The 1,153,433-nt window shown below is 39.2% G+C and overlaps 7 protein-coding genes and 2 long non-coding RNA genes across 26 annotated transcripts; 6 read left to right on the plus strand and 3 right to left on the minus strand.

Annotated features, from left to right (window-relative positions):
- Positions 1-2,767: 2,767 nt before the first annotated feature.
- On the minus strand, positions 2,768-60,797 carry LOC143693575 (uncharacterized). 2 transcript variants are annotated; one of them, XR_013181399.1, is made up of 6 exons: positions 60,627-60,797; positions 58,591-58,671; positions 55,298-55,391; positions 40,586-40,803; positions 7,561-8,302; positions 2,768-7,120 (listed from the first exon to the last, which is right to left on the minus strand). It is a non-coding gene; the product is annotated as an uncharacterized LOC143693575 (long non-coding RNA). The 2 variants fall into 2 exon arrangements; XR_013181400.1 differs by lacking the exons at positions 40,586-40,803; positions 55,298-55,391; positions 58,591-58,671; positions 60,627-60,797 and adding exons at positions 14,270-14,373; positions 15,408-15,544.
- A 6,371-nt stretch (positions 60,798-67,168) lies between these two features.
- Positions 67,169-173,691, plus strand: STXBP5 (syntaxin binding protein 5). 8 transcript variants are annotated; one of them, XM_077175529.1, is made up of 29 exons: positions 67,169-67,284; positions 67,812-68,194; positions 70,011-70,108; positions 95,622-95,703; positions 96,491-96,591; positions 108,153-108,287; positions 109,422-109,485; positions 111,373-111,456; positions 120,331-120,454; positions 121,496-121,574; positions 127,576-127,730; positions 128,755-128,827; positions 130,747-130,894; positions 131,127-131,194; positions 132,343-132,383; positions 133,252-133,472; positions 134,960-135,138; positions 136,919-137,044; positions 137,541-137,692; positions 144,958-145,023; positions 148,251-148,310; positions 148,411-148,458; positions 155,249-155,299; positions 159,373-159,612; positions 161,019-161,382; positions 163,841-164,006; positions 164,770-164,881; positions 167,026-167,246; positions 167,943-173,691. In XM_077175529.1, exons 2-29 carry the CDS (start codon positions 68,042-68,044, stop codon positions 167,982-167,984), a joined length of 3,453 nt encoding a protein of 1,150 aa, XP_077031644.1. In that variant the 5' UTR covers positions 67,169-67,284; positions 67,812-68,041; the 3' UTR covers positions 167,985-173,691. The 8 variants fall into 8 exon arrangements, with proteins under 8 accessions (XP_077031644.1, XP_077031645.1, XP_077031643.1 ...); XM_077175530.1 differs by lacking the exon at positions 67,169-67,284 and adding an exon at positions 67,347-67,465; XM_077175528.1 differs by lacking the exon at positions 67,169-67,284 and adding an exon at positions 67,414-67,584.
- Positions 173,692-206,510: 32,819 nt separating this feature from the next.
- Positions 206,511-742,081, plus strand: LOC129118551 (SAM and SH3 domain-containing protein 1). Of its 7 annotated transcripts, none has more exons than XM_077175534.1 (20): positions 206,511-206,966; positions 643,641-643,769; positions 680,313-680,363; positions 680,485-680,534; positions 691,828-691,868; positions 693,204-693,290; positions 694,589-694,701; positions 696,293-696,394; positions 710,495-710,627; positions 714,693-715,528; positions 719,102-719,173; positions 721,485-721,628; positions 723,665-723,800; positions 724,658-724,827; positions 725,927-726,136; positions 726,840-726,990; positions 729,506-729,619; positions 735,230-736,368; positions 736,904-737,035; positions 737,861-742,081. In XM_077175534.1, the coding sequence occupies exons 1-20, from the start codon at positions 206,511-206,513 to the stop codon at positions 738,119-738,121; spliced, it is 4,527 nt and encodes a 1,508-aa protein (XP_077031649.1). In that variant the 3' UTR covers positions 738,122-742,081. The 7 variants fall into 7 exon arrangements, with proteins under 7 accessions (XP_077031649.1, XP_077031653.1, XP_077031650.1 ...); XM_077175538.1 differs by having other exon boundaries at positions 714,693-715,039; XM_077175535.1 differs by having other exon boundaries at positions 693,213-693,290.
- A 39,571-nt stretch (positions 742,082-781,652) lies between these two features.
- UST (uronyl 2-sulfotransferase) lies at positions 781,653-935,400 on the plus strand. The gene is made up of 8 exons (XM_054629704.2): positions 781,653-782,334; positions 837,395-837,438; positions 853,837-853,992; positions 861,223-861,302; positions 877,264-877,417; positions 902,133-902,230; positions 904,347-904,504; positions 932,277-935,400. The coding sequence occupies exons 1-8, from the start codon at positions 782,067-782,069 to the stop codon at positions 932,558-932,560; spliced, it is 1,242 nt and encodes a 413-aa protein (XP_054485679.2). The 5' UTR covers positions 781,653-782,066; the 3' UTR covers positions 932,561-935,400.
- Positions 935,401-1,000,229: 64,829 nt separating this feature from the next.
- TAB2 (TGF-beta activated kinase 1 (MAP3K7) binding protein 2) lies at positions 1,000,230-1,060,989 on the plus strand. 3 transcript variants are annotated; one of them, XM_054629275.2, is made up of 7 exons: positions 1,000,230-1,000,362; positions 1,040,882-1,041,071; positions 1,046,321-1,047,833; positions 1,054,520-1,054,680; positions 1,055,309-1,055,402; positions 1,056,653-1,056,733; positions 1,058,945-1,060,989. In XM_054629275.2, exons 2-7 carry the CDS (start codon positions 1,040,970-1,040,972, stop codon positions 1,059,088-1,059,090), a joined length of 2,097 nt encoding a protein of 698 aa, XP_054485250.1. In that variant the 5' UTR covers positions 1,000,230-1,000,362; positions 1,040,882-1,040,969; the 3' UTR covers positions 1,059,091-1,060,989. The 3 variants fall into 3 exon arrangements, with proteins under 3 accessions (XP_054485250.1, XP_077031655.1, XP_054485249.1); XM_077175540.1 differs by lacking the exon at positions 1,000,230-1,000,362 and adding an exon at positions 1,000,395-1,000,519; XM_054629274.2 differs by lacking the exon at positions 1,000,230-1,000,362 and adding an exon at positions 1,044,194-1,044,483 and having other exon boundaries at positions 1,040,915-1,041,071.
- A 7,467-nt stretch (positions 1,060,990-1,068,456) lies between these two features.
- Positions 1,068,457-1,080,794, plus strand: LOC143693576 (uncharacterized). 2 transcript variants are annotated; one of them, XR_013181401.1, is made up of 3 exons: positions 1,068,457-1,069,037; positions 1,069,136-1,069,301; positions 1,079,314-1,080,794. It is a non-coding gene; the product is annotated as an uncharacterized LOC143693576 (long non-coding RNA). The 2 variants fall into 2 exon arrangements; XR_013181402.1 differs by lacking the exon at positions 1,079,314-1,080,794 and adding an exon at positions 1,074,015-1,074,125.
- On the minus strand, positions 1,075,757-1,084,714 carry ZC3H12D (zinc finger CCCH-type containing 12D). The gene is made up of 5 exons (XM_054630107.2): positions 1,083,934-1,084,714; positions 1,079,402-1,079,541; positions 1,078,169-1,078,403; positions 1,077,435-1,077,541; positions 1,075,757-1,076,787 (listed from the first exon to the last, which is right to left on the minus strand). Exons 1-5 carry the CDS (start codon positions 1,084,302-1,084,304, stop codon positions 1,075,775-1,075,777), a joined length of 1,866 nt encoding a protein of 621 aa, XP_054486082.2. The 5' UTR covers positions 1,084,305-1,084,714; the 3' UTR covers positions 1,075,757-1,075,774.
- Positions 1,084,715-1,094,764: 10,050 nt separating this feature from the next.
- On the minus strand, positions 1,094,765-1,113,217 carry PPIL4 (peptidylprolyl isomerase like 4). Its single transcript, XM_054630252.2, has 13 exons — positions 1,113,096-1,113,217; positions 1,112,545-1,112,612; positions 1,112,394-1,112,458; positions 1,110,490-1,110,607; positions 1,108,729-1,108,871; positions 1,108,277-1,108,373; positions 1,106,708-1,106,824; positions 1,105,667-1,105,791; positions 1,103,492-1,103,558; positions 1,102,540-1,102,651; positions 1,100,916-1,101,012; positions 1,100,131-1,100,269; positions 1,094,765-1,095,040 (listed from the first exon to the last, which is right to left on the minus strand). Exons 1-13 carry the CDS (start codon positions 1,113,163-1,113,165, stop codon positions 1,094,819-1,094,821), a joined length of 1,440 nt encoding a protein of 479 aa, XP_054486227.2. The 5' UTR covers positions 1,113,166-1,113,217; the 3' UTR covers positions 1,094,765-1,094,818.
- A 23,989-nt stretch (positions 1,113,218-1,137,206) lies between these two features.
- Positions 1,137,207-1,139,389, plus strand: MAP1LC3C (microtubule associated protein 1 light chain 3 gamma). Its single transcript, XM_054630298.2, has 4 exons — positions 1,137,207-1,137,428; positions 1,137,516-1,137,571; positions 1,137,691-1,137,797; positions 1,138,719-1,139,389. Exons 1-4 carry the CDS (start codon positions 1,137,371-1,137,373, stop codon positions 1,138,927-1,138,929), a joined length of 432 nt encoding a protein of 143 aa, XP_054486273.1. The 5' UTR covers positions 1,137,207-1,137,370; the 3' UTR covers positions 1,138,930-1,139,389.
- Positions 1,139,390-1,153,433: the final 14,044 nt, after the last annotated feature.

Below are 1,153,433 nucleotides of genomic sequence, written 5' to 3' on the forward strand. Positions count from 1 at the left end.
GTGCGCCTACTAGCATGCATATTATTTTCATTAATCAGTGGTGACAGTCATTTTGTTTTCATGGTTTTTGGCAATCCATTTGCTCTTTTCTGAGAGACTCAGTACCTAAGGAGTTTGCTGGAAAACAGAATTTTGTGAGAAGATGCTGGAAAAACACATTCTTTCAACCAGCTAAATGCTGTCACTGACAGTTACTCTCACATTATAAGCAAACCATGTGTGAAAACTCAACATGAGCCTACCCTATCCTCCTGTTTTGCCTGGTGAAGGCACAAAGAGGTATATTGCACATATTTCAAGCTTTATTTCTTAGCTCTCTAAGCATTTTTATGTCCTTTGATAGTAATGAAAAAGAAAAAAAAGAAACCTATTATCTAACCTATTGCCACTTCTAAGATAAGGCTCATTTCTTGCTAAGGAGACATCCCTGACTGGATGGCTGCATCATTTGGCTCTTGGTCTAAATAAGCATACATATGTCTGATATGTCAGGGGTAGTTTTCTTCCTGATGAAAACCAGCTGTTTGACAGTATTGCCTTAACATCTCCTCTTGATAATGTTAAAGACAGAAAAAATGGGATCTGTTCAATCCAGATGTAGCCATCCAAAAGTTATTCCAGATCATCCACCTAGGTTCTTACTATAAAACATTCAGGCACTGCTTAAGAGTAATTTGCTCAGCCTTTTTTTCTTCCCAACAACTAAGGAGATATGTACATGGCAAGATCAGATATCTAACTTTAACGTGGCTAACTATAAATGAGGTGATTCTTCTTTAGAGTGAACAGCTAAGTTCATTCTTAAAGCAGTAGATTTAGTAGTAGCTGGCACGTAGCCTTTCCTTCAACTTCCTACCCAGCTGGGATAGCTGAAAAGTCATATAGGGTTAAAGGACTATATATAGCAAAAGGACTCACCTTTGGTTTTCCAAGACCATTTGAAATCAAAGTCTTGAATCGGGGGCTTAAACTGAAAAAAACCTTGGATCACCTCTCTTCCAAGGGGAAGCTGGCACTCTGGTGGGGTGTTTCCAATAGCTTCAGCATTGAGCTGTACATAGGAAATGCTTCAGACTAAAGTTTGTATCTTAAATCTTTGCCATGTTCTGAAGCACATAAATCTTCATTTGATATAGCCCTCCAGGCCTTACTTGAACCACTTGGCAAGGTGATCTGGAGTACCAAATCAGTTCCCATAGCTGGGAGCCTAAAAGACTCATGAGGCATAATGTTTTTTCATTTAAAAGATGCATCCCTGAGAGAGTCCTACCAGTATGAACTAACCTCTGCCAGGCAGGTATTATTCATCCATTTTTTTATGACAAATAATTATTAACAGGCTTTAGGGCAAAAAAATTGAGTTATTGCTTTGAGATTTTGTAAGTTTAAATGTGCTCTTGCTACCCAGTGAATTCACATCTGTATGCTGCAGGGCCATGTTTGAAAGTCAGGATTGAGAGTATTAAGTTAACTGAGATCCAGTGTAGGTTTTGTGTATCCCAAGGCTAGAGACAGCAACTCCAATCTGATATCTGAATTAACTGGTAATTAGGACACTCAATGCTACTGGATGGAGTGAATATGTATGTGTTGATATGATGAGAAAGGGATTCTCAGTATCATTCTCCCCTTTCTTTCTCTGTAACTTTGAACAACTGCAGCTTTCTTTTTTTTTTTTTAAGGGGTGGGGTCAAATCTACTTGTCTATATGTTTTCTGCAGAATGTGCTGAGGATGGCTGCTAGGTCTGGTCCACTATGGCCAAGAAGCATTTAAATTGAGGAGACTGTCAAATTTGGGGACTTAAATAAGTTTGCTGAGCCTGTGAGATAAAGAACTTTCTATGGTGTTAAAAAGCAGGAGAACTCCAGGGAACTTATCAGTGAGAATGAAAAAAAATAATTTTAATTTCTCAAAGATCTAAAAAAAGAATTTGAGGAGCACCATCAGGACTCTAGGAGTCTAGAAGTGACTAGTCATTTATCATGGACTTGCTCCTTTAGCTCCCTAACACCATCTAAGAATTAGGAGAATAAATTCTTAAAGTGGTGAGTTTTAGATTCTGCAGCAGTGGAGAATCCCATAAGCACTCAAGAAATAAATAAAATAAAAGAAGTCTCAAGCCCTCACTTTACTCACTCTCAGAACTGTTTTATCATATTAGGCATATAATTTATTACAGTTTTGAATGACTGTTCTGCTATAAGGGTAGAATTTAGTTTCTAAATCCAAAGCGGTTTTGGCATCACACACATATTGAGGCCTTCTTGCACTTAGGAAGAGGAGCAATAAAAGTGGCATGAGACAGCATAACAAAAAGAATAAAGCAACCAATTTCTTATTATTTGTCTCTTAAACTAATATTTGTTCAGATTCATTCCACGTTCTACCTGTAATATACTTACAAAGTTTAAGACAGAGGAATACAACTATATTACATTTTATAGCATCCTGAAAGGAGTGGGCAATCTATTCCCTTTTCTTGCTGTAAATATATTTATCTCATTCTGTTCCACCATGCCACAGGAACTGTTGTTTCATTGAGGTCATATGTTTCAGTCTCTCTCCCTTTTTATTTTGCAACTTTGTGCCAGATGTCAGCGGTTACTGCCAGAGACAGACTCAGTTTTCTCAACAGTCTTTCTTTGAATCTTCCTTGTCCAAAAATGTATCTATTATCATGGTTCAGAGACAAAATCTGTGACCTTCTTAACGGTTTTTCAGGTATCCTTCAATGTTTTAAAATCACACGAGAGTCTTCTAGAAGATGAAATTGCAAACAGCTTTATTTGGAAAGTATACAATACAGTCATATACGTAAAAGTGTACAAAACCCACTGCATCTGTAGAGTAGTCCACAGTCTTAATACCTGGTTGGCTTATTGATGGCCAAAACTCCACCCAATAAAACATTCCTTTTGCACCTGTGGCTTTCCTTGTGCAGTCTGCTAGGCTCAGGCAGGCTGGCTGGTTGTTCTCCTTATACAAGGACTCTTTACCTGAGTGCTCTCACACCCTCCAGTCCAACACAGCCCTAGTGCCCTGAGTCTGCTCAGCCTTCCACAACCACCTTGGTCTTGTTGAATATGGTCAGCCTTGCTTAATTTCTCTGTTCTTGCCAAGACTATCAATACAAGGAAACTGAACAAAAACCACCTTCTGAAACCTCTTGTCTTCCAGAGACAGCCCAGTTAATAAGTGGAATTTTTCTACAACAGAACCTACGTTTATCCAACTTTTAATTTAAAAAGCGCTGTTGCTGTAAAGTAATTCAAATGAGCATTTCTCACCAGCTATAAAACAGTAAGGTTTTTTAATGAGTTCATGGCAAGTGCTCTGGGCACATAGATAATGACTGCATCTCGCTGGATAGCTGCCCTTAGCCTCTGCCATCTTAATTCCTTCTGTCCTTAATGATTTTCCCTCATGTTCCCAGCCCAGACACAAAGAGAAAAATTCCAAATCCACTAGTATGTTCAGATGCAAGTACCACAGTACCTACTGTGATTCTGTCCTTCCTCCTTGTAGGCAGGACCAAATTCACCTTTGATGTGATTTTATCACTGTCAATGGAGTTCCATGAGAAATGATTTTCAGGTAATTCCCAGTGGACAGCTCAGCAGGAGCTGCTTACATTGATTAAGCTGCTGATTCCCAAAGATGTCTCCGTTACTTTTTAGGAGAAAAGCTGGAAAGAGGAGTTTTGATTTTTCAGTATGATGTTTCCAGAAAGTATTTCCCCTCTGAGTAGAAAATAAAATAGCTTTAAAATGTAGAAAAAGTGACATAAACTGTATGCAATCTCTTTTTATTGGGTTGCCATTACTGTTGAGAAGCTGTAAAAGACTGGGGATGTGATTGAGTTGATAATGTTATTGAGCTTCTCTCACAAGGGTATACCCATCAATAACTTCTGTTACTATATTTTTATGTCCTCCAAAAATAGCTGCTTGCTTGCCTTATGTCTTTTTTTCCCTCAGAAACAGTTCCCTGTAAAGAATAATTAATTTTAGTTTATACATTGCAGAACTCCTTGAAGTTTCTCTGGATAGGTTTAGAAGTTATCATAAGTTGCTCTCTCTCCATTTTCTTTTCCCATAGTCATCTGTTGCATTGTGTATGGGAAAGGAGAAAACTCTGTGCTGGTGTGGAACTCAGTAAGGGAATCTGGGATTGACCCATGAGCCAAGAATTAGCACAATTAGCTGTGCAGGAACAGCCTAGTCCCACCTGGTGATTTCAGGACTTTTACCAGGTCTGTGGAGGAGATTTAGGACCCTTTTGGCTCATTCTGGCAAAGAGAAAGAGATCACCATCAAACTCGTAACACATATGAGAACAAGCAGGTAGGCACAGAGAAAACAAAATATGGCTTCATCTCATTTCAAGCAGCAACACCAGCTCCCATCAGGAATGTTCTCTGGAGATTGATATCTGCTAGCATTTAATGAGCCAAGTACAATGTGGGCCATTAAGTCCTCCCAGCTGCTTATCAGTTCCCCAGGAAATGTCCTACACCTCACTCCTAATTGTTCAATTACACCCCCATTGCTGGGCTCTGCAGCCTTGCTGTGACATCACATTTCTAGCAGCTGTGTCTGGCAGCCACTAACTAAAAGGCTGCATCCCAGTTTGAAAGCCAGGGAGAGAGAAGGACAAGGGGGCTGGTTGATGATCAGCTGTGGTCAGTCCTGCATGCCCTGGCTTTCCATCAGAGTGGAGCATACTGACAGATTCAAGTGGAGAGGAAAGAAAGCAGCAGTCGTGTTGGCCTCTTGGATTAGCTGGGGACAGTGATCAAGCCCATGGAAATTAGGATCCTCCTCCAAGCATCTGCCCTGCAGAACGTGACAGCTTGGCTCCCATGCGGAGATACTCAGGAACCTGAGTAGCTGCATTGCACAGGCAAATCTGATTTCTCCTTTTGTTTTTTAAAGCCTCGTCTTTCAAACTTCCTATGAATAGGATGTAGAATCTGCAGAGTGAATCTGCTAGCAAAAGGGTTGCATTGTGAAACCTTTTTCATAAGGTTTAATCACTAGGTCACTGTAATGTCAAGATACGATGCATCTATATTATGTGTACGTAGCAACTCATTTATTATTTAAATGCACAGTAAAGCAAAGTGATAAAACTTGAGATGAACTGTTTTCATGGCAGAAAATTGAAATGAAATGCCTCATTTTTCAAATGGGAGAAGTCCAAATGAATCAACTCTGTCATTCTTTCCTTGAAATGTGTCAATTTTAATAGAACTGTCTCTTTGGTGGAAACATTATTCTGTCAGAAATTTTCCAACCAGTCATATACCCCGCAGCAACTGGTAAAAATGGCAGCACTGGCTTTGAAGGCTGTCCCAGTAGCCCAGGGCAGTCTGGCCAGTGAGCCAGCCAGGAACCTCCTTTGCCTGTGAGGAGCTGCTGCTGCTGATTCCATGTGAGGGTGTGGGCAGATCCTCCTGCCATCCACAGTGGTGGGGCTGGCTCTCACTGCACAGCTGCTGGCAGAGCCCTCAGTTTCCCTCCTTTGCCACCTTGCAGCTAAGAAATGCATCATTTCTTGCAGTGTCTCATACCAAAATGCAAATATTCCTCTTTCAGTCAGAATGGCAAACCATGACATCTCAAGGATTCACATCCTACCCAACAGGTGAAAAAAGTGGCAGCTAGATAGGCACATTCTGTCTCTTGGAATATTTTATCTGAGTTTTATGTGAAGGTGACTTTGCAATATTCTCTTAATTCGGTGTATTAAGTAGAGTGAGTCAGCATTAAATAAATTAATATTTAAATGCCTGGGGGGAAATTGCTGAAGTTTTGAGGAGTCACAAGCACATGGAACACTGAAAATTAAGAGTTTGCAAAGTAGATGGCTCTTTGTTAGCTTTTAAGGGACACTCTTAAAAAATCCTAATAATGCCATGACATTTAAACTAAGCTTCATCCACTGAGAGCTACATATGCAAGCACAGCAAATAAATCAAAATCTCTAAGCGTCACTTGTTTTCATGGATAACTTTGGATGTCCATGCAGACTCCTAAAGTATCTGGAACTATCTAGCTCAGGGAATCAGTCTGGAAAGTTTTATCCTGGTTACTGATTGTGAATCGAGGTACAGTACTGTATCTATTAAATTCTCATTAGGTAAGCAGTTGTGTTAGCTAGGTTTAGTCAGAGAAACTGTCTGTTGTACAGGATCTACTTTTTAAATTTAAAAACTAAATAAAGGTTTTTTTCCTCAATGTAGATTTGAGGTTGTATGTTCAGCTGGAGTTGCGACTTGCAAGCTCTAGAAACAACATAGTAAGTGTGTGAAATTAAAAATAAATTTATTTAATTTAAAAGCGTCATGTTAAGAGCAACATCTGTAGAGTGGATGTCAGACAGTCTCAAAACAGACTTTTGATCTTCTTTTCTCATTCATTGCAAAGTGAGAGGCTGTTGCTACAGCAGAATGCAAATCAAGAAGGCAGTCTTATTTCTCTCTACCAAACCTTGTAGACCTCAAAGTCCACACATACTCCTAATCGTGTGCTCAGCTCATAAAAAGTAATCCTTAAGAATTCAGGAAGTTAGTTAAAAGGTATGAAGAGCAGTGGTGCTGGGTGAGAGCCCTGGACTGTTTGCAGGCACAGGTTATGACCCTTGTGGAGCAGTGTCAGGGCTGTGCTCTCCCTTCCAGGTCTTTGTGGTGCTGGCAATGCAGTCAGTGCCTGCACAGATCCTGCCAGGGAGAGGGGCAACTGGGTTGCACTCGGGCAGCTTTTTCTTTACACATCTCCAAGGCCTAACAGCTCTGCCTTCCCATTAGGAAATGCTGTTTCTGGTAGATCTGTCTGATCTTTCTGTCCAGGGTTTGCCCTTTCTCTGCCTGCCTTTGCCCCTGAGGCCAAGCTGAACTCACCGCCTAGAAGGAAGGAGTGGAGCTCAGAGCAAGCCTCACTGCTGAGGCATTACCCTGTAGATCTCCATGTTCTGCATTATGTTCATTATTATTGTTAGCATTTATTTATTGTAGTTATCTCAAAGAGGGTTTACATGAACTGCAGATGCATCTTCAACAGGAGTAGCCAGGAAATATCCATTGCCTTTTGAATGTCAGGTGCTTAGTAATCTGCTCTCTAGAAAAAAAAAATAAAGTCAGAGCTACAATGTCTCCTTCAGCAGTGATTCCAGGAAAGCTTTCTCCTGCATACCTGTCCTTCAACATTCTTTCCTGTGAAAGACAACAAGGAGCTTCTGTCATCCTTGGACTTGTAATGCATAAATTGTCCTCTGCTGCTATACTTTGCAAGCTCCAGCAGCAAGGTTCCCCAACCGTAATCCAAAACAACTCCCCATAAGTGCTAATGAGGGTCATGTAGATAAACCTTTACTTTCTGCATGATAAACTTACCCTGAAGGACAATTTCCAAGACTTTAAAACATCAGTGAAATGGGGAAGGGGGAATATTAAGACTCCCATCTAATGTCAGTGCCTTCTGGCCAGTTTCGTTACTTCCATTTTTTTCCTTGCCACTGATCCTTAAATAGAATTTATAGTAGTCCATTTTACACTCACCTTTTCATAGGGTCACAGAAGTATCCATGCAGAATGAGTACTCTCATTCAGCCACAGAACATAAATGCTCTGGGAAAAAGAGCTCCAGGTAAGAAAAAAAAAAAAAAAAAGAGGATAAAATCTCCTGGAAAAAATCAAGCTTCTCTTATCTGCTGTACAAAGCACCCCAAAGGGACTGAGTAAGTTTTCAGCTTTGCATACATTGTGGGGGCAGCTTTGTGGTCGCATCCAATGTCATCCTTCACAGAAAGAATCCAAAGTTTGTGGAGAAGTTACACTTGCCACTGAGCTGGCAGAGTATAATCTGCCATTTAGTTATAAAGATCACATCCTTTCATGCCATGAGAAATAATATGCAGTCCCAGGAGTGCCATACATAAAGTGAGGCAGCAAAACACACACACTGTCCCAGTATGATATTTGACAAAACTGCAGAAACAATAATTATACTTCACTCTGTTATTGTGACTCCTTCAAGTGCCAGTTCACTGGTGGTGTGATATCAAAGAAGCATGTTATCTCATTGGATTGGGTTTATATGTCAGAGGAGTGAGGTACCATTGTTGATGCACCACTTCAGTGAACTCTTCTTTCTCAGGTCAGAGGTCTGTTTTCTATCGTGAGGTTCTCTGAGTGCCAATACTGGTCCAGTATGGTCCTGTGTGAAATTCAGCTGTGCTGGGCTTGCCCTGGCTGCATGCCAGGCATCAGCCAAAGCCATTATAGTGCTCTCCCTCCTCAGCTGAAAGAAAAAATAGAACAACATTCATGGGTCAAAATAAGGACAGGAGAGATCACTCACCAGTTACCATCACAGGCAAGCAGACTTGACTTAGGGAAAAAAATTAATTTATTACCAATTAAATTAGAGTAGCATAATGAAAAATAACATCAAATCTTAAAAACACCTTTCTCCCACCCCTCCCTCTTCCCAGACTCAAATTCACTCCCAATTCTCTCTACCTTCCTCCACTGCAGCACAGGGAAATGGGATTTATAGTCACTTCATAACACATTGTTTCTGCTGCTCTTTTCCCCTCATGAGGAAGACTCCTTACACTCTTCCCCATTCCAGTATGAAGTCACTTCCATGGGATACAGGGATCCAGTCTTCCATGAACTTTTCCAACATGAGTGCTTACCATAGGCTGCAGTTCTTTGTGAACTGCTCCAGAGTGGGTCTCCTGCAGGGTCACAAGTCCTGTCAGAAATCCTGCTCCAGTGCAGACTCCTCTCTCCATGGTGCTGCAGGTCCTGCCAGGGGCCTGCTCCAATACAGGCTTCCAAGGAGCCACAGCCTCCTTTGGGAATCCTCCTGCTCTGGCATGGGGTACTCCAAGGACTTCAGGTGTGTCTCTGTTTCACTGCAGACCTGCACGGGCTGCAGGGTGACAGCTGCATGGCCATGGTCTGCCCAACAGGCTGCAGGGCAATCTCAGCTTTGGTGCTGGAGCACCTCCTGCTGCAGCACCTCCTTCTGCACTGACTTTAGTGCCTGCACAGCTGTTCCTCTCACGGTCCCTCACCCCTCTCTTCTCCAGCTGCACTTGCTTTTCATAGTACCTCCTTTCTCCTTAAATAAATTATCCCAGCAGTGCTGCCACCATGGGCTCAGCCTTGGCCAGTGGCAGGTCTAAACCAGCTGGCATTGACTTCTCTGGACACAGAGGAAGCTTCTGGCAGCTTCTCACAGAAGTCACTCCTATAACCCCCATTTGCCCAAACCTTTCCACACAAACCAAATACACCAGCCTGTTACCATCTAACCTGATGAGCCAGGGAAACTTTGCTGACAGGACGCAGTGCCCTGAATGTACTTTCTGTGAAGAGATTATGTAGTGTCCACAGTACCTTCTGCAAAGAAAAACTTATACAGACCAGCAAAGAAACACAGAAATGAAGAGCTTCTCACTGATTTCACTGGGTTTTTAAGGATTCAGAACATTAATTGTTTCATTCAAATTGTCTGAGGGGTTTCAAAATGTTCAGAACTTCAGCCTTCAAAATGAAAGTTAACACAGTAATTACCCAAGGGACCTAGCACTATGGAATTATCTTACTCAATAGAACAGTAGCTCTTATGTGATCTCTGTTAACTTTTGTCATTGTTGTCTTTCTGAGAAACGGAGTTTAGTGTGACACTAGCCATGTTACCTACTAATCACCACAATATAACTATATTGTGAGTGTCAATGGGCAGAAAATTTAAAAATTTACCATCTCCTTTTGAAGAATTATGTAAAAGTAGTTATGTAAACTGGTCTGGATTTTAAGAAATAAAATACAGGGTTTTGTCTTTCCTCCCTTATCTCCTCCATATCCTTTGGTCAGTCTTGGGACTAGAATTAGAAATGTCAGTACAACATCAAAAAGATATTAGGCACTCAGGTCCTGTTTCAGCTGGAGCTGAGCACTGAAGTATGGGGAGACCCTTTGGAAATCACAGTTTTACTACAAGGGAGCCTAAAATATTCTCCAATGAAGAAAATAGGGGATACACTTTAAAAGATGCCCACTGCACTTTAGGTAAGGTTACTAAAGTGAAGCACCCAGTCTCCTCAAAGGAAAAGTACATGAAACCATGCAAACATTTGTTCTTGGGAAATTTCAGCTCTTTTCTATTTTTTTGATAGCTCAAGTACCTGTAGATCTGAAACAGCCACATTCTTTAGGACTTTAAGTGAGGGAACTGGAGCTTTTTGGAATTTTTTCTCACTTCTTGCACAATCAGCAGAGGGTTGCAAAGCAAAAGGTTGACATATGGGTCACTTCTGCTGATACACTTGCTAGATCACAAGCAGCTGCCAGTTTGTTTCAAGGACATAGAAATTGCTGGCTTACAGTAAGAGAGCTGCACACAACTTAATCAGGAACTCCTCTGCAGAAATATTTACCTGTTTGAAAGTGGTCCTTTTTATTAACTAGAGAATATACTGAAGAAAAAAATGTTTTTTATGTATTTTAGAATAATTTATTAGCTAATTGTAAGATATTTTTATAATTTTTTTTCGTAACATGATAGTTGGATGAAAAACAAAACGCATAGAAAATCCATGGACATAATTCCAAATAACTAAACTTCCTATAAAACCCATAAGATACTTCTCAGACTTCTGAAATTTCTCCTGAAAAATATCAGACTTCCTTCAGTACCTGCTTAGATGGAAGAATTAGTGTGGCATTTGAAGACCTTTATGGCAGCAGTATCCATGTAAGTTTTGCAGTTTCTCTTTGTTTTGTGTTTGCACTGATCATATGTACAGAAGAGAGTTTGTTTATGATCCTAAAAGAAATAGCTACTATTTATATGTAATTCTTCCTGAATGAGTCTTCTCTATTGGCATTTTTTTCTGCCTAAAAAGCTCTAATTTAGGATTCTCATTTGTAAAACCAATGCAATAATGGGAAAGCTATCATCAGAACTATACCATGATTCACAGCTAAGAGTTACACTTCAGCTGATGGTCATTATTACTGCAGAGGACACAAATTACTTTCAACTTGAGCTTAGGCTTGCTGGACTGACAGAACTCAGTTAAAGAGAAATCTCTGAGAGGTGGAGTTAAAACCTTTAATAATATCTGTAAAAAATTAACTTTCCTGAAAATAAAAAACTTAAGAAATGAAAAAAAATTCTGAGTGGAATTCTTGCCTCTGAAAAACAAAATTATTAATGATGGGCTGGTCTTTTTCTGCTGCTTATTCCTCGCATACACCTCAGTCTGTAACACTGCAGTCATTTGCTGTGGTGGTGATGGCACCATGGAGAGCAATGACATCAGCTGACAAATTAGGCATGGAAGAGGCTAACTGAAGCAATATTCTTGTTTATATCACTTTGATTCACTTGCAGCCCTGAAACTAGGCAAATAGGTAGTTAGTGTAATGTCCTCTTGCTTACCTTGGCTACCTTAAATTACTCCCTAATTCATCATGTCATAATGTTGGCTTGAATGTCCAAATCTCCTTATGGAAGTCTTGTCAACACAGGCACAAAACAGACCTCCAAATCTTTGCACAACAAGAGTATTTTTTTGTTTTGCAGAAACCATTCCATCTTCTTTGCCCATTTCCTCTTTACAATCATTCTCTCCTTGATCCCAAAGCTATGGCAGAGATTAAGTTTTCTCCTTATTTCCTCTATAATCTTTCAAAAAATTTGCTACCTCTCCTCTCAACCCTCACAGATAAATTTCTTATTCCCATGCTATGTCCAGAAGGCTACTGTGACAATCCTTTTCCTGGCTTGTCAGTCCTGTCTTGAGGAAGGCAGAGGGCTTGCATTTACTGGTAGAATGAGCTATCCATCTAAAAAGAAATTTTAGCAACATTACTTGTCACTTCAGCTATAATCCACAACAAACCATTTATCTTTCTTTGCTGTGAAATACCTGCCTAGACTATCCTTTCTCCTTTTGACTGCTTCCTCACCTCTGCCAGCAATATCAGCTCTCCTCTCATGTAAGAGGAAGCCTCCAAAAATTCCCCTCCATCAAAACAATCTCTAGTCCTAGTAAAGACAAAAAACATGTCCTTGTTAAAATTCAGGCAGCAGACAAGCTGGGATTGCTCCATTTCAGGCTAAGTGGTATTGAGTCATCCTTATCTCCCTGTTCCCCCTCCTCACTCAGCGCATTTTGGTTACCAACACGACCCTTAGGTTTGAATTGCTCTATGAGGTAGGTAGGTAGGTAGGTAGGTAGGTAGGTAGGTAGGTAGGTACTCTGCCTTGTAGGATCAGACCCACAAGCTGGATTAGTTTCTGACAGCTGCCTCAATGCAATAATAGAAATGACACATTACTACTTAAGTTGTGGAAAGTGAGACCTGCACTTATGGGCTTTTCAGTCTAATAGGCTCCTTCAACAGCCACCATAATTTACATTAAAATAGGTGATCCAGAACAAATTCCAGTTTTACATTAAAACATCTAGCAAACACAGACATGAGGGCTCAGCCCTATTGGAGACAGTCATAGGAAAGCTGTTGATGAAGCAATGTTTTATGGTGTTCAGCATGTTCAGCATTACACAGTGTGAGGAATCTTGGAGTTTGGGAGCTTCATGGATACTCTTGAGACAGCAGCTCTGAAGTAAGGAGTTTTTCTAGTTAGAAAGGCAAAGAGAGACTTAAATTAACAAACTTTACATGGGAGATGGTTGCTGTTCAAAAAACCTCCTTCCTAAATGAAAAGGCAGTCTTTTACCCATAGCCTGGTGCAGCCTGTAAGACCAGATAGGAAATCATCAGTCCCTCCCCAAAACAGGTTCCCCAAAACTGAGCTGGGGTTGAGGAACTGTCCATGGAGGTTTTATGTCAGCAGCACTGCTTGCCCCTGAGCACACAAATAAGCCAAGGCTGAGGTCCTCCAGGAAACCCATTTTCATCTCCCTGTTGTTTAAGAAGAAACAGGTCCATGTGAGGAGCTGTATTTAGTGTCTGAGATGCTGCACTTTGTGATGTGGGCACTACTTGTCCTGGCTGACACTGCTGATGAATGCTGGTGCATTCCTTTTGAGCAGAGGCAGACTGGTATAAGACACTCAAGATTTCTGAACTTGCTGCTTTTCACATCCCATGAATTGATAGGTGTAGAAATCTATTTTTAAAATAAGCTTTTTATGCAAATGTGTAAACTCAGAACCAGGTGAAACCTTGCCATTCAAAAGCCATTTTGAAAGTAGAAAGTATATGCATAACTATATAAGAAGTGTTTGCCATTAAAGAAAGACCTCATAAGAAATGAGGTCTATAATGTGAGCTTATAAACTCAATATACTACCAGCAGTTGTACGTTATTTGTCCTGGATGTATTGGGGTTTTGAGTAGTGTGAAAAAACACCATATTTATGTTCTTCTGATCCACTGTTATAATCTCACACATACCCCTTGCAAGTCATATAAAACAACACAACCATTTGTCTCCACAGGTTGATGTGTGTTATCCTCATCTTGCCACCTGCTACGTAATGTTCTCCCTAAAAGTTTGCTGATCCAGCTGGACCTTCATCTCCCAATCAACATCCCCTCTCAACCAACTTTACAGCCACCTTGCTAGCAATCTAGTTCAGACACAGTCTGGGTCCTTGCTCCTCTGCTACACATTCATCTCTGCATGCATCAGTTCAGATTTTCCATTCCTCCGCTTCAGTGGAATTCAGTTATGTTTAATTGAGTTACCCCTGACATCCTCCAGTGACAGAGAAGAGACCTGGCCAATCATCTTTGTTTTGTCAGCTCTAATTCTCAGTTACAGTTTTATAACAACTCTCATGTCCAATTCACTGCCTGTTTCAGGGCAGGGCTGGACAAAGCTCAGTTTGAATGGCAACAAGTACGCAAATGGCTGATTAGACCAGTCCCTGGAGTCTCTGGCAGAGCACCAGCCCCCATCGAGCTGGAAGCTGTTCCAGCACCCAAGACTCTGCACTGAAGGGCATCCTGTTAAAATAGACAAGAAGAATGGCTGCAGGGAAAGTGGTAGCATAACGAGAATGTGGAACTGAGGAAATGCTGATTTACCAGACTGATATAGAATAAAAAGGAACATCTACCATTAAGGTTTGACTCTGTGCCTCTTCTCATTACAGTACTCCTCTTTCCATTCACAAGGTCATTTTTAAAACTTATTTCTTCTCCATTCTTTCTTTTTCTTTCTTTTTTTTTTTTTTTTTCAGCTCAACAGGGTTAGAGATGGCCAGCTCATTACCCAGTGCAAGGCTTACTGTCCTGTTGAAGTCAGCAAGGGCACGCCAGTACACACACCTCCATCATGTTTGAGCCTGATGGCTTATATTTCCAGGAAATGAAGGGCTGTAGAAAGAGTGAGGATTTATCAAGATTTTATGGACACTTAAGATAGCATTTGTTGAGTTCCTGTTTTCTGAGAACATTGTAAGTGCTGTCAGAGAAACAGCATGGGAAAAACATAGGCAGACAATTTTTGCCTCTTAAAATTTCAGAACAAAATTATGCAACTAACATAGGAAATATGAATTTATATACACATTAACTCTGAGAAATTAAGATGGCTGATACATTTTTTGAAGACATTATTAATTCTTTGTCACATAACTCAGTAAGTCAGAAAACCTTCTTCTTCCTATGTGCATTTTTAAAGATTACCCTAACTTCTTGCTTCTTAATGCAAGTATAAGAAGTATATATTTTATTTTACTGCGTTACCATTATTCATTGTGTTTTATTGGTTTGCTGTCTTTATTCTATTGGGAATTTATAGTTCAAGCTTTAAGCATGTTATGCTTTTTGAAAGGGAAGAATTAGCTGCCTACTATTCTACAATAAACAGATGTAAAATATAGGCAGCAATAAAAGCACAGTGGTCTTTTAATAGGCAGCTGGATGTGATATCAGGAGCAGAGGTTCAAGCTAAATAAATTTGATTTTTTAAGTAACAGAAGAAAAATAATCCTTCAAAAAGTAAGACCTAAATTTGATAAAATATATGTCTAAACATACATCTTTACAAGCATACCAAGCATTGTAAAGCAGAGTGACTGTATCAAAATTTCTTAAGCCTGCATTTCCCTGGCATGCTCTGAAAGCATGGCAAAAAACAAAGTTGATGGAACACATTACTGAAAATGTCAAATTCCAATTTTCTTACATTTGTGTTATTTTGTTCTAGGGAATGCTGTGATCTCTTTCACTCCCCTGCTGCTGCTGTTTATGCATATACGTAATGCTATTCCTCTGAACAGTCTCATCAAATTTTCTAAAATTGATCATAATTTTAGAGTTAAAAGGGGACATGAGAGTTTGCAGGATTTACAGCCTACTTTACTCCTCCAGTCCTAAACTACAGCTTTAAACTTTCTGTACTTTACCTTAAGCAGTGTTCTTCCAATCCCTTGCAAGATCTTGAAGCTTTGCAAGACTAGAAAAAAAAAAAGAATTTGCAGGTTTGGGGCTATATTTTCTTAAGCAATTTGGAGCCTTTATTTTATTTAGAATAAAGCATAATCAAAGCTGAAAATTATCTTTCTCATCTAAATTTGCCTCTATGGACCTCTAGACCTCAATATTCCTTGACAAGTTTTAGTTAAATTACAATGCTTTCTGCTGCTTCACTTATGAAATATTTGAAGAAACAAAACTTGTCTGGTGAAAAATTTGATTGAGATGCTGATATACTTAGTAAATCAATGCTTCCGAAAACTTGTACTTTTTATTGTGTTTTACATCTTTATGTCTACAAAAATCATGTCATGTTGGTAAATGCTGCCCAAGAAGTCTCCCTGCCCAGACCCCTGTTTGTTTTCATTTGGTGTTTTGGTTTGCTTTGATTTTTATGTTTGCTTTTTTTGGGTTTTGTTTATGTCTTCCATTTATGCTTAAGAGGAAATACTGCATATTCCATGTAAAAAAATACTTTATGCAGAACACTCTATATTAAGTATTTTGATTCATTATTTGATCTCTGAAGAGATGGATCTTCTGAGATTGACAAAAACACTCCCCCCTTTTTAAATTGATAGTGTAACTGAACCTCACTTAGTTTTTCTTTAAAAAAATAAGTAAACAGGGAGAATCACAAAATCTATCATCTCATCAGAGTTTTCTAATTTCACAAGAATGAAACTGGCATGATTTCCAAAAGACATCTGCTTTTCTTTAATCAAAACTTTTTCTGATCCCTTTCCTGTATCTGCACAGTCACCAGAATTTGTAATCCATTGACCCATGCATTTGCACAAACAGAAAAATTCAAGGTACACTTTTGTTATAAATCTGGGCTCAAAATTGAATATAACTTGATAACTTTAATGACCTAATGCAGGAACTTCAATAAATATGATAGTATAGATGTACTCTAGATATTTTGAATCCCTAATAATTGAGTGATTATGTATTTTAGACTGGATGCTGGTAATTATATTACTATATTTTTAAAAATAGGTAATAGATTTATTTATATTTTCACATCTATCAATAGAATTACCAGCGTGCAGTTAAGGTGCATGCTGATATGACATATTCCTAGTTTGGGCAGAGGTACAGATTAATGTTTATTCATAGGAGGGCAGCTATTTAATATAAAACTCCAACAATGAAAAAATACTTGATGGTAAAATAATTAATGAGGCAGCACTGGTGTGAAGATCTGTTTAATGTCAGCTATAATGCATCAAAGCAGTTATATCTGTGCATAGCTAACAATCCCTGGACCACTACTTCCTAGGAATTGTGTTCCTTGAAGAATGGATTGTCTATTCTTTGCCTTCAGCTTGCATTACATTGACACAACTTGCATTACAGAAAGTAAAATTAGCTCTAGCAAGTAACAGAGACACATGTTAATCTAATAGATCATGATATAATATTGCCACTTCTTATTAATTTTTTTAGTATGGCTAAAACCCTGTTCCTGTGTTCTAGACCTTTGAAGAGCATGTGACCTTCATCTTTGCCTATCCTCGAAATTTTCACACATATTTGAGCTAAAAAAAAAAAATTAAATTTGCATTGCATTTCTAAGTAAATGCATTTCTCATCCTCCTTAAAGTGGGGCCCTTATTTCATATGTCAGCTATTGCAACTTCCTTCTCTATTTCTTTGAGAAATGCAGTCTCAGCCTTGCTCCCATCCAACCCACACTGACCACTGAGATTTCCCCGTGCTCACCATCCCTGGCCTTGTATTCCCTATCCAATCAAACCATGCTGCTTTATTTCCTTCTGTGAGAGTGCTGATACCCATCCTGGTCATATGCACTTATTCTCATTCCTTATGAAAATGCCAGCCTACACTTCTCTTGTTAACCTTCAAACACGGAGGCTTTGTGTTTCTGGCATGCTTCATACTCTGAAAGAAAGGTCCATGATTAGTCACAAGGCTACCTCATTATTTTTTCCCCCTATCTTCCCTATAATTTTCCTTTGCTCTGATGCCTATAGACTTTGGACAACAGTCTGTTTAGAACATACTTTGGTCAATAAATACTATTTCTTGAGTCTTTATTAGCCTTTTCACTCAGCCTAAGCTTTTACAGAGGGAGAGGATGTCTTGTGGTCCCTACTGTGCCAAGCACAATGGGTCTTTGTCCATGAATTAGGCATCTAAATGGTATAATCTTCTGAATAGTAACTTTAGTTCACTACCTGTGAAACAGACCTATAAACAGGATTCTAGAAGCTTGAATTAGGAAGAAATGTGTTCTAGGTAATTTTCATGTTAAAGCCTCAAGGAAGCAGCATGACTGACTTTTGTACTAGGATTGCCCATTGTACTTCTCTATTTTATATGCCCAAGGAAACCTTTCACATCAGACTTCAGTTTTTCTTGTTCTGTAAAAACTGCTGACTGCTTCAGGCTAAGATTAGAAAAACTATGTAGAAGAAAATGATGCAAAAAATATTATAGAAAGTTTGTTTAATCCTATCAGTTGATCACTGTTTTATATGCTGAAGCACAAATGTTCAAAAACACTCATTTTCTCAAACAAAAACAATTATTGTGTGCATGACTATAATTCTGGGTATTTTAGAGGGAGGGATATGTAAAAAAAAACCAAAACAAAAAACCCCAGAAACATCTTTTTCATGCATTTCTTTATTTTCTCCGGTTTCCTCTCACTAGGAAAAAGCAACTAACAGAAATACTCACTGACTTTGGAACAGAGATTAGGAAATAAGAAGGACATTAATTACCATCAAAGAAACAGGTGTAATGGCAAAAAACAGTAGTATTAAGCTGAAAAAGCCCAGTAAGTTAAAGATAAAATGCATTCATTACATTAAGAGTTGTTGCTAGTTTGTGCAGCAAAGGAAAAAAGTACCCAAGGCAATGATTCCTTAGTCACTCTCGCAAAAATGAAGATTTTACCTTTCTTTTCTGTAAGTGAATGGAATGCTACAGGGAGGAGCATGATGGAAAAGCCTTAGAGTATAGCAATAAAAAGAAATGGCTGTACGAATGAACTCTGTGGCACTAGAAGGCAAATACAGCAATTACTAAGTCTAAGGGATGACAAATACAAAATGTCAGCATATGTGCAGACATTCTTGAAAGAAAAGGTCATGAAAAATGACAAATAAAAGACACGTGTTTGCTGTGAAAAGATATTCTAAGTCAAAGCTAAAAACCTTTATTTAAAGACACTTCCACAAGAAGAGAATGTTATCCATAATATCTAGAATATATGTCCTAATCCACTCACTGTAGTATCAGTTAATAGAAGCTATGGACTTATAAAATATTAGGTGTAAACTTACATCATTTTGAAAAACACTCAAGCATGAAGAAACATCTTTGTATAGAATAAAGATTTTATTTAAATGAAAACAAATACTTTAAAAAGAAAGAAATCTATTAGGCCATTTTCCTTTACTATACCTCCAGAAGTGCTGAGAGCTCTTGAACTTTTTCATGCCAATAATCTTCCACTCTTTGATTTTGTTTTTGGCTTTCCAAACATTAAATTACTTCTCTTGTTTGACTAACACATGTGTACCCTAGCCCCATATGATGAAATTGGAAGCGTTACACCGCTGAGATAAGACCAGCTAAGGGAATTCCTGAGCTAAAGATCTTATTTTTGACTGTATCATAAAATCTGATAACCCTCTGTGGAGAAGTGATAATAAAACTTCTTCATCCTGCATTAAATTAATGTGGCCAGTGTTATTTGGTTTTCAGGTACTTGTGATAGCAGCATATTTTCCTTTTGAGATTCCTGGCAGTGTAAGGTGGCATTCAGATGTCTGGTATCAAAAGTCTCTGGGCTGTCTCTCTGCTTACTTACCACACCAAGCTCTGGCACTGAACTCACCTCAGCAAAATGCTGTGGCCTTGCTCAGGGAAATACAAGACTTCAGACATGCTGTTTCTTGCATTTTTCGTAACAATGACAATCTAAAAAAAAAAAGTCTAAGAGCTCTCATTTAAACAAACACTACCCAAACAGAGATTATCCAAACTCCAAAGTCATTGTTGATAGAAAAAGATAAATTCCCTTATTTTGAAGGTATATGCTTTTCTTATTAATATGTTAATTCAGGGTCATTCCTGAACCCTACTAGGAACAGGTCCCTGGATCTTCTGAGGGTATCTTGCAAATACAGAGGGAAAGAATGCACCAAGGATGACTGGGGCCACTGAATGTCAGCAACTTGTTCTAATTCATGTACACCAATGTACATCTAGACATCCTCATTACCCAGTGGCAAAACTTTCACCCTTGGAATCACTGAGGAGCTGTCCTCACCTTCCACCAGCACTAGGAGGTGTTGAACACCTGACTGAAAGACACCATGTGAGCAAGGAGGAAATCATTGTGTAATCAAGGTGTTCCTTAAAAATAAAGTGTCCTAATCAAATAGTTCCTGACTAAATATTTAAAGACAATCTGTTATTAAGAGAAACATTCATTCAATTTGTTGTTCTACTCTGCTGTCTTGGGAGAGAACTTAATAATCAAACAACCAAATGCTGTTCCATTAAGAAAAATGCATGTTTATACTCAACAAACTTGATTTGATAATTTAATGTTAATGTTGTACCTTATTGACAGTTTAGTTAATGCCTCTTGCATCTTCTCTGCAGTTGTTTGACAACATTGCCTTATGACTTCCCTGAGCTGTCAAACGCGCTGAATCTAGATCTTCACATGAGTGCGCATGAATGGTTCAGTAGCTTCTGTGCACAGCACAGCCAGAATGATGAAACACAGAAACAGAGTTAGAGGCACAGATAACCAAACTCAATTACTCCACATAGTTTTCACTCTGTTGACTCTGGTAATTTTAATTGTTTTCAATCACAAACAAGACAAAGGTCAACATGAACGTGAATCATACTGTGTCATGTGGTTCTTGCAGACTTACAAACAGGTTTGTCAGCATTTCTGGCAAAGAGCAGCTGCAGGGTGATACCAAATGTTTTATGTCTAAAGCTCATTAGTTGTTCCTTTGCTTTACAAAAATAGAAATCTGTGCATGCTTGGAAACAGGAAGCTCTGAACTTAAACTGTACATCATGCTCAGCTATCTTCTCTTGAAATGTCTCCTCAGGTAAGGCCACTAGCATACTTATAGTGATCCATTTAAATTACAGGATGAGGAAGTAGGTTAGTTACAAAGAAAATGGATCTATTCCCCATAGCAAGAATCAGTCTGCCTGGTGGTTTACTTGTAAATAAAATGTAGCAATAAAGAATGAAGAAGACACACAGATGTATATAGGTTAGGAACAAAGATTTCTTATGCTTTCTATACCATTGCCCTAATTTTCAAAGCACTCTTCCACTTCTAACTACAATGAAGATTTCATTTTCATAAATCCAATTTCCAAGAAATAATCAAATGAGTGAATGAGATAGAAAAAAGAGAGATCAGATATGCTGTCTAAAATTAAATTCCTGTTAGGACCTGCTTAGAAGGATAATCCCTCTCTTTCTTTAACTTTCTGTGTTTGCTGATTTCAGAAATAATTGTTTTAGTTGTTGACACATACAAGGGCTTGTCACACCTAACAATTTATAACCACTAGATTTTTTTCCCTTTGGCATTGTTTGTACCCAATGTAGTCAGAATGACTAAAAGCTAATGTATGCTCTTCTAAAAGTTTTATTTGGGTTACAAATATATCTTAGGCCTGGTTTGCTCAAAATCTGTATGAACAAATAGATCAACGACACAGGATCCTAAATGATGAAACACCAGAAACTCTGCCAAGATGCCAAGGGAGTGTTCACTTTCTGGCTTGCTCAGGATAGAAGCAGGATGATCTGGAGGCAGGGCAATGCAATAATTAAATGGGCATTGCCCAGCAGGAATGGACGCAGCCAAGCTGGCCACTGTATGTCCTTCTAAGCTCCTGAAAAAAATTGCAAATAAAAAGATTGGCCAACTCTAAGCCGGTGATGACCCACTTCTGACTAGCAGACAGGAAAGAGAATTCTTTCTTGGAGCCACATGGACTTTCAGAGCTGGAGAAATGGGGGAAGATTGTGCCTTTCCCCCTGCCACTGCCAAAACATCAAGAATAATGATAATGTACATCAGGGCCTAGATTTTGCCAAGATACCTTCTCATCAGTGATGTGATGAAAATCAGAAAATCACAGAACACAGAAACTCACATGCAAAATTTAAAGAATAACAATTCCTGTGTCAATCTTTGTGGACACCAGGAGGAAATATCAGGAGGTATTAATTTGCCTGTGCAGACTTTAGCAATGATTGATTTGACACCACCTCAGTGCTGCAGTGAAAAGTCTCCTCAGGGTGTGGGTAGGAAGTGAGTGCAATATACACTGCTATATTTTCAGTGTGTGATATCTGAGCAGTGCCCATCACCTCTGCCTCAGACCCTCATCAGCTTTAATGCAATTACTCTCTAGTGCTGCTGTGAGGACATGTAATGTTGCTGCTCTTATTATTAGTGCAGAAAGTGATGTATTAGAAGGCTAAGATCTACATATTAAGATACTTAATTCAAATTAACTCCACTGGAAACAAACCCAATCAGTAGGATACAGGTATCTTTATAGATTCAAAGATTTTGTTAAAACAGTTTATCTATGGGTACCAAAGGGGCTAATGGGATCAGAACTGAACCTTATTGCATGCCCTATTTACAGATCTAGTCTGGTTGGTTATTTCCTGTATCTGAGCATTTAATCTCCTTGTAAGGAAATCTGTATTTAATGTCAGAAGTAGAGATGAAGTTATTTACTGACTGTAAAGCCAGTACACCACCTAGCCTGAGAGAATTTATACAAAGGTATTATTAACCTAGGTATGTAACTGCATCTTTTTTATTAGTTTCTGGCATTTGTGTCCTAGCATTTGCTTGTGTTACTTTACCTCTCTCCATTTCAAAACCTATGAACGGAAATGAAACCAACCTTGTGTTTGAATGAATATTTAGTGCAGAAATGTAGTTCAGTAACACAGAGAAACCTTTTTTTCCTTTGACATATGCAAAGCCTGCTGTTAATCTTCTGTTCTTCATGATACAAGGAACTCCATGAAGGTTTCATTGACTGCTGAGAAAAATTGTTCTTCCAGGTGAATGGGAACACTTCACAGAAAACTGTAGTAGATTTTGGCTACAACAGTTTTGTTTCACCATCTGGGTTACCTCTGATGTCATTGATATTCTTAGTTTTGCTTTCAGTGCTGCTCATGAGACCATTCAGAGAGAATTATTTTACTATTACTAGAATTGCTTTTGATTTGGACTGCTCATGACTTTGTCCAAATTCCTTAAAATCGACCAGTAGTGTTCAATGAATATTTACTGGCAAGAATTTGGAATGACAATTTCCCTTTTGTTCATTGTGTGTTGTCCTGGGCACACCTGGTTGCTTTCTTCTGCTTTGGCTAACATCATAATGTGTACTTTATTGTAGGAGCAATTGGCTACTAGGACAACATCAGCCTTCAGTGTAATGAAGGGCTATTTTTATATTGGAGGGCAACACCATTTTCTTTTCTCATCCATAAATTCTCAGATTAATTCAGTCTGCATCATGCAGCTCCAGATTACTCCATAGTGCAGTCCTGAGGCCTTAGCCAGATGACTGAAAAGATAGAAGCCATCTGTAAAATCTGTATCTCTGTGCAAACTTCCTTAAGACTGGAGCCATTCAGATCTGAAGCTTTGATTTGCATGACACACTTCTCAGTGTTGACATTTGGCTGTGTCAAAAAACACAAGTTAAGCCAGCCCAGATCTTTCCTCTCCACCTGTTTGTACAAAGCTGCCAAGCAGAAAAATTAAATGCTTATATTATTAAATAAGGAAGCCTGTTAAAACTCCTGGGCTGTTGAATCCTGCAGTTAGTTTTTATTTAATTGGTTCTATAAAAATGGTTACTAGAATCTCTTATCAAAACTGGGTCTCTCTTCAAGGATATTGAGAAAACACTACCAAATTTGGCTTCTCTTTTGGAATACAGAATCACAGAACAGCAGAGGCTGAAGACATGGCTGGAGCTCATCTAGTCCTGTCACTGCAACTCTGTGGTGGGGTCATGTCTAATGCAGATAAGGGTTTCCCTAACAGGGGTATCACTTGGACCAAAAGCTTGGAGACTGGGATTGGGTACCACCAGTGCACAGCCCTTGAAGACCAGCTCAGAGCCCACGATGTCCTGCTATGTCTGGGGTAGGCTTTGCCTCCACTGCTTGTCCAATTGCAGGCCATTACATCAATTTTAAAGCACCAAAAAGAACAGCACACAGGAGCATAATGGGATAGCAGCTGGAAATATAAGGAAGGAGAAGGAGGGTAGGAGGGTGGTGATTCTGGCTTTGAATAGAGGAAATCAATTACAGTCAGCAGATGGGGAAACATCTCTGTCCATCTCTGGCAGCTTGGAGTGACACTGACCTCCCCTTCCCCCTGCCCTATTACATCAGGGAAAACAAATCCAACAGTTGATGGTTAAGCAGGCAACAGGAGTGATCAAACACCTCCCAGGATGTGCCAAACAGTAGGCACAGCTGTATGTGCATGGCTAGACTGCTTCCTCTGCAGAGAAAATCAAATGGTACTTGTTCAGTTCTGACTGGGCTTGTACTTCACATCTCACTTTCAACTCTTTTTGATCTTCAATCTATTGACTGTATTTCCCTCCAAAATAATGAGGGAACCTGCTGAGAGCCACAAAACACACAGGAGCTGGGGGAGAGAATAGAACAGCCCCAGGCTCACTGTAATGGCAGTTTAATGGGACCTCAAGGGACAGGTACTTTAAGTGGTTGGGGGACCCCTTAGACTGTAAGCCAACTGTTGTAGCCAAAATCTACTACTACTATTTCTTATTTCCCTTGGAGAAACTGCACTATATAACATTAAGAGAATTAGAGACTTACTGCTATGCTTCCTCAGTCATTATTTCACAGATGTTCATGCACCAAGCATCAAATCATGCTGCAAATCATGAGCTTTGAGATAGAGAAGCAGAATTTGGCACAGTTTGTCATTTGAAAAACCCTTTCCTGAAATTCATAAAGCAAATCCTTGCTACTGCTTTCTAAGAGGGGGTTCTTTTCCTTCAGACCCAGGCCTGGTCTATTTTTTTAAATACTGCTTCTGTTAAATCATCCCTATTCAAACACCTTTTTTCCCTCCTTGGAGGTTAAGCTACACAGAGCCTGTAACACATTACAGTTTGTCTCAGAAATGTTAAACTCAGTGTTTCAGTTCTCAAGATTAGGTGGCACGAGGCCAGCGTAAATTCATTCCTGCAGTGGATTCCTCTTTGGTTTAAAAAGTAACAAATCCTGCTAAAAAAAATATCACAAGGAGCAGTGTAACATTTGGAAGCAGGAGAGCCTGTGAAGAGGCAGCACTGCCCTCTGTATGACATTCATATACCACAGTGGAAATATGTTATATGCTGAAATTTTCTTTGAGGGATTAGACAGAAAAAGAAATGGGTGGAGAAATTGGAAGGAATTAGATTACATTTTTGTGATAAAAAGATAATCTTGGAAATAATAGTTCTCTCAGTGACTGAAAGGGGGAATACACGGGGACAAGGGTGGGAAGAAAGCTCTTGCAGGAACACATCTCAGGAATCTGGGAGCATTTTGCATGACAGCCTAAGTGGGATGAAAATATTTCTTAGATCTGAAATAAAAAACTTTGCCCAGAAAAGAAACCAGCTGTTTCTGGTATTCCCCCATCCTACTCCTCACTGGCACTGGTATCCTGAAAGCTGTCTAGTCCTGCCCTTTTCTATCAGGCATGCAAATCCTGGGGCCAAGCAGAATCTGGGTCTTACTTTTCCACTACAAGAACTTGACAGATATTTTGTTCTTCTCTTTCCATCCACTTTCTAGATATAATTTCAGAGCTATTTATCTATTCAGGATTAGCTCTCTGTCTTCTGTCTGTAAATCAACATTGGTCTCCATCTTCTTATTCTTTTAATTAATGCTTGTCTACTGAGCAGTATATTCAGAGAAGTTTTACAAAAGACTGCAGCTGCATGGCAAATGAAGCTGGGGGGCAGTGGTGGGAAAGATTGGAAGCAAACTGGGGGACGTGCCTTCTTTATTCCTTTATTACATTTTATATGTCTCCGCTATAAAAGAGCATTGAACACAATCTTAGAGAAACTGAAAGAGTCAGAAAAAGACAGATACCATCCCTCACTATCTGAATGGCCAGAGCATACATAGGAGAATACATGTTATTTTCCCAGGCCAGCTTAGCTACAGGCTGCTTCCAGCAGTCCTTTTTCCTTCTGGATGCACAGCTTTGATGTTGTCCGCAAGGAGCGCCTGGAGAAAAAGTCGCTTATGCCAGTTTAGAAGAGGAGGGAAATAATAGAATAGGAAGGAGGGAAGAGAACCTAGGCTCATCTGCACTCTGCAGCTGACTCAGTCTCTGCTCTCAGCTCACTGGTTCCTGATTTCCTGACCCTTATAAGACTTTCCTTCATTTTGGTTGTCACCTCACCCCTCCAGCAGTTGCCTTTACATTCCTAGCTGCCATCCACAGCCTCAGCATCCCACATGACTCTGTTGCCTGCATATCTTGCAAACCAGTATACTCCTCCTGGGTGGCCCCTACATTCCTACTTTTACCCTAAATCCCAAACACCATTGGTGTACCCTAGTCCCCACCCCAGAGACTGCTGACAGCCCCAGCTGATGCCCCATCCTCGGTCTGGTGACAATGAGTGCTGAATATTGGTGAAAAATCCAAGTTACATTACACAGTCTGACGCTGGATGTTGAAATACCTGAGAAAGGCTAAGTCTCAGCTTAATAAATTCCATTTTGAGGAGAACTGTGCTTGTGAAACATGAACTCTGAGTGGGTCTCACCAGCAAAACATCTTTCACTGGGCTGTGTCTCAGAAGGCCTGGCCAGCAAACTACAAAATCTCACTTTTAGGTAAAAAGTATTACTGCTGAGGATCAGTAATAATGCTGATCTATTAAGTTAATTTGGCCCAGGCTGAGATGTGGAGAAGCAGTGCATGGAGAAGTAGGACTTTTCTTCTGGCAGATGATGGGGGGAAACTCAGAGGGCAGAAAAGTGACTTTAGGCTGATTCCCAGGGTCTTGGGGCATCCCACCAGAATCTCAGGAGGTTGTTTGCTAATTGGCATAACAAGACTGAAGATGATTTACAGAAACTGAGCTCATGTCACAATCAGAGGTGTAGTAAAGCACAATCGGCATCTGTCAGCAGGATACAGCACTCCTGGGTATCAGCCTGTATTTTAGTACTGTCCCACAGAACTTATTCAACCAGAAATGAAAAATAAAGGCCACAATTACAGGAAGGATGCAGTAAATCTGAAGACCACTCAGCTCACTGGTGAGCTGGACATGTGGGCTCAGCATTCTGATATGGTCATCTAAATTCTGGGAGGAGTAAAAGGGGAATATTAAGCAGCACAGCTGACACTATGATTTCACTGTATTCCTCATTTGCACAGGCACTGCTAGAATGCCTAGTCCAAATTTGCTGCTACTGATCAAACACTACACAGATTAATTGGAGAGATCAGAGCAATGAGCAACATGCAGAAGCAGCTCCTGGAGACAAAGAGTGAAAGAACTCAATGTATTTAGCTTACAGAGATAAACAGTGACTTGGTGACAGCCTGTAAGTACAAGAATAAAGAACAGAAATGTGGTAATAAGGTCTCTGAAGTCTAGCAGACAAACGAATAACAAAGTCCTGAGCGGGTGATGAATCCAGATAAGTTCATGAACCTTCAGAAACAAAGTGGAAATTTTAGTACAAAAGCTAATTAACAGTTTAACAAAGTTTTGCATTTTGCAATGGATCCTCTATCACTGGAAAAAGTTTAGTCATTGTCAGACACTCTTCTAATAATGGCTTCAGTGCAAGCAGGAATTAATTCAGCCCCAGCTTCTGTTACAGATGAGGTCATGAAGGGACGTTGATCAATGTTAACATCAGGATTAATGAACATACATTCATCCCACAGTCTCTGGGGTGTACAATTTTAACATCTTTAAAGACCACGATTTTCACTGATTCTACCCTAAAACACCCTGACAACTCAGGGGGATGTTCTCTAGAGGAGCTTGAGCCATATTATCAGGTGATTTTAGGAAGGATAAAACATTACTCAGAGACCAAATTTTCCTCAAAACCTCCGGAGGAGAAAAGATGGTGAGAGCTATTTAAGGCTCCTCTGCTACCACATGTCACACGTTGTGACGCACTCTGTCAATGTGGTTACACAACACCGCCACCTCCTCAGACACAGCCGCCTTTCCATGGAGGGCCTCTGCCCCCCCTGCCACTCCCTGGCCCCCCACTATGCCAAAAGCAAAGGAATAAAACTCTGCTGATAACTGTCAAACACACCAATTGTGAAGCAATGATGCATTCTTCTCTTCCTACAGACTTTTTGCCTCTCTTTGGCACATAAAACCCATGCTGTGACCAAAACACAATTGCTATTTTATTTGTATTAATTATTTACTGACATTTGATTTGGAGTTCTGTACAAGAACTAGAGGATGCTGGCGTTGCATATGAGAGAATCTATCCAGCAGTCGTTCCACCTCCTGGCACTGGAGCATGAAGCTGTAGAGAGAAGGGAGATAAGCTGCACATCCAGTTTTGCATACAGCCCTTCTGCAGCCTCGCACTCGTGAGCAGCTCAGGTGAATCACTGAGTCTGTTCATGCAGTAGCAAAGCTGGAGGGCCCTGAAATGCTGTGTTGCAGCAGTATTTTGGCCAACATGAAAAACCATGAAAAATTAAATTATGACTATGATAGCTAGCAGAAACTAGATAGAAAAACATGCAAGTAATTTAACAGGATTATTTTGGCTGTTTTTGACTGAATGAAGAACACTAAGCTTAAAATATGTACTGCTGTGGTTATGATTTAATTTTTAAATGTTCCCAGGCTTTAGAGATAAGCATGTGTTTACGTAATAAGCTATTGGCATGAATATGAATGTATGTATGTATGTGTGTATATATATAGCTATATATAGATATAGATAGATATAGATATAGATATAGATGCAACAAACAAGGCTACATAAGGGTACCAGGAATCTCAAGTGATGGTTGCCCAATGCTTTCCAGAATAAGACTGTGCCTTGAAGCATTTATGGTTGTGTCACTTTTTTTTCCTTTAAACTGTAATATTACAGTGTGGGTGTCTGATTTTGAATGAATTTCTAGTGTGAGGGAAAAATAAAGATCAACTATTTATCACCTAGAGACTAAAGGAAAATATTATGTTCTACCATTTTTAAAATACACATTCAAGCATTTACTTAAGCAACTCAGATAAACTTGTGGTTCTTTGATGAGGGAGCGAACTCCAGAGGAAAGAAGCTGTCCCTTGGGTAAACTCTGCCTAAATAGAAATTAAAAGTCTTTCAAAATCTGTGTATTCAATGCACAATGAGGATTCCAGCTAAACACCCCCACCATTCTGTCACACTGAGAATAAACTGACTTAGAACTCTCAGGATGTGCCTGAACCATGGGAATAAAGGACTCATGGGAATACGAGGAGCTGAAAGCAGCTGTCTCTGCTTTCATGTCCAGCCACTATAAGGACAAACAACATGACCTGACCCATGTGCATATGAAGGGAGATCAAATGAACATTAAATCCAAGTTTATAGGTGACTGGATCAAAGGCATCCTGAATTTAGGATGACTTTAACTTTGGCGACTAAGTTAAAGTTTCGTAAGTGACATTAGTGGTAATGCTGAATTTGCAAAATTACCATTCTCTGGAGGAAGAAAAAACCACTGAATTTGGAAAGTTTATTTGTAACAGAATATCAAAGACTCTTTAAAATATCTTATCTTTAATTTTTTACCAAATTTTTAATCTTCTCTCTGCACCAACCACAGGGAGAGGAAAACTCTACAATTATTTTGATAATTGAAACCCAAGAATGTTATCCAAGGCAAGCTGTGTTTTCTTTCTAAAACAGCTTCACATAAAAATATCTCTTCCTTCTCCTTTACAAAATATGAGTACAGCAAGCTTTTCCAGAAACAAAGATCAAATGTGGTACTCAGATCTGTGCCCTCTGGGATTAGTCATGTTTTCAGAAGCTGCTAAGCATTTTCCACCGTTCTAAGCTGGCAGGAACCCAAAGCACACAGGAACCTGCAGTAATTTCCCAGTTCAAAACTGCCCAGGGCTGCTTCTGTTGGGGTGTCTGAGAGCAGCACATTGATACTTTGCTTCAAATACAATTCTCTAATCTCTTAATTTTGCAGAATCACAGAATGGTTGAGACCGAAATGGACTTCTGAACTTTTCACGTGGTACAACCCCCCTCCTGCTCAAGCAGTATCACTTGGAGCCATATGCCCAGGATCATGTCCATGGCTTTTTGGTGTCTCTAGCAAGGGAGACTTCACAACCTCATTGCTGACTGTGGCAGCACTCAGGCCCCCTCTCAGTGAAAATGTGTTTCCTGAGGGAACCGCCTGTATTTCAGTTCATGTTCACTGTCCCTAGTACTGTCACTGATGAAAAGCCCCTGGCTCCTCTTTGCATCCTTCCTTCAGGTGTTTATGTCCTCTGGTAATAACTTTCCAGTCCTTCTCTTCTTTGGGCTAAACAGTCCCAGAACTCTCAGCTTTTCCTCATATGTGAGATCATTGAGTGTCTTTATCATCTACATGGCTTTATATTGGACTTCCTCCAGTATGCCCATGTCTGTCTTGTACTGAAGAGCCCAGAACTGGAAAAAGTGCTCCAGGTGTGGCCTCACCAGTGCTGAGTAGATGGGAAGTTTATTATTGCCACTTGCAATAATTTGTCGAATCAAGGATACTCTTAGACTTCAGTCCTACAAGGGTGCATTGCTTGTTCACATTCAACCTGGTGTTCACCGGAATTCCTGGGCCATATTCTTTTAAGCTGCTTTCCAGCTGGTTGTCTTCCAGCATGGGGTGGTTCTTCCCCAGGTACAGGACTTTGCATCTGAATTTAATCTGTTGGCTCACTTCCCCAGCCCGTCAAGGCTCCTCTGGATGGTGGGACAACCTGCTGGCATATCAACCACTATGCCCAGTTTTGTGTCATTGACAAACTTTCTGAGGGCAAGCTGTCCCACTATCTAGGTCACTGATGAAGAAATTAAACATGATTGAGCTTGGTATTGACCCCTGGGATACATCAATAGTTAGAATTTGCACTTTCCTCTAAGGCTGGTCAATCAGTCAGTTTTCAGCTCACTGTTGTTCATCCAGCCCACACATCAGCAGTTGTCTGTGAGGATCTTGTAGGACACAGGGTTAAATGCCTTACTGACATCCAGGTATACAATATCCACTGCTTTTCCCTCATCCACCAGGCCAGCCACTTCTTCATAGAAGCTTATCATTTTGGTCAAGCACTTCTATCCTTAATATACCCAGAAATGCTTTCCAAAGTTAGCTGCTCCATTGTCTGCCAAGAGACTGAGGTGAGGTTGACTGGCCTATAGTTCCTTGGTTTCTCCTTCTCTCCCTTTTTGAAGATAGGGATGAAATTTTCTTTCCTCCAGTTTTCAGAAACTTCTCCTGGTCACTATATCTCATTATAGATTATTGCCTTGCAATAAACTCTGGCAGCCCACTCACTGTTCATGAGTGCATCCTATCAGAGCCCATGGATTTATGCATATGCAGCTTGCTTAAAAACATTCCCTGAACCGATCCTTTTCCACCAAGGGCACAACTTTCTTCCACCAGCCTTTCTCCCTGGTCTGTGGGACCTGGGATTCCTGAAGGCCAGTCTTGCTAGCAATGACTAAAGCAAGGAAAGCATTTAGTATTTCAGCCTTGTCCTACACCCTGCATAAACAGGTCCCCCATCTCATTCAGTAAGGGGCCCACATTTTCTCCAGTCTTCCTTTTGTTGCCTGCTTATAGAAACCCTTCTGGCTGCCTTTCACATCCCTGGCCAGTTTTAATTCCATTTCACTTTCTTAACTTCATCATAAATAACCTTACAGAATGGTGGAAACAAAATACTGACTTTTTGGCATTCTGGTATGATTCTCAGTAGCACCATGGCCTGGCAAGAGACTGCATGAAAGCAATTCTAAATATGAATACTCCATTCTCACAAAAGAAATGTGAGCTTTTAATAGAAAAGGTCATATGCATCCATATTTCACAGCATTATTTGAAAATTTTCTATAGGGAAATGAATTTTCTAGCATTTTAAAGAATTTCAGACAATAGGTATCTCTTTAACTTTTAGCAACACATCCTATTTAATTTTGGAAAAAATAGTCTCTCCAATAATCTCTACATGGTGAAGTGGAGGTAATGAATGGCCATACAAACCAACTCAGCAAGTGGGTTTTTTTCCCTGGTTGTTTTTTGTTTTGCAGGAGAAAGCAAATGAAGCTCCAAGGATATGCAGTGAGCACTGTGTCGTTCACACCATTTTGGCCATGGTTAGCACACAGAGGGTGAGGAGGCCCGGGCGGGTCGGATTTGCTGATTCACAAATGAATTACGTTGAGGTTTGTTTTGGCATCAATGCTATTTGCAAAACCAGTCCAATAGTTTAATATTTATTGGTGGCTAAAAACACCCTTTACATATTATCGGCAAAAAAATGGAAAACTGAGCCAAATACTTAAGGTAGGTTTGGTTTTGGAGAGCCAAGTCATTTGCCACTTAAAAATTCTACAACTTTGTCTGCTGGAGGCTGTACATCAGTCTGCAGACTGAAGTATTCATAGATACATGTGTTTGACATAGGAGATATGGTCTGACAAACTTTGAAAACTATTCAGTTGGGTAAACAGGTCCAGCTCAGCTGAAAAAGAGTCAAATCAACCATCTCTAATACTGCTTGCCTTCCCAGAACAATTTCTTTCTTTATTCTTCTCTAAAATAGTGATTTTATTGATTTGAGGATTTATTCAGCCAGCCCTGTACATGTTATTAGACTGAGCAAGCAGGCTGGGATCTCTGGAACTCTGGAAACAATAAAAAGAAAGGTTTAGTTGAAAAAGGGAAAGAAATAAAGTGGGAGATTCTTGAAGAGCATATATCAGTGACACACCCCTAGTAACATTTATCTTTTCTCAGTACATTTTCTTATGCTTTAGGTCCTCAAGTCACTTGAAGGAATTACAGTAGGGAAGGGAAAGAGGTGGGGTGTGTCTTTCTGTGATTATATTAACCTTAAAGGGTACACCTCCCTGATTTGATCCTCTTTTCAACATTTTTGCTTGATGAAAGTCCATGGAAGTTCACTTCTGCAGTAAAGCCAGCTGCACTCAGGGCAGAAAAATTACTGTGGGGATAAATTTGAACCCAAGGAGAATTGCCTAAGAATTCTAAGGGCAACCTACAGTTTCCAAGAATTGCTATTTATGTTGCCTAGGAATTTAACAGCTGGGAATGCAAAGATCCTGATTGTCATAGTATGGCATAAGCTAAAATAAATGAAGTGTCCAACCAATTAAGAAGCAATTGAGAAGCAATGTTTAAATTTTCTGTGGTTAGAAGCACAAGACAGCAAGGGGAACTCCTCTATTTTTAAGTCGTTCCTAAATGTTTGGTGCAGTCCTTCTGCCGATTACAGCAGATAGAAGCATGCACTTCCATCCTGTCAGAGTAAGATGTGAGTTGTCCATCTAGTTTAGCACCACTGGGATCTAGGGGGGTCATGGTCACCCTTTCATGCCATGGCCAGAAATGAAGGGAAAGGACTCATAACTGTGTTTGTCACTGAGGGTCAGGGAAGACTGCCCTCTTACACTGTTTCTTCACAATGATAAGTAAAAGGAGGGAGAAAGCAAAAGTTGGTGTCAGTGTGAGGGCAAGCAGAAGGGTCAAGAGGACTGCTAAATGCACGAACACATCCTGGCTGATGTGGGAAAAGGCAGCCTTCAAACCTTCCCTTAGGGTCAAAGGTAGAAAATTACTGCAAATAGCCAAAGCCTAACTTATCCAAGAATCACAGTCTGTCCTCCTTTTTGGGAATTTGACATATCCACAGTGTCAGGCACTGCAAACTATGAGAATGCTTCGTGGATCTCTGCAGATATTACACAAATGTACAAAACCCCATATTAATCAACCTGGCAGTGCAGGCACACACACACAAAATAAAAAAAATACACTTAAAAGCAAACATAATCTAGAAAAGCTCACCAGATTTAAAAATAAAAGTGGCTACACAAACTCACTCAGTGGAAAGGTCTCATTATGTTCACATAAGATTTGCACTACATAAAAGTCCTAAGATTATGTAACTTGAGAAAAAGACAAGGGTTAAATTCCCTTATTGCTGAGTGTTGCTTTTTTTTATTTTATTTTTTTAGTAGTTTAAATTTTCCTTAAGTTTTCAAGGTGTACTGAGAGCACAGTTAAACTACTCGAGTGTAGCCATTTTTATTAGCTGGTGATCCCACACACTTGGATAAGCAAGAGGGCAGAAAGCCCTGTTCTAGAAGGCATCCCACATGGACACAGCTCCTGCTGCAAATTGCCCCATGAAGGAGCTTTTCCCTCCATTAACTCTAAGGAAAGCTGAGAAACACAGGCTGGCTGTTCAGGTGAGTGGTTTTTAAAATTGTGGGTATGGAGAAGAATGCAAATGCTAAGAGAATATGGGAGAAGAATAGAGTTTTCTTCAGAAGGAAGAGTAAATGGGAGAATTTTTTCTTTTTTTTTTCCCCACTCTCCTACAAGCTGATGAGCAAAATAGGAAATCTCCCTAACAGCAGTGATACCACAGAGTATAATCTTGACTTTAACTAAAGGACTGTCCACTTTAAAGGAGTGCTTGAATAATTAAGAACATATTTTGGGATTTGCTGAGTCATGACCTGTGTTAATCATAAACTGTGAAACCATCAGAGGGTCATATTTGGAAATGAGATCTTGATAGGGCTTAGCTCTTCCTTGCCTTATTTTTTTCTACAGCATTGTTTGATGCACCTGTTTAATACCATGAGGTGCATTACATCTGCTTAGGTGCCGACAGTGGGTTATGATTCTCAAGCTCTCCAGATTCAGCAGTTTTCTCACTCAGCATGCAAGTCTCTCCTGCTTTTCATCAAACATGTCTAAGCTACAACTCTTAAGATTTCACTCTTAAGTAATGAGGACAAGGGCTTTATCAGGGTACTCAAAAATGGTATTTGTTCTGTGGTGTTAATTCTCTAACTTGTTTGGGAGCTGGGTTTTTTCCCAACCCAGAAAAAAAATTATTTACTTAAAACCTGAAGCACAGCTGGGTAGAGCTCTTCCTTCAAATTACAGTAACCCTCAGAGAATTTATGTAAATCTTTGGAATTAAATTTTGAAAATCCTACTCTGGAGAATCCATGTTGTTCTCATAGAACACACAATTATATTAAAAAAAAATTAGAAACATCACCAAATCACTTCTAAAACAACATAAATCAATCCACAATAAACGGGACAAGTTTATTCCTTTCTAAAGGCCAAAATTTTGGCTTTTGCAAATGGCTATGACATACAAGTTTTCAGAATGTATCAGTTTATCCTAGCCAGCCAACTGTTTTCAAAATTTGAATGTCCTGAGCCATACATTTAATTTTAATGTATTTTGAATAAATATTTAATTACCAGGTTTCAAGACCCAGCTTAGAGGATTGCTGGAAAATCTGCAAAAAGGAGTTGCCAATTGTCAGGCTAGGTTGGTCAACATTAAATTAATGTAATGTTTCATGGCACATTAAGCAAAGCATGCATAAAACCGATGGAGCAGGTTTTGTTTTATGTAGGACCAAGGAAATCTGTTCTGGAAATAATGCCATTCAGGAAGTACAAATATCTTCACCATTCATCTGCAGACAGTGAATCACTTTCAAAGGTCATAAGCCTTCTTATAAGGTGTGAGTGTTCTCCTCAGCCTCATTTTTCTCATTATTTCTGTTCTTCTCTTACCTATACCTAGATTTTGTATTTCTAAGAGGATCTCCTTGTGGTTCCTTTTACCTTTCAGTGATCTATATTCCTAGAGAACTATACTACCTTCTTCCTTTTCTCAGTGTTAGTACATTATGTATGTACAAATGGAGATGAGGCTTTTATTCTGCCAAAGAATAACTACTATTCCTAGACACAACTAATTAATCAATTGGTTTGATCTATTGGTTATGATTATTGGTATCATATTTAATCAAATATAAGCTGATTACTTGCAAGTCCCAGTTTTATTCCTTTTCATTATTAGCTTGCCATTCCAATCTAATACTTTATGGGGAAAACAATTTATTTCTGATTGGCCACATTTCTGCTGGGACCACCTGGAACATGTGAACAGAAAAAGCGTGCTCCTAGAGAAAGGAAGCTTTGTAAAGTTCTCAGTTCTCTGTAGTCTGCTTTAAGAGACCAAATCTTTATTTAATCGGCACCTTTATCACTCTTCCCAGAGGCAAATTATCCAAGCTGCCTTTTGAGAACCCTTTTTACAAGTGTCAAAGGTCATCTCTACCAAACTCATAACTTCACCTGAGGTTTGCAGGATTGTAAAATCATTAGTGACCCTTCCTAAGTGCAATGCTCCTTCTGAGTTCTGTGGCTTCTGAGTTCATGAAGCAATTAGTCAATTAAAAGATATTATGGTTGATGAGTTGTATTAATTAAAATCTCTGTCATTAGGTCTCATCATTTTAGGGGAAATTTTTTTCTCTGACTTTCCTCTGCTGAAAAGTGAATGTTTTATAAAATGTGATAAAATTCCCCTTGGTCTTTCAAGAGTGGACTCAGAGTAGGAAAAATTATTTACACTCATTAAATTTTTCAAGGGCTTCTTTTCCAGGCAATCAAAAAAACCAACCTCAAAGAAACACAAAATCCCCTAATCAAAAACAAGTCAGTCCTTACAGATGACTGTTTTAACTTATTTTAAAAATGCTAAACTTCTAATTGGAGCATATCTCTTCTCTAAAACAAAAAAAAAAGAAGGAAATAGTTGAGAGACATTAGATATGTGATGGCATGATGAAAACAATGCATACCAATGGTGAAGATCCATGCCAAGAGATCTGGAACTCTGCTCAATAACACACTTTTCATCTGTGTGTGGTGTATGTTATTGTCCTGGTTCAGAGCAAATTTGGGAGAGGATCCCCAAAGGGGCTCCTGCAGGAAAAGAGATTCAGTCGGCCCCTCTCCCCAGCCAGTCCGGGAGAAACTACCTCCTTGGAGAAAAGTGGAAAAAAACTGTGTTTTAAACAATAAAACCTAAACAATATTATAGAACAAAACCCCTTGCTGCTCCAAAAGAGATGACAAACTGAGAAAGTCCCCTCCCCGGGTTACAGCTCAGCTCGCTCAGTCTCTGATCAGTCCCTCCAGCGCTGGAAATGCCGCAGCCCAGGCCCAGCCCGGTGGGCCACAGGTGTGAGCTGCCAGTGCTCTGCTGGGTGTTCAGGCCAGAGCAGGTTTGAACAGGTCCAAAGAAAAGAAATAAAATCCCACAGTCCAGGGAACTTCTCTGCCTCAGCTAGCTAAAGCTAACTAAAAGCAAAGGAGAGCTCCGTCCCGCTGTCTGTCCATCCACAGATAACACAGTCAGGAGCAGGAATGTGTAGGAGGAGTGCAGTGTCTGAAAACAAACTGCTGCTTCTTCTCTCCCCCCTTCACTCTCTGGAACAAGGCTTAAAGGTGCAAAACTTATTATTCAGCATAAACAGAACGAGACGACTGGGGATAAAAACATCATACAGTCAACCCAGGACAGTTATATACACACAAACTTGAATCCTTGCCACATTTGACTGAAAAGCACAACCAATTAATCATAATTTGTAAACTCATTCCAAAGCCTCTCTTCAGCAGTGTCAGATCCATTTTACAACAACAAGCAGTGGCACAAGCCAGCCATAGTAATGCAGTAAGAAAAACTACTCAGATTTAGGTGTTCTCTCATCAGAAAGGTTTTTATATGAAGCTGCTTATGCCTTGGCAAAATCTTGGAGAGTGTAAGTAGTGTCCTGTTACATATAGTTTCTAAATCATATTCCATAATTTGTGGTTAGGGGTCACCAGACCACGCAAGCAGGAGTAATCATTTCACTGGTAATCTCCCAATTATCTGATCCCAAATTTTGATGGGACTAGCAGGTTTACATTAAGCTTCATTTTAATTATAGTTTCAACTGTCTGTATGTGGAGATGGATGGATAAGAGGGATGGAGAAATGGCTGGCTTGCCATGCCTGATCTAAGTTCTAGGCATAGCATATTCAAATGAGGGAATGCCACTTGTGCCAGCTGGTATACGGAATACATAATAATAATATTTAATATAGAATAATAATGATTTTAGGTTTGTTTTTGAGGGAAATACCAATTTCTGTTGTTTCTGCTTAAAAGCAGGCAGTCCTAGTAAAGCCTAGAGAGTCTTGTGGAGCTCTCTGATCTCCATTGTTTTTGGGCTCTGCATTTGGTAACTGACAAAGCCCTCCCTCCTGATCTTGCCCAGTAACTTGCAGGTCACCTTGGCATACAGGTCCCTCAGCTATCCCCAGGTGCATTATTGCTTGTAGCTACCCAGCAATAATGCACCCAGCCTTTATTCACAGTGAGAATCCCACAGAGATAGAGACATAAAGCATAAAGGCTCCCATGAGAATCAGGGCCATACAGAGGCACATATTTTTAAAGAGAGACTTAGACCTAGTAGTGGTTCAATATCTATAAGGGCTTGGAGGTTGTTGTTTGTTTGTTTGTTTGTTTGTTTAAATTGTGTAGGGAAGTTTGTGGTTTCCTCTCTTGTATGTCACTGCAGTAAACATGAACTGCATCATGTTGTTATGACAAAAGTTTACCTGGAGAATCTCCCATTTCCAAAATGAACCAATTAAAGATAAGCTGAATATATTGCAGTAGTCTTCCTGTTTGTATAGTATTTTGGCTAATGTCAGAGAGTAATAAAGCCTGAAATAAAAAGGAGCAAATTAAAAATTCACAAAGCAGCTGTGTGTTTCTAAAGTAGAGGGTGGGATTTTGGAATTTCAATGAATGCTTGCATCCAGTTGTGATTTGGGACCTGATTTCATTTCATAACTGTAAATCTAATGATGTTAATGACCCTCCAGCCATAGTTCTTTAAGTGATGGCCACATTCTGTATGTGATTTGGAATATTAATCTTCAAGGATTTTATATGCAATATGGGGTATTTAAAAGAACAGTATTCACAATCCTCTCATATAAGGGCTTTTTATGGTTATATAGAACTGCCATCTGAAACAGAAAGCTCAAAAAATCATAGCTCTTTATTGTATCTGCGTGCTGTGAAGTTGCGGAATCTATAACCTTTTGATTTTCTTAAGAATGCATGGTAAGGAATGGTATGTACCTTTTAAGGCTAAGGTGATTACAATAGACGTGAAAGGGTAATTTTCAAAGCTGGTGTAATTATGAACATTAGGAAGCTGGAGTAAGCAGCCCAAAATATTGAAATGAGAATGCAATACTTTACAGATTGTCCTGAGATGACCAACACACAAGCGGAGCCATTATGTTTTATCCTCTCTCATTTAACATTTAAATTAAAAATTATGACCTTGATTTTCTTCTCTTTTTTGTTTCTTCTTGCACTTGTAGATGAGAGTTGGAAGGTGTTCTTGAGTGAGAGCTACAGTGCTGAACATTAAGTATCTAAAAATATTGTTGAAGAAGTAAAGGTCTTTCAGACAAATTATTAATAGTCTATTTTGGTTAAAATGAAGAAAGTGATCTCACATCTGTCACAAAAAAAATTCATTACTGAAGTAAGAGGTGCCATGATTCAGAGAGACAAAATAACTCTATTATTATTAGACAGTCATTTATATTTAAAAGTAAATAAGATATAAATAGCAGCGACAGTACATGGCTCAGTTGTGTCTGCAAAGAAGGCAATTATGTTGCAACAAGTGAATACATTATTATGGAAAGAAATATCCTGAAATTAAGAATATATCTGTAAAAAACCAGAAATTTTCAGAAGTTCAATCATAAGACTTCTTTTGCTCCAGTATATTTCCAACAAAGCATTATTAATCAACGGAAATCTTCATGAATTTAAACCAAAATAAATGGTAAAACATACTCAAAATTAAATGGAAAATTATATAAAAGGTATACTAACAACATCCTGTAATTAGACCCATTCCAGCTGCAGTATTTTTTTTGTTGTTTTTCCCCATGAAATGCAGGAAAAGGAGTTACTTTCCATAGTTTTACAGAGGCCAGAAGCTAGGGGGAAAAGTAACGTAATGTGTAATGAACATAATGAACCAAATTTTTAAAGCTTTTAAGGTAAGGCCTCTTAGCAGCCTTATCTAGCTGAATATGTCCCTGATCATTGGACTAGAAGTCCTGTAAAAGCTCCTTCAAACCCAGACTATTCCATGATTGAACCCTATGATACATGGAAATTCATGGGAATCCTGTTTTTTCCTGTTAATCAGTCTCTGGATGTTTTTCAAATAGTTGCAAGTTTTAAGGTTTAGTTCAGAGAGCTATTACTAAGTTTAATGTTCTTTTATTGTGAATAACATCACTTATCTCCTGCCAAACTCTCCATAGCAATCTGTTGGCATTTTGTTATATCCTTCTCCATGCAAAACCTTGTTCATTTATTTTATCTGAGTGCAACCTAACTTCAATACACATCATGCTAAAGAAAGTTAACTCCTCCAAAAGTTATTATTTCTCTTAAATATGCTATTTTTTGTGTTCTTCCATCTGCTTCCCATATTTGTGTCCTATATACATCTAAGCCATTTTGCATACTGCTAGCCATGTCTAAACCTTGGTTATACAAACTAGTGACTTCAAGTTACAGCAATAGAACATGCTTGAAACATTGTTTTCACATCAACACTACTTTGGACTCATTAAAATTTCAGGTAGTAAAACAATTCTGTTACCCAGTTCATATAGCATGATCAAAATTTTCATAGCTTTTTCTCTGTTTTCCTGACCAACTCCACCTTCTTTTGAATATTTTATTTTTTTAAAGTATGATATAATCTACATCTGATTTTCATCTGATTTTAGAAGCACATGCTTGGTCATTACTTGTATTTACCTGAGTCTGGAGTAGTTGTACTGGATGATGCTCATTGCCTACTCTGGTGGCTTTTATGCCTTGGTTGTCAGAGGGAAACTGTGTGTAACACACCTCAGGTCTGCTCCTGTACCACTGGGTTCCTAAACAGTACCCAGCATTACTGAGCAATTCCACTCAGTACACCTTTGGCAAACAGAAGGAATTGATTGTAGGTAACAATATTACTTCCATGATTCCTGAAAAAAAAACCAAAAACCTAAAATAAAAAAATCAAAATCAAATCACTTTCTTTTTTTTTTAAAGTTTAAGAATTATTGCACACTTGGATTTGGTTTATTTCAATGAACATTCTCAGCAAAGGGCAAATAATTTTTGTTGAGAGTTATTTTCCATTTTGCAAAGTTTTGGGGGGTTTTCTTGTCAGCTGTATCTGAAAATGCACAGAAATACTTCCCCAGCCCTTGGCTCTCAGGCATATTAACCATGAAGCATCACAGCATGCCATGTTAGTGAAGAAAAATTTGCTTTGACCAAGTGCAGGGTTCTGTATCTAACAATCTGTAACTCAAGCAAATTGAAGCCATTTTTCACTCAATTTCAGCATCTAACATCTCTACATGACAGATGTTCAAAATAACACCAGTGCCTTTTTTTTTTTTTTTTTAATGAGAAATACCCCATTTGGGAAAATGTCAATTTTCCCATGCTCACATTCTGAAGTAAATTTCTGATCAAACATATTAAACATTCCTTTTGGGTGGAAACCAAGCAAGTAATATTCCACTCAAAAGCTGATTTTTTTGTTTTTCTGAGTTTGGGAATAATTGAATAAAAAGGAAAATCATCCTGTTCCCTCAATCAAAGATTTAGTTGGCAGTATGATCAAATAACAAGCTAGCATGATAAAGTGAGATTAGCCGAGGTATGTGCTCATTAAAAAAAAGAGGTAGAATTAAATGTAAGGTATTATCAAAGTATAATTGTAACACAATGTTATAAGTTGCTAAATCTCTTGTCAGGGAGTGTTACCCATCCTGCAGACATCTGCACAAAACATTCCAAAAGTTGCACTACCTGCCTATTCAACACTTCTCTGCAAACACTGTGAAATTCATAAAAGCACAGCAATTCTCCTTTAGTTCCTGTGGAAAGTTTAGCAAGGCAAAATTAACTTGATAAGTACCCAGAACTATTTTATTTTCAAACATGCATTTGTGTTTGAAATTCCCTTTTGGGGGTTAAAGAGGAGGTGAAAGTTCAGAAGTGATAGCTGAAAAATGTACTGACTCCAGTGGTGCTAATTAGTTACTTTTGTGCTGATCTATCCTTTGGCAAACTCACAAATCACCTGAAACAAAGCCTATATCAAAGACTAATAATTTTAAAAATAATTCAAATTAGAAGAATTCTACATGAACTTCCATCCAGAGAGCACAAATGTACTTCTCATCATGTAGGATGTACATACATACACAGATGCCCTTAGCAGACCACACTTACAATGAAGTGTTATGAACTTTATGGCAAAGTAAAGCTGGTGTTCAAGATTTTAAGGAAACAGACTCCAATGTTAGACACAAAAAGAAAACCACACTAAATATCCCAGACACAACTACCCCCAGTCTTAGCAGATAAGACTTTCCTGCTTTCAGATGGTGGTAAAGGATTCTGAATATTTCTAGTCCCACTCATACTACACTGCCAGGTAGCAGAGACTGTATCATGCCTGAATGGTGACTAATGGAGTATTTCTGCTGCAAAATCAGATTAGGTTAGGGTTGGTACATTGTGAGCTTGCTGAATTTAGCTTTTTGTGGCGTCAGAACCTATGACTGGCTTCACCAGCCTCACTTTGAGTACTTCCCCACTGACTGTGCAGATTCATGTGTAGAAGAACTTTGTTTGAATCAGTTAAGGCTGAGTGAGTATGACATCCATGCAGAGAAAACTCTTGAAAGCAAGAAAATGTCAGGTTATGGAACTCCTCTTAAAGGCACCTCAGTGCCCACACAACACATTTCCACTGACATGAGTAGACTTCACACTTCCCCACAAAACTTCCTTCTACCTCCCAAATATAAGGGATCCCATCCAGCTCATTAATTTCTCACTATAGAACCCCCACACTGTAAGCCTGGCTCACCACTGAGTATTTCATAAAGTTAGTAAGGTCAATATGATGTGAATGTGTGAGATTTTGAAATAAAGAGGAAATGGGGGTGTTCACATTTTATTTATGCTTCAAATTTGTAGCTCAGAGTGGTCCAACTGACAACAATTTTTTTAGTTGATTTTTTTTTTTTTGATAGAAGAACATGCAGGATCTATTTCTAATTCTATATTTCAGACTACCAGCTTGGAGTAAATGTTCTGCATTAATGCAACAGGTGATACAGCAGAACAGTTGGTCCAAAGTTTAAATGAGATTGAGTAGTAACTGAGGAATTATTAGGCTATGATGGATAAACACTATGGGTGATTTTTAAAAAGGATAAAGATACTACTTTGTTTCTGCTGAGTTACTTTTGACATTATCTGCTGCCTAATGAGAAAAAAACATTTAGTGTCATTTGATAAGGAAGCCAATTCCTGTCATTCATACACTATTTTGTAGTATTACTACTTAATGGTGCTACCTGATATCTGAACATGAAGCAATACTTTATAAAAGCACCTGGTCACGTATATTCTGCCTAGAGTAGGTAGCTCACATGAATTTTGAACAAAAATGGGAAATAAAGTAAGCAGTAATGAAATTTTAATCACAGTTGCCTAAATATTTCTGTCATTTTGTAGGCAAACTGGTTCTTTAGACTCATATTAGCACAGCTATTTAGGATCTTCTGCATACAGAGAGTCACCAGGGATAACTACAGATTTAAAAAACCACTCAAAGAGACAATTTTGCAAACATTCTCACTTCAATAGCTTTGAAATTCTGATTGCTTCCTTTTTTGAATTGTGGTGACATTCTTAGTTGATAAAGGTGGAAGGGTCAAAGCTGAAGTCCTTGTTAGGACTGTCTTTTAAAGGAACTTCTAATTTATTTTTTTAAATTTTTAGTTGCTTGTTTGCTTTACCACTAACAGTTTGGGGAGTAGTTTCTATATTATGTATCTAATTTCAACATCAGTTGCTATTTGTTAGAGTTCAGGTATTCTGGGCCAATCCATAGCAAGCCAAGTAAGCCAGAATTGTTGTGAAAGCATCATCCAAAAAGTGTCTATAGCAGTTCATGTGGCTTCAGTAATCCTTAGTAGTAGGAAAGTTTTGAATTCCTGATAAAATGAGAGTTTTTCCTTTTCCTACAGTGATTGGAGCCATGCAAATGCTACTCAAAATTGAGTTTTCTTATCAGACTTAATGTGATCTTTATAAGTCTATGGAAGCAATAGCTAAGCAAATTAACATTGTCTGGTATTAAATCTTTCTTCTTCCGATGAAGTCCTATGCACCATCCCTGCTGCTATTGACATAGTTTTTTAAAGTTTGACAAATATGTTGAGTCAAGCCTGTTTGTTCACCACAGGTACAACTGGCACAATTATAAGGAGTGCCTGTTTAAACAAGTATACCACACCCTCCATATCAAGGGTAAAGCCCAGCTCCATTGGGGTTAATCCTTCTAATAGTTCAATGATAATGCTCTTTGTTCTAAAGTGCTTAGACTTTCTGTTTTGCTCAGTCAATGTATTGGTGTCACAGTAGCTGAAATATTCACTGGACTATGCCATCATCATATAGGCACTCATTAATATCAATTTAAACTTCTTTTTGTGTCACATTTAATTGTCATTTGTCTCATCTCTGAAATTCCCACCTAGATAAAACTCCTCCTGTAACTGCTGAGACTTCGGTTAAAATAAGTGTACCAAAAAAAGACAGACAATCACTATTACCACAAAATTAGTTTCTAGAAATCCATAGTTGATTTTTGATAGTACTAGTGCAGTGTTAGAGTGTGCTTAAATCTTAAAATTCTACTGGTGGTGTTTACCGATGGTTCTTGCGCACTGTCTGTGATCTTTATAGTCTCAACTGTAAAGAGAAGGTGAAATAGATGTCATTATTTGGAGGGTGCCAGAGAGATACAAAGATATCAGGGGAGTTGTACCTTTTAGCATTTGTGTATCTGGTGTATTTTGCTTACCCTGTTTGCACACAGAAATGAGCATCCACACAAATGCTTTGTTCCCTTATCTGCAATCTAGCAGTGACTTTCTTTCCCTTTTATGGAAATCTACTGTTTTATCATGATTCTCATGGTGTCTGGTGTTTCTTTGAAATTTAGTCATCTGGTATTGCCAAATAATATGTGCAACTTTTCTTATTTTAACAAACAAAGATATACCTGGTCCTTGCATTTGAAAAAAAAAAAAAAGACAAAACCAAAAACCTAACCAACCACCCACTTCTCTAAGAATGTCAAAAGCATACTTCAAGGTTCGAAACATGGACTTTGAATACAAGGAATCAAATTTATCCTCATCCATTTACAAGGATGTAGGGAAAGCTGATGTGTTAGAACTCTGGTTTTCAGAGCACTAAAGCACATGATTTAGCATTAGGCACAAGCAACACATACACTTGAGTGCTTCAGTTTAGGCCCATGATTTTTGGTTTGATCAATCAACATAAGTGTATTCATTCTGTGAATGGACGCTTACTCTAAAATACAAAGAAAATTAGTGAAGCAAATAATTCCTACAGTATCCCACTTTGCTACTCACTTGTAAGAGAGCTAGTTCAGAGGGTTAGTATGTGTGTTTGAAAAAAGCTGGAGTAACTAGCACACTGAACAGCTGTTTCTGACAACAGGGAAGCCACTTAGGCAATTTATATTTGCAATATTGTTTACATGTGGGAATAATACTCCAGAGCACAGTATGTGAGCTATGGCAAGCAAACATACACCCAATTTGTAAACCTTTAATATGCTTGTTTTACCATAAAAATAGATTTGTAATTAGTTCCCAGGGGTTCTGGTACAATAAGATGAAGTCTAATTTCATACAAGATGAACAGAAGATTGTTGCTTCAGCTGAGACTTGGACAAGCATGCCAAGACCAATAAAATGAATGGGAGTCTTCCTACGTGTTTGAATGGCTTTACATCAGAATAAATAGCATGAAACTGAGAGTGACTGACAAGCCTGACACAGATATAGAGCTGTATCACCAGACCAGAGGATTTTTTTGTCCTGTCCTCAGTATCTGAGGTTGCTGTGTTCACATAAGCCTACATTTTTTACCAGCTAAACAAGACAGAATGATTAACTGTTCTGAGAGAGAGAGAAGCAAAGAAAGAAGTCCTAAAACATAAGAAAGTTTTAGATCAAGAAAAACATTATGATATAAAATGTCCTTTGATTCAGTCTTACTGGATCTAGACTAAAGATCCAGTTTCGTAAAAATTTATTCATGACATAATGAATTACAGTCATCCCCACGACTGCTAATATAAACAAAATACCAAAAAAAAGCAGGCTTGCAAAATTAGTTCCAAATCACAACACAATATGGTGAGGCTCTGCACACATAAATTACATTTAAATATTTAAAGCAATTTTACCAACTCAAAACTCAGTGAAAACCAGAAACTTCAGTCTTCATGAGCATATTTGGTATAAGAAAATGAAATGTCTATGTGGAAGAGCTTGAAGCTTTTTCTGCCATAGGCATTAAGACAGTTACAGTTTTGGGGTTTTTTTAAATGTTTAATTTAGATGATCAGCGCAGATGTTTCAGAGCTAAATTGTCTTTTTTTGTTGGCAGTATAGGCATGCTCTCATTACATCCTTCTCCCTCTCATCAACAGCTTTAGAGATTCAGATGCAATTTTGAGAAACTTGAAGAAAAGCATGAAGTTTGGTTTTTGTTTTTTTTTCATATTCATAATGAACTCCTAGAAGATCCTGCATGCCCAAGGTCTCTTCAGCAAATTCCCTTGGGAAAATATTCCAATGTGTCCTTGTATGTATAGATAACATATTCAAAATATATGAGATATATATTTAAAAATATCTGATTCCTATTTCTGTGATATCTGATACAAAATCTTTCATGACCTTTTCTACCCCCAAAAAATACAATATAGGTTTTCTCTAAATCTATATGATGTTTTATCATTGTTACATATAGATAATATATTATATATATAATATATATGTTTTTTTTATATATACATGTTATAAAGTAAATTAGTTATTTTCAGTTTTTCTGCGCAAATTTATTATCAGTTCTGTAATGAATCCCTCTCTTCCTACTGCTTTCTTTTTAATGAATTATTTTTGTGTATATTACTGCTCCTTAATCTGGCTTTTGAATTTATGGCCTGGATGTAAGATCTTGAGCTAACAAGTCCTGTTTGTCACTTTACCTCCTCTGGTAATGGACCCCTCCTATAGAGGGGACATAGAGGGACAAGGATTTCCCAAAAGTGACCAGAACATTTTTACAGCAAGGTCTCTAGCCCTATCATGTCTCTGTAGTTGGTGGTGTTTAATTTCAGAATGGATGGGTTCTTTCTTGTTATTTGGTTGGTGAGAAGAGAATATCTTGTACTAGTTTAATCAAGAAAGATTATTATATAACATCTGTCAGATTGACTTGTACCATATGGGCCCTAGGCCATCTTCTGTAAGAGAACTTACAGAGACATCTCAAAATGTCTGTGAAAATAGAACATATTTTTAGAATTGTAGAATACCTCCTACACTGCCAAATGAACCTGTCAAAAGCGCATCTTGATTTCTTCAGCTCTAACAACTCATGCTTGTTTGCAGTAATGATATTTATTGACCAAAAGTGGGTGGTAGGGTTTTTTGTATCTGCTTTTGCAGATGTGAAATTAACAGTATGGAAGGATTTTTAGGTTTTTTTGGAATTTTTTTGGTGGGGGGGAGTTTTTCTAAAAGTTCTGATCTCTATTTTAATTTTACACGTGAGGAGGAAAGCTAAAAGAGACCAAGTAATGAGTAGAAAAGAGGAAAACAAAAAGTGACAAAATAAATGAGAAGCATTTACATGATCCTGTGTTGTCAGGATCCAAACACAAAGATTAGACATACTTGACCCTATTCCTGGTCCAGATTTTCAGTGACAGTAAGAAGTAAAATTTTGAAATAGTAATGCTCAGTTCTGGGGTGGCAAAATGCCATCTTGGCATGGAGCTACTAGAGCTGGTTTGAGAAGAGTAAGGGAAATAGGCAGTAGGAGTGCAATTCACCTATCAGGATTAAAGGCTCTTCAAGGGGGCAGAGGAGATTGGAAGAAGAGGATTTGAGAAATATGAGAGAGCATCTAATGGCTCAGTATGTGGATTTTGGAGTCTGTATGTTTTGTTTACCTGGCTAGCGGTCTTTGAAGGACAATGCACTCCTAGGCTACTTACCATGGTAGGCATGGAATCTCCTATTGCTGAACAGGAAGGTGTTCTATCTAGCTCCTAAGAAAGTAATCAAGCAGTTGGTTGCTATAATCATGGCTGTTGGGATATGGAAGATAATTAATCAGCCCCAGCATAATTAAGAACAAACATAAATGAGGTTATAAAGAAAAGGAAAGTGAAAGTCCATAAATTGTTCTAAAAATGGGCACTGTCATAAGACTAGCAGTAACTAGTGGGTCTTTCATTAAGTGATGTGTAGATGGAAGACCATTTTGTCTGGATGTATGTACTCACACCTTTCTGTTGAGAGCATCAGTGTAAGGTGGGAAAGCATCATTCACACCTTGTAAAAGAATCACCCTATCAGTGGTCCACAAAAAATGTGTCTTGTCCTACTCCTGCAGTCACCTGGCTATTATCAGATATCTATCAATTCTGGCAACCTACACTCACTGAGGACTGGATTTTTAAAGGCAGTAAGGGCAAGACTGTAGATGCTTAGCAGCACCATGCATGTACTGTATAAAGAGCCACTGCTCAGTCATTAGTTACTCTCCCAGATTCCTGGAGGGGAGCTACAGCACACAAGGAGGGGAGTGCACGAGTGTCTGAGCTCTGCCAAATGAGCTGGTATGACAATATGGTGTAGCACATGTGCCAGCACGTTGGTTTAGCCTCAGGAAGCAGCCTGCCTGTGAAAGGAAGCCAATGGACATGAACTAAGCTTTACATCTCAGCAAGCCCAATGAGTTTGGGATGACACTGTGCTGATATGACTACAGTGTGGACCACGCTCCGTTTTGCACTATGGATCTTTTTTTTTCCATCCACTGGCATCAGCTTCCACCTAACATTCCAGCTGCTCAGAGCCTGAGTTCAAGGCACAGCTCTGAAGGTGCTAAAGGATTTTAAGTTAGTAGAGAGAGCATCTAGTAGCATTTTTCAGGGCATAGGTGGTACCTGTGGTAAGTCACATACCCTTTTATTTTGGCACAAAATCTCATTCTGAGGCCTTACACTAAGCACAAGCATGGCAGCTCTCCAGTGTCATGTAGTTCTGAGTAGGAATATGGAAAATTCCATTAATTAGCAGATGTACCAACACTTGCTCCAAGAATGCATGTCTTGATAGATGGATGTCGAAGGGCAGGCGGAGGGAAGGAAGACTGTAATCCTGATAAGTGCAACTGGGAGTTGTTTAGGATTATGATGTTTACTGCCTCTTTGCTTACTGTACCTCTCCATGTAGCTGCCCAAGTAATCCAGTCTGTCTAAGGCAAAGTCAGCTTCAGGGACTAGAAATCCTTGCATTGTGTTTCATCAGTTCTTACCCAAGAACCAGTAACTAACAGTTGAGCAACTTTTTGAATTGTGTCTTAATGTGACAGACCATGTTTGTTTGAGAGATGTGCCCTCAAACATTGGCCTTCAATCACTGGCCCTTAGCACCAAAACGCAGTGAGGGAGAAACATTCTCAATTCAGGCAGCACTCTCCCTTGAAAGGCTGCAATAAAAGCCTGAAGGGTGGTGCAATAAAAACCTGAAGGGTGGTCCCTGCAACTTCCAGGAAAAGTCTTTCCCCACCTGTGGGAATGCTTACTGCCATCTTCTAGAGCAAACATTGAGGAGCCATGTGATTAAGTGCTTGCCATCAGGAAGTAAATTTAGGCATGAGTTTATGCAGCTGAGGCAACCAGAACACTCTGCCCAGAAGAAGCAGCAGCAGACCATTGACTCAGTGAAAATAATGGAGAGTTAGTTTTGGATGCTGCTGCATCAAAGCTGTAATTGCCTGAAAGCAAAGGTTCACTTAGTCTGTGCTAAATACATGTTTGGCTGCAAACAGCTCTGCCATGACCTCTAAATTACTGAGTGAGCTGATAATATATTAAGATGCTTTTAGAAGTGGTCCTGGTGCAGCTGCCAGAGGGTAGAAGGACAGCATGGCTCCCATCAAAACATGGCTGAGAGGCACAGCTAGAACAGCACATCTCTGTGAGATGCCACATGGAAGGCAAGAGGAATTCAGCTGCTGGTCACAGGTTTCTAAGGGCTCAGAGACACCACCCAAACTTACCCCAGCACAACAACTTACACTGCTATAACTGTTCCCACATTTGATCTTCATGCACGTACTGTTTGGTTAAAATTCTCGTCAACTTTTTTCTTTGGGGCTAAGGGTCTTCACCTTTGTTTGCCACTGCTCTGTCTTTGATGTATAACCTACCCTCTGTGAGAAAATGAGATTTATGAGTTCTCTGTGTGTCCCAGCTTTCAGGAAATGTACATAATATAGACTTTTAGATTAGAGATCAATAGGGAAGTAATAGATCAATTAATATGTAATACATGGCTCCTGACTTGGCAAATTAAGCAAGTAATCCATCCTGTGCACAGCATGGACCATGCTACTTGCTAAAATCTATCAAAAATCAGGCACCTTAGTGGAAAGGTGTTGTGCCACCCAAACAAGCAATCCTCTATAAAATCACCTGAAAATCTGATCCCTGCTTCCTGTCACTCAAAGAACATGTGTGGTAGTGCAAGCAGTGGTTTCAAAGGTGTGTTTTGTAAAAGCACTTAAGATACCCACAACTGGCATAATTGGTTTCATGTAGGCAAGAGCTCTACATGCCTGAGCTTCCACTGTAGATGTTCTTGGCCATTACCCATTGCAACAGGAGATTGCAGATACTGCTGATGGAAGTGTGCTGTCAGTACGGAGCATTTCAGAGGGCCTAATGTCAATTTTGCATTGATCTTCAGAGAAAGGAAAGAGATTGGTAGGAGATTACAGTGCTCATATGAAGCAGCATCACAATGCTAGCATGTGACATGTGCCCAGGATAACATATGCTGCTTCTTAGCAGAGATCTGTAGCTTGGATACAATGCCATGCTGTTATGGCCATGTGTTTGCCAGAGAACTTGGAGTACAGGCAAAAGTCATTCAAATACATCTATACCTGCCACGTAGCCAAACAGGCAAAAATGCATCTGAAGTGACTTTATAAATTTTTGTTGCAGATATATGGAATTTGGTGTGTCTGCATGGTTTCATTAAAGAGAAAGACAGCATTGTCTTTGAACATAGTAGAAAGAAAGTATTGCTGGCTACGCCAACTCTGAAAGCCTAATAGCAGCTTTTGAAGGCTGTTTCTGCCTTTGAGGTAGCATTCCAAAAGACCGGTTATTGCCTGATAGGCAATTAAAAGGTTTTGATTTATTTTCACGAGGAAGATTTGAATACAAATATAAATATTGCCAAAGCGGATTGCATAAATGGCAGACAGCTTATATAACTCTGGATATGTGTCATAGGCAAGCATTTATAGAAATTCAGCAAGTTGCCTTCATTAAGTACAGATTAATTCTCGCTGATCTCCAGCTTCATCTGCTTCAGATCCAACTGAAAATGAGTCTGCAAAAATCTGTATTTTCTCATGTCAGTTTGAAAGCTTCTGAACTATTGATCAAACAAATTTGGAAGATCTTAAAACACGCAGCAAAGGGAAAACAATCACGTGTATTTCTTGAGCATGAATTGGCAGGAGGGAAAGGTCATTCCATTGACAGGCTGCAAACAAAGGGCACTTCTTTTTCTGGCAGCTGGAAACAAAAGTCATCATTCCCTCAGAAGTGTAATGTTTGTGAGCTCAAAAATGCATTGCAACAGCAGGAAAAAGTCAAAAAAATTGTTCAGCCTGTCCAGGACACAGATGTACCCTGTGCCTATTGTCCCCACTTTTTCTGCTTCAACATCTCCCACAAGAATGGGGAGGCACTTGCTAAGTAAAATTAAGAGAGGAAAAACACCAAACTGAGCAGCCAAATATGTTTAATCTGTTGGCTACCAGTATGTAACTTCCTTGGTAACCAACACTTAGGATAAGAATAGGAGGCTACTAACAAAATGTGGGCATTCTGAAATAATGGTATTTGCAAAACAGACATAGCTTTGAGAAATGGAGGTCATAGCTCCATATTACAGCTATTGTTTTTCTAAAGCCCTGATGAATGCCAACACTCCATCCTTAGTATTTTGACTATTTCCTTACAGACATGTGTGCAAAAAAAAAAATTATGACCTTTTAAAATTTGCTCTAGACAAACAATTTATTAGTTTTATAGTGATAATGGGTTTGGTGTCTAAAATGTGTCTATCAAAAGCATACAATGCTGAATGATGTCTTAGGGAATTTTATTAGGCTTGGCAGTGGCCTGTGGTAAGATTGTGTCTATATTTACTGAGATCATCTTGTCTATTATGTTGCATAAATTAAAAAAATATTTGCTATGCAGTAGCATTAAAAATAATTATTGTCAAAGATTGGCTTTTGCTACTTTAGAGGTAAATATAGGCATATTTGTATTCTTTTTCCTAAGTGGAACAGACACTGAAACTTCTTGTTTTTCAACAGCCTAATATTAACACTTGCTAGGGTCAGATTTTGGTATCTCTATTATCTATCGTGGGGCACTACTTCAGCTGTGTTCTCTGCTTTTAGTCAGCTACATCACAGCAACCTTTGTAAAATATACATTTTATTTCTTAGCTTTGTCACAGCTCCAAAAAGACAATAAAAAAATGAGCCAGGTTTTACATTGTCAATAATCAAAACACTTATTCCATTTTCCTTATGTACTGTGTGATTAAAACAGCGCAATTAGAGGCAAACCAACTATTTCTGTTCTGCTTAGGGTGCCAAGGGGGTGGTCCATTATCATGACATGTGAGACAGCAAAACACCAGTCTTGGTTTTCACTTTCCAAAGCAGTATTTGCTTTGGTGCCAATTAGGAAAGTCTTTTTTATCTATAAATCTGGCAAATTTTAGTTAAAACAAAAAAAGCACAGATGGTCAATAGACATACAATTCTAATTTTCAGAACAGAATCAACAAATTTGAGAACAAGCCTTGCAAATGCAATATTTTTGTAAAAAGTCATTTATTGCATGAATATCAAGAGGCACCAGTTTTCTAAAGTTCACATTATCTTTTTAAAAAGTGCATACTCCTAATATTTTATGTAAGGAAAGGAAGTTTTCTTAAGCAAAAATGTTTCTTTTTTATATTATTCTCTACTGTAGATACGTAAAGTGCAATTTCCAGTGCAGAGACTGCAACTACCACACCAGTCTTTTGGTATATTTAGGAAAGTAAAACACAGATTTGGGAGGCTGTTCACCCCTCAAAATTTACTCCTTTCCTTACCAGCTGCAAGAGCAAACTGAGGAACTCTAAAGACTAATGAGAAAGTTGCCTGTAAATTTGGTAGTACCCATAAGACTTCTGAGATTCTTTAACTGGGCAGGATATTAAAGACTCAGTCCGAGTTAAAGTTAATACATCATTTGTCACATAGAGAGTTTCTATTAAAAATTTCAGACCTACATCATTATGCACCATCTCACCATCATTAAGTATGTTCTTCATGGCTGACTAAAGTTAGCAAAGACACACTAATAACCAGAGAGCTATTACTGCTGAGAATTGTTAATGCCTCCTTTCATACAGACAATGCTTGAGCATGCAATAGTTATTTCTTCCTCTCAGCTCTCTTTGGGTACCAACAGGTTCACAAATCATTGTCCTGCCTGGTCCCTGTGCCCTGCAGAGAGGTGTCTCAAATGGTGTTAGAAGGCTAAGTATAGACACCTGTTGAGACTTCACTTTATTTTATCTTAATCAGATTCTACAGACTAACAGAATGTTAGGCTCGGTGGAAGGTCTTCTCACAGTAAGTCATTGTCCTGATTTTTTGGGTCTTCACACCATTGACTGTAATGCATGTCTGGCTTATACAGGTGTATTTCAGGGGTTTCACTTTGATAGGGGATTCCAGATGGCTAGAGAATTGATTTGTTCTTTGAACTCTCCCCAGGAGAACTGCCTGTACTCTCTTTTGACCCTTCTCATTTGATGTGTTACACAAAAAACTCAAGAGGATTCCTACTTTCATAGTGAGTTTAAGCTCTTCAATGCTTTTTCTTTAAACACAAATTCTCACTTTTTCATTCCTTTGCCAAATCTGAGAGCAAGGGATGGTTCAGTCCAAAAGAGAAGTTTGTGGTAGAAAAGAATTTGAGGAAAATTTTTTTTTGGCCCCGTCTTTTGATAGCACCATAACCTAAACACTGAGTTTTACTTGCAGAGTGAGTTGCTTTTAAGATGTTCATTCTGAGTGTGACTGAAGCCCTGGGCAACCTAGAAAAACTCCAAGGCAATTGATTAGTGACAATTGTAGACTTCAGTCAACACACCTATCAAAAAACAAGTTTTCTCTGTCTGATTAGGGATTTTATAGTTTGTGCCACTCTAGTATCTGAAAAATGATGGAGTAACTCTTGCTTTATATCTGTGCTTAATTCAGTCATACCTAGTGGCAGGAATTTCTTATCCTACCATTGGGAAGTACAGCCCTTCAAGGCCTGAATCTCATACCTCCAGGGCTATAATGATGCCCTGATTTTTCAGATTAGCATTTGATTTATTCTTTTCCTTCTTATTTTGATTACTAATCCCCACAATAAAAACATTGACCCAAAATAAATGTATATATAAAATACTATATACATTATATACCTACATACACGTATATGTATGTGTACATATATATATATATATAACAAAGTGTTTGTTTGCTTTGACACAAATAGTTCAAGAGTAAATTTCTTTGCAATGCATTGTGATAATTTGAAAACTTGTGAGCAAAATAACCACTACCGTGCTCACTCACAAATCTCAACACTGGGAAAAACTCACATATGCTGTTAAAATTATGGATCTGAATGGTCATGCTAAGTCTATAATTCAGTAAAGGATATTTAAAGAACCTTATGTATGTTCAGTGGTCTGTAAACAGTTTTTAGATTTAAAAGTGCACATCCTTCATAACTCCCTTCAATCCTGAAACAGTGCAAATATTTCACAGAAGCAGACATTTCTTTGTACACGCTAAAAAATTTCTCCTAAAGAAACCCAGGCGTAAGTGCTGCTTGAATTTCAAGTGTCTTCCAGGATTCTTGTCTAAATATTCCGAAGTTTTTAAAGGTCAGATACAATGTTTGCACAATATATATAATTTTAACATGGGTTCTCAAACACATATAAACAGTACAAGGAATTTTTCTAATTTATATTACTTAGAAAGTGATGAATTGTCCCATTCACATTGTTTAGAGGATGGGAAATACTTGTTCCAAAATATGAAGGGAAATATCATAAATCAGGGAATAGCTAACAATAAAGAAATCTTGATACTTTTAAGTATTGTAAACAAAAAGAAACTCAGCCATAAGTAAAAAAGCTAGGACAAAATAAATAAATGTTGCCTTACTTGGGAGCAGAACAGCAGTTTACCAGTGGAATTAAATCTGTGATCCACTTAATCTTGTTTCTGGCATCAGACAGTATTGGGTACAAGAAAAGACCTTCAAAAGGAAGAAATGCAACTCATCTCTCAGTACAAGAAATTCCTTCCCAACCCCAGCAAAATTCTGATTAATTTGATCATGAGTGTCTATATGCAATATTTTTCAAAGTTGTCACCTAATTATCAGTGGATGTGCTTATTACTCATCCAAATATCTTAAAAAATCTTTCACAGCTCTTGGCTGATCAATTTTTTTTTCCATTAAATTACACCGCTTCATTTGGTATAGTATAAGAGATGTAGCCTGTTGTCGACTTTTATTTTGTTAGCTCTTAATTCAGTATTTTCCATTTTTTTAATTTTTCCATTTTTATGCCAAGTATAGCCACATCCCCTTCTCATAATCCCTTTTAACCTTCTCTTGTCATTATTATTTGTATATAACTAATGTCTCCTTGATTCATCTCTTTCCTCAGTGATGTAGACTTACTCTCCAATACCTTACAATTCTCCTAAACAAGTCAGACTCTCCTTACATATTTTCATTTCACAATAGTCTTTAGAATTATAAAGTTCACTCTCAGTCCAATATGCATTAATATTTTCTAGAAATTTAGAAATTTAGACTGCTATTACCAAGCATAGCTTCTCCCTGAGCTTTCTACAGGCATGATGATAGTAATTTAAAACATGAAAATAGATACTCATATTTTTATTTGAAATTTTCCCACCATAAATATTAATTTACAAGCATTTTATTTTACCATATGGCTGTTATTAGTTTTGTGAAGTCTTCTGACTAGTTCTCTTGCCTAGATGCCACAAGCTGTCTTTTCAAGATCATTAATAAATATATGTAAATGCACATATTAAACATATGTTGAAATATTTTGCTAACATTATTGTTTTGAAGTTGCTCCTTATATCTGAGGGTTTTTTTTACTTTCATTTTTTGCCTTTTACACAAGTCTACTTAATTACTTTTTTTACATAGTAGCTGATCAGTTGGACATCAATAGTGACTAAATAGAATACACCAAGTTTTCCTTTATCTTTGGCAGTCTACATTTCACTAAATTATTCCAGACAGTAAATCTGGGGAGGATTATTCACTTTATTTGTAGAAGGGTTTTTCTCTGTTAAAGATAAATTCTTCACCCTGAGGCTACTCTCAGCGTAAGGTCAAGAAAGCAAATATTCTTCAGAGTAGCTTCAGACATGTTAAATAGTTCTTATGAGTACAAAGATACTTCAGAAAGAAAGAGTGCTCTTCTTGTCTTTCAAAACAATCTCCTGTGATGTTTAAGTTTTCCATGTGTAAGGTATATCAATTCAGATCCATTATTTTAATTTCTGTTAGGTTTTGGGGGTTTTGGTTGGGTTCTTTTGGTTTTTGTGTTTTTGTTGTTGTGGGGATTTTTTTGTGTGTGATTTGGTTTGGGTTTGTTTTTTTTTTGGTTTTTTTTTTTTGGTTTTTTTTGGTTTTTTGGGTTTTTTTGGTTTTTTTTTTTTTCTTGTTGTTGTTGTTGTTGGGTTTTTTTGGGGGGGGTTTGGTTTGGGGTTTTTTTTTTTTTTTTTTTTTGCCACTGCTTGTGGTCTGTGTTGGGAAGGAAAACAAATTGATACACTATGAGAAAAGTGATAATTATATGTAATACAAGACACAATTCCTCCATTTTTTTCTCCATTTAAAAGCCTATCTTAGGTCAAGGACTTCTAAAGTAGAGCAATAAAATGAAGAGTTGAGGGGTATAAGTGTTGAATAAAAGAAGACTAAGTGAAAAATGCATTAAAATTCAGGGCCATGGAGGGTTACACAGTCCTTTGCATAGTTCTCACCCATGGAATACTGTGCAGCTGAGGTCAGCTGAAATACTCACAATTCTACATTCAGACAGGAAAAAGCTGGAAGAGGAGACCTCCACCAAAGGATCTTCAATTTTGGGATGTGTTTCTCTGTTAATCCACTGGAGCTGGAAGTCACTAACCTCCAGATCACACTATTTTTTACCCACTTGCATACTTTGTATTATCCAAGAGAAATATCCATCTTGTTCTGACTGAAGAGAGTGGGGTATCTAAACTCTTTTTAAAGTTGTATGTTTATTACACAGACACTACACAATGCTTATAATTACTTCAGAAACTAAATTTTAGGTCCTGGTAGATTAGGATCATTTTCAAAATGTATGCAAAGCAAAGCAGAATCTTGCTTTCTCCTATTTAAGCTCTTCTTTTAATTTGTTTAATTTTGATATTTTGCAGCATGAAAATACATGAGCATATTTTGTTCCTATTAAATTTTAGAATGTTTTACTTCTAGTGGATATGAATTTCACTGCTTGAACTCTCCTATGGGTTTTGGGCAGCAAGAGTTCTATGGGGAAAATCTGTTTAAACAACACTGCTATTTATGTATTTACTTACTCTATGTACATTCACAGAAGAAAAAATTCTCTCTGCTTTCACCTTAATGAAAGCTTTTCCTTTATTGTTTACACAAAGTCCTATTTCTTCAGTAAATTAAATTTACAGTTTTCATGAAATATGTATTGTCACAAATATTATCATTTTCTGCTGAAGTACAAGGCATATTTCTTTGATCATACCTTCTCTTGTACAAAAATACAGCAGCAGATATGTGCAACTGACTCTCCACCTCAAAGAAAACTACCAAAGGGAAGAATTATACTGCTCACATAATTCTCTGCAGAGACTGAGAGAAAACAAGCTGCATATGACATATGAGAGTTACAGTGCTGAATGCAGAACTCGATAGCAGTAATAAGAACCTAGATCACCCAGATCACAACAGGGAGATAAACTTCTTATTCCACTTAATCATTTACTTAGCTCAAAGATACCATGCTTTCAAAAGGTGTGAGGAACAAAGCATTACTCCTCAGCATTATGTGAACAATCTCATATTGGCAATGTTTGTTAATGCTTGTATTAAGGCAATGTTTGTTAATGCTTGTATGTTCCATTTCAGCACAGCTGAAGTTACTTTATGATATAACCCTAATATGCATTTTTTTTTTCTGGGAGGACACCTTTTCAATACATCTGTCAACACCTGAAAGCTCCAAAGTCACAGGCATTAAGAATCCATCTGTTAGATACATACTTCACTAAATTTGCACTTAAACAGGAATAATTCTTTGAAAACACTGTTCAGTGGCCTAAGTTCTTGATTCTAAAAAACTGTGTTTACTGTGGGATCAGCAAGACAGAAAAAAGTATTTCAAAGCACTTACTGAAAGATAGAGCAGCCTCTCTTCTATGTGGTAGCTCTAAGGGATTATTGAAATTCGGTGTGTCCAGGAGTGTCTCCAAACCTGAATGGCATATCCAGGAGGAAGACAGAAGACACAAATATATCAGCTGATATATGGAGAATATATCAGCAAAATATAAATATAGAGCAAGAAAATACCTCACCAGCACTTGATATAATGGTTATTTATGGGATACACCTTTATCTTCAAAAAATTTGCTTTTGCTGAACTACTAGACAAAAATATTCATGACCTAGAAAAATATTTCCATGGGACATAAGACTGCTTGCTCTTCAGATATGAATTGCTCCTCTAGATGGAGGCATAAAAATGCCAGAGCCCTGGGGGCACTCCCAGCTCTGACTGTCCCTGGCAGCCCCCAGGGCTTCCCGTGACACAGGACTCATGTCAGCACCTGGAGTCATCAACCCCTGCCCCAGAAAGGCTGCAGCAAGACCATTCTGCAGCTTGCCATGGCCCAGCCCAGCCTTGACACATGCCCATGGAGGTTCCTCATAGTGCCCAGTTTTGGGGCTGCCCTGGGGCCTCATGGCTGCCTGCTCCTGGCTGGTGGGTGTGTCACATCCTGGTTTCCAGGCTGTGCCAATGGACTCCCATAAGCAGCCACTGATGACCCACAATCCCACCAGCCCTCACACCGTGTCCTTACTACGTGTTAAACCTTCTTTACAATAAACCTTCATGGCCCAGAGTTAGTGCAGTTCAGTATTTAGTATCACAGAAGAACATTGGGCTGGAAGGGAATTCAAAGATCATGTAGTTCCAACCACTCTGTCATGGACAAGACACCTTCCACTAGACCAGGTTGCTCAAAGCCCTGACCATCTTGGCCTTGGATACTTGCAGGGATGGGAAAAAGAGAGGGATATTAGTTAGGATAGAGTGTTTTTCAAAAGTTTAGCTGCCATTTTTGCCTTAAAATCTTCAGAATGTAAGTAAGGGTCACTCAGGCTCCACCAGGAGAAGGTGTCCTGAGGAGAATGACTGAGGGAGTGGGGCTGGCTGTGGAGAGGGAAAACAGATCTCCACTCCCTAGCTGGGAGGCAGAGCTGTGGGTAACCTCAGGCTGTGCCAGCAGCCTCTGTGACTCCTCCAGACACACCTCAACATTGTTCCAGGGAAGTTACTTGCTCTCCATGTAAGGGGAGAGATGCAAATCTAATGCAAATTAAACGGCTCCCAGTGCAGATTGTAATTTAGGCACAGCTGCAACGCAGCAGTACAGGCTGTACCACAGACTTGCACAGCTAAACCAGTACCACTCGCCTTGTGTGTGTAGATCTCAACTTCCAGTTGCTAAAATTAAGGCAATCTCTTTTTTCCCATTAACCTGTCAGTCTTGCCTAAGGAGGGGGGGCCTCTGTACCAAGTTTTTCTCCCACTGTGACTCAGGAAACATCTTCTCAAACTGAGCATCTACATGGAAATGGACTATAAAATAAAGGTATAATTCATAAATGTTGGTTATTCCTAATTGACGCTGGAACCAGTCTGACTGGAGTGCTACAGCAGCAGGGATGCTGACTCACAGGGAGATTTGAAGGAGCAGATATTAATGACTTCTCACACACCTTGCCTGAAGTAAAGCTGAAAACTGTGATAATACATCAAATTGCTCGACCCAATCTCAGCAATAGGTCTGAATTTTGGTCACGACAATGCCATGCACTATGGAGCTTGCTGAGCTGATCTAGTTAAAGCTTACAATTTCCTGTAGATTCAATCACCTACTTCATGTCAAAGTTCAATTGCCTCAATTAGGACTTCAAAAAGTCTTAGACTTTCTAAGTCACCAGTTGGATCTAAAGCCAACTCAAGAAGCTCACTGATTGGTAGTGTCCTGGGACAGATCCCAAAAAAAAATTAAAGAATGGGAGAAAAGAGAATTGTCAGGATGACTGACTTTAATAAATTGGAATCCATCCTGCATACTCTAGGCTTCTCCTACCCATTCGCCTTGTTACCTGTTTACTTTCTCTGAAACAATTATTTACCTTGTTAGTTTCAGATTACTATGTTGTTCTTAAATTGGAGCGCACCAGCATTTTCTTTGAAATATCTCAGCTGTCTTTGCATTTCACCTCCTGTCTCACCAGGTGGTGAGGGAGCGAGAGGGAAGGGGGGAGATGCAGGAAGAGGCAGATGAAGTTAAGGGCATGCTAGAATGCATGTTAGAATGCTCATACTTTTATGGTAAACGTTTTAATTGTCATGATATCTGAAATTTTCTCACAGGATGGAACTAATAATAAAATTTAAATATGTATGTGTTCTTATACTGAAGAAGGGTTTGCATTCACAAAAAAATGGTAACAGGGATAAAAATAACTGTATTGAAAAAATGAAAGCCTAAAATTAAATGAAGCATTGATGCATTTTGGATCTTCCAGCTTCAGCATCTTTAAAGGGATTGTCCACTTGCTTGCGTGCTTAGCTTTGCGGTTTATGTAATTCACCACTTTTAATTTAAAGCAAGAAGAGAAAATACAAGTGAAATAGGAGCCATTTTTAACAAAGGACTAATGTTTCTGTAGTCTGAGTACTTGTCTAATTTGTTAAACTACCGTACAACAGACCTTCCAATTAATGCATTGTAATTACAATGACAGTAAAAAAAAAAAAAGTTTTTTTTTCTTGTGTTTGACAATCACTTTAAATGATTTGCTGATGAAGGATCCTGTCTGAAATGCTATACTTCAAACAAAGTACTGCATATAAACAGATCACTGTATTTGAAAGACATTGCACCACTATAATTCTGTTTTCAGAATGGATAAATTTGTTTTGTCCATCATATTTTAGCTTTAATTCATTTAGTACAAAATGAACCTTCCTCACTTGGCAGACACTCATACTTCACCTTAATTTGGCTACTTTATAAAGCTTTTGTTGATTTCACTTCTAATACTTTGCTTTCTTTTAATGGAGAACGATTGTAATTCATATTTACTTCATACAGGACATAAAGTAGCACTGTAATAAGAAGCATTTGTAATATACTTGACTGAAAACTATAAAATGTGTATGATAAATCCATAAGAAACAATATTCATTATTCAGTAAAATATTGGCCCATATTTTTCCAGATGGATAATAGCCTTAAGCTATTAAAAACCTGCTCTGACTAGCATTGTATGTCTGACATTTTAATACTGACTGAGGCCTGCTATTAATGTAAAACCTAGAAAATAGAAATGCAGCATATGGAATGTGAAATTGTAATTTTATTTTGTAAAAAAGCAAAAAAAAACCCAGAGGTTAAACAATCCCCATCTTGGGAGGCATGCAAAAATTAGACATGACTGTAAGCAACATGCTCTGACATTGAGGTTGCATCCAATTTATGACTTGAGTAGACCAGTTGACCAGATGATCATCAGAGATCCCTTCTTGCCTCAGTTATTCTGTGCTTACATGACTCTGCATTAATATGTCTCAAATATCCATAAGAATAGATGGAATTACAGAAGCAATATGATAGAAGGCAAGTAAGGATGCAATTTATGTACTGGTAATGACCATGTCACTCTGTCAGTGGAGTAAACCATGTCTTCTCGTGATGTAGCCTAATCTTGTAGGTACTGTTAAGAAGGTGCATGGATTGAATTGAAGGAAATATCAGGTTAATTACATGTTGAAGTGATTACATAAATCATGTAAAATTTGAAATTCCTTAGAATCATTGTTTGTAATTTTGCTTTGGCATCTAAAGACCTACACAGAAAGCAAACCTAAATGTTGAATATATGTATTACCTGCTCCTCCTGTAAATCTTGACCATCTACTGACAGTGCCTGAGTAATGATTTTCCTAAAAACATAGAGACTGAAACCCCTTCAGTTTGAGAAAAATATTATGAAATCAACTCATACACAAAAAAATATCCACAAAAACTATAATTATTAAGGAATGGAATAAACTGACAAAGGGTCAGATTCCAAGTGTGATTAGATGTGAATTTTATGAGCCTAAGTACAACACTGCACTTCAATAATAAGTAGCAGAGATATTTTCATTAGATGCAGTAAATTTTAATGCACAGTTTAGTAGCTGACACTGCCTTAGTCTGGTCCGTCATGACAGTGGTGGGAAGAGGTGCAAAGAAGCAGATGGGTGAGGAGGTGAGGAGAATGCTGTACAACCTCATTCTCATGTTTCCACTGTGCAGTGCTGCTGTCATTCCTCTCTTTTGCCTTATGTACTCTCCCCTCCTTGTGCATCACAGCTCTTCACCTCTTCTCACTGGTAGTGACCAGCAGTCTGAGACCCACAGTGCACAATTGGCAACAATTCCTTGAACTCTTCCAGGACATCCATGCCTTTCTTCTTCCATGCTACAGCTCTGCACAACAGCTACATGGGCCCTTGTATATTATTTGCTATGCTGGTTCTTAGATCACTGCTGCAGAGCCCTGCCAATTCAGATTTCAACAACCAATGTAAGCACCTGTCATTCTGTTTGCTGACCCAAGCTGAATGTGCAGGAATGTTGGTGCAGACTCTGCAGCAGCAGGTCTGTCTCTGCCATGTATGTCCCTACGGCCTGATGGCATCCTTATATAAGTGCTAGTCATGCTGCTCCATAGGTCTTTTATTATGGATGCCCCACAACCTGTGTGCCTGCCAAAGACCACATAGGCTTCCAGATGCAGAAACTCATCGCATCAGTGTAGGCATGGTCCATCAGGATGTTTCTGAAATGGGTGAATTTACAAACACTGGACAGTTCACCTCCAGCTGTGGTTCTGGCGAGCACTAGTATAGCTTTTTGTTTCCTGGAGCTGACCAGCTAATTGACACATGCTCTTAGTTTCTGTCTTGTTTATGGCTTATTCAAACCAAGCTGCAGAAAAATAAAAAAACTCACCTGCAGCTGGGAGTCTTCCTTAGGATTCATCACCAGTGCAGATTATTGTGGGGAAAAAAATCACAGATGTTTGTTTGGCAACAGCTCTAAGTCTAGAAAGCTTGAGCAGTTTCCCAGCAGGCAGGAAAGATTCCAAAACTTACTTGGAGCTGTGGTTACACTGCCCTGTCCAATACATTTGAGTAGAACAACCTGAATAAGATTAGTCCAGAAATGTTTCCAAGTTTCTTTCTATTTAAGGCGAGGAAATGTTTGGCTAGGGCTCAGTCGATCCTGACTGCAGTGACTAAGCACCTTAAGAAGTTCTCAGGAAAGCTAAGTGTGCTTCTTAGACTTCAAAGTCTGGATTGACTGACTTTCAAAAGCTTTAGTGCTGTTAGAGGCCAAGCAGGGATCTTGAGGTCACTTCTGATGATCCATTTCTCATATATGCTGAGTATTACCAAAAAAATTGCAGGGTGTGCAAATCCCCTGCAGCCTTCTCTGGACAAAAACCAGTAACACTTTTGGGGCTTATGTACAAATTGATGACTAACACCATATATGGACCTTTCACTTCATTACCTACCCATTGCTCTTGATTGTTAGAATACAATCTATACAATTCTATACAATTCTAGAATTGTATAGAATTGTATAGATTGTATTCTAATTCTAATTCTAATTCTAGAATAGAATACAATCTATACAATCTATACAATTCTAACAAATGTTAGAATACACTATAATTGGGTGGGCTTTTACTCATTCTGGCTCATGTGGGACTACAATCACTCCTTTCTTCTTCAAGGTAACACTGGCGATATATCACCCCACAAAAACCACCAACCCAACCCCTCAAAAACCAACTAAGAAGGCTCATAAGCACAGTGATGACTGGACCCTACAGTCATCTGTGAAGTTATTGTGAGTACCTTGAGGCAAAAGACTCAACAAATCTGACCTACACTAACTAATGGTCTGTGGGCACTGACAGGTAGAACACTTCATGCCCCATTGTCTCAGATACCTATTAGGAACAGTGGCTGTTTATGTGGTATCTGTAGAATATCAGTCAAGAAATGAGCAAGTGGCTCCCTCCCTCATTTTCTAGCAGCCTTAGATAACAAGATCAGTAAGAAATGACAGGCAAAGAAAACGTAAGCCTTGTGGATTCATTTGATGGCAGGGATTTCCACAGCACTGCTGGGGCTTAAGAAACTTGTGAACATTTAACACTGGCTCTGTCCCAGCTGGACTCTGTCATAGTTGAGTGCAACAATGTTGCACACTAGTTGGGCCTGACTGCTTCTTGTCCAGCTGTGCAAGATACTGGGCTTTGGACTGGGGTATAAAACCAGCGAGTGATTTCTGACATTGGAGGCTGGAAGGTCTGAGTGGGCAGCATGAAGGAAGTTAAGCAGAATGGTCTTGTTTGTAAAACAGGATGTGGTTATTGTGTAAGTGCTGGAGGGCCCAAAGAAGCTCTCAAATACAGCAGCTAAATTCTGAGAGATAAAGAGGATATTTACTGAACTATAATTTTAAAAGGCCTTTTACTGTTCCAACTGATGTCCCATTGAAAACAACAAATTTTTTCACTAATTTGCTGGCGAAAATTTTTGGAAGCATTTTTACAGGAGGAGCTGAAGTCCCAGAGAACACTGATTCCTTGAATGGCATTAACCTGAAAGCATGAGGGAGAGGAACTAGTGTTGGTCCAGCCAAGTGTATATTGTATCACTTGTCTCAATGTTTTCATGTATCGATACAAGTTGCAATAATGAAGTGCTCCTCTTAGGCAGTAATGTAAACTGAAAATCAAATCTAATCTTTCCTCTAAAAATGTACAGTCCAAATAAAGAATGCATTCATAGACCAAATATACAGAAAGTAAGAAAAAGAGACTGCAGTATGCACAAAGTGAGCTTTTAATGTCCTTTAATTTGTCACCCAGTTTTGAGGGGGTTGTTGCTGTGATTAATATTCCTATAAAAAAATCAGGTTAGTTGTACTATCAAAGTTGTATCTAGGAGTGTTTGCAGAGCCTGGCCTAGAACATACTGAACAGAAGGTCTCAAAGGGACTATAACTTACATTCTTAAAGTTATACGTGTACCTGTCTTTACCTGTAACAGCTTATATTTGCCATTCAAACATGGCCAAGTTCCACCAGTTTCCTTCCCAGTTCAGTGTGTTATAATATGTGAATAGATGGGAAAATAGACATTACTTCTGTAACTTATACACAGTTAGCTAAAATATGTTCCAGATAATTATCATATAATTATCATATTCATCTCTTAAAATTAAGTTGATTTTCACATCAGATATTTACTGAACCTCATTTAAGTTTACTTCTTTCTTTTTCCTAGGACTTTTGTCATCTTTGGAAGCATTCTTTCACATTTTACCAAGATGATTCCAGGAAATGTCCAACATTTCTGTCCTAGTAATGCAAGGATGCAAGGAACAGTTCTGTAAGTTCACTTTGCAAGAATATGTGAACTGTCTTGGTTTCTTTCAAATGCTTGTATATCATACACCTGCTGGCAATACAGCTGTAAATTAACAAGAACTTACAGGTCTAAGAAGAGTTTGTGGGATTTTTTACTTCTGAGGTTATGAAGATGGCTGCATGGTAGCAATTCCACTGCATTCGGATTATGCTCATCCCTCAGTGCACTACAGCACTGGACACTGGGCTAACACAGAGTGCCTGGCCATCAGGCTGGAAACACCCCCTGAAAGGACCATTTTCCAGCCTGCAGAGCCTTCTACTGCTAAGGCATTCATGCTGAGGCTAGGAAATGTGAGCCAGCGTCCTGATTCACATCTCTACAAGTTTTCCCTCCAAAAGGGATTGATCAATTAATTTTAGCTGAAAAGAAGTTCAATAATGAGTCACAAATAATTATGACCTTCATGAATAAAGAAACATAACTAAGACGGAATAATATCTACTGCCTGACCACTGACTATCCCAAACTGCAAGCTCGCAGTAAAAGAAAAATAAAAGCAAATACAGAATACTCTACAACAGGGGCTATCAGAACGAAACGTTTGGCTCTGTACCACCTGTTTAAATTGGTTTTGCAGCCGTAAAAATGAATGGAAGCACCTTCGTAACCCCGGCGCCCGCCTTGCGATGGCAGAGCTGGCCGTGACTCCGCCGGGCGGTGTTGGGCGGCCCGGCCGCAGCATTTGTCCAGCGGCACAGCGAGCGCTCCGAGCCGGGCCCGCAGAGCCAGCAGGGCTCTCGGGGTGAGCGGTACGGGGGGATCGCGCCCCTCCTCCGGGCTCGCCCGCAGCCCCGCCGCCGCTCCGCGCTGTCCCGGCTCCGGCGGCCGCCTCTGCCCAGCACGGCCCCGCCGCGGGACCCGCCGGCACGGCTCCGGCTCCGGCTCCGCACCAGCCCCGCCGCCCGGGACGGGGCGCAGCCGCGGGGGATCTCCCGCGGGAAGCCACGCGCGGGGCCCGGCTCCGCCGCAGCCGTCGAGCGCCTCCAGCGCCGCGCCGGCGGCAGGGACGGCGCTGTCAGCGCTGCCCGCGGCAGCCTCTGGCCGCCACCACCTGTTACCTGCCGCCGCCTCCGCCCTGCCGGAGCACAGCGCTCGGCCCGGCCGCCCCACCGCGCTCCGCACGCCGCCCCGGCCCCCGCACGGCGCGGGGGGAGCGGCTCCGCCACATCCGGGCGCCGCCGCTCGCAGCGCGCATGAGCGGCCGCCCCGCCGCTACCGGGCCGGGCGCCGCGGTACCGCCGCCGCTGCTCCTCCTCCCCGGGGCGCTGCGCTCCGCGTTGTCAGGCAAGGGGGAGCGACCGAGAGGCGGGCGAGGCTCCCTCCGCGGCAGGAGGAGGAGGAGGAGGAGGAGGAGGATGGTTGTGGGGGCGGGCGGCGGCAGGCGCTGGCAGCAGCCGGGAGAAGCCCCGCTGGTGACTGGCTGGCGGCACACGCAGCTCTGAGGAGGAGGAGGAGGAGGCGGAGGGTGCTGAGCCGAGCCGAGCCGAGCCGCGGGGGGAGAGGCTGCGGCGGCGGGAGGGCACCGGCACACGCGCGCACACGCGCGCACGCACGCGGACGGGTGACAGCGGCGGCCGCCGCGATGTGAGGGGGCCGTGCGGGGGGCGCGGAGGCTCCGCGGGGCGGAGAGGCGAGGCGAGGCAGCCCGCACAGCACCGGCGGCGGGAGGGGCGGCCGGGGCGGGGCCGGCTGGGCCCGGGGCGAGCCGCGTTCCCCGGCGGGCAGGGCGCGGGGCGGCCGCGGGCGGCGAGCGTGGGACCGGCGGTGGCGGCGCTCGGTGGGCTGACCGACTCCTGTTTGCTTGGCTCCAGTCTCCGTCTCCGAGCCCGCGGGCCCCGATGAGAAGCGCCCCTGCGCTGCCGGACTGACGCCTCGCCGCCCTCCCCGCGGACGAGGAGGAGCGCGGCGCCCCCGGCCGCGGGCCGCCCCTGCACCGCCCTCCACGGCGGGGGCTCGTCTGCCGCCTGCGGGGCGGGCGGCGCGGCCGTGACAGCGCGGCGGCGGCGAGGCCGGGGCAGCGGGAGCGCCGCCGCCGAGGACCATGAGGAAATTTAACATCAGGAAGGTGCTGGACGGCCTGACGGCGGTCTCTGCCGTCGCCTCGGCGTCGTCCGCCGCGCAGCAGCAGCAGGCGGGGAACCGAGAGACCGAAATCCAGGAGACGCTCCAGTCCGAGCACTTCCAGCTCTGCAAGGTGAATGAATGCTGCAGCCCCGAGCCGGCGGGCGGCCGGGGAAGGGGGCGCGCCGCCGCGATGGGCGCTGCGGGCTTTGCTCCTCCGTGCCGACCTCGCCGAGCCTGCCCGCCGCTCCTGTTTACTTGTTTGGATTGATTATTTCGGGGGCGAAGACGGGAAGAAAGCGGTGGGTGTAGCTGAACAGGTCTTGCTGGATTTCTTTAGTCATCTTTCTTGGAGAGTTTCGGGGTTTGTCGTCGTCTAGGCTCTTTCATGCGAGTAATCCTGACAGTGTTCACTAGGGCTTCGTAGAAAGAGTTGGATGGATGGGGGAAGGATTGATACTTAGCTGTGGTGCAGATCTGATTATCGCGGCGTTTGAGTGGAAGCCTCTGCTAATGGGCCCGAAGGACAGGCTATCTGTCCCTCTGCATTATTTGGAAATCATTTATCCTGTTCCTTTTTGCCTGAAAAAGGCTTTCGATGTTTGTGGTCGTGGTGGTTTCACTGCAGTGTGTTGCCAAGTTGGTGATGCTGCTATTGCAAATCCTATCTAGAAATGAAGTTCCCGTTTATTTATTTGCTTGTGTGTGATAGGATAACTGCAGTTTGTGTCTGCACGGTTCAGAAAATGATGCAGCGAATTAACCACCAGCTGTATCAAGAGGAATAAAAGCTGATTAGAATATCAATAGTCATTTTTATCTTTGCAGTGCACTCATGGCCTAACTTGACATGGATGAGCTTGTTTGTGGACTCTCCTCGGTTTTTTGTGTATTGCAGGCATTTCTGCTGCTTTCAGGAGTTGGTCATGAAGAATGTGGAGAAGAGCAGAGCTGTTGCCAGTTAGACTTTATTCAGTTGTGAAATACAGAAAGTTGTGGGATATGCCTGCAACTTCAGTGAAGTACAAGGAGTACATCAGAAGCTTGCTGTGCATTTATGAGGTCATGAAACACCTCTGCTTTAAACTAAAGCCTTAGAAATAGAAAAGCTGGCATTTGTATGGCTTAGGATGTGTACGTTTAGAGTGGAAGTAAGAGTAGGTGACACTTGCATTATGTTTTCAGTTCTGATTAATTGCAGCCTGAGAACTTTTAATGGAGTTATTGCTTGGTCAATTACCAACTTAGTCTCGGCTTACCAAAAAAACTAAATGTGCCAATAGCTCCATATTAACAAAGAATCCCATGGCTGAGGGGGTTTGACTTTGTTCAATGAAGTATTTTTTTGTTTGGTCAATTCTGGGGCTGCTTCCTCTATTTGAGGGAAGTAGAGGATGAGAGATTGATTCTGTCAAGCTCAAGTTGCTATTTTTTTTCCTTTACTGAGCTGAGAGAGGTTGCACTGTCATGTTGGGTCTGTTGGATTGAAATTGAAGTGATTCTCAGAAAAGCAAGTCTAGTAGTTTATAATAGTTCTGAGGAAAAGTCTGGCTTTGTTGTCAAACTTGCTAGGAACATCTCAGATTTTAATAGTTTAATGTCTTTGTTAGAGCTGAAAATAAGATTACTCAGGGAATGAGGTCGATGAGAAAATGAAATGCTGAGTTGATACAGTCTTTATACAGAAGAAATGTAAGATTCAAATTAAGTTTCAGAAAGTCTGACTGTCTCTTGATGCTCAAAGATGAATGAGTAATTATGACTATAAAATCTTTTGTGGCTGGTTCATGTAAGGCAGGTGATTTTCTCAGTCTGTGATTAAATTGCTTTGTAGTTCCTTTTTGAATTGTGATTAACATTGAATCCTCTTCTCTAACATATAGTCTTGATTCTGTTTGTTTTTGGTATCCTGCTTGGCCCATTGTTACTGCACTGCTCTGACTTGTTAGACTGTACGCCACGGTTTCCCCTACCAACCTTCAGCCTTGGCATTTGATCCGGTTCAGAAAATACTGGCCATTGGGACTCAGACTGGAGCACTAAGGCTGTATCCTTTTGGGTTCTGAAGTGGATTTAATGCACCTCACACAGGTGATGTCTTGATTCAGCTGCTGGAGCCATTCAGAAGTCTGGTGGGAACCAGGTATGCAGGAGGGGAGTAAAACAGCAAGCTCTCTTTGCTGTTGGTGGGTGGCTCAGTTGTTCTGGTTGTTCTTTGTGTCAGTTTAAGTTGTGTAAATCATGTGAGGTACGGCTGCTCAGTTGCCATTATCTCAAGGTAATAGATAAATTTTGTAGAGGGTTACTAATGTGCTGACAATTTACAGCAGCTGACTGCAAACCTAAAGAGAGACGTGGGCTGAGCTCTGTTTTGTTGTTCTGCTCTATCGTCTGGGGTTGAAACCTTCTGTGCTGCTTGGTGAGGTGGTGTTTATTTGGTTGGGGTTTTTTTTTGTAGGGTTTTTGGTTGGGCTTTTTTGGGGTGGTGGGCTTAAGATAAACTTTGTAATACTCTAGTGACCTGCTACTACTTCTGTGTTGCCAAATGAGGGATTCAAGTGGGGGCAGTAAAAGGTACAGGGATTGTATCTTGCTAAAAGCTTCCAAGTGACAGGGAGAAGTGGAATGAATTTGTGAAGTAAAGCACTAGTAACCCTGCTTCTTTTTGTTCACTAAAAAGTGAACTACCCATATGTTTATAGCCATATGGTACCACAGCCATATGCTACTATCCAAGCCATGTAACAACATATGTGTTTAAACTTTTATTTTTAAAAGAAGGTGTCCTGTAGAGTCTTTAATCCACACTGCTGTTGTCAGAACCTTTACTTGTTAGCATAAGAGAATGAATTGAATTCTTTGTTGTCCTGAAATTGACTGAATTGTAAACATTATGGGGAAGGCTTAGGCCATCTTGCTAGAGAAATTGACTTAATCCTCTTTAAATTGTAGGTAAATCTAATAATTTCCTTTGGTGTTTATATTAGTCTCCAAGTAGCCTTTCTGTTTCTCTCTGGTATATCACTACCCTGTCTATAAGGTTAATTGCCATAAGAGGGTTGACTTTTAAAAGTTGAAAAACCACATTTCTATTATGAACTCTACAGATTTCTTAACTCAAGAGCATGAGGAATAGGGGTAATAATGCAATGTTCTCAATGCCATATTTGAAACTACACTTAATTTGATAAATTTTCTTTTTTAAGAGGTTATAAAGTTGACTTAAATGAAGAGTGAACTCTGTGTGGGTGGTGTTAATTACTCTCATATTGGTAGAAGAGATGAGAAAGCAAAAAGAGACATTGAAGTTAGAACTTGGTTTGGAGGCAAAGAAGACATCACAATGTACCTGTTTAGAGCTTACTCACCTGTAATTTTGGGCAACATGATGTTGCAGTTTGGGTAATGATGACTCAACAAAACCTGTTTCTGGGCACTCATCCATGGCTACACACACCTATGAATTCTTGGAGTAGGAATTGCTTTCTAAATAATTGAGAGAGGTATTGCAAGACTGTTTGGGAAGAAAGCATTACTGTGAGAAAATTACAGAAAATGTGTTTTCTAAAGGAAGGGAAGAAGTTTCATGCAGAGGCTGAAATGTTAGTGCTCCTCTAACTTGATGAAGATGAATATGATTCTTAGTACTTTGATACAGCCCTTGATTCTTGGAGGAGCTGGTTAAAAGCCCTCAGCTGACAGAGTAGCCCTGTAACCAGACAGCAGTGCAGGATTTGCATCTCCTGTGATTACCTCCTCATTGTGATGGAGGAATGCAGGCAGAAGGAATAGACTCAGACATATTCCCAATGTAAAAACAGCCTCTTGCTTTCTGCTGGTTTGAGAAGAATGGGTCAGAGTGATGCTTGCAAGAAGTGCTTATTTCATTCTATTGCTCAAAGATAAGAGCCAACCCTCAGGATGCTTTGCTGCTAAGGTTTTTATGAATAATAAATTATGTGCAAGGGTTCATTAAAGTGGGATCCACTTACTCTTTAAAGCTGCAAAAGTGTGTTGTATTGGATTACTGCAAAAGTGTTTTTAATTGAAATGAAGTGTGGACTAGAAAGACTGAGTGTCAGTAAAGTATTATTCATTGAAAAATCATAAAAGTGCAATGGAAGTCAATCCTAATTTTCTTCTGTGTTCATGTTGTGGGAGAATAGAAGTAAAGGAATGATAATGTTTCTTTCATTGCCTACTAGCAAATGGGAGGTGGGTATTAGTGTTTTCCTTGTGTCTTCAAGTACAGGTACATCTTTTTACGCTTTCCTTTACAAGTAATCTGAGGAATGGGGAAACAAGTTTAGGGTTTTTTTGGGAAAGGGTATTAAAAGCAAAATATTCTTAAATCAAGGAGCAAGAACCTGTTTGAGATTTCATTAATATGTGAGGAAAATAATGTCACAGTCCTGATTTGTCTTTGGACTATTTATCAGACTCTTTACAGAGGTTCTCTGTATTTTATCAGTCTTCAAATTGGGTATATTAAATTCTGAACCAGTATTGTTCAGAACAGGTTAATGTGAGGAGTTTTCTAAATCACACTCTTATCTTATTCTTCTTTATGAGGCCTCTGTAACCACTACTGGAAGAACAGAGTGACTTCTTATACCCAAGTACTAAATGTTTGCAGTACTGTTAAAATTATTTGTAAAAATAGAACTGAAGCTTTTTCTGAAAAGCCAAAATCTGTGGTTACAAGTATATTGCCAGTTAAATGACGTTGTCTTTCTTTATCTTAATGGATAAATATACTGAACATCAACACTGTATTGAATTCTATAAATCCACAAATTGTAAAAATGAAAGTGCCTAAATTTTGAGAGTCATGTTGCACTAATGGCATTAGAAGTAGAGTTGCTACTCTGTTAATATTTTTTGCCTCTAGGCTGGATGGGTGTAGTTGGTAACATAGTATGCCAGAGGGGCAACTTTGCCATTCTATGCCCATAAGCGGCAGTTGGTTGTAGATCCTGCAGTTTTAAGTCCATAAAAATACTAGGAAGAGACTGCTTTTAGTGTAAAACTTTAACCTTATGAGTCATGAAAGTTAGTTTGGGATTATTCACTGGTTTAACTTGAGCAGTATATCCCTTGCATTCATTTAAAAAAACTTGATTAGTTACTAAGAAACATTTCTAACTCTTATTTAGCTAGGAGATTTAAAACAAAGATGTTTGGAGGCAGACAGATCCTTAATTAGAGAAGTATTTCCCCACCCCAAAAAGAACAGTTTTAGCTATTAATAACAAAAGTTCTGTTCTGTTCTCACCTATGAACAGCAGCTTGGTTTACTGTGTATAAGGAAAAGTTACAAAGTGAGTAGCTTAGTAGAGCAGAAACCTTGAGCAGCCTGATGTGACCCTCTTCCTGGCACTAGGATCCGTAAAAACAGTTAAGCTGTTGGATTCTGTTTTCTCTGTTGCAAGGGAAATTGAGGGATGAGGTAGACACATGGGCAGAAGCACTGTGCTGAGTGACAAATGATTCCTCACAAGTAGTGGCACTCACCTGGACATGCTGGTCCAGTTGTTCCTCTGAGTTTGTGCTGTGGCTGGAGGATACTTGTTCCAGCTGTTTGAGAGGTGTGAGTCTTGGCTGGTGGCCTGCTTCCTGTGTGGCAATTCTGCCTGAGGCTCCCTCTCCTCTGTGCTGGATTTTTGTGGATGTGATCCCCACAGGGAACACTTGTGCTCACTATTGATTTCAACTGGTCAGTGTAAGCTGCTGGTGGCCTCTTTTGTCACTGCAGGTCAGCATCTTTGGTTTTCTCCATACTTGGAGGGGTTTAGCTGCTGTTACCAGGGTGGCTTTCACCTCTTGATCCCCTGTCACAACATGTGAGATATCAAGTAGTTAAAAATTCATCTGTGCTTTGCTTCTTTTCTGTGCACATCTGAACCATTACAGTAGGACATGCAATCCTTGGTCTTAAGAAAGTTTTGTGCATAATTGGCTGTGCTTTGTTTTCCCAGCAGGTATCAAAACCTTCTAATGAGCTAGAGTTCAGTTTATCTACTCAAGGTTTAACTTGGCATAATCAGTTAGACTTTACCCTATGACGTCCTGACAGTGCTCAGCACCACAGGAGCACACAGCCCTGCTCCTGTGCTCTTCATTGCTTTTGCTCTTCTATTTAGAGGGCCCTCTAGAAGTCTAATGTGATCTGAACAGGGGGGTGTGTAAACTCTGAAGAGGCTAGAGAAAGATGTAATGAGCTTTTTCAGGATTTTTTTTTGCCTTGAAGATGGTGCTTCCTCAAAAATTTTAAGTCCAGGGCCCTGTACAATTAATAATAATAGTCAGCTGAGCTTTTTTATTTGCTTTTATAAGGTAGAGTAATCTTCAAAGCTAAAGCAGAAATATTGAAGGAATTCTCCTGGTCCCTGCTGTTAAACTGCTCCATCTTAAACAAGTTTCTTCATTTTTCTGCACATTAATTTTTCTATAGCAAAACTAGGACAGTATATCAAATTAGATGTTTTGTGATAATCTCCCAACATAAATACAATATCTGCTGGTGTTTTGTGCCTTAAAAATATGCATTTGTAGCATGAAGTTCAGCCTCTCTTGATAGAGAGAGTTCTAGAAAGGAAGATGATTTTCACTAGAAATAATTGAAAATTAAGGGAATACCTGTAAGAGTAAGTGTTGTACCTTCCACACAGACCAAATTGTGCTTCTGACTCTTTATGCCCAAGCAGAATAGGTTATTTAATTAAAATTTGGCTTTTTTTTTTCCTTTTGCAAACCAAGTTCACAGGAAGGAGAAAAATTAGATTGTTCATCATTCCATCATTAAAAACCTGAAGATTCCAATTGTCCTGAATGTCAGTATCTGTTAATTTCCCCACAGTCTTTTCAGCACTAAAAGATGACTTATGCAAGCAAATGGCTGAAGTTTTTATGTGTTTGGGGTGTATAAAGCTTGTTTTCTATGATTTGCATTCTCCAGCCCTTTTGAGAACTCACTTTTTTTTTTTTTTAATCAAAATGGCTCAAAACCCTGGGTATGTGGTTCTATGCAGTCAGTTCCTGATTAAGTGCTTGTTGCAGCATCTGGATAGCTTTGCTGTAGATATATACTACTAAATTCAAGCAATTTGGTGAATTCTCTGAAGCTCTAACAAAATAGCATTTCCAAGTTGTGATGTGATTATAGCCATTAAAATTATTTCTCCTTTGGATCATTCAGACTTTTCAAGGCAGTCTGGCTGATTATGTTCCTTATGGAAATATCAGTGTGAGATATTTGTATGTTGGGGTTTTTGTTTTTGGGTATTTTTTACTGAAGTAGTTCTGTACTTGCTCTTCTCTGTAGTAGCTCTACACTGGCAGTAGGACAGTGGCTGGAGTTGTTTAGAGTATGCAAAGATTTCAGTTTTTGAAACAGAGCATCCAACTGATGTTGGCACATCTTCAAGTGAACCAGATGAAGCTGGGTGATCCTTTCTGACCTAAATTACTCTGTAATTCTGTTGATTCTGTGAACACACCAAATTTGAACTGAACTACTCTTTTGTGATGGTCAGGGTCTTTTGGCATTTGTACACTGAAGAAAATGGTCTCAGCCCTTGTCACTGGTGTTCTGGACTTTGAATAAATATGCCTGTTTTGGGAAGAGTACTTTGTAAAGCTATTAAAAATATTGCAGTAGTGTCATGTCAGAGACACACTGATTATTTATTATTACAAAAATGTTTATTGTCTACCTTGCCACTCAGTTCACACAGAGTAGTTCAAACAAGAAAACTACTTTGCTCAAACCATATGTTAATCTTGTCACATTTCTGTTTCTTTTAACACTACTGCATTTCTTGTCATATCATCCAGCACTTTGTTCAAATGGCTATTGTTATCTTAGTGAAAAATTCCCATCCTCTTAATGAAGAAAAACAGCTACTCTTGGGTATTCTGAAATGAAATAGGGCCAAAATGGCATGGTGAGGCATGTATCACCTGAAAGTGCATGGAATTAAAACAACTGGGTCCTACACAGAGAAAGCTTTGCCTGAATTCTTTATAATAAACAGGATGATGTTGTTTTTAAATCTGTGGTTTTACTTGTTGGGAAACTTAGTGTGCTGGTTTTGGCTGCAGTAAAGTTAGTTTTCTTCACAGTAGCTGGTATGAGGCTGTGTTTTGGATTTCTGCTGTAAACAGTTGTGATAATGTGGGGATGTTTTCCTTATTGCTGAGCAGGGTTTTTACAGAGCCAAGGCCTTTTCTGCCTCTCACCCCACCCTACCAATGAGCAGCCTGGGCGTGCACAAGTAGCTGGGAGGGGACCCAGCTCAGGACAGCTGACCCAAGGGATATTCTATGCCATATGGTGTCAATCTCAGGATATAAAGCTGGAAGAAAAAGGGGGAAAGGGTGTTAGAAGTGGTGGCATTAGTCTTCCCAAGTCAGTGTTACACATGAGGGAGCCCTGCTTTCCTGGAGGCAGCTCCAGCCCACCCACAAGAAACAGTGAATGAATTCCTTGTTTTGCCTTGCTTGCGTGCAGGGTGGGTTTTGCTTTGTCCATTAAACATTCTTTATCTCAAACTGTGAATTTTCTCTCTTTTTCAATTTTTCTTCCCCATCTCACCAGAGGCAGTGAGCAAGTGTCTGTGTGGAGCCTAGTTGCTAGATGGGGTTAAACTGCAACAATCCTTTATGACACTCAATGTGCAGCTCAAAGGATTTGAGATAATGACAAATTTGACTGCAATGTGCTAGATTGAATGTATAGCTGTAATTGCTGATTAGCTATTAATTGGCAGGTGCTTGTCAGGAGCCTTGCTTGCCTGACTGTACATGAGAGTCCAGGGTTCATTAGTGGCTGGTTTTTGCTCTCCCTGCTGCTGTGCTGCTTTATCAGCTGGCTGTGCTGTGCCTGGGAGCGCTGTGATAACAGCGGCAGCAGCGATGTGCCGGGCTGGCAGTGCCCAGGGACTCGCTGTGTGTCTGTCCTGCTGGCCTGGGCTGGCTGGGACTGTGCTGGGAACTGCACTCCAAGGGACCCATGGATGGCTCCACGTGGGAGGAGCTGGATCTGTGTCAGTCAGGACAACCTGGAAGTGGCTGTGGCAATGCAGCAGCCTGAAGGGATGGAGGCCCAGGGATAAGGCTGTGCTGCAGCAGGTGGATACTGACACATCAGTGCCTGTGGATAAGTCCATGCTGGAGCACCTGAAAGTGTTTGGCCATGGATAATCCCACATGAGAGCAGGTACTCCCCTGGAAGGACTGCAGCCATGGGTAAAGCCATGACAGAGCAGGTTTATTCCTGAAGGGACTGTCAGTAAGGCCATGCTGTAGCAACTGTGGCTGTGGGGAAGCAGCAGGTCTTTCACTGGGAGCATTATTACATATACTTTGATTCTACTAATGCAACTTCTAGTAGTAATTCCTTTTGCTCAAGAATACTTGAAGTATAACTGTATTAAAACTCATAAATCTTAAAAAATTTATGATGAAAACTTCCCTCTAGGTATTTTTCTGACAGAGCAGAAACTTAATGGATATAGCCTTGGAGCTTCAAACTTGCTGGGTCATGGTGAACATGGGGAAAGAAATATTTGGACATCAAGCAAAGTTTGTAAGGCTGCAGGTTACTGTAGCATTAGCATAGTTTGTTTCCTTGTATCACTTTGCTATTTGTGAAACACTGAGGTGGTATATGGATTGTGTGACCTGGTGAGGTTAGGCTAAACTAAAGAGGAAATTGGATGTCTGGAGCCAGGCTTAGGCTTTCAGACTTGTGATACACTGCTCAATTCACTTAGATCTTAATTTGGCATTTTACTAGATCTGTTCTTTCTTGATCACTGTGCAATGGCTTCTAGAACTGAAGTAGCATTATTGCTGCAGGAGATGACAGGAGCACTTTTAGTCAAGTCACATCTGGAAGAGTAGAAGCAGCTTAAGATTTGAGATGTGATAAAGAAAGCATGAAGGCACAAATCAAGGTTGCAAACCCTTGCTAACGAAACTTTGTTTGACAGAAATTTTGCAACTGCATTAGACTTCTAATTGTCCAGGTCCTTTTGTTGTACAAAGGTTTCAAAAGGCAAAGTGTTCTTACACAATAAATTTAAGGTGACTAAGTTGGCTTATCTATGTAGAAACTCAGTGAGAAAAAGAATAAAACCTGCAAATTATTACATTCAATATGAAGATAAACAGAACTGCAGGACATGGATTTTTGGGAACAGTTCACTTTGCCCTTGATCTTAGCTATCTGGTAGTGGTTTTACATTTTGAAAAATATTGGAGTACCTAACAGTTTTGAGAGAGTTAATACTGTGGTAGATCTTTAATCTGTTGGGTCTTCCCTCTTCCTCTTCCTGTTCTCAATGTGCCTATCTTAAACTGCACCATCAAACTTATCATTGTTTCTTTTTTGAAAAATTGTGGTCCTTGATCCTGCAAAGTTCATCTCGTTAAGTAGACAAGACTCTGCTTTCCCAGAGATGCAGTTCTCTAACATGTAGTAATTTGTAATTTGTAGCCAGCCTGAGGAATAGGCCTGTGTTACTTTTGAGGCAAAACTGCATTGCTTACCCACTGCCTGTGTGCTCTCTGCCAGCAGCTTTTGGAGTTCCCTTGTTTTGCTGACCCGTAAGTTTCAGTTGTGGTATTGTAATTGGTACTTAATGCCAGTCAAGTGTAGCCTCTTAGAATTCCTGATAACTCAGTGACCCCATTCATGTCAATGCTTCTATCATAGGCACTTGGTAATTTTACAGCTTACGTGTTTATCAAAGGAAGCACTCTAAGTTACCACCACTGTTGACTTTCAGTGCAAATACAGGTGAAGATCTAAAGACATAATTTAAATCTCCGTATCACTGAATTTAGACACATTAAAATAATGAAGGTCTTGGAAACAGCTGAAACAGAAATATTTCAGAAGAGAGGACTGGTAGAGTGGTATAATGCCTTATTTAGTAAATTTCTAAAATATGTAGCAGCTCTCTCAGCCTCTGGGGACTCATACAGAATCCTGATTCCTTGTGATTTTTACAATGCCTTTATGAATTTACTTTTTCTGTGGCTGTTGAGTTCAACTCTGTTGAGTTCTGGAACAATGATGTTCAGTTTAAGACTGAGGCAAACAAGAACCATTTTGTCTTCCACTTAAAAATCTCTCCTTTTAAGAAATTCTAAAACTGGCTTTGTGTCAAGGTCTGCACAACTGGATGACATCCTTGGTCTTTGTACTACTTATTTTAACTTATTCACTTTATATTACTTTTTTGCAATGATTCAGTGTATTTTGAATCCCTAAGCTTTGCTTAAACAAAAAATGTAGTTATTGATGGTGCTTGTATTGAGGCAACTCTATCAATTGCTGAATTGAGATTGATTTTTAATACTGTATTAGTAAAAATTTTTTTTGAGTATCAGGAGTAGGTCATGCATAGTCTTCCATCCATAGTCTTAGTATTATTAATCCTAAGATTAAGTAGTTCTAATCTTACAGATTTTTACTTGAGAGTTTTGAGATTTTTTTATTTTTTATTTTTCAGTTACCTAATGCATCCCCCCCTGCTCAAACAGACCCTGCTAGATTACATGAATCAGGATTGTGTCCAGATGGCTTCTTCAAAACATAAACCCAGAAGTTTTTGTAATAATAATGATGCAGATTTTGTAATACTTGAAAAAGGGCAGTCCAAATTGTTGCAGTTTTCCAAATCAATTATTTGATTGCTGTTGTACAGAGAGAAGTTTACAGCTTGATAGTAGTAATTAAAGGTTACTATATTTGCCAGTTTTGCTAAATGTCTAGAATTTTGTTTTATAAACAACTTAAAAAGATAGTAACAAAACCTGATTTATATTTAGGAAACCTGAAGCTTAATTTTCTTTTAGGATTGACATAATAATAGTTCACCGTAAGTCTTTAGCCTGTCCTTGTCAAACCACACAGTGCTCTTTCAAGCAGTGCTGGTGGAGAGTGGAGGCTAGGTTCTCCACCAAGAAGGCAATAGATCAAACTCGCCCTTTTCTGAGCTGTCTCTCATGGATTCTCCGAGAATTAATTGTTATTTCCTGCTTTATATTCTCATGTAAACTCCACAGGAGTTTAACTTTGGAACTTTGTAAGCCAGGGAATTAAAGAGAGGATGCGGATTCAAATGAAGCAATATGTTTGTACTTCTGCTTAGTGAGCTATTATTTTATTTTGTGTGATTCATATTATTTAAGTAGGGGTTTGTATTTTTTAGCCTCTTGAAGCTGCTGTTTGGCTTGTACTCTGTATGTGTACAAGTAACCTTATTAGATTTTTGGTTCACATAATAATGATAAATGTAGCTCTTCAAGAGTAGCCAACTAAAGAGGTAATCCAGCTGGTGTCCAATGTTTTTGATAACAGTTTCTACTACAGGCCCTCCCTCTTTCCCAGCTAGTAACAATGATTCCTAGTCAGTAGCAGCAGATGGACCTATTTGCATTTTCCAACTTGCTCATTAGGGAAAAAGATGGAATACTAATTTTTTTTGTGATCACTTAATGTTCAATTAATAGTTTTAGCATGCCTTAGTTTTTTAGCATATGCTCTATCCAGTCATACTACCTTGTTAAACAGAGCAGATGTTCGTCTTCACAGTTGAAAAACATTCTTAACTGGACTTTGTAATGTTGATGCTAGAGGTACAGTTACTAAGCTTTAGTGATGTTTATTAATATGGAGAATGGGCTGCAAAACAATAACTTGCCTGGTGTTCCCTTTTATATATGTTCCAAATCTGTGTAGTAAACTGATGCAGTAAGATTACCTCCACAGCCACCCCTAAATGTCAGATAAAAAGGAAAATCACAAAAAACCCCCAAACTGGCATGGTGTATATCCCCTCATTCTTTAAAATAATAAGGTGGAAAATATAGCCTTTTTGAAAATCCTGGTGAGTTACTAACATGGATGGAGAGAGATCAGGTAGCCTACATGTCAAAAGCAATGTTAGTAATTGCTTGTTAGTAATGTCCCCATGTTTTCATAAGGGCTGTTTGTCAAAGGAAATAGAGTTCAAGTAGCCACTGACAAAGAATGCTACCATTTTCTTAAACTTTTGTGCTTCTCTATCTTTAAAAAAAACCTAAACAGAGGTATAGGTCCACATTTTTTTTTTCAATTACCCTCAATATATATGGCTGCCTAGGATATGACAGCTATACCTGTTTTCTTACAGACTTGGTCCATGGAAGTATTGTGAATATAGTCTCAGTTATGGTAATAGTCAAAGGGTAAGTAAAAAAAAAAAAAAAGGGGGGGGGGAATTTTGATTTATACATATTTTAGAGGAGAAGCAGCTGGAGTTAACTTGTACAATCCTATTCCTTACCTGAGTAGCAAAGGACAAAAACGACATTTGAACTCTGGCAGTTTAAAAGATTTTTTTTTTCCATATGAATGCTCTGCCAATAATTTCCAGATCAAATAAATGGTGTACTGGATTTAAGAAAAAAAAAAAAAAGGTAAGGAGGAAGTGGCATTTTTGCTACTTATTGACTTATTGCAAACTTTATTGGCTTTTGATGATCTGTTCCTTATGTTGGCAATTCTCAGTGAGAGAAGGAGCACATCAAATAATGCTGACAGTGAAGTTTGATTTCAAAATATTTAGAAACTGCAATTTTATATCATAGCATATGACCAGAAGCACGTCTTAATTTCAACTCAGTACTTCATATTGTTATCATTTTTTGGACGCAACACACTTGCTTAGCTTTTCTGGTTTGTTAGTAAGGAAACGCCTTTGCTACAGAAGCTAAAAATTGAGATGCCTGAACAGTTGATGAAAATGTATCTATGCTATGTTAAAAAGTAAAAAGCCAAGACTGTTGAAGTGGTGTAGTGGTGAGTTTATGAAGGAAGCTGTTGTGCAGACGGGAGCGTGATGATCACACTGCCATCTGAGGATGTTCTCTGCCTTAGCTCTTTTTTGTCTGCAGCGGAAGTTACTGTTGCAATGCGAATACAGCGCTGGGCAAGTTCAGGAAAACAATGCCCTTGAGTAAGTTTTAAAGGAGAAATGCTACTCTGTGCCGTTTCTAAGCGGTCACAGTGTGCAACCAGAGTAATTGTAACCAATTTCACAAAGAAGATACTGCTAATGCTTGCTATTTTCATGTACCGAGTAATGGACTGGCATTTCTAGAAGTGTAATCTCACTTGCTGTAGAAAGACTCATACAAAGAGACTATTCTTGCAAAATATTTCTGAAAACATATTTCATGTCAAACTTGAATTATGCAGGCTTTGAGTGCAATTCAGGTAAAGTATTTAAAAGCATAGTTTGAAAGCTTTTCCCACACAGTTCATTCTACAAAAATACCACCCTAAAAGTTTCAGGATACCAGAGAATTCACTACCTGTCCTTTATTTGCTGTAGTACAGACAATAACTGTAAATTATACAACTGTAGTTAATTTGGAGAAGTTCATGTATGATGAAATTAAACTCAGTTGTGCATACTTGTTAGCGTTGTCTTAGTGTTTTAATGGACAATATGTAAAGATGATCAGTGTAAGTGAATTCTGTATGAATGATACTGAACTGCTATAAATATGTAATTTTCAGCTCCTAACAAGAACTTTTAAACATATTTAGTAGTCTGAAGTATCTTAGCTCAGTGCTGCTCACAGCTATTATTTGTATTAGATCTCTGGCTGTCTTTTTTTTTAATAACTACTAATAAATGCCATTCAGTGTACTAATTTTCTTGATGTTTGACTGGAATACTGGAATGTATCAGTCTGTCACAGTGGTTTTTAGTAAAATAGGTTTAATCCTGGATTTTTTCAACAGGCCTCTTATTAATATTTTTTCCTTCACTTTTATTCAAGGAGATTATATTGTTTCTTTTATAGTTGCTGTTTTTTCTTATTAGAAATTTTTGGGTAATAGAAATAATTTCTACTTTTCCTTTAAAATCTTATCTTTAAATTTTTCAGCATCTCTATGTGACTGGTTTCTTTTTGTCAGAAAAGAATTCTTAAAAAATACTTATCTTAGTTTTTCAAGTGTTCTTTATAGTATAGTGCTTTTTCTGGTAGAATTAATTGTAGCCCTTGTCCATGAATAGTTTCTAGGAATGTAACTATCCTACATCTCTGGTGATCTGGGGTGAATGATTTAACTCTTTCCTCTTCTCTGCTTTGAGAGGATTGAGTTTGTGCATGGATGTGGTTTGTGAGGAGGGGTGAGGCTTGATGGTATTGAAATGCTTTTATCCTGACTCTGAAGTCTTGTACCTGACAGTGAATTTGAAGACTACTAATTCTCTGCAGGCCCACCAAGTTTAGAGTGTTGGTTGAGCAGACAGAGTGTGTGTGTCTGAAAAATGAGTAGTATTCAGACTTTGGGTTGCAGTGCCTAATGTATCCATTGGGAACTTTTACAGTCCTTTGTTGCAAAAGAAGTAGAGATGCTTTGCAGGTGAAACACTTTAAGATTTGTAACGCTTCAAAGAACTAAAGTAAATCTCCATGCAGTTAGCTAGAAAAGGTTCCTTAGCTTTTTCTCTAAATACATATGTGACTTGAATTTTTTTTTTTCTGGTGGAGTTCTTTATCATCAGGAAGTCTAATGCTCTTTTGATTTTTTTGTTTTTAATTTTTTTTTTAATTCACACAGAGCTATTGGACACTGTAAATATACTATGGGATTATTTGTTCCTGTTTCATTGCCAATCTGCTATGCTGACATTTAAAAGAAGAAGTAAACTTTAAACAGTACCTTGTAAAGGTATTATTTATTCTCTTCAAACTTTTCTAGTGAAATCTTGGAAACAGTAGTTTTCTCTCATGTTTTTTGGTTTTTTTTTGTTTTTTTTTTTTTCCTAGTGAATGTTTGAGGAGCACCACAGGTGACTTGTCTGACATGTACTAGCTCAGATGTTCCAGTTTACAGTTTCAGTTTACAGTTTCTAGGATGTTGTAGCTGGCTGACAACTACATGTTTTCCTCTCTGATTTTTGATGGAAGTTATTATAGAAGTGAACTCCCAAAATGAATTAATTTAATTTTTTCTATTGCTGAGTAGAAAAAGCTATCTGACACTCAAAACACTGAACACTGAACTACATTGCATAAATGGAGGTTCTGACTCAAAGCTGGTCTGAATTGATGGGGCTACAATGCCACATTAATTTTAATGATCTGGATTTGGTGCTTAGAAACTATCTTGAGGTTGGATGAAGAGTCCTGTTCCAGGCAGTGCTTTTCTTTTGTCTGAGCCCTTGGATATTTTCATGTTATGGCATTTCTGAAGTGCCCTTTTTCACAGCTGGAAACTTCCATAGAAAAGGTAGGAAACTCTGTCTGTTTGACATCTGTAACTACAGGCTATACATTAAAACCTCAGTAAAGCTCTGGACTGTGGTGATAGTCTGCCTCAAAGAGAAAGTGATTTTCTTTTTCATTTTAAATTTTCTGTATGGGGTAGTACTGTCACTAGTGGTGATCATCAAGGTTACTTTTTTGGAATATGTATAATTGGTATGTTTTATATTTTAAATGAACAGCAGCCATTTCACTTTCTTGTAAGTGATTCTTGTGCAAATATGTTGCTGAAGATTCCAGTGAGACCCAAATTACTTGAAAAAAGAGTTGAAACTTAGTTTTGTACTTTAACAACAGTCACTTTGTAAGCAATAATTTTGAGGAATCTGGCTGTATTCTTCTTCTAGCACATCTCTGTGCAGACTTGCTCTTTACATTGCCATCTCTTTACCATGGTAAAAAAAAAGTGAGAGGAACATTGGAAATGTGAATGTGTTCTCTTGGCATTTGGTGAGCAGGGTGGTAGTGAAGGAGATGGAAGTGCTTTGTGGAAAAGCTGTACTGTTTCTGCAGCTTTTCCTTTACTATGCAGGAAGTGTACATAAATGCTCAAGTTTCTTTACAAACCCAAATCCCTGAACCTTTCCTTTCTCCTTTTCAATCAGAGATCTACCTATAAATCTTCAGTGTTTGTATTTTTATTAAGACTGTCTTATGATGCAGAAATATTGCTAGATATTTCTGTTAAGGTGCAGGATTGTGGAAAAAACTTAAAAGTTCTGAGGAGCATCAGTAGCCCCTCTGTGTCTTTGAGGGGCTTGAAGCAACAATATGGCACTTCTTTAAGTTCCTTTGGAACTGGAATGGTTTCAGTTATGTGAAGTGAATTGCAATATATGGACATCTATAATTTTGGATACTCTTATCTAGAGGAAAGACATTTTCACTGTGAAACTTGCTGCTGTATGACTCAATCTTGTAGTACTATTACATGTCTGTTGTAACTCTTGAAGTGCTTCCTGTGACTGAACAGAGCCTGTATTTTAGGACATTGAGGTAATGCTTTGGATGGGATATGGGCCTAATCTGGCTTTTCCCCCCTCTTTCCATCTTCTTTTCTCCACTCTTTTCAGCTTCATATTTTCATGAAATTAAGTATTATCTGAAGATTTCTTTTCCTTCAGTCAAAGTTGATTGAAATAACTCTTCAGACTCAGATTATTTGTTTGTTCTACTAGTAAACCAATCATTCTTGTAATAGCAGGGCAGATAAGCACTGCCTGAAGTATCAGACATCACTTGGAATCTGACAAGCACTGGAGTAAAGTGAATAAGAGATGGGGAGATTCTCTAAAGTCTCAGAAAAAAAATCACTGAGGCTACAGTTGCAAGGTAATACCTTCCTCCATCTTGTAGTTAAAGCACCTACTAGGAAAAACTGCAAGAAAGATGTACAGGAGAAGTACCTTGGACTGTGCTTAATCTGTTGATAATCTGTTTTTCTGTTTTCCATCTTGTTGTAGTCTTAAACTGGGCCTTGGGTTCTTGGAAATCCCATAACGCTGTTTGAATTATCCACTTCCCAGCACTAAGAAAAACCCTTGGGTTTCTGAAACTCACAGCTTGTGCAAAACAGTAGCTCTGTATTTGTACTCCTGTGGGAACTCCTGAGCACTGCCCAGTGGTGCATTTCTTGGGGCTAAGAAAAGGACCCATCTGAAGTCCTCAAGTACACTGAGAAAGAGGCAAACTACAGGATCTAATTTGGCACCTGCAACAAATTTTATGAGTTAAGATGGAATGGGTAGGGTTATCTTTAGGGCTGCACTTTACAACTTAATCATATGGAAGACACATGTTGTAATGCCAATTTTTGAAATCTGCCAATTTAAGTTTTGTTAGTGACCAGTTATCTTTTTGACACCTAAAAGAATCAGGCTCAATAATGCAAAACATTTACAATTGACCTTGAGCTAGTGCATTAAATTTTAAAAATAAATTACCATCATGGATTTGAGGAGATGTGAATTAAGGTTGCATAAGCAACTTCTAGAGACAATGTCAACCTTTTAATATTATTTGTCAAATTGGATTTCTGGTAAATACAAACCATAAAAATATTAGTTTTTGCAACACTGGTATGCAGCCATTTTTGTGGTGTGGAGCTCTGTATAATAAAGGAAATGTCTCATCAAAATAGCTAAGTAAAATTACAACTATTTCCACAAAACAATGATTTATTTTAATGTTTTGGCATGTATTTTTCCATGTTCTATGAAACACATGAAAAAATGCAAGGCACTCTAATGAGGGAGCATTGTTTTTTGCATATTTAAAATAAGAGTTTGAGCTCCATGGTACCCCTTGTTTATGCAAGGACGTAGTTTCCTCTCTTGATTTTTGTGGAATAGTGCCATCTACTGAATTTTTGGAATTGTACCTTGGTTTTCATTTGTGGTGGTAATTTTGAGCAAACCTATAAAATGGTCACTACTGTTTTGATAGCAGTGAAATAGCAAGTTTCTCAGTCCTTTGGTGATATTCAAAACTAAAAATTGTGCTGAAGTGGAACCTGAGGAGGCTTAAGCTAAGATAAAGTGAAAAGCACTGTCTTAGAATTACAAAATACTTAAAGTAGCAGTTAAAGGATGGCTGTGATTGCTCACACTTGAGGCTGATTTTAACAATTTTTTGGTGTCATTTTGAATGAGACTGCTTAAGAAGTCTCTACTGCTTTGAGCAGACGAGGGAAATTTTGTCCCAAAACCCATTTATTTCATTACATTTGAATTACTAGGATTTAGAGACTGCTAGCTGCAATACTTAAAAAGCAATAGCAGCTTTTTTGTGAAGCTGTGCCTGTGAACATCATGTGGGGTATTTGGGAGGTCTTTCAGCGTGTCTGTCCCCAGACTCATAGCTGAAAGACTGCTATGAGTCTGGGAACAGATTGTCATATCAATTTGGTACAGACAGAAGAGGTAAACTTGTATCTGCCACCTGGATTTGGGATCTTGGTTTCTCCAACTTGCCTATGCCATGGGAAGTGTTGGTATTTCTAATCCTTGACCTGCTTAGTGCTTCAACAAATGACTTTGCTGGTAACTACTTCAAAAAGCTGTGTTAGCAGAAACATGGTATACCTGTGTCACTGTATTGATAAAACTTCCAGTGATTAAACTTTCTTCAGAAGCATGTTTGGAAGAAATTTTTTCCATCATTAATACAATGCAAAGTGGTGTGGGAAGTAGAAGGGTAGATTAAACCTCATCCCCAAGTTGAGTGTTAAAGGACTGTGTCCAAAGGAAGGAGCTGATATCAGTACTGAGAGAGAAACTACAGCAAAGTCTGGGGGAGAAATTGATAGATGTGACCAACTTCTAATTTGAGATCTTCTTTAAGACCTCTTCCTATGCCTAGGTCCCCTGCTTTTTCTGCTGCCTTTATCAAAGCAAGTGAGTAAAAGCAGCTGCATGAAGAGTGATAACAGTACCTGTGGTCTGATTCTAAATGACCCTTAATGGTGTAAAGGGTTAATGAGGTACAGGTAAAATTGGCTCAGGAGACTACACTCACTGCTATGAAGTTTGTGGGGAGGGGATTAGAGAATGGGCTTGTGTGTGAACAAAGTTGAGATGGAATAACTGGTGATTGTGGTTGGTCTTCTGTCCCTTCTATCCAGTGATTGGTGATTTAGAAATAACTGAAGAGACTTTGCCTGTCAGACAAGAGTTAAGGGAGCTATTCAAGATCATGCTGTATGAATGAAGAGATTTCTGGACCTAGCAAAATGCTTTACAGTCAGAAATAGGTGATGACAGACAATAGTTGATTGGGCAAGGTTTGGCTATGTTCTTTGAGAATGTTAAATTGTCCTTTTATTAGATAATGTCCAAGGTTATTTATGTTTTCATAAGCTAAATTAAATAAGTATGTAATTCACTTAGCATCTAGTTCTAGAACATTACACTTGTTAATGCTGCTCTTGGCAATGTTTGTACAAAATATCTGGACTCTGACAAGAGACATCATTCTTATTCCAAATATACCTCAGTTCTAGGAGCATAGAATGCCCCTGCCTTTATTCTTGGCCAAGAAGCTATGCATGTGAAGAGGAAAATCCTGGTTAATTATTAATATTGGGATATAATATGTAATAACATGTTGAAATTCGACTTGAAACTAAACTGGATTAAATGGGTAACAGGTGAGCAGGTCTTGGAAGCATGCAATGGAAAAAAAATGTTTTATCTCTGAATTTTGATGAAGTTCTTCAAAGATATGTCATTATTTCCATTATTATGCTTACATATGCAACCTTTGGAAAAACTTTACTGAATTAGCAGTTACCACCCATTTCACTGTAGTTGTGTAGTTGTAGAAACCAGTATTTTTAAGTGTCTCCTACCCTTGTGTTCTGCTGTTCTCCTTCTCTTCCATCCCACCCAGAAAAAATACTGGATTAGTCATCTTAGTGTCGTTAGTGCTGAAATAGAGGTCTTACACTAAAGGAGTACAACCTGTGTCAGAAAGCAAAGTGAGTAAAATCAAGGAAAGCCTGTAGCCTTTTTAGTTTTTTTCTTTTTTTGGTCTAAATTGATGTTTTTACCTCTTCATTTAATAGCATACTTTGCCATCTGTGAATTGTGCATATAGAAACTTATCATTAAAACCAATCTTGTTTCTTGTTTAATTTTAAATCATGTTTTTTTGGAGCTTTTTAATCCTGTTTGCATTTGTACTGCTCGATTACATCTTGTTCCAATGAAGGATTGCCTCTCACTGGCAGCTCTGAGAAAACTCTACCAAATACAGCCTTTACAGAAAATTTGCTGGCACTTTTTATAGCTGCTTGGGAAATGTATTTGTGCACATTTATGTAAACAACTTTGACGTTTAAGAAGTGCTTTGACCCCTGTCTGTTGTTGTTAAGAAAGCGGACTGTAGCTACTGCTCCCTATCTATTCCTTATCATTTTACATGGAAACTAGTTCAGGCATTGTTTATTTTTAAAATAAAAACCTCATGCAAATTGAGGCAAAAAAGGGTGGGTTTGTGCTTTAAAATTGTTACAACTACCTTTATACAAAAACCACTTAATAAACTTTAGCTGAGATCTATAGACTTCGGTATTTTTCAAAACAGAGCTCCTTTCTACTCTGTCAGTATGAGATTGTTTTCTTTGCAAGCTAACATGGAATCATTCAGCTTCTGGTGTTTGAAGGAGCTGAGCATTGTTCTATAAACAAAGTGAATACTTAAGGAAGATGATCTGTACTTATGTAGGAATGAACATTATTGGTAGCTGATTTGGAAATTGAGAACTTCAACTTCCAGCCAGTTGTTTAGTCACCACTTCACTGGAAGTTCTAAAGCTGCAATAGCAAACAGCAGTAGTAGTTTGCTATACCCTGTTAAACTACTATGATATTTGTAAGTGGATCTAACATCCATTTTTTAAATGTTGTACCTGTTATTGCCCTCACAATAGGACAAATTATATGTTATCTTGTTCGGTAGTACATGGATCTGAAAGGTCAAAGTGTATTTTCTAGACAGTATTTGACTGTAGTACTTTCTGACTTTTTGAATAAATCTCTCTTGCTAAATAACTGTGTTTTGACAGATTGTTCTTTGAGATGGCTGTAGATTATGTATGTGAAAGTAATAGAGTAATAGTAATCATTAGATTTGATGAGATACAGCAGTGTATTTTTATTTCTTAAAATTATTCAGAGTCTGATTAAGTGGAAAACTGCTACACATACATTACTGTAGTAAAATAAGCAGGTATATCATGCACTCCTAGAGTGCTATACGTAAGAATACATTGAGTAATCTGCTGATTTTAGTGTTTTGTATACAATTCAAATCAGTGGTTTGTGTCTTTCTCTAGCCAATGATCTTTTTTGTCAAAATTTTCAAATGTTTAAGTACTGGTACGTGTTACAGCTATAGTTTTGAGAAGTATCTAGGAATGAATATTAAAAGCAGCAATTTTTTCAGATTTGTCTTAATACTCGTGAGCTATTGTTAACAGTAGCAAATCTGATAACTGGTCTGTCTTTTCTGTATTATCAAGACTTTTTATCACAGTGTAATAAGTAAAGATGCCAATATCTGTGTGGTGATAGTTTGGAAAATAATTTAGAATTATAAATGTGTGTGTATACCTCAGGATAACCAGCTTCCTGAGCTGAAAGGCAGGGACAGGAAGCAGAATAGACCCCCTGTAATCCAGGATGAAGTAGCTAGTGACCTGCTGAGCCTTTTAGGCACTCATAAGTCTATGGGACTGGAAGCTGGTGGAAGAGCTCACACAGCTGCTCTCTGTCATTTATCATCAGTCCTGGCTACCCAGGAAGGTCAACTGGAGGTTGGCCAATGTGGCATCCCTCCACAAGAAGGGCCAGAAGAAGGATCTGGGGATCTACAGGCCTGTTAGCCTGACCTAGCTGTCCAGGAAGGTTCTGGAACAGGTTATCTTGAGTGTGATCACGTGGCACTTACAGGAGAGCCAAGGGGTCAGGCCCAGCCAGTCGGGTCAGGCAACTGGGTGACATGCATGAGGGGCAAGCTGTGGAAGTGTCTGCCTGGGCTTTAATAAAGCCTTTGACTGTTTCCCACAGCATTCTTCTGGAGAAACTGGCTGCCCATGGGTTGGACAGGTGTACTCTTTGTTGGGTTAAAAACTACCTGGATGGCCAGACTAGAGGGTGATGGTGAGTGGTGTCATATCCAGTTGGTGTTCAGTCACAAGTGCTCAGGGCTCAGTGTTGGGGCCAGCTCTGTTTAATACCTTTATTAATGATCTGGATGAGGGGATTGAGTGCACTCTCAGTAAGTTCACAGATGACACTAAGTTACACGAGAATGCTGATCTGGTGGAGGGTGGGAAGGCTCTGCAGCGGGATCTGGACAGGCTGGATTGATGTACTGAGGCCTGTGCTATGAGGTTCAACCAGACCAAGTGCCAGGGCTTGCACTACAATCACAACAGCCCCATGCAACACTGAAGGCTTGGGGAAAAGTGACTGGAAAGCTGTCCAGTGGAAAAGGACCTGGGGGTGCTTTTTGGCAGCCAACTGAACATCAGCCAGTGTGTGCCCAGGTGGCCAGGAAGGCCAATGTCACCCTGGCCTGTATCAGCAGCAGTGTGGCCAGCAGGGCCAGGGCAGGGATTGTCCCCCTGTACCAGCACTGATGAAGTCACCCCTCAAGTGCTGGGCCCCTCACTGCAAGAAGGGAATTGAGGTGCTGGAGCGTGTCCAGAGAAGGACTTGTCCCCAGGTGCTATGAGGAGCACCTGAGGGAGCTAGGAGTGTTTAGCCTGGAGAAAAGGAGGCCCAGGGACCTAGGATACCCTGCCATTGTCTACAACTGCCTGGAAGGAGGCTGTAGCCAGGTGGGGGTCAGCCTCTTCTCCCAGGCAACTGATGACAGGACAAGAGAATATAGCCTCAAGATGTGCCAGGAGAGGTTTAGTTTTGATACCAGGAAAAATTCTCTCATGGAAAAGGTTAAACATTGGAATGGGCTTCCCAGGGATGTGATGGAGTCACCATCCCTGGAGGATGGTTCAGGAAAAGACTGGACATGGCACTTAGTTCTATACTGTAGTTGATAGGGTGGTGATTGGTCAAAGGTTGGACTTGATTAACTTAGAGGTCTTTTTAAATCTAAATTCTGTGATTTTTTGGTGACTGCGTTATGCTAAGGGTTGAATTGATAGCTACCGATTTTGGACTGTCTTGTATGTCAGAGGGATCAACCACAGGTGAAGAAGTTGTCCCTAGTAGTCCATGGGTCTACTTAGAGTAACTAAAGAATTAAAAAAAACCAAACCAATTGGTCTTCTCTGACTTTCATAAGCATTCTGGAATTAATTTTTACTTTAAAATGTGATTTCTATGGGCAGATGTGCACTGAGTTGCTACTATGTAGCTAAGCTATAAATAATAGTAATAACTTTAAAAAAGGGTATTTTGAGGAGAAAACTTGCATATCGCTAAAAGAAATGCTTGAAGTGTAAGCTTAGGTCTGAAGCTTGTTTGAAAAAATACCTTTAGGAAATGTTGCTTTTTCTCATATGTTAAAGTGAATTTAGTCTTCTGTGATATTAAATTAAGGTCATGCTGTGATTTCCTTGTGTATTACCTGCACTTCTAGCAGTTATGAAAATGAGCACTAATGCTAGGACATGAGCATGTTCTCTTTTTCTTGTCTCAGGCGCAGCTGTTGTCTCTTGTTTTCTCAAAACATACGCAGTGAAGACACTGAAATGCTAGTGTTTTCTAGGGTTAATTTCCAAATGGTAGTGGGGAACATGGAGGCAATATTACAGTTCAGAAGCTATTAATTTATCCAATTCCTTAATATTTTGAATTGGGGATGAAGCAGAAATAGTAGAATGAACTGCTCTGAATTGAAGAAGCAGGGATGGGTCTTTGATTAGAAAACTGCTCAGAGCAGAGTATTTCCTCTAGAGCTACCCAAGGTCTTTGACAGAGAGTTTTTCCTGTCTACAAAATTAAAATGCTTTGCTCATCTTGTCATCATTCATTATAATATTTGCCTGTTTTGGGAACAACGATGTAGTAGCTGATCACTGCTTAGTACAGTGAGCTCTCTTGCCTAAAGCACACATACACAAGTGCAGCGGATTTGGGCAAACTGCATTCCCTGGGCTGCTGCCTGTTTTGTGTGGTTGAGAAATGCTTCATGTACTGAAGCAGGCATATATTATCCTTCTGCAGTCAGCCTTTGTGACGTGCTTTTTCAATTCAGCATACCCTGCAAAACGGGGAGGCTTTGCATTGCTTTAGAAAAGAAGATTAATGCTGGTTAGGAGGATGATATTAATTTGAGATGAGAAGAATAATTTTAGCTACTAGGTGAAAAAGTGAAGATGACATAATCCTTGAGTAAAGGAACTAAATAAGACTAGCTGCAAGGACTATTTTTTTTTTAATGATGGCAAGCACTATAGAAGAGGCCAAACTATTTTCACATCTGGATGTGAGGTTTCCACTAATTTGTCGAAGAGAGTTTTGCTCTGAATATTTAAAATTTGTGTAATCTTACTCGCAGTGCTGAATATTTACTGATTCCTGGAAAATGTGGAAGAATTTTTTGTTTAAGGAAACACTGAAATATTCTTAATATTGAAATTTTTACTGACTAGTTATAACAGTGCTTCCAGAAATATTAGCGTCAGAAGTGCTTGCAGAAAGCATCTGAGGAATAGAAATTGAAGGAAGAAGTAACTTGAGCAGTCTATGGACTTATGTTTTTCTGGGTCATATTCCTCTTATTTTGAAGCAAGGTAGCTGTAGAGTCTTAATTCCAAATAAACTCCGGGTTTACAAACAAGGTTTGCATTAATTATGTTGGAAAATGTTGTTCCAGAGAGGGGCTTGGAAAATCTTTTATTAGAAAGCTACCTGTGTCAGTGAAGATAAACAAGTTTTAAAATTCAATTCCTGTAAGCATTTGAATTTCACATTTGAAAATAGTTTTTGTCTACTTGTGCAAATAATTATTAATTCAGATTAATGCAGATGCATGAGCAAGGCCAAAGGCAATCAGCTCTGAAACTTATCTTATTTCTTGTGGGTTTTTTCAGTCTGGCAATTTGTGCAGTCAATCCATAGTTAATGTAAAAGCAACGACTTTACATTTAAAGTATTGTGAGTTTGTGTAGGAAGGCCTTGTTTATGGGGACAACCCCCCTCCACTCTTTTTGTTTTTTAAGCCATAAACTGTGACTAGAATACAGACAGCTTCTTTGTAAAAAAACTTATGTTTGTAAAATGTAAAATAAAACCAAAAAACCAGGTGAGGCTCGCTGACTCTTTAAGTCCTTCCATGGCAGAACAAAATTAAATTACTAATTCGGTTTGGGGAAGAAAGCTGGTATTAAGTTTGGTGGATTATTCAACATCTGTCTAGTGTGTATCTCACCACTTAGCTGGATGTTATGCAGATTTATTAGTCAAGAAGAATGTGGTTCAAGTTTAAAAGTTAAAATGTGTGTTAAAGCAGACTTCTCCCTGCTGTTGTACTTTTTTACTTTACCAACTTAGAGGCTGAGCAGGAGATGTGTTTGAGGTTTGATTTGCATGCAGCCTAATGGTCTTGTCAGCCTTTCAACTGTCTGTAGTTGTGTGAATGCACATGTTTTTTAAGAATGCACATATTATCCACTTGGGTTTTGTTCAGCAATTTCTCAGTAAATGGAAAGCTTGCAAAATGGGTGAGAATTATACTGTTTTATTAATTTTTAGCATATACTGAGAGAAAAAATTGTACCTATAGTACCTGTTTTCCATAAAGCTTCGGAATAATTTCTTTTCTTCTGAATGCTAAAGTGTTTCTTTAAAACAAGAAGTGTTCAGCACTGACAAATTATAGTCAGAAACCCTGGGCATACAATGACGGTGAAATACTGACCAGTTTGCTTAATTCCTCTCTCATTTCTGCACGATCTCCTAGACATTGGAGAACTTAATTTTGTATCAGAAGCAGGTGCATAACTACATTTAAAATACAGCCTGTTTGCAACTAAAAAATTAGCAAAGTATGGAGAAGTGAAAGAATCTGTTTTGCTGCAGCCTCCAGCAATATTTGTTATGGAACGATAGGACTGATTTATGTGTGAGGGTGAAAATGAGCAAGCTTTTTCTATCTCATGGCTGGTGTGAATCCAGGAAGTCTTGATACAGCGATCCTGAAAATTTACATTATACATAATGTCCCATTGACTCCTCCATATTTTGACTACTGATCTCATCTCTGTCACAGCAGATTTTTTTTAACATGCCTTGCATTTTTCAGGTCTTTTCATCCTTAAGTAATGTTTAAATGGAGAGAAAGATTCTTTGGCATTTGAAAAATGTAATAATTTGTTTATGATGCTTATTTAGATTAACTTCCTTTCATTCTAGTCCTGATAGTTAACATTGTTAAAATAACTGCTTCATCATTCTTCAAGTTCTTCGTGATGAATAATCCCTTAAATCTCTGTAAGTTAAGCAGTTATATATAATTTTTTATATTTCAAGGTAGGCCTTTTGAATTTTTTGTGTTACTTTGTTGCATTTATAAATGACTGTTTTGGTAACTATTCAGCTCTGTGTGGTTAGATATGTTGAGTGCACTAGCTAGAAGCAGGATGTTAGCCTGTGTGAATGTGGTATTAGTGAAAGTGAAAATGTTGGTTATGCTGTGTGTTTTGTTTGTTACATGCAACAATTATTCCTTAATGGTACTAATTCCAGCTTTGGTCGGCCAGGAGTTGAATGCTACTGTCAACATGACAGTGGAGCTGCAGTAATCCAACTTCAGTTCCTGATTAATGAGGTTAGTAAAATGATTTATATGTAATTCAGAGAAGAAATGGAGCACATTTTCTTTAATTTTTCATTAGGCAAGCATTACAATTAGCTGATGAAAGTGGTGTAGCACAAATAACAAACTGCAATAACAATTATAAATAAATTAAGTTTTTTATTTTTGGAAAATGCTTGACTAACTCCTGAAAATATCTTTGTCACCAGAGTACTCTTTTGGTATAAGCAAGAACTAGGATATCTTTTCATGTCCTTGAACGTTTCAAGTTATCTCTGGAAGTGGTGAAGTACTTTTTACACAGTACTACCAGTTTCAGTAGGTAGCTAATTTTATTTTGATCAAGTTACTGTCTTAGACACGAACTGAATAATGTTGCCTCAGTTTCAGATGTGCTTCTAGGGATGTAGCAGCTGAGATTTGACAGCAGTGCTGTACTTGAGCTGGGGACAGGTTTTTAGAGGGATCTCGCTATCTTTGTCAGCACACAGATATTAGCAGTTCATTGCCTGATTTCTCTGCAGAGATGGGCATGAGGAAACTGATGAGCACACACTGGAAAAAGCTTCCCCATCACCTCTCAGTATAGCACTGAACCAAATATGAGTGAGCTGAACATGTGATCACATCACTTATCTCATTCCTACTACTTAGAACTTAGTTGTGCTATGGTACTGATGCACATGCTTATATTTTTTTTTTCATCCTGGTAATAAATATGTAATGTATTTCCACTGTGATGCTACACTGTTCCTAGGGCTTTGAAAACAGGATGACTAAAATGTTTTTGTTCTCCTAGGGAGCTCTTGTGAGTGCCTTGGCTGATGACACCTTACACCTGTGGAACTTGCGCCAGAAGAGGCCGGCTATACTTCATTCCCTCAAATTTAACCGGGAACGGTAGGGACTGGTTATTATTGCAGTGCCCTTAGCACACCACCTGCTTTTGTAAGATCAGATCTTATTGATGCAGTCCAAGCCATAACTTGGTACATAATTGTAACTGCACTTACACTGGGTTTGAGTTTCAATCTGTTGGGCCCCAAAGTAGTTGTGAATAAGACACACTAGTGACCTAAACAGAGATGCCTTTTCTATCACTTTGTGTTGCATTGTTGAACATCAATTTTCATATCTTTAAAAGGTGGAGGAGCAGAGTAATTTGAATGTATGTCTTCAGAGGAACTTTGGAACAAGAGAAAGTGTGTGCACCAAAAAGACAACAGGAAAATTGGTCAATTTTTTTACCTGGAATTTTTTCTCCCTTGATGGCAAAGCAAGATTCTGCAGTGTTAGAGCTCTTGTTTGTATCAGAGTATCTGAAAACCACTTGTATTTTGACTAAAAATTTTTATACTCAAGTAATAGAATTCCAAGCAAGCTAGAGAGACATTTAAGATTAAATTTCTAAAAGTCAGTTGAGTAAATTTCTGAAAAACATGTCCTTTGTTTTAAAAACAACTACTCCTTCCCTTCTAAGAGGTGTTCCTTCTCTTCTAGTATATGAAAAGTCTCAGCTGGAATGCTGTGTTTGCTTTGCAACAGTATGCATTAGAGATGGGCTGCTTGGGGAGCTCAGAGGATACTAACAAGAACCAGAATAATCTGTCCCTTGTATTTCTTTTGAATACGGCAGGAGGTCATATATTTTAAGTAATAGATAGCAATAGAAAAAGTTAAATACTTATCTAATACATTCTAATGTAGTGTCATGCCAAGTGCTAAACAAACTGTTGGGTGGATGAAATGGTACCCTTGTAGTTTTAAAGAGTAGGTTATGAACAAATTCATCAGGAACAACATAAATGCAGATTACTGGGGTTTCTTTGTGTAGAGGATTAAGTGATTCTAATTCCCTTTTGAAATTGTTTCTGTGATCTCTGTGCTAAAAGTCCGACCAGAGCCTGTAGGAATAGGACAAGGGGTAATGAGTTTAAAGTGAAAGAGGGTAGGTTTAGATGGGATATTGAAAGAAATTCTTCATTGTGAGTGTGATGAGACACTGTAAGTGCTTGCCCAGAAAAGTAGTGGGTGCCTTATCCCTGGAAGTGATCTAGAAGAGATTGGATGGGGCTTTGCTCAACTATCTACTGAAAGATGTCCCTGGCCACAGGAGGTGAGTTGGACTAGGTGATCTTTAATAACCCCTTCAGCCCCAGACAATTCTGTGATTCTGAACTGTTGTACAGAAAACAGGAAGCTTTGTTGACTGGGGCAAATTCTCTGCCCCAAAGGAGTGGCAGTGTTCCTTTATGCAGTATAGAAAGCAAATGGAAGGAAATGAAATTTATAACCGCTAATTTAATGAGGATTGTCCAAATGTAAGAGATACAGTAATGTGTCCAAACTGAATTTTCTACTTCTCCCTTCCCTTTTTTAGTGACTTTTCTCTTACTTGTAGTGTCTACTTAAGTGTCAGTGTAAAATTAGGATTTGCATCCTGAAACCACACTTAAAAATGGGCTTCTAACTAATGCTCTAAACAGATATCTGATTCTGATTGTGTGAAAATCTGTTGTCGGCTGGTTTAGAGTTTTAGATGTGGTGTATCTTTGGTTAAGCAAAGTGAAAGTTTTAAACTATCCTTTTTTCTGTGAATGTAATGATGTCAGTAGCAAGATCCATCACAGAGAGTTAAGTGGGGCTAGAAAGGAGTCTTGGTCACTGATGTTGCTTTAGTGGCTGACTTAGTTACTAATCCTGTCTTGCCAAGGTAGGTAATGAGAGCACCACAGTTACCATGAGTGGTGTAAGCATAGCTTGAGACAAGGGCTTATTCTTCTAGCAATTTTAATTTTAAAACATCTATTATAATAACATATGAAGTTAGCCAGAACACTTAAGATTGCCAGATCTGTACCTTGTCATAGCCACTTAGGTCATGTTAAATGTTTTCAAATATTCTGTTTTCTTTTGACTACTTCATTAAACACAAATTTATAAAATAACATATAATTTCATTATCAGGTAAATATTTTGACTGGAACTTGAAATGCAAAAAATTCATTGTTGAATAATTGTAAATAGGGGCCTTTATAACACTTAGTTCTTTGTAATTCATTATACCTAATAGTTTCAATATGCTGTATGAATCTGAAGTAAATGGGCTTTTCTTTGGTCAGTTTTATGCTATATACAACTAAGTTTATTAAGAAGAGTGTTCATGATGTAAATTAATGATGCACAGTCCGTTCTGTCAGGCCTTTCTGGAAATGTGTCAGGGGGCTTTGGAGGTCTTTCGTGGTTTTAATCCCACCCTATAGTCCATGTCCACTTCCTGCCACTCATTCCTACATTGTACTGTGAAAGGAAAAGTGCCTCTCTATCTCCACTTGACCCCCCCTTCTCCAGCCAAACCTTGCTCTTTCTCATGATGTGTTAATACCAATAGTCCTTGGATTTACCAGCAATTCTTGTCTGTTAGTAATAACAGTCCTTGGCTGGCTCCACAGCCATCCAGTTATCTGTGTTTGAGACGTACACATTAGTCCCTTATCTTCTGGGAATCAAGAGCTCAAAGGAATCTCACTGTGGACTGCTGTTTATAGAGTTGTTAGACAATGGGCTTTAATACACATTAGCCTCTTATAATCAGGAGCTCAAAAATGTCTCACTTTGGACCACTATTTATAGGGTAGCAAGAGAGTGGGCTTCAGTTCTGGTAATTTTCCATTTTGGCCAATTTGAGTTGGTAACTTTCTTTGACTGTTCAACAACAAAAATATTATTCCACTTGTGTTGTTATTAAAAAAAAAATAAAATTCCAAGGTTGTTTGTTTAAAGCAGATGTTCATTAGACACCTGTTAGTTCCTGGGAACAGACAGGGTTTCTGATAAGCTCAAGGGGAATTTAGTCCAAGTGCAGTTCATCAAGGCCAGGGCTTAATGAACATTTCTCAGATCAGAGAAATTAGTGTCCTGGGTGGCAGAGGCATGCAGCACCACAACACATATCACAACTAAAGTCAGTTCCTCTCAGCTTCTACATTCTCAAGTCATGAAGCTGTTATAAACTTAATTAATAAAAATTTTTATAGTACTTCATGTTGTGGGATTAAGATCTATTCATAAGGATAACTAACTTCTCAAACAGGACTTATTTGAAGTATTTTGTACACTACAAGACAGGCTTATAACTGTCTTCTCTAATAATACTTTGTCAGTTTGTGAGATTAGATATCTTGAAACTCATATGATGGAAGCAATGATTGTGGTGGCATCAGTATTTGCTCTAGGACTCTGTTAAGGCAAAGGTTTAAAATTATTTAACTGATTTGGTTTATCTGGAAGTGTGTTGAAATTGCAGAAAAGCAGTATTTGTGTCCTATGTAACAGGAGTTGAACTTTGTCACAGGCAAATTTTTATTCAGATTTTGTTTCTAAATAACTATTTGATATGTAAGGTTTAGATTTGATCTAAGAAGTTGTCTTTAGCATAGAAAGCTAACTGTAGCAGTTATGAAAGGATTTTCTTCGTCTTGAAAACTATTCTTTAACTGTATTTAAAAAAAATAATTAAAAAATCAAGTGATAAGGCTATGACTTCATTAACTAATTCTGTAATCTTCTGGCACAGCCTTTTAACAGCTCTGCCTAATTCCTTTCTTTTAGTCATGTGGAAGAACTACTGCCCAATGTCTAACAACACAATTTCTAGATTTCATATTTGTTTATCCTGTTGGTAATTGAATTTTGTTGCCTCATTTAAGATGTTTTAAACATCTTAAGATGCAAACCCAAGAACTAGCTTGTTTATAAATGCTTCTGTTGTGTGTTAGATGTTTTGTAAACTTACCTGAAAATATGAGTTTTAAATCTGTAAAGTATTTCAGAATGCAGTCTCCAGTATATGACAGGAAAGTGATGTGAATTATTGCTTTTCTACTCATGAATTTTAAGAACAGGGAGTGGTGAAAGAGCTGATTCTTTTTAATATAATTCTCTGTCATTACAGGCTCTGTTCTGATGCGTGGAAAATGTCTTTGGGTGGCTTACATCAATCTTAGATTTGAGCAAAACGTTTTTTTAAAAACAGTGGCCAAGAGGCCTGAAATATGCTGCTTTCTCTTGAATCATTAAATTAGTAAAGAATCTGTAGATAAACAACTGACCATTAATGGGTTCATAGCTCCTGACTGCCTTTTGTTAACAGTGATGGTTAGTAATTTGAAGCAAGTCTTCTGAAGCAGGAATTGGTGAGGTTTTACATGTCTAACAAATCTGTTAGCTGAAGTTACTGACAAATCACAAAAGCTCAGTGCAAAACAAGCTAGTTCAAGTTTTTTAGCCTTTTCTTTGCTGCATTTGTGGAGGTTTTGCAGCTGCTTTATGTTCTAGTTACCAAACAAGGGTTAGGAGATAGTAGACCAATGTCATGCTTGGCCACTGTTCCTTGACTGTGGGAAGCAGTGTGTAGGGGCCAGGACAAAAATGCATAATGATATGGAACAATTGTTTGTGTGACTTGTCATGCAAAAGTGTCTAAATACTACCTCTTTTCAGAATGCATAATTCAGTGTGTGAACTCAGTATCTCAGGTTTTGTACATCTCTAAAATGACTTCAGTTGATCGCTATCTATTTCCTTTGCCATCTACATATCTATTTATAAATATCCTAAACACAAGATTGTTGTGTGTTAACAAGTAATGCAAGATTCATGTCAAACTCGCTTTAACTCAGTAGTAAATATAAATGTTTCACTAGGCTAGCTCTGAAATAAACGTAGTTAAAAGATCTTATTAGAGTAAATATTGAAAGCATGTTGTGAGATACATACATACATTCATACATAATTGATCTGGCTTCATGCCTGCCATGCAGAAACTGTTAAACTTGATGCTGATCTGAGGTGCGAAAAGTCAAACATGCATCACTAACCAGCCAGGGACTTTGACAGATCCTGTTTGAGAGGGTGGAGTGACAGACTAACTTGATTGAAAAAAGAAAAAGTAGCATGGGATGGCAAATTTGAGGCCCCTTTGCCAGCCCCTTTGCCAAAGCAAACCAGCTTTGTATGCATGTATGAAAAATTTGTTCATTTTCTGAGACTTACATCCTTCCTGAGTTGACAAAAGAAAGTTTGTCTTTATGGTAAGTCACAAAGCAAGAATGGCATAAAAATAGAACTGAGTGTTTTGTGCCAGTGCTCTGCATATCGATCTCTGAATGCCTTGATAGCAGTTTAATTTTTAATATGTCAACTTCTGTGCTGTGGGATTTAAATAGTTTTCCTCAACATGAAACTGCATAATTCAGAGTTACAAAATTGTGCTTAAAATATCTTTGGCTTTGTATCCTGCTGTAAACAGCAGCTTTTTAGCATTGTGTTTGGAACACTGTCTATAGAGAGTGGAAAATCCCACTTGTATTTACTAATTAGCAGTAAGATTTTAAACTTCTGTTGGCACATATGTTACCTTGTTAGATACTATAACTTTGTACTCAGCCTGTGCCTTAGCAGACTTGGTAGTTTTCGTTCACCCTGAATTTATAAACTGACCAATTCTGCCACTTTGTGGATAACAGAAGGACATACAGGTTGTCTTGCCTGTGAGAGCAGGTGGTGATAGACATTGTTTATGGGGTTTTAGTTTATTTTTCACACATAGCTAAATTTTTGGGGTGGGGTTTGTTTTCTTTTTTCACACTTTTTTAAAGTGTCTTTCTTCAGAGTGAGACGCAGCGATCATCTGGTCTCCTTGCCTTGATGGTGTCATGTAAAGCCTTTTAGCTAGTGAGTTCAAAATTTTAACTCAGCGGTGATTCACTAGGGCATGTAATTAGAAGGAATTTGATTTTGTTTCAAGAAACTAGCAGAAGGAAATTAACATATTGGCTGTCTGGATTTGTTATATATATGAATGTTTCTTTCACAAAGATCAAATTGCTTTGAAAAATGTTTCCTTGAGGCCATGCATGCATGCAGAGTTCCACGTGTCAGTGTGGTTGATGGAGCTGCAGTTGCGTCAGCTGCCTTCTTTTGCCTTTGGCACTGAGGCGGAACCAAAATGCCGAGTCCTGTCACTCAGAAATTTCAAATTTCAGAGAAATGGTTTTTAAATTGCCTCAGTTGCCCTCTTAGCTATACCTTTCACACTGACTTTCACAGTGATATGAGGCATATAATGGCCAACTGCCACGTTCTTGGGCAGAATTTGACCTCTAGTCTTTAAGTTCTGCCTAAATGACAGGCTTCTCCATCAGCAATAGGAATCTTTTTTCTGCCTCGTGTGGTAGGGCTACATCTCTGACACGGCCATTTTTTTTCTGCAGTTTGAGTTTGTGATTCCCTACGTGTCTTTTTAGGCAAATGATTTGAAAACTAAGAGAATTATTCAGTATTGAAAGAACTTACGCAAAACACTAAAAAAATTGGAAACTTTCTTGCCACTGATGAAATACCCTGCACTATATATTTGTGAACTCCTCTTGGTGTGTCTGACATGCCAATGGTCTGTTACTTTTTGTGTCGTCCCAAGACAGTTGAGTATCTTGCTCTGACACATGCTTACTCCATTTTGACACCCCTGATGTCCACCACAACTCAGATACTGAACACAGATGCTTCTCCACTGCCTTAAGAGACAGCAATTCAAGTCAGTGGATTTGGGGAAGCAACATTTGGAGTGCTGTTGGGGGATATAAATGGAAATGAAGTACCTGCTTCAGTTCCTACCACATTGGCCCACGTGGTTTTTTTGGTGGGACATTTTGGGATGCATTGAAGAGCAACTTCTTTGGGATGCATCTTCCTCTGCTTATGCCTGCTGGTCTTTGAGGCCTTTTTTGTATGGGTAGATGTTCTAAGCTTAGTGAAGTTATCAGATGTGGAAAAAGACCCTTTTGCAACAGTCAGGTGGTATCAAAACTACTGCTTGCTTCCATCAGAATGTCATTTGGACACTGGCTTTTGACTTTCAAAGCCCATGGAGGACTTTGACAAGAGTCCATGGATTTGGAGTCTACACTAACATCAGAATTAAACTTCTCAGCTTCTGAATTTTACGTGGTGCTATCTCATACACGAAAGGTTGAGGATAAAAGTGTGCAGAATACAGCTTTGATAGCTTAATCTTTTGCTTTTATTTTACCTATACAGTAATGATCTGAGCAGCTGTGTGCTTATAGTTACTGCAGACCTATAATGATAGGCCAAGGCACTAGAAATATTTTAGTGACTTAACAATAAAACCTGTTATCAGTGTTTGTCATTCTTCAAAGTATTTGTCACTGTGCTTTGTTAAAGCAGTGAAAAATTCTGATGTATAATGCTTCATAATGCAGTAGACTAGGAAAAGGTAAAGATTAATTTAGAAGGATTTCTGCTGTCATAATAATACAGTCAAGTTACCAGCCTGCCATTTTTCCTTAGTATTTCCTCTTGAAAAACTAATTCTTTGAATAATGTAATAATATAGTAAGTTGTTTTCTTTAATATTTCTGTAATTTAATTCCTGTAGGGAACATTATCACTTGCTGAATTAATTGTTTTGATATATATGTTGTGAAACAGCAGCAATTAAGATTTTTTTAAATATCTTTGACAGATTATTAGAAAAGATACATAGTCTGCAGTTAAGAAAGGGAATCCTTTCAGCAGGTTAAAAAACACTTATTGAAGAATTTCCCATCATTTCTAAGACTTTCCCATAAGCAATATCCTAAATTACTTTTAATTAGTGTAAGAACAGTAAATATTTTATCATTGTTTTTCCCTGTGGGTGTGTTACTTGCTTTTCTGTACATAATTTTGTTTTCTTGAACTATTGGTTCAACTTTTACAAATTCATTTTGCAAGAAAGAAAAATCTTGGGTTTGTATTTTTTTTTTGAGCAGTGGGGAGGGAGCAGCTTTGCAAATATGTGTGTGGTGAGGATGAAGATTTTGTGCTTATGGTAAATTACAGCTACAGGAGAATTTAGAGCTACCCTGACTGCTTTGGGGTTGTATAACAGTGCCTCATTTTAGTGGTGATGTTAGTTTATACTAAAATCTTGCTGTAGATTTCACATTGAAAAGATAAATCTCCTTAAAGCATATTTTTTCTATAAAGGGATCTTTCTCTTTGTGAAGATATGGGGAAGTGAAATATTTGAAATGACATGCTGTGCCCTGTACTGTTTTATGCTAAAACTTTGGTCTGTTTCACAAAATGTACTACACTTACTGAGGGAGCTGAAATTGCCTTGGAGACAACATGAGGAATCTGTTGTGCCATGAAAGAGCTGCCTGCAAAAGCCTGCTTTCTGTGACTGCTGGCTCCAACAATCCCAGGCTGTCGCTTTAGATCTACAGAACTGGACGGTTTTAAATCATAGATGCTTCTATTTTAGTATTTTTGGGCAGAATGGCTTGCTACAGGAGAAAGGTATGGCAGTCTGCTTTTGACTGCTGCATTGTTTTCGGGCAGTTGGAGTTTGTGCACAAGAAAGACAAGTACGAAATTTTTTCATCTGTAGTCTTTTTGATGTATTCTCAACAATTGATTGCTTTTATAAATGTATCCATTCACAAATGGTAGGGAGAGAGGGGGAAGACTGCTCGAGTTGTAGAAATGGCTAGAGGATTACATGGCCAATTCTGCTTCTCTTGATCTTAAAATACATTATGGATGAATTATATTCTAATCTGGTGGCAAAAAGATAGATTTCTGAAAGAAAAAATCTTCATTTTTCAGAACAAAAAAATGCTGTCTGTGGCCAAGTGTCAAATAAGCAGGTATTGCATCACTACCAAGAAGACTCTAACCTTTTGTTTCCATCCTCCAAAAGGAGTTTGAATCCCTTCAATCATCAGTCCAATTCTCAGCAGAACTAACAAGGCTGCTCAGGCCATTCAGATGGTCCTAGCTTCACTGATTTTTAGTTTTTAAGAGGGCTGTAACACTTCCAAAGTTTTTTAAAGTATACACAGCTTAAGGCGAAGCCTTAATTAGTGAGGCGGGAAGCTCAGTGCATGAACTTTGATGTTGGAAATATTATTCTGTAAATTTTTAAAATAAATGCAGTTATCTGAAATGAGTCATTAGGTCAAAATATAGTGGAGTTTCTGAAAGTTGGAAGACATACATTTTTTCTATTAAGAAAATAAAATAGTAATTTTTTTTTATTTGCAAATGAGTAACATTTACTACATTCAGGGAGAAATGTTGGTTCTTAGAGCAGGATCAGCGTGCCATTCCTTTTGGATTTAACAAGTTTTTCTGTGAAATAAAAGATCTAGGAATATTTCTTAGTTTATAGAAAAATCACACAAGTCTGTAGAAGAATGGTGAAATACTTTGATGAATAAGGTTAAGAACTCTGTTATGTGCCTATTCTTTCAATTTTGAAGTCTTTTCAACCTCCTGCCTTTGAGAGTTTGTAAATATTTTGTGAAGCTATTTGTTCTCTTCATTTGCTATTAGCATTGAATCAGTTCATTGTTTGCTGACTCTGGACAAAATTAATCTCAGTTGCACAAAAGAGACAGTAAATTGAAAATCCCTGCATATTCAAGTGTATCAAGAATATTGAGGAGCTACTTTAAATGTTGCCCTTGGGCTATAACAGTCAAAAGTGAAGGCCAAACTTTTTTTTTTGCCCACTTCAAATGATGTGAAATAGATTGGTTTTCATAACGAAAGCGTTGGACAATTGTAATTAACAATATTAACTTGGTAATCAAGGCAAGCCTACAACCCTGCTACTGATTATCTTTTCTGGCTGCTAGGCCATGGTTTTGGATCCAACTGATGTGGTTGCCAGCTACTTCTGGCATGTGGAGTGCTGGCACAAAAAGCTGCTGTAGTGTTCCAGAGTGCTGAAAGTTTATGTTTATCTTATCATTCTGCCTGCCTAGGAAGAATCTGTACCAATGTATGTGATTTGGCTTCCATCAAAATCCTTTTTTTTAAAGGATGTTGGGGAAACACAAGTTTTCAACCTGTGGTGGTTGCAGATTAGTGTTCTTTGTTAAATGTGTTACAACATCTGCAAGTTGAGTTGGAAGGGCATTTTAAATCATGTATGTAGTATTTCTTTTTCTGTCAAACATCAGTGAAAACTTTAATGCAGTCTTTTATTTTGGCATAAATGTTCAAGGACAAGAAATTGAGTTGGAAAGCAGATAGATTAGTATTTGCTTGAGCAAAGTCCATTTCCTAATTAGGGAGAAATAAGTAAAAAAGACCCACGATCCAGGGGTATCTAAATCTGAATCCAGGTAGTATCACTACAGAAGTTTTTACTTTTGAAACCTGCAGTGCAAATTAACATCTCTTCAGCCACAGCAATTTCTGTCTTTGCTGCTGTTAGATTTTCCTTTCAGCTGAAGTTGGTGTGCGTATGCAGCATCTAATGCAAAGGATCTAAAGCTGTTCTTTGCATAAATACTTAACAGGCTTGTGAAGTGATGCATGGATTTGGCAATAAGCAACCCAATTGGGAGAAAACAAGAACATAAAAAATTGTGAAGCTAAGGATTAGAGCCGACAGAACAAATTCTTGTTGAATAATTGTTTTACCTTATCACTAAAACATTTCTGAAAGCCCAAGTTTGATAGCTAAGTAATTTGGCAGTTTCTTTCAATGTCAGACCCTGTCAGATTAAAATGGTTTAGAGGTTCCAGAAAGTTTCTAGACTCCAATTTCAAGTTAGCATTCTGTCAGTTTGTTCAGACATTATTTCCTTATCTTGAAGAAATAGTCAACAGTAATCAGGACCCAAGGGTGCAGAAATAATCAGGTTTTCAAATGCTAGTGTTTGGGCTGGAGCTACAGTGAAAGAGGAGTCCTCTGCTGGTACCTACAGTTGGTAGCTGTTGAGTCTTGTGCAGGTACACCTTTCTAGCAGAAGAAAAGACTAAAAGGCGGAAAATTAAAATATGATTGAAGTAAAGCTGCAGCCTGAAATTTAAACTACTTTTAAAATTACTTTTATAATGGTTAAGGATTATTCTAAGGTTTGCTTTTTTGGCATTAATTTAGATGACATGTGAACTTACTTTTCTTGAGTTATATCTTTTGTCTGTCTCCTTACTTGAAATCAGCCTTATCTGCATGTGAAGACTTCTGAAATCCTTTGTTCTTTAAAACTTGAAAGTAGATAGATTCCAAAGGGAGATTTAGAGACCATAGGAGTATTGTATTTTAAGTTTGACATGACAGCAATCAAATACCTTCAATAATTTTAAAGGTGACTGTAATTTTTTTTTTTTTTTTTTTTTTTTTTTTTTTTTTTTTTATGGTTTATGAGTTTTAGAATAGCTTGCTTTCTATTTTTTGTTCAGCCTAAGGTTCTACTTTTTCTGTTCATCTCTTACTTTGGTCATTTACTGGCTTTTCTACTTTACCTCAAACTTGTCTTATATATTGCTGTTTGCCTGTTGCCTTATTTTTACCTTTTGGTAGCACAGACTTTGCAATGTAGGATATCAAAAAGACATTTCTTTAATTCCTTTTTTGTGGCTTTCTCTTTCAGGATAACATTTTGTCACCTGCCTTTCCAAAGCAAATGGCTATATGTGGGCACTGAAAGAGGAAACATTCACATTGTCAATGTGGAATCATTTACTCTCTCAGGCTATGTCATCATGTGGAATAAAGCCATTGAACTGTGAGTTTAACCAATTTTTGTCTGTGGAGGGGAGGGAACAGTGATGTCCCAGCTGTTGTTATTTGCAGGAATGTCATTTGCAGGAATGTCATTGTTATCTAGAGAGGCCTCCATATTCATCTTACTGCACTACATACACTATCAAAGTACGTAGTCATGTAGATATTTTTATTTTTAAGAATGTGAGGTGCTAATGTTAATATATGTTTCTACAATTTAGCAGTATTTTATCATAGCTCCAGGGATAGACATGGAAATAGACAAAATAGACAGTATAGAAATAGATTTAAAAATCACCATGTGTTGGGATAAAGCAGAAGAAAAAAATAATATACATTAAAATATGGTGTGGCTGGTACTTGGTGTTGCTTCTGCAGTTGGGGATTAAAGACCTAAGTGTAAAGATAATGCATTTTTTAATAGGGCTGATATATTCTGAATTGGAAGTGACTTTCTGAAATGCAAATTTAATTAGGTCTATTCCAAGACCAAAATACATTTTATAGCTATTGTCACTGCATCTCCTTTTTTCAGTGTTAAAATTGTATGTACAAATATAGTGGGGGAAAGATGTAGTTGTGTGCTGCTCTTTCTTGTGCTGGTGTTTTGTTCCCAGTACATCTTTTTTCCAAAATACATGAAGTCTGTCACTTGCCAAAGGGTGTTGAAGCAAACACAGCTCTGTATTAGTCCATCTTCTTCAATAGCAGGAAGTCCACATAAAGTGTTAATTCTGTGTTATTGTAACAATGGCCATCTTGGGCAGTTTATAAATAATGGCAAAACCTGTATTCCAGTATAAAAGTAAACATTTGATCTTACAGTGTCAATTCTGTAACAACAGATATTAAGATAAAATGTTTAAAGTTAATGTGGTTTTTTGTTTGTTTTTTTTTAATGTTGTTGTTGTTGATAGGCAATAAATTAGTCTTTCCTTAAGACAGAAACTAAATGTCTACAAACAGACACAGTATTTATGGGCTTGAAGATAAAAGTGAAAGTAACTCCATTTTGAAATGTCACAACTTGCTTATGTGGAGTCTGTATCTGCAGAATCTTTATAACTTCAAATCATTTTGAGATGCCATTTAGGGCAGGGGACAATTCTTTTTAATGGAAATATTTCTTTTTTAGGTCATCCAAATCTCACCCAGGACCTGTTGTCCACATTAGTGACAATCCAATGGATGAAGGAAAGGTAAGATATTTTAAAGACTCTTTAATACACTATTTTCACAGCAAGACTTTTTTAAAGTATAGATACCACTGCTATTTAAGGAAGTATTAAGTATATGAAACAACAAAGGTTTTAGGCCTTTGTTATAAGTAACATAAAGTTACTTCATTGAAAGTAACATAAAACCAAGTACAGACATGAGTGTAGGACAAGTGAGTGGAATGAATCATCTTGTCATTTGAAAACAGAGATGAAAATGATTAGCTGTAAAACTTTTGGAAATAAAAGCAAAGACTTCTACTTATGGTGATAAAAATTAAGATGTTACAAAAAAAAACAATCAATCATAACCAGAATGCTTAAAGTGTGGTAGAAATTAATTCTACTTTATCATGCTCTTATGTGTTATTTCACAACTTTAATATGCTTATTTATATAGCATATTTTTATAGAATACCATGTACTTTGTCTTTAGATTAACTAATCTGAGGGTTTTGTGGAATTTGGCATCTAACTCATATTAGGCCATTTATTATGATCACTTGATGCTGTTTGCTGATGAAACTGGCCTACAGAAAAGCAAGATATTTCAGAAAAATAAACCAAAATATGTGAGAAAGATCTATGTATTAGACTTGTATTTTCATTCTTATGAGATAGTATTGACATAATCATCTGTTGATCTTAAAAAGAAGTTTTACAGTGCATGTTCTTGAAGCCCTTGCAAGACAGGAGTCCTTGTCCTGTGACAAACAATTTTGCTTACTAGTGCTCTCCATAGGCTGGAGGAATATTTTTTGTCTGTGTTGTGTTTTTCATGTCACTAGTAGATTAAATTGGAGAGAGGGAATGATCCCACTGTCTTAGGAGTGGTTTGAAAGCTTTAGCTAGTTATCAGCTTGTACCCTAAACACCTGAGGTTTCAGTCCAGCAGAGAATTTAATGAGTAGAGTTTTTTTCATTAGTATGATGCTCACTGCAGTAAGTGCATAACTAATGGGTTTCTCTGTAGAATTAGGTTTAAATCACATTCCAGGCTTATGGACTCTAGCATATGAATGCAATGAAGCTGTTTTAATTTCAGGAAATACAAGTGATCAATTAATTTTGATGTATTCCACCCCACATCCAATTATTGTCAATTAAAGTTTAAAAATTACTGGTTTTATTCATCAGGCTATAAATAAGTGTTTTGAGATCTTAACCTTATGCTTTTCTTATTTCTCGTAAGGAAAACATTACTAAAAAAGCCCCGTGTAGTTGCAAAAATTTGAGTCTTCACTCCCTGCAGTAAAGATTTAAACTTGCTCCTTGCAAAAAGATTATTTGGGAAATTATCTAGTTTTGTTTATTTAGCTTTTTTCCTATGAACAAATAATGTTTTTGAGGTTCCTTCAGCCAGTTATTTCAATTGTGGTTAACTTCTGGAGAAACCTCATAGTACATAGTTTCTTTATAGACAATGAATTCTTACTGAGAACTTCAGGGGCAGTGTTGTATTCTTCCAGCAAATTTAAGCAGAATGAATTCCAGTGAGGGAAATGCACAATGAAGTTCTCCTTTTCAACACCCCTTATTTTCACTCAGAGTGGAATACGCATAGCAAGGGTTAATATAGATCTTTCTGCAACTCAAAGTGATTTCCAAGGAAACTTCAGAAGGATACTTTGATTTTTTTCTAATTTTGCATGAATGTCCATTATATTTTCTGGAACTTGAGGCCAATAAGTACAAAGTAAACCTTTCTAATGTTGAGGCCTTTGCCTCTTTAATTTTTGTTTTTATAACGACTTGCTGTTACTATATGTACTATTATGCTGCATGTCTTTTTGGACAAGAACCTCAGGCATTGCAAATGATATCATTTTGATTTTCCTTATTAAAAATTAATGTATTTTCTTATTGCAGCTTCTGATTGGCTTTGAATCTGGGACGGTGGTTTTATGGGACCTGAAGTCAAAGAAGGCAGATTACAGATATACACATGATGAGGTAACATTTTTCATCTGCATTACTTACTCTGAGGATATAATTCACTACTCAAATAGTGACTTCGATTATTTTTTAATCTCCTGCTTCTGTCACCAGTGGATCAATAAGTAGGTCTCTTTGAAATTGCAAGTACTGGAAATTTTCTCTAAAAGAGCAGTAGGGCTTGGATGATAAACTTCAGACCAAATAACTTCACTGAGTTTAAGTTTGTAAAGTAATGAATGGTGGCATGGATTGGATTTCTTCACTAAGCTTTTAGGTCTTATTTCTGTTAATCGTGTGACTTTCACCTGTGTTAAGAGCTTAAGCTGAAAGAAGATGGTTTATCAATTTCTGTAATTTGGAATCTCTCACATATTCTGGGAACTGCAAGAGAAAAGGGCAGGGGAAAAAGCACTAAATAAATAGTCTCACTACAACATTTCTCTAACCACCTTTTCTCTGTAGAATAAGATCACGATCAATTCTCTTTGAAATAAGACTGGGGGAGGTTTAAAAAAACAATGGTATTAGGTGCCATTCATTTCTTTAAAACTTGATTCTTGAGAGAACAGACTTTTTGAACAACTGAGATTAAGAAAAATGAGTCAGCATAATATACAAGTTGATGTATTTAATTTAAAATAATATAAAATTGGTCTTGATTGCATTTTGTTAACTGTAAAATGGCTTTGTTATTGTTCAATACCAGCTTTAGGGTTTTTGCTGGGGGAGGGGGATGGGGTTGTTGGGTTATTTTGGTGGCAGTTCTGGCTCAGTACTTGTACTTCTGTGTATTCTACCAATTAAGAGTTTGCTTGGAGGAGGAGGCTCTGAAGTAATCTAAGCCTTAGATCATCAGAAATGTCCATATAAGCCCCAGAATGTGTTATGGAAAGAGCAATCTTTCTCCCTTCTATTTTCATTACATGAGCCTAATTAATTCCTTTACCTTTTTTTTTAATAAATTTACTCGTGTCTTTATCATCTTTTTCTTCCTAGACCTTTTACTTGTTGTGCTCTTCTCTAACTTTTTTAACCATTCTATTTTATCTTTGTTTTGTAAAACAGAAACACAGCAGCATAGTATATATGAAGATGTGGGCACACTGGATTTATCATGTGGAATAATTGTCTTTGGTCTTGCTTTCTTTTTCTCTTGGTCTTGATATTGGATTAGCCTTTTGATGCTGCAAGCATAAAGCAGATGCTTCCTTGAAACAACCAACTATAAAACCAGAGACTCGTCCTTCAGGTGTTACTTGTCAGGTCAAAGTCCTGACATTTAGGCATTGTTTTTTGTTGACATAGTTGGACAGTAAAAATTGAAGTTTTTTGGCAATTTTTCACTGAAATCCTGATTTCTGCTTTGAGTGTGGTTTGGTACTGTCAGCAGACTTTACCATCTTAATGTTGTTGTTCTAATTTTCCAAGTTGCTTATGAATAAACTGAGCAGATGAGAATCCTGAGGGTCTCTACCATTTAACTTCATCCATGAACTAAGCAATTAGCGCCAGCCTGTCTTTACTCCAGATTGCTTTACTTCCTTAACCAGTTATTTATTTGTTCAAAGCTATCTAATCTGTTTAGTTTTAGCTTCCTTTGAGATACGTTGTTCAAGGACTTTGAAAATTTTGTAGACAGCTTAAGTGGTGTTTCCATGAACCTCATGCCTGCTACCATTCTTGGAGGTTTGTTTGACTATAATTACCTCTCATGTTCAAAGGTATTTAGCATGTTGACTACTTCTATCCTGGTGTATTATACTCATCCATATGTCAATTAACTCTGTTCTTTATTAAAATTTTGTTGCAGTTTCTAGAAACTTACCTAAGGTAGACACCATGCTTCTTATTCTGCCTTTTTTTTTTTTTCTTGGTGGTCCATTTATTTAAAAATTAATATTTGTCTCAGTACTTTTTGGAACCAATTCTGACCCGAGAGGCTGCAGAGATCAATGAATAGTTCAGGTGTTAAATCTTTGAATTTCTTTAGGATTTAGAAGTGAATGCATTTAGATCTTCAGTTTTAGGGTTTTTTTCAGAAGAAGTAATGAAATATCTCAGATCAGACCCAGTAAAGAAATGTGCTTATCATAACTTGGGAATGGTTAGCAGGGGAAGAGAAAAAAGTGACAATCTGGTAATGTAGTGGTTTCCTTGCTCATGGGAGTGCACACACAGGAGACTCAGAATGGAGCAGTGGAGCAGTGCCCTGTGTCAAGAGATCTCCTTTGTCTCTGGTTACTGTGACACAGAGCAAAGTTCTTTGCCATTTTGTTTCCTGCTACCAAACTGTGTGAATTTGGACATTTCTGTGCAGAGAATCTTTCTGGCTAGCTTCTTGTTGACTTCCTGGTTTCATGGTGTTGTTGGAGAACTTCTTTCATACACTGACTGTAAGGGCTGTGTTCCATCATGAACATGTGTGCCAACCTACCCTCAAGGGACAGGGAGCATCTAATGTCACAACATGCTTCACCTCTTCTCTCAGTGAGGGTAATGCATGTGACATTCTGCCTCGTAGCAGGAGCAGGATATGAAGCCTCAGGATTTATGCGCTTGGTTCTCTGCTTGTTCTTGATGAGGGCTCTTCTGAGTGAGGAGTTGACAACCAGTAAGAAGAGAGCTACTTAGTCCAATCTTGTCACATTTGCCATCTTAGTGAGTGGCTAGGCTTCCTCAGGCATCATGAGCAGGGTGGCCAGGACATTGATAGCATAAAGAACATTTGCTAGAAAATTTGCCATTGCATTGGTTTCCTCCTCTCTCGTCGCTTTGTAGTTGATGTTATTCTTAAAGCATGTAACTTGAAGGTCTTTCACCATCATTTGATGCAACTTTCTTAACTCAAAACTTCAGATGTGTGCTGGGACCCAAATGTCATCCTTTCTTCCTTAGCAGAGGAAGATCATAATGAGGGTCAAAATCTCAGCATGTCCAGAGGTCTGTGGAAAGATACCTGTTATTTCCTGAGGGAAGATGTTGAATCCAATTATATGGGTTTGTAGCTTCCTGCTTGGTTTCATTTCAAATGGCCTGACCTTTAGGAGGCTTTCTTGAAGCAAATTTCCATGTTGTGGTAGGGCAGTCTCATTTGTTGCCTGAAAGCCAGGTTAATGGAACACTGTGCACACTTTCTTCCTCTCTGAACACGTGCACCTTCCCAGCACCCTGGGCCAATAGCTGTAGCACAAGGACACTAGGACACTCACCCCAAGGACAGGAGCAGTTGGGTGACATTAACCATGGCTGAGGGAAGCAGCTCTAGGTCATGGTTAGGGTTACTGCTGATTGCTGGCATGTTCTTCCCTCCAGAGCATTCTACTTACAGGAAAATTCAGAGAATTTAGCTATAATTTGTACTTTATCTTTCTATATTATGAATTAAATCTTGAACTTAAAGTAATGTATATTTTTTATTTTAACAACAATACTTTGAATATTTAAAATTACTTAGAATAATGCACAAGTGTAACATTCTTTTTCAGAGAATTTGGAGGAAATTATTTGTACATAGTGGAACTGTAGGTGAATGAACTTTTGTTTAGGAAATTTCTTGGAAACCTTTTACTCAAAACATCCCTTTTGTTTTGGGCAGGTTCAATGAAACAGTAAGTCTAAATTCCTTTTGCACCGTTCTTAAGCCTTTTATATGCAGACATTGGGGATTTAAGGAAAGTAAGCTGTGCATTTCTTTGTGAAATGCAGTTTATATTGCAGTCATTTCCCAACCTGTATGTTCATGAAAGAAATTAAACAAATTTCTCAAGTATTTTTCCTAAAAAAAAAACCCAAATCCCTCAACTGTAACTTCTGAAAACTAAAGCTTGTTTTATAATCAAGTCTGTTCTTCAAATAATATTTTGTTTGTTCTGATGTCAAGTAAGCTTTGACAGCATTAACTATAATGCATTATAGATTACTATTTTTAGACTCAGTGTTCTGGTACATGGTTGAGTGTAAGAGATTATTTTAGAGCATTAAAAACATGTCAAAGTAGCTTGTGAAATTAAGAGGACAGGAGAAAGAGAAACAACCCCAGTATGTGACTTGCCAGAAACCAAAGTGTGTCAATGTATTTCATTTCATTGAAACAATCTTCATGTTGTATTGTCATTTAAGTCTCATTAGCTACATTTTGTTTGTTTTCTTCCTTTCACAGAATTTTTTTCCCTTCCTTAGGTTTTTGACAAGAGAGTTAGCATAGGTACTCCCAAGTTTTAAAATACTTTCTTTGTATATTTTGGTGAACTGGTAGAAAAGGAGTCAGTATCATCATCCATTCATGTTTAAACAAAAACACTGTCCATATTCTTGGAAATTAAAGGACTGTCATAATAAGGCTGTGATATCTGGATAAGATATGGTAAATAACCAGGCTGGTTTGCAGAATAACGAATCATGGACTTTGCCAGTCATGCACAGTGTATTTCAAGCTCAATTAATGTCACAAGAGTAAAGGATCATTGAGAAATCCAAGGAATTATGAAAGGACTTATCAATGTCTCTAGTGCATTTCATATTTGCGTAGTCTAAATTCGGTGTTAGAAAACTGAATTTAAAAAATTCTCTTGAAAACAGGGTAAACTGCTTAAATTAAGAACTTTTGTGTTTATACATCATTGAAATCCTCTATGCACTGTTCTGGTTTTGGCTGCAATAGGTTTAATTTTCTTTCTAGTACCTACCAAAGAGTTCTGTGTTTAGATTCACCATGAATAACTTCAGTAATACACTGATGTTTTAGTTGTGCTGAGTCCTTCTTTTTATTGAAATTATTATACTGTTCTTACCTCAACCCATGAGTTGTACCATTTTTTTTGATTCTACGGCGCATCCCACTGGTGAGTGAGCAGCATTGTGGGGCTTGGTTGCTGCCTGGGGTTAAATCATGACAGATGAGAAGAGTGGTCTCAAAATGTTCCAAAATTATATGCATGTGGCTAAAGTATGTATGAATTTAAAAGAATGGGATTATTTGTATCAGTATTTAATGAATTGAAACAGCTGAATTCCCCGGTGGAAAAATACCATAAAAGCTTTGATCTTTATTGATGAACTTGTCTCTTAAATTGCAAGGTTGCATTTAAATTATTCATTTTTGTACTTCCTAAAAGTACCAAGAACTAATAGTTATTTCCAGGGATATTTACAAGCTATTGCAGAAGAAAATAAATTTCGCAAAATGTTTTTAAGTATGCAATAATCTCTTGAAAAGCTAGTGATATACGTAAGGTATTTCTGTAGGAGTCTTGCATATAAATGCTTTTAATTTTGTTCCTCAGACTTTTTTTGGTTTATTTGTGATTGCGAAGTCTCTTTCAGTTAAATGCTGCAGTTGCTGCAAAAATGTTTCTGTCTTAAAATCAGGTATACTCACCTTCTTTGCAGGCAGCATAGCAGTAATTTTTCCATGTGGGATCATCTTTCTGGAACAGATGGTGAATTGATTTTGTGTTTGAGAACAGCCTGTCTCTACATAAAACTCAGGGATAGATTCTATGATTTCTAATAAAGTTTAGGCATATGTAGGACAGCAAAGTCAATTGTGTTGTTAGTCAAAAAAGTAAGATTCAATTTCCCACTTGCCCAGAAAATACATAACTGTCTCAGAAGTTTTGAGACAAACTTCCCTAGAGTCCAGAACAGGTACCTTAAATTTGAAGTAAAGTGAAGGGGTAGTAGGAATATTTCTAATAGGAAACCTTCAGTGGTAATTAATTAAATATAAAGTTTTATCTAGACAAAGTTGGTTATTTTTTCCTTAGAGTTCTTTCTGTTTGAGTTTCTGTAAAGGTTCCCTGAATTTCGTTCATGTTTGTAAATGGAAGGACTTGGTTTACCTGTGCAGACAACACCAATTATGGATACAAATGCCTTAAATATAGCAACAATCATCTGTGATACTTGGGTATGATCTTGTTATAAGGGGTTACTTTCTGGTCCCATGTGACCAGAAATTATTTGTGACACAATTAAATCTGCACCAGCTGATATAAGCATACTGCTGCATTATGGTACCAAAAAGAAAACAGTAAGTTTTAATCATTATGAGAATTAAGATTAAAACAGAATGTTTTATTCTGCATCAGTAAGTTTTGTGTAAAATATTAGAATAAAAATGTACTACTCCTAGTGGCTCTTTAGTGTCTTAGAAGATTCGTTTTGCAGACTCAGTGGATTCTGCTTCATTTTTCTATTTTATGCATTCCTCCAGATTCCAGCACTAATATTAACTCTGGAAAATATTAAAACTTCTTTGCTCTTGTGTATAGAGATGGTTTGTCAGATATCAGTTTTGTTTTGGTGATTGAGATTCTTGCTAGTCAACAGCTAGTGCTATCAGCTAACTAGTACTACTTAAGGTTATTGCGCTCTTTTCATTATAACTCTCTTGTCACTAGGCCAGCTTGTTGTGTACCTTGAGATAGTGCTGGAGCTACTTATGAAGTTGGTTTTTATTTTTTAGGCTTACAAGAATTTGTGAATTGTGTGATAGCAAACTTTTGCTCTATGCAAAAGTTTATCATACCCAGCCCACAGAGTTGTTAGTTGGATTATTTTAAAAAACATAAAGCATATATTTCAGTTACATTTTAAAAAATATTTAGCTGCATTACTAAATATAACAAGTGACTCTAAAACTAAAACAACTAAAACTAGGCAGTAAATAACCATAAAGCCAAAAGGCTCCTTGTTCTCTTTCAGAGGTTTTTTTTAACCTCCATGTTCCTTGCAGAAAGTGAGAGCAGTCATCTTCTCCTTTGTGCTCAGATCTTTTTATCTTCTTAAGCATTAATGCTGTTTCAAGAGTAACAAGTTGTTGCATTTCCTGTCTCTTGACATCTTTTTCAAGGAAGGAAAGAAGTGATCATTTCTCAGATTTATTCTTGCTTCCTTTTGTGAAACTTGCTCTCTTACTGTAGAAATAGTTCTTAAGATCTATTTCTACATAAATGTGGATCAAACTGTTTCATTTACACTATGGGCTGCCTACTGTTGTCAAGGTTAGACTTCATATGGAAGATAATGTAAAATGTACTGATTATATTGTATTGCTAAGCCTGCTGTAGACATTTATTTTGTCAGTGATGAGCTTTTTTAAATGCAGCCTTCTCTTTACTGAGTCTGCATGCTCAAAATTTTTGACCCCTTGCTTTATTTGGTATAATGTTGGTAAATAAAAACTCAATATTTATGCAAGATTTCTTTTACAATACCAGTTTTTGCTATATAAAAATTTATTTGACAGGCAGAATGAGCAAGAGTATTTCACTTTGATAGTAGGAGACATCATGTGAGGCATGTAGGTTTGTTTCTGAGCTACATGTGTAGATGGGATACTGGTACACAAAATCTGTCTTAAAAAAATTGATGGTGATTCCACAATACATAGGGAACAATATTAAATTTCACAAAGAAATGCTAAACTTAATATGTAGTTTACATATATCCAGATGTTATATTAATTTATATTGGGGAAATTTTTACTGGAGACTCTAGACTCACGTAGCATAGCCATTTTTCTCTGTCATTTAAGCTCTGGATTCTCCCATTCAGTTTGCTGGAAACTGTCTTGTCTCTCTGTATAACTTCATGAAATATGAAGACCTGATCTGTGTATAATCAGTTTGAGCAAAGCTCGCTTGGATCTGTCCTGAGATGTGCTCTTCACCCAGTAATTGCTGCTTAAGCTGTCATTGCTGGTTACAGTTCTCTACTGCTCACACACCCAGGTTTCCTCACAGAGGAAATCCCAAGGTCCCTGCAGAGCTGGGTGAATGTAAGCCCTTCTTACAGACAGAATCACTGCTGAAGGTGTCCACTGAGGGTAAAGTCCATCAGTTTTCACTTATTCAGCACCTGTTTTTCTAGTTTACCTAGAGTAATGTCTTCATAATAAAATCTAGATTTTCAGTAATACCAAAGTTCAGTATTTCTTGCAGTTAACAGTTCCTTTTGCACCCTCTGGATAGTAGAGAAATACTTTAGGGTTTCATTATTTACATGCTTTTATGCTATAACTAAAACTCCTTTGAATATCACTTAATGGTTCCATCATGTTTCCATATACTAACAGAGGTGCTGGATGCAGAAATGGCACTAATCCTTTCTTGCTAGTCAATATTTTTGCCTTATTTGTATTCTTTGCATCATTGTTTACTTTCCTCTTGCCTGAAGGCAGCAACTAGATTTCATTTATTTAGCTGTTTTCTGTAGCTTTTATGTGGCATGGTGTAATTGTTCCATTCCTAATTTTAGGAATCTAGAGATAATTTTGTATTTGTGGAAAGATTTACTAGTAGATTCTTGTGCTTTCCTGCACCTCAAAGCTGCCATTGCAATATTAGAGCATCCAGGCTAATACTTTGCTTTCATCACCATCATTTCAAAAAAGTCTTGTTACTTCAATTTGTGTTTTATGGAAGTTTTGACCTAATGCTTGCCACTTGTGCACATTCACATAAACATCTCAAAACAATATGTAATACTTGAACTTAATAATCTCATCCCATATTTTTTGTCTTGACAATATGTTTTTCCCAATACTGAAAAATTATGGTTAGCAAAGCTTAAATAAATGCTTGAAGTTATTGTCTTCATGTTACCCTTCATGGAAGAATACTTCAGTACTATGTTGAGGAGAGTGGGTTCCCCCTAAACAGAGAAGACAGTATTTTTGATGGGTAAAGTGTGTCTGAAAGTACTACTTATGTACAAAAAAAAAACTTGGAAAACTTGACGTAGATAAATTAAGACATAATAGGATAGGTGTTATTTAATTAGTAATTTTTCTAATTGGCGTTTTCTGTTTAATGTCATTGAGGAAGGTACAAGAATAAAATGATAATAAGATACACAACTTATGTTGTTCTGCTTTCTCTTGCATAGGCTATCCACTCTGTGGCTTGGCATCATGAAGGCAAACAATTCATTTGTAGTCACTCAGATGGTACCTTGACCATATGGAATGTAAAATCTCCTACCAAACCATTCCAGACAATCACTCCACATGGTAAGGTGAAAAATGGATACTGACTGCACTTGACAGCTCTTAAAACACAGATAATTGTTTTTAATAGAAGTGTGTTTTGCAAAAAACAAGTATTAAAAGTGTGCTTGCAATACAGTAAAAATCTTTCTCAGTCATGCCAGTTTCTCATAGATTTCACTTAAAAAAGAAAAATCTTTATGAAATAAGAATCCGAATCAGTACAGCTTTCTCTAATTCTCTAAACTTAAAGCTTGTCTGTGACACAATGGCCCTGATCTCAGAGTTAACTAATGCATATTTTGCAGGACTTGCTTTTTGCTTGTATCAGAATCCCATAGATTGTTTAAAATACATATAAGCAAGTACCTGTTTTATGTATAAATGTGTAGATTACCACATAAATTTTCGGGAGGGTTTGTAACAGAACAAGAATAGCATCTGGTAAGATGTTCCCACTTCTGAGAGGTCTTGCATTAATGTTAATCTAGGAAATTATCATTGCATGTTGTTCATCTGTGAAATATACTGCTGCTCTTCTAGTAAGTTGTACACAAATGCCAGGCTTACATGGTGTGCATGTCTCTATTTCACGTCTTTGCAACTTATTTACTTAAGATTTTTAAGTGTGGATGTATCAGTGAGGATAATTACACAGTTATGAGAGAGCGGGCTTTTCATGCTCAATTGAAGTCTTAGCCCTTAAGGATAATACTTAGGATAAACCTCACTTTACTTGTAAACTGACCAATTTTAATTGCAAAAGGGTAGGCACAACATAAATTTTAAATCTCCTACTTTAGGGGGGAGGATTATATGCTTGAAAACAAATTTTCTACAGCACTCAGGTTTAGAGTTGCTCTTTTGCCTAAACCTTCAAAGTTGGTGTGTTGAGAGCTTTAAGAAATGTTTAATTATATTATTCCAAGGTGTACTCTATTACTGTCAAAGTTGTTGAATGTATGTTGTGTGAATTTTATACTTCTCAAGCTGCACATTGAATTTCATTACTTGCCATAATGTTACGGAACTGCAAGATTAACACAGGAAAATAATTTACTTTAGGAAAGCAGCTGAAGGATGGAAAGAAGCCAGAACCCTGCAAACCTATCCTAAAGGTGGAATATAAAACAACTAGATCTGGGTAAGAATTGTTTTGTATGCAAAATGAGCATATGTAACAGTGCAACACTCTGGAAATGGACTTTGTTTCCCTGTTGTTGGGGTGCATATTCTGATGGTACAGCTTTGTTTTAGCTTTAATAAGTCAGATATTGATGAATAAAATACAGACATTTGTGTGAATGAATTACTGTATACAAACCAACGATGCTGCTAATGTATTATCTACACTCTTCTTTCATGCTACTAAAACTTGTTTGTGTTTTTGCTCAGTTTTTTGAGAGTTCTGAAGAGAAAAAGGCTGATGAAGCAAATAAGACACCAAAACACAGACATGATAAATTGAACTTTGGCAAATAGTATCCCACATTGAATATTCTTAATTTTGAATACATCCTCTGCCCTAAAATGTTATTAACAGAAGTTTTTCTAGTACAGTGCAGTAATTTATGCTGTGAAATATGCATATTGAGAATGTAAAAAAGCAGAAATTGCAACAAGAAGCTCAGATGCAATTATAGGATCTATAAAGTAGCATGTTTTGTTACCCAGACTGCAGCTAGGGTGGATGGATTTCCTGAACTGTGTGGAATTTCTTTTATTTGTGGTTTTAAAGTGTTTGAGTAAAAAGTGCAATATAATGATAAAATATTCATGGAAGCCTGTTCAGCTATTTGCAGAAGCTGATTTTTTGTTTGTTTGTTTTCTTTTATGTTTGGGGGGGGTTGTGTACCATTTTTATTTGCTTTTCAGGCATTCAGATCTGTAGAAGATGGTTTATTAAATGATACAATGCAGTATTGTGTTTATATACTCATAATATCACTGGCTTTAGGTGTTATTATTTTCTGCTAAAAATGAGGTAAATAGAAACTTAAAACTGTGGCTGGCTCCCAGTTTTATAAAAATCTATCCTCATCTGGAAAGCCATATTTTACTTGCAAAAGTCTACATCTATCTGTGTAATCCTTTCTCAACTGAAATATCAACATCTGATTTAAAGAGAGATAATCAAAAATTCTCAGCTTCAGCAAGTTACAATTTCTGCAATCAAAAGCCTTCTTTTATTCTGAATAGTCATTCTGAAAGAGACAATTAGTTTGGAGCTTTTTCTGTGACATAGTATTACAATGTGAAAACTACTTGACTTTTCACATAGTATAAGGAGGAGTTTATTCTAGTATAATTTCTAATAATCCTTGATGGGGAAGTTTGGAGAATAATCCTAGTTTGGGGAAGCTACTTTTTCCTGGTTTGGCTTTTTTTTTTTCTGTTGCACCTCTCACTTTCTGGTGTTTATCCAAACTGAATGTTTTGATACATTTGAATTTACTCTTCTCTCTAATCTATCTTTTTTTTTTTCTTCAGTGTACTAATAAACCTACAATTATTGATAACCCTACCTGAACTTTAAGTAAGAGAGGGGGACAAAAACAAACTGCAACAAGCAAAACCGCACTAGTGTGCACTGTGGTAGAGAAGCAGTGCACTGGAAATCTGCTTTCATTTACTGCTATGTGTACTTCAGTTTGTACTCAATTTTCAGTTTCAGTTGTAATCTTACAAGAATTTTAAGGCAAGACAGAACTACCTTTCAATACCTAAATTTTTGATAGATTTTTCTATTTATCATTTGGAATTGTTTAATATGAGCAAGATTTTAATTTTTATCTAAAGTGCTGTCATTTCTTATTCATGATTTAATTTCTGTAGCACAAAGGAGAATCGTTTCTGGACAGGACAAAACTTTTCAGGCTACTGAAACAATGTAAGAAACATATCAAATAAACTTTTTTCTGTGGCAGTTCATGATAGCTGTTCTTAAAAAACAAATTATATAAAAAACCAGAAGGAATCAGAACAAAGCAAAAAAGCTTACATTTAAGAGATACTATTTATTGCTTATTTTAGTTTTATTTCAAATCTTTATTAGGAAAAAATGTTCACTATTTCCATGCTCTATTTTGAACATCTTTCTATCACCCCTTTTTTGTTTCTCCCTTATCTATCCAGAGTGCTCAAAGATCTACGTCTGTTTCAGTATTTCCTCCAGTGGAAAACATTTCATTTATATGATCTGAAGTGGGTTTTTTACTGCTTCTAATTCTAGTAAGCTGTTTTTGGGAAAAGTGGTTCAGAACCACGCAAAAGGAAGGACCATAATCTATGGTACCCTATATTAAGGGCTAGAGGCACTATTCTTTTTACTGTTGCAGCTCTTTTTAATTCCTTCTCACTTTTTTTTCCCTGCATTTCATTTTTCATATTGTAAAACTGGGGTCAGGACAAAAGAAGGACATGAGGCTTTTCCTGGGTTCTGTTGGCTACCTATTTACTTGCTAACTTTGTGGGATTTTCTGTTGCTTTTTGTTTGGTTGGTTTGGTTTTTAAGTTTTTGCAAATAGTGCCAAAAGTGAAGTGTCCAGAGCCAAAGTAACTTACCCTACAACAAGAGTATGTCTGTAGCTTTATTTCTGGGAGAAAGGTTACTATTGATGAATAAGGGGTGAAAAAAGGTACATTCTTCATATATTCCTTGTGCAAAGTGACATCATTTTGCAATCTCAGAGCATAATGTCACTGTACTGCAGCCACTCATCATCTAAAATACTTCATCCTTTTCAGAAGCACTGAATTTCAAAGGCAGCTTACCTTTTGAGCTTTCTGGTTCCCGTATTGCTTTTAGATGTACTTTTTCTTCTAGAGGCACTCTCAAGCTTCCTTTTGCAATTCCCTCCCCCTCCAGATTCAGTCCTTCCTGAGACCACTTTCCACGTGTGCAGGCTCAGAGCCTGGTATTTACTCTGGTTGATGTTAGCATTACAGTAAAATACTCTAGTTGATATTAGCATTATGGTAAAATTGCCAGTGTCCAATAGAAATTAGAGCTCCAAAGTCTCCATATAAAACATAATTCAGAAGGGTTTTGTCTTGGTAGCTGATGCAGCTCTCCTTGACTGACTGAGTCATCTTAGTGAGATGATTGTGTGTAATTGGGATCCTGAGGTTACATTAGTGATGGTGCCTCCCACCAAGTAAAAGTTGATAATCTGTTCATTTAGTTTGAATGAGTGCTATTTTCTTGTGTCACCTTATTAGTTTAAAACCACACTTCCCAAAATAAATTCTTCACTACTACTTCAGGACTTCAAGTATTAAGGTAAACTAACTCTTGAAGTCTTTTCCATCTTCATACTAGGATTAACTTCTCCATAGATTTACTCAGGGTTTGAAAAGAAAGCCAGATGGTACCAATGACCTGATTTCTCTGTTTACCATTCTCTCACACATCTGGATTGTCAGAAGCTGGCTCACATTTGATAGTTTACTTCTAAAATTGAACAGAAACACCTTCCTGGGTTGTGAGCCACTCAACTCTCAATTGTACTATGTATTCATACATTGCAAGACCTAATCCTGTGTTTCTGAAATTTTTTTGTTAATGACCTGTTGCCCCCTTTTATAGTCAATTTCTTATAGTATTCTCCAAGTGATTTTACATATTTCACTGATGAGGAAATTCATGTAAGGGGATTACTTGCAAACCTGTTGAAGCTGAACTGTTTCAAAGAATCTCTGCATGAGCAGCTGCTATAAATTGCTATTAAAAATGCTATAAAGCAATTCTCTAAGATCTGAATCCTGAGTTTTTTAAAATGTCTTCCATTGTTTCAGGTAGGTAAACTGTAATTCCCAAAGCTGAATCAGTCTCATCTATTATACAAAGTACAAATCTTCTACATTTTTATTTTAAATTATGTATTTCTAATTGATGTGCACTAATCTTTTAATTTGTAACACAGCTGAAGGGCAACACTTTATTTAGAAAATGCACAGTTTGTGGTAAATCCATGGTTTCATGAAAATATGAAGAATTCATACAAGAACTTTTAGTGGTCTTTCTGGCAGACTCAAGTCAGGTTTAATCTTTGATTCATTTGTGAAAAATCTGTGTGACAGATCAGTGTGCTCTATTCTTAGCTCTTCCATTCCTTGCATCTAAAGGATACTGTCTCTGGCAAGCCTGCCCAAAGCAGTTTGATTACCTTGAGAAATAAAACCTGGAGAAGCTGACATACAATTGTCACTGTGATGTATGAAAATTAAAAATTGAAATTTGTTATTTTGTTAATGTCCTTTTTGTTAATGTCCTTTTTTAATGTAACTTTTTGTTAATAAAGTTGATTCCAGTGAATCTGCAAATATGATAATTGCTACAAATTGTCCTGGCAGCATTATTGTTTCAAAAAAAAAAATTCAAAAAATTGTTTCAAACCTGATGATTTCTATGGACAAAAAAAATACTGCAGTAAATAATTCCAACACAATGAGACCTCAGTATTTTTCTATTCACTGACATCCTGAAAAATACCAGACTAAGTTCAAGTGTATAATTTTCTTGAAATTTCTTCAAGGACCCGACAACAAGAGATTGTGTGAAGTTTCAATATGAAAAACTGAGATTAAATAAATACTCAGAGAAAACTTAATCCTCTTCTAGAGTACACTCTGGGCTGCTGTTGGAGGCAGGATATTGAACTTGATGGACCCATGGTCTGATTTATGGGCATTTCTTTGAGGTCTCTTCCTCAGCCATCAGTGCTCCTTGATCCTATCAAATCTTGGGTCATAGGTCTTTCTGGAAGATCAAGCAGATTGTGAAATACTTGTAGAAGCTGGAGGCCTATCTCAGTCTGCTTTGCCTTCAGTGCTACAAACACAAAGTAGATCTCAGCCAAGTCTTAAACTCACGAACTGCAGCGTAAACCAAACCTTAATATACAGCTTTCAAGAATTCTGACATATCTAGTCTCATTTTGTGTTTCAAATGCCAGCTGTGGAAAGCCATTTAGACAGTATGAAAAAGATAGTATTATAGGAAAGGATTTAAAAAAAAAAAAAAAGGTTTCCTCTCTTTCTCTCTTTTTACAATATATCAGGGTGGGGGTTTTTTTTCTGTATAAATTTTCTCCAGATACTGATATACTAGCTATTTCCAAGGAAGATGCAAATGAAGGGTAGAACTTCATTGAAAGTGAGCATAAAAGTAGATCAGAGGCAACTGATAGATATGCAAAGTGCCTATTTTTCCTTCAGAAATATAATGTGAAATTTCAGGCAATAGTCAGTAATGAGTAACATTTATGTAAGCTGCATACTTACAGTCAGTCTACTATCTCAAAAGGATTATGTCCTATTTCAAACATAAGCAGTATTAAAATGAGTGATTCTTGACAATCAGGAAATAAGAAAATACCTGGTAAAATGAACATATTTACTTCATCTTGTTTTTCAATAAATGAAATAGTAAACTGTAAATTATGTGCATATTGGAAATATTTGGATGTATTTAAACATATGTTTCAGCAAAGGCTTTTCAAAAAAGTTTCAAGGGAAGCTTCTAAACTCTTCACAAGACTAGAAGAAATACCTCTGCTTTGCTGTACTTGGCTATTTGATTTTGCAGTAAGAATAAAGAATGACAAAGTAGTTTCTTCAATTTTGTGCATGGTGGTAGGGGGAAAACAGATAAAACATGTAGAGTAAATGTGTGAAGTTACTTAACAGATGTTATGTCTTTAAAGCTTACCCAGCAGTTGGTTGCATCTCCAAGACAGTCATATTACTGTACAGCAAGTAAATGGGACTGTTTCTTCCTGATTTTGCTGGGGTGTTTTATGTTATGGAAAAATGGTACTGTTGGCAAATCTGAATCTTCAGCTCAGTAGAAAGGAAACAACTTTAAATTAGCACAATTTAAAAAATCTCATCTTGCCAAGGAGTTATAAAGATTGGTTAAGTCAACAAAATGTTTGGAGGAGATGTCTGACTTAAACAAGAGTTAGAGTAAGATTTGAAATACATACCCAAGCTGTATATTTCATGAGAGCTGGTTTGCATTATTTTACTCCATCTCTGCTTAATGATATTTCATTGAATTTTATCATAAAGTTGCAAAACCTGCCCAGTCTCTTTTAGTGTGTTATCCTGACTTGATCCTCAATGCTTCTGCTTTATTCCAGGGAGCCTTTTATCATTCTCTCAGGAGGCTTGTCATATGACACTGTAGGAAGAAGACCCTGTTTAACAGTCATGCATGGGAAAAGTACTGCTGTGCTAGAAATGGATTATTCTATTGTTGATTTTCTAACCCTGTGTGAAACTCCATATCCTAATGGTAGGTTCTGTAAAGATTTTTCTCTGTACCTTGACTTCTTATCGTTGGAGTTTTATCCCATCAGAATATTCTTTACTATTATCTTTCTGTTTTATCTCTGCGGATCAGACTGCAGCAGCAACATCTGTTATTCCTATTGTCTGAAATGTGTTTTACTTGCCAAAACATGAATAGAATAGTTCATTATAAAGCCAATTTTGTGTCTAGAAAAAAGCCAATTACTCATAGCATGTTTTTTTTTTTCTTTTTAATCCCAAAAGCATGTGCAGACCAAAAGCATTACAACTTTAAGCTGTGGTTAGTGGAGCAGATGTGTGCATCTCTGGATATTTGGGCACATAAGGCCTTCCCAGTCAGTGCTAAACTATGAGGAGCATTTTTGTATTATTTTAAACTTTTAGTGGCTTTATTATTCCCATATTTAGATGGATTTCAAACTAACCTGTAATCTCACTTTTACAGCAGGGGATTTCTTATCATAGTTTAGGTAGTTATTTCAGATGAATAGTATTATATTGCTGATGATTCCAATGGTTTTAGCTGTCAGCTTCCATCAGAGTATATTAAACTGCTTAGCTTGGAATTTGAGATATGGCTGAAAGAGGGCAATTTAAACTTTGAAAACTTTTTCAGGTTTCTTATTTTACTGTCAAGTCAGCTGTCTTTTGAGCCATTTTGTAAGCAAGTAAAACTCCACTGAATATGAGGAAAAGCAGTCCAGGGGTGGGAAGATGTTACTCAGAAATTGGCTCTTTCACTCATATAACCTGCTTATAGAATTTACTTTGCATGCTCCTTTTTCTGTTATTTGAGCTGTTGAGAATATTGAATAAAAGAACATGAGTTTTCCAAACTTAACTTGGATGATTGAAGAGTCTGCATGTATAAAATATCTTCAAAAACTATATTAATCTAAGTGACTTTGTAATCTCAGCTGCCAGAGTGGAAGCCCTGATTCCATTCTTGAGGCTGTACTTGCATGGTCTCCATTTACCAATAGGTAACCTTTTGTTGTTGTTTTCAGACTTTCAGGAACCATATGCTGTAGTTGTTCTCCTAGAAAAAGACTTAGTACTGATTGACCTTGCACAAAATGGGTAAGAATCTTCTTAATCTTTTAAGTATTTTTAATCATTGGCTCCAGTGATCAACCTACTGTTCTACTTTGTAGCTTTTTAGTCTAACCTAATACCTCAGAAGATTGAAGAAGTTTGAAGTTTTGGAGATCTTGAAGTTTTGAGGAAAGCAGCAGGGAGAACTGATCAGATAACCCAAGTAATTTTGGCTGTTGTCACCACTTAAATATTTGCTGATCTTATTGCCAAATAAATTGCTACCTGTATTGCTTAAAGTAACTCCATACTGATGCAATAATACCATATATATAAAATTTGAATGATAACATCTACTCTCTGGTTTACATCTGTGGTAAGAAATTGCTTAAAAGGAGTATTCTATTGCAGTATTCACTAATAATATCTGCCTAAAACATTATGAGTCTCTTGTTGCTTTGTCCATGGAGTAGTCCATAGGCTGTTATTAGTGGTGATTAAAAATTCTAAACACTACAAAATTTTTTTATGAAGGGTATAGAAATTTGTGTAGACAATAACAACTAACTGTTAAGGGATCAGGAGCAGAGGAGCTAGGTAAGACCTTGGTACTGTTCCTGATTAAAAATCTCCAATGGTCAATGGAGAAAAATTCTTGTGAAGAACATCCTTCTAAGGCAAAACAAAAACCTGTAAATATTTGTCCTCAAAGTCAAAGGTGACACCTTAGATAATGAAGACTCTATGGAATTTGTAAGATCAAGTTTTGTCCTGATATCTCTGCAGCTATTTAGCAATTTCATTTAGGTTTTCCAAATGTTACGTGGCCATATGCTGTATCCAAAACTTGATTCTGATTTACCAATAGCGTGAAGTGTCAACATTCATATTTAGTTTGAAGTGCCTAAAATTTGAAGTTATGTTAAAGCTTATTCTATTTCATACTAAAAGATCTTCAGCAGTTTATGTTTTTACAATGGTCTTTGTTATGATTGACTTGAAAACTATTAGGTTTTTGACACCTGAAAAAGAAATAAAATTAGTACCAAAAAAATCTAGAGGCTTCCTTTTACCTTGTGTTCTCTCAGGGATTTGTCATATTTTGTTAAAGTTAAGCCTCTTCTGCATGAAATTTTTAAAATATATTTGTAGCTTTCCATATAGCCCTGCATAAAGTTCCTGATGCAGAGGATGTTTTCATCTGTTGTTGTTAATTTTTCCTTTAGATGGGTAGAGAAGCTGTGTCTTTTCACCTCCACCAAAAAAGGGGAGATAAAAAAGGGAAAACAACATATAGCATGCATTTCTCTGGAGATAAATGTTCTTTGAACACAGATACATTTACCTCTGTTAGTTTGATTGACCTTTTTCCTCATTAAGCCTCTGTCACTTTTCAGATGGAGGTAGTGGTGTGTATATGTTCTTCTAATTGGTAATCGAGTGTTCCTATTTGTAATTTTCAGGAAGTGATCTTGGAGTTGCAAGTGGATTAAACAAAATTTGTCCATGCAAAATGCTGGACAACTTTCTGTATTAGTACAGTGTGCTAATACCAAGTGAGATGGGAGTCTTCCTTCTTCTATGCTAAAAGAATAGACTGAAGAGTTAGAAATACATTCATAGCTCCATGTTACTACAACTGAGACTTAGCAGATTAATTTTTTCCACAGGCCACTAAATTAGTAAGCTTTTGAAAATATAAAATGACAGGGAATAGCAATGTTCTAGAAAAACTCTAAAAACTGTACAAACTTTAGATTCCATCTGGAGAACTACACTATCTTTATAGTATACTAGGTGAGCAGTAAAGCTGTCTAGTGTATTTGTTCATGATCTAATTTGATATGCATTTATTTTTCTCTATACTAAAAGAATGGCAGCTTAATCCTTAATATTTTACTTGTGTTCTGTGCTTAAAAAAAGTTTTCCCTAGATTAACAGTTAGCCTCTTTCTTCTTTTAAAGGTATCCTATATTTGAGAATCCCTATCCTTTGACTATACATGAGTCTCCGGTTACCTGTTGTGAATATTTTGCTGATTGTCCTGTGGATCTCATACCTGCACTCTATTCAGTTGGTGCTCGACAGAAACGTCAAGGTTACAGTAAGAAGGTACAACATCTACTACACATGTTTCTATTTTAAAATACTGACAGCCAGAAGCTCTGAATAACAGGAGTGGCCATACTAAGACCAAAGCTACACCTGACTCAGCCTGCCTTTGACAGTGACTAATAGCAGGGGAGGATATGTGTGGCTAATGTCTGGGGAGGATCTGCAGTAATTTGCCTTAACTTTGCACTGTATGATATTTTCTTCCTCAGTGTATTTGTTAATCTTCCAGGAATGGCCTATCAGTGGAGGCAACTGGGGTGTGATCACTCAGAGCTATTCAGAGATCATTATTACAGGGTAAGTGATACCATAGTCTACTAATAACTTTCTTAGCTCATTAAGTAGAAGTGGGAATGTTTTGTTTCTCTTGTAAAATATTGTTTCGTATGAGTGGTTTGAGTGATTCATGAAACTATGATCACCAGACATGTCCTTGGCATAATCTCCTTGATGTGTTACTGAGAAAGTAAAGCAGAATGTAAGGGAAGGTAATAACAGAATAATAGCAAGTGTTTCACAGGCAGCACAATAATAATAATAATAATAATAATAATAATAATAATAATAATAATAATAATAATAATAATAATAATAATAGTTATTTGGTATTATTATTATTTCATTTATTTATTTATTGTGATTACAGGGCTTACTATCAAAGTAACTTGGATCAAAATTACCTTTTAGTCTTTGATTTTTGGAAAATAGCTGAGTACTGTTTTAAAGCATGGTAGGTCCATTAAGTAGTTATTGAGCTCAGTTCTCAAAGAGAAGCCAATTTTTTATCTCAAAAAGGACAAGCAAATACTTAAATCTGATCATTTTGAGACTGATCTTTCTGTAGTTCCTTACTACTGTAAGGACAGTTCCTTACTGTAAGGAACATAAGTGAAAGTTAATTTATAACTGTGCAATGTATCACTGAAAGTGAGAGGACTACTAAAGTGGTTTTAGAACAGCTCATTAGCCCTAATCAGGATTACTGTCACCTACTGATCACTGTACTACACATTGCAGAGACTTTGAGACAGTCATGAAAAAATATAGTCATCTGATTCTCAAACTCAAGGCTAAATAAACAAGTTAGGTGACTCATTAACAGTGGGATACTGTATATTTAGGCATCTTCTTTACAAGTGTTGCAACTAATATAGGGCATCTTTCAAAAAACAGTGCATGGTAAGGTATGCCTCAGTATTTAAGATGGTAAATGAATAAGTTACAGTGGGATCATCAGGAAATTTCCTTTCAAATGTTTTTCTAGTCTCTTCTGTCCAAAGTAATTGGAGCACATGTTGGTAAAATATCAGCTTTTAATAAATTGTGAAAATAAAGTGTCACTAAACAGACTAATAACAATAGAATGTTAATGGTGTACTTTCCCATAGATGTCGAGCACTCCAACTAATCATTTCATCATCTCATTTTTTTTTTATATTTCATAGGCATGCTGATGGATCAATTAAATTTTGGGATGCATCAGCAAGTAAGTGTTTTCAGTAGAGATTTTTCCTGTGCAGTTTGAGATTTTTCCTCTTCAGTTAAAGGGCCAATTACTTCTGATATTCTACACAGCTCACAGTGAAAAATGCAGCAAGAATTCAAAGTAGAAATGGCACAAAGTTTGATGTTTGAATTGCTCTAGTTGGATCTAAGCTTACTCTTGGTAGTTAAAGGCTGTTTAAAGCAATCTTGGAATCATCATCAGTTGTCTTTAAAAACGTGTGGAAAACTGGTGAGCTTCCAAAAGGCGTGTGTGGTTGTGGGAGGGAGCAGATGCAATGTATATGTTTAAAAGCTGGGAGGAGGACTGTTTGAGTGTTAGAGATCTTTAATTTCGGTTTGGAGTGGGAGTGGAACCTGGGAGAGAGGAGGGGGTAAGCCAAACCTGCTTGATTGTGTACTTAAAAATTCTATTCAGCATAGATCTGTCAAAAGGAGATTCTGTTAAAGATAATGGTTTCTTTCTGAAACAGATAAATAAACCTATTAAGGGAGAAATTGCAAGTATCCTCTTTACTGATTCAAAAACTTTAGAGTCTTTCTAATAGGACAGTCTTACAGATGAACTAGGGAAATGTGATTCAGGTAAAACCAGTGGAATACGGAAGAGGAGAAAGGATGCTATAATTTAGGTTTTCCTAATGTTGTGATTAGTATTTATAGCAGTAATTTGGGCCATTAATTAGACAATATGCTGGTGAAGTTTGAAATCAGCATGTAGACAGTTGCCAAAAAATCTAACACAGAATTAAAATTCCAGTTGAGAAGGATACAATTCAAGAATTAGCTGTATCAATATACTAGCTATATATTTAGATCAAAACTGATTTTTCTCTTTTGCTTTGTTCTAGTAACGCTGCAAGTACTCTATAAGCTAAAAACAGCCAAAGTATTTGAAAAATCACGGAATAAAGATGAGAGGCCAAACACAGATATAGTAGATGAAGATCCATACGCTATTCAGATCATCTCATGGTGTCCAGAAAGTAGAATGCTGTGCATAGCTGGAGTTTCTGCACATGTCATTATTTACAGGTTCAGCAAGCAGGAAGTGACGACAGAAGTCATTCCGGTAAAGAGTTATGACCATTTTTTAACTTGGTAGGATTTAGCTATAATAAGACTGTTCTAGCAATTTCTTTTTTTTTGTTTTTGTCTTTAATTATATTAGTGAAATGGACAAAAGTAATTGACTCAAAACAGAGATGTGGGTTTTTGGAGAGAAAGTAATTAATTATGAAATTCAACAAAAGTAAATATTGCACACAGAGATGGTTTTCAGTGACATTTTGAGGCTTTGCAGCCAATATTCATTCTTTGGTCTGTCTATGAAAACAAATAGTGGATCAAAACTTGTCTGTATCAAAGGTATAATGATAACAGAAGTGAATGAGCTATGGAGTTGAAGAATTTCGAAGATTTTAGGGAGTTGATCCCTTGAGTCTTCATAATTACCATCTGTCCTGTTAAAACTTCTGCAGTATGCAGAGCTAGAAGAATAAAAATGTGCCAAACAAGCCCTGAAATCCGTTAAGAACTTTGCTGAGTCACTGTTTTATTCTGTATAAGATACAATGAATCTATTACAAGAGTTAAGAAGTTTCTTGTTAAATCAGAAACACACACATGCAAATTTATGTATTTGAATGTATGAACAAAAACTTAACATTTAATTATAAAGTGTTGTCTGTTCTAAGTGTTAATTACAATGTAGTTGGTTTTTTTTGTCTCACCTCCTTCCTCTAACACACACATCCTCCCCCCGCTATTCTACTTGCTTGTAAGTCGTAGTTTAAGGACCTGAGGTGTGGGGCTTTTTTTGTGTGTTTTTATATACAAATACATTCCCTTCTTAGGGAATAGTTTTTTTTCTAAGTTTTTATCAATCAGCCCAAATCGAGTTAATCTAGAGTACTCTTCGACATTTTAAAAAATACTATATAGTTCTATAGTTTATGAGTTGAGTTCTATTTTGCAGATGATAAAACAGTTGAAAACTTCCTTTACACTGCACTGCAGTTAATTCTGATGTTGTTACAGATGCTGGAGAAGGAAATCTAAAGTCACGATGAATTTACAGTTCTTTAAAATGTATGATCCAGTTCAACACATCAAACACTGAACTAAGTCACTATGTGTACAGTATTACATCAGTAAAAATTTAGCAGTCTGTGTGCCTTGAGCTCTGTTTACCATTCCTGAAGTACATAAACCAAGTCATCTTCATAACTAAATATGTAGTCAGCAGAATGATAATTAAATGGGTTCAGTATTTAATTTCTTTTGCTATTAAGAAGCAAACTTTTAAAAACTGGGAAATACATCAGACATTCAAGTTCTAGCAATCTTCAGATATTCAGTCTGTAATAGTATGACTCTGTATTTCTGAATACTACGTGTCTTTGTTACACTGTCTATTAGATGGTTATCTTTCAAAAGATGGAAAAGTTCTGGATGTCAGTTTTATCACTACTACCTTCAGTTGCACTTCATTTATTTCATTTTCAGTGTTTTGAAAGGCAGTACTTTACAGATATTTTTCTTTCCTTTAATTAACAGATGCTGGAAGTACGTCTCCTATATGAAATAAATGATGTTGAAACTCCAGACGGTGACCAGGTGCCACCTGTACCAACTCCAGGCACAGGTTCCAATCCCCAATCCATTGTTCCCCAGTCTCATCCATCTACTAGTAGCAGTTCATCTGATGGACTTCGTGATAATGTCCCATGTTTAAAGTAAGTTTATGCTGTTACAACTTTCAAATGAGTCTGAAACATTGCAAGAATATGTCAGAGTATGTGTACTGTGATATCGTTATAGATATGTCATTGCTGGTGAAAATATTTTATTTTGTAAAGCAGAGTTTTCCAAGTATCTATAATTTGAGCTCTGCTTTAAGAAATAAATATTGCAATCTCAATTTTTTTTTACTTTTTAGGCTGACTTAAGAAAAAAGTCCATATCTTTTGGTTTACCTGATTTTAGGAAAATTTGGCATAGATGTTAGTATGACTATAGATGATCATGCCTTAGAGCAAACAGTTTTTAATAGCAGCAGTTCAGTCACTTGGATATCTTATTGTCCTTGAAATGAATAGGAAAGCTGATGTTTTGTGGCTCTCCTTAATTTTAGACCAAGTATGTCTGAATATGTTTCTTCTGTTAGTTTTGCAGAGCCTTAAGCTTTAGAAGCAAATCAGAAGTGAAAATTCTTACAGATAGCTAGCTAAGTGCTAACTCTTCAGGCTTATAAATATATTTATTTTTTGAAAGTCTTGCAAGGGAACAACTTTGTGTTTTGGAAACAGAATTAATTAAATGTTCCTTTTTCATGGATCTTCACTTTGCATGATGCCTAATAGTGCTCTCACTGTAGGTCTTTGACAAGTTTTTTGATCTTTTTAAATTGTGAATTTTTTCTGCAAGCTTCTTTGTGTGAGCTTTTACCCCTTTAGAGAAAATAGATTTTTAAAAGTCTTTTTTTACTCTCCTACAAGAGTGCCTTGTGTGACTTATAAGCCATGACTTTCTAACAGAATGTAAGAAATATGTAATGTATATCTAGAGATATAAATTAAGTATATACTTTCTTTTCAAAAGTTTAAGATCCCAACTTGGATTTTAATTTTTTTGAGTGTATCCATCCAGAAAACAGTTCTGATAGAGTTGATTTATTTGGGTAAGAGTTTTCAAATTGTATTGATTGTACTGAGTTGGAGAGGTGTATTTCTGAAGGAAACTCACCTAAGCAGAAAAATTGGAAAATTCTAAACTTATGTAAAATATTTTCAAATAATTTTTCAAATACCAATTTCAAATATCCATTAGTGAGAATAAATGAGTAAAATAAGTGGAATTGAGGAGACAAGAGCTTGTTCTACATAATGTTTTTCATGTAAAAAAATGCAAGATCCAATCTTTTCTGTGTAAATTTGTCAGCATGCAAACAAAACCTTTACAGGAGTTTCAATTCCCCTAGTCCCAGGTTGATTGCATACAATTGGTCTACCATTACAATAATTTTCTTGTTTTCATTTTGGTTTTGCCATATCGTAAGCTTTTATTTGCATTTATCTCAATACATTGTGCTTCTGTTTCCCTTTCTTTGTGCTTATTCCACATACACCTCTCACCCCCTTCTGTTCTCTAAATCAGAGTTCTTTTGGAAACTCTGGAAAAATGTGTCACACCTTCTTTTTTAGACACTGACTGAGTACCTTTATCTCTTAAAGGAAATACAGCATAATAGAACTATTATGCCTTGTTCTGAGGTTGGAAAAAATTAAAAATATATGATCATTGTTCAATTAATTTTCAGTTAGGTAGTGAATCAAAAGAAACGAATTCCTAGTTTCACTGTGGGTTTTTCTTCTGGTTGCTTTTGTTTGCTTTTGATAATACTTTTTACCATTTTCCAACATTTTAAAGTCCAGCATGGTGTAGAATTTAATGAACTCTGATCCCATAAGGAAAAAATTGAGACACTGGGGACGCCATGTTTTGTTTACTTTGCAGAGTCAAAAATTCTCCTCTCAAGCAGTCTCCAGGCTACCAAATCGAGCTCGTTATTCAGCTGGTGTGGGTGAGTGGAGAACCTCCTCAACAGATAACCAGCTTAGCCATCAACTCAGCATATGGCCTGTAAGTATATTCTACACAGTTCTTTCATTATTCCATCACTATTTAATGGATAGTTTGAAACTATCCATTAAAATTGAGTCTCTGTGTGTGTTCACATGAGCTGCACAGCAACATACAGGTAATCAGTTTCTTGTGCTTCTGAGAGAATTCCTTTTGGGTCATGGCACATACTGATGATGCTAACAGCAGAGGCAAATCAGCATCATTCTTCCTCACCTGGCACTGTACAGCCAAGAGTAAGTGTCACTTAAGGCTCTGTGTCAGAGCCTTAGGTTGGCAAGGACACTGACAGTGATCTGTTCTACTTGGCACCATGTTTTCACAAGAGAACAATTAATAAATACTGCAGTCTACAATAAAAATTTATAAATAAGTGCAATCTAGGATAATTCCTAAAAACTAGGAAGCGTTAAATGCTGAACTGCAAAAAATATCTGGGTGAAACATTACCAACATTTAATTAGCATTGTATTTCCTTTAACTTCTCTTTTTCCAGAGTAGTTTTTGGAAACTGTAATGGTATTGCCATGGTTGATTACCTCCAGAAGACAGTGCTCTTGAATCTAGGCACTATTGAACTGTATGGCTCCAATGATCCCTACCGCAGGGAGCCACGATCTCCCCGAAAAACTCGGCAACCATCTGGAGGTGGGTAACCCAAAACATATTGTAAGCTCAGAAGAAAGGCACAGTTGGTTATCTAGTCTTTGTTTGTATTCAAAGAATGCACGCTTTCTTCGCTGTGGTTTTCTTTCTTCTTGATCTGTTGCTAATGTCACTGTTGCAGCTTTGTTCTTTCATCTTTCCTTAAAAATTGTTGCTTAGTGAAATCTACTGATGCTTCATACCATTACTTATTTTTCAGGGTTGTGGGTATTTTAAGAAAAAATATAAATTTACAATGGATTTATGCAGTTTACAAGAATTTACACAGCATTAGGAAGTCTCCTGATGTTTCTGATAAAGCTAGTACCCATATTACATGTTTGTATAAATCCATTAATGTTTGCAGATAGCCTGAGTGTTTGCTGGGATCTTTTGGCTCCTATTTTAAAATTTGACTAGAAATGTCCCTGATGAGCTAAATCATGTTATGTTGTTAATACTGTTGTTATGCTTGAGAGGAAACCTTTGATTGAAATGACCAAAATAAACTTCTACACACAAACTGATAAAATAAATCTCTTTGAAATAGAAAAAAAGGACTTTGATTTCAAAATATGCTGAAGAATGTTCCTTTTCAGGTAAAATGGAAAGTGACTTTTCAATCAAAATGCAAAGCTTTTTGAAACCAAAAGGAAAATTTAGTATTTTAGAATTTTCTTCTCCCTGACGTGTCATGGATACTCCTAAGTTATTTCAGAAAACACAAGACATAATAATAAGATGTTCAAAAAAACCCTTCCTCATGATTGATTGTTAATTTCTTTAAGAGATCCAGAGTAAAGTCCTTGTAAGTTCTTCAGGTAATATTTTATTCAAATTGATGTTCTAGGAGGTATTTTAGTAAATGAATGGTTTGAAAAAGATCCAGTTAACACCAGTCAGCTTATTTCAACTGAGCAATTGGATGTAAAAATCATTCATACAAAGCAGAGCATACACAGTCAGTATTCTGTCAGATATAATATTTTCTTGTGTGATATAAACTGTGAGAGAAAGAAATAGCTTTACTGTTTGACTGTGTTAATTTGTCCTGGGAGTAAAGGGCTTAAATTCTGCCTCATGCATATAGATTATAAACTGCCTTTTGGAGCTTTAAACTTCACTTGCTTTTGTTTTCCTAACTGTTGTTATTTTGATCCAATAAATTGGATTCACATAACTCTGTGTTTCAACTGTGTCTCTAAGATGTTCATGATGAAAGCCCTTTTTGCTCATTAATATAGCTGTTATATGAAGTCATATTTTTTCATCTTAACTTCTGATACTAACAATCTGCATGGCAATGGCATTTTAATAACCTGATTGTAGGAGTTACTTAGCTGGCTTTTCTGTCTCAAATGTACTGTTAGTGTCTCCGTCTTTCCTTTTCTCATTGCTTCATGAAGGTATGCTGACTGTGGCTTCTTGCATGTGCGGCCTTTCTAACTTATATTCAGAGTCTGTGAAAAAGCTTCGCACCTCTTATATAAGTAAGTCATCTCATGGCATTCAAATATTTTTTGAACATCTGAACTTGATTTTTTTTGTTTGGTTCACTCACCATAATTATTTTCTTTAGTTCTTTTTAACTTTTACGTATAGAAACTGATTTCAACGCATCCTGCATCCATTGTATTGCTCATTTGTGATATCTTTAAAAGAAATTTAAAGGAATAAAGCAACCATAATAGTCTCTGTATTTTGGGTTTTTAAATAAATAAATCTCAAAATCAAAAGGAGATCCTATCTTAGAGTTTGCTGATGTATATAGAGCTAAGATCTTACTCAAAAATTTAGTGTTATTTTACTAGAAACTTTCCTTGCATGGTTCCCTTTCTGGCAGAAAAAGCTTCAGAAGTCCAGAGTTAGAGTATTAGTAGCAATGATAAGAATAAACATTGTGATTACAGAGAGATTCTTCTTCTAAAAGTGAAAAGTTACTTCTACAAAAATGTTTATAGGGATTAAGAGGTGTTTGTGAACAGCCCTGCTCAGTTTCCAAGCAGTTTTGAAGTTCAGGTGTCTGTGTGAGGAAGGTAAGCGATCAGAACCATGAATTACCCAAGAGAGTCTGACTTAGGACATCATTCACAGCATCCAAGGATCTGGAGAATGTAAAGCTTATTTTTTAAAAGCATAGAATTGTGCCTTTTCTTAGGATGCCAGTTTTCTCCAGCCCCCAGGCAGAGGTAGGTAATCTCAGCCCTTTTTTTAATGAAGTAGAGCAGATTAGGCTACTGTAAAAATGGAGTTAAAAAAGTAAAACAACAAACAAACAAAACTGCAAAAGAAAATTGAAATTATGGTCCAAGTCTTAGTTCTGCCATTTCTTTTCTTCCAACCAGAAAAAAGAAATACATCTCAGAGGATAGTCTCAATTGCCAAATACTGCTTTCTCTATAGTCTTTCCTCTTCTACTGCTGTGGCAGAAAGGGAGCTAGGCATAAAAGAAATGCCTCCACCTTAAGATGATACAGAACTGAAAACCAGGATCTGGCACTGATTGATTATTGTTTTGAAAAAAAGAACAAGATGGGTAGAAATCCCAAAACTAGTTAATATTGTAAAGCTGTATTTACATGGACTATTTTATTTTGGAATAAGTTTAAACAAGTTTTGTACCTGAGAGTTAATTTCATAACCATGTAATTCTCTTTCTGTTTACCATTCTGACAGTATCTCAGTTAATTGGAGCTACAGTGGTTTAAAAACTGAAAATAATTTCTTTAGTTATCATTTAACATTTTTCATTATTTGTAGTTCTTTCAGTGTATGTGTTGCCCAGACTTCAATAATTGCTTCAACAATTTTCCACAAATAATGAATCTGTTACATCTAAGTACTACCCTCTGATTTATTTATAGGATTGGAACTATATGAGATAGTGAATGTCCAAGAAAGTGAGAATGCAAAATCTGACTATTTGCATTTAGTGTTTTCAAAAATGCAAGGAGCTTATGCTTCCTTGTTTTTTACTTTGAAAGATGTGCCTTCATTGAATCTCTATCTTGGAAACATTTCTATTTTAATACTTCAAAATTATTTTTATCTATGAATAAGATATTTTCAATGGCTATACAACTAATAATCTTCAAGGACTGCTAGTACTTGATATTTAAATCTTCCTAGAAAAAGTATTTTTTAGTACTTTCATATTAATGTCATTGGTTTAGAAAATTCCTATTCTTTGAGACAACAACAGGTATTTAAGGAAAAAAAATCATACCAGTTTACATATGCATTCAGACAGCCTGTAACAGAGCATGATATTGCTATTGTACATTCAACCAAGCCCAGAAATGACAGGAAGGATTGATCCTTCCTCATAAAAACCCGGATATTTTGTATGTTTCAGCATAAAATGTCAATTCAATAGATTATCAGTATCTGCCAACATACTTAAAATTTAGTAAATGGTATGTCCTTAATCAAACAATGAAAAATTTACAAAGGCGTCTTTTAAAAAATTTTATAGAGTAAGAGTTGCATATCTTCTAAAATATGAATGGAAATGCGAGATTTTTTCCCTTCTCTTGTGTTGCAAGAATATGATGTATTTCTCTGTCATCTTATTTTTTCTACTCAGAAAAGAAATTCAGATTCCCGTCTTAAAGCAGCATCTATTTAGAGACAAGGCTCTCTACACTAGCTAGACTGTAAAATGTCATTTCAGGCTAGCTCTACAGACACAAGCTCCCAGTTGGGATCGTGTTTTGGAATTTATCAGTGATTCGTACCAGGTATACTACTCACATGTTTTGGGTGGCAATTTATAGTTTGTGAAGCATGCAGTATATGTGTTTTGTTAAGGCCTGCCAGACAGTGTCATCAGTTGCTTGTCAAGGTTAAAAACAAAATCAAAGTTTGCCTTCAGAGTCTTAAGAGTGAGGGGGGAGGGTATAGAAAATCAGCTTTGGCCATGTGCCCAAAGACATGAAATGTGTAAGTAAAAGTTTATAATGTGATGAAAACTATACATCATGGAGCTTATACTGTTAGGTGGCCTTTGCTTGATGTACTCTTTGCTAAATAAGAGAGGAGTCATTAAATCAATCATTGAATAAGGTCATAATTTCATGATGAAACACCAAAACTTATATAGCTGTTATTTTTTCCTGCGTAGTTCTATAAGTTCACAGAGAACATGAATCATAACTCTTTTTTTGCAAATTACTGTTGGTGAGAGTTACAAGATTTTATGTGACTCTTTGTTTAGTGCAATTTAGTACAACTCCTTAAAAGTTAGGATTTCTTAGTTCTACCAGAGGCAGATTAGGTTTCTGACAAAAATGAAACAGGTCTTACATGCATGTGACTTTTTAAAATTTTTATTTTATATCAAAAAGTTTTTTGGCAATAATCTATGAGTGATTCAAAAAGTGGGGTGGAGAAAACTGGAAGAAAATACATGCCTGGAACTCTTCTTGAGTTGCTTGGTCATGTTCTTTTTCCATCCTCCCTCATGAAATATTTGAATTTTTAACTTAAATGTTGTGAGACCAATATCAGCTGTGGCTTACATCAGCCAAGGCCAAAACTGTATCAGAAAGTTTTATTGTTGAGCTTGGGGGGTTTTTTGGACCCCGTTTTTCAGGTTGTTTTTAATTCTAACTTTTGCATCATATCAAGTTAGTTTTAGTTGTAATTTTTAATTGCACTGTTTTCAGTCAAGTTGTAGGTTCTTCTGAGATATGTCTGCTTAAAACCGGTGCAAAAAACTGACTAATTCTCATGAAGCTTTATATATGAGTTAATTTCAGCTGTAATTCTGTGGAGTTTTTAATGCAGCATGGTAATGATGTCTTCAATGACATTATTTAATTTTTGGTAATTTGGAGAGTTTCCAATTTCTTGCTTCTGGAGTTTGCGTAGGTAAACTAAAAGCTTATTAGAAGGTCACTTGTACATATATCGGTATTATAAAAAGATACAGTTTGTATTTCTGAAACAGAAACTCTTGGATCAATTTTCTTTTGTAATTCTTAGCAATTTGCATGGATACTATAAACCTGAAACCAGTGAATTTTTCCAGGAGTGCTGCCTTGCTCCCAGTGCTTCTGTCAGGATACCTGGGGTTTCGAGATGAATAGCAAGAGATTATCTTGCAGGTTTCCTCAGCTTGGTCATAGGCAGACCCTCCTAGTTCACAAACTCAGATCATTCTTGTTATATTCTGTTTGGTTTAATTACCAATACAATCATAGCTAAAATGACTTTTCATCTATTCCTGTTCCTTTTCTCTCCTAAGTAATAGCAGTAATGGCTATGAACAGATATCCAAGATTTACATGCCATAATGATTACCACAATGCACACTTATTCTTATTATTAATTAAGATGTATATTAATCAAATTATAGCCTTGAGAGTTCCTACAAAGAATTCAAGTGTGCAGGTATCTTCATTCTTGGCTAAAGACTATTGCTGTCAATTAATGAATTTTCATAGAAAAACTTGTACAAGAAGTTAAACTCTTCCTTTGAAGGTAAAGAGTTAATCTTTTTTGGAAAGTAGGAAATTGTGTTCCTGAACTGCATGTATGAATTTGTTTGGTTTGGCTCCTGAGGGTGCAATTACTTCTAAGAGCACAATATGGACTTATCCTCCCAGCACAGCTATCATCTAAAACTTATTTTGCTTGTGGTGAAAGCAACTTCAGGATTTTTCAAAAATCTTTTTACACAATCCTGTCCAGTTCAAAACATTTAGTCTCCCGTGCCTGTTTAAAACTCTGGTGTAATGTTCTGATTATCCCATAGTGTTCATTGATTTACTGACAGATGACTAAATAAATTGCTCTTTCTTTCTCCTGTGTAGTGGAAATAGATAGCTTCCACGTGGAATTTCATTTGACATTTTAGAATTTAAATTGGTTCCAGGACTGTTAAATGTAGGATTAACAAAGCCTTAAGGTCATTTGACAATTCTAGTCATTGAGTTTTGGAGTTTAAGCTATACATGCTCTTAGTAATCTTAAAAAAGACTATTTTGGATAAATGGAACTGTTAATGTAACTAACATACATTCAATGTGTTCCATATTGATATTTCATTTCAGGAGAACCTTTTTCCCTTTAAACTATTAACTTCTGATTAAGTGTTTGGAAATTTTAAAACTTTGATGGAGTAGAGCTTTTGTATTTTTGTTTGTTAACAGATATGTACAGATGCGTTTGTGAATATGTAGTGTGCAGTTGTATAGACAGGCTTTCCACATGATTCCTTTCTTGCCTTAGCCATTACCATTAACACTCAGACTTTCTGAGCATTGGAATATTTGTGTGCATGCAAAACTCTGTAATTTTAGCAAATATTTCTTAGCTATTACTATTCAGTATTACATGCTTGTTTGCCTTAGTATCACATAATGAAATTTCTGTAGGAGAGTTTCTTGATATAAACCTGAAGATGCATTACTAACTTTAAGATACCAACAAAATGCACTTCTCTTAATTTTGGGCAGTCTTGACAGCAATTTCTTGTCAAAAAAAAAATAGCAAATTTCTTGTATACTTTTAATTTATGCAATGGAATAATATTTAGGACCATTTTGAGGCAGCTTCCATCTTTTGCATCTGATTGTGTATGACTAGGTTTTATTTCCTTCAGTGGAATGAAAGGAATTAGCTTTCAGATGTTAACATACTGCAGTTATTCAAATTGATCAGATTTGATGCTGTAAGAAATTTAATGAAATTCTTCCATGCAAGGGAGAACACCTATCAACACCCTAACACCTGAGTTCTTTAAGTGACACCAATAAGGAGTTTTTCTGGAAAATTAACTTGGCAATACAAATTGGCAAATACAAGGCATATCAGTGTAACAGTGGAAAATTAGTTTGAAAAAGGCACTGTAATTTCACACATCATGTTTGCAATCTTCAGGACCCTCTTTTATATGATTTTCTTTTGCAATTACATTTTTAATATGATGCATATTTTAATATGATGGATTTTTTTCAAAACAAATTATGTTTATTCTTAATATATTCCTGTAACATGTAAATAATTAACTCTTCTGATAAGTCTGTCTAGCTGAAAATATAATGGTTTTCACTAAAATTTATTGAGAGAGTATATTTTGCAAAGAAAACTTTAGTAAGAAGAAGTGACTCTACAGTTACTGTGGGTAATGTCAAAAAGAGTAGTAACAGAAATTCTATCACAGCTGGCTTGTTTGTCTCTAATAAGAAATGAAGTTCCTGACTGCGGTGGAAGTAAAAATAAAATGGGAGCTGTATTTATAATACACTGGTTTTGTGTTTCAGCAGGTCTTTGTGATATAAATGAAGGTACGGTGGTGCCAGAAGACCGCTGCAAGTCACCCACGTCAGGTAATCATAATTTTCCCTGATCTTCAGCTTCTTATTTTCCCAGAAGATGGCGTTCATTAAGTTAACACTTACTAGTTAAGTAATTATATAAAGCCTGTTGTCCTCTCATAAACTTTTGGAACTGTCATAAATTTTGCCATCTTGCACAACTGCATTTTTAAAACAAAGCTGACTTAAGAGATGCAATAGGAGTGTGTTATAAAGATGATTGAAGAGAGAATAAGCTGAAATATTTATGCCTCAGGGAACATACTGCACAATGGAATTTTGAAGCATTGACAAGAGATGCACAAATTCCTGTAATAATTCATATGGTTGTGTTTCGTATTCCTCAAAAGTGGTAGAGATTATTTCTGAGCAAGTTTACTTCTGCTTCCTCATAAGTGGCAAATTACTATTTTTCTGTGGAATCAGAGGTCTTCAGAAGCCAGCAGGCTAAGAAAATAAGATTTCCCTACCTAATACTCCTCCTCCTGCACCTTTTTTGTTTTTTTATTTTCCAGTTGCCACTGCTGTATGTGAATATTTTAAATGAAACCTTCAAGATTTATTATTTTTATATTGGCTAGTTGAGGCTATAACCATGTAAATACTTAATAATGCATGTCAATGTATAGAGTGAATAGTTTTTGTAGTACCTAAAAATTGTCACTTGTCTATTTATTGCTCTGAGAACTTTTAAAAACATCATTTTGTTTCATTCAAAACTACTCAAGGTTAAAGGACTCAACTGCAGATTTAAATGAAGTGCATAAAGTAGTATGTAGTGTAAAATGCTAATTAAGATGGGAGTCTATAGGTTCCTTTTCTATTGTAGCCTGTATCTTTCAAAGCCAAATTGAAAACATAACAAACCAAAACATTGTGTTTGTAGCAGTAGTAGAATTTTTAACATGAATTTTAATTTCTGATTTGACAATTGTCTTTTGATGTTCATTATAAATTCTGCCAAACACTCCTCTAGATCAATCAATGTCATTTTCATTTTTACTAGCTTTCTTAGAGTAAATTTGATTTATTTATAATTAAAGCAAAACCTAGCTGTGAGTTTTAGTTAAAAGTCTTGCCTGAAGATGTCATTTCATGACAAATCTGTGTTGCTAAGTATTGGCATGCTGAAGTCATCAACTTGAGTATAGTTTATAATGAAAGCTTTTTTTTGTGGTGTTGAGAATAAAGAGACACTGAGACCAATGCCTGTAAACAATTTGTTATGCATTGCATAACAAATAAATCTATAAATCTATAAATCTAGGTTCTGGAGTATTGCTATAAAATGTCTGCAATGAGCAGCTAATGGATCATAACCTTTAAAGTGTATCCTTTTTTCCCCTGCTCCAGAATCACCCAAATGTTAGCCCAAACAACTCCTAACTTATACCACTTAAAACACTGTGTTGCTTAAATAAGAGGATTCTTTCGTTATTGGGTGTTGGAGTAAAACTAATTTCAGCACTTCTGCAACCGTGCAAGGAAGACAACTGCGAAGATGAAAATTAAGGTTTATGGAAAACTCCTAAATTTAACAATTGGTTTCCCCTACCTCCCTCCTGCTTCTTTGAGCTGAGTGTGAGCTGAAGAAGGTTAAAAAAATAATGTCTAAAGTACCAAAAATAGTGAATGGACAAAAGATAGAGGGGGAATGTGGTTCTTGCATTCTCCTGTAAAATAGAAACTTCTAGTAGCAAGGTTGGACTATGCCTTGCTTCCCTTGATTCTGTCCTCTGCTCTCAGTGAATTAGATTAAGCTTATGGTAGACTTGTCAACTTTTCCTTTGAAAAAAGTCTTGGATGCACCACCCTGGGACAGAAATAATTTGTTGATGTTTGGGAAGAGAGAAGAACTGTAATTCCTTAGGTTTGGTTTGAGTTTCTGGGCAAAAACTCAAGACTGAAAACAAGCTTGAAAGTGGCATTTAGCTTTCAGAGGTAAGAGAAGACCTCTTTGAGAAATTTGCTGCAGAGTATTGGCAAGCTTGAGAAGGATGGAGACTAAATTTAAGGAAACTTTTTGCAGTCTAGAGGTTTTCTAGTTAAGAGTAAAATACAGAAACACAAAATGTTTGCGTGCTACTTGCTCTAAAATTTGAGGATGAGATTGGCAATTGAATGCCTTATTGGCATTTATTGCTACAATGTGATCTGTAAAAGAGACCAGTCACTGTTTGGACTGAAGTCTCAAATCCACCTTTCCATGTCCAAGTGAAGTGGAAGGTAACTTCCATTAGGATTCCTCTAGTGGGTGGTTATATAGATGAGAGGACTGCAAAAGGGACTGCCTGCCTATGCAAGTCAGGAGAGTATCCTACAGATTCAGTAACACAAACTACAGAAATACTGTGAAAATGCAGGAGGAATAATCTTACCTCCTGCTTTTTCTATAGATGTCAAGCAGCAATAGGCTTAGACTCTGGGAACATTTATCTGACCTAAAAGATTGTACAGCATTTAAACTGTCAAGTTTTTGTCTTCAAAAGTGCTAAAATGCTTGTGTTCTATTCTCTTTTCACACTTCACCAATATAAAATCCAATTAAATTTTAAAATTTTTAGACAAATTGTTTTAATTTCCTGGAAATCTTTTAATTTCATGACAATGGTAAGCGTGAAGTTGTGGTCTGTTGCTAAGATCAATTTTTCAGCGTTGGGATACAGAAAAATCCAGTTGGCACTACTGGCCTAGAGTTGTCTGCAGAGTAGTTCAAGAACTGTGGTCCAAAAGTAATTTACTGCACTGGGAAAAAAAAAAAACAAAACCAAACAGATTTATAGAACTTGTTTTTATTGTTACAGCTGTGTTTTGTGAATCATAACTTAGGCTAATCTCTGTGTCTGGAGAAATGATTAGTAGAGCCATTTCATTATTTAGTATAAACATTTGTTCAATGAGGACATTATTTCTAGAAATAAAGTCAATGTGCAGCGTTGTACCTTGCATTGTAATTTCTGTGGCTATTTCCAATATGCCAGAATTGTGTCATGCCAAAGTAATTAGTACTTTATAATATCTAATACAGCTGCAGAGAATACCAATATCAGTATTTGATATTTTCTTTGTATCTTTGTTAAACTCAGATATTGAATATAATTTTGTATATTAAATGTATACATATATTGTATAATATATGTATATCTTAAGTGTATTAATATACATTGATTTTTGTGTCAAACTATATCCCCTTCATTCATGTCAAATGTATATCCATTTCATTCTGTCTCCACTTGTAGGTTCTGGTTCACCAAACAATTCTGATGATGAACAAAAAATGAATAATTTTATAGAAAAGGGTACAGTATTTTTCTTTTCTTTTCTTTAGTCTTATTTTTTAGTTCACTTTTTTATACACTTAGATTGATTTTTTTTTTTTAATTATAATATTATTTACAGTGAGGACCAAAAGCAGAAAGTTTTCCAAGATGGTAACCAATGACATAGGTAGGAACTAGAAAAAAATCTGCTCTTTCTAATTCAGTGCCTTACTCTATGCAGCACTAACCCAGCAGCAAAAAAAAAAAAAAAGGGCAAAATAACAGCCAAATTTCAATGCATTCTGTTATTAATTTTTTCATTCTTTGCGCTACTTGGTTATTCTGTGGGCTGCTTCTGTACTAAATACACTGGGCACAATAATCTAAAAAAATCAAGGATATTGTTGATTTAAATTCTCTGATTTTGCAGTTGCACTTCTCTTTTTCTGGATGGGTGAAATTCTAATGCATAGTAAGAGTTCAGTCTATACAAGTCACAACGTGTTTCCACCTTTGCGAAGATGCGCTGGTTTTGGAAACGTATGGCTGATGCCATTTCTTTTTGATATGTTGTATTCATAGCCATATGGTCAGATTTTTATATGGCTGTGGTCAGGAAAGAGGTACTATCATGGTTTCATTTATTCATTTGGAAGAGAACTGGCTTGTATATATGTAAGTATTCCCCACTGCTGTTCCAGAACTCTCTACTTTTCTGCATCCAACAGTGACACAATACCCTACCAGCTCTAGACTTGTGTCTTAATTTGGCAACAAAATTGCCTTGGGATATATTGTATGCAGGTAGATTGAACCCTTTCATGGCTGGGATGGAAATAACTCTGCTTCTGACAACTGGCTCATTAAATAAATGAAAGCAAGAGGCTGTATGATATGGCTTTGGGAAAGGGACTCTTCTTCCTTAACTGGGATATGGTTACTTTGATTGCAGAATCATTTTGCTAATGTTCATTTTGTTTTCATTTAGCAAATTAGTATATCATTGTAGGATAATTTCATTTTTTCTCTTCAGTCAGTTTAGGTTGAAATTATAAAGTAAAACTAGTTGCTAAGCTACTATTTCACAGGTTGTGTGGAAGCATAGCTTGAGACCAAGGAGGAAGAGATTTCTTTTCCTGAAGTCTCCCTTTTGTTTTTCTGTTTGGCAATTTAAATTTTATCCTAAAATATTAATCTCTTCCATCATAATTCAGTATTTGAGGCAAAGAATCATTCAGAATTCAGGGAGACAAAGAATCATTCAGAATTCAGGAGTATGGCAAATTAATCCTTGAAATCTGAGGTACAGAATGAGAAAGTACTGTACAAAAGGCATATTTTTGCCCTGTGTTGAGATCTTCTTGCAATGACATCAGAAGTGGCAGGGAAAATTAATTTTGGGGCCGCAAAAGTCTGAATATCAGTCAAGAAAGTAAATGGCTGTCAATAATACATTGTGTGAATTCATCTGTAATTAAGAAAGAAATTAGTGTCTTTTACATGAGCATTAATATGTTCCCCTAAAGGAATTTCAGAGTAACTAGAAACTAATGTTCAGGTTGAGAAAACCATGAGAAAAACAAGACCTAATCTTGTGTGTGTTATATCAATGTCCTTTGAGGTAATGTTTCCCTTTTGTCTCTTTTGAACATAAGACACACTGTCTTGTGCAAAACATACAGAAAATTTGACTGACTGTGACCTCTTTTTATTTTTTCCACTTATTTTCAAAGAGTTATGTTAGAGCATTAATAAAGTATGCTAATGAGGATTCTGTAGAGCCATTCACATCTGTTTCAGCTGGAAGCCTTTCAACTGAAAGTATTTGAAATGTTTTTCACAGCTAAAAAAAGAAAAACATTTATTTATAAGCAATGCATTCTTCAGGGTGTAAGTTATACTATGATTTGTGTAATTTGAAGAGTTTATTGGAAGCCCAAAGATAATTATTTATTTTGCATTTTCATAGTTTTGAGTGGTTTGCTGTGCACTAATGCGGTTGTTTTGCTACCATGTTTTCTATATCTGGCATGCTTATTCTAGCTCTTTCTGAACTTACTTCTAAGCTCTTTCATGTAAATAAAACACCTTTCCTGTGTTAATAGTTGCATGGTTTTGCTTTTCATTGTTTTAAACTGAATTGACAACCAAATGTGCATGGACAATGAGTTTTGTAAAGTATGTCACTCTCATCAACATCACTGTGTTGTATGAAACAAATTGTTTGCCATCAACTGTATTCTCGGGGATGAATTAGATGTATTTGATGTATGTGGCGTGGTCATAGCTCTCTGCACAGGCACACAGAGCAGTCAGTTCAAGGTCTTTCCATTCCTTGTCAATGTGTAAAATACAACCTGCTAAATGTGGTGCAAAACAGAATTAAAATAATTTCCATTGGTAACTTCAGTTGCTGTTAATATCATGCCTGTGTTTGCCCAATGGGAACAAGAAACAAAGGAATGCTGCTAGCAAAGTGTGAAGAAATTTCATTTCAGTGGTAGGGCTGCAAGGTGGTAACATCACACACGCAGTTATAAATATGAAGCCATTGTTAATTTATTATTTATTGCAACTGATGTAAAGCATCATCATTTCTACAGATTTCTGTAAAACAATATGCAAATGCTTCATGCACCAACATTTTGATCAGTTGGTCTGGTTTGTTGTCTTCTTCTAAATACACAACTGTGAATGCTCTGTGTTAAGGAATGGATAGTAAGTCAAGTTAAAGACCTGTTGTGAATGTGTTGCTTTTGGGTCATGTTTCCCTTTTATTTGCATCAAAGATGAACATTGAAAAAATCATAGTTAATTGTTTCCGTGGAGATATTGAGATACTTGATTTAACTAAACATTTCTAGAAATTTTAGAAAGTACTGTGGCCATTACTGAATCCAGCCCATTCGCTTACAAATGTCACATATTTGAAGGAATAAACAATATGCTGTGAAGTAATATGAAGGAATATACTAAATGTAAATGAATTTACAGAAAGAATAATTGGTAGGAAGTACTTATTTTCTAAGGCTATGACATTTTTATAGAAAGACATTGGGATCCAACTTCAGTGGAAGCAAAACCTTCAGCTTTTTTACTCATAATTTGGTTAATTAAGTATTTGTCATGAAGATACACAGTTTATTAAATATTATAGCTACAAATTGTATTGGAAGTTAAGACATAACAACCATTTCTGGAAAAATCTTTAGTAAAGGTGCCTGCAAAATATGGTAGATTTTAAAACCTTTAAACTGTACTAGTAGCCTGTGTCAAATAATTCTTAGGAAAATTGGTCTTATTTATTTCCTGCACTTTACAAATTTAAAAATAATTGCAAAAAGTATTAGTAGACGGACTTAAGCAGAGTAGATTTAGTTCCAAACTTTTGTAATCCCTGCTGTTAATACTGACAGAGGTTTCTCACATTTCTTACATTCTAAGCATATACCTAAATTTTTCAAAAATTGCTGTAATAATTAACAGTTACAGCTGTTTTCATTGAATCAAATTTTAGGATGTTCATAAGTTCTTATTTGCCCTAATGTCAAAGACCAATTCTTTCAATGTGTTTTTAATACTTTGATCTAATTTTTGATGTATCCAAGCACATTTTCATACAGTTTCTTATAAAATGCTTTTATTGTTCTCATGTGAATTTTAGAGATTTCAACATTAGTTAATTGGTAATGTAAATATTTCATTTTGTATAATTGTCAAATATAGAATAATTAGGGAGCTTTGGTGTCTCTAACAAATTCTAAGCTGTTTCGTTATTTCTCATGAAATGTTATATGAAATAGGCTTCATAAGTTTTTCTATTAGTTGTTAAAGCTCCAAGACACATGTCTCTTTTATAATCTTTAGAATTTTATTTTAAAATAAGAGGAATGGAGGAGAAGTCACTGTATAGCTTTCAAACTGATGTGCTATACATTTAAAACATCAGCTCAGGATAACCCACTGCAAATGAAATGTGACTTGCTTCTAAGCCACAGCTTGCTAGTGAGAAGCCTTCTCAGGCTTCATGTTTTCTTCATTGAATTGAAGGTTGTTCCTGCTATACTGACACATAATATCTTATGGAAAGGCAGTCTTTCATATTTTAACACCTACCTTCCCAAGCCTGACCTCTGAGAAATCTCCAAGAATCCCTGGGTTTGGACAGTTCTCTAATATGATATCTAGTTATATATATTGAGAGAATGTGTGTGTGCACCTGTGTATTAATCTGGGTTTTCTAATATAGAGAAATATTAAATGTAGGACTAAACCCAGGCAAAACAGTCACTGTTGCCTTGAGCAGCAATGTGCCAGGAGGAGCACAACTGCTCCCAGGTCTCTATCTGGGCTGTAAATGCTGCAGCAACAAGGGAGATACTGAACTCTGATATGACAGCTACTACTTGAAGTCAGCCACGTGCAGCAGGAGCAGTCAGCATCACTTCTGCCCCGTTTTACAGCTGAAGTGAAAAGCCTGACATTGAATGCTGTCTCTGTAGATCTCCATCCTGTATCTTCCATTTTTCTGATTTATATCTTTTGCTTTGTACAAGGTATCTAGCATGTTGCTGGTTTTCATCTGAGGCATAAAAAACCTGAATTTATCAAAAATTGTAAAACTTAAGCCAATGTGAATGCAAGCAGGGGTTTTTTTTAATACTGAATAATGTTAGTCAAAAAGGGCTTAGCTGGTGAAATATTCCTATTTTCTTACTGCATGTCTAGGCAGTTTTTAGTCTAAACACAAGATGGCACCATTGCTGTTGAAATAGGTTCTTATTTCTCATTTACATTTAAATTATTGAGGTTTCTGACACATTAACATATGTTTTGAAATGTTGGGGGTTTTTTGCATAGCACAGTAATTCACAATTTCCAGTAATTATATCCTTTTTAACAAATCTTGTATCCTCTTGTCCTATTAATGAGGCATAGTTCAGTGTATGTTGAAAATTGTCTGACAAATTTGTTTGATCTTACCAGCCTAGTTCACACAGCTGGCCTTTCACTAAGGAACAAAAAGCTAAAACTGGATCAGCTCTCAGAATCCAACACATTTGTCTATACTTGCTATTAAATGTTATATTATCTTTAACTCTGGATTTTTTTTTTTTTGTCAATTTTCTCCCAGTTGTTAAGATTGTGCCAAATGTTTCTATTTGAAAAGCCAAGAGTGACTGTACTGGTCTTCAATTAGTTAAATAGGTTATTTACACATGGTGAAAGCTGTTAAAAACCAAAAATAGCTCCAGTTATTTTGTGTGTACATACTTGAGGCTTTGTTCAGTACCTCAGCTCTTATTATTTAAATGTCCAACAGAGAAAACAAGTGTTATGAGGAATGCCCATCTTGAAATTCACTATTCCAGATGAGATTTCATGATCTCTCCAGAAGCTGATTTAAGTTCAAGCTGACAGCAAAAAGACGGGTTCCTCATCACTACTGCTGTTGTGTACCCTAGTTTTCTGTTCCTGTCTCTGAGCTCTGATCTGAAATAGGAGTTGATCTTGTTTGGAAGCAACCCTTGGCAGAAACCTCATTTAGATGAGTTTTGACCTCACCATTAGGTTAGGTTAGGTATTTGCCAGTGCTAAAGCAAGGATGAGGGTACAAAACACGTAGTCAAGCTGCCCTTTTCAGTTTCAGCCTGCACTAAAATAGGTGATTAGCATTTCTGCCTGAGAGTAAGTAATTTCAATTTAATTCAAGCATACTTTTAACATTGACACATAAAGGAAATTAAAAGATTATTTCTGGAGTCTTGTTCTCAAATTTTTATGATGTATGACAGGAATAAAACTGTTCAACTACTCAGATAACTAGAATTTGCAATATTGATGAGCATAATTGATGATACAGTGAAGTATTTCACTTTTGGAGGAATGGAACTAACTTTAAGTCACATGCTGTTCTTCAGGGTATGAAGAAATTGGAGTGATTTCTGTTAAAGTGATAATTAGAATGAGGTAACTCCGATTTTAACAGAGAAAAGCAGCAGAATTCAGGCTGCTTTGAGAGGTATCCTTTACAAGGTACTCCTAGAATTATGAGGCTAAACTCAGTATCTACTTTAGGAAAAGAAGTATTACCCATGCAAGATCATAAAAATGATACATCAAAGCAGAAGCACGTGGCTGAGAAATAAATTTAGAGTGTAGTCCTGGTCTAGCAGATAAACTATATCAAAATAATTCCTTCTCCAGTAATTAATGAAAGTAAGATGAAAGTGGTATGTATGTGTACTAGTTTATTTGTGATGGTTTTTGTAGCAGCATTTGCTTGTATTGTACTGCAGTTTAAATGGACTGCAAGATTTCCAATCCTTTAAAAAATAATTTCTAAGTCAGGGATGATTTGAAGTGCTGTTTTTCACTTGAGCAGTATTATCAAAATCTTTCTGGTTTTTTGAATGTGTTGCAAGTGTTTGTACACTGCTGATTTTATGATTATTCTCTGAAATGTCTTCATTGTTCTCAGGCTGGATTTTTCTCTCAGGTGATTAGCTTTTTACACATGTGCATTAATTGTAGTGTAATTTCAAGTTCTTTTTTTTTTTTCTATTTTAAATGTCTCAGGTTTGATCAGAAAGTAGGGCATAAGAAAGGGGATGGGATCTTAACTCTTTGTAAGAATCACTGCACATCCTTGCAATTCTGACCTCTCACCTGAGGATTGAAAACTTGAGGTTGAGCCAAAGCCAAGTTTATCCAATCCATTAAGTCTTGCCTGAAGCCTGAAGAGAAATCAAGCTCAGCAAAGTCATATGATGCTGTATTTAGGAATTTTGCTGTCTTCCATGATTTAGTTTGTACCACTCACTTGAGGAAGTGAGGCTCTGCTTTAGTGGAAATCCTTTAAAGTACCTCAATGAATGTAATAAATAATTATGTATTAAATATTGCAAAAGAAGCAAATAAGGACCAGCAAAATTATGTTTATTCTTTTTAAAAAAAAGATATACTTCACTTTTCAGCAAAGATGTCCAGGAAGCTAAGTTTGCCAACTGAGTTAAAGCCTGATTTAGGTAAGTTTATATAGTTGATTTTATTTTTACTAAATCTGAATGTGAGTATGTTAAAGTAAGAGGCCTGAATTATGTAAGCTATCATGACTTTATGTTGCGTTTATCTGAAGTGTAGAAATAAAATTTTAATTCCACTCTCTTTGGGGACTCTCAGGCAGAAAATGTCATTGCTGTCATCATAAGGTAAGCCTGCAATTCCTGTATATGGCTTATCACACTTTCATCATAATTTTTAGGTATCTGTCACTCACTTTATCAGTAGTGCTGTGATAGCAAAACCATGAATAAGCAGACAGCATTAGGAAAACTGCTGCTTCCTGTTTAGAACCATCTGATACACTCTAAATTGAAAAATTAAATATTTTAACTGGATATATTGAGGCACTCTCAACAAATACTTGGGCATAGTTTTATAAATGTTAATTGTCTTGTGACCACTCTCTCTAAAGTAAAGCAATATACAGCTGTTTGGATGGATGACCAGTCTGAGAATTTATTTTTCTTGAAAATGCACCGTAACTTTTTTAATAAGGATCAGTTCATTTATGAGATCTGTGGTATTAAAGGTCATTGTGCTGCCTGAAACAATGTACAAATGAGTTGGTTGGAGTTTTTTTAAATACTTTGACTGCCAGCTGTTAGATCAGATCCAGCTCCTCTGACTTGTTCTGTAAAGATGGTGGGGACAACTGTAGACCTACAGTAATAAATGCAGCTGCCTTCTGCCTGCCACAGCTTGCTCCTCTCTCTGCAGAAGAATTGCCACCACCAGCCCAGCAGAAGACAGCCAGGATCAGATGGGAGCTGTAGCACTGTGTGTGTGTTTGCCAGGTGCTGCTGCTGTCAACAAGGGGAAAAGTCTGTGGCACTAGGATATTCTCAAACTGAGCTGGACCACCCTGATTTACAGTTACAGCTTGCCCCTCTCAGAGAAATGTTAAGTTGGAAGCAATTCTCAGGGATTCTTTATCGAAGGATTGGCAAGGATCCTCTGGCAGGGATACAGCTATTTTGACAATTTAACCTGATCTATTCATGAGCCTCCAATAAAAAAGCTTTTTAGAAATATATCAGACAAAGTTTCAATGTTGTGTAGTCTAATTAGACAGATTTCCTGTTATTTAATTCAACTTCCTTGCTTCCATATTAACTTTTTCTTGTTCTTTGCACAATAAACAGGGATAATACATACTCCTTATCTTTGCTAGTCATTTTTTATGCTGTTGAAATCTGTCATCATATCTCTAATTTCATTTTTACAGAATTTTTTTCTTTGCAGAATTCAGTTCCTCCTTTAGGTTATGTTATCTAAACCTGAGGTGGCTTCTGTTGTCCTCATCTTTCTAAGCTCAGTGTCTGGAACTAGAGCAATTTGACTGTGGCCATGTTGGCGCAGAAGAGCTGAAGAATTTGACGACTCTTTTCAATATGTTTCAGTTGTTCCATGTTCACTAATGGTTTAGGAATAATTTTGGTATAGGGTGAATTTCATACTTGGCAAACTGGAACACATTTATACTTAAGTATCAACCAATTGTAATTCTGTTGTTTTACTCACATTTCTTTGATGGCAATAATTACTTGGAAGTGTTACTTTTTCCTAATGAAGACTGGTGAAAAGTGAATGCTGAATTTTTTTCAGCACTTTCCAATCTTGAAAGAGTTACAGTGTTTTCTACATCACTTAATATTTGCTGTTCCTTCTACTGAAATAATGGAAGAGCTTTTTGTCACATCATTTCTGATAAACCCATTAAATGGTTTGTACCTTCTGAATTGCAATAGCCTTTGGCTGGTTTTGACTTTGCATGTATGTGAATATCTGTGCTTAGAAACCTCATTTTGTTCTGTGTAAAATTATTCTAGGTTTTCAGGTCTGTAAATCACTTTCTTAAGCAGTTACATTTAATTTTGCTTCTATCTTTTCTTGTAGTGATATAGTTTTTTGCATAGTGTTCTTCAGTGTTGGCTTGCTTATATTTTTGTCACTTATGTGTCCATATCTATGGGCTGTAGGAGACAACTGAAATGCCTTTCTCCTAAATTCATTATCCTTATCATTGTCTCTCGTTTCTTTCCATGGCTTCTTGAAACCTACTCTTTCATGATCTTGTTCTTTCAAATTAATTTTCTGTCTTTGGATCTTTAACCAGCTCCTCTTCCTGTCTGAACAAATAAAATCTAAACTATGTGTTTCTGTATTTATTCTCCGCTTTCTAAAACAGAACTTATCTTGATCATACCCTTGTCTGCATTGTACCATTGCTTTTCAATGTTCTAATCCAGTGATTAAGATGCTACTGCCATAGGTGCTATTCCTTGCTTTGCTTCCTCAAAAGAACCTCATCTTTCCATCCTTCTGGTGGTGTGTAGTTATTCATCACACTGCTGTTCTTTCCTCTTCATCTAAATCTAATCCATTTCCAAACTTCTTCCTTGACTTCAGGATAAGTAGGATGACTTAAAGCAGTTAAACTTTTAACCCTCTGTTCTCTCTTCCGAATGGATTATCCACTCTCAAAAATGCCCATGTGTCTGACAAGTTAATTTTCCTTGGTTTTCTCCTGTCCATTCCAATGCTTCTGGAATTTGTACACATGTTCTTCAAATCAAATAGCTAGAGCACACAAATGCACATATAAATCTATGCTTATTGCAGTTACTGTATGATTGATTATATTCAGACTGATTAATCCATATTAAAATTGAAAAAACCCATTAAATTAGTAAATACTCAAGCCTGAAAAAAACACGCATCATAAGAGGTGGTGGTCATTAGAAGACTTATAAAAACAAATTATTGTTTTCATTGTTTTACACTGGTTTAATGTGAAAACTTAGTATGTCAATATCTGATTGAGTTAGTTCCTATAATCCATGTTTTATATTTGACAGCTAAAATTCAACAGGACAATGGTTTTTTTCTATCCTTGTTGGAATGAGGAAATTCCTCAGAAGATTCACTGTGCTAAGTGGATGTGTGTATTTAGTCAGTTGAAATCTAGTATGTATGTTTTCCAAATGCATGTTAGATATTCTTTGTAGAAAATTTTTCAATAATTTAATGAAACTAACATAGTAGTAGTTCCAAATAGTACATGGTTGAATGTTGTTCTTTAGCTCTTAATCCTGCTTTAAAATGTCAATTGCATCTATACCCTACTCAAAAGATTTTTTGAGTTACTTTTTTAAAAGCATAATATAAATTGCATCCAACTTTTGCTGGTGAGGGCTGTCTTGTGTTAAAACTTTGCAATTATGAAATAAGAAAGTACAGCATTAATATGTGAATGCATAGATAAATTCAGTGTCTGCTGATGTATCAGGTATTGCCACACCTACAGATAGCATACAGCAAGAGTGGAGCAGCAATTTACTTTTGTTAACATTAGAATTCACTTGTTGCTAAACGGTGAGCAAGACATCCAGAAGGGCTTTAGTGCTATTACTGGCACTATGCTACAGCATTCCCAGTGGAAATATCCAGCTTTGCAGAACAGTACCAGGTGGCATTTGGTAGTATTTGTTTTCCCCTCACTAAAGTTTGGGGGTGTGTAAGTAGCTTGTTAGATCTCCTGCACACAGTTTCCTAAAGTGGAACAATATTGTGGGTCATTACAGGACCCATGCTATCATGCTGTGCAGATGTCACTGCATTTCCTAAAGTAAAATAGTTGTATCTTCTTAAGATTAGTTAACTGTGTTGAAAAAAACAGTATTTTTTCATCTGCTCAATGAACTAATTGGCAGAGAGGTTTGTCATTCAGCTTTTTAAAGGAGTACCACTTGATAACTATTATTCTCTGGCTCTAGAAGACAAAAATATGCCTTCAAATTTTTCATTATAATTTCCTAATGGCAACCTCTGCAACAAATATTGGGCCCTTTGCTCAAGAAACAGCTGGAAATTGGGGTATGAGGAGATATGACTTATGAAGGATAGGGGTACAAAAATCAATATCATTATAGTTAGTATACAGTTGATGCTAAAGAACAAAAAAAAAATTAAATTTTAAATTCTCTTAATCCCTCCAATTTGCCATTCTTTTTAATTAATACCGGTTTATTTTCAGATGTCAAAGACAACTCTTTCAGTCGATCCCGGAGTTCTAGTGTAACTAGCATTGATAAAGAGTCACGTGAGGCAATTTCAGCTCTTCATTTTTGTGAGACTTTCACAAGAAAGGCTGATACATCACCTTCCCCATGCCTGTGGGTTGGGACCACGCTGGGTACAGTGCTTGTCATTGTACTGAACTTACCCCCAGGAGGAGAGCAAAGACTTCTTCAGCCAGTAATTGTTTCTCCCAGTGGTATGTACAAAGCAGACAGGCTAAAGGACGCTTTGATAAAGTATTGTTGTCGTTCTTCCTATTTTTTAAGAAACTGTTTGGGGTTTGCTTTTCAATGATTGATTAATTTAAAATATATATTGCATTGATTTAGCTGGTAAGTTTAACAAGCTAGACTGGTTACTTTGTTACCAGAGTTTCTCAAATTGGAAAAATGGTAAGTACAATTTCATAAAATAAAAAAAAAATACAACTTTAGTGTTTACTTGCTGAGAAACCATTTGTAGTTGTTAAACAGAGATAGCAGAAGAGATGAATAGTATCAAATGCTCAGTTTATCATTGTTTTTTAGTCATGAGGTAAGAGTCAATCAGTTTTCCTGCAGCAAAAAAAGGGAGTGCAAACAAAGGCTGTAAATTGAACAACTAGCTTGAAATATTAGCAATAATTATATTCCTTTGGATTGCTGTGAAAGGTCTTGGATCTTGTTTTTCTGATGCACAGCCACTAATTTTGTTGTAATTATGTTTCATGGTTTATTGGATAGACTGTTAGTCATAGATTTAGCTTTCCTGCTACCACTGTCTCATGCAGAACATGCTGCTCTAGTCCATTTTGCTACACAGATAGTATCAAACATACAAATTGCAATGCCATTTGATTTTAGGAATGATGAGGAGTGGACATCTAGACCATATATGGGATTTGTGCCCATCGAGTGAGGGATTGGCAGCAGTGGTCAGATTTGGTAACATTTGGTCATAAAAGCAATGCTGCAGGCTAGGCAGTGTGTTTCCCCTTTGGATCTGCAGCATAATCCTTAAAAGATATTGCTTTATATTTTGGACTTAGCAGATGTTCATGTTGTTACTTACATGTAAATGAATTAAGGTAAAATAAAATTGATTTGCTAAAGGTCTGGCCTACAGAGACAGTGATTTGAACTATAAGGAGGGAAAACTTTTTCATTTCAAGCTAGAGAAGTGGATTCAAATGTGAACTGCAGGGGAGAAATAAAAAAACTGTACATGCTTGTCTCTGAACCAATTGAAGGAAAAGATGGTGCTTAGCTTAGACTAATAACATTTATTGTTGATATTAAATATACTGTGTACTCATCAGGAGAGAATTAAATGAGTTGCATTTGTGACACTGAACTTAAATACAAATACATTTCCCTTGAAGTTAATGAAAGAGTATGCACCCACTTTACCCTTGAAAACTGGTTTAACATTTTCCTGATTACATTTGTGCTTCATTAGTTTTTAGATAAATGCCCAAGGTTTGTGTACATCTGTTTTGCTAGGGAGGCAAACTGAAGTTCTTCTTTTCTTTTCATTCTCCTAGCTTCTTAAAGGAATATTTTGTAGCTTGGAAAGCAATTTAGGAGAACTGTTTTAGAAATGTGCTCAACTACTCTTTCCTAGGAACCATCCTGAGGCTAAAAGGGGCAATCTTGAGAATGGCTTTTTTGGACACCACAGGATCTTTGGTCCCACCAGCACATGAAACCTGGAGAGAACACCATGAAGATAAAGATGAAAAAGAAAAAGCAAAAAAGCGACGACCTGTCTCAGTGTCCCCTTCTTCCTCTCAGGAAATCAGTGAAAACCAATATGCAGTGATATGTTCAGAAAAGCAAGCAAAAGTTATCTCACTGCCATCCCAGAACTGTATTTATAAGCAAAATATAACAGAGACTTCTTTTGTTCTTCGTGGAGACATAGTGTCGTTGAGTAACAGTATCTGCCTTGCATGTTTTTGTGCCAATGGACATATTATGACTTTTAGGTAAGACCTGTTTGATAGTAACTTAAATACAAAAAGAAATAGTCCTCTGCTACACAGAAAGGTCCCTTTTCCACAGGATGGTGAATTTTAAAAAAATTACATTCACTCAGTGTTGATGATTCTCTAATACTTGAGCCTGAATAATTTTGATTGCACATTCCTGTTAGTTATGGCTTTAACACTTTAGCTCAAGCTACACTGATTCAACACATAGTTCCAAACAGGTGATATAGGTCCATGACTTTAAGTTTGTCTAGAAGTTGAATTTACTTCCTGATGGACAAAAAAGTCTTCAGTCAGACCTTTAGCTTGCACCTGACCAGAACTCTGCCTATATTTGTGCTGCTGTTTGTATCACACAATGCCTCAATATTTTCTTGTGTAGCTTGCTTTTGCCTTAAAAGCTTAAACCAAGGTCACAAAGGCAAGATTAACTGCCAGTTGTATAGTAATAAGTCATCTAAAGTAAGGACTTTACACATGTGTTGTAGTAGTAGTAGTAGTAGTGTTTAAATATACTTACAGGTCACCTGTGTAATTTTCATGTCCTTTATCTTAAATGTTTCTAAGTGCTATTTTATTCTGAACCAGCAGTGTGTATATAGTTAAACCCTTGCACCTGCAGTTTAGTTGTGGCCTGATGATAAGATGAATGTAGAACATGGCCCTATATGCCAGTAAAGTTCCTAAAAGAATATTTTAAGGTTGCCAAAAGAAGTTTTCAGCTTGGAAAACTCTGTAAAAAAATACTTTTTAGGAAGTTGTTAGGAATAAAACTAAAGCTGATACAATCAAAACTTGTTTTTTAATTGTAGTATGTAAGTCTGTAACTCCATTGGTGTATATCCCATGTTTTATGTATTCTAAACATCTCTAAAAAATGCTGCTCACTTTGCAGGGCAAACCAGTATTGTTTTTCCTAACTAAAACTAAACTTATGTTCAGATACCATATAGTGAAACAAATCCTGTCTTCTTCAGGATTCACATTGTTCTCTAATGAACTCTACATAAGTGGTAAATTATAAATGCTGAATTGTTTCCTTGTGTGGGGAAGTTGGATTCCAATGCTGAGCTCCATTTCGTAAGCATGAATTGCTGCTGGAGATGGACCTTATGTGCAGTTCATGTAAAGTTGTCAGAGCACTGTATCATACCCAAGATGCCCAATACTTAACTACTGATATAAATTCAGATCGGACTTAGTAACAAACAAATCTGTAACAGAAATTATGAAAGTGCTCTCATGGATATCATGCTTGTCCTATCTGATCTGATGTTTTTGTGTATTGAAGCTGTACAAACATTTTATGCTCCCATTGATCTGAAGCAAAACACTTCCCTGTTACTGACTCTCAGGAATATTCTTATTTTAGACATGCATGGCAGAGGTGTCATAACTGGGTGATATGCTTACAAGACAATATTGCTTTTTATTTCTCACTTTTGAGACTTGCTTCCAAAGGCAATCTCAGCATCACACCAAAAAAAAAGAAAAAGAAAAAAGCAAAACAAGGCATCCTGATACTGCTGTGGTTACTACATCTTTTTTTGGTTTTAACTTCAGTTTTCCCCACTGGCTGCTTTTTTAGTGTCTAGAATTAATAACCTTATGTGGATGGTGTCTGCAGCAGAAGCTGTTTATTGTATTATTGGGACATTGGCAGCTAACAATTTTTGTAATTTTTCTTTAGAAGAACTTTGTAGGGGATGTTTGAGACAGTGGTTTATTTTGGCTTCTACTTGACAAGAAATTAGGTGTTTTGTCCCTTGCATTTATTATCACTTTGAGGGAGAGGAATTTTTGGTAGGGGAATATTGCTGTAGCCCAAGTGTGCTGTCTCTTCTTCAGTAGATTGATACAGTAAGTTCTGCAGTTACATGTATAGAATCAGAAAATATAAAGAAAGCAAACTTTGCTCTAAGAGGACTTTCTCTTCAACATCTAGTCAGAGAAAAAAGGGGGACTTAATTCATAAGATTGCTTGAAGCTACTATATCTTGCTTTCCTTTGACAGCACACTCATTATATTTCTAAATTTTCTTGAGGAGAAAATTCACTCTTGTATTTTTAGTCAGGGAGAAATTATTAACCTGGGAGAAGAGACAGGAGGTTTAATTGTAAACTCTTCGTACATACTTATCAAAATACCTTGGTAATTATTAAGTAATATATAATTCATTAAATACTGAATTTGTCATTTACATGCTCAGACTATAATTTTAAAAAATGCTTTTAAATGCATCTGGGATGCAGATGTTTAAATTTCACTTTTGAGGTGCTGCCTTGAAAAATCTGATGTTTTGAGATTCTGTGACGTCATTAAATGATACCTGTTTATGTGGTATCATGCAGATGGTGAAGATAAAAAATTATGTATTGCAGTTTAAAAATCAGGCATTTGATCAATAAGATACATTTCTCCTATACTTAATGGGGTTTAATTCTTCTCTTTAAGTTTGCCAAGTTTAAGGCCATTGTTGGATGTGTATTACCTGCCACTCACCAATATGCGGATAGCCAGAACGTTCTGCTTCACTGATAATGGACAAGCACTCTATCTTGTCTCACCAACTGAAATACAGAGGCTCACCTACAGCCAAGAAACATGTGAAAATCTTCAGGTAATGAACTCTCTTTAAAAATCACTTTTTTCTTAGATACATTCTGAGCTGAGCATTTAGGTTTTTGTGCTTTGATTTTTGTTTTTCCCTTTTGTTTTCCTTCACTGTAGAGTCTGATTCTGAATTAATCACTTTTACCTTAAGTTTTTGTTTCATCCACCCTATTGTAGCTGAATCAGTTTCTTGCTTAATTTCATTTGGATCAACAGGAAATTTCCTCCTTTAATATGCAGTTAAAATTCCCTTGATCAGTTGACACTGGGGGAGGTGTGGGCTGACACAAGTGGGGAATGCCAACTCAGGATATTTGAAGGAAGCTATTATGTTTCAGGGGTATTAACAGCTTGAAAAATTCTCAGTCATGCTTCGGGTTGGTAGTTGTATAGAATAATGAAACAGCAGAGTTGCAAGCTCTACTTTCATACGGCTATGTGGATATAAGTATTTTTAGATGCACTTTCAATAGAACAAAGTCAGGAGTCTTGCCCAAGTTGTAGAGGGGCAAATAAGCTTTACTTGAATGCATTTCTTTGCTTCTGAATTCCATGAGCTCTAAGCTTGTAACCATCAGAAGCAGATAGTTTGGACAAATTTCTTAATATGTTTTTATTTTTCTATTTCCTACATCATCTTGCAAAGACAGATGCTCATTAAAGCATATTTCTTTTGAAAGTCAAATCCATTAAACAAATCCTGAAAGTGAAAGAATATTCCATTATTTTTAATAATTTATGCCTTGTTCTGTCTCTTTTTCATTGCAAAGGAAATGTTGGGTGAACTCTTCACTCTTGTAGAAACACCAGAAGCACCAAACAGGGGGTTCTTCAAAGGCCTGTTCGGAGGTGGGGCACAGTCACTTGACAGAGAAGAACTCTGTAAGTTATTGTTAATTGTTATTTTTCTGGTATTTCTTCCCAAGGAGCCTAGTGATCCTTGGTGAATGTATTACCTGTGTTCATAGAACATTACCTTTGTGAAGAGGAGATTAAAATAGGGAGTGACAAATATTTTTTTTCATAGATTTTGTGTTGTACAACCTACCAACAAGATCAGAAAAGCTTGGATGGTTTTTTTTCACAGGTTCTTTTAGCTCATTTATTCAGCAGTAGATGAGGGTTTTTTATAACATTTTGGTTTTGTTTTATAACCATTTCTTGTTTTATAACCTTATTTTTATTCATCTGTATGAAGCATGTAGTACTGACCATAATTCTGTCTATGCCGCTTTTGGAGAATTCTATTCTGGACAGTGAGAAAATTAAAATTTCACTCTACTTCAGTTATTTGCCAGATTTTCCTTGTTTTGCTTATGCAGAGATGCCTTAGAAATGACAGCAAGGGCAGAACTGTATGATATTTCAATTCAGTCCTCTGTTTATAGGACAGTAAAATTCAGATTTGGCAAAATTTTCATTGCTTTATAATTTTCTCATTGTTTTTTTGATTACATTTTTTCTTTACTGTGGTGGCATTAAGCACTTTAATATATTTAAGGAAAATAGCTTCCATTTATTTATTTAGATATTTGCTAGATGCAACGCCATATTATGCAAGCTTCTTTTTAAGAAATTTTTTCTGATTAATGTGAAATGTATCTGTCAAAATGGACAAGGTGCCCTGCCAATCCTTTCTTTTATGGTGGTTCTTTTGATCTCTACAGAATAAAAATTAGACTTCATCTCTTGTGCCTGTACATTTTGAGCAGCTATCAGCTATTTAGAGGTCACTTTTTGTGTCAACGGTTTCTTTTTGGGTGTTTTTATATACATATATGTATATGTAATACTGTGGAAGGTTGGTGAAGTATTCCATTAGAGAAATTTATGTGCACAAATTATAACTTAATATAAATAAAACAGAGGAAAAATACCATGTAACTTTAGAAGTAATCTCTTTATATCATGTCAAATTTCCACGATTAAGTTTTGGCTTGGATCTTTAGAAAGAAAATAGTATTGAATGGAAGAAAAAAAATCCTAATGAATGAAGAAAAGCCTGACAGAGACTTCAATGACAATTCAAAAGACATTTGAAAATATCTTTAAAGTAGCCATATTTACCATAAGGGTCACAGCAGAATCTGTAATAAGTGAAATTATTTCTCTTATTTTGGAAATTCCCAGAAAGATGTTTATGGTAGTAATTTAAGTGTAAATTATTCTTAATAGAAGCATAAAATCAAATCAGAGAGTCTTGAAATACTGCATCAAAATGTATTTAACCAGTTAGTACTATTTTTCCTAGAGGTAAAAAAAAAGAAAATATTCAAACAATATTTCACTGTTTAAAACAAATACTCATATTTCTGTGGTCTGTACAGTTCTGCTTGAGATTGGCACATCAAGTGTATAGATTGAACTGGGTGACTGATGTGCCATTAAGAGCAAAGTCAATGTAGTCAGTGCTAGTCTGGAGCTGTTCAGCTGACCTTTTGTGCTGATTTGTTCTTACGGCCATACTGTGGTTTTACATTCCTTTTCCTTATTTTTTTTTTTTTTGCAAGGTTTTTACAATAATGGTAGCATTGACACCTAATCTTCAGGTGTCTGCTTGCTTCCATCAAAAAAAACTTCTGCTGGTGGAATCACACTGGCTGGCTTACATACCAGCAAAGCTCTTCCAGAACTAACCACAACTTATCAATATTTCAATACCCTGCTTTGTCTGTTGAACTCAAAACATATTCCTCATTAAATAAGCTATATTGTGCTGGTGAAGTGGGTTTTTTAACAATTCTATTGATGAACATCAGAATTTTAGTTTCACCCTTGTGCTGTGAAGAGCTTACAGTTTTATAACCTACCTGGAAACTTGAAAATATGTTTGAATGCTTCAGTTCTAATGTAGAAACATGTACTAACATAGAGTAGTGAGTGTTGCTCAGTCATACCTAAAATAAGCTGTTTGGTCTCCATGCAAAGAAATTACACCACTAGATAAACTAGTTTCAGTGATATTTATGTTGCAATGATAGAAAAACTTACTATTCTGTATTTGCTGCTTTTGCAAATGCCTCCAGTTGGAGAATCAGCATCTGGGAAGGCATCAAGGAGTCTTGCCCAGCATATTCCAGGACCTGGGGGTATCGAAGGTGTCAAAGGAGCAGCATCTGGTGTAGTTGGTGAACTGGCACGAGCCCGGCTGGCACTGGATGAAAGAGGACAGAAACTGGGAGAACTGGAAGAGAAAACTGCAGCTATGCTTTACAGTGCTGATTCTTTCTCTAAACATGCTCATGAGGTGAGTATGTTAAACTGAACATTAAACCGATTGTCAAATAAATGCCAATTCTGCAAGGTGACTGAGTTCTGCCAAAGGCATGTTAGAGGTATCTGAAGGGCATGCAGTATCATTCATAAAGGATACTTCCTTTTCATCCATCACTTGTCACTCCTAACAATTAAGTACTCACTGGAAACAGCCTTGTCTCCTGGCACATTGCTCTAGAGCATTCAGTCTGCTGGAGAAGCATGGAAGCTTCTAAATGTACAACTCAATCCCCATTACTGAAAAAAATTACTTATTGTCACTGAATTAATAAGAAGAGTAATGTTTTATGTCAGATTCCTGCTGTCCTTAAGAAAGATCCTCTTGTATGCAAACCCTCTGAGTGCCACTTCGTTTTTTATCTCAGTGACTTCCAGAGAATGGCTGTTCTCATTCATTTTCATGCCAACTTCTTTCCACACCCTAAACTCCTCCCCATTCTCTCAAAAATGTGTTTTTCTGTGGCTGGCTCACCAGCAATAATGCTACCATTAGAAAATTCATCATGCTAAACACTCAGTGTTCAGCGATGTGTTTGCAACTTCAAGAATCCTTGCTAAAATCCTTATTTCTCATGCTGCTTTGTAAAGCATATTATTTGTTTGTGTCATTGTACATTTTGATACATTACAGAAAAAGTAATTAGAATTTTTTTTTGGTTTTTTTTAGATGATGTTGAAGTACAAAGACAAGAAGTGGTACCAGTTCTGATGACTCTCATCAATCACATCTGTTTAATTTTGTCCTGATGAAAAAATCTTGTTTTTTCATTAATTTTGGCAGGACCACTAAAATTTAAAGGAGTATTCACCATCGGATACTGTTGTTTCCTAGCACAAATGACACACTGTTTTACCTCAGTCCTGGCTTTAACTGAGGAGCTTTATATCTAAGAAACACACACAAAAAAGGAAACTTGAGTGTTTCTTAGCTGTTGGTTAGCATAAAGTTGGAACAGAGAAGGTAGCTGGAACATGTGAGAAAGAGAGTAAAGGGAAATCGTGGTGAGATGGGCAGGGGCAATGCAGGGTCAATCCTGTGTTAATATTTCATATGCCAAAAGTTTTTGTGCTATTGTAATTGCTGCCAGTGTTATACCCTCCTTTAAGGAGAGGCAATAAATCAGGGGTCCAAGAGCTGGAATCGAGCTGTTTGTCTTGCTGGACAGTAGCTGACTTACAATTACCCTCTCTAGGACTCGCTATATTTACCATTATTGCTGAAGAAGAGTTGAAGTTTCCTGTCACTTCTTTCATTTAAAAAGCTGGAAGCTTGGAAGATTTCTTATTGAAAATTGTATACATAGTTGACCTGTGCATAGTCTTTTCTTGGACCCCTGATCTAGTATTCTTGTATTCACATCATATTCTGTGACGTGCAAAACAAAAGAATACGTAATTTTTGCATTAAAAAGTCAAGTGAATAATATGACTGGAATGTGTCATGCTGGGAGTTTTCGTTTGTGTTATGGCCGTGCAATGTGAAATGTGGTAACATCTTCCTTGTGGTAAGAATTCTTCAACTTCTGTTCAGTTAAATATTATTTTTGCCAAAAATAGTTATTGGTTCAGGTTGTGTAACATTTAGAATTGGCTGTGGGTTCCATTCATGCTGTGAGTTTTTATGAATGTTTAACAGAATGTATCTTTACAGCCATTAATTGAAATAGCTGAGATAGTTTTGTTCAAGACTTGAGTTCTAGATGCCCCTTTAGTCCTTTACTATGAAATCAGATAACCTTGGACTCAGGTTTTCAAACTTTTACACACCATGGAGGTGCTGATGCATGAATAATGGCAAGCAAGCATCTAATACTTGATAATTGTCAGTATGTTGTTTAGCCAATCTCTAAGTTCTGCTAGTAGTGCTACTTTACAAGTACCTGTCTCAGCCCCATGCAGCACTAAAGGCACTTGTCCTAAAGTTTGGATTTAATCTCTAAAGCAGTATTTTCATTGTAAGCAGTGGTAAAGTGTGCATAAAAACTTTAGGAATTGCTGAAATAATGTTCCGTTTGGGTGAGGTAAATAATACAGCTGAGCTAACTTGTTAATGGCTACTGCGCTAAAGCTATATCAGTGTGAATAACCAGGGCTCTTTTTAAAAGAGAGTATTCCTTAAAATAAATGCTTGCATTTCAAAAATTCCTTAAGACCTTTTTCCTCAAATCAGGAATAGTCATTGACTCGTTTTGTTTTATAAAAGGGAGTACTTAGAAACTAATAGGTCTACATTGTCTGAAATTAATCACTTAGGTTTGCTTCTCCAAGCATTGCATTTTGTGTACTTTTTTCACAAACTTCCCCAATGTTCCCAAAGCAAAACTTTGGTTATATTTGTATTGTGAAGTGATGTTGCAGGTACACAGATAAGGCAACCTTACAAAACACTTCAAGGATGCAAAATATTGAAGTTACTTATGGTTCCTTAAATCACTTTTCAAATGAGAGGAAAATATGTTCGGGCTTTGAAGCACAAACTGATAAATTTTTTCACTTTAGGTAGAGCAACATTTTAAAAAGACAGTTGAATTGTGTTGCCAGTGAAAGGGCATGCTGTACTATGCCCACTGCTCAAAGGACTTAAAAAATAAGAATGTAACAATTCAAACAATCAGTATTATGATTTCTTGATAGGTCTGTTCCATAGCTACTGAGGCAATGTTTGCTTGAGTTACTTAACTCAGTTTGCCATGCAATATTTGCCTCTGCATGTTAATTTATTTTTTAGTGTCTAATTAATGCCTATTTAACACCATTTTGTGAGACATCCAGGTAGAAGAAAATGAGATAAACCACTATCCATACCACATCCAAAAAAACCCACCCTAGCTGACACTTGTCCCCTTCCTTGTCTCACATTTATAAATTGAGTTGAATCATTATTATTTGACCTGCTGAAAATAAAGTACATTTCAGGGCAACAGAATCCTGGGGAATTAATCTGGTCAGGCTCTGGGGGAGAGGATTGCAAAAGTATTCTTCAACAAATTATGGTATCAATCAATGGAAGATGACCTTGCCTTGAAAGGAAAGCCTACTTAACTTTCTCATCAAGATGTATTTGACAACCACCAGCAAGCAAAATAATCAGAGGCAATGAGAGACCATCTGGCAGTACCAGAGGAGTAGCGGCTTATTTGGTGTTACAGAATCTCTTGTAGTTGAATCTCTTCTGGTGCTTGTGTTCAGGGCATGCTTCTAGATAGGAAGAATAATGACATGGTTGCTCTTGAGATAAATACACAAATGGTTCTTGGTCAATAAAAGGGGCTATGTACAATTTTAGTCTAAAATGTTACTTTTTCCTTCCCAGTGGAAGGAAGGCGATCACACACCCATCATTGCATCTTATTGTGCTATTGGTGGTGCACCTTTTGTACAGCAAAGTGTATTGAAATCCTTGCAGGGAAGCACCCCTGGTTTTTTCACTAGCATTTTAGTTGTGTGACATTTTTTAGAGTATCTGGAAAACTAAAAAATACAATTGAGCTACAATGCTTTTTTTTAAATGAAAGTAAGGAACTACCTGCTGCTACCTATCTGTTTATATGTAGAGTGTCTCATTAAAAACTGTAAACTGAAGAAGCTTTTCTTCACCTTAGTCCTGCCAAATCGTAACTTTTGAATCCTGGTATGTGTAAATATGTGTGTATTCCAAATCAGTCTGATAATGTTACACCACAGGCATCTCCAGTGATTTGTTCTTCAGCAAACAGTCAGTTATAAAGTAGAGTAATATATAGCTGTGTTGTCTGTCTTTATGCAAAGTTTTTGTGCCTGAGGTGGTACTTGCATGGCAGGTGATTGGAAAGCTACATCCAAAGGAGGATTTTTGGAAGCAAGTTCATTTGCTTTTTTTTTCCTTTTAGTTTTCCTTTTATTTTCCTTTTGATGTTTTGTTTTTGGTTTTTTTAATTTTGTTTGTTTTGGTGGTGTTTTGGTTTGTTTGGGTTTTTTTGAGGGGTGGGAATTTTTGTTTGGTTGTTTTTGTTTCTTTTATTTTTCATTTTTGCTTAATTAATGGCACTGATCTTACCTGAACTTTTAAACTTGAATTTTTCCTGCACTTTAATTCAATCATGGTATTTTATTCCTTAATTTTGTTTCTGCATTTGTGCAGTTCAGGTTCATTATTTGTATATAAACACACATGTTCAATAAAGACTTTAGAACAGATTACTTTCAGGCACCTTTGCTAATTATGTGATTTATTTAGAATGTGTGTTTTCTTAGCAAAAGATGTATATACGATATAGAATCTAATGAAAGGCACGTATTCTGTGTCAGCATTCAGTTTATAAATTACTGCAACACTTTCGCATTTGTTACTAGATAATACAAAGGAAATCTGTTATATTTATACATACTGCTTAAGAATATACTTTTAGTTTTAAATAATTTTTATATGTACACTTCTACCTTTAATTTTAAAAAGACTTACGTTCAAGTTTTAAGTCAAAGTACTTAAAGTATGTATATTATCCATAGAAGTTGTTTTAAGCTTATGAATACATTCATATCTCATATCGAGATGATACAATTACTAAGCAATTAAAACAAATAGCCCATTTTGCTTTGCAGAAAATAATCAGTTATTTTTACCTCCCATTATGAACATCCTTGAATAATTCTCCAAGTATGGAGCAAGAAGATAGGGAACTAGCCTAATATTCAAGTTTTCTCAATAGCTGCAGTCCATGGCTGACTGGTTTTCTATGGTTTGGGTTTTTTTCTGGTACACATGAGAGACTTTTTTCAGCTCTATTTCTTGGACTTTTAAAATTCTCCAAAACTGAAGTGAGGTTTGTCGAATAAACATTTTCTTTGAGTAATCTGCGTATTTTGATTATACATCAGCTCTTTACATGTAAATCAGGGTTGGTTTTTATGTGGGTTTGTTTTGTTGGGGTTTTTTTGTGTCTGAAACGTGTTGGAAAAATTAAAGAGTCTGTGGCTGAAGTGCCCACTATTTTCTGCTTGTAGTTTACCATGTCTAGGCAGGCACTGACTGCAGACAGTCTGGTGTGGGAGGGAGGAACTGCAGTGCCTTGCCTCCCTTTCCAGGTAGGACAGCTTGTCACTTCAATCTTCCCTTGTGCCAGCCAGTTTCCTGGGTAATTGATTTGAGTCTTTTTGGGTGGATGTTGATAACTTTGCTACTACCACAAAATCTTCAAATACTCTGTAGACAGAAATTAATGATGCTTGAGGGGTGGAAGTGAACAGAATCAGGGGAAAAAAGGGTGTCACGTGGGTGAATCAGTTAAACAAATTTTACTTCCGTTTTCATTGAAAAGCTGACCTGGGCCGATTTCTTCTTCTTAAGCCCATTATAAAGATGTGCTAAATATCTACCTTATTACTGTTTCAAATCCAATGAGTGTACTGTTTCTGGGTTCTTTTCCACCTTATAAAGTTTAGACTTAAAGATGTAGGCATTAATTTTTTAAAAGTGGAAAAAAAGGGAGAAGAGAAATGAGGCAGAAACACCAAACAATCAAATGGAAGATGTCAATCAGTATTTCTTTTAGTAGTTCCATGTGCACCTAGAAACATTTAAGCTAACCTACAGCTGTAGGTTACTTTGACGCTTGTGTTTTTCTGTTAGTACCTAAGTTCCATATTACCAGGCAAATAACTAGAAGTTAAACTGTTTCAGTTGAAAACATGTAAGAAGTTGTATGTGGATTACCACTACCATTCAGTCATAGGTGATGGAAAGGGAGAGGGGTGGGAACATGTTTTAAATATTCCCTTTTAAAACAGAATTGTAAATAAGCAGTACTGTGTTATTTTAGACCTGAGCTCTGCTATCTGTAGTGGTTAGAACTAGGAAAACATGCTGCTTTCTAGTTATGCTGCTGTTTCATTGTACCAGCACCATGGGGGAAAAGATACATCCGTAAATTTTTCTAACATTGCCCACTCCTGGGTAAGCATGCTTGATGTGTAGCAGTTCTCGTTTCTGTATATGTTAGTGTGTACATGTGTGTTTTCTTTTTCCCTTATGTTCATTGCAACTTATTCTTCAGTTAAGTCTTGCTGAGCCCCACTAGCTCTTCTGAGGATGATTACTGGAATATGCATTTTTAGGTAGGGTTGCAAATCCATCTGTCTACAAATATAGTTTCATATGAACTGCAAACTGTACTGTTACAAACTCAACTATGTTAGATTGCATAGAGTTATTTTACTTACATGTACTTGGACTGAACTATGTCATCATAATGAAGTTAAAAAATTAAGTATGGAATATTTTTGTAAATAAAAATACCTGTGCAGCTGGTATTTTAAATTTAAAATGTATTATACATTAATGTTTCAGAAAAAAATGTTCATATATGTGTATATGAATGTGTCATTATGCTGAAGGGCTCTTGATTGGGCAAAATAAACTATTCAAATCTCTCCTGAAATGAGTGTAGCTTACTCCTTTTCTTCCTGACCAGTTGTTTTTCTGCTGGCTGGAGCAGCAGGAAGGTGTGAGTTGTGCTTTACAGCAAGCAGAGCAGCCAGCCTGGCTGATGAGGAGTAGCCCTGAAGGACCCCGAGAGGTGTGAAATGCTTCACCTGCAGTGATGTCCCCAAGCATGTCTAAAAACGTTCTGAAATGTGCATACTGATGGTGACAATGTGGAGTCCTGCTATCTTTTTAAGTTACCAGAAAAGTTAAGGTCGTTCATTGTACAGACTCAGTAAAGCAAATTATTTTCTGTACCTGCATTTTGTCTATTAAATGAAAAATCCAGTGTGTAAGGGGAGAAGAGATGAAACTGGTATTTTTTTCTTTGCCATGTTTACAGTACAGCAGATTGATTGGTCTCTTGGATTGAGGCTCAGGTTTGCCACAGAGCAGTTTCTAGCTTGCAGTGTTATTAAATTTGCTGTCTTTTGCTGTTGGGGAGAGAGGGAAATACAAACAACCTGGCTTTATAAACATACTCTCAATGGTGGGGAAATAATGAATCCGAAGAGAGGCTTGGGCAGTAAATCTGAGAAGTGAAATTGCTGTACCTTGGAGAAATTTTTGGATCTCTTGATGACAAATAGCAAAATATTTCACTGTTGGTTGTTTTAGTATGTGAGAATACAGTTTCATCTGTGGGAAAAGTCTGCTAGTTCCAGACTTGTTTTTTCTTTCATATCTGATGGTTACACATAATGAACTAGATGCTCTGCAGTGCATGGAGTTATAAAAAGGATAATGCATTGGAATGAAAAAAAATTGTTTAATCTTCAGTTAAATTGGATTCAAGATATTTGGAGCTGTCACACTGCCTCCAGCTACTCACTAGGTCTGGTAGTGTCCAATAAAAGTAAAAAGGCTACAGTAGAAGTAGCTCCTTCCTATGGGTACTGTAGGACTGCACAGACCAATGACTGACAAGAGGGGAGTACCAGAGTGAGGTTGCAAAGTGAAGCATTTTCATTCAGTGAAACTCAGGATTTGATGAGACCTATATTAAGAACGTGGTTCCTTTGCACATCACGTGCTTCAACAGTTTTGGTGTCAATGTACTGTAAATTAAATGCATTTAATACCTACAGACATATGATTATATGCCCATCAGCACTTTTCTTACCCTGATTTTTTAAATTGGGAATTTTCATCCAGGCAGGGTCACTGAAGCAGCCCCTCCTTGTTGCCCACTGGCCCGTGGGTGCTCAGTGGTATCCCTGATCTTGCCTGCTCCCTCCTCCTGCCTTGTGCACCTGCACTGCTCACTTGGCCTTGGGTCAGCCGAGCAAGAGACACTGCTTCCTCTTGCAGGAGGCATCCCAGTGGGATGTTTTCCCCCACAATCCTGCACGGAGGTGAACCCACAAGAGCAGGATGGCAGCAAGCCCCAGTTTCTCATCTAGTTTGCTGGCTGATTTTTCACAATGTGTAATTAATGTTCCTTCAGTGAGGGCTTGGGGGCTTGCACATGCAACTCATTATAGTAGCAGACCTCTGCTCACTTGCTGTGGCAGACAAACTTGCTGTAGCTTTCTGTATTTGCCAGTCACAGGGGACAATGTGGGCTAAGGCTTTGTGCACAGGCTGCTCAGAAGGAGGAAGTTGTACCCACCCCTGCTGTACCACCCTGCTGAGACCTGGGGAACACTCCTTTAGCCTCAAACACTCCTTTAGAGCTCATTGATTCCAACACTGCTCAGAAGGGCTGATGGAGGACTCTAGCAAAGCCACAGTCTAGACAAAAATGGAAAGGTTGAGGTGTTTCGGAGCAGGTAACTGCATTTTTATATCTTGCTGCAGTCTCAGTGCAAACAGGACTTGTTTGAGAGTTGAGTGTTTCAAGGGGTTTGCAATCAAATGTCAGACTGTGCTTATGTTTTGACAAATTTAGGAACTCCTCTGCCTAATTAAGCAGACATAATGAGAAATTTTATATAATTCTGGTTTCTGTGGTGCAAGACACTCCTGGAAAGAATAATGTGGAATGCAGTCTCCCATAAGAGAGTGAACAGAAAACAATTTCAAGCTGGTATCCCCTAATTCTCCTGTGCACCTGCAACTCTCTTAGCACCACTTAAGTACTTTTTACCTGAGTGTTAGCATCACCTACCCACTGTGGTGCTTTTTCTTCCAGGATCTCCAAGGACTCAGCACAGTGGTCCAAGGTCTCATGAGACTTGTCTTCCTTAGAGTTGCTGTCTTCAGACTGAGTATGAACATCTGTTGTTCAAGATGTATGTCAGAACTTAATATAAATTTATAGAAGGAAGAACTGCTGTGTTTTTCTTTTTTAATATGAAAGGGTTAGAAAAGGACTATCAAGGTCATTGAATCATGTTTTCTTTTTAATATGCTCAAATTCAAAGTCAATTCTAGCTGTGAACTTAGAGGCCCTTTACCTCCCATTTTGTCTTTACCAGAGCAGTTATTGGTTGGGATTGAGAGTTCCCAACCACTTAACAGATTTTTTTCAAGACATTCTGGAAATTAGCTCCTTATTCTACTGTTTCAGTTAAACCCCTTTAGAAAACTTGTTTTTACACATTTTTAAATATAATTTGTAGTCAGAGTAGGATCCATAAAAGTTGCATTGACTTCTACTGCATTCCCTCATTTTTAAAAGGCCAGTAGTTGGTTTGGGTCTATGTCTGACAGGCAACTCCTTACTCTTTATAGGATTCTTCTGTATGCAGCTTCTTTGTCTCCAGTAGTCTAGTTATGCTGCATGAACCAGTTTTGGCAAGTAGCCTGTGGATTGTAGTCACCCATGCAAACTTTCTGCAGGTGAAGAAAACTGAAGAATATCTAAATATGGCTGGGACTATGAGGCTCTAACACCAGTATTACAACTACTTCAAAGTATTTAGCAGATTATGGCCTAAGGAGCAATAGGAAATCTCTTAGTGTGCCCTCTGCAGGGAACAGTGCAACTCTTGGGATTTGCATCATGTTGGACCTGGGGAGTATTGCATCTGAGGCCTTTCACTATTTCAGAGTATTTCAACAGTAGGAGTGGGCATGGCTGAAGTGAATGCAGAGTTTAGTGAAGGTTGTAACTCAGACCATCAAGATGTCTTTCAAAGCATAAGGTGACAGGGATTCACTATGTCTTGGAGACATTGACCACATCCTGGAGAGCAAATTTCAAGCCTGAAAACCCCACTCCTTTCGATTTCACCTGGGGAAAAGGCAAAGCCTATGTGAGTAACAGTGGTTTGCTGTATTCCCCCACTGGACTGATGGGAAGAAATTACCTAAATTTTTTTCCTGTAGGTGGTAAAGGAATTTCTTTATATTTGCATTAATAAACAATAATTTGCTCTCAGTCAAGAGTGTGAGTTGCATGTCTTGCTTTATCATTGAGCTACTATCGTTGGTCTACTATCTGATTGTTCCAGGCAATGGAAAAAGGGAAGTATGTGGATCTGAGCCTATGGTCCCATAGGCTTCAGCCTGGCAAAAGAATTTGCAGCATAGCTCAAAGAGGCAAGGAGGCAGAAACAAGAGGCTTGAGCTGGTTGGCACAGCACCCATTCTCTTCTTGACACATTTTTGCAGCTATTGTTCCAAAGAAAGTCTTTTAAGAATGCATTTTAAATGAGAAAAAGTGACAGTTTGTGCATTTGCAGGGAGCTGCTCCCTAACATAAACAGCATGGAAAAAGAGAAGTTGGACTGTTTGAAAAACCCAACCTGAAGTGGTAGTGTCTGGCATAATTAACTGATCATGAGAGACCTGGCATCCCACTGAAAGTGCAGTGATAGCTCTGGAGGGGACAGGGTGCTGAGAAGGCAATGGACATGGAGACAAGCTGGGTGCATTTGCTGCTCTCAAGAAGAGGGAAGGCAGCAAAAGCCTGACAGCCAGCTCTGAAATTACCTCTGTGACTGTGTTGTCAGAACTGGAGGAGAGCATCTAAGTGAGTGCTGGCGTGAAGTTTTGTCCTGGAGATGTGTACAACAGGATTTGCTTTGGAAGAGGGGCCCAAAAAAGGTCCCACAAGGCAGCAGGCAGCCCCATTGTCAGCACCTGGAGAGAGCAGCTGGAAAAAATGCCTGAGGAGACACCTGCTTGACCAGAGGACCCATGTTATCCCAGGTACCACTTCACATATGGACACCATCAGACATGGGCCACATGTTTGCAGTCACACCTGGGGCCAACCTGTGGCTTGTGACAGCCCAAGAGTGACTGGCTTCAAATTGGTCTGGCAGCCAGGATGAGGAGTACACTGACCCCAAGGCTCTTCTGTTGGTGGCGAGAAACTGAGAGCCAGAGTCTGACACCGAAGTCCTGGCAGACCCTGACTGCAGACCAGAATCTCTGTCCTCCTCAAAGGGATGCCAGTGGGGTTCTTGTCCCTTGTGGATGGTGGGAGGTGTGTGGTCCTGCTGGCTTGTCTGACTCTGACACTGGGGTTCTGACCCCAAGGATGCCTGAGATTTCCCGAGGTGGCTGTGAACTGAATATGAAGATACAGCCTTTGATTTTTACAGTTCTTTTTCTTTAAGAAAAGACCCCACCCTTCACTGCTCAAGGCCAAAATAACTGGCAAGCAATGTTTCTTAATGCAACTTACTTCAGTGAACTGATATGTGGCCACATCTGTCCAAAGAGCACTGCAGATGCAAACACCCTCTGGTGCAAAGAAATAGACTTGCAGAGCACACTTTCTTTTGGCCTCACAGTTGCTGTTCTGTAGCTCTGCTGTGCCTTGGGACATTTGCTCCCTGCGAGCAATGCATGTGACACAGGAGCAGATTTTTTCATTCTCAGAGTTTTCAGTGGAATGTCACATTTTGGCTAAAGACTCGTGGGACAGGGATTTCATGGGCATGCTAGGTTTCTAAGCCTCACTGCCATGTCTCTGTGAGTGGGATGTGCAACAGCCTCACAGACTCAGCAATGAACGTGCCCTGTAATAATAAGTCGGGTTGTTCTCAGGCACCAGATGGCTGTTCATGGGAGGAGTACTGGTAATATTGCAAGTTAATAAGCAAAGAGTCATCCCCTTCTCATCATTACCACCCATCCTGCTCTGGAGTGAAATAAAAGCCCTTCCTGCTCTATAGTTTTAATTAAAAGCTGTGCTGGTATGTTATAGGGCATCAAGAATGACTGAAATTGCAGACACCTCTTCTCCTACATGGGATGATTTACTGCATAGGAAATGGGAAGTTGTATATCTTCCCGACAGCATTATCCTTTGCTCCTCTGCACATGGGAGTAATGCAGTAACTAGTATATGCTGTAGTAAAACTTCCCATTAAAAGCTCCTGGATAACTAAAATATGAGTCTCAAACTTCTACTTTGATCGAGTCACTCAAAAGATTCACACACTCAGCTACTTTTTATGTTAACTCTTCCTATCACTGTGTAAAGTACAAGAAAACCTTTCCCAAAACCTGTGCTCCACTTCTTTTTTTTTTTTTTTTTTTTTTACATCGGCATGGCAGCTAACTGGGAGGGTTTTCCTGCTTTCTGTGCCAGGGAAACAAATGCCACTGGGCCACAGGAGTGGAGGTATGTTGTGGAAGGGGAAGGTTTCTCCAAGACTTTGTCTTTTCATTAGTAGCCACTGTTTTCCCATCAGGTGCATGAAGAAGATGCTGTTATACCACATGGAGGAGAAATGAGAGGCAGCAGTGTGGGATGTGTTGAGTTTGGGGTTTTTCAAGGCTGTTGCCCCTGCTCTGTGCCCCCTCCCAGGTGAGGTGACCCCTGGGACTGGGCAGGTTGCACTTATGGGAACAAGGGACTGGAGTACACAGGAAGGGAATATTTGGAGGGACCTGGGCAAAGGAACAGAATTTCCAGTGCCGGAGGGGCTGGGCAGGGTCCCAGCCACATCTGCTGGAGCCCAGGCAGGGTGCAGCTGTATTTTGGACAAGTGAGGGATAGGAAGAAGAAAAGCCTTGCCACCACAGGAGTTTTGTGTGCAGCTGGTGAGTTCAAAGACAGAGGGGATGGGCCAAGGATGGCAGGAAGAAAAAGCTCTGTGTAGGGAGAGTTGCTGCTCCAATGGCTTGCTGGGATCCAGTGTCATGTTTACCAAACACTGGGCATCCCTGCATACCTGTGAGATATGGTCTGGCTTCTCTGACTCTTCCACCTCATGCTATTACCCTTCAATTTAAATTTGTTCTCTAACCAGCAGAGTACAACAGAGGGACCTGCTATGCACAGAGCCTTTCACCTCTCTTAAGTTCTGAGAAAATCCCCCCAGGGACAGGAAGAGTAGCACCACCCAAAGTCTGACCGAATCAAACACTTGGGTATGCTCACTCTGTATAATCCACCTCAACTCTAATTTGTGTTTGCCAGGAAAATCTTGTTTTTCAGAGAATGCTTTACACAGACTTGTGATTACTGCCTGCCTGGAGGGGGCCAAGAGGCAGAGAAAGAGGAAAAATTTACCCCAAAATACATAATAAAAGCAACAGTGTGGATTTTTTACATAAGTCTGATGGCAAAGTGAACCTTGGGTCATTTAGCAATAATAATGGTTGATCAATAGCACTTGACAAATTATGGGACTCAGTTCCTGTGCAAGACAAAGCTGTATCAAATACCTTTGCTATATTGTAAAAACACTGATAAAACCATCCCAGTCTTTTCTGGAACTGAACAAATCAGCTTTTGTCAAAAGCACAGTGGGGTACTAGGCTGCTTGCTGGTCTGGATTCAGAGACATCAGCCCTGTGGTTTCTCAGGAGTTTTTTTTTAAATAAAAACAAAATGCCTTTACTTAGCTTAGGCTGCTATTATAAAATGTCATTGTGTGTAGATTACAGATTTTGCTGTAGTCTAACAGTCAATCTTTTCCATATGAGTGCATGCTTTTGGCTGGGAAAACTATTATCTGAATATAATGGCTTTCTTTTCAAGCCAAAAGCTAACTATGGAAGGCACAGCCAACTGAAATGAGAAACATTGCATTATTTCAGTTTTTGTAAAACTGCTCTTATTTTTGACACTGGTTTTGCTGAAGACAGTGGTTTTGCAGAAGAGATGCAATCTTTTTTTAAATAGACCACAAATAATGGCTAAAAACTGAATTGGAAGCAGAATAAATAGAGACAATTAATTCAACTGGAAAAGGCTAATTTTCATTCTGATTACCCATGGTAGCACAGAATTATCACTTAACGCCATTACAAGACTATAGGATAAGGAACAAATAGAATTCATTCGATAAAATAAATGGTACAATGCATGTGCTATTCACTTAACTCTGTCAGTAATTATTCTCCACTGTGCTACACAAAAATATTCCCTTCCAGTTTGAACACAGTTTCAAAAGCCTCATTAGGAACCTTGAAACATATATGTTGGTGATGTTCCATCCTCTGTGTGTGTGTTTGTGTCTTTCTGCCTTCACCTTCCAAACACATATTTGGAAATTCTTCTTGATTTGCAAGTATCATGTGTCCCCTATATATTCTGAAATACTTTGCTGAGGCTATTCCTTAAACTTCAAACAAATCTTGCTGCTTCCCCTCATCCAGCCAATTTTCCAAGCTAAACCACAGTTAATTAATTTTTTGTCATCCTACTGTTCTGGACACATTTCATTCCTACCACCAGCTGCCAAATGAAGTTCCCTGTAAGTGGCAGCTGTCACGCAAAATTGGGTCTGGAGGAAAGTCTGTGCTGTGCTCTGCTGGGAGGACCCAGGGGTGCATGCAGCACGTGATGCTGTGTTGGTTTCACACTGCAATGCTGATATCCCCTGGCCATTGCAAGAATGCCTTTTAAACAAATGTCCTCAATTGTATTGGTAGTGTCTTCATTTTCTGTTTTAAAGCATCAATGTCTAAAAGCTGTATTTCACTGTAATACTGATCTTCTCCATGCTGACTCATTTCTGCCAGACCAAACACTCTCCAGGCCTCAGCATTTCTGCCATGGGGTGTGGGCGTGATGGTACAAGTGGGACTGCTTTTCTCATTCTAACAGTTGATGACCAGTGAGCAAATCAGAATTTGGAGGTGATTGCTTCTAGTGTGATGTGAAATTTAAGAGAAATTGTAAATTGAAGTTTGAGTTCAAAAATAATTTGCTCAGCATAGGCAGATAGACAGGATATGCACATAACATTTGTTTTTCTGAGAAACTGGCCTAAAGACCCACTTTGAAACCCTCAGTACATTTGAATCAAACAGTACTGAGAAATCAATTTGAGAAATCATAAAAACAACAGTCCCTTAAAAAAATAGGAGTAAGTAGTAGTTTCTAAATGGTGCAGCAGTGTGCTCCTAAAAATATTCTGTTAGATGGCTAAAAACTTTTTCAAGCCTGCCTTTCAGCTTATCTCTCATCTTTATAGACTCTGGAAAGGCATGTTAGTCTCCAGGCAATGAATAGAATTTGTTTACTCAAAGAGCTCCCTGAAATCACAAAGCAGCATTACTGTATGTTATTAAAAGATAAAAAATGTATTACTGTCAGGTGAAGGGTCAATGTCAAATCCTTGTTATATCAGGCAAATTCAGATTTAAAGCTGAAGCAGTCTTGAAGATGCTCAATTGAAAATGTCATATTCAGCAAAAATATCTCATGATACCACATTGTTTCCTATGTCTGGGTCCATCTAGTGTTGTCAGGAGAGAAATATCACCCTAACATGCACCTGCCTGTCAATTTACCTCCCCGGATGTTTGCAATAAATTGTATGACAGCAACAACAAAAAATGTTAGAGAAAGGCCATCCTTAGAGTGTGTGAGCCCAGGCAGGGGGAGAGGAGAGCTGAAAGGCCTTGCTGGAGTCTTTGTCTCTTTCTGGCTGCAAGAGGTGGTTCTGTACTGAAAGGAGACTTTAAAAATGGCTTTGGTACATACTGTATCTCAAGGGGAAGAGGCAATAAAAGTAATTTCTGTCAAACAACTAAGCAGATATGACTGGATATTGTAAGAAGCCATTCAGTCGGAAATCAGAAGTAATTTTTATATAACTGCATTCCAGAAAAAATATTCTCTACTTTTTTACTGCAGGACTCAATCAAGTCCTCTATATGTCTTTTCATTCCATTTTACATTGTGCCTTCTTCATAAGGGTTGCTATAATGCATTTTGTAGAAACCGTGATTATAATCTGCATAATTATTCTTGCCCTGGGAAATTTTAAGAAATACATAGGAAGTCTGGTTGAAGTAGTGATAGTCACAGTGATGTAATGAAGGTGAAGTAGCACAACTGTAACACTTTTTTCAGAGACTAAACCATAATGCCTCTTGAACTGGGAAGGGGGCAGCTTGCAGAGCAGTGTATTAAAACCATGAGGCAACTCATCCTTCCAGCTAAATTGTTGGAATCTATCACTTTGCAATGAGGTTCTCTGAGGCAATTTAGGTAACATTGTTTGATATGCATCTCAAAATAGTAATGGTAACAATAAACTGCAGAGAAAACAATTTACCCTGTTTCTGACAATTATTCTTTCAATACTGCAGTGACCTCATTAACCAGCCACATCCATAAGAAAAATCCAGCACTTCAGCTAAGAATAAGAGTAAGAATAACAATGTGTAAATGGGTTCATTCTAAATCTAACAGTCAGTTGAAAATCCTATAAAGTTTTTATCAAGCATATAGATTCACCTAAATAGAGAAGGTTCTTACTTATTTTTCCACTACAGAAAAAGATGAGATCCTTAAATCCAATGCCCTTTGCACAAAGGGCTTGAATTTCTATTGCAAATCTTAGCTTCTGTAAACTGTCTTTGTATTGACATTTTTCTGACAGCAGAGGATCAACTGTTTAAAATGCCTAATTTATTATTGCTCACATGCAAACAATTTCTCTCATGCAGAATGAACAAGTGCAAATAATTACTTATGCATTCCTGACAAAAGATGCCCATGAATTTTTCCCCCCACATAGTGAGGCCATTGACCCATCAGGTATTTCTCTGGTAGTTGTTCCAAAGAAAAAAAAATTGATGTCTTTCAGCACCTTGGATATGATACTGTGTAACATCAGCAGCTTATGACAAACCCTCTTCTCAAAAGATTTTGCTGAAACAGGTGTTCTGCTGCCTTTCCATACGAGCAATACTCATTGATGTATTTCTGCCACAAGCAGCTACTGTGGGTGTTAACAAATCACATTTTGTCCCCTGGGACAAAAGTGGAGTTTTATGTTTCGAAAGTGTTATGTATTATATTTCATTTTTGCTTTAGTCTTCTCAGATATTTTATTTGGGTTGCAGATCTCATTTATTAACAGATCGTGTTCTCACAAAGCTGCTTGTGCTATTATTCCAGTGACCCTATGCAACCCCAGCCTTACTTCCATATTTTGTCCATTATGGTGGAGCTCCTTGGCCAGCAGAAGATGTGCAGGGTGTAGATTCATTAATGCCAGCTGTGAAGTAGTGACTTGTTAGTTTCAATTCATTTAGAACATTAAAAAAACTTTTAGATGTTTCCCCTCAAGTGCAGATGTGACAAAGTGTGATTATTTCAAACTCTTCAAGTTAAATGACAACAAATTGTGAGGACAATGAGAGCAGTGTGCCAGTCAATCCTAGTGTGGTCTTTGAAACATTTGGGCATATGGGAATCATTCTGGAGTTTGCTTGCTAGCATTCCTCTATACACCAGTAAAAGAACTAGTCAATGCTAAAGAAAACCCAGAGCAGTGCAAACCTAGGGTATGGCTCCATCTTATGCTGGAGTCTGCAGTTATAGAGCAGTTGTAAGCAGATCCTCAATAAGCTCTGAAATAAGTGGAAATCAGGCCATGCTTACCTTTAAAACTTTGCTTCTTTGGGCATTTCCAGAAGCACTGAAGCACCATTTTTTTTCCTGAGAAAGCTGTGAACCTGTGGCGTTGAGCATGGCTTTTGGGGACCTATGCATGTGCTTGGCCATCGACATATCACCAAGATTCCTGTCTGTGGAGGTATGACCTCATTGAATCACAACAGGTAAATGGTATCACAGGTAATAACTACTTGAACAATCTCCCTGATGCACCAATAAGCAGCAGCAGCCCTCTTGTGCTAGAGATGTCCTGTTTTCATTGCTTGGGATCATTCATAATCCCATGGCATTTTTCATGAAACATCTCAGCCTGAAATTTAATTGCAAGCCTAAGCTGCAGTGCCAGCACAGCTGCTATTTGAAATGGTAGATGAAGATGGTTTGGTGAGGCTGAGGGGAGAAGGGCAGGCATGGAGGAGGGGAGCAGGGGAGCAGGGCTGGACCCCACTCAGGCAGCAATGGCAGGACCACTGTCAGCTCAGCTCAGCTCCTCCCACACCAGTCAAGGACAACACAGCCCATGCCACACCTGTCTGGATTTCCTCCTTGTTGTGGTAAATTACTGTCATTATAAGCAAAGAAAAAAAAAATTAAACTGCAATGAATTAAGCAAAAGTAAAGTTAGAACTTTTTCATAAACAAATTCCAACACTGATGCTTTGTAGCCTCCAGTTCTTTTGTTTCTCTGGATTTGATTCATTACATTAAGGCTTCATGTCAAGCAAAGCAATTGTTTGTGACCCCGGAAAAATGACTGTACAAGCACTTTATATTTCAATAAATGCTTTCCCTGTGTTTCAGAGCAAGATCTCTGTGGTGTGGTGCTATAAATGCTGTACTCTCCCGGAGCTTACACCCCTGGTAGGAGCAACCCTGAAAAATGTAGTTTCCCCCAGTGTAAGTAAAATTTGTCAACCCAAAGTGGTATGCTTTGTACTTCGTATGCATAAGCCAAGAGCTGAATTTGTTGGTTGTATGAGGAGAGGTTTCTTCCTTAGAGTCGTCTTCAAAGTAGTGTGGTGGTCATACTGTTTCCTCTTGCTTTCCATCTGTAAAGCTACTTCACATTTCTGCAAAAGGGAGACAGGCAGCCTGGATCCAATTTACTTCATCCAGGACCCTTCTTCTCATCAGAGAAGTCTCTTTTGTGCCAGGCTGAAGGGTTTGAAGTCCTTCTGATCAATTTCTGTTCCTATCACCTGGTTGCCATTCCCAAGCTTGCATACTATTTATTTTGCTTATAATTACTCATTCAGCTTTCAGGACAATACATCTGTAGCTTGGACCTTTACTTGTTCTAATGTACTCTTTTAGGAGCATACATCTGCAGCTTGGACCTTATTTGTTCTAAATAGAACAAATTTAACAGAGTTTGCATGGAACAGAAAACCATGTTGATAGAACGACTGCTGTCCATTTTCTATCAAACTTTCCCCACTATCTGTTAATCCAGAAAAAGAACTTGCAGGTTTTTTATTTACCATTTCCCTTTTCTCTGCTTTTAAAAATTTATAGCAAATTAAGTAAATGATGGCATAATGACATGTGGAAAATCCAGTTCAGGCTACAGAGATCTGTGGGCAGATGGGTCAGCATGGCTTATTCTGAAGGAAATCCTTAGTGGGTAAAAATACCAGCTTAAAGCAAAGATGTGATTTTTTTTTTCCCTTTCAAATGTTGAACAGAAATACAGTGAGCTATGATAGGAAGATGTATTTTAGGTGTTAAATTATGCTAGTCCTTTATATTTTATGTGTATAAGATTTGTATATTTTATGCTAACCTGAAACATGACAAACAGATCAGAATAGATTAGATTCCTAGCTTGAAAAGTGAAAATGTAAGCCACTTAAGGCAAAACAGCTTTGCTTTATATGAGTATTGTAGGAGCAGATGTGGTTGCAAGGCAGACCTTTTCTCCTTGCCCCTGCTCTGACACAACAGGTTTCCAGCCAGTGTGCATCCCCATCACTGCTCCCCAGCTCATCCCAGTGTCCTGGGCTGGCCTCTGAGGGCTGCTGGAGACTGCAGACCCTGGGCAGAGCAGCCTGTCCCCATCACTCTTCTCCTGCTGCTCCTTTTGCCCTACAGCACCTCACCCCTCTCAGCTATGCACTCCTCTCTCTATGCTAGGAGAAGCCTAAAAGGTCCAGATGGGATCGTATCAACCCTGCTTTGCTGATTGTCCCCAAAGTCCCAGCTTCTGTATCTTTGCCAGATTTTGCCCTCTCCTCTTGGGCAATCTGCTCCCTCTCTAGTTTCCTACCCTGTCACTCTTTTATAGTTTCTGCCAATCTGACTTTCTTCAAATCCTCCCATATTCAGGATTTGTCTCCCATTCCATAGTTTGGCATTGAATTCCCAGCCTCAACAAATCCTCCCGAATCAATACTTTTCTGCCTAAAAATAAACAATCCTTGATAAGCATTTGCAGAATTGAATAGAAAAGGTTTAGAAAACTATTTTATTTTCCCTAATACCCTCAGTGTTCTCTAACATTAAATACCATGAAGAGGCTCACTCAGAAATCAGGAGCCATTCTTTTAAAGAGCCTGCTGCCAGGTAAAAATTGCTCCTTTCCCACCTCCACCCCACAACTTTGCCTAGACCCAGTGATGAGTGTAGGATGAGGGTTATGCCTAGGGTTAGAATTCCAAAAACCGCGAAGCCCAGAGCTCCAGGCACACTGCAGCTGCCAAAGGCATGCTGAAGGAAACACTGCCAAAGGCATGCTGAGGGATCAGAACAGCTGACACTACTCAGGGGTGAGATTCCCTTCTGCATTATTCTCTTACGTCTTTAAGTTGGGACCAGCCTTAGCCCAAGGCTGCTTTTCCTGCCTAGAGTTAGGGTAAGGGTCAAGCCTAGGGTTAGCGTCTCCAAAACCACAGAGCCCATGGCTCCAGGCACACCGCGGCTGCCAAAGGCATCCCAAGGGGAACGCAAAACTGCCACAATATTGCTTGATCTCCACCTTTCTGTTTTGCACCAGCCTCGCCTTCATGCATCCTTTACTCTACTCACTTGTACCTGTGGTTCTGCCTGCGCTTTGGGTTCTGCAAACCACAGAACCCAGAGCTCCAAGGACACTGCAGCTGCATAAGGCATGCCAAGCAGAACACAGAACTGCCACAACATGGCTTCCTCCACAGCCTTCTCCTTTCAACCATCCTTAGCTCAGTGGTGCTTTTACTCCTCTGCCTAGGGTTAGGGTTCCGCCTAGGGTTAATGTTAGGGCCTAGGCTTTTTTTCGATGCAGGTATGTCACTTCAGTCACTAAGGTGTGAAATTGCCTTTGTTATTTATATTGTAAATCTTTTTGAGTACTGCCTCAGTCGGGCTTTTTGGGCTCACTGTGCTAGATGGGTTTTTGTTTTTTCCTCTCCTTTTGCCTTTGTCTTGCAATTTTTTAGTTGAGGTCATTACAAAGGCAACTAAATTCCCAGCAACTTCAAGAACTACACAGAGTATTCTGTTATTTCTTCAGACAAGAAGTCAAAACATTGGCCTGTGTATTTACTTCTGAATATGGCAAATATTTTAGTCATCTCAGTGTCTTTTTGTAATGAGCTACAAACCTCAAAACCCTGGACCAGCTGAGAGGAAACAAAACATCGGTGGTGCCTCAGGGCCACTGCAAAGAGCTGAGTGCCCACCATTCTGGTCCAGCTACAGATCCCCATTCCAAAATCCAAATTTGGACTCTACAGACACAAAACCTTTCCTTTGATTTGTAGTTACATATAGAATTGCTAAAGACAGAACTGGGGTGATACCGCTTTGATAACCTGTGCTGCCTTGCATGTGTCCTTTGGTCAGCACTGCTTTTCTTTTTGCAAACAATTTACATTCATACATCAAGGTTTCAATGTAAAATAATGTTTATCATACAGCAGCCTGAATTCAACAGGAAAATTGCTGCTGCCTTTCCAGCTGTCAGTTGGATCACAAAAGTGTCATCCTCCTTTCTACCAAACTCTCCCATGAGACTCTTTCAAAGCCTGAAGAGTATCTTCAGAATTTTGATGGACAAGTAAAGCACTAACGTAATTTCTTTCCATATCACATATTTACCAAATATCATAGAGTCATATCTTATAAGGGTTATGCATTTTAGTGTTTCTATCACAAATTATAAGTTTTTTCAGAAAAAAACCCAAAAACTATTCACAGTCTGCTATTGAATTTCACATTCCTGACAGCAGGATAACCACATAAATGGATTTTTTTCCTTCATTGTTTAAAAGTCCTTTGACTGTTCACACTTCTCCATTGTCTTCCACCAGGGATGAAACATATCTGAAGGCCAGGCTTAGAGGCTAGTGTGTTTTTTAAAAACCCAGTGAGGGGTAGCATCCATCACTGTTTTCTAGTTTTGGGGATCTTTTTTTTTTCCGTGACACACAGAGCCTCTCAGATCTCTCTGTCTATGCACATAACCTTCCAAAAGGGATCCAGATTTTTCTTTGGTCTGGGTCATGAATAAAATGGTCTTAGGAATGTCAAGCAGGGTCTTGGCCATCCTCTGAATATTGTCTTTTCTTTCAGACTTTAAGACTGTGGTCAGTAAATTATCTGACTGTTACCTGCTCTTTCAAAAGTCCAGCAAAGCTTAGTGCAAGAAATTTTAGAGCCCTTGGATTAAAGGAAAGACCTTAGCTAGAAGAAAATCAGTATGGGGCTGTTAGGGTGAATAGGAAAACTACTGATGGTGACAAAGGCAAAAAGTCAGGCCATAGCTGCCTTTATGATTATTTGATATGTAAATTATCCACTTGGCTGAAAAAGACAAGGAGAGAGGAAAAAAATGCACTGGAAACTATAGTCAATTATAGGTATAATGAAAATTTGTTTCATTATTTTGTCTGCATTTTTGTTTAACCACTAAACTGTCCTGAAGTTTTGTCTGACATGCCTTTCAATTTTTCAGGATTAGAAAGTGGCTTGCTCTTGTGAATGTCCTTGGTGTAAAAGTTTCTCTCACAAATCTCAGTGCTTTCTCTCTTGTAAGCATTTAATGGGCTTTTTGTATGCTTTTTGAAGTTGAGTGACCTTGTGCCATGCACAGTCTTCAAAGGAATGTGAACTGATGACAGTGAAAAGGCCATGCTTTGGGGCCATGACTTAATTTTGGAGATCTCGTATTGCTGTGGTGAGTTAAGCACAAGCAGCAATGCTGAAGTCTCCCTCCCCTTGCCTTCCTTCTCATAAAGAAACAGCTGTGACTACAGAAAACACCCAACATTAGATATTAATTCACATTTGAGGAGTTTCATTTCAAAAATTCCATGAGCAGTGTGCCAGGATACTTTCTACCTTTCTGAGCTCCATCCATTTAATTTCTTCATTCTCAGCATTAATCCATGTGAATAGCAGATGACATGCAGACCTTGCAGTAGTCTTGTTGGTCCACTTGTTTCTATATATCAGTCATAAAAAACAGCCTTGGGGTAAAATTTTCCACATTTCCCACCTTCTAAGTTTGAACTAGCACTTTTTCATTTTACCTCCAGCAATAACAAAGTTTCTACAGAGAAAGAAACTGAAACCCAAACAAAGCAGAAAAATTAAGGACTGCACTAACCTACCTTGAAGAACAAAGAATAGTTGATGGACAAGGAGAAGCCAACAGTGGTATGATTTTCCTCTGTGCCAAAAGAAATACTTGGGATATTGATCTCCAGAGACTTAGTTTGCCCTGGCACTGGTGGAAAATAAAACCTCTAAATTCTACGGAAATACACCTGGAAACTCAATAATTATTTCTTGCTCTATTTGTTTCTGTGCAAATAGTTCTGGTTGCCAGCATACATTGCAGTAGAAATCATCTTTACAGGTGGTGGGGTGGGATTTCACAAGAGTCAATGGCTTTGTTAAGTTGTAGTCAGTGTTATGAAAGTACTTTTCCACAGCTTTAGGCACTCTGGCCCTGCCTCTTCTCGCTGCCTTTCAAAATACAGACCTGCATGTAAGTCTGTATTAGGTTAGATTCTTTTTCCCGGTTTTGTTAATTTTTTGGGGGGGTCAGTTTTTTTGTTTGGTTGGTTTTGGTTTTGGGGGGGGGGGGGGTTGTTGTTCTTGTTGGGTTTTTTTTTGGTTTTTTTTTTTTAATCAACTGCACAGACTGAAGATTGTGTCACTGCTTCTGATATTCTAATTCTCTGGACTGGAATCTTTGAAAGAGCTGGGGTGCACAAACTCTTAAGGCTGAATTTTGACCTTACAGTATTTCAAATCACTTCTAGGACTCACTTAAACAGAGCCCCTACCTGCAACTTCCACTCCCTTATTGGCAGTAGACTCCTGTCATCAAGTCACAGTACTTAAAAGACTTTGAAGAAAACAGCAGGTTTTGTTAGTAGATATAGTAAATATCCCATTAAAAAAAAATCTATCTCTGCTTTGTCACTGTCTATGGAATAAGAGCTCTTAAGTCCCCTCTTCCTTGTCACCATGCAAGCTTCCCAGTCATAGAGAATAAATGCCTTACAAAGACTGCAGTAAGTTTGAGTAAAATGTATTGTATATAACCAGGGGTAGATCCCCAAAAGTAATTTTAATTACATAAATCTGTACTTTTGAAGAAATGATTGTTTCTTATTCTGTTACTTAGTTATGAATCAGCAGCACCACAGCACTCTGTGACACTCTCAAAACTCCTGAGTAAGGTATCTTTCTTTTAACTCAGTATTTTCTTCCTCTTAGCCATTCACACAAGAGCCTGTTCTTCCTTGTACCCAATATGAACTTCTAAGCCTGTTTTCCAAATCTCTTCGGACCAAGCTAACTCTGGTTTGGCATGTTGTGGGGAGTGGGGGGTGGCTGACTGCTATCACAGCTTTCTAAATGCAAATATGCAAATGACCTTCAGTTTGTCCTTCTTCAAATGCCTCTAAGCATAGCATGAATTTCCCCCAATATTTAGACTGCTAATACCACCACTTTCTCCAAATCTCTAATTAGTATTTGCTTCTGTGTTGGTGCCTGCTGGAATTAATTGATATTTGTTAGATGCTGAAGGGCAGGAACATATGGTGCCACCTTGTGTGCTGTTTCTGATGAAACCCTGCTGCTGTGACTGCTGAGTCAGTTCTTTCCTTTTCTCAGCAATAGCAGTAGCTTCAGGACTGACAAGTAGAGAAGGTGAAAGCATTTTACCCATAGTCTGAGCAATGTGGTTGCAGCTGCATAATAGTAATAGCTGCAAAATAGTAATATAAAGATGCTGGTAGTGAGAAACACTCAGTGTTAAATATCTGCTTTTCAGGCTATAGCCAGGTCAGGAAGGCTTCTTTGAAATAGGTTGATTCTAGTCCCCGGGGTGAACTCCCATATGCAGATGAAGTACATTTATGTATTTCTGGAACACTGTTCTTTTTTTTCAAATTCATTTAATGTTGTTTATTTTTGAACAGAAGGAAAACAACTCCAGTGCTCCAAGGCTGCACTGTGGTGCTCACCAAGCATTTGCTAATCTCTACCAAGTCTATCAAAGTTTATCCTGGCTATGAGTTACTGGGGCCTCTCCCACAAAGCAGGTCTCAGTGGCACACAGGAGCCCAGCTCAGGAATACATTATCCTGGTTTGTATGTTTTGAAGAGATGGAAGAGGGTATGGTGGCTTTATGTAGAAGGCAAACATTATCTGACACTGTATGTGGGCAGTGAGGTGTGAGGAGAAAAGCCACAGAGCTCAGAGGCAGAAGGGGCTTCAAGAATCACTGAGCCATTTTTATTCCTGCCCCATGACAGCTAAGCAAAGTCTGAGCTGCTCAAGCTCCTGTTCCTCATGTCTGACAGGGGCCAGGTGCCACTTCTGCATTGCACTGACCCATAGCACAGCTCTGCTCCCCAGCAGTCTGCCACAGAGCACACACACATCCCTCCTCAGGAAGCTTTGCCCTTGGAGGGGTCCTTGCCCTACTGCATCCCCCAGGCAGGGATGCTGTACATCATTAGGCAAATGTTACTTTTTAGAAAGCAAGGGCTGGATTATAAATCTACTGCTGTGCTGCTGCAGGATTAAGGGATCTGGTTTTGTACTGCACTTGTTGTGGGTGTTTGTTTTCTTTTAGTTTGTTTGTTTGTGTTTTGGTGGAGTTTTTTAGTTTGGGTTTTTTTCTAAACCATCCTATTCAGGAACTAGTGTTAGTAGTATCTGTACAGTGTATCACTGGCTTCCTGAATCCTTTGTTCACTTGCTTTCCTTCAGAATAAATAAACTGAAAATACACTGAAAAGCCCTAAAAGAAAACAGGGAAAAAACAAGTGTGCCACCAAACCTAAACCTAAAACTAACTTCCCTTTGCAAAACAAGGTGGTTCCTGGGAATGAGAGGTGCTGAAGAACTAAATTGTCCATAGCTTTTGGCACTGATTTGGTACAGCTTGCTCCCAGCTCTTCAGCAGATGATAGTACCAGAGATGATAGTACCAGGGAATTAGTGCAGAGCTGGGGGGGGGGGGGGGGGGGGAATCTAGTTTTGTTATTCCTAACCCATCCAGCTTAATCCTTTCTTAAAGAGAAAACATGCATTGAATAAAACTTTATTGGTTTAAAGCTGACCAATCTATTGAGGGGGTTTTGGGGTTTCTTTTTGGGTTTTTTTTTTGTTATATTGTGTTGGGTTTTTTTTTTTATGGACTTAAATACATATTAATCAAAAGTTGCATCCACATTTTTGTCAGCTGAGGAAAACCACAAATTGACTACGTTTACAGACAGAGGAAGGTACTGTTAAGGCAAACATTCAATTTCCTGCTGAGAGGCTCACAAAGCAATACACACAGAGTTTTTATTCTATTGTAAAAATACTGAGGTGAATTTGTTGCCTGGAAGAAATGAAATGCAGTGAGATAGTGCAAAATGCCTTAATTTGTTCCTTGCTGACATGATGTGTTTTGGATAGCTTTCCATTATATTACCCTAAACAGCTGGACATTGGAGTTCACTGGATTTTTTAAAATTTTCATAATTAATATAGTGGGGTTTTTTTCTGAGGGAATGGTATTTCTAGCATAGCACAAGGTTATTTTGTTTTCCTTATTTCTCTCATTTATCTTCCCATTTCTCTCACTGACTTTATTTCACAGCACCTTTTGCTTTTCATGGGTCTTTAGTTCCATTAAACATCCAGCGCTAATTAGACTCTGTTGTCTAGACTGTACCAAACACTTCACTCAAAATCAAAGAGCAATTAATTAGTTAGTCTACAGGTTACACCCTATCTTGCAACATTAACACAAATGAACAGTTGAAATGCTTGTTACAGCCTAGCAAAAATGAAAAAAAAAAAAAGCTTCTTTAATGGCAATCAAGATTTTAATTTCGTTATTGATGAAGGCAGGCATGACAAGTCCCTGTTACACAGATGACTGTCAGGCTGTTTGTGGTGGAGGGAAGGCAGGGGAGCAGTAATGTTTATTTCTATCCTTTCCCAGGAACAGCTACACAGACAGAGCCCCTTGTCTGTGCTGAGCACCCATGGGGTGAAGCCACATGGTGGCCTTGACTTAGCACAGCCTGTCAAGACCATGGGCGGGATCCATCAGATTTTCACTCCTGCAGTTATTTGGGATCTCTGGGTATTTATTCTGGCATTCAAATGGGGAGCAATGAAGTCAGAAGCAATGGCTAATATATCATATATTACTGTTGGCAGTGACTACAATAATAGAATGCAAACTGTAACCTGGGGTGCTTCAAGAGGTTGAGGTACGTGATTCTGCCTCTCTACTCTGCTTTGCTGAGATGCCACCTGTACTGCTGGCCATGCAAAGTTTACTAAAATTTAATAAAACTCCAAATCACCAAAGCAAGTGATTTTGTGAAAATTTTATCTTTCTTTCTTAAAAAAATAAAGGAAAGAAAAGGCACTCTTCTGCACTCTAAGCTGCCCCTGCAAAAAAACAGCTGTCATGAAAAATCATATGAATGGCATCAAATGTCAGACATAATTCATGATTTCTGAATATCCTGGATTGAAAACACAATGGTTGCTAGAGAAGCAAAGAATAGTAGGCATTTTACTGAAGGAATTAAATCTCAAGTAATTACTATTCAACTGCGCAAAACTATGAATAATTATTTGCGGTCTCTGTAGTAATCTGAGTGTTGCATTGAAAAAATGAACATGGCTAAACAAAGCCAAAAACTTGATCTGAAAGTGCTTTAAATTTGTATGATCTCTGGAATACTTGGAGAAAAATATCTGCTGAAGTGAGTGAACAATTCTCAAAGAAGTACAGGCTAGCGACCAGCAATGTTTTCCAGGCATGCGTTACCCCTCCTTCCTTCTCTCCTCAATAACAATCATCTAGCAGCATTCAAAAAGGAAATTACTTCAGGTTCAGAGTCTGCCTCTATTTTGCAAGACATTTAAGTGTCTGTTGAAATCAAATTAGCTTCTCTTGCAGATGGATCTACGTAAGTCATCTTCTCAAAGAAAACTTGTGCTGAAATATGCAGAACTGCTCAAGATGTACTTGAGATAATTTGCTGATGGCATTGGTTAGGCAGTGCAATCTAGAAGAGCTAGTTCTGCAAGTAAAAAGGAAAATAAAATTAACTAAACTGCTGGGTTAGCCCTTCAAAAACTTGAAAAAATATTTTTGATAGAGAAAAGAACAGAAGCAAAACAGAATTGGATTTATAATGCTTAGCTCACTTTAGTGAGCTTCAGAATCTACACTTTAGTCACTTGCTTTGGTTCACTAGCATTGCAATTGACAGAGGCAGATGCATTTGTAGTGTCCCTGTTGTAAAATGAAATAAAAATGATACTGGCATTACCAGTTTCTAAATATTATTATCATTTTTACAGTGCTCTGCTGTCAAGAATGATTGTGCAAGACCTCTCTTTTTCTTGTTTATTCTAGCAGTAAAAACCTGATGAAATAAGGAAGCTTTAACTTTCTTCCTCATGAAATTAAAATCTTGAAAATTAAGTTGAGCAGCACACTGACAAAAAATAGTATATACTCCTGCTCAATGTGTGTCTTTTTGGTTTGTTTTTTGCTATAATAAGATCTTCCTATAGAAAACTTTTAATATGATTACATTAAATGCAAATAGGGAAGGACCACATATACTGCTGCTATCTCTGCATGACAATTTCCAATGGATCCGCAATGCCATGAGTATGAGGTGTCTGCCACTCCTTGAGGGAACATAAGTAAATAACGCAAAATTTCCTTATATTTTTTATTTTAGCATACAAACCAACATGTGTGACAAGCAGCTATGACATGTTATCAGAGTAATATGTCTTTAAACAGCTATCAGAATTAGCACTTTAGAGGCCACATCTTTGACTGACAATTGCAGCAATGTTTTAGGGGTGCTGTGTCTCAGGGGAACTGTGGAGACTGTTGGAACGCAGGTTAGATGAGAAAATATTAAAAGAGCAGCACTGAATATTTTCAGTTTGCAGTGTAAGAAGACACATTTTTCTATTTGTACTTCAGGCAGGGGCAAAATGAAAATAATATGGTGTTCTACCTTTACTTTTTGGAGCTCTGAAAGCCCCCAGCATCATTGGTCTGGCATCCGTGAACAGTCACTCACATGCACCTCACTTTAGGAGTGAGTCAGTGTTCATATTTAGTTTACTTTGGAAGTTGTGAAATCTTCTAGCATAGAAAAGGTTTATCCGCATGCTTTGTACAAAGTGCCCTCAAAATTTTACCTACTTTTTTTATTAAATTAATTATGTATAAAAATTTCTATTCATGAGGATTAAGATTGAATTACTACGCTGAACACGGAGATATATATGTCCCACTGCTACAGTTTTTTTGATCTCATTGATAGGATCTTCCATTTCATATTCCTTATCTAATTTACAAGAATCTTTAGCATCTCTCTTGCTCTTACTTCAAAAATGTGCCACTTCCAATGATCCCTCCTACAATTATGGTAGACAGGTGGTGGGTAGTTCAACATAGCAGTGATTAAGGGAGAAAACATCCATGAAATAGGGACTTTAGAGTTTAAAGAAAAACTCTCATTGAAAAAACTCTCATTGAAAACGTCCATAGAGGACTATCTTTTTCTGAAAGTAAAAGAGCTCATTTATGTGAAATGGGATTTTGTTAAAAGCTTGTAACACAAAACCCATGAACCCTTCACTTAAGGCAGGGCATTTTGCCTAGGCTGGAGCTGATGAAGCTTCCTTTGGTTTGGTTTTTGCAGCTGTAAGAGAGGTGATTTTTTTATTGTAAGAAGACAGGGAATGTCCAACACCATGTCTTTCCATTATCTGCTAATGGAAAGGTAGACTACAGATTGCCTCATAAACCTATTGACTGGCATCACTTGAAAGAGTTAGCTCTTTATATCTTCTGGAAAAAGGAAAAATTATTCATTACAGCACATCTCCTCAGAATACTTCTGACACTTCAGCCAACCAGTCTGAACCAATGATAGTTTTCAGAGACAGAGATGCTTTTCTACCTGGTCTTCAACTGGGCTTGAATGAAAGAGGAATTGGCCTAATATTTGATTAATCCAAAATAAGCTAATTCATCATTATGTCAGCTTTAGATCAAACCTTGACTCTTAATTCCAAATCAGAGTCTTGAATTCTGAGGACATGATTTGACCTGTCTCAAATCACTAGCAGGATTGCAGAGGCTTGTTAGATGGAAAGGTGGGTGGGTTTCATGAATCACAAGTCACTTTGGACTCCTGTTCTCTCAAACATCCGAATCAAGGTTTTGGTTGACATCAGCAATAGCTGCCTTCCAGGCTGTGTGACTGCTGTTCTTACCATAAGAGTTACTGCAATGATAACTAACTGGACCCCCCAAATTCTACTCTGGCAAGAGGTTGTGACACAGCTGGAGAATTTACGTGCACAGAATCTGGGAGCATAGAAATGTCCCTGGTCCACTACGGTGAGATAGAGCCTTTCTTGGATACTTAAAAAACAGAGTTATAGACTTAAAACTGTCTTCTGAATGTCACAACCTCAAATGACAACAAAAATCAGGATGCTGTCAAATGCCAAGGTGCTGTCAATGAGGCTATTTCTGGGCTAGGTATGACCCACGTCTAGATCAGAGTTGGTGTCATAGCTTGGATTATCTCATGTGTGCACCCCTTTCCACTTCCATAACACTCCTATATTGCATACTCAGTTGAAGTGGGTGAGATGTGAAAGTCTACAGATGCCTGGAAGGAAAGAAAACATCCTCCATCCCCCTACCAACACTTCCAGGGTTAAAAAGCATCAGTGATTTGCACATATGGTATTTTTTTAATTTGAAAGTTATTTTCTTTGTAACTCATTTTTCTCATGTCTTCTCCCTACCAGAGGTGCAGAGGTTAACTCTCAGATCTGTCTTTCTTTCTGCAGCCAAGGTCTGTACCCCTCAGCAGTCTTCCCAGATTCACTTCAAATATAAACTGATAATTAAAGATAAATGATGGTTCATGTTAATGAAAGTGTTTGTACATTAATGGAAAATAGCATGCAGGCTATCAAGAAATGAAGACCAAGTAATACAAAGATAAAAAAAAACTTCTGTTGAGGTACTGGCTGTTAAAAAAAAATTAAAATCTAAGACATCAAAAATATAAAACGGATGTGTTCTCTGGAGATAAAACCCATCATCTCAATTTTGTATTTACAGAAAAACTCCAGATTCTTTTAGTTATCATGACTCAGAGGAAGAGTAAACCCAAGTTACATCTTCCTTTTTCTTACTCACATTTCTAATTATACTGCTGCATCAACTTTAGCAGAAATATACGTGGTGTAAATGAACTCATATGACTGTGAGAACTCTTGTTTGGTAATTCCCTGAACTTATTATATTCTGCTAGCCTTGTGTTTATCCATCTAAGAAGTTAAAACCCCACAGATGCACCAGCTGTGTCTGCTTGTGTCAGGAAGATCCTGGGTATCAGCTGCAGGAAGGCTGGAATCAACCCTGACTTAATGAAGAGCTGGTGCAGTGTGGTGCTGTGGCAGTCAGTGGAGGCAAGGAGGGTGTGATGGGTTGGGCTCCTGTGATATGTGATCAACTCCTGACATATCAAGGAATGTCAGAATTAGTCCTAGGCAGAAAAAAAAAAAGACCATACAAAAGGCAGGAGCTGAGATGCAGTGCTGTCTTTTGGGACACCTAGTTGAATGACTGACAAAAATCTATTATGGTGAGAGGGGTGAGCATGACTAAAAGGTCTCACAGCATCTATTTTGACAGGATGATTAATTTCTCATTACTCATCCAGAATCAGGATGTCTGGGGGGAATTAGGGAAATACTTGATTCTTTCAAACATTGATTATTTGGAGAAAAGCTTTTGCACAAATCCAAACATTTTATTCTATCTTAGATTTGAAATGGCATAGCAAAAGATTTGATTTTTTGGTGGAGGTTCTTCACAGTCACAGCAGTATCAGGACTCCTTATTTCAAAGCCAGAAGCCAAATCCTTAGCTGTTTCAGATGGTCCAACATACATAGCACATGTTTTCATGCCAGCTGGTTCCATCTCCTCATCCAGGACTTATGGTCCTGCTGATGTGATGGATTCAGGGCCATAAGAGGACAAATCCTGACTGCTAACCTGCAGTATTGCTTGACTCCCATAATTGTTACCTGATAGCCACCTGGGTAATAATCTTACCTTCTTCCTCTGAGGAAGCACTTTGTGTTCAATGGCCCTCAAGAAATAGAATAACTATTTGCTTCTTTGCTCTTGCTGATTTCTATCTAGCATGGCTCCTGCTTTAAGAGCCTGTGTTTGAAGCTCCACTCAGGAAGTTCTGTGTGTTTATACATCTACAGTAGCTGAGCTTAAGAGAGAAAGGCAAAGCTAGGATGGTGCTTTCACCCTTCACAAAAACCATACCTAGTAATGGCCACACTGAATCAGATGTGAAGCCCCTCTAGCTTGATATTTTGTCTAGGTAGCAGGTGCCTAAGTAAAAAATAAGTACAGAACAGGGAAAACATTACAAGGAAATTTTACCACTTAACTATTTTTGTTGGAGGTGTAGGGGGAAAGAATTAGATCTGGATACGGCCCAGAGAAAGAAAAAATAATTGAAAATGAGAAGTGTCAACAAAAAAGCTATTCAGAAGGGATGCTGTAAAGGAAAAGGGGAAGAACTGTGGAAATTGGAGACAGTGAAATAACACAGTTCATAAGGCAGAGAGAACTGCAGAAAATTGCTCCAGATATGGAGGAAGGATGGAAAAATGGAGCAGTTGGAGAAAGAGCCAACTGGAATGGAATAAGGGAACCTGAACACATGCCAGGAGGTAACAGGAACAGCCAGTCTACTATCAGCTATGCACCTAACAGGAAGAAGTTTAAGGACACAGATATTGTTATTATATTACAAGAGTTCTATTGTCCTTCCATTGCAAAGATTCCACATTACTAGAGTTTGATACCGCCTTGATATTTCCCAGAGGCAGTGCCTCTGGGTACTGACTCTTCCTCATCCTCACAGCAGCCAATTGACTCCAGTTCCTCTCAGCCAACCAATCCACTCTTTTATAGCACTCTTCTTCTTATTGGTTACAGCTGTGGCCTGTTAACATCGGGCCTGCTCCTAATCCTTAATAATTAACCCAGCTGTAACTCTTTAGGGGGTAAGATTATTTTCTATACTACCTTTATTTACTTATATTCTATCCCTCACACACAGATGTAATACATATTTACTTAAGAGAGTCTGGGTTTTGAGTAATTTTGAAAATCTCATTATTTTCTATTTGTCTTCCCCTAAGTACTTTCTAAATTTGGGCCTTTGTGTATATATTGCTGAAGAGAGCCAGAGTTAAAAACAAACATGGGACAAACTAGGACCTGTCTGTCATAGGGCAGCTTTGATGAAGCTCTGTGGGATGAATGGGTGACACTGCTCTAGGAGCACACAGAAGGCTCAGCTGGTCTGAACTGAATGGCAGGGTTCTTTCCCTGGTATCCACCATGGGCAGGATACTAACTTGAGGTTTTAGGACACCAGAGGACCCTTTTGGAAGGGAGAGGATAATTTCTGGAGGATTGAGGGGTTCTCCCCTTCCCTGGCATATGCTTTCTCTTCCACAGGAATTACAGATAATAATAATACAAATAACAATGATTAAAAATTATTTTTGCCCATTTTATTAAATCCTTTTCTTCTCTTTGGTTTCCTGGAAACCTAGTGCTTGATGTTTTTGGATTTTCACAACATATTTGTTTAAGGCATATGACTCTACTGACTGTGAATTCAATTTTGTTGGGTATTAGCCAATGCTTTAAATTAAATTTCTCACTGGGAAAAAAATCCAAGTTGAAAGCCTTATAAAGATTGCTGTTTCATGATTAGTGAATGTGTCTTATGAAGAAGCTCTTCTTGATGAAGATGAGTAAGTAGAACTTCATAGAAAAAAAATACAGAAATAAATGATCAAGAGAGCAAAGCTTTAAGCTTTTTCTTCATTATGATTTCCAGACAGTATCACACGGAAGCACAAGATTGTAAATTGTGAGGGTGTAAATATTTATTAATTTTCTACCCACTGTGCTGATATTCAGTTGGTTAGTAGGGATTTCCACAACTTAGGGAGTAGTAATATTACTATTAGTAATTAGTAATTACTATTAGTAATAATTTAAGATTTTTTCTTATATTTATCTACAATAAGCAGTTCACTTAAAGAGCATTGAGTGTGAAGCAAAATGTTTTGATGTTGGTTAAAATTCAACCATACACACACCATATCAGCACTACCTGCTGGCTCAAAGCTAGTAACAATGAGAGTTGGTCAGTGTTTTATGTTTGTAAAGACAAACCCACCCTAAATTATTATAGGGAACTATTGCTTTGTGAAAATAGGTGTCTGTCAGCAGCTGGTAAAATAATCACAAAATTTTTGTTTTGGTTTAGGATAATTTCATTTTCTTTCAGGATAGAATCTTTGTTACAAAACGCCAAGAAGGTAAAATGTGTGCAATCCCATTTATCTTCTCATGGACTGTGATATCAAAAATAAAGTGTTTGAAGTTGACTGGTTAATGGAGAATTTGCTAGTCCGTGGAAGAAGTTTGGCTGTTATAAATTTTCTTTCTGTTACTAAGGAAAAAGAGGGTAAATTTTAGACTGAATTCTTTTTTACAGAATTTGTTCTGATAAAATCTATCTCATTAAAAAGAGAACTGAAATTGATGCCTGTAAATTTTTACAGGAAAGGAGAATCACAGTAAATAAAGTAACTGTTCTGTTTCAAATGCACTCTCAAATCCAAATTAATTTTATATACACAACAAAGAAAAATGGATATTTAATCAGCTAGATCCTTTCAAATTCCCTGTTGTATAGTCTCAGTGAGCATTAAGTTATTACAAACATAGTGAGTAAATTTAGAGTGGGTCATGTGTCATGTTTTTGTATATTTTAAAGTTTCCTTTTAATTAAAACATTGCTTTGTTTATATAAAATTCTAAGTGATAACTCTGTTTTGTAAACAGTTCTATTTTTACATTTAAATTTCATATAAATTCCTCATTGCAATGGTCTCATTAGTTTTTTTTTGTTTGTTTGTCTTTTCTGTGATAAAACTTTTACTTACATACCTCACAAACACGTTTTCAAGTTTTTGTCTGCTGACAAAATACGAGAAGAGGCTAGGAGAACTTGGCTTGTTTATCATAGAGATGAAAAGGCAAAGGGGATCACACTGCAGTCTTTCATTGCCTGTGGGGAAAGCCATGGAGAAGACAGAGCCGAACCATTCTCAGAAGTGCTCAGCAAAAGGACATGAGACAAAGGTCACAATTGCTTTGACCAGACAAGAGGAAGAAATTCTTCATGGTGAGAGTAGATCAGTGCTGGAAGAGACCACCCAGAAAGACTGGGGAACCTGCATCCCTGTGGATTTTCAAAGTCGATGGGGCAAACCCATTGGCAACCTGATCAGAGTTTGCAATTAGGTCTGCTCTGAGTGGGGTATGGGACTGGGTGACTCCCAGGGGTCCTCTCCAAATGAAATTTTCCTAATCTTCTATGAAAGAGTACTTTAAATTATGGCCATCTGATTTTTTAATGAGGAAAAGTCAATCTCCAGAACACTTAACAGATAATACTTTCCATTAGAGTTAGTACAGCTGTGGGAATTGACATGATGTATACAAGTTTTTGAAGTTCTAAGTTTATTTCTCTGCAGAGTTTACACGGCCAAATCTTCCTTTAGATGCTGAGTTGTGTTGCTATATGTTTTTTATGATTAACAGTTGGGGTAAGACATTGGGTACATTCAAAGCTCTCACAGTCATTGTTATTTCCTTCTGGACTCTTTTCCAATGTATACCATGTACAGTCAAATAATCGCAACATTTTACACACAAGTATAAATAGCTCTCTTTACCTGAACTAATAGCCTGGTTCTGCAAATATTTGCCATTGTGTATGAGGAGTTCTAGTGACTTATTCAACTTGTGCCCTAGTGGAAACCCTAGAGAAATATTTTAGAGTCTGTCTTTCTTAAAAAAAACCCACAGAAATATTAGCTTCCACTTGTTCATTGCACATTATTCCTTGCAATATAGTCATGGGGTACTCATTCTTTGTGTGAATCTGAGTTTCCTGTTCTACCTGAACACCTTCACAAATATCTTGTTGGAATTGTATTCATTCATCCACTATGTGAGTACTCAGCTACAAAGTGTTAGTGTTCTTGTCTAGTTTTTTTTCAACTTTCAAATATGTAAGTGCATGACTCAAAACACTGAAGAATAGTCAGGTATCCAGAGCAAATGCCCATGCTTCTTCCTTAATGTGTGAAAAATCAAATAAATCTTGAATGTAGAAAAAATAAACAACCCTAAGTGTCCCTGAATAATTTCACTGCAGTTAATAAAAAGCACATAAAGGACTTCTTCAAACTGAGTTTGCTATTATCAATCAAAACATGCCTCCAATATTCTGCTCTACCACTTTTTGACCTTCCTTCTTTACTCTTGAATCACCTTCCCAACATATTGACTACCCTCCCCCCTATTTGGTGTTGTCTGGGAACTTCCTGAGTATGTATTCTACCTTGGCACTGGGAACACCAGTGACAATGATGAACAGTGCTGGCACCAGTATCAACCCTGAGGAGCATTCCCTCTAACTACTCACTCAAATCTGATATAAGTCCTCACAAAGACTTGTCCTAGATTTCTCTGTGGGGTTGAGGTGAGGTAGACCAGTCTTTTGTTTCCTGGACTTCTGATTGTCTTTCTTTTTTTCTATTGTTGTTCATTTTTGTGTTTCAAAGTCCCATAAAACTTTACTGTATTTGCTGACAGGTGACTTAATTTTTGTGAATCCAAAATCGGTGCCAAGCCACCAGAGAGGCTGACAATGTTGCAACCTTGCCAGCCTCCACAGTCCCATGGGAACCCACACTTCTCCTGCTGCAGCCCCATCAGAAGGGTCTTACCCTTTACCAAGCACATCCGAATCAGAACATTTGCAATATCTTAAAAACCTTTGAAGACCCCTCCAAAATGCACACATAAAAATGATATAATTCAGTATGTATTGTCAATAAGACTGATGAATAGGGCCTGCATCAGTCAGATTTCCTGCCTCTCATGCCATCAGTTCCAGCTCCAGATCACAGAACCTCCTTGCTAGTTTTGCCGGTGCTGTCAGTCTTTCATCAGGTCTGTGAAGAGAAGATAATTGCTGCATCAATCTGTCTGTGGGCTGAGAAGAGAGTTTGACATATTATGTGGTCTGGAAGGAAAATAAGATTCAGGGGGAAAAAAAGAAAAAGAAAAAAAGAAAAAAAAAAGAACATTGAAGGAGATTTTAAAAGGAGTAAAATGCTCTTCCTCCTTTTCTCCCTCTTTAGCAGACGACCCTGTGATCCCTAGGCCTTATACCCAGAGGCTGCATTTAACCGCTGGTAAGTAGCTAACCTTTCCAAAACACCTTGCAGCGCAATGCTTTCTGTGAGAACGCCGCTGTGCTGCGCAATCCTATGGCGAGCTACATGAAGCCCGGGGACAAATGTGCGCCTAACTCTGCTTAAAAAAGTCCTCCAGGAAACCCGTTCTGAATAACGCTCTCCGCCAAATTTCAAAATTGGAGGAGGGATGCCCCTCCTCCGGCACCCCTGTGCTGCGGGAGGCTGCTGGGTGCTCCACCGCCTGTCCACAGCTCCCTGCAGCCGGCATGAGCAGGGATCTCCGCAGAAAAACAAGTTTCAAGCAGTTTAAAATGAAAATGGCAGGGGGTCGTGGCCTCAGCCCCAGGGGAGAGGAGCCGCGGGCGGCGGCGGGGCCGGGCCGGGCCTGCGGCGCTTCCCTCGGCGGCCCGGCGGGGGCGCTGCGAGCCCGGCGTTCGCGGGCAGCGCGCGGCGCCTCAGCGGCCCCGGGCGGCCCCGGCGGCGCGGGGGGAGCGGGGCCGGCGCCTCCCGCCTGCCCGCACCGCTTCCCGGGCAGCGCCGCTTGCCGGGACAGCGCCGCTCTGCGCCCTTCCGACCCACGAAGGGTCCCCCTTCCACCGCAAAGGGCTCGCTGCCCCGCGGGGCAGCCGGCGCCGCCGTCGGTCCGGCTGCCCAAGGGCGCTGGGGGGCAGCTCCCCGGGCCGTGCCCCCCTTGGCGTTCCCGTGCCGCGGGCAATACGGGGCGGGCAAGCCCGGCGGAGAGCCCGCAGAGCCGTGGCAGCCCCGAGCCGCTGCCCTGCCAGGCTGCCTTGCTTCCCGGGCTGGCTGCACCGCGGTGGATCGGGCAGGGCAGGCGAGCGGCAGAGACCGTGGGCAGCCGGCGGGGAAAGTTGGAAAGGCCTGGGGGAGAGCCGGGGCAGGGGGCTGGCAGCGGGGCGGCGGGCGCGGAGGAGGAGCGGGGAGAAGCCGCACCGGGAGGAGCCGGAGCAGATCTGCGGGCGGCGCATCAGGCGCCTCCGGGGTAGAGGAGAGGGAGGACCCGGGCGGAGAGCACCGCTCCGGGTACCGGTGGCTGGGAAGGGAGAGCTCCGGCGGCATCCGGGGAAGGCGGGGGCAGCGCCGGTGACCTGCCGCAGATCGGCTCATCCGCCGCCGCCGCCGGAGGATGCACGGAGCGCCGGCCGCCCGCACGGCCCCGCCGCCGCCGCCTCCTCCTCCCCAGGGCGGCTGCGGACAGCGGCGGGAGCGCCAACAGAGATAGGGGAAAGAACGCGTGGAAAGTTGTGCGGACCGGGAGTAGGGCTGCGTACCCCGCTGGGGCAGGAGGGCACCGCCGGCATCAGCGCGGAGAAAGTGGGGCTGGAAAGCAGTTTCTGGTCTCGCTGCCAGCGAAGCGCATTTAACCAGCATTACGGGGATGAAGGGAAACTGGGAAAGTAACTCGGAAAAGTGAGTGGGATTTTTTTTTTCCTTCCCTCTGTTTTGCTCCTAATCCGAAAAGAGCTGTTTAAAAGGAAAGCAAAAGCCGCCGTGTGCGCCCGCTGCTGGGAGAGGCACGGGAGAGGAGCGCACTGCACACCGGCACCCCTGCCCACGCTGGGCGAGGGTGCGGGATCCTCTCCCCCGACACCATCGTGTACCAAAGCAGCTACTTGTAGTAAACAGATTCATCATACGGCAGAGCGCAGGAAGGTGAGACAGAAGCAGAAACAGAAACTAACACTGAAAGGAAGAAAGAAAAAAAAAAAAAGACAGCGACTGCAAATTACTTCCAGAGAAAGTGGGTGGATGTTGTGCAGCAGCGACCTGGAATTTTAGGGGATGCACCCTTATATTTTGCTTCTCTCCAGTCCGAGCCTCCCTTCTCCGGTGGCAGAAAGCGGCTGTACTCGGTACAAGAGGAGGAATAAGCAGGAGGGGTTCGGTCAGCAGTGCTTGCGGTGCCCTACTGATCTGCTTTAAGGATTTTTTTTTTCCTTTTCCTGGTGGATGTTTTCTTGACCTTGATTTTGAGACCTCTTACTTGCATCGCAGTTTTTGTGGCTTTATGTCCTTTGACGAAAAGTGGAAAGGGGAAGGCTGGCTTCAGTGCTGAAAGTTGCAATCGTTATTATTTTGGAGCCAGCATGTGCACCAACATAGTCTACGAGTGGCTGAAGACCCTGCAGCTCCCCCAGTACGCGGAGTCCTTCGTCGATAATGGCTACGATGACCTGGAGGTCTGCAAGCAGATCGGCGACCCGGACCTGGATGCCATCGGCGTGGCCGTGCCCCACCACCGCCGCCGGATCCACGAAGCCGTGCGGCGGCTGAAGGAGGCGGACGAGAGGGCGGCGGGGCTCTACTTCACCCTGGAGCCGCCGCCGCCGCCGCCCGCCCCCGCCGGGCGCTGTCCCCGCCGGGCGGGGGGGCCGGAGGAGCCGCGGCGGGGGGCGGCCCCCAGGGCCCGGCCCGGCGGGCGGCGGGGGGCGGCCGGCGGCGGGGGGCTGGTCGCGTACCCCAGGCTGAAGCTGAAGATCATGATCCGGGACAAGCTCATCCGCGACGGCATCAATCTGAGTAAGCCGCCCTACTCCAACAAGGTAAGAGGGTCCTCGCCGGCCGCCACCCCAGCGCAGCCGTGGCTGTTGGGAGTAGCGGGGCGGCTGGGCTGGAGATGGGGGTCCAGCAGGGCCTGGTCCCGCCTCTGCCATGTACCGGTGCTATGTTTCTCCAGTTGTGCCAGTGGCGTTTTGGAGGAGAATATGGTAGGGATTGAACACCAGCAAGGTGCGAAGAGTAGTGGGACCAACAAAGGTCAGATCCACCAGCACTTTTTGGCACTGGTGGTATGGCATGATGCTGTGTTTAGGTTTTGCCTCCCCTTTTTTTCATTAACTGTTTCTTTTAGTCTGGTTGAGTTTGAGGTGGGAAAGTGGAAATTGACCGGATGGTCTTAATTGTTTGGGCGTTTCTTTGTCTTTTCTGTGAAACTTTTCTATTGTGTTCAAGAGGGATGGCTTCTCTCATCTTTTGCTAGTGGTCCTGTTTTAGTCAGTTTCTGTTGGTGAAATGGCTCCTGAAATAAGCGATCATCTGGCTGGAGGAAGAACTCCAGCAGCTGAATCCAACTGTTGCCTGGATTTATTTGCTGGAATATGGTAGTGACTGGTGAATGTCAAAACTATTCATCGGGCTCCAGCACAGGTCAGCCGGTCTCCAGGATGCACAGTCTGCTGAAAGGACAGAAAAGGGTACATCTCAGTAGAGTCCATTCCAGGCTGATGAAGCCTCAATGTTTACCTAATTCTTATCTTTTGAAAAGGTTATAATGCAAGGTTCATCAGTTTTGGAAGTTTGAAATTGTTTTGTCTGAAATTTTTGGTAGATTTCCTGCTGAAAATGTAATATGCAGAATAAGTATAACAATAGAATAAAATTAATAATACCGTAGAGAAGAAAATTATTTGTGAAAGAAACAAAGGTATTATAATGCATGGGGGTTAAAGAGTTCAGGGTGAAGTGCTTCAGAGTAGTTTGATGACCCAAATTGCCCATATTTTCTTCAATGATTTGAAGTCTCATTTTTCAGAACATCTGAGCAGTTGATGTTGACCTTCAACTTGTGGGTACTTTGTCTCTCTGAAATGCTTATGAATGTATGGAGGCAAGGTGATGGGGAGGGCTGCAAGTTCGAATTTACAGAAATCTGAGGAATTAAAACTGAGAATGTGTTATCTGCTGTCATGGACATGGCTGTGAGGATAATGGGTAAAATTCAACTTGGATAACATTGTAAAAGTGCAGATAATAAAACTACAAATTTCAGTATTCCAATTTTTTAACATCTCAGTGGCAGAGGCCCATAGTCTCTTCTCAAGTACAGCACAGTTGTCTGGTTTGGGATGTTTATTTGTTCCCTTTTTCTGAGCTTCTGGCTGAGGACACGGTAAGAGACATTATGTCAAATTTAACACTCATGAACATATAGTCCAAGTATAACATCTTCCAAAAGTTACTGTGTCATTTTGCGGAGAGTCTTTTCCCCCCAGGGTTTGGAGTAACACATCATTAGATTGAAATTACCATTACACATTTGATATAAAAGAAATTCCGTGGAAGTTATGGCTTGTCAGTGTAGCTGCACCACATTACCACCTCCACAGCTGTGTTTCACTTCTTCCATTTGACTTTGTGGGTGTTCTTAGTTAACAGTTCAGTCTTCCCAAGTGCATCATCTGCCTTCTCTCTGTGGTATTTTAAAGTTGTGTAGAAGTGGCACTTTGGGACAAGGTTTGGTGGCAGACTTGGCAGTGCAGGATAAGGATCGACTCAGTGGTCTTAAAGGTCTTTTCCAATTTAAATGATTCTGTGATCCTTTTCCACAGGAATTGTAAAATTTATCAGATGCCAGCATATGACATCAAGGCAATTCAAATCCTTGGCATTGATTTCTTCTTTAGCTCACTTTATTTTAATTTGATGAGTCTGATAACAATGTGGATTAACTGTCAGGACAAGCTTGACTTACACAGAAAGCATCACTTAGCTTTAATTTTTTAAAATCCAAATGTAATATTTTGAAATACAAAGAGAAACAAAGTTTATTTTCCTAGTTTTTTTTTCAGGTTGTCGTGTCAATGTATTTGTTTTGGATGATAAATGCATATAACATCATTTTTTACAGTAACAGAAAAAACTTTTCTCTGTATGAATCACTTTACATTGTAGCATGTTGTAAGAAAGCATACAGCTGGCAAGATTTGAATGTGTGTTGCTCAACATGCATTATTCTGAATGCCACCCACTGTAGCAATCTATCTGCAAAATAGCTTAAAGTAAATAGCAGAAGATCACGTCACTGTACATTATTCATTGGATGTTGTTTAGAGCAAGAAAGATGAAATACTGTATTTTTGCATTTGGGAAAGAGCCATATTATAGCAGTGTCTCTTAAAAAAAACCCAACAAAACCTAAAAAGGCCAACAAAGCCAAACTTTAGAAAATTGTGGATATAATTTTAGCATTAGAGTTTTATATAGAACATACAGCATATGTAGAATATAGAGGCTTCTGCATGTCAAGAGAAATTGAGTATATTTTCTGCAGCACACAGGACTGAAGAATCAACTTGAAGGTTTATGTCATGGTTTTTTTTGTATACATTTACTACTCATCCTTGTCATGTGGACGTTCTGGAGTGAGGCACTAGACCAATGACCTATTCAACAACTATTTGCATTTCTGGTTGTGCTGAGCTGCATACTAGTCTTCCACTTCCATGGCTTACATGGAGAATGCCATCTTTTCTTCTTAATATGTATGCACAGAACTTAGTGTCTCTGAAAGGAGGACCCTGCTGGTGTGTATATGTGTGTACATGTGCATATGTATATGCATTTGTTTCCTGAGGAGTACTTCTTGGACTCAGTTAAGAAGTTCTCAAGCAAGATTTGGTGTTTTTTTTTAAAACATCCCTGAGAACTGGAAGTATTGCTCCTCTGGCTTCTTCAGAGTCTTTTGCTAGCTGGCTGAGCTGTAAACATGTCAAAAGATCAAAAATTAATATTGTATGTGGCTGTAGAGATGTTAAAAGCATCCTTTTGCTGTCTTTCCTTTTTGCTGTAGTTTCAGATGAAAGGTGGAACAACAGATTTGGCAGAATAGAAATCTATTGCTATGGTAAAATTTAGTTTAACTTAGTTTTATTTCAGTCAGCAGAAATGGCTAACAGCTACTTTGCAGAGTTTAATATAAATCCCTTAAAAGACGTGCAGACTTGGAATTGAAGCCATGTGTGTGGGTGACTTCAGACACAGAGAATTATCATAAGCCATCTTGACTATTTCCATGGAGAATTTGTATGAGGCCTCACCTCCTTATATTGTATCCTATGTGTATTTCAGGTAAACCAAGGAACTTAACTGTAACTGAGGAAAGCTGCAAAGGAGTCAGATTTTGTTCCATGTTGGTAATGCTCCATAGTACTCAAAGCTTTATGTTTTAGTTTTTTTCACCAAGCTTGCTATTGCTGGCTGGTAGCCTTAGGAGTCTCCCATGTCTACGAAACTTCTTCTGGAGGTGATGGGATTTAATGCCCTTCAAAAAAGAGCCCATGACCAAGTGAAACTTTTTGTCATCTTGAAACGTCTAGCTGCTCAAAAAAATTATCTTTGATGGTTATAATTCTGTCGTTAATTAGAAAGTGAATTATGCTCAGTGTAGAAGACTTTTGACAGTCTTTTACCTCTAGAAGTTTTGGGAAACAAATTGATGGCAGAAGGAAACCAAAATGAGCATACCCCCTGCATTACAGTGAAGGTGAATGTAGGAAAACACAGCACTGATCTGAACCAAGGGAATCTGAGAAGTATAGCCATCAACTTCACACAAAACCACTTTTTTCTTTGGTAGGCTTATTCCAAAATGGATAATGTCCATGCTGGGTTTGCGAAGAAGTAAAGTCACTAAATGTCACTGTGGAAGAGGGAGCAGAGGAGCATTCAATTCTGTCAATAAAAAGACAAGTAGGGTACCTTGTTGTGGAACATGCCAAGAGAAATTTAGTACTCTATTTATCTTGAACGTAGATTAAGTGACATTTAATAGTTTACTGTAATTTCATTATTATTTCTAATTGAAATAAATGGCCTGACCTCTTTCTTGAAGAACTTTATTTAATTTTTCATCTGCACAGAATTGCAAGTACATTAAAAACATACATGCATTAAATCTCCCACACCAATTAAGATTATTTTCTTAGCCTCAGTAAAGTTATAGTCATGGAGATTTCCATATTTATTAGAGAGAATAAAAATGCAGTGTGACATTTGTACATGTACATGACCTCATTGTCACTCACTGTGCTCTTCATGATTATCAGCATGCTTGGAAAACAAACACTAAAAATTCAGATGCATGAGATCATAATCTCAAGAGTTCAAGCAGATGTAGAAAAGTAAAATGTCAGATCCAAGTGAGTATCTGCTTAAACACCCAAATGCATTCTTTTTAAGTTATGTGCTGATAATATAGCACAGATTTGTGGCTCTGATTAAGTCTTTGTTTAATCCTTGCCACTACAAAATGAGGAATATTTCACAAAAGTTAAGTTTTAAGAGGTAAAGAAGCCAGCAATTCTACTTCGAAATACACTGGTTCAAGCTGGGGCTGGGAAATTGTAATCAGTGCTTTAGACATCTACAGAAGTGAATTCAGCAAATTAAAAATATTGTGCTTTGAAGAAATGACAACACTCACCTGTACTGGAATTAAACATGAACCTTTTTCTAAAGACCTGGCTGCTTTAGAATAACTGCATCAACTCTGATTAGCAGAGCGTTCTCAAATATGCCTTGGGGAAAGCTGCCTATTGACAGAAGTACTAGTGCATTAAGTAGTAACAATATTTTCATGGCAATAAATTAGCAAAGCTACAGGCAATGTTCAGGAAGTGAAAAGGTATTTTATATAAGATACCATGGAATTTGCCTTTGACTTCACAACTCTGTTTTCTTTTAAAGAAAACATAGCACCTCATATATTTGGCAGCTGTTTCAAAGTCCCAGTTTATTAAACTCACAAAAAACAAACTGGAAAAGATCTTCCAATCAGCCCATCAAAGCAAAATGTTGCAGAATGTGAACAATACAGTACTATATTGTATTTGCATTTGAATTGTTCCTGAATATTTTAAAGTGTATTCAATCTCCTCTGGAAATGTTGAATGCAAATCTTCATGGATTTCATTATTTTTCAGTTAAGAGGGATGGAAGATCTCATTAGGGTACATTACAGGTGGCATCCTGAGAGAGGATAGTATCGACTCCACAGCTTTCTTTCCCCCTTTCCACAATTGTGTTAAGAGTAATTTCTGAGCTCTGATCGAGGTGTGGCCTGGCAGAGGAGCAGTGTGGGACTGAGCAGCTGCCCTGCAAGGGGAATCCTTCCCACATCCTCCACAAGGCTCTAAGTTTGAAGGAAAAGCTACACTTAAAGGTTCCTGGCAAAAGAGAAATGCCTAGCCTCTGGTAGTTCCCCCAAAGGACTTGATTCTCTCAGAGCTCTGTAGTGCAAAGCTGAACTGATTCTTCCCACCTGCTGTGGGGTTTTGTGTAAATACTGGACCTCAAGAGGGACACCACCTGTGTTGGGACAAAAGTCTGTCTACCAGTTTCACTTCCACACACTGATAGCCTATCTTGTTTTAAGTTTGGTGATCATACATCTTTCTGAAATGTAAATGCATTTTAAGGAAAATATTTATGTTGATAACCCTACCCCCATAGCTTCTGCCTCTGCCATATGTAGGATGATTAAGCCCGTATACACAACTACATATGTGGAATACAAAAAAATCCAAGATAATTTCTCACTAAAGAAGTAATCTTGTGAGCCATGTTTCTAGTTTTGCATATGAACAATATTAAAATCTCACATATTCCATTATATGGGCAGCTGTGTCCCTGATTTCTGATGTGGAAGTGAATAATTTGTTTAAAGTCATGACAGATTTTAGATGAGGCACTGGGACCCACTGCTGCAATGTCTTTGTCTATTGCCTTAGGATTAAGAGTAAACTTCCTTACGTTTAAGTAACAGAAAAGTGATCAAGGAATAGCTGGTGGCCTGGCTGCATGGCAATTAGTTATGCTTGTTAATTCTCCATGTTAATTATACCCTGTGCATATGTCATTTTGGAGGGTCTCTATCCACTAAGGTGTATAGATCCAAACATAACCTGAAACATGCTAACAGCCATTACAGAGTTTTTGATAAGCGCAGCAGAGAGGTTTGAATTGACAGGAATACTATTATTGTAGATTAGGAATAAATTTATTATATCACTTACAGGAACTTGCTTACTGTTTTGAGACTCTTCTACAGCAGAAGAGGATGGAATGTGTTAATACTAGAATGTAGGTTCAACGTTTGAATTTCTTGCTTTGTCAGTTTGAATGAGCCCCTCTGCTTGGTGTTTGACAAAGCTATCTGTTCAATCTCTTTGTCTAGGCTAATATGACATCTCATATTGATGTGCTTATCTTGACAAATGTGGTGGCTTGTGCGCCCTGCAGGAATCGTCTTTTATTAAAAGAGCGCAGCATGGCTATGTTTAGCACTGCCACATTATTTTGGGAATGGCTGTGCAGCAGGAAGGGGAGATCCGGGTGAACCTTCCATGACACTTGCAGTCTGCGAGCCAAGCCAGCCCAAAACTGTCCCCAGTGACTCATCCAGCCTCTTCAGTTTGTTACTTGCAGATAGTAAAAAACTTTTCTTATGATTTTGCAAAACAAAAAGAAGTGGCGTGTCACGTGAAACACAAGTAGAAGGGCCTTCAAACAGTATCTCATCTTCATTCTCACAAACTCAGCAGGATGGGAATGACAGTGATTCATGACTCTCGCTGGAGCCCTGTTCTTCCAGTTGGTCTCATTCCCAGTGAAGTCAGTGGGGGTTTTGCCAGGGATTTCATCTGATGCTGCTTTTTGAGTGAGGTGTTCAAATTTAAATCAGCTAACAAGCATACCCCTACAGGCTCTAATTGTGGTGGTGGACAAGAACAGGATTACGTGAGTTTACAATGATAAATACAACAGTAGCATAAAAAAAAAAATCAGAACTTTTCAAATCTTTAAGTATCACCATTAACAGCTCAAACAGTAGTGAGGCAGATTTTTGACATAGATCTTACAGATCTGTGCTAGAATAAATGTTTGGTAAATATTCTCTGAAATCTCCACTAATGTGTATTGGTTGGAGCTAACATAGTTATTTACAGTTGACCTCTCAGTAACTTAAAATCAGGGAGAAGTAGCAATAATATATGGCAAATAAACCTTATAGGCAGGTACAAATATATGCCTTCTACACATTTGGGTTTTTTTCCCAGAATAATTGCGTTGGTTTTGAGGAAATACATCCTGATGCAGGCATATGGTGTTATCACTGCATATTATGTCAATCTTTTGGGGAAATTAAGTCTGGTTCTGATGTCTGTGCCTCAAAAAATACATAATAAACTAGGCCTGGTTAAGAAAAGAGCTAAAAGTCTGCGAAAAAAACCCTTTGCCTTTCAGTCAGGAGCTAAGGAAAGCTTGTACTGTTTTTTTTTCCCAGAGTTAGTTTAAGTGGCCACTTGGCCATGCTTTCACATGCACAGAAGGAAATATTTTTATTAGGAGAAAAATGCATTGAGAACTTCAGTGGCTGAGTTCTGTAACTAGGCTATTCATGCTGTGAAGAAGGCCAAAAGCCAGTATAAACCAAAAACTTAGTAAGTATATTCCATAGAGGAAATAACAAAACGACCTCCAGACAAAACTAGGAGTGTGTGCCATTTTTGCATCAGTGCCCTTAGTTTGTGAATAGAGAAGTTTGCTGGAAGTGGTACCTCTGCCTTTGGCTCCACATTTCCCAGCTCTTCCCAGAGCCTTCTGTGTACCCCAGAGCTACCCATTCCCTGATTTCTCCTAAATTACCTCCCCAAAGTCTGCCTCAAGATACACTATCTTCTTCCCTAAAAAGAATCTTTTTCCTACCCAAGAATATACATCTTTGGTCTTCCTGACATTTTTTCCTCCTATTCTGCATTCTGTGTGAGTTTCATTCCATCTCCCTCTCCTGCTGTCCAGTGTCTCAGGCTGCTATTTGGATCCTTCTCTCTCCTCCCTTTTATTCTAATGAGTAGAGAAACTTTCCCACTCAGGAGAGCAGGGCAATCACTTCCCTGCCCATTTTGCTCAGTGTCCCCAGCTGCCTTCCCACTGACTTACACAGGTGGCTGAACCCAGGTTGTTCTCATAAAATGAAAGCTTTAAACTTTGATGTTAAAAATTTCAATCTTTAAACTGCCATAAGCAGCAGTCATCCACAGTCCCTCCAGCCCCAGTTTTGTGGCAGAAAGAAGGGATTGATCTAGGAAAAGGAGGATATATAATAGCTTTTGAACTGCTGTGTGGGACTGATCTGGTCTTTCTGAAGCAGGACTCAATGTATTCCTAAAAAATAAGTTATAACCTCAATACAAAATGCCTTCAATGCAAACATTTTGAAAGGCTTTTCTTTTTTGCATAATTTTCTAGTTCAAATAGTATGATCATAAGAACTGCTTCTAATTGCAGCATCTCTGAATTCTTGTACCATTGTTTTTTGTTTGCCAAAATGTTTTTGTTGAGATTTTATTTAAACCTTTTCTACTTATAACTGCTTGCATTGTACTGCATTAAGAATTTTTATACAAATGTATCTCTGACCTCTTGTTTACCTCATAGTTAAGGTTCCCCCCTAAATATCCAGTAATTAGTTTAGCAGAGGTTTTTCTGCAGTTAGGGAATGAAAAGTACCAGAATAAAGAATCATCAAGACTGCCATAGGTCTTTATGTGCTAGTTCCTAAGATAAAAATTTCAACCTAAATATAAGGGCAAATGGTTATTTCAGCATCTGATTCTGTATTCTTTCTTACATTATACCAAATATCAGAAGGGGATCTCATTTTAAAACACTAACTTGTAGAAACTAATGGTGGAAATTGAAATTGCTAACCAAGAAAATTTGTTCCTTTTACGGTATTAACACTTAAAAGAGAAGAAAACACCAAATAAGGAAAAGCAACTAAAACAAGAGTAATTTTGATTTAACCTGCTGTTTTAATGTGAAGAAAACTTACTGGACTTTCCTGTGATAACTTCTAAATAAGATTTTGCCAAGAGGGTGTTTTAGAGAGAGCATTTTCACATGCACTTAGCATTTGCACAGTGTTAAAAATAATGCTCTATAGTTGGTTGAGTAGGATGGAGCAAGAGGAAGTTTGACAGGAATACCACTAGCTGGTTTCTGTCCAGCTCTAAAAATTACACACAGTAGGAACATACTTCATAGAGCCAATGATTAGAAGTGATAAAACGTGTATGTGTCATTGCCAGTAATGTCAAAACCAAACAAAACCCCCAGGTGCTCGTTTTATATCTCTTCAAGAAGTAACATTTGTATCCCTAGCAAAGGTTAAGGCAAAATTCTTCAGTATTTCTCAGGCTTGTGGTGTAAAATCTCCTAGTTTGAAGCAATGTTGAAAAATTCTCTTTTCAGTAGTGTTTTGGGTCCTGATGCAATAGTTCCCCAGGATTTTTTTTTTCTCTTTGATAGAAATGCATGCATGTGCCATCAAGTGAAAGGAAGGGAGCTTATTTGCTATCAGGCTGTGATGGGAATCAGCTGAGCCAGGCTTGCTCCTAAGTGCTCCCAGGCTGGTGGCCTCAGTGCTTATTTACCTCTACTTTATAAATATGAGTAGAACTGCATAACCTTGAGCTCTGTTGGGGTATTTTTTCAAGGGAATTTTGCCTGTAATGACTCTTGTCATAGGTAAGTTTTATGCATGTCATTGAAAGCAGGGATTATCATGATAAGAGGTGGTCAGAATCTCTTCTGGAGGTTGTCTTATGCTGATAGTGTAGCAAATGTACTGGTTTGGACGTTGTGCTGTTTATAAAACATTGCTGATGAAATTGGGTGGTTTTCCTATGAGTTTTCAGTAGTGGGAATTAATTCACCTCTATGAGAAGTTGTGAAGGATTGAGGTATTTCCCTAAGGAATTGTTTCATCATAGCAATGGAAACACACTTAAAAGAAAATTTATATTCTTAACTTACATATATTAAAAAGAACTGCTTATGCAACCACTGGATTCATTAAGTCAATTCCTATGGTGTCTATCAGGAAATAAGCTGTTGCTGTATATCCTTCCTCTATTTCTCTGTGATGGGTTTGGAAGAAGCATGGTTTTGTCTATGTTTTTATAGAACTTATTTTATAGACCTCTCAGTGCCTGAAATTGATGTAATAGTTAATATTATTGATCTCATTTTGGAAAATAAGGCAGAATTTCCTTTGTGCTGAGTATATTTCTTCCTACAGGGACAAGGAAATGAGTATCATCTTCTCAATAATAAATAGCAGCTTTGTACTTACAATGAATATGAATTAAATGCAAGGTGAAGGTAGTGAAGGAATTTCAAGAGCTTATTTTTCTTTTCTTCCCCTTGTATCTCTTGTCATGTTTGTAATGGAAAAGTGTCATTCTCTAATTTGAATTTGCCATACAACTAGACTAGAACAATGTGATACTTTTATTTAGCCCATTCTAACTTTAAAATCTTCCTTCCTTTTTTGTTATTGTTTTTTCCTGATATTTTGTGCAGTATGAATATATGCTTCATGTACTTGATAGTTTTTCATTTCATAGATGTCTAATTGAAAGTTTGTGTGTGTTATTTCTAGCTAAGTGCTAGCTTTTATTTGCCTTCAAAACAATCATGGTACATAAATTCTGCTCTAAATGTTTGGAGCTGGTATCCCAAAAATGACTTTCAGAATGACTCTGTTGTTATTGCTAGCACCTTGCTACTTTATTCAGCCCCTCACAGAACTTATGTGCTCTTTGGTAGTTTGGTTTTTTTGTGGCTGCTCTTTTTTTTTTCTCCTTCTCTTTTTGATCTCTCTTCCTTTATTTTAGTATGTGTTTGCCTTGCTAAGTGTTCCATTTACCAAAAAAAACCCCTAATTTTCTCTAGACTCTTTCAGATAAGTATCTGATTAGTAATTATCTACTAGTGGTTATGTTTATCTCATGGACAATAATAAGCTAACAGAGAAAAATTTATGGCTTTAATATTACATGGGTTTAGGGGCACATATGAATACTTAAAAGCATTACAAAACCCCCTAAAACTAGAACCTGAACAGTTTACAGAATTGAATTTTTGTCTTGCTGTACTTTCTTGCGCTCTGCTCATTTGTTGCTTGAAGGTGAGACCTACGGAATATGTAATTGTATGATGCTGGATAAATAGCTCTTAGATAGAAGAGGAAATTTCTGCAGTTATCTTTTCTATAATAGGGCTTTCAAATTAAAAGCATATTTACACTAGATTCTGTCAGGTTTGTAGGCTGTGGCCATTACTCCCATCATGTGAGTTAGTGGAAATTTTGCTATTGATTTTGTTGGGAATGAACTGAGGGTTTGGCCAAGGAGCTACAACTTTGCTTTCAAAGTACTAAATAAAAAATGTAACCATTATGGTTTCTGGTTGAAATCTTGCCCAGATTTAAATGGTTTTTAAAACATATTTTTATTAGCTGCTATTTTCACGAGCTGGTAAAGTCCCTTCTCCTTGGAAAGAGCTGCTGAGATTGTGGGTGCCCCTCCCTCACCCGCCCTTAATGTTGTCAGCCAAATGCTGTTAAATAAATCTGTATCTCTTTTTTTCTGCTTGTTTGCTTCTTTCTCTTTCTTTCTTTCTCACTCTCACCCACCCCTCCCCTCCCCTAATGCCCACCCACCCCTTTCCTTTTTCCAGTTTAGAGGCTCTTAAGTTGTAGCCTGTCAAACAGTCTGGTGAAATTCTGGATGGTTTTCCATTTTTCAGCTAGAAGTAAGGGAATAGAAGATGTCATCAGTAAGAATGCAATTTTAGTTTTTGGTGCATAAAAAATATTGACAAGTCAAGACGTGGAATAAATTATCTACTGATGCTATATCTCTTTCAAAAGGATTTTTAACCTATTTAAGAGGAATAACTCCATATTTTAATTATTGGTGCCTTACTAGACTTAAACTGCCTGGGAGGAACAAAACTTGAAAAGGTGGTATGAGCTATAGTAAAGAAACTGCAAGAAAGCCAGACTGAAGAAAGAAGGGTTTTTGCACTGTGGTTTTGTATCATGCTGTTCTGGAGCTGTATGCCCCAAGGATGAGATCGCTCAGACTTTGGTGAAGGGGTGGGATTTGTTTGGAGATGGGTAGATTAGTTTGCTTTTGTATCTGGTCAATACTAAAGGTGGAAATTTTACTGACATTGTTACTAATTTCCTGTTCTTTTTTAATTTAAAAAGTCGTGTTCAGGGGAGTTGGCTGTCTGCCCATGTGCTCCCTTGCTTTCTCTTCAGAATCTATGGTTTCTGCTCTCTTTTCTGATAAATACACACATTTTTTAGACCTGAGCCCATTGCTTGTGCTCATGTAGACCATCAGCCTGGAAAAAAAAAAAGGTCTGAAAGGGTATGCTAATAACACCCTGAGGATATTTTCTTTCTATATCCCGAAAACTGTATAAAGAATATTTAAACCCTGGCTTTCCAAATACTGTCAGGGTCTTTTAAATACAAGAAAAAAATGGAAAAGAAATGCATATTTTTTTTTCAGAGGTTCATGTTTAAATCACAGCTCTGGATGTTGTTTAGACAGCTTGCAGCTGAAGAATGTTTCTTGCAGTTTTATATAAGCTTCTTTCTTCCCCTGTACAAATAAGTGGTAGTGCTACATGGAAATGTGTATTTCTAAGTACCAGAAAAAGGAGTGAAAATTGTTCAGCCATTATCCATGTGTTCTCTTTCAATGTATCTAAGATTTGTCCAAGTGGATGTTGCTTGAGTTGTAAAAATAATTTTGTTCATGTGACATCAGATCTACATAAGGAGTTAAATGTCCTTCTACTGTTCAGCTAACTGGTAGCACTAACCTTTAAGTTTTTGTGACTGAAACACTTGTCCAATACCTTTGAGTAGAGATAACATACTGGTAAGTATTTTTTTCCTCAATTGTAAGCTGGATTTTGAAACTGGTGACTGACAAGCAGTTGTATAACTTTTCACAGGTCACATTACTAGTGATCTTTATCTTGGCTATTAATTGTTTTACAACACTAAGCTGTCTTTGCTGTTACGTTTTTTTTCCTGAATCTTCCATGCAACAGTTTAACTTGTTACTTCTTGCCATGTCTGCCATGGTCATGAAGAATAAAGGATTTTGTCTTCTCTTCTGGTGACAAGCTTTAGCTGCCCAAAGATGTTACTGAGTTCTACCTAAAGGTGTCTGCTTAACTAATAAAGATGGTTAATGAATTCTTCTTTTAGGTTTTACTTGCTAGACCAATTCTTGTTCTTTGAAGTTGGTACCCTCCCTTGTTGGATTTAAGTGCTCTGGATGTTGAATCCGACTGGGGCCTTGCTGGTGTTGGGCATAACTCTTTGCAGTTGACAAATTGGTTTGTTCGCCCCCATATGGCTGTTATCCTTTTTATAATGTTGTGATACTGTGGATTCATGCCTTGGATCCACAGGCCCTGAGACCTTGGGTAATGGAGACAGATGTTTATTTTACATCATTGGTGTATGCAATGCTTTGTGGTCAGTTGTGTTTTCTTGCTGTTGTCCCTGATGAATAACATCCCTGTATGTGGAGGGATTGAATGTAAAAAAATAAAGATAGGGCAGAAGGTAGTCTCACACCTGAGGAGTTGCAGCTGTAGCAATCACCAAAGATTAGGAACAGGCCTGCTCTTAATAGGCCACAGCTGTGTTCAATAAGAAGAGGAGTGCTACAAAAGAGTGGGTTAGCTGGGTGAAGAGGGAGGTGAAATTTGTTGGCTGTGCTGTGAAGAGAGCTGGAGTTTGTTGGCTGTGCTGTGAAGAAGGAGGAGTCAGTGCTGTGAGGAGATGCCCATGAGAAGTCACCGAGAAGGTATGGGAGCCTTTGCAATATGATGACAAAACCTGTGTATTTACCAGGCTCTCCCTCCAGTGTAAGCCATTTGGAAGTCTAAACCTGTTGTTCTGCGTTTGGCCTGCTGATATAAAAAATTGTTTCTCTACCCAAATCAGTACTAAAACCAGTGATTGTTGCTGTAATGAAGATAGTTCCCTGCAAAACTTATCTTGATCTCTCTTGAAGTTTTTGTTTGTAAAAGTACATTTTCTCTATATTGTGTACTCATTTGGTATTTTGATTTATACTGTGCTTCTCTAGTTTACTAATCCAAATGTCTAGTGAAACAACATCAGAAAATCTAATGAAGTTAGGATTTTTGGCATCCGCTTATTTCCTTTTTTGTGGCAATTTGTTGTCTGGTATACCACGAAGTTAGGTTGAGTTGACTTAATCAATTCTAGACAAGTCTAGGTTGACTGTTAAACATCTTGTCACTTTTTGATTAATGAAACAGAAGTATTTTTATGTGGGAAGATTATTAAGTATTCTCTGTACAGCATAAAAATCTTGTTCCAACAAAGCACATTTGTTTCAACCTTCTGTTACCTTCCTTTATCCAAAAAGTCACTGCTCTTGGTCGCTTTTATACCACCAGTTTTGGGCAAGGGTAGCATGTTTTCTTGCTGAGCAGCAGCCTATCTCCTTGCATGTAGTCTCAATTTCCCTCTGTGCTGTCATAATAAATCCAGCCTTGTAGGTGAGCGCCCCTGCACAGCTGTTAACCCCTACATGGATGGCTGTGCCTGTCAGACAGAGCCACCTGTGTGTCCTCTGTGTTTCAGCTCCTGCTGGTTTTCTGGTGGGTGGAGGAAACTGAGGTAACTTCGTTCTCTACTTTAAACACTTTGTGCCTGAGCAGGATTTGCCTGTAGGTGCTACAGGAATGTGTGTGTACAAAAGGAGAGTCTGCAAAGGATTTTTCCACAGTATCATGAAACATTGCACAGTAATTTAACCATGGGAAGGGATGTGCTACCAAAAGGAATCGAGTTCATGGAAAAGCCCTGGACAGTTCAAATGCACAAGCAAGAGAAAAGAAAGCCAAACATGTCACTCTCATGTTTCTTCAAGCCTTAGCAATGGAAGGGATAAATTAGAAAAATCCCCATGTTTGCATCTCTGTAGTGCTGTATATCTTAGTCCCTACTTGTATAATCAGCAGATCTTCTGTTTAATGCAGTGGGAGCCCATGCAGTGTCTTTGAATGTTGTCTGCATTAGCCTCCTAATGGACTGAATGTGTTTTGATTCACAAATGCTGATCTTAATGAGAAAGGGGCAAGCTGCAGCATACTGGAGATTTTTTTTTGTGCTTAATTGCTGAGCCACACATTCTTCTACTTATGTGAACTTGGATGTTTTCAACAGTTTATTTTTAAATAGTAAACATTCTTAAATAATACTGATGTTACCCACTTTCACCACACAATTCCTGAAAACAAACAGTTCAATATACTGCTTTTAGGGGACACATTTTGCAGTTGCTCCTAGTCTGGAGCTTTGGGAAAATTAGGAAATTACTTAGAGAAAGTTACAAAACTGTGTAAAAGGGCTTTTAGATTAAAGAATACTTTTTCAACCATGACTGTGGCTCATAATACGATGTAATGGAATAGAATGTATAATCTGATTCTGTAGAAATTACTGTGTTGAAGTTGGGAGATGAAGGGGTGGGTGGGGAGGGAAGGGAAAGAAAGGATGAGGAGAGAAAAGAAAAGGCAAAGTGCAGTTTTTATCTTGTTCTCTTCAAATTCTATCCCTGGAGGTTCTGCAGGAAGGATCTGCAAATTGTCTCTTACTGGATTTTTTTTTTTTTGCAGTGTCATTAGTTGAGGAAAACCCTCACCAGAATAAAAACCAATTTTTATTGCACGCTCACGCTAAAATACACTTCAGTGACCAATTGAAGCAGACAATGACATTAGTATGTAGATGTGGAGGAATGTTTCTGACTTAGCAACTGGATTATTCCTATCAGTCATCCTAAGAGAAGCTCTGCAAGATCCTCAAAAGTGCTATTTCTGGGGTTTTTTTTAAATAGAAGCTGTCTTCTAATTTTCAGCCTACATTTATTGTGGATTTGCTTTTCATATTTTAAAAAATATGAATGACCTCTTTAAGTAGGTTATTGTGTAACAACAGAACAACCCGGACACAGTGCCCTGTGCATTTTCTTCAACATGGGTGTATCTCCTTGCATGAAGAGATTAATTGCAGCAACAATCCCATTTGAGGGATAACCCAGACTCACAGCACAGTAAGAGCAGGTGTATCTCTTCAATGCCTTTGTTCTGATAGCTGAAATGAGGAAAGCTCTCCTGGTCTCTCTTTGTTCAAATAGCCCACAACCACAAATATTCTGATATCCCTTTCTTGCTAACCCCACTTAAGTTTGAATGTGGGTTTGTTTCAGAATTTTTAATCTGGTAATGTCTAGCTAGGATACACATTCATATCTCTAGAAACATTAAAGTCTTTTCCTGTTATGAGTTATTTAATTTTCCTGATTTCCTTTCCACCTCTCCTAAAAAAGCAGACATTTCTAGATGCCAATTTTCTTTTTATTACTGAGGAAATGCAGTAGATTGGTCAAGTTATGTGCAAGCATTTTCTTTTTTGTTTCCTGGGTTTCGTCTTGTTTTGTTTTCTCTTTTTAAAATGATATACAGTGTTTTACTACTTTGTGGAATATTCTTGTACACTGCTATAGGTGGTAAGTTATCCCAGGTGTTAGAAGTTATGTCTTGAAGTTTTTAATTGCAGGTCCAAACTGTGTGTATGCCACTGCTGACCTTTTCAGTTTTTGCTTCTCGCACTTAGAACAGGTTTTTTTTTTTGTCAGTGAGTTTGGTAGACACATGTATTACATAAACAAGCAAGGGTGCCAAATCTGATCCTTGACATTTTTAATTTTTTATTTACATATCTCAAAGCAACTGCTACTATCCCTGCCCCTACTGCTTTCTTAGATAAAGTAAATGTTTGTAAAGTCAATTTTGCAGGGCTGCAATTCTTGGCAACAAAATAATTTTGAACACTGGTAAGGGAATTTATGGATTTCAATTATAGTTTGTAGTATATCATAATTCTAGTTTTATACCCTGTGCAGTTCAGTGTTTTGGATTTTTAATGGGTACGGAGCAGTAATCATAAAAGTGATTCAAAATGCACCCAGTAATTACAGAGATTTGCTGTTGCTTTTGCATTAAAATGATTATGATTTACAATCAACGAAATTGCAGTCTGTGGTTTTACTTCAGATACTCATGCTATTACACTGCTTATTAGTTATGGTCAGTGATTTAGAGCTTAAGAGCTACACATTAGAAAGCTGTAAAATCAGTTATTCTTTAATAGATTATAACAGTAAATTTAAAAAAGACTTTATATTAGTTATAATCTTGTATATTAAAGAGTACACATGTAGCCCTTTGTATCTCCTTTTGTTGCTAGAAATTAACTTCAGCTAAGATGACTTAGATGGACTGCAATAGCCAGAGTCATGTACATATGCATATGGGTTCTTTCCTCTTTGTTTCTATTGTGGTCTAAGAGTTTAAGGTTAGCTGCCAGCCTCCTTTCTGTTTGGCATGTAAACTAAGTACTTTTCTTCACCCCTTCACCCAAATGCATATCTAGGTATATAGGAGTTAATGGAAAGGTAGCTAATATACTGAAGTTCTGAGTACTTAAAATCATACAAAAAGAAGGAAGATCTAATTTACTTGCAAATTATTTTAGAATGCCTTTTGAATCGAGTAAGTGTATAGAGGAGTTTGCTCACATTTCTTCTTTCTGTCCATTTTCTCAGTTTTCTGTATATTTTTTTTTGTACCTTCATGCATCAAAACTCAAGAACAGGCAACTATCCTTAAGTAATATTATTTGAATGGACCCTACAAGAAAAATGAAGAGACTGTTTACAATGGCATGTAGTGAAAGGGTGAGGGGGAATGGCTTCAAACTGAAAGGGAGTAGGTTAAGATGAAATATTAGGAATAAATTCTTTACTGTGAGGGTGGTGAGGCACTGCAAACCATTGCCCAGAGAGGTGGATCCCTAATCCCAGGAAGTGTTTCAGGCAGGTTAGGTGGAGATCTCTGAGCAACCTGGTTTAGGAGAAGCCTGGAAAGGTGTCTATGTTAGTGGGGTTAGAACAAGATGGTCTTTAAGATCCTTTGCAACCTAAACCATTCTATGATTCTGAGTTGGGCTTTGGGAACTCTCAGTTAAAGCTGTTTTAAAAATAGCATGTTTCTTGAGAACATTCTTGAGCATTAGCATAGAGAGCACTTTTCTGTTCTTATTAAACTTGGATTTTAACTAAGATAAGATAGTGATCAGAGACATTAGCAGTCAAGTCACGATGTAAAATGTACTGCTATAGTTACTGATTATATACCTGTTATTTAGGAATACTGAATAAAAAACTCAAAACTAGAGAGGTTTCTGAAAACTTGAGTGACAGTGGTTTGTTTCTACATGCTCTCATGCAGGGCCATTATTGTTTTTGACCAATAGTGTTACAAGAATAAATGTAGTATTTTATTTTAGCTTGTGTTTTATGTGGAATTCTACTTAAGGTTTCAGTCACTGTGTTGAATTAACACTTGTATTAATACCACTGATGCTATTAAAATGTTCTTAAGAATGGTCTTTAGAAATTTTCCATATTAAAATTCTTCATCAGAAAGTGGGTGTTGAAGTGCAACAGAGATCCAGTACTGGTTGCTTTGGGTTTTGCACACTCTGGCAGATTCTCTCCAGCCTGGCACCTTGTTTAGTGGTCATGATAGGGTGAGACAGGGTGTATTTGGAATTGAAAATAGCAACATTTTATCTTTCTTTTCTTAAGGACTTAAGTACTTGTAAAACCAAGCAGGAGAGATGCCAACCAAAATTGAACTTGAAAAAAATGTTCACCATAGTCTATTTGTGTTTAGAGCTTGTTGGATATTTTTTGGTTAAAATTAAGCACCTGAAGTGTTCCATTTATATTCTGCCATTTTGAATGAAGTTTTGATTTCTAATGAGACTTGGCCCAGGCTCCCTGCAGAATCTCGCTGATCTGTAAAACCTCATCTGTTCATTTTTCCTTCTCAGCTTCTTCACTGGAGGATCTGTGAATCCCTAGCTGGTACTCATCCCCAGTTTCTGCAGCTGATCTCTGATATATTTGTGAAGGCCAGATGGGTGTCTAGGGTGTAGCCAAAACTCCAGTGTTTGAAGCCCAGAAATTGTCAGGATGAGGAGGAGTTTGCCTAGGAGCCATTTATCCTGTGACCTCATACTCATAGCTGCTCAGTGAGATTGCATTCTTGCATGACTAGAGATGCCTTTTGCCAAATTAGATTTTAACTACTGTACTTTCACTGCATTGGTTGTAGTCTGTATTAGAATAAGGCCCTCATTTTATAAGCAGTTTAAACAAACAAAGTCCCAAACCCAACCTTTTTATTAATTTTTTTATTAAAATTAAATTTCTACTACCTTCATCTTGTCTGAGCACAGACACACACACACAGAGCTTCTCTTTGTGCCCTTTGAGAAGCATTTATTTGGATAAATCCTGTGATGCGAGCAAGTTTATGGTCATGTGAAGATGGGTAGCAAATGGAAATGGAGTAGAGGCAGAGATGAGGATATAAGTGATGGGGGAATTCACAAATGCCTGTTTACAGTCAGAGTTTGACTCTGCCTCATTATACTATGTGACCCTCTGTCCTCTGCACTGTAGATTCATGTTTTGTGAGCAGGATTATTTTAGCCAAGAATTAACTGGGAGGGGTACTGAGTGATGGATGAGTAGCCAAGGACCCTGACAGAGTCCTTTGCTCAAACAAGCTTTTCTGCCATTTGTCAAGAGAATTCAAGTTTGCCTGTTTCATTATAGCTCTGTATTTGTGGAAATAAAACTGTTGGGCAGTTTATTTTTTGATGATTTGTACAGTAGATTGTGTTGGATGGGTTAATACTTGCTGCTAGTAATTCAGTGGTTTCTCTGTTTAGATTCTCTTTTCCATGTTATACAGGAAGGACAGAAAAACTAAGACCTTAAGTTTCCAATAAGTCTGTAAAGCACGAACATCTGCTGGAGTCATGAACTGTGTATTGACTGTGTTTGGTAACAGGGCAAAGGCAGCTGATCATGCTCATCCTTCTCTTAATTACTTTGTCAAATGTCACTATAGTTCCATGTAGGGAAAAGAGGCATTTCCTTAATGAAAAGGAAATAAGATAAACAACAAGCAAAAGTGGAATAGACCGCTTGTATGCATACTGCAGTTCTTAGTTTTATTTAATCATAATTGCCAATTGTCATGTTAAATTCTTTCTTGCAAAGATCTCAGTACCTTTTTTTTCTAGCAAAATATGAAGTCTCTAGTTCTAGTTTTACAGGCTGTTGGCCTTTGACCCTACTAGTTACCCAAAGTGAATGTAGGTCGTAGTTTAAATTTGGCTGTTTCTTTTGACAGTTATTTTCTCTAGCCTTATTTGAATATTTGCTTATCCACCAAATATTCATAATATTTTTTAAATAGGGTGTTTATGCAGCACTATTTAAAATAGTGGTTTTATGCAGCAAGATGAGAAGGAGGTATACTTTGCAAATACATTTTAGTAACCCAGATTTCAGATGAATCTATCACTTGAAGCTCAGCCTAGCAATAGAAATTATGTTTGAGGCCTTTGGACCTTCATGGGGCAGTAGTAATCTGTAGCTAATCTTTATGTTAGCAAAACCAAAGACTATGTTAATGCATATTTAACCCTGAAATACTTTTACATATTCAATTCCTTTTGGAGTAGAATATCATGTAAAAAAGTATATTATATCCTGCTAATTCTATTTTGATGGTTTAGCTTATAAAGCTTGAATAAGGTATTTGTGGTCGAAAAAGGCAAGACAGACCCATGACTTTTTTTACAATCATGACCTCTGCCTGCACAAAGGCAAAGTGAGATTGCTTCAGGTTAAAGCTAACTAGATGATAGCAGCATTAGCACAGTTCAGACTTGGGTGTTGACTCTGAAATTCTGCTGGGAATTTTCTGGACAGCAGGGCACATATGTTAGGTAGATGTACAAGTTAAACTTTCACTGTCCTGGAGCTGAGCTTAGTCTTTTTGATTTGTTAAGTAATGTTGAGTCCCCTGAGCATTTCTCTCTGTGGGAGTATGACAGCAATAGTTTCCTGTGCAACACAACCCACTACAGCTGTTTTCCAACAGTTACTATAAAAGTGTCTGTTTGCCTTAAGTCATGCTGAATTATGTTAGCCTTTTAAAATGAAATATTCTGAAACCAGCTGCATTTACATACATTAGCTGAAGCTGCCTAATTAGCTTAATTAATTAGTATAGTTAGCTAAGTCTTCATTGTTCTGTAGAGTTAGACTGCTGGGTAAGCCTTTGGGCTCAAAAATAGTATCTGAAGTACCTGGACTAAACTAGGGTAAACAGGGATGAACTGACTACTTCCAAGATAAATCTTGGAAGTAGTAAAAGATTATATGGAAACCACTGAAGGTACAGGTGGGTTAAGTCTGTATGTATAAAGGAGATCCTTGAGTCTGCTAGGATGTACAGTTGTCTCGTATGAATACTTAAATGAAATTCATATGAACAGCTTGCCTTGTGGCAAATACAAAACATGAGGTTGAACCATGTTGCAATGACTGCTTATGAGATTGGAGTGTAACTCGTTGGGATCATTTAATGAAACTTAACAACAAAAGGTTGAGTCGCTTCTATCTTCTTTTTATATTTTCAGTTCAATATAGGTTACATGGGAAGCTTTTAGGTGCCTGCAAATGGCCCTCAGGACACTGGAGATTGGCAGCAGTGAAAGCTGCCACATTCATCTCTGTTTTCCATGTCCGGTCAGAGTCAGTTGGCTGATGGTAGAGCAGCATCTTGTCTCTGATGTCTGAGAGGAGCCTACCTGCACTGTTGGAGTGCTTGCACCTGCAGCCTGAGGCTGTCCTGGGCTTCCAGGCCCTTTCCTGGCACATCCATGTGCTGCTGTCACCATACACAAGTGTGTGCTGATTTTCTCAGGGTGTCCAAGGGACTGATGGTTGCTTCTGTAAGGATGTAGATGTATTCTGTCTGTGCGCCTGCATGGAAACAGTGAATAGGGTTGGGATTTTTGCTTGACTGCCCACAAAATATGAGGGGCAGCATTTGCTGCCAATGTCACAGAACTTTTGCAGAGTCAGTACAGAGTTGAATTTGGTATGTTTTGTCTTGTTTGTTTTTTTAATACTAAAACAGTAGTAGCAGATGAACAATATTGAGTAAATGAATGGAGATTTATGTTGTAGATACTGTAAATTTTAAGGCATGATGTGTGATAAATCATAGTGTCGCAAAATAGATTTATGGAGTGTAGGAAAACTGAGAAACTTCATTATTTGCTTTGGAATAATTATTTTAGATATAATAACAGAACTGCATCCCAGCCATACCTTCTTCTGCTTCTTCTTGAATCAGAATTTTCATTTTTGTCCTAGAATGATTTTTGTGTAAATAGCTTGTATATTAATTTTTTGTAATGATGTGTTTGAGAGAGAGGATAGCTCATACCATTTTTTTCTTTACTGGTTTCCCTCTTGATATATTGCAAATGATCTGTTTGAACATTTCTGAGGCTTTATTATATGTTTCACAGCATGCAGTACCAAAGCGTGCAGTGCTGTACATCAGCAACCAAAATATTGAGGCTTATGTGGTGATGATGTGAAAGGGAGATAAGGCATAGTTTTATGCTTTGAATTACTTACAAGTTCCAAAATATTATTAAGTTAGGGAAATTGAGCAATAAAGAGAACACATGAAATGCAGCAGCTGGCAAGGACTTAGATAATTCCAAGTGTGATTGAGATCATAGTAATTGTCTGGATTATTAATGCCTTGTGTATTGGTTCCTACAGCAATAGTGCTATCACTTGTCTGTGAAGCAGAATGTAGCAGACACTTTATTTCAGTGATTGGCCTAAATGTAATTGTAAAAGGTGCACATTTAGGGGCTCGGTTGAATCCAGACACTTGTGACTGATTAGTCCTAGGACTAAGCTAAGCTTCAGTACTGAATATATTCATTCTAAATTGTGTCCATTTTAAATAAATGGGAATATTGTTTTAAATTGTGAGAATATCCTTCACCAGCACCACTTGTTTCAGAAAACACTGTAGATTAATGATGAGTGTATAGTAGGGGCCATATGGATGGGAGAAGTAGTGTTGAAAGCCAGATTCATTTATTACAATCAGCTTGTGTCTGGAACAGGTGAGGTAAATCATTAGTTGCCAAGGACATCTCATGAGTGTGAATAGAAGCAATACATTAACTGAGGAAAAGGCAGGCCAGAACTTTATTATTCTCTTGTTCCAAGTACAAGGGAGGAGAGTGGTACAAAGAGGACACTCTGCCTTACAAGGACTAGAGAAGATGTTTTGGGGTTTGTTGTTGTGTCAAATTTTTATTGCTGTGAGTGGCTACATTTTATTTGTTTTGCAAGTTGTCGCTGATAGGTAAATGAACTCTTTTAAGTTTGCCTCTTGTTACCTTTGCAGGGTTTTTTGCTTCTGACTATTCCCAGAATTTCAGAATCTTCTGGCTTCCTTTCTAAATTTTAAAACCAGTTGTTATAATTATTTGGATGGTAAAGCTGGTTCCATTTTTTTATGATAAGATTTTAGGAAAGCAGTATTTTTATTAAGTTTGTGAGGGTTTTTTTTAATGTTTTGGTTTTTTTACAAAAAACAGCAGCAGTCATAGTTTTTAAACCAGAGCTTAAATGGTCAATGTGGAAAAGAGTACTTTAATTTGAAGTACAGACTTGTTTAAATAAAACTGTGTTGTGTTTTAGGGCTTGTTTTGTCTCTACCCCCTAGGGAAATGGTGATACTCTTATTTGGAAAGTTGAAGTGATAGTTTGACTTTAGGGGGGAAAAAAAAGTAAGTTTTGATGTAAGACTTGCTAGATAAGGAATGTAGGAAGTGGAAGTAAGGGATATGATGGGGTGGAAGCCATGCAGAAGAGTTTTTATTACAAATGTATTTCTTGTCTTTTGGAAATGAGGAAGGAAATGTAGCAAAGACAACACATAGAAGGCTGTGATGGAAGTATATGTTAGTATTGCCATCCTATGCCCAAGTGCAAAACCTTGTGTGTGTGAGTATGGTGGCTTTTTGGGAAAGTTGGTTTCATGTTATGGGGAATACATAAAGCAGTGGCCTGTCATATAAACTGATAGTTATTGTTGTTAAATGTTTGAATAGTAGCTAAATGCTGGTGGATAAGAAAGTGACTTGCTTTAGGTAACTGGGATCTTCTAAAGCCCATCTACATTTTCCATGTTTGTTTATACCCTTAAGATTTTCATATCAGTATTCCAAAATAAACTTGGGTCTTGACATTCTGTGGCAGGTTGTCTGTCTGCTGACAACCTATACATGTGGGGTTGTCCCTCTCCTGACCTAACCTCCTTATGGTCAGGATTTGTTGCAATTGATTGATTCCAGAGCTTGTTTTATTCTGTGATGAATAAGAGCAACATTCTTCCCCACTGTCTTTCTTCCTTCATGTGTTCAAAGCTGGGACTCTACTGCAGCAGTGTGCACAATGCATCACACTAAGTTTGCATAGAACTGTTCTTGTTACATTCTTGCAACTTAGAGCAGACCTTGACTGCTGCATGGGAAGTGAAATGTAGAGATCACATACTGTAGTTCTAGCAGCATTGCAGGATATAGTGCTAACTGTGCTTTTTCTTGGTACCATCAGTCTCCTGTATGTGATGTGCAGAAATTCTCTCCATGTTGCTCCTGCTTATCTTGAGTGAGAATCTCCTATTTCATAATACCAGTTTTGAAACTTCATTGCAGATGCTGCTTCTTGTTGACATGCTAGGAAGGAATGCAGCCCAACCTAGGAATGGTGCCTCTCTCATGATTTTCATTTGTCCTCCTCTTCTTCAGGAGGCTGTTTGGCTGGGGGTCTCAGGCTCTCATGTTTCCAGCCCTTGCCCTTTCTGTGTAGGTTGGTGTGCCTGGGAGGGGAGCTATGTTCTGGGTCTCTTTGGCCTTCAAAGAAATCTGTGTGGAGATAAGACAGCAGAGTTGCATCAATTGTCCAAGAGTCCTGATACAGGAATAACTGTGTTTATCAAATTAGTTGTTGTAGGAGAGGGAGATTTTTTCCTAACATAATTTTTATAATTTTCTGTCTCTTTTCCCTCTTCTCTAATAGTTTATTGAGGCACCCAGATGATTGAATTATTAAATAACTTGTCTTTCTCCTGCTTTGCATACTAATCCAGTTCTCTGCAACCGCTGTGTCCAGTAGGCAGATGTGATTGGCTCTGGGGGTTTTTTCTAAACTACTTAGATCTCCTCTGAACTGCTCAGCTGGTGCTTTCCTGCTGCAGTGGAAGGCAGGAAATGTAATCCCTGATTGGTGTTGAGGAGCTGGAGTCCTGCTGAGGGCTCTGTCATTAGTCTCCCTCTGCTTCTTGAAATCCAAGGATTTCTTTCCTAGAGGTAAAATATCAGTTATTGGAATGCATGTACAGCAGTGTAAAGGGGTAACATATGAAACAAGTAATCTTCTGATGATGAATTCAAGAAATATGATCTGTCACAGATGGCAGAAGGGCTGTAACAGAGATAAATAGATGAAGTTTAATTCTGTACTAAAAACACCAAGAAAACTTTCCTAATAGCAGACTTGGTTGAACTCCTCATTGCCATGTACATGAAAAAGCAAAACATTTGAAAGGGAAAATTCTTTCATGAGTATTAGAAACTAATAATAGGAAGATTTACTGAAGTGGACATGTTTTTTTGGTTGTTTGTTTTAAATTTTCATTTACCTTTAAGTTAAAAGACACAGAGGTGGTCCATCTTTAAACAATTGATGGATTGAGTTTGAAGTCCTGGAGCTGGAGTCAGGAAAATAGATACACAACTGCAATTGAATGGGATGCTTCATATGTATTTGTTTATGTAGTGGGGGTTTATATGTGTTTTTAATCAGTTTTACACTACTTGGGTTCCAGGACTTCACAGATAGCACAAGACTATCCTGTACATCATGTGTTGGTTTCCCAGCTAGAAGCAGGGGGTCTCAAATGATAAGTAATTTTGAAGGATAGTAGAAGGAGCAATTGTAGGTTAAATTGGACCAAGCTGTTCATGAAAGAATTGCAGGAGAAGAAATGCATGATGTTCTGACCTTGAACCAAGTGATCAACGTAAGGAGTTAAGTGTGATTTAAAAAAAAATCCAATCACGTAAAAAAATCCCAAAACTCCAAGATTAGTCCATGTATAATTACTGTCGGCAAATATTTTATTGCAGTAAATATTAGATAGGTAAAATATCCTCTATAATTTAGGTATATCAAGTTCAGCTAACAGTGAGTGATTTGGAAGACTACTGGCAAAAAACTTATCTGCAACCTAATGGAGATCATCTGAATTTATTGTTTAATCTGTATCAGCCAGAGGTGATATAGTGGGTATCACCTGCTTAGCCTACAGAATCTATGACCTGAGGTGTCAGGCTAAATACTGACAGTATTTAGTTTTGGTAGTGAGTGTTGTGATATTTGTTAGTGAGAATTATCTTCATGTCAGGTTATCTTGTGCTGCTGTGGTGAGGAGCTCTTGGTCTAGCCATCTGAGTGGGCAAGATGAAGTATGAAACAGAAAAATTTGTGAAAGTAGAGCTGAACTGGGACTGGGTTTTCCAGGTTGATTGCCTGTCTTCAAAGCTCTGCTGAAAAAGGGAAACAGGAACCCTTGTCCTAGCAACTCCTGTTCTTGGTTCAGCAGCCTTGTAGTCTTGTTGGGGGTATCTTCTTTTTGGCAGATTGCAAATGTGTGAAGCCTAATGCCTTCATACATTCGGGGGATATAGTCTGCACTTGGTCTTCTGGTGCTGCCATTGTACGAAGTGACATAATTTTCTATTTCACTTGGAGTATCTTGCTGAAGCAAGACAAGAATTTTCCTGTTTTCAACTTTTGGGTAGGAAGGAGTAGAAGTGACAGCTGGATGAGCTGGCTGGCAGCCTTCCAGTTCCTGTAAAGTCTCAATGACAAAGGAAATGTAAAGTTTGGAGTATTATATAAATTGTTTTCAGTGATAGAGTAACCTGAGCATAAATAAAATAATATAATTGACAAAAATGCTTTTGTTATCTTTATATTAAGCAAAGGCTTGGTAATATCTCCCCAAAGCTAAGAGCACAGTAATTCTGCAAATCATAAATACAGGTCACTTTCCTCTGTGCTAGCTGGTTTTTGTTTCTGTTTGCTACGTTAAGTAACATTGTTGCTCAGTGTCAATTATTATAAGTCAGTGGTTAATATTCCAGCAATTTTATTTTAATAGGAGTTGAGAAAGAGCCAGTTCATAGTAAATAAGTTTTGTTTTGTAGCCAGTGCAATTGTATTTCTGTAGAAGAAGAATATGTACAAATCTAAATTACTATGTGCTTAAACTGAAGTATGAGAGATCTTTATTTAAGAAAGCTATAGATGATTTTTGGAATAAATGAATTACTTTCCATCAAAATTATTTTTTTACTAATGGGGAACAATTATTTTAGTAGGGTTTTGGGTTTTATCTGTATTATCTCAGCAGTGATACTCTCAAGGCTGTGGGAATACTTTTTAATATTGCATGTGATAATTTTTTTGTTCCTTAAATCTTAGATTCTGTTATCTCTTGACCTAGATGCCTACTTAGTGAACTAAAAAATAAAAGTACTTGATTATGTAGATATCTTCATCAGTACATTTCAAGTGTTTTACAATGGAAATAAGTACCATTTTACAGGTGATGAAACTTATGTATAATAGCAAATTAAATCATCTGAATGTGCTCATTAGATCAGTTGAAGATCTGGAAATAAACCACAATATTCCTGTGCTGCTCTCCTGTTTTCTTTTCAGTAAGAAAAACCAACTTTCTTGTGCAGGCAGGTTTTTCTCCTGAATTTTTTTCCCCAGAAAGAATAGATGGCAGTTACTGATAGTAACAGGTATCATACATGTGTGCAGCTAGCGCTATATATAGAGCATGCCTATTGCTATTCCTTCTTGCAAACACCAATTATTCTAACTCTCTGTGAGGTTATATTTTATTATACATTATAAGTATCATTAATATTCCTAATTATCTACAATGCTAATAGAATTTTAAAATTCAATCAGGCAAAACTGTCTTTACTCCAATGACCACATCAATCTCGATGGTTTAAAAGAATGAGGGGGAAAAAGGAGAGTTTTAGTTTATTGCATAAAGTGAGAGTTTTCTTTCTTCCATGGAGTTTTGTTGCTTTGGGGGTTTTTTAAGATTGATTATTTTTGGTTTCCAACATAGATCAAAGGAAGAAATTCCAAAGTGGGATTAAAACTTTTTCTATCTTTATCATAAGTGTCCCATATACATATATTGGGTTTATTACCACTGAAATAGAATATTTCCATGGTATATACTTTGCTAATCCATCACTGTATTAAATCTGCTTTTCCTGTGGGTGGGATTGTCCTGTTGACACTTGTGGTTAATTACAGTTTGATGTAAATACAGGTCTCTAGTGTTTCAATATAAACAGGCCTTTCACTCTCAAATGTTGTACTTGTCTGTTTTCCATACAGTAATCCTTGAGTTAATTGTTCTGTGTGAGACAGGCCCTCCTGCATGTTGGGGAACCTTCTGTGCTTTTTATAATTCAGAAACTTCCTTATTTTTTCATATTAAATACCCAGTGAAATTGATGATGTTGAGCTGTCTTATTTTTTTCTCTTTGAGAGGGGGGGAGTTTGAGGGGGGTATTTTTGTTTTTTGGTTTTTTTGAGTGCTCAAATTCTGTGGTGGTTTTTGGGAGGAGCTTCACAATACCAAATGGACAAAAGGCATCAGATAATATATATGTTCTGCACTAAAGTAGTACATCAAGCAGAAGAATAATCCAAACCAGGCTTACCTGTTTCTTGTGGGAAGTAGTAAAGGTAAGATAATTTCTAGAAAGTAGGTTTTAAAAATAGAAAGAATAGAAAAATTAGAACTGGTTGTAGCTATGAAGTCTGAAAGTAGAAAAAGTTACAATAGTATAGTAAGTAAAGACTATATGAAACAATAAAAAAAAATCCCAACACAGTTTATGACCTTTGAAGTACCAAATTTAGAAACATCACAACTTGACAGAGTGGGTTTGCTATTCACCAAAACTTATAATGCGAAAGCTACAGTGGACTCAAAACTTGTAGGTCATGGGTGTAAAATGGATAAAGGAACTGTGCCTGACACAGGAAATTGGGAACCTTTAAAACTGCAGAAATTGTCTATTCGCTTGCCTGTTCTAAAATCCCTTTCCCACTGCAGCTGCTGCCAGGCACAGAATAGGTACCAGAATGGTCTAAAAAACCACTGCAACATTTTTCCTCTGCAACAAATGATCTGTTTGCTTTGTGCAAAAATCCTCTCACTGACCTAATGACTTTTATTCCTGCTCATGCTTACTGTTCATCTAGTTCTCCAAATCCAAGCATAAGCCTCTGCCTTGATGAGTTTAAGAGCTCAGGCCTCTCTTGTTCCTATCTCCTGCCTTTGTTCTCTATCCTCTGCCATTGAAAACTGAGTCAAAGTAGGTTTTGTTCTATACCCCCCAAAACATTTTTTAGGAACTGCTGAAAATAATATACTTTATAACATTGTCTTCAAGAGTGAACATCATGGCATTATTTTTTTGATATTTCACTTATATTTAAAAAAAGTAAAAAAATGCAACATGTGCTGTAAACAATCCATATTTGTTGAAAGGTTTTACTTGTCATCATTTGACTTTTGTCTCTCAATTTCAACCTCATATAGAATACTAGTGTTTGGTATGTACTTTCATGTTTATTCTTTGTCAAAGAATTTTTCTACTAAGGTTGCACAGTGGTTTTTTTGCATTGAGTAACACCTCTTTTTAAAACTTGTATTTAAATCATCGAACTATTTTTTCTACTTATTCCACTTTACTTTTCTTAGTTCAGTGTTTTAATGTCTTTTTCTTTTCTAAACATTGCATAAGCAGTAGTTTGAAAAGACGCATGAGTGAAATTCTCTTTGTAATCTGTCTAGCATTTTGTGGTTGCACTACACAATTTAGTTGGACGCAAAATCAATTAATAACAGCCTCATGGTTAACATACTGACACCATCAGACAATTACTTGAAGTGTGACTTCTTTTTTAGCGTAATGAAAATAATATCGGATATAAATATGCTTTTAATGTATCTGAGTATGCTTTGAAATAAAATGGTGGTCTATAGACAAAACTTATGTTCCTTATGGAAAAGGGAAAGTTAAAGTCTAGAATAGGAGTACTTCAGAATGTTGATTGCTTTTAATAGTAAGACCAAGAGGAGGTGTTCCTGGGTTTTGGGACATCAAAAGAGATAGTCAAAAACATCTTCGTGTCACTGACAAAAGAATCTCTCCTAATTTCACCTGTGTCTCTGTATTCTTTGTGGAATCCTAGAATGGTTTGAGTTGGAAGGAACCTTAAAGATCATCCAGTTCCACCCCCACCCTGCCCTGCCATGGGCAGGGCCACCTTCCACTAGACCAGATTCCTCAGTACCCTGTATAACCTGGCCTTGAGCATTTCAGGGATGGGGCATCCACAGCTTCTCTGCACAACCTGTTCCAGAGCCTCACCAGCCTCACAGTAAAGCATTTCCTCCTAACATCCAATCTAAACCTACTCTGTTAGGAGCCATTCCCCCTTGTCTTGTCACTACACGCCCTTATAAAAAGTCCCTTTTCAGCTCTTTTGTAGGCCCTCTTTAGGAACTGAAGGGCTGCAGAAAGTTCCTCTGGAGCTTTCTCTTCTCTGGCTGAACAACTCCAACTCTGTTTTTCTTCACAGGAGAGAGATGTGCTTCAGCTGTCTATTTCATTTTTGAGGTCCTCCTCTGGACCTGGAAATTAATATCATATGACAAACTTATGCTGACTCCTCTGGCATAGCAGGTTGAGGCACAGACTTATGTGCCATTTAAACTATGTGTAAACATCTTTGTAAGATTTTTGTTGGTGACTGGATATTGGGTGAAATTGAAGCTTACAGGGACTGCTGAGGGCCTTCTCCCCAGCCCCCCCTCTTGGTTCTGGCCCTGACTCCCTCTTCTCACCTCCCCAGAAAGGTTGGGGGAGATGTGCCTGCTGTGACATGTGCTTATGAAGGGCTGACTCGCTGCCTTGGCAGATGGGCGGTGAATCGTAAATTCTGCACACATTCAGTTTTGCAGGGCTTGTTCCAGTGAAGGCAGTTAGAACTGTCAACACCTAACAGTGCTTGTGGATAATGAATGTAATGTAAACCTGAGAAGCCCATGAACAGCACTGGCTTCCCACATAGCAGATGAAATCCACTTGGTCTCTTGTATTTCAAGAAAGCCTCTTAGTCCTATTCAGGCATTCATAATAATGCACTGCTTTGGAAAAATAATTCTGCTTGTTCAAAGATGCATGTTAACAAAAGAAGTTAAAAATATTTAAGCATCCTATGTTTAACATGTTTGGAAAGCCATTCAAGGATGTTGACAGCTGATTATTAATTAGTGTCATGGATAAATATGCCATGATTATGCAGCATGTAATTTTATGTAACTTACATACACATTTTCTAGTGCTTGTGCAGTGTTTTTGTGATGGGGTTTAGTAAAAAAATATATAGGAGAGGTGTTTTTGTATTCTTCACTAATTTAGTTGCTTTTAGTTGAGTGCAACATATAATTATCAGTTAGTGGTATTTGTGATACTTGTTTTTTCTTCTAGAAGAAAAGGCCTTGTGTATAAGTAATTTTTTTTTCTTTTTTGGGGGAGGAGGGTAGCAGGAATGATCCCTTGGAAAGGCTCTTCCAGAAAGACTAAATGCTGGAAACCAAATTGTGGAAGAGGCCTGCATTTAAAAATCCTTTGAAATGAAAAAAGATGGGGAATATTGTAGCATAAGGTAATCATCAGGGAAGTGGTAATGAAATGGATGAAGTAATTGCTGAGATTGATGTTACTGGAGGTTTTTTCCTTTTGGGTTGTGTGGCTTTAACTAGAAAAAAAACGTTGTTTGAAGACATAGATGCCCTTAGCCATAGATTGTTTTTATTTGACTATTTCAATTTAAATGGCTCAAGCTTTTTAATTATGTGACCCTACATGATTGGAAGGATTTACAGTGAGAATGTATAGCTCTTATTGTACAAGTCATATGGCTGCTCTAGATGTGTTCAGTAATTATTTATTACAAAAACTGGTCCATACACTTATCCACACACATACATTGCATTTATAGACCTATAAGATTGACAAGCATCAGTTTTACTGTAATAAATGACTTCTCTGTGTTACCCTTTGTTTCAGAGGTGTGTGCGTGTTGCCCATCCTCAAGCAGTAGAGTACTAAAGTATAGTGTTAGTTAAAACAATAGAACTGAGTATGATGGTAGAGTGCAAAGCAAAGTTCAGCAGCAGCACGTGTGCATTCACTTACAGAGCTTGCAATGCTCTTGGTAAGTCATGTTCTTGTGGGAACATGTGAAAAGAACAAATGAAGCTGTGGAGAATTTGCACTGGCTATGAAGGCAATAACCCATTTTATGTACTTCCTTGAAGGTGCCATTTAGAAAGGACTTCTAACTTCCTCAAATAGTAAGATTGTCCAAATTAAATCTACATAGGGGATAAAGAACTTAACTTCCTTCTTTCCAGATTCTTTTGAGGCAGAGAAGGTGTTAGCTGCTTTGCCCTGGGTAGTTACGTGCAATGACCTGACTGATATCTTCTCATAGTCTCTCTGTGGAAACTCATCATCACTACTTCTATTTTCTCTCCAATACTGTTTCTACAAAAAGAAAATGGACCTTGTACAAACTCCAAGCATCAAATTCAACAAGTGACAACTTTGTATGATGAAGCTGTACAGTAGAGCTCTTGCTTAATTTTTAATTAATACCAAAATATATGCTTACATTTGGAGATCCCTGTGTTGAATGATCCCAAGAAAAGCTGCAGAACCCCCATGTAAAGTTGAGAAAGCTTGCCTTTATTTTAGCTATTATTGCCTATGAAATGGTTTTCTTTGCAATTTATATTATTTATTCCTTTGTAATATAGAGGGGAAAGTTGGTTAGGAGAAGAGATGCATTAACTTCTGGAAATTTGTAAGCGGCTAACAGTGAAATACAGCACTGTGGGAATGACTCCAGCTAGTGGAGGATATAGATAAAGCTGCAGTGCACTAATAAAACTGATACACTGAGCAATTAACTGGCTTTGTAGAACGGGGGTCTATAAACTCTAATGATGTTAACTTACTTTTAGTCAAGTGAGCTGTTTTACTAGAAGAAAAAGTATCATTCACATATGTCTAAAGTTCAAATGTTTCAAATGTTAGTCCCATGGAAAGTGTTTTCTGGAATGAGACTTGGTATAAAACAGCTATTCCTGTAGTTTTTGCATATTCCACTAGACAGACAATGCTTATTTGGAGAAAAAGGAAGTTTTGACCCGGATTTTTGGGGATCTTTTTCTTGTGTTGAGTTGGGGTTTTTTTGTCTGATTTTGATTTTCTTGTCTTTTTTATACTGGTGAGTATTTCTTGGTTTAATGTGCTGCATGTGCTTTACTGATATTTTTTGTTCAAGGCTTGGGCATCTTCCCTTTTGTTGTGGAGTGTAACTAGTTAATTTTTTTCCCCCATTTGGTCTTGGGCCAAAAACTGCATGCCTTAGTGCTCAGCTTGTTATGAAATGGAGAGTGTTTTACATGGATGTTTAATAAATGTATGTATTTAATTCTAATCCTTGTTTCTGTAATACTTAAGAAAAACAGTAAATGGCTACAGTGAATAGCTCACTGCAGAGTCAGTCTGGGAGGAATTTCTCCCAATGGAAAGGGTTGTTGAGAGCTATGAAGAAGTAAGTTAAACAGTTGGAAAAAAAAGGTAAGTTGGACTTTTCAGTTAGTTTCCCAAATAATCTCTCTATAATTTCTCAGGAGAAAAACTATCAAAAGGCAAATAAGGTGAAGTGATTATTTTAAAGAAGATTATTTTAGTAACTTAAAGCTTGAAAAAGACTTCAAAATTTTACAAATATTAGTACTCGTTTCAGATCAGAAATAAATGGGTTAAGCTCTGCATTTAAATCTGCTTTCTACTTTCCAACTAGTTCTGCCAAAAAGTCATTCCACTGGAACATTAGGAAGGAAATAAACTTTTAAACATAATTTAAGACCGGAAAAATCTATTATAGTTGTATTTTGTATCATGACTTTTATAAAAATGACAACATCTATTATTTCAAAAGTGGAACAGTCTCTCAAATATGTACAGGATAAAATAAGGAACTATCCCTGGGACTGAAGATTGTGCATGTCACTGATTTCTGTATTCATTTTAATGGCTCAAAGTGTTTGACATTCTCCAGAAACTAGTGCTAATGGCTTAATTCAGTTAAATCCTCTAAGAATAGGAAATCTGCCCAGTCCCTGAAAAATCATTCTGGGGCTTGCTTAACAATGCAAGTGCTTATATAAGAGTGTGTGAGGTCTTTGATTTTATTTAAATAATGTTCTAAAAATATTTCCCTGTTGATTTGGATTTTTTGAGGGACAAGTATCTCTGAAGGGTTTTGTTTAGTCTTTTCAGAGAGCATAAATGTTACTTTCTCCTTACTTTTTACTTACAGCCATTGTGGCAGTAGAGCAATACTTGATGCCATTATCTCTGTTGAATAACATGTTATCTTTGAAGTATTTTGAAATTTTTATTGCACTGCTGCTGAAAGTAAAATGTGCTTGTGGGCAAAGCAGGTGTAGGCTGGTAGCAGTGATCTGCAGCCATGTACCATCAAGGATGTGGGAAGCCTTGTATTTATTAATAAAAAGGTAAGTTTTATCAGATGTTAGAATTACTGCTTGACTGAAAATTACTTGATTGACTGGAAAAGGTAAACCATAGACATACAGTTGAGGCCTGTTGTTCTAGAGGCAGAAACAGATGATTGTGGCCTCCAAGTCCATTGTGAACTGAAAGAATATTTCAACATCCGCTCTTTTTAGACAGATGGATTGCCTGTTCAGTGAGGGCATCATATGCGATATATGAAGAGGGTAAAAAACCAGTTCCCAGTGTTCCAGCTGAAACAATTTCCCATAAATTCTGCTGAGCCTATCATAAACTAAGTATTCTTCTAATTGACAGTAAACCCAAGTATTTTCAACCAAAATGATAATTTTCAAGAAAGGATGAATAAAACTCTCTCCCTTGAGCTATAGCTGCAGTCAGTCTCAGTAACACTTGAATGTTACAAACATCCTTAATGCTTATAATTAGGAAGGAGGAGTTTAGCCAGATATCCTGCTTTGCAAGCCCCTGCCTTGGTAGTGGTGTATTCATTTTATTTTTATTCAACATGGTGCAGTTTTACCCACTTTGACAGGGTCCTATAGGGATTCCTATATAGTTCCTTTGACAGGGTCCTATATAGCTCCAAAATTGGAACAATAGTTCCAATTTTGTTTAAAAAAGCCATTGTGAAATGATGCATTTCCAGGCTTTTATTTCCATAGCTCCGTACTGTATTCTAGCAAAAACCTATACGCACCTGTAGTTCCTTCAGTCTCAGTGTGGTTCCAGAAGAGTCAGGAGGTCAAAAACCAGAAAATACCAAAATCTAAGACCAAAAAAACTCACAAAATTAAAAACAAAAAAAAAAGTCTAAATATTTTAAGTAATCAGAAGAATCTGTGCCCCTGGAAAATGGAAGGTAAATCTACTTTTCAGCCTTCCAAATGAAAGCGGTAGAGGTTGAGGGGAGAAGAGCTTGCAGAGCTGCATCTGAAAGTTCGAGAAAGAAGACTTTTGGAAGGCAGTGAGGAAAATAATAAAATATTCTCCGTGGAGAGTATGTTAAATAAGGGGAGAAAACAGTTCTATGTTCAATAAACTTTAACATGTGCTGAAGAACATATGAACTTATTTTGCTATCTAGTCAAATTGCTTGTTGAAGTAGAAAATTAAAGTAACACAGAAATAATTTATCTCATTCAAATACCTGTTTCACGTCATGTTCTTTCCTATTACCATACAGTGTACAGAACAGACAAGATGAAAAAATCCAGCTGCAGAAACAAGTTGCAGCATTCCCTGACAAATTGTAGAGTGTATGTTACTTAATGAGATGAGACTTCAATCAAAATGATCTGAAACTGAGCACAGGGAGTTTTGCCTGTGTTTATCTAGTTAGTATTATTGAAATGCATGTGGTAAGAATGTGTTTGATTTTTAAGTTGGAAACCTTGAGTTTACATCTCCACACCCTTCTGCTCCCCTCCTGAAAATCCTTTTACTGTATTGGATACTCTCATTTTAAATAATCTCAATTCATCTTGCTTGTTCTGTATTAATGATACAGTATGTCCTTTACTGCCTAGATGAAATTCAAGTATTTTTCAATTAAATTTATAAATTCAGTTTCTAAAACTACTTACTTCTATAAATGCCAGTTTTTCATAACTTGATCATATTAGTTGAGCAGAATTTGTTTTATGAATTGTAAGCATAAAATAAAGAGTTCTTAATGTTTAAGTCTCCTGGAACTAGTAGTTATCTTCCTAATTGTTAGGAGATTTACAAGTCATGTTACTTCATAGAATTTTTTAATATTTCAAAGAAGAATGTTTTTCAGAATGCACTGGTTTACACAACCTTACGTCACTGGGATAATTCAAGATCTAGCCTCACACAGCTCAATAAGCAGTAAAATAGCATGCTGTTATGTTTCTAATATGTAATCTGCTTTCTATAAGAGGGTTAATTATAAAGGAGAAGCCTTGAACAATTGCAAACATGAATATCAATCATTTTTCAACCTTGCTTGGGAGCAATGGGCATTTCTGTAATTAAAGGCACATGTTTAACTAGCATGAACATTAGGGAAAAATGTATCAATGTCTTAATACTGACTTTGTAAAACTGTACTCATTTTGTTTCTGAACTGGACTACACACATGAAGTTATTTTATTAAAATCAAATAACTGCATTATTTTCAGTAGTTTTAATGAAAAAAAAACCCAATCAAAACAAGACCAACTTCCATGGTGGTGAAAACATTTTGGTTTTGCAGTGTAATGCTGTCTGTCAATATTAGGTAAAAGATGACACTCATTAAACAACCATCTCAGGGAGTGTTGAGAATCTGGGTCTTGGTTTTCTGGAGAAGATGTTTTATTCAGATGTTAGTTTGCTGAAAGAAAAGTTCAAACACTGAATATTGACTGTTCTTGAAAGTTGTCCTGTCCCTGTTCCTTCTCTTCCCCTCCCCGCCCCCCTCCCCCCACCAAATCCTTGCATCTTTCCACCTGGATTTTGTATAAAACGAAATGGTATTTGTAGGTCTTGATTTGCTAAGGTCTGTTTTTGATTAACCCAGGGTAGATTATCTAGTTTTGAGATTAACTCGACCACAGAGCAGACCGACCTGTGGGCAGTAGGCTGGAGGGGCTCTGCCAGCCCAGGCTGCCCTTGGGGACAGCTCTGCACAGGAGTTGCAGACGCTGCTTTGCTTTGCCATTTGCACCATCCTCTGTTTTGTAATCTCCTTTATGAAGCGTGGTAGAAAAACTGAGTAACCTACAAGTGTAGAAAAAAAAATAGTGAAAAAAAGTGCATGATGCTGGACTTAGGAACACAGTCGGAAACAAACAAAAAAATTCTGTAGTGTTTCTCCTTCCTGAAGATATTTATGCTTTCACTGTGAAAGGAAACTTCTGTGTGTTGGAGGTTCAGCCATCCTAACATCCAATGTTTATCATGAAAGACAGCAGCTCTTCTAAACCAATTGTGTAGCAGAATTGACATAGTTATATCTTTTCTGAGGCTCCTGGTGTATATTAAGAAGAGATAAATTGGATTGTCTTGTGTTACTGTAGACTGTACCTGTGTCTCATTGATCAATTTATATGGATGCTGTGTCCTTTTCTCTTCCATCATTTCACCTTACCTTTTTAGCTCTTCTACTTATTATGTTGTTAATTGTATCTTTTCTCTCATTTCATCCAGAAGTCGTTTCTTATTTATTATCTGGAGATTTTATTTAGGTTCATAAGTTTTGATACCAAGTTGTCTGCTTCAGTGGGTACAACCATTTTGCTCAATGTTTCCACTGAGCTGTAATATTTCAAATATATTGAAAAACAGTCTTGTGGATGTCTCTTAACACTGAAACCTTCTGAATAAACTCATTGCAATTCTTTAAGCTTAAAAATAAGAGTAGATTTAGTAGAAAAATCATATACACAATTGTGTGGTTGAATTTAATTTCATCTCAAAAAGCAGAATATGGACATGACAACTGTGGTTGCCTACAATGTCATTCTGAATGATATTAAATGCAGTGGCTGAATGTAGTCTACTGAAACTGATAAAAATAAGAGTCTCTTCTACTTGAAGCTTCTCCCTTGTGTGCACATACAAAATATGTCATGAGAAAATCTAGTTGTACAGTGACTTGGATTCTTTGCAAACCCTGTATATTACTGCCTTTTGAACTGCACACTTCATTAAAATCAAGGCAACAACTTTGGTAAAAAGGGCCTTTTATGCAATAAAAAAGAAAAGCAAATGGAATGTGATGTCAATCTGCAGCACTAAACAAATATAACATACGTAGATGCATTTACATCAAAAGGATATGTTTAAAACAGAAGTTTAATTTAAAATTCTTTTGTGTTGCGTACAAATAGTCAAGAACTGAGACCCTTGAGACCTGTACAGGAATATTAAGTAAATTATTGCAAAAAAATGAAATGCATCAAACTAAAAGAACTATTAAATAGATTATATTTAAAGAGAGAAACTGTGCATTTGACAGCCCTTTACTATATAAAGCATTCTGAAATACAGCTCTTTAAGCCTGTGTTGTTTTATTTCTCACAGTATTTCAAAATGCTCATCTTCAATCTACCACTTGTCAAAATGAATTAGTTGGCATCTGCCTTTATTAAAGACTTCAGAAATCTTGCTAAGTTGGTTTAAAGATTTACATTAATTACTAGGGAGCCTTGCAGTATAATTAATATTTTGTCTAATATCATGGAATATCCTGAGTTGGATGGGACCCACAAGGCTCATCAAGTCTAATTCCTGGCTGTGCATGGCACCATCCCCAAGAGTCACACCCTGTGCCTGAGAGTGTTGTCCAAATGCTTCTTGAACTCTGTCAGGCTGGTGCTGTGACCACTTACCTGAGGAGGCTGTTCCAGTGCCCAGCCATCCTTGGGGTGAAGAACCTATTTGTAATATATGATATTATGATGCTCTGCACATTGTGTTGTGTAATAGTTCTGAATTTTTCTTGAAGAAGAAAAAAATCCCCAGGTTGTTTAAGTGAAGTTAGTAGAGTGTTCATTTAACACACCTTTTCGTTTTCTGAATCATTTAGTATGATAATCCCATTATATTCTTAGGGTTAACATCTGCATTTATTTAAGGGTATATACAGTAGAACCTGTATATAAGGGTAGATATGGTTGAAACAACTTCTGGCTCATCAGGTTTTAGTCTTCAAAATTTGTCTAGCAGAACTTGAAAAATACCAAAATTGATTCTTGCTTTGTTTTCTTCTCAGTTGAAAATCTATATGCTATAGAAGGAAATACTGTTTTGTAGGAGAAAGCTGGCACTTGCAAATGAATCTCATTGGGAATTTTGGTGGGGAGAAAAAAGCATGTGTGTACACTTACAAGGCCATAATAGTGTATAGTTAGGTGCTTATTACTAATTTTCTTATGCTGACTGTAACTTGCTCTTCCTGAGGTTGTCTCAAAATATCTATTTTCAAAATCAGGAGAAAGGGAGAAAGGATGTCAGGGGAAGAGTGTCTTAAGTTTTTAATTTCTAGAAGCACTTTGGGCTGGTTTTAAAGGGCTGAGTTTTTCCAGCAGACAATCTTTTCTTGTTAGTTACATTTTTTTATATAAGCACAATACCAACCAGCATTGAATCTTCTTGGATCACTTGCTTTGAATCATATGTTCCTCACAATAATGTTATAGCAGGGTTTGAAATGCTGTCTAGAGAAGTAACATGACCTAGATGGGATAGTGCAAAAGTATAGCCTTTCTGGATCTGTGTGGACTTGCATCCAAGGAGCATCAGACTATGGCTTGTGCTGCAGGCTGTGCTCTGGGAAGCCTCGCAGGACATCTTTTCCAAAGTTGTTCTGTTCAGTGCCTAGAAACCCTGGAAATGGCAATTCCTCACATAGCTAGAGTCTTTGGAGCATGTCTTCTGGTGTGATGGTCCTAAAAGAAGCTGTGTTCAGGTGATGCAAGTGCAAGGTATGTGGGATTTTAATGGATTGTGCTTACTTTGGTAGTTGTTTGTCAGATCTAGAAAGGTAAGAGTGTAATTTGGAGAATTATACTCTTGTTCTCTTTGAAGAACCATGTGTAGGTGCAGGTGACATTTTCTTCAGTGCTAAACTTCATTTGATCAATGTTTTGTAAGAGTAGTTTCTAATATTTCCATGTTTAAAACATTTCTTTGTTTTACTGAGAAGCTGTTTCTCCATTGAATCTTCTTATGCCATGTTATATTGTTCCCCTTTTCCCTTCACATGTACAGGTGAAGCAAGGGATTTTCCAGCAATATGGCAAAGTCCTTTAACCTCTGGGTTGCAAGTTCAATTTTTTCCTCTGTCAGAATTTGTAGATAAGATCATAGTTGTTTTAGAACTGCAAACATATCTTTGCTAAGTACTAAATTAATTTTTACAAAATATGTTTTAAAAGAAGAAGAACAATGGGCCTTTAATTGTGAAAATTTGCTTATGACTCATAGATTAAAACAGTACATTGGATTTCTCAACAGTGCATTGCTTCTAAAATATCGTGAAGACAAATCACTTCTGAAGTGATTTATAAGTGTGTAATAAGCATAATGATCGGTTCCACTTTATTTCTAGGGATGAAGCAGAGGACAGAAAGCTAAAGACCTTGGCTGAAAAGCCTTGGATTCTTACCCTTGTGTGCTAAAGGAATAAGGACACGTGAGGGAAGAAAGCTGGGTTATGATGAAAGGAGTGTTAGGTTACCCTTGATTATGTTTATTTTGGCAGTGTTGCAAATGTTGATTCATGATGAGATATGGTTTTTTCCACTTTCTGTTGCACAGCATATATGTACATGTTTTCTTTGGAACTAGTAGAGAAAAGTAAATGTCATAGGATACACTGGGAATACTGGTGTTTAAGTGTACTCTTCTCTCCCTGTAAAGTTTGTTACTATGTTACTCAAGATGAGAACAAGTTGTTAAAAGTTCTCCAAATGATGTGTGCTTTTATTATATTTTCAGTGTAAGAAATGCAAGTAATTTTTTGGTGGGGTTTTTTTGAGTGTTTTCTTATGGATATTATACAGAATAGAAAATGAAGCAGATGTTTCAACAGATGTCACAGGGGGCCTCTGGAGGGAATGGATGCTTCGTGCACCAGAGGAAAGAAAACTACTGAAAAGGGGAAATCTAGAATTGTGTGGCCTGAGGTCCACTGAGCTCAGTCACTCACAGATTTTTGAGGTTGCATCTGTTAAGAGTGGAAGGTTTTTATTTATTATTCTAGTGACAGGACACAGATTCAGAAACCTTCATCACAAACAGAATTTCTTCTCATTTAGTAGCTATGAAATGATCTGTAAGGATTTCAGGGGTCCCTTGCAAGCTCCTGTGTAAAGTGCTTCATCTTCAAGAGGAGTGTCAGAAGGAGATACTTCAGCCCTGGGAGGAAAAACTTTACTTGGGCCACTGCAGAGATGTGCTTCTTGGAGAAGCTGCCAGGAGGAAATGAGGCAGACTAATCTGGAAATGTTTTCTAGACTGGAGAAAACTGCTGAAGTGGAGGAAGGATGAAGAAGAAAAATTAAAACCAACTTTACATAAGGTAGAATGGGATATGAACTTAAGACTCTTGCTGCACATTTAAGTGGTACCAGTTGCAGTGGTTAATCAGCTCTCATTGAGACTAATTTAATTTCACAGCAAGGAAGAATCATAGCAACATTCACATCCTGTCTAGCAGTGCTCTGCTCAGGAAACAGCTTTCCTATCACCCTCCTGCCTTTCTTTTTAGAATAAAAATCCCTTTCCTGGATATAATAACCATAAAAAGAAAAAAACCCCAAAACTTGGAGTTAAAATTAGGTGATGGGTATCTCAGTTATCTTTATTCCATAATGTGTTTTACATAGAATGTGGATATCAGGTCCAGCAGTCCTGAGTCAGCACAATTCTTGGTTAGGTGTTAGTGCTGTCAATGTGATCTATACCATTCTATAGATGGGGTTTTCTGGAAAAATGTCATCTTGCTAATGAATACAAACACATATGAAGGAGAAAAAAGCAAGACCCAGTTTCATTTGGGAATAAAAGCTTTTGTCATAGGAGCCTAGCTTCCAAATATCTGAATCTTCTGTCTGATTGACACAAAGCAACATGGAAGATAAAGTGAGAGTCAAGAAAACCTTTAGAAATGTAAAACAATCCTTTGTCTTTTTAATTATTCAGAGTGGACTGCTGAAAGGAATGGGATGATGGAGAGGGCCAACAGCAGCTCATGATTTCTCAGAGCGGAACTTGCCCAAATCTACAGAGGCAGAAGACACATTTTTCCAGTTCATTAAAGGCAGCAAGCTGTCAGTCAGATGTTTGAGCCAGCTCAGCTGAGAAGAGGGCACATGCTTTAGTTGTTTACACAGAAATCCTAAGACTGGTGAGGGAACACTTTCACAGCCACTGTTGGCAGCACTTGACACAGTGGCACACAGCTTTGATTTCAGTCATCTTTCCTGGTTTGGACCTACTTGGCCATGTCCTCATAAATTGGCTCAGAGGGATAAATAGTATCCTTGGCTTTTCAGTATTTCAGAATTAAAATTTACATCTTGTCTTCTCCCTGAGATTGAATGTGTATCTACTACATTAATCTGTGAGTTACTGCTCCTAAGAATAAGTTGTATAATGGGAATCTGTAGTACTGAAATAGAATGGTTTCCTGTAAATCCATTCTTTCCCTTGCTGTATGCTCCAATATGAAATACTGCCATCATCCTACTTAAGGGGAAAAGAAATGCCAGGGAAAGAGGAGGAAAGAGATTAAAATTTTAAGAAGATTTAAGAATTCCTGACAAAATACTTTTTGCCTCATGCTTTTCAAAAACATGAGAAGCACAAAATGAAGGGGAAAGAAAAAAATAGAAAAAAAAAAAGCCCAGAAACATGGAGCTGTAAGAATGTATGAGATGTTGGGATTGTTTTGGTCTAGGTTTATCTGCACGTGGGATTTGAGAAGCATCTGTGGGCGGTAGAGAGCTGCATGAACTCCACATGCAAGAGTTTAGATAACACTAAAGAGCCCTAATGAGAGGAGTGGAGCAGAACCTGGGACCAACCTAGGCTACCATTGTCAAAACCGTGTGATGTCCAGCAGAGAGATGACATCAAACAGAAAACAACAATTTGCTGAGAAGGTACCCCAGGGTGGCAACACACACTAATCCATTATGATATGAATATACTGTGTCACAACATTGGAATAATATAATGTTTTGGTGCAAGTATTGTGAAAGCTCTACATGTGTTATCTGGTGAATGAAGAGACATGTTCTGACAAATTCATAGTTGTGAAAATGTTGATGGCTGGAATTATACTCTGAAAGATATCTTCTATTACTTTTTGATCATTTAGTAGCTCCTGAAAAAAATAGCTTTGCTGATTCAAGGGCTTTGGAGTTGTTGCTATTTTCCATATGTACCATAAATCCTATTGTACTTTCAACAGTAAGCAAACTGATGTGCATGTGATATAGAGACTGAAACTTATGTAGGAAGTACAGAACTCCAGTGGCTTTAATAGTGTCTACAGCTAAATAGAAATAAATGCAGAGCAATTTTAATTTAAATGCAATAGTTTCTTCAGATCTTTTTAAATTGCAATACCTTTTCTCTCCAATGGGTTTTCTTTTTTATTGACATTTATTTATCAAGAGTCATGTAATTTGAGACAATTAAAAAGAATCAGTAATTAAATGTTGTATATTTGGGAGTCTTATTGGAATATCTGCTTAATTCCTGAAATTCAGCCTGTTGTAGTAGCAGTTTTTTTGGGGCTTTTGGGGTTTTTAGCTTGCTTGCATTTTTTTAAATAATTCACAGGGAAAATATACAAAAGTAGTCTCTTACAGGGTGGAGATTTATCCAAAACAAATTGTATCTATATTGCACTAATGTATATTTATTTTTGTGATTTGATTTTTAAGTTCCAGTATAAGATACTCCATTCCTCACTGCAAAGCCATGAAAAAAGCTGCTTTTACATGTAAGTGCTATTGCACCTGGAAAACATTATTTAATCATAATTTTTCCTTTTTATCATAGTTTTTAACATTTTCATGCATTTGTGATATGAATGTAAAGCAGGTGGTGCAAATGTGTTACACTTGATGTGCACATTAAATAAACCCTGTGCACTGTGGAGGTGTAAATGTATTTGTTATGGTGCAGTTTTTCTTATTTTCCATTGAAGTACCTTGACAGGAAATCTGATGGAAAGATATGGGACTTTTGAGATAAGAAAACAGAGCAGTGACATTCTTTCCAAAACTGTATTTGTTAAAAATCATGAGGTACTTCAGATAAAGTGAAAAGAGGGAAACTGTATTACTTTTTAGTGGGGCCAGACTTTTTGCCCAGAGCACAGTCAGAGATTTCATGCCATGAAGAGGCTGAGGTGAATGAGGGAGAAAGGATGCCGTCCTTAGGACTTCTAGATGGTGTTGCATTCTCTCTGCACTCTTTGGGAGCCAGGGACCTTTTCAAGCCTAGGAGTACAAACATGTTCCTTTAATAAAAAGGAAGGGGAAAAAAGTATCACATCTGTAGGTGTGTCTTAAGCCATTAAGATGGCTCTTAATGGTTGTGAAAAACAGCGTTGTGAAATCCTTACAAGTTCATTCCAGAAAAATCTCAATTGTGTTCTCAGGAATAGGAGTGCTGGCCCAGCAGTGGGCATAACTTAACTCAGTTCTGGGTTATGGAAGGTATTTGCTGCAGAGGCCTGCACAAAACACTGACTGCACTCACCACCCTCATTCTGCAGTGAATCTCACTTGTGCTGGATGTGGTGAGGAGCTGCCATGATTTTTTGATCACACGAGGAGCACAGACTTCAGACTTTGAGGCTGTTCATGTTGGTGGTACTTGTCCCCTTAATGGTGATTCTTCATTACTCCAGCTCCTTCCTAATTAGTTTTAGGGCACTGCCATCCACAGATTTTACTGAATATAACAGCCCATTATTAGCTCTTCCAGACCACCACAGCTATGTTCTCACTGTATTATCATCAGTTAACTTCTGTCCCTTATTTTTGCCTTTGTGCTTTTTAAGCACAAATAACACATTATTAAAAAATGGAAGCTCATTGGGTTGTTACTGAACCATATGCCTTGAGGGGAAAAAAAAGTGCTGTTAAATACTTTCCACAGTGTTGTAGAAGTTGGCAATGTGCTCATGTTGTCTGTGTGTTCTTGACAGAAAGGCAGACTGACTTTGACATTTGTATTTTGATACTCTAAATTATTTGGCTGACATGCATGTTAAAAACAAAACAAGAAAAAAAAAACCCAAACAACAACCAAAACTCCCCCAAACTATATTCTTTCCACTGCTACTAGTTAAACAAAGAATTGAGAATCACGTTCAACTATACTGGTGTTATGAGACTTCTCTTATGGTCAAGCACAGGTATAAATCCAGGTATAAATCCCATTGTCCCAGATTTCTCTCTTCCCATTCCAGTCTTCAATTTTGTGTTTCCATAAGGGTTTGTGTCCTAATTTTTAAATTTTATATGACCATTGTTTTCCCCTGTGTTAACTTCCTTTCCTTTTTCTGCATCGTCTACCATAAAAATTAGCCTCTCAAAACATTTGTTGGATTGGTGGATTGGTTTTTATTGCACTTTGCTGCTCTCAGTACAGCATAATGATGCAAACAATTTAAGGAGAGGGTGTTTTTAATAATAATTAGTTCAGCTGCAAGAGGTATTCCATAGCTGGAACTGTAGCAGTAACAATATTCCCTGTATATTTTTAAGACAGTTTTGCAATTGCAGCAAGGGCCTCTGGCATTACCCTTAATCTACTGACTGACAGATCACCTGTCATCTGCTGATAGTGACCAACTACTAAAGGCTGAATGCAGTTATGCTTCAACATAGCCAGAAGTTGTCTTCTCTCCTAATAACTCAATGAGTGACAAAAGGTGGTGAAAAAAGACTCTTTATTGTCTTAATCTATATCAACCAAAATAATTACATAGTTTGAGTAATTTATTTTTTAGAATGTGAAAATGCCAAAAATAGGACAGAGGGAAAGGTAAAGGACCTTAGAGGTGCTACTTAAGCCATCAAGAGCAGTCCTGTGCTCTTTGCTTAATTTTAGTAGTTTGGTTCAACATATTTATATTTAAGCTACTTTTCTGTTCAGTAAGTCTTTTTCATGCTCAGAAAATAATCTACTTTTAATTGATGTTTTCAATTTAGATGTATGATTTGGTAACTCTTATATTAGGGAACTTTTCATGTTTCTCAGGTAAACAGAATCATTGACTACATGTGATACTTTCTTAAATAGGCATCAAGAGGGAAAGGTGTCCAATCCGAAAGAAAAAGTAATATGAAAAAGTCACTTGATAAGTTATGGAGAAAGATTATTTCTAGAAATACAGTGCCAATGATTTATTTTTAACCAGTTAATCCCACTTGGTTCATCTTTCTTCAGACACTTCAGTTAATGTAATGCAAATAATAAATCATTCAGGTTCTCTTTACGCTTGTCAGACACATTTCTATGCTGTCTATTTTGGCAGCAGTAGTGATGAAATACTCTTATTGACTGCAGTCACCACAATCTAAATAGATATCTGTTTTTCCCTAACACCACGTAATAGGAATTTGTGGATTTTATTCCTGAAATAAATTTACTTGAAAAATTTTTCTACTATAGGCTTTAGTGTTAATTTTTTTTCTAGAGTGGATTTTTAACTTTTAATATACTTAGAGAAGGCAGGAAAGTGGTTTCCCACACACAACATTGCTCTGAACGTATTTTGCTCTGTTTTCTACTTGTTTCTTAAAATTCACGTTTGTTCTTTTTCTGTCAAGTAAAAAAAAAATCATTTTCTCTTTTTATAAATATGATATAAAAGGAGCCTAAAGTAATGTGTTTTTTCCCTTCATCCCAGTACATGATCCATCTCATTTTTTGATCATTTGTCTTCTTTCCAGGTTATTCAGAGCACTTCTTCACTTAGTTGTAGTTGGGCTTTGAATTGTGAGTTTTTAAATGAGATAGACAATTTTAATGGGGGAGTTCTCGGTATTTTGGGTCTCCATTCTGCTACCTGTGTCTTTATCCTGTATCAAATAGAAATTATAATTGCATAAAATAAATAATTCTGTAGGGAAAATGTATTGGTTGGTAGAATAGTGGATGGATGTCTTTGTCTTAGACTGTGTAGCTATTTACTTTCTTTTTCCCTCCCCCTTCTCTATTTTTAGACCTGATTGTGTCATTGTAGAGACAAACTTTGCAGCTACAGTTTGACAAGGGACAAGAAATGTTCTAGTGTGTTCTAGCCTAAAATTTGGTTATTAGTATGTGCTCTGGAGAGATGTGATGGTGGAGATCAAGGGAATGCCTGAAGGAGGCTGTGACAGTGTGGCAAGTCTGCACTAGAGCAGGCTCCTGGACCTGTGAATGTGTGTGGACAGTGGAGCCCAGACTTGAGCTGGTTTGCTGGCAGGATTTGTAACCCTGCAGGGTCCTGCACTGGATCTTTGTGTTCCTGAAGGACTGCACCCCATGGAATGGATCCACACGGGAGCAGTTTGTGAGGAGCTCCAGCCTGTGGGAAGGACTCAAGGGGGAGAAGTTCATGGAGCACTGTCTTCTGTGGGAGTGACCTCACACTGGAGCAAGGAAAGTGTGAGGAATCCTCCCTGTGAGGAGGAAGGAGTGACAGAGTGTGATGAACTGACCACAATCCCAAGTCACTGTCTCACTGCACTGCTCATGGGAAGCAGGTGGAGAAATCAGGAGTGAAGTTAACCCTGGGAAGAAAAAAGAGGTGTGGGGAAAGGGATTTTCAAGACTGGGTTTTATTTCTCATTGTCCTTCTCTGATTTGATTGGTAATAAACTAAACTAATTTCCCCAAGGCAGGTCTGTTTTGCCCATGGCAGTAACTGATGACTGACCTCTCCCTGTCCTTATCTTGACCCACAAGCAGCTCTGGGTACCCAGTGTCCAGAGGTGGTCAACCACAGCATCTTTCTACCCCATCCTTACCCAAGCAGTCTCTCAAGGTTTCTCTATGTGCTTTTCCCACTCTCTATTCAGTTCTTGCTCTGCAGGTTGCATTTTGGGCGAGTTGTAGTCTGTTTTGGAAGCTCAAGTGTGCAGGTACTTGGTAGGATGGAAGTTAATGGCTAAACTTACTTGATCAATATTCTGTTAAGAAACTTCTGATTTAACATACAACTGCAGAATTTGTAATGGTTTGTGAGAAGAAATATTGATTTTGATTGTAATATTCAAGCATTAGATTGCAGGTAAAATAAGCACTGTCCAGAGCTAACAACGACAAGTTTTCTATGTATTTAAGTCATAGTTTCACTTGAGCTGTAGGTTTCTTTCCTAATGTCGCGTAGTTTATTATAATAATCTGATACACATTCATTAAGAGATTTATTTTATTCAGAGGAAGCTGTGCATAAAGCGTTGCTGTAGAATTTTAAAAGCATCCATATCTTTTCCCCATTAAGATTCTACAAGGAACTCCATGAATTTTTATGTAACTAAGTAGCTTTTATAATTTGATGTGGGGTGGTTTTCTTTCAGTCTTTGACTTGGCCAATAAACTTCATTTTCCAAAACTCCACAGCATGCAAAGACCTAAAAAGCTAAAGAATTCATGAATGCAGGAAGAGAATTTTATGCCTGCAGAAGCAAGTATTCGGAACAGGAAAAAAAGTCAAGTTGTGGCTTCCTTTGCAATTTTAACTACTTTACCCTACCTCCTCTCCTTTCATGTGTAGCTATTTCATAGTTAATTATTTTCCAACTGGTTGTAAACTTTTTTATCATGTGCGATGTTTGATGTGCAAAATGTTTTTTCCTCTTTATATCCCTACTACTTGTTTTTATGTTAATTAAATGAAATTCCATGCAAAATGACCCATTTATCTGTGGGGTTTTGAGGTGAATGACAGTGAAGCACCTTTGTGCTTCACGAAATTCATTAATGTATTTTAACGATACTCCTTGATGTACTACCTGCATTATATACTTGGCAACTTAGACACAAAGGTGGAAAACCAGCATGAGAGTTTTTAGCATATTTAACATCAAACAGACATACTGTCAGATTCAACTCTGTTGACAGGAACATTCTGCAATGAGATCTTTAGCTCATTATTAAACAGAACTCTAAGCTGGCTGTCACATATTGTAGATGATTATGGCTCATATTAAATACTTCATATAATTTCAGCACTTCTTTTCTAGAAAGGGATATGTCTATCTTGATGAGATAAGACAAATAAGATTATTCACAAACCCTGTAGCCCTGTCATGGTTTTGCATAGGCTTCTCTTTGCTGCTATGTGTCACTTGAATACTTTGATGATTTTAAATTAAGTAATCTTCATAGGCTGCCTCAGTTTTTATGTAGCCCCATACAAGCTTAATATTTATAATTGTTTTCCTCAGATTCCCATGTCAGGACCATACTTCAGAATCAAGAAATAGGTAAATTATTGTTAGTAGCATTTGTTTTCAGTGGTGTGTGTGTGTGTATATATATATATGTAAATAAATAAATATATATATATGCACTATATACCAGAAATTGCTCTGGATGTTCCTAAGGCACATACAGTCTATTAAGTCTGTCAGTACTTAGTTAACATGTTCTGGAAATGTGAAGTTAATCATGCAGATGGGTGTTTAGGAAGTCAGTGTTTTCTCATCTCCATGGGTAGATGATGATTTTCTTTAGAACTAATTAGTAGGATTATTAATCCAAACAATTAAATTATCTTCTAACACTACAGCTGTCTAATTAATGAATCTATTAATTAATCAGTAGCTTTTCCAGATGTCTACTGAGATACTGTCCCTTGAGCAGCAATATTAGCTGTTGATTTTTTGCAAACCAAGAACTAGAATCTTTCACTTGTTTGGTTGTATATGAAGCAAGAGCTGATTTATTAAAGTTGTATTTTTTCCTCTGAGTAAAAAGCTATTTTTATTGGGTTTTTTTTCACCTGATATACATGTGACTAGATAAAGTGTCATTAAAATCTAAGGGATTGGTATTCAAATGCTTCCTTTCCAATGATCCAGAAAAAGCTCCTGCAGACATGAACTTTACCATACAAACATGAAAATAGCTCAGTTGCTTTCAATTTAAAAAACCCAACTTACCTTGTGGCAGTAAGTCATGATCTTACCACAGTGCTCTTATCTGTGGCATGCTGCCTTGCAGTGCAGCTTCAAAATGTGCTGTCGTTTGGTTCACGTCTGGCAAAGTCAGCTTGTCTGATTCAATCTGACCATTTCTCCATTTCTCAGACAGGAATGAGAACTGTTTTGAGCACACACTATGTGCACAGGTTTAAGAATTTAAAAAAAAAACCAAAACATTTATTTGCATACTGCAATATGTAGGATTTACTCTGTGTGCTGTGCTGGTCTGCTTGGTTTGTAACTTTGTTTGGAAAAGGGGATCTTTTTGAAGATGAGTGTTAAAACTTGTTATTTGGCAGTTTTTTCTTTCACAACTAAAGCAATTATCAGTTTCTTCAGTAATGAAGTCGTGGTCATCTAAAATACTGAAACTGATGTTCACGCTTCCCTCTCTGTTCCATAGAAGCCAAGGTATGAGTGACCTCATCATTTCTAATTATCATACAACAGGCTGGGATGTAATTGCTAAGTTACCATGGCTGCGTTTTTGCTAGCACATTGTCTTCCTCAGTGACAAGGATCTGTTTTATTTCTCTTCTCCCTCCTTCCTCTTAGAATTTCCTCCCTTTTAATTTATCAGGTACAAAAGAAGGTAAGGAGGAGGAATTTAAGCCTCAAGAAAATTGTATTCATTTTAATTAAATCCTAGAATGGAAACCACACTTCCTCTATTCCTGTGTTGGTGTGCACAACACTCCAAAAACTTACCAGCTCACAGCTGCCAGTGTTGCTGTATTATTGGAACGTATGCAGAGTTGGCTGCTTTTCGCAGTGCCAGGCACCCATGCTGAGGAAGGTGCTATTCTGTGGAAGGACAGTGTCAGAGGAGCTGAGGGCATATGTTCTCAATTGGTGTTTGTCCGTGCTGACATTTTGCTGCGGGCTTGGGCTATTTGGGAAGGTGGTTTTACTGAGGTGACAGGCTGGGTTTTGCCAGCTGGCATGTAACTTTACACAAACTACTGGCAACAAGAAACAAGTGCTTTGAATTAAACATTATAGGAGTTCAGACCTGAGCAAAATTGGCTTTATGGAGGAAACACCTTGTTCTTGATCCTTCAGCTTCTGCCATTTTATTTAGTGTTAGCACAGATATTTTAGGGAGCTTTGAGATTACATTGGCTTGGTTTGCAGCTGAGTTCTGGGAACTGAAGACTGAGCTGGGGTATAATTCTGTTTCTAGCTATAGACTGAGCTAAAGATAACTGTTAAGTGTTCTTTGTCTGGACTATGTTGTGCAGAAACCTACAGTTGCACTACATCAATAGCTGTCTGCATGTGACTAACCAAGCAAACAGGACTATCTGGAAAATAGAAATTATGCTGGCCAACCAAGGAAATAAATCCTGAATCTATTAAAGGAAGAAAATAGAAGACCTAGCTCTGTAAAACTCTTTTGAATTAGAAAGACCCTCAGTCTTCTCCAAGGGCAAAAGCTTTATTTAGCTCATCTTTAAGAATTCTCAGTGTTCCTATAAATTTTTGTGCAGGGATTTAAAAGACAAATCTGACCAATTGTTAATTGAAAAGCTTTTAGTGGCAGCTGAAGAAGTAGTACTTTGGTGCTTGATTTTTTTTTTTTTCTTCTAACTTACGTTTCTAGTCCTATAACTGAAAAGTACTTTAAAAACACCAACAAGTAACTTCTTCCCCTTCCAGCCCCCTGCAAAAAAACAATCAAACAAGGAAAAACCTTAACTATGTAAGCATTTACTAGAAAAGAGTAACCAACATCATTTGATTTAGGAGTGGAGAGCATCTTACATATTTTCGTTGACTAAAGAATCTTTAGAATCTGGCTAATTGGAAATGGGAAAACCATTTTTCTTTCTCACATATCCCCACTCCTCTTCTTGATTTCCTGTTCTCCCTCTAAATCGTCCACTCTAACTTCCCAGCTCTATTCATTACCTAGTTATAAAATGCTACTAATTATCCCTTACTATTATATTAGCCCTTGTATATACTGTAGATTTAAGGCAACAGTGCTAAGATTTGTTTGAGTAGTAAAGTGAAATGAGCAAAACTCACAGTTCACCTACATTTTTCTTGACTTTCCACTATGTCATAAAGATTTTCACTCTGTGGTTCACAAGTAACTGATGGTCTGGTAAGTATGTGGCAAGTATTTGATCCTTAGAGAGCTAAGTAATTGTATGTGTCCTCTTCATTTTCAAATTTAAAATTGCATTGAAATGAAGCTAAACCCAATTGCTTATGTTGCTCTTGTACATAAGCAACTTATATAGTCATTGAAAAGATGTTATGAGACTTGTGATAAGTTGTCAGCTCCTATGGAAGGGAAGATGCATGTAAGAAAGTCTATGTCAAGACAGTCTGTAGTATAAAAGCATTTGGAGAATCCTGCTATCCAACCTAGATCTCGGTGTGTTCATGGATTCAAATCCGTGGACCAGTGCAGTGTAAAACCTGCATCTAGAAGTTTTCAGAGTCAGAATTAAGATCTGCTAATCTAAAAGACTATTTGTATCATGGGATTGTATTTTGTGCTTTTGAAATTGTTTTGTGGCAGTGGAAGCAAAGGTCTGTTTTTTGGCCTTGGCTCTATTAATATCTTGATTTCTACCCATCTTGTGCCCTAACCAAAGCTACATTTATAATAGTTACTTCTGTCTCTTTTATCTTGTTTTAAAAAAGCACAACATAACTATCACTGCTATGTTAGTCTGCACCTTATACTAGCACTAATAAGACTACTTGAATGAGACAGAACTTTTTCCCTATCTTGTTTAAGTGTTTTCTGTATTATGGATTTGCCCATTAAGTGCTGAAGAAATACAGTTTTGTTATCACCACAACTTAATGAGAAACTTCCTTTCAGGATGTGGACAAAGTAGATAATTCATTGCACTGAGCTCCATTTTTGGCTAGGCTTGAGAGCTCCCTGAAGGGTATAGGTTAAAAGGATGTTTTAAAGGTGAGATTATTTCAAGAAATAGTCTTTATCTCCCTTTCAAACTCTTGTATAGGCTTGAATTTTTCGCTTCCTTACTTTGCCCCATTCCTTTGACATTAGCTGTTTGTAGTGTTTAGATGCACTTTAACTCCGTCAGGATGTCTCCAGTACAGTAGATTCTAGCTATACAGATAACGGGTTGGGCAACAGGGATATGCCAGCCAAATTTCCAAGCAGGCATAAATAAATAAATTCCAAAATGGGTCTCACAGAAATGGATGTGTGTCTTTGGTCCCATTTCTTTGAAGTATAGGACAGCATGGAGGCTACACTATGTTTGCAAAGACAGGTTTTTAAAGAAAATTCAGTTAGAACCTTCTATTTTTTGATGTATGTGCTAAGGATCTTTGAAATATGAATCACTTTTTGTTCTTCCAGACTACCTAAACACAGCTGCTAGAATATCAGGTCTGTGCTGAATGAATGTGGAAGGACCCCTTAGTCTCCTCCTATTCAGGCAGACTCTCTCAGTATACAGTGCATGACACCTCAGCACTTGAAATAAACATGCTGCGTCAGGCATACTTGATCAAAGGTAGCCTCCTTCTTCTGATTAGGGCAGGTAAGCTTAGTGTCTGCTTTTTCAGAAGTGCTGAGCATCTACAAAGCTCTGAGTCGCTTGGATTTGCAAAGACTCAGCATCTTTGGAAGTCACACCACTAGCAATGACAAAATTGGAGTATCCAATTAGGTGATCTCATTGTAAGTCCAGTTAAATTATAGATGTTAGTGTACTTACAGACTCAGGTAATCACATGAATGCATACTTCCATTGAAATCAATAAATGTTAAATTACTCAGTGCTTTTAAAAATCCAATTAGGCACTGAGACAGCTGAATAACTGTAGAAATCTGATGTATGGGGACATGAATTTATATGTATGGCATCCATTATGCTAGGAGACTGTGAAGCTGAGGAATGAAATGCCCAGTCAATGGAGCATACAGTGGCTAACTTCCATAAGCTGCTTTGAAGCCTAGGATTGCTGCCTCTGCTTTCAGAAGTAAGTTTATGGTCCATATGTGGGAAGAGAAAAACTTGGCATACAACAACCCTGCAGCCCAGCAGTATTGTTTATATATTCAACACTCTATTGCCCTTGGCAGAGAAATCTAAATATTGACCCACTGCCATACTTTGTAACAACTTTTTGCTGAATTCTCTTCTCAGATACGTTCATCCAATGCCATTAATTTTGGTGGATGGAACCTAATAAACATAAAAAGGAGCAACATATGGGAAAGCAGGAATTCTTTAGAGGGCTTTTCCTGATCTTTGTGAAATATCAAAACATAACGTACTCTATTTCTTGTTTGTAAGAAAGAATTATAGTATTTTTGGAGGGAAAGGGTAATTATGGATGGTAATCAGAAAGCCTGAGTGGGAGAAGTCCAGTTTTAGTGAAGAGATGCTTAGCCAACATGAGTCATACAAGACAATGTGAAGATATGCAATTTCATTTGTCAGGCAGATTTTCAAAAGCTTATTTCAAGGACATGCCTGGAAGACTTCAGTAAATATGGATGTATTAACATAGTTAGTATTTTAATTATTTTAAAAAAGCCTCAAAACATTTAGGCTACCACATGACTATCAGCTCCCCATGAACTTTTCCAAATTCCAGCCACAGATGTAGCAAGAAGTTTTTCATCACATATTATTAGAAAAGTATTATGTCTTAGTTTCTCTTTATTGAAATTAATGGTGTATAGAAAGGGATTCAGAAATTTATTTGAAATTTCCTTCAGTTGTGTAATAGTTGTCTTGTTTTGCCTTGACTAGTCAGGACAGCTTTTTTAGAATGCATTTTTAAGATCTTAAGATATTAAGAGACTTTTGTTATAAAAATTTTATAATCTGGTCATTTAATACACTTAGAAAAGCAGTAGAAGGTGTGAGATGCATTGGTTAAATGTTTGAATACAGAAACTGATAAAATGAAGGATTGAATTACAATTTTATATGGTCTGAATATATTTGTCTCATTTTGTACTAATAGCAAAGATATAAATTTATACCTAAAAAGCATCTGGTGAAATGCAGCTGAATTAGTGAATGTTGCTGCAAGGCTGTTTACTTTTCTTGGGGCAAGGAGAGAAGGGAGGAGGGGTAGATCTGAGGGCATTGTGATGGTACTGTCTTGATGGGGAGAGATGTGGTCTTTTTGGGAAGTTTTGAAGATGGGTATTTAGCAGAGCTTTCAGCCTTCACATTATTTTAGTTTTATTTTTGAAGATAAGGATCTGGGTTAAGAAAAATTTTATGTGCTCAGTGGTGATAACATTTAATAGCGCTTCACAATGATCCCTGAGAATGGATTGTTCTCTATGATTCTTCCTGGTTGTGTGGCTTTTTTTCTCAATGTGGCAAGTGTTTAGAGGCATGGAAATTTTCCATTACTTGACTTGAGACCTTTTTGTACCTCACTGGAATGATTTACAGCAGTCAAGTTGTAATATTTTTGATGGGGCCTGATCACTACATTTATACACGTGTGTATGTGTTAAATTTTGTTATAATTGAATTTTTATTTTTTGTATTTTTAAATTTTTGGACTAAACTATTGCAGTTTCTGGAAATTAGGCAAGGAGAAAAAAATGTTTTACATTCGAAATGATTCCAGCAGCTAATAATAATAATTAGCTTTATCTACTGAGATCAATAATTGGAGCACTGCCTTGAAATTTAGGAGCGGATGGCCTTTTTGCCAGGGGTATCTCTTCTATAATTCATTTGCCAAAATACAAACTTTTGAAGTCTGCTTGCATGGGCTGAATAGACACAAAAGGGAGATTTTGAAGAAAGTTAATCTTCTCTGTTATTAATGGGAGACAAGTTTTTCCTGGGCTGATTCAAAGGATCAAAGTTAGGTTCCTGCTGAGTTGCTCTCTTCATTCATTACTTCTGGAAGAAGCCAAGGGAGAGAAAACTTACTTGACTGAAGTTAATACTGGTGAATTCTCATTTCAGGATTTTTTGAATTCTCTGAATTTGTCTGTGAGCATTTTTTCTGCATGCTTTAGTTCTGCTAGTGCTGACCAGTCTGTGCACATATCACCCCCTGCCCCGAGATACTTAACATGCGTTAGCCTGGAGCTACATCATTAAAGCTGGATTCATTTTGCTGCAATTGCTGCTCCTGGGTGAAGAACTAGCACTGAAACTGAAATCATAGCCTCTGTTTTGCTGTGCTCCTGGTGAACCCTGTGCTGCCCCTGAGGCAATGCTGTGTAAGAAGCTGTCAGACAGGAGTGTGCAAAGCAAGAGGGAAAGAGCAGGGCTGAAGCATTTTGGTGGCAGTGGAACAGCACTGGGAGGAAAAACAAATAGTAATCCTGAGAGTTCAGATATTTTTGTCATACTGGGCAGGACAGGGATTGGAGAAAAAAATCAAAGCCCAGCAACTTGAAAAAGATCCTACTACCCAAAGCAAAAAAAAAACCCAACCCACTTGGTGTTTCAACATATCTCTAAAACCGCTGTTCTTATATATTCTCTTTTACTTTTTTCTGTGCTGTTGCCCACTGCTTTTTAATTTCAGATTACCATAAAAAACCCATTTATACTGAAATGTATTGAGAGAATGATGCTTTTGTGTGTTGAATGTGCTTTGACATAATTTATCTAGAACTTGACAGGGATTCCATCCTTGTTGATTAAAAAGGCATTAATGAGATGGGGACTTGTCAAGACTGGATTTTGGCCATCTTCATGTTAGTGAAAGGGCAATGGAATGACTACTGAAAACAAATGTGAAGCACACATTTTTGCAATGAATTATTGATTGTGCTTGATAGAGTATAAGAAATTGCAATGTCCAGGAAACAAAATATAAACATTACTTGATTCCTTTTAATCAAGCATATTATGACATTGTTAATCTAAGATAGAAAGCTGTACATGATACAAAGTATTTTCTTTTTAAAGAAGCATAATTCAGTCTAGAAAGAAAAAAATGAGTATGTGGATTTTATATTTATTAAGCCATAATGCACTATTGCTTATGTAACATGCAAATTGATTTCTTTAACATGCACATGAGAATTCTTAATTACCATCAGATAAAGTGATGATAATACAGCTAGATACCAAACACATGGTTGACAGTACATCTATAACAATTCTCAGAGCTTAAAAATTTAAGCATACACTAATGCTGATTTAATTTCTTAACTATTTTTATTTGACAAATTGAAATAGGTGGCATCCTGGCGAACCAGACTAAAATCTGAACTGTAAAGGCTTATTATCTTTACGTAATGCTTTATAGACACTGCTTTGCTGTGATAGTCTCTTCATAGATTTTTATCTTGTAATGTCAAAACAATTAATGGGAAAATAATAATTTAAGGATGTTTCATCTTACTTGTCTTCGGTTTGCTAATGAGCTCCTGTCTTTATCTCTGGAAATTTTTAATATGTATGTGTGAAGAAAGATGGAGTGCAGGGTTGCTGCTGCTTTAGTAAGGTTTCAAGAAAACTGTAACTATGAACATTTATCTAATCTCTAATATCTAATATCTAATCTCATAATATCTAATCTCAGAAGTATGCGATGTGAGATGCAGTAAACATTTCCTGCTCACCATAATTTGTATGTCTTCCAGCAGGAGATAAACAACCAAGTATTGGGGTTTGGCATTTGCATAATTTTGCCTAAATATGTGGAGATACTTTTAGGGTATGTTAATCTCTAAAATTGGAGAAAAAAATTTTTTTTCTTTTGCTGTTCATGTCATGCAGTTGGAGAAAAATTCAGCAAAACTGTTTTAATCCCATTTAATTCTGCAATACATATTTTAATTTTTCTTGTTTGCATAAAATTGGCAGTCTCTATCCATTTTCTTGTTCATTGCTGTATGTAGTGTGTTTTCCTGTTTGAAAACAAAAAATGGTAGCTTGATTTCTGAGAAATGATGAATGTTTCTGGGATTTTAACACTTGATGTGAGACTTTTACAAAGCCTTTATTTTCACATTTCTTTTTCATTATTATAGTAAACTACAACAAAGTAGTAGTTCAGAAGATCCAGCACTGGCATTAATATTGTCTAGTCTTGTGGAATGACAAGCAGTCCTCCATTCTGAGTTAGCCACATACTTTGGTTGACACATGGGTTTTTGGGTAGCAGCCCAGGGATTACAGGATTACATTGTCCACTAGATTGGTAAATGATTTTTGTCTGGCTGCAAGGCAGGTATGTTGCAAGGACAATGTAAACTTCAGCTCCTCTTGTTAACTTTTTTGTTTCATAAAGGCAAAAACTTGAAAAACTGCCTCCCATCTCCTCTATTTATTCTAGCTGAATAGTTTTTTATTTCACAAGTAATTACTCTTAGAAATATCAAACCATAGATGTTTTCTAAGATATTTATGGGTGTTATGTGCTAAAATACCCTAATTAGCTTGCTAGCAAGTGTGATCATCATGTGTACAAACATTATCAAGCACGTGATCACATCTTGTGACTTCAGTTTCACCCATTTGGCAATAATATGGGATAATCTGCTTCCATTTAAGCAGTGCAAAGGGAACTAACATGTTTCCTGTTCCCTGGCCAAGCAGTAACATTTGAAGTGAGTGTGTAGGTGATGGTGAGGGTGAATAAAGACCACTTCACCAGGAGAAAAGTTTGGTCTGCTGGCTTTTTCAACTAAATTAGTGCTCAAACTAAAGGGAAGCAACCTGCTCAAACTATAAAGTAACTGTTGGCAGGACAGCAAACAGTTTCCTGTCTGGTGGATTTTGCCAGGATACAAACAGCTACATTTTAGATATAATGTGTAAAGTAAAATCCGTTCAGTTTTGCAATACACATTAGCTTTTTCACTGCAAAGTCTTAACTTACAGAGATTTGGTTTTTTCTTTCTTCCAAATTTTCTGTTAGTATAAGAGTTCTCTGTTTAGAGAGAAAGACTCATTTTTCTGTTTTTGTAGGATTGTGTTTTTTACCTTTACATTAAGGCTTTTTAAAAGAATGAGAGTATTTGGGGATTAAAATTCTTCTCTGACTGAAATCAGTCAGCAAAAATCAAAAGCTGGGTTGGGAAGAGTATCAGGCCAATAATAGGTAGGAAAAAGCTGGTTCCACTTGTGCACAAGCCCACAGCATTTTCTCACACAACAATTGCTGAGAGGTTGTGTGTGGTCAGCACCACACTGGTAGCCTTAGGCTGACTGGAACTGCTTCAAACAGACCTAAATATCACCAGATACAGAGCAATCTGCTGCATGTTCCCATTGCTCCTGCTCATAAGAAGCAGTTCATGCATAGGCAGGCATAAAAAGCCTGGTTATCTTTAGTTTAGGTCATAAAGATAGTTTTAGAAGGTCTGCCACAAACTTAAAATTCAAAATAGCCAAACCTGTTAATGCACCTCTGTTATACACCTCTGAGTGATTTAGTCCTTGCTGAGAGTTAAGCTAATATAACAGGTTGTAAGGCCTCATGTCAGCAGTTTGCACCTTCATAATCACAAAACATTAGACTCACAAGAATTGTTCTTAATACAAGTCCAAGCATATGGTGAAAATTGTTTCCTATAAAAACTCTCTCGAAATATTAACTGTGATTTTTCCACTATAAGTAGTTTGATCCTATTTGGTTGAAGAATATTGTGAGAAAATAAGTGACTATTGAGTGATGAGAACCGTGAGAGAAAATAGGTTCTTTCTTTCATCTGGTAGATTTAAAAGAAAAATTATGCTAAATTAGAGGCTTATGTTATCATTTATTGATGATATTTTTATGCCTCCATAACATCTTATATTTGAAAATATTGGCGCCTCAGGAAGCTAACTCATTTCTCTGTAGGTGCTAAAATTTCCATAAATGCGTAGTATGAAATCTGATAGATTTGTTTTTACTGAATTGAGATGTAACTGACAGTATGACTTGTTATAATCCCTCTGCTATATTGGATTCTGCATGTTTTCTCACTATTACATTTCACTATGCACTGTACATATTTTAAATATGTAACTCTGCAATAGACTGCGAATAGTTGTGAAGAGGTTGTTATAGTCTCTCTTGCATAAGTAATACATCTATAGAAAACAGAATTAGGTCATTGACACACATGTTTAAGTGATTTAGCTCAAACAGAAGAACTGGAACTGAGGAAAGAGCAGTTTTCTGTGTACTGAGGTTCTCTTGACTTTTCATCTTAGGCTTCATGTTATGGCAGCCATCCGTCCTCTTGGGGACAATTAGATCTTTTTGGTCAGTGGTAAACGAAGCACAAATCAACTCTGGGGTATTGCTGTGGCTGTACACTAAATCTGTAATACAAGAGGAAAAGATGGTCAGAAGTCCATACTGTTATTACATGTTACTCCTGAACTTCTACTTCCTCTGGTACCCCTAACTGAATAACATCTAAAAGTCAACTGTACATCCAAAACTGGTAAGGAGTTTTACAAGTTTCTATGAGAACGATCCTTAGATTTTTGAAGTATTTCAGTGGTGTGAAATTATTTAACTAAATACGTTACTGATGCAGGATGTTGGCTGGCTGAACTGGCCCTTGTCTACATGAGTCCCTCAGTTAAGGTGTGATTTGCTTAGTCTGTGTGTGTGGTTGTCCCCCCACTCTGCAGGAAGCAGAGCATCAGCACAGCTGTGGAAAGTCACATGCATAGATCTTCATGTTCCCCTTCCTCACCCTCTGCTCTGGTTTGAGTGTGAATTGTTGTATAGAGTATCATCTATAAGTCTCCTTTCTTTTGGCTGCAGAGACCCTGTTAATGCTCGTTCTTTGTTACACAAGAGCAGTTTTATGGCGCTTTCAAATTTTAAAGAAGATTTCATATGGCCTCAGGTTATGTTCCCACTGATGGGAGTGTGTCTCACTAGTGAACTGAAAACACCCTCTCTGTAAGCTGCAATGCAAATCATGAGCAGGTAAATTTTGCCTGACCTGCTCTAGTCTTTTGCACCGTCAGTTTGTTATTTCACTCCCTAAATCTTGATGAAGCAATTTTGTAGCCATGAGTTTCCTAAGTGCTCTGGCTGTGAAAAAGTTCAAAGCAGTGCCCCACAGCATGAAAGAATGTATAGGGGAACTTTCCAGCAGTTAAGATCTCTTCATGGTTATGCTGGTCAAAACAGAATAACTTCATTAAATTCAGTATCTATATTCTGGGCTGGCAAATAGAGCAGAATTGTCACTTGCTCTTTTTGGAGTATTCTGTTCCATGCTTCATCCAATGTCCTTGACAAAAGGGAAATTTCTGTGTATTAAGAAAACCCCATTGACCTGGCCTGTAGTAGTAGATTGCATAAGAATCTCAGCATGCTTTAAAAATAAATATATGAAGTAATGCTGTATGTAGCAATTGTCATATGGTTTAATCATAGCTTAATACAACTGAGTTCAGTCTGAGTCCAAGAGATAGTTATCCTATTAAAATGCAGCGTGATTACAGAGCTCCTTTCAGGAAAGAAAGAAAAAAGGCTTGTCAGCTTTTGGCAGTGCTGAGGTGTTGGACTTTGATCAGAAACTCTGATTCCTGTGGCTTCTATTACACAGGGAAGGAACTTGTCTTGGCACATCTTCTAACAGGCTGTGAAAGATCTGTTGCTCTTGCCTATTGGAAGAACTTTCTTGATTATCGGCCATCTTGGTTTGATTAAATCCTTCCAGAGAAGTCATGAATTAGAACCTGAGCATTCATAAGAATGGTTTTAATAATGAGTTTCTAGGCACCATATTTATGAAGCATGGTAGAATAGCACTTCTCTGCCTAGCAGATGTGGAAAGACAAGTTTACTGAAGGCTATAAGATGTATTAACTGGAGGTTCAAGCATGTTAAAGGAATGGAAGGTTAAAAGTCATGTATAAATAGTGGTATGAGAACTAGAAGCTACTGTATATGATTTATTTTAATAAGCATATTAAACAATACAAATGGTTGAGATTTTACATGTATTCCTAGATTTTACTTTTTCTGTTTCCACTTGATATGTTGTAATTCCTCTCTTAAAATCAGCGTAGTGCTGAAAATGGTCAGGTTTTTCTGGGTTTACTCTTCAGAAGAGCCACTGGAAGACTTGAAATAGAAACATGTACAATTCCAAGCAGTGTCTGTAAAAAGAAAATGAACAGTGAAAAGTTATCGACTGAAAACACCTTCTATTTTTTCAATAAAGCTGAACACTACAGACACTTCACAGATAAAGACTGGACATTAATAGAAATATAGATGCCAATTTTTGAAGCCTCTAGGCAGGCATGGGTTTTCTAGAAATGGACAAGTGTTTCTGCTTTCGCAGCACTGCTTCAGCTTCCCCCATCTTGCCCATGTGGGATGAAAAAGACTGTGTGGGATCCCCACTTACAGAACAAGCAGCCAGCCCATTTCTGTGGCTGCAGGTAACCCTCCCCACCTACCACAGTTTTCAGAGATGTGGGGCTCCTATGGCTGATCTCACCTGAGGCCTCAATATGTCTGAAAGTTGATTCTTTGGTGGCCTTCCCAATGTATCTTATTAGGGCAGAGTGTTCATTTAGGGTGTAATAGTTGTATCTGATCAGCTCCACATCCTGACCCTATCATCCAAAGTGATAGAGATGAGGAAACATTTTCATGTTATCTAAGTTCATGCTTGTAACCTTAATGTTCAGTTTATCTCTCTCTTTAAATGTAGCTATTGCACTAGTTGATGAACAGTGTGGTCTAACCTTGTGTCTGTAACTATGTTCCCAAGGCCTGAGATGCCTTAAGTTTATCCCAGCCAGATGTGGAAAGCTAGACTTCCTTATGGGCAAGCCTTTCTAAAGCTAACCATTGTTATGGGTTACAGGAGGGGTACTGGAGGATTCTGAGTGTTTTTATTTGTGTTCTTGCTACAAAATGGGCAAGTGCTAACTGAGTTTAAACTAGACCCTGGGCTCTAAGCCATACTGCCATCTGTGGTAGCTAGTCAGGATTCAAGATATTCAGACTCAAGTTAACCTTCTGTCTCTGTGGAGATAGGGAGGTTTCAGCCAAGATTCAGTAAAAATTTTAAACTATTGATAGCGCAAAAAGATAAGGCTTATTTTTCATTAATTTTCTGTACTGAATTTTTTTCTTTCATCTGTAATTGTAGCTAAAACACAGATTGCAATGTTTTAAAGAAGCTTGAGGTAACTGTTAGTTTCCATGCAAAATAGTAATAAAAATAAAATAACCTCAGGATCTGTCAGGAATCAGTAACTTTTGGGTTTTTTATTCTTACCATTCCAAGGGAGAATTTTTCAGTTCAACTCTGGGCTTGATGTTTCACTTTGGATCATACAGCTCTTGTTTTGAATACCTATACCTGTCCTAATGCTGTAATAGCTTTTTAAGACAAAGGTGTTATATACAATTTTTCAAAAAGGTTGCCTGGTTTGGGGAAAAAAAGAAAAAAATAAGGATAAATTTAAAACATAAGGGCTCTTTTTTTTCCAAAGTAGGTCCTTACTATGTTTTGTATACCATAATTTCATGTTTAAACTTTTATCAAAACTCAGCTTACTTAATGAAGTACAGCATACAGATCAGCAGTTTCCAACTTTGTGTTATGTGTGAATCCAGTTCCAGCAGCACAATATTTTTTTACAGTTTTTCTTTTGGTCTGTTAACCCTGATTTAAGAATCACTGACTTTGCAGAACGATGGCTATGGGAAGCCTCAGTGATGAGGAATGAGCCCTTTGTTTGTGGGAATACCAGTTCCCAGTGCAGCCTTGGCTGGTGTCCTGGCTCTGACAGTGTACTTGACAGCATCCGAAAACTGAAGTTGTAAAAATGGCACAGTAGGCATATAAGTTCTTCTTCCAACTGTTTTCACTCTAATTACAGATATTTAAAGACAGGTTTAAACCCATAAAACATGAGATTTTAATAACCTTTCAAGATGTTGTGTTGATTTCACAAAATCTGAGTATCCTTGACAGCTGTGCAAGTTACGGCTGTCAAAACTTTAGGTATATCCTTGCTCTTTGATTTATATTTTTTTTCTGATTCTGCAAAACAATACTCATCAGTTTTTCCTCTCTGCATTTCTCTGCCTTCAGTTTAATTGCACAACTCCTTATATTGCAAGATAAGTCCCACTCATTCTAACTTCTCTATGCAATTGCTGATTTTTATGTTCTAGCTGTTTGAAAAAAGCAAAAAGAGTTAAAATTGTAGTCGCTTCAATTTAATGCTTCCAACTTTCTCCCATTTTCCTTAATCAGAATGTACAGAGATCAGGTTGCCTGATGGACTATGACAGATCATGGCACATTTCCCTGTGTATAAGGTCTTTCCCTTTTTCCATTCACAATACTCCCAGTGGCATGTTCCTCTATTTTGCCTCTGTCTTGTCCCCACTAGTTCCATGACATCCTCTTTATCTTAATGTATCTCAAACATTTGGCCTTCTCTGGGTGGGTGAGCATGCATTCAGGCTGGATGAGTAATGGAGGTGGCTGGGAACTGCTGGACCAGCTGGCTTCTGCCTCTTGCCTGTCAAGCGCTTGTGGCAATGCACTCTTCCATGGTGTGCCTGTTTCCATAGCACAGATGTGATACAGGGGGATGGATTTCAGCTGAGCCTGGGTTGGGTAGCTCAGTATGTCGGTGTATTGTTGCTGTGTTTGCTGTCTGAATATGCAGCCTCAGTTTAGAAGGGAGCTGTTGGAAGAAAAATAAGTAGTAATGAAAAGGACTATCAGATGGTAAGCAACTTCTGGCCATTTCACATGGGAATGCCTTTTTTTCCAGAGGCTCTGGGAATGCTGTGTGTCTCAAGCTGGCTGTGCAGTCAGTCACTGGTCAAGCAGCTGGGGGCACAGCCTGAGACTCTGCGGTGCTGAGGCCTGGGGGTGCAGTGTGATCTGTGATGTGATGTGCTCTGCCATAGGGCTGCAAAGGCTGCGGGTCTCCGGGTTGGACTGGACCCATCCTGCCAAACAAAACAATGCTTCTCCTCTCTGAGAGAGGCAGGGACAGACAAGGGAGCTGGGGGAGACTGGCTGCCTGGGAGAGTGGGTCTGGCTCTTTTCTGCCCCAGACAGGAGTGACTGCTGTGCCCCACACTTTTCTTCAGCATCACCATCAGCCATCTTACTCCTCAGAGAGCTGGAATGGGGAAGCAGGTAGCAGGGACACAAGACTGTTTTCCTGCCTCTAGTAATTTGCTGCTGTAGGCAATTATTAGCTTCAGCTGCACACTTTTAGAGGATCTGGCATTGGGAAGAGTCTGAACAGAGACTGGCTAACATTCTGGCAGCAGGTGAGCTGCCAAATGCCAGCATATCAGAAAATTGGATTTGAAGAGGGATGAAATTTTATTGTATCTTGACTCAGGATGTCATTAATGGTTTTTTACATTTTTATATCCAAATAGATATATAGATGTATGTATACACACACACATATATACAAATGTATACATATGTAAAATATTTACAAATCCAAAGGGGAAAGTTGCTGGGACTATCAGTGCACAGAACAGAGCAAACTGAGGGACTCTACCCTGGATTGGGATAGACATAATTGTAGTTTATTGTGCTGTTCTGGGTGTGGCCTTTCTTTACTACGCAGAAGAAAACCAAGATACATTCTGAGCCTGTTAGCAACTAGGGTCTTTAATGTCTGTCTGCTGAGGGGATGTAAAGTTATTTTACAGGGTATTTACACTTCCTTTCTCTTCAGCTTTGGTGTGTGCGCCTTGTCCCATAATTTTTGATGAGCTGTGTTATACTCCATCTGCACTTGCTATGGACCCCAGAAATCGTTAGATGGAGTTTTTTGGCTGGGTTGCAATGTACATTTCAGTAAGTGTTTTTTTATCATAAGACTGTGATAAAAGATCTGCTCTCATAGAATATGCATGGCTTTTCAAATGCTTTGAAAAGCAGATTAATTTTTTTTTATTCTCAGCAATTCCAATAGCAACTTATTACTGGAGTTTTTTCATTAAGTTGTTGGAAGCAACTCTACTGCAGCAAATGATAAATACACTATATTATTCTGAAACTTCTGTACTCTAAAGCATGAACATAATTTTCTTACTCATAAGATACTTTCTATGCTGTGCACAAATCTCTTATTATGTGTCTTGTGTTGTGGTTGTCCTTATTTTCATTTAAATTTGTTGCAGTGCTTTGTCTGAAGAAAATATTTTGATTGGTTAGTAAACATGCCACAGGGGGTAGGTAATTTACGTGAACAGCAATTCTGTTGAAATTGCTATTCAGCAATTTAAACTACCTGTTTCATCCTTGCTGTAGTTAAAAGGAAGGGAAAGATCTCCCCAAAACATGGCCTAGGAGGAGAAAACAAACAAATAAAATGACCCACCGAAAAAACAACTGCCGGTTCCAGAAATATGAAATAGGTGGCCTGTTTCTAATAAGGGAATAACTTTTTGGGAAAATAGTAGGATCATGACTTGTGAGTCCCTGTGAAAACCCCAACAATTTGTTTCTATTGCAATAAATTGCTGTAGCCTTCAATGCTGCTCCTGTTCTCCTATAAAACTAGATAGTACTGAAATTCTTTACTAGTAGCTTGAGACAACTATAGTTAATTTCTAAACTACTCCAATTAGCACTAAAATATGCCTACAAAATAGCAACTTCATTAACAAAATTAAGGAGATGAAAGCCAGTGGCAGAGATCAATCAAGTATGAAGATCGCTGTTTTCTCCAGAACATGAATTTTCTTTAAAAGCTGGTTGTTTATGCTTGATCAAGTTATAGTAAACCTCTTAGTTAATTAACAGCTGAGCCATTATGAATTCTGTAAAAGCATCTAATATATTAATGATCAACTGAGGCTTTTAAGAAAGGTTCAAGCTGTGAATGGCTTCCCAGTTCTGCTGCAGTACTTTTGCAAGTCTTACGTTCCTGCACCTCCTTTTCCCAGTCTTTGAGGACTGTGTCAGGCTGTGAGTGAAAGTACTTCTGTTTGGGGAACCACTGAAGCATACATAACTATGATCACTTAGAATATGTAAAAGATTCTGCCCTGGGACTTGGTGTGACAGAAGATGCCCTTTGTCCTTGGACATTGCAGAGCATCTTTCACTTTATACATGCTTGCAGAGTGTTCACTGACAAACTGCTTTCTGCTGCCTTACTCCTGTTTCCATTTTCATGTGTTTCAGTGACATACTGAGACCTATACTCTAGTGGACCCAAAACTTGGTAGAGAAAGAAATTTAGAAGCCTAAACATGTTATCGAGGTATGTCTAACAACACCTCTCAAGCCAATTAGTACTCAGATTTTGAGAAGGAAAATTTTCCGAGAGCTGAGACATTTGATTTTAGGCATTAAAGTGTCTGCTCTATCCACATGATTTTTTCTATCAACTTGCTACACTGAGGAATTACAATGGGAATGAAAAATAGAGGGGGAAAAAAACACCCAAAACATGAGTGAGGGGAAGCCTTCCTATGTCTGTTTTAAAGGCCTCAGTGAGGATGTGAAAGATTGAAGATTATTTCTGTCTTGCATCTGGGAATATGTTAGTCCAGACTCAGGAAATGGTCCTGCCTTGCAGATGACATTCATCTGGGCTGAGGGACAGTCCTCAGTTGAAACTGCTTTTTTGCACACAAAAGACATGAGACTTACCTAAAAACATTAGGCAATAGTTTAGATTTGTAAAGTTTGTGTATCTAAATTTGATTGCATGCCAGGCAGCTTTAACAGGAATATTGCTGCTTGTGCTCCCCTGACAGGGGATGGGGGGTTGAGGATGCACCAGCAGGCTCTCCTGGCATTTTTGGTTCCTGTTGGCTAACTGGGACATCTGCCATGTTGCTTGTCTCTGAGGCACTTCCTTTTTCTGTGATTTTAGAGTGCAGTGTAGAGGTACTTAGGTCTGTAAGGACAGTGACTCAAAATTTGGCAATGATATCTAGGCAGCAGGTAGTTCAGCTGTGCAGGGGCTGATAACTACCAGGTAACATATAGATCAAGTTGTATTCTGTGTTCAAGGGAAAATAATCCATGAAATTCCTTTGTAAATAAGTATTTTCAGCCTACCTAAACACTTAAACTTCAAGGTTAATATTAACCCAGGCCATTTCCTCATCTGAAATCTGCAGAAAGTTTGTACCAGGACATGTGTTAAGCATGTCCACATATAACATAGTAGTTGAAAAGGCAAAGATTTTGGTTTTTCCAGAAAGCCTTCTCTAAAACATAGAAACACTCTTAAGTCCTTAATCTAAAGGATTTTTAGTAAATCTTGAAAACAGCTGTAACACATCTGAAGATTAAATGTGCTTGATCCAGGGACAAAATAATTAATTCAATGCTGATACACAGATCTACAGCATCCCTTTTTGTATTTCATGATTCCTGTGGATGATTTAGAGTCTGAGATTGACTCGCTACCCAGATCATACAACAGAAGCTCATTAGCTTTTCACTCATTTTTCAAATACTTTTTGTTCCAATAAAAGCAATGAATTAAAAATCAAAGCATAAGTTGCTGTAATGTTACTTCTCATAGTTGCATGCAGGCAGTTTCTGCTTTTTCTTTCATTCTTTATTTAAGGTCTTCTGACTCAGTGACAATTCATTTATGTAAATATAGTTTAAAAATATACTCACAGTTCATTCCAATTTCTAAAATGATTGACTTTGGAATGCTATCTCTTCACTGCAGTTCCATAATAGAAATACTTCATGTCACGCACACAAAGAACAGCCCAAGCAGCAAGCTACACCAGAATTTTCCTGGCTTCAATCTTAATAGGAAGTGGTTGGGAATTTCCTGGTTTGAAATGTTTTTGACGGAGTTTTGAAACTATTGTGACATCCTAATTTAACACTATTTAAATGAAATAATTCCCTTTGGTGTTTATTTCAACAGCAATAATAATTAACATTAAAACAGAAAAAAAATTGCAGTCATCTAAGTTAAACATTTTGATTGATTTTGGGTTTCTTTTGGCTTTAGGCCATGTTTGGATTTTTGACATTTTATTAATAATTTGAAAAAAAATGAACATTTTTGTGGCAAAAAACTCTCCTTTTGTCTCAGTCTAGTGTTAATATTGTGTTAAGTAAGCTTTTCATATTGGAAGTCAGGAAGGGAGGAAAAATACAGTAAGACTATATTTATTGGACATAAGAATTAATCATTATATATGACATGAAAACCTTCTAACCGTCAATTGACAAAGTCAGTGTCATAAATCTATATCTCTATATATATATATTTGTATATATTCAAGCCTTAAAATATTTTAAATGCAACAGCTGCTATTCCACTTGGGCATTTTCTCACAGTTTAAAAGTCTCCCTGTTTTCCATTTTGTTCCTTTTGTGTTTCCTTATTCACGGAAATGGATTTTGGTATTTGTGATATTGTAGTTATACTTGTGTTCCTGAAGTTTGTAAAAGCTCAGTTGCTGATGAATATACAGTATAATAACAATTTTGATAATTTTTTACTCTGTCCAAAGCCTAATCCAATTCAGTTGTGAATGTCAGATGCCTGTGAGATTGCTGTTCTTTCCTTCTTACCAAGTTAGGAGAAAATGGAGGGTTGGCAAAAAACGGCAGGAACATTTGCACTCAAAAATTATTTTCAATGTTTATAAAATTCAGTCCTTTACTGTTGGGGTGATTTCTGTGAAGATATGTTGGTTTTAAAGCAGAGAATACTCTCTCCCAGAAACTATGCTATTGTTTTGAAATTTTGTATAGATTTTGGATGTGATTTTATTGGAGTATTACTATAACCCACTGTAGGTATCAGAGTGGTAGAAAGCCTAACTACCACATTCCTTTTTAGTTATTTACTAATATATTTGGAAGCATTTATTTTTGCAAACATCCTATTCCAATGAGTAGCTGATTTGCTGACTTCTGGGTAGTTAAACTTCAATTATGGAAGCACATTTAATTTTTGGGGTTTTTTTGTCTGCACATGGAGAGTTTAAAAGCCCAGGTTAGAAGCAGGCAACATCAAACCGCATAAAAATGGCAGCTTGGGAAATGTGTGATGTGGTTATCACAAAGAATTAATGCCACTGATTATTTTACAGGCACAAAACTAGTTATGGGCCACAGCTGTGGATAGGGATGGAGAGAGAAGGAAGCATGCCAGGACTGCAAAGAAGAAATTAATTTTTGTCAAGCAAGCTTAAGATGTTCAAGGCAGCCTCCCAGGTCACTGATGCATGGGCTGTTTGCCTACCTGAGAAGCAGAAATTCACCTACCAGGGAAATGCTGACAATATTATCTACCATGTTGTTAACTGTAGTAATTGAAAATGTCTTACACACAGTGGTCTTTTGGAAGGCAAGGAATTTCAAGGTGTTTTACAATCAGAGTAATTTAAGCAGGAGGAACCTCTGGAGAATTAAGTCCTGCCCTCCACTGCAACTAGAGGAAGTACAGTAGGTTGTGCAGAGCCTCATCCAACCCAGTTTTAAGTCTCTTCAAAGATAAGCATTCAACAACTGGACCAGCCCCTTGTTTCAGCGCTTGACTATTTCATTTTGAAAAGTTATTTCCTAGTACCTCATTGGAATTTCCTGTATTACAGCCTGTGTTGGTGTCACTCATCCTGTGCCTCTGTGCTTCTGAGAAAACTCTACATGTTGACATCCCCATGCCCAATTTAGCTGCCTTATTTTCTGTATTGTCATATTTATGCTGTGTGTAATGGAAACAAAGAACCAGCAACCTTGTTTCCAAGATGAGCTGCACATTCCAACTCTCATCCTGTTTTAGGGAACCAGAAGGAAAATTAAGAATACAAACCCAACATCTAAATTGAAGCATTTTGTTGGTGTCATATTAAATACCAGTAGCAACAGAGCAATAATGTTACATCTGTTTTTTTTTCATGTTTTAAAAAATGCATATCTTAAAGTAAAACATAACCCACATCCAGACAGGGTCAAAATGCTATTTCTGATAGTAGTCTAGTGAGCACTTTTCCTCTTTTTCTATGATTTCCAGTCTAACTCTGTTGATACTAGTTAATTAAATTTAATAATGAAAAGTTTTAGTTCAGGCATAACTTTGTCTTTAGATGCTCCTTGATACATGTCATAGCAGAAAGAAGTGCCCTGTCTTGATCATGGTCTTAGCAGCTTCTGTGCCTGCCCCACTTCACTGCTGAGCAGCTGCTGATTTTTAGGATACCTTCTGTGCCAGTTACATAGTGTAGGGTGGTAAGTTCCTGACTGGTCAAGAATATGTACAGCTGATCACAGTAAAAACTGATTATTTTATATCTGATGAAATAGCAGACAACACTGGTGCCAGTGTTGTGCTTTAATGAGCCAAGGACAAAATGTCTGATGTGTTTTCATGTAAATAATTTAGCCTTATTTTGTTGCCTAGGGTGTGTTTCAAGTCACCTAAATCTATCTGTCTGGGCAGGCACCAGTGTTGGGCAACTCCCTGCGCTGTGATTTTTTTCTGTCTTCAAAGAAGCTCATACCTTGTCCCTTTCATTTAAATTTTTTTCAAGCTGGCCAGAGCCAGCTAGACAAACCACTCTCCTAAGCAGTGTCTATCCCTTGTGTGGTATCCCAACTTCATTTTCATAATAGCATCGTTCCTCTCATTCTTTCTGCTTTTCATTTGTAGATTTCAAAGCACAGTGAAGACAAGTAGCAATATACCAGTATCTGGGTGGCAAACTGTAGCGTCATGATCTGAGAATTGAAGCAGATAACAAGAAAGCCATAGTTATAATCTGTGTTTTGTATCTGCCCAGTGCATTGCCCCAACCTCCAGAGCAAACTGGAACTTAAGTCCTCTTTGGTTTATTTTTTTTTTTTTCCTGCAGAAATGCTAGAATTTGGAATTCAGTTATTACATGATAATTTCCAGTTTCTTTTAAAATTTTAATTACACTCCCACCTTAAATATATAGCCTCAAAACTCCAAATGAGTGAAGAAAATAAAGGCTTTGTATACATTCTCTAAAAAAAAGGCCTGTTCTCAAGCAATCTCCTGAGCTTTGAAGAGGACTTTAGTCATGGCTCTCCCCTCCTGAAATGCCTAAGATTTCACTGTTTCTCCCCCAACCTTTACTGTCTCTTATGTGTTTTTATTCAGCCAGTACAGTATGCTGTGTTTATGCAGGGATGGTAAATTGTGCAGCATAGCAGGGCTTTGCATAGAGAGCAGTGGTAGTGCTCCAATCGGTCTCATGCAGAGAGATTCAGTTTAGAAAAGCTGGGTGGTCTTGGAGGGAAAGGAAACAATAGCCTGATATAAGTAGCTATATTTTAAGAGACCACCTCCTTGCCTTTTTAGGGGTCGGGGAGCAAGGAGAAGACGGAAAAGTGACATAATTTGATCCATCATCAATAGCCAAGCAAGTCTATGAAGGGCACCTTTTCAAAATCTGTTTGACAACAAAATGAGAATCCTGTTGGAATTCTTTATTGGATTTGGGGGTTTTGCATTGGGTTTTTTTTGCATAACAATGATACTGAGATACTCCCTCCAGTGTATCTCCTGGATCAATGGCAACTTACAGTAATGCTCTGCATCTGTTGGTGTGGAGCATTTAACAACACAGAGCAGTGCAGATTCTTATGCCTGAACTGAAGTCAATGAGACCTTTTGTGCGTTTAGAGCTAATTGCAGTAATTCTACATAGCAGGGCATTATACTGTAGCAAATACCTCTTAATGTTGTGGTTTGGTACAATAAGAAAGAATTTAGCAGTAAGGCTGATTAGGATTAAAGACTCATGTAGATCAAAATTATTTCTCTGGATGATTATTTTAGACTAAAATTAATACAACTTTGCTAGGGATTTTCAGTCACCTGCAAGGAGGTAGAAGACTGTCTTTTTTGCCTAATATACTATGTGATAATTTTTTGTGAAGTGTTAAATAATGCTGGCTCCCTAAACTTAACAAATATAAGTATAATATATATGAAAAATGCATCATTCTCCCAGTGTGGAATGTTGTTAAAGGGTATAGAAGGGAGTTCAGAGAGGTACTGAACTCATACACACACTCTGTGTGTGTTCTTCTGGAAAAAAAATTGAGTGAAGAATACATAACTGCTTCAATGTGTGTGGGACAATAAAATATATGTACTCTTGTTACCACCTCAGCAAATGTATATGCTTCATTGCAGTAAAGTGAACTTACTGCTCATAATGCAGCAAAAATCACCATTAAGTGATACTTAAAAAAGTTTTTCGATTCAATTTAAGCCTCAAAACAATGAATAAGCTTTGTTCCTTAGTGGCTTCTAAGTAAAAGGGAACTTGTTTTCCATTGAAGAACAAATCATTCCATACATAACAAGCTTCTTCAGAACTTTTCCTTTCTAAGTCTTTAAAGGCTGATTTGGTCTTTACAGAGGAAAATTCAGTTTTGACTCCCACTTGTGTTGCACTGCTGCCAACATACCTAGGGTATGATTAAGATGGTAGTGCATGTTACTGAACAGTTTAAAGCAAACAAAGATTTTTCAGTACTATTCATTATTTTGCATGTGCATGTATGCAAACATTATATGGGTAAAAAGTAAAGAGCAAGATTTCTAGGTGAAACTGTTTGTAAGCATTCCTTTATTAGCTACTCATTTTTTTCTAAAATTGTGACTATATTGCTGTGTATATTTGGAGTCATTTTAGGTACGGTTATTTATTTCCCTTCAGTGAATGTTGGCTGCCTGCCTTCATTTCTTTATGTCTTTGCCAGTGATAAATTTCTGGACACATGGAGCTATCCTTTGGAATCAAGCTGTTGTAGCTCAATAATTGTTTTATCAGAGACTTGAAGGGAGTAACTCTACTGTTATTTTGACTGAGCTGCTGTCTTTTTTAATTGGCAATGTAATGTATACTTTGCCACATTAGATTTATGAAATCAATTTTAAAACACATTTTCCCCTACATTTTTAAAATTTTGTAGTCCCTGACAACTATCTGAAAACATAACTACTACTGTTTATGCCTCACTTTTGTATTTATTTCTTGCATTTCTTCTATTTTCCTTACACAAGGTTTGCCTGCTCCTTTTATGTAAGATATTTATATTCTGTGCTTTGCTTTTACAATAACTAAATTTTGTGGTATGATATTAAGCAAAGAGATGCACTACAGCCCTTGTTATAACCTCAGTGCATGGCTCAGATTTTTTTTTTAAGACAGTGCAAGAAACCCGGAGGAAAGGAGAATGGCTTCATGGGGATAGAGAAGTCCTTTTACAGCTGACTGTCACTTGCACAAGTTGCGGGTAGGAAAAGGAGTAGAAACTGGATCTACAAAAGAAAGGTAATGGAGCACATATTTTCAAATGATTTTGTGCTCTGCATCACTCAGTGCAATACATCAGAGGATGTATACTTCAACAACACAAACACAGTACACTTTATACTCTACTGGAGACAAGGATCAGAATTCAAACAGAGTCAGTGTCCCTCTCAGCCTGTTTCTGAGGCTGTGAAACTGCATCCTATTTGCCTGTGACCTGAATTGACTGTAAACTTAGAAAAAAATACCATTTTAGGCACTTAACAAGGTCCAGAGCAGTTTATTTGCAGCACTGCCCTGCACAAGGCTATATTTTAATCTTAAGTAGTTAAGCTTGTGTAATTGCAAACATGTGACACAGCACTACTTACTATACCACCCAGCTCCCAGCATTTGCATTGCTTGTCCTGAGTAAATCATAAGTATGTCAGTAAGGTTACTGCCACTGGCCTTCCTTTTGAAGACTGGGAAATTGAGGCACAAGGTGACATGTTAGGTCAGTGAGGCATTGTCAGGACTTACTCTCTGGAGCATCAGTGCACAGTGCAACACACCATCATCTTCTGTTTGGCCCATCTGCTGCCAAGAATAGCATGATTGATTCAAGTGCCCTTTGGATACATAAGAGCACTGCATGAATCGTCTGTTTGCTCCTATTACGTTATAACAAGATTTTTTTCTCTTTAAAACTGTGAAATATACATCCATGTTTTGGAATTAGTAATTGTCTTGAACTTCATATTTTGTTTTTATATTGTAGCTAATCCATGTGTTTCTTCCTTATTTGTTAGTTTAAAACTTTATTCCAGTTTGGCAAACTGGTAGACTTCCAAAGTAGTCTTTATCCCTAAACAATCTTAATCTAAAATCAATTTTCAACAATAAGGATATAAAAGCCTAATTTCAAAAGATGGAGTGTAGAAGTTTCTATGTATGGTGTGATTTTAAGCTGTGGATAGCAGTGGTAGGCACAGGTGCTGCAACTCAGCCAAGAGAAAGGCGTTTGTCATATGGCATTGCTCACGGGGGGATGTAGTACTGCACACCCTGCTACAGCCCTATGAGCATATACTAAATAATGGTAGTACCTGAAAAGATTTTCAGAGCTATTTTAAATGGGCATTTAGTCTTAGATAGTATTGAGGTCAAGTGGCACACAATTTTACTGAAACCAAATTGAAATGGTGAGTACAGTCTACATGGGAACAGATTTTATTTCCATATGCTGCACAAGAGAATGTGTTAGCAGTGGAGGGGGCACTGGGAAATCATGTACTCTTTACTGAGGTTAGAAGAAATAAACTGGCCCAAAACTAGTCTGCTCATCACAAGAACACCCTTCCAAAAATCTTTAAGTAATTCTAAAATAAGTTAAAAAATTTCATCTCTCATCATTTGTCTACAGCACAACTTGTGATTCAGGCCTACATGCTTATCTTTTCTTTTTGCAACAGTTTTTCTACCCTCTCTATCCCTGCATTCCCATGAACTTCAGAGAATCATTGACTTTGGAGGCAGTATGTATTTAGTGAGTCAGGGTGCAGGGAAAAAAAGCAGAGCCATTAATGTAGACTTTTTTGTGTGGTGTAGGTGATAAATTTCAGATTTAAAATAATTTTACTTTTGTGATAATTGGGGAGAGAAAAAAAGCAGCTGTGTAATCCTTTAATCCTTATATTGCTGATAGAGTATACTTTTATGCTTTGGTGTTTGCTGTGGGCTTTTTGTTTTGTTTGATGGATTTTTGGTTGTTGTTATTTTGGGGGTTTTGGGTTCTTTGTGTAAATTTTTTTTATATATGCAATTTTATAAGAATGACAGATTACTGTCAGAAATTGTGGGAACAATCAAGCATAGAAATTTTGTCCCAAAGGATGACCTTCCTAAGATAGTGCATGAATATATCTGATACAAGGACTTATCATAAAAAATTACTTTTTCACAGCTATGACATTGTCCCTCCTATCTTAAAGTCTGTGTTCTCAGTGAAGCAAACAAGATGGGATTTTGTTTGGTTGTGGCAATACATTGCTGCTGTTCCTACTAATCATTCATGCAGCTTGTTAGAGCACTTACTTTCCTGAAGCACTAACTTAGTTTTAAGTCTATGGCATGCCTCCTGCCTACCTGCACAATTCCAGTTAAAATGGATACAGCATAATGTGCTTTTAACAGAAAGGTTATCTTCATACTGTCAAATAATTGGAAAACAGTTACATGCTGGGATACACTTTGGCATTGGTAAAAATTAAATTTTGATGTTGTACCAACTTCATTCATGCCGTAACATCGTTGACTTCAATGGCACTACAGCAGGTCAGAGTTTACTCTATTGTTATTATGTTGCTTGGTTTTTCCAGGCACAGATACAGGAAGGAACAGGGTGGATATAAAATAGCTGATATGGTCTTTGTCTTTCCCATGATTCATTTTCCTTGAAAATTAGTTTCACTGAAGGAAATGATTTAACTTAGTGGATACTTGGGCCAGCTCTTCATACAAGCAAAACACATTACATTAAAAAAAAAAAAATTCCTTGTCCATTATAGTTTGACAGCATTGTTTTCACGAGACGTGTCTGACATCTGAGAACTTAATGGGGATATTCCATCTGAAGCAAGAAACAAACAAAACGTTTCAAATAGGATGGCAGTGACTAAGTAACTTTTCACAATATGGGAGTTTGTGTGTGTTCTTTTGGATGTTTTATAATATTGTGGCAATCTTTACAGAGCCCAGTGAAACCAAAGAGCTTACACAATAGTTTTATTTGGAGAATTGTCAATGAAAGTGGGACACAAAGTAGAAAAATAGGCAAATTTAGTTCATGCAACGAATTTGTCTAACCTGATGATTGTTGCCATCATGTCTTATGGAAAGAAATTAAAGAAAAATAAAAGCAGCATGGTCTTGAATTCTACCCTATAGGCAAACAATAAAATGTTAATTGTGAGTCTAAAAATTACATTTTTGGGAGTCTCTCTTCATATTTTACTTGTTTTCCAATTGTTACTTCAGCAGCAGTTCTTGGGGCTGGCAGAAAAAAAAATGAAGACAAACTTAATGTTGTCCTGGCTCTTCTGTAGGCACTGATCCTTCTTTTTCCTCTGCAGAGGAGGCTTGCTTGCCTTACCTCCTTTTGGATTGCTGAATAGCATGTCCTCTTCATTACCTGTTGCATGGACTGTGCTGCTCTTTGAGTCTGTGCATTTGCTCCTTCTTTACTACACAGATGCTTGTCTTTGCTTGTTATTTGTGATCCTTTACCACTTGTTACCATCCTGCTTTTGTGCTGGGTAGTTCTAGTGTGAATCTGCTTTTGTGGACATCTTTCCCTTGCATCAGTCTTGATGCAGCTTTCCATACTTGGCTAGAGTTCAGCATGAAGATCTACAGAGCTGCTTCACTGCTCCCCATCGTGTTCCTTCTTTAAAATGCTAATGAGGCCGATGGAAAACAGAATTTATAGAGGGCTGTTGGGCTGACCTGCCCTGCTCTTGCTTTTTATTTTGTTGGTTTTATAAAGGCATTGCCCCTCCTTCCCTATGGATAATATTTTACTAAAAGGAAGAAGTATCCATTTGTTCTTCATTCTGTTTTCTACAGCAGTTAGATCTTGATGTATGGCTAAGGCAGAAAGTGAGTAATCTTACTCAAATTTTTAATTTGTTGTGTTATGTAAGGACTCAATGACAGAATAAGAAGAGCAACCTTTAAAAGCATGCTAAATTAGAAAAGTAGCAGAGGTATTGGGACCAGTCCTCTTAAAAACCATGCCACATGGCACTTTTCCTATCAATAGGATTAATTTTGGGACTATTTTCCTTAATTCTTCTTTCAGCTTCAGTGTCAGTGCTCTGCATTATTTATCACCAGTCATTGTGAGAGAAAATTCTTCTGTGGTTTAGAGTTGGCATGCAAATCATAAATTAAAATAGACTGATAGCTAAGCAGCTCTTTGAAAGCAGCATTACTTTGAAGTAAAATCTGTTCTTCCTGCAAGCCATTTAAAATACAAGGATAGGTTTGTGTGCAGGAGAGCCTAGCTATGATATATAGTACAGATAAGCATTAGTGAGGTTTTCTTTGAGGTGGGAGAGGTCAGGAAAAAGCAGCAGTGGGAGAAATTTTGATTATAGATTTGATTTATGTCTACTCTCCCACTTTGCTGAGCTGTTTGACAGGAAACTGGTGGAACTCCCTTTAAGACTTTATTTTGGGGAGGGGCACACTGTCTGAGCTTGCACAAACCCCTTCTCTAAAACTCTTTGCTATTTTTTCCCATGTCTGTATAAGTGCTGTGCATTCATGCTGAGTGCTGTTGTACTCTGAAGTAATTGCATGAATTATTGTTTGTGAGATGTATAACTCTGGGATTTTTTTATCTTTTTGGTTTTTTCCCCCCTCTGTTGTCTCTATATAAGCATACATAATTACAGTGGTATATTCTTCTGTTAGAGAGTTTCAATATCTACTCTTTTTGAATGTAACATTGCAATTGTGTAAGATTTTTTAGGTGCAGTAATTAATTTTTCCCAGAGTACACTGGTGAATTTCACAACCCAGTGATGTAGCACAAGTGTGTAGGAACTATTTAAACCATTCTAGCAATGCCAAAAACCAAATCCTGTTTTTTCATACCAGTGTAAACAGAGGTTAAACATTTTCTGGTGTAGCATGGGTTTACACTAATGTTGTATGTGCATTTGGTTCTTTGAATTTTACAAAATTATGCTGCCATAAATTAAGCAGTATAATAAAACAGAGCACAAAGCAGAAAAAATCTCTCAATAGTATATTTTCAATTTTTTTTCTAGTAAGTGCAAATAATAATGGGCCTGTTTTATGAAAAAGTAAAAGTAATTTGAAAACAATGAATGTATTTTCTTATTTTTTAAATCGAGATGTCTTTTCCTAAAGCTTCATTGTGCTGACAGTGCTTTAAACAAGAAGGAAAAAATGCCCTAACAAAATGCACTCATCCTCTAGATTATTAATTATTTACTGCCTATGAAAATCAGGAATTGTAGTATTTATTTGGGGTGGTGATAGAACTTAATGGTGCATACGACATTGGAGTCTACTGGAGCTTAGTTGTTAGAGGGATGGTCCTTTGCTCTTTTGTGTTGAGAAACAGGGCATTTCTTTAGTAGCAGAGGAGAACCCATTGCACCATCAGCTATGCCTTCCCCTACAAGTGGGCAGCTGAGAGGGCTGCTGAGTTTGCTCTTGGACTGTGACAGGTGAAAACCACTATTTAATGAGTTTCCTTCCCAGACAATTAGCAGAGGGAGAGAGCTTTCCCATCTGTGCCCAACACAAACAGGGTTTGCTGGTTGCCACATTTCCTTTGTGACAATGATGGGTAATGCATTGAATGGGGTAATGACAATGACATTGCTGGCTGCAGTCAGTCTCACTAACTATTCTCTTCTGTTTAATCTCAGAGGTTTTTATTAAATACTTCCCACCAGAGTAAAAGGGCAATGTGAAAGAAGGTTCCCACTAGGGCAGCGCTGGATGAGGACTGTGGAGGTCTTGCAGTAAAATGAACATAAATACAACCAACAACTCCCAGGCTGTACTTAACATTCTCATCTGCACATGTAACTTATCAATAAGACATGTGTGTTTTGATTGCTTACTCTCTGCATGCACTACTAAATGTTGCCTTATTTTTGACTACTACTGGCTTTCTTGAGGCACATTAGATCAGTAAAATATAAATAAATCTTTCTGAAGTCTTTATTAATTTCTTCCAACTCTGAAAAGAGTACTGTAATAAAGAAAATTTCATTCCGACACCAGAAAACACACAAAAAATCAGCAGATTGCCATTCCCGTGAATGTAATGTGCCCTCCTCTCTGCAAATTCTCTTCTTAATTTAAACAGTTTTCTAATTGCGTATTTTATTCATCCTAGACTATTAATCTGTCTAATGCACAGACTTTAATTTCTTCACACATCAGTTCTGCTGAAGTAATCAAAATTAGAACACATTAACATATCGCATCCTACTGCTGATACTTGGTACTTACTTGCAGTGATAGAATTTTCAGAGGAAAGGATGAGAGGGGTAGCTATGACAAGAGGGGTAGCTTTGTTTTCTGTACAGCAAATCAAAATTTCTTTGCAGACTTTCCTGGAAAGTAAGCTATAATTATATAGTATTTGGCTAAGAATTTATATATTGGATGGCATTCAGTTGCCTGGTATCAGTGTTATTCTTGTTACGTGTTTTCTTAATATTTATTTTCCAGTTTCCAAAAAGCATTTTTGTCTTGAAGTCTACTTTAGCAATTTTATTTCATATGTTTTATTGCCCATTTAGAAAATAGAATAAATACAGTTTTGAGTAGAGGGGGTTGCTTTGGTTTTCTTTTCCTTTTATTTTAAACCTTCAGTTCTGTGAAATATAGCTGCCTTGGGGATTCCTTTGAAAAACCTGATAATGAATGTAAGATGTGAGTGACTGGTGTGTGATTGTGTTGATGTTTTCCCTTCTCTTGAGCCCAGTTTGAAATTCAGCTCTGCACAGCAGGGATTGTCCTCAGCCACATATTACTATTTTGAGGATTGTGTGCTTGAGTAGCTGTGCTGGCTTTGGGCAACTGGCAGCAGTTTGTCATGGCTGCCTTTAGGCTAGTAAACCTTGGGGCTTTTAATCCCTGTCCCTCTCTGTCAATCAAGTCTGTTTCACTTTTTAATGTAATATTACATATTTTCAAACAAATGGTGTTCATTCTACAGTAGGTGCAAGAAAACTAAAAGGCCAAGTGTGTAATGTTTACCTATTTTCCCCTGGCTGTGTCACTGAAAATTATTTCCTTTGTGATAGAATATTTAAATCATCAAGCTTTCTTGCCTGTTTTCTCATTGTTTTATTTTGATTGAGTACTTTGGTGCTGTGAATCTTGTCTGCATTTAATTCATTATAATCATGTGAAATGAAACCCTGAATGGCTTCCAAATGAATATTATTTAATTTTCCTTGGCATTCACACAAACAGTGGCTTTACCAGCTGAGCAGTAAGTAGAGACATGTTTTTCACTTCTGTGTGACCCAGTCAGATTTTAGACCTGTTCTCTTTTGCATTTCCAAAGTTCTGAATATGATATTCTGGATATTATTATTACAAATTTACCTTCCTTTTGTTCCTAAAATGTGAAGAATAAAGAATAAATTGTGTAAACTGGGTTTTTTTTTCAGTGCTGTGAAAGTTGAAAAAGTAAGTTTCCACACTTAATAGCCAGATACTCTGCAAAGATTATCAGGCATACTGATGTCCAGGAAGAATAATTTTATCTTTATTTGTGACATATTAAAAATATTGTAAAACGTGGAAAGAAGGAAAAAGTATTTGTATGGCTTTATGTATATAGCCCTGCTACAAAACTGCAAAACCTCACATTGTAATGTTGACAGGACTTCCAACACTCCAAGAGAATTAGTTTTGATTTTAGGCTTCTCTTTGTCCCTTGTTCCTTCTTGGGCACGTCAGTGAATGCAGTTCACAGTCTTTACAGGTAACTCATACTGAAACGTTGGAATTTTCATTTCAACAAGTTAGTCATAGAAAAACAATTTAGGAATAAATTGTGCTCAAAATAAGTGATTTCAGGAGGAGATTAAGATTGTGTTTTGTTGCCTCATGTAATAGGGGAATCAGTGTGGCTTTCAAAGGCTCTTTTGATTGCGGAAGTCATACAATTCTTTTCATGTTGGAGAGGAGCAAGCAACCAAGGACTTGCTCACACTGACCCAAAGAAGCTGCACTGCTAACTGTGGTGTGCTTGAAGCAAACCAACAAAACTCAACCTCTTGGGCTTCTCTCAGCAGAAACAGGCACAGAGTCTAAAACTTTTAGGGATTGTTACCCTTATTGTACAAAGATGAGTTTGAGGATAATTTTGGGGGGTTTTGTTTGTTTTTTGGCGTGTTCTTTGGGGTTTTTGGTGGGTTTTTTTTTTGTTTTCTTTTGTGGTTTTTTTTGGGGGGGAGGATTTTTTGTGAGTTTTTTTGTTTTGGTTTTTTTATGGTTGGTCCAGTTTTTGTCGGGTGTTTGTTTTGGAGGTGGGCGTTTGGGTCGTTTTGAGTTTTTTAATGAAATACAGGATCATCAAGATCATCAGTCTTATAGCAAATATGATGAGCAGAAACTTTGATGATATGATGATAGGGCTTGATTCCAAGAATGGTCAAGTCCCTAAAGATATTGCTTGAAAAACAGATAAGGTAAAAGCCTTTCATAATGGCCTCCACATGGGATGAAAACCAGAGATTTTGTTCAGAACATGGAGGTCGTCCTTTAATGGTGATAACAGGGGTTCTCTGGTCACCACAGTACGTGTGCTCCTGTGAGAGAATGTCTTGCCTTCTACTCTGATTTTTCTAATTAGGGTTTGAATATGTAAGAGCTGCAGGCTATGTTACATGTGTTTGAGTGGCAATGACATCAGCCCAAAAGAGGAATCAAATGAGAGTCCAAAGAATTAAGAAATGAAGTGGCAGTCAGTTCTGATAGATCAACAGGAAAAATCTCATGAGATGTTGTAGACAAGTCTTGCATCCCATTTCAATATGATACTAAGAAGGTATGTTAAATACAACATACAGTGTTTGCCCTTCTTGTGTTTTGTGCATCTGCCCTGACACTTGAATTTTAAAACCCTTGGTTCTGTTTTCTGGCTGAGGCACATGTTTACATGTCTGCATTTCCTTTAAGGCTTTTCCTTCAGCCTTTTTTCCTTCTAATTATCATGCTGTCATTACTGTGTTACCTACTCAGTCACCTAAACACTATGTGTTGTGCAAAACTTTGGACCCAGTATTCATCAGGCTGTCAGACTCCCACGGCACAATTACAGAATGCATGAGGGAGGTTTAAAAATTATTTGGTCCCCTAGTTTTTAACAGTTTTACATATGATTAACTACTAACTGTCTCAAAATGCTGCTGTAAGCACCATCTTTATATTCCACCAGAGACATGCTCTCAGGAGAACAATGAAACATTTATGGTGTTTGGATGGGAGGGAGATTAGAAAAGTGTAAAATAATTTCTTACTCATAAACTCCCAGTAAATTATCTTTTCATTTTGTAATAAGACACTTAGTTTCAATAAAGATCTACATCAGTGGATTGCCAGAAAATAGCACTGTGTTAGTGCTATTTTCCAGTCCTTACTGAAAAATAGCAATGAAACAATCAGCTGTTTTTGTAAATTGTTTCTCAAATCCTTGAATCTTTATTTGTGGGAATTCTAGTGCTGAGTCCTTTCATTTATATTCTACTCTCATCATTCCATGTTCATTAATTTAGAACCTCAGGTTACTGAATTGCAGAGTCTGCTGTTGTTTTCATTTAAATTGCAGAATATTAAACAGTAGTGTTATGTTATATTCAGATGGCAGTGCTGTTTTACTCCTGAAAATTGAAGATGTATGGCCTTCCTCTGCCACAGGACAATAGGTGGTTCCGTAGAAAGACAAGGTTCTAACCCTGACTGCCTATTGGAAAGCATCAGTCTGGTGATCCTTTACATGGAAGATACAGTCACATGTAACCATGTCACTTCTTGTAATGTTCTTAGTGGTGACCTTTCTCCAGGTAGCCTACCTGGTGTTTTTTGTGCTTTTCTAAACAGCTTCTTGGTCTGGAGTACTTTTGTGTGGAAAAAAAAATGAAAGAATGATAGGTGTTATGAAGTGTTGGAGAGATCTTTCACTGTTCATTTGTAAAGTTACATGGACTGAATATGCATAAGGATGTTAGAACAACTAAAGTTTCTCTTGCAGATGAAGTTATTCCCTTTTTTTTACTGTTTTCTTTCTGGAGTAGACTAGCTCACTTTGAGCTGGATTCTCCAAGTGGCAGCACCCTGTTTGCTCAAAAATTTCCTTGTGGGTTGGAAGTTTTTCAGGCTTAACCCTGGGAATGGAGATATAATGACCTTTACAAATTACATCAGAGACACATGGTAAAGAGTCCAAAGGTTGTGTCCTTGAGCATGGAGGTGGTTCAAATCCCCATCTTTATGCTTTGCTTATATTATGATTCTTAGTCTTACACTCACCTTTGGCAAGGCAGCCTGAAACACCTGGTAATAATTGCTTAGAGATATTCAATATCTATAAGACACCAGTTTGCATAGAAAATTATACAGTTGGATAATGTCTGATTAGTGAACTGAGGTACAGGTGATATTCCCAGTAATGAGTGTCCTTCTTTCATTATAATCTTGTTTATTCCTCTATTTTTAAAATAAGAAATAATTGTCATTTACTGATATTATCACTGCTGAATTTTACTTTATAAGTTATACACAATCTGTCCTTCTGCCTTCCAATTCTGCATCAAAGCAAAGTGTTAGTAAATTAATTTTTCTAGATGGCAAGTCTTGGGCTTCAGGTCTTTTCTTCCTTTCTGTTGATTCAGGTTGCTGGTGTTTCCACTTAACATCCAGGATTCCATAGCCCAAACTAATGGACCTGTGTGTGACTCTTCCAACAGCTCACATCAGCTCAGTGCTGAACAGCTGGAGATTCTTTCACCAGTGACTCTTGCCCAGTGTTTGAGGAGTGTGCAGCTCCTGGCTGATCTGTAGGTATCTTCTTAAATTGGGAATGTTTTAGATGTGAAGAATAAATTTGAAAACCTGCATATTTTTCTAAGGAAAATTCAACCAACTATTTTGTTTTCCTGTATTTATGAATTTCCAAGTATACAGCCAGGCTTCAAATAGCTGATTAGCTTGCTTAATAAGAAGAACTTGCATAAAATTATAGTCATGTGTCTACTCTTCTTTCAGTCTAATGTTAGATGGAATATGTGGGTGGCATACTCAAAGCAATAGCTTCAGGAAGTGATCACAGCTAAGTACTGTTGTGTTTGCCAGCTTAGAAATAAAATATAATAATCGAGGTGCTGTGGACTTGCCATTGGTACTATTGCCATGTGGATGAATACAAAACTGCCCTATCTACTGTCTTTCTCCCAATAAACCAAGCAGCTCATTCGGCACTCCTTTTGCCTCAGTTTAAACTAAAAAGAACTTTAAAAATACCAAAAACAGACCAAAACACAAACCTAAATAAATAGATAAAAGCCCAACCTGACAAAAATGCCCAAAACCTGCAAATGCTATGTTCAAGTACAAAGAACTAGAAACTATTTTGCTATACTATCTTTCCACACTTACATGTAAAGTAGTTCCCTGTGGAATTACGTTGGGATTTTTTTCATTTTTAAAAGAAGGACCGTAGCAATTATGAGGTCTTCTAGTCAGTTGTTTTCTTCATCTGTAACACAATACATGTTTATAAGGTAGTAATACATATTTATGGATTGCTTCTGACACAGCAAGTGTTCCACAGTTTGTAAAGAAAACAGATAGGGGGCTCTACTATGTATTTTCAGAGCTTAAAAAGATGTAACTATCTGTGACCTTCTTCTAAAGAGAATACAGCCTTAGTGGATTTCACTGTTAAGTTAAAAAAAAAAAAAAAAACCAAAACAAAACACCAAGAAACGCAACAATTAGAGCTTTTCTGTGTAGCTGAAGCTTTGTTTTTCAAACATGGAAGGAATTAAATTTCTCCAAAGTGGTTTTTTTTTCCCCTTACTCTACAAAGCTCAAGAAATGGAGGAGGAGTGATGTATGTAATTTGTAGCCTTCCCTCTCACAACATGATGCACAATTCATTGTGCTTTGGAGAAAGCCTGTGGACTAAAGAAACTCCACTGTGGCACTTCTGAGGGGTGAGACTGTCCTGGTAATGGGGGGGAAGAAGCTGATGTGAGTTATCAAGCATCCTTTAAACTGTGTAATACATCTTGGAGACATAAACAGGACTTTTGCTTCTTCATTGTCCTAGACTGTGTGGTCTGCTGTATTTTTTAGTTCACTCAGCACAGGACAGAGCTGTTAATGTTTGGGGTCCCAGTTAAACAGAATGAAGCTTGTGGATAAGAACCAATCACTTTTCATGCATGTCTTTTTAGCTGCTTTTAAAAAAATCAGTTATTTTAGAGAAAAAAAAAAATTCAAGTCCTTAGAAAATTGTTACTGAAGGAGTTGTGCTGGCTTTTAAAAACTGGATAGCAATGGGAAGGACTAATTTCCTAGACTTGACATGTTCTGCCTCCATAGTATGGCATTACTGATCACAGTAACTTTTATTTCACAAGGGAAAAAAATGGGGTTATCTGATTCCACAGTTATTTCATCATTGTAGTGTTATCACCTCTGCCTTAAGGCTCACAGGGGCCAATAGTATGTCTCCCACATACCCAGGAATCAAAGATTTTGGTTTCTGTGGCTCTTAGTTGCTCAAAATACACATCTCCTGTCAAATGAATCTGAGTTCACATATTGATTTGAAAGCAGATTGTTCTCTTGCACAGGGAGGGAATATATTGTGTACCTAACATGAGGGAACTGAGCATTTTGTTTGTGCAAAAGCTCACACTGAAAGTGAAAAAGATGAAAGCCTATTACTTCACCTCTGCTCATCTTTAAATTATTAGTCTTGTAATGTCCCAGCTTCATGTCAGGAGAAGTCTAGACCATATGGTAATTCCTTCTAATTGTGTTGTCCCTTTTTTACTTTTTTTTCCCTTGCACCCATACATGCTTAGGTCAGGTACCCTGCAGTTCAGGCACAGTCTTCGTGACCAGCAAGTCTCAATGCTGATGGGAATTTCCAGCTGCCTTATTACTGCAGTACCAAATATATATATTTATATTCTGAACCCCTATATATTGGTTGAATCTTCAATATTTTACCTTTTAAGTTTTATTTTTGTGATTGTTCTATATTCTCTTTATTATTGCTTTAAAGATAAATGCTTATGTTAGTTTTCTGGAGGCTTTGCTACAGTACTGCAAAAATGTTTGAAGTGCAAAGAGAAATGTTTTCAAAGAGATCTGAAATTTACAGTAGCTCAGATCCTTTTGGTACAATAATTTATATTCAGCTTTATTAGAGTCAAAACTAGTGGGTTTGTGAACCTAGCTTTGAACTTCAGAGGCTGTTGGTCTCTTGCCTTCTTTCAGTAAAAGTCCTATTTGGAGAACACTCTGCTTTATAAATTTGGAAGAATAACTGAAGAAACTGTGGCAATTTTGCTTTTGTGATGCATTGTCCTTCACAATGAGCAAGGACCTTTGTGCCAAGGGGAAGAAGAAAGGAGCTTTCTAATAAAAATTCTGGAGAACCACAGTCACTGTATTTTGTTTAGAGGACTTAAGCAGAGTTAATATTTCTTCCCAAAATTTAAATCCTGTCTTATGTGGCTGATCATTGTAGACAACAGTAAGAAACTGCACAACAAGCTAAAATTATATAATTTAATAACCTTGACTGCAGCCATACCAATTTGATGCATTTGAAAATAGAATTTCCTGCTCCAGGGCTTGGCACAAAGTCTGGGAACATAATGCCTGATATTAAAACCATGGCTACTAAACTGCCATGGTAAACTAAGCTGTGATTCTTAGCAGCAGTGTTTCAGTTAGCAGCATCCAGACAGGCAGAGAGCTGAGGGCTATCTTGAAGTGAGTATGCAAACCTGCCAGTAAGCAAGGGAATGCACAGCAAGGCTGAGGCATTGAGGAGAATCATAGGTGGCAGATACTCTCTGTTTCCCATCACTCCAAGTGATGGGAAAGTGATGAAAAAAGTGATGAAAGTATAATAGTGTTTCAAATAGTTCTGCATGCAAGTTTGGTAGGTGTTTAAGTAGTCTTATTTTTTACAGGTTTTATTAAGGGATTTCTACCCTTTGTATCTTTGCTTTCCTTACTGAATCTGTTACCTGTAGCAAGAATGGAGAATTTTACAGTACTAGAAAATGTACAATAAGCTCATGCTGCCAGTACACTTCAGGTAACCAGCCACTGTGATCCACTGTACAATTCCCCTCCCCCCAAGTTTACAATCACTGATGTTGCCACGCATGATTTTCTTAGTGTGTTCTATCTATGTTTTTGGGTGCAGACCTTGTGAGCTGATTATCTGTGGTCTGCACATCCACATGTGAGTTCAGCTACTTTTCTGTTCATAGAAGTGGTGCTTGGGGAGTATGATTCACACATTAATCCTCTGACAGTTGCCTAGAGCTGGTCAGGTGAATCACAGCCCAGAAATGCCCTTCTCTCATGGGGAGTCTAGGCAGTTAGCCAAGATGTGGATGTCTGCAGAAGTCTGAAGCAGTGTCCTTAAAGTAAAATGTCATTGCTTTCATTTCCTGTGAAGGAACAGTGCCACCATGGTATTCTAATGCTGTTAATCTATTTAGATAATTCTGCAGAAAAGGTTTACTGTAAGAGTCTGAAATTTAGGAAAATAAAATTAAAATTAGTGTTTAATAAGTTAAATAGACAAGAAGGCATATTTATTTATAGTGATGGTTTTATAATATTGGTATTGCTTTTATTTCTTTGTCTTTCATGGGAAAGGTAGGACTTGTACGTTATACACAACATGCAAAATTATTTTTGTGTGTAATACACAATATGTTGTAGGGACATGGAAACAGTTGTTCAGTGACTGTAAAGACAGATGCTCCCTCTAGTGCCTAAGACTATTTTCTTGTATCAGCAATAGCTTTGTTGGGCTTTCTGCCATATTTTATTATGCAGTTGCTTAAGTCCCTCAGGTATCGACCTCAAAATGGTTATATGAAATGAGGATAAACCCTTTAGTGTTGCATGCTTCCTGCATCTTTCCCCTTGTGTGTAGCAGAAAGAGTCAGATAATACAAGTGGATAAAGAAGGTTAATCTAAATATATTCTTTTAATTAAAGATTTTTATAGTCTATCAAGTCAGTAAACTGTTACTTAAATTGAATACCACCTGGGAAAACTTTGTTACCTGTAAGAATTTTTGAACCAAATATGGGTTGATTGGACCATGAGGGATTCACAAAGTACCTGGACACTAATCGCAAATTCAGGTCATTGTTCTCTTCTTGATATATCTGTTAGCTGGTGTTTTTAATATGGCTATTGAAGACATCAGACTAAAGTTGTAAGTGTTGTGAACCAGTCTGTGACATCACTGTGTAAAAAGAAGAAATGCCTGAACTGTTGAGACATCCTAACACATTGTTTAGTAGGAGAGTACAACTATGAGGGTCTGCGCTGGCATCTGGGAGGAGGAGAGGGAAGAATGGAGTGTATTTGTGTGCCATGTGAGGTGCCAAGGATGCACACACTCCTTGCTTCTTAGGCTGTAGCTGCCTTCATCCTGATACAGTCCTTCCTGAGGGCAGCCTTTCAGCACTGTGGGGGTTCGAAAGTTTTAAAATGCTATCTTTAAAAATATGCATTCTACAGTTGTGTGTCTATTTGTTAATCATGCTAAAAATCAATTCTATTAGAAATAGTATATGTAGAGTAATATGTATGATACAGTATGTCTGGAAAAATATTTATGAATCAAGGTATATTCCTAACAACATTTGATACTAAACTGTAAAATCCAAGGTTACAAGTAATTCTCAATAATGCATTGCCTACACTATTATCAAACTCCTCAAGATATGAGAGGAGAGGATTTGAAGGGGATTTGAAGGAAGAGAATAAGTAAGGGTTTTTTTTAGAAATATTTTACAAGTGTGATGATGAATGAATACAGTGCTCTGTATTTTTCCTAACTAAAAGCTGTCTGAAGTGGTGGGCTTTTAGTTTGAAGGGTTTTCTGTTATTTTTGTGGGTAGCCTGTGCATCCCTTCTCCCTTATTTTCCTTCCTTCAGTCTTTCTCTCCATAAGGAAAACAAATGAAAAATTTATTGTAAAGGCTCTGTGGACATCAGCATTCAAACCCAAGGAAAGTGTATACAAGTAAATTGTGTGTTCTAGTTTGGTGCACTGGGAATATCAGTAATATTTTTCATTCTGTACCTTGCATTTATACAGCTGAATGGAAGAGTGACGCAGTACAATTTGAAACAGTAGCCAGCAGCAGCCTCTTTTCCTTCTGGATCCTTGTTTTTTTTGTTTCTCCCAGGGAGAGGGAGTGAGAATGTGTTTTAGCAATCTTTTTTTCAACATGTGCCACCTATATACAGTGTAAGAACAAGTAATTGACAGTAATTAACTGTGCTTGATTACATTGTAAAGTAGTCTGATACTAGAGCTGAGTTTAAATAAAATATATAAGTCAGCGATTTGTTTCAATTGTAACGACTGACTATTTAAATTCACATTCTCAGCTTTTCCACTGGCAGAGCTTTTTGTCTGCTGTAAAGATTTCTTTTCCTCTTGTGAGTGGCATTTTATCAGTAGTAGTGAGCATGGCAGTTAAACAGCAAAATCATGTTGTTTAAGAGTTAGACTCCACTCTGAATAACCCCTCCATGAAAGGGATCCATTTTAAATTATTTAAGTTGCAACAAGGTATGTTTACATCCTGTTGGATGCCTCTGTATGCCTTTAACCACTTGGCAGTCTAAATGCTGTCTACTTACTCTTTTGTTTCCAGCTGTGCATTGTAGCTTTTGTGTGGTAAAATGTTCCATCTACCTGCTTCAAAATTACTAGGTAGGCTAAAGCCTTAGCCAATTGTCCATAGTTTATTGTGATCTTTTGGGTGGTCCGTGACCTTCTCAAGAAGAGCACATCTTTCTTAGGAGGGGAAATCAGCCCCTAACTTTTTATTATGTGCTACTTGATTATCTTTGCTGAGGTTCTCCCAAGAAATGCAGTTTCTTGGCAATTGCAGTATAATGTCAGGAGAGACAAATATGGTTCAACAGAGTCATATTCAGGAGTTTTAAAGATCAGGTAACATGTCAACATCCTGAAATACAGTGGAAATACATGATAATGATTATTAACGAGGATGCTATTTGCATGCAAATATCCCATTCCTTTTTTTGAGGAAACAGGAAGGAATTTATCTATCATGAGTATTTGCCTTCCTCTTTCAAATATAGGGCTTTTTTCGAGCTGTGTTGAGTCAGCAGGATGTGACCCATTCCTACCTTTCCCTCCTTGCTTCTTCTGCCCAACAAGACTCTATCAATTATTCCAAAAGGTTATCAAGCTGATAACCTGTTGGAATAGCAAATCATTACTTTCTCTCCTGCTGGCTCTGCTTACAGAGGAACAAAAGGAGGATAAGATTTTGGTTATGAAATGCTGAATTACCTTTTGTTCTCATCTCATGATCAGCCCTTGTGTATTCAAACCAAAGATGTGAGTACTGTTTAAGAAATATTTAATGAAGTAGACATTGTCATATATCCTTAATGTCATTTTAGAAGGATTGCTGTTATAGAACCTTGTGATCTTAGGCCTGTTTCTGCTCTGCTGAATATGATTAGCTTCTTGCTTCTTAGTTAAAATCGTGAAGATTGTTTAGAAATATCTAAGAACATAAGTGCACAGCATGGTGCTGCACTGATGTAGTTATTCCTGATACTTCTTTCTAAACATAAACTTCTGTGTGATTCAAACTTTAAGATTTTTACGTCTGTGTATTTGGTTTTATTAATAAAATGTGAAGTCTGCCCTGTAACTCTGTAATAATGCTCTGGCTTTTGGTTTTTATACTATATAGTAGTTTATCAGGTAAGGATAGAATAATTTACTGTAGCTAAATACATATTTTAAAAAATACTGTTTCAGTAATTGTTCCTTGGAGCTATTATATTTTCACTTCCCCATTCCATGTCTGAGCAGTAGGGCACTGACCTGACCTGTAATTCTGTTGTGAATTCAGATCCCATCATAGCTATTCTGATTTATATCACTACTGAAGTTTAATTAACACCTTGACCATTTCTATGTCCTATAGTGATTTTTTCATGTAGTTCTTCTTTTAAGTCTTTCTTTGAAAATGGTGACAGTCGTCTTTCTTTAGATTGTAGAATTCTAAATTTTTTTGCCAGTCCTCTTATTCCCAGTTAGAATTCCCCTGAATACATTTGTGAAAGATGATTTTTCTATGATGGAACATGAGGGCAGTATTTATGTTGATTTTGTTTCATTCTATTTATTACCTATTTGACACAGTTTGCCTTTTTATCAGTATAAATTCATTCCTTACATTTTATATCATTGTATTTTGCCTGGATTTTCTCAGGCTAGACCTAGCAGAAAACACTGTGTTTGACAAGAGCTTTAAGATGCTAAAGCTATAGGCTGCATCAGACCTGTATTTTCTGCAAAACAAGACAGGCATAATAATGAAACAAAACCCCATAACCCTAATAGTGTTATCCTACATTCCTAACTTAAAACTATAACATAAAGCCATTGCTATTTCTCTCAGTTTTCTTTTGTAACAGTTTATCATATCAATAATCTCATTTACACCATTCATCTGACATGTGCTACCAGGGGTTATCTTCTAAGTGTAAATCAAGCTTTTGGAAATAGTCCAGAATATATCATAGTGTGGCTTATGTCATTGTATAAACATGTTGGCCAAGCTTACATCAGCATAAATACAGTGAATTGAAAGTTTGAGCCACTTTTGTGTTCATCTATTTCCAATAGCTATTTTTCCTTTCCACACTTTTTATGATAGTTGACCTGCTTATCTTGTGTTCTTTTCTCTGATTTGTATGCTCTTTCTCTTTTTCCATCCAACTGTTACAGTGCTGTATGCATTTCCTGACAGCCAATTAATTGGCTGTCTCCTCACTCAGCCAAGAATAGAGGTAGCAGTTCTACATGAACCCCTCATGTCCATTGATGTGCACAGCAGACATCCTAAGAATGGGGACACATTTCCCTGGTCTTGTGGCTGCATGCTGTTCACATCAATTTCCCATTAAAAGGTAATTTAAAGGTATAGCCCCAGGCAGACTCAGGAGAGAGCTATAAAAAGAGTTTAATTAACAGTTCAGAATAATATAATCTAAGGTTGAATAGTCTGTAACCAGTTCATTTTTTTGTTCACACTTGTCATTTCCTTTACTTGCAGATTAGAGGAGATTTCCTTGTTTGGTAAAGAATGCAATGAAATAAGTCTTCGAAGAAGCTTTATTGTACATGTCTTGGGGCTAGATCACTGAATTATCATGAGCTTTAAACCTGCCAGTGCTTATCTTCCCTCTGCATTAGCTCACCTCTTCTGGTCAACATATTTTAAGGAAAGAGGTGCAAGTCACCTCGCAGGTGAGCTCCCATGCTTTTTGAAATGTTTACAGCCATTAAAAATGCATTTACTCCAATTTGTTCTAATATAATCTAAAGAACTACCTATTTTTATATGGAGAAATGGTAGAAAGTTGTGCTAGACTAGATATAGGAGGCTTTGTATTCAAAAACAAGTATCATTTTCTCTTTCCTTCCCTTGTTGGTTGTGGTTTTGGTAAAACTTTCTTTGCAGAGACTTTATTTCTCTTCCCTCTCTCCTCTCCCCTCCCCCCTCGGGGTTTTTTGTTCAATTGTTGTTTTTTGTTTTTTTTTTTTTTATTTCCCCTCCACTGCACATCCTCCAGTGTTTTTGCATTGTGCAGGTTTCTGCACAAATCCAGCCTGGCTGAATATAGCAGGATTATGTTACTTTCATGACTCCTAAAAGCCTTCAAATCAGATTTTCTGTCACTTTGGCCTGACCTTTTCCTGGAAAAATTTATTACCTAAAAGAAGGAGGAAAAAAAGACATATTAAGGAGATCTCAAGTACTCTCTTCCTTGAGGGCTAAAGATATATAGTACTTGTTGTCATTTAACCATCTACCCACATAATTCATTTTAAAATGCCAGCTACAAGTGCAACAATTTGTGGACCTGACATATCTTGTATGCTTGGTACATAAGAGCTAGAAGCCTGACAATTTTATTCTCCTGGAGAAAGCCGTCTTACTTTCTTAGATCTGTTTCCTTTTCTCTACCAGTGGAAAATAGGTAGATTTCTTTAAAACTTTTGGTTTTTACCTGGATCACTTCTGAGGAAGAGTGGAAGCAGTGACTGAACTTTTGCTTTGTCCTAGTATGTTAAATAATTTGCTAACTAAATATGGCTATGCTGGGACATGTTGTGCACAAGTCATATAGGCCTGATGTTTAAAGTATTGAATTTGTTTTGATTGCAGAGAAAATGAGAGGAGGCACAGTTTGATCTTCATTCTTTTGTGTGCCAAGTTTTTAAGTATGTTATGACAGTTTGGAAAAAAAAGAAGCAAAGCATGAATCTTTTTGTATGATTGACAGAAAGACCCCTTTAAGCAGCACTTGAAGTGACTACCTCAGTGAAAATTGTTGTGGAGCTAAATCAGCTTTTGCAGTATCTAATTAACACTGCCACAACATCCAGATAGTTAGTTAATTACTGTTCTGCTTCTCTCGCCAGTTGCTGTGTCAGGCTCAAAAGTTAACATGCACCTTCACAGTATACATCAAATCTGTTAATTTTCATCATGCTCCAACAATAGAAAGCTGTAGCGGTGATCAAAATAAATTTGAACCATAGCCATTCTGAAAGCTTATTAAGGTTATATGTGTCTATTTCAAACATGTAGTGGGTTTATGATTCTAACTGTGGAATGGTGGGGGAGGCTTCTGTCTTGTAGAGCTGAGGCTAAAAGCAACTTTTTTCAAATAAGACTGAAAAATTCCCATGTGCTGACAAAAGGGATTTTCCAAAGTGAGCAAAGCCCAAGCAGGCTTGATCTTCAGTGCCAGGAAACTTTGACTTCAGGGGTCTGCAGCTCATGACTTATAGGGAGTGGGTGAAGGAAATTAAATTTAAAATAGAGCTCTGTTTCTCTGCTGTAGTGTAGACATGCTGTCTCATGCAAGTCGTCACTGTGGAATTTGGGGTTTGGGGTTTTTTTGCTCTTTTATTTTTTAGTCTACCCCCCACTCCCTCCAGTCTCAGTGCAAAATTTCTGATCTATATCAGTCCTATACAACAGATCCTGTATATTCAAAGGTATAGTGTTTCCATATGGAGATGAGAGCACTACAGTAAAAAGGAATTTACTGTCCTGTATGCAGAGTCCTACACTGCAGGACTGAGCACTGATGTGGAAGAGGTCCTAGTGCTCAACTTGTACCTGCGCTGAAGCACGGTGGAGGTGATGTGAGCAGGACTGGGTGCATCAGCAGCTGCAGGTTTTGTGTAGCTTTTGGTTTGCTCACAGGTAGTTGCTGACCCACACACACAGCATGTAAGCTACTCACAAAGCAGATCTGGTTAGCTCATGCAGTCATCTGGAAACAAATAGCTGCTTATCTGCAGTAAATATCTGCTCTGAGAGGAAAGAGGACAAAGCAGGCCAAATTTCTCCTGTGATGTAGTTTTGAGGATCTGAGAGGTGAAGGTGAAAAGGAAAAGATGGGAAGCTTCTCACTGGGTTGCGTAGCAGAGATCACTGTGTAGCTGTAACTCATACAGGCCTGAAACTACCAATTTTCAAGGATGACAGTAAGATTCATCTCTGTCAAACTGTCATTGTCTTACTTTATGGTCTCCATCTTGTATTGCTGCAGGAACAAATCTAACCTTGCCCAAGACTGTATTGCAGATGTGTTACCTGCTGAGAGGAACATTTGACAGTTTGTCCCCGAGAGCCATTGCAAGGTGATCCTGAATTTGAACTGTGTTTCGAAGTTGGCCCAGTTGGCAGGGCCAGTGAATTTTCTGAGAAAACATCACTGAATAACTAATAATATCTGACACTTCCCAGCCTTTCTACATGGCAGAGAGAGACAGTGCATTCAAGAGCTTGTTAACCATCCCTGTGCAAAGATGACTGGAGAACAAGAAGACAAGACATTCTGCATTTCCAGTATCCTAGAATACTGGAAATTTTCAGATTCTGGGAACCAGGATTAGACAAGAGTAGGCAATCCCAGTACCTTTATTATTATATTTGAATTATGGTTTCCAAACCCTGTAGAGTACAGAGGGGATTAAATAATTCCCTTCTGTAGCCAGAACTGGTAAAACTAGGAACAAGGGGAACCTGCAGTCAGAGTAAGGACCAAGGAAGAGTGAGTTCAAAGCAGCACCAAAATATTCAGAGAAGGTGTGCCCCAGACCGAGAGAGAATTGAATCTGTTAAGAGCTAGTGAGTGAATCTGCAGGTGCACAAACTGTTCAGTGGTGAAATGGGCCAAACTGCTTCACTAAACATCTTTTGATGGATAGCCTTAAGTGCCACAACTGCAATCAGAAGAAAATCAGCACATTGCAGTTTTGAAATCTATTTGCAGTGTGTTTTCATTTTGCCAGCTGTTCTGTCCTTACTTCATAGTAGCTCCGAAAGTTTTAATTATTCTGGCCCATAGTTAAAATTATGTTTGTGTGGCTAAATGCAAGTGTGTTGTATCTCATGTCAGAGATAATTGCTGGCTGCCTCAAGAGACTTGATAGATTCATTACCTCTACATATGGTAGGAAGAAAACTGTCAGATTTTATTTAAGCTTTGAAGAGCCTTTAAAAAGGGTTACAAATTGTCGCAGAAAGAGCATCAGTTTTCTAAACAAGGTCCCACGCTTTGCTACATTAGTGTAGGGTATTTAAATTGATGCATCTCTTCTATCTCTCTTAGAAAAAATACTCTGGAAACAAAAAATAAAGGATTTATAGCTGTCTTCCTGATGCTCATAGATCTTCCAAAATGAAAGCATTTTATGCTGGACTCTGTCATTTTGAATATCTGTATGAGATCTGCTAAATATACTGAGGTATTTTCTAAGCCAAATCTGTGATGCATCTGATGCTATCACTTCCTAGGAATGTGGCTAGTTCAGGAAACATCATAAAATGACATGTTCAATTTGATATCTTATTTTATCTCTTTTATTATTTTTCCAGTGTGATTGTACTTAATGGCCTTATTGAGTTTAAAGTTGTATCATATGAATGCAGATGAGACAAGTTCCTGTCTCGGAAAAATAACCAAAACTCTTGCAAGCACATAACAGGAATTTAAGTTGGTCTCACTGTCTCCACAGTCACAATCTGCCCCTTTCTTTGCCACACATACATATTCCACTCACATTTGACAGTTCTTGTTTTCACCAAGCCTGCATTTCACCACACCACGCCAGTGAAGCACAGGTCCAAGTAAGCAGTAGCTGTTCTGCTTAGCCTGCTGTGGAGCCACGGCCTAGAGAGGCAGTTACGTGTTACAGCTCTGCTCCTTGAGAGGTGTAGAAACAAGTCCTCCCTTGCTCTTCCTGTCTGCTCCTAAACCACACAGTTCTACCCATCTCCTTTGCCACAGCTTTGACTCCTAACGTTTCATTTAAAGGTTTAGGCTGCTAATTCAGCAGGAAGTTCTTTAGCTCCTCTGCTCAGGCTTTGTTTCTGAGGAATGAGACTACCCAGTGCAAAATTAGAAAGTACTTGATGTGGTGCAAGGGAAGATGAGGGGAAGATGAAATGACTGGGATCAAAGCAAGGGAATGCCAACTCTAGTTGGCAACACTGGGAGCTCCTCCTGCAGTAGCAGTGCACTTCAGATCTTTGCTCATAATGTCCTGAAATCATAACTAGAGGAGCAAATAAAGTCACGATCAGGAAACAAAGGTGCACAGAAGAGAGTAGTAGCAGAGATTTCGGAATCAGATGCATCCACCAGATTTTCTGTCATCATGCATTTTTGATAGTTTTTTTTGAACTTGTGGCAAGATTGTGAAAATATTGCTGCTGCAGGAAAAAAAAACACAATAATTTTTATTACATGTTTTCCTATTTGAATTTATCTGCTGTGCCCAAAATATTTGCATGAACTTAACAGATGCTGATTTTTTTTAAATGAACTATAAACATTGAAGAGTAATTTCAGTGTAAGAGTGAAATGGTTAAGTAATAAAAAGAGAGGAGGGAGTAGTGATAAGAGCAACAGGTACTTTTACTGTCACAGAGGATATGTGAAGGCTGTAAGGCAGTGTGGTTGCCTAAGGAAGTTTTCCAGTGGCACTTCCTGAAATTCTTAAAAGCTTGAGCCGTCCTTTTGTACTGAGCTGTCATGGGTATTTAAATCTTTCCTGAGAGAGCAAGGAATTGATAAAAATATAGCATGCATTTGATGTAAAGGTAGCTACAGAAAAGGGGATTAAATCTGCTACAGATGCTGACATATTGAAGTTAGCTCAAGTGGAAATTGAGCTTGTCTTAATTAACACAAGGAAAGTTGGAATACACATAAAGAGGGATGTGCTTCAGAGCAGATATAGGACCATTCAGCTAGTTAGCTCTTGTCTCAAATTCAGAATGACATACCCTTGGAGAAGAGTTGGATGATGATGCACAATTGTTTCTTATTTTTTCAAAATGTAATGTTAAAGAATCTAGCTGTCAACAGGAAGCCCATGTATAAAATAGGTTTTTTGCATAATCTGTAGCAAGGTGTCGGGAAACTGGAAATGAAAAATGGGGAAGGTACAGCAACAAGGTTCACAGCTTTTCCAGTTTTGAAGTCTCCTTGCAGTCAGTCAAGCACCATGCAAGTGTACTACTTACATATGAGTTTTATATTAAAGTAGATGAAAAGGCACATAAGGTTACTGTGCAGAATAATCTTACGAAGCAGTGCAAGCAGTTGTGAAATTTTCTTCCAAATTTAACACACCTGAGAATGAGAGCTACTCTGCTACTCCACTCACTCTGAGTGACGTGGGAAAGGAATTTGTTTATGGTGTGATATATTGTGCATAGAGTCATAAAAATCTTCATAGGATTTTATCTAGAAGCAAAAGTGTATTGTTTGCTTTTGTGTAAGCCTCGGTTGGAGAGAATTTATGTTGGTTCTTTAGTCCTCAATTTTTTTATTTAAAACATTTCTGTGCATTCTGCACATTGCTCAGTTTCTCTATGTTGCAATTTTATCTGGTACTCTGGGAAAAGAGGTTTTGAGGCCAATAATTTAGAAATTTTTCAGATGTCAACTGGAAAGTGAAATTTATCTCACTAGTGTCTGAGCTGTAAGAATTAGCTTGCAAGGTTAACAGTGAAATAAAAAATGAGGTTTGGTGGGATATTTTATTGTTTGTGATTTATTTGTGGTAATAACCTCTGTCATACAACTAATGATTTTACAAGTGTTCAAGCAGGATGTTCTTTGCTCTAGGGAACTCAGAGCATAAGGAAAACTGGCCAAGGGAACAAGGGGACAGGGACAGGCAATTTAAAGCTTTGAATGTGATGACAAGAAGCTTAAATTTGATGTGATAGAAATGGAAAGCTTCTAAGAGGGAGTGACTTGACGTGATCAAATTGACAGGTGAAGAAGATGGCTATTGCAGCTGTGTTTTGCATGAATGAGGGGAGTCTTTTGACAAGTTAAGGAACAGGACTTATCTATTCTTAAGGGTTAATAAGGGTCTGAGTAATAGACTTGTCTGTAGGAAGCACAAGCAGGGTCTTTGAGATGCTAAGAATGAGGTAGCAGTAGAATTGGAGCATCTCAGCTGTGTTGTAGAGGAAAGAGTGAAGTGATAATTAACTCTGAGGTTGTAAGTATCGGTAATGTTGAGAATCAGTTGATTTGTCATCTGTCACAAAGTGGAAAAGCAGAAACAAGGTGTTACAGGGAAAGGGGTAGCTACTGTTGCACTATTGTATAATATCCATGCACTTTGTTAGTGGACATTGAAAAATCTAACTGGAAGTTCAACATCTTTCCCTTCAGTTTTCCATGCAATAGGACAAAAGCACAGGACAAATTTTCCACTGTGTGAAGTCTGTCAACAGTGCAGAGCAGAACTATGTATACTGTGAAAAATACAGAAGTAGTTTAGACAAAGAAAATTCAATTCACCATGAACTGGGTTAAAAACTGCTCGAAGCAAAGTCAGAATAATTTTACTGACAGGAGGAAGTTCATTTCAGGTCTCTGAAGTCACTGAGATACAGAGAAGCTGTGTTCATCTGAAATGCAGCCTCCTAAAATCTGACTCAAAGTGAAGGAAAATAATTTTAGTACCTCATGTCAAGTTTAAAATACTTCAGTTTTCTTCCAGCTGGAACCACCCTTGTCTGAGGAGCAAAGAGCTAACCAAGCACAGAGAACTGATGCAAATCACAGCAGCATAGTAATTTGAAACATTATTTTTTCTTGTTGCTGGTAGATGAACTTTTTAGGGGATTATGGTTTTTGTTTGAGTGTGGGGAATTAAGGCTTAGGGAGAATTTCTTGGAAGCATCCTAATAGACTACTGGTATTTAAAGCCACATCTTGCTCTTATCAGGAGAGTTTTCTAACCAAATGACTTCAGAAAGGTTGTCTTTGGGCAAACATCTAATTATGGGCAGCACCAATGGAAAAGATGTATCCAATAGGTATCTCACTTAGCTTCTCTGAAGTTTGCGGGACTGTTTCTTCTTGGTAATGTCAGAGGAGTATTTAAAATTATGAAGTGTCTGTTTTCTCTAGATTTTTCAAAATAAAATTTTGCTTGCTTGCAAGATATGAAGTCTGTGACTAAATTATTCTGTTGCAGGCTAATTGTGCAGGTTATTAAAAAAAAAAAGTGGAAAAAATGCTTCAAAAATCAATTAGCAGTCAGATAGCACTTAGAGTTACTATTATTTTGTTGCCAATAAAGGAATATATGGAAAGCAAAGTCCAAATTATTTTAACCAGAGTCACTGCATAAGAAATTATTATGATCTGCCACCCTCTGTTTTTTGTGATTCTTCTCCTACCTTGAACTTTATGAAGCACATTTATTTTAACTTCATTTTATGTTACCATCTGAATAACATGGTTGCTGAATGTTAGACTTGAGTAAAATACACTCTCTTGTGCTACGAGTTTTCACACAGGCTTTTAATTCCTCCTGTTACTGCAGAGTGCTGCTTGTTTCTGAGCTCTTGTGGTGAAATGTGCTGCAGTTCTCTCTGGCTGTCTTGGATATTTATGGATTGCTGCTCTAAGAAGTAGGAAAGTTTGCCTTATTCCACAAACACAACCCTTAAGGTAGTGTACTGTAAGAAGCAAGATAACCCTTTTAATGCTGTAATGGCACAAGCAGTGTTGATCTCTCATTGCACTTGCTCATGGTGACCAGAACATGCTAGGTATTTTTACAGGAGTAAGTGGACTATGGGACAGGACTAGCAGAAAACGTCCTTTAAGACAGGGAGGAAAGAGAGGTTGTTTCATCACTGTGATGGAAATCACAGCCTTCCTGGGAGACATTGGGAGTTATTGCAAAAATCACGGGTGGGCAGGAGCTGTGTTGACCTATGAACATGTTTGGTTATATTTTAATTTTGATATGGTTGAGATACTTTGCCAGCATCCATCAACTATGTTTTAAGGGGAAATGGAGCTTAAAGCATTTGTGCAGGTACATAGTGTGTTTTCATTGCAACAATAATGTAGTTTTGTAGGTGCTCCCTTATGTTGGTCATTTATTCGCTTCAAAACTTGCAGAGTGAAATTTCGAAGTATTAATTCCTTTGTTCTTTTCTCATCTCCATGTAGCTGCCTGATTGCCTAATCCAGCTTTCAGTTTACAAGGTCTTGTTACTCAGTGGCAATGCCTTTGTGGGATCCTTTTCCTTGCATGTTTCTTGGAAAAGACAACATGGGAAGGGAAAACACATAAGGAAATGCCTGAATGTTCAGAACAAAATAAGTATCTATCTGTCACAGTAATTAATATTCTGTGTATTTATATGTTTTGCATTTTTTTGCAAAGTCATTGTAATTTGCAAGTGTTTTAACCTTGGAAAAGAAAACATTCAAACCACCGGCAGACTGTAACAGAGCTATGTAACATAAAGGCTCTTTTACAATGGGAAAGATATTATTATCATGCAAGAGGAAAGCCCCTTCTATTTTAACTTCTCTGTCTCCAAGGGTCAGTGCTGTTAAGTGTATGTATGACCAGCTGTAGTCATTCACCACCTATGAGTAAAACCTTTTTTACATATTATGTAGCTTTCAGTGGTTATATATATAAATATATATATGAACTCATCAAAAGCCACTGGCTTGTAAGATAGCTAAAATTATATCTATATAGGGATTGTAAAAGAAAAAAAGGAACACAAAGGATGGAAAATAGGAGTGGATATATTAAAACAGATTTTAGATATGTGTAAAATAGATACCCCAAATATATAATGAGAAGTTACTCCATACAAGAAGGTGTGTCTCCCAAGTATCACATCTTTATTTTCTTTATAAAATTCTAAAATCTACAATTATTTCTATCTTTTGATAAGCACTTGATACCTTCTCCTCTCTGTCCAAACAAGTCTTATTTGGATGTTCTTAAAAAAGAGGCTGTAGTAAAGAGAGGCTTTGCAAGAAAAGAATTTACTCATGATTATTCAGTTCCATATTCTTATTTAGTAGTAAAATATAAACAAAAAAAGATACATGGCCTGGAAAAAGTACACTTGAATGTAATAAACTACTAATATAGTACTTACTGGTAACTTTAGGTCCGTTGCTGTCGCAGACATCTTTGCACTAAAAATTTTTTCTTTAGGATTTTTCCTTCTGAGAGCTAAGAAGCCTCAGAGACAGAATGTAAACAATGGTTATTTGCTGTGGAATGCAACAGGTCCACCTGTGATTGGCCCATCTTGGATGTTTATAATTAATGGCCAATCAAGGACCAAGCTATCTCAGACAGAGTCTGAGAGAGCTGCCTTTGTTATCATTCTTTTCTTTTCTATTCTTAGCTTAGTTAGCTTCTGAGGAAACCTTTCCTTTCCATTTATTTTTAGTATAGTGACAATGTAATATATATATTTATCATAAAATAATAAATCAAACCTTCTAATCATAGAGTCAACATTCTCATCTCTTACTTCACCTGAAAACCCCTGTGATCACAGTCACACATTGCTTTAAAAGTTGTAGCAAAAACAGTATTAATAAAGACAGACATTCAAGCAAATTTGTATACCTTTTTTTTCTGATGAACATGCTTTTCCAAAATGTTTATATATTCTTGGAAGAGGAATTTAGCCATATATGTTGAGGAGATAATGTTTAGGGGGCTCTGTCCCAAAGTCTCCAAGACACATCATGTGCTACACTCTAAGTAATAGAACTGACTTCCGAGAACTCAGAACAGTAGCAAAAGACTATCCATTTGTTGGCTTCCAGAGATAAAAAAAAAAACTGATTAGATTTTTTTTTTAATTTTTATTTCACATCAGATAAATGTTAAAATATTTTTTAGTTTAAAAAGATAAAACCCCATTTTTTTATTTGGAGACACAAAGAAAAGGCATATGGATATGTTCGTAAAGCATATGGAGGCCCTTATGTAAAGACAAAACAAAAGCAAAATAAAGTTACTGACTGGCCCCCTGAGGTGCAGCATATAAGCACATTGGGTGGAATGTTGCCAGTTCTCTTCTCTTCTGAAGAACAAAACTCCCTTTATATCCTAAACAAGTAAAAACAACACAGACAGTATACATCTGGTAGGAGCACACTACTTGAATCTCTGTTTTTATACTGGTTATTTTCACTCAGTGCTCAGAAAGTAGTGATCTTGGGTTCATACCAATTACAGTGTTACAGAATTTGGTTTATTCCACACAAATGCAATGAACTTTTTTTCTTAGGTTGGGCATCAACCATATAAAAAGATCACTGCTGTAGGAACCTCCTTTCTGTTAACAAAGATCTTTACCCTGAACTGATGTTTTCCCCCTGTGTTAATTACATTTGGAAATAAACCTTCACTGGCTGAGACCAAAAAGATTCTAATGCACTTAAAATTTTAAGCAAATTTTTCGGTAAATTTTGCTTCTTTAGTATGGCTCATATCTTTTGTCTTTATTTATGGCAGCTATTTAGACATACCAGCTGTGCAAAGTTTAACATGTGCTTCAAAAAATTAAAACACCTTTTGCTGAACATAGTGTCTATTGATAGCTTTAGATCAGCCTCTGGGATCTGCCATAACTGACACACACTGTCATTACTAAATTAAACATGCCAGAACTGTTATGGTATATCCATACATTCATAATATATTTTTACACACTTTTCATGTTCTCATAAGTAGGGCCAGCATGGCTATAGGCAGACTGCCGGTTAGAAACAGTCTCCAGTGTGTGCTAACTCCTGAACTGAGGCAGGAAATTGTTAGGGAGCACAATGGTCATCACAGCCCAAAAGCATATTCTAGTGATTCAGTAGTAATGACCACTAAAGCTTAGTACCCAGGAATATTGTATGGCACAGGAAAAATTTACTGCTGTAGGTATAACCAAGGAGTACTTCTACTAATTTTTTTTTTTCTAGGCTACTGCTGTCTCTCTATTCTGAGTTATTTTTAGAGACTAATACTCGGATAATAGATAATATTGTTTGGATAAAGAGACCTTCTCACTGACTGTGGCCTCTTTTCAGAGCACACACATAGACAAGAACTCAGGTATCACTCTGCACATTGGTAACCTCTATGGAGATTTTGAGCTATGAGACCTTTCCAACATTGCTTTTTTTTATCAGATGGCTAATGGATTGTGTTGAAATTTTTGGAAGGACTCAGATTACTCGGCAACAATCAATAAAAATGAGGTGAAAATTTCAAAATCTTTTAAAAATAAGTCTTAATTTTTATGCTTTTTATTGTGTCCTTAAAATTATTAACTTAAAAAGCCCCATAACAATTGTTGTTGCATAATAATAGTTTATTTCTTGCAAAAGGGAGCAAAAGCTCCTGATGTGTAGCTGAGATTAAGTTCTTATATGTGAAAAATATGTTTAAGAAAGCTACAGAGTTGCCATATTCATCTTTAAGACAGATATAATATCTTAAGGTATATCTTTAAATTACAGACCACAGTGAGGTAGGAGTATACATGGACAGGACAAGGAAGGAGAGAAAAGGATATTAAACCCTCAAGGTATACTGGATGCCAGAAACAATATCACTCAGAGTTGTAGCTAAGACAAAGCAGTGTCTGCAAGGGCACTGAGACAGGACTTCCAGAGCACCATTTCTACATCATCTGTAAACTCGTTTAAATGACACCTTCTGCTCCTGCCCAGCACAGTGCATGAGACAGGCTCCTGTGTCCAGTTTCTCCCAAGCTATGATGAGATCCTGCAGGCTGGAAGGATGGCACTGGCCTTTCTTTCAGTCTGTGACCCCTCACACCACATCTGCCTCTGACCCTGGAGATTGCTGCACTCTGCTGCAGCTGTGTGTGCTGCCTTGAGCAGCCCTGTGATGAAGCCAGTCCTGCTAGAAAGCTTCTTGTTTTCCCTCCCCATTTTTGGAGAGGATTTGCAAAGCCCATCTCCTTTTACATGGCCAGAAATAGTTGCTGTGCACACCTCTGCTGTGTGGGCCCTTGAAGAAAAGGAGATTAGTCTCAGCCTATAAGGTGTCTCAAGTCTTTGTGGTGTCTCCATTTTGGTCTTGGAGAAGATCTGTAGATTATATTGTTAAGTATAATTCATTAGGAAAGCCATTTACCATGCTTAAGAGTGTCCAGCTGTTAGTGTGAAACAGACAAGTGATGCTTGGCCCCAAGCCATGACTGAGAAGCAGTTGGGCAACCTGTGCTACGTGTCATAATTTGTTTTGCTATTTTTTGTATGTAATTCCTCTGATACAGACATTTTATCTTCTATTCCCTCCTCAGCTTTATTAAAATGGCAATAGAATTTAAATTGAGAATGGTTTCTGGACAGCCTTAGCATTCCCTAAATTCTAAAGGCATTTCTGCTGTTTACTGTAAATGGGGTAGAAAAGTATCTCAAAAAGCCATATCCCATTTTATGTCAGTCATCTTAGCAATCTGCTGTGATTAGATTCAAAATTCATAAGTTACCTTTACTTTTATTGCCTATCAGTTGCACCAAATGGAATTGCATATTTTTTGCCCTGTGAGTGTTCTTGAATGTCAGACTGATGGAAACAAACACAAAATGTATTTTCTTAGACGGTTGAATTAAAAAACTTCAACATGAAATGTTGATAACACAGTTGTGGTCTTGAGAGTGAAATTCTACTGCAGATAAAGCAATTTCTTCATTTTTCCCCACTCCCCATTTGATTGTGTAGATAAAGGTTTATGTTATAATCCTGTATTAGAAGATTAAACTGGTTTGGGGAGCTTTAGCAGAGTGGCCCTGCAAGGCACAGACCATCTTTTCACATGGCTTTGCAATCCCATCGAGCTAGATTTCAGGTGGATGCCACAATGAGCAGAAGGAGAGCAAGAAGTGGTAGGTCTGCTCCTACACAGATCACAGACAGAGTCTAGGCATGGGAAAAAACAAGGAGCTGCTGCTCTGCAACACAGTTAGGGAAGGAAGGTAGCTTTCCTCCTGCTTTATTACTATCAAATGTTTCTGCTAATAAATGTTTCTGTGCCATGACAGTATAAATATGCTGCATTATTAAAAGGCACATAAGAGAAGAACAGAGAATCTGGAAATTACAAGACTGTCTGTGCGTGAAGGCAATTTTCCAGAAGACTTACATTGCTAATACATTCAAGTCTTTCTAATATGATACTGAATTTTATTTTTTAAACTTCTGCCAATTCAAATTATTACAATGATATGATAAAATAATGAAGACTTTTTCAGTGCTGCATATTATCCCAAGCAGTAGGTAGCAGCAATGTTTCCTGTATAGTTATATAAATTGTTTCTTTTAAGGCTTTACCCACCAATAGTTTTATCGTGGGGTTAGTGAACAAAACCTTCCTATTTCTGTAGTAGAAGACGGCTGCATCAATTTGAAGGCACATGCTGTCACAGTATATAGCTTCTTCTACTGAACACTCTCCAAGAGTGTGAAGCTCTCTCCAAGTCCTGACCCATTGACCCAAATCCTTGTTTGGAACTTTCCCTTATGGTCCTATAATACAGGTAGTTTACAGTGTTACTTCTTTCTTTGGGCTCAGTGGCACATGGGGTGAAGGCTCTTCACTTGTTAGTCCTCTGTGACAGTAGGTACTTTGGCAATTTGGATCTTTTAGAGCCCCAAAATATTGCTGGTTCCTCAAAGACATTCCACTTGTGCAAGCACCATCTGCAGAACTTAACACTTCTCATAGGAGTAGAATTTTACTATTTAGAACATAGCCGATACTTTCCAGGTACAGTGAGGCTTTTTCTAACAGTTTGATAAATCAGCCAAAATTATGTATTCACTTGTGCATATGAAGTTTATTAGAATATTTGGTTCTGCAAACACTCCTCAGACTATGTCCTAGTCTCTTAAATATGAAGTACAGGTATCAGTTGGGTGGATTTAAGTAGTGGATCTTTAATATTGAAGTAAAAAAATAGATTGAAGGAAATTGGAAAAAGGCAAAAGGTAGCTGTTTGTTGTCGAAGTACAATATCAGGTCGAACAGCTGACATCGTGCCCCCAACAGCACCACAATCTGCCAGCATTGCATGTTCTACAGAAGAATTTTGAAAGGCTTGAAATAATTCTCTATAAAAACAGAGCATTTACTATCAGTTTTAATGAAGTAGAACATCCTGGTTACAACTTTTCTTCTCCCACTTTCAATTAAACTCCATTAGTTTTGGGTTTTTTGTTCTTTTTAACGTTGAAAGAAATAATAATTACTCCTAATTTAAGGTAAGAAAATCTGTCTAATGGGGGAATATTATTTAAAATTTTAAAATTTAAAATTTAATCATATGTGGGAATTTTTAAAAAATTTAAATTTAATCATTTGTGTGGGTTTTTTTCCTCTTCAAATCAAAGCGACAGTTATTTCCATTGGTAAACTGCTTTTGTTGTATGAAATAATTTAGAGTATACTTTAGGAATTACTTTGAGCCTTTAAAATACCATTACTAATTTGAATAATGGTAATACAATGGAAGGGCAGGCTTGAGATAATATGCTTGTCTTCAAAAATCAGAGGCTCAATTGTAATCAGCATTAAAGTAAGAAAACTTTGTGAAAGTGAGCTGTGATAGATCTTTATTGTTGTGCAGGGAAAGTCTGCTAATATCGGTGGTTCACAGATTGCAAATGGTCCCATGGGTTCTGGTAATTTGAGGTCTTAATCTCCCAGTGTGGTGTTTTTAATTTCTGTTGTTGGGTATATGAATATGTGCAGAGGTAATGTGCAGCGAGTAATTTCCTCTCCTTTTCAAGAAAATTGATCCTTTTATCACCAAGTGATTTCTGAATTTCTCATTTTGTTTGTTAAGATATAGTACGTTATTTTTTGACTTTCAGAAAAACTCAGACATAAACCCTAATTTTTAAGTGTTGCTTTTCAGAATGGAAGTTGCATTTAGCACCTCTGGTTTCCTATGCAGCACGTTAGGAAGAGATTCGTATGTGTTTAATGCACACCATTGTTCAAGACCATTAATCCCAGGCTATCCAAATTATTTTTTAAAGCCAGAATTGCAGATGATTTAATGTTGAGAGGGCTAATAAACACTAAGGGAAAAAAATCTTAACCATAAGAGTAACTTTACAGAGGTAAGATGAACCAGAACTTAGTTGCACTAAATGCCCTTAAAAAGCTGAAGTGTTCTCTGCCTTCCTACCAGCTTCACAAAGATGCTGTCCAGGTATTATGCAGCATATCCTCATGACAGAAAAGTTGTCAAATCCTCCAGCTGTGTAGTGCTCTCGCTCACAAAGCTTCAGCAAGGTGAAGATGATTTGCTAACTTGAAAGGAGCTTGGGAGTAAGATTAGTAATAAAATTAATTAAGATATTTATAGCTCCTTCTTAGCACTAACATGATCATGTGTGCATTCTACACCTCTGACCTTGCAGCTTCACAAGAGGATATTTACTTTAGGAATATATGATAAGCCGTGCTCTTGCAAAATTGTATAAGTATTAGGTTTTTTTGTGAAAAAAATGATAATGCATAATTTAAAATGAAAGGAATTCACATTACGTAGAAAAGTGTCTTTATTCTCATCAGAGAGATGAGAATTATAATTGGTTGTTAGTTTGATGTAGGTTTTAAAAGAAATTATAATAATATAAACCATATGGAAATTCATAACCTTCTGCTATAAAACAGCTGCAGTTTTCCTAAATAGTAAAAATTATGCATATTTTGTATTTGTCAGATTAACTGCTGGTTTGGTTTTTGTCAGAGCTGCTCCTACAAGATACCACACAAATAACAAGTTTAGCTTTTTAGAACTCACTCTCTTATTGCTGCTATTTGTTTTTCCACCTTTCTCCACTCCCTTATCTCACTGTCATAATTCCCACACCATCTCCAAAGATCTTTTTTCATACAGGCTTAAGTCTGTTGTTGACATTGGTGTGACTGTGCTATTAAGAAGGTGATAGAGTGATGCTCCTGGGCCTTTGCAGTGGAGAAAAGTTATGAAGGATTAAATGTTTGATATTGAAGAGTGTTTCAGTTCCTATTTTTTAAAAATTTTTCTGAATCCTTACCTTTAAGTGCTTATTCTGTGTCTGCACGTTTTTCTTTGTCTTCTGTGTAATTGACTCTGAGAGAGAGGCTGCTTTCTGAGTGCTTATTGTTCAGTAAGGAGGGGTGTTACCCAAACAGGAGAACAGCACTATCATATTTCACGACAGGACACTGATTTCAGAGCACAGATTTTGTACAGCTCTTCCAAGGAACTGATGTTTGTCCTTTAGTTATGTACAGCACGGAATAAAAGGCTTCTCCACTGACTCCCCATAACGTCAGCCTCCCATGTCCTCTCTAAACATAAATGCCCCGTGTCTGCACAGGGTATTACCTCTAGATTGTGTTCAGAAGCTTTGTGTGTTATATCATCCTGTGAAAAGTAAGCAGCTGATGCTGAGTAATAAACACCTCATTCCCACTTTGCAAAGGAGAGAGGTGGTAGTTCTCTGCTTACTTCCCTTCTCTCTCCACAGCTGCTCCCCTTCTCTTCCATTTCAGACTGGAAAGATACATCTTCTCAAGTGCTGGTATTAGAATACTTGACCAGGGGTTTCAGGTTGCTTCCATTTGTGTCTATTAATTTAGATTAAATTAATTTTGAATTAGGAATTATTACACAGCCTTTTCAGCCTGCTTGTCTTTAGAAAAAGTCCTTAACTCTCTGTAATTATTGTTTTCTACAAGCTTATTATACATTGGTTTGAAATAGAAAATCCAGTACTCAGGGAATAAGAAATCTCCCTATCTCACTTTTATTCTAGGTATTTTTGTACCATCTGGTTTCTTCAATAATGATGAGTTGTGGAAAAAGGATGTTTGTATTTACAGCTGTAATGAACTGCATGATCAAGTGAAGAGTTGGCAAGGGATTGCTGCGGGTAATTCAAGAAGGAGGAAGTGTGTTTACCAAAATGCCCAACATTGCAGAACATAAGTGCCAAATACTGTGTAATTAGAAAATCTGCAGTACATTCTTAAGAACTGCAACCACTCATCTGTCCTGCAGGTTTGTCCTTAAAAGGCATGATGCAGTGAGATATTGACTGTGATATTTCCAGGGTATGGTTTTCATTGGCATCAGTAGGAACTGAGGGCATATGTCACCTTGCGTGAACATATGTTTAGAGGGCTTACTTCCTGCCATGTGAGTGCCAGGTTTGATCCATCACAACTTGCCAGATGTGTCCTGGGTCAGATGTCTGTGCTTAGCCAGTATTGTTCACCTAGAGGGTGAGTGTCCCATATCACTTCTGAGCACCTTTCCATACATGGGAGGCTATTTAAACCAGCACAACTAATCCAGCACTGTGGAGATATCCTGTGAGATTTTATGATTAAGTCTCTGTTTGCGAAAAGTAATGAGTTATTTACTTTTTGAAAAGAAGAAAATTGGTCAGAGGAAATAAAATATGAAGCTTAATTCTTCTGGAGGAACTTCAGGCTGATGGAGTATTTCATTCAACTCTGTTTAAAAGTGCTCAAAATGTACTTACGCCACCTCGTTGATTATCATGACAAAAAATACACAGGAGGACTATTGCTGGAGGCACAGACAGCACTGGAATGCGTGGCAATTATATTGGCACTTAAGAAAAAAAGGTTCTTAAATTCTGCTTTTAATCAGCATCTTTAGCAAAGTTGTTTGTTGGGGTGTGAGCATGTCTGTGTCTGTCTTCCTTTCCGTGTTGTAATGGAAATGCAGGATGCCTGTGTACAATCTTTCACCTCTGACAGCATGTGCTGCATGCTGCACACAGCTGTCATGGTAATGACAAGTCTGGTGCACCAGGATAATTGGGTACTTGAAGAAGATTCATAAGGCAATGTACTGCACAGTACTGAGTTGTGCCCTGGAGCAAGGGGAAGAAGAAGGGAGGGTACCAGGCAGAGTAGGCAGTGTATTTGTGAGAAATGATGATTTAGTAATGTGATTTTGTTTCCTTATGAAGTGGTTTCCCTCATGCCCACTCACCCCACAGAATTACATTAAGGGTTTCAAAGTTGGTTTGTTCTACCAAGGAAATTGGGTTCCATTTTAACCGTAATGGAATTGAAATATCCCAGAGTAGTGAAGGAGATGAGTGTCATCACAACACTGTGGCTCTCTGTAAGTAGTTTGGTGTCAAACCACGCTGTAATCCCACTGTCTGGCAGCTCGTTATTAAGAAACAACAAGAACTGACTTTATTACTGTAGACTATAGCTGGCTTATCTGCAAATTAGCATCTTTTCTTCCCTTGTGGCAGATTCTGTCTTTTTTTCTGGCATCTGTCATGAGGTGTTAAAAGGGAGCATATTTTTAGAGTCTAATGTGATAACAATTAACCTTTGATCTCTTTCTGATACATCTCCTTTTTCATTATTGCTGAAGTTACTTGTCTTGGAGTAAAGATGAAATTGTTGGGTGGCAATGCATTTATGCACACTGATACTGATAGTAGTCCAGGCAATGCACAATTAGATGTTTAACAGATAATTCATTAGAATTTTTATGATTATTTCTCTCCAGCAAAAGAAGAGGAAGCGTTGGTCATCAATAGGCAGGAATCCAGGATTCATACCTTCCATGTGAATCACTGATTTGTTTCTGCATCCTTGAACAAGTCATTTAATCTCTTGCTAGGATAAAAATAATAGCCATGGTACCTTACCAGCATGTTGAGAAACATAATTAATTACTGTTCATAGAGCACTTGGGTACCAGTGAATGACTTGTGGCAGAAATATGAAGTACTATTAGTGTTAACAGTTTGGAAAATTATAAAATGCCAATATTGTTTTGTCTGGAGGCTTTTTTTGAGGTCCCATGCAAACAGAATTTTCATCCAAAGGAAAAAAAAATCATTATAAAAGAAATCTATAATGCAAACTGTGCTGCAGATAATATAGATAATGATACCAGCATAGCACAATACCAGCACTTGTAAACAAGAGCTGACTTGTAGTTAGATAGAGGGAGGTCATGTGCCTGAAAAGCTTTTCTAACATCACCAATTTTGACTATTACAGAAAATGAAACATGTGTCAAGGCATCCTTATCTTATTAAGAATAATGGGATTGACACAGGCCACAGAGGAATGCTGAAAGAGGCACTCCTTAACTGCCTAAGTGGTGAATTAGACTGAGCTTCCTTTTCATACATCTTTACAAAGAATTTTGTAAGATGAACATTTAATGTTTTGTAGATATTGTGCTTTGGAAGTCCAAGTTTTTGAAGACCCTTCAAGGAAACTAATTTGTGAAGCTTTTAGCTTTGCAGTGCCATATTTAATAAAAAAAGTAATCCAGAAGCAAGCACGCTGTCTTTACATATTCTCTATTTCTGGCTGACTGTGTGCATGGTCCTCCTCTGAACAGATGCTTGCCTTCATGCCATTTCATTTCTCTCATCAAAAAAGCATCTTAGCTTTTTCACTGTATCCCTATCTGTGTGTGTTTTAACCATCCAAGGATCACCATGTTAGGACGTGCCAGGTCCCGTTGGTTTTAAGTGAAACTTCCAGGCACGATCCTTCAGGGTGCAGAGCGTAGCACAGCCACTTCCCAGTGTCCTCTGTGGGAGATAAGAGTTCTTCATGCCCTCAAAAAGTTTGTGCTGCCTTGCAGTATATTGTTATTTTAGTAATTGTGTTAGAAATGTGTCATTTAAGAGGCAGAATGCAGGTGGAAGTCATGCACTATTTAGCTGCTGAGTTGCCTTTGCATTTTGATGACTTCTGATTAAGCCATTTTTATTCTTTAAGTATTGAAGGAGATAACCTTTTACTAGTCTGTGCTTTATGGATCTTACTAGCATTAGTAGCTCCCTCAGATAACACATAATATGTATGCAAATCCTAAATACATAGGGCCTTTGATCAACAATGAATTCTCTTGGCAAAATTTTCCTGAGAATGGAATAGAATTTATTTTCACTCCTCTGAGGGGTTGAGAACTTAAATTAATTATTTGAATGTTATTTTGATTGCAATACAAAGGGGTATTTTTGTGGTAATACCTCTGAAATCTGTAAGCCCCAATTTATTATTGGTTAGCACTGAGATTATTCTGGCTATCCTGTGTGATGGGGTACACCTAGGTCTTCTGAGTTTTGAAGGCAAATAATGCAGGAAAATTTTGCTGCCCAGCTGATAGTGCCATCTGGATATCTGTAAAGATCTGAAACTGGTTTTGGTGGTGGGTTTGTCGCTCTTTTTTGGCACTTTGTTTTGTGGTTTGTTTCTTTTTTAATTCATTGTTCATTTATTAAGTACAGCAAGATTCAACCTTGGGAACACTTAGAAAAAGATTATTTTGTTTTTCAATAGGAAGATGAATGCTTGGACAAATTAAATATATTGTATGGAACTTAATTTGTGGTGTATTACAGATAAAAGATCAAAATAAGTAAGGAATTAAAATGTAGCAAATCAGAAACAATTCCCTTACACTGTTTTGTATACTGTGAACTAAGTAAGCTTTAGAGAAAAATCATGTTTTGTCCTCTGAGGGCTTTTAAGGCTTTTCATTCCTACCCCATTGGCTTTAGTTCACCTTAAAGACTCTTCCATGGAATTGAAAGCTCTTTTTACTCTATTATTGTAAAGAATGTTAATCTGGGACCTTAATTGATTTTGGGAGTTTGCTGCAGTTTGGTGATGATAGCAGGCAGATAACCAAAGTCATTGACAAAACCCGGTAAATACAGTGGCCTAGATTTCTAACTGCTAAAAATTGCTTGACTGCAGCTCCTGACTCTGATGGAAGTTTGTGCTGATGTGGGCCTGGTCATCCTTCTTGGGGTCTGTTCTGTGTCTGAATCGATTACAATACTTAGTAAAACAGAGCCCTGACCATATTATTTCCTTTAATATACTAGTTGTGTTGGGTGATGGAAAGGTGAAGTTTAGGAGTGCCAGGCAGATCAGTCTGCCTAATCTATTCCTATTGACCTGCCAAAAAGGTAGGTTGGTGCATCTGAGGATTTGACCCAGGTTATTTAAAGTAATAAGACAGAGCCTTGTGAACCCTACAGACATACTGTAGGTATGGTAACTTTTACATTTTAAATCTCACTTACAGAAAACATTCAGATTGCCCAAATTAATTCAAATATCTCTTTCCTTTGAAGAATGGTTATTTTCATTGTCACTTATTTGCACCATGTTAAGAAGTCTTTTTAACCTCAGCAAAATATTATTCCAATTCAATATTACCTAATGGATTAGTTTTGCATTTCTTTCCATAAGTATTCCTAATTATAAATGTGCATGTGAAGAACTAAACTGTAGAACAAATAGACATTAATACTTACAAGTACTTTCACTCACAGCTGTTATTAACAGTCTTTACTCATTAAAAAAGGTATAAAATACTTTATTCAGAGGTTTATTTCTCATATATTTTGAGATGCATTAACCATATCAGCTTTTAACCCTTAGTAGGGTAAATGAAACCACAGTAAAAAATTATGCTTACCCAACACAGCCAATAAAACACAAAATAGTGTTGAGTAACAGCTTGATGTTTAACATCTGAATTACAGCTTATACACATAGCAAATTATCTAGAAATAATAATCTGTAATCAATCTTTTAATTTTAATATCAAACAAAAAGAATCATGAAATGTTGGGATGAGAGAACCTGGTTTTAATAAGTGAGTACACCTTTTAAGTCCTAATTGATTCATTATTTATTCATCTTTCACCATTCATTAAATGTTTTTCCTTTCTTTTCTTTTGAAGACTGTTGTTGCAGCACCCTTTTGTTCAGTGCCTTGAGCTTATATGCAAAGCAGATATTCATGTTGAATTGAATTTTAAAAATTATAAATGTCATGTTTATATGGAATAAGTGCTTCAGTCTTCCTTTGGTTTTGTTATTTTATGTATTAAAAAATCACAATGATCCTTGTTTTCCCCATGCCACAGAAAAGCAGGTGACAAAGGAATTAAGCCTTTAAGGAAATTACCCTTAGGTTGCAAAACAGAGGCCTAGAAAATATCTGAGGAATATTAACAGAGCCTGTAGGATCCCTTGTAGGGGCCTCTTTTGTTGTGGGTTAGGGCCCTTCTCAGCTCTTTCAGTTCATCTCCCAAGCAAGGCTGTTAACAGCATTGGTTGGTGGGAGCTTCATTAAGTCTTTCCTCCTGCAGGAACTTCAAAGTGGAAGGAACTTGAGGGGCTTTTTGGCATAACCAACTTGAATAACCTTGAAAATCAGATGGCATATTTACTGTGGTAACTGCTCCTTGGCTACTTCAGCTCCTGTCCTAGACATGCCAGTGATTCACTGGGAATGTTAATATTGCAAAGTAATGATAAAAGGTGCCTGAGGGGAAGCTCAAAGCAGTGGCTCCGTTATCTTTTGTCATCCTTACCCGAGTCACACAGGTTTAATTCATATCATTGGAAGAGTTGATATCATTTTGCTGAGACCACTGGGACCAGTATCCGGAAAGTACCAGAATTATAACTGAGGTTGAAAAGCCACTGTCATGAGGCATTAGTTTAAAATTTAATTATGTTTTTAACATGTGTGTTATGTTGTGGAGTAGTAGAGAGTTGGAACTCAGGAATCTAGCTCATTCTTTGGCACAGGTTGAGGCCTAATGTGACCAGGCTAACAATACCGAAGACACTATTTAAAAATGAAACACAACAAAGCACCACATGGTTGAAAAGCATTATCAGAAATAATGACAGTAAATGTGATTTGCTGGTGGTAAATTGAAATCACTGATTAAATTACATCTCTGGCTAATAAATTCACAGGGGTAAGAGTGCACAGCAAGTGCCAACACAGCACAGCCCTAAGGCATAAATAAAAGTTATCTAATTGATGGTAAAGATAAATCAGAATAGAAGTAAGTGGCTTGTTAATGTGCTTGCATGGAATTCATTACAACTGGAAAAGAAGCTCCCCCTCCCTTCACACTTCACTGCACAAGGCAAATCTGGTGTCTGTCACTTCTACCCCCCTGGATTTGTTACCTAACAACTTCTCTTGCATGTAAGTTCTTTTGAGGGCGTACAACCAGTATCTGTGAAATAACTCCATTCTTACTAGACTACATTGTGATTAAATTGACACTTATGCTAACTTTAATTGCTTATGTGTTTTTTCACTGTTGCTCAAGAAGGCCTGAATATTTTACCAGGAGGTGACCTGACTTTAGTTAATGAAGTGAGTCAGGGACCCAAGCTGATTCCGAACCAACCACCAAATGGAGTGAATGAATTCCTCAATCAGTTCTGATGGGGAGATGCAGTTTCTAGTCAGTGCAATTACCTGTGCAGAATGATGCACTCTTCAAAGACAGTACATGATATCCAAATCATCAGACTGAGCAGCCATTAAATATGCCACTCAAAAAATGTGGCATGGAAATTGTTTTCTTTTGAAATAATTTGTGGTATATGTGGTTGCTGCATTAAGGTATGTGATCCTGTGGTTAGCAAACAGAGGCTTAAAAACATCCATTAATCACGTCAAAAAAGGAGAGTCTGATTCTGCAGCCTCTGAGGTTCATCTCTAGGAGATGTTAACGGGAATTTGGATATAATTTTTCTTCAAACTTATTTCTTCAGTTCTGTAATAAGAGCTCTTTTAGATGTCACCTCTAGGAAAAACAGATAAGCATCCCTGCATGTGCTTTCTTATCTGCTGCTCTTTATGGTGATGCTCTGATGTCAGTGACACTGCCTACTGCTCTCAGGTACCAATGCTGCATTTAAGGAATTTATTATTTCTCTACATATTGCTGAACAGAACTTGTCCTGCTACCTCAAGCTGCAATTAGCAAGGACCTAGTCACTTCACAGAAGTTATATTGTGCTGCTTTTTTGAGATGGGACTTAAGTGATTGATGTTCACAACATTTCTGCAGCCATGGAGCATAACATGAATATGAATGCTTAAAAATGACAGCAGACTTAAGCTTCAGTAGAAATTCCAGAAGTGTTTTCAGTTGTGTAGGTAAAGGCAACCACATGCTCCATGTAAGATAACATATAAAAGAAAATAAAATTTTACTAATGCAAGTAACTGTTGGATTTGAAAAAAAAAAAAAAAAAAACATAAAAACCCACACAATTCAAACCTGACAGTGATAAACCCTGCAAGGCTTTATGGTCCTTCTATGATTGCCCTTGCAGTCTAGTTTTCCTTTGTTCTTTGAAAGTTTGGAGCTGCAATTTAGTGAGAAAAGCAAGTCATCCTCTCTCTTTAAGGCTGAAGGATAATGGCTCAACTCTTTTCTTTCTAAATAGCTTAAGAAAAGAGGCAAAAAATTGCCTTACTTGAAACAATTGTGTAGTTCTCTGGAAACTGATTGACTGAACACTCATGATAACCATATTGACTTATTTTACCTGCCTTGTTGAGTGCACACATCATTCAAATGAATGCTAATCAGCATTGCACAATCCTTTGAAGCACATTGCAGATTTTTCCTGTTCATCATAAAGTACAACTTCAGACACTGATGAATTTGTAAAGAGAAGCAGGATGACTATCAGGGAAGGTTATTGTAGTGAATCGGAAACTGGAATAGGAGGAAACTTTAAAAAAACATAGTAGGTGTACTTAATAAGTGAGACAGCCTACATTTTCATCTCCAGAGAAAAAAAGTTTTCTTTGCTGTTGTAGTATCTTTTACCCTAACATAGCTTTTACATAGATGTATCAACTGATTGTGGACAAAAACATTTAGTTTTCTGTGCAAGAAACTAAAATTAGATTGAAACAGCTAAAAGAGGTTTGCCGGTTTGCCCTGATTAAAGTTCTGGTGGTCTTTGCTGGTGCTAAGCAACCCTGAAAAGAGTTTCTTTTGCAGAGTAGGGTAATTGAAGGTTCTAATCTTTGAAGTAAAAATGAGCATGATTTTTACTTCATACACTTATTCATTCAAAGTCTAATGTTAGATATGCCATGTGCGGGTATATCCTGAAAGCTGTCCTTGACTGCATATGGAAGGTTCTTTTTCCTGGTGAGTCCCATAGCACTCATACTCAGTGGCAGAGTACAGCAGTGAGTCCATGGCAGCTTCTGAATGTGGTATAACAGGAGGAAGGTAAACTAAGAGATAATTACGATCTGCTCCTTAGTCTAGATGCTGAACAAAAAGATGTGATCGAGTGACTGGGCCTTTCCAGAGGGCTACAGAGCCAGCTCCCATTTTGTAAATGGGTTCTATACACAAAAGACCTCCATAATTCCTTGCCCAAAGCCAGCTGCTGCTCTTGCTCTTATGCATGGGGAGGAGTAGATTTCCCCTGTAATGAGTATGGCTGTCTCGTTAGTAGTAAAATGCATTAGTTATTATAAATGGCAGCGATAGATAACCTCCTGAGATTATTGTCACGGCTGTGTGCTATCACATGCCTTGACATCCCCATTCAAGGGATTAGAGGAACAAAGAGAATGCTCAATGAGCTGATTAAATCAAATAAACAGATTTTTAATTCTCATTAAAAAACATTAAACAGCTACTGCTTTTACCAACAGAGAATGTGTGTGTGTGAAATAATAAAAATCTTGTTGTGGTAATTCAGAAAATTTAAGGAAGTGTTTGGATTAGAAATATTGGGCAAATGTAAGCCTATCTTGCTGAATGTTGAAAACCTTTTTCATTATAAGCAGCAAAAATGCCAAGGTACATTTTGTATTAATCAGTCAAAAGGCGGAAAGTAAAACCTAAAGCCTTGTAGAGCAGCAGAGGATATTCCTCAGGGGCTATTTCTGTGAATTGCCTGACTTTTGCCACTGCACAATCCAGACATCCAGCTATTGATTTAAGTCTAATTATATGCTTTTTAGTAATGGTTTACATGCGTATTAGAACAGGTTTCAGGAATGGAGTAAGGAGGTTGAGAAACAGAAATAAAAGGCAGGGGTTTTCTGAAACTGAGGAAAATAAATTCCAAATATTGTTGGACTGTTGTGAAAAAAAGAATTGCCTATATGATGGGAGAGTTACATAACAAGAAAGCCCTTTTTTCAGGAATAAAAGTGTTTTGTTTAGCATTTTTGCTATTATCAATGAACTCTTATTTTGCTCACCATTTTGAGCTACATTAAAGCAGAATTAATGTTTTTATTTAGTTTGCTTGTGAAATTGTAAAATGTCTTGAAAGGAGGCAACTGATTTTCAGTCTGGAGCAGACAGAGAGGCAGAAGGGAAGAAACAGAAAAATAGAACCGTGAAGAATTAGATGAATACCATCTTGGATTGTCCGTCTGGTTCCTTATTCCCTTCATCCGTCTTCTTTTCATCCTCCTCTTGGCCATCTGCCTTGGTAGCAGCTCCCACAGGTGCTGGGGACATGAGCACAAACAGCAACTGGTTTCCATTTACTAGAACTGGGGGGGGGAGCCATGTGTGTGTTTGCTCTTTATAGAAGTACCAACTACTTTTGACCACCCTCTGAACAAAACTACTTCATTAAAAGTTTAATGGGAAATTAGCAAAGAAAATCTCCCAGTACAAGCATAAGGTAAAGCACCTGGTGGTCACATGCTTTTCTATGGTTCTCCTAGCAGCTGTGGATTTAAAGACATTGCATTTTAAAAGTTCTTTATTAGGTGAGAGTAACAAATTGAAGAGGGGGGGAAAAAGGGAAAGTTCTTTCCAGTCTGTTATACTACTGTGAAGGTTTTTTAAGGTTAAATAATGTGTGTAGTGCTGAACATAACTAAACATAGCTTGTAGCTCTGTGTTTCAAGGCCATTAAATTAGTGCTAAGAATGTTGAGGGTCTGAGTGAACAATTGGTATTCCTTAAGCGGCCCATTTTAGCAAACAATTAAATGACACAATATAAAACACCCAAAAAAAGATAAAAAGAAATAGAAAAAGAGAAATAGAATGAAGTAGTCAAATAATAATTGAGGTACCTGGAATATACACACAGCAAGAAGGAAGACACACTGCATGCTTCTCAAAACCCTTAGCTTGCTAATTTACCCACATTTTGTTAGAAAAATTAACAATTGATTGGGATAATAGTGGAAAATCAATATTTTGAGGTAAGATTTTACAAAAGGAAATAGAGAACAGCAAAAAATAGATGATACATCATTTCCTATCCTGTCATTACTGTAAGAATAAAAATAACTTTATTTTCTCTCTCTTTGAAAAAATACCTAGTGATTTTTCCTTAGGGAGTTGGTCCAGTTTCTTCATTTTCCAATAATAATTTTCAGAGTGTGTTTCATCACAATAAATATTTATTGTGAAAATAGTTAACTTAAGAAGTGGTCTGAAGTAGGAAAATATCATATTTTAAGGGAAAATTATTATCAAAGGTAGTCATTTTGAGAAGTTCCTGAGATGCCTGTCAGATGCCTGATGTCCTGAGAGCACTCAAAGATCTTGACAATTCTGGTTGTGACTTACTTTGGAAAATAGTCGTTTGGAAGTGGAGGCTAAATTACATACTTTAGGCCAGCATTTATTCAGTATTATGACTACTTTATTTGGTTTGTTTTTTTTTTTTTTTTTTTTTGCTTAGTACTATCAAGTCTGTCAACAACTTCCTATGCTCACACCTTCCTTATTTTTTATCTGAGCTTTCCTGCACGACAGTAGCTAAACACTTGCTTTATTTAATAAAATCTTTCAGTTGTATGAACATCTGACCTTGTTCCTAGATAATTTGATTGTACTTTTTTCCCAAATAATTATCCCCACTGGAGATAGTCCCAAAATATTAGAGAATGAGTAATGGAATGATGCCATTGATTTTCTTAAGTGACAAATGAGTCATGTGGAGTCCACTTAGAACTTGGGTGATATCCTTATCAAATTCTTCCTTTCTGAATCATCTGGTTAAGTAACTGTGTTTATTGTTCTCTGTGGAAGAACTCTACAAGGTACTGCTCAGAAAACCTAATGTGGACAGAGGTGATTATATATAGACTCCTGAAGAAACATTAACAGAACATTCTTCTGTTTTAAGGTTTCTGTATTATTTGTGGGGGTTTTTTCCCTCCTTGTCAATGTCACTCTATTTCTTCAGTCCATTTGGGAAAAAAGAAAAAAATAAGGGGGGGATAAACTGTGTCTAAATTATGGCATGGAATAAACGTATAACTGCAAAACAGGTGGGGTTTTTTTTCTGACTGTGCCTTTCCCTTTGCCTCTTGAATGATTAACTTATGTTTATTTCTAATTAGAAAAGCCACATCAGACTAAAGCACAAAGCATGTCAAAGAGTATGCAAATAATGCAGAGTACTTGAAAACCTAGGGCACTTTGCCTTTAAATGCCCCACATGGTTTATTAAACTGTAATTGCACTCTCTGAAATGTCATATTGCAATTATATCCTAGGTTATTAATTAAAAGAAGAGAAACTATAAATGGTGAAATAATTTTGCCTGTGAAAAGCTTTAGTGAGATTTTAGAGAAGGGCATTCAGGCAAAAGTAATTTGTGATGAAACCCACTGAAATAAAATGAGATGTTCTGGTCTCCTACTGGGGAAGTGAACGTGAATCCATCCTCAGTAGCTTGGGAAGTGTAGCTAAGATGCAGAGACTCACAGAAGAAGAATTATAGGTGGTAATGACCACAGTCATTAATTAACACAGTCTATATAAAAAAGCTCTCTATCTTTTCTAGAATTTTCTCTAGTCATAGCTTTTTGAAAAAATAATATAAAACCTGCAACAAAAGCTTGCTTTTTTAAAATACTTTACTTGCTGGAGTTACCATAATAGGGTAGTTGTTAACACTCTTTAAAAATAGGTGCAGATTATGAAAAAAATCCTGAGATTTTCACCAGCATTACCAAGTGCTAGTAAAAGTGGAGTGAATTTTCACTATTTAGGAAACAGTACTTCAAAACAATAAGTGCTAATACACCTGATAGGAGTTTACTTCTCTTATTCTATAGAACAAAATGGCTTTTCTTTATTGGAATTTAATTTGTGATATACAGAGAAGACCTAAAGAGCTGTTTTTCAGACGTAGAAATTTTTTTTTTTCCTGGAATCTCTTGTATAACTTCCCTTTAGGTGTTTATGATTGAATCCATCCTGAGACTGAGGGATTTCAGTCTGGCCAGAGCTTTCTGGTATAAAATGATGAGTTATTTTTCAGAGAGAATGTAGGGCTACTTCTCAGAAATCATTGTGCTGCAGGACTGCATTGCTGAGATGGAGCAATTGAAGGATTTGCTGGGGTTTTTTTCCTGTGAAAGCATTCCTCCTGTGTAAACTGCATGCTCACACATATTGCTTTGCATCTGATATCAGAAACTAAATCTGGCAAGGTGCAGTGCATGTTTCCGTGTACATGGATATTTTCAGACAGACCATAAATAGACTGTATTTTTGCCTCTCTAAATGTAAACGTGGGAATTTTTTTTCCACAGATCTTCAATTAGCTGTCTTTGGGAGAGAGGAAGGAATATCTATCTGATTACTTGGTAGATTTGGCTCCAAAACCAATTCTTCTGTGATTCTGCACAATAGTGGTAGGTCAGGAGTTGCTTCTGAAAAGGAGCTCTTTGGGGTTTTTTTCTTCTAAGTGTTGTTCTCCCAGTGCAAGTCAAAACGTTGCTAATATTGAAGGAGTCTTCAAGTTATGTGTTTTCAGCATATGGCTTTCATTTAATTCCAGGGAGACAGAGGAAGCTTGGTTAAGAAGTTCTGGCAAAGGAAAAGGATCAAAACTGACTTTAAAAAGTAATCTTTTCTTTTAGTCTTGCAGAGATAATTATTACAGTCAAAGGGGATGGGAGGATGAATGGACGAATGGATAAATAAGGAATAGACTGCACAGAGATAAAGCTTTTTTATCATCAAAGTCTCTAGCTCCTATTATTTTCTTTCAGCTTTTGAGAGAAGAATAAGCTCAGAGGTTTTGTTATTTTGTGGAATACTTATTGGGATATGCTTTTTGTTAAACTGTGTCTTTTAATAGAACAAGAGGTAAAAAGAGGGAAAATATATTCTTAAAGGTATTTTATGATTTCAATGAATGAAGAAAAAGCAAATCCTCTCCTTTTAAGAAAAAATATCAAAACCAAAACAACCCAAAGCACTATCATGTAACTAGAGGCACAAAACTCTTTAAATTCACTTTTGAATAGCTTCCAAATGTGTCTGGCACAAACAAGTTGAGGATAGTAAAAAGTTTCAGTGAATCTGGTGTCCCAGTTTGTGATTTGCTGGAGGAAAGGAGTGCTTCTTGGAGACATGCCACAGTTGAACCTATTTCCTTCATAGGGAAAAGGGAGCAAATATGTTTGCCTTTTTCCACTAAGCAAATTATTGAAAAAGAAATCTGCCTGAACTGCCAGGAAGTGGAGTACATCCTGGAATGAATCAGGAGCTCACAACTTTGTGTCAGCCAATGGTCCTTTTGCAAGCTTGCAAATGCAAAAAGGTAAAATCCCTTATCAATGTATGACCTTATCTGCTCCCTCCCCTGACAGAGGCTGTATTTTACCTTCCATTTCTCAATTACTTCTCTTAGAGATATGTCAAATTCAGGAGCTCTTGAAAGTGGCTAGGGAGACCAGCTGAGAAGTTAGTTTTGAAGTAGGATGGTTTTTTTAGGAAAAATAATTAGTAATCATCCAAGTGATTGACTTAACAAGACAATTTGGACTCAGCAGCAGGTCATCCCTAGGGTCAAAATTTGAAAAGCTCAAAAAGTTTCATGTGTTTATTGTCACCAGCCTACATTATCCTTGTTGTGATGTTCTGAACCAAAGCATGTGTTTAAATAACTAATTGAAGAGTATTAAGACAGCACAAAAGAGACTGCCATGAAAGTGTAATAAAAGTTGTCGTACTGTAAAAGACTGATTTATACTTTACACGCCTTTTAAATCCTTATAAAACTTTAGCTTTAAGTTTTTCTTAACTTTCTTTACCTGTGTGAATAAAGGAGTAATGAAGAATTGGATTTTCTACTCTATAAGGCTGCACTGATCAAAAACACAAGGATTATAGATTGTATGAGAATGAGAATTACTGCATCTGAATTTATAGAGCTTAGTGTGTTCAGTTCTGGAGAACTACAAAATTTATACCCCAGATTTCAGAGGACATTTGCAAATAGGTTTGCCAGTTTGGAATTAATAATTTTGAGGGAATCTGTAATGACAGGAATAATATCGATGTGTAACAAGTTATCTGTAGAGAGGAATAACAAAAATTACTTATTAAACCAGGGAAGATGAAGATTAGTATATGGAATGTTAGGAAGCGTAAGACCTGGCTAATGGGATGTGATAGTGGACTGTATTAAAAAAATATTGGTTTGAGGGCGAAGTGGGATTTCCTAAAAATCAGGAAGTTAATGGAGTAATTAGTATTTCTCATTAAATTCTAGTAAATTTTAATACTCTGTTTTTGCAGTTGACACAAATTTAAGAGGTTTCTTTACTGTCAACAGAGGAAGAGGATTGAGATAGTAGGATGAGGAAAATATGATGAACTTGAAGATTATAATAACAAAAACGGAATGAAACTTAGTTTTAGGAAGTGCAGAATCATTGCTTTGTATTGCTTGTAAGTACTTGTGTAGATTGTACTGCTTGATTTTTAGCATGGTCTCTAATTTATAGCATGCTTTCTGTTGAGCTTTGATGTCCTCTTTAAGACAATGGTCACGTATGGCTTAGGAAACAGAGAGCTCCAAATACCATTCCTGGCCACTAGTTTGGACAGTGCTGGTAGCAATTAACTCCCACGGGCTTTGCACTTTCAAACAGTCCCATATGCTTTCATAGGGCATCTGTGTGCTGCATATTGCAGATAAACTTCATTTTCTAGCATATAAGTGCTACAGTGGTGGGCTGCAACACGGGGTTCTTTTTTTGGTTTTGGTATGAGTATGTTGAACTGAAAAAACCCCACACACTAGAAATAATAATACTAATAGTAAAAATTATACCAGTTGCTGTCACTGTTGTCATGAACATGTGTCCTTGGATCAAGGACATACAATATGGGCCCAGCCTTACACTCTAATGCTATGTGCTGTGTACATGGCCTTAGGGATAGAGAAGTTCTGGGATTTGGAGTTGTTTTTAGCCTTATGGGACACCAGTATCTGCACTGAGCTGGTCCCTTCAATGACAAATTAACAACGTAGAAAAAACCCAAACATACTAGAACCCCATGTATCAGAGCTGAGTCCATAAAAAGCCTATGTTGTTAGCCACTTAAAAACTGCATTTGGGTAGAGATAGGTGAGCATTCATCATGTACAGCATGGTGCAAGGACTCACCTGACAGTTTTGTTTAACCATGCTCATGGAAAATGAATTTCAACTGGGACAGGTGGAGCTAGGGTAATTAAAAAACAGAAAGTCTGCCATGCGCAGGGTACAAAGAGAGTTTGGCTTGTTAAATGCAGTACAATTAATGCTGAGGAGTGTGATTACTGCTTTGGGAGCAGGCACCCGAGAAGAAAGTGAAATAATTGTTTCAGATTAAGGGTGGTAGTAGCAAGAGGGCAAAATGAACATAACTGTTCCTGAATATATTTGGTTTGGGAGAATTAATTACAACTACAAAATGGTAATGCTTTTATAGGCTGCATGAGACCTATAAGCTTGCAACAATTTTCTGGTTTATTTTTTTAGAAGATGATTAATATTTTACATATTTGCAAATAGAGGAAGGAAGCCTGTTTGTTATATAAGACTATTTAATGCTCTGTTTTTCCCTTCACTATTTTATTTAGTTTTACAGTAGTTCTGGTGATTGATTTCAGAAGTACATCTTGGTATTAAAATAATAATACTAAGTTAGCCAAAGTTTACTAAATAAAACTTTTTTCCCAAATATTGGTAATGAGATAGTAATCAGCTCTACAATTAATTTGGTTCTTTTATTTTGTGGGTTGGTACCTTTTGCAGGTGTTTGAGATATTATTTGGGGAAGAGGAGAATTTAGGAACACTTTTAGAAAACTTGTGACCAGTTATGGTTTCCTTTCCTGTACAGTGATATGATGCTAACTGGGCAACATTCCAGAAGCAGGAGGTCACTAAGAATGTACAAATGTATTGTTCCTTAGGAAAACAAAAAACGGCAAACACTGCTATAATTTTGAAAGAAAAATTGTTAATTTACTGAGAGAAACTTCAGTTTTCAGGGTATCATCTGGGGTCTGGGGAGTGTACCTACAACGCTACCATTGGTGGAAATATTAATTCATTAGGGACCATGTCTGGACATCTACCAACCTGAGGTGGTTTTTGTAGGATATGCTGCTCTAATCTCAGTTCATGACAGTGTAGTTGTGTGGAAATTTCTTTTTGTGCTATGTTAAAAATAGCATTCTAAGCAGTATTGCTGGGATGGGGGAAAAGGCTAATTTAAATATATCATGCAGTTGTCTTTATATATCAGCATTCTCAACCATTCTTTATGTGTAACAGCTTCCTCTGAATAAAGAAACCAAATATATGCAAATGTATGAGGAGGCATCCATTGTTTGGCTGCTTTTGTGCCTGAGGACACTTTATGAAGTGTCGGTGATTACAGGTGCTTTTGTTTCGAACAGCATTTCCCCTAAAATAGCAACAATCACCAGTAAGAGGAAAAAACAAGCCTTGCCAATATCAGCTGCATAAATGAAGTCAAGGGTGTTCAAGGGCCCTTCTAGTAAAGATAGCTGGTAGGGAGATGGTCTCCTCTGGCATATGAAATCTGTTTTATTGGGGGTTTTTTTGTGAGAAAGAAGAATTCCACTTCTCACGAACCCAGTGGGAGTGACACTGCTGCATAATGGGGGCTGACTTTAATGCCTCCACTTGAATAACCTCATCACAGTAGTGGGAGATTCAGGGAATGGGAACTTCTAACTACTGCTTGCATGCAGCTCCCACTGTGCAAAAAAACTGGACAAAAGCTAAGATTATTATAACAAAAGCTAAGAATTGTTAAATAAGCTAAAGGGCTCCCTTAGGTAAAATGTTACTGTTTTTCACAAAGACAGGAATTTAAGCATTCTCCCTCTCTCCCTGCTTGCTAAGGACTCTGGCTGAGGCTGGTTGTTGGGAAGGCATGTTGTTCTTAATGATACCTTGAGCACTTCTGCCCCTCCTCCAGCTTGTGATTCCCATACTTTGGTGTTGGATATGTTGATTTCCCATTTAACCTTAGCTGCAGGTATTGAAGAATGAATAAAAGACTCTATCCTTAGACATGAATGTTTGTATAAATTTAGATGTTAATATTTAGACCTTAATACTTATCACTAACACGTTAGAATTTGAGATTGCAAAAGACATGAAAATCAAGATCATACCATCCTATTCTTTTGGTTCACTAATTTTAAATATTTTGTTACACATGATTAGGACACTTGCATGACATCACATCTTGGATTCACTCTTAATACAGATTCTTGCTCCTAGGCCTTTTTTGCTGAGTCCTGATTTGAAGATGCTGTGTTTGTTACATATCCAGACAAGCTAGGGTGCCAAGGATGCTATTGCCTTCTCTTCCCTCAATGGCTTTTCCACAGAGGACAAACAGAATAACAACTGACTGAATGCAGTGCCCAACTTCTAGAAATGCAAACCTGGATGTGGCATCAGGTTACAATCTCATATCCAGGCAGAGAGAAGAATGTGCAACTTGGTCTCAGCATTTTAGAAATACCCTACATTTATATTAGCTCATTCTAAGGTAAATCCTTCCATCTGATTCACAGGCAGTAGCTCTCACATCAGGTTGTTCATGCTCCAAGAACTAAATTTTGTGTACAAATAGGCACAGATTCGTAATACAAGGGTGCATTTAGATAAGAAAAATGTACCTGTCCCATGACTACCTCTTAAATGAAACTAGACTCAATGATAGCCACTCTTAAGAGAAAAGGTATTGAGACAAAAATGTTGTAAGAGTATTTTTTTCTCCATTAGCCGTACTTTGTTGGACCAGCAGCAATTTTGGATACTGCTGCACATGTAAAATAGGAAAATGGGAATCAAATTAATATGCTCTTCTTTACATGAAACAAAACAGTAAAGGCTTATTTAAAACAATCATAAGTAGATTTTTAGATTTTTATTTTTAAGAAAATAAGAAAAAGAGTTGATGTGAAAGTATAGCTAAATATTATTAATAGGTTGCACAGATGGAAAATGATGCAGGCTTTCACGCTGGGAGAAGAATGACTGCATAATCCAAAATCTAAATAGCAGAGAGCAAAAGAGATAGATGTGCCCAGCAATTTTTCAGTGTGCTAGGCTACTGTGAACTAAAATGTATGATAGCTCCAAAATCAATAAGAAAATCCATTTTGGGGAAATAAAAGATGAAAAAATTGTGGATAATGTTGGTTCCCCAATAGACTCTTTAAAAAGCCATTTTTAATTTCTGGTGATGCATCAAAAGAAAGATAACATCATCTTCTGTAGTGGTACTCTTCTAAGGCAGAATACATGAGTTTCTATAATGAAATAGATGAAACATCAGATGCAATTAACTTGCATCTAACCCCTTATTTTTGCATAGCAGTAAATGCCATTAGCAATTCTGATCCTTCTTTTATGATAAAGTGAATCAGCTCCTTTGTCTTATTTTGGTGTCTGTATGGAGAGCAATTAATTTCAGATGAGTTTTTACCAAAGTTCTCACTGAGAAAGTTTTTATTATAATGCATATGACTTGCCAGAGAAAAATAATGTCACATGGTTTTCAATAGACTACAGTAAGTTATCCAGGTTCCAGTTGTCAGAGACTGAACCAAAAAAATAAAGTCCAGGATATGGATACAGTCTCCTTTCTACGGTGTTAAAGACAGGAAGCTGAAGAGTAGAGACAGAGAGATCTTGCAATATAAGGTACCTGCGATACATGAAATAAATTAATTTGGAGCCATATATTTTTCTGCCAATAACTAAATAGCTATCAGGAATTTGAATTGGTTTTGGATTTCTAGAAAGTCTTTTGGCATACTCTTTGATTAAATGCAAGTTTTACAAAAGTTCTACAAACACTTTCATACTGTGACCATTTAAAAATAGATTAAGAAAAATCCTATAAAGTAATAAATAATAAATAAAGACCGGTAATTCCAGACAGGAAACTCCTTGCATGAGCTATGGTCAGAAACAGTGTTTAAGAAGGCTTTTCAGTATTAGGTTAGTGAAAGAGTTGTGGAGCACACACAGCCCATTTTCTTTGTAGGGAAAAATTTCCTGGGCATCTGAGCAGACATATGACCCTAAAGAAGAGAATTAGTGATTGCAATCATGTATAGCTAATCAAGCCTTCTGCAGTGAACCATATTTGAAAATCTTCCGCATACACAGGATGTTTCAATCGACTTCTAATTTTTTCTCTCACATTTTCACAGCAGTCAAATGTTGAATATTTGCTAATATTCCCTAATCTCGTTAAGCAGAGCATGGAAGATGGTTGGTTGGGGAGAAGAATAATGTCAGAATTCTGTAAACTGAAGCTGGGCTGCTGTGGCTGCTTCATAAGAACTCGTGTTTGTTCCTCGGATGTGAGAATTGAGAATGCTCTGAGGTGCAAAACCAACATCACTTTTGTGTGAGGAATGATGCCTGATGCCCTAGAGAAATTCACAGGCTCTGTTTTTACCTTTACCAAATCAGTTGATTTTTCATTTAATGAAAATCATGACAATGTGCTAGATACACCCAAATAATAATCTCATGAATAAAAATGTTCCTTTTTACTGGCAACATTCTTGATGAGATTTCTTTTTGAGACATCTCAGTCCCAGTGTAAAAATCACAGTTTCTTCTATACCTACACTGTCACTTGTGTTTGTGTAGCAAATGAGTATTTTCTGCAGGTTCTGCCATAAAGAAGCAACCTTATATGATTTTAGCCAAGGAAAAAAAGGAATTACCAAAGGGAAAAAACCTAGCCCTCAAATATTCAAACTGTGACAGAGGTCTTTCTTCTGACTGGTTCCAAGCAGTCATTTAATGGAGCATTAATACACATGTAATATATGCCGGCTCTCTTTCCCATTTAAGTTGTCTCACTGTAGAAAGTGGGATTTTTTTCTATCTTTGCTGGCTGAGCTACAGCCAAAGACAGCAGCACAGGGCAAGACTGTTTTATCTGCAGTAAAACACTGGCTTCAAGGCAAATTTTCTATGCCTAGTTCCATAAATTAACAGGAAATTGAGCTGAGGTTTGAAATCTTGCATTCTAGCATGGCAACAGCAGTTTTCTTGATTGATTTTCACTGTCCAGCTTTGTACAGAGATGGTGGAAGGTCTAACATCAGATTAGTCGATCACATTGTCCTTTTTTGGCCTCAAAAATCTATGGATAAAAACTCTCCAACCTCTTTGTTCCCCAGTTTTCCCCTTTTTAAATTGAAATAATTCTTGTACATGTGGGTCATAGGATATGCTAGGACTGTTCAGTTTTTGTGAGTGCAATGAAAAGAGGAAGGCATTTCTTTTTTAAAATAGAAATATTGAAATACTGTTAGGGACTTGGTTTAAACATTTACCAAAATATCATCTGGCTGTCAGAATTAATCTAATATGATTAACAATTTTATTATTGTGATTGCAGTGCAGGCATTTCAATACAAGTTCACAAGGGATTCCTCCTGCTTAATTTGTATGGTAATCCACAGTCATTTATTCTACTTTGTGCCTGTTTGTATGGGGTGGTTATAGTCTGTGTTAAGGTGTTTGTGAGCTGGATAGGCAGCTGGATTCATGCTCATTAAGCCTCAAAGCCTCTCAGTTTCTCCCCTGCTAGCAGCATTCAACGTGCTGTGGTTTTGTGATTTGGAAGTACAGCACTGAGGGAACTGATCTGAAACCACCAGTCTAATTTCACTTTGGTCTTTTTTCACTTGACTGATCAGAATGATTTTCAGTCACTCCAGTCAGGGCTGGAATCCCAGAGGTGAAAAGTTAGCAAGTAATCCATTTAGCCATCAGGTCCTCCAGGTGGAGTTTAGCAAACTATAACAATTATTGTATTCTCTTCTCTCTTATCATGGCATGGCCATTGCTAATATTGTATTGGAGCTTCCATTTTAAACCATGCTTTGCAGGAGGTATGGAATTTGCTGTAAAAATTCCCTACATGATGAATCCGGACACAAAAGGTTGCAATGCAAGAACCATTTTTGGCACCAATTTAAAGATAAGCTTCAGTGACTTTTAATGAAAAATTGACTTTTCCATCCAGAATATTCTCCCTCAAAATCCAAGCACAGAAGGCACCTTCTGTGAGAGAAAAAGGTGTATTTGGTGGATATGTGTCACCATTTCTCTCCAGCTGGTGCATAAGTTGCAGAGGGCAACTTCCATATTGAAAGAAAGGTAGAATAGAAAGGAATACCTATGAATTTCCCTGTTAGTTAAATAAGGTAAAATAAATACCACTATTTTTTTGACCAGCAACACCTCATTTTGTTATGCCTAAATTGCCTTTTAACCACAGAAATTGCTTCTCAGGTTTAATGGTTTTAAGTTCTTGCACTTCTTTCGGGGTGGACAAGGTAGAACTGAGAAGTCACTTGTGTGAATAGGAAGTTGTAGTTTTCTGGTTACTTGAACGTCTGGGAAGCGAACATCACAAAATTGTTTTGTTAAGTATAAGATCATGGATTCAGAATGATTTTGGGTTTTTTTTATAAATGCATTGTTTGAATCCCTGTTCTTTATAAATTTAAATTATATTAAAATAATATCTATTCTTAAAAAATTAGTCTTGGAAAATCACATGTGCATGTAGAACGTATATTTTATCACGTGTGAACTTTTAATTCATGAAGTAACCTCTCTTGTAAACATGAAATCGTAGAAATGAGGTGGAACTTGGAAAGATTACTTATTATTTTTAAATCTACTGTTTTATAATCAATCTTATATTTTGTGAGGCATACATGTGAAACTGAGGGAACTAAAGAAGAACTAAAATCACTCAAAGGGGATGTTTCTGAGTAGCATTCAATTTAATTTCAGTTGTCCTTTTAGGACTTGGATTTTGGTCTCATCTCCTTATACTCCTGTCACTCCCAATAAGAAAGCATTTTAAGGTCAGTGGCTCTTTTTTTCCCAGTCAGCAAGCAGGATTATACCTTTAACTTGTTTTGACTGTTAATCAGGCAGATACCTTCCCAGAGATTCTTTCTCCAGTTTATCTGAAGTACTACTATTTCTCAGGATTTAATTGTCTCCAAAAAAATATAACTGGTGTGGGGGGAAATCCAGCAGGAAAACCCCCCTTCTGTTTCATGTTACTGGGCTTTCATAGGGTTGCTGTACAACCCTTATAATTGTATCCCAATTTCCAGTAAATTATGTAACATTTTAGCAGTATTAATTCTAGGTTTTTAATCTCTTAAATCCTTTGCACTGTTTTTGTATGTAGAAACAAGAAGATATGCATTAATTCTATGCACCCAGCATATCCCAGGTGTTTTCTCTTTGGGAACCAAAAAATAGGGAAAATTATCAAATAGGAGGAAATATTTTGAATGTGTCTTTCAGCATACAGAACACAATAGGAAAGCTGATGAAGCATTCCTCAACTGAAGATTCTTTCTTTATTACAAATCCTTAACACTCTTGACTGTTAGAGGCAAAATGGATTCAATTATTTTGAAAGTGACAAACTCTAATCAATATTCAATTGTTGGTGTGCTAATTAGGAGATGACACCTTGTCTCTATTATTAGTACTGGCAATTTGTGCAGAAATTCTTCTCTGTTTTGACTGCTGAGTCTCCATTTAAGGGACTGACTCACTAGAGAAGCACCAGCACTTGCCTTCTTGGAGCTTTAGGTTAGCATTTGACTAGCCCACACTCTCAAGAAACATGAAATTTCTCAGAAGAAATATTTCTGTGGGATTATGTTACATGAAACACTTTAAAGAGCCTTTGTTTATTCATTAGGCAAAGAGAAAACTGCAGGAGTTGTTACCATATCTGCCTGAGCTTGTTTCTGAAGGGCAGGTGCATTGCTTTGGAGTCCTTGACTTCAGTGAAAATTCGCTTGGGTTATTTGTGTGTGATGTAGTTGGGATGGTCTTTCTATGAAGATGACTCCCTTCTAAATTCATGTCTGGTCTGTTTTCAAACTGTTAGGCATTGTACATAATTTTGTGTTTACTGAAGGCACATTTTAACTTAGGAATCAGGGTGGAGAAAAACAGGAATTGGAATTATTTCTCACAGTCATAAAAGTCTAGAAATTTATATCCTATCAAGTGACTGATGTATTGTTTACACAAGTAATTTTTAAAATTTTTGGTAAATTTAGGAGACTGTTAATGTGCTTCTGCTTCTGAAAGTTCATTTGTTAAATTAGGGCAATAGAAATAAACCATATATTGAGGAGCATCATCTAGAAACTTCTAGTTATATGGATTAGTTCTAGGTGGTTTGGAAGGAGCAGGGATTTGTCTTGATGATTCTTGTGGCTGCCTTCCAATTTGAGATATTTTAGGATTCTATTAAATGGTTTCAGTCAATTATTCATAATGAGGCAAAGTCAAATGCAGGCTCATTGTAACCTGCAGGATGTAAGTAAGTACTGGAGCTCTGCAGCAACACACTTTTTGAGAACCTCCCTGTTCCTACAGATGTTGGACTCTTGATACATTAAAAAATTTGTATTCTTTCTAAAAGTATTAGGGTACTTAACTTTTTTTTCTTAGTGGGAAGCTATGTAGTTCTAGAAGATAGGTGGTACTTAATAATCTATTATTAATTAATCATTAATAAATAATATTCTATGTAATAATAAATTAAACATAAAAAATGGTATATGCTACATAATAGTTTTTAATATTTAAAATAATTTGATTTATTATATTATTAATTATTGTATTTCTCATTATTAATAAAGACACGTTCATTGTGATACTTAGCGAAAGCAGTGTGTGATGTTAGAATTTTCAGCATCATGGCAAAAAAATCAGCCAGTTGTTTTAAAAATCTATAAATTCTGCAAAAGATGTTTGAGTACCATCGCTTTTTAACCCCAGTATAACCTTGGTACCTTTTTTCCATGGTGGTTCCATCTGTGTTTATGTCTTTTTTTTTTTTATTTCCCCAAGTCTTTCCTGCTGGGCTACTAAATGTGCATTGCACTACAGCTTTGTGTATTTTTAAAAGTATTAAATGTTAATTTGAGTATATGCAGTTCAGCCTTACTAGTGTTTCCTTGTTTTATGATACTGCTTTTCTCCTCTAAATACAAGGGAGAGCAAATGAATGTTGCATGTGGAAAGGGAGGAATGAGAATGGGAGCTTTTGCTCATCAGGAAGTGATGGAGTATAACCCACTATAGCTCAGTATATTTTCAGATACAGCCTTTTGCCTGGCAACTCTGTCTTACACCTCCATGCAGAGATGGAAGTCCTCAGTATTTTTACCACTTTCCTGAGTTTTTATCTGTGTGATTTAGCTGGGCAACACTTAATTAAACTCCATTTCGTCTCTTAACGCTTCAGGTATTATTATGCGGCTCCCTTCAAGAGGTAATTTGTAGGCTGTTTATCAAAGCTGTGAATTTAATAATATCAGAGACATGCTACTGCACTCTCACTTAATAAGATGTATTGACATTTCTTATGAACAGAATTTTCTCTCCGTAAGTATGTTCATCTGCTGAATATTGTGGGCTTTCAAAATAAGTAAAAAACCCCACAATTATTTAGTCATATTATTCCCTTACCTTTACCACCTTCATAGTTAGATACTGTTGCCTAAAAGCAGAACTTGAATGCTGCAGTACTTTCATTGCAACAGGAAAACCATGTTTCATTTAGCAGTGTTACCTGCAGCATCCAGCTAATGGTTCTGGTTTTAGGCATGAGGGAAATGACAGGGGTGCTCTGTCAAACTGTTGGACACACAGATAGTCTCTGTTGTGGTTCCAGAGCAGCACTGATAACCTAATGCAATAGAACAGGTCAAACTCAGAATTCCTGTGGAAAGTGGGCATGACTTGTTAAAAAGTTGGGAATTTTTTTAGGAGAGAGACTTCTCAGTAAAAATAATCATTGTAGGAAGAGCAGATGCTTTCTTTAATATAATGTAAAATTATTCAGTTTTTTTCTATATAGAGTCACACTAATATGTAGCACAATTACAATGTTTGTGCTTTCCTTAACTATTGTCTATAGCTCTGCTTTTTGTACAATTTGCTCTCCTTTCTCTAATTCTTCCTGCTGCATTCAGGAGGTCTGCTAAGATTACATATCTAAAATACCATAAATGCAAATAATGAAAAAAGTTTGTGGAAGAAAATATAGAAAAAAACCTTCAACTTCCCAAGTCTAACACCTGCTTCCTTTTTTTTTAGCTTTTCTCTCCTTTAACTTTCAGAAAAGGAGTAGAATGACGACAGGAGCACCTTGCAGATATTATACAATCAGCAGTGAGTTAAGTAATTTAAATTTAAGGCTCATAATATGAGGTTAGGTATGTACATTAATGCTAATGTCCTTGCAAGCATTGTGGAAGAGCTGTGGTATTTTTTAAACAATAATTATTCTTGATTAGTCAATCCAAATTTTTCAATAGCATTTCATTTTATACTTTTATTTTATAGATTGTTCAACTTGCACATTTTGGGGTGGTTTAGCTACCTCTTTTTTTTTTTTTTTAAGAAAGTATTAATTAATTATTAAAGCATTGAGAACCAATGACTGATGTTTATGGTATGGACAGTCCAATTCTTGTATTGATTTCTCTTTTAATAAATGTCTACAAAGATTCTATATTTGTTTAATGTGTTATTGATGTACATGATACAAGAATTATTATGGGTTCTGCTCTACAGGCTGTGGCCTTGGATGCTGTTATTTGAAAATTCCTGGCATAGATTGGCTTTGCTTATGTAACAGAGTACTTTCTCTGAGCAAATGCAGTTGTGAACTGGCAGCAGAATCTCTGATAAACTAGCTCTAGCTAGGCACTGTGACAGAAGATACTGTGTCTTGGAAAGAGCCTCAGAAAAACTGGCCTGTCCTCATCTGCACTATCCTGTAACTTCATCTGCTGCCTCAGGGACTGTAGGTACTGCTACAATCACAAAGTCAAATCTAGAGGGCTTTCTCACTTACAGTCCTCCGAGACATTTTTCAGTACTGCATTTGATCTTGGGTTTCATTTGCATTGGGCTGGGTACACACAGAAGAAGGCACCCCAGGATTCCCAAATGGGACTTTTGCTGCCAGTTGCCTAAAAACAAAAGAGGAGCTGAGATGTTTGATCAGCTCAGCAGATGAAATTTTGCAAGGACAGCATAACTAAAAGTAGACCTGCAGGCTATTCTACAAAATATCTTTAGGTCATCCTAAAATGCTCCTGTGGATTAACCCTGGTAAATCAGTGTCAGGATATAGCAACCAGAGGCTTGGATCTGAGCAAACAAATCAGTTACAAGATTACTGTATTCTTTGTAGGTGATGTATTCAGGAGAGGGAAAAACTTCAAAGACAATTAGTCACTACCTTTCAGTTTTACTAATTAGTTTAGTAGACTTGCAAATGTATTTGTTTCTCAAATGTCTGTCTGTTCTCACATGAGTGTAGAGTTCTGTTGTCTCATAGAATGTAAGAGTACATCAAGTGAAGAAATTGTTGTTGACCACAACAAAAGACCAAGTCAAGCTTAGTGTGAAACCAAACGCTGGCCATGTGCTCTGTCTCTTCTATGTCAGGGCTTACTTATGTGAAGGACAGATGCACTCTTATTTTGTGACCGGATTTTGTTTCTCCTCTTCTTTGAATTCTACAAATTTGTTACTTTGGCGGGAAAAAAGTGACTTTATATTCCTCTGTAGACTTAACTTCTCCCTACTGATTGTACTTCTCAGGAGACTACTGTGGCAGATCACTAGTTCCCTGGCTTTTAGGGCTGCCTGCATAGTTCTCCAGCTTGTAACACTCTTTGGCTTCCTCAGCTCTGGACACAGTTGAATAACTAATTTATTACTGCTAGAGGAGCTGAGAAGCCTGGAAAAGCTTCAGGTTTGCTATTGTCAAGGGCTGTTCTTGATCCTAGGCTCATTATTCCAAGGCCTGAATGTTTTCTTTTTCGCAATGGTTACGATGGTATTTTCTCTTCTGCAGCATCTCAGACCCTGGGATTTCCACAGGCTTGGTGTTAACACCTGTCATCTTCTGTCCAGCCATGTAGCTCAGCATTGAGCATCATAGAATATGATTGAGTTGGAAGGGCCCCACATGGATCAGAGTATCCCCCTGGCACTGCAGAAAACAACCTCAAAAATCACATATCGTGGCTGAAACTGCTTACAGTATTGGCCAAGCTTATGAGTTAGTTCTGTGTTGAATTTTGCACTACTAAACTTCATGAAAGATATGAAATTGAGAAAGGTGGCAGCTCCAGTTGCACTTGAAACAGCATGAGGTAAGCTTGTCACTCTGCAGATCCAGGCCCTTAGCTGATGATTTTGCTCCTCTTTCAACTGTTTCTTTGAAAAGAAACCACAGTGCTCTCTCCAGGCACTTCTCTGTCACAGATCTCATAGAAATAGCCACTGCACTGAGCCATTTCCTAAAGATAATAAAGGAGGCATTTTCCTCATATAATCAGTTCATCACTCACAGTGTCCTTAGAAGGCCTATATGGCTTCTGAAGAACCTATGTGGTTCTTCAGGAGCCATATGGGCCTTCTAAGGATTTCTGTAGGATTTCTAAGGCTCTCTGCACCATGAATTTCTTTTAAAGAAAGTTAAATGATCCTACTGTTCTAAGGCCTCTGTCAGAGGAACTGCAGTACATGTTTGCCTTTTGGACCTCTGTTTTTCTAGTGTCAGTCAGTAGAAACCAAGAAGTACTTCAGAAAATCACTAGAAAGCAAGTACTTCAGAAATTTAATAATGGTGCTTCTTCTTTTAATAGCAGTGCCTCTTCTAATTTATGTGGCACTCCTCATCTTGGGCTTTCCATGCTTAGTCTGCCTCTGAAAATGCTGTTTAAGCACTCATGAAAGGATAAATTGCAAAGATATGTATACATGGACAACTGGGGAGAGGTATCACAACTTTTTTGATAACATACAACAGCATTAGAAAAACTCATCTGTTGACAGAGTGGTGTAAGCACAATGAAGTCATGGGGCACAATGTCACCTTCCCCAGAAAAAGGAGTATGAAAGGACTCCAAAGTCACAGCTGAGAAAGAGGAGAGATCTCAGATGGTAACATTTAAGGAATGGCCCATACACTGGACTGTATGCTGGGATATGTACATGAAGGATGCAAAATGATTCTGTGGCAAGAGACTACTCAATGAAACAGTCTGTGCGCTTTCCTTCTCAAAATCATATTCCCAATTCTCTACTTTGCTTTAGATCAAGTGATTTTATCACAAGAAGGTGAATCAATAGATCTTGTTAAATCATCAGAAAACTTTCCTTCTGCTTTTTCTGTGCTGGCAGAGTTAGTTTTCCAAAGGATGAGCCAACTGAACTAACTCACCATGTAGTTGTATAATTCCCTTTATCTGACACAAGGTAGAGAAACAAGAATCCTTGACACAAAAATGCAGAAAAAACTGAATTCTTTTGGCTGTAAAATCTATTCAAAAGCTAATATCTACAAGTGAGGTAGCCATTGCTCAAGGTCTCAGTCATTAAATCTTTCTTCTAGGGCCCCTTAAAAAAAAGTCGACTTTGTAAAAAAAAAAAGATCTTATGCAAATAATGTGACACATGAATGAAAAAACCTCACAGAACCATCTATTAACTTGACATTTTTAATATAATGAACATTTTACACATTTTTCAATAAAATACATGTTATTGCGGGTGTTCTGTAGTACCTATTTTCTGGATACCCATCTCTTTATTATTTTCATGCTTGTTTTCTTCTAATCACACATAGACTGTATTGTGGATCAGCTCTGCTTTGAGCCAGACTCCTAAACTTTTTTATTTTACATGTGTTCATTAATATTTACCTGAACTAAGTTCTGAAAGGAAATAATCTTTATGCTTTTCTGATGCAACAGTGCATTCTGTAGTCTCTTGTGGTGGGACTATTTACTCAAAAATGAAAATATAAATTCATTACAAGATAGGGCCCATTACATTTTTAAAACTCAGGTTAGAAGCTGAAGGCTTTTCCTTAAATGTACTGCAGCTGTCCTATGATCTTGTGAATCAAATTCTAGGTTGCTGAAAATGAAATGAAGCAATTTGTTCCTTCCAGCCAACAAGAAATAAAATTAAGTCAGATGTCACAGCTTGTAAATATTACTATCCTTGTCCTTTGAGTAAAACAAGCAAAATCCAATCCCAAATTTGCTTCTCCTTAGCTTGTGATGTCTTCTAAGGCTACAATGTCTTCTAGTCATGTACTATAGTATAGCATTTGAGGGGTATTTTTTCACATGTGCTTAAAAAATTTAGCAGCAGAAACATGTACTATTCCTTAATTATATGTAAGAAGAAAGATGAAAGATAAGCATGTGCAACAGAAAAGTATGCATTTCTAGAAATGTTGGAAACAATTCTTGAGATGAGAAGCCTGTAGGAAACGTAAATTTATTCTTCATTTTGATGTTTTTACATTTTTACATTCCATTGTAAAAACTGAAATATGGGAGCTATTAAATGACAGTTGTAAACTCCTCACAATAAATATAGAAGGTTTTAACTCTCTGCTAGGCCACAAGGTGAACTCTTGAGAATGTTGTGTTTTCTCAGAGCTGATCCCAAGGAACTCTGTTTATGCTATAAATCAGAAATAAGAATTGTGTGCACAGCAGCATCTTACTCAAATATTCTGAAAATATCTTCAGTTATGTCTCTAGGAAAATATTCTCATCAGCTGCATGAAAACAGCAGTTAAAATACATCAGGACACTGCCCTCATTGTCCTTTTCCAGATTATGTCAGTGATGGTCAATGCACTGAAAGCAGAAACAGAAGCAAAGGCTCTTTTTCTTCCTTTAGTTTGGAAATCTGACAAGGACAGGCTGTGCTCTCTTATCCATTAGTGTAATTTTATGTTTCACAACTGGAAGAAGATACCTTTATATTCAAATAACTTTTTCCTCTGTGTCTACCAGAGAGTGTCACCTTTTTGTTTTCTTTCTGTAGCCCAAAATACTTTGTCTGTGGCTTACTCAGCCTGCTGAATAATATTCATACTACTTTTTGTTCTTCTATATTGTCCTACTGAATTGTCTATTCCTTTAATTCTCTGTGCCCCCCATGGGATAATCACAGAATGTGCTCAGCCTGGCATGGTGAGAGAAGGACTCGTTCAGCCTTCTTCTCTTGCACTTTTCCTGATGAATTGCTGAGGTACTTTTTTTCCTTTGGTTGTGCAGCCACCATGAGAGTGATATCAGGAAAAGCATTAAACTCTAGCCCATGATAAGGGCCAGTGTAAGTACCAGCATGACATTTGGGGACTATTTTGAAGATGGCTAGAGATGTCTGGTATAGATTTGGGAAAACCAAAATGTAGAAGTGATACCTAATGATGTGAAAGTGGGATCATATTTTCAGTATTAGGAATACAAATGGAAGAAAGGAAGGATTTGGACCATGCTGGATAACAATGGGGATTGTTCTGGAGAAACACAGAGGGAGGTAGAAATAGGTCTAATGGTAGGCCCAGGAATTGCAACATGAGAAAATAATGGTAGTTGGGACCAATAAAGGTTTGCATAACAAAGGGAAATAAGAGGAAATAACTGCAATTAATACAGTTAGAATGGAGGAAGATTTCAAATAAGATGGACACAAAGAAAAAGAAAGGGAATGTGCAGGAAGTGAAACCAAATTTTTTCCACATTCAATGTTAAACTACTAAGTAGCTCAACTGTAATGATTCTGAAGAAAAAAAGAGAAAAGAATTGGACAACTTGGATTAGAATGTGTGGATGCACATTAGAAACAGAACAGAAGCAGTATTTTTGGGAGATGTGGAGCAGCTGTTCTGCAATGTCCAGTTTTACTCCTAAATTCCTAAATTCTTATGTTTATAAATTCTTTATTCATATATTCTATAATTCCTCTATCTTCCTGGTGATTAAGTTTCTTCTGGACAAAGTTGTGTTTAAGGTCAAACCAAATGTGGAAACAGTGTAGTGGTCTTATCCAAAGCTTTATTACACACACTTTGGTGGAAGGTCTATTCAGAGCTTGCACTTGTGGGGGGATAGAATGTAAGAAAATAAAGATAGTGCAGAAGGTAGTCTCACCCCTGAGAAGTTGCAGCTGTACTAATCACCAAAGATTAGGAACAGACCTGCCCTTAACAGGCCACAGCTGTGTCCAGTGAGGATGAGTGCTATAAAAGAGTGGGTTATCTGTGTGAGAAGAGAGTTGGAGTTTGTTGGTTGTGATGTGAAGAAGAAAGAGAAGGAGTCAATGCTGTGAGGAGATGCCCATGAGAAATCACTGAGAAGGTATGGAACTTTTGCAATAAAATGACAACACTTGTGATCAAAAAAAGTCAAGTCAGACAAAGGTCATAACGTGCAAAAGGAACAGGATAATAGCAGATGTAATTTGTCCCTGTGTGCATGTACCATGTCATGCTGTGATGTCGTTTTCTGGAGAAAACAAGGCAGGGTTTGTTGTTTATTCCATGCTTAGTTCTTTCCATGTTGCCATATATTTTGTTGACAACCACGTGTCTAGTTTTATGGAGAACTTAGCTTTTGGCTAGGTTTTAATTAAATCAAGAATATTAATTAATATATTTACATCATAAATGCATGAAGTGTTAGTATTTTAATATCAAATTACTAGTTATGAAATGTTCCCCCAAAAAGCACAGGAAGGCATTAAAGCTAGCTTTTACTGCCGTGTAGAACGTCAGTGCACTAAAAGTAGCCGAACACAGCATTTTATATTGCTCCTCTGGTAGCTCTTCCACATGGGCTGCCATTAGTCATGGAGATCAAAATATTCTGAGAACTCATCTTGCCCTACCAGGAATAAGCAGGCTCAGCTGCGTTGTCAGCTACAAGGTTGTCCCATGCTATAGGTAGGTAGCCATGGCATGGATGGTGAACAGCAAGCTCACTGCTCTAGCAGCCTAGTGCACTGTCATGAAAAATTTAATGTCTTCTCTTTTTTCTCAGTTTTTCAGGAATTTCATTGTCACAAGTAGGCAAGGGATCAGGATTTTTTTAGTCACAGCACAAGATGCTTATGGATTAATTAATTTATTAATAAATAAATAAAGTCTAGTGTTGTAGCAAAACATCCTGTTCATGCTGCTGCCAGGTAATGCTGCTAAAAAGAGAAGGAAAACTTATGCTGTGAGGTACTTTTGGTCTTAATACTTTAGATTAATATTTATAAATGCAATTAAATAATATTTTTAGTTCTCTTCCAGTTAATGGCAGTATTAATAATTTTTAGTGTCATATTTCTCAAATCCACCTTCTGTAGTTTTGCTTATGTGTTTTAAATTATTTTCAGTGCATGCCATACTTCTGTAAGTAAAAAATACACATTTATTTAATTTTTCTCTCCTTTAAATCTCAAATTTATTTCCAGTTATTCACAGTGACTCTTTTCTCCATTATTTTGTCTGCTTGTCAGCAAAGAGCTTTGGCAATTATTTCCTTGGGAGATCTGCCTCAGGCTGTAGCATTCTGAGACTGTAGTTCTTGTCTATTCAATTCTCACTTAAAAGCAAAAGAGTTAGGGTTTAACTGTGAAAAAGCACTTTTCTGAACTGTTTTTCCATTTTGAAGGTAAAATTAATCATATGATCTTAAAAGGGAAACACACATATTGAAATTTAGATTAAGTTATAGGTGTAAATTATAGGATGCTTCAGTATCTTTGTTAGGCTTTCCTAGAAAGAGAAGGCTTCAGAATTTCTAGTATTTGTATGAAGTTTTATGTTTTTTGTAGTATTTCCTTACATTTGGTATTTTGTGTAGCTGCTTCATTCCTCAGCTGTCAGATACCTGTCAGGCCTGAAGTTGCATTCCAGTTAACTACTTCAATTGGGAATAGGTACATATCTTCCATTGTTTTTCAGTACTGGATTAAAGAAGAAAGCAATGTGTGGAGGTGGAATGTCCTTTCTCGGATAAATTCCTATAGGCAAAACTAAAATATGGTATATACTTAAATATTGTAAAGACTGGCATGTCAGAAAATTTTTAAGTATTTGGATTCTTTTTAGGACATGGTATACTCAGTTTTGTCCACTATCTAGCCAAAGATTTTGCCCTTGGATAAGATCTCTGTTACTAGCATTGCTACTCCCCTTAAATCACTCCTTACCTTGTGGGGTTTTATCCTGGCTTTTTTTCTTTTTCTCTTTTTTTTTTTTTTTTTTTTTTTTTTGTGTTATTTCTGGTGCCATTCTGATATGAAAAACCATCTGTGCCTTTTTCAAAGCTTTTAGATCATTTCCTTTGTAAAATCTTAAGGCACGTGCAGGAACTATGAGTTCATTTATGACTTTGCAACTGTTCAAGGTGTTGCATCTTTCTGAATCTGCATTGAACAAAACATTTCCATGAAATGTTATTTGAATGTTAAAATAATTACAGTACTTTAAGTTATAGTCTGTGCATTTTTTGTGAAAACATGCAGAATTATGGTTCAGAGTTGATTATTTTATAATAGCCTCTAATTATATTATTGTTTGCAAAAGCAAGGTGGTGTTTGTACTTGCAGCAATTTGAAAATTATAATTTTCCTGCATAATAGCCTGGCTGGAGTAAGACAAAATTGACCCCAACAAAGTATCTAGCCTGTGATAACTCCAGCATAGCACCTTTGAGAAAGAGGAAAGGGGGTGTGTTCAGCTGCAAGCTGAGGCATGTTGAGGTTTGTTTGGAATTCAGACCTCTCTTTTCAGTGATGCTCAGTGTGTACTTAAGGTAGGAGCACATTCATCCTGGTCAATTTGAGAATTACTGTAATTTTCTTTTACTACACTACTCCATGCCTGGTAAATTGCTTTATGATACAGAAATAATGTAACACATTGCCTTTGTCATATACAAGAAGACTTTTAGCCCCTGAAAGATGTGATTGATTGGCACTTAATAAATCCCATGATAATTTCTAAAAGGACAGAATGCTAAAATATAACAACTTCATTATCCTCACAGCATCAGCTGAATTCACTTTCTTGTTAGATTTGACTAACACAGTGATGCTGTTAAAAATATGTCTGGGAAATAGGTCTTTAGCAGATAATATTTTTGTATCCTGGTCAATAGATTAGGAGTGTTCAACCCTTTCTCTTCCAGGGCTGTTAAAATCCAGTTGCATATTCACAGACAAAGTCTCTGCTGTCCTGTGTCTTGTCCAAGAGGAGCTGTTTGGCACAAACATCTTAGTGGGGTTTTTTTTTGACAAACAGTAAAATCCTGTACATAAAATGGCAGGTTGTAGCATGCACAGAAGTGATATAAGGGTAGGTGGATAGAAAATCTGGAGAGGCTTTCCAGTATGGTATGGTGAAGGGTCTGTGTCAGTGTCCTTGTAACCTCCTTAGCTCCTGCTCTGTCTGTGCAACTACCAAGAATAGCTGAGTTAGAGCCAAAGATAGTGCAGAATGAGTAAGAGATGACCCTGCCTGCACACTACATAGGTGCCATACTTATTATTATATGCATTATTGAAATACTTTTGTCTTTGAATTCCAGTAAAATGGACAATAAGGAACAGCTGCTGAGTATCTTAAGAACGTGTTTTTACTCCCCTCCGTAGTCTGGTCAAGTGTCCAAAGATATTGTTCTTAGCAGAGAATATTTCAGAGGAGTGGGTTTCTGTTCAACACAACTTTCTGCCTTATGTTTGCATGGGAAGTCATCTGAACTTTTATTAACCCAAATATTTGGATTGTACTTTCCTGTAAGGTGCAATAAAATTGAACATAAATATATGGATATTAAACCTGATGAAATATCAGCATATTTTGGCTGCTGACCATTTCTGGAGGCTTTAGTGGTTTGCAGATCAGTGGAATGGTGAAACCAAACTCTTAGCTACTTTGATCCAAAGTCTGATTATCCATTTGTACTATGACTTGGATTCATCACTGCCTGAAAAAACTTCCTATAGCTTCTTCAAAAATAGTAGGTCATACCATGACCAAATTGTTTTCTAAACATTAAAGTGTTTTTTAAGCATGTATAATATATGACACTACACAAGAAAATGTCCTGATTTTCTAATGTGGTCCTCAGCTATCAGAAAGGATTATGTAGAAGCAAGGATAATTTGATGAGCTTGCTTTAAAAATGGAGTGTTATTTTAGCATTTATTTTTGCAATTGCTTCCAACTTTGTCTATGTGTGATGAGAGTTTTACCTAAGGAAGGACCAGAAACTGAGAAGTTCTAAGATATTAGGAAAGTTCTATTAAATTACCTGTCCTTGTGTGTGCCACTGCACCATTATTCTCCACAATTTTCCAGTGGTTTGTCTAATTTGCTTTTTAAAACCCAATACAAATTGTGCTTTTGCTATTTCCTGTGGGAAGATGATATTGAGCAGTCTCAAAAACCTTATATATAATTTATTTCTATTCTATATGATTTAATCAGAACTTTATCATCCAGATAAAATTTTAGCAGAAAAAGTATTTTTATATTTATTTTTTTCAGAGAAGTTCTGGTATTGTGGTGATGTGTTATTCCTCATAGTATAAATTTTATACCTCGGTGCACAGCACCTGCCTATACTGCCATGTCCTACAGGACACTTCAGAGGAGATAGATTTATATAATACAGTCATAATTTATAGGTATTATAGGAAGATGTTTTATCAATTACATAAGCAAAAATACCCTGCAGAATTTATACCTTTTAGTTATTTAAAAGCAGTGAGTTTCCTAAATTAGTTATTGGAAATAAAGAGTTCAGCAACAGAAATTAATCACTGTCACATTCCTGTGCAAGTCTGGCGGATGCTAGGCAGTGTGGAACATTTATTTGGAAAATAGAAAAATATTATTATGATACCCTTAATAGAAACAGACAATCAAACAAATCTTAATGTGAAAAGGTTTTTGCAGTCATAAATCATAATGAAAATGTGCTGTAATGGAGGAAAAACATCTTCATAACTGTATGACCTTGGTGGAGACGGCCACATTCTGGGAGGGATATGCTCTCATCACACATTTTTCCATTTCATAGACAGATGATGCATTTATCAAAATACAGAGTAAAAGACATGGATTATAGCTCCTGGTAAGATCACAATTGTATTTATCCTTACATTTTCTGTCAATTAAATATGTTTTTCTCCTTTGTTGAAATTATCTCTCAAGAGATAATCTTTCTCTTTTCCTTTTAAAAGGAAAAAAATTAAAATGGAACTTAGGCTGTGCCAGCCTCAGCCTGGGATGTAAAACACCTTGGCTGCCATTCAGCCAACCTGCCTGTATCATTGAGAGAGGTTTTATTTTTACATAGGTGTGCATATGAAAGCTATTTAATCTCTAATAATAATTTCATAATTTCATCCCTCTTGAAGAGAAGAAGATAGTAGAATATTGAGCAAATTAAAAGCTGAATGATGAAGATATTTATCTTCAGCCAAAGAAGAGATTGGTTATGAATTTAAACTGATGAAGAGCCAGGTAGCCAATTAAGATAGATGAATAGTTATTTGCATACTTTATTATTTGTTTATGGAAAGTACTGTCATATCACCTAATGTAGCATCAGTGGGAGGTAACTATCATCTCTCTGGCCAATTTGTTCCAATGTCTCACCAAATTAATTGTAAAAACATTCTTCCTTGTATCTAGCTGAAATCTACCATCTTTTAGTTTGAGGATGTTATGTTCTATTGCAGCAGGCCTTACTAAAATGTGTCACTACTGAAAAAATGAAGGGCATAGCAAAAGATCAGTGATATCATTTCCTGGTGAAGGTTTGTTATCTATCAGTGTGTGAACTTGTATGGTGCATGTCTTCTGACACTCTTTCTTTGTGTAATGTTATGCCTTTCCTGCAGGTTTTCTCAAACAAGGATTTTTGGAGTAAATTTTGGAGTAATTTTTAAGTGTGACAGGTTCTGTGCTGTGAAAGGAACAGGCCCCATAATAAACAGCTCAGCAGTATAACGTCATTTTTTTCAGGTCACCTTTAAAGACAGACATGGTGTTCCTACTGTGCTACATGCCCCCAACAAACTGCTTCCTTAGCAGGAGCTCTGTTGTTTTATTGATAGCACAACTAACTACAAATAAATCCTCTGATTTCCTAAGTCCCTTGTTACCTCCCTGATACAAAGAATCTCCTACTGTGTTTCCTGACTATCAGATGATCAAAAACCTGAACTCTGAAAACAACAGTAACTGCGAGTCTTTCTTTCAGAATCCAGTTTTTGAAATAAAATTTCTGTAATAAATTAGTAGATGAATAAAATATATCTCATTAATATACATTAAAACAGTAAGAGAGAGCAGATTTTGAGTTATTTATGGAAATAGAGCAAGAAGGAGAGTTCAGCTTTGCTCTGTTCCTAATGAGCTATATGGTGTGGACAGTTGGTCATTTAGATTACAGTGTGGTATGTGATTCAGAAGACAACTACAATGGTAGATTCAAACAGTAGAAGATGAATGATTGTATATTAGGTGGTAAATAAAAGAATACTGATTATATTTTAGGTAGTGCAGTGCCCAGCTTTTCTGTACACAGGATCTTGCTGTGATCTTGGGCTATTTTTCAGTGAAGAAGTCGCTCACCAGGTTTTAGTACCCACTCTGAAAGGAGACTCCAGGAAGGTTACTGACTTACTGTATCAGCTGTTCGTCAGTTTCGTAACTTTGCTTTAGCAAATCTCCATTTTGGGAAGTAGTCCAGTCATGCACTTTCTCATGAAATCTCACTGCCAAAAGTGTACTGACTGTGTCTGGTGTCTCACACACCTCATGTTACCCTGTCAGAGGGATTTCAAGAGTGCAGTTGTAAATGAATTACTTTGTAGATTTCACTTCAGCTATTCTGCAGTATTTACTCTATAGGGGTAGCAACTGACAAGTTGGAAATGCCTTAACGACATTAAGGGGGCTTTGACCCAGTCTTGGTAATAATCATGTTACATATTAAAAGGGCTGTTGAAGTCTCTGGAATAGCTACTTCATGAGTAAGAAAAGTGGGGAGTAGGTTAGATGGTAAATTTATACAAAATAGGTCTTGTTGTTTTTCTTCATTGTTTTTGAATGGAAGTGTTAGCTAATAAAAGTGGCACTTGCTAGAATGCAAGAGTTATTTCTGGAAGAATCTCAAGCAATTTGAATAAGTTTGCAGAAATCTAGGTGAACATTCAGTCACTGCCTATACTGACTGCACAAATGAGTCCAGCACAACTAAAAAGAAACCTCTGCTTTTCATCAGTCTGACCACAATAACTTGTCTGGTATTTCTGTGATCTGGCGGTCATAGGAGAAGAAAATGCTTATGGGAAAAATCTAGCCAAGTTTTTCAAAGCTCAGAAAATGTTCAGTTTGACTGTGATTTGGGTTTTGGATAAAGAGACAGTGAAAAGAAAACGTTTCTCTATTGTCAAGACTGGGTTTGTTGCATATCTGATTTCATATTATTTCTGGGCCTTGTGTATTATGAAGCTTTAAAGATCATGGCATTATATTTGTAAGAAACATATATAGCTCTATAAACACCCCACGTTTCTTTAGGAACCCAAATCTGCATTTTATGTCTGACATAACTTATTCCTTTAAATAATTTTTATTTAAATATTTTATTATTCCATCATTGTGACTATACCTAGAGTACCAACATTCTGTTTCAGAAACAGATATATGTTGAAGTATTGAAATACAGCACAAAAGGCCTCAGCAGTGGGTGTAATTCCTTTTAGCATGTTTTCTATACACTGAGAGTAAAGATGGAGAAACATTAGGAAAAAGGAGGTAGAGAGGAAAGTAATGAAAACCAAGAGGCTACTGAAACATCTCAAAATGCAGTAACACTCTAATGAGCACCTATGCAGTATTCCCTGAGTAATGCATCCCTGGACTTAGGAAAAGGGCAGGAGAACTTGCTCTAGATTTTTCTCTTATTGTAGAAAATACTTTGTTGGTTTTTTATTGATGAGGTGCTCTGGTGAAGCACAGGAAGTTGAAACTGTCACTTTGATTACTTTATGACGTTAAAGGGCTCAACATAAAAGGGTTGAAAAATGCTAGGGATTTTTTTTATTACTCTTTTCATAAATTATCATTAAAAATATGGCAGTCTCTTTTGAAAATAGAGAGCCCTATTGTTAACAGTTGGACACAGTAATTGTAATCACATTACCTTTTCACTAAGGACAATTACATTGATGATTTAGATTCAAACCCATAAACTGTCAAAACAAAAATGTATTTTTTATTCTCAGAAATCCTATAAAAAAAACTGTGTGATGTTCAAAACTGAAATTGTCCTGTGCCCTGTAGGAAGAGAGCATAGAAGGCAACTTTCATTATGCACTCATCTAAAAGCCTTATTCCACTAAATTTATTTTATGATGAAACAAGCTTATTATGTTTTGGTTATAGATAAGAAGAATAAGGATGGAATATGACAGCTGGAACCTACATCTGAACTGTTTTCTGCTAAACAGAAAATTACCAAATGTTTATCCAGTTCAGACAGTGTCTGAGGTTATCACATGCTGGAGTTCAAAACATACAGCAAACAGAGGACAGACATCCAGTGAAGACATTCCTGCTCTCTCTTCCTCAAACACATGCATTCCAAATTCTCAAAATCTCTAACTATAAAGATGTCCTTGTTTCACAGTAATATGTAAATGTTAGAGAAGTGATGTACAGGTGGCCTGAAAATGACTTGTCATTTTTCAAATTCAGTGGATATTGTTAATTGCACAAGATGTTATTTAAAATAATAATTTCTGAGCCAGATAATGATCTTTTACACTTTATGTAGTAGTTTAGATGTTGTGTCATGCTCCAATGCATTTGGACTTATTACAAGTCATTACAACAGGAGTAAGGCTTTTGTAATTTACAGAAGTGATTATGCTGTGGAGTGTAGGTTGTCATCAACTAAATAATTGAAAATGGTGCTTCTTTCCCTCAGGTCCCCTGCCACAAGCACATTTCTCCACTCTGACTATTAGAAAACTGTGTCTCAAGTTACTGTTCAGGCAATTCAGAACATGGTTACAAGCATCTTTGTTTCCAACAGTCTAAATGTGATATGTGTTGAATTCAATCATGCAAACTTGGCATGCTGGTTGTACTCTACTGATAACTTCTGATATAGAGAATGGAATTTTATTTTTTGTTTTTCAGATGCTTGATGATTTTACCCTATCACTTTGTTTTACAGTTATGTATGTTGTACAGATTGTCACAGCTTTAGTTCTGCAACCCATATCTCTCTAGGGCTTTTGCCTCAGGGCAAACCATAACTGTCATGTTTCCTTGTTTAAATTAGTTTGTTTAGAGTATATTGCAAGAAGAGACTGAGTAATGAAGTTCAGATCCTGGCTGTATATTTTAAAAAGGGGTTTTTTCTCATTGGAAGATTTTAATTTGTGTACTAACTTTGGGCTAGTTGTAGGAAAGTCTGAAGCACCAGTGCTAGACTGGTGAGCAATCCTAATTGCACAGTAGACCAAACATACTCCAGAGAACAGCTTGGTTTCTGAAGAAGCAAATTGGTATCCAATTTTTAATCTTGTATTTAATTTTCAGCGTTTTACAATTAAAATATTAAGTGCATGTCACATAGCAATCAGCTGCAAAAGTTTTAAAAACAACCTCTTAGGTGAGTCAACAGGTTAGGAAAGTGTTCATCAACAGTGCAAAATTAAGTGGTTTTATTTTATATTGTCATGAAAATGTGTGTTGGGCTAAGCTGCTGGATTTCAGACAAAGTGGCTGAAGAATGCAGGTCGATGCAGTAACCTCCAGCCCCATGGCTGTAACATATTGCTGTGGAACAGCAGCATCTTCAATTACTGCAGGTGCTTGCTAGGCAAGATATACATGTAATCCTTAAAATCTATATTCATTTGCTGAAGACAGCGACTCATGACAACCTTTGCCTCAGTTAGAGTACGTAGTTGTACATTAGATCTTTGAGCTGAAATTTTCATTTAGTTTTTTAAAAGAAGGGGTAGTTTTTGAAGTTTCATCCTCTTCTTTTTTTTTTTTTGTTCGTGCTAGAAGGTTAGTGTATATGCCTTTCAGAGATCTAGCTGCTCTGCAATGAGGATTTCAAGACACTGACAGTGTTTTCCTTGACTGCTGATACATAGTTTTTCATATGCAAGCGTGGAGTGATGTGTTCATTATAAGGGTTTATTTAGAAGTATAATAGAAGATTAGGAAGATAGAGTAGAAATAAAAAATTAAAACCAATCCCTAAGAGCTCTTTCTGACCACACCAATGTACAATTGCTGGCTTCTGTTGTACTCATGAAACAGGGTTGTTCTTGGTTGCTGGATCTTCTACAGAACATTTTAATATTTTCTGTTAAGAAAAAAGTATAGCCAAAGAGGATAGTGTGTGCCACATACCTGCTCAATAAACCAATTAAAACTATGTGCATGAGCAGGGAGTAGTGTCAAGAAAGGTTAATGAAGAAAACAAGTCTTAGGTTAAGAAAGACGTACTGAACAAAACCTACAATAATCCTACAATGGTTTTGTAGGATTATGAAAAATTAAATAAAATGTATCAGGTTGGGAAACTGCCATTTTATTTCAAGGGCTTAGCTCTGCTTTGCAATCTTCCTTCTGCAGGGTCATCTTCACTGGCTGTTGGGGTGGCTTACAGCAACAATTGTCATAGGTGCTTGGCAGCTGCTGCAGTGACAGGCTCCCAGTGGTCATTGTGCCATAGAAGGCCTTCAGCTGAGAGACGTTTCCCTATTACAGTGACAGTTTCTCATTTATTAATCATCCTTACAGAAAATACAGGAGAAAGTGTATGTTTGTGGGGAGGTAGTATGGGGAAGGCAACGCCCTAAAATTGTCCAATAAGAAGTAATCACAGACAGAGCAGTCAGAGGTTAAACTTGATTGCTGAAACTTGATTATTGCTTTCTTGCCATGTTTCACCAGGCATTTAGCACATTTGCAGGGAAGTAGATTATGTAGGGAAAGCATCTATGGGCAAAGCCCCACTCCTTGGCCTTAAGCTCAAGTAGCACAACAGAGTTTGTACCCATATAGTATACTTTTTTCCCTCAAAAAAATATCATGTCCTCATCTACACAGTCTATTAAGAACAGCCCTTGTATTATGCTACAACCAGACTATCACTCAATCACACCCGTGCTACCTGGTGTGTGAAAAAGCACCAGTCAAGGTATTAATTACAGCTTTGACAGTAAATTATCATGGAGCAGTGCTGGAGCCTATCAGCCCTATTACCCGTACATGTTGGGGAAATAGATGTAAATATCTCAAGTGAAAAAGTAGGAGATACTCTGTCTGGACTTACAGAGATGACTGAGCCCTCTTTTTATCACTTCTGGAATACCAGAGTGATAAGCACAGTTGACAGCACTTGAACTGTGGGACTTTGTAAGCCACTGGATAGGCTCAGTGGCAGACTCAGTGGATCATGTGGGGAGGAATGTCTATCCAAGAGAGGACTGACTAGGTAATTTCCATGTTTTTACAGCAGCTTGGTTAAAAGGCTATGGAAACACAGGTGTGATAGAGGAAAGCCTTCACAAAGAAAGTAAAGGAAATGCACTGTAGCTGCCACAGTGTTACGCCTTATTCAGGTTCACATCATGAAAAGACCAGGTTTACTCCTGCTTATGTAATGCTTTAAAATGTTCTAAAATTGCACTGACTGATGGTTCTGTCACTCAGTCTAATCTTCAATTGAAAATGACTGTATTGTAAAATGGAACAAACCTACAAGGTCATACAGTTACTATAAGGGTATGTTTGAAATACTTTGTATGTCTGAGTTGATACACAAAATTCATCCTCTCATTTGTCTTTGTAGTATTTACATATGTAAAATGTAAAAAAATATACATCTCTGTGTGCATATAGGTTATCTTTGAATTTCTAGACTGCTTGATTATGAGAATTCTAATCTGATAGCAATTTTCATCTTCCTTATTTCTGGCATGGTATACTCTGTCATAAAAATGCACTGCGTTCTTTTCAAGTATATTCACAGTAACTATGGGGAAGTTCATTTCATGGTTTTACAACAGCACCTCAGACTTCACAAAGTGGCTGTATTGGGGTTTATGCATCCTTTCAGCATCTAAGTAACTTTATTCAGTAGTAATCATGAGTAAAAAGCATAGCAGTCTCTTGAGATGTGGAGACAGTGATTGTTAATCATAGTTTTGTAGTTGTCCATTATAGGAACTATGGATATCAAAATATATATATTGCTTTTATTTAAGTGCTTGACTTAAATTATTTTTCTTTATGTGACTAACAGTGGAGGAGGAGGATAGAAGCACTAAACAGAGAGCACAGACATAAGACAAACTTTCCTTTTCCTAAGACAGCATGGTTTTAGATCAGTATATGAAAGTGCCATGACCACAAGTGACATTGACCAGGATGCTGTTTTGCAGGTGTGGGCTGTCTTGGGTATCTTCCTGCATATCCTTACTCTGGTTCTGCTACTTGCCTCCTGAACTATGTGGGGATTTTTTTCAAACCAGCCAGAAAATATGCTTTCTTTAACTGATGTTCTTCCTCTAGTTTTTTTAGTTTCTTAAATTAGATCAGGATTACTGTTATGTCTAATTTTTTTTTCAAGATATTTTAGAATCTTTGCAAAACTTATAAGCTGATTGAGGGGATATTTGATCCTCTCAAATGAAGGAGGGGAAAGAGGAATGTAGCTGTGTGGACAGGAGTGCTTGTCTGGGTTAGATCAGGTTTAATCTGGCAAAAGTAATGAATCTACACTGGTTATCTGTCTGTCTCCCCTTCCTCTTGTTAGAGTTGAGGACAAGACTTTGTTGACATGTGGGTTTGCAAAGTTTACGCCTCTGTAATATTTATAAGTGTTGCAGTAGCTATACAGCAAACCACCCTATTCTGCAGACTAGATTCCACTGTTAGAGCAATGCCTCGATATTAATGTGAGAGCAAGACAATTTTGGTCCATGTCTACAAGGGTAATCTCTTTTGGGGTTTTTTGAGTATTAGTTGATTTGGCCTTCAACTCTTTGGCACTTCAATTCTTGAACTTTGCAACACATATTCATTTTTTCTCATGCTTCAAGGGAGTCTTAAATAGGGTATATATTTAAAACTGAATATACAAATTCAAAAGTGTGAAAATTGGCCCCTTTTTTGCAGAAAGTTTAAGAGATGGTGGTTGAATGGGGGATTTGAAGATAAAAGACACTGATAAAATGTCAAATAGGGAGAATATATAGAAAGTAGAAGGACCATTCAGGAAGTCTCAGAGGCTCTGCCTGTAGGAGACTGTAACCTTCTGGATTTTCTTATATAAATATGAATGAAATGCATATTTCACAGAATTTAAAATAATGATGACTTTTTGATTCAAGAGATAATAGCAAACATAAAGCCAGATCATAGCTTGGTCCTTCTGTGAATATACTGAAGCTTTTGCCCCAGTAGGAGCAGGCCAGCTGACTCACTTTAGCAAAGCATATTTCCCCCCTGATGCCTAAAAGACCAGGTTCTGTTGGCAGAACCTTAGCCATTTTGATTGAGTCTGAATGCGCCAAATTTCAAAGCTTAAAGCCTTCAGAAAGACCCAGGACATTGGGAACATCTTTAAAAGGTTTTAGGAAAGGGTTCCAGCAAGAAAAAAATACCCCGTAGCTCTTCTCAAAAAGAGTTACATTAGAAAGCAGAAAGATTATTTCTGCATTTCTTATGAGAATAAAACTTCTGTAAATTACTTCATAGGGGTACTGCTGACATCTGGAAAGGTTAACACCTCACAGTAGTCCTTGTTTGGTCATTGGTCATTAATTTCCAGGAAGAGCCTGAAGCCACCAGTAAAATAATAAATAAATAATGTAAACCTTGTAAGTGTTGAACTTAAAATATGGCAAACTCTTATTAAAAACTGTAGTTGTGTAATAAACAGGGTCAGCAGTATTAGTCAGCTATGTGGGAGGACAAATCCCATCACTCCAAGCATCCCCTCCTCCTCTTTCTTCCACCCACTTTACACACTGAACATCATGTCACAGGTCTGGGCTGTGCCTTTGGTCGCTTTGGGTCACCTGTCCTGGCTGTTTCCTCCCAGCCCCCCATGCACCTGCAATGTCCTCAGCAATGTGGCTGTGTAAAAAGCAGGAAAGGTCTTGGCTCTGTGCAAGTCCTGCTCAGCACTAACAAAAACAGCTCTCCATTATCAACCCTGTGTTCAGCACAAATCCAAAACTGTTGCCAAGAAAGAAATCTATTTCTGGATCGCTTTCTCCTGTATTCATGTTGCCACTTGGCCTGCTGAATTATTTCTGCTATTGAAATGACAGATATGTTTAAGTGAATAGCACCAGTTTTTAGTGGGTTTAAGTTTTGTATGACTTCTGCAGATAAATGTCTTTCAAGACATGGAATTAGATAAAATAATTTTAATTAAAATCTTCTGTTTGGACATTGAATAATCATGCTGGTATTGTCTTACTGAGATACTTAAATAAGACATCTAAGTCCACACTTTCACATCAGAAATACACACTTAAATTGATTGCCAAAGGATCCAGATTTCAGAAACTTAATTCTATTTCTGTCAACCAGGCAGCTTTAATTTTTATAGAACTTGGCCATTCAAATTTGAAAACACTGATCAAAATTTTTCACAATGCCAACAATGGTTTGATGCTTTTTAGAAAAAAATGTAAACAAAAAAATCTTTAATGCTTTCGGGATTTTTTTTTTCCTTAGTAAGAATGTGCCTGTACTCTCTATTAGTACATGGATACAGGTAATAAAGAGGCTTGGGACATGATTTTGGCTAAAGGCCTCCACACTGCTTTACAAACAGCCCCGAACCAAGGCACTGTCTTGGTCTCTTCAGTTTGTTCTGCCTCAGACACAGCTGAGTGGAAGTTGCCTAAGTGATGGGAACATAAATAGAGAAACTTCTGGCCATTCACCCTTAGGCAGGAAACTTTGTGATTCATCTGGTCCCTGTTCTAAGTGAGGATCCAAAAAGGAGGCTGTACTCTCCCTGACTACTCTGGAGCATGAACCACTGAGACCTCAGAAGAGGCCAGACAAAAGTGGAGCTTTTCACTGAGTGTGGCTGAAGCTACCACATGCCAGTAACAAAGGCTGGACTGTGTAGGTCTCTCTCATCTCCTGACATTTTACTGATTGCTTTCACCTTAGGAACCCATCTAGAAGCTGCCAGGGTCAGGTTGACTCCTTTCTCAGCATTCAGGCAAAGTGGTTATTGATCCTCATTTTCCCAAGCTGCTACTGGTTGAGCATCAGATTAAGAGACTTGCTTGCTTCTGCCCTGCCAGTGGTGGCTTTTCCCTCAACCTGAGGAACAGTACTGGATATGAGCCTGCCCAGATGAGGGGGGAGCAGCTCCTTTTTTGCAAAACTGGGGGCTTGGTGGGAATTAGCCAAACCTGTGCAGGAAAGTCTCTACCTTCTCATTATGTTGTCTTCCTACTGCAAGTTTATTTGTGCCACTTGTAACCAGTGGTTGATGTAGTGGGATAGAATACAAGAAAATAAAGATAGTGTAGAAAGTAATCTTACCCCTAAGGAGTTGCAGCTGGGCCAATTATCAAAGATTAGGAGCAGGCCTGACTTTAACAGGCCACAGCTGTAACCAATGAGAAGAAGAGTGCTATAAAGGAGTGGGGTGGCTGCTTGAGAAGGGAACTGGAGTCAGTTGGCTGCTTTGTGAAGAAGAAAGAGTCAGTGCTCTGAGGAACTGCCCCTGAGAAAACACCAAGAAGGTATGAAACTTCTGTAATAGGAGACAACAGTATGGAACCCCTGCAATAAGATGACAACAGGTTGATGGCCAATCAACTTCTTTTTCTAAATTTGAATGCAATTGCTGTCCCTGGAGGTGGAAATCTCTGCCCTGGGAGAAGAGAAAGGGAGCAATAATTATAATTTTTAGTTTTTGTTTATTGCTGGCTTTTTTTTCTGATTGGTACTGTTAAATAATTGGCTCTGAATTTTGAACTTACGCTGAAAAGGCTTGATCTTTGCAAGTTTGAGGGAGACTTAAAAGAGGCCCCAGCCGCTTCTGCTGTTGCCAGCATTTTTGAGCAGAGCATCAAATTGTGTCTTTTTTTCTGCTTGTAGCCACTGTTAATTCCAATGGGTTGTGATGGTGATTAGACTTTTTTTTCCAATGATTTTATATTTCAATGTATATAAGGGGTTTTCTCCATTATATTCTCAAGAAGTATGTTAAAAGAAAACAAATATAAATTATGTATTTACATAATACATAAACAAAGAAATTATTCTAATCCATATATGCAGAGGGGGAGGATGGTGACCCTTCCTTGTCTCCACTGTAACTCTCCATCTTCAACTGTTTCAAAACAGACCTGCCTTGAGTTTTGTTTTGCACCTAGTTTTATCAGCTGCTTTGCTGCAGTAGCCTTTGCTGATTTTATCAGGCCTATTTTATCACTTTGAAGGGGCATCTCATATCCTATTAAGTGCTTTTGAGTTTATTTAACTGTATAGGACACAAATCACAACATTTTAAAGTGTAAAGCATACAAAGACTTTATTTTGAAGTACTGTTTCAGACAAAGCATGATTGTAGGCAGCAGGAGCAAGGTAGCCTATGAAAACCTACATTATGTTCATATTTGCTGCATACGTGACTGCATTCTTCTGTTCTTTTAATACACAGAAAAGGGTTTGTGCTTAGACTTGTGGTTCAGAGCAAAGACTACTATAATAGAAATTATATGTTGAGATTTAACTGCTCTGTGGATTTTAGTACCACAAAGTAGAAATTCGTCTCTCCAGTGGTGGTTCTAATTTTTTATTCAGCCGTGGCATTCTGCACCATGCTGTTTATTTTGTACTTTCATTCACTCATGGATCTGATGGTTGTGAAATTGGCAGATGGCTTGTGCTTTTCTAGGAGTGGTTGCATCAATCGCAGTGATTAAAAGGCTTGCTGATTTGCTTACCCAAAAGGATTAATGGCAGGCAATGAAGGCTTTGTTTGAAAAATCCATGCCACGTAATTCAACAAAGGGTCAAAAAAGTAGACTGGAAGTAATCCAGTATTAGAGCTGCATTATAGAGAAGCTTTTTAAAAATCTTACTGACTCAGCAATTGGATGTTTCTTGATGAGGTCTGAACTATCAAGGAAAATGCAGCCTCACAGTTTTCTCAGTCATTCCATGAGGATAAAGTTCAAGTTTTTAAGCAGGTCAGCACCAGAATTGAATGACACGTAAAACTTTGGAGAGCTGCCCTGCATATTTTGTTTCTGTAAAAAATCAGAAATGTAAAGTACAGAAATATGACCTTGACCCGTCCTCTCCCACCCTATGTAATTTAAGCATTCATAAACTGCTGATTTTTTGTTGATATAGTCAAATGCTTAGGCAGACCAGACTGAGCACTTTGACCTGCTGCTTAGACTTTCATAAGTTACTGTGATAGTTTCCTAGGAAATTATAGTAGTAAATTGCAAACTACAGCCTACTATAATAGTATATATTTAAAGTTATGTCAAGTATGCAACGTAAAGCCCAGTGAAGAACAAATTCCTTTTGGAATTCAGGAAGCTGATCCCAGTTCTGAAAACCATTTTTAAGCTGTATGCAATGGTATGGTCCATGAATAGGTACAAAGCTACCATATCAACATTTTAAATGCTTATTCTCTCTTCAGCCCTTTGCCTCTACCATTCTTGGTTTTCCAGCTCTGAACAGAGGCAGCTCCCTCTCAGTTGTGCCTCTTGTCAGATAAGCAGGGCACTCCCAGGCAGTGCGTTTCAAATATTCTCAGGCTGGGAATGGCCGGGTCCTGCCTTTGTCGGCAATTGTGCTACCTACTTGATGTCCCACCAAGATAGGCTTGGCTTTGTCTGCCCTGTGTGAGCTTCCCTTTTCTGTCAGGGAGGGTTGCCTTAGTCATTTTTAGATTTGTTCTAAACACACCAACTGACTTTATTTGCTAGGAGAATTTAGGTGGAGGTAGGTGCACGCAAGTTTAGGTGGTAGACACCCCCCACAGACTAAGGTGTTTCTCCATATCCATTTCGTCATTAGGGAATGGAGTAGTTTTTCAACCATGCATTTCTGAAAATGAGCAAATACACCTATTTTGGGTCCCTAGCATACTGTAGGCAGGTGGTGTATGCTGTCATATAGACCCAGTGTTGCCACCATTCCTTCTGTTATTCAGCTGAATCTGGATATTGGTATTCCTTCTTAAAAATAAATTGCATCCCTTCTATTTTTTTTGCCTTGTGACATTTTCTCAGTTTTAGCACTTTGGGCAAGCTCCAGGTATTATGAAAAAGACACTGTACTAGCTCACTTGCTTTTTGCTTCCAGCCCTTCCTTGTGATACCTTTGCATTTTTAATCTCACCTCTGTGGTCAGAAACTACAGCCTGATCAGCATGGGGGCTGCTCCTGGGCAATTGAGGATCTCCTCATAAAGAACTCATTCTAAGTGTCCTTCAATTTCACTTTGACATTTCTGTCCTTTAGACTGATCAAGAGTTGGTCTTCTATGTCATCTAATCCTCTCAGAGTTGCAAATAGCTTTTCAGTCCTAGGTAAGCTACAAACATTTTCAAGATTTAGGTTTTCTTGGGTTATCAAGCACAAGAGATGCATGTTTTAAAACAGATGTTGGTCTTACCTGAGGTATGATTCTTCTCAGTCATATACAATGCATCTGCATAGTCAGCTGCCTCTGTGTGATTGCCAACCAAATACACCAAGAACACAGGAATCAGCTATTATCAGACTATTCTCTGCTGGTTCTTTTCACCAGGAGCCGTTTTTAAAGTACAGAATATGATTTAGATTTCTTTCAGTTGTCCAGTTGTCTTTATTATATCTGGAGTTTCCATCTTTGCAGCTGAGATTATTTTCTGTAATTTCATTTTCTCTCTGGTGCTAGATGCTGTTCAGATATTGCTTTGGACAACAGTGTTTGAGAGGAAGATCCTTATTTAGGGGTGCATTTTCAGTCATCTCTGCTTAAATGGAGCAGATGCTTCATCATGAGATTGTCCTTGATCTTCCAGAGAAGGAGCAGAACTATGTAAAGCTTCAGTTCTTCTATCAAGTAATATTTGTGATGATATCAACCAGATTACTCATCCTGAGTGTTGTCTACAGCTTCTGTGACCCAACTAGGAAGCCTGTCTCTTAGACCAAAGATAAAATGGTTAAATGTGCCCAAATAGCGTAAGACCCTACCTGAAAAAGAAAATGATTGGGACTCTAAATTTAATTGAAAATATTTCTACATTCTTTTGAATTATTGGCTCTGCTAGATTTAAATACAGGGATTTTAAATATGCATGTTTTCCATATTGTCTCACTATACCCTGGAGATGCTCTATGTAAGCTGTTTTTAATTAGATTTGTGGTTAAAATAAACTGCCCTTATCCTAGCTGAGCAACTAGATGTGTTGAATACTTTTAATGGCACTCTCTCTCTACTCTGTGCGTGTGATCATTTACTATTTTTTTCCAAGCTGTAAAAGAGACAACCAAAATTAGCTTCTATTAATAGAGGTCTGATAGATGTGATTCTGATCTCACACATAGTAGATGGGAATCAGCTAGTGAATAAACACCTGAAAAGTGAATGAACTTAGGATGCTAATTTACCTAAAATTTATGATAGCTTCCACAACCAAATAATTTTCCTTTTGGTTAATCCCTTCAGATGTGGGGAGTTAAGCACACAGATATGTTTTTCCATTTGCACAGTGTCCCTTTCCCAGAGGAAAGTGTGGTAGTATCTTCCTGGCTTGCTCATGTTTTGGCCAATCTTGGCTTTTGGACCACAATCTGGTATCTCATTTTGGATCTGTGTAATGTAATGATGGAGGAAAGGAATTCTTAGCCCTGGCCTAATGCACTCTGCTTGATTAATGACCTGATAGAGTAATGTCATGTTCATATTGAAGCTAGTTGGTAATGACTTCATTTGAGATGGAATCAGTCTTTGGCTGCAAAAGAAGGCCAGCCAGATATTTTGAGGGTCTTTTTAATAGCTTACGAGATTTTTGATGGTATCTTCAGCACCCAGTTGCAGTGAAGGACTTTTCTTCCTAACCTCTTTTCTAGATCTGACTATATGACATTAAAAAGCAAAAAAAAAAAACAAACCAAACAAAACACACCACTCCTCCTTGCCCCAAATTAATCCTCCAAGCTGGTAATTTACAAATTGGGAATCTCTACTAAATTTGGAAACAACATATTTTGAGTATATAAAGAGATAGTTTTTCAATAACTGATGAAAATCAAAAGCTGGAATATCCTACTACTTACTAGTGAGAGATTGTGGATGTAGTTTTTTGAGAGAACTTTCAAATAGGGACTAGAAGTACAAAAAACCAAAAAAAAAAAAAGAATCACAGAATCCTTTCCCAAACTTAATCTAGATTACTTGTTTGATTAACTCTTTTTTGGGAAAAGCTAGCTGTTAATTTTTGCCACTTTAAGGAACAGTAGACTGGTTTGGAACTAGATTTGTATTACAGATGAGGACCATAGAACTGGTACAGTATAATGACAGGTGCATCAACTGCAGCTGAGGACAGTGTGAATCTTTGTGTCTGTTGCCATGCTCATGGAAAGGATGTATTTTTGTAACTCTTCTAGAAATTGTGGTGTGTCTCTCTCCCCTTTGCAGGTAGTGGTATCTTGTCTGCAATAACAAGGTGAAAATAGACCTATGATTTTTGCTTCTTGTTTTCTGATGATTATTGTGTCACATTTGCAAGCTCAGCAGGTCATGTGTTTTCAAAATAATAGTTTTTTATGGTATTTTAAATGCAGTGATGGCTTCTGTCTGATTTGGAGTGGGTGACCATGAGACTGAACGGAGAATTATTTTTGTAAAAAACTACCATACTATAGATAACTTTCAATCAATCCAACAAACCTATTAAACAAAGTTGCTGACACAAGTGGTAACTGGTTTCTGCCAAACATCCACAGAGAAAGTGACTTCTGTAATCCCAACATGATACAGAATAGGCTGCCTTGTGCATTTCCTTTGTGAAGGAGTCGGGCGAATATCTTTATGCTGTTGAAGAAGAGATTACATCTCCTCACCTGAATTGGTAGCTGTCATAAGGTTTTCCAAAAACTATAACATAAATCTTAGTTTCTGATGATTTCTGAGATTGAATTCAGTTCAGCTGAAGCCTTTATTGCATTGAATTGCAATGAGAGTCAAGGACCAACGGACATGAATAAGAATTAAAGAGATGCAAGAAAATAGCCCCGATAAAAAAAGCACAGCACCTGGATGCCACAGTTAGATTGAGTCCTGAATTGCCTTTGATGGGTTTCTCAATCTTGTCAGTAATGATGGTCTCCCATGGTGCCAGCAAACCACGAGCAATTTTCTGCAGTAGCTGCTGTGACCAGATTGTATTAAGATGAAATGTTGTCAAGAGACATATACAAAAATCTTCTCCTTGCTTGTGTCTGATGCAAGGAAGAAAACCATCTTTTCTATGCTTGGTGAAGCATAGAGAACCTGCTCCAAATCAAGGCTGGAAGAAAATATGTTTGTGTATTTCTCACAGGCTGTTTGTTGTGTTTTTATTAGAGACAACTTTTGTAACTGGAATAAAATGAAATTGTACAGACTATTTTCAATATATTAAATAGCATTTGGTCATGTATGTGAATATATTATCAACAGTGATGTTTTTCACAGTAATCTAACCTGGTAGGAACATTATTAGATAGTGTTGTATTGTGCCTAATGCATGCTTTCTGTATGTAATTTAAATTTTTATTTCTTAGAAGTAAGCCAGATTAGCAGTGGATGGAAGGAATAGGATATTTCAGGTGGAAGGAACCTAAATTATCATCTAGTCCAAATACGTGACCTATTGCTGATGAGAAGGGAGAACAAATTTTTTTTAGATGTTTATCAAGGAGCACTGACAGAGATGACAGGTATCTACATCACAGATGTTCAGTTCTGTGAAATCCATTCTAGTCTTCCATTTGAGACCTTTAAGATGATGGAAGTTCACAATCAAACAGTTCTCTAATGGAAATGTAGGTATTTAAAATTAGAAATAAGTATGAACCTAATTATGCCAAAATCTGGACACAATGGGAAGTCATATCCAATTAAGTTTAAGTAGGAATTCTTGGGCAGCATTTTGGTGAAGGTTTGTGTTCTTGTAATTTCTTTTGCCAGTAGTGAAAGAGACATACCAACAGGTATTGCATATGAAACAGTTTCTGCTCATAACCAGTAAATCAGAAAATTTCTATCTTTGTATAATTGTGAGGGTTATTATGAATTGTGAGTGGATAAAGTGCGTAAGCAGTCAGGTGTAGCTGAAAGTAGAGCAACAGTTCTAAATCCTTTAGACATATCATTAGCTGATAGAATTAATGGACACATGAATAATTACCCCAAACTCTTATGATGGCTATTTAAGTAGAATGAACTCATAAAGCCACTGGAGTTCTTCAAAGTTGCTAGCAAGTATGTGGGTAAAGGATATTGTTAGAATTTCCAGGTGGCTTTCAAAAAAGTGACTTCTGAAAAGTTTTAAGGAAATTAAGTGACAAAAGGGTTTCTGCCTATACAGTTCCTTTAGTAGTCAGGCAGTGGATAAAAGAAAAAAAGAAATAGAAATAATGAGACTGAATATAGATATGACCATGTCTGTTCATGATATTAAGGTTAACTCAGCATAGTAACCACAAGATTCATCAGCAACCAGCTACAAGATGAACTTAGATAATCAGTGACTGAGCTGTGAAATGGCAGATGAAATGCAATGTAAACAGATACAAAATGATACAGGTAGAAAAAGTCAGAACTTCACATAGAAAATGAAGGCATTGAGCTCACTACTAAAACTCAGGAGGACCATGAGGGACCTGGCCAAGCTGAGCACATCTTCCTCTACAATTAAAAGGGGGCTGAACTGAAGCCGGCAGAAAGCAGGTTTGGAGCATTTAAAGGAGGGAGATTTTCAACAGCCATGTTACCTCTTGAGGCAGAACAAAAGTTCTTATATGTTAAAGCTAAGGAGATAAAATTGCCCTAAAAATAATTTCTGGGATAGTTCTCTCTCTGATGGTGCCACAATATGGCCTCTATTAGTACTAGCAGATGAAAACATAACCACCTTCTGTGGCTGGCACAGAGAGCTTCTGTACTGTGCTGCTGTCAGCACCTTTCACAACCAGCCATATAATAATACTGACATACTGTGATGTGTTGATTCACTGATACTGTTTTCAGTCTTGTGAAGATAAGAAAGACAACTGTCTCAGCTACTGTGCTGCCCTGCATGAGAAAGAGGCCTAAACTCTGGAGTTGAATCCCTCATGGGTTGATGAGGTCATCTGAACGAACAGGATGCTTCTGAAGTGGTGAAAGGGAGAAATTGCTTTTCTGAACTCCTGGACCTAAAAGCTGAGACAGGATAAAGTGAAATCAAAGAGTTGAAAATATGAGAAATGCACTAGCCAAGGTGATTGAGGTTGATGGATACATGTGAGCAAAGTGCAATAATAGCTCCCAGTTAGAGAATCCCTGAAGCTACATGACTTAGCAGGAGTAGGACAATGACAGTTTCTGGGTCATAGGCTTGAGCAAGATGTGAGTAACTTTTCAGATCTTTGCCAAAATGAGTACTTAACACATAAACACAGTTTGTGTATTTGAGTAAGTATGTTGGAAAGAAATTCTTCCAGGGAGTTTGTGAGGTTTTTTCCTTTCATGACAAGATGTCACAGCTTTACAAGTGCAGATTCAGAGAAGGAAAAAAAACCCACTATGTTTTTTCTTCCTTTTATTGTGTCAACTAATTTCCTGTTCACTGAGTGGAGGTAATAACTCATCTTTTCATATCAGTATCCCAGTGCATGTCTACTCTCTGGCAGGTCTTAAAACAATAGTAAGTGCTTGCTGGGTAACATTGCTTATTATCGTCTCAGAATGTTTTGAGTCCTTCAGTAATTTAAGTTGCAGTTTAGACAGGCAGTAAATAAATACTTCAGTAATCAATTTGAGGTAACTATATGGAGAGAGACATAGACACTTAAGGGCTCTTAGTGTACCCTTTATCCTTCAGTATACAGCATATGAAAAAACCAGAACGTATCAGGTGGGAATGCTAGACCTCTGGAAATTGATGAAACTTGTGGTTGTTCATCCTGAGAAATTATGGGGCTAACTACTGTTAAATATGATTTTTTTTAATGTGTTGCCTTGACTGATTAGTTGCTCAGTTAGGAGGCTTAGATTGGTTAATGTTGGTTCTACCATTTGTCATGGATGCAGGTAGTATTTGTATCTCTGGCTGACAACATTCATTTAGGTCTCTCCACTTTCTGCATCTCTGGTTTAGCTTCTGACGTTTCTGTAGGCCCACTCAAACATTTCATCCCAATCTTGTGTACTTTAGGCATCTCTCTTGAGTAGATTGTCTGCCTTTCCAACTGGAAAAATCCCATCCAGTATACCAATTCCTTGAACTGTCTACCTTAAACTACCCATATTTTCCATACAATTTTTCTGTCAATTGTCCTTTATTAGCCATTTCATTCTGAAGCTACTTTTTTTTTAGAAAAACCATCTACAAAGCATTTTTTTCATTCCCCTTCAAGCCAAAATTCTATTTTCCTTTTTCCTGAAACCTCCTGATATTTTTCCTGTGAATTATTCTTCATACCATCCCTAGATAGCTTCCACTCAAAATATCTCTTCCCATCTGCCTGACAAGAGTTTTGTTTATTCCCTTTATTTATTCTCTCCTTGCAAGCTCTTACATCTTTCTTCTTTATATATCCTATGGCTACCCAACATATTTACATGTTTTTGCCTCTCATATATATATATATATTGCTGTATTCTTCTGGTCAAGATCTCTTCTGTTGTAGAAATTACCTGCTTCTTTGCTTCCATGTATTGCCTTTGTAACCCTCTGCCTCATCTCACTGGGTTTTCTTCTTTTCTAGTCCTTATATTCTCCATATCTGAGAGGACACTTATATTTTCTCATCCTGTGAAAGACCTTCTATCCTTTAAGAATCCCTTTGCTAGCTCTTCTTTTTTTTCATCTCATGCTCTTTTTGGGTTTCCTTCTCAGTCACACAGAATGTAAGCTATGGAAAATGAGGGTTTTTTTAACAGCAGTCCTAAAAAAGTGAGACCTATATTTCTCATTCTCCTTTGTGGCTTTCCTATTGTGTATTTCTGGCATAAAAGGATGTTCCTGTTCTCTCATGAAAGTGTAGCTGCCTTTTTAGGGCCTTGGTATGAGTAGAATTGCACTTCTGAAAAGCTGGGGCTGTCTGTGCCGCAGTTAGTGCCCAGGCACAGGATCAGTTTGTGGACCAGAAGATTAATTTGAACCATTTCTTACTGTGAGATGAGTTTTTTGGATACTGGCTAACCTCATTTATAACTTGAAGTGAAACAATCTGTGTGAGCATTAACAAATAAAGCCTTTGCAACAAAGAATTGCCACAGAAGCATTCTGATATCACTTCCAACAGTGCATAACCTGAATGCTGAATCTGTAGGACCAGGTACACATAAAAATGATTGGTCAAGAGATGAAACTTCTCTGTCAGGTGCTCAAAAGGTGTTAGCTGCCTAACATCTAAAATATCAGCTGTCAAAGTCCTTAAAATCCTGCTTCTTGAAGCAGCATGATCCAGAGCTAGGGAGAAAGGAAAAGTTATCACATATAGGACTCTGAGATGAATGTGTATTGTACTGGCTTAGGTCAATTCCCCTTTTGCCAAGCTTTTTGTGTGCAAAAGAAGAAACAAAGTGAAATAAAGACTTTAAAATGCATGCTAGCTTAGAATTTAATTTGATTTATAACTGGTTACAGTCCATTCCCCACCAACCCATCTGAATTTTGGAGTTTTTTTCATAAAAACATACTGTTTTACAGCTTTTAATAGGACTGCAAATAGCAGACGACTGTCAATTCATTTAATAGCTTTTAAATATTTATATCCTTTTTTCTGAAAGTATATCTAAATGCCTAATTGGAAAGGCTAATTTCTTCTGATGCTAATGCATCTAACTGAAAGCAACTCTTCTAATGCTTAATTCTTTATAAGTATTTAATCCTCTGTAATATTTGTAGTTGAGTGAATCAAAAGGTGCTTATTAATGGAGGGACAAGTGTAGAGAGAAAAAATTCCTATCACAGCTCAAATATAGCAAGTGTCTCCTATATTAAATTTTCAGTATATGACTTGGGAATAGGTATGTCAGTATTCTGTTTCTGATGGGGAATTTCCTTTCAGGCATGATATGGGATAGAAACACTGGGGCAGGATAAGGAAGAATTGCAAAGCTGCTTATCTGATCATCTTGAAGTAACTTCAATGTGTGGTACATATGGATAGGTTCTGAATATTTTATGCAGCAATATCAAAACCAAATTATTTTTTTAAATTCTTCCTGGAGTTTCTTCAGTTTCTGAAAATAATTTTTGGCTTATGCATGCCAAGGTACATGTGAAATGCTCTTATGTCAATTTAGCACTGTGGTGAAGTCATTATTTCTGCTTAATACTTCTTGCTTCTGCCCAAGAATTTCATTAGTACTTATATCATAATATCAACCTGCAAGTTTATGTTCTCTCTGAGCCTTTTCCAGCCTCATCATTTTCCAGAGTTCAAACTTCCTGTTCTGTTAGTGTGAGCTGTATTTGTGGTTCCTAGATGAACTGTCTGCCCAGTAACTGGTTTCTATGCACTACTTCCTTCTGCAGATCTGAATTTACAAGCATTTTTTGTGTAATTTGAAAAATTAGCAATCTTGTTTATTGGGTTTTTTTTTTACTCCTTCATGCTTTTAAAAAAATTTTAGAGGGTTGTCTTTAGTACTGAATATTACAAAACTGCACTTTCAGCATTTTGAGAGTCATTAGATATTATTAGATAATTTTATGCCTTGTGCATTCTTTACTAGTATTTGTCTAGTGTTGCACTATTTTCTAGTTTGTAGCTAATGTGATTCTAGCTGAATCAATTCAAAATTCTAAGAATATCCCAGGTTTTGGGTACGGATTTATAACCTCTTTAAATAGTAGAATTAGGTATGGCTGCCAAGACCTTCATTATACAACCACAAATGTAGTGTTTAACTGTATTCCCATCTTCTAGAAATCAAATCTTTGGCAATCTTTTCTTTCATTATGCACAGTATTCATCATACTTATTTGTTTGCCTTTGTTGGATAATGAAATGCTAGACTGCCTTCAAATTTCTTAAGTATCCTGAATACGAAGGGGTTTTTATAAGAACTGGTAGTAGTGGTTAAAATATCTCTCCACACATCTCCATAGAGTTTTGAGAGGTTGTTATAAAAAAGAAGCCTATAAGTTATTCTTTTCCCTAGTCCATGTTGTGTATTTATGCCCTTAACTTACAAACACAGTGAAAAAAATCTTTCTGCATTCTCATGTGATGAGTACCATGTTGTGCTCTTTGCGAGTTCAAGTATTACTTGAATATCTTAGTCTCATTGGCATGTCATGAAATTTTATCATTTCCATTTGTAATTGAAGTTTTTACTATTGCTAAGTATTCTCATGTTACTATACTTAAAAGCCTTTTTCATAATGTCTGTATACCTGCCATCTGTGATTTTATTGTGGTTGATCTTAGATTGCATTCCCATGTTTCTGATAACATCCATCCTACTAAATAATTTCCCCTTGCTTCATCATTCTCCAATTTGGCAAACAGCCCTTGGAGAAGTGGTGATAAAAAAGGAGAAATGTCATCTAGTTGAAAACTATTATGTGTTCCAGTTCAGTCACTGTGTAGTTGTGCTGGAATAAAGAACATAGCTCATTTTTAGGTTTACCAAAGCAGTGACATATTTAAGATTTTGTTGTTTGCACAGAATATTAAATGAATTTCTAAAAGCCATGAGAGGAGCAGCTGCAAAAAAAAAAAAAAAAAAAAAAAAAACCAAAAAAAACCACAAATGCAAAGATTTTTTCAGAATGAAAAGTACATGTTAAAATAAAATAAATTTTAGCAACCATGTCATTTTTGTCAAAGAAATGACATAGTTCTCTTGGAGGTATTTAAGGTCTGACATTTTCAAACAAGGTTTTATTACCTTAAACTTTGGTGTAGTCAAATTGCTTCCATTTTCAAACCCTTTTCTAAATATGCCTGTATCAGAAGGCCAGGCACATTGTGATTCACATTTTGAATCAAAAATCATGTTGCTTTTTGCTCCCTCTGTAAGTCAGGTGTTGATATTTTCTAAGGAGCTGTTTGCTGTGTAGTTGCTGTGCTGAAGCAAGGCTGAAGACATATTACTGTGGAGTCTGTGGTTTTTTGAACATAAATGGAATACCCCTCCAGCCTCCTGTGACGAATTTCCTGCACAGTCATGTCCTTGAATCACAAGCAATCAGTGAACCATGGTTGCAGGAGAAGATTCTGGGAAGGAAACCTGGGGGATAACTACCTTTTAGAGGAAAAAATGTAAGCAATAAAACTATAGCTCAGGTACCACACTCAGCTCCAGGTTAATTCTGGAAATTATGTGTATTGAGCCTGCCACAGGATATTGGGCTTGAAAAAGGCGCATGTCAGTAGCAATGATTTTCATCTTAAATGATGCTAGAATTGTCCTACTAAATTAGAGATGCTTTCATTCTTTAATAGACATGGAATGAAAACCTACCTCCATTTATTTTATCAGGGGATGAATGCCTTGCTGTTAGCTACTCATGTTAGAAAGCTAAACATCTTGGATATCAAAGTATATAGATTTAGTCTAATTTTAGGAACTCCTGTAAAGAAATTAGGAAATTTCTGAATGCTTATCAGGGCAAAAATCTCTATATCTCTCCTCTCTCTTGGATAAATGGAACTAACAAAAACTGATACAACAGATAATAACAGTAGAGCTGGAATCCTACTCACAAAAATGCAGTTGCATATAGTTTTATTGCATTCCTCAAGGGAACCGGTTTTTTATACATACAAGAGCTGATTGGACATCATCTTGTTCTTTTTTTTCTTTTTTTTTTTTTTTTTTTTTTTTTTTTTTTTTTTTTTTTTGGGTTATCTCAGCATCCATTCCCAACAAGTTTCCATTTTGATATGGACTCCCACTGGGAAACGAAAGTCAGTTTCTTATATATTGAAATAAGGTAACTGATAAGGAAAAAAGAATAAAGATAGGCCCAACAGAAAACAAAATGTTAACTATTGAAATACAAGGCTACCATATTTTTTTTAGAACAGGTCATTTGGGATAGAAGATTATTGTGGAAAGTAGCTTTAAAATCTAACCTGAAATACTGATAAAATTTTTTCCTAACCCAAATAGAAGTCTCTCAAATGCTCCTTTATTTTCATGCACTTTTTCAAAAAATACTTGCCCAGGAGACCATAAAAATCTTAAGTGACGTTGTAGTTTGTTAGTGTCTTAAATATTATTAATTATTAAAGTAGCTGTGTCGTCCTCTTTAAAGTAGTTATCCATCTGAATAATTGATAACATAATTGGTTGTGTTTATTCCTATTACCTAGGGGCTTGTCTATTTGCTGTTTTAACATGGCTACCTAGAAGGAGGGTATTGATAATACGTAAAACAGTTTTTAGTGCTTATTGAAGAGGATAAAAGTGTATTATACTGATTTTTGGTGAAGGATTGCTACACATTTCTAAAAAAACCGATGCTATACTTGTGCTTCAGGGAGGAAATGTCACTGTGGTTCACCTTGGGATATTATAATATACAGCAGGGGGTTAGGACTTTTTTGCATTTCTTTCATTTTTTTCTTTTTCAACCAAGCGGTTGTTGACCTCTATCCCTTATGCAATGGCTTTGTCTAACAGGACACGTAATCACACAGCACTCTGTTTCCCACATCTCAGATCAGACAGCAGCATGCAAAGCAGCTTAAAACCAGCAGAATGGCTGTCAAGGGATCAGAGTGGCAAACTGGCTAGGAGGAGGGGAGTGAGGATGAAGAGGAGCTTGAACTGGTCTTATGAAACACGTAATGCATGGCAGCCATTCTTGGGTCCTTCAGACTTGGCATATTTTTGGCTAACACTGTGAGAGCATTATAAATTGTGAATAGGATTTGCATGGGCATTGTATAAGATTTTTCCTGGTCGTATGGGAGGATTGGCTGTGGAGCAACCAGGCAGTGAGCTGGGTCACCCAGCTGATTGCTGGGCCTCCAGTCCATACTGCAAAGTGCAGTTTACTGTTTGGACAATCCCACTATTGCATTAGACACCTGCAGAAGGTGAGATGTGGTTTTTAAACTTGCTACTATAAGCAGCAAGTAGAGCAGCCCATGTAGTAAAGTTCAGCTCCACTAACAGTCCATAGGAAATGTGGTGAGTGGTTCACCATTCATTCTTTGGCTTACAGAGTCTTTGACCTGGGAGTGTGTTGTATGGAAAGGGAAGCAGCTCTTTGCCTTCTCATAAAAATTGAAAGTTGTTTCAGCATGGCTGTAAGAAATAATTAAGAAAGATATGAGAGAAGACAGAATCTCTATGGAGAGTGGTTTAATTGTGATGTTCAGGAGGGAAGTCGTTGTACTAACATCTAACAGTTGAGACCTTTCTCAGCTTCTATATTAGATTGCACAAAATGGATATAATATTATGGTTTCATAATACATTTTTGTGAATATCTAAAGACCACAAGGTCTGGAGAAATTCTAGATGTCTATTTCTTTGTAAAGCAGCAGAGAACCCATTGCAAAAACTTTCGAATGGAGATGCGTGCTTATTTTTACATGTTAAAAGAAAGCTACCACTTCTTCTTAGTAAGTGCCACTGTAGGAATTGAGAAGTTTGCCCCTAAAACTTCAATTTAAGCCACTGTCATGCTAAATATATAACAATATCTGGGCTGGTTGCCTCCTAAAATTACTTTGTCAGCAAAACAAGTACCCCTTTCATTCTATGCCACAGCAGTGGAAAATAAGCAACTGTCTGTTTCTTCGAAAATGCAACATCTGAGAGAGTATCTATATACAAGAGCATTCTTTGTCAGAGAAGTAATGCTTTATCTAAGAATGGAAAAGACAAAAAAACCTTTAAAATCACAGTGTACTGCATTAACATCTGGTTTAAAGTGTGTTAAGAGCCAACAACTCAATGTCAATTTGGTCTGACTTTACGGTATTACTTGCTTGATTATGGCTCTCACTGGGGGAGCCGAGCATTTCGATATCATCCAAAGCCCCTGAGAACGATTGAACCAGCTGCTATTCTCTATATTACATAATTACAAAGCACGCACCGCCGTTTGGCAGACTGAAGAGGCACTGGGGGCCCACTTCTCAAAATATTTACAGCCTTTTATTCTTCTCTAAACAATCATTTGCATAGTAAAAGTGATATACAGCACACAAACGTGGGTTTACTCTATTTCCACTTTTTCAAACTTACCTGGAAGTGACTGTGTGTAGCAGTGAGTAGGCAAAAGTGAGATGGAGCCAGCAGGGGTAAAGGCTGTCATATATTCAGGAAAAGCTTCATGTTGACTTGGTCAGTGAAAGATGGTGAATTTTTCAAAGAAAACCTGAAAGATGTATAAATATTTTGCCTATGTGAAAGCATATCATGACATGTCTGCCCTGGAAGTGGAGAAGTTAAGAAACTAGGAGAAGCTACACATCAGCAAGCTGGTCGTGACAGGGTTGCTAATGTGCAGGTGAGATGCAGTGGCTGCATCTTGTTAGGAGCTCTGTGTGTGTGCATCTTTGAGTAACATATTTTTGGTTGGGAGATTGGTTTCTTTCCATGGCCAGGTTGGTAAAATTCTGTTTTATCTAAAGTGAACAAAAAGCTGTGGAAATTATCAATAGCTGAGATGCTGGGAGAAAAATAAAGAGAACAAAAGAAAAAATCTGTTGGAATTTCTATCCTTATGTATCAGTCTGAAAGATTTAAAGTTGCAGAGGGATAGGAGAGTGATTAATGTTTGACTATTTTCTCTCTACCACACCAAGAAAATACCTACACTTCTTGTGCACACACAACTTTTGAGTTACAAACCTCTGTCTGATTTTAGCACCCACAGCTTCCCATCATGCTGTGTATGGGAGGCATTGCACAATGTAGCTAAATTCCTTTAAAGCTCCAAATTCTTCTCAAGTTTTCTCATATAAAATTCACCTTGGTACAATGGAATCACATATAGTAATGTTAAATGATTGATTAATCAATGTTTAAAAGTTTCTATGCTGTGTAAAACAGGGGTTTTTTTTCTCTTTTGTAATGGTTTTAATGAACAGATCATTAAAAGTTATATTGTGCTCAGTACTAAACCCAAGATTCTTTGTCTTTTTATCCACAAAACTTCAAATCTGATTTGAACCAAACTTTTCCATCTTATAAAATGGTTTTGAGGTGGAAAAGCTAAAAGCCAGCATAGGCAAATTTTTAGAGACACTATAGGGAGCCTGGTATTTACGCACTGTCCAGGATCTGAATGGTGAATCATTGATATGAATAAATATGATTAGTTGTAAATATCTACATACCTGTAGGAGGTGCTATCATTCAATTTCCACACAGCAAGGGTTACCAAAACTAAATTTTGGTGCTTGTTTGTTTCCCACTTTCAAGATGTTTTATTGCGTTTCATAATTTGGACTACAAGTGAAGGGGTTATAAGTGCAGAATCAAAATGAGAAATGTTGTGTCATTCTGAGTGGGCTCCTCTAAACAGCTGGCTGAACACAGTGGCACAGTGTGGCAGGGGTCACTGTGTAAACCTGCACACTGCAAACCTTACTGAATTCTGAACTATGGTTTTCTGTCTGGTCCACTGCAGAATTTGACTGAGTGCCAGTTAGTTTCACAGCCAACTTCCTAAGACAGGGCAAAGAAAGGATGCTGCTGTCACATGGAGCAATGAGACAAACACCTTGATCACACAGTGCCATGTTAAATTACCAGAATAAGCAGATCACACATTGCACTATTTCTGAATTTAGGAATACCACCAGAGTATCTGCCATAGGAGATGCTAGAAAATTTATTTTAAGCCTGCTGAGTAGCTGGAGATGAAGTTGTGTAAGAAAATACCTGACTGCATTTTAATGTATGCTGGTTTTTCAAGTGCTGCATGAATGCTCAAATAGGAAAACATACCACCGACAGTTGCTTTATAATTCCTCTTGTCCCTTGGCTCTCATTCTTTACCATTCTGCTGGTTTTGCTTTGCAATCGTTCCTGTGCAGGGACAACATCACGGAGGAAAAAAGTGAATTGTAGGGAAAAAAATGTTCACTTATGACAAAAGTGATCAATTAGCCAACAGAAATACCACTCTGCAGAACCACATAGTTACAAACAAGGAAGAATTGCTTAGGAATTTGAAGCCTGGAGTGGGCAGCCTTTTCTGCAGTGATCATGAAATGTAGAAGTTACAAGGCAAAAAGCAGGATCGTAACACTGAGCTTAAGAGAAGCAGCTCTTGCATATTGATGGATCTTCTTGGCATAACACCATGGGATATGGCCCTGGATAGAAGAAGTGTTGAGGAGAGCTGGTTGATTTTTTTAAAATTTCCACTTTCAAGCTTGGTAATGGTCCTGTATGACGTGCAGGAAGTGAGGCAATGTTAGCAAGAAACCAGTGTGGATGAACAAGGAAGTTCATCCTGTGTGGATGAACAAATAGAGTAAAAGAAAGTAGCAGTAAAGAGGTGGAAACGGGTAGCTGACTCAGCAGGGAGATAGCAGGGAGATAGTCATCATCAAGTGCACAAATCCATCTGATTCAGGAAAGCCTAAACCGTAAGAAATAGATGCCAATATAGATTAAAGACTTAGCTCTGGAGTCTCACAGACTAATTTCTGTTTGGAAGTGGATCTGCTTAACCTGGAACCTGTTATCCTAATAATAGTCACAAAACATAGAAGGCGATCCAGATTTCTTTCTTTATTTATTTCTTCCCCCTAAATAAAGTAAGTAACAAGTATGCAATTGACCTCTTTATGAGAAAAATCTAATGTTTGTGAAGAACTGCAGCCTATGGGAAGGAATCACACTGGAGGAGTCCATGCAGGACTGTCTCCCGTGGGAGGGACCCCACAGGCAAAGGCAAGGACTTCTCTTTCTGAGAAGAAAGCCACAGCACTAATAATATGTGGTGAACTAATTGGAACCCTCAGTTTCCTTGCCAGCGTGGCAGTACAAAAACTAAAAAAGGGCCTTAGCTCTGTGCAAGCCCTGCTCAGCAATAGCAAAACGTCTCCTCATTATCAACACTGTGCTCTGCACAAATCCAGAACACAATTCCATACTAGCCACTGTGAAGAAAACTAACTCTACCCCAGCCAAAACCAGCACAGCCCCATTCCCCATCTTCCTACATTGCTGTGGGGGAGGAGATAAAGAATCGGGGAAAAGGGTTGAGAACCTGGCACCCAACCACAATCAAACCACCACATAGTGTAAGAACCCTTCATAATGGAAGCCTGATTTCTACTACTAAGACAGATGTCTTGAAGAAGGCTGCACATAGATCTCAAACTAGGCAATGGGCCCTTCCATGTTGCTGCTGTAAGGTTGTGTGCTGAACATTCCCCTTCCTGGATGGGCTCTGATCTGAACAGTAAAGCAGTGGCTTTGCCTTTCACCCTGACACTTCAGATACATATGTACATAGTTTAAAAATGGATGTGACACAAGAGTCAGATTTAAAACAGGTTTCTGTACACTTGCTTGTAGGTTTTGCTCAACAGTCAGTGCAGCTTTCAAATAGCTGGACTTTTGTCTTTGTCACATTTCCAAAATAGTATTCCTTTGCATTCTGACTTTTTTTAACACTTCTGCTCCCTCTCCAGCCAGAATAATAAATGTATGACACCTGGTTCCATCCTGTACGATGATGTTGTTTTTTATGGAAATTGGAAAAGGCAGCACTAGCTGGAAGTCTGTCTTGATATAGACAGACCTTAGTAGTAGTTAGTCAAGGCTGGCTGAAAATTCCATTTATTGCTACAAGTCTCCACAAATGTAAGATATTTTATAGTCTATTCTGTGTTCTAATTGCTCTGAAACAGAAAATTCAATGAAAAGTAGCCATAATCTTTTTTAGTGATAGAGGTAGAGTAGATAATGAGTTGCACATAGGACAGACAACATATCTCTCCAAACTTAGGTAAAACAGTAGTGCTGCTTTGTTCTTTGCTAAGTTTAAATCCATTCTTTTGCTAGCAGATTCAATAATCTGCGTGGTGCTACTATGTAATTTAATTATATTTAATGATTGCATTCAATACTATTATTAATAAAATGCAACAAAAAGAACGGTATTGTGAAAAAGAAATAATATCCCCTACGACAGCTCAAATAAGTGACCCTTATTCTATTGAAATATGCCTTGTATCCTGAGATGATTAACATTAATTCTATTTGAAAAGACTTTTCACCTGTTACAGGAGAATAGGCCTTTCACACATGGTTCAGTTTCTTCTACTGGCATTAATAATTATATTTATCAGGTACTAATTTTTCTCCTTTGTAAAAACATGCATAGTAATTTTGTATATATATATTGAGCCTGATTTCTTGGTTCTGTAAAACTACACTTTAAAAGTGTGTACATCTTGCAATAGGAAAAGAACTTTTGTGCACTAGTGTCACAATACTCAAGGTGGATAATGCAGCTTGTGTTCTTCTGAGTAGTATTTGTGCAACCTTTAAAAAGTTCAGTGTGCCATTGTTTTAAAGCATGATTAAAACCTTATCTGCTGAAAGTTTCTAAGAAACACTACTTTAAATCTTGTCTTAAGCCATTGAAAGTGATATCTCTTTAAAATGCGTGTCAGCTAGCATTTTGAAAAAAGAAATAAAGCCTAAAGCTTAATGAAGCAAATGCATCAATTAGATAATTAGCTTAAAAAGCAAAAGGGAATTTCATGTCACTTTTAGTTACTGAACCTTAGGATGTCTTACTAATTTACACATTAGGTTTTTCTCATAAAGAGGTCAATCATGCACTTGTTAGTTTACTTATGAAAATGTTAAAAATAGCAGACATGAAAAAAAGGAAATTTTTAACACCTGAAGAATTTTTCCTACTATGGACAAATAGTTTGCTCTAAAATAGGTCTCATATATGAAATTTAAATGTTGATTAATAAAATCATGGTTAATTGAGTTGCAGAAAGAACTTAGGTGAGAATAGCACAGAGAGAATATTATGTCTTTTTGCATCAATGCTATCTTGCAGAACTGATAATTATTTTCATAGGGGACATTTTAGTTTCCTTGTCTTAGAAGTTAAGTAGGGAGGCAGTTTCCAACCTTTCTTTCTCTGCCTCTATTTTATGGGATTCAAACATGATTTGCTTGTTATGACTTATCTCACTTGAACAGCTACAGGTTCTCAGTTCTGGGTGAGGCAAGTGAAAAGGGTTACTGCAACTGTGTGCTGGTTTGTAAACTGATGTGACCTCCTCTAAAACAGTCAATAATCCACATCCTTCACTGAAAAAGTACCTATTACCTCCCCCTTCCTGGGAAATAAGTATGCTGGTGTTTTGATGGGTGAGGGTTGTTCTTTTTATACACACAAAATTTTTCAACTTCAGAGTTCTAGGAAACTTGTGCAAAACTGCATTGGAATTGAAGCAAAATACTTTTTTTCAGTTTCATCTATTTTGTAGTACTGTAATGTAAGCCAGGAAGGGTCAAAGAAAGGGACATCAGTATAGACGTGTGATGTTTTTAAAACTATGAAATTGTTAAGAAATACTGCATATCTTTCTAACCTCTTCTTTCAGACCTTTGATATAATCCTTGACTAGAGTGTTCTTAACTTACATGAGGATTTTATAATCAAGTATCCTGTCTATGTTGATACAGTGCTTGATACTGTCATTAGAAACTTCTTTTGGATCACACTTGGATAACTTCTAGGCTTTTGTTACTGCTTTCTCACATTGATTAATATCCAAGGAAAATAGCTAGTGAAAGAGATTTTACCTAGTCAAAATCCTGACCTTGAGTTCTGATATCTTGCCTTTGCATGCAGCATCTACTCTTGGTAACTGGTTGATAAGTGACTTTTCTTTAAAGCCCTAGGTCTTACCTGTTTTTCTAAGAAAGGGATTTTCAGAGGCTTTTTAATTCTTCTAGGTTCTCTTAAAATCCCAGATAAATTCTTGATTCATTTGGCTATTGACTTCACAGTTCCTTTTCCATTATACTGTTGGGCTCTGAGTCCAAATAAATTAAATTGTGTTTAACGGGATTTTGTAGCTATCTTTCTTAGAGGTACTTGTAAGGGCTTTTAAAACTCAATTTATAACAATTCTTAAAGCTTAACTCTAACTCCAAAGTGTAAATTCCTCAGACTGACCAAAAAAATTGAGTCAGAGGAAAAGCTTCCCATCAGGCTGTTCTAGAAGTCAGTTTCCTGTATGTAAGCTGCCAGCCTGGCTGTGTTTGGCATGTGTCTGTACAGCTACTTTAAGCCAGCTCAGGGCTTCTGTGCCACACCAGAGAAGCAGCAGAAATTCAAGAATTTGTTTTACTGTATCAAATTTCTGTGTGAACGTTTTTCAGCCGATTTGCAACCAAACCACAATTTTGACAATAAATCCTTTTGAAATAGACCACTATGCTTCAAAAGTCAGTTTGCAGTTCCATATATCATGAGGCAGTGTGCTTGAACCAAGGTCACTGAGATGCGATCAATCTATTTCAGTTCCCCATTTTACCTTTGCTTTCACCTCTTTTCCCTCCTTCATTTTCTACCTCACGGTTCAGCTACAGAGCAGAAAGCTCGAGCACGCTCTGTGAGCCTGCACAGCTGCTGCCTGGCCTCCCCTCTGCCCAGGGACCTCTCCTCTCCACACCTGCTTCTCCCATACTGCCAATCTGCATAGGCCAAGAGGCACAAAAGTGACTGGAATATGCTTGAGGAAGTGCAATTAGCTTTATAAAAATTTCTTTCCTTCTTCCCAGTTTCTCTTTATTTGTGCCAGATTGGCTTCACATGCAGCCTTCCTAAGCCTAGGTTGTTATCTAAGCCATATTGCTGTGTGTCTAATTTCTTGCCCCATTGGCCTGCCAGATCCAATGGACTGGCTAAATAGTTGTGGACCTTCAGCACCAAAGGACAAGAGGGCAAGATTTTGTTGCACAGCTATAAAACCCTTCATTAAAGCTTTAAGAATTGAACAATTTTATTGTACTTACATGCATAGTACTGTCTGAAAATTTCATAATACCAGCGCTAAAAATTAAGAATTGCGATACTTCAAATTCTGTGATGCCCTGAAAATATTTAGATTATGTTTTAAGAATCTGGGGGTCTCTTTCCTCTCTAACACTGTTGTCTTCTAGACAGTCTTTGTTTGATTGTGGGCATTGGGACATTCCCCTGGGAGATTTTTGTTACCAGCTCTTTTCCGGCAGCTTTAGTGCGCTCTCTTTCTCATCAGTGACCCCCAGCTTCTCTCCAGGTCCATCCAGCAGCCCCTGACCCCACGCCTGGCATTTTGCTGGTACAAGTCCTTTTTGCTGGTGTGCACAAGCCATGCTTCCATCACAGTCCTCATGTTAGGCCTAGCTTGGGATGGGCTTGGCATAACAAAATGCAGTGGTTTAGCAAAGGGCCAGGCCACATCTGGGACTACAGAATGAGACACAGGTCAGGTGCCACCTGTACCGTAGTGACATTAATATGTAATGCCCTTCATAACAGTAACAGGTTTCAGTTTATTGCTGTTCAGGAAAAGGCTTCAAGCAACTGAGTTAATTCCTGACCCATTGTCTATTACATGTATCCTCCTTATCTTCCCAGAATGATGAGTTATCTTGAAATTGGAAGTATTTCAGGGAAAAAGGATATTAGGGGAGTTCATCAAGTGAACAATCTTATTTAATATTCTCCTTAATGACCTTGACTCACGAATGAAATTTGCTGATATAACAGAGATGGGGTCAATCTCAATGCAGAGTAGGAGTTGAATAACAAGTAGGATGAAGTGGGTAATATGAAGAGCTGAAATGAATAAAAAGAGATGGATTTTAATACTGCAAGAGACAAAGCCGTGTATCAGGAGCAAATAATAATATCTGCTATATTCTGAGCCCTCATCATTTAGAATAAAATAGACTTAAGTGCATTAAGCATTCATAGGATGTTTATGAAAAACTGATGAGATTTTGTTGTGCAAAACACGCAATAGCAAAAGACATATGATAAGGTATTTCTAGTCCTTGTACTGAGTAGTATCAACTATTTAAAATGTTGATGGAATTCCTTCTGAAATGCCATGAACGTGTGTATCTTCAAGATGGAAAAAAATTATATTGAAATCACTGTAAATAAAGGCTAAGATTGCAAGTGATCAAGGAAATTATGTTTGTTAAGAACAAACAGGTGTCAGCCCGTTGAATATTATGTTTAAATCTCTTTGTAACAGAAGGAGAATTTGCATGGTATTGCCTCTTGCATGGTATTCCCAGCTGGTGAGAAAAACCTTTACTTCAGAGAATGAGTCTCCCTGGTTTGAAAAAAACAATATTTATGTCCTGGAGTTTCATATCATCCTAAAATGAAGCCTGCCCTTCTGTGTTCATTTCTCTGAGGTGAATTTTGCCATAGTACCAACTGATTCAAGGCAATACCTTTCTGTGCATTTGGGGTTTTTTTTTCCCCTAGCTACAATGTGTGTTGAAGACACCTTTCAAATTTTTCGTAATTTTTAATTCTCAGCCCAAGTTTGGCTATTCTAAAAGAAATATTCCTAGTTTTACTTCAGATAAAGAAAAAATTTCCACTGTTCTTTTTCTAAGAATTTCCAAGTATTTGATCCCAAGAAACTCTAATTACTTTGACAGTTACCAGATATAATGCTGGTAATTTTCTAAGTTCTCATTAAAGACTATTTCAAAGACTTCAGAAAACAGGCATCTAATTATTACAAGTGACTCCATCTGAACAAAAAAGGTTAGTGGTTTACTAGATCCAATAGGATTCATGAGAATGAGACCAAGAGTCCCAAGACAGTTCACAAAAAGGTAATAATTCAGTTACTGTCAGAGTTTTAATAGATTCCAATTCAGTATCAACAAGCACTTTTCTCTCTCTCTCCTAGATATTCATGCCTAGGTTTCAGAATAAGATACTGAGGGATTTACCTTAGAGGCAACAAGTGTTATTAAATTTCTTGGTCAGCATTAGAAAATATACACAATTTTTTACTGACCCTTATTGTGCTTCAGAAAGGACAAGCTGTCCAAACACAGCTGAGGTATACCTTTGTATACAGGTACTGCCTAATAATCTGCTTTGAATAAAACTTTGCTGTTAGGATTGCCACAGACTGCTCTATAGTCTGATAGGAAAGTTGCTGAAGTATGAGAAATGTGTGGCCCTTCTTAAGCATACTTGCCCTCTTGACCTTTGTTACAGGGTGTCTTCTCCCAGTGAGAGCTGTTCCCAGCAAGTGGTGGTGATTGAACATGTGACAGAAATAAAGGAATTTATTGACTTAGGTGGCATAAAATCTGATGGGCAAAAAGAACTGGGTTTTTTTTTGGTTTTTTTGTTTGTTTGTTTGTTTTTGTTTGGTTTGTTTTTTTTTTTTAGTGTAGTTCTTTTTGTATTAAGTATATCTGGGAACTTTGAGTCCCTCTCCTAACTTTAAAAACCATAAAGTCCCTATAGGTTTTACTCACTGAGAATGTATCAGATTATTCACTGCCATTTTAATTAACACTACTTTTCTCCTTTGTTTTTTTTGTAACTTTAGTACCCCACTCACACACAGTTTAAAACTCAAAATACTCTCTTGTGGCTATTCCACCTTCAGGTAGATGATTACCAGCTATGACTACCAGTTCCAGTGAAGAAAATATTGGGCAGGGTTTTTTCCTTCTTTCTCTTGCATGCTGCTCCAAAAGAAACTGACACCTGGTACTTTAGCCTTTTGACACAACAGTTGCCATGGGAATCTGAAAGTTTACCCCCAGGCCCTTTACAAAAGTGCACCTTCCTTGTGGCAAAGGTGTTTCTATGGTAACATTTTACTGGAGGCCATAGAACTTACATGGGATGTGCCATAAGGCTTCTTTTCCACATTAGCTCTCTTAAATTTGTCAATATAGGTTTAGCTGTGTTAAGGCAGGAAACAGTGAGAAGAAATGTTTCCCTTGCTGACTGGACTCTCTAGGAGTTATTGAATACCATTCATCAGAATTTTACTTTATTCCATGTTTTTATGCTGTGCTTTTTCATTTTTTTCCAATGGAGTGCCCTGTTATTTATTCACTGGTAGTCATTGTCTGAATAATATGGGCTGATTGTATTATCTTCAAAAACATACAGTACCCGTGTGATTTCTAGCTCTTCTTTAATAAACCAAATAAGTCTTTTGATTTCCAAGATGTTGCTGATGTTTTCAACTTCCTAAGAGGTTTTGGTGGTTGTGAGAAAGTTGCTATCTATGGTAAATGTACAAGACTGAAGGGTTAAGTATGGGGTTTTATTGTTTCTTTTCATTCACTATAGATCATTGTCACCTCTGATAATGGCTTTCACCTTAAAAAATGAGATGACACTTCCCAAATTAAAATGGTCCATGTTTTCTCACTGAGAGTCATCCATTGATGTCAGCTTCCATTTACAGCAGAGCCTGAGCAAGCAGCAGCATTCTTGCCTTGTAATAAATAATTTTAGGTTATCATCATTGTTTTATTACTGTGCTATCAGCCTCTATATTTATTCCTATCCATCAGTGAAAGGATTCTTATTGCTGCCAGGTATGTGGGCCCATTTTGTTTCCCTGCCTGTTTTAAACTGCTGGTCCTGGCTTTGCATCAGCCATTGCTTTGCTTTAACTATTGGGAGCGGCTACAATCTGGGTTATTATTAATGTCAGTCATTCTCTGCTGGCAAGGGTACAAACGAAGCTTTCAGCCAACACCGTGCTACTTTAACAGGGCTCTTAATTAGATCTTCTTCCTTGGCCAGGGGACGGTGGAGAAGAGAAAATGAGATGAGCTAACAGAATTAGGACAAATAAAAGCATTTTGTGGATGCATTTCTGACAAATTAGCTCAGACTGCAAATAGAGATTGATTTGTTTGGGTGAAACGAATTGGTTTTCAGGAATGTAAGGATCAGACACTTCAAGTTTTAGGTGAAGGAAGGTATATTTAGAACCAATGTTAGCTTTTCTTCTGGCATTAACCCTAAACTGAAAATTCTGTCTGAAGTTAGCACTGAGGAAGCTTCTTCCATAAAAAGTCTTCTCAGGTAAGGAGCAGCTGTTCTCACACAGAAGTTGGAGAAAACACAAATTATGAAAGTGAGAAACAAGCTGAGTCACACCCTCTAGAGTTCATACCTTAAATGCCTGCCACATTAAACACTGTGCTGTGACAGAGGAGGGTGCCAGCAACCCTCATGCTCACTTGCCCAGAAAACTGCAGTCTTTCTTGCTCCCAGTGCACTTGGATTTACATCCACTTGAGATGAGTTTGCTCAAACTAAATACACTGAGCTGTTTGCCAGTGTATGATTAATGCTAATTTTTATCCTTGTCATGTAGAAGCAAAAAGAGGGGAGAGGAAATTATTTCCATCCAACCTATTGGCATTTGGAGTATTTAATTCAGACAGCATGACTTTATTCTGCTTTGTTACATAGGCATCACACAAATAAATGCTTTAGATGTGAAAAATTCATGCACACATGACTTTATCTGGCATTAAATCTTCTACTTGGAGTAATTAACAATTCAATAAAATAGGAAGCCATATTTTCAGTAGGGGCTCAAAGAGGCATTTTAAATTATTCAGATATTTCTTAACATGCATTCATTGCCACACATAGGTTAGGTGACTGTGCACAATCTGATCGTTATTGTACCATTTGGTGCTCAGTTTCAGACTGACTCCAAATTGGAACATTTATTTACTTAACTGGGTTTCTTAGAAATGTGTTTTTCCAAGAGTTTAAGCAAGCCAAATATTTACAGCTGCCATTTGCTAAGGGTTCTTCCTAGGGGAGAATCTGCCAGAACCCAAAATTTAAAGCATTAAGTCAATTTATATGAAAAGGGATGAGAAATGCTCTGTGTACCTGTCTGTCTCCTCTTTGGTTTATTTCCATCCATATAACTTTACTTTTCTGAAATAAATAATTTCTGTCTTCAAAATCATCAGTTAAGCCCTTTTGTAATTGAATTGCGCCCAGCCAAATGAAGTCACTTAATTCTAGTATCTTGGCCAAATCAAATTAATTAATGCTGGCCTCCACTCCTTCCTCAGGTCTTCTCTGCTGTTACACAAAACTGCACCCTGGGTATGTAGCAGGCCTTCAGGGCATCATTTATTTATCTTTACTTGAGCCTTCTGCCCCCTCTTCTCAGCAGTTCAGAAACTATTTAAAACTGCATTTTTGTGCTCAGGAAGAAGAACGAGGCACAAAGGTCAATATAAACCTTGTTCTCATCTTGTAGACTGTGAGAATATAACTGCTACCTCACTTCTTTCATCTCTTCCTTTAATTTCTATCTCTTCTCTAGCAGCACCTGTATTGCTGGTCGGAGGGGGCTTTTTGGTTTTGTTTTTTCTTTTTTTTTTTTTTTTTAATATCAATTCTGTCCTCCTACCCACATTTGTTGATTTTGGAGTGCAGCCCACTGACGGAAGACCGATCATGTGAAAGGGTAGCAAGGTTTTTGTTCTTCATTCATGACTTTCAGGAAAAAAGATATTTTGATGTTTTGTTTAGTGGTTCTTTTCATGGTGTTAGAAGATAATGTTAAAGTTAAATAAGGAGGTGATAAAAAATCTGCAATTTGGCACGTGGGGAATTCTCCCTTGAGTTTTCATAGCTCCATCTGTGCCCTATGAGCTGAGAAGTTTTACAGAAATGGAGGGAGAGAGGGCCTGGTGATAAGCCAAATTCCTGTCCTTTTTTTTCCCTTGGCCAGCACAGGTTTCCTTATCCCTTGAAGTACCAGATGAGAGCTGTTATTTTTGTCCTGTCAGAGGTGGGGAACTGGCAATCCTGTACCAACAGGGAGGCAATCCTGTACCTAGGGAGAAGGGAGCATGTAGAGATGGTACCACAAATGCTCTGGGCTGAGGCCTCGACTAGGGATTTTAACCTTTCCTGCAGAATCTAATTTGAAGTAAGGGTCCAATTTAAAGCAGAAAATGAATTTCCTTTCTTTGCTCATTGTTTCCTCTAACTTCCTTGAATTTTTTTGTAATATTTCCATTTAATCCATGTGGTGAGAAAGTTCAAACAGTAGCACTTTGGATATCACTGAGAGCCATGGTAACCTAAGTAACAGTCCAATAATGAACCTTCTCTTGTGGCGTCAGTATTTGCTTCATAATTAAAGCAGAAGTTTCCATTATAAATTTGTTTTTGTATCCTTCAGTGAAATCTAATAATTCCCATCAGCTTCAAAATAGGTTAGATTTCCTACAGGACTGAGAATTTGTCTCTTCATTTCTTCCTCCCAAAAAAGACAGGAGTGATACAATATTTACGTGAAGATGACATTCATTAAAAAGAGGAAGATGTATATTTTTTTGTATCTAAACAAGAAAGAATAAAATAAAAAAGTGAGATTTCAGATGGACATAGGAGAATAAGATTTTTCTTGATAAATACTTGTTAAGTATTTCAGTTTCATAATAGTAATTTATAAAAATATGATGTAATAAAGATTTTAATGCAGTAATTGATTAGAGTGACACTGCAATTTGATGGAAGATTTTTCCATCAGTGCACTGTAGGGTGACTATGCTGATTTTTGTTTCTAGTTCTCATTTATGTAAAATGAGGGAGTGATGATGTGTGAGTGTGTTTGTTTTCAACAGTTAATTGCTAGTTGGGATGAAAATTAATATAGTTATATATACCTAGTAGCTTGGCATTCATGAGCCCTTCAGTACTCTCATGGTTGCTTTCCTTTGACAAGGTAGGTAGAAAGTAGCACCTAAACCTGCTGTTAATGCAATTACCTTGAAATTACCCATCATTCTAGATGGAGAGAGATTTAAATCCAGGACTCTTCCTGGGCAAATTATCTAGCCACTAGGCTGAAACTTCATTCCGCCCTTCTCCTTCCAGAACCTTAAACCAGGCAATTAAGCACAGCTCAAAATTTGGAGCTTTCCACATTTCTAGCACTGATATCTGGGACAGGGTTTGTCTGAGGGGTGTCAGTCCCCCCTCCTGGCCAACAATTACAGTGTCTCTTGCAGTAAGATATGTGGACCCCAGAAGTACAGCACTGGATCATGGTGTGGGTGGCCTGTGCAGCTCTGTTCCATGAAGCTCTAGCAGTACGTCCTGTGAACTCAGTTATGACTGACACAAGATTTTGAAAGAATTGTTGTGACACTAGTTGCAGTCTCTCAGCTAGAAGCCAAGGTATCATTTTTGCTCTATAGGAGCAGAATAATTTAAAAACATATGAATTAACAGAATTTATTATTCTTCATTGTACCAGATTCTTCTCCAATGAATTTTGGCAGTAGGATCTAATTAAAGTAAATAGTAGTAAATGGTGACAGTAATACATGGAAGCATGTCAAATAAAGAAATAGGTATCTGGAGAGACTTTATTGAATGTCTTTCATAGCCTGTTCAAGCTGAAGTATTGTCAAGTGCTGTATTTTGTATGTTGTGTAGTGATGCTTTATATTAACAGTTTTTTTGGGTTTGGGATTTTTTTGGTTTTTGGTGAAGGTTAGCTATTTTTGTACAGTCACATTAAGTCTAAACCAAAGCCCTACTTGTCATATATTTTGTTTCCCAGTAAAACAACAATATGGCCTGCCCTATTATTGAAATGTAGCTGGCTAGGTTTTCTTAGCTGTCATTTTCTTTTGGAAAATATAGATTTCATGTTCTAATCCTTGGTACCATGATACTGATTTCTTAATATAAAGACATATGGTGTGGATGCATTGTAATCTACTAAAATAGAAGTAATTATTTTAGAATTGCAGTGCTTGGAAATCTCTTGTTTTTCTGAGTTTATCTGGAGTGCAGACTGACTACATTACATGGAATCATACTGCTAAGCTTAAAATCTTTGAATTGCAGTTCAGTGTTTTCTGTCTGTATGTGTTGGGTTACTTCATATTAGCACACCTGTAGGCATAAGATGTCTTGTGAAAAACATTGTTTTTTCAAAGGCGAGTTGAAGACTTCAGAGTGGTTCTTTTAGGAGGAGCTGTCATGCCATCCAATGCTCCAGTTCAATCCAGCCCTCATTAAAAGTTAGTAAGCACAGAGAGGCAACTACCATTTTGTCCAGATATTTAAATTCAAAAAATTTCGTTAATGTAAAAAAAAAAAGCAGAAGTTGATGTTTCTTGTCTTCTAGTCTTTTACAAGGTAGTTTTAACGAAATCCCATCCTAGTTTCTTTCTGTGATCTTGGCTTTCAGTTATATAATACTATGCTTCTGTTAAAAAAAAAAAGATCAGGAGATTAGGATGGAAAAGGACTGTTGGGTTGTCTGTGTTATCTCAAAGACAGTGAGCACACTGGGTAAGAGGCAACATCAAGTAGCAAGGATTCAGGGTTTTGTCTTTTTTTTTCAACACTATTAACTTTGATTCTGCATAAATTCCATGTGCCTCAGGGGCCTGCTATTTTGGACAGAGGTTAGCCATTAACTGCTAACCTTGTCTGCATTACTATTGATTCTGCACCGTTAAAAAGACCACTTTCTAAATAAAAATTGTGTCACAGTCCACTGCAATGTGTGTACCATAGCAAGAGTAAAAAATGCCTAAAATGTTCCCTTGTGTCTCCTCATTAAACAGGAGGATTAAAGTAAGTGCAGATGCTTTCCATGTGCCATACAATAAATATTGTAATTGGATATGGTGTTCTTGGATGAGCAGTAGAGGTTTTTAGATGTTTCTTCCTACTTATTGGGTAAATATCAAATCTTAAATCATTTAGGAAAGATGGGAGAGAAGAATGATGGATGTCCTTTAGACCTGATCACCATTCCTTCCGTTTAGCCTTCTGGAGAGGATGCAGGAGAAGGTGTCTTTTTCCCAAGAACAACCAAGCTTTCACTTCTGTCATTCATTGAAGAATACAGCTGGTCAGCCAGAGGGAACATGCAGCTGTGTCCCAGCCAAGGTGACCTGGGTAAAGGTGGAAGCTGATGGGCACTGGGAAGCCCAGGCCCAGAGCTGATGAAAAGAGGAGAGGCTTTCCCTCTGATATGATGGCAAGGAGTTTAAACCATTATACCAGGAGTTGCTGAGTTGAAGGCAGGGTAATATTTTGTCTTCTAGCCATTTTGTTTAATTTTGCCATTCTGCAGTTTTGAATTTCTTTAGCTGCACTTATCTTTTCCTAGTAATTCCTCTAATTAAAAAGAAAAAAAAATTAAAACCAGCAAATCTTCAATTAAAGACTGTAAATAAGACCGTGTCTTTATAGATGCTGGGAACAAAAAGAGAGACATGTGTCCTAGGGCTCCAACTGACTTGAAATTGTGTCAGGCTTTTCTTCAGTCACTCTCTTTGCTTGCACGATTGACTTGAAATTCCAGCCTTCCTGACTGAAAAGGGTAGCAGGGTCAGGCAGTGAGATGGTACTGATCTATTGTGTCTCTATTCCAGGCACTGTAGAGTTACTCTTTACATTACATGTGCTGTAGTATGTTGTGTGATTTTGTCCAGTCTACTTCTGGGAATCCCAAATGAAAACTTCCTCCTGTGGTCTCCTTAATTTCATCATACTTTCATTTTTGTCTCTTCTTTACAAGCACCTTTAGTATACTCTATCCAGTCTACAGCTTGGTTTTGTACCATTTAAAACAATTTTAAAATATTGTTTTGCTGAAAGACCTGGGTGTTCTTGTTTACATTTAAATAGGTAAAGTTTTATCCTACTCTCCAGGTGTTTATTGGTGATACTGAAAATACCTAGATGACATTGAAAATGTATCAAGGTAAAACTTGGACAGCTGTAACCATTTTTCCTGTGGCATTCCCCACAAGTCAAAGACTGATGAATGAAATCCTCTGGTCCAATGTCCATCAGCACATAATCACCTGTCCTGCTTTTCATTTGCATGGATGAGTCTATTGTGACAAGTCTTTTTTACCCATTATTGGATAGAGGAGCATGAGGAATGAGATTTTCATCTCAGTGAGTCCCAAGATCATTGAGAGCAAACTTTGCCTCATGAAAAAACTAGTTCCAACACTTAAAATAAATATCATGAATGCTCACATATTTTCTGTAATGGCAAATGGTAAAGTTGAGTCTTTTCATAAGTTGTTTCATAGTAATTTATTTGCCCATCACAGTTGCTGCTATGCATTTTTCTCAGCTGTGAAGTAAGAGCAATGTATATGGAGCTGCTTGGGCAACAACGTTTGGGGAGAAATGGGATGGAGAAAGCTCAAGGGAATCAGTACATCATCTTTCTACAGGAAAATGATGTTGGAGTAGTAGTGATATTGTTTTTACTGAAAGCTATTCTAAATAAATGGAATATTCCACTAGAGGAAATGGAAAGCAAATTTGTTTTGGCTTTACTACATACTAATAAATATTATATTTTCAGTGGTGTGAAAGGAAACCTTTCCTAAAGCCAAAGGAGCAATATATTTCTGTTGTAAGAAATAGTCTTAAAAAGCAAAAATAAACCTGTGCAATACCTTTCTTTTCCTTTAAACAAACAAAATTTCTTTAATGAGGAAATGGAGAGAAAAAAAGTCATTACTTTCACTCGACAACTAATCATTATGCCCTTGCCTTGGTAAACATATATTTTTCTCAATTTAGCTACATTACATAATAAAACATTCTGGTTTCAGCAAATGTGTTTTCTGCTGAGTGTTGTGAAATTTAATAGAGAAGTAATGTCTTATTGATGCTTAGTTTTTGTGACCTTTTCCGTCTTGTATTAGTGACATATTGGTCTTCTGTCTCCAGTACTATGGGATTCTAATGGATAGTATAGAATGGGTCAGATAATGAAAGTCCCTGGTACATTAACTTTCAATTTCATGAATGTCTGAATACTGCCTGCAAGATGAATAACAGGCATTTCCTTCCTTTTGCATTTTAACATTTATGACCTGGTTATGATTTTTTTTTACTGTGTTACCTCACAACAGGTCCTATATTATCATATTAAACTGTGTACTTCTGCTTTTTTGGCAAAGATCAAATGTAATCTGCAGAGAGAATTCTGCAGAGTCCAAATTCTGCTAACTGAGACAGTCTAATACCCATGTTTTTATTAGTAAAGGCAATTTTTTCCCCAAAATTTATGTTCCTTGTTTAATAAGGTCTTTCTTGCACAGATGGTTTAGAAAAGCAGTTAGACTTTGATAGTGGCTGGTCTGTAACTGGAAAAAAAATAGCAATTACTATTATAAGCAGCATTTGAGCTTTGTAAGGCTGTAATAGTAGGCATGATATATGGAAGATAACCAAGGATAGAGATTGACCAGTATTTGTAGGATATATGCAAGTCTACATAGGACACAATATTGCACGTACAATGTACATATTACATTGTATATAGGATATAATGGGAAGCGAGAAGTAGGTTCATATCACCAGTGTTAAAACAAATAAATAAACAAATAGATAACTGTTAATGGTAGCACTAAGGGTACAGCAGGTGGTAACTCGGTCTTCCACCTGTTCATAGTTTATTAATATAGTAATTGACGTTTATGCAAAATATGTAAGAACCAACCTGAGTCTTTCTAGTCTGGATTTTTAGATAATGCATTAGAAGGTTTTACCTTGTACCAGAGCAGCATCTTTGCTGCTTTCAAGAAGCCTCTGCAATGTTCTATAGAAATGAGCACAGATGTTTAACAACATCAGCATAGCATATTCAGAATCTGTCAGAAGGACTGTACAATACTTTCAGGTGATGAGAACAAGATAAAGCTCACAGTCCATAGGAGACTTCAGCTCCAGTTACTCTACTTCCCTTCAGCCACATTTGGAAACTGGAAGCAAAGGTATTAGTGTCAGTACTTGTTTCATCCATTGAGATTGATGCATATAGATGAATAGGGTGGTTAACAAGGTTGGAGTATAGACCATGAGTTATGTCTAGATAGGAATTGGGCTAGATTTCCTCATTAAACAAAGTCCCTGGGTTCTGTTCCAGAAAAAATGAAGTGAGATTGGGAATAAGTGAGAAAAAGATGTTTCTCCCACATCAAGAAGGAAGAAAATCCACAAACATCTTAGATTTAGGTGAGATTTTCTAGAGGGAGGTAAAGAAATGTGATTCTGAAAGCAGGGTAGGCTACATCAGAATGCTTTATGGTTTTGTGGCTGCAAGAGCTGAGTCAGTTCACTGTGCATCTCAGAGACAAATAGTTTGTCAACGATTTTTCAGTTCCCAGCATCAATTGTATTTATGATCACAAGAATTCAAAACATTCTGGAGCCCAATTGAATCTGCTGCCTAGGAATCCATTCTTTCTCTGAAATGGTTTTATATTGGAGCAATTCAGAAATGAGCAGCAGTGTGAAAGTAGAAGAGATTCTGTGGAACCAATCATAGCACTGCTGTGGTTGTGTAGGCACTTTATAACAATCGAACTGATTGATAGACATTCTTATTTTGCACGCAAAATGGTAAGGAAAAAGAAAAAAAAAATGTATTTACCTTTTTTTTAAACAACCCATATTGGCATTTTTACTTTTTCCAAAGATGTAATTTGAAGGCCAACTGGAATTTAATAATGCCATATAAATACCAAACAAATTACATATTTTAGAAGAAAAAGGGAAAAGAAAGTACTGTTCAGTAGGCTGTATTTAGGAATACCAAATTTTATCTGCAAAGTAGGAATGCCAAGTAACTTCTGTGTTGTGCTTTTTCATTTGAGAAGTTTCAAAGGTGCCTGTTTAAAATAAGTTAAAATAAGTTAAATTTTGGGAGGGTTCTGTCTCCCTGTCATTTGCAGTCCCATCTGTTGCAAGAGCAAAGAATTGGGACTTTGGGAATACCTGCTGATTATGCAGATGCTGCCTCTTTTACAGGGGTTCTGTCATGAGGTAAAACATGAGCGTGTTTGCACGTGGCGCATCTTTTGCCTTGGTTTAGAGGATTGTTTCAGCTTTGGTAAAAAAAAGTTGCAAAGACTGTGTCTAAAACGCTGTGTAGCATTTTGTGGCGAGATACTACCTGACAGGCCATAAATCCTGTTCATATATTTGGCACATGTAACAGACTGCCTCATACAGTAACCTGTTATAAATAGCTACCTAACTGCTTTTCTGGTTAATTCTGTTCAGCAACCAGTGGGAAAGCTGATGTTTGGAGGATTGGTGCATGTGTACAAAACAATTAATGTCCCAAGTTATCCTCGTTCCATCCAGGTCTAGATGCCTTGGAAAGACCACAGCTGTGCTTGTGAGTTTCCTGCCATCCCTTTCAGGACAAACATCACTGTCACTGTAGTTGATGACATTGACAAAAGCATGTGTAAGAGTATTTGGCCAGAGGTAAATTCTACAGAGTACAGATGCCATCTATTTAAGTAATCTAAATAAAACGGATGGCCTACCATATTCAGCGTGAAGTAGAGCAAATCTGTGATACCGGGGAGGCACAGCAGATCAGGCAGAGCCAGCTCAAATGAGCTTGATTTACGTGCATTTTAAAATTAACTGGTTGCATCAGTCAGTCTTGGTCTAGTCTTAAAATGCAATTTATTTCAATGCACCAAAAAAAAGGGGATATAAAGCCATTGTCTAAAATTGCAGGCATAAAACATTATGCAGCATGTTTTTCCCAGATATAAGAAAGAATCATTAGATCAAAAAGAGATAATCTGCAGTTTAATTTTGTTACTTTTAATGCAGATACAATAGAGCCAAAGAAGAGATACACTTTGGGGCAGAGATGAATATCCAGGTCTTTAAAATGAACAAAATAAATCTGGTAAAATAAATATAATAGGCAGCCTGAAAATCTGTTTTCAACCAAGGCATGCCACTCTGTATGCATTACATGACACATTCATGATATTGACTCAGACAAATACTATAAGGTCCTATTTTCAGTTTAACAAGGGAATTAATTTTTGTTGTGCTGCACACAGATCTGAGGGACTTTTATGACTAGGAGGTGACTTTTACTGTTCATCATCTTACTATGGCTGTGATCATCATGTTTTTTTTTAATGATGAAAAGACTGACTTCTCTATTTCTGAGATGAACACTGTTTACTAGCTTTGTGAAAATCAGAGAGGAAGCACACTGGGATATTCCTGCACCAGTACAGTTACACAGGTCCTAAACAGAAGACCTCTGTGCTTGAGGAGGTGGGAGTTTGTAAATAAGTTTTTGGTAATAAATATGTTCTACTAAGAAAATGCCCCAGCATAGGGCTGCATTAGGGTCTCTTTAAGTGACAAGTGGCTCTGGAAAGCCCCTGACTCTGGGCCTATGAAGCAAAGCATCTACAGAAGTAAAATTTCAGTTATAAGCAATTCAACTTTCTATTAGATCTTAGCAAAAGTACATCCTTGCTGCAACCTTGCTAAAAGGAAGGTTCTCTCAGGAGGTATGGGGGGGTAGTTCTGCAAAAATCTGTGTGCCTGACCTAGGGCAGAGGCTGGAACAGTGGCAGTGCAAACAACACACCTGGTGTCTCTTAGAAAGGATTAAGAAATTAGTAAAAACAGAAGATTGACATTAGAAAAAGAGGCTTGGTAGTGCTTCTAGAGGAAAATGAAACTATTTTCAGGGTGAAGCTCCTGGAGACCAGTGTGCTTGGGGAGAGCTCAGGGGATGTACTTTAGCAGGGAGGAACAGATTTCACTTTCCAGTGATTACAGCTACAGCCTGATGGATTATTGGTAATAAATTCATCAAGTTCCATTTGAAAACTAATTAGAATAGTTGCCTCCCTTGCTTATGCAGACTAGTAATTTCATTTTAATTCTTAAATTTATTTATATACTCAGTTTTTCTCATGCCAACATGAACTGCTAGTTTTCATGTCTTTTGCTCTTCCCCACTGTCTGTGTGTCTCTCTGGTTCCTTGTATTATTGTCTGTCCAGTTTTGTTTCTATCTTTCTCATCTGGGAAAATTTTCCTTGACATAAATATATGTGCACATACCGTCACTCACCAAAAAAACAACCCCAAAACTTAACTCGTATTAACTACTGTACTGTTATCCCTTAAAATTAAGTCCTTTCTCCCATTTAACTATTCTTAACCTTTCTGCAAATATACTGCCCAGTGCTAGGAACTGAGGCTGAAAACCTCTCCTCTCATAAAGCAATACAAAATGCTAATCTTTGAACATATTCCTCCTGTCCAATTCAATCAAAGCAGAGCACATTAAATGTAGAGATGACATTTAGCTTTCATTCACCATAAAAGGGGAAAATGCAGCTAGGGAACTCTATGACAGTTATCATATTTCTCTCATTTGCTTGGAAAGTTCCCTTTAACCCATATTAGCATCTTACACTAATTGAGAAGGAAGTGAAAAATTACTCCATGGAACATTCAAAGTCTGATGATGCAGTGACATCCAAAGATTTTCTCTTATGAGTCATTAACTGATTTTTTAATATTTGCCAGAGCCTGAAATTCTGTATTTATTTCTAGGCTTTTTTAAAAGACTTAAGTGAAAGATGTGGTCATATCCTAGAGATGCAGTGCCAGGGAATTAACAGTGAATGTATAATCAATATTTCCAGCATCTATTGATTTATGTCAGTAATTACTTCTGAACCCATAATGCTGACTGTTGCCTTCTCTCTATAGTGAAAAATACTATTTGTGCCAAGGGATTCGTTATTTATCTCAATAAATTAAGTATAATAGTGATAGCTCTAAACAAGTGTTTATATTATATGGCACCTTTGACACTGACCTTGAGAGTAATTCATTCAGAATTTTCTTGGCATGAATTAGTAAAGGAAGTAGTAATTCCAGTCAGAGTCAGACAGCAAAACCCATGGGCTGAGCCTGCCTGGGCAATGCTGATGTAGAATATATAATTAAAAGATAACAAGTCAGCTCTCCTGAAAACTTGCACAGATAAGCTAAAAAGCAACAGTCTAAGTTGTATTGCTGGGAAACTTGTTTTGCAATAACTTACAGCTTATGGAAATTGAAGTACAGTACTGAGTTTCTCTAGATTAGTAGTTCATAACTGAAAAAAGACACCTGCAAATTTGCCAGTTTGTTGTGACTCTGTTTCTATAAAGAGCACTTCTAAAAACCAGAGGCTTTACTTGCCCACTCGATTATGCTTTTCCAAGGTTTAAGGTGTTCCAAATTTTGTCAAAATTCATAGGACTGGAGTAATGGATTTTTATTAGCTTCTATGTATACTCAGCTCCTTTCAAAAACAAACTCACAGAAACTGTGGCTGTGTTTCCTGTGATTAAGAAGCAGTATTGAAGAGCAGTGGTTGGTACAATTACCATTCAGTTTGGTCCATCTTAGAATATTTACAGAGTGGCCACAGCTTTATTCCTCCCTTGGTTGTAATCATGTTAATTATCACAGCGGTAATTCATCTCTTGAACCACTTGATTATTTGAGCATTCACCTGTTGCTTAAATGTGTTCTTTTGTTTGGGATAGACAACCTCCTTTCCTGGCTATTTATTTTTTCTAATAAAATCACCAAGATTTTAAAGGAACAAAAACCATAAAACATCATCTTTTTAAACTGAAAAGAACACAGAGAACATGGCTTCTAATTAGGCATGATGGCAAAGACTGAGTGTTAGTGCTCTCAGTGCTAAAAAACACTAGAGCTTAAAATGCTTAATGGAAGTTAAATTGTATTTTTCTAGCATTATTTAACATTGACAAAAGATTTTGATGCTTTAAAGTCTATTGTTAAAATTAGCAGTGTGGTTTGCACATTTGAAACTAAGTATAAGTGTAAGAAATGTCTTTTGCTGCAAAATTTACAAAATATATAGAAAAGATTTTTATAGCAGAAATCCTCTAGTTAGAAATGCTTGTCCCTTATGTGATTTCTCCATATTTCTGAGTTAATGAAATACAAAGCAATATCCTTTGATAGGTCACATCTACTGAAGTTAACAAGAGGAGGAAATGCATATGGATGTAGTGAGCTGTCATTCAGCATTTATTTCTGATTGGTAATGCCATAGTCAGCCCTTCTGCAGTAGAGAACTGAATTAAAAATCTTCACATTAACTTACATTATTAATACTACAAAAAGTTAACTGGAAAAAAAATGCTGACAAAAAGTATTTTTTTGAGTTTCTTATAAAAGCACTGAATCTTTCATTTTTGTCAGAAGATGGATGTCAATATTTTAATTACCACAAACTGGTTTTACCTGAGAGAAGAAGAGCTGTGGCTCTATGGTGCTAGCAAAGAAGTAGGGGAGATAACACTGCAGCCTAATTTTAAGATTCTTTTCAATTCTCTTTTTTATTGATATAACCTACTTATTACAGGAAAAAAACTCTATAAAACTACCAAAAAACCCCAGCACAACAACAACTACCCCTCAAACCAAAAACCTAAATGGCTCCAGAAAGGTTCAAGCTTTAGAAAAACACCCCTCTTTCTATAATGCTTCCCTTTGTGATGGCCACAGCTTTTAACAACCTTTCCCTCAGTGTCAGAAGCATTTCTGTGAAGGCTGCAGGTAGATGTGTATTGCAGCCTCAGCTGAGATCAGCAGGTTCTGCTGCCATGGCTATTATGTAAGACTCTTCCTCAAAGAGAAAAGGTATCTTTTTTGATTAAGAACTTAATACCTTGAGCTCTCAGCATGACACAGAAAGTCCCAGTTGCCTAATGGAAAGATTGAAACGGCAGCTCTCAAGAAGGGTTTAAATTCCCATCTGGTCCAGAAAAAGAAGCAAGAAATTTCATACTCACCTGTCTGCCTGTATGCCAAGGTTTCCATACAGGCTGGAGACACAGGGTTGCAAGGGATATGTTTATATTTTGACTGGATATGGCATCCTTTACAGGCAGATCCTTCCCTGCCTGGTGACCTATCTCTGTGTTTCTGAAGACCATGGGCTACACAACAGTAATGTTTTCTTGATTTGGAGGAAAAGCCCCTATGACAGCTGTTTGTATTTTTTTTTTCATTTGCAATTCCCAGAAGTTAGCATTAGCAACTACTTTGAAGTGTTTCTTCCAGTTAATTAATTGCTGAGAATTTAATATATCTCAAATATATCTCTACCTTCAAGGTTTGACACATTTGCTTTATCGCCTTGCAAATGGCAAGTCCAGGGGCAATCTCCTTAATAAGTATAGAAGAAGTTTATTGTGCTTGTGAAATCTGGGGGAAGAGAATCAAAGGCAGAAAATATAAAGTAGGCAGGTTTTGTTGATAGGTCATTCTGGGCTAAGGAATGATTAAAAATTTGATACTAAGACAAAGTTCTAATAGGTACAATTGTTTGATGAATGCAGAGTGCTAGCACAACAGCTCATAAAAATAAGTTGTTCCTGAGTGTGAAGAATGGGTCAAATCTTAGCTTTGCCAGTGACATAAAGATGTCTAGCTACCACCTTATATTCCATCAGGGGAGTCCCAGTGAATGAGTGCAATGTAGCATGCACTTACTATTTTTCTGAAGTGAAACTGCAAAACTGTAAAAAAAACCTGCAAAACTGGCCTGTGCTGTTGAATTCCTCAAAGGTGTTCGCTAACTTGACAGTTTGACCTCTTGAGAAACACATGGAAATATGCATGAGAATTTAGCTTGACTTGACTTCTTGTTCTTTGTTTGGTGCTGTTGCTGCTGCCTTTTGGCTTTTGTGAGGGGAAATTGCCCTTTTCTTGCATTCTCAGCTCTAGCTGTAAAGCAGACTGCCATCAACAAACTTCTGCCTTGGAAACCTAATATATAAGACTTGCTTGCCAGCGGTTTGCTAGTTGCTATTAAGCACAAAAAATGGTGTCTTAGGGTATGATCAAGTTTTTACCTTAGCTTTATAAATATTCATTATCTTACATTTTCACTAATTGCTCTAGAGCAAGAGAAAATGTTAATTTTTAATCAATAATACAGCATCCTTGAGAACATTTTACAAATTAGGACTTCATTACAGCCCCGGCATATGTTGTTAATGTTGGTTGTTACATGCTAATTAGTTGAGATTTTTTTTTTAATCAGGAGTAACACTGGAAGTACAAGCTATGAAACTGTCATTGGGCAGAAATTCTCCAGGCTAAGGTCAAGTAAAAGCTCACATATAGAAGAAGTGGGATGTAGTTACTTGCCATCTGAATTTACTCTGTGAAATTAGTTGGTAAGGAAATTAAGTTCTTTTCCTAATATAGGTTAATAAACTGTATGTGTAATGCACAGGAATTTCTTCTGATTTCTGATTTCACCATTTTAAGGCTCCATGATTATAAATTGATGGGTTTTTTGAAGGCTAAGCATTTTAAAGCACATAGATTTATTCATGCAGACTATCAATTACTTTGATATCCTTTGAATTAGCATTCAAGTTGAGGGTCTTTGAACTGAAGGATTTCATTAATTGAAGGCAAAAGATAGGGAGTCCATAATTCCTTTGGATGTAACTGCCATGAATCTTGAAATGTGGCAGGAAGAGTCATTAGCAGAGTGCCATTCACATTGGCTCATCAGAAAGGGAATTTGATGTGATTGCCTCAAGCAGAGTACAGAAGGTCAGCACGGGCCAATACCCTCAGCTAACAGAAATGTAGAAAGTTCACAGAGCTGCATGACAGCTAGCTCCAGTAATCCTGACTCCTCTGTCTACATGAGTTGTTTCTCTGGGAGAAACCTATCGTCAGCTGCTCAAGGCTCTTGCCATTTAAATTCTTAAAGGGATTTTATTTTTTATTAGCTGACATTTCTGTAATATTCTACATGACTTAACATTATTTTTAGGGGTAGTAGAGTAGGGTTCAGTAAGAGATTACAGATCAAGACAATGACCTGCTCCATCTCTTCTGTGTGTTTCACTTCCAGTTTTTCTCAGTGTTTAATGTTCTCCTATTATAGCTCTTCTGTAATTTCTCATACTGTTAAATGCAAACAGAAAATCTCGAATCTTTGCACACTGAGAAGGTATGTGACCTGTCAGGAAGGCCCATTTCTCCACTTCATTTAGCAGAGAGAAATTGGGCACAATAAGGATGGATTTTTGAGAGGAGACAGCACCAATCACCAATTCTCAATTCTTTCGTGCTTTAGTTTATTTGGCTGGTACAGGACTGGGCAGGAAGGCACACTTGAATGACTGTAGCAATTTACCTTTCTTCACCCTGCACCACTAACTTGGATGAGCACAATTCTGAGAGCAAATGAGGAAGTGTAGGCTGGCAGAGCCACCCAAAGCAATGAAACATAAGGGCGGGGCCCAAGGGTCTTTTTCCAATATGTGAAATTTGACATTATGTTAGTGGGAAGGAGTATGTTCCTCTAATCTTGTGCTTTTTATCTTATCCAGCATCAAAAATATGAGATCTGCAGCTGTTTCAGCTCCTTTACTTGACTTAAGTTGCAAAAGTTTAAATCTTAACCAGTTCTGTAGCAGGCAAGTTACTTTTCTTACTCTTTATATGGCAGTTGAAATTAAATGTAAAACTTCATGCCTGCTAATTCTATTCCCGGCCTTACTATTACCTGCTTATTAATCCTTCACTATTCCGTTTTGCCACATTAATGTTAAAATGAATATTCCCCGAAATAAGAAGTTGATACACCAAATTGATCCAAGTGGTCTTGTTTTCTGTCTGAGAAATTGATGTGACTTCATGCCTACAGAGAAGTAAAGGGAAGAGATTAAGTTTTCTAAACCTCAGTTATTTCAGTTACTTCTGTAGAACACCTACCATTTCTTCAAATGACAGTTCCTGGTCTCAGGCTCCATAAGGACTGGAGAGTGGAACTGATTGAACACACTGACTTTATTCATAAACCTGTCAAATTACTAAACTGATAAATCCAGAAGAAAGCATGGAAAAGGCTGAAGCTGAATGATAGCAAAAACTGCTCTCGTGTGAAAACTACAGTGCAGACAAGGTTCTTTGGTTTTGTTTGGAGGGCTGGGTTTCTTTGTTTTTTAAGGGTTCTTTTTTGTTTGGTTGGCTTTTTTGCTTACGGAGAGCAAGACTTTCTGCGGTGGTTCTAACTGTGGTTATTACTTTTAAAACTGCTGCCTTTTAAGAGCTGTGTGAGATGCACTCAGTTGTGGTTGCATGAAAGTTCACACTTGCCTCTGGGGCTGTGAAAAGATTCAGCTGATAGTTAAAATAAAAGGTGGGTCATTCACTGCTAGTCATGTCTTAAATCTGTTGGCACTTTTGGGGAAGTACTTTCCATGCCATTACATGCAAAGGCTCTGTTTCCCCTTTCAATTGGCATTTCAGGCTGTAGCTATATTTTCTCTGACAGTCAAGTCTTGAGTTTTTATGTCTCCTGTCACAGTTACAAAATGTTAATGATTTCATTCAAGCAATTAGTCAAATTAAAATCTCACACCATTTATATTATTTATCCATCTTATTCTACTATCTCTCGATAGTACTTTTGATCACTAATGCTCAGTGACTCTTAAACCTTGACCAAAGTCCCTGATTACTTGGGTGTTTTTTTCTTTATTATTTAATTAAGCATACTAGATCTGTGGCCTACCACAGTACCTGCTTTATTCATTCAGTTTCACAAGTTTTGGTGCTGTGTATACCCTCAGATTTAAGCCTTCCATGCAAGTCTCAGATCTAGAAGTCACCTCTGAATCAACAGGAATCAGAAATGTTAGAGACCGGAAAAATAAGGAAGTCAAAAATATTTCATTTTTAAAGTAACACCTTCACAGCTCTTCTGTGTATCTCCTGTTTAATTCTTGCCTGGCATTATTTTGAGTCAGATATGAGTACATGCAGCTTTCCAGGTAGTAAATGCTATGATTTAAAAACGGGGTAATTGGTGACACTACTGCCAAACAGTGGAGCTCCAGTATTTCTCAGTCTTTTGAATCCAAACTCAAACACATGCAGTATTTGGAAATACCACTATGCTGTACGACTCATTTGCCTTTTATGAGATGGTTCTTCTGGCAAGATGCAGTCCTCAAAAAAAACCCAAAAAACTTTGGAAATGGTGACCTGGGGAATGGTAATCCAGCTTTTTCATATTTCTTCTTTGCAGTAGGGAAGATTCAATACGTTCATTTTGTGGTACACAGAGATGAAAGTATTAGCATGAGGGAAGAGAGCAGAGTGAATGAAGGCTTGGAGGGTAAATATAGAAGTGTGTCTGTGTGTGTATATATATAAAGTATAAGGGTAGATACATCTGATAAGAACGAGTGATTTGATTTGATCTGATTTTCTAGTTATCCCAGAAATCCATTGAACAACCTTTTTTTCAGATGTAAATTAAATCTAAACAGAAAGCCAAAGCAAATTGCATATCCATTTATTCCACACAAGGGAAGGAAATTCCATAAATAAACTTAGAATCAGCTTGGATTTTTTTAATGTTCATTTTATTGCACATGCCCCTTGACGGTTACTTAATTTTAAATGGTTTGGGTTTTGAATCATAGGTTTTGAGCACATGTCTCTTCAAAGAGATTATCAGTGCTTCTGCATTCTAAAATAAACTTTGATATAAGTAAAGCAAAGTAAAAATCCTTCAGTAATAAAATTTAAAGGTACTTTATGTTGTAGTTCAAAAATCCCAGATAATTTAAAACACTATTCCTTTTAATTTCTGTTTTCTTCACTTTTTCATATTAAAAATGTAATATAGTAGACTTTAAAGTATAAATGTAAGTATATATACAGTGTATTTTAGAAAAATATATTAAAACATTGCATACACTATATACACATTTTCACTTACTGTTAGCTGACTCAAAAAAAACTGCAAGTCAAATTTAAATATTCCAAAGTTGAGACCAGCTCACTTACTCACAAGGGACTTGCTTTGATCCATATCTGTATAACTTGGTCTAAAATGGGGGCAGGTGGAAACAGATATGGTGCTAGTTTAAGTTCATTTGAACAGACATCCAACTGAGATGATAATATAGATGGAAATATTTCAATTCAGCAACTATAATAGGATACCTAAGTAATGTTTGCTTATTGGTTTTTTGTGGGTGGTTTTTTTTTTGTTTTGTTGTTTTTTTTTCATTTAGCCTTTGAAGAGCAAAAATCAAGACTTTTTTCAAAATGCTACAGATGAAAAAGGGATAGATGGACACAGCCAGAAAAACATACTAGGAGGTTAATCAGTTTCCTAGGACAAACTCCTCATCATGGTAATATATTAATTTGTCCTAGGTTTACCCTCCACATTTGCCTTGTACTTCCTCAAGTACCCTCATCAGGATTTAGAGAATTCTTAGCATTCTTAGGACAAGACTTATTGGTAAAGAAAAAATTAGCTTGGAAGCACTCAAAACAGTAAGAAATGTCGCTGTCTGGCATTAAAGTGAAGATTCTAGCAACACTGATTAATTTCAGCTATTTCAATATTTTCAAAGCCACAAAATTATCTCTTTCAGACCATCAAAGGTTATTTTAGGATTATTTGAACCCTTTGTAAGAAGAGTCCTTGAGGATTCACTGCCATTTTTGATCCAAATGTGTAGCTTTCATATTGATTGAATTGAAATTTTCATGAGAAAAATCTTGTAGCATCTTTCTCTTTTATACCTTTGGGTAAAGCTCTGCTCCCCACATCTCGATTAAAGCAGCATTGACCTTGCAGCCTCCCAGTAGAAAACACAAAAGTTTGCCTTGTCAGATTTTTCCCCTGCTGTTTTCAAAAAATTTTTGTGCTCTTCAGATCTGTAGGATCAAACCATCAAAAATACACCCAAAGCATACCATGGACATGCTACAAATACAATATCTATATTAAAGGTAACGGGTAGCACAACTCTACATTCTTCTTCTGCAAACAGTTAAAATCATACAGAAGTTCATAAAAATGAATTTTACAGTCCTCATTTGCACTACTGGCTCACCTCAAGCCTCTGTAAATTGCTTGAGTGTGGTGTGCCATGTGCCAGACTGGGCTTGGTGGTGGGGATTATTGGGACAGAGCAGAAATGTTATTGATAGAGCAGGTGTACCACAACTGGGTCTTGTAAGAACAACTTGGTGTAGAGGACAAGCTAGGAGTTTTCTCAGTGTCCAGGTCTTCATATATTTCCTGGGGAGACCTGGAAACTGAGAAAAATAGATCCTGCAATAGATCCTTGTTTGGGATTTTTTTCCCTTCCTCTCTGCAGAGGGGCTTGTGCACATACAGATGTATTTCATACTAAACGCAGAACAGAAACCTATAGTGAAGGTTATGCTTCCTGAATCCTGAAGATGGAGGGATATTTTTATGGAACATTCTGAATAGGGAATGAGTAATAAAAAGACAGGTATAATTGATTTGAAGGCACTATATTTTCTATGTTATTCTCTACATTTTATTGAGCATTTACTCAGAAAGAAATTGCAGGATATTTTGCAGTTTGCATATTTCGACTTGTAAAAATAGACTCCTCAAGTAATTTTAACAGCGCTTTATATTTTGTCATATATCTAGAATATGGTATAGGTGTTTTACTTTTCACCTCTTCCATTTTTTTGTGCTGGAATTTTAAAAAATCCCTTATTAGGTCCTGGAACTTTTGCCATACTATATTCTTAGAGTACAACAGACCAAAACCCTCAAGCCCATTCAGTTAGGTTTGCTAACATTTATGCGTTTAACTATTGCATGATTTTCAGAGGCTTCTGTTGCATTACCTTGAAAGTCTTTTTCTTCCTAAGAAGCAGTTTTGTAAGGTTGGGTATTTTAGAGGATTATTAAAGATCTGGTCAGGGAGGACAGTTTGTTGGGTTTCAATTTTTTTTCTGTTTTACTGTAGTATTTAGATGAGTATTAAAATCATGTATCTTACGGATTGGCTTCTTCAGTAAAATATGTTTCTTCAGGCATTCTCCCCTAGACTACAGAAGTCGTATCCAAATTCATCAGTCCCTTTCTATTTCCAAGCCAAGCGAGATGCTCTGACTGGCTATTTTTCATCATTCTTGGGGGCATTTGGTGGATGTGAGGGCAGATGGTTTTGTTCAGCTTTGTCTTTGATAATATGTGTATTACAGTAGACTTTACAGAATCAAGGCCAGAAAGACCTAATAAATTCTTCCTGTCCTCTAAGAAGTTTTTTTGTCTCAGATTGGAATTTGTCTGTTGATTGTCATTTCTTCTGTAGATAGTAAAGGGGGATAAGAAGAATTTATACTTGGTTTTCATTTTACTAAAACTGTGGCCTGGTAAAAGCAGGACAAAAACAAAGCAGAAATAAGGTCTGAAAATCTGGGACTCGGAAGTTGTCCAGTCATAGCCTGATCTGCCCTGCTTAGCAGAAATAGGTCATGTAATCAGCAGAAGAACTATTAAAGCAGCAGGAATTTTTGCCATTTTGGCTGGGTTTGTTCAGTTGTCATTAGCTGGTATAAAAAACTGTCGGATACAAGATACATGTATATATTACAAGGAGTATAAAGCAATTATTAGGTATTTATAATTAGGTAATTATAGGTAGCACACAGAAGACAGGTAGGATTTAATGAGCCCTTAGGCTCAGTCTGTAAGCAGCAGCATCAGCTCTTAGGCCAAGCGTGCGGCACCTGCGGCCAGCCCAGCCCGGGGACAGGGTCAGCCCTGCGGCCCCGGCACCAGCTCGGCTGCTGAGCTGCCGTCTGCCACCAGCTCTGTCACCACTGCTGTCACTGCCGCCTCAGAGCCGTGACCTGAGGATTCCCAGCTCCCTTGACTGGCATCCGTGCCTTTTCCCTTTAGGATTTCAGACATTGCTGTGTTGGTGCAAATTTCCCTCTTGAAAATTAGCTTACTTTTCTTTCCCTCTCGAATTCTTGCATTGGTAACAAGCCCCAGCTCAGCAACTGTCCCCACTTGTAATCTTTACTTTCTCATATTTCTACTCTTTCAGACAGCCCATTCCCCTAACTTAGTCATTTCTCAAAAGCCAGAGGCACAGTAACGTAGTTGGGTTGGATCAGAGCTGGGCCTCAAGTTCTGGAAACACAGCCAGGCAGGGCCCTGGGAGTCAGAGGGGAAGCTTACAAAGTGTTGCTGTTGCTTTTTGTTATAGCCTATTTTTTTTACTGCTAATATTTACTTCTTTTAATTTTTTGACCACTGAACAATAACAATTCTGAGCATTTTGTTTGTGCAAAGTATAACCTTACATCCTTCTTTCCTCCTTATACCAATATAGGCAGTTGCTCTATATTGACCAATATTTCATCTTTCCACATCGACCTATATATTGATCTATTTAATCTTTCCCTACATTTTTCAACCATTTGCATTGTTTTCTCTTCACAACCAATTTCAGGTGCATAGCATATTCTGTAGGCTGATGATACAAAGTCTAACACCAGGAAATGTATGTATCGCGTGCATTACAGAGGAAATTAAGTTCCATTTCATGAGGAAAATGGAAAATCTGTGAGTTCATTCCACAGCATAACTGTGTTATCTTGCCATGTTCACAGAAACAGTCCTTATAAACGTATATGGATGTAAGTGCTGAAAATACCCAGATATTCAGTGAACTATTTTTTCTAGTACAGAGTTACTTTTGGTACAGATTCCTTTTTTGAATGCAGATTTCTCTATTTCAATGAATTTTGTATACTTATGCAAATTACTACTCAGGTTACATAAATTTAGTTTGAGGTCATTTTATGGATAATTTGTTACTTAGTAAAGTAGTATGCCCGGTTATGAGACATTAATCCTCCAATAGGTCTTTAATTAGGGGAGATGAACTAAATAATTCATAGCAAGACTTGGCCTGAAAACATTTATACTACACGATTATACCATTTTACATGCAGTGACAAATTGTTTTGGTGTAGTGTGGAAATAGCAGGACTTAATTAATTGCTTCCAAGGTTTTAGACATTTGTGATAGGTTCTTTAAATGCATTAGATTGGAAATTCATACAAAGGCTAAAAATAGAGTTCAAGTCCTTGGAGTTAAAAAGCTGAGATGAGAAGGAGGCTTGCAGAAAAGAGCAGGAAGAAGCTGAAAGAGCAGAGGAACGGCAGCTAACAAGCACGTCCAATTCCCCAAATATTATTTTTGCAAAACCAAGCTTGAAGTCATTAAATACAGAAATATCTGTTTTACATTTGAGTAAATGAATGTGCCTTTTGCGTATCTGGTCCATTAGATGGAAGAGGTGGCTGAGAAAGGAGCCTTGAATAGTTTAAAGAACATACAATCAAGTAAAAAGAAAAAAAAGTGAGATGTTTTTCTATTCAGAAATCACATGGCAGATGAAATCAACTAAATTAAAATAATTCATTAGACTGAAAGGAGATACTACTTTAAAAAAAAGCCAAGCCCAAGCAAAATAAACTGGATTTTGTAGTAACCAAAGAATCAATATATGTCATTAAGTGGTGTTTTCAGATGATGAATTGGTGAATCATGCTGCTATTGCACCCACAGCTAGTGGGAAGAGCAAATAGCAAAGCATTATAGTCATATGATCATATATAGCTGAGGAGAAAAACCCTTTTGGTAAGAAAATTTACCGATTTATGCCGTGGAGAAGGGTATTTTCCCTACAAATTAGATACCTCATTGAACACTTGAATTGTGACCTCGAAAAGATGGAAATTCATAACCCAAAGCCTGGAATTAATCCCTGAAAATGGTCCATTTGAGTATGGACAAATAACTGATTTTTTTCTTTGCAGACAAGTTGCTGACCCTTACATGTAGCCTCGCAGCTGGAGCACTCATCCAGTGCTCTCAAGTCTGCCTTTAGTTTCCTCTGTGGCCTGAGAAGACTCAAATGCACATTGATACCTCTTAGAGGACATGTGGGTTCAGTAAAAGGAGCTGCACCATTGTGCTGAATGCACCTGTGGGAAACCAGAAAACAAGCAATCAAAATGGAAAATGGAAAAGATAAGTCATTTGCAGAGTACGTGATGGGAAAGGGCAGTTTGAACATGATACAGACTGAAAAGTGTATTTCATCTTTCTGACTTTTTTGCTGGAGATAACTGCTGTACACCTACCAGCAGACCTTGAGATTATACCTGTTTAATTTACTGGTATGGATATGGCTTGTGGGGATTGAAGTTTATGAAACATCCTGTCTGAGTCCAGGCCACTACCTTCCACTTAAACTGCATGTTAGGTTCCTTAGCATTTATGCTGGTTTAGACCTTCATCACTTGAGTTTTAGGTTCTCTGTCAGCTTGTGAAAGTACTGACCTGAAAACCTCCTCTGCCCAAAGCACTGGCATTAGGAACAGTGCCACTGAGGACAGAAAGGGGCGTGACAACAACCGACGGTGTCTGAATGGAAATAAGAAGGGAAATAGAAGTAGCCATCCAGTAGCCCCTCTTGCTAGAGTGCACATACCTAGGCTCATTCATAATAAGTTTCACTGGTAACTCTTTGAAGTGATCCTAGGAATTCTCAGAACATCTTCTACTTCTGGGACTATTTTAGACATCTATAGAAAATTTCAAGCATATTTGATAAAAAAAGGATCAGGCATCCTCCTCAGAAGCAAAACCTCTCTGTATTACAAAAAGGTACTGATTGTAGAGATGCGAGAGGTTGAAGAAAAGGAACCTGTAGTGTCTCAGTGAAATAGCATTGTTATATCAAAAGGGATAAAAAGTCAAAGAGTAGACTTACTGATTGTTTGTCCAATGCCCATATAAGAGGTTGAAGCTGAATTTTGTGGGTTACATGTGAGAATAGAAATCATATTTCACAACTTCAAAGCAGTTGCTTTACTTCACAATCATCCAAAGTTTTCTTGTTCCATTTTTCAGTCAGTTACACATTTGCTACTTTTTAGCAAGGCAGGGCACTTAGAAGGAACTGCAGTAAATTCTTTCAATTCACTTATCAAAGCAGGGCCCATTATAAAACAACAATAGATGGTAACAAAAGGAAGTTAATCTGTATTCTATAAATAAAAAGCTAGAGAACATCAAAGCTACTTGCAAAATCTTATGTTGCTTTTAAGTTTTGTTCAGTTCTCCTTCTTTGCATCCATGTGATGGAAGTTTATTTAAGGAGCCCAGCTAAAATATTCAGCCTTTGAGAAAAACAAAAGAACAGCCTCCATAAAGAAAGTGCAGCTGAGTGAGGAAGATGTCACAACCAGTTTAGCTGTCAGTAGCTGTGATATGTTGCTGAGGCAAAACCCTGCAGACTTTATTTAGTTGGCTGCTGCCATCCTCACCATGAGAGGTCAGCGCCCTGAGCAGCTCCAGCAGCACTGCTGGTAGGAATCACAGGAGCACACTCTGTCCCTCCAGCATCCACAGCCCCTGTGCCTGCCTGAAACTGAGCCTAGATTTCAAACTAGCTGATTCCACCATTATTGTTCTTCTCAGTTTGCCTGAAAAAACACATGAGCTGTTGATCTTGCTTTCTGTATGGTGGTTCAGACCATGCTGCATATCTACTTAGCTGTTTTGAGTTTGTTCTGAAGAAATCAATTGATAGAAGTGATGGCTGCTCATGTGCCTCTGGCAGCAGGAGCAGCACCATTGTCTGTGGCATTGAAGAATACATGCCAAGATAGCACCAAAGCAGTGTGTACCTGACGTCTTAAAACTAAAATCAAGGAGAAAGAAATGAAGTAAAGTGGGACTCTCAAGGCAAATTGGTAGGGAGAGGTCTAGTAGAAAAGCATCCTCTGCCAAGATGAACCATTACATGTGAAGGATGCAGGGCAGAGCAGCCATGCCAGTAGAATTCACCATGATCTGTCTCACTGTAGCCTGGCTGCTGAGAGACTACTTCAGGCAGTGACAGATACAGTTCAAGTTTCCTTCCCTACAATAGAGCCCATAAAACCTGACACAGGTGTTCTTCCAGGGATAGATTGCCTCTGTCATTCTCTGAAGTGTTGTTTTATTGTAAAGCTTGTTGTGTGTTCTCTGCTATTGATGCATCTCAGTTTACTGTGTAGATTTTTTGAGGGCAGAAGCGGTGCTTGATTTGCATGGTTGGAGAAGCTACCAAGACAACTGATGGGGAAGTTCTGCACTGGTGCCACTCAGAGGTTAATTGCTAGTCATGTCATAGGTGAAATAAGCCTGTGAAATTGTTTGAATGTAAGTTAAGCACTTGCAAGATTTATGGTTCTTCAGAAAGATTCTTACAACTAGACAATATAGATACCATTCAGTTCTTTTCAATTTCTTTGGGAAAAAAGCCCCTCGCATGCAAACCAAAAACCCAGGAGCCATCTTCAAAATATTAGACTGTGTTGTCATATATTTCTTAGTCATCCTCATTAGGAATGTTACAAAAATGAAGAATAGTGACCATTTCTCTAGCTACTGAAGTATAATTTGCATTTCTCTTATTTTTCAAACCGTTACTTAGATGCATACAATCATCCTAAGTGTACCACTGCAGCTGTGAGATGGATCTTAAAACAAAGAGATCTTGTATAACTCAAGCAGGGTTTACAAATTTTACTGTTTGCAGAAACAATTATTCAATATTGGGAATTTCAAGAAATATCAAATCTTACAATGAAAGGGGAACAAATGGAAAAAAAAATAAAAGCCTGAGCCTAGCAAGAGCAGTCACACACACAGCATCCTGAGGGGTCCTGTGCTGCTTCTGAGGCACAGATGTGTATTGGGGAATAAAAAAGTCAAATTGAACATAATATGTCATATAGATAAAGATAGATATAGATTTTATATATATAGATTAGATATAGATGATATAGATATAGGTTAGATATTGATATAAATAGATATATATTAAACTTTTAAAGAGCTCTTGTCTTCCACGGAAAACTCTTCTGTGTCTATGAATCAGGAAAGGATGAAAAACACTAAACTAACAAATAGACAGCTGTTGGTATTATCTGAATTTCACTTCACCCTGGTTGTAGTGTGGAGAGAAGTTTGAAAGTATGTGTCTTATGCTTCCTTGCTATAACACTGCATTAACTTTTGGATAGCAATAAATCTAGTGCTAATACTGCTTTTGTGGAAATATGATATCCATGATTACTGGTAGTTAGGAAAATAATTCACTCAGTTCAGAAACTATTGACTCTGCCTTCATTTACTGCTGGTTGTCAAAAATGAGAGATACTGTATAAAATACTTGCATAATAAATTAACCTGTAAAACTAGTGGTTATATTCAGAAGACACATTCAGAATGCTCTAAGTTCAGAACATTAGGTAGCATATTGTAGCTCCATGGCTCTGGGTATGTGCTAAATTTACTCACCAAAATTCAGTGTTTTAAAAGCTTAATTAGGCTGGAAAACAGAGCTAATTTTTATACTGCCTTCTGGTACCCTTGAAGAAATGTTTCAAAAGTGAAATAAAGCTTTTGAAGCCTGCCTGTACTGAGCCCTTCAAGGTGGTGTGTATTGATAGCTCCTGCCAGACTTCTGCACAGCCAGATCATCTGGTGGATTAAAGCTGGTCTGTAATTAGGCACAGTTACATGCCTGGTCTCTGCTACATGATGGCAGCCATCCAGAAGTGACTTTAACCTTTATAGAGCTTCCTGAAGTTTACTTTTTTTAAATCCACGTGTAAAAAACAAATGCCCTTCTCCCTGTTAATCAAGAGCCACTATCTTAGAGCTCCTTCTATGTACTGGCAGCTCTTCTTCACTGCCTTTCAGTGTGTTAAAGCTGTATCTCTCTAAAATGGTGTCATCCACACAGACCTTCATGAGAACTCCCATGAGCAAAGGGTATTGACAAAAGGTGTAGTAAAGTCTTAATGGGATGTCTTCTGAGCAATCCCCTGCCCACAGGAAAGCCATCTCAGTCCCCTTTGTTTGATATGACCTGACCCTAGCTATTATGACACTATAATTCTTCAGTCATTAATGCTTCTCTCTGCAGTATTTGTTTATAACTCTGCATGGGAATCTTTTATCCCTCCTTGACCTGTTATTAGAGTGGGAAGTATTGATGCAGGTAGCTTCATGAAAATATTAATTAGGAAAGAAAGAAGAGGGAGCTGAACTTGGCTTCAGTCTACAGAGCAACCTCCTTTCACTGGCTTGTAAAACTAACTTTTTTATTTAAAATGCAATTTTAAAAAAATGCTTTGAAATATCTGTGAACAAGACTACAGAAACACTCAGCAGTCTTTGGTTTTAAATATGTTGTGCAGTGCTCTTTAGGCCTGTGTTGTCTGGGCTTCCTGCCTGTAAGTGGTGTGTGCCTGGACCTAGTTTTGGTGCAGAGAGCTCTCCCTGTCCCTTGCTATAAACTTAAGCGTGTGAAAGATAGATTGACTTTGTCCTATAAGAACAACATAATAATGAGATAAAATTATTGTTTTATAACCTCTAATACTTCTTTAATGGTATAATCTATTGTAATGGTAACTAATCAATCTCTCTAAACCCACTTGGATTCATAGAATTGTTTAGGTTGGAAGGAACTTCTAAGATCATCAAGTCCAACCATTAAAACTAACATGGTCAAATTCACCACTTATCCAAGTCCCTAAGTGCCACATCTAAAGGTCTTTTAAATACCTCCAAGGACGGGGACCCAACCACTTTCCTGGGGAGCCTGTTCCTGGACACCATGACCTTTTGGTGAATAATTTTTTCTGATACCCTGGCTATACCTCCCCTGGCACAACTTGAGGACTTTTCACTTTGTTCTGTTGCTTGTTACTTGGAAAAGAGACTGATGCACTACCTAGCTACAACCTCCTTTCAGGCTCTTGTACAGAGTGAGAAGATCTCCAGAAATCATTTAGGCTACAAGACTACATATGTAGATCTCTCTTATACTGATGTGTTTATTTTTATACCTTTGTGGTATTAATTCAGTGCTACTGGAAATACATCAGGTGTTTGCGTGGTCAGATCCAAATGGCAAATGTCCAGTATGGCCTGGGATCCTTCACATCTGAGTAGAGCAGAGACTTCTGCTAAAAAGTCTGCAAGAGCCATGAAGTGTTGGGGAGTAAAAAAGCATAAGCAAGGAGCTGGGTTTAAAAAAGAGAATCTTTAGAAGGGGACTAGAAAAACTGCCAGTGATACCTGCTGGAACCAGCTGTCAAAACCTAAAGAATATGCTGATTTGGTGTAACAGCTTTTCTCTTTTAATTGTTCCTTTTATGTACTGCAGACTTTTCTGTGTGAGTGGGAATAATAGTATTATATATTGCAGTGTGCTATTTTAACTATGGGTAAAAGGTGATAAATATGTGAGAATGAGAAGAGAAGTAGTGAGATACATTATATAATAAATCACTTCCGGGTCATGCAGATAGTAAATGAATTTAAAATGAAAATTTTTCCTTAGGTTTCACTACTTGTCAGTTAAAGTTCTGCCATATTCTCCTTAACAGGAGGCAGGAAAAGCCATGCAGGATCATTTCCTTGAATACAACTTGGGGGGGAAAAATCTTTTCAATGGAAACCTCCATTCCACAAATTATTGCTTATTACATCTTAATAATAAAAGAAGAACATGTTCACAAGTTGATTAGGTAATTCTTACTATTGAAATCCTGTTTTCAATAAAAAAATGACCTTTTCTCACATTTATTAGGAAACCAGCTTTAAGACACATTAAACTAAAGCTTTTGTGCTGGTGCTGTAAAGCTGCTGTCCACAAAGATGATCTTCAGTTTGTTTGCTCTCTACAGCCCTTATTACAGGCAGCTGGCTGCTTGATAAGCTTTTGGGGAAAGGAGGGGTTTTCTCATATTTTGGCTCTGTCTTCCTGGTCTTTCAGTCTCTGCTGCATGTTATTAAGTCAGCTTTTCAAAGCTTTTGCTCTGCTTAAATTCTGTGCATAAAGAAGGATGAATAAGAGGGGTTTTAGGTAAAAGATTGTCCTCTGAAGATTATGCAGCAGTCTTATTACAGGGGGTAATGCATCAATGTTATCTTTAGATGTTGAATAAGGTGATTTTGTTTTAATTAGGTTATTTTAGAGAATGTAAACTTGTTATTTTCAAATTTGATTCTTATCTCTGTTATAGTTCTATTACTAGTTTTCTAGTAATGGTGTTTTATATTAAATAAAATTCTGGCTCCTTTCTGAACCCTTCTCATCCTGCTAAACAACATGGGAAGTACAAACAAGGGTATTTGACATTTGAAAGAAGAAAGAAATTAGAGTAATATGGTGGTATTTGAGAAATGCTTTCACCTGCTGTCTTTTATGTTTCTTATTTTCTGCTCAGAGATTTTTTTCAGAGCAGTATGTTTATGTTTGTCTAATATTTCTTTATGTGGTTTTTATTACTAATGATCATGGTAGGGCATTATCTTAGAGTATTGGAATATTAGAATATAATATAAAACTTTCAATATTTCATATTTTCCTGCAGTATTTGAAAGTACTTAAACATCTGGTTTTCTGTAGATTAGTTTCTTCTTTCTGTGTGAGAGCGAAAATAGAAATCTTACTGAAGATTTTAGCTGTGTATTTTCTCAAGCTGTATTTTTTCAATAATCAGTCATTGCATACCACAGCTATGGTATGTGAATTGCACTCCTCTACATGTTGCTAAGTGAAGCTTTCACAGTATTTTATCCCTGTGCTATTCTATACTACATCATTTACAGCAGTGCTGTAGAGGATAGCGATGCCTCATTGTTTTACACTGAGAGTAGGGTCTATCTTACTTAATGGGTCTCTCTTAAGTAGGGTCTATCTTACTTTCCCATCATGGGCATCCACATGTGAACCAGATGAGTAGATCCCCCTTTGTAGTCAGGGCAGAGAAAAAGCCCTTTTTAGGATGTGGTCAAGGTCATCCTAAGGTTAGTGCCAAAAATACAACAGAAGTGTTTGTTTCTTTCCACTAACAATAAAAGTCATCTAGAACTTGTCATTCTCTAGACATTTAAAGAGACATTTCTATCAACCATTCAGCTGTGGAAAGTGCAGATTTACAGAGCTGAGAGCATTGCTTACTGATGGTCCATAATGCCTCCGTGTGTTCAAGTTAATTGCTGTGTGGTTTTCAAGCTCTTTTGAAAGAAAACATTGTGGGTTTGGGGACAAGAGGGATTGGCTTTTAGATGGGTGATAATTTTTAAACAGTAGCTATGCATTATGGCTTGATACCTAGGGATTTCAGAAATAGCACAGTGAGAAAGGGAGAGAGGGATTTGTGGGCAGAGGGCAGGTGAAGATAGTCAGAAGTACCAAGTAAAAGCTATTTATCAAGTGGTTTTACTGCACAAAGAATTCAATTTATTCCGTAGGTAGTTACCATATAACATTTTTTTGCTGTGATTCATCATAAGCTGTGCCTCTATCACTATGAGGGGGACAAGGCAGACAGTGACTTTTGTTCTGTCCCAGTGCAGGAGAATGGCAGAAGCTCCTAATTTATTGCACAGATTCTCATAAGGCTTTGTAGAGGATCTTAATGGTGTCATGCTTTCCCTAAGATTTTGAGGAATATCTCTGTCTGCAATTTCAAAGAATTATGAAAGATTTGGAGAAAACCTGTCTTTTATGCCCTGACTGCTTGATGACCTGACAGAAGAATGCAACCTCTCTGCTACTGATGTACAAGGTCCTTGGGATTATAAAACATGAGCTTTTTCAGTTTAATGCAACAAAGCATCAAATGAAATAAACTGTGATTTGGGTTTGAGGGGTTTTTGTTTTGGTTTGTTTTTTTGGAGATTTTTATCGTAAAAAAAAAAGGCTTAAAATCTCATTTAAATCAGATAAAAATCTCCTAGAAGACAGAGAAAAACCTTTTTAATAAAGAAAGAATTCTATTATGTATACATTGGACAAACTGGCAGGATACCTTCACAGCAAAGTGTTCTAAAATCATTCAAGGGGCAAATGGAGCACAAACCACGATCTATACCTTTCTACCACATAAAGTTATCCATTCATATGTAATTTAATGGTAGACTAGAATTCAGGCTATACATCTCAATGTGTTTACATAAGGAAATTGTTCTCAATGCAGTATAATTAGCCACAGTATCCCAAAATTAGAGAACTTTTGTCTGAGAGGGTGAAGTTCTCTGTTTGACTTTTTTTTTACCGGAAACTTTACCAGATTATTCTGACATAGACATTGAATTTATGTGATGTTATTATTTTAGATACTGCCATTCCAAAGACTAAATTTAGGCAGGTTTTGACAGAAACACGACTAAAGTTCAAAGCATTTCTTTCCTTCAGGCACATCTTAATTCTAAAAACAATTAATGTTGTGTGATGTCTGTAGTAAAACCTATTGAGCCTTTTTATTTATGTCTTTAAAAAAAAAAGAAAAATAGCAAAGAAAGTTTTCATCAAAGTCATTCCAGTGTACAAACAGGAGCTATTAATGTTTGGATGCAGTGTTGTGTCATAAACTACATGAGAGCTACAGGGACTAGTACTTATTAATGGTGTGTGTAACCTCCTAGGGCATCATCTGTAAATTCTGGACTGGCTTTCAACTTCAGCATCACAATACAGACATAGAAGCTGGATATAGTGCCAGTGAATTGGGTGAATGAAGAACAGTCTGATACTAGTATATATTCAGTCTGAGGGGAAAAAAAATACAGCATTCAGAAGATAATTGTTTTCTTCCTTAAAAATTAAAGACCAAAGGAGAATAAGAGTAGACAAATACCTCAATTTGCTCTTAATTTATTCAGACATGTGATTCTGTGAGTGGGTAGGATAATTTGGTTGTTTAGGTGAATTTCTGACTTTATGCAAATAAAAATTCAATGAGGCAGAAAATGAGAATTCCACAGTAAATAGAAGCTGTTCTTTTTACTCACAGTTAACTGATTGGAACAAGTGGAAATTAAAAGCAAGCCTGGAATTTAGTGACCCACTGATAAGATGCCTCAATTCAAGTGGCACAAGAGTGGAAGAAAAATTCATCAGGTTCAGGAAATTATATGCAAGGGTGCTAGTACCAGACAAAGAAAGGTTGATTTTCAAATTGTGTGATCTTCATCAGGAGTTTCTCACAAAATCACAATTATATTACACATACATATATATATATATATATATATATATATATATATATATATACAGACATATATGAATTTATAGTATGTATACTGTATTGTCCATTTGACACAAAACTTTTATTTTAAAAGCACGTTCATTTTCTGATGACAAATTAATCTGCAGACTTTATTTTGATCCCTCAGTAGTTTTTAAAAAGAAAAGGTTCTTAATATTACATTTCTGGCTCCTCTAGGATTTACAAGGAAAAGTTGTAAGCCCCACATTTGATTTCTGAGTGCATGACAAACCATGTTTGGAAGCACATCTTTCTTGGGTGGTTATTGCAGCAGAAGTATTGAAGTCATAGTTAAATACTCCAGTATCTCTGGTGTGCAAATGCTTCTTAAAACTCAGTTTTGAAGTACTGACACTTTTTTTTTTAATTTATACATTTTATGATTATGCAAGTGCATCTCCAGAGAAGGGTTTTAAAATTATTTGGGCTTTTCAGTCACGTTTTTCATAGACTTCCTTTTTCTCAGTTGTCTTTATAATATAATTTCCCTTAAGTAATTATATAACTAGACAGACTAGCCTTCATCTAGTCTCTGCTGATCTTTCTCAAGCTCGAAACAGAGTCATAGAGAGAGAGTGAAATTTCCGTCTGGTGGCAAAAGTCTCAGCTCAAGTCCTAACAAAGGATTTTGAAATCTGCACTAAAACCTAGATATTCAAAACCCTTTTCTGGGTCTTATTTCTTAGTAGGGAAGCAGAAAACTGCCAGTGAGGGAACAGATTTTTTCAAGGAGGCAATCATGACATTTCCACACTTCTCTTCACCTGTTTAAATTGACATTTTATATGCTGTAGAAGTAGAAATAAAGCTGAAGGCTACAGAATTCAAAGTGGTGGGGTTTTGTTTGTTGGTTTGTTTCAAGTCTGATTTGTACCTAGTGCTGAAATGAAGTTTCTATATTTAAAAAAGATGAGAGATGAGATTATGAGAGTACAGAATTCAGCTGAAAAAAAAAATTAAGCGATTTTTGTTAAAACTTCCAATATACAGTTGGAACTGGCGTAAGCAAAAGAAAAAAGCGGATTTATTCGTACTTTAGTAGTGCCTTTGATTTGTACTGTTGATTAGAGACATTTCCTTCTCTACAAAACAAGAGTATCGGCCTACTGGTTTTGGGTTTTTTATGTGGCGGGTTTTGATGTTTTTCTTTAATGATGTGATTTGCCAATTGTACATTACTAGCAGGAATAGGCAGTAATATCACCTATCATTGAGTTCTATGAATTTTTACCTCTTTCATACATATTTAAAAATTAGCTAAAATTTGTCTTTTTCACTCCCTTTCACTAAATTTAGAAGGGAGGTTTAACAGACAAGGGTCACTTATGCATAAATGAGTGTAATATGTGTAATCCACTGAATGATGGATAAAGGCTGGGAAGGGTATTTTTATTCATATGCATTTCTAATACTATCTTAGAAACCATACTTCAGACCACTGTCAAATCTGCTGTAGCTTTTCTAAGGTGGTAAGTGGAGAGGAGATGTGCTGCAATTCAAAAAAGTACTCGTAGAATCTACTTGACAAAGAACAGCACAGTACTTTCCCTAACTTCACACATATCACCTGAGAGGTCTCATAATTCTAGAGTTCACTCTTTGAGCTTTTTCTCTGATGTGTAGGCACAAGGCCTTGGCAAAAGTTTGATGATCGCACTTTGCTTTCTGTTGTATTCTGTAAAACTTTTCAATGAAATGGAATATAATCCCTGTGAGTTTTCAGGGAAATAGCGTTTTGATGTTGAAGGGTAGAAATCTTCTCTGACCTAAATTTTTGAAAGTGACTAATGCTTTGGGGAATTGCATTTTCTAATGCTTGAGCTGAGGTTATGTAAGGAGACCTTTTATGTCAGATGAGTGCTAACAATCGGGGAATTGACAAATCTTAAATTATCTAAATTAGTTGTCTGAATATTCATGCCATAAAAAATGGATGCAATAAAGTTTCTTGTCTTAAATTTTGTAAAATAAATACATTTTTTTCAGTATTGCAAAATCTATTCATATTAACTGGTCCACAAAAATGTGATAACATGAATTAAGGCAGGATTATTTTTTCTATTCTGATTGAAATGCTCCTCGTATCTTTCTCTTTCTGACTTACTTTACAAAAGCTGCATTAATTTTTATGGAAAACATTAGGATAGGAACAAAAATGCAAATCCACAGAAGTCAGAAAAATAAAAAGTCGGGTTCTTTTTATCTCTGTCACTTTTCCTATCCTGTGGAGATACGCAGCATTTTGTTACTGAGATTTGCAGTGCTAAACATGTGGCAGAAAGAGGCTGCTGCTGGGAAAAATATTTTTGTACTTGAATTATTGTGCAATTTTTATGTTTATTCAACAGGAGTACCTCCAATTTTGTTTGTTTCTTTCTCTGTTAACGTAAATTATTTTCATTAAATTCTATTGCAATTCCATCTTGTCCCCTTGCAAGAAAATGTGAGTAAAGAGATACTTCATTTGAAGGAGGGATATAGAGGTGGATATAAGGTTTCTTTAGTCTCTGATGGAATAAAAGTTGTAGACAGTTGGACAGGTGGTCCAGCAAATGTAAAGCAGCTTTCCTAATTGTGTTTATTGTAGCCTGTTTTTCACAGAGATATTTAGAATTTCAAAGAAATTCTAACATGCTAATAAAAACTGTGTTCCCTTACAGAGATTTAGCAGCTGGGAATCTCACTTCTTTCAAGGTGGTCCAAAGTCCTCATGACATTCCTGAATTAATTTGCGTACACTGTATGAAGTACATAAATCTGTTCTTAGAAAAAGGTATTTCAATTTTGAAATCCAGATATCTGTTTGTCCTCTAATTTAGGCAGTCTCTGTGTACCTTCAAAGCAGGTGACACGTGCATCAGTGTAATGTGAAAACAATGGATATTACTTAGAGAAAAGGGATTCAGCCAGAGAAGCAAGGTATTCTTAACTTATGTACATACTTTTACATGTTCAGAACACTGGAATTTAGTGGAAAAAAAAAAAGGAAACAAAATAAACAGAACTAAGGTGTTAGCTAGAAGTGTGTCTCCAAACCCTTTAAATTTCCATGGGTTTCATATTTGGTAGATTTAGAGGTGCTGCTGTACTATAACTGAAATTAATTTGTTGTATATGAGAACTGACAATCTTTTTAAGTGATTTTTAGAATAAACTGCTGAATTTTAGACAACTTCTGAAGACTGCATGTTGATTACATTGAATGAAATTTAAGTCAAATTAACGTGACTGAAACTTAGATCCAGAAGGATTGTGTATTTTCAGGGTGATCCTTTGATACTTAGCACATCCATGCCCCTTTAAAAAGCTAGCTTTTGCAATTAGAAAAAAATTCTAATGTGTGGAATGCCTAAAGATGCAGTGAATGTCTGGCAGAAAATTGGAGTCACATACATCTGAATGCTACTGATTGGCAAGGTAGCTCCTGAAACTCAGCAGGGAGGGAAGAGTCTACATAAAGTTGCAGCTACCTAAGAGTTTGACCATACTGTGACTGTAGACACTCTGAAAGTGATGGGAAATTGCAACTTTCAGCTCACTCTGTAACTTGGAAAGTTTTCTCATTGTCTCATACATTGAATATTGTTTTGTACCTTAATATAAGATTTAATGGCAGATAATAACGGAGAGGAAAATCTGGATTAAAAGGGAGATACAAATACCCTATGGACAGAACTCTCCCCACTGGGAAAAGAGAAGAGATGCCCCAGTATATGGTATATTTTTAAATTTAATTCACTTTAAGAAGCTTTTAAACCTGAGTTCAGAATTTCAATGCAAAATAAGCAGCCACAAAAGCAGCTGTTAGGATTTATACTCAGGAAGGTGATTTCTTGCTGTTGAACGCTTCATTCAATGCAATATCTGGATACATCCTTGTTGCGCACTATTTTCTCGTCACTTTTTTCCTAAGTAAATTTTTGTGACGAGCTTAAGAAAAATTTTCCTTTTCTTGAATTTTCCACTCCTTATAGTGTCCTTCTCATACCTAAGAAAGAAAACTGGATAGGGACTTGTCACAAGGGCATGTAGTGATAGGACAAGGGGAATTATTTAAGAGTGAAAGAGGGTAGGTTTAGATTACCTATTCAGAAGAAATGCTTTAGTGTGAGTATGTGGACACCCTGGAACAGGTTGCCCAGAGAAGTGGTGGATGCCCCATCCTTGGAAGTGTTCAAGGACAGGTTGGATGGGGTTCTGAGCAACCTGGCCTAGTAGAAGGTGTTCCTGGACATGACAGGGAGTTTGGAATTAGATGAGCTTTAAGATCCCTTCCAATCTAAATCACTCTACGAGTCTATTATTCCCTATGCAAAACTCCATCACAAAAACATACTTGGGGAGAGGGGAAAGGAAGTTAACATTATTAATTTATTCAATACATCAGCCCCTTTAATCTCATAGGATTTAGTAGTCTTCTGCATTATTAGTTCACTTTTACAACCACCAAAGTAATTATTTCTTGTTCCTTAAGCTGGCATAAGAAAGGTGCCAGCTTCTTGTTACTTTTGTAGGTACTCTTGAGTCAGCTAGTTTGGGGAATTAAAGTCAGCAGCATCAGTGTGTTAGTTGTATATGCTCTTTTTAGTTCTTCCATGCTGTTTTGTGAAAACAGCTCTTCTGACTTTGAAAGCCTCTCTTTTAGCTGCTGAATACTGAATACATTCAGGTTAAAACTGGAGAAGGCATAGCATGGGAACTAGCGCATCTAGTAGCTTCTGATGGTCTGACTCAGTCTTTGAGCAGGGCTATCAAGGGATGCATCCTACAGGACTTAATTCAGTTCACTGTGTTCAAAGAAACTCTATGCAAACATGTACAAAAATGTCCTGAAGTAATGTTCATTAAATCACCCTCCATACTAAGATACTGGTAATTTGCTGCAAGTATTACACTAAAGCACCTATAAAAGCCCTGGTTAAAAAGACCTTTCCAGTGATGTCCCTGTTTTGAAGTGATGTGGAAATGTTTCTAACTTCTTTGAAACCCCTTTATGTCCACAGAACCAACAGAAAAGAATAAAATGTGAGGAAAGATAGAGGGTTACATTAAAAATCCATTTGGGAAAGAAAATACCAAAATACATTTGAACTGATAATAAAATTATTTCCTTTCATCATGGAATTGTTTAGATCTTTGGCTTGTGACATCTTTGAGAAGTGTTATTGCCATTACATCATTCCTAGTCCTGAGTTTGTACAGGAGGAAACTACAATGTGAGCTATGGAAGCACAGTCTAAGCTGCAGCAGTTTCCTTTATAATATGACAACTACTGATCCTGTGAAAGGGCTGTGTCATGCTGCATTGTCTATGTGCATTCTCAAAGAGAATCACCATTCAGAATAATTAATCATAATTAGCAGCAAAGAGGCAACAAGGTCAAAATAATAACTGGAGTTTTTTCCATACGCATCAATCTCATGTATTTATTGTGCAGTCAGGGAAAAAAAGTCATTTTTCAGAATGTGTGCTTTTGTAGCTTGGATCCAGCAGTAAAAGATATTAAAATGCAATTGTTACAGCTGATTTTATGCCACTTTTTTCACCTGAAGGAAAAAGTCCCAATTTAACCACTCAAGTTAGTAAGCTGGGGTTTTTTCCACCCCTTAGGAACTCTAACTAGGATGTACTTACCCAATTCAGGCCTGTAGGTTGTTGGAGTCTTTTTTAGTTCCTTATCAATCTGTCCTCATCAGTGCTCATGAGGTGTGTCAGCAGCACAGAATTAACTACAGAAATTAAAACAGAATTTGAGGCCAGCGCATTTGCTAAAAGCACTGAAAGAGACATCCTTAACAGTAAGAAAGAAAATAAGAGGGAACACCATGACAGGATTTTTTGTACATCCTCCAAACATGCACTGAAGCTATAAAGCTGTGCAAATGGAAATAATACCCCTAGGCTTGACTCCAATGACTGATAAAAAGTAGGCGGAAGAACAAATCTGATCTGATGATCTGAGGGCTGAGGAACTGGAGAAAAGGTTATAACTGATTTGACCCTGAATACATTAGGAAATCAAGCTGAGTGCAAGACCATTAAAAGATGATTCTGTATGCTGGTTATCCATGTAGATAGAAACCAACTGACACTGACAACTAAAGGCACATTTGAAAGAACTAGATAATTTGTATTTAATGGGTCAGAGCACTATGAAAATGTTAAATAAACTTAGTGCTTGTTTAGTTGCCATGCTTCTACTTCAAGGACAAGAGGTTTGACAGAAGTAAATAAACCAAGTCTGCTTTTGAAAAGTTAATGAAAATAATTTTAATCTTTGTCCCTTTCCTCTTTACGTTTGCTCTTTTTTTTTTTTAAAGAAGGAGAGATCACTCCTGACATGAAAAGATTTATTCCTGACCTTATAAACAATGTTTTACGCATCACTTACATGCTGTACACCACCAGATGTTGTAACTACAACCTTTGATAACTTGAAGCATAGGTTTTTGAATGCAAATATATCAATGTACTGGCAACTAAAACTCAGGAGGGAGTTCTGCTGTGACATATCACATATCACAAATGATTGAATCAAACCAGGGAACACAATGAATTGCTCCTTAAGTAACTGCAAATCATATTAGGAAAGGGAAATATTGTTGAAATGCCTCAATTTGCAACAAGGCTTGTTAGAAATGGCACACAAACAACATTTTCTACAATTGATATAAGTGTTAACCTCTATAATTTTTTAACCAAGTCAAGTTCTGTAAAATACCCTCTAGAAGTGACAGTGTTTCAGAAAGGAGGGGAAAAAACATAAATAGGAAAATGCCAGAAAAAAAAATCATATAAAGCCCTGAGTGACATATACTTGGGGATAGCATTTAATGTCAATGAAACAAAACAATTTAAGCTCTAAATTAGAGGTTCTGAAAGAGACCTAAGAACAGTGGACCAAAACAGTGCATTTCAGTGGACTTGAGTGCCACATTACAGATTTGGCCAAGAGACTTTTCATTATAAATATCAGTCTTTAAAGCTGATAGAGGTGTCAAGTGGCTCCCTATTTCCTCCTCTCCATTTTAGTATCTCATTTAGCCAAATTATTTTAATGATTATATTTTTCTTTTGTTTTCCCCTCGTGAAAGGTTTGACATGAGATTTCTGAAATGCCACCCATTTCTATTCCCATTATGTAAATATCAAACTGAAACAGTACAACAGTACAGTGATATTTTTGTGTATTTTATATACATTGTGAGAATATATAATGAAATATTTAACAAAACAAAAATAAAAATAAAGGAAGAGTTTATCCAGATTCCTTTCTCTGAAGGCCTACAGACAGCTAAAAACTCAAATGTACTTAGATAAACTGGGTGGGGCTGGAGAAAGTCATATGCTCTTCACCTTCACATATTTTCTCTCCTTGCATATTCATTTGACTTAGTTACTGGAAAACTTAAAAACACTGAGGACATGATTTGAGACAGGAAATTGTGGACATGAGCATAGCAATAACTAATTATGTGTGCTGTTGACTGGAAAACAGATGGGAACTGAAATGCTGTTGTTTGAAGTGTTTGTGCCCTCTTTATAAAGGACTCCAGCGATTTTTTTTCATTGCCATAGAATTGTTTATTACTGCTGTCCTCTGTTCCAAAATGCTGCATCATTCTAGAGTGCTCTAGGGATACTTCCCCAGCACCTAAACATTGTGTTTTAATGAGCAGATATATAAAGCATGCTATTATTTTTTTTTTTCATTATAATCCCTTGCATGTTAATGTTGCTGAGATGGTTTCTGGAAGATTATTAAAACAAATTGCTCGAAAGTAACAAATCTGAGCCACCAGGGCAAGGCAGACTAAGAGAATTTAGATGAAAAGCATGAAGTCAGCTTTACAGTTGCTTTATTTTGCTTTAGCAGCCAATATGCCCTTGACTAGATAGGGTCTAACCATGTAGTACAAATTCTTATACTTGCTGCTTCAGTGGGTTTTGTTGAAGATACTGGCTTCTTCTGTATGAGTCAGCAGCGTTTATCAATTTTTCTATCATGCCTCAGGAATATTGCCACTTACACTTTAATATGACTTGGCTTGTCATTTCAAATCTTGGAGGCTTTTTTGCAATTTCAGCTCTCATGTTATAATTTATAGAGCTCCATGATAATTAAACTATGACTGTCAGTTCACAGATAAACACTTTAGGAAGATGTGGCTTTTTGTTCTGGAAATGAGCTGATTTATTTTGGTGGGTTTTACTTAAAAGTGTAACATTGAGAAAGCTCTAAATGCAAGTTGAAAAGTTCATATTTGAATCACAGTGGGCATCCTAATTGGAAAATGCTCCTGTAGTTGCCATCCTCTAAAGATTTAATTCTTGTTGCTGATGTGGCCTACAAAATTCCTTTTAAATTCATATATTCAAATAACAGCTTTTATAAGCCTATTTATGTGGGAAATAATACCTTTTGATATAAACTGATACCTTATTCTGTATCACCCATCAAAACACTCACCAAAAAAGTTCTATTTCCCAGTATGTGCACAGCCCTGAAATCATAACTCCTTGATATAGGCTTTGGTGTCAAATTTTGCAAAATCTTGCTGAATGAACACTAAATCCCCAAAGACTGCTGATCATTGAGTATGCTGCTGAATAGTAGCTTTCAACGTGTTTAAGTCTCAATTATGGGGAGAGGTGGAGGTGTAGTAAGGGTTTAGGGGTTTTTTGTTGTTCTCTTACCCTGCATTTTACCAGCCCCAGTTTTTTTGTTTCCCTGTTTTCTTGTCTGTTGCCCATGTTACTTGTACATATGCAGGTTTCTTGATACACTTTTTTCTATCCCTCCTGCCACCAAGCTACTTGGTACCATTTCCAAGGCGATACTTCAGGTGCATAGATAGTTACTGGTGGGTTAAAACCTTTGTCAGCTGTAAAAGAATAGTTTAAGCGGGAGGGTTGCTGTAAAGTATTTATGGCCATAGGGTGAACTCAAAATATCTGCTTTAGGAAAATACTATTTGCAAAACACATTGTTATTATACTGACAGAGAATTTGTGCACCTCCATTGTTGGGTATCAGTCTACAGGCATAAGCTGACAGAATAAGGAAAAGCGGAAGTTCTAAGGATTTAATTTATAGTATATGGTAGAGTTATAAAATCGTAATCTTGTTTTATGTGTTTAGTTTTCTCTAAATTGAAGTTTATGGGGTAAAAAATATAATGAATCCCTGTATATCCCTTTCCTTTATTCCAGATTTATGACTTCCAAAATCTTCAGTGAAAAGCTGTTTGTCTCAGCTCTGTGCATTTTGACATACAGGACTCAGGTGGCTTCATTTATTTAATCTAGAATGCTTGTGAAAGAAACACCAATTGAAACTGTGGCTATTCAGAAACAGTGCAGTGATATAAGAATGGGACATCTTCTATACTTTATGGTCTTGATTTTTCAATACTCTTACTCTTTCCTGAATAAAGTAAACATGTAGGAAAAATTGGTATAAATTTAGGATAAATTTGTAGAAATTTAGAGTAAATATTTTTTAAAAATCAAAATGAGGAAATGAAATGTTTTGTGGTTTTGTATCTGTGTATATACGAGTACACTTGTATACTTGCATTTGTGCACACTCTCACTTATTAAATAGCAAGTTTCAATATCTATAATGCATTTCATATTTACAGGTTATTATTTCAGTAGAGCTAGCTGACAATAAAACTTTAAATTTGTGCAGGTTTTCTTCTGCGGACATCTGCCCTTTGCCGTTCCACAAACTAAGAGTGTCTGGAGCATATTAATACTACGAAGCAGTTAGACAAAAGAAAGGAGCTGCAATACCTCTAAGGGTTGCTGCCATTTATTATTTCTCTTGGATGCTTTTCATTTATTGTTCTGAGAGTAGAGCTGAGGGAATTAATGAGCTGGTCTGTAGTTTTCTATTGGGAAGGTAGCAGAGGTGACAGGCTTGAGCTGCAGGAAAAATAAATTTGTGACAGCTTTTAAGAGTTTGTGTAGAGTTTGGGAGTCTTTTGGGGTTGTTTTTTTTTTTTCCCCACAATGCTCAGCACTTAATGATATTAAGTTTTCTTGGTGTCGAAATCAGCTTTTCTTCCTTTTTCATGATCTTCATTACAGGCTCATCTCAAGAAACTGTTGAATTGATGTTGTGATATTTACAGTGAAGGTCAATATATTGCCCTCTTTGGACATACATTAAGCATTGGTTCCATGAACTGGTCTGTTTCCTCTGGGCAGTGCTCTCACCTCTGGGTTCACACAGAGCTGAACATGCTGTGTGGTCACTGCTGCCATGGCTAGCAGCCATTTCACAGATCACATCACAGCCTGATGTGATGCTTCTAAATATCTCCTTGCTCTGAAAACAATATTTTACTAACCCAACCTTCCAGCTCTTTCCTGATCCTAAATACTGTGGTTTTTCTCCTAGAAATTTAACTTTCTTGATTTTGTAACTGTTTGCATTCATGACTTTTCTGTGCACATGTACATGCAAGGAATACTAAGTATATGGAAGGATCATTAAGTATTCTAAGTATATGGAGGGTGTTCCTTCCTTCCTAAAGCTCTGTGTTTTGTCCCTCCCTCCAAATCAAACATATCCTGGAAATACATGATATTTCTGAGATGCAATCTCCTTGCCTGTTTGTGCAAACCCCTTTATCATTTCTGGATGACCACTGGGTAGCTCTGTTTTCCCTTAGAAGACTACCCTGACTGAGTTTTTAATCTGGACAGTGCTGTGATTTAACACAGGCTGGCATCTCAGCCGCTTCCTTGCTCCCTGCAGCAGGATGGGGGAGAGAATTGAAAGAAAACTCATGGTTGAGATAAGGACAGTTTAATTGTTAAAGCAAAAGCTGTGCATACAAGCAAAGCAAAACAAGGAATTCATTCACCACTTCCTGTGGGTAAGCAGGTGTTCAGCCCTCCCCAAGAAAGCAGGGCTCTATCACATGTAATGGTGAGTCGGGAAGACAAACACCATCACACCTCCTCCCCTTCCTTCTTCTTCCCCCAGCTTTATACACTGAGCATATGGTACAGGATAGCCTTGGGTCACATGGGGTCAGCTCTTCTGGCTGTGTTCCCTCCCAGATTTTTGTATACCCCAAGCCTCCTCACTGGTGGGGTGGGCTGAGAGACAGAGAAGGCCTTGATGCTTAACAATAGCAGAGACATCCATGTCTTATCAACGCTGTCCCAGCACAAATCTGAAACACAGTCCCATAGGAGCCATTATGAAGAAAATTAACTCTACCCCAGTGAAAACCGGTGCAGGCATTTAAATAAACTCTACGACCTGTACCACATGAACAGTGAGGGGATGTGTCCTTCAACAGCAATGGGTGAAATTACTTTGATGGCCAAAATTTTAAGTAGTGGTCAGGAGAAACTGCAGCAGCAGAGAACATCTCTCTGGGCTCCCCTGCCAAGCAAACATCTGCCTTGGCTCTTGGGTAGATTACAGCTGTTAGTCACTTCTAGCTGCCCTGTACAGATCAAACACCTTGGCTCAGTGTTTGTCCCTGTCCTGCTCTAGTGAGCCTGGAGTGACTGGTGAGTGACTCTGTCTTCAGTGTGATGGCCTTGACATATGCTAATATTCTACCACACAACAAACTCAGTGTTTTGTGATACTGCTTCTCTACTATGTTTCATAGCAATTTACCTAGAGAGGTTCACACTGCCCATTTTAATGGTTTAAGTATGTCTAAGTGGCTCCTGACCTTCTTTTCATATTTTCTGGGCATCTATCACAATGAGGCGTAAATGAACTGTGACTGTCAGTAGCAACATTTTTTCAATAGCAGTGTATAGCCCAGCTGATCACTAATCAGCCCCACAGCCTGTTTTACTCCTGTAGATGAGTGCAGAACCACAGCAGTCAGCTGTTGCTATGAATTTTGATCAGAGTAAACACCGATGCTCATTTGTTATGGAGATAGGTGGGAGCATGGCAAGAGGCAATGATGGAGGAAAGCACGGCTATGTGCTGTTAAAAATGAGACAATCAAATAAAGTTACACTTCACAAATTTTCAGACACAAAATATAGTATGAGGGTTTACAAGGCTGGCATATTGCACATTATCTGGTAGCACTTGGAATGTTAATTCTGAGTAACTGTGTCTTTTCCCACACTGTTCAGATAAATCTTTTAGGCAATGCCTCTAATAAAAATTAGGTAAAATTGAAAATGCTTTCAATGAAAGGCATTTACAAACCACCTATAGATGCACTCAGTTTACAGCTGTTAGTATATGTCAAAAGAACATCTGTGTTAAAATTAGCTGCTTCATCAAATGGAAATCACATCTGATGTCCAGTTAGATGTTGATTTTGCTTGTCTGTACCATATTCTGTGACTTCTCTTCCCAGTCTTGGTGACATCAACTGGGGATTGTACAAATCCAACCATGCACATTGAAATGATCTATCAAAAGCAAGAGATCTCTTTTCTCCACCATTCTGTCATACTCATTTTAGTACTTTGTTTACATGCTAATGGTAAAGATAGGCTAAAAGGAGGCACACGGGGACAGGTGGGACTGCATTTGAAACTGAAGAAATACTCATGATCCAGGGGGATATTTTCTCTCTCTGGGGCCTTTATTTTCTCATTTTCAAGCAGCTCTCAGTTTTACACAAAAGACTTCTTGTGATAATTAACTTTATGGAATATTAAGATAACTGGAAGAGATACTAGTTTCTTGACTATTTGCACTGTGCATAATTTCTAAGGCCCCAGTGAGTTAATACATTACTACATTTTAACAAAAAGTTCATCCCTGCCTCTAAAGGGTTACAAAGTCTGTTTAAGAGAACACTGGAAAGTCAAAGTCTCTACCATTACACCGCTCAGTTGCTCAGGCTGCTTACAGCCTCTCCTTTTCTATGAGAATTATGGCATGTCATTCCTCATGTTTGCTGCTCCCCAATAGCCACTGCCTCATCTAGTACTCAGGATCTTGCTGGGTGCTGTATGGAGAACTAATGCCATTGGCTGTAGATCATCTGCCTTGTTTGGTCCTGTTTGCATGTAAATAACTTCAGTGCCTCCAATTGCACAACATGCACAACAGCCTTGGGCGGGGGGGGGGGGGGGGGTGTCTGTCCTCTTAGATGGGTTCAGAGTTCATCAGTTTCTACACCACTCAGATTCTTCTCTGATTGAGCACTGCATAATCGACCACAACAATTTAACAATTGTTAAACAATTTAACAATTCTGCTGGGATTTTGCTGGAGTGCCACAAATATAATTCAGACCAATGCAGAATTTCACAAAGATAAACTCTGAGCATCCACTGAGCAGGTGCTGCACAGAGATAAATCTTTCAGCACCAAAATTGCACAGTCCATACTTTTGCTGTCATGGAATATATCTATGTTTAATCTGCTTGGTGCTTGGCATTTATTTTTGAGTTTATATTTGTATGCATTTATGGGTCTTTCAGGTGCCAGGATGCCATATGCAGTACTGAAGGCCTATTAGTGAAAAGGAAAAATTTTGATTATAAAGATATATATAGAAACAAAAGATTCCTCAAAGAAGGACATGGTTTGGCAGGGATTTTATGATTAGCACTGACTGGTATGCATTTCTGTAACATGGCTCTATGCTACAGAATCAGGAATTGGGTGTTTTATATTGTGACATGCTTTATACTGAAAGGGATTCACCCAACATTGGCATTAATGCTGTTCACACTGTCACTCAACAGTGCTGAGCAAAGACAAATTTTTTTTTTTTATTAGAAGCATTTTTTTCATATTTGTATGAAAGAAATGAAGAAATATGCCAGAACTAATATCCACAATCCTGTTTTATCAAACAGCTCATACTTTATTGAAATAATATAGACATGTCCTGCCCTCAACTTTACAAAGTTGGGGTTTTTTTCTTTTCAAATAATAAGTGACAAGCATTGGTCTTGAAAACATGTGCTCATGGTTTATACAGTTGTCATGGTTTGACACTGGCACAATGCCAGTGCCCCCATGAGTATTCTCTCTCCCTGGTTTCTGCTGTGAGATGTGACCAGGAATAAGCAAAGCAGGCTCCCACTTAGGAAAGGAAAAAAAAAATTATTAACTAAACTACAAGGGAAAGGAAAGAAAAAAAAAAAAAAAAGAAACACACAAGGAAAATGAAAACTTCACAGATACATCTCCTCCTCCTCCCCACCAAATTCCCAATACAATACATCCCCCAAATCATCGACTCTCGGTCCAGCACCACCCTTCAGAATACTCAATCCTCAGTCCATCAAGAGGAGAAGGAGTCCAGGAGTCCTTCCTGTGCCAATGGTGACCTCTTCCTTTCATGTCCAGTGCTCTCACCCCTGAACACGGACCAGAGCTGCTTCTAGGGTCGACTTTTAAGGATGCTTCCTCCCACTCCAAAAAGGCACAGTCTCAACTTTGGGACATCTGTCCCCCCCATATTTTTCACCTCCTGGGGCCTAGGGGCACCAACACTGAACCCTCTTGGTCCTGAGGCATTGCCTCCCCCTAGAATACAGTCCCTGTATCACAAGGAACATGGCTCTGTCCATGGCTACACAAAAAGAGTCCAGCATAAGCTATTCCATCATCTCTTCCACCTGAGCTCTTCTCTATTTCTCTCGTGGCCCATTTCCTCTTATCTCCTCTATATCTGTCTTCTCATTCAACTCCAGGAGGATTAGCATTTGCAAGGTTTCCCTCATCCAAGGAAAGGGTTAAAAATCTGAGGCTCTGTCTGTCCAGAACTCCCACGGCTGCCCAGCCAGGCACCTTCTCACACCCCCCCCTTCTCCTTCTCGCCGGCCAAGCACAGGCACAGGCTCTCTCTCTGTCTCTTCTGGGGAGGGGGTGGCTGCCCAATGCCTCTCAGTGCTCCTCCTCCACCCTTCCACCCTGCAGGGGCCTTCCCCTCCCTTCTGTCCAGGGCTCGGCCTACCTCACCCGGCCGCATGGCTGCCCCTGGGCCTACCTCACCCGGCCGCATGGCTGCCCCTGGGCCTACCTCACCCGGCCCCATGGCTGCCCCTGGGCCTACCTCACCCGGCCCCATGGCTGCCCCTGGGCCTACCTCACCCGGCCCCATGGCTGCCTCTGGGCCTACCTCACCCGGCCCCATGGCTGCCCCTGGGCCTACCTCACCCGGCCGCATGGCTGCCCCTGGGCCTACCTCACCCGGCCGCATGGCTGCCCCTGGGCCTACCTCACCCGGCCCCATGGCTTCCCCTGCCCTCCCAGCCCGCAGCCGGGCAGGGGAGCTCTGAGCCTTTCCCTGACTGGAACCCAAGAGAGCCTCCCAGGGGAGAGCCCTGCTTTAACCCCGTGTTCTCAGAGGCAGATCCAATGTCCCAATGGCCACATCAGGTACCAGTATTAAAATCTGAGCACCCATTGGCCTGACCACAGCATCCCAGAAAACATATTTCCTGTCAAACCACCACAACAGTGTATGTTTGAGAAGAAGCTCATTCTCAATCACTGGACCTCTGTAAATTTTTTCAGTGCCACAGTCAATATAGCTCTCAAAATATGATGAAATTGTATATTATGCATTTTTCAGATTTTCTTTTTTGACTTTCACTTGGTTTAGGGTATTTTTTTGAGAACACAATGCCCTCCCCAGTGAGATGATATATGCAATAACTACATTATTTTAAATCTCTCTAACTTAACAAGACCTCAGAGGCTGAGCTGACATTATCTGACTGTTTACATTTCCTGCTGGTGGATTACTGTCAGGAATCAGTGAAGAAATTCTTGGTGGGACAGATAGAATCTACCTATCAGTTCTGCTGTAATTAATGTAGAATTTACAGCAAAACATCCAGACTCTCAGTGATGTGTTCAGTAACTAATGCCAGGGCCTTGTTATCAATAATTCTTATCTTTGGAAGAAGCACAGTTAATTTCTTCAGTAGTCTGTAAATACTGCAGAACTTACAAATCTCCTATAAAATCAATGCAATTAATTATAAATTAATAGATTCCTAAGTGTGAAGAAGCATGTAATAGTGTAGATGAGTCCTTGAATGAGCATGCCAGTTCTGGTGTCAGGGGTGGGAACTTCCCACTGTTTTATGTGACATCTTCAAGTGTAAACACATTTCTTTTCCTTCCCCCAACTGATTTAGCTTGCTACCATAGCAAGTAACATTTCCATTAGCCTCCCACCGTTAAATCGTGGAGTAACTATAATCACAAAAACATCCACCATGCAAGCAAACTAATAGAGCAGCAACTGTGGTCATAGCTTATCTCCATCTTACAGGCATTTTTTGTGAGTTCACCACAGCTGGTGCAGAAACAAATCCCTTTAAACTGAGTCTAATGAAGGAGAATAAAAATGGTTGGTTGCAATACAGATTAAGGGCTTATAGATATTCTTGAGGGAGCTTGCTAGAAGGAAAAATGTTGTGCTGTTTCCCTTATGTGCAGTACTTAGCAGCAAGGCAGTATCCTGTGTGCCTAGACTGCTCAGGGTTGATGGGGCAAAAGAGAAATAATCTGACTTCAGGATACTTCAGATTTTACTTAAAATAAAATACATGCAGATGTTGACAGGTTTAACTTTATTAGATGTAGCAGGACAGAAACAATCTTAAAACCAGAAGTTTCCTGTTTATTGCTTGCACTGGTTCTGGACTGTAACAGACTGTGTTTTCATGTGTGAAATAGCCACAATTTTCTGTGATTTAGCTTTACTTTTAGCTAAAATTTTAAAAGAAAAAAGAATAGCCTTCACTGCATAGCATAATCAGGTTTTGTTTTTCTACAGTCTCAGTTTTGCAAAGCATGTAGACTTGAAGCTGAACTGACTCTGAGGCAAGGTTAACTTTTCCATACAAGTTTTTCTGATCTGGGATTTCAAGGTGTCTTTATCTTCCTCTGAGGCTGAAGCCTGGAATCTTGGCAGAAAGCCATCCATGCCAAGGGCTTATCTTGCAGCACAGCTTCTCTCTTCTGGATACAGCTATAACTGCTCATATTAGTGAATCTTACATCAGCACCCTGACTACCTATGCACTCTGGGTTTGGCTTGTGGGGTTTTTTAAAATAATAAAATCATGAATAGGGTGGTGACACTAGGCATCGTAAAGAAGAGTCTGTATGTTAAATCTATGTAGTAATAGAACATTTAAAATGCCATATTTTGGAGGAAGAAGAGAGTCTTAATAAGCTTTGCAATGAACTACTAGAACTAAAGTGTGTAGAAAGTAGATGTTTCTTTTTTGCTTTGGTTGATTTTAAAAGCAAAATATGGGATTTTTCTAACAGCACGTTAGGTGATGTAACAGCAGGGTGACATGGAGAGAGGAAGCACAGCTCGCTGTGCAGACCTGTCCCGGAGAAACAGCAGCAGCAGAATTGTGAGATAATTCCTAACAATATCAGATGCCACCCAATCATTCTGACACTCACCCATCTTAAACATTTTGATAACTCTTTCCAGGACTGCTTCTTGCAGTTAAGTAACTCTTTATATATGTTTGTTAAAAGCCAGCTGTTGTTCTGGGTTTCCAACTATCCTGTAGCAGTATGGTAGTGGTAGAAATAAGAGGTACCTTAGTGTCAGACCTGTGCTCTGTGTTCCCAATCCTAGTGTGTCAAATGCATCATGAATGTGATGGATTGTTTTTGTCCAGTTTGAGCATTTTTTTAGGGCCTTAGCATTTGAGTCCTTTCCTGTAGAGTGTCTCTTTGGATGAAAGCATGAAGAAAAGCAATGTCTTATCTATGAGTAATATGAAACCATTAAGGAAAAGGCTGAAGGGAAATGTATTTCTTACAAGGTCTTAGTTTACTTAGCAATGATGCAAATTTTAGAAAAAAATGAGAGTTAATGAAGAGCTCTACAGAGATTGTCAAAGGGGGATTTTTGGTGTTGTTTCATACCCATCACATTTTTTCTGGCCACTGACCCATCTGCCCCTCTCTCCCTTGGGAGAAAGGAGCTGGGTAACAGGTGAAAAGGGCTCTACAGCTGTACTGCATGACACAGCCTTGTGCTAATTAGGTGGCATCCCTGTCTCCAGAATAACAGGAATGTTTCTGCTGTGTTAAGGGCAAAAAAACCCCAAAAGGATGCACTTTAAATATATATTGAAGGGGTACAATTGCATGCAAACTATTTTAAATCTTCTGACAATTAGGGGTTTATTAAATAGTCAGCTATCTGTACTCTGTCGGAAATCCTTTGTTTTTCCTTACCAGGCTTTCAAAGTTTCTTATTTAAATGTAGATCATATTTTAAATTATTCAAACGCTTCCTATGATGGCAAATTTAGAAAAGAGCTAGTGCAGTTCAAAGGTGGTATCAATTGTAAATGAGGGACTTTGTTCTTTTTCTTTTTCTCTCCTCCAAACCTTTCTTTTAAATGTCCTTACATATTAAGTATTTCATGTTGAAAGGTTGAAGAGTGGTGTACCCTCAAACAATCCCTTCTTTGATAGTACATGCCAGTATTTAGAAAGGATTTGAATGTCTGTATACACATTTACAGTGGAGACAATATGTTCTATTTTTTCAAGTTTCATATCCCAGGAACTCTCAGATACTACCTCATTTCATATTTCACTGAATTAATTTTTGTTATCACAGTTTTTGCTTACAAAGTTAATGAATTATGGAGGACTTCTGATCTAACACCACTTCAGTTATTAGGAACTATTTAAACGGAAGGGATTAAATACTGTGCCAATTTTATAGTTGCTGGGTTTATAACGATGCATGAATTTAGTTTTATCTTGCTTTTGAGTAAGACCACTAAAATCAATCCACTCATTCAGAAGAGGTGAAGCTGCATCAGGTGTGCAGTGATTGAGTGACCCTTTGGCTGTTTTCTCAGGTAGAAGGTTTCCTCCTAACACAGCCCCCAGAGAAGTGGGGGAGTGAGATGTGGGTCTGGACCCCCAGCCAGGGAATTGCCCAGAGCGGGTGCTCTGCCCGTCCCTCCATCCCTGCTGAACAGGATTTGTCTGGCATGTTGGTTAATATGTGTGTTGATATCTGCTGGTTGTAGTACATACAGACAACTATAAGGAAAAGTTAAAACTAAACGTAGTAAAAGTGATTTTTTTTTGATCTGTAACAGTGAGTTTCTGATACGTTATCATAATCTTATTTATTTCTTTTTTATCATTTTAGGTAAGTGGAAGGTTTCTCTTCATGACTTGGGGTCACATTTAATTGCTGTGGTAAGTGTTCATCATAAGAATATAGGGATCAGCTGTGTGTAAATTAACATCTTAAGCTGGCTTCACCTGTGGCAGTGGATTCTAGGAGGCTGCATGTATATCTACATGTATATCTACATGTATGCTTCTCCTGCACAAGTTAGTGATGGTTTTGGACACAGAAGATGATGTTTCCTCTGCAGGCTTGCTCAGTTGTGCAGCTTGCAAGTATCATGACTCATTTTTCCTCATGTAACTATGGGTTTGCATTAGCTGGTTGTGTTTGGTCTTACAATGCAAAAGCTTGTTAGCTGAAGTGGTTTGTGTTTCTGTTTTGGCAACTTATCCTCCCAATTCCTTGTGTTTAGCTATAGAAATTGTTTTTCTCACCTCCTTTAACATTATTTTGCACTGCTTTGTAGCACCACAGTTTGGATTCTTACTGGCTTGGGTTTATTGTGGTATGTGGTTTTTAAATTTACATTACATCACGTTATAAATTACATGTGTGTGTGAAAGCAAATTTGAATACCTAGCCATGATTTGTTTCAGAGAAAAAATAATGTTTGAATTTACTTTTGTGCACTTACTATTCCTGATGTATCATAGCTGGGTGAAAGAAAAGGATGGACTATTTTTTAGGAACTTGTGTTTTAGAAAAAAAGGGGAAATTTTTCTGTTGAGGCCATACAAATCCCACAGTGGTTTTATTTTTGCCTCAGCTGGAGTATGAAGAAAGAGGCAGTGGACTGCAGGAGTGACAAAATTCCTTTTGCATTTCTGACATTGTCCTGGGAATAGCAGTACATGTGTCCTCCTCTTGTTGAAAGGACTGTGAATGTGTGTTGTAGCACCATCTATTCAGCTGTGGCTTTGAAATTAAACTTTATGATTCTGCTTGAGTTTTGGTTTCTTTTGGAGGGGTTTGGAGGTTTTGTGATTTTAAATCTTTATCCTGTGTGGATTTTGTTTATACACTGGATTAAATAATGCATTGCTTACAGCAGTAGTATTTTAAGCATATCCATCTTGTTTAGCCTGTGCCAACAGCATGATTTATATTGATGGTATTTTTGGTGCAGATAAAGAGGGTTGTGCTAGTGCAGAATAGTTCCTCAAAGAATCATCTCTTTTTGTTTTCAGTATATCACCTTTTCAACCAAATGAAGTCCGTTTATTTGTGTTGTTGCTTTATCAAAAATATAGCAATGGTGATGCTTCTCTTTTTTTTTTTAAATGCTTATTAAATGATGAAATTGATGGAGCTGTAATGTGTCCTGATTCAGAATGATCATACAAAGGCTTGGCACAGTCCATCTACACTGGCATGGCTATTTTATGTGAAAAAAGTCCACTGTACAGTTAAGTCTGTACTTGTAAAATTCATGTTTTATTCAGGGCATTTGTGAATTAGCTGGAGGATACCCAGGTGCACTGTTTTTATTTTTATATTCTGAGTTGTTTTGGGTTTTTTTTTCTTTTTTTTTTTCCCTTGCTTAAGGGAAACATTTATTCAATACCATACATAGTTCAAAATTGGATATGTTTTTTAAGGGCTATAGGTTATTTAGGTTATTGCAGAATGAACACTGGGCTTAAAGAGAAGCTAGCACAATAGACAAAATCACAACCAATGTGTGCGATTATGTAAATATATAAATATATGAACTGTTTATTTAAACATGCTTTCCAATTAAACAAAATTCTTTCTGTGCTTAAAATAACTTAAACCCTACAGAAACCTTTCAGTAGCATAGAAGTTAATAACAAGTTAATAACATATGTTGTAGTCAAATAATTTTTGTTGGACTCAGTGACCTAATGAACAATGCTATCTATTTACTACAAAAAAATTTAATTTATAGTGGAACATTACTTCCTTGCTTCCAATGTCATTTCCCCTCCTCCTTTTTTCACTTAATATTTGCTAAAATATTTGATGAAGCTTTTTTTTCTTAAAAAAAATTAAATTTTTTGTCCAAAAAACACATAGAAAAAAATTAAAGTAACTAAAAAAATTTCATCACCCCTTACTAATACAAATGATAATTTATTGCTTGGTGTGCTTCATGATGTAGAGTAGAAAAACTGGATCAACTCTAAGAAGTAGAAAATGTCCAAAGGGAAGAATATTTGGTGTCAAAGTTGAATAAAAACCTCATGGGAATTGTCATGCCTTGTTGTGTTGGTTGATCGGGGGAAGGAAGCCATATGTGTGTGTAATATTATATACAAACTATCTGCTGAAGAGTTGCTAGTGGCCTATGCATAAAGGAAACTGTGCTTGAAAATGCAGTTATATCAGTGTCAACACTAGTTACATATTCTTTTTCAGCTTTTAAATTATATCTCCTTGTTGTGTAGGAAACTTAAAAATTAATTCCTGGCAGACAGATAATTTTTCTTGAAACATAATAAAGACAGCAGATTTTCCTTTAAATGCCACATTGAAGTCTGTGCCCCATGCTGTTCACCAGTCCTATTATGGTTTTATTTTCTATTGAAGAAAAAGGACAAAAAAAGATCAGAAAATAGAAAAATGCAAAGGTGAAGGTCAGTTTTTCTGCTTGCATAGGCTTTTTATGCTTGTGCTTTGAACCTTTGTGAGGAGGACAGAGGCACGCAAATCCAGATGTTGTTTGAAGAGCTACCTCAAAGGAGGTTGGTCAGAGGAAATGACACGGTGTCAGGGCAAACCTGTGATTGTGCTTTTTCATGACCTTATACAGCTTGATATCCAACAGCTTGACAGCTGTATCCCATTTCAAGTGGTAATGGTGTACTGATATGTCTGTCTTCCTCTGCGTTTCATTTTGGGGGTGCTGGTTCTTGACACCTGAATTTGTTGGCAGACGTTGCTGCAGTTAAAAATTTGTCATAGATTTGGGGTTTTTTTTTTAATACTGCTTACCCAGAGTGATCCTCCTTTAAATTGCTCAGCATTGTACATGAAGCTTTTTTTTAATAGCAGTAATATTCTTAATTTGCATTGTATTTCAACGGTCAAACAAAATATTAGATTCATGCAAACACTCAAATCTTTTCAATTTCAATCTTTTCAGCTCAGGTTGCTTTCAAATTTCTGTGGAGAAGCTTTAGTAAAACAAAATAGTGTTGTAGAGACTAGGAATTCAGATTTGAATTGCACACAGCAAAAATTCTAATTAGTATGGATTTGGCTTCCTTGGTAATGATCATTTTAGGATGTAAATGCTTCTAGTCTTACTTTTCCTTATGCAACTACCTGTTACATTCTTCTTGTTCAAGTTTACTTTTGTTTTCAGAAATCAAGTGACATTTTAAAAACCTTTAGCTTACAGCTTCTATTACCGTGTTGTTTGCTCTCCTGTGTTAGTAGTCATGTCAAGGGCTGCAGCCAGGACATGAAACACAGAAAGAAACTGCTGGGCCTTTTGCAGCTGCTCAAAGGAGAGGCCAAATGAAAAGTTACGCTCTCAAAAACTTGTAAATGCAAAAAATATCATGTTCCAAAGTAGCTATTAAAAATAACTGTTCAAGTAAAAAATGTAGGATTTGGTATTCATGCCAATTAATTTAGACTTGTGAAGTCTTCTGTGTGTATGGGAGGGGAAAGCATTTCCAACCTGCTCCATAGGTTGCTTCAGGTGAACATGACTTTGAGGCATGCCTGAAGTGCATCTACTCCTAGGTGGATGAAGGCTATCATAAAGTTTATCCATCTGGCAACTTTCCTTTCAGAAATAATCCTGCATTGATGAACTTCTAGGGGTAGGGAGCGTTAAAGGGTTTTTTGTGGTGATCTGTTGTTTTGTTTTCTTCAGTTACTACATTTCTTAAACTACTTTTAAAGAAAATTGTGCTATAATTGTTTGTGTACTTATTAAGAATATAGATTTTCAAAAATATTTGGCTACAGAAAGTGCTCCATAAGCCTTTATCTCATAGGATGAAGCAATGCTTCTCAAGATGTTTATGAACAAGAATGAAGCAAATAAGATCTCAATTTTCTGATAGTACAAGGTGCAAAATCAAACCAGTTCATCTTGTATTTTGGAACAGATGTGGAATTTGCAATAACAGATTGGTTCTAATAAATTTACTACCACTGCATTAATCTGTTTAGTAACATTTAACTTTGCTTTTCATTATTATGCTATCGAGATTTTTCTAACCTGCCTTATTTCTACAGCAGATTGGTTAAGGTTATCTCTCAAAGAAACTTCCACTAAGAAATATCCAGTGTCTTTGACTGAACTGAGCCATGAAAAAAACAATCTAAATGTTTTGAAACATTTTTGAGTTTGTGTGCATAGATGTGTAAACATGTATGTAACAGAACAGTCTTATAATAGCAATCTGGCTAGATAATTTGTTTCAATTTGTTGTTTTGACAGTCATAACTGCATTACCTTTCTGATTATTTACACAGACATTTCGTATTGCATTCTTATCTCTTGTAGTCCATGACTTCACCTTTACTTTATCTCATTTTTCATAGGATTAGTTAGGATTGCATTCCATAAAGCAAAAAGTGCATTATTTGCATTAATTCAGAAGTCCATCCCAGAAGGATTTTAGTCATAAGCTTATGATTGTACTATTTAATCTGTTAAATTTCATTCAAAAGGCTTAACAATAACCAGGCTGGGCTTTTTGTTTTTAATCTTTGGTTTCTTTATTTTGAAAATGAAGGGTGAAATTGTATGGAGATAATCAGTATAATCTCAGAAGATGCACATGATCCTCTGTAGAGGTTTTGTTTCTTTATGCTGGGGTGAGCAGAACCACCAAGGCAGCAATAATAGTGAGCTCATGTGTGACAGGGTTTCAGATTGCTGGTTTTACTTGGCTTGTGCAGTGTCCCTTGTACAAACCCACTGGGTGGTGAGTTGGAGGTGACAAAATGCCTTGTTAAATTGGCCCTCTCAGATTTGACTGAGACCGTGTAGAGAGCACTTAGGTGTTGGTGTACCTGCCCTTATTTATACCAGTCAAAGCAGGGTATGGAAACACAGCATCTGCTGGTTTACATGCTAATGGAGCACTTGGCTGGCCTTACACATCTTATGAAGCCTTGATCTCTTTGTAGTTTTGGGGTTTTTATTCCTATCAGCTAATGAAGACACACTGAAAGGCAAATTATCTGGTGTTGCACATGAATATTGGATGTTATAAAAGAACCATAGTGTTATTTATGGAGCAGAGTAACTCCAGAGTGTTTAATTGCTGTGAACATGATAAAATTAAAAATCACAGTGTGGATTGCCAGATAAATATTGATCTATGCATTTTACTACCATGATTTTTTTTTAACAAAGTGAAATTTGTGAACTGCAACTGACATCCAACTCTTAATTATTTATGAAAAAATGAACTAAAATATTTTATTTTGCTATTATTATTATTTGAATGAGTGCTTTCCTAATTATATGAAATATCTGTTTTCCTCAAGGTTTGCCTGACAGAAAACAGTAAAATGCTATTTTTTAGTTCTTAAGTAATGGTGGAGGGGTCATGTTTGTTTTAGTTTTGATTTTATTTTGTCATCTTTGAGAATTTCTCACTGTCTTCTATATTCAGAACTTAACTTTCATTTTATGGAAAAGAAATGGGAAGAGAAGTTTCCCACTGTTGTTACATATCTGTAACTACATCAGAATGAAATGACAGCAGAGGTGTTGACAACAAATTGTTTTAACCTTTATTTAAAAATGTAATTAAGAAATGAGAAGATTACCTTAAAATAAAATCATGGGGGAGAGTCTTATGCATGGCAAAATCTGCTTTTTCATTACTGCACACTTTCAGCACTCATTTACATTGTTATTTCCCTAAGTCCCTGCAACTGTTAAATTATGCAAATGAAGTTGCCATAATATTCAGTGCCAAAATGTTTTATTTAATAGCAGTCATTAATTTATTTCTCTAATCGAATCCACTAGGAAATCATTTTAAATGTATCATTTTGCTTTAAATAGGTCCCAGTTCAGCAGAAAGAAAACCTGTTGGGTCTTACAATCATGAGGGTTTTTTGACATATGCATGACAATTCAGCAGTGATGCATCCCTTTTTCCCTCCCATTTACCCAGTAATTTTGCATAATGGGAAAATCAAACAACACCTTTAAATGTGACATGACCAGTTATTTTATAATGTGGAGAATAACTACTATTGTTAATTCACTTGCTCAAAGTGAAGCATTGTAAGAAGGAGAAGAGTTGAAGCTGACCTGAGAGAACTAGGGTAGCCCCCCTGAGAGATAGTAGAGGCAATGCTAATAAGATTGAAAAAGGAAAAAAGGAGAAATTCTTGTATAGCTCCAGGTCTCTTATTCACATGATATTTAGAATAGAATACAATAATATCTTCAATGCAAATGCTGCAGTGAGGTAAGTTCTAGAGATTTCTGGATCGCCCCAGGAAAGTGATATTTTTCGAAGTCTTAGTAAAAGGGAGGCAGGAAAATTTTCTGTTGATTCATCCATCTGTGAAGTGTATTTCAAATGTGCTGTTTAGAGGAGGAAAAATTTAAGGAATATGATTTAGTTCACTGCAATCACAAGAAAAAACATTATGGAGTTAGAGATGCCCTAGGTTTTGGGAGGGCTGAGCATAATTTAAGTGTTCTGTGATCTGAAAATACTATGTGAGTAACATACACAAAATTTCTTTTGTCGGAGGAAACTATTTGAAATCCTGAATTTTAGGTATAAAATATAAGGATTTAGATGCACATATCTATAAGCAAAACTTGGATGTGGACAGATATTCTTTCACTTAACTTTAAACCTTTTCACCCCCACCTTCATCCCAGTACCCTTTTGGAGCTGTGACAGGAAATTAAATTCAGTGCAGGACTCAAGATTGCAATCATCTCTTCTTCTGTATCTGACACATTTTTTACCTTGTTCTGTTGCAAGGAAGTTCTGGCAACTTGAAAATGCAAGTGAAATATTTTTGCAGGGACAGCTAAGGTTACCTTTGCACCATTTAAAAGCCACAGGAAGCAGAATATCATGTTGTCTTTGAGAACATGCAAATGAGATTCTTGTCTAATTGAAAAATAGGACAGTTCTGGGTTAATTGCTGGAAAAGACCAATTATCCAAATACCTTCAGTGAAAGAAACAGCACAACCCCTCTGCTATCTTTCTTCAAAGAAATTATCATCTTTAATCTGTAGCACTTGCACCAGAAGACTACATGCCTCTTATTAATCACCTTTGTGAGTAACTGGTGAGGTTGTTTCCCGCCTGCCCTATTTGCCATTGGAAACTAAATGGAGCAATAGTTCTGTTGTAAGTGCCTTGCCTGTGAGTGTCCCTCCTGGTGACCAGCTGCAGATCCTTAAGCACATGGAGTGATGGGAAATAGTAGGTAGAGGGCCATCACCTCATATTTTCCCATCTTCCATCCATGCAATTTGATCCAGCCCTAAACAGGTTGATTCCTTCCACATTCATTCTTCCTTCTCTGCTTTACCTCTAGAAGTGTTGCTATATGTAGCAGAGGAATTAAATGGGTGGATAACCTGTTTCCCCTTCATGTGTGGTGAAGGGCAAAACAAGGCTGCCCTGGACCCCTCATGCTGCTTCTTTCCTCCTTCCCAGCAGCTGGGCTTCAGATAGATCTGGCACAGAGGAGGAACATTCCTGGCTTTCATCTTAAAAGCAATCTGTAGGCTTCTTTGAATAATTATGTTTTTCATACAACCCTGACATGAACAACATGACGGGGTGTGTGCATCTTTTTGCCTAGTAAATGGTGTTTACCTCAGGTAACTTTGTCTCTTTATATGTAAAGTATCAGGACTTAAAATATATTACAAGAATGAGTAGGTCTTTTGGACAAATCTGCTTACATTTTGTTGGTTTGAAAACTCAGAATTTAATCACTCTGGATGCTTACCTTTATGCTCAGGACAGGTTATTAATTATTAATTAATTAATTTTGAAGTAAAAACCAAAATCTAAACAAGAATGGCGCATAGAAAAAATATATTAACATTATCTAAAGTAATGCAAATTAATTTTGACTGATTTCCCCATATGTTGTATTGTGGCAGAATTAAATATTCCATGTATTTTAAAATAAAACAATAAACAAAGGTAACAAGCAGAATTGGTAACTATCTCCTCTCTTTTGCTATCTCTTGACTTTGTTCTCAACTGTTTTCCTGTCTGTGATTGTGTATTTCTTCATTCCCAAGATATAAAGCTCTCTGCTGAATCCCAGTGACAGGAAAGAATCTCAGCAGGTTTATTCTTTAGTGATCTGACCTTTCCTCTGTCAACTTGTTTACTCAGAAACAGTTCTGCATCTTTGATTCAGCTTGCAGTTTACTGACAAGCAAGAAGCAAAACTTTTCAGTTTGCCTCTCTACTTCTGTGCTCTTTAATTTCTGTGGCAGAATAATAGTTTGTAAGAATAAAGGAAGGCTTTTTTTCTTGGTTTGTCTGTTGTTTTTTTTTTTCCTGGAGCTTGGGTCTTAGGCTTGAAATTTTGTTGGCATTTTTTGTCTCTCTTGAAGTGCTGTTTGCCTTGATCCAATATTAATTTGATCAAATGGAGGTAACCAGCTGCTAATGCCTCAACTCCTTCCACATGGAAATAAAATACAGTAGTGAAGTCCTAGCTCATCAGTCCTAGGCTTTTTTCATTTTCCCGGCTGAATTTCTTGAGGGTGATCTAGAAATACTTTTGCAAACTCACCAACGTTGAGAGAAGCCAGTTGGGAGGGAATTGTGTCTGTGGGCATGAGGAATGAGGGGAGCCTCTGTCAAAGCTCCCTCTCAGGAATAATATTTTCATCTAGATCCCTTTTTCTCCTCAGCATGTTTTCCTATGTCCTCAGCGACCAAACTTCTCTTAGGTAAACTGCATCTACCTAATCTGCCTGCCTCTAGCACTTCATGTGTCACACATAATTTCCTATGGCTTTTGCTGGTTATGGACAACCATGTGTAATTTTTGGACTTTTGTAATCATAATAACAGGGTAATGACTAAATTCATGCATACAAGAGGATTTTTTAAAAATCTATCACAACTTCCTTAGCTGAACACTGTCCAAAGCTCAAAAAGGAGCTTTTTATTTAGCTAATTTTATTACAACGTTTATTCTTGTCATCTATCACGGCATGTCCTGTGAAACAATCCAGGATTTTCTTTCCTTCCTTCTGCTGGTTTTACTGATGAGAATTTTATTTTTTAAATTATACGGCATGGACTTAGAAGGTCTTAAAAGATAGAAGTGTTTGCTTAAACTAATTACCACTTTGGCAATCATTTGTAGCTGTTCCTAAGCTTCTCCTCCCCCAGATTTCCTTCTAAAAGAACCTGCTCAAGGCTTGGGAGAATGTTTGAGGACCTTTCCATTGCCTGCAAGTGCTGAGCTCTGAAGATACCCAGGGTGGCAAAATGGGCTTCTCTACCAGCACACAGTGAAGACAGCTAGAAATAAGGATTTTTTTTCTGAAGTTCAGATATTCCCTGCCCTATTGCTGTCTCTCTTAACAATTAGCATTATCTACAGATAACGTGTCAGATACTCATTAAAGCCCAAATGCTTAAATTTGTTAGTATGACTAACTTCTTTAGGTTTCAGCATGGAATACTCTCAAAACTTTTGTGAAAAACACAAGTGACTTCTCAAACATCTACACCCAGTTTGCACTCAGCTTCATTTCCCTGATAGCCATCTGCTCTGCTGCTACACACTCTTGCATATAAAAAGTGGACAGGGCAACTTAAAGTGTATTTGCAGTTTAGTTGCTTCTTTGTTGTTTCTCTCACTAAGACAGTGCCAAAGGGATTTTTTTCTGGTTTGGGTTTGGGTTTTTTTTCCCCAGGCATGTGGTGTGAGTCACCTTAAGCTGTGCAAATGGAAGATATGTGTACTTTTTTTACTTACAGCTTTTACTGTTGTGTATTGTTACATTTTTCTTCATCATCAGAGGTGTTTGTGTGCTTAGTTCTGCAAGATGTGATTACTTTGTATGTAAGAAGTAGTAAATTATTTCAATATCCCTTCTTATCTGCAAAGGCTCTTGTTCAAAGTGTACAAAGGATAAACGTTAGCAATGTTTAATACTCTTTAATGACACCAGTTGCAAGTGCCATTTGAAGCCATTAGTACTTGTTAGTAGTCTTTGGGACAATCCACATGAAATTTTCAAGTGGTTTAGAATTTCTACATTTCATCAGAAATGTAATTAAATTGGTATTATTCAAAGAAATCTATGTAAATGAAATATACTCTATACTTCTTTCTCCTGAAAGAACTAAAACTGCAAATTTATAAGAATTTTTTGTAAGAATAGGTGGAAATTTTGTGTAACTTGGAAAGGCAATCATTTGAAAAGAATGCTGACCAAAAAAGATCTAAGATATCTAACTAACCTTATTCTGACTAAGTTACAGATAGTGCTGGTACAGCCTGTATGCACCATCAGACAGAAATTTCATCTGTTAGATATCTGTTTTTCTTGGTCATATGACTCAGAATAAGTCTTGCTTGAAACTATACTGCCCCTTTTGATGAAAATGATTTTGTGAATGTATTTGCTGGATGAAGCTGAAGTCTGAGTATTGAATTAATTTTTGCATGCCACAGAACTCTTTTTAAAAAGATGTGGGAAAACTTGTGTATTTGTAGGATTCAAATGTCATCTTTTTTTCCTGAAAAATTATACTTGTTTGTTTTCAAGTTTTAATCTTTAATCAGTTCTAGGAGTGCATTTTTTAACAGAGTGAAATCTTATAGATTTAGGGAAGCTGTTAATGGGTCTTTGAATGTTAAGGAACAATGTGTTCTTAAAGTAATCTGAAGAACACTGAGATAATGCTGTATAAGTAAAATGCATATCCTCTGTAATTATATAGCAAATTTGATGGAGGAAGGGATGAAAGTCCTAATTCTATTTTAGCAGCATGCGTAAGATTGCTGACCATGAAAGACAGCAGAGCTCTTTTGATGCTAGACATGAAGAAATGAATTATGTTGGTAAACAGTAATAAATAAAGTGAAGAGGCTAGAAAGCATATAATGATAGTGCTTTGAATATTACTCCATTTGGTTTCATAGAAGTTCTAGAAACTGTTTGGCAGTTTTATTAACTTTATAAACGGTGGAAAATGCTCAGACTAACAAAAATGCATCAACAGCTGGAATGCACATTTTTAATTCTGTAGGAGCTGTACAAAATCCTTTCAGCCTGTCTTGTACCTAACAAGCCAAGGAAGAAAGATGCCTGTTTCTGATATCCTTCCTATTCTATGTTTAGCATTGTAAACACCTCAGACTTTTATTATTTTTTTCTACTAAACTTTCTTCAAAAGAAGGCGAAACACTGCAAACAGCATGGCATTTGGTAATTAAGTGCCCATTACATAATAAACTCAAAACCATGGTTTCTTTTCTTATTCAAAGATGTTGGTCTTTGGTTGACTACATGATTGCTGATAATGAACATCATTAGAAAACTGATAACAATACTCACCTCTGTTAAATGGATTTTCTCAGCAGATGTGTATCTCTGAAAATGAAGTTAAATTCATGCTTCACTCAGAAATCTAGGGATGTTATCTTTGGTATACTGTAGTCCTGAAAATTGAAGTGATAGATGAATTAAGCTTCTCTGACAGTCATTTTTTATATTTAACACATGGAAATGCATTGCACATCTAGAAAGCCACTGGAATGTGTTGCTAATTATTGTTTAAAAAAGGATTCATCTATCATCCACATAGATGACATTTCGTTTAAGTGTGATGAATGCATATTTCTGTACGAAGTGGGGCATCCTGTTTCTATTGCATACATCTTGACAATTACTGTAGTGCTCTCTTCTAAGAACCAGGTTTTTTTTGCTGATAAATATTTTTGTGCTTAAGAAAGTCACAGGTACTTGATGCTCTAGTGATCCCCAAGAGAACCTAAGAGTGTGTTCCACAGTGCAGAATTGTCTCTAGAAGCAGAAGTAGGTCCTAACAAGCACATGGATGATTTCTTAGGTTGGGCTAGTGGCCACAGCAGGAGGATCTCAATTCTCCTACATTTTGCTGTGTTGGTGTGCCTCCAACACACCAAAGGACTCTGTATGTTGATGAAGTGGAATGCCTTTGGAATTATTTTGCCTTCTGTGTGGCCATGGTGGCAGCTCCAGTATTAAATGTCTGGGATAACTTTGCCTCATGGAAACATTTGTTTAACTGTGTAATATGAGCTTTCCCATCAGCTACTCATCATCCTCAAAAGGAAAGGAGTAGGTCACATAACAGCAGGCCAGGTTATTCCTCCCTTCACAGCAAGGAAAATTGAGGTGTAGATCTTGAAACAGCAGAATTTGTGATATCAACAAAAAAATTGAATGGAAATATCAGATTGTTTTCACCTTTAAACTCTGTTTGCAGTTCAGTTTATTGGTTATCTCTCAATTAGCTTGCTCAAAAATAAAAAAAAACTGTGGGCAGATTATTTCTAGAGCTTTAATTTGTTTTCTAATTTCTTGGGCTGGGCTCTTAAAATACGATAATTTTGTGTGTATTTATTTATAAAGTATGATTTGTATGTTAAAGTGCATTAATGTATTACTTTGCTTGTTAAAGCAATAATGCACTGATGATACCTAAAGTGCAAGCCTCCACTTTTGAAGCACTCTCTCTGATTAACTTACCTGCCTTCATATTTAGAATATTCACACAATGTAGTTTTTAATAAAGAGAAGCTACAAGGAATGATGTAAAATATATAACAGAATAATCTGGTACAGTGCTGATAATGTGTCAAATTATGGCATGATTTGGAAATGCAGAAATTTGTTATAAATGAGTAAAAACAATTTGTTGTTTGAAAGCAAGGACATGTTTTCAGTGCACATGACTGTTGTGTTTGATCATGGGAAAAGAACAGAATATTTTAGGAAGATCAAACGAGCTCATATACAGGGTAGATTTTATAATTCACCTAATGTCTGGATCTTTTCTTCTAAAATTCCTCTGACACTTGTACTGACAACTTCAACTCTGGGGGTTTTCAGTTTATCAGACTTTTGTTCTATGTAACAGTCAGTGAAGTGACTGCACAGTCCATTGTCATGTCATCAGTGGGAGAATCTGTCTGTGATACTACATAAGCCACCATACTGGAATACTTTGAAGGATGTACTTTTAAAAACATACACTGAAGATTCTTCAGTAATAGTCAAGTTAACACATACATTAGAACCTGATCTTAAGGGTTATTTCACATTTCACTTTGATATTGTTTGGAATATTAAACTTGAACAGTGTTACAGGCAATCCTCCCTGTGGCCAGATAACTGGCTACTCTGCACAGTGCAAATCAGTGGCTCACACTCAAGAAGAATTAAGAATTTCTTTAAGTGTATGTGCATGTGTAGCTTAACAAGTACCAGGTAAAATTTAAAAAACCACAAAAAAAAACCAAACCAAAACAAACAAACAAAAAAAAAAAAAAAAAAACAACCCCAACCAACCAAAAAAAAGGGAATCAAGTCCCCTTTGGTTTGAATCAGTTGTTGTACATGCTGAGTAGTTTAGAAATTCCTTCACTTTAATCATCAGTGAATAATATGATAATCTTCCAACATTCTAGTATGTTGTCTCTTGGGGCAAAAAAATATTTTTGAGTTTAAAGCAAATAATAGTAAAGTCAAGGATGTATTTTGGATACATTTCTGTTCCATTTGGCATTTTAAACAGCAGACTCCTGATTTGTGGCATTTGGCTCAGGTAAGGGAGGGGGATTCCTTTCGGAAGGGCAGAGGAGATATTCCCGCACATACTCCAAAAGCACCAGCAGAGCTGCCCTTCAGTGACCCTGCCATTTGTCCTGGCCTTTGCATATGCCTTCCTCAAAGCATAGGCATCATGACAGAGCCTCAGCTCCTGCTGTTCTCTGGCCTGTCTTAAACCCTGCAAACACTTGTACGCTTACCTGAATCTGGAGAGGAGCCTTGTGTGAGTACTCAACGAGAATGTAGCGTGTGGCTTCTTCAGGTAATGCTTCCCAGCTTTTCTCTGAACTGTTATTAAGGCTGGTATGGTGGCTAGAAAATAAGAATGTAAGAGTTTGCTGCTACCTGCTTGTTTGTTTTAACCCTACTGTGTTCTTCAGCTATCAGTCCATGCAGTCTGTTGATAAAACAAGTTGCCAGTTGAGCCACATCACCACCATATTTGTTTATACTCTTCTTTGAACTCTGATTTCTTCATATTTCACTACAATTAATACCGTAATCATTACGTGTGTCAATCTCTTTCCTTACCAATGGAAATTAAAAGGCCAAAAGCAACTCTGCATTTTTTTTAAGTGGTATGCAGCTGAGCCAGGTGCAAGACTAAAACTTCCAAGCTGAACCCTTAACATCTGCATTTCAAAACAATATTGCTTTATCTCTATTTCACTTTGCACAGACCTGCTCCTTCAAAATTGCTGTATCCTGTTTTTCAAGTACGTGATCAGATCACCCCAAAATCATGGTTGTCTCTCCTACAGATATAGTCTGTGTACTTCCTAGAGAGCAATATATTGTTGCTCTTTCAAGGTTTTTTTTAATTGTGGGAGAGGATGATGGTATGGTGAAAAGTGTCACAGAACTGGATTCATAAGTCTGAGGAAATACAATACTCTAGGACTCAATCTATAATAATTAAATTTTCTTAGGTTGCATGCTACAGGAAACTTGATTCCTTTCTGCATGTCCCATATTGGGTTTTGTCATTGCATGTAGCTGTTTTTTTCTTTTTAAATTTGTGTGGCATGTCTTAAACTGTATGTAAAATATAATATGGAGATTGTATCAATGGCATTTCCAAACATAGCATTTCTGGTTTCCTTTCCCATCTTTGATGTCAGGGTTTGACAATTGCCCTTTAATTGTGTGCCTACATGCTGCACTTGGAATACCAGCTCATATGCCATATTTTATCTTGAAAGCTATATTATTTTTCTTTTGACATTTTTTATCCTTTTTTTTTTAACTCTCAAATGATTTTGTGTTTTCATGCTGATTTTTGGTTACTCTGTTTTTTTGTACTAAGAGAAACAAGTCCACTCATGTTCAGTACACAGCTGAGGTTATTTTGTTTCTGTAGTTTTCCAGCTTTCCTGTTGCTCACGAGGTGTTCACAGTCATGCTGCACTTTACAGACAGTATGCTCTGGTCTAGCACTATACTCTATAAAAATTTGTAATCAAAATGGCCTCAGATGATTTAACAAGCTGCACAGAATGAGATTGCTAAGTATAGCTAGTATGGAAGCAGAGCTGATTTAGACCCTGCTCTTATGTCTTAAGGCATAAATCTACTGGTGCTAAGATGGTAATGTGGAGACAACTGTTAGTTATCTGAGCCTGCAGAAGCCTAAATTAGGTTAGGGCTGTGGTCTTTACATGTAACAAAAACTGCCATGCATAAGGAGAGCACAGAGAGACATAAAATCAGCTGTCTGTCAAAAGTGAATTCACAGATGCATCTCAAGAGGATGGGCAGCATATTTGTAACATTCTGTTACAAATGGTAACATTTGGTATGATGGTTGCCTTGTTCTGAAACAATGGGATTGTTGTCTTTTACTTGGAAAGGGTGAGATGGGGGAATAGTGTTTCTCCTTGGAAGAAGAAAATAAATTCCTGTTAAAAATTCTAAGGCTATGAAAGCTAATGAGGATAAGCGTGATTGGGTTTTGTGGTGCAGAATTATGACAAGAAATATTCTTGCAGTCTGTGGTTGAAGAGGTTACATATGATTTTTGCTTCTACAGATGTCTATAATAAGCCTTATTTATTATATTTTTCCACCGCTGTCTCTGGATTTAAATTAAAGAATCCAAAATCTACCACTGACTTTAGTGATGATTTGCAACAAGTTCAGACATCTTAAATATGTTTCTAAAACAGGCTAACATGTTCTATTGATGTGTTAATCAAGCTCTTAATTATGTCATGGTGCACTATGACAATATTGTATGATGTGACATCTTCCCCAAACTGTTCATGAGAAGTTGTGTGTTTGAAAAAACGAGTAGGAGGGGTTGCAGGTGGGTAGTTCATTACCACTAAGATGGTAATAATACAGTTTTTAAATTCAATCATATTTTGGTTTTGTGTGAAGAGATGCAGTTTCAGATTATTTGCATTTTGTAATGTAATTATGAAATGGGGGTTTTTGTTTATCTTTATTTATTGGCTTTTTCATTCTCTCACAGTAAGTTTGTCTGCAATTGAATAGGTTTTCTTTTTTCTTTTTTATTTTTAAGTTTTTAGAAAGTGGAGGTTAGCAGTATTTCCTATAGAAATGTCCAGGTAAAAAATTTAGCACCCTCCTGGTGAACAGCAGGGAAGAGAAAAGACTTCCTTGTGAGCATTTAATTTGCCTAAGAAGACTGTCTTTTCAATTGAAGAGAATTTATTATTATGAAAAATCAAAAGGCATGCAACCTTTTTGGTGATAAATTGGCTTCTTGCAGTCAGACAACACTTCTTCCAAAGACAAGGGCATGGATAAGCTATTTAAACTGAAAGGTGTAACACACAAAGGGAATGTGAGTTCCAATTGTGTGGTTGCCAAGCCAGGTTTTTTGGGTTTTTTTTTGGTGGGGAGGTGGAGGGTGGTTTTAACTTGAGTAATTTGAAGTTGAATGATTCAGAGAAAGGAAACAAAAGTGGTAAAGGGTCTGGGTCTGGACCCTACACAACTCCAGCTCCATCAGCTTCTTCTTACACGCTTACATTGTGTAAGGAGAAGCTGAGGGATCTGGAGTTGTTTAGTCTGAAAAAGAGGAAGTTCCAGAGTGACTTTACCACTCTGCAAATCCCTGAAAGGAGAGTGTAGCCAGGTGGGATCAGTCTCTTCTCTGTGGAAACCAATGACAGGATGAGAGGACACAGTCCTACTCTGCCAAGAGAGGTTTAGGTGGGTATTAGGAAGAATTTACTCTTCCAAAGGCATTGGAAGGGGCTGCCCAGGGAGGTGATAGAGTCACAGTCCTGGGAGGTGTTAAAGGGAAGGCTGGATGTGGTCCTGAGTGCCATGCTCTGGTTGTCACAGTTGTGTTAGGTCATCAGTTGGACTCAATGATTTCAGAGGTCTTTTCCAAAGTACTAAATTCTGGGATTCTGTGATCTTAGGGAATACATTAGTGAGTTAAGCCAGAGTCAGAAGCTACTGATGGTATTGTTTCATGTGTGGTGGCAAAGATGGAAGTTCAGTGTCAGGAGTTTTTCACTGTTAAGTGATGTAACTGTGCTTTGGCAGTAGTATGATACTTACTGGGGGATAAAGTGGTAACAGAGGGTTGTGGTTTAAATATTCTGTTTATGCTGGTCCTTACCTACACTTTTATTTTTATTTTTTTAAACATCCAAAGTTATTTCTGTCTGCACAGTTTAATGGTGGTAGCATTGTTGTGGAAAGACACAGCTGCCCTCTGAAGCTGTTTACAAATACTGCAGTCTCAGTAGCTGCTCTGTTCACTTCTAAAACTGATACATCCTAACAGGTGGTACAAACATTGACTGTCCCAGGAGAAGAAAAAGAAATGTTCTGGTAAATAAGATAATAGTATAGCTGTATAGTATCTTTGATTCTGTAATTACATACTAAGGCTGTGAACTATAATTATTTAACCCACCTCCAGTTTACAATTTGACAACACTGCTATGTAAGCCTGGAGTTATAAGAGAGGATAATTTCAGGCTTCAAAGCTCCCAGCACAGATTTGTCCAAAAGTCCATTCTGCACTCTGAACTCTCTGTGGTTTTCAATTACTACACACAAAGGTCATGATTTTCAACCCTATTGTTCTGCTCTCCACTAGCTTTTCCAGCCTCTGATTTATTACAGCAGAGAGTGAGATAAGAGCCAGTAAGTTAAAAAGTGTGTATGTTTTGGTGGGGGATGTGAGCAAAGGCTACAAATGCTTTTAGTAAAACAGAATGCTCTCCTGGTGGCTGCTTTTCTGAGGTTTATTAGTTCACCTGCCTTCAAATAAGTCCAGCAGGTGCTTTGGCAAATGGATTGAGAGATTGCCTAGTAAATTCCTCGGCTTCTTGTAAATTCTTCTGTGCCTTATGTAGATGATTTGTAACTTCCTATGCCAAGGTGTCTTTGTAAATCACACCAGAGACTCCTGTGCCCTCAAAAAGCCACAGTGTGACTTGGATGAAGAAATGAATAAAAGCTGAAGAAAAATACTGACAAAAAAAAAGTGTTAATAGAAAATTAAGGTGTTGAAATTCTAAATGTGTATTGAGGAAAGAGATTTCTTTTACCCTTGTGAGTTTTTCCCACTCATGCCAATATGTGCTGTTTGCTCATGGAGTTATAAGACCAGTTATCTCTTCTGCCAAGTGCCAAGGTCCTAATGCTCAAAAGTCTCATTTCTGTTGTGAATTCTCCCTGAACTACTACTGATCACTGAAGTGATACATCAGACACTTGAGTTTGGATCATCCCAATGCCTCCTCTGCCTTGCAAAATAAGTTTAAACTTGACACAGGCACTTAAAGAATTCACAACTCCTGTTGACATGATAATGTATTTGATCTCTTCCAATAGTTGGAGAAGAGATGACAGCTGTGGGTGTTTCTGATGCATGAACAAAGTGGGGAAGATCATGTTTAGAAAAACTAAATAAACCATTACTTATACAAGAATCAGTTTCATTTCACCCTGGATATACTTTGAAAACATCTAAGTTATCTTGTATACAGGTCTGAGATAGGCAAGTCATATTTTACAGAGGGAAAAAGTGGGGAACATAGCATAAAGTTCAGTGCTCAATTCAAGGAGTTGGAAATTCCAAGGCTCAATTTCAGGAGCTGAGAATTCTGGAGTCCCTCATTACAATCCCTTCCTTGTTTAAAAGTGTGGTTTTGGTTTTCTACAAGATCCTGCAGGTCAAAATTCAGGGCAGGAGGTATTTAAAAGATGTGTAGATGTGGCACTTAGGGACATCATTTAGTGGTGGACTTGGCAGTGCTGGGATAATGGTTGATCTAAAGGCTTTCAGAAGTCTTTTCCTATCTAAAGAATTCTTTGATTTAATCAATTCTGGAAATGTTTCCTTCTCTATGTAAACTGCATATGTATATATGTGTATATATCTGCATCTTAAGGGTGGGAATAGCACTTACAATGTCAATTTCTTTGTATATATTCTTAACTTATTATTTCTTCTGAATTGATTACTGTCAAAGCTGAGCTCCACATTTTAAGATTGATCTAATTAATTATATTCAAAATTAATACCACTAGAAAGCTAAAGATATTGATTTTTTTTGTTGTTGTTCATTTGTTCCTCGCAGAAAAAAAGGTTTACAAAGAAGAATTTTCAAGTTTTAGACTGTTTTTGCGAATTGGTTAGGTACTTGGTGTCCTGATTTCATTAAGCATTCTGAAATGTTTCTGAAGTCAAAATGAGAAGATAGAAACGTTCTTCCATGCTTCTTTAGAAATAATCTAAAATCTTTGCTTATTTTATAATTGAGAACATTTTGATATGGGGTTTTTTCTCATTTATATAAATTAGTGGAGTGGCAGGGGCACTTTCTGATTCCTTCCTGGAACTCCTAGCCTGTACTCTGGCTGGACCTTAGTAATTTCCTTTTTACATCCATATCATTTTAGCACCTAGTAATTTCACAAAAATTAGAGGGGTTGAGCAATACTTTACCTTCACTTACTCTTCCCTGTTCATACAAGAGAACAATTTTTAATCAGCTGTGTTTTCCTTTGTGTTATCCAACTTGAGAAAGAGTTTTCTATTTGGTCTACCATTTCTCCTGTTTGTTTTGTACCTTAAAACTTAGTCTCACATTAGTGGCTCAAATGTGCTAGAATGCAAAAGTTTCTTGCTTTTAAAAATGTTGGCCTCAGCTCTTAAAATTTCTGATGGAAAGAAATTAAGGAAGCTTGTTAAATTTTTAGAAATGTTATTTTATCTGCTGGGAAAGTTGAAGTGCTTCAGATGATGTAAGTGGTAAATGCAGTCCTGGGAGACCTACAGGTTGGCAATAACCTTTGACTGACTGTGGCAGCACACAAAGCCTTAATAACTGACTCCTTACAGAGACAACTTGTAGTCCACTGTAGCTGCAGTAAGTGAGGGCTGTTATAGTCTGATGGATATTTGGAGGCTTGTACAAATTGAGGTGGCTCTTGCAGGCGAGACTAGAATTGGCTCTAGTAGAATATACTCATAATTCTGTATCTTCTCTTATTGGCAAATGCACAGCTCGGCCAGGATTGATGTAAATTGTCTTTGTGTTAAGATCATAAATAAGGACATACTTCATTTGTTGGTCAAACAAAATGTTTAAATAATGGCTTTTTGTTTTATTTTGTTTCAAATCAGAAATACAAAATAACTGATACAGGTATGAGTTACAGAAAAGTATTTTAATAAATATATATAGCCATCTGACTTAAAGAGCAATCATTATTAAAAGACAGACAGGCCTTTCATATTGGAATTTCTAGTTATTGACAAGCTCATGTATTTGATTTTCTGAGTGTCAGGAAAATCTCTAATACAATTTAATTTTAAAGGGAACTTTCAAATGTCACTGCTGACCAAATGTAGAACTAGTGCTAATAAAAGAGCTCTACTTCTTTCATTACATGCATGTGCATATATGCTTCCAATATGCTCTCTATTTTCTCCTATGCAGTGCTTGCTAAGGAATGGGCACTTTCTGATGATCCTTACCTTACATCCTTACATCCTTACCTTTACACATGGGCCTCGAGGCTGCCTTAGATTACTTTTTATTTTCCTTCTCTTGCATTAAGTTGAACTAAGAAGATTGTCTTTCTTTGCACAAGAGAAGGAAAAAAAATGTTCGCTATTACAGTTTATCAATGTCGCCATTTCTACAAGCTTGAGAGGTGATAAAATTTAACAAGAGTGGTGTCTTTTTCTGAAGCATTTGTTAAGGGAATGAAGGCAAGAAAAATATGGAGTCATAATTTTGAAAAGATATATGGTGGAGCACTGCTTACCTTTCTTGATGATCCTTCTTCAGCACTCTAACATTGAAAATCTGAAAGAAGTCATCACAGTGTAACTCAACATATAATTTTAGGGAGAAATGTCTAAATACTCTGAAAAATCTAAGCTTTTTTTACACATACTAAAAAAACTATTTCCCATTAAAATAAATAGTTTTCTGATGAGTACTTGTTGCATTTTACTTAATTTTTTATTATCCTTTCAGTTTTTAACTCTTTGATTTGGGCACTGTTTCTGCCTGTGCAGAGGAAAGAATGTTTTCTGTTAAGGTTCAGGTTACTGAAAGTGTTTAGAAATAAGAGTTTGAGCCAAGGACAGGGTTGATTTTTCACAGTGGCCTTGAAGGAGAGGAGCCTGGAGCTGTACAGGCATGGCCAAGGTATTTCACTGTTTGATAACATCTTATGTCACAGCCAGCGTGAGGAACAGGGACTCTCACTTCCCAGAATGACTGGGGTGTTTCTTTTCTGGGGGAGAAAGTGCTAAATGGAACAGTGGTAATGCTGGTTCCAAATGGAATGTCTGTCCGCCATTGGTTTTCATTGTCTCGGGTTTGGGGGAAAAACAGAGGGTCTGGGAGCCATTGTGTTCTTTGTCTCAGGGGCTGCACAGCGCTGGGTCAGTTGGTCAGTGATCATTTTTGTACATAGACTACCCTCTTTTCTGTATTTTTTTAATTACTATTGTTACTGTTACTGTTTGGTTTTATTAATTTCATTGCTGTTTTCAAAAATTCTTCTTTTATCAACTTGATATCTCTGCCTTTTGTCTCTCCCTCTGACCAAAAGGGGTGGGAAGTAGAGTGGAGCGGCTTGCTGTCTTTCATTTTTGTGGGAACACTAACACCGTTCCTAAGCCACAACACAGAGTAAAATCCTGTTGAGTTCATTTAATGAACATAGCAAACAAACAAAAGCAAATTCATATGTGTTGACATTTGTCTTGATGAATCTGTATGCATTAAGTGCAGTAACTTCAAACTATGCTTTACTAATGAGTGTCATGGTTTGACACTGGCACAATGCCAGTGCCCCCATGAAGATACCTTCTCCCTGCTTTCTGCTGTGAGATGTGACCAGGAATAAGCAAAGCAGACTCCTACTTAGGGAAGAAAGAAAACAAAACTTTATTAACTACACTACAACTATGGATAAAAAGGAACACACACAGGGAAAATGAAAACCTTACAAATACATTTCCTCCTCCCCCCACCAAATTTCCAATACAATACATCTATTCCCCAAATCACAAACTCTTAGTCCAGAACCACCCTTCAAACAATCAATCCTCAGTTCATCAAGAGGAGAGGAGTCTTTCTTGTACCATGGGCTTCCCCTGGAAACACAGCTGAAGCCTCGTGTGTTTCCGTGTCACTCGTGGCACCGCCCGGAGTACATCTGCCGTCGTGACCTCTTCCTTTTCATGTCCAGTGCTCTCACCACTGAACACGGACCAGAGCTGCTTCTAGGGTTGTCTTTTTAAGGATGCTTTGTCCCGATCCAAAAAAAAGGCACAGTCTCTCCTTTGGGACACCTGTCCCCCCCATATTTTTTCACCCCCTGGGGCTGAGGGGTACCAACACTGAACCCTCTTGGTTCTGAGGCCATTGCCTCCCCCTAGAATGCAGTCTCTGTATCACAAGGAACATGGTTCTGTCCATGGCTATACAAAAAGAGTCCAGCAAAAGCCACTCCATCATCTCTTCCCACTAAGATTCTTCTCTATTCTTCCAATATCTCTCACTCGCCCAGACCTCTCTCACACTTGCACATTTCCTTCCTCATCTTCCACTCTATCTTCTAGGAAAGGTCAATGTTCTGTAAAGTTCTCATTTTCCAAAAAGGGGTTAAAAGTTCCTACAAGCGGCCGGCTGAACCCCCCCCTCTTCTCCGTCCCAGCCGTGCTGCCGGCACAGGCCCATGTTTATCAAGCTTCAAGGTCACAGTCTCAGGCAGCGGCTCTTTCTCTCTCTCTCTCTCTCTGTCTCTCAGGGGGGGCACCCGATGGCTCCCGGTGTCTCCCTCTCTCTTTCTCTCTTCCACCCTTCCACCCCGGGGCTCAGGCCTACCTCTCTCGGCCACATGGCTTTCCCCTCCCCCTGCCCAGCCAGCAGCTGGGCCGGGGGAGAGACCCGAACTCTTTCCCGCCGGAAACCCAAAAGGACCCTCCCAAGGGAGAGCTCTGCTTTTAACCCCGTGTTCTCAGAGGCGTGTCCATGTCCCAATGGCCAGGTTAAATGCCAATATTAAAGTCTGAATATCCATTGGCCCAAAACACAGCATCCCAAAAAACACATTTCCTGTCAAACCACCACAATGAGTTAAACAAATTTTCATTTCCACTTTTCATTTTTAGTGTCTAGTTTTGTATTGTGGGTACAAGGCAGATTTATAGTAAAGTAGGGATTGATAAGGTGGTGAATTTGTGGTTTGCGACAGTTTAGTGCTAGATCAAAAATGTCTCAGCCATGGTGAACAATCTACCCCGTTCCAATTTGTTTAAAATCTCTGAAAGATAACTTTGTCCTGACAAAATTCCAATTGGATTGTGGCCTTCCTGCTTTCTTATGCTATTTGGTATTCAGGCAAATTTTAAACTGGAATGCTGCCTCTGTCTTGTTGCAGCACCTGCCTGGACTTGGGTTAGATGGAAGGATGCACAAGTTTCTTCCTGCTTGACCCACTTTAAACTGGTACTACGTGGTCTGGCATTAGTGAGCACAGCAGTGTGGTGTGAGCAGCCTGTGTGAAGAAACTCAATGCCCACTCAGAAAACCTTTGTTGTACACCTTAATATAAAACCAAGCAAAGCCACTGTGGTCAGTAGAAGTAAAAATAGCAGTATAGATGACAGCTCCACAGTATGAGCTGCCTATTGAAGAGAGCTGAAAGCCGTGTTTGTAGTGGACGCTTTCTGGATTCTGTCTCAACCTGTACAAATAGATCACAGCTGGAGTATTTGCAGAGCCTCAGATCTTTGGGGCATGCTCAACAATGACGTTTAGTATAGATCCATTTTTCCTTTTGCTGGCTCTAAAGTAATTGAAGTACAGGTCAAAAAGAACATCTGACTGAAAATACCCATGTAGAGAGAGCAGGACAATTAAAACAGGAAGAGAAGGTGGAGGATAATAGCAGGACTCAGCAGTCACCAAGGCATGGTAACCTTCATTGCTGATCCTGACCTCTTTGCCTCTTTTCCTTTCAACTCCCAATGTCATATTTTTGGGAACATGACTGAAAAAAAAAAAAAAGGAAGAGAAAGCAGACACTCATCCAAGGATACTAAAATAGCAATGCAAAATGGGATATTGGTATTGCAATTTGAATGCTATTTAAACATTTTTTTAAATGTTAATTTTCTATTTTTAATATTTTTTTCCTAACTGAGCACAGATATACCCATGAAAAATGACACTTGGCAAGCAGTGATTTGAAGATCACTGTCTCTCCCTTGATATCTTCATTTGACAACATCTATATGTTACCAGGTTGCCATGACAACTAAGTACAGTTGTAATTGCAACCCTGGAAAGGTAATTCTTTCACTCAAAATCTGGCATACATTTAGCCTGTCTGAAGTTTCAACAAACCATCTTTTAATGACAAGTATTTTGAAACGCCTGAATGAGGTGCTTTCTTTGATGTCAATTTTTTTATTATCTCATGTAGTTTAACCAGAAAGATATGTGGCTTTTATTCAGTGAAGTCTGTATTTTTTAACCTTTTTATGTCTTATTTAAGTTTCAAATATATGGTATCAACTGTGAATCTGAAATTGATATATGAAAGCAAAATACCACACCAAGTGTTCATTGATTTCTATTGCCAGTTCTGAAAGCTGATATTGATACATTCCTTATGCTTACTATCCTTTGGGTTAAGTCAAGTGAGTTTTTTATGGCTGTATTTTTTTAAATTAAAAAAAACAACCAAACCAAAAAGGAAGAAAAATACAAACAAAACCAAAAAAGAAACTCAACCAAATACCAAAAAAGCATTAATTTCCCCAGGTTGTGTTACCACTCCATGAAGTCATGGTAGGATCATTTTCTGGGTTTCTTAGTTGTTGTTCACTAAAAGCTAGTGCTGTTAATTGGGATTTCTGGGATAAATTAGGCAAGTTTAGCAATCAAATTCTTTAGAGGTTCAGTGAAAGCTGAGCATAAATAGTGTGGGTTTAACTTCATATGGGATAAATGCCTGCATTTATCTGTTTGTCTATCTCAGCAATCTCCAGCACTAAAATCACCCTCCATAAGACACACACATATATGTTGGGGATTAATTTTTTTCCTTCCCTCAAAAACAAGAGCAGAGTGGGGCTTTGAATGTGTTTTGAAAGTCAAGTTGATTTTACTACAACAGCTTTGACTTTTCAGCATACACTTCATTTGTCAGTTGAAAAATAATTTAAATGCATCAAGGCCATTCACACTCCCATGTTGTTGTTCAATCCCAGCTGGCAAATAAGCTCCAGAAAGACATTCACTCACTCCTCCCCAAGTGGGTTGGGGGAAGAGAAATAGAAGGGTAAAAATGAGAACTCGTGGGTTGAGGTGAAGACAGTTTAACAGGTAAAGCAAATAATGCTCATACATAGGCAATGCAAAACAAGGAATTCATTCACTAATTCCCATCAGCAAACAGGTGTTCACTCATGAATAACAAGGAAGGAAGGAAGTGAAGGAAGTTCTCCTTGGGAAGATTAATGCCATAACTTCATTTGTTCCCCCTTCCTCATTCTTCAACATTCCCCTTCAGCCCTAAAGAAAGCCTTGGTGCCCTCCCAGCCTACTTGCTGATGGGGTTGGCTGACAAGCAGAAAAGGCCTTGACTCTGTGTAAGCGCAGTTCAGCAATAATGAAAACATCCCTGGATTTTCAACACTCTTCCCAGCACAAATTCAAAACACAGCCCCATACAAGCTGCTACGAAGAAAATTAACTCTCCCCCAGCCTAAACCAGCACATCCAAATATGGAGAGGTTTTTAATAGGTCTCCTTGCAAGTCTAAACATCAATGATAATTTCAGAAGAACAGGTCCTGTGCCACAACTGTGGCATGATGCCAACTGACTTGCTCTTTATCTCTTCTTTTGCATTTGAAATTATTCAAAATATTTTTATTTGGCTTTTTTCTGTTATTGCCTTCTAATGAAACAGAGGACAAAACCCATGGTATCATTCAGGAAAAAAGAACTTGAATATTTTGAAACAAATCACAGAGGCATCACTTGAGGCATCCTAAAGCTCAATATAACCAAAGTACTGACCTAGGCTTTCAATATTCTAACACACACAGTGGTATAAATTGCAGAGAAGGAATCATGATCGTTTGATTTGAAATAATCCTTTTATCTCTGAGCCCTGTGCTTTGCTGTATCATCTGAGCATTTTGTGTGATCTGGTAAACAGTGTTCTAATTGTTTTTGCAGATCAGTAGTTTAAAAAGCCAGGCACACCTACACAGGGTAGAAAACAGCCATTCTGTGATTAAAAGTCATTGAACATCAAATACATAATACCAACTGGTAAGGCAAGAGGATTAGGGATGGGACAGCAATCCCCGTATCTCTCAATGCATCTTGCTCTGAATATTCATATAGGAAGATAGTCTCATTACTGTGAATAAACAAACTAGGGTGTCCTGGTATAATTCAGCTCAGAATTTGCTGCTTAGTATATAAGAAATATGAGGTGTTTCATGTTGAAATTTTTTTTTTTTTTTTTTTTTTTTTTCCCACTGGCTATTTATCTAGTAAATCCCCTATTTATTTCTTTCTATAAACTTCATATATTCACTTTAGCACACTGGGAGATCAACAAGGATCTTCTATTCTGATTTCTAGTTTATGCTGTATTTGTTAGTTTTCTTTTTCTTAAAGCCATTGAGATAAAAATTTGGCCCAGTGTTCTTGCAGGACGGCAGGTTGTTTAGGTTTTGAAAGCTAGTTATGACTGTGTCTTTAATTTTTTATTCCAGTTGCCAGTTTTTCCTGGCAGAGGCACTGTTTTATGCCTTCAAAGTTCAGAAGTTCTCTCAATACTGTAGTAACTCCACAAAATTTGGGTCTTCACCTTAACTCTGAATCTTCTCTTGGCATATGATACTGACTCCCTTCCTTCTCTCTTTTTTGTATTTGTTTGGTTTGTAGTTGCATATTTGATGAGTACATGGTCTTGCTTTTCCTTGATGAGAATTTTGCCTTCTGACTAACCTGGAAATCACTTTCATGCTATTGTACTCTTCCCTCCAAATGCTCTGTACCTACAACTTATCTGTTTATGGTTGCATTTCAGGGTATAGCTTATAGATATGTTTATATTGCATAGGATTAGAATGTAACTTTTTCAAAAATTAGGGATCTCTTTAGTGTGTTTTCTCCATTGCCTCAAGGTCCTTCAGAACCCTTCTGTCTTAAACCCATTTGCTTTCCCCCTTGGTCTGACCCTGTGCTTAGGCCAGACTCCACCTGCCAGGAAAGCAGACTCTTCACTTTCTGTGTTGTGCCAAGCACTTTGGGAGCTCAGTTGATTTATTGTTATGGTGACTTCATCGACCACTCCAGCACTCCTTTGCACAAAGCCTTAGACAAACTGTGCCCACTGAGGCAGCCTGCTTAGCCTCCCACCCTGGGATCAGCACAGCAATGGTAAGAGATAATCACTTCACCCCAGCCTGCTTCCCACAGAGGGGTGTTGCAGTCCCCTTTCCCATGGACACACACTCCTCCTTAAAGCAAATACATGTCAACATCATCATGGTGCCAAGAATTCATAAATTATATATAGACTGCCTGTATCATCATATTTCTTCTTTGTCAAGGAAACCTCATTAGGACAGAGGTGAGCTAGTCCCCTGGGTGCCTTTCTGATGTTCTGGCATCTCAGTCACAACAAACCTTATAATCCTTATTAATTGAGACTTCAGCATTCGCTCAGTCAACAGCCCCCTATCATGAAGTTATTTTAGGTCTGTTTTCATCTACCCCGTGTAAATCTCCTTTCTTGTTACATGAGGGAAGCGGTACAGAAAGAAGCATTCATAGCTCCCACTTCTTAAGTTCATTCATCTATGAAATCTGCATTTCAAGTGTTTCACACATGAAAATTAAAGGAAAGGATTTACATGAGGTAGGTGTGAATTAACCTGTAATGCTTTTACAAATCTCTACATCTCTGTGTGCTCATTCAGGAAAATGGGTGGTTGTGGGGTCTGTATGAGAGAAGCCACTTAGGTGCAGTTATGTTATTACTGTAAAGCCTTCTTGGACAAGTTTGGAGTCCAGAATGTGTTTGTCTGCCAGTCAAGGTGGGACCTGTAGTTAAAAGACAATAATGACTGCACATTTTCTGTTGCCCACTCAGCATGTATGAAAAAGTTGTTTCTCAGGTAGAAGTGTGATACAAATATAGTTCCTTGCAAACTCTATAACAGTTCTGGTCTTTAATATAAATATTGTGGTTAATACAGTCCTCGCAGCCTTTGGTTATAAATGTGGAAACGGGCTCTCATCTGTAAGAATCAAACTTTCAAAATGTACAATCCATGCCCATAAATCTGAGAACCCATTTTGGCAATGACAAACATGTTTGAAGGGAAAACAGTATTTAAATCAGAGGGCCACACAACATTTTCTTGAAATTATAATTCAATAAAGAAACTGATGCTAATTAGTGTTTAAATCTCTCATCTTGTCAGCTCTGTGTGGTGTCTTGTTTGAAGTGAAATGTTTTTCGACACAGCCTTCCTAATGCAAAATTCGTTTTCCTTAGTTCTTTGATGTTGTTGTTCTTAAAGGGAAAGACATAAAAATCCACTTTTTTTTAGCAATAACAGTAAAGGAGGGGGATTGAATTGATTTGATATTCATACTACTTTGTATGCAAAGCCCCAGAGGATTTACCAACAGCTCTGACCTATCTTCATCAGGAATGGAGGAAAAATGATTTATATTTTGTATTATAGTTACACCTTGAGGCCCCTTTCAAAATAAGTTTTATCAAATTTGATGTTATACATGTCAGTGAGCGTGCCTGTCCTCCAAAAATTCACAAATAGGCCAGGCAATGACTATAAGTAAAACTGGTGTTAAGTGCCCCAGTCTGTATTGCTGTGTGGAACTGAACACAGCAATGGCAGTATCAGCTCAAGGTGAGTTGAAGGAGGAGAAAATGGTGACAATAAAGGCTTCCTCTGAGAACATTGGTACAGTACCAATTTGCACTGCTTCTGCACAGCATTCTGCTAATGCGCTGTAGTATAAACACATATGTGCTTGCTTTAAATGCTGTGAGAGTGCAGTGCATTGTAATCTGCTGTTTGTCTTGCACCTGGCAGGTGCATAAAACCAAAAATTCCAGGTGCAAGTGAAACAAACTATAAAATATACATTATGAAATAATAGTGTGAAGGAATGTTTTTGGGGAATGTATGTGTTCATACAGACATTGTGTAAGTCGTAATTAAACCAAAATTATATCATGCAAAAAAGCAGTATTAAAGAAGCTTAATTAAAGTCAGCAAATTTAGCTTTTAGGAATGTAGAAATGTTGTGAAGGTTTTCTTCCTGGTCTCTATTTAATCTTATCTTCTCCCTCTCCTGTTCTTTCTTTGTGCACAGTCCCTATACCTGCTTTGTTGCACCTTATTCAGTTCAAATAGAACAATTTATATGCTTGTAAGTATTCCAATTTGCTTTATCGTTACACATATAATATTAAAAGATGGTATCATTATCCTCATTTATAGATTATTTTATGGAGTTTTATCAGAAAAAGGAATTAAAAACATTTGAGTAGTAGGAAGTCTAGCACTGAGGCAAATAGATTAAGCTCAAAATAGCAATTTATTTGCCTGATCTGTCTGGGATCATGCTTCTCTGGGTACTGTTTGGTTCAAAATACAGCTTCTGCTTGGATCCACAGCTGAGAAGTTTGGATATATATCCCTTCCACCGATAAGAACCAGAGTCTTCAGCTAAAAACCTCAACAATTTAAAATGCAAACATTTAACCATCTATGAAAGTTAACATTCTGATTTTGTCCAGTATTCTGTCTTCTCACTCAGTGAATATGTAAATGGAGATTTAAATTCACCATGGCAACATCCTTAAGTCATGTCTCTTTTTTTTCTGCACTATCTCTCCAGCTTTCATAGGGACATCCAAGCATGAAACAAATGTCACAATGATTTTGTGGGTGTTAGTAATCTTTACGGATCCCCAAGGGGAGGTACATGGTATCCAACCACATTTCACCTACAGAGTCAAGTAAAACAGTATCTGGTCAATTTTAAAGATAGATGATGCAGCTAGCAGTCAGTGTGACAGATTGTTTTATTATCTGCCTTATGTCATTGTCAGGAGTGGAAACTGTGGGGCTACCTACAAAGGATGACTGAGTTAACAGAACACTCAACAGTAATGGAAAGTTATTTTTCTTTAAATCAAACAGAAGATATTGAAGGACTGGTAGGGGTGGGTTGGTCTCGGGTTTGGGTTGGAGAGTGGTTTGTATTTTTTGGTTTTGGGGAAGTTTTTATAATACTTTGGGTTTAATTGGTTGGAGGTTTTTTTCTTCTTGAGACACAGTACAGAAGACAGTTGCTTTCAACCAGAATAGCCTGTACTTGAGCATATTGTATTCCATTTTAAAAAGAAATCAAATTTTGATAGTGCATACTAAAAGGTTTAAAGCTTTTTCTCTGAAATTAAATATAACAAAAGCAATTTAAAAAAAAGTTATATTAAGTCTGGGTGTATTTTTTTATCACGGTTTTTTTTTCAAGACACCTTGATCACTCTTTAGCAGTATAAGAAATCATAAATTGGGCTAAACTTGGTGACCAGATTTGAAAAGAAATAGAAATCCACACTAAAATAAATTATTATTCTCTCTATATATAGCATAGAATTAGCTAGAATGCATGATACATCTAGAGACTATTTCAAACACTATGTTTATATTAAAAGGATGTTTTATTTCTAGTATTCTTAGATAATAATCAATTGCATGAAGCTTAAATTTCTGGATTGATTGATTCATTCTGTCTGTATTATTAATGCTGAATTGCAGTTGCAATGCTTGTTTATATTAATTATGCATCTTCAGTCAATAAACATCTTCCAGCAAATATTTGAAAATGCTATCAAATCTGTTGGTATTTTCTGTGGATTAATTTGCATTGTATGATGCTGATTTTCCGCTCAGAAATTTTCTCTCAAAATGGCAATTATTATATTGTGAAGTTAGTGTGGAATATCTTTGATTAAGAAACCTAATAATTATTGCTTTTCTTACGACATGATAAATTTTTCCTTAAGAGCCCTGTCATTTGTTAACTTCACAATTTGGAAATTTTCAGTCCTCCCTCACATCCTAAGGCAGCTCTAAATGTAGTATGATAGTGCTAGAGACCAGTGAGTTTAGAGAAACCATCTCGCAGAGCTGTCTGAAAATCAATGATAGTCATTAAAAATAAATTCTAATTTTTATTGCTACTTCCAGATAGTTTCTCTCCTTGGATTAGGTTATGTTGCATTGGAATGTTTCTTCTTTCTTTCTTGCTGTGCACTATAAAAATGTTAAAGCATTCAGGCTATTTTAATCATCTGTTTAAGTACTGCTAATACTGTCGGTTTGCTGATCCACAGTGGAGGATTATTAGTCAAATGAGTCATTTCCCATGCTCTAGCAATAAGTGTCATATTTAGAGATATTAATAGCACCTTCAGTTTGGGTAGATGTGGCACTCTTATTTCAGTGGCTTGGAAAGGTCTCAAGTCTTGCTTCCTTAGGAAGAAATTATTTGTGTGATGTCCAGGTGAACTCTGCCTGGCAAAGTGTGCTTTGGCAGCGGGCGTGGGGGACGGCACAGAGCACGCTCCCCATGTATTTCTTCCCCTGTGTCACACATTTATGTGGTTCACTCTGTGACTGCCACTTAGGTCAAGGGCAAGCTTTGACAGGCCCGTGCCTTTCTGTGACTGGAGCTCCAGGCTGTCTGTTCAGGCCTAAAGAACTAATTGCCGTGTTAGCATGGTATGTCAAAACATTTATACAGTCGATATTCATGGATTCTTTAATATAGCACTTGCTTTTAGAGTTTCCTCAAAGCAGATCAGCAGAGAACATCACTGACTGTATTTATAATTGCTACCAGCCCTGCCTGCCTATGGAGCCATGTGAACACCCACTGTTTGCAGGAAATTCTAGGGTTGCTCAGCCCAATTCAAAAATGTCATTGTTGTCAGACAATACATCACCATTAGTGTGACTGCTTAAATGGCAGGGAAATCTCCTCTTGTCTTAGGTGATATTTTAAATAGAAAAGGCTGGTAATGTCAACCTCAATAAAATAAAAGGTTGTCTGTGTGTGGGTCGTTTGGATTTTTTTTCTTATATTACATATCAAAAGACCTTTCCCTTTAAGTTCAGGTATTCTTTGGTAGGATTTTGATTTTGATATAGAAGCTAGAAACTTTTTGATTTCTGCACGATCAGTTTAGCTTAATAGCACCCCAAATATCAGTGACTATCCATCTCAGACCTGTCCCCCTGTCTCTGCCACGTTGCCACCAAGTGCTGCCCATTTCTGAATTAGTGAGAAAATAATTGATCTGCCAGAGCAGTTTAAATATTTAGGAATTGTAGCCAGGCAGGAGGGATATTCTAACAGTGCTGGGGCTGCAAGCAGAGAACTGCTTGTCCTCGGGTTTGTATTTTACAATATATAATTATGTTGAAGGTCTGGGTGTATTGGCTTGCTGAACCTCTCTGACGTCCACACATAAATCTGTTTTGTATCTGTAGTTAATATTTCATTTGCCTACAAGCATAAAACTTTAGAAACTTGTTACTTTTCTCTTTGATAATGTTGGATGTATAAGTTTAGGGCTTTAGTCTCTGTTTAATCAAGAGACTAAGGAATTTTTCAGGAATGCTATCTGGATTTAGTTAATTGCATGTGGAGGATAAACCTGTACTCTAAACACAGCCCTCAAGGGCCCCAAGTTTAAAGATATCCATGCTGTGCCTACATAACTCAGACCAGTATCATGTATGGAATATCCATGTTATCCTTAAAGCTAAAAGCTCTTGTATACTTGAAGCTAATATTGACTTGAAGCTAATATTGCCTGTGGCTGTGCAGGTAAATAACAATTTACAATCAGTATGCTCTGTATTGCATCAGTTTGTTTTGGTAGGAAGAAATAAAATGGCAATATTTTTTTTATTGGCGAGCAAAACTAGTAAATTCTATGACTTTTAAAAATCAGTTCATGTGTATTTATATTCCATAAAAAGTTTAGGGAGGTTCTTTTCTCATATTCTCTGTATAATTCTAGTACTGACAATGTGACCTCTGGTTCACCTCCTTATTGAAAATGTGGCTAACAAAATATATTAGTAGATAGATAGATCTAGACATTACAAATATATATTATCACATATTCAATTCATTTAAATGTAGAGGTAATTTTTGAAAATATTATGAATATGACTGACTACATCTGTAGAAATTATATCATGCTTGAGTACCTCTGAACTTTACAGGAAACTAGGAGAAATGTGCATGCAGGAAATCAGAACACTTGCTCATATAATTTAATACTTTTGCTACTGAATTATTTGAAGGAAAAAATAAAACTAAATGGATCTGAAACAATTACTCAGAACTAAGAAATAATCACAAGGTAATTCTGTAATGCTTTCTCAATGTTTGGGGTTTTTTTCTTGAGATAGATTTTGATGTTTTGGGTTCTTTTTAGACAGTTTATATGGCAATTATTTGGAGTTCAGCCTGCCAGATAAAAGCAGAGAAGTTTAAAGGAAACTTGCCTTTTGGTATGTCAAGAGACATCAGGATAATTCTTCTCTTTAGCCCTCTCAGACTAAAGGAGCTAAAAATATGCAGGGGGTGGATAGGCTGGTATCCCAGAGAATTAGAAAGGCTGCACCTCTTTCTTTTTTCATGGGAACATACTTCTGTAGGTTGGAGGAAAGGAAGCTCAAGTGGGGAGAGCTCCTTTGGCAGAAGGCAGGCATTACTAGGCCTGTGCAGTCTTATCCCTTAGGTCCACTGATAAAAGGCTTGGATTTGGGAGAGTACATTTGAAGGTACCTTTGCTATGCATTGGCTAGATTGAATGAGGAAGTTCCAAAGGCCCTTAAACTTCAATTAAAATTCCTGGAAGACAGAACACAGTCTGGATCTCTTGTCTCTGAAAGCAGTCAGGGTAGCTTGTGAATAATTTTGCTTTTTTGAGAAAGCACAGTCCTCAGGCCCAAAGATTTTAAATCTTGATTAGATTCAGGCCTCATGGGTTGGTCTTGAAATAAATTTATGTATTCAGTGCAGGAAGTTAAAAGAAATTTCTGCCTCTTGAAAAATGAGAGTCAGCCTTTGCTGAAGAGTCCCTTTAATTATATTTCTAGTCTACGTTTTTTCTTTTAAATTCATTTAGCATAATCTTCATTGCTGCCTCCAAAATAAAACCTAGTTTAGTTAATTGGCTGCTGAAAGTGAACAGGCTCTTACATAGCTGCTGCATGGGTCTTTCAGTGATAAGATGGGGAGTGGGTTGTTTCCTCTTTGCAGGGCTCTCAGGACATGCATGTCGCCGCTGGCAAGAGCTGCTGCACTTTGGGTTGATACTTGCTTTCCTTCTGTCTGTATTCCAGACCAGCTGTGAGTATTTGTATAGGTTTTCATGCACAGCTCTGTCAGCCTATTTTGTCCCTAGGCAACCCCCCCTGCTTTATTTCTTTGCAATATCCAAGCATCAAATGGCTAAATATTCTTTGCAGTGAAAGTCAGATGGCAGTGATTTGTTTGAAGCCATCAAGTACGTCTTCAGCTTTGGCCAGAAATGGATTTTTAAGCCAGATCATGGTGATAGAATGGCAGAGTAATTAGTACAGAAGAGTCATATTAAAGTAATAACTTAGCAATTCTATTCTTGTTATTGAACTGCATATCAAGTTGCAATAAAAAATTGTGACTAAAAATAGTTTAGAAATAGTTAAAAAAAAATATTCCATTAAGGAGAATTAAAAGGCTGAGAAGTTCTGTCCAAATTTAGTTGCATGATTTTAAATACTTTAGAATAACTTCACAATATATTATTTAAAAAAAGATAGGTCCTTTGTGAAAAATGTTATTAATGGAGTCCTTGAAGCAAGTGCTAGAAAATGACTTTTCCATTACTTTGGAGGCAGCATTAAAGTACCATGAAATTCAGAGCTTCAGATTTTATTACAGATGGTTATATACTAGTATTTAAGCATTTCCCTTATAGCCCTTATGTCTAACATCCAGCATTTTAAGAGAACTTATATACCTGGAGATGGATCACCAAATGATAATTTAATAGCAAGTTATAAATCTATCATATTTTCTAAGTGTTGTAAATACTTGTATATCACTAACTTATATTAAAAACATGTTAGGTTTTGATTAAAATTCTACTATTTGTAGAACCTGCTTATATAAAAGGAAGTTATAGATTTAGTGCACCTGAAGCAAGTTATTCTTTTGTTGGGGTTTTTTTCATTTAGGTGGATCTTTTACAAGTTAAATTAAATTATTAGTTTATGTTGCATAAATGAATAAATATTTAGATATCATTTCAATTATAGACATGATTTTCATGAAGTTTTCTTTCCCGTTGCAGTGTCATCTGCAGTCTATAGAAAAAAAAGATTGGCATTTTATTTCTCCCTGGAGACAGTTTACAAGAAAAAAGAATTAGTAGGTAAAAAGAGCAAGTCTGAATTACAGCACTTGTGCTGACTGTCCACCCTCCCATCAGTCTCCTCTTTCCAGCAAATTCACTGAAGCAATATTTTTTTACTTAAGGTAGCTGTGGCTGACGACTCCAAGAACACAGCTGCTAACACCTGGGTTATAAATAGGGGTAACTGCAGGGGAAGAGCAGATGCATACCTGTCTCCATGCCAAAATGTTCTACTCAAGGAGCACTTCCAGAAAAAGAACAGACTAGGACAATGGGAACAGTTTTGAAGAAATATGCATAAGGGCAGGGCAAAAGGGAATACAAAATAAGAGCAAAGGTTTTTCTTAGTATCCAGAACTATAGCTTACAGGAATCCAAAAGGAGGGAGCAGCTGGGCAACTCAAGAGGTTAGGTGGGCATTGCCAAACATTTGCTATGACACTTCTTTTTTTCTTAAATACTGATAGTAGAACATGGTATTACAGGTCACTTCTCTATGGGAGATATTTGTGTGCCCACCTAGCACATAAGGCAGATGTATTGTCTATTCCTCGGTTACTGGTCAGATGACTTCTCTTTGAATATTCTGATTAGTGTTAACATCACAGAAAAATATATTATCTTAAGCCATAGTGTTTTGTTGTCTTCTTTCAGCATGATAAAGGACAGGGAACAGGGAAGGATGGCCAGTCCTTGATTGGTAGATCTATGAGGAGCTTGAGACAATTCATAGAACTGGTTGGTGAAGGCTAAGGGAGGTAAATGATTGCATTAATAGAAGATTGCATAAGGTTTTTTTCCTCTTAGAAAAGTTACAAATCTCAGGATTGATCTCTTGGAGTTTTGACATTCTATTTCACCTCTCATAAGGCTCTTTCAGAAGTAACAATTACTGACATTCAGACCAAATTTGATGTTAGGTAATTGTGTCTGTGTTGCAATGCTTCTAAAGCTGTGTAATCACAGCCTCTCAGAAAATGTGGTCTGGTGTTATTGCATATTTTATAAAATAATTGTTCCTTCTTCCCTAAAGCATATGTCTCGAAGGAGAATAGGCAAATTGTTTCTGATGGAATAATTTTAGGCAAGCTAGCAGGGAAATAAGGTTGGCTAATGCTTTCCATCATTAAAGTCTGCTTCCTGCAACTTATAGTTTTACCAGACTTAAATTTCTGGTTTGGGGTTTTCCATGCTTGATCTTTGTTTTAGGGCAAGTATAAACTCTTTGCATAGAACAAGGTTTACAGGTGTTACACAGACCTATAATTATATGACCAGATCATTGCAAATAAATTTAGGTTGAATTGGTGGACTGACTGTTAAAGTTTTTTGGACTCTTACTTGGTTTAAAGAAAGTTGAACATTTCAGTAAAATTAATGTGGCAGTCTTGTGTTTGGATAATGTAAAAAGTAACTGAAAGCTGAGAAGGCAAAAGTTACTAAATACTATATTATGTATAATGTTCTTTCCAGAAATTTAAGGTCAGTCCTTACTATGGTGAATTCATAAGTTTGAAATTAATTCATTTTTTCAGTCACCAACAAGCTAGGGGAGCCACCCAGAGGAAAAGCAGAGGCCTCTATTTCATGGTATTCTTTCATTGGATCACATTATTGTAGTTAAGAAGGAAAATTATCTGGATTTAATTTTTTTAAATCTCATTTATTACAAGGTCGTATGAAATATCACTTGAAAATATAATTCCAATTGACTTAAATACCCTTTGATGGATAAAAAACTAAAAGTCAGTAATTGAAAACTACTGAATGATCAATGACAGTGCACTAATAGGAAGCAGGACTATTGAGTTGTTGGTACCACTGCCTATGCTGAGCAAATGGTTTCAGTAGTTATTTCTTGTGAAAAAAATGCCATGTTTATAAAACATGTCAGTCACACTAAACTGGTAGAGGAAATAAATAATGGATTGCAAAGCAACTATTAATACAGAGCAGCAATAACAGATTTAAATTGGTTATGCAACAGAGGTAAGAAAAACAATTGCAGATTTACTTTTTTAAAAAATCTTTTGGTAGGGGTATCCCTTTTTGTAGTAAGGATATAGTTTAGCGCCATCAGGTTCTAGTGCAACACCATCAAAGCAGTGCATCTTGGTGTTAGGAAGTTACATGCTGAAATAGAAAATTACAAGTTGAACCTACAATAATGAATCATTGGGTAACGATTGATCTCTGAATTGTAGAAAAAAGAGGTCTAGAGTGCCTCAAGTTCACAGCATTTACATAAAAGCCCTTGATGGTGTTCCTGCCATTGCTCATTGGTGTACAGATTGCTCTCCCCTGGACTAAATTGGGCACCTCTGCCACTCCCAGACATACTTATGTGAGCATTGGATATGGACAGAAGGGGAGAAGTTCATAAGTTTAAATAGAGAGAAGACTAGGTCACAGCCCAGCAGAGTGGTGGTTTATGGCAGAATGGTGAGGTCATGACAGAGAGCAGTAGTCAGCTTCCCTAATAGGGGAGCTGGTTCTGGCAGAAGGGGACATTAAGTGTGCTGCCTCATTCATACTGCCCCTCAAAAGGAAAAGCTGAAGCCCCCACAACATGACCTCAGTAGTGTCTGAGTGAATACTTTCTTCAAAGAAGAGGCACAGATAGTCAGTGGGATGTCACCCATTAGAAATCTGTGGGTTTTGATAACATTTGTGCGTGGTCACTGTTGTTTGTGTGGGCTGGAATGACTTTGAGTCTATAATGATATATAAGTAATGGGCTACAAAAAATTATTAATAAAAAAGTATGCTAAATTAAGATAAGAAATCATGAAAGCTTTTGTTGGACCAGTTCCAAAAAATTTCTAACCTAATGGACCATTGATCTTTTATACATACATACATACATACATACATATATATATATATATATATACACATATATATCTTCAATGTCTTCCAGACCATTGAGATCAACAGTGTATGATACATGACTTTAAAAAGTCATGAGTGACTACTTTGGTAAGAAATTCCATCACTCTGACGATTATTATTCTTACCAAGCTAATGTATTTGATTATTGTTAACCTGAGAATTATTAGGTATGGGATCAATAATGTGTGCCATCTGTAACAATGAAATTGTAACTTAAAATGGCATTTATGTCTAACATTGGGTATTAATAAAAAGGTTTCCATTAGAAATACTGTAATTGACAGAATCAAGGGACTAATGAGATTTCACATCTATTTCTATTATTTCAAACATCTAAGTTTTGTTTTGGGATCTAAAATAGACATCTAAATCTAGATACAAATTCCTAAGACGTATCAGTTGTCAGAATTTAGCAAAGTTAAACTTACTAATGTTTTTACAAAACTAAGAAAGTTTTTCGTCTGTATTTTTTATTTCCTTATCTCATTGTTTTGAAGTTCTTTTTATTGGTGTTTGTTTTAAATATCCAGTGTATTTCCCATTCTTTTTCTAGGAGTAGAGGTTATCCTGAAATTAGAAACTGTTGTGGGATAAACAAATTCTTTTGACAGTCTATTAAGCTCTTTGGTCAAAATTGCTATTTGAAAAATACTATTACAGTCATGGAATCATATAAGAGTTTGGATTGGAAAGGACACTTAAAGGTCGCCCAGTTGAACACCCTTGCAATGCACAAGGACATCTCCATCCACATCAGGTTGCTCAGAGGAACCTTGAGTGTTCTCAAGACTGGGGTATTTACCACCAGTCTGGGCAACCTGTTCCAGTATTTCACCACTCTCATTGTACTAACCTTTGTATATCTAATCTAAGTCTACCCTCCTTCAGTTTAAAACATTAACCCTTGTCCTATTGCAGTAGGCCGTTCTAAACATTTGTCCCCATCTTTCAAGGCACAGTTTGTGTACTGAAAGACTGCAATAAGGTCACCCCAGAGCCTCCTCTTCTCCTGGCTGAGCAAATCCAACTCTCTCAGCCTTTCCCCTAGAAGTGCTCCAGCCCTCTGGTCATCTTCATGGCCCTTCTCCGGACCTCCTTCAACAGGTCCACATCCTTTTTATGTTGGGAGCTGGGTGCTGACTCCAGGTGGGGTCTCACAAAGGCAGAGCAGAGGGGCAGAATCTCCTCCCTTGCCCTGCTGGCCACACTGCTTTGGATGCCCATTGGTACTCTGAGCAATTGACCACTACCTTCTGCATGCAGCTGTGCAACCTACTCCTCATCCATGAGACAGTTCAGATATCAAACTCATATATCTCCCATTCAGAGAGAAGGATGTTTTGGGATTCATGTCAAAGGCCTTACATCCACATAAATGACATGTGTAGCTGTCATGGTTTGACACTGGCACAATGCCAGGGCCTCCATGAGAATACCCTCTCCCTGGTTTCTGCTGTGAGATGTGACCAGGAATAAGCAAAGCAGGCTCCCACTTAGGAAAAAAAAAGAATTTATTATAACTAAACTACAAGGAAAAGGGAGAGGAAAAAAAAAAAAACACACAAGGAAAATGAAAACTTCACAAATACATCTCCTCCTCCCCACCAAATTCCCAATACAATACATCCCACAAATGATTGACTCTCAGTCCGGCACCACCCTTCAGAATACTCAATCCTCAGTTCATCAAGAGGAGAAGGATTCCTTCTTGTGCCAATGGTGACCTCTTCCTTTCATGTCCAGCGCTCTCACCACTGAACAGGGACCAGAGCTGCTTCTAGGGTTGACTTTTAAGGATGCTTCCTCCCACTCCAAAAAGGCACAGTCTCAACTTTGGGACACCTGTCCCCCCCATATTTCACCCCGTGGGGCCGAGGGGTACCCACACCAAACCCTCTTGGTCCTGAGGCATTGCCTCCCCCTAGAATGCAGTCCCTGTATCACAAGGAACATGGCTCTGTCCATGGCTATGCAAAAAGAGTCCAGCAAAAGCCACTCCATCATCTCTTCCCACTAAGATTCTTCTCTATTCTTCCAACATCTCTCACTCACCCAGACCTCTCTCACACTTGCCCATTTCCTTCTTCATCTTCCACTCTCTCTTCTAGGACAGGTCAGTGATCTGTAAAGTTCTCATTCTCTGAAAAGGGGTTAAAAGCTCCTACAAGTGGCTGGCTGCACCCTCCCCTTCTTCTCCGTCCCAGCCCTGCTGCCGGCACAGGCCCATGTTTATCCAGTCTCAAGGTTACAGTCCCAGGCACCAGCTGTACTCTCTCTCTCTCTGTCTCGTTGGGGGGGGGGGGGGGGGGGGAGGGGGCTGCCCGATGGCTCCCGGTGTCTCTCTCTCTCTCTCTTCCACCCTTCCACCCCGGGGCTCAGGCCTACCTCTCTCAGCCACATGGCTTTCCCCTCCCCCTGCCCAGCCAGCAGCTGGGCCGGGGCAGAGACCCGAACTCTTTCCCGCCGGAAACCCAAGAGAGCCTCCCAGGGGAGAGCTCTGCTTTTAACCCCGTGTTCTCAGAGGCGTGCCCATGTCTCAATGGCCAGGTTAAATGCCAATATTAAAATCTGAGCACCAATTGGCCTGACGACAGCATCTCAGAAAACATATTTCCTGTCAAACCACCACAGTAGCCCTTCCCTTGTCCACCAATGTAGTCCCTCCATCAAAGTAGGCTGCTAGGTTGGTCAGACAGGACTTGCTTATGAGCACTTACAAAAATAAAAAATATCCTGGTCATTATGGTGTAGCATATTGTTTATGAAAAATACTCTGCAACTTGATGACAACATATATGATGCTTTTATTGGATATTGAGGCAGATTTTCCGCAGAGAGAGTAACTATTACAAGCCTTTTTCTGTGACACTTTCCTTTAAGATGCTACTTGGTCTACAGGCAGTTGCCAGTGGGTCCCTTGTTGTTCTGTAAAAAATAGATTGTAAAAGTTGCTTGTGAATATGTTTGCATCAGTCACTTTGTATGAAAACAGAAATTCCATCTGAGCAATGAGCTACAGAGAGAGAGTTAAAGAATGAGCAGTCAAATCTGTGCCAGTACTATGTCTTATATCTTGAGGAGAATGACTTTCTAAGATTAATTTAAGCAAGAGGAATCACCTTGTTTTATGACCATGCAGTAATCTCAAGGTCTGTACATTACATTTTGTCATTATAAAAGGTTTCTGAAGTCACATAAAAAACATGACCTGTTAGAACAATCCAGTACGCAAAGCCTATTTGCAAAAATTTTTTTATAAATCATGATTTGATTGTGATCGGTATGTAGTAGAAAAAAATAATCTTTCTCAGTGGTGTATTCTTTTATGGCTATCTTTTTTATACAGTTAAATTGGTTTACTACTTTGTTCTTTATCTGAGTTTAAATTGTTCTTACATCTTTGCTTGCATATTTTCACAGGATCTATTTTATAGCAATGAAACCTTTAAAAGAAAAAGGAAGGAGTTTTTTCTTTCTTTTGTGTTTTATAGAGTCTTTCATTTGCAGTCATGCATTAATGTTTCAAACACAAGACTAAGCATGTTTTAGTGAAGTATCACCCTGCTCATTTTTGACCCAAATTGTGGACAATGCCTATTAGCAGGATATTCCCTCTATCATCTGCACCACTGTCCTGGTCTATAAGTTGTAACCCAGAGGGCAGCAAACCAGTGCTGCCAAACATGAATGGAGCTGAGGCAGAAATCCTTCCTCACTGCTCCTTTTCTGCTACTGAGTACCTGAGCTGTAACAGAGGTGGGAATGATTTGGAATGCCGTAAAACTGTCACTATGCCCCTTTCCTTTGAGTTACTGCCTGATACGACTGCAACTCTAAGTTTCTCCCTTGGGTTTTCTATCAAAGGTAGAATTTAGTCTCTTTTATGTAAGCCAAGAGTATAGGTGTTTTCAGGCTTTGTGAAAACTTCATTTTCACTGACTCTCAAATGATTTAAAAGTATAGTTCTGGTCTAAAACGTGATGACAACACAGATTTGTAACTTTCCTTCACATGACATGAGATCAATTTACACCCTAATTTTTTTCATTCTTCTGTGCTTGAAGTACTTGAAAATATTTTTCTCTGCCAGCAAGTGCAGATAGCTTACAGACCCTCTGTATTTAAATACCCTGTGTATTTAAGAGTGTTGCCAGTTACCAAACTTCAACAGTGTAAGGAACAACAGATGGAGAGCATAATAACTTTACTATCTCGGTAAAAAGCCAAAAAGCATCAAACTGACACACGTGCTCAAGAGCACATAGAATGATACAGATTTTTTCACTGGAGAAATTTGAATCTAAGAGCTCATTTGACCCACAAAATGTGATAGGTACACTTGGACATATATAGTTTTCAATTAAGAAATGCATTTGCTCTAAGCTATTTACATTCACATCAATACATTCCAGGATCTATACCAATATTAATTAAAAAATAAGTAGCTATAACACTTCACTCTAAAAATCTCTGATATAGAGTATTGTTGAACTAAGACATAAATCTTATGTGCAGAATCTTGAACTCTTCTACTGCACAGTATCAAGCTAAATGTGCTTTCTTCTGCATACTACAATTAACAGTGTGCAGGCTTTTGAAATTCTGAGCTAAGGTTTTCTAAACATATCAGTGACTGATTCTTCTTTCTTTTTATTCCAGTGACATGACCTCTGAATCAAATCAGGCAAGGCTTGCCTTAGAATAAGTCTCTGATGCTTTGAGAGCAAGCCAGCAAGGGATGTGTAAATTATGCAGAGAGCAAATCCCGACTGTGTGTCGTTTACTTGCACAACAAGCTCAACTTTAATTAAGCCAGAGCCTAAGATCCTTTGCCAAGTTGCTTTCAATACTGATTTTACAGTTCATAGAGCAACATCCTCACCTATATGAAGCCTTTTTAACCCTTCCAGACCCTGCCTGTGGTACAATGTGTGTGATAAAGGGCGGTCATAATTCAGCAGCTGACAGAAACACTCTTTGATAAATAAAATTATTTTAGCAGACTGCAGACTTGAATTAAAAGATATGGATTTTTAGACATCTTTGGTGGAGCAGGTATAATGATTGACATGACCTACCACTGTAGTATTGGTGTTAAATCTATGAGATTATCACCTGCTAACATCAAATGGGAAGGATTAGAAAGAGGTTACCTAAAGAGCACACCCAGGATTTGGAAGTGAGATAAATTCTCAAAACTCAGGAGCACTAAACCTCCCATGTGAACTGAGAAGGTGTTTCCCATTGAGTGCAATCCATTCTAGGGTTGCACATTACCGTGTGAATTCTTTCCTCCTTGAGCAAATAAAATATCAATCCATTCGGCTTATATTCTACAGAGCTATATTTTTCAACTCGATTTCAGCTGCCAGCTAGCAGCTGTCACTGTTTCATTTTAGAGGGATTGTGGTTTTAGTAATTTATATTCTAATGTGTTAAACATTATTTCTAAAACTGATAGGGTTTGATTTCCAGTAGTAAAATTCAGTGGTGTACCTAATGGTAAGATCCATCTAAAATCTTCGTTTTAACAAAGAAGAAATTGAAAAAAAATTGATCGCATTACAAAATTTAGTGATAAATAGCTGTAAAAGGTTAAACTTGGCACCTGCTGTTAGTGTTTTGTACTTAATTCAAGAAAATTAAGAGAAAAAAGATTTAAAGAAGAAAAACAAGTAAAAAGATTGGAAAGATTTTCCTTTTTTTTATTGTTGCATTTTTCAAAGCCACTGTACTAGCTCTGATAAAGGACTTAGTGCAGAAGCAGAACTCAGATGTGTGTAAAAACAAGTCAATAATTGGGGTGGGGCAGGGTGAATAGTGGGTTTTTTATGCTTTTTGCTGTTTGGGGGGATGATAGGGTTTGTTTGGTTTTGTTTTTCAATATTAGATACCTCATGAATGTTTAAGAGCTTTTTCTCATTGTCTTTAATGAGCTTCAATAGGTTCCCCTTGCTTACTCAGTGAATGTCAAGTTTCTGTTAGATCTTAGACGAGGAGAGGGATTTTGATTTTTAAATTAGACTAAAAAGAACCTTTGGCTGTTGGCAGTCTGGTTTAAAGATGCTACTGTGTGTCAAATACAGCCAAATTTGGTTCTTTTATTGGATTTCAAATATTTTCATTCATTTATTAGCAATTTCAAAAATCTTTTAAGCTTCATTATGCCTCAAACCTTTTGAATTGAGCTCTCTGAAGCTTGGTGGTGATGGTTAAAATTAGGAACTGCTCTGCATCCTGGTCATTGAGCTGAAAGCCATTATCAGGTAGTGCTGTTTGTAGCACACTGCTCATATGTAGTTCTACTGCATGCTCTGATATATTTTTATGAGAGATTTCCCTTTAGTGCAATCTCTGGAAGTGTAAGTAATAATGTAATAGTAAATGTGTAAATATTAATGTCTTTTTCAGATGATATCTTTGCCATTAGCTTATGTGCCAGCATTGTTTCCTCTCTAATTTCTGTAAGACACTCAGTGAATTGCTTAAGTTATATGTTTGTGGTGGTATTTTAAAAACTCTGTATGGTGCTGAATAAGTAAGAAATATTCTACTGGTTCTTTTTAATTTTCAGCTCCTGGTCATGCAGAAATTCAGCAGTTCTTAGTTTCCCACTAGTCACCCTCTGTTTTACTGAACTTTTCTCTAGGTTTTTTGGTTCATGAATTTGCTGTTGATAGTCATGTAAATATTAGGTATAGGTATATAATGAAAATTCAATGTTTAGTTATCAGATATACAGGTACAGTCTGCACAGAGATGTCCCTTTTGTTTCCTTTTAAGATGGCACACATCTTCATATCTTTTTTCCGTTTCTTTTAACATCTTTTTTTTCTAGTTGTTATCTGATCTTGTCATGAAAACTGCAGTCTTTATGTTGTAATTCATTAGTCAAAACAAATTGTCATGGTTTCCTTTTACAGCTTTGTAAAAGTCTTGTTCTCCTCACCCAAATTTCATGCAATATTCTTCTCTCTACTCAATATAACTTACGTCCCAACTCATCTTAAGAAGATGAAGCTTGAAGAAGAGAAATAATCAGGGATATAATTGCAATTTTCATTTAAACATGGGGGAGGAGCATTCAAGAAAAAGAAATTGGATTCCTCTTGGAGGTGTGCACAGAGAAAGAACAAATAGCAGCAAACATTTGGTTGGACATACTGGGGTGAAAAAGTGCCCCAGTATGCCCAGGACTGTTCACTGACGTGCAAGCTTTTGGATGAGCTGAGGTAGACATGGGAGAGACAAATTGCTGGTTTAGTTCTTGGTTCTTTTGCTGGGCTTGTATGGTGGGGAACAGATAGAGAGTTATCCAATACTCAGGTAATGTTACTAATTTCTTACCTCGGGCTCATATGAGGAATAGCTTTGAATAAGCCCTAAAGAGACTATCAGATATCTTTAATGTATTGGATTAAACCCAACTTAGATCTCACATGCATTACCAGCAACAGGAGAGGGAGGAGGAGGAGGAAGGAAAAATTTAAAAAGAGACCTTCACGGGATTATGCCTATATCAGCAAAAGTTATGCCCAAGAAATAATGTCACACACATGCTAGAGAAAAAAAAAAATAATTAAAATGACATTATGTAGCAGGAATTTCTATTTGAATTGTTTTTATTTGCTTTAATTTTTCATTCATGCATCACCCTTAACCTTTAGGGTAAGAGGTATTTCACATTAGCATAAATATTAAGCAGATGCCATTTCTGCTACATAAAGAACTTTCAGCTAATCATTTTTCCATGCATTTAAATAGGAATATTAGAATGAGGGTAATTACTTCAGTTTTCCATGAGTGATCCATCAAGACATTGAATTTCACCATATTTTGTTGCACAGATTAGAAAGTGTAGAATTAAATTACAAACCAAAGTGTTAAAATATTAGAAGTGTTTTGACAAGTTTGATTTTTTTCCCCCTAGCAAAGTTAGGGTTATATTTTGAAAATGTATAATATATAATGTTATGACATCTTATGAAGAGGCTATTTTGTCAGGAAAAGTTACATCAGAGTGGATGATAGGAGAAAATTTGAGGTTTAAGATTTGGTCTGTTATATGAAGGAATAACCTAGGAGTGAATTAGAGTGCGTGAAAAAATTAGCTAGAGAAATTGCATTAGATATAAAGATTTTCAGATTATTATTGTTGTGGTCATTATTTGATTTCACATCAAAGATAGCACTCTTGGCATTGGTGAAAGACAGTACAACATTGTTGAAACAAATTTTATTGTAACAAAATCATACAGCTTCAACATAAATATCTCTGGAAGTTTCAGATTTGGCTATCATCAAGTAAAAAGGGCTTTTATTTGCTTTTCCAGTTTTTGGTCATACCCAGAGAAATTTTATTTTCCAGGTCTTTACAAGAGGATTTCACATTAAAACATCACACTGAAATAAGTGCAAGAATGTACTGTTCATGCCCTTTCCAAGTTGAGAAGCAAGGCTTTTTTGTGCCCCTCTGCCTGACTCTATGCCTGAAAGCCAGTCATCAGCTAAGCAAGTGATGGGACTTGGAATGAAATTTGCTTTTTGAATAAAACAGACTACATTGCCAAAATAATGTATCAGAGGAACTGCTTATTGCATGAGAGCAAATCTGATATTAACAGGATGCTTTGTTGGTTGGAAAAATCCTAAGTAGGCATTGACTTCTCTTGCCAATATGAAGATTTATTGGCACGAGACATATTGACTTCAGCAAATCCATGACATTATTATATCTCGAAGACTAATAAATCTTGTTACCAGCCAAAAACATAAGTCAATATAATTATGCTTGATGATGCATGTTTTCCCTAAAGACCTCGGTGTCATGTTATACTTCCAAGAAATATCAAAAGATCAAGATTAAAAAAACAGAAGTCAGTATAAATAGCCATGTTCACATGAACGTTAGTCTCTGGGTATTCACAAAAGATAATCGCCTGTTTCTGTGTCATTTCATGTGCTTTTTGAAACAGATTCTTTTCTCTTCAAAAGTTGGACTCCTTTTCAGCAATAGCATTTATTTTTTTATTGTTGAAAAATAACCGGGTGACACATACATGTGTCCACAGGAATTTCTAAATTCACAGATAGTCTTGTTTCCAAATTATATTGTAAAATGCATAGGCCTATTGGGCTACACAGGACTGTGGTCTGCTGAAGAGACCATGTTTTATAGTTCACAAGGAAAACAGTGCTGCAGGGTGCAATTTAGATAGAAAATCAAAAACATGCTTCTCACTAACCTCATTTATTTTGAGTCAATTTACTGTTTTATGGAACAAAAATAGTTTTCATTTTAAAAGACCTTCAGCCATTGATTACACCAAGGGTTTATTTTCATTGGGCTTTTGTCTTGGGTTGTGTTCTTTACAGCAGAAGGAAGGCAGGGGAGGCCCAGGGAGGCTGCTCAGCTGGCCTGTGGTGAGAGGGAGCCCTCCCTCATCACCCCTCCTGGGGATGGCATGGTACCCAGCTGGAATCTGAAACATGCATGTTCCTTGTTGGGAGGCATGGACAAGATTGCTGCTCAAGATTCAAAATTTTTGCAGCTAATATTTTACCATGAGAACAGCAACACTCTGGGACTGCATTTGTGGTTGTACATTCATTTCTGATTCTCTGGGAACTGTTATGAAAATTTCTTTGCCTGGACTAGTTTTCTTCTTGATTTATAACTGGTTTTTAAAAGTCTGAAGAAACTTCTGTCTGAAAATATATAAATACTTCTCTATTTCTCAAACTATTACGTATTTCAGTTATATATTTTAAATTATCCTCTTGCTCAGCTCTTCTTCATTTTCTTTTATGAAGCATGGCATTTTCTTAACCTCTTGACATAATCAGCAATAGCAGCTTTTCTTTCTGATTTAAAAAGTAAGTGAAAATCATCTTATTGTGCAAGCTTTGGTTTAATCTGTTGGCTTGTAAAAATATATTACATCAAATGTGGGAGCTGTATGGCAGCAAGTGCATAAATTTCTGAAGAAAAATAGGACGGTTCAGAATATGTAACGATACATTAAATTGCATGTTTGTATTTTTTAGAAGAGGATATTAAAAGAAACCATGATGTGACAACTTACAATCGCACAGCAGTGATGGTAACAGCTCTACGCAGGAGTTGAATTCAGTTTTGCGAAAAGAAAACCAGTTATTGAAAATGCATTTGAATAAAATTGAAGATACTGCTGGGGTTGAAGAAAAAGATAATTTCAGGACATTTATTTAAGGAAAACAGTGTTAAGAATAGGTGCTCTGTCAGATCTGCTACAGTTGAGTTCACAAAACAGTTTCCATATAATGTGAGGGGTTGCAAAATATTAATGGCACCCTAAAATGTTCAGTTTGAACTTAATTTGGCAACTTTTGTAAAGGATAACTAAAGATGTTTTTACAAATATATTAATGGCAAAAGGAAGGTAAGACCTACCTTTTTTCTCTACTGGATGTGGGAGGGAACTTAGTAACAGCAGCTGAGGAGAAGGCGGAAGTGCCTAACACCTTCTTTGCCTCAGTCTTCAGTGGGAAGTTGGCTTGTCCTCAGGACAACTGTCCTCCTGGGTTGGTGGATGGTGTCAGGGAGCAGAATGGCCCCCTGTTACCCAGGAGGAGGCAGTCAGAGAACGGCTGAGACGATTGGATATTCATAAATCTATCGGCCCAGATGGGATCCATCCCAGGGTGATGAGAGAGCTGGCAGATGAGCTTGCAAAGCCACTCTCCGTCATTTACCAACAGTCCTGGCTCACTGGTGAGGTTCCACATGACTGGAAACTGGCCAATGTGATGCCCTTTCACAAAAAAGGTGCGAAGGAGGATTCTGGTAACTATAGACGAGTTAGCCTGACCTCAGTACCCAGTAAGGTGATGGAGCAGTTTATATTGAGTGTCACCACACAGCACTTGCAGGATGGCCAGGGTATCAGACCCAGCCAGCGTGGGTTTTCAAAGGGTAGGTCATGTCTGACCAACCTGGTCTCCTTTTATGACCAGGTGACCCACCTGGTGGATGTAGGAAAGGCTGTGGATGTTGCCTATTTGGACATTGGCAAGGCCTTTGACACTGTCTCCCACAGCACACTCCTAGACAAGCTGGCAGCCCATGGCTTGTACAGAGGTACTCTTTGCTGGGTTAGGAACTGGCTGGATGGCCAGGCCCAGAGAGTGGAGGTGAACGGTGCTGGATCCAGCTGGTGGCCAGTCACCAGTGATATCCCTCAGGGGTCTGTGCTGGGGCCTATTTTGTTCAATATCTTCATTGATGACATGGATGAGGGTATTACTTTCATTAGTAAATTTGCAGACGACCGTAAGCCGGGAGAATGTGTTGCTCTGTTAGAAGGTAGAAGGGCTCTGCAGAGACCTGGAACAGTTGGATGGATGGATGGAATCCAATAAAATGAAGTTTAATAAGTCCAAGTGCTGAGTCCTGCATTTTGGCTACAATAACCCCCTGCAATGCTACAGGCTTAGGATGGTATGGCTGGACAGTGCCCAGGCAGAAAGAGACCTGGGGGCACTGGTAGTCAGCCAGCTGAACATGAGCCAGCAGTGTGCCCTGGGGGCCGAGAAGGCCAATGGCATCCTAGCCTGTATCAGGAATAGTGTGGCCAGCAGAAGCGGGGAGGTCATTCTCCCCCTGTACTCGGCACTGGTGAGGCCACACCTCGAGTGCTTTGTCCAGTTCTGGCCCCTCAGTTTGGGAAAGACATTGAGAGGCTTGAGTGTGTCCAGAGAAGGCAACGAGGCTGGTGAGGGGCTGGGAACACAAACCTTGTGAGGAACAACTGAGGGAGCTGGGGGTGTTCAGCCTGGGGGAAAGGAGACTCAGAGGTGACCTTATCACTCTCTACAGCTTCCTGAAAGGTGGTTATAGCCTGGTGAGGGTTGGTCTCTTTCTCCAGGCAGCAACTGACAGAACGAGAGGACAGTCTTAAGCTGCATCAAGGAAAATATAGGTTGGGTATTAGGAAAAAGTTTTTTTCAGAAAAAGTGATAAAGTACTGGAATGGCCTGCCCAGGGAAGTAGTGGTGACCATCCCTGGATGTGTTTAAAAAAGTACTGGATGGGGCACTTAGTGCCATGGTTTAGTTGAAGTGTTAGGGTGTAGGGCATGGGTTGGACTCACTTATCTTGAAGGTCTCTTCCAACCTAGTCATTCTGTGATTCTGTAAAATCAGGCAGCAAAGTCCCTTTCCATAATCTTCCTCTTTCTCCCAGTAATTAGGTGGAGGATTGCTTTACTTCAGAGCAAGTCAGAACTGCCAAGTACTTCTCAAAAGCACGGATTAGATCAGGGAGATTTAACATGTTACAGGATCATATCAGTCAGTATTTTAATATTTAACCACATGATGTGCTTATATGTTATTCAAAAATTGAGACAGTTGGTTTTACATAATTTGAAGCAATTTTGAGATTGAGGCTTCAGCATAAGAACATGAAGATAAATTTAAAAATCTGCATCTAAACACTCACAGAATTGCAACAGCTTTTTTAACCCTGTCTGTCCTGTGCTACTCAGAGGGTTTCAAGATGGCACCCCCTCCTAAAACTGGGGTTTTTGTTTTAATAGAGACGGTATTAGCACTGCAGGAAGAAAACTGTTGCCACTTCACCTGTAGACTCAAACATCATGGGTTTTTTCGTATGAATTGTACATTTTCTCCAAACTAAATTTTCTTAGATCACCCTTTTTTATGTACTCCAAATATTGTACTTCATATTTTAAAGACAGTTTGAGAATATAGTTTCCTCCTTAATGTGTTGTATTTGTCATAGCAGAGCATAACACAGGTGATTGCATCAAAAAGAGGTAATTGAGTGTATAGTAAAGTGTAACTTGGTAATTTTCTGTTGTGATCATCCTTCTCCCTTTCCCCTCTGACTTGATGCACACTCATCTTTTTTTAGCTAGTGATTCTGGCCTCTACAGTCCTTTGGTAGAGATCACACCTACAAGTCTGCACGCTAATTTTGGGGATTTGTGGTGGTATTGCACTATCCTGTTGTGGTTTAGTGGACCATTGCATTCTGAAAAAAATGACTGTGCAATCAGATTAACTGTTGTCTTCTCAGAAGGTCCTAGGAGTTCAAAGGAATGCATAGGAGATGTAGATGAAGCAAAATTTATGGAAAAGCTGTACCAGAAAAAGGGAAAAGCATGATACTGTATACAGATACAGTCAAACATTTAAGCCCTTTGTGTGAAGGTAGTGGAGATTAAAAAAAAAAAAAAAAAAACCAAAAACCATACCTATACAACAAGAGGGTTCCATGAAAACTGAAGACAAATATTTCTCCAGCTGGGGGATATGCTCTGGCATCTGTGGGTATCTATGATGTAACCAAGGCAGAAGTGTGGTTTGCTGAGGTACACGTGGCACATAAGTATTTCATTGTTTTACAAAGCATGTGGGTCAACTCTGTACTAGGTCCTAGTGCAACTCTAATGCAAAGCCTCTAAACTGCTGAAATCTGTAATTCAGCTGCATTTTTACAACAAAATAATTTTTCATGTTTCTAGTAGCTCTTCATAGCAAACTTCACCGAGTTTTTTTAATTTTCATTTCCAGCTGGTTATAATAAAGATAACACTGGATGGCTGAGACACTATTACAATACTACATTATCCTAATATATTGTCTTTTTCAAGGTGAAACATGACATTTCTGAGTAGTTTATGAAAAGGTGAAAGCAAAGATGGCACCTGCTGTTTTAAAGACTTTAGAGTAGCCTGGCTAGAGCGAGTTTACGCTGCAAATACCAAATCACTGCAATGAATTTCCTGATGAATTAGTGAATTGTCTTTTTGCTTATGCTGTATGGATAGACTCAAAATACAGAATCCTGTACAGTATCTCTGATCTACTGATCAAATAATTTTGTTTATGAACAATATAAGATAATAGTATGCTGTACTGTGCACATAACTAGACTGCAAACCTTTGCTGTCTGCTCTGGAACAGGTTCAATTTGTAATCTTTGATTTCAAGCTATTGCTCATTCCTTTTATATTCTTTGCTCTTGGTTGGCTGAGTCCCAACACAGTTTGTTCTTTAAGCAAGCACTGGGAGCAATAGCCATTAACCTTTTGAAAGTGGCTTTTTAGCATGTCATGAGTTTATGTCTTGCTTCTTTTTGCCATTAACCTTTCTGATGGGACAGTGTGCTGTGTTTTGCTTACCTCAGCATGTCATGCCCATTTTCACCCCTTGCCCATTTGCAGGCGCTGTATTTCATTACAAGAAAGATGGGGGAATGTTGTGGGGAAGGGACAAAGACAGTGCATGCCAGGCCTTTTCCCTATGCACACGAGCCTATAGTATGACCCTAGTTAAGAAAAGCAGCCCATTAAAGATGTATCCTTGTTTAGGTGCAGAAGCAGTTCCTCTGACACTGTCCCTGGCATTTGCTGCAAGGCCGTAATTGTCAACCATAATAAGGCATTGCAACCAGAGCCCTCAAAACAAAAGCTGTTCATCTGAGGCCAGCATCAGTGAAAGGTTCAGTTATTCTTGCTTTACTGAGCATGAAATGGAATTGAAAGGCAATATTAAATGGGTTATTAAACTTAAGACATGGTGTCTTTTGATCTTCTCTTGCAATTGCCCTTACCACGTGCATATATAATGTATTCTCAATAGGGTTAGTCATTTCTGTGGCCTTTGAGTTTCTACAAATGTTAGCATTGCAATTATTCAGTTGTCATTTTGTGATAAACTAAAAATATGGTTCCTTTGGAAATTAAATGTTTGTCTTCTGGTTATTTTCATCCTCTCTCTACACAAGCAATATCTACCACAAATGATTAAGAAGTAGAAAGAATATACATATTTCTTGCACACGTTCCCTGCCTCTCAAAAATCCTTAAAGTGAGTGTACTTTTGTTTCTCTTCAGCCTTAACATTTGTGTCTCAAAGTTTGGGTTTATTTTACATATATATGACTTCTCATATGTCCTATTGGAATGGTTCTAGGACAATTGATGTGTTTCCTGAAGAAAAACCCAAAACCACAAAAAAAATAACAAAACGACATGAATTTAAACAGGAATGCCATTGTTTAATACCATCTTTATCAGAACCTCTTCTCCAGTAAACATGGAACAGTGGTTTCAACCGATTGGAGCTGGCTTGAGGGCAGGCCCAAGGGAATTGCATGAAAGTACATTTCAAGCGCTGGATTCAGCATTTTTTCAGCTTACCTAGAAACCAGAAAGGGCTGGAACATCAAACAGCAGTAATTATCTGAAGGACATTCGCCAGTTAAACCCAGCAGCTGGTAAAGGTGCCTGGTGATAGCACTGATTTCCACTGTTTGCTCAAAAACTACAACCAAACAGGATTAGGAAGCTTCCTTGTAAAAATGTGTCGTTTACCTGGCAACAAAAGTATTTTCTAGATATTAATTATCTCCCTAAATAATTGAAATGCTTAAGCAGACTGGTCAGTTATCATCAGTCAGGACAGTAGCATGAAGCAGAAGACGGAGGAACTCACACCGCACCTTACTGGCAATTAAGCAGAAGATGGAGCATGAGTTAATTTTGCTAAATGAAGCCCAGCTGATATCCAATCTGTGTTTAGCCATTTACCTGGGAGTTCTTGCTACAGATTTGCAGAATTTAGAAGAAGGGAAAAATATTTTCTTTGTGGAATAAAGGAAATATTATAAGATAATTCCCAAAAGATATTGCTAGAAATGTAATCACTTCTACGAGGATTTGTCTGTCTTATTTTGACAGTTCATATTGAAAATGTCATCTTGACTTAGGAATGGCTGAGAAATACAGTATAAATGGGTCTACCTGTATTAGAATTTCTGGTATGTATAGCTTCAATGTATGAATGTATTTCTAAAACAATAGTAGAGTAATTCCACTTTTTCTTTAATGATTCTAAAATAGTTTTATTATCTCTTTAGTACTTCCCCCCTAGCTCTGGAAGATCTGTCAAACAATAAAATAAAAAGAAATGTCAATACAGTCAAAGCATTCACAGATGGCCTTAGAGCATGAAAATATTGAATGGAATCAAGGATGCCACTGGGGGGGATTTGGGTTTAATCTAATGAGTTGATTTGGTTTATGTCTGCTGACAGGCAGGTCAACTGCCACAGCTTCATTTTAACACTTCACAAAATCATCATCCAAATTACTAGAAGCACAAAAAACTTGTAAAGGCAACTTTCACTTGCAGAAAAATTTCTGTATCGGAGTAAAAGTAAGCTTAGAATTAAATGCTTTATCAGATCTGGTTTGAGTTGCTTGGACCAATATAGGTGATGTAATGTCACTCTAAAAATGCTCTGAAATTAGGATTGTATTTTATGCTGAACTAAAACTACTCAGTTTCAGATATTTAAGGTCCTATCAATTTTTGGTATGTTCTATGCCCAGGATTTTGGCTTATCCTAGTGGTCTTTCACAGGAGATACAGAATGTGACTTCTGATTGTGGAGGCACCTCAACCTGTACCTAAATCCTGGATGTATTATTCATAAATCATTTTTCAGTCATAGTATTTTACAGCTGTACATAGGGGAATAAAAGTATCTGTGATGATGATTTTATGTATATTCTTATTTTTCATTACTTGCAGTAATGAAATCCCAAGTTGTATTTTTTTCACACAGACATTTTCTTTCACACCATTAAGTCTTTCTTTGTTCTTCAGCACAAGTGCCAGAGTCTGGGGAAATGCACAGAAATGCTTTTTATTTCAAACACTGACACTAGTGATCCAACTTTCTCTGTTAAGGAAATGGGTAAATCTACCCTTTCTTCATTGCTCAATCGATTTCCTTTTGAAAGGAAAAACCTATGTTTCTTTTACCTTCAGACAATATGTCAGTATATCTACCATGTTATATAGACAGTAGATCTAGAGGGATTTCTTTTCCCCCTTAAACCAACTAGACCCACACTGCCTGTCTTTCTCTGAAGTTCCTGTTTGAATTATGAAGTTTGAAGCTACAGTTAATCCTTCAAGGACTGGTTTTAGCATTTCAGTTTGTGCCTGCACAAGGTTGGTTGTTCTCACTGCTTCTGCTCTCTCCTCTCTGCTGATTTTGCGATATAGATTGGCGCTGGTGGCGCAGGGCTCTGTGCAAGCAATGATGCTCAGTGTGTTGTTGTTGTGTTCCGGTGACTCTGTGCACACAGGGAAGAGCAGGTTTGAGTGCCCTCACAGAGCTGCCAGTAGCCTCTGTGTCCAAGCTGTGTGTTGTTCACACTGAGCTTGCAGAGATCCATGGAGAGCAGTGGTACAGTGCACAGAGATGTTGGGAGTGCTTTGTGATTTTGTACAATAATCTTTTCCATTCTAATTAAGACATGAGGTCTTAGAGGTTTTTTCTAAAACTCACCAGAAGACAAAGTTTCTACTTTGTGGGAAACTGTACAGTTTGGACCCAAAATTTGGATTAGGTCAAATTGGTCTTGGATGCTTCAAATCCACCCTTTAGCTTCACTGTAAAGCTTTAATTTACCATAGCAGGTGCAGGAAGCTCAAGTATCTCCCCACCCAACCGAGGGAATCATGTTAGGAAGCCGGGCTTGTTTTCTTTAAACAGCTTTGTGTTCAAGAAACACAAAACATTTGAAAAACCCAGCAACTAAACCAGAATCCCACCCAAAGAAAAAAGTTTATAAAGATTGATTTTTACAGTTTCATATTTAAAAGATCAGTTGTGTTTCCCTGAAAAATCTTTAGACCAGTTCTGCCTGATGTCAATTGCAGCTCTCTGACACTGGCAAGGGCAGGGTCACAAACAGGTGAACATATTGTCTTCACATGTTGAAACTATATGTTGACATCCAAGAATTGGACACATTTATTTTGATTTTAGCTCCTACATCTGTTATTTGTTTTCCTTTCATAGTTTGCCAAACATATCTACTAATCAAACCAATAAAAGATGAATAATATTTAATCTAAATGCACATGTTTTTAAGAGAACCTCAGTTTGATGTCTAAAATTCTTCACTGAGGAAAGAAGTAAAAGTTTATATTGGTTTTCAGGTCTAGGATGGTATTCCAAATATGGGAGAGCATAATAGAGAATATAAAGCAGGACATGGTTGTCAATCCATCATACCCCTCACTGTGTTCCCTTGGTAGAACAGTGACTTCTGTAACCTGTCAACAAATTTAGGAGCAGTTTAAGCTCAGCAGCTTTAAAAAGATTGGAAATGGTTTTCTTTTTATTTTTTCCATTTTTAGGGTATATCTAAATCTCACTGGTGTCTGCTGTCATATGCAACAGGGATTCTTTTATACTCTGAGGCAAGGCCTGAGGCTCTAATCCATGTCTGCAGGTGACCTGCAGTAAAGGCTTGTCAGAATAATTACATCTTGCTGTGGATAGGCATAAGCATTCCTTCTATTTTTTTAAGATTCTTCTCTGTAAACTACCTGGCATGAGCTGACTACACTTCACAATGGGGGCAAGGAGCATAAAGCAAAATTAGTTATGCACGTCCTGCTATCAGCCTGAGATCTCCATCATTGACTTCTGTCAACCTTCTTGGCAGGAAAACAATCTATGCTTCCCATGCTTTGCTTTATGAAAACAATGCTTGTCCTTTAAAGTAATGAATAAGAAACAAAAAAAAAACCCTCTGTCATATGTTAGTTTATATCAAATTGTCCCAGAAACCAAACCCCACATATTTATTAAGATGTGTCTCCCAGTTGCTGTGACCACCTGGCTTGAATTGCAAAGAACAAAAAAGAAGTGATCGAATGTGGATTTTTCCTCTTTATGTATTATACTTTAGTTTAGTCTCAGTCTGGCTCCTAAATAGAATAATCAATGCCATTATCTCTTCCTCCCTTATCTAAATCACATCAGGAGATCAATAGCTACAACAAAGACGGCCAGTGCTTTCTTTCCACTGGGACTCATTACTTTGTTGCCCAAGATGGGGGTATAGATATTCTCGGGAAGGTTATCTGGTGTTCCCTGGTAGTTAACAACAACTGTCAGGTATTAATGGTGTTCTGCAGCCTCACCTTTACAGTGCTGTGACTGATAGCAGAACATGTTTATAACAAAATGAATCTCTGCTGCCTTTTTTCCTCATCCTCCTGCATCCTGTTAGTTCTTTCGTTTCCTTTTCCCCCTCCTGTCTGCTATTGAAGGCAGTATGTTTGAGAATATCAAATGTTGGGGGCCTTCTCATTGAGATTCCTCACAAGTGCAGGTTTGCTTTTACACAGGCTAACATCTGCTGCAGTATTAGAAAGACTAATTAAAATAAATTCAGATCCTAAATTAGTCTTTTCAGTAACATTTATTACACAAGACACTGGGTGATAAAGTGTATTATATGGTTAAGCTAAATCAAAAGTCATATTTTTATTGGATTTGCTGGCCAGTCAGGAGCAATCTTTGCAAAGAAGCTTATATTTGCAATATGGTATTTTCTACTAGACTAATAAGGAAGTCTACCACAATGTTCTCACATTTATTCATACATATCAGCTAAATGTAAAAAATTATGTTTAAAAAAACCAAGAAAAATACACTTGGCCTGTTGGTTTGGGCTACAGTCCCCGTTTTTCTCATCAAAACCAGAGTCAGTTTACAAATCCTAGGTGAACTGATATGACAGATAATTCACACGTCAAGTCATCAAATCCTCAAAGGGGGAGTTATGCACCAATGTCATGGCTTCACTCTCTGCATGGAATAGCCCCCATTTAAGTGCAGATCCCACCCTACAGCATCATTCTGCTGTGGGGAAGGTGGGCCTGGATCTTGGATAACCCCAAATTTCTGTGTAGTGATGAGGAAAGAGAAGCAAGGCAATGGCACCTGAAGTACAGTTTGTACATGCCAAATGCTTACAGGAGCTAGAAATACATGGGTAACCAGGACTGTATTTATTCCTTATTAGGTGTGCCAGAGAAGCAGAACAGGGTGCTAAAAAAACAACATTGTCACATTTCTGACCTGCAAGGCTGTAAATGAATGAAAATGAGGGGAGAGCAGTTGTGAAATTGTGCCCTCCAGACATGCTAAGCTAAGGAGCCAAAACATAAAGCAGTCGTGCTGCATCTTTTTTCTAATACAACATCAGAATTTGCTTGTTGAATCTTATAGACCTGACCTTATGCCAAGTGTAAATAATGAAAGTTTAGTGGGTTGGATTTGATGCAAACAGGAGTCACCTTTCTCTGCAGGAAAATGAGAGGGTTTCTGACAGATGGATGAGAAAAGAATGCGGATATTTCAGGCCTTCAGATCATCAATGAACATTACCATGATGTGAAATATGTAGCCATAAAAAAGCTTATCTTAATAAAAAACTAAATTACTTGTATTTCCAGTTGTACTGCATATTAGGAGAGGTTATTATGATGGGGTTTCTCTGACTCTGTGTTAATAATTCATCTTAATTTTTTGTTGACTACTTTTATCTGCAGTCATGCTTAATTTTTGATGAAATAGATTGAGAAAGAGCAGAAAACATTTTTACTTTTGTTTTGGTTGTTTCTCAATGTACCTAGGAAAATATATATCAGGAATTCAGAGTGTTGGGGAAGTGTTCCTTTGCCTGTGCAGCATTTAAGATGCAAGACATCTTGGCCTGGACTGTTCCCATTTTAGGTGCTTTTTCAGTCATCTTTTTTCTTTAGATATTTTGACTTTCGCAATTCAAAAAAATTGCCTTTGACAATTAATAACTTGGCATCTGTACTGCTACACAAAGACTTTGTATGCTTTCCAGTGAGTGGGAAATAAGTTAGCTGGCAAATCACTGAGATTTTTTTATCTGTATGAAAGAGAGAGAGGCCTTGCATATAATGTTTTCTTTGATAGCTTTTATCCAGGGCCTAAAATAAAGATCAAGCACATAGTTTTCAGTAACTCTCCATTGGTTACTTAGTTTTCCATACATGAAAGAGGAAAGCAGTGCAGGAGTTAATAAAAATACAGGTCTGTAAAAAAACAGCATAATGTGTTGCAGACAACTCAGCAATGATATTTATGTTTTCTTTTACTCTGACAGTCCCCAGATTATAATATACAGATTGAGTATTTCCAAGGACACCACAGGGAAATGTGCAGAGAAATCAAAATGGATTTTGGTAGGACATAAACAAAAACTGTCCAAAAAATAGCCTCGTAAATAACCAAGCTTCAGAATTAGAAAATCTCGGCAAAATACTTAAAAGTAACATAAGGAAAGAAAGAAATGAACAGCAGAAGTGACTGTAGCTGTCTTCAATTAGAAAAACACAAGTGAAATGGAGTTTTTTGTGTCTGAATTTCTTGAGTAAACCTGTGTAAGGTTTCTCTTTTCTGTGACAGTTTTACTTTTTTGAGATTTTGGTTTTTTTGTTGGTTTGATTTGGATTTTTTGGTGGTGTAAATAAAATTACTTGAATCTAGTTGGTTGCCTAAACCAACCTAATCTGGCAGAAAACATGAATTGGTAGTTAAATTTCTGATTGGCCATCTTTGTTACAGGGTGACATTGTGTCTTCATCTCACGTGAAGAGGAAAGCTTATACCTGTTAGAGCATGGCAGACTTTTCTTCATCTGACAATGTTTTTGAGCTTTTCTTCGCTGATTTGGGGACTTCTTGCCAAAGTCTGGCATCCACTGTCTTTGCATTACTATTGCTGTCAGTACTGTTCAAGACCAAGGAAAGATGAAAGCAAATGTCTTAAAATCCAAGTATGACCCTTAACTAACACAAACACACGTCTCTGCAGTATAAAACTGGGAAGCTATGTAATCCACCCCTTCACCATTGCCACGGTGGAAAGTGAGTGGTTCTGGATTTTGGATTCAGCCTGGCAGGACTGAAAGCTCGGTCACATTGCCAAACATTGCCAGTGCAGTGTTTGGCTGCAGTTCAGCAGGAAGCTGAGGAGGGAGGAGCGAGGCAGAGGCAGGCACACCACACGGCAGAGCTGGTGCTGATGAGACGTTTCACTAGGATGATTAATGCCCATTTACAAAATTGGGCTATTTACAAAATTGAGCATGCAACTTAAAGACTGCCTGGGTTAAAAGGAGGTGTCCCTGCCTGCTGACACCGCTTTCATGCCACACTGCTCCCTCTGTCCCACTGTGCCGTAATTATGGCTGAGCCTTGTGCGGTGGCCTGTCCCACGTGGCATTAGTCCAGGTCCTGCTCGCTGCAACTGCTCCTGCCTCTCCTGGGGACTGGTGCCAGGCTCTGGGAGTGAGAGGACAAGGGAGCTCTTAATGGAAGGTGAGAGGTTTCCATTTATGGCTGTTATTTCACTGTGATTCTGGGGTAAGAGCCATTATAGGGGTGTTTCAGAGCACAACAGGAAAAAACTGCCATAACTGGGAGTAATGGGATAAGGTTGAGCAAAGGCAAATGGAGGCTATTTCCTGACAGTGAGATCTCTTAGACTGTGGAATAGGTAAGTCTCCCAGGGGAAGTGATAGAGGTCCAAGCACTTGAGTCATTTAAAACTACAGTAGACGAAGAGCTCAGGAGTATATAGTAGGGAATAATCTACCAGTGACCACAGAATGAAAGACTGATGTAGTATGTCCTTCCATCTCTAAATTTTGGAATACATACAGTCTGACAGCAGCTTTCTATCTTAGTTTCCTGCTAAACATATTTTGGAAAGCCCCATTTTCAAGGAAAGAAAAATAGCTGCAGGTGTCTCTTAAAGTAACTACTGCTTGTTTTGTAATGTTGTTCCACAACCCTTTCTGTAGACATTTCCTCTTTAGGTGGCAAGTTTTGGGCTTTTGCAGTTGAACGAACTCCAGCTCAGGGGACAGCTTCCTTTTTGGACATGCCATTTTTCCTCCTTGTACCCTTGTGGTTCATTGCACCCTGTACCCAAAAATGTTTAGCAGCGTTAATATCAGTTGCAGGCTCTTCATGTACCTTGTTTAACCATTTCTATAATTCACTTAAAACGCAGAAATAAGGTTTCATCTCTGTGTTAACCATCTCCTTGACCCTACAATCGTACATTGGCATGATGGAGTGGGCTTTGCAGGAAGTGAAAGTCAGGGGAGGGAAAGCACTTCATGTATGAGGGACAGTAAAAGAGGGAGACACAAATAAAGTATCTGTGAGAAGCACAACAAAGTCCAGATATATTAAAAGAGCAAGACATGGGGGATAATGTGGTGCAAAAGGGTGGGAGGGTGGGAGCAATGGAGTTTGTAAGTGTTCTTGAGCAGGAACATCTGATGCAGAGTGATAGTGATATGTGCAATGCAGTGCCCTAGAGCAGTAGACCCAAGGTGCCAAGTTTTTTATAACTTGGAGGTAAAATGAATGTGCTGAACAGGAGTCACTGAGGAGGGCAGAGAAACTCGTGAAATACTTCTGATTTTGGAAATTCCTCTGCCTCCACTGGGCAATATTGATCTCATAATGCACTGAATTAAAAACTGCATCTAACCAGTCACCTTCCCGTCCTTCTTTAGCTGTTGGCATTCATGGTGTAAGCTTACATTAAACCACAGACTGCAGAATTCACAAGCAGGTTGTGCAATTCATTTATGACTTGCTCCTCCTCTCAGGCTTCTACCCCTTAGTGGGTATTGACAGAAAATACTACTAGCATAAGAAATGCCTTGATCTAATCTGCAGTGTTATTTGTGCTAGAAAATGGAGAAGAAAATTGAAATAGATTATTTTCAATAAGCCCTAAGGGCAAGCTAATAGACTCAGAAATCTTTAGCACCCCGTAATGATTTGATGTATTCAAAAGGTTGGTTTCTTTTTAACTGTGACTTGTATTATTTAATGTTGCAAAATTAATTTTTGACAAACCTGATCTGAATATTGCCTTGTTTACTCCATATTTTTTACCTTCTTTCTGTGGGTTATTTTTTAACACTGATATGTTTCATGTGTACCATTCACATCTTAGCATACATATATTGCTATCTCAAGATTCTCTAGCTAAAAGTCTTATCTGAGAACTGAAACAAACACATTAACCATCTTTGAACTATGCACATATCTCATTAAATCTTTTTTATCTTTTGCTGTTTTTTAGATATATAAGTAAAAGGGGGGTTTTATGTGTGAGGGGTTTATTTATATATTTAGTTTTATTGGTTATGATGATTGATTCTGAAATTTTGACCTCTAAGATATTCATTTGATCAGCACATGCATTTTACTGGTGTAAGTGATCAAGATTTTGAAGACAATGCACTGAGATGCAACTTGGTTTGCCAAAAGACAAAATTTTTATTTGTCTTTTTCTAATTCAAAACCTTTCTTTTGCTTGATGTGTAATCTCAAATTAACAATAGCATCTTAAGACAATTTTATGTCTTTTCTGCTCCCTATATTAAGCAGATGTAATTTGTTTCTCACTAGTTTGGTTTTTTGCAGAGCAAATCCATAAACATTCTGTCTCAGAATTGATTTGTATAGAAAAATAATAAAATTTAAGTATCAACATTGTATCTGAATAGCTCTTGCTTTTTATGTATCTTATATTTGTAATGCTCTTTTGTATTTAAAATTATAAAGAACTTCTAAAGGAGGAGCGAAATTTCAGTGACTATACTGGTATTTATCCACTAAATGAACACCTTTATTGTGTCATTTATATAAAAGATTGGTATATTAAAAAGCTTATGGTAGGAAGCAGAGTGTGTATGCATACTACATATAGTCCAGTAGAAAGCTGTGCTAAAGTATGTAAATTGATTAACACAGCATTCATAACCATAGTCTAGCAATATATATATTTCCATGTAATTTCTTGCAAAGTGTTTTCCAAGAGTGAAGAATATAAGCATGTGACTGGAATACTGATTCCACTGGTGGTGATGGCATCTGATGTAGAGAAATGGCTAGTAAACTCAAATTGTTATCAGCTCCTGCCTTCTAGGCAGCTATTTTTCAGTGCAGGATTTACCATAAAGATCAGAAAAACAGCTGGCAACTATAAACTTGTTATAAAGAAGACTTTTAAATGTCTTCTTCTATCTAGCTGTGATGTAGTGCAACTTACTTTAAAACATAGCTATTGAATGCACAAACTTATTCAAAACCCAGAAATCCATTTAGCTGGTAAAATCCTGCAATGGCTTTAATTGTTTAAAGGTTTCTCTGGGGATGGCTTTAATTGTTTAAAGGTTTCTCTGGGGATATGAGTCTGTGAAGGACTGGAAGGGGATGGGAGTAGGGGATGGACTGTATTCTGGAGCTTCTGTTTCCAAACTGTGATAAGAATGTTTCACTGGACATATTTGCAGTCATTAGCGAGAAGGAAGCCACATGGTAAATATTACAGAAGGATAAAATACAGATGCAAGCTGCAGAAAAAACATACCTGAAAAAGAAAATAAAATTGGGGCTTGAAGGAGATGTTGGACATTTAAAGCAGGGGAACAAATGAAATTATGATTTTCTTTCTGTCACTCAGTTGGAGCAGCAGTGCAGATCTACAGTCCATCCATATCATGCTCACTCTGCACTGTATGTGGAAATGGTATATCTGCACCAGAGTCAATACTGAGAGAATTGGATTGGGGTGGTTTTGAAGATGGATTTTCAAGGCCCGTTCTGTCCAAAGCAGAAAGCTATGAGAAAATGTAGTGACTACCAGCTGGATTTTTATTTCTATTTCTTTTTTAAGGTGTGAACTTGTTCTTAAGTTTTCCATACTCACCTCTTTTATTTTCTTTATTTTTGTTTCCCTCCACAGTTCCTGGAGCTCTCTCTGTATTGCCAAGTATCTAATTCAGCTTTAATATCTGTTTCAGCCATCTCTTTATTATAGCAACATTTCAAGAAGCTATCCCACTAGAATATCCTGTCTGAAAACTCAGCCCAACAGCTGAGAAGAGTAAGCTTGGATGGATGAATGGATGGATAGATAAACAGTTACCCAGAATAGCTCTTAGAGCTGTCTATTTTAGCAAACTATTTGAGCTGTCAGGCTGTGTGTATGTATAGCCTATTTATCACACTGGTATCTGAAAACCAATCAATTTAGCATTAGAAATCCAGTCCAAGTCTCAGTCCAGTGGAGACTCACTGACTGTTGCTTACCTGCTTAAGATAAGTATAATAAGAGATGTTATATCCAGCCATGTTTTGCTTTTTCTTTCCGAGTCTACTATCTGAAACCTTGATCTAGGACTTCCTAAACTATCAGGAAAGACTCTGATGATTCCTTAATTGTTCATAGCTCTTATTTGAAAAAGGTTTACCTTTCTGAAAAGGAGTTTTCATTAAAAAGTCTTGCAAAATTTCCAAACTAAAATGTCAATTTCCATTTTCCCCAATTTTTTTTCTCCTTTCTTAGGTTTTTACCCCTTCCCATTTCTTTTATCTGTGGAGGTTTTTCTTTGTTTTTGACATTACTACTTGGGCAATATGTCAAAGAGAAAGTGAAGAGGGTTTTTTTCAGTAGCAAAAATAGATAACACTTTTAACCTGACAGTCAGAAATGCTAAGCTTTGAAAGTGAAGCTCTTCTATAGGTACTGAGCTGAGAGTCATCTAGAGAGAGGAAAAAGTCCTCTAGAGAGAGGAAAAAGGAAATCTTAAACAAAATTGAAAGTGTCACTTTTTGGCACTTGTTTTTTTGGATTTGTTTTGGGTTTTGGTTTTTGTTGGGTTTTTTTTTGGGGGGGGGTTTGTTTCAGTTTTTTCTTCATGTAGGAGACAGTCTTTATCTTGACCACCAAGACTGAGAGCAAACTTTTCTTGCTTTTGCTTTTCTGATTCTCTGCCTTGTCCCACTGTGGGGCAGTGATGAAGTGGACTGGGTGGGAGCTCAGCTTCCAAGCAGCCCCAGCCCACCACACTCCATAACTACCTAACTTGCTAAAAGTTTAAAAGGTCAAATCTCTCCTGTTGGAGATAAGAATTTGGTGCCAGCTCCTCCCTGCTATGCAGCTATATTTACTACTAACATATTTGCTGTATTTGTTGGCTGCTTGCAAGAAAAATATAACGGGGAGAAAAGGACATGCATATAAATATAAATGTGTGGAGGTGTTAATGACAAGTTGCTCTCAGAGGAAACAGCTGATCAATGTATAGGGAAGATGAAGGGGTGTGATCATGATCAGACAACAAGGTTAGCAGTATCAATCAGGTCTCCTAAAATAGATGGAAGAGTTGCAGTTTCACGTCTTCAGCTACAACCTGGCCTTGTTTTCTGGCTTCAAATATAAAATAGCAATAAAGCATCCATCTACCTGACATCCTTTTATGTTCTCTTTCAATCATGTGCTGCAAAATGTTTCTTTTCAGGTTTACCCTGGTTTGACATCCCTGTTATTGCCTATCACTTTAAGGAGTTGAAAGGCTGGGGATTGATTTCATTTTCTTTCAGCTCTCAAGGTTTTTTATGTGGAATCTGTTTCTCACTTGGTTTGCATTTCATCTAAGATAATGCTGGGTATCAGTGCTTGAATAATAATTGAACTGAAGCAAGCTGTTCAGCCTAAGGTCTCAAGCTGGGAAAGCTGTGTTTGTCATGTGTGGGTATTTCAAAATAATTTAACATTCCAGAATTAAGTTGCAAGCAAACACAAAAGTAAGGGAAAATCTGTGCGGCTCTGGCTGTACAGCTGCACCACTGCCTTCAGTATTTTCTCACTGAACATGAGCTAGCCCTTCATGTTGTTTAAAAATTTTCATCAGTGGTATGTAGTAAAGCATTATAGCACTGAGAGGTGGAAAATTACATGCTGGTAATTTTGAAACATGGATGAGCCTTGTGGAATTGTTTCTCCCGCCCCTCAGATGCTGTTGAATGGCCATTTAATAGTTACCCGGCTTGAAATTGAAGTTTTATTTTGATTGCATTAGTGCTGCTAAACTATAGATGCTGTTTGTAGCTTTTATAATTATGTTGCTACACCTTTAGTTGACAGTAACACTTTACTATTACAGTTCCACCATCTGTAATCTCTGGTAATAAGTATTTGAAATTGTAGCTCAGCTGGCAGAAAAAGCAATCTTATTTTACAGTATCAGTCTGTAAGTGGATGAGTGACCATGCAATTTGAATATTGCTTATATTGAATGCCACTGTTGGACACATCCTACTAGAATTTGGCAGATCTTGGAGATGCAGTTTTTGGTTGCAGTTTGGGTTCACCTGCAGAGATTGATGATAAGCACCAAGTACTCAGAAAGCACCATGATTCAGCTGTGACTTTGGAGTAGAGGAGCAGAAGATTTTCACTTTGTGAAACTTAACAGATGTGTACAAAACTACTGGATTTTTTTTTTTTCATTAAATTGCTCATTGAGCCATTCTAATAGTCTTTATACTCTCCTATGCGAACCATTTTTTCTTCAGCTTGGGAAGAAGATTTTTGGTTTTAATGGTCCAAATAGTAATTACATCTTGTAAATCACAATCTGATGGCTTGAAAACATGCATAATTAAAATTTTGCAGACTGTTTTTGAAAAGTTTTAACTTTCCTCTGGCATATTTCATCCAGACATGGCAGTGAAAATTCACCACTCTTTACTAGGTATTCACATGCCAGTTAGACAATGTGATTTCCATGTGTTCTGGAGACCAGTGACGATGAAGGATGTGTTAAAATATTAAGGAAAGGTCTTTCTATGAGAAATTCTGTCATTTGCATAAAAGATGCCGCAGGACACAAAAATGGGAGTTAATCACAGAGGTTAAACCATAAAAGAAAAAGTCATGCTTAGAGAGAGAGATATTCCTGTTGTAGCTATCTGTGAATTTATGATACTGCTGATGGATATCTTTTAAACTTCAGAATTAATGAGCACCCTGAGGACAATGAATGACAGCTGGTTAAAAAGGAATAGAAGAGTGAATGGGCAGTATTGAATATAGAGGTTTTTGCTCTGCAGGGGTAGGCAAGCTAAAATCCTTTTGCTGATAAATATCAAATAACTTCTGTTTTGAAAAATATTATGCTTCAGACACATTAAAAATTACACCAACAAGTACAGTATAGCCCCCACAGCTTAGGTCCCTTAAAATTTAAAAGAGGTAAATAGCATAACTTAAAACAAAACCCCTAGCTTTTTCTTTACCTTTGAAACTTCAAGGAGAAATGCCAAGCTTTTAAATGTTGGATTTGACCCAAAGTGTTAGTGACTTACTTTTTTGGAAAGATGGAACTGGGCTGCACTGGGACTTCCATCAAGTTAGGACTGTAGACTGTTGAAACATCCCTTCCTGGGCAAGTGACTGCAGAATTCTGTAACAGGTACATTTGCAGCCTTCCTGAACTGTTAAAATGTTGCTATTCAGTGTGAAGTACTTGCTTAGTATTTCCTTTCCTAGGTTTAAAGTGCTTCTTGTCAATTTTGAGCACTCCAAATCAGCAATGAGGTTTACTGCTTTCAGCACTGCTCATGTTGATCCACATGATCTTGACGAGTTGATGGAGATTCTGAGCAGCCTCAGACTGGTATTTATTTTAGAGTGTGAGTACAAAATAATGTTAGTTACACCTACAACAATCCTCTGGCTTTTCAAAATTCAGAATTCAAAATCCAGCTTTTCAAAAGGTTGCAAACATGAGCGTGGGCATCTCCTGGTGGTGGATGGTCCCTGCCATGGCGCAGGGGTTTGGATTCAGCTTCCCTCTCTTGTGAGCACACACTTCATTATCACCCTCATGCAGATTTGTGGGTTGCACCTGGTCTCTTGCCTGGCTGTACCAAACCAGTGCCCATAAAAGTGTCAGCAGCCCATCAGTAAGTGACTTTTTTAGGTTCTAAGTCTGCTACCTGCCTTATGGAAGAAGGGAACATTGTATTTTATGGAGTTGTCTTGGTCACATAACAGTGTTTTTTCTCTCTACCATATGCCTTCATCTTTGCTCCATTTGTAGAATATTCCAGCAATTGCCTGCAATTTTTCAACTTACACAGCATTTAATTGTGAAAAAAAAATTAATTTCTGAAGCTTTTCCTTGCCTCTAGAAAAACTTTTCTTTTAGCCTTTAAAACATTAGTTCAGCAATTTGTTGAAAAGCTCTGTATGAATGACAAACTCCTTTTAATCTCACTTATCTGCTCATTCCTCTGCCTTGTCAGCCCTTGTCATAAGAACCCCTCTTTCATATGGCTATTTTTTTCCTTATCAGTGCTGAGCAAGTGCCTTGCTGTTTAATATAAAGCACAGGGATTTCCCTGTTACGATGGGGTTAGACAAGTAATTTCAACAAGCCTCATACTTTTTGAGTCTCAGGCTGGTCAGTTTTTTCTTTGCTGAAAGAAACTTGGGACAGGCGAACAAACAGATGAATATGTAACTGCAGTAAGTAGAACAAAATCTTCCTCCCCTTGCAGAAGGGAGTTCAAATGGTGCAAAGAAGGAATGTTTGCAGTGTTCCTCTTGTTGGGTTATGTTACCATGGCCAACAGCAATGCTGCATCTCTCAATCACATCAGCCATCAGCTGGACATAATCTGCCAAGGCAGCAGAGAGGCTAATAAGTGGATAATTGCCATCTTTAGTTGTTGAATTTGGTATGACTGCTTCTGGAGAACTGTGTATGGTCCTGAAGTCCCTGGTACAAGAAGGAAAGCAGCAATTTGAGAAGATCTCAGGTGAAAGCTTTGCTGTGACTTTCTAAAGGATCTCAATTGGTTCAGTTGGTCAAGGAAATGGTTAAGAAAGAACCAGATTATTTTAAATTAGTATTGCACAGAGAACAGAAATGTGATGTTAGAGGGCTTTGTGGTCCAGCTGACAAACGTATCTAACAAGCTAGAAAAAATTGAGAGAAAAACAGTGATTACATAGGTAAAAAAATGCCACAAGCAAGGACAGATTTTCTAAATGACATCAGTGGTAGAACTTGACTCAGTATTTTCAAATTCAAACATACATTAGTTGCAGGAATATCAGAGGTTCCTTCTAACCTCCCATATGAAATTCTTTTAAAAAATCCTACATAATACATCTTCCACCTTGCTCTTTAATTTTTCTGTTCTTTTTACTATGACGTAACGCTGCATTTCCAGGCTCCCCAGCAGCTTCTCATTCTGCTAGGCACAGAGGCTGTGTTGGATATCTGGGGCAGTCAGATCCTGACTGGGTTTGATCTGAGTGCAGAAATAGCAATATAAAATGTGAGAGTAATTATTTGATTTTTTTCTGGGCTTTGAAGCTGCTGTCTTAGAGGACAAAGGAGAATAGAAGCACATGAGGGCATTTTTTTTTCTTTTTTCAAACCTGTCACAGGTCCTACTTGACAAACAAGTCTGTGCTAGTGTTAGGTTTGAAGTGTTATCATTAGACTGCCCTACTAGTTACATAAAGGTGTATAAAGCCTTCTGTCCAGCTTCCCACCTTAATTAAACGTGGAGTTTTAAAATAATAATTTCTGAAGCCCATTCCTTCACTCTACAATTCACTTACACCCATTGCATGGATCTCTTGAAAACAATCCTTTCTTCTGCAGTCTCTTGAGCCTTCTCCAGGCCTATGGATGGCAGCTATGCTTGTGATTTTTTTTTTTTTTTTTTTTAATAAAGGTGGTTGAGTGCCTGCAGTACTTCATGTTCAGAATTGAGAAAAAGGCAATGTGCTCTCAGCAAGCATCAGAATATTTAATCCCCAGGGCTAGGAGGTATGGTGTGTATATCTATATTTATTTCTCAGGAGGTTTTAATGTCTTGGATTCTTTTTACAAAACAGGGATGTTTGCACTAGGTATATTTTTTAATGATGAGGAGAATACAAACAAGACAATAATAACTTCCATTTTCATTAGCTACATCTCTGCCCATCCTGACATTTTCTGATGAATACCCTCTAGAATTTCAGCAGCAGCAACAACAGCAAAACTACCAACTTGATGTTTCTTAGCAGGTTGAGAAACAGGGAAGGAGAAAAAAAGGAATATTCTAATTGTATATTGACTGTGCCAGAATTTGGGCCAGCTTCTGATTAAAGTAACCAAAAATGCACTTGAGAAATGAGTAGGAAATTATTTATTTTCTCAGACATACGGTTTGTATATCCTCTCTCCCAGTTTTCAAAAATATGAAACTCCTGAGTATGAGAGCGACTGTAATTTTAAATCTTCATCTGATCTGTGTGTAAATGATATAAACCAGCTACAAGTGGTGCCATTTGTTTCAAAAACCCTCATTTTATGGAGAGTTGGCTGACAAGGGGCTCTAACTAATGGCAGGGGCCAGGAGGGCAGCTACACCGACAACTTTGGTAGTAGTGCTGAGTTGCTATTTGGTCTGAGCTCTCAAAATAAGTATCAGCAATTCCTGCAAAGAATTTAGTGGCTAGTCAAGTCTTTGCCTTCCTTTTTTTCTTTTATTTTTTTTTTTAAGTATTACCAAATTTGTTCTATACAATTACATGTCTGTCCCAGTGTTTCTGTCTCCAGCAGTGGAGAGTATTAGATCTTGGAGAAAAGTGCTAAAACTCCCACAGTGGACAATTATGGAATAAGCTGCTCTAAGGAAAAGTTCTTTCCTAACCACAGGATGCCTTGAAGTATTTCTGTTCTGTTTAATGTAATTGGAGATCTTCATATTAGTCCTATAAATGCCAAATCCCTTTATTAATCCTTCTGCAAGATTAGATCTTTTAAAAGTCAGTTCTGCACACTGGCTGTTCAAACGTAGAAATTCAACTTTAAAAAAAAACATCTTTCTGTTTTCAAAGCAGGACAAGATCTAGCTGATAATTTTAAAATGTATTTTTCTTCATGACTAGCCTGATATATCCCAGTTGAAAGACAAGAATGATAATTCATGCTGGTTGTACAAAACTGAATAAATTTTGTTGCTGCTAGAGAGAATATTCTTGAGACTTCTTTTTAATGTTGCTATTTTTTATTTGCCTGTTCCAGGTATTCCTGTAATTCTTTGTGTAAGACTCATTCCCTAACATCTCAGATGCTCTCTTCAGAGCATTATGCACCTTTTTTTCTTTTTTGCAGGTTCATGATCTAAGTTTTAAACATCTAATTCACTACTAATCTTTATAAGAAATAGGATCATAAATTCAAGTGTTAAAGATAAATATTAGGTAAATTATGAGGCTAATGTGTTCCTAAGTAAATAATTTTCTGGTAAGCATTGACATTTCAGAAGACATTTAATTATTGATATGCAATAGATCAGGAATGATTAATCAAAAGGGTATTGTAAGTTCAAATGGATATAAATTATAAGTTTTATAATGCTGACATTATTTCATTTACTAGGACTTTAGGTTAGTAGCCATCTTGGATTAGACAATTTAGAGGCACACTGTGGGAATATTAATTTTTTTCTGACTTCCCACAAATTCTGAACTGGCAGAAACTGGCCACAGTTGCCAAGTCTAAATCCTTTGTTGAATTTCAATCCAAATGCATGCCTGAAAGACTGTTTAACATTTATAATGGTGTCAAACACAAGCAGTCTTTTAAAAGAAAATTACTTTGGCTTCAGTTTTCTGGGACTGGTGGGGAGGTGGTGTTAAACCTTCTAATGATCTTACAAGTAAGAACTATGTTGTACCATAAGGTGGTGAAAAATACCATCATCTATTTTTATATAAGATGGCATATTTTAAGATTACACTGAATAGTTTACATGCTGTAGATTTGCTTTTTCTAACACAAATTTTTCTGATAGTGTAGTGCTGATGCTGCTTTCTCATGAATATGTAACAGCATAAAGAAAGAGCTGGACAGTATGTGTTCTATATTAAGAAATCTATTTTCTCATCATTATAAAACACAAATATGTTCCTAACAGAACTATCCATACTGTTAAGTGTGTTTAAATCAGCTGTTACACACTGGTTTTATGCGAAAATACGATTCTTGTCTATTCAGGTTCTGAACATGCTGTCTATTGTGTGCACTATGTGCTATCTGACAGCTCCATTGCTATTAGGGTTGGGTGGCTGGGTCTGTGGTGATGATTTCTCAGCATTTGTGAAGGTTGTATAAAGATGTGGCCTTTCAACTCTGAAATGAGTTTGGGTTTCAAAGTCAAACTCATCTCTAAAATGCCTTTTCCAACTCAATAATCAGCTTACTAAAAATCTTCTAGGTTAGCACAGTACCAAAGTAATTGTGAATCTAAAGCTTAAAAAAAGAAATTAAAAACAAACCAGACAAACAACACTAAAAAAGTGTTGTAAAATCAGCAAAAAGAATGAAAACATTTTAGTACCCTTCAAAGAATTTTTTTTTTAAGAGAAAATTTAGATGCAGTTTTAACTAGAGAATCCATATTGGGAAATGTCAGCAAATAAGAATGTTTGAGCAGTTTGGTATTTTCCCTCAATCTGACTTGCTCAATTATTCAAAGCAGATAGGAAGCCCACTATAAGCACCTTTGGTTATCAGTTCCCAGTGTATTGGGGTAATATTGCTCTTCCCACAGCTTCCATGGCAACTGAGGAATATTTAGAGGTTCAGTTCAGTGGCAGACATCAGTGATAGCAAGGAGAAGACAATGCTGTCTGACAGTAACATCTCTGTTCTCAGTTACCCTAGAGAACAAGCTAATGGTACAAGAAATGCCCCATTTCTGCTGCAGCTCAGAGTGCTCCTGGATTTGCTGGCATCTTGTGCATGGAAGTATCAGAGACTTAGGCATTTTTGTTTTCCCAACATACCATCCAGCTATTACTGGAAGTCATGCAGACATATAACAATGCATTACTTTTTTGCCTTTTGTTTTCCTTGGAATAGCTGACAATGACAGCTGTACAGCCAATATTTTGTTTAAAAAGGTTATGTCCTTAATATGGCAGACTTCAGCATTTATGTTAATGAAAATTCATGTAATTTTTTTTTTATTACTATGATATCTGCATAAAGACTGTGATAGCATCTTCATTTTGGAAGAATTAAAGATTTGCTGAAAGATCTTCAGTAGGTTTTGCCTATGAGTTTATAATTTTCAGTAACTTTTTTGTAGTGGTGGACTGAACACTGCAGTAAGACAACTGTTCTTTTTCTTATACATTTCCATTAAAAGAAGGAATATGTTCCAAGGGGGGAGATCAGTGCAGTTTTAAACAATTGCATCAATTTAAACATGACATTTTTAGAAGAGACAGATTTCTGTATGAAAATAAACATCACCCAACAGCCTAAGTATTGGACCTGACTAGAAGTTATTTAACAAGCTGTAAGGCCATGACTGTGTAACAAACCTTTCTGTTCTATAGTTATTGACATGGGATTTTTTTTTCTTTTAATTGTTTGACTTCCACTATGCTTTCTTCAGGCTCATTGTGCCTTTGCAAACACCATGGTACAATAACAGAATTTTTAGCTGGCAAGTTCTGTACAAATGCCTGTATTTTAAAGATGTGCGAGGAAGATCTACCCTGTAATCTTACTCATTAAGATGTGTGTGCAGATGCCTTTACAGAGATTCCCAATTGTCTGCTCGAATTCTTTCATGATCAGCAGGTCTGCTTCTGATGTCTGAAGTTATTACTTTGATAGTGGCCTTTTCCTGCAGGCCCTATTCAATTTTTCAGGGGGGTGTGCTCTTTTCCCAGCTGTGTGCTTGAGCTACTTTGGTGCAGGCCAGCATGGCTGGGATTTTGCTCAGGGTCTTAGCTTGAATTTAGATAAACAATGAATTTGTTAATTGCAAAACAATCATGCAATTGAATGAAGCTTTAAGTAAAGTAACAAAGAATAGAGAAATATAATTCCCTCATGTGCATCATGTGGTTCACCTGGTGATGAAAGGACCAAACACCAAGGACTCATTGAAGGTGAAGGGTAAGATGGTGTGTGATGAGGACATTTTATGCTCAGCGTCACCTCAAACCCAGTTCTGCTCTCTAGGGTTAAAGAATTCTACAGTCATGATTAACCAGTGTCAAGGAAAGATTGGAAACAGCAATCAATACTCAGTGGAATAAATCTTGAGGGTTGCATATAAGTTTGTATACAGTAATTTTTAAATTGCATATTATAATGCTAAGATTGGTTTTTAACTTCAGAAGACACTGCAGAAATTACCATGATAGTTACTGTATTTTATCAAGTACCTGTTTTCTTCTTTTCTGTTAGTTTATTTTAGGAACTTTGAAGCTTAAAAAACCCCCACATACTTTCATGCTTATTTAAGTTGTTCTGTGGGGAGTGAACTTTGTATCCTAGAAGTGAAAGCCACAAGCTACACATTGCATTTGGTCACATTTAACTTCAGATTTTTGTTTAAGCTTCTCTCTGCAGGGATCAGATGGCCATAGTATTCTGAAGTGGGCTGCATTTATCTAAAGAGGTTTTTGCTGTTTTCTTGTATAAAGGCTCACGTGCACAGAGCTCATGAATTTGGAATGGAGAAAAATACAGAAAGGAGTAAGCATTTTGCACTTGAGAAATATTGGTCTATTCAAGGATGGCCTTATATACCAGTAGAGATTTTCTACTTCCTTTCCTCTTGACACCATGAAATGTGGCTTAATACTGGTGATCTATTGCATGGTGTTTATGGTGCCTGGCTGCATGGGGAGGCGCAGGGGGCAGTGTGCCTAGCTGAAGGCAATCTAGTAAGGACTCATTCCAGCGCTGCTGAGTTAAAATTAATCTGTTTAGGGAGAGAATTTGTCTTACCACTGTTCTCTAAACAGGCAGGAAAAGGCCACTTCTGTGAAGGGTTAGAGGCTTTTCAGTAGTCAGAGTTGTCAGCCAAGTGAGTGCTCTGTTTGCTTTCCCTCTGCAGGGGCCTGTGTGCAAAGTGGAAATTCAAGGTTGAAATGGGATCTCTGCAGTCATTTATGTGAAAGTTGTACGATGATGCCCCTAGATGAAAGAATACATAAAAATTCATAAGATACACGAGGAGCAAATTTCATTAATATTTATCAGCCTTCTTCTTTGTGGAATATACAGATGTTAGCTCGTTGTTGCATTTAAATGTAGTATACTCAAGACAGGAAAAAAGTAATGGGCAGTAAATTCCAGTACCCTAATGCTTCTAAGTACATGGTCATGCAGCCAAAATGATTGTATCCCTGCTTTTAAAAGAGTATTTTCATCTACTCTTCTTCTCATGTGAGTTTGTGAAAATTAATCAACTTTATTATCATCCCAACTATGGTATTAAAGCACTTTGTTTTTTAAGGGTTGTCCTTCAGACTTTACCAAGCTTACCATTGCAATGCCAGCAAGACTGGAAAATTAAACTATGGCAGTAAGACGCTATTTCTGTTAACATACCTAGGTTTTAATCTACTGCACTTTTTCTGAGAGAGGACAAAAGTTCAACCTGTAGCTCATCATTCAGTGCTGCCTCAAAAGTTTAGCTGAAGGGGAGAGGGTTATTTGGAGTTACAAATGTGCTAAAGCTTATCAAATTCTGCTGTGGCTACTTGTGTTCTCGTGCTAGGGGGTAATTACTTGGAACCAGGGTTCTTGTACTTTGTGCCATACCAGAAAAACAGGCAGAGCAGTGCAGTGTAATAAGCAGTTTTGTGTTACACATTGTTCCAATTAGCTCGTGCCAGGACCTATTAACAGCACTTTCTCCCATGTTTATTTCCCAGCCAAACACAACAGTAATACCCCTGGAAAACACAAGAGAACAATTACAATCAATCCATCAGCTCTTACCAAATGACAACACATAATCAGTTACTGAGGAGCCCTGTATTGTTTGTGGTGACTGATGGGGCTACCCTGAAGTAAAACCAGAGTGTGAGCAGTCTTACTGTGGCAATTCTGCTTTGTGCCTCAGACTTAGCAGTTTCACCTGGCAGGGTTCTCACCTGAGACTTCCTTGAATAAAACACCGTTCTGCTCTCCTGGAATGTGGGAAAGATACCACCACCTAATTCCATATTAAAAGGGCCTATCTTGGTTATGAAATTCATGCCATGCCACCAACTTCTTGTGATGTCCTGCTATCTGCAGTCATCATTCCCTGTTGTAGGCATTTGTTTTCATGTCAGCCTCCAGGAGCCACATGGTTTTGCTTTTTCCTTCTCTCTCTTACCTGCTGCAAGTCCTGTCTGTGTCTGATGTTGGTTTTCAACAGTGCATGCCTTCTCTTTGGAGTTTTTGGTTGAGCAAAATGTGATAGCTATTGAGAGAATTTCTCCTCAGCCCGTGCTTTAAATCAGATATTTGTGCAGATGCAGGATATACTGAAGTGCCAGAAACATCTGTGTGAATTCCGGCTAAGTGGCCCCTCCAGTTTCACATTGGATTAGAATGAGAGTCAACTGCCAGCTGTAAGATAGCAGCTAGACCCATACATGTTCTCCAGGCTATCCAACAGACTTCAGAGAATTACAGCATTAATCTCAGTGTCAAAGGTGGAAAAAAAATTAAATAAAAAAATCAAAATTGATGCAGTTCTCCCCACAGTGGAGGCTGGCTCTAATGGCCTGTCACAGAACTGTGCATGTCAGACCTGGGCAATGCTCACTGCACAACAGGCTATTGCAAAAATAGTACCAGAGGAGCAGTTTCAAAAAGCCCTAAGGGAAAAAAAAATAATCAATGATCTAGAAAAACAGAGTTGAAGAAATGATGATAGGATTATAAGAGTCCTGAAGGAATTGAGGACTCTGACCCTCAGAGGATTTTAAGTAAATGGCTGCTTAGTTGATTGGATTTACTTGGGGACAGAGGGGCAGAGGAGCAGGGAGGAAAAAAGCTTAAATGAAGCTAGATGGAGAAAAGATTCTCTAATAGATCAGACTGAACAATAGTAAGAGCTTTATTACAGTCTTGTTAAAATTCCCCCAGCTGAACAGTTATTCAGTTATCATGTTAACATCCCACTACAGCATGTTCCTAAGGGGATTTTTTCAGTCTCAGAGGTTGTATTCATGCCATAGTAGAAACAAATCAGTATTTCTCCAGTTTATGTGCCAAGGGAAGACTGAACTTGTTCCCTGTGAGACATCTGCAGAGCTCATCAGCCCAAAAAAAGCCAGGTATAAACCATTTTGATCAGACTTCTACAACTATCTTTTCATCCAAGCCAGAGAGTGTGTCTTTAATTTCTTGTTTTTTTCCTGTGTACATTCAGTTTGCTGCTTCTTTCTGCTATGAAAATGTCACTCTGGTTTTCCTTCATCGAAAGGCATGTGTATGTGAGTCATCCCAGCAGCCCTTGGATCTCATTTTTTTAAATCTGCTACTAAGAACTACTGTTTTGTATTTTCCTGAATGCATTCCACTGCTCAAAACATCACTCTCCCTCCTCCCTTCTCTTCTTCTAAACACTTCACTTTGGCTGTGGCTCAAAGGCATTCTGGTCTTACAGTAGGGCACTTCACCTCAAGTGATGGCTCTCCAGCTTCAATGATCTTTCACCTTCTCCAGCCAGGAAAAGAGGTGGTAGAATCTCAAATGTTTGTGATTGCCTGCCTGTGCACCAAGGTGTTGCTAGAGGAACACTTACTGCCTTACTTCATACATTCCATACAGGGAAATTTGTGACACAGTCACACTGGGTCTAGGAGGAGGGTGGTTAGGTGCTCCTATGCCAATGCAAAGATAAAACATGGTGCAAAGGATGGTGTCAGATGAAAATGTGTCAGCAGATGGCAAGCTGCTGCTGCTACTGGTTTATTTGTTTCCATAGCAAAAAGTGTGTAGGAAAATACAGGGTGCCATGTGGATTCTTTAGGGCAAGGTTTTACCTTTTATGAGAGTCGTAATGGCAGAGTTTGTTGTGTGATATCAGCAGGGAGGTTCGGCTAGTTGACCCCCAGTAGTGAATTATCAGTGATGTTTATACAAAGTATTTCCTTCCATAATTGTAGCAGCAGCACTCTGAAATTGTTCTTTTTAAAATAGAGCACATTCATGAACTATTTATTCTTAAAATTACTAGTAGAAATTTTTCTGTGTTTGCTTTAGTGCTTTGTAGAATGGAGATGGGTCATTATGCTGACAATTAGTTTACAAGACTTGTAAATATGGGGGTGAAGTCTGTGAATATAAATAGGGATATAGGAATTAAGCTTTGCTTCAACAAAGACAATGCATGATAGTTCTTTTGGAAATGCTGCAATCTGTTAAAGCTGAAATGACATTAAAATACACATATTAAATATGTATTAGATAAATATTAAGACTGAAATATGCAAATTTTGGAGCTCGTAATTGCATTTTTTGTTTTTCCTGATGTGTCTATTGATTTTTTTGATGACACCAAATTTCCCTCTTCTGATCTTTTAATGCTTAAAGAAATATAGCAGTACCAGGGTTAGTTGCATTATCATCAAATCCTCAGTGGGTTGTTCTGTTGAACTATTGTAACTCACCTCACCTTCAGTATTTACAAAGAACATTTGGTATATCTAAGATATTAAGGGAAGTAAATAGGTATATAAAACCAATTTCCAGTCAAATGTCATTTGAGACTTCGGAGTAAATATTGCATTATTTTATGCGCTATCGTTTATTATTTGCACTGAATAAAAATAAGACTTTGACCTTCAGTGATTCAGTTGTTTTCTAGGACACAATGAAGGCTTTAGTAAATGTAATTTAATGGTCTAGGACATGGGTAAAAAGATGTGCAGATACAGACTGTAAGGAAAATGGTAATTATCTTAAATTTAATTACAGAAAAAGATCATGATGAGAATACATAAAAACCCTTGAAATGCAGCCAAAACATTTTCCAAAGAACATTAAAAATGATTGCTGTTTACTAATCACAGATGATGTAGACACAAAGCTGCAGCAAGAAACAGGTTTAAATTTCCCCTATGTGGGTAGCAGCAGAGAATCTGGGCCAGATGTACAGAAAACTGGGACCTTAGTGTTAAAGAAGAATAATTTCTTTGAGGCTGAAGCACAGGCTTCCCCATTACCTCCAAACTGTGCCAGCTGAACATGTCAACAGCCTCCATACATGACAGATGTCTCCACACAGACTTCCTCATCCGTGAGTACCGATGCACACAAAATTGCATGATCTTTGGGAGGAGTCCTGCAGCTTTTGGTGGTCTCCTTTTGTGCTTAATGTTAAGTCTGAAGAGTACAGGTAAGAGAGAAATGGTTGTAAATGACAGCAGCATTGCCTGCCCAGTAACTGTGGGTGTTCAGGGATTACTCTCTAACATGTAGCTGGGAGCTTCCTTCATCATGGCAAAGATGGAAAGTTTTACAATCCTGTGTTTTCAGACAAGAAATACATGGTAGCCAGGGGTGAAGCAGAAAAGTCTGCTTATTAAAATAATTGTTTGTGACAATTTATTTTCATCTCAGAACTCTGACTTCTACTTCCCTTCAAAGTACTGCTAATTTCTGAAAAGTCTCATTCTTATATTGTTCTATCCCAGCCTGAATGTTGCCTGTTCAGACAAACTGAATCCCAGAATGCTAATTTTTGTTCCTATTAAATGCAATATTTTATATATTTGATAAATCACTAAATTCAAATGAGGATAGTTCAAAATTATACTTTCCTTTCAGAACTTTATCTTAAACCACTTCTTTACCCCCGTTCCATTAAGGTAAAAAAGTGTAGGTAGTTGGGCTGGCTGTTTGTCTGGTTGACTTCCAATTGTCCTTCCTAGTTTGAGATGAATAGGAAAAAAAGACAGCAAATAAAAATATCCACAGAGACACACTAATGAGAATAGATTGAGCTTCTCACTCCTGTTTAACATCCAGCTGGTTTATTTGAACCTTTATTTTCTCTAGAATGCTACTATTTCTCAGACTGCTAGGTAGTCTGAACTTAAACTTCCCAAATCTGAAAGTGAGGTAAGTACAAATGATACAGTAAGACAGAGGAGAAATCTTCAGATAATTCAAGGACAATTCTGAGACACCTGAGGGATCAGGATCATCTTCCTGATGGTCTGTAGTACAAGTCTTGAAAGTATCACCCCCCTCATCCCACCCATTTCCTTTTTCTTGTCTTGATCGATGGGTTGATTACTCAGGTGCCATTTAAAGTGGGACACGGATAGAGGCCTGGGATACTGCAGGTGAGAAGGGCAGTACTGGAAAGGAAGGAAGTGACCGGGGGACAGAGCGTGGGCTGAATGCCAAGGCAGAGCAGTGCAGGTGAGCCTTGGTCCACATCCCGCACATGCCTTCGGCTAACAGTGAGAGCTGGCCTGCCACTAACCTACCCCTGACATCTGTTGAAAAACACAATTGGAGAGTAATGACCCACAGACCACAGTTAGAAACCTCATGCAGCCTTGGCTGTGGATTTGGCATGTGCTTGCAGGATGTTTTCAGGGAGCTTTTGTTCTGACCTCTTGAGCAGTGAGTGCTGTCAGCTGGTGTGGGGCTGGCCCCCATGCCCAAGTGGGAACAAAGGGAACTAGGGGAGAAAACAAGTACCTGTCAGAGCCCCTGGAAGGCTGCTTGGCCTGGGCGTGTTTGGGGAGAAAGGATTCATTATAATTTAGGCAAACCAGAAAACACTGTGGTTCATAGACCTTTCAGGCTGTGCAACAGATGGTGTTGTTTTGGCTGGCGCAGGAGGCAGGTGTTAAAGCAACTTCCAGAGATAATGGAGCTGCAACCAGCAGAGTTGAAAAGAGTACAGAGAATTAGAAGGCGTAACACATTTACACGGAGAGAAGAAGAGGAGCTTTGAAATGAAACTTGGACTTTAAAGGCAGGCATCAAATTTGTTCGCTGCTTCTAGGCAGAGTCACTGGTGTCTGCAAAAAGGGAAGCATTGCATGCATTTTTTAAAAAGGTAGAAAGGAAGACCCTGGGGACTACCAACCTGTCAGACTCACCTCTGTGCCTGGGAAGATCACGGAACGAATCCTCTCAGGGGATATGCTACAGCAAATGGAGAACAGGGACATGATTCAAGACAGCCAGCACAGCTTCACCAAGGGCAAGCCCTGTCCAAACGTCTCAGTGGCCTTGTATGATGGAATGACTATTTGAGTGGACAAGGCAGAAGCCATGGATGTCATCTCTCTGGAATCTCTAAGGCCTTTGACAGAGTCTCCTACAAAAATCCATCTCTCTGTGTTGGAGAGATATGGATTTGAGGAGTGGACTGTTTGGTGGATGAGGCATTGGTTGGATGGTCACATCCAGAGAGTAGTGGTCAACAGCTCAGAGTCCAGATGGAGGTCAGTGACAAGTGGTGTCCCTCAGGGATCCGTACTCAGGCCAGTGCTGTTTAAGGTCTTCATCAGCGACGTAAACAGTGGGATCAAGTGCACCCTCAGCAAGTTTACAGATGCCACCAAGCTGCGCGGTGCAGTTGGCACACGTGGAGGATGGGATGCGTCCAGAGGGACGAGAAGTGGGCCCATGGGACTCTCATGCAGTTTAACAAGACCAAGTGCAAGGTGCTGCACCTGAGTCAGGGCACCCCCTATACCAACACCAGCTGGTTGTTGAACAGATCAAGAGCAGCCCTGCCAAGAAGGACTTGAAAGTGCTGGTGAGTGAGAGGAGGGACATGAGCTGGAAATGTGCATTTGCAGCCTAGACAGCCAATTGGATCTTGGGCTGCATGAAAAGCAGCGTGGCCAGCAGGGTGAGGGAGGTGATTCTGCTCTTCTTCTCCACTCTCATTAGACTCCATTTGGAGTACTGCATCCAGCTCTGGGGTCTTTGGGAACGACATGAATGTGTTGGAGCAGGACCAGAGGAGGGCCATGAAGATTGTCGGACGGCTGGAGCATCTCTCCTAAGAAGACAGGCTGAGAGAGTTGGCCATTCAGTATTCAAAGGGGGCTTATAAAAAGGAACTTTTTAGCAGGGCTTTTTGTGATAGGACAAATGGTAATTTTTTTAAACTAAAAGGGGGCAGATTTAGACTAGTTCAAAGATTCTTACAGTTCAAAGAAGATTCTTACAGTAAGGTTTCTTACGGAAGCGTCTTTCTGAAACAGGTTGCCCGGAGAGGTGGTAGGTGCCCCATTCTGGAAACACAAGTTGGATGGGACTCCAACTAACCTGATCTAGCTGAAGATGTCACATGATCTTTAAATGTCCCTTCCAACTCAAACTATTCTATGATTCCAGAAGGAAAGGAGATATGATGACATGATCTGCTTCAGGCTCCCTTGGGAATAGTGCAAATTGCTGAAAATACATAACCTTGTCAGGACTGAGACATTGTAGTTATCATCTTTTATTGCTGATGTTTTCTATTCTCATATATCACTGAAAGAAGAGATTTGCTGTCTGAGAGAAGTAAAAGTAGTGAAAAACGGGTGTAGATGATCCCTGTGCATGGTGATATTAATCCACCAGAGCACAGAAAATATGTTCAGCCAGGGAATGGGTCGTCATTCTGCGGAGGATCTTGTCTTCAGTGATTAATCCCAACCAGTCAGTTTCTGGGGTTTGTTTCTGTAGTTGAATTTTGGGTTATAAACCCTTGCTTGCCCTGTGATTCAGGGTGGAGCACAGACCTGCTGGGCTCCAGGCCCTGGGGGCAGATGCCCACACAGAGCCAGGCACTGTCTGAGAAGCCTGCCCTGAGACACATCCTGCTTAGATCATGATCAGCATTTGCTGCTGTGACCAAATAGTGCTGGCTAGCTAACAGTACTCATTTCCTGATTAATTTAATGCTCACTTGACTGCAACTACTTGTACTGCAACAATGAGGACATATCAAGTGAAAGTCCCAAAGCTTGTGGTACAGGCTTAATAGAAGGGCAATATTGAATCTTATTAACTCTCTGTTCACATTAATTTGCCCCTTGGCAAATACCTGCTGCCAGTCTCTCCAATTTATTTTGTGATTCAGGCATAATTTCCCACAAAGGGACACTTGAAATTAAAAATAAACCAAGGCTATTACACTCTGCAGGAGTAAAGAAGTGCTGGATGCACAGTTTTCTTCCAGGTCAAATACAGATATTGTTGCAACCTCAGGTCAAGCAAGCCTTAAGAATGCAGATAGCAGTACATGTGATGCACATACAGTCATTGGTGTGTGCCCAGTTTCAGAGCCCCCAACTGAGAGAATGACTTTTTAGGTATTGCTTTCAAGCTGTAATTTCAAGGGTTATTTCATCTTCTTCTTCTCTGTCTTATTTTAGTTAAATTTATTTTCATTTCATTGTGATGTATTTCATCATTGTTACAGCAAAAGTAAATAGTAGCATGATTGCTATAATAGTTGCTATGTACAGATGATTAAAGTAGAAAATATTATTCTACTCATTTCCTTTCACTAAGTTAATGAAGAGTCATTGAAAGTCTCAAATGCCACTTACTGTTTAAGATGCACTTGGTGATTGTGTCAGCTGCTCACTTGGCAGATAGTATAAAGAAATATGAGCTATGTGTCCCAGCTAGGGAACTGTAATAATACCTGGGTTATTGCATCATGGGGATTCTTTTCCTCCAAGGATTGGTGTGAATAGATTTTGCAAAATATTTTACGAGTCTTTTTACAAATTTGTCAATCACTTGGTCTGCTCTTGAACATGTGCATGGATTATAACTGGTGTTTATGGATGAGCAGAAAAAATAATCTAGGAAATATAATGTCTCTTTTCTAATTTAGACTGCTGCAGTTAGTGCTGAATGTTGGTTATCATCTGCTAGGAAGATTGATGCTCAAATTGCCTAAATAGGCAACTAGAAGTCTCCCTTTACAAAGGGAGCTACAAAACTGCTTATTTTCCAGTGAATGAATGATACCAATATGTATTATTCTTGAAGTATAGTTCTATATTTTAAGTAATTTGGGGACTTATCTTGCAATAGGACATTTTGCCTAAATTATTATGTCTACATATGGGAACATTGTGATACCATGCGTGTTAAAACAGGTGCAGTACCAATTACCTCTTAGACTTGTCTGTGGGAGGGTGAGTGATCCACTCTTTGAACTATCTCTGGTCTGGGCATATTGGTTTTGGCTGTGTGCTTCTTGGCACTCCCAAGCAACATTTCTCAACATTTGAGATTGGCATACCAAATGACAAAATATACACAACACCCACCTCAAGGAAAAAAAAATCTTTCAGAAACACAATGCAAAGAATATTTAAATTGTTTTGTAGTAGGGCAAAATGCTTACAGATTTAAACTGTCTGTCTGCATAAAAGCATAGGTATTTATACTTGATTTCTTTTTGTTTAGTCAGGCAGACTTTCCCCCCTTTCAATTTGCAGTTATTATAATAGGAGATTTGAGGAACACTTTGTAGTTTAGTTTGACGTGTAGTTTGTATATGCTGCACAAATTTAGAATACGTGGCACTAAAAACACATTAAAGGTTTCAGTCTTACTGATTTTTCCTAGGCAAAGAAGGATGAACAAAATAATCTCATCATGAGTCTTAGGAAAAGTCAAAACGTATTCTTCCTTCCAAGTAGTGCATTTGCCTTGCCTCTGACCTAAATTCTCAATAAAATGTGAGATTTTGCATGGCAGTTGTGAGAAGTTAGGGAGGTGCTTTATTTCTTGGCAAGTATTATTGACATGAGATTTGAATACTGTCATTAGTTTTGAAAATTTTAATTGCCTTAATATTCAAGAATAGATGGGTCTTGTTTTCCTTCTTTGAAGTGTGAACTATCACAGCATAATTCAAGTTTGAAGAAAGATCAGGAAGCATGTACTCCAATCTCCTACTCAGAGTAGGGTGAGCTATGAGTTTAGATGAAGTTGCTCAGAATTTTTTTTCCAGTTGGTCTTGAAATCTTCCAAGGATGGAGACTGTTCAGCCTCTCTTGGCAGTCTGTTCCACTGCTTCATTGTCCAAGAAGTAAAAAAAACCTTTGCGTGATAAACAATCTGGACTTCTCATTTCAGTTTATGCCTGTTGTCTCCCATTCTCTTATTATACACCACTGTGAAGGGCTGGCTTCATCTTCTCAATAACTTCCTTGTAGGTACCAGGAGCCGCTGTCAGGTCTCACCAAAGCTGTCTCTTCTCCAGATGGAACAAGTCTAGCTCCCTCAGTTTGTCCTCATGAGGCAAGTGTTCCAGGCTTGACCATGCTGGTAGTTATCTTCTGAAATTGGCTAATCAGTGTCTCTTGTGTATCAGAGGAAGTGCTGACTAGAGAGGGGCTGTGGTTATGGGGTTCCTGTACCTGCAGCCCTGGGTGCTGCTGGCTGTCTTTGCTGCCAGGACACTGCTGGCTTCTGTCAGCTCATCCCTGCACGCACCCAAGGCCAGTGCCCTGAGAGCTGCTCCCCAGCCATTACTGTTGCAGGAAGAAGGGGTTTTCATTTGTCCTTGTTGAGTTTCATAAGGCTTCTGTCAGCTCTCTCCTTCAGCCTGTATAGATTTCCTGGAATGGCAGCTCTGCTGCCAAGCATATTGATGGCTCCCACTGCTCTGGAGTGAGCTGCAAACCTCATGGCAGTGACCTCTGCTACCTCCTCTGGGTCACTGGTGACCTGGATCACTGTTCACCACAACATGTCCCAAGGCAGACACCTGCATCTAACCAGCCTCTGGCAGAGCACAACCCATTGACCCAACCCTCTGAGCCCAACCAGCCAGTAAATTTTGTACCTGCATAGGCTGTGACATCCTATCATGGATTCGGGAGTATTGTGGGACATGTGTTGCAAGCCTTACTGAAGTCAAAAGAGCCCACTTGTTTCCTTGTTTGGCCTTTTATTTCAGAAGTATCTGTATTGTTTCCATGTTTTAAGTGCTGTTTGCTGATGCTCTGTGTCCCTGTTCTTCAGAAATTTTTGAAACAGCTCTTTTGACTGACTGGATCAGAATGTCTTCTTCCAATGAGTGACTTTTCACTTTAATGACTGAAAATCAGAATGAATGATAATTATCATTTAATAAAAGAAGTAAACAGAGATTTTTTCTGAAAAGGAGAACTAAAATTTCATAGTTTGTTCAATTAATAATTACTTACTCTGCCAGACTGTTCTAGACTTTTAAGAAATGCCTATCTGCAATGGAAGTTATTGTTATTAATTATAAAGACAAATTATAACACAAATTAATGGAAGGCTTTATTTTCATAGCAGTAACTTTTAAAAAGGTCATTCTTCACCTTCAGCCTCTGTTTAGGCTGATTTTTACATCTCTTCTTACAGATACCCTGTCCAGCTAAGTCCTATTAGAATACAAAATTTCTACTTAAATGCAGTCCCTCAATTACATAGGTTAGGGATTTGACTGCAATCTTTGGAGGTAAGAAACTCTGCTATGTCTGTATGCACATGCACAAAAACTTGGATCTTTAATACCAAAATACTGAAGAACCTGAATTTCATTTCCCAATATGGCAGACACTGCAGGTCAGGCTACTAAAGCTGCATGGGTACCAAAGGATTTATGGAAGCACTGAGATTGTTAAAAGCATCTGTTTATCTACCTCCATCATATTTTACTTCTCTCAACTTTAGTCATCTTGAGCATGTAGTCAAATAGAGTATCTTAGATTTCCGCAGCTATCCAGAGAGAGAGACAGATCCATCACAAAAGGAATTCTTCAATGCAACCCAGATACCTCCTAGATGTCTTGTGCTCTATGCAGTTTTAGATTACATAATGCTGCTGTAATTAAACATCAAATTGCATTTCTGCCCAAATAAAATTATTTTATCTACTTAGTAATTTGATAATTTGATATTTAAGGCCTGAAAAATCCAATGCTTGTAAGCATTTACAAAATAATGTTTAGGAACTTTTTCAGCCCTGATTTTTATTGCCTATATTTATTGCAAAAGACCTATAATTCTGAAAGACCTTGCAGACTCCTTTCTGCATGTAAAAGCTAAATGGAAAAAAATTAAAAATAATTCATAAATTATGTTAAAACATACCTGTAGGTATATTGGAGGGGATCTTCCTTTTGTAGTGTTTGTGTGGCAGTTTTCATGAGGGTAGCTATTTAGTTGTCTTCTGCTATGTATGCAAGAAAACAGGAGCTTGGACACTTTTCACTTCAGAGCTGGAATTGAAAACAGAATATATGCACCCACTGCAGAACAGCTGCCTTGGCCAAAACCTACTCTCTTTTATCAGTTCAATTGCATTTTTCTTCATGCATTCAGATAATAAGAAAACAATGCATTCTAATTTCTTCATCCTGTAAAAAAAGAAGTATACATACATCAAAGACTAAGATTTTATTAATATTAAAGGAAAAAAGTATGCTTAGACAGGTCAGATGTACTAAATGCAAATTCTTCAGGGAAATATTTCACATTATAAGGAAAGCTTTATGCATGCAGTAAAAGACTGCATAAACAGGCTTTTTTTTATTCTCTGTGGTAAATGGTAATGAATTTCTTATAGAAAGGTGCTATACCAGAAGCTATGAGACAGGATAATTTGCAGAAAGATTCTTGTTTGGTATTGGAGCTCATCAAAATAACCAGACTGTGGGCTCCGAGTCCGCAGCTGTTTTTCAGGGAACAGCACCTCGAGCTGAAAGGTAAATAGGTCCCACCTAGTGTCAGCAAGAACTGCAGGGAGGCAGTGAGGACCCAGGTACTGCTGCTGTGAGCAGAGCTTGGAGCAGCAGCCCTGGCCGGGGGGTAGGAGAGGAGGGGAGCGAGGTGGGGAGGCACTAATGGGTATCTCGAGGCACACTGCAATCAGGATGAGCAGCCAGTTCTCAGGCTCCTCAGCTCTGTCACCCTTCAACTTGAAAAGCTCTGGGAAAGAGATAAGTCAGTCGGTTAAATACAATAATTATATTCCTTCAAAAGCCAGTGAAAGTGGCACATGTTCAACACGGATCTCCTCCCCCCCTTCTTGATTGTAACAGAAGATTTGGGCGGATTTCCTATTCGGAGGCAATCAGTGAATGTGGAGAGCGAGGGATGAAGGATGCCCTGCCTGACCTTCAGAAGAATTATTGTTTCCTTCACTCATAGTTTCTCTCTCCAACCCCACCCCCATCTCCCTTGTACAAGGCTTGGGAGCTACAGAAGCTTTTTATTTAAAAACAGGTGCATAAGTGGAGCTCTCTGCTGCAGGGATGTAATTGATTCAGGACAACAGTGCCCCTAATCAGACAGCTGCTTTTGTTGTCTTGCCCTTTTGTATGACGGAATAGGAAAATAGCTATCACTATGTGTCTTAGTCAGGAAATGCTCAGCAAATATTTGCCAAGTAAAGTGTGTTTAGAATATTGCTTAAAATTACACATATATTTAACACTTTCCCCTCCTTTTCTGCACCAAACTGCCAAGTTTTAAAGGATACAATTTAATTAGCAATGGCATTTTAATACAGTTACTTGCACTGGCTGTGCACTATGCAAATAATTTATGTCATGAAAATTGTATTGGGATTGAAAACGTTTTTTCTTTCCCAAGAAGTATTATAATTCCTAATTGGCTGAAGCTTTGCTGATTTAGAAATGTGTTCAAAGAAACCAAGGCGCAAGTCAAGGGTATAGTGGGATTAACGTTACTGTCACTCTTATGCAAATGTCTGTCACCCCACACAAGGCTCACAAATTAAAATTGAAGTGCTGGTTTGCTGCTGCAGTCATGCTTTTGGAATAATCAGTAATGAATTCAGCTACATACCACAACTGTTTCCTTAAACCGGAGCATTATTCTTGTGTAAAATGCCACATTTATATTGTTAGAGAAAATTTATACCCATTTCATCCAGCATTCAGATCTTTAAAGTTGCTAGATATGAACCAAGTGCCTTTGCCTACCCTGAAGATGAGTTTTCTATGTGCAGCACCATGCCTGTCATTACAGATTAGTGCACCATTTAGAGGGAAAGGGAACAGATAGAATAGATAAAATATTTTGCATATGCATAATCAACACAATTGCAAATAAAGGCAAAAGTCTTGGGAGGCAAAACACAGCTGTAATGCTAATACTGAGTGAATAATTTTCTTGATGAATTTAGTCTCTGTGTCTGCTCACCAAATAGCCTCAAACATATTATAATTTCTGAAAATTCGGTTGTTCTTTAGAATTGCTGCACTGTTTTGTGAGGTTTTTTTCATTTATTTTTAACTCTTTGGATTACATTCAATTTGTGATTATAAAATATTTGCTCTCCAGCCTGCAGGCTTTATTAGGTCGTACTGTCTGTCATATAAAGAAACCTACTGCTTGTAGAGGTATAATTCCTTTAGGAATACCCTCTACAGTTGGCCCATAGCAAAGAGTTAGAGTTTTATTTGTAGTGGTTTGTGGCGTGTCCTAGGAACAGTTGCTCTCTGTATGGAAGAGAAAATTTTAACATTTATTTTGCTTTGAAGTAAGCAAAAGATAAAGTGGTGGTATTCTTCCCATGGGACCTATATATATGTGCTTTGCTTACCACATTTTCATCTACTTGGTCTAGTTGGACTTGCCATTTTTCTGTGGAAGGGAATGTTGATATTTATCTGATGTCTATAATTTAATTTATAGCTAAATTGATAATGACCACAAGCATTTTGAGAAAGGCAGTTCTTAACAGATTGTATCTGAAAAGTGTTGTTCTTTCTGGTATTACATAAGCAATTTCTTAGCCAGGAATAAGGGATTAATCATTATTTCAGAGCAGTTATTGTCCTTCCTAGAGTGAGTAGATGATTGCTTTACATTTTGTGGTGGGAAGTATTTGCTTTAGTAGTAATAAGTATTATTTCACTTTACTATTCTAGTCGTTGGAAAGCTCTGTGCTGAATCCTATAAGGCAGGCTGCCCTATGATTTGGGAATAATTTCTGTGATTGCCTTCCAATGGATAGCAGACAAAAGCCATTACAAAAAGTATAAAGCTATGAACCCTTTGAATCATTTTCGTACAGAAATAAAACCCTATGTTTTCAATAACTGTAAATCAAAACTATGTGTCCTTGCAACCTGAAAAAACACCAAGACAGTTGATGGATTTTTATTAGTTCATGCAGTTTAAAAGTGTTTAGATGTACAAGCACCAAACAGGCTGCTGCTTTTCCCAGTAGTGTCTGTATTCTTGCATTTGCTTTCCCATAAATCCATTAGTCAGGCACCACTCTGTAACAGCCTCTCTACTGGATTTTATAAACCATTACAGTCAGTTATTCTAAAATCAGCAGTTTATGTACACCAGATAAAACCCAAACACTGTGTTTATTGGGGGCTCTGTACCAGTGGTAGGGTTGGAATCAAGCTCTCATAAATACAATATTGTTAATGGTTCTGATTGTGTAATAGTCACCCTCATAACACAGGAGAATGAATGATTGCCCAAAGCAAAGCAGTGTGTGCAAAGAGCTCATTGTATGCTATTTTCTTTCATGATGCATTTGATGACAAAGTCCAAAACCTTTCTAACTCCGTAGCTGTTATTCAGGAACAAGATTTGTTTTGATGTGAAGAAGGTCAGACTCATTTAACAACACTACACATTCCCCACCTGTGTCTTTGATATGTGTAGTGTGTAGATCCTGATTAACAAATCATGTTGCTTAAGACCTTATTTGGGAAAATAATCTGGATGCTGCTTTGATATGTCTTTGATGTGCACTGGGTTTTCAGGAGCTATTAGAAGTAAATCAGTCAAATGGATTCCTATAGCACCTGTAATTTTTGTTATCCATTTTATGGCTTGCTGTCACCTACCCACAAGCATTCATCTCCAGTGAGGTAGGCAGTGCTGCTCTTTGTCCAGCAGCTCTCTCGGGTCTGAGGGATTTGTTTGGAGTTAAAGCTGTCCCTTACAGGACCAGCTTAAACTAACTAACTAAATAACATTGTAATTTTTTAATTAACACTACACTAAGTAAAGCATATTGGCTATTGTTACTCTTCTACATCACAAAGCAACAATTTACAAACTGGAACTACCTTTCTTTTTCCCTCTGAAAGTAATTATTAGCTACAAAGCTGTAATAAATCTTAAATCACTTAAGGATACCTCAAGGGAGCTTTCATGTTTGTAAAACCTTGTCAATCAGGGTTTGGTTTTGCAAAAACTCCAAATGAACCAAAGTTTTTTATTTCAATTTTATTTCAGAGCAATGAAACTGAGAAGGTTTGAGTTAAAGGTTCTTGTCAGGGTTTTCTTTTTTTTTTTTTTTTTCTTAATACTTTTATCAGTGATATCTCAGATATCAGATATAGTAAATTGGTTTTCTTTAATTCCCAGACTGGACAACATTTTAACTGATATGAAGAAAAGATACATGTTTTATATCCTTCTTACAACTAATTAAGTGTACCCAGATCATTATTTGTTTATGTTACTCTGTATTTGAGGATTGTCTGCCAGGAGTAGAGAGATAACTTGCAGAAGGAGATGCATTGTGCTGTCAGCAGAGTGGCCAAGCTCATGCCAGGCTCAGACAGCCCTGGAGCTGCAGGTGTTTCATGTGCTCACAGAGGTTACTGCAAACATGGGCATCTTGGGTGCATTACAGCAGCAACTTTCTTTTACATACTACAGATCTACAGATGTATTTCTTGACACACATGAAGGTGCCTTGAAATACTTCTGCTATAGGACCCAAAATACACTGTAAGGGTGAGTAGGAAGAAATCTCTTGAAAGGAAAATTGTCACAGAACATTGACAAAGACTGCAGTTACAGTGATCGGGGGAAAAATGCAGCATCTTTATTCCTGAGTAATTAGTTTTATTTCAGTAGAATGAATTTTTTTTCTTTTTCTTTTTTCTTTTCTTTTTTTTCAGTGAATTAGGTCAGAGTTTTCAAAGTTGATGTGTTTGTTCCCTTAACAACTGAAAGGAACTTAACCTAATGGCAGTTTTTGGTAGGAAAGACAAGGTTAAAAGCATTCATGGAGAGATGGAGAGAGCAGAGTTATAGCCTATCTAGAGAATACCTGTTGGAATAGTGGGTTGTTTTAGCAAGGAGATTGTACTTACAAGCCATAAGTTGCTGCTTACTGTCTTTCTTCTTGTTCAAGAGGCATCTGGACAATGCTCTCAGGCACATGGTGTGATTCCTGGGGCTGTCCTGTGCAGGGCCAGGAGCTGGACTGTCACCCTGTTCTTTTGAGTTCCTCTAAGCTTTCTGATGTTTACATTCTTCTAATGAACTTTCTCACACACTTTTCTGTAAATACTTATTGTTTTGCATTCTTTTCTGGAGGAGGAGAAATTTCATGGACTGTTGATTTCTCCAGTGTCATTGGAGAGGTGTCACTGTCATCCTCCAGTCCACTGTCAATTTTGGAAATCTATAAATGTTGGAGTCAGAATTAAACTTTCACTCTTTTTACCTTGGAGATTCCAGTGTCGGTGTAGTTTTATTTTGCGTCCTAAAGCGACACTGGACTTTGATAACCCTTGTGGATCTCTTCCAACTCAGGACAGTCTATAGTCAGTGAATCCACTAACCAGTTAGTACCTGTGATGAAATAAAGAGCAAATGGGTTGTGGAGGAGGAGGTGTGCAAGTGCTAATGCACTCATTAAGGTATATGATGACTATCAGAGGTATAAAGATTAATTGGCATACCTGCAGAAGGAAGAGAACAGCCCTATAGCATGGTTCAGGTGGGCACAGCCTGGAGCTGTTGATTTTTCATGTTCTAAGTCTTTCTTGTCCATTGCCTCTCTGCTCCTCTGCAGCAAGAAAAATGTTCTCTTTCAGTGAGTGGTATATATTGTAAACAATTTTTTGTTTATTATCTAATCTGAAACTGAAGCTGTTACTGTAAATCTTACTGTATTTGTAGAGTAGCTGCAGCCCTGATTAAAAAAAAACGATTCTTAAATTGGTGGGAGTGTTAAACTGCTGGAGGATTGGTTAAATATATTTGGAAAAACAAAGCATTACTTTAGAACAGTCAAGACCTAGGCATAGTGACAGCAATACTCAGGACTGGCTATTTAAAAACACTAGGCCCTCATTAAAATAATTACTATTATTGAGGAGTCATTGAAGTATGACATAGAATGGCAGAAGAACAATGAAAAAGGAAAATTAAAGAACTGCAAATAATTCTTCTCTTTCAAATGCTTTGTAATTAAATGCCTGGATAATTTCTACTACTCATTAACTGAGATGAGCTAATGAAGAGTCCACTGGACAGTTGGGCTGTAGCTCTGCAGTACAATTGGTCTTGTGAATAAAATTGTTACCTGACAGTAACAGAGTGTTACTGAAGCTGACTTATAGTAAAATTCCAACTGACCTAGATGGGGAAAGAGAACAGCCAGAATCTTGTTCCCCATGTTTAGCTAATAGAGAGACTTCTAACATTATTGAAAAGGGAAGGATATTATGCTTCAACTTTTCATGGAAACACCTTAAATAAATAGGATACATGTGGAAGCTGTTCTGATCTAAAATAAATTCATCAGACTAACAAGTGCATGCTCAAACAACTAAGTCTGTCGTCTGATTAAAGAGGATGAATGGTAACTCTGAAATAAAGGCAAGATATGTAAATTCAAATAATTCCTATTTAATTTCTCTACATGCATATTGGGAGAACTCATGAAAAAAAAATTGTTCTCAACTGCCAGTGGATTACTCATAAAAGTATCATGAATTACTAAAACAGACCCACACAGATTTTAATGGCATGTTCCCAAATGACAGGAATCTTCCCCACTTCTAGCATGTTAATATATACACACAAGGTCAGGCTTTGGGTGAAAAGGAGCAAACATAAAAATGACTAGATAGAAAGGCTAAACACTGAAGAACTAAACCAATATTTTACTTTGGTCCTTCAGTCCCTATTCAGCTGAGCAGTGAGAAGCACAAGCTCCTTTTTGATTCTCCGCAAAACTTCAATGCTGTGATTTTGTTTTGTTTTTTCTCTTCAGGCTCTCTTGGAGATGTCACTCCTTCCTCCCTAATAAATATTTGTGAGTCATGCACATGCTAACTCCAGGCTCAGCAATCCTAATTTATAGGCTTTGTAGCTGCATGTGAAAATGTGGTGCAGCTCCCAGCTGGCAGGCTGTCCAGCTGCCTTCTGGGACAGCCCCTTGGAGTGCACTCAGGCTGGACTCCTTCCAGCAGCTTTAGTCACCCCTTACTAATCCTGCTAACAAGGATCTGGTGCCCATTTTTGTGTGAAGGGTGTAGTGACAGCAGCAACAGCTTGTTAGTTTTAGGTTTGTTTACTGCTTTTTGGCAACTCCCTGCCCAATTCAAAGGGGCATCTGAGAGGTCATAGTTGCAGCCCTTCTGCTTCCCTTCTCCAGTGCAGGCACGTGCATTGTCTGTTTACCTTGCTTTAACAAGGTGAATCTTTTAATCATCCAATTCAAAGCCAAAACGAGAGGAAGGGTGTTCAAAAGCAGTAATTACTTTGCATTTTTCTATAATGTCATCATCTTAAATGTTGTATTCATCAATGAGCTTCTGTGAGAAAGTCAAGAACATATGGTCATGGAAAGGCAAGTATTTAGGTGAATATCTAGTTTGACCATTGTTCACCATGAAAAACTACTTTCTGTCAAAAGAAGATATTTACTTGGCATCCCCCTATATTCATAAATCTTAGCTCCTTTTACTCTTGCCAAAATAGTTTTTATTTTGAAAAGAAAATGTCAGTTGAAAACTTGAAAACTATTGTCTGAATTTGTTGCCATTATATGGAAGATACATGAGTGTCATAATGATAGGGAGAAATGTAAAAACCTTAAATGTATAAACCTTAAAAAAAACTTCTTTTGGAACTGAAATGATCAAATGGAATGTGCAGAATTACTATAGTATGAATCATGGCTTGGCCCAAAGTCTGAGTATTTCTGCAGGTTTTGGTAATTGCATGTAAGGCCCCTGTAATTTTGTCAGTGTACTGTACTTGCAGTCAGTATTGCCATTTCATTCAGCCTAGCCCTAGTCATGCTTACTTCTGTTATTTTCTAAATGTGCTTTTAGGGGTGAATGGTGGCAGGCTTTTTCTTCACCTGTAAAGAAACAAAAAAACAGGGAAAAGGGTCTCATAATGCTTCCTTGAAGTGGATTGTTGACAAACCCTACCTAGTTTCCAGAGGAAGCAAATATTCTCTTATGTTTTCCTAGCACAGAAGCTATCATCTCAAACCAGGAATAGTGCCAGCAAACTCTGGCACTATAGAATAAGCAGTTTACTTACTCAAACTCCAAGGCCATATGGGAATCGGCACTCTTCTCCCCCACAAATGCCTCTGTTACTTGAAAGAAGCAGTCCCTGTGTTGCACATATTGGTGATCAAGGGTTCATACTTTGAATTCCAGTTGAAAGGGTTATTTTATCTAAAGCTTAATACCTTTCTTTTACTCATATTCTACTAGGCATTACAATTACAATGTGAAACTGTACAAGTATGGGATTTTTTTTCACCTGTTTTTTCAGGATTAAATTGGATGTAGTCTGATGAAATTAAATACAATTTTATCTTTTTATCTTTACACATTTGGTGTGCCTTTTAGAGTTCAAGATTTTGGGTAGGCCCCGCACTGCTTGAAAGCTGCTGACTGAGGGAGGTGTCAAATCCTCTGTCATAACTTATATGCCAGCATCAGTGCAACACCCAGCAAAAAGTTTCTTCAAATCTACCTTGGTCTGCTTCTAAGATCATGACAGAAGACGCTGAACAGGCTCAGGCACAAGATCTGGGGGTGTGTTTGTTTGCTTGCCTTTAAAGCAGCAGGAATGAGTGGAAGTGTCAGGGGATCACCTGAGACCTGTTAGGAGCTTGTGAGACAGCATGGCATGGCTTGGCACATCCTGTTGCAGTTGAGTCTGCTTTGGACCGCTGCCAGGCTGGAAGAGAAGTCGGGGGTGCTGTTAGGAAGCTGCATTCATCCATTCATTCCCCACAGTGGAACTGTGGGGCTGGTTTTTGGGGGACTGGGGATTTTTTTATCAGTTTCCTTAGTTTCTCTATTGGCTTCCTGTAATTCTCTGAAGAGAATGGAAAAGCTTTAATAGGTAATAAATTAGCCTTTTACAACAACAAAAGTGAAAAAAATTACATTCATTTTCTCCAGCTGTGTGGTGTTGGGGGGTTTATGTTGGGGAAGGATATTTTTTAGGTTTTTTGTATTTATATTTTTCAATACTTACTGCATAAGTGGGAGCTTGAGAAACTCAGGTGTGATCCAAAGTGATAGGCACTGTAAAGTCCAGGGTTGCAGGTTATTCCTGCTATGGGTGAAGGCACTGTAAACACTCAGACTTCACAAAAGTGCAGAGACATCCAAAGTGATTTTCTCCTGGAAAAGAGTCAGAATGAGCTGTCTTGGTGCTTATCTGCAGGGAAAATTTGCCAGTGTAATTAAACTGCTCTAGTTGCACAGGTATAACTCCTTGCTCAGTCACTCTTGTCTCAGGGAGTTCACACCAGAGTAACCACAGCAGCACGCTGCCCTGCGAGTACAGCGAGGCCATTTGCCAGCTGGTGTGTGCCAGGTGGTTGCCATCTGAGATGCTCAGGACAGCACTGCTCACGGTGGAAAAAGTTGCTGAGTTGTGACAGGGCCTTAGGCAGGACACACATTCCCATCAATGCCCTGAAAATAAACACTTTAAATCACAAGTCAAATTACTTCTCTAAGTGTAGAAGCTCCAGCTGCTATTGAAAACCTCCAATCACAGCTTTCTTTTGCAGTTCAGTTTGAGAAAAGGATGATATGTAACTGTTAATATTCAACAAGGCTTCTGAAGTTTGATCTTTAACTCAGTTTCTCACCACCCCTCTTTGCTACCACTCTTCTTTTTCTCCACCTTGCCCCTGGTCACAGAATGATTCCTGACTGAGGAACAGGTTAGGAAAGACATGAGATGACTAGGTGGAAATATGGGCTACCTGGCTCCAAGTCCTTGGTTTGCTGTAGAATTTCTGTTTGGCCTTGGGTGAGACAGTCTCTCTGCAGTTTGATTTCTGTCCAGCAAAGGTGAGGAGCAGCATGTCCACAACTCTGTGAAGAGTTGCAGGTTGCGGTAACTACGTCAGAGGTGGTGAGTTGTACAGGTTGTGCAAGAGGAGAGATTGTGTCAGTATCTCAGCTGTGTTGCATTTCACAGGAGATAAAGACTGAAATGTTGTTCATTCCCCAGCCAGGCTGCTTTTCTGGAGCAAATCCAGAGTTAGTTCCCCCTCCCCTTTCTCTACTGAGCAGTCGTCCAGAGCCTTAACTGCCCAAAGCATGTTTCTGTTTGCCCTAATGCACTCAAAAGTATCTTTTTTAACAGAGATAATTCCCCTTGGAGCCCTTTGTAACCTCTGGTTATTACAGCCTAGAGAAATAATTGATTTTAAAGTAGGAAGGTTCATGAAACTTCTCAGGTCATTTGTCTTGCAGTGAGATTTGGCTGGAGAAAAACTCATTCAGAGAGACAGATTGAAAAAGAGAAAAGGAAAAAGTGGGGAGTGGGGGGGACACACTAGGTTGGTCTTCATTTCTCTCTCATCCATGTGTAGCATCCCTTCTTTGCCTTGTCTGGCCTGTAGTTACTTTTTTGGTTAGTGGGGTTTTGCAGGGTATTACTGAACTGCTGAATAATTGTGTTTATCATCTTGCATAATTTCCTCTTACTTATCTTACAGCAATCTCTGTCTGAGGAGAAAAAAAAAGCATATCTTATGTGGGAACCTTATTGCACAGCTGATAAAGGCAGCTGTTTGAATCCTACTATCCAGTCTTTCCCTCATGTCAAATGGGACGATTCAGATTGTGAGTTTAGCACAAGGATATACAATGAGGGTAATCAAATGTCTTTATATGGCCTCAAATTTGTGTCATAAAGAACTGCAAAAAAGGCATCCAAACACAACACTGGAAGTTAGATGGCATTTTGTCTACAGTGTAATCTGGCAGTCATTTCTCTGGCCCACAAAAGGCTTGGAAGTGCTCTGCTGCAGTTTGTACACCCTAGAAAGAAAGAGATCCTCATGAACATAGACACATGCTGATGTCAAATGTACCTTCTGTGTTTCAGAATTACTGCTTGCTGGTGTCACTGTAGGCACACAATATCCCTGACACAAAAGGAAGGGATAGGCTAATGCTTTCTCTATAATCACCTGTGTTCCCTCCGGCAGCCATTCTGCTTTTTCAGTGTTGGATATCTGGTGATGGGACAGACAAGCCATGCCTTCTTAACAGTACATAGATTGTGCTGGCTCTCCAGTCTGATCCTTGAACAGAGTAATGGATGGGGTGATGGAGAATACTTAGCAGGGGCAAACCAGTGGGTCCAGCCCTATTCCTTATCCAGACTTTGAGGAGATTTTTCTCCCTCCACAGAGAGGTGAGTAGACCAGTGGGGGCAGGGACACCCACCTCTGTTTGCTCTTAAAAGCTGCCTGTGGTTAATCGCCTTTTATTTTTCTTTTATTCTCCAGAAGTAGTTTCACTTATTTCTTTCAAGATGCAAAGCAAAGCAGCACTCTGCTTTCAGGCCAGTGACAGATCTTTGTTGCTTTTTGTGAGGAGGCAGCCCAGTGGGGTACAGTCAGACCCCAGTCCAACAGGCATTATTGTCCAGAGAAGGGGAATGAAGCTGGTGAAGGCTCTGGAGCACAAGTCCTTTGAGGGGAGCCTGAGGGGAGCTGGGGGCATTTGGTCTGGTGAAGAGGAGGCTCAGGGGTGATCTTAACACTCTCCAGAACTCCCTGAAAGGAGTGTGTAGCCAGGTGGAGGTTGGTCTCTTCTCCCAGTGACAGGATGAGAGGACATGGCCTCAAGCTGTGCTAGGGAACATTTAGGTTGGACATTGAGAAGAATCTCGTCACAGGGTGATGAGACACTGGAATGGGCTGCCCAGGGAGGTGGTGGAGTCACTGTCCCTGGAGGTGTTCAAGAAAAGACTGGATATGGCACTTAGTGTAATGGTATAGCTGACAAGGTGGTGTTCGCTCATACCTGGAACTTGGCGATCTCAGAGGTCTTTTCCAACCTAATTGATTCTGTAATTGACATGTGCATAAAACTAGAGCTGCTTTTGCAATCGAAGCTATTTAGGGGAAAGCCCACAGTATAGTCGGAGTTTCGTAGGATTTCAGGAGTGCGCTTGCTTGGTCTCCGTGTTGGCTTGAAAACAAAAAAAAGGAAAAATAAAGGCAGACGGGTACGCACGGTATTTCTGTGGGCTATAAATAATTGTCTCCGGAGCTCTGCTAAGTTTCGTAGCAGGTTTCCTGGGAAGACGCGCCCGGGTGCGTTCCCTGCGCTCCCGCGCCTTCGGGCAGGGCCCGATCCCGCGGCGGCTCCGCGAGCGCGCGCTGCCACCTAGCGGCCACCGGCGGGCACCGCGCCGGGCCCGCGCCGCGGCCTCGGCACCGCCTCAGGGGCACGGGGGCCCGGAACGGGAACAAATGGGTTCCGAAAGGCAGCAAAGCCCAGTCTGACTGCCCACCCCCTGCCCAGGCTGCCCCCGGCACTGTGCCTCTTTCCTCGGGTGGTGGGGGGTGCCCTCTGGGCTGCCCATCCTGTGGTGGGACCTTCTGGGAGCTGCCGCCTTATCAGGTGAGAGGGATCGGCTTTGGCATTTGCTGTTGCGTTTGCAAATGAAGTAGACGTTTGCTGAAGGAATACTCTAAGCCCACCGGAAAAAGTCCGTGCCAAATAGTTTCTTCCCTGCCAAACTCCTACAAAGTGAAAGAAAAAAGAAGAAAATCGTAGAACTTAAACAGGCAGAAGAAGAAAGGAAGCCGTGTTTTGCTTATGTGCAACGTACAAGTTCACAATGCAAACGCAGCATAAAAAGCTCATATTTTGTCCTGACTTAATAAGCATAATTCTACTTGCAATTTGGGGTTTTTTTTTCAAAAAATTAAATACCTCCAATCAGGATGGTGATGTGGCTTAAACAATTTAGCTATTCAAGCTGTTCTTTCAAATTATCTGGCATATAATAATTGAAACAAAGTTATGCCATTGGCTTTTTTCAAAGCCTAGATATGAAACTAGACATTTATTAGCCATTTACAGTTGCTTCATATAAAAAGATCCCTACTGTAAGGTGGCCTTTTGCAACCATTTGAGCATTTGCACTGTATTTTAGTATTAAGCACTGCAAGATCGCTGGGCTGTTTGTTCCACAGGAGAGTTGTCTCCTTCTGTGCTTCCTGCTGTACCACACTACCTTTCTGAAATCTATGGAACACTAGCAGACAGAGGACATCTTGAGCTCTTATGGTACTCTGCACAGATCTGGACATAATCTAGATGAGGAAACCATTGTGGTTTATGATAGAGAATTGTGGATATAAAAGTACCAAGGGGTTCTGTTGGTGCTAAGAGATTTTGATTTCTCCATTGCTAATGCCAGATATTTAAAAAAAACCCCAATTTTATTTACCTTATTACATTTTATACCTTTTAGGTGTTAGAGTTTATGTCCCTTTGCTGAGATTCTGAGTGTTTAAAACAACCTGATTTTCTTCATGAAAACTGAATTTCTCATAAATAGTGTGATTCCATGAGCTGAAGCTTAAAGAATAAGGCTCTGCTTATATATGTACAAGAAAGTACAAAGTTATGAAAGTTATATTAGTTAAATAATAGTAGTATTGTTCATGGGGTGTATGTGTCATTTTTAGTTATCAAAGCATCTATGGATATTATATACAGATAAACAGGAACGAGACTTACAAAAAATACTGCTAAAACTTGTTCTTTTAAAGCCAAATGCTGGGGGAGGAGTGGGGGCACAGCCATTGCTTTTCCCAAGAGCCAGGTTGGAACTATATTGACATCTAGCTTTGGACCCTTTTTCCCCCTTAACTATCAAATCCTGAGTTAGCTTTGAAATAGTACTGTCAGGGAGTTTGATAAATATCTTGCTGATTATTTATATACTTTGTGTAAGTCTGCCTTATTTTTGACAAGTAATCAGTCTTTGCTGCAACCTAGCTTAGACTAAAAATGTTTTTCTCATGCTGCCCAATGTTAAGTTGAACACAAGGACTGTCTGGCAGCCCTTGTGATGGAGAGAAAGTGATGCAGCATGAGAAAATGGTGTTTAACATTCTGTGTTTGCAAGTCTGAGCGAGAGAGAGGAACAACATTGTTTACTGCTGTTTACTGGGGACTTTACAGAAGAACAAATGAATTCTTTTTTGTTTACAGTCAAGGGTTGTTGACTGAAATAGACTTTACCATCGAGAATTTAGGGTTGTAAACCCAGTAATTGGCAGCAGCCTCCTAATAATGGGTAAGAAAGTTGTGTAGGAAGCCAGTAACATGAACAACATAATTTACAGAGCCATTGGAAAGTTCAGAATAAAATTGCTATTGCCTCTTTTTTTCTCCTTTTTTTTAATTAACTGATAGCTTTTTTTAAAAATTGGTATCAACCTTTACTACAAAAAACACAGAATGTCCGTGTGTGGGTAGGCCTGACTGAGCAGACTGTCAGTAGTTTTCTGTTCTGTCTTCTAGCAGGAGCAAATTATAGAGTAATGTGCTGTTTAGGAAATCCATGTAAGCACAAACCCCCTTTTCCCAGAGATTGCTGGCATCACTCCTGCACAAGTAAGTAACAGACCTAATGTATAATGATTTTCTCTTCCCTCTCTGAAATGGCAGCACTCTGTGTACATTGTCTGCAACACTGTATATTGTCAACAACCTAAGCACACAAAACTTAGGTCAGATGTAAATAAGGCAGTTAGTAGATATCAAGTATCTTCAAAAGAAGTTTTTTTTGTTTTGATTTGGTTTGTTTTGGTCGTTAGGTAAGCTTAAAATTGCTGTTGTCAGTCTATCCAAGATGGTGAACTCTGCTAAGGAAGAAATACTGAGCCACTTCCTTGGAAAACAGCTAAAAACACATTTTTTAAAAACAGTAAGTATTTCATGTGCACTCCTTTGTTCAAGACAAACCCTTTCTTTGCTTGTATTGATGCCCAAGCGTCATGGTCTGTGCATGGGACATAAGTGCACAGATACAATTCTTGCTTTAGTCTGGCTGCAGATGAGAGCAATGTCGTCTGCTGCCTTTAACTCACAGCCCCAAAGACCATAGATCTGATCCAAGGAAATAACTTTGTGCTTCTCTGCTTGCAGTATTTCGTGTTTCTTACATCTCACACAGGAGCTGACCTTGAGGTCCCTGCTTCGTTTCAGCAGGGAAAGATTACCTGCCACTCCAAATTCTTTTTCATATCAGAGTTTTCTGCTACAGAATCTATAAAAAGAAAAGAGCAATGGGAGCTCTTCCTGTCATCATCCTGATTTCAAAAAGTATCATTGTTCCTGCAAGGGAAAGCAGAAAAAAACCAAACATAAATAGCTAGAAAACTAAAAACAGCACTTCCCTGCTTTTTCATTTTGACAGAAGTATCTGGGAACTTGACTAAGTTTTAGTATGTGTCAATGCTGAAGACCTGTGTAGGGTTCCTGCAGGGTGAACATGCTGACCTCTGCTTTGAATTCCCAAACCTGCCATGAACTCTAATGTCCTAACCCCTATGAAGACTCCATGCTTTTATAGTGTTGTAAATTAATGAAAACAAGCACTGAAGAAAATTGAGTAAAGAGGTTATAAAGTTTTTCCTAAGCAAACTTTCTTCTGATCATTACAAGTCTCTGTAGCATAACAAGCAAGAAAAAATGGTAAAATTTAAGGTTCCCTTAGCACAGCTGTGTCCAGATTTACTATGTAGTTTGCATTTGGAGTTGCCATCAGAGATGTTGGAGACATTTTTATCCCATTTTGTCTTTACTAATAACCAGAGTCCTTTCTGTTGTATTCTCGTATATTCTTCTGCAATAAACACCAAAAAGAATTCCTCTCACCCCTCAGTCTTTTTAGTTAGAACTGTTGCCGTTTCATGCAATAATTCTCTACTGTAAAATTGAGTCCAGTGTTAGAGAGTTTACTTCGAGTTTAGAACGATGCAATTTTATGATCAAAACTTGATATTTTGTGACCAAGTATTTTGGGATGTCAGAGGATGTCGTGCACAGATAGTAGTGGGGACCTATACCAGGTGTTTAACCATTTACATTTGTCACAAAGATTCAAAAATAATTATTTTTAAGAATCACTACAATGGTACAAATTGAGAACACCATAATTTTTAATATCCAAGGTTAGAACCACTGTTGCTTCTTATGCCCATACTACACATTTAGCTCCTCTCATATATTTTAGTTTGATGAGACTGATTCAAATTCCATTGGCATTAATGAAGAACACTCATTGACTTCAATAATCTTAGAATTGTGTCTAGTATCAACTACATTACCATAATCAAGTGAGAGGCAATTGTTATGGATGCATTATTTAGCACTGATTGGGAAGGTACTGTCAGCTCCCTTTGTCACATGGTGTTAGATGTTATTTTATAAGGACTTGATTATTAAATTAATACTGTAGGCTATAAATCTTGCAGTTGTGCTTTCACTTCTTATTGTGGAATAGTCTGTATTTGTGTTATAGTTCCCCTAAAGTGTACCTTGGAAGAGTTCAGCTACTCCATATAATTTCCCAATCTGTAATCTCGTGATCTGTGAAGGGGCATTTCTTACAAACCAGAGTGAAGTGAGAGCCCCAGTGTGCCTCACATTCCTCTCCATATCCCACATTAAGATGCACCCTGCATTGCTGCTGGTAAGGCTTTGACCTGACAGCACTAATTTGGGCATAAAGCATTAAGACAAAAGATATCAGAGTACTGATGGTGCATCCTGGAATAACTTCCTCAAGCCCTATTCAGGGGATGTGATCAGCAGTCACAAAACAGGCAGTTGCAATTAGGAAGCAGGACACTGGCAGGTCACACATACATGGCAGTGCTCTGGTCCAGCTCTTTATCCTGATGGTGTTAGATGATGCCCTGTCACGAAGGATCTGCCTGTGCCCTGGATGGGTAGGTTTAAATTTTTTTATATCAGCATTCAGTTTTCAAGTTATAATTATAGTGTGTTTTGAGTGAGCAATTTCAGAGCCACTCCAATTTCAGTGGTGTGGAGACAGGATACTTTCTACAGTGAAAACTCAGTTTTGTTAATATCAGTAATAATATCAGTTAAAAGTAATTTTGTTGGTGATCAGTTTTCCTTCAAAGAGCTGCAGGGGACATAGAACTTTTCTGCAAGTTAGCTGCTAGTCAGCTGTTTGCCTTAAAGGAGCACATAATTTGGTGTCAGTGAAGTCCAAAATTATTAACTGTCATGTTAACCAATGCATAGACTTGTTTCAGCTGCTAGAGTTCCACATTACATTCTGACTTTCAGACTGATGGGCTTCTGTGCTGGTGCAATGCTTCTTCAGTCAATAAAAGTCCATCTGTGACCTTATTTCATGTTGCAAAACATAGACCTCCCAAAGTAAATCACATATTAAATCTTCCTCTGCTTGTCAGATTGGAGTGATGATTCTGGAGAATAATGTGATTTAAATTTTGGGATAGAGAAATGTGTGTATATTGTATGGAGAACAGTAGTTTTACAGTGGACTGTCTTAATCATCCACAGGATAAGGGAATTCTGAAGTGTGACAGCAGTGGGTAAAGAAGGCCCCTCGCTGGGGTGAACTGCTCCACTTCCACAGCTCAGAAAGGAGTATGTGGCTGCAGGAACAAATAGGGCATAAAAAACCAGAATATACTTGTGCTTACTACAGGAACCAAACCTCAGAGCTAGATGATGAACATGTGAAAATGTTTAAACCATGTTTTCTGGGGGGGATCAATATAAAAGGACTTCAGGAAGTGTACATAAAGTTGATTTACTTTGCACCTTTCTCTGGCTTACTGCAGAAAAATGTAATTGAACTTCAACTGGTCTCTGAATTATTTGGCCTTCTGTTAAGGCAGCAGAGAAAGATCTCTGATATCTGACAGATGTTTATTATGATCCTGATGAAAGGTTTTATGCTGTGTTGCATGAAAACCAAGAGATTAAAAAAAAAAAGAAAGAAACAAAGAAATAGACTTTTAAAGATACCTTCTACCATGCGCCATTTCACCTCTGCAGTTTACCTTGCTATATCTATCCCGAGTGCCAGCTTACAGGATCCTGCAGTGCACAAGCTGCCATCACTCCCCTTTGCTCTCCTTTACAGTGCTCCCCTCCAAACATTACTTCAAAACTAAGAATTCAGTATCTTAGCATTTATATCACAGCTTCTCACCACAATATCTCTAACTGTGGAAATTGTTTTCTCGTCTTTTAAATAACTAATCTAATATGAAATCATTCTCAGTGTAAAGTTTCATAACACGGTCTTAAATGCTTCTCAAAATAAAATGACCAAGTAAAATAAAGTAATGTTATCACAGTAATGTAATGGATCTACAAAAATTACTTAGTGCTTACAGTGGAGACATATTTCCAACCCACTGGGTTCAATGAACATGGTTCAAAGCAACAAATAAGGTATTGGAGATGTTCTATTCAAAACTGGAAAGCCCAGAGGGTTAAGGATCCTTTGCAAAAGGACACACATGCCTGTGTTTCACAAAATACCAGAATTATATTAATTTGCTGAGTTGCAGGATTCAGAGAATAAAGCAAGAAAAATGTACATACCAATAGCAAACAGTTTGCTAATTTTTGCAAATCAAAAAGCTTGAAAAGCACTTAAATTAGATTTATTGCTGAGTGACATCCTTTGAAGTTATGTTTTTCTGGACAGATACAGGATGATCAGTATCCTGTTTAATTTTGTTTGTATAAGTAGAACACAGATACTATTAACTGGGAAAAAAGTGCTGATTAAAGGTGCATCTAAATTTATCCCGCATTGTTTGGTGATGGCACAGATCAGGATATCTGAAATCAGGTAGCTGGATTGTAAATGTAATAATTGTATTAAACAGTCCAAGTATATCCCAGGCCAAAGTGTGCAGTCAGAGTCCAGTATGGATGTTTCACTAGCATGGGAAACTTTATTGGGTGTAAACACAGCATTTCTATTCTCCTTTTCATTTAGGCTCACTGATCTAATTAAATGCTGTCTGAGAGTGTGTAACTAGTTCAGGTTATAGTAGCATAGATATTATGCTATTTTATATATATATATGTGTGTGTGTGTATATACATATATATATATGTATATATATGTATATAGATATATATATGTATATATATGTATATATATGCATATTATTAGGTGTTGTGTAGAATTTCCTAGGCTGTAAGAAAGCAGAAGTTTTTTCTTATGTTTTCAATTAATCAGGCCAGTAGTATTACTGCTCTCTTACCCAGTGAAAACCACCGGGTAGGAGTTTCATGCCCCAGCTGTTGAAGGGTCACCCCAGCTGTGAGGCTGAAGTGCCACAGGCTGGCCCAGCTACCTCCCACCACTTCAGCCCCAGCAGAGGGTGCTGGGGCTCCCTTAAGAGCCACTCCTGCTTTAATCCATGTCCTTACCTAGTTTTGCCTGCCTGTTTCTCTGAGTTGTGAGAAGAACCTGCAAGCACAGCAAGGGCATCAGAGGAAGATGTTAAAGATAGAAGCTTGGAAGAAAACATGAGCTTTTAAATGTTAAAACTTGTAGCTGTGGAGAACATTCATCTTGATGCAGTTTCCAAGGCAGTAAGGGCTGCAGCACATGCAGCGCTCCCAGGTCATTAGGAAACGTCAAGTGGTGTAGAGGGAATATCACCTCAGAGCTCAGTGTGTCAGAAAAAGTAAAAGCTGACAAAGGAAAAAAGGTTACTCGATGAATCCGGTGAGGGTTGATGGTCATGTAAAGGTCTGCATCAGCATTTATTTGCTGATGTCTGGAACTTGAAAGATTTTCAACCTTCGCAAGGTTTACCTGTCAAGGCAGCTGACATGAGCTTTAAAGATTGATGAAATAAATGACACATCTTGCACTGGAGGCTCCTACCTATCAGGCGGTCATTAAGTTGTTATGGATTTCTCCCTTCTTCATCTTAAGGCAGAGGTTTGTTTCTAAACTCTGCCTTCTCAGGGCTCAGACAGGTCTGCACCTCTGTAGAAAGGAAGACACAGCTTTTAGATTTTCCCTGGATCTTGTTATCCCCATTTCTTAGAAAATTACCCTGCAAATGCTTCTGTGCTTTTCTTGGCATTTGAGGGAGGGGCGTTTTAATTGTTAAAAGTTGCAATTACGAACCTATTTAAATATGTTTTTGTAACTTCCTATCACGGTAGTTTTGTGCATTAATCTGGTAATGCATTGTGGCAGACTCTATGTTTTTAATGTGTGGCTTATGATGAACTTTATCATATTTATATATGCAGCAAGCAGGAATCCACAGTCACATTCCATACATGGAATGTAATTTCATACACCTTAGGGACTTAAACTTCAGAGACTTTTACATACAAGCCTCTGGCTTGAAGCTGTCTTTCTCTTGGCTGCACATAGCACCCAGTAGAAGTTTGTATCTGGCTCGTCGTTTTTGAGGTGTGGCAGACTTAGAGATGGTAATACAAGTAGAAGTTTTACAAATGATTGTGTTAGAGACGTGTATGAATCCCTGAGTTCCTTTATTATACGTTGTGCGAGCATTCAGTTAGCTGAGGCATACTTCACTTTTGAATCATAAGGAAAATGCCACTACCCAGCTTGCTTGCAAACTTGCTCGTTTGCTTAGAAGCCTCATTGCATCAGCAAAAACAACAGAGCGTGTTTAGAGTGCTCTGTGGAGCACTATGTTTCCTTTTCTGCGTTCAGTAATTTAAATTATTGGAGTGATACTTTTGACAAGGAAGAAATCATTTCATTGTTATGGATCATTTTTCAAGTGAAACAGAGTTTTGGAATAAAGTGATGGTGAGTAAACCATGTGAATGGGGAAAGGGATCTTTATTGTTCTGAGTTCTATTCAGCAGTTTCTGAAAAGTAAGATGGAAGTGATTTTGCTATTCTCTCTGCAGAGTTATATGTCTTTTATTAAGCAGAAAACATAATGTAGCCATTATAGGCAGTAAAAGGCACGTTTGCGTTGTGTTCTGTTGGGAAGTGGAATGTGATTTCTCTTTTAATATCAAGATACAAATCTGATTCACAGTTAGTTCATATGGCTTTCGGAAGGATCTGAAAGGGAAACACGTTAGCTCATTAAATAGATGTATTTTGTCTAAGCAGCCACTTTTAAGATAAGTGTAACCCAGATTTTCAAAATAATTTACAGTATTGCTATCTTGATATTTGAAGAGGTGGATATTTTACTTTAAAAAAAAAGGAAAAATAAAATCATAACATAGTTTTATTTCTGATGGGAGAAATGGGGGAAAAAATTTTTAAAGGTGGCTAATTATGACTGTTCTCTTTATGAGAATAGTATTCTGCATGTTCTGTAAGTAGCTGTTTTCTTTCTTTTTTCTTTTTTCTTTTTTTTTTTCCATCAAAATGCAACTAATATTTCAGTCATTGAATTATTGATTTCATCCAAAGAGACACTGTGGGTTTTTTAAGTCCTAGTTTTGCCCATAAGTGCAGAAAGGCCAGACAAAACAATGCTACTTATGTAAAGGCAGATACTTATATGCATAGCTGCAGGTTAGGACAAGTAAACTTTATTGTGCCTTCTCTTGTTGCTGATGGTAATCAGGACATTCATATTAGCCTGACGAAAAGGAAAAATCAACTGGAGGCTTGCTAAAGTAACTTAAAGAACACTTTCTTTTCTGAGGGAGAAAGGGAGCCTGATCTATCTGGTAAAGCTTATAATCAGTGTGTCTGGCTTATTGTCTCAGGCATTGCCACAGGCAACCTTAGATCAGTTTGAGGAAGCCACAGTACGACCCATTTCACTACACTTGCTCACAAAGTGAGTTGCACTTTGTTCGTGCGCTACGCTATTCCCACAAAATCTTTCCATTTCCATATTCTTAAAATGTCAATGTCTACTGGTGTATTTAATCTGATGGCACTGTTTCAGCTGTCTCTCGGTCTTTTCTCCATGGGCAGCACTACAGTTGGGAGAGCATGATTAATATAAAACTTGTTCAAATTTGTGAGGGCTTATTTCTAGTTCCTTGTTTTAAAAAAGGTGACTAAAGTAACCATTTGGCTGTCCCACTGCTGAAAATACAGGATTACACAAACAACCTGCATATTAGGGATGTATGAGTTAAGGTAATCTTTTTCCATATAATTTAGCTAAAGTCTGCAAGCTATGAAGTTCTTAATTTTTTTTTTCTTGTATACGTGATTTGTGCTAACATCATTAGCTCACGACAGCAGGTTTGCAAGTGGAAATGATTGTCCTGTTGAACCTTTGGGCCGCAGTCATGTAATCTGGTTGTAAACCAAGAGTTTTATGGGTAAAGACAACCTCTGTGGTTGTCTGAACATATATATTGAACAGGTTCCCATGCATGGAAGTTACTTTTGCAACTTAGTTATATCAACTTCAATCCAGTGACCACTTTGCAAATGTCTCCTGCATGATTTATTTTCTAAGTGGATTAAATATCTCTTTAAAAAATAAAACTAGGAGACTATTTCAGTTCATTCTTTTTTTGCAGTGACTGGGGGTTTTTACAACCATTTTCCCAGAACTGTAACACTTCCATCATCATCTGATTGTACTCTTCTCAGATGAGCTCTCTCTGCCAAGAGCAGAGCCATGCACTCAAGACTGAACTTTAGAAACACTATATGAAAAAGATTCAATGAAATCTGCTGTCTGTGGGATTTCCCTTTTCTTGAAATCAAACATGGGGCTGTGTTTGTGTGAACATGGTGATTTTAAAGAAGTATTGTAAAAGAAAGGTGCCTGGAAATGTTGGTTGTGATTTCAAAAGAGAACAGCAAATGCTTTGCGTTCCTGTGGAGGAAGCCAGCTGATTGTCACGAAGAAGATTTGTTGGTGTTCACACTGGTAGAGAGGTTTGCAGTAACACTGCTGTGCTGAGCTGAGATCTGGAGGGGATTCTCAAGTTGCTCTGCAGAGTATCTCAGTACTGGAACCTGGTGAACTGGTTCCCCATGTGTCTTGACTGTGGGGTTATCCAGCCAGCTTGGCAAGAGTGAGTCAGGATATCTGGTCCTTACTGGATCATTGGTCTGAGCCACATTCCCTGTTAAAGATAAAAAGAAAACACTTTGAGGCATGCTGGACATTTCAAAGGCAATAGTGGACTCGTTCTCCTGATCCACAGGCATTTTACTCCCACTTTTGAGTTTTAGTAACCAAATATATAGTAACAGAATGTGGTTTATGATGCCAGGATAGAAATGGTAACTATGGTAGAAAAGCATTTAACCATGAAGTCATTTTCATTGAAAACTGGTAGGAACATCATTAGAGAAAAATGGCTGTTTGATGCAAGGACACCAAATCCTGTGGAAGATTGGGGTTTTTTTCTTTGTTTCATATTAGATGCTGAATTTCTGCCTCTATTTATATCCACGGGTTGGATCTGGACTGTGATTCTCATCAAGGGATGATGAATGTGGAAGGTCTCTTGACTTCATTCATGGCTACTGGTGTCCTGAGGAGGTCAGGAGTCACTCCTATGGGCTCAGAAGTTCCCTGCCATCCTTATCATTGTCTCATTTCATTTGGGGTGCAGTGGTCACAGACAAAATCTGTTGCTGATGGGGATTTTCTTCATGTAAATTCAGAACTGCTCTGTTTTGTCAGTTGGTGTCAATGTAGGATTTGATACAGGTTGAGACGGGCACAGAACAGAAGGAGTGTTAATTGCCAGGTCATGAGTTCTATTATGGGGTCTGTCTAACCATACAAGTAGAATGTGCCGGTGTTTGCTCTTGGCAAGTGCAGTGTCCCTCTCCTGAGACTTTTGGGGTGTAGTTCAGAAACTTGGCTCTGCAGAACTGTAAGTTAACTGTGTGTGTTGCCAGCTTCACCACACAATGGGAAGAGTGATCACACTTTCCTTTAATTAAAGTGCTTGAAGCAAAAAGATAAGCTAAACAGTTCTTTAGAAATAACATAAATAAAAGCACTAGTAGGTTTTAAACATGAACACTGAAGAAATCGTGGTTTAAAATGAAAGCAACCCTTAGCTGGGGCACAGCAAGGGAGTGAACTTCATCTTCTTATTCCGAGTTCTGGGCATGTTGATTGTATCAGCTTCCCTTACCATGCAGAAGTCCCATCCTTTTTGAGAGGCCTGTTCTTGTCTGGATATAATCCACCAACATCTGAAATACTTTATGCACCACTGACCAGGTGGAAAGTTCAAATTCCCATGCATGAAGAAACTGCAGATCCATTTGCATGATAAGCCACCACAATCATGCTGGTTTTGTGTAGTTAATTAGTAGACAACAATATATTCTTCCATAGTAATTGCATATAGACTTTTTTCCCCTCCTAATCATCTCTCCCATTTCACTACCTCAGTTTATATTTTGTGTCTCTTTCACCCCATCTATCAATCTGAAAGTGCTGTATCTACTGCACACCTACATTTATTTTCTATTGGAACATCCAAATTCTAAAAATCTAAACCAACTGTTAACAGGTAACCTGCTCATCTGGAAGCCAATAATTTTGTTAGCATCAGGTTGAAGACTATATTCTTCCCCAGAGAAAAGATATATATATATTGATGTGTTCATGCTTTGCAATAATAATATTTGTCCATGTGAGAAAGTGTGAAGTTTTTTTCTCCTGCCACACCATATGGCTTATGACTATTTACAATCCAAACAGTAACAGCTGCTGCTGTGTAAGAGAATCCATTCCTCTGAGCTGGAGATGCGCTGAGTAGGGAATGACAAAGTATGTGTCCACAGATGTATTCCAAATATTCTCATTTACCACTCAGCATCCTGTCTATCTTTCTTCTCTTAGAAACCATTGGAGCTTTTTTCTTACATTCATAGCTGATGGGGAGAGCTTTGACAGCTTTGTTTAGGAGTTTGGAAGCAGATAGGGAAGCTATGTTTGATAATGACTGTCTGAATGAGAGAAGAGAAGGACATTCCGGTTGGGTGCTCAGCAAAATGAAAAGATGAATCATGCTCTTAACACCTTTCAAAGAAAAAACAGTTGACTCTCTAAATAGTTGACTTTCCTAATCAATAAATTAGAAGTTTCTAGTTAGAAAAATAGACCAGGTAGTCTCTAGAACTTAAAATGTGTCACTTCATGCCCTTCATTGATGCATGCTTAAAGCTTGGAACTCCATATTACAAAGATGTATTTTGCATTCCTCAGCTAGTATGAGTAATTTTGAATTCCTATCATTTACCATGTTTGAACCATTTATCATGTTTGAACCTCTTTTTCTTTCCTGCATTTTTCTGCTGGCCATTTTGGTAATTCCTGAATTTTTGTATCAGGCATTGTAAGAAAATAATTTCTCTTGTCAGTCCTTCCTGTCAACAGCAGGAGGACACTTTCCAGCTATTACACAAGTGATCTGCCTGCCTGGCCTTTACCTATAGTGCTGTTATTGAAAATGGCATTTAAACAACATCCACGCCTGTCAGCAGGTTCTCCCATATTTGCACCCAGTTGTTCATGTACCTGCTCTTTCCCAATAGGTTAGACAATTGGCATATTGTATTTATTATGACTTATCTCACAAAAGCATATTCCAGGGAGGATGAAATGTTCAGCAGGGTATTCCCTGGACATATTCTTCCTGTCACACAATAATCTAGCAATGCTCATTAGCAAAGAAGAATTACAGGTTTCTTGCAGTGATTACTTTATCTACTATGAAGGTTTGCTGGTAAATAAAACCCAGTGGATTTTGTCCAGCTTCAGAGTACATTGAAATGAGCCATGAATAGAAGTAAGCACACCTTCTAGCAACATTTTCTTTTACACTGAACCCTTCTGATTGAAAAGTCTTAAAATTAAACCAGGTTAATTCCTTCACAGCATATAACGATACATACCATTTGCATTTCAGGTTTCTTAATGTATCTGCAGTAGTCCTGTGCCACTGGGATTTTTTCATGACAAGGCTACAGCTACCATAGAAACGAAAGAACTAGAAGGAACTTTCTGAGCTTTACTGGTAGTTAGGCTGGCAGCCCCAAACCTCACTGCTTCAGCAGTCCTTTAATTTAGATGCCCTTGTGGTCGTCTTACAGAGACATGTTTTTAACTTTAATAGTTTTCTCCCTTGTGCTTGGTATGAGCGAGTCTCTAGCTCAGACTCCACTTACCAAGGTCAACAGCCTCTGCTCCTCTCCTCGTGTACAATAGATGCTCTGCTGACATGATGATACTGCCTGCTTACAATTTCTCTGTTATGGCTGTGCAGTGACCAGAAAGGTTTTGAAGCAGAGACGCCACAGGAATGAATAAACCCTTGTGACCACTGATAATGACCTTATATGCTGAAATCCCATGTGCCATTTCAGCATATAAGTAAAGTGGAAGTCCAAGTAGATACAGATTAAATCCCTTTATTGCCGAAGCAATGCTGTTTATGGTTAAGGCAAAATCTTTATTCATCTAAGCACTGTAATATGGCACCATGTAGTTGTGACTCCATAATTCATGTGCTGAGTCAGCTCATTCCCATGTGAAGAAAGTTACTTGAGAACATGCTCCTTGGTGTGAATTTCATCTTGCTTGTCACAGATAAAATGAAATTACCAGAAATATTTGTATCAAAACTCATAAGTGCAAGCTTAATCTACATCAGTGTTACCGCAAAGAAGTTCTAACCTATTCCTACCAAAAAAAAAATGCGGTAGGTGCCATTTTCTCCCCCATTTCTGCTTCACTAGAAGAGAAAAATTACTTCAGCTTCCTTGGTTCAGTGCAGCTGTGCCCAGATTAAACTTGGAACTGCATGGAGAGAAATTAATATAAAACAACTGACAACAAAAATGGCAGATGGGAAGAATTTCTCTTTATAAACTACAGCTATGTTTTGTCATGGCCTTTGCTTGCCAAAGCTATTCTGTGAGCAGTAACAATGGGTTGCATAAACAAATTTAAGGGATTGATGGAATTTGATTTCATGCTTTGTTCTGGCTAGCTGTCTGCTGTGTTAAGTAGAGAATCCATTTCAATTCTCACTATGCAAAATTTTAGAAACAGCTGTGAGTATTTACTTCTAAGGTGCTGCCTAGGGATAGCCGAGTTTCTTGGCAACAGTGTTAGAGTACTCTGTCTAGAAATCACCTGGAGGATGAGTGTTTTTTTTCTGACTTCTGACAGGATTTGATAACCTTCAATGCCAGGTATTAAAGCCTCTGCTCTTCCTCATATCCTGCTCTTAGTTAATACAACACTGAAATGAGAATTTGCTGTTGAAAGCTGTCTCTGCTTCCTAGCAAGGAACCCATGAGTGGAGACTGAATTTACACTCATTCCTTTCTTCTGCCCCTTCTCTTTGAGAACTCTGCAGAAAGAAATTGCAGAGTCTCTTCTTCACTACTAGCTTTACAAGCCTGTGAAATTTGCCTCTCCTGCACACAGTCAGCCTTGCATACTAAAATTGCTTAGCTTTGGGACTTCATAGGTGTTGTCTGCATTTTGGCTTCTGACCAGCAAGCTAGAATCTCAGAGAGTAATCTCTCAAATCCCATACATTTGCTTAGCATAGCAAGTTAAGCAAGAAGCTGTCCCAGTGAGACGCCATGGAAAGTATGGAACCAGTTAATGTCAGAAACCTGTACCTTGATGTGAATCCTAGTGCTGCTGAAGCACACCTCTCAGAAACCTGCTCCTGGAAGTTAGACTCATTGATTTGCCCAGAGACCTCTGCCAGGGCCCAAGTGAGAGATCTGAATGCACTTATGCAATAACCTTGTGAAAGCACACCCAGTAGCGTCAGGCAAGCACCTCCAACGGTGATTGCTTGTATGGTTTTTCCTGCCGTGCCAGAAAACCTTGAGGTAAAAGGGATGAGGTAAAAGGGCATTTGGGGATGTCTTCTCTCTGCATCCTACTCTAAAGCAAAGAAAGTCCTGCTTCTTCCATCTCATATGTGTAAGGGATCTTCTTTCCTGTGCTTCCCAGGCTGATGATACAAGGTCTCATTTTGTTGGAAAATACAAGGTAGGGATAGTAAGACAAGGTGACAGCAGAATCTTACAAGAGAAGAATTGAAGTGCAAATGCTGTGTCTTCCTCCTTTTCCCTACAGAAATGTCCCATCTTAGCTCCCATCCTGCCAAAGAGCAGGAATGCCAGCAGCAGGGAAAGCTCAGCAGGGCTGAGACTCTGGCATCCTCAGGGAGCCTCAGCCTGACTGTACCATAGGAGAAGACTTTTGGGCCATTTCCCCTAGCGTGGCTGTCACTCCATTTCTCAGTAGCACAAAATGGTCAATCAGTGGCCCAAGTGAGGGCCTGACAGGCTGAGAGCTGTGCAAAGGCAGATGGGCTGGGAAGACTTCAAGCATCTGCATGATCTGTTTTAATGCAGGCCATTTTAGATTTAAAATGCACCTGAACAATCATCCTAGAATAATTCCTGCAGCATGAATTGCACTTTATAGTGCCATTGATCTCATTATTTCTTCTATTTCATTCCTTTTACTGTGAATTTTATCTGGAAAAAAAAAATACTGTTCCCCACTTTGTGCTGTCACTGGATAAACGTACTTTCTCCAATACCTATACTAAACCAGTGGTGCAGATCCTGTGTTAAAAACCTGCAGCTGTTACAAGAATTTTGAATGTACATCTTCAAAATCCATCTTTTGCCTCTTGATTTAATAGTCTTCTAAGCCATTACTTCAAAAAGGGATGTTGCCTACTTTTTATTTCTCAGGTTCAGTAGCTAGTGATAAATGAATCTCAAGAGAGAAAAAAGCTGAAGATGATGAATAGAAGAAAAATGTTCATTATTAGCTCAGGCAGAAAATGAATCCCTTTTCAGAAATTCAGGAAGTTGATAATAGTGGATTTTTTTTTATATAGATGATTACCCTCATGACAAATCTATCACTTTGCCTTCTCAAACAAGTATGATATGTTTTGTCTTTTTTTTTCTTCTTGACAAGGGGATTCATGACATAATGTCACCCTGTTGGAAAATGTGTATGTTTCTGGTAATTACTGGAAATGATGATGTTCTTAATTTCCATATTATGCAGGGTGGTTGTGATTAAAAAGTTAGACATTGACATGCAAGAAAGTGCTGGGATAAGTCAGTTAATTTCTACTAGCTGTAGCGGGCATTTCTCTGTGAGGAGATACGCTACCACTCGTGTGTGTGCTTTTTTTAACCGTTTAGCAGCAATTCCTGTACAAAGCAGAGCTGTGATCCCTCAGAGATGCTGAATTTTTTGCCATCTTCAGTGGATGTACCCCATCCCTCATGTAAATTTGTTCAGGAGCTCTGGGGTACTTTTTTAGTATTCCCACACAAAGAAAAAAACAAACAAACAACTGTCTTACCTATTTCCAGGTCTCTGTGTATTATTTTCAGAGACACAGAGGTGAAACTCCATCCAAGCACCTCCCCCCGCAGTTATGTGCTGCAGTGGAAACTCAGGCAGAGAACAGGGTGCCAAACTGTCCTTCTTATCTGTAAATCAAAACAGGATCCCTGCCTTCTTAGACATACCCTACCCTTGGACTTCATTTAGTACTTCTCTCCAAATTGCTCTGTTAAAAAGTCAAAGCCAATGGTGACAGATCCACTCTCTCACCATGTGTGCTGGTCTCTCCTTGCACTTAAAGAGTGAAGTCACAGCTTGTGTTAAATCTTGCCCAGCCCTTTAAAACTCCTCAGCCACATTTAACATGTCACATCTGGCCACCCTGAGGCGTGGTCGGCATCTTTATTCAAAAAGTGTGATGGAATGCTTACCTAAAATGTTTGCCAAACTAAAAAAAAACAAACCAAAGCCAAGATTTAAGGTTCCCTTGGGAAATGGAAAGAGAGGCTGGCAGTAGGGCTGCCTCTGAAAACTGCTGGGAGAGGAGTATTCAGTAAAGGAGGAGGAATCAGAAGAAGGGATGATCCTCTCACCACTATGTTAGAGCAAGGCAAGGTTTGTGTTAATGCTGCAACACAGACAAATCCTCAGAGCTCCCTGAACTTTGGGAAGGGTTTTTTTCTATTTTTTTTTTCTTTAAAGGATTATTTCTCTACTTATGGTAGAGAAGTAATCCTTTAATGCAGTGAGAAATTATAATATTGCAACACATTTTTCATTCTCCAAGTAGGAGGGAGAGCCTAATTCCTGAGAAGCATTATAAATTCACAAACTAAAAGTAATTAAATAAAAAATTAATCACATCACCTCCTTGTGTTTTCTGCCCCTTTTCCTTCCATTTTGTGTTTTGTTTTGCCAGTTTTCTCATTTAAAATTGCTAATCCTTAAAAAATTATTACTATGGAAAATACAAATGTATGCAGTAAGTGTTCTTGGGTGTTCTTGGTAAATTGAAATATTTCATAAACATAGGATATGTTTATTGAAAAAAATTGCAGCTGACTCAACTTTACTTTTGAAAATAGTCCCTTTAAATTCATGCAGAATGCAGATAAAGGCCCCTTGGTAGTCTCTTCCCCTGAACTATGGTTAAGGAGTCTGGGTCCCATGGACTCAGAACATAAGATGAAAATGATTATATAGACTAGACCACAGTATAATCTAGCTTGAGCAATGGCACTGCTTTTTGTAGCACATGGCCCAAAATGTTCCAAAATTTCCAGGGGGGAAAGGAAGAACTAAGAAACCTTAGTGCCTAGATGAAATTCCAGTAAGCCACTGTGTTATAATTGAATGATAGATAAAGGAATAACACACTATAAAATGATGAGGAAAAGATGAATACTGTTCAAAAAGATTACTATGCTAATAAAGGGCAGGTTTTGCTCTGAACTAATTATAAAATCCACCTCCTGCAAATGACTGAATAGGCTCAAGTTGCTTCTTCCTGTAATTTCTTTGCCATTGGTTATCTTTTAGCAGGAAAGTTCATTATGTGCAGTGTAGTAGGATAATGAAAAGCAAGAGAAGAAATTGTCATCAGTTCAAGAGGATTTCAGTGGTTTTAATCTTGACAGGCTTTCTGGCAGTTTCATTTACCTTTCAAACGTGCAGAAAATGTATTCAGATCTTGGACGCAATGTACAAAAATTTCAAGCAGATGTTTTTAGCCTGAGCAAGCACCAGTCAAGAGAAGGGAAGTCCTGCACATATGCTCTGGAGGCTGATGTGTGATGATCCCTGCCTCTGCTCCAGGGTGCATACTGGATCACTCTGGCTTATTGAAAGGCTTTTTCAGGTACAAATGACAAAAAAAAAATCCATTCTGATATGGTTCCTATGAAACTGTGAAGAACAAGGAGCTATAAGGGTGGAGTTGGTAGAAACACAGGACAGCTGAGCCAGAGAAAGTCAAAGACCCTCCATCCAGTCCTTTGCTAGGAAGGTAGCAGGATGCAGGTTGGTGCTGCATTAACAGGACAGATGTGTGGCAACTCTCTCAAAAGGTTTCTTTTTCTCCTGCAAGACCCTCATTTGCAAAATCACCTTGCTTTCACACAGCTTTTGTCTGATCTCACCTCTCTCATCTAGCATCAGAGGCCTTTTGGTCCTACCAAAGGCTGCCTAAAACTTGTGCTGCCTGAAAGAAGCCCTTCTTTATCTTTCTAAAGCATCTGCTCACCATCTAATTTCAAAGCATAGCTGAAAATCTTTTTTGTTTGTTTGCTTTCTTTCCCCATGCTAGTGCTTTTGAATTTCTTAATCACTTTGTTGTTGTTGTTTAATTTTGTTGTTTTTAATTTTTTTGTAAATTTTTAGATGTGGTCCCTTTTCTTCTTTTGAGAGCACAAAGACTGCCTCAGGTGCTGCCTTACGCATGGCAACATATATCAGAAACTTATTAGTTAATAAAACTTTAAAAAAAACCTACACGACATCCTCATTCTGTTTAAATCAGTGTAATGATTTGGACCTGTTTTGTTTCACCTAACAAAAAAGCACAAGTAAGAAACCAGTTCTTTGGGAAGATGAAATAGTTAACCCTGATGATTTTTCACACACATCAGTCATGGTCAATTTTTTTAAGACTTTTTTTTCCCCCTAATGCTATAACTCCCCTTTCTGACAGTGACATCCTTGTGATGACTCTGTAATTCGTGGCATACCGAGAATGTATCTGCTCCTTAGTGCATGGAAGAATAAATTTGGTTTTCATTTCCCATCCCTTACCTCCCCCTCCACCTCACTTTTTTCTTCATCCATATTTACACCAACAGTGACAAAATGAGGAGAGTTACCTCCTACCATTTACTTCAAGGCTTAAGAAATTAGGGTACATAACCAGTTCGGTTACACATTTCAGTTTATGGGGATGTTTTTATTCTCTCAGTTTATAGACTGAAGTCAGGAAATGCCTTCCTCTTACAACCAAGGGTCCTAGAGACAAAAGAGAAAGGGCAACAAAGCTGGTGAAGGGGCTGGTGCTCAAATCTTAGCAGGAGCAGCTGAGGGAGATGGCATTGTTTAGCTTGGAGAAAAGGAGGTTCAGGGAGGATTTTCTCACTCTCTACAACTACCTGAAGGGGAGGTGTAGCCAGGTGGGGATTAGTCTCTTCTTTCAGGTGACAAGTGGCAGGACAAGAGTGAATGGCCTCAAGGTACACTAGGGGGGATTTAGATTGGGTATTAGGAAAAAAATATTAATGGAAAGGGTTGTAAAGCATTGGAACAGACTGCACAGGGAAGTGGTTGAGCCACCATCCCTGGAAGTGTTCAAAGAATGTGTGGACATGGTTTAATGATGGACACAGTTCTAGGCTGATAGTTGGACTCAATGATCTTAAAGTTCTTTCCATCCTTAAAGATTCTATGATTCTATAATTCTCAGAACTTTTTCCTTCCCTTCTCCCCCCACCTTTTTCTCTTGAAATCACCGGTCCAGACATTCTCATCTCAGCCAAACACATCTTTTAAATGGCATGCATGCATACCTGATTTTTGAAATTCATTTTTAAAGTAAAAGGATTTCCAAGTAAAATTCACAGTACTTAGTGTGGGTGGGAAAAGCCTTGAGAAGAGGTGTGCAAACACACCACTCTGAGCTTATGTCAGACACTGCTTCCCCTGAGCACCTTCTGAGCCACGTTACTTGAGCCTGTTTTCACCAGTGCAGCTTTCCTAAACATTCTGCCATGTGGTTGGCCTGCTCATTGCACAACTAAGTATGTTTGAAATCTGAGACTTAGACAAGACAAATTATATTGCACAAGAAAACTGAAACTTTCATCTTACTCCTCTGTAAAAAATATTTTTGTACCAAATAATTTTCTTCTCCTACCAAGTATTTGGGGATAAAATCTCTGTTTAAAAAATGGTAATAATTATGAACATAGCATTTAAGTTTTCATAGTTCTCCAAAATGTTTGAGCTATGGGAAATCCATCCTCCAAGAACAAGGAGTACAGATGATGTGAGTGTAGCAGTAAAAGTAATTGAAGTTGTAAAGGTATGAAGATCAAGAAACTCCACTAGAAGTGTTTGTGCAATGATGATTGCTGTTCTTCCCTCTGTAACAAATGCCAGTGGCTGAAAATCAGGGTTTGGATGTATACATACACTCAGTTACTGTAAAATTTGTCCTACTGAATCCAACAATCCTGAGAATTCAATTGAAATGTTCGGAAAAAATACGTGAATTTTTGAGTTACATTTGTACCAAATGAGAATTCCGCATCTATTGTCAGTGCAGTAGTTTAGAGGGGAGGAAATCTCATCTAAAAGCAGTACAACAAGTATGATTTGCTTGTTTCTTCTTTGAACTTAGAGGAAAATGGTCTCCACCTAGGTGAGCTAGAGCCAGCTTATACACATGCATGTCTGGTCCTGTAGAGTGGGCAGAAACTGAGCTGATGCACTGAGCAAGTGTAATTTAAATAATAGGTTTAATTATACTCCTTGAACTGGAGTGTCAAGTTTGTGACAAACGTGTAGTAATTTCCACTGCACCATATAGAGTCAGCAAATGTTGATCAACAGGTACTGCTTATTTTGTCTTTTTGAAGTTTTGATTTAAAATAACTGAGATCAAACCAGTTCCAAGAACAAGATATGCCTGCACTGGATTCTTAAAGTTTATTCATTTTACCAATTCATTGTTTTTCATGGTACATATTCTTAGAAGCAACAGAAGTCTCAGAGCAACTCCTATGAAAAGATAATATGGTATTCAAAGGCAATATTGTTGAGTGCTGGGAAAAAAAAAAAAAAGATAACTTAGTAGCTTTTGTACAGCCTTAAAATTTGTGTGTGGTGACAATTGGTTTCCTGGATATCAGTGGTTGTCAATAATCACATCCTAGTCTGAGAGTATGTCATCAAACAGTTCTAAAGGCTAAGAGCTATACATTTTCATTAATCAGTCAGAGCTGTATTGCCACAGCATAAAACAAATCTGCCCTTAAATCTCTCTTTTTGTTTAGATTATGAAGGAAGCCTCTTATATTAAAATTATTTTGCCTCTGGTTAGCAGAGAATAATGTTGTTAATGCAAAAAAAAAAAAAAAAAAGAGAAAATGGTGCACAAGCAGTTTATTTTTAGAAGCCATTTTCTAAACATTTCATTTGTTTTATGTCCATTACCTACACTAAAAATGAAGGCGAATTGGGAATTATATTTTAGAAATAAATCTTTTTTCCTCATTAAAATATACTTTATGCATTTTTAGGCTCTCTGGAGAATTAAGGCAAATAGCTGTCCTCAGGAGGACTTTCATTTGCTAAAAAGTGAGGATTTTTCATTTTGGTTTTCTTACAAAATATGGTGGTTTAAAAGAAGTTATTTAAGCAATATGGGCTGTTGATTTCATTTGCCTTTGTTTTTCCCAGTATCTTTTGCTTTTCCAAAAGAATGTTCAAAAAACCCACTTTCAAGGATTTAAATATTTATTTGGTACTGTTAAATCAGTGTTAGAAATAAATAAATTACTCCAGAAGCTATTTTGAAATTCAAAACCTGTCAATTTCATTTTGTCCTTTGTAATTCAGACACACTTTTCTGTTCCCTTGATTTTTCTTCCCTCTTCCTCTCCCCTTAATCTCTGGAGCATTTCAAAGAAATACCTTGATGACTGCAGGATTTTTGCCTTGTTTCTATACTTCAATATTTGAATTCAAAAAATAAGTTGTATCTAATCGGTTCAGTTTTGATGCCTCTGATGTCAAAACCCAAGGGACATAACAATGGATACCAGCTTGGTCTCTTCAAGATGAGAAGCCAGTTTTGTATTGTCTTATATATGCCCCTATGTTTTTCCATAATGCTGAATTAATATAAAAAGATGTGCTTTAAAATCCCTTGTGGTTTTAGATTAGTCAGTTTTCAAAAAAAAATTCAGTGACAAAAAAATTTACATTAATTCTCTGCTCTTTTCCTTTGGCAAATTTTAGTGAACCTTGTCAATTTCAATCATACTTGAAAAAAAATACTTGAAAAATTTTGGTTTTAGTTTTCCAGCCATGTTTGTGAAGACCTATGAAATAATTGAATAGAAAACATATGCTCTGTTTACACATGAGCAGATTCTTGCTTTTCTACTTGCAGCATGAGGATAAGCAATTCCATTAATCAGATTTGAATACAGGACCTGATGGCAAGACAGACAGTGAGATCTTGATGAGCCCTACTGACTGTGAGCCAATGCATTTAATCACAGTGAAAGGGCTGTGGTTCTGCACATTCTACAGGCCCCCAGCCTGGTTCTCTTGTTTTTATACCTTTCCATCTAAAAATTCCTATATTCAGATCGTGTCTTAGTGTCCAAAACTGACAAGATTGTGCACTATCTTTCAGTGCTTTGGTTCCAACCATTCCCTACCCCACCCTCTAGAAGGAACCCTCCCAGGAAGATTTATGTCACTTCTGCCTCAGAGTATCCTGTGTGAATGTGAGACTTGAGCTTTCCCCCACACATAAAATGTCATGAACTTGTCCCAAGACTTGACTTGACAATTGCTGCTCCACAGTGGGACATGGCATTGTGACTCCATGCTCCTCTTGGGATTACTTTAGAAAGAGAAGCTGCAGTGCATGCCACTGCACCACAGCGAAAGTGGAATTATGTTTGATCCTTCCAGGCTTTCTGCTTCTCTTAAAGCATTAATCAAAAAGCAGCCTTGGAACCAGAAGACTTAGGGGATGATGCTTTGGAGGTGTTCATGACTTTCTGCTGCAAAGTGGAAGAAAGATCTTCAAGAGTCACAGCAGGACTATCTGTGCTGGTTTTGCACTCTCGTATTATTGTCTCCTCAAGGGATGATAATAGCAATAACTCTGTCATAATACCAGTGGCCTTTTTCTGTCACCGATATAAATCTTTTAGGTGCTATTGTTCATTCAGAAGCAATCCAAAGAAAGGCTGGCTGATTAAGAAAGACCCAGTTGTCTGGTGGTATAAATACTGGCTTATGGCTTTGCCCTTAGTGACCTGAGAGGAACCATAGGTTGAATTTTTATTATCAGTACTTCCCCAATAAAGCTATTTTTCCTCAAACCTCACATATTAAATTGATTATGCACTATGTCATTTTAAAAGTATGCAGTTGCTGTTGATTTATATGGTCAGACTGGCTGCCAACTCAGCAATTTCTATCCTAAAATAACAGATCCAAAAAAACCCCAAGTCCCACAGTCGGCTGCTTTATGTTGTAATGAGTCAGCTGCAGATCTGTGCAACCACTAATTTAAGCCCATTTGTCCAAAGGGACAAGGAAAAACATGCAATTTTCTAGCAATTATAATCAGTGAAGAACTCTACATGGAAATGGTCAGCAGAAATATCAAGAAAATAATTTAGACCAGGAAACATCTTCTGCGGTTTTCTACATGTGCTCTCTCTATATCCATATATATATATTTCCAGTAAATAATTAGATGACAATCACAGACCTGGTTGGCTAGTTTTAGGAAAAGAAAAAGAACATAAAAAGCTGCAACAACAAAAGGAACCTATAAGAACCTAAACCTATAAGAAAACCCAAACCTGATGAAATCAGTGAAGTCGCTGAAGGTTTGCAACTGTGTAGTTAAGTGAATGGATGCTGGCAAGGCAGTGCAAGCTTTAGTAGTCTCTCTTACCACCATAACAAAATGAATGAAAATTTTTCTACATGTGGTTGTTTCAGATGTAAATCATTGAGGCCTTTGTGTATTGTGTGATTCTCTGCCACTGAACAGCACGCAGACTAACAGAGAGCAGTAGGGAGTGTGGCAAATGTACAGTATTTCTAAAAGCAAGGAGAGATAGAGAGGCAGCCCACAAAGCTAAATAAGGCTGCTACACTCTTTATGTGTATAATATGCATCTTGGCATTTATTAGGAAGAAGTAAGAGAAGAAATTAGTTTATTCTTACTTCTAGTAGTTCAAGATACAGACCTTGCTGATCTCTTCCAGATATTATTGTAGAGCTACCATATGTTGATCACTTAAATCCCACTCCACTGTAGTGATACAGTCCTTTCTTTATAACTGAAACATGGAAAGCTGTAAATTCAGAGAAAGAAATGGCATCCTCAGAGTTTTCTGGTGGCAGCAGGAAATGAAAAAACTCCAGCCTATAGTGTAGTACAGCATCTATACTAGTGGGATAATAGAACCCATTTCCATTATCTTCCCTTTTGGCACAATGAAGGGCACCAGGAACTGAGGTATTCTTTTTTGTTGTGAAAGAGCCAATGACCATCTGACAATCACTGCGGACACCAGCTTTTATCATTCCAATTTCTTATGACCATAATCATGTGTGACTGTGTCATTTTAAGGAGATCTATAGAGCTTTATACTTAACTTGTGTATTGTTTCTGTTAATGATGCATAGTTAAGCCTAGAGCAGTAATGTAATGAGATGAATCAAATAGAGTTCATTTGTAGGGCCTGTGAAAAAAAAATCTTTAACAGACCTTGCATTTAATGAGAATATGGTATTGATTAAATTAGATCCACAATGGCATAAACAATAACACTGAGTTTTCAAAGTGTGCTGATTGAGCTTCTACTTCAGATTTAGGCTCTGGGGTTAGAAATGGGGTGAATGCATATCCATAAATAGTCTTTGCTTGGCATCAGTACTAATTAGTGTAATTATATGCCAATGTCATTTGCTTAATTTATGAGTTGGCAGCATGGCTAAAAGTAGGGGTTTTTTCTTGCCTTTTCTGTTTAGAATTTGGTTATTAGGATGAGGTCGTTAGTTTACAATTAAGTCACTTTATTTCCTCTAGCTTTAATATTAATGGAACACTTCATCACTGGAGCCCATATCTTGCCTTTCTGGTAAATAGAGGGAGGAACTCCTATGGGGTTTAGCTTCCCACTCCATCATTAAAGCTGCAGGAGGAATTTCTTATATGTGTTATATGAGACAATGAGGCAATTTCTTATGAAGTCATTTTTGCACACACATTCCCATCTTCATGCCTCCAGTGGGCTCTTTGGATCTTACCCCTAACCCTCTGCTGGCACAATCCACCAGTTCAGATGGAAGAAGCTTTTGCTTTGCAGAGAGCACAAGAGTGAAACTGGCTATAGTGACAGTCTTGCCCACCCAAACCAGCCCTAAACATTTAGTTCTAGGGTATGTGTCTGGCAGCAATCCCTCTGCTGAAAGCTTTTTCTCCTTGATGTGGAAAGGGGATAAGGAAGGAGAACTGTTCTTGGGGTCACCCTAGACTATAAGTGTGCCACATAAATGACTTCTATTGTTAGGAGTGTGTTGCTTAAAAATAAACCGTGTGATGCTTAAAAATAAGCAAGCAAAGAGATCATAAAAAGCTAGGAGAGATTTCTTTTCCTTCTCTCCCTCCATGCTGTTCCCTCTAGTGGTGGATCAGAGAAGGAGCTGCTGCCTTCCCACCGAAGCTGCTGCGGAGCACAGCAAGCTCCTTGCCATGGAACTGGGAAGCAAATGTTTGAGTCACCTTTCAGGACACAATTTAGAAGCAATTGTTCCTGTAATTTTAAATACTGTATTTTTCAGACAAATATTCATATCTTTTCATAGGTTTTCTTTTTCTCTCCCTGAAATTAAATAACCTACAGGTCCATGCTACTATAGTAGAAAACTGTATTTTAATCCCAGTTCACTAGCTGTGTCTTTAATTTTTCTAAGTCATTCTAGATATGTTTTAAAAGAATCCCAAATCTAATGCTCTCAGGAGTGCGTGCAATGGCTTTTTACCAGCATAGTTCTGTTTTGCGCACAGTTTATATTTCCCTGCATATAACCTCTGTGCCTGAACCTTCTGAACCAGCTATCTTGAGTTCATTAAAAAAGCTCCTCTGTGCAGTTCCTGATAGAAACCCTGGGCAGTTACAGTGGTGACCATGTGAGGATGTGTCAGAGTGGGACCCTAGCCAAGGCTGGCCTCCTTCCACCCTCTCTGTTTGCTCCTCAGCCTCTGGAGGAAGGTGCACACTGGAGAGCTCTGCCCCTTGACAGCGGGATTAGCTGTTTTTGCAATTTTCTGGGGTGGGTAGGAGTGCAGAAAGGCTGAAGTTGAGCAGCTGGCAGGGCTCTGAAAGCAGTTAAAGGGAGAACTGGGGATATTGCCTGAGAGTGGAAGTCCTGTGCTGGCATTCCTTTATCCATCCTACATTCCAGCCTTCTGCATTCATCTCAGATGTCTTCCAGAAACCTTTCCAGGAGAAACAGCTGCCTCACGCTTAAAAGAGGAAATATTCAAAAGCTCCTGAGGTATTAAATCTTGGAGGATTGATGCAATTTCTCCTTTTTGACAACACAGTTTTTAACTCATCTCTTGCTACAGTCGGAGGCTGAAACTCTAACATAAAATATTATGTTTATTTGAATAAAAGATGGTACCTTCTGCAGGTTCTCAATAGTCTTAAAAGTGGACAGGTCTTTGATATTAAATCATATAGATTAACATGATTTGGAAAACCATATTGAGAAAAAGATCACAGTGATCTGATAGTGGCATGTGTGTTCAAATTTTCAAGGTCTCTAAGTACTTTAAGCTTGATCATCTAAAAGTGGCACTTGAATGGTCTCTTTGAAGTATCCACTAATAGTTAGGAAATTGATAGATAATTTAGCAAGTATACAAGTTTTTGGCCCTTTGAAATCTTAAAAATATCTTAAAAATAAGAAATGTGGGAAAAAAATAGCATGTCTTTCTGTCCTACAATGGCTGAAGTTTTACTCCAATGCCATTGGAAGGTAGAGACAAATATTGATCTGATATTGGACTGACTCTTATTAATTGCTCACAGACAGAAGTAGGAGCCTGACAGGAGTCTGGCAGAGAGGCTGAAGCCTGAACATCTACACACAAGGATACGTTCATACTCGTATTGTTGTAAACAGGCAACTTCTGAGTTGGACTTGCAGCAGATTAATGTTAATTACAGGTAAAATGTTGGGTAGATACTCTTGAGTCATAGATATATGGTCCCTTCTCATAAGAGTGTGGGTCAGCTTGTGTTAACACTTGCAAAGATGTAAACTCAGAGCAGCTCCCTAGAGGCAGTGGCTTTAGCATAAAATTTGCAAGGGTGTGAAGGGGAATGGGTACCTGAAGAAGGGTAGTTAAGATATGGAAGGGAACTTAATTGCTGTGGTATACTCTGTAATTTTGCTAGAGGAGGTTGAGATTGTCGGAGCAGCAGGGGGTAGCATGGTCAGGACGGATGGAGACGAGAGATCTCTGAAGGCCAGGTATTGGAACTTGCGATTTATTGCAAAGGGCGTGGGTGCAGGGCCCTGCTGGTAGCTGCCAGCCGCAGCTCGGAGCAGGCCCAAGAGAAGAGAGGGGGAGAGAGGATGAGAGCGTAAGAGAGTAAAAGGGGTAAGAGCATAAGAGGCAAGAGCTAAGAGACAAGAGGTAAGAGGTGTGAAGTTCTTGTTACAATACAATAAATCTTCTTCTGTGTTGAATATTCTGATTCTCACTAACCAATCTAGTACAATATACAAATCCTATAGCATTTCCATACAGCCTATAAGAATCACTACATTACCATACTGTGCTACATTTTAAACCCTAAAAACTACTCTTTGGACCCTCTCTGCCAAGCTGGCGGGGTCTGCTCAAACCCTTGGACCTACCAGCAAGCAGAGGGCCTTGTCTCATCAAAAGGGATTACCTTCAGCCAGCCACATCACTGTTTTCCCATTGCTCAGTAACTAAGGGATCTCAAAGCTTGCTTTCATTTCAATCTTGCTTATAGTTTCTATATTCTCAAAATCTTTTGCCAATCATATTTGTAAGGCTTTCCTGTTTCATCTTCCCCAACAGAGATGACATTGATATTCTTCAGAAAAATAAACAGCAATTGTTCTTAAAGATAAAAGACTTAAAGATAGAAAACTTCCGTAACTAAATGCATATGAAGTATTTTTCCTTCTATGTATTTCTTCAACTTGCTGATTTCACACATTTGACAGCATTTGAGGATGGCTGTGTTTGCTGCAACCCCTAGCATATTATTTAATCAGTTTTCAGTGTTGTGCCCAGGTCACTGCTGTTAAGTGTTTGCTCAAGGACCAGCTGTATGCCTGGCATTGCTTGAGAACATGAGGATGACAGCTTGGAAAAATGCAAAGGCAGCTGAACAATCAGTGTGTTTTTAAAGCAGCGTGTCAGAAATGGATCTGTTGTGTTCAGGTAAAGCAGAGCTTTCAGGGAAATTTGGACAGAAGAGATGATATAGGGTGAAAGACAGGAAACTCCAATAATCTGGTGGGCAGGAGGTCTGGGAGGAAAGGAGAAGGTGTGGAGGGAAACAAGAAGTTAAGGTAAATTGAAGATAAGTTTATATAATGTATATATAAACAAGAGAAATTAAAAGAACCCAAAATTATGCTGAGTTTGAAGGAGGCTGGTATGTTTTGATTCTGAAGGAAAGCTAATGGTGAAACAAAAAATGGAGGGGTGGGAGAAGGAAAGAAAAGAGGTGATTAAATTTTCAGGCAAGAAACATATTTAGTTGGCAGCACTTTGATTTGTATGATTTTTGTGCACACAGGAAAAATAGCGGCTGCAGTAATGAAAATGAGAATATGTGTTAGAGAGGAAGTAAAGGATTGCACTCTAAGGATGAAATGAAAAGGTGAATTTTGAAGATGATGAAGAGATTGGTGTCAAGACTTGGAGATGGTTTGGATGTAGCAAAGGGGGAAGAAATAAACACAACTCCAAATGTGGGCTGGAGTAATTGAAAGAGAAGTGGTACTGTCCACGGAACTAGGAAAGTTTTGTGAGGAGAGGTATATTTGTTTTGGCCATAACCCATCAAAAATGACAAAGAATTATAGACTTTCTTGGATAGCTTGTTCATACTTAAACAATGATTTTTTTCATGGAATTGACAGCATAAGCTCCCAGCAACTGAAACAGTTGCCAGCTTATTTAAAACAACCTACATAGATTTGTAAAAGGCCTCACATTCCATAGCTCTGTTGAAATGGTTGGTAGTTTGGGGATTTTATAGGTTTTTCAGATACAAGTGGTGTAGGAGGAAAGGGAAAATGTAATTGAAAGATTGGAAGTTGGTAGGAAAATTTAAGGCAAAATGTTAGTACCTTAAATAGGTAGGCTGTATGGGCAAAGTGCTTGAGCAGGGACATTAGACCAGATGGCCCCACTATTGTCTCTTCAAACCTTACCTATTCTCTGGTTCTGTGATTAGTTACAAGTAGGTAGTGCATTTTTTTGTGCATTCCAGATGGTGTTTGGCCTTCCTTGTTTCATTTCTACTTACAGTCACAACCTTTCTATATTCATTCCAAGCGGCCTGACTCTGCTTCTGTATCCTGTGTACTTCCTCCTTATGCTAAGTAATAAAAGGAGTTCTTTATTCATCCAAATATCATGGCTAATATTGCTCTTGATGCACTCCTGGACCACAGTTTTTAAAAAAAGTGGCTTCTCAGCCACTATTAATATAGCTTATTCCAAAGATTTTTACAGTAACACAAAAATTACCAGTTTTACTCTATATAGCTGAAAGTCACGGTTCTTTCTTTCAGGATTGACAGCAAGGTTTGTTTTCTGCCAGCTGTCAAGTCTAGGGTATCCATGAGAAATCACCTCCTAATGAACCATTGTGGACTACCCAAGTGGAAGAGTCTGACAGCTGTTTGACAGACATGCATCAATAAAGTGGCACCATCCTGACTCAGCTGATAGACAGTGTTGAAACAATCAGTTTCATATTATCATGGTATTCACACTACTAAAAAATTAGTGCATTGTGCATTTCTTCCCCTCTTCCTTTGCTGTTGTCATCCCCAAGTGGGATGGTGCGGCTTAGGCCGACCTGGCTATTCCTTCTGGGCACGTAAGAGCAGCCCCCGCTCCTGAGGAAGGTGTGGTGGGAGCCAGACTTTGCTTCCATTCCTTCTGTCCGGCCCCATGCAGAGTAAAGTTCTGCAGGGACACACCTGGGATGCCAGCATGTCATTTTAGAAGCAGAGAAGTTGGTACAGCAAAGAGATTCCTGTGCCAGTGGGATACTCACAGTCACCAGTCTACTGTGTGATAGTACAGATGGAAATTCTTGAGGAGCGTGGTCCCCTTTATCAACATACAGATGAATGTACTCCCTCTTTTTCTTGGTGCTAAAGAGAGTCTGTAGTGTGGTTGAGTTTAAAATGTTAAAATGTATTTGTAAACCTAATGCTTCCTCCAGCTGGTAGCTGGAGCAATTCCTTTTATTCAAGGACAGTAGTGGCTAGTCTGTGATAAGAGAAAATTATTCACGCAACATGTCTGGAATACAGATTGCATCCTTTATTTCTAAACTATTAGAGGAAGGACATGCACATGAGAGGTGGAAGGAAATAAAAAAAGTAAAAGTTTTAGGAAAGTCAGTCCACCTCCTGCCCCTCCCCAAAGCAAATATTTCCTTGCACAGCATCAAGGCCACTTCAGTCATTTATCAGCACTCCTGGCTAACCAGGAGGTCCTGGTAAACAGGAGGTCAGCACATGTCATGCTGTCTACAAGAAAGGTTGGAAGAAGAATTTGGACAACTACAGGCCTGTTAGTCTGACCGGGGTGCCAAGGAAGGTCATGGAGCAGATTATCCTGAGTGCCATCATATGGCACATACAGGACAACCAGGGGATCAGGCTCAGCCAGCTTTCATGTGCGAAAGGCAGGTCCTGCTTGGCCAACTCTGTCTCCTTCCATGATAGGATACGTGTCATGTATTAGGGAAGGGCTGTGACTGTTGTCTGCCTGGATAAATCTATGATTCTGTGATCAGGAGTTTTGTTTTCCTTGGCATTACTGTATGCTATCATCAACTTACAGTATTCATTATTATTATTGAAGAAAACTGAGCTGGAAACTCCCCATTTTTAAACAAAGCATTGCTTGCTAATCAGGGTATTATATTTCATTTAAGGAAATCACAGTGCAATTTCCTGCTAGGCGATCTATTATATTGTGGCAGAGAGGAAGCTTTAACTGCTGCTGCTACTGCTGTTTTAAAGTGCTGGTCTGCATTTTCTATAGGTGAAGTTTGGGGTTGCCTGTTTCATATGTATGTAATTATTAGAGAGAAGGTACTTCAGAATGTTCTGATTAATTTCTTCATGAACAAGACTATGCTGTTCCACCCCTTCTGGGACACTGTACAGGATTTGTGGCAGTCAGAAGTGCAGAGAGCAAATAAAAGTGGCAGCTGTGGAGAAGCACCAGCTTCAAAGGTCTGCCCTTACCCCTTCAGCTGCAGGTTGAAAGTTATTCAGACCATGACAGATGAACATTTATTTCTTTTGTAGCAATTACTCCCAACATAAGTTTCCTCCAGGACATAATTGGGTCACTTGCAGTGGGTTTTGCTACCTGTCTGCTATGAAGTCTTGCATGAAATGTAGAAATGGGTCAAGAACATTAAATCTTGTAGGGAACTGTTTTCAGGCTTAGACCAGGGTTTGTGTGTGCATGTTCACAGAGACCAGGCATAAGACATGTAGTCCTGTGTACATAGGCTGCGTGCTGGCAGATGGGAGGTCTGTGCATACTAAAAAGATTGACTTTTTTCCACTTGGACAGTGACAAGAATAAAGGAACATGCTAGGGTAGCCAGAAAAAATTGAAACTAGATTACCCTATACGTGCCACTAAGAAATGCAAAGAGCATCTCCATTCATATAACATTTTTCCACTCAAACATTTGACTAAGGAGTAAAGCAGTGCAGCTTTACTCTTATTAGAAATAAAGCAGCCCTCATCTCCTGACTCAAAAACAGTGCTCTGTGGCTTCTGCTTGGCTGAAGCAGTAGCTCCTGTCTTTTATCCTTCCAGTTTTAGTACTGCTTACCTATACACAGCTTTGCTTATCACAGTCATCTAATCCTTTACAAAAAAAAAGCTGATATTTTTAAGGAAAATAACCACCTAAAGACATTCTATTTCAAAGCTTATTGATTTCTTGCATTGCTGCATTTTCAGGTTGACTTGTCAGATCACTTCCAAACATTGTTTTGCTGGAATAGCAGAGCTTAGTATGTACTTTCAGTGTCCAGGACCAGAGCTGAAGGATGCAGTCATGTCTTAACCACTATCTCTAAATGTATAGTACCGATCTCTCCCTTTTGCTCTCACACTGCAGCCTGTGATCTGCTTTAGTTGCCTCCACTATTCATGGTTCATGTTGTTCTGTGGTTGCAATGACTTAGCTTCCAGCATGGTTCTAGTGCACAGATGTTAATGCCAGGGAATCACTGGTATCACCTGCACAATACTGTGCCAGGGATTTTGGCATGGAGCCCATTCAGTCAATGATTTATACTGGATCATTGTTAGGGGTCCCAGATGCAGTCCAGTGGAGGGAGTTCATCTTTGTCTGTCCTTGAGTTACAGAGGGTCAGCTGTGAAACCACAAATAGTTCAACTTCAGCATTGTGATTGCATTTTTTGGTAAAGACTGAAGTGGACAAAGATGAAGAGGAAAGCTATTGGGGAGGCAGAACATTGATCATTTTCCAGGCACAATTTACCAGGAATTACATTTAGAATGGCTGAGCAGTAGTGGCTGCTTTGTCCAGCTCTGTCTCTTTCCTGCATGCATGCACACACACACGCATATGTATTTGCACACACATACACAAACACACACCCCCTCAGTCTTTCATATAAATACAATTTGCGATGCTTGCTCGGCTGCTTTACCTGTGTGTGATTCCAGGTATAACATATGGTTCTGGGAGCACAGTAACATCACTGTGCCAGCAGAGATGTGTGAGCAGTTGTCAGTCTCTGCTAAACAAACGTGCTCTTTGTCCTGATGAGATGCCATTTCTCATTTACATCATCCTTCTTGCACTACTGCATCCTTCAGGCTGGGGTCCTAGGAGGGCAGAGATAGAACGATGGCCTCAGCAGACTGGCTGGCTCATTTCAAGTTGGCTTCTGAATGTCCAGCTGTTATCTCAGTAGAAATGTAACCCATCATATTATCCATGTTTGACACTATAGATCCCATTACTCAGGAGGTGCCTTAAAATTTTGTGTATATTTACTATAAAACCAAGAGATGCTTTAAAAAAATAGACACGTGGCTTGCTTGCATGGTCTGTTTTGTGCAGTAAGTGAGTATGAGCACTGATGAGCGAAATGAAAAGCATGGTTTGGAAAACATGCAAATCAAAAAATACGAGAAAAAGAAGAGGGGGAAAAAGATGTCGGAGTTTTCCATCAAGCCAATATTGTTACTGTGCTTAGGGAGAAGGAGGATACTGTTCTGAAATACTGAAGCAGCCCAGATCTGAATGCATAACTCCATGTTCAAAGACTATATTATTGTTTGGTTTTAATTTTTGTGACCCACCTGGACATCAGGGGTTTATCATTCTTGCATTCATAAAAGTTGCTCTTTCTCTCCCTAGCAGTGCCACAGAGAAGCAGAAGGCCATGCTTGGGTTCACTGAGCTGGAACAGCATATTGATATAAACAGAGCTGGGACCTGCTGAAAGAGACGCTGCTTGGCACTGACACCACCTTGAGTTCAGACAGGATGTGCATCTGTGCCTCATTGATAATGTAATAACCTTCATTACAGTTTTGTGAGAGCACCTGTGCACAGCCCAAGATGTCAGCCCAGGGCAACCATTTTGATCGAGGTGATATTAACAGCTCTCATTAAAACTGATGACTATAGCGGTGCCCAATAGCAGTGCTGTACTAGAGCGTCTGTCAGCATTTCTATTACAGAGCTCTGTTTTCAGGAGTTAATAATTTAGCCATAAAAATTTTCCTACCTCTGAGCTGGACCTTGAATACAAAATATCAAACTGGGTTTCTTCAAAAAAATACAACTATTACCAGTCTGATTTTCCCTTTTTTTTCCTTTACTCTGCTTGTGCTTTGTTAATAGTGCAATTGCATTTATCTGGCAATTGTAAGAAAAGTCAAAAAAAGGCTAAAAAAGTCATTTGTCTTCCTAGGCTGAAATGGGAGAGCTGTAAATGCCTGAAAAGTCTTTGAAGTCCTTTGGAGGAGGCATCCTCCATTGGCCCTGGGAGGAACTGAAGCAGTCCATTACCTAACCTTTAACATTAGACATTGTGCTAAAGTATAGCAATGTGATTAACTTATTTGTACTTGAACTTCAGGTTTGTTTTTTTTTAACTGGATTTGAATGTATGGACTCTAGAGTAGTATTACATGTCTGGGTAATAATGCAGCAACAATGAAAGAATAATTATTTCAGATAAATATTCCTGGTTAAATTTCTGTAGGTAGACATGCTTATTCAAAATAAGAGTATCATCTTAATACCAAGTTTTCATACTTTGGAGAGTATATTTAAGTAATTTCCAAAACTTAGTCCGTCTGATTTTGGAATGTAAATTTTTCTACTAAGCTATTCCTGAATGATGTTAATTTTAAATATACTTGCCTCTGGAGACAGGCCCAAAAAGATTCTTATATTCATTTAAACATGTAAAGCTAATACATAAATACAGACCCTGAAAATGTCATCTTTCCCATGCTTAACTTTACTGGCGAATAACATTAATGTGTTTCAAGGGATTAAATCACAACATTTAATTATACAATTCCTTACAGACACAGAATGACCCACTAAATCAGCGGGGACTGCAAGACAGCAAATACATGTCAGCAAAAAAGAATGTGGATAAACAGCAATTATGAAACAGATCTGACAAGTCAAAAATCCAGCTGAGCTCTAGAAGTTTATATTTTGGCACCTGGCTCTTTGCCAGCACCAGTGTTTCATACTTGACACCTTAGTGTGTGCTTCTGAGAATATTCTTACACAATTATGTGCATCTTGGTGAGCCAATGTCCCCCTTAGGGAAAGGAGGGGGTGGGAGAAAGAGAGGAGAGAACAAATAATGGGAACATTAATAATGCCTCTTATTAGTCATATATTATATAATCACATAATCATTTAAGTTGAAAGGGGTTTATGGAAACCATTTAGTCCCAACTGCATGCTTGAACCAAGGCTAATTTCAAAGCCCTGTCCACTTTTGACTGTCTTCAGGGGTGCTAATTCTGCTCATTTTCTGGATTCCCCTTTGAGTACTGAGCCACTCTTGCTGGGCTACTCTTGCACTTCTGTCTAATCAGAGTTTCTCTTGTTGCAATTTGCGACTGCTGGCTCTTGTCCCATTGTCATTCATCTCTGAGTAAAGTTTGGCTCTGTCTTCTCTACATTCCTGCTTTAGGTAGGTGAAGACTGGTTAGGTTGCCCTTCTGCCTTCTTTTGTCCAGGGTAAGCAGATGTGGCAGCATTTGGCTTGGGCCCAGCCTCTGCTGCAGTAGCCTCTCACTACTTTGTGAGTATTTCTCTTGTGATGTGTGGCCAAACTGGCCACGGTGGTTTGGACGTGATTTCAGGTTCTACAGAAAAGAGAAAAAACTTCTCCCTAGACCTGCTGAGTATTATCTTGCTCAAGCAAGCTGGTAAAAAGCTAATCTCCACCACTGCAAGGGTGCACTGCTGGCCCACATTCCACTCTGAGGTTTCCATGTAATTTTCTTTAAAAAGCATTGGAGATGAGAGGACAGAGGGAAATTAGTTCCATTATTCTATGGAATTAAGGCTATCAATGAAAGAATGTTCATTCTAGAACTGCTTAATACATGTTTATAAAGTTTCGTCATCCAGAAAATTTAGTTTGTATACAGGTGGGTAAAACAGGGCAAGGCATCCTTTCCATGTATGTTACCCAAAGCACAGCACAAGGACATGCTAATTTAGCATTCCTCCCAATGCTCCAGCAAGGTAGGGAGATAAACGTTATCACTGTAGAGGGGATAGGTAAACTAAGACACGATGGTTCCACTTTTACCAAAGGTTCATGCAGTAAATCATTAAGGAAAACAATCCTCCTAAGTGATGTAACAATCTGTCACCAAAACTATAGATTATGTGTATTTTAAATCCAGTATCTTTAAGCTTTTAGTAAAAACCATTTGAGGATGGTTAAAGGAATGCATGCGTGTTCAGCATATTTAAGTTATGAGTTAACCAAGTGGTTCCTCTTTTTGCCTTAAAAAAGAAATCACTTAGGAGGATAAATAAACTACAAATCAACAGAAAATTAAAAAAAAAAAGTTTCCATTTTCACAAATGAAAGTAGGATTTATGGCTTAATGTTAGCATGACTACAATTTACAGGAAAAAACCCCTCCAAATTGTATTAAAAAGAATCTAACAGCAGTAAAATGGGCAGTAAATCTAAAGTTAAAAGACTGAGACAAAAAAGCTGTGATTTGAGAAATGTGCTTCTCAGAATGCAAAGACAGATCCTTAAATCTTCACTTTCTGGAGAAATCAATCTAAATAATGCCTTTGTGATCAGTCCTTCCCAGAGGAAACAGACAGTGCTCAGTGTATTGGGTGGTTTAGATTAATTGACATGGAGACTCCCAGCCAAACCAGAGAGATGGGAAAGCAGATCACTTGCTTGGCACTCCTCTGTAGCTGAACACAGCCAACAAGCTGTTCATGATGGCAGCAGATGTTCCTGCCCTTGCCTTACTCCAAAGTTTGCCGTATGGACTAAGTTCATGGTCCAGTCCTCCCAGCTGTAAATTCCAGTGCAGGCAAAAGCCCATCAGAGTAAAAAATTGGATGCTGAGGCATCAAGACCTGGAAGTAGTTGGTGTTTTCAGATAGGTGAATGATAGGACAACATGTAGAAATGAGGTTATCGGAACTGCTTTCCCTTCCAGACTTTGTCCAGGCATGGCTGTCTTTTGTTTCAGTGCATAAACACTGAGGTTTTTGTGGCTGAACTCCATTAAAATTTGCACTTCACAAAGTCCGTGTTTCTTTTGATGTAGACCATGAGTGTTCAGGGACAAGGTTCCTCAAGACCGTGATCCAGCCCTATGGAAAAAATGCTGGCATGGGTTTGTAGCCATTTTCTTTTATGTATACTTATTTTATCCAGAAAAATCCTTGTTTTGCTAATGAACAGTTTCACAAACAGCAAATTAGGCCAGCTCTGTTACAGAGGAGATTAGCTCAAGAGGGAGGTAAACAAACTTCATCATGTGCATCAGGGAGCAGGACACAAGAGCAATCTCTTCTCTGGGAGCTCTGCATCCCTTCAGAACCTCAGAAGGGCGAGCGTGTGTCGAAGCCATACGGGGAGAGCATGTGTGGAGCCTGCTGTGCCTGCCATGGGGAGCAAGCAAGGCTGTGCTGGCCAGAACAGGGCTCCACCCGGGAGTAGTGACTCAGGCTGTGGGACTAGAGCCTTTGCTCACATGGGAATGGCCTTCAAAAATCACAGTCTTAAGTAAATAGATCATAATTCCTTTTAACTTGGGGAATTTGCAGGGTTTGGAGTGAGCTGGGGTTTTTTTTTAGAAAAAGAGATGGATGGCACGTTGCCTGTAATTTTAAAGAAAATGGATAATTTTTTTCAGCTGATCATGTAACCTTGCTATAATAAATATATTCATTGTTTAGTTTTTAAGTATGGAAAGTCAAATGGCTGGTTTTAAAATGCAGGCATTTTACATATTAGAGGAAGAGACATGGACCCATCTTCAATTGGATATTCCTTTTTGTGTAACCTTTTTCAATGTATACAAGTTCTTAATGATTTGTGTATTTTACTTTTAAAATATCAGAAAATGTCAAGCAAAATTTCAGAAATTGTGATCAATTTCCACAAAACATTTTTTTCTTACACATATTGTACCATGAAGCTGACTCTTCTATAGAGGAGGAAGGCAGAAAGCCCACAAGGGTGTTCCTTTGGAAATATGACAGTATTTCTATATCCATTACTGCTAGGGCATTTTTAAATATATCATCTTTCACAAATGGGGATTTTGGAGTCCCATTTGGGAGTTTTGGCTTTTATTCAAGATAGAGAGAAACCTAACTGAGCAGTATTCCAGAGCCTTTGGAGGTCCATTCCTGATTTTCAAAACTGAAATATTTAAATCCATTTTGAAAATAGCACTTGGGTTGCAAGACCAGTGTTGCCTCTGGAATGACTTGCCCTTCAACTACACTACAACAGAATCACAGGATCTGGTTAGAATATGTTTAAAATGTACAATGTGTCTGCCACCTAATGACAGTGTGCAACATTTGTTTATTTTTTAAGAGGATGCACTGCAAACTGCATCTTTTTTCTTTAATATTGGTTAGTTATATGAGCTGTAATTTTTCCACATGCTTACTGACAGTTTGACAGAATTTTAAGTAAGCCTTGCATGGGAATCAATTCCTCTGTTTTATGCAGCGTGCTAAGAGTAATTTGATTATCCCTACGGCTGCAAAAGAAAAAATCTGCATCTGCCCTGAATTGAAAACAGATCTGCATTAAAGAGCATTACCTCAGTATCATTGATACGCTAGAAATGAGTCAGCTGGGAAGTACATTTTCAAATAAAATATGATGAAATTACAAGCAATTAACTTCTTCCTTTGAGTAACAGAGATATACAAAATACATGTTTTGTTCTTTAAAAATGCCTCATGCTGTTAGTTAGAGAGTAAAAAAAATAGGAATAATGTGCTTAAAGAGTGGGCTATGCAGGTAACAAGGAAATACATGCTGCAGAGTGTCAGGGACTGCTTCAGACCATGAAAGCAATGGATGTGCAGTCAGTTAAGTGGTCATCACTGCTTCCTCCTCCAGCTGAAAACATGGCCTGACAGATCTAGTCATGCTGGTGCCTTGATAAAATCATATCAGGGACTAAAATGTATTTTAGATTTGCTCTCTCTGCAAGAGACTACAACTCTGTAGGGCAAACGTGTTTTTAATTCATATAATACAATTCTTAGGATTGAGCTTATTTGAATACAAACCAAAAAATTACTTATATCATGAGCATTTTTAGCTCTCTCAAGGAACAAGGAGAACACAGTAGTTAGGACTTCTTGATAACACCCAAAATGTATTTTAAAATCCTTTAGAAAGATAGGTTTTCCATAGCCCTTTTTCATTTTAAACATTATGTGCAATTGACCTAACTTTTTTTATGAAAGGAAGCACCATTTTAGCAAATTAAAATACAATATGTCAGTATCTCAAAATTTAAAATCTATATAAGGCATACTATAATCATTATCCAATTAGGATGTATTTAAGCTTATGCCAAAGGTGATGGAGCAAAGCACGGAGAATTCTGCTGTAGTGAGTCATTCACTTTGAATCTGCCCTTGACTGTTTCACCTCTCCTAAGAAAAGCCAAAGAGTAAAGTTACACCACTTTGCTATTTTAGTCCATTGTTTTGGCATTTTCATGTGAAATGAAGTCTCTTGGCATCTGGGACAACAGTGACAGAAATTATAATTGAATCATCTAGATATATGTTGAGTTCAAAAAGTGGTTAGCACAGATGGGGCATCCACTTTGTTGATTGCTTTTAGATGGCCTTCTTGGGACAGGACAAGATTGTGGGAGGCAATAAGCCTAATTTTTAAGGAAATGAGGCTGTGAATCAAAGATTGACTCTCTGCAGGAGGTATGAGTTACATCCAGTGACTAAAACCATGTGAAGGATTGGGAGCCAAATAGCTGACAAGAGTGGAAAAAAGGATTTTTGTTGATTCATTATAAGAGAAATAATGAAAGCTAAAAAGTTTTTGGAAAGCTGGAACAATAGCCACTAGGAGATTTTCTTCCTTTCTTTTACAGCTGTTAGAAAAGTGAGAGAAAAATCTGATCTACTCAGCTACCACTTTATTTTTCCAAAGTCCATTGATCATAAATATTGTGATGGTGTTAAGAAAATTTATGTTACACAAGATTCTCATTACTGAAGTAATGATGCATTGGCTAGGAGGTGATGTGTTCTTTAGATTGTCCAAAATTTTGTTTTGTTTTGAGAACCTGCCAGCATCTCTTAAATGATGTCAGATTTTTGTGTATGCCAGACATTACTGCAGAGTACCATGGGACTGTCTTTGCCTTAGTATCAGCCAGATTTTTTATTTGGGTTTCTTTGGTGGCTTATTTGGCTTCACCTAACACTGAGATATCAAAAGTGTCAATTGATAGAATTAATAGATTTTGAGCAATGGGCAGTCAAGGATCAGTTAAGGAAGCAGATTGATAGATAGCTCTTTCATCTCTGAAAATCCAGATCTTGTCCTTCAGTTCATTTTTCATCAAAGTTAAAGACACATTCCTTGTTTTTTGACTCACTGGCCATGCTGGTGCCAGTCTTGTGGTGGCAGAGGAGCACAAAGGCCAGAGAGACAGCGCTGTCCTCGGGGTGAGATTGGGATGTGCTCTTTCTGCTTATGTAAACTTATGTAAAAGGAAGAAAGCTCTTACTTAAATGTTTTACCAGTACACAAGCTGGATTTAAAAAAAATGTGTACTGCACTGTTATCATTAATTTAGGATTATGTGTATGCTGTAACAGAAGAAACATAACATTTGTGAGAAAAAAAATAACCTCTCTGCATTTACTTTGTTTTCTCTCTACAGTTATCTTTTTTGTGCATGTTTGTAAGATTACCTGGTATTCACAGAATTTGAGTTACAAATGTTAGCAAAATCCCAAAAATTTCACAAGTTACTCCAGACATTGCTTTGCAGAGCATTATCAGGCATTATTTACCTCAATTCCATAATCAGAGAGCAGGAGAAATAGCAGAAAAATAACCAAAAGTGGCAATACAAGACAGTACTAAATTTTTTAAGTACAAATTATTAACATAAAACATGTTTTCCTTACTAAACCAAAGGAAGGTGCCATATAGATTAGGGGAGAAGCACAGAACAACGAAGGGATGTGGCTGTTGTGCCATCACACCTAGTGTTACTGGGTTTCTGTTAGATCAGGGAAGATCCTTACCTTCTCCCTGAGAGATCTGCATTTGTCATCTGTTAGATTAGATAATGAAGCTGTTTTGTGGAAAAATACATCAACTTTACCTAACTTTAGTGGCAGTGATTTGGCTGCACCAGCCCTCCCCAGGGTGCAGTCATGAGTGGCCTGTTGCAAGCACTGATAAATCTGCCATGCTAAATCCACCAGCTAATTGACTCAAAAGGGTACACCATATACTCAAGTGACTCTTATTTTTCTCATCAAACAAAACTAGAGCCCAGTTCTGCAGCATATGGCATTTAAGAATGCATTCAATTGTAATAAGATGAAAATTTGAATTGAGATGAGCCACATTTTTATTCTTACATACATGAATATTTGTCCTGTTGGACTGACACCATGGCACTTTCCAGCATCTTGTGAGAACACGACATCAAGTTATTATTCATCAAAACAAAATAACATAAGCCATGCATGGGTGTCTACACTGCACTTGGAACCATTTCAGTGCATCCAGCTACAAGACCACAAGTTTTGTCCACCATTGTAGGCCTTTTATTTCTTATTTAGTTGGTTAGCTGGTTGAAGGAATTTTTATTTCATGTGTGTTGAACCACCATTAGAGTGGCTGAAGAATGATGTTTAATTCTATTTGTAGCCATCCCCAGAGATGAGGATCTTTCCACATTGTCATTACTAACAACATGCATTCTTTCAACTTTTCAGAAAGCTGATACTCAATAAAGAGTAGCTGTCTAGTTTTGACTGGCAAATGTAGCAGAGAAGAACAAGAATAATAAACCTGATCACAACATTTTGTTGACCATATCACCAAAATTTCCTATATCCTGTGTATCAATGCATATCCCTATTTAGTACACTGCTTTTGTCATCAAAGCTTTTTCAGAAGAAAAAAGAAGATCCTCATTTTCAATGGGAAAAATTTATTTTATTCCCAGATTTAGTCTATGTGCTTTTTTCATGCATTAACTTCAGGAACAGGCACTTATTTATAATTTTGAAGGATTCCTGTCATCTGAGCATTCTAAAGGGAAAGAGGTGATGCATATTGATTAATACTCCATATGTTTTTATTAGGTAGCAGCAATGCCAAATGATTTGAAAGCAGGTTAGTACCTTAGAGGCCGCTATCAGAAAGGCTTTCTTCATTTATTCCATTACAGACCACATGACATAAAGGACAAATAAGTGTCAAGAACTCAGGTGAGAATTATACACTCTGTTGCATTCTGCAATGTTTCAAGAGTCTTGTAATTTTGATCTCTGTTTGCTCAGCAATATACCAAGTTTTTAAAATTCAATATATATGTACATTTGGGCGTGCATGTAGAAGCTGTTACATTTATTCTCTCTATTACCGTTATTGTGAGCATCATTGCAATTATTGCTTTGAGAAACCCAAAATTTCTCTGGTCTGCAAGGGATATAATCTTTTTCAGGTTGTCAAACCCAAAGAGAATTTAAATTTGAAAGCTTTCAAAGGAATTACTGGTGACATTTTAAAGTTTATGACTGAAAGACAGATAATAAAGTTCTGTCTAAAGCAAAGGCACCAAAATGAAGCACAGTGTTTGCCTTTTCACAGGCTGTTCAATGTCAGCCTCCTCTCAGGAGGATCTACTGCACTGTTAATAACATCAAGATTGCTTCAGGTAATTCTCTGGCTTCCTGAGGGTAAATTTCAACCTGAACTAGACTGTTTGAAAAAGTGCAATTTACCTAAGTAGTCTGTAACCTCTTCTTTTTCCTTATCTGACCTGAATTCTCACCCCTTTGTCACTCACCTTAATCACATTAGACACCTGATAACAGTTAACATCATTAGCGAATGAGAAACAACAAAATCTTTATGGCATTAGTGGTCCCTGCAGTGCACGTTTGCTTTAGGTTTCTCTTGAAGTGTGGATCAAAGCATTTCCCGATCCCTACAGTTCATCTACTGTGCTTTCTTATTAGGCCTCCAAACACAGGATGTTTACAGCTCAGGCTGCACTTTGATTCAAGTATAAGATATGTAAGTACAGCAAAGGGATCTGCCCACTCTTAAGCAATTAATTATTCCACAGAGTAATTTACATTTTGACTGGTGTGTCTCTGAGTCTTCCTTTAAAAAAGCATAGTTTTTCCCTTTTCCCTGGTATGTATCATTATTTACTATTCTTTGCATGTCCAAATTCATCTGGTAAGATAATTTTATGAAGGTATTCTGCAAAGATTACAGAGGAAAAAAAAAAAACATGTTTTGTTTTTGAAATGCCCAATACCTCTGTTTATTTTTGGGGAGTTGAAATTACATCCCTAAGGGGACAAAAGAAAAGTCCCCTTTGGAACAGTTGTTCCTTTCTGTTGTGCAAAAATACAGTGGACTCACCTGGCTACTGCAGTAGTTGCCTACGCCAGCAGCTCTTCTGTCAGTCACATAAGGTTTTGCAAGCACTCAGAGCAAACCTCACTGGAGAAGCAGTGCCCCACACTGTCAGGAAAATATTGCTGAATTCCATTATATGAAAAGGTTAGTGTTCTTCAAGCATGAAGACCTCTTTGCAAATGTTTTCCATTATCTAAACTGTTGGCCCAGGTCCACTAGCAAGAGCAATACTGGGAGTGTAGAACAAGTGGTGAATATGGTTGTCTCTTTTTGGTTTATTGTGCTTCTCATGATATTTGGTATTTTTACTAATCCCTAGTTGCTGAATACAATTATTATATGGGAAAGAACTTTCATTTAAATAAAATAAATGAGAAGTTGCATCAGTGGTAAAATTCAGCCATTGCTGTTGTAAAGAAACATTTGAAAACATATACTCTCGAGGTGGAAAAATCCAAATGGAAAAAGAACCCTGAAATCTGCCATGTATACAGTAATTTAAGCTACTGTAGGACAAAGGGATGTGCAAGCTACCATATTTGAGAGTGGGATGTCCACAATTTGGGGCAAATGCATTGCAGACCACCCATTCCTTGCAAGCTTCAGAAAGTGGCACATAAACCAGTAACTGCCAATTCACCACATCTGTGTAAAACCTCTTTTTCCAAGTTTTGGGAACAGATGAAGTTGCTGGGGGACCAGGCAGTCAGAGAATAACACCAGATGCATGTTAAAAGTGATATGCAGCATTCTCCTGCTCGTTTAAAATAGCTTTGAAAGTCAGAAGGTTGTGGTGTTTACAAAAATTTTAAAAAATCAAACTTTAAGTACTAAACCAGTAAGATTTAATTGAGAAGTTGTCATAGTTCAAGTCATGTCTGTTTGCTAGCACCAAAACAAGACCAGAAAAGAAATCTTTAAATGCAGGTTCAAAGCAGTGAGTGGTGTGGGTGAGCGAGGCAGTTTCTAAAATCCAGCTGAATACTTGAAGAAACCATGTTGATGTGAACCGGTGCAGGAATTACGGCCGGTAGCCGGGAGCCGGAATCCCCGGGGCAGCGCTACTCGGCTGTCCCAGTTCTGAGCCCGTGCTCCAGGGGGCCCTGCGCAGCCAAAAGTGATGCTCCCTTCCCTCACCGTCTGCAAGCCAGGAGGCTGTGCTGCTGCAAGGGCTGTGAAACGCCCCTTTGCAGTCCCACATTAAATAAAGTACCTCAGGGGCAGCCTCTTCTGCCCAGGTCCTGCACACTTCCAAGAGTCATTGCTTGCTTTTTACAAGCCACAGATTGTTGTAGGAGCCATGGTGTATTTAGAGAGAAGTATTTTATTTTCAAATAAGAAGGAAGCCAACATGAAGAGCAATGAATTCTGTGTGTTGTGCTTACATGTTTGTGATTCTTCCCGGTTTTAAAAAAAACTAAAAAAAAAAAAAAGAGTGATCCAGCAGGGGCTTGTAGTGCTTGTTATTTTTTTTTCTGTTTTGAACTGAGGTAGAAGGTTTGTAGTTATTGGTTTTATATAGTCTTGCTGCCTCACACGATTAAAAGAACTGTAAGTGCACCTCTTGGAGGATTCCCGATCTTTGTCATATTGGGGTCTGTATCTCTGCTGCCCTCCTCTTCCCATAGTCTTTCAGGTCCTACCTGCAAAACTGATGCACATTGCAAAGGGTGAGAGCAGCTGATTCAATTAGCTGTAAAATGTTTGGACTGTCCAACACCTTTCTTCCTTTAAATAAAAGTGTGTTTCCATATCCTTAAACGGAAATTCAGACTTCCACCTTTTCTTTTTGCTGCTTGGGTTTCAGCTGTACTTGGTCATGTGGCCTCTAACACTGTACGAGAAAAGCAACCTATCCCTTTAACAGTTCCTGTCATTGAGACAGGAGCCCTTCTTCAGGGATATACTGGGAAGTTTTAACCAGCAGTATTCCCTGTAGCAGAAGAGACTTGAAATGACACTTCTCAGAGCTTGGCTAACCTCAGGAGTCACAGACTTATTCCTAATAAGCTTTAGTTATTTCAAAAAGCAGTGAATTAAAGTTGAAGTTTTGGAGTTGAGAGAAAGATTCTTTTCTTTTGTATATGCAGCCTCTAGTTTTTCTGTACACAAGTAGACACAATGAATCAAGCTTGCCTGTTAGATGTAGCTGATTTTGTGTACTCAGATCAATAGAAACTGTGACAGGTCACAGAGTAAGACCTAACTTCTTTGGCTACCTGCAGATTTCTATAAAATGCTTACCTAGTTTTGTCTCATTGATGGCTGCAGTCCAGAAGATATAAAACTGCTTAGTCTTAACAACAGTGATCATTCTCGCTTCAAAGACCTTCAAAAATATCTGTGTGGCAGACCTGGGACGCCACTTAAAGATGCTTTTAGAGACTGCCATGGTCATAATCATGGCCTGTTTCCACAGGGCACTATTACCAAGCTTATAAAAAATCGTGCCCAGCTTTATTTAGCTTTACAAGGCTTTATCTTCATTCTAGCAGAACTGCATGAGCCTGTTTCCATACACACTGCCATGAGAAGGAGAGAAAGTTTCAAAAGAGGGGCTAAGCTATCACTAATGAATACCTGAACTGTGCCCATAAATGCTGCTTCTCAGGGACACAGGGCAGGGCTTTGGCTGTAGCTGCACATCAAGGAGCAGCACTGTTTGAATAACACCTCCCATAGAGCAGCCTTCTTTCTTTGCTCTTGCCCACCCCAGGCTATGCCAACAAAAGTATTCATGTGGCTTCCTGATGTACCACAGAAGTGATCAGGATGGAATTTTTTTTTTTTCAGGTTTCTTTTCTCCCCGCCCAGATCAGCTCCTTGAAACCTTTTACCACACAGCTGCATAAATAGTTGGCTTTGGCAGAGCACAGGGAGGGAAGTGGAGTGGACACCAATGTCTAAAGAAGGAGAGCCAGGGCTGTTTAAACTACCCTTGCCATCAGAGAAATGCTCCAAGAATCACAGTTCCAGCTGCATGAAGTCCAAAAGCACAGGTCTAGATTGCCAGCTACTTTCAGTGTGTATGAAGAACCTGTATAAAACGGGGAGGCCACTGCATACAAATATGAGACCAGCTCTGATCTGTTTCTTTTTTGGGGCTGTTGTCAGTGCTATGGACCATGCTGGTTGTTCAAAACTGTATTGTTGGATAGCATCCAGAAGTAGCTTTGAGCCTCTAAAAAAGCAGCTTCCAGAGGTAAATTAAAGTGACCTTTGGAATGAGTGGTGCAAGCACTGAGGTCCCACAAAGATCCATCCTGCTTACCATGCCATTAAGATCAGGTCTGTACAACACCAGATCCAGATCAAGTGGCAACATAGATGTGTCCTGTGTCAGACTTGGGTGCATGGTTACTCAATTAGCCTGCAAAATAACCTGCAAGCCAGCATGTATTTCAGACTTTTGTTTATGCTGGATTCAGAGGACAGACCGTTCCTAGTCAGGAGAAATGCCTGCCAGAACAAAAAAAAAGCTGTCCTTCAGAAATACTTCAAAACAAATTCTAACCAGAAATATAAGTTTGGACAGATTTGGTGGTTTATGCCAAATAGCTAGGTTTTATTTTATTAAGTACTATGTGCCCTAGAACCAGAGTTAGCACATTGTGTGACAACATCCTGATATTCTGCACAAGAGTTACAATAGGAATGAAAAAAAAAAAACAAACCAGCTAAAAAAACCCCAGCTAAATTCCAGTTGGTTAAAATCCAGCTAACAAACTCTAAAACACCAGTAGCTCATGAAGTCTAGCATGTTTTCTCTATTTTTAATGCCTCAGACTTACAAAATGCCCTGAGACAGCTGAATGAAAAGTACTAAGAGCTTCTTGTTTTGTTTTCATGGTGGCCTTCTATGGAGGAGAAGACTGCTAATGTTGGTAGCTACAGCAATGGAGAGCAGCATCCCTATATATTACTGAGTCAATGAGTGTGTAGTTTTTAGGTACCCAGGAAAAAGCTTTTTACACAATGAGTTAAGCTCTTTGTGATTTGAGGGTTTTGAAGATGTCTCTGGAGGTGGTTGTACTGCAGTCTGTGTGGACACATGACTGAATACTTGCCAGGTGTATTTGGCTCATCTGACTGAGCAGGGTGTTTTGCAGAATCTTTCTGGAAGGAAAACTAGTCACAGAGGTCTGTTTGAACACGTGGGATGATGGCAGAAAGGAACAAAGCAAATTTTTATGGAGTCCCGTCCTACAGGTCCCAGAAAGCAATTTGCAAACATTGAGGAAATGTCAGGGAAAAGAGAGGTAACATGGTCCATCCAGCTCCAAAATCATCTGTGAAAAATTACATAGCCCAGATGGCTGAAATTATTTTCACATTCATTGCACATGTAGTCTGGTTTTAGCTATCTCCAGTGCAGTCATTCTGCTGATCTATGGAAGTTATTCCCCCCTCAGTGCATGAGCATGTTTCCCATTCACATAAATAAGAGTTATGTCTTTGTATCCAGAGAGAGGGGATTTTATTCGTCTAGTGCCGAAGCAGCTTCTCACAGGACTGTTTTCCTCCCACATTCTCAGTTGTGTTCAGCTCTCCTGACCTGTGTTTTCTTTGTTTTGATCTGTTTGAACTTTTTATGTTTTAGGTAATAAATGTTAGTAAACTATGGAAAAGGTGACAGGCTAGAAATGAGACCCTTACTAGGTTAAACCACCTCAACCTAAAATATGAAAGGTGGCTAAAAAGAGAGAAAAAAAATTGGAAAGTTTTGCAGCATAGATGTAATTTGATTTTATGTTATGATATCACCACATTTTCCTCTCTCCTTTCCCCTGGTACCTATCAATGAGAACCTTGTTTTGCTGTATGTGGGAAAGTTTGCTCTTATTTCCAGAGCTGCTGTCAATTGCTTTTAAAGTATCTGTCATAAGGTACTATTCAAGCAGAGCCAGGGATGACTATGGCTATCAGTGCTAAAGTGATTTCTTTAGTATGAGTTTGGTTGGTTTAAGTAATGGAGTGCAATAGTGATGACCAGGGTACCTCAACCCAAACAGGCACTGGTGCTGCACTAGCAATGACAGAGTCTTATTTTGGCACCTCCCATTTATTTTCCAAGACTATTGCTGGGAGGGTGGAGCTAAGGTTTACTCAACATTAGGTTTGATGTACCAGGGTTTTCTGAAGCAAAAGTCTGTTACGTTGGAATAGTTAATTTTTGCCATTTGTTCTTCCTCTGTTTAGTGCACTTGGTTATAGCCATGCAGTGATGAGGTGAGGTGTGCTCTTCTCCCTGTGAGTTTCTAGAAGTGTTGCTGATCCATCTGCTTATTGTCACCTCTTTTTTTTTTTTTTTTTTTTTTTTTTGTGGGGGAAGAGGGGAGATATGGGAGAAGAGGAAGAAAGCAGCAACAAAATTTTAATTCTTTTTAATTTTTTCATATTTTTTTTAATTTTTAAAATTTCTTATTACTCTGTTACTGTGACAGTCCAGGCCTTCCAGCTACTCCAAGCTGTCTCCTTCTGTGTATACCACAGAAGCTGTCACATAACTTTCTGATGATGATATTTCTTTTTACCTTTTCTGTCTCTTCTCTTTGCAGGCAAGTCCACCGAACATGCTCACTGCCTGCTTAATCAAACAAATTGACAAGCAGCCACCTTGGGAAACAATTGTATAACGAGAGAGACCAGGGAGAAGGCAGGGGAGGTTTCAGCAGCAGTTTTCACACAGTCAGTAGCAATGTGGGATGAATGAGCTCCTGGATGGCGCTGCAGGCCTGTTAGCATCCCTCGGCTGGCTCCTCCTGTATGAATCGGGGTCACTAAAACCACTGCGGAGGGGGTTGTACCTATGCTCTTAAGCGAGTGCTGTATGGGGCCCTTGCTCACTGTAGCGCTAGGATAACTTGGCATCGGCGTATGGATCGATCCTGCTCTTTTGCATCCCCTGTACTGCTGAAAAGCAGCTTTCCCTCAACTCCCTGTGGCGCTGGACAAGCCCCCTGTTTGCCGGGCCGCTCCCCGGGTTATCAGGGGCTGCAGCAGAAGCAGATTAGGGCCATTCACACCGGCAGTTTCCTTAGTGCCTTTGCGAGACCGATAACCCCTGGCGGGGCGGCAGTGACGCCAGCAGGCAGCAATCTGGTCCCCAGGGAGAGCTGCCTGCCCTGCGTGTGTGTTTATCCCCGCAGGTGTGGCTCCTGGAAACCCTGGCTCTCTCCCTCTGGTTTCTGGCGCCTGCAGTAGTCTCCCAGATCGGTCATCGCGGCTTGTCCGGCTCCAGCCATTCTCCCTGGGGAGCCTCTTCTGGGCAGGATCTAGAGGAAGTGTTGCTCAACAGCAGCCTCATCCTTCACAGGTGGCTTCATGGCGCTGCCAAGGGGTTTGTGCTGAGCCAGCCTGGCTGTGGCACAGCGCGGCCCGCACCCGCTTCCTCCCTCCGCCTGGCAGCCGGTGGGGAAAGGTGTTGGCTTCAGAAAACAAGACGGGCTGGGTGAGCAAACAAGAAGAGGCATGAGAGCAGCTAGGTGTAATTGCTGAGCAGTGCTGCGAGTGGGAAGGCAGGGCAGAGCCCGAGGAGCCCGGGATGGGTGGCAGGGAAGCGCGCCCGCCCGGGTTCGTGCTGCTCCGCTGCCTCAGCCGCAGCAGAGCGCCGGCCTGGCCTGGCCCGGGGGCTGCGCCTGGCTCCCCTCAAAGCTCCTGCCTACAAACGCAGCACTGAGTGCATCTACTGTCCTCACCTTCGGGAAGTGGCGAAAGCAAAGTTTGAGGATTTTTGCACATGGCTGTGAATGTATATTAGCTCGCTTGGCCCAGGATATAGTGAGGCACTGAGAATGAGTGTTTACTGAAGTGTACCCTGGCATCCTTATCCTTCCTTTGCAGCTGCTATTTACCAGGCAGCATTTGTGGTGAATGTAGCTGGCAGGAAACATCGTCTGGAATGAACTGGATGAGTTAAAGAATTTTTCACACTAACATTGTTGCAGGCATTTGAAATACTTTCACATGAGAGCATATTTTTGTAACACTGCATTAAATTAACATTGCATGAAGCTGGCTCAACTAAATCGAATTTACCATCAAAATGTTTGGTGTTTTTGTTTTCGGTCCCCGCCTTGTTTACAGCTCCTCTGTGTTAGGCTCTGTGTTGCAGAGGGATCATCTCCCTCCCTCCACTGTATTGACACGCTGTATCACAAATGTGGCAGCAGCACAGCTGATTCTTCAGCGCTGGGTGGGGGGTTTGCTGGAGGGGGGTGGAGGGTGAGATTTAGACTTTCTTTTGGCAATTTAAGAAACTCATAATGAAAATGCATTCATTCCTGTTTTAGTCAAAATGGCCTGCTGTGACACTATTTCTTTAAGAAACTTAGACTGCTTAACTGGAATGGGAATGTCTTTTTTAAAACTTGCAGGAATAAAGTAGCAGGATTGTTTCTTCTATAGGCTGCTCCGAGATTGAGAAATTGCTTTCTCCATTCTGGGCTTTAACTTGACAGTCAGATATAATTGTTTTTCTTGTAGTTTGGTAACCCACGACTGGAACTTTTTCTTTATTTAACTATCATTCCAGAACCTGAGAAAACTGCTTAAAAATAGATCTAAAAAGAGATCAGATCCCACAAAAACAGACAGCCATTAATATGCATGTCACCCCACCATGCTGAGTCTTTCTTTGTAGGTTGTGCAATCTACTCCTTCCTTTACCCATTGCCTTTGTTTTTTTACTTTGTTCCTTGTTTAGATTTCATGTAGTACTGTTATCCTCTATTTTTTTTCTTGAGAAAGTTTCTAGCAGATTGTGGTTGGTATAGCTGTATGGGAACAGCTTATTTTGGTCGAGTTATTTATTTGAACTGGGACTCTCTAAAACCCCCTCCTTGTCATCAATTTAACAGAGATATTCTGACAGTGTATTAGTCATTACTGGGGTGACACGAAGCAGAGTGTAGTTCTGGAGACGCCCTTCCAGTGAAAGACACTGAGCTTTAAACCCTCTTCACAGATGTGCAGAGCTGTACTAGCCATGCCTAACTCCCTTGCATGCTTAATAGGCTTTTTGCCTATAAATCCCCATGTGCCATTGAGATACTGGATCTTAGTAGTAGGACTGGATTTAATGGGAAGCCTGGATGTCTCCAATTTATCTCACAGCTCCTGCCCTCAGTATTGCTTATGGGGATGAGTGGGGTGCACTGCTGCTGCCACCCTGGTAAAAGCAGCAGAGGGAAAAGATCTCCCTGCCCAGCACCCAGAAACAGACTCAGAGCCGGGGCTTTGTCTCCAGAGCTCTGACAGCAGCATGGCCATGCAACAGATGAAGTAAACAAACCAACAATACAGGCATTTTTGTACAGAATAGGTCTATTATTCTTCCTGACAGCATGACTCGGAATTTGAGTTGTCATTCTTTGTATTGTTCCTTATTTAAAAAGAAAGAGAAAGCAGAACAAGGAATAATACAAATGAGACAGCCTGGGGCTTGTGCTTGCCTATAGGATATTCTTAAGATTCTGTTGGCGCTACAAATTGGAACAATTTTGAAACCAGGTCCCTGAACCCAGCTGTATTCTTAAAGCAGTCAGGCATTTAAGTCTGACATGCTGCTGTGATTTATTCACCCAGGACTGCTATGCACACCAATAAGCAGGAATCCATAACCAATCACTTACCAAGACTAATCCATTGATCACTCACTGTACAGAGTTTTCCTAAGCTGGCTGATGTGGCTCACAGTCATACCGAGTAGCATCTGTGTATGAATGCCCGCTCCTTTTCAGCCCTAGGTGAGGTTTAGGCAGGAGGATGTTGGGTGGGCTGTGGCAGGGATGCATGCTGCTGCTCCTGAGCACTCTGAGCAGGGAGCCCTTTCTGTGGCAGGCTGTCAGGATGGATTCTGCCCTGACTGTCCCTGCCAGGCAATGGCTTCTGGCAGGAGTCCATGGCCGGAAGGCTGCTGGAAAGGTGCATGAAGCTGTCAGGAATTTGAGACAGCAGTTTGTGGCAACCCTAACTCAGTAAAGCCTCAAAAACTTGCATCAGATGAATGTGGAGCCCTTTCTGGTCATTTGGACTGGAAATCCATACTGTATTCTGGGTACAGAAAAGCCAAGATGGATTTTGGGAGACAGCCTTTTCTGCCTTGCTCCAGCAGAGCCTGGCTAGGCCTCCTCAAAAGCAGTCCTTGGGCTTGCTGAAGTATCAAGGGTGGGGATGTTTCACAAAGATACATCAAAAGAATATGGAGTTACACACACCTGAAAATACACAAACTCCCTGCCAAGGGGTAAGAATTTTGTCTTACCTTCTTACCTGCTTGGTAACCTCCTCACCTGGCCAAGGAAGTCTTCTGGAGCATTCCCTTGGTTGGGGGGGCGGGGGGGGGGGTATGACTGCAGGGAAGACCTGCACAAGGGGGACACACAGCATAAATCCTTATTCCATTTTTCAAGACTGTGTAAACCTCAATAGGGCAGCCTGGAAGGTCTTTCATTCCACTAGACCATTTCTGTTTACACATCTGTAGCATTTAAACATTGCAGGATTGTTTAAATGCATTTAACATTTAATGCATTTATGTTTATGTTTAAATACATAAACAATGCATAGATTTTGTTTAAAGGCATAAACATTGCATGACAAACTCAGTTCATGGTTTTGAATAACTGGGGGATTTGGCCTGAAGCAAACAAACTGACAGTGGAGGAATTAAGGGGAACCACAGCATACCTCTCCATTATTGACAGATAATAGACAACAGATTAACTTTATTGGCAGATAAATGAATAAATGATTGAGAGTAATATCCATTAATGGCAACCAGCAAACATCTTCCCCACTTAGTCTCTTGATGCAGTTTATGAAGTCAGTGCCTAGATGGCCAGGAATGCCTCTTGCAGCAGGAGGTGGGAAAATGGAGTGGAGAAGCAGCAAGGAGAAGAGGGTGCCTGAGAGGAGGAGGAGGAGACATGAAGCACTCTGGTAGGCAAGTCAGATGCAATTAAAAAGTCTTTGAGAGACAAGGAAAAATGAGGAAGCGAGCTCACAAAGGCATCCAGCAAGAGGGGCAAATGAGAGCAGACCCACAGTCTGCTACAAGAGGGCATTAAAATGTCCTGGTCAGGAGATGTAGATAGGGAACGTAAGGGAACACACAAATAATTTACCTAGAGCAGACTGTGGCAACCAGTGAGTGTCAAGGGATAGCGGCACAATAGGAGGAAAAGGGTCACACATGAAGTAATGCCTCATGCTCACAGACCCAGGTACCTGGATCAGGCACACAGTTTGTGGTGATTGGGAGTGGGGCTGTGGCAGAGCCTCATCCCCCATGGGCCCCAGCTGTGAGAAGCAGGTGAGAGCATTGAAGGCAATGAGACCTGGAGTGCCCAGGGGCACTGACCAATCACCAAAGGGAGCAGAGGGCACACAGGTGCAATGCATCAACATGAGGGTATCAAAGGTTGGGCTAAACAACAAGAACAGTCAATGCTTGTAGCCTTCTCAAGTGATGTGGTGTTCCTGTGTGTGGGCCAATGCTTGAAGGCTTCTGAAGTGGTAAGATGTTACTCTGTATGGGTTGAAGCTTTCTGAAGTTGTATGATGATACTCTCTGTATTGTACCTGTCTCAACTGCAGTGTGTGCTGTGGCTTATGCTGTGACACCTGGAGGTGTTAGAGTAGTCCACACTAGAAGGACACAGAATTGGTGGCATGGGGACCATGGTAAGCTGCAGTAACTTCTTGTGTGGCACTGGGAGAAGTCCAGTCCCTTTCTCCCCATGTCTTTATTGTCTGATGCATAGTAGAGGCAGCATATGCAATGAGACTCTCCTCAGCAGTGCACTACACAAGACTGATGGCAATACAATTTTCTCGGGAATTTCTTGTTATACATTTGCTATTTTCAATGAATGTAAGGTGGGAGAGCTAAAGGTAGTTCACTGGCTTACTTCCTACTGATATTTAAAATTTGGAAGCTTAAGCCTTCTCTTTCTGATGTTGTGGCTTTCAGCAGAGGTTGTGAAGCTTTGCTTTCAGTGGGGAAATTGAACAACTTGAAAACTGAAAATTTGTTCTGTCTGACACTGCCATACAAATGAGACAGAATGCAGTGTGTACTGTTCTTTTTGTCCCTTTTATGCTATAGATTTCCTAGTGTGGGGTAGTTGTACCAGGCTTGTGAATGCACACTCATTTTTAATTGGATATTTGTTATTAAACATTTATAAAGTTCACAAACATACAAAGCATATGGAAGTCTTGTTGAGAAGGATTTAGTCCCTTTGTGACTATATACAAACAGTTGAATACTTGAATCAGACTGAATCATGAGGTTAAAAATAGATTGGTAAAGTCTTCAGATTTACTTTCTAAATTTTAAACCCCGTGGAGGCATATGAAAGAATTTAACATTAGTTCACTTTAATCTCTTTTTCTGATACCAGGAGGAGTAAACAAGGGGGTTTCCTTTCCTTTTCTTTTAATGAAAACAGGAGACTCACAGGACTTGAAATGAAGCCTTGAGAAGAGGCAACAGCTTGTTTCCTGCTTCCTTCCCGTTTTGTTTCTGCAGGGACCCTCAGCTCTTGGGCTCAGCCCCCAACCCTCCTGCACCCTCACCCCATATGCTGTCCTTTCCCTGCTGCTTCTGCCTCTTGCCTCTCATGGACAGTTGGCATTGTGCTTGGATGGGCTTAGGCTGCTCCTGCTCACTTTGGCCACAAGGCCATTGCTACTGAATGTAAATGTGGGTGTAAATCCCTGGCCTGGACTGTGAGGATGGCTGTTTGTAGTATGCATCTCACCTAATCTCAGCCCTGGTTCCTCTTCCCCCAGCAGCAGGGATGGTTGGTGGGGCTGGGATGTTGTGCAGTTTCAGCCTGTGCTGTTTGTCCCTGTAATACTGAGGTCAGGCCCTCTTTGTCCTTGTAGAGTGTAGCAGAACCAGACCCTCCAGAATTGCCCAATTTAATAGCTGCAGATGAAAAGGTCACGTATAGCAGCTGGATAGAGCTGCTGCTAGAGCACAGCTTTGCTTTGCAAATGCAGGAATTGCTGAGTTGGAAGGGTGAGCTTATGCAAGTAATGTGGTGTGGGGCAATTATTTAAAATCATCAGAGTCATCATCATTGGTAGAAAGTGGTTTTCTCTACTTCTGGTACTTCAAAACAGCAATGCTGTTTTTGCTCTTCTAAAAAGGACATCAAAACATTTTTAACGTGAAAGGATGAAGTCTGAGAGCCTCACTGACTTACAGTTGTGTGGTGGGATTTTATATATGACACTCCATCTCAGAATCATTTTTCCCCTTTTGAACTGGTAGTATGCCTTTTATACAGTATGATGGTATTTTAATTTGCTTCCAAATAGAGCTAAAAGGTATTTTAGAAAATTATATACACGGATCTTGCTAAAGGCCTAACATTTTAAATCTTTCATGAGTGTGTGTGTAGTACATATGCCTAAGAGAAATTTTTCTGTGTATGTGTACATAGGAATAAGTCACACAGTTTTCAACACATTTACTTGCTTTCTGCATTCCAAGCTCACTTTCATTTGTGCAGCTACAAAGCTTCTGCTGTTTTCAGTCCTAGATAAGATTCAGAGGGCCACAACAAATTGGCAGTACAATCCTTATCAGCCATTTTCATAAGCGGCAGAACTCGGGTTGGTCCAGTCTGGAGAGGAAGCAGGGAAGGGACCAGCCTGGGCTGGGCCAAGGCTGCAGTCTCTGGGTGAAGGGTACCCTCAGGGTGATGCTGGAGTGCTGCTGGGGAGCAGGGCTGGCTGCTCCCTTCTCAGGCTGGAGAGCCCGTGTGTTCCAGGCCCAGACCTGACACGTCGGTGTTAGTGGCAGCAGCACGTGGTGCTGGAAGTGACACATGTCTAGCAGGAAAGGAAGAAGGTGTTTTCAAAGGGGGGGGGGGGCTGCAGCCAGATAACTGCAGCTGGGTGGCTCTGCCTTTGTTTGAAGTGTAGTGCTGGGGAGTCAGCAAGGCCTTTGGCTCAGCTCCTGTGAGTCTTTGTATGTGCCTGTCAATTTACTTTTTTGTATTTTAAGGAGTGGTTACCCAGCATTTTCAGGACACATGGCTCTTCCTCAGGAATGGGACTGTTTGGCTTGCTGATGCTTTTCATCTGGAGTATGAAGTACTGCTTTGATGGCTGATAGGGTTTTTTGCCCTTTCTGTGTCTGGATGTTGATGGAGAAGTGAGTGGCACAGACGCTTTGGAGAATAGTCTAGGCTGTAAAGAAGAATAAACTTAATAATTCCTGCCAAGGCAGTTGCTGTTCATCAGTGTCAGATGGTAAGTCACTGAGAGCACTCCATCTTCATATATTTCTATATTGTATCTTCAAACTATAGACTACATTTATGCCTTTTAGAAATCTGTCATATAGTTAATTAGAGCTGAATTTAGTAGTTCCTGGCATTGAATATTACTTTCAAACTCGTTTCACCTGAGAAATAGAAGCATTACACTTCTGCTGCTTCCTGTCCTCTTAGACAAAAGGCAAGAAATTAAATTAGGCAGTTAATTATCATTACAGGTAAGACTTAGGTGTTGGTTTATACATTTGATTTATCCCTTAGAATGAAACTTGTGGATAAATATGAATGTGAGGAATGTTTAAATTGCAAGGAAAGAGTGATAAACACAAATTTTGAGAAGTAGGATGTGGATAGAAATTTAGTCATGCTGAGTATTGTTTTCTCTCTCTGCTTTAAATATTAGTGAAAACTTCCTTCTTGAATTTAGCTTGAATTCAGGTTGTTTTCCATTTGCTACATCTTCTAATTAGTCACCCATTGACATTGTTTTAGAGGCAAGAGAGACTGAATGTTGCTCCTATGTGTTCACTTGGTTTAGATCTAATTTTCTGTTCAGGACATCCGTATGGGAGAACATAAAAAAAACTTCAATGATTCATTGGGTGGCTGAAGCTGTTACTGCTCCCCAGGGATGGCACAAGAAATGAAATCTCAATTAAGAGTGACTTTCCCTTACAAAGTAAAGCCTTTGAATCAGAGCATACCTCTGAGCCTTTTGTCTGCCAAATGGGTGGGGGTAATTCAGTTAGAAAATGCAGTCAAGATGTGAAAAAACGTGCCTGGGGGCATCCAATGTTTCCAATGATGCACTGATGTTAGCAACATGCTGAGCTTTAAGATCCCAGAGCACAATACAACAGAATATTCACTTCTCAGTCTCTGGGAATTAAATTAGGTGTCAAACCAAAGGCCTTTAGGGAACTAAAATCAGCAAATCAGTTTGGTTTTCAGTTGGAACTTATACATGACTTAGAAATTTTGTGTGTGTGAAAGCTTATGGTAGTATGGTTCTCTGCTGGCATTAAAATGAGGACTTGTCACTTTTAATGGCACTGCCTTTTATATAAGCCAGTTGTAACTTGGAAACTTCAAAAAATTCAGACTATACTTCAACAAAATAAATTCTAAAAATTTTAAAAGTATAAAGTGCACTTTATAGTACTTTATAGTATATGCTTTATAATAGGTGGTATAAAATTGATCTTAAAATTCTTAATTCTTCAAATTTTGTGTAGGCCTGAACTAAATTATTTTTAAAGTTCCCTCAGAGACCACTGTTCCAACTAAATAAGTGGATTTCCACAAGTTGATCATCTCACATATTCTGTTACATAAGAATTTTAAATAAAAAAAGAAGAGGACTGAATCTAAATGTGTATTCCTCTGAAAGGAGAAAGTAGACAAAGTAAAAAAAAAAAGTAAAATATTGTAGTGGTGCTATACATCTGGTTTAAATGAGTTTGAAGTACACCACTTCAAATATCTTCTAAGAAGGTATGACTATGGAGGGAGGATCTCTTAAGTGAAGATTGTCTATTTTAAGGTATAATAACAAAATTAAACAAACTGGATCTTATTCTATGGTTCTTCATAAAATATGAAGAGCATCTTTAATGCTTTCAATTTTCTTCCTCTTATAGGCTGTTGTAAATAGGCAGTACTCTTGATCTCAGCTGCTCAAGTTTAGGTTAGGCTTCCTGAATAATGAGAATTCTCCTGTAAACAATTCTCCCCCAATATATTTTTTGTTTCCTTTTATGCTCAGTGGATTTTTTTCAGTATTTGAAAAATGCTGAAACTGTGTTTTCATGCACTGTAAAATCAAAAGGTCTAAAAATCTTGCCTCTCCATTTCTATAAAAAAAGAGCCTATGTAACTTCATGTAGAGGGGCAAGGAAATGTCAACTGTCATAAATTCTCAGGTTGAAGGTCTTCCAACTGAGTTAGTGGTAACTCCCAGGCAATTGGTTTTTTAGAAGGACATGTTTTGTGGACCTAATAACTAGGCCTCTAGGTTATTTAAGGTGCTCTCCTCTGGACTCTTCATAACTGCTTGAGATTTTTTTGAAGTGCAGTGTTAGGAATGAGTCTCATAGCCCAGATGATAGAGGTCTTGCAATGCTGAGGAGAGCAAAAGATTTATTTTACATGCCATCTGTTAATAAATCTTTAATGGTTGCTTTTCTATGACAGCAGGAAAGAAGTTGACTCCTGCTCAGCCTGAAGCCTGCAGATGCTTTTGTGAGAACTGCCACAGGGCCAGCTGTCTCCCATCCCCTGCTCATCCTCCTAACTTATTTCTTCCCAAGTGAAGTATTTTGCAACAATATGTCCTTTTTGCATACTGCTCCCCCTTTGTCTTAGTCCATTTCTCTTATTTCCATATCCATCTGTGTACCTAATCTGCTCTCTGTTATTCCTGCAGCTCTTTCTAGCTTTCTGCAGTTGAAAACTCAGAAATCAGGTTGCATCATCATCATAACAGACATGGTCCTCTCTTACTCAGGGTTTTTAGTGCTTTCTGCTGTTCTCTGCAGGCTCAGGCACTCCTTGCAGATTGCTGCTGAGCACCATGATCTGGAGAGGATGGTCACTGAGGCCCCGGAAGGGCCTCAAAATGGATGTCTTGGTCACAAAACTCAAAATGTGAACAGTTCCTAAACAAGTACACTGTAAGAATATTGACTAGTGTGCAAATGTCTTGATGCATCTTTCCAGTTTGATGAGGAACTACTGCCAAGTACTTTTTGATGTGATTTCCCTGTTCTGCACAGTTTCATGTAGATCCTTCTCTTCATGAATGTGCCATGTGAAGCAGCATTGGGAACAGTGTAAAAGTGGAGATATATCTTATTTGTTTCCTTCTTATTTGTAAGGTGTATTGTTGAACAAGAGTTAACTTTATTTGACAGTAATTTACAAAGTTCCTCACAAAGGCAAGTGACCTCAAAATCTTCATGTGCTTAGAAAATAGTATGTGTGTTTCTTTTCACACTTTTTCCTGCAGATTTACATCAGACTGAAAGATCAGTGGGGCCCATGTGAAACCTACTTTTGGCCCATAGAGATAAACATTTACTTGCCTTTTCTCTGTGCTCTGCACTGTTGTGTCTGGATCTGTGCTACTGACCTCTCCAGACCTGTGTGGAGGGGGATTTTGCTGTCCATGGCAATGACAGCTGGAGGGCAGAGGCAGTGTGGACCAGGGTGCTGGTGTGGGGGAGCCTGTGTCAACCCAGACTGCTCTGGTGACCTCTCTGGGAGTGAGAGGACTCAGTTTCTCTACCTGTTCCATGCCCAAACCACATCTGTCATGATCATTTCCTCTCACATATCAAAGATGTGCTCAGTGGCCTGTGGTGTTTGTGTTTCAGCAGCTTTTGGACAGTTAGGTCCTCTGCTTACCAGCAGGTTCTGCTCTGTGTGGTACTATTCAGGAAAAATCTTTATTCAGCCCAGGTATGGGCTGAATCTTTATTCAGCTTTATACCTGATGTAGTCACCTGACGTAGGTGTTGAACAGTATCAGAACCTTTGTTATTTTCCTCCCTTTTTAATGCCCTCAAACTAACTGGGCTTTCTGCTCTTTCTGAGTTTGGGATGAGTTTGTTACCTCTGAAATACAACCACAGGCCTCTCCCCTGCCTATCATTCCCAAACAAGCTGTACACTTTCTACATTAGTAATTCAGTTGTGTGAATTCCAAGAAAGTTTCTCTAGTGCCAGTTAGAGAGCCTACTTTTTTTTAGCAATAAGACATCCAGTTGTCCTGGTTTATTCTTCATGACTTTTATTAGCACACAGGCTTTTAATATGATAGCCAGTGTTTGCTATTTGTTGTTGTCCCTTTTGTGACCTTACAGTGAACTCCAGTATCTCTTTTTCCCTCTCCATAGTGCTCTTTTTTTTTTCCTTTTTCCAATCATCTGCCTGCGTTTTGACTGTTAGTCTGCATTGTTGTAGTTGAGAGGGAAGAACTTAGTTCACTTTGTTGTCTTCTGTCTTTCTTCACGAGATGGATAACAGCAGGATAGTGGGGAATCTGTCATGGAGCCATTATTCCATGAGCGAAGAAGTCAAAGCGTTCTTGGCAGTGTCCCCTGCACAGCCTGTGTGTGCAGCCCCATCATGTCTGTGTGCCCCTCTCTGCCTGGTGTGTTACTTGAGTTGGTAGGGTCTAAGGTGATGCTGAGGCAGCCCCTGCGCCTTCTTGCTTAGCCCAATTGTTGTCCAAATTTGTCCCATTTTTCCTAGGAAAACATGGGTTTGTTTTTATGCATTTCCTGTTCCACATTTTGAAGTAAGAGAAGCTTTCTGTCCTTCCTGAAAGAGACCAGAACTCTTCATGGCAGGAGGTCACTGAGGTGCCTGAGCACCTGGAGAGGATCAGAAGCACTTCCCACACAGGCAGGGAATGCCTGGGCTCCTGATAAATTGAAGAGCAAACAACATCAAGAGAAGAAAATAAGATCCTAACCAAGGGAAACAAACTTCCAAACGGTTTTTTAAAAGAACTTGGGAGAAAAATCTTGTGACATCTTAAAAGTGTTTGTCATTTCCTTGAAAATATTGTGACCACTTCCACCACTTGATTGCTCCTTCCTCCTTACTTTAAAGATGGTGCAGTTTAGTGCAGTGATGGTGCATTCGAGGGCCTCTGTGCTACTTAGTCACCTGACTTCTTGGACTTTGCCATGAGAACTGATTACTACACTGACCCAGAATAAGCAATTATCCCATGTACTTTTTGTTTGCAACACTTTCCATGGATTAGCTGTGGCTACCATTAGTACTTAGTGTTCAATGGCATTCCCTGCATGTTTAACCATCGATCTGACACCATAAATTTTCTAGTTAGTTTCAAACTCTCAACTGCAAAAATGATTTGCAACTTTTCTGTATTCCTGAAGATGTTTAGGCACAGATGGAAATCAGTGTGGTGAATTTAAGACTATTAAAAACTTAAGAAATTTTCCTAATGACTTTATAAGGACTTCATTAAGGTACTTAGTGAGGTCTCAGAAGTCCATGAACCACAAGCAGAAAACCACAGTTCAGATAAAATCTGTTTAGGAATTTGTGGTGAATTCACAATGTTTGTTACCTGCATTACTGCTAGTAAACAAGAGGAAGCATCTGCTATCTATTTAAGCAGCAGAGGTTTCAAAAGCAGTCATTTTATTCCACTGATCATGACCTGGAAAGGCTTTCAGGATTTAGATTATTCTAAATGTCTCATTTTTCATTCCCCCCTTTCACCATATCGCCATATAGTTTTCATTATGGAAGAACATGAAATCCAGAAAGATGTGAGTGCTTAAAATGAAGAGATATTGCTGTATCATGTAAACTTGGGTTAGTGCAGTTGTAGTTAAATCCTCTATGATTCTTCATCTTCAGTACAGTGTTAGTAAATGATGACCATGGGGTCCCTATGATGTAACATCCACTTCTTCTATAATTATCATTAGTATAGCTTTACATGGAAAATACAATTGAAACACAACTGTTGCTCTGCTACCCTCCACAATGATCATGGTGCTGATAAAATTCTCCCGACTTATAGTACTTTTAGTTCTCATGAATCAAGTTTCCCTGCAAAAAATACTTCAAAAATAGTCAATATTTCAGTTTCTTCTGAAACTCTGCATTTTTACATGCACTATATAGTACAGAATTACTACTTTCCAGCAAGTGCTTCTGTGTCTTTACATGATTTGGGACTTGGAGCATTTACCCTTCCCATTTACAAGAGTGTCTCCTTTCATTTTCTCATTTTCCTTTTATTTTCTCCTGTTGTTGCTGTAATTTTTTTAGCAGGTTTATTTCTGTTATGTTTCATTGTATAACTGTTGCACCGCAAAATAGATCATTTCCTAAAATATCTTTGCTTTCCTAGAGTCATGGAACATGTGATGTGCAGCCTGTACTGGTGCATGATTATTTACAGCACAAGGAGTACGGATAGTGTGGTCCCATTGGCAGTGCCCTGGACCACAACTTTGGAAGACCCTGATTTCCTTTTTGGCTCAATTACTTACTTGCTGTGTTTCTCATAGCAGATAACTTTAACTTTGTGCATCTTCACCCCCTATTTCTGACTCAGATGTACAGTGAAAATGCTTTTAATCTGAAAGCAATGTTACATACAGTATGACAGATCTTGTTCTTTAGGTGATGCTTCTGTAATAAACACTCAATGCATATTAAATAATAGTAGAAGAGGTACCAAAACATCTTAGTCAAACAACATAGGAGATCCATTTGGGCAAACATTTGTCTCAAGAAATTTACAGTGTTCTCTTGGGGGTCAGTGCCTGTCCGCATAGAAAATCTAGAATTCTCAGTAACTAGGGTTCCAACACCTGGTCCCACTACTCCTAATTTCTGACTTCTGTGTTTATTCCTGCACTATTTATTTCTAGACTTTTCAGAATCTTATATGTAGACAAAAGCCCCATTTTACTTCACACATTCCTTTGATTTTGGTAACTCTAGTTTTGGTAACGGTGTCACTCGTTATTAGTGCAAGAATTATAATATCTTGACTTCTGGGTGGCTGGCATCGCAGCAGTTTGGGAAAGTTGCTTTGAAAAGAGGGAACTCCCTTTTACAGCTGCCAAGGTAATTTTCAGCTATGATAAAGTCCAACCACTGATGATTTTATATTGAGTTCAGTTTTTACCAGAGAAGATAGTAATACCAAGGTGGGGAAAAAAAGCTCTTTCCACAAGCCTTGGTAATAACTTTGTATCCATGTCAACACTAATTTTCTGTTTTGTGCAAATTTCATTAGTTTTCAGACATTTTAAAGCAAGCCTGCATGGCTGATGCTGAGAGGCTGCAGGAAGTGAGTGCTGGGATTTCTGTGTGCTCAGTGCAACAGGGAGAACCCTGCCTGGATATTGAAGGAGAAAGGAAACTTCTTGCTGCTCCTTTGCACTGCTCTTGTTTCCAGAGAAATGAGTGGGTGAATTCTGATTGGCATTGTACCTTTTGCAATATGCAAGCTTAGATTCACTACAAATGTGTTTAGACCCTTCTGGAAGGGAAATGAAATACATAAAGTGTAAGTTGTCAACTTAATTCTTCTTTCAAAATTTGTATTTGAGGGGAGGGAGTGTTTTCCTGTCAGTGGAGTCTTTAGCTATAGTTTTTGCACCTTCAAAGTTATAACAAAACTGACTCTGACTTTTGTGGTATGGCTAAAGTGTGGAAAGTGTTTCTTTTTTTCATGTTCTGATATAAAATACTACTGAAAAAAAGAATCCAAACTTTTCCAAAGTACTTTTGCTACAGAAAGCTCTAGGACAAAGAGGCCTTTGTTTCACATGGGTATTTAAATCTGTGGTAAACTCTTGCTCTTTTGTGTTTGGTGGGTTTTTTTCTTCCCCAGACAGGTGCCATGGAGCTCTATGACATTTGTAGAGCAGATGGGATGCCATTTTAGTGTTGTATCTAATTGACAGAACCTTACACTCTCCATGCATCCTGCCTTGGAAAGTGTGAGCCTTGGAGTTTTAGTGCTTTTTCTTCAGGAGCAGCTTGTTTAACTCACTGCTGGATGAAGAGTGAGAGCAGTAACTCACTAACTGGCCTGTAAATCCTCTTGGGACATCATACCTCCTTGGTGCTGAATTTGCCATTTTGGTTGATTGGTCATTTGCTGTGGACTTGGCTACCATGCATTGTATTAGGTATAGCCACAGATGCTATTGTGTGCTTGTATTTTAATAGAAATAGCAGCACTGTCTGTGAAATCTCATAATGACAGGCATAATTGAGTATGTGTAAACAACACAAAGATGTCTGTGAAATGCTGCCTCTGGAGATGTGTGAATGCACGCATCCCTCTATGCCTCCTTCCCACTTGAGATTCCCAAAGGACGGATTTTGCCAATGTCCAGTTTGGGCATTCCAGAAGTGGTGGAGATATTATTTCCAAAAGGCTGGTGGGTGAGAAGGTCTCAGAGAAGAAAATATGTCCCAATTATTTTTGCTAATCTTAACATGCCACCATCATGCTCAATTCTTGCACATATGTATGTCTCATATAAAAAACACGTAATAACTGTTTCAAGTGTAACCTCACTTGAAGGTTGTACACTCCCTGGCAGGTCTGGTGTACACAAGAAAACCACACTTTCAATGTGCTTCCAGCATTTAAATCCTGAAAGATACACATTTCCCCAGAAATTGCCTTTTGGAGAAAGCAGGTGACAATTTCACTTTCAGAAAGGTAGCTGTAATTAATAGTGGTTGGCACTGGATATGACCAAGAGGGATAGGAATATCCAAACAAGTATTTAATGCATTTCAGTTGGAGTATAAATGAACAAACAAACCCCTTGCCCACGAGCAGCTGTAATTTTTAGAATTACTCTTATGAAGCATATTGAGTTTGAGATTCTTGGCTTCCTTGTGCAGCAGCCTGTCCCTCTGGCAACTGCCATCCCTAGTCATATCAGTTACATGCTGCCACAGCCACTCAAACATCTTGTGCAAATGTTAATATTAAAAGCAGGCCAGGTGGTTGCAAACTCTGGGATAGATCTTCAGTTCAGGAGCAAAATGAGGATTAGGCTAGTATTTACAAATAGCCTGTAAAAAAGTTCTCCAGTTGACAATGGCTGTTTCTGTGGCACTGTCATGCAAAGCATTTCAATGTCCTTTGTGGATCCTTGATACCTGTAAACTCTAATTCTAACTTGCAGCGTTCTATCTTGGCCTTTTGGCATGAGCGTCATTCAGACTCCTTTGGAGTAAGTGCTGGGTGCTGTGCAAAGGACTTCACAGTCTGGTTTAAAGAATTAAAATACAAAAAGTATTTATTAAAAAAAAAGAGAAATCTTAAGAGGTTATGTAGCCAGCTCCAAGCCCCAGAGCAGAATCCGTTGTACTGAAATAATGGGATGTTGGGAGGCTGTCAAGAACAGGCTAGACAGTGATGAAGGCACCACACTGACCCCAGGCAATCAATTCCATTACTTTCATGAACCTTGCAGTTAGAAAGCTTTTTTTAGTGTTTAACTGAACACTGCCCCAGCTGCAATTAAACCTGTTCATTCTTGCCCTATCCCCAATAGATAGAGAAGTTTGTTTTTCTTAGTGAAGGAAAGGTTTTACATATTTGAAAATTATTATCCTATTCTCTGGCAATCTTCTTTTGTCTTGGATAGAGCATCCTCATTCTTTCAATCTCTGCTTGGAAGCATCTCATTTATGTGGTTGTCCTCTACATTTTCTCTCGTTAGTCCATGTCAGTCCTGACGTCTAGGGCACACTGGGTCGAAACACAACCCAGAACTCCAGCTGACAGCTTGGGGTTGGTGAGCAGTGCACAGATTGCTACATCTTGCAGGCAGTTCGGTATCCTACTGGCTGTACTGGGTACTCTCTTGCCCTTCTGTAGTAAGATGACTTTTTTTTGATGCACTTTCAGGAGCTGTTTTCAAGCACTCTATCTATCATCTGTAAATTTAATGAGCATATTCTCTATTCTACTGGCCAACCTCTTAATTAAAATATTGAAAAAGAGATCCCTGCAAAACCTCACTCAATATATTTCTTCCCTTTGGTGCCAACCACTGAAAACTAATCTCTGAAAGTGTTTCTTTCAAGCAGTTGTGTACCACCTTATAATGGTATCAGCTGTGTTGGATAAGGTAGAAACCTTATTAAATTCAATATGTATTCCAGCTGCTGCTACTTCTTATCCACTACCAATTATCCTCCAAAGTAGGAAATTAGATTGATTTGACAAATTAATTCTTGTCAAATCCATTTGGCTGTTTAAAACTCTTACAGGATAATATGGTAGAAAAAGAAACATTATATAATTCATTCGTGTGTTTTTCCAGCCCCCTGCTTGCCCTCCCTTAGCCTTCTTGAACTCTCTTCCTCATTTATAATTACCATGGCACAGAAGTGAGAACAAGAGATGGAGACAGCAGTCATTATTACTGCCAAAATCCTTGTGTCTTGAAGCCAAGCCTGGGCATTCTTGGATGAAAATGAGCAGGTTAAGCTTATTTGAAAGCACCAGACTCACTAAGTACTCTAATAGTGTTTAGCCCTTTGACACTGCCCTGAATTTTCTGTCATACCTGAAGCCTTTTATAGTCCTTTCTCATGCATCCATATAAAGCAGTCCAGCTATTTAACCTTTGTTACCTGTGTACATACACACTTAAGGAAGTGGGTGCTAAAATATTTAAAACCTGTTTCTCCCTTGCTGGACTCTATTTCCAGATCAGGATAATTTTATGCATGTTGGGGGGTCATTTGAATAATTTTCTGTTTGCAGACAAACATAAACACTAGCTAGGCAAGTACAGGCAATAGAAAGCATATGTTTAAATTGTGTTTTGTACACTGAAAACTGATTTAAGTAACTATCTAAGAGGATAATTATATTTCCTTTCTATTTATAAGAAGGCCGTATCTATTAGTATTTGGAAAATGCTAGGAGTTAAAAGGTATCACAACGTTTGAAGCATGCTTTTAAGAGGTAAGGAATTTGTCTTTTTGACAAATCAAAAGGCAATATTTTCTTAGATCTGTCTGCACATCCAGTTTACATATACAAACATAATAAATAAATAATAATATAGAATAATATAATAACTTTTATCTCTGGGAGTTTTAGATTTCTATATACACCCCTGAAATTTGGTGAGTAATGAAAATTGTCGTCTTAGGCTGTGCTTATGTATTCCCTTAAATGCCTCGTGTGTTACCATGGGAAACCTAAGGGCCACATAGGCTTTTCAGACTTGTAGGCAATTGCTCAGATAGCATACCCCTTAGAATCATCCATTAAAACCACCCAAAATAATTCATGGAGCTGCAAGTCATGTGAAATTAAGTCATGGATTGTATCTAGCCCAAAGCCTTGTGTGCTCACCACCCATCCCTGCTGCTGCTTCCTCAGCAGTAGGGACAGCAAATATGCAGAGTATCCATAAGGTCACTTGGCTTGTCCCTAAGACATAGGGTTACTACTGCTCTCTCTTATATTCCCCTCAGTAATATAGCTACTTTTTTTCATTCTTTTTAATTCCCTTTCACATATTCTGTCCTCAGTGACACACAACAAGGACCAGAATGACCAGTTTGTATGCACAAATAATGTCATTGTTTTATGAGCCGGTATTTCAGGGCTTAAAAACACATATATTTACCTCATTGCCCTGAGTTACACCCTCTTGAGCTTTCTTCTGCAATCTGGCTTTCCCCTTGGTGTTTACACACCCTTCATGCTTTCAGATAATTGTTGCATCCTTTCCAGTCCCTTTAACCTTCATCTAGCCAAGCAACAGTTGTTTGTTTAAATGTATTCTCACAAATAACATCTTCCCACAGAAGTCAAAAGGAACATGTGATGCACTTGTGGGATTGAGTGTATTAGTAATTTTCAAAAACCCAAGTCTCTATTGCTTTTTGTTAGTCATATATTGCTACAGGATACACATTGTACTGAAGCAGCGTATTTGGCCTTGTAAAACAGAATTGCCTAATTATTACATCCTTGCAAATGAAAATTCAGGTTTTTTTCTGAGAACTAGAGCTACCAGCCTACTCTACATATACTTAAATAAAAAAAAATTTCTTGTAAAAGTTCATCAACATGGAGCTAGTACAGTAAGCTCACTGCCCTCAAGGGCTGTTTTATCATCATTGATGCAGTTGGTTGAGTTGTGGAGGGTAAATTCCTCCCACTCACACCACCACAGTCACAATAATCCTTCTGTTCGTGAACTTCCCAAAATATTTATTGAGAATAGCTTGGAGGTATGTTTTCAGCAATGCTTAAGCCTGTTTTCACTTGTCTTTTTTTTTTTTTATATAATTACATTTTGGAAGGGGGTTGGCCAGTGCTTAAAAGCTGAAGTCTCAGATAGATGGCTTCTTCTCATTTTAATTACTTTGACAAGCACCTCTCCTTTCCAGCTGAGCTAACCCTAACTGGAAGCAGCTGCTCCTTGGAATTACTCCCCCTCCTTGCTGTGTTGCAGAAGTAATAAGTGTCTCGTGCCCCTTCAGTGAATTTATGGACAAGAAGTGCAGTGTGGGCCTTCTTGTATAGAGCTGTTTCTCTCTTTCCTCTAGGACTGAATGAAGTTTTATGAAGTGAAACATGCTATTAACAATATAGGAAAAGTGTAATCTGCAGATTGGATATGATTCTCCATTTCTTTCATAACTCTCATTAGAGAGTGCAAAGCAGGTTTTATTATATTTTTCCATGGCAATTTGAAACTCTGATTTGAGAGAGTCCAGAGTGATTGATGGTACAGCTTGCTGGGCAGTGAAGAATAAGGCTTCTCTAGAGGAGCACAGGCTCTGTGAATCAAGCTCATGCCTGTGTTTACAGCCACAGCTGAAATGAATACATATCATCTTGACTACATTGTCAGTCTTGTGAATGCTCCAGATTTCATCACTGGCTTGATGATTTATTTAAAATCCTAGCACTTGCAGCCAGTGATGTAAAAATTTCAATTTGCTACTGTTTTTTAAATAATGGAAATGTAAATTCTGGGGTTTATTTTCCAATAACAGGATGAAGACCTAAGTGCACCCTAATGACTTAGACAATTGAAGCTGAAGCACTCCAGAAGTCTTACTTTTAAAATTTCATTATATTTAAATCCAAGTATAATATTCAGGTCCCTGGCATCTGTGATTTTTGAACACTAATCATTACAACAGAAATTGCAACACAACTGCTTTTCTGCTTGCTGGTTAACTGTCATTTCTTTTTCCATAAACTCTTTCTTTATGTGCATATCTGGGCTTGCTGCATGACACAAAGGTCAGTCAAGGGTGCAGCTCTGACGTGGGGAGGAGACTCCTGTTTTAGTCAGATGTGGTGCTTTGGAGAATGGGCAGAAAGCATTTAAAAGGAAAGATAGGGCAGCTGTTTGGAAAGTGAGGGAAGGGAGCTGATGAGAGCTGTTTCTTGGGATGGAAGCAAGAGGAGAAGCCCTGGTGATGGAGGAGGAATTACCCCAACAGAAATGAATCTGAAAGAGGTTGAAGCCAGTACATTGTTATCCAGTGGCTGCAGTAGGGAGAATTGACCTCAGGCTGGCATGATATGCAAGCAAACATCAGATGATCACATCTGGTCACCTGTGCCTAGCTGAGAGCATCAGGCAGGCAGGTTTCTCTGGTCAGCTTCTGCATTAACTAGGCCCACCTACTTCTTCACTGCTAATATATTTATGTGACTTACAACACAGGCTTTAAAAGTGCAAAGCCTAAGCTCAGTTCTGAATCATTGTGGGACTGAAAGTCAGGCTTTGGTAGGGTCTGTTTTCTGCTGGTTCAGATGGAGGTGAGAGGAGGTGGAGAGTATTAACTTTCAGAGAATCATTTGAGGAACAATTTTTATTCTGCTATGTTTTATGACACTATTTAATTGGTAAATTGAGGAATGGGTGTTAGGTGAAGCGCGGAGGAGATGGCTTTTGGATGGATGTGATCTCTTCTGAATGAGAAGCTAAGCAATTCTTCCTCTTTTGTTTTCTTCCAACTGTCTATAGTTAACATGTTTGGATCACACATACTTTGCTGTAATAATATTTTGTTAAGGGCAACTGTGTAAATTTTTCTCTCTATAATAGGCAGATAACATTTTTATTTAAAGATCTGCATTTGCATTTCATGCTTGCTTGCTTTTGCAGAGATACAATTAATGAAACTGAAATTATTGAAAGCTCTTGGGTTTCTTTTTCCAGGAAGTATTACTTTTAAAAATGTTCATTTCCCTTTCAAAGGTAGATGCAATAAGAATCATCTCTGAGGTGCATACATTTTTATCTTCATAATTTGTGCTGGTCACAAAGTAGTAATGAGCAGTAATATAGGTGTCACTCTGTGAGATTGGTCATCTCTGTTGATGCTCTCACAGCTAACTTGGAGTGATACTTACATCAGCACTGAGCATCTCTGAAATACACAGTTACCACATACTACTCAGTTGTACCTTATGCTACTTTTATGATGTGCTTTAGGATGAGATCATCAGACTCCTTTTCATTAGTAATTTACTAGGAGTTTCACAAAGCAATCAAAGGACACCACACTTGGAAAAAGGACAGGCTGATGTTCTACTCCTAGTTTTGAGGCTAGCTTTTCACCTTTTTTACTTCCCCAGTTCTAAAATTATCTGGGAGAAGAGCAGCCAAAGGACACTGAGCTAAATACTTCTGTCTCTATGGCCTTTGTAAGTCTCTTAAAAAAAGATTTGTATCCATCCCTTCCAGCAGCCACTTAGGAAAACAATGCAATCTGTAGAGCAACCTCCTGTGAATGATAGTGCAGAGACTAGCCCTAGGTACCTCAAAGGATGCTGAACTCCTTTTTGAAAAAATAATTAAGGTTTAGAAAACATTTTGTAAAAAGTGCCGCAGAAAGCTAAGGAAAAAGTGAATGCTAACTATTTCAGTGCTGACAAGAAAAAAAACAACACATCAACACTGGTTTTGCTGTGCAGGTGGAGAAGAGGGGATGCTGAGTTTAGATGGAGAAGGCAGAAGTAATACAAAGAACAAGAGTCTTAGTAATTTCTGTAAAATTTCCCACTGTAAAATCTTGTGGGAAAGCATTGGGAGCCCTGATCTGCAGGCACTTCTGGAGTGGCTTGATGTGCACCTAAGCAGGATCATGGCTGTGGCTTCCCTTGGGATATGTGCTCCTCACCAGTGATGCTCCAGCTCCCAGAGCCCCTCCACTGGCTGAGCTAGTGCTACCACCTTGCAGTCAAGAAATGTGATGCTGTGCTCCATGACTAGCAGGGGAACTGGGTAGGATACGAGAGGCCTCTGTGGAGCAGGAAGGGAAGGAAGTCAACCTTTCCTTTCTCCTTATGAGCCAAAAGATATCCTTCCAGGAGGGCTGTGATGCTTGCTGTGTTTAGATTTCTTTTCCTTATATGATTTGTTATGTAAAGTCACAGCTACTGTATTTTAAATGAAGCCTGACAAGCTTCACAGTACTTCTGTGTCTACTGAGTGTGGTGCTAGCCCAAAATATTAAGACTACAGGAATAATTCCACTGGGTATATGTCTCTCCCACCTTCTAATTTTTTAATCTAGTAGAATACTGATATCTAGAGGAATGATAGATTTGGTGTGTGATAGATTTGGGGAATGATAGATCAGTGTGCAGAGTTCAGACTTCTGTCAGAATAAAGCAATTTGTTGTTCCTAACTGTTTCCTACTGATATAATTAAACAGATTTAACTTCATCTGGTTTCTGTTGGGCATATTAGTGTTCCACTCTCACTGGGATGAGCTACTCTGGTCATGAGGCTGGCAGTAAGACTGGGAGCTGACAGCTAAACCTCTAAAAGAATAAATAATGATTTCTGACTGTACAGCATATAGTATGTGATCTAAATACCATCCATTTTAAAGCCACTGGATAAGTACTGTCTGTATCACTTCTAAAATCAGGAACATTTTATTTTCTAGAGTTGTCTAACTGGCAGGTGCTGAAATGTGACCCTTTTGGAATATATATGCATGGATCATGGATGGATCTTGTACTCTCTCACAGTTTATGCATGTCATTCTAGGAGGGTCTGGGACAGTGATAGTCTGTTTGTCAGATCAACTGTGATGGGTTAGGTGTGTGGGTCCTCATTCTGTCCCACAGCAGAGAGCAATTTTTGAAGCAGCTGCTGGCATGTCTGCTTTCTGTTGGAGAGCAGCTGCTGGCCCCTTTGGCTGATACAGGTGATCCTTACTCCAAAGGACTATGCTACCAGAAATAATAATATGACTTAAACAGTTCTTAAGGAAGAACTTAAGGGGAGAAGTAAAAGAAATTATATTTTAGAAGGACTTTGAAAAAAATGTAGCAAGGACAATGAGATAAAATTGTTTTAAGATGGATCTTGATAAGTTGATGGGATGAAGCCTACAACCACTAAGAGCTGCATTTCCAGTCAAAGACTCTGATGTGTGTTTCAATTTGATGACTTCCACTGAGCAGGAAGAGGGAGAGAGCTGAAAAGAGATGCAATCACTGGTAATAGGTGTTCCATTGTCATGTGCTTGTGTTAAGAGTTTTAGTGCTTTGGCAGGTCACCTGCAGGAGCTAGCTGGAATTTTTATTTCTCCCTTTCCCTGCAGCCTCTCTGCATACAATGGCTTGCTTATTTATTTCTCTGAGGCTTTGATGTTCCTATTTGGACTTGATCTACTGGGCAGGGTGTTGTTAGTGATGTTGAGAAACCTCATGTGTTTTGTTCATGCACGCAGAGTTAATTGCCAGGTCTCTGAGCTGGAAGCCATTTCCCTCAGGTCATTTATCAGGAACTCATGAAATTTAGTGTCCATTTACTCTGTGGAGCATGATCCCCTTTCCAAGGCAACCTTGCATATAGTTTAAAATTGATTGATTTAAACGTGCTCAAGGTTGTTGATTTCCTGGGTTAAATGCCTTTAATGCAGGTGACAACAGTTGTGATAGTCTGGTTATGATAGTGCATGTTGTCTTTTCCAGTTTATTTTGATGCATATTTCAATTTTTCCCTATTAAATGCTTTGTTGAAACACTTATGTGACATTGGCGTGAGATGGCACACACTGCTTTGGAACAGAAAGTTTGTCATCTATTGCCTTAATGACTTTGAGGTTTGTGCTTTTCAGAGAGAACAAATTTGTCCTAGTGAAGGCCATCTCCCTAAACACTCAGTAAAGAAAGGAGAAAGATGAGCTTCTCTATGGCCACTTAACCTGGAGCTAGGAGTATTGCTCTAGAACAAAGTCCATCTCTCTTGAATACAGAGCAATGCTCTCCAAGTTTGTTAATCCTGCCTGGTTTGTACATGTGGGGCACTCATATTAACTTTGCACCCACGTGTAGCTGATGGAGTGATAGGAAGACAGGCTCATATGCACAGTGCATCTGCCATAACTTGGCAGGACTAGATTGACCACATATGTGTCAATTGTTTCCATCTCCTCTTCAGAGATTTGCAGAACAGCCACAGGGAGCTTCATAGCCACTTTGTGACTGCAACACACTGGGGAATCCTATCAGGATTACTGCCCAGTGCTGCCCTGAAGGTGCACAGTGACAATTTTTTCAAGATTTCTGAAACACACCTGGTCAGAGCTCTTGTGAAATGTCATAAACATCTCAGAAAATTTATAAGATTTATTTTTTCCAATAGCTGTAGAGAGGTCCAGCACAAGATGCTTTTAAAGAGTAGTCTTTTGTAGATGCTGGAGTTATCATCTAGGCAACTAGAGATAAAAACTGCAAACAAAAACTGTATTCTAACATGCCAAATTTCCAATAATTTGTTATTTTGTAGTAGCAGTTGTAACACAAAATACTGCACTCATAGCTGGGCTTCAAAACCCTTTTAAGATCTGATTTCCTGCTTTTTCTAAAACTCCTATACTCTTGTCGCAGCTGAATTTTGTAAAATACTCCTGCGATTTAGTTTTGCAGGACATTGGCCTCATTAAAATAGAGGAACCCTGTCCTATCTAGAAGGAGGAGTGATTCTACTCGAGAGAAGAGCAGGGAATAATTTTAGCATGTCATATTCATTTAATGTCTCGTGAAAATGGCATGTTGTAAATGTCTGAAAATGCATAAATACTATGCAAGATCATAGAAGGTGGTAGCTATTGTAAACTGCCTTGGATTTGTTTTGATTCTCTCATGTCCATTTGCTTTTAAAGCAACTGCGCCTGGAGTCATGTGATTTTGCAAGATCTCTCTTTCCTTATCTCACTTTCTTGAAATCAAAGGCTCTGTGTCTCAAAGGCTGAGGGGAAGACTGCCACAGCCATGCTTCATGCTCCTCTGATGAAAGCTGCTGCCTCCACAGAGCGGGTGACATAATGGCTCGGGAAGCAACTCTGGGACCGCCACAATTCACAATCTAGTTTCTGTTACCTGTACTGCAAGGCTGAAAAGTGTGGCTATTCAGGGCCTGCTTCTGTAAGTGATGTAGTCATCCTTGTACAGAAGCAATGATCTCGGTCGGTGGGGAGGGGCCAGGCAAGTGGGAGTACTGCCCCTGGCACCTATTTGATCTTCATCTGTGGCTGCCCAAGACACAACAGTGAGGGGAGTTAGGCTGTGTGCTGCAGAGTTGTTGGTTTGTTTGTTTTCCTTAATATGCCTCCATCTATAAAAAAGACAAAGTACAGAAGATAGTGTGTATGATGAGATCAAGTGAGCCTTGTTCAGATATTTAAAAGTAGATTGACATTATTACTGTAAGTGGTTCAACATGAATTTCAGAGGGTCAGTCAGTAAATTACCCCTGAGTAATTAAACCAGTTTTGAGTTATGCAAGCCAACTCAGAGTACCAATAGACTTCACTGACACGCCTTTAGTCTCGTACTTCATAGGCTTATAGTTGTGTACAATTTCAAGGTCAATTAGAAGAGATTTTATACCTGGTTTGGGTCTTTCATTATTTCTCATTACTAGTCAATAAGATGCATTACACAGGGTGTATCCTACATGGGCATCCTAAAGGAGGGTCAGTCATCAGTGGTTTCTTTACCACTTTCCCTCAGCATAATTTTCTTTGTTTTTCTGCCTCTGCTCCCCACCTCCTTTTCTCTTGGAGGTTCAATTTGTGCTGTTAACCACTCCAGCAAAAGCTGCAGTAACAAAGTGCTTAGAAAAGTCTTGTCCCTTTCTTTGTGTGGCAGTTGATGAGAAAGGAAGTGTTTTGGCCAGCTTTTCTCTCTAGTGCTAGCCTGCAAACTAAATCTTAAGCTTTGAGGGCAGAAAAAGAGCATTGTTGAGAACATTGAGAGAAGATGAGTGCAATAACCACACTTTCCTTTATTCATTCTCCAGATACTATTTTTAGCCCTGACAGCAAATGGTATCATTTGTTGCTCCAGCCCCCCCCCCAGGCCACCAGTGCTGTGCCCTCAGTGGGAGCCTTGTCAGCTGTAGAGCTGGTGAGTGGGCTGAGGGGAGCCTGGTGCCAGGGGACCCCAGGGCTGAACAGAGAGCCTGGAGGGGAGCACAGGTTCTAGGGCAGGCTCGGAGTTCTGTTTAGGTGGTGCAGGGCATGTAACATACAGCCTGGCAGTAAGCAGGGCAGGAGGGATATTGGAGGATTCACTGGCTGCTCAGCTTTGTGAGCTCTCAAAATGCTTGGCCAGCATGTGACAGCTGCACATCCATTAAATACATCGCTTTCCCTGCCACCCTGGGCAGACAGGTGCTTCCAATAAATAGCAGCTTGAAACAGGAACTTTTCAAAAAGCATCTAAATATTTCAAAGCTTAGGAATGAGCACTAAAAGATTTCCTTGCTGCTTGTCCCAGCAGAAGCTGGGAGTGAGGTGTGAGGTGGTGGATAGGCCTTCAGGTCATTCTGCTGACTTCTGCCACTCCTTCCAGCAGTGGGTTTTGGCCACTGTTATTTAATGTGCCTTCCACGAGAAGTGTGTGTGTGTGGGCACTTAGCAGTTTTCCAAGCAGAATGCAGGAGCATCGCTGCTGCTGTCAGTAGCTAGTAATTATTTAATTTGACTATAATGGGGATTGGGGGTGGTACCAGGGAGCACGAGGCACATATGTAGGGGAGGCAGCATTCTCACAGTCCCGCCCCAAGGGCGATAGGTGACAGACCACCGCTCCTCAGGAGAATGACGCAGTCCCGGTACCCAAACTCTAAACCTGAACTAACAGGGTGCCCCTTGCCCTGCCGCCGTGTAACGCGTGTGGCTGACACCTCGTCCCAGAGAGTCTTTCCCCGGTGTTAAAAAAGCGCTGCTGACTTGGCGGTCAGGGGAGGCACCGGCACGGGGGTAACGAGGATGGCAACAACAGGAGCTACGCCGGCGACCACGCGTGTCCCGACACCGCTCTTGACTTTTGGGGTGCGTGCAGCCGCCGGGGCGGCGCTGGGCCCTTTGTTGCCGCCCTGGGGCGGCCACATGCGCCGGGCGAGCCCCCCCCCGGGCGGGCGGCGAAGGAGGGGTTTGGGCCGCAGCGGCACCGCCGGCCGCTCTGTCGCCGGGTCGAAAGTTGAGGGGCGGCGGCGGCGGGGCCGTCCCGCGGTGTCCCGGGGCGGGCCGGAGCGGAGCGGGGCGGGGGACGATGGCGGGGCGGGGCGGGCCGGCCGCGGCGGCGGCGGGGAGCCGGCGTTGATCCGACGGCCGGGCCGGGGCATGGAGGGGGAGCGGGCGGACGGCCCCGCCGCCCCGGCGGACAGCGGCACGTCGGAGGTGTTCGCCCAGCTGTGGGCGGACGTGATGGGCATCCTGGTGAGTGTGGTGAGGACGGGGTCTGGGACCGGGGCGGCCGTGGGGGCAGCCTACCGCGGGACGAGGGCTTGGGGTGGGGGGATGGAGATGCTGCGGAGCGTTCGCCGGGTCTTCCCGGCACCTGCTGCGGAGTTTGCCCGAGTTGGAGCGTGCCCGCCCTGTGCGGGCGCGTACCTCCCAGAAAAAACTAACTTCACGGGCAAAAACACGGGTTGTGTCGGTGACCGCCTACATCGCTGTACTGGAGGAGCTCTTTGGGCTGTCGCGGTGGAAGGGGCGGAAGGGCCGCGCCAAGGAGCGGGTCCGCGCAGGGGCTGCCCGCTGGCGGGGAGCGCTGGTTCAGCCGGATCAATGGGCGCATTGTCCCCCGCTGGCCCGGCGTGCCGCCGATCCGGGGCAGTTGGGGCTGGAGGCGGTGTCGCTGCAGCCTTTGCATCCCTCGCCCGCGTTTCGGGGTGAAGCCCCCGCGGCGGGGGCGCTGCCCCGGGGTCCCCGGGCACGGCCGGCCGGCCCGCAGCGCTCCCGGCGCCCCGCGGCACTCCCCGGCGCCCCGGCGCTTTGGAGATCTCACTGCCGGCAGTTTTTTGGAGACGAGTTGCTCGGTTACGGCCCGTGGAGTTTCTGCGCCGGTGATCTTCTGAGGAGCGACTAATCCTCGTAATTCACTAGTTACAGACAAAAGAGATGGCCCCAGTAACGAGGGCTCAAGGAATTACGTTTAATGGGCACGTAGCGTACCGACAGGACGGACTGGATGGCAAACAGTAAAAATACAGGAAGAGTCAATCCTTTATTTCTACTTGCAGCGAGAGAATAATATTTACTTTAGTTGCAAGATGATAATTACCGCAGAGGACTGCCACTCAGCAAAAAAACAAATACTAACGTTATATACGTACTGGAGCTGGCAGCCTTCCAGCGATACAGGAATGTGGTAATCAACAGTGGAGTGCCTGTTTATTCATTTTAAAAGCAAATGAATAGGCTTGATGCGTGTTAGTTTTTGTTGTTAACATTTAACCAGCAGACATTCAAGAATATTATGAGAAATACTTTTTGGAAAACTGCCACGGAACATAATGAATGGTAAACCCATAGGATGCAATTCAGAAGAAATGTTATAGAATTGAACAGAGAATTTAATTACCATTTTATGCTGCATTTTTTTACAGCATGGACTTTATTGTTACTATTCAAAGTCAGGTTCAAAAACCTGTCTTATTCCTTTTCTTCATAGAAGTTCTCCATTGACTTGATGTTCAGTTTCTTAGCACCCAACTGCGTACACTTTTTCACTTTAATGATTTTAATCTTAGAATGCAAGTGGAGTCAGTTCTGCCAGTTTGTAAGGAGCACACAGTTGGTACTTTATGAACAGTCTCTTTCTGTCTTTTTTCTGGCAGGTTTCAGTACTGCATTTAGTAAGAGCAAAGTGCTATTGGATGCCTGGGAAGGAGTTTTTGAGGAGGCCAGACCAGCAGCCTAGCATGCTGAAGCTCAGTGCAGAAAAAGATCTGATTGTCACACAAGTAATAATTTAAATAGCTTTCTTTTGGCAATATGAACTAGTTTCCTTCCTGGGAAAACAGAGCTATTTAATTATTATTTGTCTTCTGATAAAACTATGCTAAAATAATTTATCTTACACTTGGTCAGCTTTACAGAAAGGAATCATCTTGTGATTATGAAGTTGCTGGTTTATATCAGTTGCAAACATCACCCAGCCTTATTAGCATTTCTTACTTCAGTGTTTTGTGTTGCAACACAATTACAAATATGAAAAGATACCTTGTGTTGGGTCCCCTGTAAGAGCGAAGACAAGTTCTCACTGCATGCTGTCAGTTTTCTTCAGATGTAGACTTTTAAAGAGTTTCTAGTCTTTTGGGCTGCAAAATAAGGTCCTAAAATGAACTGAGTATAAATTTATTTAGTGCTCTGTCCTTATTTGAAGGCAAGGAAGAGGTAGCTCCAGTGCCATTTCCACTGCTCATCTTTGTGGCGCCTCTTTCAAACCTGTGCTGTAAAAGGCAAGCAGTGAACTGGAGTTGTGGCTTCCAAATGGGAGTCAGTAGCTGCTTGGTTGTAGTCCATGATGCCCCGTCGGTGGCCTGTGGAGCTGGCTTACTTCTTTTTCATTGTCAATTATGTGAGAGCATGGGTCTTAATTTCCTGGGATCTGTAGCAGTTCATGATTCAAACTGTCTGGGGAGCACAGATGTAGACACCAGAGTGATTCACTGGGGATGGCTCTGTAAATGAAAAAGTTGGTGCAGTGATACACTGGCCAGGTTGGTCCTGCAACAGCCTGGAATCTACCAAAGGAATGCACCATCAGAGGGAGAGAGCCAGGAGAGAAGAGCCAAGATCGCTCTTGTAAGACTCCCACCTGCAGTGCTCCATCCAAGTCTGGGGTCCCCAATACAGGAAAGGACATGGACCTGTCAGAGCAAGTCCAGAGGAGGTCTGCTGAGATGATCAGAGAGATGGGACATCTCTCCTGTGAAGAAAATGCCAAGAGATTGGAATTGTTCTGCCTGGAGAAGGGTTCAGGGTGACCTAGATGCAGACTTCCTGTACCTGCAGGAAGCCTACAACAAACACAAAGACTTCGTACAAGGGCATGTAGTGACAGGACATGGGGGAGAAGCTTTAAACTAGTAGAGGGTAGATTTAGATTCGATATTAGGAAGAAACTCTTTACTGTGAGGGTGCTTAGACACTGGCACAAATTGCCTGAAGTTGTGGGTGCCCCATTCCCGTAAGTGTTTAAGGCCAGCTTGGATGGGGAGCTCTGAGCAAATTGGTCTAGTGAAAGGTGTCCCTGCCCATGGCAGGGGTGTTGGAACTAGGTGATCCTTAAGGTCACTTCCAACAGACACCATTCTATGATTCTGTGATCTTGGAAGGAGAAAACTAGAATGAAATTAAGAAAGAAGGTGATCATCAAATGTTTGCTGATGGAATTAAAGAGAAAAACACATTCTTAAGCCATGATTGTAGGATGATGCAGGGTGGAAAGAACCCCAGGCAGCATCTAGCCTATCCTCAAGCTCAAACATGGAGAGATCTGAGATCAGGTCAGGTTGCCTGGGGCTTTACTCAGTTGTGTCTTGAAAACCTCTAGGGACAGAAACTGCACAATCTCTCTGTGCAGCCTGTTCCAGCAATTTGCTGTCCTTATGGTAAAAAAGATGTTTTTCATAGAAGTGATAAAATGTTTGATTCTTCCCTCCCCATACTGAGAAGTTAGAGCAGTGGGGAGGAGAAGGGGAAGGTGTTGCCTTCCTCCTACTGGCCCTGCTGGAAGCCTTGTGGAGTGTGATGGTGTCTGCTCCAGGCGCTGAATTAGGAGGAGAGGCCAATGTCAGCACAGCTGGTATTCAGTATGGAGTTACTTGAAATACAAATTGAGCCCCTCTCTGTATTTATATGGATAAATATATTTCATTGGTTTTGTATTTTTAGTTGCATTCCTTAAAATGGGACCTCATTAGGAGGAACCTGTGATGGCAGATCCCAGGTCTGGAGGGGAAGCAAATAGTTGTCAAGTGCTGCTTGTAAGGAGCGTATTTTGTGGACTTTGAAGTTACTTAATAGCCTTATACTTGATAAATACTGGGTGTGTGCTTGCAGCTGTACTAGGTCTTGCTGAAGTAAATGTGACTTTTCCCTTTTGGACTTTTCTAATGCAATATTCCATAGGTGCAGCTGTGGTATAAGCATCTCAAGCTATTTGTGCTGTTAATGGAGCTTGCTAGATAACAAAATTATGCCCAAAAGCTTTCACTTAGTCTGTAGCAAGCACATGCTGGAATGTACTGGATAATTACAATTTTCAGTGTTTCAGAGCAACAGTGGATGTTGGAAGTGTATTAAGGTTTTAGAGAGGTGGATTGTGAGTAGTAGTAAAGCAATTCTCTGTGTCGCTAAAGCTCAATGATATAAAAAGGGATATTTTTGGCATAGAATCATATATTGATGTGGTGATAGCAAACTCTTTGTTTGCTATGTAAGGGTCTAAAAGTTTGTATGTTATGAGATCTGAGAACAAATTTTAATATGAAATTAAAATCAGGAATTTCATTCTTTTAAAGATGTGCTTTCAAAGCATGGGCTGTTGACCTTAGTACAGAGAAGTCATTCCAGTGCCCCTCTTATTTATGCCTAGTTCCTCCTTTATATATACATAGGAGATATATCTGGATCAAATCCTGACATTAATGAAATCACTGACAAAACTCTGATCAATTGTAATAGGAGTTTCACCGAAGAAGGTGTCTTATTTGTGTGAGGAGATTTTGTCTTCAATGGCCAAGATGCAAAAGATCCAACAGAACTTGAAAGAGATGCCACAGAATTAGAAGTCTTTACAGCTTTTTATTTCAAAGCAGTAGCTAGTTTCTTATTTCAAACTGTTGAATCAGTTATAACAGCTGTAACAAAATAAAATTATTTCTTTTTCAATAGTATTTTGCAGTTATGCTGAGAGAAAACCAGTCCTTTCCTACCATCTGCTGTTAGGTGAAGAGAATAGAGTGTTTTGAGGGCAATAAAGCTCACTTGGCTACCAAGAGCCCTCCTATTTACATATATAATCTATCTTGGTCTCCATGTTTAGGACACTATTTGAATTTCTTATCAAAGTAATAAAGAAAAAAAAACCAAAAGAGAAAGAGAGGCCAGCTGATAATGCTACTGTGATAACATGTAATTGGATACTGGCTAACATACTTTGGGAAGAGGAATTTGATATTAGCCAGGGAGTCTGAGTATCTGGAAGGATCAGGGAAGTAGATCCCCAACTGATAAAAGCAGTTGTAGAACTGCCAGGAGGAGTTGTGGCAGCTAAGACCAGCCCAAGGTTTCTTCCAGGATTGCTCTTCCTTAAACCCTCATTAAATCACTGTAACCTCTTATGGAAATCTCTGCACTGCTGCTCTCTGTTTCTCATTGGGTGACTGTTTTTCTGGTGTCAGATTGGCACCAAAAGGCCACTCCAGCTGAGATCATGGATGCTCAGCACAGCTCTGTGGAAATGTGCAGGTAAATGAATAGCTGCTTCAGGTAGATGCTTTTGAAAATACAGTATATTTGTTTTTTATGATTTGTATTGATGACATGTCAGTATAGTGCCTGTGGCACTGTGTAGTTAACTCAAAACGCGCTGTGGGACATTCTGATTCAAAACATGTTTGTTCCAACTTCTATTTGGAGCACATTTTCTAAAGCATATGCCACTTGCAACAATAAGGATAAACCCAGAAGGCCTGGTCTCCACTTTCAAACTGGCAGATACTATTTTTTTCTATTTTACAAAACCAGGGAGGGTATTTTGCTTTCAAATAAAGAAGTAAAAAGAGAGAGTGACTGAATGTCAGTTTGAGTGTTGGATTCAATTTTATAATTTAAACTTAACCTGTTGCATCTCCTTCGCCTTTCCAGGAAATGTTGTGCCTAGCAATGCTAATCCCTTCATGAGGAAAGACAGCTCACAGAGATAACCTTTGGTCTAGACTTTTTCTTGCATGTCAGGGCACATAAAACAGATGTCTCAATCAGAGAGTTTAGTCCCCATAAGACCCTACACCATAAGGAGTGATAAGAGCTTTTGGTTCTGGTGCCTTCTTCATTCTTTCTTGAAAGCAAATTCTTCCTCTTGCTGATTTGCTGTGAATACCAACTTGGAAATACTCTTTTTCTTCATACTTTTTTCATCTTTTGAAAGTCAGTCAACCAAGCTCTCTCTGTTTTTTAAGAGCAGTGGAATACAAGGTTGCTAGAATTTCCCTGTAATGATGCCTTCTTTTGTGGATATGAAAAGAATGACAGTCTCTAAGGGGAAAGAAAATGTGAAAATTGATGTGGAAAATGAAAAGGTGTTGTACATGAGCACTTAAAGGACTTTTATTACATGAAATACAATATACTACACTACACATGTTGGCTACCATTTTCTGCAATTAGGTGAGAACCTCTTATTTTTAGTGTATCTTAGAGCAAATGACATTTTACAGAGGTAGGTAATTAGTTTAACTTAGTCTGGTGCTGTGTAGAAATCTGTGTAAATTAGTGCTGGTTGTATAAAGTGCTGTGCAAACAGGAGCAGAGTGGAGGGATCGGGACACAGAAGTGGAGCACGGGGTCACTGCTGGGTGTGGCACACGGCCAAGGGACAGAGGGAACAGTTAGTGCCCAGGGCAAAGGAGTTTGGGTCAGATTGTCTCCTTCCAGACCTAGGTTGAACTGTTACAGTTTTGGCCCTGGGCTCTGCTCCTTCAGGATTTTTTTCCCTTCAGAGGTGGCGTTGTGGAGGAGAGGGTGCTCGGTGCTGGAGCACCCAGCCCTGCTTCATGCACCTTCCTGGGTCACCCTCTTGTCATTTGGAATCTGTGCTTGTAGCTTTTCCTTCATGCAGCAGCCCATGCTTTCATTTTTAATCAGCCTGTTGTGACAATATTAGTGGCCATAGAGTACATGTTGTGTTTGGACTTATGGAGGTTCAAAAACACAGGAGGAATAGGAATTACTTTGAATTTACACCCAGCAAAGTGATTTGTCACAATACCTGTTTTAACATTGGATGCTGCTAACAATTTTCCTCTTGGTGATTGCTTGATACAGCTGATGACTAATGAACCACCTGGCATTATTAGTGGTGGGAGGAGGAGGAAGGTGCTTGTGGCTGCAGGGATGCTGAGGTGGCTTTGCAAGGATCTGGATTCCATATTTTTCATTGAGAACATGGGCAATTGGAAGAAGCTGGGTTTCCTATGTCCAAATCTAAAAATCAGGTTTCTACTATAAAAACATGTTCTCCATTAAAATCTATCTGGACATGTTGTGTGGTTAAGTGAAGAGATACGAAGGGGTTTTATTTCTGTCTGACATCAAGAGACAACTCATTGGCAGGGAAAAATTACAACACATTTTGGGCACACGGGTTCCCAACACAGATTTCTGTTATTGAAAATCACAGATTTTCAATATGTGATTGAAAATTTAAAATAAATTAAATTATTAAAGGAAAAATAAAGTAAAATTTTAAAAATAAAAGGAGCTACCTGTGCCCTCTCATTCCACAGTGCAGTTGCTGTGGTGTGGTTCAGGTGTGGGCATGGTGGCTCTGCTTTCATCTTCTTCAGGCAAGGGGAACGTTTTTCCTGGCTTATGGTAATAGCAGAACTTTCTTTTCTACTGCCGTATTTTGAAACGCAGACTCAAAATGTACCAAGTTTATTTGAACTAAGATTAGTATAATGAAATAATTGATGGTTTATGTTCCAATGACACCTGTATAAGCATTTTTGAGCTACATACTAGTTTTAGAGGCATATTTCCTATGAAGAGCTGTAGAGTGGGGATTGTATAACCTATCTGGAAAACAGTTTTAAGCAGGGTGTAGGTGGAAAATTGGATGAACAAGCTTAAGAGTATAATACAACAATGATTTATAAATCACACTTTCAGGCTTTTTAATGGAAAGCCATACAATAAATTGGAGAACGGGTTTCCAATATCTGTGTCACAATCTGAATGCAATCTGCTTGGAGTGCTGTTGCAGATCTGCTCTCCTTCAAGCCCATTAGACTTTGGTGATTTGACTTCCCTGTGGCCCTGCGTGGACATGGGGATATGCTCTTGACATCAGTTTGCATCATCAGGCCTCCAGATGAAGATATGTCATTTCACATGTGTGGGTAAACGTACACTGTGAGGGTTACAAGCATGGTAATCCAGTTATCTAGAATATGAAAACATCCTTTTGTGTTTCATTATTGTCACTGTATTTATAGATACACAGTGCTTTTTGCTCTTTGTAGGTTACAGCTACTAATACTTAATCTCACAGTGTTCTCCACCTGGACTGTATTCTTTGTGTGTGGGAGTGTGTGTAAAGGAGATTAGGTAACTGTTTAATATAATAATAACAGCAATGCTTTGAAAGCTCTGCAGCAAGTGTGATGAGGGCTGATGGATGATAGTGGAAACAGTACCATGCTTGTTACAATATTAAATTGAGAGTACATGAGCAATCTCTTGGTTGTGAGACTCTCCTAACCCTCTCACCTGCGACTGAAGATGCTTTGTGCAGTGCTGACAGATACGATGAAAACAAAAGATAAAGGGTCTACTTTCTGCGCTGTTTACAAAGAAACTTCAGGAGCCTAAGGCATGAGTTTATTTATAGTAGAGCAGTGTGTGGCCTGTAGGGTTTTAAGAAAAAAGGAAAATGCATCTTTTGTTGTTCTTTCATAAGTTGAGATGGGTTGAGCCTCCTGCCCCTTTCGATGCCAGCACCAGGCTGACCCTGCTCTGCAGAGCTTGCTCTTTACTTGACTGCAACCCCAGCACATGGAGGAAACAGGAGAGCTCATTGCACCATGGTGGCGCTGTTAAAAGTTCTGTCAGCGAGTGCACATCTACAGCTGGAGCTGGGATCAAAACACATGCTGGAGCTGATTACATAGCATTACATTGCTCTTCAGAAAAAAAAAAAGACATTTTAGGCTTTTAAAGAATTCTGCTTGCCAGAGCAATATCTTGTGCGTCACAGTGTATACCTTTAGAAATGATATGTCAGAATAAAAATGCTGAAGAATCTGTGGGTTTTACACATTTTACACTTGCAGGGATGTTTGGATGTTTGTGTTCTCCCTGTTTATTATCTATTTGTCCATATCTGTTACAATTCTGAAACATTTTCCTTCTCTTTTGATTCCGTGCTTGCTGTTTTCTAGCAGACATGTGCCACTCAGGCAAAAGGGGTTTTTACACCAGAAATTTCTAGTGCAATCCTAGGGATGGAGTGCAGATTAAAAGTACTTATTTTCTGTTGCTAAATTAGGAGTCATCTCCTTTACCATCCATGTCAGACATGCTTCATATTGTTATCAATATCATTGCATAGACTTAACGCAGCCTTCAGTTAAAGAGAATAATATCTAATTCTTGTGAGTTTTGGAGCTTTATGGTTGGCCACTTTAGGGCAGTACCTCTGAAAGCTGATAAATCCTCTGCATTTAAACTTCAGTTTATAATCCCCGAGGATGAAAATAAGAAAAATCATGTTTTATAAATAAATGTGTTTGTATTCATACATAATATCCACTAACACTTGGAGGTTGTGATTTCCACTCCATTATTAAGTTTCTTTCCCACCTTAGAACTCATAAATAACCATTGTAAAACAGGAAGAGGTGTGGGCATGTTGTCAGTTCTGGTTCCTGTCTTCAAGTTTCCATCTTCAAGATGATTGTATGTTTACGCTTTAAAAACACGATGCTTCAGAGTATTTTTGGTGATATATTTTTTACAGAGGCTGGAGAAAGAATTTCTAGTGCAACATTTTATCAGAGGACTGGTAACGATATTTTACTTCAAAACCAAAAAACCTGGTAGGGAGAGGAAATTTTTCTTCTGAGGTTTGGGGGAAAGATCTGGTTTGTTTCTTGTTTAATCAGTGGAGACCGCTCTGTTGTAGGTAGTGCAAAATGACTGCCCCTCCTTAATAACTGTTTTCCTCTCTAGTTACACTTACCTTTATTTTGAGTGGTTTACGATGAGACAAAAAATGGAGTCTAATCCTGTGCAGTCCTGCTCCTCTGTGGTGCCATGTACTGATATGTGCTGAACTGAAGGCACACTGGGATGTTTCAGTGCAGTGAGGTGTACGGTTTCCTGCTCAGCCCAAAGCCAGCAATGCATTGTTTAGATTTTGTGTCAGGGTGTCAGTATATATGTGCAGATGGATAAACTTTCTAAAACCTAAACTTTGTAAAACCTAAGCTTTGCATGATAGCTGTCTAAACTCAGGAAGTTAACAGGGAACATAAAGTCAAGGGCCTCACCAAAATCACTGGCATGATGGTGATGATAAAGAATAGCTTCATACCACGTGTGGTGTGTGGTCACACATAAATGAGAAGGGAAAGGGACCCTTCTGCATATCCTTGTTATCCTAGTCATGATGAGTCTCACTGGGTTTGTTTAGTGTGGAGTTTGAGTTCCTAAATACCAAAAGTAGGAGGAAAAAAAAAAGAGGTGAATGTTCTCAGTGTTGCTTTTTCTCTCTGATGGAACAGTACTTTCTTCAAGTAATCTTTGCCAAGTTACTTGTGGGTTTTTAACCTTGTCTCAAGCGTACATAGAATACAAGAGATTTGTACAAATCTTCATTTTTCATCTGCCAGACCTATTAACAACTACTGCTGAATGCGTACAGATAGTTAATTATTTTATAAACTGCCAAGAAAGAGAGAGGAAAGGGGGATTAAAAGGTATGTTAACTGCTGCTGACCCTTTTGCCTTTCTGTTGCTGGGGGAGCTTTGAACAGTTTACAAAACCAAAAAATTTAAAAAAAGCAAGGCAGAGGTTTTTCTCAGACTGATGCCTGTCTTAGGAAAGTACCTCTCATATAAAGCGGAAACAGAGGATGGCAGGGGATGGAGGTGCAGTGAGTCAGTATCCAGAGTTGGATTCTGTGGCCAGAAAAGTGGGACGAGTCCCAGCTGAGAAGGATGACTTGCAACTGCTAGGAAGAGGGATTTAGAAGGATCATGTGAAAGAAGAATTGCTGCCTTCATGGCAGGAAATGGCTGGAGCACACACTGGGACCTTGGCTGGGGAAGGTCAGTGTGCAGGCTGACTTCCTGGAGACCCAGAGGAGGTGGCTGAGTGGCGTGGATGTCAGGGAGCGTGCGGGAAATAAATAATGGAGATTTAAGCTTGGTTTAGAAATGAAAATACTTATCTCAGGTACCATTACCCCTTGGTAACTGTGCTTTACTGTTCCTAAATAAAACACTCTCCAAAGAGACTTGAGGAAGCTTAGTTAAGGCAACAAAAAACCTGAGCCCAGCACCATGAAGTCACAGTGCAAAGTAAGCCTTCATGTCTAGTTGGTCACGCCTTGTTTTGCTTTTGCTTAGAGACAAATATAGGCTATAGGTGGGTAACCATTGATATGTGTGAGTCATGTAAAACCAAACCATCAAGGTATTGCCAGCAGATGTTTTGAATGGGTAATTGGTAGCAGAGGGCTGGTGAGCTGCAACAATCTGGGCATGAGAGTGCAATTTACTGTTTTCCCAGAGACAGTCTGATGCCCTGTTTTCCTGTTCACATGTAACTCCTTCTGAGCCAGCCCTTGCATCTCTCAAGTTTTGAAGAGATTGCCATATCTGAAAATACATGATTTTCCTTTCCATTTGAAAGAGTCATACAGTAAAATCCTTGTTTTCTTTCAAATCCTAATTCTCTGTGAATGAAGGAGCTTATTTACTACACACGCTTTGTTTTGAAATTGATAATGGTGCAGACTGTGAAAAGTGAAGCAACATTTTGCTCAGAGAGCTCTCTGCTGGTTTTGTGTTGCTTCAGATGCAGCCTGGTACAGGGGCTGTCCTACCACTGTTGCTGGGCTTATGGGGTGGTGTTCCCTGAGACTGCTGGCCACTTTTTTCATCTGAGAAGCAGAGTCTGTAAGCAAACTCCTTCCATCTGAGACTTTCTTTTCATGTTACTGCCACTTTTACAACTAGGTGGGATGTTTTTCTTTGGCATGACAACTGTCCTGACAAATGGTTAGTTAGCAGGATGTTGTCCTTTTGATGTTCATGTCACTATGCATAAAGAAGTTGCTCAAGGGCTTTACTTGCCATCCAAGTCCAAGTGTCTTTACAATTGTTTTCTTTCAGCCTGTGGTTCAGGGCCTTGTGTCAGTGAGAATCAACTGCCAGGTTTTGTAGAGACACAATTTTTTTGTGAGCTTCATTAACACTGGGGTTCTGCCAGCTTCTGCTTTTTATGACCTCTTTAGCCATATGGGGCTTTTCAAATTGTTTTGTGCCTCAGTTTGAGGTGCATCTGTGATGTGCAACACTTGAGTAACTAATTCAGTCTCCAATAAAAGCCACATAAAATCACAGACTATCTGAGTTGGAAGAGACCCATAAGGATCATTTAGTCCAACTTCCTGCTTCTCACAGGGTACCTAAAACTGAACCATAAGACTAAAATCATTGTCAGATGCTCCTTGAACTCTCATGGGCTTTGTGCTGTGACCAATTCCATGGAGAGCCTGTTTCAGTGATGGACCACAATCTAGAACGTTTTCCTTATGTCCCATCTGAACTTCCTCTGATGCAGCTTCATTCCATGTCCTCATGTCTCTTACCTGTGGGCAGAACCATTGGACTGACAGCAGCCACAGGATTAAGCACTTCCTTGAAACAAGCACATGACATCGTCATGTCCCCCTTCAGAAAAATATGAGCTTGAAGTACCTGGGAGATATGGCAGCCACAGAGTTATTGAAGCCCAGACTCTGTAGGATGTGCTCTGTTGATAGGCAGAAATATTCCTCTTCTATTTATGTAAGAGGCCTATTTAGCCTAATTAGGAAGTGCTTTGGCAATGATGAAGCAGTGTGAGCACACAGGAGCGCAAAAAGCCCTTCTTCACTGTACACAGATAAAGGGAAATGAGTAAATAAAATACGGAATCCCAGAGTGGAAAGGATTATAAGCTGGCAAGCGATAACAGTTCTTATTGCTAGGTTGATATCCCTAATTGATATAAACATGAAGCCCTGTGCAATCTGTGGTACTTAAAAGACATGCATCTAAATAATATTTAAATAGATTCTTCATTTTTTAAGACCCACTGGAGTGTAATTGTATTCAACTTAATTAAATGAACTGAAACCCCTTGGTAACTGTGCTTTACTGTTCCTAAATAAAATACTCTCCAAAGAGACTTGAGGAAGCTTAGTTAAGGCAATAAAAAACCTGAGCCCAGCACCATGAAGTTTTGCATGAGCAATATTATATTTAGTTCCTCTGTATGCTACCTACTGTGGTTGAGACTGTACTAACAGTGCCATACCTCTGTTAGGAGTCAAAAGCTGAGGCTTCACTTAATTGTTTTAGGGCAGAGTCAGCCTTTCTGGTTTCAGATTTGTATGAATCTGGGGTGCTTAAACTGGTTTATTAATGCTACCATCCTGTGCCAGCGCAGAGCACGTGTTCCCTGCAGGAGTGAGGGTTTGCAGGGATAGCACAGGCAGGCAGGATGGGCGGGAGGGATTGGTGAGGGGGAGCCTGGGCACAGCTTGCTTACGGGAGCTACAGGAAATCATTTCTTCTGCTGCTAAGATTACATGGATTGCTGCCATGCTCAATTACAGTTGTTTCCTTTCCTGGTAAAAGATGACCTGTCAGGAAGCGGTAGGAGTGAAGACAAGGTTAGTCCCTGCTTATGTAGAAGTGTTGGGTGTATCCTCTAGGCTGCAAGCTGCTGAATTTCTAGTAGGAAAAACCAGAAAAATATCAGAGTTTGAGAAAGCAGTTTAAACATCAGCATTCTGGCTTTCTATGGCTGGCAGCTGGGCTGCCCTCTGCACTTGCAGCAGTGAATCAAGGGCTGCATCTCTGGGACACACAGTGCCCTGTGCTGCTGGGCACCTCAGCCAGGATTGCTGGTGTCCATACCTACTCCCAAAAAAGAGGAGCAATCTTGTCATGCCTTGGTGTGCCGAGCAGTATTTTTTTCACACTTTGTAAAAACAGTTTGAAGTGAAGGGAAATATTTGACATTTCCTTTTGCCCTGTCTGAAATCTTAGCAGGAGAGAGAGCACCTTCCTCTTGGAAGTCAGCATCCAAAGTGGCACAAGTGGGAGTAAGTAATTGTGTTTGCTGTCACACCCAGCTTCCTAAGAGCAGCATTTCTGAAGGCTGGGACTGTCACTGCCGAGCTGGGTGATGATGCAAGGTGCATGCTACCCTGTAGCTCTTGCCCTGTAAGTGCAGATGAGGTAATGGGCTCATCCAGCCATGAGAAACGTGGAGCAGACGACTGCATCCCTGCTGGGCTTTCCCAGTGCTGCAGAGTGGGAGAGGACTGTGCTTTCTGCCTCTCAGTAGTTGTGGTTGAGGGGAAGGTCCCATGCAGGATTTAGCTGCTGTGGAATGGTAAGAAACGAGGGAAGGCATGGAGTGTTCCCCTTTTTTGGTGCATCTCCAAAGCCAGTACTCCTGGGGGAAACTGCTGTCCATAGGACCTGCCCAGGATCCTGGGCCTGGATCTCAAAGTAAAGCAGCAAGGAGTTCACAATAGTACAATGAGGAGGCAAGGGGGAGGGGCAGGGGGAACAGAGAAAGAAGGATGAGAAGTTTTTTTGAGTGAACTTTTTTTCTGGACAAGGTATGCCCTCCTTCTGCCAAACTGTCCAGGGGAAAAGCGTTGCACAGTTCAATTCAAAGGCAGTCATTCTCTCCTGCCTTGACACTTGAAAAGTAGTTTTGTTAGTGAAACTAGCACATAACCATTACCAAAGTTTGCTTTCTCTGAGTAACTTTAACACCTTGGCGAAATACTGTAAACAAGACTTGCTGAGATTACACACTTGACCTGAGATACTGTTGACTACTCAGTTTGTTTCTCCTTTAAATATCCAAATGTTTTTTTACATGTTTTTGTTTAGATTTTTTTCAGGCTACTCTTTTAATGATTACTTACACCTCAGTTATATAGTCCCATTTATCACAGAAGATTTGGATTTGTCGTACTGTGCTACTACTAAATATAAGGAAAAGAACTTTAATGAGACGTCCTTCACTATTGCAGCTGATATGGCTAACTCCCTGAAATATTTCAACATCTACTTGAGATGTTTGCCTTTTGCCTATCTATTTCATTAGACAGTAACTTATCTCAGACATGAAGCCACCCCCGTAATATATGCTAAATTTCCCAAATCTGAAACAGGAAATTCACCTCCATCTCCTTAATGGTATTTTTATCAGATATATGTACATTTCTTAACCCTTGCCATTCTTTTGTTTACCATTTGTTTCTGCTCCAAGTCTCAGGCTAGAACCCACTGTAGCTGGTACACATGAAGTGACAAATTTTCACTTAATGTGAGAAAAGTCTCAGCAGAGTGTGCAAAAGGAGGAGGCAGTGAGAGCAAGGGAGAAAAAAACTAATGAGAGGTGATGTCAGGTGCAGCTATTACATGGCTTAAACTTGTTCTGCTTTACAAGCTGACAATGACAACTTGTAGCTGACTGATGACCAGTCTGGTGGATGATGGTGGCCTTTTAGGTATCAGAGTAGACAAGGGTTTTGAGTTACATTTTGATGAGCTTAGTGCAGAGCTCCTCAGGGAAAGGAGGACAGAGGATAATATATGGTTATTAGGGAAGCTGGACATTAAGGGTGCTTTCAACTGACTGTCATGAATAAAATTTGCATATATTCTTGTCTGTCAAGACCTGGTTCTACTTGTGATAAATACCAAATTTTTAAGTATGTTGGAATGTACATTTGCATCGATGCAACTTTTTTGTTAGCATTCATATATTTTTTTTTTTTCCATAGAGGACTTCCTTGTTGCGAACCACAGAGAGGGATCCCAGTAGTGTGCTTTTAAATTTATTTTAATTTACAGAAGGAAAAGGAAAAATCACATTCAGAATGTTTTTTCCAGAGATGCTTTGTTATACCTTCTTGACAAAGACTTTGGGGGCTTTACAGTAAAAAGAAGGGGGTGGAAAAAACTGTGGTGCTACTGGTAAAGGAAACACTTTAATTTCAGAATTTTGAAAAGAGTAAGAGGGGTTTTTGATGTAAAGATAGGGCTAAGTTTTTTATATATAGATATATATATATATATATGGAAAAAAAACTTGGAAAACTCTGTGGTTTAATATGATTATTTGGGTCTAGAGTGACTGTGCTCTGAACTTGGTGGGTTGTATTAGTTATTTCAGATAACTGCTGCAAAATCTTTGATATCAAAGTATACCATTGTGCTTTCTGCTTATTGTACAGAATCTATAAGTCTTTTAACCATGCTGCAGAGAGCTTGACACAGTAGTATCACATCTATTTTTGTAACTGTCTGTAAAGCCACATAGTTTCATGACTCAACCCTCAGATGCCATAAAAATTAATGGAAAGACTATTGAATCAGTCTGGTCTGTATGTTCTTTTTGTTCTCGCAGTGTCTGGCTATAGAGAGGTCAAGGGAACCATGACAACTTTTCAGCATCCTCAAAAATAGCTGTTCTCAATATAAAAATGTCATGACTTGTACACTGAGTATTTTATGCTTTCTTCTGAATATCAAGGGAAGTGCTGGCTGCCTGGCCTTGCACTTCTGTCTCTCTCACATTTCTGACCCTGCTGACTGTCAAGACAGGCTTTGAACCTGTCATTGCATGGATAGTAGAATTGTGGACTCTACTGAATGGAAGATTGTCCTTGCTGAGCCCTAGGAATAGAAAGGAGTATTTCTCAAGCAGCTTGTTGGGTTCATTTTCAATGCAAGCATTTTGAAGCCGTGCCAGAAGGCAAAACATCAGCCCTATTCCTAGCAGAAATACCTTGGTAGCAAGAGGGCCAGAAATGACCAGAAATGAGCAACAGAATTATACTGGAGCTCTGCAGGTTTTCCTAGAGATGCCGATCCTCACTGTATATTACTGTAGTAAACTGAGACGCAAGCTCTAGCCAGAGAGATGGATGCAGGTTTAACTCTTGTGTTTGGAAAAGGTTTGGATCTGATTTCAATCTGCCTCCTTAGAAAGAACTGTGAAGGAGCCTGGAATACTGTGTCTCAGGTTTATCAAGTGCAGCCTGAATTCAGGTATTAGTATATTTTGGAATGCAGGGAGTTCTGCAATGAGACCAAGGTCATTTAGGGAAGGATGCAAAATTTCTCGAGCTTTTATGAGCTCTTATGATTAGTAAAAATATCTAAAGAGGAGTGGCATCTTAGTCAAAGTTATCCCATGAAAATCCGATCATTCCTTGCGTTTATTAGGCACAAATATATTTTCCTACGGATGTTCTCATTTCACTGCTTTTTTGTCCCTCCCCCCTCTTGCCCGTCTCCCCTCCCCAAACAAGCCTGTTTGCTCTGGCCCACATTCTGGCTTTCATTAATGTACTTCTTCGAGCTATCCAAACCAAAGGTATTATTGAAATGCAAGGTCATGTTCCACAAATTTTTAGTAGGCGTCCCTGTTAAAATCTAACTGCCAGAAATAAACTGCTAATGTTTACAGTGACTCTCCACACAGTAGTCCTCTGTTTCAGGCATGGAAATGGATTTTTCTCATCTTAGCTTGTAAAGGTCAAAAAATGTGCCTTTGCCAGGGCATGATTGCTGTGTGTTGTGAAATAGCACCTTCCCTTCACCAGTGCCATTTCCACATTCATTCATATCTTATTAGGAAGAAAAGTCAGATTGTCTTCCAGTTTCTGACCTATTCCTAAGATCCCAGATTATGCATATGCTGTGGCCATAGATGCAGTGGCTTTTAAGTTTTGAACTTGTCTAGTTGCATTGTGTGCTGTAACCTGCATTGCCATGTGCAGATGGAGACCCATCTGTCTCGCTGAACAAACAGGCTTGTAGCATCCACATCTTTCTGCATTTCTGAGATTCATGCAGTTATGTGAATTTTACCCAGGGGCTGGGAGAGTGAGCACATATATCCAGTAATCAAGACCTTTTTCCTGACATTCCTAATATCTGCCAGAATAGGAGGAGGATATGCTGGAATATGCTGCTTTGTAACATATTTTTCAGATTCTGAGACAGAAAAGTACAGAGTAAAGTAGTTGTATTTTTGGAAGATTTTTCTAAAAATCTAGTCCTGCATAGAAATTTATGCAGAAAGTATGCCTGTTCTGCTAGTGCCTAATATTTCGGCAGGTTCATCAAATGTATTTGTTACTTAGCAAAGTCTGTTATTCCTCCTTAGCTATTAGTGTTTTTATTTTATTATTAAACTATGAATATATATATTTATTATACTATTAAACTATGAATATATTTTTACTTAATTTTACAGCCAGCAGAGCTCTCTAGCAAAACATTTTTCTCTTTTACGCTTTCAGATGTAAAATACAGAGGATTCTGCCAAGGCGTTAAACTAACTGATGTGCAGTGACCAATAAATTCTAACTTTATAATAAGTGCCAAATCATTCCAACTTTTCTTTGTAGTCACTCCATTAGCAGGAATCCCAGTGGATTCCTTTGGTATTCACATGCATATCAGAACTAATTCTCTGGGAATTTCAGGGCAATTCATCATTTTGCTCTGTGTTTTATGATGCCAAAAAACGTTGCGTGCATACATTATAAAATGGAAATTTAGGAACGCACATCACAGCTGAAAATAGAAATCTGAGAGAACTTCTGTTTTCATTAGGCTATTAAATCTTCATTTTACATTTAACCCTTTGTAAATAAAGATTTGTGTATTTTCCTGGCTATTAAACTATTTTGTGGAAGAGTCTGCTGTAGTGAAGTCTTAGGGGAAACGTGTTGTAACTTCTTACCAATGAAGTGTTTGAGGAATGGTTTTCCTGCTCAGTATTTGTATTACTCACAAATTTTTTTCCATCAGAAAGATCTGTGGGATTATGTAGCGGGAACATTGCAGTTCGCATGGTAATAAACACAATTGGTGTAAAATACTCTTCGTGTTAGTGCTTTAGCTGTTAAATTTGTAACAAAATAACAGAGTTTTTTATGAGTTTTTGTTTTTAAAAGTGTTACTGACAGTTCAGAGCATTTCAGAGGCTTCTGAAATGCGGATATATTGGTAAGAACGAATTTGAAAGCTATATATTTTTTCATTGCTCACATAAACTGTCTCAAATATCAATATACCCATCTATATCAAAATGGGACATAGTGGTACATTATTGAAGGCTTAATATATATTGCATTGGCTTGTTATTTTTTACATCAAATAACTGTGTGCTTTTTCCTCCCTGTGAAACTAAAATGGGACTCCACATTTGTGTAAACATATGAAAATTGCTGCTGGATCTTACTCTTTGTGCATCAGAGTGAAATATTTTTTAAAATATTTTGAGTTATGCTTTTAGTCTTCTATTTTATTAATAATTCTAGAGATCTTTAAAAACATCTCCAGCTATTCCTTTGACTCTGTTTGTAAGGGAATGCATGTCTTATCAAGGTGGAGCTAATGTTTTGCATATGAATATTTTTAAAGACTCAAAGCCAAAATAGAATTGCAAAGTACGCTGCTGGTTATTTTGTGTGAGACAGTTTAGAATTATTTGGAGACATTGTGGGGGGTCAATTTAAAGAGCAGACAAAATGTCATGGTTTTTCAGATGAGTTATACTTGTGGTTTGATGATACCTAAAATAGGTCTTGGCCATTATTTGTGCAATAGAAGAATGAAGCATCTTCTCTTTTCTAAGTTTTGCCATGGTTTTGGTAGTGCTTGAAGAATAAAGGAGGATGATGGAGATAACTCTATGTAAGGGTCAAATTTGAGGTCATATAAATCAAATATACAATCCTTTGTTAAGTTATGACATTTACTTACATGAAATCATGAGTGGATGCTGCAGGTCATGAGATGCTAGCTGTCTTTGTCTTGGGATGACTTATGTATCTTTATTTCTTTTGACAAATCCAATGCTCTCTGCATTGCCTGCATACATAAACTCATAAAAGCAACTCTTGGCCACAGACACAAATCCTTCAATCAGCTTTTTCCACTGTACCTTTCTGGCAAGTTGAGGTCCAAATGCAAATGTTTGTGGTTTTGTTCTAATTTTGAAGCTATGGGGCTTCAAACACCAATGCTCTCCACATCTAGTAAGGAGGATGCATGCAGCCTCTGTGGAATGGCAACTGCATAAAGCTGTAGCTGCCCTCGGTCTGGACCTCAGCAAAAGCATGTGGCAGGGCTGCAACGAGCATGTGTGCCAGCTGTCTGTTCTCTCTGTGTCAGCTGTATGTTCTAACATATTGTGGGGTTTTTTCTGTTCCTTCATCTTTTTCTGGACATCAAGCTTGTTTTCATTTGCAGCATAGCCTCCCTCATGCAAGCCCTGAGCACTGCCAGCAATCCCTGCTGTTAGTCAGGCAGGGTGATGCCTGCAGCTCTGTTCCTCTGGACACGGTGGCACTGGTGGACTGGTCACTTGTGAATAGGCCTTTCTTTGCAGCCACGTACTTGCTGGCAGTGGGGCCACCCACCTTCTGCAGGCTTTAATTGGGGTGCTGCAATCGAGCTAAATTTGTTCTAGGGACAGTCAGAGGCCTTCAGTCTTTTGGAGGCTACCTTTAAAAATAGCACAGTGAACTGCACGCCAGCACAAGCAAAAAATGAGCACTTGTTTGGCTGTGTTTGATCCACTGGCAGTGCCATTGCTATCCTGCAAATGGTCCATGACTGCGTGTCTGAGGAGGTGTGGGGAGAAGCACTGGAGCATGCTGAGATCCTCAGCTCTGAATGGCCCTCAGCTAAGTTAAAGTTCACATGATATTATTGGATTTGGAGAATTTCAGGCAATTTCAAAGTTGTGAATTACCTTTGAAAATTGTGGGTATTTTTGGAGCAGGTTAACTTTATGGAATGTATGATTTCCAGAATTGTGAGAGGAGATGGACTGATACGCAGTTTTCATGTTGTTCTAGTAAGATGATGCTTCCTGGTGTTGCTCTTATATCATGACTCTTTCCAACTTGAATATTCTTAACTGGCAAAGCTTATCAAAGAATAAACAGACTCTGGCTGGGGAAGATATTCCAAAGTGAGAATTTTTGATAAACCTTGAGAGTGATGTTTGTTATGATTGTATGGCTGGGATTCAGATGTCACATCGTCTCTTTGGAAGTCATACAGGCTCCCTTAATGCCCACAGAAGTGAGCAAATGAAGGTTAAGTTTTGGGGTTGCTTCTTCAGTTTGGTGTTCATTTTTTTCCCCAGCAGTGCACTCCTGGTTATTCTTACTGAGTGTTTAAATGTAGGACCAGAAAGCACACCCTCAGCTACCAGAGGAGTGTCCAGTGGCACAGGGAAACTTGTGGAACTCGTGGCACAGTCAAAGAGTCCAAGTTTCCTCCCCAGCTTGTTGAGAAGTGATGGATGTCAAGGAGGCGGTTGTAGGAAGGTGTAGGCTTCCGCTGTGAGTAGGTAGCACTGAGGCTCCTGTAGAAAGGCAGGGGTAGCACTGTTGTGTGCAGTGCAGGAAGTTGTTTGTCCAAAGCTCTGGAAAGTCTGAAGTTCCCAGAAATGTATTTGTATAGGGACCCCAATCTTTTAATGCTTGAAACATCTCTTGTGTGAGATCTTTGGCAGGTTGAGAGATAGGAACTATAGTAAAAAATTATGTAGGTATGGGGGCAGGGGACAAAGTGTAGGTATATATTTAGTGTAGTTATTTTGCTTCTGCTGCTCCAACAAGTGACGTTCAAATTGTTTTCCACCTGTACTGAACACAGTAGTGTTGAGAAAATGCTGTTCTAAATTTTAGGAATGTGAGCTCTGCAAAAGTTTCTGGGGAAATCTGCAAAAGTTTCAGGAGATAATTGTTCCACCTGTGGAATTACACTTTAAGAGTAGAAAATAGTTTTCACAGACTGAGATTTAATAGGCTTTCACTTTGATTTAAACTGGAAAGCTTTTTCCATGTCTCTGGAAGTGATACTTCATTAGAGCAAACCTACCTCTGCAGTGTAGTCCAGAACCCTGAGAGTGGGACCACGTGCTTATTTCCAAGTAACAGTAGCTTCATTAAGGTGTGGTTACTAATTAAAAGTTCCTCCTAGCTCATATGCTATAACTCAACTTTGCAATTTATGTATATTATTAGCATAATTATTTTTAGATTATTTCTCTCTTGCTTAGCTTTTTCTTAATAATCAAGACATAATTTTATGTTTATATGTGTGCATATATTAACAGCAGCAATAAAATAATAGTCTGCAATGTATTCTTGTCCTTCTCTCAGGATAGGCATAGAAAGCCTATCTTTTTCATCTGTGTTACCTTCTAAGGAATGCACTCAGTGATATACATGCTCTTTCAGTGATATACATGCTCTTTCGTAAGTTAGACAAGTAGGGATACAAGATTATTCCATCCCATCATTTGGATGTATCTTAAGGGTGTGCATATTGTACCTGCCCACCCCCTCACTTTACAGATGGAGCATACATATCTGATGCTTAGAAAGGTTTCTCAGGACACTTAAAATTCAGCCTTCTTATTGTTTTGATCTTATTTTCTTAATTCATAATTTTTAAAGTATGAATTTGGACTGTAATTAGCAGATTATTACAATTAGGTTTTTGGCTATTGCCGTTTTATTAGCAGTGTAGCAATCCTACCCTGCAAAGCAGACATTTGGGACTCAGCAAACCATGTTGCTGCCTCCAGTACATCTTAAAAGACCAAGTGGCAGAGTGTCTTTGTGGGTGTCATTGTTTGCAGTCTGGCTGGTTTGGTGTATTGGTAAGAAATCTTTTAGTTGCAGTTAGTCATTGTCACAAAGCGGGGCTACTCTTGGTTATGTCAGTGAAATGTTTGTAATGACTGGCTCTTGGAAGATTGAGCCACTGCTTGGGAGAACCGTGTGCTGCTGGGAGAGAATTGAGGCAGATAATGCCTGAGGATGTGTTGTTCCACTGCATTGTTGTCCTTGCCTTCTTTCTCTCTGTGGGAATTAACAAAGTTCCACCTGATTGTGAGGAGCTGTTCTGGTTATCCAGTTTGCAGCAGTTCTTGCTGTTAGTGTGCTCTGGGATAGGGATGGAGAGGATGACCTGAGCCTGATGTGCTGCAGGGACAGGGGTTTCCTTCATAATTGTGGTGCTACCTTTAAATTAGAATTTTAAGATTGATGAACCTGTTTTCTTTGTCTTCCCTGTAGGACGGGTCACTGGGAAATATTGATGATCTGGCACAGCAGTATGCAGACTACTATAACACCTGCTTCACAGATGTGTGTGAGAGGATGGAAGAGCTGCGCAAGAGGAGGGTTTCCCAAGACCTTGATTTGGTACGTAGAACAGTTACAACTTTATTAACAAATAATTGCCATTCATGCTCCAGATGAAGAATCAATATTACAGCTTGAAGAATTCTACCCAGGGAAATAACTGTACGTGGTTGTGTTCACACATGCAAATGTTTCAGCCAACTCAATTAAATGCTTGGAATTAGCCGGATTAGGTTTTTTCTAGGTATTTTTTATGATTCATTAAGCCTTGGAGTCTGCATTTCTTATTTCTTCTTTAATTAGAGTACTTCTTCCTTGCATACATTTGGTTGCAATCCTCAACTCTCAGAGGCAAGGCACTGTCTGATGAAAGCATTGTTTCCTTGCTCCAAGATGATCCCAGTGTGAGCACAGTGAAACTGTGCAGGTTTTCAGTTGTGCTGTACAAAGTGTAAAGAGGTGCTTCTCAAAAGTCCAGGGTGCAAATACTGGTTCCAGGCTCCCAAATGTAAGCTGGCAGTTCTGCCAACTCCTTTCCATTACTTTATACATTATAGAACCTGTAGCAGGTGATGCGAGGTCACAGAGCTTTTCAGGATGGATGGGACGTCAGGAGGTCCCTAATCCAGCATTCAGCTCAAAGCAGTGTCAACACTGAATTCAAATAGGTTGCTCAATAGGTTGCTCAGGGCTTTATCTCATTGAGTTTGAAGACCTCCAGGGATGCAGATGCTGCACCATCTCTGAGAAACCTGTTAATACTGCTTTGCTATCTTCATAGCGAACTTCTATTTTTAAATAATGTGTTGTGAGAGCCTCCCCATAGCAATTTATACCTGTTGTCTGTTGTTCTCATGAAACATGCCTTTTTGATAACCTCCCCACAGATACCAGTAGATCATCTTGAAACTGTGTTTTCTGACAGTTTGGAGCTGAATCTCCCAATTCTTCTTGCTGGGCTCCGGCAAAAGTCCTTGAGAGTGCCTTGGTAACAGCTGATGATGTGGATTATTTAAGGCTACTTTCTTTCTTTTTGGGATTCCAGGATACCAACTGAGAGGCTTCCAGAGTTTGTAGAGACTACAAACTTCAGTTACACAATTAATGGCAGCAGAATCAAGGCAGGGAGTCATCATCTGCCCCACTGAAGTTTGTTAGTTTCTTCTTTATTTTTACATAGGAAAAAAAAAGGCAAATGTTTTTGCAGATTTGTTGCTGCCAAGAAGTTCCAAGGGTTAAACAAAAAGCTATTGCAGGAAATTCTTTTGTAGACAGACCCTTAAGGCTTCTGTGCAGAGAAGTGATGGCACAGAGCTGTGATTCTCATGAAAGCCCCCACTCCTGGCAGGCCTGGTATTCTCGGTAGCTGTTGGCAGCAATGAAACCCCCTTTCCTGGTGCTCTTGGAAGGCGGCTCCTGTGCTGGGTAATGGAGTGTGCCTTATGGCGGGAGAGGACCCCTTCCATAGACAGATGGGCCTAATTTGGCTCCCCTCACTTCTGAAGCTGCAGAAGCCAGGCTGGAAAAAGCCATGTGAGCTTAATTAACTCACATCAAAGGTGCAGATCTTCACGCTGGTTTAAATAGATGTGAGCTAACCAAAGACAGACCATCAAGTGATTCATTCTGTTCTAGAGAAGCTGTAGTCAGAGAAAGTGGCTGTGTGAAAAAGAGCCCGGAGATTCCTCTTCAGCCTCTCTGATACTGAGTTTGCTTACTCTAGTTGTCCAGGGATGACTTCTTGAACTGCCAGGTCAGAGAGAAGACAATGCAATTGAAAATTAAATTAGTGCTCCATTTTTGCTACATCTGTCGCTTCTATAATACATTTTCTAGACATAAGATAGCAATTCTGCTGATAACATATGAGCCTATAGATATTAGCTCACTTGCCCAACAACTGCATCCAAACAGTGCTGACTGCAGCTGAATCTTGCTCTCATCAATGAACAGGCAGGCTCGACTTAGCTACACAGAGAGGGGGAAATAGCCATGTAGACTAGAATGTGATTTTAGTGTGATGAGCAGAAGAGTGAGTAACTTGTGGTGTTTTTTGTCTCTATACACCTTGAGGAAAGGCAGTGTATTGGCAGACATTTGGGGATAGTGAATGGGAAGTAGTGCTGGGGTAAATGCCCAATGCCTATCCCAGATGTGCTATGATAGCAAAGAAAAAAATGTACCAGATAGCAAATATATGCAGCTCCAAAATTATTATGCACCAATACTGTGGGTCTGTTAGCCTAGGCTGACCTTGCTCTGCCATACATTGCTCTTCTAGCACAGATGAAGAAAGCAGTGCTGTCACTACATCCTGTCTTCCCAACAGTGGGATTGTGCCAGAGCTGGAGGTGGGCAGTGTATCAGTTCTTCCTCCCCTCCCCAAAGGTCTTCTCCCTCTCTTTAGTGAAGTGAATATAGCAGAGCTGACATGCATGCAGTATTAGTGCAGATTTTCAGGGGTTTGCTGGAGTGGTGGTTACTGAATGCATATGAAAATGCAGTATTGAGTGCATAAAATTACTTAGCAGAAACATAAAAGGTTAGGTTAAGTTGCTGCTTTTACTGAATGCTCTGAACAAAGAGAAAGAGCAGGTCACCCCAGGAGTCAAAGCATCCTGTAAACCCTGCACAGAGAGGCCCTGTCAGGAGGAGCAGTGCAATAACAAAGACATGCCTGAGTTGGCAGAGCTTTGGCAGGAACATGTATTTAGCACCGGCTCGCCCAGATTGCCCTTTGTAGCACGTCCACTGGAAGGACAGAAATATGAACTGTTTATTTCTGCTTCTGTACCCTTTGAAATAATTTTAAGCTGTTTGGGCGCAAGTGTTGATTTCTTGATTGTACATTGTACTTTCTAATCAGCTCTCCAGCCTTTCCTATCACACCATGGCCATTTCAGTCTAGATATCCTGCTCTGAAGTTGAATTTAAAAAAAAATCACTTGGTAAAATTATTTGGGAAAGCAGCATATCTTGTGACAAAACAGTGGGTGCAGATGGAGCTGAACCCAGAATATTTTTCCAAATGGCAATGCTGTCAAGGATTGTTAGTTCTCCCTAAACACGATAAGTGCTTTCTGTGTTTGGAGTTTGGCCTATGTTTTTGTAGTGAAGAATGTGCTTGGGTTTGGACACTAATGTTTGTGAACAGCATGGGAGTTGCCCACATTTCCTAGCATTTGGCCTATTCCTGTACACCATGTGGGCTTTTGGCTGAGGAAGAACTGCAGGTGGAGTAGATAGAGTGGATTTTCAGGCCCATAATGAATGTATCTGGTAATGTTGAGGTGGACATCTGCTAAAATATAGTTATGGCCAGAGAAGTGACTCTGTGAGGATGGTATTTTCTAAATGTTCACATGACATCCTTGTCTTTAAATTGGAGAAACATGAATTAGACAGATGAACTGCTCAGTTGTATAAGGAACTGGTTGGATGGCCACTCTCCAGTGGCTCAATACCCAAATGGAGATCAGTGATGAGTGGTGTTTCTTAGAGAGCAGTATTTGGATTGGTGCTGTTTAACATCTTTGCTGGTGACAGGGAGAGTGGGATCAAGTGCACCCTCAGCAAGTTCACTGATGAGTGGAGTGGTCAGCACACTGGAGGAGAGGGATGCCATCCAGGGCTACCTGGACAGGCTTGAGAGATTGACCTGTGAAGCCTCATGACATTCAAAAAAACCAAGTGCAAGGTCCAGCAAATGTGTTGGGGCAATCCTGTGCACAGGTACAGGCTGGGAGGAGAATGAATGAAGAGCAGCCCTGGGGATAAGGTTTTAATGGTGTTGGTGGATGAAAAACTTGATATGACTTGCAGTGTGTGCTCACAGCCCAGAAAGCCAACCAGACCCTGCACTGCATCAAAAGGAGTGTGGCCAGGATGTCAACGGAGGTGATTCTTCCCTTCTACTCTGCTCTGCATCCAGTTCTGGAGTCCCCAGCACAGGAAAGATGTGCGGGAACTAGGAGAAGAAAAGGTTCCAGGGGGACCTCACTGCTGCCTTCCAGTAGCTAAAGGGGGCTACAAGAGAGCTGGAGAGGCACTTTTTACAAGGGCATGTAGTGAAGGGTGAGATACTGGAACAGAGAAGTTGTGGGTGCCCCATCCCTGGAAGTGTTCAAAGTCAGATGGGGCTTTGAGCAATCCCATTGCAGTGAGGTTGGAACGAGATGATCTTCAAGATGTGTTTCAACACAAACCATTCTATGACCTGCTTCCTTTGTGTCTCTGGGGTCATACCTGCACGGCTTACTGACAAAAGCAGATTTGCCTTGCCTGTCAGCAGGGCAGGACAGCATTGACTTAGCCATGAAAGAGCAAACTGCATTCTGTTCTCATCTATCACTGACAGCAGCCAGCCAACTGCTGCTGGCGAGGTCTGTATTGGAGCTGATGAGCCTGAAGTCAAAGAATGGCTTGAGGTTTTCTGATGGACTCTGACAGCTACAGTTGGGGCACTGACAAGTTGCATCCATCTTTTGTCTTGCAAATTATCCAAAATTAATGCCACTGAAAAGCTAAATGGTATAGTAGAATACTTTTTTCCCACATTCATGTAATTAATTTCATTGTGTAGAAGAGGAAGTGTTCAAAATCTCTCTATACACTGTGTTAAAGTACAATGAATTCATTTGGAAAAATTACCTTGCCTAATTCTGGCTGTTTTTACAATACCTGCACATGTACACAGGCAAAGCCAGAAAATAGAAGATAACATAAAACCATCATAAGTTTCTTGTCCTACTTCCAAGATCAATGTAGTCTTCCTATGTCTTGTCTGTGCATGGTTTTATAAGATGCTCAACATCCAGTTGTTTGTTTACAGATGGAGTTCACCATGTAGGTAATGTCATCCCATATAAATGGTATGTACAGCAAGAAAAAGGGGAGGAAAAGCAGCAAAAGTAGAGTAATTAGTAATTTGAGTGATAGAATAATAATGATTTTTCCTCTTTAGAGCTGCATTTGTCTGTTATAGTACTACTGGTTGGCATTATCATCAGGCTATTTGAGAAACTAGCCAGCCTTTGCTGAAGTGCACTAAAACACCCAGAACAGTTGCAGTCAGTGATTGATGTATATTTAAATAATCTTCAAGAGAGTTAGCCACCAAAGCTGGAGTTGGGATGCTGAATGTGTTTGTGGAGTGTGCCTGTGTCTACTCTATAGCTGACACTAGTCATGTCTGCTATTCTTCACATCATACATTAATATGTCAGGGTCCTAGAATAGACTGCTTATTCCTGCTATGAAATGATCACCTCTGCTTTGCAAATTCAGTACCGGCTGCTGTTATCATTAGTCCTGAGAGGACACCTCTGCATCTCACTGGAATAGGATTCCACTGTTTTGTTTTGTCTTGCTGGCTGTAAGAGGCCCTCCAAAGTATAAACAACATCTGAGTTTAATTTAAAAGGTATCTACAGCACAAAAAGAAAAAAAAAAAAGAACTGGAGAACACAAATAAGATTTCGTAATTTTTTGCAAGTCTCCAGGTCTTATGGGGCAGATACGCAGAAGAAAAAGTAGTAGTAGAAGGTGTGGACTTGAAGCATCATTGTGAATTTATTTTTACTCAGTACAGATTGAACTAGGATTAGACCTGAGTATGAGTTACATAAAGTAGATTCACCTAGAAAATAATTAATGGAGATTTACTGTGTGTGCAGTCTCAGTCTCTCAGTATTTTAGGCTTATATTTATAATTTAAATTCATAATGACATTTCCTCATTAATGGAGCTTTTTAAAGGTAGACACAATGGAAATTCTGGAACAGACAGGCTATTTTTAGTGTCTCATCACAGACGAAGGCAGCAAACGCATTAAAATATAGAGCTAGCATTAAACATGAAAACAAAGCAAGGCTTGTTCCATATGCAGCAAAGTGAATACTATTCTTAAACTGTTCTTAGTTCACTTAATGCTAGCAGACTGAGTAAAAATCTCTCCACTTTCTGCAAGCTAATGACCTCCTGTAGCCTCACCACTGTTTTTGTTGGAAGGCCATTTATGAATAATCCCTTAGGCAAAATCTGTTCATTTGTAGGCTGGGGACTCAGTGGACTTTGCAGCTGTGATGATTTGGGTGACCTTATATTCCTTTCATACTTTTGGAGGACCCTTGTTTTTTTGGAGTAGGATCTTTTGTTTGGCACTTCTGGTCTTCTGAAATATTTTTGATCATGTCAGTGTTACAGGAAAAATAGGCTGTCAAAGGTAATTGGTTTTTGTTTGTTTTTTTTCTGAGCTCATAATACTGTTATAAACAAAATAATATTTATGTTATAAATAGAAAAGATAACTGACTTCTGGCAGTCTGGTAATTGTGGAGAGGAGAAATTCTCTTTAGCTTTATAACTGTCTAGGTATTCTTAATCTTCTAACATCATTTGTAATCATTTTCTTGCCCCTTTGCATACAGCAGGAATTTTACGTTGAATCTTAGATCAGTTGAATATATTCTTACTGTGCTCTTCTTTTATGCCAGAAACGGCACAGATCTGGTGGAACTGACAGACTGGATTTGTATTAACTCTGTGATTTAATCTCATTGGAGCCTGAGGACTAGAGGGAAGGAGCAATTGATTGACTAACTTTAGCTCCCTTTATCTATTTTTTTTCTTTCTCCCTTTAGAATTTAAAAGTGACAGCAAAACTGGAAATGTACAGCATCATGCTGGTAAATTTCATTGCAATGGATACAATTGTTTAAAAAGAGAGCAAATTAAATTGTCATTTAGAAGGTGCATCTCTGAGGGAAAAAAAAACAAAACAGAAAAACCAAAACTAACAAACAAAATCAACTCAAACCTGCCTAAACTCTGTAGTGAACAGTTTATGTGATGTGCAGCCCTGCAACCCAACTTGCCATTCAGATATTACTAGATTTCCAAGATACCCAGCTGAGTGGCATTACTCTGGGAGGACAGCAATGTGTATTGGCTGTGTTAGAAGAGTGTCAGACTTTTGTGATGTGATAGCAGCTAAACCAACAGAGGAATGAACCAAAAAGGTGTAATGTTTTCTATTAAGATTACTCTTCTTTGTCTTTGCATAGTGTCAGCTTGACTCCCCAGGCAGCTTCTCTGTGCTCTCCTTCTGTGGTTCCCCAGCCACTGCTGACCAGTCCATCTATGTGTGTTGAAGACAGCTGGCAGCAACTTCAAATGTCAACTAACTGTAGCACTTGCTTGTGCCTCTTCTAAGACCCCAAGTAGGGAAACACCACTGCGTGTCCTCGAGGAATAGTAAGAATACTGCTCAAGATGGATGTCGTGAGGTTAGCTGAAAAATCTCGCTTGTGAGAACTGTAACAGCCTTGCAGGTCATTAGGGAAAACAAACAGGTCTTAATCAATAATAAATCAAGAGCATGTTGTGAGGAGAATGAGAAACACATCGTGAGTATTGGTGCACATCTGGATGTGCTTTGGAATGTCTGTTTCTCTGCAGCAGGAGGACACTCTTCCAGAAAAGAAGCCCAGAGGAAGGCAGGCCTCCATCTGTGAATTCAAAGGGACTGGTTCCTTTTTTTTCTCTTCTGCTGGCCTGGCCCCTGCTCTTCATGATGTAGGTTCTGATGCTCCACAGCTACTCTCCTTTGATCTTTCCATGCTTTATCTTCTCTGAGTGTTGTGTAGGTTTCCTGTTTCAGCAGTGTCGCCTGAAGCACACGGAGAAATGCTCCATTTCAAACAAGATGCTCTGAGAATTTTGTGTTTGAAGGAGAACTCAAGCAGTTTGAAGAGACGTGATTTCTTTGCTGAGTGATCAATCTGTTTTCCACAAAATAATGAAAAGAAACGGCTATCAGCTGGAAATCCCTCTTCCTAACTTCCATATGTCATATCCTTCTTGATTTATGTTTTTAGGTTTTCCCCAATGGTTTAGATTGCAGCTTCATTTTACAAAAGGGAACAAAGTAATCTGGGATTACTACATCCAGTTTTTCCCTGATGCTAAGGCTTCTTTGGTTCTTCAAGCAAATAGAGTTGGGAAAGGCAATAATCCTGTAAAAATATACATATGAAAATGAACAGGGTAATATGTTCAAAAGAATTCCATTTCAGTTCCTTATCAGAGGGATTAATTTCTTGCATTGCTTGTGGCCATGATGAATAAAATCAGTTATGGATTAGAAATTAATGAAAGAAGAAAGACTTGAAATGATTAGCAAAATTTGGAATTCATAAGCTCGTTACGAAACACAGACTGGTAATTTTTACTTTATGTCAGTGTCTTTTGCCTGTTGCTGTTGAAGTTCCTGATAAGACCACAGTTAAAATTGTTTGGTTTACAATTCATGTGAAACTAGTGGCAGTTGAATTGTGTACCCTGGTGCATTTAAGGCTGTAAAGATGATAGGAATAGCATCATAATAAATCAGTATTTATAGATGTGGAAAAATAGACAAGCTTTTCATCATATAAGGCTTTATTCATCCAGATAAATTAGACTATAAAAAGATAGCAAAAGAAAAATCAGAATTTGTAAGCTTTCTCTAAGACAAAATAGGCTGATAAACAGTGTTTGAAAGAAGTCGATCTCCCCTTCCCTCCCCAGGGGCACACAATTCAGGCTTCTGACAGCTTTCTGTCTTGGTGTGTCCACAGATCACAGAATCAGTCTTCTGAGTTGAAAGAGATCCACAAGGATCATCAAGTTCAACTTTTAAGTGCACAGTCCATACAGGGATTGATCCCACAACCTTGGTGAGGTTCTTTTTTTTGGCACCAGGCTTTAACCAGCTGAGTTAATCTCAGGATCATGGTAGCTGAGCAAAGATTAAGCTGTAGCTGGAGTCCATTTTGACAAAAGAGAGAGATTTTTAAAGTTTTGAAGCACATGCCAAGTGCTAAAAGTCACACAAATGAGAAGTAAAAAGGAAGTCAGTCATCAGAGTAGCTTTATTTTGTTCATGTGGTTAACTGTTGAAAGCTATACATAATTGGAGCCTTCAGTTGCTAGCCCACACAGAAGCTCACCAAATAGTTTTATTTCTCCTTTGTGTAGCACTTTCCACCCTCAAAACCCTTGAAAAACATTAATTAGCCTTTGTTGCTTCCTTTGAAGCTGGTAATTTTAGGATCATTATCCTTATTTAGGCCTCGCCTCCCCGAGATTCAGCCGCTGATGAAGATTTACCTGTGTAATTCCCTAATTCCTCCTCTGTAGCTAAATTTACAACAGAGTAACCTGAAATTTATAGTAAGCTCAGAACAACCTAATAATTCACAGTGGTGTAGCTGTAAACAAATCCTGGCCAGTGAAGCACTGAAGCCAGCAGGTGACAGACGCCATGGCTGACCTGCAGCTCAAGCCTCAAATCCAGTCCATTAGACCATACTTCAGGAAAGCAGGATGTACTTCAAAACTGTGCCACACTCTTTAGAAAGTGTTCCTGGTCTGGCAGCTTCCCTTTGCAGCTGGCATGTAGAGGTCTGATGAAGAGTCTAGCTCTCTTGGTCAGTAGCTGACTGCCACCATCTCTCATTCCTACCATCCTGCCTGTACTTGAAATAATCATCTGACGTATGGCAGGGGTAACAGAAACACAGGGGTGCTGTGGAAGAGACTCCTGATTTCTTCAGCGTGTTAATTTCACTGGCATAATGTCAATTGGTGAGGACTGGAAAAAATGCTCTTATTAAACCCTAAATGAGATATTTCATTTTGAGCACCTGTGGGAAAGCATGAGAAATGAAGGGCATGGTGTGCAAAGTAGTAGGAGGTGGTGGTTTGATCCACTGCTGTAAAAAAACAAAGTTTGGTTTTTCCCTCTGCCTGAGGAAAGCTGAACTCTTATCTCTTATCTTGAAGCACAGTACTCTGCAATTTAATATTCTGTCTTAACCTTATCTGTTAATCAACCCTGTTCACATATGTAAACAGTTCCTGGTGTAGCAATGGGAATAGCAACATCTCATCTTCCAGGTAGGCATCTTCACAAAGTTTGTGAATCTTTTCTTTTTCACTTGCAGGTTAAAAAATTCAGATATTTTAAACATGGTTATACAGGAATGGAGTAGGAATGTGAATCTTAGCCCAAGGTTTTTTGACATCTTTTTATTTTTATATTATACATTTTTATATAAAATAAATAATAATATAGTTACATTTATATGTTTTAAATTATTTTATATGTTTTGGTTACTTCACATCAGAATGATAGTCTAAAAAGGAACTAAGATGCTGACCCTCTAGCAAAATTCAAATTTATTTTTCTTGATTGCTATTTTTTACTCCATAATTAGTTTGGATAATGTTTTGTTTGTAGGACAGACAATAGCAGAAAAGTTATCTCCTGTGATCTCTTTTTCTTTGAGTAGCCTCTCAAGTTAATAGCAAGACTAGCTTAATGCTAGGCTGGATGAGTGTTTTGACAGATTTGGTAATTTTGTTTGGTTTTCCTCCTTTGAGCTGAGTTATGTTTAGTCTTAGTGGGTTAATTTTCTTGTGGCTATTGAATTGCAGGTGGTACCTGTAAACTCACATTTGCTCTTGAAATATATACAGATGTTATGTAGCAGTCATCTTAATTTGCTAAGAAATGTTAATGTTCTTCAAATTTTCTTTAAACAGTGGAAATGGAATAACACCAAGAATTGCATCAACTCTAGACTTTTATTTGGTAACATGGAAGTATTTCATTAAGCTTTCCATGACTGAATGACAAGGCGTATTTAGACATGGAACATACTTTGTTAAAAACATGTAGATAAACAAATTAAATACATTATTTTCAGTGTTTTACATTTTGGCTAGGGTAAACAGTTTCTACAAAAGCTAAGTAGTCATCAAGTTTTGTAGCTGAAATTTTGGTCTGAAGGTAGGAAAGGACATTAGGAGGAAGGAAAGGTGAATGTGAATTTTGGCAGTTGGACTTGCCTTCTTCAGAGCTTCTTGCTCAGTTTTTCCACTCCTGTAGGTTTTGTTTGGGTTTTTTGAGGCACAGGTGTGTGCTCAAGGAAGAAGCCTCAACTTTGGGGCAGAAAGTGTGGGGCAGGGAGTCCGAGAGCATCAGGAGCAGGTGCCCCAAGAGCTGGGACCTCTCTGCATTTCTCAAGTGACAGAAGAGGAAACAAGGAGATTTGGCCATTGCTTGTTTACAAGGGTAAGGAGTGAAGTGTTAGAAGGCTGGGTAAATAGGTCACTAGAAAACTAAGGTGGAGTAAAGAACAGGTAATGCACTCTTGTGGCCAGCAAGATATTTGTGCTTATGTGAGACCTGAACTGTCTGCATGGACTAGAATATTGTAATAGTGCAACATAATTTATAATTAATAACAATTAAAAAATCCCCACAGTTACATAGCACAACTTGTCATTTTAAGGCACAAAAAAATGTTATAAGCTGTTAAAAGTTAGAGCTAGAATGGTTGCCAGTTCTTGGCAGAAATGTGTTCACACACCAGTGCACTCTTTTTCTGTCAATCTGTCATGGTCACTGGCCATAATGAGGCTTGCTTTGATAAGGCACAAGGTCAAAGGAGGAGATTTGGAATAACAGTTTTGACCTTTTCATTATAGGTACTGTAGGAGAAGTGGTTGAGCCACAGTCAAAGTTCTGACTGCCACTACAATAGGTTGCTCTGGAACTTTGTAAGCTCCAAGATGAAACTAATGAGAAAAGAGAAATGAAAGAATTGAAAAAGAAAGTCATCTCATGGTTGGACAGTTGGGATTTTTTGAGTGTTGACTGAAAACACTTAAGGGCAAAAGAATAAAATTGAAGTTAGCCCTCTCTTAGTTCAGCATCACAAAATGACAGAAGGAATTAAAACTGTTAACGTTTAAGAATGAACTGCAGAAGTTCAGTGAAAAAAACTAAGAATACAGAAGGTATCTATTCTATTATAGCTTCATTTGGAGCAGTGGAAGGAAATGAGTATCCCTAGAGTTTGCATCCTAAATGCATTTCTTCTGCTCTTTAAAATTACAAAAATAGAAATACCTTCCTGACCATAGTTCAGTCAGCAAATGGAGAAGAAAGCCAGGAAGATGTTTTATCTGAGTGAGTGATACTGAACATCGGAGGTCTGCAATGAAGTTGGAGATGGGCATTTTTCCAAAAGTCACTTTCATGGGAAGCATAGCAAAGTATGGTGGGAAACACTCTATATCCATGCTGCATGCAACAGGAAATATTATTGTTTTCCCTAAATAGTAGGAACACAATTGATTTTCTCTTCTTAGTGATCCATTGAGATTCTTCTGATTGAAACTACTTAGATTTCTAAAACAAGCATTATTCTATAGTGGCCTTTGTTGACAGTAAAAGGGGTATAGTTAAGGCAAGACATAACCATTGGGTTTATAGCAGATTACCTGTTGTTTCCATTCAGCTTTTCACATAAATGGCTTTTTTAACTCTTCTCTGTTGAATCTTGAGGTCCTCCTAGCACTGAAGAATGTTTTATAATTCATTATCATTGACATACTGTGAGATTATTCCTTTGAAAGGCTATTTTGGTTGCACAGTAGCAGCTCTTCAAGTATGAAAGCTTTCTTTAGAGATTATCACAGCAATTTTCAAATCTCTACCTGTAAACTTAGGGACTCTCTTAAAAAGTTAGTGATCTTGCATCTTTTTCATGATCTCTGGGACATGTCTTCTTGTATTTTTGTTACACCTATTTCCCTTTATCATTTTATGACCACAGTCCTTGTCACCCTCTATCAGTCTTGAAAACGGGAATATTTTCTGTATGAGATCACAAGTTTGCCATAAACTGCGGCCTAACAATTTCCATCTTAAGAAAAAAAAAATCTGAATTTAATCTTATACATTAGACAGTGCCATTCTAGTTCCTACTGCTAATGTGATTCTTTGTAATTGATCTCTTACCTCAGAAACACCTTGAAAGTTAGCAACTTTCATTTACATCCAGGGATAGATATTTTGTCAATGAGTAATCCTAAAAATTTGGTGGCAGTGTTTATCTGTTTCCTTTTCCATATAAATGCATATCCTGTCATGGTAATACATTATGTAATGTAACATTTATAACACAGAAATGCTGACCCTGGAGCACATAGATTATTCATAGCCCAAACCCACCCAAAATGGAATGATACAAAATGAGCTGTGTTTTGTCTCACCTTTTTAACTGGAGGGAAATGGCACATTTTTTTCACTTCACACCAAGCAGAAACACCAAAGAAGATTTGGAAATCTAAAAGGGTGTCTTAAATTATTGCTCTTTAAGCTGTCTGAACAGTGGAATGAAAACGAAATGAAGACTGCTTGTGAACAAGTACACCCCATGAGTATTTAATGTAATTTTAATAGCTCCTTTTATTAAGAGTAGCCTATTAGAATTTTTTAAGGAATCTATTGATCCATGTCTCTGGCTTTGGTAGAGTTCAGTATCTATAGTAAGAGTGTACAAAAAATCATCTTCTGCATCGTACTAAGAAAATTAACTTTATTTGGCATGAATCACACTGCTTGTCCTGGTCTTACTTGCTGTTGCTCATGTCAGGACTGGACAGGTGAGCAAGGCTTACAGAAGTCAGACCTGTTTCTTATTACCTTGAGAACATTGGAAATTCTTTTGAGCAAGAATTTATAAGCGTGCAGAAAGGGGTTATGCAAAAGCAAGACATTTCTTGAAACACAAGCACATCAGTCTTTGTACCCTTTGTCTTACCAGCAGCTTCAGATCAACACAGATGCAACAGGCAACAGAAGCAGGCACAGATGCAGTTATGTTGAGTGGCAAGGTATTTTCCAAATGGGGAATGTTGTGGATTATTTATCTCTGCGTTTGAGCATAAGACTTTTATTTCCACTGCTGTGTCAGGGCAGCTAAGTGGCAGATGAAAGGCTTTGATCACCAGTGCTGGATTTGTCAGCCTCTATCCCAGAGCAGATAGATGATAAATACCTGAGGAAGTGGCACATTGTTCTAGATTAATCCCATTTATCCCTCAGTGAGAGCTCAGATATTGCCTCTGTACTGCCTTGTTACAGGAGACATGAAGTTATGGAGGACCCTCTGTTTCTTCTCTACTGACTCTTCTTCCATGACACCACATTTGTTCTCTAGGCTGTTCTCATTACTAGTTGCTGTCATCTTCCCCTTGCATCCCACTCCTTAGTAGCTCAGCCTGTGCCCCCCTGCCTTCCTCATTTTACTCTACCCATGCATCTTTTCAAAGCTTCACAAGATTTTCTTGGAGTAAAAGTCCTCACAGCACCTCTTTCTCCATTCACTTTGTCCCACATGTGTCATTTTATTTTCCTTGAGCACCTCCTACACCCCACTTTTTTCCCATCCTTCTATAGTCCTTATTCTTTCCTGCATTGTCTGCCTGGCTTGGATGTTGTTACCTCTTAGAGAGCAGTGATTTTGTGCTACCAGCTATGCTACTTCTGCAGAATAGCAACAGAAAGAATAGCAAAGATCAGAAATCTATGCAAATTCAATCCCTTGGAGACTAGTGAGTTGAGGGTAGTGCACATGTAAAATGTCCCTTGAAACACAGAATAAACGAAAAGCAAAGCTGTTTATTTAACTTCTCTGCTTACAGCTGTGGATTAGACATCACCATAAGCAGTCTGCATCTCAGCTACACCAGATTAAGTTTGCAGCACCTGCTCTGGGATAAAATTTCCAGTTATTGCAAAAGGAGGAGTGGAAATTCTCTCTGTAGTTATGTGTGAAATGCGTAAACCAGAAGTGAAACACAAATACAACAATATCTGAATATTTTTTGTTGTGCTTGAAGGTGTGTTACTGAACCTATTTTGTTTTAAGTACTGTTGTATTTCATGGTTTTTACCTTGGCTTTGTTGTATAATTTTGAGAAATTACCTGATGCCTCCTTTGCTCCAAGATAGATTCAGCTTTCCTTATCATGCTTAACAGATGTTGATCAGACCTGTCTTTAAACTGTCCCAGCATGTTAATTCCACTGTCTCCCTAGGCAAACTATTTTAGCATTCATAATATCTGTAATACAATGGTGGTTCTTCACACAACAACGTGGCATGAAGCCTTGTGCTTACCTTATGATTCACTGTAATCCCTGCATCCTTTTTAGCAAACCTGTTAGCTCCCCAGATGTTCCTCACCCTGAATGTCTTTGTCTGGGCAGTTCTGGTTTAAATGTAGTACCTTCCAGTTTTCAATATTGCACAGCATCTGATTCCCAAACATTAGGCCAGAATAACCTGCTTTTTCAGTTATTTCCCTAGAAGTGGTGATGGATTGACATGTTCATTTCTTTAGGATGGAGCCTTAAAGGAAAACAACCTTTGTCTCTCTAATGGGTAATGTCAGTACCTTCCAGCCCTGTGCGTCTCAGTAACAGAAGCAGGCAACAGGCTCTTCTTTGCACCTTTCTCATTTAATCTTTCACCCAGAGATCAAGCATATATTTATTGATCTAATTATGTGTGAACCAATAGGTATATATTCATATAAATTTCACTAGCTTTGACAAGAATGAATTTTTAATTTCCCAGTCCCATTACATCTTCACTGATGGAGGTGGGTTTTTTCAGCTCCTTCTGAAAAGCATATCCCACTGTGGATATTTGCAGGAAAGGGACAGTCTGTGAGAGTTGAGGGTCCAGAGACCACCCTGTATTTACATGTGACCTGGCACAAAAATGGAAGATAACTCAACCTGTCTCATCACAGAGGTCACGTGCAAAATGCTAAATAGTTTGTTCGATGCAAATTATATTACATGGATTGATTAGGCATGTACTTGCTATGTAGAAAATTTTGCCATCCTCTCAAGTGGAGTTACCAGTATTATGAAGTTGTTTTATTCATAATGCCTTCTTTAGTCACTATTTATTGATTTTTGTAATAGAACCTTCCATAAATTTAGTAATTGATCATTTGATCTTGAACCCTGAAGGCCTTATTTATTGCTTGAAAATTAGGAAGTCAACTCAGGTTATAAGACAACTGTTATCCAACCTTCCTTTCAAAATAATTGACCTGAAAAAATGAAGTGGTTTATTTTATTCTCAATTTTATGTAATAATAATAATACCTCGTGTTTTGTATATGCTTTGAAATTTTCCTGAAATGTTTGTAAATGAAACAAAGTTGCATTCTTCCTGTGCCTGATGACTTTGAAATCAAATGGCAAACTATATTGCACAGATTTACATTATGCAATAGCTTTGTGATACAAAATTATTTGTGTAGCTTGTTTTCCCTTGCCAGACATTCTGTTGTTCTGTGGAACTGCATTTTAGAGTCCTGACTTATTTTTTATTGTTAAAAAACAATATCTTGAGCATATCTTATGATGGGGTTTTGTTTTTTAATGGCGCTATTGTTTTTTAATATAGTTTTATGTAATTATTTGTACATATAAATACATATAAATTTATATTATGTGTGGTTTTGTATATTTAATATATTGTCTGCCAGTTTCTTAGCTCACAGACTATTTTATGATCTGGTTTTCATTAATATGAAAGAATACCCTATTCACAAACTCCTGCTGAAATTAGTTTCATATTTCCCCACCAACGCCCCCGTTCCTTTCCTCTGGAAAATACTGTTCTCCATCAAAAGTTTAAAACCATGCAGGAAGGCAGATTTCTGCTGTGCTCATTTGATTTGTCTGTAAAAATCATTTTAGAAGTGTAAGGACATATCATGTAAGATAGCTTCTGTCCTTCGTAATCACGACATCTCTTTCTGAAAACACATTTTGAGGTAGTGGTTTATGCTCTGAAGAGGACAGGCTTTATAGTTTTGTCTTGGTGTTGTGGTGTTGCTCTGTAGGCAGACAGATTGTTACATATGATTTGCATCTGTGCATTGAATGCTAAAATATCCATTTTACAGATAGTTTTACAGAGGTGTTCAAATGTTAAGTAATTTGCTGGAAGTATTAGGCTTTGATGTAGCATCTAGTGACAAAGATAATTTCCTTGATTGGGTATGAAACAGTGGAATTGACTGGATTCAACAAATGACAAATGATGTTTCTTCAGTGACACTGAAGAATGACACAGCAACCAGGTGTCCCTGGTGTTTGCCATACAGGATGTTCTGCTGCTTTTGGTTTCCCCATTTTCTTGACAGTTTGCTGTTGACCACTCCTGGATTTTCATTTGCCAAGACAAATTTTCTCAAAATTGCAAGAAAATAAACTAAGCCTGCAAATGTTGAATTGTAGCAATGTTCATTCTCCAAACATGATGAAAATTTCAGGACATTCATTATATGTGTTTTCTGCACTCTGAAGTGCAGAAAGCAGCACTTCACTTAACCAAAGGAACCTAAATTAGCATTTGAAGGAGTTGCAGCAAAAATTAAGGATATGCTGTTTAAGAGATGCTAAGGCAGAAGAAGGAAAAGAAATGTATATTCATGATGCTGCCGCTTTAATTAATATACAAAAGGCAACATTTTTATGCAGTCAGCAGAGATTTTTCTGGAGGAGCAGAAAACTCTCTATGAATGGTTCTCTTTTCTCATTAATGTGTGACAGAGCCTAAGTCTCCTTTGCATGGCTAGATGAGGGCCTTATCTTAAACAGTCAGCAAGGCAGTGCTGATAATTTGAAAACATTTGTGTATACCAGGAAATTGACATATAGAAGCATTATATTATAGCTGCAGAGGGAATTTATGGAGACCATAAATATATTGGTTTAATTAGGGGCACAGTGCTAACTGCTGACACATTCTCCTCAAAGTCTGCTTTCAGAGCACAATTACTAAATGTTTTTTTTTAAAAAAACACAGGAAGCTTAAGGATGAAAATTAAGTTAGATAATTCAGTTGAGGTTGTTTTTTTTTTTCAGTTGAGGTTTGAAGTATTGTCACAGTCCATGAAGGCTACAGGGCTGCTTGTGAGTGTGTATCCAGAATCACATCCAGAGCTGAGAAAGAGTAAATCATGAATTGCTGCACTGATTAAAAATTATAACAGTAAGAGATGTTATCTCAGTTTGGCAAACACTCTTTTAATAAAGCAGGGCAAATTGAGAAAAATTAGTATTCAGGGACTTTAAAATGTTATTTAAAAACCAGTTGTACTCTTGTTTTCTCCCATTTAGGTTTCAAAATGGTTTTACTGTAAAAATCAAGGACCTGAGAGTAGCCATGCAATTGCATAAGGCAGGGTGAACTATTTAACCTACTCAACGTGACTTTATCTGTTTCTTGGGGCTTTTGCCAACTTTGCTTTCATAAAGACTAGTTGCAAAATAGCTCCTTTCTGTCTGTGTTGGCTCTTTCTGCTTTCTCAGACCACTAGGGAGAGCTACCCCTGCCTTTAGTCACCAGGTCTAATTAAAATCTAGTCTAATGAAAATACACAGGTAGAAACACCAAGTATGCATCCCTCTAAGAATTATGGAGAGAGGTTTGTGTGGTACTGAGCGGGAGACAGTCACAGAGAGTTTTGTGGTTGCTTTCTCAGTAATCATCTCACCAGTGGCTTTCAAGGCTGGTTTTGGTAAGGAGGGGGTTGCTGCAGCAGAGTCCTCTCCTCTGCTGTAAATGCAGGACACCAAGGGAAGGAGATGTAAGCTGTGACTCCAGTTACTTACACCTCCATATGTCTTTTCTGAATGTGTTGGCAGCTTTGACAAAGCTGTGGAATACAGTAGGTAAGAATTCTTGTTTTCAGGCAAATATATTGAGACACAAAGGATTTAATTAACTTCCTGAAATAATACAGAAAGCCAGTAGCAGAACTAGAAGAGCACTGAATATTTTTATTATCTAGATGTCCTTGATGTTTTGGGAGTGCCATTCACAGAAAGTGAGAGGTAAAACACTGTAGTTTTGGTGCTGTGTTTATGGTGGGTTTGGGTTTTTCACTTGGGTTCATACCCCAAGAGGACACTTTTTTTATCTTTTAACAAATTATTCTCATTCTTTTCTTTGGGCACTGTAGGAAGCATGTTACAAATGTTTTTTGGCAATTCAAGGCAGAACAGGCACAAGTAAGAGCTGTGTTTTACTTTCTGGGATGTCACAGTCTGGGTCATTCAGGCTCCTAAATCCTGGAGGGCCTTGTTCAGATCGTTTGCAGCCAGAGCATATAAAAATAGCAGAGAGGACTCTTTCTTTATGGGTTTGCTGGATGAACTCTGAGTCAGTCAGCACTGCTCTGAGCTAGTTTATGGTAAGAAGTAGGAAATCCTTGCTGTCCATTGGAAGACCACAGCAGTCTGAATAATGTGGAGTTTAATTTGGATGCATCGGCACTGCACTTGCTGCTGATTTTGTCTCCAGCTGTTTCCTCTCAGGGAACACCATTTCCTGAAGCCATCTCCTGTCTGTTTGGGCTTTGTGCCTTGTTCTCTTCTGGCCATCACACCATACTTAGACCAGTTTTTACTGCCTAGGTGCTGATCTGCTCCTCAGCAGTACCAATGAGAGGATTCAAAGCAGTATGACAGATGTGAGCCCAGTGGCTGTCCTAGTGGCAAGTATAGTCTTAAGACTGAGTAGGTTTGGGATTAGTTTTTCTCTTCCTGGGAATAGCAGTGCAATGTGTGTTTCATGGTCACCACATAAATCCTGTCTCTTACATGTGTAGCTGTGGAAAAAATCCCTTGGGAGCAGGTTCTACAGAGACAAGGACAGTGTATAGTAAAACAGCTTTAAAAGGCAAATATTTACCTTGAGGCAATGCAAAGTGCAAAATATGCAGAAGAAAACTTCAGGGGAAAATTTTTTCTCTCTGAAGACTTTTACTTTCTCTTTTCATAGTGTGGAGGACATCAAAATTTATCACTTTGTAGTGTACCTGGAATTGGAGAGATGGGAGAAACAGTTGGAAAGATAAATGGGCTCAAATTAGCTTTGCATGCCAGCCCCTAAAACTGCAGTGGTCTTTCTGTAACTCATCCTATTTTACACAGAGTGCTAGCCAAAAGTTTCATTACTTTTAATTTTGTTGAAAATAACAATTAAAATCATATTTAGAGCTACCAAGAAACCGATTTTCAAGATAGTAAAGCAAATAGTTTGTTAATTTTTTCATTCTGATCATCTAGTACATTTCTTTTTTGCAGTAAACTTCAAAATGTCTTTTTGTCCTCTACCACTGAGACTTGAAGTGATAGAAAGGAATGGTGTAAAAGACAAGTGTTTGCCAGTGCTAGAGAAGCCAAGGACGTGCAAAGAAAACAGATTAATTTAGTGGCAAACAGGCAGAGACCATGAAGAAGAACACTTTTTACAGGAGATGTCTTGCATAGCCAGCAAAGGGACTGGGATCTACTGAAATAACCTCACATTTTAATACCTAAACAGCAGCAGTAGCATTTTGAATCCTTGTAGGCGTTTCAAGGCCTTGTCAAGGGAGGGCCGATGCAGAGGAGTTGTGAGAATCCATTCAGTGGGAAGTACTGTGCTGTAAAGAGTTGGTGCTTAATTAGATCTGAAGGGATAGCAAAGGTGTGAGGAAACAGAAGTGTTAATATGAAAGGCTAATAATTGAGTTTGTGCAATTAACAGTGTCTGACTCAAGCTGAGAGCTGGGAGGCAAATTGGTTACTGTTTAAAAAGTTTAAAGATAAAGATCGTGGTAAATCAATTCTATCACCTTATTTAAGTTTTGGCCTTTTTTCAAGTCATAGTAAGCTATATGTGGTATCATATAAATGATATGAAAATAGGCTCTGTTATAGTATATATTTTCACCATGGATTATTTTCAAGAAGCTAGAATTGAGTACTTTTGAGGGACAGGGAAACGCTAGAATGAAGCATTGCTTCAAATCAGAAATTAATCAGATTTTGACCTTACAATTTCATTAAGACTTGGAGTTTGTTCTCAAAAGTGCAGAGTACCAGTAGATTTTTGATATCTAAGGAATTCTGTTGAATCCACTTTTGCAGTCATAGGAGCCTGTGTGGAATTTCAGTGCATAAGTGGTGTAAGTGGTATACCTGGGTGTTAGGTTTTCCATTAATTTATAAGGAATGTTGAATTATGAAACAGGCTTCAGGTAATGTCTCTATCATTGCTGCAGCCCCCACTCTTTCTTAGCACCGACCAGTTTCCACCCTCTTCTTTCCTTCTGTGATGTGATGCACTGATAAAGAGCGGCCTCTGGATATGCTGGGACAGCAAGTGATTTACTCCTTTTCTGAATTCAGAAAGATATGTCCTCTAAAGGCTTGGATAATTGTTATCCAAGTTGATAGCTTATGCACTATGAAATAAAAGCTGCAGTTTCTACAGGAGCTGCTGTCCTGTGCAATGAAAAATTAAGGTATCTGTATTATCTACTAACTTGTCTTACTGCTAGTACTGTCCTGTGTGTTCAGGACTTAATGTAGTAAAGCATGCAAAAACATGCAGAGGTTTAAACACACCAGTACTGTTGCCAGGCATATGCTTAAATACTTTGTCCTAACCCCTCAATTTCTCTGAAATATTATATATATACATATATATGTATGTGTGTATGTATATATATATGTATGTATATATATATGTATGTATATATATATACATGTAAGAATTATCATAGAGTAAGTGAAATGAAGTGCAGGTGAGACGGAATAAAAATTGATGCTGCTGGACTTCAGTGTGTCTCTTTCTGCTTTGAAAGTCAGTGGAACTGCATAAACCCATAGTTTCTTTATAGAAGTGAGTAGCATGCTGAGCGCGTTGCAATATATTTAATCTAATTCCTATTCAATTAGAGGGACCTGTTGGTGTATGTGAAAGTCTAGTGTATCATATGGGATATTGTTCTGTAGTTTCAGCTACATTTACTAATGTACTATTTTTATTTCACTTGTTTTTTAACAAAACCTTTTGTAATTGACAACTCAATTCTGTATCCATTGGCATGCATTTATTCACAGACTGCACATAACCTTGAATAAGAGGTGTGTTAGGACTGGATCTGAAACAATAAAAACTTACAAAGGAATTTATGCACTAATAGAGCCTCAAGATGTTGTAATGAAACCCTGTTAGGGCTATAACCTGGAAGAAAACCCCCTAAGGTATGAAGAGGAAAGGGGAAAAAAAGAACAAAAAAAAAGAAGCTTTTGGTCAAGACATTTTTTTGCTGTCCTGATTAGAGCAGATTTGTTTCCAAGAAGTCTGGGCTGCTTTCCCTTCTGAAGACAGTTGAGCAGAGGAATTTGTATCATGTATACTCTGATAACTGTGGCAGCACCTGCCCAAACAAGCAGGTCTTGGCTGCAAAAGCCCAGGCATTTAGAAACTCTTGCAGGTGTTTGTACAGCTTAAGTTTTACTTCTCTCAGGTTTTCCATACCATGGTAAATTAATTTAGTTGGAATGCCTACCAGCAAACTGAGTCATACTGGTTACACAAAGACGTTGGCAAAGACAGGGTGTTTGGTGATTTGTTCGTGTAGCTTTGCATTCGTAATTTACATTTGCTGGAGGGAAGAGGAGACAGGACTGAGCACGCTCCCTTCCCGCAGCAAAGCCTTGGCTTGTTGCAGGCAGGCAGCTCGCAGTGCGCTTGGCTCCCTGGGATTGCAGCAGTGACAAAGCAGAACTGAAAGTGCTTAGCAGCAAATTATTAACTGAAGTGGTTTGTCTTCAGTAGCTTTTCCCCAGTCTAAAGCTTTGACCGCCATTTGGTTTAGATTGAAATCGCAAATTGTTGTTCACAGTGGTACTGCAATGTTGAGAGGCACCGAGGTTTCTGGACTTGTGGGTCTCATTTACTAGTTGTTTGTGAGTTTTATTTTTCTTTTGTACCTTTAGTGCTGCCTTTGTCTTTGTGGGTTTTGTGCAGCTGGTTATGGTTTTGTTGATCATGTTTTATTCCAGGTATTTTGTCCATCGCCAGGATGAAGTCAGTCTCGACACTGCTTGAGGATTACAGTGTACAGTCTGCTTTGGTCTTTCTCTTACTACAAATTCCTCAGCTGTCAACATTTTTTGGTCACTTCTAGTCTTGTGCTTTGTTATGTCATTGCCCATATTATTTAATTTTTCTTTCTGTTTTTTAATGGGTTGGTTTTTTGTCTGTGTCTGTTCAATGCACACAGAAGATTATTGCAAATAATCTTAGTTACATGAAGTAGGAGTCATGATGAAGTCCCAGGTTTCTGTAGCATGACAGTAACAGATGGCCTTTATATTGACCTTAAATTAACTGGGCTTAATGTGGAGCTTGCTTGCTCTTGCTGCCCTTCAATGTGTTGTGGTTTAAACCCAGTTGGCAACTAAGCACAGCCACTCACTCACTCCCCTGCCCTGGTTAGATGGGGGAGCCAATCAGAGGAGTAAAAGTGAAAAGATTCATGGGTTGAGATAAAGACAGTTTAATAGGTAAAGCATAAGCTGTGCACACAAACAAGGCCAAACAAGGAATTCTTTCACTCCTTCCCACGGGCAGGTGTTCAGCCAGGAGAGCAGGGCTCCATCATCTGTAGCAGTGACTTGGGAAGACAAATGCCATCACTCTTAGTGTCCCTGCCCTCTTCCTCCTTCTTCCCCCAGCTGTGTATGTTGAGCATGATGCCATATGTCCCATTCCAGTTTCTTGTGCATCCCAGTCTGTTTGCTGGTGAGAGGCAGGAAAAGGCCTTAACTCTGTGTAAGCACACCTCAGCAATAGCAAAAATGTTCCTGAATTATCAACACTGTCTCCAGCACAAGTCCAAAACAGAGCCCTATACTAGCCACTGTGAGGAAAATTAACTCTATCCCAGCCAAAACCAGCACATTCTCCACTCTTCATTCATTACCATTTACGTCATTCTCGGGTACCACACTATCCAACACATGCTCATTATTTGCCATCCCCTTCTAATCCCTTGATACAAAACATAGATATTATTTTCCCTAGCCTATGGACTATGCTGGTAAATATCCATAAATGTCCTCTGAGTTTTCGAGGACAGGAGAGGTGGTGTGGTGTGTGGAATTTTTGGGCACCAAAGCCAGTTCAAATTGGTTTGCTGCTACCCTTGAAACTGCTTTTTGTAAAACTTGTCCTCCAGTGTTGTGTGGTCCTGCTGTAGCCATTCCTCTGACATGCAACCCAAATTGTGGGGTACAGTGATTTAAACCTATATCCATTAAAATCTCTGCCCCTTGTCCCTTTGAGCCAGACCATAACATTGAACATTCTCTTGCTCTCAGCCTGCCTAGGGTTTATCCACAGACTGCAGTCCCATATGGCTGTGCCTGATCCAGGCAGAGCCTTTGGTCACTCTGAGCCATGGTCACTTTGGGGGTATCGCTGCTGTGGCATGGGCCTGTCCACAGGCCACCTGCTCCAGTGTGGCCTTACCCACAGCCACAGCCCCTCCGGGAATAAACCTGCTCTGTCATGGCTTTACCCATGGCTGCAGTCCTTCCAGGGGAGTACCTGCTCTCATGTGGGATTATCCATGGCCAAACACTTTCGGGTGCTCCAGCATGGACTTATCCACAGGCACTGATGTGTCAGTAGCCACCTGCTGCAGCACAGCCTTATCCCTGGGCCTCCATCCCTTCAGGCTGCTGCATTGCCACAGCCACTTCCAGGTTGTCCTGACTGACACAGATCCAGCTCCTCCCACGAGGAGCCATCCATGGGTCCCTTGGAGTGCAGTTCCCAGCACAGTCCCAGCCAGCCCAGGCCAGCAGGACAGACACACAGCGAGTCCCTGGGCACTGCCAGCCCAGCACATCGCTGCTGCTGCTGTTATCGCAGCGCTCCCAGGCACAGCACAGCCGCTGATAAAGCAGCACAGCAGCAGGGAGAGCAAAAACCAGCCACTAATGAACCCTGGACTCTCATGTACAGTCAGGCAAGCAAGGCTCCTGACAAGCACCTGCCAATTAATAGCTAATCAGCAATTACAGCTATACATTCAATCTAGCACATTCCAGTCAAACCTGTTGTTATCTTGAACCTTGCAAGACCCATGCTGGGCACCAAGAAGGACTGTTGTGGCTTAACCCAAGCTGGAAATTAGGCCCCACACAGCCACTTATTCACTCCTCTTCAGTGGGATGGTGAAGAAAATGGGAAGCAGTACAGGTAAGGCATTACTCCCTTAATGTCCTGGCTTTGCCTACTTCATCAGGACATTGCTGTAACTTTTGGCCAACTCTTGTGCTGCTAGATTGCCTGCATAAGTTCACTGTTTAGTGCTAATAGCAAAGGGGCAGGGTTTTGAATTGACCTCTGAACAAAAGCAGTTGTTAATTGCTGAGGCCTCTGCTTTGCTTCATGTGTGTTTGAAAGACAAGTTATAAAAATCCAAAGCATGCTGGCCTTTTTAATACCATAATTTGATTACCTGTGATTGCAGCCCTCCTTTAACATGTTTAAGTAAAACATGGCCATTAGTGGAAAAAGAAGGTGCATGAGGGAGTGCAAAGCTGTACAGGCTTTGCTGGAACGAAGTGCAAGCGCTGCTTGTACACACTGTGTCACTGAAAAACTATGGGTGACTCTTGGAGTGCAAGGTTGCCCTGCACTTGTGCTTCATTTGTTTCTGCAAGGCTAGTTCTGTGCATCCCTCTTGAAGTCAAGTGTCACCCAAAGTGTGGTGGAGAAAAAGACTGAAGTTTCAAGTGGAACTTGGGAAGAAGTCTGTTGTATTTGCTGCTTCAGGAGCAGTTTCAGGAATAAGCAAGGAAAAAACATTACGCGAGAGAATAATTTGTAAGGCTTTGCTGCAGTACTCTTAATTCTCCAGTGAATAGTTGTAGATAATGATTGCAGATTATTTGCTTGGAACAGTGGTTGCAGCTTTCTTTGCAGATTCCTCTGGCCCAAGTTATCTGTACTGACTGAAGGATGGATGTTTGCTGAGGTTCAAATGCTTTCTCTGTAAGCAGCACCTGTCATTTTTTCTCTGCAGACATTCTTGGTACTAAGTTTGTTCATCATTCAGCAATTGGCCTTTTGTTGGGAAAGGTGGGAAAGGATCCTCACTCCGTCTGTGATGGGATAATTCCATGTTGCATAACAACCCAACAAGGCAAAGAAAAATTGTGCATCGCCACCCTGTGCTAGCTTGAAAGTGGGGCAATGCCCCTGGGCTTGGAAGGAGCAGCTGTCAGGCCCAGGGATTGCATGAGCAGGTCTTACTGGGAGGCTGCTGTGGCCCCAGGGGGAGGGTCCTGGCCTCCACTGTCCTCTTCTGGGGAAAATCTCTGCTCCCCCTGCTTTGAACAAAGAAAGGAGCATTTTACAACTGCTTGATGGAGCCTCAGAATTCAGATTTGTTACCCTTTAGATTTAAGAATCCCTGAAATTTGTGTTAAGTACTTTTCTTCTGTTTGACCTCTGTGCCAGAGGAAACCCCACCTTCTACCCCAATTGTTGGTCATGTGGCAGGATCCCACTTGTGCATTTTCAGCAGAACAGCTGAGCTTTTCAAAAACTGGCTGGAGCTCTGCAGCTGGGCTGGAGCCTGGCCCAGCAGCAGGAGCTGGTAATGGCTGACTGAAGCCTTTAATTTAACCCCTTTCCAGCAGTTGTGCTGACTAGTATTGGAGCTGTCAGATGTCACTGTGGCACCATAACCCTTCAAAGCAAAGCATGCAGCAGTAATCCCATAGAGCAAGGCTCCTATTTGCTGCACCTCCAGTTGGGGCTGTTCCTGTTAACTCCTACATCTATGGCACATGAATTTCTATCCCAGTCTTACTTTAAATGTAGACAGAAAACAGAGAATATTCCCATCAATAGTTGTGTAGATAAAGATTTTTATCATGAATGTGTAGAAGGCAATAATTACTTCTTAATTTTCTCAAATAGGGATGTTGCAAATCTTCTGTGGAAATAACCAAATTGTGCCAGATCGTCTAATGGTATTCAATAATAATTTTTCCCTCAGATGGGAGTAATCTTCCATGATGACTTAGAGCATCAGAGTTTATTTGTAATTTTGTTTTGTAATAATGATCATGTGATGAAGATTTAATGACCAGTGATAAAGATTTAAGTAAGGTTCTGGCCCAAAGCATCCATCCCAAAGCACAGGCTTCAATTTCAAAGGTAAAGAGAGAGCAGCTAATTTAAAAGTTCTTTTATCAGAGGTGGTTTTTATAGCAGGAAGAATGAGTAAGTACAGACTAGCAATTTGTGGTCTAGTCCTTTTTTTGCATTAATATGATTAATTTGTTTTCAGTTCTTTTGTTCAAGAAATTAATTTCTCCTCTCACTTTGTAGGAGACTTTGAAGTTAGCATCCAGCTATCAACCTTTGTCTCCCTCCCCTCACCCACTCACATTCCTGGAGTGTGTTTATGCAGGTTGAGAGGAAGAAGTGCAGTGCCCAGCTCTAAAGAATTAGTCATAATTTTCAGGTGTTCAGTTTCAAATATCAACCTACTAAACAGAACCAGTTTGATTTCAAGTTGTACATTTATTCTGCTTTTTAAAATGGTTGTAAAACTAAGATTTTAAAAATGTGTATATAATATAAAACTTTTCCCAGTATGACCAGTTTCTTTCCTGCTTCAAGTGCATTCTTAAAAAGGATCCTGAAATAAACTGTTTCTTTAAAACAAGTTTATTGTCATAAAGAAATGTCATCAGAGTTAGTTCCCAATATGCTCACACAGGTTTGTCTGATAAAAAATTTTTTTTCAAAACCTTTTCTCATTTGTATTCCTGCTGTTTTCATTGTCAAAGTGGCTGAAATGGGGGTCAGAACCCACCAGCCCTGCATGTTTTTAAGTCCTGAAATATGCAGAATATGTCATGTTGTTACAGCTTTTCAACTGTGGTCCTCTGATGAAATAATGAGCATAGAAATTACTGAGGGGGAACTGAACTGAACTAAAAAAATTAAAGTGATAGTGCTAATCAGCAGAAAGGGCCTACCCAGTCTCAACCTTAAAGAATGGATGGCTTGAGAGCTTGGGCTGCCATGCTTACTGCCAACAAAGATCTGAGTTCAGGATGTCTGCTTTTTTGAGCTAGCAGCTGTTGATGTTTTTAACCTCTGAAAGAGGAAAATAGAGGTACAGTGTTACTGTCAGCTGGAAAGCAGGAATCTATTTTGCCCAAACGTTTATAATTTCGATGTTATTATTTTTGCACAAAAATATGCAACAGTAGGCTGTTTGAATTTCTTCATGGAAAGATGAGAAAACTAGTAAATGTGCATGTGGGCACAGCCTTGTGATAAGACTGCTTGTCAGGGATAATGTGGCTCAGGTCCTGACTCAGCACAGCTCTCTGTTACGTGGTTCTGTTGTCTCTTTTTCCTAGCGGGGTTGGTTTGGGATTTTTTTTTTTCTGTGATCTTAGGGTACTTTCGTGTTGTTTGTGGTTTTGGATTTTTTTTGTTTTGTTTTTTACTGGATTCTTTCACTTCTCTAAAAAGTTCAAATTTAAATCCACTTCCTGAACAATAACACAAAAACTTCCAGAAATTCTGTGCTCTGTGTGGGAAAAGTCTTAAATTGCTTTTCCTTAATTAAATAAAAGCTTCAGTCATGCTCTGAAAGAATCAATTTCATGTTAAAAAACCCCAAAAATCCACAAAGCAGGTATATGCACATCTATACAAATGGACTTTTAAAAAGTGGAAACATGGATATAGGTGCAGGTTTTTCTAGAGGATTATGAAGGAAGAGGAGGTTAGGAGTTCTGCAGTGCACAACCTGATAGCAGCCACAGGCAGCTCAAAGGGCAGCAGTTGTGGAAAAAAGCTGTTGTGCCAGATTTCTTCCACTGCCCACAGTGCTGTTGAGTTCTGAATTTTGGGTTTGCCTTCTACAGCTAGAGAACCTAGCAAAAAGAGTAGAATCTTTTTCATGTGTGCTTGGGTTTGGGTTTGAATTTCAGCAATGTGAGGCATCAAGTAAAAAAAAAGGGAGAGAACTATCTAATTCTACTGCACGTTGCAGTGACTGTATGATGGAAGTTCCTGACACAAAATGCCTTCCAGCGTATCAGTTTGTCATAAATTAGAGAAGAAAAAAAAGTATGGGGAAGTTTAAAACTAAAATATAGTTTGTTTTCCACTACATAACCTTTATGATTTATTAAAAATTTGTCTTTTTAACAAAGTAAAGCAAATCGCTGCTTTCCCAGAGTGAAATTAATGCGAAATGTTGGCATTTTTTGCCCCTGATATGGGGGGCTTCATTGCTGATACTCCATGCATCTGTGGTAGAAAAATGTTTGTAGGTCTCCTAATGATCAGTGCTTTCTCATGATTTACCTCCTCCTCAATTTTACTGGGGTTTTTAAGTAACTCAAAGTTGACTTAGTTTCTGATCTTCTTGGTAAATTATTTTTTGGTAAAACGTAAAGTAAAAGCAATATACGGTTTTTAAATCTTAGCTATCATAGTGATAATGTGAATGGGGGTATACTTGCAAAAAGTCATTAGTATTATGGTAACAACCTGTTTTACAAGAATCCCTAAGCCTTGAGCATATTAATTAATCCATCACAAAAGCTTCCATTCATTTGCAGTATAGATCATCTGAAATTCCATGTGTTTGAGACACGGCTATTGGCATGTAGGTACACAAGTATAGTATCAATACAAATGACAGTGGACCTCTGTTTCCATGATGTGTCTGAAAGGATTTATAGCATGGCTGTAGAAGTTTTCCTGGAAGCATTGGTCTAAGTCTGAGCTTTCCTTTTTCTTTCCACTTTTCAAAAAGAAAACACACTTTTTGTTGTTCATGGAAACACTGAAGAGAAATTGAGAAAATGGCAAATAATCTTAATAGAAATATAGTACAGCTTTGTGTACATGAAAATGAAGAATTGGTAAGATCTGAAGAGTGTTATTTAGAGAAATGGAGAACATCATTGGCCCTTAAGAATAGGTGGCCTAAATTTGAAGAGCACAGAAAAACAAATCAGGACCATTAGTATTCAGAAAGAGGTTTGCCATATTCAGCCATGGCTTTCATGGCAAGGAGCTCCTCATGCTTGTTTTCTCATCTTATCAGTGCGTGCTTCACTTCAAAACCACTCAAAATTCCTAGCTCCACAGTTACAGAAAGCAGGCTGCAAGGTGGTGGTGATAGGGAGGTGGCTCACTCATGTGGCTCACAGAGGTGCTGCTTTCCTCATTAGTTGTGGGTATTGGTTCAGGGGGTAATTGGGGCCAAGGTACAGCACACTGTCCTCACCAGAGGACCAGCACCTGGGCAAGGAATCTGACCAGACTGTTCCTACCCCAAAGTACCAAACTGTAGCAAACTGTTATTTGCTTGTTTGTTTATTCATTTATTTTCTCTCTTCCTTTTGTTCTGCTTTTCCCACAGGACAAAATGCTCTCACTGGGGGAAGTGGTGGCTCTTCCCCAAGCCCATTGTCAGCTCTTGAACAAGAAGGGCCCCATTTGGGCAGTATCCAGTTGGGCTTTACCTCGTGCCTCCCTTGTCTGTGTCAAATCCTGAGTCCTCTGGCTTCACATTAAACCATTCTTCATGTGGTTTGTTTAGGATTTTTTCATTCCACTGAAACATTACAGCTCTTCCTGATGCCAAAACCACTCTATCTTAAAGTCCTCCCTGGAAACCCATGTCTTTCACTGTTTTCCAACATGACTTCACAGAAGTTCTTTTTGGCCTCACCTGTACAATAAAAATCAGTGCTGACTAATGTAAGGACTTTTAGGCAGAGCTGGCAGGTCTTACTCATCTTTTTATGCCAGCAAGAGCTCTAGTACAGAGGCAGTTCCTGCCAGCAACAAGAACACTTGAGTATTGTACCATTTGAGTAACAAGTGTAAAATGCATCAATCAAAGGCCTGCTGTGTCTCGATCACATATTGGCTTTTATATTAATATGGTTTTAGCACAAAGATAGCTGCCATAGTTCTGGCCTTGCTTCATCATGTTTGGAAAATTGATCAGAAGGTATTTGATTTCTCTGCTGCAGAATGCTGTGTTCCCATATCGACTTTTCCTTTCTCTGAAGCCCGTTTCTATCGAGGTTTTTTTGTGTTCATGCCATAATTTTTCTGGGTTCTGCTTCTGTTTGTTACAAGTGAATTTATATCTTAGCACTACCTCACTTTTTATTTTTAGATGGCTTTACAAAAGCTGCAGTTTCTCTATAATTGCTAATGAATTATGTTTTTCAAAATCATCGTGAAATGTTTTTCGGCCCTGTGGCTCCCAGCCTTAGTGTAAAATGCAGAGTACTTGAGATGGGTGAAAAAAATCCTTCTGCTTTCATTGTTGGCAAATGGGAGAGAGAGGGTCCAATGTTTGCCCTGAGATGTGTTAGGTTCAATAGATTCTGGTGTTTACATCAAGCTGAGAGGCAGGATATTTCTTCCCTCTCCAATACTAAAAGCAGACATGTGAGTACTCTATCAGTGTTCTCTCTGAAGCTGCATTTCATCAGTAGTTAAGCTAAGTGTTTACCTTATGTCTGCACTTTTCTATGAGGCATTGAGACACTTGGACTTTTGTTTTGTGCTTAGAAGTATTTATTGTTTGAAATTTTTTTTTTAACCATCCCCTCTGTTTAAATCATTTCCTTGATCCAGAGTTTTGCTGCTGCTGCAGGATGTTATCATTTAGCATGGGTCAGCTCAGGCTCTAATGTGCAAGAGCAATGGTGCAGAAAAATCTTCTTTCTTCGCTGAAACAGCTAAGGGGATGGGCCAGAGGTTGTGGTTTGAAACTCAAAATGAGACTTTAACTAATCTGTACCACTGGAAACTCACTGAATTGTTAGTTCCGTCAAACACTTCCTGAGGTGGTTGACACAGGAATAGGTCTTATTTTTTTCTTCATTCTGACTTGTGGCTCATATCTAGTGCCTCGTAGGCAATTTCTATTACATAGCTGCATACCTGCACTGTCTCTTTACAGGGGCTTCCCTGCTTCTTCCCCAGCACCTCTACAGAGGTTGAAATACAGTGTGGTGGAGGACTCCAGGCAGAATTATTGCTTTCAGAACAAATGAAACTCTTACAAGCCTTCAGTGCTCTGCTGTCTTTCAGATACATCTTCATTTAATCATTTTAGAAGCTAGACTAGAACATGCAATGCACGTTCAGAGCCAAGAGAGAAAACATTCGGGGAAAGATTGGCAGAATTCTCTAACAGAAGTTTTCTGCTCTATATATCTTATTTACACCTGCTGAAATAGTTTAAAATTGTATAAAATTATTTATACAGCTGTAAGCTTTTTAGTCATCTCCTTTTTTACTGATTATGTCACTGTATTTTCCCAGCACTCATCTGAGTCTCACTTTGAACACTTTCTGTCTGCACAGTGAGATTAATCCTGTCTTGGGATCTGCAGAGGAGTGCTTAAATTTATGATTCAAATGGATACAGCTCCTGTGGCAGAAATTGTGAAGAGGTTCATGAATTTTTAATTAGAAAGGATTAATTCAATGAATACAATTTCCTAAACTAAGTCTGTGTGGTGTGGAGCATAGATGGAGCTTAATATGTAAGTAATTAAAATATGCACATTCCCCCTAGAATGTGCCATACCCTGGATAACTAAGTTTCCTTTTAGGTGCTCTTGTCTGCTATGTTTGTGTATTTCAGGAGCAGAACAGCAATGCCTTCAGATAGGCTATACAGAACAAGTGAACTGAAGTTGTCATGGAAGGAAAAGTCCCTCATGAATTCAAAACCTGCCATTCCAGTCAGGAAATGGTTTTTCAGCTTCTTTCCCATGTATTTTGTGCTTTGTACTTTCTTCACAGTTGCTTTTTTCAGACTTAGCTCATAAATGGTTGCAAAACTGTTTTGAAGATTTTTACGAGGAAAGTAGTGTATAAAACCATAATCACAATATTTAGAAATCTCCAGTAATTTGAAAAGAAAATGTATGCAAATGATCACATAAATTCATTCACAAAGTAGGCAGAAAGAGCTACCTGCAAAGGAAGCTACTTTCTTGGTCCCTAAGGCAAACAACTAAAGGTTTGAAGTGTAAGCTACAAATCCTGCTTGTTAAGCTTACTACTACATTTTCTTCTAAAACAAGAGATTTGTAAAAAGCATTTCTCCAACTTGCACTTCTGCACCAGAGCTCCCAAGGTTACCAGTGTCGCTCTGCAGTCGCTCTTTGTGGCATCCACCATGTGGAAGGGTTGGTGATCCCAGGCAATTCCTGGGCAGCGCAACGCCTGACATCCATCCCTTCCTTCAGCTGCTGGATCAGAGCTTCTGCCAGAACCTCAGGACCTTGTCCTGCACCCATCCTCTGGATGATAGTGGCTTTGGATGAAGGAGGCAAAAGGAAGGAAATAGGACTCCTATTAGGATTTGCTAAGAAATGGGAGAAGAAAAGATGGGAGAACAAAAGGTGGGAGAACAAACTTCCTCTGCAAGCTGAGATTGTTTTAGGTCAGGTGTAGGTGACTTGATAGAGGAATCCCTACTTCAAATTCAGTGGGCTTCTTCTACAGGATATTAGCATTACTGATTTTTAAAACTTCCTCCTGGGTTTATTATCAGTATTATTATCAGTATTTGAGATTCTTTGCTGTGCTGACCTTGGACCTGCAGGGGAGCTGGACAAGGTGGTGCTAAGCCACCGTTTGCTTTCCATGTAATGTGTTCCCTGGGGATTGGATACAATTTATGGACATCTCAGTTTCTCCAGAATCTTCAGATCTTAGTTGCTGCTTTTAACAGTGTATTGGAGAAGTTCAATATGCACCAACAGTTTCTGGTTACAGGATAGGTGCCCTCTCTAGGGCCCCTTAAATCCAAAAGCCATGCAAGTAAATCAGTCACATTTGGGAAACACTGGATTTAATAGTGTAGCTTAAGGAATGTGCACTTGATCAGATACTTTCTCAGATCGTTGGGTTTCTTCAGAGCACTGTGTAGCATGTAGGTGATGTGAATTTTCTGGTACATCTCAGACAAGCTTTATGGGCACATGTAGAGGGTAGTTATCTGGGGCAGCAAGGCTGCTCGCAGAGAAGATGCCTATTGCTCTGTTGCCTGCTTCGTCTAAACAAGAGCTGTGGAAATGCGGGCTGGGGATGTCTCTTACTGCAGCCCCTGTTTCTATAAGCCCAGGCTATCCTTGGTTTCATTTTTAAGTTTTGGCTCAGAGGGATGAAAGATGTACTTCAATGGAACTAACCTCTAAAAATATTTTCTGAAAAGATCGTATCGCATGCTAGAGGACATGCCAACAGTACAACATTTGCTCAACCTTCTACAATTAGCCTTTGGTAAAAAAGGGTCCTGATCCTGATGCATTAAAGTCAACACAACCTGTGGATTTTAAAGTGCAGTTTAATGTGGGGTTTTATGGATTTTAACCAAAACAAATACAATTGCTCTAGGCTGATGAAAGTTCTATGATCTCTGATACAGATCTAAGCCAGAAGTTTAGTTGAGAGTAATATTTCCCCAAGTATTTTCCTTTTGTTTCCTGTGTAAATAGCAATAGAAAAAAAATACCATTCTGCTGGAAAGGCAGGTAGGAATATTAATCGTAACAGTGTAGGACCATCAGGTGTTTTGCATTCCAGCATTGCGAAGTTGTGCTCTGGAGGAGGGAGAGGAAAGTTGTCCTTGCTTCTGCCCTCCACAGTCATCTTGTTCCTATTAAACAGGTCCTGTTCTAACAGGGTGAGCTTGACAGCAAATGAGAAAAAGAAAGTAAATACAGTCAGGTTTTGTAGGATTTAGTTACATGGGATGCAGCTGACTGTTCAGCTGAGTAGGAACTTTTCATGTAATTGTAGTCTCAGGCTTCATGAGCAACTGCTCAAGCAGTTACACAAATTTACACAAAACTATTATATTTAAAAAATAAACAAAACACTTGAAGCAAAGCAGCTTTTTAAGACAGCAGATAAATCATCGGGAACTTGGGATCTAAAGGCCTTGTTGGGGACATGGTGGGTTCTCCTGACTTGGCATACTGAAACTGTAACATAAAATTGATAAAATGTTCCTTTTCTCCTCAGTGCAGCAGTTTATGGACAGATGAGGTGCTCCTGAATGGCAAGTGTTTGTATAGTGGTGCTCTTCTTTCTCTCCTTCCTTGCAAAGAACTAGGCAGGGCTTTGGAGAGTGTCTGAGGAAGATTCTCAGCCATGTGTCTGCAGCCTTTTCCAGGTACAAAACTTAGTCAGGTTCCTTTTTACAGAACTAAGGGAGAAAGAGAGGGATGCCTGGTGCCAAGTAGCTATTTTCATTTCTCTTATCTGTGAACATCTCTGGAATTCCCCTGGCCTTGGTCCAGCTTCTGCTTGACTAGAGGAGTCCTGTTGGATCTGTCAGTACGTGAACGTGATCACCCTTTCATGTCCACTTTCACTCAAGGACTTAGTTTCCCTTTTTGTGCTACACAATCAGCAAAAGCAGATGTGCAGACAATGCATGGTCAGGCAAAATGCCCCAGCAGGGCAGTGACCCGGTGTCAGCCTTGCACACAAGCAAGGACATGGCCATGGGCCATCCTGTGCCCTCCCTGGCTTCTGTAGCCAGCACTGCAAGCTGACTCCATTGTGTGATGGCAGAACAGGCTCCTTTCTACTCCAGATCTTGCAGACTTCCTGAGTGGGTTAGTCCAACACCACCTCATGGCAGTCAGTAGTAAGTTCCTGTTTAGCATTAAAAGGCTGCATTTCCAGAAAATTGTGTCTGATTTTCTTTTTTTTTTAATTAAATCCCAAGAATGTTTTGTCACCTTTGTGTAAACAATGGGAATAGGAAGTACAATTTCACAGAGATAAGAGTTTTACATGTAGGCTGAGGAATGCATGAACAAGAAGCCCTTCAGCACTGAGAAAGAAATCCATGTCATTTTTTAATTTTCTTGAAGCATGTACACCACTGCTTAGCCAGCTGTGATTTCAGTAAGTTATGGAATTCACTTTGCAATAACTTCACAAGGGCTAAGGCTGGCTGAGAATAAAGTAGGAACAAGTAGTTTACCCCATGATTTCACATGAAGATCAACCAACAAAGTGTAGTTCTCAGTACTGATGACTGTATTATCTTCCTCCATTCTAACTGGAATTTTCCCACTAATTTCAGCTAGACATGTTAATAGTGTGTGCCTTTTAAGCAGCTGGCTTGCAGTCTTCAATTAGATACCACCAGTGGGACTCCCTCATCTAACTTGAGGTAGCTGAAACCTGTCAGGCAAGTTGTTCTGTAGGAGTTTCTGTGTCTCCCCATCAACTGCAAAGGGAGCCTGGATAATTGAGTTCTTTGGAGTTCTCATTGGAGTACATGGTGGTATCCTAGGTGTTTGTAGAAAAGTGGTTTGAATTCCATACTGTTGACATGTTTCTGTGTGAGAAGCTGATCTTGATGAAAGGTATCTGCATCCTCTCCATATTTTTTCCTCAGAGAATTTTCTCCTAATGCCAAATTTTTCCTGAAGGTAATTTCTTGGAAATTGCACTTGAACTTATCTAACAAATTGTGGTGGTGATCTAGTGAAAATAAAACTTCCTCTTTCTATTTTGTTTTGAATGACTTCTGTCTGGCAGCTTTACTTTCTATATTCTGCAGTGATAAGTATGAAATCAGCTGTTTTACTGGATTATTTCAGAATTTAGCCTGAAAGCAGCTCTTTCTAGAGTAGCTAATGTTTCCTATATGAACTGTTTTGAAATAGTTATTGGTTCTGTTACTGTCTTTTCCCTTTTTCTCCCCTTCATATTTCTTCTTTCTGGTGTTTGGATATTTCATTAAGTCGATATTTGTTGTGTTTTAGGAGAAACCTGATACCAGCCCTACATCTCTACAGCTGCGATCCCAGATTGAGGTAAGCACTTAGATTTTGATCATCAACTTTTGTTTGTTTGTTCTTTGATTTGATATTCTTCATAAATTGGGTAAAAGCTTCTCTAGTGTCTGCTCTCAGTGCTGCATGTCTTCTCTTGCAGGAATCACTGGGTCTCAGCAGCACTGCATCAACACCTGACACTGAAAGAAAGTAAGTGAAGGCACAGGAAGTGAGAAAGGAGGAAAGGGGAATTTTGTACGTTTTCTTTCTCCTTGGAGTAAATTAATTTTAGATTGTACTTACTAGATTTCGGATCCAGGCACCGTGAATGAAACCTGTTTTGGAACCCTGCTCCTTCTCTTCCTCACTTTTGGCCTTCTATTGTTTTGGGTTTTTATGTCAAGGGAGAGTTATTGTTTTTCTTTTCTGTGAGCACTTGGGGTGTGCATACACCAAGATGACTGTTAGTCATTTCTGAGGAACATCAGTGATTTCATATTCTCTGCAAATTATGCCTGCTTTAAAAATTACTTTCTTTGACTATACCTAAATGCAGCCAAAAAAAGATAGGTGAAGGGAAGGGAGAGTTACAGACTTCCATCGTGTTCCTTTTCCTGTGCACTCCTGAGTTTGTAACTGTGCTTTTGAAGAAAGTGCCAAGGGCATAAAGTACTTAAAACCAAGTTAAAAGGAGCTTTAATTTTAGCGTCCTGAATGAAAACCTCTCTGTGAGCACTGAGAGGGTTTCTGTTTACTGTCACCTCCTGCTGCAATGTGTGTGCTTGTTTTCTGTGCCTCCTTCCTTTGATCCCAAGATCTTGGATCCCTGCTGCTGAGGTTAACGTGCAGTGGTGCATGAAGACAACTGACACTCTGTGTCCAATTCCCTGCACTTCCATGGGGTAGTGCCAGCTGGACAAGTTCAGAGGGACTACATGGAATCCATTTGTGATGGGACGTGCTTTTGTACTATTTTACAGTGCCACATTTGAATATCCTCTAGTGATTCATCGCTGGGCAGTAATAGGAAGGTTTCTTGCTTTTGCTAGTTCAGTAGAAGGACTGTCAGTCCCAGAGCAATCTTTGGTGGATGTGGTGTATGGGACTTTGCTGGGCTCTGACCATATAGAAGTCAGTTGTATGGTAGTGAACAACTGCTTAGGGGCTTCCTTTGGGCTTGTCTGGAAGCTGATTCATGCTAAAGGTTTAGAACATGATATATTGCCTTTTAGAGGTGCCTTCTCTTGCTTCATCACTCAGAGAGAAAAGCAGAGATGGTTTGCTTGAGGTAGATGCTCATTTTCAAAGCAGCCTAAGACAGATAAGGTGAATTACCTTGGGTACCATCACTGTCCCCATATTGCATGCTGGTAAAAGAGAAGGCCTAGAAGTCTTAGGGTTTAATAATTTGTGCTTCCAATACTCATATATGGAAAAGAATCTTTGAAGGATTACGTGGCTGTCCAACATTATAATGAAACCAGAAGTGCCAAGTGGATGGGAGCTGTAATCTGGGAAGTAAACCTGCAAGGTTAGCCTATAATCATACAACTTCTTTCTCAGCCTCAAAGCACTTTACCCATGGGTAAATATCATAATCCCACCTCAGGTAATAAAGAGACGAAGCTTTTGCAGGAGAACAGCGCACAACTCGGAAAAAACTCCACTTAGCAGTTTTAGCCAGCTTCCTAAGTTGTGCCTCTCTGTAGGTGTTCTACCACAAATAACTAGGTGAGAAGACAGTATCAGCAAAAAATCTCCTGAGTGACTCCTCTGAGACTGCCCATTTATCTAACTGAAAGGAAATTATATTATCTTAGTTCAGATGAAAGGGACATGTGATTTTCACGGACCTTTCAAGAATGAAAGTGTGCCACTTGGGGATTTGTAGAAGGGTGTATGTGATTAACCTGATCATACATATGAAACTGGTGCAGGACAGGTTGTGCCAGATACTTGCGCAGTAAGAAGCAAGGCCATGTGACACATGATAAGTGGACAAGGTGTTGAAAATAAGAAATTGTCTCTACTCAGTACGGTACAAATTATTGAAACCTGAAATTATACAAGTCTGTGCCTATTTGTGACAGCTTGCCATATCAGTGTTGGCTTCAACCCTCTAGCCTGGAAGGCTGAATTCTCACAGAAATTGCCCCTTCCAGGCAGGAAGGGTTCATAAAATTGATCTGCAGGAAAATGACCAGTTCAAGCCCATCCTGTATCAATACAGCTGTATTTGCTACTAACATGCTGAATTTAATATTTTTGAGGGAAGGATGTTGTGTAGGCCCCAGGGATTTTTGTGGTGTTTATTATATGGCTTTCATCTGAATTTTCTGTGTGGGCATGCTACTAAACATGGAAGCTTGTTCCTTTGGGGACACAGTTTTTATGTCAATCTCATGCTGCATGAAAGATGTGTGGTAAACCTTCTACAAAACTTCTTTTGTTGTAAGAAGACTCATTTGCCAAATAAGAAACTTGATGCAGATGTACACTGGTTTCTCATATTCACAAAAGATTTGGGGGACGAAAGGAAAGATGTGTTCAAAACTTGACATACAGACTTTCAGGAGCTGGAAAAAGTGGTTTTGGATACTCTTCCATAAGTAAGGGCTTATCCAAGAACAGTTATAATTCTACATATTGAAAATCCAAATGTTTTCCTAGGGTGAAATGAGTTGTTTCAGGTCTGGTGTTCTGAGCAGGTTGCTTTAGAAAATAAGGGCAGTCCCAAGGAAAAATCTGTACTAAAATAAGAAGAGAGAAAGTGTCTGGCTGGAATACGGTCACTCTCAGTAGCACCCTCATCCAGCACTGCTGCCTGCACACCCTACAGCTTAATGCTACCAAAGTCTAAAGTTTTAAAATAACACATCTGGATGGTTGTTTAATTTGCCAGAGTTTAGACATTCCAGACAGAAAGAAGCTTTGAGGGAACCTGGGAAGAGCAATGTTTGCTTTAACCTGGTTTGGTTTTCCTTTTCTGTGCTGCTCAGCTGGAATAGAGAGCCCAACAGGCTCCACTGTACGCCACACTGAAAACAGATTAACCTTGGTGGTCTGTGGTAGGAAAAAATCCTGTTTGTGAGGACAAGAAGTGTATGTTCAGTCTTGCCTTGAGTCTTACTAACCCTGCTGCCCAGAGTGGTGTAAAGTCAGTGCAGAATTAGTCAGTGCCCTCAGTCCAGCGAGTTGCTCAACAAGCATCTGTCCAGTGATGTGCTTTAACACAGATGAGCAGCAGCAGAGCTTGTAGGCAGGCAGGAGAGATTAAATGAGCCTGGAGGCAGAAGTGTTTGTCACTGTGAGTCATTGTCATCACCCCCCCACCCCCTAAGTCATCTGGGGCAATACTACCTCCCACCATTGATAGCAACACTGTTCCTGTTAATTAGATGAAGCTACCAAAAAAGACTGCGTATGTCAACCTACTCGGTGTTATATGTGCCCTACCAAATATGCTTTTTGTTTGATTCGTTCTGACAAAGAAAGAAAAATCTTCACTCAGAGGCAAAACCCTCTGAGATTTATGTGAATAACAGCAAGGGTACTGATGTGGCCTGAAAAGCTGGCCATAAACAACCGAAAACAAAGTCATGTTTGTTCAAGCTTTGCTTCACAACTGCTCTGATTTTTTGGCCTTACTGGAGTTCTTTCTGTAAATTGAAACAGTTTGCCAGGTTTCTAAGTTAATGTCATATTCAGCTACTAATGCAGAGCATGGAATGAGGTGTTTGTAGCTTTCTTCTCTGAATAATAAATTTCGCTTTCCTCTTTTCCAAGATTTCCATCTTTTAAACTGTGGTCTTGCTGACAATTGTGGTGCTAGTGTAACTTTGCTGTTTCTCAGTGTGCCTTCAGTAAAGTGGCAACAGCATCTTTAACAGTGATATTTTTAATTTTAAACAAAAATCTCCCCAGAATCACAGGTGCTTCTAAAAAGACACGTTAACTTCTGCTTTTGCTGGAAGAATCATTAGTGTAGAAAACATGCAGTAAATGTGTTCTTTAGCAATTACTGTTTACTTCTCTGACCCCATACCATGTTCATCTGGGGATGTATTGTATATACAATTCCTATTATTTCGAAGAGATGGCAACACCCCAAGGATGTTTACTCAGATAGGGGACTGAGCAGGGTTTTCTCATAATTGTAAACAGAGCATTTAAACAATGTAACCCAACTTTTAGCCTGTTCCCATTTTTGAGCATTCAAGTCTACATGACAGACTGATGAGCTCTGCATGTTTGCCAGGAAATCCAGGTTAAACCCAGTCCCCTGAACTCAGGCTTCTGCATCCTGACTCTCATCCTGTTTTTAGAAGAACTGGGGGGATGTTGCAGAAAGGAAGTTGTGTGTTTTCCCTCCTTGGAAATAGATCTGTTTGCTGTCACTGTTTGCTCCATCAGGCTTTGGGCTGTGTTTCAGATGTGGTGTATCTGAGATCTGCTGGGAAAGAAAAGGAAGTGGGTGAGAGACTCGGGAGCACTGCATGCAAATAGGATGAGGTATAGACATTCCTATAGACTAATATTTTTCAAAGTCTTATTGACTTTGAAATATTTCTCTTTCTAATATTTCTCTTTTCTAATATTTCTGCTAGAGAAATAAAGTATGAAAACAATGCATGAGGTAACAGTTGTGTCATGTATGTGATGTTTCAGTCGTTCCCACCACCTTTGTGTGGCAGTGGGTGTTAGGAATTGTCATCTCCTATGTGGATACCTCCTGCACTTTCTTGAACTGTACCACTCAAGTGCATTCCTGACCAGCAGTAAATTGTCACCCTTAATGTCAAGTGCCACAATTCATCCTGCTGTACTCCTCAGGCTGTGGCTCAGTACAGTTCAAACGTTCTTGACCCTGTGCTACTCAAGACCTAAATCTGAGACTCTGCCAGAGCAGGGAACTGGCCAGAAACGTACATGTCAGGCAGAAGGAGAAAAGCAGGGCATGTGTGGGGTGCAGGTGACACAGAACAGCATCACTCAGGGGCTTTGCATTCCCCTGGCATGGGGGAGCTGCTGTGCCTCTGGCAGCTGCACCTCAGCTCCCTCCCTCAGCTGCTCCTGAGGGCAATGGCTGTCACCCTGTGTGTGTGTAGGATGTACTGAGCCACTCGTGCCTGCCATTCATGCCGCTTGGCCAGACCTCTGGTGCCTTGTTGGGAATGTCCCAGCAGGGGCTGTAGGCTCCTCGGGCATTATGGTTTTCTCCAAGGTTCTTAGCAGGCAAGCAGTGAGGCCACAGCACAAGTGGCTCCTATCTGCATTGAATCTGTTGTCACTGCAGGAGACACGATTGACTGAATCAGTTTTTAATAAATTTTTTGCAATGAATGTGCCATGGTACAGCCATTCCAGCGTCCCATGGCATAAACTGGAACTCTGTATCAACCTAAGGCTGGGATAGAGCCTGCGTTTCAGTGTTCTATTTTCCGCAATGGTTTTCAGTGAAAGCTGCAGAAAGGTTCATCCAAGTCTCAATTCTGCCCCCTTTGGTGGTACATTCATCTACTGGCCTTTGCCAGTAGCTTTTAACACTTGATTCCCTAGTCTTCTTTCCCTGCAGCATCCAAACTGTAGGTCAAGATTTGAATGGAGGAAGTTATTAAATCATCCCTCCAGGTCATGGATAGGGGGGTTTAAATTCTATCAACGTAGATTCTGACAGCTTCTCAGAGTGCCCAGATTAATTCTGGCAGGTATTTGTAAGCTCATCTTCAAAGAAAGAGGAGTGTGGTTCTGAAAGAGGATGTAAGGCTGAGAGAGGGCAGAAACTGAGAAGAACAAAGCAAAAAACAAACAAATCCCCCAAACTGAGGTAGATAAAGGCTGCACTTAATTGCTAAGAGAATAAATTATTTCTTTTGCATAGTTTTAAAATGGAAAAGAATATTGGAAAAAAAAGAAGTAAGAGGGTTTTTTACTTGAGATGTTTTAACTTAAGATATATTTTTTTATACCCTGTCCTTGCAGGAATTGAAAAAAAATCACTGAATGTGTATGGCCCTGTTTTCACTTGTTTGAGGCCTGATTTAGTCAAAGGCAAATTATTCATGCTGCCTTTAAACAGCCTTCTCAAGAGAAGTAGGGCAGGAAACTCCCACAATAACCCACACAATGGGAGTGAGAGGCCAGCCAAACGCTGCCTGGGACACGTGAGGAGGCAAACCAGTGTGCCTTTGAGCAGCTGGAAGAAGATTTCAAGCCTGGTAATTTTGTACAAGGAAGTATGAAGGGCACATTTCACGAGAAAGTCTGACTTGTCACAGCGAGTTGAGATGGCACGGAGTGAGCAATACACAGATAGGAGGGGAAGCATTGCCTGCAGCGTTGGGCCCTGCTCTTTGCTCTCAAAGAGTTTTTAGCTGGCAATTATCTGCCCCCTGGCTGGGAGCAAGTATTCTGTTATTAAATACATGGTGTACCCCGTCAGCCTGCTGCCTGTCCACAGACCAAGCCCACAGGACCAGTGTGGTGGCTTCCATGCTGGTGATGCTACAAAGTACACATACACATGCACGGCCCAAAAGCAGCTCAGTGTTTGTTTCCACTGAGAAAGTTTTGACCTGCTTAAAGAGCCATTGCTATGGAAACCTAATGAGAAGATAATTGAATGAAACCTCTTTGCTTTCCATCCCTTTCTCACACTGGTGCCAGCAAGGTCAGAACCTTGCAAGCCTCCTTTCTCTTCAGGTTCATGCAAATTTGATAAAAATACCAAAGGCCCATTTTCTTCCCTGTGCCAGCTCCAGTTAGATAAATTACCTTGTATTCAGTCAGGAGCAGTTACAAGTCTGTCAGTTTTTCATACTAATTATGTAAGTGGGCCATTTCTAATGCACACAGATAACCAAATGGCTTTGCAGCAGAGCCAGCATGGGCTTTTGCACTGGTTTATTCACTGCTCTGAATATGCATAAATTTCATATACTAAAAATCCCATCTAAACCATTTTCCACGGAGTACTATTAATAATCATTGGTAAGGAATGAGAGGGGCACTGTCAGTTTATCGAAGACAGTAACAGCAGTGGTATCATCATCATACGCTGCTATGCACCTGTGGATTTTATGGTCCATAAATGAGACATGGACATTTGTTAAAGCACATCTGCATTTAAAATATAAATGCCCATCATTCTCAGTTCCCATATTTGTTCTGTTTTGGGAAAGATGAGATTTCAAAAATCAACAGGCACATTCATGAAAGCAGCGCATGGTGTCATTTGTTTCTGTTCCCAGTTCTGTGGAGTACCAGCACGTTCCTGGGGCATGTATGACTGTGTCTCTTGTAATATCAACCACTCTCTTTGAAAGATTAGCCCCAGTGTTTTTCTGTCTGAGGTCAAAATCAGTCAAGAATTAACTGGAAAGCTGTAGCCTAGTTAAAACCAGTCTTAATAATCAGACAGGCTTAGCTGGCTTGTGACCAAATGTGTGCTTTGGGTCTTCCTTGCACACCAAGCTTTGGAGACCACCTCCAGGTTTCAAAGGTATTGCTTAGGCGTAACAGTGTTATCCCCACTGCAGCTGTTTCATGGAAAGATAGATTCAGAGACCATTTTAGATGTCAGGCTTTGACGTTGCTCTTACAGAGCCCCCAGGCTGCAAAACAAGAACCAAAAGTGCCCTCCAGAGGCAATCCTTATGATGATGTCTTGTCTGGTCTGTTTAAGATGTCTGGTCTGGTCTCTTATCTTTCAAGCAGCCTTCTGTAAAAGCAGTTAAATAAGTTTTTTAAGTTTTTCTCCCTTTCTCTGCCTACTGTTGGAAGTTTGTCCAAATAGTTAGGAAATGTTAGCTTCTTTTTTCTAATTTTTTCCAGCATGTGTCTGTCTGTTCCTGTGCCTGATTTATTAATAGGCAGTAAGTTAATCTTCTTGCAGCTTTCCAATTTGACAGGCAAAACTTTCTAGCTTTCTTTTGTAAGATCAGCTGTCCAGTTCCCTAGCTATTCTAAAAGCTTTCTCTATATCACATCTAGTTTGAATTTATCTTTCTTGAGCATGAATAATGATGGTTGTACAGCCATTCCCATATATATTTGTTCTTCGTATTCTTCATACTGCCATTGGAATTTTCCATCCTTATGCCTTTTAGGAATAATATGTAGGGGGTTTTTTCAGTCATCCTCTTCTACCTGATATCCCCAGGTACTCTGTCATTTGCAGACCTCCAGCATTTGAAAGACTGACTTTTGTGTCTGTCTTGTGTACTTGAACACTTTAATGTTTAATGTAAATTCATTTCTGTTAAGCCAGTCCTTCTAATCAACAAGTTCCTGGTTCAGGTTCTCTGCTCCAGCTGTTGCTACTAAATTTTGTGTCACTGATCACTGAGTGGCCTGATGTAGTTTACTAAATTCTGCTCAAACCCATCAACTCTTTAAGACAGTAATATCTGAGAACTCTCAAAAGTAGCTCCATTTCTGTTTTGGGTTTTGTGAGGTTTTTTTCTCATTTGTTTGTTTCAGCACTTTGGCTTGAAGAGGCACAAAGTACTGGCCTAGAGATGGTTTTAGGTTTGTGAGATTAATGAATTAAAGTTTTGACCCCATCTCCTGCCCGCTTCCAGAGATTATGGGTTGATAAGAAAATACTCCTTCCCTCTGTCTGTAAATCTTTTGTTCTTCATTGTGTGAGCATATACCCATACATTTCTTCTGCTTTATGCAGTGACAGAGTACATTTCATGTGAAAGCTTGCTAATGAAGTTGTACATCAGACCACAACAAAAATGAAGGCCTCCATGGTGGAGTAATGGCATTTGGCTCCCTTTCAGACACACAGTGCTGAAACTTCTGCCAAGTGTCACTGCATCATTAACTTTCAGTACAAGTTATCAGTCTATGAATGGAAGAACACAAATCACTTTCAGTGCACGTTCACAGAAGCGCTGCAGATTTAACAGAGTAAGGGAGTGTAATTTGCAAATCAAACATAGAGCGGCACCAAGGTAGGCTGGAATTTTTCACCAGACATCTAGGAAGTAAAATGCTTGATTGATTTCACTGAAGATTTTTAAGCATCGGAATTGTCGGGTGGAGCTAAAAAGCAAGTGCCTTATCAGGCACTATGTGGTAAGTTTTGTTGGCATTTCCATCTCTTCAGAGCAGCTGCTAGCATTTTCAAGGTCAGCCCAGGCATGGAAGATTTCCTCTTGAAGGAATGCGTGAAATGATAATTGGAATTTGCATCCTCTGATGAAACTCAGCATAGTTCTTAAATCAGTTATAAATGAGAAGGTGGTCTGCTTGCTGTGGATCCTGCTTTCCTCCTCACCCCCTCTGGTTCGGGTGTGTCAGATGTTTCCTCCTACTGCCCTTCCCTTTCTTTGGAGACCAGTTTATGATGAGTTGGTGGCCTCAGGCTAACTCATACTGAACAGATGTCCACATCACAAATGTTGCCGCTACACCTGCTGCTTACTTGCATCGTTTTTGGCAACTGTGCAAGAGAAGAAAAGGATAAAAATGGATTTGGAGGCCACAGAGCACAAGAGACTGCCTTTCCACTTTAAGGGTGATTTCACTAGTGAGGCAGAGTTCTGATCATTAACAGATTTCATTTTCTAAGGATAGTGATTTGGTACATTTCATGGATACTAAATTAATTTAAAATAAATAGAATAACTGCTTGATGGGTAGAGTCCATGCTCATATGCAAAAAACGTAGCAAATTAATTGTCAGTTCCAACAGAGCTTGGCTTTCATAAAAAGAAAAATCTCTATATACAACTCCACGTAATTTTTTATCTGATTTACCTTTATTTAGAAAAATACTTGCTGACAACTTTACTTTGAAGTCTGGATTAATTCCTGGTGCTGTTGAAGGGCTTTTTCTGGAAATTTTCATCTGGAAAGTATGGGGTTTTTATTTTTCACCTTTCACTGGGCTTCTTAAAAATTAAGCATCTGCTGGTATATTATTGACTTTTCCCCTTCAAGAGTAAACACCAGCAAGGAAGACACTAAATGTCTCCCTCCTCGTGGTGCACTAAAAATTTGAAGTTTGTTTGCCTTAATTAGTTTGCAGTTTGTGGTGGATTAAATTTCTGAGCAGTCTGAGTATTTCAGAGCTTCACTATGCCAGACCCTCCTTGTCTAGATGAATTACTGAATCACCCTGAAACTTCATACTGTCTCGTTTCCCCTTTAATGATACCTTTGCAAATTGATGTGCATGTGTTTCCTGCTTATAAGATGTTGGCCAGTAATTGCTTGTTTCTTCTAAACGCCGACCTGGCTTGAACTATAATTTCCCCTCAAGTGGTTTAGTGAATTGATCAGAAACTCTTTATTGCCCTCTGCCGGGGGTCTGAGAGAGCTCAGGGGCCCGTGCAGACAGTGCGCATGGACAGCAAACAAGAGTGTGTCGTGTGTGTGTGTTATTATATGACCTCATTCAGGGAACCTTTGGCTTGAGGTCTCCTTGGTACGCTGTGGTGTGTGTGTTTCCATCCTGCATGGCTGCAGCACAGCCACCACACAATGGGACATTGGCGTGTCACGGGGCCGAGCCCGCAGCAAAGACACCGCAGTGATGCTTTGCACATGGAGCCTCCAGCAAAGCCCTTGATGCTTGCAGAAGTCGTTCACTGCCTTGCTGCAGTGTGGTTAAATGGCAATTCCCACAGGAAGGCTTCAAAGAATAATGCAAGGTTTGGTAATTTCTGTTAGCTCCATTTATGCAGACAGAATAAAAAGGCAGTGAAGCGGGGTGATGTTGTCTCATCAGAGATCCCACAATGAACTATTGGCACTGAGTTGGAATCCATTCTGGAAAACTGGTTCAGTGAACATAAAGACCAAGAACAAAAGATATATTTGCTATTTTAGTGAGTTGTTTGTAAAGCCCATGTTCTGGCCTTGGCTAAGTCTCTCCAGCTAGCTTTTGAGGAAGGGAGCATACACTGGTGAGAAAGCACACAGAAGGGATTTGGGAGAAGCTGTAGTCTCCAGTCAGTTATGGTTGCACTTTTTTGGGTCTGGACAAACTTTCTCCACCTTGTCTTTAAATCTCTACTGCTGTCTTCCACCATGGAGGCTTCTGGAAGTGTAATGAGCACATACTTACACAGATTGTCAGATAAAAACCAAACAGGCTGGAAATTAATGTACAGCTAAACAAGTGCAGCATCCCAGTTCTACAGTTTCTAAGGCAGCAAAATTACTGTTTTGCAAATGCAAGTGGGGAAACTGTGTGAATAATTGTTTTTCTGAGGAATCCTTGGACTCCTTTGCCTTAACTGTTGGTTTCCGTCAGTATATATTTTTCTATGCTGGTCACAAAAGGCACATTTCAGAAGGGAACTCAGTTACTGTGGTCAGACCAGTAGGTTCAGTTTTCATTTCCAACTTGCTGCGTTAGGGAGAAAAGGGAAGAGAAAGCAGCTCATGATATATTGTTTGGAAACTATAATTTACTGTAACCAGACAACTCCCCTGAAATGTGAAAAGCCTGCATCAATAAGTCCATTTCTCTTTTGTGTCCTAGGCTCTCCATTCATAAATCAAGTTCAGAAGAAGGTTCTGTAGGTCAGTATATTTCATTTTATTTGATACTCCTATGGAATTCTTAAACAGCTTTTGAGTTTTGCTTGTGCTGGGATGTGAAGAGCTGGCAGAAGTCAGCAACATTTGTGCGTGTGGAGGGCTAGTCTCAGCAGCTTTCAGTTTGATGCTGAGTGTCTCAGTGATCACTGAAACTGCCCAGCCAGCATTATCATGTGATAAATATGCATCTTTTGACTTGTTATATTGAATTGAAAATGTTTGCATGTTAGATCACAGCTAGCCTGTCCTTTTGTATTCCAAAAATTACCACCACCAGTAAATAACGGAGGTTCTTTGTTATTTTTGTTTGTGTCATGCCAGAGTCTCTTTCTTTGTTTCTGAAATTGCTTATTGGAAAAGAAAAATTAATTTGGGAGGTTTTTCTTTTTTGTTTCCTTTTAATGCTATTCTAGAGACATGTCCACACAGTCTAAACTTAAGCAGTATTTCAGAGAGTGAGGAAGCTCAGCTCTAGGTCATCCAGGGCAAGATCTTAAATACTGATAGCTCTTTGTCAGTAGCCTTTCTGCCAGATCAGGCACATGAACAGTATGTGACATATTTATGCCACCTACAGTATGTTCATTTGTAGGTGGCATAAACTTTATAGCATGTGCCCTGGTTAATTCAACAGAATGCAGATATATATGACATACTTTGAGCTAGGTCAAATTGTCTTTCTAGAGCAAATTATTTACTTTGATGTCATCAATCCATATGGAAATCTGGTGCTTGTGGACATAGAGACCCAGCCCTGTACAGTCCAGGCATACAGAGAGCAAGGGTCAGGTGTAGCTGATGATCTCATGCCAAGTAGCAGAACACGTGTCTGTGTGCATGTATATATATGTTGATTATTTTGTTTCTTGATAGATATGCACAGATATACTAGAAAATCACTTACCTGGGTTGTGGCTTAGGCTGCATAATTGTGTTTGTTCTCAGTTAAAGAGAACAAACCAACAAAATACATCAAAAACACTTCCAGACTTGACATTAACAACTCAAAAGACATCAAAATTGATGTAAAATATTTTATATTTATAATTCAAAATATGTAAGTTACTGGCTGATCTCCATCCTCTATAGCATTGGCAATTATAAAAGAATGTGCATTGCCCTGAAATAGCTACATCAACATAGTTCTAGTATGGAATAAATCAACAAAACCAGAAAATTTGAGGGTTATTTATTCTTGTTTATGATTTAAAAATGGAATGTAATGTTTGAAAGTGTCTCTAGAATTTACTAACTAATGTTTCTTTCTAAAATTGTTTTTCCCTTTCCCCTCATCCTCCCACTCCACTTTCCTTTTAGGGAAAGCAGACTGGAAAAAGAAAAATAAGTTTTTTTGGCAGAATTTCCGAAAGAACCAGAAAGGACTAATGAGGCAGACTTCAAAAGGTAAAGTTTTTTCAGTAGTGCACATCCTATCCATATAAAACATAAGGAGCCAGCATCACAAAGGAATAAAATGCATTTGTGATAGTGTGGCAGCTGGGGTCTGTGGCTCTGGAAGTGTCACAGGTTTGGTTCATTGTGACAGTGCTCAGAATGACAAGTCAAATCCTTGAGACTGCAGACACGAAGCTGGGCTGCCTTTGGCCCTTACTGCCAGTGATGGCACACATGAAATGGTGCAGTTAATATATAAGTAATATATGTATCTAAAGAAGATCCCTTTTTTTTCCCCCTAGTCCTGACTTGGTAAGAGAAATACTGTTCTGCTTAAATTAGAAGGATATTTCTCCTTTCTTTGGCATTTTGTTACTTTGACCTGTTTGCTTTGGGCTTGAATCCAGCCTGTCGTAGTAGAAAACACTACAAGAGGGAGCAGTAAAAGTGTCTCTGGTGACCAGGGCAAATGTAGGCTTGATTCCACTTAAACTGTCAGGTGTCTTTCTCTAGTTCTTCTGCAAAAGATACAGCTATGCATTGCATTGAGTGTTTCTCTTTGCACAGAAAATTTCTGTTTCCCCATGTGTATCAGTTAGCTTCTTATGTTGCAAACAGATGCTTCTCCGTGTCTCTCTGTGTTCAGGTAGATTGTGAAAGATGATAAAAGCCCATTTAGTAGGCCCAGAAGGGACACACTTCCAGTTAACTGTGGTCCTTGCTGGTTCTCGAGGCAAGTTCTAACTGTGCTGGCATGCCAAGCACATAGCAGAAGGAGAGGTAGCTGAGGGTGCAATACATCTGGCACCATGTGCCAGCTTATTGGGTCATTAGCTAGTCTGGATAGATCACAAGCAGTGGCCAGTCCACAGCAGAGAGCTGCAAGGGCCCAGCTCAACATTCCTGAACAGGCAAGTTCTGGCAGCCTATTCCAGTATTCCTCAGGGCTGAGTGCTTGACTTTTCCAGCATTAGCACCTCCCCTTTTAATTCTTGTCTTTCAGGGTCAATAGCCACGTGATGATGGTCAGTTTTTATTTCTCCTTTTTGTGCTTGCTTGCTTTCAGTATCAAAGTAGACTTCATTTGTTAGTTCTAAATTGCTTCCTTTTATTGCTCAGTTACTTTGAAATCAGTCAGTCCTTTGAAAACATACCATGAGCCTGCTCTAGGGACGGTGTGTTTCTGGCCAGCCAGATCCACGTGGCAACAAGATTTTAGAGCACTGGGTAAAATTCAGTTTCAATGTACCCTGCCCTGTGCATGAATTCTTACATGTGCTTAAAATATTTGTGCTTTTTTTGTGCAGGAGAAGATGTCGGTTATGTGGCCAGTGAGATCACAATGAGTGATGAGGAACGGATCCAGCTGATGATGATGGTGAAAGAGAAGATGATCACCATTGAGGAAGCACTTGCTAGGGTATGATACGTACATGCTTCAGTCTCCTTGACAAACATGTTTTAGAACGTAGGATTTATCAATCTGGAGTATTATTTCATTCACAAAACATAGGAGAAAGTGGAGAAGGCCTGCCTGTTTTCCCCATTGCAATAGGTAGCATAAATTAGGTAGGAATTCCTTTGTTTATTGAGAAAAGTGAGATTTAGCTCAACCAGAATTTGATAGCCAGTATATGGTAAATTGAGTCCTAAAAGAATTGCTTCTCTCCATTACCAATAAAAGGTACTAATCAGAGAAAAGATTAGGTGTAGACTTTTTCATTGCAGCTGTCTAAAGTGAGGGAGAAGAATCTCTCTGACTTGTACTAGCTCTTACTTATTATGTTCATAGGTTTAAGTACCAACAGAAATGCTTCAGGTTTTGCTGAGCTTGCCTTACTCAATAAAGAACATATATATTTCTTACTATTTTCCTTTAAGCTAAAATTTTTATGCCTATTTCTTAGCCAAAAAGGAGATATTTTTTTTGCTTATATAACATTCAAGAAAACATATTCACCCATTTTCGACATATGTCATTATGTCAGATGTAAAACACAGATTTTTTTTAATAAGTGGGGTGGCTGTCAAAAGTATTTCTTTACAAACTCTAAATGTTAATAAACTACAAGAAAAAGAACTATAAAGTATTGCATTTGTGCAATAGGGCCAAAGTTTTAATTGCTCAGGAACCAAAAGAGGATTTAAATTTCAACACCTTTGTGTAAAATACTGTCATGGAACACAGGATGTTCTGTATGGGCTCCATTAGAGAAAACATCATTTAGATTGATTGGCAGTCAGATAAATATCTTTACTGACATACTACATTGTGAAATAGATTATTGTAGAATATAAATTTATGTTATTGTCTGAATAAAATATTGCTTAGCTGGAAATCATATGCTGAAAAATGCAAGATTTTAAAATTACTGTGTTGGAATATTGGGAATAGTTTTTCTTCTCTGCTGTTGAAGTTTTGTGGGGTGAAAGGGTTGTACCTAATCTGGTAGTTCATATATGGACTGGTACAGTTTCCCTCTAGTGGTCTGAGCTACTAGCAGCAGCCTTGGTTTTTTAAAATATCAGTTCTTATCCTTACAACACTTTTACTCCTGTAGTAATGGTTTTGTCTGAAGCCTTTTATTGGAGGACAATGGGAGATATTTTTTTTTCTTTATTACAAAGAATGGTTCCTAGTCTTTAATGCAGATCATTTTCTTTATGAAGGAAATTGACAGGTCATTGTGATTTAGTCTATCCACTGTAAACTCTGCCTCTGAGATGGAGACGTATAATTTATGTTTTACCAACAATAGGTCATCAAATTTCAGTATTTACAGGTCATTTCCTTCTAAAAAAAAAAAAAAACAGCAACTCATTTTTCATATTTCCAGTTTTTGGACAATTTATTTTGAATAAGTGAGATGTGCAGTGGAAAAATTCAGATTTTCCCGGATCCACAATGATACAGGGGGAAAGAATGGAATTACATTAACTCTTGCTATTTTAATGAAGATTGATCTCTTCTTGTCACTGGAAAATGTTCTTTCTGTCTTTCCAAATTTCAGCTGAAAGAGTATGAAGCCCAGCACAGGCAATCGAATGCTGTAGATGCTACAGAATGGCCTGATGGCTCTTACTCGACACTTGATGGGTCTTCCAATTGTAATGTAAGTACCTGTCATTGTGACATAGCTCCCTAGTGTCATTTAATATTTAAATTCTTTCATTGCAGTACTGAAATATCCTGATTTACCTGGCAATTTCCTTAATAGCAAATGTATCACTGACCTTGTGATGCTCTGTTCTGTATGCAAAGAATCTTTAACTTGCATTTGAAATCTTCAAAATGTATTGTCATAGACTTCAACAGTCTTATTGTATAATATCTCTTTTTTCTTTTTAAATCTCACGCCTTTGTCACCGATCTTTTGAAACACAAGTTGTCCCAGGCAAAAATCCCCCTCGTTTCAAAATCCACAGAAAATGGCTTTTAGGTCATTTAGAGGGAAGTTGTTGATTCATCAGTAGAATTTTCTCAGGCTTTTCTATCCTTGTTGATACACTCTAGATGAGGAACTGGCTAAATCCTAGCTACCCGCTGCCTTCAAACACTTCTGTCTCTGCATTTGCAAACTCAGAGCCCAGAGTTTGTGGCTTTTGTCAGATCCATAAACAGTAAGGCAGCTTTCCTCCCTTTTTTTTGCTTCTGAGCTGTTTAACTTCTGTTGTTTTTATGGGCACCAGACAGTCTTTGTGTTATGCCATACTGAATTAATTATTTTTTCCTTCCAGATATCTTCATTTTCACTGAGTAGTTTATTCCACTTCAGTTCTCTAATTGGAAGTTCACAGATAAATCTTAGACAAGAACACATTTGACTGTCAAATTCAAGCTCTTTGTAACCCATATAATTGAATCATAGGCTTTTGAGATGATTGGTTGATTTATTTATTTTATTGTCAATGGAATTTCCTGTTAACTGGAGCAACCAGTTAGCTCCTCCTTCCTAAATGAAAAAAGGAATGCAATGTCATTTTATGAGATGTTTAACATATTTGGTGGCAGAGAAAGATTTTGTTGTTTGTGTTCAAAAAATATGCCCATCTTTAGTTACATTGGAGCAGAGGGGAACTGATGTTGCCTTATACTGTGTTCTGATATATCAAAAATGTGCAAAGAATAGAGAAGGAAGGATCCTGACTCTCCTGAACTGATTGTTTAGCCAGCTGAAAGATGACAGATCTTTCCTCATTAGTATTTACAACTTGAACTTTCCCTTCTTTTAAGGCTGTTGGCCAGGGTACCTATAGCATAAGCCCCTCAAAACTCTCATTTACCATGGTCAAATCTCAGAAGGATAATGAATTTCTCTTAAATCTTTTGATAGTGGTTTGTGCTTGTGTTGAATTACTGAAAGCTGTGTGTATCTCTTGAGGACTGAGCATGATTCAGTATTTCTGCCCTAATGGAATGGCTTGGCACCTTTTCTCTAAAGTTGTTTCCCTAAGCCATCTTTGCACTTCGAGCCAACAGCTTGGTTGCCTCTCTCTGATGTTCTGGTAGGATTTGAACCAAATTTCTGCTAACTTCAGTAATTATCTACAGGGATTTCTATTCAATCACTGTAGATAATTCTCAAGACTTTTGCCCTTGCTCCGGATTTTTGTCCCGATTGGCTTTAACAGAAGCTGTGAAACTGCCTGCCTTCAAGGAAAGAGGATCATCTGCAGAAATGAAAGTACATGTTAGAACAAAACTCAGCCTGACTTTTTTTTTTTTTTTTTTTGTGGACAAGAATGAAGCTGAGGTTAACTGGGGTGAAAGACTTTGGGCTGTAATTGACAAAAGGGAAAAACAAACAAAGAAAAGTATCAGATATGTCTAGAGATAGGATGTGTGTTCACTCATACTTTTTTGCCAAAGGACCTCTCTACTAATCTGAAATGACCAGCTTTTGAGACATGCAAAGATGATTCTGTTTTCAAGCCCTTTCTTTCCCAAATGTTTTGAGTTTCAGTGCCATTTGTGTGATTTGTATTCTGCATATTAGGAACCTCAACTTAAAATTCCCCCACTCATTTTATATAGGCCATGAAGCTCAGATGGTCTTCCCTGTATTAAAAATATACTTTTAGGTAGCCCACTGCCCTATACTTACACTAGGAAAGAAATTGAAAATACAAGTCCCTGAGCTAAACATTTCTCATTTGGATTTGAAGTCCTTGGGCAATGATTCTTCTGGTTTGGTTTGCTTTTTAAACTTATTTATTTATTTTTCAGTCTCACAGCCAAGTTGTTACTAGGCAGTTTTTAATGAAACAATGTGATCATTTTGTAAACAAAACAAAAACAAGTTGGAATCTAAGCAATGAGAGAATCTAAAAATGAAGGCAGAATGTCTGGAGTGTTCTAAGGTTTTAAGGTTTTAAGTCATCCTTTCCTTTCAAGTCAGCTGTGCCCACAGCATACAAATAATATCTAAAGTGCATATATCATAAGTTATTGTTTTCCTTTTTAGGAAAAGACCACTTTTTAAAAAAAGCTTTTATAGCTATCATGTTTATGACTACCATAACTGGTGTTGATTTAAAGATTCTCATTTTAAAGATTGATTTGAGGATCCTATTTTCCAGGTTCTCTTCTTTTAAATTACTCTACCAGGAAATGGAAACTTGTGTTTCATACCCTTAACAGAACTAAACCCTAAAGATGAGCCACAAAGGAGTGAGGAATAGAAAGGTCAGCATCCCAAGGCAGGCAGGCCAATGTCATTGCTGTGCTCTTAATTGTATGTCCTGTTTGTTTGTTCTTAAGAAACAAATAAACAAACAAAAGCATTGCCAAGGCAGTAGGTGACCTGGTTCTTTGCCACTATGGAGTAATTAGTAGCTTTCAGTCTCACTACTGTGGTCCCCCTGTTTCACAACAAAATATGTGTTTTCTTTATTTGCTAATGTGGGTATGCAGTTGAAACTGTTTTTCTGTTCAGTCAGATGTATCAAAGCTATAAAAAGCCTCATGATTTTCTTACAAATTTATTTCTGAATATTTACGTTTCATCTCTGTTGCAATGAAGGCAGTTCAAATTAACAGTAGACAAGCTTTCATTGCCTTGTGCCAAGCATTGGGATGTAAAGCAGGTGCAGATTACAAATGGATCTCTTTCTGGATTGTAGATAAGGCCCTATTTGTCCTCGGGAGTCAGAAAGTCCAGGGAAAGAGAGGACTTTAAATTGTATCACATTCTTTCTTTACACTGAGGTGCCTTTTATGCTTCCTAAAGATAGAAGATCATTTGATAACTTTTGGGGGCTGACATTCTCAGTTCATCTAAAATAGGGCTGCTTCATCCTCAGAGCCCTTGCTGGTATGGCACCAGCCCATGCATGAGGAGAAGTCAGTAAATTCAGTGTGGCAGTCAGTTTCTTTCCTGTGCCCTCTGCTAAAGACCACAAATTGTACCACTTGCCATGTTTCATCACAGGAAGACGAAGCACCAGGGAGCTTGACTGAAGTGTGTATCATATGTGTGCTGATACAGACACAAACCACTAATTAAGTTCACTGACGGTTTCTGTAGATGCAAGTTGAATGAAGTTGTAATTATCTCTGAACCCACCTGGTTTGTTGGTCTTATCTTCTGTATTTTGGTTTTGATCAGCAGGTAATTCTTACCCATCCAGGGAACTTCAAGGAAGTGTAGCTGGCCTTCATTTGCAAGGTGCCACAGTGAGCTGTGCCATGCTTGTCTGACATCACCCCACCTACCAGCTGTGCCTTAGCAGCCTCAGGAGAGAGACCATGATATTTATGAGTGGAGAGAACAAAAGCAGCATTTCCCTCCAACAATATAGCCCACACATGGGCAGTGGGGGGGCCTGCAGGGCTGTTTTACATCTCTGCCCTCCCAACACTTGTGTTCCCAGGATCATTACCTTACCAGTAGGAAACTGGCACCCCATTTGGTTTCTCTGAGGAGAGTGGCAGCAGTGGTGCAGACCTGTAAGTGTGCTGTGCACATCTGCAGCTGCCGTGAGGCTGATGCTGGGTACAATTCCCGCCTGTGTTGGCTCTCTTTTCTGTCTTCTATAGATCCATTTTTTAACAGATGGCAGTCCATGGAGTCCACACAGCAATAGCTCTAGCTGGACTGAGACAATAATTTGTTGCTCCTCTACTTTCTTTTTTTTTTTAGCAAGTGGTTAAATAGGAATAAAAGTTGAAAGGCTGTGCAGAATTTGGTTTGTGTCTGCTACAGGCATCAAAGGCAGAGTAACAGATGAGAATGGACCTTGAGCTGTATCATTTCAGTCTCAGAGATGCTGAAGCTGTTGAATCGGGATTGTGTTACCCATGGTACAAACCTGACTCTGACAAATAAGTCTGATATAATTATCTCTGACTCATGACAGTCATTACTGGGTTTGGTTAGTGTGAAGAATAGGAAGAAAAGAAGTAATGAAAGTGTAACTTCTGTAGCAGCAATTACTTCAAGAGTAAATCTAAGCATAATTACAGCAAATCCACATTATTCACGGTTATACTGTATTTCAGTATGTGGATGCTTTCTAAATGCAGCTATTTTTTAAATGGGTTCTTAAAATTTTTAACCATTGTTTAACATTAGTATTGCCCATAATACAGGACTGTTAGCATAAACAGAAAAAAAGTCCTTCTTTTGGTATTTTCAGTTTAATTTGTTTTAAATCAGCAGAGTCAATGTATATTGGGAATCAGCATTGGGTATCATAGAGAGTAGGGTGTGATGAGGTTTGTTTTACTTTAAACAGTACTATTTAATTTGAAACAATGTGAATATTTTGAAGTGTTAGCCCTGGTTTTGCTGTTATCCCAGGACTCACCATTTTTGGTAAGGTTTCTTTTCCATTAAAGGCTAAAGGATAGAAGAAGATTTTTCTGTGTTTTAGCTCTTCTTGGAGTACTTGTTGCTGCCTCCAGGCCCTGCAAGCTCTTTCAAGTAACAGAGGGGAGCTGCTGCTGGGTGTGGCTGTGAATGAATGCAGAGCTTTCATCTTTGCTCCAAAGAATCTAGTGACCCAATTTCTGTTAAGATTTCCTGAAAGGCACTGATGTGCCTCATTCTATTGGGTGGCGTATTTATTATTACTACCCAAATTCCTGTTATACTGTTAGTGCTTAGTAACAGTTATGATGAAAAAGAACCTATAATAAGACATGCTTCAAAATGGTAATGGTGAATTCCCACACTATGTGCCTGTCACAGGAACCTGTCCTGGGAGGTATTGGCTGCCCTCCTTTTCCACTGATCACAGGGACAGTGTCCAACACCTCTGGGTGAAAGCTGGTAGCAGAAGAATTACAGCATATTTTGTTATGATCTTTCCCCTCTATCTGGGCATAAGAGCAAGAATTCTCATGGGTACAGTGATTCAAAAACCTTCCTGAGAGAAATGGAAATCGTCATTACAGTTCCCATGACACAACCCAAAGTAAGGTCAGTCCTGGGGAGTGAATATAGCAAAGCATGAGATCATTGATGTTCTGTATTTGGTTTTGTAGAACACTCTTACGGATTTTCTTACCTATTTTTTTCTGAAATGTTCCAGAACACTTCAGAATTTGCAGGAAAAACAACTGCATATTATTCAGAATAAAACTGTGTTAAGTCTTTAAGTATTATTTACCACACAAGAGACACCTCTGTTGTTATCAGATACAGCTGGGCTAGGTGGGTATCCCTAGCAGGGCTAGACATTGTCACCACAGGATTGTACTGAGCAGCTGGCAGGAATGTAGCCCAAGTAAACCTCCTGCTCGCTGCCAGCAGGAGTTTCTCCTGTAGTTAGTCTGTTGTAAAGTCTCTGAGAAAAATCTGCTTTCTGTCATGACTCAGAGCTTACAGTAACACCCAAGCAGTGGCTGCAGTTGGGCGTGTTCATAAACCACTTCGGTTTGCATGCATTCAGACAAGCCCTGTTGGATTACTTTATTGCAAAATGTTTGGCCATGTGTTTGAAGACGATGGGAGATGGGAAGGCAAATTAATTTAATATTTATTTTAACATACTAATTCACTTTTTTATACCCTTCTTGGCTTTTGGCAGCTGCCTGTTTTTTCTGCTTACTACCTAGAGGGTGAGGGGGTGGTACCAGCTTTTTCCTGTTCTCCATGCATCAGCCAGCAGGAGATGCTATAATCCATATTGTGGTTTCCCTGCCCCCAAGCCTATTAAATGAGAACAAGGCTTTGCTCAGTTCAAAAATTAGAAATTTCAAAACCCACGTGTTTCACTGCCCTATTTGGCAGACACAGGCTGAATAAACTTTCCTTGTGGTACAACAGAAAATTTTAATTGCCCTCTCATTGGTTACCACTTGTGCCCCTTCCCCAGTGCTGGTGTTTCCTTCCTCCTGCTTTGGATGGTAACATTAACAGCCTGATTGTTTGAATGTACCACAGGAATGTAATTTAAGTTACTACAGCCTTCACTAAAGGGTTCTCATTCTTCCTTTGTTTCTCTGATACGAATTTTGCTGTGTTCCATGTATTGCTGTTTCACCCTTGATTTTCCAAGAAGTTGAGAGTTGAATTTCCAGTACCAGTAGAGTACTCCATTCATTAATAGTACAGCCTATGCCAAGTGTAGGAATTCTCCCTGAATCTTCTTAGCCCTGCCAAAACATAAGATTCAGTTGAGAGAGTCATGTTAAAGACTTTTGATTCCATGTATAGAGGAGTCTGCAGGAGAATTGGAAAAGAATGTTGGATTGTAACAGGTACAAAATAATGTAATACAGAGCTTCATTTTGCTACATATACCTATGACAAGTGGTACATGAGTACAGTTGTAATGTCGTTAAAATTAATTATGCTAATCAGTGAGAGAAGCACTTTGCCATGAGGAAATGTGTCTGGCTTGCAGATACAAATGTCAGCAATGTGCTTCTCAAATTAAACCAAAACCTGGAAACAGCTAACAGCTAGGAATTTGCCTAAGCAGCTATTCTTGTATCAAGACAGACCTCCTGGGAGAATTAAACTTTTATGCTCTCGTTACTTGTGACAAATATTTCCCACTAATTTCAGCAAGCAGTGTCATCACCAGCTAATGTGTAATATATCTCTCACCAAAGTAGCCGTTGGATGCTCCTTTGATTTTCTTATAAGTAATCACAGACCAAACCCAGACGTGGTTACCTAGGGGTTCTGACACTGCACATTCTAGACTTGCACAGACCTTGCAATTCATGTTCTTGGAAAAAAGTATATTGATGACCTCTGTTAATTTTCTTTAAAATTTTGGAGGCCGTTATTTGTAACTTCAGGATATGATATAGATTATCACATCTTAGTTTCATGCAGTTTTCTTAAACAGCCTCTGCAAGGATTAGAGGTCTGTGAAGCTTTCTTAATGAAACCCAAAGCCTTTAAAACTCAAGTTGCAAAGCCCCAAACTTAAATCAGTTTCACTCATGGCCATGAACTTTTAAGGGAATCTGGGATACATTTCAAGGAAGTTGCTGTCATGTTTCACTTGATGTGGGCTTGTATGTTATTGAAACTGGAGAACACTAGCTGGTTTTATCTGAAGCTTAGAATTTTCCATAGGGCTTTACATCAGAGTTTTGGGGCTGAAGTAATTCAAGGGTAAGAACCCAGCTACAGCACACTAGTCAATCTAGTTTACATGACCACTCGGGAGTAGAAAAGCTGCGTACAGTCACTACTAAAAAAGTAATTTGAGAAATTGAAAAAGGCTATTTGACTGGGGGGGGAGCTCATTAAAATTAGCCAGCCATCAAAGGAAATAGATGTTTAGTCCAGCTATGATTTCACAGTGTGATTAATTTGCAGTAAATTCAGATAAACAGGCCACTTATAGTGTGGTCCTGATAAAGGAGAATCTTCCCTGGCTTAAAGAGAGTGCTGTTGTGGTATGCCTATGCTGCTGCTTTCCACCCCTGGATAGCAGTGTTCCCAATAAACAGCAGTCTTGGTCCTTGTTTTCATGTGCTCTGAGAAGACATGTCCAAATTCTGGATTTTTTGTGAGGTTTGGGATAAGGTGTGGTTGGTTAAAGGCATGCCAACTTACTTGAGCATCTCAGAGTCTGTTCCTTGGGAAGGGAGATCAGAGCGCAGCCTAGGCAGAGAACTTTAAAGTCACACTACAATACTTCATAAAGCCACCACTTCTGGACCATTCTGAAAGCATTTCTCTTTCCAGCTCTTATTTACGTTCTTTTCTAGCACTGAAACTGAGGGGAAAGATCAAAAAAAAGTATCTAAGTTCACCAAGTTATAAAACATTTAAGCAAGGTTTATTTTTCTTTCAAATTAGCCCTTTATAAAGGGAAATTCTCCAGGGATTTTTGTCAAAAGAATTAAAAAAGAGAAAATAAAAAAAGCCTGGTAAAGGGTTTAAGTTACATTTCCTATAGACACAGCCTCCACTCTAGTGGTGGTGTTTGAGGGTCACTCTTCGTCCTGGCTTTGGAGAGATTCTCTGTATTTTTTTCTTTCACTGAAATTCCATAGACAGTAATTAAGGAACTGGAGGCCAGCAAGAGGTCAGCAAGCCTTCGTCAGTGAAAACAGGGATTGTTTGCCATGTACAACACTCCCTTTTTTCCTTGTGATGAATAGAAGATTTGCTTAGAGCTGATGACTTATGCCTTTCTTGCAAGTTATGCAGCTAGCGAGTAACGGGGGGAATCAATCAGTGAGCAGAAAACAGCTAATTGAGTCCAGCATCGCGCTTTCTTCTTCTTTACATATTCAGCACTGGAATCGGAGCCAGTTTGGTGTCTGATAATGTAACTCGAGAGAAGAAGCATTTTGTGTGCAGGATTCAGAGCAAATTCAGTACTTAAGAAGAAGTGTCTGCTCCTAAATTTTAGGGTTACAAAGCTGACAGCGGTTGAGGACTCGGGGGAAAATACTCGAAACTGAGCTTTAGGCCTATAAATGCCGAAGCTGGTAAGTGACTGAGCGTGCAGCATGATGTGGAGAGGATGTGCCTCCTGTTTCAGAGAGGGAGAAAGAGAAAAGGATTTTGTGGTTATTCTTAGGCACAGCGCAGCATGCATAGCTTTTCTCAGCTTTCCTTTTCCTTTCCTTGGGCTTTTAAGTTCTTTTCTGTTCTATTTTCCTGTCTCTGACTTTATCCAGGCATCTTTAATAAAAAACTTTTTAAAGTTAGAATGGTTGGGATTTTTGGCAGATGGAAAGCCTGTTAGAAAGAAGAAAGGACACGTGTAGCCACATCTCCTAAAGGGAACAGCAAGATCTCTTTTAAAACCACATTTACTATAGAGCTTGTAGTTCTGAGGTGAGCTAGCCAGGGCTGGGGGATGTGATGTGTCTATGAATCTAAATGTGGTTTTTTGCCCCACTTTGCTGAATAAGAATTGTCTGATAGCGAAAAAGAATTGCAGCTTAAGTTTATGCAGGTATTAAAAGATTTCCTTTTTTCTTAGATGGAAGGTTTAGTAGAGATTTCAGTTTGGGGCTGAATTATTACTGGGCATAAAGTGAACTGTAAAATTTTAACATCTCTCTAAATGGCTTCACACAGCTCATGTAAAAGTCATATATGTTTGGGTTTTTTCTGGAGCTGAAGCAAATTAATCAGTTTTGATAGCTTTAACTGGATGTTGTCCTAGTGTTTCTTACACATTTTTATTGGGACATGGCTACCAAGCTTTGCCTGTTTTTTAAGGGCTGCTGCTATAACCCTGAAGTGTTTCCATAGTCCTGTTGAAAGCCAGCTACTTACTTCTGGTTTACATTTTGCCATTTAATTCCAAGAACACTAATAAATGTTAGTTCTCTCTCTCTCACTCTCCCTTTCTCTCTGTGAAGCACTAATTCAAAGAGGGAGGTTAAGATTGTTATTTCTGTGGCGTGTGAAATGGGCCGGCTGCTAGAGAGCAGCAGAGCAAGGCGTGTGTCCTGCCTCCCGAGCAAGCAGCAGCAAAGAGCCTGCGTGAGAAAAGCAGGAGAGAAAGCAGGAAGGGTGCCAGGAGTAGAACTGTAAGAGCTCTTAGAATGTCAGAGTATCTGTGCTAGTTTCCTATTTGTTTCTGAACGTAAAGCTCTTCACTTTGATCTTACATATGAGGTGATGCAAAGCGTGGCCTTTGGGGGTGCACAAGTTGGGAGTTTTCCAAGGTGAAGGGAGGCGAGAGGTGGCAGAGGGGATTTATTTCTTCTGGATTTGAGAGCATCTTCATTGTTTGTGACCACATTTGTTTGCAGTGAAAAGCTGAGCAGTGGGTATGGGCCGTGGCCTCTCTGTAGTTTTCCAGCCGTGTGGTACGTGGTGCCTGCAGTCCTCTGCATGCAGTTCTTGGTATTTCCAGATGCTGTTAATATATTCCCCGTTTCCCTGCAGTCCTTCGCTCGTTTGTGCAGCCAAGCTGTGCGAGCTGGCGGGTTTCCGCGCCGTGAGAGCATCGCAGATGCGGGATGCACTTGCTCCAAGGCGCGGGGAGGGCGGCTCCGCCCAGCCCGCCCCGCCAAGGGGCCCCGCGGGCTGCGCCGCGTCCCCGGCAGCCCGGCCGAGCCCTGCGCTCCCTTCAACCAGCGCAGCTCTGTGCCTCGGCTTTGGCCAATTCGCTATGGTTTAGGGCTGTGGAGCCAGCTGTCTGCAATCTGATGTAATGTTGCCCTGGAAACCAGAAATGAAACACTTAAGCATTCACCACAGAATTACTACATACAGCATTAGCCAAAGTAATTAAAAGTTGAGCCATATGGGCTTTCGGATGGAAAAATTTGGAGCAGAGGAGATGGAAGTTAAGTTGTTCCTATTTGCAGTGCTGCAAATCTGTTTGTTGTCCCCTTGAGGGCACAGGGAGAGGCCTGCCTTGGCTGTGCACGGGGGGACAGGGAGCTGGAGGGGCTCTGGCTGTTTTATCAGCACATTAAGGACAGCGAGGCTTGGCCTGGTGGAAGAGCCATGTGCCAGGGCCAGGAGGCATTGGTGGACAGGGCTCAGCATGGATTCCTCCAGTGGCGGAGAGCCTGTCTGTGGCTGAGCATCTTGCAGACCCATCCCCTCCATAACAGACCACATCTACCCTTCTGCAGGGCCGCAGCACGCTGGAGTGCCCGTGAAGGGGGAAGAGAGCAAGAGGGGACTGGCAACTGGCTACATCCAAGCTTTCTGCCAAGGCCTTGCTGCTAGAGCTGCCCAGGAAGCCATTTGCCCAGCCTGCCATGCTTTGGGGACACTGGGGAGCTTTCCCATCTGAAGTCTGGGAAAGCTACCAAAAAAAGCAATTCAGTCACCATGAAAGAGGGGAGGGTAGAGTGGGCTGGGGAAGTTCAATGATTTCCAAATATCTTGGTTATGGCCTGAATGCTTTACATTTCTGTTTTCTCTTTAATATTAGCTGAAAAAGAAAGCATTGCTTGAGCTGGAAAATTAAGCTGTTTCCCGTGTGCCAAAGTGGAAACTTTTGATAATTCCAAGGCCTTTCTAAAAAGTTGATTCAAAACAGGAAGTGAAGAGTAACCCTTTTGAAAATGCACTCATTTTCAAGGAATTGGCGTTATTTGACAATAAAGTTTCCTGAGCAGCACCACTGGTGCAGTCGCAATTTTTAGGCCTTTTTGCATAAACTTATTGTCGATCCTTTTTCACTGTAGAAGATTTCTCTGTCACATGCTACCTGGTATGATAGGAAGTAGGATTCTGGAGGGAGACTTTGTCTTTTATCTATCCATAGAGCATGACCTGTTCTCACCTACCTGCAGAGCACAGGGTATAGAAAGGATCTGTTGCTGCTTGTGGAAGACCCCGGCTCTAAAGGGTGCTAGGAGTCCTGAAGCATTGGGGAAAAGCAGCTGGCACCAAATTGTGATTGGACTTTATTTATTTTGAAGTATGGTGAGCACCCTCTATACCACCCACTCAGGTTTGATGTCAGTACCTTGCACTGAGGCTGTTTTGACACTTGCTCTTGCTGTGGTACTTGTGAATGCAAGTGTCAGATGTTTTAAAAGCTCTTTCTTTGTTGTTGTTGTTGTTGTTGTTGTTGAGCCTTCATAACCCTGAGGGGGCACAGTTCCTTATCAGGTAGATATCAGTGGTGCAAAGCAGGACTAGCTGTTTATTCTTCAGTGAAATCCTGGGTGGGAGGACCAGGCGTGAGCTGTTCTCTAAGTCTTACAGAGCTCACAGTTTCAAAAACAGTAGTCTTGCAAACTGAGGGTGTACAAAAAGTAATGATGGAAAGCAATCCCCTAGAATAATTGCATTTAAAATAAACATATATTGAGTGCAGAATGTGCATGATGGTTCCTTGCCAGGATGCACTTAATGGCCCAAGAAGTTGTGACTGAACTTCTTGATTACAGTCAATAATCCATTCATCATCTTATCCAAATGTGTCTGTCTTGTTTGACATATCACTAAGTTGTCCTAGGCATAATCTCAGATTTAATGCTCATGGAGTTGCTTAATTTACTTCATGTAAACAACCCGGGTACTCTTTACAGTCCTATTTTTCCCAAGGAAGTTTATTAATTACCTAGCCAGTCTACAATCATTTGTGCAATTCTTGGATGATGTATTGACAATTCCTACTGCCATATGTGGTCAGTTTGGTATTCTTCCTTATTTTGGAGTAATGCAAAGTTCGTGGGAAGTGGATGGACAGTGCCCTTACAGAAATTTGTTGTAGTTTGCTCTGGTGTGGTTCTGGGGCCCTTGTGAGGTGCATGCCTGGGAGGTAGGCTTTCAGAACTGCCCTGGCTCTGTCAGGCACTGTGTGTGCCTTTGGAAGCATTCCAGTGCAGCTGCTAATTGGTGTCCTGCCCCATGGCATCTGTGTTCAGTACCTCATCCTGGTATTTAAGTGCACTACAAAAGTAGAAAGCATTTTTATATTTGGCCTCTCTTATTCATCCTCCAGATAAGCAGACAGAATTTTTGCTGGGAAGAGAAGGGGATGGCTTTTTTGTTTGTTTGTTTGTTTTTACTTGGCTTGCATCTCTTGGGGATCTTTATTTTTAAAAGTTTAATTAAGGAGAAGGAGAAAAAAGGATGAGTACACTGTGGAAACCCAGATAGCTGCACTGACAGGAAGTTGCATGAGGGTTTTTAGAGCTGACCATTAGGAATGCTGTGAATTGGCTGGGACTGTGAGTGCAAACAAAGTAAGGTATACGATCCATACCGCACTCCAGCTGGAGCCTGTGCTGTGCGCAGGAATGTGCAGCGGCGCAGGATGCCAGGGCTGTCCTGGCCAAGCCCGAGAGCCCTGCTGGCCTCCTCTCCTCTCCCTTCCCTGCCCTTCCCCCCGCCGCCTTCCACATTCTGAACTGATTAAAACAGAGGAAGTAGCACGTTGAACATTGGATCTGGCTCGAAAATCGAAGTTGTCTTCTCGTTCACAAGGAATGGATTGTTTCAGCTTGTTGTGTCACTGCTGCTGGAGAGAAGGGAATTTTTTTTTGTCTCTGTAATGTTTGATACTTGAGGGAAAACAGCTGGAACTGAGCATACTGGATCAGATGCAAAACGAAACGGGATGCTGGGGAATATGGACTGCACTGTATATCTGAAAAGGTCAGAGTTTTCCCTTGGTCAGTGCTGGAGGAATGCTCTGTCCATCTTAACTCGAGCCTCAAGAGCCTTAAGGAGGAGTGTAAGGAACAGGGAGGAGGAAGGGAAGATTCTGTAGCTGTGGCAGTCTGTGAGTGAGGCAGATGAGGTCTCCTCCTTCCTTTCCTTCCCATCCCTTTCTTGTGCTGCTGTTTTTGATTTTCTGGGAAGACAGGGGGGAAAAAAAAAGAGAAGTCGTCAGTGACAGCTTCAGTTTGGAAAAGCTGTTTATAACCAGGTTTAAATAGCGAGTTCTGAGATGCCAGACAGACCAGGGACTGACTAAACCACGGGAGCATAACTGGTATGGTAAGAAGAACGCTGGAAAAGAGCCCTGCTTGAAACATACTGGAAGAGGACGTGGAAGTAGTTATTACACAATGCATATGAAGAAAGACAAGGGCAGGAATGCATTTCGGTGCCTAGGATCTTACGTTGCACAGATTTAGAAATCAAAATGGTATGTCATGCTTTCAGAAAAAGGAAAAAAAAAAGAAAGAAAGAAAACCCTCAATAATTTAAATGTTTCTGTCTGACCCAAGCTGAAAATATAACACCAGTTACAGAGCTGCATTGACGCAGCGCAGCAGATGAGCTGGGTTAACTTGACTTGAAGGAGCAAGCCATGGAACTGCTGCTTTATTAATATTCCCTTTGTTTCTTTGCCAGTCAAGAGAACAATCCGATGATGAAACAGAGGAGTCGGTGAAGTTTAAGAGGTTGCACAAGCTGGTGAATTCTACTCGCAGAGTCAGGAAGAAACTCATAAGAGTTGAAGAAATGAAAAAACCCAGCACAGAAGGTAAAAAGCAACGTGGTTAAAACTGTTTGTGTAAATTCATGTTTCTGTTGACAGGGGACAGAAAGTGGAGGGTTGGGGGAGGGAGGGGTGGAGTATTCATAAGGGATGGTAGGAACAACTGCCCTGTCTATTGTGCATGCCTTAAGTTACTGAATTTTTAGGCTTTAGAAGGAGGGAAGTGACAGCCTAGAATGTGGTTACTGCTGATCTGGTATTCTCAGAGCAGTGCTGGAGAGCCCCTCATTAAGAGATTAGAAGTTGGCTTGTTTTATGCCCCATGCTGAGGAGGGAACGAGCCTGGGAGCAATCCCAGCCAGCTGCCCCACAAGCTCAGCAAGGAGGTAAGTGGAGCTATTACCACACTGCTCCCTCCTCCCAGGCCCTGGGTGGTGCACAGGTGAAGCTCCAGCTCATTTTGGGAGGGTAGCAGCTGGCTGGTGGTGCAGTTGAACCACATGGCATCACCCTGTGGCAAATATACAGAACCTCTTTCAGACATTCTTGTGGGATAGAGGCTGCATCGTGGCTTCTACTTCCAGGGGTTTCTGTCTGCAATTTGGCATCTAAATGAGCCCTGCTCCCTACAGAAAGGGGGAGAGAAGGGAGGAGGAGGAGGATGGGGAAAGGGAAGCAGAGTTCAGGCCCTGGGAACACGATGCTGCAGAAATTAACTCCGGATGACCTGTATGCATGTGTGAGCACTCAGATTAATGGAGCCTGATCCTCAGGAGCCTCTCTGCACAGCTATGCTTGAGTCCTCACTGGAATTGTGGGCACCTCTCTATGTTGGTGGCCTTCCCGGTGTCACATGTCAATTCCCCTCAGCTCTGCAGTGAGCTGAGCAGCATGATAATTCTTCCCTAGTGCATTTAAGGAGAACACGTGCATCTTGCGTATGTGGCAGGAAGCTGCTGGCAGATCTGTGATCTAGCCTGCCTCTCTTACATTATGGTTGGTGTTACTGGCTGGTGTGAAAGGCACAGCCTGTCTAAAGCTCTGGAATGGGCAGCTGTCTCTGTCTGGAAAAGTTTTATCACTTCATATGGTGAGCATAAAGCCCAGATACCTTGGAAACAAAGATGAGGATTTTGAGATGGGACAAACAAAATAGAACTGGTTTTCCACTGCTCTGGGGACAGATGGCCTTCAGAGAAGCCTGTCCTACCTCCTCCTTCTCTCCCCAGGGGTCTGGGAAAAGCTGCAGGGAGCAATCAGGAGGAGGCTCCAGGGATGGGAGCAGACATAGGAGCAGGCAGCACAGGGACTGCTGGGCATGCAGATGCCTTGCTGCAGTTGGACCAGACTTTCTCTTCAGCATGTTACTCATCTGTCTTGCTCTCTGTCTCCTCTCTTACAGTGCTTTACCTCCTTACTTCCTTTCTCAACCCTCAGTCTTTCACTTAAGTGTGCCACTCCTTCCAGGGCTTTTATTTCCATAGAGTTTTTCCACCCCTACCCCTGCAGAAAAAACATTGAACTAGCAACAGTATTTAAAAAAAAAAAAAAGTTTGTTCTCCTTCCTTCTTTTCCTATCTGCTGTCTGTCTTCTCTAGCTCTAGGCTTCTCTGATTAAATTATCTGTAACTCTGAGTTTGTACTTTATCTATCATTCTGGAGTTTCACTGTAGATTTACTCTTTGAAAACTTGAAAGCAGAACCAGTTATTGCTAAATAACAACACAGATTACATATTATATATATTATAACTTCTGTATAACTGGAAGGCACCCTAAGTAGCCAGGCCTTAGCAGTAGATATCTGTGACTTTTCTTTCAGGAAATTGGACACCCAAATTTTCATACGGTAAATTAGAAGTGCTTCATAAACATTGTCCATCCCAATCTCTCATAATACAGGTCTGTATTCCAATTGGATATGTCAGAGAGCCCTTTGACAGGCTATGCAAGATGACAAAAAGTAGGGCGGTCAGGTTTGGGATTGCTGTCTGGCCTTCCAAGTTACCTGCAGTTGACTGGATTGGTTTTTGAGCTGTTTGCTATGGTTCGTTGAATCCGTGTTACGCATATGAAGTAGTGTGAGATCATAGGTGACTAGGTTTTGGGGAGTCGGCTATAATATATGATTGAGTAACATCATTAAAGTTTAAACAAATTCATTAAAGTTCAACAGACTTTAGTATAGTATAAGAGCAGACTTATTTTGAAAACTGACACGTAGTTTCCTGGAAGAAAGATCCTGCAAAATCCTACTCAAAAATTTCTTCACAAAGAACAACTTTGCTTGAATTTCCCTTATGAGTTCCTGTAGATTTTAAAGAAAAGCACACTAATCTCAGACTCTGCTCCCACATTTTTATTACTGACTGTGTTATCACAATGAATGTACATTTGGCCAAGCTGATACTCACTAGAATTTGCCAGTATCTGAATCCATATGTATTTTGTCTTAATCTGCTCCTTAGTGAGCCAAATAACTGAAACTTCCTAATTCCTGGGCACCATTCTTATATAGCACTTAAAAATGCATCACATCTACATCTGTGTCATTATGGCTTTGTGTCATGGACTCACTCCAAATAACATCTGTTACAGTGTTGACACACAATGCATATTTTACAAGCTGTTTAAAAACATATTTACTTAGTGGACTAAAATTGTTTATCAGTACATACTCAGTCCCAGGAGAAAGTCTATTTTCTGTTCAAATGAAGATGTAGAGGGGGAGAAGCACAAGCTGGACAGTCCAGGGAAAGTGGTGTCAAAACAAGACTCCAATCTACAGACCTAGCCCAATAAATTTCTAAAGAGTGAAAGTTGCATGTCAGATGTGATCCACTAGCCCTTCAATGTCATGATGATCCTTATCGTAGAAAAATAGCGTCTAAGGTTTCAACAAATGTATTTTAAAAATGTTTTGCCAACAGAGTGAACTGAAGGTGAGGCAGGAATCCTATACAGGGCTGCTAATCTGTCATTGTGAAAGGTTGAATGAGCCAGTTTAGTAAATTGTAGGTATTTTGGTAACAGTTCAAATTTTACTCTCCTGTAAGACTGTGGAAGCAATCAAAGATGAAGGCAAAGTTACATCATTAAGACATTTATTTTAGCAAGAAATAAATACAGCTATATTTGTGTGTGTATGTGTGTCTGATACATATCTAGGAATGCTGTGGAATTTGTCAGGGAGACAGAGGAGGATGTGTACTTTTTTTACTCTAACCTTGTTACTGCATCTAAAACCTGTGCCTATACTTTGCTCAAAAGAAAACACCAGAGAAAAGTTTCTTATATGATAAATGTTAAAAGGAATTGCAGTTTGAAGTTCTTTATTTTCTTCTCTCAATTCCAAAAAGGAAACCTGGCTATCCGCCCATGTCCAGTACTTATGTTGCAAAATATTCCTGTGAAATATTTTCTGGAAAAATTTGGTGAAAACTAAGTGTTTCTTTCATTACCAGGACACTGTTGAAATTGGCACATCTGCAGTTTGACCTACTTCTTTGTTTTTGCATCTGCTAAATAAATTCTGTGCGATTAAAACTGGTGTCTCTTCCCCCATCAAAACCCCTGGACAATAAATTTCATCCTGGAGTTCAGCTCCATAACTTTCTGTGAAAAATACTCCTTTCTGCAGCCACAGGAAAACTAGGCATTGGAAAACTGGACCTGAGGGGTACTTGTTTGGGTTTTAATACCTGGGTGTACTTCTGACCTATTGTAAGCTCACTAGAGCTGAGCATCATATGCAAGTAACAAAAGAAAAACAAGAGAAACAGATCCCAGCTCCAGCTTTTAAGGGATTGTTAGTTGGAGCATCTGTGGTCTTAGCTACAGATGAAATAGAGAAGCTTAAAATAATGATGAGATTACTTACAGAATGTTGTCTTCTGTCTGTTAACTAATCCCAGCATTCTGACTTCACAAATGGAAGGAGCTGCTTCAGGTTTATCCACTCAAAAATAACTTCTGAGTAATTTACTTCAAAAATAGTTTTCTTCCAATTGAAGTGGTTGATATCTTGAATAAATACAGTAAGAATCTACGGGGAAACCTCTTAGAGAATTACTAACAATGACAAGCATTGCGCTGCTTTTGTCCCCTGCAGGTGTGGAAGAGCACTCACTTGACAACTCTCCTATACTGGATGACAGATCAGCACTTTACTCTGGAGTTCACAAGAAGCAATTCTACTTTGACAGCTCCTGTGAAAAGCAGCCAGAGGACGACTCGGACTCACTCACTACTTCTCCCTCATCCAGCAGTCTTGATACGTGGGGAGCTAACCGGAAGCTGGTGAAGACCTTCAGCAAAACTGATAGCCGTGGCCTTATCAAGCCTCCCAAGAAACTGGGGACATTTTTCTCTTACCCAGAAGAGGAGAAGTCCCAGAAAGTTTGCCGCTCCTTGACAGATGGGGAAATGAAGAAGAGCCTTGGCTCACTGAGCCATGGGGTAAGTACAGAAAGCATTTGCTTTTATGACAGCAACAGGCACAAGCACCATCTTCTGGTGTCCCTGGAGGAGATTCAGAGTGTAAGGAAGCAGATCCGATTGAAGAAAATGGATACTAACTATTCCTGTTCCAGAGCTTTTCTTTGCCAGCGCCCTGCTAGGAAAGGAGCATCCCCCACAGCTTGCGACCTGCAATTGCTGCGGCACAAAATGAAAGGGGGTGGAGGTTGTGGCTTCCCAAACAGAAGGCTACGAGGGCGCACCTCTGTCAGCGAGTTCAATATCACCTATGTGGTGGAGAGAAGCCTGTACAGTCACCTCAACCTCTCACAGCTGGTGCGTCCCGTTACTGACAGGACCCTGAGCAAGGCCGACAAGCAGGACCTGAGGAGATGCCTGCTGGAGGAGGATGAGGAGGCCAAGAGGAAGTGGGCTGCCACAGTGGATCGCTGTACTAAAAGGGTTCTCTTGAGAATCCACCAAAAGTCTGTGAGTCAAAGAGTTGCCATGAAGGTGGTCTTCCAGTTTCTGTGAGGTTGCAGTGAACGCTTTCTGCTTTGTACTTTTAACTAAAATTCAGTGCTTCTGCTTTCTTTGCCAATAGAAACTCTTAAGCACTGTAATGCAGGTATAAGGGAAGAGCTTGATAAAATCTGGTCAGAAAAGGGTTTTGTTGAGTCTGCCCTTTCTGTGTGTACAGAATAACTCAGTGAGAGAGAGCAAGTATGACAAAATTCTGCTTTTTTAATTCACCTAGTGCGGAAGTAGAGATCACCAGTGAACAGAGAAGGTTTGAGATGCTACAAATATGTTCTTTGTGATGCTTTGGAAGTCAGTATTCTCTTCAAGGGGTACCAAGAGATGAACAAGGTTTTCAGAGTAATAGAGTATTGTTACTTAACTGAGCTCTATTTCTCTTCAGCTGTCATTGCCTTAAATTGGCCCTTCCCTTTTCAGATTGCATCTCATCAGTTCACTTGCCCAGTCAGTATTCTCCCTTACATACACAGCTGCAGAAAGATAGAGAGTTCGGCATTAGGTAGTCACTGCCCTCCTGCTTGCTGCTCACCACCACCAGAATTGTCACTGCTGCTTCTTCTTTCTAGCATGGAATGAAGGTGGTACTTTCCCTCAGAGCATTACAGAAAGGGAACAAGGGGTGGCCAAAAGAGGAAATTGTGCTTACAGCGAGAAATGTAAGTGATTTGAACACTCCAGAGGGATCCAAAGCTGCTTTTTGAGTATATGACCCCATTTTGACAGTTCCATTAACCATGATTCTGAGTTTCCTAAGAACTTGCCTTTGGTGCCAGATCTCCAAAGCTGAGCCAGCTAGTCTGTTGTGTAGTTGACAATGTTCCCTACTTTAGTGGATGGAAACAGCAGCGCACCCGTAACATTAAGCAAGATATTCCAGTGAACAATACAGTAGAAACAGCTCTTCCTCCTAAATAATAGATTTTTTGTTTTGAGATGTCTCTGCTTAATTTCTTCTGGTGTAAGGTACAAGAGTGACAGCTGTGGTCTCCTTGAATAGCCTGTGGGAGGTGACCAAGTCCTCATGGTTCACTTTTTGCTCTTTGGCCACAAAATACAGGGGGGGTTTTCTACCCAACACCATGAACGTTCTCTCTTGGCGGCTTTACTGTTCCTTCTGCATTGACTGCTTACCCTGCCTCTCACAGGATACTGTTTATTGCTACAGACATTGTACTCAGATGATGTTGTTTTCCTGTAAGGATATTGCAGTTTTAGGAGAAACCTTGTTCATCCTTCTGTGGGTTGAATAATAAGGTTATCTTGAACCAAAAAGCATACTTGAGATGTTCTAGAGATGCCCCATAATGAAAAATACCCTCTAAAACTGTCCTGGTAAATATAGATGACAGAAACAACTCTTTGGTTCTTCTAATGAGTTAGTCTTGTCTTGCCATAATAATTTCATTATGAAATCTATCTGCACTGACTTTTGCTTAATCACAGAGATACAGTTAAAGAAATGGACAGTGCTTTGTTGTTGTTGAGGAACTTCTCAGTCAGCTGCTTCTCCAGCCTTGTGTGAATGGGATAAATGTTGGAGACCTGCTGCCCTTACTAACTTTTTCAGTGCACTTCCTGAAAACGCAAATAGCTGACAAGCTTCAACTAATGCTGCTCCTTCCTAGAAACGCTTAGTGTTTGTTTGCTGCAACCTCAGGGAAATTGCAATGCCTCTGTATTCAGTGGAATTGGTCACTCTGTCTTGCCTTGCCATTCATTTTTGTCATTTATATTTGTTTCAGTGGCCTGGACATGCATGAAATTTTCAAATGGCATCAGTTTTTCTTTTCTCCCAGAAGAATAATACCTTTGATTGCATGGCCATTCCATTGAATATCCCTCTCCTCATCCACAGACCTTTTGTTTGCTGCAGGATTGCCAGGGTCCCTACTGGAATCTGAAGATGGAAGTTAAATTTTAAATGTATGGGGAGGTCCATAGTGAAACAACAAGCATCCTTAATAAGGTGCATTTACTCAGAAGCTCTTAGCCAACAGTTGTCTTGCTCTCCAAGAAGACTTCTTTAGGAGGAGCTCTGGCTGGTTTGACAGACAAGTTGCTCAGAGCAGTTCCATATGTCCTCTCTTCATTGATGGGATTACCGTATGCTGTAAGATTAGTTATAATGGTTCTTCACAGAAGGACCAAATTACTCCTAGATAAACATGCTGTGCTTTAGAAACTGATCTTATTACTTGTGGTTGGTCTCTAATGTTTTCTAAAAACAATTTTTAAAACCCATGCCATAGTCACATTGCCTTCTGGAAAAAAAAAACTTAGAAAAATTCTACATCACAGCATTCTCCTTAATGTGTGTGGGGCCTAGACAAAGCTGGCTTGGAGTTCCACTAGAGTTGTAGTAGGTACAAAAACTGTCATCCAAGTTTGTTGGGTGTAGCAGCAAGAAGCTATAAATAAAACCTTTTAAAAGCTATTAAGACCTTTTAAAAGCTTCTAAGTGGTGAACAGGAAAAGTGTTTACTTTAAAAGAATGAATTCTTATAATTGTTTATTAACTGTCACAATTTATACAGCTTGGCTTCTTCCTAATAGATTAAGTGAGCTGGTAGTTCTGAGGTGGTGGGTTTTCACTGACTCAATCCTTTGTAGGTCTGAGCCAATGCTTAATCAATACCTAATTGATTCTTAAAGGGTCTTTGAAGTTACTCTCTTGGGTAGTTCAGACCCTAAGAACTTTTAGTTCACAAGCGTTGATTTTCTGCCTCCTGTTTATCTCAGCTCTGACTCTGAAAAGAATTCTTACAGCAGGCATCTGCCTGTCTTCAAAACCACACTCAGAGCTGAAGTTGTGCAAGTTAATTGTCATGGCTGTTCCTTCATTTCCCTGCATTGCCCCATGAGACTTCTGCCAAGGCCAGTTACTTGAGTACTGCGCAGCTGGTTGTTCATTGGTCAGGTTTTATTACCTCTTAAAAAAAAAGCTGGAAGTGACTAATCTGGAATCAGCTGAGTCTCTGGGGACACAATGCTTATGGATAGCTGAGCTGGGTTTTCCCTCCTCTTACCAAGGGCTTACCCCACTAGGCTTCCAGTGATTCCCTGTTTTTCAGTGGCAATGCAGCCTATGCTGCTATTCAGAAGGTAGGTTATTCAGTGCTTTGTAAGATTTAGAAGATTGATGGTTCTCTGTTTCAGTGTTGCTGTGGACTTACTTATGAAGGCAGATGGGAGTGAAGAGATGGAGTTGCCAGCACCTTGGAAAACTTGATGCATAAGATCAACAGTTTCCTCAGACCAAAAAGTCTTTTTTCTTTTTAGAAAGAGGAGTAGGCAGTAGATGACTCAACAGCAGCAGACCTTAGGCCAAGGAGTTGTCTCTGGAAAAGAGAGACTCATATTGCCTTGCAACAGATTTCCTGATTTATAATCTCTCATCCCTTTGTTTGTTTGTTTCTTTCCATTTTTGCAGACATTTGTATTACAATTGGTGTTCTCCAAACTGCAGATGTTCTAAGTGAGCTAATCATGGTGATAAAACTATCTATCCTTGGTTTCTTGCAGAGAACCTGTAGCTTTGGAGGCTTTGATTTGACAAATCGTTCCCTTCATATTGGAAATAGTTCTGACCAAATGGTGAGTTTGAGAAGGTGCAGGCTTGAAATAGCATAAAATGAAATGCAAAGTAGAGTTATAATAGACTGAAGTGTAATTTAGGCCTGTAATAATAGTTTGGGAATCCAAGAAAACAGAGCATCTTTGTTAACCTCAAACTTCCTTAGCTTTGAGAATAACATACCCACCCATATCCACGTGTGTATAAGTATTTATATACAGTATGTGCAAAGAGGTAGGAACAAGTGATCAAAGCACAGATCTGGGGGCACATCTGTGGCTATTCTTATATCTGACTTCCTCAGAGCATCACCCAAGGCAAAACATGTGCTTGCTATACTTCCTTGGTAAAAATATTTACTATTTGGAGTGGCTAACTTCACTGAAGATCTGCAAATTATTTGCATGGAAGTCATTATGTAAGAAGTTCATTATTAGTTTTCTCATTGTATCTCAGACCTCTGGAGTAGACCAGGATCCCATTGTGCTGGGTGCTGCGCAATTATCTCAGAGCATTTTTGTATTTAAAAAAAATAACACATCTCCCCTGAGAATTAATTCCATTTTATGTTAGTCATGTTGATCCCACTGTTACTGTTGGTTGGCCTGTGGCCAAAAATAACAGGACAGAAATGAGCCCGAACATTATATCAAATGAAATTGTGAACATATTTTTTCCTTTTGCCCATATATGCTTTTCTTTTATGTTTCAGAATTGGATTTGATAACCTTCCTGTCCACTTAAATCAAATCTAAATTTTCAACCATTTTGTATGCCAGCATTATATTATTTTTTATGTCAGCTGGGGTTTTTGGGCATGTTTTTTGTTGCCTTATTTTTTTTAACATCATAAATTACCCCTAAATTTGCTAAATCTGTGGGTGGTTATTTTAGTCATCAATTTTCAACTCAGCAAACAAATTAACTTCTGAACTTACAGTGTTTATCTTTAAACATAGATATTTGTTTTGATCAGATTGGTTTTAATATAATATAAGAAAGTGTGAAGTCTAGATGTTACATTTATCCCTGGAAGCATCAGTAGTGGGAGAGATGCAGTGTACTAGATCAATACATGCAGATCAAAGCAGGTTTTTTTTCTTGAAAACATATAAATCCATTAGGTAGAACTTTTTTTAAAAAAAATTAGGAAAAAGCTGTCCTTAATTTCTGGTAAAAGATGAAAATTACCAAGGAAGTTGTAATTATGAACAACTTTGAAGTTGAATTTCAGAGAAACTTCCTGTAAGAACATTGATGAAGTAGAAAACATGCATAAATGTAGAAAAAAGATAAATCTTTAATGTACAATATAGTACATTTATTTTAGGGTTTGCTAAACTCTTGTAGCGAAATTTAACTAGATCAGAGACCAAACTCAGTAGTCAATCTTTCTGGCCAGATGGATTTTGGTCCTTTTTTGTGCTGTGATTTTTGGTGTACCCTTGCCAATGGAGGGTGCTGGAGAACATCTAATAGAGCTGCATTGCTCAGTGGTTCTTGAAACAGAGTAGAACATGTTTAATGTCCTGGACAATCTGAATAAGGGCTGAATCATACAAGTTTAGTAAAATGTCAGCTGATCCATGTTAACTGTGTACTTGTGATAAAAGTAAGTGCTCAGTACCTTAAGCTGGTTTAGAAAAGGTTAAGTGAATTCAAAGCAGCTGGTCTTTGTCATCCACTATACAGGGACCAGCTAATTTAGTTTGTCAGTACCCTGTTGTGTGCCTTAAAAAAGCAGTGCAAGTTTAACCTACCATGGTTGATGAATTTAGTACATTTTTTTTTGTGGTGTTTGGTTTTTGTTGGGTTTTTTTTTAGGGTGAATAGTAAAACCACAGAGGTTAGCAGAATGCCTGTCTGAAAATAAAAAGTAAATTTAGGTAGCCAAATGTAGATATCCACATATATATATACACACAGAGATATATATTTGGCTATATCTCAGAGGTACCTTTATTCCTGTTAAACTCTTTGTAGTATTGAACAACATGAGCCACAACTACTGTTGTGTGTCCTGTTAGAAAGGCTTAGCCTGAAACGTAGGGTTTTCTATCAGATCAAATACTTACTGAAATTCCAAGGATAAAGGAATCCTAACAGTCCCCAGCACATCCACACACAATACTGTCACAAATCAGGCCTTAAGAGTAAGCAACAGTGGACTGCTACAGTGGTTTGTAGAAGGTCTCAGCAGTGAATTTGAAACAGGCAACAGGACAGTGTGCTGCTGTCCTGTGTCTGCCTGGATATCTCTGCAGTAACTGATGGCTGAGGGAGAAAATGGCTCTTCTATTTTAAAGGCTTAAGCCCTGTTTTATTTTGCAGGGCAAAGAAGGAGACTTTGTTTATAAAGAAGTGATCAAATCACCCTCTGCCTCCCGTATATCTCTGGGCAAAAAGGTGAAGTCTGTAAAAGAAACCATGAAGAAAAGGATGTCAAAAAAATACAGCAGCTCTTTGTCTGAGCAGGTATGTAAGGTCTGCAGTGGAATCCACTTAATAATGTGGAAGCGGTAATAAATATTGATTCCCACACATCAAGGCATCTCTGAAGAAATTTCTAACAAGATTATATGGTGTGACTTATTCCTATGTTCTTATAAAATCCCTCACTGTGAAATGGCTTCCTATAGATGCCAGTCCCATGGAAAATGCATTTTCAGATTTTCATTTAAGTAGCTCATCAGAAGTCTGTCATTGATGGCATTACACACCTCACTCTCTATTTCCATTTCTTTTCTAAAACAATTTATTAGGAAACCAGCCTGTGACACAGGGTCACAGTAATATATGTAATCTGCAATTTACACCCTAGTTTAAATTCCCATCATAACTTCACATATACACAGCTCTTCTCTGCTATTACAGGTCTCTTCTCCATCATACCTTGCCCTATGCAGCAGCCCATTAAAACAAAGGCCCAGTCTAGTCAGAAAGGGGCATCTGTCAGAAGGTTTTCCTATTATTCTTTCATTACAGATTTTTATAGTCTATTCTTAAAGGCAAACCTGTAGTACATTAGTTCTAAATTAGACTTTGAATTTCAGTGGCCTGGAAACAATTGCTGTCTTTTTTCCTTTTCCTTTAGTGGAGTGTCAAAAATCTTGGGCATTTGTTTAAAACCGGGCTCTCCACTTGGACTGTGTAAGGAATAGGTTGGAGAAGCAAAGCTCTTCCTGGTTAACACCGCCCCCCAGTGGGCTCGAACCGCTCGCGGGGGATGCTCGCAGTGGTGGGAAATCGGGAATGGAAGCTTTGCTCTTAATGCAAAGCCTTAGTGCCTGTAAAAGGAGCACTTCATAACATTCGTAGTAACAACCCCAAACTGAAGAATCCAGAGGCACCAAGAGAGGCAGAAATATGGCCAGTGCTTTGGCATGCTTTGTGACTACAGAATCCATTTCCTGCAGAACTGTTCATTAGCCATGCTTATTCATAGTTGGGGCAGTGCTACACTTATGGTTATTTAATTTAAACTTAAAATTAAAATATTTTAAGGTATAACATGATTTAATATTTATAAGAAGATGGTTTGGTGTCTGACTGGCTTTCCAGTGTGCCTCTGCAAAGTCTGCCAAGAAAAGGGATCCTTTGAGAAATTGCTTTACAGTGATTTAGCAATACTTCTGCTCTCTGTCACTCTAAGATTGACTTGACCTCTGAAGTCATAATGCTGGGATCAGATTTTCCTAATGATTCTGCACCATGCAAATAATAGTGGTAATCCAAAAGCTTTATGGCCATGCATCACCACAAAACGCTCTTGTATGCAAGCTACAGTTCTTTTGTTTTCAAACTTTATGGCACAGATGTTTTAGAATATTTATAACTTTCAGGCATCATGATTCAAAGTATGTTCCAGTATCTCTTTTTGCATGCATTAAACAAGCAAAAGTTATGCTGGCCACAAATATCTGCTGCTTTGCTTTAACTGTACTTCACAAAGGCTGACAGAATTTCAGTTTGGGAAAGACCCTTTTGATTTTCGGTACTGTTTGACTGTATGAAAAGAGAAATTGTCTCAACTATTGTACACTAAAGCAACCAGGATATACACGTAGCAAAATCTTTTTATTATGTTTATGAGTATTTGTACCATGCACAGGCTGCATTTTCTAGCTAATTCTTTTTTTGTTGTTCTTATAGATAAATGAGCAATGATATAAAAAAATAGCTGAAAAAAAACGCCAAAAACATTGCTTCATGTCTTACTTGCATTGTCTGATTTTTTTGGGTTAATCTTTGTACAAAATTCTGATTCAGAGACCTGAATTTGGCACTAGCTGTTTTGCAAGTACTGCTGTCCAAAATATAATGTGTCATGCAAACCCTTGAATTGAGAGTTTTGTGTAAGGGTTTTTTTTCTACTTACAATGCTAGACAGAAGTTTTCAGCCTGTCTGATAAAGAGCAGGGAAACAGAATCTTTTTCCTTGGAAGTGGACAAGCAGCTCCCCTCAGTGCCTGTGTTCATTTATCAAACTTTAATGGTCCAACCCCTTTCAGGAGTCCAGCCCTGGGATCATGCCGGGTTCCCCGCAGTCGCCACCACCAGACACTGACTCTCTGGACAAACCCAAGCTGAAAGCTGGTGGCTCAGTGGAGAGCCTGAGGAGTTCCTTAAGCGGTCAGAGCTCAATGAGTAAGTTCAGTTGTAATTGTGTTGCTCCACTTCTGTGGCTTCAGGGAGCAGAGATCTCCACTGTAAGCAGAATCAGAGAAGGTCAAAGCAGAAACAGTGGTTAAAACGTGGAAAGGCTGAAGGGTTAGTCATTAGGGGTTTGCAAAGAACTGTAAGCTCTTCGGTGCAAAGGCAGGGCTTCTTTGCTTTATGTTTATACAGAACCCTGAAAAAATGAAATCCTGCTTTCTACTAAATATTCTAATATTAAATTAATGTAATAATGAACCTGTTTACTACTAATCAAGTAGTAAACAGGCTTATCTTCCACTGGCTTTCTCCTGAGCACTCCAGAAGGGCCTTCCACACTCCCTTGAGAGAAACCTTGAGTTTCTCTCATTAACTGGTTAAAGGAAGGGTAGTATTTAAAACTTCTCTGGTTTAGACTGTCTCTACAGGAAACAGCCTAAATGGAACACACGTGATGTGAGCTTGCTACACTATTCACCAAATTTCTGGACTTGAGAGGGATTCTGGAACCCCCTTGCAGGCTTCAAAGCTGATTTTCCTCACAAACGTTTTGTGAGCAAAATTTCCCACAAATATGTCATCAATCTCTTGTGATGTGCTGTAGATGAGACACTTGTTGAACAGCTTCTCTGTTAAATATTGAGGGGGTGAATTTAGGAAAGCAGGAGTGCAGAGTAGATTTGCTAACTCTCCCATCCAATGTGTGTATAAGAAGCAGCAGCATTTAAGGGCTTTTAACTTTGATTACCATGCTTTGTGGAAAGAAGACCCATTTTCTGTCTCGTCTGTTTGTGAAGCTTCTTCACAAATAAACTTTTTTGTGAACTGATACAATGTCCCTCACACAGGTGGTCAGACAGTGAGTACAACAGATTCCTCAACCAGCAACAGGGAGAGTGTGAAATCAGAAGATGGTGACGATGAAGAGCCTCCTTACAGAGGACCTTTCTGTGGGAGAGCCAGGGTTCACACTGATTTTACTCCGAGTCCTTATGATACAGATTCTCTGAAGCTCAAGGTACCAGCTATATCTGTTTTTAAGGAATCAAACATTTATTTTGCTAAAATTCTAAATTAAGACCTTTTTACAAAAACTATAGAATTCTTAATCTTTTAATGAATTCGTATCTGTTTTTGAAGGCCTTTAACCTGTCTTCGACTTTTAAGATTTCCTTATATCGCAATTATAGAATTATAGCAAAGTGTTACAGACCATAAGTAACTACTAGTGTGTCTCTGCATCCATGGAAAGACACTTGTGTCTTTAGTTTCTGGAAAATTAAAGATGTGCCATGAACTCATTTCCGTTTTGCAAGGATTTTGCTTGAAAGATTGGAAAAGTACTTTGTCTGCCACAATGAAATAATCCTCAATGGAAAAATTTTCAGAACTCTTGGAAGAAATGTGCATGCACCTGCACACAGTGTCTCTTAAAGGCATTTCAGTTAATATAATTTGTTTAGAGTTAATATTGAAATGCTTTGCTAACTGAGTGGTCACCACCCTTTAATTTTTCTGGATATCAGCTCTGATTATTTTTAGTTATGCTGTAGTCAACTCAAACTATCTGGCTCCTTATATTCATTACTTAAAATTCCAAGGGCAGCTAATCCCTATTAAACCAAATGTATGTAAGGTAATCTCTTGAGACATGCAAAAGCAGTTGCATGTCCATTTCTTTGTTATGGTCAGGAGCACGTTAGGAAAAGCAACTTTATCAGTTCCCACTGCATTGGCTTCCTTTGCTCAGGAGATCTGATTTGAAATTCTGCTCATAGACCCTGTGTTCTTCTTTGCACAAATTTCAGGTAGTTGCAAGCATAGACTTTTGTACCAAACAGCACTGATGCTCTACAGAGATGTCAGCAGGTTTGTGAATCTGGACCGTTGGGGTCCGTTCCAGGATCTTTTGTTGACTTGCTCTGAGGCATATCACCTAATTCCTTTTTCTTCCATTTGTAAAACAAATTTAATCAGACATCTTTGCAATTGCTGTTATTAACCTTTTGAAAACTGAAGTGTGTTGTCCATCCCATGTACATAGAAATCCAAGTGGGTGCGTTTGCTGAAATACCTGTCAGAAAGCTAAATGGCTTTCTTGCTTCTTTGGTCTGCAGAAAGGTGACATCATTGATATAATCAGCAAACCCCCCATGGGCACTTGGATGGGTCTGTTGAACAACAAAGTTGGCACCTTCAAATTTATCTATGTGGATGTGCTTAATGAAGAGGAAGAGAAGCCGAAGCGGCCCACCAGGAGACGGCGAAAAAGCAGACCACCCCAGCCCAAATCAGTTGAGGATCTCTTGGATCGCATTAATTTGAAGGTCCAAATTCTCTCTGTCTCTGCTTACCCTTTCACTTTTTCTTGCAGGAAGGGGACCACACCTTTGAAGTTGTTAGTTCTGGAAGCTACACACCAGATTCATAATCCTAAGGATTGTCACACTGCTTAGCAGAATCGGGTCTTAGCTGCAGAGTGAAAATAGCTGAAGTGCAGAACTGCCTGTCAGGCATGATGAAGTGCTGCAGGCTGTGAGTCGTGTACACTCAGACACTGGAAATTGTTGCACAGTATGACCACAGGCTAGCACACTCCAGAGGCAAGCAAAAAGTGTAAAATAACAACAGTTATCCTGTCTTTAAAGACGACATTTTTTTCCATGTTTCTGTTCAGAAGTGCTTGGGATAAATTGGTGTGGCTGTCATTCCCCCTTCATACTTGTCCCCTCATACAGAGCCATACCACATTGTGCCTTCAGGTAGCATGGTACCCAGGCCATCTAATACACTGCATTCCAAACACAACAGTATGTGCAGCGTTCTAGTTCTGGCACAGCTACCTCCCTGAATTCAGAGCAGTGTTTATGCAAGCTACAATGCTATAATTTTGCTGTTGTGCATTGGTTTGCACTTACTTAACTTACTGCTTTTCTTGCTGGTTGCAAAAATCTCTTTTAGTATCTTTATTGACAAAATAAGTTGAATAAGTATGTTGTCTTACCACTCATTTTTTTTCCCTTTGTGCAGGAGCACATGCCCACTTTTCTGTTCAATGGTTATGAAGATCTGGATACCTTTAAGCTTTTAGAAGAAGAAGATTTGGATGAACTGAACATCCGAGATCCTGAGCACAGAGCTGTTCTCCTCACAGCAGTGGAACTTCTTCAGGAATATGATAGTATGTGGGATGTTTGAGGTTTTCTGTTTCACTAGAGCTCTGCCAAGAACCTTGTGAACCCCTTAAACCAGAAAACTTGTTCCAGGATTTTGATCTTTTTTTTCCTAATATAGTTATTTCCAGGGTAATCCTGTGTAACGTTAGATTTTTGAGAGGTGACGTAAGACTTCTTTTATTGTGCTGGAATTACTCTGTTTGTGTAAGCCTTACCACCCAACTTATTTAATTAATATCAAGTGTAAAACACATAACACTTTAGAATACTGATGCTCAAGGATAAATCATGAGATTACCTACTTAAAGTAGGAGGCTGAGACATAGAGAATAGGAAAGAAGAAATTTCCAGATTAGAGGGAAGAAATTAAGATTATCAAGAGTTAAAAAAGTGAAAGCCCAGAGGGCTGTGGAGAAAGTATAATGTGAATTAATTTCATCACATGCTTTTGGTTCTTGGACTGTTAACTGCAGGATTGTAAAGGTAGCTTCAGTTATGTATATGACAACACAATTTTCAAAGGGAGCAAATATATCAGTCAAGTGCAGAGTGAAAAACAGTGATCCACCTATCTATGTACAACACTGCGGTTTTGCTCACTGAACCACATGGTCTTGGGCAAGTGGTTGCAAAGACAAGGAAAAGTGGAATAAGCCATGGCAGTCAAATGCAAGGATGTTTTTGCTGCACAGGAGTAAGCAGAGCCTAGCTGCAGCAACCTAAGACAGTTCTGAATTTGCCCTTCATCCCCAAGCATCAGCAGAAGGTTGATATCCACCAAGCAGAGTCAGTGGAATGGATTCTGTGAGGGCATTCTCAGCTGCTTCTGTGCAAATTCCTATGTTTTAGCTTAAACTTCCATAGCAGCTATTTAAACAGCTGTTATTAAGTGGGAAATGCTTAATTCAATTACAGCAATATGTGTGGTGAATATCTTTAGACAGTGCTGTGTGGCCTGTGTAGTCTTGTTCATTTCCCAAAGAGGCATCCACTCTTTCCTTGCCCTCCTCTAGCTACTAATAAAGTTGCAGTTACAGAATTAGTTTCTTTTAACTTACATCAGAGTAGCTTTTTGTCACCTCAGATGAGCTTCTCTTCATTATTTGCAGACCTATTTAGAATGATAAACTTCCCTGAAGTAATAATTTTCTTCAGGACCTTGCAATTTTGGTTTGCAAACTTGAAGATTTGGTGGTCGGAAAGTGCAAATTCTAGCTCCAAGTCAGGATGATGAGGAGAAAGAGAAATGGAGACCAGACAGATGGAATCTGGGAGGGGCAACAGCACATAGTCCTACCCCATAATTACCTGTCATGTGCTGAGAGTAGGAATTGGAATAACCATTTCTGACATTTCATTGCAGAGGGAATGAAATTACCACAGCATAAACTGTGTTCTTGTATCATGATACTGGTTTTCTATATCTTCAGCTCCAGATTTAGCTTCTTTATGAAATATGATTCCTGACAAAAATTCTGGGTAAATTCCTGGAATCCAGTGTATGCAAGCTGGATAGACCACACTTGAGTGTTGGCTTTTTACATAGACCAAGGAAGGAAGGAATTGGTACCATAAGTCTCCTTCATGTCCCTTCCTCCTTACTTAGGGGACAGTATCTAATGTGCCAGACTCAGTCCCAATCCTTCTTCCAGGTCTTCTGGAAGATAGTTCAGAGTTAGGATTTTTATTTTTTTTTCACTTGACTTGATTCTTTTCAGCTCTTATGTTCTGCTTTATTTGTTGGAGGATTTTTTTAAGTCTTAGAAAGAACTTTGACACAAGCATTTTAAATAAATTTCCGTGGTGGTAAGTTGCAGAACTTGGCCCCAAGGCAGCTGAGGAACACAGGAATTCCATTCTGCTTTCATTGTGTACCATGCTGCTCCTTCACACTCTTGCTGAGGCTGTTGTTGATAATTTACCAAACTGGATGAATGTTTCCAACATTTGTGGTGGCTTTTCCTAATGCTCACTCTTTTCTGATAGAAATAATACAATAGGAAAGATCATAGAATTCTTTAGGTTGGTAAAGACCTTTAGATACACCAAGTCAAATCGAGTCCACCACTAAACCTGTCCCTAATGGCCACATCTACATGTCTTTGAAATACCTCCAGAGATGGTGACTGAATCACTGCCCTGGGCAACCTGTTCCAGTACCTGACCACCTTTTCAGTGAAGAAATTTTTCTTAATTCACAAACTAAGCGTCCCCTGGCACAACTTGAGGCCGTTTCCTTTAGTTCCATTGTTTGTTGCTTGGCAGAAGAGGCTGACCCCCACCTGGCTACAACAGTGCAATTCTAGAGGACATTTACGTCTCCCCTGAGCCTCCTCTTCTCCAGGCTCAACACCCCCAGCTCCCTCAACCACTCCTCATAAGGCTTGTGCTGCAGACCCTTCACCAGCTGTGTTGCCCTTCTCTGAACACACAAGATAATGGGGTTTGAAATGGAAGGTTGAGAAGTTCAGCTGCATTTTCTGTTTGCCTGTTTTTTTACTGTATTCTCACATCCTCTAGGTAACAGCGACCAGTCAGGATCTCAGGAGAAACTTCTCATTGAAGGCCAAGGCCTAAGCGGATGCTCTCCTCGGGATTCTGGCTGCTATGAAAGCAGTGAAAACCTGGAGAATGGTAATGGTGACAGCAATGAGCCTTACAGTTCCTGCAGTCTTTTCTTTTTAGAAGTTATCTTCATATACTTTTGCTCCTGTCCCTAGCTAATACCAGCTACTTCCTACTTTACTTTGTCCTTTGCTCTGACTACCTCTTTCCCTCTTGGCTTGAGACATTGGTTTTCACTGCTACTGTTGCTAATTTATTTATTTATTTGCATTAGTGGGAGACAAATCCCTTTCACAAAGAGTCTTTTTTTCATGTCCCTAAAGCAACAGTCTTTCTCACTGCCATTCCCCTGCCTTCTCCACTCCCAATCATATTCTCATGCCACCATGCCTCATGAGGCTTGCACTGGTCACACACCGATGGCCCAAGTCTAAGAGACCACCAATGGAGAAGTCTCTGAGCTTTACTGAGATTAGGAGGATTTCTTTTGAACCCATACAAAATCTCCTAAGAAAAAATGTTCTTTATTTTAGGCCATATTTTTCTGTTTGCTTTGAGTTGCATGTTGCATTTTCCTCTGATCAGAAGCCAGCTGCAGAGATTTAGGACTTTTTAGTGTATGAACACTAGAAAGTTAAATTATTGACAAGTTGGCAAGGAAATAAACTATGAAAAAAATGCTAATGATAGCATTGCATTCTCATTGCCTTATCCTGCATCAGTGAAAGGTAATGCACTGAAAAATTACCAAGACAGATGATGTTAATAGAGATTGCTGTCTTTGATCTCAAGAAACAGGGTATTGTGCTGATTGAGCATGTTTTACTTCAGGGATGGTCTAAACTTGTCATTAGGGATGAAATGTTAAAAGAGCTGAAAAGGGTTTGAGTTGGGCATTTTCACTCCAAGCATTTGAGCCACTACTTGGCCTCAGACTGCCTGGATTCATTGCTAAGATTCACCATAAACAGGACACCAAGAACAGTATAAACAGATTCTGTATACCCCTTATAGTGGCCATTTTTCCAGTTTAAAATAAGAGCTAAGAATCCTACTCTTAGCATGAGCATTTTCTGTTAGTCTGCCCCTAAAAAATAACCATTCATTGAAGAAAACTGCAATTTGCTTTGAAGCTGAATGCCTGAAATTGACAGTATACTAAATTCCTGAAAGTGGGGAGGCTTTTTTTGTTGAATAGGAATCCACATCCACTAGGCATGCTGGAATAGAATCATAGCTAAATATATGGTATATGTGACAATTTTCTTTTCTTTTTATCTCTAAGCACAATCATAATGACAGCTGTAACACTGAAGTTAAAGTGCTGCCTGTACATTTTCCTTATTTTAACAATATAATAAAATCTTTAGAAAGCAATTGGCATTGCCTGTCTGGTTGGATACTTATGTTTAAAGTAATATTTCTGTCTGAGTTTTTCAGAATGTGAAATGCTGATGATTTTTATATTGTTTTTTATGTATGACTTGCTGCATTTCTTCATAATTTTTGCTCACAAATGCATTTACTGCTTCTTTTGAAAACCACTATGAAAAGAACCTTTGATTCATTCCGAGATTTTGTCAAGGCTATTTAATCTGAAAAGTACTCCACCTTCTTTGCAAAGTTCATGGTCCATAGTTGTTTATATGCATATTTTTTTCAAAGTACAGTATGTTCTCATTTAGGATAGTCATTTGTCTGGTATAAATATAACATGCAGATCTGCACTTTATAAAGGGCAAGTGCACTCTGAGAAGAAACCTGTCTTCAGATTTTCTGGGGAATGGTTATACATAATGCTTTTATGACTAGTTCAGTGTCCAGTTTGGGGCTGATACTGGATCCTTTGTCATCAGTTCAAGATTTCAGAGCTGCTCTTACATTTTGGCTAGAAAATGGTTTGCTATGCACTGTAGCAGAGTATCTTTTGTAAGTACTTTTCTGGGTCCCACTGCAGTAATACTTAGATATTCTCTTAGGTATCTTACAGCAGCATTGTTGTTTTATTTCAATTCACAGAGAGCAAGGAGCATGTAGTCTGTGACCTATCCAGTGTTAGACAGAATAAACCTCAGAGCAGGAAGTAACCATCCATGATTAGGCAATTAGTCCATATAGAAACAGCCAAAGAGAGCAAGCTGTCCCTTAGACTTGTGACAGTGGTGCAGTTATTGGGCTTGTTTTGCATGTAGGTGTTGACAGACTGAGGTGCATTTGGAAACTATCAGAAATCTGGTTCTCACAGGACTGGGCAAAAGCAGATAGCTACAGAATGGTATAAGAACAGAGCATGCATATCTGATGCTTCCTAGGACAGTCTTGGGGAATGACTCATTTAAGGACTTCAGAATTTGGGGGCTGTTTCCTTGCATTCATTGATTTTCTTGAAACTTTTTATGGATGTCCCTGGTCTTCCAGGGACATAGAACCTCCATACCTAACAGTATCTGCATATAGACCTCTGTCATACTCCCTCCCAAGTCATCTCTTTACTAGTCTGAGAAGGCCTATTAATTATTCCCTATAGGTCATTCCCATCCCTGTTCATGCCTGGCTTCTTTGAACCTTTACTTGTTACATTGTGTAGCTTTTTCAAGGGGATGTGAAGCGACAGGAAGTGCACGTGCAATGTGCAGTCTTGAATGAGCAGACAAACCACGCTGTTACCAGGCTGAGATAAGGGTGTTCTCTGATTTGTTCAGAAACTGATGCCCAGATTCCCTTAGCACCAGGCAGGCAACCTAAGCAGTTCAGCATTCAGTCCTGATTAGTCAGAAAAGGAAGCAAAAGAACAGGTGGCCACATTGTCTAATGTAAGGTGCATTTCTACTAGTTTGTAATCAATAGAAAATGCAATGAGGCCAGTATTGTGCCATCATCTTTGTTGTGTCAACAGTAGTTTGAAATGCACCCAAAATACAGCCACAGAAAGCAATACCAAAATGACATTAATTAAATCTGGGATTTGGACACTGCATTCTGCGTCTGGTTTTGCATACTTAAATTTCTGAGGACCGTCTTCCATAAGGAAAAAAATACTATGAGAAAGGCTGAAAATTTTTTGCTGTAGCTATGGTACTTCGAGAAAGATTCCCAAAGGTAGTCCCCTCTCTTCTGAGGCAGGTGATGGCAAGGAAAGGAAAAGTTCCTTCCCTGTATGGTAATAGCAGGAAGTATCATAAGAGATGGACAGTGCTTTGTTTAGCAAGAACTGCACCATAACATCCAACAGGAGAGTTGAAGTATTGCCTGTAGCTTGAACTGAACCTGGAAATAATATAAACTTTGCATTCCTTTTGTGCAAGGATCAACTTTGTAGTCTTATTTTATATCCACACATCTGTGTCATTCTGCACCACATTTGAATCAGAGATACCTCTATTGTTTAGAGCCCTATGAAAGGCATTAATCTGCATAATTATACCAGCGGCTCAAAAGACTTATTACCAAAATACCAAATTATCAAAAATCACTAGAGTTATTATCAAAAATCCTAACATCAAAAATGTGATTTAAACTTTAGTAGCTATACACTTTAACTCATTCAGGTTGTTTCCCTTTTTTTTTCTTAAGGTAGGCAATGTTGCATTTGTGGGCATTATTTCTATGACTCTTCACTTTGTGAAAACAACTTTAAAATATATTTAAAAATCTGTGTTTAGAAAATATTACCTTCCTGTTTTAGTGTCTCAGAAGCATAATGAAATTATACCTGACAGGAGGAGAGAAGGAATAGATGAAAAAAGAGAAATAAATCATAGCTCCTTTCCTGATACTGCTCTTAACTTAAATCACATTAAAAGAAATTACATTTTCAGCTACTGTCCTTTGTAAAAAGAAATAGCATTGAGCCCAGCACTATTTTTTAAACCATTTTGCAGCTGAGAGCTTAAAGATTGCATGTTTGGTTATATATGTTATAGACAAAATATTTTAAATTTCCTTCCATCCTCACCTCATTTGTGTATGTATGCCTAACAGGTTTGGAATGAACTAAAGATTTGATTTTAATTCCACAAAATTTCTCTTTCCTTTTTTTCTTAATTTTCTATTTCCCATTTCTTCTTTTTTATTCTATTCCCAGGCTACTGGCTGTACACAGACCTACCCCATTTCCAAAGAAATTAAATGCTGCTTACTAGATACCCTTATGGTTTCAGTAAGAGCTTAAATTGCAGAGCAGTAGGGTTTTTCACAACTTTTCTTCTAGTGCTGAGGTTCCTGAGTGGGCTTTCCTAAAATCAGTGGAACCACTTATCAAAGAATGCACATGGATTTTGTAGCATGAGCTGTGACAGCAAGTCCCAGACAATACAGTGAATTACTGCCCAAGTCAGGCATGTGCTAGCAAATATGAATAATGGAAAGAGAACACTCCTTTCCATGCTCATTAAATATTGCCGTTAGCGCCTGGAAGCACTAAAAAATGAATGTAACATTTCTTACACATCTTTCTAATGTGATTCCAAGTTATTTTCAGAAGGCGATTGCCTAGCTCCAGGAAGGGTGCAGACAGAGAGGTTCTTTCTGCTACTTTTCTGAGTTACCTGAACTCAAGGTAGCACCAACAGAGACAACTTCAGTGTGGGATGTGTCACTGTTAACATTTTGGGGAAATTGTGATATTTAGCTTCAGCTGAAGTGTGAGCAGTACAGCTTTTGAGAAAGGAGTTGCTGTGTGCTCGCATTCGTCCTTATGGGCTCACCTTGATTTTAACTTTTTTTGATGGGACTGTTTTCCTTATATCTTCTTGCATGTAACCTCCATTTTCTTTGCTAGTTTTCTGGGTACGTTGGTTTTTAAACTCATTGAGCAGAGTAAGAGGCAAGAGAAAGCAAGGTATTTATTGTTTTAGGTTAAACAGGTTCTTTCAAATGCAAGGTGAACAGTGTATATTATTCAGAAGCCAAGCCCTGAACTTCTAGCAGGATAAAACTCTGAAGGCAAACAGTACAAGAAAGCATCTATTACTTAATATGCACTATGACTTGAGACTAACACTAACATTGGTCACACTTGAAACTCCTTTAGGAAACACTTCTCCATCTCATAAGAACTTTTTCTGTAAAACTCTGCCTTCACTGCAAGTAGCCTTCCAAAGGGGCTGATGCAAAACCAGTCTTCATGCACTTTCTTGCTCTCTGTTTTGCCATTGCGAATAGTTTGCTGCTCATTTAAAAGAAGAAATAACTATATTAGCATATAATTTAAAAATTCATAAACAGGGTGTTTTTAAAAAATCCTATGCAAACTAGTAAACTTTATTAAAAGATGAACATCATATACTAAGATTAGAGACAAAGAAAAAATGTACATCTTTTGAGGTGTTTCGGGGGGGCCTGTCAAACCACTTCAGACAATGAGCATAGGGTATCAGTTCTAACTGTAGGGTACAGTACTTCTACACTGAACAAGGTTTATGTGAGCTAAACCTCAAATCTCTGCCAACTGGAGAGTAGGAAGGATATTACATATTTTGGATGTATTTTACTTAACAGATAACAGTTGCTAATAAAGCTGAAGGTCAAATCAAATCTTTGTGCTTGAAATGGCATTGAATTCTTCTACACTTAGAATTTAAAAAAAGAGAATAAATAATTTTGTGTCAGAAGCATTTGACAGGGATCTCTTATTATGCTTGAGATTTTTTTTTTAATGGTGGATTTATTTGTTCCTAGGTAAAACTCGAAGGACCTGTCTTCCGCCCTCTAAATCAGCAATTGAGCATAGCTTTAGGGACTTCAGCAGAAACCAGCTATCAAATTATCCCACTCTTCCACTGAGCAAGTCAATAGAAACTCTGCAGCCAGGGGAAAAAGAAAGCCGGCTGGGTTGTACACATCGTGCTCTGAAGAGCTCTGTCAAGCCTCCAGCCATCGTGGCTCTGAAGAAGAACCGCAGAAGTTTACCAGTAGCTGTGTGTCGAAGCTATGAAACTCTGGATGGCCCCCAGGGTGTAGATCCATGGCCAAGATCCCACTCACTGGATGATCTCCAGGGAGAACCCAATACCAACTTACAGGATGCTAACAAGAAAGTAGGTTCTTTTCCTCAGGATTCACTGGATACAGCTAAAAAGGCAATTGGCTCTGCCTTGCCGCCTCAGTCTCACGGAGGCAGCTGTAAGGTAGATGATGTCATGGCTAAGCAAGGCAAAGGGGCTGCTAATTCTCAGAAGGGAAGAGCTAAGGAATTGAACTGCTCTGTAATGGAGACTGCAGGTGGAAAGCCTGCTCCATTCCCCCTGAAAAACTGTGAAGCTCAGCCTGCCTTAGTGATGCATCATGCAACAAGGACACCTCTGGAAATACAGAGTAAAGGTTATCATGACCTTGCACGGGCTGATTATGCTCCAGTCCTTAAGGGAGGTCTAGAAGCTGAGCAAAAAAGCACAAATGAAGCAAGAATGCAACCAAAAAATCCCTCTCAGCCACCACCTGTCCCTGCCAAAAAATGCCGAGAACGCCTTTCTAATGGATTATATCATCCTCCCACGACCACAAGTGGAAACCACTCAAGTTTAGAAGCACCATGTTTGCCAGTAAAAAAGACCAGCTCATCCACTCCCATTGATTGTCATGGAGTACCTGTCCACAGGACATCTTCTGAACAGGAGCCCAGTAGCCCTCCTAGCCCGCTGCCACCCTGGCTGTCGGAGCTCCCAGAGACTGCTAGTGTTCAGCAGCATGTGGTAAAGCTTGGTCCTGCATCAGCAAGGAAAGTGTCTTGCAGCAGAGGAATGGATCTGGAAATGGTGATAGAAAACAAGCTGCAGTCTGAAGACATTGATCTTACCGAAGAACCATACTCAGACAAGGTAAGTGGTAATCACTGCAGTGGTTTTATTCCGCTAGCATTCCAAGGGATAGTCTGTCATTCATTGTATCTGTCATTTTTTGTGGGTAACTGGCCAAGATAAACCAACAATCATTGGGACATTAGACATTCTACAGCTCTTGTTTGTCTTTGCTATCAGACTTTATGACTAAAGTAGTCCTTGTGTTGTAGGGGACTCAGAAATCATCTTTTCAGTCCACTGGTGCCTTGGTGGCACTGGACATGTGAATGGTCTTTCTCTGCTAATGTGGGGGAATAGAGCTGAAAAAGGAAGTAATGATTAGGTTTTATGTTTCCAAGAAACTCTGAATTGATAGCATCAATTAGTACATCTTCTTGTAGTGGGGGGAAGGAAGGAATCTTTTAGGGATTGCTTTTTTAGTTTTCCTGGAACCTTGAGGAAAGCTCCTTCTTGCTCCCATCCTGCACTTCTCTTTCTGTTGCATTGGTTGGTCTGTATAGCTACACTTTTTTAATCTGTCCTCTCTCCTTTGTGTCTGGCTGGGAACATTCAGCATGGTCGCTGTGGCATTCCTGAGGCTTTGGTACAGAGGTACTCTGAAGACTTAGAGCAGCCTGAAAAGGATGTGGCTACAAACATGGACCAAATCCGGGTAAAGCAGCTGAGGAAGCAGCATCGCATGGCAGTGAGTATTTCCATAAAGCAGATTTTCTCCTTTCTGAGCAGACTGTTAAAAGGATTGGTTGGTAGTAAAGGGAGATACTTGAGAAATCCTGGTACAGAAGTACTCGTTATGTTCATCCAGCAGGTACAAGATAGGTAGAAGTACTGCAGGGGCAGGAGGTACCTCCCCCAGTCCCAAAGGAGGACAGTCAGTAGTTGAAAGGAAAGTGGATAACCTTCTTTTGACCAAATAATGATCTTGAAAGTCTAAGCAGACTGCAAGCAGTGGTAACAGAGACTTGCTCACTAAGGATGGCATGTATTGAATGCTTCTGTATTAAAATTTGAAAGGTTCTACACTCCTTTTTCATTTTTTAAACTATACTAGTGTCCACTTCTCCTTAGCAAAAGCAGAAGGGAGAAACCATCAAAAACTTAATGGCTTCTTCTGAGAGAACCTCAGACAGAGGTCTGTCTGAGGAGGTAATAGGCAAAATTGGTATTCTCTTGCCTTACTGAGAAATTAAATGGATCACTTGAAAAGTCTTATTACTGGGTATTCTTTACTGATCTCAGACTGATTCAGAATGGCACATGAAAGTCAGCCAAACAGCCGAATACTGCCCACTGTGTCTATATTGCCAAAATTGTTGTCAGTGCTTCTGGCCGAGGGATCTGAGCCTTTCAGCCCACACCACTCTCATATTGACAAATGTGACATGAGAGAAGTTACATCTGCTATGAAATCCTACCAGTTTAGAAGAGAAAACAAAAAAAAGACTTGTTGTAAAACAAGCAGATGTGTTTAACATTAAGGGTTCTCTGTTCTTTTTTTTTCACTCCCCAGATTCCAAGTGGAGGACTCACAGAAATTTGCCGCAAACCTGTATCCCCAGGACTCATCACCTCTGTGTCTGACTGGCTGATTTCCATTGGTCTGCCTATGTATTCCAGCCTGCTCACAGAAGCGGGATTCAACACACTGAGCAAAGTGCCTTCTCTGTCACAAACTTGCCTTCAAAAAGCTGGCATCACAGAGGAAAGGCACATAAGCAAGCTCCTGGCAGCAGCAAGACTCTTCAAACCTCTTGATCCAGAGGCAATTTAACATGCTCCATAGTGTGACATTGCCTGGTCGAGAATCCACTGCTTCTTCCTGCACCAGTACCACTCTAATCACTTCACATAGCTAACGGGATCAAGGAAGTGGCTCCCCAGGACAGGCAGGTATCTTCTTCAAAAGATATGAAAGTATTTGGCCACTGAAGGAGAAGAGAGGCAACCACCAGGTAACATAGATGTGGTACTTCCCTCCCCCCTCACTCCCATCTAAAGTATTCCTATTTCATAAACTGCACAGGGTTGGCCTGAGAATCAGAAAGCTTCACAGAATTAAGGGACCCTTGCACATTTTCCTCAAGTTTGTGATAGTGATATTAGTAACAGGTCTTTTGTACATCTGGGTTCCAGGTACCTGAAATCAGTTCTAAAGACCAGGTACAAATCAAGGTGCAAATTCCAGTAGAAGCTGTTTGGCAAATGTCTTTTGTTTATTACAGCAGTCTAAAGCTAAACACAAAACCCTCCCCAGTCATCTTTGCTGTTGCTTGGTGTAGGTCCCAGTTGCTACGAAGTCTTTAGCTAGGCGAAAGTTGATGGACTGAAATTAGTTTTCAGTGTGGTCCATCTCTGTCACTTCAATGCAACTAACCCATGGAGAGTCAGAAAGCTTCTTTTTATTTGTACAGAGCTGAGGTCATTTTTATAACTGCTTTCTAGCAATCAGCTTTTTATTTGCCTTAAAATAAGCTTTTAAGCAGTTACCTAGTGTTCACTTTACTTGTTTTCACATTTCCCAAGCCTTGTTTCAACCTGTCACACATAAGTTGCATTTAGGGTGATTTCCAGCTGAAGTAGCTTCTATAAAATGCCTCATCATAACATCTCCTGTGTTGTAGAGGTGCTTTTACAAATGCAGGGATATGCTAGGTTTCGGTTGTCAGGTTAACTCCTTGTTCACTACAGTTTGCATTTACTGTTGTTACTAAACTGTTCCAAGATATACTGCCTTGTATATATGTAACTGCTTTTTATTTTAATCATATTCTGTGTACTGTGTTATATTGTCAATCATAATGCTGCAGCTTTGACTTGGTATCCTGACCATATTGATTCCAAACAGTGGGTTTCTGCAAATGAAAATTCACATGCATTGAAAAAGCAAATTGTGTCCCACAGAAATCATTAGACCAGTAATTCCATGGCATGGACAAGAAAATTTACAGATAGTCTTATGAATAACACTGTGATTTTTAGAACACACCACTGTGTTACTATTACCTCTCACTGGAAAAGAGCATTGTTCTGACAAATGTGATGAACCATTTTTCATGATGCAGTGATATTTTTCTGCCTAGCTCCATGTGAAACGTTCCAGTCGCATATGTGACTAATGATAGATTTTATTTTTCTATATTGGGTACATGTTTTATATACCAAATACAAATTATCATGAATAGCACATAACCACCTTTTTCTTTGGGGTCTAAATGTGGTATGTCCTTCAGCTTCTGCTAGTGCAGATACTCTGTGGAAGACAGAGCATGCTCAGTCTGGCAGGTAAAGGGAGATAGACTAGAAACCTGGGCACAGGCCAGGATGTGTGGCTGTTTCCAGTGTCAGTTCTGACATCAATTTACTGTATAAAACCAGACAAGGCACTTCACTGTTTGGTGCCCCAATTATCCCAGTCTCATACTGAGCTAATGACTTCTGATAAAATGCTGTCAGATTGATGAATGAAAGATTGTGGTTACTCCATGATTCCTTACTTGTCTGTCCCTTTCACAGTTCATGTTTTAAGTGGATGAATATGCATTTTACTACAGATGATAACTAATTTGCCTTCTGGTAGAATTGACAGCTGTTAGGTTTACTTCCCACATTTTGTATTTCACCAGTGTCTACTGCACACCATCATATGAAGGCACCTAAGTCACTGATGCAACTTGAAATTGTTCTCAAGCAAAACTCTTCAATATTCTCCTTGGTGCCTGATAAGCAGCATGTTCTGATATGACAGAATCAGGAGAGATAGAGCAGACACGTTTTGTACAGCTGGTAAAAATCTGTGCAGACTTGCCCTGAGCCCTGTGTGCAGTTTTGGGCACCAGAATATAAAAATTACATTAAGCTATTGGAGAGCATCCAAAGGAGGGCCACAAGGATGGTGAGGGGTCTGGAGGGGAAGCTCTGTGAGGAGCAGCTGAGTCTGTTCAGCCTGGAGGAAACTGAGGGGAGACCTCATTGCACATCCTCATGAGAGGAAGCAGAGGGGCAGGTACTGATCTCTTCACTCTGGTGACCAAGAGAACAGCCTGAAGTTGTGTCAGGGGAGGTTTAGGTTGGGTATCAGGAGAAGGTTCTTCATCCAGAGGATGGTTGGGCACTGGAACAGGCTCCCCAGGAAAGTGGTCACTGCTCCAAGCCTGAGTTCAAAAGATGTTTGGACAATGCTCTCAGGTACATGGTGTGACTCTTGGGGATGGTGCTGTGCAGGACCAGGAGTTGGACTTGATGCATCCTCTTTTGTAGCTCAGTATATTCTATGATTCTAAAAAATAAAAAAAAAAAAATTTTAAAAACTCAAGTGTTTTTTTAATAATTATTATTTTTCTCTTGTTCCTCTCTGAGGCTTACATGGTGACTATCAGTAGGCCAGAGATGGAAAGAGTATTGAGACTTCCTGGGATTGCTAGTAGGGACCAGAACAGAGTAGAAGTACGTGGACAGCAGTTATATTACAGTGAGGGAAAAGTCCAAGCTGACTATAGCAATAAAAAAGGAAACAAATTTCCTTGTGTTGCAGGGAAGACAAGTCATAGAATAAAGCTCTTCCATATTAATCACTTCCCCCTCTCTTAATAACAGAAGGAGAATTATGGGAATAAGCTGAACCTGTTTGCCAAACTCTCTTTGTAAATCCATTTTTTTTAAATGATTATGTGACCCAGGGAAACCAAATCACACCCATCAGGACTGGAGTGAGCAGTTTGAAATTTATGAGTTTTAATATTTGTTTTGTTTTCTTTTATAGACTGTGCTTTGTAGTCTTACTTGAATTACTATTTTAGTTTATATTCTAATCAAAAAAAGCCTTAAGCTTCTCAGCGTTTGAGCTTCCCTGCTGTGGTTTCAGTGACCTGTGGCATTCCCCAAGCAGCTGAGGTGGTGCATTACGAGAGCCATAACCTCTTGCATCCTCTTGCAACCTTCAGTGCTCTAAGCAAAAGTTCACTCATTAACTCTTGGAAAGCACAGAAGAAACCTGATACTGGAATCTTGCTCTGCTCAGGCTCACCATGTTAAGTATCTATCCATTATATCTTAGTAACTCAAACAGCTATTTAACAATAGAAGCAGCAAGCCCAAAATATTACCAAATGCCATCATAATCATATGCTTTGATCAATAACCTGCTGTTGCTACCGAGGTAGCAATTCCCTGTGCTCTTCTATGAGCCTGGCTGTGGATGCAGACTGGGAGCACGATCAAAAGCATTAAACATGGCATTATTCAGACAGGCCATCATGTCTAAGAGCAGCAATAGTGGTCGATTCACCAAGTCACAGCTGTGCAGTTGTACTGTATTATTTTTAGAATAAATAATACTTTCAGTCCAAGATACTTTTAGCATTAATTGACACCCTTTGGGGAATCAAAACTGTCAAGCAAGTTATGTAACAACTAACAAAGTTGCACTTTCTGTATATGAAATCAATATTTAAATAACTTATTTTTCTCCATTTGCTGTTCTTAAATGATGTAAGTAGCTGTAATATACCAGTACTCAATATGTCCTGCAGTTTGCTTCAACCCAAGAAAGCTGTGTATTGTAAAGAAAAAAAAAACAAAAACAAAATATGAATGTGTAAAGATTATTGTGCTGTTTCATTTAGCAAAAAAAATGGTTGACAAAAGGGTTTTCCTGTGTATCAAAACTTGTCTATAATTATATGTCATACTGTTCATAGATAAAAAGTAAATAAATTTCCATGGTCTCTCTCTATTTTTTTTTGGTTTTTTGTTTGTTTGTTTGTTTTTTGTTGTTGTTTTTAATTTTGCTAACAGATCCTTATTTAAGTGCTTACGTAGTGATGTATTATTTTGCTTATTTCTTTGGCCCTCACCCTGTCGCTCACCTCTCCTTGTAAGCACTCTCAACACATCTACAGCAGGAGGAAAAGGTTTAAAAAATTTTTAAATATTAAAAGCCCAGGTAATTCAGGACTAGAAGCAGCTGTTAAATTATATGATGTGAATCAGCACAGTCCAAACTTCGTCTATTATATCCTGTGAATGTCCAGCTGCTGGGCTCAGTGAGATATGTGTGAGAGGCCTCCCAGGTCTCCCTTTGAGAGCCTCACCACTTTGCAGTGGAATAGTTAATAATTGGTGAACCCAGAGGAAGGGCCCATGAGTACAATGCTGTGGAGTTGTAGTTACAGCTCTTGCCTGCAACAAGGGATTTCAAACCTGGTTTGCAAATGCAGCTCTGCTTTGTTTGGCTGGTGAGGTGCTGGAACTCCCCTGAGCAGCCAGGAATGTCTCCAGTCTGGAATACGATTCCAGTGTCCAGGGTTTGGGGCAGAGGAGCCTTGGGACATGACTCTTGGCATTTCCTTCCAGCCCACTTGAGTAATTTCTTGCTGACTATTTTGCATTTGTTGGTCTGGTTAAATTTGCTGTGTAATTAATGGGTATGCTTAGCTGCCTAACAGCGTGCGGCCAGCAACTCATGGCAACGGCTTGAAGTTAATCCTTTGTGGATTTAGCCCCAAGGAACGAGGGGAGCTGTGTCTGCACGAGTTGTCGTTAACCGGAAGCTGAACTCAGGAAACGACACAAAGCGGAAAACTAAAGAATCTTTTGGGCTGGATCCAGACAGCTGAATCCTCGTCCCCTCCAGGCAGCGCTCCCCGCGGAGCTGCGGGACGGGGCGAGGGCTCTGCGCGGCCATGAGGGGGCGAGGGCTCTGCGCGGCCATGAGGGGGTCAGGGCTCTGCCCGGCCATGAGGGGGCGAGGGCTCTGCCCGGCCATGAGGGGGGTCAGGGCTCTGCCCGGCCATGAGGGGGTGAGGGCATCGCGCCGCCCTGAGGGCGCTCGGGCGGCAGAGGGCGCCGCACCGCTGGGACCCGCTGTTTCCAAGGGTCTCTCAAGTAACAAAACAGAAATAAAAACAAAACAAACTCTGTACAACATGAAAAGCCAGGGCGCTTGCCATTTCTGCAGCTGGAAGGAGTATTGCTTCCCTTCCAAGATTGCTGTGGTCCATGATTGCGTTGGGAGAAGCTGAAACACAAAGCCCCCATCTATTGCTCTCAGCGTTTTGCTGCTGTGTTTGATCCAAATGTGTGCTAGCCACAGTAGCTGCTGCCAAAACCAAACACCGCCACCCCCCAACACATATATGCCTATCCCTATTCTAAAAGTTCTCTTTCCACATATGTTTGCACCAGAAAATGAGATGTGGGAGAAATGTGCTAAAAATGCTTGCTGCTAATACTTAGAAAAAGAAACTTTATGCCTGAGCAGAGGGATCATGTGTGTTATAAATGATCAAATCGGGACCCAAATTTATAAGAAAATTTAGCAATGATTCATTAGATTGTCAGCGAAACAGAATTTCGATCAGAAAAAAAAACCACCACAGCCAAAGGCAGCGTCAGCCCCGGGATCGGCGCTGGGTGAACCTGGATCTGACGGCCAAAATGTCAGTCTCCCCCTGGGCTCACACCGCCTGCTTCGAGCAGCATGCTTTTATACAGTTTATTCTGCCTGAGGCAGAAATGACCAAATGCTCCTTTGTGTTCCTTCACATGCAGAACTGGAGCCATACATGTGCAGGGGTAGACAAAAGTCCAGTTCCAGGTGTCTAGATGTCATCAGAGCGCTCTGGAGAAGTCGGCATTCATACGTAACAGAGTGGCGCCGCAATCTTCGAGGTGGAGGTGCGAGATCACTCTTGCATTCCAGGGAAGTCGGAAATCACCGCTCAGGAAGGTTCCATTCATACGTTAACAAACTCAATATTATCTTAACGTTGTCCGGGAAGTAATTGAATAAAAATAAGACTTTGCTCCTGGCTGGGGTGGTCAAAAGACATAGGTTGGATTTTACAATATTTTATACATTAATAGCATGAATTATCTCTACCATACTACATGTGTAAGCCCCCAGAGACTAAAAAACTATGAATGTAATGTTACGTGTACCACCAGAGCTACCTCAGGAGTCCACTAAAGGAGGATCCTTTAACTTTCAGGAAGCAGTATAAAACAAATGGTGTGACTCTTGGGGATGGCGCTGTGCAGGGATGGGAGTTTGACTCAATGATCCTTGTGGGTCCCTTCCAACTCAGCATATTCTGTTATTCTATGATTCTTACTAGTTCTTAGCCTTGCTCTTTTTCAGGCACTGCAGCCTTCACAGCATAAATGGACATCATTATTTGTTTCCTTCAGTTCTGCAACACAAGTAGTCTGTGCTGAGCTTGTCCCTGCAGGAGTTTGCTTGCTGGGACACTGGTACTGTCCAAGTCCCAAAGCTCTGATATTACCGAGATTCTGTCATTTTGAGTGGGCTTGGGCCTCTCTCCAAGCAGAAGAATTTTTGCACATGTAAATGGACTTAGTAATATTCTACAAGCAAAAGACCCCAAACCCTCTTTAAAAACTTTTCAGGACATTTATTGAATTAGTATTCTTCCAAAAAGAGTCAGACGAGAACCAAGCCCTAGGTCTTATTTGAAAGAAATACTGTTTCTCGGCCTGCTACAGTTGAAGTCCTTTGTAAATATAGGTGCTTATGGTCAAACGGAAAGATGCCTGGTGGGATTAGCTGCTTCCAAGACTAGACAGGTTTGAGTAGGAGAGAAAGGTAAGTTGGGATTACAATTTCATACTCCAAACCACCTTGCTGTTACTGAATTTGGTTAAGTTTGCCATCTCTGAGATGAATCCTGCATAGCCTTGAAGGTTCTGGACTTGGCTCTCCCAAGCTGGATCCATTCCAGGTAGGCAGAAACCTTTGCATCCCTGACAAGTTCTGCATTCCTTATGCTACTGTGCATATGCTATTCTGAAATTCCCACAAGTTGCATTTTTTCATTTAGCCACAAATTGCATACATGGATGTGCAAGTTTGTGAGAACAAGGCTGGTGTTTATGTCCACAAATCCTGTCTTGAGGGGATACCCTTGTGAATTAGACTATCAATCTACTGCGCTGTTTGCCTTTTTTTTTTTTTTTTTGGCTCCCCTAACTCCTATGGTAATGAATACTCACCGGGTACTAAAAATGGAAGATACAATTTTTTATTTTCTTTTTTATGTTTTACTGAAGCATGACTAAACTGTTAATACTAGCACTCACTTTTAAATTTCTGATTTAAGTGGCTTCATTTGCACTTAGCCAAACAAAAAAAAAAAACCCACCACCATTTCTCTACCTCAAAGAATGGAACTGGATTGTCTCTCTGGCAAGTTCAGTGTTGATTAAAAAACCCATGCAATGCCACCTCAGCCCTGTGGTGAGCTGTTCCTGTACATCACTAGCAGTGTGACAGTAGCCTCTCTTCCATTCTGATGTCCTGAGTCCCCACTGGAACAAGCTTGGTAGTGACAGCTAAGGTCAGTTCAACTTGCAGGTGTGTTCAGGTCCTAGCAATCCTACAAAGCCAAAAAAAAAAAAATTTTTGCAATCCTGCCAACCACCTAGTATGCCCTGAGGTGTGAGCAATTTTATAGCTGGCACTGGCTATCTGAAACCAGGATGAGTGACACTTCTGAGCACACTGGGGCTGCAGGCAAGCACTACGTACCTTTTTGTTTTCTTTTAGCAGCACTGAATTGCTTGCCATCCAGAGGAGCTGCTGCATGAGTGAGCAGCTCCCATTTGCTGATAGTAAGAAGCAGGATTTCCCCCCTGGTGCCTCCCACTGCAATCAGATCTGCTGCTGTTACAGAGCAGCACAGGCTGCACTTCTTAGGAACATCAAAGCGTGAGCATCACAGAAGCATAGAAGGTGTTTTGGATTTGGAGCAGTGCAATTTCTGGAGAGCAGAAGAATGGCTTAGATCAATTCAATTACACAAAAAAAGTGCTTATGTGCTTAATAAAGTCATCTAATGAAATGAGAGATGAGAGGCTCCCTCAATTCATTAAACCACTTCCTTTTGAAAGAGACTTTTTTTTTGATTTAGAGCATGCCCTGGGACCAATTGCTGACTTCTCACTTTTTTTCTCCTCAGCCTGATGACAAAGTAAGGAAATGTTTAAGGCTGCTTTCTAACACACATGTGACCATCAGTCAAAAATTTGCTTTTTGGCCCATAGGAAACCTCTGGAAGGCATTCAAAAACTTGTTTGTTTTCTTTTTTCTTTTGTGTCTATTTTAGCACTTTCAACAGTTGTGTTTTGCTTCAGGAATATGGGAAGCTTCTACCTGAGTCTGTGAGGATTCATGGAAATTCACATCACAAGCAATGGCCCAAGCTTCCACGCAATGCCTGTCTATGTGTAGATGTGTCTCCCCTGGAGCTGGCAGGTGTCTGCAACACAGTGTTTAACCTTGCAGGCCAAGCTTCAGAGTTGTTTCATGCCCAGGACCACATAAACAAATTTCTCTATGCTTGTCTGCATACACAGTAGACCAAGATTCAGCCTCACTCCTTGCATCCTTGTGGGCTGCATCCTACTGCCTTCTCCTGTCATGTTATGTGTTTGGCCTGTGAGAAGACCAAAGCCAAGGTTTTTTCAAGTTCTGGTCATTGTCTGGTGCTCACTTAGGAGTGTCCCCAAGCAAAAGTGGCTCGTGATGCCTTGTGTAAGCTGCCCAAGAGGTATAAATGGCCTGGCGAAAACACAGTTAACATGACACTGTTCTGGTGAATACCTCCTTAGGGCCCCACAAAGATCCTGGGTATAACACAGAAAGGGAGGTGAAAACAAACCAGTGAGATGGAGACCCTCCATGCTGGTCACTATTTCTGCTCCTTTTTCCAGGTGTATCCACTTGGCTGAGAACTTTTGTAAAGTTCTGTGAAGTCAAGATGCTATTTGGAGAAGAGAAACTCAATTCAATCAGGTAATTGCATCCATACCAGATGCACTCTAATTCTGAGAAATACTGCTTTTATTGGGAGCATTGAGTCCTGAAGGACAAGTCGTGAAAGGCCCAGGAAAGCAGGAAGCTTTGGTGGCCTACAGTGAAATCCTACAGATGTTGTCTTCTTGATGTAAGTGAAGTAAATCTAGATAAATCCTACAGATGTTGTCTTCTTGATGTAAGTGAAGTAAATCTAGATAAATCCTACTTAGAGAAAACTGCAAAGATCTGTTAGGTTGCACCCTGAAGCTTGTGCAAGGTTTTCACAGTGCCAGAGTAGGAAACATCTGATTTCTCTTACTTGCTTTCAGTTATTTCCAATATCAGCCCCAAAGGGTTCCTTACCTCTGTTTAATCCTGTGTGTGCTGTGGGAATAACATTTACAGGCTGTGCCTCTCTTCTTCCTTCGTGCCCTACCAAGGTGTGCCTGAGCCGCCCAAGCACGGCAGTCCCTCCAAGCAGCCACAGGGAAAATCCATCTCTGTAGTATTCCTGGCATGTGTTTGCTCTGGCTGCATGAAGGGCACAGGAGGAAGGAAAAGGGATCAGCCAGCTCATGGAACAGCTGAGGTAGTAGTGAGGCTTATTGGGAGAGACAGGAGGGAAAGAAGGAAGGGAGGAAGGGCTGGATGAAGAAATTAGGGGAAAATCGGTGAATGTCTTAAAAACAAGAGCAGCGTTTCTTACCTTCTGGGAACACAGAGGTCTGACATTCTCAGGTGTTTATTTGGTGTGAATTAGGTGAGGTTGTGCCTTGCCTTATTATGCATTTAATAAGGTAGTTTAAGCGTATTTTTTTTGAAGGAGAAACTCCTTAAAAATATATGAAGAATTTAAGGACAAGTAGAAAATTCTCCTTTACTTCCACTTGTGGGAGCTACATGCTGTTCTCCCCCAGAAGAGGCATCTCTTGGCTCAGGACAATTTCCACTGGACAAGGTGACACATCAGGCTCTCACCGTGGGGTGCTCTTCTATGTTTCTGTGCTGTTCTGAGCATGTTATGGCTAACTGAATTGCAACATCCACTTCATCCTCCCTCACACACAGCAGTGGAAACATAAAACAGATTTAGTTCTCCCAGACATGTCGTTTCTGCTCACTGGCCTAACCTATAAAGGAAGCAGCCTTTACAAGGTTTGGCACCACCTTTGCATCAATTATGTCTAAAACCCAAGGCCTTTTTAAAAACCAACCAAACAAAACCCAAATGATGACAGCAGACCAAATAAGCAGCCCCACACTTGTTGCTAGTGGGCCAATTAGCAAAAAAACAGTGGAAGCCTCTCTGAGCCCCATTTGTACAGGAACTCTGCCACTTGCTGCTGTTATCTCCATCCCACGAAGACCTGTGGTTTCCTTCAAGCTCCAGCTTGATTAAAGGTGGAGTGCAAATAGTAATTGATGTCTGGTACAAGGTTCTGAAAATGTAAACTGTTCTGTAGGGCTGCTGGTTTTATCTCTGTTACACAAGGGTCAAATATTTGACAAAGGACCATTTTTGCCTGTCAGTCCATACTTTTAGAAATCACAAAACTTCAAAACAAATGCATAAATAAAGTGATGAAGAAACCCTATGAGGACTCAGAGATATTAGCAAAATACACTTGAATCTCTATTGCCTTCCCTTCACTTTATTGCTTACTGACTTGTCACTCTTTTCCACAGAAGAGTGTGTCCTACCTCTCTCCAGGTAACTCACTGGAATATGGGTCTCCCTGCTTGTGCAGTCCTGAGTAGGGACACAGCCATTGATGATGAAGAGCACTTCAGCCATCCCTGTGTCATGCAATGCACAGCTGGTGCCAACTCCCCTGATCTCCCTTCTGGTGCCCCTAAATCCATACCTCCCCTAGCTCCCTGTTCTGAAGGGAAATACCAGCACTTGCACCCACCCCAACCCCTAGAGAAGGCTCTGGTGACCTGGGCATGTGGGACAGGTGAGTAGGGAGGCTGGCAGCTGAGGCAGGGTCTGTGCCAAATCTGACATATTCTGTGGGTTTGATCTTCCAGTGACAACCCCAGAAGTGTCCCTGGAGCAATGTGAATGAGCAGGCAAGGCACAGACACTCTTGTGACCCACAGCTATCTTCTGGAGAGAGGGCAGTCAGAAGGAAGAGAATTCATGGAGTTCTGCATAATCTTTTCTTAAGCACAGGAAATACTCCAAGAGCAAGTAAAGTTCCAAATAAGAAGATAACAAAATTTACAGTTTTACCTCCCAAGTCTTCCAAAAGTCCATGTAAGAGACATAACTAAAACAAAAAGCAGTCATTAAAGACATTAAAATCTTGTCCTGCTCTGAAAGGTCATTTCCACATTCATTTCTCAAGTCTTATTTGTTCTGTCTCACATGTGTTGTTTCATACTGACCAGCAATATAATGAAACACTACTTGAATTATTCACTTGGATAAAGTTTTCAGTCCAAAGTTGGACTTAAAATTTATAACTAAAGCCCCCACAGACTTGTATACAGAGAAGGGTCTCCACATGACTGTTTTATTGGCCAAGTGCTGGATTGCCATCTACTGGAGAGTAAAGAAATAAAATCCAATAAACAGCTATTTCATAGTGAGGGAACTATGTTGTCTGCATTTTTGGCTTTAACTTTCCCTGCTTCTGTACAATTAATACAAGTCTGTGATGGCCTATAAAGTTGTTTCTCTGTTATGGTAAGCAGCTTCTGGCCTTCACTATCTCAAAGTTAGACTGCATAAATATTACTTTTAGAATGAGGCCCTTAAAAAGTTTTTTAAAAGGTTTCTTCAAAATGAGCATATATAATCTGTTTAAAGCTGGAATTAATGGATAAGCAGCAAGTAAAAATGCTGCCAAAAATTACAGTCTTTTTAGTTCTGATCTACTGTATTTGTGCGGCCTCTGTGTTCTTACAGTTGTAAGAATGGTTATTGGACAGCTAAATAGTATTACTGCTGGGAGATAAAATTGCTGGCAGAATTTCTGCCAAAGGCAAATCAAAGTGAAACATTTAAAGCTTTCTCCCTCTATCTTTTTTATGTGAAATGAATCTGTGTATTTAAGCCTATTAATATACAGTAATCTCTTGCTGCCTTCCATTTACTTTTTTTAAAGACTATAAAGTCCAATGCTCTTAGAAGGTAGAGAAAAGAACAGTTACAGTTTGTGATACAGCCTCAACTCACCCTACCTAGTGCACTACAACTGCCTTGATGAGCTGAATGTTCTTTCTATAGGATGCTCCTCTCATTCATTGCAGAACTTGATCCTGTCCAGGTGGCAGATTTAAAAGAAGGGGGGAAAAATAGATCTGTAGGACTCTGGACTACATTACTGAGGAAGCTTGGGGCAGATATCAAATGAGGCATGTAAGTACAGTAAGAGAAAGATTGGTTTCATGGCTGTGTCAGTTGAAGCTAGTTTGAGTCATGCTTGTAACAGAAAATAGGAAAAAAACCCAAATACTTTGTTTAAAAGGACAGATGAAGATTATTGAAAAGTCGGCTGTATTCCAGGAAGAATGAGCTGCAGCCACCGCAGCTCTTCTGAGTCCTTCTGCACGCCCACATGCCTGCCTCCTGCCCATCTTTCCTTATGCTTGTCCTTTGATGATCTCGAGTTTTCTCTCCCCCTTTTCTCCTCATTGCCTCTCCTTGCTTACCCTGTCATTAGATATCTGTTGAGGTGCTTGTTCCAGTCTGCTCCTCTCTGTTGAACACCACAGCCCAGAGTGTTTCACTCCAGACAAGTCACTCATTGCTGCTGAGGCTCAGCTGGTGCAGCAGGAGAAACGCATTTTGGGGAACATCCCATCCAGATCCTGCAGCGTTATGGCAAATCTGTTGAACAGATTCATATGGTGCACAGTGGCTGCAGCCAGCATTAAGACTCGCTTTGAGCTGGACCATTTTCAGTGCAAAATAAATTAAATCTTCTCATCGTTTAACTGTTACATTTTAGCAACTAAGCAAGCAGAAAGGATGAGACCCAGGCTTTGCCAATAGCTGTGATCCTAAAGCAATGAGGTAGCAAGTGCTCAGTGGCAGAAGAGGAATAAATACAATTGAGGGATTATTGGTTTTGTTGCTATTATATAATTTTCCCTAATTCTTTTCTTGAAATGGTTGAATAAATTTTCTTTCAGGAAGAAACAGATCAGTTTGCAGCTTAACCAGGAAGTCCAGCCTCCCAGGACTGGACACTAATACATATTAGAATGGCATTTATCCCATTGATTTGGAGATTTCTCTTTAAGAAGTAAGTACATCTCTCCTAATCTCCTTTCCTTGAAAACAAAGCATGTTTTAGTCTCTGCATCTCATACTGGTGTGCTGTGCCCCTCTGAAGAAAATCTGCAACACCATCTGACTTTTGCAGCAACCCTTAAGACAGGAGAAAATCTCAGTGTTGAGCAATGTGTGACTGAAAGGAAAAAAAAAAAATCAAATCAATTTGCTATTAGTTATCCTCCAAGCTCCAAGTCAGGTGACCAGATTATTGGCTCAATTTTCTGTGCAGCAGTTTGGATATTTTTCCATTTTGAAGAGACTGTATTTCTTGAAAACAGAGACAAAAAGCCAAACAGGGTGGGGAATTGGGGAGGTTTCCAAGCAGCTCTGAGAGACAGCGTGGAAGAGACAGAAATGTCATAAATAATCGTGTATTTCTTTTTTCCAATAAAATTTCTGAGTGGCATCAAAACAACAAAGCAAAAAAAGGTCTGCAATTCACTGTGCTGTCATTCAATAACATTTCATGTAGCTCTGTGCCAAGCCCTTTTATTTGCTTCTTGTGGCTCCTGCAAGAACAAGGAACACGTTAACCAGCCATGTATGCCCACTGTGCCACCACCTGTGCCATGTGAGTGTCTCCCTCCAGCCCAGGGCTGGCACAGCTGACAGCTCAGTCACAGACCCATGAGCCACCAGGTTTGATAGGAAGGCGCAAAACTGAGGAAAGTCCCATGTCTACTAGAGTACTTCCATGTCCTCAGATCTAGAATCTGGGCTTAACAGCAAATTATCACTGTCTTGATTTTGTGTCTTGCTGCAGGAGCTACTTTATATTTGTCTGAAAATGAGTGTTTAAATGTTGTCTTTGCTTCATCCTGAGTCAGCTCATACCTCCCTCTGTGGTTGAGATGGGAAAGCAATTCACCTGGATAGCCAGCTGTGCCTTGCAGATGAAGTATCCTACAGAAGCACCCAGAGAATAAGGCTGTCAACTACTTTTGCAAAACCTTTTAATTGCCTTATTCAGAGACTGCAGCCAAGCCTACATGCCATTCCTTTAAGTTTTGTTGCTTTCTCTTTGCAGCAACAAAACATACTGATATTCTTCTACATACTTCCATGGGCTGCCCTGAACTGAGGCACTCATTTGTCCCGTCCTGATCCATAAAAATGATAAACCAACCTATTGCCGGCACTGGTGTCATTATGAAGGCTAGCATATATCTTGATATAATTGCCCAAGCACGGGTTTGTGGATGTTTGTTTGTTTGTTTATTCTGTGCATCCTTTGCCTTCTTGAGGACATGAAGGCAGTCTTTTCCCACGTAAAATATTCAGCCTTCTTTATGCACAAATAGTGCTTCCCTGTAGCTATCCTCCTCTAAGTTTTCCAGGGGCTCCAATGACCCTATACACTTTCTTTTTGGCTACTATGACTACTGTCATTGACCCTGCACTCAGTACTTTCCCTCCAAAGTATTAACCCTATTTTAGCCTCAACTGTATTAAAAATTAACCCCATGAAGTTCCCACCCCTGATATCTGCCCCTTTTCTTCCCCACACATAGAACCACCATGCAGGCTGCCCCTGCCTTCCTTGTGCCTTTGGAGGGCTGCCTTTCTCAGAGAGAAATGTGCTTTGGACAAACCTTGCTATGTGCTAGGGCAAATCTAGGACTTTGCACAATTGGAAGAGCCCAAAAGGTGATTTCTGGGCTTGCTGTAAGGTAAATACGGGTCCCAGCAAAGCAGTGAGGACATTGTTCTTTCAGTTGTCTAAGTTAATAGTATTTAATTGAGTAATTCCTTCCTAACTTAAAAGCTTGTGGAGTTTGCATGTTTATCTATATCTCACCTACTAAATGTCAGTAAGGTCGCTGCTATCCCAGAAAACGTTGTGTCAGAATTGGATAGAGCACAGGATAAGAGCAGGGATGGTCAGTGCAGCACAGCTTTCCTACAAAGAGAGGCTAAACAGCCCTGAGGTCTGAATGGAGAGACTGATGCAGAATGGGATGAAGAGCAGTGAAGTGATGGCAGTGAGGGAAAATGTGAATGGAGAACAGTTTGCTCAGGGTCTTCACAATGCAGTGAACAACTGATACCAGATCTGCAAAAGGAAATAATGGTTCATGACTGTGTAGTTGTGGTGGTGTTTACAGCAGACTGCTTCAGAGGCCACAAGAATTAATAAATTGAGGAGATTTTGGAATTAAGCTTTGTTTATGACTGCTAAAAGGATTATGGGGCGAGTGCAGGCTTTACATGAGGACATGCTTAAACCACAGAGAGCTGGAAGAATGTACAGGGGAAAAGGTTTTATACTCATTTCACAAACATAGTTAAGATGCATCTGAAGGAAAGATACTGAGATGAATAAACCCTTAGTCTGACCTAAAACAACTGTTCTGATGGTAATGAATTTGGGAGACTTACTGGAAGACTGGAAGGTGCAGCTCGTGCTTCCTTCCTTGTATGTAATTTTTTCCACAGTTAGGACCAATGGTAACAACATGGATTTAGCCACAGTGGTCAAATATGAGGTCACTTTTACCTAAGAGCAATCTGTAGTACCTCAAACCCCAGTTTAATTGTCCAGAACCCTGTAAGAATTGAAATTGAACAGGAAAGGGCCTTTCCATTAAAAACTGAGCAGCTCACTACTGTGTTACCCTACAGGACACCTCAAACTTCAGCAGTTGCCAACAGCAGCAGCTGAAGAATGATCTCTCCTGGCTGACACTCCGTTTTCATACACAATTTATGGTGCTTAGTGTTAATATATGGCCATAAACAGATGCTGCTTTTCTCCTTGCATGTCATAATGAAGCTTGTGACAAAGCCAGGAGTACCTGATGAGAAGGAAAGGAAGCAGAAGTGTTTTCACTGTAAGGTCACCTCACTACAGGGAGACTTTGGTGAATTAAGCACCAGCACAGTGGGTGACATAATGGGGCTCAGATGCTGTCCTTGACCTCCCACCCTTTCCTTCCAGCTTTCCACTAATGCCTCACAAAGTGGGAAACAGAGAAACTACCCATGCCATTTAGTCCAGGCAAATTCCAGATATCTACTTTCTCACTGTTATTCCAAATACTAATCTTTCAGGATAGAAACAATTGAGAAACAACCACAGCAGACATGGCCAGACATCTAACTCCTCTCTGGGAGAGGCTGGGAGTTGCCACAGCTTGGAGGGGAATGCCTGGTGGAGCATCCTCAGCACTGGCAGCCAGTCCACAGTGCTCACTGGCCCCTTTTCCAATAAGCCCTCCTGGTACACGTTCCTCCAGGCTCTGCTTTGCCACCATTCCCAACAAATAAACCACTCTTTGCAGCCCAAAAAGCCCATGCTCACCACCCACAGACTCCTGCACACTGCACTCTGCTCCCTGCCGTTGTTTCCTACAGGGAAGAGGCTAAAAATCCCTCCGCCAGTGCCACGTTTTTCCACGGAAAGTGCCTGTTGCGATGAAGTATGTGCGCACGAGGGAGGTTTCCAGGCTTGAGCAATCCATCTGGCAGCAGCAAGCACTGCTATAAGATCGTTCCCGCAGCACAGGACCCAGAGCTGATTTAATTGCATTAGTCACCACCAGCAGCACCGCTGATCTTGGACCCAGAGTGCTGGCTGGCCAGCAAGCCTCATGGTTATTTTAACTTTGTTTGCTTGACCTTTCCAGTGGTCCAGACCCCTTGAGGAGCTGAAGAATGCTTCATTCCCCGCTGCCGCCTCTGAAACGCAGAGTGGCCAGGGCCAAGTGTTAGGTTAAATATCAGAATACACGGGCTGAGTAATGGTTCATCTTCACAAGGGGAAAATTTGCCTCTTACTGACTGACTTTAAAGAAACCAGTTTCAGCATAGTGATTGAATTTGATAGGAAAGAAGGAAATAGAGCTGGCTCCTGCTTATTGTTCTGAGGATCATTAAACATTTCTTTATAGGCAAATAAATTCACAGATCTGCAGAACAGAACCAAAACCTGACATTTAGAGCCAGATTCAAGTTTTCCCAAAGTTTGTGAGTTTTCAACTCATGTTATCCACTGATTTAAGCAGGATATAAGGAAAGAAGATGAAAAAGTTGTACCCTGGGAAAAAGTTTTGAAAGTCCAGCAGGTAGCAGTCTCTCTCAGGTAGATGATTCAAAGATACATATTGTGCATCTAATATGTTACTTGCTGTGATTCCTAACACTGTAGACAAAGAATTGCACAATTTTAAGTAAGTCTCCAAAAAGTACTTCTAAAAAGCTGTTTACTGCCAGACCATTATTTTTCTAACCTCTTAAGCCAAACTCTCTCATTCTGCACAGCATCTGGAGAGGAAATTATTGCTCAAACTGCCAGTGTCAAGACAGATGCCAGACAAACTTAGCTGCGTAGCAGTGATTTCTCATTCATTGCTGTCTGAACAGCACACTCATCCTGGAGTCCTGTGCTCCTCAACTTCCAAGAGAGCACTTGTCAGAGCTAAGCTTACACAAGAATTTGTACATAAGGAGCCATAACACAACTTGCTTTAATTTGGGAAGATTTACTCCTCTCATCAAGTGGGTTACTGCCACATGGCAGGTTCAAAATTAAGGCAAAACTAGAATAAATTCACACCAAATGATCTATAAAACTGTGATACTAACACATAAGTCATATAGAAATAATATAAAATAGATAAAATTTATTAAATTATACCTGATACTATGCAACTCCATAACCTATGGATTTTGAAAGACCACCAGAAAACCCATAAATCTGACAGCCCAAAACAGGCTACTACAAGAATCAGATCTCTGTTTAAATAATCTTTTTCTCACAATATCTTGGTAAATTCTGACAATTTATTATTTTTAAAAGATCCCACATCACTGAGTTTTGAGGATGACAGTGATGATGATCTAAATGTGCTAGTGGGATATTTGTTCTTACTTCAACGGCGAGCTCGTAGGCTGATGCTTCTGAAAAAGCAGAACCCTTGGGTTAAGGCTTCTCTTAGCTGGAAATACTTTACTGTTTGAAACTTCCTGATTAACACTTCTAGGGATTCTGTAAATAGCTGGGGAGGAAAACATCTGTGCTCAGATAAAAGACATTTGTGGATTTGCTGTCGGAGATGTGCAGTTCCCAGAGCAGCATCACGAAGTGAACCCTGTGAACCAAAGGAGATGGCTGTGAAAATGATGCCTGCAGTCACACAGGGAGCCAGAGGGACAAAGAGACTGTCACCTGCAGACCCTGGTTCTGGAGATCAGTTACTCTGGCAGACTATCCAGTGAAATTTTTAATAGGAAGAAAGATAACATTTAAATTCCTCTAGATTTGTTTTTGCTCAGTTTTACTCTAACCAGGGAGTCAGGGCAAGCAGCTGTGTTTTCAAAATGCACATTTTTATAGTGTGAAATTGCTTCACAGTCTTAGGGGAGGGGAAGGTGCTGAGGTTAGGTTTTAGCAGAAAGGTAACTTTTCAGACTTCTTTTAGCTAACTAAAACATGATAACCTTTCTTCCTGTACTGCCACATAAAAATATATGGTATGGCTCTGTTCCAGCTTCTGAGGTTAAGAGCTTCAACTCCAGCTCCACGCTGAAATGTTACTCTGTAAAAAAAAAAAGCATATTTATTGGTTCCAAGTCACTCAAACCTCAGATCTGCTCACTTAAAAAAAAATGTTTTTTCTAGCTGCTGGTGCTTAATCTGCACCTGACTCACAAATCATCTCTCACAGGCTTCAGCTGTACCTTCACTGTGCCTGTGAGGCATCTCAGTGGGACAGGATTATGGATGAGGCAGTCAGTGCCAGGAGGAACACAGCCTGTCTTTCACAGCCCTGAGAAGGTCTGCAGGGCTGGCAGTCCTATAAAACAGCTTTTTTTGGTCATGAGCTGAATGCATTCAATCTGCCTGTCAGCTGAAACATTCTGGAATTCACGTGAGGTTGTGCTAAATACCCCAAGAGCAGAGGTGAGTGGTGGTACATGTTCATCAGGTAGTTAATGGAAGAGGTCATTATTCTCCCTTTAACAAGCTGGGCCACCTCCCTCACAACACCTCTGGCTTTCTCTCCAGTGTGCCTCTCAGCAGAGACAGTGAGCCACAAAGTCTGGAGGGAAGAAACATCTCCATGGGTAGGTAATTTAAGTGACACTATTTACTTTCTTTAAATGTAGTTTTGTGACCTTATAATGGGAAGTCATCTCAAGAGACAGATCTCTCACAGCTTTCTAGCGCACCAGGGAAAGGCAAAGACACTCCCAGGGAAGGAGCTGAGCCTGTGGCCACAGCCATTAACTATCCAGGGTTAACCAGCCTGACCCTAATGCCACCAACCACCAGGCCTATCTGCAGGAAATGCTTGGGCCCTGCTGCTGGAGAGGCTGGGAGACACTAAAATATACGTGGGGAATGCCAAGCCCATGCTGGGTGCAGAAGGGAGCATGGAGCAGCAAGGATAAAAGCTGAAGCAGGTGCCAGAAGCCAAGCTGAGAACACAAGCAGAGCAGCACCTGTAGCTGGGCTGGGCTGGGCTGAATTACAAAAGTTAAAGAAAAAAAAAGAAAAAAAAAAAGGGGGGCGGGGATGGCTCGTGTGATACTTGCTAATTAGCTCTTGTTTGCAGGGAGTTTGGGGGTTTGGTCAGAGGCAAGCAGGGGGATTTCTGAACTGGCTTTGCTGAGGTAAGCTCTGTGCTGATGTTAAGGTACAGTGCAGTGGGGTCTCTACTCTGGGGAGGGTGAGCAGGTTTTAATATCTTTTAGCTTTAGTTATAAGCTTTCATTGTAGTTTAACTCTTTCTGTTTGCTCAAGCATTGATGGAAGTCTCTTAGCCTGTTTTCCTTTTCATGTGTTGTATTTCTTATTTGTTATTCTTGGACTTATTTATTTTCTTGTCTGTGGCTCTCCTACAAGGTTTTGCCTTCCAGATCTGCTTTGCCCCTTCAGGAATGTGGTGATTTTTTTTCCTCTTATCTATGGATGTGTGACTTTGCCTATAATTAATAATAGGGTTCAGTGCTTTGCCACACAAGGTCATTTTCCTTGCATTACAAATGTTCATAAATGTCCTATTCTGAACTGTTTTGATCTGTGCTCTCACTTAGCAGGCTGATAAGAAACTATTTTGCTGAATTACTGCCCATATCTTTTCAAGCAGTCCACTTTAGAGAGGAAAAAATTTGGCAGCTGCTTAATTTATTAAATTAATGTCAGTGCAATTATGCTTTTTAATGGGTGAAGTCTTTTATTGAGGGGAGCTATATCTGCCTAGTATAGGCCATCAAAGTCATCACAAACTGTTTTTGTGTCAAAACCACAGTAAAGAATTGCTATGTGACTACTAAATGCATTGTCATCTTTAAGCTAGAAGAACTAAACCATCCCCTACCTTTTAGAAAGGAAGATATAATTTATCAACCTTTTACCTTTTTTTACATCTTCAGGATGTGAAAGTTTAAGATGGTCTCTGGTGCTGTAAGCACATGTTTTGCATGATGCTGAACCAGGAAGGAGTTATTTCAGTTTTATTTTGAGGTTAAGAGGCATCTGAACCTTTATCATAGGTCCTAGGAATACACATATATGTATATTGTTTCTAATTCACTTAAATCTTAGTAAACAGGGTTATGCTTACAACAGCCAAAGTCATTTTGGAAGCTGTAGTGGAAGGTAAGAGGATATAAGTAGGACATTTCATAGCACTAAGGGAAAGCTAATGCCTTCTAGTTAGGATGAGGTGTGTGGGACCAGCCTCCCATTTAACCTCACCAATGGCACAAAGGAGAAGATGTTGAGTTCCCACCAGCTGGTGCTGGCACTGTGTGCTGTGGAAATTAGAGGAAGGTTTTTTCAAAAGAGCAGGGGAAATGAATGTCACAAGATGGATGAAGACTACGCTCCTTGTTGGTTTTGTTTTATTATTGTAGTAGCTCCAGGGAGCACAAGACCATTGACTTCAGCCTGACCCGAGCTATTGGTGGCTGTAATTTCTACCGTCCCTTACTTTAGGAAGACTTACCAGAGCATCATTTCTCGAGGTGACAGCTCTTGTAAACAGATGATGATGGATTACCTGTGGGAATTATTTCTCCTATATGTAGTGCTGTTGGAGGGTAATAACTGCCAGGTAGCTGGAAGCTGCAGAAATCCAGTGAGAGCAGAGGGACTAAAGAAACTTAACCTTCATTCTATTCTTCATGCCCTGCAGCAGCTTGACTTTTGGTGGACAGCTGTAGGACTAGTATAGAAAATGTGCTGTTTGCATTGCCCATACAGTGATAATGCTTAAACACCACATCTGCTGAAACAAGAAGCTGGGATGTAAGGAGAAGAAAAGGGAGACAACTGGTAGCTTTCTCCCACACAGAGGTATCAGCACTGCACACTCACTCTGTTCCCTTCTGCAGCACTGATTGTGTCTCCAAAGCTCTCTAGCAAATCCACTCATCCAATGTCATCTGCATTTACCATTTCACAAAAACATCTCTGATTAAATCCAGAATGTGCTGCTTGTCAAGACCCAGTCTAGGATATCAAAAGATCAGGCTGGTAGAGCCAGAATACTGTCTGGAAATGGGTACAGGTTTTTGGGGATGGAGCTGCAACCAGTTTCACTTCTGCCAGCACTCACAGATGCTCTCCCCACCAACAGGCAATCCTTGCTTGTGCTGCCAACCACCTGGCTAGACAACACCTCAGCTGCTCCACTGACACCCCCTCATGTAGCACCACACACCCCCATCCTGCCTGCCAGCCTTCTTTGGATATGCTCAGCAGCTTGAGTGTTGAGAACATACTTACCATGTTTTAAGGAGAGAGTTCTTTAAAAATAGAAAACAGGTGTCTTTACTCCCCCCCCCCCCTCCCCCCCCCCAAGTCTCTTCTCCCCTTGCTTTCAACTCTAACAGATCTCTTTAGAATCCAGTCTGGTCAAAAAAAGCCAGCAAAGATTTCTTTCCCACCTCACAAAAGCGCAGTCTTCTGATGGCAACCTACAAGATCACGCATCTGTTGCTTATCATCATATTTAATGGACTTAAGGACATTTCAAGCACCTTTTTTTATGAAATGCAGAACAGACATAGTTTTTTGTATCAATCACTGAAGAGTTGAGACACACCTACAGTAAGCGAACAAACAACAGCTTTTGTTTAGTTAATTCCATGGAAGAGTATTCTATCAATCTTCTGTATTGTGGGAAAAACCTGCTTTCACTGGAATACAGAAGGCATCCAACATTCTTCTACTATTAAGATATGAAACATGCATATCTTGGCTTGGAGTTTGTTGAATGTTACCACAGGACTCATGCTTGGCAGCATTTTGAGGTTGGGGTTGGGGTTTTTTGTTCTCCTTTTTTTTTTAGTGGACACATTAGTAAAAAAGAGACTAACATCAGGGAGGACAGACCGTGGTAATGTCTCGGAGCTGGTGGGTCTCCATGTGAATAACTGGGTCTTTTCTAGTGCAATTCATGGCTCTCTCCTTCTACCAGGGCCTGACAGAAGAATTAAGAGGCCGTGTTTATGCACCGTCATGCTACGTGTGCTATGTCTGTCATTTCTGAACACAGCTACCTCTACACTACCCCAGGAAAGACGGGTGTGATGAAAAACACGGATAACAGTGGGAGCATTTTGCACAGACAGGAATGCCAGAGATATGGGATATGGTGCTGCTGAAGTGTGAGTGAGGTCCATACAAGCAGGCACACTGGTGCTTAGCCTGGCTCCATCACTGAGGTGCAGAGCTGCTCAGGTTGCTCTGTGCTTCACAGCTGTGACATCCCCAGAGAGCTCTCCTGCTGCAGCACTCAGCATCCTACCCTGAGACAGGCTCCAGAGTCACACCATGCTGTGCACCACAGCAGCAGCCCCTGCAGGGCTGGGCAGCTCAGCAGAGTGAAGTAAAGGTGTCCAGTGACAGAGCACTGGGTGTAAGAGCTCCTGGCTGGGTTCTGGCCTGAGCTGCTGGGCTGTCTCTGTGTCATGCTCCCAAGTTTCTGCTGTGCTTGTAATGTTTTAGCCCAGGACTCCTGCCTGGAGCCCCCAAAGCTAGGCAGTGCTGGGTTAGTGGGGCAGTTGAAGGGAATGACCCCACCCATAATTTAAATACACAAAACCACAGGAATTCAGTAATAAGGGTGTTGTCTGCTACACTTCTAGAAGTACTGAGCCATCTGTTATGATCTGATAAATCTGACTGACTTTTCTTCTTGATACCAGACTCAAGCCCTCTGGGAATTTATGAATTTTTGAATATATACATAAACATACAGATATACTAAATAGTGTTGCCATGACCCATTTTCTGCAATGCTTCTAGTTGCGTGCTGGATATAAAAACTTGAGGAACCTTGTTCACAAATTAATGACAAATCCAAGAGACTGCAGCACATGAAGCAGGGGATTTCATCCATGACCTGTGTCATGTGGTGTCCCCAGGCTCCTGAGGCTACATGGGGAGACTGAAATGCAAACCATTATATTTTCATATAGATGTTTGCAAGTGTCCATCTTGACTTTTCTTGACTACCTGTTCTACATTGTAAATGCTGCAGGAATTCCCGAAGGGCTTCCACACAACAGAGCATTAGCTGGTGGCCACTCCTCTCTTCCCCTTACATGAGTAAGTGCGAATGAAGAGGTGCGGAGACAGACCCCAAAAATACATTAGGATCTCCTGAGAGGCGGTCCTGTATGAACCTGCTCAGATATCTTGTTTATTAAATGTGGTCTGAAGAAATCTGCAAAATATGTTTCTTTTCTATCAAATCATGCTGAATACCATGGAGGTTGCAGAGTTTTGTACATGGCAGAGGAGTAAAGCCAGATTCAGGAGGCATTCAGCAAAACCAACACAAAGCTTGATTGCTGGATTTATTTTTCCCCATTGACAGATAAGGGTTCAGGATATCTAGCAGCATGCTAACTTCAGGCAAATAATGGAGGAAAATCTATGAGGGGTAATGACAAATAGAGTTTCTGTGAGCACTACCTCTTGGGCTTTTTTGTGTTTAGATCTCTGTTTAATTATCTGTTTTATTGTGTCTGTCCTATCGCTATTTAAAGCCTGAGACAGACCCCCCGCAAAAAAAAAGGATTGAAAAAAACAGTTAATAGCCAATAACAGGCAAATAAAAAGGTGATATAGGAGTCTAGCACATTATTTTAACTAGCCATGTTTTTCGTTAGAAAGGAGGTAGCATAGTCAAATATAGAATACATATATACTATATGGGTACTGTACACATACATTCCTACATGTAGTTTGACATTTAAGATTGGATAATTTTCAATGACTGACCTAATCTTCTTGTCTAAGCTCCACCTCCTGTGTATGCCTCACTGCTTCTTGGTATATCTTTACTTTTTTTTCATCACTGAAGCTCACAGTGTACACTAAAACTAATCCATTGCCAAGAGAAATAATGTTCCTTTTGGTGTTTTTAGTGATAAAATTGGGGGGTTAAGGCTCAAGTGCTAGTGCTAAATTCATTTACAACTACTTTTGGCATTTTAAAATGTAGGGCAGTGCATTCTCTTCAGAGAGAACGTGACAACTTAGGTAACGAAAAAACACTTTTCCACTCATTTTTATCAAACTTTCTATATAGGAAGGAGGCAGCCTACAGAGAAACTGTTGGAAACTTATTTCAAAGGCAGGTTATAGAAGATTGAGGAGAGACACAGTAAAATCTAGGATGAATGATCTGTCCTAAAGCCAAAAGATTTTGAAGGAAAAAGCTTAACCAGTTGGAAGAAGACAACAGATGATTTTGTCAGCTTGAATTAAGCAGCAGAGTAAAACCTAATTTCCTGGGAATGCATGAAAGGAGCTATTTCCAAAAAAAAAAAAAAAAGTAAATAAGGATGCTATATCCAGATGGTCAAAAATCACACAGTGAAAAACTGTCTTCAGCAGGTGGAGATTGCCAGCCTTTTTGGAAGTGGCAATGTCAACCCTCATCAGCCCAGGAACTGCAGAACTGGGTAGGAGGCATGAGAAAAACATGGAAGCATCACATTTGCTCCAGTCACTCAGTAGATGTTGTTTCCCACTGTCTCAGTGCTGAAAGGTGCTATTTTCAGAGTGAAACAGTAAAACTGAGCTGCTGACCTCCACATCCATTCAGGAGAGATTACTGCCAGTTTTGCATAACTAAAAATAGTGACTTCCACTCAGCCTTTTTCTTTTTTTTTTTTTAACTTTTACATTTCCAGGAGGACAGGATGTCTTAGAAATTTAAAAAACAATAATATAGATGTAAGTGTTGGTACTGAAATCTCTGAGTTGAAGAGGAAAATGGAGCTAGTTCAGAAGTCCTGTATCCAGCTCCTTCAGGCTCTGGATGCCCTCTGGAAAAACCTCATGTGGTTCTGTGCCTGCTGTGGGATTAAGTGTTAGGCGCCTCTGGCAGTCCAGGAGGAGGCACTGCTGGCCTCAAAAGTTCCAGATGTGTAAAGCTTTCCTACCTTGTAAGGTGAAGGTCTAAGTAGAGCTCTTGTGACTGCCTTACCAGGTCTTTACACACTGGTTTTGTCAGCTCCATCTCTGGGTGCTGGTTTAAAATTCCAAGTGGAAACTTTTCCCTTCTGCACTCTTTCCTCAATCTCCCGTCTGATCCTCTCTTCTACCAGTGTTATTTTCATATATATATCCTAAACACCTACCTATCATTCCTCATCTGTAATTCTGAGCCAATGACAAGAAGATATTATGCTTGTAGTCATCTGCCTACACTATTGATGTGAAGATGAAAGAACTCTGCATGTGGGGTTTGGTTTGGTGGGGTCTTGCTGCTGTTTTCATGGGCAAAGTTCACTTCCTGTCCTCTGTACATGCCACAATAATTTGGGAAGCAGATGCCCGGCCCAGCTGAAGGAGACCAGTGGGCTAGGAGTTATTTTGACAGATACTAATTCTGTTAAAATCCATGGACCAACTGATTCACATGAGAGCACTGACTAAATAATAATAAGCCTTCAAAAATAAATCACCTTTCATTTTGGGATAAATGAACCCATTTCCATCTCCTAACTCTAGAATATTTTTCTAGATGGCCTTGAGAAAATTGTTGAGCTCATCACAGATATACATAAAAGAATAACTTATGAACATATTTCTGTAATTTTTTTTCTATTCAGAAATATCAAGTAAAAATCAGTTTGATTGTACAATCAGGCTGGTTCAGTGCTCCAAGTGGAACATATACATATTTTTGTCTTTAGGTGTATTTTCTTTATTAGGTAACATGACTAAATTTGTCAGCAGTTGAACAGTTAACAATGTTCAGATTATGCCTGTCATCTTCAGATTTCAGAGTCAGTACTGTAAAGGGATGAACCGGTCAAATAGATTGAAAATTATTCTTTTGATTGTCTTTGGTCTCTTGAACATAAGACTACATCAGTCCTGTTTGATTCATGTCTTCAATGATTTCTTCACAGCCATGACCCTGAGAAACATAATTTTATTTTAAATGGGATGTGAGAATTCAGAGCACTGACTTGACACCAAATATAGTAATGACATAAAATACTGTGAGTATGCAGCACAAGAAATTTAGAATTCAACTGAATATGCCCTTCTTCCTTCCACCTTGTTTTCTCCCTATCATACTTAAGTTCAAGTTGGAATTTGTTTATGCAGTAAGCTAGCTCCAGCTATCATCTCTCAACTCCTCCTGCCTATTTATTTCCAGGTCTGTGAAATATTTATTGCTGTTTCTTACACTCTTTCATTCTGAGGCGTATGGCTTTTGTTTACATCCTAACAGAAGTAAGTACTAGGATGTGTTTGCACAAGCCTTACAGGCACGTTCCTTCTTGGGTTTCTCAGGTGTTAATTACAGCTGCTGGTGTTTTGTAAGCAAAGACCTGTGTTTCTGGTCGAACAGAAAGTTTTACAATACATGTCAAGAGAGAATGTGTCATTTTGTGACTATTAACTCAGAAGAGCAGTTTATTTTCCTGCAGGAATAAATGTATTTCACATCTTTCTTCTCTCGATGTAATCTACAATTCTGTACCTTTGCCTATAACAAGGCGTAGATACAAATTAGTCACTTGGCAGAAGCTTTGCCAGATTAGAATCTGTTTGCCTGTCCTTAAAGCTGCTGCCAAACAATTTGTCACTTGTTGTTAAAATATATAGTGATCATAACACTGCAGTACTTGATTTATTGGGGAGCATTTCCCCCCCTGTGCAAGGTGTACGAGATGAATGTTGAACCTTCCTCTTGCCTAAAACAATTTAAACTTGGATTCACTACTTTGCTGCAAAGTTCCCTCATCAGAGCCTGCTGGCCACTACCCCTGGGCCCAGGGATCTTCAAGTCTTTATGCAAAGTGGAGCACCTGTAAAGAGGGTCAGGGTGGGAATGGCACCCTGGGTGAGAGGGAGCTGAGCCCTCATTGTCAGTTTTCTGTGTGCACTGGACAGCCTGATAGGAATCACCAGTGGAAACAAAACCTCTTTGCATGTCTGTCTGCCACCTGAGAGCTCTGAGGAAGATACTGTCAGTCCACTTTTGTGGCAAGAAATTGGGGATTTACTGCAATCGAAGCTACACCCACAAACTCTGCATACCATGATTTACTTCTCTCAAGAAGTACTGAGTGGATTATGTGTGTGGAATTGTGTTTACAATTAAATAACTCTTCTGAGCTGCTTCTGGGCAAGCCTCACTGGTTATGTCTGTACTGCTTAATAACTGTGGCAGGAAGCAATGCAAGATGCACCCTGTCCTCCTGATGCCCAGATTTGCTCTGAGCAGAAAGTTCTGCACAGGGTTCTGCCCTGCACCTCCTCAGGGTCTGCTGCACTCAGGTCTCAGGAGACAACAGGTAGGTTTTGGGGAGAAATCTCAGTATTTCTATTGCTGCAGAGGAAGGCTGCAAAGAGGGAAAACAGGCTGCAGAAGGATTTTTTTTTTTCCCCTCGCTTACATTGATGGCTGCTTATTTGAGCCATAGGTGCTAATGCCTTGGGAAAAGAAAAACAGACATGACTTGCAATTTTTAAAAAATATGTTCCTTTTCAATGGCTTTAATAGTCAAGAGGAGTAAAATACATATGTTGGATAGCTGTCTCTAAAAAATAATCAATGAATAGGAACAAAAATAAAGACTGGAGCAGGACATACAAAGAAGGATTAAGAGGTAAACATGCAAATATGTAAACTTATTTAAAGTAATGTAAACATAAAATAAAAAGAATGTTAACACACATTAAAAAGAGACATTTTATTTCAGTTTTCACACTTTCATTTAGGCCTGAGCCATATCTTTAAAAGCAGATTTCAAAAAACTAATAACCTTTCATAGGAAATTAGGCTCCTAAATCACTCAAATTTTGCAGAAAGTAATATCCCCTTCCATTTTCTAATTAACTATCTAACCATCTTAGAAAAGAACAGCATAGTTAAATAACAGCTTAAGTTAAAATTTTGCGTAGAAATTTATGATATTAAAATTTGCATTAAAATTTATGGTTTTGTGGTAGGGAATAAGAAGGTTCTCTAAGAAGTGAGAACTATGATTAATATGCATGTATCTGCAAGAGACAACAATTTAGACTTTTTTTGTTACATTTCAAGGAAAATGCCAGTTGGAAGATTATTGGTTGGTTATCAACTTTAAAGATAACTTTGTTAAAAATGAGAAGTTTGAGTCCCAGAGAGCAGACTTGAAAGGTGAAAGGTAAAGCTGTCTGTCTTGGTAAGAGATCATTAAACCATAAAACAGGGTTCATATAAAAAGGCTCTTAAACAACTGAAGAGTCACAGGCAGCAACAGCAGTGAGCAGAGCTGGAGGAAATACATGACCAGTAACAAAAGTCACAGGAATTTGATTTGTTTAGCATAGGGAAAAGATGACTTAGAAATACAGTAATAAAAGTCCCCAGAAATGCTACAGGCCACCAGAAAAACAAGACCAAGTAACAATAACAACAACAACAATGAATTAAAATGATTTTCTGTCACCTCTGTGAAAAGGACAAAAAGTAATGATCTCAAACTGCATCAAGTGAGATGTAGATGAGACAGCTCGAGTCAGAATAACAAAGGACTGGAATTGTGTGCCTGGAGATTACAGGGAATGTAGGGATTCTCAGGCTTCTGATCATTGTTGTCTGGATGCATAATTCCTGTGTCTTTCCATCCCCTACAGAGTAATATAAAATGGCTTTACATTTGAGGAGAGAAAAAATTGCATGAATGCTCCACCATCACCACAGTAACTTAGAAGGAGAGGTGTTTTATGTGGTCAAAAACATGTCCTTTTTGGAAAGTGTTTTTTATGTATATAGTCTTGGCTGCAGAAGACAAGAGTTAGTGATATATAGCTGTACCCATTGAATATAGAGATTTTTTCACTGAAGGTAACAGCAGAAACCACAACTATAGCTGAGCCTTTTTCTATTATGCCCTCCAGATCCCATAGTTGGTTGGGCTTGTTCCTGGAGTCAGTCCACACACATTCAAGTTTATTCAAAGCAGTGAAAACTTGTCCTAATTCTGTAATTAAATCCTCTTGGTGTTTCATGTTACAGTCTATAGGAGGTAGGTTTTCTAGATAATGAGATGGTTATCTGTTCAGCAAAATGTGTATACATGTCTTTTGGAATTCATTTAGTTCTTGATACCTGGACATACTAAGGAGGGAGCCTTGCTGGATCACAACTGCAATGCTGTTGGCCTTTGCTGGTTCATAGTTTTGGTGCTGGGAAGCACAGCGCTCCCTTGCAAGACCTGAATGCCTCCTAAGTGTAGAAAATACTGTGAAAATGCTAGGTACAGAGAGCAGAAGCTTTATTTTCTTCCAATCTACTTATATGCCTCAGTCATTCACATTAGGAAGATCTTCTCTTAACCACTGTTGACTTTCAGTTCACCATTCAGCACATCATCGCCTCTGCCATACTGTTCCCTTCCTAATTTCAGTGTCCTTGATTATTCTCTTTGGTTCTATGATTCCTTCTCATTTCAGATCACCTTAGGTTAAGATCAAACGTTTTCAATGTCCTCTCCATCTTAATCTATATCACATCAATACCTTGCTTCTGTCTTGAAATGTCTATTCCCTACTACATGCACAGATAGACACCTTTTCTACTTTCCTTATCATTTAAATTTGAGGATTCATTAGGATCAGAAACTCCACAACAAGGGCAGGAGAACACTTAGCAACTCAGATCTTTGCCACTGCAAGGCATTTCTCTCCCAAATGCTATGCCTGTAAGGTGTAACCAAGACAGCATTATGTACAAGAGCTCTGACCAGAGTAAAAAACAGTAATCAGGGCATGAGGTGAGGAAACTCTACTCCACCTGAGCATTTAATTAGGACTGCTGAGTGCCCATGGGACCCTGGGTCTTAATATGGAGTCCCAGCCCACCCAATGCCACTTGGGGCAGAGTCCTGCTTGCCTATGACTAGATGAAAAAGTTCAGAAATCAGTATTTTGTTTCAAGAAAATAAATTTCTGGTCTTCTTTCTAACAGTTCTTATCCTTTTCTTCCATTAGCTTATATTTTCAAAGGGACAAAAATGGATTTAACTACACAGTTAATGCCTCCTCCCAAGTTCTGCTTCAGCTGTGATCAGAGAAGGACAGAGAAATGAAAATTACCAAAACTGAGATAGAAAATAAGTGCCAGAAGTTGTTTAAGCTGAATGAATGGCTAGGCAGAGCAGCTTACAGAATGGGAAGTGTTTAGGAACAGCCTACACTGTAGAATGTGAAAGAGGTGCAACTCAAAATAACACCAAATATTGGGTCTGAGAAACCAGCAGGGTGGCTAAATGCATGAGGAAGAAAATAGGAAAAGAACACATAGAGGATGACTGAGTAATTTTTTCTACTGCATGAATGGCTGAAGATCTATGGAGTGCAAGGGAGATGGGCTGCAGCTTGGACAGGAGACTCATCTGAAGTGACTCTGCAAGACCACAAACCCACAGTAACTGCATTGGTTGATCATAGCTCACACTGCCCAGAAATGAGCAGCAGAGGCAGAAAACAGTGTCCACAGAAAGCTGGGGAGGACAGAGGAGGGAGAGGAAGGAACCAAAGCCTGTTGTGAATGGTGGAGAGTGCCTGGCTTCAGGCAGACTCAGCAGTGTCCACAGCATCCGGCTGGTCACTGAGAAGTTCTGCACCCAACATTGCATTAACGTGATTGGAATATGAAACGTTGACAACAGCAGCCTGCCTGTTCTCTAAGCAGGAACCTAGGCTTTCTAAACATTTAAAGGAACTTTTAGTGTTTCTAAATCACTCCTGACTCTCACAGGAAAGGCCCTGTGTCAAAGCTGAGTATTGCAGTTTGATCTGCAACACTGATGTACAAATAAGTTCTACTTATCGCCTATTAATTTCTTCATTCTCTCTATGTTTGGAAACCACTTCCATGGTAGGTTGATCTGTAATATCAAAAGACCAAAGGAATTGGAGTCTTGTAAACTGTTACTTCTTTAATCAGCTAGATTATATTCAACCAAATATGCATTATCTTAAAGAGAGAATTGATATATTAAAAGGTGATAAACAAGCTATCTTTTTGTAGTGGAAAGGGAATGAAAATGCAATGCATAATATTTATATTTCTATAATGTGTGAAACTGGAAGTTTATGGAAGAAAACATTAACCTAGCAACTTGAGTTAGAAGAACTCAAGCATTCAGCTACTTTCATGTGATACATAGATGACAGAAAACACTATTTTTTTCTTGTTTGCTTCTATTAATAATAACAGTAAGAAGTAAGAAAAATCTGTTAGAAAAACTAAAGATCGAGCTATGTCAAATCACAACAGCAAAGTAAGTGATTCAGTAAGCTAGCCATAGTTCATAGAGAAAGACAATATTGATTTTTATGAAAAGGTTGAAATGAGAAGATATAAAGCGTCCTTTTCTCAGATAGGTTTTGGGGGCTAACGACTTCATCCACATTAAAAAAACCCCCTGCAATTCTACAAAGAAAAATATATCAATAACTAAACAGAATGACCATGACACATTTATATCAGTAACAAAACTTCTTTCATGGAAATGAAAAAAAAAGAACATTTATGGTGGGCAGAATGGTCCATTGGAATAAGATAATAGATGCAAATTTTGGTCTAACTTCTGTTTTTTTCCATGGCAAAATCAATGAACTACGGTGTATAGTAGATTAGTTAATTATGTAAGATGTCAAACCCCATAAAGGATGTAAGATTTGATTTTACAAATCAGCTCTGCCTGTGAGAAGTTTCACAACAGCAAGTACTAGTGATTAAAATGTCAGCATGAAGGACTGCTGCAGAATCTACCAATCTAATAATAGAATGTAATAATTACATGCTTGGGAAGTCCACATAATAACAAATACAAATTTCAAATTATTTTAAAGAGTGATTTCAACTGGAAATTTGAAAAAAGTTAAAAAAGAAGCACTAAGTTCCAGGAAGGTGGTCTCCACATGGGGCCCTTTTTTAATCAGTACATATTCTGCAGCTACCTTTGCAGCACATTTACCACTCTACCAGCCAAAGAACCTGTGTTCAGGGACTGTATCAGATTTTCTGTGCCTGGCTTTTGCAAAAATTGCACACATTCTGAACATGATGCATCTGCAATTTCTTAAAATACTCTTCAGTCCTCAGTTATTTGCATTCTTCAATTACCAGCCAGCCAAATCCCAACAGGACTTGACAGTTTCAGTGACAGCAGTTTCTTCTCACTTTCTATGGCATAACATAAAGCAATGCAGAATTCCTGTAGGCTTTACCTCTTAAAGTAACACTTGCTTTCAATATAAGATCCAGTCCTTTTTTCCTGGTAAGTCTTGTATTACTATTTGCAAATGTGCAAGGAATGTGTTGCATCACCCAGTGGTGACAGCTCAAAAGTGAGCTTTGCAGTGACAGTTTAGGTTTATTTGATGATCAGTGTCTTCTTTAAAAGATAAAGTGACATTATGTGTATTTCATATTTATCAAAATGAAGAAAATGTTGGAAATGTTGGAAAATAGTGGCAATGGAAAGTTTTGGGGGCTCTGAATTTGGAAATTTTCCTACTGTAACTTTCTTTTTTGCATCTCTTTCCTTTTGCTTTCATTCAACTAGCACTCTGCTTGCAAGACTACAGCTCATCCTCTTTTGTTATTATTATGGCTGTGTTCTGCACACTTCAAGACTTCTGATATTTTCCCAAAAACTTTTCTTTGAAGCACTGCAGCCCCTGAAGCAACTTCTTTAAAAATTCCAAAGCAGGTACATGATTGCTCCTTTCAAGATGGAGACTGCTACAAAGCATGCTCAGAGTGCAAACATCTGTCAGCCTCTCTGAAGCAAAGAACTGAGTTGCAGACAGTAAGTTCAGCATCTCATCTCAGCTTCTCGCCACAGACATCCCCAAAGCATTAACACATTTTTGCATATTCACTCAGTAAAGGGCAGTTAGAGTTTAACTTTGGAGACACTGGACAAACTTTTAGAATTCTCACCCTGCTGATCAGCTGATCTTTCTTCTCTCTAAGTTAGCGTGCAGTGCTGCAGGAGAGAGTAGATTTCTACTCACTGTAAAAATCACACTATGAGTAATTTCCTTTGAAAAACATAAGACAATGATGTAAATGTTATAAAATGTTTCACAGTCACCCTGCCAAACTTCTTTGGGATCTTCCAGCCCTGCTTTAATATACAAAGGTCTTTAGCTGTGCACAAAAACAGCACGTGGGGTACTCATGTGCCTTCACCATTCCGCATTTAATAACTCCCACCATTAAGCAATGTTATCCCAGGTCTTCTGAAACTGTATTGATTTTTTTGGCTTCTCAGAGTTTTCCCAGCTGTGAAACTTATGTAAAATTACTATCATCATCCCCTTCTAGCTTTGGTATTTCTTACTTACCTTCCATCTATTCAATGGAAGAGACCTTTAAAGCAGAGCCAGGGGGTGAGAAGTAGAGGCATCCTAGTGGAAGGTAGGTCTATTCAGTTGAGATAAATGTGTGTGACTGTCTCCAGGTGAGTTGTGGCTCTGCCCCAACAGCAAATCATATGTAAATGGATTTAGACTTCCATGTCCACAAGCTTAGAGAAGTTGAAATGTCTCAGCTATAGTATAGGATGAGGTGCAGTTACATGAACTTCAGCTGCTTATTAGTATTAGAAAATTTGATTAGTAATTAATAGGTAATGAGTCTTTATCATATACACCCTTAAGAATTCAGAGAACACATCTGAAAAGCCTTTGCAAAAAAATAGAAAATACAGTGAGTTGCAAAAGGGAAGTGGAAGAGAATGTATCCTCTGTAATAAGAGATGAATGTCATTAGTTTAATGAAGGGGCCACAGAAACCTCCTGCAGCCCCCCATTAGTTTAACAGTTAGTCCATTGTGTACATATACAATACACAGTCACTTGTACTTGTAAAGGATCATGTCTGGGGTAAGTCCAAAGGCTAAAAATGAAGCCATTTCTACAGTTCTGAAGCTTAGACTTAAAGCACCAGGAATTTAAAAAACAAAACAAACCCAACCCAACTTTTGACTGCCCTATTTTTCTAAAATTGCATCTCATCCCTACAGTAAACATTCTTCTTTGGTTTTGTCTGAGAGCTTGGTCTAATCATGATTTATTTCCACCTAATATTTATGTTTCTGGTTAAAAGGAGAAGAATTTTCAAGACATCAGTGTTCAGCTTTGCACCTCCTTCCCCTGGCTTGAACAAACATACCACATTTATATGTTAGAGAAGACAGACATTTTGGTCACTTGTTTGAGCAGTACATGCAGTTATGCAGAGTAGGACAGGACAATTTTAGCTTTCCATCTTGAGAACATTTAGAGGTACAAGAGGTACAAAGCTGTCATTTAGAAGGGGAGCTCGAATGAAGATAAAAGGTGCAGTTTATCCTATAACTGCTATAGGATCCACAAATGTATGGATGCCTATGACAGAACACTCAAGCCAATAACAAAGTAACTATTAAAATGTAATTTTGAGGAAGAATTTTACTCTAACAGAGGCAAACAAGCCAATCAAATCTTTGAATTCAATGTAAGAATCACACTTTTGATCCTGTATCATAATTTCTTCCACAGCACTTGTATTTTATACATGTGCAGCTCAGTGTTGTAGTTTTTTCCTGACCTGGGATCAAACACAGATGATTGCAGCAAGAATAATTCTTCATCACGTTGCACTTGGCACAAAGAACACAGGCTGAAATCCAGAAAAGTGGAGATGCAGATGGTGCAAAGTGGAGATTTTGCAGCAATAGCCTTGTCCTGCCACCCTTTTCTGGTTATCTGTCCTGAAAAAGGGGGCTTTACATACCATATAATCTCCATATGTATTTGGGGGTTTCCATAGTGCAATTCAGGGTGAGATTTCCTACCCAGATGCACATCTGTCATCTCCCATCCTTGAGCCAGCATAAGACTACAAATGTAATAGGCCTGTAACTCAGATATCTGAGGGTGTAAGCAGGGACTGTCATACACAGTCCTTGAAACACCCTGCTTTCCATGGATAAATATCATTAAATAAAATGACAAGGCTGAGAAGAAGGCAAAATGATCTTTCTTCTACAGTAAATTAACATTTTTCATAAAGTTACAAATATATACAGTCTTTTTGATTTATGCTGTGAATATGAAAAAATACAATTTAAGCAGATCTTCAAAAGATCAGTGTACTGTTCTTATAAATGCAAATGACATATGGTTGAGCCTGCTTGTGTTAATTGGAGATAAAAAGAAAGGAAAAAAAAGGTGACATCTTTTGAAAGAGCCTCCCATTAGGGCAATAGGAGCTGCCTTTACAAGGTGTGATGTTGAAGTCTGGCTTAGCTCAATCAGCAGCACACGTGCAGTCCCACTGAAACTGCTAAGAATGCTGCAGCAAGAGACAGGGAAGTAAACCATAGTGCCAACAAAATAGCAGCAGCAATGACAGAGCAATTCTTTTTATTTCATCAAGCAACAGAAATCAGACCAGTTGATCATAATTGTTACTGTTTTTTTTAAACTCAAGTCTCTAAATCTGAAGATTACTCAGCTGAAGGCCCAGTATAATGAGAATATATGCTTTCTTTTTCCACAAGAATTGGAAGTGCTATGATCTAAGAGTGACAACTCCAGCATCTGGGAGTGCTTAAAGCAATTCGTAATTTTGCTCCAGTCATGTGGCTCTAGACAAAGACCGAACAAAAATCATATTGGTTCAGAGGAAGTCCCTGTGTTGAATAGGACTCAATAAATTGAGCAAGGAGACTCTGATTTATTTGCCCTTATTCATTATAAATGAATTACATTCTTTCTTCTCTTGCAAAGGCTTGGCTGCTATTTTTGTGTAAACATTCATAACTATGTTAATTACATTGTATCTTTTTATAGTAATTTTACAGATTTTATTGCTCTGCTTTAGAGCTTCTAAATATTTGATTTATATAGTATACTTTTTCAACAGGCATTTTCATAAGCATTGTCTTCCAGATGTACTTTGTATAGTTTCAAAAGAAATGCATACCGCATTCCAGAAGTACTGTTGCCAAAGAATCTAATTTAAACATGGAAATACTTTATGATATGCAGATCAACTTTCTGCTTTGCATATTTCACATTTTAAGAACAACATGAAACTGCAAGAGTAGCAAGAATTAATTACTTGCGAGCTATTCTTATGGAATTAAAAAAATTAATGCATTCCATATTTCCCACAGTTATTCTGCAAGCTGATACTGAATAAAACTCCTAATCTGACTGTATAGAATCAAAATGAAACTTTACATACAACTTCAAGACCTTTAGGTTTATATGTGTGCATGTCAAGGAAGGGATCGGAACCTAAGATTCTATATGTAACCATCTGGGAAAAGAGTCAAAAAACTAAGTTAGAAAAAGAAATCTCTGAGCTGTTGCAATAAGCTGTCTGAACCAGTCTAAGTCAGCATTTTGCACCTATAGGTACCTCATATATGTGTGTACATACTTGTATACAGGACAGTGTTTTCATCTTCATCCCCTGTTTACCAGTCCCTCATGTGAGGGGGGAATTATCAGATATTGGTATGCAGTTGGTATGTTAATCTGTTGGCTTGCTGCTTTTAAATTTTGACCTTCCATTTCAGTTCTCAGCCATGCATCACCACTCTGCAGCTTGCTGAGTGGTGCACCACTCAAAAGCTTGCTGACAGAACTGAGTGCCTGGAAGCCCAAGTTACCTATGCAGCAAATGCAAACAGTTCTGAGGGACATGCCCTCTGCTGTGGCTCAGGAGGGAGGCTTGTATCCACTGAGGTACGGTGTGCTTCTGGTTTGGGGTTGGGAGCAGCAGGACATGGGCAGCCAAAGGAGGAGCAAAGGCAGTTTCACACAACACATGCACTGAAGGCCACCACTGTTGGAGGTTAGGAGATGACATAGCCTGATTCACAGGCTTTACCATAAACTCCATCTTCTGTGTAAGTCCTTTTTTGAACACTGTTTTTTCCAAAATTTGATGTGACACATGTAATGACATCCCTGTGGCAGATTATACAAAAGCAGCCAACGCATAACTCTATTTTTGGTTAATACCACTTTCCCAAGCGAGGGATCCACGCTACAGAACCTGACATTCGATGACTTCTTGATATGTGAACAAACAGTTTTTCTGAAATACTTTGATTACATCCAATCTGCATATGAATAATTCAATAAAATAACTTTCAACTTGTGACTTTTTTCATACATAAGGTCTGAGATGAGCTGAAAAAAAACCGGGCCAAATTTACTGAGGGATTTACTCCTGTTGTTCGGACAACTGCCTTTAAAAATCCTATCTGGAGTCTGAGACTGCTAAGCACTAAAGCCATATCAGCTGCTGTTTTCCCACCCCACTAGGAAAGCGTTTCCTTCTTCTCTGTGAGTACAAATCACCCCTCCACTTTGCACACCACACTAGGTGTAGGATCTTTGTCTTCACCTTTGGTGGACCACTCTTTTCCAGTCCCTCATAGGAACTTGCTTCCCACTTCTTTTTTAATTTCGCTTTGGCTTTTCACTTTCCTTCCTCTTACATTCCTTGCCCCTAACCTCAAAACCTTAAAGCCAAACAAGTTGGAGAGTCATCTCACACTGTGACAGAGACCTTGTTTTCAGGTCTGCCTTATTTTAGAAGACCAGAGGGGTGGCACGACTCTTAGTATAATATCAGAATTTAGAATATTAATTTTAGGAGTAGTTTTAGATATCTGGATTGGGGTTCCTTACAGATTAGACTAGGTAGCTGCTTCATCTTCCCACAGTGTTCCCAGCTCCAACACCAACACACCTCTCTGTGTATTAGCTTACTTCTCCCTGAAGCTTTTTCCTAAGCTACAGAATGTGGTGCTCTACAGGAAGCTGTAAAATGTCTCACAAATTGGCTGAGGTAAATCAGTGCCAGCATGGCCCCCTGCCCACTCTGTCTAGTCGTGCTGTGAGCCCCGTGCTAACCTGTCACTGCTGCTCTCTGGTGTTGCAGTGCTGTAACACTGCATGGGGTTGCATGCATGCATCAACTACTCTGGAGGTAACTGTGTGTTTCTATCATATTTTACATTTCCTGGATTTAGACATTCCTGCCTGTCTACTTTAATTGGTGCCTAATTAGCACCAGTACTGTGCTTTCCCCGTGTGACCCTCTCCATCTTTACGTGTCTAAATCTGTCCAGTCCTTCATATGGTGTTACTCTGTTAACTGTCTAAACAAATGAAGCTTTTAATGGGTCTGGTGTGTGAAAAGTCATGTTTACACACAGAAACTTCTGCCTTTCTATTAGTAGTTTCTGCAGACAAATGCAGGAATTAGACTGCTATTTGAAAATCAATACAAAGAGGACACAAAGACAAAGGGAACAGAGTTTGGGTGTTCTGAGTGGATATTTATGAGGGGAAAGGATTGATTATGAAGACTATATGTTATAGAGCATCCTCTTTTCTATCTAGCTTTGATTGCCCCTTCTGAATGATATGCATGCTGACTAAAACAGAAAGCAATCTGGCTGAATTCTCTTGTTACCCATTTTCTGAGAAAATTAACCAAACAAATAAAAACAATGGTATCAGGACTTAAGATGGCCCTGTAGCACATTGATGGAGACAGCCAGCTATGCTAAGGGATTAATATAAATTCCTTGTGACAAATCCATCATACTCCAAGTGATATTGATAGAACATGCTAAGGCAATTCCAAGTACCATTTCAATTACAAATTATAAATTTCTCTTCTGCAGTGACCTGCTCCATCAGAGTGTCACTAAATTTTATCAATCTGGCACGCAAGCTCATTTCCCTGTCTTCTGATATTTACTATCATATTTTTCATAGGCAAATATATTCCTGAACCTTCCACAAAGGACAGAAATGAATACCACCAGCACAGAGCTGCAATTCCAGTTCAGCCAAGGCAGATTAAACTTGAAAGAATTCTATATGAATTAAATGAAAAAGTATGGTGCATCCTTATTTCATCTTCATCAAATTATCAACTATTGCTGAATAAAGCAAAATAAAGCTTGCACAGTTGCCATCAATTACTCTGTTACACTCTGAACCCTTTCTGAATTGCAGAGTCCTGGAGGAATTGAAATCTGAAATCTTTCATGAGTGCTTCCCAGATGACATTATGTCATTCTATATACCAGTGAACCTTTACTCAGTGAAGCCTTATATCTAGATTTCTTCTATCCTTACCATCTTGTAAAAACTAGGGCCCAGTCTGTATCTCATTCCTTTCTAGTTATTTATGCCTTTGCCAACTGCCAACTCTGAAATATAACAGCTGAGAAATTTTGATTACTTCAAGAATTTACTTAGAAAATAATAATGTAAAAAAAGGTGTTCAGATGTTCCTAGGAATAAGAAAAATATGTTTTGCCTAGCAGATCTGACCAGCCAATAGGTAACCCATCCTGATCTGGCCAAATGAGTCTCTCTGCAAATAATTGCCAGACATACAACCTCCTTGAACTCTATCTCGCTCGTTGAACGTGTTTCTAAATCCATGCATTTGTAATTATGATTCAATATGGGAATATCTAGCACAGTTTGAATGTGGACTCACTTGGAAATTTTAGGCAGCTATGCTCTCTGTTCCTTTGTACAGAGGAGCATCCTCTTCCAGCCCTGGGGTAAGTGCCTCTGTGCTCACCATCTCCTCCTTGCTGCAACTGTTGCAGCCAGAAGAGAGATTCATTCTGAGCAAAAGCTGGACCTAGTCTGGATGAGGTCATGGAAGAAAACAGATTTGGACAAAAATCTTGGAGCTGAGACCAGATCTAGAAGGGTGAGGAAAAACAGCAACACAAGGTCAGGGCAAGCAGAGGATGAGGACTGCTGCAGTGAATACCACTCTGAAAATGATTGATTCTGTGCCTGCTAGCCCCAGAGCTCTCCTACATGATGTCAGGTGCATCACTTGAACTACAGGTGGCCACCGAGTGCTCTTTTTACACTTGCTGTTAGGTTTGGGAGCCTGGGGTCTGATATGTAGTAGTTGGCATTCACAGCTGCATCTGATGTCAAATGTACAAAGCACTGTGTCATGCTAACTATTTCACCAAGGCAAACCCCAGTCACCTCAAGGCTGGCAACCAAAATGAATAGGCATATTTAACCTTAATCTCTCTGTCTCAATTCCCAATAAGTAAAATGTTGATATTCCCTACACCTCATGAATGTAATTCATAGGCATTCCTTGTATGCTCAAGGTACTGTAACAATAAATGCTGTAGAAAAGCCTGCTACGATGTCAATAATTCCACATAACAAGCAGGATTAAACAGCTTTAAACAAAGCTTGAGGACATATGCTGAACAAAGAGATTAAACATAAACTGAAAGGCTGCACTCTACAAGGCAGTGGTCCTCTGAACAAAACAGGAACATCACACAATTAAAATTTTAAGTCATACCCTCTGCAAGTCAAAACAAGCTTGTCTGAAAACTCTTACCTTTGGCCTACCCTTAAGTAAGTGTCAATACTTGGCTTTTAAATCATAATATTCTTTTCTTGTGCAGCTTGTGTTTTGAATTCTTTGGGAGTTTTCGTGTGGACAGAACATAATAATTTAAGGATATATATATATATTATATAGATATAGATATATATATATTAAAAAATTGCTTTACACTGTGCACACAAAATCACACTTTTTTTTTAAAGTGGATGAATGATAGGGGAAAAATAAAAATAGGAAAAACAGTTTCAGTGTATCAAGATATGGAACAATGTAAATTTTATTTCTTTTCCTGCACATTGCCTGAGCTCTTGTTGTAATAATAGGTGCGACAGTTCACATATATGAAAGTAAATAATTTTACAGCTAATTTACATGTTTAAGCATATGTTTCAACAACGGAGATTTCTATTTCTTCTTCCTCCCAAGAAATGGGGTTTTTTATCTGTTGATGCTTAGAAATATGGCAAGAGCTCTCAACAATACAGCCTTCCCACTCAAATTTTGTTCCATTGATTGGTCTCTTTTTCCATCCTTTTTTTTTAAATCTCTGCCTAGAGATCAAAGACATTCTTTGCAATCAGAAAAATAAAGATTTATTGATTCACCTTACAGGTGTTGTCTGTCTTCTCATCAAAGCATCCATTTTTCTCAAACATTCAGTGTAAGAGCTTATCTGTTTGTCATCTGCAACAGCAACTAGCACTATTAACCAAATCTGCAATATTGTCATCCAAGCAAGATGATACTGGTATCCATACAAGGTAGATACTGAAGTATTAAAAGGAGTATAAAACATTAAAACATTAATGGAAGCAGAGTATGGTAAGTAGGCCCCCAGTACTTCCTAAGTGTTTCAAAGAAATGTTCATGAGAATTAAGAAGTTTAACCATGCAATTAGATTTATGACTTTATCTGGTGAAAGGTGTTGGCTATTTTTGTTTTCAAGTGAACTGGAGCCCTAAAGGCTTAGCCCAGAGTGGGCTTATTTTTTTTTTTTCTGTTACTTTCTCTTTTTCAGAAATGATATGTCATACCTCAATTTGCCTTTGCTACAGGTTTCATATAAGACTGTGGAGCATCTGTGCATTGATGTTGTAGAACTGTGTAACTAAAACTAGGAGATTCCTCTCCAAACTAAGAAGGTCTGTTTATTCAGGCAATATGAGAGTATTTTTTATCAAGGAATGCAACAAGAATGGTTCTTTATTGTTAGACTCTGTCTTCGTCCTCTTATCCACACCAGGAAGATTAATTTCTGTATTTTACCCTTTGCTGCTGGTTGCCAACAAAAAAAATCAAAGTCAGTAGCATAGGCAGCATTTACCCAAGCCTTTCAGGGCAAGTGGCAAAAACATCTAAATGCAGTCTCCTGAGCAAAATTTCCAGCTCTAAGTGTGAAAAGATTAAGTCAGGTCCCCTAAACTGGAATACTTCTTTTCTAAGCCTTAAAAGGAAAAGTGTGATTGCTTTTTAATTTCTTACATGGTGAGTTACACTTGGCTTCTGATTTCCAATTTTTCTTACAAACCACAGCGAATAGAATTTTTCTGTTTCTTAGAAGTGAAGAGTCTCATATGATGCCATGAGCAGGATCTTGGGAAATCCCCAATTCCAGCCAGGTCAATAAAACAAAATGGTGAACCAGCATTACCACCCCAAGCTTTCCTCCCTCCACTGCTGTGCTGGCAATACAGCTGCATGGGGAATGAAATGTATTTCTACATCAGACAATGTCCAAGAACCAGCTCCAAATAAGCCATCAGGACACATTGGGGACATATGTTGTATAAAGAGGATGAAGCTATTACCCAGCTCAGTGCTGATTGAATGCCATTCACCCACCAGGGGCTGTCTAGGAAAAATAGCATGATCGAGTAATTAGAGACTGTATCATAAGCCATATGTACAATGGGGTCAAATTAAGGTTCTGTGTGCAATCTTAATTTTGTAATTTCTGTACTTGTCTAACGCCTTGTCCCCAGTAGGCAACAGCTCTGCTTCAATCGCCCCAGCAAGGCTGCAAGGAGAAGAGCGATGGTCCCTTTCGTCCCCCACAAACGATGTTACACCATGTTAAGGCAGCGGACCTTCTCGCCGCGTTGGACCGTGCTCGGCACCGGCGATGTGCGGGCGCGGCGGCCCGGGGCAGGTGCGTTGTGCCGGCGGGGCCGGGCGGCGGCGGCGCCCGCAGGGGTCGCTGGCGCAGAGGCGGCGGGCGCATGGCGGGACCGGAGGCCGGGGCGGGCCGGGGTGGGCGGGCTCCGGGGCCGGGCCGGGCGGGGGGCGGCGGGGCCGGGCGGCGCGCATAAGTCGGCCGCGAGTTGCAGGCGGCCGGCGGCGGAGCGCTGGCTGTAACTTGACACCGGGGCGAGAGGCCGAGCGGAGAGAGGGAGCGAGAGCGGCGGCGGAGGAGGAGAAGGAGGAGAGGAGCCCCAGGGAGCGGGATGGTGACCACCTCCTTCCCCTCCCCTTAGCGGCGTTCCGTAGCAGCAGCAGCAGCAGCAGCAGCAGCCGCCGCCGTAGGAGCGCCGGGGACTCTCGCCTGACTCGGAGCCGGGGACAGCCGGCGATGGGGACGGGACGGATCCCCTGAGCTCCCGGGAACTTTCCCGGCCGCGGGCAGCCGGAGCCGGGCAGGCGGATGGAGGATGCGCTTCCCCCGGCGGGCTGCGTGAGCCGGCGGCGGCGAAGGGGAGGATGAAGAAGAAGCAGCAGCCCGGCGGCGGGGAATGCCCGGCGCCCTGGCCCCCCGTGGCGGCGGTGGCGGCGGCGGCGGCGGCGGGAGGGGGCCCGGGCCAGGGCGGGGGCTTGATGAGGCGGCGGCCCCTCTCTCTGCTGCCCTTCCTCTCGCTGCGCGACTACATCTTCTGCATGGCCACACTGCTGCTCTTCTGTTTGGGCTCCCTCTTCTACCAGCTCAACGGGGGCCCCCCGCACTTTCTGCTGGCCCTGCGGCACTGTCTGGGTAAGGGCGGCCGGCGGCGGCGGGGACTTGTTGCGGCTCTCCCTCACCTCCCGTGGCGGGTGGGCTGGGCCTCCCTCCCTCCGCACCGGGGACACGGCCGCGGGGCTGGGGCGGCCAGAGGCCGGGGCTGCCGGGCGGGCTGGGCAGGCGGGACGCGGCGCCGTGAGCGCTGACACCGGAGCGGGACCGAGCGTGAGGCGCGCCCCGCCACAAGTTCCTGCTGGCCAAAGCGGAGTCCCCTCGGGACTTTCTCAGCCCCAGGAGCGCTGTGCGCCCGCGGGCGGCTCTTTGTGTGCCCGGTGGCCGTGGCAGAGCGCGGTGTGCCGGCTCCTCCGGCCGCCAGGTCGGTCCGAGGCGGGGCGGAGCGCAGGGCAGCGCTCGCTGCCCGCGGGTCGCGCACCGGGGGAGCTCGGGCACAGCCGCCCTGAGCTGTCAGCGCCTCCCCGCCGAGCGCTGTGCCCCGGAGAGGACAAGCGGTGTGCCGATGGCCCACAGCAGATGATGCTGTTCAAAAAAAACCCCAAAAAACAAAAACCCCCAACAAAACCAAAAACTCCAGATGCACTTTGTGAACCAAGCATCCATCCTTGTGCAGGAGGTTGGAGACTGGAGAGAAGGGTGTGCTTAGCAGGGTCAGTGCAGCAGCGCTCGAACACTCGAGCTCACCCGGGTGCTTTGCCAACCTGGTTGCCTGCGGAACCCCGAAGGAGGTGCCCCGGTGGAGCGGGTGTAAGCCCCACGCTATGGCCTGCAGTTCTCACCCTAATGCTGACCCCAAGTTTTCACGTGGTTTTTCTTTGTAGCCAGCGTCCACATCGCTAGATGTTGCTTCCCTGCTCAGCAGAGTTATGTGAAAAAGAGTTTATCGTGAGGTCGAGTAAGTACCTTAGGCTGGCAGGACTAATTCAGGTCGTGGCAGGACCAATGACTTTGAACTGAAAGAGGGCAGATTTCGTTTAGCTGTTAGGAAGAAATTCTTCACTATGAAAGTACTGAGGCACCAGAACAGGTTGCCCAGAGAAGCTGTGGATGCCCCATCCTTGGTATTGTTCAAGGCCAGGCTGGATGGGGATTTGATCAGCCTGGTCTAGTGGAAGGTGGGTCCTGCTCATAGCGGCGAGATTGGTTTAGATTGGAAGGGACCTTAAAGACCATGTAGTTCCATTCTGTGATATGAAATAGGGAACAAATACCGAGCGTTTCTCAATACAGGAGGATTACTACAGAATAATTTGTGGTGTGAGTTTTTGCCACATTGGCTGGTCTGCTTTACTTGTGTGTGGAGGTGAGGCTTTGGTGGTACATGCTGCAGAGGTACAAGCTGTAAGAGACAATGTTAGGTTACAAACTAAAATACTGTTCATGTATTTCAGAAAAATAAGCTGCAGATCCTTTTCTATGTGTCCATACTTTCTGAATATTTTAAGAATACAGCCCTTAGAGTGTGTGTTGCTTTTCCTTATGGGAAAACTATCCCTTGTCTTCAGTTAACTAGTGAGAGAGTATGGAGAGGCGGCAGGACAAGAGATAACAAACACAAGTTGCAACAAGAGAAATTCCAATGAGATATCAGGAAAAAAAGATTTCAGCGTGAGAGAAGTCAGGTGTTGGAACGGGCTACCCAGGGAGGTTGGGATGTTCTTGTAAATATTCAGAACTCAGCTGGACCAGCCTCTGAGCAGCCCAAGTCAATTTTTCCTGTTTTCTTGGGGAAATAGGACCAGAAGAACAGAAGTCACTTCCAGAAAATGTTATTCTGTAAATCTGCTGTAAAAAGTCAGTGAAAATTCAAGTGAAAAAAGGAGAAGAAAAATGTTTTGGATATTACTTCACGAACACAACAACAATTTTGGCTTGAGTTTTAATGACTTTTTTTCCTTTAATATTACAATTAGGAAGAAATTCCTCCACTGAAGAGGAAACTGACAATTTTTCTGCCATAGAATCACAGAATTGCTAGGTTTGGAAGGCATCTCTGGAGACCATCTCGTCTACCTCCCATCCCAAGGCAGGGTCACCTAGAGCAGGTGAACACAGGAACATATCCAGGTGGGTTTTGAATGTCTGCAGACAAGGAGACTCCACAGTCTCTCTGGGCAGCCTGTTCCAGTGCTCTGCCACTTCTTGTGGTTTAGTTTATGGCCATTGCTCCTTGTCCTCTTGCTGGGCATCATGGAAAAGTCTGGCACCATCCTCTTGGCACCCACCTTTGAGATATTTATATGCATTAATGAGATCACCTCTCAGTCTTCTCTTTTCTGGGCTAAAGAGGCACAGCTCACGCTGGTAGAAGATTTTGTTTGCAATTGATTGATACTTTAGTGGGATTAAACACAATCTCTGGTTTCAGACAAAAGTTTTTGTCAATTTTTAAATTCTCATCTTCTTCAAGGCTAAATATTGCTTAGGTTGGGTGAAAATAGACTGCAAGAAATGCAGGCTTACTCAGCTTGTGGCCTTTTCACTGCTTTTAAGGAATGGGGGGAAAAACCCCTAGGATCTATTACCCTAACCACTCTAGCCAGTAGTTGCATGTCTGCTGGAAAATCTTCTGAGGCCTGCAGATGAAAGGCTTGGAAACCACTGCATCTTGGAGAATGGGTCAGGATAATTTTTGTGAGGTGCTCAGCTCAGCAAGTGCAGAAAAGCCTTTGTTGTGTGTGCCTGAACGTGATGAGCCCCTGGGGATGGAGTGTAGTCTTACTGAAAATGTTTTGGGGTTCTTTTGATGTGTGGGATTCTCGCAGGAGAAAGCAGACAGATCTTTTAATCTCTGCTAATGAACTTCTGCACTTGTTACATGAATTAGTGTAGGAATTTCCTTTCTGTGCCTGAGTGCCCTGGGATGTTAAGGAGGTGCAGGCTTGGCTAACATCCTGCACCAGGCTAGTGGCTGAGAGGGCAGCAGAGTCCTCATGGCTGGCTGGAGTCCTGGCACCCACTAAGCAGATGGTGCTGCTGCCTCTGCAGACAGGTGGGATGTACTTTGGGTGCTGAGGTGTCTGTTTGCATGCAGCTTTATGGAGTTACTGTATACTTCCTTGGTCTGCAGTTTCATTTGGGTTGTCAAAGTTGATCCACGTGGGTGACATTACTGAACATTTTATGTTTTAATTTTTTAGAGTGGTGCATACTCCTTGAGGTATCCAGCTCGGAAAGCTTTCAAATTAGGAACAATATTTTTTTTCTAACTAGAAGGCTTATTGGCTTCCAGGGAGCTAACAGAACTGCTTGGTGGAATAGGTATTGGGCATCCCATCCTGCTGCCTACCAAAGCTGTACATGTAAATGTGTGTCTTATACAGCAGAGGGAAGTTTCATGACGTTGAAAAAAAACAAAACAAAGTTTTTTCCCCCTTGAAGCCACAGATTCAGTACAAGTAACTCTTTCCTTGTAGTCCTTCCAACCCACAAATTATGGTGTTAAAGTTCACATCTCCAAAAAAAGAGCCATTAGTTTGTAAACCATATTTGTTATGTGAATTTTGCAGTTTCCCTCATTGTATTTAAATCTACTGAAACCAGGGAGTAGCCTAAAGGGAATATTGATTTCTGTTTGTGCCCTACGTAGTGTGGGAGGGGTCATCTTGTCTGGCTTCAGAGTTTTTGTTTGCATTTGCAAGTTTCAGTGCATTGCTGATGTTTAGTTATGTTATTGTGAGGGGAATGCTTGATTTTTTTTACCTCAGAACTTGAAAGGAAGTTCCTGAGCAACAACACCAAACTTCAATAGTGGTCTGGACAGAAATCACACCTGCATCAGGCAGGTGTGTGTATAAAAGAAAATCAAGTGTGAAAACACATGGTTTGAAAAACTTTAATTTTTTTATTAGGCCTGCATCATATGCTGTGGAGGAGGTATACGTTTATTTTCAAAGGAATGTAGTGTGAACATTTGCTAGTTCTATTAACTTTCTTTTGGAGGTGGGGAAGATGAATGTGTTTTCAGAATATTCAGACTATTAGTAATTTTTTTTTTTTCTCTCCCAGACTGGCTTCTCTGGTATCTTGTCCAAATATGCCTCTTTTTCTTTTGCTTGCCATACTGATTGGAGAGAATCTTGGAAAAACATTATGGCAGTTTTTAGGGTAGGCAATAGCTGTATTCAGTATTTCCACTTGACATGGCCATTTCTTTTGTAGCAGAGTCATCCTGAGCAAATGTGAGTAGAGTAGTAGATATGAGGCTGTGTTTTGTTATTTATCCTGTTCTGACTTCAAGCTCACAGTAATTCAGAGTACAGAAGGTCTGTGGAAAGCTGATGCTTCTGCTGGCTGTTGTGGATGTGGCTTGCAGTGACAGGGCTCAAGTTTCACACTGCAGTCATCCCATCGGGAGGGACCCTGTTTTTCAGCATGAAATTATTGGGGAGGGCATAGGCATATGTGGGTTGTTTCTGAAGAATCTGTGGAAGATACTTAAAAGTGTATCTGTTGCCAGTAGGCTTAAATTTGCTGTGTGGGGGTGCATACCAGCTCTGGACCAAAAATGATCTCCAAAAACCAGGAAGGTTTAAAAACTGCCAGGCTTTCCAGTAATGAGCTGCAGTATTGGGATTTGCACAAATGAGGTCTTTCTTGTTGGTTCTGCCAAGGTAACCCTGGCTCACTAATTGAAAACCATCTCCAGCAGTGGAAGGAAGTGAGAAGAGTCTTCCCTTAGATGAGTAAGACACAAATCGTAAATCTTGGACAGCCCAGTGGCTTTTGGGGAATGCAGCAGGGACTCCACTCCCCTGCAACTGCAGTGGTTTTACATTGCTTTATTCTCCTCTGCTTTGACTTTGTGAGATATACACGCTTCAAATTACAGAAATGAGAATTTCCAAGGGCTGGTAGCAACCCTCTAATGGCCAATAAAAACATAAAGCCTTTGTATCTTCAGTATTTGCTGTGCAAACTTGTTCATGTCAATTTTCCCTGTTGAACTTGCCAGGAGCCTGTACAAGTACACTGGTTTAATTGCATGTGAAAGTTGCCTTTCCTGTGGTTTCCTATACAAGGCAAAAGTCTTAAGTGTCCACTTGTGTTCCTCAAACAATTTCTGTGTTGCTCTCCCTCTTCATGACATTGGAAGTTCTCAGGTATTTTGGCCAAGATGGGCTTGGTAGCTTTAAAGTTGTCAGAGCAACAGTTGTGTTTATTTTGGGGAATATAACCATAAAAGATGCTGAAAGAAATCTGAGCATTTGGGGAGTTTGTTACAAAAATCTTCAAAATATTAAAAACTATGCAGCAAGGGTAACTTTTTATTTAAATCAAGCTAGTATGAATTGGCTGTATTTTGGTAGGGTGTTGTGGTTGGATTTTCTTGTTTGTTTGGTTTGCTTTTGTTTTCTTTTTTCCTGACCTATCTGATTTTTTCCTGTTAACCTATTAAGAGAGGGACAAAAAAGAAAACCCGACTATCTAAAGAAAAGAGTTAAACTAAGTGTCAGTGTTTTGTGTGCAAATTTTTATAAGCTGTAGAAGGGAGGGACAACGGAAGGATTTTTAGGGTTTTTTCAGGGGAATTGGTTGGGATTTTTATTCTGGTAATAGTGCATTTATATATAGAATGATGTAAAGCGCAGAATTCTTCAGGGCAAACTTTTCTAAAAAGTAGAAGCATTACCATACTTTATTTTTGCAGGTAGACAGCATGCTTCCTTTGGCATGAGAGGAAAGGATGGCCAGAAAGGATTGTCTCGTTCAGTTTTGTTTTGCATGTGCACACGTGCATGGATCAGGAATCCTTTACAGTTTTGAAGGCCCTTCCGGTGTGTGAGTAGGAGAAACACACTCAAGGCAAGATAGTCAGGTCTGTGGTGACACAATATGCCTTTCTGAGGTGCCTAAGCTTTTAAAAAGGGCTGGGTTAGGTTCTTATTAACTTTTTTTTCCTCCTATTGTTCTCAAAGGAGACAGCTCTTCTGTACTCTAAAGCATTTTCATTTTGGTCTGACTTCTCACAGGATTATTTAGTTGCAATACACATGGAATTAATTACATTTCAAAGTTCATTAACATTGTAGGGAACTGAAAGGTCAGTTTGGAATCTGCTTCCTAAAAGCCTTGAAAAGAGATGGTCTGAACCTAAATCACAAGTCTGTATGTAGCTGTATCTTTCTTAATTAGCTCTTCTGTCCTCTTTGAACTTCCTCGTTTTGCTGTTGTGAAAGCCATACATATTATCTTTTAGATAAAATAAGTCTGGACTTCCATTTAGGTTACTAAAGTCTCAAGTTATAAGTGAGCTTCTTTGGAAGACAAAAGAGGAGCCTCATCTCCAAGGACCTTTTGTTAAAAGACTGCTCATCACTCACAGCTTGTCTGATGGCAAGATTAACAAAGCTTTGCCTAACACAAGGTGATGTCGGGAAATACTCTGTGGAGAACCAGAATGCATCTAATTTTATAACCAAGGTCATAAAACTCAAGCCTCTTCCTTTCAAAAAAGATTGAGTGGCCTCTGGATTACATTGTGCTGGCTGGCTGGCTAAAACACTCTGTACAGTGAAGTCATAGCAAAAAATGCTTGTGTGAATGTGTTGTGATAATATACTAAATATATTTGGAAAATTGAATAGCATTTATTCAGGAATGTATTTTCTGCTTTCAAAGTCAGACTCCAGTCTGGGAATCTGGAATTGCATATGGGTGTCTGTGTAGATGTTTCTTTTTCTTATTGTCCACTTCGTAATTTGACAAGGGATTTAAAGGATTAATTCAGTCCCTGATGAGAGGGAATATTACTACAGCTTTTTCAAAAAATTTATTTATTTGGTTTACTTTCAGGTTATATTGCAGTGTGGTATATCCACCTGTGTAAAAACAAGTCTGCTGGTTAAATGGGATATTTCACTTGGGCCTGAGGAGATGAGAGAGGCTTCAGTTCTCTGCCCTGACAGACTTCATGTGACATTGAACAAATTGTGTAGAAATTCTCTCTAACCCCCTTCTATCCAAATGACGTTTTGAAGATGAATGTGTGAGAGAGTAGGATAGTCTGAGATAGATAGTGTGGTGGTCATAGCCACAGAAATACTGAGAGGAAAAAGATGCTTTTGATAAACCCTTCTGTTGTGTACAGGTTTTGGCTGTGTCAAAGAGATAAGGCAGATAGTGTTGGGAGGAAGCTCCTTTATAGACTGAGGCAATGGTCCAGCTGCTTTTCTTTCAAGGGCATCACCACTGTTGGCTATCACAGTCTCTGTTCAGTTTTACTTCAGGAGTTATTATATTTGGTTTCCAGAGTCTCATCAGAGGGCTTCAATTTTTAGATGTGTCTTCATCTAGAAGACTTCATGTCCACAGGAGTTACCAAATAATTTATTTCTTGTTTCCCGTGGTGCTGCGTAGACTTGATTTGTGAAAATGCAGTCCTTGATCATCCTTAGTGAATGGCAAGTTCTCTGTTGGAGAGTAGTCAGCCAAAAGGGATTGACTGTTACAAGGAAAAAAGTGGTTGTTGCAGTGATTCTCATATTTTCACACCAAATTAGGGAGAAGGAAGGTTGCTTTTGCTTGGGGTTTTACAAAGACTGATAAACATTCAAGGGTGCTAGAATGAGAGACTCTGTAGCAAAATAACTCCGACAGAAGCTACAACACTTCATGCTCTGTGGGGAAAATAAAGGCTCTCTAATTTTTCTCCCCCTTACTTCTAATAAGAGGTTGGAGATTAATTAACATCTCTGCTAGCTCTGCTGCACTGATGCCTGATAAAAACTGTTTTGAAATCAGTAGCATATGTCAGAATCACCAGTGACAGTAAGTTGAATTTCTTTGTTTGTTATTTAAGCACAGGGGCCTTTTAGCAAAGTTTGTAGAACATATGATGAAGGTATAACAGAGGGAATTGAATTTGATACGATTTTTGACAGGAGCATTCTGTAAAATGGTTGAGCAGGTATCCTTTTTTCACTCAGTTTCCAGATGGTAATTGGTCCTTTCTCTCCCATCATTTAAATTTGTATATTAATAGAAAGTGTGTCTGCTGTCCCTTGTGTCTAGGAAAAATCTGGGATTGCTGACATTGCTCGAGTGTATTTTGTATGATAATCACCACATGTTTTGGACATAATTTTTGAGCACATAAGGAAGCCCTTCTTTCAGGGTGGTTTTCTTAGTTTCATGTACAAGTAGTTGCTCATTGAGCTTCTGGCTCCTGTAACCTATTCAAGAACACCTGGATATTTTGTTTTCATAGCTGTCCCTCTCTGCAAAACAGGTTTCAGGTAAGATGTAAGAGTTTGTTTTCATCTTGGACTGGACAAACAAGGCTGTTGTAAGTTTTTTTTTTTTTTAAGTTGTGACTTTGCACCTGCTGCTGACCCCCTGTGAGCTCTGTTTTAAATTGCAGTGATGTGAGAGAAACCCTTGTGTTTCCTCTGTTACAGGTACAGCCAAGGAGGTCAGTAGCCACTCTGTGTGCTCATGTGGGTGTGTATGAAACACACTTAGAAAAATCACCTACTGCATTGTTATGTGAGGCAGATGATAACTTCTGAGAATATTTCTATTTGGGTTGTCTCTCCTGAGAACTGGGGTGCAAGGGGAGGTCCTCCTATCCCCCTTCTATGCTGTATTTGGTTTTTTTCCTTGGACCAGTAAGTTTTGAAGCTAGGGCTTGCAATGGTCTGGGTGCTGTTTATTCATACCATGGGGGCAGGGAAAAACAAGAATCCTTTTGAAATTGGCAAGAATTAAGTTCCTCTTCAAATCTTGCTATAAGATTCATGGTCCTCTCAGCTATTTGTCTGCTTGTCCCGTCTCATCAGTGAGGGGAGAGAGCCATTTCCAGGCCATTACAGTTTATTACAGATGTGATACAAGTAGAATCAGCCCTTTTTGGGAATGTCAGTTGTCTGTAGCCTGTTGACATTAACTTAGAAGGGAGCACCAAGATAGGATAGGCTGCCACTGCCTTTCCCTGGGCAGCAGACATGCTTGCCTGAAAGACCAAGTCTTACTGGCACAGCACTGGCTCCTCAAGCTTTTAGCTTATAGTTTGGGCTTTTTCTTTTTTTTTTTTTTTTTTTTTTTTTTTTTTTTTTTTTTTTTTTTTTTTTTTTTTAATTTTCAAGTGAAAGCTGTGGAAAGTGATGGCATGATTTTTTTTTTTTTCCACAAAGAAAGGTTTCCTCATCGTTATTGGTGAGCAGGCAAGTAGATTTTCAAACATAACTTGTGTTTATATAATGAGGCATTTGTTTTTCTTTGTTTTAGAATCTGGGTTAGAGGATGTTTGGAGACTGGACGGGTGGATAGGAAGTGGAGAGCAATTATTTCAGTGAAATTTATTTTACTCTCTTGCTCTTTAGAGCTGCACTGGGGGGAGCAGGCCCTGTTGTGTTGAAAATGGATGTTCGGCTTTGTTTGTAAGCATGGAAGCACAGTGATTAGGTTTGTGTTACGGTTTCTGAGTACTAATGCTTTGGAAATAGACATTTGGATGCTTGCCAAGGCTTGCTACTTATCATACTTAATGATTCAGAGTAGAAGTCATCAGGAGACCGGGATGGAGATCATAGTGCCTGTGCTAGTTGAGTGAAGAAGCAGTACGTCTCTGCCATGAGTAAATAGCATGTTTCAGCACCCCTGAGAGTGTTTATTTTAAAAACTTCTGCTGATCAAGTGGATGGTTGGTTCAGTTTAATGTAGCTGCCCCAGAGAGAGGATGCCAGCATAACATTGTACTCTTACAAGGTTACTAACTGCTAGCAAGTGACAGTTCTGGGAGATGAGCTCCTGGTGCCTGGATTAACAGTTGCTAGTCAAGGAGGTTTGATTTATTATTTCCACTTTTTTATTTCTTTTTCTTTTTTTTTTTCCTGATGTGAAATGTCCTCAGTATTTCTGGGAGAGGACTTGCTCCTTACAATTCTTCTTGTAGTTTACTAATAGATGATTCTGAAATACATACAACAAAGTTGTTAGAATAAGTGAATGTTTCTTAGCTTTTGCTTAGTTACTGCTGGAGACTATTGTGAGGCTTCTGTCATTGCTTGGCCTTTGAATGTAATGGCAGATTCATTTGGAGGATACTTTGATTTTCTCAAAGATCTTCACATGTTGTTTTAGCCCTGATTGCAAAGCTTGCTTTTGAAATACAAATTCCAGTTACGTGTCTTTTTACCTTGTAAAATATCCCAAGATTTGGAAATTCTTGTGCAGATTAGAGCTTGCATTACTTCTCTGAATGTTGTGAGTTTTGGTTGTTTTTTATTCTATCCAGATTATGAAGTTTTATGCTTTTCCTTCATGGCAGTGTCTTGTGTTGAAATGGGCATGAGTCCTGAAGGGGTTGGGGCATGGGAAGCCTTATGATGTTGTTTCAGAAAGAGTTTGAGAATTATCTTACAATACACAATTTTGGGTTGGATTTCAGAAGACAGTAATTTTGTGGATGTTGACAGTAATTGATAAATCTTTATGCCTCTGTTTATCTCATGGCAATTCAGAGGAGATTACATCAATATTGACCATACTTAATGCTGTCTTTTTGTTCAGTCTTATTTTTTGTTCTCTTATCTTCTAAGAACCTCTTTTTCCTTCTGCTGTCCCTGTATTTACAGGTAGTTTCCCAGTCCTTTTGTTACTCTGTTCCTCTGTAACACCAAACCATGTTTAGCAGATAGCGATTTCCTAATCATGAATTGCTGGTGGTCCTATTTCCTTCAACCAGGTTTTCTTTCTTTGGTGGCTTGCATCATAGAGCAAATACTCTTGCCTCTTTTGCTGGCCTACATCTAGAGAAGAGCCACCTGAATCTCTGCACTGAAAATCAGAAAAAAATGGGTCTGAGAAGAAGTGTCCCATAAGCAGCCCATGCTTTTGCATTTTTAAAAGGTAAGGAAAAAGGCTACTGGGATGCTGTGAAATACACAGCAAGATCTTGGAGAGGTGATGTTGGTACACCTCCTCTCTACAAATTTGGTGAGATTACAGGTAGAAATTGCATTCAGATTGGGCAATACAGTGCCAAGAAGAGGATGTTAAATAGGAGAGAACTATAGGGGGAGCAGTGGACAGACAAGTGTCTTGATTAGAACAAGTTACACAAGACTTAGACTGCACATGGCTTGTCTGTAAGACCTTTACTCCTTGTTTCAAAGGTTCCCTCTGAAGTCAGCAGGGAGAGACAGTGGTATCTCCAAAGACTCTCTCAGGCTTCTTATGTGTCTATGATGGCAGAACCCCTAACTTAAGCACAAAGAAATACTTGAAGTTTGGGGGGAAGGATCTGAGTTGTCATGGTAGTTGTTATGAGAAACACTTGTTGATGACCAGGCTTCGAAAGAGAAGGGGGAGAAGGATGGGGACAGGAGAGAGGAGCTGGGAAGTTACATAGCAAGATTTTAAAATAGAAAGGTCATCACTTCATGTCAGTGGGTCACTGAAAGATCAGTGCTTAGCATGCATAATATAATGACTGCATAAGGCCCTGGAAGAAGAGCACTGGGGGGGTATCTATCCCTGCTAGATGGGTGGATTTGGTGCCATGTTTGTTTCTCCCTAACTCTTGCAGTTCCATGGAAATGGTGCGCGACAACAGCTTTGATACGATCTGAAATGTTGAGGCAGATATTGCAAGGCAAAGGCTGTGAAATTGCTGACTTCTCAGTTCCTTTCATGTCTGCAGCTGATTGTTCTTTTCCTAGCAGAACTCCCCATACAAATGTGCAGATTTCTTTTGTGTTGCCTGTTGGGAGATAGCACAATAAGAAAATTAGAATGAATAACAAAACAGTGGAGCCTAAACCTTACCACCTGTTTATCTGAGGCTTTGTGGTGTTTTTGTGTGCGGAGGGGTTGGTTTAGTTTGGGGCCTTTTTTTGGGGGGGGAGGATTGTTTTTGCAAAGTAGAGATTTTCAGAAGTGTGATTAAATGAAAGCTGAAATAGAAAATGCTTCATTGTCTAACTGCGAGCTCTCTACCTTGCCTCACTATTAATAAGCAAAACCTATTACTTTATATCATCAATGATATTTTCAATTATATTTTTCTGGGGAGTCAGTCAAATTCAGCATGGGTTATTTAATTTTCTGATGAACAGCCTTACTTCATTAGGCCTGTTGCATTTTCCCTGTCTAGTTTTGAATCTGATACTTCTCTCATCTAATCAATGAAGCAAATTTTGGCAAAGCTCTGTGATTCTTTATAGCTCAGCAGTTGTCTGTTTTTTGCACTATGCTACATGGAAACAGCTGACAGCTTCAGTTCTTTTTCCTCTGCAACTCTTTGGTTATGAATTTTAGAAGCTGAAAGGCTTTTAAATAGCATATAGTATCTTTCACCTTCTGACCCCAGCTCAAATACAGCTGAGGCTGGCAGTAACTGGATCTTATTATTACTGTGCTGAGGTGTTCAGTTAGCTGTGTGCAGTAAGTTCACTGAGGTGCTTGTGGCACTGCCACTCCCCTCTTCGCTCTGCTGGCTCAAGGATACTGCAGTCATGCCAGTGACAGAGCGTGGAGCACCAGTGAAGGATCCAGTGGCTTTTATCTGGTAGGGCTCCCAGTGGGCTGATGCACTTTTCTCCCTCTTTCTAAACGTGCTGTGGCTTTAGTGATGGAGTGATGTCCTGCTCACTCTCCATGCAAGAGGGACTTGAGATTCAGAAAGATTTTAATGAGGGTTACAAAACTTGGGGATGGGAGGAGAGGCATGGACTCAGCTGTCCCCAAGATCAGAGCTGTGCCTGTATGTTGAATTTCTTTGTACTACCCTGCTGCATAGTTAGGCTTGTTTGTTTGGAATTATTGTATCAATGATAAATTTATTATTTACAAAAAAAAAAAAAAAAAGGCAAAAAAGGCAAGCCTGAAATTTTCTTCTCAAATGTCCTAAACAAAGAAATTTTTCCATCATCTGTAAAAGAAGCTACTAAGTGTCCTTCTTGCTTCCTCTTCCCTCAATTGCTACTGACTGGAGAGTACAACTCTGTTTTTTCTATCCTCATGCCTTAGTTTTCATCTGGCATGTCAAAGAAAAAGATAATTATTAACACTTATTTTATTAAAAGGGCACAGAGAGGTTATGTGCCTTTGGTGTCATATGCCTGATTAATAGCAGCATCGGGAACAGGGTTATGGTTCTTTGCACTCTTGCAAGGGCAGGGATTTTCCCAGAAACCTGTGCACCATGTCCAACAAAACACTGATACTCAGCAACATGGAAACTTTCACACAGGGAAGTGTGAAAACAGGTCTGCCCAACTGTGTGCAGCTGTTGCCCAGCAGAGCCTCCATCCAGCCCAGGCATAGAAACTCATATTTTCCTGTCTTTGAGGAGCAGCATTTTAGAGTCTTTCTTCCCCTGTTTCCCTCAGCAGGGAAGCCTGCTACTGCAGAACTGTGTGCTGGGCTTGAGACTCTCAAAATGAAAGGGAAGCATGTGGGAGGGAGTGATAGCTGGGAAAAGAAAAAGTGGGGTGAGAGAAGCAGAGGTTGCTGGGCAAAACTTTCCCGATTTAAGCTAGAAAAGCATACTTTTTAATGTATTCTGCTTAAAATGAGCTTGTGAGAGACAGGAATAGTTCTGGGGGAGCAGACAAGTGATAAGTGGCACCTATTCCTATTGAAAAGTATTTCTTGCTCCTTTCTGCAGCTATCTTCAGCACCTTTGTAGAATTTGCTCACCAAAGCCTCTACTGTAAGTGGAAAAAGTTGTATTTGTGGCACGAGTAGATGTTAAAACTGCTGCTTTATACAGACAGCACAGCTTGAAATCTGTATAGTCAGCTTCAGAAATGTTTCTTTAGCTTACTTAGTCTCAAGACAAAAATATTTTTAATACAAAGGAGCTCAGAATGCAAGAGGGTTGATTTGCTCAAGCAAATTTTATCCATCTGTTAAGCTCTCTGATTATTTTAACTGAAATTTTACATCCACATTTTTATTTTATTCAGAGGTAATGCTTGCATTGTATGAGAAGGATGACCAGAGAACCTCTTCTTGCACTCTGACAGCATCATTACCATGCCACAAGCACAAAATAATTATGAAACTGAAGGCAGATCAGTTGAATGGCTGATGCTCTTGCAACATGATTGTTTTGGCTCGCAAAGCCTGGAAACAGAAAATTTTCATACAGGCTCCTCTGGATCCACATCCAAGCTTGAGGTCTAATGGTTATGAGAAATAAATGTGGTGGTCTCAGGCAATTCCTTTGTAAATGTGGTCAACATCAAAGAAAATAAGAAATGCACACCAATTTAAATATATAGTTAAATCTGAGATAAAAATGACAGGTTTAGCTGTTCAGCTAAATATAATGTGTAATATGGCCCTGGTTAAGAATATTTCCTTACTCATACTCTATAAATAACATCATAAGTATGCTTTATACTTTCTCCAAACACCCATTCTTCACTTCTGTTCTAGCCTGTTTGCACTCCTCATCTCCGACTGCACAGGGTCAGGCAAGGCATCTCTCCTATTTTCAATGATTCTCTTTTGTTTGCTTTAGTGGCCAATGAATGGTTCACGGATTGCAGAATGGGGAACCTTTAGTTCCTGATGCCACGTGAGCAGTGGGATTCCTTAGTGCAAACCTGTATGTTGCATTTGGTCCTATTGCACAGAGCCTTGTAATACTGTGCCAGTCATAGCTGTGGTTTGGCAAATGTTCCTGCTCAGCTGGGAAAGGAGGTGGGAGGCAAGAACAAGGAAGAGGAGAGTAGTAAGCATTCTTTCACTTTCCTTCCTTCACTGTGTTTATAGACACTTAAAACAGAGTGATGGTAATGAGCACTAATGTGCTCAAACTCCTGAAGCTGCACTTATTAGTGAACCACAAAAACAGTTTAAAGAAAGTATAAACTCATGGAATGTTCTTTTGTGTTCTCTTGCATGCATTGCAGTTTCTTTGAGGAGGAAACAGACTTGCTTTACTGCCTTAATTCTGGAAAGAAAAATAGTTTTGAATTGGGGAAGTTTGTAGTTGGCCATGGAAGTCAGAGTTTGCATTGATGGTTCTTATGTTAGCCTTACCAACTTCAGTCTGTGACACAAAAGTTAGGATCCTGCTAAGAATTATGGTTCAGTAGAGCCTGATATTTATTTTCTTCTACTAGAAATAATAGTGTGTGACCAAAGTAGGGTTATTATACTGGCATATCTTGAAATTTCTTAGAATTTGCATTTCTTTATTTAATATTATTTTATTTATGTAACTCTGTCTTCTATTTGTTTTATTTGGAGATCAGTCTATAGTGGTGTATTTTCTTTCTTAGGAGGAAGGCATGCTAGATTTGTTTCATGAATAGTAATATTTTTCCTGCATGTGTTTTAGTGTAGAGGTAGTTCAGAGTCTAAATGCTATGTTACTACAGGGCTTTTTCTGTAGGAGAAATAAGACATAGTCTCTTTGTGGAGAAAACAAGATCAGTAACACATGTGTGTGAGCATAAAAATTATATTCCTGGTTACACATAGTTTTATCAACATGGGAAGGATGCCACTTTTCATGCATGACATGAAGATGAAGCAAATGTAATAAATTGTTTAAACCTCTTCAGCTTTCTTCCTTACCTTGTTTGTGAGAATTTGTGTCCTCCTGGTAAAGTAAAATTGAATAAGGAATGAATATAAAGAATTAAAACACTTGCACTGAATCTTCTTTATCCATGAGGTTCAGATGAGACAGTTTTGATGTTTCTCCTGCATCTGTGGTAATAGCTATTATTGAGCAAGGACTGGAGTAGTTAATAAGTTCTGTGGATAAGAAGAGTTAAATAACCCAGTAGATTGATCCAAAATACTTTCTATGGGTTTCATACGAGTTCTTCTCAAGGTGGAAATGGCCAGGTTGAATGTAGATACCAATGTACCTATGAAGAAATTGGTATGATGTGCTGTTGAAAGTAACTTTGATTTCTCTGGGTGCCCTCCTCTTAGGATTTAGGAGCTTGAGCAGCAATGAATGTGCTTTGTGCTTCCAACTGCTAAAATATTTTCATGAGTGTTTGCAAGTGAAACTCACTAATGGCTTTCTGATAAGCTCTGTATTGAGTTCACCCTGAGAGGAGTGCAGAGACATTGTTTGAGTGTGCAAGGATGGGCTTAGGACAGCCAAAGCCCACCTGCAGCTGAATCTAGCAAAGGATGTGAAAGGGAACAAGAAGGGCTCCTACAACCATATCAGCAGCAAAAGCTAGAGCAGGGAGAATGAGGGGCTGCTGCTGAACAGAGCCTCAGAAAAGGCTGAGGTGCATAAAGCCACCTCCACTTCAGCTTTTACTGGTGAGATTTGCCTTCAGAAACCCCAGGCAAGGAAGACCCATTGCCAGGGCCAGATGGTTCCCATTAATAACCCAGAGTGATGGGGCAGGAGACAGTAGTGACAGATTGAAATACACGAAGTTCTACTGAAACATCAGAAAACCCTTTTCATGTAGGGGTGATTGAATCCCAACACAGGTTTCCCCAGGATATGCAAAGCAATTCCTGATCCCCCTGGTCTGGCTGGCCCCGCTCTGAGCAGGGATTGGAGTGGACAGGTGGCTCTGCTGAGGTGCCCTTCTGCCCCACTGTGCAGTGGGACTGTGTGCCTGGGTTCTCATGGCATGCCCTGTCCTTTTAGAAACTTGGTTAGGAGTAGGAGTGAAAAGTCAACTCAAGTCTAAAGTGTGGAACATGATAGACATGTTGCTGATTAGTGCCAGTTCTAGGAACAGAGGTTGGGTCCTAGTGTCAGTCTCAGTGTGAAAGAGATTGATATGTCAAAATTGCATGTCACATTTATCAATCACTTACAAGACTTGAATTTATTTCCAGGACTCTGGAAAATGATCTTCTAGGAACTGATTAATTAACATGCAAGAATATAATTTTTGTGTTGCAAAAGGAAAGGTAAACTACCTGGCTGCTAACTGTATAGCTTCAGACATTATGAATCTCACTTGCTACACAGTAAGCTAGAAGGTGGAATATGCTGCTGCAAACTTTTCTTTATCATGGTGTCCTTTGTATAGGTTTCTTTTAGTGGCTGTGTGAAATCTCCCTGTTGGGTTGCATCGTGTCCTTCTCAAGGAAGGAGCTATAGCAAGTGGCTAAAGAGAAAAAATGAGTAGTGACTTTGGTAAAAAAAACCATGAGTTTGCTTTATGCACAATTAAATATCCTGTTGGACTTGAGCCTAGGAATCAGGATAATGTATGCTTCTAACATACTGTAGCTGAAAACATTTAGAAATGGTATTTTATTAGCTTCTGTATGTATTTGACAGAAATAAGTTTTTGGAAAAAGAGTCCTGGATGATGTCTTGAATGTGAGGGAGAAAAAGGATGGATAGCTACTCCAAGAGAGAATGCATATGGCTGTGCTGGGAAGAGAATGCTCCTTAGCAATGCTGCTTATAATTTACTGCTTTTAGCACAGTTGCTTTTTCCCCCTTTGTGGTATGCTTTCCCTTCTGGGTCAGTAGAAGAGCAATTTCTTAGAATGGGGACGTAGTATAGTAAATCCATTGTGCCTCTAGGATGTATTAACTTCAAAAGATAGGATGCCTCAGTCTCCTAGTGAAAGATTGACAGAATCTAGCCTGCTTGTTTGTTGGCCTTTTTTCCTTCTTACTGCAATGTGATTTTATCTTGCAAAGGCATGGTCTAATTCTTTCAAGTGAAAAATGTTGAAGCAGATTTGTTTCAATGAAATTGATACCTCTGGCAAGTTGGATCTAATTCAGATGGCTGTGCCAAGGGTGGAAGTCCTGAAGCTTAAGGAGACAAAAGAAAACAAAGAATTTTTTCAATTAGAGATTAACTTTTAAAAAAAATAGAGCAAACTGGGCTTAAAGTTACGTGTGAATTGAGAGCCGTTGTGTTAATTTATATACTAAGATAAGCAGCAATATTCTGAGATTTTCCTTCACTCAAAGGACATATTCATATTTGGCACTGGTAAGCATTCCTATCTAAAGGAAATTTTCTTGGTTTTTGCAGCACTTCTGTTTGCTGGAGTGAAGGAAGAGCAATTTGAATACTTGTGCATTCCTTTTCCTGCAGTTCCCTGTAACTGTGTGTGTTAACTAGATCTTGTCAACAAGCAAGGAGATTCTGAAGAAGTTTTAAAGGAAACTTTTAAAGGATCAAGGCTGAAAGTATCAAGGCAGGCTCTGATATCTTTGCAGAATGGATGCTGTGATGTTGCAAGTAGACAAAGAATTAATTTGATTATTTTAAGACATAGAATCGAGGTATATAATTGCATTTAATTGATTTTTCTTAATTTTGCCCACTCTCTTTTCCTCAAGTATCTAAATAGGTTATAGAAGTCTTATTGTGGTAGTCTCCATGTAAGCAGATACCAAATGCTTTTAAAAGGTGAAGATCTAGCTTTCTACTCTCTGCACCTCTCCCCACTGGGTTGCCTACTGATTGCCTAAACCTCTGAAAAAACTGAGTAGCAGGAAAAGGACAAACCAGCTGATAGTCACTTCTCACCCTTTAACATGGAGTCTGCTGCTGAATCACCACTGGATGACAGGTGAAGGAGTTCTGAAAAAAATCAATAACCCAAAACTAGGAAATAAAGGAAAGCAAAAAGGATTGAATACTTAGAAGATGTCTTGTGAGCTTAGCAGAGGAGTACCTGTCTGGTAAATTTTACTCAAGTAGATTAAACAAGAGGGTAGCAATTCTCAGCTGAGGGGCCTGTGTAATTTTCCTTTGAAACATTTTGCCTCACCTGGGAGTGGGGACACCCACTCTTAGCTGCAGGCCAAGCAAAATGTACATTTTAGTAGGGTGCATTGTCTTACTTAAGAATTAAATTAGATGTTTTTCTGATTTTTTCACTCCCTTTGATGCAAACCTCAGTTACATTAGTGGGTGATAGCACCCAGTCTGTGAGTGCAAGCCAGACCAAAAGAGACCTATTGAGAAGGAGGGGGAACTGTGGTACTGCACCTCTGCCCAGCAGCCCTTTAAAGTTGATGATTCTCTGCTCTAAAAGTAAACAGCGGCAATAAAGAGAGTTGGGAATAAAGATAAACATTGATACTGTAAAGTGAATATTAAATCCTGCTTTATACTGTAGACTTGTATGCCATTTTTACAAGGCTGTGCTTTGTTGCCCTGTGGAACTATACAGACTTTTGCAGATAATGGGAAATTTTCCTGTTAGCCAAAGTTTTCCTTTGGGTAAGAGTAGTTTCTCAGCATTTTGAGATGGCAGCTTTTTGATACACTCACAATGAGCATTTCCTTAACCATGGTGTTTGCTTTTCTATTTTCTACCCCTTCTTGGGAAGGCAGGAGCTTCAGCAATAGGATGAAGAATTTCTTGGCAAATTAAAAATTGATCTACTTAATACACATACAGCACCTTACACTGTGATTTAGTTTTACTGTTTCAAAAAATACTGATGGGACTTCTTGTTGTTACATATAGGATATTTTTTTCTTTTAAATTAATTGCGCTGTACTTAGATTGTAATTTCCTTACAAACTGAAAGGACAAATTTGAAGTTAAAAATCTAAATAATCAGAGCAATGTTGTAGAAGCAGTGCTTATCAGAACTAATGCTAAAAACCTAGCACCTATATCCTAAAAAGAATATTTGAGACCAGAAAGAAGAAAGGGTCTTGACATAATGTTCACAATTATTAAATGCAAACTTTGCTTTTAGGTAGACAAGAATTTGCAAAGGAGGTACATTTTATAGCTGTAGGGAAGAATGAGAAATTACTGGAGTTCTAAGCTGATTTCTGTCAGTGTGCTATTCCCTGCACCACATGAACAAGTATCTAGAGAAACAACTATGAATCAAATGGTATTCCAAAAAGTTAGCGGTGTTTAAAGCTCCAAGGAGGAATGTTTGAAACTGTAGGAATTTTTGAATATCTCTTTTACTGTTCTGTTAAAGAAATAATTTGAATCTTGGATCTTCATTTGAATCTGGCTTTCCAAAAGTAAATATCAATGTCTGTTAATTTTGAAATATACTGAAATTGTCATCACGTAGTTGACAGTGACTACTAACAGTTAAGAAAACCCCATGATCTAAAGAGAACAAATAACTACTGCTTACTGTTGGACTCTCATCAAAATCCTCTCTCTCTCAAAAATGCAGCTGACTGTAGCTGCCAGCTAATGTACAAACAGAACCGAGAGAGGGAACAGCTGCGCTCTGAAAAACAGCATAGCTCAAAGGCAGCAGCACCCGCCTCAACTCCTCTGGTATTTGGTTTCAGGCTAGAATTATATATTTTGGGGTACTTTTATATGTGTAAGTAAGCTTTTCTAAGGGATCTGTAGGATTGTGGCTTTCTCAAAAAGGAAAAAAAATGTAGCTGAATGTTGATTTTGAAAGTAACTTCATCCCATTTTTTCTTACCTTTGTTCTTTTAAAATTTATTACAAATTTCTGTAGCAGTCAGTGTTTGTTGAATAGGGTTTGTAGGTCCAATGTTATGCAGACAGTGTCTCTGAGTCTACTTGGTAAGTGCTGGATTTTGAGGAATACCATCTAGAAATAGGTGGCAGGTACCTAATAAAATATTTCTGCTTGGTGGGCTTCTATATTATGGGAAATGGGACCCCCTCATTAGAGAGCAAACAGTGTGTGTCATATTTCAGGTGGGACTGGAGCTGAATCTGCATGTGGCAGATACAAGATAAAATAGCAAGTGGTGGCTAAAATTAGGTCAATTACACTAACAGAAAAAAATTAAAGTGGTGAGTATGAAGAGTGGTAAGTATGAAGGTGTGAATTCATTCAGCTTTTTGTGTGCATTGTGGTGTGCCAAATATCATTCTGTATCTCAGTAAAACACACATAGAGCTTGTTCTAGGGAAGGAAATTTGTTAGACACTGGAAACTTATGACAAACTGTTCTAGTGAATATAAATTCAATATTGCCATAAAATCTAACTCCAATGACTCTTCAAGTGGTTCTAGGTTTTTGTGTAGTAAAATGTCCTTCAGTTACGTCTCTTTTGTCTCTATTGCTATTGTGTGTTTTGCTCCAGATGACACATGATAGAATATCTTATTTTTGAACTCCATAAAAATAAGCCTTAATGCTTTGTTTGCTTCAAGCCAAAAGAGCCTTTATTTCCTGTTTATTATGTTTTAGCAAGTGGACTGTATTTTAGAAAGGGTGTAACACTTGTATTTTCTAGGTAGTATGACTATAATTTTTTACTCAGGAAAAAAAAAGTGTATTGTTTTGATTTCTTAAGAGGTGACTTTTTTTCTGGGTTCATGTTACAAAGTTCTGGTTTACTGAGAGAGTAGGCTTTACTCTTCCTAGGGAGCATATGGTGTGTTGTTTTCTGCATAAAACCTGGTAATTTTCAAGGGCAAGACAATTGCAACTCGTTTGCTGTTTTTAGAAGTTTGGGTGTTGCTGTTGCCAAGCATACAAAATAATGTTGTACATTGGTTTTTCACGGGGACAGTAACATGGAGCCAGAATCTGTCTGCTCCTTCGCTGGCATCTTGCTCCTGGGAAGTCTTTCCTTGCTGGGAAGGTGGCAGGCAAAATCTGTCCCCAGCCTTGCTGCACTGGGTCCTTCACCTCACCTGGCTGTGGGGCACCCTGTGGTCAGAACAGAGGACCTCATCACAGAGTGTAGTTTTAGGGACAATTTGTCTGACCTAAGACATTTAAGTTCCCCCATAGATGAACAAGTAGTGTTAGCTTGGTCATTGGTAATAACTCTTTCAAGGGATATGTGAAAAATAGGCATCCAGCTTTAGTAATGACTTCTTTGAACATTACAATGCATTGTAAACTTAATTGAAAGTGTATTTCAATTGACAGTGTCCTAAATGAGTCCTCTGAGATCACAATTACAGTGGTTTGGGACAAAATGAATACTTAAGGTAAACTTACTTTTAATTAGCACCATCATTCGTGCTTGCAGTACCATTGGATTTGCAACATTTGACAGTTTAGGAAGAGAGGAAAAAGATACAATTACAAAAGACTCAAAACTAGTAATTCATTTTTAGTACTATGTCTCATAGGAAATCTGTATTTCTTATATGAATACAGAAGATATTCTCTGAAGAAAGAAAATGAGTAAATGGTTTTCTTTGAATTCTAGTCATAGGGGGGGAAAAAGAACCTGACTACTGCGCACTTCTAGTTTTCTGTGAAAGTATTTAAAAATGTTATAATGGCAGATGTAGTCATAAAAGTTACACTGAAGTAAAGTTGAAGAAAATGAAAAGAGAAGGTTGGCAGTAGCAAGATAAAGCTTTGAAGGTTTTTCAGAAATTACAGCATTTTAGCTTTATTCATATTTTAGTTCAGATTCTTTGTTTTCTGTTACTTCATTGTTCTGGATCTGTAGTGACTTGGAAATTTTGTCTGTTCTTGAATTTTAGTATGCCCTCAGTTGTTTTCTTCTGGCATTCTAGAAGTTGGATGGCTCCTGGGCTAGGTACATCTTGGACAAATTAGAAAGCTCTTAAGATATCATTTCTTAAGAGCTAATATCAATAACGTAATACAGATATTTGTAGTAAAGCTTCTAGTAATACTGAACAGCTGGAAAAAATTACAAATGTTTTAAGTCCAGAATAAACAGAGCAGAATATTGTTTTGGACATGCTGTGCCATGTCTTCCAGTAACTGTGGGCCATGTCCTGGTCATGGTGGCTGGTGAACATCTCCTGTCGAGCTGGAAAAGTGATGGGTGCTAAGGAAAGCCAACTTCCCTTGGAGTATACCTGTGGTGTGTGTTGGGCTGAGGTTGTCTGTCAGAGCTATGATTTTTCTGCTAGTGCCAACAACTTGCTTAGGAATAGTGTAATCAGTATTATCTGTTAAAATATTGAGTTATGTTAGCTAAGTAATACTATTTGGATGGTTGCTGAATAATTTTTGCTGGCTATTACAGAATAACAGGACATGCCGTTGTAGGCTGTGTGTAGTTCTTCCACTGTTGAATGCTACCATGAACACAGAAAATGTCTTGAGGGCTGTGAGAGGAAACACACAAGGACTTTGTGGGTTATTGACCAGAAAGTGTTTGTTCAGTCTTGCCAACAGTAGACCTAAGCTACATGAACAATCTTGGCCTTCCTCCAAAACAGCTCGTGCCTCTTGTGAAAGGTTCCCTGTCTGTTCTGGGCTCTGTCTGAGAGTCTGGAAAGCCAGTGCCTCTCACAATGGCACTGACTGCATTTGGACCAGCACCCCCTAGCTCTACATCAGCTTTTTATGGGGTGTGTGACAATAAGTTGTTGTATGTTGCAGTGAGTTTAGAAGCTGTTGACAAGGTTCTTGGGTGCAGGGGCTGAAGAGGATGCTGTGTCATGCAACATCTGGATTCACACACAGGTTCTTCCTTCCTATCCTGAGTCATGGAGTTACCTGTAGGGGGATAGAGTATAAGAAAATAAAGGAGTATAGAAAGTAATCTTACCCCTAGGTTGCAGCTGGGCCAATTATTAAAGATTAGGAGCAGGCCTGACTTTAACAGGCCACAGCTGTAACCAATAAGAAGAAGAGTGCTATAAAAGAGTGGATTGGATGGTTGAGAAGAGAACTGCAGTCAGTTGGTTACTGCAAGAAGGAAGAGTCAGTGCTTAGAGGAGCTGCCTACAAGAAACATCAAGGAGGTATGAAACTCTTGAAATAAGGAAACAACAGTATGGAACCTTTGCAATATAATGACAACAGTTGCCAGTGGCAAACTAACAAGCTACTGAACAGACTTGCTGAGTTACTTTGTGAGATGTGGAATAAGCCATGTGCTGGCTAAATATAGAATATGTAAACTGTATTTACTTAACATTTAACTTTGGATAGATGCAGATGTTGGGAGCCTGCACTGGTGAATTTTCTGAACAAAAAATCTTCTGCTTGTCAAAAAGCAAGAGATTGGCCTTGATTATGATACCAGATCCCATGTATCCTAGCTGGTTTCATCATGTTGCTTCAAATTGTGTTAACACCTGAATGCAGAAGTAAATGTTTGCTAGGGTTTGGGTTTTTTTGCAATGATAATAAAACTGGGAGTTTAAAATTCAATAAATATGTTGCATTTAATGACCGAGCCCATTTTGCAAAACTTGAAGATGGCATTTACAAAAACTGGAGATGATAAACTGAATTTGAATTTTGGAGATGCTATTTAGGTTGGTGAAACCTGATTGCAGTAAACTTCTTGATTTGAGTACTGCCAAGTTCCCTTGGAGGACTGTCTTTGTCTTCGGAACTTTGCAAATGTTGGATCTTTTTAAATGCATTATGTGGAAGCATTGAAAATACGTGCGTCAAAGGGTAGTATCATCGAAGCATTTGTAGCATAAAGCTAAGAGTGAAAGCAGTGTTCTGTTATGTGCATCTGCCCAGATACCAAAAACCTTTGCAATACTGTGGTTAAGATGTTTTGTTTCAATTTTTTTCCTGTATGTTAGGGCTGTTGACATTTTAGGAATTTTTGTGGCAACAGTTCAGTCGAGGAAAACATGATTAGAGGTTTGGGATGGGGGAGTCAACCCATGTCCTATATATACCTCTACTACTGGATATATTTGGTATACTGTTTAAAATAACTTACCTTTATTTTCCCTTTCGATAAGCATATGGGCTAAGCTGTTTGTTTCTGAATAGTAAGCCACACTGTGGTGGTTCTAGATCTGTAATTACTGGAAAGGCTCTGAACACAATCAAACCTACTCTTTTGGCATTGCCTGAAGTGGGCTGAAATAAGCAGCTTTTAATAGCACATATCAGCAAACCTGCCTGTTCAGAAGTTGTTGACTTTGTCTTCTTACACTTCGATTTTCAAATTCAACTGGAGCTTCAAGATGATGTGGCATAATTTGCTGGGGTATTTTCTGCTTGTTAGTTCTTGTGGTGTCAAGAGTAGAAAGTTAGAAATAAGTAAAAGAAAAATCTAATGCTGAACCAATGCCAAGTTTGATTAATATTTTCAATGGCATAAACAAGGTGTCGTGTTTGAGGAGACTTTTCACCCCTCTGGTGGGGATGGTGGCCATCAGCAAGTATGGAAGCCACTGTTCATCAGAAGTCTGCAAGCTTGTAATGTTTTCTTGATACAAGTGACTTTTTTTTTTAATTGCTGATCACCATACCTTATTTACAGATTGAAAATAATAAAGGAGAGAGCATAAGTTAAAGAAAAAACTTGGTGATAAATATTTTGGAGGTATCTGAAGTAGTTTTATTGAAATGGAGATTAATGTCTGTAGCTCTGAGGCAGCTGTGGCTCTTCAGTGTATTTTGTACCAATTGATGCTTCTGTGTTGATTGAGCTGTGAGGTGAAGGACTGGATTTGGGTGTGTGATGGTCTTGTGTTGAGTCGCTGCTCATCTGTTTAGGTATAGGTAGAGCAGTAAGCTGTGAACACTAGTAGCAACAGTATTAGTGGTTAAACTTTTTGGGGCAGGTCTTTTAACACCTGGTGTTACCTGAACAACAGCATGAGGTTATACAGGGAGTTGGACGGGGTGGGTGTAGCCCAGCAGCTGGAATCTCTGCCCTTGTGTTTTGTTCTAAGAATACTCCTGATCCATAAAGAAATCACCAGATTATAAGAAGATGTTAAGCTATTAGAGAGCATCCAGAGGAGGACAATGCAGATAAGCCAAGGGCCTTGAGGGGAAGTCACATGGTAGGAGTGACTGAGGTCACTTGGTCTCTTCATCCTGGAGGAGACTGAGGGGGGATCTCGTTGAAGTCTACAACTTCCTTTTGAAGGGAAAAGGAGGGACAGACACTGATCTTTCTTCTGTGGTGCCCTAAGGGAATGCAGCTGAGTCAGTGGGGCTTAAATTTGAAAATTTGAGGTACCAGGAAAAGGTTCTTCACCCAGAGGGTAGCTGGGCACTGGAAGAGGCTACCCAGGTAAGAGGTCCCAGCACCAGTCTGACAGAGTTCAAGAAGCATTTGGAGACAATGCTCTCAGGCACAGGAGATGGTGCTGTGCAGGGCCAAGAGTTGGACTCAATGATCCTGATGGGTCCCTTACAGCTCAGCACGTTCTGTGAAATAAAGTTTATAGGCTTGTTCCTAAATGCTCTCTTTGAAGATGCTTTTGTGGAGATCAGCTTACTGGGGAAAAAAAGGACTAATAATATCAGGTGGGTTGTCCAGCTGCCAAACTGCAAGGATGAAATATTAGAATGCTATTTTAATATTTCTCTTGAATAGCGCTAGAGATATGAGGGATGTAATACAGAAATCAAAGCTAGGAATACAGGAGGGTAAGACCCTACAATCCAGTTCCCTACTACTGAAAGCAATTATCTCCTATAATCAACTTAATAACTATTTTAAAACTAGGTAGATTTGTTTAGTTCTTCATTCTTACTGAAAACTTGTCGCCAAACAACACTGCTCTGATGTTTATAAAATCCCTCTCAAACCCAGCTGAAACTTTTTGCTCTGGCATCTTTATTTATGTTTGGTTTTGTGCCACAGTCATTTTGTAGTTTAAATAACTCTTGTTTCTATGAACCTGTAAAAGCTAATGTAGCCCTTTTTCATGAAAAAACCCCCAAACTTTTGTTTCCAGCAGGACTTCCTCCTTTCCTCTGATGGTGCTGGTAACACCTCCTGCACCCGTTAAAGGGTAAATTACTTTCTGGAAAAATGGACAATAATGTTGCACAGTACTTTATATACAACCTCACGCAAAGCTTAAGTGGTGTTAGTTCTTCCTTTTTCCACTTGGACAAAACTTTCCTGAGGCACACCGTGTTCCTGTTTGCTTTTTTAACATTCATTTTCATCTAGGTATGGACTTGTTGATCAATCTGTTGTTCCCAGGTGGAAAGTTCATGTCCTGTTAGGGAGGATTTCTCAGGGTGAAGTTTTGTAGTTAGTTGCGTCTCATTTCTGTTATTCTAATCCTCAGCATTGCCACAGTTCTCCATAGATCAAGTTGTAATCCACCTCTGATGACAGTTCCTTCCAGCTTTGTGTCCCTGGGAGCATCATTATGGCTGTCCTAACATTTGTTCCAAAGTAATTACCAAAATTATGCCATTTTGATTATAGACTGCAACATGTCCCAACTAAGGTGGTGTAACTTTTGGTTCTTACACATTTGCAAACTTTTCTCTCTTTCTTGGGTGGAAATGATTAAGTTCAGAATAGAGGGCCAAATTCTGTTGTGTTTTGGTTTGGTATTGATTTACAGTAAATATATGAAACTAACAATTTTGTCTTCTTTGGAATGTCAGACTAAGATCAAACAAGTTCTTCCCTTTGAATTTGCTATTTCAGTTATTTATAACTGCAGATGAATTTGTAATACATGAACGCACAAATGGAAATTGTGTAAGTCTGCGATGGATGACAGCAGAGAGCCCTCTTAAGATTACTAATTGAACTAGGTAGGTGCTGCCATTGTGTTCCTCACTGTTTCATGTGGCATTTTCTGCACTGTACCTGAAGATGATCTGTGGCAGCTTTTGTGTCCAGTGTGTTCCTCCCACAACCCTGGCAGAGCTTGCAGGAGACCAAATTTGAGTTCAAAGGATGACATTTGTGCATGGCTGATTGCTCTGACTGGATTTGTCAGATTTGAAAGATTTGTCAAGCCATTAGTTATTTATTTCTCAAGCAGAAACATGAAGCACTGTTATTTTTTTAAATTAAATCTAGTACATCACTGAACTGGAGGTATTTAGTATTTTTTTCTAATTAATTTTAAAATATTCAAGTGATATTTTCTGATAAACCTCATTAAAGGAAGATCATTTTTGTAATCCACGATTTCAGAAGATCACGATGAAGAGTAGGATACTTGAACTAAATATGAGCAATATTTACCTAGTGTGGCAATTTCTTTGTATGTTGTTTGGATTTAGGGAAAGGATTGGAATGTTTTTTGCCTTAGTGTGCTGAGTAGTCTTCTTGGTGGTATGAAGCCATTTCAACAGTTGCTTTAAGATCTCTCTGAATCTGTTGATTTCGTTTATGAATAAATACCGCAAGCAAAATATTAGTATGTTAGGTGTAAATTGCTCATCTTTCCCTTTCCATGTATGAAATACAGTGCATCTGACTGGATATTATTGGTTGCCTTCAGAAGACTTTCTGAGGAACATATGGAGTCATTTATTAGAGATATCAAAGTATCTTTCTTTTCATCATTAAAAAATGTGACATACTTCTAACCATTGACCTCTGTCTCCTCCAATTTTTGTATGTCTGCTGAATCAAATGAACTGTACATGATGAGGATCAATGTTTCTACCTCATAAAACCCATGAGATCTGATCTGTTATGGAAAAGGACTGCACATCTGCAAGGGAAACTTTGTGCAGAACTTTAACGTGTGGGTGGTCTGGTTTCCCTCCTGGAGTTTTCCAAGGTTGCCAAAGTACCTGAGTGTTTTATTGCAAAGGAAAGCTTTATGATGTTTTCTTGTGCTGAAAATAGGAAGTGCTTGTCCCTGAATTTAGAGGTAGAGGGAGAACTAGGGTGAGTTTCATTCTGGGGCAAGAAGGCTGTGTTAAAGAAACTTGCAAATGTGTTTTGCACAAGACTGGCCTAAATCACCCTAATTAGGATGCAGCCCTGGAATGGCTGTATCAGCTCTTGTTCCGCCTGTTGAAGTAAGCAATGATAACATGGCAGTTGGCTGCTGGAAAATAACATCTGCTGTCAGAAAACTTTCTAAAATGCCTGAAGTGTATTTGGTTTGCTTCCTTACAGCAGTTGTTTCTATCTGTTAAATGATAAAAAAGTTGTTTAGATGCTGGGAAGTGCATTAAGTTTTTTGAAAGACGTAAGCAGTCTGCTCGGTACTTCTGAAACTGAGCTGCAGGTTTGTCCCATCAGGTGCTCTTGCTTTCATTCTGAACAGGGCGTTAGAGCAGCTGGCAGTGTCTTATCTGATGCAGAGAATTGGTGCTACAGTAGGTAGAAAGTACAGTAGAGATTTAGCCCTTGTTGTAACCATCCTTAAAGTGTTTGAACATATGCAGCTTTGGCTTTTGCGTTCTTATGTGCTTCTCTTGGTTACTTGCATGCGGTGAGAAAGATTTAAACAGCAGTGAGTCTGAATCAGTAGTGATGCTTCTGTCAAACAGCTGAAGGCCTCCTCCCTTGAAATAAGATTTTTACTCTTTCCAAGTTACTATTTCTTTGTTATTCATTTTTCACACCATAGTATGGTGTGGGAGAAACTGGGGGGGGCTTTAGAGTGCAGTTACCTATACTGGTGGTTCTCTAGAAAATGACTACTGTGTGAAGCCAGCAGAAAGCTCTTCTGCTATTAGTGTGCTGGTTGCAGTTGCTTATGAAGTAGGTCAAAGGGGCCTGAAGATAAACCCAACATTTGTGTCTCATATTTTTGTGTTTCATAGTTAGGGGCTTAGGTAAGAGAGTTACAATAGCAACAAAGAGGCAATAAACTGTACGGCTTGCTCGAGTCCGTAGGCTGTGGGCTTTCATGCATGTGCCTAAGGGGCTTACTGTAGATACAAATAATTTGCCTACAACGTGGGGACTGTATAATAATGAAAGTTACTACTTCAGTTAATGTTTCCCGGAAGGAAGAAAAATTTGAATCCTTTATTTAGGGAATACCTATTTCAATAAAATGCTGTCACACTCTTATACTCTTGAGGTGGGTGAAGAGGTGGTTGAATTGGCTGTTGCAGGAGAGGGCTCACACAGGTGCAAGAGGAGATGCTAGGAGCCGAAGCTGCAGAGAATGTGGCACTTGCCATTTGGCAGGTCCTCTCAGGAGGTGTGATGACTTCTTTCCCTTCCCACAGCCTGCTTGCAGTCTTTGTTTACACAAGTGATTTTGCTCACACTGACAGACTTACCCTGAGCACTGTGAGGGTGGTTGTCTCATGGCTGCTACTGTTTGTGTGTCCTGGTTTGGGCTGGGATAGAGTTAATTTTTTTCCTGGGAGTTGATGTAGTGCAGTGTTTTTTGATTTAGTATGAGAATGGTGTTGATAAAACACTGACATTTTTTTGTCAGTGCTAAGTAGTGCTTAGAATAAGAAAAGAAAAAAGAAAATTTTCAGTTTCTTTTTAATGAGGATGATGGCTGAAATGTAAATATGGGAAGGAAGAAGGGGGAAATGAATCTGCAGAATGGTACAATAATTAAATACAACAAATAAAGTTATTTGGTGTTTAAGACTGTGTCCTTTTTGGCTGTAGTCACTCAAATATTTCCTCCATAAGAAAGGAAGACTTTCCATAAATCATGAAGATAAGCTCTGTGGAAATACATATATCCTTGTGTGAGGAATACATATACAGTTCTTCATTAAAACTTTTTTTTTCATACAAAGGGTGATGCCTGTATGATGATCAAAGACTATAAGATTTCATTAAAAGTCATGCTTTGACTTCTGCTACTGTAGACTTCATTTTTTGAATGTAGATGTGCTATTTCAATTCAAAAATACCTAATGGCAGTGCCTGACATGTCAAAATGGCTATTGACAAAATAGCAGTTTTAACTTACAGCTATTATTAACTTGCTGCAGAGAGGTGTCTGGTTGGAATCAGTCAGTACCTGCTATGTATTTCACTAAAGTATTTGATATTAAGTGTTTTATTTGTAACCAAATGGAAATTGATCCAAATCCATAAGTCAAAAGCAGAATATTTAAGGACTAAAGTATTATTTGTAGACTCTAATAAAACACCATGGTGCTTTTAAGCTTTCCTTCGCTACCACTTGGAAACCATTGCTGATATAAAGTATAACCATGTAAGGAGTAGAACTTGATTTGGTTGTTTAAATCTGAAGAAAAATCTCAGTCCTGCAGAGATAAACTGGTATTTTATATATTTAAATACATGTTTAAGAATAAAGGCCTTTAAGAATAAAAGCAGCAGTCACTATTTCACTGGTATGTTTGTGCCATTCAGATTTAGAATACTTGCAAATACTTAAATATATAAAATTATGCAATTGGGTAGGTCAATATTCGAGATAAAGATTTTGTTATATGTAACTGTCTTTTCCTGTATATCACCATGCCCCTCAGACTGATGCTGTGGTAATAGAGGAATGCTTTTCTCCTAATAGGTGTGAGATGTACCTCAACAGTGAAATGACACCTCTGTGTATAGTGCAGTTTTGAAAGGCACATTTTTAGGAGGGTAAAAAAATGGCAAAGAGTAGTGGGAGGGGAAAAGCATAAAAATTATTTGAAGGCTGGGAAAAATACCCTGCAATGTGAAACTTGATATTGATTTTGCATAAAGAAGACTGGGATGTAACTGGCTCACAGTGTTCAAGTACCTTTGCAGAGAGAAAATTCCAAGGAAATTACAGTATGTGAGAAATTAATAACAGGAAGCAAGAGCTGGAAGCTGCAGTCAGATAAATTTGAATTGGAAATAGCAATGATAATGAGATTATGTGGAGAACTGGGGACAATCATAAGATATGTGACAAGAAAAATCTGTTGTGGAGAATCTGTATCTAACAAGATCATTATGAGTAGCATGTTCTTTGTAAAATGTTACAAGAAACATTTTGGCCTTCATATCCTGTTTGTGTAGAAGCTATGGAAAGCCCCCCACATTTCTTAATTAAGGGAGGAGAAAATGTTCTGGGAGGTTATCAAAAATGCAGGACAAAAACATTTCTTGTGGCAAAGACTCAAAGATAGATCTTCTCCAAAAAATAAAATGCAAACGTTCTGGCAAATGCTAGGGTTCTAATACTCAGCACTGCAAAAATCAGTCATTTTAATGCAACCTCATTGTGGCACTTTAGTTTTGAAATAAATCTTAATTATCTTTGACAAAATAGTCTTAAGCTGTTTGAGAAGGCTCAATGGCTTTGCTTTTGCCTTCAAAATGGCAGTTCTCATGAAAGAAGGAGTATTATGTAAATGCTTTGAAAGACACTGCAGGTGGGAGAAGAGGGGAGTAATTTGGAAGTAAAATTTCCTGACCTGTTGTACATGACTGTGATATGAGAATAGCTTTTTCCAGCCTTTGGGAGGGGAGAGAAGTCTGATTTCAGGAAAGAATCTGAACTTTATGCAATATTTTTGCCCTTATTTGTTCACTCTATGTATTTTGCCCAAGGGTTATTTATACTGGGTGTGCCTGAGCTGGATACTCATCCCTTTGCAAAAATAAGGGGCTTCTGTGGGGCTTGGTATTATAAACAGTTGTGGATGATAGCGTTCATAAAACAGCCTTAAAGAAGTAGCTTGTGTGAGAGTCAGAGCAGAGCTCATGGGCTCTGGCAGACATTGTTAGCATAAGATCTACAGAGATGTCATGGAAGAGTTCCTCAAGAGAGCTCTGAAAAAGCTGTGCAAATATTCACTGAGCGAGTTTTTTTTAAAATAAGAATGGTTTCCTATCTGTTCTTTCATTGGCAAGATTCATCCCTTTTGACTGCAAGGGAGGAAGAAATATTGCAGGCACAACATGTCTGGGGAGAAATGTGGGCAAGGAATGGTGATTCACTGAGCCTGAAGCTGGTGCAGCTGAGCTGGGCTTTGCAGATAAGGGCAGAGAGGGGAAGAGGGCTGGGGAGGAGGCAGCAAGAGCGGGGGAGGCTGGCAGAGGTGCTGCAGAGCACAACCAGCAAGTGAGGGTTGTCTTTGGTCACACCAGCCAGCCAGATCCTGCAGCAGACAGCAGCCGTGGAGCAGGACTGTCCCAGAAGTGGAGCCAAGTGAACAGTGAAACAATCATAGCTGCTCCTGGGAAATTCTTGTACATGCCAGGGCCAAGATTTGCTTCTGCTTTTCTTGGATCTCTGTCTTGAGCTTCTCATAGAAAACAGCAAGAGAGTTGGCATTGCACTGAATTGGGAGTTTGACCTCCTGGAAAAGGGGAGTTGAAAATCCAAAACCAAAGCATGTGAATTCTTGTGGTTTAAGAGCAGATGTCCAGTTTAATATCATATAACTCCCCAAAGCACTACATATTTTCATCCAAATCTAAACCAGTACCAAATGCTATTGTCAGAGTCAGTGCCCTGTTTCTGAATTGGCCTTCCATTACTTGAGTTCTCTTCAGATGGTCTGCAGTCAGTCTTTTCTTGTAATGGTAGCTGAGTCTTTTATACTTCTGTTCTTAGTGTTTTGAGAAACAGGACTAAAATTACTGAGTGATGATTCTTTCCTTCTATATTTCTTAGTCTTAAGACACTGGGAGAAGTAGGAAAGTAGCCTTCTTTCACAAGTGAATGATCCCAGCTTCTCTTCCTCAGTGTTTCAGTTAATTCTAGGGCCTCATGCTTCAGGAGTAACGTGTATGCCTAGCATTACCAGTGTTAGCTGGTGATGTGCTGGGAGGTAGCTGTTTTGCTTTAGCCTGGGGTCACCAAACAAGCTAATTTTCTATATATAGAGTGGTTTTAGAAAAACAAACATACTTGTTCATGTGAAAGTACTGTTAAGTCAGATGTGAGAGGTAACAATTTGGAAAGAAAGGTTTTGCTATTTGAAACTGTAACAAGGCAGAGAAATTATTTTCCCAAACTTAGTGATGATAGTTATTTCTCACAAAAACACCCCAAAAGAAATGATACAGTGTTTCTTTACAGCTTTATATGGAAGTTAATGGTGTTCTGTAGTGCTTGATCATCTCATTTGAATATGTGTGCTCTGGTTGCAGTGACCATGAACCAGCTTTTCAAATTTTGGATTTGTTTATTTTGAAACTGATATTTGCGACTTTGAAGAAAAAATAGTCCCTTAAAATTGGGGTTGGGTTTACCATGGCTGTTACATATTGTGATATTGTTGTGTCTGAGTATTTTGTTGTGCACTTTGTGAGGTATTTATAGTGCGGTCACAGATTAAAAAATGCAAATCCTCACTCATAACCCAGCCTTTTATTTACATAAAGCTGGAGATCTAATAGGATCATCAGTTTATTAGCCCAAGAAAATTTGCAAGAAAATGCTGGAGGAAAGAAAGGCATAAATGCCTTCATTTAAATAATGGGATACCACAAATGAGGCTGGATTTAGTTACTTTTATTGGACAGTGTAAAGACAACAAGAGATGATAATGGTCAAAGGCTGTGCAAAGGAAAGTATTTACGTGGACAGTGCTGGAAGGCTTCTTGCTCTTCTTGATGAGATCTATACCTGTCTCAGCTCTTGTTTGTGAACAAATGCTTCTGGTGTAAAAATCTTTTGGTATATTTTTGTCAGATATTAGAAAGGAGAATAGTCTTTTTTTTTTTCTAAGAAAGAATAGGCATGGTTTCTATGCTCCTGTGTGAGCTACAACAGCCTGAGACATCTCTGTGAGTACAGCCTCTGGAAGAGCAAGGATGTCATGATGTAGAATATTGCATAGCAAGTGTCATCCAGGTTAGCACAACTAAAAAGTCTGTTATGATCTGTTAATAAAATAATTAGTGTAGAAAATGTCTAAAATGAGTATTTTATCACAGTTGCACTAGTTAGTCATGAAGGTCATGAGGCCTTTATGATGGAAACAGTTGATCATAAAGGTCTTTTCGGTATTGAATGACTTGACTGCACCAGCAGCCAAAATCCACACCTCTTAAAAGAAGCCTCCTGTAGGTCAACTCCAACCTGTAAACTGCCTCTGAGACATACATAAAATAAAAATTGGGAAGTTGACACAAGAGCTGGGCTTACAGAGAAACCCAAATTGTCGTGAGTGATATTAGAAAGAAACTTCAGACTATTTATGTGTCATTGCACCAGAACTTTCTGTGTATCAATATCCTCATGTCAGGTACAAAACAGTATCTGGAAATATTAGGCAAAAAAGAGCTCTTAATTACATACATTTTTCAAGCTTATAGATTTACTTGAGTGGCCAAGGACAAAGAGAATGTTAATCTATCTTCTAAAGTAAAGTCATTAGATTGGGAACAAATTAGCACATCATCTATGTGCTCAAGACTTTGAGGATAAGCAACCACCTAAATTCAAAATATATGAAATAGTAACAGCTTGACTTTGACATCTCACTCCAGTATATCCATGTGATCACATTCCACTTTTAATTTGCACACAACTTTTCCTAAGGACTTACTCAGAACTTGGATTATGCTTTTAACATCCCATGATTCTGACATTCAACAATGATGAGTTCACATAGTTAAATTTTCAGTACTTAAAATAACAAAACAAAGCCACTGAAATAAAAAAAAAATGGCAACCCCCAAACCAAAACTTCTGTTAATTGAATTCAGATGTCTTGTTTGGAGAACATTCAATTAAACACAAGAAAGGATACATTTTAGTTCAGTGAAAAGGTGAGTTTTTAAGTTTTTATTTCTTTATTTCTTTTTGTGTAACTGTGTTTTTTACGCGTCCTGAAAACTGTCTGGGTAGCACAGTATGAAGATTTTGTTTGTGTTTTCTTACTTTACTTTTTTCCTGCTTATTCAAAAGCCAGATAATGTTTTCAGCTCTAATTTCTATGTCATGCTTCACAGGAAGTTTCAAAACAGGTGTTTTGTTTTTACAAGTCTTCATAAATTTGAGATTTTAGAAGGAAAATGTTGAATTGTGTCTTTAGATTGCAGAAAATAATGTAATTTCTAAAAATTCACTTCGACCTTGTTTTTAACATTACTAGATGCCAGAAATGGTATTGGCAATATGAGAATAATGGTTTAGCTGGAGGTGAATAAAAGTGGGTGTTTATTTGTAATAGTGCCATGTGAAGCTGCAGATGCACAATAGTTGAAATATTGGTGATGCTTCCCTCACTGTTTCTATGAAAAGTCGTCACTCTTCATAATTAGTTGTTCTGTTGTCAGCCTGGGAAGATCACTGAGAGCAGGAGGTCTCCTGTGACCACCTGGGCAGTCACTGGGCAGTCTGATATGCCATCAGGACTGCTGCCAAGGGCTAAGGAAGTAACATCAGCAGAGAAGCTGCAGAACAGGTGCCGGACTCTGTTGCATCAGTGATGCAGGGAGCCAGGCTGCCGTCAGCTTCGTCAGGTGCCAGTGTGAGAGCAGTCCCAAGAGAGGCAGAGAGCAGGAAGGTGGGAGAGGAAAGCCTCCCACTGGCTGCCCCAGTGCCCCACTGGAGGCTGGCATTCATTCTTGTCCTTGCAGTGGGTGCTCTGGTGGGCAGCTTGCTTTTGTCGGCATTTTTGTGGGTGGTTGGAAGTTGAATGCTCCCAGTCTTCTGGGCCTGGAAGGGAAGATGTTTCTGCCAGTTTTCTGGGAACTTCAGCTGCACAAATGGGACAAGTAGTTCGGGCAGGATGTTTGTTGGTCTTGAGTTGTTGGAAGAATGTTTTATTGACTGTTCCATAAGCCCAGCAGCCACTGTGTGCATGGATTGCATGCTTCCTGACACATCTGTACCTTGGCTTGTCCTGAAGGATCTTCCTCGGAGTAGTTGCTGCTGCTGTGACTGCCCATGTGGCTGCTGCAAACATGAGGTGGCAGCAGGTCTGAGAGTTACTACACAACCACCGTGCCTCTGTGTGAGACAGAGATCCCTGCAGGCATCTGTGAGCATGGCGAACATTGTTTTCCATGGTGGCCTTGCAAAAGGGTCCCAAGTGGCCAGGCTTGCAAAACTCTGCTGTGGGACTGCCAGCCAGGGCTCCGTGGGGTTTGGCTCCTGCAGGCCCTTGGGAGGAGAGCCTGACAGCTCAACTGGGGACTCCACTTCTGATGTGAAATAGGGAAGCAGGTTAAGTGTTGATGGGACTGTAAGGATGAATTGATGCCCACTTGCCACAGGTTGTTTGCTGGCCCTGATGGGCAGCAAGAGGCTGTTTGGAGGTTTAGGTTTGGTTGTATTGCAGCAGAAGGCTGTCAGTCTTAGATATTGCATGATTGGAGTTGTGGTTTGGGGCTTCTCTTTATTGTTATTTTGTTAGAACTGCATTCCTAGCAGTTGAAGAAGGTGCAAAAGTGTCACGATTCAAGTGTTCACTGGAAATGTAACTGGAGGATGGAGTTTACTGAGAGATCAAGTTAGCAGGCCTTCTGTTTAATTTGGCAAAATCTCAGATGCCGTTGAGTAGTAGTGGGTTGTTGAGCTTTGGCTTTGAATGTTCTCTCTCCCTGTACTGTTTTTCGCTCTTGTTGCTAATCAAATGAATGACTTCCCAAAGGATCTTTGGGAAGAAGCACATCAGCAGCACTAGCGCAGGTCTCCCACTGTATGGCACAGGATGCTCTTATGAGTCAAGAAGTATTATTTTTTTAAAGTATTTTGCAAAGTAGGAATTCATTCTAAAGTGAAGGCAGGAGTTTAAATAAAAGTGTGAATTTGAGTTTTTCTAAAAACAGCAATAGGAAGAGAAAGCAAACAGGTTTCATTTTCAGTGCAAGCAAAAAGAAAAATCTCAAAGCAGCTTGTAATCCCTGTGTCTCCTCCACACTGCAAGACTTAAACAGAAGTCTCTGAAGTGAGCAGTTTTCTCAGGATTCCTACTTTCAAAATGCATTGTTTCAATTCAGAGCTGCTACAAATGAAAATGTAGTCAGGAACTGTATCTCGGTGAATTATTTCATATATTATTTCATATATTCATACATTTTAGTATTGGACTGTCCAAAGATGCATTTGCTGATTTGGTCATTAATTCAAGTTTAAAAACACCATTGTTTCTAGTGTCTCACAGTTTGCTATCAGCCATAAAAACGTTGCTGTTCAAGTGCTTTACTCAAAGTGTGGAGAAGCCAGAGGGTGAACGCTGTGTGCTGGGAATAATGGATTTGATGCAACTGTTCAGCACATGGAGGTCGTGGTGAAAGCCACTCCTGCAGTGCAAGATGTGGCACTTCCCATGTGGTGCTCAAGAATGGAAAGTGGCACCACTGAGGTGCCTCTCTGGCTGGTCACTGTGGCTGGGTGAGGTGGCTGGAGGCTGCTGCCAGCGTGTCACCAGGCTGCAGAGTGGCACTGGCAGCCCAGTGGTACAGGTTCTGTGTTTGCACCCAGGGACAGCTCAGGGCAGGTTTGGAGGTCACAGAGGGATGGCCGTGTGCCGGTCTCGGGGGATGCTGAGGGCAGTGAGAGTTTGAAATAGGGTCTGGTTGCTGGGTGTGGTTGTGTTTCTTTCAGGGTGTGCTAGAGTGCAGTAATGCCATTGTAATCAGAAACCTAGTAGTGTTTTATAGAAATAAATTTGCATTACTGTGTTTAGCCCTCAGTCTCTGTTAGGACGTATTCTTTATTGATGAGAAGCTGAGTATATGGCTATAAGATTTTTCATACACTGTGGTGCTACAGCTATTATGATGTGTGTACATGTTAAGGAAGATGTCTATTAAGGATCAGTACTCTGATTTTGAGCAATATCTGTTTTAGTGCTTAGCAAGGGGAGATGTAGCATTTTGATTATATTTGCAGATGATGCTAAAGCCAAGATACTGTAAGGGCAGAGACACATTTCAGAATAATGTAGAAATGATACATTGACAGTAAATAACAGGTCAGTTGTGGAAAAAAAATATGGAATTGCCATACTTGGAGAAAAATAGTTAAAATGCCAAAATTGCATAATGTTCTGGGTCCTAAATGGCATACTAAGAACGGAAGTCAAGTAAAAAACCAGATTGTGTGCCAGATTGCAAGGAAGTAAAAAAGACTATAATTTTAACTGTGTGAAAACAGTGTTATGTTAAATGTGAAGATACTCTTCCATTTGTAACAGCAAAAAAAAACTTCTAATCACTGAAGACATCCTAGCTGTGTTTCTGATCTTTTTTACTGCCTTTATGAGTTTCCTGAAAAGTGTGAATTGCCTTCACTTACTTCTGTACTGAAAGCAATTTTTAAGATTGTAAAATGCCTGTTTCTCTGTGATCATTTTAACAGAAACTGTAGTTCATCCAGGATATTGCTCAGCAACTGGGAGGAGTAAAACTGCTCTCCCCTTTGTGATCTTGGAGTGACTAAATTGTTCCTAGACCTTAGTTGTACTGTGAAATCACATTTCCCAGCTTTCCCTAACTACTACTAACATACATTGCTGTCCTATTCTGTCTGGGTGAAGTCACTGCTGACTAGCAATGTTAAAGTTCTAGAAACTTCAGAGTTGTCTTTTATTTATGTTGTACACTTACAGATGTATGGGTTTGGAAAGGGTGCCTTGATTGCCTGGTATTTTTGTGTTAATATTGTCAGAATGTTGTACAAAAAGTAAAGTGTCAGAGAAGTCCACCTTGTAACAGCTCAGGTTTCTGCAGGAAATCCCTCTTTCCTTCAAAGGAGAAACTATTCCACATAACCAAAACTTATGTAGCTGAAAGTTTCCAATGATTTCAGGACTGTCTTCTGGCAGAAATTCTTCTGAATTTTCATGTGGGTTCTGATAATTTGAGAATCTGTTCTGCAGAACGGCTGAGAAATTAGCATCAGGAATAAGTACCTAGGTAAATGGTGGGTTTCGTTAGTTTGCTCTTTCTGGGTTGTGGGTGTTGTTTTTGGGTTTGGTTTTTTTTTGGTTTTATTTTTGTGTTTTGTGGCTAGAGCACCATTATCTAATGTGATGAACCTATTTGCTTCTGGTGCATCATCTGCCTTAGCCCAGCAGTGGTACCACTGTTGCTCAATGAATAGAGTTGGCTCTGTCGAATCCACAACTTGGAGAAACAACTATGGAAGTCCAAAACCTTTTTAGACACTGTTCATCTTAATATTTGTTTTCTTGTTCATTTGTGCTAAAAGAGGGAAGGGATCCACCTGATGCTGGAATGTTTTACTCCATGTTTCTTGGCACTGATGTGCACTGCTCTTTTCCTCTGCTGGCTCCCAGAGTAACTTTGAATGTGTTTACATTTAAATGTGTCCAAATTACACATCCAGAGAAGATGAACACGCTTGATGAAAGGTCTAGAGAAAGTCCTATGAGGAGCATCTAAGGAAACTGACATTGTTTAGCTTGGTGACCTTATCACTTTTCACCTGAAAGAAGGTTGTAGTAAGCTGGGGGTGTTACATCTCTTCTAAGTAACAAGCATCAAGACAAGAGGAAGTGGCATTAAATTGTGCCAGGATTGGATATTTTAAAAAATTTCTCCACTGAAACAGTAGCATTGGAACAGGCTGCCCAGGGGAGTGGTTGTGTCACCATCCCTGGCAGTATTTAGAAGATGTGTAGGTGTGGTGTCTAGGGACATGGTTTAGTGGTGTACTTGGCAGTACTGAGTTAATGGCTAGACTTCATGATCTGAGAGATCTTTTCCAACCAAAATGGTTGTGTGATTCTGCAGTCTCAGCCAAGGTTTGTGACTCCTGGGACATTGGCAGTTGTGAACAGTCTCAGACTCTGTAGAGGTTTAACTTAAAGCAAATGATCCTGCTGTTGCTGGTAGGACTCCCAGATTTAGCAGTGATGGTGGAAGAGGTTGAGGACATGGCCCGATCCCTTGAAGAATGCTGGCATTTTGCATGAGGTCTAGGCTTTTCCTGGGATCTGTGTACCTGCAGTAGCCCAGGAGGATGCAGCATAAGACTGAGACTCGGTGATGAGGTGAAACATATCCATGTTTCTGCTTGTTTGTTTTTTTTTCTTCTCTTGGCGAATTCATAAGGGATGACCTCTGTTAGCTAATAGCTTTCAGGTGTTGTACTTAAAATTTGACTAAGCATTCAGCAAGTGCCATGAGAATCCATGGTGAAAATGGATTCTGTCATTCAACTGCATTATAAAAAGGGAGAATATCATCAAAGCTATGGTTTGTTGAGTACAGAAAGAAGCATAAGGCTCTGAAATTTTCTCCTTAACTGAAGGTGGCAGGAGTATGCTTACTCTGCTGGCATCCTTCCCAGGCCAAGCAGAAATGCAGTAGCTTAATATGACATGATGAATCAATGCAAAATTCCCTTTCTTCCAGTCAAGATTATATGTAGAATATGATTCCATTATAATAAAGACACACTTCTAAAATAGCAGGTGATATAGAAGGAGAGGAACAATGAACAAATCAAACCCAGAAAGGATATATGAGCACAAAACTGGTCTTCCTAGTTTCGCTGTCAAGCTCTAGAGTTTTTGGTTTTATTAAGGGGGGGTGGGATGATGGTGTGTGTGTTTCATGCTGTGATTCATGTACCAGGCCATTTGTTTAAAAAACAAAAGTGACACAACCACCCAGGTTTCAACTTGGGATGATGTGTAGGATTCCCTGTCTTGCTGTAAAATTGTAGTTTTATATACGCCTCATATAGCTGCATATGCAAAATCCTGTTTGTGCTCACTCAATGCATGTTCCAGCTGATGGCACTCTATTTATGGCTCTTTCTTTAAGTTTCCATGATCTAAAATGGCACTATATTACAGGGTTCCTTTGGAGCTAAATGCATTGCTTGTTTACGTGCCAATGAAAGAGTCAAGAGTGTATGAGTTTATAAAGTCCTGGACTTAAATAAATGAATAGTAAACTTTTGGGGATGTTGGAAACATCATGTGTTGTAGTTAATAGTGAAGTTAGTGAGTGCTGGGCCCTACATGAGTGTGTCAGAAGGCTGTATCCTCTTTCCAAAGAGGTGCTAATCTTAAGGCTCAGTCCTGCAAGCATTGCTGGTGCAGACCTTATTATACAATATCAGCTCCTCTCATGTCTTTCCAGGAGCTATTACTGGTTACTATTACAAAAGTAACCCATCACAGAACTTTTATAATGGTTCACTTCTATTACTCTTACAAAATACATCAACAATAATTTCTATTTAAGGATGACTGAAGACAAAATTGCTATTAGAGATGTTTGAAATGATGACACTGTTTTGTCTCATTTGAGGGAGGATTGCAAAGAAGGAAGGAAAGCTGCCTGGCATGGGAGTAGGAGCTCTGGGCCCAGTCAAGTCATTTGAAGCGCTTTATTGCTTGTGCCTTGGCTACAAACTCAAGTCTCAGCCTGAGTAAATACACTGGTGTATTCTGAAATACAAGTATGGGTAATCCCAGTGCCCTGGCATTTTTTCAAGTCTTCTACCTCAGTTTTTACCTTCTTAAGGTTCCATATTCAGCTTTCTAATTTTCAATAATTTAGGCTGGCATATTTTCCATGTCAGGAATATGTCTATGGCTGGATTGTCTTTTTTATCTGTTTGTTCTAATTTTATTAAAAAATAATGTACTGTTTTTGAAAAAGCAGCTAGGGGAATTACTTTTTTTCTTAGAGTTTGACAAAAATTCTGGAGGACTCTTGATTGTTAAATAATGTAATACAGTGGAAACTGCTGTGGGAAACGAGAAGAAAACAGTGGAGACCTCTTAAACAGCTTGTGTGAAGCTGCAGTGGCAGCAGAGAGGAGGTATTTTCACAGCTGTATTTTGTTTGGAGTTAGGGGAGCTGAGGAGCTGACACTGGCTGACCATAGCATGAGAGCTGCCGATAGCGGATCCATAAGGATGTCAAGACTTGGAACAAAATGACTTGTGGTAGGAAGTCTGAGATGAATTTTTGAGGTCTAAAGAGGAAAGTAATGCCACAAAAGTCCTGACACGTGTCCCAAAGCCTAGAGAGTAGTCAGGCCAAAAGACACAGAAGCCCAGAGCAAACTGCCACAGCTTTGCTGAGAGGGTATTTCACGTTCATGTCAGGGTAGCAAATTGCTGTGGCAGTGCAGTCCGCTGGATGTGCTCTTTTAGAGTGCAGAGGTTGTGATCAGATGGAAGCAAATTTGGTGTTGGCATTATACTGATTTTTGAGTTTTTTGGTTTTTTTTTTCAAGAATCTTTCCCATAGGAGTCTATTCATAGGGTAGAGTTCCTTATTCTTCAGAAGGTAGCTCCATCTTTGAATCAGAGGTCAGGACAACTTAGAGAAGTGTTAAATTCTCTGTGAATAACTAATGCCAGAACTGCAGGCGCCATCCCCATAACTGCTTGTGTGTTCTCATGGCTTTTACACTGCAGAGCATTTTTTTCTATGTCTGGTGATGCTAGGTTCCTTAATTTTTAAGTACCTGGCTTTAAACCGCAAGAATTAAAAAACCCCAGACCAACAAAGAACCCAGTAAAAAATACAAAAAAAGATCACCAAACAAAACCTGTGAGCAGTGAACACTTGAATACATGGAATGAGGTTTGACTTTGGTTCTGCAGTGCTTGTGTGAATATATTTCCTGAGTGAAGACTGCATCCTAGATGGGCTTACTTAGATGTCAGTTTTGCAATCTGTTGTTGCCTGGGGAACTCAATAATTTAACTTCAGAGTTACTTGCTACCAATTGCGGGAATACTTAGAGAACCTAATCTGTAAAGGGACAGAAATCCAATGAGAAGGAAGACAAAGCCATAAGAAAATAATGAGTGAGATCTGGATGTTCTTGCCATGTAAGAATGCTTTTACTTAAGGAAACACATAACTTGCAAGTGTGAATTGATCTGTAATTGTATGTAAGTTTGTATTTAAGCTTCTAATGCGCTGAAAATCACAACTCTAACTTTGTAATAGGAGAGAGGATGTTTCTTGTGTTACATTTGTATATGATTTTTTTGTATTCTTCTTGCATCCTTGGGGATACAAATGAGAGGACACATTTTTTGGTTAATATTTTAAGTATATTCTATATAAATAGTAGTTAATAACAACCTTTTCCTAGTACCGCAGTTGCTGTTGACAGTTAGATAGCATTAAACAGTAGACTGGCTTAGCTCTAGAGGGTCTTCAAGCTTTTTTTAAATGTAATCCAATATAAACAACTCTTTAGATTATATTTCTCTAGGTAGATTTCCCTATCTTTTTTTATGTCATCTTTGAGAGAAATGTAGAATCTAATACAGAATAAAGGACAAAGGATTGCATTTTTCATGTATCTGAACATTGATTTCAGTTGCTGCAATTTCTTTACTTTCTATCTCAGCCAAACTCAATGGAAAATTGTAGAAATTAAATACTCCTGCTGAAATTACCCTGTGAAATGTAGAATAACACCACTCTGCCTGCTGTATGATTAGAACAAGAAGCCTATTCTAACCTTTCAGCAAAAATTAAAAAGCATTGTTGTAAAGTTCTGGCATTAGAAAATCATTTTTACTCTTAAACAAAAGGTTGACAAGCATGTCCTTAAAATGTTACGCCATACATAATACAATAGTATATCTATTATAATAGTATTTATACATAATATAATAGTGTATCTATCATACATAATATAATAGTATATCTAATTTATAGTGATCTGTAGGATGTGACAATGTGAATACCTTTGCTATCACTTTTGAAACAACTAATTTAATGTTGTATAGAAGTCTCCAAACCACTGAAGCAAAGCAGAGGTTGTTGCTTATATATATATTTATATATTTAGCTAGTTATATGTAGATATAGTAAAAAGAAAATTACTTTCATCCCTGTGTACATTGAGAAGTTGAATTTAGATAATGACTACTGTATTGTCATAGTTTACATGGCACAGATGTTTTTCATATATTTTAAGATGTCTCTTGTAAGAAACGTTGTCTGCAGGAGGCCTGGTGAGTGGCAGTTAGAGCTCTATTAAACTGCCACATCTTAGTGGTGACATCCTGATGTGGTTCTCCAAGCTAAATAAAACACAGGAAAATGATATAAAAAGAAAGAGCACGCCTAGGTAATTGTTACCAGTAGTGAATGTTTGCAACTCAGAGTTCATGAGTGCGGTCAAAGCATCCAAGAGTAGTCCTAAGTAAACAGTCATTCCAGTGAGTGCAAATACATTTTAGATCCTCTTAGTTGCCTTAGCAAGTTTGAGCTCTTCTCTGTTAGGTTAGGAGTAAATATATAAAGTGAAAATCTTTCCACAGTAGCTAGAGAGCACAAGAGAAATAAAACTGATTTGAAGACTTGTGTGGAGGCTGATGACACTTGGTCTGCTGCTGTAGTTTTATGGCATTGCTAGAAGTGTAGTTACCATGTGTCCACATAATGATGTCAATGCAGAACCTGCCATTGCTGACACTTTCACAATGCTGTTTTAATCACTGGAGAGCTTAAGGCATCAAGAATTAATCAATACATCTCAAAACTTGTCTTCTAAAGGTTTTCACTCAAACTTTTGAAAATTGAAAGATACAAAATGCTTATCAAAAAATGGATAGCCAAACTTTTGCTGTTTTAAATTGGTATGTGTTTGTATTTACTGTTGGATATGCCTGAGTTGATGAAACTCATGAGGGCTGTGTAGTGTCTTTCACACAGGTAATCCTGGTTTATACATAGTGGGTCCTCAGCTGCAGTAATGATGACACTAATGATTAGATTTTGAAGAGCAAAACAATTAATTCCTTTTTTTTTTCCATAGGGCATCCTACCAAATGTTTACAAATCAGTCTATCATCCACTCATACATAAATGGGTAGAAATCTTATTTAAGATCATGAGAAATGAGGCTAAAGGCAGAAAAGGTAATATTTCTAGACATAAATGATACGGTTTGTGCTGGAGTCTTGCAGTGCCTTGTAGAGGAAGAAAGTACTTCATGAAATACTGACTTTTAAGTCACCTATTAAGGTACCTTTTAAGTTACCTTTTAAGTTACCGAAGTCCGTGTAACAAAAAGATTCTTCTCAGTAAAGGCTGAAATCTAAAGTGGAACTTGTGTATTGCAAGGGTTTGGAATGGCAAGAATGGGGTTAATCCTCTACTTTTACAGTTGCAGGAGATGAAAGGGTGCTGAAATAGAAAGGCAGGTTTAAGTCTAGTGCAATCCACTTTGCTTGCTAAATCTCATCCCTTGTTTTTGAATGTGCAGTTTCTTTACCGAAATTCTAAAAATACAAAACTCCTTCACTGAGAAGTCTTTGTGTCACTCAAATGCATCTGTTTGAGGCTGGGGTAGGGAGGAGTTAAAATGTCTTCATGAATAGAAGCTGGATAGTGTGAAAAATGAGTAGTTTGGCCAAAGGATTTATAGTAATGGAAAATATTTCTATTAAATCATGTTGAAGTCTCGAAAGCCATCTGAAGCTGTAGTATTTTATTTAGTAGAGATTAATAAAATTTTATGCTAATGTGTCATAAAGAAGAAATAGCTCATTTAGGTACATTATGTTCCTTATCTGACCTACTTATATGCTCCATTTTGCAGTTATAGGCATCTTAACAGACTTGGCAAGAAATGCTACTTCTAATTTTGTGTCTCTTAAGACCGTGGAGGATGGGAAGTTAATAATGATTAAACAATTTGTAGTTCTTTTTTTTTTCTTTTTTAATTCTGTATTCAGAAAAGAAAGCAATACAAAGATAGCTGCTTCTTACATAGAATGTTCTTGCTTTTCAGGAGGCATATAAGTATATGGTAGAGTTGTACAATGGTTCTCCTGTGGCATAAAAAACTGGTTAGGAGGAAAAGGAGATAGACTTGTAAAAAGGCTCTTTTTAAAAATTTTAATTTGTACCTTTTAAAATCAGATACTAAAAGAACCTGAATTATGGAGAAAGTGCAAAACAGATATACAGCTCAATCTTGTCAGGCTACCTCGTGTGGGGGGTCTATTTTCCTAAATGCAGCTGCCTCTGTAAAGATGTGTGACAAAATCATAGCAACTATATGACTCAGATGTTGTGAGAAGCACACGCAAGGAAAACTCATTTGGCTTCAGCACAATAAAAATATGAATAATTCTTTTAGAGATCTATGTGACCAATATTCTGTGAAGCGTGTTCATTTTTTCTCTGCTAGGAAGGTGCTGCTGGGGTCAGACCACAGACCTAGGCAGCTTCTCGGAAATGTGCCTCCAGGGACAGGAACTTCAAACCAAACACCCAACAAACCACTCCTTCTGGATAGCATTTGCAGTGTAGTTCTTAATAATACTAATAATAGTAATAAAAGTCTTCCTTGAATAACTGGTGACTTGCCAGCTGGGTGTTTTCCAACATTCATTGACTTGCTGTTTGCCAAGATTGCCTGTGCAGGGGGAAAGGACAGAAATATATCTGCAAAAATGCAGCAGACAGGAGTAAAGCTTGCAAGTTGGGTTAAGTTTTATTATTTAAACTCTTGTCTCTGGAAAAACATCATGTGAAAGAGCAGAGCTGATGTCTGGCACTGATGTAAGAGGAAACTCTTGACTGGTATCATCTGAGAAAGTGTCTGGTCAGATACAGATACCCTGGAGTTTGTAGCATGAGTGGCAGAATGAAGTGAGACTGGGAGGCCTTGCACTTGACAAGGTCTTCATTGAAGCTTCATCATTATGTACTATGTCCATCCCTCAGCCTCAGTGTCATCACTTTGGGAAGGGGAGCCTTGTAAAGACAAGGTTCATCTGTGGACTTGCAGCCCTGTAGCTCAGCTGTGCAGAGAGAGGGAGGTCTCCTGTGCTGGCTGTGCTGTTCCTGTGTGGCAGAATGTGTGCACTGAAAGGGGAAGTACCGTGGCCGTGCCACCATCACTCCCATGGAGTTTCTTCCTCTGCATCATGCATGTATTTCCCCTCTGCTGTGCCTGCATTCTGCACAGCACTGGGGAAAGCAGTTTTCTCTCAAGAAGTCAAATGGCTTGCAAATATTAATGCAGTTATCTCTCACTTGGGAGGAAAAGGAGAAAATTGAGTCATCCTAAGTCTTAAAAAGTTTTGTCATGCGACAATCAATTAAAATGAACTTCTTACCAAGCTAGTGGAACTATCTCTATACATTCAGCTGGAGTGGAACAATCTTCCTGAAAAACTTTCACAGAGTGCTCAAAGAAATCCAAAGGAGGGGAACTGATTTTCACCTCCCATCATGGCTCTTTTCTGCAGTTTGCACTTAGTTTCCGTTCTGCTTTTATGAAGATGTTGCCCTTTTCCAAGTTCAAATTTGTATGCTTGTTTTTACTGGATTGTATCTTGTATTTTCAGACCATTGCTTTAAAGGATCAGTATGTTTCTGTTCTCCTCAGAGTTTCAGCAGATTTTAAGTCCCTTCATTTGGTTTTGTTATCAAATTTGATACCGGTGCTCTTTAATGCATCTTTCAAGTAATGGATGAGAATATTGAGTAATAGGATCCAGAAGAACGCTCAAGGGAAGTTTGCCTGATTAAAAACAAACAAAAAAAAAGGAGATAATCATTAAAAAGAAATATTGCTGGAATAGGACCTGGCTTAATTTGCCTGTTGGTTCTAAAGCAGCATGATAACACCTGGGTCATTGCTGGCAGATGCTTGACTAATTTCCTCTTAGGTGTCTTCAGTGCTGTCCAGTCTTCATCCCCTGGTTGTGGCAACATTTTTCTGTTTCCGGTTTAAGAGTGTTGGGTTTTGATAGCTAATTTCAGAGAATTTTCTTTCAGCCATATTTTGAGTCATCCAATCCCTGTTAATACTCAGGTAGTTGTTACTGCAGCCTTCTGCAGGCAGGTTCTCAAGAATGCTACCTGGATGTCATGGAGTCAAGCTTATTTACAACTGTCAGATGTTTCTAACTACTCTCTAACTTGCTGGTTTCTGCTCTACTCTGATCATTTTTGTGTTCAGCCATAATAATTTCATACAGTGTCCATTATTATTCTCACATTGTCCAGCTGAAGAAATGAAGTCAGTGACCAGTGTGTGTCTGTGTTATTTCAGTGGATGGCAGTTCAGCTGTTGAACTGTGATCTTTTCCCAACTTGCCCCTTTAAATTTTCAACAGGTTTGTTGGTGGCTGTGTAGCTGTAGGTATTCTTTGACCACACATCTCGAGAGATTTTTTTTTTCCCTCAGGAACACCTGTGTGTATTTATAGAACTGACTCTGCATTTAGTTAAGGTAAGTCTTGCTGAGGAAATTAAGAAAAGAATAGAAGTCATTACAAAATATTTGGCACGTTTTTTGACAGAAGATAAAATAAAAATATTTCAGGAGAAAAAAAAGGACACCATATTTATATATATATCTGTGCCCACTTGCTGTGTGAGAACAGAATTCTGAATTTAAGAACTATCTGAAAAGTAGACTGAAGTTAGCAACAAGTTAATGGGTCTTTGAAGTGCATTTAGTAAAGAGCTGCTAGGCCACAAAGATAGATCACAGTCTTTGTTTACATAGCAAAATGAATTAAAATAAAATTGCAGTAGTTTGGCTTAATGGCACCTTTTTTTTTAGTCATTAGGTTTTCTCTGCAGTGTCTCAGTAGAGCTGTATATGTGCTTTTCCTTTGTGTGCAGGAAAGTACCTGGTGGGGCTGTTTTATTTATTGATTAAATGTTAATTTTTCCCCCTTCCTTCCCCCAGTATTAATAAAGCAGTTTATTGACAAAACAATTAAATGAAACGCCTGTCTGTACATTTTTAAATGCTCACAATTCAGAGAGCATTCTGAATTCTGTGATTTTGGAGTAACTTTGTCTTCTGCAGTCTCCTTTCTTTGCAAGAGGAGGTTCATCTAATGGATTTTATATCCTATACTGTTTTAGAACCTCCTGTTATTCAAACCCTTCATATCCTGTGTTCCAGTGGTACTTTCATATATAACATATATGCAGAATTGTCAGTAAATTTTTCAAAACTCTCCTTAAATGTGCCAGTTTCTCTCCTAATTGTGTTAGAAGTAAAAAACTTGTAGGTAATCAAATATGAATTATATAATGATGAGGATGAATTATATAATTTCTAGGGTTCAGGTCACTGGTTAATAAAGCAAAATAGGTATTTTAGTCATGTTCCAGCTTTTTTCCTTTATTGTGTGGAGTGATGTAGAGTGAAATGAATGTGGACTTGGTGCTGGTTTGGTTTTGTTTTTTTGGCTGTAGGTGGGCTTTTGTTGTTGTGGTTAGTTGGTTTTATTGAATATATTATTTTTAAAATAACCAAAATTATTTTGAAGGCAAGAAAAGAAAAAAAAAATGCTGAAATTCTTTAAAAAATAATGTTTACTTTAACTATTTTGTGGTTAAAAATGAAAATTTTTATAGGAGTATAGTCTTGCACAGAGGAAGCTAGTTATAGGTATGCAGCTTTTTATATGTAATGGAAGAAAGGACAATAAATTACTTTGTATTCCAGTGCAGAATGGTCAGTGAGGTTTTGCTATGTTTTGCTGTGTTTATGTTCTCTGTCCACCTCTGTGAAAACTTTCCTTTGTGAAAGCTGGTGTGGCTGTGCTACCTCAGCATTAGCAGTGTTTTTCCTGTTAGGTTTGATTTGAGCTGTGGGCAACATCATTCTGCTAATCTGCTAGTTTTCAAGTTCTAGTTCCTAACTCCCTTCCTGCCTTTGGACCACAGAGGGCTCCAAGACATGATGACTAAGAAAATCATATTGTTTCAGATGTAGAAATATCCATGAAATTTCTAAGTGTGTCCGCTGCTTAATTGGGAGGGAAAAAGAATAAAGAAGGAAGCACAGCAGAATTTATCATCTTCTAATAACTCACTGGCACTTCAGTTTATTTTGAAGGTGCAGCTCTTAATGATTAGAGGGGCTTGGTGGGGAAATTATTCTTCAGGGTCTGACTTCCAGACTAGAAGGCTCTTCAGGCAGCTGTTAAACTGTTCCTTTCCTTTAAACATCAGAGGGCCTAAGGGATTGTTTGCCAGTAGAGGTTGTATTGGCGCCTGGAAGCTTGAGGTGGTGACCAAGTGAAAAGAACAAAGAAGGATTTTCACAAGACAAATTAAATTTGGCCTTAGCTGGGTCCCAGCTCCCTTAGGCTGCTGCTTGTGATTCCCTACAAGGGAAAACCCTGCTCCAGAAAAATAATCCAAGCTCCACATTTTCAGTGTTGGCTTTCTCTCCCTATCTTTTCACAGTTCTTTCTATGGGATATCTGAACTGTTCAAGTAGAGTCACACTGTTTCAGTTGCTATCAAAGGGTCTTCAGTTCATGCCTAAGTCCGTTTACTTCTATTCCTGTACTCTCCAGTATTTTTTGAAAAAGGTGTTTTTCCAGAATTGCAGTTACTTTCATTATCTGTGGTTCTGAACTGTACACAGCAATATTTGTCCTTAATTCTGGTTGACTGACCATCTTTCTCTCTTTAAACTTGGCTTGTTTCAAGCAAAACCCCCACACTTCAGTGATTCCAAGAAGAAAGGAACATAACCACAAGGTTTCCCCAAAGATTTTGCATACAGCTGATTCACTTAACCTCAAAGATAATGAATTATGGAAAAGTCTGGACTGCCTCCATGTATTCAACATTTTCTATACTAAAGCTGACTCTTTTTTTTTATCCTTTCTGGCAGAGTGTGGAGGAGACATGTTCAGCCAGCCCAAGTGTTTGTGGAATGTGTAATACCACTTGTTTTGAGACTTGATTATTTTGTCTGACTTGTTTCTAATGCCTTAGACTTTTGTGCTATTACAGGAAGGCAGAAAATTTCCTTTTTGAAGAGTAAATACTCCAAGGGGAAAAAACCAAAACAGAAAAACTAAAATAATCTTGTTAGCAGAAAAAAAGCAATGATGCCTTTATTAGAGCTTTATTAAAGGAGTTGGAAGAAGTTATCCTAATAATTTAATGCCATCGGTTGCTTTGGGGCAATGGACAAGGTTCCTAGTGAGGAAAGATGATTCTCTCTTCTGTCACTTTACCTTTTCTACCACAAAAAGCCTCTTCTCTTCTTGTGGCACGTAGTGACATCAAGCACATGTTGTCTGTGCCATGGCATATAAAAGCTGTAAAATAATATTCTCCACCTTATATAGGAATGGATACCAAAAGCATTGTACCTAACCTCAAATGTTTATTACAATTGCATTAACAAGCCTAAGTCTGATTTTTACTGTGCAATGCTCCTACTATGTCAGCCGTTAGTAGCTGGTAGTTCATGGATTGGCTTTACCTTGTACTTTCCAGTGGTTGCAGTTTCTATAATGCTGAATTTTTCTTCTGTTTTTAAACTAACCTAATTTGATATATATTGTCTGAAAAGTGGCCCTATGTGTAAAAGTGGCACCCTGTTTAAGTTTTTAAAACTTGCAAACACCCATCCTGGTAGTAATGCTTAATAAGATTTCCTCTTGTGTTAGAAAGTCATCCTCTTTCTTTCCGGCCTTTTGCATAGATGCCCGTTTTTCATTATTACATTTCTGAATGCATTATGGTTCCTGTAGTGTGGCCCCATTTTTGCAGACAGAGGGAAAGCAAGCTGAGGTCTGTAATTCAGTGATCAGTGAGGGCACTGCTGGCCTTCATGGGGTTAAGGAGCTGGCTGGTGTAGCTCACAGGCTGCTGCTGCTGCACTCCATTGCAGCTGGATTTGTGGAGTTATTTTAGTGTGTTTTGCTTAGTGTATGGTATAAATCATGCAGCAAAGGGTTTTGCTTTTATTACTGAAAAAAAATTTCACAATTAAAACGTGAACCCAAAAGAATTCAGAATGTTAAATTGATGTGGCAACCTGTGGACACTGAGATTGACTCTGGCTCAGGTGCCTGGGGAGCAGGAGGAGAGCTGTGCCATGGGACAGTAACCAGCTCTGCACATGGAGTGTGGGGCACTGCAGAGCAGTGGGGGCTGTCTGCAGCTTTCCTTCCCCTGCTCCTTGTGAGTAATTCTGACCAGGTTTCAAATCGATACTCAGTTTCCTCCTTCACTTGTGCTGCCCTGGCAATTAGTTTCTGTCAGTTTGTAGCTTCTGAATTTGAGCATGCAAGTGCTGTGAAAACAAGTATTCTAAAATGGCCTATAATTCTACTATTGTGTTGTAAGTGGGTACAGTAGTATCTAGACTGTGCTGTGAAAAAACAACATTTTGATTACTGAAATCAAATCTACAAGGCATATGTTCAAAGCTAGAGATATTTCCATGTCGTTTTGATAATTTGAAAATTTCCAAGGAAGGAGAATGCAGTCTCCGTACTAAGAACATCCATTACTGACACAGAGAGGTGAAATTAGTTATAAGCTCTTTAATTTTATGAAATATCTCAAAAAAGTTTCTGTGATACAATTCTGACACTCTTGATGCTGCACTATAAGATGCTGTGTAAACTCCTGACTAGTAATTCAAGTTCTTCTCTACTGTGAAATTGGCTGTGATAGGTGATTGGTAAAGATAGTTAATACATATGTAATTAATATTCCTTTTTATTTAGGTAAGCATAAATTGCATTTGTTTTGGGGAGACACGAGAAAAAACTGTTACTCCTGTTACCACTTTAAAACCAATTATGAAACTTAAGTTTTGCTAATTTTTTTTAAAATTAGTAGCTTTCATCTAATGTTTATGACTTCTCTAGTGTGATAGGTTGCTTAGACAACAAACATCACTTTTTTGTTAGGTATCAAAATGAAACAGTTTTCCTGACACAATGAGAAAACTGTAAGGAATGTTTTTATCAATAAGTATCAATCTTTCTGCTTGCCAAATTGCAAAGAGGAGAAAGCTGCTGCAAACTAGCAACAGCCTGGTTCTACAGGAAAGGTAAATTCTGAATGAGAAGTTTTCCTTGCTCTCATCCCAGATTAAGTGGGAGGAGAAATGCTTGAAAATGCTTATTTTCAATTCTATGTCACTGTGTGTGGAGTAGCTACTGCAAGAGAAAACCAGACTGCCAACTCTTTTAGCAGTCTGGGAGCTGAATTTCTTCCCTAGCGAGCAGAATCATATGAGAGGGATGGATAAAGAAATTGTCCTGAATGTAGGACATCAGCCGTATTATCTATGGCATTAAATTAAGTTACTGGATTGTTCAAAGGGTGGGTATTTGTGTCAAATGTATAGAGAGATGAGTTTCTGGTATGCTTCAGAAGATGATCTGTGATTTCAGAGGACCGTAAAAAAGTTACTGTTCAGGCTTTTTTAGTTGCACAGACTCTTGCAAGATCAAGGTACATACATCTGTAAAAATGTATTTGGGGTATTGGGACTTCCCTTTAGATGAGTTGGAAGCCTTTTGACTGAAATTTTCATGGCTTTGTAACATGTGCTGGAAAAGCAGAAAGCAAAGTACTTCAGAGAAGTAATCCCAATTTCTTGTTGCACATAGAAGTTCATCATGCTGTGGCAGTGGTGGTGATCTGCAGGCTCTCTCACCCCAAGATGATGTGATCCAGGTGGTGGCTGCCTCTCCCAGAGTCCAGCAAAGGGATTGGTGGCCCTTCCACTTCCAGCCCCTTGCTTTTCCTGCTGAAACCAGCCCCCAGCACTGGTGTGGGTGCTATTGAATATTCCACACTAAAGCTTCATCTCCTTTTTCTGTAACTGTAACAGTCAGACGCAGACACCTCTGGGAGGCAGGTTTTGGCACTTGGAGAAACGAGGGATTTGGCCAGATCGTAAAGAAAAAAGCCCTTTGGTTCTGAATTATGCTTTATCCCACTAACCTGTGTTCCTGTTGCCTATTCAATGCCCCAGGAGCTCATGAGCAGAACAAGCTTTTTAAAGTCCTCTTCCATGTGCCTTTAGGATGTCTAGTAGGTACTTGTAAAACTAATTCTCATAGTCCATACTGATGTATGGTTTGAGCAGAGGTATTTTTTCTGTCTTTGGTCGGAGCATGACTGAGAGGAGAGGCATGTATGGCCCAAGGGGAAATTTTAGGCTTGCTGCAAGGTTTCATTATCTGCTGGAAGGTGTTGGGAAAGCACATGATTAATACTTTTAGGGTATTAAAATAAAGAAGGGTTCGGGAGGTGCAGTCACAGAAGACAGCTTATGTGTGTGGGGGAGTGTGTTAGTAAGGAAGAGGTAAAAAGTCTGAAATTGTTATCTTTTTATTGTAGCTAAGAAGGGTGAACTTGTTTAGAAGCGCTTTTTTTTTCCCTGAAGCTTTGTCTGAATTTAGCAAACATCTTGAAAAGGCAGGTGCAATTACATGAGAATACCACTCCCATTCGATCAGTGCTGTTTAGGAACAAAAAAGTAGCTTGGAGGTTGGGAAAAATACAGTTAAAAGAGAGAGAAGTGAATGCTTGTCAGTTCCATCAGACCAAAATTTGATAAAGGCCTTTGATACTTGATTATTTAAGAAAACTTTTTGAAGTTAACCATGCTCACTTGCTCAAAATGTACAAGGATGCAGCTGGCAATTTTTTGTCATACAAATAACTGAATACTGATTGATTCATTAAAGCTACCTTGGGGCATGTAATTTTTTTTTTTTGTAAAATGGCAATGTGCATCTAATGTATTACAAATGTAGTCAAATAGATTATTTGTTAATCAAAAATTAAAGCAGAGGGAATTTATTTTCCTTTAATTATTTGACACCACAAAACTTGTGGGATAGAGATGTACTGGTTCCATGAATTGGAAAGTTTGGAAGTTGCGTTGGATGGCTTTTGTTTATCTCCATCCTTCTTATTTTTGTAGGAAATTCCACTTATCTGGATGACCACGGACCACCACCTCAAAAGGTAAGCTGCTGTTATTTTATATTTGCTTTATCCTTAGTTAGCTGGCTTTTCTTTTTGACTCATCATATGTTTACTTGTGTGCCAAGCAATTCTGCTGAGTTTACATCAACAGAATGTGGCCTTTCCCACTTTTTACCCCCCAGGTGTTTTCAGATGTTTGTAAGTACCTTTGGCTAAAATGCATTAAGCTAATGGCATTTTTCTCACTGAGTCAAGGGAGACAGGGATTTAGTGGTTTTATCTGTCAGCACTTTCATGCAAAAAACCAAGACACCACAGTTGTAACTCATTTGGCAGGTGAAGATGGCCTTTGGCTGGCAGCATTTTCTGGAACATGGGTTCTGCTGCAAAAACAATACTTGAAGCAGGTCAGTAGGACAAATTTAATGAATGTGAGTCATGAGCCCTTGTTTAGGAATAAGGTTCACTGTTCCTATCATATGGGGCTGTGCTGCATAAGCTTTTCCCTTGTGTCATTTTGGCACCTCATTTCAGTTTAGGAAGGGCACTGTGATAGTTTCTTCAAGAGGAAGAAAGTGGAAATAGGCCTTTAGGGTCTCCTGATTGGTTTTTCTTTGTTTTACCCTGTATTGGTTTGTTCTCTAAGCAGAGAACAAACTCTGTCTTTCCGGCCTGTTAGAGTTCCTTTTGCACATTGCAGACCTGTACTGAAAGGGCAGATTATCTCACCTTTGTGGCTCACCATGGATGCTAGTGCAGCAGGTGACAGTGAGTAGTTAGAGAGGGGGGTGGGTGTGAGGAGCCACTACCTCTGATTGTAGGTTGTAGCCCTCCCTCATCTCTGTTCAGCTGACCATGAAGTCACATCCTGAGCTGCAGGTCTTGAGTTGAAGTGATCAACCACATGTGTGCACCTCTGTGGTGAAACAGTTGGCTTCTGATCAGCAGGAGGAGGATAATGTGGAAAGCAATTCCACTTAGCTTAGTTATTAGTGAAAACTGACAGCAATCTGGCTTTCTTCACCTTTTTTCTGGGCAACAAAATCTGCAATTTTCAGCTGATATGTGAGTATTTGTACTTGTTGAAGTTCAGATGGCTCAGCTGGAGGAATGATGTACATTTGATTTTCTTCCTGTCAACAAAAATTACTCGGTTACAAAAGCAAATGGATGTAGGCAGAAGTGACAAAATCAACCCGTTATGTTTATCATTGCAAACTGAGATAGGACACAGGTATTCGAAGGCCAGGAGTACAGCAGGCTGCATGAAATAAAGAATTATGTTTGTTGTGTCTCCACAGTGACACTCTGCTTTGAAGACTAAAGCAATGCTCATTACAAACCTGTATTTCTCACGCTTGTATTAGCATTCAGAAATGCCAAGCTGTTCTAGTAAGGAAAAGGCTTCCATCTAGATAAGAGTTTTTAACCTTGAAAACTTTATTCAGATTTTGGTACTTTCTCTTCAGGAATTTTACATTACTAATTAATGGTGCTGTGGATGGGATCCATAGTCCAATGGGCAGATTTATCCAACCTATGGGCAGCCATTGGACAGATTTATCCAACTTTTCTGTCTACACTGTGAAAATATCTTTTGCCTGTCTAAACATGTAGTTTTGGGCCATGTTCACACAGCCTCATCCAGCTGCAGCTCAGTTGTCTGTAGAAAGGCCAGCTGAATAGATACCTACACCTTGATTGGTTGGGTAGACACTCTTTGATTAGCCACCTACAGTCAGTAAAGTTTGTGGGCTTCCTCTGTAATCATCCTCACTCCTGGAAACTTGATGAAAAGCTCAGCAGAGTAATAGGCTGTATAGGATTGTGTAAGTTAAAAGTATTTTGCTTTTTGAAGTATTTGCCTGTTTTAGAAAAACATTTTGATCATCACTTGGACAAACCTGCTTATTCTTTAGTGACTTGGGGTTTTGTTTTGTTTTTTATTCCTCTGATCAAAATATGGGTGGGGATTGATAGATTCCCAGATAATTCCTGGTATTTGCTTGGGGTCATGTTTTGAACTAAGATGCTCTTGCTTTGTAAGTCTCATGCATTCCATTTTTGGCTAAGTGCAGTTATTTACCCTCTTACAGCTTCATATCTGAACTGTGAACTTGGTGTGAGTGAAATTCACTGTAATTGTCATTATTTTCCAAGTAGCCTCCATTCACATGACTTGATAACTACCTTTGTTTAAACTAACAGATGGTTAAGGTCTATGCATGCTTTAATTCAACATACTGAAAGGCATCAGAAGAAATAAATTCTGACTCCAACATTTAAAATATTTCATTATAAAATGCTTGAAAGCTAGAAGTGGAGATAATGAACAACAGTGCATTGCCTGAGGTTGAAATGATTGGTAGCTAATGTGGGCAGTGTGTAGTTAGCTGTAGGGGAAGGCCACCAGCAGTTGATACGCACTGGACCGTAGCTGTTTTGCAGAGTACATTCCAGTGTTTGTAGGAAATCATATTAGTTTTGGCTCTTTGTCATGGCTAGGTGCCAGAGGTTTGGGTTTTTTTTAAATACGCATGTGGGGTTTTTTTTCCCAGTGGAAGAACTGAAAATAGCACTTGTTCTCTGAATAAGGAATTAGCATCATCACATTTCAGGAGAACAGGGTACTGGTCTGTTTTTATCAGATAAAGGTGGCAGCAGCAATTTTCTTAGTGCAAGCAAAGAATGAAAGCCTGGCTCACTTCTGTGCCTAAGCTGGTGTGGTTCTGATTCTTCTTGAAGACCAGGTGAGACAGCTTTTATGGTGTTTCCCAGTAAAGGTTTACTTGCCTGTTGAAGATTAGCAGTGGTTATCCTTGCCAGTGATACAAAGGTAATGTGTCTAGGTGTGGTGGTTTGATCCTGGCTGGAGGCCAGGCACCCACCAAAGCCTCTCTGTCTCTCCCATCCTCAACTAGACAGGAGAGAGAAAATATAGCAGAAGGCTCATAAACTAAGGAGAAGCAGAGATCGCTCACCAATTATAGTCACAGGCAAAACATTCACCTTGGAGAAATTAATTGAATTTGCTGCCAATCAAAATCAGAGTAGGATAATGAGAAGTAAAACAAATCTTAAAATACCTTTCGCCCACCTCTCTTCCCTTCCAAGCTTAACTTTATTCCCAATTCCCTATCTCTTCCCTAGCAGCACAGGGAAACAGGAGTGGGGATTAGAAACATGTTGCTGCCTCTGCTTCCTCCTCAGGGAGAGGAGGCCTTCCCCCTCTCCAGTGCACAATCCTTCCCATGGGAGACAGTTCTCCATGAACTTCTCCAGCGTGAGTCCTTGCCACGGGCTTCAGTTCTTTGTGAACTGCTTGAATGTGGATTCCTCCCACAGGGTGCAGTTCTTCAGGAGCAGACTGATCCAGCCAGCATGGGTCCCCCATGGAGTCACTAAGTCCTGCTGAGAAACCTGTTCTTCTCTCCATGCGTCAACATGTCCTTCCAGGAACCTCCATGGGTTACAGGTGCACCTGTGCTCCTCTGTGGACCTCCATGGGCTCCAGGGGCACAGCTGCTGCACCATGGTTTTCACAATGGGCTGCAGGGGAATCTCATCTTGGGCACCTGGAGCGTCTCCCCCCCCCCGCTTTCTTCATGTACCTGGGTGACTGCAGGGCTGTTCCTCTCACACATTCTCATGTCTCTTTTCTCTGGCCACAAATTACTTCTGCGCAATAACATTTTTTCCTTTTTAAAGATATGTTATATCAGAGACAGTACCTACCATTCCTGATTGGCTTGGCCTTGGCCAGCAGTGGGTCTGTCTAGGAGGCAGCTGGTGTTGGATTCATTGGACATGGGAGAAACTTCTGGCAGCTACTCACAGAAGCCACTCCTGCAGTCCCCTCAGCCGTAGCAGAACTTTGCCATGAATACCCAGTACACAAACATGGGCCACTCTTCTTTGGTTCTTAGGCACCAAAGACTTCAGAGGATGGTCTAAGCCTAGACTTTTCATGAGTTCTGAGACAGATCTGTGTGTGCTTCTCTGCAGGTAGATGTAACCTCCAGTAGCCCTAGCACACCTCTGGTGTTTCTGGTGCTAGTATGTGACAGATAGAAAAGGAATGCAGTAAGCCAAACAGCCACTGCTGGTGGTTCTACACTGCCAGTGAAAGTTGACTCTTACCTATTTCAAATCTCTATCTCACTTCCTCCTGGCTTTTTTTTTCGATAAGTGTCTGAAAGGGAAATTTTAAAAGATTTTCTAAGTGATCATTTGTTTATCCTTTTTCTCTAGATTGGTGTTTAGGTGAGGCCTTTAAGATTGGTGTTTAGGTGAGGCCTTTAAGATGATGCTAGCTTGGTTTTTGAAAACACATTTGAAATGGATTGTTCATTAATGGCTGATGGTGTTCACCGGATATATTTCATGTCTGAGTATTTCTGCAAATAAAGTTGGGTGTATTTTGTTCCAGTATTTAGACCAGCTATTTCCTTATCAAATCCTCCCAAGATTTTTTTGTTCCATCCAAGATGGTGAAACTGGCTTTAGACGACAAATGATACAAACTTTATCAGACCTACAGTTGTTCTTGATTGAAAGCTTTTCCCTGAGAACTTGGCAAGAGCATCAAGATATGTCCCTCTTTCAGTAGAGATGACATATATATTTGTGGGGGAGCTGTGCACATAGCTTACAGATAAATTACACTGAAGTAGTCTATTCTCCTTTTCTTGATGGTTTTCCCTTGGGTTGCCTATCATGGACCCAGTGTATCTTTTGGCAGCTGTTTAGGTGTCAGCAAGACACTATGCTTAGCATGTGTGACAGTGCTTCAAAGCTTTAAATGAATACAAAAATGGATGGGGGTCAGCATCAGGTCAAAATTAATCTAAATGAGAGACATACACAAAATTAATTTTATCTAATTTTATTGATTTAAAGCTGGAAAGTGGATAAGTACTCTTTTCACCATTCTTTCAGTTCTTAGCTAATAATTACATGCTAATTGTTTTTGTTTTTCTTATGGAGCAAGACTACCATAGCATAATAGAATATACCATGGCATAATAAAATCTTTTGGAAAAGTCCTCTAAGATCATTGAGTCCAATTGTTAACTTAGCCAACACTGTGTTCACCACTATGGGAAAAGGTAGCAGAATCCTTGCGTGGACTTTGGGGTGTCATACTGTACCCAGTCCTAGACACTCTCCATTGTCAACTAGATTATTTATTCTTTTTTATTTGACTTTAAATCTTACTAAAATATTATTTCAGCATTGTCCCCTTTACACTTGAGTTTTTATGTTCATCAGGTTTATGCCAGTTTTATTTTTTCCTAGTATTTTGATAGCAGCATTAAGACATTAAGATAACGGCTTAGAGTTGTGTATTTTTTTTATTTTTTTATTTTTTATTTTTTAGTGGATACTTTATGCTTCATTTGAACTAGTGTTTTAGTTCTAGCTATCCCTTATGAGAACATGGTTTTAACCCTTCAGCTCTCTACAGTCTTGAGTGATTGATTTGTTAGGGATGAAGTGCTTGATTTAAAGTCAGCCAAACAAAGAACCAATTAAAAAAATAAACAACAAACCAACAAACTCCAAAACACTTAGAACTAAGCAAGATTTGTTTTCTTTTAGGTATATGCTTACTAGGGATTTTAAGAGCATGAATGGTAGTGTTGTTTTTGATAGAGTTGAAACTATCTGTTTAGCTTTAATTGAAAAATGGGCAGATAATCTTTAAAGTAATCCTTCCAGGGCAAGCTGGGAAAGATTTCAGTGATTTAAAAAATATTCTATCCTGCTTATAAAATGAAGAGTTGAGATTATTGTGCGGTGTACAAATTTTCAGCTAGCAGAAATCATCAGAATTTAGCAACACTAAAATAGAGTAAGTAATTTCCTACGGTTACCAGAGTTAGTACCTGGCTGATAAAATACGAAGAGAGAATTCACCAAGTGCCTTAGCCACAAAGATCCTTTTTATAGTTTGAAGCAGTTTTACAGTCAAACTGAGCTTTTAGGTCTAGTACAGTCAATAAAATACTATGATTTAAAAAACCCATAAAGCATTTCTCCACTTCCCTCTGTTTACCAGAAGCAGTGTGTTGTGGTTTAACCCAGCCAGCAACCAAGCCCCACACGGCCACTCACTCTCCCACCAGCCGGACTGGGGAGAAAATGGGAAGGATAAAAGGTAAAACATTAATGAGCTGAGATAATGACAGTTTAATAGGGAAATCAAAAGCCACGCACACAAGCAAAGCAAAGCAAGGGATTAATTTACTGCTTCCCATGGGCAGGCAGGTGTTCAGCCACCTCCAGGAGAGCGGGGCCCCATCACACGTAACAGTGACTTTAGGAAGACAAACCCTGTCACTCCAAACATCCCCCCTTCCTCCTTCTCCCCACTTTATATACTGGACATGATGTCATATGGTCTGGAGCATCCCTTTGGATATCCCAGTTGGGGTCAGCTATCCAGCTGTATCCCCTTCCAATTCCCAGGCACCCTCAATCTACTTGCCAAAAGAAAAGCACAAAAGGCCTTGGCTCTATGTAAGGCCTGGTCAGCAATAACAAAAAGTCTCTATATTATAGCAGAGTATCTCTGTATTTATGCTGTGTTCAGCACAAATCCAAAACAGCCCCATAATAGCCACTGTAAAGAAAATTAACTCTACCCTAGCTAAAACTAGTGTACAGTATAAAATATTTGTAGAATAATTGGTTTATGTTCTTTTTAAACTGTGTTTTCATTCCTTGTAAATGACAGTATCTCAAGAGAAGAAAAATCTGGTTTTTACAGAGTATTTCCCCATTGCCTGTTATTCATAATTCTTTGCAGTCCTGCTGAAGCAGGTGGTGAATGATACAGCACTGTAATAGTATGGAGATATATCCAAAGGCAGGAATTGAATCTCTACTATTAAGTGTGAATTGGATCATAAAAATATATGAATTATACTGGAGCACTAATTTGTTTGTTTTGTTCATTTTAATTTATTGCTCAAGAATCTTAAGGATAAAACAATCACTTGATTGTGTGATTTATCAAAATAGATATGATTACTTACTTTTTAATGCAACTTCAGTATATAGCATATCAGAAAGTTGTTGATATGGGGAGGCTGACTGATCATAAATGGAAGTATAGAGAGACTTGGGACATTAAAGCCAGATTGCCTGTCACAAGAAGATAAATCTGTGAGGGTTTCTGTGCATGCTGATGTCTTGCAAAAATTTAAACAGTAGCGAGCTGGATTTTTACTAAGCCTGACATTTGCAGCCCTTAAATTTTGAAAGACTTAGACAGCAGGTATGCAGGTTTTGTGACTACTGCAGTAGTCTGTAGTTTTTATCTAATTTCAAAGATGCTTGGAAAATATTTTGCCTTTTGATTGGTACTTTAATTGTCATGCTGTGTGTGTGCTTAAAGGTGAATCTTGCTTATCTCTTGCATTAGCCCAGCAGCCTACCCAGTATTACCCAAAATAGGAAAAAATCTAATATCACCAAATTTTCAACCTGTAGGTTTTGTTCTATGTCACACACTGTAGCTAAAGAAGTACACAAGGCATAATCATAATTTCTGAAGCTAGTAAAGCTCTGTGCTTTCACTGAAACTTAGGACATAATCCATTCTGAGATGGTCGTTGTTCACCTGCAAATAATCAGTGCAGATTATTACACAGCACATGAATATCTCTTAGAGATTACAGCTATCTAGTACATTCCTCTCTTCTTTTCCTTCTTTTCATGATTGGAAGGTATTCATAAACTAGCATAGTATATGTTATAGGTCATGCAACTCAATCATAACTGCCTTCATTATCTTTTTATTAAGAAGTGGTGGATTATAATACCAAAGTCCAATTGCAGCTGGGTCTGGATGACCTAAACCTTCAGTGGAAAAACAAAAATCTGCCATTCTGCATAGGGATAGCATGATAGAGTATCTTTTGAGTGACAAATTGATTTCATTAATCTTGCTGAGTCTTGAGACTGTTGAGTATCACTCAGGTTTCTACCACATGTCTTATATTTGTTAATGGTATTCTTAAATCCTGAACTGAAGGAATTTTTGTAGCTCTGATGTTTGAAGGAAAAAAAATCTGAAACTTGGGATGCTGGGGACTCCTACAAAACTGAGAAAACAACCACCAAATAAGAATTTTAGTATGATTTTGAAAGCCTCGTGATTTTGAAGATGACCTGGTAGGTCCTGCCAGTCTTCTACTTGGGCTTTAAGAAAGGATAAAGTTTAGCTCAGGAAACTGTAAAGAGGAGTGAAGTACTCTGGTAAGGGCCATAAGCTTTAATCAGATATGAGATTGTGAATGTGCCTACATGTGGTCAAAAGCAGAGTCAAAGCGTCAGGCAAAGAGGACAGGGCTTCATGGCTGTGCTGAAGAAGTCAGTGTGGGAGTGGCAGTATTATGGTGATTAAGGTGAAGGAATTTGGGCAAGGTAGTTCTTAGGACAGCACCTACAGCATCCTGATGTCCTGGGGAGTGTGGAGGCCTTTGTGGCTGGCACTACTGGGGATTTTCAGTAGATGCAAGGGGAGCCTCCATCTGTTAAAATGGAAAGGAGTCATGCCCTGGTCAGCAGGAATGAGGTTTGGTTTTCCTCTGATCAAGTCACATTAATAATTTCAAAGTACAGAAGAGTGAAATGGAAGCACTTGATGCTGGGCCTCCTCTGTTACTGACTCTGTTGTGCCATCTTCAGTACCACAAGGTCTATTTGTGATTCAGGACATGGTTTGTAAGGGAAAGTATTTTGGGCATTTAAGTAATTTTATTCATTTCTGCTGAGCTCTGGTTCTGCTGGAAGAGTTGGATAGCAGCATGTTGTCCTTCCTGTAGGTGCTTCTTGGTGTTGCTACTTCCAAGTAACGAGACTGTGCCATGAACTAGATTTTAATCTGTTACCTGCAGGAGCTGTGAAGAAACTCCCTTTGAGTTCCTGCAAGTATGCAGAGCAAGAGCACCTTAGATAGAGCTCATTGGTGATGAGCATGTGGGTTACAGTCCAGCAGAACTGGCCTGTTTTACAAAATTAAAATCTAATTATGGCTATAAACAACCTTTCTTTCATACTGTGATTGGCTTATGAAGTGTCTGTGCAAAGTACAGTGGAAAAGACAAGCACACTAGAGACTATAAAATAGAGTGTGGAGTTACTGAAAGGGAGCCTGAAGTAAAGGGCAAACTGAAACTCAGCATGACAGATCCTTGGCAATGGTGATTGCACTACCTGCAGCCCAATCAATAGTCAACCACAATAGCTACCAAAGAGTTAAACCTGAATGTGAAGAAAGACAAGTGCATGCAGAGGAATAAATTATTCAGTCTGACACTCCCCACATTCAAATCCAGTATTATTGGCTCCCAGGGTGAATTTGTGACTATTGCATTGGAAGGATAGAAGCAACCATAAGGTAGTGAGGTTACTTAAGGGAATGCCAGTGCTGTGAAGTATTATAAAAAGTTTTAAAACCAGGCTTAGTTACTTAATATCTCTCATTTTGCAAGTATCCAATATAAACATGTGGCTTGGATGTGATAGGATTTACTACTTAAACAGAGAATAACTGTGCCAGTGTGTTCTGAGCACATCACAGAATGTACAAAACCCTGGGCTCCGAAGGAAAAACGGCAATTTTAAACTTTACAGTTCCAAGATACATATAATGTGATGCTGCTCTGGAGTTAAAATCGGTCTTGCTCAAATTCTGCAGCTTAAGGGGTTTTTGATATTGCATGTTAAACCTTCCAGTGGAAAATGGGGTAATTAAAGTGACACTAAAATTCTTAACCTACCTGACCTCGTGCTAATTCTCTCAACAAATACCAGGATTGTGTTCTTAGATAATTCGTCTGCTTTATCTTCTTATGAGGTAGGTGCCTACCAGAAAGATAACTTCCACAATGTGATTAACTTAAAAAGAGATAAATATACTGCTTTTCATAAGAAAGCTAATGAGGGTCTTCCAGTTCTTTTTCTGTTGTAATCTGGATTCACTCATGTAGGGTAAAGAAGAAAAAGAGCAATAGCTTTGTTCTGCATCCCTTTGCATCTGTAGTAGTGACAATACCATATTCTCTGATTCTTCTAAACTCTGTCCTGAGATGTATTAAAAAGAGATGTCTCCAAGACATGAACACTAACTGTTCAGTTCTCCTTGGCACCAGGGAGACAAGATACAGCACTATATCTGATTTTGGCCCCAAAAGAGGTGAACAAGTTGTGAACTGCAGAGGAAACCAAGAAGAATGAAGAAGTTGAAAAACATGCTATGTTAATAAGGGCCAAAAGGAAAAAAATTAATTAGTCTAAAGGTGGTAGTTGTACCCCATCCCAAAGCAATTATCCATTTAGTAGGGTGATGCCCTGTCACCTGCTTCATCCCTGGAAGGAGCTGGAACTGAGTTGCCATCACTTAAGTGCAAGTGAGTGTTGCTGAGTGATGAAAGCCAGGAGTGCCACTCACACCTCCAGAGGCTGCCTAATATCAGTGAGTACCTGAAAGTGCTGAGTGGACAGACCATGGGCTCTACCAACCTGTTTGACTTCATATACATGTGCTGAGTTTGAATGTTGCTATAACTTCACATGCCTGAAATAAACCTGGTTCTGCACTCCCTGTGGTGTGGGGAGTCTCGTGCAGCAGATTGGAGGTGCAGGGGTTTTGTTCTGCTGCAACCTGTTGTTGTAGACGAGTAAATCAGGTGTAAGGTAAAAGATGAGCGAACCCAAACGTGTTGACAAGATGCATCTGAAACTTTGAACATTAGAAACTGGATCTTTGTCCTTTTCTTTGTAACTTTCCCAGACTGTTATTGATGTTATTGTTGTTTCTATAGCTACATTATATTGTAATAGGACCTGATGGGAGACTTAATGGGAATACTTGTCTATGCTTTGAACTCGGGTCTTTTTAGATTTGTAAGTGTGAAGTGCTTCTTCACAGGAAAATTACTGCAAGTTTTGATTTTGGCTACACAGATCTGTCTTGTGGGACACATCAGGGACCATAGGCTTTGGCAAACACTTCATAGTAATGCTTTTCTTTAGTCTTAATAAATTCTAGGACTGTCTACAACCAAGTTTCCTTTTGCTGCTGTTGCTCCGTGCTTATGTTTTCAATTTAGCTTGGTACTTAGAGATGTTGAACCATTAGAGAACACATTTTAACTTAGTCTTCCAAATATGTCATCTGTCTAACAGATGAAATGCATTGTTTGTGGCGATGAGGGAGGAAGTCACCCTTTTTCAATTAAATTAGTTTCTTAATGAGAATGCAACAGAAGAATATTCTGTTTCTTCTTCTGCCTTACTTTCAATGCTCCGCTACAGCTAAACAGCATTTAAACTTTGAAAACAAACAAATTTCATTTTTACCTTTTCTTGTGGTTTCTGGTGTATTTTCAGTGACCCATAGAGATGATCATGCTGTCTGGTCTGCTTTAGAGTTGATTAATTCAAAAAGCTTGTCTCTGTCTAGCATAACTACACTCTACAGGTATAGATTTTAACTGTGTGGTTTAGATGGGGAAGAAGGACTCCAACTAGTAATATATTTTATTTACTCCCTGGTTCACTTCTTCAGTCGTGTTTTCTGCTGACATAACTTTGTGTTAGCAACTTTTCATTGTGATTGCTTTAAAAGTGAGCAAGTTGATACTTATTTGAAATGAGATTTTTGATCAGCAGTTGCTGAACTTAATTTTGGAAGGCTTTCTCTTAGTGGCCTTGGAATTTGTCTTAAAAGACCATGGCAAGCTTGTGACAAACTTCAGTTAAAAAGGGCATCCAGTGTATCTAAGAAAATCTCAAAGCTGATGACTGAATTATCTGATCTGTCTTCATGAAATCCACAATGTGAGAACAGATATTCTCTGGAAATCATAGAAGATTAATTAAAAACTAAATTCATGGTGGGTAAAAAAATTCTGGAACAAGTTGTGTAAGAAATTCTTCAGGCAGCATGGAAGGATGTGCCTTCTAACATGCCATGTATAATTTTTGAGAACACTGGAGAAAGAAGAGAGGCACTGGAGAGAAATGGGCTTCTGACAGCTGTCAGGTTTGTAGTTACCTTATGAGTATCATCCTCCTCTCATGAGTCAAATGGGCCATTCCTTTGACCAATTAAGCCATTTTTAAAATTCTTATAATTCTGTCTCAGTTGGACAGGAAATGAAAATTAAGAGGTTGGACTGGGAGGGTGTAATGCTGTATAAAGATATGCCAGCAAATGTTGCATTGTTTCCACAATCTTATCAGTACTTTTTGTGTTGATTGGCCTTACTCACCTGATAAGCATGGAGCACTGCCTGACCACAGGTTAGCGTCTGCTCAGAAAGGAGAAGCCAGTTCTGGCATCTGCTTCTGGCCCCACTTGTGTGTAAGGACACGGGTCACTTACTTGCAGGAGGTGTGAATAAAGTATCCACTGTTCTCCTGAAATGAGTCAGAGACTGACACCTGGGCAACTTGTACCTGGATTGGGAGATTTTTGGCAAATGGGCAAAATTGTAATGGATTTATCTCAGTAAAAGTGGAATAATTTAGGCCTATGAGTGAATCCCTACATCACTGACGCTACAAGTAATTATCCAGCCAATTTTTTTTTTCATGGTGCAAAGATTTATCTGCAGACAAAGCCCCCACTGAAGATGAAAGCCTGTTTTTTTTGTCAGGTTATCTGTTGAATGACTCCCTTTCTGAGACTGGCAGACCTCTCTGCAGAGTACTTGACAGTCATTTTCTGTAATGCAAGTTCATTTGGGTCTAAACTTGCTTTTTCTTCTTGATTTCATTTCACAGTGGTTATTCTTTAACTGTGAAACAAAACAAAAAAAACCTGTTTGAACTGACAAGTAAATTGTCATGTAACTTTCCAAACTCTTGGAGAGAGCTGTTGTAATTATACTGTGGGTTTTACTTTTTTATGGCTGTAAGTGCTAATTTGTGTAACTCTAAAGTGAATTATATGTTTGAATTGTTTATATTACCTCTGGGCTTTGATGCAGTGCTCAATAAAGTCACTCTGCAATAATTTTGCAGTTGTGTATATTGTTACATGAATATCAAGTTGATAGAGCATCACCTCGGCAGTTAGTTAGTCTACATGATACCTACTCTTAGGTAGTAAGTAGTAATGAAATGTAATCCAATTAGCATTTTATAAATGTCCAACTGCTGTTGGACATTTTCCCTTTGTTTCTGCTAATACAATAGGAGCCTTCTTTCTAAGTGCCTTCTCTGCCATCATCTCTTGTATTGTCTGAGTGCCTTGTGAGTATCATGAGGGGGAAAAGAAAGTTCCCCTCTGGAGAAGTTTTCCATTTCTTGCATTTTTAGTTTTGCCTCATAGAAACTCCTGCTTTTGGAAGTGATATTTCTTCTCCTTAAATAACTTCAACATTTTCCAAATACAGAAAGCAGATTTGCAGCATCCTGAGGGAACTGGTCACATTAAACAAATGCTTGTACACCAGAAGCCTGTGTACTGCATGGCTTTGTGCACTGGACACAGCCTGTGGGGCATCTGGGTGTGCTAAGTGCAATGGTGACGTAAACAGAGGAAACGTGAGCACAGTTACAGGAGAGCATCCCAAAAGCCAACCACACTCAGCAGTGCTGCAAGGGAAGTTCTGGTTACCACTTGTGATTGTTCTTCTCAAGTGAGCTTTGAGCTGCAGTGCTTATCTTGAATCTTTTCTGATTAGACCTAAGTGCATTCACTGTGTACTGAAACAAGGCATTGATACATTGGTCTCCTTTAAGCTAAATAAGTGTCTGAAAATAATAGCCCTTTATTTCAGGTTCCTTCATCTGCAGTGGGTATTTGCTGTCATGTCTTTTTGGGGGTTACCATGGTTTGTGCAGAACAGAATTGTGCTACCTAGGAAGGTGAGTTTCAGAAACAAATGTGAGAACTTGCTAACTACTGTCATTTTTCCAAGCTGACAAAGTTGTTTGCACTTAGAATAGAGAATTTACAAAGGCCTCCTTTAATTTTATCTAGTTTTTTAAAGATTTATTTTTATAAGATTCACCGAAAGTTACTGGATAGCCCAGTCAAGGATTTAATTAGAACTTGAGTGTAATCTGTATGCAGTAAAATTGTACTTGACTGAAGTACCAATTAAGAAAAAAATTTGCTCACTATCTTGCCTAGTCCAAACTGCTAGGAAAATCAAAGCAGTTAATAATTATGAAGCATTTAAAAATATTTCCATAACTCTACGAACTCTCATCATTCATCTAATTTCTGGGATGCTAGGCAAACATATAGTGTATGTGCTCTTGCTCCTTCACTGACACTTGCCAGCATCTACTTATCATGTCTCTTGAAGGCTTTCACTTACTTACACAGCAGATTATTCCAAAAGTATATGTCTAAGCAGAGGAGTAATTCCCAACCTACAAGTTGCAGTGATGTGTGGATGGTGCTGCAGGACCGGGACAAGTAGTGATGCAAGTGTTTGTTATGCAAAGAAGTGAACAAAAAAAGGGACAATCCAGAATAAGGCTCATGTTCTCTTTCATTATGGTGTGATAATCAGCATAATAAAGTGTGTTCAGTTGTTAACCTTTCAGACACCATTAAGAGTAGTTTTGGGAAAGGTTAGCTACAGCTGTAGTGCAGGGATGTTAAATTCATCACCCTTGGAGTTCTCTAATAATTGAAGCTGAGATTTTGCATTTCATAGGAAGCAAGGCTTCTGAAGGAAAGATTGATAAAGAAATATGGGGACTATGTTTCTCATAGAAAACCCTATAAAAATGTTACAAAATAGTAAGACATACTGCACTGTCTGGGGTTTATTTGGGCCTTGAGAGGCCCTTCTTTGCTTGCTGAATCAGCAGATGTGACATCCTGCGACTTGGAAAGCTTAACTGAGGCCATGGTCACCCAATACTTACTCCTTCCCAGGGTAATTTGGGGAAAAATGGCCTCCACATTTATGTGCCAGTGCAGGATATCCTAAACATTGCAACCAGTAACAGCAGTAATGTTCATTTGGTCATGAAATGCTCACTGAGAGCAAAGTGCCAGTAGGTTCCCACTAAATATAAGGGAATACAGATTTTCTCCTTTTTTTCCCTTTCTGTTTGGCAGTTCTCTTTGAAAGTAGTCTGAAGGGTTGCCTGACGAATCATTTTGCCTCCCTGATGAAGATCTATTAGCAGTTCAAATGCAGTGAAGAAGTGCTCTGCACTGAAAAGTGCCATATGCCTCATCTGACTGCTTTTATGTTATAATTCCTTCTTCTGGAAGAACATGATTGCATCAGCAGCAGGAGTAGCTATATGCTGAGCCACACCATCACTTTAGCCATTCCTTGTGCTGAACACAGGTTGCCTGGAACCCAGGTGCAGGCCCTGTGTCAGGATATGTTTTGTGCCATTGTCTTAATAGAAAAATGATCTTTCCTTAAGTGCTGTATATGCACCACTGTGGGTGAAACTGAGAGCTCCTGACTCTGTTAGCCAACTTAAAGGCTTGGAAACAGTTTCCTCTGGGCCTATATTATCACATGCTGCTATATGTGCTATACAGCAAATTCTTGTCTAGTGCAATAGTGTGACTCCAGGATGCTTTTTGCTGAAATAGCCCTTAGACATCATCCAGGAACAAAATGAGGCTGCGTCTGACAGACTGTGAGACACTGAGTTACTTTTTGCTTGTTCTGGTTTCCTGGGGAGGAGAGCAGGGTGCAAGACTTAGTGTGGGCTGGACACCATTCCCGGGGGCCAGGCTGGATGTTGCTGTTCTATTTTGATTTTTAATGAACGTTACCTGTACAGAGGTGACCAGACTGTGCCAGCTGGCCTCAAGCCCCCTGTGGCCCTGTGTTGATTATTCTGCACGTAGATCCTTGACCAGTGGCATGATTTGTTCTGAGTCTGTTTGAAAGATTCATGTTTATATTTGAAATTAAAAGGATTGATTAATTTTAGCTCTGTGCAACTGGTTGTTATTTGGTTTCTTTTGTTTCTTTGTAAGCTGAAGTTTTGCAATCCAAGCATTCATTCCTCCTGCATTATGTCAGCTTGACTTCAAGTTCCCAAACTGTAGTACAAATTCACTCCTTTAAATTCTTTTTATGGGAGATAGTCAACTAAAGATGAGTATTTGCATTGAGATTACAAGCAGTAAGATCAAGATCATTACCAACATAACAATAATAATAATAGCCTACATAGTGTTTCTGGAGTAGTTGCCAATCCGTTGCATTTAACTGCATCTCAGGGGGGAAATCTCACCCTGAGCCATTCTGTTTCTCTTCTGAAGAGCTTCTACCTTGCTAGGGGAAGTGAATGCTGCTGGCCTGGGGCCTAGAAATTCTCCTCTATGTGTCTGTTGGCTTAAGGTAAAAACATGTGATTGAGAGGTACACAGAAACAAAGTATCAATGTACTGACTCAATTTTTTTTTCAATCTTTGTTTAGGTACTTCCTTTCCCCAGTCAGGTGGTCTACAACAGAGTTGGAAAGTGTGGAAGTCGAACTGTGGTTTTGCTTTTAAGAATTTTATCGGAGAAACATGGATTCAACCTGGTTACATCTGACATACATAACAAAACAAGACTGACCAAAAATGAGCAGGTAAGTTACTCCTGCTTGTCTTAGATCCTGTTTTCTTTATGTGTATGAAACTGAGAAACAAAGGCATATGTTAGCAGATAATCCTGTTGAAAAGATGCATTGCTACTTTGTCCTGAGTAATCATGCGGAATTCATCGTTCTCTAAGTGACTTCACTTAATAAGAGAAATGGGTGGCAGAGCCAAGAACAACATGATGTGGCAGCTAACCAGAAAAACTAACTTCCAGTGAGACAGCTCTTGAATTTAGTCAGCAAAGCAGTTAGACTAGCAAGGCAAGAAAGATTAGTACAGTGAAGTTAAGTGCAAGCGTATCTGGGACATGTATTAATGTATCTGCAGCCATTTATCCTATAACCAGGACACCTTATTCAGACCTAGCTTGGGTCTTAAACAGAGCAGGAGTAAATTATAGCCAAAAAGGTCCTTTTTGATGACTTTCTTAATTCACTTCTAGTAATCAGTTGCTTCAAAAAGTTGTTTCCCAGGGCCATGCTAACCCATGTTTCTGTATTATGACATGTTCTTGATCCTATCTCAGCTTTTTGCTTATCTGTCTTTTTCATGTTTTTGCACAACCCTCACTGAGGGAAGTGGAAATACCGCATGAAACATCTTTACGCAGACACCCTTTTTCATATTCTCTTAAAGTTGTAGAAGGATTACTTTTGCAGCTTTGTTTCTGTGACAGATCTGCTATTTAAATTTTCTTCTCTTCAGGGTACCCACTCTAAGTATCACTTCTGTGAGCAGATTGATACAAGTAGTGCAGGAAAACCTCAGACTCAAAGTGCACGTCTGTAGTTGGATGCTGCACACGTTGCCCACTGCTGCTATTTTGAGCTGCTGATCAGGTAAAGGCTGCAATTGCTGCCTGTGTCACTTCTAGAAATAGCAGCCTGCAAACCACAAAAGGATGTGTGCAATGATCAAAATATGGATGTGGGCCTGCCAGTGACATTGTGCTGTGATTGGGGGTCATTTACTTGCAGCCTGTTCATGAGCACAAGTTTGTTATTTTAGATGCAGCAGTTCATTCCAAATGAAAATTTAGGAGCTGATATTGCTCCTTCAGGTCCCATCTTCCTCCCTTTCAAGATGTCCACGGGGTCCCACCACAGCTGACTGACCTAACACTCCATAAGTCAAGTTCAGCCAGAGGTGGGGTCCACGGGCAGGGCTGCCATGCCAGCCCAAATACAGCTGCCATGCATGGTTGGATGTGGCACGCCAGGGACAGGCTGTGGAAGGGGACAGTGTCCCCTCACTGCCCCTGCTTGTGGCCAAGGAAATGCCTGCTCTGCATCTGCTGTAGCATCCCTGTGTGAATCCTACGGCAGCGCTGTGCAGCCTGGGAAGGTGGCGATATGGTCCCATCAGAAAGGAGTGTAACTATCCCGTGCTACAGAGCTTGTCTGCTTAGTTTTTCTGCTGGGATAGGGGATTTCTGTGGGTAGGACTGCTCGGGTTTGTATCTTTAATCAATTTTCATTGCTGCTGATTGAGGGACATACCATAAAGCCCAAAAATCTTTCAGGTGTTGGTAATTGCCAGCTTTCACTGTGATCAGCTTCTTCCTTTCAGTTCTGTTCTGTCTTTCTCTGGTAGGTGGATTTTCCATTGTTAAAACATGATACAAGATCAGTTCTTCACAGTTTTCCATGCTTTAGTCCAGCATGTGGAGATTCCAGAGGGACTCAGACTTACTTTTGATGCAACCAACACACTGACAAATAATTATCTGCCTTACCTTTTGCCCTCCCCAAGTGGTTAATTTACTAAACGGCAAATCTGCTGGAAGTATTGCTACAGAGCTACTCTATAGACTTTCCTGCCATAATTTGAGTCTCTTTATTTTTATTTACGGTTTATTTCCATAGTTACAATAGGCTCATAATTTATTTAGTATTTTAGCTGAAAAGTGCCTTTGATCACCAGAGAACATGCTTGGAGACAGTAACTATTCTGTTGTTTAGAGCATTTTTAGTTGTCTTCTCAATTTTTAAGAGCAGAATATGAAAAAATAAATGATGTTTTCCACCTTTAATGTGGTGTAACAGGAGGAAGTTAAGGCAATGAATGATCTCAGGCTCCAGGCATTGGAACGAGAAAAAAGAGAGCTGGGCTGGGCTGTAGGCTTCCAGCATGAGCATGGGCTTCTCACTTGAGATGATATGTGTCTCTTCCTTCTGTCATTTCTGGGTCCTGTGTTTGGTTAAAGCCCTGATCCAGCCAAGACTTTTCTGTCAATATTTAGCTTATGCAGTCTGCTGTTGTTAAATAAAGTTAAGTATGTAGGTGTTTTTAATGACTGTGGGGATTGCACATAATTGGAATCCATATTCTTATTGCCTTTTCCAGTCTGCTTCCTACTAAGAAATTTTCCCAAATTATGTGTGTCTGCCAGCAATTAGAAGTGCAGCCTTTGAACATCTGTGGGCATAAGGAAGCGAGTTCTGGAAACAGACGTATTAATATATGGCTTGCCATTTGCTGTAGTATTTTCAAGTAAATTAAATACAGGAACTAATACATAATATTAACCTAATTGATGTGGCTTTAAAATGCCACTCAAACTGCTGCAAAATGAAGTCTTCCCCTGCCCTGACTTTGTCCTCCACTACCATTTTATTGCATTCAGGGAAGTAAGAATGAGTATGCTTATAGGTATAGAAATGCCAGTCACATACAAGAGTAATTGGTAGTTTATCCTCAAATTGTTTCCTTCTACCACCCATCATTATAGCTGTGCAGCCAACTTTATGTGTAATTCCAGTTCAATGCACTAAAAATCCATCACTAATTTTTCTAAAATGCTTTTAAAGACAGAAAATTGGTCATACCAGCTTGGGGAGGTGAAGAAATTCTTGAAACCATTCCAAGCTTTTGAGAGCTAAAAATGAAGATCTAGTCTCATTCCTGGGAGTTGTGAGTTGTTTATGGAAATGAGTACTGAGATGAAAGTGATATACCAAAATTCTTGTAGGTACTTGTGCCTCCTGAGCCCTACATGCCTTCAGTAGAGACTGAAAGGAGTGGAACAAAGTAAAGAGCTCACAGGGAAGATAAATACAGAGGGGTTTTTTTGTCCTTTTTGTGTCAATATTAGTGGAGACCATAGTGTGATACAGCAGACCACATTGCAAAATCCCAGTTGCCTCACCATCTTTATACATTTTGACCTCAAATTCTCACACTGAAATACAGCATCTTAAATAAAAATAGTAACATTTTGGCTGTTGTTTGGGTGGGATTGTTACCTGGTTATTTCCTTTTGTTCCCAGTAGAATTTACTTACTGCAAACCTCAAACAAAGTGGGGCTGCTCTGAGTGGTTAGCACAGGGACTGGACTAGCCATCTCCAGAAGAGAGAAAGGTGACCTGTCTCGAAGGCCAGAGTTGAGTTTTTGTACAGGAACAATGCTGAGACTAGAGAAAATCCATCCCCATCCAGCCCTCCTGGAGTCACTTCATGGTGCCATCTGCTGGAGCGTTATTTGCAATGCAGCACCAGCCCATTGCAAGTTAATTTCAAGAGCTAATTAGTGTATTTTTCAGCAATGTTTCACTGAAGCTGCCTAATTCCTGCAGGAGAGCTCTGGGCAGCAGTTGAGAGAGAGAAATAGCTCTTTGTGGGCCCTAATCCTAGCAGGTACATGCTCCTTTTGTACTTTTCCAAATGTTTCTATAGCTTCTCCCTCCAACCATGGATGTGTTCTGACTCATCTCTTCCCTAGCAGAGTTTGCCAGGGTTGTTTATCTTCTGCTGCTTTTATTTCTTTTCAAACTTAGGATGATATGATCATCTGTACTTGCATGTCATTCTCCTTCATCACTCATTTCATCCAAAAGCACTTGTTTTGTTCAACCCTCATCCTCTGCTCACTCTTGGTCTCTGTGGGTTGGATCCTCTACATTTTATTTTCTTTTGTTCTTGCTTCATCTTATAGAAACAAACATACAAATGAGAAAAAGTATAACAACCAAAACAAACCAACCAAACTTATTCTTCTGAGAGACAATGGAGATTTTTCTTTTGGTTGTGTTTTGTTTTTTTCTTTGCCATAATCTTAGAAAGAGGAAGGGCTCACTATGTTTTTCTGAGCAATACATTTGGGTTGTTAGCCTGAAAGCCGTTCAGGACAGCATGATGAGAGAGGGAGAGGCCCATGGGAAATATGGCCACAATTTGCATGTGGCCATGAGCCATTACAGTTATTTATTTTTCCCTCCTGACATCTGTATGTCATTTCAGTTGAGTCTTTCTTACCCCTTTGGCAGGGTTTTTAGAAGAATGGATTTTGCTCGTTTGTTCTTATGCACATTGTAGCTTTATCCACATCTGCTTACAAGTCCAGTTGATCATTAAGTGTCTAAATATGAAGGTACTCTAAGTCAAAACAAAATTCTGTTTCTGCTTTAAAGCAAGCTGTTGTCTTAGCTCAAGAGACTGAGTTTGGTAGCAAGAGATCAAAAAAAAAAAGCCAGGAGCCAGATGCTGTCCTGCACTGTGTGCATCTTTCCAGCCTCCCTTTGCTCCTGAGGCTGAAGTGCCTGTGCTTGTCCAGCATCAGGTTCATGTGACACTGACATCAGGTGGAATGAAGTGAGAAACGTGGCAGTGCTGTGATGTGAATCTGCTTCCTGATAGCACATGGGTGCCAGCCCTGGGGACAGCTGGGAGCCAAGGGAAGCTCGTGTGGTGGTGCTTTGCGACACTCACATATACCCCCAGCTAAGTTTATCTGGCAGTGTTCTACTAGAGCTGCCTGTGTTTTTAGATTTAGTGAGATTACTTTGTATGGGTACAGTACCTTTATATCTCCATATTTATACTCTAGTAAGGTTTTTTTAATTTATGCCAAGAAGGAATTACAGTGATGACCATGGGGGCACAAACAGAGTTTTTATACCAGATCAGTAACTCCCTTCTGCTGTCTTCGTTCCTTACTTCATGCAGATAGAGCAACACAAGTAAAATGCAAAATATAACATCTGGCTTTACACAGTTCTGAGAATTTCACTTCTCTTGTAACTTGTCTCAGTAAAAAAAAAACAAAAACCAAAACCAGAAAAAGAATCTGTAGCAGGTTGACTATCACAGAATCCAATTGAGACATCTGATACACAGGCTACAGGGTCTTCTATTGCTTGATTCTGCAAGGTGAATGAAGAATATCATTTTTTGTCAGAGTGAGTTACCAGTTCTAAAGAAATGTCAACGTACTGGTTTGCTAGGAAAGCCTTTGTCTCTTCAGAACACGAAGAATCAATACTTAGTTCCTTTGTGCTAAGTATTGCAAAGCTTCCTGGGCTTTCTAATTCTGATCTGGACAAGCTTTGCCCTTCAGGTTTATGAATTTCTTGCCCAATGTATTTATATTGTACTGAAGAAGCCGTGCAAAGACCAGTTTATGCTTAAATCAAGCAGTCCAGACTCCCATATATCACTAGCTAAGGAAGGGATGCTATTCCCTTCCTATTTCTTTAAATTCCTTGTGTTAATTTTATTTTTTTAATTGCACATGTTCTCTCCATATTCCCTTGTTTCTCTTTTCCCTTTATAGTGACTTTCTTTTGGTGATCTCGTCTTACATTCCATTTCTTTGGATTTTCAGCCTTATTTAGTTGTAGCATACCTTGCTATACTTTCTCAAACCTAATATGTTGTGGTGGATAAGGTCTGTACCTCAAATACCGTGATGTGCTCAAACCAATTGGACTGGAAAAGGTCCATCCTGAGAAGCTGGACAAGCCAAACTGTTTGCTTCAGTGGTCATCATACATGTATGTGTATAGAATTGTTGAAGACAGAGGGAAAGAAGAGCAAGTCTCTAAGTGTGTGCACTTCTTTCTGGCAGTTAAATGGCTGTAGCTTATGTTGGCTGAAAGAAGGAGGCAGGGCATGTGCACTGGGAAAAAGTGGAGGATGCAAGATGGATAAGAAGCAGTAAGATGTGACACAAATTATAAAAACCATGGGAAAATATCAGTCCATTGAAACTGGACATTAGAAGGGGAAAAATTTGGCAACTGCTACCTCTTAAATGTGGTTTGGTATTTGCTATGGCATGGGCAGAATTTTTTACGATGCTCTTTTTGCTGCTAGTAGCTCCACATATGCTAGTTACTTTATTTTGACCACACAACAGGCTGGACTACATGTTCTTGCTTATTTTATCTATGTCAACTATAGCATTCCAGTTTTAAGAAATAAATGTTTTAATTACTGTCTCCTCACATAGATAAATATGATTCAAATCAGAACATGTAGCTCACAGACTTGCCTCTTTTTTTATCCAGTGTATGAATTGCTTTCTACTACCCAGTTTGCAAAATCAATAAACCTGTCATTTCAAATGTATTTCTGTTCAGTGTCCATAACATAGCCTGCATTTGAACACAGAACAGAAAATTGGAAATGAAACCTTTAGGAAATTAATAAGAAGGAAGCAAAATTACCTGAAACCTCAACTTTCTAGCATGATGCTTCACTAGATACTTCCAGTTTCCCGTAAATTATAGCTAGAGTTCAGCTCACACAAAATAGATTATCATATCTATGTTGTTGTTTACATTATTCTATCTTAATGGTCTGAAAACTCAAATTAATTAATCATTTTTTTGAAAAAAATTAACATTGTGAATGGGCCTGAACTAGAATTTAGCATGATCTTTCTAAAAGTGCCCATTCAGTTTGTACTCCTAATTTGTTGTAATAGTAAAAGAAATTGCAAGTCCTGATTTCTATATTTAAACAAGCAAATCAGTTGGTGTCTTGACTGTGTTGGCAGTGTTTATTGTTACACAAAAATGACCATTGGTTCAGCTCCTGCTTTCTGTTACAGACATTTTGCATTTTTGGCATTGGGGTGAATAGAGCTAGTGTCTTCAGAGGGTAGCTGCCATTTGGAAGGCTCTTGCAGATTTAGACAGTTTAGATTTTTCCTTTATGCCTTTGTTTAGACTGATACCTGCTTTTGGAAGTATTTTGGAAGTACATAAGCTCCATGGTAGCAGAATGGTGTCTGCAGCTCAGCCTTTCTTGCTTAGACATAAAATATTCATCATCCTATCTTGATGACAGTGTTTGGGAAGAATAGTGGGGAAGTAGGTCCTGAGTAATTCAGACTTGAAAATTATATCATCATCTGTTGTTTGAAAGTTTTATGTTTGTCTCAAGTTGTGCGTTGATATAACATGGAATATTTGATTTTTTTAATTCTTTTTAGATGGAATTGATTAAAAACATAAGCACTGCTGAGCAGCCCTATTTATTCACTAGACATGTTCATTTCCTCAACTTCTCAAGGTAAGGCATTTTTTTGGTCAAAAATCTTTTTCATTGATTTCTATTAATTGTAATACATAAAACTTTTCCCCTCTTTTATTCATAAACAATACAATGCACTTTTTTTTTCCTTCCTTCTGGCACTAGAATTCACATTCTGAAGCTGTTGGTTTTTTCCCCCCACACTCACTTTTCTGTAGCATAATTATGTACGGTATGTTTGTGAAAAGCCAGGATGCCATTATATGTTTTTGCCTCTTGAAATTATTGTGATTTATAATGCTTCCAGTCAACATGCAAGAGATGGTAACTTAGGATTTTAAACTGTGCACTTGTGTTTTAAAAGTGGCAGAACACTGATGTTAACATTTCATCTGCATACAGGCAGACACTAAAAGGAGATCTAAAACTGCACTGAGTTCATTAATTTTGTGCCTGGAATAACTCTTTACCAATATAACCAATTTAATTTTGTTCTGACAAAATAGTCCCCATTCCACAGGCTATGGAAGTATTTTTAAACCATGCAAACAGATTACACTCTGTGTCATGGGAGTGCTGTTTCTTCTGGCAGATATTTAAAAGTATGCTGCAAGACTCTAGAGACTTTTATAGCACGGAATGTGAAGAAGATTGAATTTGGATGAAACTTCTAAGGAATTTTTGGAAGGCCTTGAGTGAGTGATGCCAGTTAGCATTTAGCCAGGATGCAGAGGTTAAAGCTGACTGCAGATGCTTATTGCCCAGGCTGTAAATTTAATCTGGAAATGATATTCAGGAATCATGCTATCTGTGCCACCAGATTGGATTCCTCGAATTTAGATTTCTTAAAATTCGGTAGAATTATGATTGTACTGCAGATCTTTGCCAAAGCTTGTCTAATTATACAGCATGGTACATTTTGTTTGCATGGTAATGTGAGTGCATGGCTTCAAGCTTCTGTAGGCAGTGTAGTAAGAAATTATAAAATTCGGGGCAGGGTGTGTTTTTGTTTTCTTGGAAAATAAAATATTTTGAGCAATTGGAAATTCAGTTGCTATAGAACTTAACTGTGGGCGTGATTTTTTAATATGGAAACAGGAGGAGTTAAACAAAATTTTCATCTTCTGTGTTCTCTCTTCTGATTCCTTGAGAGTTCAATTTCTAATGTATTACCTTTAAAAAAATAAAAACCATTAGGACTTCACACTTTTGGTAAATGATCTCTTTCCTCTTCTGAACTGCAAGATCAAAAGAGTAGCCACATGTGAGGGTCAAAGGGATGTTTCCTGATTAGACTGATTTTACAGAGATGGTATTCAACATTAGGAATGAGAGAAAAAGACCAACAGTCTTAACCTCTTGCTCCTCCCTAGGGATCCCATTTTCTGTACCTATGGTACATCCTTGCCACTAAGGTATCATGCTTCTTCTGTAGTGGATACATGATGTATCTAAAATGTATTTACCTTTTTCTTACAATACAAATCTGAAAAAATATGAAACAGTTACATAAGATGTATTAAATTATTTGTAGTTTCTCTTTAGGCTCTTTGTTGCAAATCTGAAAACATACCTTTTGTTTTATTGAGAGTATCCTTGGTTTACCTAGTAGGTGTGAAGTAGTGAAAAGGCTGATGAGTCTTCTAAATCAGACAGTATTGAATTGCAGCAACATTACATACTAGTGTTTGGCATTTCTTAGTGTTTTCTGAGAAATTAAACATTTTTTGTTTCAAAATTTATTAGCAGTGTTATACTTAACAATGAAGTAGCATGTTTTATATTTTCTTGGTTATTTAATTCTAGGGTGATTTTTTTAAACTGATTTCTTTAGGAAATGGATTGTCAAATATTGCATTTACAGAAATTTCAGCATGTGATTTAAATACACATCATAAATATTACAATATTATGAAAGTGTTTTAGTTTTGCTTAATTTCTTTAAACTATTCCTTGATAGAAACCTTCCTACCTGCAGTGGTTAGCTGGACTCAGATTGTCTATGGAATACTTTTCTTCCAATTTGCCCCAGCTTTTCTGCCAGCTCAACATAAAAGTCATATAAAACTCCTCATTCTCATTAAAGAATGGGGCTCAGAATATTGATGTGGTGTTTTCTGGATGACAGCTAAAAACCTCAGACAATAGCTTGGCATGAGCAGCCAGCACAGTGGGCAGCAGGGCAGATGCACAGGAATGGGTAGGAGACAACAGCTGACTCCTGACTGCAGGTTTAGGGCAGGTCTAGATCCATGAGAGGCTCAGCTTGAAGATTAAAGAACCTTATTTTGTTGAAACTTCATGCTCCCTTCCAGGGAAAGGCATGAGGCTTTGTACATGCCATTGTAGCAGAGCCATTACTGGATTCTGTGTTTTTTTGCAGGAGCAGCCTTTTTGGACATCAGTCCAGTGATTCACTTTTATTGTTTGGCATTTTATACCTTTGAAACCAAGTTTTTGTTCACAGGAAGGAATAAGAAACAATTTTTTCTCCTTCCTCCTGCATATATTGAGCTGGCAGACAGGTAGGAGTTAGAAGGCATGTTACTTTGCTACCCTTTTTGTTGGTCACATTAGAAACAAAAGAAGTCTCTTCTGCTTGCCTTGCACCTCTCTGAGTGTTTTCAAGATGTGTAGGGTTTGCATTGAGCCATTTAGAGCATATCACCAAGGTACTAGAGAAGCAGAGAAAATATAAGCAGAGTCATGAAAAATGTGAATCTGATTTGCTTTGGTTTAAACCAGAGATGTAGAGTCATTTAGGGTAGAAAAGATCCTTAAGATCATCAAGTCCAATTGTTGACACAGCACTGCCAAATCTGCCACTAAGCCTATGTCCCTGAGTGCCACATCTACAACGTCTTTTAAATGCTTCCAGGGATGTGGACTCAATCACTCCCCCAGACAGCCTGTCCCAATGCCTGACAACCTTTTCCATGAAAAAAAAAATTTCTGAATATCCAATCTAAATCTCCCCAGTGCAACTTGAGGCTGTTTCCTCTTGCCTGGTCACTTGTTCCTTGGCAGAAGAGACCAATCCCCACCTGGCTACAAACCTCCTTTCAGATAGTTGTAGAGAGCGCTAAGATTTTCCATGAACCTCCTTTTCTCACAGCTCTTGCAGCAATTTCTCATATGAATTATTGTCTAGACCCTTCACCAGCTCTGTTGCTCTTCTCTGGACACACTCCAGCACCTCAGTGTCCTTCTTGTAGTGAGGGGGCCCAAAACTGAGCTGAGGTGTGGCCTCACCTGTGCTGAATAGAGGGGAAGATCAGAGCCCTTGTCCAGCTGGCCACACTGTTGCTGATCCAGGCCAGGATGCCACTGGCCTTGGCCACCTGGGCACACACTGGCTCATGTTTGGCAGCTGCTGACCAGCACCCCCAGCAGCTGCCAAACATGAGCCAGTGTGTCCCCTGCCAAGCAGCTTTCCATCCACTCTGCCCCCAGCCTGTAGGGCTGCTTGGGGTTGTTGTGACCCAGGTGCAGGACCAAGCACCAGGCCTTGTTGAGCCTTATACAATTGCCCATCAATCCAGGCTGCCCAGATCCCTCTAAAGAGCCTTCCTACCCTCCACCAGGTCAACACCCCTGTCCAACTTGGTGTTGTTTGAAGGTGCACTTGATCCCCTCATCCCAATCATTAGTAAAGCTGGTAAATAGAACCTGTTAAACAGAACTGGTCCATACTGAGCTCTGGGTAGCACCCCCTGTGACTGGCTGCCAGCTGGATGTAACTCCATTCACCACCATTCCTGGGCTCAGCTGTCCAGTTTTTCATCCAGCAAACTCTGCATCCATCCAAGCTATGAGCAGCCAGTTTGTCCTGGAGGGTGCTGGAGGAAGCTGTCACAGGCTTTGCTGAAGTCCAGGCAGAAAACATCCACAGCCTTGCCCCCATCCACTGAGCAGGTCACCTTGGAGGAGGAGGAGGTCAGGTTGGCTAAGCAGGACCTGCCTTTCACAAACCCAAGGTGGCTGGACCTGGTCCCCTTGTTGTTGTATGTGTGCCCTGTGATGGGACACAGGATGGTCTGTTCTACAGCCTTCCCTGGCCCTGATGTCAGTCAGGCTGACAGGCCTGTGCTTCCCTGGAGTCTCCTTCCAGCCCTTCTTGTAGATGGGCTCACGTTTGCTGACAGGAACCTCCCCACTTCTCCAGTACTGTTGGTGAGTGATGGAAAGTGGCTCAGTGAGCACTCCTGCTCAGTGAGTGATCCCGTCTAGCCCAATAGACCTGTGTGTAGCTAACTGGTACAGCTGCTCTCTGACCATTTCCTCTTGAATTAAGAGGACTTCTTTCTGCTCCCTGTCTCTGTCTTCCAACTTGGGGCAGGGTACCCCAAAAATAACTAGTCTTTAATGCCTTCTTTGCCTCAGGCTTTAATAAAATACCTTAGCCTTTTCCTCATCCTTGTTGGTGCTTCTCAGCTTCCCAAACAGTAGCAAAACAAACTTGTTGGGTTTTTTTAACATTAGTGATGTGAATAGCAGCAGTGACAAATCAGTTGAATTTTCTGCCTTTGTGCCCTGTACCTGCTTATAAACCTGTCAGCACTTAAAGCTCTCTGATTATTCAGAAAAGCATTTACTTATGATTGTTTCCAAGTGAAAACAAGCATGAAAAAAAAATGCTAGATCTTCTATCCAGAATAAATCTCTAGTGGAAGTGAGCTAAGCCTTCAGTGATGAGTTGAGTACATGTGTGTTTCTGAAGCCACATTAGTTTTGCTGAACAAAGTTCTAAAACCTTGAAAATCTCATCCTGACCTGAATGCTTGCCAAGGCCATTTTCCTGTCATTCTTGAACAGTTTTTTTAAGAGTGCCTGTTGGTTCAGCTGAGTAAATTAATCTCCCTTTACTGCATCTTCATCTTCTGATTCAGTACTATCTTTTCTCAATCCAAAGTAGCGTGAAGAGGCAGACAAAAAGATAAATATTAAAAGGAGACATGAAAGCAAAAATTTTTCCAGCTTCAAACAGAAGATAAAAAACTTTCTTGTTCTTCTTTCATGTTAGTGAATTTCTACATAGCCCTTGTCACAGAGAAAGCTTTCATTCAAAGTGTTTCGCAGCTTCTGTTCTCAGTCTGTCCAGTGCAGTGATGGTTACCTTCAGAAGATGATCCCGTGCTTCTGGAGGGTGGCTACTCGACCCAGTTCATTTCAAGACTTTCTTTTGTAGAAAGTGGTGCTGGTTTTTTGTGGGTTTGGGGATGTTTATTGTCTTTTTCTGATTTGAAGTTTATATAGTAATATTGCTGGGAAAAACATCCAAAGTGTTAATCAGGAGCAAATATTAAATAATGTCTCTAAGCAGCTAAAGATTTATGTGTTGATATATTTGCTGGTAGATCCAGGGAGTGCAGTGTAGAAGTGCAGAAGCTGTGAAGAAGCAGAATAACCTGCAGAGAGATAAAGAAAGCTGTTTCAGAATAGCTGCAATTTGTTCACTGTGCATTACCATAAGTGCCTGTTGTCATCTACTTAGTCCAAGAAAAAAATATTCGGGAAGAGGCTTCAAATTCGTGGAAAAGCCCCCCTTGATTTCTCAGTAATCTGCTGAATTAACTGTAACAGTCACTGGGCAGTGACTCAAGACACTTGGAGAGTGCTCCAAGTGTCACAGATTTCAGAGAAGCAGGAAGAATGTTTGCAGGAATGCAGAGGCGGGTGGCAAGGCCATGGTTTTGGGTAAGGATGAGTCAGGGATGTGGAGAATTGCACAACATCTGTTTTGGTCAGGGGAAAGGCAGCATGTCTCTCTCCAACATCAAACTCTTCTTTTCCAGGCGTGCACTTACAGAGCCCAGTTTGGGCAGAGCTGGGAGCTTGGGCATTCTTTCCTGTCTTGGGCTAAGTGAATGGTGCAGCTGAGTGTGTAAAAATCTAATGACATGCCTTTGTCAGTGGCTGGTGAGTTTTGCTTGAAGGCTGGCTGATCAGAGCAGGGTGAAGTCAGAGAAAGGAGAAGCATTAAAACAACCACCCAGAAAGTGAGACAGACTTTTTCATGTCTCACTAGAGCTATGAATTCTTTACTTTCTGCAGTAGCTATGGGCCACTGAGAGATAAAGCACCAATTCTACTTAATTTTACAGTTTAATTAGCCCTTATAATTCAGTTCAGTATATCTTACTTGTTCAGAGTCAGGATGAATTATCACCCTGCACTGCTGTGTCAGGAGTCATCCTTTCTGTGCTGTCAGGCTGCTGCCCTCTTCTTCCTTTCAGCTGCAGTTTTTAATATCTTAAGTGTGTATTTAGCATGTGTGCATGTGCTTAAGGGAGGGCACAACACTTCACTTTTGGCATAAGTTTCTAAAGAAATAAGATCCATGCAGCAGTTTTAGGTGTCCTGCCTGTCTTTCCATCCTCTCCCCTCCTGAATTGCTAAATAATTTCTGAACATGTTGGCCACTTTGAAACCACATTGAGTAGGTTACTAGATTTCTGAGACAGCCACACTGCAGGTACATCTGCTGAAGGCAAAGCCATGCAGAACAGAGCTGGTGGACTTTCTGTTGCCCACAGCCAGCAGTCACCTCCCTGTGCCCTGCTTGGATGCCAGGCCCTGCTCTGTTGTGTCCTTGCTCAATGTGAGAGGTGTGGGGAGACAGGTTTGGGGGAGGAGAGAAAGGTCTGTTGGGTCTTCTTCTTGGGAAGGAGCTTGCCTTTAGTCCCTAGAATCCACATAAGAAATATTTTCAGTTTTCTGTTTTTCATTAGCAGAGTTCATGTGTAAAGTTCTTGTTTTTCTTGAAACAAGCCTTTTTTGGTAGACAGTCTGTATCAACATTGTTGAAAATTTTTTTATTACTTTTTTGCACAGATAAAATGGCCAACACTAACTAATAAAAATGAATAAATTGAGCTGCTGTAGCAGCCAAACGGTGTCACATGCAGCAGTGCTGGTCAGGTTGGCAATTTTCCTTCAACTCTGACCTGAATTCAGACCTATGGGTAGCAATAAATCACATGTTCTATGAAGGCAGGGATGGACAGAGAAATTCTGGATAAGCCCAAAACAAAACTTGATTTCTGAATGTTGCTGAGCTTTTTTTTGTTAGTCATTGTTTCTGTTTTTTCTCATTCAGAAGCAACTCTAAAAATTGTGTTTTAACACAGAACTTTGATATTACACCATTCCCTTATTCTTGCAAAATGTGTCTATAGCTAACAAACAAAAAGGAGGTAAATCTGGATGAATTAACTTTGTCATGTGAATAAGCTTCGTGTTTGAAAGCTGAAGCGCGCTCTGTGCTGGCAGCGTGTGTTTGGAAGCCTTGCATGTTAGTTTGTTGATAATTTGGAAGGGCTGGATGATACATTTACAATTTTTTTTTTTGGCAAATAAACATCTTGCTTTGCAATGACTTAACCTAAGTATGTAAGTCTTCAGTCCATTGATTTTAGAATAGAATTTCCCTTTTTTATAGACTGACTCTGGAGGTCAGTAAAACCAGAGTGATTCTGTGGTGCTGTTTTCATTGTCTTAGAGTCATGCAATTCTGGTCACGACACCCAGATTTTTTAGTAATTTGAGGAATATTGTTTCTTCCTTCCTTTGGAACAATTAGTGCCACACAGTGTGTTCATGTTTCGTAGAACATGTCTGTTATGTCTGTTAACCACGCTCCACTAGCATTTGAAGGGAGTATGTTGGGCAAATGCATGGAGCTGGCATAGCAAGATGCTAAATGTCCAGGACCCTTTGAATGCACTTAGGTATACTTTGTACAAAGAGCAGTAGTTGGGTCAGCTTGCATCACTGACTTTATACAGCTCAGCTGTGGGAGGGATTGGGCTCTTTGAATGCCTTCTTGAATCAACATCTTGGAACAATGATTGCAGCCTAAGATTATCTATTAAAGTAATTTTATGTTGTGGGATTTTTTTCTCCTTTAAAAAAAATACATACTTAGGGAAATGTCTTTAAAAATATGGTAGCAAAAAAAAAAAAGTTACCCTCTGGGCAAGCTGTTAAAAGTAGGGAAATGTCAGCTAAACTTGAGCATGGCCTTAACACTGTGTCTTTATGTGTGTTCTTTATAATCTGTACTTTTTGCTAACACATCATGAAACACTTTCTACCATCATGTGAGGTCTGCCTTGTAAAGTACACATTTCATGAATGGCCACATGGTGCTGTAATCCCTCCTACATACTTTTTTTTTCCTTTTTTATACTACCTTTTTTTAATTATGTGAGTGTGTAATGATGCCTTTTAACTGTGACTTGATGGAAGGTTAAGCACAGATCTCATGTGCAGTTTGACCTTTATGTGATCTAAGCTGGGTTTTTTTGGGGTTTATTTTTTTTTCAAAGTATTGCTTTCTGGTGAGTTTTTCCGCACCTTTTAGGATCATTTCATTCAGAATTTATTCCCCTAGCTTTCCTGTGTTCTTTGCATAATGCACTTTTTATCTTTCGTTCAGCTCATAAAATTATATTCTCAGAATAGAGATTGTTGCTTGAAATCTAGTTACTGAAGGTGGGGTCAGGCATGTCTCCTCAATTATCCTGTTTTTACGGTTGTTCAGCTTCCGTGCTCACAGTCACATTGCAGATCATCAGCTTGGGAGTAACTTGATTTAAGAAGGATGATGATTAGTCCACAGGGGACCAAACAAGAATAAGAATGAAGAGAGATTTTAAAAATTTACCTAAAATCACAGGAAAAGAGAAACAAATAGAGAAGACAGGGAAAGAGGGGACTGTTATAACACTTCTGGTTTTTTTCATTTTTTAGTTTAAAAGATTCTGCAGAGAAAAAGGGACTATGCAGTTCTTAATGAGTAATGATAACACAAGTGGTGAACTGAAATTGCTATTGAGTTCTAGATCAGACATTTAGGAAAAGATTAGAACAACAAGGGCAGCAAAGCAACAGAATAGATTATACTTCAGGATTTTGAAGCTGGTAGTGGCAGTCGCATAGCTGATCCTGCCTTCAGAAAAAAAGATGGATGGTGACAATTCTGAATAATTTTGAAGCTTTTTTACCCTTGATGAATAAGTTTAAACCTGAAGCTTCCATCTTTCAGAAAGGAAATGGAATTCTTGATTCTCAATCACTAGTAATAGAGAATCTGCTGCACTTGATAAATTCTTTCAATAGTGAATTGTTCTTTCAGATAATAAATTGAATTTTTTTCCTCCCAATTTTTCAGAGAAGTTCAATTGATTCCTTTTCCTTGGATCTCAGAGTCCATTTGTCCACTATGTAAAGACTCATCAAATTTTTCACCTGTGTACTTTCATGTATAATTTCTTACACACTGTCATGCAGTCATCTCTCAGCCTGCTCTGTATTTTTTCCTTCTCATTCTCTTTGCAAGCTGGAGGCTTTTAATTTTTTTATCATTTTTGTGATGCTGCATGAACTTTGTTCATGTTTTTCTGAAAATGGACTCTGTGAATGGTCACGAGTGCTGTGTCAGGTCTTTACTCCTCTCTCCTCCTGCTTCTCAGAAAAAGTGAAACTAGGATTTTTATTCTGTCCTGTAAGGTTTCCCACACTGCTGATAATATGTGGAAGTATGCATGTCCTTGCCAGAACTACTCCTTCTCTGCGAATATGCTCTGCTTCAGGTTCTAGATGCTTTGGGTTTTATTTGCTGTACTACAGTGCAAAATGTTTCCTTAGGTCTTTCTTGCCTGGTAGCTCAAGTGGCTCTTTACCAGCAAACCACTCCCTTCATTATTCCCTCCTTTTGCAGCTTTGTTTTCTGAAAATATTATCACGTTGCACATAGCTTCTGAATCACAGATTGTCACATTAAACTGTGTGGGTTCAAAGCCTCAAGCAGAGCGACAGCCACGGTCCCTCTCTGACAGCAGATTTTCACATCTGCGACAGGGCAGCCATGTTATAACTTCCACTTACATTGATTTTTATATTCTATAGATTGCATACATGATATGTGCTGCTGAGTTACAATGATTTATTTTTTTGTTATGCACAGTTCACTGCATTTCAGTTTCCATGTGGACACTCCTAACATTGACTTGCTCTCTGCAACAGCCATTTCCACAGGATGGCTAGAGTCACCCATGCTTCCCTTGATATATGTGTTCATACAGGAAGTTGAATATGCAATGCTGAGTACATTGCAGCATCCTTTGCATAATAACCTTCCTAAGAAGTTGAGCCCCAAGATTTTATGCTAATGTAACTACCTCAGCCAAATCTGTGGTCTCATTCAATTTTGAAAATACATCTTTTCTACCTATCATGTTTGTTGATTTAATACTTTCCAAAGAGCTGTATCAGCTATTCTACTATTTGCAGGAAATTTATTGTAATACTTTGTAATTAGTTTTCCTATTCTTCTGTGCAAATGCATAACATTTGCATCTCTGAATTACAGTGAAACATTAATCAGAGGTCCAGAGAAATCCTGAGCCAGACCTTTAGAAGAAAGTCTTAAATACAGGGTATCTGGAATTAGGTGATTTTAATTAATGTGGAGTTTAGCTGCTGTTATTCTTTTATGGAGAGTTAGTGTTTACTCTTTTACTTGTTTCCAGCTGTAACTTTGCATTATATAAATGAAAACATAATTAGTATTTCCTTTACTTTACTTGGGACCCATGCAGGATACTTATCCGTGTTGGTGCTGTTCATTGTGAATTTATCTATTAAACTTCTCTGATATCCTCAGGAGAATGAAAAATATAGGGTAGAAAAAAGACCCTAATTGTTTAGCATGCGTGAATGACTGACAAAATACAGCCTAAAATATTTTGGTAGATTTACAGGATAGTGAAGTAGAGAAATAGAAGGCTTTACAGTGTTTTCTTTTAGCCATTCGCTGGTCTGAGGCAGCTTACTAAACAATTCCTAGAGGACTCGGTTGCAATTTTACAGTGATCCAGACACATCACTTCAGAAACTGAAATTTCTATTATTGAAGTCTCAGGTCCAGAAAGGGTGATTGATGAGGAGTGTGCACTGTTTTACTGTTAACTTTGAACCACTGGGCATTTTGAATCCCTGCACACACCTCTCATTGAAGGGCAGGCCAGTCAAAGATAAAATTTTGAAATGAAAATACTTGTTTCATAGAATCATAGATTTGTTAAGGTTGGAAAAGACTGCTAAGGTCATCAAGTCCAACTGTTAACTACATTGCCAAGTCCACCACTAAGCCACGTCCCTAAGTGCTGCACCTTCATGTTTTTTGAATGCTTCCAAGGATGATAATTACATCACCTGTCTGCATTGCTTGTTTTGTGTCTGGGATAAATTAGAGAGCGATAACAAAAAAGCAGACTGGCATAACATTAAGTTCAGCTTGCTGGGGAGAGGCAGCCTAGTTAGTCTACTCTGCAAGAAAGGAAAAAGGCCTCATGAAGCCCAAGTTTTTACCTGAAGTCTGCTCCAGCTAGTCCTTGTACCAGTTCAGCTATGCCAGCCAGTACTGTTATGACTGAAATAACCGTGTAGGTGACATCGGTGCATCAGTAGAGAAATGCCCTATATAAACTCCACCAGTTCTAAAGAAAAGGTTGAGAGCATGACCACAGCATCAGGGTGAAGGCTGCAAGAAAGGCACTACAGACAAGAGCAGGAAGATAAACTCTTGATTGTGGAGGCTGGCAGTACCTCAGCCCAATCCTCTTTGCATCCCATCCCTTAGGACGACCACTGGAGCATCCCAGAAGTGCCTGGTGCTTTGTGTGCAGAGAATTGCTTTGCTACAAGTTCATGCTGATGCAAGATGTTATGAAAACTAGTATTTCAAAGTAACTTTTTCAGAAGATAAACACTGGGGTAACTGTGCATCTTATTTAAGTCCTAAAAAGGTGAAGGTTCTATGTTAGGGCTTTTACATGACCTCCCTGTGAAGCTCTGCTGCAGGGCAGGTAATGGAGCTCTAGCATAATTGCTGAGTAAAGATGGCTGGGCAATTGTACTCTCAGCGTGTGATTCTCACTTGTATGGCACTGGAAAAGGAAATTGTGCTTCCTTTATAAGAAGGACACAATATGCCTGTTGCTATTAATTTTATGTGGCTTTTGGTTCTTGTTTGCTTTCATTATACTGAATTTCTAGCAACCACCCTTTTTCTTTAAGGGGAAACTGTGTGTGTTGAAAGAGTAAGAGGCAGACAACATTCTTCCAGAGAATAGGGTGGGAGTCATCTTTTCCTTGAGGAGTTGTGATTTGCCTGCAAGGATGAAGTAACCATCTTCTGCTTGTGTGAAGAGTTCTGTATGAAATGCAAAGTCAGCAGCCTCCTGAAGTGAAATGAAAAATAATAGGAGCTAAGAGAGCTTCCATTTTAAGGCCAAGAAAATAACTTTGTTGATTTTTTTCCCCCCAGCTTGCAAGGGGTTTGTAAATAGTTTTAAATGAAAATTTTCATCATGTAAATAATAAAACTGGAATTCATCAGAAATGTGAAGGGGCAAGCTCACATGCTTCTCAGACTTTTTTTTTTAATTTTGCTTTCATTAAAAAAGACATAGGGTAATATATTATTAATGAAGCTAAATATCATTGATTGAAGCTTGCAAATAGTTTTTTTGATGAGGACTCCAAAAATACACCTTCAACAACAGATCAGTTAAAACAAATGGGATTTACTAGTACAAATAAAATAAATCAGGAGACATTGAATACAGGGAGAATGTTGTGGGGGTTGGTGTATTATCCATTTGCAGTGCTCTGGAGGAGTGGTGGTGTCCTCACCCACTCTTCCCAGTTATGCCAATGTGCTGCTGGAGATGAGAATGTTTGTGCAACTTCATCATGTGGGATCCAATCATGATCCCATTCAGGGAAGGTAAGTCTGCTACTTAAGCCTAGCAAATATGATCATGTCCCATTTTGAATCCTTCACAATAGGGGTTTGAGTGCAAATAAGGTGATGTGAGGTATAATGAGAGCACGGATCTATTTTTTTGCAAGAGCACTTTCATGTGGGTGTTGTTAATCTGAAAAGTTTCACTTGAGAGAGCATTTAATATGTTGTGATTGATAGGTATCTAAAAATATGCAGAACATACTTGAACAAATGGAGCATTGATTTGCCCTTTTCTTCTTTTAATAGCTTAAGGTACTTGATTTTTATTTTTTTTTAGCTGTTAGAATTTTTTATGCTCTGTGAGTGCTGCTTAGCTTCCATAAATGACTCTGAGTACAGTTCATAGAAACAAATGGTTGGAATTTGAAGTACTATAAACTATGTTTAAAAAGAAAAGCACATTTGAATAAGGACCAGAACAGACTTGATAATAATTTTATAATAATTCCTTGCTTGTTGCCTGGTGGAGCAACCCACAGCTGGGTGTATAGCAGCTGGTTACATTGTGCAGAAAATCGGAAATTTGAGCTGTCCTGTGTTTGTGCATGTTCCCCACCTCCCCAATCTGCATTTCAGAAAGAAATTCTTCTGTAGCATTTGTGAAAGAGTGACCTCCCATCTCAGCTGTCCTCTTGGGGTGATTGAGCTTCTGTGAGCCTCTTTTCTCAGGGCTTTTGGTCCTGAATTTACTGTTCTCATATTCAGAAATGTGACTTTACCAGCAAAAGGGTGGGCTCTGGGAATATGGTGGGTTGGTTATGCAATCTCACCCCTCCTTTTACTTCAGAAAAGACAAAATGAATTGAAAATTTCTATCAAGACAGCTATTAGCTGTCTGATTTTCATTTTTTGCTCTTCTGATGAGCATTTAGGTTTAACAACCTCTATGGAACCTGGGGCAGGACATCCCTGCTCTCTTGCTTCTATAAATCTGGTGATCTTTTTGTCTTAAGACAGCTTGCTGCTGACATCACTTCTTACTCTCTACTGCTTCCCCTTTTCTTTGCTCTCCTCCACTCACCTCTGTCCTTTGATTATTGCTATCTGCATCAAGCAGCAGTAGGATAATATGTTCAGTAATTTAGATGCAATCCATTCTTTCCAGCAATTTGACTTGAAAAGTCTAGTTTTCAAAACTACCAGGCCAAGGCATCCACTCAGAGCTTTCTATTTGAGTAAATATTGTCAAAACTTTATGCCCACATTGCCCTGTGGTATTTGCAGGAATGCCTTTGTTTTTGTTTTGTTTTTTTTTCAAATACAGGTTTTATTTCTGTATAAAGATAAAAAGCAGCAAAGATAAGCTTAGAGAAGAATTCAGGGTACTAAATTCAGGATATTTAACTTGCACATCCATGTCCAAACTGGGTTGTGCACTAATCAGGAAGCAAGGAGCATATGCTTTTTTAATTGGATTGTTTTAAAATTGTATGCTGTCTGTGCAATTTCAAATTATGGCAGTGATCCTGCAACACTGAGGTCAATGAGATTACTGATAGGCATAGTTACTCATGAGACAAGCCTTTGTAGACTGTGTTTAGGAGTCTGGGGAATCATGCAGGAGAAAAATCAGGTTTAAACTCTATAAGATTTTTCTCTTGTCTTTTACTAGAATTCATAATTTTAAACAATTTTGCTGCCTCTTAAATATTAATGGGAAGCCTCGATCTTTTTTTATACAAATTCAATCATTCATTGCCTCAAAAGATGGGGAGAAACTGAGAGGGGTTTTTTTTTTAATCTAAAGGGTGTCTTCAGTTATCTCTTTAATCTAGTATTTTACAGTTTAGAAGAAATTATATAAATTGTGACTCAGAAAATCATCAGAATAGCATTTAAATACTTAAATATGGCTATGTTCTCAATCTTACAAAAATAAAGTATAAGCTATTGCTTAAGTGAGAATTGTTCACCTAAATTGGGGAAACAGAGGAGAGAAGCACAATCTGTGTTCTTAGATGAGGAAAATTCCAAGTTGAATTTATCCTATAAACTTTTAAGTCCTGAAAGGTTTTATTTTATTCTTTGTCTCAGAGAATTTGTAGTCCATAAGTCAGTTCCATGAATGTCCATTTTTTCATTTTGACCATGGAACAGTGTAAGCAGCTTCCCCTCCTTTTTTTTTTTTCCAGTTAGGCCTGCTTTCCTGATGCTGTGTGTTGATATAAAATATGCAGTCAGTGTTTTAACGTTCTGAAAATACAGTGTAATCACAAACCTTCCCAAGCTTCTTTTTCCTCCTTTCCTCTTTTGATATCCCAGCTATTGAACTGAAGATGTTAGCACCAGGAGGTGCTTACACTTAGCACCAGGAGGAGACATACAGGAGGGTAAAGTTGCTCTGGTTTATCTTCTCATCTCTAAGTTGCAGATATCTATGCTAGATGTTTATGTGCAAGCCTGGTAACAGCTGTGTTGTTACCCTTTCCTTTTCCTTGGACTTGCATGTTCTTGAGATTGATATTTAATTTCTTTTTTGAAGCAAGAATTTTCATACGGACTTTAAAAAAAAAAAATTCATGAAGCACAGTACAGGGATAAGGTATTGCATAACCATGAAATAACCTCAAATCCAGCCAGTGGTGCAGACTGGGGGTGAGGGGATGAGGTTCTGCACAAGTTCCAGCAAATAAAAAGTTGGAAATACCATGCATATCTGTCAGTTCATCCAGAGGAAGCTTTTGGAAAAAAGCTTTCAAAGGAAGCTGAAAATCCTTTGCACGTTACTACACTTACTGTAAAGACAAAGATGATCCAAGGCTGCCTTACAGCAGCTACTGTTGGGTGGTGCCTGTTCTGACATGACCACCCAGATAAGATGTTGAGAAGAAGAAATACTCATTCTTTGATTCATCTGCAGAAGGTTCTTAATCTGAAAACAGCAAGGAGAGAACTCAAGAAAGCAAAACTGTTGATACAGTGTTGTACAGTGGTTTTCAACTAAAATGTTTGCAGTACACATATAGCTTAATGTGATTCCATATTTACTGTTCACCCCTAAAGAGATCTTACATGCTTTTACAAAGGTTTAGAAACTAGTTGTAAGATGCTCAGTTTCACTCCTCACCTTGTAAGAGCTCTGAATTTCTTTAGGAAGTAATTTGAAAGCATTCAAATGAGAGATAATAGATACATGTTTGTGTGGAGCCTGTGATGAGATTCACCCATTTTTCTTCCCACCAGGTTTGGAGGAGACCAGCCTGTGTACATCAATATTATTAGGGATCCTGTCAACCGATTCCTATCCAATTATTTTTTTCGACGTTTCGGAGACTGGAGAGGAGAACAGAATCACATGATCCGTACCCCCAACATGAAGCAGGAGGAAAGATACCTGGTATGTTTAAATAAAAGGTTTTGATTACCAATTTCCCATCATTGTTATGTAGCGCTGCTGTTCAAACTGGATGCATGAAAAGTGGGAGACTGAGGATCTCCCATCTTGTGGTTTTCCTCTGTCTTTTCTTGCCTGGTCCTTAGTTTGCTCAGCTCTGCTGTGTAGAGTGTTGCCAATGAATTCAGTTTGATCTTGAATAAGCTGACAGCAAGTTCCAGATTTCCATGGCTGAATTATGGTCCTTACACTGAGTTGGATTTGCACTGCATAGTAATATAATAATTCTGCCTATATTTATCACTGTGAGTATTCAGATGGATTTTTAGATTCAGACTATGTCTGTAACTCTGCAGCCTCAGAAGAAAATTGAGAAACAAAGCAATTCAGGGAGCTCAAGTCTCCAGTGTTATTGCTGCTAAGTTGTTTGTAATGTTCTTTACACCAGGGCTCTAATCTCAGTTCTTGCTTTGGTTTTGTTTCCTTTTGTCTTTTTTGGGTTAAGATGATGGCAATAATGCTGAATAAGCTATTCATAACAAGTTTTAAATTTATATAGCTGCTGAACTTTCATAACACCTGCCTGCCTTTGTTGCATACCAAGATCCTGTGGAAGTAGGTGTTGAATGAATGCTAAATAAGAAACTGAGAAGCTAGGAAGGTAGCTAGTTTGGTTTATATTGATCACTTGCATGTACACAGACACCTCTCAAAAAGGCAAAATGATGGAATTACTTCTTACTCTCTCTCTCTAATGGAGATCCAGTTGGACTCAGCCTTCAGGCATACTTGAACAGGACAGCTTGATGGTCTGCTATGAGATGTTGCAGGCCAGACATAATGTCAAAACAAGATATGTCTGTGGTTTTGGAGGAGGAAGAGAGGATGTTTTTGTGAGGTTTTGAAGAGGCAGTAGAGTACAAGATATCTGATGAGCCGTAGAGAACGCAGCTCTGAACAATTGCCACACAATACCTTTCAGCCCTAGCTGAAGTTAGATGAATCCAAGGAGGGCTGGGTTTTTTCCCTGTTACAGAGCTGTTTAAATTTCCTTTGTCTTCTGGTTTTGTCATATGGAGCCCTGTGAACAGACAAGCTTGTACATTATGGGTAATTGAAGGGGGAGGTATCAGTGTAATGATCTAATAGCCTTAAATTTAATGACATCTCCTATACAGGTATAAACTGTGAAGGGTTTCTTATGTTGGCTAAGTGGGTCTTGACTTCCTGGTGTGCAGAGCTGGAAGGTTTTGCATGTTGTGTGTGCATGGACTTCTGCTGCATCATCTCTGAATGGGACAAGAGGGTTGAGGAAATTACTGATTGGTGGGGGTTTTTACTACAACTTTATAACAGTACTACATTTTCTTTTTTGGAAATGTTAAAAGTGAGTGGTAGAGCCTGTACTTTACTTTGAGTGCCTTCTCATTTGAAGTGCAGTGATTGGCATCTGTTACGACTGACTCTGGTATTATTTCAGTACTGACTGTGCAGCTTAAGACATGATCTATATAGCCAGTGAAATTTTACTTCAAGCAGAACTGAAACAAATAGATCCAATTAATATTGTCTTGGTTTAAAAACTAATAGAAATTACCTTGCATTTTCATAGGCATTGGTATGTTCTTTAAGTTAATTATTTATATGCATAAGCAGATATCTGTGCATACATAGATCAGTACAAAAGCTATAATGAAAAAGAAATAAAAAGTGTCTGACTGAGGTCAGTAATCATTTTGTTCAAAAGGCAGTTTGTTGATCTGAGGCACCATTAGTATCCTTAATAAAAACTATTTTTGCATTTTCATTTTGATTTTCTCTGTTGGTAAGTCAGTGTTAGAATCCTGGAAACATTTTTGGAACCTGTTTTCCATCCTTCCTTGGCAGACTTTGTCAGTCACTTGCATTGCTCAAAGACAGTGACAGTAAGACATAGGTCACTTGCCATTGAAATTGTCTCAAAAGCTGCTCATTCTGAATGTTCAGCATTTTTAACACTTTAGCTATCCAACCACATCATATATTGCATGCCTGCATTCTAATATTTTCCTCAGTGGTGCAAGAAAATCAGCTGGCGTATTTCTTAAAATTCAGGTATTGGGGATTTTGGAGTCATAGCTTCAGAAATCTGCAAAATCAATTGTCAGATCTAACAGTGTAGAAAGTAAGCAGCTGGTTTTACCTCTGAGACTGAACCAATATGCCATTTTAGCACAAGACTGATGGGTGGCCTCATGGCAGGTCTCATAACTTTTGCAGTTCTTCCCTAATATTCTTTAAAATGCAAAACTCATCATGAAACATTACTTTTTTTTTTACAGGGGACTATTTAAGGATAAACTTAGATTTAGCATATTAAATAGTTTCAACATTGATCACAATATTAAACCTAAGTTGTTGGGGATGAGGTGTGCCTGACCACGAGCAGATACATGAAAGCAGGGGGAGGATATGACCTTTTACTTTTCTTCTTCCATCAGCCAGGAAAACACATAACTGCTAATTGATCCATGACATTGAGCTCTTTGCTGGACTACTTTATGTTGTGATAGCAGTTATGGACTTACAAAATGGACTGGAGAAGAATATATTACTTTCCTGTTTTACCAGAAGAGATGGGTTTGCAAGCAAAATATATGTATCTGGAAAGTGGGTCTTAAGGCTAATTATGCTTTTATCAACCATGATGTTCTTGGCTTCCTATCTCCTGGAAGGTGGTGTGGGCAATTGGGAGCCTTTCCAGGCCATCTTGGCATCTTCATCAACAGCTGCCAGCACTGGCCATCTCCATTGAAAATGATGAGGGCAGCATCCATATTCCTTCAAACTGCAGTGTGAAGGTGTGGGAGCTCAGCTGCTCTAGAAAGCAGGCTCTTAAGGGTGGAAAAGCATTTTAAGATCAGGTTTTGTGTCCGATGAGTTCCAGGTTGTGATGCCCTTGATGGAAGCATTCCCTCCCCTCGATTCTGATCCTTATGAAAAAAGGGAGTTGAAAAAAACCCAAACTATCTTGCAGTCTTGCAGTACCTTGCATGCTGTTTTTCTAACATTGAAAATCTGAACTGCTGACACTGCAAAGGTCAGAAACAGAGACAGAAATTTCTGCCGTTCATTGATTATTTGAAATTTTCTCTGAATAGAGCTTCAGGCTTTGACTTTGTTCCAGGAAACACAACCATTCATTCAGGAGTCAGATAAATTGTTCTAAACATTTTGGTGAATGTCTGTGTTTACCAAAATTTAATTGAAAGTCAGGATAGAAAACAAGCCTTTTATTCATGAGTCAGATATAGCAGAGGCAGCTGCTGCCATGTGTGACTTTTTACCCAGATCCACCAGCTGCCTGCCAGTGCCTGACCTGGCACTTTCACTGCTGGAGTGAGTTATTGTTAGTCACCTGAAGAAATCACTTCCAAGCTTCTCCCCAAAAAAATAGTGGCAGCATGGTAGTGTGGAGTAAGGCAGAGAGGTAATTAATGGTGAGCACCTTGAGCCAAGCCTCAAGCACACTGATGTGACTGTCAGCCCTACATTATGGTCCTGTAAGATGAGATAAATTCACAAAAGTTAATTTAAATCCATTGTAGTGAATGTCCTTCAGGTCGAACTAGAGTTCTTGGAGTAAATATGCTTCAATAAAGCAAGCAAACCCTTATCAGTACAGTTGTGAGTGCTGCAGGTACCAAGCAAAAGAAAACCATGCCTGAGATGTTATTTAGTTCAGGACTTGGAAGTGCAGGAGGTAGGAAGCACCCCTGATGAAGAGGGACTACTATTAATATTTTAATGCTTTATATTAAAATTTTGCTTCCAGAAATCTTGTCTATAATTATCTAGTGTTTATTACCGCTTCAGTTTGAAATATCAAATATAAAAAAAGGCATGTATAGGGGTTTCATAGTTTCTTAATACTTGGTAAAACTTTGATCTAAGACTACTCAGGCTGAATAAGCATGTGAAGCAGCATGGGCTGTGTGTTGTTGCCTGAATTGCAGCAAATCTGGTTACATGAGATTCTGATCTCTGTTAGGCTCATGAATAATGTGACTCTTAGCTCACTCCAGTAAAAGATTTCTAAGCTAAAGTATCATAAGTGAGAATTGTTGTATTTAAAAAATCATTCAGTAAGATAAGAACTTGTCACCTTCCTATAGGATATTTCAAATTTTCACTAAAATTAGCAGTTACGTTTGCGCAGCATCTCTGGGTGGCTCTGCATAATTTTCTTAACTTTGTCTCTGAAAATAAATATGTTTTTCTCAGCAAAAATTAAAAATATTCCAACAATATTCAACCTCATTTATGTTAAAGATTACTCATGCAAGGGATCCCATAAAACAGCATCTGTCCTTTTGTCTTTTAAATGAAATGTTAAAATAGTTGTTAAAAGTGTATTAGGATTACTTTAAAGGAGGGAAGTAAAATTCAAGTGATGTCAGGGAAATTTCACATCAGATTTCTTATAATAGGGAAAAAAACCATTCCTTTTGCAATGTTAGCTTTTATGGCTAAATACTTAAACTAATGCTTTTGAGGTTATTTCGTAAATTCCAAACAAAATAATAAGAAAAGGTGAATGGGTAAATGGTGTACCCATTCACCATAGAATATTTATTTTTTTTTTTAGTCTTGCATCTTGAGAATTTCCTTTTTGATTTCCATAGTTTTCATTAATATAAGAATATTCACTAAATATATTTAACTAGTTTAATAATTTATATCCTCAAATTTCTATCTACAGTGAAAAATATTCTTTTACCAATTACACTGGTTTTTGGACAGCAGCTGGCTGTCTTATTTCCTGCGTTTATCTGCATAATATCCTGGGTAATTATATTATGAATTGTCATCAGTACCTGTCATCAATATTTGTCATCATTGAGCTTTCTCCTTCGTGACTTCAGATAAGTTTCTTGAAGCTTTTCAGTTGCCTGACACATGGCCTCCAGGAGAGACCATGATATGGAGCCCATGCCTTCATCTTCTGACTGTCACTTTCATGAGTGTGCTTCTCTATAAAAAAACAGGCTGGGAGAGAATTGCCTTGGTTGAACCTGGGAAATTTTGAGGAGGCTTTGATAACTTGGTTAGCATTGATTAGACTGGAAATCTGAGGCATGCACAGGTTAAAATCATTTGCCTTTGTCTGTGCAGTGCATACCAGATATTGGGGAGTTAAATCTATAAATTAAAAAGAACATTTTTCACTTTTCAGTGTGTTCTGAGCTGTAGTTAGGAGACTAAACATTTTGTGCACTCTCAGTGTTTTCCCTGACACAGCCCCATGCAGACAGTGGTCATTTTCCTGCCTGTGTTACGCCCTGGTGCTGAGGTGGTTGGGGCTGGTCACTGGATGTGCTGCAGTGCAGTTTGCAGCTGAGGTTGGGTTTGGGATCACACAGTGGCACCAGTCCCTGGTGCTGGGGTGGTTGGGGTTGGTCACTGGATGTGCTGCAGTGCAGTTTGCAGCTGAGGTCGGGTTTGGGATCACACAGTGGCACCAGTCCCTGGTGGTTGGGGTTGGTCACTGGATGTGCTGCAGTGCAGTTTGCAGCTGAGGTCGGGTTTGGGATCACACAGTGGCACCAGTCCCTGGTGCTGGTCACTGGATGTGCTGCAGTGCAGTTTGCAGCTGAGGCTGGGTTTGGGATCACACAGTGGCACCAGTCCCTGGTGCTGGTCACTGGATGTGCTGCAGTGCAGTTTGCAGCTGAGGTCGGGTTTGGGATCACACAGTGGCACCAGTCCCTGGTGCTGGTCACTGGATGTTGCTGCAGTGCAGTTTGCAGCTGAGGCTGGGTTTGGGATCACACAGTGGCACCAGTCCCTGGTGCTGGGTTGGTTGGGGTTGGTCACTGGATGTGCTGCAGTGCAGTTTGCAGCTGAGGTCGGGTTTGGGATCACACAGTGGCACCAGTCCCTGCACCCAGGACGGCGCTGCTGGGAGAGTGCTGCTGAAGCACAGCCACCTGTCAGCTGACCCAATTAGAACAGTTTGCTGCTTCTTCCCTCTAATGAGTGCTTTTAATAGTCTCCAGCTGTTCCCTTTTGCTGCATTACCTCTTCACAGCAAAATTTCTGGCCCATTTTTGCTGCTCTTCATCTATTGTGTGTGCTCTAAAGCACCATTTTCCCCCTTAGATTCTCCCATTTTGTATTAATAATTTATTGAACCACAAAGTTAATGATAATTCAGACCTCAGCTGGAGGAGGGACTGATTAAACAACTTATAATATTGAAGGAAATATTTTCATGGCTGACATTTACTTTTCAGTGACTTTAATTTACAAACCAATATTTTTTAATGTTCCCCTGTGGTGTTTGCATTCCAAATATTGCAACATTATGCATTTATACAAAAGCAAAAAAATGGGCCTTCCAAATCTGTTTTCATTCAGTAGTCTGAGTCAGTTGCATATTGTAAATATGCCATGTAGCATTGGTTAAGATTGCAACGCTAAAAACTTCCATGTAATTCACAATACATACTTATATTCATAGAAAATGTAAGATTAATACCATGCTTTTATTTTAATGATACCATTCTGTATTGCCATTCTCCTTTTTGTGGAGACAGGATACAGGATAACAACAATCTATTGCTTCAGAATGTAAAAAGGTGAGGGGTTTTTTCTTGCAGCGTTGTAGTGGTCTGAAAATTTCTGGCTGTTGCAGATTTTAAGCAACTGCACAGAAAACCAGAAAACAACTAGTAGAGGTCCCAGCACTAAGTACCCACAATCTTATTTAAATGTAACATTATTACAGGGTCTTACCACTGTGTTTCGGTAGCACTTTTAAAGACATTTATATACATAAGAACTTAAGATCTTTTATTAAAGGACCTTGCTGTATTAAGATTAAAATTATGAATCTTAATTTTTATGGTGATTTTGCCAAGTTTTTATTTGTGCCTTCTGAGCATGAATACAGGACAGCTCTTGATTTCTCTCTTGTGCTGCTTTTTGGATTTTATGTGTTGTGGTAGCTTGGGGAAATAGTTTTCTCTAGCTTCTCTATAGGAAGATCCTGTTTGTAGAGTGGAAAATCCCAACCAGAGAACAAAGATTCTAATATATTGATGCCAGCTTTTTAAGGCCATGTAAACTGTATAAGAGAAGAGGGTATGTCTGTGTTATATTTTAAGGAGATATATTTTTGGATCATTGAACAAGAACAGAAAAGAGCATTCTTGTGCAGCCCAGGGACAAAAGCCAGCCTTGCCTTCATTGAAGGAGGGAAAGCAGTTTGTGGGGGATAATCCTTATTTCACTTAGAAACTGATGGACTCTCACAAGCCTTTTGCTGGGTTAGGAGTGAGATCTTCTCTGTGTGATGGGTGGTTCTACTGTAGCATGTTTGTTTCTAGGTAGCAGTCAAAAAAGACAAACCAAAAGCAATAGAGAGCAATACAGAGAGCTTCATTGTATATAAATCTCCAGTATGTCTGCGCTTGACTACTTTCATTTGACATTTGTGACTTCCTCTCCTAGGCTATTTCCTCCCAAATTTGTCCTAAACCAGGACACCTCCCATTCCCAAAATGGGATTGAAAGAACCAGAAAACACTCACAAATGGGTGGGAGAAATGATTAAATAATTTCCATATGAGGAATGACATAGGTTCAGGCTCTTGAGGAAGAAGTAAACACGGCAAAGGATACAAGAAGACAGATTTTTGGGAGGTATGAAAAAGTGGCCTCAAGGATGATTACTTTTGAGCTGTTTCAGTGTCAGACTAATAGAAGTTTACAGTTGGAATGGGTAGTTACAGGATCCAGTAAAAAATAGAAAATGCGATGGTTTGGACAACATGTACTGAAGCTGTGGAAGTCCCTTCTGGTCATTGTTGTGAATAAGTTCTGATGTATTCAAAAAGGAAATACATTAGGAAACATTTCTTTACAGAGGGAGTGGTGAAGCACTGGAACAGGCTTCTTAGGGAGGTGGTCGATGTCCAAGGCACATCAGCATTTAAGAGTGGCTTGTACAGCGCCCTTAACAATAGCTTTAACTTTCAGTCAGCCCTAAAGAGGTCAGGCAGTTGGACTAGATGATCCTTGTATGTCCCTTCCAACTGAAATATTCTATTCTAGTATCGTCTTAAAAGTGCAGCTATGTGGCCCCCATGGGCTGTTAATTACCAAAGCAACACCTCTTCATCAGAAAATGTCTGATCAGTAAAAATCTAAAGCCTCGGGGGTACCCAGGAAAAGGTCCTTGTGTGTATGGTAAATGTTCCTCATAGCCAGTAGTGATTTTCTGAAATTCGTTTCTGCTCTGGGTAACTCAAAAGCAAACTTGAAACTGACATGCTTCCAAGTGAATTCTGCTACTAGGTGATTTATATAAGGTAGTTACAGTTATAGACATCTCCAGTTGAATGTTGTTTCTTGACTTTAAAATAGTTGAGTGTTCTTGGGTATATGCCATAGTAGCTAAGACTTTGTCTTACATCTCTTCCAATCAAATTAATTTTTGTAAGTTCCAAACTGATGCTGAAGCTATTAATTGTTAACACTATCACGACTATTCTCAAATTTATTGTTAAAAGCTAAGATACAAATGCATTTAAAGTATGAACTGCATCCACAATTTTACATTGTGCACTGTTAATAGTAAAGGTACCAGAAGAGAAGATGTCAAAATCCTTAAAATAGATGGATAAAACACTGTTTCAGTGCTAACATTTGTTTCATGCTGTTCAGAAATGCGAAGTCTCTTTGGTTTGATGTTTCAGTATGGGTGAATTTCAAGTGCTTGATAATTTTTGTAAGCCTCAAGTTGAGTATTTGCATTTTCAATTCTCACATACTTTGTTAATGTGAAAGTAACAGGAACACACATCTAAGCAGATAACACTTGCATGATTCCCAGTAAGGGATGACTTAACAATTATAATTAGCTGACAAGTAACTATTTAAAGTGAATGAAAACAAGAGGATCTGTGTGTGATATGAATGTTATCTTCAGTGCATAGTCTAGCATTTTGGGCATTATGAACCCGAAAGCAGCATTTAGTAGTCATCAAGTAAAACTAATTATTGATTGATATTTTGTCTTAAGTTGGAATACAATGGTTTTTAAAACTGGAATGTTTTATCATCCAGAAAAAAAATAATGCTTTCAATTTCTGTTAGTGCAAATTTTTAAAAAATTATTTTTAAAGTTACAATGTGTACATGGCATAAATAATAGAGATGGGACATTGAGCAGTGTCTTAAAAATATGATGTAATAATGTACATATGTGTGTATATGTCTGTGTTTAGGAGTAGGAGTCAGACTTTTTGAAATTATGTTTAATTAACATTTTTTTTGAAGACTTGTCTAATGAAATCATGGTGGCTGTCCCTAGAAAACCATACTATAAAACCTCTGAAGTAGGAAGGTTTTATACTCCTTGCTAGGACTTTGTCTTGACTGTTTTCCTTCTTGCATTATGCTTTAACCACCTTAAATGAAAACTCTTGTATTGGCAGTAGGATGAGGAAGGAAACTGCAGAACCTTTTACTCCTCCTGACAGAGGAAGGACAGAGAGAGAGAGACAGCCCTCCTCTTACTGCCAGCATATTGAATGTGTTCAGGCTGTGGCATGATAATGTAATTTCAGGCAGTCAGATACTCACTTCGCTCTGTAGGTGTCAAAACCTGCAGGAACTGACAACCCATGAAAATAAAACTGAATTTATTAGCCCATTTTATTCCTTGTCTGTCATTTTCCTTCCTCTTTCCTTTCTGTGGTTTATACCGAAGTTTTCTGGCTGTCAGAGCTGCCAGCAAAGAGAAATAAGCAGAGATCCTGATCTCTAGAACTTCCTAGCTAAAGCAAAGCTGAAGCTGTGAGGTGGTGCATGGCAAGGAGCATGCAGGGCAGTAGAATTGGAAGAACTGCCTGCCCATGGTGTGTGGCTGACGTGGTGAGGGATAGACATGTCTTTATTCAGGCATCCAAAGCTGTCCTGAGCCTTAGGTGTTTGTTGACAACAAAATATTTTCCTATCGTGTAATTTTTTGGTGGTGGTGTGGACTCTTCTGTTGACTGCAGAATGGCTGGGCACACTTGTCAATTCTGTATTTTTAAGACTGAAGTAGTTTATGTTGAAATCATATGGAAGCAGAGATGGCATTTTGTGGAAAATAGGGACATCAGTGCCCAGACATACTCAAGACTTCATTTGTTCTAGTTTTTCTGAAGTTTTTAAGGTTTATTGTACCCTACAGAGTAAAATCCTGCGCCTTATCCTGGTCCCAGCTCACAGGGACCCCAGGGCCTGCTGGAGCACTGTGTGCTTGCTCCTTTCTGGTTGGCACCAAGGCTCATGCCTGTGGAGCCCACGTGGGGTGCTCCTGTGGGACACATCTGGGCTGCTTGTCCCGCTAGGGAGGTGGCAGGTTCTTCCCAGCCAGCCCACCCAGCAGGGCAAGAGCCCCCAATACAGCAATGAAGGCAAAGGACAGAGGTGCAAATTTAGATTTTGTTTCTGTCTCATTACAGAATGAATAGATCTGAAGTGGGGAATAGTCTGCCTAAAAATCTGGTGCTGTCTGTCTATTCTTGCTTTGTTTGCTTCAGTGTGCTCCTGTGATGGAGAGATGGGTGTTTGTTTCTCCAAAAACAACCAAATGCCATAGGTTTGTGTTGGCAGATGGATTGTAATGTGCTCTCTGGTTGCTTGGCCCTGCCTGGCAAGTGGCTGCTGTGTTTTCCTTCAGCAGTGCTCTTCAGGTGTCAGGTATTCCAGAAATCAGATTTTCCTTCCTGGCATAAAAAGTATTGCTCCTCTCCCTCTCCTTCCCCATTTTTTGTTAATAATTAGTAAAGTTGAGAAGGGTACTGCTGCCAGGAAATAATTTTTTATTATCTTCCTTGTAATTCCACTTTATTTAAAGAAAGAAATGTAAAAAAAAAGGTCCCAAGAAACAGGCATCATCTGTTTCAAATGTGGTTTTGATTTTGCCTTAAGATGGCTATTTGAAGTTGAATTACCTTTTTCAAACATACATATCCCTGACCAGTTTGCTGATGATATTACATGGTTGAAAGTTATCAGGGATGGTGGGTGCATGTCTTGAATGAAATGGTAACTCCATCTTTCAGGATAAGCAGTAGACCTGCTGTGTCAGCTGAGAAAATGCATTCCCTGTGTAACAAGGTAGTGAAATTCTCGTTTGAAGTAAAAGCATTTTTTCTGGCTATTTTTTCTGGCTATTATTACAAACATGACTTGTTTTTTTCTTGTTTGCTAGAATTTTCAAAGCTCCTCTATGCCTTGTAAATATAGCTGCTTTACATGAAATCAAAATCAAACTGTCCAAAAACCCCAACAAAGGGTGTTAAGCTGATTGTTTGTTGTTGTAGACTCTGGAAAACGGACTGCCATTGTTTCAGCAAATCTGGCTACTGCTCAGTGAGTTATTGAAACACAGGCTAGTCAGGTTACCTTGAACACAACTTTTTTCCTATGAACTCTGATCCAAGCAAAGCCAGCCACTATTCATAACTGAGCTTGTCAAGAGTAATTTCCTTTTTCATGGGGAAAAATCCACTAACTAGTGGCAAATAGGAAACTTTCCATGGTGAAGATGGATTGTTAAATGAGTTTATTATTTTCTTCAAAATTAATTTTTTTCTCTTTGAAAGGAAAAAAGAAAACTCAAGTGTTCATCAGTGGCTGAAGGAAAAAAAGAAAAAAACTTCTTCAGAATGTAGTCCTAACAGATTATATCTTTGATAAAAAGAAAGGAGGGCAAGGGGAAGCATATTTGACACTTTTTTCTCTTCCTCACAGATTTATTAACCTTCATGATTTTATACTTGATCTTGTTGCTTGCTGAGCTTTTTGAAGCCATAGCACCTGAGATTAAGGCATTGAGAGATTCTGGGTTTCTGTGTAGGGAGGGGAGTATGGTTTTTTCTTTCATAGTTGTAGAAAAGAACTTCAGCAGATGACTGAAAATTAAAAAACAATGCAAATAGGTGCATTACTTATGCCTCTGAATCTTGTAATTTTATGAGGTTTTTAATATTGGTCTTGTCAGTATGGTGATAGTCTTGTCAAACTGAAAAGTGGAATCAATATGTTCCATTTTGTGTATCGTATTCAGAATGGCAGTGCTATGAATAATGCAAAGTATTAGTAATTTTCCAGAAAAGCATCAGAACTGTTCAGCAAGATGAAGATTTTAACTAGGGAAATTAGACAGGGTCAGCAGAGCAGAAACCATCTCCAGCTGCAGCAGCAGGGAAGCCATATGCAGAAGCAGTATGATTTTCTTCTCTGCTCTGCAGCTCCTTCTCCATTTCAGCCCTGAGAGATGAAGGGAGAGACTTCAAGTCAGTCAGCACTAGGCAGAAGCCTGATAAGAAGATAAAATTAGCCCACAGCTCAAACTTCTAGCTGTTTTCTCACCATTCAACAGGTTGGTGTTCAAGTGCCAACACAACTGTGGTAGGTCAAGGGGACATAAAAGACATTTAGACCTTGGTACAATGAGGAACTTTTTTTCTTAAAAGTCAGTACTGTGGTTTTTGAGATTTACCATCTGACTTAAAAAATTGTCAAACCCAGAGAAATTCATAACATGTACTGTATGGTGAATCATATTTTCTCTTTTTTAATTCAGAGGTCAGCAGCAGGTCTCTTTTCCTTTTATGCTAGCCAGTGTATTTGATGTGACTGGATTATTTCAGGGACATATCAGGAGCTGTTGGATACAGCTTCTCTCCCTTTAACTTGAGCAAAAGGGAGTTGTGTCACTGGAATTTGTGGCAGCAGATGGTCTAAGCTATAACTGAGCAGTATGTTGAAATAAAATATGCATTGGCTAGCGAGTGGTTATTTTCTTAAATGAGAATTTTGCTACATCTGCAGATTAGGGGAAGCTTAATAATTTTTTAAAATTATTTCTTTCCTGATGCCTGCAATAATTTTTTGTGGGGCATGTCTTTGCTTCTCTATCTCTTTACTCTCTTATTTTGAAGATTTATAGTGCAGAAAGTAAGGATTTTCCTCCCCAATTCTTGTCACATGAAGTCCTATTTAAAAAAAAAAGGCAAATTGAATGATCTCTTTTGTTTTGCCTCTGTCCTGTTGGGATGTATGAAAGCAATAATATCTAATTGATATTAAATTAATTTAATATCAATTAATTTAATAATAATATTGATATTAAATTAATTTTCTTTTGGCTCATGGGCTTCTTTGGTGATATATTTAGTATACAGAACACTGACATTTGTTCTAATAAGCCTCTTTTAATCTTTCATATTGTTTAAACTACTTTTGTGGACCTCTGCTAAAAACAAATGTAATGCTAGCTTCAAGATGTTGAGGCATTCATAGAACTTAAATGTGTTTCTGTTAATATAAGCATTTTTGAGGTTTGGGCTAAAATCTGCTGAGTATCATTTCTGTGTATCCAGTCAGGTTTTAACGGAATGAGAACATTTGACCTAGGAAAGAAAATGGGAGAAAAATGTGAACTACAGAAATGTCTCATCATTTAAATGGGCTTTTCTATATTGTAGGAAATGCGATATTTTGAAACATTTGAATTCCTTGCTAGCTTGGTGCAAATGATATTGTGTCATGTGTGGGGCTGTGAACTTTCTGCATTAGACCTTTCTCGAGACATGAGCACCATCCAGCCCAGAGGAGGAAGCCAGTACAAACTGGGGGCAGGGTAAAAAGTGCTTCCCCTTGAGTGTCCTCCCAGGTTCTGCCATCCTTCAGCTCACCAGCAGACATTAATAGCCCTTGATAGACCTCTGTAATATAAATATATAGTTTCTATTTTTTTATTGTTGTTATTCTTTTGGTGATTTGGGTTTTTCTTTTTAAATCCAGTTACATCCTTGTCATCCAGAGTATCCTGTTGTAAGGATCTGTGGTTTTAATGCTGAATGTATTGCAGCATTCTGGAGTCCTTCTGTATCTCCTTGAGGTCAGATTTCTTATCTGCTCCCATTAATATTCCCTGAAAAATTTGCTGCTTCACTGTTAACCCTTCTTTGTTTTTCTCAAGAATTGTCTCAGCACAGGTGCTGTGCAACCTTACTCAGTGTCTCATTTCACTAAGAAAACCAGCTATTTTATTCCTGTCTTTAGCTTCCTGTCCTTATTCATCGTATCCTTTCTTTTTGTTTCCCTTTTTTTTGTACTGGGAACAAAGGATGTTTATTACGTCTTCAGTGACTGGATTAAAGACCTGTTGTAAGATAGAAAGGCTTTTCTGCTGCTGCTGGTTCTTCCCCTTGCTGATTGTGTTCTTCATTACAGTGTTGTCTAATACTAGCTAGGTTCTGCCAATCTTCTGTTTATTTTATCCATTTTTTCTAAAGTCTCTTTGACTGGCATTTCAGTTCAAGACTGTTTTTCCTGATTTAGGCTCTTTCTAGAGAGCCCTTTTCTGTATGTGAGCAACCTGGTGTAGTGGAAGGCGTCCCTGCCCATGGCAGGGTGGTTGGAACTAGACATTTGCTCTTTACCTTCCCTTCCAATCCAAATGTGACGTGATGTGTGGTTTTTCTCATTACATGATTTTTCATTCTGGGTAATCTGGTCATGCATATTACTGCTCAGTTGTGAGCAGGACTTGCTGTTAATACAGGTCACAGAGTCTTAGTATTACAATCTACTTGGCTGAACATGAATGCTTTTAGCTTTTAACATTAAAACAGTGATGTATTAGCGAGGTGATGATCCAGTGTTATCCCCCCCCGAAGGGGGTCTAAAGAAAGCTGGACAGGAACTTTTTAAAAACTGAATGTAGTGACAGGACAAGGAGCAATGGCTTTAAACTGAAAGATGGCAGGTTTAGAGATTAGGAAGAAATTTTTTACTGTGATGGTTGTTGGAACAAGTTGCTAGAGAAGTTGTGGATGCCCCATCCCTGGAAGTATTCAGGAGACCAGGCTGGGTAGGGCGTTGATACCCTGGACTTAGTGGAAGGTGTCCCTGCCTTGCCAAGGGTTTGGAACTAGGTGATCTCAAGGTCCCTTCCAGCCCAAACTGTTCTGTGACTTGCTGCTTTTCTCGTCAGCATCAATTTGCTACAGTCCACATGCCCTCCATGAGGGAGGGCTGAAAAGTTCTTGAGGTGGTTGGTATTTCCTGCTTGGCATTTTCAGAATTGAATATATGCCATCCCTAATTGATTTTATTAAAGCTTGTTATCCAAGCAGACAAATTTTCCAGGTTCTTTTATGAAGAAGTGTTAGTAAACAGAATTAGCAGATGTACTGTCTCCCTCCTGTTAGTTGCCAGTGGGATTCATTCTTAATTACAGTATAATGATCTTCATTTTTGGTCTTCCCTGGATCTGTGCCCTCTGTAACAGCATGGTTGTTTAATGCTTACACACTGCTTCCAGCTGGCAGCCACTCATCCTTTTTTTTTTGGCAATTTCTTTCTATTTTTTTAACATATTTCCCATACTAAGATGGTTCGAGGTGAAAAACACAAAAGCAATGGAAAAGAAAGATATGATAATGTGCCTGCTTACAACTATGAAGTGATTCCATTCTTAACAGTAAAACTTATCTTTGACAAATTACTACCATGATTTCTGATAACAGAATAGAGAGAAACATATCCACCTATATGTTCCTGATGTTGTACATCATTTTAGGTTAGAAAACAGTGATGTACAAATGTGTTTCATGTTTGTCACATCTAAATAGTAGCATTGTGGGCATAGTTCATCACTTTTGCTATGTCAATGCCAGCAAAAATTTGTATATGAATGAATAACTTATGTCCGCACTTAATGAAAATGTAGATGGTTAGCAGAAGATGCTGTTTTGTTAGCTGCCACTTCACTCGTTAAGATGCCAAAAAAAGAGCTTAATACATTGTTGGCTGAGAAGTCAGGCAAATTAGCCCAGGCAGAAGAGTCCAGGCAAATTAGCCCAGCCAAAAAAAAGTGGGAATTAAACTTGGCAGCCTATTTACTTATGTGGTGGTAGGGGAAGGAAAGTAAAAACATGCATTTTGCCAGAAGAAATTGGAAAGTCAATTCAAAGAAACCCCAGAATTATCCTCTAGAAAAATGTCTTGAGCTTGCACAGCAGGCTTTTGGTAGCAGTGGTGGGGGATTGGGGGGCAGAGGGGCTACAGGAGTGGCTTCTGTGAGAAGCTGCCAGAAGCTTCCCCCACGTCCAGTGGAGCCAATGCCAGCCAGCTCCATGATGGGTCCACTGCTGGCCAAGGGTGAGCCCTTCAGTGATGGTGGTAGCACCTCTGGGATAATCTGTTTAAGAAGGAAGAGAAGTTACTGTACAGGACCAGTTGCAGCTGGAGAAGAGTGGCAGTATATGAGAGGAACAGCTCTGCAGACACCAAGGTTGGTGCAGAAGGAGGGGGAGGAGGTGTTACAGCAGCAGAACTGAGATGGTGTGGACCATGGTGAGACAGATGTGCCCCTGCAGCCCATGGAGGTCCATGGTGAAGCAGAGAACCACCTGCAGTCCATGGAGGACCCCAGACTATAGAGGGTGGATGCCCAAGGGAGGCTGTAAAAGAAATTATTGCAGTGACTGAAGCCATCCACAGTGACCTATGTTGTCCTGTGCAGCTGGAGTGCTATGGTGGCATTAATGTGAGCAAGCCCCCACTCTTCTGATAGAAGACCAGAAGGCAGTGGAGGAGGAACAGAAAAGGGTTTCTGTTGCCTTTTGAGCAGGTTGAGCCTCATAGAAGTGAAGGAGCAATCACAGCTGGTGCCAGGGGCATTTGGGGGACAGAAACCCTGCATTCTAGGCTTAGCTTGATCTGCTCTGCCGTTTTGTGGAGCTTCTCCCCAAGATGCCCACTGGTCACTGCAGCCTGCCACTGGTGTCCAGCCTGCTGGTATCTCCAGAGGACACCCATCCCACACAGTTTGGCACAGTCCCCCTGCCTGGCAGCCCACCTTGGGGGGCCTCAGTGCCACATCAGCACAAGATGGGAAGCATTTGGCTTTGTCTCTATTGGCAATGCTGATTTGAGAAGCAATGCCCAGCACCTACCCACCCCACAGCAATCTGCTGCCAGTGCTGTTGGCATAGATGCGCAAACAGATACCAAATATATTTGAAAGAAAGAAGTAATTTTGCTGCTGTGTGGCTCTAGTTATCCAAACACTTGATTGAGATTGAATAGAAACATTAAATATCACCTGGTGAAGTAAAACTCCCTCTAACTAGGGTTAAAAATGTTATCTTATGCATTTTATCTTATGTTTCATTAAAATGTGTAAATAATTTGTGCTCCCAAATAAGATTTAGTAACTGATATTACATTTATACCTGGAAACCTTCATGCCAACTATACCTTGACTTTTCAGTGTCTTTCTGCAGCCTTCCAAAGTAGGAAGTTGTAGTTTTCCTTCTTTCATGTCATACTTGTACTCACAAGCCCTTTTCTGAGATACCATGTTTACATTTTCTTTCCAATCACTCTAAGGCCACCCAGAGCTCCCCAGCTGGGGCCAGAGAAGGTGGGAAATCATGATGGGGTTTTTTTTTTTGAATGTTGTGTTTAGCTCATATGATGTGACATTGTCCTCAGGATGTAATGGTCAGTTTGACCTCTTTACAAACACCAACTATGTGAGAAAGCACTTAACAAGCTGTGAGAGGATTCTTGGTGGCTCTCAGGAGAGCGGAAGAATTTTCCTTGGCTGGCAACAGTGAGGACTAGACTGCACTGCAGACTCTAGTGGTGTATGAAGAACAGCCTTGTTAAGCAGGAGAGGTCACTCTAGACTGGGCTCAGTCACTGGTTTTCCACATCTTTTTATTTCATTTCCTTTTATGAAAACTTGAAATTTAGGTTGCTGCTGACACACCTGCACATCTTCACCCTTCAGCCTGAAGGAGCATGCACTGTTCCTGGGCTGTGAGCAGGGTCTCCTGGTTTCACAGAAGTTGTGGTATCTCACGGGGGCAGGGCATAGAAAGAGGATGTGGTTTTTTGTTTTGATTGTGAGAGAAGGGATATTTTTGTGTTTTTCCATAGATGAACAGATGGAAATGGAATGGAAATTATTTGCAAGGCATGTAGGTATTTGAGTTATGATTTCTTATGTTAAATTGTCAGGGCTACCAATAATTCTAATGTATCCTGGGCAGAATGTGGTGTTTCTGTAATTTTTGGTTGAAATACTCAAAATCAAAAAATAGCTGTGTAGGCCTCAAATACAAATAATGATAAAATTATAATGGAAATATGTAATCAGTTACATAATTCCCCTACTTACATAATTCAACCAATAAGAGCAGGCCGTTGGAGACTCACGCTTCTATTGGCTGGCTGACTAGGCAGTAACTGGCTCAGCCAATGAGGATTAACCTCATGGTCTCCTAAGATATATAAGGGAGCAAGATCAGAATAAAGTGGACTGTTGCTGCATGAACTCAGTGTGTCCTGTCACTGGTCTGTCTCCGAAACTGGGACTTAGGTTTGGGTGAATGGACATCACCAGACTATTGCAATGATAGGAAATTATTTAAAATTACTGGATTTTGAGATTGCTCTGGTACTGTTAAATGATTTAATGTGCAAACAGCCTTGGCCACTTTGCTTTGTGGGGTTTTGCCACACATTTCCCCTTTCTGTTTTTTTAACATACGTTTTAAAGTGCCATGTGCCCTTTCTACAATCGCCTGTCCAGTTGCTTGTCAGGGAATACCAGTTTGGTGGGCCACACTCCAGAGCTGTAAAAATTGTTTCATTTTTTGCGATGTGTTTGCAGGTCGATTGTCTGGTTTTATGTTACATGGCATTGTAATGATACATTCCACGTTGGGCCTCTGTTCACCTACAATCTGGGCCCAAAATACCTGGGGTTTTCCTGTTGATCTGAAGCCCTGGTCTCCTTGCACCTTGGGGTCTGTATGTGGGAAGCAGGACTTAAATGGGATAAGCTGAGCAATTCTGGTTTTCTCAGGGACAGTCACGGGTGGAGTCGGGGTAGAAACCATAGGATATATTTGTCCAGTAAAGTTTGAGCCAATAACAACCAGGATACACAAAGATACCTTTCATTGTAGCACTAGACCTTCCAATCAATAGTGCACTTAATCCTTTCCCGATAGGTCCTTGAGCTTCAAGAGGAATTTTATGTACCTTTGGGTTGCATATGGTTACTGTGTCAGATGGGAATACATCTATTCCAGCTGCTCCTTGAGTCCTTCCTGTGTGCTGGTCACATAAGCCACAGGAAGGTGAGGAGATGTTTTTGTCTTCACGCATCCCCTCCTCACACTGAGTCTTTCATTTCCCTGGTCCTTGAGAGGATTTGTCCCTGTTAAGATGGGTTTACAGGAGCAATTTGCTTTTAGATGGCCTTGCTGTTTATATTTACAATACTGAGATGACACTCTTACAGCAGCCGCTACTGAGTTGCCTAGTAAGGTCATATTGTGGGAACAAGAACCTGCTTTAGCACAGGCATTTACTAGTTCATTTAGTGATGGATTTTCATTGGGTAATAGTCCTATGATTTTTCTGCAGTCTTTGGTGTTATCTTTTGTTAATTGCAAAATTTGGTGATTTCGGATCTCTACATTAACAATTTATTTCTGCATTGCATCTTGCAATCTCTCAATAAACTGCAGATATGGTTCATTAACTCCCTACTTAATCTTTGAATATGTTTGGGTCAGATTTGCCATATTTGCTACCTTAAATAAAGCTTGTGTACCTAGTTCTTTGACCTGTGCTAGCACCAGTGGGTGCAGCCTAGCCTGGAGTTGTGGATCACTCGCTGGTGGCAGCCCCAGGAGTTGAGAGGCCCCTGGCTCATAACGTGGATCTTCATTTGGAAAATCTAGATTTTTTAATTGCTGTTTTTCCACACTGCTTTTCCATGCAGATTCAAACACCAAATATTGGACTGTTGAAAACATTAATTTAGCAAGCTGCTTTATATCAAATGGAGTTACCCTCTCTGTTGTTAAGAAATGTACCATATTATCAACAGCAGGCGACCCTAAGCCTGTTGGGTAACAAGCTGGCACAGCATCTGCTCACCCCACTGCCTCCTTCAGTGCCCTGCTTTCAGTCCCTCTGCTGTTCTCACCACCTGCTCACTCTGCAACATTTTTATCATGTTCATTATGAGTCTCCATGGTTTAATAACATAAATGGCAGAGTCATCTCCTGTGGAGGCAGCTGTACAGATATGTTGTCCAGCCCGCTCCCAAGTTTTTAAATCTAGTGCAGCCCCTTCTGATACATCCAGTCTGTGGATCTCACACTATGTTATGAGGGCAAATAAGGCCCATTCCTCATATTTTTCAAATCTTTTCTTTAAAGTGGGTGTCTATACGTTCAGGAGGGGGTCCTCCGGTGTTGAAGCCCATGCTCCCATGCTGGTGGTGTCTTCCAGTTACAAAAGGAAAAAGTAAAGGGGGGTCCAGACCAATCACAGCTCTATATGCCGTTCCTCACAGCTCAAAGGCTGCAGGCAACTCTTCCTGGTTGTCCCATCTGTCTCCCCACTCTATTGGTGGCAGCTGTTGTGATCATGGCTTGGTCCACCACTTGTCACAGTTTTGGAGACAGACCAGTGACAGGACACACTGAGTTCATGCAGCAGCAGTTCACATTATTCAGATCTTGCTCCCTTATATATCTTAGGAGCCCATGAAGTTAATCCTGAGTTACTGCCAGTAACTGTTAGTTACTGCCAGTAACTAACCAGCCAGTTACTGCCTGGTCAGCCAGCCAATAGAAGCCTGAGTCTCCAACAGCCTGGGCCTGCTCTTCCTGGTCGAATTATGTAAGTAAGGGAATTATGCAACTGATTACATATTTCCGTTATAATTTTATAATTATTTATACTTTGAGACCTACAGGCCATCTGTAGGCTACTACACCTTGAAACCCAATATGATATTTTTTTTGTGTGTGTGTTTCTTCTACTGGATAAAAGCCAAGTTATTTCTGTCAGTACTCGTAGGATTTTGTATTTGGAGGAAAAAAGTTCTCAAATCTTGTGTCACATCCTTTTGTATATGATACAGTATTTGTCATAAGACACTGACTTGAGTAAATTGCTTATTGTTCTGCAAAAGAACACCTTAAAGCTTCCTCTTTTTGTGATGGAATTAAAATTCCAAAAGCAATTTTGTAGCCCTTCACTTTCTACAACTACCTGAAAGGAGTTTTAGTGAGGAGGAAATGAAAGGATGGTTGGAAATGTCCTTAAGTTGCATCAGGGAGACTTGGATTAGATATTAGAAAAAAAACTTTACTGAAAGAGGTGTTAGACAATGGAATAACTTGCCCAGGGAAATTATAGAGTCATCATCTTCAGAAGTGTTCAAGAGGCATCTGGGTGTGACATTTGGGGATATGGCTTAGGATTGATTATGGTGGTGCTGGGTTAACAGTTGAACTAGATGATCTTGAAGGTCTCTTCCAAACCTGATGATTCAATGATTCTGTGAAATATTTTTCATCAGGTGCTGACTTCCGCTTACAGCATGTATGAGCTCACTCTGGCAAATGAAATAGTTTATTACTAATCTCAAAAAAAAAAACATATTAATAATGCAGTTTTGATATATTTCTGATCAGTTGTCTGACTCATTGACAGATTAAAGGATTAAGGCATGTTGTGATTTTCATTTCAAAGACAATTTTACAGAAGAAGGAAGCAGAAATTACCGGTTTAATTTTTCAGATGGAATTGTTGAATTGTTACATGAGTAGAAAAATAGAGTATTATTTAAAAGAAAGATAGTTTCTGTTGTTACTTGGAGCTGCAGGGCTGATTCCCAGGCCTTTGAAGAAGACACAAGCCCTGTGGGATGTGAGTGATATGAATTGTAGCCAGGAGCTGAGGAATGAAGTAAAATACTGCTTTCTTTATTTTGAAAGGTTGTGATCAAAGTAGCTCTGTGTGTTTCCTTCTGTATCTTTCCTGACTGTGTTAAAATAATTTTTTTACAAGGCTACTCCAGTCATTTAAATGAGCATGGCTCTCATCTGTCACCTTGCAAATTTTTGTCTCATGTAGAAACATTTCTGCCCTGAAAGATCTGTGTTCTGCTGAGAAAGCATGTTCTTACTTGGAGATGTGGCTTAATTAATGTTGCCTAGGATAGCAGAGTGACACTGCCTAGGATAATGTCGTTTCACCTTGACTTTCCATGCTGCGAAAAAACCCCAGAAATTCCTGTGTGCCACTGGCACCAAAAAGCATCTCCCGTAGGTGTGTTTAAGTTTTGTAATGACTAGCTCACCTCAGGCTGACCTTTTTTTTCACACACTTTTTGGTTGAAAACTGATTTCACATGTCAGGGAGTGAGCAGGGGCTGCAAATGCACAAGGACACTCCAGCAGCTGGAATACAGATCATAGCAGTGCTGGAAAACAAAGCCTGCAAGGGGCAGTGCTTCTGCTGTGGAGAAAGCCTGGTGCTTCTGATGTCAGGAGGGTGATGTGCATGTCCTTGTGTGGCAAAATATTGTAGGTTTGTATGAAAGCTCACCTGGCCTTTATCTTAAACCTTGAATTATCAACAGGGAATGGGGGAGATGAGATTAGATTAGAGCCTGGTTGTTTCAGTAGTCCTACATCATTTTACCCTAAAAAGGACACTAAAAATCTCTTTTTCAGTTAGTGTCGGCTGTCTGTTGCTAAAGCTGCAGGATTTTCCACATGAATTTACATTTACAATCCTTTATTGTATAGATGTTTCTCTGGCCGTGTGACTCAAATACTGTTTTCACAATTGCAAGAAGGTCCCGGTTACACTTTTGTGTTGGGTATTGATACTTATCTCAGAGAATATTTCTTGACTCATCATATTCATTATTCTTGTAAAGAAATTGTAAGTTTCTTTGTTGGGAGCTAATGTCCTTTTGCCTTTGTGTGAGCATGAGAAAAGAGAAAATGTTATTATCTGGGTGTTGGTAGAGATTTTTAAGTCTTATGTAGGTGTTCTACCCACCTTCCATCTAATCTGTCTACCAAGTGCAAGCCAACTTGGACATAATTTAAAGTATTGTCAGGGCAATATTTCAGGTTTTTTTAAAATCCAAGAGATTTATTAATTTTTTGCAGGTCTTTAGTTTCTTATGAAAGCCAAAAATATGTATCACTGAAAACATCTCTGGTGTTGTCTATAGTAAAAGCACAATAAGCCTTTAAAGTGGTGCAATTTGTAATTCATGTTAAAAAACCCTATTGGATGACAGGAGAGACATTGCCTGTGCAATCTATACATCCACAATAAGATTTCTTAGTAATAGCATGGAGCATGGGAGGCTGGTTAGCTTCAGCTCAGAGCCTTTAATGTCAAAATTCAGGTCTTGACCATAAATCTTCTGGTATGTTTTTAAGGCATGCCCTGAATATACTGTGGGGAGCAGGGGAAATGGATTGTTTGTATCCCAGCTGGCAATTTCTATGTTGCTTTCTTTATTGGTTCCTCACCATGTGATTTACTTCCTAGCCCAGAGTTTTCTGGTGTGCTTATGAAGTTGGATTCAATGACTGTGAGACAGAGTAAGAATCAGAAATGTACCTTAAAAGGCTTACAGGCCAAAATGGGGATCTAATGAAGTTAGGTGAGAGGACTGAAGTTCTAGGAAGAGCTTTTCTCTGATGAGGCCTCAGATGCAGATGCTGTGTCTGGAGACCTGTACCCTGCCCTTCTCTGAGGAGAGCAGGGGATGCTCTCCGTGTTTTCCATGCTGCCAAACACATCTGTCTTGTGGAATGTTCTCTATCACATTTTATTTACTTGATAAATTATGGTTTTGTTTAGTTGTTGGCTTGATACTGATGTGTATATTGCCTATGGCATTGTGAAAGCCCTTATCTAAATAACAATGAATATTGATTCTGCACAGGTGAGATCCTTCCATCCTTGCTTTAGTTGTCTTACGCATTTTTTTTGCCCTGTGTGTCTCTGCAGAGGGTGTGTCTGCTTACAGAGTAAGGCTCTATTAGATTTGGATAATGGAATTCAGTCCCGCATGTTTATTATTGTGCTGAAGTAAAGCTATAAATGGAATGCAGTTCCTCAGGGTTCAGTAGCTATGCCAAGTCTTTGAAAAATGATAAATAGCTTCTAATTAGATGAATGATATTTCATGAAAATGATAAATACTTTCTAATAACCCATTTTCTCAGTAGGCTTTGCACAGTTCAGTTCTGAAAATCTGAGAAGTTTACAGAATTGTAACCAAAAGTGATGTATGTTATAATATTGAGTGAGATGTACAAATTACATCTTACATTTGTTGATTCCAGTCATTGAATGCAGCAGAATTAAAAAAAAAAAGGGGGGGGGAGAGGGCAAAGTAATAAATGTTGTCTCAATTTTATTTATTCTGGCTACTTCAGGTTTTCTCCAGGGTGTATTTAGAAGAAAGAAGAGCCTGAAAATAATCTTCTGAATATTTTAAATGTTATTTAGTATGAAAGTTGATTAATGTGTCCCACTTAAACTCATACAGTAATCTCAGTATAATAATTGTGGGGTTTGCAGCAAGGAAGAAAAAATTGCTTTGTGCATTCTAGGACAAAATAACTTTTTGTTTCCCCTGCTGATATTTAGAAGTAGATAAATGGACCAATAGATGATTTTTAAGATACTTCTTATAGCCTTGGCACAGTTCTTTGACCCTGAGATGACTGTAAAAAGTATGAGATAAAGAAAACAGTTGCTAATGGAGAAATAAAAATACAGTATTTTTTTTTTCCTCCCCCACAGGACATTAATGTATGTATCCTTGAAAACTACCCTGAATGTTCTAATCCCAGGTTATTTTACATCATACCATATTTCTGTGGACAGCATCCAAGATGCAGGTAAATATATGCAAGGTGTTTCAATTTGTTCAGCAATAGCTATTGCCAACATTTTGTCAGAAGTGGGTAATAAAGAGGTGACATTATTTGAAGTACAAGAGAAAAATGAAAGTACAAGGAATGCAGCACTGCATGTGGTAACTGCATGCATATATTTTGAAGTAAGGAGGCCATTGCAAATGTAGCAGTATCCTTTTTTCTTGATTTATAGCATGAATAATTCATCAAATATGAATGTATTTATGTGGATTTTTTTTTTTGGGTTACTCATTTTAGCTGCGTTGTAATTTTGTAATACCTGTTTCTGATTTGCTCAGATGCTTCTCTCAGGTCTATATGAGAAATACAGGTTTCTGTGTCCATGTGAGGAACTGTATTCATGCTTAAAACCATGTAGAATACAGCCCTCTACTGCTTTAATTGAGCTACCTCATTTTTAACATCTGTGAACACCATTCTAATAATGCTGAGTTACTAATACCATAGTAAATTTTTATGCAATAATATAGGAATCATTTTAAATACTTTCTTGGCTTTAAACACTTTAGTATTGTTAGTAACAAATGTTCTTTGTTAGGTGTGTTCAACTTCAAGGTATTCTGTTTCTGTATTATTCAAGCTTCTCCATAATGAAACAGTTGCACATTTTCCAGAATTTCTTTCAAAAGCCATACTTCTTGTAGCAGTAATAACAAGTTAAAATATGTTACTTAGAAATTAAGACAGAAGAAGTATCTATGTTGTAAAATCTTGCTTTTTTTTTTTTTTGCTTAACTGAAGTTATGTATAAGAAACAAAACAAGTTGACTTCATTTTCATTGCACATTTTTTAACATATTTTGGCCTTATTTGCAAATGCTTATGGTTGCACATTTAACTTGCCTGCGCGAATAATCCCATTAACAGCAGTCACATGCCTGAATACCTTCACAAAATATCTCTGTGAGGTTCCCAAGCAGGATATTGAAGTACTGTTTTGTACCTTGTGGATTTGGCTCCTGGTATGCCCTTGAACTTCCTTCAGCTACTTCTTAGTCCCCTAAGGAGCTACAAACAGAAAGCTCATAGTGTTTGTTAGGACACTTTGCTCTTCCAGAAAGCAGATCAGTGCCCAGAAGGTGGTAGAGCATGAAAAACCTGCTACAAGTCTGCTCTAGTAGGAGTGGAAAGTAGTAAGCTTTTCCACGTGACAAAGAAAGAGCTTCAGACAAATGTTAAATTCACTATTGCATAGGATCCACGATAACCTAATGAAGTCATGGAAGAGGTGTGATTTACAGCCACTCCCAGGCAGTGTGGGGAGCTGATTTCTTTAGCCTGGGACACTGGCACTATATCCTGTGTCAATATGAATGATGGCTGCTGCTCCCAGAACATAACTAATATGAATTATTATAAGGGATTTAGGATTTGTATGGTTGTCTAACAACATTGTGCTTTTGGGAAACAGAGAAGCATAAAGATGTAGTGAAGTCCTTCTAGCTTCTCCTGCTGGGAGAAAAGACAGAAGAACCCCAAACTGTTCTCCAAAACATGTATCAGTCACAGCAAAAACATGCAAATCCTGTAGCAAAGCTGCAGGGCAACTGGTGGCAATGACAGGGGAAAGGGAAGCTCCTGGAGACTTTGGCAGAAGTTAAAATGCAGGACAAGGTGGAAAATGGTAGTGCCCTGTGTAGGATTTGCCAGTAACAGCAGGCAGTGGTTGGTCCCAGCAGTTCTCCTGATGTAGTTCAGGGACACCACCACTCCTCAGCACCTTCCAAAACCAAGGGCAGTCATCCCTCTGATCAGATGGGTTCCAAGTTGAAATACCAAAGTTCACAAGTTTGAGCTTATAAACAACTTGGCAGAAGTTCCCTTCAGAATGGAGTACTTTCACACAATGATTAGCCTCCTTTTGACATGATCCTGTTTTTACATGCCAATCCAATTATAGATGTTGCGTGGAAAAGCTCAGTAAGCTACTTGGGTTTGGTGGGGGGTCTTTTTTTGTTCTAAGTATAGCACTGAATATTTTTTATTCACTTGTGTTCTTGGCTTGAATTTGAGAAATAAATGTATATTTAAACTTTTCTTTTTCCCTCCCCCGTCTTCCCCCATCAATTTCATACAGGGAGCCTGGTGAATGGGCCCTTGAAAGAGCAAAGCTGAACGTTAATGAAAATTTTCTGCTTGTGGGCATTCTGGAGGAGTTGGAGGATGTGCTGCTTTTATTAGAAAGATTCTTACCTCATTATTTCAAGGGTGTGCTTAGCATCTACAAAAATCCAGGTAACTTTTTCCATTAAAAAGCTGTTCTTACAGAAATTTCAGCTAAATCTGCGTGGCTGCTGAAGGGTATGTGTTTCTTTCTTGTTCAGTCAATGAAGAAGTTTATCTCCCTCTTAGGGAGCAGATGTGATGATGGGGAAGGTAACATATTCTGCTTTTATCTTTAATATTACTGTGTGGTTTTCTTTCCTTGCCTGCACTTGTTGCTCAGTGATCTTTCCACCTGCCAGAAAGCTTCCCATTTTCCACTGAGGTGCCTTCTTCTTTTAATTGTGTCATACTCAGTTGTCAAATAATACTGTCAAAATATTGTCAGGAATATGTACTTAAATAAACCTTCAAGGAATGGTTTGGGGAGCTGGACACTTTGGAGATTCTCCGGGACCAGGTTATCTATTTTCTCTCAGCCTTGATATGGGTTGAAATGAAATGAACCTTCAGCTGAGCTGAGTTTAGGTAGAATACAAATAAGAATGTGCATTTACAGCACTTCCAATACAAAGCATGCTGAGGAAAAAGACTTAGGAGTCTGGAGTTGAGAAAATGGAGAGCACTCAGCCTACTCCTTAATTTGCACCCCATGGTCAGTCTGAAAGGATTCTCTGCATCAATCCATCCTTCCAACACTGATTTATTGCTGACTTCTTTAAAAGGCAGTCTTGTGTCCTATGCTAAAAATAGATATGATGCTTCTGGAGGGCTGTGCATGTCATTCCAGCAGAATTGATTTCTTGCTTACATTTGACTGGCCCATCCACACTATGTGCACCAAGCAGGGGTAAAACTTCCCTTCTTCCTTTGTGACTTGGTTGCATTTTTGTCAGTGTGAAGTGCCTACAGCTATTAATATGTTTTGTACAAAGTACACTGTTTTGTACCAATCTGTATATTTAAAGCACATGGAACAAAGATTAAATTTAGTTTGTAATGCATGCATCTAATGGCTGGCTTCTGACTGAGAACAGCTATTGCAGCAGTCAGTCAAGTCACTCTGGAGAAATTATGGGTTTGTGTCCATCACCAGGATTTATGCATTACTGTCCATCAAGCCCTTCTTCTAGGACTCACCATTGAAAATTCTGTATTTAGCTGTGTTACAGGTACTGGGGAAAGTATGGCATTCCTTTTCTGAACATGCTTGCAGTGGGTCATTGTCTGCTTGCAAGCAGGCAGTAAGGCAGCTCTTTGGAAAGTGGGCATGTAACTTTATGGTGCCACGTCCAGCCATAGAGTAGTTTTGCTTAATAACAGACATAAAGAGAGTATTGTACTGACATAAGAGCAATGCCCAGTTTGGGACAGGTATTTCCCTTGGTTTTATAAATTAAAAAATAAAAATAATGATGTTTTTAGTATGTGGAAGTCATCCTAAAGGTTTGCAAAATTTGGTCTCGAAGGTCTCCTCATGGGGATGTTAGACAAAAGGAAGGCAGGGGGATCAATAGAAGGATATGCTCTCTCTGCCATGAGACTTTTCTTTGAGTTTATGACTTCTTCAGCTGTTCTGTGCACCATATATTTTCATTTCTTTTACAATGGGGGAAGCTAATAAGCAGCACACAGGGTTTTGTTTTTCATCAGGGTGCCCTAGAAATTGTCAGGTGGGAAATAAGCGATCTGCCAGAATCATTAACTGCTGGGTAATCTTTGTCCTCTTTTTGTGTTTTCCAGTATCAGGAGGAAATTTGGTCACCTATTACAGGACAATGATTTCCTCTGGGATTTCATGTGAAAAATGGGTCATGAATCTAAAGATTCACCACTTTCTGTCAGTATTCCCGAGGTGGATTAAACCTTTATTTTATCTTTCCCATTCACTTATTGACTGGGCATATTAGTAAGAAAGCAGTTTCCTCTCTCCTCCTTTTTTCATACATGCATATGTTTGAGGGTTTTTTCCTATCATAATTATTTTCTGGTTATTTCTGAGTTTGTGCTAATACTTACCAAAAAAACCCCTTAAAAGAATCAGCCAGAAAAATAAAAAATATTCAAGCAATGTGTAAGAAATCCTACATTGTTATCCTCAGGGTATCTTAGACCTGATCTGCAACACCCTCTGCTGTTGCAACATGAAGTGCTGGGAAGAAGACTTGTTGTACTGCCAGCTGTCTGGTGGTCCCACAAAGCAGCAGATAAATTGGTCCAAAACTGACCTTTTGTTGCAACTAACACTTGCAGATTAAATCTGTATAGTTTACAGTATTGTCTGCTGTCCTGCTGCTCCTCTTGAGATTTTCTTATGGCAGTCTTTCTTTCCTCTTTCCACATAAAGAAGGAAAGTTTTTCTAGAACTTATCTTTTGACAGCTGAACATAACAAGATGAGGAAAACACAGAGATGGATGTGTACAGAAAGGTAATTCACTTCCAGGTCTGTGAATATCTGCACCAGAGTCCACTGCAACAAGCAGTTCTGGATTGGAGGCAATTCAGAAACGGGATTTGTAGAGCTGCCTTGAAGCAAAAAGTAGCTGAAGAAAGACATTTTCAATCCAGTGTTGCTTTAGTGGATTACATAGATTAGAAATCACAGGAGGAAACAGGTGATTGCTGTCCCACCAACATCATAATCTAAACTATATTAAAAGCACCTTCCTGCTATGGGAAGCAAAATGCCTGATGTTATCAAATGCATAAAATCACAGGTGCATATAAGATACATCTGCAGGAGTTGTGAGTTAAACCCCTTCTTCCTGAAGTTGGGACTCCCCTTGCTCATTACAGGTGGTTTGGTTTGTCACCAGATCACTGTAGATCCCATCTAAGCAAACTTCTTAGTATTGGACACCTTCAGTATAGGTTGATAATACAGAAATCAGGAAATCTAGAAACTTTTTGTCATCTCTGTTCCTTTCAACTGTGCAGGCCATATTCAAAGTTTTCAGTTTCTTTTGTGCCTGTAGTAAAATTTCTTATCTGAAGCACTGTGATAACATTTGTCAAGAAACTCCTGCTCAGTGTTCTCTTAGAAGAAAACAAAGCCTGTAGTTGTTTTACCTTCAGAAATATTTTTTTGCTGTTGTTCTGAAGCAGATGATTTAAACTGTGGCGCTATGATAAGATAGTGTGACATTTTCATCAGAGAGTTACTGTCTGTCTGTATACCTGATGACACAGGTAACTGCTTAAAGCAGTACGAATTGAGCTTTTGTTTTTGATGCTAATGATTTGTCTGCTATAAGCTGGCAGAAGGAAACTGTGAAGAAAGGTAAAATGTTAAAAAAACTTGGCAGTTCAGCATGGCAGAAAAATTTAATGTCAGAGGACACAAGGAGGATAACTTCCTTCATTGCATTAACAAAGACATTGCATTCAGCTATTCCATATGCCAAATATTTTGACTTGTGTGTTTTATAACCACGTGTAACAAAATGTGAAAGCTCTTTGTGGTGCTAAAGTTTTCATTGGAACCAATCTGGTTTTATCTTGTACAGTACTTTAAAGCTATGGGCTTCCTGTTTTTCTGTGTCTCCACTCTCTCCTTAATGTTAATGTCATCTTAATGTTAATACCAAGTCAAGAAATGCAAAAGGACTTTCTTTTTTGATGCCTATCTTGTCCAAAATTACAAACTTGTCCTGGCAGCCAAAACTAGCTTTGACAAGAGATTAAAAGGGCAAGAATGGGGGCAGCAGATTGTGAATTCAATAGATAGATGAATAGAGGGGTAGAATAAATTTTAAAAATATATTTTTATGTTTAATAGCTTTCTTTGCTAACACAGTAAAATTTGCTCAAAATTTTGTCTTTTTTTCACCAGCATTGAAGCAGATAGGATCCAATTGCAGAGCCTTAGAATATGTTTATTGCAAAACTTGAAAGTATCCTTTAACTCTTTGAAAGGCCTGAAGTAGTTATAACAAAACTTGACATGTAAAATCTTTCCTCATTCTCAGGGGCTAAAGGAAAAAAGATTGGTCAGTCCTGTTCATTTCTGCTGAGAATATTTACTCAGTTTCTTTTGAAATGGGCACATGTGGGTTGCATATCTTTGCTGCTTTTAAGAGACAAAAAAATACCTACTGTATTCAGCAAAACAGAGTTTTCTTCTGTCTTGTCAGTTTCTGTGGCATGGGGTAAAAGTGAACAGCATCCAGTGTAAAACAATAGGCAATAAAATGGTTTTTTATCACCTCACAAATGAGCCATATCCTCACACCTCAGGAGTTCATAAATTTTCTTTGGCACCAGAAGCCCTATAAAAACACTTCTTCCCAATACCAGGAAAAAACCCCTTTGTTTCCTGAAAGGTGCATTTAGTGTGGAGAATGTATAGGTCTTACTCTACAGCAAGAAGACTGACTTGGGCTTTTCAGACACTGAATTTTATTGAGTGCAATGAAATAACTCACACTGTCAGCTGAAAAAAAATATATTGTTTAGGTAAACTGTAAATTTTATTTTTTTTTAAATGCAATGAAAATGTGATTCCCATAAGAATTGCATTTACAGGGAATGTCTTAAACTGTAGTAGTAATATTATCCCAGGTAATATAAACCCTCTTTTTTAAATCCTCTATGTCCATGAATGTTAATGATAGTCTTGACTATTTTATTCATAAGTGTCCCCTTCTCTTTAAACTCATTAAGGAGAGAGATGCTGCCATTTGTCTTTATTGCAGCGCTGAGGTCCTGAGAAGCAGAGCATTTTTGATGGAGTTAGGAGAAGGGTGAAATCAAGCTCAGCAGTCTTTGTGCTGTGCTGAAGATCACTCCTGTGCCAGGCCAGCCCTGAAGGTGGACGTGCCTTCAGATGGTTCAGATGCTATTCATTTGGAAAAGTTCAGGAACAAGGGGTTTTTCCCTCTGAGAAATTGTAGTGAATGTGTTTACAGGCACCACCTCCAAGAGCAAAACCTTTGAGCAAGAAGCGATCATAGGACTCTAGTGGAAGGAGGCAGTGATTTTTGTGCGGTGTCTATAAATAGTGATCATCTTTTATTCTGCCTTTGTTTAGCACAAAATGAAAGGAAAGAAGATACTAGGACAAATTATATGAGGCTTCTTAGTCTGCTGGCTTCTTGTGAGCTGTATTTTCTGGAGAGGGTTGTGACTGGTAAATGGGAAGGGAATACACTAGCTCACTCTTGTGCTGAAGTGCCCAACCCTTGTCTCTCCTACAAGCACCAGCACTCTTGTTGAGAGAATAAAATCAGCATGGATTAGTTTTAATGTAAATACTGAGGGGGTTTTGTGGTAGGGTTTTTTTGTTCAGTTGGGTTGTGGGGTAGGGTATTAGTGGGGATTTTTTGGTGTCACTTTTAAAATTTCAAACACGTTCAAATGTTTAAAATCTTTGGAGATTCCAAATATGCTGTCTTTTCTTTTGCCTTGCACGCTAGAACTAGAGCTTTGTGTTTTCCCTATGTATGACTTTGAACAGGAATCACTGACTATGAAAATTTTCTACAGAAGAAGATTCTATTCTAAATTTCACGTGGAGGTAAAACATGAGTTTGGAGTTGGGAGGTAGCTCCCTGTGTAACACTGCGGTGTCTGATGAGAGTGTGAGCAGCACCACTGTGCCCAGCAGATGGAGTGATCCGCCCGCGTGTACGCTGCTCCCAGCGCCAGCGGCACGCGCGGATTCGCATTCCGCCGGGGGGGCCTTTTCTTATCACCCAACATCCTGTTCTGAAAATAGAAAGCGTGAGCAGACCATTCTTCTCTTGCCCCTTTGAAGTCTCAACTTTCGGTATTGCACAGAGGAACGCTGTAAAACAACGTGAATGCTAAAACATGCAGTTTAAGATCAAGGAAAAGTGTTTAATTGTACTTTTGTTACTTGTAAAGCAAATTCCCTGTTCTCTGTGTGCAAGATGGGCAGGGAAAGAGGAAGAGTAACAGTGCATATCCCTGAGGACATTTCTTTTTTATTAGGTCGATAGCATCTAGGACATTCTGCACAACTCATCTGTTCCTTGGTTTGTTTTATAAAACTGAAGGTACTATCAAAAGCTGTAGATACATTATCTAGCTCTTCGGCCATGAAGATACAAGGTTTGGAGAGCAGGGAAAAACCAGACTGCCTGATCCAGGATGCCTTGAAGTTAGTGGATACACTGAGTGGTAAGGATAGTCAGTGAAAGTATCTTTTCTTTTTCAGTCCCATAAAAGAAAAATATGTTGTTTTGTCTCCCGGAGGTTTGAAATCCTTTTGTGAATAAGCTAAGCAGTTTTAAGAATAGGAGCTCTTGAAAGGATTTGAGCACTTCTGGGCTTTCTCATGACTGTGTTTTTCAAAAGCGCCACTAGGTCTTTGGAAGATTTGTCTCAGAAGCAAAATTTCTCTGTGGTGAGTTCTGAAGCAAAGCTTTACAGCTTATAACAGCTGTGGTTCTTGTTCTGCTGAGGAAGGTGAAGCCACTCCAGACAATATAAGTGTGGCATGAAAACCGTAACTGTGGCACCAAAAGATTTATCCAAGATAGTATCAGTCTCATTGCTAAAATGGGACCAGGAGTAAAGGTGGGGCAAGCGAGTTTGGTTTGGCCTTCCAACCCCTATGGAGCTTGTGTACATCCAGGCTCAGGTCCTAACTATTTACTCTTCCTTGCTAATGTGTACTTGTTAGATTGAGTTAGCTCATATGTGCAGAGTTACACAGCAGAGAGGTTGCCTGTAAATACATCTTGTGGCCCCAAATGAATGGCATTTTGAGGTGGAAAGTGAGGCAGCTGACAGCCTGACACAACATTGGTGCTTGGTCCAGGTGAATCTGCTCCCTGAGCCTACAGTGTAGGGAAGTGGGATTTTAGTGTCCATTTGCCAAACACATCACTATGGCTCTGCTTTCTCCTGGAGTCAAGAGCAGTGCTTGACTTGGTGAGTACAGCAGCACCAGCAGCCATCCATTTAGATCAGGTGAGAAATTTACGTATTTCCCATTGGCAGGCCAGGATAGTGGGCTTGATTCATGAACTGGAGAAATGAGGAATGAGGCTACTGTTGATCCATAGTTCCCTTTCCCAGCTCTTCTAGGCATTCTAGGATGTTGGCTGCCTTCCAGATCTCACCACTGATTATGACAAAGAAGAATATAGTTTCTCTTCTTGCTAATTACAGTACTGATTTTTAAATCCCTATTTTAGGCTTGGATTTTCATGGGCATTGAATTTCTAAAGGCTCTGCTCAGAATCAGTTGTATTGGAAGATGAAGTCCATGTTCTCTTAAATCATTGTTTGAAAAAACTGGATCTAATGTTCTTCTTCTAATACAGTTTCTGGACACATGAGCTCTAACAAATGGCAATGTATTGTTGAGATAGGCTGAGTGTGTTTTGTAGAATTACTTAATGTTCCCTTTCTGTGAGCTATAAGGCATGCCTGTACCCAGCTTGTGCTCTGCAATCTGCTATCTTTTTCCTATTCCTCTCCTCCACCTTTTTCATATTTCTCTTTCCTGTCAAATGGCAGGGTCTTTACCTGAAGCCATAAAAATTTTACTTTTTTGCATGCTCATCTGAACCTCTTTATCATTAACAGTTTCCCCTCTCTAAAGTTTCTGTACGTCTGTAGGATTATGAAGACTGAGACCACCTATTGCATCATCTTTGTCTTTTAGTGCAATTCCAAGACTTCAGCCTACAGATTTTGCATTTCATCCCACCTATTCCTGTCACTTGCATTCAGTTTCCTTTCATCAGCTCTATCAATGGGCTGTCTGGTTTTGGACTAAACCCTCAAAGATGTAATTTCATACTGTGTTGCAGTAAAAACAAAAATTATTTATATTCTAAATCCCGAGGGACCAGTCAAACAAGCCCTTACATCTCACACATCAAGAATCCATATATTTTGGGGTTTTTTTGTGTATGTCAGGAGATCATTTTGGTACTGATATCTTCCAAGCAAGAGTCATGTTTATTTTATGAGCATATCAGTCACTAAAGATGTTATGGTTTATAAGTGTGCTCCTGCTGCTCATCTGAGGTTGATTCCCCAATGCATCTTTTGAATATTTCCTGTTCCTAGTGTCACAAAATGTAAAACCCATGGATATCCAGCTTTGTTAAAGCTCCAGCACAGAAGGAGATCTGCATTTGGATACAGCATTAGTGATATCTCATAAATAATCCAGGGTTACTGATGACAATGTACCACAAACATTTTAATGACAGGCAGTTAAAGCCTGCAATGACAGTTCATTCCTTCTTGAGTAACTTAGTAAATAAAATCATAATGCTATTTTAATCAGTAGCATTTCAGCTAAAGCTCCCTTACTGCTTCTGCTTTAAAAATAGCGTTTAAACAAAAATTACAGTGGTAACAGATTATGCAGATTGTTTCTTTAACAACTTTGCCCTCTGCCCAGGCAACAGAAGGCATAGAGAAGGAGCCATTAAATCCCATGTAATAGGCCTGCTTCTGTTCCCAGGTGAACAGGTCTTCATTTCTCCTACATGGAAACAAGCAAGCTGCACAAGGTCACTGAGGCTGAAATATAAAAAACTTTTATTAATAAAGGACCAAAACTACTGAGAATTTAGCTCAATAATCAGTGTATCCCACAGTATGTTTTCAGGGCCAGTGTTTGGGGAGAAACACCTCTTAATCGAAAACAAAGCATATTTGGCATTGAAGACACAGGAGCAATATAAAGCAGATCACAGAGCTGACTATTCACTTAGCTTTTAGGAGCATAATCTTATTTTCAGTCTTCAAATAAAGTTATTGTACTTTTTTTCTGAGACTAAATTACTGTATGAGTGGCAGAATGGGCTGCGGGTTAAATTGATTATTCTTACTCCCAAGGCATCTGCAAGAACAATGCAACTACCATGAGCCAGTATCTTTGATGGCCCAGGAATTAAAGATAGGGTAGCTATAGAAAAGAAATTTAGTTGTTAAAACACTTTTACCAGTAATTTTTGTACAGCAGGGACAAGGAGCCATCCCTTAGTAATTACTTAGATTTTCACATAAACATTGCAATTTGATACCAGGTTTGTACAGTGATGCAAATCAGCTGCTATAGTAATTTAAATGTTGTAATAATTAAAATTAGGAAAACATGAGAGAGCATAAATTCTACAAGTTAGGTGTGAAATTATAGCAAGGCATGCAACTTGCAAAAGGCATTTTATAAAGCTAACACCAAAAGGGTTTTTTCCAGCCACATCAGGGCTAGGTGGCTGAGAAGAGAGTCAGGGAGAGAGAGGCAGTGGGCATCTGGGAGAAGTGCAGGGAGAGAGTCTTAGGGAAGAGACATCTCCAAGGTACATCTGTAAAGGGACCGCTTGCTCCCAGAGGACACAGTGTATTGTGCTCTAAAATCATCTTAAGGACACTGTTGCTACTATTAGAAAAGAAGGGAAAGAACTAGTAACACGAATTTCAGCAAAGTGCAAGGGTCAGCTCTTGATGACAAAATTTTAAGAATTAAAATGAAGTAAGTATGTTAGCAGTGTAGCTCTCAGCTGGTGTGTCTCCTCGCTTGAGCACAGCTTCACACCCTGCCTGTGCTCCTTCCTGTGAACCCCTTTGCTTTACCTGCCCTGAAGGCAGTTTATGGTGCTGGAGAGCTGACCCCTTGCTCTTCCAAAGTCTTTCTTGGAGTTATGTTCCCTACTCCCTTTCCTTGTTGGAATTTCCCAGCCTTTTTTATCTGTCCCTCTTGAAAACTTGCTCTCCTAGAAGCTATAGCAAGAAAAGAGGCTTTCACTAAATATAGCTGTGAAGATTCTGGTTCTCTTCTTTTTCTCTGTTCTTGGAGTTGAATCACAAATTTTTAAATGTAGCATGAAAGAGCATCCTCCCCTCCGTTTCTCTCTGGGCTCATCTTCCCAGTTTCCTTCCCTTCCAAACTGCATTCCCATTGTGTTCTTTTATTGCTATCTTCTCTCCAGTTTTCTTTGCCTATCTCCAACATTGTTACTGCACTTTATAAATCTTACCTTTTGAGTTGTACTATTTGCACTCTGTTTGAATATCTTTTCAGTTACTTGCAGGTGCCATCTATAATACAGATAAATGTTAGGGTGTGGCATTTTTTACTCCACAGCTGTCTTTACTCCTTCAAGCCAGGATGGCAGTGTTAGGGATGCTGCTGTGAGAGCAAGTATTCATCAAGGATTTCTTTGAAACTGAAATTGCCAACTCTGTGGTGTGTCCCCTGATTCATTCAGCAGCTATTTTGGAAAAATAGGTAAGATCATTCTCAAGCTTTTAGAGGGCTGCAGTTGTCACCTAGACACCAACGATGAAAAAATCAAATTGACATACTGGGAGGAACTATAATAGAGGATGTGATTAATAGACAGTTGGGAAAAGTCAGCATGGCATTTGTAAAATCTTTAAGGACTCAGCAAGCACAGGGATATGAGATGGTACAGGTGTCATTTTCAGCAAGATCTCTGTCCAAAATGTCTTTTAGAAAATTGGGTGTCAAGACAGGAGAAAGAGTGGTCTCCTGCAGGATAAAGCTGGTGAAAGAGGTAGGCATTCATTGTTTCCTAGTGCCCCCTTACTTTAAAAAAACAGGGAAGTCTTCCAGGGACTGTGCTCCAGCCTGGGATAAATGTTCTCTTAAAAAGCTGTGTCTGAGGTAAGAGAGGTCAATGCTGACATGATGTTACCAGGGAGCAACAAAAACAGCACTGAAGTGGTTTACTAATCATAACAAAGCAAAGCATTAAAATTCAGCTCATTGGAAGTGCAGTTGAAGTCTGTCCTCAGCACTCAGAGCTGCAGTCCAAGGATGCTCTGAGTCCTGTTCCATGTGGAGCTTGGTAGGAAAGGGCACACATTGTCAGATGGGTGGGTATTTTTCTCTGCACAGGGAAGCGGTCACCTACAGAAGAAATTTTTATGTGAAGCTCCATCAAGTCATGACTCAATTTTCCAGATGGCAGACAATGATGATGCAGGACAGAAGGGTTAAATCCTGGCTGAATCGCAAGAGCAGCTGAAAGAAAGGCATTCCCCTTGGAGGTGCTGCCCTAGCTGCAAAGCAGGGAGTTCACACAGCTGTAGTTCTGATTTGTGTTTAATGGTAGGAGATTCAGGAGCATCAGAACGTGCCTGCTCTTGTGCTGATTTATCCATTCTCTTTCAAGTTTGCATTCTGGGTAGGCGAAAGGTGGCAAGGATGACAGTGAAGCCAAAGAAAGGTAATTTTCTGCAGACCCACCAGGCCTCATTTTCCAGCTAGACTCACCAGAGAAAGAAAGAAACTGTTGAGTTGGCCTCTGGTTTTCTAGCAGTGAGCAGCAGCTGTTTTGGTAGCGGTAGCAGCAGCTCATATAACAAATGTTTCATGATGAATGCAAACAAAAGCCAGCCCTGAAATTCCAGCTCCACTATGTACGCATAAAATATAAAACCAGTTCAAAATAACGTAACTAGTCAACTTAAGGGATTTTTTTTCTTCCCCTCTAAATAAATTCCATATGAGAATTAGTGTTTGGTCTGCTCAGTTCTCCAGGGCTCACCCAGAAATTTTTTATCATAAAGGCCAAGGGCAAAAAGTGAGCACAAAAACAGAGCAAGAAGAAATATTTTTAGAAGAAGTGCACGTGCATGGAGGTTGTGTGGTTTGGGCGAAGGTTTTGAGAATGCCAGTCATGCTTACTGAATTGAAATTACTGCTGATGTTTGTGAGTTGGCTGAATTCACTTGCCTCCAAAATAGGTCTTGGAGGAATTCTTTATGCATCTCTGTGCAATTTGCTTTCTGAAGATGACTTGTGGTTTTAAAGGCATCTACATGTTAGAAGAGGGTTATGCCCTCTGGCATAAATTTCTTTCCAGATAGCTAGTGGGAGGATTTGTAGAGAATGCAAGTTGCTGGTCAGTGCATACCCAGGGGAAATGAGAATATTGAAGAGAGAGAAAACTATAATAATTGAAGACTCAGGAGAAATACAAAAGCTATCCAGGAGGCAGTGTCTTAAATTGTTATCTTCCTCCAACTGCCTAAGTTAAAACAGCAAGTAAATGCCAGCATTTATACCCATACATACCCATCCCTCCCTGCTCTGCTGTTTGCTGGAGCAGCATCTGTTGTCAGCCCACGCAAGCCCTCCTGCTCTGTTCTCAGGCCCTGAAATACTCTCCTCACAGTTTGCTTTCCTTGTGGTTGTTTTTTTCTGGGCTGGCTTCCCTGTAATTGTGGAATTATTCAGCTCTATCCATCCAGCATAGGAAAAAACCTAATTTCTTGTGTTCTGACAGATTAATGATAAAATAGTATAGCTTATTGTTGTGCCTTTTTCAATACAATTCTATTTATTACCTTTTGTGTAATGCAAGTTTTGAATGAGGTTTGTCTTCTTCCATTTTGTTCCTTTCAACTGAATTTTGAAGGGCCTGGGAAGTTGTGTTTCTGTGTGATGTATTGTTGTTCTTGGGGTACATGTGTACCTATAAGGCATTATGGGTATCACGTCTTTGGTGTAGCAGAGCATGCAAAGGTAGGGTTTAGAACAAAGACTGTGTGCTTGTCTTGTCTCTGCTCCTTCTGCTTCTTGACTGCTTCAATTCATTTCCAAGCCATCACCTACATTATTTTATTTCTTGCTATTTGTGGAGTGGAAGGGGGAAAAACAGACTGATAAAGAGTACTGTTGGATCTAGCAAAGAAAAGGGAACAGAAGGGGTGGGCTCTTTCAGGTTTTGCTTCTTTCTCACTAGAAGGAAGTGTAGCACAAGTTACTGGGAGAGCCAGTGGTTGTGTTGGGCCAGTGTGGAGGGAGGACAAGGGGTAGGGAGCACATGGATGTTGCCGTAGCAGAGTTTGGTGCATTTGGGGAGCCATGGGTGTGCGCAGTCAACCAGAGCCCACAGTGCTTTGCAGAGCTGTGCTCCTGTGGCTTTTAGGATGTTACCAAGTTGGGAGGTTTTGTGCTTGGGCACGAACACATGCTTTTTCTGTTACATAAAATGAGAGTGTGGAATTAATGGGTGACTGATATATAATATACATCTTCCCAAAGCTAGTGGAAATTGGACATGACAGAAGTGACAGCATAGCCAAAGCAAATTTATTTAAAACATTGAATGAAAATATTCACCAAAAACTCCGTTTTATCCTAAATACCACTAAATATTTTCTGGGCATTGAAGTCTTATTTTTATCTTTTAAGTTTTCTTCCACTCTCTACTGTTCCATGAGTGCTCTGCCATTTTCACAGTAGCCATGACTCACCCTTGAAGGGTCTTCAGATAGCTGACAAACCTGCCATACTTCACTGGGTATTGATATTATTTAATGTCAGTACTTAAATTATGTATTGGGGAAACTGAACTCTCTGCATGACCAGTGAAGAGAGGTAAATGGCTGTTTCTCTCTCTGGGGGCTGTTTGGTGCCCTGAATGGCTGTCTGGAGTTCATCAGCAGGAGTACTCCTGACTCATGCTGGTACACAGTAGGGTAGACAGGGATGCTGGCTAGGAGCTGACATGCGGTAGTGTTTGTAGGAGCAGGGATGAAGTATGAGTACAAAACCAAAGTTTATGTCATCCTTCTTAGTGCTTTCCTTGCCTATCCAATAGACAGATCTGTGCATCATTGAGTGCTATTTGATTTAAGTTTTGGTTGAATTGTTTGGGGCTCATTTGTGGACTTCACTTTGGGTTTTTTAGCACCCCACTATATTTTTCTGCAGTGATTCCAGGAACAAAGTCTATAACCCTAGTTCCCCTGTGGGGTACAGAAACACAGCAGAAGCCCAGGACTCCCTTACCAAGAGCAAAGGAGGTGAATGAAGAGGAAGATCTATTCCAGTAAAGTCTCAAGAAACCCCTGCATGGTGACCAAAGCAACTGCTAGAGAGTGAATGAACTGCAGAAGATGGGAACCTGGGGAAAAATTTTGGACTGTAAAACTATGAAGGGGTCTTGAAGAGAGTGAAGCATGGCGGGACCAACTGGGGTGAGGGATGATGGTTGAACCAACCTGCTCAGGTATTTGGCAGTGAGGTAATTTCACCAGTTGCTTCCTCCATATTCTCTCCAAGATTTTTGGATCAGCACATTTTTGGATTAGCTACATCTCTGGACACTCACTGCCCACAGCTAATGTTTTGGTGTTTGAGAAGTCCTCAATCTGTTTTTCTGCATTGAATACTTGTTCATAGAGACTAGTGTTTGTCTGGTTGCATCACAGAAGTATCACATGCTTTCCATATTTTCCTTAGAGTTATTATGTCAGGATTTGTGGATATTTTAGGTGTGGGGTTTTTCTACTCTAGACTCTTACCCTATCTATTTCCATTCTTATTTAATTCAGCAAGTGGTAAACTCAGTGGTAAATTTTGAGTGTCTGTGATGGCAATTAAAAGCTATTAGAGTCAGGACATCAGCTGGGAATCCTGGATGCCAAATAGTGTTATGAAGAGTTCATATTCTTTCTGGAATTTCAGTACTTAGTCTAGCTCATGACTTTGTGTGCAAAGCCAATTCATTGATTTTCTGTAATGACCAGGTGAGATGCTAAGCATGGAGGGTGTGCATTCTTTTTAAGTACAATGAAACAATTTATTGTGTTAAGATTGTTTTGTTTTGTTTGCAAATGGCAAATTGTTATTTCCAGTCAGCATAGTGAAAAGGGTGAGATGAGTGCTCTAAGCCCTTGAAAGAAACACATTATTATGATGGGCATACACATACACATATCCTGATACACATACATATTTATCCAGATGTACCAAGAACAGCTCCTGGAGAGCAGTAAACCCTTTTTATAGTCAGCCATTTTTTGCTCTTATTAGTGGAAAAGAACAAGAACAAATTGCATCTTGTACAACTTTGCCTTTTGGTGCAGACATACCAGTGCAAGTGGTTGATAGCAAGAAAACTCAGTCTGTTGTCTTACACTTTAGCAGTTTACCAAAGATGTCAGACCAGTTCATCTTGGGCCTTTACTAACAGAAGATCAGTGAAACTGCAAAGCATATCTGTCTGTATATTAAATTTCAGAATTTACTTGGCACTGCCTTCTGCTGCTGGTGGAATATGGTACTGGGTCCCTGGCAGGCCCCAGTACTTTGTGCATTTGCAGAAAGTACTTTGTATTTAGCCTAGTTTAAAGGCAGATATGCCACTTAGCCAAAGGTTCTGCTTTGAATCATTGAAAATTATTTTCCTTGGTGCATGTTTTTGCAAGCTACTTGCGGAAAGCAATGGTGTGAGTTCCTGCTTAATTCATCTGCTGAGTTCACAGACTGCTTCAGTTACCCCTTCAGACCACATCTTGGTGTGCATCCCATTCCTTCAAAAGTAATAAAAAGTTAAGCACATAGCCACTTTGTATCTCATGTGCAAAAAGGGAAAAACTCCTAGTCCCACACATCTTTTCATACTGTATACACGTGTGAGTAATTTAGTGAAGAAATGGCACATGATACATTAGTGTATTTTATTAGCAATTGGCACTGCCAGACCAAAATTTTGCTTTTGAAATAATGGCAGAACTTGCCCAGATTGCTGCTAAAATCAAAGGCTGGATCTAGCACTGCATCCCCATTTCTGAGTCTTAGCAGGAAGAGACAAAAAGCAAAAGATACAACAAAAGTATTTTGATAAACAGATGTCACCCACTTTAAAGTGTTGAATCTCAGTTTAATTTTTCCCATGCTACATAAATAGCCTCTTCACTTCCTTTAGCCTTGCAGTTTTTCATTTCCCACTGTTTCTCAAACAAAATGAAAAAGACCTAGTTATATTTATGAGGACTCTATATTTACTCAGTTTAAGGGTTTTCATTTCTTCAGTAAATGTACTTAATAAAATTAAATGCTCTGGGAATGTGCCAGAAATGCTGTCAGCCACTATGGCAAGAAGATGGATGAAGTTTCAGCTGAACGTGATGTGCCCAGGTTACTTTGTTTATTTAGAAGCTGATGACCACAGTCACTGGACACACTGGAGTAGCCTGTGAGAAATGTTTTTTTAAAGAGCTCAGAGTCACAATTTCATACTCCCAGCACCTGTGGGTTTACTGACGAACTTGGCCTCATCCAGGTATTGAATTATGTTCCAGGACCTGCATACTCAGCACTAAGAATGGATGTGAAGGCAATCTAGCTGCAGCATCTGTCCCCACATTGGCTGCCAGGGTTGATTCTGCTGTTTGGACTGGTTAGGCTGTATGTACCCTTCCTCCTTCAATAGCTCTGTGTGTGTCCCTCCCAAAGCTGCATACTCAGTTGCAGAGGACAACCTCCCCAATAGATTTTTTTTTTGTCTGGAGAGTGGCCCAGCAGAGAAGGACCTGAGAGTGCTGTTGACAGCTGGCTTAACATGAGCCAGTGTGTGCCCAGGTGGGCAAGAAGGCCAAAGACATCATGGCCAGCAGGACCAGGGCAGTGACTGTCCCCCTGCACATGGTGCTGGTGAGGCCGCACCTCGAGTGCTGTGTCCAGTTCTGGGCCCCTCACTGCAAGAAAGACATTGAGGTGCTTGAGGGTGTCCAGAGGAGAGCAACAGAGCTGGTAAAAGGTTTAGAGGGGAAGTCATATGAGGAGCAGCTGAGAGAGCTGGGCTTGTTCAAGTTGGAGAGAAGAAGGCTCAGGGAGACCTTGCCACTCTCTACAACTACCTGGATGAAGATTGTAGCCAGGTTGGTCTCTTCTGCCAGGGAACCAGCAAAAGGACAAGAGAAAATGGCCTAAGTTGTGCCAGGGACCATTCAGGTTGGACATCAGGAAAATTTTCTTCACTGAGCATTGGAAGAAACTTCCCAGGGAAGTGGTAGAGTCACCATCCCTGGAAGTGTTCAAGGAAAGACTGAAACATAGACACTTAGTGCTATGATTTACTTGACCTGGTGTGTTCTGTCAAAGGTTGAACTCAGTGAACTTGGAGGTCTTTCCAACCTTAATGATTATGATTCTAAGACAAAACCTGATTGTGTGCATTGCTCACCCACTGAGCACTGAGCCTGGGTGAAAACCTGTGTCTCAGAGCCCTGTTGTTATGTGTAAGTGCATACACACATCAGCGTGGTCAATGTCCCTTCTACACAAATGTACAGGCCTTTCTAAAGTGGGCTTGATTGTTTATTTTTTCATTGTATTTCTTATTATGGCAACCCTGAATGTACTATTCTCTCAGATAACTTTTTCATCATGTCTTCCACAGATCTTCATTAAAATATTCTGTATTGAAAAAAAATATTCCTCTAGTAAGCTTAGCAAATTGAATAGGATTTTGATTCAGGCTTGGATTTGTTGTTTAGAGGATTAGGTGTTGAAATTGGTCACCGAAATACTGACTTCTGGTTCTTAATGATATTTTCTGTGTTTTATTATGTTATCAGATAAGTTAAATTTACTTACAGAATTCACAGCATCAATGCCTTCTCTTCTTGTCACTTTGCTCTTTGGTCAGTAGGCTGGGGATGGGCCAAGAGGTTGGGAGAGGACACAGCCAGGACAACTGACCCAGATTGACCAAAGAGATAGTTCATACCATGTAATAACATGTTCAGTAATCAGTAAAAGTAGAGGTGGAGGAAGGAGTGGAATCTTTGGCTTCTGGGATGGCCATTGCTTATGCACTGACTGGGGAATGGGGAAGGGATGGCATTGCATCACTCCCTCCCTCCCCACCTCCTCCAGACTAAACTGTTCTTATCTCTACCCAAGACTTTTCTTGCTTTTGTTCTTCCTGTTCTCTCCATCCTCCCTCTGTGGGAGCAGCAGGAGAGAGCAAATGGCCACATGGGTGCTTGGCTGCTGACTATGTCCAGCCTGCCTCAACAGGTTTCTCTCTTTATCTTGATATAACTTCTACTATTGCACATTTTGTGAGTAATGTTGAATGTCTTTATTCTACCACTCCTGAAGATTGCCTTGTAGAAAATTGCAATGTTCTTCCACAAAAGCCTAGGTTGTTGCACGCATAGTGTTCCTTTTAGTAACCTCATTCCCTCCCAAAATTGATTTATCTTGTCGAGCTTTTCCTAATTGCTGTCACATTGCCTGGTTTCTGTCTCATTTTATTCTTATTCAGAGGTGTTAACATTTACAAGTTCCTGTAAATACTGAAATGGAAAAAGACAGGAGATCATTTTATCTCCTGTTTTGTTAATCACAAGGGAAAGGTTTGTGCAGTATAACTTTGAAGCACAGCAGTCATTATGGCAGGTCTAGTATTGTCATTAAACTAATGTGCAGACTATCCTGGAAACTTTGATACTAGCCAGTCTCTCTAACACTGGCATGAAACTACTGGTTGAAATACTGCAGACATAAGACAATTTACAGGATTAAGTGCAGGAGCAATGGCTTTTCATACCCCATAAGTCTCTGATTGGGATTCATGTGTGCTTTCAGAGTGTTCAGCTCAGTCCTTTAACAAGCAATAGAGTTAAGGCTACTGAGAATATACTTCCTGTAAGGAAGGTGATAGATGGCAAAGTGATGCACCCATGTATCTCTTCCTTGTCTGTACATTAATGATAAATGGGAGTTGAATTAAAAAAGGTCATTGAGCAAGCCCTGTTCCCTCAAGGGATTGTTCTTGGTGCTGACACACAAGCAAGGATGGTGAAGGTGTGCTGGAGCTGATCGTGTCAGTCCCAGAAGACAGGTGAGAGTTACTGCAGAGGCAGCTGTCTTTGCTACTGGCTGGCACAGATGGATGGAGTGCATAGGGAAGCCTTTATCTTCCAAGATCTTAGTCTTGTAAGCATGTCAGAAATGCTGTTTTCACACTCCTTCTGGAAGAAAATATATTGCTTGGAATATATAGCAAGTACATACATGAGTAAATCTTGATGGTGTTTGAACACCTTCTAAGCTCCTAAAAATGGTTTTCTATTCATTTATATTAACCCAAACAGATTAAAATCATACTTATGCTTGAGTTGGAGCCTGCTTCCAAAAGCTCTCATGCATTTAAGGAATTGCCAGGGGAAGTCTCCTGTCACAGGTCACTGAGACACTACATCCTGTGATACAGCTTCTGAGGGAGTGCTTTGGGATCAAGCGGGTCACACCAGACCAAGGGAATTTCTTCTGCCTTTCTCAAGCCCCCATCCCTCACCTGTGGCTGAGCTGCTAAAGTGCTGAGGTTGGCATGAAGAGCCATTGTATCTCTGTAACTTCTGCAACAGCATCTGCCTCCAAGATTTCCAGGAGAGACACAAACTCTCAAATCACAGCAAATCCCAAGTGTCCCAGGTTCCTCATTGCAGACATGGCTGCAGGCTCTGTAACACAGGCAGTGAAAAACCCAAGCATGAATTCACCTTGACTTGGGTTGCATTTGTGGAAATCCATCAGGAATTTTGGTCACTGTGAAGTCCTGAGATAGCTAAATCTAGTCTATCTGTCAGACTCTTGGAGGTCTCCTAGGTGCATAGGATTACTGTCTTAGTGAGGACACTTGCCCTTCATGGGAGCCTATTAGTGCAGGCATGGAGGGCAGAGTGGGTTGCCTGGACCTTCCTGGAAGGAGGAAAGATGGATTCTTGTTTCTGGTTCATAGTGACCTCAGGGGACATGAAGACCCTGGCAGCCTTAGGGCTTAGCCCTGTTGGGACATTATACTTTGCCTCCTAGCCTGAACAGTAGAAAATTAAGATGTTCCCTCTCCAGGAAAAGCACGGGGTGAGAATTGCATTAGCCACACTATGAGATTACTCTCCTCTCCCAGGGCTTCTAGTTAATATAATTCCTCTTCTTTTTATTTTTTTCTCTTGCTGAAACAAGTCTGCCTGTGTTAAACAACAGACCCTTTTCCTCAGTTTTGGCCAGAGGAGGAAGCCTTTGTCCTGATGTCCTGGCAGCTGGCCAAGGCAGTCGGGATGTGGGCCAGGAGGGGGTGAACTTGAAAGGAACAGTGTGTTGTTTCTGCTCTGGTAGCATTCTTCCTTCTTCAGCAGTGCCTCGGCCCCTGGCTGCCTTCAGTCACTCATTATACACAAAAGAACCTAAGGGCAAAAGAGACAATTTTCTCTTGACCGCCTGTAACTTGAAATAATAAGAAGCAAAACCATTTTGGGGCTTTCAGCTGTGTGTGTGCAGACATGGTTGGGAGAAAATCTTCTTGGAACTGGCAACTTTCTCACAAGAGAGAAAAGAACCAATAGCACCTTTTTTCCCCCATTTTAATAGCAGCCCTCATACTGCAACATCCATCTTCCCAGTCCTGTATCTCCTATCAGTTGTGATTTTGCCTTGGCAGTGCATAAGTTTTATTACTAGACATTAGTTATATCCTAGTTAGTATTTTTGCATTCATTTTTCATTTCAGTAGTTACATAGGACTGCTTATTTCTTTATATATGCTCTTGGAAGACTTAGGCTTAAGTCTAAGAGGCTAAGCATATAAGAGGCTGCATTAAGAATTAACAATTTTTAAAGCTATAGTCTCAACATTTTTTTGAAAAAATATAGGATTATTTCCCATTCCTGCAAGGGTGGTGACTACTAGGTTTGAACAGTCAAGTGGAAAATGTATCAAATTGGGTATTCAGACATCTTCCATAAAAGACATTCACACTGAGGTATCTGAAATGCAGTGACAAAAGCTTTTGCATGTGGTGCTTCTGACTTGGAAGCTGACACAAGCAAGATGTTCAAAATTTGAATCTGTGCAAGACTTAAATGGATCATTGGGTCATTGAGGTTGGTTTCCTGTGTGCTGCAGGCCACACAGTCTCTCTTCTGCATAGAGACCAGTATCTGGAGTTCATTAAGTTATCCATCGTTGATGCACAATTATCAAGTGATACCAATCAAGTGTGTTTGTTTTGTACTAACAATAAATCACCTTCACCACTTCAAGAAAGCAGTGCCATACTTCCAGTCCACATTTGTCTGGTTCCTGCTTCCAGCCCTTCAGTACCCGTAGTTTTCTCACCATGAAAATATGCAGATGCTGTAACCAAGTCACCTCTCAACCATCTTTTTTTGGTAAGCTGACCAGAGCACATTTATCATTGTTCTCCAAAGTGTCCCTTTCAACCCCAGTGTTCATTCTGAGGCTGTTTTCATACTCTTCCTGATTTAGGATGTGGTTACAAAACTGGATGCTGTATGCCAGTGTTTCACTTACCAATACTATATATGGAAATAAAGTTACCTCCACCTCTCTCCATCCCTCTTGGACATCTTAGCTTGCACAGCACACCTCTTCATCATTTCCTTTTTGTGGACAAAAATCACAGATAGCAGCCTACTGTGACTCGAAGCACAAAGGCAAGATGCCTGCTCTAGATTCTCAAGTCCTGGGCTGTATTTCTGCAGACTTTCTGCATTACATAGCTGTGGTGAAGCTTTTCCTGCTCGTAAGCGCTGCTGAAATTTGTCTCGGTCATTGCAACTCTCTCCTCTGTCTGCAAAAAAATGATAATGTTAGTATCTGATTAACCTACTATGCAGCACTGCTCACAAGCCATGTGTAAGAACCTATTTTTAACTTGTGGTTTTGTCAGATCCAGATTTGACTGGATTCATTCAATAACTCTTAAACAGCTGTAAAAGATACATTAGAAATTGCAGCGTATGAGCTGCAACCATAGCAGTTCTTTCAGCAACTCAAACTAGACAATCCTGGCATTTCCTCTGCAGATGACTTTGGTTTTGGCACCTCCAACTCTGTCTAGTTCAACTTAAAAGTTGCTTAATGGCTATAAAAGTACCTGACCACATTCTCATAAGAATCTGCCTGTTCATTCTACCAGTGTGGATTAATTTTCAACTTTTCTTTTTCTTCTGTGTTAACCTACCTGAACTGGGAATGCAACATTAAAATGCACCAAATGAAGGAGTCTCTTAGAAGATGCTGCTGAGATTTGTTATCTGATCTTGTGTGAGACACAGCACATTTCCAGGCCAAGGACAGCATCAGAGGCAGTGTGTGGTACAGCAGGGTTGGCTGAAGTGTCCCATGCAGCTGGAAATCCATGTTGTTGGATCCAGAGCTCTGAACTGGTAGGAGCAAAGGCATAGCACTGTGGCATTTCCAGGAGGAGAGTTTAGAGATTTCTTTATACTTACTGGTTGGAGAAGAGACTTCAGAGGGTAGTAGCTGGAGAAAGTTATATATTAGCATTGCTGAGTGTGTTGTATGGCAAGTGTTTCATAATAGTTGATATAATGCCTCTAACAGCTCAAGTTATGTAAGAGCACTGTTGAATTCATATCGCTGTTGCACTGTCCACTAGACAGCCAGACCAGTGCAGTGCTGACCTCTGCAATATTTTCTAAATATATGTTATTTGTATAGTGTAGGAAGATATTTGTGATTTATGGCCTTATCAGCCCAAGGTACTCCTTATATTTATCACTTATTGCTAACTTTTATTTTCTTTTTCCTTCATCTTTCTTCCTTGCTGTGGTTTTATATCATGCCTCCTTAGTGTTTACGTCCTTGAATATCAGTAGTTGTTTGATTATGTGTCTTTTAGATTATCTCTTTGAACTCTTCCTGGCTAATCTCTGTTTTGGCATCCCTCCATTTTTCTGTGCCACCTTGTCATTATCAGAGCTTCCTGCATTTTTTTTTCTATGTTAATATAAGTTAATGAAATTGTATAAGGTTAACAGGGAGACTATCCTTTCCTCCACTTTCTTTATTTATTGTAGTGGTAAGGAAGAAGAAAGAACATTGCTGACTCACCTAGTTCCATCATTTTACAGTGTCTGGACCAATTACAGGCTGGTGTATTTGCTCCCAAGATCCCTGTTTGGTAAATAATAGGATGTTCTATTGCCTATGATTGCATATCCCTGAAGTTCTGGGAGTTTCCATGACCTCTGGAGAGCTGCTCTTTCAGAGAGATCCATACCTGACCCTTAGGAGATAGGAAGTGGCTGTGTGCCAGTGTGCGAGAGTTCTCCTAATCCCTTGGAGTTAGGAGTTGTTCTATGTCAGCAAAGCACCACAATAATTCAGGACAGAAATGCTAAAACCAAGCAAGCTGTCACCAGTATGCACGTGAGGGTCCAATCTTTATCTATGTCTTGTTAAAACTTAAACCATATTTTGTTGGTGTGAATAACTGAGACTAAACTAACCTCTAGTAAAGAGGGTAATAACTGGGATTCATGGTATTTTGGATGAAGTTGGTAGATACTGTGGGACAAATTGATACTTCACTTTTCCATCACTTTTGATTTTTAATATATTTCTGCCTGGTCAGTGCCTCTGTTAGATTTTCTCCACCATCCCTGCTTTCATTAACAAACGTGAGCCAAAGCAAGGTGCTCCATCACAGAGTGTGGCTGCAGCACACCATCCCTTCTCCAGCTCGGATCCAGGGACCTGCCCTGGGCTGAAATTCCTGAGCAGCAGTAGCCCAGTGGCCATTGGAAAGACATGCAAGCCCAGCACATCAGTGTCCAATCCATTCTCCCCAAACTGTTCTTTTCCAGATATCCTTCAAGTGCCAGGCTAAAAATCTCAAGTTTGTGAAGCAAATCAGTTGTGCCAGAAAATTTTTGCTGAGTGCAGTTGAACATTCCAGGGGAGATCATTTCTAGTGTAGCCATCAGAGGTTGGCACCACAGCAATGAGAGGCAGATCAAGCAGAGACCCTCGCCCCTTCGCACGTCACATCTAACCACAGTGACACATATTTCTTTCCATTTAAAACTCTGGAGAAGTAGGTATGTGCTGTAACTCAGCTGCATACAATTGAGACATGGGGCCTCCCTGCCCATTGCAGGAAATGAGTTTGCTGTGTGTGTGACAGCACCGTGTTCTCTCTCACAGCCGTGGGAGCGGCGCAGCTCGGCGTGGCGTTCTTCCACACGGGTGTGAGCCCGGCAAGCCACGGGCCTGCAGCCACCCTGCGCTGCCTCCAGCCTGCCTCACCTCTCCTCAAGGGCCCCCAGGGACACTGGCTCCCTGTAGCTTCATCCAGGAGCAGCCTCTGCATGGCACCCCCCAAAACAGCAGGACACTGGAGAGCACATCGTTCTCAAAGTTTCTTCTGAGGTGGAGAATGCCTTTAGGATCATTTTGTCTAAATATGGTAATTCAGGGTTTTTGGAGCCACAAGTTATAAAACTCACTTTTCCCTATGGTTTGGATTGCTGCAGTGAGTAATGTCCATTTCTTAGTTTAAAAAAAAAAAAAGTGAGAGTGTGGAAAGTAGCAGTAAACACTCATCAAGTGGTAACCCAAAAGAATTTAATTTTCTTCATTCCTATCTGCATACCAGTTTAGTCTTAATTTAAGGTATGAGCAGGCTGCTCTGGGAGGTGCATTACTGTATAGTACATTCTTCTAGTAATTGAAAATAATGCCAAAGCAAACATATTTTTAAAAAAATAACCCTAAGAAGTAAATGGTATAGTTTGTTGCCCTCCATCTGGTTAGCTGTCTCAAAGGTCATAAAATGGGGGTCCTTTGGTGGGGCAGCGTGGTTTATGTAGCATATGCAGATTGGTATTTTGGCTTTAAGCCAGATCTACCTAATTTTCCATTTTGCTTCTATGATGAGAAGAGGTACTTGAGGTGACTTCAAGGGGCAGTTTTGTGATTTCATCCCTATTTGTATTAAAGAGCCTTTTAAGAGTATTTAAGATTAAAACTTAGCCTAAATAAAGTTCAAGTACAAAAAATAGCAGAGTTCAGTTTTTTTATCAAAAGCTGAGCTTGTAGCCAGGCACAGGCCCAACTCACACCACCCAACAGCCCACACCTCACAGCTCTTTGTGCTCTGTGGTTCCAATGATTGTGCTGCAAGGCAAACAAACAGGAGCCAGAAAATTTACACAGCCCCTGCAGCCTTCCAGAGTGTGGCTGTTTCTGTCTGCTCAGACATTCTGTAGGTGGGTGTGTGAACAGAGCAGAGAATTGCACACATCCAGAAACCCCTGTGCCACTGCAGCAGCACATTCAGAGGAGGAGTGTATTGTGCTGCCAGGGTGGCACAGACCTCCAGGCTGCTCCCTACCTGGCACACCAGTGGGACATTGCCTTTGGCTGCTCCTGCCCCCACAGACTGCCCCCCAAAGAAAGCAGTCTCGTGCTTTTCACCTTGTTGGCAGCGCTCCTGGGCTCAGCACAAGTGCCTCTCTCTGCTGGGAGAGCAGCCACTAAGGGAGCTGGAGCTGTGAAAGTGGCTTTGCCCACTTACAGTCCTGGAGGGACCATATAAGTAAAGAGCTTTTTCCACTGAGCTAAATGGAGTTTTCTGTAGCAGAAATAACTTACGTAAAATAAAAACAAAGTTGGCAGGCAGTATAAAGGCTTAAGCTAATAAATGCAATATTTAGTAGTGTATATTTGCTGCTGAATTTGTAAAGAAAACCAGACTGCAAAGCTGGCAGGAGCTATCAGTTAAGCACAATAAAGAGGAGTGTCTTGAAGTGCTCAATAATCATAAGAAAGTTTTCTCACCCAAGGACAGACTGAGTACATTGGCCTTTCTGGAATGTAGTCATCTCATACACAATGGCAATTTGAAGGTAACTTAACTTGACTAAAAATTTAGATGACATATTTGTGAGTCTGTTCTGGTCTGTGGGTGAAGGTAGTGCAGAAGAGAATAAGCTCTTGGGGAACCCAGATATTTTCACCAAAAATACTCCACATTATTCATTAACCACAGGTCCTGCTTTCTATGCCATTGTCTGTTTGAAATGCAAGCATTTCCTGATCCTTCCTCTACACTTTTTCTTAGCTAAATAACATGTTAAAGTTGCATCTCCCTTCCTGGGTTTTTTTTTTTGTATATTTTAATAATTTCACTACTATCTAAATAAAACTAAGCAAATTGATAAACACTAAGTAAATGTAGAACATATTTCACCTTACATCACTGTAATTAAAGAACAGAGAACTCTGTGTACTCAGTTGTTTAATTACTTACATATATGAGTAGAGACAGATTTCAGTGTGAAGAACTACTAACTTTGGTGTAAAAGTTCCATTTAATTACAAAGTAGTATGTTTTAATAGTTACCAACTAATAAAAACCATTCTTCCTTTAGAGAAGGAATTAAAAGTATAGATGCAAAATAGAATTAATGTTTTAAATAATTTTTTGTGATTTAGAACAGTGTTGCATTGGGTAAGCTAGTTAACATGTCTTCCCTTTGTATCATTCTTCCTGCATTTCAAATTACTCTGCTGCAGCTGATAAGCAAAACAATTTCAGAGATAGATATTTCAGATATAACTTTTTTCTTCTGCACCAGTTGGGTGTGACACAGTGAAGTCCAGTGATTAAAAAGATGTCCACCCCAGCAGTACTTGTCTCTTGTAGTATTATTAAAATATTCTGAATTGTTTTTCTCTAATTCTTTTACTCTGAAGGAGGAAAATGTGTGTTCACCAACTGAAAATTGAAATTTTTTACAAGTGTGGATACCTTAAGCTATATGAATATTAATCTTTTAAAATTTAAAGAAAGCAGTTCATGTTCAAGCTGTGCTCTGCCCATCTGTTGGACTTTTCAAGATTTAAAATCTTGTACCAACTTTTTCTCTAAAGATCATTGCTGTTGTGCTTGCTAGATGGACTTACTAGTATTGTATTACCTCTTGGGATAAAAAGGTTTGTCTTTGTTTAAAGTTCCTCTCTTCCCTAAGAAGCTATTCTTGATTATTTCTCTTGGATAAACAGATCACTTGTGGGATCCCAAGAACAACCCACTTCTCTGCTAGGAGCCAGCACTGCATCCCTTAGCTTTATGTGTAAGCAATTGTGAAAATCTGTTTCTCTGTAGAGATGTTAAGCATTTGTTAAGCTTTGCTGGCAGGTGCTTCAGAAGACTTCCATTTGTTCTGCGCACATGAGCAAAACTGCCCATGGTAAAATCACATTTTGATTGAGGGACTCCCTCTGGAAGTGAGGGTAGTTGCTGCCACTGGAACCCAGCTGGAAACATTTAATGTTCTTTGTTGTCTGCTTCCTCCATGTTAGCTTTTTCTTTGCTGTCCTTCATGGCCTGACCCTTTTGAATACTTCTGACTTGAAGAACTGCTGTTACAGTAAGAATTAGGTTCCCATGTTATATACTTAGGATGAAAATACTTGGGATGCTCTGGCAGCCAATTGCCATCTAGAAAAGGGCAAAATTATTCTCTTCAGATTTTGCTTTACACCTCATTTAAATACATTCATCTCCAGTGACAGACTCATTTATTGAGAGAGAGGGCAAAGAGACAATTCAGTATTTTTGTTAGTAACTCTTAATTCCTTATCAACAATAAAAGGTTTGTATTTCAGTTTGCCAAAGCAAAAGTGTCAGGGTGAACAAAAAAGTAGTGAAATCTTCCAGGGCATGACAAGAAGATGAGTCTAGTTCCATTAACAGCTATAACAAGATGAGAAGGTTAAGAGGCACAGTTGATCCTAAGGTGTCATGTGGTGATGCCAGCAATCCTTCGGTGCTACCCTGAGATGGATTCAGGTTGACAAATATCTGTTTAGATTTGAACTATAATAAAGCACAGCATAGACAGGTCACCATATGCCACATAGGAAATAATTGATTAGTTAAGCTTGGTGGCGTGCCTGATGTTAAATTTCCAAAGCTAGGCAAGATTGTGGGTTTCTCTACGTGTGGCTAATGCTCATAGTTCATATGACATGGTTTGCATTTTCAGGTAACCATTGACAATTAGGATCTTTGGTGACTGCAGACAAGACCTGTGTGAACTAGCCGTATTTAAACATGCAAGTCTGACTTCAAACATCTGGGTTTTTTCATATCTTGTTAAAAGTAAATCCATTGTTAGAAACAACTTGAACTCATTGGTATCAGGAATGTAGCAGGGCCATGCCTTAATGTTTAAATTTAAAAGTTTTGTCTGGCCTCACTAATCAGCACCCACCATGTTGCTGCTTGTTCTTTCTTTACAGAACATAGGAAACTTGGCAATCTGACTGTGACAGTGAAAAAGACCGTCCCCTCTCCAGAAGCAATACAGATCCTCTACCAACGCATGAGATATGAATATGAGTTCTATTACTATGTCAAAGAACAATTCCACCTGCTAAAGCGCAAGTTTGGACTGAAGTCTCATAGCGGGAAACCAAGTCCAAGACCTGAGTTCTTCATTCCTTCTCCCCTGGAAACAGAAGAACCAATAAATGATGAGGAAGAAGATGATGAAAAGTGGCTAGAGGGTATCTATAAAAGGTGATGGATGGAAGAGCTATCAGCTATCCTCTCTCTTCTGGTGACCCCTCCAGCTTTCTTAAGATTTTTTTTTTTAATTATTATTAAAAGTAATTCCTTAAGGAACTGATTTAATGCGCAGCGGATTTGAAATGGAACAGAAGAGATCATTCCCACATGCTGGAGCCATTGGGAGATACCTGATTTTACAGGTTTGATTCATTATACAGTGTTGGCTCTATAGCATCCTTGCTACAGCATAGTTCAAGAGAGAAGTACCTACCATCTGTCACAAAATAACTTTGGGAATACACAGTAGTCCTTTGTGAGCTGCAGAATACAAAAGAATAGATTAGGCATTCATGAAAAGCAAATCTTACAGATTCTCGTCTCTCTCTTTGATCATAAAAAAGTCTTCATGGCATAACACTGTGGCATGAACTACAGGCAGTGAGCCATTTGGAAGGAGTGCCTCTTTCTGTCCAAAGCACACTGATATCCCAGTGGTATGGTCAGAGCCATTGCTTTGTCTTCAAATCCAAGGATACCAGGCTCAGAAAGGTTAGGTAACAGCGCCTTGAATTACTTGTGCCAGAGGAGCAGGGCTGCTGTTCTGCCAAATCAGCACTAGTGAATGTAAGGCAAGCTATGGGAACCAGATATTTTTGGTAAAACCTTCTAGTTCATAGAGTGGGAAACATTACCAGGTCAGTGAATGGCAACAACAAATTTAAAGTGCCAGGCAGAGCTGCTTTATGTCAGCAGTTGAGTATGTTTCTATCAGACTCTAAAGGAAAAGATGTAACATATGGGGTTTATGTTCAAGATTGGTATTTTTAGATTTTTATTATTCTTTTGGGTCACAAATCCAAAGAGATGCAGAAAAAGCTACTAATTAAAAAGCTCGGGTGATCTGGAGCTCCTATTAAGCATGACCTGTATTTCTGCAACTGCAGAATTTAATTGTGAATCTGAATCTGAACGCAGCTTCCCCACCAGCACAAACACTAAACTCCTGCTTTTAGTGTGGCTAGAAGGAATATTAACAATATGAGCATACACAGCTTCTCTAGTTGAAGTAGTTCAGAATCATCAAACAAAGACAAGAAAATGTGCTCTCCAAAACCAAAGCTTGATTCAGTGATAGGTTTGAAAGAGTCACTGTGAAAGTTGCCCTTGTTAATCACTACAAATATTATCTGCCAATACTAGAAAAGGGATCAGTGGAAACTGGTGAAAGAGAAGTAACACCACTGTGTGAGGTGCTGGAATTATTCAGGTGGGTGTTCCTGGAGTGGGATTCCCTGTGATGTGTGGGTGTGCTGGCTGTTGGCCAGCCTGCCAGCCCTGGAGTTGCAGAAGGGACAGACCCACAGGCAGCCTGGGCAGAGCTCCTTGGCCTTCTGCTACACAGCAGAATAGGAGGAGTTTGGCATCTTGATGAGGCCTTGGCCTCTTATGCACCATTGTTACCAGAGAAAGCTGGACTAATAGAGAATAAGAGCAATAAATTCCTGTCCCCAGAGCACAGGAAAGAAGCAGGTACAAGATGTTGCAGCTGCGTGCCAGGATGGGGACAATCCACCTCTGTCTATCTCACATCCTTTCTCAAACATTTACCAGAAAATTTTTGGTTCCTATTCCACGGCTGCTATCTGCAAGGCCATACTTCAGTTTGCTACATCAAGCAAAAGTTATTTTGTGATGGATGAAGCATATAAACTCAGGATCAGCTCAAATGGGCTTTCCAAGGGTTTCCTCTTCCATGAGCCTGCTGAGAGCCAGTAAAAATTATGATCGATCTTCTTCACTCCTCAGTCTTTACCTGTACACAGAGAATGAAAATAAAGGAGAGTTAAGACAAGACGCTAACTTACAGAAAATTCTAGGAAGAAGATTCTGTTCTCATTATTAACATCCAGGTTGGTGGGAGCAATGCACTACTGTGGGGGAGCACATTAAAGAAAGCTGAAAATGGCACAGATAGTAACTAACATATTAGCTAAAATATGAATCTGCTGCATTGTATATTTTAAGTGGTTTCTATGAAATTACATTGAAAGAGTAATGATTAGTTTACACACTGTGGAGTTGTTATATTTTGGAAAGAACTAGTATTCTCATGTTTCTGAAATTCTGTTTGAATCCTTTTTCTGCCAATGTTTTAACAGAATATGGTCACTTAACACATTCACCCTTCCTGAGAGTTCACTGCCACTTACAGTAAAGTCTGTTTCTACCTGTTTGTTTATTTAATGGTATCTTCAGCCATCACTACTTATAATCTAAATACAGAAGCTGCTTCGTGATTTACTCGCTAGGTTTTAATATTGTTGTATTTTCGTAACAATCAACCTGGCCTCTCCTCCTCAAATGGTAGTTCTTAAATTTATCTGGCACATAGCATCTAATATTCCTGGTCCTATGGCCTATTTCTCTGTAATTAAATATATTTTGCTTAACTTTTAAAAGGTACGTTATAAGCTGGTAAATCTTTGACTTATTTATTGAAACTTTTCAGCACATTCCAAATTCTAAGTTGCTCAGGAAGAAGTTGATTTAAATAATTATATTTGGGTCTGATGAATATTTCTTATTAAAAAAAATCACTCTTTGCAAGCCTTCAGTCCACAACAGCTTTGTAGAAATTGCCAACTTGGAGATATTTTTGGGGGGAAAAAGGTGGTGGTTCAACACTTAGAAAAATAAGAAAATATATGTCTACTTAGCTATAAATGAAGCAACATATGTTTTGGAATGAAATCTTCTTTAACTTATTCACTACTATCTCCTGAAATATCAATAAGCCATATGATTCTTTATTTTTCAATCCAATGATGTTTAAAAATAAAACTTGCACATTTCTTCCTGGCGCCATCGTCCTCTTGCTTACAGTAGTTTTCCTGCCTGGATGCAGTGGCTGTGGGGAGGATATTGGAGTTGCACCCAACAGAGCAGGGCTGGATACGGCCTAGGGCATCCTCCGAAGGTCATGCTCGAGCAGTGAGACTGGAGCAGGTTGCTCCTGGGTTATTCCATCTCCCAAGCTGTCCGGAGGTGTGAGCTAAGGTCTGAGTTGTTTTACTCACCTTAGATGCGTGGTCAGTACAGTGAAATACATTGTCCAGTGTTCCGTGGCTGCTAAGTAGAAGTTTTATCCAGGAGAGAAACAACTTAGTCTCCATACACTGCATTTTTACTAGATATGGTGTTTGATGGCCAGGCACAAAAGCTTCAGTAGTCAGAGTGATGTTACAATGTAAGTGAAGTATCAGTGCTTTCACAATAAAGAGAGAATCAATGGTTGTTAAAATGCAGCATTCTGGAAAAAAAATAAATTTTAGTCTTAAGTTTCAAGTGACAATGACAAATTGTGCCATTTTTTGTTTCTGTTCAATTTACTTCTCTGCCACATGAATTTTGTTGGTGATGCAGGGCTAAGTCCAGGTGTCCCAAATGTTCTCTACTTGTATGTAGAGAAGCAGCTTGGCAGAACTGAAAGTATATGAACCTGATGGTGTATTTAAAGCATTCCAGTTTCTTTGCAGTTCTTTTATCGTGGATCTTGGATAAATCATTTGAGTGTTAGGATGTAAAATGGTGCATTGTAGCATAAACACACAAGCAAAGCCACGAATTTTTAAATGTTGGAGAATACAACTGTGAATTCAAGCCATGGAATTTTTCCTCCTTTCAGTATGTGATACAATTAAATTGAATGTACAGGTATGTTTTTTGACTAGCAAAGGAAACCACACTGCATGCCAACTTTTATCCTCTTATCAAATGAAAAAACATTGTCTGCCAAAGAATAAAATTCTACATTCTTTTAAAAAATAAAGACCCGATAATGAATTCCTAGCTAAGAGTAATGGTGCCCTGATCACTCCCTCCATTTTAAGAAAGGGAACATCTGTGATGTTAGAACATTAGCCTAAAACAACACAGCAACATTTTTGAGAGCTAAAATACTGTAATACAGTACCACAGCATTCCTTCTGTTTTATTTTTAAGGACTCGGCCTTTTTTGTAAGGAGTTCAGCTAACACATAAAACACTGTTGATCAGTCTGCTTGCACGAGCCAAGACCGGAGTAAAGAGCTGAGTGTTGCTACATACAGACCTCCACACACAGATTCCATGGGAAGAACAAGGGTGTTACCCAGCCTTGGAAGTGCCTGTCTGCTGGCAATGGAATCACTGGAACAACTTTTGCAGGATCTGTCCCAAGGGAGGGTTTGCAAAGTTAGGCTCTGCTTAAGTACCCACAGGTATGGCAGGAAGGTGCCAGAAGGCAACTCCAGGAAAAATGACCAGTGGAGGGTAAAAAAACTTCACTGCAGAATATTTGAAGTGGATGGGAAGGGATCTTGGTTTGAAGGTTGAAAGTTAAATTGCAACCAGCATAAATCAAGTCCTGATGTCTCACAGCTGAGAAGCAGTGGTAAGTTTGCTTTGGTTTGTCTGGAAATGGCGTTGTATGCCAAGCTGCAGTGTGCAGTGAATGTTGGATCTCAGTTGTAAGCTTCAGAAGATCAGTGTGTGTGTGAGGAGAGCACCAGCACACCGTAATGGTTGAGTCTCAGCACTGATGGCTGACCCTATCATCTTGAAAGAGTCTGCAGTAAGGTTTTTGTGGGGCAGTGGGATGGGGGAAGGGGAAAGTTTTCTGCAAATACAAATTTGGCCTTGCGGACACCGTAAGATGGCAAGATTTGACCACTGGTTTATTTAAATTCAGATTTTGAATATAAACATGTGGATTTCCTTTTCTGAGTGTGTAAAGGAGGAATGTGAGTTGGTTTTGTATTTAACTGATTGTGGCTGGAAGGGTAAGTTAATAAAATTGCTGTCAGGCAGGCCCATTGGAGTGTGCTTTATGCAGACTTTTGTCATCTCTCTGTTCCCTTCTTTGGATGCAATGGGCAAAAAAAAAACCAAAAGTGAAAGAATTCAGTTATACTGCAGGGCAGTTGGTGCTGTGAAAAGTAGAGATTAGCAGGAATACATGGAGGTGATGCTGTTCATAAGATTATTGATCTAAATGCAAGGATGATATAGAGCAACCAGCAGCAGTGGCACACAAGCTGCTCACTCTGTGGCTTTGTCTTATCTAGAAAACTTGATACCACACTTCAAAATCAAATGCTTCTTCAATTTTTTTATTTGTACTGTTAAGCAGGACAGTACTAGATTTTTTACTTTTTCCTTGTGCTTTCAAATTGCCACTTCACCTCACAAACGTGGCAGAGCATAAGCACACAGCCTATTCCTGTATCTGATGTGCAGGAGCTCATCAGACACACGGATTTGATCCTTCTGCAAACCTCTCTCCAACTGCAAGTGACAAGCAGAATGAAACAAATCCTTGGCACAGTGTTGCTGCTAACAGGCGGAGTAATATTTAGTTACTGTGCCACAAGGGAAAGTATTCCTGCAGTTCTCCAGTTTGCTACAGGAGACTTTGGATAACCTCAAGGGTCATGGGACCATTGTCAGGTAGCAAAAGCCAATTGCATGTCACAGTGTTGAACTCATGATCACCCCAGTTTGGGTGCAGGAAAGAAGCAGAGGTGGTTACTGTTTGTACCAGACACAGGAGTGGCAGTCCAGGCTGTGGTTTCCCACAGCACACAGGGCTTTCTCTTCTTGAAGCTTCCTGTCTAGTTGGTGGGGTGGGAAGCTCAGGGAGAGGAATTCAGCTGCAGTTGTTAGTCTCTGACTCCTCAAAGAAGACAAGATTCTCAAGATCATGCTGGATAAACATGCTAGAAGCGGCAATGAGGAACCTACACTTCCTCTTCTTCACAGAAGAGCTGTGAGTCTTTTCCATTCTCACTTCCTCTGTTTGGTTCTATTTGGCTGTACTTGCCAGGGTCAGTCTTTGTAGGGTATTTCTTTCTGAACCATATTGTTTAATGAAAATATTCATATGTTTATCCTTTTGATCCACAGTGGAAGTAAAGAAGTGCTGTTATCCCCATTTCATACATTGGGAATGGTTACAGCAAGTGTGTAAGTGATATTCCAAATGTCACACAGAAGGGTTGTGAAAAAGAGCTGATGATAATTTATCCAAGTGTCTTAGTCCTTGAACTTTCTTTTCTGCTGTAAGATCAGCCCTAGATTGTAGAAGGCAAAACAGCTACTATGGAAAATTTTAGTTACTTGGAGTCTTTTCCTTAAAACTGGGAAAATCTCTTGGTTAACTGCCTAAATGTGAATGATATTTTAGCCCTTCTGCAGACCATTTATTTCCTTTTGGGACAGAGATTAATTCCAAGTTTTATCTGTTCAGTTGCATACTAAAGACCTGCAGGAATGGTATGGTTGTAAGATGTTATTGTGTTTGGGAACAGTGTTCCTGTAGCAGTTAGGAGGAGATAAGCAGATAGATAGGTGGCTGAAGTCACATCTTGTAAATTTAGTCATTCACAAGAACACAGTCACATTTTCTCCTGCAATATGTGGCACTTGTAGCCTACCTGAAAAGTCATGACACCTGTGTTCATGTTTGTGGTCTAAGCTGTGTTTTCATTTGGTTTTCCACAGTGCTTAAAAGCCCAGAAAGAGAAGCAAGGCCTCACTGTTCAGCAACCACCACAGAGTGAAAAGAGCCCTCACACAGCTCCCAAGCAGTCAGTTCTGTCTGATGTACTCATAAACCTGAACTTCTGATACCTTCTGCTTATTGGGTAGGGGCATATGCCTCTCACCTGAGAGATCTGGTGCTTTCCTCTCATCTCTTCCCTGTCCTTCCCTCACCTGGACAGCACACACCATTAGAGCTTTTGCCTAAATGTTCTCGGGAGCATCTTAAGGAAGGTTGTGCAAATGTGGCCATAATCCTCTGTTCCAAGTGTTTGCGGAGATGCATGAGCTGTGAGCCTGGCTCCAAACTTTAATAGTGGGGGAAGACTCTTGATTTTGAGCCCACCTTGCAGGTGTCATCTTTGTTCCTGCTTCAGATGTAGTTTCTGTTCTGAGTGTTAGGACAGGTGCTGGCCTGTCTCTGTTGAAATAATGAGGCTTAGCCAAATTAATACCAAATCCTTCCCCTCTGGCTTTGGGCCAGGAGGCTGAAATGCACTGACAGGTAAGCCCATCAGGGTGCAAGGAATTGTCCATAATGTCAGTCCTCCAATGTGAGCACAGACACTCAGTGCCAGCAGCAGCCCTGGGGGCTGGTGTCTGAGGGGGGTGGGGGAAACTGAGCCGGTTCCTCACTCGTGGCGTACTGGTGGGCACTTCTGCCAATCTCCCTTGGACAAGTTTCTGCTGGTTCTGTCAGCACTTGCTGCAGAAAAGACACTTTTTTCCTGCACTTCTTTGGACAGGAAGCTGGCAAAGAAAACCCAGCAGTGCTTCTCTTCCATAGAGGCTGCAGAGATCCTGGGCCAATGTCAGGGTGGGGGGGAGGGAAAGCAGCAGCCTCCTGCCTGTCCCACAGGGGCTGAGTTCCAAGCTCTTTCTCATCAGACCTAGGCAGGGTGGTGCTGGTAGAGGACAGTGCTGCATGAAAGCACTTTTTTCTTGAAGCATGAAAACCCATCTCTTCACAATGGAGTCTGGTGTCAGAAACTTAGCCATGAAATCTCCTTGGAGTCTCTCTGCACAGTTGTAGCTTTCCATCTGGTTTTGCCCCAAAGAACATGATTTGGCCCATGAGCACTGGCTGGAAACTGAGCTTCCTAGTGACTTCACAATCTAGCCCTTGTCAGTCACGCCACTTGGGTCTGTGCATGGGGCTCTTTGTGATAAACCTCACTGGAATTTGGAAAACATTCAACAAATTTGACCTCTACTTTGTCTTACAAATATCAGTGTCAAGCAGCATCATGCATGCTTTATCGCTCCAAAGCGGGGAAAAGGAGATTGAATTAGTGCAGTCAGCTCTGATTTTCCAAAACAATATCTTCTGAGTTAAAAAAGCTTTTTGCTTCTCAAAAAGAAAATACAATGTCCTCTTTTTGCCCTGGGACTGGGGCTTCTTCTCAAAATTACTCTAAATCCTTATGGACATGGACTGGTGAACCCAAAGGAGCCTAAAGTGTTTTTGTCTCCTGTAGGTAGAGCACTACAGCAGCCAGCTCCAACAAGGAAGGCAAGGTGAGACCCAGCCCATTTCTCTGTTTTCACCACAGGAGAGGGAACAGAGGCGTTGGAAAAACCTTGGCCAAAAATAGCTCTGACCAAAGTTAAGAGCTTCTTACTTCTTTATAAAATAGAAAAGTGCAAAATAGATAGCAAAGCCCACTGGGGCAATCCAGGGAAAACGCATCTAGCTGCAGGTGAACATCTTTCCCAAAAGCTGCTGCTCCTGCTAACATAAGGAAGAGCAGACCCTTTCTTCCCTTGTCAATGGATGTGGTCCCACAGTGTCCCTCCCCAGCCCCCTGGCAGAGCTGCCCAGTGCATGGGGCCGTGCTGGTGCTGTGGCAGGCGGCAGATGAGGATTCCTTGGGAGCGCGGCGCGGCTGGCGGCCCGGCCCGCTGCCGAATCGCTGTGTGGCCCAGCCTAATTGCTTAAAGCTTTCCTTTTCCCCTCACTGTGAATGCTGGAGTGCAGTATTTATCTACTCTGCAAAACTTTTATGAGAATTGGTAAGGTTTTGTAGAATTCCTGAATAACAGGGATCACAATAGCTGCGGCGGAGCCAGACTATGCAAACCCAAACGCTTGCACTGTTGGCCTTATTTACACACAGCCTCTGCAGGGAGGAGCTGTGCTCCTCTGCCTCCCACCAGTGTCTGTGAAAAGTGCCCCAGACCCCTCACAATCCAGCTGAGGTGCAGCTGCTCAGTGCCCACAGCACTTCAGCCTTCACCTCCCTTCTTCTCTTTCGGTCCCAGGCTCAGCAAGGAGCATGGGCACCATTGGAAGACAGCTGAATGTAGCTCCCTAAACCACTTTGGGACTTTGCACTTGTTTGTCTTCCTCCAGAAATAAAAAGGAGGTCCTGAGAGCTTCCCTGGGGAAATTTTCCATGGGAATAACTTCCTTGCTTTCCTACCAGATAGTGAGCTAGGAAAAGTAATTTGGAACAGGACAGGTAATCTACCTTCTTCAAAATAGCCCTGCAGGTTTTGGCCAGCCCTTAAGTACTGTGAAGCCAGCAGTCACATGTCATATCCTTGAAGACTCCTCTAACTGTTAATATTTAAGATAAAATTGTGATAGTAATTACAAATAGTAATGATAATAATGTTGTGTTTACCTCACAGTGATGTTCAATTGAAACAGTAGATTCTGGAAAAAAACATCCTTTGCATGCAGAGGAAGCCTTATGCAGGAAGGGGATGAGTGCAGGTTAAACTGTGGGGGCTTCTTGCTGAGGGGGCCTAGACTGCAGTGCTCAATGCTTGGGAATAGCCAGCTTTCCCCTTCTTCCTTCCCATCCAGTGCATGCCAGTCATTTCAGTTTAGATGAAACAGAAAAAATTACCAAGCCAAACCAAACCTAGGTATCCATTGTTTTCCCCGGTCTGTCCATCCAAAAGTAGTTTGCTTTAGTCCAGTGAGTTGAAAGGTATTACTCCCTTATTCATCATTCCCATTTGCACTGCTCAAGGGGAGATCTGGCAGAGGAATGATATGGACAAGCCCAGAACCTTGCACCCTTACTTGGTAGCTCTTTCTTGGGGAAGCACTGCATTAGCAGTAAGGACTGCAGGCTTGGAGACTGCCTGAATGGTGATTTTGTTCAGGGCTGGTGGAGCCTGCCTGAAAGTGGCACCACAAAGGGGATCACAATCTGAAACAACCAAGGGGAGCAACACCAGGCTGGCACTGCAGCAATGGCAAGTTCCCAGCCTAGTGCTGCAGTGTCACAGTCAGAGTGTGTTTGGTGTGGGCACTGTATGGGAACACAGGCAAGTGTAATGTGCATAGCTTCAAAACACTGTGGCCCTCTGGAGCTCTGCAGAGGGGTTAGAACAAAAGAGAGAAGAGTTTTGCTTCTGGAAGATTTAAGAGTTGTTAGAGACCACAGCAAAGAAACCAAAACAGAGGTGATGAACAGGTGATGTGTAAGGAGCAGAATCCTGTACAAGAGGGGTTGAGCAAAGCTACTCCTGGTACAGATATTGGGCATTCTCCATGCAGCTTGATATCCATAAGGGAGCTGGCAAAAAAGCCAGTCACAGCCTCTCTAGCTCCACTTTCCCTGCCCCTGATGGTGAAAAGCCCACACCTGATAAGAGACAGGAGCACACAGCAATGGGGAAAAGGTTCAGCCTGTGCCCAGATGACATGATGGGTCCAGGTGAAACTGCTTAATAACCCTGCCAGTCACTGGCTTTCAGGTGCTGGAGCCAGTCTGAGGGGGAAATGAGCAGAGATGGAATTTGTTCATGCTTTTTTGTTCTGGTCATCAAAGGTGAGTGCTGGTGTAATTTAACTAATGCTGCACGTTTTTTTAAAAGGAGGCAAGGCTGCCTATAATAGTGTTTCAAGCTTTCTTCCAGTAAGCTACCAATACCAGCTTTGTTTAGAGGTTTTCTTCACCTCTCAGTCTCAACTTTGTGCCCTCTGCTTCTCAAGAAAAAGTACTAAAGTCGGGAGAGGCTCTGGGCTGACTCATTTTTGTCAGAGGAAGGATTTTTCCTCCTGCTGCTGTGGTCCCTTGTTCCCATACCTCGTGGATATCTGCATTTCCAGTGCAGAGCCTGTGCTCCGCAAAAATGCACCGCAAGCTTTCAAAGAATGCATCTGTTTATATTACCTCCCCTGGCCCAACATCCTGTTTTGGGAAAAATAGCATTTTTAATGAGAAGCAGTGGAAAGCGAACAAATGATTCTCCATGCAAGAAGCGAAGGTCTTCCTTTCCCTCAGCGCTTTGGGGCGGACTCTGCTCTTTCCCCGGGATTCCTGCCTTGTTGGAAAGAGCCGATGTCCCTCCCCAGCCGGGCAGAGAGGCGGTGCCCGCTGTGCCCCGAGGCACGGCCGGCGGGGCGAGGCTGCCCGGGGGCCATGCGGGCTCCCCGAAGGGCACTAGAGGGAGCCGCGGCCGCGGCCATCCCCGCCCGCCCCGGCCCCAGCCCCGGCCCCGGCCCCGGCCCGGGCAGGTGCAGCCGCGCCGGGAGCTGCTCCGGCTCCCGGAGAGCGCTCGGGGCTCGCTGCCGGCTCCGGCTCCGCTCTCGGGCTGCGCTCCCGCGGGCACCTGCGGGGAAGGGGAAGGGAACGGCCGAGAGAGCCGGGCCGGGCGAGCGAGTGGTTCTGGCCAGACCTCGGGCACCGAGGGATGCAAGAGATCCCGGGCGGGAGGTGGTGTGAGATGTGGCGGGATATTAGAAGATGAAAACCAGGGGGTGGCCACGTCTCGTGAGCTGGGCAAAAGCCAGGCACGCTGGAGGGAGAGGAAGAAGGAGGACGTGTGTTGCTGAGTAGTGAAATGATAATATAGAGCTTGCTTTCAAAAGCCAACCAAAGAAACCGAGGCTGTGAAAAGTCGTTTTCAAGCTGGGGCTGTAACAGCCTTTTGTGGACAAACATCAAACCTGCAAAAACATATTCCCATTGACTTTTGGCAGCGGGAAGAACAAATTAAACTTCCACACAGATGGTACCTTTCTTCTGGTGACACCAAAGCCTAAAAGAAGATGAATAGCCTGAACCTTATCACTCTCTTGAGAGATAATTCACTATCATAATCCCAGTTTGCTTCTAAATGTGCACAGCAACAGTCTTCACTTCAGGAGTGGGAACCTGGATCCCTTCCTTCACTTGAGGCAGGAGCCTTCCCCGGTATTTTTCCCCCCTTTCCCATTACCTCTCCTCCAGCAGCACCTCAAGGGGTAGGTGCAGTTTTCGTTAGGTAAACTCGCTGTGGTTCCTTGTTAGCTATTTTCGTCCGGACAGAACATAGATTCTGGGACATGGGCACAGAGAGAGATTAGGTGGTTTAAATCTTATGCCTCGGGCCCCTCTCCAAGGAAAAGCTGTTGCTAACTTACAGCTGTCTCGTGCTCTCTGTGGAATGAGAGGGAAGTCCATTCAGTCCAGTGAAAATAAACCCACCATCATAGCTGGCATTCTCGTTGGTAGTCTCAGTGTGGAGGCCAAGGATTTGAGGGTTGTGACACATGAGGCAGCTCACTCCTAAAGAGCTTGATCTGGGCTGAAACGTGTCATCAGAAAAGTATGAGGAGCCTTGTGCTCTCGCTGTCAATACAGTACTTGCCCTCTTCACGCGGACCGGCTTTCCTTTTCTGTCCTGCCAGTCTGGCACACAGCATGGGTACCCTTTACTGTACATTCACTTTAAAGGAGAAGGACACACAGTTTCCTCTCACTAGGCTCCAGGACTCAACCACCAATCCTGTGGCTACTATTTTGCCTTCACCATCTTCCCTTCTCTTCCAAATAAAAGGTGGTGTCCTATCTTCCTGCTACCTGGCAGACAGCCCATCATCTCTTCTGCCTCTTAACCCTCCTCTCTTGTTCCCCAGCTCCTCCTGGGCATGAGGCTGAGTGCCCAGCTGGTACCTGGGTACAGTGGCACATGGGTGGGCAGGCTGTCAGGTAGATGAACAGTTGTTAGGAGCAGCTCTAGGAGCATGGCAGCAGGTACAGTGAAGCTGTGAACATGCCCCTGTCAGCCTTTCCCTCCAAGTGAGGATCAAGAGTGAGTCCAGGGCTGTGCAAGAGGCTATCATGGGCAAGAAGTGTTGACTACAACAAGGTTATTTATCATATGATACGAGAAAGCTGCAGCTTTCATCATAGAGACCTGGAGGTTTTCTCTTTGCTCTTTTATCAGCAGGTCTGAGAGTTTATACAGGCTTCTCACAAGGGTCGAAATCTCTGTTGAAGTGGGTTTCATAATCTTCCTGACTTAATTCATTTAATATGCTAAACATAAGAGTAGCATGCAGCAGACAGGCCAGGAAAGCCCTATGAGGCAAGAAGGTGCAGGGAGGGAGAAGGACAGATGCAGTGAAGGGATACACCACCAGAAGAAACTGAAATGCAAAGCCATCTAGAAGAGTTGTCATCCATCAAAACTGATTTGTCACCATATATCGCCCCTGAAATGGTTTCACATTTCACAAACTCTTTCCTCATGGAGCCTAATTCAATGGCCACTTTCCCTGTGCGTCAAATTAAGGAAGTCAATCACCCTGGAGATGACCTGTGAGCTTTTCAAGTGAAAGAGTAATTTTTCAAAAAATGGGTTAAAGAAAAATATTCAGTATTAAATCTCCAAGCTTTCCCAGGCAATTTTGGATGGCCTGGTTTGGTCTCCTCCCCCCTGCATTCACTGCTGTAGGTCTTTTCTTGGTACAGCTTCCACATACTCACCACGAGCCCTCCTCAGAGCTGACTGTGCTATGTGCTCATTTTCCAACTAAAAAAAACCCTGGAAAAATGTTAGCAAGGGGTGCTCCAGCAAGGCCATGTGGATGGATCTGCAGCCTCTACAGTGCCCAGCTCCTGCACACCTTCTTCTCAAGGCTGTGGAAAGGGTTTTAAATTATATGGTGCCAAGAGAAGGGGAAGCCCGCAGCTGGTTTTAGTTCTGGGATGAGAAAGTTGAAAGAATAAAAGAATTAGAGGCAGTTCGTTCACAAAGGTGATTAGTGCAAAGGAATGTCAGATTCGGCGAAGAGAGTTTCCTTATCGGGCTGCAGATTTATTAAATGTGTTCCAGACTTGCATTGCTTCATTCAAGTTTAACAGAGCAGTAATACTTAATATGCCCTTTAGCAATTTAATACTCTCTTGTACAAATCATTGGAAAATTTAAAATAGAAAAAATATGTCCAGGCTTAACTGTAAGAAGAAGGGGAACGCTGTACAAAAACAGAGGAGAAGGAATGCATGGGTAAAGCTGAATATTACTGAATATCTTACCACATGTATTATTCTGCTGAGTTATTAGTACGTGCACTCTCAGCTGCAGGCTAAAGGAGGAACTTGCAGAAATAACTTACAGAACAATTTCCAGCATCAGGACTCAAGGCTGGCATCATATCATGCCCAGAAATTACTCCTCGGGAAACACATTTTATACAACTTTGTTTTTGCCTTTGGGGAGCACAAATGTGGGTTTCTTGTATAAGGAAAAGAAAATCAGTTGTTGGTGCTGCTTATAAGAGAGAGGAAATACTGCTGTCAGACATCACACAGTTGCTTTCACAATTGAGGGGGATGTAAACATTGAATTGGCACATCACTGAGACGTTAAAGGCAGTCTTTGTTGGAGACAGAGAGAGGACAAGACCATAAAATGCCTCACTGCTGCATGATTACGTGTGAATATAAACACATCCATATAAACATGTTTCTGCATAAGTACTTTTGGTCTAATATCCTGTGTAAGAAAGTTCCTTCAAGGCTCCACATGCCCAAGGTGAACAGGGATCTGTCCCAGTTTGGACAAGAGGATGTTATTTAATATTGGCTGTGCATGTGGGAAAGAAGGGAAGGGCTTTGTTTTGTGGTAGTCGATTAGACTGCTTGGCTTTTGTTTGTTTTGGAGAAGCAAAGGCTCCTAAAGCAGCCTTCCCAATTAATTGCAATATACAAGCATACTCCTGAGTATCTAACTGCCCTGCAGAGGGTTGGACAGAAGATGCAATGGTGCCTATTGCATCCTACAAGGAGATGTTCCCAAGGCAGAATCAGAGTGCAAGAAAGAGAAAATTACATACATCACAAGTACGTCCATCTTGACCTAGGAGAGCAACTGATACAGCTCTGGATATTGGCCACTTCTGATGGCAATGAGTCAGTCTGTCAGTCTGTGTGCTGCTGCTGACCCAGACTGACTGCCAGTAGCCAGCATGAGTCAGTGTACACAGAGATCACAGGGCCTTGCAGAGGCTGGGAAGAGCCTTTGCTCCCAGGGGACAAACTCCCTCAGATCATAAAGGACAGCGGTATTAAAGATCCTCCAAACATAATGATTTGAGTTAAGCAGCAGCTGGGACCAGAATCTCCCCTCTCCTGCCCTAGTCACACGCTTCCAGGCCCTGAGCCATTTTTAACAATTACCATTGCTTTCTACTGGCAAGCTCAGAGTAACTCTTTCCATACTATTTAAGGGCTGCAGGACTGGAAGTGACCTCCTGAATCACTGATCCCAGTCCCTCCTAATTGGAGGCAACCACATCATGTGAGCCTACTCAGAAATGTCTCAAAGAGAGCAGGGTGCTGGGATGTGTGGTGATTTCATCCTTCCAAATTCCAGAGGCAACACACAAGCTCTCGGACATTTTGGCAAATACAGTTGCCTGACAACAAAAGGAATTTGTGGTGAAAGGTGTTCTGGTTTGTCTGTAGTTTTCCTGAAATGACAATGGAAATTCTGTAGCCAGGTGGATCTGGGTATAGCAGCCACTGCTCTCACCCACCAAGCAGAAACAGCTCTGAGTGCTGAAAGCAACTCACCAGCCTTTGAGACCTCAGAGAGTCCTATTAAAGTAGAAGCTGAGACAATACACTGAATTTACCAGAAGGATCAAGTGTGGGGCCTATACTAATTTATATTAGTGGAGGAATGTGTCAGCAATATCTGTCTTTGAAAGGCATGTATTTCATGGCCTCTGGGATAAACAGAAAGGGGAAAAGAGCTTTGGTTCTCTTCTATTAGTCTCTGTCTCCAGCTTCTCTATGTTGAAGCCTGTCTCCAGGCCTGCAGGGATGACAGAAGGGAGGACCTGTCTCTGCAGGGTGCAGGTCATAAAGGGATTTTGTTTTTTCCTTTCTTGTCATCTATTCCATTTAGAAGGGGGGGCCCTGGGATCAGTTCTCCTGTTTGCTGGGGAGGAGCACACTCTGCAATGCCCTTCTGCTGCATGGCCTTCCTCTGCCAGTCCTTCAGAGGCTGTGAGCTGGGGAGCAGCATGGAAATAGCACCACGTGCCTGAGGTGGAGAGAGGGGACCACAGGAAAGAGAGAGACAAGCAGGATTGTTTGGGTTTTGGAGGTGGGATAGAGAAACCACTGTTACAAGAGGTGCAGGGCTGTCACAACAGCCTCTCTATAGACCTTAGAGGGAGCTGGGGACCTGGATCACCTGGATGCTGCTTTAGAAGTGATCTTGGCAATATAAGACAGAGTGTGAAGATGGGCCAGAAGTACTGGGGGAAATGGAATGGAAAGAACTATGGAAAGAAGGCACGGATGCATGCAGCAGCTAGAAAGCCAAAGCTACCAGCAAGTGTTGGGTTCACCTGGGCAGGGCAAGACCCCACAGCTTCTTCCACAATAGCAAAGCAGAAACAAGCAGCAGGAATTCAGGACTTCCACAGAAACCATCCTTTTGTGCTGGTATCTAAAAAAGCTGCCAAAATACACTGGCAAACAGTTGAGTTAAAGGACCAAAGGCTCCTTAAATATCACATAGCACTTTAACTTGCTCCAAAATACAGGAATGAAACTGAGTTTCATGTCACCACTGAATTGTGACAAGCTACCAACAAAACCTACTTTGGAGACGCTGGCATAGTTTCTGTAGCCGATATCCAACAGCTTCAAAGTGAGGGTAACCAGCAAAAGAGATTCTCTGTCAGGACCAGGAAAGGGGAATCACATAGCTCAGATGTATTAAGGCAGATGATCTGAATAGCTATTGAGGTTTTTTAAGTCTCATCTTCAACAAGTACTTAACAGAAGAACATGTAAAAGCTGCTTTATCAGGAAGAAGGAGGCAAATTACTTGCTTCTGTTGCATTGATCTCATTCACATAGCATTTATAAGATGTTAACATCACTGTAGCTCAAGTACAGGTTGTTTCATTTGCATTTAAATTTAAAAGTAACACTCTTGTGAGTCCACTGTAAATTAATGTAAGTGTAATTAGTGCCACTATAAATAAGCTAGGAGTCAAGATTTGGAATTTAGTTTGAGAAAAATTAGTGTTGACCCTTGCAGGCAAACAGTGCTGTCCTGCACCTAATGGCTCAGGGGTCAGTCATTCACAGCTGGCGGGATACAATTGATCAGTACCGAGAAATTCAGCACATTCCCAAGCAGGTAGACCTGTCATTCCCTGAGAGGTGACAATGGACTGACTGCCCATTTCCTGGTGAATAAGTTCATTTATTACAGTATTTTAAATGTGAGATATTGAGATAATGACTCAAGGATAATGACTTGAGTCATTATCTCAGACAGGATGCAACCTCTCTGAAAAGCCTCTTTCTGCTCTTTGGCTGGTAAGACAGCTAATAAACATCTTCTGGATGGGGCTCTGGTGCACCTTGCCAAAATTCAATTTATGCATTTGTTCTTCTGAGGCAAAGAGGTTGAGTGATGAAAACCAAATTGCCACTGTTGGCTGGCTAAAACCATTTAACCATCCCAGAATCTGCATCCTGGAATGAAGTTCTCATACCTACACCTCCTAGGTACATTTCACAGAGTCATTCCAAATCTCTGTGAGTAAATACTGTGAGGTTTGGAGGTCAGCAGTGGTTAAAACAGAAGTGCTCAGAGTTTGCAGAACAAGCTGTTTGACTGGAGAAAATAAAGTATAACCCCCCTTTCCTCAGGCATGAAAGAGTGAGGATAACTCAAACTGTTTTGCCTTCCATTAAAATACAGGCAGTTGTGTTAGAGGAAGGTGTTTCAGTGGACAAGTCTCAGCAGTGTGCCCTGAGCTCTCAAGTACAGAATATGCACAATTTACAGCAGCATAGAAGAGATCTTCATCTATTGATTGCACTGTGCACCTCACAGTGGAAGCAGTGGTACCACTATACAACAGAGAAATAACTAGCCAATGACAGGGTAACTGGTCTTCAACAGCTGGTCGGCCACAATTAAGAATTTCAGGAAGCTTTTTGTGAGCCTGAGAATAATGAAAGGCTTCTTCTTCAATTTAGTGTTTTGTATGAAAACTAATTCTGTTTTATTAGCAGTATGTGGATGGATGCATGCACATCTGCATGCATGACTGTGTCTAGTGAACAAAAAGGCTTGGCCTGGACAGTCCGTATTTTGAGGTTGCTTTAGGTTAGACTGCATATCCTGTTTGGATATCAGGTGCTTCACCCACGACTTTGTCTCTAGAATCACAAAAGCTTTCCATTCAGGTGCTGCATGTCAGTACTTCTCCATGAGAGCTCAGCCAAAAGTTCCAGCTCGCACTGACAAGTCCTCGGTGGCTGTGAATGCCAAGGAGATGAAGGTTCTATTGGCATCTGCTTCCACTGATCTCCACCCTTGGTTTTCCCTGACATGGCCCAGACCTTGTCCCTTAGAGCAGAGCCAGCCCTGTGCTTTCTTGTGCTAAAATAGTGAGAAAGAGAATCTCTGCAACAGGCAGACTGAGGGGAATCAACACAGGCCAGGTAGATCAGTGGGTCTTTCCACAGGAAGGAGGCTTTTCTATGGGTCCTCCTCAAAAACCACAGGGAAGATGTAGCAGCTGGATGAAATGGATGTCTTGGTCAGAGAATCAATGACAAGCTTAGGCTATGAGTTTAACAACCTGAGCTGATGTGAGGTACTGTGAAAGGCATTAATCAGCTTTATCTAGTTCAGAGTTAGCAGGCTGAAACCCCCTATGTGCATGTCATGCATTTCCACTCTGTGTTCCCTTGCAGAGCACAGCAGCAAGGGAAGGGCCATACTACTGATCAAATGAACAGCAGAGCATTTGACCTGTGATATAGGGATGCTGGGTCCTGGAAGCTCTCTCTCTGTTCTGTAAATTAGTTTTGAACCCACAGGAGGTTTGGTAAGTGACCCAGAAGTGGCATGGAAAGTTGAAGCAGTCAAAAGCAGAAGGAAATTACAGACAGTAAGTACCTCTCCCTGCAAAGCTTGCCTGGCTTTTATACTTACTAGTCACTGTTAGAGCTACTCTGAGTGTCCTCTTCTTTCTTTGATTAAATCCTGACCATACTGGGGGGAGAAAGTGATTCAAACCATAAATAAAAATATAAGTCTAAAGGTCAGGCAAGCCAATGTGATGTTTCAGCTCCCAGTTCATACTGGGCTCTACAGTCAGTTGGGCTCCAGTACATATTTATGAAAATCTGTCTCGGTAAGTCTAACTCCTTTCTCACTTGCCAGTGTACAGCACCAGAAGATGTTATCTCCATGTTGGTTCTGTGTTTTGCATCACACACACAGAGAAATGCACACTTGAGTGAGTCAGATCAGTCTTTATATCCCTATTTTGTAGCTGGGCTTCAGAGCCAAGGTAGGATGCCAAGCTCTTTCCCGAGATCCATGAGAAGCATCCCAGGTAAGTGTTAAAGCTCTGACGCATGGCACAGCATTCTTCAGTTTATCAGAGGTTACTGGAACTATTGCAGAAAGCATCAACGAGGTTATGATGGGCAAACATGCAATCACATAAAATATTTTTGTTTCTTAATTCATGCTCAGCCCTCCAATGGTCACAGGAAACAGGAGGGAATTCATCCTAATGCAGAAATTGAAGTACTTGAAATTTTGCGCTGAAGTAAGCTTGTAGCTTTGTGGTTTATTTTCAGGGATAGGCATTACACTCATTGAATTGGGCACAAAGTATCTCTAGGTTGGAATCTGTCCTGTAGGATTAGAGTCCTGGACTTGGAGCCAACCAGCCTGTTATTTGTGGAGGGTGAGGAGGTGACTGTCTGAACTGTCCACTCGATCTTGCCAATACCTCAGTGACCTTTCTCTAGATGTGGAGAGCTGGAGTCCAGTGGGAGCACCACCACCGGTTTAGAAATGAAAGAAGTGGGGGCAGCTTCTGATTTCAGCAGCATAAGCCTACCTGTTTCAGGGATATAGCAGCCTCAGACTTCATACCAATAACACTAGGCCTGGAATGTGGTTTTCCCTTCTCAGTGAAAACAAGTTTGGGTTGTATCAATGAATACCTAAGGAGACACGTATCTGTGTATGTATGTATGTCTTTAATTGCCAGAGAGCTATGGCCTAGAATGCCAACGTGCCCAAGCACTTTGCTCCCTTAATCATTTAAAGTGCTGTGCATGCTGCTTGGATACCTCCTAACACTGTTTGCTAGATCAGATATCAAACAGGAATGTTAAACTTTGGAAGCGGGACAGTGGTATGCCTTCGTAATTGCCCTTCTCTATGAATAATGGAAGCCTGCTGGACAGGACAATGATTTATTAACTTTACCTCTCTTGCCTTCCCCCTTCTCCATGTGCCATCTCAAGCAATGCACACAGGAATTTCTTATCACTGTATTTTAATGTAGCATACTCATCCTAGAGGACAAGCAAATTTGTGCCCCAAGAAAATGTTTATTCTTGTACTTGATGCTGGCATCAAAAATATTTTTCTGCCATTGTTGTGGGAACAGTTTCCTCATTCTCAGAGTCACAATGTCTTGTATTGCTGCTCTGGCTCCTATTCCCTTTACTTCCACCAATAACAAGAAACTGCTGGGAGTTAGAAGCAGTCCTAGGGCTGGGATCTGGCCTGTGAGCTCTTCGCTGACATCTCGGGCATACCAGCAAACCCTGGTGTGACAGAGCAGGGATTGGACTGGAGCCCTCCAAATGCTACTGAATTGCAGGAACTGCTACAAGAGAGGGCTGCTTCCTCCCCCACAGACACTACTGCTCACATTTCATTTCTAGCTAATCTTGGAAATTATCCGCATTTCATCTGCTCATTTGCTTTATGTTTGCTGAGTTGTTAAACTAGTATCAGGAAGAAATCTCACTGCATAATGCTTGAAAGCCAAGTGCTTCTAAAACCCAGTGAAACTTTTCCCTCTGTTGTTCCAGGGACTCCATTTGCCTGCCAGCACGGTGCTTAGCTCAGAAAGACCCAATTAGCAGGGGAGACGGGCTGATACCAGCCCCTGGTCTTATGCAGCTGATCTCTCTCTTGAGCAGTGGAGGTATGTGTCTCTCTCAGCATGGGTAGTATTCCTTTTGTCACTCATGTTCCAGTGCCTGTACCTCCACACCTCTGGAACCTGCTCTACCTGCACTGCTCCCACCACATGCCCCTGACTCATGCTCCATACCAGCAAACACTTGCTGTCCCTCAAAGCTGTTTTCTCAGAATCTGGAAATAACAATCCAGCAGGGCTCCTTGGATGTGCCTGCAGGACTGAGTGACAAGTCGGCCTCTGAGAATCATGAAAATTGCTGCTCTCTGTTACAGGGCCTTCTGTGCTGCCAGTGGGACTTAAAAGGCCTTATTCACCCAATTGCACTCTTCTCAAGAGTGCAATAAAACCTCCCAGACTAGAATGGAAGCAATTGACATTTGCCAAATTTATGTGTAAATGATCGTTTTTTATAGCGAGCCAAATAAGTCACTGGAGCAAACTAGCCAACAACATTTTCAGAAATAGCTGACTCCTGATGAAGCAGGTCAAATCTATCTCCTTCTCTTGAAGTTATTGTGAAACATAGGAAAGCACTCAAATAACTCTTCTTTCACTGCAAACCAGATGTGAAAGACACACAAAATACATAACCATATTCATTCTTAGTTTATTCCAGTTAAATCTTCTCACTCCTTGGACATCAAGAGTGCACTAATCTTGAAAAGAGATTTTTAGGGGTTTTTTTTATGTGATGACTGAGCTGTGAGGAGGAAACTGTGTCAGAATGAGCCTCTGTGGTGGATTGGTATATCTTTAGCAACTTAGCATCTTTAGCAACTGAAAATGTGATAGATATGTCCCAAATGGGTCCTATGAAAATCGTTAGCAAGAGAAACTCCGTTCATGCTTTGCAAAGCAGTGAGCCTTGCTTTGATCAAAATATAATCTTTCTACCCATACTTTGCTAATAAGAGTATTTTATCCTTTAAGGGCAGACAGACATCTTTCTTACTGCTTTATAGTGCAAGGACTTTCCTTCCCTGTGGATGTGGATAGTAGCTTGCTGGTGGTTCCCACAGGAATGGCTGGATTTGGCCCATGAGAGAGCACTGGTAGGCTCTTGGAGATTCAGCTACAGCAGATAGGGGAGGAAGCTGATGTGGAACCTGTGAGGCAGTCACTCCACAAGGAGCACAGTGTAGGTCCCATCTGCATGCCCAGTGTGGGACTGTCTCTGCAAGCACAGCTGGGACTCGACAGCTCACCCACACAAGGTGGGAGTGAACAAGTCATGCTGCCACCCTTTACAGGGAGCCCAGGTATATCCACATGTCCATCAGCAGGCTTCTTCTCTTCATGCTTATCTTGGCCAGTGATTGTTTACATTCATCCAAGGAACCAGCCAAATTAAAACACCAAGCAAAAATATGCCTGTGTGCCTGCCCATCTTTCTACCCTGCTATTGAATGGGCCAAATTCTGTCCCCAGTGCAGCACAGAGAGATCTTCTCACTGGGGTTTTCCAAGGACCTCCCTGTGCCTGGGGTCTAGCTCAGAGAGGAGCTTAATGTGAAACAAGGAGAGAAAGTGGCCGTTCCCACATTGGCGTTACGCTGGGATACAATGAAGAGGCTTATGTTGAGAAAAGCTTAACAACTGATGTTTGAAGCATTCATGGCACCAGTCTTTCTAGAGTCACTTATGCTTACTGTGCTTTCCTAAATATTACTTTAAAGCAGCCTGTGTCTATGGAAAATGGCTCCCTTGTATCAGGAGGCCTGGTCTGGATTGTTTTCATGGAGCTAAGCATTCAGTCAGTCACTTTTCCAGAACAACTCGGCAGAAAACACGATATTGTGTCAAGCAGTCATTTCCTGGTAACATGGCATCTTCTTTGGCAAATGCTTCTTAAAACAAACAAAAAAGGCACAATAGATAAATTTCTCAATTCCAGGCTTGTTTTAGACCATATCTGCCAGACAGCAAACACCATTAGTCCCGCAGTAAGTGACTTTCCCTTCCTTCCTTATTCCTGCAGCAAGGCCCTGCAGACACTCCATGGGTGTTTACGGATACAGCTCTCTGATTACTTTGGAAGTGCAAAATACTCAGTGTAAGGGATTGTGACAGCGTTTCATTGGCTCTGACAAGTCTCAGTACCTTCAGTTTTGGCTACCCAAATCTTTGCTTCAAAATACTGTTCAGTTTTTCAGCAATAAAACAACCATCTCAGATGGCACTCTCTGGTGTCACCTGCCCATCCTGCAGGTGCAGGATCTGCCTTCAAGATCTAGGAAGGAGGCAGGAAGAAGAATGCAATCATACATCTGCAATTGGCAGTGGGATTCCTGGCTTTGATTCCTCCTCTGTGGAGTCCTGTCAACCAGACAGTTGTCAGTTTGTGAGTGTTTGAGTGTTCCCTGCTGTGTCAGTGGGAATTGTTAGTCAGCAATTACGTGGGCTGCAGTCCCCTGCTTTGGAGATGACCTTGTGCTGGGATTTAAGGTTATTTGCTGCTCTGTTCTTGCCACAAGTTCTTTACTCTCAGCTGCCTCATTGTACACCTGAATTGTACCTTTTGTGCTGTCTCCCTTTTCTTTCCTTGCACCTACCCACTTCTGCTTCTTCTGGCTCCGTTAAGCCTGCACTGGACGACTCAAGCTTGTGCTTGTTGCTGGGCTCAGGACTGCTCAAGGGTTTTGCAAGAGCCCCACATGACATGTGCACAGCATTGGTGAATGAAGAGTTTTGTATTGGAACATAATTACTGAGGGGGCTGGCACAGAACAAGAAATACAAGTCCTTTTCTTACACAAACATTTGCAGTTTGAGTTGGCTGAATACCTGGATACCAATTCTCTATGGGTTGGGATCCTGTGGGTTTATTTATCCAGTTACATTCCTGTTTTTGAATTTAATGACTCCCTAACTATCATCACCATGGTAGAAAAAATATTGATATACAGGGTACAGGAGACAATTTGATGTTCAATTTCAACAGCAACTAAGGAAACTATTTAGCTGGAGGCATCATGAAACAGCTATGTCTATTTACACAAAAATTTGGATGAATGACATTACATTTTCTATTTCTTCTGCTTTCCAGTATGGGAGCTTAAAATTCAGACACAAGTAAACAACAACTGGGGTTTTTTAAGTACTCCTCATTCTGGTAAGAATACTTTGTTACAAGAAACACAAAACCAAAAACCCTACACATAGGGCAATGAGGGAAGTTATGATCAGAATGCCATTAATTGCAACAGAATCAGAGATTCGTGCACTGAGGAAGATACTGTCAACACTGAAAATAGTCTAAGCAATACTGCTTTGAGTTTTTAATAACACAGGGCATCAAATACACAGGGCTTGGGGTAAATACAAGTAATAGATTAGGGTTGAGAAGATGTCCATAAGGCAAGGTCACTGTCTGTCTCTCGGTTAGTCTTACTCCACCTGTCTGCCTCTACTCCTCCTCCTTCCATTTTTTTCTTATTTCCAGCAGAAGGCCACAGATGCAGACTTTGGAGGGGCTGAGGAGGAGCAGATATGATTAACTGCCTTATTTTTTAAAAAGTTCTGAAGAGGTAAGATTTCCTTACAAGATGGTCTTTGTCTGAAAAGAATTTCTAACAAAAGGGTATTGTGTCCAAAGAGGTAAATCATTTGGTTTCTTTATACTAAAGAAAGATAATTAGTCACTGGATGAAACTTGATAGTAGCCTGCCTGTAGCAGCATGATACTCAACAGGGGCAAATGGAAGACACTGCTGATGAGTTGTAGGCATATTTTCATAAAAAAACATTTCCTGGAACTGAGAAGAATTGGGAGAAAAAAACAGTCAGAAGAATAATGATTATTAACTTAAAGACAAATGTATACATGTTCATATAAAACTGAAGAGAGAAAGAAAATAAACTAGGTCCAAAAGCTGATCTACAGTGATCCACACAGTTGCAACACTCGCTCTTACTTAGGTTTTCAAAATGTGGTGAAAAGCAGAGCACATCACGAAAGAGCTGGAATCCTCTACTGAAAAACACTGATTCTTTCAGGGCATGACCCAGATCCCAAAACTTCAGACTGTATGAATATTTAAGTTCTCTCAGAAAATTTTGTCCAACCATCAGGAGCAATACTCAAGTGAAATTAACTATGCATTAATAAGAGAAAGATAAAGGTTTGGAGGTTTGGTAACAGGGAAGATGTAAAAGGCAGCTGAACACAGGCAGGAGTGGGGCAGCCATATTTGTATCAGAATCAACAATATGACTACTTTGCAAGGATGCAAGGCATACCACAAGAGGTAAGTGGCCCTTTGATAGATAAAAACTATAAAATTATTAATAGTCATGTAGAAAAGATAGACTCATTTCATTCTTATCTGTGTTTAGAAGCCAGAAAGCTAATGAGCATGGATGCCTTCTTTCCACTCATAAAGCAGGATTATATTAAAACACACTGACTCAGAATTAATTTTTTTGAAAATCAACAGAGCTAGAAAACTTGCAGTCAAGACACCTACAGAGATGAAGGAGCAGATCATTTTTAGTGAATCCTGAAACACCAGAAGGACGCCAGAACAATGCAAAGTGTTCAGCCAACATCACAGTAGGTCACCAGCATGCTTGACAGTGCTGCAGCTTGGTCTGCCTGACAAGGGATCCTAGGCAGCAGAAGAATGAATTGTTAATGAAATTAAATGGGAACACAGTCACTAGAAGTCTACACTGGTTTACAAGATAGCATTCTCACAAGAAACTAATGATACACAGTGTCTGTGTGGTTTGTTCCAAAGGGATTAACATAGGGCTTGAAGCCCCTCCAAAGAGTCTCCTGCTGGTTCCCCTCAGGCTGCCATCTGTATGCAGCAGGTTGTTCAGTGCTGCTGAGGTACAACCAGGCTGAAGCAACAAGCAGTTAAATTGTGGTTTGAGTACAGACAGCAGCTCAATCATCAGCTGTAGGTCACAGGCAAGAGCAAGGCAGAATCGTTCTCATCACACTGGCAAGAAACTCTTCAGGTGAGAGGCACATGACTGGTCTCTGCTGTAAAAAAAGATAAAAACTTCACAAATTTCCTTGATGATTTGACCTTGGAAACCAAGTCAGATGATCCCTATGACTTTAGGCATGTGAGCAAGAGACACCATCAAAGCACCTAAGAGCATGGGACCTCTTTGGTAAATGGAATCCAGGCCAGTTTCTGACAGCAACCAAAAAAGTCCCAGAAACAGAAGAGTTTACTACCCCAATCCAGTTTGAGCAGGGACGTGCTTTTATCTGTGTACAGTATTAGGGATACTCTTTCAACACCCACAGTTTTAGGAGGTTGTTGAAATATTGGCATGGGTGTGGAAAACAACCTAAACACTGTACAGGATCTAGAGAAAAAGGCAAAAAGGCCATAGCAAAGACTTGGACAGCACAGTCTGTTGAGTTAATCAAGACTTATAAAAAATGAGAAATTATTTGATTACAGAGAATGTTTCCTGGCAGGAAATGTCCTGGATGAAGGCGCTCTTAATCTAGCAGAGAAATGTGCAACAAATGCCAATAGCTGGAAATGGAAGCCTGGCACCTTCAAATGAAAAAATGAACAGAAATGTTTAACGATGAGAGTAAGCATTAATACAATTTGCCAAAGAAAGTGGTTGCTTCTTCATATCAACCTATCATCACATCAAATCTCCAGGCATTTCTGAATTATGAGTTTCTGTTAAACAAGTCCTTTGGCTCCTAATGGGAAAGTCTGTCCAAACCTAATGGCCCATCCAAGGACTGCAATTCAGCTGGCTTCAGGAAATTCAGACCAGATGAATTTACTGACTTCCCTAGCCATCATTTTGTGTGTCTTAGAGACTGGTACAGGTTAGTTTAATTTTTTTCTTATCTACCAGCCTTATTTGTCATCTCTCTTGCAAACAAAGACTTTCTCCAGAGTTTGCCTATCTGGACTCCACAGGTGGGCAAAGAATTGTCTCTGCATCTTTGGAGATTCAAAGACAATCTGTCCTTGTGGCTAAGTACCCTGCAATAGCCAGGGATTTTCTTTTCTCAGACTTCTCCATTTTTCCTGGAAAAAGGGCAATTTCTCTCGATCCATCTTTTTCTCCATCTTAAGCCACAATTGCCAAGTCTCCTGGAAAATATTTTCTAGCTTCTGGAACAGATTATTATCCCTGCTTGGTGCAGATCTTTCTCTGGGTGGTTTTCAGAGCCTCTCGGGGCCCACTACTTCCCATGGTCTGGCAAAATCCCTGACCACCACTTGGGACCTTGGTTTGTTTATTTTAACATTTATAGTGAATAAAATGAAACCAATCAATGCCAACCATTGGTACAGAACAAAAAATTAATATAGACCAAACACATTTCTATCCGCTAAAGAAAGATGTAGAATAAAGGCCTTACCCAGTGTCAAATTAAATAAAGGCCAGAGTTAAAAGTTTCATCTTGCAACACATTCTACAACTGTTCAAACTCTGTGTCAAGAAGCAATAAATCCCAGAGCCAAGGCCTTGCGGGGAGCAAGTCCTCCTGCCTGGTCCAGAAGCTCAGGCCCAGAGACAGGCACCAGGAGCATTCTGGTTCATTTTAACTATGGGACAGCAAAAACTGGAGAGCCCAGGACAGAGACAGGCGCTTATTGGAGAGGGTGGCTCAGATAAGGTGCTCAGCTTCAGCAAAGCTGATGTCTTAAATGAGTGCATGCAACGCGGCACTGAGAGGAGCACTCGCCTCTCACCTTGGGCCCTGCCTTTCCCATGCTCTGGTTTGTCCTGCTCTCCTGCTCTGTCTGGGAGGTGGGCTCTGGGACCGATGGTCTATACTTTGTCTTTTGCACTTCTCTTCAGAAGTCTTCCTAATTTGGGTGATTTCTATGCTCTTTTAAAAAACCAGAAGGCACAGGAATCTAATATCACTGAGGCATTTGGGAAAAGCTGTCTAATGCTTTGCCATGGCATGCACGCCCAGGCTGAAACTGGTGATCTGCCTTGACTCCCCTCCTGGGTCTCTGGTGTGACTGCTTACCCCCATGGGGCTCCTGGGCTTCCAGCCCTTAGCTCCTTGGCTCAGGCAGTGCCAAAGCCATTGTTTTCTGTGCTGGAGCTATGTGGTTTCTGTGCCGGAATTATGAGTAAACCATGAAACAATATTAACATTTTTGTGTAGACTTATGCAACTTTTTCCATGAAGACCCTCAAAAATGGCAAAAGTCTTGTCTTGTCATTAACCATACAGAAGGGTATGGTACATGGGTGCCTTCTGAAAGCAGCAAATGTTTGTCCAGGAAGAACACGTTTGCAGACCGAAGAGGTTCTGAAGAACATCACTTATAAACTCCTCCAAAAGACCTCTGTGAAGGTCTCACTAAGCAGGCACATATAAACCTGCTTTACAGGCAAATTTTGTTCTACAAACACAGCTGCTACTGCATGCTACAGTCATGAAGCATGACTACAATGTGAATTAGATTGGGGCAAAGTCCCACCACGGTGCCACTTTTCACCAGGAGTGGGTGCCTCTTCCATCCTGGAGCAAGAGTGGTGGTCACCACCAGGGGCCCACTGGCTTCACCAGTGCCTCACCAAGGGCCCCAGAAAGGCTTCCTGTGCTCTCCTACCAGGAAACACTCTTGTACGTGAGATCCCAAACACTTTATAAAGGGCTTTCAGCCTTAGCATGTGTATCAGCACTTTGTAAAACACATGGGGATGGAAACACACATGCCAAATGCTTTGAGCAGTGAGACTGATCAGTGATTCAAGGTTTGTCCTGAGGAAATGCTTACTTTTATAAAATAGTGGGCTGCTGTCACTCATGTTTGAGCAGCCTTCATTGCTCAGGGGCCCAGATGTATCCTGCGAAATGCAGACACACCACCACGTGTTTTTGAGGTTGCTGGGTGGACATTTGCCCACTACAGAGCCCAGCCATACAGATGCTCAGTGATTAAGCTGGACTCCTACACCCTTGTAAGGTACACAGGGCTCATGGAGAGCCTGCCAAGTTCCTCAAGTAGTAACAGTTCATGGCACTCTTGAGATATCTGCCAGATGCCAATACAGTGTTCTGAAGTTCCTATTTCAGGACATAATTTTAAAAATACTTCTAGCTCAGGATTTAGATGCCAAAAAGCATTTGTGTATGAATTGTAATGTAAACCAAAAACCCAACAGGAAACATCAGAGCCTTCTCCTTTTGTAGATACCTTGTGACTAAGGAGTTAGGAAAATATCCTTTTATTGGCAAGAAAACAAATACATTTTACTGTCCCATATGTGTAAAATGAAACAACCAATTAACATATATCTGGCAAAGAAAGAATATTTATACCTTCCAGCATTGCCCACACATCCCACATTTTATATTGATTGCAACATTTATGAGTATTGCACAGGGGGCAGATGGTGAACACTCTGCTGAGCCCTGAGTTTGGCTGACACAGAGACACGGCACTTTTAATAACAGAATCAGGAATTCAGCTCAAGCCTGAATTTTCTCACATTTCTGCAGCTTACACTAGGAAAGCAAAAGCTTTATAACATAGTCGCTTTCATATAATAAACTGGCTGACATAGTCACTCTCACAGTACTGATATGATTCTTATCCTTTCAGTAGACATCAAAATTAATTGCAGTAGGGAAAAGGTCCCAAGAAGAGACCTTTGCCTCACACAGGATCTACATTTGTAAATCCAAGTTCAATAACCCATTGGTGCATGTGTGTGTTGCATGTGGGTTTTCAGCACATTGGCTCTTTGAAGGGGGCGTTTTGGCTTTTAAATCTTTTCTCAAGTAAGATTCAGATAGCCCTGAGGAAGTCTTAAACCTAACAAAACACTAGCCCTGCTTTTCCCAGTGTGTTTTCACAGGGGAAATGCAAAGACAACAACAGTCTGAGCAGAAGAATGCAACTCCCACCCCTGCAGCAAGCCATGCTCAATGCACGTTTTCAGCCTGGCCACACAAGCCTCTGGGCCAAAGTAAAGTATGTATTTGTTGTTTGTGGGGTATTATCACTGGTTATTTGTAATAGCTGAATAGATTCAAATGCCCTGTGCCACCATTTTGATCCATGTCCCATCTTCTTCATCAAGTTTATATATGCTGGGCCCCTGAGTGCAGTAATAAGCCTTGATCAGCCTCAGCTGGAGCTTCCAGCCACACCCACAGCCACAGGGCCAAGAATCCCCATTTCAACCCAGCCCAGGGTTGTGATGCCCTGGCTGAGCAGTAATGGAGGGCTGCTGCTCTCTTATCTGTGTCTGCTGCTGTCCCATTTATTTGCCATGGGCCTTATCAACCCAGACCTCAACCATCAGGTTGATATCCTGGCTTAATCCAGCCTGGTTGTTGTGGACCTTCCTGGCCGTTATTAAACCTGGTCTTAACCCTGACCTATGGACTGAATTTCCAGCTTGACTTCAGACCTGTTTTGTCACCATGATCCTGCCTCATGAGCTGGGCTTTTGGCTGGTTCCAGCAATTATCTCCAGGTTTGTCCTACTGGCCTCATTTGGGCCCTGTTTGGGGAGGTGGGTCCTGCTGGGTCTGGGTTCCCATTGCCTCCTGGATCACCCATTTTTCACTGGGTAATGATAAGAAAGAGCTTTTGAACAGCCTTTATCCTGCACAGCTGTATGGGGAGCTGCTTGTTTTTGAATTAGAACAGTGGGAATTTTTTTAATTGGGAAGATAGACTATGAAGTGTAGTTTGAATGTGTCTCTGTCCTTTTCTCTTTTTACTGTTTTTGCACTAGCTTGAATGTGTAACCAGCTAGTTTTCTGGGACCTTTGTTAGCAACCAGTTTAATGTGCAGGCACCAATCTGAATATTATGGGAGTTTAGAGGTCTTGAGGGTGGAATAAATTGGTTTTAAAAGCAATAGCAATTGCTCAAAGGATCATGTTGCAATAATAGATTTGAAAGTTGTGAGCGATGCAGTGATGAGAGCTGAGGATGTAGATGAAGCATTTAGTGGGCATCTGGGAGCAAAACAGATCATGATTATTGCATTGACAGAGGTGGGTTGTGGGGTCAGCTGACACCTCTTTAAAGTTGGGGTTTCAATCCATCCATGGCTACCATGGGACTTGGGAAGACTTCAGGAACACCACTCAGTCACACTGATGGATGAGGCAAGGAGGAGAGCCTGTGTCTGTATATTCAGGAGAGTTCTGCACTGGCTGACACAAATGCTGCTGTGATAAATATACCAATAATTAACTCAAATAGGAAATTGTGAAGATAGATAAAAAAAGAAAAGGGGACCCCAAGCAAAAGAAACTCTTAAGAGATCTACATGAGCCTGACAGAAGAAACCATGGCCCAGACCTTTCAAATGAGAGTCAGATGCCTGAATAACTTTTGAGATCTCAGACACAGTCTGGAAAGAGAGAAAAGGAGCTGACAATCTACTAAGCTACTTCTTAACAGACTGCTTTTCTTCCAGTTTGAGAGGAAGCATGAAAGTCTGTGTCAATATTTTTCAGGATGCTATTGGGAATTTCTCACGCTTTTATTTACTATTTCATAATGTTTGCATTGTGGTTTACATGTGGTATATACACTGGAAGTAACTTCACATTCTAGACAGTTTTTTTGCCACTTTTGTATCATAAAATCAAGACCTTGATATCCTCAAATTCCTTGTGAGGACCACACTTTAGTAGCAATGGTCTGTGTCTCTAAAACTGAATAGCTATTATTAGCTAAAGCTGAAACATATTCAGTCAACGAGATTCTGGTTTGGAGATGTTATGGATGGTATATAAAATGAAGTACTGACAACTGACTAAATAGCCCAGCAATGAAATACTATTCATAAACTCACGCTCACTAGTTTCCAAACCATTGTTAATGTCAATATCTTTATAGATGTCAACTAGGCAGGAATGGGAAGGCAGAAAAACAAGAATCACTAAATTAAACTTGAATGTGCATACATATAGAAGCATAAATCCATGTGTTTACTTTCACAGGTGAGATAATGCCCTATCTGTTCTAAGTGTAGTTTTTCTGCTGTTCTATCCGTACAAATGGCTCTTGAAGCAATTATGAGAAACTATGGGAGATGAAGGGAGGAGCAAGGGAGTGTATGACCCAAGAGAAGTGAATAAATCATGTGGACACATCCTGTGTGGGCAGTTTGAGCTGGCTCACGGGCAGCACCAGATAAAGGTGTCCCACAGAGAATGCTACTTTGTGCTCTACCCTCTGGCTTTAATGTTTCCCAAACATCCTGCTGGCACTCAAATGGCTGCAGGGATGGTTGTGAAAGTGCAAGCCAAAGATAAGCAGTACAAAGGTGTCCACGGGCAGGCGGAGCAAGATCTGAAGAGATCTGAACTTTTGCTATTCATCTTAATGGCAGGTTATTACTTAAATGATGCAGCACTGTGCATTTTAATGTTGTTAACTATATCGTTGCTGGGTAAAACTTGCAAGGTAAAACTGAACTGACACGTAATGCAAAGATATATAATGGTCACTCTCATTGGCATTGCATCATGGTAATGTTTCTATGAGTTTGATATTTACACTATAAAGGATTGTCTTGAAGCTATAAAATAAGCTGATATTGTGACTGTTCTACTCTTTACCTGGCAACCTGCTTTACGTTACAATTTGACATTACTGTGACCATGCGATGATAAATTTCAAGCCCATGAGGAAAGAAAGGTAGGCAGGGTGATAATATTGGTCTTTAAGAGAGAGGATTTCATCTTCTTCAGGCTACCATGGGAGGCTGTCATAGAGCACTGTGAAGAAGCTTACATTTGTTTGACCTTCAAGAATCTCTTTGGACTAGAAGTACTCAGAAATTACTAGCCCTGGCAAGGGACTGGCTTTAGAATGGGGAACTCCTGACTGAAATGAAATGCATCCTTTGAGGCTTTCCAAACTTGACTGGTCAAAGCTTTAAGAATCTTAGAAGTTACCCCTGCTTTGTGCAGCAGAGGTGGGGTGGTCCAAAAGTCCCTTCCAACCTGAATGAGTTTTATGTTTATGTTGTGCCATAAATGGGTATATCTTAAATAGGCATATTCATTTCAGTTAACAAATGGAAGGCTCCCAGCCATCCTTTGAACTGGATATGCTGCTGCAAAGTAAAAAAGAAAAGTCTCTGATAGTCAAATATGACAGTGATAAGTCCAGTACAAATGACTTCATGTTCGCAAATTGAGGAATTGTGTAGTGTATCAGGCAACAGAAGTCATCATTTTGCCTTTCTGTGCAAAAATGGGATTTTAAGACCTGCGCCCATTGTCTTTAACTGGTTGAATAAGCCATTTGATTAATCTGTTCATTCTTCCAAAGACCTTTTTCCTATGCTGCTTATTCTGATTCCCCACTGTAATACAAGATACAGACTTCATGGGATAGCAAAGATCAGTAAAAGTCATGCAAGTAAATGCAGACAGAAAGGCTGATGTGAAGTTTTGAGGCAGAATCTGTGTTGTGTTTCACTAGAGGAAGCAGGTGTTTCTTCCTCAAGCAAAAGTACCACAGCTCTTTAAAGGCAGACACAGATGTCTCTCATGGGTTGCAAAGCACTTTGACAAAGTGTGGCATCTAGAAATGCTTATTTCTTGTTACTTTCCACTGAAAATATGTGTGTTCTTCACAACCTAAGGTGGTGTGATGGGACTCCAAGCTGGCTAGAATCTTGAGGCAGATCTGAGTAAATCTTTTTCTTAAGTTAACTGTTCTCAAAACCGTAAAACAGCTTTTAAGTACAAATCCAAGTTTTATTTTAACAGAAACTAGATCCCACAGCTTGAAAAACAGATAAAACTTAGAGTGAGACAAAACAGAAATGAAAGCATTTGGAAACCAAATTCCTTCTTGCCTGTTATGTTCTGGCAGAAAAGGTCCTTTTTTAATGCTTTCTCTCAGTTTAGCAGCTCAGGAACTTTCTGTACTGCAACAAAATCTCCTCTGAGAAGGCCTTTGAAACTATCACTCTGAAAATATCACTAAGCCCATCCACTGAGGCTTGGTTCTGTATCTGGTTTTCTTAGCACTTTGCCAGTCTCTGAGTTCTCACACCCTCAGCGTAGCGTCTTTAAATTTTATTCAGTGTTCAAGTATTTTAATTTGATTGCTTTTTCACTAGATTCTTATATTGTATGATATCTAAAAAACTCACCTGAAAAATGAAAAAGGCTGATAAGAGGGGAGCTGTCTGGCGGGGGGTGGAGGATATAAACCATCAAAGGAAGTATATTTTAAGACCAGCTTGGCACTAAACACATGTGGTGAAAGAGTTCCATGTAGAGAGAAGTAGCTCTGTACTTATAGGGTTTGTTTCTTTTTTTTTTTTTTTTTTTTTTTTTAAATTTATTTAGCTTTAATGTTAAATACCTTAAAAGGTGCACAGGACATGATTGGGAGAACTGACCCATGGAAGAGATTGCTGTGGTTGTCAGAGAAGGGCAGACTAATTAGATTCTTCAGAAAGGGTTGCTGGAGATGAGGTGAAGAAGCATGAAGGGCTGGCAGAAATACAAACTGAAATGGAGAGATGATTTTACCATATGAGATGAGGTTTTGGAGCAATATTGTCAATACTGTAAGATATTTATAATTATAATCTTATATAATACATTGACTTGTAAAATAGTAAATTGCATGTAGGAAATTAGCTGATAAATATATGTTAACATAAGAAAATAACTTTGCTCACAGACACTTTTTTAGTGAAGACCTTCAAGAGACACAGATTTTTTTCAAATTCTTAGTTCATTCAGTTTAGAGCCATGTACTGCCGCTGGTTGTTGTAAGGCTGTTCTAGCCCCCAGTCCTGGCTTTTACCTAAAAGTACTGAAAGAGTTTAGTACTGAAAAGTACTAAAGAGTCTCTCAGTACCTATTTAAAGCAGTGGCTCCAGATGGAAAAGAAAGTATACAAATGCCTTTCTTTTCCTTTTGATTTGAAAGGACTGTGTGCATAGAAAATGGTGCAGAGGGTTTGGTCATTCCGCTCTGAACCACAGACATCTGAGCAAAGGGAAACCCAGCCCCCTGCCTGGCTCTGCCAGCAATGACAGATCCGTGCCTGCATGGCTCAGCAGAATTGGTGATGTCCCACCAGTGGTTGTGGTGGCAAGACAGAGACCAGGTCAGGCCAAGGCTGAGGAGGGTTCCTGAGAGTTTCTGTGGGGGAGTGGGAGGTCTGGGTGTGAGGGAAGAGCAGGGTGCCCAGCTGCAAGCCACAGTGGCAGGTTAGGAGTCTCAGAAAGGGCAGAGTCACACATGGCAAGTATTTGTGTGGGAAGCTCAGAGAGCTACTCCTTAATGAGTTTGCAGCATGCCAGGCTTTAGATTGATGTGAGTCAACCGTTTGGTTTTTAATCTCTTCCTCTGCATGCATAGTGACTATTCATGAAGGGATTGCAGTCAAGTATCCTGAAACTAAAAGGCATGTTTGGGATTTCGTGGCTACAGGAGTAAAAGTGAGGGGCGAGTTTGGATAGTGCAAGCAGCCTGCAGCCTTGTTCATGTTTTCTGCTCAGTGTCACACTCCTCCTCACATTTATCCTAACACATAATGCAGCACCAACTCTAAAAAGTCAGCTGCTGTTGCCAGTATGTAAATTAAATACCTCATATGGGTGTCACCTCTTCAGGATCACGTTGTTCTTACTGCTCAAGAAGATGGGTAATGGGAGCAGATGATCACATCAGCTGAGAAAGTAGAGGAGCAAGTATCTTCTGCAGATCTAATGTTTTAAATGTTCTAAACAAGCACATGCCTGCCTTGATTTACTCTGGAAGGCCATATAATACCCATCTGTGTAACTGCAGGATTACTGCCTGCCAAAGTGAGACTCCTGTGAAGCTGAAGTTTTATGTAGCTCCAGGTACCTCAGGCTTGCCCTTGTCTCCAGAGCACTTTTTGCAATGCTTCATATTTAAACCTATGTACATATTCTCAGCAAAACAAGATCCCTTCCTTGGGGGGTGTGGGGAACGGGGGCATGACAGCTGACTACCAGCCTAAAGAAAGAGGGAAATGAGTCACAGTCATTAAGTAGGTCACTTCCACTTTGTGTAACTGTGCTCTTCTGGTACTCAGGTTAATCTCTGAAACAAGGAACTGTCTGGGCTAAGTTTTCATCTGAGCTTGCTGTTTCTGCCCCAGAAAAGTGGGGAAAGTAAGGAAAATTTCCCTGTATAAAAATTGGCGCTTTCAGCTGATGAATATATGACCGTGGATTCTAGTGAAACTCTTTTAACTCCCTCTAATTGAACATGTGGTTTAGTTTTGTTTTGTGCATCGATGTAGCTTCCTAACAAAAAAAAAAAAAAAAGAGACACACACACAGAAAAAAGCCCCAAACCACACCAACCCTCGGTAGCAGCTGCATTGTCTTCTGCTAATATTTGCTTCCCTTACAGTAAAACCTAAGCAGTTCAGCAAAAGATGTAAACCTTTACTTTCATGTCAGATCATGTCTTTGAAATGGTGAGTTTCTGCTGGAAGACAAGTTTATCCATGGTGAGTGGGAGGTTGTAGTGTTGGATCTTCTTTCAGGAAGCTTCTTTGACTCCAAACAGAGGGTTGAAATATTTTGGTCATCAAAGCTCTCAAACAAGGAGGTTCAAAGATTAAGATATAACAAAGGTTTTTGCCAATAAAATTCTCAAAGATGAGGGAAGGGTATTACTATTGTCATTGTTTTGTTGTGGCAGATAGACTGCTGGCCTGAGACATGATCCTTGCTGAAAAACTGATAACAGTTCTGTTTTGAAAAGTGGGTGTTTCCTCTGCTTTTAGTCACCACATTAGGCTTTCACAAGGAAACACACAGAAAAACCCCCAGCCAAAACCCCACCATCATTTCTCATATTCCTGTTCTTTCCTGGTAGACCTGTGTCACTGAGTGTGAAGCAAGCTGCTGCTTCATTTTTTATCCTCCCCTTCTAGGAAACAGTTGCTTTAGGACTGATTCTAGTAACCTGATACCACTTGATGTATTTTTGCTGGAATATGGAGCCTGCATAAATTGCACCATAAGCAAATTTCTTTATAATGGAAGGATTGGGAAGCTGCAGCTTGGCAGGCCGTTTCATTGGTGTGGCTTTTTTAAGGTGGATTTTCCAGATCTTTTTAACAGATGATATTGTGGACTTTTTCAGAGGGTATTAGGAATACGCAGTTGCCACTGTTTTTAGAGCATCCCACCTTGGCTCCCACATTTGGAAAAGCCTGACAGATACCACTGTACAATCTGAAAGGCAAAGTTGCTGTTATTTGCACTTTCCAATGTGCCTAATTATGTGTCAGTGTTGCACAAGCCCACAGACTCCTGCTGAAACTGATTCCCATCGCTGCAGACTCAAATACAGATCAAAAGTTAGATCTTTCCTCTCATAAACTGAAAAAAAATCCACAAAGAGTAGCAAAACCCAAGTACCACATTCATTAAACCAAAAAACCATTCCTCTCTGGCAGGGCCACAGTAGCTGATCTGGGGACTTATTTAGATGGAGGATGAGCAGATGTGAAGTGTCTCTGCAGCACAGTGTGATGCAGGCAGGGGCTCTTCCAGTGCTGGTCCTGAAAAGGAGGCAGAACAGAACTGTAGGTCGGGGAATTTCCTTCCAGCTGAGCAAAAGCTCTTGTACACTATGGTTACAGTCAGATCAACCAAACCAGCTGGATCCACTGCCCACAGTGCTTCCCAGGACTCTGGGCTGGTGAGAGCCTTCATGTCCTCTGGCTGATGTCTTGAGACCCTCAGCACCTCCTGCTCTGCCAGGGGCTGGCACTGCCTGGCTCAACACATTTACAGAAGCATGGCCTTTGCCTCAGAGCTTTCCAGGGTGCCAATGCTTTTGCTAAGATTTTCTGACAGCTCTGAGAAAAACAATTCCTCATAAGGGCAAGACTTATTTCTGCTATCAGTAGGAGATGCCATCCCTTCCTGCATTCAAAAAAAAAAAAGAGTGGGAAGCCCTGGCCAGTGACTTCCACATGGAAAGTGCTTTCTAGAGAGTTTAAGACTTGCATTGTTTGCCTGGCAGGGGCTGAGGCACTGGGGAATGCTCTGAACTATGAAGACCATGCAAACTCTGTCACCACATTATCCCAACTGGAGAGCTCTGCTACAACTCATTAATGCTCTCAGGCCATTCAGACTTGATTTTGTTGTCATTACAGTATTATCTGTCCCTGAGATATTGCAGAGTAGAGCACCTTCCACCAGCTCTTCTTCTCTGCAGCACATGGCTGCACATTGCACATGGCTGAGCTGTTTGTCTGGCTGTGCCACGTGGGAATTTCTCCTGATAAGGCAAACCTTCATGTTCTGCCCAGAAATGGAGCCTGGCCCTTAAGAATGAAGGAAAGAAGGAGATTTACACTTTGTTCCTTCCACTAGAAAGAATGCTGCCCAGTGGTCAGATTGAAGTAAACACAAGATAGGGGGCTGGAATCCAACTCTTGCCTTATCAGCTCCTGGCCCCTGCCTCAGGAGCCCTCTGTCATCTCATAACATTTATTACAGGCTTACCAGGCATCAGGAAGGGTTCTGGGTTTTGGGCTTCTTCTGCTAAGTAACTTCTGTGATGATGAATGAGTAATTTAAACTTACAGCACCTTGCTTTGTTATCTCCAAAACTCTTAACAGGAATTTCACTGGGCTCCCTGGAAGCTCAGTGTTTGTAAATTGCTTTAAAAGTCTTTCCTGAAGTATTTTCTTATTATGTGCAAATAGTGTAATAACCTCAACTTGAGATTATTGTTCCAGAGCCAAGTGGTAAATGCCAGCTCAAATTCACACTGTGTGGGATTGTCTGCCCTGGAATGGGGTGGCTGCATTCGTGTTGTGCTGCTGCTTTTTGCCTTGTTTTCCTCTAGGACCCATGTAGCATAATTGTGGCCATGAAAACTAGCTTTTCTTTTAGGACAGTTTTTGGGCTAAAAGGCTTCGAAATAAGCAGATCTGTTAAATTACTCAACTTACTTTGAAAAGGTCCTTTAAAGATAGTCTCAGAGGCTCCTTTTTGAAGAAATGGTTACAAGAAACTAAGCTGTGTATCTTCACATAATAATTATGATAATTAGATCCTATCCCTTAGTCTTATGCTTTAACTATTCAAAAATGAGGGTATAGCCTTACAAAAGCCCTTTTTAATATATGCTTAGAATATGTGGCAACCTGATTTCTCCAGGCAAAAGATCATTTCTGCTGCTTTCTGACTGCTAAGGAAGAGCTGTTCTGTACTTGGGATTTCCCTAAAACTCAACACCTGGGGATCCCAGCCCGCAGACACTGACACTTTGTCCTATGGGTTACCCAAACACCTCTGGCTTTGGGGGTTGCCTCAGCTCATCTCAGCTTGCAGGTACCCATAGCCACTATGTTTAGGATAAAGTTTTTTTATATTTTATTAGTAATTTCATAATCTGTAACCAAGAGGAAGTGTGTTTTGAAATTAATTTTTCAGATAATTGTCTCCCAGATTCTTAAGTAGTGGCTGCTGTGATCATCTTTTCATCACAGCTGCCTTGCTCTCTACAAGGACCAAAATGTAGGTATGAGCCAGGAGGTGCAGCTGAGGGGTGAAAAGTGTCATTTCACTGTAGCTGTGCAGAAAACAGTTGCTGCAAACAAGGAAGAAGCTCAGCTTTTAGAGGGGTGTATGGTGAAGGAGCCAGGGAGGTACCTAGCACATAGATACAAATTTAGGCCAGTAAAGGCCTTCAGCCACAGGGATTCCCAGAGTCCCTCACATATGAAGATCTGCTGTGTTTGTGCTCTAATAAAAGAAGGTTAACTAGGAAGCAGTTTGCTTGACTGAATTCTACTCTTAATTTTGATTGGGGTTTTAGGCTTACTGACTTGGTCTAGATCCTCATGTTGCAAGTGTAAAATGCTTCACTTTCATGGCTCTTTCTTTGGTGTCCAGAGTTCTGAGAAAGAGTTAAATTATCTCATAGGGATGAACTTAGGAAAGACAAGGAAAGAATAAAACTAGGTGGAAAACATGGAATGTCCCTGACAACGTGTGCCTGGTAACAGAAAATTAGTTGTGTGAGATTTTTCTGGCAAAGCCCTTACAAAAAAGATTCAGACATAAGATGAAGTAGTCACCTAAGGCTGCTTTGAGACAGATATGCTGATGATAGCCTGTGGGGAAAGTTTTCAAATGGGGTGAGGTCCATGCCCAATAGACAAGTTCAAGTGGTCAATTTTCACTGAATAGATTATTACTGTTCTTCAGGAGAAAAGGCACCACTCTCACAGAGCAGAACCTGGTTGATGGGTGGCCTTCACAAGGTTCTGCTGCAAGAAAAGCTGCAAACTTTGAAAAATGGAGTGAAAACCAGCAGCTCTTGTTTCAGTGTAGCAAAGCATTTGTCATTTCCATCTCAAGACAGATGAACTTTTGACAGATAACAGCCTATTTGGGCTCTATATAACCCATATAGAGACATTTGGGCTCCTACATACCCCATGGTAGCCAGAGTGTGAGTGCTTGACAGGTGCTGTCTTTCCAGAGACTTTGCTTCAGGACAAGTGCAGTGAATGTTGACATCTGAGAGTTCATGACAATTTTTAAGGCCATGAAACAGTTAAGTACATGTAGGTATTTGTATATATTTGTACACATGCATGTACACTTATGCATTCAATATATTCAAAGAGGTTGTAAATTTTTAGCAGAAGTTGTGCAACTGGATCTGTGTGACAGCAAATAAAATTATTAAGTTTTTAAGTTTTGAGGTTTCTTAATTTTTATTAAACATTTTTAAAGGACCACCTTTAAAATCCTGTTGAATGCTTGCATTTGCCTAAAATGATTTGTTTCAGTAAATGAACATACCTGTGAATTGACTACATTTGTTTTTGGTGGTGTAGGAGCATTTGTGTTTCTGTTTGTTGAGTTTTCACTCTGAGAAAAGCAAAAAAAAAAAGTAATTTTCTCCTGGAAAAGATTCCTCATATACAATTTTTTTACTAACTTTAATAAAAAGTCAAAGAAAAGAAAACATTCGAGTCTCTTGACCGTTGCCAGCTCCTGCTGCTGCTATTTGTTTATAGTTTATTCCTTTATTTTTATTATTACTGGCCATTTATTAGTACTGTAGTGGTGCCCAGATCTTCCCCATGACGATCGTAAGTGCACGTACAAGGCTCGTAAACAGAGGAGCTGATACCATTCCTTCCATGAGGAATCCCAGCACAGTCAGCCGACCTGGAGCCAGGAAGTGCAGTACAATAAAATCACATCCAGGCTTTGGGGTACATTTATGAGCAAACACAACCAGGGAGGGTTTGGAAAAACCGCTGGCAGACTCAGGTCTGCATGCTGTGGGGACACCATTTTGTCCCTTCTTCCTGGAGTGGAAAGGGACATTTCTCAGAGCAAATAAAGGCTTGTCATCCTGCAGAGGTGGCCAGTGAGTGGGTTCTCTGCCTTTAGACTGTGGGTCTGTGGAGTGTGAGCAGTGCCCCAGCAGCCCAAGTGGGATGAAATTTGGAGCCTGGCATCAGCAGCTGCTTCGTTTGATGGCCACCCCACAGTGTGTCACCCCCTCTGCAGGGACAGGAAGGACCTAGGCTGGAAGGGCAAGTCCAGCCACTGTTCCTCCCAGAACTGTTCTTCCCTGGGTACATTTCTTCCCTTGTGAAGGCTTCAGTAGGAGTCACCACCATGGGCCCTCAATAAGAGAGAGGATTTGTGAAGGCAAGAACTTATGCAGATTTGTAGCTTAAGCCAAAAAAAAGCTAAGTCAGATAACCAGTTATACCAGTGGATAAAGTTTGGGAGGACTTTGAGGAGAGAAGTGTGTGACCTTCCACTGTTTGGAGAGTGGGGAGGAATTGAGAAAGAACTGGTGAAATTTAATGGAAGGAGGGAAGATACTAGGTCCACTGAGACTGGGAAGAGATTTCCTCATGTACCCAATATTTCCTCACCTACTCACTTCTGTTTGAGATAGTCTAGTTACTCAGAGGGAAGATAATCTCAGTACAGCAGAAATGAAATCTGTGATTTTTTTAAATACACAAAGGTTGGGAGGAAGGTTATAAGAGGCTGCAGATACCCTCTATTAGAATACATAACTACAAATGTAATAAAGTTGTTGAGTAGAAGGAATGCAGGTATAAATGTCAGGACTGAGTAACACAGGGATCAGTGGTTTTGCAGAAAAAGAAGTGCTAGGCAGGACTGTGAGGGCTCAGCTGGTACAAGTGGAGAAAGCCAGAAGTAAGTCTGAAGTTAGAGAAAATTGATAGAGTAAAGCAACTAAGGCTGCTGGGGCCCTGGAGTGAGACAAGGATGTTGGGATGCAGCAGAAGGGCAGAGATCACAAAGCCCAGACATCTTCGGATATAAAGAAAAGTAATTCCCTGGAAGCTAATGGACTTGGTGTGATGCTCATTAGCTGAGGACAGAGAAGGAATGAGAGAATAGGATGATGATGCAAAAAAGATCTCTGGAACATAATTAATCTTTAAACCTGCTGGATAATGTCTGGCTTGGGCAGGCTGTGCAGTCAGGGACACCAACAGCAGGAGGATAATTCCATGCCTGCTGGTGGTGAAGCTGAAGGGACTGAAGTGAGTTATTAACTGTAGATTTTTGTCAAAAATGGCATAACATTATTCCTGTAATGAGCTAAACTGGTAAGAACTGTTTGTGGTTCATTCCATGTAAATTAAGACAGCAATAAGTAAAATATAATCAGGTATATTATAAATGTTGATTAACACATTAGAAACATGGAGACAGTCATTGGCAAACAGAATTATAAATGTTTAAATAATGCAATAGTTGCAGAGTGAGATGTAAATTAAGTCAAATGGACAGTCTCAGTGACAAAAAAGTTATTTAACAGGTAAGAAAAATAGCAAGAAAACAGCATTCTGCAGTGGGCTTGGAGGTCAGTTCAGGCACTAGGAGAGCAGTATTGCATTGCCATATAGCAGATGTTTTGTTTCTAAAAAAGCAATGATTCCTGCTGTTTCATGAGAAAAACAAAAAATAGAACATCCCTGTTCTTTCTGTGAAAGAAACCATATCTGCAAAATTCACCACAGCAACTCTGAAAGAGCGTGGAAAGTTATGCTTTTTGATTCAATAACCTGCCTTGAGAAGGTATAAAATACATTGTTTACAACAACTATTGATACTGTATTAAGGATGAAATCCAAGTAAGCTCAGCCACCTATTGCAAGCAAGGGTAAATTGGTATGTTAAACTTATAGTTTGTTTACAGTGGTTGTATAGTGGCCTTGTACCATGAAGAACGTGATTTGTTGGAATGCATTTCTTTATGGTATGTTTCTTTTGGCTCTTGGGAATTCTCCTGTGACTCAGATCATGCCCAATAAGGAAAAAGGTTCCACCTGAAGTATTGCTGTTGTCACATGGTATTTATGCTGCTGATAAACAGGAAAATGTTTGATCAGCACCTTACTCTAAGGCCATTGTGAAGCAATGCACAGTTTCTGAAACAGAACTAAGTGGCTGTATCCTGTATTTTAAGCCTAAAATCTGAAAAATTATGTGTGAGATAGGAGTCTTTTTGTTCTTTTCATGTGTTTGCTCTCTTATCCCTTCCTGGCAGAACCAAGCTTCTGTGTGGGAGCTGCTATGCTTAAGTCCTTCATTCCTAGCACAGTCTTCTAGCTGGGGAGAGTTGTACCTCCTCACCATCCAGCTAAGTCAGGTTTTTACATGGCCACTGCAAATAGATTATCTTGCTGCCATATCTAAATATTTAATTCCTAGATTCTAAACTCAAAGAGTATCTGTCAGTGTTATCTTTAAAAGCCCCATTGGGAAAGGAGGAAGAACTCTCCTCCTTTCTTACATGGCAGATTTTTTCTTCAGAATAAGATCCTTCTGTGTATAATTTGGTTAAAAATAAGAAAAACCCTGAAGACAGAATAAATGAAGCTTCCTGGTTTGAAAAATACGTTTTATATTCTGTATTTTTGAAGATCTTTTATTGCACCTTTTTTCTGTTTGATTGTTTTGTTTTTGTTAGTGGAGAGGAATTCAAAGGAATGAAATTAAGCCTCTGAACCAGTACCAGTAATCACATTAAACATAGGATAATTGAACTAGCAATTTCCCCCAGCTGTAGGCAGTTTGTGAACTGCCAGGCAATAAATCCACTGCCATCTACCACAGCAAGTACTGTTGCCTAGTTTCCCTTCCCTTTGCCTTGGGATTTACTTTGCATTCAGTGGATTGTTTCAAATCCTTGCCTGCATTCAGCACGAAGGCTGCAGTCCAAGTGCAGCCGAGGGTTTCCTCCTTTGCAATCCCTGACCAGGGCCAGGCCTTTCAGTATTCAACATGCTTCAGGGGACAGGCACAAAGAAGTGATCAGGTGCTGGGGAGCCTGCTCTGTTGCTCAACTCAGAAAATAGGTCAGCTGTCCTTCAGCTGCCTTGAAAAAAATATAAAGGGGATGAGGAATAAACTTGTTTTTCTTTCTTTCCTATCAACATTGTTCCAAACCCAGAGGGAGGGAAAATATCCACCTCCTACAAGCTGTACAAATACTGATGTTCAGATTATAGGTTGTTTCATCTTTCTTCTGCTGTGAGTTCTCCACTCCTTGGGCTGTTAAGGGATGTGATTGCCTGAGCAGTGCTGGGGCAAACAGAAATGCTCTCGAAGCAGATCTGCTAATCCCCTAGAGCATGATGGTGTCAGGGCACTGCAATGCTCTGCTGCTGCCACCTTTCTAAGCAAAATCACAACTCTGTAGAAAGACCTCCTTTAACTGCCCTGACTTTAATTTCCTCACCAACCCTACAAACAGGGAGTGGGGCGGGGGGTGTGTTATGTTTCCTTTTTTTTCCCCCCTCTGTACAAAGAAAAACCTCTCTGTGAAAAAGAGTGCCTGTACTTGGCATGTAGCATAGTAACATGAGCATAATAAACAAGAGTGGCTGTCCCCATAAATAATAAAAGGAATGTTTCTCCTCACATGGCAGCTTTTCAGAGGAGAAAAGGCAGGGAATAGGTAGCCCTCCTATAATGTGCAACCTTGCAAACTCTAATCCCCACTTCTGTTGTTTTCTTTGGCAAGCCACCAGCTGGTGGTGAAGGAGGTACCTCTTTGCTCTGAGCTCCCTTCTAACTTTTATTCTCTTTCTTATCTCTTATGCCTTGTGCCTGCTGGAAACTCAGAGGCTCCTTAAAAACACAGTTGTACTTCTTCCCTCTGCCTGCGTGGTGTTTTACATTCTCATGACAATGGAGACATGCTCTGCTGGCGATGCACTTGGACTCTTTGGACTCGTAATATCAGCATAGAGGTGAAAATAGACCATTCACAGCTTAACATCCTCCTGATTTACGTTCTTGCAGCAAAGGTGATGAGCTCTTGATACAAGTGAATAACTGTATCATTGGAAAATGTTTCTGATGTTGTTTCAGCTGCTTAAGTAAAAACGTTAAGCTTTCTCACCATTGGGAACATGATTTAGTGGCACGTCAAGATTTCCCTTCTCTGGCCACTCAGTTCAAACTTTGAATATATTGTAGTTGGCTTCAGTTTTCACAGCCATGTGTTAGCTACCGCAGTAGCTGAAAACGCATGCAAATTATCCCTTTATTCTGGCTGAGATTACGACATTAAAACAACAACAACAGAGAAAAGCCTGTGCAGAGAGTATCATAAATAATTTAGCTTAAGTGAATGCTGAAATTAGTCAAGGCACCGCATTGCTTGGCTCCAAGCAGTCTATTTACAGCCAGATATGTAGAGTACCCTCCAGCCAAAGCCTAGGCTTACAAAAATGGAAAGCAGGAAAAACAATATGATCTTCTTTTAAAGAAGCATGTTGGAATGAGCCGTGGGGTTAAATATACCTAGACAGTGCTCTGGGCCATAGCTCCAGCAATCTGGGGAGAAAACAAACTGTTTATAGAGAGTCCTGAGCTGGGGAAGGAGATAATGAAATATGCTCGTGTGTTATTGGCAAGTGCTCTGAATGGTACAGGCCAGCTAAGTGCATACAGTATTATCTTGCATAATTATTGGGTCACTGTACTGTAAACTAAGTGGCTTCTATACTTAGCCACGCTACTGTGCTCGCTGCCTGATTAAGGACTAGATCCAGCTCTCTCTCCCACCAGGCTGTATTTACACTGAGCTCAAAGGATTGATTTGGGGCCTACTCATTCTTCTTGGGGCCTTCATTTCTGAATAGCTGAGATGAACGTGGGGACAAGACAGCGAGGGGCATTTGTAGCCATAGCAATAGGGATGTTCCCACTGCAGCCAGGCACAACAGAGCCTTTCCAAGGAGTCCAGGGCTTGGAGATACAGTGAGGCAGCAAGAGGACAAACCCAAATAGATGACTTGGATCCTTTTAGAGAGACAACAAGAACTGATGTGAACTATGGACCAGATTATTTCATAGCTAATGCTTAGTTTGCATGGATCAGCAACCCCAGAACATCTCAGCTGGGGAGAAAATTTGTGCTTCTCAGCCATTTCTTTGAATGTACAGGTACCACTTGAGGAGGGACTTCTACCAGCACAGTACAGCAGATCAGGGAACAGGTTTATCTGCAGACTCATGGGTTAAAAGACAGTTCTGACAGGCAAAAGCAGCAGTCTGTGGAAAGGGGAAAAGTTGAAAGACTTTGTTTATTATGGACACTTTCAGACCTTTCAGCCTCCTTAGGACATTTCTGAGTCCCAAAGTGACTGGTGAGTTGAAATTGTCATGGAGAATGGGGGGAAATCCAAGATAGCCCATGGCAATTGCTAAGGCAGCAAAGTGTGTGTGCATATATATATATATGTGTATATATATGTGTGTATATATATATATTTCTTCAGTGTGTTGTATATATATGTAGATATATATGTGTATATATATATTTATGTATGTATGTATGTATCTGTATGCATCCTCTGAGAGCTTAGCAGGCTAGCTGAAATGGCACAGTACTGAGGCAAAATCAAGAAGAGAGGCTGTGAAAGCAAGGGGTGAGAAAAGGAACAGAAGACAAGATTACAGACTGGGATGAGATGGAAACAAAGACCAGGAACTGAGACAGAGAAATGGGAAGTAGAAAACACAGTGGGAAGAAATGAGGTTGAGAATAGAAGACAAATGGAAGGAGAGTGAGAAATGAAAATAAAATTAGTATTTTTGTTGTTTAAAGGAAGAATGGCAGTTCAAGCCTTGGGAAATACACAAGGTCAGATAAGAAATGAAACGGAAAATCAGTGTAGAGAAAGTAGTGTGAGAAATCATTGAACAACACTAACATGGCAAAGGAGATGAGAAATCTGTCCCAAGACACTAGCAGCAGTATTTACATTTGCTGACAGGCAAAAAATGGGTTAGATCTCACATCATTAAGATACATCCTTATCCCTTAAGCAACAATACCACTCATTCTAAATGCCTGTGCTGCATTGTGATAGGTCCCTACCAGTCTTTATTCTGAAAATCCACAGTTTAAGAGTGAATACAGAGATAATTAAAAGAGTAGATTTTTTTTATATATACCTGTATCATCTAACATATTACTAGTTCTTTCCAAGTCCCAGAGTAATACTGAATTTCAAGATTGTAAGGCCAAGTTAAAAAGGTTCTTTCTAACTGTGTCTTCTTTCAGTTCTGGTTTCATGGGAAAATGTAACAACAAACCCTAAACACTAAGGATTTCCTGTGCATAAAGCCAAGGCAGTCACTGGGTGTATCACATTGTGTGACTGCTGCAATAGAGAATTTCCTCTGCCAGTCATGCCTGCCCTGTCAATGTCCCCCATCCAAACAAGCAGACATGAGGAGACAGCAGTCTCATGGAGAAAGAGGAGATGGTGCTTTAAGTAGTAGATAAAGAATCTTTGACACATCTTCACATCCAGTGAAGCCCTAATACCACTTTCATAGAGGGAAGAAAATTCAATTAGTCTGCTTTTATCAGTTCTACATGAAACCTTCAAATCTAGGACAGAGTCTTCTAACCATGTATGTTTTAATGTCTATAAAAATATCTTTTCCAAAGATTGAATTCTATTTGTGAAAAAAAAAAGAAAAAAAAAAAAGAAGCCAACATCTGACATAAAATCTTAGAAAAGCTTCATTAAGACCTTCAGCCTTCATATAACCTTGTCAAGAAGCAGTGGAAATAGAGGTTTAACCCATTCATCTCCCTTCCTGTGCAAGCTGGGACAGGGCTCTGGGCATGTACACAAGGAAGTGGCTTTTGCTGCCTGACAATGCACAGCCTGCTTGGACTGGCTGTGAACCTTATGTATGGGTATGGTGCTGTGAAACACTGTGCTAATGATGCTTCTATTTTTCTCATTTTTTTAAGCTGAAGACTGCTGGTGTAGTCCTAGGAGCCCAAAAGTAATCACTTTTATGGCACAAAGGTTCCTCTTTCTACCACAGTGATCCAGCCCACTTAGGCTAAGTGGCAAGTAGCTTTAATTCCTTGGATCTGTTTACCTGCTTCAGAGATGGCAAGTTATGAAAAAAGTGAGCTTGGTTTTTGAGACTGAGAGACTGAGAGGTGTGGTTTTGAAACACTGTAAGTGAAGCATGATGTGCGCTTGCAAAAACATCTCTTTTTTTGAGAACTGTTTGGTTTTTTCACTTTTAAAGCGATGAAGTCTGCGTTACATATTTAGGATTAGGGAAAAACCTTACAATACCTTACTGCACAGGACTATTTGCCTTATTAAGTCATGTTTGCCTCAGGTTTAAAACAAGAGCACTGAACAAGATGCTACTAGGGCCAGGTACATTTATTAGTAACTTACTGAAGTCAAAAAATCTCACAAGAAGATGAACTTGGTATTTCCATGAGTAACCTTTTAATCTTTGCTTGTGGAGGGGTCAAAATGCACAGGAGAAGGTTAAGGTGAGGTCTAAAAGAAGGTTCCAACAAGCAGAAGTTATTTCTGGAGCTTTTATATATTCAGTAAATTCACACATGAAACAAGTTGCTATGACTCAGTAATATTTTTTTTTCTGAATCCTTATGGGCCTTGTTTGGTTTGTTTTGTGGGAATTAAATTACACTTGCAATTCAAACCTGCAGTGTGCAGCAAGGTAGAGGGAGGCTGCTCAGAGGGAAAGTGTTATGCACTCAGTAACCTTTTTGTATTTATTTGTTCAGCATGCTAGCTCTTGTGCTATTTGCTGGGAAGGAATGCCTACACAAAAAGCTACGAGGTGGGTCAAATAAAAAAGCCTAGAATGTTTTGAAAGCCTCCCCCTTGACTTTGGACTGAAGGGATCTGTAGAATTTTTGGCACATTATAAATTTGTGTTTACTGAAAAGAGAAAAAACCCAACTGAGCAGCCCCCCTCTGACTCTGGGTTTATGTCCATTGAAGTCTGTGCCAGACTGCCAGACCTGGTTTACAGAATGTCAAGTGCTAATAATTCACAATAGATCCAAATGAAAAGAAAACTTGAACTGCATTTTGGGTCAAAACATGTTTTAAAGTCTAAAAATACTATGCAATTTGATCTTAATTAGAAGATCCAACCTTACATCACATTGTTCCAACTCTTCTCCTAGAAACTTGAATGTAAACTTTGTGTTTAAATATAAACCCACCTCTGGGGCTGGCCTATTCTCTTTATTTATTTTATTTGCCAAGCTGCTGAAAAGGTCGCGTGCACAAAGAGAATGCCCTGCTCCTAATCTTTTGAAGCTATTGAGAGGGTAGTTAATGCAAAGCACTTGGTTTCATTGTGTCTCTAGAAATGGAAAGCAAACTTTCTTATTCCACAGTCCTTTTCTTTCACATTGATACGTTTCTGGTTTTCTCTCTTAAACACTCATTCCGGCCTTTGGTTACAGACACACCATTCTGTATGGGACATTGATATATGCTACAGTTTAGAAGTAACCTGGGCACAAAACTCTTCTTCTGACAAGATAAAATCTTTCCTTATGAAGCCCTTACTAATATCAACAGAATAAATTGGCATTTCATTACACATTCCTTGTTTTAATCCTATGTGCCTGTTGTTCATATGCTTCCTGAGAACTGGGGCAGGAGAACTTTGGGAATAGCAGATTGTGGGGTTACCTAAAGTATCACCAAACTTGTAATCTAAATTGGAGCCCAGATGATGAAATCTAGCACTCAGGCATGTGACTTTGTGTAATTTTCTGCATGATGCCTTCTCATTTTTCCTGAATTTCTGTCTTCTGCGTTTTCTTGGAAATTTTCACACTGCAGTCAAAGTGCCAAGGATGGGCTTACAGCTGCCTGCAAGATTTATGCTTGTTCTTTTGGTTACTCATTTAGCTGTGGATCAGAACTGAAGTATCCAGTTGCTCATTGGAAGAACTGAGTTTAGGGTACTCACTGGGGACTGGGCCCTGCACTTTGTGGCACCACTTCTGGCTAAAATCCCCACTGAGTGCACACCAGTAAATGACCTGGGAGGCAGGAGAAACCAAGGTGATACTGCTACATTCTACCCCACCTCTCTTCTGCAGTTCCTAGACCAAGTATAAAATGAATCTCCTTTGATGCAGAGCCACATCAAAAAGGAAAAGTGTAAAACTTTACTGAAATGGAATTTAATGACCCATCCACAAAACACACCTAAGGAGGTCTGGGCATTTCTAATTTTCTAGTTCTGCTAATTTTCTAGTTACCTGTTCAGGGTGGCTGCCACTGGTGCAGCTGAGCTTCTCCACTGCTGCTTCCTCATAACCTCAGCCTGAATTCACCTGGTTCATCCCTGGTCATCAGAGAGGTTTGGTTTCACATGGGTACACTGAATTTAGCACAGCAGAGCCAGATCCACTTTTCTCAAAGTGGATTTTGAGAATTGAATTTGTGAATTTTTCTGGTCTCTGGTCTGTGGATCTGCTGGTATGGATTTCCAGTGACCAGCTTCTAGCAAGGTGAATGGACCTCTTTCTTTCTTCATTTCTCTTTAGATACAAGTTGTTTTGAGGCAGATAAAGCTATCTACACATGGCAAGGTGAGCTGTGCTGTATGTTTGGAGGGAACATCCAGAAAACTGACTCTGCATGGAGTAGCAGGATCAGCACATGCATTAAGGGAGGGGCAGGGGAGATTAGATCATAGATTAAAGATCAAATAAGATAATGGAAGATCAAATAAGCATAACAGTAATTACAAAAATTGCCAGATTCAGAAGCTATGGAGCCTCCCTGGTAACCAAGGCATTACAATGGCTTAAACAGAAAGTTTGTGAGCTGCTTTATTCTGCTCTAAAGGAATACACAGACTTATTTTGTACTTGCTGGCTTATTTAATACTTATTTTGTGTGGATCAAACACAGAAAATGCTCAAATGCAGATTGAATCTTTAAAGTATGTTACAATGTTTCGTTTGTTCCTGTACTTTACCACTGCAAACTTGATCATCTTTGCTGGCATTTTGAGACTCCACAGTTGCTCTACTCTCAGCACTGCGTGATAACAGGAGATTTGTGAAGACATCTCTGTGCAAAAAAGAAGGGAGTGGGCAGAAGGAAACTTTTCACAATGACTCAGAATTATATCAGTGGTAAGTCTAGGGAGAAACAGATTTTAAAAGCTCCTGCTACCTTTGGAACAAATTGGGAGGGAGAGGAAGCAGTGTTCATTTACATTGTAAAGTCCTAATTTTTGAACAGCGAAAGAGAGATGTATTTGAGGAGGGAGAATCCTGTATTTTTCATAGCGATACTCTTTACTACCAGTAGTTGTAGAATTTCCTTTAGAGAGAAAAACAAATAACCACACTGCCAACTGCAGAGATTAAAGAAGTTGCCAATGGAGAAAAACAGATTTTTTCAAATAGTACAGTGATGACAAAATACCAAGGACCATTGACAGCATTGTCAAAGCTTAAAATTATAGCTAATGATACAGTAGTGGCTCTCTGACATTTTAAAATACCACAGCACATAGATTTCTCACTACATTTGCATTTTCCTTCTTCTCTAGAGAGCAACAAACTTAAACTGATTCTGCTGCTAGGTAATTACAACCAGTGTAAAATAATTATTATCTCAGACTATAGCATAAATTGGATCAGGCGATCCTCTGTACACTTTGTTATCAGTCTGCTGGGAGCAAATATAACCCAGTAGTATCAAAAGTCATTAGTTCAAGTCAGGACTTGGGTGACTGAGCAGGTGGAAGTTTTACACGTCAGTCAGAGGAAGCTTAATGCAATATTGAGTAGCAGTTACATAAACTCTGCTAGGGTGTTACTGCTCCTTTACAGACAAGCAAGCTACAGAGATTAGGGAGTTTGAAGTGGTTAGAAAAGTTCACAGCTATAAAGCTTCTCCTAAAGTTGGCTGGATTCAAGTTTTATCTGCAAATTGTTGCTGAAGAAGTAATTTTGTAAGCTTCTTTGCCTGCCTCTCTATCTGAAGGCAGGCAAATTTGCACCACAGTGGTGTTCTCTCTCTCCCACTATCAGCTGGCACTGAACTGTGAATGGGATTGAGATTTGCCATTCATTCAGGGTTTGCTGTGAATCTCATCTTGGAACATGCACTTCTGTGCATCTGATCCACAAAGAGCTGGTACAGCAGCCAGTGCTGTGGTACTGCTCTGCCTCAGGGTGAAATGCACTACCAGCCTGGGGACTACAGCTCAGGCATCACCTCTGCCAAAACCTCTGACAGTGGGCTTTAAACACAAACTCTTTCTTCCTCCTTCCACTCTGGTGCCAAGAAGGGTTTTTTATCTGAACTATGCAGTAATTCGGGTACCAGGCAGGATGTAGGAGGTCCTACATGAGAATTTCCAGTGGTGGCAGGGGTGATCAGAGCAGGCAGGTAGGAATGACTTGCACCCCCTCTGGCTGAGCAACACTCCACGTGCTAGTTGGTTCCTTTCTGGTGAGTCCTGTAGGCTATTGCAGAAAGTGTAGCTGGTGTCCACTGGTTTAAATAAGTGCCAATAACCAACAATTTGAGGAGAGACAGTGCATGGAAACAAGTAAAGGAAGTAAAAGTAGAGGTAAAAAATTGTATTAGCTCTGAGCTACTGAGAAATACACAATTTAAGGAGAAGGGTGTTTAACACTGAGAAATGAAAATGAGAACACCTAAGATAGCAGCAAAGTTTAAAGACCTGAAGGTGCTCATTTGAAGGGTGGGGAAGAGAAAATACAGTAAGAAAATCACTAAATTTGAAGAACTAGCACATGAAACGGAATCTAGAAGTAAAGATTTTGAATGAGAGGCTGTGACTTGATCAGATAGTAAGGAAAGGGCATAAATAGCAAATATGTTCCTATGATTAGGATGAAGCTAGAATACAAAGTATGTAAATAGTTGAATCCATTGATCAGATCTCAGCTTGTAAATATTGAATGAAGTATAACCAAAGATACTGAGAAAAATTCAAAATAAGATCCAATATACACTTTAGGAATAGATTATATCATAGTGACGAGGCATATGTCTTTACCACTGGTCAAGTTCTTCTTGTTGACAAGTAAAGCATTAGACTGAAGTGCTTTGGATGTCAAAAAAACACATAAAGGAAAAAAAATTAATGTATTAAAGATGAAAATTTGTAGGAAAAAACCAAAAAGCGACTAATGGACCAGCTAAAGAAGAGGCAAAAAAATATTTAACTTTAAACCAAAGAGAGATTAGGATTGCTATCTCCCTCTCTGGTGGACAGAAAGTTGATATTTAACATAAAAGTCAATGCTGGCACAAGAATCAAGTAGCACAAACTGCCCTAAACAAATATACTTTGAAAACTTTAGAAATTTTGAAACATCAGAGGAAAGGAGAACAGCAGCCCAGCCAGTATAATGGAAGTAACATTTTAAGACAGAACTTTGCAAACATATTGAAGATTGATAAACTGTAGACTGAAAGGCTGCTCTAGTGGCCCAGGAGATCCTTTCCAATCCTTTTTTAATAGACTAGAATACCTGTTGACCAGTCTTTTTACTGATAATGCCTCAGATGATTATATGTAATACCAAAAAATACTCCAAAAGGAGGTGACTTTTTCCTTTATCACCTGTTACTCTTAAGGAAAATGTAGAGAATAGGGGTATAACCTTTTGTGAACCATAGGACTCTGTAAGAATGCAGATTTTTTTTTTCTGTTTACATTGCACAGTGTTTTTTGCATATATATAACATGGTAATGTTTTACAGAGATAAAGGAGATGATCACAAGGGTAAAAGTTATGATAAACTAATACAAATATTTGCATTTTAAGTACACAGTTTTATTGTATAACCAGAATCACATGTAATAGAAATAGGCCTGGAGAGGGACTTAGAGAAGCAATTTCATTTATTCCCTAAGGGATGAACTATACCCTATGGCATTCCTGACACGTTTGTACTGTAAGTTCTTTGTAGATATCTCCAAAGGTGGAACTGTTTGAACTACTCCAGCTCTTGCAATGCTTTTGTTGCACTCACTGTTTAGAAAGGTTCACTTGAGCCAGTGCTGAGCAGGGCAAGATTACTTTCTGTATTTTGCTGACTTTTCGGTATTTTGCTGACCTTTTTTTTGGAGAGCCTAATATGAGATTGCTTACTCTGAAGTTCTTCCTGTTTTAGAAAAGGATTATTTCATGAAGATGAGAACATGGATCAGCCAGGCACTTTCGAAACAAAGAACTGAAACAAACTAATGTGAGTGATGAACAAGAACTGATCCTTAGTAGAAATGTTTTAAAGAATCTGTTAATAAGAAGAAGAAAATCCACACAAAAAAGGCAACGGTTTTGAGTCTTAAAGGGAAACACAGAAGCACAAATAACAAGGACAGTTGTTGGTTGATAAATTTCAATCTCAAATTTCTGGAATTTAGTCGAGGGAAAATAACGTAGTAGAAATAAACCAATAAACATGAGTAGAATATTTAATTTATTTTGTTTTGTTTTCCACATATTGGAAACTAAAGGAATTCTAGTAATAGTTGTAATTTTTTCTAGTAGAAGGGAGAAATGTTACTTCGAGATTGTCATGGAAGAGAAAAAGTGTTCATGTAATGGACCTGTTACATAATTTGAAATAATGCAGTGGTGCATTTGACCTAGTTCTCAGCTTTTGATGATGTTGAGGTTGAGAGGGTTCTGTATTTCCAGGTTGTTTTGTGTTGTATGCGTGCCAAAAGTTCCATGCTCCCAGTGTGCTTACATTCAGACCAGTTTTTCTTCATGTGTTCCAAAGAACCCATTTTGCAGCAGGGGGAAGGACCCGGCCTTTGCCCAGGTTAATTCTGCTGCTGTTTGTGGTTTTGGGGAGGTTTTTCTACGTGTATATCTGTTTGTAACAAATCAGTTTGTTGCTGTGCTGTCCTACGTGCTTGCCTTTTAATTAAGGCATTTCTAATGTCTCCAAGTTAGGTGCATGGCACTTACTTTTCTTACCATAGGAATAAGTAAATACTTTAAATGCAGGCATCTTCCTACTGCATTAAAACGTTAGAAATTACAATCCCCAATACATTACTTTATTAGCAGTATTTCAAGCACTACGCCTGACAGAAACTTCTTGCTTACTTCTTATCTGTTTTTACCATAAACACTGGACAATGCCCCCTTTACCTTGCCAGGGAAGGAATTATAAACAGTACTTGCTTTAGATCACGTGCAAGTAACTGCTGTGCATTATGCAATGTGATTAAAAGACACGTGGTACAGCTTTCAGTATCTGTTGATCACTCTTAAGAGAGGTATCTTTAAGGTACCTGTTGCCACCATAGTCCAGGTACTATGTGTTGAGTAGAGACATGAAAGAACTCTGCTCATAAAATTATCTTGATTAATGAGGGCTCTATTTTGAGATGGGCTGCAGAGCCAGCTGTGATTGTAGCTGTGCACCACAAACTGCTGCTTCATACTTCCTGCAGCTTTGTGCTCCTGCCTCATCTTCTGCATAGGTTGTTACAAGGCAGACGGAAGAGTTCCTGCTTGCACAGGGTGATCTGGAATAGCGTTGCAGCCGGGATGATGCTGTGAACAATTTTGCCCAGTAACACCTGTAGTAAAGCCATGAACAGAAGACCTCACTACATTTTACACTAGTCAGCTCCACAAGGGCAAGGACTAAGAGCCTTCAGATTTACATTTGAAATGCTTTCCTACCGAGCACTAAACCAGGAATTAGTGCTCACAGCACTGCTGACTTTTGTGGGCTTTGTAAAATTTATTATTTGTTTAAAACACACAGTAATGAGGCCTCTTAATATGCATAACTAGTTTCTTAAACACGATGGGCTTTTTAACTACTGATATTTCCCTGTAAATACCAAGCTTAAAAGTTGTATGAACTTAATACATAGCCAGGTAACGAGAACAGAAGGCATCTCTCTCTGCTCGTTACATTACAGTGACACTGGAGCTCTGCTCAGAAAAATATTTTAAGAGTACATTTTAACACAATGATTATCTGGTCTGCATATTTAGAGTCAGGGCACTGGGTTATCTGAAGAAGAGGTAAACTGATATGGATATGGCAACTCTGCCATACTTCAATAGTATTTTCAGCCTAATTTCAGTGCCTAGAAGTCATTCCACCCCAATACTGCTAAAAGTACTTTCCAGTGTGATACACACATTTTTTCTTAAAAATTTTATCAAATTATTGCAGTTTCAAAATTATCTACTTTTTACTTTTTCTCTAGGAATTGTTACAAATCCACATGAATAAAAGGCACTGCTTCCCAGTATTCTTGATCTGAGAGAGACAATTGCAATACACACCACCTTACAGGAAACGTAGGTGTACTGTCTGCAAGCCAACTCCTTTATTGCAATGCATGGCATTTTAACATTGCACACTATTATTTTATTGCATCATTGATGATTGCATGTTCTTTCATTTCAGCAAAAAATTACACACTGTGCTACAATTTTTTCTCCTCCCTTTTACAGCATTTCTATTGGATTCCACTCTGAAATTATACCAGGTGTTTTTTTTTTCATCACTACATTGCTTCAGGGTGACTACATATATATAATTTTCTTTGATAATTTATCATACCTCAAAGAAACAGAGAGCACTTGTAATTAAATTGCCCAGTTATACGGCCATGTGGTCTATGTAATTCCTTTTTATGAAGCTGCATTATCTAAACTGCAGTTATGAGAAAGGCTGTAGATTAAATTAGATGAAATCACAACTCAAAATTAATGACTTACACATTCTTAATCTAAAAGTTGGATAAATTAAATTAATGTTTTATCACAGGTGAACAATCAAAAGGAAGCCAAGTATTTAGGACATCTTGACTTACATATTTTAAAAGTCACCTCTTGTGCAGCACATGTGTTACTTGTTCTTTATACAGGTACCTTATGAGTCTCAGCTGCAGCATTGTAACACCATCTCTTAACTGTTTTCCACACCTGTTTTTATTTTGTGGTGATCTTCCTTTGGGTTTTTTTCAGGGTTAGGATAATAATAATAAAAAAAAATAACTAAAATTTACTTTCTTTTCTGAGTATTTTATTTTATTTTGGAGTGTCTTCTCTTCTATATAAGCTGATGCATAAAAGCTAGTATAAACTACTGATTTTTAAAATCCCTAAGTTTCTATGAGTACTAATCATACTTGAAACACACTAATTACTTGAATATTTATTGCCTCAAAAATGCACAGGTTCTTTGACAAATTAATACATGCATTGCCTTCCTTATTCAGAACAAAAATTTCTGCATAGTACTGTAGCAAGATTTCCAGATAGAAATACTATTCCTAAAATATAAACTGATACTTTCTAAATAAGAAACAAAGTCTGTTTATGCTGTTGGGCATCAAGTATTTATAAACAAGGTGAAAAATTACTTATTAAAAAAGTTACTAACAGTAGTTTAAATCTTCTCTTTTTCTTTTTTTTTCTGAGGATGATGGTCTCACTAAAATAATTATTTAGTGACAATTATTTTAATCAATAACAGTTCAATGCATGTACAAATTTCAGATTACTACTGGATTACTATTGGATTTTGGTAGTTAAGAAATTGAACCAGATAGACCTCTATGGTTCATTGTACATAGTTCTATGATGCTGCAACAATGCCTGTTTATTACATTTAATTACATTTTTAATCTAGTTTTCACTCACCATTACTGTTGGGAGACCATTTCAGAACTTAATTTCTGTGATTAGAAACTTATTTTTGCTTTACTGCAGAGCATTGCCTACTACTGGGACTAATTCTGACAAAGATTAACTGAAATGAGTAGGAGTTTTGCTTGGAGAAGGGCTGATGATTAAACTTTGAAATATGTAATGCATTAGGAAGCTCCCAGACTGAGATCTTAACTGGTGGGAGTTTTTATGGTTCCATTACTATAGCTCTTTTAAACACACAACACTGAGTTAACTGTTGGTGAACCTGAACTGTCATTCCAGCCATGTTGTACCTTAGCCTGCTCCCTGCAGCTGGTTTCTTTTGCAGCTCAGCACATCTTAGCTTGCCTGCCCAACTTGACGAAGCCCCAGCATTGCTGCTGTTGCCAGTAAATGAAACTTTCCTTTCTGCCACGCTCTCAGTCAATGTGCAGCTGAGTGCTAGGGCTCCTTTGCAGTCCTGTCTCAGCACAAAACCTGCACAATTCCAATGTGTGTTCTGGTCTCCTGCCCATCAGTAGCAGATGACAGCCATACAGCAGAATTGAGATGTGACTTGTATGTGTCATTTCTCTCCATGATATTTTCTCCATGATATTATGCATTACAGTGCTTATGTCCAGCTGAACAGGTGGCACTGGGGTTTACTAGAAGTGTGCAATTTCAAAAATTATTAAAAACTTTAACCTGATTAATGGTATCTGTATACAACACTGCAGAAATCAACACAGGACCTCAGAAGAGTTGGTGAAGAGATGAATTTTGAAGAAAAAGCAACCTCTGATATAAGTGGTAGGAAGAATGGATTTTTTTTTTAAACAAACCCTACTAATTAGAGTCCCATAACTATCTGTAAGGATTACTACAGAAAATATTCCTTTGGAGCTACTTTTCTTACCATCTGTGATCTCACAAGTTTCATGCAGCCAATAAATTTACTGTTTAATGTTTATTTGTTCTGTAGGGCACTGGGACCATGACCAAATCTTCACTGAGCAGTGGGCCTTGTTAATAAGACATGAAAAGAGGATTGCAGATCCTGAGTTGTAAAATCCAGTCACATCAGGAATTTATTAACAGTGGAGTGATGAAATCTGCTATTCATGTGTGTCAAGGCTGGTGTTTCCAGTGGATTCCCTCATGTGTCATGAGAGTGAGATAAGATCCATCTTCATTCTTCCCTTTTTTAAGGATACTACTTTCAGCCCAGACACTTATTTCTGAAAAAGTTCCAAACTAGAAACGTGTCTATCTGAAACTGTTCAATGGGCTCTGAGGCTGTAGCTGGCAATGCAGAATGAGCACAAACACCTGCAGGCTGTGCACTCAGCAACCTTGCACCTTTGGAAGACTGGCTATAAGGACAGAGCTACTAAAGATCAGTAAAGGACCTAATTTGAAATATTGATAAAATTATGAAAAAATTCTGAATGATAAATTATGATAATTATGATAAATTCTGAATGAAGATTTTTCCCTTTGAAAAGGCAGAATACAATGCACATGCATTGCCTGGTGATTCAGATGTGAAGCAATGCTAAAGGAGTAGATGACACTTATTGTGGAAGTCTAACCCATTTTCTCTGTGAGGATATTAGTGAGAGGGTTGCTGGTACAGCTCCCCTGCTGCTGGGAAGTGCCAAAGTGTTAATGCAGAGTCCTGCTGTGACCGCTGGTGCCTCAATATACCGAAACGCAAAATCACAGAGTGGGTCAGGTTGGAAGGGACCACAGGAGGTCATCTGGTCCAACCTCTCTGCTCAAGCAAAGTCATCCTAGAGCACATGGCACAGGATTGTGTCCAGACACTTCTTGAATACCACCAGGAGGGAGACTTCACAACCTCTCTGGGTAATCTGTTTCAGTGGTCAGTCATAGTATAGATGTTCTTCCTCATGTTCAGGTTAAACTTCCCATGCACCAACTTCTGCAAATGAAACTGGTGAAGGATCTGGAGCACAAGTCCAGTGAGGAGCAGCTGAGGAAGCTGGGGTTGTTTAGTCTGGAGAAATGGAGGTTTACCACACTTTACAACTACCTTGAATGAGGCTGTAGATAGGTGGGCGGGTTGATCTCTTCTCCCTGCTAACAATTGATAGTGTAAGAAGAAATGGCTTCAATTGCACCAGTGGAGGTTTAAATTGTATGTTAGGAAAGAATTATTCAGTGAAAGTGTGGTCAAGGATTTGAACAGGCTGCTCATGGAAGTGAGCAGAATCACTGTCCCTTGAAGTTAAAAAAAACCGTGTAGATCTGCTGCTTATGGGCAAGCTTTAATGCTGGACTTGCAAGTGATAGTTAACAGTTGGACTCAATGATCCAAGAGGTCTTTTCCATCTTGTACAATTCTATGCTCCTGGCTCTTAGGGATGCATTGTTCTTGAGCTTGGAGGAAGTAGGGCTTGAATATTGACTAGCCATCCTCTCTGCAGGGCCAGTTCCCATGGGATTCTTCCAAGAAGGTCACTGAAAGTTAGCTCTCCTGAACTGCAGGGTTGCATTCTTACTTGCTGCCCTTCCTCCCCCATGCAAGATGCTGAATCTCATGGCGGCTGTAGCCAAGGCTGCCCCCAGCCCTCACATATGCAACAAAGCCTTCCCTATTTGGTAGTACATGGATGAACAGCTCACCATTACTCGTTTTTTCCTCCACCACCTGTGTCAGGAAGTTGTGGCCAACAATTTCCAGAAACCTCCTGGACTGTTTGTGCCTTGCCATGTTGTTCCTCCAGCAGATGTCAGAGTGGTTGAACTCCCCCACAAGAGCCAGTGCCTGTGACTTTGTGGCTGCTTCCAGCTGTCTGTAAAAGGCCTCACCTACTTCTTCCCTGTGATCAGACGGCCTGCAGCAAACACCACACGGTCCCACCCTTACCAGTCTGCTCTTTAAACCCAACCTATAAACTCTTGACTTGCTCATCACCCACCAAAGACAGAGCCTGATTCAATCCAAGTGTTGCCTCGTCACAGAGAGGGCAATTCCAGCTCTGCCCCTCCCAGGTCTGGGTTTCCTGAAGGGTGTGTGGCCCTTCACACAAGATAGAGCAGCTCTGAATGATGACAGATAGCCCTGTGCTTTGAATGCCAAAGAAGCAAATAGCTTCACTAGAATTCATACTTTGCCCCACTGTTGTTAGCAACAGAAAGGTTTTGCTGGAAAAATTAAAATTAGCACGGACACAGTCTGGTAGAATTGTATTCCTTCTGGTTTTGAGAATGATGTAAGTTCTCTTTAAAGGATAGACCTACAACATCAAATATTCAGAAAGATTCTTAGCATAAAAAATAAATACACACCAGTGCACAATGCACACAGAAGAATTAGTTAGCTGACATTTATAGTATATATGTAATTATGTGAACTTGAATGAGTAAATTCAGGTGCATGTGTGTAATGAAACGGTGTTTAAAAAGCTTGGCCTCCTGTTGGTCCTCTTCTCTAGGGAATGCAATGGTATATCTGGAACAGCCAAGTTGTTACTAAACAGTGGGGAAATTGCTTTTGAAACTTGTGCTTGCAAAAAATGTTTTTCCTTGATGTGCAAATCAATTTGCTTTTGGGGGCGCAAGGATGCAAACAAACGTTTTTCTTCAAATGAAAAATTTTTAAAAAGTGATTCTTTAGCAGACTAATTGGTTTGCTATCTAAAATGTTTTGTTTAACGCCTGATTTCTTTTCTAAATGTATAAATACCAGCTAGTGTTTTAAAGCTTCTGTAACTGTGAATGGCTCCGCTGTCCCTCACTGCAAGCTACATTTTTATTACTTCTTCCCAAGAAGTTTATTTTGCTGACATAGGCCCTAATCCAGTAAAGTGTTAAAACATATGCTTAATTTTAAGCAAGTTGAATAAAGCCAACAAAACTTTCCTATGCCTAAATCTAAGTACAAATTTGTGTTTGGCTTAGCTGGGGTTATAGTTTCTGGGTTATGGTCTAGAGGGCTTTGTGTGTTTTGCAGAATGAATGCCCTCCTAAAGGAAGAACAGAGTTTTGTGGAGTTTTAAGGTATTTTGTTATATATCAGAAAATCTTGAGATGAAAAAAGTGCCAACAAGTGAACGCTAAAATTTTTGGAGATGAATGCACTCCTTTAAATATGTATGTCATGCATCTCCTAAAAAACTTGCCACAATTTCCTCTTCTTTCACTATGTTACAATGTAGTAGCTGAAAACAGGTGCAGTGGTAGCTGATGGTTTTCACAAATGATTACTGTCTTTTCTCTATTGGTTTTCCTAGTTGCATCAAGAATTTTACCTTGGAAAAGAGGTGATCTTTCTTCATGCTAGTGAGCTGATGATTTGGAAGTTTAGTATTTCTTAATATTTTGTTCTGTGATACAGAAACATTTTTAATTGTGTGTGCACACAAGTGATCTTTTCCCACAGAAAGGGTGAAACCACAGATTATGACTGAAATGCAGCTCAGTGTGGAACTTGAAAGTCACACAAGTATAACAGGAACTTGAGGATTCTGATGCAGTAGCTAGAGGACAACTGGTTACATAGAGAAATATATTCCCACAATTTTCACTTCTGCTGGCAGTCTCGGACAGACCTAGGACACAGTGGACCTGGAATAAGCTGCCTCTCCTAACAAGGGCTTGCACAAGATCCGGAAGGAAACAATCCAGTACAGTGCATACATAAGCTCACATGATTGACTGTTTTGTTACACTAGTGGGTTTTCCACTCAAAAGGGGGACCCAGTACCCTCTTCTTCAAAATTGGCTTTGTCTAATACCTATCAGAATTACAAAGCTCTGAGTTGCCTTTTTTTTTTAATGTGGGATGGCTTAAAGGCTTTGTGTGTTTCATTTGTACCATGCAAGCTGTCAAGTACTGCATCTGAAGAGAAGAAGGAATGCAGAGAATTTGTACTAAGCTTTAATATTCCTTAATAGCAGGCACAGGATTTGTTCAGAGAGTTTTTTTATTGGGCGATAAGGTAATTACAGCGGTGGGGCAGAAGGCCAGAAGAAGACAGAGAAATATAATGCCATTAAACATTTAGGTTTAGAGAGTACTTTAGGCTCTTTTTTAAAATATGCTAGCTACCTACAAACAGCCTCCTTCACATTTAGGGAAATTTAAACATAACATAATTATTGCACCTTGTGTGTTAACATTTATAGTAAGATTAAGTATCTTGCAGTTTTCACTCTGACTTCTCACATTTACAAAATGTGTAAAGGGAAGGGATTTGGCTGAAGTCACTGAGACAGAAGAGGTTAAAATCAGTAGCTAGAGAAAGAAAGAGCTGTAAGACATTCTGCAAGGGTTTTTACTATGAAAACATTCATGCCTGATTTGTATCTGGAACAGGCAAGTCATTTGTTTGGACTTCAAGGTAGGTTTCCTGTCTCAACTCAGCAAGTTATACCTGTCCAGAAACACTTCAACCCGTTCTTTGTCTCAGGTTTCAACACAACATAAAGTTTAAGCAAGTGATTGAAAGGTATTTGAATAGAGATGGACTTTAGCAAGAGTCTAAAGGTGTCTTGCTGATCAAGACTCTAGAGACATGTACGAACTCTATACCAGTATTACATAAATCTTAAGAAAAGTGGAATAAATTTTTATCATTACTTTCTACTTTATTTCCCACAAAGCATAGGAAACAGTGGATTTGGGAAGAAACATAATCAGTGTTTCTCCTGAAGTATTTTGAAGCCTCAAATGGTCTTGGCTTTTTATATTTTATGTCATTGAATTATCATAAAATAGTTTAATGAAAAAAGTTTATCATAGCATTAAGTAATACTAAATTTGTCTCCCTAGTAGCTACTGACTCAACTGTATGTCATATGAGCATATGAGCTTTTATTCACACATTTTTAATTCTCTTATTCAGAGCACTGAAAGATGTGTCAAGGATGCACTTTTCCCTACTTAAAAGAATAATTTATTATGACCATCTTTCCCACTTTTTAAAACTATTATTGAAAAAAAATTCAGAATTTCTTTGGGTAGACAAAGATATTTTCCTTCAAGTGTAAACATTCTCTCAATATGCTCGTTATCAATATAAACAAGTGTGGGTTTTTTAATGTATTAAAAAAAGTCTTACCAAGTCTCAAACCATGCTATATCTGTAAGTCATTTTAATACATAGACTACAATAATGCTCTGCTGTAACACAGGTCCCTATGCTTTTACCACTGAAAAGCCTGGTTAGGCTGGGTGTCCTCAAAATCTCAATGGATTTTCCTTCAGCAAAGGCCTTATCCAAATCTTGTGAAGCTGCTAGAACTCGTGAACTACCAAGGCACCTCTTAATCACATCCTTATCGCAAATGTCATGTTTGCGCTCCACTCCCAAACAGATGAGCTGCTAGGAAGTGAAAAAGCTGGTGCTATCTTGAAGAAAGGATGGCAGCAACCTGGAAAAGAAGGGAGGCTCAGCAGTAATAACAGGAGCTGTTTGTGTTCTGCAGATTGCAAAGGAAAACATCGGGGCACAACAGCTTTTTGTAACTGCACCCAGCTGGTAACTTCCATGTGGAATGGGAGAAGTACAGTGCCTGAAATTGCTTGTGAAATAAGGTGAATTAATACATGACAATTTCCTTGTCATGTATTAATTCAAATTCTAATTGGTTTTGTAGGAGAAGCTGTGGTTGCAACCTCAGGCTAGCAGCTTGCAAGGACTGTCCTTGGCCAATGAATGCTACTTCTGTTTTTGTCACCCTTTCAATAGGAGGACGGACAGACCTCCTATCTAGAAGAACAAAAAATAAATTGCCAGTTGAATGTTCAATGGAAAAGGGTCTTTAAAGCTGCCAATGCCACCTTCTGCTGTGGAAGATGACTTTTAAACTCAATTGCAGAAATAATTATGCCAGTTGTTGTGGATTTTAACTGGACTCCTCCTCTTACCTTTTATAAAGAGCATTCTCAGGCAATTTCAGCAACAGAATCGCCAGTAGCAAGCTGATGAAATTGACTGTACTTGGTAGAAATAGCTTTTCTGTACAATATAGTAAGAATCATTCCCCAAGCCTATTCAAAATTTCATTTTCTAGCAGGGAAAAATATAAACACTCTGATGAAGGTTTAAAAAACATGAACTCATACCTTCTATGGCAAAAAGGGGGGTAATCTCTAAAATCTTAAGGGAAAGATGCAAAGCCTGTGCCTCACTGGTGACAGAGCTTAGATTTGCACCATGGTAAGTTACACACAGAATGTACTATTAGATCTGCCTGGTTCTTGTTTCAGATACACAGGAAAACAGTTAATTTCTGAATCTCACTACAAAAACCCGATTTCCTAAATAGTTGTGCTTTGAGATTTTGGAAAGGTGCTAAAAACTGATCCAAAATTAGCTGCTATAGGAGAAGAGCTACTTTAGCAACAGGCTCAGACATAGATGTGGTGTGGGGAGCCTGGAAAAGAGGCGGGGGGGGACAGTGCAGCTCACACACGTGATACCAGTGCTTAAGCATTGCAGTAAATTCTGCTGATAGCACAGTAAGAAGTGGTCTCACTTTCCTCTGGTAAATCCCTGTTTTAGCAACTGTAGGCAAAAGGGTCAAATATTTAACTTGGTATTAAACTTAGCAAAATAAACTGAGTTTCTTGTGCAAAAAACATATTCATGTAAGTTTATTATCCTATCTGTCTGAAAGGTCAGGAATGGCTTAACAAAGTTTGAAACAGTTATGCTGGAGGAGCTGAAGAGCAGGGTTCTTGAGCAATGACCAGGCAGACCATGGCTACAGACCATGTCTACAGCATAGGTGGCAAAAGAGAAAGGTTTGATTAATGTAGCCAAACACTGGGAGTGGGGCAACCCCTGGTACAGCTGTGACCTGATGTTCCCACTGCACCTTCTTTCTAGGTGCCCCATTACCCATTATTGCTGTAATGGACTGCAATAATTTCTGTTTGAGGAAATACTATTTTGTTTACAATGAACAAACAAATCTCAGTGACTCTCAACCCTGTATAAGCAGGACGCAAAACAGGCTGAGTAATAAGGTTTGGACACAGGCATTTCATGCTCCATGCTGCTGATGTACAAAAGAACTGCAGACTTCTTTGTTGCAGCTTATGAAAGCAACTGATTCTTACTGGAATGTACATACATGCACAGACACACACCCCTATATTCCCACATTTTGTGAGGGGAAAAAGGCTGTCTTCCTCTTCCCCTTTTTTCTATTTTTTCCCCCATCACAGCATAACAACTCACTATTAGACCCCTTGGTATTTTCTCTCTCCCTACCTACTCCAAGCAGTCAGTCCTTGCAGTTGCTTCCCTCGGGATTCTGACAGTTTTAACTAAATGTAGTTAAGAGGGTTTTTTTCACTAATTAATGCTTTCATTTAGAAAATGCATTTCCAATCATTTCTGCAAATATCCATTGTTTCAATGGTAAGGTTGTCTTTATTTCTTGTAACAGAACACTGAGCCTAAATTGTCATGAGTAATTTAGTTCCTGCAACAGCATGCTAGATTTTTTATTAGTCTCTGTCATCAGTACGTCCCTTTCCTTGCCAGGTCCCATTCTAGGTTACAGGATTTCAGGCAATTTCTTTCTGCTATAGATAATAAAGATTACTTTAAAATTATTTCTGTGTTTGACTTTTGTGTCTGTATTTTTTTGAGTAAGATGACACAAGAATGGATGGATGGACTATTGTTAGACAACATGGACAGCACCTGCTCACTGCAGGGATGAAGGAGGATGATTCAAGAGATGCAGGAGGAAAGCAAACATAGGAAGAATAAGAATAAGGAAGATAGTGTAAGGTATCACAACTCTGAAACTCAACTGATTTACTGGATGTTTTTACAATTTAATGAGAAAGTTGTCTTTTCATTGAAGTTGAAACTTACCAAATCACAGAAATTCAAAGACCTACTTGGACAGCCCACTAAAATTAAGGATGCATATTGTGGTCTGAGCCAGGGTGTTGGTGGAGCTGAGAGGGGAAGAGGGATTCACCAGCATACCGGGCCCTGTTCGCCTGGCGACATTTTTGGGAGATGATTAATCAGAGCTCTACCTCAGAGGGATGATGGAAATCACGTACTCTGAGTAATGTGGAGTAAGCGCTTCTATTTCTTATAGAAAGTGTCTGACAATTGCCTCGAAATAACCGTTTTGGTTATAAACTGGGGGGCGAGCTTAAATCAATATTAATTTTCTTAGGGTTTTTTTTCCCCTTGCAGACGCTGCCCTGCCTTCCCCAGCCCATTCTGACCCTGCTTGATTTCCAGGCGGGCAGCCCACCTACGCGCCACCGCCTCTTCCCCCTCTCTCTCCTGTGGCGCCGGGCCAGGCGGAGCGGTGGCGGCAGGGCAGGAAGGAGCCGCTGTGTGTTCCCGCGTCCCCCCGGTGTCCCTCTGTCCCGGTGCCGTCCCGCCGCGGTCCCGGTTCTGAGGCGGCGGCCCCGCTCCCGCTCGCTCTCGCGCCCCGCCCTGAGGGCGGAGCCGGCGGAGGCACCGCCCGCGCGCCCCCCCCGCCCGCCCCGGCGCCCATTGGCGCGCGGCGCATCCCCGTTAGCGCTCGCGGCGCGGTCTCGCGATGCTGGGGCCGCCGCCGCCATATTGTCGCTCTATTTTGATTCGGAGCGCAGAGAGCGCGGGGGGAGGGGGCCGGGAGCGGCGCGCGGCCCCAGCGGCGGCTCCGGCTGAGCGGGAGCGGCGCCGCCACAGCCACCGTACGCACACCCTCACACAGCCCCAGCCCACCCCGCCCGCCGCCGCGGCAGCACGGACCCCCCTGCCCTCCTTCCTCCTACTCCTCCTTCCTCCGCCTCCTCCCCCCGCGGAGCGGAACGACGGCGGCGGGAGGCTGTGGAGAGGGTCGGGTCGGCGGGGTCCCCCCTGCCGGGCGGAGGCGGCGGCGGCGCTGGTGGCGGTAGTGGCGGCGGTAGTGGCGGCGGCTGCTGCCGTGGTGGTGGGGGAGGCGGCGGCGGAGGAGGAGGCGGAGGAGGAGGAGGAGGAGGAGGAGGAGGAGAAGCGGCAGCAGGGTAAGGCTGACCCCGCCGAGACGGGCCTGGTGGCGGCTCCCCGGGCCGGTTTCCTGATCCCATCCCTGGGGGGCTGCAGGGAGAGGCGCGGGGGGTCGGCAGGGGCGGGGGGCCCGGGGCTTCCGCGGCCGCTCAGCGCGCCCCGGGCTGTGCCAGGGTGAGGAAGACAGGGAAGGCCTGTGCGAGGGGAGGGAGCAGCCCCGGCGCCCCTCTCCTGCCGGCGTGCTGGGGCGGGGTGGGAGAGCGGGGACGGGAAGGCTCCGCGCAGCGGGGCGTTCGGAGAGAGATGGAAACTTATTTTCCTTCGCGAGTCGCTGGAGCTTCCCGACGCGGGGAGGGATCGGGGGGCTGCGGCTGCCCGGGGAGGGGCGGGAGCTGCCAGCGGGCTCGCCTGGCTGCGGGAGGGAGGGGGAGAGAGAGAGGAGAGAGGGAGGGGCTGGCCCGGCGCCTGGCAGGTGACAGGTGTGAGTGCGCCGGGCGAGACTCCGCCATTTGAGGATGAGTACCCGAGTGTCTGAGGTGGGAGTTGTGCCCCGTGTCTTTGCGGGGGCTGCCTGGGCTCGATTCCATATATAGTATATTTGGGACGTTGGTTTCCATTATTCGAGTCAATTTAGTTGTCGAGTAGAAATTCTTGAAATGGCTCTGATAAGAGGGGTTTTGCAGAGTGGAGATGCATAGTGCTTCTCGTTTTCTTCCCTTTTTCTGTTTTGTCCTTCTGAGAGACGTGGGAAAGCTCTGCGGAGGTGTGTAGTACTCTGTCGCATTCATTGGAAGGCTCGTATGAAAGTCTGAATGCTCAGTCCTGTTAGATGCAGGCAAGGCCTTCAGGGCAGAAACCTGGTGTTCTTTGTGCTGTGCCTGGTGGCTCGGCAGGGCCTGGTTTGTTCCCAGACCTGTGGGTGTTTCTGTGTTAATGATGGTAAGCACATACATAAAAAAAGGAATTCCACAGGGATGCTTCTTAGCAAGGAGTGGGTTTCAGGTGTGGTTTTCTAGTCATAAGTTTAGGATATCTGATACAGACTTGATAAAGCAGTTTCTGAAGTTCACCTGTAGAACGCTGAAAATGGTGCTGCATATAATTTTCAATACTCTCACATATGCCTTTTAAACATCAGCATAAGTCAGAGTCTTAGACTGTTCAAATTAGTTCATGTCATGATTTTACCCACCCAAATGGTACAGTTTGTACACTACTTTATAAGGAGGGCTAACGATGCTGTAGCAATAGCATTATATTCACTATTGGCCACAGTTTGCTGAAATCAGGAATAATTTTCAGCTTAGCTATTGATTTGCCAGATAATTGGGCATTTGTGTTTCACATACAAATCTCAATTATTTGTTCTTTGCCTATACTGTTGTGAGTGTATACAGCTACAACTGTAATTGTATGCTGGTACCTGCTTTTGGCAAGAGGGAAGTTCCACTGACACCTTACATGTCATCAGCTTCAGTGAGTCCTGCTCTCCATTTTAAATGAAAATTTCAGTCGGTTGTGACTGTGATCCCCATGTTAAACTTGGGTATTCTTAACTGTAGATAGTACCTTGATTTGTGCTGCTGTGCATAATGAAGCCTCAGTTGATTCTCAATTTCTTGTAAAAACTGAGAAGACCTGGGTGGTTTTTCTCATGTTGGTTCACAGGGGAGAGAGCCTCCAAAGGGGAAGAGGTAAGGAAGGTGGTTGGGGGAGGTACTCAGTCTGGGTCATCCCAGTTTTGTGTTTAAGAGATACTTGATAAAGATCATCCCTGTCATTACGTGTGGGGGCAGTGCCATCTTGCTATGCTGTGCTATGCTACCTTTGCTTATGCCAGCTTTTCACATCTTTGTGAAATGCAAACCATTATCTTTCTCAATACAAGAGAAGTCAAATGGTTCTACTCTCTTCCTTTATGTCTGCTGATAGAATAATAGAATTCTTGAAAATGGGCACTCTTCCTATGACAGTGTCCTGGTGGACACTTCTCTTTTCCAGCAGTGACAGAACGGAAGAAGATAGTGGTTTTCTGCACCATGGCATTGCTTTGAAGGCCAAGGTCTTGTGTTGTTTTGTAATGGTTTTTGGTGTTATAGGTAACTGGTATGTTTTTTGAGTCTTGTAGAATTAAACCTGTCATCTGTTCAAGAGATTATTCTCAGAAAAAAAAGATTTTTTTTTGCTAGGTAGCTTAAAGAGCTATTGGCGAACTATTTCTTTGTGAGAGTGTATTTTGAAACATAAAACTATGTTACTGTTCATCCTGTTGCAAGTGCTGCCTTCCTTATCATGATCTCCATGGTTGGAAACACTGGAAGAAATAAGTTGGTCAGATGTGACCTCAAGTTTATGAAATGACTGTAAATTTAGGACTGCGGGATCAGGCTGATCTTTTCTGAACTGCTGCAAGCGGAATGCTGAACCATGTTACTGTTGGTGCTTTTACAGAAAACAGAACAAAAAATCCAGTGATTCAGAACTGGATTTTTTTAAAGCTGTATTCAAAACTCAAATATTTAAATGTTTGACATGAAAGGTAACTTTTTTACCGTGAATGTATACAGTGATTCAAGTTGGGTTTTTCTCACTTCATTGGTGTAGTAGGTTATCTCAATTGGGCAAGTGTGTGCTTTCTGTTTCAAGGAGGAGAAATGCTGTTGGATGCTCTAAGGCATCTTGAACCCTTCTTTGCAACCTGGTCTGGTTTGGATTTCACATATTTAAATGCAACTGTGAAAGCAAGAAAGCTGTCAGATTGGATAATATTTTTTTATAAACTTTCCAATGTCATCAGGTGTTTTTCAGTATAATAGTTGTTTCAGTTTCACCCTCTCTTGAGAATGCTTAGCAGAAAATCACTGACATAATATTGATGCTTTCCTTGACAGAAGTTTTTGTAGACATTTATCCTAATTATAATAAAATTAGGGATTTATTTTTATTGAACTGATCAGTAAGTAAAACTCTCAATCAAGAAATTACTGCAAATGCTATACAGACATTTACTGAGTTTTCTGGTTTCTGTTACACTGCCTTTAGGTGGTGTTCCTTAATTGGTAGTAATTGGATTCTAGTGAAACCAAGTGAAATAGCCTGACATGAGTAAAGTTAAAAGATCTGTGGGGTTTGTGTGTAGTATCATGATATTCTTGGAACACGACCATTGCTAAATGAACAGCATCACTTGCTATATTCTTGTTGCCATAGGTGCAGTTAAGGAATACTTAAATACATAATATTTTTAGAATGTATTAGGTTTTTTTGTTGGTGCAAGAAGTCAAGCATAATTTGGTAATGTGCTAAAAAAATTGTAAGTTAATACCTAGCCAGACAATTTTACCACACAAATACTTTTTTTTTGTTTGAAATATGCATTCTACTCTTAGAAAAATGCTATGTGGAATCAATTTTTGTAGCAATGTGCAAAATGTGTAGCTCTTTTCTATTCTAAGCACAGATGAAGATCAGATTTCGCTGTCTTAAGTGATGAGTGGTTTAAAACTCATCCAGATCCTGGTTGTACTATGAACAGAATTTAATTTTTCCATTATTTAAAAATCAGTGTTTCAGCATGGATTTAAACCTTGTGCTCCCTTTAGTGTTTAAAAAAGCATTACATTGGAATACTCCACAGCAGAAGAAAAATGTAAGTTGTATATGTGAATTTTTTAAAAATGATCACCCAAGCAACTAGGACTGTACACCTTTTAGTCATGCTATTGTTAGGTTTGCTAGAATTTGCCAAAAATAGGACAAAGCCACTTTATATGCTCACTGCTTTGATGATTAACTTAAGGTAGATTACCACTTAAATACAAAGTATCCTATGCTTGTTCCAGAATTAATCAAATCTGGTGCTATGTGGTGCTGGCTGCCTGGTCTTCTGAGGCTGCCAATGGAGAAGGCAGAATTCAACCTGCTTTTACTCTCATTGAAAGCATGAATTCAAGTTACTTTTTTCTACAAAGCTGCCAGTTTTCACAAAAGTTGTAGAACCCTTTTTATCTGTGGGATTTTGTATTCCTTTAAAATGCACTTGAAAATAATCAGAGGATGCAAGTTATTAAAAGGACAAACAAAACACATAAATGCAGTTTCTTTAAGAAGCATTAGTTAACTGGACGTGCTAGAAAATAAATTTTTGCAGTTTGGGAGTTCAGAATTAGCTGTTCTCTTGGGGATAAAATGTTGAGATGCACCTATTTTCTGTAGGGGTTTTTAAGGAATAGTTGCTGGTTTAATATGTTTGTGTAGTGATTAACTGTCTTTAATTTGCTTTTCTAAAGTCACAAATCTTGAGCAATCATATTTCATTTAATCTTGTGTCTCAGTAAATTTTGAGCACATCAAAATTTCAGCAGAGAAATTAGCCAAGGGGTCAAGGTGTGAAAGATTTTACATTATAATAATGTTGAACAAAAACTCATTAAAGTTGATGGCTTCATTAAGATCATCTCTTTAGGGGAAAGTTTTGCATGAATTTAGCAGTTACCTGTACTTAGCTGCCAGTTGTCTGTGGTGTAAGAAGCAGGTATGAAGTGCTGTACTCTTTTCTCCAGTCAGTAGTTAGAGGATGTGAGAGGTTAAGTATATTGTGGCCAGTGCTTGGGAGAGAGTGGTAAGATAATAGGCGTCTGGGATAGAGGTGGAATGTGACTAATTGGAGCACAAGGGCATGGCTGAGACACAGAGAAATCTGGGAAACGAGACTCGATTACTTCTGCACTTCTTGGGACAGCATCCTGAAGAAAAATCTCATTAAAATAGGTTCTTAAGAAGATGAAGACTGGAAAAAAAAAAAAAAAAGATTTGGTGATATTGTTGCTTCCACTCATGACAGAGCCTCTTGGGCTGTGGCTGCTCTTGTGTTTGTGTGGATCTGATTCAACAGGAGTGCCCAGACTGGCACAGTGTGTGAAGCAGCACGGGGCAAGAATGTGCATGAGTAAGGGAGGAGTCACGTAAGTGTGTAAGACATACATGTTTTTCTCAAAATACACCATCAAAAACATTATTGTTACATCGTGTATAGTTAGAGTTTCTTTAGGTAATGTGACTTTGATGTTGGTTCCATGCTGATAGTATACTTCAGTCATGTCTCTGTGGGCTGTTGCATGCAATGGTACATGTGATGAACTCCCAGGTCTAACTGATTTATTTGTGAAGGTGAGCCATGGTAGTATCAAATTGTTTTAGTAAACCTGAAATTATTTGCTTTTTAATATAGATTTATTACAGTCTAAAGATTTTATGGAGTTTTTTGAGTCTAGAAATAAGTATTTGCCTGGTACACTTCTATTTTGTCCACAATGCTAGTAAAAGTGTGTAAGAATTTGCTGGCAGATGGGAAATACTCTTTAACAGCAACCGTTTGATTTTATTTGCTGCAGCCCGTCTTTATTTTTCAAGAATATGCTTTTGTGTTTTCGGGTGTTTTCATAAGTGACTTGTAGAAAGATCAAGCATAAATATGTTTAAGGAGTAACTCTTAGAGACTGTCAAAGCTAGGGCTTTAGAATGCATTTTTCAAAGGAAATTACACTGTGTGTAAAAATCCCATGCTTATTCATCAGTTTATCAGCATGTTCTCAGAATGCCTTTTTTAACAGGGTAAATGAGACAGGTTTAGTAAAGTAACTAAAAAAATACATTAAGTTTCAAAATTTAACTACACCACAGACATTAGTTACTGATCTGATGCCTCAGGAGCTGTGAGTGACATGTACATTCAGATAAATCATCTCTCTTCTTGAAGCTGTTGGTGTTCTGGAAATTGATTTCTGTGTTGTACTGAAGGCTAGAAATGCAGAAAAGTCTTTCCATGTGTAAGTCCTAAGCCTGATTTCCCCAGGTAGAAAAAAATTAACTATTTTAACTAAAATTAAATTAACATTAACTATTTTAACTAAAATTAACTATTTTAACTAAAATTTATCTATATATAGGGGGAAAGGCACACAATTAAAGAAATACTTAAGTTGTACAGTGTGGTCTGTAATTGCATCTTTTGTTGATTCATGTTGTGTTTAAACTCTTAAGAGCTGAAGTTTCCCCTCCCACGTCTGTGCTGTGCTACACATCTCTTTGCAGTACTCTCCTGTTTTTTACAGCACTCATAGTTTTTTGGGTTTTCTGTTTAATTTTTCTTTACTCTTTGAAATATCTGTCATGCAGAATTTATCTCCTTCAGCCCCTTTACTGACATTGTATCATATTTGTAGGTGAGCTAGAAAAGAGGAAATCTGGTCATTCATATTCTCTGCATTTACCTTGCCTAGGCATGCTGATCTACACTTTATAGCTGAAACATTAGTGCCTCTTGCTTATACATGACTTTGCCATTCTTTTTGTTCTAATCTTTCTTAAGAGACTCATTCAGCACGTGTCATTTCATTCCCATTTTGTCTCTTCTTCACAGTATCATTGCTAAGTTTGCCCCTGCTTCAATTAGGCTTTCCTGAGAGAACGATAGAAAAAAAAATTATCTTGAGTTCTCTACTTCGATTTCTTTCTAGTCACTCAACTGGTTCAAACTGCAACTTCCATTTGTTGAACAAGCATTTGTTTTTCAAAGGGAATAGTAGGTTATCTTTCTTAAAGAGCCTTCTTAAGTCTAACAGCCTTAAGCCTGCGAATAGACAATCTCCAGGGGCTCAGCAAAAGTGTGCTTAAAAAGGCATTTTAGGTTGATAAGTACAAAGCAGTAAAAAAATCTGGTGTCTTGCTCTTTTTTTTTTTTAAGTACCACTCTTGTCTTTGGTAAATGGGGATAAGATTATTTTGTATGCAAAAAGTTGTGTATTTAAAACTGTCTTACTGTAATAACTTCCAATACCAGATTATTATATTGTATTGACTAGAGTTTAATGTGTATTAGGCCCTTTTGTGCAAAGCAGTGTATAAATATTTATCAAATAAGTCAGTCCTAGAAGAGTTTGCAGTCCCATGAATAAAAAATTTGTTTACCTAGGAACATATATTGGATCAGACAAAGACATTTAGCAAAGTATTTTTATCTTTCATTTATTAGGCCTGTTAGTTCTCCAGTAATTTTAAATTTTCCAGTCTTTAAATATTAATTAAAACTGTCTTTGATAGCTGTAATTCATTTAGTGATGTTTTGACATTACTTTTAATATTTGCCTGGAAAACTCATAGAGGAGGTATGAGATTGCTTGAGTTAGACCCTCACTAGCTTGTACTCATTGGTAGCTGCTTAGGGAAGAGGTTGGTGTATCAAAGCTGAGAGTTGGTTATCAGAGTGGATCACATCTGTGACACACTTGGAGCTTCACTCTGAATGAGATGAGTTGAACACAAGGAAAATTTGACCACAAGCAATTTCTTAAAAATACATGTGTAATTTTGTTTTGCATCTGAGTAATTGCACAAGCAATTTCTTAAAAATACATATATAATTTTGTTTTGCATCATATAGTATGAATGTATATGTAAAAAAAGTTGCTAAAGGGTCAGTTTTTGTGCCTCTACAAGAAGCACATGTTGATCTTTCTTTTCCATGCGTAAAGTGCAACACTTTTTTTTGTTCCTCTTCCACAATATGTGGTGAAGGAGAATAAAATAAATTGTAAGCAGCAGGTGAAAGCTGTCGTTTGAATTGTGGAAATTCCTGTTCTTTCCAGTCTCCTGTGTTAAGCAGCAAGGTTCAGAGAAAATACTCATTAATTGTTTCTTCTTTCCCCTGCATGAGGCTGAAAACCCCTGTGGTTTCCAGATCAAAAGGAAAATATAGTTTCTGCCAGTAGTGCTCTCATACACATACTGTGGAGGAAAAATATCAGTTTGACAATGTGGTATCTTGACTGTTCTGATGCTATTGGTTTTGTCAAAGCTGGGATAGGTACCAGCATGGCTGCATGGTTTGGAGGGATGAAAGTGTCATCCCTCCATGGAACAGCAGTCTGCATGCAGAGATTGCTGGTGTAGTGCGGTCACGTGTGCAGAATGGTGCTGTTTTTCTGGAAGAGCTGCAACGTTGAGTGAGTTCTTTTGGTTTATTGATACAAAAATAGGCCTTAGCTGCCATGAAAGGACTACTTTTGCTATTTTGTCAGTATTCTTCATACATGAATTAATCTTGAAATAATATAAAAAATGGCTTTGAGATAGGCAGTTTAGAGTAAAAAATGGAAGAACACAAAGTGTTTGTGAGCATCAGGGGCCACTGATATTTTGCAGTGACTGAACAGAGAAGACTGCTTTCACTGACACAAGCAGCTGCTCCCTTGTTCTGGTCTCATCTGTCTGTGAGCCAGGGCAGTTTCTGTATGGGTGCTTGGAAAATTAACCAGATTGCTATTAAACTTAGGTGATCTCCTGGGCTGAGACTAAGTCCTGGGTGCTGAGGAGCTGCTGGAACAGTCTGGTGGCCTCCTGTAACTTCACAGTGAAGGGGTTGTTCAGTGACAGGGCATGGACTTGCCATCCTTTCCTCAGAGCCCACAAATAGGTTTTTCTGCAAAACTGAGATATGGTAGAAAAAAACAGAAGAATAGATACATAGAAGAAATAAGAGTTAATTAAGCTGGTATTGTGGATGATGAAAGCCCCTCATGAAACTGTAGACCTGAGAGTGGTCCTATGACAGAGAAATAAGACCTGCTCAAGGATTCATCCTTACTCACTGTGGTACTGCAGCTGTTCACAGAGTCACCAACTGAAATGGTGTAAATTAAAAGCTAGCCTTCAAAAAGTAGAACTAACTTCATAAGTTGAACTAATTTCATTAGTTGAAATTAGTTCTAACTAATTCAACTAACTTCACCAGAGAACCCATGTATGTGGATTCTACCACTAAAATCTTCACTAGTGACCTACCTGGATGAAAGGTGCTAACAGTAATCTTTTTCCTTTTATCTGGACATAATCAAGGAGTCTTAAATGCTTTCAACAGCTGTATTTTAATTAGTTTTAAGTGATGGTGCCTGCAAGAATCCTAGCAGTCTTCTCTTTGTCAATAAGAAAGGGTTTTTCCTAAGGTTTTCTGATCTTTAAATGCTGTAGTTCAGTTTTGCAGTGCATTAGGAAATTCAGGTTCCACTGAAACTAGTCAAAGTGTGGCTCATAGGTAATTGTAAGTGCAATGAGTTATGTAAACTATGGAAAGAGAAAGATTGAGAGGAAAGGTGCAGCACTTGTTGAACTCTTGAGGAAAAATGTGGCTAAATTAGGATAGCAAAACAGATGTTTTGAAATGATGTTCATGCTTTGCCTGTATACTACAAGGGAGCATTATTTGTAGCCTGGAGTTGGAGCCTTTTATAACCTTTAGTGGTTATAAGACAAAACTAGTGAATCTCTTAAATTATAATCTGCTATTCAAACATATTAATGAATACAAAGCTTCATTTAAAGATGAGTAAATTAAAACTAGTGTGTAGGTGTTCTCTTTCTTTAAGTTGCAGATTCTGAATGGACTTTGGAACTCAGCAGTAGTTGCTAATCTGGCCTGCATGTTCAGATTCTTGCCTGGCAGATACCAACAACTTCTTCAAGCTAAAGCTTAGGCTGTGGTTTCTCTCGTGTTTTCTTGCTTGTGTTTATTATATTGGTTTTGTTTGATTTCTTAGGGGTTTTGGTTGCCAGTAGTATTGCTGTGACAAGAGTATCTTCAAGTACCACCTAATGGAGTTAGCAGAGTTGATGAAGCTACAGGCTTCCTTCCTGTTGAAACCAGCCAAAAGAACAGGCCAAACTGAAGCTTATGTTTCTTCAGTGCAGAGCCAGGGGCAGCTCTCTGGAAGGATTTTTCCACTCCCCATCAATGAGTGAGGAAATTCTTGCCAATGCAAATGAGATTGAGACCTGCAACTTGCCTCAATATAATATAGTTTGAGAGGAATACATAATCTAGAAAAATATCCAGAGTTATACTAGCATGGAATCCTGTTAGTTAAAAGAAATTTGTCTTCATGTTTGAAGTTTTTAAGAGTCTTGGATAAAACAGTATTTCAGCATTGTCTGTGTGGCTTCAAGCTGCTGCCTGTTTGTGATAAGGGCAAGTCATCACCTTACACTGTCATGTCAATGAATGCTGCAGAATGCCTGCAGTGACTATGCAGACTGTCAAAATTCACTGCTTTCAAAAGCCCTTTCTCATTTTGTTTTACTATTGCCACCTTCTCTGGCTGTTGTAGCTTTGTTTTCTGGTATGTATGGATTGACTGGGATTTTAAATTGTTTTAGGAGAAGCCTAGCAGTGCAGCTTTGTTTGCCTTATGAACTTAAAAATTTGTTGTCACTACTTTATCATCCTTTCTGAACCTATTGTTAGAATGTAATTGGAAGGAATAGTACTTTGCTATTTATTTATGGGGGAAACGGTGGTGATACCACAAAATTAAAGCATGAGGGGTTTTTTTAATATCTTGGTTCTTGCCAGTTCCTCTGAAAAGTACCCATTTGCATTTTTTAATTATGCCTGCCTTTAAAGAATGCTGCCTGTAACCTATAGCTTAGTATTTTAGCAGGACAAACATTAGAAAATTGGGATGAGTAAAAATTGAATTCTTGTGAAATACAGAGCTAAATAGTTACAAATCCTTTGCTGCTTTATCTGTGTGACACTGTTCATTTTATCTTTCAAAAGTCGGTCTACTTCTATTAACAGGCCTCTTATCTTTATTGCAAATGCAAGAAATGTATTAGTATGTCAAAGCTGTGAAGAGATATCCGGACTAGCAGAGGTACTTTTTCACCATGCTATTGTTCAATATTTATTTTCATAAAATGGGTTCTCCGCTTTCTTTAGATTCCTGAAAATACACAATCTCTGGCTATATTTCTGATTAGAAGAGAAACATTGAGGTATAACAGTTCTTCTTAATTGTATGTACTTTTTATATTTTCCTCTTTTTTTTTTTTTTCCTTAATAAAAGGCTATCAGCTGATACCAATATCCAGAAAATATATCCAGGCAATACCCAGAAAACACAGTGAGAAGTCAAAATCTGAGTAGAAATTGTTTATTTCTACACTTCTCTTCTGCTTGTCTGTCCACAGTTTACAGAGAGGGCTTGGAATAGGGATCACACAAGGACAAAATCTTAGTTGCAAGTCCTCTGGATTTTTTATGTGAATTTTAGTCTTGAGTAAAACTTACTGCTGCTGTTGGATTCTTTTTCTTCCCAAGTGATGTGAAAAAGTGGAAGACCTTAGAAGGCTAAAAGCACTCGCCTGGTGCCATGAGGCATCTTTTCTATTCTTTCTCAGCTTTCCCGTTTCTTTTCCCTTGTCCGCCTTTTTCAGAGCAGGTTACTTAGTTAATAATTTTTTCTTTTGCTTAGCTAGTTGTCTTGTTAGTATGTATCTGTTGTCAGGGTTCTTGTAAGGAATTTTAGTTTAAGGTAGGAAAAACCTAGATTATAGGTTACTTTGTAAAAGGAGTAGTAGTTGTCTTTTAAAGGTTGTAACAGCAGGAAACAATAGGTACTCAGAAACTGTGAATGCTGGAGACATTTCAGCTCCTCCTGGCTTTCCTCTCCCCTTTCCTTGTTAATCCCCTTCCCCCAGTCTTGTGTGGAGTAAAATGCAGAAAAAAAGATCAGTGGTATTAGTCCATTGCATAACAGCAAGTGCAGTGATTACATTTTCCTTTCCTTAACAAAAGGATGGAGAACAACTGGCACTCTTATCTTCCTTGAAGACAGTTCATAGTGAAACATGGAGAACCTACAAAAATAGCAATTTTAAAAATTATATATTATCAGTTTCTCGATGGGAAATCTGTATCTTATTCTAGAAGAAGATAAGTATGGGAAGCTAACTGGGAGCTAGAGGAATAGCTGCTTAGATATCTGTCTGTTGCTTTCTCTACTTGTGCATCAGGTAGGGCCTTGGAAGAAAAGCAACAAGAAAACCAAGTTGTATGGGCACCACCATGAGTATTTCTATTTGACTCATGCCTATCAGTGTCTGTTACCTCATCTTAGTGTTGGTGGAGGTTATTGGCTGGATTTTTGTTTATTTTCTACTACAACAAATTTGGCAGAAAATAAGTGGAAACTAGAGGCTTCCTCCCAAATATTGCAGTGGTGCTCTTGGGTTTGTCCTTATATGTGTTGGTTTGGGAACTAATAGAGAAGAAAGAGAAAACAACAACTAGTTTTCCATTACCACACTTCACCCTTTCTTTTCCCCCTTTTTTCTGGCAGCTGTCAAAAGTCCTCCACTATTACCCCAGGGATTTCTGCCAGTGTAGTTTCACAGGTGAAGATAACTGCGGATACAAAGTAAAGCTTTGTTAGCCTAAAACTATGGCAGCCCAGCTGTGAGTCTCTTCCTAATATGGACACCCTTTATATCTAAGGATCTCAATTGACCTTCTAGAGGAGAGGATTGTCAGAAAAGGGGAGTTCTGTGGCCAATTTTTTTGCTTATCATACTGTGTTAAATAGCTAAAGGTCTTTTCCTCACTAACTCTTGGTGGGAGGTTCTCTTTTGGTGTTGTCCTACCAATCTTTCTGAAACTTCTCTACTGCCTGTAAGTTCAGGTGCTGTGTTTTGACAGAGTTGTTTCTAATTATAGCTGTTATCAATTGAAGGAAGTGGTTTGCTGTTATTTACCCTTTGTATTGCTTTTCTAGAACTTGTATGTTTCCTCCTTCCTCTTACCCTACAGGTCTACATTGTTGCTTGTTTGTAACAGCTGCCAGAAGCAGCTTTGTGTGATTGGGCTAGGTTTTTAACTTTTTCAATGTTTATTCTAGGGCTAAGGCAATGTAAAATCAGAAAAGTCTGATTTAGTGTTGGAGAGAACCTTGATTTTTCTCCCGTCTCCAAGACTGTCCTTAGGAAATGTTAAGAGTGTGATTTGTAGATCAGTGTAAGTTTGCTCTGCTTCTTTCCCTGTGTTCACCCTGACATTCATCTGACTCAAAGCCAAACTAGCAGAAAATTAACATGACATTATTCCTTGTTCTGATTTTGCTCCATGAACTGGCTTGCTGGAGAATCAGATGAGTGCCAGAATTGGGCACTCACAGGAGGGGAGGGAGAGGGGGAATGCATGCCTGAGAACAGGAGGAATGACAGTGGCAATATTGAATTGTTTTGGAACAGCATTTTAAGGACTGGCTGAAATACTCAGCCTTACTGTCATTAAAATATTGTAAGTAAAGGATATATTGGTAAACAAGTGAAATCCTTGATTTAGATGAAAAAGGAATTTATTTTGTTGACAGTCTGGGTAGGTATTTACGCAAATACTGGATTTACCAGTGGCACCTCTCCCGTCAATTAAAGAAATTGTTTGAGTTTTGTAATGGGTGGAAGAATGGAAAAGAAAATATTGAGCCAGCCCAGAAGTAAAGGAAAGTATTCAACCAGCCCAGAAGTAAAAGCGTGTGAGACACAATCCTCTGTGCTCCTTGATTGGGAGAGAGTACTATGAGGGTTGCTAGGAAATTAAATCAAATCTCAAAGTTTATGAAATAAGCGGAGATGTTTCTCAAGGTGAGTCACAAATGTAAATGAGAAGGAAGTAGAAGTTGTCCTTTAGTTACTTGGTTTACCTTTAGGGAACAGGAGGGAAGTTGGAGCTCATGGTACTTGGCTGCTTGGTCATCTAACTACATATTCCTTGGCCCAGCTGCTTCAGACCTTTCATTCTGCTTGCATCTGTTTCTGTGGGAATTAGGACCACGGGGCTTTCTAAGCAGTACCAAAGTGTCTGATAGTGGGCACGCATTTTACTGTTTTGACTCTTTGTTAGTCATAGGTAATGTCATTATATTATGAAAAGTGCAAGTATTTTCAAAATGATTGGTGTACTTCCAAAGAGTGGGTGGATATTTTTCTTTGCTCATTATCCTCTTTCCACCTACCCCCTCTATGGTATGGGAGTTAACCATAAGAGATTTCTCCATTTTGGAGTGTGCAGGACAAGGTATTGGTGGTCATGCCAGAGGAGAGTGAAAGAGTTGCATTTGATAGTTCCTTGAGGCTTGTCCTACTGTCCCAGTTCCACATGTAATTGCAAAAACTTTAAAGCATGCCAAAATGAAAAAATGAGGGTTTATTTTGGATTAGAAGCCTGGCAAGAAAAATTCAAGGAATTTTCTTTAATAATTGGGTGAAATGATGTACAGCAATGCACAAAACTGAAGATCTGTTCTATTCAATCAAGCATATCTTTAAATTGTATGTTTGGTTATTACTGTATTTTTGAGCTTGCTGTTCTCAAAAGATGACCCATTTGAATAAACTCTTGGGTGGAGATGTCCCCAAATCCTTAAAATAACCAAAACTATTTGCCTCTGTTGGAACAAATCTGCTTTATATTTCATTAAAATGAGAAAAGCATATGACTGATTGCATTAGCCAATCATTTTCTATGCAATCAAAATTTTTGACTGCAAAAATTGATTGATTTTCTTTCACTTCTGCCTTTCAGTTTGATAAAAATTTACACCATGACACAAATACATTTTAGTATACTGACTTTGTTTTCTGGATTGAAGTATAGCTCTGAGTGTTTTGAAATGGTTTTTATCTGCAATCTGAAGCATTTTAGTTGAAGATTCTCTTGAGCAAAAGAAATATGGTCTGTGTGAATCATATTAAGACAAACAAGAGTCTATTTTCTTTCTTTTCTTTGAAAAGCTTGAGAACCTAATTTTCTGCCTGGATATTCTGAACAAACTGGTTTTCAGTTAGGCTTAAATAAATCATTGAATCTCTTAATTGAATTTCTTCACTTTTTAAATAAGTTAAAGGAATTGGTAGTTTCTTGCCACCAATATTTTAACTTTTTTTTTTTTTAAGAAGCCTGATTTGCACAGATGTTCATAAGGGAGAAGTTGATTTTTTTTCTTTCATTTTTCTTCAGCTCTTAGGGAGAGTGATGTTGAAAGTATCTTTGCTTTGTTAAGGGACCATGATTGTAGCTTTCAGGTATTTGGTTTTTACCTTTAATGTCATGCATAAAAAGCAGGCATTTGCTTTTATTTGAGCAAATAGTGAGTGAGCAACATGAGTCTGTGTGCATGAGGAAGTGTTCTCTGATAATCTGGTCTGAATTTTTTACTCCTCTTTTCTTGGTTAGGATCATGTGTGATTACTTTTTTTCCTTGACAGAAAAAGGGACTTGTTTTTATTATCCCCATCATGCAAAATGCATTGTACAGCTTCATGTAGGTAGCAGTTTTCTCTTGGCAGCTTGGACTTAAAGAATGAAATTTAAGATGTTGAAAATTATTGAAATTAGAGGGAGGAGAGCCTGAGCTTTGAGTCTTACTATGCTGGGGTCTTAAGTTTTTAGGTAGATGAAAGTTTTCTCAGAGCAGGCAGTAAAACTTACCTTTCAAGAGCAGATGAAATTGCTAAGAACTGGATCAGCAAGTCATTGTAGGCAGGCATATGGACTTTTGTGTTGAGAATGTTGTAGTTTTATACAATACTTGGTAGGATTTGTAGCAATATATTTTAAAGGAATTCAACAGAGGGTAGTCAAAGCCTGTTTCTAGTAGGCATTATTGACTCATCTGTCCCTTTCCAAAGATCTGCTGTTTAAACTGGGTATCAGCTATGCAAGATGTTTTTCTCATTAGTGGGTTGTTTCTCAGGACCTTTCTCCTCCTTTCTTGATTTACCTGAGTGTTTTACAAGGGAATCTGCACTGTGTTCTTTCTATACCTGTTTTAGCATTTTCTTCCAGCCTACAGTGCCAGACTTATTTCACACTATATCTTTACCTGGTTTGGTCTTACTGACTGTGGGAAGATTGCTCTTTAACAGATGAGAGATTAGACAAAAAGGAATATAGGGTAATTAAAGTGTTGGTTTCTTAATATATTTGGTTCCCTGGTAGAATGTGCCTGAAGAAATGACAAGAGTAAGTAGGAGAAGAAAGCCTCTGCCAACTCCGGTGGTTTTGCAATGAGCTGCATGGTGCTTGCCCAGTACTGAAGTTAGAATTTCAATATTCTTAAACCACAATCTTCTGTCCTTCAAGACTGAAGAACATAGCTGGCATAACTTCTGATTATTTCGAATGAAACAAAGTGAAAGAAAGGAAAATAAATTGTACTGATAAGAATTTCTTTCTTTCTTCTTTGACTTTCTTCTGGAGTCTTCCAGAAAACCAGAGCCCATTTATATGTGGTTGTCTGTATTGATGACTGCTTCTTACTTTTAAAACTGAAATTCCAGTAAGCTTCATGCTGCTTATGACTACAATTAATCTAAAATGACGTTTGTTATAAAGTTAAAAATGTAAAACTACCCAACGGAATGTTTGGTGTTCTGAGGAGCTTTCACAGTTGAGTGATGAAGTACCAGTCTAAGCTAATGCATTGCCATGGCACTCTGGAAGTTGTTACCTTTATGAATTACCAGATACCTTTACAACTCAGTTACTTTGTTCATGCTTCATGCCTTACTTCACTTGCAACTTCGGGAAACTTAATTCAGATTGGAAGGAATTTAGTGGACAGATGAATTGGTTTTCTGCTCTTTTACCAAACTGATGGGTATTAGCAGAGTTGCTAACAATGGAGTAGTTTGTTTCAACTCCCTGGAGATTCATTGAAAGCTTGAAATCAAATATGTGATCTTTACTTTGTATTAATTCTGTACTTCAGACTATATTTTCATTGCAAAGGGATACAAGACCAAGAATTCTAGAGGATGCCTAAAGTCAGCTAAGAGTTTTATTTTCAAAGGCCCAAGTGTCTTTAAATGTGTGTGTGAAAATGGTGGACTGGAGAAATCAACTTTTTTATGGTTTCTGTAAGCAACATTGACATGTTTAGTTTTGTTGATGGTAATAGTAGGTGGCTTTATTTATAACAAGCATCATGCTAGTTGGCTTTGAGAGTGCAGCAGTCATTCTGCTTGTTCCTGTCACTGGAAATAATACAGTGCCAGCATAAGAATTCCCTCCTGTTGAGAAAAGAAGTGTATCTTCCCCTACCCATGGGCTTGGATTGGCACTTCTCAGGTACCTCTTCTAACCAGCTCCATTTGCTACAGACAAATTCAGGCTGCCAGATAATCACTTTCTGATCACCTAGCAAATGGACTTTCCCTTTTGAAGTGTCCAGTGAGCAGAAGATCCAGGGAAGTTTTTGCGATGGAGAAAGGAGAGTTAAGCTCTTCCGGCAGGTGGCAGCAGCAACCTGTTGAGCCGGGCTGACTTGGAGGTGTGAGGGCACGGAAAAATGGCTGGTAAATGATAAATAGATGAAGAAACTTCACTGAAGGTAGCTTGCTAGCTTTTAATAGATAATAATAACTGTTAAACTGTTTTCTCAGACCTTTGCACAACAAGATGTGGTGCAGGACACTTGTCAAAAGAGCTCTGGAGTGGTGTTTAGAAAGGAGCCCCTCTGAGTGACAGCAGGCTGCTGTTGTTTGCTCATCTACTCATTGTAGGACCTTCTGAGAAGGTAGATTGGGTTAGGCCCGTCTGTGTTACTGTAATGGTACAGTGGGACGTATGTAAGGGGAAATGTGCATTTTTAATAAACTGTGTACTTTTTGTGCAAGGTAAACAGGTAGTACGTGTGTTGGGTCATATATTGGGTCACATCAAAATTCATTACTCTTTATCAGAGTAATACAACACCAGGTAAGGTGCTAGAAGAAGTACCTAAATAAAGTATATTTGTGGGCTCCCACAGGCTACAGTTTGACCATGATTTTATCAGAATTTATACTGTAACAGTAATGCAGTGAAACTTGACCCTGAAGAAGTGTGTTCAGACCAGATGAGAAGCCAGACTGCTGTCTCAAAACTTCAGTGTAGTGTTGCCTTCATGATACGAGCTACTGTAGTTATACCACAGGATGATCAGTCGTTCGGGGTCATTTGGGCAAGGTCTGACAAATGCACTGCTTATTTTTCTTTTGTGTTTCTTAATTGCTGAAGAATTGCATGCTTCTGGCTAGTTTTTTTAAAAATAGATCTGGAAGTGCACAACCTTTAACTCCTGGGAGGGGATAAGCAATAGAGCAAGAGGCAAAGGGCAGAAACTGATGTAGAGGAAGTTCCACCTGAACATGAGGAAGAACTTTACAGTGAGGGTGACTGAGCACTGGAACCAATTGCCCAGAGAGGTTGTGCACTCTCCCCCCCAGTGATATTCAAAAACCGTCTGGATGCCATCCTGTGCCGTGTGCTCTAGGATGATCCTGCCTGAGCAGGGAGGTTGGACCAGATGACCCTGTGGTCCCTTCCAACCTCACTGATTCTGTGCTAAGTTGTATTCAAGTGAGAGGGGAATTCTGTCTTAAACTTAATTAAGCCTGTGTCAGTGTTTAACACTAGAGTCATTCCTGCTTGAGGTTTATTTTTGTTTTGGTTTTTTTAAAATTAATCCAGAGTTCAGCAGGCTTTCATGTATCTTGTTACTGGTTTGCCATATTGTAGTATCTGTTGGGAGGTAAATAAATAATCAAAATACTGAACAAGGCTTGTTGACCTATTTCTAAGAAGTACCCTGCCCAACCATGGCTGGATAGAGTACAGTGTGTACTTGGTGATAAAAATTCTTCCAAATCAGTATTATAAGGCTTATTCTTCAATTACAGTATTTCTTAGTAAAAATGATGAACTGTATCTTGAATTAAATCTGATGGTAAACATTTGAAGTTAACGGATGAAAAAAATGCATTTATTCTTTATTCTCTAAGTTAATAGTGTTAAAAATGTCTCATGGATGCTTTGAAGCAAGTTCATAGAAAGAAGCTACAAAAGTTGGACATAGATGTTTGATATATTTTAAATTTAAATGTTTGGAATGATACATTTTATTTGTTGACTTTTCTGATGTGTGTTCAGAGACTTGCCTAAGTGTGAAGTATGTATGTGTGAATCAGATACAAAACAAAATAATAGAATGTTTCCAGGATTAGTGGTTTTTTCCTTTTAGGAAAAAGTAAAAGCTTGTTTTCTTTCACTATTAACTGCAATACTCTCAAAAATTGGGCTGTAACCAGCAGGAAGTAGAAGGTTGTGTACCAGAGATGCTTCTTTTGACTGTGTTTGAGACACACATGTGCCCCCTGTGTGTGTGGAGTATGGCTCCATGCCATGCTAACATGATCTAAAACAGCTTCTGTCAGGAAGCTTTATCCATGTAGTTGTAAACCTGAGTATTTGTATGCCAATAGCTTGTGCCCAGGATAGAAAGTGCTTATATCAATAGAGCACAGCCTGCAACGGTTCAACCCTTTTCATGGCCTTGTAGACATCTTTTTGAATAAACTTGGATCACTAACAGAAGGAAAGTCTTGTCCTATTGCTATGGAAGCTTAAAATCTTAACCAAGGAGCTGGGATGTAGCCCTTACAGAAATAGGATAAGCCAATATTGTGAGGTGAGTTGTATTGTTTTATCCTTGTTACTGTATCAGAGCAGAGATAATTTTCTTCCATACAAAGGGGCTGTAAACAGTTGTTCCAATTATAGTTAACAGTTTATTTTCCCCTCCTTTTCCATTGCCTAGGATTTGTTAAGAGGACAGATGCAGTTACATTTTGCCCCTTTTTCTGAAGGATGGAGATCCAAGATCAAGTTTTGTGTGTGAACAAGTGAAAGAAACAGTAAATGATAAAATACACTTCTTCCACAGACAGGAAATTGTCGTGGTGAGGGAATGGGGGGAGGCAGTTTGAAACTTCTGTTTTAAATGAGTTTCGAAGAGAATTTCTTGTAACCCTTGCATTGAATTTCTTCAAAAGTAGGTGGAAACCTCCTTTTTATTTCTTTTTTAAAACATGCTTATGAGGTGGTAGTAAGTATTCCCTTTTATTCTGTGGTAGTTGGATAATGCACTTAATCAGGGAATGCCAGAACATTTAAAGACCAAGAGTGTAGTTTCATGAGCATTTCTTTCCATGTCAGCACTGGCATGGGCTGTCCTGACCTTAGCTTCTTATTCCTGCCTTGCCCCTCAGTTGTGCTGGTGTAACTAGTTAATGTGCCAGGTGGCTTTGCAGCAAAGCAGATTGTGGAATTTACCATCAGAAAAATATTATTTTTAACCTGGATTGATTCCCTGACCGGCCTCACTGCTCAGCTGCACAAACAGTTGTGCCAGCACAGCTGAGGAATGAGGACTGCTTAAGCTGGTACTGTAGTGGAAAAAGTGTTGTGAAACTATACCTTAATCTGTGTGTTCTAGGTGCAGTTGTACTATGCTGGCAAAATATTCTTCACATAGGTACAGCTTTTATTAGGACGGTTTGACTCTGGAATGGAGAAAATTGTGGGGTTTGCTCTGATATATTTATGTTGTCAAAATATGTCTATAAAACCAGTCTTGACAGTTCTGTTAAAATTTGTTATTGTTTATATAAACTGATTTGAACTACTATGGATCATTAGAAAATTGAAGAACTGTAAAATCAAAACATCCTCTGCTTTTTTATGCTGTCTGCTTGGAATATATGTAATGCTGGGATAGTCACTTCCATCTTCAACAACACTGGTGTTCTGCAGTTCATTCAGCCTTTGTTTTTGAAGATGAGAGTGGCAGAAAGTCTTAAAAGAAATGAAATTCACGGTGTTTTAGTAGATGTGATAATCAACTTAAAGATCAGAAGAACAGATTTAAGATTTCAGGAGATAATATGCTTAGAATAATAATTCCTTCTTATGTAGTGGTGGGTCTTTGCTGAATCTTTGTAGCTATGGGTCCCCTTGGGAAAGACGGCATAAAAATGCTTTAATTCTTTGTCCTGAAACTTTGGCTCTCCTGTTGCATGTCAAATGTCCTCTACATAGACAATTCAATTTTTTAATTTCATTTCTGATTGGGTTTTTAAATAATTTTAAATTCAGCTTCAGTTCTCAGTCTCATGTTATAAACGGGTGGGGGGGAAGGCAAGTATTTTCCCTTACTCGGACTAGTTAGTTAGAATTTTGTGATGCTTTACTTTTAAATTTTGTATTTCTGCATATTGGCATACATAGTATACAGTGTAGAATAAAAGAGCTGATATTACATTTCTTTGTATACAGTTATTGTTCTGCTAAGGTGGGCTTCCTTTAGTCATGTGTGCCTAACAGTATATTTCTAGGATTAAAAAACAATGCTGCAGTATTTAATGGTTTTTACTCTCTTAAGTTGGCAAATATCTGAGCTCTTGTGTGGCTGTTAAACAGTTTCATTTATTTCATTTGGTAATGAGTCTTTGTAATGCCTTCTACCCAATTCCTTTTACAAATATCCTTGTATGTATCGTGTATTTATCATGTAATGTTAAAGTTGAGCAATTACAAATCAATTGAGAAATCAAAGATAATGTTACAGTAGAAATTTGTGCTTTGTGTATTCCTTTAAGAGTTCACTGTCCCTATGGCAACAACTGCAAAGAGCTTTTTCTAATTATGCAAAGTTTAAGGTTTCATTAAAGTGGGGGGGAGGGAAGCAGCTCCTAAACTTCTATGTTTTGTGGCTTGGAAAGGAAGCACAAATCTGTTCTTTGTAGACAGTTGTTTTTTGGGTTTTTTTGCTGACTGTTTACAGCTTTCCTATGCACTGAAGAGAAATTTTAATATAAGGGTAAGCTTACTGCTCTGTGCTGGAGTGAAATTGTTCCAGTCACTGATATTTGAGAAAATTATGCAGTAGTTGAGAAGCTGTAAAGACAACTTATGCAGAATTTCCTGATGTTGGAAAAAGGAATATGGGCAATGCATTTCACTGTAATTAATAGTGGTTTCCTTTGCTGAATCTATAAGAAATACATTTCTAACATCCAGTGTTGTTCATAATGGAATTTTCTTTATGGAATTTTAAGTTACAGGAAGAGCTTTTTTTTTTTTTTTAATCTCTTATAAATTGAGATACAAGGAATACTTTTCTTAAAAGGCAAGTTACATATATGGTAGAGTTTTAAGTAATTAATTGTTAGATGAGTTTTTGCTATGAAACATTATAGTGGGTAGGATGTGTTTTATTCTACTATTACACATACTAATTTTACTATTAACCCATGCATAGGAGCATTTCATAATTCCTCATTCTAAATTCATATGCCTGAAATGGAGTGTTGACAGAAGCTTTTATTGTTCTAGAATATGTTTTGTTTTGTTTTGTTTCTGAAAGATACAAGGCCTCTCAGGTTGGTGGTGTTGGTGGCATTTTGACTGAGCTATCAATCCTGTTAGGACTCACTGCTGATAAAAAGGGATTGATTTTACTATAGTTGAAACAATGAAAGAAGTGAAAATATTTCAGAATATATTTTAACATCGTGAAGTTAAATGGCCCTAGATTTACTAATTTATTTATTATAACCTGTGTTGTATTATGACGAATTCAGTGCCTTCTTTGGAAGCCTAAAATCAGTCATGCATTCTAAGCCTATCTAACTCTCCTTGATGTAAAAGAGCACAGTATGGTCAAAATTCTTTCTGTGATGTCTTGAGAATTTGTCCTGGTGTGATTCAGTTGGTTACTGTCACACCTTAACTGCTGTGTCTGTCCTCTGTGCCTCTCAGTGAAAGAGTTAAGATGTCTTGGTCAGTGCTATTAAAACTACTGCATAATAATAGTGGGGGAAAGGCCACCTCAGTGGTTCAGTCACTGAGGGAACTGCTTTTTTAAGATGTACAAAAGAGTACCCTGACAGTGTCAAAATGAGGATACAACATTTCCAGTGACAGATCACTGACATTTTTTACAGCTTGAACATAGCTTTTAGAGTAAAGTAGAAGGACATTCAAGCTTTTGTTCTGAGGACTTCCTGTGTAATGACCAAAAGGGATTTTATGACAGTCTTTAGACTAATCAGTAGACCCTCTGGAAGATCTGTAGGATAAGAGGAAGCCAGAGCATTTAAAATATTTTTAATCGGCTTTTTAATTTCCACATAAGGAATTAACTATACCACCTCATTTAAAAGAACTAACCATTTATTTGCAACATGGTGGTAACTTCTGTTTTATGGAAAGTGTAGCAGTTTCCATTCCTTGTGGGTGAGAAGCAGCTTTTAGGGCAGTGAGGGGAAAATGAAGAAGTCCATCTGAAAACATTTGGTTTTGGTTTGGATTTTTATTTTTTCCTTAGTTTCATAATGATTGGTGCCAGTAACAACTCACAGTGGCCCTTTTTGATACTTATATGCTTTTCCATTTGCAAGGCTTACTGTTCTTGTAGCCAATAGGTGGCCATCCTGCATTTTTTCTGAAAGGCAGAACAAGATCTGCCAGCTGTGATGACATGGGAGGATTTGGAGCTTGACAATTTTTTCTGAACTTCAGTATATGATATTGAAAAAGCTTTTCCACTCTCTATACTGGCATCAAAACTTTCCTGCTGTGCAAATAACATTAGCAGTGGCTTTGATGTTTGGCATTTTAAAATTTCAGTTTCAAATATTTAAATGTGTTCTCTGTGATGTTTAGAGAGGACATGTGTCTGGGCTAAAAAGAAGTCTTACTCAAATGGAACCAAATTCCACCAAGGTATGTAAGCATCTAGTTAGTGGAGAGGGATCTAAAGGTCTGGAAAAAAAGTGTTGGGACTCACAGAAGCTACTGATTAAGGATTTGCTTAGAGCTCAACAGTAACAGACAAATACTTGGCACAGATGTTTGAATTTAATTTGGACTCAGTGTCACAAATTGCACTGAGGTCTATAATTTTTCCTGTTGCTCTTCTTCCTAGCTTATTCAAATCCATAACTTTAATTTCTCTCTGTGTGTTTTTCCCCACTTCAGTTCTTATGTAGGCAGGTGTCAAATCTGAATGGTTTTCTCTGTGTTCTGTGGAAGAGTGAGATGTGGGAGATATGTGTATTATACATGTAAAAGTAGAGAAAAAGTATTTCTATGCCAGTTATTGTTTTTGCTTAGATACCTAGCTTTACTTGATTTATAATACAACTGCTGGTGCAAAATCACTGTAAAAGCACCAGGTTAATTAACCTTGTTTTTAAAAAAGCACCTTTTAAACAGCAGCTGTGAATGGGCTTCTCAATATGTACTTCTCAGTAAGTCAACTTGTTGAAGGATAAGCAAAAGGGCTTTTTGAAGTGAACATAAGCAATAGCGTAGGCAGCATGCTGTAGGATGTGATTATTCTTTCTCTTCAGCACTTGTGAGGGTGCATCTGACAGCCTTGAGCCTGCCATTGCAAGAAATGCTGACAACTGGGAGCAACTTCAGCTGAGGGAAATAAGATGGTTAGCCACATAAGTGGAGAGGCTGAGGAACCTCAGCATGCTTAATGTGGGGAAGAGAGTTTTAAAGATGAGCTGATGTATAGAATTACAGGCAAGATGGGGCAGGAATGTGTTTCTCAGGTAACAAACAAAATGACAAGTAATAGATTGCAACAAGGGAAATCCCAATTGGATATAAAAAATAAGTTGCTCTTAGTGAGTGTGATTCATCAGTGGAGGAGATTTTCCAGAAACCTAGTGGAATCTCCATCCTTGGGATTTTTCAGAATTTGACTGTCCAAGGCCTCGTGCACCTGGTTTAAACCTGAAGTCAAGTCCTGCTTTCAATAGTGTTTGGAGCTGTTGACCTCTGTCAGTACCTTCGAACCTGAGTTTATCAGCAATTCTATAATGGTAGAGTTGGTTTTTATTACAGAATATTCAAGAATCATAGACCCAAGTTTAGAAAACATTCTAGATCAATACTCTTTTGTCTGGGATGCTGTTGGAAGTGCTTTGAGACAGAGCAGCCTTAGATTATATAGTTAGAGCTTTTTTGGGGCTCCATGAATTGAGATTATTGCTTCCTAAAATCTGCTTTTACATGTTTGTTAGAAATGCTTTTGTTTTGGTTTTTTTTAGGCAGTCACTGCTCTTCCTCACCTGTTCTAGGTGTAGAATTGGTTTAAAATGTAGTCCCATAGGATTTTAATAGGAATGGGGTATAAAAATGATCCAGTCATAGCACTGATCCAATGCTGGCTGTTGAAATAACAGCACATGGCCCATAACTCACTGCTCCAATTCAGCTTTTGGTCTAGCCATACTTAGGGGGTCTGTAATTCAGATTCTTAATTACAGTTCTTGGAAAGCAGGTGTAATTTGTGTCAGCCTAGTTCATTATTTCTTTCAGTTTTGCAGTAAAGTCTTTGATTTGAGAATAAGGCATTTTCAGGCTTTCTGCTTGATGGGATCTTCCAGTCTGCTGGATGTGATACAGTTGAATGTATCCAGGATGGTTTGAGCATATACAGCAGCTCATTGCTGCTAAAACACAAAGAGAAATCCAACAAAAAAGAAAGATGCTACTAGATTGATCTCTTCAATTTGTCACAGAGAGGAGGTGGACAAATATCATGGCCAGAGTAAGAAAGAGTGCAGAATTGCAGGGTCTAAGAGCAGAGTGGCGAGAGAAAGGCAAGGTATACTGAAGATTTTGGTCTGTTCAGATTTCTCATGTAGTTTCACCCCAAATCTGTAAGCACTTCATTAGTAAAGGAGCATGCAAGGCTGACTATTGCTGCCACACAGTTAACTTGGGTCTCATAGTCTTCTCATGGGAAGATTCGTGTGAAAATCTTACCCTCACAGTGGGTGAGAATAGTGGTTGAGGACTTGTGCTCTTCAGGGAAGCTAAAGGAGCCAGTTCTGTGCTTTCCTGCCTAAGGTGGCTTCTTCACCAGCCTTGTGCCACAGGAGGCACCAGACAGATCTAATAATCTGAGTTCTGGAGCTTCACTGTTTGCATCTGGAACTGTGAGTGGCCTTTACCCCTGATTTGAAAAGGTTCATAGAGATTTCAGACATAGATATTGAAAGGGGTTTTTTTTCTACTTTTTTTCCAAAAGAAAGTAGGCCAGAGTTTTAATTCTGGAATTACTTTGAAGAGTTGAAAGATAGAAAAATATTTAGAAGTATCATTTGCTTAGGGCAGTTAATGGAGGGCCTTAAATATTTTGTTTTGGTAAAACTTCAACTGTTTTGCATTAGTATTTATTTGGTTTTTAATTAAGAAAGAGCAAAGAAGAAAAGTGAGATGAGTGTTACCTGTGAAGTCCTTAATCTGAATGAGCACAATTCTCTCTTTAGCAACTAATTGTTTTCTTTTTTGCGTGCATATAGATTTTGCCATAAATGATACTCTTAGTTTGGCAGTCTTAATTATAAGAAAGGTCCAGCTTTTGAGACATTCAAATCAGTATCATTACCATCGTGGACTAATTATTTGTGTTACTTGAATACTTTTAAGTGATTTTAATTAATGTGAGTGAAATTTTGTTACTTAAATATGAATATAAAAATAAGGGGCTTTTTGCATATAGATCAAGGAATTGAGAGTGCTTTCTGAAAGGAGTATCTGGAAAGTAAAGGGAATACTTGAAGTTACTCTTTATCGTTGTGGATTTCTTGTGGCTTTTTTGTGACACATGCATTCACTACTTTGTGAATACCAGAGAAAGTGTAATTTGATCATCGAGCCACGTTTGGTAAATACCAGTTTTGTGGGGACAGCCTGTTCTATCCATAGGGGAAAAGGTCCCTGCCAAAAATCTAAAAGCTTTCTCTGTTATTTGGTTGTCTGTTATTTTACTCCAAAGGACTAAAGCACACATGTGCGTTATTTGTGACACGACAGCATCTGTATTTGTGTGAGTTGCTGTAGTGCTTGGTTAATAAGGCTTCAGACTGCACTTTGGATGAAATATGGCTAAATAGTTAAGAACTTTTGATAGATGATTTTGCAAAACTGTCTCTAACATATCAGTCAAACATTAAAGTCTGATGCGATGCGCACAGCCTGCTGCTGCTTAGCAGCTGTTCAAATACTTACTTATGTCTGGTGTATATGAAATAGATTTTTTTTTTCTTCTGTTGTTTGATGCTTTCTTTAACAGTCCAAAGCTACTTCCAGTTTTTCTGTAAATGGTGTATTTTAACACATGCTTCCTAGGAGGAAGTTGTGTGGTCTCATGGTTGTACATGACAGCTAGGGAGAAATAAACCAACTTGTTTCTTCCACTTCTAGTGCTGTGCACACAGCTATGGATTGCTGATCCATTGAATGCTTTGTGCTATGGCTTTCATGGAAATGGGATTACAAATTCCACCAACAAACTTCCAACTACATTTGTGTGTGGTGTCAAAGGTACATTTGGATGTACAGGTAACTGTAGTGTCCGGGAAAGAGCACTGAAGATGGAAGGCAATGGAGTTGTTTTGCTCTTAAATTATACGGTTTGTAACTTGTAATAGCTTACAGACTTGCTCAAAATATTATTGCTCAAGCTATCCTTGGTATCTTTGCTTTTCTCTAAGCAGATAATCTCCCTAAAGCCAGTTTACTGCTCAGGAATTTTTCACTTTTCTTTTGAGTGATGTTTTGTATAAACCAGGCATTCTCAAATTAGCCAGTGAATCACAGTGAAATACTGTATGAATGTAATGTACTGACTTCAGCAAGCTGAATGGAGGTTTTTGTATACAAGTGCATTGTATACAAGTGATGACAGAGCCCTTGCTGTAAATTTTTGCAAAATGTTAATATTCTTCCTAAAGTGCCTGCTTAGCGTATGGGGAATCAGAGACTTTGACCCTGTGACCTGGAAAAATTATTGTTATTTCAATAAGTTAGAATTCCTGCTATGTTTTAAAATGAGATCAGCAAGGAGACTGCATTGGTAAGAGTGTTTGGAAGATGATACAATTCAGAAATGTAGTGTTTTGCCTACTGCAAGACAAGAGAAAGATGATGAATGAGCTGGAGTATTATAAGAAGAGAGAAATTCTCTTTGGTTGTGTTCCAGTGTGTTAAATTCAGTGTGCAGCTCTCTTCCTGGCAGTACTGTGGAGTTCCTGCAGGATGTTAGGTGGGACTTGAGCAATGTGTGTGTGAAATCACATCAGGCTTAGCTGTGATGTTACTAATATTTTTACTCTTAACTTCCCAGTGCGTGATAATTTTTTTTCTACAAAAGTAATGTGATTTTGTGTATTTAAAACATTTTCTCAGTTAAGTCACCATTAATGTAGGCTGCTCTGTAGTAGATATGTCAACTAATGAACAGTACACACTGGTTTTAGATACAAATGAAACATAATTAATGGAAAATAAGATATATTTAAAGAAGGTAGTACTACTGGAGTTTGGCTGTCATTATATGACTGAACTGGCATTACAGTTACATGTTATTCAGAAAATCACAGCTATTCATTTACCTTTGGTATAGTCATGCTTTTTTGAGGCCTTTTATTCAGTTACTGCGTTGGTCTGGCTTTTCATTTGTAGAATATGATGAACAGTACCTAACATGACTACAAGGGCAAAGACCCAGCAGCAATAATCATAAGACTGTTACTGTTCATAGTGGCCTTATTGTAGCAGGAAATGAGAATTTAAAATACTTTTCTAAAAATTATTGTTAGTCTAATATACCTACTGTTAGAAGCTCAGTTTTAAAATTTGGTAATGAGAATTCCTCAAGCTAGAGGCCTCTCTTGCTACGTGAAATGTTGTTGTATCTCATTGGCTGAGTTAGAAACTTAGTAAAATATGTTTCCCTCCATGGCCTGGGGAGGTTTCTGCTCAGTACCACAGCTGCATTCAAACGCATTGCCAGTAGTGATGCCCTTGCTGCAGTAGTAACAACATTTAGAGCAATAGAATAAATGAAGGATGGAGAAATCTCTTGGCTGGTTGGCTGTATTCTGGTAATTACTAAGAAAACAAGGTTAATTTAAATCTTAGTGCAGAGATGGTAATTTCCTCCAAATCATTTTTCCAGACCTGGATTTTTTTCCCCAGCTCCTGCTTATGGCAAGAGTTAGCCTTATATCCTTTATGTATATATCCTTATATCCTTACCCTTAGGTCCTTATAGTTAACTTTTATCTCTCTTTTATCCTCAGTAAGAGGATGGACTGAACTGTCAATCATTAGACAATTTCTGGCCACTTGTATTGGTCACTCGGGGGGGCTGTACTGAGACCTTTTGAATTCCATCTGCTTGTCTAAACAATAATTCAATTACCTGCTTCTCATTTAGTCACATTCAAGAGACATAAAGGGAACAGGGAAAAAATAATAAAAAGACCATACTTGCCAAATGTAAACATCTTCCAAATAGGAACATGTATGTTTTGTTTTAAATTTCTAACAGCTGGAGAGAGTGTCAAAGGTGCAGCTAGACCTGAACTTGAAAAGTGTGCTTTGTTTCTTTTTATGGTCACACAAACATTTGAGAACCAGGTTTTCTTGTCATGTGACTTGCAGATCTTTGCTTTCTGACAGTGGACGCTGCTCTTGCTGGGCTGTACTGCAGTGACCAGGTTGTGACAAAGAGTCCCTGTATAGATGGGGCTTGTGCAACTAAGAATATAGAAATTTAAGTTAAAAAGTAAAGAATAGAGAATGGTTCCATGAAATCAGATAAATACTTAGAAAATCTTCCTTGTAAGATCAGGAAACAGCCTGTACATTATGTGTGCCTAAGAAGGAAAGAGAGATGCAAATGTCTTAGGAATTTTTCCCATAAATTAATGTTTCTAGTCAAAGCAATAAGAAAGATTGACCATAATTTAGACATTATTTGGGAAAAGCTTTTTTTGTTTCTCACTTTCTATATACTAGGTGTGCTATCAACAACATTTTAGGCCAATATTATACACAATTTTTTTCTCTAGGGAAAAATGTAATGCAAATGCTAGAAAATAGGACACATCATATAATGTGAATAAGACAACAATTGGCATGTCTTGTTGCTGCTGGGATTTTTGTATGTTTTTCTTAATGTAATTGTGTGCATTTAATTTGCTATACAGCCTGACTTCAACAACATCATATAATTGTATGAAAAAAATTCTAAAGGCATTACTTAAGTGCATCAAAATCTAATTAATTGTCCTTGGTGTGGACACCAAGGATACAGAATGTTTTAGGTCTGAAGGGGCTTGAAAGATCAGGAATACCTTTCAGAGGTTTATGTTGCTCAAAGCTCCACCTAACCTGTTCACTGCCAGTGAGGGGTGAACCCACAACTTCCCTGGGCAACCTGTTACAGGGACTCACCACTCTCAACACAAATAATTTCTTCCTTATATCCAACCTAAATATATGCTCTTCTAGTTTAAAATTATTACCTCATCTTCAGGAGTTTTTGACTGTGGCTATGGGCAATCATTGAGATTTGATTCTGGAATGTTTTCCCTAAAATGCTGTCATATCCCTTGATCTCTGATTCTGGCTTATGCTTGTAGGATAATGGAACTTCTAAGCCTTTTTAGAGGTGCTTGCTTTAGTATCAATGTGAAACACTGAAGTAAGTCCTTCAAATACCAATCTAGTCATCAGCAAAACCACTGGAAGATTGGGTTACATAATGCAAGCTCTGAGATTTGTAGTGCTGTTGTTGGCGTCTGCATTGAACTGCTGAAGTTCAGCTATTTGCCTGGGTATAGAGGCTTTCCAGTGCTTCCTGCTGTGAACTGAATAACCCAAAATACATATCAGAAGTTGAACTACCTGGCAAGCTGCTAAAACGTGGCACAACATGTTTATGTTCTCATGTGAATTTTAATGAAATATGGTAATATTGTCATTGGGAACATACTAAAAGGACACAAAGTTCACTCTCAGAGTTTGCAGTGTTGTGCAAACGTGACAAACAGGATAATTTTACATGCAACAACTGTAGGTCTCTATAAAGGTCACTATAAATTAGAACAAAATCATTATAAATCATGCATGTAACTGCATTTCTTTAGCCTTTTGGATTCTCTCATCATTGAATTGGCAATATACTAATGAAATTGAAGATTTTTTTTTTCATTAATAAATCTGAGAGTTGTTGCAGTTTCAGACCAGCTAGGTTTGCAGTGTTTCTCTCAGTCTTCTGCGTCACAGAAAAGGGTGTAGTGTTAACTGCACTCTTACTTGGCTCTGAATTGAAGCAATGGCACTTCTTGCTGTTCTCTTTAAAATGAAAGCTAAGGTATGTGGAATTTTAGTATGAAAACCACCAGTGCTTTTGTACTTATGTATTTCAATGCAGATTTGAGTCTCTTTGTGCTTGGTTAAATGCAATTTCAAGTTGTTTCTATCTAAATTTATTTCTCTAAGTCATATTTCTGTGTCCAAAAAAATAAATTGTTAATGTATGATTTTGAATAGAGCTTTACATTGGGAAAACCAGAGATATTCCTGGTCATATGATCTTCAAAGAATAAAAAGCATCCTGTCCTGTCTATGTGCCCACTTCTATACACTGATGTCCCATGATGGCTCTTCAGTAGTAATTGTACCTCTCTTACTGAAAGGTTTGTTATCTGGTGTGTGTGCTGTCTTGTTTTAGTTTTAAATTGGGAAATCACTATCAGAAACTACTGCTAAATATGTAGGTTGCTAGGAGTCATGATTCTAGTTTCATGAGATGTCTATTTCATTTATGTGAAGATTTTTAAATATGAGCTTAGCAAGTGTAAGCTGAATCTTCCTTGGGTTCAGTGAAGCTATCATGGGACTGATGATTCTAGAGTTCAGATTGGCAGCTCTGAAGCAGCCAGTCATGCTGGACTCCTTTCCAGTGGTGGAGCCAGAAGTCTGCAAGCTCTGCAGATCCAGGTCAGTTGGAATGTGGTTTCATACTATTGAAAGGGTGTTTGGAACCAAGGGGTTTTGAGATGGGCTGCTGTGTCCTTAGGCTGCAGGGTAGTCCCCTTTGGCCCGGAGTCAGCTATTGTAGAGGTTCCTGAAGCTACTCAACTTGTCATTCATATACATTTTATTGCTACTGTTGGCAGTGGGTTACTGGTGAGTTCCCTGAACATCTACAGCTTTTGGGGGGCAGTTTGTTCAAGGAAGATTTTGATCTGAACTAGTATAGGTACTACATTCATAACTCATTTTTTCTAAGAGCAGTCTTGGATTTGTGAGGAGTTATGTAAAACTTTTGGTACAATGTTCAGGAGCAGATGGAAAAGCCAGCAGAGATATTGGGCATCATCAGAAAGATACTGAGGACATGAGAAATGGTGTCATTCCTGTGTGGAGCCCTGGTAAGCCCTCCCCCTGAGAACCAAGGGCTACAGTCCCTGTATTTCAGGGAGCATATGTTGGTGTTAGAGAAGGTACTGAGAGGATGTTGTTTTATTTTTAATCATGGCAACAGCTCTTGCCTTTCAAGGAGGCATTTAGATGACTTAGACTTACCAGTTTGGAGAGGTGAAGATTGTAGGAGGATTTATGAGTGAAGCTTGAAAATTAATGCAGGTGGTGAGTGCAGAACTGTTGCAAAATCCTGCAGCTTGGAACTGTGTACCACTCGCTCAGGACCTGTAGGACAAGAGGTTTGAAAAAAGTCTAAGGAAGATCTTTTAGTTGATTTTGAATTGTTATTCCAAAATGTGCAGAGTAGTAAACTTCTGGAATTCTTTGCCACAATGTAATGGAGAAGGAGATAATTTCAGTAGGTTAAGAAAAGGAATTTGATTAATACATCATCAACAGCTCTGTAGAGAGAATAGGCAGGACACTGCTCTCAAGTTTCCTCAGTCACACAGTTGTACATGCACATACAGAGAGAATGAGAGGAATGTGCTCAAAAAAGGCTTAGGCTTACATGTTCTTCCTGAATATTGCTTTTTGTTGCCACTCTTGCAAACAACACTGAGCTAAAATGACCCTTTTTTGACTTGGCAGGATATTTATGTTCTTACATTAGTGCACTTTGTGATCAGAGAATCTGTGAGAGGTTATAGCATCTAGTTAGGTTTCAACTGCTTGTTCAAAATCATTGCTTCATTTTAGAAAGCCCCCCCGTGTATCTTTTTGTCGGTCATGAATCAAAAGCAGATTTTAAAGGAGATATAGTCAAGTGAATTAAAGAAAAAAAATGTTTTATCATGTTTCTTTGTAGGCTGTCACTGTTTTCAGTTACTTTTCCAAGATTTTTTAATGAGGGCTGCCTCTTAAAGAGTTTTTCCTACCTCTTTCTCTCATTGGCATTTTTATTGTCATAAGTTCTTTTCTTTTCCTTCAACTCTTAGAACAGTTGCACTGGAAATAGTGCATACTCTTCAAAATAGCTACACCTGCTTTTGACTCCAGAGAGTTCATAGAGGATTAATTTTTATGAAAGCTTTAAACTGCAGCAACATAGAAATTAAGTATGCAGAAGGAAAATAAAATACTTGACAGCTTTCTCATATTGTCAATCTGTGGAAGAAACCTGATACAATCACAGGTGGGGATGTGACGATTAATACTTGCTACTTGACCTTCCTGTGAATTAACAATGGGTTCTTCATTCATTGGGAAACTGACAAATGGAAGCAAATGTACACATCTGCATAATAAAAAAGGGAATAAATCTCCTTAGAGAGTTTTGATTATCTAGGTAAAACTGACATGAAGAATATTAGGACTGGAATCCTAATGCAGGCAGAATTTAGAGTTACTGTGGAGTTCATTAATATAATTTTTTAAAATACCCTGACTAGATTATGCAATGCAATTTTAGTTTTGTGTATTTTATTTCCATATGACATCCTACAGTTGCCATGAAACGGGTTTTACAAGACACATACAAAACATACGATTGCTTCTAAGGTGAAGGAAATGGTTCATAAGGATAGATTTATAACATTTTTGGACTTTAATTCTGATTTTCATCAAGTACTTTATTTAAGATACACATGTAATTCAGAATTTGTAATGTAATTCTGATTTTGTTATCTTCATGTATATTTCCAGTATAACTTAATGGGTAGTGTTGTAGAGCTTTTAGGGGTCTTGTGAGAACTGTGTGGACAGGAGAGCACATGAGAAGTGTTGCTCTTAAATGGTTGGGTGTGCCTTGGTGAATAAGTGTAGGAAGAATTGAAAATACCTTCTCAGCTATCTTAGAGGTATTTTGCTTTCCTCACCTTTAGTTCACCTCCAGTAAAAATGAATTAAACCCTTTTTACAAATGTCAAAGCTTTCAGATCTGAATTTCTGTTGGTAACATACTGTGCAAAGAATACAGGTCAAATTTCAAGCTGCCAACTCCTAATGGTGGCTTAAGGCAAGCTCAACTGTTGTGATAGGTTTTTCTCTAACAAAACCATATTCCTGAGGAAATTTTACTGTGATCTGAGAAACTTAATTTTTAATGTGCTTCTTATGTATGAGATTAGCCAGCGTATTGCTGAGCTGTGAAAAGGTCAGCTATGCTTTGATAGAATTGACAGAATGACCTGCAGTAAAGGAAGGTGGCTTGGTTTTTAATTAATTCTCTTAAGGAAAAGGGAAAAAAAATCCAAACCAAACTTAGGTAAAATCCATTAGTAGGATCCCTTAATGTGTGCATTAGCTTTACTGAACTAGCAAGAATTAAAAATTCACAGTCAAACAAAACCAAACCCTTTTTTTTTTTATTTGCTCAACAATAAAAATGTCCAACCCAACTAATTTCCCTTGAAAAAGAAATTGTGTAAGTGCTCATAGTTTCCAAGGAATACCGGACAGATTAAACCTCTTTAAATGTTTCATGTGTGCACTTTTGCTGTGGGACCCATTAAAGTACATTGTTATTCCGGCCAGGAGTTTAAAAGACATTATGAAATGTGTTAAATAAAATTTATTTCTGGAAATTACTCTTTGTAATGAATTTGGAGGAAGAAAAAAAAGTTGTGCTTCAAGGTAGGAATTGCTTCCAGGTAGAAATTGCTTCCTGGTATGGTCATTTAAAATAAATTTTCCATAAGAACAGATTACTTCTTTGAACTGTTCCAGAGTTTGTCATTTTCCTCTGACCTTGCTCATCATTAATTATTTGATAGAAGTCTTTTGGTTTGATCTAATTCAGTAATGTGCTTGGGGAAAACTCTTAGTGATGCTTATTTGCAATTCTGGGGTTTTTTTTCAATTTTAAGGTCATGCAATGAAATCGGGTTTATGTCCTTTGTGTTCTTGTTTGGATTCAGAACAGTGTAGAGTACAAATGTGGCAAACAGTTACAAGGAAGTTTCACTGTTTAGTAAGTTGAGGATGAGATGGGAAACTGTGATGGGCTAAATTTATTCATTCTTTATTTATTTAAGAGATGGATGGCAATGAGTGAAGTACAACATCTGGATTTGATAATACTATTCTTTAAGCAGAGATACTGGTGAAAAACTGTTGAAATGGTTCAAATTGGCCATGGAAAAGCTGAATAATATATTAGAACAATTAAATTATACTAGGAATATTTAATAAACCTGTTTCCATCATGCAGTTCTCACACTTTTTTTTTTAAACATGCATTTAAAGTGTTAGTGATGTTAGTGTAAGCTTTTAGATTTTGTCCTGTCACTTCTTAATCTCTTTTGCAGAAAGAATATGGGACTCTGGGGTAGAATGTTCTTGTTTCTATATTTTTGCCCTTACAAAATTACTCTAAATTTTAATTTTAAGAAAACAAGTTTGTGTTCAGGCTGCCTGATATTTGGCTTAATGTAGGCTTTCAGAAAAAGTCTATTAGGGCTAAATGAGGAGCAAAGAATTTAATTGTTCCTTGCTGTTTAATTTCTAATTTTTTGTATTGTAGTTTCTCAGAGAACCAGACAATTTTGGTTTTGTTTTTCTTGGGTTTTTCTTTTTTCCTGCCTGCAAGGTGTCATTGACAGAGTTAAAAGTGTGCTGTCCTGCCTGTAGCTTGGAACCAATTTCTGTAAGGAAAGTTGGCCTTACATGCAGTGGTAACTCTTTAATTTCTCCCCCCTTCCATTTGCTAGGCACACATACAGTGAAAGTTACTAGTCTCGTGTTTAACAAGAATGTTCCATTATAAATAGGGAAGAAAAGGAAGAATAGGTGTGGAAATGGGAGTGTAAGATGTTGGAGAGAGAGGTTGCAATAGAACAATATGGCATTTATTGTCTGATGATTTTTTTTTTTTCCTAAGCAATAGGGATACAGAAACATACTTCTAATTTTAAGGGGAGTGTTAACACAGAAGTAAGTACAAACTGGCAATAAGCTTGCAATGCTTGTTACAGTCAAAGGAATGGAGATCCTGCTTAGAAGGGGTCTTCTGTGGCTAGAGATTCATATATTTATAATGTGATTGCCAGTCTTGTAGACTGGAGAGGAAATTATATTGTTTAAAGAAAGCTGAAAGAAATGCTAGCAATATTAATATCAGCTATACTTTGTTGTTCAAGAAATCCAGTGTAAAGAATCCCTCAATGGAAAGTGAACTAAGGTTAGTCTTCAGTTGAATTATTGGAGAGAAACATCAGGCTGAAAAAGGGGCCCATAGAAGTTTCATAATATTTGTTGGCTTAGTGCCTGGATAGGTGTTTGGCTAAGATAACAGAAAAAATGTAGCTAAATATATGGGGGAAGGTAGAAGGTATGGCTCAAGAAAGCATGGACTGAGGAGGGGTGAAGATCATTTTACTTTTTGGAATTACCCAATGCACAGATACACGGGCTGTGTGTCTTAGTCCTGATGAAGGAGCCTGAGATAAGTATAGAGGGATTAGGTGGTTTATTTCGGGGTTTTTGTTGGGTTTTGGGGTTTTTTTCATCACCCTTTTAATTGCTTGTGTGTTTCTGCTGTTGGTTTAGCAACCTCTACCAGGCTTGCATTGCAACTTGCTGCATCTGATTTCCTGTGATTACAGCAGTCTTTTATGCATATTGTCTGTATCCTACACCATAAATGCTACAAGAAAATGTTCTCTTGTTTCTGCATTCACTTTCTTAAGAAATATTTACAGCCTGATTTCTAAAGTAAGCTTTTAGATAGATTACTTTACAGCATTTTAACCAAGTGAGTAACACACAGATCAGATGTGATCAGATTAAAACCACAAAAAAACATGAGCAATTTACTTACTAGATGTAGCTGAACTAACAAGGGAGGTATAAAGGCTGCATTGATTTGAGTTTTGAGAAGGTGAAGGGCATGCTGGTTGCTGTGGCATTTCTGCGTATTTCCAAAAGCTGTTCTCTTCAACACACAAAGGCTGTTTCCTGAATGGTAGCTGACCATAAATGGGACTTCAGTCATAATGAGTGCATCGTAACTCCAACTGGAACTATTAAATACAGCAGTTATGTTAAAATCTGCACAATTATCTTTGATATTTTTGTGGCATGGACTGCTTGTGAAGTTGCAGTAGGAAGAAATTTGTAATGAGCAAGAAGTGCAGATAACATTCTAGTCTGTTTACATTTTGTGATGTTTAATTATTTAATAAAATCCATGTTGGCAGAATCTACTCTGAAGAACACTTGCTTTATAAGTATTTTCTGGAAAGTCAATGTGATATACTAAATTAAGGTTTGTATTGAAGAATTGTCTGTGGTATGTTAAACATGTGCTCTGTCAGAAGAAAGGAGACTTGAAAAATTATGTATTTAACTAGCACTGGTTCAGTACTCTAAGAGCCTAGTATTTGGCATCTGAGTTATATTTCACATTAAGTTGTCTTTGAATATATTCATAAACAAGGGAGGCAGTGTATTTTGTCTCATACTCATGGTTCTGAGTAGTCTTTGGGAGATGACACATTGTTTACTTTGGTTTCAATAGTTTTCACAGAATAAAGCTTCAACAGGAGCTCCATCATGATACAATTGCCAGGCCTTTTAAGTTGTCTGGGGATCATGCCAATACTCTTTGAAAAAGAACACAGCTAATTAATTCTTCCGGTTACTTAGGATTTCTGGCATAAATGAGCACTGGGATCTCTGTCTCTCTTCAACATTATAAAGTCACATTGAAGGGGTTGTTTTGAGGGGTTTTTTATAGCTAGAAGCAGTATGTAAACCTATTAGTAAATGGCATTACTACAAGAATAACTTTATATTGTACTGCACACCAGTATTTAGAAGTGTTCTTTTGTAATTAAACTTTTGATATTAATGATTTTAGGAAGAACTATTTCTCTGAGTCACCAGTGTTGAATTTTCCTTCTTCCAATAATTAATTTCTTGAATAGATTATTCTGATTATTTCTGTAACGCTGTATTGCCTTGATTTTTATGCCAGAGTCTCTGAATGAAGCAAAAATGCTGCCAGCAGTTTCCTTTGCCTCCTGTTGATACCCTTTTCTTCTGAAGTCTTAATTACTGGCAGTCTTGGCTGTTCATTCCTGCATTCATGCCTTTATTTTCCACTTGCATATGTAACTTTCTAACAATATTCTGGATGATCCTGAGTTCCATGGCTGACAGCAGTGTGGTGTGTCTGTCCCTTAAGCTTCCATCTGTCAAAGTAACCTTCAGTTCCTTTAATTTTGCCCCTGGAGATGCATCCTGAGTCCTTTTTGTAGCTTCTTGCAACATCAAGAACTGGGAAAAAAACTTTACACTGTCTTTACTAGAGAGGCCTCAAAAGACCTCATGACCTGTCACTTCAGCCTTTCTTAAGGTTAATTTGAGTTTATTAATAATCTCTTGATATCTTTGAGGTCTTCAGTGGGTTCTTCTTCTTGAAGTGATGATTGGAATGAGACCTTCATATTCATATGATACATTTTCCATATGTTAAATTGTCAGTGAAGCCATATCAGTTGCCTATTGTAATTGAAACTAGGGTGAAAAAAACTTCTTTCTTTTTGTGTTGGAGTATATTTCTCTGAGTTAAAATAGTGGGGACAGAGCCTCTTTGCTTCACTTCCTCCGATATTACAGTAAAAATATTTTGCTATGTTGAGACATTTGATGTACACATGCAAAAATTTATCAGCAAATTTAGTAAAGTGATATTGCTTGCAGGCATCTGCTTGGTGCTAAGCCACCAAAACTTAAAAGTACTGTAGAAAAAATAAAAATAAGCTATCTCCCAAGTTCTGCATGCTACCAACAAATAATTGAACTTTGCAAACATTGAATGATGACCCATAAATCATGTTACGCCTCATGAAGATGCAGACAAGTTTTTCTGTAGCACTTTTGAAATTTAAGGTAATTGTTACAATACTTTGCTGCTTTGGAGTATTAAATGGGAACTGTGGTCATTATGTGTTTTATTAAGACTTCAGACATTGAAAAATGAGTTAGAACACAAAATACTTTATTGAAATGAAGCACTGGGGTGACAGTGTGGAGCATTTGTTTTAAGTACTGGGTTTTTTTATTTGTTCTCTGTGGTTTTTGAAAAGACTACATGGATGAATCTCTTTCAACAGAGTTTTTGCTGTGGCAGCTGCGAAGGTGCTTTTTTGCTGGTACAATTTAAATAAAGAGTAAATACAAAATTTTTTGTACTGTCCAGGGAACTTGAGATGGAGATCATAGAATTTGCTATTCTAGGCTAGAGAAATGGGAAAAAAATTAAGCTATCTTAGGAGGATTGAGAGGAATTAAAAATTTAGCAGGAAGTTTAATGAACTGCTCAGTAGAAGAGGGGTGGGAAAATTGCATTTGATAGTGAACTAGGGTAAACTAGTTTTCTTGTTAATAGAATCTTCTGGTTTTGTGGATCTGCTGTGGTCTTGTTTGGTTTGAAGTTTAATTAGAGAAGTATTGCAATACAGTTTTTGATAAACAATATAATTGTTTAGCTGTTTCATTTGAAGAGTGTTTTCCTTATTTCTTTTAAGAAGGTGCAAGATCAGTATTCTTGTCACTGCTTAAATTAGTCTAGCACTGTAAACTCTTGAAGTAACACACATGTACTTCTAGTGAGATATAGACTAAGTAACTTTTTAAATTGCTCTACTGCTGCCACAGAGAAAGTGAATAAAATTCATGGAGATGCTTGAGTAAGATTTACTAATTTAAGAGGCAAATGTTCATTGGAGTTGACTATGCCAGGGTTTCTATGAACCATAGGGTCATATTTGTTTATAATGCTATTTTATATGAAGAAGATCCCATTCCATTGCTTAACACACAGGTGCATTCTTGGAAGATTTATTGGTAGAAATTCTTCTTGGTAAACACCTGTAGGTATCATATGGTCTGGACAGATCATTTGTATGAATGTGTTGATTGGTGATTGTGAAATTGTCTTATCCATAGCTTTCATAATTTCCTTCAAAGCAGGAACAGAATTAGCTGAAGAAGCCTGCAGTGTTATTTCCTTCTAGTAATAATTTCAGAATATTCTGAAGTATGTTGGGTGAAAACCAAGTAGACAATTGCTAGTAAATTCTGAAGCTTAGAGACATTGAACTTCTATCCACAATATCCTGACAGTAAAGAAAAACAATGATGGCAAAGGTAAAAATGCAGGTACATTCAAAAGTCAAGCAAATACTATTTTCCAATATTTGATGTGGACTACTTTGTGTTCAGTTGTGTTTAAAATAACTAAAAATACTATTCTTAAACCAAATAATTTTAATACTTTGGTAAATCAAGTCTTTTTTTATTCTTAATGTATTTTATAATATCAATATAAAACCAAAGATAGAAGGAAACTGACTGTCAGATGTGTCTATAAATGGGCAATTTTCAAGGTTATGAGTGTGTGAAGGACAATTACTTAGAAATGTCACACGGGAAAACATGGAAATAAAGTACAGACTTTGGCTGCATAATTGAAAAGGGATTTTGTATGTATGTTTCAGTTTGTGGGGTGTTCTTTTGTTACATCAGAAGTGCCTGCTTTTGGTGTCTCAAGGCTTTCCTTTCTCTTCCAGAAAATGCTTGGACAGAAGAGATGAGTACTCCCTTTACTAAGGCCTAAAACTGCCTGTTGAAAAACAATCCTGACCAGGCAAGATACGAATGGCCCAAGGAAGCCAGCAAATTGATATTCAGGTTTTACATGACCTGCGACAGAAGTTTCCTGAGGTACCTGAAGGTGTTGTATCCAGATGCATGTTACAGGTCAGTGCTCTGTTCATGGCTGTACGAGTAAGCAACATGGCTAATTTAAGCTTTCTGTATGGGCGTCTCCTTTGAAAGCTGATGTTTTTCTTTTTCTCTATAAATGAGGCAAATATACTCAGCCAGTTTCTTTATATTGCACAGCAAGCAACATGTTAAATTGGCCTCTCTTTTTCCGTGACTAATCAGGGGTGGTCCAAAGTAAATCAGGTGTAAATCAATATTCGGTGTATGCATGGAGACTACTGTCTCGCCAATCAGCGTGCTCATGACTTTTGGCCATCTCAACAGCCAAAACTAACTGTGGCAAAAGGAGGGATGCAAAGCCAACTTGAGTCCAGCAGGGACAATTTAAGCAATGCTACAACGAGCAGCATTTTGAAATTTTATTTTCATTTTTATTTGAGTGTTAAAGCAGGTCCAGAAGAAACTTTGCTACCTGGTCTTCATCAGTCTTAGAGGTGGGCCCTTGCCTGCATGCAGATTGGTGCCAATGCTTTTCATTCCCACCTCCCCTGGCCTGCAGAGCCAGCACTGGTGGCCTTAGGTACCCTCTCCAGCAGGAAGCTTGGAGTGTGACGTGGGCACAGCCAGGTGTTCCAAGTCAGGCTCTCTCAGGCAGGATGAGGTGCTTGTAGGCTCCCTTCCACAGTGTTAGACCAGAGGCAGGGATGAGGCACTGGTATGCATCTGCCCAGGGCTTTGGCTGCCAGATGGGCTTTATTTTTTTGCTGTACCTTTGGAGTCTGTGTAATTAATTATTGGATTTTTGTTGGGCTTGATAGTAAAAAATCATTTTTGACCAGTGCTGTAGTTAGTGCTAAAGCTGCATATTCTCAACTTCTACATGCAGCTGTCTGTTTTTAATGCTGCCACTATCAGAGCACATACCATATTTTGTATCAGCTTCTTGTTCTGTATCATGTTAGCTACTTCAGAAGATAAATTAATGTCCCTCCAAAGCCCAACAGGGACACCTAAATGCCTAGAGTTAACATATGTTGGTAGATTTGACTTATTTAACTATGTTGCTTAGACATGTTTGCTTTGCATTTTCCATCGATTCAAAGCATCCATAATAGCTGATTTTCTTTTTCATTCTAAGATATTCAACATTTGATTTACTCTGGTAAATAAGAGAATTATCCAAGTAGTCATACTGATTATCAGCATACACTGATAGGAAAAATGATGCTACAGCTTCCCAGAAGCTAACTGTCTTTGGAGTATGGCTAGGACAACTGTGGTTATGATTCAACATTCTTTAGATCCTAATTTTTGTCTTGCTATTTATATGTATTTTTATGTATGAAATACATATTTTTCTATACTTATGTACATATATATACTCACACGCATATACATCCAAATAAAGTGTTCGTACTGCTGGGGAGAGTGTCTGTGACAATTTAACATTCACATTGCCAAGACTTTATCATGACTCTCCAGTCTTTCTAGAGTAAGAAGTCGTGAAAAGTGCATTTCATCAACAAAATTGGTTTTGATTTGCAAGATGGCAAACTCTGCTTGGGGCTCATGAAGTTTCAAGCTTTCTCCAGTTCTTTCTTTTTCATTATTTAGCTGAAAAGGAAACTGAACCAGAGTATAAATTGCCTGTACTTGTTCTCAGGATTGTACACTGCTATTTTTGTTAGTGCTCTGTAGGACTTTATACTACAAGTACAGTTTTGTTCTTCGAACATGAGAGCTGCTTGTTCAGCAAGGTCTGTGGACTTGATGGAGTGAATGCATCAGTAATCATCTTTTGAATGTAGTTCTTGATAAATTGAAAAACTAATGCTTGTCTTTAATAGAGTCAGTGGTCTTTGTAACATTGAATACAGTGGATCTCTTTAAATAAAAAGAGCTTTATAACTGTGAAGAAAAGATACTGTACATCCCGTATGACAGATTTATGGGGAAGGGTTTAGATTTTGAGGAAGTGTTCTAAGTCAGCTTTCATAAGAGAATCTTTCAAAAACAGTCTTATGTAATTAATGTTCGTGTGTGCAGTATTGTTAAACTAATTTGTCACACTGGAAAGCTACTTTTTTTGTGAACTAAGACTCACCAAGAAAATCCTGTCATGTTGGTGGTTTTTTTGAAATTTCATGAGCTCTGGTTTCTGTGATGCGCCTTCTAGCTTTGCTACTCTCTGGCTTGGGGTCTTGTTTGTTTGTTTGTGTTTTGATTTGTTTGGGGTTGTTGTAAAAGCTGCCTAACATGACCTCTTCAAACCAACAAATTTTGTACTTGGACTGATGGGAAAGATTGAAAAGCGGAATTTGAGAGTACTTATGCGCATGTTTCAATGCTGCTGGAACAATATCTGAATCCTGAGTTCTGCCACCTTGTAGCTGAACATAGTGTAAGGAATTTCCAATAAAGGCAGTAAATGTAGTTCAGGTCAAAGACAAGTACTTGGTATACAAAGTGCCTTGCCCCCGCAGTACCTTATGTGCAGCCATCATGTCAGGGTGAAGTTCTTTTTAAGCCACGAGTTATACCCCAGGTGAGAATCTGAAAGAATATAAGCAATTATGCAGTTTATGATATTATTGATGAGGCTTTTATTACAAGGAAAATTTCTTTGGATGACTGTGAATTGTGCAGAAAAAATACACAGATAATTCAGTCATCCTTCATGAATTCTTTGTAAACAAACACAGCTTGTTTCTAAAGGAAGGTTTATAGCATTATATGTTTATAATAAAAAATTAGGGATAAAGAGAATATGCAAATACCTCAAGGTAAATAGCCTTGAATTACCTAAACAATATGCTAGCATGCTAACAGCAGAGGACCACCAAAGAGCTAATAGGAGGAAACCTAAACCAGCTTAATCTAGGTAGTAAAAAGTCTCAGGCTGACAGCACTTGAATATTCCTAAGAAATTTTGTATCCCTCTGTTCTTCCCAACAAGCCTCCTGCATTCAGATCTCCCATTCTCCTCACTTAAAGGAATCACTGCGGTGCCCACAGTCGGTGGACATTGTTCCCTGTTATTCTGTTTTTTGTGTCCGGAGCATTCTGTACCTGCTCCTCAAGTCTACGTCCTCTCCTTGCTTCCTCATTTCCCTCCAACATTCTTATTCTTTCTTTTTTTTTTCTTTCTCTTTCAGGGTGCCAACATTTTAAACTCAAATGGGACATGGGCAGAGATAAGATGAGGGGTATTGTTTTGCTGGAATATGCTCAGTTCTGCCATCAACCGGTTCTCTGATCTGTAAAGAGCTAGAAGCGGTTGAAACTCTGCCTCTGCCAGCCAGAAGATTCCAGGGGTTCCATGTGCCCCCGTTTCCCCTTTGAGTTCTCCAATTTTCTCATTGACGTCACTGAAATTTTGGAATTGATTGGATGCGGTCTTAAAAAAGAAAAAAAAATTGTCCAAAGAAATGCATTCAAGCTGAATGTAAGGGCCTTGCAAGCTTGGCCTGTTCCTTTTTGGTTTGGTATTTTTGGCCTTTCTGTTAATAATTTTAATTCACTTCATGCAAAATCTGCCTTTGAGATCTTTCTAGCTTGTTTTTCTGTGGCATCCTATCTTTTTCCCTTTTCTGGCTCCCTTTTCTCCTTTGCAACAAATACCAGGCTATTGTTCTTATCTTACCACTGTTCTGTCCGTGTGTTTCCTTTCTTCACTACTAACTTCCTTTGATTACTTCATCCTCTGGTGCTTATTCCAAACTAGAGCCAATATGTGTATCATCAATTTGATCCATTTTCATATCACTGAATACTTTTTTGCAGCAATCCTTATATAGAGCTGGCTTGATAGATAGCCTTTAGAGAATCCTGTCATTTTAAAAAGTTCTGTGCCTAGGGTTTATTTGGGATTTTTTTTCCTTTAATTTGGAAGAATTCAGAACTGTATCTGATCTGTATGAACACATAGTTTCGGTTTTGTGGGTGAAGTTTAGCCTTGTTATCCCTCTCGCACTTCTGTTTCCTTTTTTCTTTTTTTTTTTTTTGGTAAATCTGTCAGGTAGAGACAGTCTTGCTATGTGTGCACAACACTGTCGCCTTTATCCAGTGGCAGAATGAGAAATGTCTGCTAGTTTAACAAAAATGACAAAATAGAAAGCATGTAGCATGAATCAGTTTATCTGGTTGTGTTACTTTTTAACTAACTGATAATGTTGCTACTTGGCACATGCAATTTTTTTCCTTGGTCACATGCACTTTTTCTAGTAACTGTTTCTATGTGCTGGATGGATTTGCCGCCTATTTAGTGTTAATAACATGGACCTGAACAGGTGCTCTTCCAGCAGAAAGTATTAACCTTTATTTCTTGAGGGGTGGGAATTTCTGTGTGAAAAGTGATAAAGATGGAGCACAGTATAAAAAAATTAGGTCACTGATGCACGCTCACTCTTTCTAGCAATCCTTATATAGGAAACTCAATTGGGAAGATTAGAGTACAATATTATTACACGCATGGAAAAGGACAAGAGATTAGCGGTTTGCATCTGAAATGTTCTTAAAAAATGAGTTAGCTGCATTGTGGTTTCTTTTCTAAGTCATCCTATTACTGGGTTTAAAAGGTACAAATATAAGTATTTCAAAGCTTTGCAAGCAGTGATTTAAAATGAAAATACAAATGTCCTCTGGGTTTTCAGTTAATAGTTTTGATCTTACAAAAGAATGGTTATTGATGTATTTGTATAAACTGAAATTTTGCATTTCTTCTGAAGTCATGTACAGTTTCTTGAGTCTGCGTGTTTCTTCTTTTCATAAGATTCACTTTGTTTTCAGCAGGAGGTAATGCATAACTGGTATTGAAGTGTTTGGGAAAACATTTAAAATTAACATGTATTTTTATTTTTGTTTTTAAGTTATTAATCAATACTATGTAGATGTTGTAAATCCATTCCTGCTGTCATTTTCCTCCCTAAAGCCAGAGCTTTGGTCTCTGCTGAAGATGGTTCTGAAACTGAGAAGGAATAGGGAAAGTATTCATCCAAGGTGTATCACCCTGTATAAAGCTAGCTTTCCAAGGTGCAAGATCTCCCTGTCACTGCTTCAGAGGCAATGCAGTCTTTGCCCTTGGTGCCACTGGCTCAGTCACTGTTCCCAGAGCAGTGAGCTTCACAGGCGAGCCCCTTGTTTGTATAGAGCAGCTATACCAGCCACCTAAAGCTTCCTATCTGATGTTGTATTGTTCATTTTTCAGTTGTGATTGGATGTATTCATACATAACTGTGACAGTATTTTATCAGTAATGTCAAACTTTCATCTGTCTTTTTTAGAATAACAACAATTTGGATGCCTGTTGTGCAGTTCTCTCTCAAGAGAGCACGAAATATCTCTACGGTGAAGGAGACCTGAGTTTTTCGGATGATTCTGGGATTCCTGGACTACGAAATCACATGACATCTCTTAATTTGGATTTGCAGTCACAGAACGTCTATCACCATGGAAGAGAAGGAAGTAGAATGAATGGAAGTAGGACTCTAGCTCACAGTGTTAGTGATGGACACCTTCAAACCAGTCAGTCCAACAATGAACTGTTTCAGCAGGAACCACAGACAGCACCTGCGCAGGTTCCACAAGGATTTCATGTCTTTGGGATGACTAATACAGTTAGTGCTTCTAATCCAGGGCAGCATCTTGGATTTCACCTAGGCAGCAAAGGAGTATCTAACTTGTCTCAACAAACACCCAGATTCAACCCCATTATGGTAACTTTAGCCCCAAACATTCAGCCTGGTCGCAATACCCCAACATCTTTGCACATACATGGTGTACCTCCTCCTGTACTTAACAGTCCCCAGGGAAATTCTATCTATATTAGGCCTTACATCACAGCTCCTAGTGGTACTGCTCGGCAAACACAGCAGCAGCCAGGCTGGGCATCTCAGTTTAATCCCATGCACCCTCAGCAAGTCTACCAGCCTTCGCAGCCAGGTCCCTGGACTACTATTCCTACATCCAGTACTACGCCACATACCTCATCGCAACACTCAACACAGCCAAACCAGCAAGGCCACCAGACTTCTCATGTGTACATGCCTATCAGTTCTCCTACTACTCCACAAGCACCTATGATTCATTCATCTGGTAGCTCACAATCTTCTGCTCATAGCCAATACAACATTCAGAATATATCCACAGGACCTCGCAAAAATCAAATTGAAATCAAACTTGAACCGCCACAAAGAAACAGTTCTTCTAAATTGCGTTCAACTGGCCCTCGCACCTCCACCGTTCCCTCTTCCCTCAACAGCCAGACATTAAGTAGAAGTCAACCCACTGTTTACATATCGGCCAGTCCTCCAAATACTGATGAAGTGATCACACGTGGACAGCCCAAGGTCTACATTTCAGCAAATGCCACGACAGGAGATGATCAACTTGTGCGGAACCAGCCCACGCTTTTCATATCCACAAATCCTGGAGTATCTACTACTGCTAGGAATATGTCTGGTCAAGTAAGCATGGGTCCTGCATTTATTCATCACCATCCACCCAAGAGTCGAGCAGTGGGCAACAGCACCACTGCAACTTCTCCTCGAGTGGTTGTTACGCAGCCTAACACAAAATATACTTTTAAAATTACAGTTTCTCCAAATAAGCCCCCTGCAGTTTCCCCAGGGGTAGTATCCCCAACTTTTGAACCTACAAACCTTCTAAACCTTCCTGATCACTATGTTGAACCAGAGGGTATCCAGCATCTTACTGACCCTGTTTTAGCACATGTGGATAGGATCAGTGATGCACGGAAATTGAGTATGGGATCTGATGATGCTGCCTACACGCAAGGTAATATTCTTAATATAAATTGTAGAGATTTTGACCAGGTTGTCAATTCAGTGTGTAGATTGCAGAACAGGAAACAGTTAGTAACCTTTATGATGTTAATACAGTGTCTTTAATTTTAGCATTTGTGTTTCCTAAATAAATAAAAGCATTTTATAAGCAATTAATAGATTTCTTTTTATGGTAAAGACATGTGACTGAATACTTGGAGATATTCTTCTGTTTGTCTCAAGTAGATATATTATCTGTTTAATGAAGTGGAGTCATACCATCTTCATTTTTATGTTGTTCTGAAAGAAACATCTAGTTTGTTCAACTTGTCCTAGTGATTTAAAGCTACAATTCCATTGTCAGATTTTTAAATCAGTTGAGATACTGTTTACATTGGATAATTTTTTTTTTTTTTTTTTGCGAGTGTTCTTTAAGAAGAAAAAAAAGCAGACTTCAAAAGCAATTAATGGCACAAAATGTTGGCCTGGTCTCCATGTTTCCTACTGTGTTCCTGACAATAAAATGCTTAAAGTCTTGATACTTACTTCTGTTACATTTTAAAATGTGAAAAGGAACACCAAATCAAAGGAATCTGTTTTAAGGGATCAGCAGTAACGGAGGGGTAAAACTTAGAATATGTGATAAAGGGAGATAACCTGTTAATCTTTTTCTTCTGTTTTCATGGGTTTGCATGCTTTTACTACCAACTCAATGGTTTATTAACCCTTCTGTGAGCTTCTTACATAAAAATATTGAATGAGTCTTAGGATTTTTAAGCAGTATTCACAATAGGTTGTCAAAATAATTTGTCTTTGACCTCACTGGTCCTCTCTGGACCTAGCAAACAATTTTGAATTTAAAAAACTGGCCTGTTCCATGACCAGTGTAAACATTCTTCAGATGAACTTAGCAATTTTATTTTGTGTAAGTAAGTACAGTGATCAGGACACTGGAAGGCAGATCTGGATCTGGAGTACTGTGTTAATGAAGTAAATCAAAAAATTATTCCAGCTTGTGCACTCCTTCTGGATATAACTATCTTTAGTGAGGAATAGTTAATCCTAACTCAAGAGTTTCTAAAGGTTATGTGTCAAAACCAAAAAGCTAATCATCCTTACGTTCTCTTATGTTCAATGCATAAAGAACTTCAGAAAATTCATCTGTAGGTAAGCAAAAAACTTGCCCCCCAGATCATATTTCCTTTTCTTACTTTGGAGGGAAACTTAGCTATCTGTTTTAGTCTTAGTCCTGGAAAACTTCATATGCCAGAAATTTAGCAATTGAAATCTTGTCCTTAGGCTTTAAACAGTCTTTTAGGGCATGAACTTGCTTCCCAAGCAAGTTGGGTACTTTTTAGGGGTTTGCAAAACTGCTCATTTTGGGGAGTTGTCCCTTTTGTCTGTTTTTCCTTTCTAAGGGCACTGACTTACACGAGGTCTACCTTTTTATCTCTTGTACCCTTGGTAGTGATGGCCACAGTAACCTCTCTACAAGCTGCAGGTGTCAGCATTCAGTTTATCAAGATGAGGCAAGCTTGATACACAACCTAGAGTTCCAGAAGCATTGACCTCATTCTTGCTGTGTACCCAGCTCTTCCTGAAGCCAAGCTGCAGCTATTAGATTGTGTTAGATCTATGATGTGGGCTGGTACAACTTCAGGGACCTCAGGAAATCACCATCCTTCTGTGTCCTTCACTAGAAAGTGCGCTTAATACTTCTGAAGTTCTTTACATGTAGAGATGTTCTGCATTTCTGGCATGTGTGCTCCATTTCTGCTGCAATAAGTGCAGTGTTTCTTACATTTTGGTTATTAATTAATATTTGGAGAGTTAAGTCTGTGATACACTTACTGTATGATATTTATATCTGGAAGTCCTAACTGTTGCTTTTAAACATGTTCCTTATACTTAGCAGAGGTTTTTTTTCGTCTTGCATACAAAAAAGGTTTTGAGTTACTTCATATTTTCTGTATTCTAAACTGCTTATGATTTTGCCAGACTGCCAGAATCCTTCCATGCAAGGTGCTTGTTTCATTTTAATTTTAGCCAGAAAAGATGAGTAGTTTCTCTGGCCGTGATTAGAGAAAGATGTGTTTTCATCAGCTTTTCTGTTTCTACCAGAATGCTCTTTATCTTGGCAGGGAGAACTGAAACTGCCTTGGGGAAAAAGAAACCTTGGGGTGGAAGATGGAGTTGCTTTGATGTCAAATAAAATTTCCTTTGCTCTTTTTATTTATTTTACATTTATATACATGGTCCAGCCCAGGAGAACAGAAGATGTGTTGGACTTCTCTGTAGGTCCTGCTGCTTGCCATCAAAGAAGCTTTGCTTAATTGCAGTGTGTGTAGGCACCTCTGTCTCCTTCCATGATATTTCTGGTTTCCCTCCCAAGAAAGTTGCAGTGGGTAGTAGAAGGCTGCCCCAGATCTCTGTCTTATTTGCTGCCAAACCTGGAGGTTATAGAATGTGTAAAGGAGTGGGTACTGCTCAGATAAGATCAATGTCATTTCCCTGGAATGCTTGCTTGTATCTCTGGCACTGACTGTCATCCTGAGAAACTCACTGTCACCAGACTTTTCAGAACTGGTTGCTGAGGAATGTTTCTCATTTTCTAAGATTCTAGTCTGAGATACTGAGGACTCACTTGTGGAAGTGTTGAGTGCATGTGTCTGCTGTTAAAGTCAGTAAGAATTCATGGTGCTGTGAGAAGAGTAATGCTAGATGCATGCCCAGAAGGGCAGCCAAAAGAGGATGCATTTTTATGTGTTCAGTATCACTTCTGTCAGTGTGCAGGAGTATTCCTATTACTTAGTAGAGATTACAATTTATAATTAGTTTTATTAATATGAAGTAGTTAAGTGGGATTTCAATGTATAGTTTAGTATTACGTGTCTTATAGATGGAAAATTGGAATCTTGTTAGAAATTGAAAATTCTGTACTCAGATACATTTTTGTGATGTATGCTCTGTATGTCACGTGATGAGTAGTGAGGCTGAACAGTTATTTAATAGTTGCTCATTCTGGGTATAGCTTTCCATCTGTATAATGGGAAGGCAACCCCTCAAGAAAATACATAATTGTTTAATAAAATCACTAGGTCGATGTTTTCTTACTAGGGAACTTAAGTCCTTTGGTTAAATATTATACAGCTTTGACTGTGTGATGTTTTCATATTATTTTCTTCAACTTGAAAGAGGATAGTGTGCAAAGTTGAGTGAATCATTGGTACCAACTATAGTTATATATGTGGAAGCATGTTTGCTTAGCAATTCTTGCCACTGCATTTTTAATGTAAATAAATTAATTTATAAACTAGATTAGTAAATTAATATTTTGCACAGCTCTTGCTTTGGTTTCTTGGAGCTCTTTAAAACTTAAAAAAAATAAATAAAGTTGCAGGAAACAACTTTTTTTCATTCTTAGCCAGTCCTTGTAGATGTTTAAGAAAAAAGACTTGAATAAGATACAGCTGTGGCCTATGCACCAAGGGGCTCTGAGCCATTGCATCATGTGGTCTAAGAAAAAATACCACCTTATATTTGGCTCTGTATATCAGGCCCCACTCTTCACTGATGTTCTTTTTAAAAAAATAGGTGAAGAGACTGTTGAAAAGAGAGAACAAATAAATCAGTTTGAACTATTGAAGTTGCACATCAGATGACTGAATTCTGTGCAGCTTCAAATACAGGTTTAGACAGCATGCCCAAGCATAAGTTTTGAGACTCTCATGAACCTCCTGCCACAGTGTAATTGCATTGCCAGAAATCCCCTCCATATCTGACAAACTAAGAGATTTTAAAACTGTGTAGGTCTATAGGATAGGGTAAAATTGTTGTATTCCTAGATTAGAATTTATCTTAGAAACACTTAAAATAATAAAATACACTCTTAACATTAAAATTCACATTCACAGTCCTTGAGAAAACAATTATACATACATTTACAAACTTAAAGGTATATTTAGTGCCCGACTGAGAAGGTCTCTGGGAGAGGAAGAGTGAACTTTTGTCCTCCAGGCTTTTATGCTCCTTCCTGTAATTATAATGATATACAGCTTTTATGTGAAAAATGTGCACTTTGGTTGTCAGAGGAAACAGTGGCATCTGCCAGAGCATTGAAGTGTACTGCACTCTACTGAATGCAAACGTGCAGAAGTGTAAAAAACTAAATGTGCCAAATACCCTGTTTGCACTTAATTAAGAAGTTGAACTGCAGTTTTTCTGAACGTTTTCAGTTGCTCTGAGCAACACTAGAGGGAGCTGAATACTTAAATTGCGGCTTTCCATTCATGATTATGACGCTGAAATACAGGGAGGGTTTTGTCTTCCCCCCATCATTGTTTTCCTGCAGATACCAAATTGGTATTGAAGCAAAATTACGAAATTGTATATGAAAGTCTCCGCTTACACCAATCTCTTTCAAGTTCCTTATCAAAGTTACTTTTAATAGTAGAAGGATAGCACAGTGGTATCAAGTGATTCTTCTTTAATCACAATGGTAATTTTTCATGTGTGTTTTTAAAACCTGTTGGGATTTAAAATTGTGAGGTGGTAGTTCCGAAGTTCCTAGGAGAATAAAGTGCATGACTTTCCAGACACAACATGAAAATGAAAAACATGTAGTAATGCTGGGGGCATCCATCAGTGCCTTCTCCTTGTACAGCTCCATACTGACAGCTGAATTTCTAAACCACACAAGTGGGAGAACATCAAAATGAGGAATTTTGGGCTCCTTTCCTTTACAAAAGTAGCTTAAAAAAGGAGATGAGGGATGCACAGGCAAAGTTTTGGTCATAGTTGAACTCTTGAGGCCATGCCATGCCATGCCATGCCATACAACCTGATATTCTGGTACAAATATTCCCCACCTGCCACAGCCAGCAGCACTGGCTACTCGCCAGCAGCCTGCATCCACCGTCTGACAGGGCTGAGGAGTTCTGGCTCTGGGCAGTAGAGCATGGCTGTGTTGCCTCAGCAGGCTTACCAAGGTAATGAAAACAGAAGAGACTGTCTAAAAGTGGAAATAAAATGTAGAAAGAAAAAGGACTTGTACACTGTCTACCAGAGTAGAGGCAAAGTAGTCTTTGATTTCCTTTCTTTAGACTTGCAGCTTCATTTGCTGTTTGTAAAAGACTTTTCAAAAGGAGAGGCTGTCTGCTGAGAATACTTACCTGATAATTTCAAGTCTTCAACAAAAATCTTTATACTGAGATTTCAGTTATTACGTTTTTATTTTACATATGAGCACAGCTGCAATTTTTACTGTAGTGCAACAACTGTGACCCAAAGTAAATGTGTCTGTTTATGAAAACTTCTGCAATTTGAATAAAATGTAGCAGAAGCTAGGTGTCATTTCAGTATCTTGTGAACATTTGTGACTCAAAAGCCTAGGCTGGATCTCAGTATGGTCTGTAACACTGTTCAAAAATAGTTTGGCATGGTTTTTCCTTTTAAAGAACCTCTGGAAGACAAAATGCAATGTGTGAATGAATGAATGAGTAGGCAGGATCTGCAGGAGAAGTCAGTTCTGCTTGCCAGAGATGTGGAGCATTCCATCTTTTTGATGTTGTTTTTTGGTTTTGTTGGTTTTTTTTTTTTTTTCTCTGCTATTATTTGGGAAACCTAGGCAACCAGATTTGAGTGCTTCTAATTTTTTGGTACCTGAAGAAATTGTGAGGAGTTAAACATCATGTTCCAGCTGGAGATAGGTTCCAAGACTTTGTGAGGCAAATTCAATCTTTTTTAAAATACCTTGTTATTGCTACTTCTTTATAATTTCCAGGGTGATATAAAAGTATTCATAGTCTGTGAAAATGATCACAGTTTAGGAATTGCTAGTTTAATGGATGAATGAATGGCTGTACAGAAATTAAAAATATTCTTTAGTTTATTTAATTAAATACATTTTTATAGAAGGTGGTTATTACTTTGAGCGGTAATATCTGCTTTTGTGATTATATTTAATAGTAAACCTGCTTTCAGTGAAATAAACTCATTAGATTGCATGAATTTGTGTTATCTGCTACTTAGGTTCTTTATACGCTTAAAAAACTGTGTTTTGAAACTGTGAAGTTTTGCTAACTTCATTGTTTCTAAATTAGGTCTTGTGCTTTTTGCATTACAAATAGTAATCAGTGTTAGAAATTAGAAGCTGAGCTAATGGTTCTGCATCATACTTTAGGGGTAAAGTGACATACAGTCCAGCTTTTGACAAATATCAGTTTGCTAGTGGTGTGCTTATTTCTGATTTGGTTTCATTTGATGGTTTGTACTATGGTGAACACTGGATCCAATCCTAATTGTAATAAGCATATGCAGGGCTCCATATTGCAGTTGTCTGAAATCCTCTTCATGCTACCTTTATTACAGTGGTTAAGATGAAGGCACACAGAAATATTTGTTCCTGCCTTTGGGTAGTTAGTCTTGTAGGTTTTTAAGATTACAGTTAAATTTTGCATGGCCATTTATTGCATTGTGTGGCTTTCTCATATTTGCTTGTCTGTAGTTAGCTTGTGCTGTTTTCAAAAATACAGCACTTTCTGTCTTACGGCAGAGTTTTTCTTGTGAGCAAATTGGAAAAGCAGTCTGTAGCAGTGTTTTTTTCAGTTTTTTCCCAAAAGAGTACCAACTTGCTTCTTAATCTGATGTTGCCATGTGAAGGATAATAAAGTAGATAAAATGGGACTTTATGTATTGCAGCTTTACTGGTACACCAGAAGGCCAGGATGGAGCGACTTCAACGAGAACTTGAGGTTCAAAAGAAAAAGTTGGATAAACTAAAATCAGAGGTCAATGAAATGGAGAATAATCTAACACGAAGGCGCCTGAAAAGATCGAATTCTGTTTCCCAAATTCCATCAGTAAGTTGAAACATCTGTAGGGTAATAAACCTAAGCCACAAGTGTGGTCTGTCACAATAAATTGAAGGAAGACTTGTTCGTATATTGACAATATACTAGGGACAGGCAGTATAGTTAGAATTAAGCTGGTGGACAGTGGAGTTTAGAGTAAGGGCTAAAAATGTGTCACTTAACCACAATCTTGCAGCTTGCTAATTGCTTTGTGAAGAATTGCTTTTACAGGCAGTCACTAAAGGTTTGATGTGATAGTCCTTACAAGTTAATACTCATACTGTTATCACACCAAGTACTTTTGGTCTTGGTGCATATACTGAGCTCACAGAAACCAATTAATGCACCAGTTTTCAGTGCTAGATGATCATCCATTGATCTGGTGGACCAGACCACTGGCTGTGCCCTGACTGAAGATTGGAGTTGTTCAGTCTGCTGTGAAGTCTGATCAGAGAGAACTATTCAGTAGGTCTGGAAGCTTTTTCTAAGATTATGCTTGAAGGTGAAGAAAGGTGGTCATTAGGGAAGATTCTTTTATCTTCATGTCTGAAATAATTAAATGTTGTCTACCTATGCATGAATGATAACTGTTCATAAACTGGGAAAATTAGTCTAACAGGCAGATTTATTTTTTCAGCTGGAAGAAATGCAACAGTTAAGAAGTTGTAACAGACAGCTGCAGATAGACATAGATTGCCTAACCAAAGAGATTGATCTTTTTCAAGCAAGAGGTACAGTATGTCTTAGTACATCAGTAACTGTAAATGTTGATTTTTTTTTCACTGTCTACATGTTTCAAAAAAGTCCATGTCATAAATGATGGATATACACACTTTTTGGTAAATCATCACATTAGTTTGAGTGAAACCATGGTAGTAACTGTCTTTAAAGCCTCTTGATTTTGTTGGCCATATGATTTTCCTAATTCCACAGTCATTCCTATTTCATACAAATCTGATTATCTGTGTATCAAAGAAAGAAAGTTTTTTGAATGATACATCAATACATATGTGTCCATCTCTCTCTTTAGTCTTCCACCTCTGCCTCTATTTAGCCTCTCAAGTTAGAAAATATAAAATGTAGTTGTAACTTCCAGTGTGCTCACTGCTTTCCTTGTCTGCAGGGACACAGCCTTTGGTCATGGGGGTGAAATGATGAGACAGCTGAGCCAGTTCAAGAACTGCCAGAAAGAAGCCTCTCTCTTCCTGCTTCTCTCTCTTGCCACTTACTGAGCTCTGGCTCTGTGTTAGTTTTTAGACCCTTTGCAGAGCTGATTCTGTTAACAAGCCAAGCTAAAACTTGCATTGCTGGAAAAGCTTGCTATAGCTGATGTGAGGGAGAGGCACAGGAAGGGAGACTGAGATAGTGAGAGGGAAGGAATTGATGCTTCCCACTTCCAGAAGCAGTGAGCTGTTAGATCAGCTGGGACATGAGTTCCACACATGAACACAAAAGTTCTGCTTCAGTCAGTCTACCTGCAGTTCAGGAGAAGGCAGACAGGTGTGCTGAATGTAATGCTACACTGAAAACCTGACCTTAAATAGAGTGAGTAGCGGGTGATTATTTTTTTGCTGGTTACAGTAAATTGCATTTAGAACTTTCTCTTGAGTTTTAATTCTAAGCATGTATAATACACTGTGTAGTAGGTAAGATATCTCTGAGTATAGTTGCAATTTAGAAAAAGTCAGATATGATTTACTAATAAAATGATCTTAAAGAGTAACAGAAAAAGATACCTTTAAAGGCGTTTAGTTTGCTAGAGCTTGTCTCTGACTTTATATTACATATTTTGGGCAATAAGTTTGTTAAAGTGTATTGTTGAAATCACTAATATCTCACTTAGGCCTGTATTGACACCTTGATATAAAAGGTGATAAGTGAATAATAGTATGGTTACAGAATTACTACCAGGAAAAACTGATATGCCTCCCTACTCAAGTTTATTTTTTTAAACTGCTGCACTTTTTTTTTTTATTTTTAGGACCACATTTTAATCCCAGCGCTATTCATAATTTTTACGATAATATTGGATTTCTTGGTCCCGTGCCACCAAAACCCAAAGGTATTGTATTGATAAAATTTGGATTTGATACAAATACCTGGTTTGTATCTATTACCAAGTTCTAATTTACAAATCTTGCTTAAGTGTTGATTTTGAAATAGATTACTTCAAAAGCATACAAACCTTGCATTTTATTTGTATTGGCAGTAAGTATGCTTCTGTTTGCTCTTGTTTCCTCTCTACTCATACGTTCGGGAAAGAGAAGTATATTAAATAGGTTATGTTAAAGATGAATAATATATTGCAAGGCAGTTTATGTAATGGAAGCATCCATCTTTCTTTAAAAATGGGCATGAGGTACATTGCTTAGGGGCCAGTGAAACTCACTTAGATGACTTCACCATTATCCATAGCGAAGAGTAGATTTACTTACATGTGGTAACAACTCAGGTTGGTTACCCTCACTGGAATTTATGGCTACTGCAGAATTTCTATTAACAAGTTACATGAAAGCCTCTTCTGACTATTGGTAAATATAGTTCTAGGTAGTTGAACAGGAAAGTAATGCAGAGCAGTAGGGAGTCAGTATTGCTGAGTATTAGCCACTCTTAAGAATTCTATTTATCATTAGTGTGCACATTACTTGCTTTTTCTGCTCTCAGGGTGTCAAACAAAGCAGAACAATTACCTCTTGTGTTTTACATAAAGCAGAGAATGACTTCAGCTTGCTTGGAGCATCATTATACTATGACTTTAGGCAGATCATCTCCCAAAACATGGAGATAATCCACAGGTGTTTCCGTGCAGTCTTTCTGTCCTGGAAGTTCTCCACATAATATAGATGAGTGTGGTTAATTGTCCTTGGAGTGTGCAGTAACTGTTGTTACAGAATCTCATCTTGGAGATTTCTGACAGTTCTGCATTGTAAAATGGTCTAGATAAATTGAACTTTTTGTCCTGCAGATCTTTTGCAACACTTCCAAACTGATACTGTTTTTCATACTTTATAAAGGACTTTTTATCCTTCCACTGCCTGAGTTGGTAGTGAAAATTCCGAGTAAAGTTAAATCCAAACACATTCCTATTAGACACATTTTACAACTGAACCATGAAGAACTTATAAGTTCTGTCAATTATGTAGTTCCTTTTATAAGAAATAAAAACTAACCCAAATCAAAGAAGAAAAATTAATTTTCTTTACTAGTTATCGATATTTTTATTGGCTTATCTTTTAGGTACTCACAAATTTAGGTGTTTCATTCAATCTGTCTTGAAAATACAAAATTGACCCTGATTGGTTTATAAAGCTCTAAAGTCCCTCTATCAATTATCTTTCTTTTCTTCTTTTTTTTTTAAAAAGTATCACTGCTGTATCTTAGTTCTTCATTAACTTTCATTTTAATTTCATTTTAAGCTTCAGTTTAGCTATCATGTAGCTAAAACAGAATTTGACTTAAAACAGAATTACTGCTGTTCACAAAAGAAGAAAAATAATTCTTGCAACTGTGATCAGTAGTGTTGTACTTATGGAGATCTTGCTGTCATTTTGCAGCAATTGCCATTGCTGATGAGATGTTTTCCAGATGAAATAATGGGCTGAAAGGATTTCACAGTTGCCTAAACTGGGGAACCCTTAACATGAGAAGTCACTCATCTCTCTTTTCATCCTTTTCATTCCTTTTCTCTCTTCTTCTTTTCTCTTTTAAAATATTTGAAGATTACTGTCTAACACATCATGAAAAAAGATGTGTTGGTATTGCTGGGATGATTACTCTGTAGCATGACAGAGCCAGGCAATGGTTTTTCTTTAGTACATCTGCCTGCTGAGCTGGCTTGAAGAAGTGCTACCTTCTTTCTAGAATCAAAAAGTTTGACATGTCAAAGGGTTACAAAGCATGTACTTCTTGTCATAATGAATTTTAGATCACTTCATAGGCCTCAGACTTCTAAATCTTGTCCATGTTTCCTGTGCTGATTAATTTGCAAATTTTATTTCCTTTTTATGCAGAGGTTTGAACTGAGGGAAGAAAGGGAAGAAGGCAGAGTTAGGGATGGGAAACTTGATTTTTGTAGTTTTACATTGAGCCTTTTGGCTTACCTACAATCAAGCTGTAGTCAAGAGGGTGGTAAAAAGCTGCTTCTGTCACTTTTAATAACTGTGCTGTTCTCAGAGGAACAAGATTGTTCTCAGTAACTGAAAAAAAAATCTCAAAATTCTTTCCATGCTGTTTTCAGTTAGTAACTGCTTATCTTATCTCTTCCATGTCACAGATCAGAGGTCCATTGTGAAAACACCAAAGACTGTTCCAGACACAGATGAAGATGAGGGAGCTCAGTGGAGTTGTACCGCCTGTACTTTTTTAAACCATCCGGCCTTAAATCGCTGTGAACAGTGTGAAATGCCCAGGCATTTCTGAGCCAACAGGCCCATTACCTTCCCTAAAACCATAGCAAACGTACAAGGAATTGTCCAGGCATTGGGGGGCAAAAAAAGCATTTATGCATAGGGTTTTGTAAAATGGAAGGTGTGACGAGATGGTGTTTTGCTATTGTTAAATGTCAGCCCACAGAGCAAGCAATACCTCAGAGCTGTGTCACAGGCAGCTGACGCTGATCGGCTGAAGGGCAATCTGCTGAGAGACTCGCCAGCTGCCTGAACCATGTACAGTATTACCAGGAACACACGCCGTGTTCAGTGCCTGGGTGTCACCCATCCTCTTCTCTGCCCCAATGTCACTACTGAATTTTGACAGGGGAAAGGAATAGAGTGCTAGTGTTTTTGTTTTCAGAGCTTTCAGTGAAACACTACATGCACAAAGGAAATCTTAAAAGGAACAAGGTTTAAATATTTAAACTGTTTGCTGCCACATAGTGCCTTTGATAAAGGGAAGAACTTCACAAATCAGTGGTACTCTTTGCCTTGTCTTCCCTGAAAACATCTCTGTGAAGCCAGAAATCATTACAATCACATCTAAAGATGAAAAGGAAAAACTGCATGCGTTGTCTGTACAATACACACAGTGAAATACCCCAAAGCTTTTCCTACTGTACATAGCTCTAGAGCCTGCTTTAAGTGATTTCTTTTCCTCACCTTTATTATTTTCTTGTACTTCTGTATGTATAGTGTAATAGTCTTTTTGTTAACTTTCTTTTTTTCCCTTTAAGTGATTAAGCACGATCATGTCCCTTTTTTTAAGCTTTTATCTGAGAGAAGCAATGCCTTAAAATAAGAGCATTAGTAAAAACTATGCACAAAATAGCTTTCCTCTGCTCGTTCTGTACATTGCTCTTGTAAATGCTGATGATCTGTGAAGACCTGCAGATGCAGCGTGGTAAAAGTGCAGGAAAAGTTGGAAGAGTTACGCATATAGTTCACTCTGTACACTGAGTTTTACGGTGGGTGACACAAAGGGAGCATTTTGTCTGGTGTGAGGAAATTTTATACTAGGAAACTTTCAACCCACCAACAGATCAGCATCCGAGTTACGCTTGCTTCATCTGCTGGGTGTCTTGCAGACTCCTGAAGAGAGATTCATTGGGGAAGTACATAAAGTGCCAAAATCAACAGCAGCAGCATCGTACGGCTTTGTTCAAGGACTTTAAATGCTTTCCTGTTTTGGCAGCCAGTTTCTAAACCTGACTTTGTGGTGAAGTCTCATATTTATAGAAAACAAGGATAGCAATATTTAGGACAACTGAAATAAAGGCTGGAAAAGAGAAATCAAACAGACTTGAACACTGAAGCAACCTCAAGCATCTCTTTTATTTTGATGATCTATTTTTTTAAGGAAAGTACTCACATGATCGGGGATGTATGTAACCGAGATCAAGAAAATGGAATTCCAGTACAATATGCATGAAAGACGGCACACAAAGAATTATGTAGCAGCAGCACTTAGTGTGAGGCTGGAGGGAGTGCTAACCATGTAGCAAGAGACAAAGTAGACTGTCACCCACTGTAAACATCCGCCAGTGGACACTTTTATTAGGAGTTTTACAAGTGATCTATGTGAATGCACAGAGGCCTTTGTTTTGAAGGCTTTGCAATTTTTTTTATGTGGGAAGAAAATGTCAATCCCAGGTAATTAGGCAGTAGACCCAAAGCAATTGCATTCAATGCATTTTGTTTATAAAATGAGGCCTTATTTTTCAGCTTCATCTGCAGTTCTATGTGAAGATTGACAAATCAGTTTTTACCTGTTTATTAATAAAACCTAATTTGGATATCTTGAGTTGATGGTTTTGTGATTTAGCTGGGTAAACTGCCTTTGTAACAGATAAGTTATTTATAAAAATTAAAAAAAAATATATTCTAATGTTTTCTTTTGTGATTTGTTTGCTTTTTCCATGCTGTGGAGCACGGAATACTCAACGGAACAATAAGCATTAACGGTATTAAAAGTAGGCTGATTTCTTATGACCAGAGTTTTTATTTAAGCCTTTTTTTTGTTGAACCTTGTCTCTCCTGCCATGCATTACTCTGTTTCATTCCAATTCAGTGAGCATAAGGAATGTATTTCATAAAGTTGCACCGAGGAGATTGTTTCCTGACCAAAGACCCACTCATTTATTCATAAAGCAATAAGCTAGACACAGTCCCTTTTTACTTCCTGTTTCTGGGGTTTATGATTTTTAAAATGTTTTTCTAAATCAAAATGGTCAACTGCTTTGTGGTGACAGATGACTAATGTTGATATAAACACAGTTTAAGGATGAATATAGTTAAACTGTAGCTTGGTGCTATGGATATAAATGCTGTGAGATGTAGAGTGTTCCTTGACATGTCTTTCCCACATGGACCCTGTCGAAGCAGATATTTGTTATGTGGAGTTGAGCTTTCCTGAGACATACTGATGCTGTATAAGAGGCCTTCAGGAGACATCTATAAACTGATTTAGCAAAAAAAAAATTAGCTACAGATCCAGGAAAAAAAATCCTTAATGCATATTATTCAACTAGTGTACCATAATCTGTAATATAAGAAATAGTGGTTGGAGTGAGGGGGCAACTGAATTTTTAAAGGAAATGCCAGTCAGTTGAGGGCTGGAAAGACCATATTTGGCGAAATAGGTGAGATGTAATCCTGCTCATTCTATAAAATGCATAATTGATCTTTTCCCTGAATTTGAGTGTTTATTTTCTGAAGGGAAAAAAATACTTACATCCTTGCTCCAGCTAGGTGTGCAGAGCCATCTGCTCAACATGAGTTTGTATTGGACAGCCTTTTCAGTAACTGATCCTGAAACAGTAGGGTAAGAGAAATGATGTCTCCAGTGTCTATTCCAGACTTTTACCTTCCCCTTCAAGAGTTTTATGTTCTTTGTATACTCCAGGTCACTCATATCATCAGATAGTGGCATATCAATGTAGTGTGTCATTATGGGTTGGGTTTGAAGGATGAACTAGAACTAGATTTCACCGCTGGATTTTTTTTCCTGGTGGAACATAGAAAAATTAATACTTGCAGCAAGGTTAAATTTTGTGTTTTGACATCAGTACTTTATCTTGGATGCTGATTTATGAGTTTTACTTTCCTGTACTGTCTTTGTCAGGGATCTCTGTAAAAAAAAGTACGTACAGCAGGAAGGGAGTACCCTTCTTTGCTTTCAGAGATGGTCCTGTTTATTTTTTGTGAATGCTTAAGATTATCACATGGTCAAGTTTCAAAATTGGGATAACTTTAGAAATGTAGCTACTAAACAGAGCTAGCACCTTGCTACTTTCTAAATATATTAGAAAAATTTTTGTCTTGTGCAGTCTCCAATCAGTAGAGCTATTCTGTTGTCCAGGAGTGTGGCCAGGTGTGGCACCCGTGAAATTCAGTTTAATTGTGAGATTCAATATCTTCAGTCTCAAGCTAATTATAGATTGGCTTTAAAACTATGTGGTCAGTATTTATGCCTGTCTATTTGCTTTATTTATGTGAATTTAATCCGTTTTGTGGTCTTAAAGTGTCTACCTTCAGCGTGTTTTGTAGATGACTGGGGGAAAAGTGTCCTTATCAGTACTATATTCCTTCAGTCAAATTCCTCTCACTTCAATGTATATTGGAGCCTGGACACAAATTAAAGGAAGACTTGATTAAAGATGTAGAAGAGATATTAGAGAAAAAGTCATCTATTGAAATCTACTATTTACTCTTTTTCAATACTCCTTTGGTATTCTAAAATGGAAGTATTGCTACAAAGCAGGGACAGAAGCTTTTCAGTATAGTTAACAGAATATGTAGTGCAGCTTGTGAATGTGCAGTACTTATTACTTATGTTTAATTCTAACTTTAGCAAAAAAAACATTTGATGCTTTATCTCATATTTGTTAAAAATACCCTGATAAGTCGAACAGCAAATATAAATTAAACTTTAGATTACTTTAATTGGCACTGGAATAATTACAGTGCATTCCTTTTTCAAGCCTGACTGCTTGAATAGCTCTTTTATTGCTAATTTTGAGGAACAGTCTTTGATTTTATGTAGTCCAGAATGCCTTGTGAGATTCATATTTTGTGTAAACTACTTTAAAAGTACAGAGAGAGAACAGGAAGAGTTATATGAAGTGTTTGGGAGCTTCAGGCTCTATAACAAGCTTAAGTGCTTTAGGAGCAATTGGGAGTAGTGGTGAACATTGAAAATTATATGATCAGACTCAATTTTGACCTTTTGTTATGAATCTTTAGTTTTAATTTGTTTTTTCCTTTGAGCAGTTCTGTATGGATGGCATATACAGTTGAACTCAAACTACTGCCTTCAGAGGCAGCACTGAGTAAAAGTCTCAGAAATTCTTGCTTCAGTCAAGACTTCACACATGTTAATTTCCAGCAGTGCATATAATTGTGCTTTCATCACAAATGCAAATATTTTTTTTATATTTAATCAAAATATAACAATCTTCAGCCAGTGCAGTGCTGCTGCAGACATTAGTTTAGCTGATTATTTTTCCCAGTGTCCTGTTCTCTTCATTGATTTGATTTGCAGATACCCATGTCTACTTACAGAGGACATTGAGCCAAAATGATTGATTATCTACAGGGGTTCAAACTGCCTATGATTTGCAAGTTCATTTAAAATAATAAAACCCTATCATATCACATGTGAGTGCAGATTTTAAAGGTGAAAAGTAGTATTTCAATTTGGGTACTACTAGAGCATTCGAAGTTGCTTTAAAAACCAGTTCCACTTTCAAGGGTGTGCATTGTTACAGCTTTGAGTTCTGTGACAGTGCTTTTTTTCACACCATTTACAGGAGTGTGGTGCCAAAATAATTTTGATGTAGCTGATGTGGTAACAAATGGAGATGCTGCATGTTAAGCATTTTAATGTGCTTTTAGTATTAATAGATATCAGCAGACCTTACCAGTTTATAAAACCTATAAACTTTACCTAAATTCTGGTTCCCCTTGCAAGTGATTGAAGGTCCAAGGCTAAAGAATGTGGTGTTGGAAACATCAAGGAAATGGACTGAGGAATGCTGTGCCCTTGATTCTCCATATACAGAAGCAGGTGGTGTTGCTTTCCCTGCACCGGCTGTAACATGCAAAATAAAATGTGGCAAGCAGAAGGCCTCAGAGCTGGATAGGGTTTGTTGGAGTCAGGAACTTGGGACATTACGTGAGAGATATGCTGATGTCACCACTGTGCATCTGCTGACAGGACAGCCATGTCTCCATTGTGTACTGAGGTCTTGCCCTGGCCACGTTTCATTATGTGCCAAGGAAGAATTCACAAGGTTTTCCTGAGGAAAGGACAGTTGGAAGTGAGTCCCTGGAGTTCCTCATCTGTCTGGTACACAGCGCTTACCCACAAAAGTGAAGAGGTGCCTGCTTGTAAAAGAGGTTATTCAGCCTCCATGGTTTTGGAGGTTGGATACTGATTCCTTAAAAGAGACACTTTGTACTCTTGAAGAACAGCCCGTGCATCATTAATTCTGGGTTAGCTTTGTACCATTGTACTGCAACAGTAAACCTGTAAAAGTGGTGTTTCCTAACTCGGGCAGTAAATCTAGAAGCGAGTTTGAAAGAGGTTAACAAGTATTGATAGCTCTTCTGAGGTGACAGGAAACATGATTCAGAGGGAAGAATGAATGTGTGTTTGTAATGAAAGCTTGATTACAAAAGTTACCGTCCCAAAAACTTTATTTAATGAATTTGTTTTATAGTGGTTTTATGTTGACCTAAGGTTACAAGCAAAGCAATGTTTGCACATACATAATGTCTCTCATCAGCTGATATAAAAAAAAATATTTCATTTACAATCTACTTATTCATGGTAGCAGCTCTGTACTTCATAGTTAGCTGCAAACGGTGAGTTGAGGGCCTTTTTTTCATTGTCATTTTGGCTTTTTTATTTATTTTTAATATTTGCTATTTCACAGTATCCTATGTAGAACAAAATTGGATGTACGATGGATGGATGGATGGATTTATTTTTTTACAGAATCTTTTTGCAGCTTTGCTCTGGTTTGTTTTTGCTTTGTGTCTTACTTTGTTGTCGCAGAGACCACTGTTGCTCCATCTGGGGAGCTGCTGTTCGGAGGGAGGATATGTTTGGGTGCATTGTGTCCCATCCTCTGCTCTGGGGCTGACTGTGAGCCTCTGGACAGTAGTGAAAAAGCATGAAATACCCTTTAGACTTTAAAAGGCATTTGGCCAAAGGTATTGGAGGATCTTGGAATGGTTTTCAAGGCAACTGTCATGTGTCCCAGTTCTCAGTGCTTCCTGAAAAAAACAGTAGGGTTGAGTGATGGAGAGAGATACTTCACTACTGACATTATTTACTATTTACTCCCAACACAACTGTCAGGCATGGCGGTACCCTGTGATGCCATGGTTGGAAACTTGCATTCTGACTTTGAGAGCCCACCCAAGGTCAAAGTGGACATAAGGTAAGCGGCATGCAAAGGTATGTCTTACATAGTTCCATAGAAAAGTGTCATCCATCTCCTGATCTATTGCCTCATGTTGGTTTTCATTCTCTTTCATTTAATTTCCTGGCTTTTCATCCTGTTCTTTTCCTGGACCAATTCCTGTGTTTGGCAGTAGGGTTGAACCTATTGATACCTGACTGCACATAGTGCTTGAGTTCAAGGCTTGAGTCAGCATCTAGATCTCACCTGTTCATCAGTCTGCCACCCCATGGCAGCCATGCTTTTCTCTTGGATTTTGAAACAGTTGTATTAGTCATAGTACTGGCCCAGAAGGTGCTGGGCTGCCATGTGGTGATTTCAGCTCGGTATCTTTTCATTTCACATGTGAAATTCATCTCATGAGACTGAGACAAAATGCACTAGTAATGCTTCAGAGCAGGGATTGCATCACCCCCAGCTGGAGGTGTCCTTGTTACTGGTTTACAGGGCTACACTCCAGGATGCTCCCATTCTCTGTGGAGCTGTTAATGAGCTATGAATCCTGTGTTTGACACACCCCTAGGGCTGACAGGGAATGGCTGATCTTGGCATTGCCCATCACTTGGTCACAGCTGCAGTTTCCTGCCTAGTGTGGAAGGGCTTTCACTTCTGTGGCCAAAAGGAAGATGTTGGCAAGCGGTGATTAATACTTTTTTCTGAATTTTGGGTTTATGACTCCAGATGAGTCTCAGGAAGGTAATACAGCTCATTTCACATCACAATTGGCTCCTGCTGTTACTGCCATGACCTAATTGTTTTTATTTTCATTTTAAGAGTAAAAGCATTTAAACCCAACCTCATAAAGACCAATGAATAAAACAGACCAGTGAAAAAGCTGTGGCTGAGGGCTTGAGGTAGGTGGCATAAATTAGATTGCTCAGAGGCTTGTTTTGTCAGTCATTATTCATCTGTTAGCAACTCCTGTGTGATCCTCTAAAGCATCAGCCACCACTCATGTTTGACAGGGCCTGCTTTGTGTGGGATTTCCCCCACCCCAAGCCCTCCTGTTGTGTGTTTAGCTGCAAAAGCTGCTCCATACCTGCAGGTTTTGTTGGCTGCCTCTGTTTGGTTTTCGTGTAGTGTTTTGAGAGGGTGCCTGCCAGCTGTCAGGACACAGGCACAGTTAAGCTCTCTCTGCATGTCCTTTAGCCCTAATGTGAGCCAGCACACTTGCTGACCTTTTCCAGATGTTTTTTCACAAGCCTCCAGTACCTGGGTCAATGGAGTTTGCTTTACCTGCCCTTTTAGCACTTTCCAGTCAGGAGGAGATGAACCTGCTGCAGTGCTGTGAGGGGTTATACCACATTACAGCCACAGGTAGCTCCCAAATCAAGTGTTTCCTCATTTTCTCTTGACTTCCCTGCTAGTGTGTTTGATCATGCAGGGCTTGATGTAAAGCACATGAGCTGCTCAGTCACCCCGGAGCTGGCAAGGATTTGTTGAACTCTTAACCCAATGTAGAGTGTTTGGTCCCTAGGCAGGCAGGAGCAAAGCTGGTGCCTCTTGCTTCCTTCTGAATCATGTGAAGGCCAGCCTGGGTGAGCCTCTGCTCTCAGGGCAGGTTACCCTGCGCTTCAGAGGCCATGTACTGCAGGGCAGTGTTTCCAGGCTGGGTCATGGCAGCACCCTGGGGATGCTCCAGCAAAAGCCTCAGTGTTTAGAATCATAAATATGCTGAGTTGGAAGGGATACGTCAGAATCAAGTCCACTCCTGGCCCTGCACAGGACACACCTTGTGCCTGAAGGCTTTGTCCAAACACTTCTTGAATTCTGTCAGGCTTGGTGCTGTGACCACTTCCCCAGGGAGCCTGTTCCAGTGCCCAAACACCCTCTGGGTGATGAACCTTTTCCTGATAGCCAACCTAAACCTCCCCTGATGTAGCTTCATGCCATTTTCTCAGGTCCTGTCACTGGTCTCAAGAGTGAAGAGATCAGTGTCTGCCCCACTGCTTTGCCTTGTGAGGATGTTGAAGATAATTACAGCAAGGTCTCCCCTCAGTCTCCTCCAGGCTGAACAGACCACATGACCTCAGCTGATCCTCATACAGCTTCCTCTCAGATCCTTCACCATCCTCATGGCCCTTCTTTGGATGCTTTCTCATAGCTCTGTATCTTTTTTATATTGTGGTGACCAAAACTGCACACAGCACTTGAGGTGGGTCCTTTTGGATTGCAGCTCAGTGTCAATACAATGGAACATGCTTTTTATACATTATTTCACATATTTTAATAATAAAATTTTATTATGTATATATATACATTTTTATAAATAAGACCCGTATATTTTGTACATCATAAATTTGTCTGTGTCCTCTGGAAGATTTGCTTTAGAAGCTGTTCAAGAAGGATGGGGATGTCTTCTGTTTTTCCCAGATTATTTTACATATGGCAGAGTTTAGAAAGCATGTGTAACTTTTGTAATATCAGTGCTAATGGCTCTGATGTAAATCTGCCTTGAAATGGGATAAACTGCATTTAAAACTGTATTGAGCCCTGAAAACCAAGAGCTGGGCACCACAGATGCAGCATTTCAAGCAGGCCTGAGTAAATGAAATGGAGTATGGCACAGTATTGGGAATCATCTGCTGTCTTGTGGACAAATACAGGCTCCATCAGGAAATCCTGCCTCCAAGCCAGTTTTGCTGCTCTGCTGGTGATGTGACAGCTGGACCCACAGGGTTATTTGTGCCTCTGGCATGGAGCTTAGAAACAAGGCTGCAGGCAGGTTTCAGATGGCTGTGAGCTCAGGGCTCCAAGTGCTGAGTTGCACATCCAGCCTCTGCCTGGTGAGTGGAGAATTTTATTTTCAGTTGTTGGGATGTAGGTGCACAACCCAACTGCCTGGCTTTGGGCAACTGTATGGCTGTGGTGACCCTGCTCCCCAAAAATGCAAGGAAAGAAGGTGTAAAAGGAATGCAGTAGGAGCTTGTGCTGGTTCATTTCGGGAGAAAGTTCCCCCCACACCCCCCCTCTCCCCCAGTGCTGCCTAACAGTCTCATGCTGGGAATATTTGTTGCATATCCACCTAACTGCTGATTGACACATACAAGACAATAAACTTAATTAGTTAAAATCCCCTGTGTTCTGATTGACTGCCAATGTCCAAAGTCCACCAGGAAAGATATGGGAGATAACATTTGTAAGGCAAGGCTATCTGGGCTGCAGAGTATTTTTTCAATTAATTTCTGCCTAAGGATTGGCTGTGATACTTATCCACTGGCAAACCTAGTTTCAGATTTCAGCTTTAAAATATAATTGGCAGCTCAGCAAATTCATAAAATTGATCCCCATTCACACTTATTTTTGGCTTGCGTTAAGAATGTGCCAACCTGGAACTCTAAACTTAACCCCGAGTGACTTTCCCAGGCCTGTTGCCCTGAAAGGAAAGCCTGGCAGCAGCGCCTGGGCCGCGGCCAAGATAAATCCTGAGCCGCTGATGGCAGGGCAGCCACAGCCTGAACTGCAGGTGAGGGGAGAATAAAGAGATGGAATAAAGGGTAAATTTTGTAAAATGCGCCCTTTCTGAAACCTGTTATTGTGCATTTGTCTCTCACTGCTCCGCAGCCTGACCCTGCTGCGGCCCAGAGCCCGCCTGAGCTGCTGTGAGCCCTGCAGGGCCGCTGGACACAAACCGCGGGACGAGGCCGGACGCATGTGGCGGGGTAACAGCGCCGCGATTCCAGCTCGCACAAGGCTGCTGCAGCCTGAATTGCTGCTAGCGTAGTCCAAGGTAAGGAAGCAAAAAGAGCCTTTGCATAATATCCACAGATGTTAAATTCAGCCTCGCGGTGAGATGTTCAGGTCCCAGACACACACACATATGGAGGGTCCAGCTCTCTCTCCCCGGCGGCCTGGGGCTGAGCCCGGTCTCGGGGCAGTACAAGGATAAGGGCCAATCATGGAAATGGGAGGGAGTACCTCAGGGACATAGGGACAGACATAGGAACAGGGGAAGGAGCCAGTGGGGTGTAACTTAGGAAAAGCTCCCCAGGGCCTCCACAGGAGGCAGCAGGATTGGCTCGGCCGGGGAGATCGAGCCTCACCCGTGGTTTCTTTCGGCCTGGGGGAGCCTCTCAGGCCGGGTCCCCGGCAGGGGAGCGTCGGTGCCGAGCAGGCCGAGCCCGTCCCGCGGAGCCTGCGGCGCGCAGAGTCCCGGCGCTGCTCCTGCTGCTGCTCCCGGGCAGTTCCCGCTGCTGCTCCCGGGCAGCTCCCGCTGCTGCTCCCGGGCAGTTCCTGCTGCTGCTCCCGGGCAGCTCCCGCTGCTGCTCCCGGGCAGCTCCCGCTGCTGCTCCCGGGCAGTTCCTGCTGCCAGGATTTCCCCGAGCGCACGGCACCGGCCGTGTGTCAAAGCGGTCTCAGAGCAGCAAATCCGGCTTCTAGTGCTGCCACATTGACACCTTGTGGCGGACTTGGCCACCGTGTTTTCTAGAAATATGTTATGGGTGCATGTCTAGGGATGTCAGCTGCGGGACATTCCCTAGAAGCTTCCATTTGTCTGTGGGCAAATTCAAACATTGGAACATCAAAGAGAAAAGTGCAGAGGCTGACCTAAACCGGTGTCTTCCAAATACCATCCCCAGTTGCTTATCAATATCATAGAAAATGAACAGAAATAACAGAAATAACTTGATTATTTTTTCTACTGATGTAGAAAATTGGATTCTCTGCCCTTTTCCCCATAATATTGTTTATTTTACTTAAATTTAAACTGGTATTCACTTCCTCTCACCTTCTGCAAGGCTTAAATATGACCTAGGGAAGATGCTCTGAAGATTTAAAGATCTTCCATCTGCTTCTTTAAGTGAAGCCAGGGCTCCAAATCCACCACATGTCATACATTACATTATGAACAAAAGGATATGCAGATGCTGAAGTTCTCCGAGAATGTTTCCCTGCTGGAAATAACATTTTTACAAGCTTCTGTATTCACTTCAGCCTCTTCCTAACAGGACCTCCTGTGGGGAGAACTCACTATTTCTCATTCTGATGATGGTTTTGAGTAACATTTATAATTGTCTGCCAATGGCTGTGTATATTTTGGCAATAACAAATCTGCTTCCCTGCTAAATTTTCCTTAGCACCACTTTTGGAGCAGTGTGGGGTGGACTGCAACCTTTGCCAGGGCATCATGGCTCTCCTTAGGATTTAGTTCTCTCTGTAGCTGGAGAATGTGGTATTATTTAATGAAGTGCATTTTGCTGTTTACCAGTTCAAGTGGTAAAAGCCATCACATTCCTCTGAGCTTCTCCTGCTGCCCCCTTGGCAAGCCTTGGCTGTTCTTTAGTCCTTGTAGGCAGTTCTGGTCTCTGCACAGCTCTCCTCCCGACCATGCCAGGAGAACTTTAATTCCTGCAGTAAAACAAAGTCTAATCTGGAAACAAAATCACCAGATGGTGAAGTTATCTTTGTCTTGACTCTGTGTTCAGTGTTGTAGCTCATTTGGTTACTACAGCTGATGCTGCTTCTTATTTAGCACTTTTCTCAGTTGTTTGGAGTCTCTGCAGATATCAAATTACAGATTCTAAATTCAGCAAGCTGAGAGCCTCAGGAGAGCTGGGCCTGCTTTGCTCGGTCTTGCAAGTGTGCAGATGGGTGGCAGACACCTTTTTCAGTCTTACTTTGCACAGCAGGTCCTTTCCAAGGTTCATCCTACCATGTGTGACATTCAGTACTTGCTTCTTCAAGGCCTACTATTCATTAATTGTATTTAATTAATTGCAATCAATTGTCTTTTTGTTCTTTTTCTGAGAAAATCTGGTTGTTTGTCCAGTGTGGCATTTTTTATGCCATCCATATTTTGCTGCCTACTCCTAGTTTATGTTTTTCTTCTGCCATCAAGTATGCTGATGCCCATTTGTCTTCTGTATGGAACCAGCAGTGTTAGTAATTCCCTTCAATGCCCAAACTAGGGAATTGTAGGTGCAATGGAAATCCTGAGCCCAACACGGATGGGAGAAGAAAGAGAAGATGAGGAAACAGTTTGACTCAGGGAGAGAGGAGGAGCTGTGAGTGTGGTTAGGGTGAGCAATCCTGATGCCACCATTCATGCACATGATCCAGTTTCCTGACTCCACTCCAAGCCCTGCCAGCCCTGCAGGGGTTGTCCTGGCTCTGTGGTTCACTGCCTCACATGGGCTGTGTTCTCTCCCTGCTCTGCTCCACTGCTGTGTCCTTTGGGCTCCATTTGCAAAGTCAGCACATCAGCACATCTCACTGAAGAGCTCCTCTGAGCCTGCTGCAAGACTTCAAGGCAGTGAGCCCAGCTGGGGGTGGAGAAGGGATGTGGCTAAAATACTATTAAAAAAATCCCTTTGCTATCAATTGCAAACCATAGCACTTCCTCAGTGCTAATGGTGCTGTGGTATTAAACTCTTCTCAAGGGTTCAAAGCATCCTAGTCCCCCCAATGCATGGGAGATAGATCCTACAGCAGTCTTGTGTGTCCATGAGTGAGTGCAAGGGTCTGTCACACTTGGTGAAGTACAGGCCTTCTTCCTCCCAACATTTCTTAAGGCAGAGAGAAGTCATGTTCTATTTGGTTTTTTGTGATTAGTTCAAATATTTACTTATAAATTGTGCCAGCTCTTGTGGGAACTGAGTTAAAATATTATCGAAACTTCTCAGAATAATTGGAAAATACAAGTATTTGATACCCAGCAAGATTAACACCTTTAGAGACTGTTTCATGGCATTAATTCTTATGGTACCTTAGCTCACCACATGAGTAGGCTTGTCACCCATGTTCTGTGAAGGAGAGTTCTGTATTTTAGCAGAGGTGGTGGGAGATGTGTTGAGGTGCCCAGGACTGAAAAGAGCACCCTCCTTCCTTCCTCTTTCTTATGCTGAGGAGCTATTGCAGGGCTGACCCAAGATTTCTCAGTGAAATATTTGTGTTTATTTTCCCTAGCCCCTTGCAAGGGAGGGTGTCTCTGGCTTTCTGCCTTTTTGGGGAAGGGCTGAGTGTAGAGAAAGTAAAAGGATTTTTTTTCTCTGGCTTTTTTTTTTTTTTTTTTTTTTTTTTTTGGCTTTTTTTTTCCCTGACTTTTTTTCTTAAAATGAACTTGGCAGCTCTGTAAATCTCCCTTGGGAAAGCAGCCCATCTCCCGGAAGATTGCTCTCAGTGCTTCCAGCTTCTTCTAAAAGAGTCTTGACAACCAAAAAGCAAAGAATATCAAGGGCTTTCTGAGCCTGTTAAGATTTATGGGCTCATTTGCAACTTGGCAGTGAGAGCTGGCCTCAAATGCATCTCAGCAGAGACACCAAATAGCAACAGCCTCTCAGCCCTCTGTCCAAGAGCCGCCGCCTCCCTTCTGTTCTCAGCCCTTTCCCTGCTCCAGGGGCTGACAAAGGCAGATAGAAATCCCTGCTTGAAAGTGCCAAAGGCCCTGCAGCAGGAGCTCCTGAGCCCCATGTGCTCGTGCTGTGGTGGAACAGGGAAGCACTCCCTGCTTTCTGTGGGCTCCTGGCCAGCAGCAGAGTTCCTCTCAGGCAGTGACACAGCGCTGCTGCTGAGCTGCCCTTCCAACAACATCCCCATGAGAAAAAACCCTCTGGTGAGCACAAGAGCCAAGAGAAATCAAGTTCTGTTTAGCACCAAAGTCTGATTTATTTTCTCAGACACTTTCTCAGCAGAGCGCACATTCTATGTATTTCACAAAAAGATTCTCAGTAAATATGACAGAAATTAAAAGGAAAAAAATTAAACATTGAGAGGGCTTTGAACAACCACCAAATTCCTGTGCATTCTCAAAGGAAAAGGAGAAAAGTTCATGCACATCTCCAGCAAGCCAAGGGCACCATGTAAAGACAGTGTGCCAATTTTCCCATGGATTTTTAAATGCTTTGTGTATTGAAATATGTAACGTGCATGCCAGACATGAAAATTAATGTTGACATGCACAGTTACATCCTGCTCCATTGCTGTGTGTGTGTTTTCTGGATGCTGCAATTTGGAACTTGCTTTGTTTGGGTGGAAGGTATTTTTCCACTCAGCATCACATTTTGTCTCCAGTATTTTTTGAGGCATGTCACAGAGAATTTTTTCCATAGTTTTGTTTTAACTTCTGGTTTGTTAGAACTTCTAATCCTTATGTAATATGTAGTGGATAAATTTGTAAGCCATTCCAATAATGCATAGGAGATATGGAAAATACAGTCATGTTCTGTGAATGTAAGTCATACCTCCAAAATGCAAATTGTTGTTCCCTGGAGCCAACCTCAGGGGCATAAGAAATTGAATAGACACAGTATATTTATTTTCTGCAGATTCTTCAAACATCAAAAAAAAACAAAAACAACAAACCCAAAAAAAAAAAAAAAAAAAAAAAAAAGAAAACCAAAAGCTGGTGGTGGTTTCCAGAGGCAAACAGGTCAAACTATCACAGCTTTCAAAAAATTCATCATGTGATAATGTTACTAAGGGTAAATTACTGCTACTTTTGCAGAAGCAACAGAATTCCAGCTTCTCTTTGAGGACTGTGTTTAATTCCTGCCTGGAACTAACAACCCTGCACTTCAGAGAAATGACATACTGCTGGGTCAGAGAGCTTGAAAATCCCACCTGAATGTTGAAGCATCAGTTCTAAGATGACTGGGACTGGGGGAAAAAAGAAAACAAAACCAAAAACTAAACAAAATAACAACAAAAAACCCCCACCACGTAAGTAAAACCCAGAAAATGAAGACATTATTGAGGACAAAGTGTTAGAGATGTTATAGAATACATTTTATAATGTGTTAAAACATTTTAAAACATGTCATACTGACATACTTAAACTTTGGTATAATGCCAAAAAGCCTCCAGGATCAACCTTACTAATTGAATTGAACCTGAAGCATTCGGTGGAATAATGCAGAGATTATCAGCTTTACAGCTTACTGAAAGTCAAACATGTCCTAACAGAACATAGTTTACTGTATAATTGCATTATGGGGCCATGTTTGGTAATTGAGAGTTAAGTCAACAATAGATTTCTTGTTCTATACAGGAGACATTTTCAAGCTTTTTTAATTTTTTTTCTCTTCAGCATCATCTGGACTTTTGAATTTTTTTTATTACCAGCCCCAAGCCCTCAGTCCACACCAAGACTTACATTGAAGATGACTTCCCTGATTTTATTTATGCTCTGTGTGTCCCTTTTCTGAGAAAGGTACCTGTGTCTTCCTTCAGGTGCTCCGGTGCACCTCCAGCCCCTCTGCTGGGGGTTCTGTGTGCTCTCAGCATGGCTTTAGAAGCACGAGATGTAGCTCTGAAAGCTCCCTGGCAGCGGGCTGGGCTTGAATCAGGTGATGACAGGGACCCAGAGCTGCCTTCCAGCAGAGAGCACAGCCCTGTGCTAGGGAACAGACCAAATCACCTTCTGTGCTGGCTGAGCAAGCACAGTTCTTTTAAAGAAGTTGAACCATAGTTTGGACTCTAAAATCACATCTAATGTTTCAGGGTGTTAATGAAAATCTGTGCCATCCTCAATCCAGGCACCAGTGAGGTTCAAATGCTGGCAGCCCAGTAACCCTGAGTCCTCCTGTTCTCTTTCAGGGGAGGTGGAATGCAATCCCACTGCTGTGGGTGACAGCCTTTGCCTTGACTTGATGCTTATACTTGTATTCCTGGAGCAGCTGTGATCCTTGCCATAACACCCTCTAAAAACAGTTAGTTAAGACTCAGAATGAGCTTCAGTTAGTTAAGCCTCAGCATCTTCTTGCCCTGGGACTTGTGCTGATTGGGAATGGTTTGCTCTGGAGGTTTCACAAATTTCTGTGTCTTTCAATCATTAAAGTCCAGCAGGCAATATCATAGAATAACAGAATTGTTTGACTTGGAAGGGACATAAAAGATAATGCAGTTCCAACATCCCTGCTGCCATGGGCAGGGACACCTTTCACCTTTCACCAGACCAGACTGTTCAGAGCCCCATCCAACCTGGCTTTAAACACTTCCAGGGACGAGGCATCCACAACTTCTCTGAGCAACCTGTTCTAGTGTCTCACCACCCACCCAATTAAGGATTTCATCCTAAAATCTAATCTAAACCTACCCCGTCTCAGTTTGAAGCCATCCCCCTGTGTACTGTCACTGGAGTTGCTGATTAAGAGTCCCTCTCTGGCTTCCTTGGAGGCTCTCTTCAGATACTGGAAGGTTTCTATGAGGTCTCCATGCAAACTTCTTTTCTCCAGGCTGAACAGCCCCACCTTCCCGAGCCTGTCTTCATAGGGGAGGTGCTCCAGTGCCCTTATCCTGGATACTGGGGTACAAAGTCATCACCTGGCTCATCCCACTGTATGGATAAGGGGAGCACAGCTCCCTGTGTATGTTTATTTGCTGGGCAGAGGGTGGCCTTGCAGCTGGGGTGTGCCAGTAGTCCCTGTAAGCGGCGCTGGGGTAGGCGTGGGCGTTCTGGAATAATCCCATTCCGTTGCTGGGCTCCAGCTGGGCAGGCTGCCCCGGGGCCTGGCTGGGCACACAGCGCTGCTGCTGGGCATGGGGATGGGGCTGAGCATGGGGATGGGGCTGGGGCTCGCTGTACGGGGGCAGCCGGGCAGGGCACAGAGCCGGGCACTGCCGCAGAAGAGGCTGCTGGCTCTCCGGGGCCTGTTCGTGCTGAGCACCGCGAGGGAAGGAGCGGCTCCTGTGTCCTGCTCCGGGCACCCCTGGGCGCTCCTGAGCCCAGCCGCGCTCCGGGCACATCCCGCCGGGCACGGTCGGGAGCGCTCCTCGCTGGAAAGGGCACCCGGGAGAGCCGGGGCGCTCCAAGCCCCGAGGGGGATGCAGTGAGAGCAGCTTGTGCCTGAGGTCGGAGCAGGGCTGGGTGCTGTCCGTGAGCCCCCTGTCCCGAGAGGTGCACCGGGACCAGCTGCAGCCGCACGTGTCCTCACGGATGGACACCACTGACATCTTCTCCAGGAGCGGCTCTGGCTGCGGCAGGCGCGGGTCCCTCCGTAGGTCAGAGCCAGCGCTGCTGGGCCAGGCACGGAATGTCTGCTCCGAGCAGCCGCCCTGGGACCGGCCTGGGCAGCGGGAGGGCCCCGAGCAGCCTCTGGCTTCCCGCAGAGTTTCTGTGCAGGCGTCGCACGGGGAGCACTGACACCTCTCCTCCTCCTTCCCCTGGGATAACGGGACCTTTGTTTTGGCCCTGAGCTCATCAGCAACCGAAAGCTGAGCTTGATGTTGTCTCTCTGGATGGTAAAATTTGCATTTATTGCCATAGGTGCATTTTTTACCTGAAACGATAAAAGCAAATCAGACAGGAAGTTGTCACTAGCACCAACATCAATTAATGCACACATCACTTCTCCCCAGCACTGGGTGTGACAAACACAGAAAAAGAGGAAGTACTATTTTCAAACTCAGTACTGTTGACTCCAGATTTAAATATTGCTGATATTAATAGCAGGGTGAAGCAGCAGTGAAAGGAAGTCTCAGCTATTTTGGAAGTGTCTGATATTCATGTTTCAGTTCCTGCACTCAGTGGGCTGGGAGGCCTGCTGCTACAAAAGGTGGCTTTAAAAATGGCATAGGGATTTACCTCTGAGAAACCTGCTGTCAGGAGGGCAGAGAGGGAAAATGTTTGGGTGGCCATTCCCAAGTGCTGCAGCAGAATCCACTCCACCAGGTGAGAAGTGTGTGTGGGCAGGACAGCCAGCACAGCCACAGTGCCCGTGGGTGCTGCGTGCAGGCAGGGATGGAGGGGTCACAAGCATCTGCTGCCTTTGCTGAGGCGGCAGCCACTCAAGTAGGAGGGGGAAAAGCATCACACCTTGGAGCAACCCCAGCCCAAGCGCTCACCACATAAAGCAGGACAGCACGTGGCTGAGGGAGAGCACTGCTGGGAAGCAGGGGGCACTTCACAGCATGGGGAGAAACCCACCATAAGGGCAAGGCTGCCATTTTCTCTCAGGAAGCACTGGCTTTTTGCTGAGGAAGTTACTTAAGGTGGGTCCGTGCCGGCCTAATGGATCGTCGGGAGGCATAAACCTGGAAAAGTAAAAGAAGCCATGGATGTGAGCACAGGTCTGTGCACACTGGATGTCTCAGTGAAGTGCACCTCCCCTGGACACCTCAGCTATTAAAAACTCAGGAGAGAAGAGAGGTTAGTGTGAAGAGACTGAGGAGCACTCAGCCCAGCCTTGCAGGTGTGGTGGAAGAATGAAAACCTTCTCTCATCAGGGATGGTGAAGGGCCAGAGAGACCAGCTTCTTGTCTCTTCTAGCAAGCCATGACTGCAGAAACACAGGGAAAAGTCCTATTTTGTCGTGTAGGGGAATTAAAAATACTGCCAGCCAGCCTCCTCTCATGGATTTAATTCTGCTTCTTACAGGAAATAGAAAGTAAAAGATACCAGCCTTTGGTTCAACATCACAAATTGGATTGGAAAGAAGCAAAGCTGGTCATTAATGCTGCCATTCAAAAGCTCATAGAAGAGTGACATGGGAGGTTTTAAGACCAAAGCTGAGGGAGTAGGACACTCAAGAAACGAGAAAAGCAAAGCTGCAGTAAATTCCTTCCATAAAAAGGCTCATGTATTCTGCTACTGATGGGAGGTACTCCGATGCTGGCCCAGAATGTTTAAATTCTAGGTTCTATAACAGCATCATCTCCTACCTGTTACTGACAAAGGAGTACATGAGTAGTCGCTGCTCAATGAACCATTTCCACTCGGGGTTTTCATTCTGGAGGTCCCGGTAGTGGTCATTGGAAACAATGACTCCGTCCCTCTCATAAGCGACTTTCACTATGTAGCGATCGTCGTAGCAAACCACCCGCTTGCCCTTCACTTTCCTGGAGGGGGTGTACACCAGGATAGATTGCTTCTCCAGCTCCTCAAGGATGTGCTGATCTGGTGGGGGGATTGGCAAAAGTAGATGAGGGAAGCAAAAAATAAAAGAGAAACTAATTAATTATTTATGACTAGGTCTCAAACATCTGCTAGAAACCTACAGGAATCTAAAGATATTTCAGCACTTTAGGAAACTCGCAGTGCAATTTTCAAATGCAGTGATATCTGGTGGTTATTTCACAACTTGAAAATCAGATCTTTTACAAAGAGGTTTTACCAAACCTGTAAATTTTGAGACACCTTTTTTTGATTTTTAATTCCTATCTGTAAAAGAATGCCTTGAATTCTACACCAGAGTCTGATACTGAATCCCTGCAGTGCCCTTTTTACCCTGCTAGATGCCAGAAGGCTCATAACCAGCCCTGATGTAAGCTTTGCATTGAGATAAAACGTGTGTGATAAAATACATAAATAAACTTCTTCTGCTGCTGTTGAGGACACTCTGACCTCTTGCCATTCCTTCTCAGCAGGAAGGCAGATCTGCCTCATCTGCAGACACCAAGCTGCTGGCACAAACCTGGCTGATTTCCAGACAAAATATTTCCGCACTAACTGAGTTTCACTTCCCTTCCCAGATTTCTGCTGATGCATTTTTTTCTCCTGGAAGGGGAGCCCATGCACCCTCTGTGTTGGGCGGCAGGCTGACAGATAACAGCCATGCAGTAATGAGCATCACTGTCTCCTGGCAGGCCTCGAAGGCTCCAAAGACTCATTGCAAGCTGACAAACTCCTTCTTTAACTCAGCTTGGCAGCACCTTGTGCTTGTTAAGCAGAAGGTTTAAAGCAGTGTAACAAAGCCTTGTAAGCAGTTTTAGCTGCTAGCCAGGAGCACTGAATGGGGCAATGAATTAATGACTCATTCAAGTGAGGGAAGCCTGATACACAACTTGCACTGTGCTTGTCTTTACAGGAAAAACAACTGTACTGGGTTCTTCACAGCCCCTCTGTCTCCAAACTGCACCAAATGGCTGCCAAATTACCCCAGGATGGTGACCTACCTGCAATGGGGCTGTCTTGTCGAGGGGGTTCCTTCCTCCAGAGTGGGACAAAAACCTTGATGTAAGTGTGCCCCCTCTCTCGAAACCAATCCACCGCCAGCTGGATGCCCCAGCAGGAGAACACCTCCTTGTTTCCATGACTGTAAAGAAAGAGAGGGGATGATGAGGCAAAGCTTTCATGAGGCTTAAAGTTCTCTTTAACTGAGCCAGTAATGAAAAGGCAAAATAAACAGCTTTTGTGTCATTCACTGGTTTCCAAGAAAACAACTGGCAGGGTGTCCTGGTGGGACAGATCCAAACAGCTCCTCCAGCAAACATTTATCTGAAACAGTTTGGACACTTAAAAACAGAGGTTTCCTATCCCCCATTTCTGTGATCCAAGCCTATTCCTTCCATCTGTATCTGGATGGACTTAAGTTCTAAAGTACCAACAAGATCTTAGGCCTTGTCAAAACCTTCACATGCCTTGTCTGAAAAAGGTTTGAGGAGTGAGAGTTTCTTCCTGCACAAGCAGAAACCCATGAGGCTCCTGTGAGAAACAAAATGTGGGAATTTTCTTCTGTAGTAACAGGGCCATTAGAGATTTTAATGACTGAAGGTGTGATCACAGGGCACTCCACTGGTGGTCTTTTTTGGAAACATGAGACAAAATATGGGGGGAGAAAAACTGTAAGAGGCAGGATAGGAAATACAGAGAACCAAAAAAGGGACAAGACGTCAGTGGAGATAGCCACAGGCACCTAAGGCCCACTTTTGTCTTGCTCTAGTTGATGGATATTTTCTTCATTGCACAGAGAGGTAGGAAAGCCCTAAGTGTTCTAGAAGTGCCAGCAAGGTGGGTTCTAAAGAATTCAGTATGTAGCATCAGACAGAAAATAACCTCAAGGAAAACAACTGGGGGTGATATCCTTGTAAATGTCCCACCTTCCCTGAAAGCTCCTACTGCTTGACATTCACTTACCTAAAATTTGACTGCAGCACAGTGTATGTGTAAAGGAAGGTAGTTTGTGAACTACCTCTGCACAAGGAAATTTAAATTTAAAAATTAATTAATTTAAATTAATTTAATTTAAATTTGTACCCAAAGTCCTAAGTGGATAAATACCTTCACAGTATCTACAGAATGCTCATCCTTGTACTTTGACTTTGCTGTATAATATTGCCAGTCTCACTCAGGCTTTCACTTCTGCAAAAGGTCCTTGGGAATGACTCCCTTGGCTGCTCCACCCACCTGCACTGACAGACTAGTCAAGGGTGATGCCACAGTCTTAAATGAGTCTCCCACCACCCTCCCAGGGATTCATCTCTAGGATCTGTCTACATCAACCTCGTAACCAAAGCTGGTTTTACACCCAATAAAAGTTTCTGTCCTGAAATGGTGACCACAGATGAAAAATAGCACAATTTGTAGGAAGAAACCTGGCTGCCTATTAAGAGCTACCAAGGCAATAGGAAGTCATTCAAAACCCTTAGCAATAATAAATGGTCTGATGTGCTTGACATATCTAATCTCCATTTTAGAACAGCTGGTTTTTTTGGTTTTAAAGGATGGGATCTTTCCAGGATATTCATAACATCATCTGGACTGCTGAATTGTGAGTGACTTTTTCAGATAATTACCTTTGAAAGACAGTCCAGGTACATCTTTGATGCCACGACTCAAACAAAGTTCAGCAACATCTTTCTTAAATATTGGCTACTTGTATATATAATCCTGTGCAGAAAGTAAAGTACTCAAGCACAAGTGGATCAGCCAAAAGGCTGAGTGGAGCAAGGAAAGTGATGCACCTGGAACTGCTCCTCAGCATTATCAGCTAATCCAGCTGCTGCCACACTGCTGCAGCCAGACCTGTGGGCCACCTGAATGAGTCTGTCCCTGTGTGGGGACTGCACATCCCCACGGAACACCAGGGACTGCTGTGCAATGGAGCAAGGCCCTCGGAACTTCCCATCCTCCCTGTGTGGCACACACTGGCTCCTGCCAGTCACCTTTCCCACAAAACCCAGGAGTCCATGGACCATAACCCATCCATGACCTGCCACAGCTCAGTCTCATCTCTGCCTCTTGCCAGCAACAGGGCTCACTGCACAGGGTCACAGACCTGCAGGGTCCATCTCAGAAAATGGAGCGGCGATTTGGCATCTCTGTGACCCCAGCAGTTAATCCATCATTAGCATCCTTTTTAAATTGTGCCATTCCAGCTCCTTTGGGAGGTAGTTTAGGCAAAACAACTTTTGAAAACTGCAAATGGCCCAATCTCCCTGTGGTCATGACACAACATCAGCTAAAGCTTTGTCAGAAAGGCCTAGGAACAGGCCTCTGTAGCTACCACAGCTTTCAAACTAGGTGTAAGTGCAAGCACTAGAGGAGATAGCAGTGTGCAGTGAATACAGTTATGACACTTCCCTTTTTCTATTAATACAACTCCATTTATTTTTTGCACCAGCCTTGCTAAACTTCCCATGGATAGGCTGGCAGGAGGCAAAATTTCTCATCACACCTGATGGAAACACCAAGTGTCCTGAGATGTCTGATGAGTGAGACTGGCTGAAGGCAAGGTCATTTTCCATTCAGCTTCTCTGGTAGGCTGACTGATGGTTGGAGTCTGCTGAGCCAGTTGCTTTATTACCCTGGGGCATAAAACCTTGTGTTCTACAGTGGGCCCTCAATGCCAACTCTGAAATGCTCCAGAAACACCAATCAATCCTAAGATATAAACATAAATGCTCAAGATATTTTTCCCCACACAGACAACTGCCCCTTGAAGCTCTAACTTCTCTATTGTTTCGTTCCTAAACTGCTGCTTCTGCTACACTTCTATGGTTGTTGGTATTGATGATGATGGAGTTTTCCCCAGCAAGGGAACCTGACATCCCTTTCCCCTGACATCTGCAAACAGTCCTTCTCTGTCAGTCAGCAACAATCCAGAAAAATTAAAGCAAGGATACTGAAAGCACTGTCCAGGCCTACCCCATTAGCCAAAGCAAATGCCATTCAGCACCACTTTGAAAGGCATCCAGGAGAGGAAAGCAGTTGCTCCCTTTCAGTACCAGATGAACTGACAAGCTCAATAGTCTCCTCCACCATCCACAGACTCATTATCAAGGCAGAGTTTGGGATGTCTGAGAAGAGCTGTAAAACTTCTGCCTTTCTGAAACTTAAAGCTGCTGTGCCTGGAGAGCTGAGTACAGAGCCCTTGGCCCACCATGGGTAATACTGACCCTGGCACAGTGACAGGAGGGGTGATCAGCTCAGCCACACTGCCTGAGTGGGTGCTCAGTTCTTTTGCAGAGAGGCAAGAAAGACACCCTGAGGAGGGGCTTGGGTGAAGAGGCAAAGCAGGGCAGGAGATCTTAACACCTGGGTACCAAGCACATGGCCCAGACAAGGCCAAACAAATTTGCTCTGTTGTGTATTTCCCACTCCTAGTGAGCTGCCTTGAGCAGGGAAACTCTTGGCTTTGTCTGGGATTTCTCCCTTCACCCACAAGATGGCATAATTTGCTTAGCCTCCGGTTTCTCTGGATGTGCTTGGCCAGTTTTCTCTCCAACCAGAGGGGATTTGGTCTCATCTCATCTCACAGAACAGCTAACAGGAGGAGGAAGCCTTCCTTTGCCCTGTCCCAGCCTGCAGGGATGGTCCTGGCCCTGCTGAGTGGACAGGGAAGTTAACAGAGAAAACAGATGGATAGCCAGTGCATCCTGGACTCATGGCTCTGTATTGCTGGGATAAACAGAGGCCAACTCACTGCTGCCTTGGGACATCCCATCCACAGGGATATGCCAGGCTCCCCATCTGTAAGAGCACTTAGACAGTGCCAGGGCTGTGCTCAGGAAATGGAATTGGCCAGCAGGGGTTGATGCGACATTTCCCAGAAACAGACTGACTGAGGAGGAAATGAATCTATTCAATATAAGTCAACTATCAATTCCCTGATATTTACCTAAAATAGAAGCCAAATAGAAATCCAACAAAAATGATACAATCCAGGAAATGTTCTCAGCTTGTATAATTTTTGTTGGTTTTCTATTTGGCTTCCATTTACTTTTGGAGTTTACTTGCAGGACAAAGCAGTAAAACTGTGATAATGTTAGAAACCACAGCCACCTGACTTTATTTCCCCTCTCCTTAGATTAGGTGAGTGGTCTGTCTATCTGTTCATCAGATTTTCCCTGGAAACACCTCAGGTTTAGAAATCCTAGGTGCCCATTTAGAAAGGGTAATTTACTGGTGTAATTTACTGGTGAGCTCCAAGGGGGAGACACTGCCAGAAACAGTGGGCAGAGGCTGCCTTAGAGCAGGTCAGAATGCAGAGTGAGCCAGTGTTTGCATGTGATGTGCATATCCATGGGCATCCAGACAGCAGGTCCTTAAAAGCTGTGCATCAGCCAAAGAACAGGAACAAGCAATAGTTCATACATCAAATGCATCAATGCACCTCTCACCTGAAGGAAAAACACACTTCAAGCCATCAGTTTTAGAAGTCAAAAGCTTCAGAGGAAGAGAGGTGCCTTTCAGGAGAGGAGCTTACCTCATGGCAACATTGCTGCCATCGATCACAATGGGCCTCAAGGAGTCAGAAGAATCACTTTCATCTTCTCCAAGCCACTTCAGCCCTGCTGAGGTGCTGCACGATCCACGGGCTACCAGCTTCAGCTGGGAAGGCTGAGCCTGGTCCTCCAGAGCCTGAGGTTTGCTCCCCATCCGAATCAGCTCCTTCAGCACATCATCCTCCAGGGCCTCTTGGCCCAGATTCTCCAGCACTTTGCAGATGTCCTGCTTATTATAGCCCAGCTTGCAGAAAAAATCCATCTTGCTCTGGTTCACTTCCACTCCTGCTGCAGAAACTTTTCTGGAGTGTGGTGGTGCTGCTTTGCTAGAAATTGAACTGGCCAGTGCCATTTTAGGAAGTATTTATGCTCCTTTAAGCCTGATGATCCTGTCTTCCCAGCTGTGTCCCACAGGCATCAACTTCAGGGAGGGAAAGATTAGCAACTGCAAAACACAAGCATTAAGGAAGGACATGCAATCATCTCAATCCTTTGCCTAGAGCACAGCAGAGACCAGCAGGTTAGCTGTCTTCCCTCTGAGGAGACTGTCCAGCCTTCTCTCAGCATTAAAGCATTTTCTGCTCCGCTCTTAGTTATAAAAGCAGCAGAGTGTCCCATGCAATGTTCGTCACTCTCCCAGTATTATGTCAGACAGGTGTCACTTGACTGGGTGAGCTATGCCAGGCTGCCTGTGCGCAGACAGGCTGCATGCGTGAGTTGGTTCTTCAAGCTTATCTCACAGGAAATGACACAAAGGGGATTTTCAATCTGCTGTGTGGTTTCTCAGCCCCAGATAAATATCTGTCAAGTTTTACTGGATGGGCTCAGATGCCATAGCAACTTAAGAAGCATAGCAAATTTCATCCAGTGATTTAAGGAAACATGCTGTTTGCAAAGTATCTGGAAACAGATTTTTTTAATAGTTTCCTCTTTTCTACTATGTTTCTGTGTGTATACAGACATAAATTCTGAAATTCTGTCACTCATCAGTTCTAATGATGCCTGACTACTCTTTTCCTGTTATTTGCTATTTTGGTGAGGGCTTTTAATTTCAGAGAAGCAGCTTGTTTTTTTGAAAGCCATCAGGACGGTGCCTTGAAGCAGGTGATCCAGAAAGCGGTTTCAATTTCATTTACGTTTATTGTCAAGGTAATTCAGAAATGAGTGTGCAAAAGTAGCAAAAAGCTACTTCATATTCTCCAGAACTGCACCACGTAAATTTCTGCTCTACCCAGTGAATGAAGGTGATGGGCAGCACAGTCAGGGGTACCCAGAGCTGCCAAGCCCAACCAGGGTGACACAGGAAAACATACAGGGTGACCACTCATCTGTGAAGCCAAACACCTTCAGCCACTGTTGGCTTGCTTGCACTGAAGCATCTCTTGTCACATCACTGAAATTATTGGTGCTACCTGGTTAATAGCTGTGGCTGGTTCTTCTACCCACACAAGGGATATAAGGGTGGCCCCCTTCCCTTTGCTGGCTGCAGTCAGATGCCAATTTAGCTGAGCAAACAACTCCTCCGTGCTGAGGCCAGAGCCAGAACCACATCCCACCCTGGCCTGTGGAAGAAGGCATGGAGGTACTGAAACAAGCAGCTGGGAGAGGATTCAGAGTGAAGCTCCTCCCCAAGGCATAAGAGCCTTCTCAGGCTGCGGGGAAGAAATCCACGCTGGGTTCAGTTAATTTAAAACTGATTCGTTCAGCAGGAAAACATGGTAATTAGTTATAACTTCACCCAGTGAAACTTTGATTTTTACTTTTCTATGTAAAAATCAATGTTTCTTTTGTATGTTATAAATTTCAGGTGTTCTCAGGTGTTCTCTGTTGTCAGTTAAAAATGACAAACAGCATAAATAAAACAAAATATACTTTAAATATGTCATAACTGTAAGGGGAAAACAGTTACCATGTGTATTTTTCCATCTAAACTGAGGCATTGCTTATTTTAGTCAGTGACTGTTTTCCTCACAATGCACTCTATAACAATTTTTACATCTAATCCTTGCTTTTAATTCATTGACTACAGATGAAAATTAAAATGCTTTTTCATTATTGAAATGTTTTCTCATCTTTGGAACAGCTACTGTCTGAGCTGAAATATATTGATGTAACAAAGTAAAGCAGAAGCTGTCACATCTGGGATAGCACCACAGTAAAACCTGCTTCCAGGTATGCAATTCATGGTTCCAAACGCTTAAAGTGTGCTACTTCATTTTTTTAAATGCCTAGATTTTTAAAAACAAATTATTGCTAATTAAAAATTTTCTTAGTATATCATCAGGTTGAAAAGATTTACCACATATTTTAATTGCCATTACTATTATTTTCAAACCTGTACTTCTGTCTACTCTGATGCTTTATCTTTGTTTTTTCTTTTTTTTCTCCCCCTTATCTTTTACCATCAGAACAATTTCCCATGTTAGCACCACATTGTGTTGCATGGATGTTTGCCCTGGATTTCACCTGAAATTAGGTTGGATTCAATCCTTTACAATTTTACCAGCTGCAGAGGGGGCAGAGGCCACATCCACCTAGCAGCCTCCAGCACACGAGCAGGTGCTGGATGAAAGTTGTTCACCACAGCACTTTCCTGGCTCCATCCCAGGCAGCAGCAAGCCTGTGGTCCATGTCTGCACACTTTGCTTCTTTTTGCAAGGCTTTGCTTCTTTTTGCCAGGCTTGGTCCCTCTGTGCAAGCAGTGAATCCCCTTGGCTTGCTGAGCTTGGTAAGCGCTGAGCTCCGGATGCTGCCTGGCCTTGATGTGATGCAGCATCAGCCATCACCAGCAGTGTGGCAACTCTGCAAAGTTAACCACTGGATTTCTGCTGCAGTGTGGCCAAACATCATAAATGGGTGATACAGGCACTGCAGGGTTTTCACCACAGAGAGAATAATTTGGAAAAACAGATGGAAGCCTTGGTGACAGAAAACACTGAGGTCACCGTTCTCAAGGGGGAATTAAAGGGCAATAAAATCCCTGGCTTACACATTAGTAAACAGTCAGGAGTGTGCCCAATTCCAGCATGTCAGCTGGCTGCTTATAACCAGCATGTAAAACATGACAAGAGGAGAAATTGTGTATCACAGAGTCCAACTTTTGCTATCACAAACAGGTTGTGAAATGCCATTTATAAACTTTATGACCTTAATTTGCAAACTGCCTAGATTTCCTCCTGCCACTTTCCTCCCTTCATCTCAGCTGATCCCACTGGAACTTCTTTTTGTTTTCACTCCACTGAAAGCCAAAGTCTTCTCATTTCATAGAATAATTTATCCACAGATAATGGTGTGCCCATCCTATGTTCTAGCTTAAAAAGCACTCACTCTGTGTTGCTGTGACTCCTCTTACAGATACACACACACACACACACACACACACACACAGAAGGAATGGCTTCAGTCAGATTTCCAAAATTCTATTTCAATCTTAACATTTTAGAAGGTTAATATTTCAATGAGTACTTTTGACCAAAACAAAATTTAAAAACCTCTTATGTTTTTCTGCCTTTGGTATATTTTGACAGATTTTTAAGATTAGAAAATTATAATTGAGAAAAATTTTCCAAAGAAGTGGTGGTAACTACTACATCTTGAATGACTTTAAAGAATGATTTTTCCTTCCACCAGGTGTTTGCTCCTCTTCTGACCAGTCAGAGCAGCACCTCCAGCAGCCTCAGGGCACAGAACCACAGTAAGGACCAGTTTGACTCACAGGGCTCTTCAAAGCCCCCTCAAAGGCCAGTTCTGCCCAAGCAGAGGCAGAGGGGATTCAGCCTCAGACAGACCTGGCACTGGTCAAGGCAGAGCAGGATAAGGTCTTCTCTAAAGTTCATGTGTTTGCCAAGCAGCACAAGGAGCACAGCTACAGCTCCCTGCCACCACAGTGCTGCCCCTCACACCTTGGGGCCAGACCACTTCACCCCTCTGCCTCCTTCACCCCTGAGATTGACTCTGCAAACCACCTAAGACTGACTGCCCATTTGAGCCCTGCCATGTGGTGGGGCTGCTCTACCTTCAGAAAAGTAAGAATTTTTATTTTCACAAATGAAAGATGCACATAACTCTTCATAAACTCTTCACAGAAACATCAGAAATTTGTTGTCTTGATGGCTAAGAAAAGATTTGCCTTTTTCTTCCCCACCTTCCCCTGCTCCAGATGTGCCCACAGGTAACCCCTTGCTCTGCACCTTACCTGGCAGCTGCTCTTTCTGTGGCCCACAAGTGCTGTCCCACCATCCTCCAGCCAGAAGCTGGACTCAGAGCAGTACCAGACTCACAAGGAAGTCACCAGCTTGTATTTACAGGTATGGCTGATGTAACTGAGACAAATAAGTGCAGTGGGCAGAACTCATTTTATAGGAGGGTTTTACTTCCTCATTTGGCAGGCCATGCTCTCATATAACCGTAGTTTGATAGACTTTCACTTCATTTTTCAAAAGGAAAAAAAAATAAAAGAGGTTCTCAACACACCTCTGTTCTGAGTCACAGGCAAAAATTAGTCAGACTCACTCCAGCAGGGATGCAGAACACTGGGCAGTGAGAACACTGCATATGAATTCTGGGTCAAGTGAAAAATTTTCCACCAGGATTGCTGTACCAAGTTAGCACAGCCTCATTCCCATGCATCTGGCAAATTCCTGACCTCTGGGGAAATGTGGAAAAAAATACTTCAAAAAACCCAACATTTTGCTTAGCACCTGATACTGCAAAGCCTCATTCAAACATTTCCATGTCTGAAGGAACCTGCTCTGGGACACTTCAATGAAATATCAAAATCCAAACAATCCCCTTTAGCCTGCTGGTGCCTCCACTGAAAGACTGCTTCAGAGATGCTCAGCCTGTCCACAGCAAAGTCTGACAGGCACCTCTTCATGGAAACCTGAGGTTTTCCTCTGCTTTTTCCTTACCTCGCTGCGAAGAAATACACCCAAATCCAATTTAAGCAGCAAGAATGGTTGGAGACTAAGAGGGGTCAACCTCTGGGACCTTTTGGATGCTTCAGACAGCTCTTGCATGTGCAGTGCCCTCTGCCCTGAGGGATGGCTGGGGTGCTGTGCTGTGGAAGGAGAGAACGTCTGCCACTGTCAGAAGGCAGCACACCAGAGCAGGGTTGACCTTGCCCAGTCAGAAATCCCACTACCTGCACATTTTGTGGGAGTAAGCAGGGTGGCCAAAGCCTTTGTAGTGGTATCCTGTTTAACCCAGAGTGTTTGCTGGTTGCTGCAAGCCTCACTCTTGCTTTTTCCAAGTGATGGTTCCACCTTTACATCACACCCAGACCCCTGGAAACTCTTTGGGAGCCAGGACGCCCTGCTGCTGTGTAAAGCAGTGCCCAGGCAGTCACAGGATAAAGGGGCAGGACACAGCCTCCTCCATCCTACTTCTGGCACAACTCTTCCTCTAATCCACCAAGCTGGGCAGGTTAAGGCTACAGAAACAGGGAAGTGTTCCTAGAGCCACAACTAAAGACACATGCTAGCTCCCTGCTGCCCAGAACAGCTGTGAGAGCAGAACAACCTTTGACTCATCACTCCTTGGACTCAATCATAGAATGAACTAGGCTGGAAAAGACCTTTGAGATCATCAAGTCCAACCTAAACTACAAACATCCCTGGAGAGGAGGGATCTTCTCTGCTCCAGTGAAGCTTTCACAATGCCCCATGCCTCATCACAAGACCACCACGTAGCAGTGCCACTGGAAAGAAAGTTGCTGCAGTCTTTGTAACCCAGGCAGGCAGCAGAGTGAAGCACATACATTGTGTGGTGTTGTTTCAACCCCTACTTCTCAGTAAAATAGGGGTTTCACTACCTAAAGAGGAACAAACCAGAGATTATAAAAGGAAAAGAGAAGCCAATTAGATAAAAGAAATCTCATTTCTATTGAAATGACCATGCCCATCTACTGTAAAAAACCATGAGCAAAAAAGATTTCAACATCATTCAAATTGTAGGCAGCCAGGAAGACCCTCAGCCAATTCCTGAAACCTGTTTACTACGTGATCCCCAGCTACATGAGAGAAGACCATGAGAAATAACTCAACTTTTCAGATGGCCTCACACACTTTCACTCACCAGCACAGACACACGTTTGAGCCCCAAAGGCTGTGGTTTTATAGACATTTCCTTTCTCTGCTGTGCTCCCTTGTGCTGACAACCATGCTGAGTTTTCCCAGTATGGATTTATTGCTGCTTAAGGCCATGTTATGTTGAAGAGGGAAAGAGCTGGAGTAGGAGTGGTTTTCAGAGGGAAAGATCTCCCCACTAATGGATGTTTCAGTGCTGAGGACTGAGGATTTACTGGTTTGTGAAACAACAAGACCTTCACCAGAAACAATCACTGCCAAACTCAAAGTGGGGCAGCCTTGTTGCAGCAGCTCCTGGAGGCTACAGAGTTGACCAAGCACAACTTTGAAGGCTCCCTGTGCAAAACCACTTTCCTGGTGGTGTTAGACTCCTGCATGGAAAAACCACTCTCTTGAAACTGGTTCTGTGGAACACCTCAGGTGTTTTGGTCTACACGCCTCACTGAGGTATTTGCTTTGCTAAAGGAAACAGTCACTATTGCATCAGCACAAGAGAAAAACATTATCACCCTCTTCCTCATCTGAAAAGTTTACCTGCTGTGTACCAAACAAGCACATGGCCACAGTAACACAGTGAAAATTCTTTAGCCCCTAACCAGCAGAACACAACACAGTCAGAATAAAGCAAGTGCTACATCAAAGATCTATTGCCAAGAATATTTTTAATAATTGTGGAACTAATATATTCTCCATCCTGCTTCAAGTGAGAGTATTTCCCTACTCCCTTCAGGAAGGCTCAGGTCAGACCCTCAAACCAAGCTCTCTCAACAGTATAAGCTATGCTCCTGATTTAAATTACATTTTTTTTTTACTATTAGGCAAAATCTGGATGTTTTCTGCCAGTGAATTTCTTTCCCTGTTGGAGACACTGAAAATTTTGACTTGGAGACAGGTGTTCATTCCAAAAGCCTACATCACTAACTTAGCAGGTCCTACTAGAGTACCAGTTCAGTTCCTGACAGGCAATCCTGTATTCACACTGGCAGAAAGCCACTATCTTTACAAGAGATATTTCTACATGCTTGCAAAAATGACCACCTTTCCTACTTCCCCAAAACTATGCCAGTGTAGCAAGCACTCCGTCTGACCACAGAACAGAGAGAACAAAAAACAGGAAAACCAATTCCAATAATGCAAACAATGGTAACTTCTTGGAAAATTGCAATCCCATCCATAATGTCTGATGTAGCAGGATCCCTACTTGGCTGGCCTAAAATATCTATTTTCCTCTTTTTATATAACAAGATACTGCTATGACTCAAGTTGTTTTCCACTGGGTTTAAAATAAAAAAGTACCTTTTACAGAGTCAGAAAGTCCCAAACAAGTTTCAAGTTCAAAAGTTTACTGCCTTTCAGGTTAAGATTTCAGAAGGCTCTTGGAACTGTCTTTCAGCTTCAATGATTTATTGTAAGCTCGTAAGACCTAAACCAACACAGTTTGCTGGTACCTTTTAACACAGCTGCCACATTTAACCAAGGTGATAGTGGCTTGCTCACTGAGAAAACGCACATTCCATCAGTGGCCAGACCAAGCATTTTACACAAAAATACCACCCTGAAGCAAGTATTTACATAAATCTGACAGTAATTTAACATTTTTCAAATTGCTTGCACCTCCTCTGTGTGCAACAGGTGACTGACAGAAAAGGAGAGACATTACCCATGCTCCAGGAAGCTTACAAGCAAAACCTGTAATCCTGTTGCCAACAACATACAAGTTTTACATGAAAAAATTCAGGCTACAGCAGGATGAGATGGACAAAGATAACAGCAGCAACAGAATCAGAAATTGTTCTAAACTTCTTGGAAATTTTAAAATGCATGTCCAAATAACAAATGGATGAGGGGAGTGGGGGAGAATTTGGTTTGGTTTGCTTGTGTGGTTGTTAGGGTTGGGTGTGGTTTTGACAAGTGGAAGGAAGCAGGTAGAGCTTTATCTCTAGAGAGTACAGGGGTACCAGGACTGGGTTTGGGTAACTCCCATCCTGCAACGCCAACCACTTGGATACAACATTTACGCTCCTTCCGCTGACTTGTGTGATGTCCATGAGATTAGAGACAGATCTCTGGTGCAACCTACCCTCCCTTCCCACTTGCCTTTAGTGCTCTGCCACCAGATCCCATTCATGACATGGTTTTGGCCAAGTCCACTCCAAGTTTTGGACTCAAACTCAAGGGATCTACCAAGAACTAAGAAACTACAACATGTGACAGCAAAATAGTCACAAACTTACTCAAATCCACAGAACAAAACAGTTTAGTCTACATCACATTTTTAAGCTGTTGTAGGTAAAGCAATCCAGTAGAAAACTCCAAGGAACTGGTTGTTAAGCCTTTAACCACTGAACAAAGAGCTCTAAAGCATGAGGTGTTCCCCTTCAAACAAACATCAGCTAAGTCAAAGTGAAGAAGTTGATGCTTCTGCTACACTTTCAATGCTATTTTCAACATTATAGAAGGTGGGTTTTTTGGTTCTGTTTTTCAACTACCACAAGCACCAAAGGTCAATAGCGAAACTGAGACTGGAGAAAGCATTGATGAAAACGAAATGACAGGGAAGTGTGACTTCTCATTAGATTAAAACAAGTCAACTCTTCAGCTCCCAGATAATAAAGTCCTGTCCACTCCAACACCTCTGGCTGGATGGGCACAGCAGGAAATGTTTTTCGTGCCATTCCCAGAAGAACCCCATGTACACAACCATAATTTCCAACGACAGGAGGAGTAAATCCCATCTAACCCAAGTGCTTTGCTGTCTATGTGCCAGGTGAACTGAGACCCCTCAGCAGACTAGCCTAGAAATGCAGGCCTAATATTAAGTACTTGCTCCCAAATTGGCAGCTTCTATACTGTCATTTAATCACCTATTTTTTTAAATATATAATATTTTAAAATATATAATGATTTTTAACATAATAATTAATATCACCTTATTTTTGAACATCCACCTTTGAAAGCTTCCTCCTAAAAAATAGAAACAGGTGATTTCACTAATCTGAAGATACTGTGCATTTTTAACAGCACCAAGGCATATTGAAAATCAGAAACTTGAAACCTTTTGGATGAACTGCTTTTTAATCCTTAATTCTGAAGACTCTTTGGCCAACAATGAAAATGGACTATTTACTTCCATATAATACTCATTTAAACTTTCAGGTCTTAAGCATTTACCTGCTGCAAAGAAAAGCCATTTCTGCTGCAGGAAAGTGAGCACATTCACTTGAAATAGGGTGTTTGTTTCTAAACATTGGTAAGTTCTGTATGTCCCACAGGTGGTTGAGGGCTAGCTGAAGCCTAGGAATGGCTGCTGAAACTCTTGGTGATATTAAGCCACAACTCTCAAACAAGAGGACTTCTGATGTTCAGCAAGAATCCAGCATTCTCCCCAGCTGGAAGCTTTAGTTTGTTCCTATGACTGCCATTTCCTAAAGAAAGCAAGAACGCAATGGCCTCGCTAACTCCACATCCCTGTCAAATCTGGCCAGTGCTTCTCCCACGTTAAAAATGTTGTGTGGAGGACAGCAGGACTGAGAACAGCATGACAACACAATCAATCCTTGTTTCTTTAACAGAGCAGGCCAGGAGCAGGAGGAGCTTGAGACAACCTACTGCCTCCACAGCACTACTCCACAGGCACCATCACCTGATCTAGTACATTTCCTTGGAGTCTTGTTATGCCCAGACAGAAGGCAGAAATTTTCTTGACAGGAATAGTGAGCAGTCCTCAGCCCCAAATTCCCCAAGGACACTTCTAGGGACAGGCTTCCCTTTTACCTCTCCTCTGGGACAGAGGGCTCTCACTCAGATTCTGCAAGGATGGCACTGGCCCCTGGAGGGCATCAGGCAGTTAGAAATGTTTTGCCAGGAGACAGCTGTGGAAGCCCTGGATATCTAGTTTTATGCTTTGAAGAACACAAAAGTAAGAGATTCATCAAAAGGCAGCTTCTTAGCCAAGTACACTTTCTGCATTTGGTCAAGCCCACTTTAAGTCTTGGACTCAAGCTCAAGACTACAAAGAACTAAAGGAACTATAATGTGTGACATCAAAATAGGTCTCAAACTTACTCAAATCCATATAATAAAACAATTGAGTCTACATCACATTTTTAAGCTGTTTCAAGTAAAGGAATCCAATAGAAAACTCTGAGGAGCTGGTTTCTAAGCCTTCAACTAAGGAACAAAGAGCCTCAAAAGCACGAGGCATTCCCCTTCAAACAGGCCTCAGCTACGTCAAAGTGAAGAAGCCAATGCTTCTGCTACAGCATTTTCTATGTTATTTTCAACATTACAGGAAGGTGGGGTTTTTTTTGTTCTGTTTTCTAATTACCACAAGCACCAAAGATGTTGGACTCCAGCTTTGTTTTTAACTAAGCAAAGACAGGGCAGATGCTGCTGGAAAGCGTGTTCCTATATTAAATACTCTCAGTATCCCTGCTTAGCTTAGGTCTGGAGATTATAGCCATCCCATCTGGCCTGCCTAGTCAGAATTTTCTGCCACGGGATAGTTTCAGCTGATTATGTTCCTTAAATATCAGCATTCCCAGAGAATCAGTAAGAAGTTATCTTTCTTCACAGTCCATTGAAATACTCTATCCAGGCACAGGCACTCCAGGGCAGAACAATCTGCAGTGATTGATCTTGAATTTTATAATTAGCAGATCATAAAATCTTCCTGCATATTGCAGTCAGACACTACCATAAGTATTACAGAAAAAACACTAACACAAAAGAAAAAAGTTAAATTTATTATTTTAGTTCCCCTCCATATTTTCCTTGTCCTTCATCTGTACTTGGACCTCTCTTTGTCTTTTGATTTCTTAGGACTTCTGCTTCTGTCTGCTTTTTTATCCCAGTCTCTTACTCGGCTGTCTTCTCTGTATTTGTCTTTTTGCCTGCTGTAAGAGGAATCTCTCTCCTGAGAGCGGCTGCGGCTCCGGTGCCTGTCCCTCTTCTCACTCTTGGTCCTCTCCCTGCAGCGTTCTTCGTGCTTCCGCTCAGAGTCCTGCCAAAGGAATTGGACAGAAATGCAGTTACACACAAGAGGGGAAAACACACAGAGGCATGAAGTGAACTAGAGAAAAGTTGAGCATGGCTGGTTCCTGAGTTACAGCTGGTAGTACCTTAAAGAGATTCACATCCAAGATGATTTGAAGAAGGTAACACAAGAATACGCCCCTGAAACCATCTGAAGAAGTTAAGTTTACAAGTAAGTTTCTGTCAGTGTTTATGGAAAAAAAGCATACCTGACAGCCATGCTTCTTGTGCTGCCTAAGGAGCTTTAGCAAAACTGGTTATATCAGGGATTCCATTCAGACGGATCGTATTAAACTCTTCACAAGCATCAAACACGTCTGTAAGCTAGATGTGGATTTCTGATTTTTTTATCTAAGCAATGCAAATATTTCCATTAAGTTTTGGTATTCCAGTGCTCTGCAGATGCATAATATATTTTAAGACTTACCTGTAATAATTCTTAATGGCCTAAAGTGTAGGCTTCAGCAAAATGAACAAGCTGACAGTTTAATATCACTGTATGTGCTAACAGAGAGATACAATTTTATGGGATTTTAATAATAATACTGTTAAGCACAGATCAGTATGAGTTAAGAACGTCTGCATTAAATCACACCGCATTTCTTTCCTCATTTCAGATATTATTTTTCTAAGGATGTACCATGACAGCAGCCTTCACAACTGTATGGTCAAAACCTACACTCCATGTACCAAGAAGAAAACTTCATTTATTTAAAAGAATGGTGAAAAAACTCTACTTTAAACAGAGATTTTATGCAGAAAGCCAGTGAATGGGGTGGTTCCCAGAGCAAACACCACCTTTAGAATGACACTGATAATGCTGACAGTATTAGGGTTACAATAAGCAACACAAACCCTCTGGATAAACAGACACACAAAGAATCACAGGTTTGATCTGTAACAAAAACATTCTGCTACTGCTGGGTACAGTAATCTCACTGGTGGCCAAATGCCTATTCCACATCTTTACTGTGCTTTATTTCAGTACAGATTTTAAAATCTGGATCCACCAAAGTGTTTCAGTGATGCTTCCAGCTACTTGTAAGAGCTTTGTCTATCCACTCTCAAAATGATGCACAGCCATACTCTTGTACCAAAGGCCTCACTTTCCATATGTTTGAAAAAGCCAAGAGGCTTCAAGCCCCTCTGTGACAAGGCCTGAGTAACCATCAGACAATGGACATGCTAGTGGAGGGGTGGACAGGAACAAGACAAAAAATATTGGTCAGAAAACCAAATGGTGGGCTTGGTGTACAGCTGCCTTCTAACTGGTTTGTTGCTGGAGTTTCCTCCCAGCACATGGGAGAAACAGGAGAAAAGCAGGGCAGCACTCAGTTGGACAATCTACCAAGTAAACACTGGAGACAAGGCTACTGGCCAAGTGGGGCCAAGGAACAGGCTGGTGAACATTTTAAACTACAGACAAATGGCCCATGTTGGACGCCACAGAAAAGGACAACTTGCTGAAAGGATCAGAAGTCATACAAGCATTGAGTTAAATGCCAACAGTGACCTTCACAAAAGCATTTAAGGTACAGGTCTTCAGGACAAGTCTGAAAGTGACACAACAAAGTCACCACAGTAGCTAATATGATCACAATGTAAAGGAAAAAAAGTGAAATTTGAATTAATAGAATGAATGGCATCTTTATTTCTTGCTAGCATCTTTATTTCTTGCTTCATTTCCCCTTTTATAAGATTTTTTATTTTAAAGTCTTTGGTGTGGAAAAAGGTCAATTTTTAAAACACACTAAATTACTAAAAATAATTATATTTTGAAACCAAATTTTTATGCCCAAAAGTCAAAAACACACTGTCTTGGAAGAGGAAGCTCTCTCTTACTGCTGAAAATTGTATTTCTCAATGCAGGATCACAGCCTCTCCTCAGTCAATGAATAAGTGACCATCACCCCAATTCTTAATCCAGCGCTGTGCTGGAACACACATGAGGAAGAAAATAAGGAAAGAGGGAAAGATGCTTCTCTGGAAGTTCATGGCTGATTTTGCCAAAAGTAATATCTGACTAAACAGCAGTCCCAGGTGAAATAGCTAGAAATATCCTGGCCACAGAAGTAAAATGCATATGCCATCTCTTACACTCATTAAACACAGTAGTTAAAGGTTAAAAGGACCAAACAAATAGAGAGAGCCTTTTTTGAAGGGAGATTTTGATAAAACCTGACCCTGAATATGAAGGGAACAGTGTCCAATAAGCAGTAAAAGCGGGAAGTCAAAACCAGAAAAATCAGTACCTCTTCCAAAACCATGCACTACAGAAATCTGAAATTGGGAAGTCCCTATGTCTTGCAAAAATCTATTGGATAGGCCATACTACCTCACAGATCCAGCTCTCTTAAAAAATAAAATCCAAGAGAAAACAGAGAGAACTGGAAGGCGAACAAAGTCATAATACAGATCTCAGGAGGAAGCGTGTCCTGTGTTCAAAAAAACTCTACCAAATCCTATTCACAAACCCACATGGCAGTCCACCCTCCTGCCCCGGACCCACATCCTGTTTCTTACTAAAAGCAAGCCACAGCACCCTACCTCTTCTACCCACTGGAATGAAGTCAAACAGCACTAGACTCAAAAATATATTCTTGAAACATCAACACACAGGCTGAAGATTCAGGAAATGGGTGTCAGACTAAGAAAAGGATGAGTCAAAATATACTACAGAAAAAAAGCAACACCAGCAAGAGAACAGAAAAACAACTCAACATCATGGAAACTATTGAGAAAATAAAACCCCTTCAAGTCATAGCTAGAGCTGATAACACAAACTGCAGCTCCAGTTGCCAGAACTTCCCATTATAAGCCCCATATCTCTCTTAATTAAAATCTCTGCCACGCTGTGGACTCATTGTGGAAGCTTCTGTATGAAGCATGGCTAATGTGGTCTTTGGCTGATGAGTTGTGGAAGGTCTGCTGCTGTTTTATTTTGAAGTTCTTACCTCAAATACATTCAGTGATTTACAAAATAGGGTAAAGGGAGAATGTTTTGTTTGCCTATACTAAAAATACTACCATTCATTAAAAAGTTTCCATGCTGTTATGCTTTGTGTTGGACTCAATATTCCCCCTGAATATACTCCACCTCAGGAACATGCCTGCCTCCCCTTAGTTTCACATAATATACCCAAAGTATGACTAGTAAAAAACAAAACAAAATTAAAATTTGTATATGCTAAGCAGGATTTGTCACCTAAGCTAGCTGCAGATTTCACTGGGGAGGCCATGCCCAAAATACTGAGTCTGTGTGAGACTGAGTACATACTGCTCAGCATATGCATACTGTACAGTACACAATAACAAGGATATTCAAATCCAGAGAGAAAAATTCTTCCCAGAAATTAATTTCCACAGCTCCAAGAGGGAACTATGTTGCTTGCCATCAGAGAATAGAAGTGAGCCTCCATCTGTGATTTCGGGCATAAGAAAGCTAAACTACTTACACCAAAATGGGTAAAGGTGACTAAGAGAGAAGAAAGCTGTGGGAAAGAAGACACCAGAACCCAGCAGCAGCAGATTACAAGAACAAACCACATCAGGAGCAGGTGACTAAATCACAAAAAGATACACATAAACACAGAGGAGATCACAAAGACAAGCATTAGAATATGTTCTCTTCCAGAACTTGAAAATAGCACCAAAAATCCCTCTGTTCTCATTCATGTTTCTGTGCTATGAAGTCTCACAATCCATTTACAATGATTAGAACAGATGTTAAAAACCTACTGCTGCAAGCACTTGTGCCACCTGCAGAGGTAAAGGCCTCTAAATGATTTTAAAATGTTCTCTGCTGATAATGTGCATGACCGGCCAGTTCCATGGGTGTAACTCCTGAACAATCAGGAACAAAGACTGCCACCAAAAATACCTGTTTCAAGAAGTCTAAAGCAACAGTTTCAATCAGCCAAACAGACAGGAGAAATTCTAAACCAACATTAGTCCACACCTCCTGTATGCACACACTGCAGTCAGGACTTTACTTACCTGAACAAACCCCTCCCCTCCACTCAAAGGAACCTGACTGAATTAGTGCAGTGACAAAAAAAACTGGGTCCATGAATGAGCAATAGGGCTTACTGCTGGCACTGAAAGATTTTAATTGCTGATGTTCATGAGAAAAATAATTTTCAAGCATTTCAGCAAGAAGTGATGTATAAGAACAGAATCATGTATGCCTTGCGTACGCAAAACTTCCAGCAGTGCTCAAAACGCAGGATGGGACATTAGCCTTACTTGCTGTGGCTGAAACTTTTTCACTTTCTGCAAGTTGCTAGAGACAGTTTTGTTCTCACTCATAAAGCTTGCACTGTTAAAATACTGGGGTTTGGTTTTTTTCTTTTCCATTTTAGCTCAATTCTTCCTAATGCTCACTTCAGTGGTGGTTAACACTCCACTTTCTCACTGCAGACTTTGTTTCCACAAAACACCTTATCTTCAGTATCCCAAGCTCACAGAAATGTGGGCACGCTGTCCTGACAGGCTGCAGTGGAACTAATGAATGACAGAATTGCTGTCTCCTGGTGCTGTCCTCCACAGCCCCACAGGCTTGCACATTCCAGAAGCAAGCAAATCCACATGCAGATTTTACATGAACACTTCCAAAAACACTTAAAGACAAATACAAAAAGATAACGTAAAGAGATTGTGCTCCCAACTCCACATAGGAAAAACCCAACATATGGTCTGGCAAGAAAATGAGACATAGTCTACAGTTGTGAAATACAATTAACTACTACTTTATGACTAGGAATACATGAACAACAGGTTCAAAGTGCTGAAGATCCCCTACTTTATGAGAGGCTACATTGCCTCTTCAGGATGCTTTAGCAAAAAACCATCTAGACCTGCCAAGCTACAAAAGTTCATGAGGAAACCCTCTTTCATAATCAAATATTAACATCAGCTTTCTGCAGGTTTACAGCTGCTATGTATATTACACAGGACTTTGCACACTATGTCCTTATCCAATATCACACTTTCTTCCTGGCTTCTTTTATGAGGAAAACAATGAACAGGTATAAAGTTAATGCATGAAGAGTCAAGTACCTTAGATTTTTTGGTCCTCTTGTCATCATCTTCATCTTCAGAGTGGTGGTGCTTTTTCTTTTTCTGTTTTTTAGCCAAGTGTGACTGACTTGTGTGAGACTCTTCTACATCCTCATCCAGCACAAGGTCATACTTAGCACTGATGGTGCTGGTTAAGGACAGATCTGTTTCCCAATATCAGTAAGGAGCAGAACACAACAGCCCAGGAAGCAAACCAATCCCTGTTTATCTAACAAGCATTTACCAAGACTTAACACATATTTCAGTCAGAACACAGTTGTACGCACTGAAACAAAAAAATCAGCTGTGCTAAAATCACTGAAGTCTGTCCTGTTAAGCAATACAGCCAGGCTGCTGTATTCTCCTTTCTTATCTACCTGGGGATATCTGAACAACCTATGGTGTTTTCTCTCATGCTTATCACAAGCAAAGTATAATCTTAGAGAATGATTACTATTAATACTAGAATGGTCTCGTTTCGGATGCAGAAGGTCCTCTCTGAAACTACTTAAGAACTCTGTTATGCCATATGTCATTCCAGGGCTGTGGACTAGGAATATTATTTACCTGCACGCAACATGGAAGTGAAACAGCACATTTTGATTTGACTAAATTCATCAAAGTGAAAACCACAAAATATTAAATGCCATCTCAAACACCAAATGGTAATATGATCTAGAAGGCAAACACCCATTTGGCAGGCTTTAAAAATAAGAAGGCTTTTTCCAGGCTGTTTTCATAAATTCTACTTAATTCAAAAAGTACCTTCGAAAAGAAAAGGATACTCTTGCTTTGGTTTAACCTTTTCTTTCAGAGCAAATTTTGAAGGTTTGTCACGGTCCTTCTCATAGTCCTTGAAATCTTCTTTGGTATACCGCCCACCTGTCCACAAAAAAATATGTTCATTTCACTCTAACCACAGACACAACCAACACCACAACTATCATTAAATTCTGATGATGATTAAGGGGCTCTTTATAACCACAGAGAGCTCCAGAGCAGGATACAGCTCCAGAAACACTGACATCTGCGTAACAGAGTACAAGAGAGCAGGACAAGTTGGGAGGTTCTGTCCTTCTCTTGCTTGCAGATTCCATTAAACAACACCCAGCTTTCTGTCATTTCTCATTCATGTCCAGTGGAGACAACACATAAAGAGGATCACAAAGCAGGACTCAGCAACTGGCTTAGTCTCACTTTTATTACAGGTCCTATATCACACTACTCAAAATGGTATTACCCTGAAAGCCCACAGACTGTTCTCATTATTAAATGATTTTTTGCTCTGATCTGCACGGAGAGAAACCTCTGAGACAGCTACAGCTCAAGAATTCAAGTGGAAGACTATTACTAAAAATGTTCACGTCCAGATTTAAAGAGGGACACGATGGATTTCAGCTTCCATTCACTGAAGCACCAATGCAGGGATCAACGAACTACGGCAACGTGCTGCCCTCTCACGGCCACGCTCAGAACTGCAACACTCGGGGCCAGGCCAGAAACCACCGCCGAGGGTGGAAGGCCATTTTTTGGGTAACATGTAAGCACGAGATGACAACATAGTTAGCTTTCCAATATTTTGGACAATTTAGACCCCAGGTAAAGTTTCCCACGCAGCCAGTCAATACAGGATGCACTACAGCACCTGGTATAGACAGAATACAGAGTCATCTCTGCTCTGTGCAGGACAAGTTCCAGTATCTCTGTGTTCATGGCCACAACCCTACCTGGAGAAACTGCACACCAACAACTGAGGGCTGACTGCATTTTCAGTCAGAAAATTCAGACACACAAGAACGTCACCAGTGCAATGCACAAACATCTCTCCAAGTCCAGTGTTCTGCTCATGCCCCCAGTATTCAAATAACCACTGCATCCACCTCTTCCACCACCCTTTTCCTCCCAAAACACCCTCAAACACCTGAAACTGGGTTTTTGTAACATACAATCTGTCAAGCAGTATGTTTGACCTACAGCAGGTGAAGAGCAGAAATCCCTGGCCTGATTACTGACTTTTTCTTGTATGCACCTGACTGTCATATAGTGAATAAAGAAACTAGAAAATAACAATGTATTGGCATATTATTTTGCTAGTAAGTAATACATATCAAAAAAATCATGTCCAAAATTTGAGATGAAAAAAATGTTTAGTGGCAAAATGACATTGGCCAAAAAGGTAATCAGTGGCAATGCAATGTTCATGTAACAGTAGGAAGCCCTTCAACTTTTTTTAATGAAAGAAATGAAGGGAAGAACTAACAACTATGTTGGCTCTATTTATTACAGTACCAGGAACATTTATATGCCTGAAGAGGAAATGACTTAAACTCCTAACTCTTTATATAATGCTTAGTTTAGAAGTCATGGCTTGTTAAGTTATGAGGATCAAAGAATTGCAAATATACCTACCTTTTCCCTTCCATTTAATCTTTGCAACAGACTGGCTAAAATCCACATGTATCCGTCTGTCATCTATCAGCACATTGTCCATTTTGAAGTAGGCTTTCTCACAGTCTTCCTCCTGATATTAACCAGGAAAATCTTGAGTCATGATTATTTCATAGGAATATTCACAAAAAAGGTCAAACACAAATTCAAATGCTTAGTGGCATAGATTTCTTTCTGAAATTGCCTAAAGCACCATAGTTCTTGAATTGTACTATTTCAAAAGAAATAGTTATGCTTTCTCTGAACATCAGCATTTCAATTCCCAATTCTTCAGCTCATTTCAGTATTTTAAAAAATTGCCCATCCAGCTACATATTTGGCACATGTAATACACTCAGGGAAAAAGGAAAACAGAACAACTGATAGAATTTTAACTACATAAATAGGCTAAAGAAAAGTGAGACCGTTTTCCAGTGTTGTCCTCACAGATGAGAGATACCAGCACACATAAAGCTACCCACCCCAAGAGAACTATTGCCATCCATCTCACAGTAAGAGCAGTGTGTTGATACAGTGGGCATCATTTACAATCCCAGAAGAGAAAACCACTGAAAATATGGATCCATCTTATTCCATACACCCTCCTTTCTTTATGCTGCATGCTCCTAGCATTCCTTCCTTCAACGCTTCCAAGACTTAATGCACTCTGGAGGAAAAAAGGGCCTGATCCCCTCCCATGGTTTCAAGACAGTCTAAGTGCATTTTTGTACTGGCTGCTCAAACAGAGACAGACTTACATGCTTGACTCATTTAGGACCTACAACTTCTATAACTAAGTTATAGCTTCTCTCAGTAAGAGAAAATATTTGCTATTCCACACTTGAAGATGCCAGTGTTTTTCCTAAATAGAAGTATACCAAAAAGGGGCTTTTACAAGCAGGATCTACATACAGTTCATACCTAAACCCCATACCTTTTCAAACTCAATGAAAGCATAACAAAGAGATTCACCAGTCTTCCAGTCTCGGATCACTTCACAACTGAAAAAATGATAGGAAATTAAAATGTCAACACTGTTGGAGCAAAAAATGTAGGGTAGAAAAGCACTGCTTAAAAGGATGAATAAGGTAAAAAAATAACCCAAAAAACCACAACCCACAAAACCTAAACACCCTGAAGGTATTAAAACACCTGATTCTGAGACCCCCTATTGCAAGAAAAAATGCACGATTGCATTTTTGCTTTTTCAAAGCAAAAAGCATTGCTTTGAGCAACTACACTGAACTCACATGTGGTTACCATGAGGCACAAAACTAGAGAATTTCTAATCAATGAAACAAAACATATTTTCCAACATTACTGATTGTTTTTAATTTTTTGCATTTCACTAATGCAAGACCAGTAATTCCACATTCTCATTTCCCTGTCATTTTAAGCAAAAGTTTAAACAAACATCCTGTGACAAACTTTCTCTTCTTAGCAAGCATCTCTTCAGCAGCCCAACTTTTTATCATGCAGGTCACTGGGCAAAAATAAGAAGCCTGAAAGTATTGAGTAAGTAGTGCAAAATGGGAAGAATATAGTATTGTATCAGTTTTGCACAACTCTTGTACTGGATGTAAGAATTCTGACTACAGGATGCTGGAGGAGGGCACACAGGCAGCAAGGACAGGATATGTGGCATTAAGGTGGGAATAATGTGAGACATGTAGAGAGGAAGTGACAAATCAGGATCTGGAATCAAAAGATGATCAAGGCTGAAAGAAAAAAAATCTGGGAGGGAAAAGGAAAAAAAAATAAACCGTAAGGCTATTCAGACAAGCTACAGGAATTCTTTGCAGCAGAAGGCAGAATGATTTTGTGCAAGAACCCTCCTTCATGGATTATTCAGAGAACCAATCTGAAAGTGGAAGGACTGCAGAAGAGTGACAACACTGACAGAGGTACAAAAAACTAGAAATCCTTACGGCATAGAGAAATCATGCTGGAGTAGTAGGAGTGGCACACAGAGCCAATTTCCTCCCCCCCTCCCCCAGTGTAGTTTAGGATCTGGAAGCCTGCAGACCCGTGTGCCAGTACTGCACAAACTGCTGGAAACTCTAAGCAGAACAATACACAGGGCCTACTCCAGACCAGCTGAATAAACTTAAGTGAAATGCTCTAACAGAGTCAATATGCTCATGTGTGGTGATGATGATGATGATCCATTCCATGAAGTCTTTTGAAATCCCTCTGCAAATTCTAATAAACTCCTGCATCAAAGGCTTTGGGGAAAGTAAGCAGAAAGGGCATAAGGAATATCTCTGCATCCATAAACACACAACAAGATAACCATGGGTGGAACCTTAACTGTATATTGTAAAAAAAACCCAAAAAAACCCAATGAAAAAAACAACTTTATCATTCACTAGAAAAGGAGTTAAGAGTAAAACAGAACAAAACTGCTCCACTATAAATCTGTAATTTCCTCAAAACTGCATGCAGTTTGGGTTCTGTCACCTTGAGATGAAAACAAAAGAACAGGAAAAGGACAAGAAAAGTGAAACAAGGTAATTAAGTCTCTACTATGAAGAAGCATGAATATGTAGCTTAGTGCTCTTGGCGAGGAAAAAAATTAACTTTGGGGTGTAGGACAGAGGAGTGTAGGAAATAAGATTTTATTGCCCATCCAGTATTTTGATAGTAGTACTAGAAGGAATCAGCTGAAACTACTAGAAGCCAAGATCAAAACTGAGAAGGGCAGCAGGAATGAGGAACACCTTACAAGAAGTGTATCAGATGCCACAGATGTTTGGTGCTTTACCCCACACCACACATACCCCCACAGGAAAGAAAAACCCAGAGACTCCATCCAGCTCATTGAGAATGTGACATAAAATCTGCTGAAAGGAGTGAGAGGATGGGGGCAAAGAGGAGTGTTACATGCCTTCTTGGTTCCTACACTTCTTTAGGCTTTCCTTAAACCACTCCGGGACAGGCTACTTGTCTAGCTACATCTGCCTTTGTATCCCCACTGTTGTCATCTCTATCCAAACAGAGCATCAATCTCCTGAGACACCAGACTACTCCTTTACAGCCAAACCTAAACAGACTGGGAGGAATCAAGTTCAGTTTCAACAAAGAAGGTTTTCTCTTTTATCATAATTACCTTTTAATGGGACCAAATCGTGAAAATATTATCTCCAGGTCTTCACCTGTGGTCACAGGATTCAGTTTACAAACAAAAAGCACATTTTCTGGTGGCTTGATGTCTGCATCTGGCAAGTCTCCCACCTGGGATATACAGAAAGAAGACATTCATCACTTTGGCCTAAAGCTCTCTGTAGATAGCACAGCACACTGGGAACACATTTTTTGTGTCATCTCACATTCCTATCACAAAATCAAAACTTTATTAAATATTTCTGCTACTCAGTGTCACAAAAAAAAAAAAAGTTTTCTATAGCACCTAAAATTTATTATTTATTTGCAATTCCACTGCTGGAATTCACGAAAGTTCACAAATATGTTCTACTTTGCTTTTTCTGGTCTTAGCATAAAAAATAGTTCCAAAAGGTGGAAGTGTACCCTGTTTGTCCCTACAAATCTTCTGCAATATTGTGGCCAGATCGGGCTTGATCTTGGAATAAGTCTCTGCTGCAAACTATTCACACAAATTTGAATTTGGTAGTTGTAAGGAAGTTAGATGGATTCACTCATCTTTCAATGGTGCATACTTTTTATTTACTTTTCTTTTTTTCTTAAAAAAAAAAAAAAAAAAGGACTTCAAAGCCTATTTACAATTTTTATTACTATGGAGTTTACCACTGTATGCATTGGGAGGAGTTTGTCACGAATTAGCTCAGCTCTCTCTCACACATGCTAAAACTCTTCAATGAGTGCAGGTATTCCAGTGGCATACCATGTCTGTTACATTTTTTAATTGGATGAATTTCTAGCAAGTTTTTAGAAGGCCTCCACTGGACCACTCTGACAATGAAGTATCACTGGTTTTATCAGAAAACCACAACACGAGTGCTCATGCTCAATTCTTTCATTGTACAACAGATATTTAACAGCAGATTCTGAAACATGACATGATCCTCAGATAGGCAATTTCAAGATAAACAGTACATATCCTCCTAGACTTAATAACATGCACACACACAGAGGAATAAGATCTAAAAGGTAAATACAGAAAGATGTTCACCATTTCCAAAAGAATGGCACGAGTTTTTGCTTCTTTTTCTGCCTGAACTTCTTCTATTTCCTCTGCAGTCCGTCCTTTCATGTCATCAATTTCTTCATCTGCTCCTATTCTGCCACTCTGAAAAATGAAGGAAAAGGATATTTATTACCAAGCCATGACCAAAAACTCTCTCACTTTCCAACCATTACTTGGACAACCTCTTCCCTCACCCCTCAAGACACAAAAAATGCTTGAGCACTGTATGTGTGCAGAACTGGGCTTTCACTCTGTTCATCTCACTTTGATTAGAAGAAAAAAAGGGGAGATGTTATCTTCATATTTCAGGCACTGTGAACTATTTCTGAACTTCTGTGACTAGTCTGAATCATATTCAGTGAGGTATTCTAAATTATTTTATATATACCCACCCACTCAACAGCTCACCACAAATATCAATTCATCCAGGTAACTCCTGCCACAAATGAAGGTAAGGAACACTGCAAATATTTGTTATGTCTAGCAAGACATTAAATAGAGCATAGCACAATAATAATTTTGGTTTTATACATCTATACCTAGGCAGGACTTGAGGTTTATTTTTTTCTCCTCACCAGCATCTCTAGAATGCTGCCTTTCTTACAGACACTTCTATGCTAAAAGAGGAGGATATGCCTATCCTCAGACAGGCTAGGAGGAAAAAAATTCAGTACAAGTTTTCACATCTCTGTGCTGCTTGCAGTGAGCTACAAAATACCTTATTCTTAACATATCTGAAGGTACATCAGAGATCAACCACTGTGCACACATACCATGAAACCCTAATTTCAATCTTGTAATTGTATCTATTAAGCTTAAAAATAAACAATATTTTCTCTAGTTAATTAATAAATTACTAGAAACAACTGTTTCCATACAAGGGGATAATCTCACATATAACTTCTGTGACTGCATACCTTTAGTAAATTATTAATAACTGCAATTATTCTTTTATAAAATTCCTTCTGTTTGAACAAATAGCCCATAGTAGTATGTGTGCCTGCACATATAACTCAAGACTGACCAAGATTACTTCCACTGAAACACAACCTATTCACATTTAAAAGGAAAACAACAGTAACCATTTTAATATTGATAATGTTAGCTATATTTTGTCTTCTACCAGAGTATACAGAAAACCAGTAATACTAGTGTTGAATATTCTGAATGTTCTGCTTATCTACACTGTAAATAGAAACCTAAAATGGTAAATAGAAACCTAAAATACAGCTTTAAAACACAACTTCACTGGAGCCACAGGGGAGAGCACCCAAGTCATGATTTATCCTTCTCTTGAAAGGTTAAGGAACTGTATTTGACTAAACACAGCAATAGCCCCAAATAACTGACAAGCATTTGACACATCAGAACTCAAGCTAGCACAGTAGAAGAACACCTCCTGCATGAAAAAATGTGTAGCTCTTTTAGGACACAGGTTTGAGACACAAAACCTTGAAGACTGATTTCTTATTTTGGCCAAATCTGTGCTGGACACTAATTGAGATAAACTTTAAAAATTATTTCTTCCAACTTTTCCCTGTTGCGGACACTCACGTCGAGCTGCTCCTTTGTAGGTTCTGGTGAGCGATCAGGAACACACAACCCAGGTGGGTCATCAAAGGGATCATCTAAAATTACTGTGTGATTTATCCTTAGAGAAAACAAAATCAAGATCAGCATTGGTTACATGCAAGTAAAACTTAGTTTACCCAACTAACACCAGACCAGCCCCACTAAATCTCAGTTGCATCCCAAACAGCCAAATATCCTGTGTGCTTGTGAATTCTAGCACTGATGCTTTTGGAAGGGCAACATGGCTAAATATTTTTGTACATATTTGTTTATTTAGTGCTTGTTGATTTTGCCACTAATACTAGGGGAAAAAAAGGATTTAAGATAGCACGTACAGGTCACCTGACATCATGATATTCATCTAGTTTCCAAAAGAAGTAAACTCATTCAATAGTAAGGTATTCCTCAAAAAGTAAAGTTAAAAGCAGTCAGACCTGATATCTTGATATGGGATAAAATCCTTATCTACAAAGGTTTCATTAATTGTCTTCAACACATCCATGCCTTCTGTCACTTCTCCAAATACTGTATGTACACCATCAAGGTAATCCAGGTTTTCTCCTGTGGTAATGAGGAACTACAAAAGAAGATAGAAAACTAGGAACAGTAAATAGAAAAATTCAGGTTGCGTTTTTTTTTTTTTACCTTAACACACTCTCAAAAAATTCAGTGGGAGAGGATAAAAAAAACCTCTTCCCATTTTTTGTAGAAGATTGCTCTGGGAACATGGTGAGCCAATGTACAGCTCACAGCCACTACCTGAGGAAATCTCCCTCTGCAGGAGCCTGTGGGTGCAGCTCACAGGACCCTTCTGTGAATTGGTAATCGGGCACAAGGGCACTGGAGGAGCAGAGAGATCTCTGCTGGGGAGGTTTGGTGAGCAAGACCAGCAAAGGCTGTGACTGGCATCACAGCTGATGAAAGGGAGAGGACAGAAAGAGCAAGGCTACCCCTTGTGAGCTGAGCTCAAAGCACCTGTTCACCAAGCAGCATTCGGCAGGTACTTTTTCATAAATTTGGCAAAAACACCCTACTACTATCTTTACCTAACTCCCATAGTACTACCTTTACCTATTCTATCCAGACTTTTTTCCTTTCTTCCCACAAACCCCTGTCTCCTGAAAAACAGCATGCAGCAGCATTGAGAGAAGAACTAACACACACTGACTTAGATCAACTCAAACTGGCACTTTCTTATCACAAATCAGATCTTCACCTTAAGGTAAAACTGAAACTATGAAAATTGATACCAGCTGAGAATTTAGTAACAAATTCTAGAGGGCATTTGGTAATGGAGGAGGGAGGAAGAGGCAGATATTCACAAATAACAGGACACAACTGCTGCACCCACACCTTACAGTCTGACTGGTAACATCCCACTCCTCATTCTCTCTACAACACAGTTAAGACTGGTTAGTATTTGGCAAAGGTTACACTAAACTACACTATACTTGTAAGGCAACTCCATGTAGTTCCTTTCTGGAATTTTTCCTTCCCAAGGAAGAAGCTGCAATAATGTTCCTGGGATCAGCATTCATTCCCACATGCCTGCATATACAACAGGCTGCATATCTTAAGTATAAATACTATTGTGATCTCTTTTCCCTAAATACCCCAACCATGCCATTTTATATATACAATGCAGAGAAGCACCATAATTACCTGTATATATTACAAGCTCTAGCTCAAATAAAACCCTGCCTTTTTAAAAATTGTTCTTTGATTATCAAAAATCCCTCTTTTTAAAAATTAAAATATATGGATATTACAAGTGAGGCATTTTAATTCACAGAAGTGACAGTGCACCTAAAATAATAATAATTCAGAAATAACAGTGTTCTATGAGCTTTAAAAACAAAAAAAACCTTACAGAGTAAGTAAAAAGAATTACCTACAGCAAAATCTTTGTGCACATGAACAGCAAAGAGAACAAGACCACTTTCAAAAACTGTTTTTATACCAGCACTGGGGTAAAACTGTAAACTTACACTATTAATGCCCTTTCAAGTAACCATACAGGAGAAACTGTGATATTATTTCAATTTCCAAACTAACACAAAGTCATAACCAGAAAATATCAACATTATTTCAAAACTCAATTTCCTTAATTTTCACTTCATTTAACTAGAGAATTTTTTTTCCTGACCATTTTATACATTAGCAAAATCACATCAAAGTATTAACATAGTGCTGACCTGTGATCCATGCTGATCACTGCCATTGTTCACCATGGACACAGTTCCCTTCTTCTTGTGCTTGATTCTCGGCACCTTTTCCGCCTCAAAAAATCTGGCTTGATCACCATACAGTTGACTAAAAAAACATATATAACAAATAAGTTACGAGAAAAATGAATTTTTAAAAGTGAGCTAACCAAACATTGTAAAACTCTAAATGACATCTCAAAAAATTTTTACATTTCATATTTACATTAGGCCTTCAAATAAACCTGTATTTTATGAACATATTTATGGACCTGTACACTTCCACAATTTATAGTACAAAGAACAACAAATTTTTCTCTGGACATTTCACAGAGTTTTTTTAGGGGCTGGGAAAGGTATACTTATATATTTTTAAGTAGAGTATGTAGCATTTTTCTGAGGCATGAAGGAACTATACATTTTAAGTAGATTCTGCAAAAATAAGTTATTCCACACTGTAGAAATGCAGTGTTTATTTACATCAAAGATTTATCTCCCAACAGAAAAGCAATACATCTATGTGCAAAATCAGTTCATCACACCGACAGGACCACATACAGTAATTTGGGATATACAGGATATAGCTAATTGTTGCATTCTTTTTAATTTTTTATGTCTAACCCTGCTATCACTTATTTTGTCTCATTCCATAAACTGACGGATGCATGATCAATGACCATATTTGCCCAAAAGTAAGGATAGTGCTGTGTTCAAACTCATTCTGCTAAGCAGGTGCTAGCCTCTAAGAAGAGAGGATTCAAATTAAACTTTGCCTGCAAGAACACAAACTCCAGTCCCATGGACTGGAGTTGTGTACCTGCTGTAAACAGGTACAAAAGATGAACTGACCTTCTCCATGCTATTGCCAGACAGGATCTGACACTCTCTCATCACACTGTACTTCCCTATTTGCCATACCAGTAAATCTTAGGAGACTTGTATCATATAAAAAAAACCTTAATTTACTTGTGTGCAGAGACAGGCAAGCCTGGTGAGTTTACCTACCTAGACTTGCATCTGCTTATCACAGGTACACTGCTTCCAGCACCACTGGGGTGGTGATTCATGGATCCATGAGCTCCACGTTTTGTATTTATGAGGCTCTGACACACTGACTTACAAAAGCCAACACTAGTCTAGAAACACTGTCTCTGTTCCAGCTGAACTCTTTTATTGCTGTAAATTGTGTTCCCCAGCATCTCCCCGGTAATTAGTTCTGCTCTGTAACTTTAATTTTACTTTTAATAACTATTTCAAACAAATCATACACAACACATGCACTTTGACTCCATCCTAGCTGTTTGAATGACTTCTTCAACTCGTCTCCATGACCACTGAAAACTTCCTGAACAAATAAGAAAAGCAATTTCCTTATAAACATCCAACATGACTAAAACAAACTCAAGTAAGGAGATCACTTTCTTATACAAAGAGGAAATCAAGCATAGCCTCTATACTCCACTCATGCTTAATTTAGTACATTTTATTATAATAATAAATGTATTAACAATGCTAATTGATTGTCTTCAACGGAGCATTTAGTCATGATACTTTTCTTACCAAACATAGTTATTTGCCAGCTTTTAAACAAACAGAAATGTATGTACAAGTTGTTACCTGTAACTTCACTTCTAAGGTCAGAGACAGAACAATGTCCAGGAAAAAAACAATGAATGGCCAAAGGCAGCAGAGAAATTTAAAAGGTATCTAAGTATGAAAACCAAAGAAGCTTATATATCAACATCTTTATTTCCCACCAGTAATTCTGCCCCAAGAAAGCTGAACACAATCTAACCAGAAGACAATCTAACCTACTCCCTCACACAAATTCTCTGTTGAGATATATATATAGATATATACATATGTATGTATCATTTCTATACATAAACACTTACCAAAATATGGATTCCCCTCCACGACCAGTTCCCATGGGGTCGCCAGTTTGTATAATAAAATCCCTCTGTCACAAAGGAGAATCACATAAGATATTGCTTCCATGTTTGTGAATTTAAACCAACCAAAAAGAAAGGAATTGAGAATACTCACCTGTACATTATAAATAAGACAATAATTGTAGTATTTAACTTTGCAGAGCTTCAGGAAATTCAGACAAGCTGCAAGAAATTATAGCAACATTTACAAAGGAAACTCCAGATAGAATAAGAATAGATAGAACAGAGCCCTAGTTTAACGTGCAGAAGAGTGGTTTTGGAGCAGACTGTATCGAGGGTATCGATATCATGGGTATCAGGGTACAGCCTATAAACGCTGAGAGAAATGCTCGAAAGAGGTGTAACAGTTCCTCCCTTACTACAAACCATCTCCACAGCGATTCAAAAAACCCTAAACACGGCTGGTTATACAGAAACACACTTCCCCCCTCCGTTTCTTTTCAAACGCTTGAGAAAGAAGCTCACGGTAGCCCTTCCATTTAGCAGATATTACAGATACTACGTTTGCGGCCGCGAGCAGGCCTCTGTGCCGAGCGAGGCCGCCACCCGCCCGCGCAAGGGGAAAGCCGGTGCCGGGGGGGTCAGGGGCGAGCCCGGGGCCGGCGGGGCCCAGGAAAAGCCGGTGCCGGCGGGCTCGGCTCGTACCGCGGGGCCGCTCCTCCGTGTACAGGTCGATGACCAGGTCGCCCACCGTGGTCTCCAGCAGCACCGCCATGGCCGCGCATGGAACAGCCCGGCCCGCTCCCCGCTGGCGCCCTCTGGCGGCGCGGAGGATCCCGCGGAGGATCCGTCAGGGGCGGGACGGGACGGGACGGGCCGTCCCCGCAGTCCTGAGGGCGCCCGCGGTGCAAAATGTGGAACGTGTAGAAGTTAAGGCAGGCTGTTCTTTGATATGTAAGATCCTGGTATACTTTCAGACAGAACAATCCGGTTGGAAAAGACCTCCCTCTAAGATCGAGTCTAAGCTGAGGGATAACTGGCACACGCAGTCGCTCCTTAAACACCTCCAGAGATGGGGAATCCACCATCTCCCTGGGCACTCCTTAGCCCAGCCCATGCTCTTGTAAGCTACTGATTCATTCTGGACTGTTGTGCCCAAGCACAAGAAGCTGGATTTACAATCATGAAAACCTGGCAGACCCAAGCTGAGAGACATCAGACATCAGACTTTAGCACTGAGAGACATAATTCCACCATCTTCCTCACACAGCTGGTGACCGTGAAGCATCTAGTTAGTGACTGTAAAAATCAATGAGGAGCAGGCATCAGCTAAGGACTGCAATACGTGGAATCATCTGAAAAGGAAGATATTTGAATTAATCCATCTGTTCAGTTATGGAAGTTGCATAGAAATAATGAGATTAAGTTAATTGTGGTTCACTGTGTTAAAAACGCCAATCACTTGTTTTCAAAATTTTAAAAGTTTAATAGTAATAAAATGGTTATAAAAATAGTAATACAATTAGAGTAATAACAATTTGGACAAACTGAATTAGGACAATATGAGACAATAAAAACAAAGAGTTACGGACGTCCGGGCACCTTTTTCTGGGCAGCACGAGCCCGAAAAAGGACCCCCGTTAACAAAGGATTAACCCTTAAAAGCAACAGCCTGTTGCATATTCATACACTTCATACATGAGGCATAAATTCCATTCAAATACAGGATTCTGTCTGGTCATCGTCAACTTCTTCCTCCAAATCCTAACAGCACCTTCGAGGCGGGAAGAAGTTCGTTTCTTCTGATAAGAGGGCAATAAGTTCTTCTTCTCTGAAAGATTTAGGTGTCCTGTGGCTGCTATCTCGCTGTGAGTCCTTTCTTTTTAAAAAAAGTATCATACATAGCATCGTTTCTATTTTAACAATTTTTATAACCTAAAACTATATTTAACACAGTACTTAAGAGAATTCATACAGCATTACTTTCTAACACAACACATATAGTATTCATTTTAATATTTGCAAAAAGCCTATCATAAAATACACGCATTTTTCACAACTGAATAGAGCTTCCCAAGCATCTGCTTTACTTAGTGCCCTTCTAGGTTGCTGTAAGGCCCCAAAAATCTTGCTCAAGGAGTGCAGGTAGTCCACTCAGTCTCTTGGGCCACATGTTGGTAAGAGCCACACATTACAAGAACAGGGACACTGCCAGCTTGTGGTTGGACTGAGCACCTCAGGTGCCCTGGAGCCCGGGGTGGTGGAAGAGCCCTGACAGCAGAGGCACGGGAGGCTGTGCTGACACACTGAGGAGCTGTGCAGGGCACCTCACACCCACAGCGCTCCCATCTGACACAGCTGATGCGTTCCAGTGCCTGTGCTGTGCTGTACAGGCATGCTGGCAGGGCATAGCTGCTCGCAGGAAACACTACAAACCCATATTTTTCTGAGGCATGTGCAGACTTTAGCTGGTGCCTTGCAGGCCCACAAGCATATCTGTGTGGTGTTCTTTGTTCTGGTGCTGCATGTGGTCATAGCTTACTCTCTCACGCTGTACAGGGGTGCTTGCCCTTCCCTATTCTTCAAGTTTCCCCTTGGAGGCTATGCACTGTTTCCAAACAGGATTTGTCACAAGCTGAAGGAAACCACCTCTTTTCAAAATTGGTCCAGTATATATCATATTTATATGTCAAGCTCAGCAACTGAAACAGATAAATAAACACAGTGTATTATGAGCAAGTGCTTGATATGCTAGGACTTGGTCCAGAACCCACTGAAATAAATTTGATTATTTTGCTAGGCATTTAAATAAAACTGTTGTGCAGGCCAAAAAAAAACCCAAAAAACCCCAAACAAAAAAACCCCGAACAAAACCAATATGAAGTCTAATTCTATTCATTGTCTGACATGCTGTGTCACATTCCCAAATCAGTATGAAAAAGCCAGATAGAGGGTTGACATTGAAACCTTCTGTCCCTTCTCCAAGCTGTGAGCAGGTAAGGAACACCTCGTTTGCAGCCTCCTTGGCAGCAGAGCAAGCGATGGGCTGTCACCCAGGTTCCTGCAGGGCTGGGCTGAGCTGAGCTGGGCCACAGCAGGGAATAATGGCACGGGCTGGGATGGGCAGGGCCAGCACAGGTGTGCCAGGGGCAGAGTCTTTGTTGCTCACCTTGGCCACAGGGCTTGTTTTTGCCTCTGCTCCTGAGCACTGCCTGGCAATGCAAGGGAAACAGTGCTCAGGAAAGGCCAGGAGGGAGGCTTGGAGCTGCTAATGCCTTCCCTTCCAGAGCCACCGAGCACTGGCTGGAGGACAAGGACATCTGAAGGACCTGTGGACCATGCAAGACCCTGTGGCCAGGCTGTGCAATGGGGAGGGCTCGGACAGAGCCTCCAGGGCTCCCCCAGGAAAGGTGGGGACAGGTTTGGTGAGCCACAGGGAGAGCTGCCATCCCTGGCACCTGAGAAGAGCTGCAGACACCAAACCCAGAAGCAGAGTGTGGGAAAAGCTCCTGTGGGGGCCCACCCAGCAAAAAGCAGTGGAAGGAAATGTGCAGGCATGCGGTGCTGTGGGAATAACAGCAACCAAACTGTCCTGAAAAGATGGTGCTGGCCACATGGCACAGCCATTCCACAGCAGCTGAGAGAGGGTCACTCTCCAGGAAACCAGCACCTCCCTGCATATGGGCAGTGAAAAAGCAAACTAAGACCAAGTTTCTACCCCATAAACCTCAATGAAACTTCACAGTCCCCCTCTGAAAGGTTCTCATATTCCACAGACTAATAACATGTGCTAAGGGTAAAAATATTGAAGGAGTGTCACACAAGGGTTACAAAATTGCACAACAGCCTAAGAACTTGTCCTAGATTGCAAGGCAATGTATATTCTGTTTGCCACCTGTTAGACCTGTTAGAAGTGTACCAGTATTCTTCTGTTAACTGGGCAGTTTTCTTTATGTATTCCACAAACCAATCCTCCCTCCGGGGAGACATCTGCTGTCAATGGGCCATTGAGTGTCATAGCATGACTGATAAAATTACAGCAACCCAGTGTGAGATGCTCTGCCCAGAGGGAAGAACCAAGCATTCCAACCAAGCATTCCTACCTGGATATACTCTGAGATTTTGGGACACTAGAACAGCCTTTCCACTGGGCTCCCAGAGGAGCAGCTGCCTTTTCCATTGGATCTTCAGAGGAAGACTATACCCTTCTATAGCATCACTGCTCTAACAGAACCACATCTGCCACTCCAGGAAGACTGCAGCCACAATTCCAATTGGACTGCTACCAACAACAGGGTGTCAGGTTGTATTCTGTCAGTGTTGTTTTGATTAATTGCATTGTTTATTTTATTTTTAAAATTTTCTTCCCTAATAAAGAACTGTTATTCCTGCTCCCATATCTTTGCCCAAGAGCTTCCCTTAATTTCAAATTTATAACAATTTGGAGGGAGGGGGTTTACAGTTGCTAGTTCAGGGGAGGCTCCTGCCTTCCTTATTAGACACTGTCTTTTCAAACCAGGACAGAAGTATGTCCTAGAACTCACAGTACAATATTTATTATTGTTGTTTATGCTAGCTAAAACAAAAATTAATAAGCCTCTGATAACTGAGTCTGTGACAGCTACCATGAAAATATTATGCTTCTGTCTCAGACATGGGCTACAGTGCATTACAGAGACCCTAGAACATATTTTAATAAGAAGTTTTCTCATTGTATTTCTTGTAATACATCTAGATCGACCTGGAAGATTCAAAGACTATAATCATCCTAGATCCACTAAATATAATATCATATCATCAATAAATATAATATCATTCTAGATATAGAATATAATCATTCTAGATCCACTAAAGCATACATAGAACATTAATTTAGAAATATCATAAGCAAATTTCAGTCACAAAGTTCTTTTTAACTGAGGATTTACCACCTGTCATCATTTAAAAAAACCCCAAAAATCTAAAAGTCATCTGTTAATATTGCTTGCATTGTTACCATATTAACTAGAAAATTTAAATACCTATATTTCTTCAATCATTCATAAGTTGTTCATGTTAAAAATTTTGGTTTGCACTAGATATTAACACAAGCTTGTTTTAAAAAAAATACAGAAGACCTCTAAGAAAAATATATTAGTATACAAACTTTACAAAAGTTAAACCCTTTTTCCTTTGAGATAAATGAGAAAGCCTCGTCCAGAAGAGGTTCCTTCAAGTCCTCACAGTGAAAAAGAGACTCCCTCAGCAACCCCCTACCTTATTAATACTGTTCAAAGTCCATGTTTTTGTTCCTATTTTTAGTTATTAATACAAAGAAAAAAAGGGGAAAAAGGTTGGGTGAATGTACACTCCCCCCCCCCCCCTTTAGTCTCATGTAGCATTATGTTCTCATGTCTTTCAACCAATCATATAACAGCACAATAATCCTATGATAATCAGCTGCCTAAATATGATAAATGTGTTTCAATGGACACTGGAACATGCTGGTTATGTCTGTTTATCCTGATGTCCTCTCAAGACCCACCACAAGGACCTATCTCATGGAAAGGAGTCTTGAAGTGTCAGTTCATATAAGGGCTTGATTTGCTTACAAATTATGTTTCCTGTTTACAAACTGCTTTTCTGTTTGCAGATTGTTTTCTCTAGTAGCTGGGTTTTTCTCTACGGGATAAATGGTTTAAAAGTTAAGTAGTTTCTTGGTTTTAGAGGTAAGTTGTAAACTATAAACATCAAGCCTGTGATCAATGCTAACCTGAGCTGTTGCCTGGCAGATCCTGGATGTGAATGCTGCAGCTCCAGTGCAAATTAGACCCATGCTGTCTTCTGTCCCCCCGTTTGCAAAGGGCCCTTGCAGATGGGTGACAGAGAGCAGATCACAAATTTATAAAGACAGAAGGGTGAGACGTTGCCATGTGTCAAGCACAAGCTGGCCAGCACAGTGTGACTTAGCCAGCCCCTGGGCTGACTGGCAGGGGCCTCGCCCAGTCACATCGCTCCCAAGGCTGCTGGGATGTCACCGGCTGGAACTTGACGGGGCGCAGGGATCAGACCAATGGAAGTATCCAGGCTGGGCTTTTCAAATTCGCTTCATAAGGAAGGGCTGGGGAATAAATTCTCTCCGTTGACACACGAAGATCTGGGTGAGTGGTCTCTTTGTTTCCTGCCCCCTTCTTCCCGCCTCCGAGTCAGCACAAGAGGTGTTCAGCAGCCTTTGGAAGGTTCTGGAAGGCTCTCTGCAGTTAAGGCAGTTGCCCCAGCAGTTGCTGCTGCAGTCGGAGGCTGCATTTCCAGCGCGGTGCCTGCACTCTGGTGTAATGGTAACCAAACCCCAGCCCCCTGCTCCATTCCTCCCGCCCACCCTGGCTGTCCTGCTGAGAGCCGGGCTTGACCCCACACCAGGAGCCCAAACAGAGCCCCATGGGCACCACTGTGGGGTCAAGGCTGATGGGGAAACTGAGGGTGTTGCACAGCAGGGCCTGGTGCCAGCAGGAAACCCATGGAGAAAGCCTTGCTGGCTCGGAAGGGCCCTGTGCCTCCCACTCTCAGAGCCGGGGGACACCCAGGGAATTGTCACCATGTGCATGGCCTCTACTCAGGTTATTGGTGGGCCTTCGCTCTGGCCACCATCAGAGGCAGGGACCGGGCTAGAAGGACCCCTTGCATGTGCATGACACACTTTTATCAAAAATAATGAATTTTGCTCATTTACTCTTAAGACTCTTTGCTGTCTTCATCTCTGGTGAAGACAGGGCAATGGTGAGCCACAGGCATAAAAATGAGATTGTGAGACCACTTCAGATGGAAAAGATTTATATCCATGAAATCAAAGTAATGGGGAAATCTGTGCTGCTCAGCTTCTAAGTGTGAAATTCTGCTTGGCAGGCTGCAACTTTTAAGGTGGAAGAAGAAAGAAGGGTTTCTTTCAGATGTTTTTTTGTGTGTAAATAAGGACATTTTAAGGCATATAAATATAGTAATTATTTTAATTATTTTTTCAGTTTTATTGGGAACCTTGAGACCCATGACACAATGGTTAATATATTAAACTCAAGGATTCACAAAATGAGACAACCAAGGTCAGTACTGTACATTAAGATGTGCACTGTAAGGTACAGTACATTAATCATCAAAGTTGGACACTATATTAGATGAGCTCCATCACTTCATCAATTAGTTCAGAGCTTTCACATTTGAGCTATGACTTCTGAGAATCAGAGACTTTCTCTTCTGCAGTGATATTTGCCTCTATTTCAGCTGGCTTTGCAATTAACCAGGATTTTTCTAGCTCAAAAATAGAAACCTTTTTTTTTTTTTTAATTTTAGTTTAATAGCTATGTCTCTAGGTTTCTAGAGTTTTTTTTAGGATGCCAAGAGACTTTCTAGATCAGAAGACTGGCCCTAGCTTTATCACACTGCAGTGCTGGATGTAGTAAAAAACCCCTAACATCAGAAGTGAAAAAGCAGAACAAAAGAACCCCTGCTCATCAGATAAAGCAAAGGAATTGATTTAGTGTCTGCTTCTAGGGAAGGCCTCACTCCTCCTATATGTACAATTGATTATTCAAATAACTTGCTGACAATTGATATAATTATTTCTGATAATTCTTGATTAGAGTCCTGGAACTGGGTGATTACATCTTGATGTATGCATCATAAATGCAGGAGATACGGCCTAGATGAGGACAAAATGTCATTTTATTTTTCAGTTTATTCATTTTTGCTAGATAAAAGGACTATGAAAATTTAATTTTCATGATCCTAAACAGAGGCTTGATGACCTTGTCTTTATTACATTTCTTTTTGTAAGTTAAGTAGTAGAATCTCTTCAGTTATGGAGGTGAAACTCACTGTGGTTTTTAATGTTTAGGAAGGCTAAAAAACACCTTAGAGTTGTGTGATTGACATGCAAATAATGTGAGTGTGAATGTTTCCTTTCTACAAAATCAAGTCTGTAGTGATGAGTAGGTTATTCCTAGAAGAATATAACCACTGGAGAAGCAGCAGTTAATTCAAATTAATTTGTTGATTTCTCTCAAATTTACAAAGGATAGAAATGTAAATTTCATGTTTCCTTCTCCTGTACATTCAACTATGTTTTTATTATTGTTTAGCATTTTGCAGTTTCACTGATGCTTAGAAGATTGTAATATGTATCAGATAAACATCTGAATGTGGTTTTTTAAAATTTTTTTTACATCTTTATTAAAAGCTATGACAAAGCTACTGGGTCTGATTCTGCTACAGCAGAGAGTAGGGTGGGCTGGGGTTGAATGCTGAGGTCAAAGCATTCTGCCAGCAAAGTACAGAACTGATTATAAAGGCCTTTGGTTAAGACCATTTTTATTATAAATGTGCATTGATTTCAATGGTGTTGTGTCTAAGAAGATTGTATCTTCTGACACGAGGGAGTGCTACATCTAAACAAAATAAATCCTGTCCACCAGCAGCTTGCAGTATTGGGTAAATTCCTACAGAAGCAAGCAGAAACTCACTGCCAACTTAAGTCAAGACTGGAAGTATCTGACAGCAAATTGCTATTGCAGAAAAATTCTACTGGCTGGATGAGCTGTATTTAATCCTTACATGACAAATATGTTTCTGTTTATTAATTTTCTTTGATGTAATGAAGAAAAATCTCCGTCGGCATTTACAAACATGTAATCACATGTTAATTTCTGTCCACTTTTATTTTAAGCATGTCAGGCTTTAGAAGTGAAGCCCTTCAGGAAAGAGGTGAAAATAGATGAGACCTGCTGAAAGTCCTTTTGCATTCTCTTTCCTCCAGAAGCCTTTCCAACGTGAACAAGTGCCCCTCACAAAAGCTTATCTGTCTAAACAGAAGCCATTGAGTCAAACCACAGCGCTAATTAGGAGGTGGATACCAGGGCTCCATCTGCCCTGCTGGGAGAGGGTCAGCAAATGAGCAGCAAAGAAGATGTCAACATGCTAGAAAATAGTGTCATGTCTTCTGCTGGCAGAGGAAAGTTCTCAATCGATTTTAAGGCACAAAGTAATGAAAACTTAGCTGCAAGGTACTCTCTGCAAAGAGGTTTCTCCCTAAGTCATGCTAACCAAGAAGACAGAGTACCCACTTCCGAAATCTCTGATCCTTGTAAAGTTACTGAAGAACCAAAGGCACAGATTGTAAAACCTGATCTAGAGATACCACATCAAGCCAAAGTCACATCAATACCACTATCTTTTTTCCCATCTAAACTACAGCAACTCCTTGTAGCTGCAGCAAGCAGTGCCTCTGAAGCAAGGCAAGCTACAGAAACAGAATCTGTAATTTACATATGGCCAGTAATAAGGATGCAAGAGAGTTCCATATCCCTCTGGCAAAATTTTTCAAAGTCTTTAATACCAAGCAGCCCAGATTTAACCACACCCTGTTCTAGTCCTGATGTAACTGAAGATGAGAAATGTTCCCAAATAACCCCAGTGAAAAAGCTTGTGCCAGAAGAGCCAGATGAAAAGACAGCAAAATTCTATCCTCTTATTGTAAAGTCATCTAACAGTGCTGTTTCAGAAATTTTAAAGTCACTCACCAATATGAAGAATAAGGATTTTATGTTAACACTTTCATCTATTAGTCCTATTGGAGAGCAACCGGAAATTCCTCTCTTTAAGGGAAATGCTCTAATGATCTATAATCATCAAGTCTACCTTCTGTATGTAATGAGGCATGAAGACCTGGCAGCAGAAATGAAAATATCTGGCCACCATATGTTGTTTATGAAGATCATAATTTGTCTCATTACGTGTCGTTCTGTCCGTGAGCTAACATTCCAAGATTCACATCCACTGCTGTTGAGAGAGGATGCTGTGAAACAGGACATAAAATGTCTTACAGCCTGTGCTACCCCCACAACCCAAGAGAAAACATCAAATGAAATACATTTCTGTTCACACAAGAGGACTACAATCTCTCAGGCCGAGGACTGCTTCTGTCTTGCTGGGAAAAGGCAGCAGGTGGTAACCCATGATGATCAGGTGAGCCTCTGTGTATGAACAGTAAATTGCTCCCTGTTAGACATAGCTGAATGCAAAATGCAGTATTCAGAATATTGATAACAGGCTGTGCAAGATGAGTGACTTGTTTTTTCTCAGCTTTGCTGGGGAAGTTAAACAAAAGTTCAGCGGATACGATCACTGTAGAGGAAATGAAATTAAGGCTTGCAGGTCTATAAGACTTCACTGTTTTAAAAAAATATAATTACATAATAATGCTGAGAAAAAATACGTCTTGAGTTATACCAAGATTTTTCTAGTATTTGAACAGAACAAAAGCATTGCGGTCCATTGCTATTTAGAGAACAGTAGGGCCAAATTTAATATAATAGCAAGATATTTCCCAAGGGAGAAGGTTGGGTTTTTGAAAACAGGTGATGAGTGCCATTGTGATCATTTTTTAAAGTAACAATGGAAGAATAGAAAAGGGCTGGCATGCAAGATCCCTCCTGAATTAAATTCTTCTTGCAATGCCACATGCCCAAGGTATGTGACACTGTAGAAAAAAAGCTGTAAAAATAAACTGGGGTGGGAAAAAAATGACTACATTCACTTCCTGATAGTCAAGTTCTACTCTTTCCCATTTCAGTTCCTCAGCAAGACTGCATTCCTATCCAAAGAAGACTTGCAAAAAAGAGATGATGAAAAAGCACATTGGGATAACGACAAGGAAATAAGAAAGAAATTTGGTCTTGTTAAAGGTGTAAGAGTTGTTCTCAACAGGTTAAGTGCCTCTGAGCTTAAGGATTTCACAGACAAACCTTCTGCACTGGAAAAGAAAAGTTACCATTATGACAGGGAACTGAGGGAAGTGCCACACATACATACCTCTCTGTACACAAATATAGAGTATACTTCACCTTGAAGTATTTATGATAGAGCATTAGTATAAATTTCAACATTTTTGAGCATTTAACCCCATAACATAAAACGTTTTCTGTTAGAGAACCTCACCACAGCTACTTCTAAAATGTCAGGATCTGCTGCTTCCCCCCTCCCCCGAGGACTTTCTCCAAAAAGTGCAGATAAAATGCCGGCTACTGCTGAAGTCTTTTCTGACTCTGCCTTCTCTTTGTCACTCATACAGCTGCAATGGAAAGTAGAGAAAGTGCCTGCTGAGCTCTTACTGATAGCAGTGGTTTGCAGTCTGTCTGTGCCAACATGTGGCTTGTAGGCAGAAACAGGAAGCTCTTCCTACCTGTGCTGGGCTTTTTCTGGTTTGAGCATTGCTCTTCATTTCAAGTGAAGGTGCCAGAAGCACAAGCCATGTGTTTATAGTCATTGACCTGCTTTTGAGAAAGTCTTGCCCTAGGGCTTTGCTTAGAAGTATTATTTGGCAGTTTTGCCTGGTATCATTAGAGCCTCTGGGAATAGGTGTTTGCTTTCTCTCATCCCTGACATTTTCAAGCTGTCAGTTCAGATTCAGCTCTTGTGTCCATTTTGTACTTTTCTACAAGAAAGCTCTAAAGATTTTTTCAGCAGGTGGACTGGGCATAAATTTCCAGAATCCTGTATACCTTTTTTCAAGTGTTACTGATAAATGAATGATGAATAATAAATCAGCATTTCTCCTCAATCTGCTTATTATCTCATATCCAGCACTAACCTTCCATTTCTGTCAACTGGATTTTAAGCCATCATCACCCAGCCTTTCCAAGATCTTTGAGAATGGTCTGTTTTTGTTGTCTCTGAATTGGGAGTATCATTGGTGTACCCTCGGCATTCATGAAAATATTCTGTGTCTTCTTGTGAAATATTTTGAGGTCAGGTAGAGCAAAACTCTCAAAAGAATATATTAAAAAACCACAGGTACAACTCCTGGATTAAGATTTTTTTTTCTTTGTGCCAGTACTCAAATGAAAGTAATAAAACAAGTATTGGCTGTCATTTCTCCTAAAATTTTCTTTCCAGTAAATATGCCAAGGCCTTGGGATAATCAAATTTTTATGGTGTTTCTCCATTTATACATGTTATAATTTCTCAACATGTGTTCCAGAAATCAAATAAGATCAAATACTTAGCAAAATACTTAATTTTTGGCTGTTTTATACAAATGCTTCTACTTGCTGGACTGCTATTGAGACGTTTCAGTTACACCAGTGTTATTAGTGTTAGTTCTCATTAACCTGAACTGTTATTGTGACTGCTTTTCAATATTTTCTGCTGCCATGTCTTTTCCTTTGCAGATTACATTCATTTTATTACATTCTGTCATTTCACAGAACACAGACTGTGTTCTTTGCATGTAGAGTCATTCAAGTAATAAAAAGATGCTACATCTTCTTTAAGCTGTTGCTCATCGTTTCTTTTCTATTTTCCTCTGGTTTCTTTCATGAAAATTGAGCTCATGTAGAGGTTGTGACAGTGGGATTAACCTGTTTGTTGAATCTTGATGGAGGACCTTTCAAATCCAAGTGCCCCTGGCTAAAGGGAACACCTGTACAAAATGTTTTGTTTTATATGCAAGGCATGATTTACAAGAATAATAATAGCTATTATCAAAGGAACTGGAGTGTCCAGGGTGAAAAAAAGCATCATATACCAGCATGGAATTAAATGGAAGAATAATTGGTAAGGATATAATTGAATATATAACACATCTACTATTCAATACATAAACAATAGTATTCAAAGAGTGAAGAGGTTGATGGAGCAAGAGGAGAGTGGTAGGTAGGTTACATCCAGAGGGCAAGAGAATGACAGATCCCAAAGGATTGTGGAACATGGAGATAGGGAAGTATGAATTACAAGGTATTGTGAACAGGACATACCAATGATGATTTGGAAATTACAATGTAACACAGAACCAATGCCTAAATTATTTACCTGAGTTTGGAATTCCATATGATTATTAATTCTAGTGAATGGTAGTGTGCTTCATCAAAATCCTTTGGCTCAGTCCCGTTACCAAAACACACAGGAGCACGTAGCTTTGTTGGGAGCTCTAATAAGCATCCTGAGGAAAGAGTCCTTCACTTTCAATCACAGGATGATAAAGTTGCTGAACTTACCAACCATGGCAGCTTTTGGCCAGGGGCCAAGCTGTTTCCATCTTCTACAGTTCCTCCTCCCCTGCTGTATGGAAGGCCTCTGTCCTCTCCCACAAGAGCCACCTGCACAACTTTGCAGGAGCCTCCTGCTCTAAGAATGGCTGCTATAAATGTGGGGAAAAACAGGTGAAAAATCTATTGTCTGTGTTACATGTGAGAGGGATAGACCTAACTTTTGCTCCTGGCCTACATATTTTATAGATTTATAACTATAGATTCGTTGATTTAAAAACCTGTCTAGACTTTGACAGAGTAAATTCCCTTCCAACTACAGTAGTCGATTATTCATTTCTGAAAATATATGTAACACCATCTGTTAAAACCTAGTCTGATTTATCCAGTTATTTAGAGAGAAACAGTGTTAGGAAACACATTAGGAATTTAAATGTAGGTAATTCCCTTCTGTGCTTCTCATTAGATCAATCATAATAATCCACTACCTTTATATACTTCCTTTGTGTACAGAAACTCGAAAGTAAGAAGCAGAAGCATTCTGAGTTTAGATAAGAGGGTGAAGTCATCCAAGTTAGAACGGAGGACAGCCAGGAAAGGGGGTTTCCTGCTAACTGGAAACTTCATTTTTTCAGATTTTGGTTTCAGTCAGAATTAGATGAAATCTTTTTATTCTCCCCAGTTTTCCAGTCAGCAGGAAGCTGCTCAGATGTTGGAATGGCTCAGCTAAGCTCCCTCTATTACCAACAGCCAAGCCAGGTATCAGCACCACTGAAAGCTGGGGCTTCCCAGACTCCCTGACTCCTTGGCTGTCTCCCAGGGGGGACGGCTGTGGGGTTACTTCAGGATTCTGGACATTCAGCAAAAGTTCACCAAGAACAAGAAATTTTAGACTGTAAAACATGGACTCTCTCAAATGAAATTTGTTCCATGAGGAAAATTTAAATGTAATATTTTCATCTGGAAGCTCTGTGTAAGGCACCGATTTTCACAACACAAAGGAGAAAAGCAGTGGGTACAGAACCATTTGTGCAGTTGTGATAGCAACAAGAAAAATGGGAATTGAAGTTTCAATTTATGGAAACTCCCAGAACATACTTGAGTGTCACGAATCTTTTTCTGGTCTCTCTTTAAGTGTGATGTTTTGAGAGTGGCTGAGCTTCAGCTGGCTGCACTCCAAAACCACTGTCCCATATGAGGCAGTGCCCAAAGACATCTTACTGTTTCGTTTGCCCCTTACAAACACAACAAACTTCTCCACTGCTCGGGGTGGAAACCATGACAAGATGTTCCTTTTGTACAGGGTGTGTTTTGCACCCAGCACAAGAGGGATCTTTAGCACTCAGCTGACACTAGCAAGAAGAAAATACAAGTAATACTCCCTCCCCCATCCCATGAATTAAATCCATTATCGACATATATAATTCTGTAACAGGTGGGTATTCAGCTATATTATTTTGGAGATATAAAGGATTTTTTTTGTTTAATTAGCAGTCCAGCTCTGAGGTAAGAGTATTACTCATAGGCATGAGATTGAGGTCTAGCAGATTGCTGACTATGAAGCCAGGGAAAATGTAAGGTATTTGTTATCTTGACAGAGGTACTCAGAAATCTTACAAGATGATACTTCTAGTATTTTTAGATTTTCCAGTGCACTCTAGAAAGGGACAGCTATCCTACTGGGCAATTATCCTAAATAAACCATACCTGAACCTTGGGCTGCAGCACATACATCCTGGATTGTTTGAACTTGCATCTGATATTCAGTATTGTACAAAAAATGTTTGGTGTCTTTTAAAGACCTTCATGTAGGAAGACCTCTTACAACCCTACTTTTCTAGTAGAAAAAAATATTACTCACTACATGCTTGAAGCCCAAATCATTCTGGAGCACACTCACATATTGTTCATATTTTTCTGGAAGTTCAGTGACTCCAGGGAATGAACCCCCAGCCTCTAAATGATTTTCTGCCTATCAAGGAAACACAAATGTCCCCTGTAGGTTTGCACAGAGCCAGAGCCTGACTGAAGTTTTTTGAGTTTTCATTACAGTCTGTTGCAGTGTGGTTAACATGAGAAAACATGAAAAATTCCACCTTCTCCCTCTGCAGACTTGCTTCTCATGGCCCTGAGTGCTGACTGTGAAAACTGCAACCTCCCATGTTCTTTTTTTTTTCTAAATAACCCTGAAAGGTCAGTCAAACAGTATGCAAAACTCTTGTAACTTGGACACTCGAATTTAGAAAACAGGAACAACAACTTTTACCTAAATCAACAGTCTTATCTGGAAACTGAAGAGCAGGGCAAGCTTCATAAAGGCAGGTCACTTCTTGTTGCTTAATTTGATCACCCAGGGTAAAAAATATTTGGTTTCCACTGTTGTTTCAAGAATAAAATCAGTGTTTTGTTTTCACCCTGCAGGGACATTTACAAAGATGAGTTGTACATCAGACTGGGTGAACAAGGGATGATTGTCCTTTCCTTAAGTACCAGAATGAAGGATCATTGGATTAAACTACTAACAACCAGAAGGTTTAGAATAAACAAGCGGAGGTGGTTCCTCATGACACGCGTAGCTAAGTTGTAGGAATCACTGCTAGCAGGTTTTTGCAAATACTTCAGTTTATACCAGCAGAATTAAAATGCTATTGGACAGAGCCATAGAAAGATGTCTGAGGGTATTAACTGCTATCCCTGCCTTGGGAAATTATTGCACTTCAAATGGCAGAGAGTGGACAAGTATAATTTTATGTTCTCATATGCTCCGGTAGACATTTTAGTAATGTTAGGACAAAATGTTGGGTCAGACCCAAGGTCCATTTAGCTCCATAGTGTGTTCTCAACTTAGTAGTGAAGGCAGGGTTCAAAGGCAGCGAAGGCAGGGTTCAAAGGCAGTGCTGGCTACAGGTGGCCACTGATACTGGCCACAGCCACAAACTGGAAGGTGACTGGACTGAGATGTCGGCGATGCTGCATGGAGATCACTGCTGCCACCAGCAAGAGACCTGAGGCAGAGGAGGGACAGAGACACCGACATGGCATCTGCATGGAAGGGGCTGTAGGTCAGCCAGGCAACTCACTGGTGTGTGCAGTTTACACAGTTCTCAGAAACACAGAAAATAACTCATGGTAAACCTTTACCTTGATGAATTTTGCTCTTGCATCATTACTAGGTGTCTGAATTCAGTCTCTTTGAATTTATTCATTATTCAAACAATCAGCCAAAATTACCTTGTCCATAATGTAAAAGTACATGCACAAGTCATAACATGCAGCTGTATCTTTTAATGGAGAAATTAACTTCTCAAGATCATTCTTCTAGAGAGAATATTCATAGGATATGCACAATTCTGAGCATAGTAAATAATAATATCCACTTCTTTCTCTTTGGATTTCAAGACATTAAGTGTATTCCAAATGAGGACAAAGTAGTGCTGTGCTAATCACTGCACTAAGTACCAATAAGAAATTTGGCACCTCTTTTTTGTAGATACTGTTGAAAATCCCATCAGAAGTGAAAGAGGCTCCAAAGGCACCCAGGTTGACTGCGACACAGCTAGGAAGTTAATCCAGTCTCAGAGTTCAGTTTACACATAAGGCAAACTCTTCTTGTGCCAATTCTTCACTGGTAGACAAAAGTGTCTTTTTCTCAGGACCTCTGCCTGGTGCCAGAATGCCAGCTCACAGTGGGCTGGAACTGACCCAGGTTAGTTTCCTGTACTTGCAGTTATGGGAAACTTAAAAAAAAAAGAGCCATACAAAAGTGGCAAGATGGCCAGGTCAATGGAGTTTAGTGGTAAGAATATCTCCACCAGTTACCAAACTGCACTGCGTGGGAGGTTGTGTTGGCCCGAGAGAGGGAAGCAGTTTCACGTATTGGTGTCCTCACCAGTGGGACTTCATGTGCTCCTGTTCAGGTAAAAACTAACTTCAAAAAGTGTTCTGCTTGAACACAATCTCTCCTATAAAGAGATTTAAATCTTCATGGAATAAGAGGAATCAGTCTGGGCAGTTGGCTGCCTAGCTTTTCTTCTGTGAGTCCAGCACAAGTAATTCTTGATTAGCAATTCTCTCAGCCCACTTCCTCTTTGTGACATTACCATGCTAGACATTAACTAACCACTCTGGACATGAATGTTAGAGAGTCAAAATATCTACTCATCTTTGGGCGGTTTGCCACCATCTGTCACCAAGCCCATTTCAGAGACAACTGCAGAAAGTTGGATCAGAAAGTAGATTTAAAACCACATTACACATGGGAAAAAAAATGCTGTCCAGGAAACCTTTTTACGGATCTAAATTATAAATCATGCCTTGGAAGAATTTTAATTTTGGAGAAGTGTTTGGTGAGATGCTGCATTTGACCACAGACAGCTGGGCTGTTTAATCATTTAGTATCATTTACTTCCAAAGCAACTTAATTAATCCATTGTCTGTATATGACTTCATATTGTCAGCGGAAAAGAAGAAATAACACTCACATATATATATATATACACGTGTGTGTGTGTATAAGTATGTTCTTAGAATTATGTATGATAATACATATTTATATATACAAGTATGCACACAAAAAATCTGCAATGTCTGATGTGATTAGAGCTTCTCATCTTACAATAAAGAAAATACAAGAACAGAATTAACTCCGGTCACAGGGGATACTGAAATTTAAAGGGCAAGAAGAGTTCTTATGTTAATGAAACATTTATTTTCAGATTTTGCACTTAACAGTTGCATGGAGTCAATGCTACATAAGGGATGGGGACAAGAGTCAGTCTGAGTAATTTGGTTTGATTTTCCACAGTAAAAAGTGATGGAAATTAGTGCCTCAGCTGTTGCAAAGCTAACTTGGTTTCCCAATAAGCTCTTAGTGATACATGGAAATACACTTCAGTATTTATATTTCAGGATAATATTCAACATAATTCAGTGTAGCAAGACACTGTTCTCACAGATAGATGTAAGAAAGCCAGTATATGAAGAACTAATGGAAAAAGAAAAAGCTCTTTGAATGAGAGAATACTATAAACTCAGAAAAGCACCTGATTAAATATTTAAGGATTTATTGAGGAAGAATAATGGGGGGCAACTCTAGATTTGCTGTCTAAAAGCTTAATGTGTCCTTCTGCAGTCTGATCACAGCCATCTTGGAGTTGTTCGGTTTGAATGAAAACCCCCAGCCTGCAAACAGAGATAGTTTCAGACATGAACACATCTTAACTGCTGAGCCCAAGAGACTTAGGTAGTAGCATAAAACATCCATCATGCTAGTGCAAACAGCCAAGTGTGCATGTGAGAGGAGAGGATTTGCATTTCTCAGGAGGGTCCATGAACCTAACATTTGTCCACAACCACTTGTGGGCAACTTCAGTAGCTCCTTCTGGACCATTATTTTATAATGGTGTGGTTCACCATTATAAAATAATGTGTGGTTCAACCTTGTGTTTGAAAGGTCCTCTTTAAAACTAGAGGAAAATTTACACTTGGTGCTTGTCCTCTATTAAAAATGATGCTACTTGGGCACTGTAGAAACCAAAGTGACACTATCCCATGGATTTGCTCCAAAGGTCTTCGTCACAGACAAACTGAGATATTGACAGCATGAAGGATCCATATGAGAAACCTAGCACTGAGTGACCCAGATACAAATACTCTGGGCCATTTGATCCTTCGGTATGGGCTCCCTGAGGTTACTAACAGAAGCCATTCAATATTCCACAACTGCCAACCACCACATCTACCCTATCTACATCTTTTTATAGGATGAGACCTTAATCAGATCTCAGATCTGCTTCACCTAATCTTTAATTTAAAACATGGCGAAAAATCCTCTTTAGCAGCATTTCTCATGCAGGATTCTTATTGTTCTGAGAGTCTCCCTCAGGAACATTGAGGTGTCAGGGCAAAGGCCATTCTCTGGTGCTGGCAGCCACTCTATGGCCAGAGCCACCAACAGTAACAATTGCAGAGCTATTGCTGACCTCGGCTCTTGTCAGCTGCACTGTGAAACTGGCATTGCATTGCTTCTCAAGATACTGTTTGAAAGAGGATAGGGAACCTGAAAGCATACAGGTAGTGAAAGTCACCTGCTTTCCAAATGCAAGAGCTTCTCTCTCCCTCTCTCCACTGGCCATACACAGCACCTAAGAACACAGGGCTCTGGACCTCATCTTCCCCGGTTAGACTCCTGAAGCAGACAATTTTGTGTATCTGCTAATGTACATGTTTGGGCTATGATTTACACTAATCCCATATCAGTCCATAGCACTTGTCAGCATTTTTATATCCAATAAATTGTTCCTGTTTCTCCAGAGCCTCGTTCATAGCACATGAGTATGAGCTGAGCTCTGCAATGCATTTGTTATGCAGCCAAGTACGTGATATGGCTCAGAGGCTTGGCCAGACTCCCAGGACTTGTTCAAGATCACAGAAGTAGAGTAGGTGGCTCAGTAGAGCCACCAAGAATAGTAATCTGGGGGTCCCTCTTCGAAAATAGCTGAGCAACATCCCTCTCTTTTACATACATGAATCTTGGCATTTTTCCTAACAACTTAAAAAATTCCCTAAAAACAGATTTCTGAAACAAAGTAATAGTCTTGACACTGTAGAGAAGGAATCTAATCTTTCCTTTATACTTAGACTTTTTTTTTCTGTAGTGTTTGGATTTGGACCTGTCTAAGCCTTAGACATTTCTGCTGAAATAATTTAAAAGGGACTTCAAGTCCTGAGAGCCACAGTTTCTGAGTACCTAAATGGGGGTACCTTAAGAGTGCAGATTTTTGTTAAGGATAGAACAATTTCCCAGAAGGGGTCAGGCCTCTTACACATCTACCTGAGAAAAGAGGTATCCAAGGAGTCACAGTCACTCCTGGAAACTCTGGCACTGCTGTACTGATGAGGCTTTCAACCCTGACAGAGAGCTTGACTCTCCTGACCCTTCTGTCAGAAGGATCAAACAACAAAGCTGCCAGCTTCACAGTGACATGTTGAAGCTATTTTTAAACCCCCTCTACTGCCTGTCAGTTATAACACCCTTTTTGGAGGCTAAAATAGAACCAGTTTCCAGTATCTACAAACCAGAACCCAATGGATACTTTTGGCATTGTCTGACACATTCTTGGGAGCCTCAACAAGGAGGCCAGGAAAAGTCTGGACATAAAGCCAAAGTTCTGAAAAGAATTGAACTACACTGGACAAAATACTTTAAAGCCCTATGTGGAAGAAAAACCACTTCAAACAATATTATGATCATATTTGGACAAAGAGTAAGTTTTATATCCATATTTGCAGAGCAAGTGATGCTGTAACTTCTCACCAAGGCACCAGCATCAAGATCTGTACTCATAGTAGGAGCATTACTAAAACCAGCAAACCAGAGTCCAAATGTTCTACCACATCAAACAGCAGACACAACAAGATAAGAAAGATATTGTGTCCCATAATTCCAGTCCACAAGAAGAACACTGCTGTAATTTCTCAAGGAGATGATCAAGGAAACATCAACCTAGTAACAACATCGTCAATTCTGCTTTTTTCTGTAGACAGAAAGCATAAAACATTGCATCTTATTAATGATAACAAGAGAGCAGATGATAGGAAAGGAAGATCCAATAATGTTTTTCTCTTTTTAACATTTTCTTAGACCTTGAGTTCAGCCCCTGTAGGGCATTAAGCCAGTGAACCACTGGTACAGCAAGAAACAGAAAGTCAAAGATGTACCTGAGAGGACCCTGACCACCAGGCTGGCAGCTCACACCAGCTTTTCTCAAAAAGAGTCACTGATTTATTTTTGGCTTTATGTCTAGTCAGAATCACCAATTTGAGCAATGAAAAACACTGAGAATTTAGGTCTCAAATTCTTGTAAAATTTAAAATGCTAAACCAGGAGCACTTACACGTGAAAGAACTTAAACACTACTGAGGATACCCCACTAGAGCTCAGCTCTTTCAATATGGTTGAAAATTTAATTAATTAATATTGAGAGCGATTTTAAAAATCTTGAAATGAAAGAGAGCACTCGAGAAAAGTACAACTGGTGCACTTGAATCCAAATACTAGCTTCAAGAAATTATTCCATTACAATGAGCTGAACAACAGGCATACAGGTAAAGAGAGAATTATTGAGTCTAACTAAAAGTTTCTTTTGCAGAAGAGACATTTTAAGATCAAAATTTCAAGCTCTGGTACAAAACAGTAATGTAATCTCTGGTTTAAAAGTAACATAAATAATTTCTAATCCTTGTGACTACACAAAAAATCATCAGAGTTATGATCAAGGTTCAATATAAGGGTTAAAAAATATAAGGGTTAAAAAGAGACAAAGAAAATGAGCCAAAAGTACTTATAAACCAATCAACTGAGAAATACCACTGTTGAGCTTTGAACTTATCTCAGCATTTTGAGACAAGTTTATAATCTGAGTCTTATTAGTGGGTGAGTTTGGACCGAAAACAGAGATACAGTACTAAGCATCTCCTTAAACCTAATACTCCAGCTAGCTTTTTGATATAAAGACTTATGAATTCAGAAATTTAGTTACTGGCACACAATTACTTCAGGCTTATCCACAAGAGGGGGCTTGCTTCTGTGTCACAGGAAGAGATTTAGACAGATTTAGAGTTGCAGAAGAGAAGAAGGAAGCAAAGGATTCCCCATCTGTAACTACCTGTGCTCAGGAAGCGTGCAAATGTTTACAATGTCTCTTTTAAAACCCATTAAATTGATTGGCTGAGCCTGACTGCTTGAGGGCTCTTCAAAAGCTCCTATTTTCACTTACAGCCTCATGGTTCACCTACAACCCTCATGGAGACATGTACTTAAGATAAGCATGCATAGTACTGTAGAACTTCACAGGCTTTCGCAGTGTGGCAAATAAACCCTCATTTTGCCAAGTCACATTTTTCCCCTAGGAACATCATGCTGCAGCTTCCCTTCCCATTCAGTTAGGTTGCTTAAATAAATAAATCTCAGTCCCTCTAGCACTGTATCATTCACATTTTAATCGTTAGTCTACAGATAACTTGACCCTTACCTCCACAGTAGCTCACAGATCCAGATGCAAGCAGTGGAAGTCTCACAGCACTTTCAAAAAGTAGATTCCTGCTTTTGGCTAAGTTGTTGAGTCCCTGGGACACATTGGACTGTTTGAGAGCACTTGCAGAGCAGATCACTTCCATATGGAGACAGTGGACACATGAGAATTCATCGACATAGCTGTAGACCTTGGGTTTTGGAAGAGGCTGTGAATATGGCAATGAAACTGGACTAGATGAGATACAGAACTCTGAGTTTGTGCTTTAATGTTCAGGCACTTACAGGATGCCTGTAAGTGTTGGCTTTGGACATTCAAGCAGGTAGAAATAGAATAATAATTCCCTTTTATCCTTCCATTTCTGTATCAACAGGATCCTCTGAGTATTCCATTCTCTACACAAAATTGTTCTATCAGTTCATTAATTATGTGCATTTAAGAAAAACTTCCAAGGGAAAGGATGTAAGAAGGAATAAATTCCACATTTAGGTCTGAAATTGGATATTTCACTGCAGTAGCAAGTATAAGTGCTATGCAGACACATTAGACATCCCATTCCCTCTACCCCCAGAAAATGTGACACATTTACATTATTCATTAGCACATGGCACAAAAAAGCCTGGGTTTTTGCTCACTCTTAGCTCTCACAGACATTACAGCCATAACTGATCACCAGGCTTACTGGGAATTTGTCTTCTTTGGCTCACCTTCTTATCAGGTATTCATTTTCCTCTCTAGATGCTGCCATAGGAGTTTATGAACATGAAGAGAAAGCACCTCTCCCTTCGAGCAAGGCTGCTGATACCCACCTGGAGCCACACTTTTGTACTTCACCTGCAGCAAGAGATGACACAGGAAGCAGAGCACTGGGGTAGCAGGTTCCCTCTTCTCTACACCAAGTGGATCACAGATCATTCCACTGAATCTACCGGGCAGAAACCAGAATGAGGGTGTGGAAGAACTGATACACTTCCTGAACAGCTTTGGAAAGCCCCACGCTTGACCACAGTTCCAAAGAAATACTCTGTGGTCTCCACACATCCTCCTGTCTCCTACAGGCTTTGTTCCTGTGCTGTTTCTTTACCTTTCAAATTATTCCTCTTTTTCTTCCTCTTCTTAAATACAACTCACCATACTGAGTTATCGCACTGTGTCAATTCTGTGGCACACCTCCTCCTTCCCTCAGGCTTCCTCAGTCTGTCACCTTACCTCTACTCAAAAGACCCTAAGCTAGACCCAGCTACTCAAGCCAAACCCTGTGCTTAACTGCCCTCATGCAAAGATCAAATCATAGGGATGAGCTGTACCCAAACCATTCCAGTACAGGCTCAAGGCCTTTCTCAAAGTTCAGAGCTCTTGCTTATGAGTCCCTCAAACCCAAGTGTCTACTCTGCAAAATAAAATTTGTGCTGCCACGTGGGGGAGCTTGTACTGTGGCTAATGCTCATTGCTTCCAGATCAAAAGAAAGGGACAGCTCAGCAGCGCTAAGGACTGCAGCTACTGGAAACTCTGTTCTGGAGAGGCTGGTTGAAAACCTGACACATGTGTAGATAGTGCACACACACTTTAATAAAGATGTTCCTTTTCAAAATTATCTTGGGTGACAATCATTGACTTTGCCATAGCTCATAAACTGTAACTCATAAAAATTTGCAAATTCCAGTTGCCCTTAGCCTGGTAAAATAATAGAATTTAAATTGGAAAGACCTGTAAGATCCTCAAGTCCATCCATTAACTAGCATTGTCAAATCCACCACTAAACTATGTCCCTAGCCATGCCACATCAACTAGATCATGATCAGAATGATAGATCAAATAAAACAAAAATTCCTGTATTTTAAAGGGATAAGTAAAGCAAACAAGTCATAAGGATCAGTTCCAGACCCCCACTGAGATGATTTATAAACACAACCACCAGACTGGAATCAACTTTACCCCTTGCTGAGCCATGTTCGTCTGCAAAGCCATCTTGACAGCTGAAGCAAACACAGGTAAACCAGCAATCCAAAAGGCAAGGAACTTGTCCAATCATATTTACCAAATAGATGGACTTGAAGTCTGCTTGAAACCTCTTAAAATTGCAGCTATGCCTCAGAGACAAAACTAGAGATAAAACTCAGCTCTCAAGTAATTCAAAAAACAAGCAGTCTAGTAGCCAGAGTGTAGGGGGATAGAATACAAGAAAATAAAGATAGTGTAGAAAATAATCTTACCCCTAAGGAGTTGCAGCTGGGCCAGTTATCAAAGATTAGGAGCAGGCCTGACTTTAACAGGCCACAGCTGCAACCAGTGAGAAGAAGAGTGCTATAAAAGAATGGGGTGGCTAGTTGAGAGGGGAACTGGAGTTGGTTGGATGCTTTGTGAAGACGAGTCAGTGCTCTGAGAGATGCCTGTGAGAAAAAACCAAAAAGGTATGAAACTTCTGCGATTAGTGACAATAGTATGGAACCCCTGCCATATGATGATAACCCCTGAGGAGATGAAAAATGACTGGGGTGGGTGGTTGGTTTTTTGAGTGGGGTGGGTTGTTTTGGTTTTTGGAGTTTTTTGTGTGTGTGTGTGAGGTAGGTTGTCTTGTTCTCTGTTTAAACCAATCGAATTGCTCGAAAGCAGTTTGCCGGTACGACGAAGGCTGGCCACGTGCAAAGGGAAGACAGCTGGGGGCACTCCAGCCTTGAGCTGCACCCGTGAACCACTGGGCGGGGCAGTCAAAGGCCCCTCACGAGCACCGCGCTGTCCCCGCCGGCAGAACGCCTCGGGGCGCCGGCGCCCGCACGGCGGCAGGGCGCAGCACGGAGCTGTGGGTCAGCCGGGAGAGGCGGGATCAGCCGCCGCACCTCTCCCGTTGGCTGCGGTGCCGCTGCCGGGCGGGGCGGCCCCGGGCTGTGCGAGGCGCGGGCGCGGCGGGCGCAGCAGCGGCCCCGAGGCGGGAGGATGCGGGCGGCGCCCGGGGCGCAGCCGGATCGGCCCTTCAAGCTCAGGAAGAGTCTCGGTAGGGGCGGCGGGAGCGCGCAGCGCTGCGCGGGTCGGAGGGGCTGCGCGCACACGTAACGCGTCTCTTCTCTCCTCTGCCTCACAGCCAGCCGGCGGGAAGAAGTAGCAGGGATCCGAGCCAAGTTCCCGACAAAAATCCCGGTAAGTCTGTGGTTTGTTAGCGGAGGTTGTTGTCGCTGTTTGAGGAAAGAAGCGTGTGAGGGGAGGGAAAGGGACCTGGATATTTTAGGTATTGCTAAGTATGACTCTAATTAAAACAGGTAATTGTTGAGAGATACCATAAAGAGAAATACCTTCCTGTCTTGGACAAAACCAAGTTTCTGGTTCCCGAGGAGCTGACCATGGCACAGTTCATAACCATCATCAGGTAGGTGGTGGATACTAGTGGGTTGGAGCTGCACCTGGGCTTGGCTGCTGCTCCCCAAGAAGGCATTTCCTAGTGTGCTGCTTCCTTCGGTGGGTAGGAGGATAAAGGTGTTAGTTAATGTAATGGCTTCCCTCTCTTGCTAGGGTTCGAAGACAGGTGTACTATTGGGAAAAATGGGGTCTTTCTTGGGTTCACAGTCCTCTCCCTTCTCCCTAACTGTAGTGAAAAAAGACTATATAAAATTCTTGTTCTGCTCTCTCTCTCTCTGCCTCATGGAATAGGTATTGGGGCTCTGTGTTCTGCTTATGACTGTCACTGCCTTGCTCTCTTACTGCACCTAGCTGAATTTGCTTTAGTTCAAAGCAGCTCTTGAATGGGAGTGAAATGAAATGTGTTGCCAAATTTTTCTTTATGAAGAAAGAACACAAAAAATTCAGTGGTATTTTCTGACAAAATGTGAAAGCTATGTGTTTCAGTACAGTTTTTAAAGTATAGAAAAAGATCTTTCTAAATTGTAACTTTTGTAATAGATGCTTTTGGCTCTTGGACAACTTAGATTGTAATCCTTGCATGTAATGTCTCTGAAAAGGACTTGTTTTTTGTAGACTTTACAGTAAGTGTAACAGACTGGAGCTGGAATCCTTTGCAAAATCTGCACTATGGAAGCTTTTGGTTTCTATTCACACTTTTCCCTGGTAACTGGGAACTCCAAGCCCATGCCCAGCACCTTTGGTATAGCCATGTAAGCCTTGCCTTTGAGCTTCCAGTTAACTTCCTGCTGATGGAGACAATAAACCACACAATAACTTTACACAGCATTTTTTGTCCCTACTTCATGCAACTGCTCTGCTTAATGTATGTCATAGACTGAAGTTGAAACCACATTCAACTTGCTAATGTTTAATCCTCTTTTTCAATTAGAAGCAGGATGGCTCTGACAGCTACACAAGCTTTCTACCTGCTGGTGAACAACAAAAGCCTAGCCAGTATGTCCTTGACAATGGCAGAAGTGTACAGGGACTACAAAGATGAAGATGGCTTTGTGTATATGACCTATGCTTCCCAGGAGATGTTTGGATGCTTATTACCCACTGCCCAAGGGAAAACTGTGGAATGCTTTCAGAAAATCTAAGATTGGGTTCATATGCTGCAGCAAAGCAGTTTGCTCTGAATCATGCCTGTGACATGAACCTTGGAGATGCTCCTTCCAGTGTGAGCTCTTGAGCTCTGTAGTGGGAGTTATGACCCAAAAGCTGGCAGGACCAGCTTAAGACAGAAAAGGTGGTACACTTTCCCTAGGTAATAATTTGGATATCTATTTTTATATTTGAAGACACTATGGGTTAGGTTTTTTTTGTCTTTTGAACTGCACCCCCACTGCTTTGCAATATCAATCTTTATTGTGAAACTGATTTTAAAGGTTTCCTGAAAGCCTAAGAGAAAAATAAAGAACTTTTTAAGTATTGAGTTGAATGTTACTTTTAATCTGGGGCAAGACTGTAAAAATTTGTCCAGGAGAAGATCCTATAATAATTCTGGGAATTTGAGCATAATGCCTTTTAAATAAACACTGCTTGCACAGCTACTCTGAATTTTTCAATGAAATGTCGAAGTTTAAATTGTGTCACCCATGAGCAAAACCATAGCTATAAAAGTTTCATTAAGGTAGGTATCTGGGCTGTGAGATTAAATAGGAGTGCTAGAGCAGTGTTAACACCTGAATAAACTCAGCTGTTACAGAAAACACTGTCTGTGGTATAGATAACTATTTGTTTAAATAAGCAACCCGATTGCTAGTCAGCATTAACTGCAATGCAGATAGCAGGACTTGAAGGGTAATCAAGTTTCAAGAGTTATTTTCTTGCTGCTGAATTTTGCTAGCATGGTTACTCTAGATACTGTCATATCCATCCCCTACAGGCACCTGCTTGTCAGGTACCCTGAAGCACTTCAGTGAGCCTTCTTTCAACAATGGAGCCAAGACATGTGCCTTGTGATTAAGAGGTAGTCCAGTGTTTCTGGAAAATGTTGAAAATATCAAAAATACCATGTAGTAAAATGTGGATTTATCTTAATATACAGGCTTGGTTCCTATAAGCATGTATTAAAAGTAACACTTGAGCCTTAGACTGAAGTATAGCTCAAGCTGGCTTCCCTGTATGTGAGAGATGTGTTGTAAAGCTGGAAATGCTCTGATCATGCATGATCAACTAAAACCACCAGGTAATTAAAAAATCTGTCACAGTTTGCAGTTTATTAATCAACCTCTGGCAGCCTCAGTTTAGGATTGGTCAAATTGTTACAATATGATGCGATTCTTCTGTTCAGTACTAAACTGCAGAATTATTAATGTAGGAATAACTAGACTGCAAAGAACGAAGTGTTGACAGTATTTAAGTTATGCATAAGGAAGGAATGTGTGTGTCAGCTTTTTGCAGTGGTTCTCTTGCATTAATAATCTCTTGAACATGAAGTTCTGAGCAGACCTGGGTTTGAGCCTCTAAACCTGGAGTTTTAAGGAGTGCCTGCTGTAGTGGATGTGATGTTTGCCTACTCATGTTTCATGAGCTGAGGAACAAAGCAATCATTGACCTGACCTGTGGAAAGGATAAGGCTATGATGGTTTAGGTTATAAAAACATGTGGGCTTTGGGATCCCAGCATCAGTTCTTGGATATATTTCACTTATACTTGTAATGCAACAGTTTCCATTGCAGAAATTGAATAGTCATTTGTCACCAGCCCTTCAGGGAAGCAGAGACACCTGCTTGGCAGCAGCACTACACAGAAATGCTGAACAGCTGTGGGAACCTTGGGGTGGGAGGAGCAAGGGGAGACTTTCTGTGTTCAAGCTCTCTTGCCAGTCTAGAGTTGGGCTTATATTTTGCTTCAATGGCTCCTCTGTCTTCCTGTCCTGTGTGATACTTGGTACATGAAGAGACAAGCACTACAGCTTCTTGGCTGGAAGAATTTTGTCTGACAGCCAGCTTTCTTTGGTTTGTAATGTAGTGGCTGAGGTGCAAGTGTTGATCCCTCCAGCATTTAGTAACATTTGGCTATGGTGTCTACAGGCTGAGTCACAGATCCAGCCAAAAAAGTTGCACAAGGAGAAGGTCATTTGCAGGCAAAGAGCATCATTATAAACTTGTTTATACTGGCCTGATGAACCTAGAAAGAAGTCCTGTGAATTGGGAAAGCATCATTGGGTAATAGCAATAGACTTGCTTTTCTATCAGATGTTGAAGAAGTTAGGATATTAACTATCAAAGACAGTTTTCATGAAGTCTTAAAAGAATAAACTAGGAGTTACATGCCCAAATAATTCTGTTGTCTTGCTTGTGGAATTGCCTTGGTATGATTAGAAGGTTTGAATTTAACCTATTCTCTCTTGAAGTACAAAGAACAAGGATTAGAAAATAAGCAAACAGAAAAACTTTTCTCTGACTGACATGTGCAACTGAGATAGCTGCAGCTACTTCCCATGTAGCTGCTGTTTGAAGAGCTAATATTTACTCAAGCAAATACTGATTAGAAACAGGTATATTTTTTTTTCAATGAAGGACACAATGCTGTGTTAAGCAGATTTTATGCTTCTTTCCAGTGTGCCACTAATGTAAGAAGAGACTGCAGAGATGCCATTTATTTTTAAAAGTTTTATCTTCATGATATGGACTTGTATTCATTAATATCAAAGATATCCACCAGAGTACAGAAAACATTCTGAGGATACTTCTGTTTCTTCTATAGACTACCAGCTCAATCCCAAAGACGCTCAGTGCTCTGGCTTCAAATATAAACCAAATCAACCTGAATGATATGGAATATTAGAGTGGTATGAGAGCCTTGCTGGAACAGTGATCCTTGAGGGAAGTATGTCCTGCAGCCCCCTGCAATAACCTGTGCACAATACTTTATGGAGTGCAAATTGACATTTGGTGCTACAAGGCAAACATGATAACCTCAGCATGGGCTTTAGCACACATAAGCAACAGCAGGAGCTTTCCAAACTGTTTGGATTTAAAAATGACTTAATGTTATGTTTTGGTAGAATAAATAAATGAATGGGAACACTAATCTTCTTGTTCAAGGCAATAACACTTGTGAACTTAAATGGGCTTTTTACTGTTTTCCCATGCTAACTATTTCCAGATGGTGGTAGTTTCAGGATAAAAATATTTTAATATTTTACACACACTAAGTGACAGATGGTATCCTCTGCTGCAAATAAGTTTCTTTGTTTAGGTGAAATACAGTAAATTAAGAAGGTAAAATGAGATAATAGGACAGAATATTTTACCTTCAGCATCAAATTGCCCTGCTGTATTCTTTCAAGAAAACCTGAAGAGAAATTATAGGGAGAAAACTAAAAGACCTAAGCAGGACAGAAACATTTTGAAAACATGTTTTTTAACCTATGCACTATGAAGTAGAACAGGGGAGAGTGGAAGGGTTTCTATGGAAAACCTTCAAGAGTTCCTTGAGGGAGGTTAAGAAATGTGATTTCATATGTCACAGTGCCAATATACAAAACTAGTAATGGCATACATACTTCCCTCAAGAACCACTGTTCCAGAAATAATTTGAGACAAATCTCCTGAATCCTTAAACAGCCCCTTTTTTCATAGTTTTGAATCAACCCATAAGAGAAAAAAAAAAGTCCAATAAAAACCAAACCAAAAAGGCAACAAACCCAAACCCAGACTTCTCCCTATACATATGTGCTTAGTTTCTTTAGCTTTCCTTAGGTACTTTGTTGCTTTATAGTGTTAGCTCTACCCAGTTCTCTCCCCTGATGATTTTAGATTGCCTCTTAGAAGTTTAAGTTAGCTACTACTTGTTCCTGTACGGTCGACAACATGCAAAGGCAGTTAGGTCCTACAATAAATAACAGTCTGGCCCTAGTTTAGAGGGACATGAGTGAAATTAGTAAGGCCCTTAAAACTTGTCCCCAGAAAGTCATATCACTCCCTGTCTCCTGTATTTCATGTGGTGCCTCTCTTGTGACTGCAATGTACCTATGGCACACAACTGGAGCAATGCAGTCCAGGTGGGTTTTGAAGAACCCAGGGCAAGTCTCAATGCCAGAGTTCAAAAAGCAGCACTGTCCTTTCCCCTGCAGTGGCAGACCCTCATAGGTAGCTCCATGTGTACCCAAGCAGCCCCTCCTCAGTCCCTGCCTGCCTGCCTGCCTGCCTGGGTACACATGGAGCTTCCAGGGCAGGCAGGCAGGGACTGAGGAGGGGCTGCTTGGGCCACTCAGCACTTACATCATGTCTGTCAGGGACTGTGAAGGGCCTTTATGAGGCTGCCTATGATTTGTTGCAGGGTGGGCTTGGCTGCTAGTGTTTATTTTTGCAAATATTTCAAAACCCTGCCTTTACTTTCTTTCTGTATATAACAGCAGGGTCTGGATCTTAATCAGACCTTCAGCTCAAACCTGTTTTATGTCAGAAATGCTATTGATTGCATGGTCCTTGATCCTGTTGACCAAGACATGCCTAAGTAGACCTAAAATTTATTTCTTATTCTCAAAAACAGAGCCAAGACTTTACAGCCTGACAAATGGATTTCCAGGGAAATTTTTAGGTCAGCTAACCAGTGGGTGAGGGAAGGGGAAGGAGTGAGCCAGGGGGTTAAGCATGCATATCAGTGCTCCCACCCAAAGCAGCTACAACCATGTACTCTTCACAAGCCTCCCTGTGACTGCCTGGAAAGCCTGAGCCTCAGTGTGAACTCATTAAGGTGACTATTACACCCATTAGCTTACAAAGAGAACTTAGGAGAAAGAAACACGTGCTCACAGATGGAGAGTGGCTATAGCCTTTTCCTGAACAAAATGTGAGCTCTGTCAATGGAAAAAACCACACAGAACGGTGCTGAAAGGCAGACATGGCAAATAAAGAAATTCTATTCTTGGTGCTGGCACTACTTCACAAGGCAACTTGGCCCTTACTCTGAGAACTTAAAAACTTCATGTCAAGTGATGGATAGTAATATGGTCTCTGTCTGACCCTTCTCTCTAGAAATGCTGCATCTGTGCTCAAAAATTAAAAATCAGATTGAGATGTGAGCTGCATATTTGAATGCTGACTGGCTGAGGAAGATTAACTCATTTTCCAGCAGCTTGATGCATTAGTCACCAACAGAATAAAAGAGCCATCAATAGAGAAAACAGCTGCTGTGCTGCAGGTGAGGGCAGAATCACCAGCTTAGTGCAGAAACATCTGTGCTGTCTAGACTGTCAGGGTAACCCAAGCATTGCAGGGGTTATGAAGATAATTTTGCTGTTGGAAATGATATTGGCTCTGTATAAATCTGTCAAAAATGTCAAGAGAGGCTTCAGGAGAAATGGCATTTTCCTAGGAGGCGGCTGGCTTTGGTTTAAACCTCAGTTCTTTCAGCCATCCTCTTGCACACTTACTTTGTTCCCATTCTTTCTTTGGAAAGGGACCAGGCCTTCTGTGCTAGCAGAACCTGGGTACAGGTTCCAAGATTGCTGAAAATTATAAATAATATGACCTTAGTTGCCATGTAACAAACTTGCATGATAATTCATAGATGTTCTGCTATTCTAATTCAGTCTACGTTGAACCCACAAAATTTGGCTGTGCCTCAGTCACTCAGCTCTCTAAGCCTCTGTCAGGGCTGGAGCAGCAATTTAAATGAGATGGCTGCAGCCATTACTGCTGTTTGGGTAACCTCCCCTTCCAGTGAATTCTGTTGAGACAAAATTTCTTGAATCAGTTGAAGAACAGCTGTGTGGGTTAGCCTTGCTCACCAATGGAAAGCATTTCTGCTAGAGGTACAAGAAGACAGGTTAATGTAGCAGCTTAATTTCATGTCCCAGCTCATCCAGGTGATTTTGGCAAAGAAGCAGGATGCCATGCAGTGCAGGCTGGTGAGAGGTGACAATTTTCAGGAGGGGTTTGGTGCAGAGGAGGGTTGTCACAAGAAACTGAGGGGCAGAATGGCTGCTGATATAGGTAGACCTTGAAGATTATATGGGTCTGCAGGCTAGTCCATGACAGGACTTCTTACACAAATGCCCTTCCTTTCAGAAAGGTTTCCTTTGCTTCTGACATCCAAGGCAGCTGGTCCACTAGGCAAGTGTTAAGCAAGATTACTGTCATGTGCTTCACAGAGCAGCATCCTTATAACTCAATGGATAAAGAACTGGGGAGACCCTGCTAGAATTCCTTTTTCTCCCTGAAGATTCTGAGCCACAAACTCACACTGGGCACTCCAAGTAGCTCCTGTCTCCCTGGACCCAGCACAGCAAATTATCTTCTGCTGCCAGAACTAGGGTAAAGCCCAGAGTGACAGCAGAGGTGTGTGGCTAAGGGGCTTGAACCCAGCTCCCAAAGTAAACCCCCAGCCTACCTTCTCTTTCTGAAAATAAACTGTGCAACTGCAGGATCTGTGAGAGGCTGCAGTTTTACTAGTGGAAAATTTAGGCAAAACCCTGTAAAATAAATGAAGCAATTCCAGTAGAAGCTGGGACTGGCACTGAAATTAGTGGCTGGAGCCATAAAGGCTGCAGAGCTAAAGCTACCATGTTACAATTCATGGGAGGAAGCATTTATCCACAGCAAGTGGAGAGAAGGAAAGGTCAAGCACTCTAGCAGACATGAAAGATTTTATGTTTAAGTTTCTGGAAAGTTTTTCTTCAAAATAGTTTTGCCGTGTATCTTGTTTCCTGATTCAAACTAAACTATTTTTCCCCCATCAAATAATTTTCATTAAGCTGGTTTGTCAAAAAGGGAAAAGCCAAATCTCAATTTATATTATATGGGAGAAAAGATGAATTAAAAAAATCTTTTTGACTATTAATTACACCTGTGTAACTGCCATAAAAATTTGCAAAATGTGCCAACACTGAAAAGCCAAAAGAGGGGTTATTCCATTTTAGACATCTCATTTCAAAATCAGATGGAACTTTCTGCTAATTCTCAGCATAGAATTTTTTGTGTTTTGTGGAGTTTTTGGATGTATTTTGGTTATATAAAAATGAGATACACACATTTCTGGTTGGACTATGTTTTATGATCTTACTGATGTAAGAAAACACTAAATCAAGGCTGCCTTCTGTATGTTAGCAAACAGAAGAGCAAGAGTACAACATCACCTGATTATCCATGGACTGTGAAGCTCAGTAGGTTATTGCTGGCAAACTCTTTGGAGGATGTTACAGTCGAATTGAATTTCAAAAAGACAGTCATACTACAAACCTAATCCTTCAGGACTGTGTGTGTATATCTTCTTCCTTTGATGTACGGCCTACACTTCTGGCACTCTGTTAACAAACCCTCAGTTTTTATGAGATTAATGCTATATGGAGTCTATGTTGCAGGGTGAGTATAATGAAATTTGAAAAGAAAATCCTTTGAATAGGACAGAATTTTTCCTCTATACTTGTATTTTCTGACCCTGTGACTAGGCCCATGAATACTGTTTCTTATATTTATGTGATTATCAAAGTCAATGCCACACTGAAGTCTGCTACACAACCTTAATCAATAACTATGATTTTTTGAGCAATGGTACATTATACAAACAATAGAAAAATAGGGGCTTCAAAGCTATTCTTGGTCTGCTTCTGGGTTACTGGAGGAAATGAATTAGAGATTAACAAAACCCTGGCATCTAGAGCAGGCCAAAAGTCAAAGCTCAGACCCATTTCAGTGCTCAAAACACAAGTGCCTTTCCCATTTTGTCCCAGTTTTGGTTTTACTAAATTTAAATAAAGAGTAGTTGAACAGTGATTCCAAAACTGTAGAAGTGAGGTCAAAACAAATCCTGGTGCTTTTTGTATTTTGAAGCAAATATGCTAAATTTAATCAGCTACTTAAACCAAATATTTACATTTACCAGTAAAAGTATTTGTGATATAAAAACAGTGCATAGACCCACCTTGAATGATACTTTTACTTACACACATTTTCTTATTTCTGCCATATTCTCAGGAGTGCTCAGAATCAGTTTTGGCTCCAGCATAAATTGCTGAAGAGTTATTTCTGCTTTTTAAGTGTGAGCTAAATACTGTATAAAGATCTATTTCTATAAAGTACTGAGAAGAGATGCTTTCTTTATATTTAATTCCTTGATGACTTTGCACGAGAAGTCATGATTGCACTGCAAGGGAACACAAAGGAAATCCATACATGCTGGAGGTCTTTCTCCTGACCGAAATTCTAATCATCTGCTTGACGTCATGGAATTTTACAAAGGTTTAACCAATGTCAGCTCCTGCCTTTTTCTTCTAATGCTGTTTGCTTCACATCTGCATTTAATCTCTGGCTAAACAAATCAGAATTTATGGAGCTTACCTCACAAATTGAGAAGTTTCTTCTCTTGTCTCCTTGTCCACATACAAAGTACTTGCTAATGGAGCTGGTGCTTATCTAACACCCTTACTCACTGTGCCTTCTAAACAAATAAAGATATGAATCTAAAGGCAGAAAAGAATTCCATAGAATAGCTAGTCCTGAGTATCTTGTGGGTTTTGCAATAAGAAGCACAAAAATGTTAGCAAAGATCTTACAAGAAGAATGAAGAGGGCTGTCATCACTGCCTGGGTACTATTCAAGAGGGATAAACGTAAAACCCCACATTAGGACAAGAATAACCAGCTGCATAAATATAGGGTGGAAAACAAGTGGCTGGTGGCATTTCTTCTTAAAAGACCCCATGGGATGTACTGAATCACAAACTAAGCAGAAGTCAACAGTATCATGCTGTTGTGAGAAAAGCAAACACAATACTGAGATTTCCAACCAACAGTAGAGCCTGCAAGATGAGTGACATGAGCCTGTTCTGTGCTGTACTTAACAACAGCAGGGCTTCATCTGAAATACTGTGTATCATTTAGGCACTGCACCCCAAGAAGAATGTGAACCACTTGAGAATTCAAAGATTATTGATGATGAGGAGAAATTTAGTATGACAAAAGTTGCACAAACTTAGGTGGTTTAGCCTCAAGAAGAAAATGCTCAGAAAGGGACATGACATTCCTCACAAATGAAAGGCTCTTTGAAAAAGGAAGGGGAAGAATGGCAATGCCCATGTGCCATGGATTACTTATGTATTAGAAAGGAGCCTTTTAGATCCTGCCACACCTTCCCATATTGTTCTTCATTTGAAACATGGAAGCTCTCTATCTGGATCCTATGTGTTGAAAAGAAGCACAAGGGCACAATTACAATTAGAGTAACAATGATTGAGAACCATCTCACTGTAAATATTTTACAGGGCAACAGACAGTGATAAAAAGCGAAGGTCAGATCACTGCTAGTGGGTGCTGTGAAGATGAGCACATACAGTTGTAACAGTGCAGTCATGTATAAAATCCAACTACAGCTGTAACTACAGGAGATGCTGCTGGGCCTTGTCTTCTAGAAGAATATGAGAATACTCATACAGTAGCTACCATGTGTTGCCAGTCATAAAAAAAAGGTTAATACAATCCTTTTGATATGTGTACAAGGAGAAGATTTTTAACTTTACTTCTGCACCTGGCAAGGGAATGGCTGCTGCTACACTCAGTCTAGTGAGTACAATTCAGGATTAATGTTGCAACTTGGAGAAAGTTTAAAGAATTGTCAAGAGAATGATTCTGGTGTGAGAAAAAAACCCACCTACTTTACCTATGGATAAGAGATGCCTAAACTACTCTTTTAAAATAGTTTTCTCTCCTTAATAGTTTCGGCAAAAGAATTGATAATGGGTTCTTCAGTCCAGCAGATGAATGTATGACCTTTGTGTGTCAGCACACTGATTTTTTTTTCTTTCCTTGATACTAGTTTTCAAACAGATAATGTTCTTTGGCCTGATTCAAAAGGCTGCTAAGTGCACACTAGAGGTAGGACATGGAAACCAGCAGGCAAAAGGCAATGGGTTACTGAAGAGAAGAAAAAACAAGGCCAGTCTTTTCTGGCAGCAGTGCAGACATCTGGAAGATTAAAGCAACCACATAACAATGGCCTAGGATATCTTCTTATGGAGCAGAGGGAGTTTAGAACAAAGGCTAACCTAGCATTCTGGATTAATGAGGCCAGACATTTACAATCTGGTCAAGCTGAGGCAAAAGGTCATTTTCTAGAGCTCTCCTCCATAGGAGTGCTAAATAACATTGATGGAATGCATTAGTTGGTGCATTTACCCTCCCTTGTTACCCAATATATATCACCTTTCCTAAATATTTTCTGAAATGTCCAGCTTTATTGTGACTTGTTCAAAGCAAAATTTCTTGCAAATTTCAAACACTTAACAATTGAAAACAGTAAGGTTTTGTTTGAAAAAAATACAGTCACAAAGAAAAATAAGAATAATAAAATTTCTGACTGAAAACAAATCTGCCAGATGTTACCATTTTCCAGCAAATGGAGTTCACCTTCAGTGGGCCACATGTATAGATACAAATAAGACCCCACCAATTATCTTTTCTACCATGCTTTCCAGGGATTATTTTGCCTCCCACAAGCTGCACAGACACTTTTTGAGCCAGGATGTCTGATCCAGTCAGGTCAGGGTCTAGGAAAGATTGATGGGTAGAACTAAGGTAGGTTTGAATGACATTCAAAGTCCTCAAGTGCTGCAACTCCCCAGGACACAGGCCAATACCTGAATTAAACAACAGACAGTCATTGTAACTGATGTGTGGTTTCCCACAGTCCTGAAGTCCAAATATTTAATCTGTCCTGGAAAAAACCTCTCCCTAAAAGTCCATTATAAATAATGGATTCTCATGCAGCACAACTGGAATAGACTTCTCAGTGCACAACACCAAATCTATTTTTGTAAAAGGACAAATGGAGCCAATTCAGTGATTTCACTGGCTAGTGATTTCTTTGAAATAGTTTATCACATACATGAAAATACACTGCAGTGTCTCACTTCAGAAGTCATTTTTGTTTTCATTTTTATAAGTTATAATGTTTATCTTGATGATTAAACTCGGGAATGTGTGAATTCAGTGGCATAATAGAAACCAGTGTATATCATCTGTTTTTGTACCTACATATAACCTACATTTATACAGCCTGCAGCTGCCCAGGAAGGCAGCATATAATAACTATATTAACTAGAGAAGTTAATTACACATGTGCAATATTTAAAGGTTGACCCACAGGTATTTAAGAGTTGTAGAAATCTCCTAGTTCAACTTCTTAATCTTCAACATTCATACAGACACAAGCATGCTCACATCTAAATCCACATCACAAATAGGAGGTTTAAGTTCTTCAAACTTAAATTAGTGTCATTTAAATAAGAAATCCACAAAACAAACTCAAGTATTAATGCTGATTTCTAGAGCACACCAGCATTTCACAACAGCTATAAATGTGGGAGATTCAACATTTTTGCACTCCTCCTCCTGCAGGCACAGCTGAGGAATGTTCAGACACTCTCACCCACAGCTATATTAGGCACATGGCTCAAGTGCAGAAGCAGCTTTATAAGTTATACTCCAGACAATGGAGGTTTAGAGGTATAACTCACTGCACTGATGCATTCTTGTGCTGTCTGTTCATTAATATTGTACAGAACAAACGTGCATCTTTGCTCTCCAGCAGAAATGTAACTGCTCTCAGAGAATATTGTTTTATCACCCGTTTATATGCAAGCAGGGCCAGTTGGGAAGGGTAATGAAATGAATGCTTTTTCTTGTAATTAGAGGCAAGTTCTAATTGGCTGGACATTGCTCCTCTTCTTTTTTACACATACCTATTATTCAACTCCTCTTGCTTAGCTTTACTGGTGCAGAACCTAAAATAAATCAAGAGGCAGTGGTGTTCCTAGATCTCCTAAAAGCTGATTTTAAGTTTACAGTCAACCTTATGAATTGACATTTCTGGGCTTGTATGTTTATACTATTCCTTTCTGACCATCTGTGACCCCTGCAGTTCACATTAGTAGTCTTACAATCAAGTTTCATCGCTAATATACTTTTCAAGGTGCTTTCAGGTGATTTCAGAATGTCTCCCTGTTACAGTGCAGAACTGTGATTCAAAGTATGTTTGAGAGGAGAACAGTGGCTAATCCTCCAAGCCAGTTCAAAGAGAGTTTCTATTTAAAAAAAAAATGAGGACAGTACTGTTGACCTTTGTTGCTTTGAGATCTGTTATTGAGACCTATAAAAGCTAAATGACTGCAACTCAGAATTTACTCTCATTACAGTTGTATGTGACAGCTGTATGTTTATGTATTCTATCAAGCAGGTAAGTACTTCACAAAACTTTTATCCGTAAGGAGTTATGAAGGTATGACACAATATAACACATAAAGTAAAATACAATTGTGATGGAGTAACTTCCTCTACCTGCCATATCTGATGATTTCTAGTAGCCCTCAGGGAAGGGGAGCCCAGGTTGAGCCTCTTTTCTGACTAGATGCATTTGCAAATCACTGGTAAATGGTCTCTTCCAAGTTACTAGGTCTCTAGAACCACAAATAAAATAAATGTGAGTGATATAAATACTCCTCCCTGCACAAGAAGTATAAAGTTCCATGTTTCAGTTCAGAAGGATATGAGCCTAAAATATCCTTTAATTTTATGATTTTTCAATGTGCATATCTAGATGCAATGTTATGGTTTACTTATACTTACTGAATTTATTATTTAGATCCCTAGAAAGGAATAGGAATGAAGTAAGAAGACAGGGCTGAAAACTCAGGTCCAAAACATTCAGAACTAAAAAGGGAAAACCAGTTTCCTCATTGACCATGAAAAGATTCGTAACAGCTGGTTTAGAAGTTTCTAAAGCCACTTTTCAATTCTGGAAACATTACAGACTCAGAATAGAAAGAGGGTTAGATCTTACACAAAATTAACTACACCAACTGTGAGCAAAATTAATACCTCTGTTCAGTGGCCCACAAGAAGAAAAGAATTCTATTAAAATTGGGATGGAACCACTTCCACCCCAGGGGACCAGTTCTTGCTGGTCTGAAAAATGAAATAAAAACCCAAATGAAAATAGAGTCCTGCTACTTATAAAGTTTGCACTAATTATGTACAACTCAGTTGCATTCAGCAACTAGCATCCTGTCATGCAGGCACAAGTTTAATAAAAAACAATCTTCCAGACATCCTAGAAAGCTTATTGTTAAGGTTTCTGAATTGGCCTAGAAGTTACAGCTTATATACAGAGTTTACTTGTGCTTTACATCTTTGCAGATACCAGTACTTAATTTTTAAACTGAAAATGAAATGCAGCCAGGAAACCTTAAGCGTTTTACCAATTTATTTAAGGAAATTACTCTAGCCATAAGACTGAAGGTCCCCTGCTGTGTACTTTTCATTGCTTGGCTCCCAATCTGTAGCTGATATTTTCTGTTTTGCAGAAACAGTGTTCATTGTTTATGGGCTGACATCCCATCTTTCCTTAGTTCTCTCCTCTCTAGACTAAACAATGCCAATTCCTTCCACCCTCCCTCATACTGCCTTCTAGACTGTTACTCATTCTTTTTACTTCTCGCTGGACTGTCTCCAGGGTGATTACATTTTTCAAGTATGGTGCCCAAAACAGTACTCCTTGCTACTGGAGAGTGTCAAGAAGAGTGGAAGAAGCACTTTACACACTCTGCATAAAATGCTTGCATTCCAGAACTGCTTTATTTGGCTTAAAATTGGTGATAGTTGGTGGGAGCTTTTTGAACAGTTCAATTGAAGATGTATGTTCAGAGTCTTTCCTTGTGAAAGCTGAGTTCAGGTATAGAGTTGTGATCAGGGTCCTAAGGCCAGAAATTTGTAAATATGTCCTTTCCTTTATTACAAGGCATGCCAGCAAATGAGGAGTAAGCTCTCATTTACCGTGCAAAATAAAGTGCTCTGTACTTTTAGGCTGAAACACTGTTTCGTGAAAAGCAATTGAACATCTGTTAATTGGATTTCACAACTGGCACTAAAACTTTAATATAGCAATGTGTTAGTTACTATTTATATTTGTTATGAAAATAGTCTTAGTTAATGCTCTAGACCAGTGTAGTCCAAATATTAATTCTAATAATTGGCAATACCTCCCCTACTCTTACTTTGCTGTATTGCCTTAAATTGTGCTGTATTTTATTAAGAGGATTTGGAACAGATCTTAATGAGATTTCCTAGCAGAATTTGAAGGATTTTGTTTTTCAAATACTCACCAGAGGTCAGTGGTCTATTAGACTTGGTACTGGGCAAACATGAAACAAATTCAGCAAGTTTGACTGTTTTTTTTAAACACCTTTGTTGATCCACAGAAGTCAGTGAGTCTCAGGTAAAATAGAACTTTCTCAGGCATCTAGTCTCACAGTCTCTTAGTGCTTAATTACAGCTGTATAACTTTGCATGGGAAAATGAAAGTGGGGCTGCACATCAAATATTGTCCTTTGCTGTAGAGGAGGAGAGGTAGAATAAGTATATTTTAAATTACTGTTCCACTTTCATGCCATCATTATGAAACAAGTCTAAAACTTGAAAGAGGGAATGAAAACAGAAATTCTTAGCTGTAAAGCTCAGTAGTCAGTGTTCCCTTGAAGACAAGTAATGATGTCAGTGAACTAGCTTCAAGGTTGAGTAAATAAGATGAGAATAATAATCTATAACCTGGGAAATTACAGAAATCTTCTGTGGACTGTTTTGAAGACAGACCAAACAATC

Source organism: Agelaius phoeniceus, chromosome 3 (assembly GCF_051311805.1).
Source record: "Agelaius phoeniceus isolate bAgePho1 chromosome 3, bAgePho1.hap1, whole genome shotgun sequence".
Taxonomy (NCBI): Eukaryota; Metazoa; Chordata; class Aves; order Passeriformes; family Icteridae; genus Agelaius; species Agelaius phoeniceus.

Coding starts and splice junctions, on each gene's coding strand:
- STXBP5 (XM_077175529.1), top strand. CDS start 68,042: ATGAGGAAATTTAACATCAGGAAGGTGCTGGACGGCCTGACGGCGGTC. Junction 111,457..120,330: donor ACAGATATACACATGATGAG/GTAACATTTTTC, acceptor TCTCTTGCATAG/GCTATCCACTCTGTGGCTTG. Junction 161,383..163,840: donor GGACATATTATGACTTTTAG/GTAAGACCTGTT, acceptor CTTCTCTTTAAG/TTTGCCAAGTTTAAGGCCAT.
- LOC129118551 (XM_077175534.1), top strand. CDS start 206,511: ATGTGCACCAACATAGTCTACGAGTGGCTGAAGACCCTGCAGCTCCCC. Junction 710,628..714,692: donor GAAAAAACCCAGCACAGAAG/GTAAAAAGCAAC, acceptor TGTCCCCTGCAG/GTGTGGAAGAGCACTCACTT. Junction 726,991..729,505: donor ACTTCTTCAGGAATATGATA/GTATGTGGGATG, acceptor CACATCCTCTAG/GTAACAGCGACCAGTCAGGA.
- UST (XM_054629704.2), top strand. CDS start 782,067: ATGAAGAAGAAGCAGCAGCCCGGCGGCGGGGAATGCCCGGCGCCCTGG. Junction 861,303..877,263: donor CATTTCCTCAACTTCTCAAG/GTAAGGCATTTT, acceptor TCTTCCCACCAG/GTTTGGAGGAGACCAGCCTG. Junction 902,231..904,346: donor GGACAGCATCCAAGATGCAG/GTAAATATATGC, acceptor AATTTCATACAG/GGAGCCTGGTGAATGGGCCC.
- TAB2 (XM_054629274.2), top strand. CDS start 1,044,358: ATGTGCCCCCGTTTCCCCTTTGAGTTCTCCAATTTTCTCATTGACGTC. Junction 1,047,834..1,054,519: donor TGATGCTGCCTACACGCAAG/GTAATATTCTTA, acceptor TATGTATTGCAG/CTTTACTGGTACACCAGAAG. Junction 1,054,681..1,055,308: donor CTGTTTCCCAAATTCCATCA/GTAAGTTGAAAC, acceptor TTATTTTTTCAG/CTGGAAGAAATGCAACAGTT.
- ZC3H12D (XM_054630107.2), bottom strand. CDS start 1,084,304: ATGGCACTGGCCAGTTCAATTTCTAGCAAAGCAGCACCACCACACTCC. Junction 1,078,404..1,079,401: donor ACAAGACAGCCCCATTGCAG/GTAGGTCACCAT, acceptor TCCCCCCACCAG/ATCAGCACATCCTTGAGGAG. Junction 1,076,788..1,077,434: donor ATGGCAGCCTTGCCCTTATG/GTGGGTTTCTCC, acceptor TTATCGTTTCAG/GTAAAAAATGCACCTATGGC.
- PPIL4 (XM_054630252.2), bottom strand. CDS start 1,113,165: ATGGCGGTGCTGCTGGAGACCACGGTGGGCGACCTGGTCATCGACCTG. Junction 1,112,459..1,112,544: donor GTCTTATTTATAATGTACAG/GTGAGTATTCTC, acceptor CCTTTGTGACAG/AGGGATTTTATTATACAAAC. Junction 1,101,013..1,102,539: donor GATTAAATGGAAGGGAAAAG/GTAGGTATATTT, acceptor TTTTGTGGACAG/GTGGGCGGTATACCAAAGAA.
- MAP1LC3C (XM_054630298.2), top strand. CDS start 1,137,371: ATGCGGGCGGCGCCCGGGGCGCAGCCGGATCGGCCCTTCAAGCTCAGG. Junction 1,137,429..1,137,515: donor CAAGCTCAGGAAGAGTCTCG/GTAGGGGCGGCG, acceptor TCTGCCTCACAG/CCAGCCGGCGGGAAGAAGTA. Junction 1,137,572..1,137,690: donor AGTTCCCGACAAAAATCCCG/GTAAGTCTGTGG, acceptor TAATTAAAACAG/GTAATTGTTGAGAGATACCA.